Consider the following 1,020,998-nt stretch of genomic DNA (forward strand, 5'->3'; position numbering starts at 1 on the left):
TCGATCCGCATATTTTTGTATCCGCCCCGCGACTCGCCCCCGCATCCGCAGGGCGTGTGATCGATGATGTCTGGGTCTGATATCATCGCTGGTGCATTATTAATATTCTATTATGGATTGATGAAAATGTTTGTTTGAGTCCCGACTGCTCTGGTTGTTGTTGTTGTTCTCCACTCCTGGAGTACATGTACCGGTTCTTGGAAGAGGGTTCAAGAGGTATACATCACTCGCTCAGTCTAGATAGACATTAGCGCATTATAGAAGGGATGGTAATCCTTTTAGACGTTGCTCCAAGACGATCTACGCTGTCCGATGTGCACATTGTCGGACCTTGTCTAGAATGGCACCTACGTGAATGTCTCTTCAAGCAGAAGGAGTGGTATTCAACCATGAGATATTGCTAATCGAGTCGCTGATACAAAGGATAATCCATACATGCAGCTTAGCTCTACAGAATAGCCGTAGCGTTTGCATGAGATCCAACACCACCTAAATTACAGTTAGCAATCATTCAACACCACATCGGTCGAAGGCAACACATACCAGCAACATTAGCCGGAGCGCTCGTCATGAAGAATGTCCATTTCTTCCTTTCCCGGCACTTAGTCGCCAACTTCTCCAAATCCCACATCTCACCCAATGGCATCCCCCACAACGCCAGAATGCTCTGGTGCATGTAGTTCCCATCGATCGGTGGCCAGCACTCGAACGTGGGCGAGTCTCCTGCAACCGCGGCAAAGTAGCAGTCATGAAGCCAGTCCAGTACCGCCTCTTCTTGCTTCAAACCCGCCCACTTGAGATCGTCGTGTGCGCGCTGGGCCGCCGCCGTGCGCTCCGCTGGAGTCAGCTGGTCGTACCGCTCTACGAACCCGGAGCGAACCATGAGGATGTCTCCTACTTTGATGTCCCCACCCTGCGACTCCGGACGGAGATCGATGCCCTGGTACGTGGCGCAGGCTTTAAGGTCGTCAAAGGAGATGGGATGCGCTGTATACGGGTCATAGTCGATGTTGTGGGTTTTCGCATAATGGCGATAGTCGAGCAGGATGCCGCGGCCGGCAATACCATGGACAGCCCAGTGGTGGATGCTGCAGCGGAGGTTTGCATTGTCGCCAACGATGTCGGACGGTTTGGTCTGTGTCTCGTTTAGTGTGACTGACGGAGGGGATGGGGCGCAAGTGACACATACGCCATTGTAGAAGGTTTGAGAATCGATATGTGAGAACTGTGAGCTTTCAGTAACACTACATCTCAGACAACAGCAGAGACCTTCTTGCAGCCTTACATGTCTGAACCCATCCCATTGCGTACCGCTCTGTGTGTTCAACGTATACGTATCATCGTACGCCACGCCCTCGACCAGTAACTTGATTTTATGCTGAAAAGCCTCCCGTCCAAAAGCCGGCGTCTCGGGAACATTCAACGGGAGACTACCTCGCGTTAGTTATCTCACTCAATCATCTAGGGATGATGTCTCACTCAAGCCGAACCATTTCCCCCGTCTGAATCTCCGCCGCGGCAGCCTTCACCCGCTCCGGAGTAAGCAGATTCAATCTCCCAAGCTACGCACATCACATCAGCCTGACTACAACTTCTCCGAAGAGTCGGTTGACTCACCGAATCATCTTCACCCCACACCCAAGCCGCGCCTTCTGGAGCGCCGGTGAGCGTGGGCAACTCCTTGCGAGAAGGGAAAAGGGTGCAAGTAGGATCCCAGGGGATCCGGTCAGGCGCCTGCACTCGAGAAGACATTGTATCAGGCAACACCGAGGCGGAGATAGGGTTTGAGGACAAAGTATCGGCGACTTTCTTGAGTCGATCCGAGGTGACCATGGTGACGAGGAGTCCTTGTTTATATAGTACGTGAGACGAGCGATCCGTGTGCTACAGTGTCGGTGGGGAGCCTAGTTCATTGACACAGTTGTGGACAAGAAGAGAACTGGAACCGAGATGATCCTCGGTATTTAGTGGTTTTGCAAACGGGAAGGTGGATAATGCTTGTCGACTGTTTTGTTCAGGCTGAGAAATGGGTTTCTAGCTGTAGCCGTGGGACGGTGGGGGTGACGAAGGGGAACCCCATTTTTTCTCCTCCACTCCTTATATCGACCATCATCCATAGTGCGGGGGAACAGTGTAATAGTCTGATCTACCCAGTGTCCATGCATCCAGAATGAGAGAGCAGAAAGCTTGTTTGGCCGAGGTGAACAGGACAGAGTGTGGGCATTGACCTTGGAATGCGGAGGTTAAGGGACGATCATCCACTTCATACTAGGCACTTCAGCATCGACCCTGCTTGGACTATCGAAAGAACGAATCAACAGCTGCAGCAAGGGGAGAAGAGTCGGACTTCCCCCAGTGAAGCTCGTCTTCAATGTTCAACATACAACACCCAGATGCCGAAAGCGGCTCCGCACAACATAAGTAAATGTGGCGGTTCTCCGCACGTTTTGAGCCGAGGCTAAGTCCTGTATCTTCGGCCGACCCAGTCATCGACGATCTACTAGAGAGTAAATGGATATTACAAGCTGTAAGACAAGGCATATTGGGCTAGGCTCGACGGCCCTTTTTTGTGATTTTCATTCAGAATGATATCTTCTCGAATATGGTACATAAGTCAGGTGTGCCTGCAGTCGACAGCCACATGGAGATAAAGCCTTCAACAGGCAGGGCATCAACACATCAGCCAGATCCAGGACGAAGAGCAGACTACTCGTCCTGACAGGTAAAGGGAAATAAACTGTTCATCATCACCGTCTGTGCGGTCACCAAGGCCATGCAAGTGGTAAAATAGATAAACGCCGTGAACGGAAACCATATCAAAACAACACAACGCTCACCAAGCCCGCCGTGATTCGTACTAATCCCAATCGCAGCATAGGAGCTTGATTGATGTCAACTATTTCGTAGGATGCGACCATCCAGACGCCGAGATTCATCAAAAACAACAGAAGCCGGTGAGTAAAATCGCTAATCGAACAGCATCAAGGAATCTCAAAAGAATGAGACGGTTATTAGATCGGTGCAGGCACCCCGGTAGACTGCGAGTTGCTGCGTCCCCGATAGTTACCACGGCCTCGAGTGTTGTAGCCGCGGCCATAGCCACCACGACCACGGCCACTGTAGCCTCTGCCTCTGCCACGGCCTCTGTAATGACCGCGATAGCCATCAACGCTACCCTGGCCGAAGGTCTCAATGTTCCGTTTCTCTTCTTCGCCGCGCCACTCACGACCGCCAGGTCGACCTCCGGAGCGTTCCTCGCGGTCGCGAGCCTCGCTGGAGATGTTGTCGAAGAATGACGTAGATTTGTTGTAAGCAGAGGCACTGGTGGACGTCGCATGATGAGTGGGATCAACAGCTTCGACCTCACTGTTCTCGACGTGTGTTTCGGCCTCGGTCACAGGAGAGCCGGTGGCAATGGCTTCTTTGACCAGATCTTGCTTGTTGAACTTGGCATTGGCACTTTCAAAGTCATAGTCAGTGTCAGGAACTTCAACCTTCTTGGCTGGTCCCTGGTAATGACCGCGATGACCACTACGTCCACCACGATGTCCACCGCGTGGAGGACGGCCGCCTTCGTGCGTCTTCAATTCACCCATCTGCTTGGTCACGGCGTCAACAGCTGCATCCTGCACGGACTGTTTCTGAGCATTAGGCTGTGGCAGCTTGGCCATGGCGGCAGCAACCGCAGCAGTTGCGGCACGCGTAGCCTCCGTGATAGCGGACAACGCAGGTCCTTGTGACACATTATTTCCAGGAACACTAGCAAGAGGAGGATTGGCTACAGCCGGAATAGGCGGCTTAGGTAGGTTGGTGATAGGAATCGCTGGCTGAACACGACCGCCCTTAGGTCCAGTGGGAGGTACCTTGGATGGTGTTCCAGGACCAGCTCCCAGAGCAGCTGTTTGCGCACTTTGAGAAGTAGAGGCCTTTACGGCTTCTGTTACGGAAGGCTTAGACTCGACGGGGGGTGGAGGAGGATTCTGTGCAGATGGAGCAGGGGCAGGTGTGGCGTTCCGGCTAGCGGGCTTACTCGTCTGCCGGTCACCAACCGGGAGCTCCGATGTGGGCTTGGGTACATTTACAGGACCCGCGCCCGGTGCTCCAGCTCGATTCTGGGGAGGGGGGGTTTGGTGTGGTCCAGGGGCAGTAATAGGCATCTGAGGAGGAAATTGTCCTGGTCCTGGAGGAAATCCCTGACCAGGAGGAGGGTACCATCCCGGCGGAGCACCATACGGCATGTTCGGAAATCCAGGTCCAGGTGGGAAGCCAGGAGCGCCAAAGCGTTGTCCATAAGGTGGGTAGAAGCCTGGGAATTGTGGCTGCTGAGGATATCCAGGGGGATTGGGACGAGGAACTTGAGACTGCTGTGGTGGTTGAGATTGAGAAGGTCCTTGAGGGGCGGGTCCTGGGCGAGACATGCTCTGTTTCATTCAAGTCAGCAAATTGTCCAAGTTGCAACAGGCATGTCTGTAACAAAGAAAGAACACATTGCATGGTTTTTGTTGATCATCAGAAGGAAGGCAACGGAAATCTCTACACGGTTTTGCGCATTCAGAACAGGTCTGTGAGTTTACATCCGAAATATTTCATCACCTGATCAACCAACCCGACCGTGTCAAGTCGAGCGACTTGCACGCAGGAAATGAAGGGAAGGGGAAAGAAATCAAAGGTCCGGTTGAACTTACCCCTAGGATAGCGGGATCGTCTGGCACCTGAGGAGGTTCAGGCTGTGCATTCTCCTTCTCCTCGGCTACGCTAATGTCCTTTACATCACTCCCACGGAAGACAATGTATTCATAGACACTGGCAGATGGAGGGATCTCCTCAGCCGGATTGCCTCGTCTGCCTTCTGTTCCAAAAGAGACGACATTTTCAAGGGCTATTGTCGAGGCCTCAGGGTTGATCTCATGTAAAGTACCAACGTAACTAGGGATAAGCAAGTTAGTCAAATGGTCGAGCAAGCGAGTCGGTTCACATGGAGGGTCATCATACCGAATGTCACTCTTGGAGATCAGGTTGAAACGCTGACTGCTAGGTGTTAACTCCAGTCTACAAGCCGCACAAACCCCGGTTCAGACCAGTGTAGGCATTAAAGACTGACCCTATGAGATGGTTCATATCCATGCTGGACAGGGTTTGCGCGGACAACCGCGCCAGAAAAGGGGACGGAGGGAAGAGAGGGAAGAGGAGAGAGGAAAAGAAAAGAAATTCGATCAGAATTTATAGCTGCGAGAAAGAGACGGAAAGTAAGCGAGCGAAGCGAGAGAGAGAAGAGAGGAGAAGGGAAAAGGGTTGAGACCGGCTACCGTGTTTTTGTGGTGGGAAAGCTCTGAACTACGGCGAACCACAGGAGCTTAGTGAGCAGGTCCTTCGTCTCTTTTGCTCTTTTCTGCGGGATGCTCAGGATCCAAGTCCCACCGCCAATGCGACCTACGGCTACACTGAACGAGAAAATACTTTATAATTCGTTGAATAGAATTTAATATCTGGCTACCATTTATATTCATCATGTCGCGTTCTACGCATCGGGACGACTTCTTTCAAACCTCGTTCGTGATGATTACTACCGGGTTGCTCTGTGTTGCTCCCTCTCACTAACTAATTGTGCCTCCTAATTTTGCAGGGCTGCCTTGGAAGAGCAGAAGCGAAAAGACGCTAAATCTCGGAACACAGATGGGAGCCCCATCAAGTTGCAGAGTAAGATATTGGCCATTGCAGCAGATCCTGTGAACCCAGGTGCTGTATTTGTTGCGCTGAGTACTGGAACTGTCCGGAAGATCATATTAGAAGTAGGTGCATGGTATCCTTTTTGCTGGATGCCTCACTGGTACTCGTAACTAAATCAATCTTTCACTTCCTTTTGCTATTGTCGCAGACAGGTGAGACTGCTGCCCTTTTCAAGGGCCCGACTGCCCCAGTGACGAGCATCTGCTTCAGTCCCAATGGCAAGCTGTTGTTTGCCGGTTGCTGGGATAAGACCATTTGGAGCTGGGATGTGGCCTCAGGACAGCCGCAACACCGATATGAAGGCCACACCGACTTCGTAAGATCGGTCATCAGCTCAAGCCTGCGTGGGCAAGATCTTCTGATTTCAGGAGGCGCGGATGCGCAAATATTAGTTTTCGACATCGCCAGCCGAAAGCGCCTTTATACGCTCAAGGGCCACGCCAAGGGTGTCCAGGACTTGATCATGGATCCGACTTCCCTCGACCCGGAGAGCAAGTCACTTGTTGTATTTAGTGCTGGCAGCGATCGAGAAATTCGTTGCTTTGACATTACCTCCGGTAGTCAAGATCTCACCGCCATGGATCCTCTTTTGGCGCATGACACAAGCGTATACAAGTTGTTCTTCGACAACGATGGAGATCTATGGACGGCTTCGGCCGATAAGACAGCAAAGTGTCTCGTCAGAGAGGATGGTTGGAAAGCGAACCTGACGCTGAGTCATCCGGATTTTGTTCGAGATGTTGTAGTCTACGAGCAAGGTGGTTGGGTCATCACCGCATGCCGGGACGAGGAAGTTCGAGTATGGAATCGCTCGGTCAGTCAATGTCCATGGAAGAGCGACCTGTCCTCTATCACTAACCTCTATAATTCACAGACTGGTCAACTTTATCATACATTTTCCGGACACTTCGAAGAGGTTACGGGGCTCGTTCTCATAGGGTCTACCGTCGTCAGCGTCAGCATTGATGCTACCATTCGCCAATGGTCTTTGAGACCTGACGACCTACGAACGGCAGTGGAAAAGGCCAAGAGATCTAAGGCTGAGGAGGAGGAATCGGAGCACAACCCCGAATCGATGCTAACCGAGGAAGAAGAGCGGGAATTGGCGGAGTTGATGAATGAGGATTAATAGCGTTTAGGGCAGGGTCATACCAGATACTGTTGTCATATACCTGGAGCGACATTAACAGACACATGTTACAGTACATAATGCCAGCTATCTACTATTCCCCATCTTGTCTACTTGCTAGCGACGGTGATTAACTCCATCGATGGACATCGAAGTGTCGGGGCGTCACGTGATAGCTTGATGCATAAATGACGCACTCCGACGATGATCTCCCGGATGCGGGACAGACTAATGCCCGTAGCACGTACTCTCCTCCCCCAGAGCCCAACTCTTGTTCACTAGAGGTCCATTCTTATTGCTATACTCGTGTAGGATTGGCGGTTCAACGGATCCCTGTCGCTCTGTCTGTTCTCGGATAATCTGATCAGAGCTTCCTCGTGTGGCTTGAGCCGAAAAGTCGCCGTATCTTATCAGTGGGCACCCCCTCCCTTCATCGTATTCTTGTACGACAATTTCCAACTTGTTGCCGACAGCTCGCTACACAATCACCTCCTGATTATGCAAGATGGCGACAACAGCAGCCATGCATCCTCAGACACACCTGGGCAGTGCGGACCATGAGCCGAAGCTTGTCAATAGGCTGCGGGATAGCAGGTCACCTTACGTGAGACGCGCGTACTGCAGACAATTCAAGTTGCCGATTCTAATCTCTTCATCAGGTCAGAGCTCACATGAACAATCCGGTCGCCTGGCAATTATGGGATGCAGAGGCCATCGAATTAGCCAGACGGTATAACCGACTCATCTTTTTGAGCATCGGTTATTCAGCGTGTCACTGTGCGTTCCCCTTGTATGCACGTTGTAGAGTTGGTAATGCTAAGAAAATAATGTGATCCAGGGTGCCATGTCATGGAGAAGGAGTCGTTCATGTCGCAAGAAGTAGCCTCGTTACTGAACGAATCCTTCATTCCGATCAAAGTCGACAGAGAAGAGAGACCTGATATCGACGACGTTTATATGAATTACGTCCAAGCTACCACCGGCTCTGGCGGCTGGCCTTTGAGTGTATTTCTGACACCAAATCTTGAGCCTGTGTTTGGTGGCACCTACTGGCCTGGCCCGAACTCATCAACACTCTCCAGACAGGACACAGTCGGATTTGTGGATATCCTGGAGAAACTGCGAGATGTGTGGAAGACTCAGCAGCAGCGATGCCTCGATAGTGCGAAAGAGATCACGCGACAACTGAGGGAGTTCGCCGAGGAAGGAACACACGCCCAACAAGGCGATCGGCAGGCGGATGAGGATTTGGACATCGAGCTTCTGGAGGAGGCCTATCAGCACTTCGCTTCGCGATATGATACTGTAAACGGAGGCTTTTCCCGGGCGCCCAAGTTTCCCACGCCTGCCAACTTAAGCTTCCTCCTGCGCCTGAAGACGTACCCAAGCGCCGTGTCGGACATTGTAGGACAAGAGGAGTGTGACAAGGCAGCTGCCATGGCAGTGAGCACGCTGATTAGCATGGCGCGCGGAGGAATCAGGGATCACATCGGCCATGGTTTCGCGCGATACAGCGTGACCGCGGATTGGAGTCTACCCCATTTTGAAAAGATGCTTTACGACCAGGCTCAGCTTCTGGATGTATACGTCGACGCGTTCAAAATCACGCATAACCCTGAACTCTTGGGTGCCGTATATGACCTTGCCACCTATCTCACCACCGCCCCAATTCAGTCGCCTGTGGGTGCTTTTCACTCATCCGAGGACGCAGACAGTCTGCCAACGCCTAACGACACGGAAAAGCGCGAAGGTGCATTCTATGTCTGGACTTTGAAGGAACTCACGCAAGTTCTCGGCCAGCGAGATGCTGGTGTCTGTGCCCGACACTGGGGAGTGCTTCCTGATGGTAACATTTCCCCCGAACACGATCCGCACGACGAATTCATGAATCAAAACGTGCTTTCCATCAAGGTCACTCCGAGCAAGCTCGCAAGAGAATTCGGGTTGAGCGAGGAGGAGGTCGTGAAGATCATCAAGTCGGCAAAACAGAAACTACGTGAATACCGTGAGACGACACGGGTACGTCCTGATTTGGATGACAAGGTTATTGTGGCTTGGAATGGGCTTGCCATCGGCGCGCTCGCCAAATGCAGTGCCTTGTTCGAAGAGATCGAAAGCTCAAAAGCTGTGCAGTGTCGCGAGGCAGCAGCACGAGCGATCAATTTCATCAAGGAGAACTTGTTTGAGAAGGCGACGGGCCAGCTGTGGCGTATCTATCGTGATGGTAGCAGGGGAGAAACACCTGGCTTTGCAGACGACTACGCTTATCTTATCCACGGTCTGTTGGATATGTATGAAGCTACTTACGACGACAGTTATCTACAATATGCAGAGCAGCTGCAGAGTATGTTCCCTGATAGCGGCTGATTTGGTTGAACTATACTGACGGAAGCAGGATATCTCAACGATAACTTCCTTGCCTACGTAGGCTCGACGCCAGCGGGTTACTACAGCACACCTTCCACCATGACACCGGGCATGCCTGGTCCGCTTCTTCGTCTGAAAACTGGAACCGAGTCCGCTACACCATCCATCAATGGAGTCATCGCTCGTAACCTGCTCCGTCTCTCGGCACTGTTAGAGGAAGAAGAGTACCGTACTCTGGCCCGCCAGACATGCCACTCCTTCTCCGTGGAGATCCTGCAGCATCCTTTCCTGTTCGTTGGCCTTCTTGATGTCATTGTCGGACTCCAGACGACAACACGGAGCGTAACGGGGGTCTTCTGCACTGCAAATTTCCCTCAGAGCGTCACTTCAGAAGGGTCTGGTAGACTCATCAACAAGCCAGACGAGCCTGTGTCTGTACGGGATATGATTATCAAAAAGATCCGGAGCGAGGCTGGGTCGACGATGGTCACGTCGGCTACGGTCACATCACTAGTCGACATCAGGCCATCCCATCTTGGTGACTTTGTTGGCAACCAATCTTTCTGGCTTAGGACTCGAAACCCACTATTCAAAGAGCTCAAGCCATCGGAGCCGGCGAAGAATTATTTAATGGTCTGCGAGAGCGGCAGATGCACGATGGTTGACGTCTAAAAGTGCTGATAGAGTTAATCTTCGATTTTGCTTTTCTTAGTCAGCTTGGTGTTCCAAGGTTTTCCTGATTCTTTTGAACTTTGAATAAGGGGTAAACGTACTCTATGCGGGTCACATTCCGTGGCTTGCTAGAAGTTACAGCAACAATCAATCTAAAAAATCTTAGCTTTATCGCCAGTACTATTCTACCAGAGTATCCTCTCACAATCAACAAGAGATGAAGATCGTGTTGGCCAATTAAATCTGGCCCGACAACTAAGGATCGACCATTACAGCTAAGACATGTATCATATTAGCAGCTCAGCAAGCGCTCATTCTGAAACGAAGGGCTTTCGTGGCGGTCCAGGCGCATGGGGAAGGGCATCGTACGACGACCCTGCAGATAGCTAGTTGGCCCGACGGAATCGCAATCGGATCGCATCTCAAACGCTGCGGACAGGGCTGGACGAATCTTGTTTCAGGTGCAGGGTGTAGTATTTGAACTCACCGCAAGCTTTTGTGCGTACATGATCTGTGAGTGCAGGTCCTTGAAAAGTGTAAATCACTTTCATTGGAAGCAAAACTGGAGATAACTCTTGACAGCCTCGAGTAATGATAATTGCTGTAGCTCTACTATAATTTTGTTGCTGACATCGCTGACATCTACAGTTTACTGTCGTTGTTTATCTAAGCCTTTGTGGAATGTAATATGGCATGACATCAGGCTTGAACCTTGCAGACTGAAATATATATCTCGTCCTCGGCGAAAAAATTCGATGACACATTTAAACATGTGTAAGCATTTAAATCCCTTTTGATTAATCTATCGCGTCCGTCCCTTAACCTCGAATCTATTAACTACTCGGTAATGAAGTGGCAGATGACAAATGGGACGTCACCTCACGCCTGCAATCTCGCTTCATTGGCAATGACGCCGAGGCGCGGAATGGGGAGCTACCAGAGGACTCAGAAGGCACAACAGGCTTATCAGATCTGTGTACTGTCAATGTCAATGTGTCAAACCAAGGGATTCTGATGATCTGATCCTGATGGCTAGCTTCGCATCTGCTACCGCCATGTCTCGGCTTGGAAATGCCACCGGCCAAGGCAGACGATGCGACGTGCACACGAGTCACGAGTCACGACAGCAATCCAGACCCGCAAGGTCCAGAAAAGAACATGGCGAAATGTTCTGGACTTTGTTACTGTCGAATATTAACTACTTGACTACAGGGGGAGTCTATATCCGCTGTAGAAAGTCGATCAGTGATGTAGCCTAATAGCCTCAGAATTAGTCCAGTGCATCGTAATGGAAAATGGGCCAAATCTCCGAGGGACCAAAGGGTGAAACATTAGCGTGGCGCCGGTGGCTTTGTCTACGGGGGACGGTCAGGGTGCCAAGTTTTGACGGCTGATCATTATTGACTACGGAGATGTGTCAGTGATCACAACCCCTGGCGAGTACCGATGCCGTTTGTATGGAGTATATTGCGTCGATGCGCAGTGGTTGGGCTGGAATGAGGAAAATGAATCCTGCTTAATTTTGAGTCATTAGTGGCACGGTGGGACTGATATTAAGTGGAAATTACATGACATCTTGCCGAAGTGTTAATTAATCCAGATTGTGTATGCTTGCTATGGAGAGAATGACACTGGTTAAGGTGATGGTCACCTGTTTTGCGTCAAGGCCTGCTACATCGTGTTACAGATTATACTCGAGCTGATATGTCTTTCCAGAAGTTCTGATTAGTCGTCTACAGATGTTGTCATCACCAGCATAACTCAATGTCGCACACAATTGTAACATGTATCATAGAGAGTTAGGTCGCGTAGGTAATATAATCAAAGTTCAACTTGGACGGAGATCAGAGGCGCAAAGGTATCGCTGAACGAGATTATTGGTTCAGGGCTCTCGGTGCCTGAAACGGGCGGCTCGTGCAGTCTGAGAATGGTTTAGTGATGGTCAGGGGGTCTGGGAGTTTCTCAACCGTCAAGAAATTAATGCTCCATCTATTCTGCTTGATTTTACCATTCCGAGCATGACGAGCCAGTCTACAACAAAGATGACAATAATAGTAATGAATAGACAAATGAGAGGACAAACCCATGGTTCAAGGTCCTGTCCATGAACACTAGATAAAGAAATTTCTGTTGTGGCTGTCGCATACTCCATCGACGCCGCGGAATGCTAGGTTACCAAGGGACAGACCAGGGCCCAAACGCTGCTTGGTATGTGGATGGTAGGTAAACATGTCAGGCGGCATTTATTCCCAGCAATTGCGCTGTTCTGAAAGAAAAGAGAAAGAAAAAAAAGACAAAAGAAGGAGAGAGAAACATCAAACAATCAATCGAGTTCTGGATCTGGCTGCGATGGTCACTTGTATCAAGTACCACCACCATCCACCCCTGAAGTTATTATATCCTTGGGAGTCCCCGCTCCGGGCCATGTTAGTCTTGACTCTCTAATGCCTTTAATCACGAATTTAATTTGTCTTTGATTATTCCAGATCTCTTGGCCCCACTGATGAGGATAGAGTCACCCCGCTAGGCTTTCTCACTCTTGCTTCTACATTCTCTCTTTCCGGTCTCCCCTTTCACGGCGCAATTCACTAAATATTCACTAGCTGGAGCTGCTGGCCACTACAGTTGGACTACCAAGGCGTCCTATATTATCAGGCACTCTCTTTCCCTCTCATCTCTCCCACTGCCTTCTTTTGGTCCTCACCCTCCACGCTCAACTCTTCTTCATCCTCCGCCTGTGGCGTGCTCTTTTTCTTCACTCCTTTAGAAAAAGTGTCATCACGGCTGTCGTTCCTTTGTTTATACCTCCGTCTACCAGACAGTACATACTCGGCCACTCTTTTCAGCGTCTTCCTCCAAATCAATCCGCAGTCGATCTGCCTACTGACAAGCACACCTTCTCTCTTCACAATCCGCTCGTCGATTTACTTCCTGGCGAAGTAATTTGGTTACACAGTTGATCTGTTGGGAATTATTGCTCCATACTCTCGGGAAATTAAAAAAAGCCAGCTCCGGAATCATGCGTTACTCGTGGTTGATCGGCGCTGTCTGCGCTGCAGGTGCTCTGGCCAAGCCTGTCGACAAACGGTCTTACGTGACTGATTGGACCATCGTCACTGTCACAACGACCATCACCCTCCCTTATCAGCCTCCCCCAACCTCAACTCCGGCCTACTCTCCCATCCAGGCGGTCCAGCTCACTCAGACAGTCGCCAGCGTCGACCCTGCCCCTGCCCCTGCTCCTGTGGAGACTGAGGCTTCATCCGCCTCCCCTATCCCGACCCCTGAGGCTGTCAATACCGCTCCGGTTGGTGTAGTGGAGGAATTGCCTGGGGCTTCTGCTTGGACGTCGGCTTGGACATCTGCTTGGACATCGGCTTGGACATCTGCTTGGACCTCATCGGCTCCTGAGGCTGCGCAACCCACCACCCTTGCTACTTCGACCTCTACCACTGCCCCCGCTCCTAGTGCTCCTGCCGCTAGTGGCACCAATGCTTATCAGTCTGCCGTCCTGTACAATCACAATATCCACCGTAGCAACCACTCGGCCAGCTCCATGACCTGGAACACCACCCTCGAGTCCAGCGCCTATGAGCTTGCCTCGCGATGTGTCTACCAGCACGACACGTGAGTACAAAGACCCCCAACGAATGACTGCGCTTGTGTGCTAACCCGTTTTAGTGACATCGGCGGTGGTGGCTATGGTCAGAACATCGGATACGGTGTTTCGGCTGACGAGATTGGAGTCATGATCACCAATCTGATGTACAACGACGAGTTCGGCTACTACGATAATCTGTACGGTCAGGCCAACCCTGACATGACTTACTTCGAGAAGTGGGGCCATTTCTCGCAGATCGTGTGGAAGGGTTCCGTCTCCGTCGGCTGCGCTACTGTCGTTTGCAATTCCCTCGGCAACGTGGACTCGAGTCAGCCATCGCCCTTCACCGTCTGCAACTACTACCCTCCTGGTAAGTGTGATCAATCTTTATCCCTTGGAGTCTGTCGGTTCTGACATGTACATAGGCAACTTTGCGGGTGAATACGGTGACAACGTCCTCGCTCCGCTTGGACACGCCTACTACTCGGCGTAAACTGCCAATTCCGTGGATCTCCTAGTCTCGACTGTGATAAGAGAGGTGCCGGACCTTGCATGACATTCAATTTCTCCATTAGGGGTTACGAAAGAAGTCACTCTGACCCCGGACCGTGGGTGTTTGAGCTTCAAATGGGACCATCTCCAGGGAACTAAAGATCATAAGTGGTTGTTTGATGTATGGGATACTGCTCGATTTACCCGTATGTGGAAAGTTACAATCGCAAATTGCAATCGAGAACGGGATGACTTTCTGGAAGTTGTCAGCCATTCGTACAAAATTTCTCTTCTTCTTGAACAAACCTTCTTGCGTTCTCTTTTTCTTCGTGTTGCTGGTCACTTTCGACTTTGTCTTGTGCCAAGGCTCCTCCTTGCTTCGCCGGGGAGATCTGCAAGTCCCCACATTCCCGGCCATGAGCCAGGCGACGACATGGAAATGAACGTGACTTTGCTTCTCTTCGATTGTGAATATCATCCGTTCGAATATTCTTTTTCCTGGTACATCAGTGCCAGCGACTTGATCATTGAGCTTGTCATTTTTTGGGTGTTTGCTGGAGTATGATCTCATGAAATAACGCCTTGCTTAGAGTACGACATGGCTGGAAGCGAATTGATCTTTCTCAACACCAAGCAACACCCTACCCTGCAGCAATCTGCGTCTTCTCCATGCCCCTCAAGCTCGTAAGCGTCGATAAACCGCAGCTCATTGGGACGTAGATAGGTATAGTTCAAGAAACCTGCAATAACTAGTTACCTCAGGGGCGCGGAAGTAAGCAACACGTGACCTGTCAATTAGAGTTAGGTGAGAGCTCCCCGCATCCAAACTTGCAGTGCGATCACAGGTCATGGAATGATGGAATACTACCGGGGATAAATGATTGCTGGACGAGATTGGGCACGCATCTTATCACCGCTCCCTTCGCCCGAAACGTCATCGGATCCAGCGCGAGACTAGCCCTTCATCCAACGGTCCAACTATCTAAAGCCTAACGCTTGACTACTGTGAGCTAGATTATCGACTAGACTCGCTACCTGGTCCAGTATCTATTTTTGCTGTATCACTGCAGTGCAACTTCACTATCATCCCTCGAGAGCCAGTCTCGGATAAGCTCTTACACGGCATCTTGATAATCGCCTTGACTTATTGAATTGCCTCGTGTTGCTCATCCGGGATTATAGTTGGGTAAGTACTATCTACAGTCCTCTGATCAATGCCTTTATCCTGCAGACGTCACACGGGCAATCTTCCAACACCCCGCCATCGTGTCAGCTCAAGGACTCGAGGAGTGTCAGTCGGCAAATCAATTTTCGCAATTATTCAACTGCTTTCAGAGTGGTTCCACGAAACCTTTTGCTCGTCTTAATTTTACTTTTGTGCGGTGTCTGCTTCATTTGCTTTCTGAACCTGCATCTCTTGGCAACCTAAGCTACCTGGCCACCGTACACTAACCACCCGTCAAGCATTCCGTTCCCCCGACGCATACTACCATCAAAGTCCTCGGACGCGGAGGCCGGTGCAAAGCGATCCACTGTCGTTGATGCAACCGCTGCAGGCTATCCCTCTATCTGATTTACTGTAAGCGTCCCTTTTCCCGCTGCCTGACGCTATTCTTCCTTTCGTCCCCGAGACCCCAGCACATGCTCCACACCTCTGGCCTTGCGTCCCCCGTGGGGGCCGTATACACTGGGATTTGTTCTATACTCTTCTACACATATAACAGTTTAGCCCTTTCGCCTTACATTCCGTCATTTTTTGTTTTGTGAACTTTTGAACATTCGAAAGTCCCAGTACGAGTACGCAATTATCCATGCCATCTTATTGCTTGCAAGATTGTCACTACTTCTACCGCAGCGCTTTACGTCTTTTGTCCATCCCGACTTTCCTCGCCTGCCGCTACGCTTAGTGTTTTTCCCCTTGAAGGAGTAATTTTTTTTCTCAGCTGACGATATGTCTTACTCGTCCATGGCAGTCCGTTACTTCACGGCTCCAAAGCCATTGGGAGGCGCCATGGAAGCCCCCCGGTCTCAACCAAGCGTCGATGCTAGGGTTAATCCCTCCAATCCAACATCAGTGAATGGCGGATCAGCTCCGGCTCAGTCCTGTGAGAAAAAGGGCTTGACATTTGCCAACCAGGACTCCTTGCCAAAGTTGCCTATTCCCGACCTTGAGAGTACATGCAAGAAATACCTAGAAGCACTATCAGCATTGCAAACCCCACGAGAGCAGGAAGAAACAAAGGCTGCTGTTCAGGAATTTCTCAAGACGGATGGTCCTATTCTTCAGGAGAAGTTGAAGAATTATGCCTCATCTAAAACGAGTTACATTGAACAGTTCTGTATGTATTCCCTGAAACACGTCGTATACGACTGCACTAACATACAGCCGCATAGGGTACGACTCCTACTTGAACTATGACAATCGTAAGAACTTGTTCATTCTTCTTACAGCAGTCGATCGCTGAACTGACCTGGTCACAGCTGTTGTCTTGAATCTTAACCCGTTCTTCTTGCTGGAAGATGACCCCACCCCTGCCAGGAACAATCAGGTGACTCGGGCGGCGTCTCTCGTCGTGTCTGCTCTCTCCTTTGTTCGGGCTGTCAGGCGGGAGGAACTTCCACCTGACACGGTCCGAGGAACACCACTATGCATGTACCAGTACTCCCGACTATTCGGAACTGCACGTCTACCCACGGAAAATGGGTGTATCATCAGCCAGGACCCGCACGCAAAACACATCGTTGTTCTGTGCCGGGGTCAGTTCTACTGGTTTGATGTTCTTGACGATAACAGCGACTTGATCATGAGCGAGAAGGATATCGCAGTTAATCTGCAGGTGATCATTGGCGATGCCGAACAGACCCCAGTGCAGGAGGCCGCAAAGGGTGCCCTTGGTGTTCTCAGCACCGAGAATCGGAAAGTATGGTCGGGTCTGAGAGATATCCTAACCAAGGACGAGGGGTCCAATAACTCGGAATGCTTAAACATTGTCGACACAGCTTTGTTTGCTCTTTGTCTGGACGATACAGAACCGGAGAATACGTCGCAGCTTTGCGCCAACATGCTCTGTGGTACGAGCGAGGTCGTCAGAGGTGTCCAGGTTGGTACCTGTACCAACCGGTGGTACGACAAACTGCAGATCATTGTGTGCAAGAACGGAAGTGCTGGTATCAACTTCGAACACACTGGTGTCGACGGCCACACGGTTCTGCGCTTCGCTAGCGACGTGTACACAGACACCATCCTTCGTTTTGCTAAAACAATCAACGGTCAAGCCCCGTCGCTCTGGGCAACTGCCAGCCCTGATCCCTCAAAGCGTGACCCCAGGAGCTTTGGCAATGTCAGCACGACACCGCGAAAGCTCGAGTGGGACATGGTTCCCGAGTTGAGCATTGCCTTGCGATTTGCCGAGTCTCATCTTGCCGATCTCCTCCAGCAGCATGAATTCGCTGTTCTTGATTTCGAAGGATATGGCAAGAATTTTATCACCTCGATGGGCTTCTCCCCAGATGCCTTTGTGCAGATGGCATTTCAAGCCGCTTATTATGGACTATATGGTCGCGTCGAAAACACATACGAGCCGGCAATGACCAAATTCTTTTTGCACGGCCGGACGGAAGCCATCCGAACGGTCACTAATGAATGTGTCGACTTTGTGAAGACCTTTTGGGGCGACAACCCTGCAGAGCAGAAGGTCAACGCTCTTCGTAAGGCGACTGAAAAGCACAGCGCCATCACCAAGGAATGCTCCAAGGGACAGGGTCAGGATCGCCACTTGTATGCCCTGTACTGTGTTTGGCAAAGATCATTTGACGAGGACAGTCCGTCAGCGGGCAATAGCGTTGAAGGCGGATCCAACGGATACTCGAGCCCTGTTGAGAACGGATCGGCCATCGATTCTCCCAAAACGTCGTCCTCCATGTCCGAGGACGGCCTGTCCTCGAACGGCTATAGCTACCGCGGTATTCGCACACTGCCGCCCACTCCGGCCATCTTCAGCGATCCCGGCTGGGACAAAATCAACAACACGATCTTGTCAACATCCAACTGTGGCAACCCGAGTCTGAGGCACTTTGGTTTTGGACCGACATCCGCAGATGGATTTGGTATCGGTTACATCATCAAAGACGATTCTATCTCGATCTGTGCCTCGTCCAAGCACCGGCAAACTGCCCGGTTGATGCAAACGCTGGAGTCGTATTTGTACGAGATTCGGAAGCTGCTCCGCGCCACCAATCGTAAGGCGGTCAGCCCTCGCACAAGCAGGGCACGCGAGATGGAGATGCTCGCCGAGCGGTTCCAAAACGATAATCGCCGGGGCCGGCTAGTCCGCGGCGATTCTGGTTTGATGCAACGGGGCGCGGACACGCCAACTACGGACAGTGGCGATATCGAGGATGATAGCATGGGTGGATGTAAGTCTCTCGAGAAGTTGTTCCTTTTCAAGCATTTGCTGACAATGATCGTATAGATGGCTTCTTTGACTCGGGCATGCTGCTTCATGCTCTTAAAGGGTTGAGTGTCGACCGAGAGCGAGCCGATAAGCCTGCGAAACGGCGGTTCATCGGAAAGAAGCTGCGGTTAAATGAAAACTGATGTTATTTGGTGACATGTCCGATATGACGCTCTTTTGCAGATGGTTTTGGCGTACATATGATGTTCGTTCACTTTTCACTGTGCATGATGCCATGATTTGTGTATAGCTATATACCAATGAGATTAAGATCTTCCTCGGTTGTTCATTCTCTACACGATACTCAATACAAGATATCCTTCCTGGCGATATATCACCACTGGAGCATATTTCGAAGTCATGTGATCCAAGCCGTATAGTAAACCCCCGACGTGCATACTACGGCACTTACAACACACGAGGAAAATCATCATGCAAGGGCTAATTAGAGCTTTAAGGCTCTTCTCTCTGCAAGCAAGATTAGGTGCATATTTCAAGGGGTTCCGTTCCTGCGATTTCTCCAGCAGGCCGTTACCCCAGGAAGGCCTAATGCCGCTCAGAAGAATTTCTTATATGTGGGGGCAGAGGAAGAGAATGCCGAGAGTGTAAAGTCTGACTTGGTGAGTTCTTACCAGTGCCTGAAATGACAATAGGAAAGCAACTGTCATTCACCGACAAACTAACAGTACAGAGAGATCACTCCGAAGAAGAGCACCTGGCGACGATGTTGATATGCCCAAGCGCTCTGAAAGAGTCCATTTTCTATAAAAAGATTTCAGTGTAGGGACTGGAACTCTGAAGTTAGATGGTCCATATAAGAATGTGACCAGGTATGTTGGATTGATAAAGGATATCTAGTTGATTGAATCAATAGACAGGTCGTCCATAGAGGAGTAGAGGCTTTTATATAGTTTTTAAACCAGAGATAAGCTGAGCCTGTAACTGGTCCTAGATGATTCTGAAATGAGATAATTTCTCTTAGTACCTGATTAGAAAAGTTCAATGCTAAAGGATTGAGACCATGTATCAGATCCGGCCCCTCGATGGCTATATACATAAAGATATATACCTGATCGTTTAAATGCACCTAGGCCTAACCAACCGATTGGAAGTGTATCACTGCGGAGGGCCTTAAACGAGGGATTAGCTAAAGGCAATTGTAGTATGCGCAGGCAGGAGGACAATCCAGCGACTTTGGAAGTCTTGTAGGAGCGGCTGGATAAGCTGTTATGATGTCTGCTTGGAGCTGTCGCTGCTACCCTGACCGGCACTTTGTTAGTCTGGGACTTTTGACCTTGCTACTTGGTATTAGATGGCCAGCCGTTAAGAGCGAGAGTACGCTGATCAATGCTGCAGGGAGAGCTCCTCGTATGACCTTTGTCTTGATAGGGATTGCGACTTCGATATGGTGGTGTTGTTTCCTCTACCAATTGAGAGTAAATAGTGTTGACCATGCGATCGAACAGCAGCTAGAAGGCCTATTCTTCTGCTGCAGCCATAGCGGTTTCAGGATCATGCCATTATTGACATTGATATTCTCATACAAGCTGAGCTTCATCTCTCGAGGATTGAGGTACCTGGGTAATAATAGTCTGCAGAGTCAAAGGATGATAAGCCGAAAAAGGAGGTTGCCGCTTTTACCACCGGCTAATTCCCTTATCTGTCGAATTAAACTCTGTGCTGATAACTGATGAGATCAGTGCCTTTTGCCGGTCCGCTGGTACCCGAACTACTACGCAGCCTTGTACCTCTCATATTGCCGGTTGCTCTGTGCGTGTAGATCTTATCCTGCGGGTGCTGGTATTAGGTGTTATTGTTGCCAGTGGCATCACGTGGTGCACGTGACTTTGCCCTTTTGTTGAGCCTGAGCACAAGCGATGCCTCGATTGTTGTATTATTATTTAGCTTGGTTGCATTCCTGCTAGCCTCTCAAAAGTGCAGCAGTAGTGGTGCTGCTAGTGACTTCCAAGTTTCATTCTCGTTGTTGAAGATACCTGTCAGGTAGTCGATTGATTTACTTCGAATCGAGGCTCCGACGCCGGAGGCGTGCTATGATCTAGTTACCTTACAGCCCTGTATTCACTCTTGTCAATTTGTCACCATATTTTTCAGGCCGTCAGCCACTTTTTCCTGCCAAGTTGGGTGCCTTAGACTCCTTTGGGTTGATTTTCAGGCGCTCAGGCTATCATCATCTTACATACTCTTCGAATCACTAGAATCCACAGCTCTCCACCCACACGCATCCCTTCCATCATTCTCTCAATCTCACTGGCGTTTCCCATTTTGCAAATTCCACTTCAACTCTTTGTGGTTCTCCAAGCGTCAGGCCATCGTGCTCTGTCCGGTGGTTCCACTTCTCGACCTGTTCCGACGTGACGCTGGCATTGGCCCATTCTATCTCTGGTTCTCTGCCCTTCCTACCTTCCCTGCCCTTAGCTTCCCACATCGCCTTTCCGCTAGTCCTTTAGCTGCAATCTTTGGTTGTATCACTTGCTGCTTGGTCCTGCAACACGGCAAATCTCCTCGCTCCAATCTCGCAGACCGGAGACTGAGAGGGGCCTTTGCTTTGCTTGCTTTCGGCCTTTCCTAATACTGCTGATATCAATCTCATCATTATTGTCTTGCTAATTCTCTATCGCTTCATCCAGCACTGCCTGCCTATTGTTCTTCCCTTTGTTCCTATGGCTTTCTTGTCATTGAGATAGATATACCCTTTGTTCAGGAACCAAAGCTCAACACCAGCTGCTTTCACTTTTTTTCCAACTACCCCTTTGCGGACGGATTTTCCCCTTCTCTCTAAGCGACGCATCGAAAAGATATCGGAAAGACGGAACTCCCCGATCGCAGCGTTCACCATCCTCCTACGCCCAGGATAGATTGATTCCCAGCTCGCCAACTTTCAACACTCCCTTCCCCCGACCGCTGGGAATCCCTTTCTCGCCGTCGATCAGCGGTCGCAGTTTTCCGACGACGGCGCTCTTATCTTCATAGAAATCCTGTCCAAGTTTTCACATCTTGTTTGAGATGATGGCGGCAGCGCTTGATCAACCTCCTTTCGCTTCCCTCGCCGGTAGTCGCCCGAACGATGCCGCTTCCATAACACCTCCGCAAAGCGCGAACGGCAAGAAAGAGGTCCCAGACGGTGTTCCCTCCGAGCTGTCAGACCTCGAGTTGGATTCTGGTGCCTCTGCCGTCAAAATTGAGGACTCGGTTGAAGGAGAAGACGGCGTGATTGAGCCTGACCACTACTATGGAGGCGGCAAGATCCCTGTCTTCAGGCCGGTAAGTCTTGCGGTTTCATGAAATACCCTCCTTGCAAGTCCCGGGCTGACGGGGCAACCGGCAGACGATGGAACAGTTTCGTGATTTCCAGTCGTTCATCGGTAAAGTCGACCAATACGGCATGCGGTCGGGTATAATCAAGGTTATTCCTCCCAAGGAATGGTAGGAATCCTGGGCCCATCCGTTGTTGTTCTAGAGTTGGTTTTGATCGTTTCTCAATCTAGGCTCGATGCTCAACCGCCCTTGGACGAAGCTGTCAAGAAAATCCGTGTGAAGAATCCGATCATGCAGGAATTCCACGGCTCTCACGGCACTTATACTCAGGCAAATATCGAACGACAACGGACATACAATCTTCCTCAATGGAAAGCCTTGTGCGAGGAGAGCAGTCATCAGCCGCCTGCACGGCGAGGCGAGAGACGTCGGAATCAGGAACGAGTCACACGTACCCCTGCGGCTCCGAAGCCTCAGACCATCGGGTCAAGTTCGCAAAAGCGTGGGCCCGGTCGCCCACCAAAGCGAGCCAACCAGGTGAAAGTGAAGGAAGAGCCGCCTGCGAACGATGTCATCGAGAAAACGAAACCGGAAGGTCCTCCAACACCTGTATCGCCCGAGTCTAACCCTATTGAAACGAAGTCGGAGGAATTGAGCGATGGCGAGTCGTTACCGGGACCTAAGCCCAAGGGCAGACAGCCTAAGTCCGTAACTGCGCGAAGAAAGCACAACAAGGGCGAGAACATCGATCTCGTCGATGAAGAAGCATTCAAAAACTTCGACTACCGCATCCACGATCAGGAAGAATATACGCAAGAACGTTGTGAAGAGCTCGAGACAGCCTATTGGAAATCGCTCATGTTCAACAACCCGTTATACGGAGCGGACATGCCTGGTTCTTTGTTCGACGACAGCACTACGTCGTGGAACGTCGCCAAGTTACCCAACTTGCTGGATGTCATCGGACAAAAGGTTCCTGGCGTCAACACTGCCTACCTTTATCTGGGAATGTGGAAGGCTACTTTCGCATGGCATCTGGAAGACGTGGATCTCTACAGCATCAACTACATCCACTTTGGTGCACCGAAACAATGGTACAGTATCTCGCAAGAGGACGCTCCTCGCTTTGAACAGGTTATGAAGAGTAAGTTGGCACCGCTCAAGCCTCATTCTGCGCTGTGGCGATACTGACACGTTCTCCTCAAGGCATCTGGCCCAGCGATGCAAAATCCTGCGACCAGTTTCTTCGCCACAAGACCTACCTTGTCTCGCCAAGTCTCTTGAAGTCTCAGTACGGTATCACTGTAAACAAATTGGTTCATTACGAGGGCGAATTCGTCATCACCTATCCATACGGCTACCACTCTGGCTTCAATTTGGGGTACAACTGTGCCGAGTCTGTCAATTTCGCGACGGAGAAATGGCTCGACTACGGTCGCGTGGCCAAGAAATGCAACTGTGAAGCGGACAGTGTCTGGATTGACGTCGACGAAATCGAGCGGAAGCTGCGCGGTGAGGCGACACCTGAATACTACGATGACTTCGACAGCGACATGGACGGGATAGAAGGTGCTTCAGATCTCTTGACTCCGCCCCGCAGTGTGCCTGAGAAGACGTCAACCCGCGGTCGGAAACGCAAGCATCCTGGTGAAACGACCAAGGCGAAGCGTATGAGAATTAACGCCGAGATTTCTCGAAAGGCGCCCTGCGTGCTATGTCCGAACGACTTGGATTATGAAGACCTTCTTCCGACCGAAGACGGAAAGTCTCATGCCCACCGACGGTGTGCCCTGTACACCGAAGAGACCAGTATCCTTCGCGACGAGTCCGGAAAGGAAGTGGTATGTGATATTGATTACATTCCCAAGGCTCGAATGGGCCTCAAATGTCTCTTCTGCCGCGAGGTCCGCGGTGCCTGCTTCCAATGCAACTTCGGAAAGTGTACACGATCCTACCACGCCACATGTGCTCTACTGGCCGGCGTCCAAGTCGAACACGGCTCCATCGCTGTCATCGCCGACGACGGCAATCAGTACTCGGTTCCAAGTGTCGACCTCAAGTGCAAATACCATCGCCAAAAGAGGCCAACTTGGATGACCAACGACGCAGCTGACTATGACCGCAAGGTTAATGCGACTGCCCAGCGGCTGGTAGCAGGAGATCTGGTGCAATTCCAGGCAGACAAAGAGATCAACGGTGCAGTGGTCCTGCAAAATCGGCCTGAAGAACGAACTCTGTTGGTGAAGATTCTTCCACGAGGGTAAGTTTGCTCCAACAGTCTTTTGTTTTTGTGATTGTTTTGAAATTTCCCCATCGGGAATATTTTCAGACTTTTGTGGCTGACGATATTTTTCTCTCTTCATCGATCATTCAGAGACGTAATTGAACTGCCATACAGATGGCTACTCATTGTACGCAAGAGTAATTTCGCGCCTCTGGCGCCAGGCACAAAGCCATTGCCAGCACACTTAGCTCGCAAGCCCGACGCTCGGAAGGAGTTGGAATCGGCGGTGCCGGTGGCAGGAAATCCTTTTGGCGACGGACGATCGCCGTATCAGTGGGCTGAGTTCGAGACGGTGGACGTAACTAAACACGTCTCCGCCCCACCGCCATTGCATGTCGACCTAAACAAGGGCGAGCAGATATGGTATTACATGGGGCAATCATCGACCGAATGTAGGGCTCAATATACACACAACCCTAGCGTGTCCGTCCACAACCCGCGCTCGAATTTCCTGGACAGTGTCAAGTCTCTTGGCGGTGTGGTGACTCGACTCCCCTCTTACCCCCACCATTTCCCTCAGTATGCATCTGCGTCTGCGTCTGCCGTTGTTGCCCCTCCTCCTCGCCAGCACAACCACTTCCTTTCTCCTGCTGTTGCCGCTACCGCTGCCGCCGCCAGTGCTGCTGCTGCTGCCAACCGCCCTTCCCTCCTGCAGCGACCTCCTCTTGCCCCTCCTCCTCCTGCTGCTGCCCCTCGTTCCTCCTCCTCCTCGACTGTTGCTTCTGCTGCTGCTGCTTCTGCGATGCCGTCGGCCTATCGAACCTTACCAACTCAGTCCGCTCGCCATGCTCCGTACCCGCAAGTCATCAAAGCACATAACAGCCACCACAACCAACAACAACAACAACAGCAACATCCCTTCTACCATTCTCCGCAACTCCTCCAATCTCAGCAGCAGCAGCAGAACAACAACAATAACACCGCCACCGCCACCACCACCACCAATGGTCTCCCCGCCAATACCTTCGCCAATGTTCGTGAGCTCATTGCTCGCCGTCGCCTGGCGCAAATCACCGACCATGCCAATGTCTTCGCCGGGTATACCATCGTCAGTCCTGAGCTGGTAGTTGAGACGCTGCTGGGGCCCATGGGCTCGGTTCCACCACCTAATGGCCTAGAGAAACTCGAGCTTGCCATGGCCCAGCAGCGTGTACAGCCTAGGGCTCCTGATGGGACCTTGCTACCATTGCAACCGCTGAACATGCGATCGGAGGAAGTCACCAGACTTTTGCAGATGCTCCGGTTCTCGCTTGTCAGTCACCGCGAGCGGTTGGATGTGTTGCAGAAGAGAGAGTCGGAGAATACCAAGCAGGAGGCTACCGCCAAAGGCAGTGCTGCCTCGGCCAAACTGGCTGGCAAGTATGCTTACCTTGACCAACAGCGTGCTCAGGCTCCGACCGTCTACCAGTCTCCCTACGATATGCCATCTGGGTTCACCGAGTACGCCAAGAAGACTTACGAACTCATTCCCTGTGCGCCAGAGCTGCCCAAGCCTTCCCTGGCAAACGACTACTTTGCCAGCCTGTCCACCGAAGATCAAGAGAAGATCCTTAAGACTTGTGGCAGCTTCGTGCAGCGAGCGATCGAGCGTTCGGCTCCCCACAGCCGCCAAAATTCGGCTTCGAACCTTCGACTTACGTCGGCGCTGGCTCAACAAACGGAGAATCCGACTATCGACATTACCACGGTTGAGGATCTGCCCTTGTCTGGTCTCGACCTACCCCTCCACGCAGACTCTCCGTGCTCTAGTTTCAGCCGGTCGCATCTGAGGTTCCAGTCGCCCAATGATTTCACCAGTCACGGGCCCGAAGCTCACCACGATCATCATGACCTTTTCGGTGATCAACAGGCGAACACTCGGTTCTGGCAGCACGGTCCGTGGGCAGCGGGAGATGGTAATACCCCCAATGAGGAGAATCGACCGTTCTTTGGCCCTCACGAGCGACTCAAGCACGATTATGCCTCGTCTGACATATCGCTGGGCCGTGGTCCTGGCTCTCTACACTCGGTCGACATGGCCGGCTTTGGCTTAGACGGCACTGATGACATCTGCGCGGAGCTTAGCCCGTGATGGAAGGTGCTTGCATGATAGAAATGCTCTCTGTACATGCGTGCCGCTTATGAGCTACATCATCTCATGTAACGATTTATCTGGATTGATGACTGCATGATTGGGCGTTTTAAATGTTTTCTCTTTTCGTTATGCGGAATTTTTGCGTCGACATTTCCGATCTTTTCAATTCATCACCTCCTCGTCCTGGTCCATTCACAACGGAGTTGACGCTAGCTGGCTGGTTGCAACTCACCTTGAGGCCTTGCACTTGGAAGGCCTTGCTTGTGGTTTGAAAGCGAAGGCGTCCTTTTTCATGGACCAAAGGAAGGGCGAGGCGGCAATGAGTGAGCGGATACCAAGCAAGTGGAAGTCAGATGGAAAGGCAAACCGGCACTGGGACATTCTGTCTTCCTTCTTTCCAATATGAGACAGTGGCACACCTATCGCGTGACTTCTGGCATTTGTCGCGTATTGCCTGCACTGCGCCACTGACCTTCCCACTTGGGTCCTGCCCCTCCTTTTATATGACTGTTTCTGTGATGATGCTTTCCCTTTTTGCGCCTCTTCGCTCTCCCATTTCTTCTCCCTCCCCGTCGTCCTCATTCACCGTGCCGGGTCTCTCAAGCATGATTCGACCTACTAGTCCCACTTTTCGCATGCGATCATGTGGACTTGACAGCACACGACCCGAAGCGAATCTGAAAAAGCACAAAGGAGATAAAGTGATGAAGTATCTCTATCTCGATCCCCTTTTTTGATACCCCTAATTGCCCTCCTATGTCATGCCCTTTGTTCTTTATCGTTATTTCCCCTCCAAAACTCCCTTCCTATTTTCTCCTTTACTGGCGCTCATCCTTGCTGGACCCCGGCCATTCTATCAAGTCAGCAATGACTTTGATTCACCTCCGCAGGAGAGAAGGTTAGGTGATCTCAGCCCTCAGTGGATGTGGCAGCCGTCACCGATATGTGTGACAGTCGACATGATGTATTTTGAATGATAGCTGTGAATGAACAAGCTAGTGTAGCACTTTGCTTTTGTACTCTTCACAAACTTAAGTAGTAAGGGCCCGAGTCCCGCTTCAGGTGCAGTCGAGCAATGGCTACCACATCCAGCCTACATGGAGAGAAGCGCACCGATGATTACCGACTTACCCCTATAATCAGCTTTGGTGGTAGCTTCATGGCTTTTACCTGGGGTTTCCTCCCCTAAGCTGAATTGAACTAATATATGTAGCCAAGTACTCTTTACATCATACTTGTGTCCAACACGAGTGCAACTATCTGTTAGGGCATTGCCTTCTAACCACCCACATGCTCAATTACAGGATGCAAGCCGGCCTGCTCTTGAACATGCCCTCAACAAGCAAGGTTAGATTCTGAGCTCATGAAACGGCTCTAACCACCCACCCCGCATCCGAAAGAAGCGCAGCATGGGTCCATGGCACGTTGACCGCGCCCGATAAGCATCTCATGGAGACGGAGTCATGGCTAAAAGTAGCACGCTCCACCACGGAAGATAATCTGGGGTAATCCGTTAGAGGACTGGGGATGGATGGATATGTGTGGACCGCTCAGGCCAGACCCATGGGTAGACGGATACAGAGGACTGCCACGGTGATAACTGAGGAAAAGGTCCAGGTCCCACAATCATCGGTGCCAGCGATGATTTTCTTGACAGCGGCACGGTCTCAGTGCTAGAGCTTGGAGCCCGAATATTGGATTTGAGCTGTGGGATGGATCTCCCCCGCAAAATAGGGACGTACAGCCTGGAAAGCTGTGGATGGTCCAAGATGGGGCTCTTGGGGCGGTACCGAATAGTTCCCAGGGTGGAGGAAAGTCTGTTAGTCATGGATTGATTGTGTTCGCATATTGCACTACTAATCTCCTACGCTAGGCAACTTTGTAGAAGTCGAGTGGTTTAATGGTTCAAGTATTGAATGAGCATGATCATTACTATCTAGAAATTGAGATCATGTCTGGCTGGTGCATGTTTTCTGTAGAATGAAAAGATAGCAGAATCATATCGACATCATAGATAAAAGCAATAATATCGTTCAAGGTGACTTAGAGTGGTACAATCATCCCCTAGACACTTTATCAGCGCGCTCCCGCAACAGTGCGCGCTTTCGGACCGCCCCTTGGCCTCGTGAGTCGTGAGAAATTGGCCCGTCAGGAGCCCCGAAACCGGCCGCAATTGGGCTATCTGTCCGCAGCTTATCGGCTTCTCCAGCCTGTGTCAGACATTCAGCTCCCCTCGGCTCAGTGCCTATCTACGGTAGTATCCACCGTCCCCATCGCTGATATGCGGGGTCGAGTCCATACCTTTCCCGCCAAGTCTTCACGAGACACCGTCCACTGTCTTCGAAGCTAGAAGTGGTCCTCCAGTTATCTATGGACGGCGGGAGCTTATTCCTGGTCTATCTCTCGTGTTCAATCTAGCTGGTCATACTTAGTGGAGATGTTATCTTCTTGTCTTGCCTTCAAATATCCACTCATTCCCCCTTGACCAGATCGCCTCAATAGCGGGACACTCTGTTCACATCACCATCCTAATATTACTGGAATAAACCACTGAATTGATCTGATATTTACAATTTGACCCTCTGACCTGACATACATCGATATTGACCTCAAAGCTCCCCCATACCAACATTCAGTCGTCATCTCGGCCATGCACGAGGCCACCGTTGATGCCAGCGCCGACGCGGCGCTGGCCAGGATGGGCTACAAGAGCGAATTGCCTCGTAATCTGAGCATGATGAGTATTCTCGGACTGTGCGTGATCCTACATGACGTCTTCTCCCTCCGTGGCACTGGTGCAGCTGCTGATCGCTCGCGTGTCCAAACAGTTCCTTCGCCATCATGGCCGCTCCCTTCGGTCTCAGCACCACCATGTACATCACCCTGACAGACGGTCAATCCGTCACCATCATCTGGGGCTGGGTTCTCGTCACCTTGATCTCGATCGCGATCGCCGCCTCGCTGGCTGAAATATGCGCCGTCTACCCGACCGCCGGCGGCGTGTACTACTGGAGCGCCATGCTGTCGACCAAGGAATGGGCCCCGATGATGTCCTTCATTGACGGATGGTTGACGCTCGTGGGAAACTGGACCGTCACGCTCAGTATCACCTTCTCGACGGGACAGCTGATCCTGAGCGCGATTTCGCTGTGGAATGAGGACTTTGTCGCCAATGCGTGGCAGACCATCCTGATGTTCTGGGCGGTGGTGCTCGTCTGTGCGATGGTCAACATCTTCTTCTCCAAGTACTTGGATTTGATCAACAAAGTGTGTATCTTTTGGACGGCGGCTAGTGTGATCATCATCTTGATTGTCCTTTTGACGATGGCAGATAATCGGAGGGATGCGGCGTTTGTTTTTGGGCATTACGATGCGTCAGATAGTGGGTGGTGAGTTGTCTCTCAATTTCATTCAGTGTTGAAATACTGACTCCCTAGGCCTTCTGGATGGGCTTTTTTCGTCGGTTTGCTGCAGGCAGCTTACACCTTGACGGGGTACGGCATGGTCGCTGCCATGTGTGAAGAAGTGCAGAACCCTCATCGCGAGGTCCCCAAGGCCATCGTCCTGTCGGTCATCGCCGCCGGTATCACCGGTCTCATCTACTTGATCCCCATTCTCTTCGTTCTGCCAACCGTCAAGGACCTCCTCAGCGTTGCCAGCGGCCAGCCCATCGGCCTCATTTTCAAGACAGCAACTGGCTCAGCAGGTGGTGGGTTCGGATTGCTATTCCTCATCCTCGGCATCGCCATGTTCGCCGGCATTGGCTCCCTGACGGCGGCCAGTCGGTGCACCTACGCATTCGCTCGTGACGGAGCCATCCCCGGATTCCGCATCTGGCGCAAAGTCAACAAGCGCCTCGATGTGCCCGTCTATGCGATCTTGCTCTCCGCAGCGGTCGACTGCCTCCTGGGCTTGATCTACTTCGGCTCGACCGCGGCCTTCAACTCGTTCACCGGTGTCGCTACGATCTGCCTGTCGACTTCGTACGGCCTCCCCATCTTCATTTCCATGATCCGTGGACGTCGGGACCTCAAGGACTCTACCTTCTCTCTCGGAGCATTCGGGTACGCGATCAACGCAATCACAGTGTGCTGGATTGTCCTGGCTGTGGTCCTCTTCTGCATGCCTGTCTCCTTGCCGGTCACTGCCAGCTCGATGAACTACGCTAGCGTCGTGTTTGCTGGGTTTGCGGCCATCAGTATTATTTGGTACATTGTCTATGCGCGCAAGCATTTCACCGGACCACCTGCATCCGCCGAAGAAGTAAGGGCGCAGCCTGTGATGACCGGGAAGGCGGTTGTAGATGCCGAGAATGCATATTCGGATGAATCGATGTCCACGAAGAAGGTGGAGCAATGATCTTGTACTAGTTTCTATTTGTTATGAACTCTTTCTTTGCCTGGTGCAGATGAGGGTATCTATCGAGCACCCATATGTTTCTATATGTATCAACACAATAAAGATGCAAGTCACGTAAAGTGAATTGAAGAGGTGCAATCGATCATAAACATTTTCATATGACCGTAAATTATTAAACTGATTTACTAGAAACGCCAACTTGTCAAGTGTCCTGTTGACAATGACGCGGAACTGTTGGGTGTCATTTGTCAATCACAGGTCCCAGATGTCAGGGACTCCGAGAGCCGCGGTACAACCTGTTCGGGCAAACATCTACTGTGAGCAATCAATCACTCCCCACAACACGATAGCCAACGCATCCACCCCCGTCTTATCATCCGCCAATTGCACAAAAACAGGAGAATACAACATCTGATACAAGAACCTCAATCTCCAATTCCGATCATAACAACCCCTTCACCTCCTACTCCATCCTCCATCCAATTGCTGTTTGTCGGCGCTGAAATCCGGGGAAGCTTGGGGATCTCGTGCGGTCCGCTCCGATCATCCTCAGTAATCAATCAAACATTCGCCTCCCATTTTTGAACTCAACTACCGACCGGTCCCAGCGCCGTCTGAAGCGGAGGACCGTCTACAAAGCTGGAGCAACCACCGTTGATACTCGCGCGATACCTCCAGGAGAAGCCACCGCCGGAATTCGTCGATCGCAAGTTCCCTGTCAGCTCTCATGAAGGACAGGCTCGGTTCGAGGCTTCGGATCTCACCATGTCGGACTCTGTGGGTATGTAAACGACCACACGGGTCTCTTGCATTGATTGGGGTGCTGATGTGTTGTCTGCTTGCTAGATCGAGTCTTCGTCCATGCCCTCAATACCGTCAAACGCATCCCGCGGACGGGCACCGCGAGACCGCCTGCTGCGGAGAGATTGAAGCTTTATGGGCTGTACAAGCAGAGCATGGGTAGGCGCTTCTTCGATACAAGAATGGGACTAGTGTACGCTGGATAGATAGGCTGATTGATGATTGATACTACAGAGGGCGATGTGGAGGGCGTCATGGACCGGCCAGTCGGGAACACTGCAGACGTCTACGCGGAGTGTGAGAAATGGTATGCTGGCCTTTCTGCTTTCTGCTTTCTTGTTTCTTGTCATACCGGACCAATGCTGATCAGGCGCAGGGACGCATGGTACGCCCAGCGCGGGCTCTCCCGCACCGAGGCCAAACGGCGCTACATCTCCACCCTCATCGACACAATGCACCGCTACGCTTCGCAGACCCCCGAGGCGCGCGAGCTCGTTGCGGAGCTCGAGTTCGTCTGGGACCAGATCAAGTCGAATGCCTCTTCCTCGTCGTCATCGAGCCCCATGCAGAATGTGGGCGTGCCGCCGTTGCCCCAGCCGAACTATGCGAGTATCGGAGGCCGGTTGGCCCGTCCGATCTACGAGGATATCATTGCTACTGCGCGGGATAATCACAGTCGTGAGCGGAATCGTGGAGATCCCAGATTACGTGTCCTCAGTCCGGTGAGTCAGCCTGATGGGCTGTATGAGCGGCGCGGGAACAGGGAAGTTGCGGATGACGAGGTACGAGTACCAGAAGATGAGGATGATGAGGACGAGGAGGAGGAAGAATACGAGGAGGCTCAGGATACCATTTACGAAGACGATGACGACAACGACAACAACAACAACAGCAACAACCAAAGCCAGCAGAACAGCCACAGATTCGATGATGATCCCGACGAAGCGCAGTCCCGAGGGCGAACGCGAGGGCTACAACCACCAACAGCAGCAGGGGACAAGAAACACCGCGTTGTAAGTTCCGGCGAGCGCGACCGCCGATGGCGACGGAGGGTCGAGCAGGCCTTGACCAAGATGACCGCCGAGATCGCCGCGGTCCGCGAGCAGATGGAGGCGCGGGCCCTGGCAAGCCGTCGCCGGTCTGCGCTCTGGACCTGGCTGAAGTGGATTGTCTGGGTGACCTTGCGGCAGATTATCTTCGATCTGGCGATCTTGGGAATGGTCCTCATCTGGATGCGGATCAAGGGCGACCGACGTCTTGAGGAGAAGCTCAAAGTCGGGTGGTCGGAGGTGAAGACTCGCCTGGCCAAACTCAAGTCCCTGCGACGGTTTCCCGGACTAGATATCGTCTGATTGACCGGGACGGTCGGATACCTTTTCTTTTTCTCTAGTACATATTGTGTTGAAATTTCTTATGTTTCCATCACATGGGCCCTCATCCTGTCAGGCGTGCTGATTTGATTCTCCTTCGTTTTGGTCCTTTTCCTTCTTGTATCATTGACGGTTGGATATTCTATATATACAGGGACTTCCTTGAGCAGGTGTCGATGGCTTGAAGTACCCATGCATCTGAGGGGTATACTGTATTCTAATGCATAATAGACGCATCATTATGTAGCATCAACCTGGAGTACTTCAAAAAGCACAGTCCTGGAAACCGATTATTGCTCCGTAGAAACGACTCGATAAACAATTGATCATTCCTGATGCTAATATATACACAGACAAGCCTTTCGATCAGAAACACCGAGATTCCACGACAGAAAGCGAACGAGGAGTGGGAATTAGGAAAAGACGTAAATACCCTAATATTGAGGACCGGGGAACTGGGCATACAGCTGCTTGGGCCGCAGATGTACGGGAGTCTGGCCCTCGGGGGCACCAGGGATGGTCTTCTTGAGGCCCTGTTCATTGTCAGCACAGTCCAAATACAACTGTGTGTCGGAAACCGAGAGGGAGAAAGCGGACGTACCAGCTTCTCAAAAACACAGCTGTTGAGTGCCATCTCCGGCTTCCGGCACTCCCATAGGTTCTGGTTGTTGTTCTCGAGACATTCCCAGTGAGCGTTGAACTGCTTCAAGCAGTGTGTGTTGATGTCCTTGATCCTGTACCACGATGTGCCTCGATTAGACTCGGACCGACTACTGTACAACCAGCATGGAATCTGAACGCAAGCATGATTGAAGGGAAAACGTACACACTCGCCGCACAGCGGGTAACCTTCCGACCCTCCTTCAGACACTCCATCTCTCCCCGGCCATTCGCCTCGGCCTTGCACTTCATGAAATCGTCATTGAAGGCCTTGCAGCGGTCCCCGATAAAGTAGGATGCGCTCAGCAGCGGCGCGGACGTCGCTCCAATCTCCTCCACCTTGGGGATGTCGCTGGGCATCGGGGTGGTGTCCACGAGGACATGTTGGTTGAACCTGGATGCTTGGTTAGTTTCTCGCCGGGGCTTGCGGGGAAGGGCGTGGAGGGTTCAATTGGAGGTAGGATCGAGCGAGGAACGTACTGGGGCTCTCTCCGGGACATCTTGACGGGCTGCCTGGCTGGGGGATATGCTCAATTACAGAGAGACGGGCGGGATTTCGTGAATGGAGTGACCGGTTCAGAACGGACGGAGCTGCGAGTTTGGAAGGGTCGGTTTTTGCGTGTCTCTGATTGGCTGGAGTGTAGATTATGTAAGGTGATGCCGTTGTCTGCGGACTTCAGATGCTGCAGTATGGTCCAGGTGCCTAGGTAACCAGGTATCAATGTGTTCATGATGAAGTTCGATAGCATCAGCCATCTAGTATTGTCAATAGCCTGTAATTGCATCAGTATTCTTAATCGGCAATCGCTCAACTGAACAAATTGTTGTCTATTCGCATCGTGCCTGTCAGGTATAAATCACGTGATACAACCGCGAAAAACAAAGCAGCTCCCAGTGAAGTTGACAAGCTCCAGTTGTTGCTGTCTTTATGCACCCCGACTTCTTTTGCCGGGCCACTTCTCTTCCTTACAATGAGGTGTTAAAAGGCTCTTCTTGATTGATTCCTATATTGAACGCAAAGCAGGCCCGGCGATCCCTCGCTTGTCTGAACCTTCTCAACCCACTACAGTGTACTCGTTGCTAGAGCTTCGAATCGCATAATTCCGCCCGCCTTTCGCGCTCAATCGCGTTACTTAGTGGTTGCACCAGTGCGCTGCGCTTTCGCTTAATCCCTTCGACATGTCTCTCTTCGGAGGGCAAACCCAGTCAGGTGGTGGACTGTTTGGGTCCGCTACCGCAAATAAACCCAGTCCCTTTGGCGGGTTCGGTTCGAGTACAACAGGAACACAGCAGAGCACCGGTGGTGGCTTATTTGGATCGCCGCAAACCCAGCAGAGCTCTACAGGAGGTGGCCTGTTTGGATCCAATGCGACATCGCAGCCGCAGCAACAACAACAGCAGCAGACTGGTGGCCTTTTCGGGTCCTCGACGACAAACCAGACTCAGCCCCAGACTGGGGGAGGCTTGTTCGGATCTACAACGCAGCAAAAACCCCAGACAGGTGGTCTCTTTGGCGGTGCTTTAGGCCAGACACAACAGCAGCAGCAGACGACGACCGGCGGTGGAGGATTGTTTGGGTCAACCCTTGGGCAGCAGAAGCCACAGGGGAGCAGTCTGTTTGGAGGATTGGGACAGCAACAGCAACAACCTCAGCAGCAGCCTCAGCAACAAGGAGGCGGGCTATTCGGAAGCCTGGGAGCTACGACACAACAACAGCAACAACCTCAGCAGCAGAGTTTGTTCGGTGGATCCGTCCTTGGGGGTCAACAGCAGCCTCAATTGGGACAAACTACAACACAGCAGCCAGGCTCCAGCCTGTGGTCACCAGGCCGCGCTGTTACAGGAGGTTCGTTTCGATGTCAGATTGTGCAGACGTAAGCGCCAGGCTAACTTCATCATAGTACATCGAACTGTACCCATGCAAATAGAAATCGTCAAGAACAAATGGGACACCGGTAGTCGCGCGTCGCCGTTCAGAACGTATCTGTACAATCACGTCGGGGATCAGGCTCCTTTCTACCAGCCTACCGCGGAGGACGACGAGACGAAGTGGGAAGAGGCTCTACGCGAAAGACCCGGCTCCGGATATGTGCCCGTCTTGGTGAGAGGGTTTTGGGAGCTCGGCAAGCGAGCGCAGCGACAAAAGGATTTCCTCACAATGGCTCAGACCCGTCTCCATGAGATTAACAACTGTCTCACCGACCTGCTGTCTCGCCACGACCTGAAGATATCCGTCAAGATCGCCGACTGTCGTCGGAAACATCTCGTTCTAAGCAAGCGCTGTCTCGCTTTGGCGGCGAAGACCCAAGTACTCAGGAACCGAGGCTACGCAATGGACGAGGCAGAGGAAGAGCTTAAGAAGAAGCTTGCACAGCTGGAGCGGTCTGTCTTTAACCCCTCGCTTAACGGGCGGGCCGAGGAAATCTGGGCCCGCATGTTGGCTATCCGGGAACACTCGAAACGCTTGCAGGCGGAGATGGAGAAGGCGGGCGCTTCAACGGCTGCTCAGGGTGAGGAGGAATTGGACGAGGATACCATGAAGACTGCAAAGAAGGTTTGTCTACTCCTTCAGATCGCACTGCGTCCAAGTGTCCCTGTGATCAGTTTGCTAATTCTTCCCAGATCTTGGACGATTATCACGCACAAATCACACATCTGCAAAAGGAATTGGAATCGGTCAAAAAGGACTTTGAAGAAGCACAGAAGCTTCAGGGACCGGCGGATCATTGAGATAGATAGGTTAACGTGATCAAGCGAGCAATGTAATATTTGGCACACGGCGTTTCATCCTCGATTCTGGTACTGGTTTATGTCAATGGGGCAACCGAGTTATAGAAAGCTGATATCCTGCATCAGTCTGAGTCTGGCCCTTATCTAGATGATCGCATCTAATCCGGTTGACAATGCTACATCAGAAGCTTTCACTTTTTTAATTAAATTTTCTTTATACCGGTAAACCCAAAAATACCCATGTACAATAGTAATACATTATGCGTGGAATCCAAGCAAGACTAATCTCCACCATAGTCATCGTCGTAACGAGTTGAACGAGTTATCCAACGACATGGAGAAACCGATATTTAAAGGAACTTCTTGACGAAATCAACGGCGAATGGAGCTGATACAATGGCCGGTTAGCTCCTGCGGCACCTTCGGATAGGGGAGATTCATGAACACTCACAGAGGTAGAGAAGGATACCGCCGGTGATAGCAGCGCGGACGGTCTGGCTGGCCTGAGCCTCAGCAGCCTGTAGAGTTGCAGTTAGCATTTATAGGTGCGACAATGTATATGATAAGATCGTCTCGAGCAATGCGCATTACAGCGCACAAAGGACGTTCGAGGGGATAAGAGGGGGATTTACTCTAAGCTCCTCCTTGGAAAGCTGTTCTTGACCTGGGGACAGAATGTTAGTGGACGGCTCAAAGCTGGGCAGGACTCGAGTTGACAGATGATTTCGAGGGGTAAAGATGTAGTGTTGACTTACCGGGAGCAAACATTTTGATCTGAGTCTTTTCTGTATGAAAGGGACTATACTGAGAGAGAGAGTGGTATACTTTGTATCCGGAGTCAGAAGAATCGATATGCCAACTGCAGAGTCGAAATGCGGACGCACGGACCACGTAGCGGAGGCGGAATTTCTGCTGTTGCTGTTTCTGCTGCGACGTCTCCCAAGGCCAGCAATACCAGCCTCCGGATCTTTCACTTGCTTTTCTCTCATCTACATATTCTGTTGCATCTACTCATTGAGCGTCGTACTTTGAATATACGTTCTCGAAGCTGGTGTCTGTCACTGCTCAGTTCCTTCGCCCTCACAAGGAATCGTAGTTGAGAGCGGAGCCGCATCGGGCGCTCCGATACCTCCTCTGGTATCATCACATCAACACAACTCAGTCTACAACCATCAACAATAACATACAACATGTCCGACAGCCCAGAAATGCGGCCCGCGTCACAGACCGATGTCGTCGCCGACCACGAGCCCCAGACAGACCTGCCCGAGGAAACAGTGAAGGCCCCGACTCCTGGCGGCGACGAGGACCACAACGAGGAAGCCCATGAAGAGGGAGCAGCATCAGCAACACCGGCGGCAGAGTCGGTAGCCGAGACCCATGAAGACGATGCGGCCGACAAAGAGGACGCGGGGGTCGATTCTGACGAGGAGTCTATTCTCTCTGAAGTGGATGAGGCGCAGTTCGAGGACTTTGATCCTGAAAATGTCGACATTGAAGATCGCCCACAGCTTGCGATCGACGAGGATAACCTCAAGTTGATTGGTCGTCACAAGCGCAAGCGGACGGAGGAAGATGGCCAACAGATGAAGCGGAAGAGGGAAGGGCGCAGAGAGAAGAGGAATCGTCGGAGGGATATGGAAGAAGGCGCGGACGAGGGCGAAGATAAGTCCCGTCGCAGAGATCGGAAGAAGAGAGACGCCACTCCTGAAGATGAGGAGTTGCTGGACCCTGCTACGCGTACGTCGTCTTTGGTATCTTGAGGGTGAAACAGGACTAACACTATGGACGAATAGGTCGTCGCCGAGCTCTCGATCGTGCTATGGATGAAGCTTTGAAGAAACCCACAAAGAGACGCTTCCGGAAGGCAGATGGCATCGTATGTTTATACTTCTCGAACTTACGAGTTCAGGATAGGGTAGCTAACTGAGTACACAGGATCTGGAGCAAATGGCCGATGCGGAAATTGAGGACATGCGCAAGCGAATGACACATGCTGCCCAGATGGACGCCAACAATCGACGCGAAGGCCGTCCCGCCATGCACAAGCTGAAGATGTTGCCGGAGGTGGTCTCGCTCCTTAACCGTAACCAATACGTCAACAGTCTCGTCGATCCTGAAATCAATCTTCTTGAAGCCGTCAAATTCTTCCTTGAACCTCTCGACGACGGATCACTGCCGGCCTACAACATCCAACGCGACCTGATGACCGCATTGGGCAAACTCCCCATCAACAAGGAGACATTGATCGCTAGTGGAATTGGCAAGGTGATTGTGTTTTATACCAAGAGCAAGCGTCCCGAGCCTGGCATCAAACGCATGGCTGAGCGGCTGCTTGCCGAATGGACTCGTCCCATCTTACAGCGCAGCGACGACTACTCGAAGCGGGTTTACCAGGAGGCTGAATATGATCCTAGGTATGACATCTTATGTTCTTGTTCATAATAATTGCGGTCCGCATACTCACAAATACGACAGGAAACTCACCACACGTACCACATCTGCTCAGGCGAGCGTTGCAGAAGCTCGTTCTCGAGAACTCCTTCCTCCCCGGTTGGCGAACCGTGCCCGTGCCGAGATTACCCATACCAGTTACACTATTGTTCCCCGCCCAACTGTGGTGCAGGAGAGCAAGTTTGCACGTCCATTAGGAGCCAGCGGAGAGGATCGATTCCGGAGAATGCGGGCCCGACAGATCGCTGCGTCGAAGGGGTCGCGACGCTAAATTCGGAAGCAGATCCGTTGGCATCTCATATACTTTTTTCTTGTATCTGCTCTGGTCGTTTCTTATTGTAATCCCAGTACGAGCGTGAGACGGTCGGAACGACGGAATTATCTTTCTCTGACACATTTTCTACTTTTCTGGTCACTGGTTTTTATTTTCGCGAACGGCGCCTCGGAATGGATTAGTTATTGATTACTTATTCTACTCTATGTGTACTAGACAAGTCCTTGGGTGGTGTCGGGTTCATAGGAAGCAGAATCATGCCATCAGGAGTTGGAGCAAAAGCAGAACTTTTCATTGGTCCCGTACCCGATTAGCAGATTCTATTCTGGTTGTGTCTCGTGCGAGAAGACAACTTACTGAGAGAGTTAATAATCAGCGCCTGCCTGGAAGCTTGAAGGCTTTCCCGAGCAATCGCCGATCCGGCAGAGAACCAGATCCCGCCCGCCCGTCGACAATTGATCGTACGTCACCCGGCCTATGCTGCTCGGCCTTTGTAGTTGTTCTGACCTCATTTTGCCCTCATCCGAAATTTCCCCCGTCTTGAGTGGTGGCTCTTCTATATTATCTTCTCTCAATCCATCCTCGCCTCAATCCTGCAATTGATACATATAGTCATAATTGACTTCACTTTCTGCTCCGTCCATACAGACCTACCGCCCACACTTAAATTCTAATACCGTCACCATGAAGATTCTCAGTAAGGAAGAAGAAGACGCTCACTACAGGTAAGCAACTCAAATATTTTTCTAGGTGATCGCCTAGTCATTCTAAATTGAACCATTTCTAACTGAATTTATCAGAGAGGTTCTAAAGGGCGGCACCCTCGGCGGCGTAGTCGGTCTCGTCGGCGGAGTCGCAGGCGTGATGGCCGCCTCGCGCCGCTACGCCACCATCCGCAACCTCACCCTCCCCATGAAATCCTTCCTGGTAACCTCCTCGGGAACCTTCTTCGGCATCATCGCCGCCGACCACGCGTCGCGCTCCTTCGAAGCCTCCCGCAATGTCGAACGCCAATGGTACGAGTCCCGCGAGGAGCGCCTCCGCCAGGAAGAACTGGCGGGGATGAGCTTCGTCGACCGCGTGACGGCCTTTGCGCGGCGCGAGAAGTACAAGATTGTCGGCGCGACGTGGGTCGCCAGCATGATCGGCTCGTTTGCCATGGTCAGCCGCAACCCGTACCTGACGGGTTCGCAGAAGATCGTGCAGGCGCGTGTGTATGCGCAGGGCCTGACGCTCGCTGTGCTGGTTGCGTCGGCGGCGTTTGAGATCTCGGATCAGAGGAAGGGGAGGGGGTTGCTGGATGCTGCGAAGAAGGGGAAGAAGGCCGCGGGGGAGAAGGAGGCGGCGCCCACTCCAACTGCTGCTGCGGTGCATGATCCGCAGAGCGGCGATCTGTGGAAGGATATGGTTGCTGCTGAGGAGGAACGGTTGAAGCAGAAGCACCAGTCGCTGTATGAGAAGCCTCATGAACATCAACATGACGTGAGTGCGCAGGCTGCGCCGGCGCCCACGGAAGAGAAGAAGGAAGAGAAGGAGGAGAAGAAGTGAATTGACTCCTGTGGATTTCTGTTTGGTGAAGGTACTTGAAGCGTGGGGCCCTGGTCTTCCTTTACTCTTTAGACTTCCTGTCCTGCTTTGTTCTCTTCTTTGCATGTTGTGTCGGGATATGGCGTCTAGATTTCTTAAAAATGTCCATGTTTGATACGTGGTCTTGTATAATGGTGATGTACAGCTTATGTTCAGTCAATCTCATCTCTTTCAGTCTTTTTCTTTTTCATTTTCCATCGATGTTCGGGCTACGAATGATTTCCCACTCAACATGACAATTTACTATGCATTCGAGTGTTCGACATAAAGATCATTACATTTCATTATTTTGCATGTCCTGCATACCTAAAGATGTACATACCAAGTCTGGTAGTACAATGGAAAAAGTCCCAACCCCACGCTAGCATCCCTCCCTTCAATCAGACTCCGTAAGATAAGTAGCCTCTACGCCTCCGGGTCAATCTTCTCGTTTCTAGCACCGGGATTGGTACCCAGGTACGCCGAAGCCTCGAGATTGTTGAGTCGGTCCTCCTCCTTGTCCAGCGAATAGTGGGTCAGGTAGAAGAGGTTACCAGCAACGAACGCCAGAACGGCCACGAATCCATAGTTCCAGATCAGCAGCGGGTCGGTGGACAACGCAGTAAGCCCTTGCTGGATAGCAGACGAGATGGCGTTCATGAAGAGGAAAATGGATTGGACTGTAACAACGGATTAGTGATGGAGCTGGTCACTGACCCGAGCGACGACATACCTAAACTTTTCATGTTCCTGGGAGCCTTTGTGAATGCATACTCATAACCCGTGATGGACGTGAAGATCTCCGAGAAAGCGATCAGGACATATGGCAGAGTCTGAACCCACACGTTGATTGGTGCCGGTTTGTCACAGTCGCTGGGGTGGTCGCCACATGGGCTCATCTTGTAGATATAGTATTGCGTGACGGCAGCCGCTATCATGGACATGGAGGCAAGGAAGTAGCCAACATAGATCTTCTTGAGCGGGGTGAAGTTGAATCCCATCTTGCGGATGCCGGGATAGATGAACTGATCCATGATGGGAATGAAAATGATCAATGCAAGAGGGTCCAGGTTATTGATCAAGTCGTTAGGAACACCGTTCAGCTCCATCGTGGCTGCCTGCGAGGTCAAATTGTTGGTCATCTGCCCATAGGCCAACCCTATGATCTCGGTAAGTCCTGTTCACGACGTTTGTAATCTGGAGATACATACAGTAAATAGGATACCAGAGGAAGACAGCACACGCTTTGACAGCTCGGCGTACTTCGTCGACCCACTGGTCGTCAAATGTCATCCACTCTGGCTTATTTTGAACCCTGCTGGGCTTCACTCTCTCCCAGAAGTCAGGAGACTGGCAATTCCGTACGCTACGAAGGAACTGTCAGTACGAAGAGAGATCGACATGAAGCGAGGACCACTAACAATCTCACGGGATTCCACGACCAGCGGCCCTTCAGAGCAAAAGCCCAGAGCTTGAATGCTTTCGCAGAAACCGAGCCGGTAGCAGGCGTGACCTCGTACTTGTTGCGGCATGCAAAGATCACAAGAGGGCAGAACGCAAACATGATAGTTGGGAGAAGGAATGCAAGCCAAAATCCCACATATTTCTCGGCATACACCATGGCGATTGAGCCGACCAGCGCGCCGACGTTGATCATGAAGTAGAAGTACAGGAAAATCCGAGTGACCGTTTGAGCAGGGTCCACAATGACACGCTCGCCTGTCTTGGGCATCACCTTGATGAAGGACCTTGTTTCCTTGTGCTGCTCAGCAATCAGAGGGGCAATGTTTGACCTGTTGCATGTGTGTTAGCGATTCTCTCATATCTACATCGAGGAAACGTGTATCTGTACTTGAAACCTCCTACACCAACTCCAAAGATGACCAGACCGACGGCGAAGCATCCCAGAGCGCCATGTGGATGCGCGATAACGGATGGCAAGGCGGATACAATAAGGATGATGTGTCCAACCATCGCGAAGGCGATTGAAACCTGAATTGTCTTCAGCCGTCCCCAGAACTCGTCGGCAATGTAAGCACCCAGAATAGGCATCAAGTAACACCAGAACGTATTGACTAGGGTATATTGTCAGACATAGGCTGATGGTAAATGTTTGGAAGCAAGATACTCACAAGTTGTCAGACCAGTAGACGCTCTTTGACCCATACCTAGGGCACCAGACTGTCCACTGTGACCGGCTCCAGTGCTCGAACCATCGGGGAGAGGCTGCTGGATGAAGTTGACGACTGTGATAAGGTGAGCTTTCTCCATTAAGTGGAGTCTGAGAAGGGCTCAATGCTTACAGACAGCAGTGGTTCCATAGTAGGAGAAACGCTCGCAGAGTTCGACAAAGGCGATCGTGTACGCGGTCCAATGAACCTTGCCAGCGACGCGACGAAGAGTGTGTTCTTCCTCTTCAGTCGGAATTTCACGGCCTTGATCATCAAGTCTACGAGCTGTAGCAACCATCGTAGTCTCGTGTTCTTTGACTGGCACGAGGTCCAGAGACTGCTTGGGGACATGAGCCTGAGCCACAACCACCAAGTCTGCCGCGTCAACAGGATCGCTCATGACTGCAAGTGGATGATACAAGGCTCAAAGTCTGTAGAGAGGAGGATGGAAGAAGTCGAGATGGAACGGAAAGGAAAGGGGGGAGGGTTTGCACGTGGAAGAGAAAGAAACCCAACACGCGCAGGGGAGAGTGAAGCATAAATAAGAGCAAGGTAGGAAGAGCAGAACAAGCGTGGGGGGAGGAAATGAGAGGAAAAAGAAGGGAGGGAACAACAATATCGCACCAGTCCAGGTGTCTATCGCTGGTCCAGTACTTTATCTTCTTTCACTGTCTGGATGTCGCTCGTGAGCTAACCAGTTCGGCCACTTGAACTCTGCACTAGTGGGCAAGTTCGTCGCCTCTTGACTGATCTAATGGTAGACTATTCCATTTGATTCCCTGCGATAGGAGAGTCCTCGATGGGCAGGCATTTCCAGACCGTCCTCGACTCTCTAGACAACTAGATTCGGAGATATTGTGCAGGCTGGGATTGCAACCATTGGCTACTCCGTATCACAAAGTTTTGAGACTACGAATTGTTATCCGCCCCCTGCTGCTCATGTGGATGAGTTTCTAGCGCCCATCTAGATGAATGCAGTCTAAACGGATCCTTGAAACCCATGGCAGTGGTGGCACATGTTTCTGTAAGTTATTGGGCCTCGTGGTCTTCCGTCCGCCACTTCCAACACGAAAGAGGCTGACTATTGGATACGCATCGCGACCCTGGACGACCCCACGAAACTCAATTGGATTTTGAGGACGGGTAAAATGAATATTGAAGTGATAAGAGGGGTTATCGTTCCTTGTTAGTCCCTCCAAATGATCTCCTCCGCAACCAATCACTGCATTGGCGCAGACCGCGAATAGATGCAGTGACAGACATGGCAAACGCCATTACCCTTGGCATCCGGCAAGAGTACCAAGCTTAGCCTTGGACTCGGACGTCCAGGTGATAGACTTCCTCGTTCAGGCTGGTACGCCTTCGTCGCAGACAAAGGTGGAAACATGCAAAGGCAGAGTGGCTAATTCTTTCCCCGCACAAGCCCTCAGTTTTCGCCGATCTGACCTCGACACTCGACACACAGGGACATTACTCGTTCCAATCGCTCGCACACTGCATACTACCCTCCAAGTCCCATTTCGGCGATTTGATCCGCGCCGCATCGCTTTCGATATAGGCTGGGAAGAGCTGAGTGATTGCCATGAAGATCCAAGCGGATGCGGAATAGCGAAGCCCTCCTGAGACTTTTCCATCTACACGTCAAAAAGGGATTGCGATACTGTGCCACCTCCAGGGGTCATAGACCAGCAAACATGTCGTAACATGTTGTTTTGGTGAGGTTACATCGTAGTCGAAACCTTCAAGATAATGGCCTGTTCAGGTCTTTCTGACTGGTCCGCTTACAGACGGGGCCATCTGTACCACCAAGGACAAGTACACGCGGCTAAATTGTACGTTCAAGGTTAATGACTGGGTTGCAAATGGCAACCAATACAGAGTTTGACACGGAATCCGAAGTTGGCAGCTGGTGAGTGCAATGGGCTTGACGAGAATCACGCGATATCACACCACAGGTCGCACTGATAACGCCAAGTAAAAGCGGCCAATAATAAGGTTTGCCGGCTTCAGAAGGCCCAGGCGGAGGTACGTACCTACCACAGTAGGTACCAACGCGAAGCCTTCTCCAAGCCGTCTGGTCGTCTCGGCAGTGGAGCTTGCACTTGTCCAGCAGAGACTCCTTGTCTTCCTCAACACTGAACAGTCTTCACAACCTCGGACAAGCCCGAGCCACGAGCCTATGCAATAAGCTTGTGGGCCATGTGGGTCTTACTTATCTCCCCACTCCTAGAATAAGACCGTCCTCGCCCACAATATTCCTATCTTTCCAAAGAGCGTTTGCGATAACAGGTACTTGACAATAGCCGATTGGGAAGATTCCAACTCTGGAGCCACGTGCAATCGGTCAGACCTCATGCGCGACTGTTATCTACGGATATAACAGATGATATCTCAACGAGGAAGATTAAACAACCGAGTAGAATGTGTATAAAGAGACAGCTGTTTTGATGCGGAGACAATCTGTCCATGATAAGCAAGAATATATTACCGAATCGGCCACAGACTGGCGCTATCTTTCTCGTGAGATAACCTCCACGGTCATCGTTGGGTCAAAGAGAGGTGCAAGCTTTTTGAACATGGACTTGCGAGTGATGCTATATCTATTGATCTGTCACATTGTTGTACAGGTTGTACTACCGGGAAGAATAGTGGCTTAAGTAGATCCAGGCTTTTCTGGGTTTTAGCAACCTCTCAGGTATAGCTTTCTCAGATGTAGATTTATGGGAGACTGGTCCATGTTATGAATGGACAAGCGATCCAGAGGCATCCATACCCCCGAGCATCGACCGTTGCTCCTTATCTTCCCATGCATCTTGCTGGGTAGCGCTGATAGTTTATGGCTTCCCTGCGGACGGCGCAACCACTTGGGGTGGCCAGTTCAAGGGATGGACTCTCTTCCCGGTCGCATCCACCTTACTGGTACTATCTATATCAACCATTACCCTACAGGAACTGCAATCTCGAATGTAGCACGTATACGCGGCAATATACTACTACTGTAATCGATAGTGGAGCCATAGACTCACCGGAAGTAGCAATCTTATATAACAAAACTTAGGTGTATTATCATCAGAGCACACACTACATTTAGCTGATGCGAGCGATGATATACGCTGCAGAGTGGTTACTCAATTCGACACTTCACACTCCAGCATGTTGTTTATAAAGTCACATGACTCTGGTTTCCTCGATTCCTACTCCGTACATCCTACAACCCCATCGCAAGCACAACCTAATCCAGCTCCATATCGCTCCCTTGATGTTTTCATTATGGAAAACGAAGCTTGGACTCCTTGCAGATTTATGGAGCCATTGTCTGTAATCCGAAGCGCGGCAGGTTCAGAATCACTTGCAGACAGAGCAGCCAAGATAAATTAGCAGCAAGAGTCGTGCATAAGTGCCGTTCATGCAGCCAATAAGCCACGCTGCAAATATGGAGGCTGAGCAAGACCCCTTCAGCCCCCATTTCTGTCAGAGAAAACAGATGGGAGCTAAGGAACTTAATTCTCGGAATCTTACCTTCTCACGGAACTGAATTGAGCAAATATGAGGAATAATGGTGGTAGCGACATCATCTCTTGCCCTTACTGATGAGGAGATCCACCAGTTGATGCACGCTGCTCAACGCGGGGACATTATCCAGCTTAGATCGCTTCTTTATGGCGTATCCCCCGACATCAGAGACAGTACGGGCCGAACCGCCTTCTCCTGGGCGGCTTCATACGATTTAACCCAATCACCGGAGACATGCAACAATCGTAGCCTTGTGTTGCAATGCCTCCTCGATCGAGGGGCTAACCCCGACCTTGCAGATTACCATGGTGAAACCCCGCTTCATTGGGCTGTTAAAGCGGGCGACTATCGCATGGTCGATTTGCTACTGCAGAAAGATGTCGAATCGGACTTGCCAGACTCGCGAGGCCGCACGCCATTGTCGAGGGCGGCGGAGCGAGGTTATGATCGTGTGGTCGAGATCTTATTGACCAAAGGTAAAGCTGACGCGGACTATAAGGATGCACGAGGTCGGACGCCACTGTCGTGGGCTGCGGAGAATTGGCATCTGGAGACAGCCACCATTCTGCTGAATCATGGCGCCAGCGTGGACATTCACGATAGAGAGGGACAGTTACCCTTATGGTGGTTTATCAGTAACACAGTCAAGCGAACAGCGATGGAGCAGCAGTATCAGTCCGGAAAAGGGGACTATCTTCAACAATGGCTCACTTTATTGGGCCCCAAGCACGGCGTCGAGCCTATGACGAAAGCTCGGAGAACCTTCCTCTCCTGGGCCTGCGAGAAAGGCGATCAAGAACTTGTTAAGCATCTGTTGCAGACCGTCTGGGCTGACCCTAACTCCATCGACCGGTACAGGAAGACACCCTTGATCTACGCGCTAGAATGGAACCACTACGATATTGCAGACATGCTGATATCTGGGGTTAAGGCGGGGACATTCCTAAAAAGGGACATTGTCTCCCTGCGCATTATGATCCAAGAAGGTCGTTCTCGTCTGCTCAAGCCCTTTCTTGAGAGATACAAGCCGAGCCTAGAAAAGGAAGACGAATACAACACTATTCCTCTCATGAGGATAGCGCTGCAGCAGGCTGATCGCGCAACGGTAGCAGTCCTCCTAGAGCACCAAGCCAGTATTCAAGGCCTTGAGAACGTGGACTGGTTCGGTCCTTGCAGCACCGTCAAGTCCTCGGCAGACTTGGTTTTCCTGAATGATATGCGCACGGGACACGGCCACAATGCAATCCCTTTGATGAAGATGGCCATAGAGGAGGGCGACCGTGCGGCAGTGGCGGCATTATTGGATCAGCGTGAAAGAATCCTCCGGATTAAAGAACAGGAAAACGATGATGACAGCGATCTCGGCCAGCGCAGCAGGGAGGTCACTGCAGTGGCTGTCGACATTGCCGTTGTCCGTAATGGAATCAAGACAGCGCAGTGGCTTATTCAAGGCTCATTGGAGACACATATCAAAAATATGCCGAAGACGGCAGACGAAACCCATCTGGTGTATGTTTTGATCCCTAGGACCTCTTTCGTTACGCGGTTCTGACCAGACAGACTCTTCCGGGAGAATCAACTGTGGAAAACTTACCTGCAGATAGGCCATTCGCCAAACGAGCTGAGGTTCTCTTTGGGAAACAAAAGCCCCTGCAGGACATTTACCTTGTCCATTCAAATGAATCTGACCATGTCTCATGCATTTCCTGGCGGTCACAACGAGGGGAACTTCCGCAGCTATGAGAATGGTACCTTCCGAACAATTGAATGGGCTGTCCTCGAAGTCCCTCCGAAAGCCATACATTACTTCAGCAATCTGCCGTTCGGTTGGGTTCCCAAGAATGACTTGGAATTCATTCAGCTATTCCTGCAGACGTGGAGAGGAGACTGGATGGATTTCTGTCGGGACGCCAGAAGTGTTCTGAGTCGCCTTGTATGTAAATTCGTGTTCTTCATTCGATGAGCTGTGCACTCTCAAGAAACGACGCTGACAAGCTAGCGCTCCCATCAACTGACCGCTCGAGGCAAAGATGACCTCTTGATCGACGCAGTTGCCGAGAATATGCAGCAGTGGACCCGACTTCAAGGGACGCTGGAGGAACAGCTCAGCCAGGCGCGTCACTTTGTCTCGCAATATCAACGCTACAGCGAAACTCGTCGGTTCAGTGAACAAATGCATCAGACCATCGACGCCGCGGAGCGAGACATCCAAAACCAAGTGGATAAACTAGAACAGACCATGCGAGATCTATTACAGATAGCAAGTTATATCAGCCCTACCGCGTCTAGCATCAGAACTAATGCTTTGGTCGGGGTAGGAATTCGCCTGGGTCTCTATCAACGAAGCGCATCGGTCGACCAGCTTGGCAACGAGTCTGAAGCGGATCAGCTGGATTACTGTACGTGTGGGCGACCAGCCGGCCCTCCTGTGTTCTATTTGTTGACTGGTCCTAGTTCGTCTTTCTCCCTCTTACGTTCGCATCTGTAAGTTATCAGATATTGCTCTACTGTAGCTGTCTAATCCTCGCAGACCCTGTTCGGAATGAACGTGGATCTACTGAAAGACGATCCTTCCTGGAGATGGTACCCGCTTGTCGGCGGGATATTGTTAGTCTTGACAGTCATTGCATGGCTGTTGTCCAAGTTCACCAACGTTAGGAATCTGTTGTCCCACACTGAGCGTACAGACTGCTGATGAGCTCCAGATTGAAATGTGGGCTGAACGCAAAGCGGAGCTGATAATGAAAAGGTCCAGGCGACGACGAGTCGACAAGGACTTGTATCTGCTCTGATCAGCAGTTTTCACTAGTTGAAACTAGTTACGACTCCCTGATGCGAGGATAAATTCACACTACTAAATGGATCAGAAGTTGAAGGGAGGTTTGTGGACGGCAAACCTCGGCTCGTCGCCACCAGCGTGTCCATCTCCTGTAGGTACCCGGATACTCCGTACTCAACCCACCGTCCGCAAGGTTTGTACATCAAACCATATGGTGAAATGTCAAGACAATTGCAAGTTTTGTTGATTTGTAATTACTGATAGGAGGTATGTCAATCAAGGAAAGTCCTGGAGACAATCTCATTTTGGCCGATTTCATGCAGAGGCTGTGATGTCATGTTGATGTTAATCAAGCACAAGCAGGCCCTGGGATCAACGGCAAAAGGATGCAAATCCCGAGCCAATTTCCGAAGTAGATTTTTGAGCAATACAGATTTGTCTGAGACTGCGATGTATATATAGTATGGACCAATGTAGGGCAACCACTCGGTGTAAATATTGCCAAATGCACAACCACACTTGGTCAAACTCATCAACCCTATAATCCTACAAAAATCTCTAGTGTGGATAGACCAAGATGGCTGCTAGATACCACTCAGCTCCCGTCGATGTAGCCCCGCTGGGCAAGCCATTACAATTCGCAATTAGCAAGCGCTCGGCGCCCAACCGGTTCTACAAAGCCGCCATGACCGAGCGGATGTCCTCCTGGTCACCCACCGACCTCAAGGCACGGGGTATCCCCAGCCGGGAGTTGATCAATCTCTACAAGCGATGGGGTGAAGGCGGTTACGGACTCATATCTACTGGTAACATCATGATCGCTTACGACCAGCTGGAAGCCCCTGGCAACCCCATCATCGACCTGGAAAATCCCTTCCGCGGGGAACGCTTCGACGCCTTCCGCGAGCTGGCCTCGCAAGCCAAGAAACATGGCAGCCTGGTCATCGGCCAGGTCAGTCATCCGGGCCGGCAAACGGAGGAAAGACTGCAGCCCAACCCCGTCTCCGCCAGCGATGTGCAACTCGACAAGGAGATCATGGGGATGCGGTTCGCGAAGCCGCACGCTGCATCCAAGGACGAGATCCAGGACTTCATCCGGCGGTGGACGCATGCCGCCGTGTACCTGCACAAGGCTGGCTATGATGGTATCCAGTTGCACGGCGCGCATGGGTATCTCCTCGCACAGTTCCTGTCGCAGACGACGAATCGCCGCACCGATGAGTATGGCGGCAGCCTGGAGAACCGGGCGCGGCTGATTGTGGAGATCGCCCAGTCTATTCGGAAGGAGCTACCTGCGTCGACCGGTTTCATCTTGGGCATCAAGGTCAACTCGGTTGAGTTCCAAGAGGGAGGTTTCACTGCGGAAGAAGCGCGCGAGCTGTGCCAGATCCTGGAGGATAATGAGTTTGATTTTGTTGAGTTGTCGGGAGGCACGTATGAGTCTCTTGCGTTCAGCCACAAGAGGGAGTCCACCAAGCAGCGGGAGTCGTTCTTTTTGGACTTCGCATCCCTAATTACGCCGGTTCTGAGCAAGACCAAGAGCTACGTGACCGGTGGCTTGCGTACGGCGTCCGGTATGGTGGGCGCCTTGGAGACGGTGGATGGCGTTGGACTCGCTCGACCTGCGTGCCGGGAAATCCGTTTGCCACGCGACATCCTGGACGGCAAAGTGACCGCAGCCATCAACCCAAAGATTGACCAGCAGGATTTCGGAGTCACCAGCGTTGCGGCGGGAACGCAAATGAAGCAAGTGGGCAAGGATGAGCAGCCGATCGACTTGAGCAATGAGAAGAACGTGGAAATGTTCATGAAGCACCTAGGCGAATGGGGCCAGAAGATGCAGGAGGACGCAGCTACTATGAACCTGTACGGCTATGTTGATCTACCCAAGGGCGAAGCATATAGAGGATAGACTACCTGAGTTGTGCAAGATTATAGACTGTCAAACAGCCAATAGCAAAAGAAATACGGCGTACCTGAGGCAAACATATATACCAATCAACCTGAGGCATGAAAGAATAAGCGAGCCACCGCCGCTAGCGTCGCACGGGCCACACACCTCCAGTATAAATACCCCTTCCACCCCTCGTCTCTTTAGACTTTTTTTTCTTTTCTTCTTCAGCTCTCTTTGCCTTTTGGCTTAGATCAAGTGTAGTATCTGTTCTTTTCAGTTTAATCTCTGAAAGTGTTCTAAGGAACACAACATTGATTAATCCCATTTTTGGACCCCGTGGCGGGGCCTCTGTGCTTGCGCATGCCTTGCCACACAGTGTCATTGGGCTTACACTATCCCCAATAGACGCGACCCTTTTCATCAATACGGCCGGCTTGACCGACTGGTTGGAGAAGAGGTTCTTGGCGACGTGCATAAGATGATTGTGGTAGCCTCTGTTTCAATCTGAGTGTCTATTACTGTCAAAAATTCTCTACCCAAGGATATTCAAATATTGTTGCCAATCTCTGTATCATATTTTTGTTTTTCAGTTGTGTTGCTATACACTTAGAAGTGCTAACATGTTATTAAAAACTGGAAGGAGACTTCCCCCTCCCCTCATCTCTCAAAAGGTCTTCGCGCGGCTTCCAGATCTTGACAGGAGATTACAGAATGTTCTGAGAGAAGTTGTGTTACGGAGCTTCTAGATTATTCTAAATATCCTACTTAAGCCCCCCCCTCTAAGCTTGTGTCAACTTCATAGCAAATAGGCATGCATTGCCTACATCTCTGACTCGTGTGTTGACCTTGTAAGTCCATATACCACTCTTTAAAAACATTGTAGGAATCTGGAAATCTAGTAAAATATCACTGCAGTCGCTAGGCATATAGTCAACCTGAACTCCACAGGCATTATGAATAATGAGGTGGGCTAGATCATTAAAGGGCCTAGTCTTTAATGGCCCTATAGTACGGAGTAGAGTCTTCATTATCATGACTACCATCTGGGTAGATAGCAGAGGCGCTCACTTTGAGGGTTATATTAATAAGGCCCTCGTCAGGAAGTGCCAGCTCCTTCTTTTCAGATTTAGGTAGATAACCATGTTGGTAGATAAGGCTGGATTCGACAAGGAACATAATCGATTCCGATGGGAGATCAAAAAGATATACATTACGAGGGTGATCCTCAGGGATCTGTAGGCTAAGAATTTGGGTTAGTTGACTGAGACATATAATCCTTGGGCTTATAGATTTGTAGACTAAGACATGGCTGCAAGGCTCCTAGCGGTGAGCTGTCAGCATACGCTGGAGGCGATCTCATGCAGTGTCAAGCAGCTCGGCATAGGGTGCCAGTTGTATATAAGCCATGTTCTGGGCTGATATCAGAGTAAGGAATCATTGTTTGACCTTCTGAAGTTGCCGACTGTAGCTACACAGACACTACTTTCTTTCTTGAAGACATGCTGAACCAGTGGTCGCACGATATCAACGAATGTGTGTACATCTGCACACCTACTAGAAGGATTCCATGGTCAGATCAATAGTAAAAGTTACAATTAAACCTCTGAAGGAATATTGTTGAGCACATAGATGCCCACCTGGGCGTATTTACCCTAATCACGGGGTGTTTGGTTGAACTACTTCAATAACATTAGACGACCAGGTCAGGACTCTACTCTGAATTCGCCGGCCAGCGCAAGACAGAGAAGATGAACTCCTGGGCCCTCCTCTTTTCAACCAAGTTCTCCATCCCCAACATGTCTCCTCTGAACCAAACATGAAGCTCTTAATTACCCTTCCGCTCGCCGTGCTGGTAACGCTCGTCGCTGGCCAAAGCGAAAGCATACCACCCTGTCTGGTATGTTTTACACCTGTTTCCCAGAAAATAGATATAATGATTGAAGATGTATAGAGAGCATGTCTCAATAAGGCTCCGCAGTGTAAATACAGCGATCTCAATTCTGTCTGCCACGCTCCGAGTTATCAGACCACAGTGCAAAATTGTTTGAATGCGCAGTGTCTTAAGGGGGATAACGCTTGTACATATGATCCACTGAAGTGGTCCTAATGAATTATTACCGGGTAGTCTCTAGATGCTCAGAACATGCGGGCGAAGTAACCGTCATTAGAGGAGGGATCGGCACCGATGAAATGGATCAGTCTGCCTTGTCGTTGAGACTTGCAAGTGAGGTTTATCTGGCGATCGAAACATGATACCTTCATTATGAAGTGTGATGTAGCACTGGATTCGCATCTCATCTACAACTCTTGAGACGTCAGGCAACTGGGCCTGATTGTGCATCTGTATAGTATCTGGGAGTTGCGCCCATAAGCTAATGTAGTATCTAATTCTCGTCAGCGCCAAGTCCAGTCTATATAGCATGAATAAATATCTAGTAAACCAGAAAAAAGAACAAACATCCATCCCAATTAGCTTCTACGACTGTTAACGCTGCCACTCTTCGTACAGCTTAGCATCCATCGTTGAATATCCTTCTATGACTTTCAACCCACGTAGCCGTTCCTGCTCAATCCGCTCCCATGTCCACTCGTTCGAGTCCCACGACGCAGAGTTGCTCTTCTTTTCCGCCTCCAGCGATTTCGGTTCAGGCATGTCTTCCTCCCGTAACTTCAGCACTTCCCGCACCAGAGACCCGTCTACACCTGAAGCACTAGCCGTGAGACCCTCTCCATTGACCGGTGTCCCCACGCCCGATGCCTCATTCGAGGCAGTCACCTCAGGCGCGGCAGAGCCCTCCGGCCGCGGAGGCAAGAAGCCACTGGCCCGCAGGACTCTCTCCGGCGGAACGGTCAGCCGTCCCTTCTTGACGACGTACTTGCTCAGCGCAGTCGCGAAGAGCGTCTTCTCACCGCCTTTCCGGCTCACGGGCCGGAAAAAGAACGTCATAACGTACATCCACTTCTGGTCCCAGGCGATAACCTTGGTCTCCATCTCGTACAACTCAAAGGGCTTGATCTCGCGCTTGAAGCTGCAGTAGACCGAGCCTAGGGCCACATAAATGCCCTTGCGCTTGGGGGGCTTCGTGCCGTCCCGCTGACTGGCTTTGAGGAGCTCCGCGTCGAGTTCCTTGCTCACGATTGAAGCTCCGGGGCTGTATAGACGGGTGACCAGGGCCGTGCGGGCCACGTCCAGGTCAGAAAAGTACGTGCTGTTGGACTTGTGCTGATTGTAATCAGTCTCCAGGATTGGAGCTCTGGATGAGATACCGTACGACACGAATACTGGGTGCGTCGGCTTCCCGCTGTGAGTGACTAGAGGTGTCCCCTTGGGAAAGTAGGGATCCTGGACACGCCATCGGATGTTTCCCCAGAAGTGATATAGAATACGGGTCTACTTGAATCAGACCGACTCTCCAATAAGGTTAAGAGTAATCTGGAGCACTTACGTGCCACATGAGAGGCATGTTCTTCAAGTTAATAATTGCTAGCAGCAGAGCTAGCACCTTCCATGACATTAGGGGTGAGATGGCTGAGAGCAGCTCCCGCACGCTTTCGAGGCGCAAAGATGACAGCGCGTTCGCCATGATGAGTTTTAATGAAGCATTCAAATAGAATAAATTATAATGGAATTATCTTCGAAGGAAATTAGCTGGTGAGGGTGTATTAGGTATGGAATGAAGTAAATGACTGCAACACGCGGATGGCCGAGAAAGATCGACGTGATATATCAATGCCAGATTGATCAGAGCACGCGTTTCAGGGGGACGGAGCCGAAGGAGTGACTATCATTAGGCAAGTTATTAGAATAAGTGCGAAGTACGTCTTACGGATTTGCGGAAACTCGAGGAGCGACGGTGACTTTGTTGAATCAACCAAAGTGTTGGGAGCCGAGGTGTCGATAACAATCACGTGGGATTAGATAACATCCGTGACAGAAAAGCCCTGGAACGGCATGGTGCTTCAGAATATCGTCAATATTATTGGATGTCTAAGGAAAATTTAGATATTCAAGTGCTCCAATGGCAATGCATCAGAAAATTGCCATGCAATTAGGGGGGCTCGAAACACCCCGAGCACAGTTCAGCGGACTACTCGACACAAAGAAAGTCCACCGACCCAACCTCTTACACGTCTCGGCCAATCCCTCCAAGTCAAACATCTCCCCAATCGGAATCCCCCACCCAGCCAGCAGACGATGGTGTAGATCGTACTCAGGATTCAAAGGCGGATAAACCTCAAAGCTGACCGCATCGGAAGCCACAGCCGCAAAGTGATTGTCCCACACGAAGCGCAGCACACGCTCACTCTGCTCTATCCCCGCATGCTTGGGGGTGGACTGCTGGCTATACTCCCTCTTCTGCTGTGCGTCCATCGCATCCCAGGTTCTGGTTAGACCAACTCGAAGGAAGAAGATATCGCCTTTCTTGAACTCGATCTTGCATTCACGCGCGATGGTCAGCACGTCGTCTAATGACACGACATGCTGGCTCAGCGCGTCAACACTAATCCCCTTCTTCTCCGCCCAGGACAGGTAATCGATGAGCACGCCACGGCCTGCAATGCCTTTCTTCGCCCAGTAGCCGATTCCAATGCGATTGCTGTTTGGATCCTGAATCTCCTCTGCGGTGGTGCCGCCGTAGAACAGCTTGCGGTCCGCATTTTCGGAGGTTGGCGCAGGAGCGTTGTGGTGCCGGAATCCGTCCCATTGAGAGGACTGCTGCGGGTTAAAATGATACTCGTCATCGAAAGCGGCACCTGGAGCGACCCATTGAACCTTGTGTTCGAACGGTTTGCGGCCAAATCCTGGCAAATGTGTAAGTAAACAGGATCTGACGCCAGAACTGAACTATAAATGGCATGGATCTGTCCATGTCCCTGGTCCTGCAAGGGAAGTCTCTAGCACATACCAGGAGGATCCAGCTTCTCTAAATCCCAGTTCAAGCAAACGCGCTCTCCGGTCTGGATCTGTGTCCGCGCAGCGTCGGCCACAATCTCCGGCGTCAAGAGCCGGAGCATTCCCAATCCTTCCTCTGCGGACCCTGCTGCTGCGGGCCAGAACCGTCGCTTGTCAGGAAGATCATCATATTTTTCGGGTAGTTCGCTGATTCCCGACATGGCGCGTAAAAGGTAGCGGAGCTCAGAGCAAATTGGGCTGTATAGATAGATGTACAAAATTGACTTCCGAGAGGGCAAGTACCGTAATTACTTGATACTGATGATTTTGTTCATTCGACAAGAGCTCGTTGAAAGAGAAGATCGCTGGGTCTTGTTGGATGGAGTTCAATTCTTGAGACTGAGACCAAGGAAATAATAAAGCCAAAACCTGGCAGTGGTAGTGAGTTCTGGTACAATATCGGAGCAACTCCGTGCTGACGGGAGATGCGATCATTGCCCACAAATGCCGGTCATCACACGCACAGTCAATGACAACACCTATCTCTAAGAACAGGATATAATAGCTCGAAGATGCATGAGAATCAAAAGTTCAACGAAGGAAAACAGGTGTCATTAACCGGGCTCTCGGGATGTCCCTGGATAATTATGTATTCGAACAGAAACCTCACCCTAATGGCAGTTACACCCTAAGTATACAGAATATCATCTTCAAAGGTCATCCATGTCTTCATCGGCTGACGTTTTTGTCTTGGCCTTCTTACTGAGATCGGACAGCTCGTATTGCTCTCCAGAACGCCCCGAACCAGCCGACATGGCAATGGCCTGCCGCCCGGTATCCGAAGACTCAAGAAACTCGCGCAGTCGCTTCTTGCCCTCCACCAGCGCCTGGCTCGAAGCCGCTTCAGTCATCTTAATTATCGGCCCCCAGAGGTTCAGCTGATAAGTGACATAGGCCCCCACGGCACAGACAAACAGAAGGAAGAAATAGGCAGGGTTGCGAAGTACTAAAAGAATTGTCAACCCATCACCGAACTGATTTCGTTTAGAAGTTTCACCATAGAATACTTACCTGCGATAATCTCGTTCCATCCCAGGGCAAGGAGAAGACCGTAGAAGTACAGGGGCACCTGAGTCATGCCGCCAATAGCACTTCTCTTAGCCTCGACATAAACTCCGTCCGCAGCTTTCTTGAATCTAACAGTGAGCTCTTGACGCTTAGCCTCGCTGAGAATCATCATCTCTTCATCCAGACTCCTGCCCTCTTCCTCATCGACACCGCCGATGGGCGGCAAATCTTCCTCATCTGCTGGAGTGGCAGAGCTTGGAGTGTGGCCTATCCAGCGATCAAGAGGGGGCGGGGCCGACGTCTCTGCCAGGCGGAAGCGCGAAAGAAGGGGGATCAAAGTCAGTGTTGATTCGCGCGCGCGGGTATAGATGCCTTCAATATCATCGGTTGGTCGCCAGATCCTGGGTACCCCAGCATCATCGTAACGGAATTTGTCCTCAAAGTTCTCACGCAGTTTGAGCAAAAGATTTCCCTCTGTCATTTCTTCATCGATCTTGGCGCGCAAGACACCCCAAGACTTCCTCCGGAGCCTCCAGAGACCGACATCCACTTCCTCCAAGCTGGCATCAAAGCTGCTGGCGCGGTCTGTGAACCTACGCTCGGCATCAAGCACCGTCTCCACGAAAACGTTCCACACACGATCCCAGAAAGCCTTCTCCAGGGGTTTTTCCCCTGTCTCCGGAGCACCTCCTCCTGCGCGTCCAGATCCCAAAGCGTTGAACTCAAGCCCGACCGACTCTCCCAGACGGGACTGAACCCATCTTTCGACGCGATTGGCCAAACGACGCATCTCCTCTCTGCGTAATCTTCCGCTAACGTCCGCTAGTTCCTTTTCATACAAGGCCAGTTCTTGCTTATAGTCACTCCAAGTGGTGCCTTCCACCACAGTTGAGCGCGCCACATCTTCAAACTTGGCCATGGCTTTCTTCACCTCTGCATTGACAATTTCAGCAAAGTCGTAACCTGTACCCTGCTTTTGGCCTGATTTCACAGCGGAGGAAACTGCCTCACTGAATTCGTTGATACCGGACTTGTGCGCGGCATTAAGTTGACCTTGCAGAAGAGCTTTCAGACGGGTGTCGACTTTGCTTTCAAGCTCTGCCCGCTTGCGCTGGTAGACACCTTTATGATACCTGCTGGCTTCTGTCTCGAAATTCTTGACAGCTTTGGCCCGCGATGATCGCATCGCAGCACCCAAACCGCCAAGTACCTCCGGCTGACCGAGACGCGCAGATTGTGACTGCTTCTCCTCAAATGGGACAATGGCTTCATCAAAAGCTAACATCACATCTCTCAAGATCTCGTCGCAGCGGAATTGTGCAAGTAGCTCCTGCTGCGTAGGCAGGTCGAGATCCTTGTTATTCACGATCTGGTCCCAAATACCCTCTGCATATCGCGAAAACCCATCTGCGGGGATCCGCCGATGATACTCCGGAAGGAAGACTCCTCCCTCAGAGAACTCGCCTCTGCGCGCATCCATACTGGCGTCTCTTTGGCCTTCGCGGAATCGCAAGCTAAGCTTCTTTGTCTCGGCCACAAATTGCTCGGGTTGGTAGCTTTTGTGAGGCAGTCCATAGAATTGGAAATCGAAATAATCATGGACACTGGAGCTTTCAAGGCCAGGAGGCTTCGAAATAGACTCCCAGAGGCGAGCCATGTCCTCCATCAATGTCTTCTGTAGATTTTTGAGGGGTGTTGTGCCGACAAAATCACGGATCACAAAGAAGAGAAGTGATCGGTGTGTGGTGCTGCATTAACAAAGGAATCAGTAAGTAGTCGCATAGGTTTGGACGATCAGGTCAGGTCAACTGGGCCTATGAGCAGAACACATACTTCTTGTCCTTCAGGAACAGTTGCAGATTGACTTCGAAGACTGTCTTCAACAGGCCCATATTCGCGCCCTGGTACAGACCGACCTGGTGTTCCCATATATTCACAATAAGCACCTCACTCGTAGCAAGGGCGAACAGAGCACTTTTGCGCTCAAAGTCCTGGTCTTCTCCTCTCTCACGACCATCCGTACCTTCAACATCCATGACGAGGATGTTATCGGCCATGCGCAGGGTTGGGTCCACGGTGGCCTCTCCTTCATTCTTGTTCTTCGACATCCAGATACCCTTGGTTGTCTGGCGACGCTCCGAATCGGACATGACCGAGAAGTGCGTGCCGAAGAGATGGTTCAGCAGTGTGGACTTGCCAGTTGACTGCGAACCAAAGACGGAAATGAGATGATAGTTGAAACCAGCAGGAGTGACGTTTTCAAGGCTCAGATACTTGGAAATATTGGGACTGTGAGGTGCGGACTGTTAGCTGATTGACTCCACCACTCGCGCTTTCACCATGTCAAATAGACGTTGAATAAAACAGCTTGAGTCGGTCAGAGTATGACGAAAATACGTACTTGAACTCCTTATTCTCGTCTATTACTTGCACACCATGTTCGTACGCTGTCTTGTCATTGTCGACGCCAATCGCGGCGAAATGACCATTGGTCGCCATTGTGAACGGTATAGTACGAAGTCAGCCGTCGGGAGATGAAGCATATGACAGAGACGCCGTCAATTACTTGGACAAAGTCGAGATTTTCGTGGTTGCGGAAATCACGAAGGTGCGACAGAGTACCACAGACCACTGAGCAGCGGCTGGGGAAATCGTCAAGATGCGGAGACCGTGGCGAGTTGTAATGACGAGCAATGTTGCTTGTGGGATAAGCGATCGTAGATGATGTAAATATCCATGCAAGGGAAAATTAAAAAAAGGACGAATGGACTCGAGAATCACAAGACTCTCCCGCGCGGGCTCATGTGCGATGACCAAACAACTTAAGCCCCGAGGTAAGAGAAGCTCGTTGGTGGTCGGCCGGTGTTATGATCCTGTGGCCAGAAGGGGCACTCGTCACTCGTCACCGGGGGGGCCATCGCCGCCTGGGTGCAAGCTCGAGGGCGGGACCATATGCCCCTTTTTTGGCCTAGCGTTGGTGTCACCTTCTAGGTAGTTGCACCGCCATCAGTACACTTGAGAGTCTCGCCGCTTCGCACGATTTCTTTCAGACGAAACTGTCATATTGGACAGTTGCCGCTGTATGCCGGTATTAGATAGTTCGAAGAAATCTTCCACGGAAATTGACACCCAATGGGACGACCGCGGTACTTTAAATATAACTGTGCGTTTGTGATGGATCTTCGTAGAATGATAATTCCGAAAGGCACCTACTTGGAACTAGATTCTCAATGTATCCATAGACATCGTTTATTCATATCAAGGACATGGAAGAGAGGAGGAGAGATATAACAAAATCCAGCTACATGCTTTCAATACATAAAGTTACATGACATGACTCAAAAACGCCTGCGCAAACCTTCCTGATAGATACCTTTGCCGTTTCCCGCGCTGCAAGAAGGTGCGACAAAAGGACATTGAAAGTATATTTTTCCTTATAATACAGAGCAGCCAGTCAGTCGGTCATGCCTCGTGGTTATCTGCGAACCAGCCATTTACTCGGTCATGACACGGGTGATCAGACCAGTAGCGACAGTTCGGCCACCCTCACGAATGTTGAAGCGTTGACCAGCCTCAGCAGCAACAGGGTGGTGGGTCTTCAGGACCATCTCGACGTTGTCACCAGGCATAACTCTGCGAGATTCGTCGCCGTCAGGGAAGCTGAGGTCAGCGGCCTCGTCTGATGAATCGTTAGCATATATCTCTAATCTGCTGGAAGATCTGGACACGGCGCGTGGGAACTTACCTGCAGTACGGATGAAGACTTGAGGACGGTAGTTGGCACCGAAGCCAGTACGACGACCACCCTCGGCTTCGGTCAGGACGTACATGGAGACAAGGAACTTGTCGTGAGCCTTGGTGCTGCCGGGAACAGCAATGACCATACCACGCTTGACATCTTCACGGCGGATACCACGCAGGAGGAGACCAGAGTTGTCACCAGCACGCGACTCATCACAGCTCTTCTTGAAGGTTTCAATGTCGGTGACTTTGGTCTTCTTGGGTTCGAAAGAGCCTCCGACGATCTCGACCTCAGAGTCCTTCTTCAAAATACCACGCTCGACACGACCAGAAGCCACGGTACCACGGCCGGCGATAGAGAACACTTCCTCAACAGACATCAAGAAAGGTTTGTCGAGGTCACGCTGAGGAGTGGGGATCCAGGTGTCAACAGCGTTCATAAGCTGCTCAATTCTGTCTTTACCGATGTCGTCACGGCGTCCTTCAAGAGCACAGAGAGCGGAACCGAAAATGATAGGAGTCTCTTCACCCTCGAAACCGTAGCTGCTCAGCAGCTCACGCATCTCGAGTTCGACAAGTTCCAGCATCTCCGGGTCATCGATAGCATCGACTTTGTTGACGAAGACAACGATTTTCTGGACACCAACCTGGCGGGCGAGCAGCAAATGCTCACGAGTCTGGGGCCTATTCGAGGAAACTGTGAGCGATGCGTCTTACCGCATATGTCCCAAGATGTTCCACTTACATCTGACCATCGGAGGCAGCAACGACGACAATAGCGCCGTCCATGTTAGCAGCACCAGTAATCATGTTCTTGATGTAATCGGCGTGACCAGGGCAGTCGACGTGGGCGTAGTGTCGGGAGTCCGTCGAGAACTCAATGTGAGCAGTGGAGATGGTGATACCACGCTTGCGCTCCTCAGGAGCCTTGTCAATGGCACCATATTCAAGGAAGTTGGCAAGGCCCTTCTCGGACTGGTGCTTGGTGATAGCAGCGGTCAAGGTGGTCTAAGGAATGTGTGAGCAATGTACAGACGGGCGCGGGAAGATCGGAAGCATCAAGGGAAGTTTTGGAGCTACCTTGCCGTGATCGACGTGACCAATGGTACCTATACAAGATTGTCAGTGGAAGGGGTCAGTCTGCAACTGAAAACTTGTTCCTTACCAATGTTAACGTGAGGCTTAGTACGCTCGAAGGCACTAGCCAGCCCACGAGCAGCTAGTTTGTTGTTGCCAAACACATGTTGGACGGGGTTGAGGGCGCGAGGGCGCAGCAAAGAAGCCTTGCTGGAGCGCAGGAGAAGGTTTGCGGTTCTGGAGATGCTCGACATGATGACTGCCCTGGATTAGAACGACAGACAAAAGAGACAAGAGCAAACACGATGGAAAAGGAAGAAATGGAGCCGGACTGATGGTCGAGAAGTTCTCCATCGGACCCCGAAAAATTTAGGGGAGCCTGCTTAGTCATGAGTCGCCCAATCACAGCTCTGGGATTGCGGAATCGACATGTACCTGAGGTACCTAGATACCTCGATCGTGGCACAAGAACGACACTGACAGTAGGCAAAGGCATAATTAAACCGCAGCAATAGTCATAATACACAGGCTTCTCAATCCCTGTATTATGGACAGAAGAGCCAGGTAGGACTGATATGGTGGAGTAAGAATCCATTGCCCAGGTGATATGGTCTTCCATCTACTCTGCAGAACGCACGTAGGTAACCTTCTGGTCATACTTAGTGAGGTTTGAAGTAATGGAGTGTTACTATACATGACGGTTTACTGAGGGTCATCAATGTTTATGTACGCCAAATATGTCATAGGGAACTGCAAGCTGGCGAAGGCATGTCAAGCGTCCTTCTTTTTCACGAATAATGTGACATGTTTGCCCGGTTCCCCTTCCATGGGCTTGATCTGCATCGCATCGGCTTCCTTCGTGGCTTGCAAGACGCTGTCCATGACGTTCTTGATCTCTTCCACAGTGGGTGCCCGTTTGCCCTTTTTCCGCGTCAGGATGATCTCCACGCGTCGACCTTTTTCCAGGAAGTTTGTCAATTGCTTCAAGCGGTGTGCCAGATCATGACTGTCAATGGCCCAATTCAACTCAATCTGCTTCGTTGCTGTTTTAGTGGCATGGGCAGCTTTGGCTTTAGCTCGCTCGTGCTCACGCATGGCCAGTTTGTTCACGATTTTGCAGATGGGTGGGCGGTCAGGAAGGGCCGGAGACACTTGTATGAGGAAGTTCTCAGAGCGATCGAAGGAGCGTAGCACATCTCTTAGCTTCATGGCAGGCTCAAGGTCACCATTTTCGTTGACGATTTGTATATGCTCCGACCGAATATCTTCATCTCTGATCTGTTTCTGTTTTGATTGCTGTGGGGGAAGATGGCGAGAAGACTGAAGGAACCTCAATTGTGTTCCTCGTAAAGCATTATTGTAGCGTAGAAACTGGACATGGGTGGTCTGGAAAGGGGACAGGAAGGTATGGCGAAGTGCTTGTGTTATCGATATTAGGCCGCGCATGTGCTTCATGTCGAGTATTCGTTGTATGGCAGGGTGATTTGGGTGGTAGGAAGCGAAAGGACAACCAAGATACCCAAGATCCGTATGAACAAAGGGAATGGAAAATATGTGCGACTTCTTTTGACTGTGAGATGAAACAGAGAGCGACTAGTGTAGATAAGGAGTGCTCTAGAGAGGTACAGGTAGTTGATCCCACGACTGTTCTGTTCTATCCACTGGGACGCATGCAGGAAGCCAAGCCACAACAGATGGGGAACAACCGCCACAGCGAGTGGGTCTAATGCCATCGTTTCAAGGGTCTCGTCTCCGTCTTGGACTTTCCTCTCCCCTGACTTTCCGCCATATTTCTGACATCGATCTTATTTCATCTCATCCTCCACGATCTCATTTGGGCTCGTTCGGAGGCGTCTGATGAATCGATGATCTTCACTCGTTTTAGTCGTTAATTAGTCTCTCATTCTGATTCCCAGCCGTGTCAAAAAGTTCACTGGGAGCGTTTCTTCGTGCACGCCACTTGAGTTTATCCTTTGGCCTTGCTCGCATGTCGACTGGAGTTGACAGTCGACATCTGCAAACTACAGTATCCTATATACACTCAGAAGCGAGTCCCTATCGACGATCCAACTCGCAGGCTCCTCGAGCTGCGGAACCTGTGGAAAGTCCGCAAAAGCCATCGAAGCAGCGACGCTTTTCAGTGCTAGCGAATATGGCACAGACTCAGAGATCCCGTTATCTAAAGACGGGCGCCATTGTGGCAGCGCTGTTGCTGATGTTGCTCTGGATTTCTCCGTCAAGACCTATGCGTCAGAGCTTTCCTCAAGGTCAGTTCAATTGACCCTTTTACAACTTGCTGATCGGGATAACTTATTATGTACTCAGGACGACCAAGCACCAGTGCTCCCGCCAAAGAAAAGTGTTCAAAACCCCATGATCCCAAGAAGCCATTAATTCAGTATGCTCTTATGATTGATGCCGGAAGCCAAGGGTCTCGAATTCACGTCTATCGATTTAACAACTGCGGCCCCTCCCCAGAACTTGAAGACGAAGTGTTTTTCCAGACTGAGCCGAAGAAGGGCGGCTCTGGGCTGAGTTCTTACAAAGAGGATGCTGAAGGAGCAGCCAAAAGCCTTGATCCTCTCATGGAGGTTGCAATGAAGAATGTTCCTGATGAGTACAAGTCTTGCTCGCCAATTGCTGTAAAGGCCACAGCCGGATTGCGCATGCTTGGCCCGGAAATGAGTCAGAAGATCTTGGACGCGGTACGGACTCGCCTCGAGACTGTTTACCCGTTCCCTGTGGTTTCCAAAGAGAAGAGAGGAGTGGAAATCATGGATGGCTCTGACGAGGGTGTCTATGCCTGGATCACAACGAACTACCTTCTCGGAAAGATTGGCGGTCCCGACGAAACACCTACTGCCGCAGTCTTTGACCTTGGTGGAGGTTCTACCCAGATCGTTTTCCAGCCCACATTTCCGAAGAGCAAGTCAGGCGGCATGCCGGAGCGCTTGGCCGAAGGTGACCACAAGTACGATCTCCAGTTCGGTGGCCGCCATTTCGAGCTGTATCAGCATTCTCACCTTGGCTACGGTCTCATGGCTGCGCGCAAAGCCGTTCACACATCCATCGTTGAGAATATGCTCGCGTCGAGTCCCAAAGACTTGTCCTGGCTTAAGCAGCCAATCCCTAACCCTTGTATCGGGCCCGGGATGGAGAAGAATGTCACTTTGGAATTTCCGGAAGGACACAAGCTCGCCCCAGAAGTGCAGGTTACAATGGCTGGCCCTAAGGTGGGATCTACCGCCGCTCAATGTCGTGGTCTTGCAGAGAAGACTCTGAACAAGGAGGCTGCATGCACCCTTGCTCCTTGCTCCTTCAACGGCGTCCACCAGCCTTCGCTTGAGAAGACATTTGCCAGGGAAGACGTATATATCTTCTCATACTTCTACGACCGTACCAAGCCTCTGGGCATGCCTGACTCGTTCACTTTGGATGAAATGCATCAGCTTACGTCGACCGTTTGTGGTGGCGAAGATAGCTGGGGCATCTTTGCAGGCATCGAAGGTGCCCTTAAAGAGCTTCGTGATCGGCCCGAGTGGTGCTTGGATTTGAACTTCATGATGAGTCTGCTGCACACTGGCTATGAAATGCCTCTCACTCGCGAGGTGAAGATTGCCAAGAAGATCAAGAACAGAGAACTTGGATGGTGTCTCGGTGCAAGGTAAGATAAGGATCGAACGAAAATGTTTACAGTATATGCTAACGTCTCTTCCTTCAGTCTGCCTCTTTTGAGCCAAGAATCTGGCTGGACTTGCCGTATCAAGGAGATCTCATAATGGATGATGCTGCTATGTCAAGCTTTAATTACTTAATTGCCATGGATTCATTGGCTGTATTTCTGCTTCTTCCTTCGTGCAAATACATTAGACCATCGACTGTCGATTATCACCTGATCTTGATGCCACTAGACTACTGATTTGTTGTTCTTTGCGGCCGACTGCTCTCCGGTTCACAGAAACTTGCGAATATTATACTTGTGAATGTGCATAAATCACACACTGATTGTTAGATACATTCAGAAGAATAGAATTGACTTCTACATCAAACGAATGAGCAAAAAAAATGGTTTTTGTCCAAGAACACGGAGCCAACTGAATTTGGTAATAGCAAAACTGAAATATCCGTCAACGCCAGGCCTATGCAATTTTCTAAGATCGTGGCTCAGTCAATTCTTGAATCGTCGGCTTTTGATCCGAAGATTTCTTCTTGCCCATCAGTTTATCCAAAATATCAGAGTCTTTCTGCAATTTAGTATCCGATTCTGCGGCATCTTCATCGTTCGCAAATTCTGGACCGTCGCCAAGCTCTTCATCGGTAGAGCTACTGCCATCAGCACGTTTCTCCTCCAAAACGCCTAGTCCGAGGTTCTTGAGACGGCAATATTAGTATTCATGTTCTCAACCATAATTAGAAAGAATCGATTCAGCCCACCATTTCAATGTACTGGCCCTCCTCCTGATTCTCCGCTTCGTCCAGTTGTAGATCTTTGCCTCTCCCCGCGGCTATCTCTCGTTGTAGATCCTCATTGGCACTCTTCAGCTTCGGTAGAAATGCAGAAAGTCGGGAGAGCAGATCCGGTTCCTTTGTCATGCGGTGTATCCGAGGTTTCTGTTGCGCCGAGATGCGCGGTAGGGAAGAACCTGCGCGGGATGCCTGGTCGGAACTATAATCGGCTTCTTGATCCTCATCTTCCCCGTCTCCATCGCTGCCGCTATCGCTGTCGCTGTCGTCGTCGGAGCCAGAGGAGGAAGTGTAATCATCATCATCATCCTCGTTCTCACTTTCGCTAGATGTGGGGGCTATCTTGCGGGGTTTCTCCGGCTTCTTTGCGCCGTCATGGTCTGCAGCGGATGAATTCGTGGGCAGGCCCTTATCGTCATTGCGATAAGTGGGAACAATTCTGGCTCTGGTTCGTTTAGAGGGCGATGTTTCGCCGAAGGATGAAAGGGATTGGGGTTCGTCAGCTCGTAGGCGCTTCCTGACACCGTCCTCCATTCTGTGTCGTTCGTTCGTCGGTTGGTTGGTTCTGCTGAATTCTTCCCCAAATTCTTACCCGCTTAAACACCTAGAGGGCGTTTCGCGCCAGGCGGTGGAGATCGAATCAGCGCCAACGTCCGGGAATCAGACGATGTGATAAAACTCGATCTCGTGCAGCATTGCAGGCACCATGTGGCAGATGGGTCATCGAGGAGAAAGAGTGAAGATCATTCAGGCCCCTAAAGATAGGAACATGGTGGCATCTTCATGACCTGGTTGGAGCTGCGACTCCTACAGCCATCAAAAGTGGGCAGAGCACGAATGAATATGAAACTAGGCCCTAGTTCTTCAGGATGGTGACTGCTAATGATATTAAGTCAGATTATAATCTAACAATAGCCTCAGCAGCTGGTTGATAAGTATTGCCTTTAATTGACCGTTTACCAACCCCGCTTTCCCCTGCAGAATCAGCTCTACTTAATGTTTCTTCAAGGAGACTTGGCTCTTTGTCCAACGTCTCTGTGCTCTCGTTGCTTGTTTCAGTATTCCCTGTTTCCCTTGAAGATATCCAATTCACATTTCTCGAGGTGAGTTGAATATATTTTCGTAGTCATTGTATCAGGTACGTTCTTTCACTTCCATTGTATCGCATGTCCTTTAATCTGGTGCTCACTTTACCCCAACTACCCTTAACCATCCCCCCACACACCCCAGTCCTTTATATAGTTGGGTGTTTCAGATACCTTCAGACTTAGGTTCCTTGGGCGATTTTGATCTTGCATGTCTTTACAATGAACTACTCTCTTCAATGTCATGCTGACTTCAAGATACAGCGGATTCGATATTCAAACGTACTACACTATATCTGCCTCAGCTAGTCTGGGTGACGGGGCTCTTCTATGAAGAACCATTCTCGGTCGTTCCAGTCTCTCCTGAGGCCAAAGAGTTAAAGTCTCTACCAAAGGGCACAAATACGCTTCTTGGATAACAGCCCCGCTCAATCAGCCCGTTGCATCTCATCCGAAACTCCCCAGCACCACAAGATGAGCACGCCCAAACTACACGTCAACGACCAAAGCCCTATAAGAGACGAGAGCTCCCCAACACAAAAAACAACGGAGTGCCCATCCTCTTCTACGAGAAAGTCGCTGCATCAGAACATCCTCGGAAAACTACGCCCATTGCCACTCCAATACCACTGGACAGTATGGTATGACAGACACTCAGAATCTACCGACTATGACAACCGACTGTATGTCTTGCATGAGGATGTAGCCGACATTGCCACTTTCTATCGCGTCTACAACAACTATCCCTGGGATAAAATTCGCCTACGAGACTCAGTCCATATCTTCCGCAAGGGCGTCCGTCCGGTATGGGAGGACCCAGAAAACCTCAAGGGTGGTTGCTGGAAATTCCGAGTCCCCAAGAGTAAGGCTCAGGAGTTCTTCCACGAGATTGCCATTCTCTGTATGGCCAACGAATTCCAAGCTGCTTTGGAGAAAGGTGCGTAATCCGCTCATCGGGTTCGCGAGCACCCGAGATTTTGACCTGACTGCTTTCCCTAGAACATGACCATGTCCTTGGTGTTTCCACCTCTGTCCGTTTTAACTCTCATATGATCTCCGTATGGAACAAGATGGGCACGAACGAACGCTCTATCAAGATCCTCGAGCAAACCATTATCGACCGTCTATCGCCTGAGCTGCGGCCTACCAGTTCCGGTAGCAACTCGTATTTTTATAAACGACATGATGAGAATGATGGATACCGGGAAGCTATTGCAGGGAGTTCTCATTGATCGGCTACGTCCCACAGATCCCGATCTGACCTCCCACTGCTTTCATGCAGCGCATACAAGATGTATACTCTTTATTCTCTTCATTTCAACGTGATACTGAGAGTGCCTTCGGTCGACAGCCATTTGATGCTCCTCAAACGTCTTTCACGGGACGGCAGTATTGCCAGTCTTTCATTGCTGTTGATCGTTATTACCATTAGGCTTTTAATCATAGAGGACCAGAATGTAGCGTAGTATACATGATATAGGATGAAATACAGAGGAGATGCTCTCGATAGATCATCACGCTGGACGGAAAGGGATGAGTATCTAACGACTCCTGCTTCTCCTTTGAACGGTGCTAAGTTTCCGTACCCCGCGGTCATCCGCTCCGCGATCAGGAAGCTCCGCGCCTTTATCTTTCCTTTCTTCATTTTCCTTTTCTTTAGATTTATCTTTGTCTTTCTCTCCGTCTCGAGCCTTTTCACGTTCTCGCTCGCTGCCGGGTATGTACCGATCAATCTCCACGAACCCTCGACGATCATCTCGCTCTGGGCGATCTGGAGATCGGACCCGCCTTCGAGGAGATCTGCTCCGATGGCTCGTTGGGGGCACATAGCGGTCGATGTCAAGAGTGCTGGGGGAACGCCGTCGTGAGCGAGATGGCTTTCGAGAGGGATTCGGAACGCGGGACTTGGATCTTCCCCGGTCACCGTTACGGTCTCCTTCTCGGACCTGGCCTCGGTCTTGTTCTTTGTCTCCATCTCGTTGCCGTTCTTGATCACGATTTCGCTCTCTATCTCGGTCTCGAGTCCGATCTTGGTTTCGATCTCTAGCGCGGGAGGCAGAGCGCGATCGTCCGCGTCGAGGTCGTGAACGAGACCGAGAATAGTAACTGCGACGTCGATGATCCCGATCTCGGTCCCGGTCCCGGTCCCTGTCCCTGTCACGCTCTCTATCCCTGTCTCTCTCCCGATCTCGATCTCTGCTGCGATCACGAGTGCGAAGATCACGATCTCGTTCCCGTTCATCCGTTGGGCGCGAGCGATCTCGAGCTCGATCTTTCTCGCGTTCAGCACTGCGATCTCGACCCCTGCTGCGGTCCCTGTCCCGGTCATAACCACGACCAGTTGACCTGCTCCTACTTCTGCGGTTAGGGCGGTAGCTACGGTCGCCATATCGGTTAGCTCTGAAATCCCGTATGGCAACTCTATCATCAGGGTTACGATCACGCGGGCGACTAGAAGCATCACGGGATCGTTCCCGTCGACGATCATCATCAAAGCGAGGCGTGTATCTTCTCCGTGAGCGGCTGCGCTCCCGGCTGCCGTCACGTCTATGCGCGCGATGACGGTCATCAACAGTCGAGTCTCGCCTTCGGCGTTGGTCCACATCGACAGACGGACTTGCGGACTTCAATGGAGTAATGGAATACCTCGATTCTGTTGCGCCTTTTGGTTTAGTCGGCGGGGGCTTGAGGCCGTTCTCGATAGCCTCAGCTTCTTCAAAATCAAATTCCGGTTTCTGGCGCGCCTTAGCGGCAAGTTCCTCGCCTTCTTTAAGCAGCAGTTGGAGAGCGGCCTCTTCCAGCGACTTATCATCCACGGCAACAGGAGGCGGTGGAGGCGGCGGAGGCGCCTGCGTTGGCTCCTTCGGAGTAGCGGACTTTTCTCTCCTCGAATCGCGATATCGCGGTGATCGGTAGCCTATTGAGCGAGCGCGGTCACGGTCGCGCTCTCGATCCCTGTCTCTGTCCCTATCTTTGTCCCTGGTTCGACTGCGATCACGGTCCCTAGATCGATCCCAGTCACGGTATCTTTCGCGCTCTTCCCGTCTCCGGCGCTCATATCTTTCCTGACGTTCCTTTTCTCGTTGCTCTTCAAGTCGCCGTTCCTCTTCCCGCTGACGCTCACGCTCTGCACGTCGCTGCTCCTCGCGCTCTTTCCGTCTTGCCCTTTCTTCCTCCTCCTTTTGGCGTTCGATCTCGCGCTTCTTGCGTTCCTCTTCGGCCTTTCGACGAGCTTCTTGCTCTTCAAGTTCTCTCTGTTTGCGCACCGTCTCCTGCCATTCTCGTTCGCGTATCTCACGTTTAGCTCTTATCTCCGCAGCGAAATCCTCGTCTGTTTTATTGCCGGCTTGCTCCTCTTTCGCAGCGAGCTCGTCTCCGACTTGCTGACGGCGAATGTCCCTGACAGAATTTAAGATAAACTCCAGGTGATTTGAGGCCAGCGCATCAATAAGCTTTTCGGCTTTCTTGTAGACGTCGCTCCGATCGACTGCACCCTCTATCAGGGTCGCGGCTTTTCCTCGTTCACGGGATAGTAGCTCCGGTTCGCGTTCTATTTCCGATTCTGCTAATTCGATCAATAGCTTCGTAAACTCGGCTCTTGCTTCCTACATGATAGATTCGGCAGTTAGAGAGTGTGTCGATAATTCCCAGGTCAATCTGAAACATACTCCGTCATGAAATTCAGCCCAGATTTTCTTGCGCACGTTATCAAAACCTCCTTTCTTCTTAAAAGCATGCAGTAGGTCCTCAATCGCAGTGTGTTGCGCCGCGGTCAATGGCAGCTCTTCCGTCTTGAACTTCTTCCGCTGTAGACTTTCAACATCGAGCAAGGGCCGTTTGACACCAGTGGGTTGGACATCTGACATCTCATCTGGACCAGCCATCATGAGACAATCAAATTAATAATTCGGGAAGCACGTAACCAGGCGCCGCCGAGCGGCATACGAAACTGGTTGGACGAAGTGAAGCGCGTCGCAAATTAATTGTGGTATACCTCCTGTTACAGCGATTCTAAACTATTTCCTGATTCAGTGAAAGTTGGCGCCGAGCTCGGAGGAACGATGATCCGCGGCAGATTGCGAACTGCGGCTCGGTGATTCGGCGGGCCTGGGTAAGAGAGAGGATGAAAGCAACCTCATCTTGAAACGATTGTCCGCTGAACGTGACCCATTGCGTCTCTGTCCAGGCCCGAACCTAGAAGCAATTGTCTTCAGTCAACCACGACGGCTTCTTCGGGTCAACCTTGCTTTAACGACCCCTCCCTATCCCAATCCGCGCAGTCCGCATCTACTACATAACACAATGGTTCACAAAGTCCTCTTCTGGGGCGGCTTCGGTATGTGCCCAGCCGGGAATGATACCTCCTTCAATACCAGGAAACTGGCAATTGGACCCTCCCATATCTGTTGGCATTCGTCAAATCGGCGAAGACCATCTTCTAACATCTCTCTCCGTTAGGCATTGCCGTCCGACTTTGGCAACTCGGCATCGAGATGCGCCCTATTCTCGCCAAGGAATCTCTCTGGGTGTACCCTCTGTTCGCTGGCGTCGGTGGAAGCTTCGGTTATTGGCTACAGGGTGTTGAGGACAGACAGCTCAGGATTCTCGCTCAACGACGGGAAGCGATTCTGGAGAAGCGCCGGAGACGGGACGAACGCGAGGGAACATTGGAGGCAGCCGCTCTAGCTGCAGCATTGTGAAATTACAACGACTGTTTATTGAAAGAGATATGATAGGCAATAACGGGGTTCCGTTTTACTGGATAGAAAGAACGCCCTATTGACTACTTGTACCAAAATGCAGAACGCCTCCTTTTTCCGTGGCTTGTGGCCATTTCTCCACAAAGATGGGACATTAAGATGTGTTTTGAGAACGAGAAAAGGCTTAAGCTAAGACTCATGAGCAAAATCTATCCCAATTACTTTTTCAAGGACTGCAATTGCACACTATTCCTGCAGTTTATAACCTGACACTTCCACTAAAGCACAGCATCAAACTGACATGACTGAATGCCAGGCATTAGGTGGCCATATACATAATTAACAAGCAAATCTTTGTGTTAGTCTGCCTAGTTCCATGATGTTCGGTCCGACCTAGGCCAGTGAATGATACATTCACTGTTGGCTGACCCCCTTAGTGCGATACCTACCCCGGGATTTTGACTCAATCTCTTTCGTAGTCACCAGACTGAACATATGAATGCGAGATTCAGCTGTGATGAACTAATCCGGACTCTCAACTTAGCCTCCTGAAGACCTTTCTCACTGTCCCCAAGCCGGCCGATGACATGCCATTCTTTAATCTTCCTCACCATATCAGAGAGCAGATCTACCGATATTCCCTTGTCATGGGGCGAGTTTTCATTCGTCCTTTCACTACCGTTGAAGTGCTCACGGATCCGAACAGAAAAGACATCTATGGCACGCCCAATCTCGCTCTACTCTGGACCTCAAAGCGCATATACGAAGAGGCAATGCCCATCTACTTGAGCGAAAATGTTTTCTCCCTCGTCCAAGTTGATCTGTTGGCCGCCGTGCGCGCAGAGTATCCGCGTGTTTTCGAGAATCTCAAGAAGGTCCGCAATCTGGAGCTCGTCTTCGACTGTCGGGATTACATTTATCTGGCACAATTTCTGTCGCGGGAGCTACCAGGCGTCATCGCAGCGGTACGGGATGCAAAGGTACCCTCGAAGCACAAGCGCAAGGTGATTGAAGAGCTGGATGGGATGCAGGCCGACTTTGATATTCCCAGGATAGAACAAACCGAGGTAGATTCGGATTCCGAGGAGGAGGTTTCGTCTGAACAAGCGCATGAGATTCATGATCAGCATATCGACAATATGAAGGAGCATCTCTGGGGACGCACAATGAGTTTTGTACGGCAGACCTTCCAACTGTCACGCCTCTATATTGACTTGCGGCACTGTACCTGCAACTGGGGGTGCTGTCGTCTGGCTACGGAAGTGCTGGATTGGGGTTGGTTCCACGTCTGGATTCATGGGATGCCGGATGAGATTCATGTGAGAGGTACCTCAGGACGGGAGAAGAAGCTCATCGCTCGGTTGTTCGATAAGCAGCGATTCCATGCGGGATTGGAAATCGACCAAGTCTTTGATCAGGACAGACTTGAAGATACTGATGACTGGAAGGCGGGCAAATTTGTGTTTCAAAAAGTTCATCAGAGACTCGTTTGCTAGCGAACAATCAAGGGACAGAAAGATATCCCTGGCATCAATGAATTTGAACAATAGTCTAGCGTCAATTATCAGCAGATACGATGATAAATAGTTACATTTATGCACAAGTGGACATGTACCCTTGCTACTGCAAAACAAACCATGTCAGGATATTGACATACATGGAAACCAGTGATATCATGAGTTATCCACTGTAAATTGCAGTGAAACTTCCCATTTCTGACCACCAGTGCCATATCCCCCACCCAGTCGATTCTTAATCAAGCTGGAGATGCGTTCACGTAGTCGTACCAGGTTCTCCTCGGAACCAGACACCCGAAGTTTCAGATTTGCCATACACAAACCATAGTGAACTTGCCAGAACCTCGCATCATCAATCCCAGAAACAGACGGATCTGCTTCAATATCCTTAATCACATCCGAGACCCCCGGACCCGAATAGGACATGAGAAGCATGGATCCCAGGGTTTTAACAAGGCGAACGCCGAGCACACACATGGAGATAGAAATAGTGACGGACAGTAGAACATCAAGCCATTTGTAAAGCTTGATGGACACCAGAGGGAGAAGCAACAGCAGTGTCGAGCATGAAAGGGTGAGGAAATGAGATGGATTGCTAAGGACCGACGGCAGAGACTCAATGTATGCAAAGCGCATGGCCTTGCCTATCCTTGCATGGTTCTTTAAGCCAATTGCAGATACCAGAGTGGATGAGATGGCAAGTACAGCAGTGATGTCTACACTGCCAACAGAGACACGCTCATGAGGATGGGTATGGTGAGGCTCATGGTTGTCGCTCGACTCAAGAAAGTGCTGAAGGTTGTGGGAGATAAGGTCCATGCCCATAAACAGTAGCAGCACGCACATTGCGAACCCAGCAAGTACCTCTGCTCGTTCCAGCCCGAATGGATGGCGAATGGAGGATCGTTTCCACACCTCGAAGTTGCTCAATACATCCACAGCTACGCAGAGCAACGCCCCAAGAGAGTCAAACAGAATCAAATGAGACAGCGCTGTCATAGCCAAGGATCCATGTGCGCTCCAGAGCGTGTATGCGGCAACGAACATATGGCAGACGCTCCACCAGAACCGCGTCTTCTGGTCCTTCGACATGCTAGAACGGCATTCTTTGAGCGTGGGGATAGGTAGCGAATTTGGAAGAGCCAAAGGAGCTCGGGGAGGAGGTTCGAGGAATATTTGATGCGATATACTACTATGTTTATACTTGTGTCCGCGTCGCTGGCCAATGTTCTACAGAAATTCCGCGCAAGACAATTAGCGTTCCAATACAAGGGCAACCAGCCATAAGGTGCAGTTAAAGCAAGCACTTACAGATTTCATTACCGGGCCCTTCGCCATAGTTGTAGTCTGAAAATTGAATGGCCCAGCAGAGCCATTGTCGCTTGCACCACTCTGTGCAGAGCCATCTGTTGGACTTAGTTTGAAGGATGACCTGGTAGGACTCAAACGGTCCCGATCTTCCACGTTCGGTCCATTTTGAGAGAAATGGTGGACCATTGGCGACAACGTATCTTTATCGTACGTTGCAGCGAACCCCCTTTGGGGCTGGCCGTCAGTCACGCTCGTAAGATCATCCGACGGTGGAGTTGGCGTGCGCGGCGGGCGAGGAATGGGAAGGTTCGATGCCATAGCATCTAGTAGAAGAATGTCGACGCCTGCGCCAACAATGTACGACGAGATCTAGTCTGGGTGGTAGAGTAGATTCCCTGGACACGAACACCGGAAGGGATGTTTTAGAACAATGCCGATAGGAGGTTGCTCCAACTCCCAAAGCACACGCACTCCTCCCGACCGATGGTTATCAGGGGAGAGCGGGTAAAGGCGGGGGGGAAGACTGCGGCGGCGGCCTGAGGCCTCGACTCACTCACTCATCGCATCATTGACTCTCGCCTCCACCGGCGTCCGGCATCTCTTGCCATTGATTACAGCTTTAAATCATCATTATCTACTCGACAGGCTTTTTCGCCTGGCCATTACGACGGTCCTGTATAAATGGAAACTCCGTCGTAAACTAGCTATGCGATCAACATAGGCTGTACTCAAAGGAGATTTGAACGGAATCTCCGATGCCTGCATCGCTTCGTGGCATCTATGGATAACCGCGGTTCCTTCTTTTTCCTGCTGATCGTTTTTTATCTTCTTCTCAGCTCGCAGTCTCGTCCGCCATTGCTTGACCAGGATCGAGAGCGGCAGCGGGAAGTAGCAAGGGAACGAGATGCGCTTCGTTTGTTGAATGAATCCAAATATGGGGACTTCGACCCGCCGGGTGATAAATGGCTTCCTTTTGCGGGAACCAGGAAGAACGACAGTTATGCCTGGGGTATTCTCCCGGAAGCTCACGGTAGAGCTCGTCACCAGTTACGATCCGCCATTTCAAATGCTGGGCTGGAACCTCCCAGGTCTCTAGAAGACCCCGACGCTTTACCTTCCCTGAATCTGACTCAGTTGTTACTGCCGGTCTATCGCAATGCGACAGGGAAATTGCGTGGAGATTGGGTTCGCCGCAAGTTGGACAAAGAGTCTCCGAAACTCAACACTACGGCTATCGCTTTGGAGCATGAGTATTTCACCCACGAATTCGGGTTGAACATCACCGGTAGCAGTGGAACTTTCTATTTGGATCTCAGGGAAGGCGGGGGCGAAGAGCTTCGGGTAGATAGCGGCCAAGTTCGAGAGATACGAGCGACATTGGCTGTCGAAAGCAATGACTTCTGGGGAAATACCTGGTATATCTCCTTATTCGGTGTCCATTTCCCAGAGACGGGAGGCATCATCCTGAGTTCAAATAGCGAGAAGTTTGAGGGGTTGTTCGTGCTGCCGCATCTGGCTTTCTCCTCAGACGCGTATGGGCTTTCACATCAGCTTCTCCTCAAGTCGCTCTCTGATGCCTTATCTGAGAAAGAGAATCGCCCTCCGACGCTTTTCCCGTGGTCGTCCCTAATTGGATCGGAGCAGGTAGAATTCCCTGCACCAAAGTGTGAACATATTGTCTACCTGCAACAACATCCAGTCGCTATTCATGACGACCTAGCGGATAAGCCAATGGTTGACCAGATAGAAGAGGAGCTAAGATTCCCAATTGGAGCTCCGGTACCACCTGCGCCGTTAATGGTCATGTCCGCCGTGGTATTCTCTCCGGACTGTGGGTATATCCTCGAGACCAAGGGAACCCCAGACTTCCCTCCGAGCGAAGGCCTCTATCTCACGGGTCCGAAAATTGAAGAGTACGACAAATACAGTGCGCGTCTCGTATTTATCATATGCGGAGTGTTTGCCGCACAAATCACTCTACTTCTGAGACAGATCAAGGAGGCATCGACACCTTCCACCCGGAGCCGTATTAGCTTCTATACAATTGCTCTTATGGCCTTTGGGGATGCTTTTGTTCTTATCTTCATTCTGTTGGAGCTGTATCCGGCGGTGTCATTCTTGGTCATGGCGACGGCGGCCTTTCTCACATTTCTGTCGGTTAGCTACATTGGTATGAAATTCATGATGGAGATCTGGGCTGTCCAAGCGCCCGAACGCAGGGAGCAAGAGCGTCGCTCCAATCCTTCGGCTTCAACTCCGCGCTCAAGAGGCCTACCTCTCCCAGCGACATCGGCCCCGGTAAGAGACACTGGCGCAACACCCATCATATTGACTCCAGATCAAGATCCTCCTGCCGAGGAGGATGATCAACCAACCAACCGTGGCACCATTTCAGCCGCTCAAGAAACTCGCAACGACGTTGGTGCGATGTACGCACGATTCTACTTCGTCCTATTCGTGATGCTCATTATTTCCATATGGTCTTTCCTGTGGCCGAATCGACTAGGAGCCCTATATGCGCGCGCCCTCGCCTTTGCCTATCTGTCGTTCTGGACCCCACAGATTGGCCGCAATATCATGCGCAACTGCCGTAAAGCGCTCCGCTGGGATTTTGTGATCGGACAGAGTATTCTGCGTCTGTTTCCGTTTGTGTATTTTCTAACGGTGCGTGGCAACGTGCTGTTTATACGCCCAGATACAACAACAGCTTTTGCGCTAGCAGGCTGGGTGTGGATTCAGGTCTGGGTCCTGGCGAGTCAGGACATTCTCGGACCGCGGTTCTTCGTCCCTCGAGGCTGGGCACCGCCCGCGTACGACTATCACCCAATTTTGCGCGACGCCGACGAATCTGAGGCAGATCTGGAGTCTGGCGGTGTTCTGCCGATCGGCGCTCTTAGGGCCGAGGATCTTTCCGGCGACGCGAAGGATGAGGACAAGCAGCGGACCAAGGACAGGAAAAAGGCGGTTTTTGATTGTGCGATCTGCATGCAGGAAATCGAGGTACCTGTTCTTGCAGCGCGAGGAGCCGCCGGAGGCAGCAGTGTCACCGAGGGAGCTACAAGTATCCTCAGCCGTCGCACTTATATGGTGACGCCTTGTCGACATATTTTCCACAGCACTTGTCTCGAGAGCTGGATGCGATTGCGACTCCAGTGCCCCATTTGTCGAGAGTCCATCCCTCCTGTATAGATGTATCATAGTGGCCTGTCACGAATAACGCTTTAAGCGCAATTGTACAATGTAATTAGCCTGTACAAATTGAATGGCACCATGAACGATTATTGTCGTATAGGCATTACAGTCAAAGTCTACACAGACTTCAAACAGCGGAAAACAATATCGGACATATTTCATAGGAATATATCAGAATCTGAACACGTTTGCTTCAAATAGAGGCCTTCCTTGTTGAATAAAGACCAGCCACTGGCGGCTCAACAATGATGTCACACATAATACCCATCAATCCGTACAACATTCCAGACCACAAAAAGAGCCGTCATTTAACATCTAATAGACCGGATGAATTATATACCATAATCCAATACCTTCAGGAGCAACAATCGACCGACCGTCATTACAATTAGTGGTCTGCCTCGACGGTCGCCTTGTAGGCGTCCTCATTGAGTAAACCATCCAGCTCCGCAACGTCACTGACCTCGATCTCGGCGATCCAGGCGTCACCTTCCGGGCTCTGGTTGATGAACTTGGCATTGTCCTCGAGAACGCTGTTCCCCTGCACAACCTTTCCAGAGACGGGCGACAGGACGTCCGAGGCCGACTTGACCGACTCAACGGCACCCACGGCCTCACCGGCGCTAACCTCAAGGTCGGCGTCGGGAAGCTCTACAAACACGACATCACCGAGGGACTTGGCAGCGTACTCTGTGATGCCAATCTTAGCTGGTGAGGAATTGGCGTGTTAGTAGCTGTAGAGCGGAAGATTGTAGTTGTCGTGAAGCGACAGGAGTAAAGAACTCACCTGTCTTGCCGTCTTCAGCCAGCTCAATCCACTCGTGAGACTCGGTGTACTTCTTGACTTCCACTGCGTAGCATTATAGACGTTAGTACAATGCCTTGTCTCGAGAATAGCATCTCAATGGCTTCATGAACGCTGAACTGAGTCATTTCTTACAAAAAGGGCTCTGAGAGAAGCTCCTGGCACTTCCCCGCGGGAAACATAGGGCGGGCGAGGCCCTGCGGACGCTGGAAGTCAGAGGAGCCTTCTGAGAAAGCACGCGAGAAGCGAAAGGACGGAGGGATCTGGCGACGGTAGACATTTTGTTTGGGAAGCTAAAAATTAGAGGAAAGAGGAACAATGGCAAGGAGAAGGAGAGTTCTAAGAAGATGGAAATGGATGATGATAAACCCGCCGAGGAGAAATCGCGATTAAATGGAGCTGCGAACTAGCTTTCCGGACTGATAGGCGATGCCAAGACCAGCTGATAAGGAACCGTCTGTTGTCCGCAACGCCGGAAGGGAAAATAGTTAGTCTAGCTGGTGGCCGCTCCCGAAAATCTCCTCCGCTAAACGCCATTCAATCTCCGAAGCGTCGTCCACAAGCACTCCGTCGATGCGATGTTGTATGAACTGATTGCTGTTGTGAGTATATTCCTTGTCGCCTAGTTTCAAACATATCTTCGGCATCGAACTAACGTCCTCAGGTCCGTCCAGGCAGCCTCAACGAGGTCCGGGAGTACGTCTCGCATCCCACCCCGCCCTTCCTTTCGAAAGGGGACAACTATCCCTTATTTCTACATTCGAATGCTCTTTTGGGCAGAGTGGACTGCAAACTAATTGGTGAACAGGATCGCTCGTAATGCCGGCATTCAAGTCCTCCGATCAGGCGGCGTAGTCCGCGGATACACAAACTGGGGCACGTTCCGACTGCCCAAACCCACCACCAAACATCAAGCTCGGTACACCGACGGCCATCACTTCATCATGCGCTTCGATGCTTCAGGCGCTGTTCAGTCCGCCGTCCGCAGAACCCTCAGTCTCGACCCGCGGATGATCCGATTCTCAGTTGTGAAGTTGGGCGACAAGCTTGAGGAGATCAAGGACGTAGAAGGAAAGGTTGAATGGACCAATGCTCGCAAGCTCGCCGATTCGATTTGAATGTGTGCTAGTACCATGGGCTGTCGCGATGGAGTGGGGGATTGACATCGACTTGCGTTGGTTTTTCTGGGATTTGAATGCTGGCATTGCGATATCGTTGTATCATTCATGGGATTGGGACTATCTGTACTATCATACCAACATTGCAGGCGCATAGAGATTGAATTCTTTTTCGACTTGGGACTCCTTATCTCCCTTTTAATTCAGCTTGAGCACTTTGTTCATTGTAGTTTCTTCACGTGACCAGCATATCTCCGATCAATAGCACACAAGGACCCCAGCTTTCAATATGTACCATGTACAGGAGAGCGCACTTGCTCAGTGCTTATAAAACATAGCAATTGTCTCACTTCTAGTTTTACTCTCTTCTATGTCTGATGCTGATGGAGGATGCCGCGTTGACATTAAGCGCATCACTTTTTCCCGAGCAGCCGAGGTTCTTGTACCGGCTGAGGAGATGATCATCTACCTATCGCTTGAAGGACTACATAATTGTGTCCAACCACTACTGTGCTCATGCATACTTCTTGCCGGGATATGATACCCTGTTTGCAAGATACTTCATTGTCTGATCCTGCACCGATCTGCTCTTGTCCTCTAAGTAGAGAACCAACCTACATCACCGCACAGCATCATCATGAGTTCGCAAAAAGATGGGCCTAACAGCTCAGGAAAACTGCCCTTTCGCGCCTCCTTCGTCGAATTAATGGGCCTCAAACGCCTCGACTCGCCCAGCACTCCGGACGCGCCAGAGAAGGTCGAGAGGTTCCAATCTCTCGCGGCACCGTACCCTCCTGGCATGGGCGGAATGGCATTTGGCGGGCACGTCTACGCTCAGTCCGCATATGCAGCGTCGAAAACCGTCGACAAGGGGTTTGTAATACACGTAAGTCCGCCTACCTTGATACACTCGCATGAATCCCCGATTAAATGAACAACCAGGACATGACGGGCACGTTCATTCTACCAGGCCTACTAGACGTCCCGTATGTGTATACAGTTCGCCACACACGAGATGGGAGCATGTACTGTACGCGGGCTGTCGACGCACGACAGAACGGCAAGATCTGCTTCTCGTGTTTGTGCTCGTTCAAGCGCCCTGAGGGACCACAGACCTTCCACCATCAGCCAGCCCCGGCACAGGAGCGCTTCGGGTCGCTTCTTGCCGGGAAGAAGCCAGAGGATCATTTGGCTAGTCCCAGCGTGGATGCGGACTGGTGGATCGAACAGGTTCAGCGGGGGGATATTACTGAGCCAGAGTTTCCGGGGCTTGATGTGAGAAAGGTGGATATGGCGAGCTACAATGCCACGGAGGAGGTGAAGCAGAGCCCGGAAAAGTATCGTCAGTTGACGCTATACGCCCTCAAGGGGTCACCGCAGGACTCAGATGCTGCGTTGAGCAAGCAAGACCTCGAAGCCAGAGACAAGACAGGCGAGTTCGATAACCTCTATGCCTGTGCGCACATGTATGCGAGCGACAAGAACTCGCTCTTATTGATACCACGTGCTTTGGGCCACAAGACCTGGTCTGCAATGGCCAGTTTAACGCTGACGGTGGTCTTCCATCACCATGGTGAAGCGCTGAGGATGATTGACTGGGACGTAGGGCAGGAAGAGAATGGACAGAGTTTGCCCAGGAAATGGTTTATCCAGGAAGGCTGGACGCCTACGTCTGGAGAGAATAGAGCTATCCATGAGAGCTATCTGTGGAGCCCAGAAGGGGTATTGCTCGCCACCAGTTATCAGGATAGCTTGCTCAGGCTGAAGAAACCGGGTCATGGGAAACTATAGAACGATATGTAGATATTATACAGAATTAGTATAATCTCCTATTTATGATTGCAATAAAGTTTCATTCAGATTGCATCGAAAGACCAATAACATAACCAGCTGTCATGATAAGCGACGCTCAACGCCGTCCATGGTCCATGTGGAGATGTTGATCCTGGTGCCCGCGTGGAACTGCCTAGCAGGGCTTAATCCGGTGGGGGACATTTCCGTTACTTGATGAACCACTCTAGATTTAAACTTCATCTGCCCATCTATAATTCGACAATACATCAGGTCATCCTTCTCAAGTCAGCACAGCGAATGTTCATATAGGATTTAATAAGAATCACGGGCAGGGAATATCGGAGCAGAATCGTGTGGTTCACCGAATGTCCAGTATCGAGTCCGAGGTCGTCTCAATATACAACCAAAGCTGATTCCAGACAACCCATAACTGCATAACTACGCCTTATAAACAAGCATCAGAATGGCCATCGAGGTCGTCAACCTCACCGAGGCGGATATTCCCGAAGCGATCGAGGTGATCCAGCACGCGTTTGCCGACGACCCATATTTCAAATGGGTTTTCAATCCAGCCAAGGTATGTAGCCTGGTAATGGAGCACGCAGAAGACACCGTTGAGGTTTCCTGCCAGATCAAGTTGGAGCTAACATGTGCTGTGTCCCGACGCGGTCGAGTCGACGCCGACTTGCGTCCCGCGTCACCTGATATTCGAACCATATAGTTCAATAAACAAAGGAATTATGGTTCTCTTGAAGCACGATGCCGCTGGGGTATCAACAACGCCATCTTCCAGGTCGCCAAAGAGAGCGATGGAAACGACTCCCCCTCTCGCGTGCTCGGTGTCTCATGCTGGCTCCCGCCTCACCCCGCCGCAGAGCCTGAAAGCTGGTACAGCTGGGCGCAAAGCTGGTTGCTGTCTTTCTGGCAGTTCCTGAATAATATGCGCCACATGGGCCGGGGCGGGCTCAACACGCGCCGCTATTGGATCTGGAAGGATCGTCAACGGGAGGCCCAGAGTCAGATCTGGGATGATCCGCAAGGGTACTATTTCTGTAACATCGTGGCGGTCAGTCCGGAGGCTCAGGGAAAGGGGATCGGGAAGAAATTGTTTCAGGCTGTCACTGATCGAGCGGACGAGGAAGGGGTGAAGTGTTATCTGGAAAGCTCAAAAGAGGTGCCCAACGTGGAAATCTATCGGCGGATGGGGTTCGAGATGGCCAAGGCGATGGAGTGCAGGGATGGCGATGATGTGTGCATGGTATGTTTGTTTCCAGGAGGGCTGCTCAGAGTCTTGTTATTATCATTATTAACGTTTTCTTGTAGCTATATTGCATGGTCCGAAATCCAAAGTCCAAGCGTTAAGGAGAGGCAGGCGAGATCTTATTGCTGCAGTGCGGCATTTACGGCAAACGGCACGATCGAGATGCAGAGGGATTATCCTCGAATTGAATTTCGGCAGCCAAGGAGTGTGATTATGAACAAGGTTTGGGGCCAATATGAGCACTGACCAATATGAGCACCGATAACACCTCCTGTTCGTAATATCAAAGTGTAACAACTTGATGAGATGCTCAGAGTAACCTCTGAAAAGCACACAAATCACACCAAGGTCCCCTGTCAGAACTCTGATATATCAATCCATGCACCTTGATCCATAAAGGGCCAATGATCTTCAACGCACATACGCACTCAGACCCAGCTGTTTGCCATGTAGACAAGGACTTCAAACGTCAACTCCTGGTCCCAGGCTCGGAAGGTGCCTGTCGGCTCAGGCCGCCCCACCGTGCTTTGGGATATGTCTACCGGCAACGCCGTCTAATCCAGGCAGCAAGCAGAGGATAGGTGCAGGGAATAAAGTACCTACAGGGTATATAGTACAAGGTCCAGGTTACAGCATTCTAAAAGCACAAGCAATACCGAAGTTTTGGCCCGGACTTTTGAGGACATATTCGCCTAAAGAAACGCACCACTCGACCAGCAAGAAGCGTAAGGTAAGGAGCACTCCGTTGGCAATACTTCACCACCGCTAAATCAATATCCACCGTTCGTCAAACATTCCCAATAACGGAGAATACCCGGCGTCCGGGCCTATCATCGGCCGAAACCTACCTACCGTAAGAGAAATTAGGGCCAATATTGGAACCGCGGGTGGCTGAGCAGAAATCAGGATAGCGCTGTCCCCTCAGTCGGCGTAGATCACTTGTTTCGCGGTCTTCCTTTCCGTCAATGAAGTATCTCGAAGTATCTTGGATCCTCCGGTGGGAGTGGTATTGTCGATATCCGATATCACGTTCAGGATGCGATGCCGCCACTCATTTATCAATGTCTTAAATAGGAAGCTGGGATGGATTTAGTCTTTCCAGGTGATGTTTGGTGTTGACGCGGCAGGTTGTCACGGACTCGATAGTCCTACCATATCCTTAATCAGATGTATACGACAATGCACTTAGCCGCCGTTCATGGGACGAGCTAGCAGAATTAAAGGAGCAGCACGGACATGAAATGATTCAGCTGAGCTGATAGTGGCATGACTCAGCGGCGAAAGGACTACATCGGTTACGGAGTAGTATCTAATATATGGACAAACTAGCCACGAATGACACCAGGAAGCTTGCTAGCCAGTAAGTAGATTCAATTTTACTTATTGCCATCTTCACTCGTATTATGACCTGAACCATGCTTATGGCAATGTTACTACAGTGAAATGATACCTCAAGTGACACCCATATATCCAAAGCTTGGGCAACCTCCGCGAATCTGATTACAAATGCAACACTATCTCAGATATTCATGTACATGAAGTATGAAATAGATGATTCTAATTTCCACAATAGACAACCGACCAGTGGCATTTCATATCTGTACCATTCAACGCCACACATACACACCAATACTTAATTATATGAGCTCAATATAAGAACCTAGTCCAGACCACCCCTGAGCTCGTTGCAAGCTGCCCCGATATGGCATCGCATATGGTCCGTGCGCCGAACCCAGCTGTCACCTTAGGAGAATCGACTCTGGCGAGCTCGAGGACGTCGGAATGATGCATCCCCTGTGCACTGTGCAGAAGCATGATAAGCCAGTGTGGCTAAAGTGGTGTGACATCGAGCCACTAGGTACCTTGGTGGTATTGCAGGCTCCGTGGAGATGAGTAGTATCTGTAAGGTATCCTTCTCCTTTTAAAGTACCTAGCTAGGATTAGGAAGGCGTTGATAACTCATTGACTATACCGAGTACTCCGACCCAAGACCAAGATATTAGCCACATATCACATGAAAATCCCCAACCAGATGACGACATTATCAAAACAACTGTTCAGCCTTTAGCCATCCATAGCTGTAAATTTCAAAGACACCTCGATAGAGCTCCAGTACATTGTAGGGTAGGCAGCACTGTAGGCTATTCCTATAGCCTTCGGGTAAATGCTCCCAAGCCTTTTTACCCGTTGGGACAACCAACCACAACCTATACAGAACTAGGGAGTACGGAACATGAGTCTCAATAGATGAAGGTGACGAAATCAGTCTTGGGTTTTGGCCTTCTATGACGTTTTCGAGACATATCACGTAGATAGATGCTCTCTACGTCTACGTCGCTCCGCTGATCACTATCAATGCAGCAAATCATGTATTCGTAGCTAACCATCACTTATATTCAAGGTACGCAAAGGACAAGGCCATTGCTATACGTATGATGTCAGCACTGTGAATGGACGCATGGACGGTCGATCTGCATCATGTCGCTGGTCAGCTGAAGATGTAGTCAGCGCTACGATCTGATTGTTTCGAGTAAGGCAGTTTACCCACTAGCATGATGAGTGGGTCAGGAACCACTACACTGACTCGTTGGACTATGTAATTTCAAATTGTCCTCTTGTGGTTTGTCCCTAAAGGGGAGAGAGTGGAACTTTCTACGCTCCCTGGTCTATGAGAGTTAATAAACAACAGTCTTAACAAGTTCACGGTCCTGGTGGAAATAGAGGACCGTCAGATAGCGCAGATAGTAAAGTAACGCTGCCATTTAGATCCATTTATTCCCGACACCCTACCGTCTTATATTCCCGTAGCGCGCTCGGCTCGTATATACTCGCTCAGCAGTACCTGATATGTATGCATAATTGCCACGATGCATGCTCGGGCCGAGGGCACGATCCGCCTGAATCGCCGTTCATCTATTTGGGACTTCACATCCATCATCAGAAGCTAAGCCAGTCTAAAAGGTCAGTAAACTTTTTTAGCACCTCTACACAACCCATTCGAACTCGCAACTGCTTCTGATTTGGTGTGCTTTGAGCCCATTAACGAGCCATCCGTTTCGTGGTTTGTTTATCGATCATTGGCCGCAGCGTTTCGGAGTATTAGACCACCTTCCCATCGAATGATTCGTGCATGCCATGTGCTGTCCTGATCGTGAGTTGTATGGATGCGAATGGTTGTCGAGTACGGTGACGTGCCGCTGGGAAAGCGTCCGAGTGCAGTCCTGACGGCGGTTGTGTAACCATGCCTGTCAAGGCTGCAGTGAAAATGTCATGTTTCCATCACTATTCCACATAGCGCTCGAAAGGTCCAGAAGAAAAAAGAGCTAACCTGGAGGAAGATAAGGTACAAACTAGCACTGGTTCTAGCCACACGGAACGGACATACCGAAAGGCTGCCGGCTGTTTATGGTACGGTCTTGTCAAATCACCAGTCGATGCAGGGAAGCTTGAGAATATCTTTGATGATTTGAGGATTGTTGAAAGGCAGTGAAGCAGGGGGCAAATGCAGCAAGGGTCCCCAGTCAGTCTAGATATAATTTATATAATTTCACTTTCCATCCCAACACCCTGGTCGCTTTAGACTGTCGAGCTTCCTGAATGCCGTACCACAGTTGGGCGATGGAACCCAACTCCCTACTACCTCTGGGATCAGTTAATAATGGGAGCCGATTGATTTAATTGGTAGTTTAAGCCTTTTTTTTTTTTTTTTTTTTTTTTTGGGTCGGGGGGGCGTTGACGACGCCGAATTGTCTTCGTTGCTGCACAACTCCGGCTTTCTAACCTTGAGAGGAAAGGGGGAGTACGGCTGTGCTTATCTCTATGGTTTAGTGTTACTATCCTCTGGACGGTATATGCAGACCCGATTGCGAGATGCCGTTTAGTAAAAGAAAAGCGCGGACCTCATCTGGTCCTCAGTAGATGCAGTAGCATATGGGCTTGGCAATGTACCGTCTGGGGTGCAATGCAGGTCTTTGCGTCAATGGTCGAAACGAGAATTAATCGACCTTGATAAGGTATTGGAGGTTGAGAGAAGCGAGAAACATTATTCGAGTTGGTCGGTGCGTGGCTTTTGTTCATTTTCGGTCGTCTTGTATTGCCCCCTCCTCATCTCGAAAGTTCAACTCAAAATGCTTGAAAGATTGCACAAAGAAGCGGGTTTGGAAGAAACGGCATCGGAGACGAGACACAGGCGAACAAAGTAAACTTTGAGGAAAAGGAAAAGTCCGGGGGCTGACCCCGCCTAACGGCCAAGGCGTGTTTGATCATCTTCGGAGACGGAGTACCTGCCAGCCAACGAGTCTTATAATTCGCTGCACTGCCTGCCGATATCGTTGGAGCGTCGCAGGTTGTCCAAACCTATCCCTTTGATTTATTAGGCCCGAGGAATCAAAAGGTGACACAATCGATTGCTAGAAAACTGCATGTCGCGTACAGCCAGCATGTGAATATGACTGTGGTCTGTGTTGTAGAACAGGAAAGCCCCGGAGCAGCGAGTGCAGACGGTCAGCAAAGTATGGTGGTATCTAGTTGCGATATGGCAGTAATCGAGACATTCGCTTTTGTGGGCGTCGCTCCAATTCAAGGGAACCAGCGAGGAGGAGTAAGTTGAGGTGGGAGGGGGAAAAGAAACTTGACAGAATAATAATAATAAAAGAAAACAGAAAAGAAAAATAAAAAAGAAGAAAAAAGAAAAAGGGAGATTCATGCAAGAAAATCCATTCGCGGTAGGTATACATGACAAGAACGCCAACACCCACCAATTCCTCCCCGTGTACAGTTAGTTCTCCGAGCGCCTTTCCATGCCAAAAAACCAATTCCGAATTATACACGCATATCTGCCATTTGCTTCGCAAACAAGAAGATTTTATATCACGGGGAAAAGATATCCGAGAATTGAGGTGATCCCTAATCTGTAGGAAGTAGATCGCACAGTGAATTCGTAGTCATTATTGTGACTCTGCGAGTCACAGTCGAGATATTTCAAAAGACGAAATACCCCGCGTTGATAATTGTTCCATCTCGCAAGGCTCTTTTCTGTAGAAGACCTTGTCAACAGAGGGTCGGCAACTCCAGACAGAGTATAGAAGCGGTGCGCCGTTTCAGGACGACCATCTAGCAGTCTCTGGTCGTAGCTGCCGAAAGTTGGATGCATGGACATGCAAATGATCGGAGCTCAACGAGGACAGAGGCGGCATTTCCCCACGACTACAATGAATCTGTCATGAGGGCTGTCCGGACACTTGTTCTCCTTAGCTCCGTCGACCGATGTGCGGATGAAATGTTGTGATGGTGCTTGGCAAGTGCTGTAGATATAGTAGTTCTTGAAATAATTGCACATTGTGGCCGCATGCAACAAGAAGCGAATATAAGGAATTTGAAAGGATTGGAGATCACTGTTGAAACTGCAGAAGGTGAAGAGTCCAAATTATACAGCAGATACACTGCGGGATAGGTAGTACTGAAAGACCCCAAAGTGGATTGAAGATTGATTCCCCAATTGTGGTTTGATGTCTGAAGAGAAATGCGAAGAAGCAACAGGGAGCCCTCCCGGACGACGTGAGGAAACTATAAAGATATATGTCGCCTTTCGTAGTGGGCTGTTGCAAGGTGAGGATTGCCGTGTCTTGATACAGGTGCATCTGTTGACTGGGGCCCCCATCACAAGCCAGATGCACCAGGGTTAGGCAAGAAAATTCATATCGAATAATTTAGATGAAAGTCGATAATAATGCTCTTGCTAATGCCAGACACTACTAGGACTAAGGGAATGGTAAAGGAAAGTTAGAAAACATGAAAAATAAAATAAACTAATAGTGCAAATTGTAAAATAATAACAGAAGCAGATATAGACGCCGAACGGTTGAGAGAAATTCAAGCTCAAAGGGTATTAACAAAACAGGCAAAAGCTCCAGGAACCACTCGGGCTCCTTCTTTCTAGCTGCCGATTATGGGTTCTCCCTGAAAGTTATTCCAGGCTACTAAGCCTACCGTCCTCTTACCAGCCTACCTGGATCTAACATATACACGCAATGCAATCTCATTGCGTAGCATCGTGAATGGGTCTGTTTGGAAAGTCTCCTCCCATGTCGCAGAATGCGGCCCCGGCCTGTTGTCGGCTTAATCGGAGCGGTACAAGGCCTCACAGGAGCGACGACAGGAATCGGGTGGAGGGTTCATAAACTCTGTTCCCCAGTCATTTTCTAAGGGAGTAGTGTTGGGGAATAGCCTCACCATGACACCCGAGATTCATGAGTGACTGCTTCGTCGTTAACGGCTTAAATGGGAGATCGACACGGTCCCTCGCAGCCGTTGATGCTTCACCCGCACGTGGCGCTAGCTAGGATCTTCCATGCATACGCAATTACGATGTCATAGAGATCAGGATAATGCCAGGCTGGCACGAAAGAGCAAGATCCATTGGATTAGGCAGTAGGGCCGGAGTATGTTAGCTGATGAGTCGTCCATCATTGCCGACCCCGACACGGGATTTCCCAGGCATACCAAGCAGAGGGGAGTTGAATCTCGAACAGTGACAGGCTAGCCGCCTAGCAGGCTGTTTCGTGTTGACAACAACTGGCGCGGAGATATTACGCTTGGTTATCACCTGGCCTCTGATCCACGAGAGAAAAATGGACCCCCTCTAGTCAATTAGGGCGATCAAATATCGATGTGGAACTGTGGGTAATGCACTCCGAAAATACCGAAATACCGGATGTTACTGTTGTTTTAGCACATTTTAGCGAGCAAGCCATCGTGCATCATGGTGGGCAGATGGGCGAAAGTCAAAAATGATACGGAGTCGAAGCCCCATCTCAGCCATTATCGCGGCGCAAAAATTCCGGTCTGAGACGCTTGGTTTTGCCCTGCAAGTGTGACATATGTGCTTGTATGCATGTGTCAATTAATGAGGATCAATTAAGAGCGCTGAAAGGCTTCTCCTTTTCGAAGTTCGAAGGACGAGCATTTTAGCGGACGTCATTTCCACCTTCCCAGGATGTATGTCTAGATCGCGTATCACTATCGTGTGATTGGCTCTAGGAATAATTCATTCGAGAAGGTAACCAATGGGTTGAGTCATAATCCTATTTAAATTGGAAAGAAATGAGCATATGAAGGACCCTTGGAGCTCGTTCTGGAACCTGCGAAGCCTAACAGAAATACTAAAATGCAGTCAAATAGACTTGGCGGTACGCTCCGCCCCAAGGAAGAGACAATCGTCGCAAATTCACGGTACTTCGATTCGCCATGTCTCTTTTTTGGGTCCGAGTCTTTACCTTTGTGCATGACGAAGATTCGAAGCCGCAATAGTAATAACGAGGCCTAGTCTAGGTCCTATTCTCTTTCCCGTTCTGTCGTATCCGAGAAAAGTGTCCCATATTTCCACAGCCACAATAAAAGTTTGAAGATTACCTGCTTCCCCCTGGTCAAGAGAATGTGATTGATGCAAGCCACGAAGGCTTGCTAGAATGCCGTTGGCCCCCCGATCGTGCCAAGGCTTGAGCTGCTGGCAGCCTGAGAGACCAGGGACAGGGGGATTTTCATACCGCCAAGGAACCTTGGATGCAGGAAATAATTATGTTATTGTCATCGGAAATGATGACGGTAATAATGATAATGAGACAAAGGACTCTGTTGTCCAGGAACTCTTTAGAAGCTGTACCTAATTTTGCATTGTGCAGGATGCACACGACGAACCCACGCGATGGTGAGACATGGTGTATATTGGTGTTAGACTTAACTGCAACTTTGTACCGGAGTACTGGCATCTTGCGGAAAAGTTAAGGACTCCACTCTCCACGCCTTAGACGGAGTTCGGCCGGGTGTCGTCACAACTCTTTGCCCAGAATTGCCTGACGCTCAGTCTGGATATCGGATGATTGAAGAGCGGATAATTCATCCCGTTTTTCACATGCAAAAGTGAAACCGAAAGCTTGTCAATATCACAGATCGATCGATATTTTCTCTTAATGATGCAAGACTAGTCGACAGGTTTCAGCGCGTATGGTGCCATGCCATTTTTACATAACGAAATAAGGATCTGACTTGAAGCCTTCTGCCTAGCAGGTAAGATTATGAACAAGGGTTCAAGATGGTCCGTGGCATTATGGACAGTGGTCGGTCTACCCTTGCAGGAAGAGGGAAAAAATAACAAGGATCCTAATAATTCTTCCACCGGGATCGTAAGTACCTCTTCATACCCTGGTGTGATTGAGCTGCCGTCCAAGGCAACTCTTTTAAGGGGTCAAATCGATGTACCTTTTGCGAGTCATCATGAAGCCGGAATTCCTGATGGCTTGCTCCCAGCCTCACATTGAGGTGGGGTGATCCGGTTTTCGGACATCTTCCAAAGTTCAAACTTTGGAAGTTCAAGAGTTCCTGAACTTCTCCGTCCCTACAGGTGGAGCCCGAGGGAACATTCTTCTCAAGCTTTTAGTGCAATCGCTGAGACTCTAGCCGTTTGATCATCGCGGACTCACGATTTGGAGGAACCGACTGGTTCATCGTACTGAGAGACACGATAATACACAAATACTTTCCGCAATCTGGAATCAGTGTTCCCCAAATACTAATGGAAAAGGGAACACCAGTGAGATGACCTATGAAGCCTGGTTCCTGGGCTAGTCAAACTTTAACCCCTGCGATTTTGTGAGGCGGGCAGCAATTTGTTCTGGGCGCTTCAGTCCACCATTACTCCGTACAGAAGGTGGTGAGACACGAGAAGATGGATCAAGTCATCTAACTCAATTTTCGATTTCAATCTGTGCAGCCTCAATCATTATGGAAGCGTCCACCTACCGTACAGATTTCAGAGGGGTGAGCGAGGCTTACCATGGTAACATTATTATTATGACGGTTATACAGCTCCCTCTGGTAGGTGATAATCGGGATGGGTCTTGGCTGGGCTGCTGCTTCTGGGCGCTTGTCGGAGTCTCGAAGAGATCTGGATACACCGGGGCGCTAGCTATAAAAAGCTAGCTTGTCTTAAGCTCACTTTAGAAATAAAGCTAACCACTTCTGGCATACGACAGGTCGACAGCAACCTGGAGATACGCTATTCTCAAAATAGAAACCATACAAGCCCATTCCCGATCTGGCCTTAGCGGACCCCGTGATAATCGCGGCTCTGGACACGGAAAGTCAGAAACACAAAGGAAATCCCCTCATCCCACCGTCGCGGGTCTGATCGTCGCCCGACTACGACTCGAGGAAGAGTCATCATACCGTTCTGACTTTCGCTAACTCCTGATGATCTGGACTGGGGCTCGCGGTCGTTTGTTAAACGCTTGAAATCGCCTTGAGGTTGTAAACAGAAGGGGGTTTGGACGCCAGCATTTTCCAGGTCCGCCCAGCCATCGCTGTGGAGACAATCTTTGAACGCCGCTCTTTTCGGTATCAACACACCATCGGAGGACTCGCCAGACTTTCGTTTTCTTCATTTTAAGTTCTAATCATTTCATCAAAATGGGATTCGGGCAATTCGACTCGATATGCCAAAAGGCAGCGCTCCCCCTTTGCTCGTTGGTGGGCCCTTCGTCCTCGATATCAGGGTCCACTGGTATCATTCCGAACTGCTATGCGCGGAATATCGAGTTGGCAAACACCATCATTTTTGAAGGCGCTGCGTCCTTCGTTCATATCATCGCTCTAGCAATGACGGTAATCATGATTCTGCATGTCAGGTCCAAATTCACCGCAGTTGGTGAGTCCGAACCTGGACCCCTTCCACTGGTCGCGTGTCAAGTTCCTGCTTGAAACCGCATGTTTTATCGATGTTTCAAAAGCCACGCTAACTCTGTGAACTATCAGGCCGTAAAGAGATCATTACATTCTTCTACATCTACATGGCGCTGACTATCTGCTCATTGGTCATTGACGCCGGAGTGGTTCCCCCTCGAAGTGGTCCTTTCCCCTACTTTGTGGCCGTGCAGAACGGCCTATCCTCTGCATTATGCACCTGTCTGCTCATCAATGGATTCGTCGGTTTCCAACTCTACGAAGATGGCACTTTTCTGTCAGTCTGGCTCATACGACTGACGTCCGCGGTTATGTTTGTCGTCTCATTTCTGATCTCGCTGTTGACTTTCAAATCCTGGGGCGGCATGAGCCCCACGAACACCATCGCTCTGTTTGTGGTGCTATACATCCTCAATGCGATCAGCCTCGCGATCTATCTCGTCATGCAACTCCTCTTGGTGATGAATACCCTCGAAGACCGCTGGCCGCTGGGGCACATCGCTTTTGGGGTTATTGTCTTCATTTGCGGACAGGTGCTTTTGTACGGATTCAGCGATACGATCTGTGACAATGTACAGCACTATCTGGATGGTCTCTTCTTCGCTACGTTCTGTAACCTACTCGCCGTCATGATGGTCTACAAGGTAAGTTCCATCCTTTCTTTTTCCACATCGAGCAATGTTGACCGGTCTTGTAGTTCTGGGATTACATCACAAAAGAAGACCTCGAGTTCTCGGTGGGCATTAAACCTAATACCTGGGAAGTCAAAGAACTTCTTCCCGAGGAGGACCGTCGAACGACCGTCTATCAAGACTCTCACTCGGAGTATGCCGGGAGCATGTATCATCACCGTGCTTCCACTTATGGCGGTCACAATTATTGACCTGGTTCTTAATCATCCTTTTTTTGATATACATGATGTTCTAATTTTGTCTTGGGCACTTTTGACTTCTCTTCTGAGTCTCATATTTCGATCAGCCGGGTCTCATGCATCGAGACTCACCGGTGGATATTACATGCATTAGCCATCACATTAAGCATTACATTTGTGGACATTATGTTTTACCATATCCATGCTCCATACATGTCAACAGTATTCGTTCAAAGTTTGCAGGGATGTTTTACTTTTAGTGCAGCGCTGTATTTTTCGGGGAGGGGAAAGCATGAGAACCTTGTTGTCTAATAAAGCTGCACCGATCCTTTATCATTTACCAAGTTACAGAAATACCCCGATGTATGCTGCATCCAGCCCATGATATTCTATGCTGGCTTTCCTGATTATCCGATCCTGCTATTGAATGAATAGCGTTCTTTGCTCTATTGTGTCATTTAATCGATACCAGTTGGAGCGTCCATTTGAACTTGGTCATTTCAACAGACACGCGCCACCATTTTAGTGGAAAGCTAAATCTGTGACTGCCACTGCAGATAAATCCTTCGTTGACAGCATACGGAGCATACTCGGAGGGTTCTTAAACAGTGTCATTTCTATTGGAGTACTGCAGGGCGGATAGACGGAAAATGTCTCCGCTAGGAAGAATAGGGCAGGTCCAAAAGAAGGCACGGTTACATTCATCGTCACATTTTCTCAACTGAGCGTAGCTCAAATCTGACCGTGTGAATCCAAAAGGCCCGAAACATGATCCTAGCTCGCTGTCATTTTGCACATGCAGGGATCAGGAGCCGCGTCCAGCGGGAACGGCAAATAAAATATTGGTTTGAACCATTTCTATGTCTATTGGTATCCCCTAGGCTGCAGTCGCATGCGCCAGCTGCGGCTGACTTAACGCTGGGTGGAGGAAACTGGTTGCTCATTGCCTGGTGATCGTACGTATTGCCGTGTTCCAGATGCTCACCAAACTTTCCTCGGTGGCAACATGATGAGGAGATACTACGTCTCCAAGCCGGGTACACCACGGCCGGTCATTTCTATGCAGGCTCTCGGCGTGCAATGTGGACGGTGATTCCAGAGACATCAATGCAACCTCGGACTTTCGGAAGCTGCGGAGACGAACAGACAACGTGTCAAGAAGAATGTCCAATGATCGAGTGCAGTTCATCGGCAAGGCAGGACATGAGGTCCAAGGCGCTCAAGTGTTGGTAACTCATCAGACGAGAAATGAATATATCATTTTTTTTTTTTCCAGCCTTGGGCAGAATGCATTTCTTCCACAACTCTCAATCCACAACCACGACGTCGTCAGCGTCCATAAAATCACTCCCAGTGTTCGGTGGAGTATTACTCTTGCCAGCCTGTGGCCGTGTATCATCAACTTCCTCGACAAGTCCTGTGGCAGTGGAGTACCAACCCTTATCAATCGATTCCACCACGGATCTGCATGCATCGGCGACAAGCTCTAAATATGCCGGGTTCTGGTTTGGCAAAAACATGCTGATATGGGCACTCACTTCGTCTGCTGCCCTATCATTGATCGCCCTGACCCACGAAAATCCCGATTCGGGAAATTCCGGGCTGCCTTGACCCGTTTCAACCTCAGCCGGCAGGGTGCAGAATGTGCGGTGCTTTGAGCGTATGATCCGTTGACTAAACGAAGTCTTGCCTTGAATTGTACTACTCTCGACCAATGATGGGGCGCCTTTACCCAAACACGTATAGAAATTCGTGCAACGTATCCCTCGTTCGTTGTACACCCTGGACAGGAACGCTAGACGCTGTCGTAATTCCGAGGGCCGCGCTAAGCACCCAACAAAGATAAGATGCGAAGAGACCCAGTCCCAACCCTCCGTCAGTCGTTGTCGTTGTGTGTACATTGCCGCGGCGCCACCTGCAGCCACGGCACCTGCAGCCCCTGCAAACATGGCATACCGACCCCAGCGCTGCCAGGATGGCGTGGCAGCAGCATCAGTAGCCGAGGCAGGAGTACCGGCGGCTGTCGAAGGGAGAAGCCTGGGCTGTGTTTGCTGTGTGGCGTCTGAGCCCTCCCTTGTAGCGTTATTGGCTCCTCCGAAACCGAACAAGCCCGCTACTTCCGATATTGCGTTATATGCAGTGGTAACATTCTTATAGTGTCCTTCGGCACCATAGGAAACAACGCCCGGAGCAATTCCCAGAAAGGGTGTATCGAATGCAAGCACGCCCTGAATATGAGGAAATATGAATGTGCCCGGTTCTACGAGTCGGGAACTTGCGGCAGTCTTCGAGTTTGCTTCGCAGCCAACTGAAGCATGGCTTGAAGATACATCTGAGTAGGGGTCTGCAGGAATGGGCTGTTCTGATGCGAGCAACAATAGGGTCTCGGCTGCGACAATGCCACCCATAGAATGACCAACTAGGAAGACGTGGACGGAAGGGTCAACGGTCGGCGATGTGGTTTGATTGGCTACTTCCAAATCGATAACTTTGTTCTGGAGCCTACGCACAGGAAAGGTAAGGTGTCAGCGAAATTGAAAATAAAGGATGAAATAGTCCAAGCCGGTCGTCTCGACATACCATTCCCGGAATCTCCCCACACATTCGTTCAGACCACCACGAGTTTCATACTTGGGATATACCACGGCAGCGACCTTGACTGCGGGAAGTGCACGAGCGACTATAGCACGTAGACGATCTGGAAAATCGGCGAAAGTGTTGTCATCGCCCTATGTAGGAAACAGATGTTTAGTATGTCGCCTAATCGAGTTTCCCAACCTTCAATAATACGGGAGGAACAACAGGAACATTAGACAAGTGAACGGACCTTGAACCCGTGAATAAAAACTAGCAACAGTGTCTTCCTCATGATAGGACGTTCTGTTGATGAGGATGATACATCTTCGCTCATGTTCGGGCGCTAAGTAGATACTTCGACTGGTAAGAGCCACCTTGCTCTGGACCACAATCGGTCCTGAGATTGGAAGTCTCGATATCACGTTACGTCATTGGTGCCGATATCATCACGTGTCAGATGTGGAACGCAGCCAATGATCATGAATCACCATGATAATTTTATGGTGTCGATTGATTTGTTCAATTGCAGAAAGCATCGTCCTTTACTTGACTTTGATTGATATGCTAAGGGGACACCTCTCTTCTCCATGACATCGCACTGAGAGCATGGTCCTCCCGAGTAATCCCTAAAGAACAGTAAAACCACATGAGAAGGTCAGGAAGATGATTATGATGACCGAATATTATGCACAAGGCACCTACAAAAACTCAGAGAGAGGGTTGATTATGTGATCATTCATCATTTGATTGCTTCTTCAGCAATCAATCGATGGACTATTGACATCCTCGGCTCATCTACTCATCTCAATCTCTCAGGCCCAGACCGGGCCGAGGCCGACTCGGCCATTGGCCAATACATACCTGGGTGGACCATAAGCATCCAAAACGGTCATACCTCCAGAGATCCCAATAGTTCCCCAAAGTCTCAAAGCTCACATTGACGAGCCAGTATATATAACGAAACCGGCCTTCGCTCGCTCCAATACAGACTGTAGTCAGGTGTATACGCAGACGGAAAACCAAGGAATCGAAGATGTCCTCAAACGCGATCTACAACATCGTGAAGCTTGTTCCCAAACCCGGGAAGTACGACGAGGTATGGCCCTTAACTCTTATCAAGCGTGACCGGTTTCTAACCTCGGGCTCGAAACCAGGTCGTAGAGGCATTCGGCGCCCTCGCGAAGCATATCGAGGCGCACGAGCCCAAGACGCAAATCTACTTCGCCATTAGACCCGAAGGAACCGATGAGCTGCTTATCGTGGAGAAGTGAGTCTCATCGCATTCACCAGCGATTCGGTCTGAGGATCAGGGGAAGGCTAACTTTGAGCAAGGTACACCGACGCAGCAAACCTGAAGGAGCATGCGTCGACTCAGGAATTCAAGAACTTTTCGCGTCGGCTTGCGCCTTGCCTGGCGCAGCCGCCTGAGATGAAGAGGTCGAAATTCCTTACTGGGTTTGATAATCGCTCGAAGATCTAGATCGTTTGACCATAACGTCAAGGCTGTTATCGTATGCACCAGTTTATATCATCTGAACGAGGCCTTTCGGTGTCGACAGTGTGCTATAGTGCTTGTGCAGACAGTGAGCGCTATCCGGTTGGCATATTGAACACCTGCGGACTAGGCAATGAGGCTGCGAGTACTAGCGGTCAATAAGCAATAGTAATGATGAGAAAGATAGAATTTTACAAACATGAACCATCTCATCCGGTTTACTACCATGTAGCAAAGCAGGAACTGTTCGTAATACCGCCAGAAGAAGCGCTCCAGACAGCGAACTCAATCATTCGATATCTTGCTGAGCCAGAGAGCTTTCCGGCCAACTGCGACTAAAGTCTTACTCTTTCGTAGACAAGATTGAATCTGTGTCGGGCTCAGTTTCGGCTACTGGCTTGAGCAGTCATTGTGCTAGCTTCCGTATGTACAGAATGCCAGTCCACAGGGCATAAGAGTCACTGAGAATACTATCTACAGCAAAGCAAAAAGTCACCCCTGAGGCCAAAACACCATGGATGAAACCGAGAGAAGATCCGCACAATGCACTATATTCCTGATGCTTATATGATATGTTGTTACCGAGTTTGCTCGAGACCATGTTGACGCCGCCGAGGTTGAATCAAAGCGCCTAATGCTTTCCAATGCAGCCTGTTTACGCCTTGGCGAAGAGTGACCGGCGAGTGAGAAAGATTGAATCGGTATGAGCCCCCCATAAACAAACGCAACCTATTAAAAACCCAGATTCCCGCCAGTTAGATCCGACTCCAAACGCTTTCCTGCTTGGTTTCATCACGTGTAAGTCTCACATTAGAAATTCATGACGTCGTAAATGCTGCCCATTCATTCAGATTTCGATCACATATGCTATTGGACAGCCGGTTCTCCAAGTCGTACCCATTCTCGAGGAACATCCATGCTGCGGTTCACACGGCCGCCTGGAGTGAGGGGTACGTCGACACGGCCACGGCCACGTTCATCTCCATCACCTTCCTCGTAGAATGATAATCGAGAGAAATAGTCCTGCAGGACAGCTTCTCTGTCATTGTCGCCCACGATCGAGTTGTACTCTGGGGGTGGCGTTATTAGTGGCGGCGGTGGTGGAACGTCTTCAAACGCAGGCGGAGCGAAGGATGGCGCTCGAAGAAGGTGCATAGGACGGGGGGAACGCTCATTCGCCTCATGCGCGAGATGGGCTTGTGGAGGAAGAGCCAAGCCCCCAGATCCGTTGGTGAAGCTGCGAGATACAGTGCCCCCATTCGGTGCATCTTCCCGATCAGACACTAGTAGTTGGCTGCTCGAGCTGTTCCTGTTGACCATTGCCGCTCCAGGACAACCGCATTCGTACTCTTGCGTAGGCAGACCCGGATCGGAGCTTGGAGTGGTGTACGCAGGGAGATAGATGTTGGCTTGCGTGGCCTTGCAGGAGAGAAGGTGGAAGGGAGAATCAATGGAGATTTCGAAGTGCCTGCGCTTATTTGAGTCGCGCTCATCAAGTCTGGAGAGACGCAGCACAATCTAGATATCAAATCAGTCAACAACAACTAGGAAATGTTAAACGTAGGCTATATTACCTTGATCCAGTGGTTGATTTGAATATTCTCGTACGTCGTATCAAAATGCAACCGTTGCGATTCATCCCGATTCTTCATTTCGTGGCAGCTAGGAAGTTGAACATTGAACTCCATTTCGGTCGGGCCGACGCCAGAATCATTTGCCAGATTTCCTAGTAGATTCGTCCGGTTACGATCCACTATCTCCTCGCCTCTCGCAGCGGCCGCACGATGATCCCAATCAATGCCGCCACCTGCAGTGACACGCATCGAGCTGCCCGGGTAGGTGCTCACACTGGCGGAATCCGCTCGTTTCTCAAAAAGTAACACCTTCTTTGCTGGTTGCAGCCGGTGTACACTCTTGTCCGCCGTCCAATGTTGAATGTTTTCTGTCACATAGACTTTGATCCGGTGACACTCAACCTTGGCTAAGGGCGTCAATTTGAAGGCGATAGGCACCTGAGAGCCTAGCGGAAAAGACTTCCCTGATATGACAATATCGTAGTGCAGTTGATCCTCCCAGTTCCGAGAAATTGCAATGGGCTCGACCTGCTCCAACGATCCCTCCGCCGGGGTACGAATCACGGGCACTTCCAAGGTGCCCAGTAGATTAGGACGGAATGCGCCTGACCGTTCAACAATGGCTTCTAAATCGTATCTGACAAAGCCTAGATCGGTCTTGATCGTCTCTGGAAGAGAGCCATCGATGGGAAATTCAAAGTTATACAGGTAGTCACCAACTGGGAACATCCTGTAGTTGCGCTGGGGATGCGACTGATTGCTGGACGGCATTTCGTTCTTTCCAAAGCTGCGCGAGTGTGCGTGATTGGCTTGTAATGAGAGGCGCTTGAGCTCTTTCGCGGTCGACTGATTTAGGGAGGGGGACGATCCACTCCTGGAGAAGAGTTCCCGGGTCGTGGTTGTCGACCCATCTTTGCCTGTCACCGAGGTCATCGGTTTAGCGTGTTGATAGAAATGTGCTCCGTAATCGTTCTGCATGAGAGCAGTATCCCCATGGTTAAAGTACATCACTCCATGAGTGACCAGGTCTTTCTTGTCATGGAAATGAATCTTCTTCGGCGGAATTCCTAGGAAAGAGTTGCAGGGTCAGCAGAGCTCTTTTCTAACAGTGAACAAACATATGAATAAATCATACCGTCAGGCCAGTCAGTTTGGGCGTGACCACGGAAGCATATCGAGATCTTTTTAATCTTGACGCTCTTGGTGATTTTCAAGTGCAGCTGCCCGCGCAGTATGGCGGATTTCTTAGTACTCGGGTCATTCTGGTCATAACCTTGAAGAAACAAGACGGGCTCTGTTAGCGCAATCCCAACAGCGATACCGCTCCCTGTTGCGACAATCTTCTCATGGCGGAGAGGAGGGAACGAGGCCGTTGCGTCCGACGCTGATGGGGTATCTTGCCCCGATGCCGGAGCTAAACTCATAGACACCGTAGAGGAAGAATCGGATCGCATTCTCCTCGCCGCTGCAGCAGAAACTAACATTTGCGCGTCATGAGGAGATATTATAATCTCGGACACAGGACGTGGTCGCAGTGGTCGCGCCGTCCGAGACATCGGGTGGGTAGCGGTAGCGGAAGTAGTGTTGGTAAGTGGCGGCGATGATGAGCAGTTAATGGGCGGCGCGCCCAAGCGGAGGAAGCGCTTTGCGTTCTCCCGTGGCCCCGCCAGCCTTCTTAGTATAGAACTGCGACGATTTTGGCTTTGTTTAGGAAATTGCTCAACCGCGAGATCGGTGTTGACTGTAGTTGAAGTAATGGACCGACGTCTCTCTGATCTGGAAGTGAATAGACCAGAGAGTGATTGGAAAATCTCAGGGTTGTCCGACCTAGACAGGTCTTGTTCTAGGGGAGAGAGGTGAGCAGCTGTCATGTTGAAGGATACCGAGGCAAGTGCATAATGGACTAGACGGATGAAATCGGCATTAAAGTGATCTTATACAGAAGCCAGAAGCTTGTGGATAAGAAACAGAGACGAAGATAGTAAATAGGCTGAGTGTGAAAAAAAAACAAAAAAAACAAACACAAAAAAGTGAAAGTGAAGCGAGTGTCACAGTGTTGAAAGCAACAAACTTACCCCGTGTTCTGCAGCTCCCAAGTAATATTAAGGATGATCTCTTCCTCTTTTTCTTTTTTTTGGGGGTTCTATTATTTTATTTTGCGAGAATAAAACAATAATGTATGGCTGTGCTTTTGTTTCTTACGTGCAATCCCACCGCATTGAGTCGTGCGACTATTTCCTTTCTATTCCTCGTTTCTTTTTCCCTTTGGCGCCTCTAGACTTTTGGGGCTTTTGCTGCTTTGGCTGATGATCGACCACGCAAGGAGCCACGCTTGATTTTGGGCCCGAAACGGAAACGAGGCGTTCCCCAGAATCGCTGGACTGAACTTCGGTTTTGAGTCGGAAAGAGTCTTGATTGTACTCCAAAAGCGTAGTCAGTCGACTCTCCAGTGTCTCGGCTATTCTGTGGTTACGTCGGCGTGGAGTGAGGGGAAATGCACAGCCTGGTGATCACGATCACCACAGACCACTAACGCGATTGCAGGCCAGAAGGGCCGATGATGCGGGGATCGGTGAACAACACCGAAAGGAAGAGCGACAGGGTATGCTATGGTAGGTACAAGGCAATCACTCCAGCGAAACAGAGTTGCAGGATGGCAAATTCCCAAGAACCTAAACAGAAGAGGTGACGGAATAGACACAATGGCAGTGAGGCGGTGCGGAAGAGTTTGTTTGTTCGTTCCTTGGGTGATAGATGGAGTCTTGGTATTATTGTCATCAGACAAGTCGAACCTCCTAATAGTTTGGCAGTTTCTGGCGGACCCAGAAGATAGACCCTCATGTTATATTAGGTATCGAGTCTATGGTAGGGACATAACTCTACGATGACGCGGGATACCACCGAGCCACCACTCCAGGTCGCTGGATATGGATCCGGCGAGCCGGCAGACTGGCAGTTGGCATAGGTACACGTACGATCCACGAAAAAGAGTTCGGATCATACACAGAATGAAACTCCAATCACCAGGCGTCCCTCAATCTGTAACCTAAATTCCATCGGATTTCATTTGCGCGGGTTTCGGGGCAGGTTCCTAGCTACTCGTATTCTAGTGTCCAGTGCTTCGCAGGTAAATTTTCTGCTTCTGTCATGCAGATCATGTGCAAAGAGCTACATGATCATGATGTTTTGTTTTTTAAGTATGCCATCATTTTTCCATGTGATACCCCTCAGTGTTCACAAATTTAAGAAGGCGATGCTAATACTTTGACGCTGCTAAAACCCCGGCGCTAGTTTGTCCTGGCGTAGAAGGATGACGTCGTCGACATGATGTCCATATTTCGGGTATTCCGGCATTAAGAGGTACAAATTCCATATTTGTTGCCTCTGTTATCTCTAAATTCTTTTGTTCATTTGTTGTTTTCTCGTCATCACTCTGCAGCTTAGCGGCGAGGACAAATCAAGATATACCAGTATCTCATCGTTGATCTAAATGCGTGGGCTTGAAACTTCAAATGAATTCCACCTGTCGATCTCCAGTACGATGGGATCAATTCAATTAGTGATACATCATTATTCTTTTGTACCTGTGGCACGCCACACATGAACAATTTAACGTTTCTATACCCCATATTTGGCCGTTCTTGTACCACTAGTCAGATGTTTAATATATTAATATGAGTAATGCATCCTTCAAGAATCAACGATAAAGAGCGCAGCCGAACTCGAGTAGTCATATTTGGGGGTAGACTCTATCTGATTGAATATCTACTTTACTAATTACGACCGGGTCCTAGTAGAGGCTATGCTCCTTGATGGCTTCGCACAAATCCTAGATTCGTGCCTGATAAGCCGAACCAACCCAAGAACCTGATACCTCTGAGGCACAGTAAAGGAAAGTCCAGTATGAGGATCGCCGGCAACCGCGGCCGGTGGGGATCCTGACGCCGCTGATGACCTCATCATTTGATCTTTTGCAGATTTCGTCCGGACAAGAGTGGGAATAAACTCCGCTAATCAGAAAAGGGCGACTGGAAGATTCCAGCAGAGCTGTTGGTCTGGTAACTCTTCGGATCTGGCCTTCAAGTGCAAATCTCGTGTATAGTACTACTATCATCACTAGGGGCCGACCTCCCCACCTCACACTCTTATCTTCAGATGAGGTGGGACTTATCTGGCCCGTAATCTGTAGATTGTCCGGCACTATTTTAGCAGTATCAGGTACAGGGTCATGAAACGAGCCCTCCCTGCCTGAAATAGAAGCTTGAGGCCCAAACGCCAAGAGTCTACCGCCTCGCCAGGTACGAGATAGGGCTGATGACACCAACCTAGGCTGCTTGTAGTTCACTAACGAGTGAAACGAGCGGATCATACGTCATTGTTATGGTTAATTATCATGCTAGTTAGTCTATCCGTATTTGCAACAGAATGTAGGCGGATTGTGAGTGCGGAGTGCGGAATGTTAGTCTGTTACACAGTTCCCCTTGCATGGATCCTCGTTGGCATCGAGATAACTTTATGGGGCTATGGATGTCAACATCCCTACTGTTGGTATCGAATCAAGAATGCTTCACTTTCTGCTGCGAAATGGTCGCTACTCGCAATGCATTGATCTGGGAATCTACTAAGCATATGTGGCCCATAGATATGCATCGAGAATGTGTTCCGTAACGCTTCAATTGTTTTTCAAAGACTGCAAATTAAGTGAACCAGTTATCATCTAGCTCATTGATATTCATCAGGCCGTCCCCGAGCAGATTCTGGTCTCCAAGCCCTTCTCCGAAGTTCTCGTTTTCCATGAATAAATCATCGAAGCTTGATTCCCCTGGCGCCATAACATCGTCCGCATTGTTGCTCATCTGTCCTCCCGCTTGCTGGTCCTGACCTGGAAATCCATCAGTTTTCTGGAACTCTAAATCGAATGCATCGCCTCCCGTAGGACCACTGCCAAGGTTATCCCCCTCTTTAGAGAACATCGACGCCATAGCGCCCGACTGATCGGTCTCCTGGCCGATATCGCCGCCGATACCTGTATTTCCAAGACTCGAGCCAGATAGGAAATTCTGATTCCCAATATCATCATCTCCAAAATCGAGATGAAGATCGAACTCATTGGGCCCACTCCCGCCGTCATTGAGCATGGAGTCGAAGTTGATTTCTGTAGTTCCAGGGACTGATTGATCTGGCGCCGAGGACTGTCCTTCTTGCTTTTCCACCTTGACAATTTTGCCTTCAGTCTCCTGTGACGGCTTATCGCCAGTGAGAGGCTCTTGCACGGTAGTAGGCTCTTCGTCCAACTGGGATTCGAGCGGTTTCGTCTCTGTTACTTCCTCTATCTTTTGGGGCGGCTCTTGTGCGCCTTCATTTTCCGACCTGTTGCTTGGCTCATCCATAGCCACCTCTTGAGCAGGCTGTAGAGCTGCTTTCTCTGCTCTGATTCCCTCATAGTCTCTTTCGAGAAACGCTTTTGCGATAAACTGCCGTCTGTCAATAGCTGTCCCGTTGAAGCACAAAATGCCGCAGAAAAGTCACGTTAAACACATACTATTTGCTCAGATAGATCGTCGAGTGCAGCCTGGAAACGTTCGTGAGCCGCCGGGATCGTCTTTTTGAAACGAGCCCTGGCCTGTGTTGAGCCACCAGCTCGAAAAAATCGACCCATTTCAACGAGCTATCAGCAGTTAGTAATATCGACCCACGAAGACAGCGAGAAGAGATGCCACATTACCGTCTGATTGACCATAGCTGTTAACACAGCAAGGGACTCTGGATTTGAATAATTTGAGGTTTCCATGATGGCAAACGCTCCGATTCATCTGAAATGAACTGATGATATTCATCCAATGATGGGCACTACCTGCAGTGTGCGACAAAGTTAGTTCGATACTGGCAGCATGCCTATGGTTCTTTCATTTTTGGGTATCTCGTCCCTGAGTCTAGGACAAACAACTGACAAAGACTATGCATTGATCGAAACAAATGATCCATAAGATACATACAAGGACAAAAAATCATCCGGTCAGAGTATCATTTGAAGAGCTCACCTTCAACTTCAACTTTCAGGCCGCACAATATCTGCCTGGTGTGCTTGAGAGAATCTCGGCCCAAATCGAACCCATTCACAAGGACCAGATAGAGTCAAGTTAAGCGCCCTCTTATGACCAGCGGCATCTATCTCAATACGCTAACCTCATCAGGACTAGCGTGTCACCCACCAGGCGGCTCTTTGCCAGTTGCCCATCCACAGTTTGGTCGTCCTTTTGCTCCAGCTGTTAGAAACTCCTCCCGTCTGGACTAGTTAGTAAAGGTATGGTAGAGCATCTCTAGTGGCCTACCAAAGATCATCACATCACATCTCTTCTTCTTCTTCTTCCCCTGTTCCCATCTCATCTCACTCCTAGCATTTTCCTCCATCGCGCTTCTGTTGGTGTCAAGATCTCTGTGATCTTGTTTTCCTTTTTTCTCTCTTTGTTTCGCTTTTCCATTTTGGCGCTTTTATTCTTCTTTGTCCTTCGTCTCTTTCCCCCTCTCCCGACAATCACTTGTGTTTGTCAAACCCGGATCTTAAGCTTTTTTTTCCTACCACCACATATCTAAACTTGTTGGGGCTGGGTGCTGAAAAGAGCCGTGTTCGAGTCGTCCTGACTTAACGTATTTTAATTCATCACAGAGCTCCTTCGTGAGCGATTCTTTTTTTTTCTTTGAAAGACTGCCGTCTCTCGATTTTCTTGATCTAGCGAATCTTGCTTCTTTCGGTGCCTCGATCCCCGCGTCGCTTTCCGCCTTCTCGATCAACATCGACTTTGTTGACTGCTAAACGCTGTGCACCGTCGAGCAACAAACAGCGCAACCCAGCTTAACGCTTCCATCGCCGATCCACTTGTGCATTGTATCGCTTGACGATCCTTGCTGATTTTACCCTCTTATCAACCACAATGGCCGAGAACATGTCCTCTTCTGGGTCTTCCACCCTCCCACCTCCGCCTCCGCAAGCATCGTCTGCTTCGGGTCAGCAGTACGATACTTCTCAGGGCAACGGCCAAGCCAATCCTTCCCATATGCCACCCCCGCCTCGTCCGCCTGTCATCATTCCTCAGAACACCAATCCTATCCCAACCGCTATCACGTCCCCAATGTCCGGGAACATGATGTCCCCGACCAGTGCTGGTGGATATGTGCGCCGTGCCGCCCCCGAGCCAAACAAGAGAGCTCTGTACGTTGGAGGACTTGATCCAAGGGTGACTGAGGATATCCTGAAGCAAATCTTCGAGACCACCGGTCATGTCCAGAGTGTGAAGATCATCCCCGACAAAAATGTAAGCTTTACCCCTCCCTATTGCGATAATCCTTAAAAGCTATGTTAACATTTTGAAAGTTCAACAGCAAAGGATACAACTACGGATTTGTTGAATTTGATGACCCTGGCGCGGCTGAGAGGGCTATGCAGACCCTCAACGGCCGTCGAATCCACCAGTCGGTATGCATTTTTTGAATACTTACAAACTCGTCGCCTTGTGGTCCCATTACTGAGTGTGATATAGGAAATTCGGGTGAACTGGGCTTACCAGTCAAATTCCACGAACAAAGAAGATACTTCTTCTCACTTTCACATTTTCGTCGGCGATCTAAGCAACGAAGTCAATGACGAGATCCTGCTCCAGGCCTTCTCCGCCTTCGGTTCGGTGTCAGAGGCTCGCGTCATGTGGGATATGAAGACTGGTCGTTCCCGTGGCTATGGCTTTGTTGCATTCCGTGAGCGTTCCGATGCAGAGAAAGCACTGAATGCCATGGACGGCGAATGGCTCGGTTCGCGTGCCATTCGCTGCAACTGGGCTAATCAGAAGGGACAGCCTTCTATTTCTCAACAGCAGGCTATGGCGGCCATGGGCATGACTCCCACTACACCCTTTGGCCATCACCACTTCCCTACGCATGGAGTCCAAAGCTACGACATGGTCGTTCAGCAGACCCCACAGTGGCAGACTACATGCTACGTGGGTAACCTGACCCCGTACACTACGCAAAACGACCTTGTCCCTCTCTTTCACAATTTTGGATATGTACTTGAGACGCGCCTTCAAGCAGACCGTGGATTCGCCTTTATCAAGATGGATACACACGAAAATGCTGCGATGGCTATTTGCCAATTGAATGGGTACAATGTTAACGGACGTCCTCTGAAATGCAGCGTACGTTGTTCTCGCCTTTTTCGTTCTTATTCTAAGGCATCTTTTACTGACCGTTATAGTGGGGTAAGGACCGTCCTCCTACCGGCCAATTCGACAATTTCTCCGGCCAGCAACCCAATTCACCCTTCAACTCCAGTCCAGCTACATACTTCCCTCAATACGGTGGCCCTGGTGCTCCTATTACCCCTCAGGGTACGTTACATATTTTTCCCCCAGTGATTTGTTATAACGACTAATCTATCCTATCATAGGCCCCACTCCTGCTGGGCGAGGCTGGGAGCAAGGGGGAATGACTGGCCAAGGATATGGCCAGGCCCCCCAGAATGCGGGCTTCGGCCGCGGACAGGCCACACCCAACTCTGGCTGGAACCAGCCAAACAACGGCAACTTTGGAAATGGCTTTGGGGGCTACCAAGCGTAGCTTGTCTCTAGCCTATATGCTGTATATGGGCCTTTCTGGAGCAGCCCAGCCAGATGACCGACAAGGTGCGCAGCTATTTACAACAGCGATGGTGAGAAATTTGGTGTACTCGGTTTCATTTTACACTCTCTGTTTCACGGACTATCCCACTTTTCTGCTCTATACTTTCACAGCAAATCTCCTCTTCTTTTCTCTCATTTCTATGGCTTTACTTCTTCGTCTCACGATTGGCCTATGAAGTGGATTATCGAGCGCATGTTTCCCATTCTCAAGTGCTTCTTTTCAAATGAAATTTTGTGTGTTTACGTACACCAATACCCCAAGTCCACTTTGTTTGCATCAAGGCCCTGCTCTGTTCTTTGAATGATTCTACGCAGATTGTGAGCGAAGCTTTTTGGGACTTCTGATTCAAGTTTTCTTCGGAACAAACGAAAAGTACCTATCATCACCTACCTAGCCCTCGACTTGATACCTTTTGACTATCATCTTCATAAAATACCTACTTCTGGGCGTGTATCGTATCTATCTTCTTTATCTATGTTGTCTTCTCTATTGGATGAATATGTATTTCAAGCCGATTCAGCAAGCCCTTCCTTCTTGATAGTGCTATTTTGCTCTCGTTCCTTCAGCCACCTCCTTTTTTGGTCGGGTGTCCTGCACACTCGTATAACAATTATGATTATGCTCTTCTTGCAATACATGTGAGTCAACATTGTGCTCGCCTTTTTTTCTCTCGTGAGCCGCCATCTTTCACCCTGGCTCCTATCGCTGTCTCTGGCGCTCTGGAAGATATACCTTATGCTCGTCTTATGAAATACTTGCGGCCTTAAATAAATCATACACTGTATTTCGAATAAGTGATAGAGCCATGTCTGTGTATTGTAGTTAGCTCTTGTATTTGAAATATGGCTTCATAATTCTGCCAAACTTAAGGTTGAGCTGCTCACTTAGGAATCATTTTGGCCGCTTGTTGACCTTTCAGTCAGGTATCGTTTTGGCGATACACCTGGATTGTGGAGCGGTGAGGAGAAGGTTGGCGCCGGAAGTCTTGGCCCTAGGCCCACCACGTCTGCCTCCCGCACTCGCCTTGCATCACAACTTTAATCCGCCGAATGGAATCTCCACCCAGAGTGACCCCTGAACGGGTACAAATTCGCGCGACGAAGGATTGAATGTTTAGTATATCTATAACCGGGTCACTTGCGCCCGGCTTGCGCCAATGGAAGATGCAGGCGACACTAAAAACGTGACACTATCCCTCGACAAGGATGACCGGCTTTCTGGAAGGGCACGCTCAGGAAGCACAAGCAACGGACACAAGCGCAACACGTCCGGCTCGCTGCTATCGAAATTCTCCTTTCTCCGAATGAACACCGGGACGCACCACAATACCGAACGATCGCATTTAGACGGTGATAAGCACGATGAAGAGGAATTCGGTTCCGGATTGCAGGGTGGGAGGGCGATGTCGAGCGCTTTACAACAACGGAGAACGCGAAGAAGAAGGGGCTCGCTAAGGAAAACTGCGCTACTGGGAACGCGATTCGACTATCGAGATAAGAAGGCTACTCGGGCGTCGATCGATGTGTTACGAGCGGATGGCAAAGCGCCACCGCACGATCAGAGTACGAACGTCCTGGTCCCATCCATAGCCGATTCGGTCTCAACGCAGGATCAACCTACGTCTCTTAGAACTGCAGCAGCCCAGTCTGATGAGAACAATGCCAACTGGGGTCTCGTGCATGACGAGCGGGAAATCCCGACTGCCTCTGTATCCCAGCGGCCGCGGAAGGGTCTCTCGAAGGAGACCGTGCTTGGAGACGAGATTGGCACGGACGATGAGGACATGATTGCTCTTCCTCGCGTCAAAAATGCCAAGGCTGCCATCGGCTCTGTCTTTGGAAACTCCTCTACCAGCAGTACCAGCGGTGCTGCGGGATTACGTATACCGACGCCCCCATCGAGTTCGGACTCCTACTATGCTCTGCCGACGGACGCGTCGTATAGAGCCGTGCATCGCACCAAGTCGCCTCTTGCCACGCATGTTGTTGACCTCAAGTCCAGCCAAGAAATCGTCTGGGATTACTCCGAAACCGAGTGGTGGGGGTGGATCATCTTGATCGTGACTTGGCTGGTTTTCGTGGTGGGAATGGGCAGTTGTTTCGGTGTTTGGAGTTGGGCTTGGGATGTTGGTGAGACGCCCTATGCGCCGCCAGAGCTGGAGGATGATCCTACATTGCCCATTGTGGGGTACTATCCTGCCTTGATTATTTTAACGGCTGTCATGTCGTGGGTGTGGGTTGTCGTTGCCTGGGTGGGCATGAAGTATTTCAAGCATGCCAATATCACTGGGGATGATACATGAACAACTTCAAATCCTTTGTTCAGCGCCTAAATAACCGCTTGTACTCTATTGCAGACTGACATTAAATTCAAACAATGGATCCGAAATAATAAAGTTCATGACATATCCAACAAAGAAGAATCTCTCCCAATCATCCTCATCCAAACCCAGCAACAGCCAATGGTGGTATCTCGTTGCGCCCATTGTGACATTCTCAAAAATAAAAGCGACGACAACTCCATTACTTACCAATCACGCAAGTGTCAATCTTTCGGATGCGCGATTGGATCAATGCGACAGTGCGCATTGGTTCGATAACCGCACATCCAAATCGTCCAATCTCGTGCCCTTGCCACTCATGGCAGGATCCTTCAAACCGTCTGCTTCTTGAGGCTGAACCGTTGTCCCCGGTGCAGTGCTGACAAGGCCTTTGGAGACGGCGTAGCATGAAGACCGATCCTGGTTGATGTCCTCAGTGTAGAACTCGTCCAAAATGGGATGTAGAAGGACAGACTGCTTGTGGATGGTGACTATCGAGTTCGCAGGGACGGATACCCAGTTATCTGAAGGACAGATTAGCTCGAGTATATCACAGTAGGTGAATGGAGTGGCTCACGGCGTTCGAATGTGATGGGCTCACTAGCGACCAACACAATATCTGCTCCTTTATCGTGGCGCTCCATCTTGAAGTGACCTTTGTCTTTTCCTTCTTTCCATTTTGTCCCCGACGAGAAATACAGACTAGCGGGCTCGTCCGTCTTGCTGCTGATATAACGGGTACAAACCACAGTATGGCCGTCCGTCACAGCAAAGTTGAGCAAACTGCGAGTCTCCACGCCGGAAGCATTATGTCTCTTGGGAATATCGCGGATGAACTCATTGATCTTTGCGATGGTCTTAACCATCACTTTTCGCAGTAGCGCCTGTCCAAAGCCCTCCGGCCCGGGATTCGAGCTGGGATCAACCCCTTCCTTCTCCAAAAGGTCAAGGAATAGCGCAAAGGCCCATTCACTATCTGTGCCGCCCTTTACGCCGAGGTACCACTTGTCCGCGAGCGAGTCGGCTAGCGTGCGCTTGATGTATTGCCAGCCGCCTACGTTGCCATTGTGCATCCACATCAGAGTCTGATGCTGGAATGGGTGGCAGTTAGTATCGGAGAGCGTCCCCTCCGTTGTGGCGCGGACGTGCGCGAAGATGAGGTTCGAGCATGTCTTGGAAGCCAGGCGCTCCAGGTTCTCACAGTTCCAAGCCGGAAGTGTCGATGTGAATATGCAGGGTTCTGGGCCTAGCTTGGGGTCAGTGTAGAACCCTACGCCGAAGCCATCTCCGTTGACAGGCCGGCGATTATCCTGAAGGCCGAGACGTCAGCTATGCTTCGTGCAAGCGAATGGGCAAACGAGAATGAGGATCTGCTCAATGTTTGAAGTAGAACTTACTAAGCGTAAGCGAGAGTCATAGGACTGTGTTAAGATCGAGTGACTGGGCTCTGTCACTAATTTGCTGAGACGAATCTCATGTCTACCCTTGTATACCTGGCGAAGAAGCTGTCAGTCAGGTAGCATGGTATAAGTAGTCGATACTTGGCCATACCAGGAAACGGCACATGCTTCGCGATGTAGAGTAATAGCTCTAAACAGTAAAGAAAAGGCCTTAAAAGGCGTCCAGAACGAAGTCCAACTTAATAGAAATTGGGAAGCTTCAGAGTCCAGACCATGTACAATCTTGGACTATTTAGCTCTATGCCGTGAATGCACAGGCCGATGATGAAAGCCAGACCTTGTCTTCCACCATTCGCTTGCACAACAACCAACCGCAACCCTTGGGTTCCACGAAAGTGTGTGGTAAAATGATAGTTACTCGACAACCCAGTAAGCTCCTTGAAACCACTCCTTCAATTGTGAGCCTTCATGTATTCCTCATTGAGCCACACGTGACTCACACCGACTTTCTCCGGTGTACGAAGCGGCCAAAAGCGCAAGTCACGGGAATTTAGTAGTGGAGATTCGCCTTCATCACGGGACCGTTGTTGATTACATCAACCGTCATTCAAGTTATCCAGCTTTCGACACAAAACAGCAAGTATCATCGCCGTCCGCAGCTTGCAGCTCGGAGATGATAAGTTATACTCCCCCGCTGATCTGTGGTGTATGAGTGTTCAAAAGCCATGAGCGGGAGAATACTCTCGCACCGTCTTGTTCCGCTGTTGCGGACGGGCCTTCTGGCCCGCCATGTCCACAATGCTGGCGCAAGAACTGGAGGGCTACTACGCTCAGAGGGAGGTGCTGCACTTCGAGGCCGTGCTTGGCCTGTTGGAGCAAATGCAATTCACAATGTTCCTGCCGTGCGGACGATCTCCTTTGCACGGATGCTCCCGAAGCTTGCTCTGAAAATGGTCAGACTACCGGCGATGTTTGGAGGAGCTATGGTCGCAGGCTTTGCTTATATCCAGTACCAGGCTACCCGTGCGTCTTCGGTCACTAATTGCTAATGAGTAGTGCGACTGGCTGACAATCTCTATAGAGGCAGGGAATTACGCAATTGATATATTCAAACGAGCGGGCGAGACGGCTGGTGGCGCTGCCTCGGGTTTCTTTCAAGAATTACAGAATGTTGCCGAACAGACTCATCGCGGCTGGCAGAAAACCACTGAAGACATCGAAGTCCCGGAATGGCTGCAGAAGATCCTCCGCCTTGATGAAGGTTCACGCGACGGAAACGGTGGTTCGTCCGGAGGAGGGGAGTCCCCTAAAGAAAGTCGAGCTGGTGCTGGTGTAGCTGGGGTGGCTACTGGCTCGGCTTTTGGTTACAGCCAGTCTGACGAAGATGACGTCCGTCACGCGAGACAGATCGCCGAGGATGACCAGATGATGCTTCTTACGCGGAAGATGATCGAGATCAGGAATATTCTTCAGACCGTCGGGCAGTCCGGTACACTCACACTGCCATCTATTGTTGTCATCGGATCACAATCTTCTGGCAAAAGTTCTGTTCTCGAAGCCATCGTTGGACACGAGTTCCTGCCCAAAGGGACCAACATGGTGACCCGGCGGCCAATCGAGCTCACACTAGTCAACACTCCAAACGCACAATCAGAATATGGAGAGTTTCCTGCTCTGGGTCTAGGGAAAATTACGGATTTCTCGCAAATTCAGCGGACCTTGACCGACCTCAATCTTGCAGTTCCCGAACGGGACTGTGTCTCGGATGACCCAATCCAGCTTACTATCTACTCCCCCAACGTTCCGGATCTTTCCCTGATTGATCTTCCGGGGTATATCCAAGTTGCTGGAAAAGACCAGCCGCCAGAGCTCAAGCAGAAAATTTCCGACCTCTGCGACAAGTACATTCAGCCACCTAATGTGATTCTCGCAATTTCTGCCGCGGATGTTGATCTCGCCAATTCTACCGCCCTGAGAGCAAGTCGCAGGGTGGACCCTCGGGGTGAGAGAACGATCGGAGTCATCACAAAGATGGATCTTGTCGATCCGGAGCGAGGACTGAGCATACTTTCGGATCAGAAATACCCTTTGCGTCTGGGCTACGTTGGTGTGGTATCTCGAATTCCTCAGACAACTGCTCTGTTTTCCAGAGGTAGCGGCAATATCACTAGTGCGATTCTCAAGAACGAGAATGCCTACTTTTCGGCTCATCCGTCCGAATTCGGTCCTCAGTCGGGTGTATCAGTGGGCGTATCTACGCTGCGAGGCAAACTCATGCATGTTCTTGAGCAAACGATGGCAGCAAGCCTAGCGGGTACTAGGGACGCCATCAGCCAAGAACTCGAGGAGGCCACGTACGAATTTAAAGTGCAATATAACGATCGACCACTAAGTGCTGAGTCCTATCTTGCTGAGAGCCTGGATAGCTTCAAGCATTCGTTCAAAGCGTTTGCTGAGAGCTTCGGTCGACCCCAGGTTCGCGAAATGTTGAAGAATGAACTGGATCAGCGCGTCATGGACATACTGGCGCAAAGATACTGGAATAAGCCGATTGAGGATTTGGCAGCCTCGATGCCAGAGTTAGATCCTCTCAGCGACCTTCCCAAAGCGGATGCCGACTCGCAATACTGGCGGCGTAAGTTAGATGCCTCGACCTCCTCTCTGACAAAGTTGGGAATCGGCAGGCTTGCGACTACTGTTGTTGCCAATGCTATTCAAAACCAAGTTGACCAGTTGCTGGCAAACTCTACGTTTGCAAATCACCCTTATGCACAGAAGCAGATCATGGAGGCTTGCACTAGCATCCTGAACGACCGCTTCTTCAGCACTAGTGATCAGGTCGAAAACTGCATCAAGCCTTACAAGTTCGAAATCGAAGTTGAGGACCCAGAATGGGCAAAGGGCCGGGAGAATGTCAGTCGCGTACTGAAGGAGGAGCTCAAAGCCTGCGACGCTGCTTACCGACGTGTCGAAGAGGCCGTTGGCAAGAAGAAATTCAAGGATGTGATGACATTCGTTGATAAAGTCAGAAAGGGCGAAGTAGTCCTGGAAGGCGACGGCGCCGCTGGTGCAGGTGGATTCAGCTCCGCCCTGCTGAATAAAGGTATGTTGCGTCTTTCGCAGTTGACCGTTCCTACCACAGTACTAACAAAGAGAACAGGCCGGGAAGGCGTCTTCCTGCGTGACCGTGCCGACCTGATCAAAATGCGCCTGCTCGCCATCCGTTCGAAACAGTGCGCATCAAAGAAGAATAAATATTACTGTCCCGAAGTCTTCCTTGATGTGGTTGCAGACAAGCTCACGTCGACGGCAGTCCTCTTCCTCAATGTCGAGCTGCTCTCCGAGTTCTACTACAACTTCCCCCGCGAGCTAGACATGAGACTGGGCCGACACCTCTCCGACGCCGAAGTGGAACGGTTTGCACGAGAGGACCCGCGCGTCCGGAAACATCTCGACGTCATCCGGAAGAAGGAGCTGCTCGAACTTGCCCTGGAGAAGATCGAAAGTATCCGACAGCTTGACGGACGGAGCAAGCAAAGAAACTCGGACCGCCCCTTGGCAGCCAAGGAGCAGAGAAGCCGTGGATGGAACCTGTTCTGATTGATTGATTGCTATTTTCTACATGATATCCCATACTCCTGTGCTTTGCATCTACATACCATACCATCGACTATATCACTCACTACCCCCTAGCGTCTCTCCTCTCAGTCCAGCTGCTCAAGTTTCCTTTTCCATCGCCTTAATCAGAGTCAAATACCTTCTGGATTGGTATTCTTTCTCGTTTCTCGTTTCTCCTTTCCTTTTCTCCCCTGGGGTTCTTTTCTTTCCTCCTCCGTCTGAATGTAAAAATACTTAGGTACAGAAGTTGAGTTCTGAAGCGGAACTCTAATAGAGGGTAAATATAGACACTTTTTGGTAATTGAACTCATGATCTATTATGGTCGACAGTAGCTATCTTGACACATGTGATTGGATCCGGCGCCAGAATTATGAGCCTGTAGGACAGTTGCAAGCAGATTAGTAGCAACCATGTACGCAAATCACATATTCTCCATTATTTCCATTTGCCAAGCTCAATGCAATTAACAGAACCAGACATGGCTGATAACAGTTCGAAGCATCAGGGACAGATCGGGTACGAATCATACAGAAAAAGAATTATGGCCATATCTAAATGTCTAAAGGACAATCCCATCCCCAGTCTATCTAATTCATACACAGACAAAAGAAAAGGACAGAAAGTTACACTTTTCTCCACTTCTGCGACCATTGGGTCCGATCAGTGAGTGGATCTTTCGGCGAGATTCGTCTCGGACGGTCGACTGTGACGGACGCATAATGACGACGACGCCTCAACAGGGTGGAGAAAGGAAAGAGAAATTGGTAGGTAATCATAGAGCGGGCGTAATGAAACGGTAGATGTCGAAGAAGACGGAGGGTAACAGCTTTCGCTTCAAATCATTGACATAAGGGTATGCGAAGGTACGGAGGGTAAAGAGTCTCCAGTTTTGGGGGCAGAAAAAGTAGTCATTTACTCCCGAGAGACGTCACGTCCAAAGAGCTTGGCCTTGAGCCAGTCGGCAGCGACCAGGACACGGTTACGTGCTATTGAAGTTGTTAGAAAGGGAAAAGGAACGAGATTGTAATTGGCAGAGTGAAGGAGGCACTTACTGCTGAAGCACATGCTCAGGTAGGCACTGCGCCAGAAGAGGTAGGTGACTGTTCCACCACTCGCGATGTTGCCGCTCAGCCAGCTGATGTCTGCAACCGCACGCTCCTTTCCAATATAAGCCAGACTTCCCTGGTGAGAGTACTGGAAGGGGCCAATCTGCTTGGTTCTCCGCAACTGCTTCTGGCGCTCGCGGATCTCGTCGAAAATCTTGTTGCGCTCCTCCTCATTCTTGGCCTCGGCCTGAGCCTCGGAGAGCTTCTTCAGCTCCTTTTCGATAGCCTCAGTCTTGGCCATCGTGTTGAAAAGGCGGGCAAGGAAAGCACCTTCCTGACTGGCAACCTGGGCAGTGGGGGCATAGTTGGTAACAGCACAGTCACCGACGGCCCAGACGTTCTCTGCACCGTTGACAACCAGGTACTCGTTCACCGCCAGACCACGGCGCGAGTTCTTCTGAGCAGGGATCTGGTTCATCAGATCCCGGACAACATTGCGGACAGCGTTACCAGTGGCCCAAACCAGCAGGCCATAGGGAATGGTTTCCAATTCCTTGGTTCCATCGGGCTTGGTCACCTCGGCCTCGATATACTTGTCGGTAACGTTCTTGACCATAGTTTTAGTGCGAATGGTAATGGCTTCTTCCTTGAAGGTCGATTCCGTGTAGTCGATCAGTTGCTTGGAGAACATGGGAAGGACGTTGGGCAAAGCCTCGACGAGGGTAACGTGGAAGTTATCCTTGATCTCAGGAATCCACTTTTTCAGGTCCTCATTAAAGAAGTCCTGCAGCTCACCAGCGAATTCAACACCGGTAGGGCCACCGCCAACAACGACCATGTGCAAAAGCCGCTTGACTTCCTCCTCGGGCTGATCCTTGAACATAGCGGTCTCGACGCAGTCCATGATGCGCTTGCGAATCTTCTGCGCGTCGCCAACTTCCTTCAGGAAGCAGGAGTGCTCCTTGACACCCTTGATACCTGTGATTACGCCGTTAACTATGTTTTTCGACCAAATTGTACTGTGAAGCTCGCTACTCACCGAAAGTAGCGTTTTCGGCACCGACACCGACAACGAGCATGTCGAAAGGCACCTCGGTGTGGGAGATGTCACCCTTGATCTCAGAATCGTCACTGATGTAGACAACGCGTTTCTCGTAGTCGATCTTGGTAGCCTCGGCTTCGTAGAACTTCACGTGGGCCTTCTTCTGGCGGAGAATGTTACGAATGGGCTCCATGATTGAGCGGTGTTCGACCTGACCAGTGGTGCAAGAGGGGAGGAGAGGAGTAAAGAGGAAGTAGTTTCGAGGAGAGATGACGACGACATTATAGTTCTCGGTATCGAGTTTCTTCAGCAGAGAAACTGAACCCCATCCCGTACCTGCAATTGCCATCACCGGGTTAGTGGTTTCACGATATGTGTCGGGTCATCGTCTGCGACGCGACCAATTGGCGGCAGACAAGGTAAGGAATCCAACATACCGAGGATAACAAGGGTCTTCTTGGTCGGGTCGGGTTCCATCTGTTCAAGGGGATGGCGTTGTTCATAGATGCTGTAAACGAGGGCGCCGGTGAGACCGACACCGGAGAGCCAGGTCAGACGCCAGGCCCAACGCAGGAACCTGAATCGCTTCTTGGGCTTGGGGGCAGGAGCTGCATCGGCATAGGAGCGACGGAAGGTGTGCTGGACAGACTGCTGCGAGGAAGTACCGGATCTCAGAGGGCGTGACAACCGGAGAGCGAGGGCTGGCGATCGCGTCGAAAGCGACCTGCGCGACAGCGATGACAACTGCATGACAGCTGGGGAAGCCATGTTGGCGCGGAACACCATGGAACTTCCAACCATTGAAGGTCTTGATCGCACCTAGGCGAAGAGGGGGAGGGAAAGAAGGGGAGAGAAGAGTGAAAACCCACAAAAGGGAATCCAGTCAATTGTGGATGTTGACGATGAGTCTTTGATAATCACGACAGAGAAAAAAGGAAGGAAGAGGGACGGAGAAAAAAGAATTTAAAATTCAAAAAATAAAAATGAGTAAATGCCGATCTGAGAGAGCCTGAGGCAAAATCCCAGGAATGACAGGATAAGCTGTTAAGCTGTTTTGGGCGAATCGGTGTGTCACCGAGGCCTTCAGTACTGCACCTTGAGGACTTCAAAGTGTTCGAGTCACTCTCTTTTTTGTTCTGGTTCTTGTTTGGGAGCTCCGGTGGAGCTGTTCGACTTCTTTTGCCGCTCTATCTTTTTTTTCCTCTCCCCTTCACTTTTTCTCTGCTTCTCTTTTCCGCTTTGGAGCTCTCTACAGACTGGCCCTGGTTAAATGTGGGTTGATTCCGGGTCCAAACGGGTCAAGGAGAGGAATCTGGAGTTCTGATGGGCCCGAGAAACAAGGCTATTCTGGTTTCTGGGTCTCCCTTCTCACACCGACGCGTTCGAATTGGAGTCGTGAGGAGAAAGTCGCAGAGATTTTTTCCCTTGTGAGGAGAAGATAAGCGTGAAGTGCAATATCGTGAGGGGGTAATCGGAGTGCGATGGAAGTTGCCTTGAAGGTTACAACAATGACGATGCTCTTGGTCGTAGCTCTTGAAAAATAGTATAATACATATATAGCGGTACTTGCGCATATAAATAGCAGCACGATGCGATTCTAGACTGGTACTTGGAAGCTGTTGCTTTATCTCTCCGTCTGATATCATATCTACATCTTGCGGCCTCCCAACAGGCTAAATCCGGAAAATTGTTCGCCTCTTGCTCGATTTGAAAAAAAGAGAGTAGCCTCTGGCTATATTCGACAAGATATATCAAAGCAATTCCTCTAGTTTTATAACAGTCTGTCCGCCATCACGATGGTGACGTCGAGACTCAAAAGTTTGACCCTCCCCAGCTCCTGCGGGCCTATTCCCTACCCTGCGGTCCTCCCGGAACAGCTACCGGGATCACCCGCAGTCACATACGAGTCTAGATAATCAGCCCTGGATCGATGTCTGGCAGTCCTGCACTCCGTTGTCATGCTAGAAATAGGTGGTTATCTAGTGTCTGAGTGACCAGCGGCGATGACTGTCCGGGGAAGCAAGCTCCACTCCATTCTCGTTTCTCCGTTTCTTCCCTCATGTCTCCCTTGAACCTTTGGGGACTGCAAGATCGTCAGATGACAACCAAGTGGTCGAAACCCCCGTGTCTCGCGGATGAACGGGCTGCCCTCGCTTATTGATTTCTCATTATCGGAGTAGTGGCCTGTATCGGGAATTCTTTTTTTGATAGAGCTCGCGGGTTCGTCCATAGAAACGACACACATCGATAGATAAACGCAGCGAACCATTAATCATACGTTTAGCTACCTTAAGAGACAAGAGCTTGGCAATCTGAGACCCAATTGGGCAAGTAGCTTTCGGTCACAGGCATTATTAGATTGCTTCAAGTCACTAAACCATTAGCACTTGACAAGCAGAAAGTCGGCGTATAGTGGGCTGTGTTGGGTATCACGATCCCCAGCCGTAAGTTTTCCCGCTCAAGAACGGGCATACGAGGATATTTAGCACTTCAACTACGGAGGCATAGGCTTATGCACGGTGAGGTCCAAGAACGGACGATTGTATGATTGTCAAATGCCCAGTTCTACGTGGACAGACCCTGTCAAAGAAGGTAACGAACGCCTAAGTATGCACATGCAACGTCTGGTAGTAACAGTGTAAGATAACAGGTCAAAAGACAGCAATGGAGATGGAACGTAACACCAGTGTCCTGCGTCTTCCAGAAAGGCACCAGAGCTCACGAATTCCGCCTCAACACACGATATGGACAAGGGTAATGAGCCTTTGTAATCCATCTATGATGCTAAACGCCGTGGTAATGCAAGTCGTCAAAAATGTAAAGGTATTGTACAAAATACAGCTTTGGGTAAGAAGTAAAAGGCATCCTGCTCATGTCAATGGTCGTGAAATGTCGTGAAAGGCCATGTTTCAACTCGAGTAGTTTGGAGTTGAATGAAAAGTCGGCTGGATGAAGGGCCCCTGTGGCCATGCTTCGTGATGAAGATAGGGCAACACGCCTGTTTTACGCTCCGCGGCTGTCTTCCCAAGCGGCTGGTAGTGCATATGGTCAAAAGGAACACTGCGCTGCTGCTGGAGAGATGTTGACGGAGGCGGAATTAGCAGGGTGTTGACAGCTCGGACAGGTCGATAAGGCGAGTTTCGGTTTGCCAGAAAGAAAGAAGGTGACAGATGTGTTTGAGGTGTGTGTACAGAGTAGGCCGACACCGCTGGTGACACAGTGGCCGACGACATCCCGTAGGGACTCGCGTGATATCTTCCAGGATCGGGTAGCGAGATTGGGGTATGGTAGATGCCATTCAAAACGGGCGGCACAGTGGGCATATGTGGGACCGATGGTGCCCAGTTGGTGGACGAACTGTACGTAGTCGCAGGCATAGCCCGACCAGCGGTAGAGGGTTGTTGGGGCACGGTTGCGGGAATGCTTGGAACCAGTGTGTGTGATGAAACAGGGAGGTTGGGACGTGGCAGATGGGGAATAGGTCCAGGGATGTAAGCCTGGTGTGATGAAGGAACAGACGTGGGTGTGATGACCGGTGGCAGGGCCGGAAGGCTTGTCATGGCAGAAGTCGGTGGTAAGGTAGAAGCTGGCGGAATAATCTGGGGTACGGCAACTCTCTTTGCGGGATGCTCATCGACTTGTTCGTCCCGAGTCCGTTTGCGAGGGTTGGCGAGCTGAATATCACTACCAAGCTGAGGAAGAGGTGCATAAGTATTGGCCGGTTGGTTCCACGCTGCCTGCGGTTGAATAGGATCTGATGCTGGTGGAGACGGCAACTTGGACGGAGTCGACGACGAGAGTTGGGATGTTGCTCGAAGGCTAGGAGATATGCGCAACACAGGAGTCGTAGGGCTCAAGTCGACCTCATCTGGGATCACAACTGCTCTGTTGAAGAAGTCTGAGAAACCGCCGAGTTTCGTATGCCATTGAGCCCATTCCTCCTCTGATGCATAGAGATTGTACCGCACATTGCTGAGGAACTCGACTTCCATCACGTGGATTTCCTGGACTGGGATACCGGAAACCTCAGCCCACGTCTTGTTTGTATACGTGTTGTCATCGAGAACTGGAAAACGAGTCAGCTTTCGTTCACAACCTTCACGAATGGACGAGTACTGACATTTGTTTCCAAGCATGAGGGCGATGGTCATCAACCGAAACTCACTGCCTTTCTTTCCCCGCACGGCAGGATTGAACTTCTTCAATCGGTAGATGAACATGAGTGCCAGTAAGATTACATTCTGGCTGACCTGCGTCGTCGACAAAATGTTCGTCACCCACTTCTTGAAGCCTGGAGTAGGAAACGCCTCCGGAACAAGAGAAGGCAGCGTATTCACGCGCTCCTCAATGGTCTTCAACTTCGATGTGCTTTCGAACCAGAACAAACAAGTCATCTGCAGAGGATAAAGTCAGTCACACAGTCCCAAGAACCGAGCAGTTCCGATGCTTACCTGCGCAGCGAATTCAGACAGGCTCCCCCTGCTGTCGTTGATCGATGCTGGAATTTGCAGGTAAGACGCCGCTGAACTGGAGCTGGCCTTCTTCTGGCTTGCTGGCACAGACACTGGAACATTGTGGGTAGATTGAGGTTGACTCTGCGATTTGAGCGAAGGTATCATTGTAGAAGAGTCGTAGCCGGTGCGCGTATAAGCGGACGCTCTAACATAGGGGGGAAGTGTGATTGCATCATGTTTGCCCCCATAGTTGGACGACGGGAGCGACTTGTATGCCACCCCGGTCATGTCGTTTGGGGGGGTTGGCAGACCGTCCCTTAAGGGAGCAGTCCAGCGATTCTCAGAGACCTCCAAAGTAGTCTCCGGGTATTGTCTGAATGTCGATGCCGAACTGTCCTCGTACGGGTAGTGTTGCGTAGTGGGGGTTATCGGAGCCGGGGCGGATGGGAAGTACTGCGGAGTGTATATAGTCGGAGGCATATGGCACGAGATGGTGCGTGTGGATCGAACAAGGAAATTGCGAAAGAAGCTCTGCAGGACACGCTGGTCACGAGAGTCTCATTCCACCTCTATGAATATATTGCGCTATTCGACCTCGCTCGGGATCAGTATTCACAATGTCACTGGAAACGCAAACCAGCTCCAATGGTTTGGAAGATATAGAAATCGGATCGGCGGCTCAAGGGAATCCAACGGAGACTGGAAAGAGTTGTTGATTTCTATTCGAGTTGGTATAATGAGGAGTTGCGGAGTACTTTGTAGATAGGACGACAACCGATCTGGTAAATATTGACCATGCCTTGTCAATGGAATGAAGGCACAGAAGGGGTAAGGTAACTTGAAGAAAGGCCGATCCAGAGCAGGCAAGAAAACACCGCAACACAGGTCTAGAGTAAAGCAGTCATAGAAGACTCAGCATGAGAAATGCAAGTGCCAGGAGGAAGTTGCACGCCCGCCCAAGTTATAGAAAAGGAAATATGTCCAAGGAGATATAGATGTCGACGCAAGTATAAGGCTAATGAATGAAAGTCTAAAGGGACAATGGAGTAGAACAGATTGGAAATTAAAGATCAAAAAAGGTGAATATTAATGTGTTTTTTTAAAAAAGAAAAAGAAAAAAATCGAGTGATTAGAAAAGACCTGATCCTTCTATGGAACCAAGCCGTATGAGAAGAAAATAATCATTATGAAAAATCCGAAATTATTGGAAATGAAATGAAGAGTAGTAGGTGTAGTAGTGAGGGCAAAAAAAAAGGTAATAATTGAAGGATGAGATCAAGACATCATCCCTCATCCAGCTAAATGTTCATATCACGACACCACTACTTACTCCGCTCAAAGAGCCAGGGTCGGTTAGTCCTCGTCCGGAGAAGGTGGTGTGTCCGCTGTGTCCACAGTCCAAGAGTGTCCATACAGAACAGACAGAGTTTGACCCGGACGCAGGTCCAGAGGGTTGATCCTCCTCCTTTGGACTCGTTTGGGTCGGTTCCGGTTTGGTCATAGTTGATCCAGGTTGATTTGTCTCTGCTTTGTCTTGGGAGGAAGGAAAAGTGAAATACCGGTTGATGTCAGAGCCACGGGGAAGCAAGTGGATGCGTTTCTACTGGTATTACTGCTGCTACTAGTCTCTACTACGGCGTTGTGGAATGGTAACCAAAAAGTCAGCAGCCCTAGACCATAATAGTCTTGAGACCCAGGTGGGAGGGATTGGCAAAATTCATACTCCATAGTTACTCCGTGTTATTATTAGTCAGGCAAGGTCTGAGAGTGAAGGAAAGAAAGGAGGGGTTTGGAATCTAGACGAGATTCAGTTGGAAACTAATAACATACGACTTCGTACCTAGGTGTGTAAGGTATCCCATACTTACGCTATTGCTGGCTCTGTAGGACCCATACCATATCCAATAATAAGTTTGGTTTAGTGTCACTCCTGCAACCACCGTTATGTGCCGCCTGACGGAAAAAGGGAATAATAATGCAACAAGAAAAAGAAAAGAGAGCGGAGAAAGCTACAGGGGAAGGGGCGGCATTGCTCAACAAGCCTGGAGCCACGGGAGAAGTACTGTAAGTAAACGAAGGGAGGTTTGTGCACTACTACAACGACCATTTTGTGGTTGATCGCTAAGGTAATTTCTAGCCCAACCAAGGCGGAAGCAAAAGGAATGAGTAATTTAGGTAGGTCATTTCCGTGAGTACTCCGGTCGGTTTACGGAAATACTCTGTAATGATCATACAAACCTGATTTGGGAAGTTCACTGGCATGGGCAAATGAGGGGGTGGAACTATGGATAACGTCGGAGCAGGCTTCGTAATTGGTCCGTAAGTGTGGCTTCCAAGGTTACTATGGCAGCTGTGGACTGTGACCAGGCGAAAAGTCAGGGTAGTGTAGGCCAGAAGGTAGGTCGTCAGCAAGGTGGGCTGACGGCTTAGTACAAAATGTTTGAGTATGGCAAGGGTTGGTTGAGCCTGTACCTCTGCCTGGGCGTTATGGATGAGTCGGATTGTCATGGATGGATCAGGTGAAAAAATGCATGCGTAAGGTAGCCATGTATCGTTCTGTATAGTAGTGTATCAGATGAGAACCAATTCGGGCAGCTTGGTATGGATGGCGGCCGATAGTTGGATAATCCGGCCCTGTCTAACTGCAAATAGATAGGGCAAACGGCGCTAACGGAGAACAGGTGAAGGGGCAATTACCATTCTTGTACAGAGTTTCTCTGTACTACTGTATCACAGGGAGGAAAGCATGAGGATGGAAATAATGAGAGGCTTACCAGATCCCAACATTTGTAAACCCACTTGCAGCTCAAAACACAATCAAAGAGCCGAAAGTCCAGGAAAAAGGATAATAATAAATAAAATAAATAGAAAAAGGGTTTCAGCCAGGTATGGTCACTCCACATTGGTTGTCTAAGAATGAGAAGCCAGAGCAACGTTGGATGTTTTGCCGCGTATCGGAACTGGCTGGACCTTTGAATGTAAGGTAGGCAGCTCTGATGATCATTGGATGGACGAGTGCACAAAAGGACCCAGAAACTCGTAGTGACGAGCCATTGGCGATGGAGGACCGGAAAGTTGGTCCAAAGAAGATCAGTCCAATTGCTGCGTGTAACTCTCCTCTCAGCCCCAGTCTTCCTGCTTCCATCAAAGAGACTAGCCGGAGAAGATAGCTCGGCAACTTCTGGGCAGGCAGCCAGCAGTAGAACAGTGTTGGTACGCTTTGCCCCTTCAGTCCAAAGTACATACACACAGGTTATAACCGAACCGACCAGGCTGATACTAGGCTCTTTGTACTCCATATAGACTAGGTAAATAATAACCTGCATTATTGTGCTGGACAAAGGTGCTCCTCAGCCTGCTAGCGGCGCCCCCAGAATGGTAATTTGCCGCTTAAGTCGAAGCTGATGGTTACATAGATGATCAATAATGTATCCTTATCCACAATTCCTTTGCAACTCTGCTCCCTGTCTTCTGATAGTGTTCCGTGTTTAGTCCGAACCACGAAAATGGGATCCCATGGACGAATCAAACACCTTCAAATTCTACGCTTTTCTACGAAGACACAGACTCTAAATTGACCATTGATTATCTAGGATTTCCGCGGCTATCAGGATATTCGACGCTGACGCGATCGCCGGTTTTGAAGAAATACGTTTTTGTGATATTACCAGTTTCCAATGTATCAGCTGGTCGAAGCAAATAGATGATAGAAACTCCCTCTAAGCCAAGGATCCCTCCTGACCGACATCGACGAGCTGAGTCGCTGGCTGCTTGTGGCTTTTTTTTCCCTTTCAGGATTCAGATTCATCCCTGTTAGTTGTTACTGTGGAGTCGCGCTATCATTATTAAACCTATCCAAAGACAGTCGAGAAGAAGAGGAAGTGGAAGGCGAATGAACGACTCCATTTCCATGGTTTGAGCTCATGATTGTGATCATACACTTGCGCGGCCTTCAGCAGGCAGTAATCTTTGAAATCATAATGCTTGCCAAACGACATTCCAAAAAACCCTAGCATGGGTAAGGGCGCGCAACATTGTTGATACCACTGAACCTGACAGTGCTACAAGTATGTACCATCTACTCCTGAGACCTGCTCAGGAGAATGCATGTGAGCAGGAGCCTTCTCATTTCTGCTTCTTCAATACTTCATTGCGGGGATGTCATTCCGTGCTGGCCAGCTTCTGTAAGCACAGTAATTGTGTAGGGACACCGAAACAATGTTCTACACTTTATTTTTCTACCGAGGGCCATCTTCTCTTTGATCAAAGCCGACGACAACAATCCTATCCAATCGTCCCAACCCAATGTTTCCTACCTTGATTGGCGCAAATCCGGCGATAATAATCAAGGATAGAGTGACGGACTAGGCTGAGGCGGTTTGACTTTGCAAACCCAATTGAATTGTGATCATTGATCACTTTGCCTATGATGGCGTTGAGCGATCAAGGACAATTTCCGACTGCGCTCAGTTTTTTCCCTCGCTCGCGACTCGCAAGGCGCGGTCCAGGACGGGAGAGAAAGTGTCTTGAAAGGCTGACTGTCAATCAATAATCAAATGTGTAGGATGGTGCGTAAATAGCCCACATGGCCATACAAGTGGATGAGTGCCGCATCAATCATCGTTCTCGTTTCCTTTTTCGTCTCACCCCAAGATCATGGGTCATGACTTGATAATGGATTCGTCAACTGGCTTAGCGTGATGACTACGTATCTTTTGAGCGTCAAGTACAGTTGTTTCAATCGGAGTGGTTATCTCCGCCAACGCCTAGTCCATTGCTCCCAAAACTCCTAACTCCTAAGAGAGGGTCTGAGAGGAGTGACGGCGCTCAGGGGCCTCGGGGCTTCAAGTAGGCGCATGGAGTAAAATGTAATGTACGAAGTACGGAGCATCTCAGTTGAGTACTGTGCTCTTGCTTGTCTTCTGATAGTTCAGTTCAATAATCGATAAATAGTGACGCGGTATGGTGCAGATCTTATGCAGGATAGGACAGTCAGCCCCGACAGTATCACGGAGTATCTACTCATAGGTATTAATGTTATGCCCGCATGCGACCTTCTCTAATTCGTCCAATACTCCAGAAGCGGCTAGCCGTCTTTTGAGATCGAGGTCTATCTACGGACTCAGCATATTGAATACGGAGTACAGACTCCTTCCCAGTTTATTCCAAATTGATGACCCTGGCCGTATACGAGCAAGTAGGAATACGATGGGAGAACTTAACTTGAGTTTTGGAACAGCCGATCAGCCACGGAATGATATTAGGCTTACTAGCTATTGTCTCAGTTTATCATGGTACGGAGCACGAAATAGATATGTACTACGGAGCATGGATGATTGATATTTATGAACTGTATCTAGTTTGTAGCGGAGGTGATACTTTACCTGAGGGAAAGGCAAGCAATTACAGAGTAATGATGGTGCATAAATAATATCTCATGACGTTACCCTGCCTCCTCGAACATGGAGCCTCGCACTCAATTGTCAATCCACTTTTCCATTTTTACGTCAGATTAATTTTCATTTAATCAATACGTCTCGTACGGGGTATATCAATGCACAGCAAATTTACATATGATATCAAAGAGTACTCCTGCTCCAACCAGGAAGGATGGAGCAAGGTAATCTATATTTATTGGCTGTCTGTTGCAGTCCAAACCAAAAACAACATACTCCGTACCTTAGCCTCCGTATCTGATCTCATATCTTGATGAGCATTCATTGGATCGTCAGTTACCGATGACGACGTGCTGAGACTGTTTTTGAGAAAGCTCGAGAAAAAAAAAAAAAACAGAGCAAAAGCATGATCATCTACAGACTATCTACGCGCTTAAAGAGGATCACTCGGTGTGAATATGGCCCACGTCCGCGTCATTAGTCCATAAAGAAATCGATACAGCCTCAAGACTTCCGAAAGAAAGCCAGAGTCTTTAGTTTGAAATCGAATCGCACCACAAAGGTTAACCAGCAAAAGCCCAGACTACCAATAAAGGTACGCTCAGCGTCACCTTCGGCGTTAACCTTGGAGCTAGAGCTGCACGTCTGTACGTCTTGACCTCTTTTGGCTTCTTCTTTGTGTTAAATGCTTCAGCCTTCCCTTCTTTTGTCTGTTGGACCGGAATTGTGGTGTATGCGTCCAAAATACTACTCCATAGCCAGGCAGATACATAGGAGTCACGGCATAGCGGATAAGTGCCGCCAGTCAACTGTCTTGAAAAAGGCAAGAACACGAACACAAAGTTACTTGTTCATAGGCAAGTCTCAACGATCGGCTCGGCCTGAGCTCGTTCTATACTTGGATCATGTCTCGGAAGTTGACTGGGTTGCAGTTTTGCAAATAATAGATAATCATAAGTCCAAGTAGGCTGAAGAACTGTTCCAGAACCCCAGATAAGAACAGTGTCCACCATCTTGCAAGCGCGTGCCACCAGGTATCAGACAAGCTGAGGGCTGAGGGTTGTGGCAGACTTTCAGTCTTGATGTTAAGTCAATAATAATATCTAGACAGTCTTCTTCGTCATCTAAAATAATTCAACCTGAGTCGGCATCCGTAAAGAACGAATAGCAGGCCGCGAGCGGATCTAGACTGGGGCTTGAAATGAACCCTTGGATCTGGTTGATGGTGATGGTCATCTCAGCATTGAAAAACGCCGCAGGTGTCTCCATCAAAGGGGCGGATGGCCACCTCGCAGCTAGCCTAAGCCATCACCAAATTTCGCCAGCATGACAGAAGAGAAAATGATGGAAAGGGAGAGCAACGCTTGACTCGTTTGGGAAAGTCAAATTCAGACGGCGAAGAGGCCTAAAAACAAGTGTGGTTGGTCTGTTCATGTGCGCCTGGGGCCCGCAGACTTGCAGTTGCATGGGCCTAAGACCCCCCTCAAAAAGGAAGAAAGGCAAAATGAACCAAGGGAAAAGGTCTTAAACGGCGGCGGCGTTTGTCAAGGTAATAATGATAGTTATGTTTTGCTGTGGGCAACTAAGCGGCACTTAACTCTGTCCACCACTAGGCACTGTCGTCGGTCAGGCTGGGCAAAGTGCAGGTGGCAGACCGCAAGACTGCCCTTAATGAGACTTTGCCGCGATCGGCTTCAGACCCAGGGCTTCGTCAATATTACCTTGGTATTTCTTGCTTGTAACGCAATTTCCTTATTCTCTACAGTAATTATGCTCAGATTATCTGACTTTGACTGAAGTCATATCCCAGTTCGAGGGGCTAATCAGGTTCCAGTTTACACTAATCAGTCGCCTCAACTTCCTGACCATTCGGAACCGTCGGGGGAGACTGCTGAAGTCAACATTTGTATCCTTGAGTTCGCTAGTACGGACTGACTATCTACGGATTACCTCTGTACAAATAATCGAAATCCACATAGCAGCTGTTACAGACTGGTCATTGAAGTTGCCACAGAGTGGTCTGTCACCTGTGGCACTGAAACTTGCCGTAATCTTTCCTTGAAGGTGTTGGAGACTTCATCACTTCGGGCTTTTCTTCCTTCCTACACTATTCTCTACCGTAACCCACTATCAGGTTCGTTTAATGGTTGAGCGAATAATCTTAACCTCGAAGTTATAATAAATAAATTCTGCTCCGTGATAGTGGCATCCATAATGTTGCTCTGATACGGTGCCACTGTCGAAATATCCACATCCAGCACTATTTGCCCCATACGGTATCAAGAGTCGTGACTTGGGCAGCCAGCCATCTAGCAAATAGCAATATTTGGTAGGAGTGGACGAGTGGTCTATAGTTCAGCAGGAACTGCATTCAGGGACTAACCATCCCAGCTCCCAAGTATGTTTGGTTATTGTATGGCTGCAGACTATCACTACTGGTAGTCAAGTTCGACCAACTACGATTTCCGGAGTGGATCTCACATTTGAACTGTGCTCAACTCACAATTTCCCATATCAAGAAGAAGATACGGAGTAATGTTATCTTCAACCGCTTGCCCACCGCGAATATTAGTTTGCGTCATGTTCCAGCCGAACTTGACAGGCCGTCTCCAAATTCATCTGGTTTTACCGTTGACCCAAAATTGTCCAATCCGGCCGTATCTCAGTCGTAGTTGCCCTGTGCCCCAGTACCAGAAGGGAAACGATGTTCATCGGAGAATTTGCCTATTGTAACTGCAGCTCCTTGCAAATGTGCACTGAGTGCCCCGTGGGTTGTCATATCTAAGTCATTATTATTTACCACCCTTGCAGCCTTTCAGGGTCACCAGGTGGGCAGTTGGATGTATGCAAGTGACTTCGATGAGTGTGGTACGGAGTACGGAGTACTCCGTTCTCATTTACCTTATACCTTATGTACCTATGTATTTTGCCAGGGACAACTGTACAGACCTTTCACAGGATAGGTGGCTGTTTCTCTAGTGTCCACCCTACTACCTCTCTAGACTCCTTACATTATAATTTTTTCCTCATCCCGGCGGCTCGAGAACTTCATCAGCAGCCCATTTCTCCCATGGCCAACGCACGGGGATTGAACTGATGATTGATCACTCGCGTTTTCATCTCGCTTGACTAAATTTGATTTCATCCAACGCATTGGTGCTTGTGCGCGCTCAGAATCTGCTGGTGCAGAGTAGATAGACGAAGCCCATGCTGCGAGGGAGGGTTGCGCCTCGCTCTTTCTCCTCCATGTCCCATCCTCGTGCAAGGATCAGTGAAAAGATGTCTCAAGTTGAACGATTTGAGCCAGCACACACGAGTCTTCTATCTGCGAAGCATTCTGACCCAGGCGCAGGATGGGATGTCCGAAGTATGAGCCTTTGAATCATCAGGATGATCTCGATCTACACTCTTACGAATACCGACAGCATCAATGATTTGTGTATCACGCGCCGAAACCGAGGTTCATCCGTGAGAGACACTTATCGGATCTTAGTAGCGATAATTAACAGCCATAAATGCATAGCCGATGGCATGCTCCGTGACAAAAAGAGACTATACAACACCAGGATTCCTCCAGCGACTTTCGGTTACTACGGAGTATAAAACTTGGAATGATGATGTCCTTCGTAGCTCAAGCAACGGTCGTTGTGATACAGGTCTATAAGAGCAATACTCCAGTGTCCAAAACAAGCGTAAATGACAGCCAACAACTTGTGACATACTGACCTTATTGTCACAACAATGATTCTGTCCCACAATGGGTCATAAAATCACCATTCTTTATTTACCAATCAGGGCGATAGATGCGTAGTCAGGAAGCCATACGAATCCTGTTTCACATCTGGATCATGGAAATGAGACTGACAGAGCATCTGACCCAAATATAGCAGCAGGACTTGTCCAGAGTCCAGACCTCGATATTCACTCTCCTTTGCTCCCTGCTTCCCCACTGGAATACTGTATCCTACACCAGTACATTTACAAACCCAACCGTTCTCATCGTGACTGCTAATTCGATCATATTCTGCGGATATTATCTTCGGCATCTTGCAATATGTCCTAAACGATGGATGTAATCAACCGCGGCCCCAAGCCAACACTGCCACCTGAGAAGTGGGCCACAAGACAAGGCTCTCCGTTGATTTCGAACAGATTTCAACCATGGACTGGGCAACGATGCCCGTGTCGCTGGCATCTGAATGCCATGGGATCGCGGAAAGCTGGCACCCCCTATGTTTATCGGAGTTGACGAAAGGAACCTGTCCATACCTTGTCTGAGTCTCATGGAGTTTGAGAGACTACCTTGCTTCTGGGATCTTTGTTGACGGTGTTGGGTGAGACGCAGTGTACTCGAGTATTCCAGTGCGTCTAGTCCTTGCTGGCACGCACTTGGTACAGGAACTATGCCTGCTGGACACGGCGTCTCCGTGACCAATGACGCTGCGAGTTGAATTCAACGTCAGGTACTTCGGTCGTCATCGTGAGCCAATCTACGTTCCGTACCTTTGTCATGATTCCCGAGGTATATATGTATGCACCGGGGGTAAGAAGGTGCCGAGCAAGGGAAGACATTGAAGATGCAACCTTACCTCTGGGCAAAGTGGCCTCTCAAGTCATTTTTAATCGTGTCAATGGGTGTGAAAATCCAGAGCTCGCTTACCTCGTCCATGGACACAGCGGTGAGTATTCTGTCTACAGTTGAATCATAGCCCAAGTCAACCTGTTGCTCCTGTCGCCCTGCAATGGAACACTATCAATTTCTTTAGCGATACGGCTATTCTCAATTTGACTGGCTGATTCGTTTTCAAAGGTCTGAAGCACAGCCGACAGACACATTTCTAATCGAACCGAAGGAGGCTCAGTTGCTACATCCGGCCAAGCATCATGCTTCTTTGAAGCCGATGGTGCATCTGGCCCTCTACGTCACGTTGATTTGATGTTTCTGTGATGCAAAACGGGCCAGCCTAGTTTGCTGTTGGCTAGTCAGAGCATATAGCCGGCGATATCTGGCACTTTCAAAGTGTTCCTCAACATCTTGTTCCAGGTATACCTATCCTAGTCAATGATCAGTACAGCGAGAGATACTGGCTGTTCATAGACAATCTCCCAGCCACAGCCTGGTCAGGTACTTAGGAAAGACAATGGCCTGTCAGTGCACAAAAGCATGGTTAGATTTCACTGTATCGGCGCGAGGGTGAGAGACAGCGGATGAGGCTACGGTGTCCTTCTGCCTTCGTACATGAGGAAGCAGTGGACAATCTTCCACAGACTGGCTGATTATCTGCATTCTTTGACTAGAACTGTCCTCGGTAAGCTGCAGGAGAGCTATATTGAGCGTCGGTTGGGATAGCAATCGTTCCATAGCTGCCTGGCTAGGTGCTTTCGGGGCGTTTATGCTGGCCCTCGTTGAAGCTTTTGTTCGCTAGAACCAGTAGACAATAATTCAATCACAGCCAGAGACCTTTGATGAATAAGTACGAAAAATAAGACGATTACTCTGTTATCATGTGTATCAGAAGGATAATTCATAGTAGTCAACCTCTAGGCAGAGAAGCCAATGATGCCCCGGTCCGACATTTCTCCGCATCCGCATCCCGAAGATCTTTGTCCCAGAATATCAGTTCAACGCAGAAGCGGAAAATCACAATCATCAGTCTCCCACGGATACAATGCGTCCCAGTCTTCAAATGCTGCCACTGAGGTGGCAACAGCTTCTGTCAAAACCAGCTGTGTCGGCAGCATCGCCCCTGTCATCCCTCCTACCGCAATTCCAGCAACAGAGCCGCAATGCACACATTTTAGCGTCGTTGTCCGATACTCCGGGGGCGTACAATAAGAGAATTAGAAGAGGTCGTGGTCCGGCGTCCGGTAAGGGTAAGACCTCCGGACGTGGTCACAAGGGTCAAAAGCAGCATGGAAAAGTCCCCGCAGGGTTCAATGGTGGACAGACGCCGGAGATTGTGGTGCACGGTGAGCGTGGGTTCAACAACGTGTATGTCCCGGCCTTGTCAGCAGAGAGAGAAGATGATGGAGATTTCCTGACATCCGGCAACGCAGTTTCGCTCTCGACCTCGCACCCGCCAACCTCGACCGCATCCAGGAATGGATTGACCAAGGCCGCATTGACCCAACCCGCCCCATCACCATCCGCGAACTGGCCAAATCTCGCTGCATCCACCAGACCAAGGACGGCGTGAAGCTTCTCGGCCGCGGTGTATCCGCCGAAGGCGGCAACGTCCTCAAGCAACCCATTCACATCGTCGTCTCGCGCGCCTCCGCCAGCGCCATCGCTGCCGTCGAGGCCGCCGGCGGCTCCGTGACAACAAGATTCTATACGCGCTCCGCCATAGCCCGCATCATGAAGCGTGAGACACACCCGTTCGTCTCGACCGCGTGGTCGCCCGAAAGCGGCAGCGACGCCCTCCTCAAGGCCGCCGGCCTCGAGGCCCAGGATCTCACCGAGTCAAATATCATGCGCGAAATGGGCTACAAGTACCGGCTCCCTGACCCCACTAAGCGTCGGGATATCGAGTACTACCGTGACCCGGCCCACCGGGGGTATCTGAGCCATCTGCTCAAACCCTCCGAGGGACCCAGTTTGTTCTTCCGCTCGCCGGCGGAGCGCAAGTCGTCTGCTGGCGTCAAGAAGGAGAAGGTGCTACCGGAGAACAGGCTTTGGTAGTGAGGAAACGAAATCTACCGTGTCTAGCTCTATGTTTTTGACTTGCGTTTATGGTACAACTAGCCTGTCTTCTTCGTTTACATTCTGTCTTGTTGGCTTCCGGTTTTCCTGTGGGAATACGTGTATAAATACTTTGCATAAATGAAATATTGAACCTTGGTCGTGTAACTATCGTTTCTTCCAGTCGCCCTTTGATTTCATTAACCGAGCCAAAACAGCAGGCATGGTACTTAGTCCATGCCGGGCCGGATCAGTCTACGAGGGCCGAAGACTGGGAAGCAGGTGGGTCATTGTCAGTACAAAGCAATCCCCTGCAATCACACCCCAGGTGATATGGTAATTCGCATGTTAAAAATGTAGGTCATCGGACAACAAATCACGGAGATAGAAGAAGGTGAGACTTATATTAAGTCAGCCGGCTATGAGCAGGAGAGCCATTTGGAGAGATATGTACATCATGCAAAAGCCATTGAGTGAAGAACGCGTGGAGAACCAGCCAGGAAAAACGCCATGCTCGCTAACACGGTGCGACTTTTTCTTAAATTCAATAAACCATTCATATCTTGCGAAAGTGCCCTGGATGAGTCGAGAACGAATAAAGAAAATGGTAAAAAAAAAGCACGGATATCACGGATATCAATCCCTTCATATATAAGGTCATCGCAAACAAAACTCGTCGAGAAAATCAAAGGGTATCACAGATGATCAACAATTCCGAAACACCAGCCCTCATTGCTGTCATTAGAGAGCGCCGGTGATGACCATCAAAGTAAAACACACATAAATCATAAATTTCATCTCGGTCTTTAGCACTCAACAGGTGTAAAGAATATCAAAGAGTGCTGGCAATTCTGCCGTCGAAGAAGCACTCAGAGCTTCCAGATTGAGTCGCTGCTACCATTCTGCGTATTTTCGGAAAATCCATCCAACCAACGTGATGACAATACATCACGAATAGTCCAACGCCTTCTGGCGTCCATGTCTAGGCAACCCTGGATTAGCTCAAGCGCAGCTTCTCTGTCCTTTACAACCTGCGGGTCGCTTGTGTCACCCAGAACGGCCTGTCGGTTCCAGGTTCCGTTGAGAATGTTCGATTGTATACGAGGGGTAAAGGAATCCTGGAAAGGACGGGATCCAACGATGACAGTGTAGACAATGACACCGAATGCCCAGATGTCCACTGAAGGATCGATCACACCATTGTCTGAGAGAAGCAACTCGGGGGAGGCGTATTCCAAGCTTCCCGCAACGCTAGTACTCGACCCGGCCGGGCCGATGTTCTTCGGCGGTGGCCGGTCCGCGGCATCGTCGTAAGGGCCTGGGGAGTCTCCTTCATTGTCCGTGTTTAGCCACTCAGCCATGCCAAAATCGCAAAGGACAAGAGTAGACGACTGTGTACCGTCCTGGGACTTGTGAGGGTCAAGTAGACAGTTCTCAAGCTTGATATCTCTGTGCACAACGCGGGCGTCCTCATGCAGATATCGCAGGGCGCATGCTAGCTGGTAGCTATACTTCTTGGCAAGCTTGATATCCAAGCCTTGACGGTTCTGGCGAACAAGATCAAAGAGGGTACCCCCAATAGCCAGCTTTGTGAAGCAAAAAGTGGCATAGTCTGTCTCGTACACCGCATCCAGTGTCAAAATATTCGGGTGGTTGAGGTATCGCCAGACTCTGACCTCGTGATCAAACTCAGCTTGGACCATGTCATTTTCCTTCTCGCTCTTCCCAGAGACCTGCTTGCGGACGATTTTCACAGCGAGGCGTCGGGTTCCACCACTCTCTTCAACTTTATATGCTTCCTTTACAGTGCTGAAACCGCCAAAGCCAATCTGTTTTCCAAGCACGTACTCAGTACCAACCATTTGGCCCTCGTCATCAGGCTGTGGAGTGGGCTCTTCTCCGCCATTCCACATGGACAGAAACGTGCTGGCTGGGGACTTGCCGCTTGAGAGCGTAGACCGGCGAGAGCTCTGACGCGTAGAGCCTCGAAATCCCCTTGGTTTGCTACCGAATGGCGTTATGACACCTGTGGACCAAGAACTGCGGTCATCGAGCGAAGCGAACGTTTGTACTGGTGACGCCACGTAGATGGGCGATAAGAGGTCCCTGGAACTTTCGGGCGGTGTTCGAACCTCATCGTTTATAGGAGATACAGTTGAAACAGACGTCAACGATGTTGGACGGTCCAGTTCAGAGCTCATAGGCATCTCTTCCTCGGGACTAGTCGGAAAACTTCCGCGATATCCAGTAGGGAAGACACGCTGGTTACGATATCTTCTGGGACTGGCATTGTAGTCGATCTGCTTCACATCGTGCCCCTCATCGTCTTCTTGGGACAAAGCATTCCTTAAACCTGAAGTTCTGGATTGATACTTTAAGAGACCTCGATCTCTCGGATCTCCCTTGGCAAGTGGCTCTTCGAGAGGCTGCTGTTGGCCAGAATCTAGAGTGACGTTAGGGTCAAAGCTGATGGAGGGCCGTCGATTCTGGATGTAGCTCTCAAGCGGGGAGGCTGAAACCTCGTCTGGCTTATGAGGATAGCTAACATCGTGCGTGTGACGATCATCGTGACGAGGTACCGAGATTGGAGGAGTCGCTGAATGAAGACCACTCAGTATACTGTTGTCTTGATCAGTACCGCAACCGCGCGCGCCAGAATCGTGAAAGATGTTGGTACGGTCGCCCTCGATACCACTGCCATCATCCGTCGCTCGCCGGCCACCTTCAGGCCGCTGCCACTGATGTCGCTGAAAGGAAGTTTCGATCTTCAAGCCTGCCAATCCGTTCCTTTCTTTATGAGCCATGCCCTCAAAGAGGACAACTCCGTAATAAGTGAAAAAGCTGAAATGGTGATGAGGTTGCTGAATTCCGCGATGATACGATGAGGCGACTACATGGGGGGGGTCGACCGAGGTCCGTTGTGTGATTTAATTCCGTCGATTATTGGGGGCAACTATAAAAACGGGTGGTATGATTTAAAGGGACAAGACTCCACTTGCAGACGAAGGATATTCAGTGAAAGAGGAGTAAAACTAGATGATGAGCCACCTATCCACAGAGATTTGGATGAAAAGATTGTTAGAAGCGTCGAATCTGAGACGAAGGTGATGGGCAAGGATGGGTTTATCGGGTGATGACGGGACGATTGTTGCGAAGGCTCGGAAAGTGAACAGTGAGCGGGGGTGGCAGATCGACACTAAATTTGCTCACCGTCCAATTAACGGCGCTTTATCATCATACAGACCCCAGTATGTCACCTGATAAGTGGACTCTGGCCTACGATTCTTTGCCCTAGGGCCAAACAAGCACGTGCTAAGCCTATCGTAGTTAGAACATTCTTTCTTAGGTACCAGGCTCAGGCACCTTAGGCCAATCCTAATAAGCGCGCGCAAGGGGCGCTTGTTTTGGAGATTCTGGACGCCCCCCTTTCGGACGTTGTCTTGATAGTCCGGGGAACACGTTGGGCTACCCGGTCATTGACACGGCCACGGGCGTTGCATATCTCTTCTTTTCTTCCTAGTTTGGCCTGTTCTCGTCAAGAATCGCTCTGGAAGTATTTCTTTCGTCTTGCGGGCCATATTGCCATTATTTGACCGTCTATACTTGATACCTTGAGCCGACGCTCTCTGCGGAGTGGAAGCTGGCGCTGTCACTTTGATTAACTTCAGACTCTTTGACACTTATCCTTGCGTCTTTAATTGACAAGAGTCTCCTTCAATTCGATCATTTCCTTCCTAGTTTGCTTTGTTTATTCTATTTTAATTTTTCTTGTTTTACTCCACACCAATCGCTATTGCATCGAATCTTGTTTTGCCCTCTCCTGCGACATCGATGACGCCTGATCTCTCAGTCGCTCCTCAGTCTTCAGTTTCCGAGCTCTCGATACAATTTCGTCGCTTTTCTAGGGACCAAATATCCGAGAAAGATCGAAGATGACAAGGCCTCGAATTATCCGAGCTGGTATGTGCCGAAACAATCAGACCGCACTGGCAAAGTCCCTGAGCTGTGCCGTTGAAATTCTAACTCGCTCGCGGTAGACACGCTCGACCTTCAAGATCACCATGCTCCCTCGGCTAAAGATCATTCGAAACATTCCTTCAATACAAGCAGTGGCCTTGCACCCCATCAAGAGCATACCCTTCGCCATGCGGATCAAGATGCAAGAAATGAGATGATACACGGCCCCAATTTGGACGAGAGCCACCTGAACACTGACCATTACCATGATGGAATGGATATTCATGACGATATGGAAGTTGCGGATGCAGGATTAAACCAAGGACGAGGCCATGGTTCAGAAGAAGGCGACCTCGCAGACGAAGAAAGTGACGATCTGTTGGATGATGATTTGATGGACAAAATCTCAAGTTCGCCGTCAATCGACGATGGTAAGCACCTGACCCTGGGACTTTGATATTTGCGGGATGGTTCGTCGCGCTGCACTTCTTGTCGCCGTGCAACGTTCCCATGTCCCTCATAGTTCTAAAAATTTCCAGATGCACATGGCTTACATTGAGTAGAAGATATTGATTTCGAATTCGTCTACGCTCTTCACAATTTTGTCGCCACGGTTGATGGACAAGCCAACGCAGCAAAAGGAGATACAATGGTCCTCCTCGACGATAGCAACAGCTACTGGTGGCTCGTTCGAATCGTGAAGGATGGCAGCATCGGTAACATTTCTCGCTCGCCCTTCCCAGAACGGTTCCCTGACAGTCCCTAGGATATCTACCGGCTGAGCATATAGAAACACCCACAGAAAGACTTGCAAGGCTGAACAAGCATCGAAATGTTGACGTATGTGATACCCGCTGAGTAGTAGGACTCTCTAACAGAAACAGTTGTCAGCAACGATGCTGGGTGACAATTCCGAGAAATCCAAAAATCCGTTAAAGAAAGCAATGCGCCGCAGGAATGCAAAAAACGTCACCTTCACCGCTCCGACGTACATTGAAGCGTCGGATATTGATTGGTCGACCGAGGATGAAATCGACGACGGAGACTCTCTTATTGACGCCGGAGAGATCATCCGTGATGGCGATGGTCTGCAGGATGAACCCAATGATGATATCGTCGTCGAGCCGCTCAGACCGAAGTCAAATCGCGACAAGGTCACTGATGAGTCGGAAAACCTGGAAGAAACTCAGCAGTCTGGCTCTACGAGCCCCGAGAAGCAACGCTCCAGCCAGGAGTTGTTTGAGGCAGCAAATGAACCTACTGTCAGCAGATCTCGGAATGGTACCGTGAGGAACACGGATTCGTTCTTCAAAGACGACACTGTTGAGACTAAGAAGATATCTCTGACGCCAAATTTGCTTCGTGACGAAGTGAGCAGTGGCGGGCTCTCAAGCGAGACAAAGGAGGGCCGTGGAAGCTTTGACAATATTGACAAAGCATTGGGTGCAAACGACAAAGGCAGGGATGACAAGAAGAGAAAGGACAAGAAGCCAGGGATGCTGAGTGGGCTGTTCAAGCGGAAGGATAAAAGAAGCAAATCTACCGAAGATGAATTTGAGGAGCCAGAAAAGGTCTCGGGCGAATTATCTCGAACGTCGCCCATACCCAAGACGTCCTCTGAGTCCGTGTCGTCCCCTGAGTCACGGCCAGCGAAGGGGAACCAAGCACAAAAGCAGACGACTAAGCCCCAGAAACAAACTCTGCCTGTCACCTCGCCCGCCAAGCAAGCGGTTCAGCATGGCTCGAATGCGCCTGTTGCCGTCGAAAGTGGTGAAAAGGTGCTTACAAAGGGAAAACAAAAGACTGATACAATCCGGCAAGTGGTTTCTGAGGATGACGACATCCTTCCTCAGCCCACACGTGTAATGGTTTCTGAGGACGCAGGAGACGGTATACCGTCCCCTGTTGACACGATACATTCGTCCGCAAAGCGGGATCCTGAGGATGTAATCGCCAGGGATGCTACGATCGACCGCGTTGAGTTCCAACACGAAGAAAGACAGAGTCCTTACGATCGGATAGTTCCACTCCAACCGTCTGTGACATCGCAGCCGCAGAGGTCTCCGCAGAAACAGGAGAACTCCCATCTTGATCGAAGACCAGAGTCGCCTGCGAGTGTGTCACCGGTTGAGGCCGGTGCGCCACCTGCCCTTCAAACGGATTTGTCTTCTCCAAAGGATTATTCTGTTTCCCCAATCTCGCCACCGATTTCCCCAGTCGAAAGCGCCAGCGAGAGCAAGGGCATTGATACAGTCGCCTCTCCAATGGATCGACTTTCTGCGGAAACTCCGACTTGGAGCGACGCTAGTCTGCGGTCGTACTTGGACGATGAGAACGACATCCGCGATTTGTACATTATTGTGCACGATAGTTCGAACATCCCTCCAGCTGGTCCTGAGCATCCAATCACAGGCAGCCTTTTCAAAGAGGAAAGCAGGAGACTGAAGGAAATGAGCAGCCAGTTGGACATGATGCTAGCTGACTGGGTCGGTCGACGCTTGCGAAATGCAACGGCCACGAAGGCAGTAAGCGTTACGGCGTTGTGACTGCTCTGTTGATATAATAGTTGTACGTCATGCAAATAAAGTCGAACTTTTATCAGGGTTCTTCTGATGGCCAGATGCTCGATTGTGCTGGGCGCATTCCATGAGTTATCCTTCCCACTGGCTCGCCTCTATTCTAGCTGATTTTAAATCGGACCATTCTAGATTTTTCTTTTCTTCTCCTTTTTCTCCCTCTCTCATTACTTTTTCTTTTCCCATTCGACTCAAAGGGCGCTGGTCTCACTGGTATGAATCCCGCGCCAGAGAACACGAAAGCCCCTTGCTGCCAGCTTGTTTGTTTCATTTTTGCTCCCCTCGTTGAACACCTGAGTTTGTCACAAGCTATGTTGGGCTTGCTGGAATGTCGTCCTTCACTATGCTCTATCTTTCTTTCTTTTTTCTTTCCCTCGCTTTACCTCTATTGGGATACCCCGAGGCATATATGGGCTTGTTCCGACTCTTGCATGTTTCCTCTGCTCTACAGCCAAGTTAACGTCTCTTATCACATCTCGTAACTCTTACAAATGAAGAAAATAAACTTGTCCTGCAGATCACTGCGACACACGCGCTATGTTCTGACTATGAATATGGTAGCTCGTAAGCAAAGCCTTGACTCGCTACCACTGTACGACTTCGCTTATTCTTGATAGCAGTACAGTCTTCTAGACTCTGTCACTTCGACATCCTTACTAAGCGCATAGCTCGAGGGTCTTCTTGAGTTATGTGGAATACCTAGTGCCGTGACTGGATGATGTCGCGGGGGAAGGTCATCTGGTGCCGACGCAGTCATACAGCTTACACCTCAGCCGCACGGGACATGGGGAACCACGTTTGATTGAATCTTTCGTTATACATGGTTGTCTGATATCATTCAGCCTGTTTCTTCTTAGATTGAAATTACTCCTACTCTGGAGGAATCCTTCTGCCTCTCGCAAGTCTTCACTTCTCGAAGATGGCGTTCCCATATGGCCAGTACCCACCCTATGACGCTCCAGCTCCAGGTCCGCACCCTAGCGGCGGGGCATACTATACGCCCCAGGACGCCCCGCATGGTTATGGGTCTCAGCAACCATATGGACAGCCTAGCCAGCTTGAACAGTATACGGGTGCCCACGCTTCCCAGCATGATTTGAGCCCGCAAGCGCAACAATATCAGCCGACGCCGCAGAGGGACTTTCTGAGCCCGTCTGATGCGCTGGGATACCAGCATGCGCCCGGAAACTACGAAGCTAGCGGTCGCCAGGGCAGCAACGCTGAGTATTAGTATTGACGCTTCTCTTGTTTTATCTGGTTCTATCTTCGACTAACACCTTACAGCAACCAGCATAGCGACGAACATAGAGGCGCTTCCCGATCACGGCGCAGCCGATCCCGCGCGTCCAGTAGCGCGATGAAGGACAGATCTGGATCGCGGTCTAGGTCTAGATCTGGGTCATCAGCGCAGGATCGTGGCCTTGCGGGAACGTTGATGGGAGGTGCGTCTGGATACTATCTGGGACATAAACAGAGTCATGGTCTCCTTGGTGCTTTGGGTGGTGCACTATTAGGAAATTTTCTGGAGCACCGAGTTGAGGAACACAAGGAGCATGGCGAGGATCATCATAAGCGCCATCGCCATCGCCATCGTCACCATCATCATGATCATCATCATGATGATCATGGACAGTCGCATCTCGATCAACACCACCATGGCCATCGGCATCATCGGAGCCGCTCGAGACATAGTAGACACAGTGACGATTCCTGATGCTTGGGTTCACTGTGAGGAGTGAGAAGCCTGGCACGACGTGATGCACATGGGTTTGAATTGTTCTGCGATAAGAACAGTCGTCGTTCATTGTAACTTCTTTTCATTATGTCCTTGCTTGTACTTTCAGTTCGCTCATGTTGTCTATGCGGTAGCAGATGGATTGTTTGTTTCGCTCCTGAGAGATTAGCTATGCAGTCATACCCCGCATGTTCGTAGCCGTATGTTCGTAGCATGCTCTGTGCCTGGTTATGACTGCCTCATACGTCCTGGCAGACTATGAGTAACTGCAAATACTGCCTCAGTCGCCACAGACTCCTAATAGCAAGTGGCAAAAACAACACTGGAGTTGAAGCATCTTCCACATTCTGAGGAGATCCTTAAGTCCATTGGAGGCTTAAGCATTTCTGACAATAGAGTATTGGTGTTGAAATGGAGAAGAATGGAGTGCTAGTCACCACCTCACCCTGATGTCATGAATTATTTAGGCTTTGATAAACAACCCTGGAACAATGATAAGGGTCGTACCGATGAACCCAGAAAACCGTCCTCTTACCAATGAGAGACGGAGATGATAGTGCTGTAGTATCACGGGACGGCACGTGATCACTTATCTTACGAACAGATGTTAGTCAGTGATCCCGTTCTAATCCGAATGCGGCGGCGGGTTGAAATGAAGCAGCCAATGGTATCAGCTGGATACGCCGATACAGATCAGGAGTTATCTATCTGCTGAAGGATCGACTATCTGTTAGTTTATCAGCCCGTGGAACGTGATTCATTTGTGTCTGTACCAGTGCAAGTGGTCGATCTCTCTCTCAGCTGAGCCCACAATGGATGACTCGTGACCCATACTCGAAGGGCCAGTGTGACTCCCCCAAACAGATGGACAGCCAACACAGCCCTGAGTCCTGGGATTCTTTCACTCCTTCAATCTGAGATATCCTTTTCTATCAACCTTGAGTCTTTCCTTTGTCAAAAATTCCCCAGGGATAGGAAGAAAATATCATATGACTCTTTGTTGTTCATGTTTTGAAAGACATCTTTCCCGCTCCGCTTTACTCTTTCCCGTCTACTTCCCCAGAATCTCCCCCACATTTATTGGGACGCAGCAAGTACCCTGAGCCAGCAAGAGGGTATTTGTGAGTCGAATAGAGTCATTCAGTATGCCTCCTCCGCTATTATACAATGTCTTGCCAGCCGCTCTTCCAGCACACTGTGAGCCCTCGTCACCATTCCTAGCTGCTGTTTCGTCCCACTTGCATATCTGCCTTCCCACGCCTCTTGCGCTCTTATCTTCGATTCTCGGAACGCTCAGCATCATATCCTGGCTTTTTGCACAGCTTCCCCAAATATACAAGAACTACCAGCTGCAGTCAACGTCCGGCTTGTCTCTGTTCTTTCTCGTCGAATGGTGTCTTGGTGATACGGGTAACCTCGTGGGCGCTCTGTTTACTCGGCAGGCAACCTGGCAAGTGATCATAGCCGCCTACTACGTCTTGGTGGACGTTACCCTGGTGTTCCAGTTCTTTTGGTATACACACTACAAAGGCCGAAGGGTCGCATACGGTGTCCACCCCCACTCCCACCATGGCGAAGACACCGGATCGTTTCTGGAGGGAGTGCCGCTGTCAGAGGAGGATTCGATCATTGATATCCCACCACACAAGCCTGCAACGGAAGGCTCAGCTACAAAGGATGAGGAGCTCCTCAAGAAATCGTCGCCCATTGCGATGAACAACCAACCGCTACTATACACTAATGACAAGTTGAGCTCGTCTCGTCGCACGATCACCAGATCAAGCAGTGGTCCTAGCCCGCCGCTCGCCTCCACGCGCACTTTGCTCCTGGCATCGATGCTCTGCGCCATTGTAGCCAACGCACAGCCCACCGAGCACCACCTGCCGCCCGCGGCTTCACAACAGACCACCCTGCTGATCGGCCGCATCTCCTCCTGGACCTCAACAGTCCTCTACCTCGGCTCACGTCCGCCTCAACTCATCAAGAACTACCGCCGCAAAAGCACCGCAGGGCTTTCCCCCTTACTCTTCATGGCCGCCTTCTGCGGTAACTTTTTCTACTCCGCCTCGCTCGCAACCAACCCTAACGCATGGTACGACTCACCCCCGTGGGGAGGCCGCGGATGGGCAGGCGCAGACGGCAACAACCGCCTGGAATGGGTGGGCCTCTCCATCCCGTTCTTCCTCGGCGCCTTTGGCGTCCTCTTTCTCGACGGCTGCATGGGCCTGCAGTTCCTCATGTACGGCGCCCCGGACGAAGAACAGGTTGTTCCCGTCATGTACACAGAAAGACGGAGCAGATGGACCCGCGTCCGGGGCTGGATGAGGGGCTGGATCCCCTCCGTTTCCCCTCGGCGCGAATTCCACGATACCTCTGTGCAGGAAAGCCAGGCGCTCCTGCGCGGAGGACGAGAGAGATACGGCACTGTTTAGATCTTTGCGCCTCCCCCTGCTTTCATGATTCACCGATATCTTATTCCCTTTTTCCAGACGGCACAGCGTGCATGTTTCAACACCTTGATGACCATTATGCTTCATGGAGTACATCTCAATTGTTTCCTTGTCGTTTGCATTTTCTCGCCCTATTCCTGTCTTTGGCGTTGCATTTTGGGAATGGGGATTTTTTCCGGACCTACACGCATAGATGGATCATCGTCATGACTGGCCGTTTCTGACGGCATGATGCATGTGCATACACTTTGTTCCACTTTTGGTATTTTGCAATGGCGTTTCTTCATCTTCACCTACTACTCAAGCTAGGCGACGGTCGTCCTTTTTGCTTAGATATTCCCGGTGCTGTCAGCACGTCACTGCGGTCTAGTCATGTTTATACTTCGTGCTATGCATTACATTAGCTGTGATATAGGGTCTTTAGACTATTCATCGAGGGGAATAGATTCTGACTTTTCTCATGACACGATTCTAGGGGTTCTTGCTGGCAGACAGGCTTTCACTCGTGGATATATCCATATTGTGTAAAAAAATAATATATTAACAGTCATCTAAGTATAAACATTTAGGTACACTTCCGCCCAAAACATCTCTCTCAGCAAGTCCACTTTCATCAACCTGATCAAGGTTCAAGCCCTGGGTCGCAATATCATGCACAATTAAGAGCCGGCCCCAAATCGAACCCTCCAGCACTTGGTGGGGAAGACCGGAAATATTGGTATGTGGCCTAAAAATGTCGAACAATGAAGGGATAGAAGTGAGAGAATAATGATTAAAAGCAAGCGGCCGGGTCCTCCATGTCGTTCATATCACTGAAACGGCAGAGACACCCGCAGAAGAAGGTAGAAGTTGCTTGGTCGTCGTAGGTTCCGCAAAGGCGTATTCGTTCATTGTTCAGATACTCGTGACTTTGTTTTCAAACCAGACACTCTTCATGGACAGAAGCAAAAGATCAACAGACGATTGAAGCGAACAGTCTGGTGTTACAGGGCAAGAAGTGCTGAAAAACCTTGCGACGCGGCATGACCAGCATCGCCGAATCTGGCTCATTATCGGTGGCTCATCCCACGCACGACTCGACAATAGCGCATGATTAAGCGACAATTGTCTCTCGGATGGGAAAGAAAGCCAGGACGGGCACAATTTGCCCTTGAACTTGGTGACGCGTCATGCAGGCAGTTAGTACAATGGCGATTGGACGTCTTGTACACCCCGTCTGATGACATCCTCAATACGCCAACGAGGAGGCACAATCTTCGGCGACCGCTTGCGCCGTAATTCTATCTCCTTCTCAGGAGGATGGCCCATACCTTCATCGGGGGGTAGAGCGCCTCCGGCAATTCCAGTAGAGAACTTCAGTTGCAGGACATTGCCAATCTCGTCGCAGGCAGTCAGGACGCGGTCAAGGTCTTCCTTGGTATGCGCGGCAGAAACGCAGAAACGAGCCCGAGAGGATACAAGAGGAGTGGCGGGGTATCCGACAACGACGACAGAGATCTTTCTCCTAAGCATTTCGTGGGAGAAGGCGGGCATCTTGGCAGGGTTGAAAAGAAGGACAGGAATAATTGGCGAATCGTCGTGACCGTACACTATAAAGCCAAGACGCTTCAATCCGAGGCGAAGATATCGAGAGTTGAAGGCCAACCGCTGCAACCGCTCTTCACCCTGGCCCGGAACAATTTCCCCGTTGATGATGCGGAGCGCGGAAGAGATCTGCGCCAAAATAGCAGGAGCTGGCGCCTCGCCGTAGAAAATACCGGAATTGGTCGCACGAAGTTTGTCAATCATCGCCTTATCAGCGGCAATGTAGCCCCCATTGGCGCCAAATGACTTGGTAAGGGTTCCCATCAAAATGTCTACCTCCTTTGTGTCAATGCTGAAATAGTCACAAACACCCCGCCCCTTGGGACCTATAGCTCCAATTGAGTGCGCCTCGTCCACAAAGAGATGGAATTTATAGCGACGCTTCAGCACAATGAGACCTGGAAGATTGCACATGGATCCTTCCATGGAGTACAGTCCTTCAACAACGACCAGAATCTTCTTCCATGGGCGATGAGTACGTGGCTGGCCCTGAGAGATGGCTTCACGCAGCTTTGCCTCCAGGTCCTTCATGTCGTTGTGCTTGAACATGCCAATGGACGCACCTGAGAGACGGGCGCCAAAGCGGATTGATGCGTGATTCAATTCATCGGAGATAATCAGACAGCCTTTGCTCACCAAGGCCGGAAAGATATTTGCATTTGTACCAAAACCCATCGAGAAGACCATCGAGGCCTCCTTGCCCACAAAGCTGGCAACAAGACTCTCAACTTCGGCATGAAGATCTTGCGTTCCCACCTCAGCGCGAGTGCTAGGAGCACTAATCCCGTACTTCCTCAGAGTATCCTCGGCGTGGTCAGCGCAGGGACCTTCAGATTGGGCAAATCCGAGGTAGTTGTATGAGCTCAGGTTCAAGGTATCCGTAGTAGTTCCGGTGAGATAAAAGTGTTTGTTGTGGTCATCGGTAGCCCGGTCGATCAAGGTGATGTATCTTCCAGGGACCCCGGTCACGGGGCGTTCGAAACAGTCATTAATACGCAACTTGAGACGACGCACGTAAAAGTTGTCGAAATCACTGTTGAGAGCACCGTATCCATTGCGAGGTTTCAGGTGCCGATAATTCTCCTCGCGGAAGCGCTTCCCGAAGAAATCGCGGACGTGTCCGAAAGCAATCAAAATCAAGTAGCTGATATAAGTAGTGAGAAGATAATAATAGGGCGGTTCGTCCATCACTGGCTCTGGGAAGACACCGCCAGGGTGTCTACTCGAGTAGCGGTGGCTTGGATGGCCGATGGGGCCGAATTGGGCATGCTGCTTGGCCTGGCGACGGGCCTCTTCGGGTGACGGAGGCTGGAATAGTGTGGTCGGAGGCTCGTCCATGTTGGGATTGCCCGCAGTAGCTGTCGATAAAGAAATTGTCGGTAGGGACAGTGATGCCGAACTGATCGGCGGAGCGACAGGACTGGGTTGGAAACTCCCACCAGCTGCCTGGAGAGCGGAGTGTGCGGATTGGGGTTCGGATTTGGATTTAGGGGACGTTGAGAAGAGCTGGGTGAAGCGATTCGGTTTTGATGTAGAGGCTTTGATGGCGATACCGCCCTTTCCAGAAGTAGACGAAAAGGAGGGTGGGTTGGAAGAGTCGTTGGCGAAAGAAGGGGAAGTAGCAGATCGGCGAGGCATCGCAGGGAAGGACTAGACAGAATTGAAGACCGAAAGTCGTTCAGGAGTCGTCGAAATGGGAAAAGGGAAAGAAAAGTCGTAGAAGCGGCAGTTCTCAGATGGTGATTGTGGCAGGAGATACGGAGTACCTAGGAGGCAACAACGCTGGTTCTTTTATGATGCGCGTATATTCCTCCTGCACGGAGACTTTTGGAGAGAGCAGACGTTGGGAAAACAACGCCAATGCACTGTAAACCTAAGTCAACCACAACCGATCAATTTGAGTTCGATTTATTTTTTATCCAGGTTTCAATGTTTCAGAAGATGTTGATGAACAATTGTTGATGGTTTGATGGAAATTGGGCGGGTTGAAAGGGGCATCGAGGCAGGAGTTCAGGGTGACCACGGACGAACGTACCACCAAGTAAGATCACTCGAGGCAGAAATCCAAGCCGAAGAAGCCGGATGGATCTCACCACTTCTCACACGTGGAGGGCTTGGGGCCCTGATGCAGATGAAGAGTAATCCGTGCTGTACTCCAATCTCAGGAGTTCAAAGAGGAATACAGAGAATTGTCTCAGAAGAACATTGTCAAGCTCATCAGGGTTGAGACGAGCGTTAGAATCCAAAAGTACCAGAAAAACTGGTCGTAAAAAAAAAAAAATGAAGAAAAAAGGAACTTTTTTTGCTTATGGAACTTACCTCGCCCTTAACCGTACCTTACCAGAGAGACCAGAAACCTGTTCCACGGATTACCAGAGTGGCCCTCCGCTTACCATATGCAGGGGGAATCGCCTGCAGATTTAGCCTGCTCGTCTTCTAGTTATAGTGTAATATTACCGCATGTTACAGACCCACAGCCCCTGGACTAGTGCAGACTCGATACCTTACGATGACTGTCCAGAACTACCTATCGATGTACCATGGAGTTTGACTGTGATCTTCATTCATGGTGTCTTCCTTTACTCTGATAATTCCATAAACTCGAGGTCTTGAGGAAAGGGGCAATGCAAGGAAACTGGCACAATCGAACAACTTCTGTTTCGTTGCCTGATCTATGACTATTTATGAAAGATATTACCTCAAACTACTTCAACCCTTCAAAGAGTGCTTTAAAATAATGTGTCCAGACTCCAGAACTCTACCTTATCTAGAAGCATTATTAAAAGTATCCGCCTTAGGCACAAGCTAACCTCCGCCTGCACGTGCATGGTGCCTGATACTGGCTGTTGTTAAGCGTGTTGAACCTACCTTAGTGCCTTGTCATAGATTGACCTTAACTTGTGATTCGAATACTAGCTATCACTAGCTATCAGAGGCGTGTTTTTAGAGACTTATGCTCAGATTATTATGAACAGTCGTCTACCCTGTGAACTATCCACATCTAACTCCGTACCATTAGACACTCCTACACTATAGTAGCACAAAAGCCATGGCCCGCGGACAGGAGCAACACAGGGGCGGAAGACACTCCCCTTACCCGCTTCTCATCCGATCCTTTCCGCCCCCGCGATTCCCCAACTGGCTCAACGTGTCTAATGTTGTGTGATCGTATAATTTGGAGATGGCAGATCTTAGATCTTCATTCCCTTCAAGAATTGGTTCAGTGATTCGATTTGATTGCGTTGTCGGTTGCCATCCCTGGTAGTCTTCCCCTAGACAGTCGTACTCGACGGAAACGGAAGGCCGCCACGCTATAAGATCTCCCTCATTCAGACAGAACTCGGCCGTAATCTTTTTTTTTTTTTTTTTTTCCCTTTTTTCTTGTCTATACATCACCGGAGGACCGAAAAAATAATTCTCGACTATCAGCAAGCATGACGGTCAACGGATCTGCCAAGCCTCATGAGGTGTCCGCGGAGGCGAAAGAACTATGGCGGCACTCAGATCCGCAGAGTACCCAGATATATGATTTTATGCAGCGCTTGAATCAAAAGTACCAACTTTCTCTTCAGAACTACAATGATCTCTGGCAGTGGAGTATATCTAGGCCTTCCGAGTTCTGGGAGGAGATTTGGCACTATACCAATATCAAAGCTCACAAACAGTATGATCGTGTGAGTAGCTCTACTCCGCAATATCTTGATACACCTCGGCTCCATATTCGAGGTATTGTACCCTTCGTCAAAGAACAGAAATACTGATCTTGGCCAGGTCATGTCTTCCGAGAAAGTACTCTTTCCCAGGCCTCATTTCTTTGAGGGAAGCAAACTAAACTTTGCGGAAAACCTGCTGTACCCGGCAAGCTCACCAGCCGAAGATACTACTGCAGTGATTTCTGCCACAGAATCTGATAGGGAATTCGTTTCCTGGAAAGAGCTGCGGGAGCGCGTTCGCAAGTGTGCCAATTCTCTCAAAGAGGCAGGCTTGCAATCAGGTGATCGTGTGGCAGGCTTCCTCGGCAACCATGCTAACACCGTCGTTGCAATGCTGGCGACGACCTCAATAGGTGCCTTCTGGACCGGCGTGTCCCCCGATACGGGGGTCCACGCGGTTCTGGAGCGCCTGAGACAGATCGGGCCGAAGATTTTATTTGCCGATAACGCCTCGTTATATAACGGCAAAGTGCATAGTGCCCGTGAAAAGATTCGTCAGATTGTCTCTGATCTGCCAGAGCTTCAGCTGCTGGTAGTCTTTGAGACTATCAAGTCGCATCAATTCAATGTCGATGAAGTAAAGCCAACCCAAGGGAAAGCGTGTACATACGAGACATTCTTGGCTTCTGGTTCAAATGCATCAGCCGCCCTTGAGTTTGCCAGCCTTGATCCTGATCACCCTGTTTACATACTTTACTCGTCTGGCACCACTGGTGCGCCCAAACCCATTGTCCATGGAGCGCTGGGAACGTTGCTGCAGCACAAGAAGGAGCACGTGCTCCATTGCGATATTCGTCCAGGAGACCGCTTGTTCTATTTTACGACCACAACATGGATGATGTGGCATTGGTTGGTGTCTGGTCTTGCCAGCGGTGCCACCGTCGTCCTCTACGACGGTTCTCCTTTCCGACCCTTGGACCCGGAAGGAGGGAACGGGGAGATGGCCATGCCACGCCTGATCGATGAGTTGCGAATTACGCATTTTGGGACATCTGCAAAATTCCTTTCCATCTTAGAGCAGGCCTCACTGAAACCAACACAACACCCTCACCGGCCAGTGACCTTGCAAACACTGAAGGCTATTTTCAGCACTGGGTCTCCTCTGGCACCCTCTACATTCGAATATGTGTACTCTTCCATTCACCCGGATATTATGCTGGGTTCCATCACCGGCGGTACCGATATTCTCTCACTGTTCTGTGCGTGTTGCCCCATTTTACCTGTTTACAAAGGCGAAATTCAATGCCGTTGTCTCGGAATGGCGGTGTCGGCATACGACTACTCTGGAACTGATATCAGCGCCACGAACGAGCCCGGTGACCTCGTGTGTACAAAACCATTTCCCGCCCAGCCGGTGATGTTCTGGCCACCGGGCCCAGTTGGCGCGGAAAAATACCGCAAGAGCTATTTTGACGTCTTCGGCCCACGCATTTGGCATCATGGCGACTTTGTCCGGATCAACCCACGCACCGGGGGAGTACACATGCTTGGCCGAAGCGATGGTGTTCTGAAGCCGGCAGGTGTTCGATTCGGAAGTGCAGAAATCTACAACATCCTCCTGAAACACTTTGCTGAGGAAATCGAAGATTCTTTGTGCGTAGGACGCAGGCGAGAGGGCATCGATACTGACGAGACTGTCGTACTATTTGTGAAGCTCGCCTCGCATGGCAAGACGCCCACAACCATGCCTGCGGACCTTGCGGCGCGAATTCAAGCCACTATCCGCAAAGAGCTCAGTCCTCGCCACGTCCCCGGTATAGTGGATGTCTGCCCTGAAATTCCGGTGACATCCAACGGCAAAAAAGTCGAAAATGCGGTGAAGCAGATCCTTTGCGGACTAAATATCAAAATTGGTGCAAGTGTCGCAAATGCTGGTTGTCTGGACTGGTATAGGAACTGGGCTGCTGAGCATCCATAGACAGAGCCTGCTTGAAAATCTGTGATAGATACATTGCACGAGAAGATGATAAAATAGACCATAGAGACAGTAACGCAGCCTCAACCCCTAATTTCGAATTCCAGCTATTCGTCTCCTCGGATCGAAGTCAAAGATGAAACAGATATCATCCATCAGAGAATATATAAACATTGCCTTGGGAATATCAAATAATATAAGATTCAGACATTCCTGGATTGCTGCTTAATTCACCTGATTCTTAGGCAGCTACCCTGTGTGAGTAAGCTGGATGCCTGCTCTGTCAAGGGATATAATGCCTAGTTCTTGGGGCTAAAGTCAATTGCTACGAGCTTGATTTTAATCTTGGACTCGGCACGCCTGTGTGTGTGCGCAGACCGCGGTTCCTGCCCGTTGAGGGCTTGATGTATCTTCTACCTAAGGCGCTTGGATGGTGAGATTGCTCTCTTGGTATGTCTTTGGGATGCGGACTTGGAGAGGCTGAAGGCGAATGAGGAGTTTGCTAGGTATGGGAAGCATATTGAGTACCTACTATGTACGAGTCTAGGGAGCAGTGTATATATCAAGAATGGCATGGGTACAGCTTGACATGCACAGCATCATACCGCAAAATATGTAACCAAATTCATACGGGATTTTGTTCGCTGCTAGTGAGATGCCGCGCTTCACACCAAGGGAACAGAATTTACTCAATCCTAAATGTTTCCAAAATCCATCAATCGAGCCTCACAGAGAACAATATGTCGAGTTGATACTGGTCATTCTTAACATCATTGTTGTTGTCTGCTACAGTGATTGATTAGATAAGCCATCGAATCGGGGCAAGTCTCCGGTCCCAAATCTTTGCGCCGCCGCCGTTACGAAAGACCTTCATAAAGCCACGCCGAGCGGAGGACTAACAATTGGAATATTTTCATTGTTCCAACCAAATCATATATCTTAGCGACAAGATGCGTCGCTCAGTCTTGCGCGCTGTCGAGTCTGCGAAGCCTCTGGCTCGCGTCCCTCGTTCAACCTCCAGAAGCTTTGCTACACTCAATGAGTCCAAGGTAAGAGCTGCAGGCATTGCTTTTCCTTAGCGACCAAGTCGTCGTATAAGGCTAATTTTCATTTTCGCCCCTTATAGGACCCTGCCGAGCTCGATCAGATTACTACATTGCCTAATGGAATCCGAGTCGCTACAGAATCCTTACCCGGACCCTTTGCCGGCGTTGGCGTCTACGTCGATGCGGGATCCCGCTACGAAGACGAGAGCTTGCGAGGCGTGAGCCACATTATGGACCGACTAGCCTTTAAATCGACCAAGTCCCGAACAAGTGATGAGATGCTGGAGACGCTCGAGAGCCTGGGAGGAAACATTCAGTGCGCTTCGTCTCGCGAGTCGTTGATGTACCAGTCGGCCAGTTTCAACTCGGCTGTCCCCGCGACCCTGGGGCTTCTGGCGGAGACGATCCGCGACCCTCTGATTACTGATGAGGAAGTCCTGCAGCAGTTGGCGACGGCAGAGTACGAGATCAATGAGATTTGGGCCAAGCCTGAGCTTATCCTGCCGGAGCTGGTGCATATGGCGGCCTACAAGGATAACACATTAGGGAACCCGCTACTCTGTCCTCGTGAGAGATTGGAAGAGATTAATAAGGCTGTTGTCGAGAGATACAGGGAAATCTTTTTCAAGCCGGACAGGATGGTTGTTGCTTTTGCCGGTGTGCCGCACGAGGAGGCTGTTAAGCTTACAGAACAATACTTTGGTGATATGAAGGCCACAAATCCTGGCAAGGGTCCCGTATTATCAGGGACTGGAGCTGAGACGACCCTGTCGGGTTCAGAGACAGCGGCTCAGGAAGGACAGGTGCCGACCGTCCCTCAATTTACGCCATCGTCAACAATTACCACAACCCCAACCTCAAAAACTCAGTCTGTCCTTTCCAGACTACCTTTCCTGAAGAACCTCTCTACCACTGCATCGAAGCCTGCGTCTGTGGCACCCCTTGATCCTTCGTTGGTGCAGCCGTCATCGTTGGACCTGACAAGCCCCTCTCACTACACTGGTGGATTCCTCTCTCTTCCTCCGATTCCCCCACCAGCCAACCCTATGCTTCCTAGGCTGAGCTACATACATCTCGCCTTTGAAGCTCTCCCTATCTCGAGCCCTGACATCTACGCCCTCGCAACCCTTCAGACTTTGCTCGGAGGCGGCGGGTCTTTCTCCGCGGGCGGTCCCGGCAAGGGTATGTATTCTCGTCTCTATACAAATGTGCTGAACCAGCACGGATGGGTGGAAAGTTGCATCGCTTTCAACCACAGCTACACAGACAGCGGAATCTTCGGTATCTCCGCCTCGTGCAGTCCTACCCGTACGACTGAGATGCTTGAGGTCATGTGCCGCGAACTGCAGGCACTGACTCTCGACACGGGCTATAGCGCCTTGCAGCCACAAGAGGTCAACCGTGCGAAGAACCAACTCCGCTCCTCACTGCTGATGAACTTGGAATCCCGCATGGTGGAATTGGAGGATCTTGGCCGTCAAGTCCAGGTTCACGGCCATAAGGTTGGCGTCAAGGAGATGTGCGACCGCATCGAGGCCTTGACCGTGGATGACCTCCGTCGCGTAGCCCGCCATGTATTTGGAGGCCACGTTCAGAACAAGGGCCAGGGCACCGGTATCCCGACGGTGGTCTTGCAGGAGGGTGAGCTAGAAGGGTACAAACTTCGTCCTTTCCCATGGGAGGAAATTCAAGAACGGATTGCACGGTGGAAGCTGGGAAGAAGATAGATTCGTATGATCCTGCATAGCGCAGCTCATGGATTCCCACTGATTCAGGACCGGGTCTGGATGTACTATATAGAGGGTGGATGTCAGCTTTTACTTTCTTCACTCCCCATTTTTGCATGAGATTTGGCGTGCCATATGTATCTAAGGATGGCATCAATAATCGTCTTGTACAATATCAATCCTGCTGAGGCGGTAAGCTTATGATTAATCCGTATTGTTTATAATCGCACTCCCTTGAACCGTCGGCTCAACCACAAATCACGTTGGAGCTGCTTGCCGCTTTAGGGTCGTCTGGTTCGGGAAAAAAGTTGGAGCGGACCACTTTCAAGTCCGCAGTCTGCCAACAATCTCCGTCACCTTTAGCATCATATTTCCAAGCCCTCACAAAGTCATTTGACCACTTCTTTCTAGCAATCTTTCTCCCGAGTTAGTCTATTACCGTCACAATGGTCAAGCTCACCGAGGTTGAGGATGAGCACTTTGCTCAAGAGAAGCCCATGGCCACCAAGAACAATGTTCTTCTTGCCACGGACGATGAGGACGAAGACTACACTGACACGGGTGAGCAACCTCTACTGACGCCGGTCGCTCTTTCTCTATGAGCTTCTGTTCCATACCCATGCGCACTACTATCATGCATCTCGCTCCGTCATCCAAAAACATCCCGATCCATTGCCGGAGGTGATTCTTCAGCCGGAAACATAGCCAACATGCATTTTCGCACTGACAAGACCGCGAAAAAAACATTATCTAACCATTCAATCCAATCCCAGAATCCGAAATTTCCGTTGAATCCGACCTCGACGTCGAAAGCGAGACCCTGTACGAGCGTGTGGCTGCTCTGAAAGATATCGTCCCTCCGTCAGCCCGGCGCCAGATCTCCTCCACCGTTTCCACACTCACCTCGTTCACAAAGTCCAGCATCTCCTTCAGCGGAAAGGCGCTCTGGATTCTCAGCACCAGTGCTTTCCTTCTTGGCGTTCCATGGGCGCTTGCCTATGCCGAAGAGGAGCAGTACGTTCAGATGGAGCGTGAGCAGGGAATGATCAAGGGTGCTAACGAGGTATGTTGATGGACGTTTTTCCTCTTTAAGTTATTCCATCGGATTGTTTCGACTCGATTCTTTGGGATCTGTCCGGTTCTTTGAGCACCGTTAGCGGTGTGAAAACTCTTACTTGGGGACTTGTTCTGCAAAGAAAGCGAGGCACACGCGACTCTCGAGTTATATTTTTGCATTTGCATGATTACGAGCTGTTTGACTTTGATTGTGGCATGCTGACAATCGTTCTCCTACAGATGCTCACACCCGGTGCTCTCCCCGCTGAGAACAAGCAGGCCCAACCTACTCTGTAAATGAACACCTCAACCCGAGGGTGAAAATACAACAGGTGTATTGGGCTCTACAATCGCGATGATGCAGCCGAGACCTCTGTTGTCCGGTCCTTCGTTTGATTTATGATCGTCGGTCTGCTCGGGATGAGTTCGCAATCAACCGCGGCCAGCACACGAATTAACTCCACTCACCAAGCGAAGCGACAGAGAACCTCTCGAGATTAAACGTGGCGCAGTGCAAAACAAAACATGATTTCGGGGAGGTGTTGGAGCTGGTTTTCTCTTCTCATATTCCTTTCTTCTGTTGGTTTGCATACTGGGCTGGCGCGATCACAGAAAATTTTTTGCGTCGTTTCCGTCACGGTTCAAGTCCTCATTTTCCCTTCGCCTGTTGTATTCAAGCCTTTGGTTTATCCCGTCCGTGTTTTCCCCGACATCTTCCTCGGGTCTATATGTACTTGTATAACAATATTTCATGTTCATTTCTTGTTATGTCTATTTCTCTTTGTTCGTTGATGTACGTTGCTAGATAATGGAACGTGGATGAACTAGTTCATGAGTCATGAATTTGACTTCGCCTAAGTACATATTGAAGCAACTGTTGGTCATTCAACCAGATTTAAAGATTATTGGGTATCATCGCGAAAGCAAAAGAAAATTAACTCAGGTATCTCTCAAGAGTCGAAGATGGCAGGTTATGTAGCAGGGTCTCGTCGAGTTTGTCGACGGCAGTGCTGATAAAGTATGTGCAAATGAAGACAGTGCAAGGAAGAACGAGGAGTCTGTATAGGCCTTACGAGAGACTCTGGACGCAGATTAGTATGTACCACATAACTGTAGAGAAGATTCAACAGACGGTCGTGTCTCTCGCTGATTTCAGGGTAATATGGAAGTCACGCCAGAGCTTCTTGACCTCTCCGCTGTCGACCATTGAGCCCATCACCTCTGAAGCATACCTGGCCCTTTGTTTATGACTCCAATGGCTGCGCTCAAGAACCTTGTCGTCCTCTAAGTAACCCATGCGTTCAAGGTAGTCGACAACCCACTCATTGAGGTGAAATCGCCAGTGGGTGAGAGTGTGCGCTAGCGATGCTTTGTTTTTGCAATGGCTATCAAAGAGTCAATACGGAAATGCGAATGCAAAAGGTAAAGGGAGACAAACCGTCCAAGGTAGAACCGCGTGTCCTCCTCTGGCAAGCTGTAACCGTCTCTGTCCCTTTCGGCGCCTTCTTCCTCATCGTCCTCGTCGCTATCGTCATCTGACAACGGCTCGAGTGTCTCCAAGGAATAAGCCTTGCCATATAGCTTCATATCGAACGAAGCAGGATGCTTAGACCTGTTGCACGCGTCACAGGGATGATTGTCTGTGATCGGGTATAGAGTTATTTCGACATGAGGTCTTGCCAGGAGTGCTCGGCGAAATTTGACGTTCCAGACGGAAGATACCAGCTGAGAACCAGTGCGTCCTTTGACCTCGTCTTCGAGTTTCATGAATGCAACTTCGTACAGCGGGTCGGAACGAGGGAAGGCAGGGTTGATCTTGTTATTTACCATCCATTCAACAGCGTCTTGGAAGTATTCTTTCAGCTGTTTGTAGGCATGCCGAGAAAACTCAAACGGCAAATCTTCTAGACTGGATGGCACTCCCAGTTCGGCATTATCGTCCTCCAATACGAAATCGTCCTCGTATTGGTCGAGGTCCTCGTCCTCAGCAATAGATGACTCGACATCGCTCTCTTCCTGGCGGCGAAACTGCCGCTGATGAACTTGGCTTCCGGCTTCACTCTCGGGCTCATCATCAGGGTCTGCTTCATCCGGGTGCTCCGCGTCTGCGTCTGGTTCTAGTGCCGCTTCGTCCTCCACTTTCCCACCAGCCCTTCGGCGTCTTAGGGCTTCCAGATGACGTTGCCGTTGAGCTCTTGCCGAATTGGCTAGACGTCCTCGGGTCCGCGTATTCTTTACAACTACATGAATGGCCAAAGTTAGCAAGGAAGTCCTCCCAAAGATTGTATCTTTCATCAAGATATCCTACCAGAGTCCTGCAAGACCTCTAGATCCTCTTCGAGATCTAACCTCTCCTGGTCTGAGTTTCGCCGCGGTGTTTCGGGGGCATCTGAATTTATATTTGGCTTGCGTCTCTTGATTGGTGAAGAGCGGATAGGCTCATCAGAATCTTCAGAATCTTCTTCGACGACAATGGGCCTTGCGTCGGCGGCGCCACGTCTTAACCTTCGGCGAGGCTGTATAACCATGTCCTCATCACTCTCATCCGAGACCAGAACCTGACGTTCATTCGCAGGAGACTTCGAGGACTTTGGTAAGGAGGGGGACCTCTTCCGCTTTCCCGATCGTAACCGCATATATTTGCGCGCGCTGCGCTGAATCTCCAGAGTACTATCGCTGCTCTCGTCAACAGTAATTGCGTCCTTGGCAGTTGATCGTGTTGGCGACTCGTCTTCGTAAACCTATGAGTGACAGGTGCACAAATAGCGAGGAAGACAAAACCCACCTTCTCTCGGTCTCCGAGGGGTTTGTTCTGGCTCTGAGGACGGCGTCACCTCTGATAAGACTTTCTTTGGCGGGGTAGATGATTCCTCTCGGCGCGTCAGGGTCTTGCCCCTTTGTAGTGGATTTCGACGAAGGGAAGGTAAGTAGGGATGATCATATCGTAGAGTAGCTAGACGATCATTCCGACTTCTCGTGCTCCTGTCAGAACCTGGCGGCGAAGATGACAGTGGAGCGAAAGAAAGTCGCGTCTGTTTCCCTTTGCCATAAGTGCGGGGCATGAGGAATGGGATTGAAATAGTTGCAGGAGTAATAACTGCGAGGGCTTAGTGTACAATAGATAACTTCTGATTGAGAAATACGAGACTTGACAGATGAGGACAGTGTGACAATACAGCGAGGCCAAAACGATGGCTTGGTGAGACCGCGATAGCACCGCGTCACCGATTCACGAGAGCACGTGACTCATTTTACCAAATTAGTGCTGGGAGAAATGGACAGAGACATGACACCATGAGGAACTACAGATCAGTGGAGAAAGATGAGAGTAGTGAGATCTCATGGTATTACTCTGAACCAGGTTGGTAGCTGACCTCTACATAGCGAGAAGACTGTCTCTGAAGCATTCTACTACAAAACATATGATGAGCTGGACGTCACGACATTCAAGATGCTCGACCGAGATGGACTGTCTTCTCACTTGTTCTTGCTACTTTCAAAAGTTATCCACACAATTGCTACGGCCGAGTGAAGTGGTCGAAGAGATGAGGTGTGGCTTCCATGAGCGACATCTTGTTCCTTCCTGACTTTGCAAGACTTCGGCCATGCGGTATAGTCGAGCTCCTCGTAGTCTCCAAGGATCGCCTCTCAATTCTGGTCTTTGACATGAGAGCTTGCAGCTTTGGTATTTTGTATGATCAGTCTGAGCTATTATTGCTCCAATCCAATGTATTGTCAACAGCATCTTATCGCTCTCCTTTACGCTTTCCTTGCGCCTTTTGTCAACGTCACAGAAAGTCCAGGACTATCGCCGGACAAGTCCCTTAGCAATCAAACCTATGAGCTCGAATATTGCAATCAGGCACTGGTCAGCTTTAGTGGGCTCAACTACTCGGACGCTGAAGTCGACGAACTAGGACATGCGGTTTCCCTGGGTCGGCGACTGTGTTGGACTGACCCAGGAACAATACCTGGCCGAAATGTCTCAAAACACTCAAGAAGCTCGGAAGACGGAGTTCAATCAATTCTGAAACTGACGGTGACCCTGATGATCCCAGTGGGAAAAGAAGCGAGCATGCAACTATGGAAGCGGCTATTGACGCGATCTGATGACAGCCCAGAAGCTCTCATAACGCTCGGCGAAATTATAGTACTCCATTCTCGCCTGGAGCACAGCGATCCGCACTGGGAACGTCGCAGCAAAACCTGGGAAGGTCAACCAGAGGCAGCTTCGGCAGCGGACCCAGAGTCAGCATCTCAACGCGGAGAGGCACGAACTGAGACAGGAATATCAGACAATACCCTTGGCTTCGGCAGTGGTTCAGATGGCCGTGTTCGCCCTCATGATAACAATGACCTCGTCCGGAAAAATTTCTACAGTCGTCGCAGTATATGTGTAGACACTTTTTGCGAAGGGTTCGATCTGAAGAAGACTTGTGCACCAGAGGGTAAAACTCCGGCTAAAGAGGAGATCTGTGCACTATGTTATCCAGAAAGAAACCTTGCAGTCATTGAGAGACACTGCTCCAAGCAGGAGGTTAGTGGACGCCAAGCCTTCTACAGTGTTTGCGTGTTGCTCGGCTGCTTTATTGTGGTAGCTGTTGTTCTGTATCTGCTGCGCAGCTTCTGCAGACGAGTGCAGAGACGATACCGGATATTTCGGGGTCTATGTAGTGCCCAGACTTGTCGAAGTCCTGCCACTAAATCGAGGTCTTCCTCGGTCTTCCAAGTCGACTCTCTACCGTCTCTCTTTCCAGGATTTTACTCTCCGACCAAGCTAGAAGTATTGCAGAGGGAAAACGAAACTGGAGCGGACGACGCCAGTGATCCCACGTCGCCTTTCTTCACATTGAAACAGAAATGGCGTCAGCTCGGTGCGTTTCGAAGAGACTTTCGCGGAAGAATCCAAGATATCTTCGACATAGAGTCAATCGATACGGAACATGCGAAAGGCGCCCACTCCGCTCATAGAATTCCAGTTCTCCCTCGAGCGCCCAACGCAAGTATCCGAAGGTACTGTAGAGAGATAAAGTCCAAGAGGCCACCGGACTTCGTCAGTGGCGAGGGGACCGAGATCAGGAACGATGAGTCAGTCGTCTCTCATCCCACAAGTCTTTGTCAGACAGTCACAGGAGGTTGAGAGATTTCTCGACCAATTTGCCTTTTGACTAATCATCATCCCATTCTTTTACTCCTACTACTTGCTCCAAGCCTTCGAGGTTTGGACATGAAGGCAGTATCGTTCAGAGTTTAGCATGTCGGTATTCCATAGGTCGTTATATCTAATCTTAGTGCGGTCTTGCGTTAATGTAATGTGGCCAACCTTCTCTCTGAACAATGATTATAAGGCGTGAAATCATAGAAATTCGGTTGATAATACGGCTTGATGAAATTGTCGATCTGGAGACCCCAGATTCCAGACCCGTACATCCATAAGGTGAAATCAAGCCAGATACAAGTCACGTCCCATCAAATTATCTAGATGGTGGGTACTGCAATCAGCTGGAAAAGTCTGCCACTTCTGAGTTTGATGGAGCGACTGAATCTTGGCCAATCAGCTAAGCGTCATATGGCCTAAATGTGTTAAAGCTTGTTGAGTTGACTGGAATTCACCCGGGGATAATTGGGGCAGCCCTAACTATCTAGTGACTACGGAGTACCTTAGCGATGGTGGACTCGTGACACCGATGGAATTCCCTCCTGTCTGTGCGTCTCTTCTCCACGTTCACCAACAGACCTCAACTGCTTTCTCCACTAAACTTCCCTCATCACTAACTTATCATCAGTATTGTCCCCGGATTTCCATCGTAAGCGAACACAAGGCTTTGGTGCAAACCTTCCTCCACTATAGGACAAGAACTGGATCCTTGAGTCGCGCGCAGTCGAAACCATTGGTGGACTCGGTTTTCCCCATGGCCTTTGACCCAGCCGGTCGCCGATTCGTGGAAATCTTAGCACGTCCTTTATCAACGGGGCAGAATTTCCTCAAATCCGCGTCCGAGGTTCTACCGTGGCCAACGCCCACAAGGGTACTGGCTGCGGGCTAGATCAAAGTCTCCGTACCGAGTTCCCCGTCGGTCCACCCCAGATACCCCACCACTTAGAAACATGGAGTTGAGAGCTAGACACCATCACGACACCCAGGAGAGACAAGTCAATCGATGTTGATTGGACTGTTCCCTGGTGTTTTTGCTCTAGTGTTCACAAGGATGCGGCCATGGTCTTGAGTGTCCCATGGTCTCATATAATGGGCTGGCTCTTGCTGGTTTCTATCGCCTCGGACGCCATCTCTCCTCGCTCGACCTTTCACGGGGCCTATATATCTGTCTCTTGGAACCTCTGGGCAGAGTCTTGTCTTTCAGCATCTTTCGTCGTGTACAATACGACAAGCACCCTACGACAGTCTAGGGCTTGGCTGACAAGGACGAGAGACTGCGATTGGGCACCTGGTGTATACTTCTATCATCTTTTTTTTAGATCCTATACAAAGTCGTGTTACACGAATCATCCGCCAAGATGATGGCCAAATTCCTCTCCAAGAGAGGCTATAACTGGTGAGTCCTGTTTCTTGACGGGTGGAACGAAGCGATCGATCGATTGACGGCGACCCTTTTCAGGTTCATCTCTCTCGTTGCAGCAGCATGCATGGTTCTCTATGGCTACGATGCGTCCGTCTACAACTCCGTCCAGGGTTCCAAGAACTGGGTCAAATTCTTTAATAACCCAAATGAGAACATGATTGGCGCAGTCAACACGGCCTACACCGTGGGAGCCATCTTCGGTGGTTTCTTCTTGGGTGGTCCCATTGCTGATTATCTCGGCCGCAAAGTTGGAATGGGCACCGGCTGTGTCCTTGTTATTGCATCCACCTTCATGCAGACATGGTCCCCACGTGGTAACATTGGATGCTTCCTTGCTGGTCGCCTCATCATCGGTATCGGACAGGGTATTGCCTTGAGTGAGTATCCTTTTCCAATGGAGTGTATTTTGTCTTGCGCTAATCGAGTATATTTGTGAAGCCGCCGGTCCTATCTATATTGGTGAGCTGGCGCCACCAGAGATTCGTGGAAAAATCATGACCTTCTGGCAAATGTTCTACTCCGTTGGATCTTTCATTTGCTTCTGGGTTAACTACGGTTGCACAAAGCATAAGGAGAACCTGGGCGAGTGGGACTGGAAGATGGTTGTCATATTCCAACTGCTCGTTCCCTGTCTGATTCTGGCTCTTCTGCCAACAATTCCCGGCTCTCCCCGATGGTAAGCTCATGCAAACCTCAATACAACTTCAGAATAACTGACAAAGGTGTCAGGTTCCTCCAGCGAGGCGACAACGTCGAGAAAGCCCGCGCCGCTCTGCGTAGAGTCCGTGAGACTGAAGAAGAAGTTGAGGAGGAAATCTTGAGAATCCGCGAGGCCCTCGAGTACGAAAAGGAAGCCATCTCCAGCAACTACAGTGCGCTCTGGAAGGACAAGTCCCTCCGCAAGCGTATGCTTCTGGCGCTGGTGATCAACGCCGGTCAACAGGTCACTGGACAAGGTTCCCTGAACTCATATTCGACCAAGATCTACCAGAAGGTGTTTCCCAGCGCCGGAACGATCGCACTCATCAACGCCCTGAACGCCACCTTCGGTATTATTTTTACTTTGAACGCGGTGTGGATCATTGACCGCTTCGGACGCAAATTCCTCCTGATTGTCGGTGGTATCGGCATGGGTCTCTGCATGATCATTGTCGCCGCTGTTGAAACGGAAACACCATCGCCGCACGGGGTGAAGACAGAATCCGTCGGAATATCGATCGTGTTCTTACTATTCCTATTCATCTTCTTCTGTAAGTTATCGTGGTCCGTTCCGTACTCGACCCTACTAACATTCTTGTCTCAGACAAACCCTCTTGGGGTGCAACCGTGTGGATTTGGACGTCCGAGGTATTCTCGATGAACGTTCGTGCGCAGGCCGTAGGTATGGCCTCGCAGACTCAGAACGTCGCCAACGCCATTTTCCAACAATTCTTCCCCATTTTCCTGAAGAACTGCGGATTCTACGCGTTCTACATGTTCGCGGGTGTCAACTTCCTGCTTGCCGTCTTCGTCTGGTTCTTCATTCCTGAGACCAAGCAAGTTCCCCTGGAGGAGATCGACGCTCTCTTCGGCGGCGCCAACCATGTTACCAACGGTGAGCGGATGATGATTGGAGAGAAGGAGAGACATTTTGAGGACCAGGCCAATGAGAAGAGTGATGCGGTGACTATTGAAAACCTCGAGGCTAGACGGTAGATGTCTGCCGCTGCATTGCCCAAGTGACGTTGATATCATACCTTGCTGTATCCAGCTAATGTTTATGAATGGTCAATCTGGTATTGATACTGCGTACATGATTCAGTATTGTGTTAGTTTCGCTCTGTATAATCCTGCGCATTCGGCTGGCCTAATGTGAAATGCCGATAAGGGACAACCAACTTCATTCGTCACGGTAGTCTACAGCCATTGGATCAAACCACAACAACTGACTCATGTCCCTCGTGGAGGTAGTTCATAAACAGAGTCAGGCTAGGTGCTGCCCCTTGTCCTCCTGGGTTCAGACGTTGAACAGACAGCCCCATGGCACCATTCCAACCGAGTCTTTGATCATCACTCAAGTGCCTAGTAACTTACTAGTCCACTCGTAAGCAACTTAAAACTACACTGGTATCCAATCCTTTTCTAAACGGAGCTTGAGCGGAACTCCATTCCGCCCTGCATAAACAACCGACAGAAAACGGTGGATATGCCGTGGTCCACCGTCCGTGGATCCATCCCCGCAGTGGAATCTCTCCGCACTTTTTTATGGATCTGGGGAAGCTGGGGTCGTGAAGAAACGCCCAAGTCATGACTCGCAAGTACAAGGACAAGTATCTCTGATCTTTCGAAAGACTAGAATACACGCTGTATGGTTCGAAGTAAATCAAAGATTTGATACCATTGTATGTTGCGGGTATATTGCCTGAAACCCTGACTTGGATTTAGGCATGTAAAATCCAACCTACGAATTGCACTGCGGATCAGATCCTCGCCTGCTGCTTTTGGCGCCGATCCAGTTGCTCCTTTTTTGAGCAGCGGGTGTTATGGTTTTATTCATGATTAGATTAGTTTGTATTGCTGCCATGCTGGTAGTGCGTCCAGCAGTAATCATCTACGCTGTCAAGTCAGTCACCTCGAAGTAGTCACTCGTGAAATACTCCAGTTCTGTAGTAATGGTCCCCTGGAGAGCGGAATTGCCGTGCGTGCGTTCATGACTCGGTAATTCACCGCGGAATCAGGATAAAGATCCGCAATATGCGGGGTGTGCCGTTGCGTACGACATATGCATATTGAGCCTAAGCTACGAGTCCAATGTCTATAAAGGGTGTGGATATCTCGTCGATCTCATAGTGTGCTAAGGTAGTATTTTTCTTGTAGGGCTATAATCTAGCTGTTGCTTGTCTTACTTTACTAGGTACGAGCACTAGCACCAGCACCATGGACGAAAAAGACGAATGCACACACTCCACCATCGAGGATATCAAGTCCGCTTCCTTCCCGTCAGATGAACCCGATCGCGCTGCGGAGAGACGGCTCCTGTGGAAATGCGACTTGCACGTCGTCCCCATTCTCACTGTCCTGTTCATGTTCGCCTTTCTCGACCGCATCAACATCGGGAATGCCCGGTTGATGGGGCTGGAGGGGGACCTGAGGATGACTGGGCATGAGTACAACATCGCCCTGTTTGTGTTTTTCATTCCGTATATTCTCTTCGAGGTGCCGAGTAATATACTCTTGAAGAAGATGAGGCCGTCCTGGTGGTTGAGTGGGATTATGTTTGCATGGGGTTTGTGGTCGCTCTTCTGTGCGATTGACATGGTGGTGAGCGATGCTGACGGTGCGGTAGGGATTCTGACCGTCTGTCAAGGCGTCACGAAGAGTTTCCACGGATTGGTGGTGTGTCGGGTGTTGATTGGGGTCTTTGAAGCGGGGTTCATGCCTGGTACGTTTTCTCTTTGATCCTCGTTTCAAGCTCGCATGCTGACTCCTGGACGAGGATCCGTCTACCTGATCAATATGTACTATCGTCGTCATGAGCTCCAATGGCGACTCAACGTCTTCTTCAGTGCCAGTATCTGTGCTGGCGCAATCAGCGGGGTAGATCCATTATCCTCTTCTCTTGATCAATCGGCTTGCTGATGCTCTCAGCTACTCGCTTACGCCATCAACAACCTGGACGGAGTCGCCGGGTACAGTGGCTGGCGCTGGATCTTCATCCTCGAGGGCCTCGCCACCATTGTTGTCGCGGTCATCGCCAAGTTCATTGTCGTCGATTGGCCCGAAACCGCCAGGTTCCTGACAGAGGATGAGCGAGCGCTGCTCCTCCGCCGTCTAGCAGAAGACCAAGGCGAAGCGAGAATGGATCGTCTGGATAAGAAGTCGCTGCGGCGTGCCTTTTCAGACCCAAAGATTTACCTGGGGTATGTCCTATGTCCTTCATCCTTCGATGTATAATAAACAAAGAGCTGAAATGACCCGATGAAGACCCCTCATGTACTTTGGTATAGTCAATACCGGCTACGCAGTCTCCTTCTTTACCCCCACCATCCTCAACCAGCTAGGATGGACCGCCGTCCGCGCCCAGGTCATGAGTATCCCTGTCTACTGCGTCGCCACGGTCATCGCCCTCTCCGCGGCTTATGCCAGCGACCGACTCCGGCACCGATACCTGTTCACATTGGCGGGCTGTCTCATTGCGACTATGGGCTATGTGATACTGCTCTGCCAGGCATCCGTGCCCGTCGGGGCGCGCTACTTTGCCGTCTTCGCCATCACGGGCGGCGGATACCTGACGCAACCGATCCTGATGGGCTGGCTGAGTAACAACATGGCGGGTCATTACAAGCAGTCCATTGCGTCGGCAATGCAGATTGGGTTTGGCAATTGTGGAGGGCTGGTGGCCAGTAACATCTTCTTCAAGGAGGAGGCTCCGCGATATACTACCGGGTACGCGGTGAGTCTGGGGATGACCTGGATCTGCGGAGCGGCGTGCGCTTTGTTCCTGACTTACTTGGTGAGGGAGAATAGGTTGAGGGATGCAGGTAGAAGGGACTGGAGGTTGGAACTACCCCAGGATGATGTGGAGAATCTGGGCGATGACCATCCTGCGTTTCGCTTCACTTATTAACTGGAGTCGAGGTGGTCAGTGACCCTCACATATGTTGTTCACGTCTGTATAGCGTTCTACTCAAGACAACGCCGTGGTCCGGTGGCCTGCGAACCGTATATCCCCAAGATGATATGGCTACGCCATTGAACCGAAACACGTATTCGTACGTGCAGTCGCTGTTCCACTGGCTGCCGGTTGCGTGTATAGTGTACTCTCCCTGACTTAACGTGCTTGAACCCCCCTGGTTCAAGATCCTTAGGCCGTACAAGAGGGCGACAGCAGTCTTAACCTGAGAGTCAGCGGACCAGATCGTAATCTGCGCATCTTGGGGACTATCTGTGAGCCGGTACACGAAGCTCGCAAGCTTCTGACCACTCTCGTCGTACAGATATTCTTTCTCATAAGCGGGGCTGGAAGGATAGCGTGGGGAGAATGTAGAAATGCCGGATGATACACCATCTTGTCCTGATCGAGTAAAATCCCAGCTACCGTGAAGGGCTCGAAAGATTGCCATGGCCACTGCTGGACTGGCACTTTCACTTCTAGGTTGCAGTGTCTCTTGCAGAGCCTGCAAACTCGTCTGGATATCGGCGGACCCTGGACCAGACATGGCGTACCGTGCCGGAGCAACAGGGCCAGGTCGTTCGTTGAGCTCCGGCAAAGGAGCACGGCATATCCCTAGATCCCGAGCAAAGGACTCCATCAGTCCGGTATAATCTCCCATTGGGAACTGTCCTCGGTGAAGATCCGGATCCGCATTCCGGTATTCTCGAACTCTCTGTCTTTCCTGTGCTTTGCTCTCCAGCTCTTTCGCTGAAAACTGAATGCCATGCTCTGCGTTGGCGCAAGCCCAGGTCTGCGCAAGGCTTCGGGCCTGCATTTCCATGACGCCCCAGTACGGTCCTCTATAGAAGCCGACAAAGCCCAGGTCAGGGATTTCGGCATTAGTCGTGCCCTTTCCATCTAGGATCAGCGGGAAGAAAGAGTCATCGGGTGAATACTCCAATGCAGAGAGAACGTCTTCCGGAAGAAAGGCGAGCGAAGGAAACGGGGTAAATCCCGTAGCCAAGACAATCGCTGCAACATCATCGAGAGACATGCTCTCCTTCCCAGGTAGCTCAATGTCAACTTTTGCCCGACCAGGTGAGGAAGCATGCACGGCTGAGACACGGCCGATGGCTGATCTGATTGCTTTTGACCGGACGAACTCTGTGTAATCGTTCCCTATACCCACCCACCGTAGTTGCAGAGTCTTCTCTTCGCCACCCTCTAACTCAACATCGTCAGGGCCGATGCCCGTATAGTCTTCCCCCAGAACGGTTCGGAAATAATCGTTCACTTTGGCGGCCTGCGCTGCCGAGACAGGGCCAAAGGCATACTCTACCGGCCCTGCTGGCCGCCGAGCCAAATCATACATAGCCAAGTCAAGCGGGAGCAGGGATACCGTCTCCGTGCCAGTCACATTGTCCCTCTGCGTGTGTGGTACGTAGGTCGGTACCGTCCAAAAAGGCCGGCTGGATATGTGGTAGACTTCGGGGAAGCTACCTGTTTGCACCGATGACCCCGGCGCGTGCCTCATTGAGGAAACGTGAAGGGCAACAGAGGAAGCTGCCTCGACGCCCGACATACTTCCCCCTACGACAACCAACCTTCCTCCATCAGTGCCCTTCTCAACAATCGCATCCAGATCATCAATGCTGCGAAGCGTAGAGCTGTGGACAGTCCTGTCGGTGAAGGCAGCAAGCCCAGGGATGTCCGGCGTATACGGACGAGAGAAGTACCCGGAAGCAACGACCAGGAAATCAAAGTATTCGGTCTCCACTGCGCGTTGCTCGGTAGCATCTCCCTGCTCATCATTTCCACTGTTTTCCTATATCAGCCATGCACTAGGCAGGAATCCCGAACAAAATACCTCCCCTGCACCCACTGCACGGTCCATCGCGGCCGACCACCCTCTACCTCCCGAACCGCACGCACCACCTCACACCCCAACCTGACCACTTCGTCTGGTAGGTACCGCTCCGCATACGCCTCCAGATATTTGCCCACTTGCCACGCCTGCGGGAACATAGGTACATCCACAGTCCCAAGCACCGACTCCCACGCCAAATCGGAGAAGGACACGGTGAAGCGACTAAGGTTCGTTCGCATGGACGGATTCACTGGTCCAGCTGCGCCATGATCTTTTGAGACGCTTGCACGGCCAGGATTGGACCCTCTGCGATTGCGATGTATGGGCCACAGGCCTCCTATCTCATGGCGTTTCTCGAAGATGCTTGGGCTGAATGTGTCCTCCGGGAAATGGTGGAGGAGTGTTTTTGCCGTAACGAGGCCGGACGGACCAGCGCCTATTGAACAGTGAGTTCTTTAGAGGACTTGCGAATCCAGACATAATCTTTGATTTTGTTGGCATGGAGGCAATTCAATCTACCTATAATAGCGACCTTCTTTCGTCGCAGCATTCCGTTGCTTGCTATCTTATCCGCTTGTGAGTTACCCCTCACTAGAAATGCCTATTGTCAGGTGCATGAAAGATTTGGGAGACACAATACTAAGATGAAAGAGACCATGCTCATGTCAGTCTCTATTCACCTGACAACGATAGGATGAGTGTCAATTGTAGCGAGAAAGACCGGTGGGATCTCTAGTCGTGGTTGTAGTTGTGGCTGCTGCGGGGGGACTCGGAACGGGCCTGAGAAGTAAATATATGTCGACCGAACTATGAAGCACAGCAACGACGGGCAACCGCATGAGACCTAAGTACCCCAGGTATCTAACCAAATCAGCTCCTGGAAGTCGAAGGATGAGAAAACACTGAAAAGTTATTGATTCTCACTAGACTACAGAGTAGAGGAGAATTCATCTGCTATTATCATTACCAAGAGGAACAGCTCGGAATTGCTGTTGTTACGCAGACAAAATCACCAAAGCTCCAAGCTAAACAACAACAAAATTTGAAAGACGATTCTAAACAGAGGGTATCTATCACAAAAGAAATTTTCGCCTTGAAGCAAGACGCAAAAAAGACAGTGCCTGCTATGGCATCAAGGGATGAGCAAAAAGGTGAAAAAAGAAACGGCCCGAGCCGCGGATCGAACGCGGGACCTCTCGCAGATATGCTTGGGTTTATCCCTAAGCGAGAATCATACCACTAGACCACCCGGGCGTTGATTGTTGGATCAATATTTCGTTAATCGCTCCTCGAGCTGCTTGAGGTTCTTCGCTAGGTTGTCGCTTGTTGCATTGCGGCAGGGGGGCATAGACTTGCATACTTGGCGCGGCATATCGGGCGATGGCGTCGACGCCAAGAGAGCGATGAATGTCACTTGTTTCCAGTCCAAATCGACAGGGTAGGAATTTCCTTGCGATTAATGAGCCATTTTCGGATTGAGCTGAACGTGCTCGAACCAGACCAGTACTCGGTGTTGATAGGGAGGACAAGACATGGGCGGGGTAGTTCTCGGTCAGAAGAGGAGAGTATGTCATCGATAAGGTCAATTTGATTAATATGCCAGTCTCTCAAGCCAGGCGGATATTTGCAGCTCCGTGCGCCGTTCTGGTTTAAACGAATCGGAGAAGAGCTGGTTGGTGACCAGGGTGTCGATATTCCTTTCCGTCAAGGGGACTTTGTATTGGCTCTTCTGTTTCAGGAGTTCTCTCTCTGCTCGAGCGGAGGGCGACAGCCTGGAAAGTGTATTGCGGATTCGTTGAATGCCACCACCGGGGAAGGACGTTATCCGTGGAGGGCCGAAGGGGGTATCGACTCTCCAGGGGTCCTCTGAAGCGATAGAGCGGGCGTTTTTCTTGCGTTGCGAGCGGAATCTGGACATTGTGAAGGATAGGTTCGACTGGTGGAAGTTTTTGGAAGTGCCTAGGATAGAAGAAGAAGAGTCGTGGATAGTTGGGGATCGTTGTCGATTGAAGGGAGACGCAGGGAGGGGAGGATGGGTGGGATGGCTGTATTAAGTATCCAAGAGGACAGTCAGTTAAGCAACGACTAGAGAAGACAAAGTTTGACCCACAGGCAGTCACTAGGCTAGACAGAGACAGGTGCAGTCCAGACAGGGAGTTAGGGAGTAACATGAGCTAATACACTCAAAGCCACTCAAAGTCGTGCGGGGGCGTTCTTGCTGGAACTCCTCGGAGGAGGCCAGAATACTAGGACTGGAAGGTCTCCCGGCAAAGACGTGCCGAGAGTGAAATGGATGATTGGGGAACTGCGACGTCAGGCTCCCTAGGTAGCTTGGCAATCATCATCGAAATTCCATTTGATCGAGGCAATAATGTGAATGATTGACTCTTATTGATCGGTTGGTTCTGCGACAGGCCAGAAACACTTGGCACACATTCTACTCGATGGACACAATGTACCTCTCTACTACCTTAGACTTGTTATTATTAGACAGGAGCATTACTCATGAAGAAAGTAGGTACTCTGACACTTCAAAGTGCAGAAGGCAGAAGCAGGAGTACCTGAGTACCTCGAACGGCGCTTTACTGAGAGTAACTCAACGACGTCATTCAAGAGTAACTGACCGAGTTGCTCAGTGTGGTACTTATGAATCCAGACCCACAGCTACATGGACCATGAATTACTACAGTACTCGTTTTCCCAGGAGACTCCCCTTGTACCAAGCCAAGACAGTTCAAATTCCCGCTCAAATAGTTCAATCCAATGTCTTGAGCTGATGATTGATCGGGGCGCATACCAAGCACTTGGCGTAGATCATTGTACTACTGAGTATGGAGTACTTTATCCTCTTTTCCTTCTTCCGGGTACCTCAAAGTACCAGCTTACCTCAGTACGGAAAACAAATAAGTACAACAGAGCGATGGCCATAAGTCGACCAGAAACTGATATAATTGTTTTCCATAGCTGATTGTACCCATAGGCCGTAGGAATTATCTACCGAGAACTCTGTGTGCTCCACACTCCGCATTGACTCGGTGGAGCCAGCGAGTCGCGATACATTCATCGCCGCTTGGCGGAAGTGGGCGCAGAAGATGAATTATTTACGAGACCTGCAATCGACGCCTCAAGCATGCTGGCCTTCATCATCTTCATGTCTCCTTCGCTCATTATCGCGAGTATATCAAGAACAGGCAAAAGACACATTCAAGCGAAGGCATACTGTAGAGACAATGTCTCGGGGCTATCTACACCGTGACAAGTGACAACAGGTTACACTGCATGGATCCAAGTATAATGGTCCTGACAGGGAAAATATGCTCGCGTGCGGCGTCTTCTGCGCTGAGTAGATGAAAGTCGAAGTGCACGGACGAGTCCAGCCCTTTCAACGCACCATCACCTCTCTATAGGGAAAGAAAAAGGAATAACATAGGCTACCTATCTAGACTAACCCCTGTCCAGTACAACACCGGATTCCCCTCCTGACTGCCCGGGTTCCGAGAAGACGACTGGAAGGTTCGTCTCATTGGTCTGTTCCCCTCCCTCTCGCACCATGTGTTTGCCACTTGATAAGGCAACGAGTGAGACCCCCACTATCGGCGCTCGAGTGCTGTTGATGGAGTTAATTAGGCTCCATCCTCGATGCTTCAAGCCGGGATGTTTTCTGACTTGGTACTACTAGTGAGCTATGGCTGCTGACGCATTGATCGTTGGGATATGTTCGTTTACGGTGTAGAAGTTTAGCTTTTTGTCCTAGAGTTGATTCGTTCAAGTGTATTGGTTTGCAGCAGTAAATCAGTGTTTGATTCCGTAAACTCCAAAGATCATTATTCATTATAAAGTCCCAGTAGCCATGCGCCTTCATATTTCATTACCGAGAGAAACCAGAACACCACCCAGAATCCCTTTTGAATCAGGCTAAACTTCCTGACGCCGGAACAATCGAAATACAATCTATGCAATAAGCAAGTCCATGACGCTCATTCCCATCTTCTTTTGCGAGTCCTGTATCGATATTGCGCTGTTCTTCCGAGACTCAGGACTCGAAACACCCTCCTGCACAGAGCCAACAGTTCCGCGGCGATCCCTGTTCAGCATGAGCAGGGCGGCGGAGGCCTCATGGTCAATGTCCGCGTCGGTTCCAGACGAGGCATTGCTGGCTCGTGGCTGAATGACGGGCGAGGTAAGCGTTGATGACGGGACGGTCCATGAGCCACGGGGAGGGTGCATCCTCTCGCCATAGCGGACTGGACCTAACGCCGGGCTGGGAAGGATCGCAGGCAAAAATTCGATCGCTGTCCCTATTGACGGCATGCGGCTACGAGGAGAGAAAGCTGGTGAAGTGTTGTTGGTGTGATCGCCGTTAGGCAGTAGCTCTGGAGACACAGACGTTGATTGCGTCCCACTGTGAACTTCACCGAGCATCTCGGGTGACGTGGGAGAGGGAGGAGCAGGCGGCATGAACGGCGATGCCGTCGTCCGTTGACTGCCAGCAGTCTTGAGGTCTTGGATACACTTTTCCAGGTAATTGACATATTCAATGCTTGCCTGTGCGGAAAGTCAGTGATCGCTTGCAGCTGTTATTTGGAAAGCAAGAAGGATCGTACCTGCAAAATGGCAAGTTTGTGCATGTCCTGACCCCGGCAAGCGGGAATCATGTCCTTGAGAGTCGCAAACTCCTCGTTCATCTTAGATCTCCGCCGACGCTCGATAAGACTGTGCGCCGTTTTCCTGGCGATTTTCCGACCTGCGGCGCTCGTCGCACTAGGCTGCTTTTTCTTCGAGTTGGCAGATACTCCAGCGTTTGCATTGCTGGCAGGCTGGTTCTTCGCGTTATCCTTGGTTGAAGGCTTGCTGTTGGTTGCGGCAGGCTTGGCCTGGGTCTGTGTCTTGGGCTTCATCTGGATGATCTTGCGGGTCCGGGTCGGCGGAGGGGGAAGATCAAAATCCTCAAGTAACCTCTTAGTACCAGCCTGACGGGGAGGATTTGCATTGCGGCCCAGGCCTGTGAGTTCGGGTGAGGTAGGAGAAGCAGGAAAGTAGGCCGAGGAGTCCGATTTGGAAGGTCTCCTGCTCTCGCTCTCGCTTTTGGCTGGACTTAGGGCAGCTGGAGGCAATGCAAAGGCGTCTGCACCGTCGACGGACGCTTGTTCCTTGATGATGAATTCTCCAGACATTGAAGGAGTTGGGGGAAGACGTGAACGCGACATGATGGCAGGATGGGTGTATCAAACCAGCACCTAGTCTGAGGTAGGGAAAATAGAGAGGTCTGAATTAGCCGAAGAAACGGCCTGGAGCAGCTACGTAGCAAGCTGTAGTACGACAATCAGATTGTCGTTGTACAAATTGACCGTAGAAGAGACACGTGTGAGATGGGCAACAAGGGAGTGAGAGAAAGGCGGAAGATGAGAAACAAGAGACAGCAGCCTTAGGTCTATTAAGAACGAGTCAATTGCGTACGCAGATAAGAGAAAGTTTCCTTAGTCGGACCCCTGTCCCTGAGACTGTTAAAATCCGGGACATTGTTCACCAAGTCGGAAACATGGTGGAGATGCGAATACCGTGCTGATAGCGGAAGGAAGAGGCGTGCTGCCTCTTCCTGGGAAGATGATTCGACCAGCCGGAAGACATGTGCAAAGAGGTGGGAAATGGAGTGGACGATCGACAAAGTTCAGTAAGTTGAGGACTTAAGGTCAAAGGCTAGGCAGGACCTTCAGACTTACAGACACTGAGCGAAAATGGGTGTCGCGTGCTTGGGGGTTTGCCCACGCGGTAGCTTCTCGGGCTGTGATAGGCTGGTCCACCGGGGGGTCGGCGAGGCACGAGACCGGCTGCCCTGGGCTCATCTCGTCCACCAATTTGGGGCTCGTGCTGCTGTTCAAGGCTTTGATAAGTGTATTAGTGTACTCCAGAGGGGCACGGAAAGATGAATCCGGAGAAACCAGGGTGCATTGATCATCATCTGGCTTTGACTCTATGTTGCCTCTTGAGGGTTTACACGCACACCTTTTCCTGTTATGTCCCTGGGTAGCAGTAATCGCTGGAAAATAATACCTCATCCTTGCTTACATTGAGTACCCAACTGATGATCTTTCGTCTGGTGAGGATTAATTATGAGAGTTAGCCCCTTGACGATCAGTCAAGCTTTGTCATTTTTGTCAAGTTGGCTTGAATAAGATACAGAATACGATTCATACCTGCGGCATGTGTGGTCGTGCCTAATAAGTTCAACAGCTGCAATCGCACCGGGAGGATTTCGAGTCCACTGAATGTCTCTCATCAGTACGTAGTGCGTCCGATGTCAAATAAGGTATACATTCCGAGAAGATATCCGTCCAGGAGCATACTTGATTGAGTAGGTTTCCGGTTGATCGTATCATAGCATGTCGAGCCATTGTAGCTGAAGAATGGAAATTACCAAGCTAACTATACGTACTCTTTCCTGCCAACCATTTCAAGTCAGGAGCTACGGTTAGCTGCTTCGTAAATCCGAATAAAGATATGCAAATATACCATCCTATTACGCTGGCGTCACCGGCTCCGAAGTGGACAGGGGAAATTGCTAGCCATCCGGCATGACTCAAGCGGCAATTCTCCGCGCCAACATGCCCTCGAAGAACGATGCCTTTTGGTTCAAAATACAAGGTTTCGGACCTTGGCAGGCAATGCATCGAAAAATGCTTGGCTACGAGAGATCCCTTCTCGTTTCCGCGTTTCTTTCTTCACATAATTGGATCATGGGAAAAGCTCCCCGAACCTGATGGAATACTTTCAAAGTCGTCGTCTATTAGCATCCAGTAGATCCAGGGATCTCATCAGGGACCACTTTTTGCAGCTCAGCTCAGCTCTCACGCGGCACTTCTCTCAAGTACTCATCACATGTTAGATGATTAAAGATGATATACATCGATCAACTTTTCATGAACGAAGAACATGCAATAGTCTACTGGATATGTACTATTCTATTAGAATTCCCCTTGCATCTTATTTGCTCTATTGAAAGGTGCATGCTTCAGTTCTAACGACGGAATCACCGAAATATCCGCTCCAGTAGAATCGCACCAAAGTTCTTCTCCGCAGGCGAACCGTCCATTCTCCAGATACGATTCCCAGCTTTCGTGCTCAACCAATGGCCATGGTCGTTGGCACTTGCCTCCTCTTCTTCGAGGCGCTGCCGGGGGCGTCGGTCGACGATGCACGCGCCTCTTGTCCACTGGCCCGTCGTCTCAACCCGGATATCCTCAGGCGAGGCATCGGAGGGCTTCCAGCCCGCATCCTCGGCGGTCAACGCGTACCAGACACAGACGGGGTCGTGCAGGCTGAGATCGACCGCATCGCCAACCTGGTCCCGGTGGAGGCTCTCGATGGTTCGGAACGTGTGCGCCATAAAGGCCGACATCCACTCTGCGAGCGGCGACCCGGCTTCTAGGTGGGGTGTGACGGTTTGACGGAATAGGCCGCGGGTCATGCCGTGGCGGTGCGTGATGTCCAGCGGGAAGAGGCGGAGTGTGAGCTGTTTGCTTAGTTTAGCGGGGTAGGCGGGGAGCGTGGTGCCGGATGGCATGGTGGTTTTGGGGTTTGGGGAGGTAAGGGCGAAGACGCGCGCCGCGGCGAATGCGTCGGCGTATGCGTTGAACTCGGCTACGGGCGTGACCTGCCATTTGTTAGTCGAGGAACAGAAGTAGAATCATAGCTTGGGGGCGAGCTTACATTGCCAGGTTCATTGACTGCTCCTCCCATGACTACTACTTCTTTGACCCGCAGGAAAGTCTCGGGATCCTCCGCCGAAGCAAGAGCCAGATTGGTCAGCGGACCGACAGCCACGAGGGTGACGGTGTCGGGATCGTTTTCGCGTAGTACGCGGAGGATTTCCTGGTGCGCGGGCCGCTTGGAAGCAATGAAGGATTGATGTGCCAAGTCTCCAGTGCGTACAGGCTCGATGACGGTGGGGTCCGCCGAGGGATCGAACATATGCTCCCAGGTTTCCTTTGGAGTGAAGTGCGGATGCTGCCATGGTCAGTATCTGTCGAGGGACAGTGGAAATCATCAACATACGCTAGCATGAATGCCTCCAAGACCATCCGTTCCATCTGTGCATTAACTAGTTAGCATCGATGATAAACCTTTCTGTGACAAGGGTACATACGAAAATAATCGGCCAACATCTTCTGATCCTCGAGAGGGTCTTCGGCCCCAACGGCAACGACCGGTCGACAGGCGCGCAGAGCGTCAAACCCTTCAGGTCGGCCCTGTTCACGACGCCATTGCATCTCGCGCTCCAGAATGTGGAACATGGAGACGACATTACGGAGGCAGCTATCCATAATTAGCAACTGAACATTGATGCAACAAGGACGGCAACTCACCTCCTCACTTCGATGTTGCCAAAGGTCAGAGAGATGAGTAGCAATTCGACCTCTTCAGGCTGTGCGGATAAAGCAAGAAGGAGTGCGAGAATGTCATCGATACCCTGTTCACATCGAGTCAGCTTTTATATACGTATTGAAGCTGGCGAAGGCATACGGGATCGGTGTCGATGATGATCTTCTTCGGCGCCATGATGGGGTGAGTCTATGGATCAGTCTTATAAGCAGTCAATGTTTGATAAGGCTAACAAAAATGAGTGGTGCTTTCTTGGACCAAAGCGTTGTAGAAGTTGATAGTTAGAAAGGCAACAGAAAGTGGGATGGGAAATCCTAGTCTTGGCTCTGTTATCATATTCCCCACCATATGGAGCACAGGGAACTTTCTCATCAAGACTACGGAGTAAGTGCGGAGTACTCCGATATGGTCTAAGGTTACATAGTGTATTCGAAACACGATCTTTTTATGTAATTGACCGCAGATTCGTAGTCGACAATTTGCTAACGAAAACGGCGCCAAAACTTGGGCAAACTCGTAGATAGGTATGGAGTATACTATACTTCCTGAAGGGAGTTATTTAGGTAATCTAGAAGACACCCACATTACCATGCTTAGGCTAAGGCTTATGCAGCTTTATGCATAACAGTGAGGTTCTTTTTGGCCTGGGGAATCAGGCAGCAACATCCATAGTTCCAACAGATGGTCGAGATTTCTTGAGGTTATTATCTACCATCAAGACAAAATGTGCGCGTCCTTGCATTACTCATTGATTAAACATCAATCAAATGGATATGGCGTCAAGTATTGGTACCCTTGTGGCATCTAATGAGTCAATTGCTCATCCATAAACCAGTGAGAAATATCTAGGTACGAGTTAGGAGTTGTGACTATTTAACAAAATTCATCTTTCCAACAGAATACTAGGACTTCTGTATTCGAATTGTTCGCCAGTTTTCGAGATTCTCTTGACGTTGGTACACAGTGAGATAGATAGCTACGTACCCTGTGGAGGATGACTCGGCAGTCAAACCGTCAACGTGGCCTGTTCTGGTGTAGCCTTACTATGATTGTGACTATTAGACTAGTTACTGCGCGTGTATCTCGGCACCAATCATGCCAGCCCTGTGTCAATAATAATATGGAATCTAGACTGGATGACAAAGTCAGGGGAATGCGCTGATGGAAAAGGTCTGGAATAACTCATGGCTGGAGGGATTGGTTGGCTTCCCCCGCGCGAATTACCCCTGTCGTCTGTTTGATGATGGAGCGATCATCTAACTCCGTATGCAAGTGCCGTTTGTTAATGCAATAAGGAGACTTCGATTTCAGAGTGAATATGCCACTACCTTTCAGATGATTTCGAGTCAGTGAGTGACTTTCGAGGGCGGTGGATAATGTTCCTACAGATGAAGTGAAAGGAGGGACAGGCGACAATCAAAACATTGGCTGAAATTCATAAAACAACATCTATCTATCGAAGGATGCTCGATAGGCTGGAATTCAATGATCAATGAAATTAATCATTTGTCAAAGTGAACTATGACCCAGTGGAGACTACTCAGTGCTACTCTGTAGTGCCTATTCAGTCTCCTCTCAAAGGTACTCTCCGTAAAGTCCATAATAAGAGAGGCCTGGAGAGTGGAGTTTAGTGACCGTGTCCTCTTCCGTCGTAATTATTATCGCTTCGCTCCTCCTTTCCACCTCCTCTGTCCACCTTCACTACCACTTATTTCTCTTCCATCGGTCATTCACTCACACTGACCTTCCAGTGATCCCTTCGGATCATCATACCTTCAGCGTGTTTGTTCTCATCTCTCAATTGAGATCAACCAGCTGTCTCGATGTTCCTCTGGTGATCCCACCCTCCCTTCCCCATTTTCATGCCCTCGCGACCTCACATCTTGACTTGCAACCAACTCCCCTGAGCCAGTCGGATATCTCTCTAGTGAACTCAATTCTCCTGGCAAGCCTTTGTACGGTGCGAAAATTGAGTTGCTAAAGAGCCGGTCGCTCGAACGACACTGCTTCTTTCTGTTCGCGGACGCAAGCTGTCCTCCTCAGCGCGACTTCTCCGCCCCGAACCCCCTTCAACTTCCCATCCACCCTCCGAGTCTCCAACCTCTCTGGACCTGATGGTATAAATTGAATTGGGTCACTGCGAAACTCCCCAGCCAATTAATTATCCGCGATCAACCACTATCGGTACCAGGGGCTACTCCCTGCCCAGTCACCTACGCCATTCTGCCACCTTCCAATTCAAACAACGATTGATTGAGACGACGACCTTCAAGGGTATCACGACTTTTCTCATACTATTTTGTTTTGCCCCTTTTGCTTCTCTTTGAAGAAAGAATTTGCCGAGGTATGCTCCGTTCCCCCACCGAAGCGCCACTTCGATCCTTGACGAGCTGACACGTTGCGGATACAGCTTGAACCATGATGAATCCTTACATTAGCTGGGCTCTGCTACTCGTGGTGGCAGGTGGCCTGGGATGGTATTATAACGTCCCGAACTCCAAAGCCAAGGCCACCGTCAAGCCCGCGGTAGAGAAGATAGAAAGCGCGACTGGAGTGAAGAAGCCAAAGAAGAAGGCGAAAAAATCCCCCGAGCCTACTTCATCCACAACGACCAAGAAGGTCGAAGAGAAGCCCGTATTCGAATACAAAGCTACGGAGGGTGATGAGGGGGATGAAGAGATTGACCAGAAGGAGATGGCCAAGCGTTTTGCCGCTGTGAAGAGTGGAATCCCCGCCCAGGTGAGCGGCAGCGAGGGTAAATCTCAAAAGAAAAAGAAGAAGACCACCAGCCAACTCGAGGCTGAAGAGAGTAAGCGCTCCGGATCTCGCGTCTCGACTCGCACCTCCTCCACCGCTGGCGCCGACGCGGATGATGATCTCTCCCCCGCGGAGTCCCCGATGGTGAAGCCTACCGCCTCCTCCGCTGGATATGTATCGGACATGCTCGAAGCTCCTGCTCCCGGCGCGTCTGTCCTCCGTGTCACCGGATCCATGGAAGCGCCCCAGAAGAAGCAGAAGGCCCAATCTTTCAAGCAGGTTGAGACTAAGAAGCAGCGCCAACAACGGGCGAAGAACGAGGCTCGTAAGCAACAAGTTCAGGAAGCCGAGGCAGAAAGACGCAAGCTCCTCGAGAAACAACTCCACATGGCTCGGGAGGCTGAGCGCCGCGAGGCGGCTAAGTCCAAGCCCGTTGCGCCTCAGAGCAACGCGTGGCAGACAAAGGAGGTGAACCCCTCTTCCAACGGCACCCCGAATGTGTCTCAGAGCCCCAACGTGGAACTGCTGGACACTTTCGAAGCGCCGTCCTCCAAGCAGTCTCCTGCCACTGCCTCGAGCTCGAAGAAGTGGGACCAGGGCCTCCCCTCTGAAGAGGAGCAGATGCGTATCCTGGGTGCTGATCCTGTTGATGACTGGACTACTGTGTCCAGCAAGAAGCCTAAGAAGAAGGGCGGAAAGGCCGATGAGAGCTTCAGCGAGGCCAGTGCGTCTGAGACCCAGGCGACTCCTGCCGCTCCAGTGGCCGTTCCCGCTGCCCCCAAGGTCACTGTGACCCCAACCTATATACCCGATATTCTGCGCTCGAAGCAAAAGGGACACCCTCTCGACTCCGACTGGGCCGCTTAGAAGATCCGTGTATCATTCCGTTTCTTTTTCTTTTTGTCCCTTGGAGACGAAGACAACCGTCGTATAAGAGCAGCACGCTTCTCATTCCTTCCAAGAATCTAAGCCTTGGACTGTATTTATTATTCATGGCTTTGGCGTTTGGGCTGTCTTCGATATACCACAAAACTGTCTAGTATCGGGTGAGATGGATTCATTCTACCACGATTGAGCGCGGGAAGAAGGAAAGAGAGAAACATGGTTGAATTGGCCAGAAGAAAGAAGAGACTCTATATGGGGAGAAAAATTGAGAAAGGGGAAAAAAGAATTCATGTATTTTCCTTGTGTGGCTTTTTTGCGACCTCCTGACTGTTATAACATATTTGTTTCTGATCAATAATTGATTGATGAATTCTATCAAGGGCTACGACATTTTGTATTTTCGGTCTAACAGCGGCCTTAAATGCACATACTGTATGGATTCCATGATTTGATCATTCTTCTTCCCTCGGCATACGTAGAGTTGGTCTTGTGAATAAGTAGGTATATTCCTCTGGCCAAATCTCGAGCATTGGACAAGATCTACTGCTGATCTCAGGATCTGTCTATCGAACCAGGAACTGGGTAGAAGGCACAGACAACCTCTCTAGGTTTCTCAGCTTGTACTGTGATTTGATCTTGAATCGAAACGAGGAGAACAGATCTGAGCTTTGGGTCGACTCACGCGAGACAAGGTGGAGCTTACTTGCCTTTGTAGCTTAGTGTCGGTGAAGTGGTGAAGTAGTGGCCGTCTCAGATCTGAGGAGACCCAACTGTTTCTATATTTATGCTGCTTCTATACTCTGTAGACACATGATATTTCGTCAATTGAATCTGAAGCTCCAATTTCTCGTTGTAATTCTCAAATGATCCTGTAGATAGTTGTATTTGATGCTTGAGAACGACCTTAAGCTGTTGAATCAGGGACAGAGGAACGGGCCTGAAGATCGGCGTCCCTGAATATGTGGGTGTGGGGTATGCCTGATTGGGACCTCTGGATATCTACTAGACACCACCACACAGATTGACAGTAGAGAAGACCCTGTCAGGCAGGCTATTTAGTATATTCATGGCATCCCCTGATTGATTAGAACATTTTTAAAGAGCAACATTCTGATGAATATAAGCAGAATCGATAGAGAAACCTGATGTCGTCACTAGGAGCGCAGGGAGGTGGACCTTGGCAACCTTGCCGAAACAGGACTAGAGGCGAGTTTCGGTCATCGTGGCCTGAACTGAACAAAGTGACCAGAACAAGAGTAACAAAGGGAGCAACAAGAGATCAAGTCGTTCTTATTATTTCTCCAAGTCTTTTTCTTCTTTCTGGTTACGATTCATTATTGACTTGCTTATTGATTGTCCCTTTGGGATAAATTTCTCTCGACGTATCCCTTTTATCATCGAAAGGTTTGTGATCCATCCTACTCCTGTTTTCCCCTGTTTTGCTGGTCTCCCTCGCCTTTTTATTTGTTTCCTAGTACGGAGTACGCCCTACAAAACAAACTACCAACACTACTACTCTCCCCGCCGCCTCCTCCTCCTCGGCTCCTTGTGGATTCTGCTCCGGAGTCTCGTTGATTTTATCCTCCGCTTTGCACAATCCAACCGAATGTTTACTGATATTGGCATCCCTCTGAAGTGATTATTCCGTCCTCTTCCACCAGTTCATTCTCCCGCCATGGCGCAGATTCGCGGCACTGCGGGTTACAACCTCGGTCACCAGAACCCCTTCGGAGGGCCTGGACGAGCAGACGCAACCAGCGACCCGAGTCCCCTGGATGCTATTCGGGAACAGACGAGCAAGATTGAAGACTGGTTGGATACAATCTCGGATCCTGTAAAGCCGTACGTTGTCCTCTTTCACTTTATCCGCGAGAAGGGATGAAGTATACAAACAAGGGCGAAAAGCCGGAGCCTTATTCCAGAGACATACTGACACTGAGTCGTCTTGGTTGCTAGCTATCTTCCCGCCATTGGTCGTTTCCTTATCGTGGTCACCTTCATCGAGGACAGCTTACGTATTATCACACAATGGAGCGACCAGCTCGTATACCTCCGTGAATATCGGAAAAGTAAGCGTCCCTGACTCGCCATGTCAATACTGCTTTGCGACAAATCTCTAACACGAGCTCTTTTGCCCAGTTCCTTGGGGTATCACGCACACTTTCCTCATAATTAACGTCATTGCAATGTCCGTATGCTCGTTCCTGGTCATCACCCGCCGCCACACTGAGATCGCCGTCGCCGGCCTGCTCGGGGTTGTCGTCACACAAGGTCTCGGCTATGGTCTCATCTTCGATCTCAACTTCTTCCTGCGCAATCTCAGCGTCGTCGGTGGTCTGCTCATGGTTCTCTCCGACTCTTGGGTTCGCAAGAAGTTCGTCCCGGCCGGGTTGCCCCAATTGGATGAAAAGGACCGCAAGATGTACGTCCAGTTTGCTGGTCGCGTGCTCCTGATCTTCCTCTTCGTTGGATTTGTCTTCTCCGGCCAGTGGAGCTTGTGGCGCGTGCTGGTCAGCCTGTTCGGTTTCGTCGCGTGTGTCATGGTCATCGTCGGTTTCAAGGCCAAGTGGAGCGCCATCATTCTCGTGGTTTTGTTGAGTGTCTTCAACGTACTCGTCAATAACTTCTGGACTGTACGCTCATTTTCCTCTACAACGGATAAAGCCCGTAACTGACTCCTACTCTCTCAGCTGCACCCCCACCACCCCCACAAGGACTTCGCCAAGTACGACTTCTTCCAGATTCTATCCATTGTGTAAGTCCCGTCCTCCGCTTTCACCAGTGATCAAATCCTAACCGCTCTATAACAGCGGCGGTCTCCTTCTCCTGGTCAACATGGGTCCTGGCCAACTGAGCATGGACGAGAAGAAGAAGGTCTACTAGAAGTAGCAGGTTATATTCCACTCAAGGACAACCCTCTCCCCCAAAAACTTTGACGTTCAGCATTTTCTTGCGAAGGCGTGCACATGTCCCTGAAGGATCTATTTCCCACGAGACCTCCCCCTTTTCCCTCCATCTCTACCTCAAACTCATACCTTTGGACTGGAACTCCGCCAGCGCAGCTTCATCCTATTATCATCAAGAGGAGTTCGACGCGTTTTGGCCTAAATCGATTTTGAATTCTGTTGGCTAGTTTTGTCTTACCTTAACCTTATCGTCTCAGATGAGAAATAACAGTACCTGCATTTCTCTATTGGTATTTCCTTTCACTAGAAAGTCCATCTCGTGGGAACTGCTCAATAATTGCGCCTGTTTCTTGCGACTATGTACCTGCAGGATGTAGGTGGGCCGGTCCATCGTTATAGCGGTACGAACTATACACGCCACATGTGGATCGATTGACTAGACTTCGTATTAATGCAGGAATGTAGTACTGCATCATTCCTTACAACATATGAGTAAGGTTTAGAAAGGTACAGTTGCTTAAAGGTATGACGCAAGGTATGTATTAGGAAAGCTATTATACACGAAGAAAGTCCAACAGCTCAAAAGGAAAATCTCGGATAAGAATAGGACGGGACAGGTCAAGGAAACGGCTAGAGAATGGTAATCTGCGCTGACAATGAGAATGACTCGAATGCAGGAATGTGGGAGTTAGCAAATGGGAAGATGACACAGACGAGAGGCCTAAGGCTGAGGAACCCGCAGTATGCCGCCATGGACCTGCCATGGAGATAGCCCGCGAACAATGGCAGGCCTTTCTTCCTGCTCTGTAGGATGATAAATAGGGGAGGGGAAAAAAGTGAATGAGAGAGCATCCGCTTTTGTGCTTCCAACGCCGAGATAGATAAACCAATTGAATGCATCCAGAAACGTGTGCGAGGCCAAAAGGGTTAAGAAACAAACGCGAGGTTGGAAGCGTGGCCCATTGGGTTTCTACCCTCAAATGTCCATGCTCCAACGCCAAGGCCGAATAGGTTCAAACTGGCCCAGGCTGATTTCTTCAATTGCATCATCGTTGATATCCAAATGGTATAGTTGAATCTGTTTGTTGTCCTGCTGAAACGTGGATAGTGTCTTTGATACTTTCGGACGGGCATTCTTAGTATTGTCGTCCGTTGATTTTGATACTGGCCGTGACGTTGGAGTTTCAGGATACTGCCATGAGATACTGGGAGTCTCCGCGTCTGAGCAGTCCGGAGAAGATATGGTAGAGGGTGAATCGCAACGTGAATGTCTAGGTACTGAGATGACAAACATGCTCTCGTCACGTCCGTATGGCAGCATAGTCGACGACAGCTGCCGAGGAAGCTCACGCTGACTGTTGCTTTCGGGCTTTGGTGCTTTCTGGGCAGAGTGTTCGTAGGGCGAAGCCAGAATAGGCGTGGATTTGTTCGTCGACCTTTGATCCGTACTTTGAGTAGCCAAGGGTGGCAGCTGTCTATTCCGCTGAGCAACTGTCGACCCTGCCTTGTTAAGATGATTGTCTTTGGGTAGTGCCCCGCAGTCATTCTTGCGGGTTGAAGCGCTGAACGGTTCCTTTCCGGCCATGACTCTGGCACTGGGAGGCGGTTGCAACATCCATCTTGTTTCCGCCCGGCTCTTGGGTCCGCTTACAATCGGTGGATGAAGATCGTTGACCGGTGGTACCCGGGCGACATAGTATTTGCTGGGTTCGGTGGTGTTCGCTTTGACCCGACCGGAGATTCCAACCGAGGAGCCCTTCATCTCCACTTCCTCCCCCCACAGGGGTTCATCCTCGCGCTGATAACGCATACGGTTCCACCGGTCGCCAAGCGGATGCTTAAGACTGCTCTTATCCTTTCTCAGTGATGCCTCCCCCACGTCGTGGCTCGACTCCATAGGTGACAACGGATCAGTATTCCAACTGTCGGTCCGTCGATGATTGTTCCGATGACCTCCTCTCCTTGCGGGAGGGCCCGGACCTAAAGCAATCTCTTCAGCCCATCCTGGGTTGGTACTGAACGGTGTTGGCTGAGGGAATGGTTTTGGTTGGTCGGTGATGACGGCGTCAACCTTCTCCTTCTCTCGTTGCGATCGAACAGCTTCCTTCTTTCGCTTGCGACGGTCAAAGGACATAGCACAGGGCGTACAGGTGGCATAGTAAAAGACGGCCGATTGAGCCCCTCTGTACAGCCACATGGCGGTAAGCTGCGATGATGCCTAAGATCCGGAAGAGAGTAGCGACGCTTGACGTAGACGAGTCCGGCGAATGCACTAGTATGAAAATTGGTTTTGAAGATCTATTTGGCCCGGAGGCACTGGTAGTTTGATCTCGATATTTGCTGTGGCGCTGAAGACAACATGAAGGGCGTTCTCTGTCCTAAAGCGGAATTGTGAGGAAAGAGCACACGGAGATCGGCCAGCGATCTGTTAGGGGAGAAGGGGAAGAGTGTGAAGAATAAGAGGACAGAGAAGAAGAAACAGAGGCAAATGGAGGAAGAGAGCAATGAGAACAGGGATCCAAGATGGGGAGAACGAAGGAGGAGATGGTAAAAGAAGATGAATGGATGGATGGATGGATAGGATGGGGATGGAGGAGAGGTTGGCTGCTGGCTGTTTGGCTGTTGGCTGTTCTCGCTGTCTGTCAGGGGGAGTTGGGCCACCGGATTGGGCTTGGCAGGATGGAGAGAGAGGGGCGGGACAGCGACTTAGTCATGGTGCTAAACACGGGAGCCGTTTCATCGCCAGGCACAGGAGTGTCGATCTCAGACATTGTGCCTATTTATGTATGACTATCGATCTACGGCTGCTTCTGTTGTTTCGAAGATGAAGAGAAACATGTTCGTGAGATCATTATGCTCGGAGGATTTTCAACAGCATTACGGAGGAACGGTGAATTTACTGAGCCGTCTTCCCTGCAGACTGTCTCCAACGTTGAGTGGGACCACCCCACACTAACAGACAAATACTGGGAAAAGGAAGCATTCCTTATTGGAATGTACAGGATAGGTAATTCCCAAGGAACTTCCATTTCTACCGCTCAAGTGATGGCATTCTTATATTCGAAGAAGCCCTTGCGTCATACCAAATTCGAGGTCGAAGCAATTCGAAGCCCCTTCCAACTGAAGGAAAACCCCTTTGCAGCCCGAAACATCTACAAAGAACCTAAAATAATCAAGAAATACCCACTGCTGTCATGCTCCTCTACGGAGTACATGATATCCGGAATGCGCTGAACGTTGCATTTATCCGCCAGTCATGTGTATTAAGCGCCGGAGGCAAAAGTATGCATCCCGAAAGCAGACTTCACCTGCGTTGGGGGCCATAAGTCGTGATACTCGAGAAGGTTGTGAGGCTACGCGGACTCCTTGCCAGAACATCTGTCATAGATTGATGGCATCGGCCCTTTGAGTCATTGTCGTGATCGGACATATCTCCAGGAAGAGATCCAGATCTTCACCAATCGACTTCCTCACTGGCATAAATCGGGTATTTTCTGATATGTTTTCTCACGACTGACATTCCAGCCAAGGTCCTTAAATGTTCACTCATCTGCAGTAACATGGGTCAAACAATGCTGCCGATCATCAAGCGGAAAGTTTCAAACACAATGCGCTTCTGCAAGCACTTGAAACGGCATATAGATGGAGTGGTTTCAGGACGACTAACGCTGAACAACAGCGAATGCAGGCAACTTCTGGCTTGCTATACTCCGGCATCTTTGAAAGTCTATCACTCCCACCGCGACAGAAGCCTCCAGAGATTACTGCAGTCATACATGCGTGGTCAAACATTTGCAGCGATTTTGAGGACCTTTCCCGGCAAGTTGATGCGGCTTCAGAGTCTCAAACAGTATACCTGAATGCCTATAATTCTCGCAAATCCGTTCACAGGAACAATACGCCCTGGAACTCTAGCAATTCGCATAAAAGGACTCTTTCACCTTCGACCAAATCGAAGAATAACTTTGAACTCGGACAAGTCTCTGATTAAGAAAAGGCAAGCTATAGTATAGAAGTCTTACGAACAGTAACGATAGCGAGGGGTCAAAAAAGCAACCTGATCCTTTCCACGTGTCAACTTAGAGATTCGTTGGACCAGTTGTTTGGATTGGACTACAGCTCTGAAGCTCAATACTAACCTTTGAATGAACTGTGTTCGCGAATAATCAAGTGAGCTACGTGTTCGACTGTCAAAAATAACTAACCAGCTGTTGTTGTGGCAGCGGCAACCAACAACTACTGGAAACCTCCACTATTCAAGATTGCGAAGTGGTCAACCTGTCGATGGATATAATTCCATGTCACATAGAATCAGGAAAGTATACATTACCAGAAGTTGACAACAGAGCATTTCCAAGGCTTGGAACTTAATGCAATGGTACCTAAGCAGGCTAAGAGTGGCTCAAAATTGTCCACAGAGGATGATGATGCAATGGTGATGATCTGTCTATCATGAAGTCAAAATGCCGCTACAAAATCCTAAACAACCTACATCCTGATCTGCCAGGAGATCAATTGATAATAATTGCGTCTAAGTCAATTCTTGTAAAGTATAAATAGTTTAGGATGTCTTGTACCTTGGCTTCTACACCACCCAAAGAGCCGACATAGACCCGTGCGGAGGGGAAACTATCAACATGGTATGTCCGAATAGCTTCAAACTCCCAGCCAGACCATCCGAATCTAAACTAAACAGTTTCAATGCAGGCCCTCAGCTTCTCCCCGGAGATCAGACAGCCACCCTTCCTCCTCACCACCACCACCACCGACTCCTCCCTCCCTCTCCTCGTCCTCCTCACCTGCCTCCCCTCCTTCCTCCTAGCAGCCCACTACATCCGCAAAGACTACCACGCCTTCCTCGCCCTCGGGCCAGGGGGCACCCCCTCAACACCAACCGGCTACGCCCGCATCTGCATCCTCCGCCTCTTCACCGTCCGCGATCCCTTCTCCCCACCCTCCATCCCACCATCCCTCCACCCCAAGCACGGGCAGCTTCCCTCCTCCCTTCCCGTCCGGGCAGGTCCCCGCCCAACCGTCGCAGGGATAGCCCCCCACAGGCAGACGACCCAGCGCGCCAGCAAAACAATGTACGCAACGCTGTCAAACAGGATCCACGAGCTGGTCAACGCGCACCCATCCACTCTCCGCGCCGCGACCTCCTGCTTCGAGAAACACAGCACAGGGATCTTCTGCGTAGCTGCGGCCGCGCAGGCGCAGGCGCAGGCGCAACGCCACACCTGCGACGGGGAAGTGTGCCACTCGCATCCGGTTGACGGGAGCTTGCACCTCACGCTGCATCCGGCGGATGTGAGGGCTGTGCTGGAGAAGGGATGGGGCCAGCGGCATCCACTTGCGTGGGACGACGGCGGGGAGGAGTGGTGTTGGTGGCGGTGGGCGAAGAGTGTGCCGCCGGGGTTTGTGATGATCTATGCGCCGAGGGATGAGAGGGAGTTGGAGGTCGTGATGGACATTATTCGGGCGGCTGTGTGGTGGGTTGGTGGGACGGAGCTGAAATGAGGAGACCTAGAAGGTTCAGCAAAGGCTTCCAGCAAAGAGTGCATATGCCGGGTAGATTGGCCGAGATTGTGTTCATAACATCAGGAGCGCCCTAGTTGTACAAAGACAAAGACCATATACTTTTCATCATCAGTGGAGGGCTTATGGACGGAAAATCCAGTCTTCAAGTGCATCAAATTCATTTCATCTACTTCAGACACCTATCAATATGTTTAGTGAAACATAACCATTCTGGATGGATCATAAACGTCGAGCCAGCCTTGACTCTCGAGGACATGAACAGATGAAAAATGGTTTTTCAAAAGGCACAAAGGAGTATTTGTTGGAATCGACGCCGGGACGAAAGAAGAAATAAAAGCTAATAGCATAGAGGAATGAAGAGCCGTTAGAGAACATACAAGTACCACCAAGAAGCAAATCCCTTTTGTATGCAAGGTGTCTTTGCCGGCCCTGGTCCCCCAACCATCATCCGCGCAACTCCTCGTCACAGTTTCGGGTTTTCTTCCTCTCGTCGTATTATAACATTCTAAGAGTTGTTCGATTTCCTCAGCGCATCGGCGAGCCATTCCAGACCTTCGTACAGACCGTCACCGGTGGTGGCGCAGGTAGATTGGATGTACTAGATATAAATTAGTGGACTGTGAAGGATCTGCATTGGCAGTCAAGCCAACTTACCCAAGCACGACGGGTGAGACTTTGCAGACCAAGCTGCTGGGTGATCTCGGCGGGGCTCATGGCGTTCTAGAAGTTCAAATCAGTATCACACCGATACACACGCGCACAGGGATCTCATACAGGCAGATCTTGCTTGTTGGCGAAAACAAGGAGCAGAGCGTCACGGAGTTCGTCTTCGTTCAACATGCGCTGCAACTCTTCCCGGGCCTCGACAATACGGTCGCGATCGTTGCTATCGACGACGAAAATGATACCCTGGGTGTTCTGGAAGTAGTGTCTCCAGAGAGGACGGATCTTGTCCTGACCACCGACGTCCCACACGGTGAACTGAATGTTCTTGTACTCGACGGTCTCGACGTTGAAACCTTGACAAATAACCCAATGTCAGCAACAGCTTCCTTCCCGTACGCGACCAACGAAGATTATCCGGCGTGATTGACCGACGGACGACCCGAACCAGCGGGAGTGGACGACTGACCAATCGTGGGAATAGTGGTGACGATTTCACCCAGCTTCAGCTTATACAGGATGGTGGTCTTTCCGGCGGCGTCAAGACCAACCATCAGGATTCGCATCTCCTTTCGACCCCATAGTCTATCGAACAGCTTCGAGAAGGTGAGACCCATGTTGGCGGTGGCGTAAACGAGTCTAAGGGGAGCGCGACAGTGAGGTCAGTCAATCGAAAGTTTTCGATCTGATTGATTTATAACAAAAGTATGACAAAATAGGCAGAGACAAAGAGTTGAAGACCCAAACGGAAAAAGACACGGGGCCTGGGTATGGGGTGACTTGAGAACGAGGGGCGTATTCACACCGGGGAATAACGGTGAGTTGGTAGAGTTCAGGGGAGAGGGAGAGGGAAAGGGAGAGAGGGGAGAGGGGCGAAAAGAAGGGAAGTAAGTCGAAGAGAAAATAAAAAGAGAATTTAACAAAGACAGACTTACCAACACAGAAGAAGCTGGAGAAGGGAAACAAAACGTGGATACACGAGGGTAAGGGTGATGATTGTGATGATGATAGATAGATAGAATTAAGGTAAGGTAGGATGGAGTAGCAGACAGACAGACCACGCTTCTCTCTCAGTCTGTGCCTGTGTCTTGTGTCTGAGCCGGCCTTGTTTTGTCGGTGTTGGAATTTTTGGGTGCAAAAATGCCAGGTCGAGAAATTCAGCCGCCGGCGTAGCTTCCGTCACTAACGAAACCACCAGAATCACAACACTCAGCACGGAGTATCTATCTCTCTATTTATGGTTGACTCTGGATGGTGTCAAATTGCATCTGATTCTCTTCCCGAACAATAGTAATGACTCTCTACAGGAATAAGACTGGACATTCTTGTCTGCTACTTTCCCCTTATACTACGCTTCTTGAATCTTCTCTGCCTGGCCACATGAAGAGGACACGGTGTTTCCCGTCTATTGGCGCACTAAGACCGGCGCTTTTCAGGGCTGTGATGATACTGAGAGCGATCGTATACCGACTATCACTGCGTGATGATAACTTGGGTGCTGAAGATCGAATGAGCTGCTTGCTCAAAAAATTTACTTCATTGATGCCTATTCTTGCTCGTAATCAAGCCATTCGTTCCTTTCCCCCTTTGCTGCGCACTTCCAGGCCCAAATACAAAGGCACAAAGTCCAGACATTCTGGGTCTGGTCCCTTTCTGATAGGTTCCCGGGTTGGCTCTTGAATCAGCCCCGTCCCAGTGGATCACTTCGGGTGGCACTGGGCCTAGGTATCTATCGCAATTTGCAAATGTGCCCTGTCTCGTGTTCTCCTAAAGTAGGTAACGTGTTATTAGTACACATTATCTCATCGCCGCAATTCCAGGTTGGTGGTTGGCTCCAGATATCCGGAGCTCAGTGGTAACGGAAACCCACAGGGGCCACTCTATCTACGCGTCATTAATCAGAAGATGCCGTGGATGCAGGTAGATCTGGCTGTATCTGTTTTCGAAAATTACGAGCATCATTTCTCCGTTCTCCTGACTCAAGTCGACTGTGCATGCCTTGTGCATCAAATCTAGTCGACATGTTTTCGCTGATGCCCGAGTTTGTCCTTGGATGAGGAGATAAATGTTCGCGACAATGATTGATAGATTGGCCTGCCCTCGATGGTGCCGCTTGCGTAACCAAAGAGAACAAGGACCAGCAGTGACAGGACCATGATGACTGCGAAGCTGATCCAATATTCGGCCTGCGTATACACTCCTTTGACACCTCTGAGCTCGGTTGAAAAGTACGCCGTCATCAAACTGACTGGCAAGAAAAGAATCGTGATTTTCGCCAGCAGAATGGTGATTCTCGTCAGCTTCTCGACAGCCTGTGAATCTTTCAAGGCGATCAAGTTGAAATTCTGCACTAACTCGTCAACATATCAGTACATTTGAAGGAGAAGAGGTGCGCGCTGACCAGGAACGTGAGAGACTCTTTCTCTGTCAAACAGGCGTCAATCTCAGTTAAGCAATACAGTTTGATGCGATCAAGCAATCTTTCGAAGCGAGCAACGGCTGCGGAGTTCAATCGCACGCCTACAGAGTTTTCGCAGTTGCTCGACAATTCTGATTCACTCTGAATGACGTGCCCCGGTGGCATTCTCGGGTGTCTTGAGCGTGCCTCATCGCGCAGCAAGCGCTGTCTCTGAAGCACGCGCGTCAGAATGAGCTCGTAGCTTTGGTACAGGCGTCGTAGGACTGCCAATCTTCTGCCTAGCCAATGTAATTCATTTACCAAGTCCACGACCGGTTTGTTCAACATATCCTCTCTCTGTCCTCTTAGATCAGTACCTGAGCGCGACCTATCCTTTTGCAAAAAGTGATTCTTACCAGTCGATCCAGCAAGACTCCATACTTATGCTCGCGCTTTGCTATCAGAGCATAACTCGTCACCCAGTCATCGAAGATGTAGTAAAAAAGCAGGCCAGGGCCCTCGTCCTGATGTATACTGACGTGGTCCGAACGAGGGTCATTAGACGCTCGCACTCGAATGGTGACCAACGAGTCACTTTCGGATGAAGCAGAGTGCTGCTTGGAAGCACCTGAAAATATCATCTGCACGTTTCTGCGCACGACTCCCACAACCGACTTGACTTCTGACTCTGGTCTTGGCTCAGATATTCGCGGATACGGGTTCTCCTGGATTGATATGACAGTCCCTTGGTTCGTCAGCAATTGTGGCCACGATTGTGCTAGGTTGTCCTCACCATCGTCGCAAAGGATCAACCAGGACCATAATCTCATTCCATCAGGCAGGTCTCTCCCGTTTGATATATCAACGTTTGGAATCACGTATAACGAGTTATACCCAACGCAAGTATCTGGATTCGGTCAGCAATTCGCAAGTGACAATGAGAGTCTCCGTGTTTATACATCGGGGTCCGTGATCCACCGAGCAAAAGTGCCAAATCTGGTTTGTGACATGGGCAAACGTAAGGCCTCGGAATGAAGCTGCCTTTTGAATGTCGTCTGGATCTGATAAGTTTCTCAACGAAACGGCCTCCTCAAGATCTTCCTTGCGAGGACGATGCGATCGATCAATGCTTCTGTGGAAGCTAGCCCTCAGTGACTGCACGGGTGCTGGAGCTTTCGGCGGAGCTGCTACGGGATCAGTACACATCATCCCCTGTAGCCTTTCCGAGACGCCGTAGTAGCTCGTAATTTCCTAGGCCATCAGTGTGCTGTACTCTTGTATGTCGTCCCTGACGAACCTTGATCACATCCTTCTGTTCTTCCGGGGCCCAAATGTTACTTCGAGCAGACGTCGTCAGTATCAATATCTGGACGACCGATAGCAACTCACATCCACCTAGTCCCAAAACAATTTGGTTTCTGAAGCTCACATATCAGTACTTGTTGTCCATGGTTATATTAATGCGGATACGGCTTACTGGCTTCCGCAGCAACAGGTCGAAATCCTCCTGTTTCAGATTCATCGCACACCAGGCATCATCATTCCCGAAATCCAGCACGAAATTCTGCGTCTGTGCATCTCGTAATCGTCTATTATACGCATAAAAACAAGACTCCTCATCAATATCGCGAAATTTACCCTGAAGGGTCGGTCGATCTGTAAAGCTCGCGTAGTACTCATAGGGATTCTGGTCGCTACTCGCTGATGAGCTGGACATGCTGTTTCCAGTTGCCTCTGTAGCTCTATAATCCTAAGTATCAAATAATCTCTGCACCGGGCGAAACATGAAATGAGCGAACTGAGCAAGAAACTCAAGTCAAGTTCAAGGGGCGCCATCGCATATTAATATCAGGTCCAGGTTAAGCGCCCACTCAGCGCCTAATAATAACCCTGCAGATAATAGCCCTCGTGTGGCTGTCGACTGACCCTGACATCCCCGCGAATCCATGTGTTACAGAATGCGCGGCAAAATTAGCAGGATTACTTGATTGCTGTTCTTGTGTGCAGCTGACTTGTTGGTTTCGACATGGGATGCTGCTGCTGATCACTTTTTTTAAGATTATCGAAGTGTAACTTGAACATGGATACAGTGATGTATTGTATGTTTACTAATGTTTCATTTCCTGATATGGTCAAGGCGTTGACAATGTAAACGCAAGTTGAACGACATCCAATATGCTCTTGGATCTGGTGTCAGTGTCACGTGGTGGTTACCGGAATATATATGGCTTGAAATATGCAGCTATATGATGGCCAAAGTCAAAATTAGAGTCGCTACATGCTACCTTGGAGCATATTTAAGCAGAGAGGTAGCGCTCCGATTCTGCAAACAGGGAAGCAGCAAAAAGGTCAGAACGCCCTAAACTTCCACGGGTACCAAAACACATGACCTAGTTGGACGTCATTTTATGTTCATACTGGAGGATATCATATTCATGATGCGACAGTCAAACCATGTCGACTGTTATCTCATTGCGATATCCGGCAGCAATGGTGTGCAATCCATGTAGACAACCTTGATGGTGACCATACGCTCTCTCCATAGCAGGAGGAGCGCCAGTTGGTACGGTGTCCGGTTCTTGGCTGGTACAAATAAGCCAGCCCAAGAGCTGGTAATGCTGTAACCTAAGCAGTCAAGGCCTGTGGAAAATCAAGACCAAGGTTCTCCAAATCCCAGATCTGGCCTAATTCGCCAAGATCCACGTTGAAAAGCTCCTGAAGGCCGGAGGACGGAGGTGCCAGCGGCTCCAGGGAGGAATAACCTGGCATTGTGGGAACGAACATCTCAGAGTTGTTTGCGCCTAAAGGCTGCAGATTGTTATTAATGCCAAAGTCGATGCTGGGGACCGCATCCAAAGTCAACTGAGAATCAGAAGGCGTCTTGACCCCCCTAAGTGGGCTGTCGGAAGACTTGGAGCGCAGGATCAATTCCTCCTCTGGGGTTAAGGAGAGCTTGTCCACAAGTTTTGAAAGTACTGAGTAGCATATTGCGGCGGTTTTTGTGCTGTGGCTGCTCTGTTCTAGTGTGCCCAGAGTCACGCCGATTGCTTGAATAATCCCGTCTCGCTGAGGGAGACATCGCCCATGGTCGTGGATGATGGCTGAACATAGGCTGGCGGCTGTGTCGAACATGGTGAACGGCGCAAAATGAAACTTGGCGTTTAGGGGGAACATGCAATCAAGGAGCTGGTGAGCCGCCTTGATCAATTTCAGTGCAATGTCAATGGCAGTGGGCTGGAGACTCTTCTCGATAGACGTGGAGTCTTGCTGTACGTCTCTTGTGAGACAAGGTTTCAATGGCATAAGCATGACCATATAGGCAATAGTATGCAGCTGTTTGCGTTGCACCTCCACGTATTTGTAATCATGGTCCCATTGCGTGTCAGGATTGACAAGCCGGTAAGCAGGCGGAAATGAAGCAAGCCATTTTTCGGTCTCTTGTTGAACAGTGACGGCGATTGCAGGAGTCATTGTTCCACCCATCACCCCTGGTATTTTGGACAAGGCCTGGCCGAGTTGGCATTGGAGCGCGATGTGGACTATGGGCGAGGGCACGTCTGCCTCAATATGGTCGCTTTCCAACCTCACATTGGGCATTTCAAAGGAGCAGTAAGTACTGTTAATAATAAAGGGGCGGGATAGCATGAGGGACATTTGCCTTGCAAAGTGAGCCTCGAAGCCTCAATAGAGGTGAAGGGAACTTACCAGTCCCAACTATACAGAATACACCACAGACGTCGCCTCATTTCTCTGTCAAATTCTGGAAGACCTATCTTGGAAATGCTCTTATGCATGCCTATACGGTGATGATGTTCGCAATTAGCACCTTTTGGACGAACGACTAGGACTATCTACTTACCCAACTCTTGAGCCTCGTGGATAGCGGAGCTCAAGGCATGCCATGATTCAACAAACAGGGCTTCGGCCTTATACCAGGATGCTGTGAGAAACAGTTGCTGAACTTGAGTTAGTCCCCCTTTCCCTGGGGGAATGGTGTTGCTCAGTTGTTTGGCCGCATGATGGTAGCGCTGAGAAAGGCTCTCAACGCTTTCGCCCAATTCCATTTCAAGCTTCTGCCTTACTCCAGGGTCGAGGAATAGTGTTGCACATGCGCATGTTCGTATTAATAAACATGTAAACTCTGCAGTCAACGGCTGACCGCTGGTTTTACCCGACCACCATGCAGAGTAATCACTCAGAAACGTTGGTGGATAGAGGCAATAGTACTGCAAGTTCGTTTCACGGACATAGTGTTGTACCAAGATATCTAAAATTGTGTGAGCTTATTTTTAACCGCTCATATTCGCGCACATACCTGCATATGGCTTTGGAGGGATTACACGTAACGCATTCTCCAATTCTGGAGAATATGTTCCTCGTGTCTTTTTTGAAATTGCAGCAGAATCCTGTCGAAGAACTTAGCCCGCGGTTGAATCCTAGGGATCGTTTCGTCGAAGAAGCATACTCCGCTCACATGCTCTCCGGATTGAACCTCAGGGAGGTACCCCAACACCTTGAAGTCCTCTTTACTGTCCTCGACAGCGGTCCCGCCCATGGGCGAGGCAATTTGCCCTTTCTCAACGCTAGTACTGCGGGCAGGATCGGCTTGTCTAACAAGTTTTAGCTAAGGATGGACGAAATGATAAAGTCCATAGCGAACCTCGAATCATTGACAGTTGCTTTACTCGCTTTCAACACTTTCTTCGGCTCAAATTTACATAGGTGGGCAATTCTTCTTGCCTGACAATGATTACAAGGCCATTCACGACTGCACTATAAGGTAAGTCAGAGAATGTCAAGGATGAATTCCAAGAGTACGGCTCTCGGTTTGCTTGCCTTCTGCTTCCGACGTTGACATTCCGTGCAAGAAGCAGCCAGCCGAACGGCTCGGCTGTTCTGAGGCTGGTTGACCATCCTGGGCGATCACAGTCATCTAAAATGTGCTAAGACACCATCGATTCCATGAACGCGAGTAAAACACCAAAAATGTTAGACTGCTGTTAGAATGAAGTATGATCAGTGTAAGGCGCCACTGAGCTAATCGATGCGGATGGAGTCCGATGCACAATGAACTCACCACCGGTAGTTGTTTATGCGCATAAGCTTATTCACAGATTAGTAATTAATGAATCTCGTTAGGGCAAACCTAGGCCCCAATCAGGCTAGTGCCATCCACACCCACAAGCGGAGAACGGGATTTTCTCACGGCGGATAGCGAGCCGAAGTCTTTTTCTCTCGTCCTTGCACCGATATTCAGCGCAGAGCCACACCATAAGAGTTATTCTTTTGGAAGACTGTCAGCAAGATGTCTAAGATCACAGTCGGTATGCGTCCAGAATTTTACTCGCGACTTTTGTGAAGCAGCAACTAATATGTCACCTCGTTACAGCCGGAGTGCGCGAGAATATCGAGCAGCTGCTCAACTACTCTCAGAATGAGAAGAAGAGAAACTTCCTCGAGACCGTCGAGCTTCAGATCGGTCTGAAGAACTACGACCCCCAGCGTGACAAGCGTTTCTCTGGCACCATCAAGCTGCCCACCGTTCCCCGCCCCAACATGACCATCTGGTATGTCCACTTTGCCGACCGACCGATCCTTCGATGAAATGTCTTGATACGCATCATCGGGAGAAGGATGAGGTAGCACATAAGTTATGGGAATAAGTTTACTGACGGTGATGTCTGCAGTGTTCTTGGTGACCAGCACGATCTCGACCGTGCCAAGCACCACGGCATCGATGCCATGTCCGCTGATGACTTGAAGAAGCTCAACAAGAACAAGAAGCTCATCAAGAAGCTTGCTCGCAAGTACGATGCCTTCCTTGCTTCCGACACCCTCATCAAGCAGATTCCCCGTCTCCTGGGTCCCGGTCTGTCCAAGGGTATGTATTCTCGGTTCCCGCAGCACGCACGGCGCGCCGGCATAGCCTCTTTAAGCAAACGCTAACTCGACGTAGCTGGTAAATTCCCTACCCCCGTCTCTCACAACGAGGACATGGCCAACAAGGTCACCGAGATCAAGTCTACCATCAAGTTCCAGCTTAAGAAGGTTCTCTGCCTCGGTGTTGCTGTTGGCAACGTCGGCATGACCCAGGATGAGCTTGTCGCCAACGTCATGCTGGCCATCAACTACCTCGTCTCCCTGCTCAAGAAGGGCTGGCAGAACGTTGGCAGCCTTGTCCTCAAGGCTACCATGTCTCCCCCCAAGCGTCTCTACTAGATTCTCTGCGCAATTAGCTTTGTGTCAGAGTTTTTTAGGCGCTCAGGTGTGGGATTGTATATGCCATAGATAGGAAATGTGATGTCCACGACTGGTACCTAATCTTTTTTTCTGAACTCCGTAGTGTGTGCTGCGATGTTGCACATGTTGCAAACTCCATATATTCTAGGATATACGCCGCCGTATAAAGTACATAAACAATGCCAACCACGAACGTAATATACAAGTGGATAAAGTAGGGTAAATAGCTACTGCATCCCGGGCATAAGATCCGTCTTGTCGAGGATCATCCCTCTCATACCGATGAACTCCCGCAAACTGTCCCACTCTTCTCCCTCCTCCTCGCCCCTCATGTAGATATCCTTGAATCCCCAAGCGACGGCAACCCTATCCAGTGCGGCGCGCTCCTCCTCTCGCAGCCAGCGATGTCGTAACGGAACTCCAGCCTGCCAAACAACCCTTTCCATCTGGTCGTTAGCTGATGTGATAGCCAAAAGGCCGATCGACGATGTACCTCCGACATAGGCGAGAGTGGCTGCGAAGGCAATGCCAGTCGCTGTGCTGGGATCCATGGTGTTTTGCAAGCTAGAGGCCCAGGAAGCGATGGCGTAACACGCGGCTGGCGTGGCTGCAAGACCACCTAGTGGTACAGCAGCCTTCTTGAAGAGCTTCGCACGGTGGAATGCTGGGGCGCAAAAGGTGTTATCGATGATTGCCAGGACGAGTGGTAGGTTTCGCTGTTCGATGGCGATGTCCAGGGCCATGTTCGCAAGTTCGGTGGGAATGGCGCTGTTGACGCTCTTGGGATTTGCCTTGTGGTATTTGACAGGGGAACTGTTCTCCTCGGGAACTGGCTTGTGGGCGTACAGGTAGAACATCTCGGGAAAATGGTCGGCCTTCCTCAAAAGGGTCTGAATCTTGGTATAGCATGCCATCGCTTCTGGCGAAATAAAGACTTTTTCGTCCTTGAGAAGCCCTGTAGCGATCTGCGACAGCGACTCGGCTAGGCGGGGTTGCGCATCGCGGATTGATTTGAAGTGTTTCTTTGATGCGTTCTTTTCCTCCAGATCCAGTAACGAGGAGATTGCACTTCCCTCTTCCCCAGCGGAAGGAGACTTCTCGACTTTGTCTTGTTCGCGACTCACAAGAGCCTCTGCTATTCGTTCACATTTCTGTAGAATCTTCACAATTGACTCGTTGGAGGGTACGGAGTCGAGCCTGAGAAGTTCGGAAGACTCATGGGAGATTTGTCGCAAGGACGTCTCTGGGTCGAAGGAGGAAGGTGTGTTCGAGGAAGTCGATGCCAATCGGCTAGGTGTAAGCCTGTGAGTCACCCATGGACTTCTTGAATCCTTCTTTGGCCGCAATTGTCTTGATTGGGCGCGGGAAGTGGTTGTGGTTGAGAATGAATGGTATCGCGCAAACGGCGCCTGACAGGCAATTGGCCTGGTAGGGAGTTGACAAAATTGACAGACCAGAGCTTGAGACCTAGAAGTCTTCTGGCCGCTGAGGTTCAAGCCCTTCATGGCGGAAGTGGGAGATTTCGCGGGGTCGAGAGTGAGTCTGCTCTTCTTGTGACGGAGTTGGTAGACCTGACCATGAAAAAGCGGAGATGGTCAGCACACTGGACTAGCACCGCCACGGCCACTACCTCATCTCCGTCCACTAACTCAGCTGCCTGACGTACTGACTTCCTCCAAAGGCTGCCATCACCGAAGATTGACGATCGTCAGATGATCTTTAGTCTTACGGGGGATTGAACCCTTCCTGCTTTCATTTCATTTCTACACTTCACTACCCAGACTGGATTGTCATTGTCCTTTCGATTACTGCTCCTCGAACCAAGATGCCTCCTCCTCCACCACCTCCTCCGCCGCCGCCTGGAGGGATGGGAGGCCCTCCTCCTCCCCCTCCTCCACCAGGGGTAATGGGCGGACCTCCCCCACCCCCTCCTCCTTCTGGGGCTCTTCCAAGTCGGCCAGCGAAGGGTGAAGCTAAAGATAGGGTCAGTTGGAAACCCGTTCCTTGTCTTTCCAAGATCCGCTGCTAATACCCTGGTAGAGCGCGCTTCTTTCAGATATCACCAAAGGCACTAGACTGAAGAAGACCGTCACAAATGATAGATCGGCGCCCTTGATTGCGGGAGGAGTTAAATCAGCTGCACCACCAGTTGCAGGTGCACCCCCTGTTCCTGGCATGCCGAAACCCCAGAGTGGCCTGGCACCGCCCGTTCCTTCAGCCAACCGAGTACGAAGCAGTAGCGAAAGCGGTGGTGGTGGAGATAGCGGTACATCCACTGCTCCTCAATTGGCAGGACTCTTCGCAGGAGGGATGCCCAAATTGCGCAGTCGGGGCGGGGTTGACACAGGAGCCAACCGTGACTCGCCTTACATGTCAGACTCGGAAGCTTCGCGACCTCCACGACCGCCTGTCGCTTCTGCTCCAAAGCCTCCAGGTGCTCGGCCACCGCCACCGCCCCCGTCTTCTACAGAATCGCCGTCTGCTTCTCCGCTGAACCCGCTAGTTGCTAATCTGCGCAAACCTCCGCCGAGACCAGCCTCAAGGCCTTCCTCAACCGTCTCATCGTCTACATCAATCAAAACTGCGCCGGATGCTCCACCTCCACGCGCACCTCCTCCTTTGCCTGGTTCGGCGAAACTGCCACCTCCTCCGCTGACGTCGAGGAAGCCGTCCTCGCCAGCGCCTCCACCTCCACCCCCTGCGCCTTCCAGTCCAGCTGCACCACCTCCTCCTCCGCCGGCATCTTCAGCACCCCGACCGCCTCCTCCCGCACCTGCACGATCGACCCCTCCTCCCCCACCCCCGGCAGCGGCAGCTTCATCACCTCATACAAATGGGGTAGCGGCAGCTTCTATCGCGGTGCAAGCTGCCAGGAACGCTCTCGGGCACAGTAACCATGCGCCGTCCGCACCTCCTCCACCTCCTCCTGCAGCGTCTGCCCCATCAGCGCCTCCACCGCCACCCCCGCCACCCCCGCCATCGGCGCCTCCAACAGCACCAGCAGTACACCCCAGTCATCCGCCACCTCCTCCAGCACAAACCCCAACACTGCCGCCTAGCCAGCCTATGACCCGTTCGACCTTGGATCCGAGTGCTTATACCCTAACTAATGGCGGCTCGTCGCCGGGCCATCAGAACATGGGCTCGCACGGAATAATTCGAGTGGAAGACAATCGGTTCAAATTCCAGAGTGACGGGCTGCTTCCCAAGCCGCGGCCGTTTGTGGGAGGTCCCCGGCGGTACCGTGCTGGGCGAGGTAGCAGTGTACCGTTAGACTTGAGTGCGCTGAGCGGCTAATTGAACGGCTGGCTGGTATTGTTTTCGAGAAATAAATGGATGCACTGTGTTGCTACGCTGCTTATTAGCGTATGTGAGATACCGATAATCCGCGGTCAATATGCACGCCAGCCGTTAGTTCGTATACGTGATATCCCAGTCGGATAGATTTTTATGAAATATCTACCTGCAGGCGTTTCTTAGTACAATATAATCGCTCAATTCGTAGTCACTCTGAATCTCCCGCTTTAGTAGACTTCTGTTTGAGATATAGATTTCCGAAGCTAGGCCAAGCTCCACGCACGTGACTAGATACAGTCGCGGCGGTGATACATTAAGCATCGGATCTCAATGCGAAAGGCGGAATTGGGTGTTGTGCTTGTTCAGAACTAACCACGGACGATTTTTTCCTTGCAAATCTATTCTGCGAGAGCAATTCCATCATTAGAGTTGTCAGCGATAGATTGAACTTTAACGGGTGACGTCCGATCATCCAAGCTCATCCGACTTGTCCAGATCACTCCGCTATCAAGGTGGACGAGGAAGCTTTCAGTTCCGGATCTAGCTACTGTCGCCTTTTACTGTTGAGATAGGTCTCGGCTGTCTATCCAATTTGAGGAGCAAGGAGGTAGCAGCCCACTCTGCTGACGGCTCGGAACTTGTATTTGAACCACCTTAGCCCGTCATTGAGCGGCCTCGCAGCTCGCCATCATGTCTCTGCACTCCTACATCAATAGTAAGTCACTTTCTTTTGCGACAACTGAACTATGCGACGCAAGTATTACAATACGGTGGCTAACCCAACTATCGCACTGCTTAGAAAAAGTTCTCATTCTCACCGTTGACGGCCGCACGTTACTAGGGACACTCTTGTCGACGGATCAGTTGACGAATCTTGTCCTGCTGAACACAATTGAGAGAATCATCCGAACCCCGGATGACCCCGAACCGAGCTCGCAGATCGAACATGGGCTTTACTTGATTCGAGGTGACAATGTGGTTCTGTGTGGCGAAGTCGATGAGGCGATTGATAATGATATCGACTGGTCGAAGGTGAAAGGCGAGGTTGTCAAGGGCACGAAAAACGCATGAAAGAAATGACACTTGATTATACATGATGTGCGGCCCTTGCGACGCGCACAAGACTTAGTGGAGTTGTCCGGAGCGTGTGACCGAACCTACGACTCGGTGTTGAAACGTCAAGCAGCTGCAAGGCTTCATGAAGACATGCTACTTTCCGAGCATGCTGAATACGAGTGGTATGTCTCGGCTGCGAGTGGACTGCATATTGGACGAATGATCTGTTGCCATGGTACATGAATACGACTCACTACAGAAGGACGATACCATCATGATTGACCGGACTTGGAGCTGAGAGCAAGATGGCGGTCTTATCTGATGCTTATACGCCTTGGAGGGACGCGAGAAGCGATTGAGAAGCAAATCTAGTTGGAAGATACCCTTTAATCTGCAAAACCATGGTTTTTTACTTTGGATTTGAAGCACAAGGAACTATGAGGTGTTCATGAGATTGGAGGCCACGATAATCTCGCCGTGTGATAACGCTCGGGAAGTTCTCCGAACAAGACCTAGCACTCTCATGCATACAAACTTCAATTCCCAGGCTCAAATACAGTACAATCTTCTCCACTGCTTCCCTATAAGCGAGTTCATTGCCTCTTCCAGAGCATCTCTACCCCTCTATACGCAGTAATCATCATATTACCGAGATAGGCTAGCGTCACTGTATTTGCCTAGCCCAATGTAGATTTTCCCTCAACTCGTTTGAGCTGCAACTTGTAAGAAATGAGAGCTGCACGAAATAAGAAGAATTGAACATTATATAGCCTCCTTTGAGGTTTGATCATATCTTGAGTGCTATCCCCAGAGTGTCAAATATTGAGTTGCGAGCTCTACGATCCTTAGCGGTTGTGCCGAAACAGAAATAGGACCCACTCTTTGTCTAGTCGTGCTAAGCGCTGGACATCCCTTCGGTAACGCCGATAGCAGCGTGTTTTGTTGATTTTGGGGTGGGCATGTCGCGCACTGAGCCTGATCATAATCTCACATGCTCACTGTCTGAGTTGATGTTGGCTCTCTTTGTTTGATACTTGTCCAATTGTCCTATCAGACTTGGTATCACTTCGTCTAGAATTTTTTCTGCGATATCCCCGTTCCAACTCCACATTCCAGAGAAGCGGATCGATATCGGTTTCAGTTATGAGAGATCTGGTCTTGTCCTGACAGAAGAGGGACCATTGCGAATTAATTAACTCTGGGTTGAACTGAGATCGTTCTGGAGGTATGTATACCTCGCCGTTTTTGCAAGATGCAATACCTCTCACTGACAAGTATTTGTTGTCTACAACAGATTGACCCGACACTGAAACAAGCCATTGCAGCGTCTCTCGCCGCTCAGGTATTACATTGATGCTGGCCCACCAATCGACCCACTCGTCGCACCTATACTTCTTTCTGTGACGTTGCTCATAGGAACATCTCTCGTTGATGACCTACTTCCCAGGTATATTGTGAACCATGGTCAACCAGACGAGGAAGCGCTCCGGTACACATGCCTCGCCTTATACCCCAGAAGCTCGCCATCAAGCCGTGGACATTGAGAAGCAGCCGCATCGCACGCATTATACCCACCATGACCATCGCAGTTCGATAGAGTCGGACAGCGGCGACGACTCCTTCACCTCTTCCTCTGCCAGTTCGCGTCGGCCAATGTTGAATAGTGCCCCCTCGGCGCGGCGCTCTCGAGCGCCGGTTGGTTACTATCGTGTCCCGAATCGGATAATGCGATACCTGTGCCTCGCGCTATTCTCTGCACTGGTCTTGTTCATCCTCACCCTATTCCGCTTCACCATCACTTCGGATGCGAAGCAAGTCACTCTCGAGCTGCCAAAGGTGGCGCCCAAACCGCCGCAATGGGAGAGCTTCCCTTTCCTGAAACGGTATCATGGTGGTATTCGAACATTGACGCCGCGCAATGAATCGGTACCCGAATATCCAAGTGACGGAATAGAGGAGATGGCCATGGGCTCGGACAACAATAAGGGTCAGGCCAACGTTGAAACCAGAGATCAGGAAGCGTTGATGTCGAGCTTGGTCTTCAACCCATACCCAGATTACGCATCAGATGACTACGTGAAGAAGTATGGTGAGAAGCGCGAATGCTTCCTCGACGAGCAGGAGACTATTCGCATTCCCCACGTGCAGCATTACCCTGGAGTACCCCGTGGGTTTCCGGATGCAGTGATGGGTTCAAATAAGATGCTAGGTATCAAGGATGATGTTTGCTTCGAACGGTTTGGCCGCCTTGGTCCTTACGGTTTCGGATACAGTGTTAGGAAAGGTGGTGTCGGTGCAGGCTTGGAGGGACACCGTGAAGGCGCAGAACGTGTGTGGGACGATTTGCCCCCTATAGACTTTCGTCACGTCGACTGGGCTGCTGCTCAGAACAGGTGCGTGGCCCTCAATAGCCACCGCTTCAAAGATCTTCCGCAGCCGCGGCTGAATCGCTTTCTCTCCTTGCCCGTGGGAGTTCCAAAGTCCTCTTCTCAACCCCAGGAAAAGAATGAAGCATCCCAGTCGAAAGCGGATCGCCTACCTCGAACGGCAGTGGTAATTCGGACATGGCACGATTTTCACTTCACACGTGATGACATTCTGTACTTGCGCTCGCTGATTTCGGAGCTCTCATTGTTGTCTGGAGGAGAGTATACTATTCATTTCTTAGTCCATGTCAAAGATGGAAACTTGCAAATCTGGTCGGACGACGAGACCTACGAGCGCGTGCTCAACGATGCTCTTCCCGAGGAATTTCGCGGCATGGGTACTCTTTGGTCAGAACAACAGATGGCTCTCGTCTATCCTGGGTTGGAAGAGACATGGACGCGTGGATTGCCTGTTCACGGTGTCTACCGCAGCACGTTCATGCCAATGCAGTATTTTGCACACCAACATCCGGAGTACGACTTCTACTGGAACTGGGAGATGGACGTGCGATACACAGGCCACTGGTACCATCTATTCGACAAAGTGGGCAGCTGGGCGCGGGAACAGCCGCGCAAATTACTGTGGGAGAGGAATGCTCGCTTTTATGTGCCCTCTGTCCATGGATCCTGGGAGGATTTCCAACATACAGTCCGTGTACAGACTGAGAGCGGCACCAATAGCCCGAACAATGTATGGAGCGCGGCCGCCAAACATGGCTCGGACCCATCCTCTGGAGACAGATCGCCTCTCCATCGTCAAGGGGACAAGCCGATCTGGGGACCCGAACGCCCGGATGAGCGGGACATTCTCGAGGTGGATGGAGAAGGCATCCCGCAGACTACGATGGAGAAGGATCAGAACGAATGGGGTGTAGGTGAGGAGGCAGACCTTATTGTCTTCAACCCTCTGTATGACCCGGAGGGCACGACCTGGCTTCTTCGCGACGATGTGACCGGATACAATAAGGAGAACGGTATGCCTCCTCGACGGACAGCTATTATCACCGCCTCTCGACTGTCACGCAAGCTGCTTCTCACCATGCACAAAGAGACAAGTCTAAAACGACATACCATGTTCTCCGAGATGTGGCCCGCTACCACCGCGTTGCATCACGGCTTCAAAGCGGTCTACGTTCCGCATTCTGTGTACATCGACCGTCGCTGGCCGACGAAATACCTCGAATCCGTTTTCAACGCTGGCCGGAACGGCGCATCTGGTGGTGCTCGGACTTCTGTGTTCGGTGACCGGGAGCATAACTTCCGCGGGACTACCTGGTTCTACTCGGCTGGCTTCTCGCCGAATCTCTGGCGGCGGTGGCTCGGCTACAAGGTCGACAATGACGGCGGCGAGCAGGAAGAATTGGCTGGAGAGGGAAGAATGTGTCTTCCACCTATGCTCTTACATCCGATCAAGGATGTGCAAATGATCATTGACGACGGCGCTAGCGACATGCTCGGAGACTCCTAAAGCTAGAGAGTACATATTTCTGTGATTCAGCGATTCAGTTTGTTTGCTCTCCTGCTTTGTACATGTTGTTCATTCGCCCACGGCGAAAAGAAAGGCGTCCGGCGAAGATATCTACTTGCTTTCGTGTCACTCTTCTTGACTTTTTGTACATAGAGGGCTCTTGTCCCGGTGAGACGATCTCCATCATGCCTAGAAGATATAATGCCGTAATGAGTTTCGTTTGGGCGTTGGTTTGGCTTCCCTGTCTCTATATGTTTTGAATATTCTACCATTCTTAGGATGGCCTCATTTCCTGTCTTATGTGCAGCTTGCCTTTCATCCTTTGCGGACATTGCATCTATTGTTGATACTTTCCCTCTAGCCTCCTGCCTCACAGCTTCGCAAGGACGGTATCAGTATCCTGTGACACCAGACCCGCCTCAATGGCTTTGATCTGCAGCGCAAGGAATTTGGAATAAACCCGGCACAGGGCCAAGTTTCCACCCATGAACCAGAATCCGGGATGGCCACTTGGGCGCCACATCTGTCCGTGTTCCATCAGCATCGTTGACAAACAGTCCGAAAGAATTCACCTACCGCATTGATCTCACCCTCCTCATCCAAGTCCCAGACGTCCCTACACCTGTCTGCGACTCGATCGCCCAATACCTTGCGCACAGTGGTTCGCATGTTGTCGTATCCCGTCGCCAGCACGACGATATCCGCGTCTAATGCGCTTCCGTCTTTCAGGAGCAGTTCACGGTCGTTGAAACCCGCTATCCCCTCTGGACTCCTCTTGATTTTGATCTTCCGGTCGGCGATAAGCTGGCTGCAGCCCACGTCAATGTAATACCCGCCACCGCGGGTCATGTACGCGCGGGAGATACCCGCCCCGTCAACGCCAACGTCGAGCTCGAACCCGGCGGCCGTAAGGCCGTCTAGGATGTCCTTTTCGGCTTTGTAGGCGCGTTTCGTGAAGTGCACGTCTAGAGCGAACTTTACCGGGTACGGAAGCGATTCGGATATGATGTCTGCTTCTTCTGTGGACGGACTAGGTATGTTAGTTTGTTGACGGTCAGTCACAGTGTTGAGGGAGACGACGTACCCATTCTCCTCGTGCAGCCCTTCGTGCTGCATCAGCACCCCTTTGGCCGCTGTGATGACATACGTCCCGCTGCGCTGCAGCATGGTCACGTCCGCTCCGTTCTCGTAGAAGTTCTGCGCGATGTCATGGCCGCTGTTTCCGGTCCCCACAACAACCACCTTCTTTCCCTTCACGTCATAGTCGGATGCATCATGGTGCTGACTCCCGTGGTACACTGTCCCCTTGAATTGTGCCTGGCCCGGGAAAGTGGGGATCTTGGGCTCCCCCGAGTGACCCGTGCACCAGACAATGTGCCGGGGATGGAAGACTCGCTCCGAACCGGTATCCCCGCACACGACGGTGACGGTCCACTGGGCCTTGGCGTCATCGTAGACGGCCGACTTGACCCTTGTCTTGAGCCATACGTTCAGCTCCATGATACTGGCGTATGCTTCGAACCAATCTGCGAGTTTGTCTTTTGGGGTGAATTGGGGCCAGTTGCGCGGGAAGGGGAGGTAGGCCATGTGTGTGAACTCTACCGGGTCGTGCGTCACAAGGGTCTTGGGCAGTCAGCACGCTGTAAAGCATCGATATCAAGAAGTGAACCTAGACGCACTCTGTACCGCTTCCGCCAGTTGTCACCGATCCTCTCGTTGCGGTCGACTAGGAGGCATGAGATCCCAAGTGATTGCAACCGAGCGGCCGTATTGAGACCAGCTTGTCCTACGGCATGTCAGCACGCGCTATTGACGGCGAACTGCGAAGTAAGTACCAGCACCAACAAGGAGCACCGTAGGTTCCTCGTTTTGGAATTCAAGCTGCCTCTGTCGCCTCTCCAGCCAGTTCTCCTTACTTGGATTCCCCGGCATCGACTCAATAGTCCCCTCAGGCCGTTGTAGACCCAGAGGTTCCTCAAAGCCCTTCAACTCCTGCAAACTCGTATAAAGCGAATACGCCTTCCACACCCCGGCCCCATCCTGAGTCAGACGCAGCACACCCGTGCCACGGCCCACCCGACTCTCGAAGAAGAACATCGACGAGATCCACCGTAGCCCCTCAACCGGCGTCTCTATCTTAGGCTGGAACCTGCCCATATGCTGGAGACGGAAGGCTGTCAGGCGGGCCCGTGACTGGTTCCGGCCGATGTACTGCTCGATCTCGGAGACGGTGTGGATTGTATGAAAGTCCCAGTCTAGAGCTAGCATGTCGCGCCACCACGAGTCCTTGTGGAAAAGCTCTGACAGCTTGAGCGGGGGGACTGGCAGTTTGCCCAGCTGGGTCTCCAGGTTCGTGAGCCATTGCTGGGCGATGTCGCGGGGATTTAGTGTCCCGATTGTTATGGGGGTTATAGGGAGTTGTATCACGTAGTGGCTTTGGGCGAGAGTCATTGTAGCGACGATATGGTTTATGTCGGTCAGGCCTACATCCTAGCGATATTCTAAATATATAATCTGGATCTGTCCGTGGGGCCGGACACCGTCCGATGCACTCATCTGGTTAATAGCCGAAGCGTAGCTGCTGCAGGTGACTTAGAGCGAGCACACGGGGAGAATTCCGAGGGTTCGGTGTACGAGAACAAGGCTTAGAACATTGCGGGGCATCCTTTACTACCGACAGGATATCGATATAGTTTAGGAGATGCGGGGACGATGATCAGTCACTGTTATATGCAATCCTGCCTGCTGATCAGGATTCCCGGGCTAAAGTACCCCGATGAGGGGAAGGGTCTCTGGAGGTGCCGAGGAATCCTACTTCCTTCTCATCTATCACAATGAGATACTGCCCTCCGTTCTCCATTTATTTATTTTAAGTGCGTGCCATGTATATGTATACTGATTGATTGTCCTCGCTTCCTTGTTGCGTATAGATGTACTTGTGAAAGGACCCCGATATGAGCAGATATGTTGCGTCTGGAATGGATGAGAGCAACGGAGTTAGAGGAGCAACACCTCCCTACCTCTTTAGAGAGGTACTGCAGAGGTACTGACTCGAATAATAGGTATGCTTCAATGGACGATGACGATTCAAGGCACCGTTACCAAGCCACATTCCTCGCGTGCCTTTCTGAAGCACAATCGCATAACCGCGTCTTTCATTCCAAAAGTAACTCGCATGACCTCATCGACCAGCGATAACAAAGCATTACATTTTAAAAACCTACGGTAGCAGTGAGACATACTGCAGGGACGTACAGGGACATACTGCAGGGTACAGATGGAAATTAAACCGGTGGCGTCGGGACTGCAGAGGCATGCATTACTGCGGCGGAGCGCGTACATTCCCCATGGTGAGGCGTTCCCGCCAATGAATCTATGAATTGTAATCAGGAGCAGGAGGCAGGGTAAAAATGTTGCTACTATTTCGATTTCCACGATCGAGTGATGACTCTTTCGTTTGAGTTCCGCGGACGTCCAGATACATCCAGACTCCTTGACTCCTTCCAAGGGTTGATATAAACGGAGTCGCACCCTCCCCTCGCCCTTGTAGGATAGGAACAAGGGACAACCCTGCATTTAATATTATTCAATCAGGAAATCTGATTGCGTGTGAGACGACAATATGCAGTCTATCCTCACAACACTTGTTCTTCTGGGACTCAGCGTCTCATCAACTGCCGTGGCCGTCTCTCCGAACAGCACCTTTGCTCCCGTCGTGAAAAATGACAATGACACCGGCGACGTTCTGTACGAGGCCACTCTCCACATCGGCAGAACACCACGCTGCGCGGCTGGATCACTCTCTACGCACCCCGGGACGGAGACGGCGTCAAAGTCCACGCCGACTTCTGGGGTATCCCCGACAATGAAGCTCTAGGTACGTAGTGTCCTCTCTTCCCCGCTTCCCGCTCCTTGCATTCACTGACACACGCAACACGCGCAGCATACTACATCCACGAGGACCCCGTCCCCGCAGACGGCGACTGCTACCAGACCGGTAAACCCTTCGACCCGTACGGACGCGGGGACAAGGCCGCCTGCAACATGACGAGCCCACAGACTTGCCAGATCGGCGACCTGAGCGGGAAACACGGGCCCATCGTCACGGCGGATCATCAGGGATTTGAAACGCGGTACAATGACCTCTACCTGTCGACAAAGCCGGGTGAGCCTGCCTATTTCGGGAATCGGTCGATTGTCGTGCATCGGATGTCGGATCATGAGAGGTTGAGTTGTGCGAATTTTGTGCTGGTGGCTCGACCTGGACTACTGCCACTTGCTCTGAAGAACTGAGAGTGTGACTTTGATGAGGTCGTCTTTGTTAAAATGGTGCCTGGATTTGATGAGGAGGATGTCCTCAAGTTGTCGAAAATTGACTCTGATTGTGAATGATAGGATAGCTGCTACGAAGCTAATGATACGTCGATTTGGTTGCAGCGTGCCTCTGGCCTCATACTCACCGTTTGGCTTGACGTAGAAGAAGTACGTGCAGGTAAGCCTTGATGATGCATCTCTCTTTCAAACTTGCCCTGATTGTAGACATATGCTTGGCCATAAACAGTTCTCCCATTTCGGGATTGTCATGTACTGTCCGGATGAGACACCGTAAACTCTTGTAGATTGAAGCGGCCAATGGCTCGAAGTCTCGGTCAGATCCCTCCCTCACGGAGGCTGCTCAGAGTATTATGGTAATTGTTGAAGGGACTGGATCAAGTAGGCTGTCCGTCTAGATTTTCAAGCCTACTTTGGATAGCGCTTTGCTCTTCTTGTCCCTCCACTTCTTGGTATTCCTGCAACACGATTCTGCGCATTACTCGCCGCGGAGCACGGCGACCCGTGAAGAGCTCAAATTGCGCAAATCCCTGCTCTGGGAGAACATCGAGCCCATCAAGGGCAACCCAGCCGCGATGGGAGAGGGCGCGCATTTGCTTCATGAGCGGGGTATTGAGAGGCTTGTAGGCCAGCTGCATGACATTAGTCTCCGTCTCTTCGGCTGTTAAAGCGATGCTTGGATCATTTCACTTACCTCCACTACTACGCCTCCGGTAGGGCTCCCCAGCCATTGAGAAGGTAACTGAAAGTTCGGAGCTGGCACTCCCCCGATACTATGAGCAGGGATGCAGCTGCAAATGACGGTCGGTGGCTTGTAATCGGCAGGCCAGTTATCCTGCAAAGACTGTAGGACGTGGACTTTCGGGCGAGAATTCGGGCCTGCCCATCCGTGCGCCAAAAGATTCTGTCGGTTATAGTGGTGAGCCAACTTCTCTGCGTTGGCCATGGTACGATTGTAGATGAAGATGTTTTGCACTCCTAGGTGGATCATTGAGTACACTGCCGCCCGAGCCATACCGCCGGCTCCAATAACCAAACCTGTGGACGAAGGACGGATGGCATTGGCGGGCGATAAACCTCTTCGGAAGCAATTTCCTATCCCAATCCAGTCGGTGTTATCTCCGTGCAACGCCTTGGTGGGACCAGCCCGGCTCTTCTCAAGATAAAGTGAAGACTCAATAGCGGTGTCCACGCCATCAGGAAACTTCCGGATGGGTATCAACGTGTTCACAGCTCCGATAGCCCGAGCATGCGGTGACATGGAGTGGAGAAGGGGGATGACTTCCGTCTTGTAGGGCAGACTGACACTTGTCCCGCCGAAATAGGGGTTCTCGACCAATTCATTCAAACCTCGCAGGGAAGGCGACTGATAAATAGTATACTTATGCGGTATCCCACATGCTTTGAAGGCTGCATTGTGCATCGCAGGCGACAGACTATATGTGACATTCGCCCCGAAAACAAAGAACTGCATCGGATCCAGAGCGAATGAGGTATAGAGTGCTTCTTGTGCCTCTCGCAAGGTGAGGCAGGGTAATGACTTGGACTGCATCTCTGGTAACAGTGGCGGAGGTGTCACGGATGTGAGAATGGGGTTGAAGCAGCTCGACATTCTGCCCAGAGGGGTAGTATTGAAGGCTATGACGGGTAGCTGCCATGGAAGCCCTCTGACATGATGGCGAAATCTTTCAACAGCAAAATTATCCTCGATTGTCGTTGCCGGCTGCGTCAACCGAACCACATCGCATCCTAGTCTTCTGGCTCGTTCGTACATTGCCAGTGGTTCCGCATCCTCCCAACCTCTTGGGCAAGGATGGGACCATGCGAAATGCCCTATCACTTTGCTCGTCCCCTTGGAAGCGATGATCTGCGATAAGATATCATCGCCATAGGAGAGATCGACCGTCAAGTACTCAGGAGCTAGTCGTAAACCGTGTTTGCTAAGATTCAGGTATGTATCGTCCGAGCGGCGTAAGGGCCCGTTGTGAAGCGCAGGGGAGCCTACAGGGCGTAAATTACTTTCGACATGGTATATCAGGGGAATGACTATGTTTCGCCGGATAGTCGCCACAGTTTGACTTATTTTGTCTGCTAGACCGGAGTCAACACCTTGGCCATCGGAAGTACCTTCCGTTATATCCACCTTGATCTCAAAGGCATCGGCGGTGGATTCCAGATCCTCAATGTCTAATTCGCGCTCAGACAGGGATGATATTGGCACAGTCACAGCGTAGGTGAACATACGAGACTCAACCGGCTGCATCGACAGTGGGAACGACGCTTGCTGACCACTCAGGATGGTATGGTCCCCCGTTGCAAAAGCAACAAATTTCAGGAAATCGCGCTGTAACCGCTTGAGGGTCAAGAAGGGAGTGGAGGCTTGAGATCGCTGATCGAGTTCCAACTCCAAAGGCGAGTGGTTATGGTTGTCTCTTCCCGAGTAATCCGTGAAACCCTTCTCGGAGACATTGAAAAACTCCAGGTTGGAACAAGCCCGATATACCGGGCCGGAAAGCTCCAGAAACCGGCAGACTTTGACCGTATCCCAGGCTTTCAAATACGACTGAATGCTTTCGGGATCTCGAATAATGTGGATGACAGGATGCGTCTTCGCATATTCCCGCAGCAATTGTTGCCCGCTGCGCTCCATGGATCCGGGTCCACACGCAATGACGCACCCCTCTTTGTGTTCTGCAAGCATTGACTCCATCACTCGGGCCTCCTGCTGACGATACTCGGTGAGATCATATTCCTTCTTGAATGCAGCCCGGGAGCGACCAGTCACTTGCTGGAAATACTGATCCGCATCGATCATTCGTTTTCCCGAGGTCGCGGCGAGAATGACAGCGAGACTGGATTTTCCAGTACCACGGATACCAATCAATACAATCGACGCATTATGAGAGAAAATCCTCTGTGTTTGCGCAGGACTTTTGAGGCGTGTTGGGGATGCGCGATTCGAGTTCAACGTGCGCGGAGGGGTTGAGTACCAATGATGTTCGCCACACGTATCCGACTGTTCGTGCCTCGGACAAGACTCAGGCCTACTAAGAGCAGCATCACGTTCAGATGCGAGGATTGATGGTTGGATCGCGCCTGAGACGACGCCATGGTTGCGACTGCCCCGAGCAGAAATGTCTCTATTCGGTGCGTCAATCCCCTCAACCTCATTAAACTTGCGCTTTGCCGGCCTCGCTAGGATCGACATGTCGTCTGAAAGTAATCTTGGATTTGAAGATCATGGACATTCGGAGACTCTAATGCTGCACATATTGAAAGAAGCTGCTTATGAGTGATGATTTAGTGTGAGCGGTCAGGAAGAAAGGGCCCAATGTGTGCGTTGATATGACAAACACCAATCAAATTTGGCCAGATTGTGCGCCTCATGAATCCAAGAAGAGGAGTTGAACGGCCAGAAAATGGTCCAGGCTGAGAGGGACAGTCAGGACGGTGTCAGCTTGTCCTCAATTCTTCGTGGCCCGCGGGGAAGATCCCTTCACGCCTGATGGCCTGAGGCACCGCGGACAAACACTCTGCCGCGCATGATACTGTCACTTTACGTAATTTACCCCGCGGGGATCGAAGGCGTCGGTAATTGATGCCTGGGGCCATCACCCCAGAATTCGGGATTGTCTCGAAGCATTTGCTAATTGCTGAATCAGAAGGCAATCATTGGAATCGAATCGACTGTAGTATTTCCTGCCAGGTGACAGGTATTCAATTTTGCTATTCCGGCATCAATCGAGAACGTATGAGAGAGATCTAACATCACTCCAGCCGCGGGTAAGCAGTTGTGGTTCTCCCCGAAGCCTCCCAGCAAAAAAGGCTCCGTTCGAGTTTCTCTTCTCCGCTCTGACAAAAGAGACACGCACCTCTGATACCACACGTTCTATCTCCAATTGGTTTTAGCTTCATCTGTATCTTTATCTGACCCGGAAGAGCTTGCCTCTAACAAGACTAGTTTCTGTGCCTATTCCCAATCCTCAAGCGACAAAGACCCAGGTCGACCGATTGACATCAAGTCCGGTAAAGCATTCATCTCGGTGATAACGGGCCAAACATGACCATGCGTCCAGAACGCTCTGGTGGCCCGTTGTACAGAAAATCATGAGCAACGATATGTGCCAAGCCCCAGGGGCTGGTAGCAGGTCGAAACGGCGATTGACCGATGCCGACGAAGATGCCAGACGCATGGCTGCTGACGAGAATTCCGCACAATCCAAGCGGCAGCGAGTGTCGCGTGCCTGCGACAGCTGTCGCTCCAAGAAGGATAAATGCGATGGAGTGCAGCCGGTCTGCTCGACTTGCGCATCATTATGTCGACCTTGCACTTATAAAACCAACCCCAAGAAGCGAGGCTTGCCGACCGGATACATTCGCACATTGGAGTTGCTGTGGGGACTAGTCTTTTGCAGGATAAAGGGGAGCGAGGGGGTGGTCCGCGCCTTGCTCAGGACAGCCAATATGCCGAGTTACCTGGCTACTACGGGCAAAGAGGCGGAGGGTTCCGATGATATTGTTTCATCCTGGAAGAATAGCGCCGTCCTCAAAGACATAGAGCGCATGTTGACTTTTTTGGACCAGCCGGAGGAGGAACAGGACAAGGCCATTCGTGGGCCTGGGGAGACGGATTCTCCGGAAGCTGGGGGGAGCAGTGCGCTCTCCTCGGACGCCCTCGAGTGGCAGCTACCTGAAGGTGTCACGGACGCGCGTCAAGAATCACGGGTTACCGGTCTATCTCCTTCCAAAACCCCCTCATTTGGACCTGTCCCCAGTTATCTGCCACCTCGTACCACAAAGGACAGCGGCACACAGACAGTCCTCCGTTCAGATAACATTGGCGCGTCTACATCGAACATTTTGTCGCAGCCTTCCATACAATCAGAGTCTTCAACCCTCCCTCGGCTCCCCTCCAATGTGTGGACGCTGCTTGATGTCTATTTTTCTTATACACAGTGTTGGTTTCCCATCCTCGAGAAGCATGATATACTCCGAACGGCATTCCGTCAGTCTGAAGATGATGCGCAAATTTCGTCTCGGACGACAGGGTCGGGGGACTGCGCGGCCCTTTGGGCAGTTTTGACTCTAGCGTCCATGCAAGAGAGGTCAATCGCGGCCACACGTCAGATGGGAGCTTCTCCAAACCGCCCACGCTCTAGTCAGCTATACGCCACGGCAAGAGCATTGATACCCGCCGAGAAGGGCATTCATCAGATTGGACATGTGCAGGCTCTGCTGATTCTGTCCTTGGTCAAACTCGGACAACAAGAGTGGAAAGCTGCATGGATGCTGGTAGGGCAAGCAGTTCGAATTGCACGATCGCTGGGTTTGGATTCTCCACTGACTGGCATGGCTGGAAATGAGAAGGGCTCGGCACGCTCAAAACACGTCTTTTTAGGGTGTTTCGTACTGGAAACACTGATTTCCAGCAAGACTGGTCAGGCACCGTCGCTACGCAAAGAGGATCTTGTCAAGACCGGCCCGATCAATGAGGATGGTCTGGAGGAATGGCACCCTTGGGAAGATCAGACCGGTCTGCGAACCCCAGAATCGTCGCGTGGTCCTTCTCACCGCGGACCCCTTCATGCCCTCAGCACATTCAACCGGCTGGTTTCTTTGATGTGCATCTTGAACGAGGCTTGTTGCACAAAGCAATTGGAGAACAATCCTGCACCACAACTCGAGGCGCTGGAACGACAGTTACAGCATTGGGTGTCGGCGCTCCCCAGAAACTATCGTGTTGACTTGCAAAGCCCCACCAGGCTTGCCTCGCCTCACATTTTTGGATTGGAAATGATGTTTGAAAGCAGCGTCACCGTTTTATCTTTGGATACTATACGCCAGGGGGATAAACATATGTCAGACATGAGAAAGACTCGTGCGATTGAGAGCTTAAAGAGGCTCCTGCTGCTGTTGCAAAAGTACATGGAAACTTATAGCCTGGCGGCGACAAGTCCAATCTTTGGAATGCTTTTGACGTTTGGTATCTCCCCGGGGGAGGGACAAGGTGCGCCAAGGGTGTTTGAACTTGATTTAGGCCTCAAGAACAAACTTGAAGCGTATTCCTCGCATCTTTCTACGGTATGGTTGCAAGACAGCGATACAGAGGGAGCTAGTCTCTCACTAGGAGCGGAAGATGCATTCGCACAGACGCCAGCGGGCCAGTTAAGTCATCTACATAACGTTAATGCATCTGCTCGACATGCATCATCGGACGGTATGACTGGCCATCCGGCCTTGCAGCCTTTGGACGCTAGTGGACAACACGAGGTTCGGGCTATGTTCTCCACACCGGACTCGTTCTTGACAAGTCCCTGGACAAGGACGCCGAATGAAGACAACGTTGCTCTGTCTCTACCCACACCTTCAGCCAGGGGAGCTGCTGGAGCTTCGCACCCTGCTTCTCAGCTACAGAACTCCACTACCCTGAGACCTCACTCCTTGATCTCTTCCGCTCCAAAACTCACCAATGCCCGAAGTACAATACCAGACATACCATCGCCCTTTCCCGTAAACACGCCCCAGTACCAGCAGACATATAGCGATCCGAATCTGCACCTCGGGACATTTATTGATATTGAAGGATATACATCAATACGCCGACCGCGAATCGCGCCAGACCTTGATGCATTATTTGACGAGCTGGCCTCGTTGGACGGTACCGAGAAGTGAGTGCCATTTTTTCTCTTGTCGACTGCTGACTGATGGCTGATGACTGGACAGGGGTGACAACCAGCCCGAGTTTATGCAGAATCTGGGGTTTGTCCCTGATGCCGGGCTTTCGGATCTATACTCATACTCCGGTCAAGAGCCTTTTCTTCTGGCACAGACCCAGCAACTTTCCGAGGGTTCTGCCGTCATACACCGAGAACGACAGCCGAAACGGTGACAGAAGTCAGTTGTTATGACTGCACTTAGCTTGACGCTTGATGTTCATAGATGTGAATGTACAAAGGGTATACGAAGAGATTACCCAACGCCGACTACAACACCGCCCTCTCCTTAAAGTTCAACGCCACATGTTCCACGGCAACCTTGTACCCATACACTCCTAATCCAACGATAATCCCCGCCGCCTTATCACTGAAATAGCTATGGTGCCTCCAGGGCTCGCGCCCATGCACATTGCTCACATGCAGCTCGATGAAGGGGATCGCCACCCCTAGCAGCGCATCCCGGATAGCCACAGAAGTATGCGTAAAAGCGCCGGGGTTGATGATGATGCCGTCGACTGTCCCGCGGGCGGCCTGGATGCGATCGATGATTGCGCCCTCGTGGTTTGACTGGAAGGTTGCCAGGGAGGCGCCTAACGACTCGGCATGGGCTTTGCAGGAGGCTTCGACGTCGGCAAGGGTTGTGCTGCCGTAGATTTGAGGCTCACGGGTGCCGAGGAGGTTGAGGTTGGGGCCGTTGATAAGGAGGATTGATTTGCCCATGCTGAGTTGATGTTAGATTTGGACTGAACAGTCTGAATTGTGGTGGTTGCAGAGAAGTGAGACCACTGATCGTGGATGTCTGCAGTCTACGAAATCGCCGTCTTATGCTTAACCATGGATAATCTATCTGTCAGTAGTATCTGTTGCAAACATGCAGAGACTCCGTATAGCTTATTCCCATGCCATGCGGGGTGGCATCCGTGGACTATGGGGAAACGAAAGCCCGAGGGAAGAGCGCTTTGCCGGCGAGGAGTACAGTCCGCATTGAGTATCCACTGCCCCCCGGTCTACTGCATCGCGATGAGATGGGATGCATAGCAATTGCTGTATTATTATGAAGAGAAGTTACATTTATATTGACTATCCCATTGTGCCATTGGCGTAACTCTTCAGATGCTAAAGTCAAGAGTGTCTTTGACTCGTAGTATGTACGAGCGGTCATCCTGAGTCTATAGGATATGGGATGCAGTCTCGCCCCATCGATTACTGTACTCTGTAGTATCATTCTCGCAATGCAAAATATCCGAAGCGGTTACTTACGGGTTTCTGGGTTCCTTGAGGACATGACATCCCAGTCCATTGGCTTGCGATCTCTCTTGACTCATCTATCTTCTCAATTTACATACACAATCCATACTTCATAGAGGAACTTCAAGAAAATGGCTATAGAATTTACCCAAGACCAACTAGACGAGATCTTCGCCTTTGCAATCGATCTCGGTCGTAAGGCTGGCGACCTTCTCCTCGAGCGCATCGACAAGCAGATCTCAAGCGATGGCGAGACCGCATACGCATACACAGAGAAGGACAACGCGGTTGATATTGTCACGCAAACTGACGAGGGTATTCCATCTACCACATCCTTCTAGGTATCAAAGAAAGCCAAAAAAAAAAAATAACTAATCTACCCTAGACGTGGAAACCTTCGTCAGAACAGCCATTCAAACCAGATACCCCGAGCACAAGTCCGTCCAGTCACCTGCAGTCTACACCTCTACAAGCACATACTAAGTCCAACAACCAGATTCCTCGGCGAAGAAACCTACGCACAGGGTCAATCCCGCTCGTATCTAATCGACGCACATCCAACATGGTGCATCGATCCTCTAGACGGTATCCCCCCCTCCACCCATCCACTTCTAGCTAGGGTAGCTACTAAGCTAAGCTGAAGGAACCGTCAACTTCACCCACCTCTTCCCCATGTTCTGCGTCTCGATTGGGTTTATTGTGGCTCATCGCCCAGTCATCGGTGTCATCTACGCACCCGCCACAAACCAGCTCTTCTCCTCCTGTGTCAACCGCGGCGCCTGGTTAAATGACCCCCGCGGCTCGCGCCGTCTGCCGCTACGCCGTAACCCCATCCCCCCGATGCCGGCCTCTGCGCCGAGGGGGTGTATTTTTGCGTGTGAGTGGGGTAAGGATAGGCGAGATATCCCTGGGGGAAACCTGTCGCGCAAGGTTGAGAGTTTTGTGAATATGGCTGCTGATAGTGGGGGGATGGTGCATGGAGTAAGGAGTCTGGGGAGTGCGGCGTTGGATCTGGCGTATACGGCTATGGGGGCGGTGGATATTTGGTGGGAGGGGGGTTGTTGGGAGTGGTATATCCCCTAAAGTTTCACTTTTGAAGATACAGGCTGATTGGTGGATGGGACAGGGATGTAGCTGCTGGTATTGCGATTCTGCGTGAAGCCGGGGGGCTGGCCACGACGGCGAATCCGCCTGCGAACCCCGAGACGGATTTGATAGAGGAGGCGCGATTGGGGAGTCGGCTGTATCTGGCTATTCGGCCGGCTGGGCCGTCCGAAACCGAGACGGGGAGACAGACGCAGGAGAGGACAGTGAGGGAGGTGTGGAAGCGAGTGAGGGAGTTGGATTATATGCGACCTGGTGCATAGCTTCAGAAATGTTATTCGTCTAGAGAGATTCTATATACAGCAATCTTTTATACATGCAGGTTATAAATTCGACCTTGACGGCACCCGTTCAGCAATCAACTTGCCCACCACCTCCTTGACCTTCTCCACCAGCCCAGGCTCAGCAACCACGTCCCTACCGGTCCACAGCCTTGCCTGCTCCAAACCCTGCCAAATCAACGCTTCCGAACCAAGAATCACCTTCCAACCAGCTGTCGAAGCAAGCTGTGCAATCTCCGTCCACGGTACAGGGTGATAGCACATCTCCAGTATCACCCCTTTGAATTCAGACGTTGTCGCAGGGGTCTGCCCTAGGAACGCCCGCAGAACTTCCCTAGCTTGTATCTCCCCCGACGTCTTCGGGGGATAGTTGGGAATCCCCGAGACAATGACCGCAGGAGGCTCCAGACGAGCCGCCACCGCGGGGTCAGTTACATGGACGAGCGCCGCCTTGTCCAGGCTGGGATTGCGCTGGTTGTCTTCATCCAGAATGGCAGCTACTTCAGCCGCATCACGGTTAACGACGTAGATGGTGCTGCAGCCGAGCCACCTGCGCATCACGTAGATGGCTGTGCGGGCGGTGCCGCCTCCGCCGACGATGAGAGCGGGCTTGTTGCGGAATGCCTCCTGGCCGCTAGAATTCTGGAGAAGAGCCTCGCGGATGCCGATGCAGTCTGTGTTCGTGCCGACGTAGGAGGTGGAGCCGTCCGCTTCAGGGCGGAGGAAGATGGTGTTACAGGCGCCGGCTTGGCGGGCGTCCTCGGTGAGGTCGTCGAGATGCGGCATGATGGTAACTTTCCATGGCATTGTCACGGAGGAACCGACGAACTTTGGGTTGGACTTGATCGATGCTAAGAATTTGGGGATCGGGGGTGAGCGGGTGTATGGTGGAGGGTAGGTTTCTGATGTCCCGTAGACGCTGGAGAGAGGGATCTGCGTCCAGTTTAGACCGAGGGTTGTGTATATTGTTTGATGGAGAGGTGGTGATAGAGAGTTGAGTAGAGGATGGCCGTAGAGATATGCCACTCCATCGAAGTGATCGGGGATGTTGATGGGTTCTTCTGGGGGTTGTCGTTCGAGGACGGTGTCCATGATCTGGGAGGCCATGGTACTGCAGGACAATTGGATACTTGACGCTATTCAGGTCGATGTTGATGCACGATTCACGGTCTGAAATGAAGATGTAGAAACTTGATACTTAACATACTACCTGGGACGTAATTGTAGTACTAGTGAGGTTGTAGTTGCAAACCGGAGAAACGTTTAGCTGCGCGTGACTCGGATGTTTGCTTAGCCATCCCCAGTCTTTCTCCCTCGGTTTCTTCTTCCACTTCACCATCACCTTTATCATCCGTAACTCTCGACATTATCAAATCGTCATCATCATCTCATCAGGAGGATGTCCATACTGTTCAGTACAAATCTATCAGCTGGCTCTTGGTGCTCTCGGGCAACATCCGAGTGCCAAGGTACGCTAGAAATTGGCTTCGGCACTAATAATACTATAGTTACTTATGGCAAAGTCTTCACGGGGAGAACGCTTTCCCGCCTAATCATGTGCTTGACTTCTGCACGATTCCCGAGTCATATCCAGTCTGTTTGTCAGATCGCCATGGTTGATGCCCCGTGGGGAACCACTCTCTCATATTCCAGTCTCGTTCCAGTTTCCACGACCGAATATCAGCCGGCGTATCCCTTTTCCAGCCACGGACCCATTGCCCGAGATGGCGATTGGTCGCCAATCCATTTGAATCTTCGCTTGGAGCTGGTTGAAGACGAGTCATACATGAGTATGCTGGAACTCTACCAGTCTTGGCTTTCCTTACTCTCAGCGGTATCGGAGTTCGTCCCAGGGCGCCATGAGTGCTGTATTCTTATTGCTAAACATTTAGACGATGCAAAGTTTAATATGCTTTCTTCCGAATGCTCTTTCCCTCTACTCCATTATGGCGCTTTAATGGTTTAACCAGAGTTCCCAGCAACTCCTCCGCCTCCGCATCTCCACGCTGTCTCTATCCCCAGATTTTTCGTCGCTCGGACTGTTTATCCACAGCTGTGGCTTGTTGGCTATTTAGATAAAGTTGATGCCTCCATCAACTTTCTTCTCATCTTCCGCTCACCCTTAGTACCAATTGAATCGACATTCTCGTACCCAGAGTCATAGATTGCACTATGTCCATCCTTGCTCTGGTCGAAGATCGACCAACTCCAAAGGAAGTCTACAACTGGAGGATCTACCTGTTGGCCGCTGTGGCCTCCTTCACATCATGCATGATCGGCTATGACAGTGCCTTTATTGGAACCACTCTTGCCCTCAGCTCGTTCAGAGAAGAGTTTGGTTTCAACAACATGAGCAAGACCGCGGTCAATCTTGTGAGCGCCAACATCGTCTCCTGCTACCAGGCCGGCGCCTTCTTCGGCGCTTTCTTCGCCTACCCCATCGGTCATTTCTGGGGTAGGAAATGGGGTCTGCTATTTTCCGGTGCGATTTTCACCCTCGGCGCTGGTCTCATGCTCGGTGCCGACGGTGATCGGGGCCTGGGCTTGCTTTACGGAGGGCGTGTTCTGGCCGGTCTTGGTGTCGGTGCGGGCTCAAATATCACTCCCATCTACATTTCCGAGATGGCTCCACCCTCGATTCGAGGACGACTGGTTGGAGTGTACGAGTTGGGCTGGCAGATTGGTGGTCTGGTGGGCTTCTGGATCAATGTACGCCATACTCTTTATGTCACCTTCAGATGCTAACCCGAGTAGTACGGCGTCAGTGAAACTCTGGCTCCCAGCCACAAGCAGTGGATCATCCCCTTTGCTGTCCAGTTGATCCCATCCGGCCTGCTCCTCATCGGTGCAGTCTTCCTCAAGGAGTCTCCGCGTTGGCTGTTCTCCCGCGGGCGTCGGGAAGATGCCATCAGAAATCTCTGCTGGATCCGCCAGCTGCCTGCGGATCACATATACATGATCGAGGAGATCGGCGCGGTCGACCAGGCCTTGGAAGAGCAGCGCACCACCATTGGCCTTGGCTTCTGGAAGCCGTTCAAGGCCGCCGGAACCAACAAAAAGGTCATGTATCGCCTCTTCCTGGGAAGCATGCTCTTCTTCTGGCAGAACGGCAGTGGCATCAATGCCATCAACTACTATAGTCCCACGGTGTTCAAGAGCATTGGTCTCCAGGGTGCAAACACCAGCATGTTCAGCACCGGAATTTTTGGAGTCGTCAAGACAGTGGTGACCTTTGTTTGGCTCCTTTACTTGATAGACCGCGTGGGAAGGCGTTTGCTGCTGCTCATCGGGGCTGCAGGCGCATCAGTCTGTTTGTTTATTGTTGGCGCTTATATCAAGATCGCCGACCCGGCCTCTAATCCTACTCAGGAGATGACCGGGGGCGGCATTGCGGCCATGTTCTTCTTTTATCTTTACACCGTTTTCTACACTCCGTCATGGAACGGTACTCCTTGGGTTATGAATTCGGTAGGTCTCTCATCCCCTATGCTGAAGCTGATACTGACAAATTAGGAAATGTTCGAGCCCAACATGCGCTCCCTGGCACAGGCCTGTGCGGCCGCATCCAACTGGCTCTGGAACTTTCTCATCTCGCGCTTCACACCGCAGATGTTCGCCAAGATGGAGTACGGCGTGTGGTTCTTCTTTGCCTCGCTAATGGTGCTGTCCATCGTTTTTGTGTTTTTCCTTATTCCAGAGACCAAGGGCATCCCGCTGGAGAGCATGGATGCCTTGTTTGAGTCGAGGCCGATCTGGCGTGCTCACGGGGTTGTCCTGGCTAGACTTCGGGAGGATGAGGAACGGTTCCGGCATGATATTGAGGAGTCGGGGTATAGCAAGACCGGTGACCAGCAGGTGGAGCATTTGCCACAGGACCTGCCCAAGGTCTAGCATGTATATGTATAGTCGGCCAGGTCATCAGGAGTTCATAAAACATAACCGCACCGATAATATACTGGTCAGTAGCTTAACGTAATATGAAGATTGGAGCCATATTCAAGGCCCGTAATCTCCTGTCTGTATATCTTCTACTACTTATACTTGCTCTTCATTACCAGTCTAGTGTATACAGACTACACCAGAGGCAATTCAACCGCCTCCCCCGTCTCCAACGCCCTCCTCACCCCCTCGCAAACCATCAACGCCCGTAACCCATCCTCCCCAGAACACCTTGGCCGCTCCCTCCCGGCAATCACCTCCACAAAATGCTCCAGTTGCAAATCAAACGGCGCGCCCTTTTGATCAACCTCAAACCTCTCCACAACCAACTCCCCAGTCCAACTCTTCTCCGCCCGCCCATCATAACTCCAGCGCGTCATATCAGGCACACTCAGACACGCCTCGGAGCCAAAGATCCGGTAGAAGTCTGCACCACCACCACCAGCACCTCCTCCCGGAGAAGGGATAAGCGGGTTCTCCCCCGTCCCCATCTCAAAGTTATACGGCGAGGGTGTAGCATCGCAAACGAGGAACGTGCCCACAACTCCCGACACAAAGCGCAGAATCAGGGCTGCGCCTTCTTCAACTTCATGCGGCGGGTGCGCCCGTTGCCGTGGTGTCTTCTCCGCGTGGACGCGGGTGATCGGACCGAAGAGGTACTGCAGCGTATCGACATCATGGACGAGATTAATGGGGATTACGCCCCCCGAGGGGCTTTTGCGGCGCCAGTCCGTTGGCGGGGCGAAGTAGGACGGAGGCTTATAGAGCGTCCAGAGACCGTTGACTGCGATGGGGTTGCCGAGGGCGCCACTCTCCAGTATCTGCTTGGTTTTCTGAACGTACGGGTTAAAGCGGCGGTGGTGGCCGACCAGGACAGTCAGGTGGCTGTTTTCGGGGCGGCGGGCGAAAGTTAGCAATGACTTGGCTGAGTCGAGGCTGTCGCTGAGGGGTTTCTCGATGAGGATGTGGATGCCGTGGGTGAGGAGCTCTGTTGCGATGGGGACGTGGGTGTGGTTTGGGGTGCAGATGATGGCGGCGTCGGGTTTGGGGATGGCGGCCAGCATGGCTTGGATGGAGGGGAAGTGTTTTGTCTGCAGCTGCGAGGCGATGAGGGCTGCACTGCTGGCTGGATCGATGAGAGCCACGAGCTCGGTGGATGGGCTGGAGAGGACGGATTGGGCGTGGCGAGGGCCGATGAGGCCGGCGCCGACTATGATGATTCGGAGGGACATGATATTCCAATATCCTCAATTTCTTCACTATTTCCTCAGATGCTCACCCTGCCAATGCCAATGCCAATCATGAGCGATATAAATAATAGCCGGACGTGTCATATAATGCCATTAGTCTGGGGTAAATCCTCCACAGTTATCCAATGCCGATGCCGGCAGGATATGCATATGCATCTGCATTTGCGACATGCATCTGTATGTGGATGCATGTACGAACCAGTGAGACAGGCGCATTACTCGTCTCGTGACTGTCTGGAATAGCATTCATGAAGGATGCACTGATTGTTTTGCCATGTAGCTCTATGGCATGCAGACGGCTAAGACTTGGCTCCCCGTGGATCCTGAGGGGTAAACGCTGGGATAAACGCAACATCTGGTAAACGCTTAACCGGCGCCATCCCAACGCTGATGAGAACAAGCTTGTGAGACCCTCCGTGTTTATGCAACAAGATGTCTACAAAAAGAGAAGATATCTGATCAATGGCAGGACTGGAAATTTGAAGATGATAAGTCTGTCTTGGCCGCCGCTATCGATCGGCGTCGGCGCTCGGTGTGACGCGTACAAGTCGCAAATAAAGTGACTGTTGACACTCTTGACTTTTCGTCTACATACCCTGGGAGGTATTACTGCACATTATTGCAGACAGTGCAAACGTCTCATCTTCAGAAGAGCCAACACTGCATTGCAATGCCCAACCGCCTAGGAATCGGGTCCATGTCGCTGGGGCGGCCGGGAATCCACGACCTGCCCACCAAGCTCCATCAAGCCTCGCGGCACGGCTACGAAGGCATCGAGCTCTTTTTCGACGACCTCGACTGCCTGGCCCATTCCAGCTTCAACGGCTGCCACATCGCCGCTGCGCACGAAGTCCGCCGGCTCTGCGACACCCTCCACCTCTCCATCATCTGTCTACAGCCCTTCCTCTTCTACGAGGGTCTCCTCGACCGCACCCAGACCGAGCACCTCCTCACCGAGAAGCTCCCAAAATGGTTCCAGATCGCCCACATCCTCAACACAGACCTCATCCAGATCCCCTCCAGCTTCCTTCCGCCTGACCCAGCCACCGGTGCACCCCGCACTACCGGCGACTTGGATGTCATCATCTCCGACCTCCAGCGCATCGCAGACCTCGGCGCCGCCCAAAGCCCACCCTTCCGCTTCGCCTACGAGGCTCTCGCATGGGGCACCCACATCTCCACCTGGGAACAAGCCTGGGCCGTGGTGTCGCGCGCCAACCGCCCCAACCTCGGCCTCTGCCTCGACACATTCAACCTCGCAGCCCGGGTGTACGCGGACCCAGCAGCACCCACTGGCAAAACACCCCATGCAGAGACGGACCTAGCCGCCTCGCTACAGCGTCTCCGCACTGACATCGACGTCAAAAAAGTCTTCTACATCCAGATCGTCGACGGGGAGCGCCTCTCCTCCCCGCTGGACGAGAACCACCCGTTTCATGTCCCTGGGCAACCGCCCCGCATGAGCTGGTCGCGGAATGCAAGGCTGTTCCCCTTTGAAGAAGACCGAGGCGGATACCTGCCTGTTTTGGATGTGGCGAGGGCGTTCTTTGAGCTCGGGTTTGAGGGGTGGGTGTCGCTGGAGTTGTTTTCGAGGACGTTGGCAGATCCGGACCCCGCCACGCCGGAGAGGCATGCCGTGAGGGGGTGGAGAGCATGGAGAAAATTGGTGGAGGTGTTGAAGCTTAGGGTATCTTCTACATCTACTTTGTCGCATGTGGAGGATGCGTCCTTGTCGTCGTTGCATCATCGTTTGTAATGTGTGCTACTTGTATATAGAGCGATTTTCTTATAAGCGTGTATTGGAGATTTGTGCGCTATTGTTCATCTCGTGACTACTTTTGCCGATGAAGCTGATAACAATCTTAACAGTATTAAGATGAATATATATTACTCTTCATGAGGTGATCCTCGCAAGGGACATCACCTCATCGCATGCCTGAATAGTATCACGGAATGAATAAAGCGAGGATATCTGATATGCTTTTGTATTAACAAACAGTAGACGCTGACACATGCGTCGTTGAAGACAAGCGCTGTCATCATGCTTAACGCTGAACCGCCAACCTCAAGGATATTGTTGTTGAAACCCTTGCAAAAGCAAAAAGCAGGCCATATGCATATTCTATGCTATGATATGCTCTTGCTCTATGTGAAGTAAGTTGCTTATATACAAGACAGTACTGAGAAGCGTGGACTAAGCTTCAGCCCACCGACGTTCTCGGAGTGGCATCTCTTCACCCGCCTGAGCCCGCGAGCCATCCACTTCTCGCCGCCAGGCGTAGTATTCTCCCAGCCGGGTTTCCGCGTACGAAGCATAGTCAAAGTCGATCTGCGAGATCTGGGCTTGGATGAGTGCCCACACGCCCCTATGCTTGTCAGTCAAAGTCCACCTGTACTGAGGCAGTACATACCAGTATAGTCCGGGAATACCACGGAATCGATCAACATCCTCATATAATCGGTCGACAATCTCTTGCTGGGCACATTCGGTGATCCCCCGGAATTGGCTGTAGCTTTTGACATACTCGGTCAGGAATTGTCGGCGGACGGACCGCGTCGGCATCATGCTGTAGTCGCAGTCGTATCCGCCCCATTCTGCAAAGTGGTTGGCAATGTCGAAGGCGGCTGGAGATGGGGTCGCGTATTCATAGTCGATGAACTGCACGTTTAACGCTTCTTTGTCTGAGGTTGCGGCAGTGGCGAGACACTGTGACGGTAGGACGATGACGTTGGCACAGAGAAGGTCACAGTGGGCAAAGACCAGCTGTCAATGTCAGTAGCTGTCGTGCCCCCGAGAGAGAGAGAGAGAGAGAGTACATACTCCGTCGTCACCAAGACCCCGTCCGTCATCCAGCTCACGCACCACGCTTTCCAACTCCTTCTGCAAGGCACGTCGTCGGGTGCGCTGCTCCTCGGTCGTGGTGGGAAGAGCAAGGATCCATTTCTGAAGCACCGTCCACATATTGGGACCCGGTACTCGGGGCTTGATGGGATCCAAATCATCTTCTTGCTTGTGTTGGTGTTGACCGTCGACATCTACTTGGTGGGACAAGGGGAGCTCTTTGGCAGATGAACTGGACGCGCTGTGTCCACCGATAGGCAGCACCGCATGCCATTGTCCGAGCCTTCGGGCAACACCGCGCCAGAGCGGAGGCTTGACCAGATCCAAATGGGTTGCTGGACGGCCTCGAATGAACCGGTAGAGAAGCCCGTTCTGGAAACGAGCCAGAAGGGGAGGAGCCAGGCCACGGCTGGCCAGAAGCGCATGGGATGTGGTTTCTCCTATAGATAGAGCATATCTACTCAGCAAGTCGCGTTCGGCAAGAGCAAAGGGTCCCCGGGCATATCATACTTTCGCGGTCTATGAGGATCTCTGTATGGTTACCGTACGCTCTCATCAGTACTGCTTCGTTGTCTATTTGTTCCTCGGTCAAGCCAGGTTTCCGATTAATGATTTTGAGAAGCTAGAAAAGACCCGAGATTAGTTCACAGCTCTGCGCCCGCTTGATTACGATCCTCTAGAAGAAACACACAGTATTCGTGATGCCGTCCGTGAAGCGCACGAACTCGATCTTGTTGTCCGGGCCCTCCCACTGCGGGTTCAGCGTCAGAACAAGCCTGAGCGCTGAAGCCTGGGAATCGGCATGATTGTATGACAGAGGGATGAATCTGAGAGGGGGAAGGGTCTCGTCCTTCATATCACCCGTTGATCCCATCTTAAAGTAGTATATGAATCAGGTCTTTCGTGTAGACGACCAGCGAACAAGGAGTGGCCAGAAGCCTGGGAGTCCTGCGAAAGCAACAGTCAACACTTGTCGCAGAAGAATATTTCTGGAACACCAAGTCTCCATATGACATTGATCAGAGAATGCAAGAGGGAGCGAGTCTCATGTGGCCTGAGAGGCTGATGCGACACTTCGGTACGAACCTGTACACTTAGTTACGGCCCCTTTGTTCTCTGTAACAATCAGTATTCTTGCGCCAACAGGATGATTATCTGCACAGAAGAAGTCAGAAGCATGAATTGACCAGCAATTGATGCTCCAATTCAATACGAGTAAATCAAGTAAGGGTAGAAAACTGCAGCTTAGAAAATTATAAAGTCAAATCGATCAGGGGAAGGGGAGAAAGGGACAAAAGAGGGAAACGGTGGTCTCGTGCCCTCTTGACCTTGATTGGAAGAGCGCCCGTAGCCCCTCCAAGAATCCAAGGCACTAAGGGCGGCCTTGTCCCTAAGGTATCTGGGCTAGGCTAAAGTCCGGCTTTACTCGATCACACGCCGCCACGCATGACGACAACCAGCGTTGATCGAAGCCGTTGTGAAGTTCCTATGAAGTGCTGCTTGATATTATTCGCCACTGGTCCACTGTACAAAGTCTTACGTGCAGCATCTACCTTCATAGTTGCGCTCCTACCGCGCTTGACGTCGAAAAGGGACTTAGGCACCATAATTACAAGGCGTAGACGCTAGTCCGTTTTTGGTAAAGAATCTCAACATTTGCATGTGATTCTCAACCATGTGACTCAAAGATCACCTGACTCCTCACCGAGCTAATTATCATGTGCTACAGGATGCCCTAACCCTAAGTAAATTCTCGGCATCGGGCTAGTCCCGAACCCGCTAGCGCCAAGCTTCTGATCACCTACAAAAGGACTTCTTCAGCGACGCTTTTTCCCTTTCTTTTTCTTTTCTTTCCTCATCATCAGTAGAGGTTTACATTGACCATGTAAATTTCAACCCCGGAGCTCAGTCAAAGTACTGCTCGCTGAAGGTTATTCTTGCGGGATTTTTTTCTCTTATGGGTTTCCTTCCGTTCCCGGCTCTGGAGAGCAGCGTGGATTTACTCTGCGTGCGTCTTCCTTTTTCCCTACACAATACATGGCTGAGCGAGGGCTTTTTTCCGAAAGGTTAAAGCCCCATGCGCTTATGCTGTGGAGGGGGCGTGACATTCCTTTTTTTTGAGTACATTTGTACATTGATGTGTGTACATGTACTTGCCTGCGGTCTTGCTATGCAGAATATCAGAATGAAAAATTACTTAGATTATATTCCGTATCTCGTCCACGTGTTTCTTCTAGTGTCTTGTAATCGTATAAGTCAATGAACATTATCATTGATCTCATAACCTTAATGCCGTCGAACTATAAACGAAGTGAAAATTTCATATACTAAGCCCTGCCGGCCTGTCCAATCTGAATTCTCTCTCCCGTCCACTTGTCATCACTCCGTAGCACCGGCCAGCTTGTCCCATCAGCCTTGACCAGCTTGAGCTCGAGCTTTGTTCCCAAGACCTTGAACGAAGACTGTGCCGGGTCGATCGACGCAAACAGAGGATACGTATCCTTGTACCGCTTGTTGTCCGTCGTAGGCAGATCGAACTCGACCGATTTGGAGGAGAAGGTGACTTTGGCGTTGTCCTTGTCAATCTTCTTGAGATATAGCGAGACAGTGACCGTCGACGGGGTCTGGTAGAAGTCATTCCTGCAAGAGAGCACCATCAGCTTCGTTTCTTAAGATTGTCGGTATGTAGAAGATTGCATACCTGACCGTCTCGACCTTCTCCTCGCCTGCGGGCTTTCCCTTCCCAACAAAGAGATGCCTGGTCTTCTCTTTGCACCCCTGGATCTTCATGAACTCGTCAAACTCCAGCACCCGCCTCTTGCAGCATGACCAGCCCTTGCTGCCCTCATGGAAGATCGGCTGGCCAGGGTGATAGACGCACTTCTCCTCGTCGCGCGAAATAGAAGGATCGTAGCCTTTATTACATCCTCGCCGACGGCAGGTGGCATTGGTCGGGATCTCCAGCGAGGGGTCATCGTCCTCTGTATCTTCGACAACGGGCGTAGCGGCGTTCGAGGGAGGGGCAATGGCAGGCGAGACCGCAGGCCGCGGAGGAGCGGGCGCCGGTGTCGCGGCGGCGAGTTGCTCCTCAAGGGCAGCTGCATTCGACTCCTTCTCTGGCTCGGCGGGTGTGTCGTCCACCGTCGAGTGCTTGCCGGTGGTGCATGGTGGGATGGTCAGGAATTCCTCAAAGGTCAGAACGCGGGTTTTGCAACATTTCCACCCTGCAGATCACTTGTCAGATAGAGATCCTCATTTGCAGTTCCGGATACGTGCGATCGGTCTTTTGCACCCCCAAGGTCCTTGCCTGACTTACCCTTTTGACCTTCGTGGAAAACGGGAGGGCCAGGATGGTACAAGCAATCCTCCTCGGGATCGGTGAATTCTTTACCGCACCCTTTGTGAACACACTTGGACGCCATGCTGTCAGGTCTGTTTCTGCAATCGATGAAGTTGGGACAAATATACAGGAAGATCAATCGCCTTCCAGAGAACTGAGCTTCATAACAGCAAGTATGCTATAGAATGATACAGAATCCTACTGCGATGCTTCTCCGTTTCCATTCGCTGTGTCCCGATTGGGTTTAGCTTGTAAAGCTCGAAGGTTCCACGAGATCTCCACCGCGTTATTCTCCAATGCTACTCCGGGCAATCAACAACAACTACTACTCTTAAGGGTACAAGGACCTTCGATCGCAATATGTTCCCCACGAGAGCCCTCTTCTCAAAAGCTCGTGTCACCCTCTTCACCCGCGCTGGCTGCGGGCTATGTGACACCGCCAAGCACGCCGTGACCCAGCTACACAAGCGGAGGCCCTTTGATTACTCCGAATTGGACATTATGGCCCCCGAGAATAAGTCCTGGAAGGACGTCTACGAATTCGATGTTCCAGTTCTCCACGTTCAAGCTGCCCTCAAGGATCAACTCTCCGACCCAAAGAAGCTTTTCCACCGGTTCACCGAGCAGGAAGTCGAGAACCTGGTCGAGGAGGTAGAAAAATCGAAGTCATAGAGGCAGAAGCCTCGTTGGACGTACGACAATCATAAACTTCGTTCATTCTAATTGCAAACACTATACATGTGGGGGCTTTGATGGGTAGATCTAGTAGGTGGGAACGGCGGCATCAGTCTTGCTACCCTTGGCAGTTTCAAGGGCGTTCGCAAGGAATGTGGGCAAAGCGACAGCATCGGCGACGACGGAGATCTGCCCCAAGGTTTATCAGCGATCTGGGAGGTGGCCAGGGGAAGGGCAAGGCTGCTACATACCATGTGGAAACCCTGGTCGGCGTACTTCTTTGCAGCCGCACCACCGACGCAGTAGATACCGGCCCTCTTTCCGTTATCGACAGCAGCCTTGCGGATCCGCTCAATCGCAGCCTCGAGGTCTTCATGGAATGCGCCCGTGACGGGACGGCCGATATTGTTTCCCAGATCCCAGGGTCCGACGAACAGGACGTCGATGCCGGGGACCTTGGCAATCTCCTCTACCTATATATCATCTCAATTAGATCGTCATCACTTCTGCAGCCACTCCCCGATCAACTTACATTCTCAAATGCCTCCTTCGTCTCAATCTGCACGATAGTGAGCAGAGCATCGTTGGCCCCCTGGAGGTACTCCACTCCAGAAACACCACCAATAGAGCCCATGGCAAATGGACTCCCAAAGCCTCTCCGGCCAACCGGGGGGAACTTGGCAGACTCCACCAACCTCCGCGCATCATCAGCAGTATACAAAAGAGGCACGACGATTCCATGAGCACCCGCATCCAAGGCCCCTATCCACCGTTAACTTATCTCCATATCCTCTCCCCCCTGAATCAATGCTAGACTCACGCTTCACCATCCACCCCTCATTCGCAGCAATCCGCACAATGGGACTCACCCCCGTAGCAGCAATAGCAGCCACAGCCTCATGCATCTGCCAATCTGCGGCTGTCAGCCCATAGCCATCACTGTAATCATAGCCAGCAACTCCGTACATACCAGCAATATTCCCATGCTCCGTATCCACACAAATCCAATCATACCCCGTCCTAGCCATGAACCGCGCATGGTTCGCCCCAGGAAGCATCTGCCACGCACCAAAGGACAATCCGCGCTCGGTACGGAGAGCCCGCTGGAGTCGATTCGCTGCTTGCATTGCCTGCATTATGATTTGGTGTGTCGTCTGTGTGAACGAAAATGATTGTAAAGGAGAAAGGAGATAAAACGGCAGGTAAAAGTGAAGGAGAAAAATAGCTCAAGAAATCGAGAGAGGGGTTTACAGGGGAATTGTCACCCCGCCGTCTCGCTGGGAATTGCCCCGATCAGATTACGACACTGAATTATCACTTGCGGGGTCGGTCTACGGGCCGATGTTGGGGGCGTGGGGGAGTTCAAGGGGTCCGACTCGGACATGTCACGTCTGCTCTAGAGGGTTTATGTGCTTTGCTGTAGATTTACAGACTGCTTGGTTAGCTTCATGGTAATCGTAACTTGGATTTTAAGCAAGACTCGAAAGAATCAAGGCAAACTGCGCTTGGGCTGCAACTGAGGGGGGTTGAAGCATGTTGACGATACGATAATCAGCATCGGACCGACTCCGAGTGCTGCGATAGGATCACTACCGAGACCGTGAGGGCTGCTACTTGGCAGACAGCTTCAATATCATATTTATTTTATAGGTTCTAGGGTTTGTTGGTAATTCAGTTTTATCATACAATGGGTATCACATAGCTCAGACACAAAATCATCCCACCAGGTCAACAGGTAAACTATCCATCCACACCGGAAACTCAGGGATGTCCCCAAGGGGATCCGGGATCGTCTGAGTCGCGCCCGATATCCGTCTATGTCGGATCGGTGACTCCATCTCGGTCCGCTGAGAGAACCTTGCTCGCGCGTCTTGTCCTAATCTCGCCGATTCGACCGCCCAAGCCGCATCATCTGTGCTTTCGACGGCCTTGGCAAGCTCGCTCAGTGTACGGCTGCACGCCTGGGCTACATTGTTCGTTCGGCCGCGTCGACGATATCCCTGGTAGCGATCGAGGAGGTCTATGATGCAGGGCCAGAGGACTCTACATTGTTCGTCTTCCTCGTCGGTCATATCTCCGAAGAACGGACTTGTGTGGTTGAAGCTAGCAAGGAAGACCGTACCGCAGACGTAAAGATTGTCCACAGACTCCCAATAGGGCGGGTTGAGACCGTGACTTGCGTCGTATGGTGTATCAAGTAGAAGCAATCCAGTTCCATGCTCGCGAATGAGCTCCGTCAGTTCGAGTGCGGATCGAACGCAATTGATAGAAGCCCCGTGGACTAGGCTCAGCGCAATAGGTGAGTCTGGACCGAGCCTTCTTACCACAATGTGAGGCTGCCCATCCGACTTGCACTTGCACGCGGTGGTCAGCGCTACCCCCAGAGTAACCAATGGCCGGTTTAGCCGGAGCCGAAGATACAAGTATCGAGCTCGAAGAATATTCCGCTGTCGGACGACGATGGAGTGTTCGTCTGTGCCATGCACCCCACTGCTCCGTAGAGACGAGGGCAGCGACAGATTCCAATCATGTAAAAGGCCATCCACTTTCAAGAACCGCGTGAAATCCAGCGACAGTAATTTTTTCATGGCACAGGCGTGAGGCCGAATCCTTGCTTCTTCCTCCCATGCCATCACGTCGTCGACAAGCCTATATAGCCTTGCGCAGGCTGTGACGAACTCGATTATCGATGCACGGTCACCTTGCGCGCTCAACGGCCCGCTCGACTGTGCGCTCGAGACCACATCTACATAGTCTGTATCCAAGTGCGTGGGCAGAGGAACCCGCAGCGGATCGGGCGTTTGGGGCGCGATGCCCAGCCGCAGCGCAAGGATCCGCTCCATAATCATCACGCCATGCCAGAGCCTCCGGCAAGTCTCTCGGCCTTTTCTGCTGTGCCCGTGTTGCTTTGCGTCGAAAGGTAGGCGCAGTGACTGTGCGAGTCGTATCGTAGATCCGATCAAAGCCCAAGCGGTATGTAAATCACCTATTGCGTTGAGATATTGGATCTGTAAGAGGTATAATCGAAGAAGATCAATAGATTTGTATTGATCGAACAGGTTAGCCAGCCTCTGGCCCTCTTTGAAGAAGTAGCTTGCTCTTTCGTCGCCCATGTCCTCTACATTGAGACAGGCAAGCGCAAAGATCGTGTTGAGAATGGCATGAAATGCGCTCGGCGTGGTAGACTCCCCAGCAACACTAGCTGCTTCGTACGCTGCGCGAAAGTCCTGTATATCCAAGATTGGCAGCGTCACATAATCCAGGTTCAAGTAGACCTTCACCAGTCGATCTGCATCTTCCTTGGACAAATCCGCGGGAGAATCCATCATCTCCTCGTCTACATCGTCCACAGCAGACATAAACATCCCACCAGCAAGATTCGAGTGTCGTAATACCGGCAGCCGATCCTCGATCGGCTCTTCCTCTTCCCGCTTGACACTCCCCGTTCGTCTCTCCTGCGCCTGTCGTATCCTCGCAGAATGCGACCCCTGCGCACCGCGACTCTCCGCCGAAATAAACTCAGGCATCGGCGATCGCGTAGCAGTATGAAAGGACTCCTCCGAATGACTCGACGAAACCTCAATCGCATCGTCCTTTTCCTCGGACTCACCAGCAGAACTTTCGTCGACATCAATCTGCCCGCGCGCTTGCAGATTGCCTCGGGCAGGGTACATAGCAGATCCAGACTGCGTTCGCCGATGCGAAAAGAGGTCGAGGGTATACCGCAGCCTGGGCCCGGCCTCTCGCGAACTCTGCAGCGTGCGCCTTGGCGACCACTCCCTCCCATTCCACGTCGAGCTGGACGGTGCAGCAGACTGTATGACCACCAACGGCGCAGACTGTGACGGAGAGGGCAATGACCTTAGCCGCTTCAGTTGCTGCGGAAGTAGCGACCTGCTTGTGCCTGTTAGGTCCCGTGCCTGTGGGACATGGACATGCATTGAGCGAAGGCGTGCTTACCGTGTTGAGCTGTTCCGAGGAGGCATGTCCTCCGGTCGGTAGGAGCACTCCTGGGATAGGCCTGCCTCGCGGCATCGTCCACATACTGTATCTGTTAACTTCTATCGCGAAGGATGGGGTTGAGTGAGTTAATACCTGGTCGCTGCCGATCGCATCCTCGCCTTTTCAACCTGCAGACGCAGCAGGGGGTGGTCCGGTCTCTTGGCTTCTTGGTCGACATTTTCCAGATCAGTTCACTCCCTCGTCTCCGGTCTGGTAGAAGGAAAATGATAGTGGTTTTCTGATCTCATGCAATTGATCCTTTGTGGGTGTTAGCATGTAACACTTGATCACGTCAACATTGCAACATCAGCATCGCCTTTGCTATCCTGGACATTGGATGGAAGGCGGTATAAACAAACTGTCTCCCATCGACTTTATTCCTAAAATCAATACCAACCTACCGCTCATTAATTATGCTCCAAATCAGCTGGCAAGACCTAGGCACACGGCGCCTTTCCGACCTTGGCGGATATCCCTTGCTCACTGATTCCAAAGCCAATGAAACCAATCACCCAATTTCCAAAATTTTGGCGCTCATAAGTCGAATCAAAATGAATATATATAGATGTAAATACGAATGGAAAAGTACTCTTATCTCCGGTTCGACAGTTCCACGCGCATTCCAACGCGTCAAACATGATGAATCCCCAATCGTGGAGGCGGATCGAAGGATCTGGTCCGTGCGTCGTCAACTGGAATTGAGGTGTCAACTTTCTGCGGTATCACATAATATGTTGTAACAGGATCTCATTGCGCTGATCTAATTTATCATGACTACGACTAAGGACGTTGTGGATTAACAGACATTATTCTATTGTATATGGTATACTAATGCACACTGCAAGTTCTCGAGTATACATCAGCAGCGTCAGAACCAAGAGGACTAAGCCAGAGTCCCCGTATCAGGCGAGACGAACTTCGTAGCAAAGCATGTACAATCGTATCAGAGACAAGGCGTCAATATCGCTGCAGAGAAGCAAACACCAGCCCCATTGTCGATCAACGGGGAAGCAGAGCCGATATTCGACAGATTATAAGCAAACAACAAGACCTTGCCAGGGACTTTGTATATAGACATCAAACATGAACATGGCGAATATAGGAGCCTGCAAACCAGACGACTGAATCGGGGTTTAAGTGGCAAGTCGAGAGAATAAAGCCCGCTAGAACCACATTACCCCAACCACCAGGCCTATCACAATAGCCATACAGCTACCGCGCATTTTCTTAGGGCTGTCGTCGACCGCTGCTACCTCGGACTGAGCCGCAGCCGGGGCAGCTTGGGTGATCGGTTCTGTTGGCGCAGCGAGTGCATCCGCAGGGAGGGGTTGCGGGACCGACTTCCGCACTGGCTCCTGGCCAGGCAATTGCAGCGGAAATCCCGATTCGGTGGAATTGGAGGAAAGAGGTTGAGTACCTAACGTCGAAGGGAAGCTTTTCAGGAAACCCGTAGCCACAAGACAGGCCTGCTGCCATGCGTCGTGACAACCCGAGAGGAATCGTATCCGAGAACTTTCCAGAATGTGCTTCGTGGCTGATGTTGTCTGATTGGTGATACGAGACCAGCGTTGGGGCTCCTCGCTGAGGAAGGGGGCTGGCGCGACGGACGAATTAACTGGAGGTGTAACGGGACGAGTAGTGGCAGTCGGCACGGACGGCGCGCTCCCAGGTGAGAATGGTTGCAAGATCTGGTAGTCGTCTAATTGTTTGATGAAGAATGTTTTGAAAGCGTGCACGCCTCTCGTGAGACTCGACGACCGGGTCGCCGTTTGTGTAAGGGGTTCGCTGTCGAAGACAGAGGCCGCCTCGAATGCGCTGAGAGATGGCGCATCCAATGCACCCCGTCGCGGACGTCCTTTGCGATCGGGACAGGATTGTAAAGAGCCACCGGCGAGCCACGACTTGCACAGAGCCCCGGTCGAGCTTGCCCTCGGTCGGACTTCGATCGCGCCATCTTTTACTCGGGGGAGATCTGTATTCCCAGCCAGTCAGCATGATCACACAAGAAGCGCGGAGAATCCAAGTCACATACGCCAATCCTCACTGCGACTATAAGCTCGATATCCGATCTGCAGATTATAGAACCCCCACTCTTTAGCTAGAGACGGCACCAGGCTGAGTATCGAGAAGAGGATGAGCGCGAAGAACGGAATTGCACCGGGTTTCTGAATCCCCGACCGCATCTTAGACAACTCATGAACGTTGCACGCGAGACAGCACTAATGAGGGCGAGTCCTCACGGTTGTTGAGATCCTTTTGCTTCGCTGATAAGAATTCCAGGACAAGCAAATTCATTGCCAGAAAAGAGGTGCGAGAAGAGGGGTGGTCTAATTTTAATTCGAAGTTGCGAGCGGACTTTGCAATCGCAGCCTTGTAAACTCGTAGATCTGTTTGTCTCACCCTCTATTGCTATGTTACTCTGTCGGTCCGTTGGTGTTGGCTGATCGGCGGAACGGGCGGTGTTTGCTAAGGCGAGGTGGTGTGGGAGATGTCTATGTCTGCGTATCCAAGCCCCAGGCAACGAAAAGCACTGAGGTCAATGCACGACGGCGGGGAGAGCGAAGCATAAAAGAATAGAGTCTTCCGTAGAAATTAGACAGCCAATCCGATCACCTGTCTACTGTTGCAACCCTTGTCCAATGCGACTGGAACCTCAAGGAATTTCACTGTATGAATGACGTAAACGACGACTCGTTGCAACGTAAAAAGGGAGGTTAACGGAGGATGTTGGTGGTTGCCAAGTCGATGAGGACGCGTCGCTCGAGCGAAGACCCCTGGTTGGATCACAAGGCAAGTGTGTTGGTGTCAGACAGTCAATCAGAGCTCGTGAAGAAGTTTTAAGAGTTCAAAGCCAAAAGACGTGCATGCAGGAGCGGAAGGTATTTTTATTTTTGGTGCACACGTTCTGCCGTCTTTTCGGGGGAACTTGACTCGTTTGGCTCTCTCCTTCGCGGGAGAAATTTTGCGGCTGGGTGTTTGGCCTCAGGCACCAACGGATGTCACCGTCATAGATTTTGGTTGCCTGACAACGTTAACCACGGTTGATCCATGCGAGCTTACTCTTAATTTTTGAGATATAGATGGACAAATTTTCGAAAGCAGCCATTCAGACTTAACGCTAACAAAATGTACATGAATATAATGTAGCCAACTCCATCACTATAAGTACAATCGACGGTGGGAAAACATGATATAACCAATTATATAAACCACGACAAACCGCCCGAGTCAAAGAACATGAAGAACGTAAAATCCGCTGAAAAAGAGACACATGAACCACTGCATCTTCAAGTGCAATAGAACTCACCCCATAGTTCCGTAGCCGGTAGAAGCACAAAATAATCATGAACCATCCGAGTGAACTCACTGTGGCATCCGCGATGGTCGACGCGCCAATGTCAAATAGGATTCATCATACTTGGATTTGGAACTGCAGTAGATGGGGTATTGCTTTTGACCGGGGACTTATTTGCCGACGCGGGCGAGACTGAAGTCATCGTTGTCGCCTGTGACACGGATTTTCGTACCTTCGGGGTCAGGCTGCCCTCGCTCATCGAGATATCCCCTCTTGGTGTTCCAGCTGACGTGCTGCTAGGTCCCGTGCTGCTATTCTTGCCCGTGCGCTTTACCATCTTTCCCAGGATCCGAACTATCTCGGCGGCGTCCTCGAAGCTCTCATCATCCATGCCTTCCTGGGCGTTGTAGACATCTGCTATAGCTTGCTTCGCCAATCGTCGACAAGCATTCGGGTCGTGAAGACAATCGTAAAGGTAAGCAGCATATTCGAGCTTTATCGACAGGCGTAGGGGATGCGATCCGGGCAGAAACCGTTCAGCAAGGAGAGCTGCATGGTTGAAGCATGCCGTTGCAGTTGGGGTATAATCGATAGAGGGAAGAAGGAATGATGGAGCGGGTTTGGGAGGCTGTACCGGGGCTAGGCCAGGAGGAGCTTGCGTGACCTTTCGTCTTGCAGCGTCCTTTGGATTCGAGGCCGCATCTCGAGGACGGGGGATCACTTCTGGTTTAGAAATAAATGAGAACCTTGACCCCTGGTCCTTGGGGGACGACTCTGCTTCAGCAACATTATTCGTCGCTGAAGAGTGACTTCGGAGGCTCATGAGACCGGGCGAATGGACTGGTGGCTCGTTATGGAAGAGAACGAAGATATGATAGAACGAGGCTCTGAGCTTGTATGCGAGGATTTTCAGTTCCACGTAGGGCTCGACCATGGGAAGGACGAATTCTTCCAAAATCAATAGACCCTCCCGGGAAAGCCAGATGATATGGTGATACAGTTGAAGGGACTTTGTCTCCCGGGTGGGATCCAGACGCCGCAATCTTCGGGCACGAAGGAGCTTCTTGGACAACATTACCGACAAGCCCAAGACTCTGTATAACATAGCGGACAAAAAAGGATTCTCGAGGCTTGTAATGGCAGCGAAGTTGCCCAGAGCCTTCTGGTCAACCTCGGAAGAAGCCATCCACAGTGCCAGCGACTCCGGATCTATCAGTGTAATATCCTCGTAGGAGTCAGCCATATCCATTGCGAGTTTTGGGGACTGATATTCCGATAGTATTCTGGCGATGTTCAAGTTGGCGAAGACCAAATAACTCGGTCATTGAATATTGAGACACAATTGCATTTGGACTTTGGTTTACAGTAAAAGCACAGAAATATGGGCAGTATAGAGTCCAGAGAGCTTACCTTGGAAGCGCGCGCAAACAGAGAATGGATCAGTCAAACGCCGTTCCCTCCAACAACCTGGACAAGCGCCAATTCGGAGGGTTTTGGCTTGGCCGATGCTAGCGCTTGGAATACAGATTCAAAGCACTTTTCGTATGCTATTCCTTCAATTGAGTTCAGTCGTCTGCGCTTGTGCCCTGTCTCATGCGGGTTACTCCGGATTAGGCAGGAAAAAATGACCAGTGTTATGCAAATTGATGAAGTCGACTGTTTGCGCTTTGCGATTTTCGGCCGGATAACGAGAATATGACATGCAACGGACAATTGAGCCTCCCACGAGAATATTAGATGCAAACTTCTGTTTTACAAAACCACTGAGGATCAGTAATAAATCAAACCTGAGGATTTTATTAGAGCAGGGCGATAAACTGCTTCGTCGTTCATCCTCCTTCGCAAGGCGTAAAGGATCGAGTTTCGATGCCACGGAAGAGTAAGAGGTATCACATAAACCGAGCTAACAAAGCAAGGCTCGAACAGAATAGCGGTCGAAACCAGCGAGGTAAAGGGTAACGAGCTCGTAGTCGCAGAACCGAACGGCGTTCCGATGCATCGCGCGTCTTTGAACGTGGTCAGACGGTTGATCTAGACTTTTGCCAGTCAATCGGTGACAGTCAATAAAATTCCACGATGTCAATTGCTCGGATTGATGTCTTGTAATCCAGTACCAAAGACCAGTGCATAAGTTTGGTCCTTAGAGTCGATGAGTATATCCGGATTCTGAGTCAATACAAGCACTTGAGACTGAAGTACTATAGAGAAGATGAAGCAAGGAAGATGCTTCACGTCTGCAATGCACCTGGACGCCTGGGCAGCACCGAGCGACAGCAGCCCACTGTGACGAAGAAGTGCTAATTAAAGTCGCATGAGTACTAGCAATCCTCGTCGGAAAAGAAATTCACGTTGCTGTCCCGAACATGGATCCAGTCTGCCACCAGAATTGCTTTTATTCTCCAACGATGACCGTAGATTTGAGACCAAAAATAGTTGGAATCAGTATCCCGTCATGATCACCGCCTTGACCCCACGACCAGTGAAGCGGATGAGCAAGATGCTGCAAATGGTGGCAACTATGATTTTACAGTGGCCGCTGGCGATAATGGCAGCGACTCCGAAGCCCAAAGTTGCAAAATCTTAGGCTTGCTAATTGCTAGCCATGCGGCAAGAGGGGGCGGCGTATCAATTAGCTCGATACGTGTCAGAGCCCGACTGCTGATTTTCCTTGACTTGCAGCTTCTAATTCCAGCTGGACGTTATGATAGGGACACTGTGACAAGACCCGGTGGATCTCGCTGCCACCAAGCCTCCCTTTGGGTTTTGACAATGACCAAAGCATTCTCTCTGGTCGAAATTCAGCGATGAAGATGGCCGAGGGGTGATGAACTTGATGTTTCCGCCTGATTCTGTCCCGCTTGGAAGCACGGCTTCTGGTACTAAAAATGCGGCCTAAGACTCTACGGTGGTGGTGCTGAAGTCTCAGCCCCCGCGCTTCTTGGTAGCACGGTATGATGGCATTGTCATGGGGTAGACCGACCTCAATGAACTGACAGCTGGCAAGGCGCTTGCCAGCGTGGCATCGAAGCATAAGACTCAGATACTATCATTGAAAATATGAGGCTGACGCATAATATCCTGTCGTCTTTCATAGATACGATAGGATGATTATCATGCCAATAGATGATCCGAACATCGAGGAAAGTGATGCTTTCATCGTTGATGACTTGGTAGGTCTGGCACCTCACGGCCTCACTACGCCAGTATTATTGTCCATCAGTTTCGGCAGATGTATACCGCTTTACTGACCGCTGCATTGTCATATTGTCGCGCCTGAGTCCTGATAGAGCACTCCGTACAGCCATCAAATTTACGTCCTATCATCAAGATTGTTACTTTATGGCCTTTGCTGCATTTCTATCTTTGTTTAACTCGCAGTATGAAGTGATCCTCGTTGTCGGTCACGACGAATACCCCTCCATCCCGCGCTGTTTCCAGCTTCTTCACCGCCAGTATGATGTCAGATCTGGATAGAGGAATACGGGAGTTGCTGATAATAAATGTTTTATGATTCAGATTTAAGAAGTGCCGTCAACCCAAGTGGTCTTCTATCAATATAGTCCCAAGTCGTATACCCAAGGCGAGAAGCTCATTTGAGCCCGGGTAACTCCAAGTAGTCAAAGAAAAGTATGATTATGGTCTATTTATACAACCCTCATGCGAATAGTAACCCTCATGCGAATAGTAACCATCAGCTACCTTACAGTCCCTCAATCATCGATCTCATCGCTTCTGTAGTATCCCACAAATGCCCGTTTCAAGAAAGTTTTCCAAACTCGATTTCTGATCTTCTTTCCCTTCGCGTCCTTCATATTTCCGAAGTCGTCACCATCGTTATCAATAGCTCCCGTTTCCGACATCTGATCCTTTGCGGAGGCTTTCTTTGCGATTCGACTGGCCAATTTGAAGTAACTGCGCACAGTGAGATCTTCCAGCTTGTAAATGTCATCCTTCAAAGTGTCGTATTCAACTTCAAAAGTAAAGAGATCTTTGCCTCTCGTCTCATTGACCAAACTGTCAGCCGAGAGACCATGTCGTTCAGAATATTCATTATTGAGCTTCGTAAGATTCGCAAAGTATTGAGTATAACCAAGCCATGTCAATGGCTGGTTCGAGTATGCAGGCCCTGGCGGGGCGGTGGGGGAAGGAGGTTCTGGTACTTTGAAGGACGGCTTCTTCTTCTTCTTCTTCTTCTTCTTTTTCTTGTCCTTCTTCTTCTTTCCTTTCTTCATCTCATCCATATCTGGGTCTTCGATTGACTCAAAATCTGACCGAGGTTCCTTGGCTTTTTCCGTCAACGAAGGTAGGGTATCAGCAGCAACAGAAGTTTCGGCCCAAGGCTTTAGATTTTCGAGTCCGGTTATGTTATACTCGACAATGCGCAAAGTAGGGAAATAGTTTGGAACTACACTGGGTGATACCAGCGATACGCTGTATCGCTCAGCCCAAGGTCCGCCGATCTTTTTCAGAAACTGTCGTCTTTTCTTCTTGGATTTCTCGAGCTGGATATCATCGTCGTCTTCAAATGCCGCTCCCTCTCCGAACCAGTCGTCAAGGGTACTGTTATCCATAGAAAAATCTGGCGGCGGTGACGGCAGCTTGGACCAGTCGTGCCTGAGATCGCTGAGGTACCCTGACCGAGACCGAATGGAGGTGTCGCCGGTAGCATCTTTCAAAGCTTCCGAAGGTGTTCCATTCAGGTCGGCATCGACAATGTTGACATTGTGGTGGTCTTGGAGGATAAAATGGTCGATGTTCATATGACCGTAGACACTGCCGACAATCACGTCCCGATATTGATGCAGCCACAGAGCATATTTCTGCCAGCACGACTCGTCCCAACTCCGTTTGCTATCTGTTCGGGCTGGAGGTACATGTCCGATAAGGATGGCTTTCATTCCTCTTTCGCGCAGCAATTGAAGCTGAACCCGTAGCCATTCCATATGCTCGTATCCCGGCTGAGATTTGGCTTTACACCCGTCGACGGCGGAATTGGAGTCGAAAAAGTACATTGTATTTAGGCTGATGGCCGTCAGTTTGTTTGGGATGACTTCGCTCGTGAACCAGCCGCCCTCCACGAATGTATGGAGCTCATGCTCTGGTATAAACTTGCTCCAGATCTTTTGGAACCTCTTCGTCCATCGATTTGGGCCTTCTCTGAATATATTGTGTGGCATGATGTCGTTGTTTCCAATTGTAGGGACGATGGGGATAGAGAGACCGGTAGGGAATCGCTTGTCTCCGAAAACATCGACGAACTTGTCCGCCAGCATCTCATTCAATCGAAAAACCTCATCCTCTGTTCGAGGAATCTTCTCGTCGTTGTCATGACGGGCAGAGTCTCCAGTCCACAAGACAAAGTCGATATTGCCCTTCAGGTTCTTCTCTATCCAGCTGAAAGTTTCGTTGACTAGGGAGAACGGCGAGTCGCAGTCCGACCCTTCAGCTCCAAAGTATCCTGCCGAACCTTTTCCTCGGTGGCATGGGGCGCCATCGTCGCTAGAACTGCCGGTTTTGTAATGAGGGTCGGGGTGCACGTCTGAACAAAGGGAGACGGAATCAGCATTCCATTTGGAGTTTTCGAACTTCCACCTCTGACACTCGGTAATCTTGAGCCAATTGAATATATCTTACCTGTTATATGGAGAAAACGCCCATGAAGCCTTCGCGATTTTTCCAAATGAATTCCTCCATTAGATTGACTGTTTGATTCTGGGACCACAAGCCCGAGCGGTTGTTGCTCCAAGACGGGCAATGCAGTCACACTGGCAACCAGGATACCCTGCAGAAAAAGAAAGAGGATCATTGGATTGGTACTTTTCTTTCTGCCCTGTGCTGGGGAAGACGTCCCGACGAAGCGGGGAACGATCTTTAATCACCTGTCAGAAAGAACTCCAAACATTGATCATGTATTGGTTCTCAATATTGATGGAGAGAGTAGGAAATTAATGTAGCCCAACGTACCCGTCACCAACGTCACTGATGATGCACGACTGCAGCTGATCAGTCCCAGTGGCACCAACAGCTAATCACCCAATCGGGAAAGGTTTCCATTCGACAGTTTTCGCTGGTTCCGCTTCGTCCTCAACCGTTCTTCGTAAAGCAGTCTGCTTATATTGAGATCTTTTGAAGGCGAGGGCAACATCCTCAATAATAGAGCAAGTGTGATCTTCTTTTTTGTAGATCTTCGCCCCGCCATGACACGCGACATTTGAGACGCATTATCTCGTGACTGTAAGTACACTCTAGTCTCTGCCTATTGGCGTCCCCACGTGGGCTACTGTCAGGGACTGTTTGGTCAGAAGCGAAAGGGTCGAAGGACCTTGCGAGTTGCAGTGAGGCATTCTTGATGAGTAAGGCATTCATCTATCTACAGTCCGCGCAAATCAGTGGTCGCATGTCGATATCTTTAGAAAGCAGATGATCACTTTCTTCGTTTCAATGTTCTATATACTATTTTCACTGCGTCTTCTCGCGCGCTGCGGTAAATCCGCTTAAGCATATTTATAGAGTAATCGTCACAGTAAGGGATACGCATGTAGAACCATACTATCCACCAGAAACATTTCAATTGCGCCGGTACTTTCGAGTCGAGCTCTCCTCTAATGCGCCAGTTCTCATCTGCAATCAAAGCCAACAACTTGAACCATCTTGCCAAACTGGCCGAACTAAGTCCGTGGGCCGATTAAGCTACACAAGGTACGGCGTTACGTAGGGATGGCCGAGGATCGGATCTACGCTTATTTCCTTATCGGGAGTGCGGGGCATCCTGTGGTTGTTGTTGATTGGAAATGGTAAGCTGAGCTTCCCCTCAGTTATCCTACGTTCTGTTTGTGCATGTCGACCTGAGAAGAGCACTGTCCCTCCTCGATCTCTATCTTGTTTGCAACATCCTATTTATTCCGGTCACATTGTATCGCCATGTCTGAGTTTCCTTCTCTCCAGCCTGCTTTCACAGTCCAGGTGAGTAACTAGCAATGATCAGCATGGCGCTGTTCTCGACGGCTAACTATTCTGCTCGGTATAGGTCACAATTGACCCTGGGTTTGCCGTTGGTAAGCCTCTACTGGAAAGGAAATACTGTCCCTACATTTCTAACCTCGTTCAGGCAGTGCCTCTCGTTCCAACAGCCTGCAGGTCGTGGTAAGCCTGCCACAAGGCGAAGTCATTGCACAACATCCATTGCTAACAGACATTACATTGATCAAAGCCTATGACCGGTGGCACTGTCAAGAGTGATCCCGGTTACTCCCTTGCCCTCGATGCTGAGTTCGTCGGTACCGGCAACGATTACATCCATGCGGACCCAGACAACAAGCACTTGCGCTTGAACGCTCACGGAGTCATCAAGTCAGTCTTCATCGGAGATTCTGGCAAATGAATGCACGAGAGTGGAGAATGATGCTAACTCGGCACGCGCAGGACCAAGGATGAGGCTGTACGTCACGATATCATTAGCGAAGACTGATGGTGCAAGCTGACGGTGCAACTAACAGTTACTCTACATGAACTACACCGGGGTCGTAACAATGGGGCCCGCCGAACAAGCTGTTTTCTCTGGCAAAGCAGACGACGGCGCGACGGCGTTTGGAAACTCCTTTACTCACTTTACATTTGAGGTGAGATCGCATCCCGCGTATACATACCTTTCCAGACTCTAACAGGACTACAGACCGGTGATGAGCGCTACAAGGAGTTCGAGAACCGAGTGTTCGTCGGGCAGGGCCGGTTCCGGGTCGAGAAGGGTAAGCCCATTGTTGTCGAATACAAGGTCAGCCAGGTCGTCGTGGGTTAGAGCCACTTCGGTCATAAACCTTTATATATTCGAAGATACCTAGCTGGAATGTCGAGCTCTTGGAAGTCTTCCGTTTACACGCCGCATCAGTCAACGCAGTAAAGGCTCCGCCTCAGCCCGGTGACGTTCGTAATCATCCTCTTCTGCGTCTCCAATCCCAGACCTCCCAAGACGAATCCACCAACGCCGTAGCCTCTGTTGAACACACCCCGTAAACCGACCCCATCCACACCCCCGAGCTCCCTTCCCACACTCCCAGAGCCTTCCAAGCAAAGCCACCAATCCAACAAGCGCCAACGTCCCCAGCACCGCCACCCAAGCCGTCAAAAAAGTAATCGTGCTAACATGGCACCCGAACGGCAAGGCCCGCAGCTCCCATCTCTCTTCTGAACCAAGCGGACAGATACTCGACGAGTCGAAAGGCGCTAATATAGGCACCCGCGATCGGTTCGGGACGCATGTTGATGTCTATGTTCGTTAGCATCCGTATATATATGCTGTATCTATTGCATCTGCTACCGCAATGCTGCGAGTTGATACGTACCACTGCGCACCAGCTACAAGGGGCATCACCTTTCAGACACGCCCCGCACGCCTGTCGGCCCCAGCATATATAGAAAAGAGAATCGTCGCTGAGAGGCAGGACGGTTTCGTTTTCGTTGTCGTTACCGGTTGCGTTTGGTTCTATGCTTGGGTGGGGGGGTAGAGATGAGGCCATTGAGGAATTACGGGACCTGGATGAGGGACGAAGTTGTACGTAGGACTCTGGCTCTCCCTGGGGTCAGAATGTGATCAGTTGCTGTATTGGGTTTGGAAGCTCGAAGTTCTGGATGTTTGGGACCCTGCTGATGGATGCGGGGCTGACAACCCTGCGTGCCGTGGTCGTCTAGTCAGGTAGGTACTTTTGACCCCTAGTTTATGTCAACAGAGGTACCTTGAGAATTCATATATATATAATTCTGGGTGATCTGGTTTCCGACTAAAAAAGCATATTTCATCGCGCTCATCAAAGAACTACAGTCTTATTGCAGGGATGCTAAAGGCCAAACTCTCAGACCGTAAATGCAATCGAAGATCCCAATCATCACCAAGGATATAACTCCATTATTTCGTCTCTGATGTAATCAGACAACACGCTTAACCTAGAACATTGATGTCAGCATAACTCTAGACAAGTCTGTTTTGGTATCGTCACACCCACCTCGAAGAATCTCTTCAGCCACCAGACCTGGAAGATACCCTCCCCAATGAGCACCGCAAGCTGGAAAATGCTCCACCACTTCACTCGGGCGTTTGTGCTCTCCGCTGTGTTTCGATGTACCCGCTCTCTAACGACAATGTACGACTGTTCATCCTTGACCTGAGCCAGAGCCTCCGAGAGTTTACGCACTGCACAAAGAAGCTGTTAGCTGACACTGCCCAGCCGGTGTCCAAAACCCATATGCAATGCTCATACCTTCCGCCTCCAGGGGATCTTGGGCCAATTCATGTTCCGGTACGTAGACGATTCCGTGGACGTTGAAGGACACTTCCTTCGAGTTCGAAGTCCAACCCTCGTTGCTGAAGCAGTAAACGTACTTTCCGTCGGTGTGCGCGGTGAACGAGTAGTCCTCCGATGAGACGGCTTGTCTGAAGTACTGGCGGTTCTTTAGGGGGTCCTCAACCTGTAAAATCCAGCACAACAGTCAGATTAGTAACTCATAAATCCCGTCCATTGCCTCGAGACCGATCCGACAATCAAAATAAATGATCAAGAACAAGCTTGAGTTTCAGGAAGGCCTACCCAGAAATCAATCTCAAGGTTTCCACTGCCACCAAACTCCCTGTCGCCAACTTGGAAGGTAACGGTCATCTTATCATCCTTGTGCAATGTCTCGTGGAAGCATTCTCTCGAGTGTGCCTTGAGCTGGATGTTGTGCCCGGCCACGGCTGTGATCCACCCAAGGGCGGAGATCAGAAGGGTTGTTGTGGAGAAGCGCATTTTGTGTATGACTTCGCTTGCATGCAGAAGACGAAGTTATAATGTGCTAGAGGAGAGGAGTTCGAGAGGAAGTGGTGATGTGCGGCTTGCTCGATGATCTCCGACGCGCAAGGTGTTCTCTCTCAGTCGGAGTTGGAAATTCGAGACGCTCGGACCACCTAAGCAAACCGCCGCAGTACTTGTTGATGGCTCTCCACGGACCTTGAACGTAAGCAATTCATTCAATGGTTTATCTAATGTGAGAATTTTCTTTCGGGATTCAAGTCTATTGAAAAGCTCACCTTTAGAAATCAATATTTCCTACCAGCAGAAGCATGATGTATACTGACTACTCCCTTCCCCTCGAAACAAGACCAACTGGTTTATATATAGGAAGTATGCTGTGTAGATTCAGGGGACGTCTCCTTGGCCCATGAAGGAGCTATTCGACTTTCTTGCTACAAATGAAGAGCTTATGTCTTTACACTCAGCAGAAGGGACAACGTGCAGACTCCTGCTGAAAAGTAGAATTTGCTCGTGCCTTCCTCCCAGAGTTGACAATGCTTGCCTTTTATAGAAAGTACCTTACTAGAAAAATCCCGAGACCGAAAGTATCCATACGTCCATGAGTACTTGTAGACAACGGACGCTGAAGCTGCCAGATACCTTATTTGCTACAGCTTCGTTTAATTCCGAACAAAATTGAGCACCAATCGACATGCCGGTCTATGTCGTCGACGGCATACGTTATCGGGTTCCTCTGACCTCCATCTTCAGACCCAGGACGCTGTGCAAAGACTTGCTGGTCATTGATGCGCATAGGGTAGCAGCAGCACCCATTAGATAATGTTATATTACAAGGACGAGTCTGACCTTTTGCAGCGAGCTAGGGTTGCTGCAAAGCACAACACGAACTTCTGGCACACTGAAACTGAGACTGAAGCTCTATGGACGGATATTGCGGGGAACAGGTCGGGTAAATACAATTGGAGGATCTAAACGATGAGAAATGACGGGCTGATCGAAAGAAGGCAACAACGATGCGTCCAGATGGAATAGAGGCGGTGGTAGGGTTCTTCATCAGCTTGAAACTCGTGAGGTGTCGTGGAAACAATCTCCCAGAGCATTGAGCGACAGCTTCGTTGAAGAGCTGGAACACAGCTTGAACGAGATTCGGGGCGACAGGCTCCAGAGTATCAGACAAGCGGACCGCAAAACTTCCTGGTATTCGAGCAATCTACCGCATGACAGTGAAATGACTAGCCCAGACCATCTGGCGTTTTTTTCCGATCCCTTGGCCACTGATGGCGAAGTAAGTAGGACTCTCAAACATCTCACTCAACTGTTTCCATCATTGGCAAGACAGCTGACAGACTGTGGTGAAGTTCGAAGAGGTTGAAGACGGAGGAGAGTACGAAGATTCCCGTCACCAGTACATCGACCGGGACTGTACCATGGAGGAGGTGACTCTACTTCGTGAAATTGCTGCTCAATGGAAAAAAGACCAGTGGAAGGCCATCAGCACCAGATTCAATGGCATGACCGGTCGTAAAATCACCCCTGAACAGGCAAAGTCAGTTCTCGACAACCACCAAGGGTAAGCTTGCGGATGGGGGGTGTGGTAGAAAGGCAAAATTCTAAAATTTTGTGCAGTTCCAACATTCATCGGATGGAAAGTTCTCGCCCTGATGGCAACCGGGATCGGATAAGAACCAAGGCTAGACCGGTACGCTCGGTGGAATGGCAACTTCAAAGATGAGGACAAGCCATTGTCGCGGACTTGGCCGGTTGTGGTTCTTCCATCAATTGAACATCCAGGGTTCCTTCAATGAATACGCGTTGTTCGAAGTGTGTGACATCATTGACTCTCCCTCTGCTGCTATGTTATTAGCTGGCTCGGATCACATAAGGTATTACGTTGAGCCGTTTTCTTTTCGAGGGTTTTATCCAAGCAGCGGTAGACACAGTAGGTGGCAGCGATTATGTTGCGGATATCTCGGCAAAAAAGTCCATCAAAACTGAGTTGTAGAAATGCTTGTACGCCGTTTAACATATTTGTAGGTTTGGTTCGTCCTACCACTTGGTAGAGGACTGCTCTTGAGTATGACAGTATGAGAGACAGGGTCCAGGCCTCTCTCACTCACTAAACCACTTGGGGAACCAAAAACCCCTGTGGAGGTTTCACCCAGTAATGAGCCCCGAAGGCAGAAGTATCAAGGGCGATAGGGATCGCCGAAGCGTTTTGCCCCAATATCGTTAAACCAGGTACCGCGCGTGGGTCGCTGAAGCAAGTGAGACCTCGGATTGGGTGACAGACTGTGGCACAGTTGGGATTGCTCCATAGGGGCGCTGGCCCTGAGACGGAAACCTAGGTACCCTGCGTTACCTAAGGGGACTGATCGATGCCTTTACTGGGTGATGGCGAATTCTCCTCCGCGCCCCCGGGCCAAAGAGAGCCAAAACCAAACATTCGTTCGTCCATTCTCTACCAGTTCTTTCAGGAGGCGACCTTTATCCGCTGAATTTATCGTTCTCTCGTCCTCTCGACTGTTCCAAGTGCCAACTACTCCACATTCTCTTTTATCGACTGACGTACGGGATCGGTCGACAGTCTTTGATTCCATTATTTATTGCATAACTGTCCCTCCTTCCGATCTCTCCTTACTCTTGTCGCTATTTTTATCCGGTATTGTTTTCGTCTATTCCCGTGCTTAAATTGAAGCAGTTTTGTGTTTATAACATCAATTAGTTTCATCACTTTCGTTCCCTCTTGACCTTTGAACAGCATATACATTCAAAATGCGTGTCAGCACCTTGCTCCCTCTCGCTCTTGCGGCCGGTACCGCTGTTGCCTCTAAGAATGGAACTTTGGGTTTCGCTCTCGGCAACAAGAACGCAGACGGCAAATGCAAAGTCCAGTCGGACTATGAGACCGATTTCGATACGTTGAAAGATGTGACCTCTCTCGTGCGCATCTACTCCGCGAGTGACTGCGACACCGCGAAGAATATCATCCCTGCGGCTAAGGCGAAGAACTTCAAAGTCGTCCTGGGTGTCTGGTATGGAAACCGCCCGCCACATTACATCCTCTTTACGTCAAGCGGCTAGGTTTCTAACATTTCCCCGTTTGGTAGGCCCGATTACGATAAGTCTTTCACCGACGACTTCAATGCCTTGAAAGAATCTGTCCCCGGAAACGAGGAGGTTATTGACGCCATCACCGTCGGCTCCGAAGTGCTCTACCGGAAGAGTCTCACCCCCCAGGCTCTGCTCGCCAGAATCCAGCAGGTCCAGAAGGAGTTCCCCAAGGTTACCGTTGGAATGGTGGACAGCTGGAACAAGTTTGCTGATGGCACGGCCGATCCCATCATTCAGGGTGGTGTCACTTATTTGTAAGCTCATTCTGCCTCCACTCTGTCTTGTCTCAAGAACTTGGCTGACTTCTGCATAGCCTGGCCAACGGCTTCGCCTACTGGCAGGGCCAGGAGCTGAGCAATGCCACCAACACATACTTTGATGACATGGCTCAGGCTCTGGGCCACATTGAGCAAGTTGCCGGCTCTAATGCAGACAAGATTCGCTTCGGCAACGGTGAGACCGGATGGCCCACAAGTAAGTTTTAAGCACATTTTGAATCACCTGGATTCACGCGGATATTGAATCTGACGCCTTAACAGCTGGTGGAAGCAACTACGGACCGGCCGTCGCCAGCACTGAGAATGCGGCTGATTACTACAAGTCTGCTGTTTGTGGCATTCTCGCATGGGGTGTTGATGTCTTCTACTTTGAGGCCTTCGATGAGTCCTGGAAGCCCGAGACCAAGGGCGACAACGGTGAGATGCAGGACGAAACGCACTGGGGTGCTTTCACTGCGGACCGTAAGGCCAAGTTCGATTTGACCTGCCCCAAGCACTAGGATTATATTTCCTAAGGTGAAAAGAATGGCGAGGATCCCAGGTGGACTTTATTCTTTGTATGATATACCAGCCGGATATACTAGTTTTTTAGAGATTTGAACAGCTATTGTCTTGAGTCAGAAGTGAATCTTCTGAGTTCTCAAAATACAATTCGGACGGTAGGATTAGGCCCAATTCCAGTCCCAATTTAGTTTTACCGTTGGATTTGGTACAACCCGAGATTAAGTACGTGTTATTTGATCAACAGTGACTTTTGGATTGACTCGGGTCATTCTGATCTGATGCATATTTCATGCACAATTTGATGAGTAAGCTGGTGTCATAATGAGCCACTGCGTAGAGCAACGGAGTCGTCAGAGTACGGAGGAAGCACCGAGTAAGAGAACCGTGGTTCGTAGCGTAGTTTTACCCCTGAATCAAAGACACGAACCACGAGGGCGCGTCGCCCGCAAAAGAGTAATAACAAACAATCATCTTATCAATTAATCGATGGAGAGTATGTTGATACTGAAAGTTAGATTGTTCTACTATCATGCTGCTCTGTCGCAGAAGATCAATACTCCGAGACGAAATACAAAGTGTTGAGTACAGTCACCAGATGGCGGTCAAAGCTGCTCCGTACTGAGGTAACCAACGAGCCATTGAAGATGCACCCAGTGTAAACAATCAAGCACCGGATACGTAGCATCGGGGAGTACTCCAGAGTAATGAGAGGACATATCAATCCGCCAGGAATCTTTTGATAATAAAAAAAAGAATACTCGGTTATCTGTAAAATACTGTAGACTTTAGATGATTACGGAAAACCCGGAGAACCCCTGCGACCTTCCTTTGAGTAATTCCTCCTCAACGGCCGTTGGCTCGAGGTTTGTTCGCCCATGAGTTTCCTAGTCTCCTCCGTAGTCTGGCGTTTTTTAAGTTCTGCTTCTGCTGATCGTGACATGAACCAAGACGAAGGAGCCAAGACATCCTTCAGATTAATATTAAAAAAAAGGGCATCGCTTTTCTCCCCTTAGTCTACGCCGTCGTTAGTCTCGATTATCCTCCTCATCGTCCACCCTCGATCTGGCTCTCCTTTGTGTATGCGCCATGGTCCAAGATTTTCGCATCCCTTAGCTGTCTCTAATCATTCGTCCGTTCTTTCCTTCTCTACCTTCGTTAGGGTCAGCTTTTGAGTTTTCCATCATTGAAGACTCCCCTCCCTGAAGGAATCTCTTGAGCACGTTCTCCATACAACGTCTAAGCCGCGGGAACGCCTGTTCCCTACAGCGCGCAGCTTGATTCGATTCCCGTAATTCAGGGTGAAGACCGATCGACGAGGTGGTTCTACGATTTCTTGTTATCTGATTTCCATGCTTCAACATTCTGGACGATAAGGAGAGCAGCAAGCAAGGGCTTGCTGCAGGTGTCGACACGGAAGGTGCGTGTTTCTTCTATCTGTTATGCAGATACAGTTCCTCAGGTCAAATTGTCCATTGATGGCATTGTGTTAGGCCGAACGCCATCGAGCGCCATGACCTTTCCTCCCAGTCATCGTCCTATGCGATTCAGCAGCTAATCAGTCGATTCTTCTTCTCTCAATAGATTTAGATCCGCTCGTTTCTTCCGCCAATTCGGCGTCTTGTCCGCCGCCGTTCATCGTGATACCCAACGACAATCCTGACGACTCGCACTCGACTGTTCCATTGGTACCATCCTACGCATCACCAGAAGTGTCGAATCGCTCGGCCTCCAGATCCCCTGGCCCGCAGCAACCCCCCAGGACCAACAGCGTCACCCCGAATCCCCCAGCGACTGCCCTCCCGACTCTTCCAAAATTGCGTGGGGCCTGGGAGTCATCTACATCGTCCCCGGATAACCGAGAGAAGGAGAGTAGTGTATATTATACAACTGCTTGGGGCTCACCTTATGCGGCACCCAGCCCGCGAAGGCTTTCTTGGTCATTAAGTCAGTTCGCGGGTATTGATCGCGCCTCTGGAGACAGCTCTCCAGCTTCGATGCGAAGTGGTATACACCACGATCCTGAGATAAATAATACGGACTTACTGAAGCCCCCTGCCGCGGAGACATCGGCGCGACATCTATACAGCAACCTTCTCAGTCGTTCTCCTGGACGAGACCTGCTTAGTAGGAAAGGAGGCAAATCCATCAAGGATTTTACGCAGGACTGGATCAACCAATATCTCTCAGGGCAACCACGAACGGAGCGAAGCAACTGGTTGAGCGACGACTCCGGTAGCGAGGCCCCCTCGTTCTTTACCGCGCAGAACCATTTTGCCGACGACGCTTCGGACGACTGGCTTGGTCTGGAGGAGGATAGGCGTGGCGAGGACCTGCTGAGAACCCCAACTCTCGCCGACTTTGTGAGCCGACGAGCTCTCGCTGCCAACGGCGAGAATAGCCTGGGGCGTCAGAAACTCAAGGATTCCCTGCACAAACGAACTGATACGCTTCGACAAGAAGACTTTTGGGGGTTCGCATACGACAAGGATCCCCAGTCACTTACCATGACAGAAGTAAAGGATACGCCACATTCGACGGAGATGGAGACCGGTAAGGCGGCGTCGCCGACTGAGAAGCCGCTGCCTCCGCCGCCAGCAGACGCTGATAGCGAGCCCCAATCAATACCGCAACCCTCAGAGAGCTCATCCACTCCGGTACCAGTAAAAAAGCCAGCTCTGGACAAGGAGCTGCCTACGCCTACGCCAACGCCAACGCCCAGACCCAGGAAGAAAATCAACTGGCGCGGGAAGGCCTGCATTATTGCCATACCTGTCGATGACAAAAGGGGTACGGAGGAGTCTGGGTACCGTCTATTGTCAGTCGAAGACGTACAGCAGCGGTTGAGACACTGGGAAGAGGAGGGCTATGACATCCGTGGCTTCACTGTGGGCGCGCCGGAGGACTTGTCGGATCTCGAACTGGGTGGGCTAAGTCGTCCGTCATTCCCCGACTTTAAGGATGTCCAGGAAGAGTGGGAGGCCGGAAAATGCACAGTCAGCATTCCAGATAAAGCCGAATGGGATGCGTATGTCAACTGGCTTCAGGAGGAGAAGTTGCGGGCCCTCGGAGTCTCCCTTGGAGATGAGGAGATGCCACCATCCGTCTCCCCTGCTTCTGCTGCTCTTAGCCAGATGGCCCCTTTCCCCGGACTTATCGCATCGCCGCCGATTCCCACGGCTTCAGCGACCAGCAACCCGCTATCGATTCCCCACCATTTCTCGCCTCACTTCAATCAGTCGGCGAATGCAAGTAATGGCATCGCTTCGTTGGCATCTCCGGCCTCCCAATTCAGTGTACAGACGCCGTTCTTCGGCGTGGAGCAGAACCTTTTGCCGGGGTATCTTCCGTTCCAACCCACACCCCCGACTCAAGGCGCTCTTACTCCCCAGAGTTTCTTCAATGTACGCCAAGGAAATGTTGCCTCGTCTATAGGTGGCAACCTTCCCAATTTGACGTCAATCCTGTCCCCAATTTCTCCCTTGCACGATCAAGGCGCATTCCACCCAGGTTTGGAGGAGCCATCACTCCCATCAAAGGACTCTCAGTATGGCCACTTCGACCATGGTCCGCAGGAAGCTGTGCCGGGAGGTACCCACCCACGGGCAGAAACGCCGGATCACTTCCACGCATCAAACGTCGAAATCGCCCAGCCGACACCGCGTGGCCACAGTCGGGGCCATAATCTCAGCGAAACCCTTCAGAAGGGCCTGGACCAGGTTGGCCCCTCTGATTACCATCTGGAGGAGTCGATAGAACGGCAGCTTGACGAGGACGATCGAGAGCCGATCCGAAACAACCTGCACAACTCCGAGCTCTTCCACTCACGATGGGCATTGCCGGATAACGACCACCATGGAATGCAACGCGTGCCTCAACATCTACAACAGTTTTACGGCGAGAACTACGTGCAATCTCACGCCAACGAAGGGTCGGATATCGACACAAATCCTAGCCTGTCTGGTGCTCCCCACGGACATGGGTCACTTACGAACAACATCCCCTGGCATGAACCCAAACCAAGCACAGGTTCATTTGTCGGCGGACACAAGTCGAAGCTCTCAACCTCGACCCTCAATGTGGAGGCAAGGGAGTTTGATCCAACCGGCGCGTCAACTGCGCAGAGCTATCCATCCCAAGGCAATGCGTTCCAATTCTCAGGCATGGGAAGCCCTGCGTTCACTTTTGGGACTGGAGCAAACTTCATACCTGCCGGTGGTTACAATGTTACTGCTCCTGCCTTCACACCGGGCGATGCCAGTATTACCCAGCACCACAATGTCCCCCCTGGAGAATTCAAATTCTCCTCCGCTTCTTTCAACGTTGCTGCTCCGGCCTTCAATCCAACCGGCAACCTTGGCCCTTCAACATCTGCCCAGCCTTCAGCCAGCCGAACCAAGATCTTTGGCGACATCGACCTGTCCCAGATTACGAAACCTCCAAAGAAATCCAAGGCCATTCCCATTGTCCGTCCCGATGACAACGCCCAGGATAACAAGAACAAAGCCAACGCCGAAGACGACCATGGTCGAGTTTCATCCGATCGTCATAAGCGTGTCCGTCGTGGCGAGAGTCCTGAAGGAGAAGCTCAATATGCTGTACCCAGTCGTCCTCTGGCAGAAACGACCAATGCTCAAGGTTCTCAAGCGCCAAATATTCCTCGAGATGTGCCTGCGGAGGGCAAAGAGAATGAGGTACCGGGACAAATTGCACACGACCCGCACCAGAAGGAGGCTTTTGGTGACAAGGAGAATAAATCTGTGGAGCGCAACGACACGCCCGTCAGTGAAGCGTCAACATGGACTCCGTTTGACACCAAGGACGAAAGGGCAGATGCACAGCCAGAGTCCCAAGAACAAGAGCAAGAGGGCGACAAGGTCACGCAGGAAGCCGCTCCTCCGGTAGCTGAAGCCGCTGTTAACGACGAGGCTTCGACGAAGAAGACCGCAGAGACTAGCACCAAGAGCTCGTTCCTTAAACCGACTGCAAAACCGTTCGAATTCAAACCTGCCGTTCCTGAATTTGTGCCTGTTTTCGAGCAGCCCAAGCCTGTACCTGCCCCTGAGAAGCCGCGGAATAATCTCATGGCGTCACGTTATGCTGTTGTAAGCCCTCCTGCTTCTCCCAAGCGGGATCCGGCACCCTGTCAGTCTGCCCAGCCTGTGGCTGTGGCTCATGCAGACGATAACGTCCCTGCAGTCGCAGCGGATGTGCCGGAGGATGATCTTTCAAGGCCAGTTTCGGAGGCGGAGTCCCCGAATGATGAGGAATTGAACGCTGTCATGGAGCAGCTCAATGATGACTCTGACGTTGGCATCGAGAGGTTGAGCACCCCTCGGCCTGCATATGAGCTTCCACAGTCAGCTCTGGGACCGTCCAAAGAGAAAAGGCACGTTCATGCAGACATCCGAAGCGAAGCACCCAGCCCAAGCCCGGGGCGGGGCCCTGTGGCCCAAGCTCTCGAGGTTCCCAAACTCGATTTCGACGCATATTCCCAGGCGTCCATGTCTCCTTCTAGAGGTGTTATTGGCGGCAGCCATTCACCCGTTCGGCAGCTGATCAGCCGCAACGAACATATCAGTGACTGGGATGATGTGATCTCCTCCGGCGAGGATGAGAAGTTGGTCAACAGAAGCCGGTTCTTTGACCGCCGCGTCAACGATCTCATCGGCTCGGTCATCGAAGAGCGTCTTTTGCCTCTGGAACGGGCATTGGAGGCCATTCAGGAATCAGTTATGATGGTTACATCTGGTGCCCAGAACAAATGGCTAAGGAGAAGTGTGTCTGCCGAAATCGAAGAAAGCGATGCTGACGACGAAGACGACGAGTACGACGAGCACGGTTCGTATAGAGCCAGATCGCCTTTCGCTCGGAGAGATCGCAAGCTCGACAGACTGAAGAACGTTATTTTGGAAGCCCTCGCCACTCGCGAACAGCAGCAGCTCCCAGCACCCACCGAGTCTCCTGAATTGACGAAACTGCGTGACATGGTCGGGGAGCTTCATTCCTTGACTGCACAAAAATTTTCAGAAGATCCCATGGCCAACTTGAGGGAGATGATGCAAGAGGTCGTTTCAAGCCAGCTGGTTCAGTACCAACCTCGACCTTCTGATGCAGAGGAGATTGGTGCCGACAGTCTCATGCTGCAGATCGATGGCTTAAAGAATATGCTACGCCTTACCGACGAGCGGGCCGAGCAGGAGTACAAACTGCGCAGAGAGGCACAAGACTCTGTGGCGGAGCTTCAGCGACTTCTGAAGCTTGCCGAGGAGGAAGCCGCCCGTCATAGCGAGGCCGCTGAATCTGCCGAAGCTCGTCTGCTCCAGTTCAAGGAGGAAAAGATCCCTTACTTTGAACAGATCCAGTTCCGATTCGACACTCTGGAACAGGAACATGCCACGCTCAAGCTTACACTCGCCGAAGTCTCTTCGAAGAATATCTCTCTTGAGGGTACTCTGGATGAGTACCGGTTTTCCAGCGACAACTGGAAGCGTGAGAGTGAGCAAGCGAAGAGCGAACTCGAGAAAACGAAGGCAGAAAACGAGAAACTCCGTGGCACCATCGATCACCTCAAAACTCGGATTGAGGATGGTCTGAGTATCCGACAGAACCTGAGTGAGAAGTTCGACCGTCTTCAGGACGAGATGGTGGCTGTGACTAGGGATATCACCAGAGACCAGGCTTCGTGGCGGAGACGGGAAGAGGAGCACATTGCGAAATATAACGAGCTGCGGACGGCTTATAGCCGTGAGGTCAAGCTGCGCGAGAAGCTTGAAAGCGACATCAGCGAGTTGGAGCAGCAGGAGAGGGAAGCGGCCAAGTTGAAGTTCATCTTTGGACAATCTCAGCAAGAAAACGCAAGACTGGAGGAACTGGTTGCTACCCTGAGACTGGAGAACCATGAGCTGCAGAACAAGGCTGCTCGCTATGAGCGTGAGTTCCACGAAGCGCGTGAAACCAGTCGCACCGAAATCCAGCGCACTAGGGCTTCCCTGGAAGCGGACCTCGAAGCCGCTAACAGTCAAGTCAACATTGTCCGTGCTGAGCTGGAGGCACAAATCATTCGCCTCCAGAGTCAATTGGATAATGTCCGCCTAGATACTGACACGGCGCGGGAGCGCTATGAATTGTTGCTAGAGGAAGCCAGCGAGACCAAGGCGAGTGCTTTGGCTGCCGCAGCTGAAGCTAAGGAACGTGCCATGGAGGAGCAGCGAAGAGCGCATGAACGCGTTCTGAACGATTTACGGGAGCGTCACGCTCGTGCTCTGCACAACTCGACCGAGGATAGGCAGCGGACCGAGTCTCATCTGATGGAACGACTGGAGTTGTCTGATGACAAGGTGCATCATCTTGAGGACCGTGTTAAGCATCTCGAAGAGAAGCTGGAGATTGCGAATGCGGCCGCACGGGCGGCGGCTGAAGCGGCTCAGACGGTCAAGGCAGAGTCCAGTCACTCCCATGTTGCGCACTCGTCCTCACCGTCCATGACCTTCAGCAAGGATTCCATGGTTCCAGAGAAGATTTCCCCTCAGGCCCTGCGGGAGTCCATCCTTGTCCTTCAGGATCAACTGCAGCAGCGCGAGACACGCATTGAGGAGCTGGAGCAAGAACTCTCTGGCGTGGACAAGGATGCGCCGAACAAGCTCAAGGAGAAGGACACCGAGATCACCTGGCTGCGGGAGCTTCTTGGCGTTCGTATCGACGATCTGCAGGACATCATCAACACACTGTCGGGTCCATCGTTTAACCAGCACGCTGTGCGCGATGCGGCTATCCGCCTGAAGGCCAACCTGCAAATGCAGCTCCAGGAACGCGAACGAGCTCAGTCGGGCCAGAACTTCCCTAGTCTCCCAAAACTCGCTGATTTGACTGCCTCGCCGCGTTCCCTGCCTCTCGCCGCTGCAGCGGCATGGGGGAATTGGCGCAAAGGCAGGGAGAATCCAAACTCCGGTGCCTCTGAGCAGACGCCATCCAAGTCAAACAATGCAAGCTCATTTCTTTCGGGACTCCTCACGCCTCCGAGCTCCAACTTCCGACAGGCTCCTTCAACTTCGGGTGGAGCTGCCACCACAGGTTGGAGGCGCTCTTCGGAGACTCGGCCGCTGAGGAACATCAACACAACGCCTAGACCTCTGTCTTCACGCCAGGCTGCTCCTTTGCAGGAGCCTCCAAGTACACCTCCACTTTTGCGACGGTCGAGCTATGACCATGACGCGGAGCCTGCGGAATATGCAGATGGCTCCTTTGGGGAAGATGTCGAGAGCACTGCGGATGGACTAGTCTCAGCGTCGCCCAAGGGGACAGAGGAGGGGCCCTTTGGGCCTCATCTTACTTCGTAAAGAGCCACTCGAGGCCTCCGAATTTTCCAAATTTGTGACACTAAGCATGCATATTTCTGTCCTCTCTTTTCCGTGTTTCCATCTTCTATCTGTTGAAACGTTCTGCTTGAACAAATTTGCCCATTCTGTTGTTTATGGCTTTAAATCACGATCTTTATTCCCTCGTTACATATTACAGTCTTCTCTGTTTCTCTGCGTTTTCTCATCTGATACCACCAGTTGACTTTACAGAGAGACAGTGTACAATTCTTCCTCGCCCTCTGTGTACCTACTAATCGCCACTCGTTCTCTTCTTGTTATCTCACCTGATTGATCTGCCAAGGCAGATGTCATTCAGCACCACATACCCCTGTTTATTTGTGCTAGCAGCAGTAATCACGCTCTAGATAGCGTATCATATAGATACCCACTTCTAATTGGACATACATTCATTGATCAAGATCACTTCTAATTTATGGATCAGTCTTTATCGCTCTGCGAAGGTTTTGACATAGAAGCATCTTGTCTATCAACTCCATTAAGCCTCGATGCAGCACCTGCTCCGCAGTATGCAAACAACCCATTCCGATCTGCGATGGTCTCTGTTAGTCCGCACAGCACGGATACTCTCAACAAGCATATCCACAATATCCAGAAGAAACGACCAAGGCGGAATACCGTCCGACAAAGGCAGGAACCTGTCTTCTAAATTTGCCTGCTAATGGCCGTTCCTCAAGCCTCGGCGACGATTGTTCGGCCCGCTCGGGATTCCGCATCATTATCAGTCTACCATAACAGCACGGTAACACAACATTGGGCTGCTGATGCCACGCGAGGCCGGTTACAATCAAGATAAGCTACATATGGAGTTGAGAAGCAAATAAGTATATGTTTATTTCCACTGATACCGTGTATCGTTGTGACTCTTCTTCCTGTAGGTCTATCTGGTCTGGCGTTCTAGTCCAAGCAAAATAAGCAATCCAGGATTCTAGTCCATATTCCATGACATTCGTTGTGTAGCATCAGGAGTGCCAGTTGGGTTGGTTACAATAAGTGGTAGATATGAACCGCGTGCAAAATCGCTTCTCGTCTGAGGGTCACAATACATCTGATTCAACTTCAGCTGTGTGGAACAAAAATCGTTGCCAATGGCTTAGCACCCTCAAAAAGTGCGTCAAAAATGGCGACATAAGCTGTAAAATGCTCATGTCAGATATCTATTCGGAAGCCCGCTTCTTGCGGCTAGTGTAGGCGGGATCAGGCAGAATGTGGCGTGATCGAGGTGGTTGTGTTCAAGATCGCCCTTTCGGATCCTTGCTTGATCGTAATAAGGCGCAAATAGGAGTGTGCAATCCGATACAAAGCAATGTCCAAGGTTGCGAAGCCGGACCGGTCGGCATGGACCTCTCTTAAATGATGATGTGTTTCTCTCTCTTGTAAATATCTCTCAAGAGTTTCAGTTGGTTGACACCCATACTCTGGCGGGTAAGGCTGTTGGGTAAATCGACAATCGCCCGTCGAATCAGTGCCAGGCCCATATGCCCGAAGAAGCCCACAATCCTCTCTACAGAGGTCTTCAGCATTGCAGAAAGCAACGTAATGTGTGTTTCTTGGACTTCGTTTGGCGGAATCATGAGGATTTTATGCATCGTATACCAGAACATGGTGTTGGGAAATGGGTTCCTGCGCGGCGTCTTGCCGAAATTGCGCAGTGTCAACGCGGCATATCCGGCTCCAAGCGCCGTCATGCGGTCCGCATGGCCTTGCTCACTGATGAAAGGTCCGTCCGGGCCCTCACGCCACCAGCCGATAGCCTTTCTGCCAGCCTCGGTTTTCTCATTGCCGTAAAAGCCCCAAAGTGCGGGACAGACAACGCGGTACTTGGCCCAAAGGATGTCAACCATGTGGTGGCCCTTGTAAATGAAGGCGTCCATAGAGAAGATTTGTGCAGCCACTATGCCAATCGGCTCCGCCTGGCCCTGGTTGATGGATGCCTCCGTGATGAGAGACGAAATCAGACATTTGGAGAATATGTTCAAGGCGTAGATCAAGAGTGCTGGCACCTTGTTGTCCTCCGAGTTGGCGATGTCCTCCGGGGGAAATGCGAAAAACTGCCGCACATCAACAGATGGCTCCGCGATCGACGCAGCCTTTTCTAGTGCCGAACGAATCTCCTGAAGCTACACAATCGTAAGCATTGATAATTCATCTGAGGAAAGACAATGTCAATGCACTCACCTGGGTCTTGTTGGCACCCTTGCCTTCCCGTAGTTGACCAACACATTTTTTGATTGACCGACGGACGTCTCCCATGTTCTGCTTAACAACGGGGTTGGTTTTCCCCTCGTCCTTGAGGTATTGTCGGAATTTCTTCAGGTGCTGATGAAGCTCGACGTAGCGCAATTGCACCTTGGTCTCCTCCTCGGTCTGACGAGCGCCACCAATCTGCTTCTGCTGCTCTACCTGAGCCTTTTGCGCAGCCTCTGCCGTCCGTTGTGCGGCTTCTTGTTCGGCCTTTTGCGCCTCCACTTGTCGTTTCCTATTTTCCTCTTCCAGTCGTTCTTTTTCCTTGCGTTCCTTATCTTCTTGCTCAGCCTTGCGCTTCTTCTCGGCCTCCTCTTCGGCTTTCCTCTTTGCCTCCTCGGCCGCTTTGCGCTCTGCCTCTCGTCGCGCGGCCTCCTCTTGCTCACGCCGTAGCTTCTCTGCTCGTTCCCGTTCTAATCGCTCGGCTTCTCGACGAGCCTCTTCCTCTTTCCGACGCTTTTCTTCCTCGACCGCTCGCTGGTGAGCTCTGAGGGTCTCCTGCGCCTCCTCCCGCACCTGATCATGACGGGCAGCAACCTTGTCGAGTGCTGTATAGTGTATGGCCTCGCGCTCGCTATCAATGCGGTCGAGTCGTTCGTAAAAGGATTTTCGTTCCCATGCTTTGACCTGTTTTAACTCGGTACTGTGGATTTGTAATTGTTCGAGATCTCTCGTGAGATCAAGTAGAAGCTGTCTCGACGGGCTATCCAAACCCGCAGGATAGCTTATTCGACCCATTGTGGATGTAGATCTGTCGCTTCTGTAGGAATTGGCCGACGGCGAGTGAAACGCGAGCTTCGATGAGGGACTGAGAAGATGAGAGGGCACGAGTAGAGATTGATGAACGTAGGACGTACGCAGGAAATTTCGCACGTATGGATATAGGCAAGGGGCGAGAAGAGATTATCAATGCGTCTTGTGCGAGGTCATCTGCTGATGGCGATCCTATTCATGACATGAGACATAGCGGACGTCCAGAGGCTCGGGATTCAACAATTCAGTCGCTCGCGTACAATTTCGATGTCCTGAAGTGAGGCTATTCGTCAATGATGTGCTGAATGCAGGGCTGTGTGAGGAAAGCGAAGGTATAGAAGCTAGGTCTCATCACTGAGATATCAAAGGAGAGGCATCCGATTTGAGGAATCTCGAAAACGTAGTCGAGCGGAATTATCCAGAAGAACCCGCCCAAAGTATAAAGCTTTAGAAAGGGAAAGTGAGCGTGTGAAGAAGGATACTCGATGCCCTGGATTTATAAAAGGAAATAGGAATGAAGGCATGCCATATCGGTTAGATGAGGAATGGATGTAATGCTCCCGATAACTGCTAGCAAAGGCAAAAGGATCAGATTAAGGCCATACCTTTTCCGCAAGGTTCTCAATGATGCAGGAGATCAACAAAAAATGGCAACGGATGGCCAGTCCCCCAATTGAGAGACGTTTGGATCAATAGGTAAGGTAGGTATCACTGTTCACGCTCTTTGTTTGATGCCGGAAAAAGGTTCGACCTCCGTACCAATTGCGAGCCTTGATTCCTCGATCCTCAGGAGTCGAAGTTGATCAAACAGCACAAACAGCACAAACAGCACAAACAGCAGCAGAGCACGGAGAGTGGTACCCTTAACTTTAACTACCTTACGATTTCAGGACTGTTCCTCGGTCGGAGGCGGAGGACGGGCTTCTTGCATCACCATTTAGGCATGGATATCATTAACGAAAGTTGATACTCGATTCAGTGTCTTCGTCTTTTGACTGATATGGAATTAACAAAAGAGAGGCTCTCCTACAAGTATAAAATACCGAAGCGGCTTCGTTACGCCGTCAGTACTATAGTCAAGTCACGAGCCCTGCTAAGTTGCTTCAGACAGCTCCAGTGGATCCCACTAGATGGACCCTCAGCCAGACAGCTATTGGGTGGGTTCCATCATCCACTACTCCTTATTGTATTATTACCATTCAATACATCCCCGTCCATGCTTCCCAGACTGAGGGGTTGTTTACCTAGGGAGTAGGGAGGTGAAGATGGCCCTGAGTAGTTGTATACAACTTATTATTGCTTGTAGACATATTTAATCGGGGATGGTAACTAGAATGGAGTCTAATTCATTAGTACCTCAAGGTAATCTCTAAACTGGGTTATACCTTGATTACCAGAAAAACGCAGGGATGACAGCTAGGGAACCGCCGAGAGAACCAGAAGATCCTGTTGCCTCTCAAGTATGGTAACTTTGATTTAGTGACGGGTCAATCAGTGCTCATTATTATATTATTGACCTTTGCTCATCAGCCTTGGTCTCAATAATAAAAATAATAAGAGAGGTCTCTAGCTGGAGACAGCGCATTCATCATTGACAGTACTTGGAAAAGCTGATGATCGAAAGGCAAAGGAAGGCAGGACAGCAGAGACGAGACCAGAGCCTAACACCGACCTTTTGAGTACGAGTGCTCCAAAGTCGTCTCCCCCACATCCTTATTATTGTTCTACTCCGTAGTTTACTTGAAGACCGCTAGAGGAGTAGTTGTTCTCTTAGTTGACTCCTCTTCCTGATATACTAGACCACTTGTAGACTAAATATATCCCATCGTAAAACTTCATCCTCACCCTCTCTTTCTTTCTCTTCTTTCTCTCTTCCTCTTTGCTTCTCACTCATCTTCTCTTCTCATCTCTTCTCCTCCCCTCTCCTTTTTGCTTATCTTCCTGTCCTCCCCCTCTTCCCCTTCACCCCCCCACCATAATCGTTTGCTCCCCCAATCATTCCTTGAACATCAAGTAGAGTCAATCTCTTGATAACAACCGGTAATCATCGGCGTCAGCACCATTCTTCATCTTCTTGTCGTTCTCTCTTCTGGATCAGAACCTCGTCGCTTCGCCTCGTGCTTTCTGATTCGACATTGAATAAAAAACGTTAGAGACTACAAAAGTACCCCCAGGGGGCCAAAGGAAATCGAGGCCAACTCAACAGCTCCTTATCCTGCTTCGCTATCAATTCCCCCCCCTATTCCCTCCCCGAAATCTGGTCTCCTCTGAGAGACTCCGATCGCTTCCGTGCCATCTCCATCAAATAGGCACAATATACAAGCAACAGACTGTCGAAAATATATAACTAAGGAGAAACGGAAACTAAGGAGCGTTCCAAGAGCGATCAACGGAAAGGGACACCCTTTTTGTTATCCTCTTGTGGTGGTTGTGGTTGTGGTTGAGAAACAGCTTCCCTCCACTTCTCCGGTCCTTCTCCTCCACTCTCATCTCGTCAGTCGACAGCTTCATTCTCTCTTTGAACAGCATCGACGTTTTGGCCATCTGTCCGCGCTAAAACCCTCCTCAATCCTCTTTCTTGTCGACTTAGGAGAGGTAAAGAAATTTGATTGTGAGCTGGTCACCGCTTTCTTCATATGAAAAGGTATTCCCGCTTCGTGCGTTAAGGGGGACGATAAACGAGGGAAAAGAAAAAAGACGTCATTCTTCAGCAGTAGAATTCTACATTAGTTGGACTGTCATTCAGAGGTGAGTCTTGACTCTTCAAAGGACTCCTTACTGCGTCCCGTCTGCTTTCTATCATTCTGTCCTCGTCTGAGTGCCACTCCTTGCCGCTTTCCACTCTGCAATTGGCTTGTTCCTTCCATTTGATAGCTACGATCTTCGTTGATGTCACTCTCGCGGGCCCAGTCACAGCTTCCGTGGCCCCCTCCCTCGTCTTTGATCTTCCTCGTTCCCAGCCAAATCTGCCTTTGAATTTCCTCTTGTTGTTCTTTTGAGATTTACTCGTCCTTTTCCTCCTAATACTAATTTGCTGTTCCGTCTTGGTTAGTATAGTACAAATTGCCTGTCGTTTTTCCAAGCTTCCTACGGTCGGCCTTCATCGCGGGTAGCCCCACAGAAGTGAACAAGTCGCCTTCGAACTCTCCCTTATATTCAAAGCAAGACATCCCTCGCGTGGAAGATTCAACCCTACAATATCAGTTCGTTCATTGTCCTTCCGAGAAGATGGATCAACAGGGCCAATCCGGGGTTCCCGGCCCCGCTGGCCGCAAGCTCCATATAGCTCACAGGAGAAGTCCCTCAGAGCTGACTCCTCTCATGAGTATGTTTGACAATATCAAGAAGAATCAACTCCGCTTTGGTCTTTTCGCGTACAATTATTCGCTGACAATTCGATTTTGACAATAGTGGAACAACTGGCCATTCAGCAACAGATTGAGCTGCTTCAGCAGCAACAGCAACAAATTGCGGCGACACATCAACAGTATGTCAACATGGGACTTTTACAGCCACAGCAACTGGGCCAGGTTTCTGCATTCTCTCCTTCGCTTCAGGGCGGTGCGTCCATGGGGGGCGTTTCCCCTCAGATCAACGCCTTCCAGTTTCCCCAGCTAGCTCAACAACAGCTTGGCGTACCCATGAACACTCCTAATCAGCACTCGCACCGACGCAATCAATCCGCACTTCCCGGTCTGCCCATGGGCCCACCACCTGCCCCATCCTCAGGCGCCTCCGGATACACTGATTACAACGCCCAGCAGGGTAACCCTCAGCAGAAGGAAAACAATAACCATGGCCGTAATCGGGGGCCTCCAGGTGGTGGTGGTCACCAACGTCGTCATTCGCTTGCTTTACCCGAAGCTAAAAAGGCCGCGGAGCTAGCTCAGCAAAAGAGAACAGCATCCGGCTTTCAATTCCCCGCCCCAGGCGCTGGGGGCAGCTCTGAGAACCTATCAGGGTCCGAGGATAAACCGACCTCGACCACACCACAACCCCCCCAGGGACTTGGTCTGCACCGCGCCGGCAACATTCGGGCTGGCGCCCATGGTCGCAGTCAATCCGTCGCTGTCGGCAACTCCCGGGGATCGCTGTCCGGACGCGGTATGGGTGGCTTTCAATTTCCGCAATCTAGCGACATTGGGGGGCAGTCTGAGAACCAACGACGTGGAAGCCAGCCGGGCCATGCACGCACCTCATCGAGAAATTTCGACGGTAACTGGCGTCAGCCTAACAATCAGAATCAGGCACAGGACCAGCAGAAGAGCTTCGGACAGCAAGGTAGCACTTTCCAACCCGGCCACCGCGCTCGTGCGTCCATCAATCAATCGATTGGTTCTATTGGCTCCTTCCAGTACCCGGCCCAGCCCCAGCTTATCCAGTTGCCTCAGGGTCAGGTTGTTATGGCGCCACCTCAAATGTTCGGCGCTGGCCAGCAGCTAAGCCCATTGCAACTGGCACAGCTCCAAGCCCTGCAGCAACAAAGCGGTCAGTTGAATGGACAAGGGCTCGGCGGTCTGCAGGCTAGCCAACACGCTCCGCCACAGCTGTCTGCTCAGCAACAACAACAGCAACAGCAACAGCAGCGCAAAACTCTATTCACTCCTTATCTGCCTCAGGCGAACCTGCCCGCCCTTCTGAGCAACGGTCAATTGGTGGCTGGTATCCTTCGAGTCAATAAGAAGAATCGTTCCGATGCCTATGTGACCACTCCGGATCTGGACGCCGACATCTTCATCTGTGGAAGCAAAGACCGGAACCGTGCCCTTGAGGGTGATTTTGTTGCCGTTGAACTCTTGGACGTGGACGAGGTGTGGTCTCAGAAGAAAGAAAAGGAGGAGAAAAAGAAACGCAAAGATATCACAGATGCTCGCTCCGGCAGCACCGCAGGAACGGATAAACTATCGAGGTCGGACTCCGGTGCCAATGGCGATCGCCAGGAAATCGGACCCGATGGTAGCATCCGGCGTCGTGGAAGTCTGCGCCAACGACCGACACAGAAGAAGAATGACGACGTTGAAGTTGAGGGCCAGAGCCTCCTTCTCGTCGAGGAAGATGAGATCAGTGACGAACAGAAGCCTCTTTACGCGGGCCACATCGTTGCTGTGATTGAGCGTATTGCCGGTCAAATGTTCTCGGGAACTTTGGGGCTCCTTCGGCCTAGCAGCCAGGCTACAAAGGAGAAGCAGGAAGCCGAACGGCAGGCCAGAGATGGCGGTCACGGCCGTCAGCAGCACGATCGTCAACAGGAAAAGCCGAAGATCGTGTGGTTCAAGCCCACCGACAAGCGTGTTCCTCTCATCGCTATCCCTACCGAGCAGGCACCTCGCGATTTCGTGGAGAAGCATCAGGAATATGCCAACCGTATCTTTGTCGCTTGCATTAAGAGATGGCCAATCACATCCCTTCATCCCTTTGGTACTCTCGTGGAACAGCTCGGTGAAATGGGCGATTTGAAGGTGGAAACGGATGCTCTTCTCCGGGACAACAACTTTGGTGCCGACGAGTTCTCAGATGCCGTGCTCAAGAGCATCGGCTGGGAGGACTGGTCCGTCGCCAGCGGAGGCGATGCGCTTCTTGAGTCCCGTCGGGATTTCCGTTCGGAAACCACATTCACCATCGATCCAAGCGGAGCTATGGAGCTGGATAATGCCTATCACATCAAGCCTCTGGCCGATGGCAAGGTTGAAATTGGTATCCACGTTTCTGATATCGCACACTTTGTGAAGGCGAACTCTCTGGTTGACCGGGAAGCAAAGAAGCGAGGCACGGCGGTCTACCTCATGGATCGACTGGTCAATATGCTGCCTCGGCGAGTCTCGACGGAGCTCTGCTCTCTCCTTCCTGAACAGGATCGCCTTACGGTCAGCGTTGTATTCACTGCTAATCCAGAAACCGGCGCTGTGGACGAAGATGTTTGGATCGGGAAGAGTATCGTCAAGAGTGCAGGCAGATTGAGTTATGACGAGGTGAACTTTGCGATCAAGGGGGAGTCCAATGTATCCGTGGCCGGAATCTCCGCCAACACCATTCAGACCCTGAATGTCGGTAACCCTCTATCCTCATTTTCTCCTCCAGGACTGAGCACTAATGTAATGCGGGTTATAGGCCATCACACACAAGTTTCGAGAAGCTAGGTTTGGCAACCGTGTCTCGAACCCGCCACCTCTGCGCCTTCTACATCAGCTGGATGATGAGAATGTGCCTGTAGAAAGGAACATATTCGATTCTACTGATGCACGCGAGCTGGTGGAGGAATTGAGACACAAGGCAAACTTCTTCGTCGCCCGCAAATTGGTTTCTGCTATGCCCGATAAGGCTTTCCTTCGCCGTCAACCATCGCCGAACTCACGCCGCCTTCATTCCTTCATTGACAGGATGAACCGCCTCGGCTATGACTTTGACCCTTCGAGCAGCGGCACTCTGCAGAGCAGCCTTTGCAGAGTACAGGATGATGACCTGCGGAAGGTTCGTGTTCAAATTTGCTAAGGACATTACTTTCTTCCGCTGACATACTGACTGGGATTAGGGTATGGAAACTGTTTTGTTGAAGGCTATGCAGCGTGCGAAATACTATGTGGCTAGCACTGTACAGGATGAGCAGCGCCATCACTACACCCTCAACCTACCCGTCTATACTCATTTTACCAACCCGTCCCGTCGCTATGCGGACATTATCGTTCACCGTCAGCTCGAGGCCGTCTTGTCGAATGGTGCAATTGAGTTCTCAGATGACGTGGAGTCTCTGAGCAAGACGGCGGATCTGTGCAATACTAAGAAGGATTCGGCGCACAATGCACAGGAGCAGAGCGTCCATATCGAGGCTTGCCGTAGTATGGACAAGAAGAGACAGGAGATCGGTGGCGATTTGATCAGTGAGGGAATCGTTCTCTGTGTCTACGAGTCGGCCTTCGATGTCCTCATTCCCGAGTTTGGTTTCGAGAAGCGTGTCCACTGTGATCAACTACCTCTGAAGAAGGCCGAGTACCGCAAGGAGACCCGTGTTCTGGAGCTCTACTGGGAGAAGGGCGTTCCGTCTTCTGCCTACATTCCAGAGGACGAACGGCCTAGACCTGCCAACTCTCGCGCTGCTCAGGCTGCGGCCGCGGCTCGCGAAGCAGAGGCTGCAAGAGAGCGTGCGCGCGAACGTGATGAGGCGATCCGCAAGCAGACTGAGACTGGAACCATGTCTGCCGATGATGTCGATGCTCTCTTCGACGATGACGACGATATCTCCGAGGTCACTGAGATGGCTGCCGGCGTCTCTTTGAACTCGTCTGCTGACCGCACAACCCAGAGCATGCCACCTTCACCGACTCGTAATGGCCATCTTCAGCAGACTCCTCACCGTACTCGGTCCGATCCAAAGATGCCAAGCAGCAACAATGACGTGCCGGAAGCCAAGTTGACGAACAAGGAGAAATACCTCAAACTGTTCAAGCTCCGCGAGGAGGACGGAGAGTACATTCAGGATGTGACCGAGATGACCCGGGTTCCCATCATTCTCAAGACTGACTTGACCAAGAGCCCTCCGTAAGTTATCCTCAGTGGCTTTCTATCATTTCAGATGCTTACTAACACCGTCGTGTAGTTGTCTCACTATTCGCTCAGTCAACCCATATGCCTTGTAAAGGCGAAGAGATTTTTAGGTCACTTACTCGGCTACTCGAATATGCTTGTAGGTTTATACTTCAGGTCTTTATGGCTGTAATATCGATTCGTGTATGGGTATGCAATATTCCATCAGTCGCCTGTCCACCGGAGCTGTTTGCATACTATTTCACAGCGCGGTTACATGGCGACTTGTTTCGAACCGATGTCGATTGCAAAATGGTTTGTGGGTGGCAACCTAGAAAAAGATAAGAAGTGTTTTGAGGTGATCCGAATGAGTGAACCAAAGCGTACCCGTGGTAGTTACGCGACAGCATCTTTGAAGAGCTGGCCGCAGGTGAAACCAGGGCGGGAAATTGTCTACGTTTTCAATGTTAAATAGTTGCATAGCTTATTTGATTGGCGGTTTCGGATGGCTTTGATTGGCTTGCTGCCCACAGACGCTGGGAAGGCTCTAGTAGTTAACTTGCCCACTGGCTATCGTTATTATACAATGGCTATAATGCACTAAATTGTCATCCTGAATCCAGTAGCACGATGCTATACTATCCTATGCGAGCCGTCGCTGATAACGAGATATAAACATGAAGATCGCCAACCACATCACCGTTAGCAGTTCCTCCCTAGCAGAGATGACAACCACCATGTCCCAATGCGTCGCATATGCCCTTTCCAACGCCAAGCCAGACCAGAAAAAGCCCAAAGACGCACAGAAGCACGCAGTGGTATAGACAAAACTAACCAGAAAAAATCCATACAGCCGGGCTCTATAACCTGCGGATCCCAATGCGCGGCTTTGCCTTCATGCTCGAGGACGAGACCTTCCGCGAACCAGACACCGCTCTGGACTTTGATCCCGACGGACAAGTAATCGCCGGGGAAGGGGCGAGAAGAGACGAGGGGTAGTGCGGACTCTTCCGCGCGGACGGGCCCATCCCCTTGGAGGCATGGAGCGCAGCACGATTCTCCTTGCTGTCGTTGCTGTGATGGGACTGCACGTCGGAAGGATCCGAGGCGTCTTCGAAGATGATGATCACGTCGTCGCGGATCCGGGCTGAGGCGTTGACGCCCTTGTCGAGGTGGGAGAGCTTGGGGGATTTTCGTTGCGGTTGCGGCTGCGGGGAGGAGTCGCGGTGCGGGGTGTGGTTGGCGGCGATGTTCTTTTCGGAGGTGGTCATGGTCATGGTTGGCTTGTCTGTTGTTCGTGAGGGCGCGAAATCGGGTTCCATGAGTGAGTCCGGCTCTGGGTCTAGGGATGTGGTAAGGTCGGAGAGGGGTCTTTTCCCGTGAGCATTTTTGCGGGGGCTGGGAAGGGCGAGTTTCACGGGGCAGGGGGAGAGGGAGGGGTCGTTTTCTTTGGAGGTGGAGGGGCGGGTGGTGTCGCTGTCATCGTCTGATTCTGGGTGGTTGTTGTGGGGGTCGGCGTCGGTTTGGTCCGATGGCTGCGGTGTCACACTGGGCTTCTTCGTTTTCATCGTCAAGGACTGGACTCGTGTTCCTGTGCGTGATCGCAGACTGCGGGTGCCCTCTTGCTCTGGAATGAGCGTTCCGGCCTCCTCGCCCCTTGATTTCGCTTCGACAACTGCGGTTTTGAGATCTGGTGGTACAGGGGCGTGGATCGATGTCATGAGCTTCGCCTGACGCGCGAACGCATCGTAGTCTTCTTGTAGGAGAGCGCCGGCCGTGGAATTGAGCGCGGAGTCGGGGTTAGGGTAGATGAGGAGGCAGGAGATGGTCTGGACAAGTTAGTCGCTATTTTATTTGATTTGAAGATAGGATGCACGCACGACTAGGACGTCCTTCAACGTCAACGTCGACTTCCAATCCCTCTTTAGTGTATCCACGCACACGGCGCCGGTCGACTCCTCCACGTTTGGATGCCATATTCGGGTCTTGAATGTCGCCTTGGGCGGACTCTTAGGGTAATCCTCTGGCATTTTCAAGTGTAATCGCCACAGCCCCTGGGAGTAGGGTGTGCCCTGCGGACCGGCCAGCAGGGTGGTGAGTTGGGTCAGATCATCGGATGAGTCTTCTGTCGGGAAAAGGTAGTTTGGAGGGAGCTCCTCGTGCAATGCAGCGTGATCTGCAGCTAGACGGCGGAAGGATGAGCGCTAGGAAACGTCAGTCTGGTCATGATACTTCTGGAGGTTCGTCAATTGGAACTGACCATTTTGCTCGTCTCCGTTTATTCACCTGGGGATCAGACTGCGCTGGACTGGGCAACTCAATTGCTGTCGGATAATTAGCAGACTGTAGCCTCACAAAGGAAAAAGGGCTAGACAAGACTATCGAACCCAGACTGATTATTGATCGCCCCTTGTGATTGCCAATCACCACCTTTACTTCCCTATTGTTGGTCTTTTGTTTTGATGATGTGAAGCTGATGGCTGCACTAGTCCAAAAGTGGCAAGGAATGGATGCGGACATAGGATCACGTGATGGACGCGCGACGCGACTCGCGTTTTAGGAAATGTAATTGATTCCTGCCTCGATGCCTGAGGTGATTTCCTACAAAGCTATTGAACGGTCTTTCTTCGGATATTTGCAACTTCCCATTTCCGCATTCAGTGATTCAGTCCGAAATAGCGCCGCTTGTACTCACCGTGGGAGCTGGATTATGATTAGTGTAGAGTGAGACAGTGCATGTCCGGATTGCTCCCGGAGCAGTCCTGGACCGACCCGGATGGTTCCTGGACAGAGTCCTCCGTACTCTGGACCTTTCGAAGGATTCAGCACAAAGTCTATTATAGTAATGAGTCGCTGCGCCCCGTGAAGAAAGAAAGGTATATTAAGACGTGGAGATGCGTCTGGCAGCGTTATGGCCATTCATCACTCTCACAGTCTCACCTCCTCACCTCCTCTACTCCAGCACAACTACCTCATCTCTCTAGCCTGATATCCTTCCAATATGGTTAAAGCTGCTTTGCTCGCCTCACTTCTCCTCAGCGGAATAGCTCAAGGTCTAGCTATTGCTGAACGGGCTACCACTCCTGTTTGGCTCACTCTGCCGCCAACACCACCCCTGCCCTCCCCAATCAGCAAGCACAGAGTCCCCGTGGACGGCGTTGAGCTATGGATCCAAAAGTACAATGAAGATGCCCGCAAAACACCTTTGGTCTTTGATCACGGCGGCCTAGGCTACTCGGCCTACTTCGGTGCAGTCCTGAACCGACTGATCGCGAAGGGTCACTATGTAATCGCCCTCGACCGCCGCGGCCACGGCCGCAGCACGTTCAAGGAAGACGACGTCTTCACATTCGACCTCTTTGCCAACAACATCTACGACCAGCTAAAGGCCGGGGGTGTCTCCAAGTACAATGTAGTCGGCTGGTCCGATGGCGGCGCAACCACCATCTCCGCCCTGCTGAACCGCACTATATCCCCCACGATCGAGAAGGCATTCCTCTTCGGTGCTTTCATGGTCCCCTCTGATTCCAACCCAAATTTCCCGAAAACGGACATCTATTCCGAGTTCGTGACTCGCTGCGCGAAGGAATACAGCCAACTCCAGCCCCAGGCCAACTTCACCTCATTCGCGACCAAGGTGGCGACTCTAGAGGCTACGCTGCCGCAATTCACCAAGGCCCAGCTGCGCACCATCGACGGCTCCAGAGTCAGGATTGCAGGCGCTCAATACGACGAAGCGGTCAATCTGGATGTCCCGGCTAAGCTGCACGCCGCCATCCCGGGCAGCAGCTTGGTCATTCTGAAGAACGTCAGCCATTTCGCACCGCTGCAGGACCCCGATCGATTCACCAGAGCGTTGGAAGACTTTTTCTTTGTATAGACCGTAATCATTGTTGATCCACTGACATTCAAGATGTCCCGTGGTTGTGTGACATAGACTATTTGTAAGCTATAGTATGCTTTCTTCGGATAGCGACGCATTGAAGGGTCATCTGTCAGTCATGGTATATAATGGCGCTCGGTCGTTGTATAAAGCCTCCTCTTAACGTGGCAGATTTCAGCCATAATCGCATACTTGAGTGGGAAGACAAAATTTTCGAGCAGAGGGTTGCCGAGTATCAGACGGCCGGGGTGATGATGCGTACAGGACGGCGCTACGCGTGAGCAAGCTTGGAGGATCTCAGCTTCTGTGAGGACGATCAAGCAGTATGTTCGTAAGCAGTAGATCATCGATGTGACTTTTGTCTGTCCATTGATTGTCCTGTATACCTGACGTGATCACTCAATATCAGCCATCCCCATGACCTTATCCAGACTCTTCTCCGCCGTCTCCCACTCTCTTCTGATCACATCCAGCACCCAATCCCCTCTAGGCTTGAGCTTGAACCTCCGTTCCCTCGGCATAGTCATGAATCCCACGACAACCATCTCCCACGGATCCACCGGCTCCGCCCCATCCACCATCTCAACGTCAAACGCCCAAAGCAAACTAGCAACCTGCATGAACGTCCCATCAATCGCGACCCTCCTCCCCTGACAGATCCGCCTTCCCTGCCCAAACACCGGCAGCGGCAGGTCACTCCGCAATCTTTCCTGTCCGGCATCACCCTCCCGCAACCACCTCTCCGGAACAAACTCCTGCAGATCCCCAAGCGCAGGGTCAAACACCTGCTCGTCGCGCCCGATCCCCCACGCATTCGCCATGACAGTCACCCCCTTGTTGATCTTCACGCCCTGGAACTCGTCGTCCCGGTCTGCGCGCCGCGGGATAGACCCTGGCGCGATCGGCCGCCAGCGGAATAGCTCGTGCGCGACGGCGTCGATGAATGCGAGCTGGGCCCGGTCCGAGAACCGCGGGAGGCGGTCCCGGCCGACGACCTCGTCGAGGATGGCGTGCGCGCGCGCCACGAAGGACGGGTGGTGCAGGGCTGCGATGAAGAGCCAGAGAAGCTGGCGCGGGGAGGTCTCCATCCCGCCTTGGATGGAGGTGGCGAGGGTGAAGGCGAGGTCGAGGTCGGGGACTTGGGGTTGAGCTGGAGAGGACGAGGAGGCAGGGGCGTACTTGGCTGCGGTGGAGAGGGCCTGCTTCGTGGCGTTCCAGCCCGCGGCGTCTCTTCCGTGGTGGAAGAGACGCATGTAGAGGTCGACCTGGGCGGCGTAGAGGCGGTCTGCTGCGCGTTTCCAGGGGGAGAGCACGGCGGGGAGGTGCCGTAGGGGTGGGATGAGATCGGGTAGGGCCGGGTTAGCGGCGAGGTGGGTGACTTGGACTTGGATGTCGATGATTTCGTGGAGGATGTTTTCGTCGGGGTGCGGGATGCGCAGGCCGTAGTGCAGTGCCAGGATGACGCTGGACTGGGTACGTTCCAGCAGCGGGTAGATGGCGTCGGTGCTGATGGTACTGCCGTCTGGAGAGTGCCGCAGGGCGTTGACTAGGTCGTGCAGCAGCTGTTTGGCTTCGAGTTCCATCAGCGGCTGGTACTTGGGGGCGGCGAGCGCGCCGAGACTGGGAGAGAGGATACGGTGGTGCAGCTTGAGATGGTCGTCATAGTCGTGCATCAGCGTGAAGCGAGACTGGCCTGGCGCGGCGCCGGTGATCATCTCCATGCTGACCGACGGCGGCCGGTTGCTGTACCACTGGCTGCGGCGGCTGAACAACTCCGTCGCGGCCTCGTACGAGTTGAGCACAACAATAGGGATAATCCCAAACAGTTTAGGAACGGCTATCGGGCCATTCTGCCGTGCCCAGGAGTCCCAGTTCGCCAGGGGCTTTTCAATAGGCGAGCTATGGAGGTCGCCGATGAGAGGGAGTTTAAGCAGTTTGTCCGTCTTCTTGCCATTCTTTCTGCTGATATACACCACTGTCAACAGTCCTATGACAATGACAACCACAGCAGAAGTGGCAGCCATATTGAGGTCAATGGATGTTGTCAACAGATGTTGAGATGTGTTGTGGAGGAGAACGGCAGTGGGCTATCAATGTCAATTGCAGAGTTTCGGCAGTTGGCCGGGGAGGAGCTTGTTGGAGACGTTATTAATCATATTACTATTCTCTAGGCTAAATGGTCGTCTAGACGCCTTGTTTAGTCGAGTGGTTGGAGAGCTCGACTTAGGCATGCGACTAGTCCTTGATCTAGTTCTTAGTTAGTCTACACTGCAATGCCGCCAACCGTTTCACCGGTATTTCGCCGGCGTTATCGTCTTGGAGACTCGACTGACTCTGCCGATCTCACCCCTCGTAAGTCGCTAAAGAGAAAGACAGATTGATCCACCAATGTGGAGAGGTTATTTCCACGACGTGAAGCAGGCCAAGCATAAGTCATAGGACTAGGGCATGACGGATCGGCGCCGAGCATTTGGGGTCCGCAGAAACAGGGCACTATTCTTGTGAAGTTGCATATTCCCATTGTTTTCAGGAGACCTCTCATAAATTCAATTGGCAATTGTGATATGTTGTTGTAATTGTCGGATTGCTCGAGTCATGACACAACATACTGCAAGTTTCTAGGACTAGCGGTTAGTATGTAGAGAGTGTATAGTGTACTGTCTTATGCACCCGTCAACGGTAAATGTCACAACAAGGCTGAAGCAACGCCAAAATTACGGAAAGTGGGCCTGGGCCCCTGGTAAGTAATATCCTATCTCTAGTCCCTGCAATGATTCTGCATTTAATACTGCACATTCCCTGACGAGGACATGAAGAGTCCACCTCTCTCCACGTCTGCCAGTACCTCGCAGCCTGTCGCTTAAGAGATGACGGTCATCTTTCCTATCCAAACCCGGGACCAAAGGGCTGTGCTTGCTGTGGCACTTACTTTCTCGATACTGGCCGTCGTCGCAGTGTCCTTGCGCTTGTTGGCCCATCATATTGCGCATAAGCCATGGACGTCGAGTGATTACTTCCTGATTGCCGCCTGTGTAAGCCAGATCCCTTCTTAATCATATACAATGACTTATACATCTGTCTTAGTTCTTCGCCGTCGGTCTCCAGTCAATCAGTATCACAGGAGTATTCCAGGCCGGCATCGGCTTCGACCATGTCTCGTCCATTGTGGCCCTTTACGGGATGGAGCCCGTCACCAAACTGTTCCAGCTGATCATCCCGCTGCAGTTCACATGGGTGCTGAGTCTCAGCTGCACCAAAATCTCCATCCTGCTGCTGTATCTTCGCATCTTCCCCGTCGTAGGGGTCGTACGGATCGCCTGGGTCACCATCGGCGTCATTGTCGCTTGGGCCATCGCGACAATCCTGGCCGGGTGTCTCATCTGCCGGCCCTTCGCCTTTAACTGGGACCAGACCATTCCTGGCGGATCGTGCGGAGACCAGGTCACGTCGTTTACGGTGACGGGGGTGATCAATCTAGTTACTGACGTGGCCGTGCTGGTGACGCCGATGCCGTCGCTGTACCGCCTGCAGATGGCAACGTACAAGAAGGTGACCCTGATTACCGTTTTTGGATTGGGAGTAGTGTAAGCCCCTCAATCCCACTGTGTCGTTTCATTTCTCCTGTTCAGATACTGACCAACCCAGCACCTGCGTCATCAGCGCCCTCCGCATCTCCGTGCTCTCCTCAATGGACTTTACCGACATCACCTACACGATCCCCCGCGCCAATATCTTCAGCGGTCTGGAACCTTGTCTCGCCGTCATCCTTGCTTCAGTCCCGATGATGCGACCGCTACTCGGTCGCTCGGTCTACACGCCCAACGGAACAGGCCCCAAGTCCTCCGCCCCGTCTGCGGGACCCAAACCCGACCCCTCCGCTTCCGGTGACGGATTTCACCGTCTGGGAGACAACTCGAGCCAGTTGTGCTTGCAGCCGTTCGGGCAGAAGAAGTTTGCTGGTGTCGGCGTAAGGGAGGAGGATTCCTTGAGTGGGGGGAGCGAAGAGTCGCTGACTCTTGAGACAAGGAGGCAGAGGGAACCGGCTCTGAGCTAGTGGGTTCCTGTCTATTTAAGAACAACTTTAGGATAGAGAAATCCGACCAAACTAGGTTGTATATCAATGAACTGCCGTCACATATATTCCGAAGTTTCAAGAGAACGTCAAATATGGATGTCGCAGTGCTTCAGATGCCGTGCGGGAGTAGATTAGAAAGCCTACAATAAGGGCCTGCTAACAATACTGCATAGAATTGCAAGTGATAGTCCTTACAGGAAGGTGTGAAAGGTTCCCATGATGACATTCGCTATTACACAACTATCTGGTGGTGAGCTGAAAGATGAACAATAGGCCCATGTACAGACTATCAAGACCAATTAAATAGTCTATGGATGGGAACTGGGTTTATAGATTGATACCAGCCCAATGCTACTGCAGGTGATGTGTCATAGTACTTTGTCGATCTTTTACAATCATCATCCTGCGCCTCATGTTGGATCCGGATCAGCACTCGCAAGTCGCCTATAAATCCACAGCATGTCTAGAGTTGTGATCAAAGAGACTCTCTGTGGCTAGCCTTGGACAGCTGGGAGAACAAAGGAGCATTGGCTTATTAAAGGATCGACCACACTTGAATCAGGACGACTGTACTCTGCTGACGACCATCCTGCTGTGACCACTATCCTTCTGTGACTGCCGTCCTCCTGTGATGGCTGTCATCTCCCAACAGTGATGTCTATGGCAGTCTTGGCTGGTAACAGACAGCTTTTGAACTGCCTGATCAGGGAGGACTGCAAGAGCATGGACGAATATCTTTCATTCATTATTCTGCAAGTGTTTCATATAGCGTACTGTTTTATGAAGTCATTTTATGTAGACTGCAGCCTCTGATGTGATGACTTCAAAGCCCTAAAATATAGCCCTTAGTCTGCTAATACAGCCCATAGACCGAAGTCATACTTGTGCCTGAACCCTGGTAACACCCATGATGACATGCCACGTTCTTCAATTGAATCCTGCTAATGCAACACCCAGATCTTCCTGAAATTCAATACTTCAGCTAATTTGTTGATTTAAGTGTACTCCACGTCCACAGACCTTCAGATTCAGGAATGTCTCTGGCTAGTTCGAAAAGTGGCCCGCAAAGTCGCCCTATCTCCCCCCGTAGGTCCCGCCGACTTGCTAAGCAGCCTCCCGAGATCGACGCTAGGGAGGCCGCTTGGGCCCGGCAGCGGTCCGCCTCCAAGGCCAATCGTCAGCAGCCGGTGAATGGCATGCCGGAACGGCCCGAGACATTCAACAATTTGATAGACACCGCGAGGGCGAGGGTCGAGCGCTATGTGAATGGAGGGAGACCACATGAAGAGTATCTCCGTGCTTCCCTGAAGGCCTTTCTCGAGTGGTTACCACCAGGAGGTCAAACTTCAGTGGCCAGAGACATCGTCAACGCTGGAAACGATGACCAAAAGTTGTGGCAGGTGTTTCACGATCTTCTCGCCTATCTTCTCTATCCAAGTAAGCGAGAGAAAGTAATCGCCAAGTACGCATGCTGATCAATCTAGTGATGGCGGAGAGTCCTATACCCTCGGAACCTGAATCACCCTTTGACTTCAGGGAGCCCAACCTGGAGGTGTTCACAGGGACGCTCATCCAACCAGAGGTCCGGGATAGCGATTTCCGGGACGAGTGTGCGCGCCGAGACGGCTATCGGTGTTGTGTCACTGGCCATCTAGATACCAAGAAATGGAAGCAGAATGGATATCTGCCAGCTGATGAGCTCCACGACTTCGTGGAGTGCGCCAATATCATACCCTGCAGCTACACGTCCTGGGCGGGAAGCAAGGTATTATTCGTAGAAATCCGATGGTGTTGTCTCTTACTGACTCGTACGAATTCTCAAAGCGGTGGGAAGTGTTTTATAAATGCTTCCCCAGGGTATGTCGTACTAGATTGAGGACCCCCTCGAACGGGATGATGTTGCTCGATTCCCTGCACAAATCCTTTAGATGTTTTCATATCGCCTTTGTCAAGACAGTAAGTCTGACTTATGTACTCATTTATTCTAATCATTCTGCTGACACATTCTTTCTTTTTTGTAAAGGAAGGGCAGGATGTTTATGCAGTCAAGACTTATCCTGATGTAACAACTAACGTTCAGCGTTTGCTGCCTAATAATTGCAAGGTCAAATTTAGATGCAGTGAAGGCGTGGACAATCTTCCCCTGCCAGATCCAGTGTTTTTAGACTGCCATTATCGGGTGGCTGAGATAATTCACGCCGCGGATCTGGTAGGGCACATCTACGACAAAATTCAAGACTGGAGGGACATGCAAAGGTATGGTGAAACCGATGGCTGTCTTCGTCCCGACGGTTCTACCAACATAACCAAAACTTTGAACACCGCTCTGTGGCCAGCTGTTGCGGAATGACCTGTGTGTTGGTGCTTACCGAAGAGGAATGGCATCATTACTATGCCTCCGTCGAGGGCGTCCCTGCCAGATCCCGCGTATCTGGACTGCCACTACCGCGTGGCTGAGATCCTCCATGCTTCTGGTCTGGCGGAGTACATCGAGCGTAAAATCCAAGACTGGGAAGATCTGAAACAGTCTGGTGGAACAGATGGCGCCCTCCGTCCAGATGGCTCGACCGATGTCACCCGCATTCTGAATACCGCTCTGTGGTCCGCAGTTGAGGGATGAGTTACATGAAGAGTTAGTCTTGGGAGCTGACTATTTGCTTACAGGAACTTACTGGATAGTACGTGTGTTTACAAGAACCAGCTGAATAGCGGGAGTGTTTACAAGAACGTGACCAGCAGAGAGTTCTTGCCGCTGAAGCTTTTATTGTCATAAGCTCTGCTACTAAGGGACGATGAAACTCTACGACTACAGGGGAGCCGAGTCGATGTCTTCACCAACGTGCTATTTACGACGGTTATCATCTTCTGCACAGACTCAGATCGATGCAGTCAAGAACGAACAGGAATCTAAGATGGATTGTCGTCGAATCTAAGTTTTCCGAAGCGAAGGGGGTCGGGCCACTGCTTTCGGGAGATGTTTCAATTTGAAAGGGTAGTCAGAACAAGCACTACTGGTTGTTACTAATGATAACTTTCGGAACTCAGATCAGCAGATGTATTATTTAGTCAAAGGGATCCGTCTAATGCCAATAGCCCAGCCTCTAGTCAGAATGATACGAATTCCAATCTTACAAATATTATATACCACCTATTCTGGTCAATGATACACAGTGAGCCACTAAGGTGTCGTAAGGCGATGAAAGCTATTTCCTCAAAAACGTCAAAGCTGCAAGGCAAAGAGCATCCACTCCAGCTCTCATAGTCGGCTGTATAACAGGTGCAAAAAGAGCCGAGTGGTTCCCAGGGATCTCATCTGTGTGATTATCTTCTCTCATTGCCTTGTCCCAACGTTCTGCATCAATACCCCCAATGAACCAAAAGCAGCACGGAATACCTCGGCAAGTACCCAGCGTAGAAAAGTCTTCGCTAACATTTGTTCTCGGTGTATCAGCGTCAAAGTCATCAAAATGCTGTCCGAAAGACACTGCTAATTGAGACGCCACCTGTGCGTCATTTACAGTTGGCGGAAACCGGCGTGTTCGAGTGAACACCGGCCGTTTCGGCGAGCCACTAGCCATGCACTCGGCCTCCACAATGCGCTGAACAGCAGAAAGAATCTTCTGCCGAGTCTCCAGCTTGACAGTCCGAAAGTCAAGTCCAATCTCGGCCCGATCCGCAATGATATTCTCCGTCTGCCCTGCTTGCAGGCTTCCGACAGTCACGACCGCGAGGTCGCTGGGATCAATCTCTCTGCTCACGATACCCTGCAGTCTCACAACAATATGCGCAGCCAGAAGTGCCGGATCGACAGTCTGATGCGGCAGGGATCCATGGCCGCCGCGCCCATAGACGGTAACTTTAAGACTATCGGCAGCAGCCATGATGGTTCCAGGCCGGCAGCCAACGCTTCCTGCCCGCATGCGCATGACGTGCTGGCCAAAGACATAATCGGGGACTGGGATCTTGGAATAAAGTCCATCGTCTACCATAGCCTGCGCGCCACCGCCCCGTTCCTCATTGGGCTGAAACAGCACGATCAGCGTTCCGCTCCACGCATGCTGCATGTTCGCAAGAGTCTCAGCCGCTGCAAGTAGGCATGTCATGTGCATATCATGTCCACAGGCATGCATCACTGGTTTTTCGACGCCGTCGGCGTCACGCATAGTAACCGTGCTCGCGTACGGGAGTCCAGTGAGTTCCTTGACGGGGAGTGCGTCCATATCAGCTCGCAGAAGGACGGTCTTGCCGGCGCCATTCCTGAGGACACCTGCGAGGCCATAGCCGCCGATATTGGTGTGGATCTCATAAGCGTTCAACTGGGACAGATGGGCTGCGACCTTTTGAGAGGTAGATTCTTCTTGCAGTGAAAGTTCGGGATGGGCGTGGAAATGCTTGTAGAGATCCTCGTACGGAGTCAAGTCTACGGAAGCATCCTTCAAAATGTCTGACAGGTTGTGTGCCATTTTGTAGACAATGCATCAGGGAAAGGAAACAACGTAGAAACGTCGAAAAGCGGCGAGGGGTAAGCAGTGAAGCACTAGAACGGAAATGGTAAGACCACAAAGCGCTTAAAAATCAGTCCTCTAGGCTCTAGCGAATAACCTCAGCCCCGCGGGTGCCGTTCCAGTTGGCCAATTCCCCCAAAGTGATAGAGCTGAGGAGTGCTCCTGCTAAGCCGTCCAAGTTGGTCCTAAAGGGGTCCAGCCGGTTATCCCAGACGATATTCCCATGCTCATCGAGCCAGAGAATTCTAATCAATCCAGACTCAATGGCCTCTCGGTCCAACAGGTTAACACCAGCCTGGATTTCAACTCTGCTATCGCGAGGTCCCTCCACTCTTCCTTGCTTTCCTCCTCAGCATGCGCCACCTGGTACTCGTCGTTTTGGCAACTCTTGTACTGCAGATCACTCCCGTCTCCATTTATGTCAGTAATGCCACCGAAGTCCGTGATGCCAGGGACGCGGACTAACACTCGACGCCATGAGTCCTCGCTGCCGTCGTCGAAATTGTAGCAGGCATGGTCCCAGGACCTTGTCCTCTGGGACGCCTGATCCAGGCACTTCGGATCTCTGTTTCATCTCTTCGTATTTGCTCGCGAGATCCGGGTCGTAGCATGTCCGCAGCCAGACGGTCTGCCAGCCGTGACTGCTGACCACACTGACATTACGCTTGTGTACTGTCTGGTGGCCAACACGCGTCTAATCTCCTCGCCGTTTTCAGGCGGAGAGTACGGCGGAGTGGACTCGAATTCGGCACGGAGCTGATACGGCTAGCAAGGACAGTCAGCCTTTCTGTAGGTTGCTGCAGCGGGAAAGAAAGGTCATACCCAGCGTTCGATTAGCGTCAGCTTCTGGCATTCCCAGACGGGTCGCTCCCACTGTTCCTGACTGTCTTCCGCGGTATCGCGATCCCAACGCTCCTGTATACAGAGATCAGACTAGAACAGAACTAGATGGATGCGACGTGTAATCTGGGAACTGACCGAAACGAAGAGGTCGAATGGCAGACGGCCGTATCGGCCTCTTTTTCGAGCGTTTTTCCTGACATCTTGGACAAAAGGGCGACGTGGAATGGTTGCAAGAGGAAAAGCGAAGGTAACCACCAGCCATTCAGCCACTAAAGTAAGAATATCCTCCAACTCCAGGGTTTCCCCTTGGCAGCCTCAACCCCACTGGCCAAGAAAAGTAGCACCCTCTGTGCCGTCAACTGGCTTCTCCATTGCGCTATCTTCCGGGCATTTCTTACCACTTACATAGACCAAGGATGTTGGATTGTCCCACTAAATGCAGATACCCACTTGTTATTATCAAGGATGGATATTATAGAAATAATATATACCCAAGATGTGTTTAGACTGCCACCCTCCCTTCCCAACTCCACTGATTTCTGCTAAGTCTACCGTACTTATTTCCTCGAAGCCAGTTGACCTGGAGACTTGTCAAAAGCATGGCATCATCAAAGCTACTCCCACTCAAACAGCCTCTTGCACTCAACCAAGATACGTCGCCACAGACCCTGTGGCCCTCCGCGTAAAACAACACAGCCAAAGCTTGTCCGGCGGAGACTTCACAATCTCCACCTATCCCACGGACGACTCTCCGCTCGGAACGAAGCTCTTCTCTGTGAAAGGTGATTTCGGATCATTGAGTAACAAACGACACTTCAGCGACACCTCGGGCCTCCCATTGTTTACACTGCAGCGCAAAAAAGCCGGCGTGACGTGGTTCGTAACCCTTCCTGGCGACGAGCGCGGCTCTGAACCTATTGCGACGATTGCCACGAAGTGGAGCGCTTTCAAAGATAAATTCGACGTCTACTTTAAGAATGCGGCTGCGAATGGGGAGGAGACGGTTCTGGAGGTCCGCGGGCAGAATGTGTGGAAGACGAAGACACACGTCTACTACAAGGGGAACTTGGTGATGATCACCAAGCTTGCGGATGTGGTGTCGGTCTATGTGCCTGGCAAGCGTCCTGCCTGGACGGTAGAGGTTGCAGAGGGGATGGATCTATCTCTGGTAAGTTCTGGTTCTGTTAGAGGTCAGCGATGGTGAGAGTTGTCTGATGCTTGTCTAGGCCTCTCTTATTACAGTCCTCTTGGCTACACTGCTCCACTACAGCAGTTTACCGTCATCTCATTCTGGCCCCAGTTCCAGGGAAGATGAAGACTTCAAGGGTATCAGCAAGAAATAATGGACCTGGTCATGTTAACTGTCAGCTGTCCGAGGATGAAAGTTATGTTCTGAAGACACATTTGCCCATAACATGTCTTTGTGCCCTTGCCTTCTCACAATATTTCCTTAGTCTCTAATTTGCATCATTTTGAGGCCATAGAAATGATATTCTTTAATCCCTCCCAGCTAAGGTTAACAATCCATATCCAGGCGGCTAATCGTCATGGCATGTTGTAGATGGAAAGACTACTTGATTTCTAAAACTGAGACACTTGTCTCAGGCAGGTCCATGGTCTATCCACGGATCACCAGTTGGTTATACCCACAGCCCCCACTACGGAGTACGGGCTATCCGGCTGAGGCGCTGGCGGCTTGGTGCCAAGCTAAGGTTGACCAATCTTAGTGGAAGTGTTCCCAACATCATACGTACATGCTTTCATAGATGAAGTAGCTACCTAATCGACAGTGATCTGCAATTGCCTGATAAGGAAGAAACTCAGAAACAAAGGTCCTATTCATAGTCAATCTGCTTAGTTGTTGACATGTCGATAGCTAAGAAAAGGAAAAACGCAAAACAAAAACACATAGAGTCATAGACTGCTCAGGACGTATAAATTATACATCGATAGGTAGAGCTTAGAGTAGTACCCTCTTAGCCTCAGCTCATAGGAGATTGTTCACAATATCCATCAGCCTCTGCTTATCAGCCGCACTCAAGTTGACATAGTCAAGGCAAGCAGAGCCACAAGGGATGGGAGTTCCCCGTTCAGCAAAGAGAGTGGCCAGAACCATGCACTCAGGGGCCACATTCTCAACACGGAGAGCTGCAAACATCAGTCTTTCTCACTCTACCCATCCTGTCTGCGGAGGAATGCTTACAGTTGACCGACGTCTTCCGGACAGTCACGGTCCGGCCGACATTGGCATCACGGCACATCTGAATGTTGTAATCAGGCACACCGGGCCAGGACTGGCGCTTCTCGACGTCCACAAGGTCGTCGATGGAGGCGTCGGCGTCACGCTTCCCGACGCCGCCGCTTTTAAGGCCGATGTAGATGAGGTTACCCGTCAGGGGGGCAGCAATTGTAAGGAGTAGAGGGAAGAAAAAAAAAAGTAAACAAAAGACAGGCTATGAAGAGAACAAGACCTTGAAGCTTTTAAAATAATTTTATTTATTAGCTCAGAAGAGCTTGCACTAATTCTTATTATTATCATTACATGAAATTTAGTATTATTTAGTCAAAAGTCGGGCACTGCCACTAGATATACTAAAGCCCAGTAGCCCAGCCACTGGCGCCCTTATAACCTGCCGCATCCCCCGCTACTGATTCTCCACAGCTCTTTTTCAATCACAATCGGTAAGGCCACCATTACCCAAAGTCTTATTTTTCTTCGTTTCCATGCATCTAATAAATACAAGGATGGGATAAACGATACAGCCAATCATCATGCTAGACTGGTTCAAAAGTCTCTTTGGTCTCACTGAAGAATCCAAACAACAGAGAGTCCAAAGGCGCCGCAGCCGGGCCCGAAGCAGGAAAGTTCTAGCCCGGGAGCGAGAACTGCGACGCCAAAACCAAAGACAAGAACTCAAGGGCGGGAAGCAAAGAACTCCTTTTTTCTGGGGCTCTCCGGGGACATCAATGCCTCATCATCGGGAGTCCCATTTCAGGGACTATTTTCAACGATAGTCGTGTTGTTTGATTCCATGGTCGTTACTCGTTAGTCCCTGTGTATACAGCTCCTACGTCATTTGAATGCTCTAGCCGAAAGATTCCATAATCAGCAGTGGAGCAGTATGCATTTGGTTTCAGTATGTGGAATTGCAGGTCTTTTTTGCTGTCTTCTGGCTCAATAGCTTCTGCAACCCAGTTTTGTTCAAATCCGTCATCATTATTCCTCAAGCTGAATGAAACAGTTTCCTTTCTAGTCGAGGTCTCAAGAAATACGATTAAGAAGAAGTACCAGATAATTCAAATACATTCAGCACCAGACTAAGTTCAATCCGACGGCATTGCCAGGTTCCTAATATCGCACCCCATGTTTTCCCTCACTAGGATCCCCTCAAAGTGACCGCTTTTCCCCTCTCTCCTATCACTACATATTCATCTAAACCAGCAGCCTGACAGCCTCGTAGAGAGCCGGTTCCACCCCTAGTTAAATCTCATTGACCTCCAGTCCGCGAATCCATGGAGCTTTCCAGACAAGTAGCGCTGCACAGCTATCACAAGTATCCTAAAAACATACAAGATCCCACACAGGTCATCATCATTGTCTAAAGCGCCTCCAGTCAGGATCATATTATCCGCAGCTGCGGGAACAAAACACATCAGCCATGGGTGATGGGCAACCATATTCTGTAAGGACAAGGGCTTAAACTGTGGGAATATCTATTCTCGCAAGCTGGACGGGACTAGGAATATATGAAGGAGTTTTAGCTGCTGCAGACAACTCCTCGAGGGTTGGAGATGACAACACCATCATAGCTGAATCTATACTACTCACTGAAAGATGCTGTTATTATTAGTGTGGTGACTCAGTCCCGCATCAGGACATCATAAATTTTTATGTTGGAGTCGCAGCCTGCCACGTAACACCCCAATTAGGAAATCAGGACTTCCTATAATATAATCCAATCTTGTCAATTGCGTAAAAGCGACGCATAACCCAATTACTGATACCAATCCAATGCCAGAACTGGTGCTTTCGATTGTTGAGTAACTGCTCGATGGAATCATGGCATCCATCCTACATTACGATAAAATGGCATGGTGAAACTCGGATAGATGGATATTATCCTACATGCAGGACAACAGGATACTTATCAGAGTTGCTAGAATGTGGTATCTGGTAGTCAGTCTGTAAATTTTGCTGACTGAACTTCTCCAAGACGGAGTTCCTCTTATTGAACCCTGGTGTTTTAGGAGTTGGGACCAAATTCAAGGGTCCCACAAAAGTCAACGGCTAAATTTCAATTAGAGTATTCTTAAGTGGGGCTAGCGGCGGGAGCTAATGCAAGGCGATTTCATGCCAATCAGATTGCATTAAAGATCAGATAATCTAGCCCTACTTTCAACCTCTTCATACTAGAGAGGTACAGTATAACTCAGAGTGCTGTTCACCTCTCTGATATTTAATTGAGATCTACCTCCTCTTCTACAAGATGCATTATTCAAGTTAAATAATTGATTATGACACATCTATCCCTGCATCGCACAGAAGCCCTTTCAAATTACCCAAATAATTGAATCCAAAAGTGAAACTGGCAATCACTCATCCTCGTCATGATCATCAAATGGCCAATGACGCTGTATTTGTGCCGCAACTTCCTCGGAGACTGCCAGTAGATTGCCTCTGCTTTGAATTTCTCGCTCATTTTCTTAGCCTCACTGTACCTCTCTGTCGGGACCCCGCCATCACCAGACACCCCGAGACAATTTCGAGATTTCTCCATGTCGTCGTCCGCAAGCCGCTGCTCCTCCTCGAGCCGTAGGCACTCATCAATCTCCTCAGGGGAATAGTGAAGTGGACAGACTGAAACCGTCGAAGCATAAAGCCTTTCCCAATTTTGGACGACACGAATAAGATCGGCTTTTAAAGTGACACTGTCACCCTCCCAAGGATCGCCGGCATGTTGAAATAGCTGTGGTTTCAAAACCACTTCATCCACCGTACACGCGCTGAAATGGTCGTCGTTGAATTTGGCGGTGGCCGCGAAATAGTAATAATGGAGTTGGCGTTGTTGAAAATCGATTCTTGCGGCTTCTTGTTCGTTTTCCCCGAGTTGATCAAAGTCCGAAGGAAGTTGGGGCTTGATAAGGTCCTCAGATACTGCGTCGCCATAGTTTTGAAAGTATTTTGGCGGCCCGGCTTGAAGGAAAAGGGGAAGAATCGAGCAATGCTGCCAATCTATTAAAGACACCACTTCAAATGGAACTGAAACCAGGATGTTGTTAGGCTGTAGATCAGCGTGGCGGAGAATTGGTCGACTGAGGAAGCATTCTTTCTCTGGAGAGAAAGGGCGAGCGACTTTAAATAATCCCGGAGGTTCCTAACGTGGCTGTCAGGATGGACTCTTTCATACGAATACATCTCTCTGTGCAGCGGTTCAAAGGGAAAAGAGCCCGATCGAAACGAGAGAGCCATTCCAATTCCCGCGTCGCAACTGATTCTAAAAGGTAGCCAGTTTCTGAAACTACGTTCAAGTTAGAGCCGGAGACCAAGCGTGTGATTCTGTCGACTTACATGGTCCCTTCTTTGTGGATAGGGAAGATCGTCCTTTCTGTCACCACTTGTAATGTGCATCAGGTCCAACACAGAATTTTCCATTGCCTCCAGCTTGTTGTAAGCCTATTCTTCGCATGCTAGGAGGAAGATCATGCTCGTAGTATATGCTTCCATATCCGGGCAGTTGTATGGAAAACAGCAGTGCCTCGAGCTTCACAATCTCGAAGATCATCTTCAGCCGCTGCCGTTCCGCCATGGTATACCAAAGGTCTCCAAGCTCGTTTCCTGCAGCTTTCTCCATGATGATGTATTCGGAACCAACAGGGTTTTGGTCGGTAGCCGAATATGTGAGGATACGAGGTACCGGAACGCCATGTAATCGAACAAAATCCATTGTTGCCACCTCACTCGCGGTCGCATAAATCCTGGGTTCGGTCGATGGATATGGAAGTCGTGCCACAACTTGAGTACCATCTCGAATAGTAATTTCAAAGGCACGGTTGACCCCCCCTCAGCGAGCTTTCGAATACAAGTTACATCCTGGTCCGGTCGACCGATGGATGCAGCCGCAATGCGATTCAGCAGGGCGATATTGAAGAACTGTTGTCTCTCCGCAAGGCGTAAGGTCTCGTTGTAACTTAAGTTCGTTAGTCTAGGCATGGGACTTCGGGGCTTAACGTACATCCATCTTCCTGAAGTATAATTGAACAGGTCAGGCTGGCTCATTGTAGAATGGTCCTTGGATGATGGTTGCTTCAACAGAAAAGGGAGCGAAGCGTGGTTGAACCTCACTCAATATCGGCCGACGATCGTTATCCCTCTTGTAAGTACCGAAGCCATTCCGAAGCGTGACGGAGAGAAGATCAGGTCCGTCAGACCGTACACAGGTGATATCACCCTTCTGTCATCCCATGGGATAGGCCCCTTGCTAGGTCAGCTGAAACAAGGTACGTTCGACAGGAGTATTTATAGATGCTGTTCAGTATCCTGAGGATCTAGGTTCATAAAGTTACATACGATTATAGAGGAGAAAACTGGCCAGGGAACTATTTAATATATAAATAAAAGATTGTATGAATTTCGACGGCATTCCTTATCTGAAGGACGCAGAACCTTGAATATCACTGGACCACCATTTTCTTATATAGTGAGCCGCTGAAGTCAGCCATTATTAATATGGCTTCATAAACCATCACATATACTGACTTATTACGCTTTTTTCTCCAGAGATAGAAGGGCTCTTTGAGAATTGACACGGTGAATATGTGGCTTAAGTACGGCTGAGCAGACGGGAAAACCTGTTTTGCATTTTATATGGATGTATACATCTGCTCATGAGCATCAGAAAAGTATAATGGTCTTGACACAATACATACCTGTCTTCCTAATCTTGCAAGTACTCATCCAGTCTTCGCCGCTTTACTGCGATTATGAGCCATATGAGCACTGACTAGATGACCCGCCGCCAAAGCAGCACACGTGCTCAACTCGCCTGCCAGCACGGTGGCTGCGACGATTCGGGCCAGCTGACGGGCATTATCTCCAGGGTTGGTGGCATGTGCACCTCGAACACCCAGCAGATCAAGCATGGCGGCTTGCGGTTCAAGGATGGTTCCGCCGCCGATTGTTCCAACTTCGATGCACGGCATTGAAACTGAGATGTGCAGGTTATCATTGACACTATAAACCAATTAGTCAGGCCAGGATACAGTGCAATGAGGTCTTCTACTTCTTCATAATGGTGATGCAGCTGCTACTTTCGATATTCTGCGCTGGGTCTTGCCCTGTAGCTAGAGAAACTGCCGCGACCAGGTTGGATGCATGGGCATTAAAGCCGCCAATAGAGCCAGCCATGGCACTGCCGACCAGGTTCTTAGCAGTGTTGAGTTCAACAAGTGCATCCACGTCTGTCTTGAGAATGGAGCGCACCGCATCCCCTGGTATCAAAGCCTCAGCGACAACTGACTTGCCCCGTCCATCGATCCAGTTGATCGCGGCTGATTTCTTGTCGACGCAGTAGTTGCCTGTCACTGAAATAGTTACCATGTCTGAAAACCCATGCTCCTTCATGACTTCAAGGGCCTTTTCAACACCTTTCGAAATCATGTTCATCCCCATTGCGTCCCCAGTCGTCGATTTGAATCGGACATAGAGGTAGGTGCCAGCCTGCGCTGATTTCAAGCCCTGCAGGCGGGCAAATCGACTGGTAGAGTTGAATGCCGTGGTCAGGACCTTCTTTCCTTCGTCTGAATCAATCCATTGCTTGGCTTCTGCTGCGCGAGATAGGGATGGGAATGCAAGGCATGGCCCTCGGGTCATGCCGTCAGCATTGATGACGGTTACAGCGCCGCCCCCAGCATTAATCGCTTTGCAACCCCGACTCGCGCTGGCTACTAGTACTCCCTCAGTAGTTGCCATTGGAATGAAATAGTTCTGACCATCTATTACCAGGGGTCCAGCCACACCTATTGGCAATGGCAGATATCCAATGACATTCTCACAGCAGGCCCCATGGACTAGGGTATAGTCATAGTTCTCAAAGGGAGCTTTTGAATACTCTAGGTCACTTGCCACATCACGAGTGGACTGTGTACGAGACACCACTGCGCGGCGGATCTTGACAGCTCGGGTAAAGGCTTCCAAGCGGCTCATCCTCGGATGGCGTTCCATCATTTTCTCCAGGGCATGACCGGGAATTTTGCCGCGGAGGCATAGATTGACTATCTCCTCATCTTCCAATAGCGATTCTCGTCCTTTTTGTAGCATGGCATCCACTCGTTCGCTTTTTGGCGTGTCTGTCAGCTCACTAGGTCCTGGCATGGTCTTTCCAGACTCATTGGAAGAGCCATTTGACTGGCTCACGATTGCAGAAGAGCTGTCTGGAATCACCTCGCGCTCGCGTAGATTACGGCGAGCTGCCTTCATTAAATAACTGTTCAGTACCATGCTTAGGAACAGCACAGCAATCACCCATTTGCTGATTCCTGGATCTTCGAGCCATGCCAGCACGCCCCCAAGACTACGGCCGCGTAGTGTATCGCAGAGCGGGCCAGCATAATTATCCCCACAAGGCTCAGTCTGCGACTGCAGGACGTATTTGATCGGCGGCAACACTGTAACGCGCGTTTCGATGTTACTCGCCCGGGCAACCACAGATATATCGTCCAGACCATTGCGTGCGACTCGGTAAGGGTTGATTGGGGCCGGCATCAGGATGTCGGAAGGTCTCGACAGGTACGGCACCCAGTTAAAAACCCTGACGTTGCCGTAAGACAGGGACGACAGCTGAAGCACATTGAAAAGCACGAAGGCGCCAACCATGAGAAATTTGCACCGAGATACATTAGCAGCCTTGACCTTGCAGCCAAAGATACGGGAGTTGAATTCCTGGTTACCAGTGGCCATGCCATCGTCTTCCAGACTCCTATGCGGCTTGACATGCTTTCTAATGCGCGTGACTTCCAGTTCCACACAGAGCACACCGACGTAGAAAGTAAATAGAAGCAAGCTGTCAAAGAGGAGGATCCACGCCGCGAGAAAGCAGAACTGAGGCAGAGCTCCTTGTACCCTCGAGGCTGCGCCTGCCGCCAGGATAGCAATTTCAATAGCGTAGTCACGCACGATACGCCCTCCCTCGCGCTTGATGGCCACCTCAATGGCTTCGGGTATGGACCGCCGGGCCATTGGTTTTGCAGGAACGTGGACCTCGGTCGCAGCATGAAGTACCGCTCTCGTTAAACGGATGGGTTTCTCAAATCCCACAATGACTACCAGAATTGGCAGGCATTCAGAAAGAATGATCATGGAGGTAGGTACACCACTGCTAGCAGTGACTTTTAGTCCGAAGAACAAAGAGAAGAAACCAGAGAGCAGCACCGAAGAGGCCAACCAGAAACGGGACCCGAGTCGGCGCATCGACATGAAGAGTGACAGGAAAGTGAGGTACATCGCCAGGTATGCCAACAACATGATGACGATATCAACTATTTGCGCATGCTGACTTTGTTAGCGGCGGATGAACGGACAACATGTCAATTCTAGCGGGGTGAGAAGCAGGCATACCTTGATTAAATCGACAAAGGAGGCCAGAAAGTCTATCAGCCAGAGCCTGAGCTTCGGACCAGAATTGCCTTTTCCAGCGGTTTTCAAGGTCCATATTTGCCCCGAGTGCTCACCCTGCGACTTCGCGAAGTTCTGAGTTTTGCATAGAACCTCCTCCAGGTAATCATAAGGCACAGAAAGAGCGATTGAAGTTTCGCTCAAGACGGAGGATAAGACACTAGGTGTTCGAGAGACGGGTTGTGCAGCGGTCAAGTCCGAAAAAATACTCTCCTGGACGGCAGAAATTCCTGGGTTGCTTTCGGAGGTGGGAAACACGAGTGTGATCAAAGCCAAATGCGATGCAACCTAGCTTGCCAGAAATATGAAGTCAGTAGATTGCTCATTGGGTTGAAGAAGAATAGAGGTCTCACCTCTTGGTCGCTCATCGACTCATCCTTAGTCTCCCATCGCCAGGCGGTCGCCTCTCCGAGACGAAGACTACGGCTCCCCTGAAGAAAGTCCGTAACATCAAGCTGGTTGAGGTGACTCTCCGAAGGCCGCGTAAGATTGACATTGTGTAAACTCCCTTCCAGCAGACTCGTGTATGTCATGGTGGCTAGTAGAGCGGTAATGACCAGGGTGTAGATTGGTTGCTTACACGCCTGTCTAGCCACTGTGCCTAACACAGTTGTGCAATGTCGGTGTAGCCAGCCAGGAGTATCAGACTCCTTTTTGTTTGTAGGAGCCATGGCCGGTTTGCGCATAGTCCGGGAAACCAAATTCAGCAATGAGGATGTTGCAGGGTGAGACGATTGAGAATTCGTACTTAGCACTGCGGTCGACTCGATTAGGAGGTCTTTTCAACGCTGAGGAAGTGATAGAGACTGCGACTTACCAGTCTCGTTCCTCTAGTTGCGATGAGAGAGGAAATAGGGGAGCTCTCATCCCAGCACTATTTGACGGCACTGGCGACCCTTGCTAGTTCCAAAGCATGACTCGTCCATTGTTCTTCGGGGTTGTCTATTATTCTAACTCTCAAACAAGGTAATATATGTGGAGTATGTCCGGTTTATCTCTGGGGCCTAGACTCCAATGATGAACCGTTCTTAAACCCAAAAAAGTACCTGTATAGCGGAGAGTGGAGAGCCGTTAGTTGGGGGAAGGAGGCTTAGCAACCTTAGGTCCTATCAGGTACAGACTACCCGAAGGCAACAACATTATCTATTTCCCTGGATGCTAACATCCTAATTCAACTGGTGAGATACTAGGTACCGTGATGGACTTTTCTGATGCCGGTACTGATGATTGTTGAACAATAGCATCAGTAACCCACGCGTAGGTAGAATTCCGGTTCAGTGTAAGCTTTTAGGTTTCCCTATCAAACGGCTAACCATTTCCATTTGCCTACATAAGGGTACTTGGTACAAGTTTTCTTACCGAGGGGCGACGGACTAGCCAAGAGAGCGTGGGAGCACATCTCTGTTGATGTATGAGATGAGCAGTGGAAGATTGATGGTCAACGCTTTTTATACATGGTAAAAGAGAAACCATGAATCTTAAGGATCTAACCAATAGTCTCTTATTAGTAGATACTGTAGTACTCTATAGTTCACACAGACTCCTAGTAAAGAACTACCTTATCTACAGAGAAAACAAATTTGAAGATATGCACAACTGTTTTAAATTCATGTCATTTGCCCAGGTGAAGCTGAGGGCTCTTTTGATCAGGATCAATGCTGCTCCATTTTGGCGTTGCTACTTACTCTATCTATGGCTCTATACAATGTGGTACATTAATCTAAAAAGTACTGCAGCGTCAAATGTATCATGGCAGAGTATACTAGGTGGTTAAGGGTAAACTCGACACTTACTTATTTCACTCCGTGCATACCTTGACAGGACCACAGTCATAGTCTTTCTGATATTCACTGTAGAGCCTATCTATGTAGGAACAACCTCATGTTAACTAATTCTACTAGCCTTGATGACGAAATATGGCAAGTTATCCACTCTCAAGTATGCAGTGAATGATGACCCTTAAGCCTTACTTATGTGTAGACCTTTCCCATCTCCCTCCGCCCTCTCCTGAGTCCACCACAAGACGCATCTCATAATGAACAAGCTAGTTCAGCGCGTGAGAAAAAACCCCATGGTCTTCGATGACATGTCGAGTGAGAAAAATCTCATGATGTATACAGCTATTGAAGCTAATAGCGAAGATGAATAAGAACTGGCGAGCCGAACGAGAAGAAACTCAATGGGCAAGGTCAGTCAAGCCCTACAAAGGCATGGAGTGGTCGTCGACTCCTTTCAGAGTTGTGTGATCGCTCCGGCTTTGAAGGACAGGGCTCTCCATCTGGCTTGATATGTAAAAATTCTCGCTGCTTGCTTCGCCTGCTCTCAGGTCCCGGACGTTTGGGACCAGCAGCCTGACGATCCGCCCGAGCTGATGCATTTGGTCTGGGGCCTCCTTGTCAAGATATCAAAATTAAGTTGAATTCACCGGATTCTAGTTGTCAAAACATATTTCCTGGTCTTCCAAATGGCCATGACAAGTCCCACAGAGATCAACAAGGCGCTGCTTATGACCCCCCATACGCCCAAGCCAGAGAAGTCACCTGGAACTAGCAAGAGAAAGGCCACACCATCATCAGAGTTGTCGGCTCCTAGCAAAAACTTCATTTTCATTTGCTTGTGTAGAAAACACAGTCATCCTTGCACACCAGATTCGTGTTTCCAATCTATCTCCCCTAGGGAGATGGGTTACCTTTCAAGCAGCCATACCAAACATGACTTGTTCAGGACAGCCGCCACACATACAAAACGGTTTGACTTACAGGTCTATAACCTGGTTATCAACAAAGTCAAGCACGCGGACAAGGCAATAACTGGCTCCTCGACTTCGGCGCAAGAGGCCAGATTAGGCCGGACAGAACACGGACCAGCCCAACAGGACAAGACAGACGAGGATCGAAGCTATACCTCATCTTCGCCAGCTAAAAGTACTACATCATTGTGGTGCGCCATGCGCGTCAGGTATACTGTCGCTAGTCGAGACATCGACGAACGGCGGCTGATAACGCAAGGAAAGTCTTCGACTATCCTTTAGGTTGGTAGAGATTCTTGCACGACGGCGAACGTCAAGTTTCCCAATCATATTCAAACCACAGTGGGAAGGCCACCTGGACTGTGGAGATCTGTCTTTCAGAATAGGAAGAGCAGAATGTTGGTTCTCAGGCGGCACTGGCTATGGCTCCGGGTTATACTGGCACATCTACCTATCTCTCCGCCTGAGAATATTACCAAGTTTCGAAGTTTTGTCCTTCTTCTCGAGCCGTGCTTTTCCTGCATGTTCTGGTCGATGCGCTCTAAGGAGAGAATTTACGAATTTCCCGAGTGCCTGCGATTGCAATCATCCTTTGAATGACAGGGAGGGAATTCGGGATAACAACGACTATACACCAGAACAACTCGTCCAGATTGCGGCAGACACCAGAGAAAAAGATTGGTTATACCAGTAACACTATCAAATAGCTCTGCGTGCCAATCCCACTCCAGACTTTCGGGCAAGGAACAACCGGAATAATGCCATGCAGAAGGAGTTGACACGAGCCAGACAAAAGGCAGCCTTGTTTTGTTCTGCTCTGACTGCAGATGCTTCACGTGCGAGCCACGCTTTCTGCGGCTGTACAAGGATTTCTAAGGCAAACTGGCAATTTCTTACCTTCAATGCGAGCCACTTGAAGAACAATAATCGGATGGTAAAATGCCCATTAGGGAGGCCTAAGAACTTCACACGGCCGATACCAACACCGAAACCAGAAGATAAGCCAAAGGAAAAAAAAAGGAGGAAGACAAACAGTCAGATTTCCCTGTATTATTTGACTTTGAAGACCCAGATTGGTCGGTTAGGCCAAGTATTATCGTCTTTTACACAGTACAGGTCGAATACGGAATCGTCTGGGCATACCGAAAAACTAACAGAGTTACTTTCAGATATCTTGGATTCTCCAGCATCACAAAAATCTTTGGAGCTGGGATATGCGCGCAGCACTGCTCAAAGCTTGTCAACTGAAGATCCGCTAACTCTTGATACCTTAGCCACAACCATGGCAGGACCATTAATGGTCCAAATGGGCCAAACTTCATCTTTACAGAGGGTCAAATGAGCAGCTATCCTCAAAGCTACAGGTCTGGCGGAATGATCTGCGAGTTATGCTGCTGGGCCATCTGGGTAGTGCTAGAGAACAACTCACTGTCTTTGAAAATCGGCGATCAAAATATACACATCTAGCCTTCTTTCAGATCTCTTTGCCAAATTGGGGTCTACTCGACCAAAGTGGAATGCCTCGGCTCCAGCAACGCGAGGCGAATCACCATCATGTCGTCGCTGTTAACAGTATCTTCCCGATTCGCCAAGGCGTACCACCGGGCAGTCAGTAAATACACCTGACTGACTCGACAACTGTTTCTTGACAGGTCAGTTAGACCTGGACTGTGCACGTCACGTCGTCGAGGTATGCCTGTTTCAAGGTGGACTACAGATATCACCGGGTGCATCCGCCAGGACGGCGGTAGCTCGAGTTCGTATGCCAGTCTGCCGACCCTGCGCTTGATGCGGAACGGTCCTTGTTGGACAGGGCAGAGTATACACGGTACCAATGCCCTTGGCGAGCGTGATATAGGCCCAGCCCCTAAGTTCAACTGGTTTGTGCTTGTCGTCATAAGCGTTGCAAAATCAGAACCTACCTTACTCCCTGGATATACGCAGACGGCGCGGGAAACCCGAACCACAAACCTGATTGGAAACCATTAAAGCGTTTATGCAGGACACTCCCACATATACAAGACTTTCAAATGTCCAGGTATTTAACATCATGACACAGAACATAACCCAAGTCAATAATATAAGAATCAGCCACTTGACTTCAGTTCGAGGCGTGAGAATCAGCCTAATCAACCCCCTCAAAGCCCTACAATTCATATTCGCAGGGGAACAAAGCTCTATTACATCATTTTCAGGGAATACTACATACTTTACAGCTCCCCTGCAAACCACTGAAGGGATAGCTTATTGGACCTAGGCAAACAAGGTATGGCGCAACGAAGGGAGGGTCCGACGCTCCTTTGGACGGGTCAAAGTCCCTAGGTACAATAGCACAGGCCGAGAAGGCCCTTGTTATCAACTCAGTGGACATCAAGGAAGTAAAGTTCAAGACCATCCCCATAATACGTAACTCGGATTTTTGTATGGCAAACCTCTCAATGGTCCACCTCTGGGACAAGGAAGCGACAGTTGCTACTGGGATGGGAGAGGCAATTGCAGAGGATCACGGTAGTGAGGGAACAAGACTTCAGACAGCACGTCGACTATGAGTCGGATACTGACGGATAGTTTTGTACACCAAACTACATAATATTGCTCTATGAGCTCAATGAATAGATTGTGGTCCCAGTGAGGGAGGCAACTTGAGTTATCATAATGTGCATAAGATGCTAAAATACTGTACATGTCGCCTGGTAGGCTTGGGTCTAGACGCCTCTGGCGAAGATATGATCCAGTAATGTCAGCGACTATGTCTTTGCCATGCACATTCTATGTTGCGTGTCTGCCTATCTAGTCAGATTCCGTTTACTGGTTAACTCCAGTCAATACATGAGGATCGCAAATCAAGATCAAAATATTAGTATTAATTCAACTAGAAGATAGTCTTTATGTGCGCCGCATGATGCATTTTGACAAGAAGCGGTAAAAAGCAATCCATGATGACAATTCCATCAACTTAACCACGTAAAGAATAAACGTGCCCATTTGCGTTTCATAAAAGATACATTGCTCTATTTAACGACTGGCCACTAGGATCGGACTCGCGCGAGAAAGGAGAGGGTATTCAGCAAAAGCAGCGGACCAGCGGTAGATGTGTTTACAGGAAGGCAGCCAGTGCGGCACCGGCCACGACGGACAGGCCAAAAGAGCCGGTCGCCATGGGCATGGCAGCGTTGGAGGTCGAGCTGCTGGAGCTGGACCTGGTAGAGGAGGCGCTGGACTTGGTGGTAGAGGTGGACTCGGTTGTGGTCTCGGTGGCAGTTGCGGTCGAGGCGGTCTTGGTAGAGCTCTTGACGCCGCTGCTAGAGGGGACGGTGGAGAAGGAAGAAGGAAGGCCGCTGGATCCAATGACGGTAGGAGCAGTTGGGATCACGGGCTGCGAGGTGGTGGAGCTGGTGGCAGTAGTGGTGGCAGTAGTGGTAGCAGCGGTAGCGCTAACCTCAGGACCGACGACAGTGACACCTGTAGTCTGAACTTCCTATAGGATGTTAGTATGGTCTGAAGCGCAAGTCGAATGGAAGAGAGCGTGACATACCACAGAGCCAGAAGACTGAGCGGCAGCAAGGGCCGACAGGGCAAGGAGGACGATGGAAGAACGCATCTTGTAGTGGTTGTTTGATAGATGACCTGAAGCGAGCGTACTTGATTGAAGATGGTAGCTGGTAGATTTGTGTACGGGAACGAGCGTGGTAGATGAGAACTTGAGTTTCAGGTACAAGATCAGACTACAAGTACCTCAGGTGCGCTGGTTCAGTTAAATAGACACATGAGAGAAGGCTGCCAGGCAAGCCCATGCAGGAGGGATCACAACAATAGAAACAATTAGCCACAGCCAGTCGCCATCGCCCATCAGCCCTGTCTGAGATTCACAGACTCATAGGAATATTAATGGCCACAGGGTCGACAGGACCCACCAGACTAGGAGGGCCACCGCATCTCGATCCGCTTCTGGCATCTTCTCGACCAGTCAGTAGGCCCGTAGGGCGCGGGAAGGAGAGACACTACCTAAGCTCGAGAGCCTAGACTAAGCCCTGCATTGCGACATACGTAGCTCCAAATAAGAGCTGAGTCTCTGTGGTCAAGACTTTGATGGGATGAAAAAAGGCCGGAGTGGCTGTAAAGGATTGCGTATGCTGCTGCTATCTTTGGCACTGCTGGCGCCCATCAACCAATAAGACTGCAACACTGCAGATCCCTGAATGAGACAGGTCTTTGTTAACTGGGACTGTCTGACTCTGATTATTCATTCAACGTGATTATTATTTCCTCGTTGTCTTGGCTTGTCCCTTGCTCGAATATTTATCACATTATCATCTAATTATCTTCCTCACTTTATGATTTGTGTTCGCATCTCAATATTATTTGATCCACCGCACCATCAAGACAAGATCTACCTCACACCGAGTCCTGTCTCTGCATTCCACTCGGCTAAAATCAGGCCCAATTCTCAGTTTCTCATAGCATGAAATTGTTCGTTGCTGATGCAGTTGTCCGCAGCCGAGGGACGGAAAACCAAACAAGACTAGTAACAAACAAAGCTCTTCGCCGCGTACTGTGCATATGCTTTCAACCCCACGCCACAATCGGCTGACTGAACTCTGCAATGGTGAGATGCGCAACTGTGCAACATGAGCTGACTAGCAGTACCTATAATTATTACTTGCGCACATGAAGACGTTGCTGAGATTATGGTGAGGCTCGTGGCCGTAGTCCACGTATGAGCCACGCACTGAAACCGTCGTCAGATGCTATGCAAATGGCATCAGATGCTTAGACAGAGTACAGTCTACTGATTTCCCTGAACAGAAGTGCGGATAATGCTTTTATCTCACAAGAGAAGGAACTGAGGTATATTCATATGTGTGTGGGTATGCGTGTACAAAGTACGTATGCCTGCATTAGCTTAGCAACATTATATGCAGGTGGAGTCGTGTCTGCGCGTTAAATAGTAATATCAAATCACATTCACTTTCAAATAAATCAGTTACTATACTGAGTAAATGCATACACAAAAAAGCAACTAGAGTCTTTGTCTTTTGTTGTTGGTTATCTGAGAACTGACAAGTCAAGGTGTTCTTGTCTTCTATAAATCAGGCCCAGCAGCCTCCACATCCAAGGGTAGCTTTAATCAATTAACACCTGATGTTGATTTGGACATCCCCTTGGACAACTAAAGTACAGTGACACGATAATTACCTGATGCAAGGGAAGTTAAAGGACGGAGCCACTTCCCGGCTTGTACATCACAGTCACAGCCCTTGTTCATTTATGATTTGACCCTTCAGCCCGAACCTTGAGATCTCAAGTCCATGGAAGAAATCTTCAGTCAAGTCAGGAGATATTACATTTACAGTCCTGATAGCTGTCGCAGAGTGGTATGACAGTAAGACTAGCCGTCTGCTGTACGTTTGTGGGTGAGACTAGTTTAGGCCCAACATCTATTTCTGGGGTAGGTTACTGTCACCCCACCATAAACAAAGGAAATTAGAGAGGTACTCCATATGGATAGCCAAATACTTGATCATAACAATGACGAAGTTCTATTCTGTGGTACTTGGAATCTATGTGCCTTGAATCAAAGACAAATTATCACAAAATATTCCAAGTTATAATTTCCACCTGCGGGGCTAGATTCTGCCAATCGCCTAATCTGGAACATTCTTGCCGGACAGCAGGTTTCAGCTTTTGTCTGCAACGGTGACGACGGGATGTTTTCCCTTTATCCCTTTCGTGGTGTGCAAGGTCTGGACTCTGGCCACTCCATTGGCCATGTTTCGACTCACTTCGACGGCCTGGAACCCGGTCTCTGGAATGTGGACTGTGCCCATCCCATGTGCGCCCCGCGTGGTTCAAAATATGTTGAAATGTTGATGCAGTCCTGCTCGTCAATTGCAATATATGACCTACACTGGTTCAGCTGGATCATGATGCGCCGACAATTTCTGGCTCAGGCGCAACAGTTACTTCTCCCTTGTCAATGTGGACTCGTGTACTCGAGTGCAAATCCAAATAGTTAAATCTTATCGCGGATCCTATTGGTACGGTCCAGGAGACTGGTAGTTCATTCGCCAGGGTTCTGATATGGAGCTGATTTTAATCTCCAGTGGTGCTGATCTCTTCGCTATTTTGGCTTCAGCAAACTTCCTTACCCAGCGGCTTTAACTGAAATCATTCCAGCAATCCCTATCGTCTACCACCTTGAGAGTGTCATAACCTCTAACCTGGGAAAGCCAGACACATTAAAGGGGGTCCTTTCCTCCAGAGAGCTAGATTTGGGGTGAATGGATCACAAAGCGATCTTCGAATGAAAGCCATCTAGCTACAAGGGGAATCTATATGCCAGATTCTACCCCAACAGCTCTCCTAATAATTTTGGCTAACGGATGAGCCTCTACATCACCTAGTTCTCTCGTAAAGATTAAATCATTAGTTAATGAGTTACTTCGAGTGGTTACCCGTGCAATGCAATGCTACTTCCACTTATAGTATCCAGGCTTATAAGATATGTTATAGGATGGAGAGGTGAGCAGTAGTACTAGCATGGAGAAAGAGCCATTATCCTCCAATGGTACCTCATTTATATCTTATTATTTATATATGTATATATAGGGAGATTATGTGGAAGCAATCCTCTCCTCTGGCCTCTACTTGGCATACTACATCATAGTGATATGAATGTCTATTCACTATTAATGACTCCAAGGTCTTCATACAGACTGAGCAAAAATGAGCCTATTCCTAATCCTAGTCATATACTGTAAGCAAATTGCCATTCACTTCAGCTTGACTAGTAGAGAGTAGTGAATACACATTAACTCATGACTCTTACTGCCTAACGTAATAGAAGCACCTAGCTACCTGAGACTGCTTCTTCACCTACTCACTTATTTCCCTGATCTTGCTAACCGCCATCCTTCAGTCTGCCAAATCCCTCGGGCTTATGCCTGGTGATCCTGGATATGTGGCGTGGATGGCTGCTCTTCAATGCTTCATCAGTGCAGTCAGGCTGTACAGAGTCTATTAGTGACCATGAATCTAAAGCTGAGGACTTGACTATTCCTATGATTCCCGCTGTTGTGATACGGTGGTCTTATATTTTGGTGTGCTGGGCAAAACCAGTCCTGGACTTCGACAAATCTTCGCAATTAGGACAATGGTCCATAAAACATTCGTCTCTAACTCCTTGTAATAATATGGAATGACACTAACTTAAATTTACTTCCAGATATATATGTCAACCTTGCTGTATGAGCGAAATCCATGAGGATCTCGCCCAAGAGACCACCACCTGATCCTCAATAGCTAGATCCATCTGTTAAACTTTTGGGACAACATGGCTACGAGCCGGCAATTCATAGATGCCGGAGTCAATCAGCCAGACTTCACAGAGCGAGAGGAGCATACACTGATGAAGAAGACGACTTATCACTTCAGGAGATCCATCAGAATGGAAGTGTAGGCTTCTTATCTAGGAAAGACCTCAACATAGCACTAGAGGAAAAATATCGCAGAGTCGTGTATTGGAATCCGAAGAATCGTCCTGACTCTATACACAGCGTGGCAATTCTGCGGACGATATCACTATAACCTATGACTTTTGTACCGACGTTGACATTGACACAGTATCAAGCACTAGTCTTGGGCTTTCCAACAGCACGAACAATGAACAAAATAATGGCTGCCCAGAAGAGGACACGCATCACATCTCCTTGACAAACCCAACCTCCACCACCCGATCAGCCTGTACATTTAGATGCTGGATCTTGGTCCTGCTCGCGTCTCGCATCCACAGGAATGCCATTAGTACCATCCGACGAAAGAAATTGGTCTCCCTTGCAATACGAAGCTGCTCCTTGCCCACTATATAGATAACCTGCGACTTCCACGCACGATGAAGGGCATCGGTCTCCTTGCGTGCGTCTGCCGAATCGGCGGACGGGCTTTCTCGAGCCAGAAATTCCCGGATCTGATCCAGAACTAGGATTCCCAGGTCTGGGGTGACGACTTCATCCGTGTAGCCGTGGCGAACAATAAGCCTGAAGCAGTTCGGGATGGGTTGCTTCCCTGGCCCATTACCGTATGTCTGGCAGCGTATGACTGTGTACCTCTCGCTAGGCGCAACGGTTGGAACGGATAAGGGCCGTAGGTGGAAGAACACGGACACCTCCGGAGCGGCGCCAAATTTCTGGATGAAATGGAGGAAGACCGCTGGGGTGGTGGCCGAATTGCCAGATTTATCGAAGAAGATACCGAGCCCGCTTATGGGGGTGATGGTCGAGCCACCTAGGTCAGGGTGGAGAACGAGCTGGTTGTCGCGCAGGAGCGTTGTCCGGGACAGGGGCACATTGTCAGATTCCTCGGCGGTCCATTGTTCTTCTTTGCCGTACCGCCACAGCACGAATATGAGGGTCAAGACAACTCCAAGCATGAGGGTGAACCAAGCACCGTGCGGAACTTTGCTCAGCGCGGCGGAGAGGAACATGCCATCCCACAGGGCGAAGATGATGAAGATCGGCAGAACGAGGTAGATGGGCAGTCTCCATACAATGAGAGCAACTACAGTCACCATGCAAGTGGTGAGGAAGGACACGAGGATGACGCAAGCACCGTACGCTTCTCCCAGGGCGGTTGTCTAAAGCATCATGAGTCTGTCGCATTAATCAGATATCAAGGGGGCTTACGTTGTTATAGACAGCAGTCACGATGATCGTGCCAATCATCATGAGCCAATTGGCGATGGGAATGTAGACCTGACCATGGAATATCTTTGAGACGTGGTAGATTTTGACTTGCGGGAAGTAAGAAAGCTTCATGATTTGCGAGAGAAGCTGCAGCATGGTTAGAGTTGATCGGAGAAGGACCTAACAGGCATACCTGGAATGAACCGGTGATGACAGCCTGGCTTGCGACAATGCAGGCAAGGACCGCGATCACAAGACTTGGGTACAGCATGCCTGGTGGAACAGTGAGATAGAACGGATTGGCATATGCACTGGGGACACGGCTGATATGGGCGCCTTGTCCGATATACTGAGTCATGGCCATTAGCATCATATAATCGCATTCAAGAATCTAGCTCAACACACCGAAATCAAGAGGCATGGGTACGCAAAACAGAGCCAAGAGATCTGCACAGCTCTAAGCAAGAATCAGCATCAGGTTGTTCGCAGTTATACGAGATCAAGGACAATACCTTTTGCTAAAAGCACCGAGATCTGCGAACAAGGTTTCAACCCCCGTAAAGGCAAGCAGGATGCCACCAAGCTGCAGCCAGCCAGCACGCCCATTCCGCACCAAGAAAGCTCCGGCAAAGTATGGCGAGAAGCCTTTCAAGACAGATGCATCGTACATGACAAGATTCTAGAATAATTTAGTCATTGTAGCTTGATCTGGTATCGTTGAACTTACGTATATCCCAAAACTCAGGTTGAATAACAGCCAAACAATCACTATCGGTGCGAAAGTGTTTGCTATCTTACTCGTACCAAAAGGCTGGATCAAGAACACGACGACGAGAATGGCACAAGACACACCAACCACAGTTGAGGAAGAGAGCTCGGGATTGACGACGGTAATACTAGATAAATCAGTCAACGGGTCATTCTTCTAACGGCGGTTAGACGCACCCTTGAATGGCCCCGAGGATTGACTGAGCCGGTGTCAGAACACCGTCTAAAATTGAATCAGTACAGACTCAGCGATGTTCATCGAGGATGCCTTACCTGCCAGCAGCAGTGAAACACCAAAGACCCCGACCACCTTGAACGTCCACTTCATGAACGTGCTCCGCTCTATAACATTCCGAGTCACCAAGTTCGGCTTTTGTAAATCATCTGTAGCATATCTTTGCATGCGAAGCATATTGTGGTGACGAGGATCGCGGCGAACTAGATTGGCCTATTATCAATGAGCACAGAAGTTAAGTCGTCGATGAGCAAATCACAACATACATAGCGGGAGATCAGCGAGTACAAGGCAAATGTACCACCCTCGCCCTCGTCGTCTGCATTCAGGACAATGCCAACATATTTGACAGTGACCATAATGGTGAGGGACCAGATAATCAAGGAGACCGCACCGAGAACATCTTCACGACTCGGTTCACTGCTGAATGTGGATGAGTAGACATACAGCGGGCTGGTGCCTATGTCTCCATAGATAACTCCAAGGGATTGGTATGACAGCCTGGCCATTATCAGCTTTCAACAGTATGTACTAGCATCGAGGTATAGGACTGGTTACAAACCAAGCTAGTGTCAATCCGCTGAACACCTGCGGGCCATCAGTATCCTGCAAAAACACATTTACACCATCACTCACCTGTTTCTTGTGAAAGTCTCTCTCATCATAATCTCCTTCCTCGGTGACTGATGCTAGTTCAACATCCACATTCTTCGGATCGTTAGTGAGCTTGCGCTGCAGAGGGTTTTCGTAGTGTGTTGGCCGGGACGGGAACACGCCGCCGCCAGAGGAAGCATGGAAGACAGCGTCAGTGCCGTCGCTCGATGCGTCTGCGTTTGGCATGGCAGCTAGATGCTTTTTCTGCGTATCAGTCAAAAACGGAAAGAGATAAGGCTCTTTCTCGGCAGGGGACAGGACTACCTTTTAAGGCCTCGACCCGCGCCCTGGAGGCGTCTAACATGCTTGAGTTTTGACTATTGTCTGGTAGCAAAAGTCCGAACCAGTATGTTAGCTGTGCCATTCTCGTCATCGAAGAGATAGGGTTTGATTATGTTTGGTTAGGTGAGACGAGTGTGGCAGCAGTAGGAGTTCTGGATAGTGGTGGATATTGGATGCGATAAATCCCGCGCATTCCCACCATATCATTCAATGACTCTTAGAGTTTCGCGATAAAATTATCCTGACATCGACTAGCTTTAATTCTTAAGAGATAAGGCTATTTCAGCAAGTAAGGACAGCCAATGCCATGGGCACACCTGCAAGGGCCACGCGGAGATTAATTGTATGAGGCAATTGTCTCCTCCACACAAATCTCAACCTGATATCTGCTTGATCCCGGCAGTGCCTCATGCTTTTGAACATCAAAATGACAGACGGATTATGTTCCTGATAAGGCACTCGTCTGAGATACTTGGAGTTCGATTTACGCAGCAGCAAGTTGAAAAATAATGGACGAATCATCCTGCTAATCTTCAGTCGAAATACCATCTCTGGGGGCAAAGCACAAGGATGATGTCCCTTCTTGATCACGGTGTGATTAGACATAGCATTGCTCTCCAATAGTCTACCTATTTTGATGAGACGGTGCCTGTCTGTGGTACATCCGGACGAAAACATTACCACAGAAAAAGAAACTCTCGAGGTGTTGTGTTTATGACCCTTCACCCAGTGCTTGAATGATGATATGTCGGAACCAAGTCCCTTTGCGAGCAGCTTGCCGCTAGTATATGGCTATGCGGAGTATAGAGTAGATGGATCTGACGCACGACTCACTATTACGGTCCACTTCTCCGGGTTGCCAGCTAATGAGTGGTGGGTTGGCCCTTCATTGATGACCCTATAAGTGAAGCGTTCGCCTACTGCATAGACATAGGCAAGCCATGGAGTGTACTTTCATGTAACGGCCTCTACTTCCCTTCATATTGTCATTGAGATGGTTTTCGTAGCATCCAAGGCTATCGTCAAAGCCGTGGTGCATGACCAGTTCTCGAAATGTCTTCTGAGCATATCCCGCGAATATCAAGTCCTGGCCATGAGTATAATCGAAAATCATAAGAATAGTGCAGTGAGAATCCATGATGCTGAGGCAGATGCCCTCATCCATTATAATCGAGGCGATCTATCAATGTATCATCACATAACCTCATCTCAAGATATTGGTTCTTTTATTTCGCTTCCTCCAAGGCATCATTCCCGCGAACCCATTCGGCAAATTCCTTCCTCTTCGCCTAGTACTGAATAAGCCCAGGTCAACTGATCCCGAAAGGGAAAGCGAACTCACCCTGATATCCCAGAAACCGTATCGCTCCTCCAGCCGCAAATAGGGATTCCTAGCGCCACCTTCCCTCTCAATCTCCCCAGCCCATTCGCTCCAGCTAATGGGCTTGAGCTTCTCTGTGCCTAGTACGAGGCCGGCGGAGACGATGACGAGGGAGACCAAGGCCTCGATGACGATATCCAGGGGAAGTGCGGTGGAGGCCGAGGAAAGGCGCACGTTGCTGTATAGGACTGTGTGCTCATGGGCGGAGTAGCCTCTGCAGATTTATATTCAGCTGGTTAGTCTTCCGGAGTAGTTTGCGGGTCGAGAGATGTGGCATACGCATGTGCGAGCAGAACCAGCCCGAAGAGTGTGAGTATTCGCGATATGAAGCCCATGGTGGCCGGTTTGGCGGGTTTCTCGCGACGAGCGTCGGGTTTATGGATAGGTCGGTGGTCAATCAATGCAATCGACAAATGCGCGTGAAAGATGAAATGCAGATACTGCCTGTGTAGACTCAGAGTAGACAGCTTCCTTGTAAGGGACCTACCCACTGAGCTACGATGTTATCACCAATTGTGCACTAGCTTGTACGGGTGACCGGAGGATCATGATACGCACTTAGGTACCTACAAAAATACGGTGTGGTTCTAGGTAGTCTGCGGCCGCTGGTTCCTGGGTAAGCTTGGCAAGTCATCCACAAGTATTGCCAGCAAAATTACTAGGGAGATGTACGGTAGTAGCATCAAAACAACACCCCGTAGCATCTAGTGACTCGATCTATTATTATTCCTAAGAAAAAGCAATTTAGAGCCCCTTTTGATCTCCTTGATCTGAGCTGCGCTCGATGCAACTTTCCCCTTCAATTCACCATATCTGCTTGCCTGCCTATCTCCTTTGTCGAAACCGCCTAAAATGGAACATAAACCTAAGATACCTTATCCGATTACCATACGCGTCCAAGCCTTAACTATGATGACCATTGGTGTTGACATCAAGATGGTTGAGGCAAGCCTTGGTCTATCTCATCAAACCATCCAATACTGGGTTAAAAAGGCTGGGGAGCGAGGGTACAATCCAAGTGGTTGATTTCCGTATTCTACCGGAAATATGTGGAAGATGGCAAACGTTCAGGCCGGCCGAAAAAGGCTACTGAATCTACTGAGGAGGCTGTCCTTGAACAAGTTAGGGAAGATACAAAGGGCAAGAGAAATCTTTCGAAATTCCGACATTTGAAGCCGGTATCTTTCACCATATTCTGTTTTACACATCCCGAAGTAGAATGGCTCAACGCAGCCAAACAAACGACTAACTCAGGCCTTGCTAATGAGATGAAGCAGGAACGGTTGCTGTTTGCGCTGCCCAAAAGAATGAACCTTCGAGGACTGGCAGAATGCGATGTTCACGGGTGAAATGTCTTGTTACAGCAGCGCAGGTCAAGTTTGGGGTATGAAGATGATACCAATGGTTCCACGGTTGTACAGCGGCGTTAAGAGGAGTTGGCACTTTCATGGTTTGAGTGTTTTCATCTTAAGATAAGAAGCCAGTTGTAAGATAGCTATTGTTTTTTCAATCAGCACCTTGAGTCTATGCTACCTAGATATATGAAAGGCGGTTGGTATGGCGCATCTGAAACTTCGGGTTGGAAGTACTCCTGACGGTATGCCTATCTGAAGTGGAATAAGAACGGCTAGGTCCAATGGGCTTCTCCCTACATTCAAGTATACTGGCAGGTTCTGTGTTACAGCAGGAGACGAATGAATGTGGGTATTTTGTGCATTGAGTTTGATTTTCATCAAAACGACTGGAGACTGCTCCAGTCGACTTCTAGTTGTTTCATGACACTACAAGTCGCATAAAAATTCCATCATCACACCGTTGGTCTTCATAACGGGCATTTCATTTACAGCTTCTGCATAGCGGCCTGTGAGGTAATGTCAGCATCTATTGTCTCGCCGTCAGATCAAAGGTTGAAACTTACGACATCGGTGGACTGGACGTGGTCCTCATCCTCCTCAATCTGCTGCTGAAGCTCGTCCAGAGAAACCTTCTCGTCCTCAATGACAAGGTTGATCTGGAGCTTCTTGATACCGAAACCAACAGGAACCCACTTGTAGGCACCCCAGACAAGACCATCCATCTCGATGGCCTTGACATTCTCGAGGAGCTCATCGAGGTTGGTCTCATCATCTAAACAAGCACAATTAGTTTCACGTCAGAAATGGGGACTATGAGCGGTCAAACATACCCCAAGGCTTAACCTCGAGAGTCACAATGGACTTGGCAGCAGGCTTAACCTTGCCCTCCTTCTTCTTCTTGTACTCAGCAAGGCGAGCCTCGCGCTGGGCAACAACCTCAGGGTCCTCCTCTTCCTCGTCACTGCCGAAGAGGTCCATGTCGTCGTCCTCCTCAGCAGCGGGCTTGTCCTTGGGGTTGGTGGGCAGCTCGGTGCTCTCGGGGCCATAGGCAGTGTAGGCCTTGGAGGCATCACCGGGAAGGCTGGAGAACTCAGGCTCGAAAGAAGCAATGTGCTTGTACCAGCGAGCAACGTGAGGGTACTTCTCAGCGTCAGGGGCGCCAGAGAAGGCCTTGAAGGTCACAACATCGGCCTGGGAAGGAGCATCGCTATTTTGACATGTTAGTCAACACGAATCTAGGTATTGCTTCTTTGAGTACAAGTTGTGTTGGTCTCAAGAATAGCACGCCGATTCTTCCTCGTAATCAGAAACACGATTTCTCGCAATTGTTGTGTAGTCATCCGGCGGGGTCTTAAGCCGCCTCCTAAACACGGACCAATTTGTTTTCATCATGCAATCGAGGTGAAGCTTGTGCTTGGGGGATACAATTTATGGAGAAAGCCCAAAAGATGTGAGTCTTACCCAACGACATAGCTCCTGCTAGCCAGGTAGTTGTTGGCAACTGAGGGGCACCATTAGCTACTGACCAGAGGCAAAAGAATAAAAAGAAGACATACGGGTGAGGCCAGCCTCAGAGACGAAGTCGGTGAAACCCATTGTGATATGATATAGAGAATTGAAAAAATATGTGTGTGGTTAGAAAAGAAGAGGGGAAAGAAGAAGCAATAAATAGGAGAGGGGCGAGGTGTCCAGTAGAAGAAGTTTTTTTTTCTCCCAAGGAGGGTCCTGGGCAAAAGCGGGTTAGGTGCGAAAAAAGCCCCTCGATGGGCCCTACACGTGATCTGGGAGGTGACGGAGCTTGGTCGGTTCTGCTGGAGAGCTTCCGCCACTCACAGCGCTCGGAAAGGTGGAGCTTTCGAGAAGCATCAGGATGCTTGGATCAACTTGGGACCGTTGGGGACTCGGAGTATATAGGAAGTCATAGGCTTGTACACTTGCGTTCATTTTTTATCTTGTACCTTACTGAAACCTACGATCAAAAATTGAACTCAGCTGCTCGTTCTACTAACAAAACCGCCATGGCGTCGAGGCAGCTCGCTCGAGCCCGGCTTCTTCGAACACCCGCTCTGTCACCGAAACGTGTATTCCGTCCTCCCCAGACATTACGTTGTCTCCCACAAACACAGTCCCTTCTCCCTAGGGCTTCCCTCACTGCCGCCCTGCAGTCGATATCTGCAGTTCGCCACTATGCTAATGGACGACCGCATCCCCCGGGTGGTACACATCGAATGAATCTTGGCGGCGAGCCAGAGAAGTCTGCTTTGGAACAATTTGGTGTCGATCTCACGGAGAAGGCCAAGAAAGGGAAACTCGACCCAGTGATTGGAAGAGATTCGGAAATCCATCGCACTATCCAAGTATTATCAAGGAGAACGAAGAACAATCCCGTCCTCATCGGAGCGGCTGGTACCGGCAAAACTGCAATTCTGGAAGGATTGGCTCAGCGAATCGTGCAGGGGGATGTTCCAGAAAGCATCAAGGACAAGCGTGTCATTGCCCTAGACCTTGGCTCGCTCATTGCTGGTGCAAAGTTCCGGGGTGACTTTGAAGAACGTTTGAAGTCTGTTCTCAAGGAAGTTGAGGACGCGCAAGGCGGCGTGATTCTCTTCATTGATGAACTTCATACCTTACTTGGGCTAGGCAAGGCTGAGGGCAGCATTGATGCTAGTAACCTTCTCAAGCCAGCACTCTCTCGAGGTGACCTGCAGTGCTGTGGTGCCACCACTCTTAACGAGTATAGATTGATCGAGAAAGATGTCGCTCTGGCACGACGATTCCAGCCCATCCAAGTCGGCGAGCCGTCAGTGGCCGCTACAATTTCCATTTTGCGTGGTATCAAGAACAAGTACGAAGTACACCACGGTGTGCGGATTACCGACGCAGCCCTAGTCGCCGCAGCAACGTACAGCAACCGCTACATCACCGACCGGTTCCTTCCCGACAAGGCAATTGATCTTGTTGACGAGGCAGCGTCAGCTCTGCGACTACAGCAAGAGTCAAAGCCCGATGTGATCAGAGAATTAGATCGTCAAATCACTACTATCCAGATCGAGCTTGAATCTCTGCGCAAGGAGACTGACATCAGTAGTCGTGAGCGACGCGAAAAGCTGCAGGAGGACCTGAAGGCCAAACAAGAAGAATCTGCGAAACTCACCGAGGTTTGGGAGAAAGAGAAGGCAGAGATTGAGTCACTCAAGCGCACTAAGGAAGAGCTTGAACGTGCTCGGTTCGAGCTCGACCAAGCACAGAGGGAGGGTAATTTTGCGAAGGCGGGAGAGTTGAGATATTCGACGATTCCAAGCCTTGAGGCGAAACTGCCCAAAGAGGGCGAGGAGGCTGCCGCGGGAGGTACGACATTGATTCACGACTCTGTGACCCCGGATGACATCGCGAACGTCGTGTCTCGGACAACCGGCATTCCTGTCAACAAGCTTATGGCTGGAGAGGTGGAGAAACTCATCCACATGGAGGATACGCTTAGACAGTCGGTTCGTGGACAGGACGAAGCTCTCACAGCCGTTGCCAACGCCGTGCGGATGCAGAGAGCGGGTCTGAGTGGTCAGAATCGTCCGCTGGCATCGTTCATGTTCTTGGGCCCTACCGGTGTTGGAAAGACAGAACTCTGCAAGAGGATGGCCGAGTTTTTGTTCTCAACTGAGACTGCCGTCTTGAGATTCGATATGAGCGAATTCCAGGAGAAACACACAATCAGCCGTCTTATCGGGTCACCTGCCGGATACGTTGGCTACGATGATGCCGGACAGCTTACGGAGGCTGTGAGACGGAAACCGTACGCAGTCTTGTTGTTCGACGAGTTTGAAAAGGCTCATCGCGATATCTCCGCCTTGCTGCTGCAGGTTCTAGACGAAGGCTTCCTAACGGATTCCCAAGGTCACAAAGTCGATTTCAGGAATACCCTCATAGTATTAACTTCGAACCTCGGTGCCGACATCCTTGTTGGTGCGGACCCATTACATTCCTTCAAGGATTATGGCGATGCCGAACTCTCCCCTGACATCAAACAGGCGGTTATGGAAGTCGTGCAGAGTGCCTATCCTCCGGAGTTCCTCAACCGTATCGACGAGTTCATCATCTTCAAGAGACTTTCACGAGAGGCGTTGCGGGATATCGTTGATATCCGAATCAAGGAACTCCAGGCAAGGCTTGATGACCGCCGCATTGTCCTGCAAGTTGACAACGAGATCAAAGATTGGCTTTGCGAGAAGGGCTATGATCCCAAGTATGGTGCTCGGCCTCTTAATCGCTTGATAGCCAAGGAGATTGGTAATAGGCTCGCTGATAAGATCATTCGTGGTGAATTGACCTCGGGACAAACTGCCGTCATCTCGTTCAACGCGGACAAGACCGCGCTTGAGGTTGCAGCAGACGGTGCAAAGGAGGAAAAGGCATGATTACTTTACTGTAAGGGAGTATATTTGTTTGTCGGTGTTGGTGTATCAGTGTGCATTTTTCTTGGCTGGCTCAAGATCTGGCGCCTTTGGCTTTGATGGAGTTTATCTTTTATTGGATATGTACAATAGCATCTCCTCTTGTGTATATTAGACGAGTAACATGAAGAAAATAATTGCATGAACGAAAGAAATCTCTCGTGGTTCAGACTGTAGCAATCAGGACCATATGAACCCAGGAAGCCTGAGGCTTAAGACTAACCCACAATGGAGGCAGATAAACGCCCCCTTGATCAATAATCTCATCAGCATCTGCTACCTTGAAGAATTTCCATCCAATATGTCGTCTCAAGCTAAGAGAAGACGCACAGCATATCAGTCATACATTACACCACATTCTCGCAATTCGAGGAACAGCCGTACAGACGAAGCGGTGCCCTTACGCCAGAGACCAAATATTTCGAACAATCCCAACTCCAATTCGCAAAGAGCTTCTGAATCAGGACCGCTTCATGCAAACAATGGAACAGATCACAGAATCCGTAATAGCTCATTGGAGACGTCTTCTGACGACGATCTTGAGCAGGTCATTGCCGCAATCGATATTCGAGTATCAGGCACCGTCGGTTGCTCTTATTACTCAGCTCAGGAAGAAAGGCTCTATCTTTTAGGAGATATACAATCTTCAAGTAACGATGCAATTGATAGCTGTTGGTCATCTCTTCCAATACGGTCCTGAGGAAAGTACTGACAAGGAGGGTTAGTGATCGAACAGACGAAGCCCACTGTGCTCCTTACCTCAGCTCGCGTTGATTACTTGAATACAGCGCAAAGCTCAGAACAAGGTGGTATGCTATTTCTTGATAATGTGCGTTTACATATAGCTGATTGATGGCTCTGCAGGCACTCGTAGTTACCTGCCTTATCAACTCGATATACGTCCGTCACAAGAATTCGGCTATTCCAATGCTACGGCTAAATTGGCGGCTCTGGAGGTTGCATCAGCTCATGAACAACGGATTAAGTTCTTCGTTCCTCACAATGGGTTGATTGACCCGGAGCAACTGGATGCGGAGAGCTTGGGTTTTACACTTCAGGAGGGAAGACTTCTGCACATGGCAAGCTCCATCGATATGGATAATACCGTTACCATAGGCTGTGCCGGGGCTGTCCTCGCATACCTCCAAAGGCGAAGAACTTCTGACTCGATCGCTACGCTTGGGTCCACGGGAGCATATCAAGTCCGCTCTGTCGAGATGTTCAGCCTCAAAGGAACCATGTAAGACCTGGAAACCCAAGTCCCCAATTGCGCCGTCCGTTCTGACAGTGTTCTAGGTTCATCAATAGAAGCACATTGCTTTCCCTGCAGATCACAGAGTCCGAGTCGCACCCTAGTATGCTCAACCAAGGCCCCGGAAGAAAGTCACCAGCCTCCAAAGAAGGCCTCTCCATATATGGTTTGTTCCAGCGCTTCGCACATACTCCACAGGGAAGAAATCGGCTTAGACAGATGTTCCTTCGCCCGAGTGTCGAAATGAATGTCATCTGCGAGCGTCATGACTTCATCAGTGTCTACCTGAGGCAGGATAACTATAATGCCTTAAATAAAATTGTGAAAAGTTTGAAGCATATCAAAAACCTTCGGCCCGTCATGATCAACCTCCGAAAGGGCATCAGTACGGGAAGTGCTAAGATCACCGGTTTCAAGACAACAGTGTGGGCTACACTACTTGCTGTACGTCTGCGTACGTGCAATCTGTACGTTACTGGCTGATATCGCTCAGTTTGCCTTCTATGGCATCGATATTCATGACGCGTTAAAGGAGACATTCGGTGCAGATAATCTGAGCTTGCCTACTCAGGTAGGACCGTCTACGAAAATGCTGCAAATATATTAATGGATATTCAGGCTCTCCGTGTATTTGAAGCATCTCAACTGTATCGAGTAGGAAGGATGATTCAGGAAATTGTATAATCTGCTCAGGGCTTGGGGACGCGCAAGCTAACCGCAGGCTAACTTTCTCCCCAGGTCGACATTGATTGCTCAGAAGACCAAGGTAGAACTGTCGTGAAACCAGGCCTCGACCGAGAACTTGACCGAATGAAGGACACATATGACGGTCTAAACGATCTGCTGAAAGAGGTTGCGACAGACATAGCAGCGACGATCCCGGAAAGCCTCGATATCGACGTTAACGTGATATACTTCCCCCAGCTGGGGTTCACTATTGCAGTCCCACTCAACGACAGGGGTGAGGCAGCTTACAGTGGCACTGCTGATGATTGGGAGCTTATCTTTGTTACTGAGAATCGAGCATACTTTAAGGACTTCAGAATGAGGGAGATGGACCAGACCTTGGGTGACATATACGGGCTGATTTGCGGTATTCCACGGAGAATCTCCTTTATTGCAGCGATGAGCTAACTATAATGCGTCTCAAGAAAAGGAAATTGAGATTGTCTATGAACTTGCGCAGAAGGTTCTGCAATATGAGGTTGTGCTCGTGCAAGCGTCAGATATGTGTGGCCAGATTGACAGGTAATGCTTTGACACGATTATTGATGATTTAGACTCATGCTTTCAGTCTCCTTGCTATGGCACAAGCAGCGAGTTTCTATAATATGGTTCGCCCCAGGATGGTGGAGGAGAATATGATCAGAATCAAAGGTGGCAGGTGAGACCGTTCTGGTGATCTCTTCTTCCACTCGGTTGACATATCGAAGGCACATACTTCAGGAGTTGACAGTACCACCATACGTACCCAACGATACGTTCTTGGTAGGGGGCAGTCTCCCAGCCTCACAGGAGGGTGAATTAGAAATTTCGGAGACTTCAAACGGTCCAAGTATGCTTATTCTTACCGGTCCCAATTACTCTGGAAAGAGCGTGTACATGAAGCAGGTATGTATCTCCAACAGACACATATTTGAGGCTTTAACTAAGAAGCAGGTTGCTCTGAACGTATATCTGGCACAAGTCGGAAGGTATGTGCTATAATCACACTACCTGACAGCGAGTTGATTGTAGCAGCTTCGTGCCAGCAGAGAAAGCAGAAATCGGAGTGACTGACAAGATTTTGGTGAAAATGAACTCCCAAGAGAGCGTGTCAAAAGTATGATTCCGTGAGTTGACAGCGGAGATAAGCTGCTGACTAGCACCAGATCCAAAGCACATTCATGAACGACCTACAACAGATTTCCTTTGATCTGAAGCAGGTAACAGGTAGAAGTTTACTTCTAATTGATGAATTTGGCAAGGGAACCAACGAAAGTGGTCTGTCTCTCCATTATCTCCAGCACTCTGCCAGAACCTAACTACAACTCGCAGATGGTATCGGCCTCGCTTGCGGGATCCTCGAGCATTTGCTGAGCCTTGAGGACGCACCAAAGGTCATCGCGGCAACGCATTTCCACGAAATATTCGAAAACAGATTCCTTCAGCCGAGGCCTAGACTCCAGCTTGGACATATGGAGGTTCGCATCTCTGCGGAGGCTCGCCAAGTGGAAGACCAGATCACCTATCTCTATAAGTATGGGCCTGAGCAAACCTTGAGGTCAAGTCAGGGATTTCGTGATATCTGATGCATAACGAGTATAGTTTCCGTCCAGGTCGCAGCAACAAAAGTTTCGGGGCGATGTATGTGCCTCTGTCAATCATTTATCTTACATCGAGATACTTACTTCAGCAGTTGCGCAGCAATGAACGGGATAAATCAAACGATCGTTGACCGGGTGAATGAGCTCGCTGCTCTCTCTGCTCGCGGCGAAAACCTGCTCGCTGCTTGTGCCACTTTGTCGGCTGAAGAGACAGAGACACTGGCTGAAGCGGTAGGATTCTCTTATTTCCAGGGCGATGTGGAAGGCTGATGGTAGTCTTCCGTAAATCTAGGATGCTTTAGCGAGGCGTTTCCTGGCCTGGGATTTGTCGAGCACTTGCGATGCTGAAGGGGTGAGAAACATGCTCGAGTCCCTCTTTGATAGAACGGAACAGTAACATGTATATCTCCTGGAGAGGTTGCGCTGGGGTTTCATGGTATTAGTTCCGTTCTACTCGAGTGTGGCACTGTCTTACTGTTGCATTGCGGATGTAGAGTGTCATTATCTGACGAAAACGTGGAAAAGATGGACGTGCGAGAGAAAAGTAGAATGCGAGATTGAAAAGTGTATATCATCAGATGAATTATATATGTACACGCAAACCCATATTTTAGAGAACACAATGAACGCCAATAGTGCATGTATCCAAAGAGAAGTGAGCGATGATCTATAGCTTGACACTCTTGACCAGGTTCTTCTTGATACCAGTAAGTTCACCACCATAGCCACCAGGACCTTCACCTCCCTTGTAAATCTGGCGGATACTGCCGAGCTTCTTCTTCTTCTCTTCGAACTTCTTCCTCTTCTTGACACGGGGGTTGCGGGAATCCTTATTGCGCTTCGGCGCAAGACCCTTATTCTTCTCGATCTGGTAGGTGATGGCACGTTTGCCGTCTGGTCCAACCTCCTCTTGGATCTCCACGCGTCCGCCTTCGCGGGCTGCGGCCGCATAAGCCTCTGCGCGGGCCTTCTTTTCGTCCTTCTTCTGCTTAAGGCGGGCCGCGACCATATCGTAATACTCGTCATCGTCGGTTTCGGCCCCGCCGCCCCTGATCTCCTTGGCGAGTCTATGGTCTTCCTCATCACTGTCGCCGCCAAGCTGCTCCATCTTGTCTGGTCTCTGCTTACCACGCTTCTCGGCTTCAGCGTTCAAGCGAGCTTGACGATCCTTCAACCGCTCACGATAAGGCAGATCCGCATCACCACCAGCGTCTCGGCCAGCCGCATTTCGCTTGTTGGCCTTCTGTGCAAGTTGGGAAGTGTAGAAACGCAGCGAGCGTTTCTGTCTGGCTTTTTCTTCGGCCTCCTTGGCTGTAAGAGCGTCCTCATCACCAAAGTCGGAGTCTTCGGCGTCCTGTGCTGACTTGGTCTTCTGGCTCTTGCGCTTTTTGATGGGCTCTGTGACGAGTTTCGAAAGGTCTGCAAGGTTCGCTTCCGTCTCGCGTAGCTTCTCGGCTCTGCGAGCTTCAGCTTCCGCCTGTGCGGCCTCGGCTGCGCGCTGCGCTTTAGATTGTTTCTTTTCGTTCTTCTTCTTTTTCTTTGGTTCTTGTTCTTGCTTGCTCTTCTGGACTTGCTGCTTGGTTGTCGATAGAGAGGCGTCTGAGTGCTGCTTGCTCTCTTGCTTCTTCGTAGCATCCTCCTTGGGAATTTCGGGAACGGAGAGGTCCTTGACTGTCTCCCAGAGCTTTCTGAACTTGACTAACGAGCCCATGACTGGGTGAGCTCGTAGTTGAGCGGGTGGCAGAGGGGATGGTTTTCCAGATGCGTCCTGAGAGGACGACAATAGCATGAAGTACATGCTAATCGCTCCCAGGTAAGCCGACAGGGCACGGAACTTGATGACGGGAGCCGGAGCTGGTCCCAAGATCGCTTCCTCGTCTTCCGGCGCCTTCACATCTTTGGCAGCTTTCTCGAGCTCGGCATGTTTTGCTTGAAGATCAACAAAATCTTTCGCCAATGGCTCGAACTCGGGATATCTCGTCTTTAGGATTTTGAGTTTCTCTTCTGTGCTCATGTCGTCTGTAATCTCCACCTGCGGAAGAACTTCCATTACCACACCAGCTTCATCATCTGCGTCTTCCTTCTTGTCAGATTCAACCCATTCCGTTTCGTCGAAGCCGAAGTCTTCCTCGTTCATGGCTTGTAGGTGCTTCTGTTGCAGTCGCTTTGCTTCCGCCTCTTCTTCGAGCGCATCAGCTTCGGTCTCGATTTGGTCGGCGTTGTAAAGATCCTTCTTGGATGTTCCCCACGCAGCAATGCCCTCCTCATCTTCTGAAGCATTCGAGCCAGGACTACCGCCACGGCGAGACTTTTTGGTCTTCGATGAACCCAGCCCCATGTCTTCATCATCATCATTCTCATCTTCATAAATATCTTCATCGTAATCCTCCTCGTCGTCTAGGTCGTCGTCGTCCATAGACTCGTAGCCCATGATCTCCTCGTCGGATGGCTGAAGCTCTTCCTCTAAAGGACACAAAGTCAGGAACGAACAGGACGGATGCAAAATGCAACTACTCAGACAAACCTTGCTCTGCCATTTTCCTCCGTCTCTTTGCCTCCGGGGCTTCTTCCAGCAAAATGTGGTCGCGGCCCGCTTGGAACTCATCCTCGGAATCGTCGAATCTTTCCTCGAAAGCAAACTTTGTGCGCTCAGTCTCCTGACCGGAGTTCTGCTTTGCAGGGCGACCGCCTGCCTTTCTTTTCTTGGCCATTTTCGAGGGAAATTGACGACGTGGGCTTATTTTGACCAAGACCGACTGTATCGCGTTGATGACTTTTGCGATAAAATTTTGGGATTTCCTCTCACCGCCGTCGCGGCGCTATGCCATGTCTAGTATGTTTGTTTTATTTGTCTATTACCGAACGATACGGGCGGGACATTGCCCATGGTTCCAACCCACCAAAGAGCTGGTATCGGCGAGTACGGGAAGTTTTGCCTCAGGTATCCAGGAACTTTTGTTGTGAGCTCCTTCTCTACGAGTTAGAAGCCGACGACCTCCAGGCAGGAGCCCATCTAGGATCACTGGTTTTGTTTATAGCCACTTGCTTCTTCTCTTCCCGAATCTTTTTCACTTGATCTTATTCTCATGTCTCAAATTCATTCGTTTATACCCTCTACCGCATCCCCCGCTACATTGGGAATTTCACTCATTCTCTGCGGTCTTATCGTATATAGCGTATCCAAAATGTTCGGCTTTCGAAGAAACCATTTCCCCGTTGAGGGTCGGGTACGTTGGGGGGACTCTCCTTATAGACGATGCGGCATGCTGAACATTTCTCTGCAGACTATCGTTGTCACTGGTGGTTCCGATGGAATGGGCAAGGCTGTGGCGTGCCAGCTCGCTGAAAAAGGTGCCAACGTCGTTATCGTGGCCCGCACCGTCCAAAAGCTCAGGGAAGCTCTGGAGGCCATTAAGGTAGACAGACTCCCAGTCTCCGCTTCCAATCTACGGCGCTCACATCAGTGCAGGGAACCGCCCAAGACGTCAAGAAACAAAGATTCCACTATATCAGTGCCGACTTGACAGATGCCGCAGAATGCGAGCGTGTTATTGCCGAGGTCACTGAGTGGAATCATGGTCTCGCTCCAGACGTCGTTTGGTGTTGCGCTGGCTACTGTGAGCCCGGTTTCTTCGTCGAAACCCCGGTCAACACGCTGCGAAACCAGATGGACACCGTATATTGGACCGCTGCGAATACAGCACATGCCACTCTCAAGAGCTGGCTCACGCCCATTCCTCCCAGCCAGCAGGTACCGTTGCCTCAGAGACATCTTATCTTCACCTGTTCCACTCTTGCTTTTGTCTCCATTGCGGGATACGCTCCCTATTCCCCGGCCAAGGCCGCGATTCGATCTCTGGCCGATACTCTGAGTCAAGAGATTGAGGTGTACAACGGTGCTCGGGCAGCGAGATCCAGAAATGCAGCTCCACCTGCCGATGTTAAGATTCACACTATCTTTCCCATGGGCATTCTCAGTCCCGGTTTTGACAACGAGCAAGAACTCAAGCCTCAACTTACAAAGGAACTGGAAGCTGCCGACAAGCCACAGCGTCCGATCGAAGTCGCCAAGGCATCGATTCAAGGCTTGGAGAAAGGCGACTATTTGATTACTACGATGTTTGTCGGTCACATGATGAAAGCGAGCGCTCTTGGTGCCAGCCCTAGGAATTCGATCATTGGCGACACTCTGACCAGCTGGCTCAGTAACCTGGTATTCCTGCAGGTAATTCCTGATCTCCGAAAGAAGGCTTTCAATTGGGGCTTGAAGAACGGCGTCCCATCATCTCAGTCGAAGTAGGAGTTTGGTATCGTCATGTTCCTATTGTGCGGTGTATTCTTAGATACCCTCGAGCATTTTGTCCTGTCTCTTATCGTTATTTGTGATGATTCTGTGCTTAAGCCTCAGACATCGAATTGATTAAATGAAATTACTATTGTTATTCTCTTCTACTTGGCAAATGCTCATCGCCTAGTTTAGTTGTTCAATTATACTCTTGTGTCATCTTGGGACTTTGTAAATCAATAACGAATGCACGTACGGGAGCCAAGTCAAGCACGTCAGTACCTATTCTCATTAGTTACCTCGTAAATCTGTAAGGAGCTTGATGGAATGATTGAACCGAATCGAAAATTATAGCGACGTGTCCTAAGAAAAACAGCTGCCCGGAATGAATGATCAGACCGTCATGGTGAAGCAATATATATAGTCTTGATGTAGATAACAGCGTCCTTTCACTCGTTGTCCTTACCTGAACATGGTCTTCGAACGATCACACCGCTATCTTCATTTCAAGAAGTCCCGTTTCCCAATCAGCAAGACGTCGTCAACTCAGCAAGAACAACATTTGCATTGTTCTATGTTCCTGCATTCCTGTAGATTTGCTGACAGTGACGTAAAGCTTATCGGGGTCTCCGCAACCAGCGAAACGTGCCCTACTTAGTATTTACTTGCGGAACCCAGCCACAATATCGTCATGTCAGACACCTCTGCAAGTTGCAGGCAGGAGATTGTATATTCTACAAAATTACTTCAATTACAAACCTAGGATATGCAATTGCTAAATCAAATAGGCACACCTCAAGAAATTCATGCGAAACGCTAAAAGCGCAGAACGCGAACAAAATGGATGCGCTTTTCTCGCTGCCAGTCCTTTCACTATTTCTCATTCCTACGATTTCCTCGTACAGCACAAGTCTCAACTTATTATTCTTCTTTATGACATGGTCGACGCTTGTGCTGTCGCATCCTCCTCTCAGGGTTGAATTGTTCGGTACCGTGGCCGTGCGACTCTTCTTTTACGTCCTCCCTTCGGTCCTCTTCTTCCTGTTTGACATCTTGACACCCTCCGCAGCAGTGGTGATCAAGGCGCATGGCGAGCTCGGCCTTCCTGCAGGAAGCAAACGCAGCAAAATCCGAGCGAAGGATTTCAAAGTCGCGGGATGGGCGCTGGCAAACCTTGCTTTGAGCATCGCCGCGCAAGCCGCCATTGAGGTCGTTCGCACCAAGGCGCTCGGGATGCGCAGCGCTCTCAAAGTGTCCATGAGACTGCCGATGCCCTGGGAGATTGTCAAGGACCTGTTCCGAGGGTTGTTCGGGAGAGAGGTGAGTGATCGCTCGTCCTTCTGGATGGATAAGCTAGGTGGTCTGAAATTGACACATTCTGCGACACTGTAGATCCTGGCATACGCTGTCCATCGCTACGTCCTCCACTCCAAGAAATATAGTGTCGCAAAGTACCATGAATCATGGTACCACTCACTACGCGCACCGTTTCCCCTCACTGCGCACTATGATCACCCCGTCGCGTACCTCCTCGCCAACTTCATCCCGACATACGCACCTGCCATGCTCTTCCGCCTCCATATGCTCACCTACCTCCTCTACCTGTCCATAATATCCATTGAAGAGACGTTCGCCTTCTCCGGGTACTCTGTGATGCCGACGAGTTTCTTCCTGGGCGGCATTGCGCGTCGCACAGATGTGCATCTGCTAAGTGGGGCTGAAGGGAATTTCGGGCCTTGGGGGATTCTGGACTGGATGTGTGGGACGACTGTCGGCGATGGTGAGGATGGAGCGGCTAGTATTGTAGATGATGCGCAGAGTCAGCTTAGCGCTAGCCTGAGCCAGGATGGGGATCTCGATGAGAAGATTCGGAGGGCTGTGGAGGAGTCTACGAGGAGATTTAGGGATGGGAGTCGCCGTCGGGTGCGGAGGAAGCGGAGGGATGAGTAATTTTGGGGTTTGTGGGTTCATGAGGTCATGGCTTTTTTGTGTGGATGTATGATTATATGGTATGGGTGCGATGTCGCTTAAATATTTTGGATTTGGGAGCTTCGTGATGCAATGACATGAGCTACTACTCTGCACAGACTGATATAACGGCGTTCTCGGGACAGTTCGCAGCGAGTATCCTCCGTAGTAAGATCGCAATCGCAGGTTTTCTGGGCTGATACCCGCTGTAACCAATGTCGCGTGGGCTGGATAGAGTAAAGGGTCGGCGATATGCACGAGATTGAAGTTGGAAGTTGGAACAGAACCTAACAGTCCCTAATTTTGGATCTCGACCTGAACCTGGAAATGAGAGATGTATCATACTTAACATAAAACGATAACGCCCGGCCTAGTCTTTTCAAGGGCACGTGTAACAGCTGGAAAAGGTATTCTTTTTTTTTCTTTGACATTTCGGCTTTTCTTTAAAGAGGTCCTGCAAATCGGGCCACGCTGGAGGAGACTTTTCGTTGAAACAAGGAAATGACAACCGGTTTTTTTCCGAATTGACCGCAATCCTAAGCAAAGACGGAGCCCGTATCGAGTTACATTATTTCATGAACTTGTTCCTCCCGCGCTGCAAAAGAGATATGCGATCCCCGGGGAGTGGGGACGCCCATTTGCAATCCAAGCCGCCCCTCGCGCAAGATTTCCTCCACAATCACTACCGAACCCGCGGCCACCACGCACGTTTACCACTTCATCTCGTGGGGCTTGTCGCCGTTCCGGAGGCTGAAGGAGCTGGCGAGGTAGCTGCCGAGGAAGGCCTCCTTCTTGACGGAGGCCAGGATGGACTGGTCGACGGCCTTCTGGTCGCTGGCACGAGCGCTGGCAACCTTCTTCTTCTATTGTAGACAGTCGCATATTAGTACATGTAGTCGATTCACAACTGAGTAGTTTCCTCCTCCACGGTACATAGGATCCAGTTGATCGCAGAATTCACATACCTCGGGCTTCTCTCCCTGCTTGAAGAAAGCCTCCTCGGTCTTCTTCTCGGCCTTCTTCTCCTTGGTGAAGTAGTCGGAAGCGCTGACCTTCTCGAGGACGCTCTGGTCGACGCTGCTGATGTCCACACGCTTGCTAGTGGCGATCACATAGCGAGCGTTCACCCGTCTGAGAGGAACACCGTTGATCTTGAAGGGACCGGTAACGAGGAGGACACCCTGGTCAAGGTGCTTGAGGAGGATGACACGCTTGCCACGGAAGCGACCGGCGAGGAGAATCAGAATAGTACCGGGCTGAAGGCTTTCCCGGAGCTTGGTAGGACGAATAGCCTTGCGAACCTGTTCAAACGCACAATCATGTCAGAAACTCTTGTTCGCTTTAACTCGGACACACTTCAAGTCATGGATATGTAGCTATATCCCCGGAGATGCGATTTTCCTTATCAATGCATGTTCACATTGACACTGGCCTTGATCCACCCACAAAAAGCGGTATCATTGACCGGCGCAATCGTCGCATTCATAAACAAAACCGCATCTCCCAATCAAGCATTTCTCTCTGTATAGGGCGTACTGACTTTCTTGGCCTGCGGCTCGTCATCAACGGGGTACCATTTCTGGGCCTTCTGAGCCGGAACGGTCCTCTGGCCCTTTCCAAACTGCTTCGTCTGGCCAACAGTAGAGTCCGACATATTGGCTACCGGGGACGAAGGTGGTCTGAAAAGAATGTAGGAGGGGGTGGGTGGTTGTCGACGGCGGGTGGTTGTTGGATTGAAGTGTGACTGACTACTTGCGGCCCCGGGCGGAAATCCTGAGGTTTGTGGGAACGCGAGCCCTATCAATTAACCGAATCGCACTAGTGCCGATTTGGAGTCCCTGATAAGGTCACTGTTTCCTGCCTGAGGTGTCGATCTCCGGTCATCCATACAAACCTTTAATGCAAAGGAAGCTTTCTCAGCCCCATCATTCCTGAACTGACGTACCCTGCTGGAGCCCGCTGCTTCAGAGCTTACCAACATCACAACAACACCGTCCCGTCTCGATCAACATCACAATACACCGACAAATTCCTGCTCTACCATTCTCTCCACCTTTACTCATCATTCTCATAGACCTTCGCCATGTCTATAGCTCCACTCATTACGTTCAAAGCTGGTATCTGTGACCTTGATGTGAGTGACTGCCACTACAACCCCGACGATTGAGAGGAACCTCTGTCTATCAACGGCCACGATTCCGTCTGGCAACTGATTTATGGCCCTTACTAACTCTACCTTCTGTCTGAGCAGGTCTCAAGTTCAAACCCTGTGGTCAAGCCGAAGCCTACTCCAGGTTACATCTACCTCTACTCGGAGGATGAATTGGTGCACTTTTGCTGGCGTCCAAGAGCCGTTCCTCCTGACCAACCCGAATTGGATCTCGTAATGGTCCCATCAGACGGAACCTTCACCCCGTATCAACCAGCTGGCAAAGACACACCAACAAACGGCCGAGTCTTCGTATTGAAGTTCTCCTCCAGCTCGCAGCGCTATCTATTCTGGCTCCAGTCAAAATCTCAGCATGAGAGGGGCGATCCTAGTTGGTTCAGTCCCAGAGATCTCAAGCTAGGCGAAATTGTCAACGAATTGCTTCAGGGTGAAGAAGTCGACGTCGCGCATGCAATTGCCAACCTTCCCAGAGGTGGTCCTTCTGGCGGCGGCGACGACGATGAAACGATGGAGGACGTCGAGGGCGCGGACCATAATCCAAGCCATAACCACGGAGGCAGTGGAGGAGCCGGCCTGGACGCTACGGGTGGAGACATCAGAGAAGAAGGAGAGGAAGCGAGGGAGGGCGGTGCTGACGGTGGAAGAGCGTAGGTACATCTTCCTACTTCTATTCTGCGGTCCCCATTGGCTCCCGCACAAACATTTGCTTCCTGGTTTTTGGCCATCGCTGTATTGAAATTTTCTGAGCTGATCTGGTATTCTCAGGGCGGCGGCTGACTCGAACCCTTCGTCTGTTGTACAGAGCTTCTTGAGGTCCTTACAGGGGAACCAAAACCAATCCCAAGACCCCGACAGACCGTTCACAACGCTACAAGACCTCCTTTCGCCATCATCTACGATCCCTTTTCTAGAGTCTGCGGACGATCAGACCGTTGACAATCTCTTAAGCTATCTACCACCAACCCTCCTTCTTTTAGCGCAGGAATCCGAAGATGTGTCGCTTGCTGAAACCGATCCGGAGATCGTAGAAGCAGCAATGCTCTCGCTCGACCTGTCGCAAAAGAAGAGCATATTACGGAAAGTCCTTCATTCCCCTCAATTCTCGCAGAGTCTTGCTAGCTTGACTGTTGCTATCAGAGATGGCGGCCTACCAAGCATAAGCGAGGCCCTCAAGATCCCTGTTGAAAATGGTGGTTTCATGCATAGAGGAGGTGTTCCTCTCGGTGGCGGGGATGCTGTCGAAGCTTTTCTCAGGGGCGTTCGGGACTATGTTAAGGAATCGGATCAGGAGAATCAGATGGAGACAGATTAATTGAGCGCACGTCTTGTACCAAAAACCTTCCTGTAACTACCTCGTATCATGATCTATCCGTGCCCTAGAAGCGTAGCACTCGCAACAGAAGATTTACACTAGAGAAACAAAAGTCTTGGGTGCTGCCGGTTCATCAATCCTTTGGACACGTTGCAACATGAAGAAGCAACTTGGACTCCCAGCTTTACTGTTAGCAGTGTATGGGCAAGACCAGGTGCTGAACTACGCTCAAAGAATGTGACGAGCTAGAATACCCCGTGCAAGGCATCGACTAGCAAAACCCAATCATTGATAGAATATACTCCGTAGTTTTAGAGCGATATTTCTCCAATTGGTTACAGGATCACTGGAGACGGGCTGGACCCTTCATAGCTCATTCGTCATGGGAGCTAGGCTATATCGCCAAAAACCTCAAAGTCAAACAGAAATCCGTCGGTGCGTGAACCATGAAGTTAACGAAGAAGCAGATGGAGTAGCTAGCCTTAAATGATCCAATTTCTAGAGTGAGAAATTAAAAATAGTTAAATTCGGATGAGCCACAAGCGTGGGTTCCAGAGTCTCAGGTTCCATCGCAGGTGAGACCAGGTCCAACGAACCACACAGAAGCCAGCTTACGGGCCAACCGCCCCAGTTTTGGCCGCGTTGGCGCAATCCAAGCAAAGCTCCGCTGCTCGCAGTTGTTCAATAATATCGCGATCTCAGGGCGATTTGTACTGTAGCCTGCCTTTTCTGTCGCACTGGCCTTATTTTCCGTCTTGACAAAAGCCCGTAGATTCCCGCTGGTTTTGCCTGATAGGTACGGAAGAACTAGTGTTGGTAGAGAACAACATACCCGCATACTTGGCAAGGCAACAACAGTAGTAAGTCCCTGAACAGAAGAAAATAACTTAGCTGAAAGCATCACGTTTTCTTTTATCTCTATTGTCGAATTGTCCCTAACCGCAAGATATTATTGACACAGGTACGGTTTCCACAGCTGCAGTCTGCAATGTCTACATTCGGCTAGCGCATTATACCTGCCTACGATGGCTTCGAATAGCCACAACCGCGGCCACGACGAAGACAATGCTCCCACAGATCAATCAATTCCCTTACAAGACCTTTCCGGGCCGTTGGAACGCAATCAGTCTAGGACAAGTCGGGTGGGAAGCAGATTTCTGTCGAGGCGATCTTTGAGAAGAGGAGGCTCTTTGAATAACTATGAGAGGGTGTCAGAGGAGTCCCCTGTTGAACCCCCGCCAGTCGCACGGCGTGCTCGTCCGCAACATGCTGGCCATGATAATGAAGATGCGTTTCATATCGAGGATCCGGGGACATTTGCTCAGGCAATGTCGACGGTGGGCCTCAGTTTCGACCCGACACATAGTACCACAACTTCAGCGCGACGCCGCGAATCTAGCTCCGACTTGACAAATGTCCCTCTCGATGACTTTGGGCCGCAGGAAGCTGAACACTACCTTTCCCCAACCGATACCTACGAGGATACGGCCCCGTTGACTGACCATCGCTTTCTTCAGCCCATCAGCGGAGCTTCTCACAACTTTTCAGGCGGACAGGATGATCGAAGCAGCACGCACAGCGACCGTTTCCGTTCGGATTCGCGTCCAGAGTCGCGTTTGGGTGATGATCTGCCACACCTTGAGAGCGGTTTGGGTCGGAGACGGCGCGGGAGCAGCAGCGCTGGAGATAGTCGGGCCCGTTCCTTGTCTCCTTCAGCCACTGGGTCTGCTTTGCAGCGTGCAAGTTCGATGATGAAGTCGATGTCGCAGCGTGTTGTTAACCTGAGCAATGAGCCGGAGGTGATAGAACAAGCAATTATGAGGGAGGAACAGCACAAGAACGCACGACTCGAAGAACCTCCGTCGCTTCCCTCCTTGAGCGGATATGCACACGATGCGCCGTCTGTCGGAATGTCTGATGATCAGCTACCGCGGACTAGAACCTCCGCCAGCAAAGCGTGGAGGATGTACAACAATCCTCTGAGAGGCAAAGCACTCGGAATCCTGGGTCCGGACAACCCTATACGGGTGTGGCTGTGTGACGTCCTAGTTCATCCTTTCATGGAGCCTTTTATTCTGGTTGTGATCATCATTCAGACGATATTGCTGGCTCTCGAATCCGCAAAGTCTGTCTGGGACCATCCGCGATCTGTGCGCTGGGGCTCCAATCCCATGGACTATGCTTACTTTATCATCTTTGTTATTTACACATTGGAACTAATAGCCAAGATCCTGGTGTCGGGCTTTATCATCAATCCGGCCGAATACAGCACCCTAGATCGATCGATGGGATTGAGAAAGGCAATCGCGGAGAAAGGGAAGAATCTCCTTGCACCGCAACGGCAATTTGCCTCCAAACAAGCCTCTAGCTCTCCAGAGCCACAGCAGGCCTCAATTATACGCACTTTCACTGGCGGTTTCGATCAGTTGCAGCCAGAAGTCATCGATGACCCTTTGCAGCCACGCCGCGTGCGACTCGCACACCGCGCTTTTCTCCGTCATTCGTTCAACCGTCTCGATTTCGTCGCTGTCGTAGCATTCTGGGTATCCTTCTTACTCTCTCTCACCGGAGTCGAAACTCGCCAGCAGTTATACGTGTTTCGCATGCTCAGCTGCCTTCGTATCTTGCGTCTTCTTGCGCTCACCAACGGCACATCAGTAAGTTGGAGAACCTGATCTATTTGATTCCGGTAGCTGATTGAGAACAGGTCATTCTCCGAAGTCTCAAGAAAGCAGCCCCCTTGCTTGTTCATGTTGCATTCCTTATAGGCTTCTTCTGGCTACTGTTTGCTATTGTCGGGATCCAGAGCTTCAAGTCGAGCTTGCGACGCACTTGCCGCTGGCTCGGTCGTGACAATGAGACTGACTTTGATCTCAACGATCCGTATGGTACGCTACAATTCTGCGGTGGATACCTCAATGCAACTACTGGCGCCAAAGAGCCTTGGCTAAAAAATGATCTCACTCCGAGCGATGGGGAAGCGAAAGGGTATCTCTGCCCCCAAGGCTCCATCTGTGTTGAAAACACCAATCCGTATGGGGGAACAGTCAATTTCGATAATATCCTGCATTCACTGGAGCTTGTCTTTGTGATCATGAGCTCAAACACCTTTTCAGATCTTCTATACTACACTACCGACAGTGATTATCTCGCCGCTGCTCTTTTCTTCGCTTTCGGTATCGTCATTTTAAGTCTGTGGTTGGTCAATCTGCTGGTTGCAGTGATTACGCACTCATTCCAAGTCATCAGAGAAGAGAGCAAGCGAAGCGCCTTCGCTGTTCAGAAACTTGACACTGTTGATACAGAGAACACATCTACCCGCAAAACTAGTAGTTTCAAACGCCTCTATGACAAGACGGAATGGCTCTGGATTGGCATCATCATTCTCGATCTCGTTGTGCAGGCTATGAGAAGCTCGACGATGGAGGAGGATCGAGCCAATCTTATCAATGTTGTCGAAGTCTTTGTCACGATCATCCTTCTTTTTGAAATCATCATACGCTTTGCATCCGATTGGCGCAGATTCCACCGAAGTCGCCGGAACTGGGTTGATCTAGGACTCGCGCTCATTACCTGCGTCATCCAGATACCAGCGATCAAGCATTCGGGGCGTCCGTATGATGTTCTCACTCTCTTTCAGATTCTCCGAGTATACCGAGTGGTTCTAGCGTTCTCGGTTACCAGGAATCTCATCATGGTTGTCTTTAGTAACGCGACTGGTCTGTTGAACCTGATCATGTTCGTGTTTCTTATTACGTTCCTTGCGTCCATTTTCGCAACCCAGCTTTTTCGCGGCCAGATACCCGCAGAGAACAATGGTGGTGACGAAATCGATATCAACTTCGCTGATATATATAATTCATTCCTCGGCATGTATCAGATTTTGTCCAGCGAAAATTGGACTACCATGTTATACGACGCAACCACATTTACGTACCCGTTCAACACTGCCTGGATTTCCGCCGTCTTCATTATCTTATGGTTCATCGTGGCGAACTTCATCGTTCTCAACATGTTCATTGCTGTCATCCAGGAGAGCTTCGACGTCTCTGAAGACGAGAAACGCTTGCAGCAGGTCAGGGCATTCCTGGAGCAGAAACAGGTCAGCGGTAATTCTCAGGGGAACCTATCTTTGTCGAAGATCCTCATGCTGGGCAGAGACTCCAACCGCTACAGGGATCCTCTTGATCATGGACCAGCGGCCCTAGAAATGCTACTGAAAGATGCCGTTGTGCGGGAATTCCTTGATGAGCAAGAAGCGCCTACGGAAAGTCGTCGAGGGGACAGCGTGCCTTTAGAGACTGCAGCGGCCACGACGGCTGAGACCGTCCGCCCTGGCGTGTTCTCGCGGTGGTGGACGTCCATCACCACGTCTGTTTTGCGCAGGGAGCCGAATCCCTTCTATTCCAAACTGAAATTCTCTAGAGCATACGAAGAGCTAGATCCGAAGGAAATGGCCAAGGAGGTGGTTTCTGCCGCTGAGCAGCGGAAACGAGCACAGCGAGAGTATTTGATGAGACACCCGAATTACAACAAGTCGCTGTTCATCTTCGCGCCTGACAACCCGGTTCGGAGACTCTGTCAACGGATCGTCGGACCGGGTCGCGGGCATCAACGCGTCGAAGGAGTGGATCCCTACAAGCCGGTCTGGTATACATTTTCAGCTTTTGTCTACGCTGCGATTGTTGCCATGGTCCTGATCGCGTGCATCACCACTCCGATCTATCAGCGCAATTATCAAGTGCAGTGGCATGGCGAGGCTATGCCGTGGTATGTTTACACCGATACGGGCTTCGCAATCCTGTTCACAATAGAAGCACTCATTAAAGTCATTGCGGACGGTTTCTTCTGGACACCAAATGCATACTTTCGTGGATCATGGGGATTCATCGATGGAATTGTCTTGATCACTCTTTGGATCAATGTGGGCAGCTCACTGTTCAGGGACTGGGGTGTCTCTAGAGCTATTGGGGCTTTCAAAGCCTTGAGGGCCCTGCGTTTATTGAACGTCAGTGACAGTGCCAAGGACACCTTCCATTCAGTTATCATCGTGGGTGGATGGAAAGTCATCGCTGTAAGTCTTGGGCTCCCCTTCGTGGTCCGGGGCAAGACTCATACTAATCATTTTCTAGGCTGCGCTGGTCTCGGTCAGCTTTCTGATACCGTTTGCCATCTACGGCGTCACCCTTTACAACGGACAAATGGTCCAATGCAATGACGGAAGTATAGTTGGCAGTCTAGACCAGTGCATCAATGAATACTTAAGCTCACCCTACAACTGGGAGGTCTTAGCACCGCGTGTCGCATCAAATCCTTTCTACGACTTTGACAATTTTGGGCATGCTCTGTTCATCCTTTTCCAGATTGTCTCCCAGGAGGGCTGGATTGATGTGCAAAACAGCGCTATGAGTATCACAGGGAAGGACATGCAGCCACAGTCATTTGCAGCGCCAGCCAACGGCCTCTTCTTCATTGTGTTCAATTTGCTCGGTGCCGTCTTCGTCCTGACACTGTTCGTGTCTGTGTTCATGCGAAACTACACTGAGCAGACGGGTGTCGCCTTTTTAACTGCTGAACAACGATCTTGGCTTGAGTTGAGGAAGCTTTTGAGACAAATCTCTCCGTCGAAACGCTCGCTCGACCGCAAGAGCAGTAAATGGAAGTTATGGTGCTATCGTATTGCCGTCAAAAAACATGGTCGATGGGCACGGTGCGTGACTATCATTCTTGTCCTCCATCTCCTCTTGCTTGTGTTGGAATTCTATCCGGAACCTCATTTGTGGGAGTTGATAAGGCGTAAGTCTGGCCCCTCCTACCTTAGTTTCCATATGTGCTGACTTACAAATTCACAGAGGCATTATTCTTCGCTTTCACCTTCTTCTATATTGCAAATGTCCTCATCCGACTCCTTGGACTGGGCTGGCACCGGTTCAGTAGGAGTTCCTGGGATCTCTACTCGCTAATTGCCGTCCCTGGTACCTTCATTACGACTATTCTCAACTATCTGCTGAGGAATCAGGTCACTGTGGAGCTAAACAAGCTTTTTCTTGTGTCTATCACCCTCCTGCTGATTCCGCGAAACAATCAGTTGGATCAGCTTTTCAAGACCGCTGCAGCCAGTTTGACGGCTATCGGGAACTTACTCGCTACATGGTTTGTCCTTTTCCTTGTCTATGCGATAGCCCTGAACCAAGCCTTCGGTCTCACAAAGTTCGGTGAGAATGAGAATAACAATATCAATTTCCGAGACATTCCGAGGGCACTCATTCTTCTTTTTCGAATGAGTTGCGGGGAGGGATGGAACCAACTGATGGAAGATTTTGCGACGATGGTGCCGCCCTTTTGCACCTACGACAGCGACTTCTTCAATGACGACTGCGGCAGCGCCGCCTGGGCTCGGCCACTTTTCATTTCGTGGAACATCATCAGCATGTATATCTTTGTGTCTCTGTTTGTCTCGTTGATCTTCGAAAGCTTTTCCTATGTGTATCAACGGAGCAGTGGGCTCTACGCAATCAGTCGTGAAGAAATTCGCCGCTTCAAGCAGGCCTGGGCGACCTTCGATCCTGACGGGACGGGCTATATCACCAAGGAACAATTTCCCCGTCTGCTTGGCGTAAGTTTTCTCCTTGAAACAAGCATTAGCAAAGTAACTAACTCGATAAGGAACTCTCGGGCGACTTCGCCATGCGGATCTATGACGATGAGTTCACGATCGGGCGGATTCTAGAGAAGTGTCGGGTAGATAAAAGGGACTCACTCATTGCCCATAGAAGAGTGGTTGAAGGGCTGGACCTCGACAAACTGTCCCGGATTCTGCGGCAGATCCCAGTTGAGACGGTTCGGAAGCGACGACAACGGCTAAATCGATTTTACGAAGAGGTGCTGGTATCCGCGGACCCAGTGCGCGGTATCTCCTTCCACTCAATTCTGATGATCTTGGCTCATTACAATGTCATCAGCGACAGCAAGAGCTTGAGATTAGAGGAATTCCTTCGTCGTCGTGCGCGTCTGCAGCGAGTAGAGGAGGCTGTGCGCCGAAACACGGTGATCGGCTTCTTTGATACACTGTATTGGTCGCGGGAATTCCGCCGCAAGGTCAATGCCAAGAAATCATCACGAATGACCGAAGTACCACAGTTCACTGTCCCGGAGATCTTTGTGGACGATGGTTATCAAGACGAGTCCGGGACAGCGGCAGAGGACGTTGGAGTCAGCCTGGGGGCCCAGGATGCCGTTATGAGTGGAGCCGAGGACGCGCAACCGATGCTGTCACCGATCTCGCCGACGCGAGGCCCATCCAGCCCGACATCATCACGGCAACTGCCCCGGCTGGACACCAACTTGCCCGGGCGTATGTCCAATGTCAGCTCACCGACCGAGTGGTCGAGCATCAGTCCGTCGCTGGCTCCAGGAGGCCGTGAACGGTCGCATACCCTCTCGTCCTACGACGCCGGGCCTGACCTGCCCATTAGTTCCGCGGGATCCAATCATTCGCGAGAGAACAGTGCGATGAATGTACAGGACGTGATGCAGTCGTTGGATGATTCCGCCTGGGGCGAGAGTATCCGGCGCAGCTTCACCCAACGTCGATCGAACGGTAGTCAACCGTAAGAAATTGAGACGTGAGTGATGTCGTGATGATTTAGATGTGCGAATGTGTGGTATCTACATGTCCTTTTTGTGCTTGGTGGTTGGTTGGTAGATAGCCTTCATTCTCCGGAGTCCATCTCTCGTGATGCATTCCCAGGACCTGTACTCTTCATTTCCTTTTGTCTTGTCTCGCACATAGACAGTTTCGATATTGGGTTATTGCATAGCCATGGCGTGTGGGTGAATTGAAGCTTTTTATATATGACTACAATAATTATTCTCAATCAAGGAGTTCAATACCTCGGATTCTTCGGAGGATTCTGCTCTAGATGCGATTGGACTGTGAGTAGGAGAATGATGCTCCAGACAAGCCCCTGGCAACAATAAGAAGGCTTGAATATGAGCGCATAGTTGAAAACTTTAACGACAATAAAGGGAGACATTGATGGACGGACGCGGACAATGAGTCGGAAACGGATATTATTGTTGATCAAGTATTGAGGGGATTTTCCTGTTCTATCCCGCGTGATGCAGATCACTCCGGATAGGGAGAGTCGGGAGAAGAGGCAATCGAATGTCGATCCGCCGTTTGCGTATGTCATCATAGCAAGCCTCCAAACAATAGCATTCACCCATTCAGATGAATTTGAAGCGAATTGAATATGAATCGCTTTTGTTCTCAACAGTATGTATCATTGTGTTTTCGCAACTGCTGCATTCGTCTTGAGTTCATTCAAGTATAAACTTCCCCCCTGGCGCGTCGCTAGTCGAGAGCATCCTTGCAGAGCCACCTCTATCTAGTATCTATGTGTATGCTATCGACTTCTCTTGGTAGTCAATCATTTCCATCTTGAAGATTCCATATTCATTCTCTTTTTCTCAAGGTTTTCTCCGTACATCGTGGTCAACCTTTCTTTCTCTCCTGCTCCTCTTAATCTCCCTGCGACCGAGTTGATTTTGGTTCGGTTAAACACTGTTGTCGATCTATAAAAGTGTCGGTGAGTCTGCTTTCATGTGGTTCTCTATACTTTAATTTTCTGGATGAGACAGTTTCATTCTAAGCTGTACGGAGTCGCTACGGATGACATGTCAGTTTGCTTGTTTCATCTTTCGTTCTTTCAGGTTTAATTTATTTGCGTCTGCCTTTCTCGTCTTGTCTTTTTCGACTTTACTGTGTTCCATCTTTGTGTTGGTGATATACTTACTGATCTTTTCTAGCCCACGTCTATTGATGATTCTATCTCTCTCTATTGCCAAACAGCAATAGAAGACGATTCGTGATTCTGATATCTGCCAACTCATACATACATCAACACATCAACAACACATATCAGGCAGCTCCTGGACAGCTGTGAAACATCAACACAAGTCAGCAGCAACACTCAAACCACACCTCACTTCATCATCGTCATCGCCGACGTACTTCAACATACTTCAACATCTACCTACCTACACTAAGACATCATCCAAAGAGATACCAAGAGAGAAAACCGCAAAAATGTACCCCAATCTCTCCCTCACCACCTCATTCCCATCGCCTTCGCCCAACAACCGCCTCCCCACCTCTACAACTACATCCCCCGCCTCCTCCGCGTCCCCATCGGCCTCCTCCCCATTCAGCTTCCGCCTCTTCCACCCCCACCACCGCGGCGCCAGCCCCAGCAGCACCGGAAGCATAAGCGCAAACAGAAGCAGGAGTACAAGCCCCCTCCGCCTCTCCGCGCTCTTCCTCCGCCGGCGCCCCTCAAAAGTCGACCTGGCGCTCAGCGCGGAGCGCACCCGCTGCGACGGCGACGCTATCGAGCGCCAGGGACTGGATCTCATGGAGCCGAGGCCTGTTGATCCGGTCGATTACCGGCTGCCCATGGACGGGAGTATCTTTGCGTCGTCTACGTTTCCGCAGGGGTTTGAGGCTGTTCGGGGGAGGTCGTCTTTGCAGAGTCAGCTTCACAATCACCCGTTTGATTCTCAGAGGGGGGTCGGGTTCGTTCGGCCGCGGTTTGTGATGGGCGGTATTTTTGAAGTTATGGAGGGGAGGGATTAAGCCGCTTTCGCTGGTTATGCTGTTCGTTTCGTCATCCCGTCTCGCGGGTGGAGTTTGGTCTGGTTCGGGTCTGGTCTGCGTTATGGATTGATCTTTGGCGTTTAGCAGGTTGAATGAATGGGTTTAGCGCTGGATTGGGTGGTTGTTTTGTTTGTTTGCGATGCTGGTACGCTGGACATATCATGGCTCGAGCTGTTTCTACAATACTGCTTTCTGCTGTGCTTGTTTTCACTAGGAAGAAATGTACGTATTCTCCGGATATTGTACATGTGGGATATGCCCTTAAATCCATGGCACATTGGAAAAAAAAAGAAGTGGCCGCTTGGGTATAATCAAACATGAGTGTGAAATCAAACAAACTCCGTAAACCGCGCCAACAGATCGCCAACAGGGTAAACAAGCCAGTTCAGCCCTTTGCTTAAATGAAATCGCTCAAATACAGCGGTGCAGCGCCATGTCATGCCATGCTATGCAGATTTCAAAAAAAAAAAAAAAAAAGACAATCATTTGGTGCCCTTGCGCTGGTTCGGCCAGAGCTGACCGCGGCAGTTCTTCTCCCCGCAGAGACAGCGCACCGCGTTGGGATCGACCTTTTTCCCTTCCTCCCAGTTGGGGTTGTAGTCGAATGTCAGCTCGGTGTTGGGGGGGATATTGTGCAGCGAGAAGAAGGCCAGGTCGTACAGCCGTTTGTCACCGTAGGTCCGGGTGACGGGGAACAACTTGCAGTTTGGGTTGCATGAATGGTTCATAAAACGCGTGGGAGAGCCGAACTTTTGTCCGTCCACGACGTAGATCTCGTCGTCGTCGTGGAAGAAGTCTAGCTCGAAGAGATAGGAGTGGCCGTGCTGCGAGGTGGCCACCTCCTCGCGCACGTCGGCTTCCTGTTTGGTGATGACTTCGCCGAGATAGCAGTCGATGAACTGGCCCGCGCGAATCCAGTCTGGAGAACGGAGGCCTGGCCTCATTAGCACTCTTTTGCGTTGATGGCTTTGTACAACTTACCGAAGCCGCGATTGCCGGTGTGAAAGATCTCCAGACGGATGGTACGACCATGCTGCACGACCCGATTCCAGCATTTCTGCTCGTCACAGGTACATTTGGAGCTGCATTCAATGATGATATCTGTGCGTTTCAGGAACTCCGGGGTCAGGACTAGGAGCCGTGCGTTGTCTTGCGCGCGCTGATACGGCACAATGATCTCTTTCGACTCTTCATCCTGCTCGAGGCAGCCGCACCGCGCAGGATCACAGATCTTCTTGCAGTCACAGCCCGCGATGAAGTCCGCCGGGATATGTGAGACACCTTTGCGGAGGATATAGGCATTGACGAACTCGAAGTTGGACGCAAAGTCTGCCAGCAGGCCTTCCTCGCCCGGCGCAAATGTCACGGGGGGCCCATTGATCTTTGACAACTTCCGCCGTAAAGTCTCGTGCAGTTGGCGTTGTACAGGGATTCTATCTGCTAGAATGGGGCCCGGTGTTCCAATGCTAAAGGGAATCTCAGAACGCTTGACCTTTCGTGCGCTAGGGTATGCGCCTTTGCGAGCACGGTTTTCATGAGCAATCGGATAATACTCGGTCGATAGTGCAATCTTCTCTGGCGTTACAGGGGGCGCTTTGACCCAAGCTGATTTCTCAATCTCCTTTCTCAGCTGCCTGGACGGAGAAGGAATAACGACACCAATTGCCTCCTGCTGAGAACTTGGACTTGGACTTGGTGTAGACGGATTCTGAACCTTTGGAATGAATACATGATGAGAGTTGGAGGTATTAGCATTAGTGACGGCTTTGTTGGAAGTATTGCTGTTAGAGGTGGTAGGGTTGCTGTGGTTGCCAAGACCCAGACTGTTGCCAGTATGGTGTATGTTATTGTTGCTCAAGTGATTGGCCTTAGGCACAGCAAGAGAATGGCTGTCAGAACTCCTGACCGACTTTCTTTTCAAGGGAATTGACGAAGATGGCGTGCGATGTGTTAGATTCGAAAAGAAAGTGGTTCTCGGGCTCTGCTGTGTCTGTTTCTGACTTTCTCTTTGTGCCTATACCACTACATCAGCTAACTGGTCACGAGACGCGACGCCCAATAAATCTGGTGATGGCATGGAACAAAGAAACCCAACACAACACAACATCCACATTAAGGCTCCTGTCAGCCTCAAGGTTTTCCGGTTTAAATAAACACACAAAAAACAGGTTAGAATTAACAGTAAGACTCCCAAAAGCATGCATAGCACATTATATTCAATGCGTAGCTCAGGGGTCTGCAACCAGGCAGAGAACAGTAACACTTTTCAATAGTGGAATAGCCTGCTAAGAAGGCGGCCAAAGGGACGCGGAACGCGGATTTGCGGAGGTTGACATGACACTTACGGCGAGTCTCCTCTGATCCTCCGAATCAGAGTCCAGGGTCAAGTCGATGACCGTCATTGGAGGTGAAGCGGGCGGGAAACCCCCTCCAAGTGCTAACTGCCTGCAGTCTGCAATGGAGACACACCAGAAAAGGGAAAAATCAATGATGTAGCAGGATAGGCGATCCTCCTAGCTGTATATGCAAGAGGTGAAGGAGGGAGAAACAACATGACGAGGTAGTGAGACTCCAGGAAAAGCTGATTAGCGGTGATAGTGTGGGTAAGTGAATAATCTATGCCTGTTGGGGGTTAGTCATTGCTATTTTGGGTTAGTCATGTCTATCTGGCTAGCTTAGTCATCTATTTCTATCAGATTATGCTAGATAGCTATAGATGTTGATTGAGAGTCACATAGGTGGTAAACTCAAGATATAGACATTTTTTGATCTTTCAGATCAAAAAAAACAATTTAAGTCTCCGAAACTGCTTTAATATCCTCAATTAACTCAAAATATCTTGTTATGTATCGAGAACCGGCAGATAACAGTCCTGTCAAGTTGCCTTTTGAGTCAAACCCAAAATAAGCTTGCGGGAACCGGACAAAGCAGCTTTCTACCCTTTTTACCCCATCAAAACCCCAGAGCAGGTTCCTGACCGAACGAAAACATCACATTGGAATAATTACATGAAAATTAGATAGTAATATAAATCTAATAGCGCTGATTCAGAAATCTTCTCTGAAAATTCAATTTCGAGCATTGGTGATGGAGTAATTGCCATTGCAAGTTTCCCATAGAAACTTGGTCAAGTTGATCAGTTTGATATGGATGGATTTCTTGGCATTGATATCCCTGGGTCTGTGACTAAGCAGGCTTGCCCTTACCATAACTAGTTGACAGCTGCGGTGCTGAGAGCCTTACGAGGTGCGGAGCTACCGAGGGTAGCCTATTTAGAGCCCCGACAATCCCTGAGTTTTAAGCCGGTCTGCTAAGCAATTGAGGCCCCGGTAAGGCCTAGATCCACTACAAGTCTACAACACCACCCTTACAACACCGCCGGGTAACTATACACACGTTCACACATAAAGCGCGCTTGATCCAATATGTTCCCTACGCACGAAAATTTCTTGGAGTTCTTGTAGCTCTCTATTCTCTCTCAGAAACACATTGATGGTGAAATTACATTATTGACGATAATATATGGGCTAATTGGGAGTTAGACAGAGGAAATACATGACATAGAAGTTGATGTACAAAATCATGATCAATAGTCACATGAAAAGGGGAAAGCTAATTCCAGTAATCGATGATGCATCCTGTTCAGCTCTATTGTACATCATGACAACAAGAAGATGCAGACTGAGCCAGCTCAATGTGAAAGCAGGCCTAGGCGTAATCAAGAATAAACAAGTGATAAGGGTGTCAAAGCAATGAAACAGGTGGAAGAAGAAGAGGGAAAATTACAATGCTTGCATAAATGCTTCATGTTCCACGCTGAATAAACCCAGACATAATCAGGCTTCTGCCCTGGCATTGCAGAACGTAACCAAGACAATCAGAGTCTCAAAGCATCCAAAATCTTCTTCGCCATCTCACGGTATTGCCACATACCTCCCGAGACCTTCTTGAACTGAATACCGTGCAATGAAAACAGCGGCACCTTGACAATGAGGATCTCGAACCGCAGAACCAGATTCTCTCCCGTGTCACTCTGGACTCTCGTCGTGGTTTCGCCCATGACACGCTCTCCCGCGGGTGCATTGCTGTCACGAGGAGCCACATATTCGTCTGATCCCTCGGAATTGCTGACAAAACTCCGATCAGGCGCCCGAGTTCGACGTTGAGATCGAGGCGTATGCGCTGATCGGGGGTCCTCCTTGCTGTCATCGTGGTTCAGCAACCCTCCAAAGCTGATACGGCGCCTGTGGTTAGACACTTGGCCAGATCGATCAGGGCTCGGGGGCCCGACATCCACTACTTTATCAAGTTCAATACTGGGGGCGTGACGACAACTGAAGCCTCCCTTGATCTCGACATAGTCCACAGAAAGCTGCTTCAGAACGCGAATGATGTCGGCCCGAATCACAGGCAGCGGCTTGCTACTGGTTGTCGAGACACTGAAGAGACCCTTGAGATATACTGGCTTGGAGAGGTCCTCTCCCTCGTTCGCGCTCTCCAAAGCATTTCCTGCACCGGATATATCTGCATCTGTCTCCTCGGGCACATTAGCTTCTCTTGCCGCGTCTCGCCTCGCTCGGCGAGCTTGAATGCTTTCGCGACGAGCGTGGCCAAGAGACATGGTGCGCGTGGCATGTGTGCGACCGGGCTGTTTCACTTCTTTCGCAGAGGTCTCCACCTTCTGCCCACCCAGACTCGAGTAGTCAGAGCCACTGGTCTGTGGCGGTTGGCGGTCGGGAGCAGTATCCGACACATCAGGGTCATTCCTCCGTGCAGCTCTCCGAGGACGATAGTCAGCCGAATTGACACTTGTAGATCTCTCCAAGAACTTGTTGGACCGCGAGGCCGGCTCGGCGGGTCCTGGGGCCTTGAGAAGATCTTGTTGTTGCGGCAGGCTGCCTCCACCGGGGATATCGGACGGTGCTGGGTCTGCACGCCTGCTTCTCCGCATGCTGAACCCTCTCGAAAGTGGGGAAGCCGAATCGGCGGGAGGCTGGACACTTAGCGATGGCGCTTGAGGACTGGTGATGCGCTCGCGCTCGGCATCGCGGCTGCGATCCTTGACCCTGCGCGTACTGAATCGTCTGAGTATGCCCGCTGCGGTGCTCTCCTTTTTCACGGGAGTCTCAGGCGGAACAGCAGGAATAGGTGCTGCCTGCCCTGCTTGCGGTGCAAGACGAAGGTCCTTGATGCCATCATTAAGATCATCATCGCCGTGAGTTCTCGCGCGAGGGCGAGATCTTCTCCCCGTATCTTTTTCGCCAGGTAGTTGATACTGATTGGTGTGCGCCGCCTCGGGAGCTGGTAAGTCTGGCATCCTGAGCACGTTTTCACCGGCAGAATGCGGGATGCCGAGAGCGCCGGGGTTGATTTCGGCCCTCTCTCGATCAAGCTTCTCCTTAACTAGGTAGTATACCGAGAGCAGGGGACTGTATGCATTCAGAGGATCGTTCCCCAGCTGAACAGCCTCGACCGAAGGAGCCGAGAGCGTGTCTCTACTGGCGGAATTCCGCCGTTTGTAGAAGTCAAACATGCCACGCTTCTTCTCGCTATGAACTTGAAGAGGTTGCTCGCGAATGCTCGTTCTCACGGCGTGTTGGTAATCTTCCGACTCTATGATCTTGGTGAGTTGCGCGGTGATATATTCTGGCGGCCCGAAATCGAAGCCCGTCATCTTCTCAACAACCTCGGGATCTAGAGGAAGTTGTATAGGTTCACGGGCTGGGAGATAATTCTCGGGCGGCCCACTGAACCCCTTGTTCATCCACGGATGGTTCATGATCTCTGCAAGACTTGCACGCTGCTTGGGGTCCGTAACCAGCATACGCGAGATGATATGGCGGCATTCTAGCAGTTGCGGTCAGACACTCATTTTCTGATACAAGCCGGTCCCATACAAAAGCAGAGAGGTAAGATTTACTAACCTGCACTGAGTCCTTGCGGATATTCTACGTGGCCCTTCTTAATCTTTGCATGAAGTTGCGGCATGCTTTGGTCGTCAAATGGTACTTTCCCGCAGACCAAGACGTAAAGGACGATGCCGAAACTCCACACATCCACCTCTGGCCCCGTATATTGTCTCGCCTGCAGCAATTCCGGTGCGGCAAAGTAAAGACTTCCGCAGAATGTTTTGAGAAGGCTTCTAGGGGAGAAAAGATTGCTCAGACCAAAATCGATGATCTTGATATCGCCGGTCTTGCTGATCAGAATATTTTCAATCTTGAGGTCTCGATGCACGATACTATTGCGATGACAGTAATCCAACGCACTCGCGATCTGTCGCGCAAATTTCCGCGCTTGCTTCTCTTTCAATTTACCGTGTGAGATGATGTAGTCGAGCATCTGGCCCCCGTTGACGTATTCAAAGAGCATATACCAATGATACGTGGTTCGCACCACATCGCGCATGCCACAGATGTATGGGTGGTTCACAAGACTCACAATCGCAGCCTCACGGGCGGTTCGGATCTCCTTCGAGCGGTCTGCTCTCTCGGTGTCGCGCGAGCTGCGGTGTTCATCGGCCGATTGTCTCGGTACTATTTTTACAGCGACCTGCGATTGCCATTAGTGTTAAGGTCAGATCTGTTGCTTCCGTTCGAAATACCTGTTCGCCCGTTTCCATATTCTTCGCGAGCTTCACTTTGCCCATACTTCCCGCGCCGATGGTCTTTCCAAGGGCCCACTGGCCGGACGGAGTGGTAATCGTTGTGCGACGCTTGGGCTGCACAGATGAACTAGGATGTAAATGAGAGCCAGAAGCCGCCTGCGCGGGAGCGGGCACTGGCTCCGTCACGACGGGGCCTGCTGAAGCCATATCTATACTGTCCCGCTGGTGGCTTTGCACCGATAAATTTCTCCGGTGTTTGTTGGGCGATGAATCGGTACGGTGAGCAGAAGTCGGACGCTCCCTAGAGCGCTCCTTGGAGTGGTCTCGGCGGGAAGAGCTGGAATGGGTGCCCCGTGAACCCTCGAAATCCCGACGGGCTATGTTATCAAAAGCAGCCTGGTTCGACGGAGGACGCCGGTCATGGGACTGGGATTTGGAGTAACTGTGATTACTGTGATTGGATTGGTAGGAGTGTGAAGAGGTGGACGGTCTGACTGCGACACTTCGAGTTCGATGTGGTAAATCAGAAGCAGGAGGGCGATGGGCGTGAGGCCGAGAGGACGTGGAATGGCTGCGGACGACCGTTGGCGACGTTGGCGCAGGAATACTGGTAGACATCACGATAGAGATCTCGAAAATTAGGCCTCAACCAACAAGACTTGCTTTGACAAGTCCAGCAATGTCAAGGATGAAAATGCAAGAAGATCGTGGGAAGGGAAAAGGGAGAGAGGGGAAGCCCAAGTGGACGGCCTCAGTACTTCAATCTGGACCGGTCGGGGAGCGGGGGGGTGTTTGGCGTTTGCTGACGAGCGCTCAAGGAAGCGGCAGCCAGCGTCGAGACATCCAGCAGACAAGTCGAAATGACCCCATGTACGACCCTTGATGTAGAGGTTGAAACAGTAAAATGAGTGAAGGCTGATATTGGACGGACAAGGACAGAAAATCGCAACAAGGTGAGGGAGAAAATGATGGGGGAACGAAGCTTGAGAGAATGAATGGTGATGGATGCGGCTGCGGAGAAGAAGCAGACCAAACACTAATAAAAATAACAGCAGTCGGTTAAGGCCCCAGGGGGCCCGCAACCAGATGAGGGAATAAGTTTGTCACGTCTTTACCACAACTGGGTTGTTGTTATTATTATTACGATCATTTGATTAATTAATTTTTCGCAGCTCTACCTCTCTAATATCATTAATCTGCTCTCTCTGAATATCCGGTGCTTCTCTCGGTTATTATTTCAATCATCCCTGGCCGGTGGCATGGACTATCACCATCGTCCATGTCATAGCTGGGTCTATCTACAGCATGCAGGGGCAAATGACTGAGACTCACTGGACAGACTTGTTTCAGAGTCCACTTTTCGATGGACACTGGAGAGATATGCAGCTGGGCAATCGCAATGACCTCGATCTTCTCGGTGTGCGAAGAACTCTGACCGTCACTGGGATTGCTTGCTACGGCCTACAAGAACTAGCAGGGGCCACAGCCATCCCTCCTCCGTCAACCCTTTTCAAGTAAAACCCACTGTCTATCACACGTGCAATTGGCGCACTCATATCCGGGGGATCGAATCAGAACTGTTCTCCGGCCGGGAGGCTGGTGTTTTGGGCACTGATGGGCAGGACCGTCCGACAGGGTATCTAACAGTAGACAAGGTCATCTTGCATTCTAATGAGCCTGTTTCTTTTGCATTCCCAGTTTACTAAGGTAATCTTAAGGTTTCGAGGTCTAGACAAGTACGAAATTGTTGGCTATTGGTACTCCGTAGATTCGCGTGTTTTAAGACTACCTCGGTGCCAAGCCACAGCAGGTGACGCGGTGGCGGTGCGTATGGATGGACAACCTCCCATGGTTTCAACCATTAGGATGAACTTCCATGAAGCACATCACCCAAGGCCGACCTTCCCTCTTCATCCCCACAGCTGTGTCTTGTTTCCTGAAACGTATAGTCCTTTGAAATCAGATCAGCTGTCCCAACATCCGGGTAGGTAGTACACTAGTTTCAGTCTACGAGAATTTCCTAGATAGAGAAAACTGACCCTGTCGTCAAGAGACCAAGCGATAATGACAACAAGCTTTGCCTAAGAAGCCGCCGCAATCCACACTGCTTTCCGAAACCCCACAAATGTCGAGCAAACGATCTCGAGCAGCCTTCGAGGCTGATCTACAAGCACATCATTCCCCATACACCTTTTACGGAACGCCTCTCCCCCCTCTAGATGCCGGAACTCGAGACGATGGGTCATATGTACCGATCTGGAAGCAGGAAGTTACAGATGACCGGGGAAGGAAACGCTTACATGGCGCCTTCACCGGTGGTTTCAGCGCCGGGTGAGCCCACGATTCCTGGATAGCTTTGAACAGCACGACTAAATATGGCGCGACTTTTCCAGATACTTCAACACCGTCGGTTCCAAGGAGGGATGGACCCCTGCGACGTTTGTGTCCTCGCGCCAGAACAGGGCCAAGGACTCTCAGCAGAAATTTCAGCAGCGACCTGAGGACTTCATGGACGAGGAAGACATTCGGGAAGCTGAGGAGGCGAAAAGGCTGCAGACCAGTGATGACTTTGCTGGGTTTGGATCTGCGGCGACTGACGCGGCCCGCCGTGGAGGGCTGATGGATCTTCTCAAGGCCGGCGGTGAAACCATGGGAGTCAAGCTACTGAAGAAGATGGGTTGGCGAGAGGGTCAAGGGATCGGTCCCAAAGTACGGCGAAAAGCCAACCTTGGCGACGGTGCTGGCGCTGGCGGAAACGAAGCCGATAAGACCTACCTCTTCGCACCGGAGGATTCGCCCATGATTGCATTTGTCCATAAGACGGATCACAAGGGGCTTGGGTTTGAGGGCGAAAGTCGGTTGGATTCTCACAGAGCTGGTGCTGACGAGTCTGATGAAGACGATTTCTTTGGGCGACGGTTGACCTCCGGGAGCCAACGAAAACCATCGAAGACAAAAGAGCAACCTAAGCGCGGCGCATTTGGCGTTGGGGTGTTGAACGATACAGGGTCAGATGACGAAGATCCGTATTCTATTGGCCCACAAATCTCGTACAACCGGGTCATCGGCGGTGACAAGAAAAAGAAGAAGAAAAAGTCCACGGATGAGTCTAAGCCGGCACTTGTTGCACCTAATCCTCTGGTGAACACCAAGCCCGTCTTCATATCAAAGAAGACGCTCACTGCAAAATCGTCGGCGGGATTTCGAAAATGTCATGACGGCCGACTCCCGTTGGACGGCTTTCTCCTAGCCGATGGTATTTCCAGCCTCTCAATATCCACACAAGAGAAGAGATACGCGCCTCCAGAAATCCCAAAGGACTGGAAATCAAGCAAAACACCGTCAACGGCAAGGGATGTTTCGAACTATGTCTCTACGGCAGAGGCGGCCAAGGCTTCTTCGCTCGACCCTACGTCTCGAGCTGCGCTGTTGGGGGAGGCCCAGCTGCCCGGAAAGTCGATTTTTGACTGGATGACCCCTGAGGCTCGCGAAAGGATCATGAAACTTACTGGGAAAACAGACCTACCACCAGCCTTGGGGGAGAAAGCACCGAAGGGATTCGAATTATCGGAATCGCAAAGACGCAAGGATCTGTGGGACCTTGTTCCCAAACTAGACAAACAGGTCGCTGTTCAGGCTCTTACTCGCGCAGTCAGCGGCTGGATGCCTTATTCGGAAGACCAAGGCAAACGGACTCGATACCGCACATTCCTTGAGATACGGGCAGGCCTTCGCGATACACTCCCAGACCGAGTACCAGGCTCGACAACGGATGAATGGGTTGCGGAACTCCACGAGTTTGCTCGAGCTGCGGAGGTGTTCAAGCCGGTCTCTGGGGTAATGGCTTCGCGCTTCACTTCAGCATCTACGGGGCCCAGAGAATCGTCTGATCAATCGGAGTCATCTACGTCGACAGAACCATTACTCCACAAACCCGCGGAGAAGCCTGAAGATCCAGCCGTGGCCGCGGCCAAGATCGGTATGTTTGGCCCGATGACTCGGAGCACCCACAGCTTCTATCCCGCGCGGCTGCTTTGCAAACGGCTGAATGTTAAGCCACCGGATCATGTGCAGATGGACCCGGGAGAGCAGCCAGGGGGTTCCGAGGCTGGTTTTGGCAATCGATTCCAGTCTGCTGGATACCAGACAGCATCCGGACCTAAAGAGCTCGTATCGAAGGATGTGATGAACCAGCTCATGCTCGAAACTAGCGGTAGAGCACTGACAGCACGATCCGACACTGCCACGCCTGAACGGGCGACAGCGCCGGAAGTCGGGAAGGAGGTAGCGATTGAACCCGACCGCAACGAAGCACTCGAGGCTGAGAGGCCCGGCGAGGCGGTCTTCAAGGCGATTTTTGGTAGCGACGATGAGGATGAGGAACAGTGATTCATATCGGTCACTCCTTTTTACCAGAAGTGAGACTTTAATATGGTAACCAGGATGTTTATAAGCCCAGCTTTTGCGCAAAGCTTGAGATACCTAGTAGACGGGCACAGGGAAACGCAACAAAAATGCGACGAAAATGCGGTCTCGAAAAATCTTCAGCTGCTCATCCTTGATCCTCTGCACGTAACACAGTGGCTAAATGCATGATGATCAGACGAGCGGTTACACCGCAGAAGGTTACAACACACCTTGGATGATTGCGACTATTTTGCTCTATCATGATAGATTGAACCTGAGCAGATTGAGGGTGGTAATCTACGCCAGCCTTTGTGTGTCCTGGTTGATATCAACTAGACAAGGATTCGGGAATGCTGCAATGACAGTGCTATTAATAGAACAGGACGCTGTCAGATAACCGACAGTTGAACAGCACTCGATTTATTCCACGGTTCTGGTTGCTGCCAGGCGGTGGGAATGCTCTGGATGACATTGCCGGATGTAGATAGACGGTTTGCAGACAAGCTTTTGATGACCACATCCCGTACCAGTAGACAATAAGAACAGCCAGCTGCCAACTGACTCCTCCTCGCCTACTTTTTCCTCCTTCTCATGCCAATGCACGCCTGACGGGGATCAGATCCACCATCATCTCTGCTTTGTCCCCCTCTTTGGCTTCAGCCCGTCCTAGTGAATAATACATATTGTTCGCATGCTTTGATTCTCTAATTTTTTGAACCAGAACTACTCCGTATTTGTTTGTAACCCGCCGGGTCGTCATCGCCACTACAAACTCAACAGCGAGGCTTACGTTGCCCACCGCGTTCTCCGATCGACTTGCGAGCCATAACCATCGATCTATCTGACAATGAACCTGGTTGCCCAACCAATACGGAATATCAACATCATTAGCTGCTGATTCTGATTCTTATTGGTGCCATATTTTCCCGCATTCTTTTCCCCTCCTCCTCTTCTTCCTCTTATCTATCGTCTGAGAGGTATCTCCGTCCTGCTGCTTTCCTTCTCTACAGAGAGGATATATCGACTATTTACTTTGTCTGATGGAGTCGTATCGTCTACCGCTTCAGTATGGTGAGTGAACATGGAGCTTCTTTTCCTCCTTTCTTTTCTTTTTTTACCACCTTAGCTTTGTCTCTGTTGCTGTTTGTCACTTTGCTATCGCAGTTGTTCTTAGGGATCTGTAGACGTGAAAGTACCTGTTGCTTGTAATTCTTTGCACACGCTGTTCTCAGTAGCTGTCAATTTCGTCGCTCTCGATTACCCTTGTCCTCGCGATATTGCTAAACGCACGTCGTCTGACTTCACCATCTCCAGGGTTCTTGCTTGTCCTTCCTGTCGCGTGACAACGGCGATCCCTCCCATGCGACCCAAGTAACGGAGGAGCGCCGCGCTGATACCTCCTCGAATGCTCTCCGCTCGACCACGAATGCGATCATCTCCAGCTGTCCCTCAACTTCCCTGACCAGAGCGACATCCCGCGCAGGTCGGCATGCCAACCGTCGCACCCCAGCGACGACCACCACTCAGTTAGCGCTGAGCGAGCATTTCAACGCCCCGATCCGCCCCCATGTCTGGTACAGCAAGCGGCGCACCTGGTCTCGCGCGCAGCTAGACCAAGAGCGCAAGGAATTCTTCGAGACCCGCGTCACCGGTCGAGCAGAGGTGTGGGCCGCCTTGGCCGCGGCGATCTCGTTCATGCATGTGAACGACCTGGCTACGGCGCAGAGTATCATCGACGCGGCAGGTGTCACCGTGCCTACGGGAGACCTTTGCCAGGGCTGTTACGATGAGCAAGGTGCCCTCTACCGTCTGCCTCGGTGTATCGTGAGCGACCCGGAGAACATGGTGCAGGATGACTCAGCCAGTCGCCGTGATGATGGCTACGACGACTTTGACACGGATGATTCAAAGCTGTCGCTGGACGAGGCATCGGGTGATGAGCTGATTGGCGGTGACTCTGAAGACCGCAGGGATGAGAAGGGCAAGATAAGCGAGCGCGACTTGATCCGGGTCTCGGCGCGCTTGAGCAACTGCGGATCGGACGTTGTCGTTTCAGTCGGCAAGAACCAGACCGTGGGCTTAATTGCCCGCAGGGTGCAGCAAGAGGCCGGGGTATGTCTTGTTTTACTATGCAGTCTCCGCTGATCAAGCAGAATCCTAACATCGTCTTGAGCAGATCCCTGCAAATCAACGGGTAAGGATCGTCTACCTGGGTAGGATGCTCCGCGAAAATACGCCTCTTCTGAACCAGGGTTGGAAAGCAGGCAATATAATCAATGCCTTGGTCGTCGCCAGGCCTTCGGCCTCGTCACAACCGTCCGTCCATACCACATAAACAGCCCTAGAAGGCACTTCAGCAACCTCTCATTTATCCTCGACCCTTGGAGTCGGGATACTGTTCTTTATTATGACATGACACCTCACCTTTATGCTGTTACGATCTTTGCAATCTCGTGGCGTCCAGTGTTCAGCCGGTTCGCATAATACCCACTCGTCTTGTTTTTCAGCCTGGTGTGGTGCGCTTCATTTCTGTTTTATGATATGGTCTATCTCCTACCACGCGCCGGCGTTTCGTGTCGTCCCACTGTCTATCAATGATTTCTCCTTTTATTTGTGCTTGAATCTAGTCTGGTAGCATCGATGAGCAAATCAATTTACTGCTTCATATCTACTAGCTATCTATGGCTATGGCATAAACAACATGCGCTACACGTGATGTGGAGTTGCGGGATATATATTTCTCCAGAACAGCGCCGCTGGGGATTCCATTCACGAACGCAACTTAATCAGTCCATAAGATTGACACAGGCAGAAATTCTCCTTATGAGCGTTATCCATGCCATATCCAAAGGAAAATAGTGCGAAAAAAAAAAAAAAATAATAAATAATAAACAATAATAACTATAGAGGGATGGCACAGGAGTATGAAATGAAAGCAAAAAGAAAGATCTATGCATCATCCGTGAATCGAACACGGGCCTCGTCGATGGCAACGACGAATTCTACCACTAGACCAATGATGCTAGGTTGTGCAGTTTGTGCTTAAATAAAATTATGAGGAGAGGAGTGTTCTGCAGAGCAACTCGGACAAATGAGCCAGAGGAACATACACCTACACATGCTTAACGGTGCCAGTTTAAGCGAGAGCCCCAAAAATACCTTGAATACAAAGAAGCTGCAGCTCGTCTAGTGCAAACTGGCACTCTTCCGTTCCCTAGGCATCGTCTCGTCTCAGAGCTCCTCTTGAAAAGACGATACGACACCAGCTCCTTGACGCCCTGGCCACCCACGTAGGATTATAACGATTGACAGAAAAGGCGTAGTACAACAGGACCGTTTCAAGGATGTTGAATGGCGAGCGAAAAATTACTGTATGCTGAATCTAGAAAGTATAATAGGAAGAAGCGTATTTCTATTCGATCAGATAATTAATCTAGAAGACTTTAATCCTCCGAGATAACTTGAGCCATCAACTTGCACTGAAGGAAAAAAAGAATTAAGCTTTTCGGATATGTGATAAGTTAGTTATAGGCTCAACCCGAGTATGCTGGAGTGGGAGCCTTAAGAATCGCAGGGCAGGGTAGCGTTGCACAGGAGGCAAGCTAAAATGAATGATGTGTTCGGTTTCTTGCTTAGCTGATGGACTAAGATGCTTGATACAGTCGTCTAATTAGAACTGCGTGCATAGACCAAATACCACCTTGTCGATCCTCTCAATTACGGCTGAGTTGCTAGGATCCCTGAAAATTGATCCCTGAAGGGGCCTGCCTAGAGGCAACGGCTCTCAACGCTCACTTCGTCCTGTTCCCACAAGATCCTTCGCAAGCTGAAACGCCATTGCGATATTTGCACGTTCACCGATACCCTTAAGTTGCTTGATGACCCATTGGCGATTTTGTTGACTGATAGCAGGAGATTTACCGACTGTATACAGATTCCAGATCAGCATATATCCACCCGACACGTTGGGTTCTTGGGGTCTATCAGCATCAGGGACCGATACAAGCCCTAGGCCCTGTGGAACGCTGGCCAGTATCTCCGCTCCTCGTTTTGAAATAATCTGCATTGCATACCGGAGCTTCGATTGAAGCTTCAGGTGGCCCTCAGCGGGATAAGCCGGCTCCTCGGTGAGTATCTTGTTTATGAGCCAGCATATAATCTCGCAAACGATGATTTCAACCATTCGAGAGTTGTTCCAGAGTCTTATTGCCCAAGATGTCTTGTATAGGTCATATTGGCCATTACAAGAAATGAAGGTCGTGCTCTCACGGGGTTCCCTGATTGTTATATACGGTTCTTGCCTAGTAAGGATATCAAGAACATATTGAAAATCACTCTGAATCGCGATCGATTCTTCTAGGAAGTCCGACCAGGACGTGGGTATCAGTGAAGACTTGTCATCATACTTCTTTGCGACGTCCGCGTAAAGGGTTGCGCACCGCGTGGCGAGCACTCCGAGTAACCAGAATACATCCGAACGGTCAGTATACTTGGTCGCCTCTTCCTGCAGCTCCCGCAGGTCGTCTGGAAACGGCTGTACGGTCTGAATACAAGCAGTTGACATATCGGCGCGCACCTGGTTGAACATCAGGATGGCAGGCCTACGGGCAAATTGAGATTCGCCGCGGGCAACCACCAACGCTGCAGCTCCTTTGACATGTCGAACCCAAGACTCAAAATTGGAGATGTGCTCGAAAACTCCCAGCGATATCACCGACATCAAGGTGCTGTCTTTGACGGACTCCGCCGGGGATGCTAACGCCTGGTTCACAAGGCGGATCGCCTCTGAGTATTTGGCACGCGCACGAATGACCAACTCGGGCTGGTGAGAGGCCAACGCGACGAGGCCCACGGCCGCCATACTGGCAACGAGGGCCGGGTGCTCCGCATCGGCAGAATAGACCGTCGGGATATAGTTCAGATATCCGCGTGAAGGGGAGAGACCACCCGCGACAAAGTCCCGGAGGAAATAATTCACCCCTATCTCCTCGAGACTGGGATCCAGACCTCGGGTAGGTGGAACCAACGGGATAGCCCTAGTCGAGAACCCATTCGTTTCTCGTGTCTTACTGGACCGTTTGATGGTGTGGTTTGTCTGGTCACGGAAGATTAAATCCCATTCATCGCGGTATCCAAGGCAAATTTCGCGCGTGCGAATGCATTGACCACACTGGGGAACATCCTTGTCGCACTGGATCACCGTGTTAGTGCTAGTGTCATTAGAATGGTAAGGAAAGACCCACGCGTCGTTTCACGACTCGGCAATTCTCGCAACTTCGGGATGTTCTTGCGCGAGGTGCCTTGAGTTTGGGCATATTGAAGCATCCGTGGACAAGGCGATCAATGATGATGATGAGACTACGAAGAGGAAAGGGAGGCTGGTGTTTGAAGACTGTTGCTCATCGACAGTGCTGACGTGAGCTGAAGACAGCTGGATTAACCTTAGAAACTACACAAACAACCATTCACGCTCTTGGCGGCCTGGGGGTGACCGTGGTCCCAAATGGCCCCCAACAGCCACCTGTTACGCTCCAAAGCTGCGCCATGCTGACCAGCAAGAGAAGATCTGCACCTCTTTCACAGGCACTTCGGCTGGAAAATTGAGTACTATGAGTGGCTACTGATCCCCGACTGCTACCCGTGCACGCTAGTCTTCTTTGGGTATCTCAGATGTTGACCAGTCAATATATGAACTTTAGAGATGCCAACAAATATTGCAAAGCTGGGTTGTGGTGAAATTGCGAAATCAGCCTTAGTGGTCCCATAGAGGCAAAATAAGCTCAATTCAAGATCCTTGACTCCCCACTCAAAGGTACCTCCACCCCAGAGCAGCCCACCATCCAATCGCCGATCCAGATAATGTGAGGATTAAGGGAAAATGCTAGTCGCGTTGGTATTTGTCTAGGGAAGGTCCCCGCCTATACAACGGCCATAGGCCTTTATCCCTTGCTTAGTATCTTCCTTCACAATAATAAGTACGAAAGCTGGTTTACTCGACCGGTATTGATAACTTCACAGTTTTTATGCTATTGTTGAAGACACCTCGGAAGGTTTTGTGTAAAGTAGAGTTCGGAAACCATCATTTTAATGGTCCCTGACGCATGCAATTCCATCCAGTCAATGCCAGTAGCTGAAACAACGAGAGTCAATAGTCAGGAGGACAACTTGATCACGGCACAAAGAAACATTACAGTCTATTTATAACAGCTGTAGGAACTACGTAGTTTTCACAGTTAGCCGTATTTCCCAACAATGGTCCCTGGACTAACCCAGTGGGAGAAAAAGGAACAACTTACTCAGAGGGACCCTGCCAGCCGACACATTTCCAGCAATCAAAGAAATGATATGGATCATACTTTTTCTTGATTCGAAGCAATTCCGGATAATTTGATCCAAAGAACGTCTCCTGCCACTCTGGTTCCAAGTAATGGCCTTCATTCAGGTAGCAGCCTCCACCGGGGGTAAGTTCCTTCATGGGCTCGACCGTATCCAGCCATGTTTCCAAAAGTTCTGCCTCGGTTGAGTTGCTGAGCTGCTCCGTCCATCCACCAGTCATGAGGACATGCCAAAGAGCCGAGCGCCAGGCGGGATTAACACTTGTTGCATCCCCGTTTTGGTGGTTCACCGGGGTGGTCATGATGACCTGGGAGACGGAAGTCTCGGGAAGTAGCTTATTGCTAAGGCGGATGCCGTCGAGGACGGCCTGGACGAGATCGGTTACGGTGTGGCGGGTTTCGAATAAGGATTCTGGCATTAGCCGACCTGCCACGACTCCGAAGATGCCGCCTGGGGTTAGTCTGGCGGCAATCTTGTTGGTGACCAGGAGGAACTCGGTGTATTTGGGGTAGGTGGTGTAGGTGCTCTTGCTGACTCGGATACTGGGGTTGTTCGTCACGAAGGAGGCAAATTCACTGGTGAGAGATTTCAGGGCTGTTTCGTCGTTGGACGGCAAGACGAGGTAAATCTCGGCTTTAGTCGGCCAGTAGTACGCATGACCTGAAATGTTGTGGTGGGACCAGACCGGTTGGTTCGTCGCGTGCTGGATAAGAAGTTGTTCCAGGGCCGGGTAATTGGCCGTCTCATTGCCATGGAGCGTGAAGTTGGCCTCGAGCTGATACACATTGATATTAACGGCCGGGTGAAGTTGGAACCGGTAGCTTGTGAGAATTGCGAAGGTGCCTCCGCCTCCACCTCGCATGGCCCAAAAGAGCTCGGGGTCATTGCATCGGTTGATGGTGCGGAATTGGCCATCTGCCGTCACAACGTCGAACTCGACCGCATTGTCCACCATCAGACCGTACGAAGGACCAAAAATACCGTGACCACCTCCTTGACCAAACCCGCCCGCCAGGCCCACCGATCCTTCATTTCCGCCCGTCACATCCATGTTGAACGCCTGGAAATAGGTGTAGACATCCGACGCTTGAGCACCAGCCCCTATCTCCCCGATATGTTGACCGTTCGAAACCGGACAGTTCGACGCAACAAAGTCCGCATGATACTTCATCGTGTTCATGCGGTGAGTCCAGATCGCAAGAGTGTTGGGACTGGTCGAGCGGCCAAAGTAGTCATGTCCAGTGTTCTTGACGGTGACTCTGAGATTATGCTTTCGGGCAAACTTGACAGCGGTGACCACATGTTGAGGTTCAGAAGCATCGACATACAATGACGACAACCGGCCGAGGTGGCAGTCGTCTGAGAGGGATTTGGACGGTCTGACCGCATTCAGTGCGCATGTTTCAGTATGGCAAACTTCCCAGTTGAGGGATGTCGCTGCGCCGTATACATCGGTTCGTATCTGGTTTGTTGTGTAGTTCTCTGCGGCGACTACACAAGCTGAAGGGTCGTAGTATGGAGAACTATAATAGCAGGTTGCGGCGTAGGGCATTGTGCGGTGCAATCTGCCAGACAGACTGCTATTAAAGCTCGCCCATTCTTTCGTCGACGGCCAAGAAGATTGCCCAGTGTGACTGTTGTACTCCGAAGGTGTCGCTGATGTGGTGAAGATTAGGCTCAATAGGGCCACCAATGCGGGTGCGGCATTGGCTAGACAACAAGATATGTGCACCATCGCTCGGGGTTCGAACGTCACAATTAGAAGTACGGAGGAAAGGAAGAAATTGCTGCCGCATCATGAAGAGCTCGGTGTCGGCAGTCCCCATTATTTATGAGCCACCCAGGGAATGTTTACTGGACGACAAAGCAGAGATACCCGTAACCTAACGTCTCCCAAAGTGGTTGTCCGTCGACAGTCGACATGTCTCCTTTCATTGGCCGAGCATCTTTCATGCCCGAAAAGCACTAGCGCTGGCGTGGCGCCGAGCGCTCCATGCGGTTAGTAAATGAGCTTGAATCTCACTGTGGCTGTGGGGTATATGATATATCGCAACATCACACCTACCCGAAGAGAACTAGCCCAGGGTTTTACTTCAGTTGCTTTGGCTCTCGGAAGATGAAATGGGAAGTCCGCCTTGAAGTTCGCCTTGAATGCCCAACTGGCTCCCTATCGGGCCCCACGGGGGCGGTTACACCTATGCAATGGACGAGGAGGTGTTGGAGGAGTTCGCGACTGGCTTCTCTCGTGATTTCAGCTCCTGAATGACGGCACACGCGCTAATCCTCTAGGGGTAATCTAGATGCTGGTCCACTCACCATCTCAATACCAGTAGGGCTGTGATCTCCATGACCTCGACATCGAGTTGACCATGGTCTAATCCCAAGGACGTAAAAGGGAGCAGCTTTTCCTTTGTTCGATGGACACATCGAGCAGTGTTGTCTCCAGTCTAACATACTTGTCCAAACAATAATTGTTCTTCTTCTCCTTCTTCTACTACTACTACTTCTACTTCTACTATTCCTGCCACTACAGCACCACCATGGGAAAGATCACCTACCGGGACGGCATTGCAATCCTCCAGCTCATCATATTCCCCATCATCCTCGTTGCTGCCATTTTCATCTGGAAGCGATCAGGCTGGAGGGTCGGCAGCAAGATCTGGCGATTTCCTGTCACACTCTCGCTCATTCGAATTGCTGGCAGTATTTCTTCGTTGCTCTCCATCAATAACAACTCGTACAACATCAAAGTGGCTGAGGCAGTATGTCAGTTGATCGGTCTAGCCCCTTTGCTGCTAACATTTATCGGACTGCTGCGTCAAATGTAAGCTGGCGACCGCCGAAGTTCTCCATCCCACCAAAACGCAGACTAACAGTTGTGCTCTCAGTGATGTGGAGGAGAAAATGCCGCCCAGGCCGATGAAATTAGTGACGGTAATCACCTTCATTGGCCTTATTCTTGGTATCGCAGGAGTCAGTTCCGGTGTTTATCCACCCGGCAATCTCGCCAAGGCCGCCATGGGCATCTTCCTCGCCGTCTTCGTGCTTTTCCTCGTACTGAGTGTCTGGTTATTCTTGGAACTGAGCGGTTCATTGCGACGATTCCAGAAGAAGCTCTTTATCACCATTGTCCTGTCTACCCCCTTCTTGGTGGTCCGGCTGATCTACTCAGCCCTCGGCGATTACACTTCTCTGCATACTTTCTCTCTGGATGGAAATCCGACCGTCTATCTATGCATGGCGGTGCTGGAAGAAATCATTGCCTTGGCAATCACCATGGTCTTGGGTATATTGGCTGTGTTGGAGCCGGACTTTGTCAATGTCAAACTCACTCCTCAATCCCTGGAGGACCCGGAACAGAAGCCTGAGAGGGTGATTTTCTAATTCCAGGGGAATGCGGTGTTACTCGAGAACATAAATCTTAAATCCGCGCGGTGTTGGAGCACGGCGAAAATATCCCAAATCGCAGAGTGAGGTCATCAAATCTGAATTTATTGCTCAGGTACAATGGAGCAAGCTTGAAATTCCAGCAAAGCTTCATCAGCTCATCGATATTGCTGTAGGTTCCATGCGATTGGTCGCGGAAATAGTTCGGACTACCAGTTGGGATATGCGAGATGAGCGAAACTCGTTCATTGTTATCTTCAACCTCTTGTAATTCACTGATTGGACAATCATCTGGGTAAAATTCGATGGGTTCGGTGTAGGTGTAGAAGTTCTGTCTATAGTAGAAGACACTGTTGTAAGAGATGATGGGTAGCTTGCTGTTTGTGTAGGGCAGAATATGAGCCGGGGCTCGCTAGCGGCCTGGACTGATGCGATACCGGTCAAGGCAAAGCAGTTTTTTGGCTAGGGCTTGGTAGACCCATTGTGGGCTGTATTGGCTTGGGACATTATCAGATGGAAATTGGAAGGCTGGAAGCCTACTATGTACTCTTGGGGGCCAACAACTCGATTGCCTGATATGGGCTAGCGAAAGAAGACTTAGCAGGTATGTATTCACCAGCGGCCAACATACTAAGTGAACCCACCTCCTATAAATCATGGCTTTTGGTTTCTGAGAGCTGAGGAATTTGCGCATAGCTCTCCAAACGTATAGTTTCGTCTTTGCCAGAATACTATACTGGACAGGAGAGCTCCATTCATACAACTCACCTCTCCAAAGAGCACCCTTTTTAATCACACCATTATAAGAAGACAAGAGTCTCCTACAATCTCATGTTCTTTTAGAGATGCTGTCCCCATTGCTAGTTCTTCCAGCAATTTTGACTCTCGCCGATGCCCGTTCTGTTCTGAACCGCTCGGCCTTTACCCCGATCCGATGGTCGAATTGCACATTTCCCTCGCCAGGGTTCGACTGTGGAACTCTTGACGTACCAATTGACTGGGATGACCCTTACGGCGAGAAGGTCCAACTTGGAATGCTACGTCATAAAGCATCCAACCCGGCGCAAAGAGTTGGCAGTCTATTATTCAATCCCGGCGGACCAGGTGATAATGCGACTCAATATGTGGCAGCCGGCAGCAAACTATTTGGCCAAGACATTGCCAATCGGTTTGACATCGTTGGTCTCGATCCTCGAGGTGTCGGCCTTAGTTCTCCTATCCGATGTGATCCGGAAATCTACAACCAGCGGGTTGCTTACTGGCCGTCAAACCAGACTGAGCTTGATGCATTGGTCCAAAAATTTCAGAGATTTGGAGAGAGTTGTCTTAATATGACTGGATCATTGGTGAAGCACATGGATTCTATCAGCGTCGCCAAAGATATGGAAGCGATCCGCCAGGGGCTAGGCGACGAAAAGCTGAACTACATTGGGCTATCATACGGAACGTTGATAGGACAAACTTACGCGGAACTCTTTCCTCAGAACATCCGGGCAATGGCTTTTGATGGCAACATGGATCACAGCACCGATCCTATCTCGTACCTTACGGTCAAGTCATTAACCTATGAGAGTGGGCTGGTCCGGTTTGCTGAGTGGTGTAGTCAAAGCACGACTTGTCCATTGAACGGAACCTCAGACTACATTCTGCGAGTATTTGACGATCTGGTTGAACAAGGAAACAAGAAGCCTATCCCTGCACCTTCATGTAAGGCCAGCGGATGTCGCGAAAGCGTGACTGGCTCCGAAATCCAGTATAATATGAACTCACAACTATTTGTCAAATCTGGTCTATTCGGAACATGGGCGAAACTTGGTCAGCATCTCCTCGACGCCAAAGAGGGGGATGCCTCGGGACTCTCCACCCCACTTGCCACGAGCTCAGAGTCGGATGCTTTCCAGGGCACTGTGATCAGCTGTTCCGACTGGTACCACCCCGAAGCTTCTCTTGTGGATCTCAAGTACAAAAACAATCTCGCCAGTGCCATGTGGCCGCATGTCGGCACCGGCAACTACGGACTAAACCGTTGCATCGGATGGCCTTTCCCGCAGGTCAACAGAGAACACAGAGCTATGATTCATGGGACGCCTCGCATTCTCCTGGTTAACTCACAATATGATCCATCAACCTCGTACGTCTGGGCAAACGGGCTGAAGGAGCAGATCAGCAACAGCACACTTCTCACACGAAAGGGTGACGGCCACACATCATACTTGTTGTTCGGTGAGACATGGAAGCTTGTGAACGCCTACATAGCCAACTTGACAATCCCCGCCGACAATACTATTGTCAACAGCTAATCGCTTTGGGACATAGCGGTTTTATTCAGAATAGATCTTGTATCTGCTAGGAAATTTATCCAGCTAAGCTTAGTAGAACGGTTTGAGGTCACCTTTTGAGTCTGCGCGGTTTCAATGATATCTCCGAACTACTTCACTTTTTGCCGTAAAGTACCTTAGTCGCAACTCTTTTATATGCTTCGGCTTCCGACTATGTTTATTGAATTAGCGGATCTTTTGAAAGATGATACAGAGCGCAAGTACTCAGCCCCTGCAGTCGATACGCTCAATGAAGGTACCCACCCCCTTCTCCGTTACCTGCACTGTATAAAGAAGGGCAACTCCTCTCCAAACATGCCACAGCCTGTCATCCGTCGGAGAATAGTTCCTGCTCCTTCCCCTAACAGGTAATTCCAAAGTCCTGTAAGGTCTTGGGCCTAGCACCACATATCCAGCTCGAAAAAAAAGGTCTTGATTCCCATCACATTCTAGTTCAGGTCATGACTTGCCTTGGGGAATCATCTCTCTGCCTCGCCCCTGGAGTCCGAGGGACCGAATGGTAACCTTGCAGAATTAGCCGGTGAGAATTAACCGGTAATTATCTAGGTGGATAAGGAAGTCTTAAAGAATTTGTCTATCCTGGGAGTAATAGTGAAAGCGTCTTAGCGACTTATAATTAAGTATCTCTATGTAGTGCCCTTCAATGTTCTCTCAGCATCCTTAGAGATAATATAACTAAGACCAGACTAGATGGTTATGATGACAACAAAATATCTATGGAATAAGTTAGCACACGCGGGGGAGGGAGGGAGGACTCAAGAACATTCAGCTGCAGAATAGTGGGCTTCAGGGGGGTCGGGGGCGAAGAGGGTGAAGGTAAAGCAGCAGGAGCTAGATCACAAATCAAATTCATTCAACAACTAAGAATTTAAAAAACATACAACAGCCGGGATTCGCTGGTGGTCACCCACCCAACTACTAACCGGCCGGCGTGTGGCTTAAGTACGGCTGAGCGGACGGGAAGCCCTGTTTTCCACACCCTATGGTCGTATGTGGTAGAATGATGGCATCCGCTGTTGAAATGCGCCCGGTATGTATCATGGGTTGAGGCGTGGAGGGCAATAAGGGCCTGGCGGTGGGGCCTGGTGGTGAATGGCACCCTATTGCTTATTATTCCAGAACCCTGAGCCGCGATGTACGCAAAGCCCAAGCCCAAGCCCCAGTTGCGCCAGCCCTCGCAGAAGTCTGTTCGTCCGGATGCCAGCATGTACCTGAAGGATCAAAGAGAATGAAAGGGCATACAGATGTTCCAGCAACCCACGGGTTGATTGGCATTCTGCAGCCGGCAGTACGCGCGTTGCACTAGGGTTGTACAACTGGCCGGCGGCAGCTTGTACACGGAGCGAGATACTGGCCGCAGGTGGGCCCGGAAGGTGGGTTGAGCACGCTCAACTCGGCGGCTGGCGCATTGGATTGCCTGGCCCTGTAGTGCCGTCGCCGTGACCCCTGGAACTAGATATGTCAGGGCGACACGCGATACACGAAAATGTAGAAACCGGGCAGGGCGTGTGGCGGCTGCATGACGCCGTTGAAGGTCAGGACCATGACGAAGAGTAGGGTTGCAATTGTGCCACCGGTTTCTGCTTCGGGCAATGCGGCAATTGTCTTTGAAGAGAACGTCGAGGCGAAGATGTAGAATTGTACGAAAAACAGTAACATGGGCCCCTGCCATTGGGACCACTGGCTCGCCCCGCAGGTCGGTTGATAGTATACAGGGCCAGACGATGATACCGGCGAAAATCTGGCAGGGTATGTTGACGGATAAGATATCCTTAATGGTCGAACTGATTACTCGCAAGGCCCAAGAACTGAATCGTTGAGTTCGGGACCATCAAGCGTGTCCTTGCGTTCAATGCCCCAGGTCAGCGACTGCAGAATCCCGTCGGTCCATGCTTGGGAGAGCTCGGCGGATTGCGAGCCAGCTCTGCGCTCTGCTCTAGCGGCATATGCCCAGTCACAGTGCTTTCACCTCGCTGCCGCGACTGGTCTTGTTGTTGGTTTCTTGCCCGGAATCCTGTATAGTCTGATCGGCAGATTCTGGCTGGATAGGACATCAGGTTCCTCTAACATGAATGTGCAGTCTCCAAGATATGTTCTAGGCTTCTTGTGAGTATAAACATAGGAGAGTCTAGCGTTGCTGGGTAGAATGAGAACACAATCAGTGAGAAACTGTCTCGGTTGGAATAGGTGCAGAGAGTAGATAAATGAGGCATTGAACTTTAAAAGCATCCTTAGTGACATACTATGGGAAATGATAATATACCACAGCCACGAGCATACATTTGGCTTTTTAGTTCATAGCCATCTACCAGATAATCCGCATGCTGATTGTAAAGTCAAGGTGGAAGAGCTTCAACCAAATAGCAGAGGCACTGCGCAATTTCGATACTAAGGAAAACCATGAAAATATAAGGAACCTGGAAATAGAGTAGGTGATGAAAGAACTGAGAGATGACTATGCTAAGGGGAACATTTATCAACAGCTACGCTTCCAAAAAAGGTTATGGTTTTCATTTTGCGGAGCAAAGCGAAGCGTGTCCTATATTCTACATGTTTGTCCTTCCAGTGATGTTATTATCCCATGATATCATCCAAAGGACAGGCTGCCAGCATGTCCATATTGTTTTGCACAAGATCCCAAAGCGATACGTCGGCCAAGTTTAAAGGTCGATAGCCATTCTCAGATCTGCAGAGAAGAGCATTGAATTTCGAATAGCGACCTTCATATGAGAAATCTCCCCAAGCGAGTACAGCAAGGTTGGGAAGACCATCATTACTGAAGGCCCACATTGCGAATTCAAAGATATCGTCAGGTCCATACGGTGGGTCTATTTGGATTTTAGCCTTCATGTTTCAGTGATATCTTGAAAATCTGGGACAAACTTACCATCACCATATCTGTAATTAAATACCGGCGCAGATGACCAGTTGCGCTGCTCATAGCTGGACAGTTTCTCCAGGACCACTCCACTCGCCCTTATATGTAACAGCTTGCATGATGGTCTGGGCTGCATTTTTCGTAATTGACTGGCCTTGTGTCTCAGTCAGCAGTTATGCGAGTGTCGATATCCACAGTCAGTACATACTAATTCTCCAGGTGGTGTGGAAGATCCATAACAGGTCAATTGTCTTTCTTGCAGTACCTGTTCCAAACGAGAAGGCAAAGGTATACCTCCGTCGATGAGGTCTTGGCCACCTCGGTCCACTAAATGGTGCATGACAAAGCGCGTAAGATAACAACAACAACTGGAGATTGCACTTGTGAGAGCTGCCCAATCGAAGGGTTCGGGGAGCATGAGATAGAGTTTCTCTAATTTGGGAACTTGTTGAATAAACTTGCAGATTGTCTCCGTGATACGCATGTAATCATCCCTTTGAAGACGACCGAGGTCGAGAGCAAGTTCGAAGGACTTTAGCTTCATTGATCTCTCAGTGCTAAGTACCAGCTGCAGCCAGTCAACTGAGCCTGGGCAATTCCGTAGTTTTAAGGTGTTTAAGTTCTTGAAATTGAAAGAACAGAGCATTTCGGCTCCAGCATCATTAAATGAGACGGCCGACAGGTGAAGATGTTCGAGAGTTTGAAAAACAATCCTTTTGTCCCCAGGTTGGGCATTCAGCACTTTTCGGGCGAAGAAGTTGTCGGGTACTCTTCCTGTGCTATGCCGGCGAAATCCGTCGGTCCAAATCCCTTCTGCTCGATCCCAATTCACAAGATCTAGTGTAAGTGAAATAATTTGGTGGCCATGGACTCTAATGCAGTCTTTGACAGTTTCGAAATCGGTATACCTGTTCAGGCCCTTCCAGACAAGTGTTCTCAAACCTTTGAACTGAACAAGGTCCACTAAGTACTGCGAGCTCGTGCCTGTACTACATTCACCATCCGTGATAAGTGAAATGGATTGAATGTTTTTCTGGTTCCTGAGAGGAGAAAGCTCAGTACCAGACAGTAGGGCTTTTGGAATACATGTTCCAAGCTCCCACCTATGTCTGAGTAAGTCGTTGGCCAAAGCGACGAACGCTGTACTAACCGGAAACTTCGTAACTGATCATCGCAGAACTGCAAGGAATCTAAAGCATGAATCAACTTGAAGAAAGGGCCAGTGTGGTTGTCCTGTGCAATTTTTTAGTCATATGAATATCAGAAAATAAGTGAAAATCAACATCACTCCGCTTACCTCCGCTATCTTCGCGTCTGTATACTTGTCATCCGTACCGTCATCGTCTGTATCTTTAAAGAATAAATCGCCCTCGTCGTCCATGAGTTCAGTGAGTTCTTGGCCGTTGCCGTCGCGGTGTACGCAGCGCGAGTCTACCCGTTCATGTATCGGAATGCTCAGGCCGAATTCTTGTGTATACTCCATGTATCTCCTGGGTATTGCCTCCACCGTCTTAGCTAACTGCTCTAATGACATCTCTGTGGCAGATAGGACAATAGACCGATAGAGATGGGGGATAGCGCAATCTCGAAGGCTAGTGCAGACTTCGCAGAGCTGTTTCAGATCCCTACGGCCAGCAATCTTAAGGATAAGCATACAAGGCAGAGTTTCAGCAGATAACGGACTCACTTGGCCGACTACCATATCCAAAAGCTCTGAAGGAAGCGCGTCCAGCATGTTTACAGTTGTCTCCCGCACCCACCCTTTTGAGGCGGAAATGCTAGGCGTAGAAAGCGAATGTGTTAGCAACAAAAGATGGAGATTATTATGAATAATGTATGTTCGGAAACTGCCTATTCCTCTTAACTCTATATTCGCGCGAGTGATGTTGTCAACCAAACATGTTTGAGGCTTTGAGCGGATTGCTTACTTCGGATGAGGTTGCGCCGTGGACATCCCCGCTTGGCAAAACCTTGGCATGGTCCCCACCGTTACCTTATGTGGTTTTACTGTAAGTGGTTATGTTCCCAAACACTGGGCCACCTCTCCACAACCGCTTTTTCTTCATTAAGAGCCAAACCAGGTTCGTTTTAGCTCATTACAACACCTCAAAAGTGGGATAACATCGACCGCATGGATCACTAGTAGTTTGATATAACAATGTATCTGAACATCAATCAAGTGCTTAGATGATATTATATGGTTACTATTCACCGGATAACTCATCACAGGTGTTCATAATCCGGGTTGCTGTCGGCTGGTTGTATCAAAGACACTCAACCGCCTTATATCCAGAACCTCTTAGGCCGGATGGTCGCTATTCAGCAACGGCTGTTGCAATTCATTGTTGAGAGCATCTGTGATTGTCTATCCTGCAATCAAAACTCACTCATCCTTCTCCACAGTCTTCGCATGCTTGGAGCAATGCTTGATAATCCAAGGATGCTGGCGGACATTCTCCAGAGAAATTCTCTTGTCCGCATCGAGAATAAGAAGCTTAAATGCTGTTAGTGTTGCACTGTTGCCTATGGGAGAGAAACAGTCATCTTACCTTTCTGATAAGGTCCTTTGCTTCAGGGCTAACGAAAGCAGGGATTGTCATATCTCCCCTCGCTATCCTTCTTTGAGTCATAACAGGTGTATCTTCAAAAGGAGCTCTTCCAACCAAGAATTCATACATTAGAACCCCTAGGGACCATAAGTCAACATTCTGATCATAGGGCTTATCACACTTCCTCGGATCGACCATCTCTGGGGGCAAGTAGTCCAATGTCCCACATTTCGTAAGCCTGCGGCCACTCGGCGCGTGGACACTCCAGCCAAAATCCGACATCTTTAGCTCTCCATGCATACCAACGAGGATATTTTCAGGCTTAATATCCCGGTGAATGACATGCTTGCGGTGTAAGTACTGCAAAGCGTTCGCCATTTGCGCAATATACTGTGCAGCCTTCCACTCAGGAAAACGGTCCTCTTTTTGCAAATGTTTGTATAGCTCACCCTTGCCGGCATACTCTAGTATTAAAATTATTCGTTTGCTGTCGTGAAAGTGACCGAAGAGCCGAAGAATATTGGGATGTCGCAGGTTACTCTGGATCTCAATTTCACGGGCCACCTGTTTTTCTACCCTTCCCTGCTGGATTTCCTTCTTGTGAAGGACCTTCAAAGCACAAACAAACCCGGTGTCGCGTTCTCGAGCAAGGTATACTCGCCCAAACTTTCCCTTGCCCAGTGCACGACCAACTTCGAACATGCCCAGATGAAACACTTTGGGCTGCGGTTGCTTAGCAAGCCGGACGGTGTGCTGTTCCCACTTGACAGCGGCATTCGGCGCTTGCGATAGAACAGAGAGAGGGTGCCGAAGTTGTGAAAGTGATTGTCTGCCTTTTATTTGGGCTGCATGGAATTGGGTAGGGCCTTGAACTGTGGCTTGTGATTTGACATCAGTAGCCGCAAGCTCATCTTCTTCATCGACAGCTTCATCCGATTCTTGAGACACAACAACAGAGAGAGGGTGTCTAGTCTTCGAAGAAGTCTGTTGTACTCTTGCTGGTGTTGTTTGGAGGAGATTGGTGACCGTGGTTTTGTGAAGAGCAGTCTCGGAGTTCTTTAGTTGCTTGCTTCTGTTCGACAGATGTGTAGTGGAAGTCGCAACCTAATCTCTGTCGTTAATTGTCTCCAAAAACTAGCTATAGGGCTGTTTACAATATACATACTTTGGCCTTTTGCTGCGGTTTAGAGGCATCGTGGTTATCGTTCTCATCAGCGATGGCCATATGCCTGAACCGAGCCTCGAGCACCACAGCATCCATAGCAGAATATCTTACCGTGGCGCTGCTTCCATATGTGGCAGAATAAATCGACAATTAAGGCCTATACATAGAGATTGTGGTGTTGTGAGAACAACGCTGGGGGAATTGGTAGAAAAAAGGTATACCAGCAGGTAGGTGAGAAGGATCATTTGTGTCATTTGTCGTGCAAGCACTGAATAACGCTGTCAGAAGCAGCTTGATGTTGTCACGGCAACTGGCTGAAAGTAAGGTATCTCATGTGCTCGCCCTGCCGCAGATTGTTTTGATTTGCTACCCCGCAGATCCACGCAGTTCCCAATAGAAAAACAAAAGATATGGGCCTTCGGAAGAATGATGCGCAGCCTCTTCATAAAAAATATAATGAACTAAATGTTCAAGGCATTAAAGGCTTATATCAATCTCTCAGTCATGGGTCTTTTCTCTTAGTCGGATCGGCGCGGTTAACCCTATATGGTTGGCCGGCTATGCTAATAGTAGCCCTTCCATGGCTCATTCAGGTGCTAAATGGTACTAGATTACGGGGTATGGTTGTATGGATTAACCCATATGCTGTCCCAGCCAATCATAACTAATAGCTGCGTGGGTGCTGCAATGATCGCTCACCGAAGAAATAATAACCTATTCACATCCATAGTGTCCGCTGATATGAGGGCTTGGCTCCGCTCAACGTAATTTGGGGCTCCCCAAACCCTCTACTAGCTTCATATACCCAATGACCTCAGTGCTCTGCCTGGTCTATTTCCTCTGTTTGTACGGCTCTGAATTGCCCAAGTGCCCCGTTCATAGCATAAATTTGGCTGCTTGGATCGCAAGCTCCGGCGTAGTCACGATTGCTTTCAGGTTCCGTTCTTATCCGGGACCTCCACTGCGCCTCCTGAACATTTCCTTGCTTGCGGGGCGTAACTATGACGGAGTTGCGGAAGTGTTTGGGGGCGATATTGCAGCCTAAGGCAAGCGTTGTAGAGGGGCTCCGACTGGATAGAGTATCAGGCGTACAGCGATAAAGAATCAGAGGGTACAAAACCAGATCAGTTCACATATAAGAGTCCAAGGACGAAATCTTCTTCCTTGGCATGCATGCATGCAGAATTGTAGAGTAGCCACAGTGGTAATTAGGAGCAGAGGAGTAGGGTAAATTGAGTCATCTAATCACCACTGCTTCTAATTTCCATTACCAGCTCCATTGTCACTGCATCCTTTCTGCATAGGTATTGTAAATAAGTACTCTATACTTATTCTGATAACAGATACATTAGCATGAAGGGAGAGAATGATTCCGCCATAGTACAAGATGGTTAGCGAGACTTGATACCTGAGGTGTCCACCAGATAGGTACCTGCAATAAGCTCCTCCAATAAGAATACTCAGGTCTATCTCCGCCCAGGAATCCCCACCATAAAAATCAAACAAAGCAAACACAGACAAAAAAAAGACAAAAGGAAAAGAAAAATGGTCGAGGCCGCATCGACATTGAAGAAAAAAGAAAGAAGAATATACGCCATTGCAATTACACGAGTCCGACCCGTTCCTACTCCTTCGTACATGAATAAAACAAAAACATAGATCATCAATCATGAGCAATTTGCAAAAAGCTCCTTTTGTCAAGGAGCTCGCCTCCAGCGGTATGTGCATGGAAATACTGAACGCTGTATAGCTTCACTTTACCAGTCCGAACACCTTAACTAACAAGCCCTCTATCCAAACAGACAGGCGCACACGCGACAAGGCAACCGAATCCCTGACCCTCTTCCTCCGCTCCAGAACCGATCTCACCCTCCTCGACCTCCTCAAGCTCTGGAAAGGCCTCTTCTTCTGTACGTTCTTTCCCGCCCAACCCAGACTCCAGGAACTATTCAGCCGACTAACCATCTGCCAATCGCACAGGCTTCTACCACTCCGACCGTCCCCTCACACAACAAGCCCTAGCCCGCAACCTCTCCTACACGCTGGTCCCGACTCTCCCGCGGGAAACACTCCACCGCTTCCTGCGCGCATTCTGGATCACCATTGGCAGGGACTTCCACTCGCTGGACCGCCTACGACTCGATAAATATCTCTACCTGATCCGCTGCTACGTAGGCGTCGCATTTGAGATCTTCCTCAAGGGGAACAAGCAGCAGCAGTCCGCACACACCAACGGCGCCAGCAAAAAGCGCAAGCGCGAACAAGAGGCCGCAGCGGGGAAGAAGAAGCGCTCGAAAGCAGACAAGGAGGACGATGCCCGTGCTGAAGATGATGCGGAAAAGGGACAGGATGGCGAGAGCGACTGGGCCGAGCTCGAGTCGTATATCACTATCATCGAGGAAGGGCCTCTGTGTCCGCTCAATTTCGACCCGGATCAGCCCCCTGCCGATGAGAAGAACCCGAACTACGTGCCTATGCCCCATGGCCCGGATGGGCTCCGCTACCACCTGCTGGATATTTGGATTGATGAGATAGAAAAGGTGCTTGAGTTCGAGGAAGGGGAGGCACAAGATGGGTCTTCGCGGAAAGTCAAGGGTCAGGTTCCCATGGATCTCCTACTACGCCCTATTGAGAAGCTGCGCAAGGAGAGCCCCTTCAAGCCTGTGAGAACAAGAGCGGCAGAAACCTTAAACGACGACCGATTGGTTCTGTGGGGATTCAAGACTAGGGAAGTTGAGGAGGAGGATGACGATGATAGTGAGCAGGAATGGGGTGGTTTCGCCGACGACTAAGCTCTCGGCCGGTGAAAGACAAAATTCATTTTTTTCGCATTTCTCTCCGGCGCATGGTAGTGATGGTTTTGCATGTCCATTTAACCTTGCTTGGAGCAAGCCGTCTTGTCGACTCTTGCTATCTAAATCAATCTTTGTACAACCAAAATCCATCAGTTCCTGGTCTGACCTAGCCCATTATGTATACATGGCAATGACCGCTGCCCGCAAGCCTTGCTGCCATGTCACCTGCCGTAAATCCGCATCACAACAAAAGAGGGGAAAAGAAAAATTATATAAGTCTTGCGCGAGGGTATCATTTTGTGGTACAGAGACCGGCGAATAACAATACGTGTACGAGCAAATGAATGAGGGAAGATGGCATCGACCATAAAACTCGTAATCATGGCCGAGGGCCCTCGGCCTCGTAAAGGTGTCCGGACTTCGACAACACCGTACCTAGACCACGATGAACTTCGACTTGGAACGGCTCAAAAGGTACACGTTCACCATCGACACTGATGTAACCCTCTTTCTCCCGGGGAGTGAGTCGATATGCCGAAGCCTTACGAATCTTAACATCCGGCATATCAAAAAAGCCTCCCTCAGGAATCTCTGTCATCATTTTCAGCGATGTGAGGCGGCTGATGGTTCCATCAATGGTGACAACATCAATCAGACCGTCATTGGGCAGAGAGGCCGGAAAGAAGTTCGTGTCTGCGGACATAATGGCCATATTGCCCGCGTAGAAATTGCCCATGTTCTCACCCGGGACGACTTCCCAGTCGTGCGGGAGCTCGTCCAAGACCGTGCCGTACTTCAAGTCGGGGAGCCCTCCCGATCCGGCGACGGTGTCTTCAGACGGGGGGCGGGGAGGTTCTCCGGCCGCGTACTTTCTGTAATGCTCCTTTATCGCGTTCTTGTCATCGATCTCCACTTTCACCGCTAGGTCACATGGCCACACTGTGCGCTGCATGAGACGGACCAAGAAACCGTAGGTGAAGCGGTGGGCACCCATCCACCGGATATTATCGGTTCCTAAGTCAGATTCTGCGATGATACCAAAAGATTGCGACAGGAACGACAGGGTTCGGGTTTTGCCCTGCGTGACGGAGACCAGATCCATGGGAGTCCTTACTCCTTTGACAATTGCCAGCGTAGCAACGGAGACACTACCTGTCCCGCAAAGGTTCCAAGCCATGGCGTTCCCGGAACCACCAGGTATCATGGCGACAGCGAGCTTAGATAGCGCCTCACGAGCATTAGGCTTCTTGGCCAGACCATTGAAGACCTCGTATGGCAATCCATCACCGGAGCAGCATACAATTGCATCGTATGCGTTTATGTCAATCTGTTCCGCTATCTCGGTTGCGTGTCCCCCATGCGTTGTCTCTTCTACTTCCACTACACAATGCGCAGCAGCAAGGAGCGGCGCCGCGTATTGGTGATACAGTCGCGAGGCGATACCCTTCCCACCAAACGGGTTGATCAGGACCTTGAATCTCTTATAGCGCTTGGCATTACCGTATGCCAGATCAAGTAATCTGGCCGTGAATGCTTCGGCGTTTGCTTTGTCTTCGTCCGCAATGGTGTATTGCAAGGCACCAACGGTAACATCGTGCTTGGTTACAGGGTCCGCATACGTGATAGTCAGACCTGCTGAGGAGACTTCTGCATGAAGGATGTTGTACAATGCGATAGATCGAGTTTCTTCGGTCTCTGTATTATCCACTCACATTAGCCATGGTCCTAATTAGATCGGACGATTAATTTGCCTTGAAATATGCCTGATTCAGATCGCAAGAGCAGCAAGTGCCTATTGATATCCGAGACACACGATAAAAGTCGAAGAGATAGAAAAGCGAAGTAATGGAGAAACCTACTCGACTTTGACAGTAATCCGCAGCAGCTGCGGTCCGGTTTTCGCGTGGAGCGATCGTCTGTAGAAGTACGAGAAGCTGGTTAGAATACGCAATGTGCAACCATGACCTGCAAGCATGGATTGTCAGACACTGCTCACCAGCAATAACAAGCGCATCGCTACCCAAAGTCAAGGTAATTGACTGTCCAACTGTCAACTTCGAGTCGGGTTGGAGTAACTGAGATTGGGAATCCGGCTGATCCGCATTGAACGAAGGGCGAGTAGCGCCGTCGGGAGAAGCCATTATTACCTGCGAAAGCAAGTAACCATTCCAAAAAAGAATATAGAAACGGCCAAAAGACAAGACAATAGTGATAATCAATAATGATAGTCAATATAAAAATGAAAAAGGCAAGAACTTCTTGGAGGATGTTGGAGAGTGAGGTAGAGTCAGCTTTGACCTAGGTACTTATTATTTCTTAGTAGTTATGGAGAGAAAGAGGTTAGTCCCAATATATTGGAGATCTCAGAGTGGATTAGTTTCTCCACCTCAGGAACAGCTTCCTTGGATGTTGTTCATCGTGCCTAATCAGGCCAAGTAGCTTCCGAAAGGCGGAAACTAATAGCCAGGAAAATGTCTCGCCTAGTAACAGTCAATTTAAGTGTCCTACTTCTACAGCCAATTGATGATGACACGTAGAGATTTCCATGACTGACACAAGCTACCGAGGACAAAATCTCTCGGTCGAGTGTGTAGTCGGTGGTTTGAAGTTGATGAACTATGATTGTCTCCACTGACCCTTATCAACCGAGATGCCACGCTATTATTGGCGTTATCGGTTAGTTGCTCAGTTGTCCGTGCTCATTCTTGCCCAGTGACATCCTGACTGAAGGACCACTAAGGAATTGGGAAAAGTTCTTTTGTTGTTCCATCTGAATAGACCATTCTCTAATCAGGTACAATAAGGAAAGAAATAAAAGTGGCATATAGTCAACAGATTCGTCCATAGGAAGAGAAAAAAAAAGAGTAATCAAGAGCCATGTAATACGGGTGACTATAATCATAGGGTAACAATTAATCAAACGCTGACACCAAGAAGTCATACTGTCTCTCTTCATGCCGTTGAAGCCTTCAGGCCCTTCAGCGACCCTAGGCTCAAAGCAAGACCTTGGGAACGGCTTCTTATGCGTACGAAACCTGTAATCGGACCATCTTCGCCCTCCTTCTCAATGCTCAGGTTTGCAAGTGCGTCCTCACCTGCATACAAATTCCAAGATCAGTGTTTGTCAACCCAAAAAAGAAGGATAGGATAACAATCGGGTACCCACCAAATACGCTTCGGGCATACAAATTGGCGCTCAGGAACCGGCAATCTCCCTTGAGTGAAGCTTCTGGAGTCAAGCAGGCCATGTTGGTGCTCTCCATGAGTTGTTTGAGGAACTCGCGAAGGCTCTTCGCCTTGGAGTTGATGTTGACCTTGTTCTCCCACTCGAACTCGGTCCACATCGTCCGGAATTGAGTCTCGGTGCAGTGAGCGGGCTGGATGTAATCCATGATATCTGCATGGATATCATTAAGAATGACAACATGGGTTTCCGTCGAGCTTGCTCCATCATATACAATGTTGCCGAAGATGACACCCGTATCTGTGGATGACACCTTGACTGTAGCCTGTACATTCAAAAAGTCACGAGGTCCAAGGTTGTGCGTGGTTGGTCGCTCAACAACCTTCAGATCACCAAGAGTGGCAAATTCAACAGACAGGTTTTGCAAGGTCTCAAGAGTCTGGTTGACAAGGAGCACATCGAGAACGATGTCAAATTGATGGACGGTGACATAAGCCTCGGCGTAAACTGGATCTGAGAAGCCGGTAAGCTGCACAACTCGGCTCAACTTCGAGGCCACAGTCTCCACAGTCGAATCGCCGCCAGTAGCCCTGGCCAGGTCAAGTTCCATTTCTTCTGCACCCTCGAGACCAGACTTCTTGGTGAACTGCCGGATGGGAATCGCATCGTCAACCTGAACAGCAGTCTTGGCCTTCTCAACAGCTTCTTTGGCAGCACGCTTCTTATCTTCCACCTGTACCATATCACGGAATGCTTTACGTGTGTCTTCCAGGAAGGTAGTCTCCAACTCCTTTCTTTGAGAAAACTCACTGAGAGAGCGCACGCAGCACATGATACGATCAATAGAATCTTCGTCAATGGGAGCCTTGACAAACTGAGACTGTCCAACGCGGATAATAGAGATCATGATCAACATCGCTTCAGCGCGCAGTGCGTTTGTCCGAGCGACGTCCTGCGAGACTTCCGAGTGGCGCATTACAAGTTTCGTTAACGTCGAGGAGAGAACGGTAGCTAGGTAGTAGTCACCCTCGAGAATCAACTGACGAAGAGGAGGCTTCTGAGCAGCCTTGACTGCCTCAAGTCTGGCGGCAGCAGCGGACTCGCTAGTCAAAGCACTCTCAGTCGCATACGTGCCATCGGCCAGCACCTTTCGAGAACCAGTCGGAGCTGAAGGCTTGGTATGACCGTTGATTTGCTCTTTGAGTGCAGTCTCATCGGGCACCTCGTCAAGAAGCCGCTGTTCAGAAGCCAAAATGGGGATCTCGCCGAGGCTTGACCGGATCCGCTTCCAGGCCTCACGGATGTCTTTCTCCTCCAGGGAATACTCTCCGACAACCCACAGTACACCACGGTAGACCTTTCCAGCACGAACTTCGCTCAAAGTAGAAACGAGGCGGTCGACGATAGAAGCACGAAGTTTAGGGAATTTCTCCACAACTTCCTTCACAAATGAGATCACATCGACGGCTGAGTTATTGTTGAAGTCCGCAATGAAATCCATCAGGAGGTCGACGACGCTAGCAGCGATCTCGGAGAACTTGATAGCACAATGGTGTATCGACTGGATCAGGAGCTGACGATATTCGCTGTTCTGTGCACGTTGTCAGTATTCGATCCTTGCCGCAGATCAAAGTATATCCATACCTTCTCGTACTGCTCATCTACCGTCTTGCCTAGTTCCTTCTTCAGCAGCATGACGACCTCTTCAACATTCTTGCTCGAGACCATTTCCAAGGCGATACCGAGAGCTTTGCGCCGAACGTCAATGTCAGGGCTGGAGAGAACACGAAGAATTTCCATGGTAAGATCATCCAAGACGCCCTCATTGCGACTTCTAAGCTGGTCGACTCTGTCGAGTACAATAAGCTTGACATTGTTGTCGGCTTCTTTGATGCAGAGCTCAATCAATTTGCTTGCCGCAGCTTTTACGGCCACTGGGTTACTGGTAAGAGCCGTGAGCGACGTTGCCGCTTCGTATACCACTGTACTTGTCGACGCCTCTAGTAGATCAAAGATCAGGCGCAAGTATTTTCCCTTTTATTTATTAGCGTCGCGTATGATGCATGGTTGACAACCGACCCACCTTGTTCTGAGTGTTCTGCACCGCATCCTTCCTGATGAACTCTAGCTCCGCCAGCTGAAGTAGCTCATCTGTATTGGGGATGCTGTCAAAAGTTGTGGCCAGGTATTCAAGAGCCTTCTGGTGGCTGATGGACATCAGAGCAGCGAACGCATTGCGCTTGCAAGTACTATCAGTCTCTGACTCGAGGAATGTTTGAATGAGCTCTGGCGCGTCTGGGATTAGAGACTCAGAGTGTTGGAAAATGGAAGCCACGGCCCAAACTGCATTTTTTCTCACATATGCGTGGCGATGTTCGAGGCATGAGCGTGCGGACGAGAGGAGGGGTTCGATGAGCTCCGGTTCACGGAGTTTACATAGAAAGCGGAGAGTGTTGCCTCGAATGTATTCGTTGGGATGTTGAAGGTCATTGCGAATACCATTGCTGCGCAAAAATGGAATGATTAGACTGGTAGGAGAGCCAAAAGCGTGCGAGTCTGTATCCTTACCACACTAAGATCATCTCCTGCTTGAGTTTGCCATTGGCGTCGTGCTTCGGGCAGATTTCGTAGTAGAAGTAGAGTAACTTCTTGAGAGGCTTGCTCTTCGACGGCATAACAAAGCGAATGATGTGCATGAGGAGTTGGGACATCGGGTCGCCATTCAGCATGATTGTGATGATCCGCTTCATTGTTTCCACCTTCGTCTCATCATTGCCCTTCTCTAGTTGCAATTTCAGCTCCTGTACAGTTGGTTGATCAGCAGTATTGTCCAAATGGACCAAGCTGTAAGCATTTTCCAGAAATGACGCCATGGTGCCTGGGATTCGAGAGGCAGACGGCCGTAATGGGGGGTGGGAGGATAAGGAGGGAGGAGAGCTTTGGAGTTGATTAGTACAAGTTGTCGTTTTAGCATTCGAGGGGGACGGGGGAAAATACCAAGGTCACTCTCCCGCAAACACGTAAGTAGGATAGTAGATGTTATTTGACTTAATTAAGCTCCCCTCACCTGCCTTGCATTCATCAGTGCAATTGTTTGGCAATCCGGGGCTTGAGTATCAACTTGTCCATTTGCGCGGCGGAGCAAGCTGTCCGGACTGTGTGGATGACTAAGCTCCGCCCGGGCCAACCTGTAAACTAAGGCAGTCAAGGTACAAGGCCGTCTTCGACCGATGCGATCTTGCTTTCAAAACGTCAGTCCCGAATATTTGCTCTTGAAACGTTCCGAAGATGTCGAACCAGAACGAACCATTTTATCTCCGATACTAGTAAGGCAGACCATTGCTCTGTAGCCCAGATTTCCTCAGCTGCTGACAGCCCCGCAGCTCAGGTCACTCTGGGCGGTTTGGGCATGAGTTTCTAGGTCAGTATGCACCATGAAAGTCATCCTCGTTCTCTCACAATGACTAACGGCTTGTAGAATTCGATTTTCGAACCCTTGGCGATGGCCGAAGTGCCGCGGTTCGGTATGCGAACAACTCAAATTATCGCAATGACTCCCTGATCCGCAAAGAAAGTGAGTGCTAGAATTCATGGTTGGGTGCTGAGGATTACGTGCTCACTGATGGATTTACAGTGTGCGTGAGCTCGGCGATGATTCAGGAGGTCAAGCGCATTATCAAAGAGAGCGAGATCATGAAGTATGGGAGTTACCTTGGCAGTGACATGCAAGGAATCGTGGTCTTTGCTAATACAGCTTAGGGAGGACGATTCGAAATGGCCACAGAAGAACAAGGATGGGCGGCAAGAGCTCGAGATCAGACTTGGAAACGAACATATCTCCTTTGAGGTGCGCTGAATTCCCGATACGGTGGTCCAAGCAAAAGTATAGCCAAGTGCTAACGTCTTTCGATTGCGCAGACCGCGAAGATCGGTTCGTTAGTAGATGTGACCGAGTCTGCAGACCCCGAAGGTCTCCGAGTTTTCTACTACCTCGTTCAGGATTTGAAAGCACTCATCTTTTCTCTCATCTCCCTCCATTTCAAGGTAATTTCAAAAGATTTTTCGACCCTCCAGACACTCTACTTACCCTTTCGTTCCTTCTGCAGATTAAGCCTATCTAAGTCATGATACGGATATGTGGTGAAGTTTGTCTTTGGGAATCGACATGGGCGTTTTCTTCGAGAATGGAATGGGTTTACTATTATGATGAATCTCAAAATGATCTAGCCGCGGTGACGAGACTATACACATCCGTGGCAATCTACAGACGTAGAAGAATAAAATAAATACCCAGCTTAATACTATTACAACAATGGTCACCTCAATGAGGCTAGTCTTTTAGGCATGAAGTTTGATCTACTTTATAGTTCGAAAATGAATAGCAAGCACTGCCCAAAAGTGAGCGCATGCCATCTCATCCCAAAAGGCCTGGCCAGATGTTCCGGCCTCAGGCGCCAATTCGCCTCCCCCGCGCCCGCATGATCAGACTATCCCTTTCAGGCAGTGCGTCTTCCCGCTCAGACACCCTTCTGCGCTGCACCTTAAAAAGTAATCTTCCGTCTTCCATTCAACCCTGAATTCTCTTTTCCTCTCTTGGCTGTTGCTGCTATTGTGGTTGTCGTGTTCCTGCTTCTTCTTCTAATCGTTCTTCTATACCCTGTGTGGGGGCCCTGCAAGCTGATTAGATCCGATGTCATCCCGTCCTTAATTAGCCTCAATGCCGACACCGAGTGACAACACATCTCCTCTGAATGTTGCATCAATCACCGAGGACATATCTACTCATACGACCTGCCCACCTGAGGTTGAGCGATTGTCCTCTTGGAGAGACTCTCCGGAGCCCTCTGCCACGGAGAGCGATGTCCCCGACAATGCCTCGTCACCTTCCATTCGATCAGCGCACACCCTCTTGACAGCCCAACCTGATGGAACCATCAATCAGTCCAACACAGATGTCTCAGGAGTTGCATCGGGTCATAGCGCTCCCAAAAAAGGCATGATGGGATCCGATGACGAACTTGCATTGGGCAGGTTGAGCCCGGCGAGGGGAACAGCAAGCTCCGCAAAGCCATCGTCGACTGTTGCATCGCCATCCACTGCTTCACTCTTAAGTTATGAATTTTCTAATGTTCGGGTTAGTGAGCCAGTCTCTTGCGCCGATATCACTGCTTTACTGACACTGACAACAGCTTCTTCCTAATTACACCTCTTCTTATCTTCGCCCTGGAAGCAAATTCACTGGTACACAACAGTCGGACCGTCAAGTGTACAACGTCGACGTAGAGATCAAACATGTCGATATGGCTGAATCTTACCTCTGCGGCTATCTTCGTATACAAGGTCCGTGGATTATCCCGTATGTAAAACATTATAGCTAACCTTCTCTTGCACCTGTAGGTCTCACCGAGGATCACCCTACTCTGACAACGTTCTTCGAAGGAGAAATTATTGGAACCAAACACACTTTCAAGACCAGAAATGAAGCGTGGGGTGCAACGGAGAAGACCGACATGCACCATTGGGCCAGATTTCCTGCCTGGCGGCCTCTTGCCAAACAGGCGAAGAAGCCTGATTTCACCTACTGGAACTTCGCAGAGCGTGAACACATATTCATGCGATGGAAAGAGTACTTTCTCGTTCCTGATCATCGGGTGAGAACGATCTCAGGCGCAAGCTTCGAGGGCTTCTATTACATATGCTTCAACCAGATTGAAGGAAGCGTGACCGGCATTTACTTTCATGCGAAGAGTGAGAAGTACGTATCGGTCAAACAGCTAACCAGTCTTGGATCTTGAGTACTAACGCATCTTCGATTCTCTGCAGGTACCAGCAGCTTGAACTGAAACATGTTGAAGATCATGGTTGCACTCCCGCAATGGAGTTCCGTTGATTCTCTTGATACCCGCCAACCCTTGCGTTGGTTTGTTCTGATGCTTGCAGACTGCCAGGGCCTCGCACCTGGCTCTTCTATCTACCTTTCAGCCCTAACTCTTCCTTCTTCTTCTCTCTTGTGTCGTTGTCTATATTTATTTCGGTTTACTGGTCACGATCACGCTATCTCCTTTCTTCAACGGCCCTGAGATCCACGTTACCTCTACCGTTCCTTGACCGTCTACGATTCCTCTCATGATGTCTTTCCATTTGGCGCAACTTGGTTCACATGGTCTTTTTCGATTCTACTTTGACGTCTTGTGTATCTCATCATCTTGTCCTGTACTGCGGTTCGCGGTCATCCAGCTGTAAGTTTGAACAGCTGTCCCTGATGAACCTCTCATATTCTCTCTCATGTCTGCCCACTTCATCTCCGATTTCCTGGGAACTCATGAATGCAATTCCTTTTTTAGCCTAAAGCAGCTATTGAAGACTACGTGCCTGTCGCACATTCGGTATCAGTAATCTCCCCAAGGTCATCACATGCTTGAACTTGTTCAATATCGGTACATCACATAATGACTACGGTCAATGCAAGCATGAAAAGATGCTGAAATAGCTAGTACTGCTTAGATACATCCGGATAACTAGCTGACATGCACAGCGCCTTGGCTAACAGCTCCAACATACACAATAGGGCAGAAGAGCCAATCTTAAAGTGCTTCAAACAAAGGGAAACAACGTAGCAAGTTGGGGGTATCACGGGCAATCTCTTTGCTGAAACTTGTGCGAGCCAGAACTTCTCGAGCGGAGGAAGAGAAACGAGGAGGAGAAAGATAAGATGTGAAGTGTGGAAAGTGAGCTGGAGCTTCCGTGAAAAAGTCTGAAAAGAAATTGAAACCGAAAGATGATAATGGCAATAAAAGATTGGACAGGTGGTTTACATGTATGCAGAATTTTGGCGGCTGCATGAATTGGAGCTGCTGATGCTGCTACTACCGCCGTCACTGCTCGGGGTCTGGGGCTCAACGACGACCTGTTGCCGAATTGAGACGATCCATTCGTGCTGTAGCAGTTCCGCGGCTGTGGGTCTCTTCAAAGGATCGCATTCGAAACAACGGCGGAGGAAATCAATGCCCAGTTCGCTGAGTTGATCGGTTGAAGGTAGCTGTGGCTGATTCCCCTGAGCAATGTTGTACATGATTGCCCACTCGTTGTCTAGCGTAGACCAAGGTCGGCGACCTGTGGCCATCTCCAGGATCACGCACCCTAATGACCAGATGTCGACCGCTCCCTGGCGGTGGATTAACCTTGAAGTATCGCCGCGAATCACTTCGGGAGACATGTACATTGGTGTTCCGGTCATCGTCTTTTGGTTCTTGCCCCGCTGATGCGCCATTTGGGAGTCTTTGGGGACGAGAGCAGCATCCTTGTGATTAGGTCCGGTAAAGGCATCCATCGGAACTACGGTCTTGCCCTGGCGCGCAATGATTTTGGCAGCACCAAAATCAACATACTTGATGATGCCGTTATGGTCGAGAAGGATGTTCTCGGGTTTGATGTCGCGGTGGACAATGCCGGCTTGGTGTAGATATGCCAATCCTTCGAGAAGCTGTAGAGCATAGACCATGATGACTGTCTCATCTTCCACACGACCATGCTCAAGCAAACTGGCTAGAGATCCGCCAGAGCAATATTCCATGAAGATATAGACTTTGTCTCGATGCACCTCGATACCATGGTAAGAGACAATGTTAGGGTGATCAAGGACCTCCAATACCCCCATTTCGTCCCGGATCTGTTGGGCAATCTTCGGAATAAGTTGAGGGTCTTGAAGGCGAATTTCCTTGACCGCCATGAGATAGTTGCTGTCGAGATTGATGGCAGCATATACAGATCCGAAAGTACCACCTCCGATGTATTGACCTTGCTGCCATCTGAGTGTAACGTTAGTCGCAGAGGACGAGAGGACCGCAAGAGATCGGTCAGCCTCGTTGGACCCTTCAAGTACTCTTCCGAGGGCCTGGCGCTTGGCATCTTCTTCCACTCGTTTGTCTTCGATGTCATGCAAGCGAGCTAAACGCTGCTCGCGAACAAGTTTTGCAGCTTCTGCGTCTGTGAGGATTCGGCCAGCTCCAATTTTTCGGGCTCCCGCGCGCTCCTCCATGCGCTGCTTCTCCGCTTGTGCTGCAAGAGACGAACGGGCACCCATGATATCGAAGTGAGAAATCAGCAACGACATGCATCCGGCCACTTTTGACCTCAACTGACTGAACTGGGAATCGTCCATTGATAGAAGGTGTCTGCTGGAGGTGATGGCCATCGCGGATTCAAGGGCAGCTACGGCCCATTTAAATGTCTTTCGGTCAGCGGCATCGCAGTCATCGCAAATGAACGAAACCCATTCCAGTGATAGTTCGACAAGTCTAGCGCTATTCATAGCACGTCGGTTAGGGTCGACATAGTTTGAAGAACGCTTGCCAAACTCTGTTGCGAAAGCATAGCAGGATTGGATAAGCTCCGTGTTCTCTATGCCTCTCGATTTCAATTGATCTTTGATGATCGCAACACTGTCCATAATAGTCATAGAAAGCTTGAATGAGATTTTCTTAATCTTGTTCAGCTCCACGTTGACTCGTCCGAGGTTCGCCCGTTGTTCAATAGCCATATCCAGCTGCATGCCCGTTAACTGGACCAGCTCATGCCGAGCATTGGCGAGTCGTTGCTGCGTTCCTTCAACTACAAGACGACATTTGCCAAGTCTGACATCCGTGGGCTGTTCCAGGAAATCAACCTGCATCTCCTTACCGGCCCAGGACAGGGGCTTTTCAGGGCGGATAACCAGAATATAAGGTGCGTGGGCGGAGTCCTTAGGTACATCTTCTTCTCGAAACGAGGTCGCAAGGATCGCTTGGATGTCTGTAGGTCTGTTCCACAGTGCATGATGCGCGAAGAGGTAGACACCTTTCTGGCCGACAGAGGCGTTTGACTTCACCAGAAAATGATCTGAAATAAGCAGCGCTTCGAAGAAGTCGTACGCGATATCAGCCGAGATATTGTATTCAGTAGCGTTTTCAAACAGTTGACGCAGAAAGCGGGAGAATCGATAAAGCTTCCGTTGTCTGATTCTGGTGGAGTCGAGCACACTTTTGTATCTCTTATCCATATCGATCGGGTCTTCGTTTGGACGTGCCGTCAACTCACGCTCAAAGTGGATCATTAGGCGTTGAAGTGACTTGGCTGTCAGAGCACTAGAATGCTTATTAGCAATCGCGTACACTTAAAGATAGAAAGAAAACTCATACCTGAATTGTTCAGCGACCTCGATGTCACCACCTTCGAGCTGGCGACCGATGTCGTTCGAAAACTCCCAGTCCTGCTCCAGGATTTCGGCTTCCTTGAATGTATTCTTATTCACGTTCAATTTCCAATTCAAAAGGCGAAAGTAGTATTTCAAGGCATCCAATACCACCGAGTCGAAGTTTTCATCAATGCAAGGTGGTAAATCCCATCCGGGCTCAGGCCTTGATATATCTACATAGCGTTGTTTGATGTCAACAGCGACTTTCATCAGTATCTGAAACTGCGAGATCATCTGATCGACGAGGATCGGTGATTGTTGAGCAGGGTCCTTCATGTTCTTGGCGTAAGATAAGCGGACGCGAATGATTTCTTGGATGAGGCGTGAGGGGAAATTGATTAGTGTGAGAAGCTCTTCGATGTATGGAGGTAGATGTCTTTGGGCAAATGAGCCCGCGTTTTCAATCAGCGTAGTCTTCGCTTTCTTGATCACTTCGCCAATGCCGTTGAGCATATTGTGATCTCCTTGTAGGGTCTTGAGACCGTCTTCCTTCATAATGCGATCAAGGAATGAGGATCCGTCCGAGAGATCGCTGTTGACGGATTTGACCTTGGGTTTGCTGAAATCAAGCTCATCATTGCCTACCCACTTCTGCAGAATGGCCAGTTCGGTGTTGATGAGGGCGATAGTGTTGTGCCATGCAAAGACGGCCTCGCGGCTTGAACAGTATTCCTCCGATGCCACTCGAGGGTTTGCAGCTTCGAATTCTTTATGTGTAGAGTACAGCATCTCGCATTCCTCGATCTTTTGAACAATGTCCTCGACCTGCTTGATAGGCGACTTGCCAATCTCAGTCTCACCCTTGATCTTAAAATTAATGATATCTTCTATGATCGGCCCAAGACCAGCTCTAGCTTCCTCAATGAGCTTTCGTTGTAAGGCAACACTTCGGCCGCATGTTTTAGCTCGGACCCCCAACCAGATCGCATTGTTCTGAGCCGCGGACCTTTTTGTCTCCGCTGAGCCAAGCAGCCTTTGTTTCTCCTGTTTGACAACATCTCCTCTTAAGACAGAGGCCAACATAGAATGCCACTCGAGTCTTTCTTGATTCTTGGGGTTCTTGAGTTCCTCGAGCGTCGGTTGGTTATCGTCCGGGAGGAACAGCTGGATGTCAGGATCATATGCGTCATCTTCGAACGGAGCCTCCGACGATGGCGAAGGCTCCTCCAAGTCCGAGTCACCAGGTGTCAAACCCATGTTCTGGGCATCATCGAAATGGTTATACCACGCCTGTGGATTTGCCCGAATGCGTTGGACATACGCCTTTTCTTGGGCCCGGTATTGCGCGTTAGGATCACGTCGGGAACTTCTCCTAGCCGATGAGGACCTTTGGCGGTCGCTCTGGAGGCTAATGTATTGAGGTGGACGGCGCTGGGGAGCGTATGTGTTGGACGGGGTCCTAGCAGGGCCAGACGGGCGTTGCGGTCGCAAATCTCGATCGGTTAGAGGGAGGCCGTCGACAGGCGGGACTTTGTCGAGAGCAGCGCCTGCACCGACGCTGGAACCACGAGGGCGTAGACCTGGTGTGCTGGCCCAGGCTGGCAAGCCGGTAGCGTGCGACGGAGGAGGTGACGAAGCGATAGTGGTGACTGGCGGAGCTTGCTCGAAGATCTCTGGAAAGGTAGAATTGGCCCTCATTGCATACGGCTGCTGTAGAAGCTCGTCGGATGACCCTGAGCTGTCCGAGTCATTATTGGGAATATCGGGATTCTCCATGACTCGAAATTCACGATCCTGAGGCGACTCCATCTTGCATGGCTTTTTAGGAGTTTTGGTCCTGTTGGATGGTGAATGAGGAGAAGCGGGAGCTCCAAGCCCGAAACTCGATAGGGGTGTGGCGGTGCATTCCGGGGTTTCATTCGTAGTAGCCAATTGCCTAAGGCCGCCACACGGCTACACGGCTGTCGGCCTACCAGCGCCATTTTCTTCTACCAGAGTGGATGAACTGGACAGTTATCACAGCCAGGTTTTAATAATTTTCATTGTCTTGATCGTAGTTGCTTGAGTTGTGTAGGTAATTTTCAGCCAAATTTAGCTGACTCGTGGCAGCGTACGACGAACGGCGAATCATACAGAATTGAGCCTGTTCTTCTTGGGTAACAATGTTTATCTCGGAATGATTCCAAGGTTTCCCCTCGTCATTCAGTGGAAGAAAGTCGATATCAAAATAGATAGCTCTTTGACACATTAGATACCAACCTATCTTCACCATAGATGCTTGGAGGGTCGCTGATTTTATGTACTTTGAATGACATACAGTGTATGGCCTCTGGCACCACTTTGTTGTGACAGAACAGTACCTGCGCGGTCCTACAATTTGGGAGCTCTTTGACCTCTATAGATCCACTCGCGAATTACTATAAGATTGTGACTACAATATGAGAGAGACATTCCAATCAGCTCGTGGGCTTAGAAGTAACACCGGTGAAGTTCGAAAGGGATCGAAAGGGACAGACTATGTGCTCATTGAATATACATCATAGGTGATAGCATATGTGATCCTAGGCTGGACAGATTTGAATCTCTTACTTCTCTCTGCCGATCCTAGAATTCAGGCACAGACAAATTTGCAGTTCAATGATCAGCGACTATCAAGAAATATGCCTGCTGAGTACGTGATGATGACCAAGAATAGCAATTTATGCATAAAATGAGTAAATCTAAGGGATATACGGAGTACTTGATGCTGATCAGTGGGACTCGATGTTCCCAAGTTGGAGCGTGCGGATCTACATGGAAGCCCGCTTTGTCACATCTGAGTCTGGAATTCTGGATGCGTATCAAAGTCTTGATTATCTAGGCCTGGTGGAGCTTCAGAAGTACCACAGCCTTATGGAGAAACAGGGTAGACAAATGCGGAGAATCTGATGTCAGTTTCCATCGAGTAGGCTCTAGCCCAAGAAATATGTATTTGGAAGCACTCAGTAGCCATCTCCTGGCGAACCGGCACTTGCATGTTACATAGCTGACTAGCAGCAGATAACTTTTTTTCCCCTTTCTTTTGGGGGAAATTGACTTCTGGAATCCTCTAAATTGGCAATATTATATGTACGGACCAAAGCTGAGGGTTAAAGGGCTTAAGACGCCCCCATGGCGGATGCCTCCCGTAACGAAAGAAAGAAGGAATGGGACGGTCTACCAAATCGGTGTGTGGTCATCCGTCGCCTTGACAGACATTTCCGGCATTGGAAAAGCAGGCTGGAGGAGCATCGGTTGTTTGGGACGGATAATGATCACCTTACTGCTCTATACAACATCCATGCCATCTTTGACCTCCTTGAAAGAGTCGTTGAATTACTTGATGTGCCAAGCTCCCTAATCCGAACAGATCGGGATGCCGAAATTGCCCAACCAATAGGACAAGAGATCCTTATCTTCTTTCAACGTCCTGTTCACATCTAAGGTCCCGAACGCAAGGTACCCAAGGCACGAAAATAAGCAGTAGGTAGCTATCTCAACTGAAGACTAGCAATTACCTTACCTATGCAATAGAACAGCCTGAGATTGAATGCAGGTACCGTACCTTAGACACTTCAATGATCGGCTCTTTGGTTCTGTAGGTGAACCGATTGCGCAAGAAGACGGAACCATTGAAAAATCACTCAATTATGATCGACCGGATGTCATCGGACTCTCGCATTCTACCTTGTCTACACATATTAAGGAGAAGTTGTCGGATGACAGGAGGGAGATAGATATCTGGATGCTAAGTTCAAATCTGAGATGTACCCATGAGGTCAGAGTAACTGGCTGATAAGGAAGCGAAAGCGACTGATGATTGGTTGTTTGGCTCAAGATAACGGACTGATAAGCGAACTTTCTGTGTAAAAGGCCGAAAAAGAGTGCGTTACCCCATGTCAATACTGGAATACTTGATATAAGCGACAGTCGCTGTGATGCTGTGAAAAGCCACCTACATTAAGCTAATTTAGGTAGCAGCGGCTTTTCCGTCCTATTAAACCCGAAACACGAGTCAAAGGTGCACTGATACCGTAACAAGTGTAAAAGTACCTTACCTTGCATATAGTACTGCGAGGAACAGTTTCGAACTCAACATCGCGCAGTATAGCAATGGTCATCGGCTGCATATGAGTACAATGCAGAGGAATTCATCTTGGCAACCGACCTATATCACAATACTTGTCTTTGAAGGATAGGCAGGATAGTCAAGAAGAAATACCTAAAGGACTTTGTATCAGGCTGAGGACTGGCAGTAGAGCTGCTGATTGGTCCGAAGCAAGTCCATATCTACAACCACTCTCGATGCTCGTCTCATTCTCCAATCACCTCGAGGGACAGTATCTACATAGGTATCCTCATGATCCTCATCGCTTTCTCCGAGACTTTGTCGACGATAATGGGAAATATGAACCACGGTTTTGATGTTATCGTCTAATCTGCTATATGGCTTCCTATCATCGCACGCCTCGACTCGTCATCCTCGTCCAGGATTCCCCAGAAGGGTCCAGCCTCCCAGTACTTGGAGGGTCTTACTGCTGGACCCAGAAAGATAGGCTGAGTTAAAGCTCCCTTGATAGATGAACTTTCGTAGAGACCTGCTCTCTGGACATCATTCTTGTCATATTGATTATTCATGGTAAAACGAAACTAATGAGCCACGGGCTTATCCGTTGCCTTGCACCATGACTCTAGAAGGCTTGGCCAGATTATGTCTGATATCTATCACAATCCTTCAATTTGATACTATCAGCCGGATGAGATAAGGCCATAGACCTTTCCCTAGCGCCCGACAGTGGAGCATTGTGTTTGATTTCAGGAACTATGGCCATGGTTCCATTGTCCACGGCGTTTTTGACTTGTATCAGCATCGCATATTTATGGGTCTGGCCGTCTCCCCCTGTCACATTTCTCCCTTTATCAGACGTCGAAGCCTTTTCTTTCCTTCTTCTCGTGTTCAGCTCTGACTTTAAGCTCTGACCGACGACTTCGACTCTGATTCTGCAGCTCATTCCTGCTCAGGGCCTGTCTCGTTGCATTTTGGGACTTCAGTGTTCTATTATTGGTTATCTAGCACCACGGCAACCGGCCTTAGTCAGTGACCTCAGCTAACGAATCGTCCTTATCTACAAATCTGCAACTGTGCTGCAGGTGGTTTCACAATGGCGGAATACCCGGTGGCCTACAATGGCACCATAGCAACGGGTGGAGATTCCTTGACGGAGGATTTGAACATATACTACAGCGTTCGTCAACCTCACCATTGTAGTATGTTGTTCTGGAATGAACGCTCGAAGCTGACTGTCCCTCCAGTCCGGTGACATTGCATGGGTTGTCACATCAACCGCATTAGTCCTGCTTATGATTCCTGGTGTTGGGTATGAGGATATGACAACTCATCTTCATGTCCATCGCTAACAGCCTTTAGCTTCTTCTACTCTGGTCTTGCCCGTCGAAAGTCGGCCCTCTCTCTGATATGGCTCTCGATAATGTCTGTCGGTGTCGTTTCCTTCCAGTGGTTTTTCTGGGGTTACTCACTAGCCTTTTCCCATACTGCTGGAAAGTATATTGGTGACCTATCGAACTTTGGATTCAAGGGTGTGCTGGCAGCGCCTTCGGTTGGCAGTAGCAAGGTGCCGGATCTGCTCTTCGCCGTGTTCCAGGGAATGTTTGCTTGCATTACGTGAGTCCAAACTCAAGCATTCCCGTCGTGCTCGAAGATAGGACAACTGACAACTTGAAAGTGTAGCACTTGCCGTTGGTGCCGCCGCCGAACGTGGCCGTATGCTTCCGTGCATGATTTTCTCCTTTATCTGGACCACGATCATCTATGACCCTATCGCTTGCTGGACATGGAATTCCTCCGGCTGGGTCTTCAAGCTCGGCGGTTTGGACTTCGCAGGCGGCACGCCTGTGCATATTGCCTCCGGATCAGCAGCATTGGCTTACTCTTTAATGCTCGGAAAACGCCGTGGTCACGGCACCCATGAGCTCAACTACCGCCCTCACAACGTCACCCACGTCGTCATTGGCACTGTTTTCCTCTGGGTGGGATGGTTCGGATTCAACGCTGGCTCGGCCCTTGCCGCCAACATGCGAGCTGTCATGGCAGCCTTTGTGACCAACCTCGCCGCTTCTGTTGGCGGTGTCACTTGGTGTCTTCTGGATTACCGACTCGAGAGGAAGTGGTCTACCGTGGGTTTCTGCTCGGGAGTCATCGCTGGCTTGGTAGCTATTACTCCTGGATCTGGCTTCGTGCCCCCATGGGCCGCTTTCATCTTCGGTGTTGTCGGCGCTATCGCTTGCAACTACGCCACCAAGCTCAAGTATTGGCTCAAGATTGATGACGCCTTGGATATCTTTGCCGTCCACGGCATTGGAGGACTTGTTGGCAACATCTTGACTGCCTTCTTTGCCGCGTAAGTATCATTCCAACTAAGGACAGACTGATATGTGACTGACATGCGTCCTACCAGTGACTACATTGCGCACCTCGATGGCTTTAGTGAGATCCCCGGTGGATGGATTAACCACAACTGGGTTCAGCTGGGGTACCAGCTAGCCGACTCTGTTACTGGCTTTGCGTACTCCTTCTTTGGTAGCTGCCTCATCCTTTTCCTCATCAATCTGGTCCCTGGTCTCAGCCTCCGCGCTGCCGAAGAAGACGAGATTCTAGGTATCGACGACGCCGAAATTGGCGAGTTTGCTGTATGTGCTCCAGACGATCTGCGGCTTGAACCATTTGAGCTAACAAATTTCCTAGTATGACTATGTCGAAATCACTCGCGATGTGATCGCCGGCGTTGAAGGCCCTGAAGGCCTTGATGACTCGTCCAAGCGGACAATCACCCCTACCGAGGGCCACGAGGGCACCATTGAAACGAAGGCTTGAACACTGCGTCAGACTCACTAATATTCTATGATACCCTGTCCTTAATAATTATGTCCTCATTCCGTCGATCATGATCTGTTTGTATATATTTTCTTTTTATCATTTGTTTCTTTCGTCACGTTCGAAGATGCCCTTGGCTGTACAGAATATTCTACTTTCTTCGTCTGAAGCCATTGATTCATCATGCGTCGGGTCTTTTGTGCCTTTTCGGATAAGCAGCTGGCTCGTAGAACCATTTTGGCATCCCTCCATATCAGGTGTTATTTTGCTCGTACGATGAAGGTGTGCGTAGTGTTTTAACAGGCTGGACATCAATCATGGGCTGGCTGCACCTAGTTTGTTCATCTAGCATGTTCTTGAAGAACCAATCCTGTAGTGGTTACTGGCAGCCCATATTGAAGAAAGCAATGAATACCTAAGGCGTAACGTTCATCAGGGTTGTAGTTCTCATGGGATAAGGTGATGGCAGATGTCATGGCTCGCGGCCAATGATAAGCCACGATTGGAGCTTCCCGTCGTCACCACCTAGAAATCCCCTTGGAGCTTGGAGCTAGGTCTCTCCCCGCAAACCATTCCATTTCTTCAAATCAGAGCGCACACTAATCTCTACACTCTGTGATTTTCTTCCCATTTGCTGTATTCTTAAGTTTTGTGTATCGGTCTACAGTCTTTCGCAGATGGCATCTCGAAGTCCCAGCGAAGAAGCCAAACCGGCGCCGTTTAGCAACTTCCCGCAGGACCCGGCTGAATTTGACAGCGACCCCAGGATTTCCTTCTCGAAGCTGGACAACAAATTCATACTAGAGACTGAAGACGGACAGGAATTTGAATACGATACGGTTTTAAAACGATGGATTCCGACGGTGTGTGCGCGCTTCCTCTGCAGCTGGTCGATTCCCCTTGTATCTTGCGATCATTGAACTCTTACCTTTTCTGTCTCCCTCTTGTTATGAGTTCCCTTCCTCCCACGCTGTTATTTTCCCACTTGCCAAGTATTGTTCCTGGAGCACAGCGTTTCATTGCAGATACACTGCGATCGCCGTTGCTACATGGGTCTTGGTCGGTTCGTGAAACTGATTGTGTGGTTGGCGCGACATTTCCGCGCCGTTGAGTATTCTCCAGGTCGACGATGACTTGCTCCAGCAGCAGCAAGAAGCCTACAAGATTGAGGGGGTGGACGAAGATGAACAAGTTACTGCGCAACAACTGAGGAAGAAGCGGAAGCAGCAGGCCGGTGGGGATGAGGTTAGTGAAGCAAGCGATATAGCCTTGCAATCCATTCTTGTAGCGACAGTGACCTGACTAGACTGAAATCGCAGAATACTGGCCAGAAGCCGAAGAAACAACGAGTGAACACTGCCGTGTTCGTCACATCTATTCCCCTTGACGCCGAATTCGATGAGATTCGTGACGTCTTCTCCAAGTGTGGTGTTATCGCCGAAGAGATTGACAGTGGCCGGCCCCGAATTAAGATGTATATGGATGAAAATGGCAAGTTCAAGGGCGAGGCTTTGATCGTGTATTTCCGGCCGGAGTCCGTCAACCTCGCCATACAGATGCTGGACGAATCAGACTTCAGGTTAGGGGTGACAGGCCCGCAGGGACCGATGAAAGTCCAGGCTGCGGATTTTTCGTTCAAGAGCCAACAAGAGGCACCGGCAAAGAGCAGCATGAGGGATAAGAAGAAGATCATCAAGAGGACTCAGAAACTAAATAGGTCTGTCTAAGGAAACCCGCTTGGCTTGACGCGAGACGGACTGACGTGGTGTTACTAGCAAACTCGCTGATTGGAGTGACGACGAGCCATCAAATTTGACGGACACGAGCTCTAGGTTCGAGAAGCTTGTCATACTCAAACACATGTTTACTCTGAAGGAGATCGAGGTATGATTCCCATTTAGGCCGCTTATGGGACAGAGTGATACTCATCCTTCGTAGGAGGACCCAGCAGCCATTCTTGACATCAAGGACGACATTCGGGAGGAGTGCTCCAAGCTAGGCGAGGTTACGAATGTCGTTTTATATGACAAAGAACCCGACGGAGTTGTCAGCGTTCGTTTCACGGACCCTGAAGCCGCCAGACAATGTGTCAGGGTATGTTGTGCTGGCTCGTTTTGTTGCTGCATTATAACCACCGCAAAGATCCATTCTCTAACCAGATTCTAGGTCATGGACGGTCGCTTTTTCGCTGGCACACGCGTCGAAGCCTACATTTCAGATGGGAAAGAGAAGTTCAAAAAGAGCAATGAGAGGCGGGCAGCTCTCGAGGATATGGCGGAGAGAGGTCTTGACGCCGAAGACGAGGAAGAGAACGCACGGTTGGACGAATTTGGGACTTGGCTGGAAAGCTCCCATGTGGTGGAAAATACTGCCAAGTAGTGGCTTCTTGGAGAATTGGCACTTCTTAAACCTCTCTCTTCCGCCTAGGTGTTGTATACATGCCAACTGAATAGGCGCTGAAGGAGGGTCATTGATTCACGCACTTTGTACTGTATTAGAGCGGATTATGTACTCTGTACATCTGAGCCAAAAGAAACGGCGGGAAAGCCAATGCTGATATGAAGACATGATGATCTAATGGGGTAACAATGCTAGAACTGGCACTTAGTATTGAAACAGACCCTCACTTATTTATTGACACCATTGTTTAGTTGCCTGCATGATGGGACGACTCAAATTCATGGTTCGCGGTTGTTGTCGTTGTCCCAACTGTGGTTCGTTCCAGCGCGGAACGGCTGCTGACTGGTCTCCCGTGATAGAAACCGCGCTAAACCATGTTTGACCGTAGCCCCCCTGATTTATTTACCAACAGCAAATGTTGACTTGTTGTCTGTTGATCCCTGAGAGACCAGCCCGCACAACGAACAACTCCTTCTCTCCTCACCGCTAAACTTCAACCCAACTCCCCTTTCCCTTTCTCCATTCTTCCTCTCCGTCCCCATTTCTTCGACGGTCTGTTATCCTTTTGTTCAATTTGAACTTTCCTCTTCCATCTCTTTTCTACCCATCCTAAGTAACTCTCCCATCATCCACAATGCGTGAAATCGTATGTTGCGCCTAAACCCCCCCTGTTCCCGTCAGGAGACGCGTCGATTTGGGCTCTCCCTGGATGAAGAACCCCACTTGTTCCTCAAGAATGCGGATCAGCTAACTTGTTCTTTTTTTATTCTACAGGTTCACCTTCAGACCGGTCAGTGTGTAAGTACTGCCCATCGTGGGTGAGAGACTGTTATGGCAGAAGCGTAGGGATGGCGTTTGCATTGAGCAGAGACTAAATCCGATTCTTGGTGACAGGGTAACCAAATTGGTGCTGCTTTCTGGTATGTCTCCACCTCAATGCTAGGATGATGGGAGACTGGGACCTGTCATCTTAGCAGGCTGTCCCCATGTGTTCAGCTTCGCTGTCATGAGTATCAGCTAACAAATCTACAGGCAGACCATCTCTGGTGAGCACGGCCTTGACGGCTCTGGCCAGTAAGTTCGACCTATATCCTCCCAATCGAGAAAGCGGCGGAAACACGTAAGGCAAGGAAGAAGAGGACGCGTGTCTGACGGGGATAATAGCTACAATGGCTCCTCCGATCTCCAGCTGGAGCGTATGAACGTCTATTTCAACGAGGTGCGTGGATGAAACTCTCGACTCTACACTCCTTTGACAACATCTCACGGTCTGACTCGCTACTAGGCCAACGGCGACAAGTATGTTCCTCGTGCCGTCCTGGTCGATCTCGAGCCCGGTACCATGGACGCTGTCCGTGCCGGTCCCTTCGGCGAGCTCTTCCGTCCCGACAACTTCGTCTTCGGCCAGTCTGGTGCTGGTAACAACTGGGCCAAGGGTCACTACACCGAGGGTGCCGAGCTGGTCGACCAGGTTATCGATGTCGTCCGTCGCGAGGCCGAAGGCTGTGACTGCCTCCAGGGTTTCCAGGTCACCCACTCTCTCGGTGGTGGTACCGGTGCGGGTATGGGTACCCTTCTGATCTCCAAGATCCGTGAGGAGTTCCCCGACCGTATGATGGCGACCTTCTCCGTCGTTCCCTCCCCCAAGGTTTCCGACACTGTCGTTGAGCCTTACAACGCTACCCTCTCCGTTCACCAGCTCGTTGAGCACTCCGATGAGACCTTCTGTATCGACAACGAGGTATGGGTGGATTGATTGTCCAAAAAACAACGCGGACACTGACTGGTTAACAGGCTCTGTACGACATTTGCATGCGCACCCTTAAGCTCTCCAACCCCTCATACGGTGACCTGAACCACCTGGTCTCCGCCGTCATGTCCGGCGTCACCACTTGCCTTCGTTTCCCTGGTCAGCTCAACTCTGATCTGCGCAAGCTGGCCGTCAACATGGTTCCCTTCCCTCGTCTGCACTTCTTCATGGTCGGCTTCGCTCCTCTGACCAGCCGTGGCGCTCACTCCTTCCGTGCCGTCTCCGTTCCCGAGTTGACCCAGCAGATGTTCGACCCCAAGAACATGATGGCTGCTTCTGACTTCCGCAATGGACGTTACCTCACCTGCTCCGCCATTTTGTATGTTGCTAGAAACACGAACCTTCTGCACAAGCTCTTTTACTGACTATAATCTAGCCGTGGTAAGGTTTCCATGAAGGAGGTCGAGGACCAGATGCGCAACATCCAGTCCAAGAACCAGAGCTACTTCGTTGAGTGGATTCCCAACAACATCCAGACCGCTCTGTGCTCCATTCCCCCCCGTGGCCTCAAGATGTCCTCCACCTTCATTGGTAACTCCACCTCCATCCAGGAGCTGTTCAAGCGTGTCGGTGATCAGTTCACTGCTATGTTCCGTCGCAAGGCTTTCTTGCACTGGTACACTGGTGAGGGTATGGACGAGATGGAGTTCACTGAGGCTGAGAGCAACATGAACGATCTGGTCTCTGAATACCAGCAGTACCAGGACGCCTCCATCTCCGAGGGTGAGGAGGAATAGTAAGTCTTCCCAGGTCTTTTTGCAGAGTATGTGTTCTGACTCTCCGCAGCGGCGAGGAGGAGCCCCTCGAGGCTGAGGAGTAAATTATTTCTCTCTAGCCTTTCAGTGACGTGAATTAAGATCTGTTCACAGTAATACCCCTGATACATAAGTCTACTTTCTCTCTGGCCTTGGCCTAGCTCGCAGGCTGCTGCTGCCATACTGGAATATTTTGCTCGAGCGTTTTTTTAATCTTCCTGTTCTTAATTTCTTATGGCCGCCAGGGCCTCTGAAAGTATTGGACTCAAATAGTACAAAGTTCAAAAGCATTGCCTGCAATCCTCCGTCAATGGTCCACCGGGGCAGATCAAATAACTCGAGTAAATCGTATGGAAACATCAAGTCGAACAATAGGACAGCGCATCTGCTTCTGGCAACATGATAAAAAACTTTCAAAAATCATTTGTGTCCACTACTGTTCCCCTCTGTAGGAAGACCAGTTTGTGTCACCATTAGCAGACCGACATCAATTTATCGAAAATTGTACGACGTCTTTCCAGAACAGTCGGCTGACCGCCGAGAGTGGGTATATTGGCACATTTAGGAAGCACATGGCGCCATCTCTTTGTAGCAAACGACGGACGCGGCGCAAACAAGAAGCTAACGGGACGGGTCAAATCTCACATGAACGGACACTTCCCCGCCCTCGAGACTTTGAGCTCTTCCGTGATCTTCTCCACGGTCTGTCGGCCCTTGCCTTCAAAGTACTTTGGGCCCACGTCGGCAGTGTAATAGCCCTGCGGGTAGTACTCGTCGCCCATGTCGCCGGGGAGCGGCTTCCCCAGAGCCCAGGTGAGCCAGGCGGTTGGGCCCCAGCGGTTCCAGAAGGTCGGCTTGACGTAGTAGGGGGCTGCGTCCCAGTGGGTGATGAAGATGCGGTTGTGCTCGTCTGGGCGTTCTGTGTAGGGTTGGTAGCGGAGGAAGTAGGGACGGGGGAGGGCAAGGTAGCGCATGACGAAGCGGCGGACGCGGAGGAGAGAGGAGAATACCTTGGTGTATGCGGCGGGGGGAGGGTCGTACCTTGTTTTAGCATTGCGAGTTAGTTGTGTTGAGGTGAGGGAGGAGAGGAGAGAGAGGGAGGGGGGATGGGTGGCGGGGAAGGGCATATGCTTACAGCATGGCTTTCCGTAGACGATCGTCCATCATGAACGAGACGAACTTCAGCCCGATATGCTGCAACGGGCCGGGGATCATGTACAGCAGCACGGCGGTGGTCTGGTCGGCCGTCTCGCGGTTCTTCATGTCCGGAAGCATGCTTCGGACTTCGTACTCGTCGCTCCAGGCCATGATCTCCTCCAACCAGTGGAGGCCGTCGCGGAACCCCGTCTTGCTTGACGGGAGGTTCTCGTAGCTGATGTCCAGTCCGTCACCGATGCTCTTCCAAAAGGTACCCATGGCGCATTTCTCCATGTCGCTGAACGTGCGCCATTCGAACTTTTCGATGAACCGCACGGGCTGGATGGCGAAGAGACCGAGCGTGTACAGCATGTCGTCTTCTTGGATTTTGCCCGCGGCGCGGTACCCAGTGTGCAGGAAGCGGGTGCGCGCGAGCGCAGTGCAGGCGCGCTCTGAGGAGGGGGCATTTCCCATGAATTCCTGAATCAGGGCGCTGGTATCAGTGTAGCGTTTGAGGGATGTCTCAGGTTTTGAGAGTTGGCTCGTCGCTGTCAGGAGGCCGGATATAGTGGGGATGCCGTACGTCTGTTCAGTCTCTTAGTTGACCGTTGCCCGTAAACGTGCTTCAAATCAAGAATGAGTGAGTGACGAACCCTGAATAGCGCAAATTGTAGCGCTTTGATGAAGAAGAAAGGGAACTCCTGTTGCAATAGAACCCTTTGAATTTCCCACGCTTCGTCATTGGTCATGCGAGCAAGGGACTCGCGGGTTGGGAAATTGTACTTGCGATGGAGCCATCGCATCTTGCGAAAACGGAGAAACGAGCATAGCACTGGATATGCTGCAAGGCCAGCCAGGATATAGGGGGCCAGGCGGCCAAAGGAGATGTGTGATACATCAGTGGTGAGAATCGCCAATGGGCCATTCTTCACCCCTGCTGCAAGTTGCTCCATTATGTTCTTCGTCTCTTTCACTTGTCATTATTGACAGGAGAGATGAGGAAGGGAGACATTTCTTCATGATCGGAGCCCAATTATAACTTCAGGTAGATGGACTAGTAGATAAGGGCTACAGGAGCTAACACTACCTAGCAAGGGCGGGGTTGCCTTAGTGAATAATAATGTTGTTAGTGTAAGGAGTAGTGGTCTAGGCAGTCGCTGCTCAGCAAATCAGCAGCCCTAGAATACGAGATGCATACATACCGCCCGCCCGGGGCCGCCCCATGACAGCTGGAGAGCCCCTCGAACGTGGAAGTGATTGCGAGGACATAATCCAAAGCCACCTAGGGTGTTGTGCAAGTCAGATTCTTAGATGTAGGAAATCAGATGACCTGGCACCAGTCTAACTTAGGAGACCTTCAGATCTTCTTCAGCTCTTCCCCTCACTTCACCGCGATTCTTGGTTTATTGGTAAGCTTTCCGGTATCCACTGCTTCATCCTTCAAGCTTAAGGTAGATATGACAGGTGCAGCGGTATCTGCTTTGTGCTCGGTTCAGACCAGACGAATCTTCTGTGGTGCAAGGCTCTACGGCATCGCGAACCTCTACAGCTTTCGAAGCACACATGGACATTACACCGTTAAAATGTTTAATCTCGACTTTTACAAGCTGTTCCTTGTCCATCCATCAAATTATTTATCTTTCGAGACCACTTCTATGCTACCAGCGGAACTTGGACTAACATGTTTGTACAGAATTAGGATGGGACACCTTCTCTGCGACGGATCCAATCTTGATAGCTACAACGTTCGAGGCCTATAGGGCTGACTTCTGGAGACCAATTTGTCTACCGCATCAACGGCCCAGCATCTGAAGCTCCAACAGTCTCAGAGCAGGAAAAGATATGGCCGTGAACCCCAGACCGAGCCAGATCCCAAGGTCACAGCCTTCTGTGGTCGCATTCGCAACTGGCCCAGTGTAGTAAACTTGGTCCTGTTTGGCGCCCGAGCTGTCAGCAAATATGGTCTATTGCAGGCCTCTATGAGAGAAACAGAGATGGGTTTTTCACTTACCATACCCACAATCGCTCCTGCCCATCCGATCAAAAAGGAAACTCCGGCAGCAACACCCACTGGGAGTTTCCGCCAGTCATTCCATATAGTCCAATCGTATCGTCGGCACCGGTTGAAGAGCACATCTTCCTCGACAGCGATGGTGAACCAGATGATGATCCAGTATCCAATCAGAGGAAGGAAATTTTTGAAGATCTGATACAGGAAATTCCTTCCTCCGATTGCACATGCTGTATAAGTGACGGTACTTGCGATGGTGAAGATTGGACGCGGAATTTTCGACCAAATGTCTCCGAGCATTTGAAAGTTCATTGCCAGCGAATATGTTCCGGGGCCATTGTTGGAAACCACCGTTAGCACATTAATGAACGCGCAAATCTTGCCAAACACTCCAAGCCTGTCATAGCCAGCCATCAACAAGCTTCCCGGAGTTCCGTCATAGATTGCCTGCCACCTAACATTGCTCGCCACACCGGTTCCTAGGCCAACTCCCAGGAGAATACTCATCATCATCGCTGCGCACCCTCCAATAGTAGTCACCGACCAAACCTTCCACGGCCTGATCGTGGATGGGTAATACACATAATAGTCTGCAGCGGAGGGTGCCCACGAGAGAGCTGACGACATGCAGAGCGAGAAAAACCCTAAACGCTTTGCGTTTATCTCATCGGACGACCCGACGGACTTTGCATGGAGGTCAAACTGTGGTATTGCTGATCCCGCCAAGATGCAGAATGTGAGCAGTTGAGGGAACCAAGCGAATCTATGCCCCCGAGTCAGCCGTTCACTTTGTCATCTTGCTTCAGCACTGTGCGCAAGGATAATACCTCTCATATATATGGAATATGCGCATACCAAACGTCGCCATGATCGCACTTCCAAGGGCGACAATGATGATTCCGACAATGACGGATACAGATCCTCCGGAGAGCTTAGACAGAATCTGACCCCCTACCATAGCATTGATCATTCCATACCCGAGATTGGTCAACACGTTCAGCGAACAGCAGATTTTGTTGGGGTGGTAACCCATGAAATATCGGCTCATGACCTATAAAATCAATTCGTGAGCCAGGTTCATGCTCAAGTCAAGCCAGCTGGATGGTGGAAATCCGTATCGGATTCAAAGAAAAAACGGACTGATCGGAAAAGGCCATACAAGTGTGCGATTCCCACTCCTAGGACCCCAGGTACTCATATAACCAACCGCCAAACCCCCAATCAGGTTTCCAAATACGGCGCAGAGGGCAGCGTCCGTGAAGTTCAGATCCATGACCAGTGTTCCTATTGAACCGACAACCATGTGATTTACTGCCATTCCCATGCTGAACCATATCAAGAGCATGTGAAACAAGTCTGACGTGGTGGGCTTCTGACGATCCTCTGGTGAAACAGGCTCAATTCCGCGAGTTTCTAAGTTCTTGAAGCTCCTGGTCCATCGTTGATATCGTGACTGGCAGACGGTGCTCGAGGATCCGCAGTCCCCCAGCTCTACTTGTGTAACGCTGTGCAAAGAAGGGGACTGGCGGGGCTTCTCAAATTCGGACACCATGTTGACTCAGATTTGAACGGACACTGTTCACTCCAAAGGCATAAGGACTCAACTCTTCTTCCCTCGTCTTTCCTACCAAGGGTGCGAATTCCCTCTCTATTTTGCTCTCGCAGTTTGCATCGGCCTTACCATCACAGAATGACAGAGTATGACCAAATCTGCAAACCAACCACAGGAACCCTCCTGATGATCAGAAAGGCTGAAGTAGAGGTAGGAAGAGAAGGACGATGTTGGAAGGAGAAGAAGGAGGCAGAGACCTTTTCAGAAGGAATAAACGTGATCTAACTGCTCGGTGATCTTGACCTGACATCACTTTGAATGGACCAAGCGATTTCGACTTTACAAGGTACGTAATACCTGCACGACCACTGGTGACAGGACATTCCACAGCATCACAGATACCGCCGCGGAAGACTACGCATCGGCTGCAGAGTGCCGACCACGATGGCAAAAAACCGCATGATGACATCCGTGCAGTAAGTACAATGTCCAGGATCGACATGCACAAAGCAACGCAAGCCACTACGATCCTAAGGTTGTATCAACCACCTTGAAACACGGGCGTCGGCTCCCTGCAATCAACCCTGCCTTGACTCAGTCTCCAACAACCCCGTCGGGATTCTTTGGAATTATTATTAACCCTTTACGGCCAATACGCTTTGAAAAAGGATCTAGCAAAGGGACTCCGTTTTGTGCAAATCGTCACGCTACCATGCATGTCAACATACCGTCGGACGTATTAAGTATTAAGCTCTGCAGATGCGCCGGCACGGTATGCACTAGCAACGCAAGGAGGACGCAGAACGCACAGGAGAGGTTGGTGCTTAGACTGGACCACTTTCCCTGATCTATGCAGACTGACAATGGAAACTCCCCTCCATACACTCCTATATATGTACTGTTCAGGTAAAACGATAACCTCCACAATCTCACATTAACCTGCGGTCCCGAGTTTCAACTATGACACCAAGCAGCAGTCCATCCAATCCGTCATCCTGCCAAAAGTGCCACACTCGCTGTGGGCAAACCAGGGAGGTTGAAGGATGCACCCTCGGCAGAATTCCTGATTTGCGCACTGATACTGTTCATGTTATGTTACCCAAGGTACTTGATAGTATGTAGATACTGATGGCCACATTCTTGCCCCTTTCCTGGATCACAAGTACATACAACGCAGTGCGCACGGAGCACAGAGGACAGACTTAGTTAGATCTTCTGTAGTTCATACACGGGGCCAACCCTCAGTCATTTATTCTTCCATCCTAGTTTCTTGCGGGCACTTTTTGTCTACTAGTGCCGTACCTAGTGATGACATTTGGGCAAAAGTTCTAGACAACAAACGAGCAATTATCATTGGTATCTGTACGGTGCAAAGCTAGGAAGTAGCAGTGGAAATACTATAGAACAAACAGCAAACAAAGAGACCGCCCCGCCTTGCGCCAGGCCCAACCCCCATGCAGGAACGACTGGTCTATCAGAGAGATCTGAGATAAGCAAGCAACTATGCGGAATTTTCGGGATCCCTGAGACGCCCCCCAGTATAAGAACACACGACATCGGCAAGTAAGCAAAGGGATATTAAGACAGGGGGTGAGTATTTCGCTTCCACAAAAGTGCCAAGCTTTAAAAAGCGAACTTCCCAGAGCATCCGAAGGCAGAAATATGAGACATTGAATACTGTGCAAAGCCGAAAACTGGGAAAAGAGGGGATAGTGAGCAAGCGCTTCAAACAATGAGCAAGTAAGAGTCTATGAGTACACCGTATTTGGTCTCGGACGTCGACCAGGGAACTGAAATGCGTATGATGGAAGATAACTAGGCAGGAATATCATCTAGCTTTGTCGCGACTGGCTCTGGCTAGATCGGGATCGTCCTGATGTAGACCGTTTGCTACGGCTGGAGTGTGCACGGGCAGGAGGAGCGTGTTCAAAGTATGGGATCAGGTCGGGGTTCTGACTCGGGGGAGTCTTGGAAGTAGATAGATAATCTCCGACGAGACGCTCGTCGGCTGCGGTGTCTGGGTGAATTTCAATCCCCTCTTGGTTATCCAGCCCCCCGTGAGGGCTGCTCGAATTGAAGGCGATCGATTCATTTTCGCCTGGCGCTCTTTCAATCGGAGACCATCCCGCAATACTGCCAGCAACCACACCGGCCATGGCGGCAGCGGGTCCGAAAGCAGAGTTAGAGCGAGATCGGGTACGCTTTCGTGAGCGCGACTCGGGTGTTGCAGGCTGGGGTGAACTACCGCCGTTCTCGCCAACAGGGGTCGAAGGAATAGAATCCTCTCTCGACCGTGATCCACTGCGCGACCTAGGAAGGAGCTCTTGGGGATGCTGTAGCTTATGCTTCAAGTTCCTCAATCGGCCACCGCGGACAGTGTGGAGAAAAGTTAGCTGGTCTCTGATCTCTTCTAGAGCAGGATTCCATTCGAAGCGTCGATCCTCATCCGAAACCACAAGCTCGGGGCCCTTCTTGCGGATCCAGAACCTCGGGATGAGCCTGGAAACGAACTCGTCCGGAATAAGTCGAATAATAACACCGATAGGCAGCGAAATCACGCCAAGTATTAGAGAAACGCCCCATTGGTAACCCACCAGAGGTTTGACCGAGAACGCCTGCCCACCCACGAAGATGATCAAGACTTGACCTCCAACAATGATGAATTGGATACCAATAAACCAACGATTGCGGAAAATGCCTTCGAAGATATTCAGACCGTTGTCAATTCGACGAGAGCTATGAATGTGTCAGTAACTGTCCATCTCCATCCTCGTAAACATGGAGCCAGTGTTCACTCACTTCCACTGATTGAAGATCTGCATCCAGACGAAAGTGTTGAAGACTGTCGTCTTGAGCCGTTCCATGTCATCCTCCGAATGAAGTTTAAATATCGATTTTCCAGCAAAGTTCAGAACAAGGGTGACGACCAGCTGAAAGATGCTTTGTCCTATTATCATTTTCCACATCGTCAGGTTGATGAGGGGTGCCGATCTAGGTTCAGGTCTGCGGTCGAGGATGTGAGCAGTCGGAGGATCCGTTGCTGTTACAGAAAGGGTTAGCTACGTATAGGACCATCGGAGTTCAGCACCAAGACCTACCGAGAGCAAGGGCTGCAAAAGTGTCCATGATAAGGTTAACCCATAACAGTTGGACAGCCGTCAGAACCGACTCTTCGTCACCACTAGCCACAGCCGAGATGAACGTGAGCAAGACTGCAGTAATGTTGACAGTAATTTGGAACTAAACGATAAAACGTTAGCCTGAGAACAATGCGATCTGTCAAGCTGCCAAAGTTTACCTGCAAAAACTTCTTAACTGCGTCATTGACAGTCCTACCCCAAGCCATAGCCTTGACGATCGATGCAAAATTGTCATCCATCAGAATAATGTCTGATGCCTCCTTTGCAACTTCAGTACCGGTGATACCCATGGAAAACCCAACGTCAGCGGTCTTCAGAGCCTGAGCGTCGTTCGTTCCATCACCAGTGACAGCAACCGTCTCCCCGAGCTTCTTAAGTTGAGTAACCAGAATCTTCTTATCATCGGGGCTCGACCTTGCCAGAACCTGCAAACGGGGAATAATTTGACGTATCTGACGATCGCTCAACTGGCGGAACTTGGGTCCTTCGATAGCAATACCCCCGGGTGTGAAAATTCCGCATTCTTGAGCTATAGCTTTGGCAGTCATAATGTTATCACCCGTCACCATCCTCACAAATACGCCGGCCTTTTGACATTGACGGACGGAGTCTGTAACCCCAGGTCGTAGAGGGTCCTGAATACCAAAAATACCCAACAGTACCATGTCCTTGAACAAGGGGTCGAACTGGGCCAGCGAACGGTCTTCCTCTGAGGTAGGTGCTCCACGAGGGGGCCACTGGTCAAAATCACGATACACCAGGCCAATGGTCCGGAGCGACTGGGTAGCGTAGTGCGTAATGACGTTCTCCAAGGCAGACCGGTCTTTTTCCGAAAGAGACGTATCGGATACCTCTGTGGTAGGATCACGAATGATGCGTGTAGATTTCGAAAGTAAGATTTCGGACGCGCCTTTGACCAGCATCCGGTACTTCCCATTCCCAAGCTTGATGACCACGGCCATACATTTACGCCCTGAGTCGAACGGAACCATCTGAGCGATTTCGGCATTCGATCGCGCCTCGCTAATCGAGCCCATACCCAGGTAAGTTCGCGCGAAACTGAGGAGGGCCGTCTCGGTCTTGGATCCAATGAATGTCATTGTTCCATCCTGCTCTCCTTCGAATGCAGTGGAATTAAGAACGATCGAATCAAGTAGAAGCGCCTTCACCGGCGCCGCGAGCCTTGATGCAAACTCAGATGGCGACATACTGCCAGATGAGTCGGTGGCATTATGGTCTCCATTGGCCTGGCTGGCAGACACTCCAGCGGACTTGTCTCCAAACTTCGTGGAAGTCCCCAGCGTAGCGGCAACGGCAGTCATTTTATTTTCCGTGAGCGTACCGGTCTTGTCCGAGCAGATGGTAGTTGCATTGCCCATGGTTTCGCAAGCCCTCAACAAACGCACCAAGTTATTGTCCTTCAACATTCGCGTCGTAGCGAACGCGAGCGCAAGTGTGACAGCGAGAGGCAATCCTTCGGGAACGGCAACGACGATGATGGTGACTGCAACGATGAAGATCTGCAGGAAGGCCTGACCTTTGGCGTCGGCACCATGCATATCCTTCAATTGGGCTAAGAACTTGATGAACAGCACTACGAACAGCAGCAGACCGGCTGCCAGACCAAGTTTGGCGATATACTCCGCAAGCACGTTCAACTTCGACTGCAGCGGTGTCGTCTGGCCCTCGTCTTGCAGGGACATCAATGTCTTACCATATGTTGAGTTAACACCGACAGCAGTGACCAAGAACGTTCCCACACCTTCGGACACCTTGGCACCGGAAACAATGAACGGATCAAGCTTCTTGAGGTTCTCATGGCGTTCGATGGCCTGGTAGACGTCGCTGCCGGGCGCCTTGCGCAAAACATCGGATTCGCCTGTGGCGGAGGATTCGTCGCACTTGACATTGTGACCAGTGATGAAGACACCGTCGACTGGGACGAGGTCTCCGGGTTCGAGATGCATCACGTCACCAACCAGCACATCATGGATTGAAATCTCCACTGTCTTGCCGGAACGGATGACCTTGACGTGTCTGTCCTCCTTCTTCTTATTCAACTTCACGAATTGGCGCTCCTTTTGCCAATCGTTGGCAGCACCGACGACTACCACGATCACGATAGCGACAATAATGGCAACACCTTCTACCCATTGGACCCGAGCCTCCCCATCTGTGGCTGTGACGGACTGGTAAATACCGAGGGCAAGCGAAATAACGGCGGCAATGGTCAGCAGAATCAAGACCTTGTCGTTGTATGCAATCCACGCAAGTTCCAGAATACTCTTAGGCTTCTTCTCGGGAAGTTTATTGAGGCCGTATACTCTCTTCCGGTCCGAAAACGCGTCGTCTTGTCGCTTCGCAGGCGCTGTGTTAGATCTGGCTGGTGGCCCCTGATTCGGAGGTTCAGAATCAGACTTGGGAACGGTGTTCTGAGCACCCGAGGATGCAACCTCTTCGAAGCTCACGGTCCCCTCCAGGGTAGTTTCATCCACACTCAGGCCGCTGCGCAGGTTCGTACGTAACCCCTTTTCCAATCCTTGCAATCCACCCAGCGCGTGGAACGCGCCGAGGCTCTTGGGATTCAGGAGTTTATTCAGCTGACCAGGGGAGAAGGCGAATCTGTTATCATCCACCTGGAACTCGGCCTCGCGACCAGGGTCCGGCTTGAGAGCCTCCTCATCACTGAGAATTTTATCGTTGTTGCCGTTCTTATTCCCATTTTCCGGACGGGCTCCTTGCGATGGCGGGCTAACATACGTTTCTCCCCCATAGGTGCTGGCAGTCTGGCCAGAGTCTTCAGATTCAAGTGAATTCCCACGAGACCTCGTGCCAGGAACTGAAAGGAAATTGGAATTGGACATCGACTCGGTCAGTTTCGACGTGGGAGACGATACGTTGTGTGGCGACGTCGGCCTACTCTCATGGTCCCGGCCCTCCGACGAAGCTGATGAGCGAATCGAGGCCGATGAACGCAGATCCGTCGGCGACGGAGTGCCGTTATGTAACAGAGCGCTAGTATCGCTCGCATCAACAGGCTCGGTCGAGACTTGTAGGGTAGGTTGTGACGGATCCGGGGTGGACGTCACAGCGGATGTATCTATCGTGATGGTGGGGGCTCGTTCTCGTCGGAGCGGAGTCTTCGCGTCTTGGTTCGGATTCGATGACATGATGGCCCAGGATTTGGAGCCCGCAGAGCGGATTCCGAGAGAGATTGGGTAATGGTGTGGTATGGAAGGGATAGACTCTGGGTCAGGAATGCCCCGGAAGGAGCGAACGAAGCAGTCACGTTAAATCATACAAGGAAATTGTAACAAGGGGCAGGGCAACATTCCAGGTTTCAAAGACGGCGCAACCAAGCTCAGAATATACATAAGGAGCATGCAATCAGGAAGCAAGCTCATGAGTTGATGCAGGTTTGAGCGGACAAATCTCCTGTTGGCATGAAGAAGATAGAGACACGCTTAGAAGCCGTAGAAAGCACGGTGACCTTCCACATCAGTTGAACAGGCGCTCACAATTCCAGATGGACAGAGGAGGATTCTTCGCGAGGCAATGTCGTCAGGAGTTGCTGATTGTTGTGAATGGAAGACTAAGTGTCTCCAACAGTGCTGCAGTTGGTACTATTCAGATCATGAACGAAAGCCCTGAGGATGCGGTAATAACCCTGATGCTACAGATTCAGGACACACAATGAGGTAGACAGCAGGAGGAGAATCTGTACGCACTACCTGCCTTTGAAGAAGTGCTTTCAATGCTACGAGAGGTCCTGGGGTAGATCCTGTAATGTAATTACAGCTTTTAAGTGTGTTCCATCGATTCCACTTCAGCCACCAATGACAGTCTATGCAACAGAGGTCCTGCCGCCGCAAAGCCCCATTTGGACCCGCTCCGGGATCGAGACCGGCGGTATGGTAACGAAAACAAGCTGCTTAAAATTTATATCTTTAACTGCTCGCAGAACTGACGCATGTCACGGACTTAGGGACTCTCCTCCTTGCCTAGTTATCCCCAGGTCTCTCCATGTAATCTTGGGTATATAACATGGTAAAGGGAGAGAGATGATTGGAACCCGGACGAGGACGAGTATCAAAATCAGGTTTAATTGCAAAGGGGAATAATGGATTAATTATCTTGCCACGTCTCCTTGATAAATCAAGGGAACAGGTCTGGTGTAGGAATTGGTTCTTGACTTGGCATTGCATTTGCACTGCCTCAATCGCCTCCCCTTCGCTTCGCCATGACACCACCTCCTTTTCTCTCCCAATCAATAGTTTCATCCGCCATGACTTTCACATTTCTTGGTTTCTTCTTTTCAGACCAAGCAACTTCCTACCGAGAATGAACTTACCGAATTGCCTGGACTATTTTTCTTGTCAGGTACAAGTAGAAGTAGGGGTGAGTAGTCTACTACTCCGTATATAGGGGTACTACTGCAACGTACCATTGCCACGACATCAACGCATATACGGATACGTCCTACCAAACAATCTTCTGCATCAATCCATTGCGCGCCGATTACCATTTGCTGATCAAAATTCCCGTTACCATGATACCTAATGAGGAAGAATAACCACTGACGCAGCCGAAAGTCTATTATTCTTCCAGCTCTTGAGGAGGGCTCGAGCACTATGATAGCATTATTCTTTGATTCTCTACCTAGGTACTCTATACTTCATACTTCATACTTCATGCTCCCTTACAACTACGGTCATGAGTTTCTATCGGACATCACTTGCAAAACCAGAAGAATGCTGCTCATCACCAATTCCATACAAACCACCGGCACCTGGCCCACCTGTCCCCTTTGTTCGGAAATGATCGATGGGCTTGGCAAGTGGGCTGTGCAGTTTCAGACCCATAGGTCGTCGACGTCTGTTCCCGGGTCTCCATACGGGACCTCGTAACATAACACATGAGTCGCGAGTGTACCTTGGCTATTAGCTACGGAGCATAACTGACCGATGCCTTACCCAAGAGTCAGCTTTTACCCTATCACCCTTTGCCAGCATCTTGTTTGTCTCTGCAATCTCATTTGTTGTCCAGATATGTGGTTATTGTATGCCAATTCGATAGTCTGTAAGTTAGTATCTATTTGACAACTAAAGGTACGGAGTAGAGGTACCGTATATTTACTTTCTGGTTCCATAAATGATAGCTATGGCTACCAACATGTATGATTTCATGTCATCATGACATAGACATGATATCGGAAGGTCCTCATTCTTCGATAGACATGACTTTATGATCAGTGAATTAAGACGGAGACTAAGGGTAGCTTGGCTTAGCCGAAGATCATGGAAGATGACTGTGTTCTAGAAGGTTTCACTCTGACTATAACGGATGAGGTACACCGTCTTGTCTTGCAGTGTAGAGCTCAACTCCGATAAGAAACAGGAAGATAATGCTCTCAGCTTGTGTAGGTAGGTAGCTGTATATACGGACAAGCAAAGATGGCAATGAGATCATTCTTACGAGTACCGCTTCCATCTCTATCTCTCCACGTATCGTAGCGACCACCTCCGTAGCACCAACATCATCACGCTACACCACCAATACTATCTAAATAACCAGCGACAATGACCACCATCCTCGACCCCGTAACAGCATACGGCCTAACGGCCGTCCCCTCCTCCTGCACCACTCTCTTCAACGGCAACATCCCCGGCTCACCACCCCCCTTCATCCCAACCGCCCAAACCCCCATCCCATCCTCCCCCCTCGCAACCCGCATAGACGACTACGCCCGCGCCAACCTCTCCGAACAAACCTACCACCACTCCCTCCGCGTCTACCACTTCGGCCTCGCCATCAAACGCCACGCCTTCCCCACCTGGTCCTTCACAGACGAGACCTACTTCCTCGCCTGCGTGCTCCACGACCTCGGCACAACAGAAAAGAACCTGCGCAAGACCCGGCTGAGCTTCGAGTTCTACGGCGGGTTTCTCGCCCTCGAGGTCCTGCAGTCGAGCGTGGAGCATCCCGCCGGGCAGTCGGGGGACGGGGCAGGCATCGGGACCGTCGCGCCGAGGGAGCAGGCGGAGAGTGTTGCCGAGGCGATCATCCGGCACCAGGATGTATGTGAGAAGGGCATGATCACGACATTGGGGCAGTTGTTGCAGTTGGCGACGTTGCTGGGTATGTAGTTGACCAAAAATTCTCCTTCAATGGCTGATGACGTGGGTAGATAATACCGGCGCCAATGAGCACCTCGTCAATCCGCAGACGATCGAGGATGTCTGCGCGAAGTATCCCCGGAAGCAGTGGAGTAGTTGCTTTGCGGGGGTCATTCGCAAGGAGAACGGGCTGAAGCCGTGGGCGCATTCGACCACGCTGGGGGAGGAGGAGTTTCCGGCGAAGATCATGGGGAATAAGCTGATGGCGCCGTATGAGTGAGAACTTACCTATAGCATACCTAGGTAGCTGGCGGGAAATGGAATTTATAAGAATTTTGCAATGTCCATTCATCTGTTGTGTGTATGTTGAAAGCGCCGCAAAATGCCCAAGGCCAGCCCGAATGCAATTGTTTCTACCCGGTTGCCCTCCTGCAACAACCCATCCATGGAAGCAAATCCTACCTATAATACATACATTCAATATGTGGGAATTTCACATCATTTCGCCTGACGGAGAAAATCATGCTCCTCATCCTCGGGCACCTCCACCGTCCAGATGCCCAGCGACTCGCCTCCCAGTAGTCTCTTGCCAGGCTTGGCCCGGGTCTGAACCATCGCCTTGCTCGACAGCGCCAACGCGTCAACCAGTTCTGCCATCCGGCGCGACGACACAAAACTGCGCGTCAGGTATTCGTTCTCGGATACTTGCATCGCCAGGTTCATGCACTGCACCAGAATCTCGCTGGTGAGTACGTGGGCGGAAAAGTACAGCGCATTGTGATAGTCTAGAAACAGCTCGGGGATGTAGGTGACCCGGATTTCCTCCAGCTCGGCCTCTTCCGCTTCTATACCGAAAGAATTCATTAGCACGACTCCCGGCAGACCATGCCTAGGAGACAAGACTTACCGTTTGTGGGTGCAGTCAGCCATTCGTCCAGCACCGCGTCCACATGCATGCTAATCTCATCCAGAGTATACTGCAACTCATCTCGAAGATCCTTAATCGCGCCAGAGTCCCGTCTACGTTTGCTCCTAAATGTCACATCAGTCAGCACACCGTCCCGCTTCCAGACATAGTCCGATACGCACTTGTCAATTTTCTTCCAGCACAGGCCGAACCGCTCCAACCCGTCAAACGCCAGCGTCAACTCTTCCAAGTCTCGCATCGTTTGCGACTGCATCACAAGAATATTTGTTTGATCATCCGAGGGGACGCCGTTGGGGATTGACCTATTTCGCTTGTGCGCAGACCCGAGCAGTCTCGATTTCGTCGGGCTACTAGGCTCTGGAGTCGCACGGTCACTTCCGTTTGGAATACCGTACCCAAACTCCGCCACGTCGAAACCAAACGATTCACGCGATATGTCGGATAGCCTCATACGTCGGCTCAACTCTCGTGCCGCAGCGAGTTTGCCGGACACTTTGCCGGGAGATGTTAGCATTGCTGCCGTAGCCAACAAAAACGGGTGACTCACAGTAGAATTTTCTATACAGAAAAGCGCCAAGGTGGCATATCCTGCCCCATTGTCCATCAACGTACCGGAGCCATTCGAGACTGCGGATTAACCGCTCGTCTGAGCGAGAGATCTCGGTTCCGATAAAGTCTGTCTTGACTGGTACCAACTCGCGGGTTCCGTCGTCTCTGCGGACAACTTTGGGATATCGCTTCACTGTCCTCGTGTGCTCAACTGCAGAGACAGTGTTGCTGATCCAATTCCACTGGTCTTCCAAGACGGCCTCGATATTTATATCGTATTTCTCGATCAATCGAACTTGCTGTTTCCGCTCTCTCGGGTCAAGGATCTCGATCAGCACCCGGCCGAGCACGGAGTGGGTTTGTTGAGCAGGCAGCAGGGATGCGTAGAGTGGTATCGCCTCGTAGATGCCAGCATACTCGAGATTTGCGATGTAACCGATGACATTCACAGATGCCGTCTCAAAGAATTGGGTGTCAGAACGGACGTAGCCAATGGAGCTGGCGATGATGTAGAGATGCGTCGCGATCCGTAGTGCATCGTCGTCCTCAGCGGCAATAATCAGCGAGTCGTCCACATGGGTTGGTGACAGATCCGGCACAAATGAATCTTCAGAGCCCGTCTTCGCCACTTGCGAGACTGCTTTGGCTAGCGAGTAGAAAAATGTGTCATATCCTTTGCCTAGGATCGCAGCTTGAATCGTGCGGTACGGGTTGCGCGCCTCCACCCCAATGCGTTCGTTGCCCTTCGTGTACTGCACAAACTTGTTGAAATCACTGTATCCAACGGGCTCAGGAACGAAGGTAACCGGCGCAGTAGGCGAGTGGCTTAGCTTGCGCCGGAACTGTTTGCAGAACCCTTGATAGCGTGACAGGACCACACTGTTGAAGTGGACATAGAGGTAGTCATCCCAGCTCTGACAGACCTTGAAAGCGGCCTCGGTCTCCCCACAGAGTAGCGCATAGACCGCCCGTTCAAAGTCCTCAATGTTGGGGTTCCGCGCCAAAGCAGAGCAAGCCGCGCGCCAGGACTCCTGGGAGCGAAAGTTCATCATGCGCGTCATTCCATCATCAACTGGCGTCCGCTCACCCCCTGACTCGGGATCAACACTGGAGCCACATAAACTGACAGCTTTCCACTTTTCCAGTCGTTCCTCGGCCCAATCCCGGATCTTGGTCCAATTCTCTCCCTGTCTCAACATCTTCCAGCATGTCATCCAAGTCGCGCGCTCGTAGAATTGATCCTGCTTCTGAAGGTGCTGCTTCTGCCGGGTCACCGCATCCGGATCTAATTGCGTAATCAATGGCTCCGACACATCAGAAGTCAACAGGGACGCTGTAATGCCAGGATCCTTGGGTTCAAGAGGCTGAGGCCAAGCACGAAGTCTCTTCTGTCCCTTGATGGTCTCCTTCGTGTAGAGCCAGCCATGTGTCCAGTGTCCCTGTCCTCGCTCCGCCTGCGATTCGAGCTCGGAGATCAGCGAATCAATATCCTGAGGCGTAGTCGTCGCCGTGTGCTCCAGCCACTTCATGATAATCACGCATTCGAGCGCGTAGTGGTCCGCGCTGAGGAAGTTTTCCCAGACTTCGCGATCAGATGAATACCGATGGAGCTTCTGGAAGACAGTCTCTTGCGCTTTTTTGCAGCTGGCTCTGCTGGGGGGGTCGTCAATGCTGATGAGGTTGAGAAGAAGTTGCCAAGTATTTGCCTCGAGCTGTAACCGTTGCAGCTCCTCCTCTATCTTAGGATCATGCGATGCGGCGCCGTTGGTTCGACCTGTGCTCCAGCCCATTTTCGCGCGTTTCAGGGTGTTCTGCTTCGAGATATCCTGGATCGCATCTTGCGCGAGAACCTGGTAGCTCTTCACCAATTGATACGCGGCTTGGTAATTTCCAAAGTCGTCGGTGCGACCTTTCTGCTTGAAGCGATCCAACCTCTCTGCAAAAGCTTCGATCTGGCGCGTCACACGGTCCGCTGTACGGCGAAGGGGATGTAACGCTTGTTGTGCGCCGGCCGATGTGAACAAACCAGGTGTGAACACGTCTGAAGCACCTGCACCAGATCGAGTCAGCATTTCCTCGCCAGTTCCCGGATACCTGGAAAAGTATACCTCGGCCATTCGGCGCAGGAACGAGCTCCAACGGCGATTCGGTGCCATTCATATCTTCAGCGGACTCTTCATCCGACTCGTCCTCTTCGTCGCCATTTTCCACGCTTTCATCCTCGTATTCATCACCGTCATTGACGCCTTCTTCTTCTTCATCTCCTTCCTCGTCATCCTCCATGGGTTCGTCGTCATCGTCATCGATTTCAATAATTTCAGGATCGTTAAAGGTATTACGGTGTGACTGGAATCAATACAGCAGTTAGCATATTACTATGGCCAGCCTGCGCAACCCAACGGAAGAACGAACATTGACCGATGTAAAGCCAGCAGTGGCTGCTTTAGAGCCCACCGCCGTGGACAAAGGAGCCATGAAGTAGACGCACGCACTGAGCGCCTTGAGAAGATGATATCAATCCCCGCTGATGCCCGCAGTGACTAGAGAGCCTTCACTTTAGGGGATGCGTTCTGTAAAAGAGAAGAATAAGTGTTAAGGATAATAATAGCTAGCTCCCAGAGGGTTTGGGACAGGACTTCTTGCGCTTCTGCCCAGGGAAAGTTTGGGTTCCCCGTTGGCTGGGCGTTGTTTTGGTAACTAAGCCTGATATGGACTAGCGCATATACGCAGACACGCATAAAATTTCAATTCCCACGATCTATTTTCTTTCTCTTCTTCTTTTCTTTCATCAAATGTCTTATAGGCAATCATTAGAGTCTCGGGACGAGCAGCTTCTCTATCTTCGTTCAGGTCATACGGCCTCTTTGCGTGCTCAAGATTGTCTTAGAGCAATCTGGCAGTTCCTCAACTAGCCTAGCTCTCTCATCGTGGGAGCTGAGACTGCAAAGGAATCTGTCACATACTTTGGAAAAATCGCCAGCGTTGCTCTTGATCGGCACCATCTTATTATTACCGTAGACCTATTGACACCGATTTGTACCCATGAAGAGCTTCGCTCTAAGATTTCTAGTTTCCCTGAGATTGTTGCTTCATCCTCAGCTTCAGCAAGCTTGCTTTAGGGCAACTGGGAGTTTTTGCATCCTCTCCCTTCTCTTGGTAGAAAGCATTACAGCACTCGTACAAGGCATTGATCTGAGCTTGGCATCTCTCTTCCTTGTACGAATTCTTGGTTAGGCAAGCTACTCCAGTTAGCTTTGAATGTTGACCGTTTGGGGCCATGATGCTATCCATAGGTGATCAGAAGTACCTTGAATGGCGCACTAGGTTGGTCAGTACAAATATATCTATATGATAGATGAGGACGCATTTGACCTACAGCTCTTGGATGACACGGAGGATCGTATGCCAGATCATCTTTCAAATTGCCCTTACGGTTCAATTGCTGTTAGCTCACTTTGAGCCTCAATTGGCTTCACACTCATAACCCTCTTACCATGACGCAATAGTTAAAATCTCCGACAACACAAGTGACAGTCTCGAATTGGGATACTATGACCTTTCAAAGTGGTCTAAATGGAACCGTAGAACCTCTATGAAGATATCTGAGGTATTGAAAATGAATTGTTTCCAGTGCCAAAAAGCCTACAATATTACACTGACCTAAGGCCTCTATCCAACCTGCTTGATGTTGGGACCTGCGCCGCAAAATAGATTCTCCGCCACTCTTTCACTGGCGGTGGGGTCCGTCGCCTTCCATCTTCTTCAAGCGCGTGGTTACTCTTACGACTTCAATAGTCTTTCACTTATCCAGTTCTTTTCGCTTTCTCCTCTGCTCATTCCTAGCGCTTCGTGATCTCTACACTGAACCTCAAGAGTTACCGGTGAGTTTAAATCCCCTGCTTTGGCATCGATATCCTTTCACGTTGTATGCGACTTCCCCGCTTTGGGACGAACACTGACAAGTCATGTCAATCTCAGGGATTCCCAGCAACAGCAGTATTCTCATCCTCTTGTCTATATTCTGATTAGCCGCCAGCATGGCCGACAACGGAACACCAAGCGAAGCCCCCGCTCCGGTCGAGCACCTCAACATCAAGGTCACCGATAACAATAACGAGGTCTTCTTCAAGATCAAACGCACAACACAGCTGAAAAAGCTCATGGACGCCTTCTGTGAGCGCCAGGGAAAGCAGCTGTCTACCGTCCGTTTCCTGTTTGACGGTACCCGCGTGCGTCCCGAAGACACACCTGACTCTGTACGTGCAGCTTTCCTCTCTGTCGTCTTCGAAAGCATAGACTAATGACCGGTTTCAATACAGCTCGATATGGCCGATGGCGATACTCTGGAGGTGCACCAGGAGCAGATTGGCGGTTAGACAGGGTTCTCTGGGAGCCTCCAATACAATGAATTCATCGTCTTTCAGATTTTTCGTTGCTCGCATTTTGAGAGATAACCGGAGTAGAGGTGTTTTTGTTGGCCCCGGGCTCAGCAAGCTTTTGCTTGATCTGAGTGCTCTTCTGACTTCCATTTGCGGTTTTTTCTTTGGGAATACAGATTCGCTACATGCGTTGAAAAGTGGAAAAAGCTAAGAGAGTTAAGATAATGTGGATAGGCCGTTCTGAACACTTCACATTGCATGGCATCTCGAATGAGTTATGAATCATATATGTCCTTTCATGAGAATTTCTTCACAAAAAATGCTGGCATTGGCATTCGTAGTCGCGAACCAAGACGGTTTTATGAGTATATAAGATTGCAGGTTCTCGCCGGAACATCATAAAGGATGAAGACCAAAACCACTCAGAAACCCGGCATCGAGACCAAATTGTACAAGAACCCCGAGACATAAGACACTGCATCCAAACATATAAAGTCCAATATAATCATGCATCCCAAACAGCAGCCTTTGCCCTCTCCTCCTCCTCTTTCCTCTTCGCCTCTTCCTCCCTTTCCCGATTCCGCCGGCGAATCTCCTGTTCTTTTACCGCCCGATCATACGCCCGCTGCTCCTCCGTCCTCTTTGGCGCCCGGATGCCCAAGGCACCCGCGATTAGCCTCCCCGCAACAGCAGTTTGCTTCTCTGGCCTCCTCGCCGGCGACCTAGACCCTGACCCTCGCGGCGGGGACGAGCTCAAGCCACGCCCCGGCAACGGCGCGCTCGACACCCAGGGCTGGGACGTCTGCGGCGAGATGGGCGTCGGGGGCGGATCGAGCGGCCCCTCTGCGCTGGCGCTGACGGAGGGCGAGAGTGTTGAAAGGTCGGGTGTAGCTGCGGACGACGAGCGGCTTTGCTCAACTTCGGACAGAGAGGGGTCGGAGTCTGCTTCGTCTTCCCAGGAGTCTGCGACGACGGGGGCCTTCTTTTTGGTGGTAGGGGTCTTCACCGTTGGGCGGGGGATGTCTTTGATGGGGGCATTGTCGTAGAGGGAGAGTTGGCGGACGGATTGTTCGAGCTCCGGGCTGGCTGCTGGGATTGACATTGGGGTTAGTGTGGTTGCAGGTGGTTTGCGGTGAGGGTAGAGGCGTAGAGTCCACGAATACGTTGTGGATTAGCTCGTTCAGAAGGGGAAATTAGAGAGGTAATTTGCAATGGAGAATATACACCGACCCTGGGATTTCTGACTGGATTTTGCGGCCATGCCAGCCGGTTCAGAATTATATATAAAATATATATATATTCGACGTGGGTAATCAATGGACGTTCGAGACTCTACGGTCTGAATCCAGAATGCAGATATTAATAGCACTGAGCTCTCCGTTGGAACAAAGGAATGAATGGCGTCAGTCATAGAGTTGAGCCCCGCCAAGTATATGCGGTTGCACCTGTTGATTGGCTCTTCTCTGTCCACATCGTACAGGCAGTGCGACTGTTGATTTACTTACTGCCTTACTGTCCATTGATCCGAGTAGGTACAGCTCTCCCTTTAAACCATTGAAATTTACCAGATCGTTCGATTGTCCTCCGTCGTTACGATCTTATCTACAACAGTTGGAGATCCTAAGCCCCAATCGCACGTATGACATCAGATTGAACTTTTGGTGTTGAGCGGAATATATCTGGTCCGTTTTCACTGTTTGTTTATCTATCCTACACTCTCTACTAGGCCCTTATGAATAGATATCTACTATCCCAGTGCTCTCTTGAACGACGCAGACAGAGCACGTGAGGCGCTCCCCGCGATTTGGTTTCCCGAGTAGGGGACTAATATGCCTATTCCGAGAAGGCCAATCAGAAGATGTAGATCTTCTCGAAATCGCAGGCGCGGGGTTCTCCGAGACCGGCGGGCTTGCAGCTGCTTTCCCGAGGCTTCCTATGCTCCATCAAACGCTATATAACCGGTTCTTCTCCATGAGTGATGGTCCATTATTGAGGGGAGGTTGGTTATCTGCTCTCCCTCATCTCGATTTCTGGTTGAATGTTCGGAGAACCATTCAACTTTACCTCAAGGGTATTTTCTGGCGGTGTAGTGTCTTAGGATCTAGAAGGCTTGTTTGTATCAACTCTTGCCATTGGCAGTAGGATGACGGGTTTACGGCCCCTGCCTCTACGGGCACAGAGAACTTCCATTCTGAGACTCTCGCGATTCTCAACATCATCAAGGACGTCCAGCTATGCGGACACCCTTCCGAATCTCAAAATAGGAGCGCATACAAGAGTCTTGTTTCAAGGATTCACAGGTGCTTTCTCGATTGCGTGTCATTCAGCCGTATGAGCTAACGTTTGCAGGACGGCAGGTATGTGTAGACTATGACTCTCGAGGGCAGTCAAAACGTTGTCATATTGACGATCAAAGGCTACTGCCAATGTCAAGGAGTCCCTCGCATGGGGTACGAAGATTGTAGGAGGTGTAAAGCCCGGCGTGGAGGGTGAGCATCTAGGACTTCCAGTATTTCCTTCAGTGCGAGCGGTGCGAATACCCTGACTCACTTGTTCATGGACACCATGCTCATAGATGCAGGCTCAAGAAAGGGCCAAGCCCGATGCAACCGCAATCTATGTCCCCGGGAACCAGACAGCGAAGGCCATCGAGGAAGCGACTGAGGCAGAGATTCCGCTCGTTGTGGCTGTGGCGGAGCATGTTCCCATTCATGATATGCTTCGTGTTAGTAGATAAGACCATTGACTTTCTCATATAGCTGACGTCTGGCAGGTTCACTCTATGCTGCAGACCCAGTCCAAAACACGACTGGTAGGAGCCAACTGCCCCGGGATTATCTCTGCAATTGGCAAGTGCCGGATAGGATTCCAACCTCTACCATGTTTCTCCCCTGGGAAGATCGGAATCGTAGCTAAATCAGGAACGCTAAGCTACGAGACCGTCGCGTCGACGACGCGCGCTGGTCTTGGTCAGAGTCTGTGCATCAGCATGGGTGGAGATGTACTGGCAGGAACCAGTTTCGTCGACGCGTTGAAGGTCTTCGAGGAAGATCCTGACACAGAAGGTATCATCTTGGTGGGCGAGATTGGTGGAACTGCGGAAATTGATGCAGCAGAGTGGATTCGAGACTACAACAAGCGGACTGACAACCCAAAGTACGCACGGTCTGAGTATGTTTTAGTGTACCTGATTACTGACACTATTTAGACCTATTATGGCTCTTGTTGGCGGTCGAGAGGCCCCTCCTGGTCGGGTCATGGGCCACGCCGGCGCTTGGATAGCTCCTGGAGAGCCAGATGCAGTGGCCAAGCACAGAGCTCTCGAGAGCGCTGGAGTGACAATGGTCGATCACCCAGAAAAGTTTGGTCAGGGAATGAGAGCTCTCTTAGCTCGCAGAACCATGACGAGTGCCACGGTAAGCTTTGTTTGACGGCCCAGTTCGTGACGAGACTGAACAATTCTCAGCCTATCAGTTCTAGCATCCAAAAAAGAGGCCTGCATACAATGCGACGTTTCCCGCATGGTAGTAGCCGTGTGTCATCCTGGTCAATACATAAGCGATCTCTCTATGTCAAGGAATTTCAGGCTGTCGAGATGCTGAAAAGGAAATCTATCTCGGTGAACGAGGCAGCTCCTTCGGATTCAGATGTCTTGCTCACAATGACAGTGGACAGAACAGCATTGTCGCCCTGCATAGTTGCTTCTACAACACCTGATCTTGCTCAAGCGTCTTCCGCTAGATTCCCATTCGCTTACAAAACGCAAAAGCTCAGTAGTACCAGCCCAGTCCTCGAAGCTGTTGCCTCCCATCTGCACCTTCCAGAGACAGCACGCGGAAAGTTGGCAGACCTGACGCAAGCACTTTGGGAGATCTTCAAGGAGAAGGAAGCCTACCTACTGGAAGTATGGGCCAATTTCAGCCATGGCGAGATGCAAGTTCGAGGCGCATGTTTCGGGTTTGACGATGCGGCGTTCCGGAGCTCGGGACGTCAAGAAGATGTGCACCGACTCAGAAATAAGGATGAGGAGGTCCCTGAAGAAGTCGAAGCGGAAAAGGACGGAATCGTCTATGTCAAGTATGTCTCTGGTTGGTAGACAAGTTCTACGTGGGTAATGTGCTAAGGCGCTATATAGGTTACAAGGAGAGGGAAGCATCGGGACACTGGGTGAGCTTGCCCACCCTACAGAGTACAGTCGGAGCTGACCAGATAGTCAATGGCGCCGGCCTAGCGATGAACACCGTTGATGCACTGTCCATTCATGGGGGTCACTGCGCCAACTTCCTTGACACAGGGGGCAAAGCAACTTCGGAAACGGTCAAGTCGTCCTTCCGGATCATTCGATCAGATCCACGGGTCAAGGCCATTTTCGTCAATATCTTCGGCGGCCTAACACGGTGTGACATGATCGCCGAGGGGATTATCATGGCCTTTCGGAACTTGGAAATGAACGTCCCGGTGGTAGTACGACTGCGGGGGACAAACGAGGAGATCGGACAGAAGATGGTCAGTCTAATTTACTGACTATGGTATACTTGACTAAGCTGACTGGTACAGATTGCCGAGAGTGGGCTTCCCCTGCACGCCTTTGACAGTTTTGAGGATGCGGCCAAGAAGGTGATCAGCCTGGCCAGGAGTACGTAGATAGCCAGTGTTGTAATCTAAGAATAGTAAAGTGACAGGAGACGAGAAATCGAGTTATCGTCTGTGAAGTGTCACATATGTTCTGATCCACCGTGGCTGGAGTCAAGGCGAGAGCCACGCAAGCTCCGATGATCGGTTTGTCAGAGATATTGGATTGACAAGGCAATTCAGGGGAGAATGCAGAGAACACAATTGAGAATGGTGTTAGTATCTTCTAGGTTCTTTTCCTGTGTAGTAAAACTGAAGTATTAGAATCTGAGTATAAAAACAGTTGACAATGTAGAAGTCCAATAAGAATCCTTAAAAATGGCATCATCTCTTCTTCCTCCGATGCTCCATAGCACTGATTTCTCACCGGATTCACCCCGCGATCAGCGCCCCGCTCTTATACCAATTATTCAGGCCATTTCTGCATACTTCAATTCTTCATCCTTCATCTCTCTCCCATTCAATTACCTGATCTCGTCCTGATTGCCAAAAACACCCTCACAATGGCCACGTACGACCCCATATTCCCTCGTTCGAACCCCGCTAACCTAACTAATCTATAGAAACATCACCTACCACGCCAGCGCCGTCACCCGCTCTGAGCGCAGCGCCCTCCGCAACCAACGCGGCCTCACAATCTGGCTCACCGGCCTCTCCGCCTCAGGCAAATCCACCATCGCCGTCGAACTCGAGCACCAGCTGCTCCGCGACCGGGGCGTCTCCGCCTACCGACTGGACGGCGACAACATCCGCTTCGGCCTCAACAAGGACCTAGGCTTCAGCGAGAAAGACCGCAACGAGAACATCCGGCGCATTGCGGAGGTGGCCAAGCTCTTCGCCGACAGCGCCAGCATCGCCATCACGTCGTTTATCTCGCCGTACAAGGCTGACCGCGAGACCGCGCGCAAGCTGCACGAGGTGCCGACGCCGGGCGAGGAAACGGGGTTGCCGTTCGTCGAGGTGTATGTCGATGTGCCGGTTGAGGTTGCGGAGAAGAGGGATCCCAAAGGACTGTATAAGAAGGCAAGGGAGGGGGTTATCAAGGAGTTTACGGGGATTAGTGCGCCCTACGAGGCGCCGGATAAGCCCGAGGTGCATATCAAGAACTATGATTTGCCCGTGAGGGATGCCGTTGCGCAGATTATTGCGTACTTGGATGAGCAGGGGTATTTGCCTCCTAAGAAGGAGTAGATGGATGGGTTGCTTTTGCCATGATAGATCTTGCAGATAGAATCGTCCTTGTCAGTGGTTTTGTACATATAAGGATCCAGTGGTTTTACATATAAAGAAAGGATCAGAGATGCGAAATGATACAGAACTGTATATGTACGCTATTCAATGGGGTAGTATATAGTACCAACGTAGACAAATAAGCACAAGTGAGACAAGACCAGGAGTGTTGTTCTTCATCCCGTCATCAATTGAATTCAAACTCGTAGTACACATACGCAGTGTACTCGGCGCCTCCGCCTTCTGCGCCCGCCTGCATCTCGTGAGGGTCATCTCGCTTGACCCGGCCCTTCTTGTCTCGCCCAAAGGCATTTCCGGCGAGATACGAGTATTTCTCATCGAGGTTCCGTTTAGCCCTGTCGGCATGTTTCGAGGATTGCGTCTATACCCTTAAGTCAGTAAAGGCGGACATTGACCGTCGCGGAGTCAACATACCCTGATGATCGTGCAGACGAAATCTAGCGGCAGGCCATACCGCAGCACGGTCTCAACAAACACCCGCAGAACAAGCACATGAATCCAAACCATCACGGCCTCACTCCACGCTGTCCGTCCAAGCCGGAGGGTCTCACCCCAGAGCTTGCGCTCGTCCCCTCCCACACGCTCGACCTCTTTTCGCTCTTCTTCCTTTCCGCCTTCTACGTACTTGAAATCGCGCGGGATCCACTTGTGCTCACGACACCGGTGGACAAACTCCGGGCTGTGTTTCTTGAATGTCGTAACAGCGTAGAGCGTAAACTCGTCGTCTGAGGCCACGAGAGTCGCGGATCGGGGAACGACCATGGGCGCCACGGTCTCATATGTCTTGAGGAATTCCTTCACTTGCTGAGCGGGAACAGCGACGAGGTGCGTTTCAATGTATTCGGAATCGCGGACAAGAGTGCGGGGATCAACGACTGAAGCGAGTGACTTGGTGGAGAGGTTTCCTCTACGATTAGACCTAAATTAGCAGAATGTTGAAGCGAATGACGTGTGCCCTCACGTTTGTTTGCGTTGAAGAGTCGCCAGCGTATTCTTCACCTGGTTGTATTGCGAGTACTTGGACCGAATGTCATTGTCTATACTAGCAGCTTCCTATATGCGCGTTAGCTCTCGATAGATTCTTATAAGATTCAGATGCAGTACCTTCTGCAGAAGATCGATCAACTCCCCCAGCGGCTTATCAGCACGATACTTGACCTTATTCCACGAGAATGTCCTCAGGTACTGATCAACGGGCTCTACGTTCAGTCAGCGAGCAGGTCCTCCTTTCCACGACAGACGCAGTAAACATACTATCGTTGACAGTCTTCATCTTATCCATCTGCCCCTCATCTCCCTCGAGGACGCTCTTCAACGCATCTCCGACCTTGGCGACGACACCTTGGCAAGAGGCTTCGAGTTTCGCCAGCTCATCCGCTTGCTGCACCAGAGCGTCGAGGGTACCGATCTTGAATTCCGGGATGGGAAAGGGTGCTACGGAGCCATTGTCGGAGGATACCGTGGCAGAAACAGCATCGAGAGCGTCATCGCGGTGGTGTGAGGGAGTGATGGATGTGGGGAGCGAGACGAGAAGGTACTTGTTCGACTTGGACATGGTGCCGGGATGCGATACAGGAAGGACTAGTGGGATGTATAATTCTAAGAACGATAAAATGGGCCGTCACACCCAAGCAAACGGGAGTGAGGTAGTCAGACAGAAGCTCGGCGGACGTTGGAGGTCTGGTTGTATGGAGCTTGGAGCTGGCGGTCATCGGGAGGTCCGTCGGCGGAGGCGGTGGGCCATGTTTGGCGTCAACTGTGATATTGCGGACTTGACAGCAACGATGATCATGAGCGTTTGAGGATTTTAAATTTAGTAAGCGTTGTGTGAATCAATTATTCAGTTTGCATTCATATTAGTAAAAAGCCTGTTCTTGATAATACGGTATGTTCGCTATTCTAGAACCTATATGCCTTGAATTATGTACAGTATCGCAAAAAGCTCCCATCTACATCTATACGCCCAAAACAAACAATACATTATAAAGTTCTATATTGCCCAAGACCCGACCTCTTCGCATTTCTATCCGCTTGTTCTTGGACATACTAGTTGGTAACTTTGTACAGACTTGCCATGGCCTGAAATCATCGTCAGCATATTATTCCTATGTCCCCGGAAGTGGACTTACCGCAGCTTGCTTGGGTTCAATAAACAGAGCCTTTGCCTCCACCAGTACGACTGGTTCTTTACCATCCTCAGGAAGAGTTTCGATGTGCGCCTCAACCCAAGCCTTCCGGCCCTCCACCTTGACCGTCTTCGCCTTCAAGATAGCATAGTTGTTGGCCATCGCTGGGCGCCGGTAGTCAATGTTCAGATTGGCCGTCACACCCACTTTGTTTGGCAACGCGGGGAAGCAGCACCGGGCCATGGACTCATCCAGCAGCGTGGCCAAAAGACCGCCGTGGACAATGCCAGGATGACCGGAGACATCGGAGCCAAGGTAAAAGATGGCAGTCAGACTCTTTCCGCCCTCCTCGCAGAAAACGTAAGGCGGCACCACAATTCCGCCTGGGGTTGCAAGGATACCGGCCGTTAGATGACGCGCGCGCAATTCTTGCGGGATCTTCAAATGTGGTCGCGATTCGGTATAAGCTGGGTCTTGACGTAAAGCAAGGGTCACAGGGTGATTGCGGATATAGTCTTCGACCTCTTTCGTGAACTCATCGGAGGGTACAAAGGCAGTGAGAGTTTCCTCGTCGGTGGGCATGCTGACAGCCATCATGCGCGCAACAGTCTTCTGAGTCTGATAAGCGAGTCCGGTAGAAAATGCGACAATGGCAATGGCCGTGAATCCGACAATGCGACGTAGAAGCAGGTAAGGCTTAGATGTTTGAGAGTGCGCTGAAGCTGCAGCAGATGAGTTAGTTTTATCCCGAGTCACAGCAGCCTGATGGCCCGAAGGTTATCACATGCGTACCTGTGGAATACTGTCTGTGTAAACGAGGGCCAAGGAAGCGTGAACAAGTTGAAGGAAGCGGGAGCGTCCGATTGGGGATCTTCGGCAGGTGTTGGGACTTTGTAGGCAGACGAGAGACAATATACGGGCCGTGCTTAGTGGAGACTTTTTGAAAGAAAGCTCTGGACGGGACTGGCGGCCGCATGGCCAGAATGATTGGGGACAAGACGGGGTGGAAAATGGAGGCCTGGAGTTGGAGGTCTTTTTTGATTATGGGTCTGGAAGACTGACTCTTGGACACGGAGATAGGGAAGAGATGCAGTGCCTCGGATGTTGTCAGAATTAGCAATAATGGCTCCCCAAAGTGGGCATGAGGCTGACCGAGGGGTCTCTCAACAGCCTTCAAAAGTGGATCTCCTAAATTATGAATCCTTGTGTATTCTGGATCTCAACTTCACGTTTCAAGAGATCCTCTGTCTACCTGGTCATTTCTCCGTTGGGGGATACGGAGTACCTCTCTCAATGAATGCAACAAAAATGAGCGGAAATGGCAAAGTCCGATTGGCGGATGGCGGAGCGGATCAGTCAGAGAACCTCGGCTGATTGAGTAAGGTAGTATCATGGACGTTGATGAGAGATGATCTGATGTTGATAGATACTATGATTGCTGGTGTAGAATGCACCTATCACATAAATTTGCAGGATGAGAATGTTGTCATCAACTATCGACGTCTGATTGACTAGCCTCATTGTCTGCTCCGAGATGAGATCGACTGCTATGATCTCTCGGACTCTACTCGGACCCTAGGCGTTCTCATAACCCAACAATAACAGGCTTCAAATGCTTCTCATTCAATATCATTGATGAAGAACTTCTGCTATTATTATGCAATGTGCTCCTGCCACTGACTGTTACAGCGCTAATGCATCCATCTGCACCTCCGTCACATCGGGATTTATCACCTCTCACCTTCCACCTCCTAGCCATCAATCAATAATTGATCCTTTAGTTCGTTCGAACTTAAAACCATCCTTCGCTAACCAGGATGTATCAACCACCCTTGCTCAGGATCGTCAGGGGCATAGGAATGCAACAATGCAGAACATCCCACCAACTCCGCACCCCTTGATAAGGATGCGGTGCGACGCGAGCATGCTGCTTTTCGATTTCGGCCTGACTCTGTATCTGGCAGACAGTCAGTTTCCGTTCTTTCTTGCGTAGGCTACGCCTATGGAATAACTTATAGTTTACTGTCATTCGTTATTTGATATATCCAACTTTTGGTCGCTCATTATGACTCGTCTATCATTGTTCCTTCTCTCGAGCATTCCACTGGCTTTGGCCGTGACCAATTCCACGTCTCTAGATTACGATGTTCTGCAATACGTCGATCCACTCATTGGAAGTGCCAACGGAGGTGCGCTCTCGAGATAGAATCTTGACTGGTACAGACGATCGTTCACTGACAGATTTTAATAGGCAATGTTTTTGCTGGTGCATCGCTTCCCTATGGCATGGCCAAGGCTGTAGCCGACACGAATTCCCAAAGCAACCAGGGAGGCTTCACACTCGATGGCAGCAATATAACTGGGTTTTCAAGCTTGCATGATTCCGGCACTGGAGGAAACCCATCCCTCGGAAACTTTCCATTGTTCCCTTATGTCAAATGCAAAGATGACGATGTCAATGGTTGCGCTTATCCGAAGAAAGAGCGCCACAGCGGATATCATGCGGACTCTGTCAAAGCTTCTCCTGGATACTTTGGACTGACCATGAACTCCGGCATCAAAGTCGATATGACCGTCTCCCATCATGCATCTCTGTTCCGTTTTCAGTTTCCCGCCGATAGTTCATCCAGCCCGCTCATCCTGCTTGATCTTACAGACTTGTCGGACTCAAGACAGGACAATGGAACAATTTCCGTCGACGCTTCTACCGGACGCATGACGGGCCATGCGCGTTTTCTACCCAGCTTCGGAAGTGGATCATACGTGCCTTACTTCTGTGTTGACTTTCAGAGCAGCTCTGCCGTTCGCGATAACGGAATATTTGTCAATTCGCGCGCAAGCACAGACGTGAAGGAATTGAAGATATCTCGGAGTATTAATGGATACCCTCTTCCTGTGAGTCCACTGGAGGTCTGATTCATCAGTCCTTTTTAACAGAACGCAGGGAGGTGCTTTTGTCCGGTTTGATGCTGCTTCGGATATTACCGTGCAGGCTAGAGTGGGTTTGAGTTTCATCAGCAGTGAGCGGGCATGCTCCAATGCTGAGTCTGAGATTCCGGATTTCAATTTTGAAGCCACACGCTCAAAGGCTACGGAGGCGTGGCGGGACAAGCTTGCCCCTATTCGCGTGTCCAGAAAAGGCGTCAATGCTTCTCTTCTTACCAACTTTTACAGTGGTATCTACCGTACAATGATCAATCCGCAGGATTACACTGGAGAAAACCCACTCTGGGAAAGCAATGAGCCGTACTTCGACTCTTTTTACTGGTAGGTCTAGTCCATTTCCAACGCGACCCTCCTAACGTTTGCTAGTTTGTGGGATTCTTTCCGGTCTCAGCTGCCATTTTTGACCATATTCGACCCTGCGGCGCTGACACGGATGGTCCGCTCGCTTATTGATACTCAAAAGCATCTGGGCTGGCTCCCGGATTGTCGCATGTCTCTTTGCAAAGGTATTATCAAGATACCCACGGTTAGACTCGCGTCGACAAACTGACCCACTGTAGGGTACACTCAAGGAGGATCCAACGCAGACGTCGTTCTCGCCGATGCATACACCAAGGGCATTTCCGATGGCATCGACTGGGAAGCGGGCTATGCAGCCGTTAAGAAAGACGCTGAGGTAGAACCGTACTACTGGTCAAACGAAGGCCGAGGTGGGCTGAACAGCTGGAAATCGCTGAACTACATTCCCGTCGAGGACTTTGATTACGTCGGCTTTGGAACTATGACCCGCAGCATTTCCCGCACTCTTGAGTATTCCTATAATGACTTCACCATTTCGCAAATGGCGCGTGGCATGAACAAAACAGAGGACGCAGAAACGTATGAGAGGACTTCGGGTTACTGGAGAAATCTGTTCCGTGAGGATCAAACTTCGTTCATCAGTGGTAACGATACTGGATTCAAGGGGTTCTTCCAGCCCCGATATCTGAATGGCACTTGGGGGTTCCAGGTAGGTCTACCTTTACTGATCCTCGCGAAACTCGCCGATTGACATGAATGCAGGATCCCCTGACATGTTCAAACATCGACAACAGCGGGAGATCATGCTCGCTCCAGAACAACGCAGCAGAGACGTATGAGTCCAGCATCTGGGAATACCAGTTGTAAGAATCATCGTTTCCACTCTTCAGGCTCACGGCTGACTAGACTCCAGCTTCGTCCCTCACGATATGGCCGCTCTCGTTACCCTTCTCGGAGGACCGGCCAGTTACGTCCAACGACTCGACTATCTCCACGATAAGGGAATCACCTACATCGGCAACGAGCCATCTTTCCTAACCGTCTTCCAATACCACTACGCCGGCCGGCCGGCCAAATCAGCCTCTCGCGCGCATTTCTACATCCCCAAATACTTCAACCCCGCACCCGCAGGCCTCCCAGGCAACGATGACTCGGGCGCCATGGGCTCCTTCGTCGCCATGTCAATGATGGGCCTGTTCCCTAACCCCGGACAAAGCGTGTACCTGATTACCGCTCCGTTCTTCGAGGTCGTTCGCATCAAGTCCCCGTTGACAGGCCGCACGGCAACCGTCCGCGCGGTGAACTTTGACCCTACCTACCAGAACATTTACATCCAGTCTGCCACGCTGAACGGCAAGCCGTATGCCAAGAACTGGGTTGACCATGACTTTTTCACCAAGGGAAAGGAGCTGGTGCTTGTTCTGGGTCGAAACGAGAGTCGCTGGGGAACAGCCGAGGAGGATCTGCCGCCTTCGTTGTCGACTCGGGGAGGGGCTACTTCTACGGGCCTCAGGCAGAGAATGGTTGGTTTCGACTCCGCTCCTCTCCAATTCGGCGAGTATGGCCATGCGAGACGAAGAGGTCACTCTTTTCAGTTTGCTTACCGGCACCATGCTGTTGGCAAGGAATTTACCCATGTGTAGTAGTCTGCAAGTTGAGAAACCATTGTGAATTTTGTTTGCACATGACTGCAGCCGCTAGTGTTTAGCCCTTGTTGAATCATGGACGAACGTTATATTATACCGTCATGTTGAAAATGGACCCAAACCAAAAATCTAGCTGCAATCGTAACTATTTACATAAGAGCATCATAAAAGAAACATGTAACGAATCACTCAAGCCTTGGGCCTGTAGAACTTGCTCTCCACCCAGGGCATACTCGTAACCGTTGCCTTGCGGAGCTTATTCCGCACCAACACACCCACCTCAGTTCCCTTCTTGTGCATGCCGTTCTTGATATAGCCCATGGCGATATTAGTACCGCCCAGAGACGGACTCGGCAGTCCCGAGGTGATAACGCCGATCTGCGGGTGCGAGTCATCACTCAGGTCGACGACGATGGCGCCCTCGCGCGCGGGACTGCCCTTCTCGACTGTGAAGCCGACGCGGCGCTGCGAGAGGGTCTTCGCGGGGGACGCGAGCTGCGGGAGGATGGTGGCGGCGCCGTTGAAGGTCGCTGTGGCGGGGTCGCGGCGGTCCTTGCCGACGACCCAGCCCAGGGCGGCTGTGGGGGGTGTCTGTGCGGTGGAGATGTCGTTGCCGTATAGACACATGCCTGCCTCGAGGCGGAGGGAGTCGCGGGCGGCGAGGCCGGCGAGCCGGACCTGCTCCGGGTTGGCGAGGAGGAGCTCGGTGACCTGCGTTGGGAGGGAAGGGCAGCCGGCTGTGGGGATGGAGATCTCGAAGCCGTCCTCGCCGGTGTAGCCGGTGCGGGAGATGAGAAGGGGCTGTGGGGTTGGGGCGCCGTCGGGGAGGGTGAGGTGTAGGGAGCGGCAGTTACCGAAGTAGAGAGTGCTGAGGTCGGTGTCGGCGGGAGAGGCCGCGCCGTGGGAGCTGATCAGAGGCTGGAGGACGGAGGCGGCGAGCGGGCCCTGCAGGGCGACGAGAGCCCGGTCGTCGAGGATCTCCCATTTGATGCTGTCGGCGCCGTGGGTCTGCCTGTATGCCTCGATCTCGGCCTGTAGGAAGGCCAGATCCTCTGTGCGGCGGCCGGCGTTGGTGACGAAGTAGAATGCGTCGCCACCAAGGCGGGTAATGACGGTGTCGTCGACGATGCCGCCGGTGCCTTCTTCAAGCAGGCAGGAGAGTGTAGAGGAGTTAGGCTTGAGCTTGTCCAAAGATGAGGGAGTGACCTTCATTAGCAGCTCCATAGCTCCGGGGCCGCTAAGATGGTGTTGAACCCTAGCCAGAGTTAGAATCGGCTTGTCTCAAGAGTGTCAATCATCTCTGATATTGAGAATACTTACATATGGCTCACATCAAACAAACTAGCTTTCTCTCTGGTCCAGTGGTGGCTCTCGACGTGACTGAGATCTGAATACTGCAGCGGCATAGAGTACCCCGCAAAGGGCACCATCTTCGCTCCCCGGGCAATGTGCAGATCGTACAATTGAGTCTTCTTGACTGGTCCAGAGGCAGTAGACGAGGCATAACGCCGTGTGCCCCCATTTTGGGAGTGCACCAATGGCCCAGCAGTGAATCGGGGAGCCATGCCAGCGGCCGAAGAGCGGCCGTGGAGCGCAGATGCGAGCTGCCGCCGGAGCATGTTGGAGCCATTGGCCGCAACACGGGAGGATTGAGAGACATATCTTGCGCCCAGGAGGTTCACACCTCTTTGCAAAGGTCGTAGAGCAGACATGATGGGTAACTGAGGCGCAGAAGAAAAGATATCTACAGAATCAGAAAGCCGAGCAGATCAAGAACGGTGATGATATTGCGGAGAAGAGCTACGATAACGGAAAAGTCACGTGGCGATAGGTCAATTCCGCGGACTTTCGGTGCAATCCGGAAATGATCGAGTTGATGGAGATGAGATGTGCTGATGATTATGAAGAGAGGGAATCATATCTGTGATATTACAATATACGCATGTCTAAAATCTACGTATCTTGGGAGGTTAAATGGGAAGTCTGACAGAACGGCCATCCTAGGCTCCATCGGAGCGAAAGGCATCGGAGCGAAATGGTGCCCACATTTGGCCGCGGCATTTATGGTTGCTGGATCTGCGGATCGAGATACTAAACTAAGCAGTCAAGCAAATTCAAATGAATATCGAACCAGGAATCCGCCGCGCAGCGTTCAACAAGTCAAACATCATGAATAGCAATAACAGTTAGATAGCAGATCCTTTGAGTCGTGTGCGCCCGAAGATCCAGCTTCGCGGTCTTCGTCTTTCGCGTTGCACGATCAAGGGCAGCCGAAAAAAATAAACAAGAAAATAAGAGGATAAGATATCACAATCCATTATCGGCGCACGAGAATGGGCTTCCAACGGAACCTGTCCGATAGCTTATAATGACGCTCATAACGGCAGCCTGCGTATGGTCATGTTAGCGACACGCTTATGAAAATGATAGAGAGGAAGGAAGCTTACATAGGTTCCTGGTCCCAAGAAGAACAAACCCGTCAGGATCAGCCCGACGTTGACGATAAAGCCAACCCAGCCGCGGATACCGCGCTTCTTGTAGAAGCCCGGCCCATGGTCGGCATATCTCATCCGGAGATAGGCAACTCCCCAGAAGATGAATCCAAAGAACGAATCGAATAGAGAGCTCATGATGGAGAGCAGATCGGAAAAGAAGGGAATGACCTCGGCGATAATGAAGGCCATGATCCAAAGAACGGCAAGGATACCGGCCCAGGAGGCCCATCCAACGACCGTGTGATTGCCCTTGTGGCGTGTACCGTCGAAGAGACGGAAGAAGACGAAACGCGCTGACACAGAGGCATATAGAACTCCGAGGAAGATCAAGGTAGGAACCATAAACGAGAAAGATATCTTCTTATAGACCTCGTTGCCGATGGAGCCGAATGCGGGCGCGGTCATATACTGATTTCCCGTGTAGTCATATACAATGGCGCCCACCAGACTGAAGACGATGATCTCGGCGATTGTCACGGCCGTAACCGATTTCCAAAAGTCCTTCGGTTCCTTCATCTCAGCGATGAAACTGGGGAGAGTGATCTGGCCGATGAATGTGTAACTGATGTTCAAAAATGCATTGACACCGGAAACGAACGTGGTGCCCGCCACTGGGATCGCGGTCACAGTTGGTTCACCTTGTGCGGCAGTGTAGCCAGCTGGATGATCCTCAATGGCCGAGAAGATGACTGCCAGAATGACGGATACGAAGGTGAAGATAGCCGACAAAGTGGCGGCCTTGGACAATCCGCTAAACGTCCGTGGCAGCGAGAACACCATGGAAACTATGGCAGTCACCAATGACCAAATGATAGTGCACGCTCCATGATTCGTCATTGTGTTGAGATATTTGGCCCCAACCAAGCAGTGCAAGCCCTAAGAGGATTAGAACTTGCGCGGAGATATGGCAATATGGCAATAAGGAGGTGATTACCTGAATGAAGGTGTTGTTCAACAAGAACATGACCGCAGTCATATACCAAGCAATCCTGGAATCCCAGAAGAGGTACTGGCCGATGTCGCAGACATCACGGACTTCGGGATGGCGCAAGCAAAATCTCCTAATCGGTATCAGCACCCAAACCGCGCGAACCTATGACAATGAAGCATACCAAATAATCAGGGAGGTATACAGCACAATCGCTGCCACAACCACGGTCAAAATCAGCCCCGGAACGAGGCCCAGGACGGAATATGACCACGGGAACGACATGATGGCCAGACAGATGTACTCAGAAAAGAGCAGGGCGGCAGTCTATACACCAACAGGACGTTAACACTTTGCCAAATTGCTCACCCGGTTGCGATTACCTTTTGCCAGCTACATGTGCGATATTTGATGGAGTTCTCCGCCTCAAGCTCAATCTGCCTACCGACATCGCCGTTCTCTGAATCCGACTGCACGCCATGACCCTGACCCTCAAGATCCAATTGTTTCAATTTATCAGGAGAACCTCGGGCCTGGTCGGACACGCTCGACGAGCGGTCGTCGTTCGGGGGCTTTTCTGAAGAGGTGAACCACGCCATTTCAACGTGCGGACGAACCGCAAATGGAAGCAGTCGGTAGTGTGAGCGAGAGAAGTGATGTTGTAGACCTTTGAATGCATGTACTGCGCCTCTTTAATTTGGGCGGGTCTATACAGGTATAGATGTTAGTATCGACCATATAAGAAATGAAAGCCCTGGTAAACGTGGCAGATATTCAGAGATACCACAACATACAAGATGTTCGAAGTATTGATCTTAGGATATTCAGGAGAAAGTCGAGATAAAAATTGAACACTGAATAGCAGACAAACGTTCACTTGGCGTACTGTTAGCAGCGGAGACGATTACCCAGCGATAAGGCGAGGGGAAGACAGAGACAAGATGTAAGAAGAATCGGCCAAGAGAAAAGGCTATATCTTGAGTCAACAACTAAATTCTAAAGAAGATGAGAAGCAGAGAGAAAAAAAAAAGTCATATAGAAGGATGATCCATGATCAAGTAAGATCGCGATCACAATTAATGCTATCAAACTAAAATAATAATGCCATGGATTATCCCAACTCTTATGAACCGGCTAATAGGCTAGGTCCCTAACTACTGCGTAATTTAAGGTACACTATGGGAAGATAGACGCAATGCGGACGGCGAAACCGACAAGAGCAGATCCATAGGCCAGGTCGATGGTCAATCTTTAGGCTCTATGACGTGATCAGCCCAGGCTTTTCTGGAACCATTCACTTGCAGCGAGTCAAGAGACCCATAGATAATTACTCTGGAGGCCAGGGCGGTGACAGTTACGAGGGAGAGTAGAGAAAAGACAGCCGCAATAGGCGTAGTACTTGACGTATGAGCGTTGAGGTCGAGGAGAGGTAATCATCATGTCCAACCTAATTGGGAAATGGACGGCAGGGAATAGATGTGGCGGAAAGGTTCCTTGTCTAGAGCGAAACCTTCCAAGGTCCTGACCAGCTGTACCTCTTATCCGTCCCAAGTCTCCCAATCCCAACTGTTTCATTCCCTCTGATAATTACTCCATAGTCTATACTTCTGTCTAATACCAAGACATTGATCTTTAAATTATACTGTAGATTCATACATAAATAGCAGAGATTTCAACCCAACAGTCCCGTAGAAACAGGCAAGAAAGCCGCGACTGCAAACAACCTTGCATCACCAGGGGATGCCGCCATTGGCCCATGCCCCAGTGTAACCATCCTCGTATATCACCAATCAGCGCTAGTCCTGGGCGTGGCGTGTGGGGCCGCCAGATCGTGTCCCGCCCCGCACGCCGCATCTGGCAGTACCGGAGGGGGTAATTTCCACTCACCACTCTTCACGCAAATTTTGCCATATGGGAAGTGAAGAGACACAATGAAATCTCTGATAGCGGATAAGCGCTAAGGTCTAGGGGCCCATGGCGCTGAATTACCAGGCTGTGCAGAGGTCTCAGATCCTGACTTTCTCAAGCTGACACCTGTTACTTCCATGCTAGGTGCTGGATATGATGTACGTTATGTCAAGGTGCACGTGACTTTAGTACTGCCTAGAAACGCTTCAAGAGCCGCAGAAATGAAGATCATGGGCTAAAACCCTTGAAAGCCACGTGGTATAAGATAGACTTTTGTGGTATCTATATGCACATGTACATACATCTCCGTAAACTTGTGCCTGAATATCACATCCCCTCGTCCTCCCCGGCCAGCAAGGCTGCGTAGTCGTCCGCCGATGCAAATGTAGGCAGGTGCTTGAGCTTGCGTCTCTTCTTCCGACCAGATGCCTCGTCCTCCTTGGGTAGCTCCACGCCTCCAAGCTCGATATCGGACGGCAGCTCCTCGTCGCTGCCGACGAATGCCTCCTCGTCCGACGCATCCATGTCGAAATCGTCTTCCTCGTCCAGGGCTTCCTCTTCCTCCATCTTCTTGCCCTTGGTCTTGCTCTTGGTAGGCAGCTCCTCGACTTCGGACTCTGCGGCAGCATCGAGGTCTTCCATCTCTTCGTCGGACTCGTCGTTGAAGATGACTCCGCCGTCGCTCTCAGCACCCTCCTCGTTCTCATCCTGATCATAGGCGGATTCGAGGTCATCCAGGTCGAGATCATCGTCGCTATCACCGGCATCCTCCAAGTCGGGCCGCGACTTAACAAGGGCTTCCCAGATCTCCGACTCAGCATCGCTAAGTCCTTCTGCGTCCTCTTCACCGCGCACCCCAGCGTCCTTGGCCTTCTTCTTCTGGGCCTTGTCCTTGCTCTTCCCAACTCGGCTGAAGTATTCATGGAAGAAAACATCTTCCGCTGCCACATCCTCGGTCTTCTTCTTCCAGAACTCCTCAGAATTGGGTGGCAGGTCCTGGCTACTTTGGGCAGTAACCACCAGCCGGTCCTTCGCGTCGCTACCAGCGAGTGGTTGCATGATTGAGCCACCACGGGTAGTTGCGGACGCCTTGGGAGTTCGGTAGATGAAGCGGTCAAGGAAGTGTGTCAATGTGTGAATTGTCATGTCTGGCTTGCCGCTCATCGGGTGGTGGTCCAGAAGGTGGGCGGCATTGACTGACACAGATGGATGGAAATGAGACAAGTACGGTAGCTTTAGATTTCTGTCAGCTTTGCTCTATCGAATGCTGAGGTCCCAGACAAAGTGAGAGTCCATCTTACCAATTCCCACAGACACGTCTTGTCAGCATTGCTATGTTCCGGATCCCGCTTGCGGGGATCGTATCGGTTTGAAGGCTTCTGTTGCTTATCTTCGGGAACTGCAGGTTGAGTTTGCTCATCATCCTCATCAGGCACGTCTCTGAACACCTCTTCGTCATCGCTTTCGTTATCCTCTGGTTGATCAATCAAAGCCTGAATACCAGTGAAAGTCTTTTCCAGCTCGCGGATAAGATAAAAGACACCGCAGATGAAAGCCGGCTGATGTAGACCAAGGACTTGAACGATCCGCTTCACAAAGGCCTTGACCCGGCGGAGGTTCAAATCGTTCTTCAAAGCCTTGAACAATAGGTTGAGGTATAGCGACTGCTTCGAGGAAGTGGCAACTCGTGGGTCGAGAAGTGATTCATAAAGGGTTCGGTAGAAGCGATCAGCACCCACTTGATGAGATGCTGTGAGTTGTTGAATGAGCATCAGAGCTTGGATGCTAGTGTTGAAGTTGGAAGAGTGCGTGATACGGAAAAGGGTATCGATGTGTTTGGAAAGTCTGCGGACAGATTAGCTCAGCATCAAGTTACAGTAGATGGCAGACATACCTGTCAGTATCCGAGCTCGTGAAAGGATAAGCTCGGTTAACACCTGTCAAGACTGCAGAAACAAGCTTCTCACGCATTTCCTCTTCCTGTGCTTGACTCTTTGCCGGATCATCCTTTCCTTTGCCTTTCTTACCCTTACCAAACTTGCCTTGATTCTTGCCTTTACCATCCTTGGCAGGCTTCAGGAGAGCAATAAAGAGCGCAAAGTATATATCCAAGAGCTGAACGGCAACACTCTCCTCCTTTAGACTAAGAACGGTCTGGTTTAAAGTGATGATAGCGTAGTACTTGGCGTGCTGGCTCTGGCCCGGCCGGAAAAGGATCTCTTCAACCGCCTTGATGATGGTGGGTTTCATCAAAGGGTGAGCCTGTTCAAGTTGCAAGAGCAGATAAGAAGCTCTCGAGGCGATTTTCTTGGCCTTGTCGCCGAGTTTGTTGACCAGCAACCGCAACAGGTTTGCTTCCTGCTCCGGCCGTTCCTTCAGCAGCTCATAGACATAACTCACGGCTCTGGAGCGCGAGAACTCAATCTCGTCATTGCACCACACTTCCAAGATCTTCAGGACCTCAAAGTATTGGTCCTTCAGGAAGTCTTCATATGCCCACATGATTAGATGACTGTTTTGCAAACCTCCAGGAAGAGGGTCGCCTTCCGACCATTTGCTTCCAGCTCCTTGGAATGCCGCCATGAGGGCTGGCTGGTTTCCAAAAGTCTTCAATCTCCGGTCATTGGGAAGCAATGTACCCTGAGCAAACATATCCTTCAGCGATCTCAGAACTTCCACCGCCTGAGCGCGACTGCGCTTCTTGCCCAGACCAATTAAATTCTCAAGTTGCTTGGTGTTGTGCACTGGCGACTCTTGCACAGCAAGTGTCAAAGCTGAAATCTTGTCGCTGAGGGTACCGGTCGACATGATGGTAGTGTAGAATTTGTGAGAGGAAGAGGCCGACGCCTGTTGCGCCTCCGTGTACATCTTAGTCTCCTTCTCAAGAAGTGAGATAGCATAATTGTGAACGCGTTCCACCACGTGGCGGGGCAAAGCCTTCGCATGTTTCGTGTTTGACGGAGTTGGAGGGAGAGCCGTCGCATACCAGTCAGATCTGGGAGGGATAGTCTATCCGCTCGTATTAGTACATTTTTGAGGAACAAGACTCGGATATACTCACTAGTTTCGAGAACTCTTTGGGGAAGATATTCTCGGGGGCTGGCTCTTTGGCCTTCTCCTTCTTGGGAGGCTCGGCTTTTCTGGCATCGGGCGCCGAAGAGGCTTCCTCCTCTTCTTCTGACTGATCGCCGTCCTCGCTATGCTGAACGTCGTCTTCCTCTTCTTGTTCCTCCTCCTCGTCCTCTCCTTCAGAGCCAGATGCGGCAGCCACCTCGTCCTCGTCTTCAATATCATCGGGAACGACTTGACCAGCAGCAGCTAGCATTGCGGATAATTCCTTTCTGAGCGAGTCCTCATCCGACTTGTTCTTCGACTTCTTCTGTGTCTCTGGTGCGACTTCCACTTCAGACTCGGATTCCACACCCGCCAGCAGATCAAAGTCTTCTTCAGTGCCACCCAGTGCCAGAATTTCCTGGCGTAAAGTGTCATCCTGGTTTCCACCGGCCTTCTTCTCTTCCCTGGCGATCACTTCTCCGTTGCGGTCACGTTTCTTGCCTTTGTTGTCCTTATCGCTCTTGACTTCACGCTTCGGCTCGGACTTCGGAGCATATTCCTTCTCCTTCTTCGGCGTAGCTTTGTCCGCATTCTGATTCTTCTTGTTCTTGTTGTTCTTCGACTTGTTTTGTTTGGCAGCTTGCTCGTCCTTCAATCTTTGTTCGATTTTCTGTCGCAGACCAGCAAATGCACCCTCCTCAATCTGGGGAAGAGATTCCCCAGCTGACTTGGAATCAGCCACAGGGACTGCATTTGCTCCGGAGGGGCTCTTTCCTTTGCCTTTGGCCATTGAAGCGTTGTAAAATGGCCAGACAGACAAAACGCTCGTGGTGGACTTCTATCATCAACTTTTTTTTTTCTGCCGCCCGAAGACGAAACTTGCGGAGGAGATGCTGTTGGCCGCCGGAGAATAGTTTCGCGGTCCCCGAGATGCCGGACGCTTGGACCATGCCTATGGAATATTGCCTTCAGTATCAGTTGCAAATATGGAAGAATTACATGATAATGTGATTGGATAATGTTGCATTGACTCTTGTTGTTTGCACTTATATCTTTGGTTCATTGACAATAATTCTTTGTCAATTAATGATTTCTGGGATTCGCCCGATTTCGGGCCGCTTTTCGAGGACATGTCGAGCATACTTGGGGACGATTCGATTAAGTAGAGCTCAGAAATGCGCGTTTCACGTATTATTCCCAGGATCTGACGGTTGTTGCTCAAGTACTGAAACATCATAGACGGATGGTAGAAATCGTGTCACCAATTTCTGGATTCCGACGGGAGGCATCTCGAAAAAGCCTTCCCAAGGCGAAAAAGGTATAGTAGTTTAATAATGGCCTTTCCGCGAACAAAGGTCATTGACTTGGATCAGAGGATGCAAACGAACTCTTAATCCGAGGAGGCTTCCTTCGGCAGGTAAGTTGCCCTACGTCGGGATGTTCAAGCCCGCTCCCTGACTGCTATGATAGGCCTACTCAGGAATATTTCATATGCTACCGCTTGGATTGCGGGTGCAAGAAAAGCTAGAGCGTCTTATTGATAAGCACATGCGATCGGTTGGTGTGTATAGATTGATTAAACTGCGAGAAGACTCTTTCATTGACTTAGTTCCAGGCGCCTCAAAGGTCTCTCTATCATCTATATCATCTCAAGAGCTCTGGGAGCAGTCAGGTCGTCTGAAAGAAGGTTCTGAGGTGAATCTCGTCCACCTTTACTCGATAGTTCACACTAACTTGAATATCCAGGTCTTCAGATTTCTGGACCGGAAAGAGTCTCGTTTCCTTCTTGCCCCTACTCATGAAGAGGAGATTACTACTCTGGTGGGAAGCCTCACCAAGTCTTATAGAGACCTCCCTTTGCGCGTCTATCAAGTTTGTAAGTAAAATGTGATCTCTTGATAAACCGCGTTACTGATGCAGTTGCCATGTAGCGAGAAAGTATAGAGATGAACCACGACCAAGACAAGGCCTGCTTCGCGGGCGAGAGTTCCTTATGAAGGATCTCTACACATTCGATTACAGTGTTGAAGAAGCTTTGAAGACATACAACTTAGTGAAAGCGGCTTACAAAAACCTCTTTGATGAGTTGAAGATACCGTACCTAGTCGCGGCTGCAGACTCTGGAAATATGGGCGGGAGCCTGAGCCACGAATTCCATTTTCCCAGCTCAAAAGGCGAAGACACTGTCATCAGCTGCTCGAACTGCGACCATGTCTACAATGACGAACTCGCAGATGGAAAGGCTCATAACACTGAGGAGGCTCAAAATACCGGTGCGGGGCAAGTATCAGGCTTCGACACGGGGACAACTTCAACTGGAGACAATCCAACTGTCTCAGTTGACTTATGGATGGCGATATCAAGAGACAGAAAGACACTCTTGCGAGGATGGTACCCCAAGTTCTCCCTGCGCGAAGCAAACCAAGAACCCGTGGAACGCGAAGTCAACTCCCATGCAGTCAAATCTATAGCCACCGCAGCCGGGGTTGACATCGACCTTAGCGTAGAGAATCCGCTTGAACAATGGGTCTCACAGGTCATGTCCAACAAGGAATCTGGTATCTCCAGCTCTGAGCGTCCACATGTGCTGGATCTGTACGACGCACATGTAAGAGTATACAAGCGTCCACCTCTAAGTGACCTTCTGGAGAAGGTCAACCGCACCGCAGACGAGATCGATTACTCTATGCTTGATCGCTTCCCTGGCACGAACCAAGCTCTGAACCTCGTCAAAGTACAAGATGGCGACAAATGTACCAAATGCGCAAAGGGTTCCTTGAAGACTCACACCGCTGTCGAACTCGGTCACACCTTTCACCTGGGCACTCGGTACAGTGAAGTCCTCCAGGCATCTGTCATGATCGATCGATCGCTATCCGGGGGTTCTCAATCCAAAGATCAGCAGGTGCCCATGCAGATGGGCTGTCATGGGATTGGCGTCTCGCGCATGATCAGCGCCGTGGCTGACAGTCTCGCGGATTCAAAGGGCCTCAATTGGCCCCGAGCTATGGCACCTTACGAAGTAGTAGTTGTTCCAGGGAAGGGATTGGAGACGGAGGCAGAGAAAGTGTACGATTCTCTCGTCTCAAATCACACCTCTTCCATCGACGCTATCCTGGATGACCGCGACAAACCGATGGGATGGAAACTCGGGGACGCGGACTTGATTGGATATCCTGTTATCGTCGTGGTTGGCAAAGGGTGGAAGAAGGCACAGAACCTCGAGGTACAATGTCGTCGCTTGGACAATCTACGCGAAGATGTGCCGTTAGATCAGCTGCCGTCCTTCGTGCAGTCCTTACTAGAGCGACTATGAGCACAGCTGGCCAATATGGCCCATCTAGTCTGCAACTCCGCAGGCTGAATCATGTAATTATCTTTGTAGAATGAATGTACACTAGCATCTCGATCTATATTCTAAATTTCAATGGTCTGCAACTTATAGCTGGACCGATAAAAGAGTGGTGCGTGGCGATACCCATCTACTACTAAAATTGCCCATGGGGCCACTATCTCCACGCGCCGCAATCAACCATCCGAAAAACGCACCCAACTGGCTCCCTCAATCAATGAATCGATCGAAGCAGACCTCTCCAACTCGGTCACCTCAAATAAAGAAGCACAGTGCACCGGGCCACCTCCGCTTCCAACCAGGAGCTCACGGCTTCCTCCTCTTCTACTCAAAAAAGACCCCTTAATCAACCATCACCACCAGAATGCCACCTGCAAATACCCCCGCATCCGACTCTTCAAGCTCAGGCGGAGCTCCCCCCGGCGCCGGTAAGCTCTCTCCTCCGCGCATATGCCATAACTGGATATATTCCATATCCTGCACGTTACAATCCAACAGTAGAATCTAACGGAGCGTCCACAGTGAACATCGCATCTCTCTCCGTGCCTCAACTCCGCGCCCTCCAAACCCGACTCACCTCGGAGCTTGAGCACCTGACCACCTCGCATCAGAAACTGCGCGCCGCGCAATCCAGATTCCGTGATTGTGTGCGGTCCATCAATGATGGGGTCGTGGGATCGGAGAAGAAGGGAACAGCTGGGAAGGATGATATACTGGTTCCTCTGACGAGCTCGCTGTATGTGAGGGGTAAGCTCGCGGATCGAGAAAAGGTGCTTGTTGATGTTGGAACGGGCTTTTATGTTGAGAAGGTTTGTGGAGTCTTCCTCCAAGATCACCATGTTTGAGGGCTAAGTTTGTCTTCCTCGAACAGACAGCACCGAAGGCCATTGAGTTCTACGAAGAAAAGGTCAAGGGTTTGGAAACCAATTGCGTTGAGCTGGAGAAGATTGTACAGACTAAGAGTGCTCAATTGAGACTCTTTGAAGATGGTAAGTACCGAATGCCTTGTACTCAGTCTTGTTCGATAACTAACTGGCTATTGTAGCTCTGAGACAAAAGATGCTAAGCGGCGAAGCTGTCCCATCTCCAACCGCAGCTGCAGGTGCTGGCTAATTCCATCGCATAACCTTTGTGACGAGGGCGCTTATGGTACAGTCTCCAGAATAAAATCAGTTAACTTCCTTAGAATTATATGATACCTGTTGCAAGTCCATATGGAGAAGAGATAACAGGACCTTGTTTCTATGTAGGCTTAGTACAATCTGGCGCAGCATTGCTCATATTCCCCAGATCATGACTCTCAGCAAAGAGCGATTCAGATAAGCATCCAGCTTACGCTACAACTGATGTTTAGCTTCTTCCAGCTGTTTGAGACGCTCTTACACAAGACGAAGATTGTTTTCGAAATATTCGGACGCCTGTTTCCAGGTGTCATTGTCCTCTAACTCGTCCAGTCCGCAGACGCAATTTCTCTATCAAAGCCTTTGTACGAGACTGCCTAGACCCAGGAGTCTGATTTAGCTAGAGACCGACTGCGGCAACGGAAAGGGGAAGCTAGCGACTTGCGTTCCGCATTCTGAGAACAAAATCTGGCGGACTAAAGTGCTCAGTCAGAACAACGTGCCGAGATCTGCATCCAACAAGACACGCATTTGAGGACCGATGTTGACCTGCTGGCGATTTTGACGTGCAATAATGGCTTCATCAGACTTATCGCTCGAAGGGCTCTTGGGGACTCGCTGCTTCACGTTCTCAGAGGAAGTCTTCGTTGAGCCTAGCAACTCCGCAACCCGTCTCACCAAGGCAATCAACTCCCAGAATCCTTCGTATTTGCGTCCGGTAGTCTCTTCTATGGGTGGGAAGAACGTGTCCAGACTGGGACTGTATCTTGCCGTATGTCCAAGCGGTATATTCGCGTGCTGTCCGAGCAAGTTGTCCCAGTTTGGATCGAAGATCGATGCACCCCAAGAACTTGAAGGAACATCGGAGATTGGCCCGGTGATGGCGGCAGAGTTCTGTCCACCGTACCCTGGCGCAGTGGTGCGGCTGTACTCATCGTAGCGGGCGACCTCGAGGATGTACTTGGTGTTCTTAAGTCGGTACCTGATCGCTGTCTTTTCGACAAATCTGGACACTGGGGCAGAAGCTGGGAAGACGACCTTCCTTTGTGGCTTTGCGGAGATGTCGTTGATGTCCGCAGTGCGTCGGAAATTGATAGAATGAGAGAAGGACCTCAGAGCGGCATTGATCGAGGATGTCTCATAGAACTCCAGGGATTTTATTTCAAGCTGCCAGTCGGATCTGTTACATACGAATCAGTTTGGAAATGGATACTGCAAGGTCAAAGTCGGCTTTACCTTTCGAAATCGATGACGCCTATCTGGAGAGGGGACCGCTGGTCGGCAGAATGGCCGCTCTTACGTGGACTAAGCCAACGTCTTTGAGTGATTTCATACTCATGCGCACCAGGACTTTTGGCAAACTCAGCTTCTAATCGAAGCAGCGCATTGTTAGATCCCAGAAACTCAAAGTTCACTGAGAAAGCCGGTTCGGCATCAGAAAGCTTTCCCGTCACGCTATCGCACGGTTCGAGAATATTGGTGGCCTTGAAACATCTGGCGAGCAGCTCATCTTTGCCAAGGTTCAGTCTGTACGTTTCACGGGAGTCAGTTATCCGTCTGCGTTCAGGCGGTGGTCATACGTACCCTGGGATCAAGCGGCCCTTTGTTTGCTCATGCAGCAACATTTCTCTAAACTCCTCAAATTGATACGAGGGTCTCTCGTCCTTGGGGAGACGGTATTCATCCAGCACAAATGATCCGAGATTGATGCGCATGCGCAAATGACCACGAACAAAGGCAACGCCACGCAAAGACCTTTCGATCGCCTGGAGAAGACGAGCATTGTTCTTTGATTGTATCAAGGCGGCTCGGATCTCCCATTGCTCGAGGTCCTTGGGGCGGGATCCCCGGAGACGTGCTTTTCCAAACTGCTTGTTGCGCTCCATGATAATTGCCTCTTTCATGGAGGCTGGTGTAGGAGGCACAACAACATAGACCTTGGACTTGACATTGCTATTGGCAATGATTTCACTCCACTTGGTTCTCAAACACTGCACTATTTGCCTCATCGTATCCCAGGATTGTCCAAAGGCGCAAATGTAGGCTGGCATGTCCTTTGGGACGAACAAGTGACAGCCGAACTTCGCCCTGATAACATCAAGGGCTTCTAGTTGTGGACCAAGGGAGTCAACGAGAGACGGGCCTTCTCTTGGCCATAAAAACAACATCTATGGGATCAAGGAGTTAGATTGCAAAACCAGGCTGTACTGTTTCTGGAACTGACCTGCTCGGGAAAAGCCGAAGGGTTCTCGGGAGCCTTTCTGAGCTGCTGTAATATGTGCTCGCGCCTCTCCTTCAACTCAACATCTGCCTCCTTGTTGACGGAGTGTGCGTTGATCTTCGCCCACTCAAGCTTTTTCTTGGTGGGGATGGAGGAAGTGGTGCACTTTGCAATGATTTTTTGAAGATGCTCCTTTGCAGAGGCGATCTGAGACGGTTCCCCCCAAAGAGATATCGCCTGGCTGCTATGAGCGAATGCATCTTGACCGAGACATTTTCAACTCGCTTCGTTGAGTCGGAGGACTCACCTGGTCGGTATAGGCAGGCGGCTTCACGAAAGCGCCTGTCTTCTTGCTAATTTCTTCGAATACCTCGTGGCGGCCTTGAGAGGCGTGAGAGCTCCGTCCATATATCGTGGCCTTCGCTACTCCGAAGAACCTAAGTTGAGTTTCATGTTAATCAACCAGCCCAGGAAGAGAAGCCGTGGTGTGCCTACTCATATTTCATGGATCCAAATAGAGCTGGTAGATTCACAACATCTGGAAGAAAATGGAATGAGTACCCTGTGCATATAAAATGGATATTCTATCACTGACCACTGGGTTGCGCTCCATTACGCCATTTGGCCTTCGAGGGCGAGTCTTTGAAGAATTGGTTTGAAGTGTGTCGAGTTGTGGTCTGTCGAACCGCAGGGCTTCCCCACGCTCTCAGCGGCCGATCAATACCTCTTACCTGTGCAGTTTGGCTTTTGGGAGTCATCACGCCGTGAGAGGTGGGTCCTTGCTGGGTCTGGCCTTGAGGCTGCTGTTTCTGTGATTCGGTTCTTGAGGACATATTGGATGGAGACGGCCGATGAGATTTGGACGACTGTTTCGTTCGACGCGACTCGGGTGCCTTCAAGTCGTAGCCTGGCAGCGCCCATTCTGCAGATCGTTGTCAGCTGAAGCTCAATTCTTGTGTTGATCTTGTTGCACGATTTGAGGAACGGATATTTGTTCTTACCAGCTGCTCCTCCAGGCTCGTGACTGCTAAAGTTTAGTGGTTTGGACATAGATGTTGTTAAGCGTCGACTTACTCTTTCGCCATCTCAAAAAGAATCAAAGGAAGTGTTCAACGAGAGGTATGAACCTTTCAGGAAGCCAATGGCAGCACGTGATGCTGAATTAGACGAAACTGATGAAGTGACGGATTGAATAGATGTAGTGAACGGGATGAAAGTGAATGATGTTGGGTAGTGAGGTGGCGATAGGGGATCAGTGAATAAGTAGTCAAGGCAAACAGGGAGGGTGTGAAGAGCAAACAGAAGAACTTCCATAAGCGGAAACAGTACCTCAGCTCTTTCCTGTCAGAAGTACAAGAATAGGAGCACTACCAGGTGTTCAACTTGCAGTCATGTCTTTGAAGGAGCTAAGTACTAAGGTAGTCTTAATCGCACTACCTGGCGATGAATTGCTTAGATGGGAGAGAGCTAAAGCTATCAAACTGATTACTTCTCATGCAACCATCAATTGTAACAAATTGAACTTATATGCGTCCACTAAGAGTATCATATTACCCTAAACTGCAAATCAGAGGTCATTTGACTTCACTTTCAGTGCAAGTGTAAGCAGGAAGAGCCAAAAGTGAGTTTTTTGCTCGAGACTTGAGCGGTCCAAGTATCGGAAAACCATTTCATCAATATGTAGTTCTCCGCGATTGACATATATACAATTGACTCAATGCATTCAAGACTAATGCAGCCTGTATTCAAATGGATATCAGAAAGGGTAATTTGATTCGAAATAGTGGAAAGTGAGGTAACATAAAGTAAGTTGTATACAAGACCTTTAAGGAAGTGTTAGTACTATGATCTTGATTGGTGGATAGCCTAGCAACCACACTAGACCCAAAAAGGGTCAAAGTGGACAACGCGCATTGACGCGTCTTTAAACTCTTTCTTTAGTCTCAACGCCGAGAGTAGGCCAGACCTTGCAACCCATTTCCGCATACACCCCAATTGAAGGAAATGGCCGTGGCCTCTGCTGACGAATTTGAGAGTACTCCTTCTCGGAGGCGCAGTGCTCGACAACGAGCACAATTATGGATGACCAAAGGTGGTCTAGTGCGCGATGATTCCGACGACGAGTTGGGGGATGAAGATCTTCCGTGGCATTGGATCTACGACACTGGAGAAGAAGATGCCGAAAACAAAGAAACGACACCGGCTACCGATGAGGCCGAGACAAAATCAGCTCGCAGACGCGCAGCTCGCCCTAGCGCGAAGCGCCGACGGAATATCATAGGGGCGCGGATGGGTTCCTTCGAGTGTCGGTTGGGTCAAGTCGTGCTTCTCAAATCTCCAGAACCAGGAAAGGACTGGGTTGGCATCATCACTGAGTTTTTAGAGGAAGAAGATGAGGAGGCAGAGGATGGGGTGGTCAAGTCGGTTAACATCATGTGGTTTGCATCCCCGGATGAGTTCATGTCGACCAAAAACAAGCGAAGGGCGGACGCTTTACCGAACGAACAATACCTGACAGCGGATTTTAATGTCAACCCTATCACGTCAATCAATGGTAAAGCTACCGTGATGTCCAAGGACGCTTTCTTTGCCAAATATCCGAACGGCACGCCCCCGAAGGGCAAGGAGGAATTGGCCGAGTTCAGCAAATGCATTATCTGCCGGAGAGGCGTAAACCAGCTTCAAGGCAGATATACCGACGAATTCATTTGGGAGGACGTGTACCGGGAGGATAAAATCCATGACCTCATTAACATGGTCAAGGACGGGTTGAAAGCCGCCAAAAAGCGCAAGCAGGTCGATGACGATGTGAGTCCCCCGGCTCGTGTGTAAAATGGCTGCTAACTGAAATGCACTCAGTACGTTGATGCGAAAGAGGATGATGATTTTGCTCCCTCTACACCTCGGAAGAGGCAGAAAGTAGCCTCGAATGCTACTCCACAATCGCGACGCAAGAAAGCTCTTACTACGCCATCGCACAAGAGGTATGAAGTCATGTCTGACATTTCCGGGACGGAAGTTGACAAGCTGGTCAATAGGATCGTCGTTAAGAAGCCGTTAGAGTTTACACCACTTGGAACTCGAGTTTTGCCTCTTTCTCATTTCGATTCACCTTATCGCCAAGCGCGTGCCCTACTGCATGTTTCGACTGTACCTACATCACTTCCTTGTCGGAAGACAGAATTCGACACTGTTTATAATCATCTCAGTGCAGCAATCATGGAAGGAACTGGCACCTGCATTTATATCTCGGGAACACCAGGAACCGGCAAGACAGCTACAGTACGTGAGGTCGTTGCACAGTTAAATGCTGCTGTTCTCGCGGAGGAAATGGATGATTTCATCTTTGTTGAAATCAACGGAATGAAAGTGACTGATCCTCATCAATCTTATTCATTGCTCTGGGAAGCGCTCAAGGGCGATCGCGTTTCTCCTTCCCATGCGCTTGATCTTCTCGAAAGAGAATTCTCGCATCCCTCCCCCAGACGAGTGTCATGCGTCGTCCTCATGGACGAGCTTGATCAGTTGGTCACGAAGAATCAATCGGTCATGTACAATTTCTTCAACTGGCCGGCCCTTCGTCATTCACGACTCATCGTCCTTGCTGTGGCAAACACCATGGATCTGCCAGAGAGAACGTTGAGCAACAAGATCTCCAGCCGTCTCGGGTTGACTCGCATTACGTTCCCTGGTTACAAGCACACAGATCTCATGGAGATCATCAGCACTCGATTGGCCAACGTTCCTGGAAACATTGTCGATGCGGATGCCATTCAATTCGCTAGTCGAAAAGTAGCTGCAGTCAGTGGAGATGCCCGGCGTGCATTAGACATCTGTCGACGCGCTGTGGAAATTGCAGAACAGTCCAGCGAGGCTGCAAAGATCGAGGATATGGATGCCGAGCAGAACGGAGACGACACCGAGTCCCTGCCCCCTACTCCCAGTAAAACCCCAGCACGGCGACAGAAATCTACTAGCAAGCAAACAGTCAAGCTCGAGTCGCCTCAGAAAAACGCGGCACAGAAACAGACCGCGGGCCGAGTCACCATCGCCACCATCAAGCAAGCCATCCAAGAAGCCACCTCCACCCCACTCCAGCAATCACTGCGCTCCCTTCCGCTGTCCGCGAAGCTCTTCCTCGCTGCTTTACTGGCTCGTGTTAAACGAACCGGTATTACAGAGTCAACATTCGGTGACGTCCTCGACGAAGCGAAGAGAATCGCCGATGCAGCGGTTGCAGTCGCCAGCACAGGCATCAAGGATTTCTTACTCGCAGGGAACAACGGGGCGCGTGTGAGAGCTCTTGGCTTCGCCGCTATGGAGCTCATGAACTCTGGAGTCCTTGCCTTGGAAAACGGGGCAGGAGTCAAGGGGCCCCTGGGCGGTTCTGGCATTCCGAGCAGAGGCGACAGAAGCGGGAAGGTGAGGCTCAGAGTTGCACCAGAAGATGTTCGAGCCGCGTTCCGGGAAGACATTGAGGCGAAGGGATTGGGATTGGGTATGGACCAGTAAGGGTCCGGACTTGCATTCGTCGGCGTACCCAGGTATTTATTTGTGACTGTCTGTACAAAGACTGATTTGATAGCAAAGATACCCTTAGCTCGTTTTGAAGTGCTATGATCAGGATTCAGAACCATTATAATGTGATTGATCCTACGCAGTTCAAGTGCCTATCATACAACCAGAAAATATGTTTTGTAGATTCCCCGTGACCTTGTATCAACATCACTCTGAAACAAACGCTGAACTCCATGTGCACCAAAAGCACAAAACAACGGCCCGATTCTGCATTTGGATCAAGGGTATAAAGATGACATCCACGGCCTAAACTAATATCTCTGTCTACCAAGAGTCGGTGCCCAAGTGACAGGATGAGACTCCGGCGTCGCCTCGTCATCCGGTTTCCAGACCTTGATGGTCTTATCGGCCTCTCCGGTGATCAAACGCAGGCCGGTCCGGTCGAATGTAGCAGACATGATACCGGCTTCAGCGTCCAGAGAGCCCGGCTGGGCCATGGTGTCGATGGACTGGAACTTGTAGCCTGTCTTCCAGTCCCAGAAGCACATGGAGCCGTTATCACCACCGGAGAAGAGAACGTTGTCCTCGTTGACGGCGAGTGAGTTGATGACGGCATTGTGGCCCTCGAAGTTCTGCATGAAGTCGCCCTCGGGACACTTCCATTGCTTGATACTCCCTGTGCTGGCGCTGGCGAATGTGAATTCCCGTGGATGGATGGCGAGATTGCGCACGCCCTTCTTGTGGTGCGTGAGAACACCCATAGTCTTTCCGGCTGCAAGGTCCCATAGGCGCACTGTAGCGTCGAGAGAACCAGTAATGATCTGTGGGTCGGCTTCCTGGCATTTCAAGTCGGCGACGGTGCCCTTGTGGCCTGACAGAACGTGGATGTTGCTTCTTGTCCGCATGTCCCAAACTCGGGCAACACCGTCTCGACCACCGGTCACCAGAAGGTCGAGGCGCGGATGTAAAGCAAGGGTATATACTCCGCTCAGATGACCGTGATAGTGACGGATGACCTTGTTTGTTTCCAGATCCCAACACTTGACCATTTTGTCTTCACCGCAGGAGAACAGGTACGGATGCCGAGGAGACACGGCCAAACCGCGGACGGTAGAGATATGGCCCGTCAGCGTCAGACGGAGAGCACCTGTCGCAAGATTCCAGATCTTGATCGTCCTATCACCAGCACCACTAGCAAACCATTCGTTGTTCGGTTCCACCGCCAAACTCCGCACCCATCCAAGATGTCCCGAGATCACTCTCATCAGCTTCCACGGAGGATGCCAGTCAGGTCTCTGCTGACGCGTAGCCGAGGGTCTCTGAATCAGACTCTTTGGTTGATCTTCACCGCCCACTCCGCCCGCGGCCGGTCCAGCAGCCCTCTTCACGAGGGACATCGAGGCGCCGCTCCCGTCTGCTTGGGGCTTCGTTTGCGGTTGGATCTTTGGGCGCTTCGCGCGGCCTGCTGCTGCTGCTTTCGCCTGCTTCTCGGCGAGAGCTGGAGGTAATTCCTTCACATCTGAGTATTCCGCCTTTCGTCGGTAGGACAGTCCGATCGATCCATCGGCGACGCTGGGTGTGACCATGAGGTATTCGGAGCCGAAAAGTTCAGCGGTTCGCTTCGCGGACTTGCGGACGGCTTCGTCCGGTGTGGTGGAGGGAAAGACGTCCATGGTATTCGAATGGTAGAAAATCAGAGTAAATTTCAGAAGTTCGAATGATTGTTCAGGGCGTTGCTGGCGTTAAAGACTGACGCAGGTCGCCAGAGAGGACGTGCTGTACGCGTCCGAACCCTGGTTGAAGGGCCTAATTGTTGGTGAAATTTGCTTGAGTAAAGTCACCGCATCCGTGATATGTCAGATAAGGAAAGCGACTGTAGCAGAAGGCTGAAGAGGGCGAGAATTGAGAGTCGATGGAACAAGGTAGTAATTTGACATTGGTGACCCCCGATTTGCCTTTCGGCGGAGAGAGCTTTGCTGCGTGCCTGAGGCATTAAGACCGATTTCAGGTGTCAATAGCTCCCCTCCAGAGCTTCTCGCCATGCTCCACACTTGTCAGGACAGTCCAGTACAACATCATGAATCCAGATCAAGAAGCGAAATTTCCTCTGCATGAGGCAGCTAGGGAAGGCAAAAGTACTTCTGTTGCTTTCTGAAAGTATATGACTTCTGGAGCTAACCTGCGACAGCTCCGACTGCCGAGTCGCTGTTGAATGTAAGTGCGCGGAAAGCTGCCCCGCCGCGTATAGATCATCCCAATGTCTATGACTCGGTCTAAACAACGAAGCGACTGTCCTTTTGCTTGTCCATGCTGATCTGACCACAGGCGAACCCGAAACTCGCTACGGTGAAAGATGAGGACGAGCGTCTCCCCATCCACTGGGCCGTTGCGTTCAATCACCTTGCCATAGTAGAGCTCTTAGTAGCTCAGAAGAACTTCGATCCGGACGTGGAGGTCAGTTAAACTTCCACATATGGCTTGACGGCCTGCTAACACTATCCTAGGATGGATCAGGATGGACTCCGCTCATGATCGCAGCGAGCCTAAAGAATGCAGAAGGTGACCCCATCATCGACCTGCTACTACGGAAGGGCGCAGACGTCAGCGTTAAGAGTGTCTCCGGCCAGGTATGTGTCAAATGATTACAGATCCAGCTACTAGTTTCTCATTCCCGCACGCTCGCTTCAAATTTAGAATGCCCTCCATTTCGCAACATCCAAAGGCAACCTCTCCACCGTGCGCACGTTATTAGCCAACAAATGCAGCGCCAGAGTCAAGGACAGAAGAGGGCAATTGCCACTTCACCGCGCTGCGGCAATTGGATCCATTCCTATTATCAAACTTCTCTTGGAGGAAGGGAAGAGCCCGGTCAATGCTACCGATATCGATGGCTTAACGGCTCTGCATCATGCCATCTCTGAGGGTCATGGGGATGCGGCGATCACATTGCTCAAGGCCGGTGCGGAGGCTGACAAGAAGGACACGGAAGGTCGTCTAGCTATTGAGATGGCGCCTGATGCGAAAGTGGGTTATCCGCGAGTTTACGTGACTGAAGTAGAATTGAGCTGACTTTCGTTCTCTTATAGGTTAAGAAATATATCTTGCAGACTGCCGAGAGAGAGGGTATTGAACTTTGATTTGAACGCAGCTAGAATATTTTACTGCAGAGCGATTGCCGTGTAATATGTATCGGATACCCAGGGCCTCATTCTTCATCTCCCTGAACTAGAATGGGACTTAATCATAAAGCGAACCACTGATTTGAAATGTTGAATGTTCTATCAGAGGGTAGTCTGTATACATGAGATCTTCTAGATCTGAAGGAGAAAAAGTTCCCAGGGGAACAAATATATACACAAGAAAGGAAGAAACGAGAGAAGCATAGTCAATGGCTCTTCCGAAAAGAGACCAGTGGAGGGATAGGCCTTATCTCATGGTGCTATCGACCAACTCCCGATATATCTTTTTGAGATCAGCGATATCAGCCTGGAGCTCTTCGACTTGCTCGCTTTTCTCGCCAAGCAACTCCAGAGTTGTTTGGTAGCGCTGATCCAAGTCTTCAAGTCTTGTCTCCAGCTCCTTCACGCGAGCATCAGAGGCCTTCTTTTCCTCTGACTCTCGCATGAGGTCGACAACCTGCTTTCGAGCCTCGTCACGTTGCCTGGTGATCCGTGCAAGTTCGTCCTTGGCAGCGGCTCGTTCGCTCTCTAAGCGGCGAACCGTAGCGCTCATACGCTCAACTAGCTGAACAGATGGCCCAGCGCCGACAGTCGACTCCGAAATGATGTCGTTGATACCTCGCGAATGATGACTTGGGGCAAATCCATAAGCGGATGGGGTAGCCGGTGTCGCGGAGCCGCTGAAGAAGTCATCCGGCTCGAAGGTGATGACTGGAGACTCCATTATTGGAGGGTTTGACAGACCTGTTGACATCGGTGGTGATAGGACGGGAACAGGAAGGGAATTCTGACGCGGGGGAGTGCCCATATCTGATGATGTCGTGAGGAGCGTTGAAGAACGGCGACTCGTGGGCCTGTAGTCAGACAGAGACGCCCCGGTTGTGTCAAGGTTGCTCGGTCTACGACTGAGCGCAACAGGCGACTGAGTACGCGGTTCTTGGAGTGAATTTTGAATGGATATTGCGTGTTCCCGCCACTTCATCTTCTCGTCCTCAAGTTTCTGAGCCCATGTCGCATCGCACACCTTCTTCTGTTCAGCGAAGTCTTTTTGTGCAGCAACCAAGTCGTCTTCTGCTTTTCTGAGTTTCTGATCCAGCTTTTGGATTTCTTGAACATGGCTTTCAAGTTTGCTCTCCAGATCATGTTGGGTTTCCTTTGCATTTTCGAGCTCTTCCTCAAGCTTCTTCGCTTTAAGACTCTATGTTGGTGTTAGCCGGCAACTAAAATTGACAACACAACGAAGGCCGTGCTTACCACTTCACGCATCTTCCGTCGCATTTCCCCTTCTCGCCTTGCGACATCGTCCCGTTCTTTTTCCACATTGGCTAGCCTTGAAAGTAGCGAACCCTCGAGGGTCTGCCAATTCTCACTAGCAACTGCGTACTGCGTTTGCAATGTCTCGATCTGGCGTAAAAGTTTGGCCTGAATTTCACCGGTAGAACCGGACGAGGCTTCTTCTGCTTTAGAGCGCAGCGCCTCCATTTTGCTCTCCAGGACAGACTGCTCCCCCTTGAGCTCGGCCTCAAGTATCCTAGCCTTCTCCTTCTCTTGCTCAATGCCTTCCTTAAGATCTGCAACTTCCCTTCTCAGTTTTTCCTCATTAATCTCGCGCTCAATCTTCACACTCGCAAGTTCCTCTTCCAACTGAGTCGTTCGCTGCTTCTCCTTCTCCAAAGCATCTGACGCGGCTTTGGCCTCTGCTGCTTCCGCACGCGCAACCGCTCGGGCAAGTTGTGCCTTCATCTCTTGAACTGTCTGAGACAATGCGTTCCGCTCATTCGTGACGGCTTCGAGGTCCCGTGCGACCTTTGCTTGGGAGGATAGTGACTCGCTCGCCCGTTTCTCCGCAGCCTCAGCACGCTTTGCTCTAGCCTCAAAATTCGCCAGGTCCCGTTCGAGTTTCTCTGTCCTCTTCTTAGTCTCCATCTGTATCTTCGAATTATCTGCCAGCTGTTGTCGGAGCTTCTTGATCGCCGTTCGATGGTCCATCTCCGACTTGGAGAGTTTTTGCCCTTCCTCAAACAGTAGCGCGATCTTTTCGTCCTTCTCACGAAGCTGTTTTTCGACACTCCCAGGCTCAGCGGTCGCCGCAGCCTTCCTAGCAGACTCAGCGGCTTCTTTAGCCAGGTACTTTAGCTTAGATTGTAGTGCATCGATTCGTTCAATGTACAAATGCAACTCCTCCTGCCAGCGGGTCTCCGCTGCCTTGTGCTCCGCCTGTAGCTGCGCAATGACTGGATTATCGTTATTTGTATCCGGTGTGGTGTCTTTCGCGGCTTGTTTCATGTCTTGCGATACTCGCGGGCTCTCGAGATCGCCGGTCTCATGTTGTTCTGCTGTGCCCAGTTCTTGCGAGGGTTGTGGTTCGGCTATAGACTCTTCCGTAGAGACGATCTCGTCAATATGCGGTGCGGTGAGCTCCTTGGAATTTCGTGAAACAGCATCAGAGTCGTGACTCGTCCTAGAGTCTGCCGATAGTTCCAATGAGCCTGCTTCCCGGACAAACGGGCTATCCGGACGTTCTTCTGCGGTCCCTGTAGTCGAGATAATACTTGATTCAATATCTAAACTCGATCGCGTGCCGTTACTCGGTAAGGAACTGGCTGGCGAAGAGACCCTGCCCGGAGGGGACTGCGATACACCATTACCGGCGGCATTTGATTTGGCCATGGCTCGAGCCAAGCGTTCCTGTAGACGATCATTTTTCCGCGCATTGGATGAGCTCCGCGAAACAGCTGGCAAGCAATTAGCCACGCGATCCTGAGACTACCGCGGGGACCTTCAGAGACTCCATACTGCTTGTAGTCGGGTTGGGGCTTGTCGCCTGTTGTCCTAAGCTCTCGTTCTGCTTTGACTTGACCGATGTGGACCTTGTCAACGGTTTCTGGTCCTCCTCCTCAGCCAAGATCATATCCAATCTGGATTCCACGCCGGCGACTGCCTGCTGCAGAAACGAGCCGACTTTCCATTTCGATTTCGATCCTTGTGTATTCTGCGCCATGGTGTCGTAGACAGCGAATGTTTTTGGGGTTACCCTTGACCAAGTCAGCTACTCGCTAGTAGCAAATCACCTAGTCGTTGTCATGGGAGGCAGGAGTTCCGGATGACGATGATGCGATCTGATGTTCCTTTGTCGTCACAAGTCGATGAAACAGATGGATAAATCTATTGTACGAGATTAATGAGGGTTGAAAGCAAAGTTCTGAACGAATGACAGGAGATGAGAAAGAAAGAGAGCTCAAGGCAGAAGAGAAGAGCTAATGCAAGAACGACTCAAATGTCCACGTTAATCAGTACTAAAGCGACTGCCTGCTTGCGTAGACCGAGAGCGGCCTGAGGAGCCAAAACGTGGGCTGCCCGCCTCTTGGCATCCTTACCTGATGGGATGGGGAACTCCATCTATCTCGAACATCGTCATAACCTCACGGCTCCCTTATCATTGTATTTCCCCATCCCTTTCTTGAAGTGAAGACGTCGGCGTGAGATTCATTTAGAATAACAGACGGATAGACAGGCATCATGTCGCCGACGTCTCTGGAGCCTCCGACTTATTTGAGCTCCTTGCAGAACAACATTCGAGCTCGCCCGATCCCGTGGGAGGGAGCTGTCCGAGCTGGCAACATCACCGACGACCATCTTAAGAAGATCAAGGCCGTGGACAAGGTTCGCAAAGAGCAACGCCGCCAAACCGTTGAAGGCGATCTTCAGGGCTATGTTGGACTGCTTGCTGGCAATGCCGATAGCAAGAGTGTCTTGGATTCGGCTTCCAAGAGGACCGATATCGTGCAGTACATTCTAGTGCTGGCGGCGGACTTGATTAACGGTAATGATATATTCGCACTCTACATAGACTTATATGCGCTGACAATTGTTTCTATAACTTAGATGTCCCCTCGCTTTCTTCCGCATTGATCGCGCATCCTCGTCCATACAAGCCCTTCCTCCCGCTCCTGCGTCATTCCACCAACGCCGAAGATCCTATTCCGCTGCTCACCTCCACATTTTTGACTAGTCTTGTCTCTCACAGCCTTGCTGCTTCAACCAAGGCAGCCGTTCGCGATGAAGAGGCGCTTCCTCAGCTATACACCTATCTTTCCACCCTGACTCAGAACCCAGACAGCGGGCTGCAGGATATCGGAGTTCAGGGGCTGTCGGCGTTGTTACGGAATTCAAGGTCGCGCGAAATGTTCTGGAATCAGAGGAAGGAGACCATCGATCCCTTGATCGAGATTCTTCGTGCTGCTGCGGGAACGAAAGACTGTAGTAGTGCGAGCACTCTAGCGGGCAGTTCGAGAGCCATTGAGCCCGGCCTCTCTGGTGGTGTCGGCCTCCAGCTCTTGTACCGCGTTCTCTTGGTACTCTGGCAGCTGAGCTTTGAAGGGAGTCTTGTTGGAGAAGGCCTACAGTCGTACGTTCACCATCTAACAAACCGAAACAGGGAAGAAGTCGGCGGCTAATAATCGATTTTCAGGGATTATGAGTTTGTCCAATTATATACCCAACTTCTGCGTCTATCCCCCAAAGAGAAGACGACTCGCCTGCTTCTCGCAACTTTGAACAACCTCCTTTCCAGCAACCGCACGACTTTACTTCCAGTTGCTGTATTTGTCCGCCTTCCTGCTCTGCTATCCAACCTCTCTGGCCGCCATTTGACCGACCCGGACCTGCTGGAAGATTTGAACGCATTGTCTGAGATGCTAGATGAATACACCAAGACCCAAACGACATTTGATCAGTACGCTGCCGAGTTACAGTCAGGCCACCTTCGCTGGTCCCCGCCGCATCGCAACCCGACATTCTGGGCCGAAAATGCCCGTCGAATTCTCGATGAAGGCAACGGCGCGCTGCCCAAAAAGCTTGCCGAGATTCTGTCCAAGAGTTGGGATAACGACAAGCAGGTTCTTGCAATTGGATGCAACGATGTCGGTCAACTGGTGAAAGAGATGCCGGAGAGGCGCGGTCAGCTGGAGAAGCTGGGACTTAAAACTCGAGTGATGGAGCTAATGGCTGACAAGGACGAGTCTGTGCGGTGGGAGAGCTTGCGAGCCGTCGGAGAATGGCTCCGTTACACTTTCGAGGGCTGATCGTGTATTGGATATGGTTTCATACTACAAAGGATTCCCTACGTTTGAGGTTCGACTTCCTGGCGATGTAGGTATAGTACCGATGACATCTATCTTTCTTGTCTCTTCGTTTCTGAGATGAACATACCTTTTCCATTCTGGATGCTTCCCCAGCGCACTTTCTTGTCTTCCTGTTCAGCTGTTCAACTGCTCAAACATCTTCTCTTTGTAGCAGTGGGGTTTGATAGATATCCTTTTTGCTCGCATTATCCAGGCTCCAATATTATACAGAGGCTCAAAAGAAATAGTCTTGGATCGTCTTAATCTTGAGGCACCCGTTAGTATCAACTCTAGCCCAGGCAAAGTTTGAGAAGTTCCACTTTCATCGTATTTCGCACCCCACATTGATCAGAATATGTTGTGCCTGGGCCATCACATCAGCGGTAAAGAAGGAAGTGTAGATAAGAGAGATGACGCCCACAGAGCTGTTTGAAATCGTATAAGATCAAAGATGCTCCGGTTCTGTGCTCATTAAAACTTGATCGATAACCTCCAGGTGGACCTTGTGTGGATGATCGGCCGCTAAGGGATTCCAATAGAAACCGTACACTGTCGAAGTCACTGTCTTAGAGTTGAGACTATCTCACCGGGCCCGGCGTTTGCGTTATCACTCGATCAAGTCCCACAAGAGACCCTGACTCCTGACCATTGTTGATATCGTCGACTTTGCTTTGAATCTCTCTCTGTGTTGTGTTAGAACATCTGTTGAACTTGATACGATCTTTCCGATACGAGTATATGTCGATTTACGCATCCACTCGACGCTGATTTACAGAGAACCCCCACCGCAGATCATTCCGAGGCTACCCCAGGAAACGGCAGAAAACGCAAATTTCGAGAACACAGTGAAAATCCAGCAGCCTCGTCCAAATCCATGTCGAGGTCATTTAATGGGTGTAAACGGTGCAAAGCCAGACGACAGAAATGTGACGAACAGCGACCTGGCTGCGGTCGTTGTCAAGCGGCCGGCGTGCAGTGTCGATATGCGATGCAGCTCCAGTGGGGAGGACGGACTTTTTCGCGGTCGAGGTTAGGAGCCTGTATGAGCAATGGAGGGTTGCAGAAGCTTGGTATATCTTCAATGGCCTTTTCTCTTGGCTTCTTTGGCTGATCATTTGTTTCCTTACAGAATACTCCCCCGGCGAATTCATCTACACAACTAAATCCCCTTCCGCTACGTCGAGTACAGCCCTCTCTCCACGTGTTGACCCTTTCGTCTCTCTGTCCTCTGATCAAAAGTCGTTGCTTCATCATTTCATCCAGGATGCGTCGCAAATCACGGCATGTCACTCCAGCATGCAAAAGGATATCTGCAGGATGCTCGTCCCAATGGCTCTCCAGACCCCGTCATTATTATATGCAACAATGGCGCTGTCAGCGATCCACCTACAAGCACTAAACAATCAGTCGGAGAATGTCAAGTCCGCCCCGCATATTGCCCGGTTAATGGCCCTCAGCCTCGAGCACTTTCGGAATGAACTACAGACCCCAAGCACCAAGGAGTCGGATGCGCTGCTCGCAACGGCACGCACGCTCTGTTTAGCGGAGATTCATTCCGGAGCAATCCATCCGAACTCGTGGCGAGCCCATGTTGAGGGCGCAAAGGCTCTTATGCTTGCTACGAATCGTAAGGGGAGTGAATCACCGGGTTCGTCGCAAGGTTTCCGTCGGTACTTGGACCGGTGGTACCAGTCGATTGTCTCCCTGACGGCATTGACGGGGAACGGGCCGCCCATCGAAGAGGCTGTGGAACAGTCAGCTTCCGGGATTATCCGCCAACAAGACGCACCGGACTATCTCGACGACTACTGGGGCTTTACAGTAAACCTGTCGGCCATCTTCCGTGCAATCGGGGCGGCAGCCTGGCGGAGTCAGCACGACACACAGAGAACAGGGTTGATATCAGACGGCACCGATGCGGCCAGTGCACAGGAGGCAGCCGTCCTGGAGTCCTCTGTGCGGACGCTCATGGCCCGGGACGCAAGTTCGCAGCCTACATTCTACCCAGGCGTCGCGGAGGGCCTCTCGACCGAATGCGTGCGGGAATTCATGCTCTGCAACGAGGCGTTCCAGCACAGTGCGCTCATACAAATCAACCGACGACTCCGTAAACTGCCCGCCTCCTCGCCCCTCGTACAGCACTCCGTCAAGCGGATTCTGGAGTGCACGGCGCAGATTGGGCCGTCTACAGGGCTGAGTCCGTGGACGATGCTCACAACCCCATTGTTCATTGCGGGCTGTGAGGCGCAGGGTGAAGATCGCGAGAGGGTCCGGCAGTTGCTTTCGTTGCTGCATGATACCATCCGTGTGCCGAATGTGCTTCAGTCTTTGAAGTTCCTGGAGCAGTACTGGGCTAACCAGTTAAATGAGGATGAGGGCTGGAGTCAATATCTAGGTAACTTGCTTCTTTTCTTGATATGTGAGTCGAGCTAACAGGGTCCCAGATCGAATGAGATTCGATTTCATCCCGTATTGATGAAGGACTATGTCATTATATGCGTTTATGACAAGCGAGAAGTGAGCGTTTTTAGTTTTTTTTTGCATTATGTACAGAACGTCTTTGGCCTCTTGGCCTCAGGCGACAGTCTTTTGGGAAGTTCAGATATCCCGGCGTTGGTGGATGCTTCAGTTTTTCTTGTGCATTGAATTGATATGTATTCTACCATGTACCTTCATGACTATTGACGGATTTAACAACAAAATTGTGTACCTCTTCAATGATCGACTAAACCCAACCTTTTGTATTTCCCTACCCACGAGATGCTGAACGTCTGGGTTTGCATTCTTAGCCAACAGCATCTTATCAGCCTGATAGTAGCTGATCTCTAGTGGTCCTAAGAAATGTTATCCCCCAGTGAGAATATTCCCCGGACTTGCCTCATGTCTAACTGACCTGCCATAGAACATCCGCCGTGTCAGTCGAATTGACTGAATGCCCGGTGGTACGCCTGGAACCGGGAAGATATGCTTCTACATCTTTGGCAAATGCCACACAATAATGATGAATAAGTTATCTGCACCTCGCCCAGGAGCCAATGCTTGACTGTGTGTCATTGTAAGTTGAGAAAGCACCGGGTTTGGACTCGCTTAGGTCCAGACTGCAGGATGTGATGCATGGTTGAGCATGTATATATGTCTCTGTTCTAGCAGTTCTTACCAGTTAGTCTGATTGTTAGCCTCCATTGCTTCTGTGGGCGGAGGATTTCAAGACAGCAGACATGCTTGACTGGCTACAACTCTTTCGCATCCTCCGCGCAGTAGTACTGTCTGTGGAGATGAAGCAAACAGGAGAGATAAAGCTCAAGCTGGTAGCTATGTTTATAAGTTAATATTGATAGTCCTTATTCACTAAGCTGATCAGACAGATTCACAGAAAGCTATGTTTCAACAAGTGAATAGTTAATCTTGCATACCTAGCTATCACCCATAAGTTAGGATAAGCTTTATCTACTAGAATGTACAGTATGAACTGTTTTACGATATAGATAGTAGAAGAATGTGATGTGTCACAGTGTCACATTCTCTCTACAAGGAAGCCTAGGTCATAATGCATAAAGTCCGCATTGGCCGCAGTTTAATTCAATGGCATTTGCATTCTTCAAGACTAGAGACCAAAACTGATAGAAGAATTTGTTACACTCTATTCAATGGCCTTTATAATCATCATGAAATCGCAAGTACTGACTGAGTATAGCAAGCGTACTTCGTACCTGAGTTGATTGAAAGTCCCTTGCAGATTGATTGTCTTCTGTTACTTTATTTAGGACAGTCAAGCATTGACTATCCGGTCAATAGTCATACAATAAATCAAGCCACTGCTGAGCCAATCCAGGATTCCTTGGATATATTTAGTTGATGTATCATACCATCAGGCATCATATGAAGTATCAAAATCTTGGAAACTTCTTCGAATTACTCCGTAGTGTGGGATAGAGGAGCCTGCGAACCCGGTTCTTTGTGGCGGCGTGGGCAGCAATAGTTCGTAGCATGGCCGTCGACAGTTCTTCTGGCCGCTGTTTCATATTTATTTGTTTTCTATATGGCATCTAGGCCCAATGCAAATTGCAAATTGCTTCCGTTCACTTGGATATTCAAAGGAGACACTTGCTAATGGCCACGCATCATTAGGGTTATGCGCATAAGGATGACTGCCGAGTGGGCGCTTAATGCGGCCCTTGGATGGAGAGATTCCCCTAGACTTGGGATTGTCGAGGCGCTCATGCTTCAATCTGATTGATTCGCATGACATCCCGTGCTTATGTTCATCACTGGTACTTCTCAGAGATAGACACTGAATGGCTATCATGATAGGGATGATTTTCCCGTTCTCAGGCTGGATTACCCCTGAAAGCCTGAAAGTGCTGGGGCTCCACAATTTGCCTTGGCTTGGCCTGCCGATCGCCCAGTCTAGTCTGCTAGAGTCGCCCTGGATGAGCCGTGCGAGCGTGTCTTGGAGTTGAGATGTTACACTCTGTATGCTAACTTGAGATTAACAGTAGATCAGAATGATCAGCCTGTACCCTGTAGATAGATAGCAATCAAGAATTCAGTTAAAGACCATGGCAGTGGTGGAATTGCTGCGTCCAGACTTCTGGACACCTGACACCTCAGAGAAAGGAATCGAAAGAGAAGTTCTTTTAGGCGAATGCAGACATCTCCCATTGATACAAAGGAAGTATCATCATTCGCTGTGCAATTATAGTACGTCGCGTAGCAGTCTTCAAACAGCCGCGAATCGAGATGCTGATATCAAACAGTCCTTAAGAAAAGCTCCACCTCAGTCTGTGCAGCGCCAAAAAAACCACAAGAATCAGCCAACCAGATTGCTCCAAAACAGTTCTGATAGAGAATTTGGTTTTTTAGTTTTCTTAGTCTGGCTGCATACCATCTTAATACTAGGTACCTAGAATCCTCGAACTAGTTACGGCTGTCTAGTGTCTAGACTACCTATTATTCTTCTCCTTAATTCTCCCGCTGCATATCCCCTTGTCCCTCTCTTTTCTTTGAACCCCCTTGGTTCTTCACAGCCTTTTTCAGTCTCCTAACCACCCTATCTTCCTTTTCCCCTGGCACTGACCCCAATTGTTACTATATCCGGTCAATTCTCCTTCATCCAGATATCCACTAGTGGCCGCGTGTCATCCTCAAACCGCCCCGTGCTCCCTCAATCCCTCCTGAGAATTGCCCGTCATCAACATGAGGGTGCGTCGATCGAGAGAGCTACTAGCCATCTAGTCTAATCTTCATCTTCATTGACCGTCGTTTCCAAACCCCCCTTCCCTCGTCCCGTTCCTGCCCTGATCGTCTTTCCCTCTTTCTTCTTCCCTCCCCAAGATGCCCGTGGGCTGGCCTTCTCCGCCTGCAGCTGGCACCTTGACCACTTTAGTATCCTCTTCCCCCGACGCCTATCATTCACACTCCCAAGACAGTCGGACCGCCAGTAGCTCCAGTTGGCCAAGTCCTCCTCCCTCTGCTTCTTCTTTTCCTACTCCTCCTTCATCTTCTCATCACCATCATCACCCTTCTATACCCACCGGTACTGCTTCTCCGGTGCGCAGAAAGCCCCTCCCCCAGCAGCATGCTTCTTCCCCTGTGAACTCTTCCCGCCAATCTAGGCCTTCTTTGACGTCCCCTGTCACGCCAATTGATACCACAGCCACTACTCCTATTACGGCAAATACAGCTGCGGCTACTACTTCCTCTCCTGCGGCCAAGACATCTACAGAGCCTCCACTGGAGGCCACCAAAGCCCTAGCCTCTCCTCCCGTCATCAGAAGCAACCTTCCTGCTTCGCACTCTTACACTCTCTCTTCCGGATCATCAGTGTATGAAGAAGACACCCTTTTTGTACCTAAGGACCTAGACAGGTATGACAGTGTTGGGCTCACGCTCGCCCTCCCGTGCTTCCTCCGGGCTCGCCCCCTCGCATCCCCCTTAAATAGTCACCTGTCTGCACTTTCTTCTGTTTCTTCCGTTCCTCTCTATCCGAGATCCAAACTCAATGTCAGATGCCCCCCTTCGGACGCTATAGGACTAACATCGTGCTTCAATTGCTCTTCCCCAGGTCTTCTCGAGGCGGCACCACCGCTCCCCCTCTTCGGATAGATACCTCCGCCGCCTATTGGCACGGCGAGGACGACGAGGAGTCCATCTACACCGCTCAATTCTCGAATGGGACCCCATTGCACAATCGTCTTGTCAGCGAACCATTCATCCCTGTGCTCAACTCTCCGCCGGGCCACAAGCGTGCCCAAACTATGGCATTGCGTCTATCATCCAGCCGCCCACCGCCGTTGCACATCGAGTCCAGCGGTCGAACCGCATCGGCCAGCTCCTTGGACTCGAAACAGCCCAAGACCCCTGGGAACAAAATCAGCTCCTTCTTCGGCTGGAAAGCCGTCACCACATCGCCCAGCGCGGAGTCCTCGAGCACCGAGATCTCGGATTCGGGCCGGTCCCCTCTCCCATCTCCGATGCCTTCTTCAATGCCCACCGCGTCCTTCTCCATCACCCCCTCGACCACAGTACCATTCGATCCCACCCGGGTACCGGCCCGCAACCCCTCCCTAAGCGGCGCCAGTATTCTCGAGGCCGCGTCAGCCTCGAAGCTCGCGGATCTCGAAAATGAACTCCGCGAGATCAGTTCCGAGCTGGCCGGTTCCATCCGGCGGGAGATGGAACTGGAAGATCTGGTCGAGAGGTTACAATCCGAGATGCCGCAGGACGCCAACCGGCGCACCAGCGACTATTTCTCCGACTCCGGAACTAGCTCTATACGATATATATACGACGCCAACGGAAAAATTGATGACTTGGACAAGTATCGGCGAGCAGCCGAGCAGGAACGCGCACAGCTCAAGGTTGAGCTGTCGCAGAAGTGGCAGGAAGAAAGAGCCCGTCGAGCCGCAACCGAATCACATGTTCAGATACTAGAATCCCAAGTAAACCAAGTATGTTTTCTGTTCTGTCGGCTTTGGCTCAGCTAATGTGGTCAGTTACGACGCGAGAGAGTCGAGTCCTCCGATCTGTCCTCTAAGGCTCGGGAACTCGAGATTGCTCTGGAAGATACCCGCAGAAAACTGGCGGAGGAACGCCAGATCAAGGACAACTTTGAAGACCTCTTGACGGCGATGAGAGTGGAGCTGGAGCAGCTGCGGAACGAGCGCGACCATCTTCGGGATAATGTGATCCCTCAATTACAGCAGCAGCAGCAGCAACAACAACAACAACAACAGCAACAGCCACCACAGAGCACACCCACCCCCGAGTCCTCGGAGATTCAGCGATTACTCGGCGAGATTGAGGCCCTGAAAATCGAGAATGCCTCGCTGGCTCAACTGCAGGGCAGTCGGTTTGCGTCGATCGCCGAAGAAGGCGGTATGGCCCCACGGAGACCCGCGGGACTGGGTCTGTCGCGGTCAAATTCGCTGGCACGGCACTCGAAATCGAGCGGTGCAGGTGGGCTGTCGCGGTCAAACTCGTTGTCTCGCTCAAATTCCGTGTCGACCAAGGATCGCCCTGACCGCGAAGCGTTGGCGGACCGTATGGAAGATGTGGAAGCGCAGCGGGATGCGCTGCACCAAGCCCTGCGGTATCTGCTTATGAGACAAGAACAGCAGGCTCGAGAGTACGAAAAGCGCTTAAAGATCATGGAGTTGGAGCTGGCTCGTGCCCAAGAACTGGGCTCTCCACGTAGATTGGGGTACGAGCGCGAGGTGCGGAGTCTCCGGGAGGAGGTGAACCATCTCCGCCAGCGGGCAGAGGACGCGATGGAACAGAAGTGGCAATGCGAAAAGGGCCTGGCAGGTTTGAAGATGGATTTGGACCGTGCCGAGCAGGAGACCACTTCGTTGCGTGTTCTGCTGCAGGAGCATGATATCGCGGTCCCGGATGGGCTTGAATCCGAACGCGACGGCTTCGCCGAGGTCATTGCGACCTCTTCATCTCTGGAGATGGCATACAAACAGTTGCAGGCGGAACGGGAAATCATCGAAGCCAGTGCGGCTCACTCTCCGCTGGTGGAGAGTGAGGCGTTCGCGGCGTCCATCAGTCGCACAGAAGCACTGGCCAACCATGTGCAGCAACAGCTACAGCGGAACAACTCTCTGCGCAACCGCCTGGCCGAGGCGATTGGCAAGGGCGAAAAGGATCAGCAGCTGTCGGCGGCCCGGATCAACGAGCTGCAGGCCAGACTCAAGGAGCTGGAGGAGACGTTGCTGATGGCGCAGCAGCACTCCGAGGAGGAAATGGCGCGGCACGAGGAGGAGATCCGCAACCTCGAGGCCAGCCACAACGCGCAGCTGATGCGCGTGAAGAACGGATCCCGCAGCCCCGCGGCACTGTCACCGAAGCCGCCCAGCTCACCGTTTGGTGCGCGCTCGCCCCGTCTGGACAAGACAACCAGCGGCGATGGCATTCCCCTGAACGAGGCAATCCAGGCGCAGACACTCGAGAAGCGGGTGAAGGAGCTGGAGAAGCTCCTGCGGGATGCAGATACGGAGATGGAGGAGGTGGTCAGTCGGATGAACCGGGCCCAAATCGAGGTGGCCGAACTGCAATCTGACCGGTATGTCCCATTGGCAATTGGTGCGAATATGAGATAGCTAACTGTTTGCAGCGACGAAGCACTCCGCCAGACTCGGAAACTCCAGGCAGAGATCCAAGCCGAGCGAGACGCGTTCAAGGCCTTGATGGCCCAATAATTTAATCTTTAATGTATATACCATGGTGTTCTTCTGCTATATTCCCAGACGATGTCAGCGTGATCAAGACACGAGGATGATGTTTCTTCATGTATATAACTAGAGGAATACAGCTATTAATGAGCGTTGATTACCTGTAGCGTGGAGATAGCACCGCAACTGCCCATTGTGGTATTACTCTCCAATGTTTGCTTTGTTTGTTTCACATGCTTTATCTATCAGCATCCACGCGATTAGTCCTTTCTCTGGAGGACAACAAGACAGCTAGTATCATCATCTGCATTTCGTCTATCAGCGTCACTGACATACTTACCTCTACTTCTGCCTAACCTCATTCAAACCTCCGGACAAACCGGTGGTCACCAAAAAATGGAATACTACCTCCCAGGTCCGCCAGCCCATCCAACACGTCCAATCTATACACTAGCAGAAGTTCAACTAACAAAAGCAAATTACAACGAGCAGACTATCTAACCCCTCTCCTCACAAACCCGACATTACAGCACCTCCGCAGCCACGCCACAAACTGGTCCTCGTCGTTGTCGTTCAGCACCATCCGCACCACCTACTTAGAGCCCTACCTCATAACCCCGCTCTCACGGCTCCTCGCGTCCTCGACCCCTGATTTGGTCTCTGTGCTACTTCTTCTTCTCGTGCTGGTGGTCTCGCTCAAGGTGCTCGATTATATGCGCCGGGTGGTCATGTTCTGGGTGATGCTTGCGGTGAGGGTTGTGTTTTACGGGTCGGTCGTTGCGCTGGGGTGCTATGTTTATAGTGTTGGGGTGGAGAAGGCGGGGAGGGATCTGGGGTGGCTGCTGGGTGTGCTTTGGGGGTTTGGAGAGGAGATTCTTGCGGGCGTTGAGAATGGGAGGTCTCCCTCTGGCGGGGCCGGGGCTGGCGGGTATAGATATGGGTATGGATATAGGCGTGACGTTCCCGGGTATGGAGGACGGGGGAAGAAGGGGAGGTGATTCATAGTTTCTTGGTGGTCGTTGGCATTGTTATTCTGGGTTGGAGTGATATGGTACGGTACGGTACGGCTACGCTGGCCTTAAGCTACAGTTACGACGTTATGCATAACGCTCATTTCATGTCGTTCATGTCATGTCATTTCATTTTTGGGTGTAGGTATTATGTGTGCGCTGGCGCGACGCGGCATGTACAGTCTCTGGTCTAGTTCCTGAGCTGTGCTCTGTTCTCGCGGCTTTGGCGAGCAAGAAGCCGGCGGGCTTGCCTGATGCGATGCCTGATGCGATTCGACGGTGATACGCACATGGCCTGACGAAGGGCAGACGTCTATACGTCGGTGGTTTTTCTGTGTTGTATGGTAAAGGTCGTAAGGTTATGTCTTGAGCGGACGAGGGGAAAGATCAAATATCGGCATCCTCGTAGTTCACATCCTGCTCGTCGTTTGGCTCCCGCGGCTCCTGCGCCTCATGGTACTGGATTGCGTCGTCAATATGGCTCAGCACCGCGGCCACACTGTCTTCATCCTGAGCGTCCAGCTTCAGAAAAGACACCATGCTGAAATCGTCGATCAACTGCCCCACGGCGCGGTTCAACCGTTTGAACGATCCCCCGCTCAGCAGAGTATCCTTGGAACTGGGGTCTCCCTCGGCTGGCTCTTCTGCATCCCCGACCTCGTCTTGTAATAAATTCACATCGACATTGACGAATCGCTTAAGCTCCTTCCGCGACACCATATCCCGCACCTGATCCATTTTGCTCAGAATATTCACATGCGGCATCTCCAGCATCAACATCGCAGACATGGCGCTCAGCGTGCCCGCGAAGAACTTGGCCTTGTCTATGACAAACGTACTCTCCAGTAGATACGCCGCACACAGATTGATATTCAGCGGACCCTGTCGCGAAAGATACTGCACCAGTGATGGCAGCAGTGGGATATGCGTATAGAGCTCGATCTGCCCCGGCATGTCAAAGATGATCAGGTACTCTTCGCTCAGCGGGTCCAGCGCCTGCGACAAAAAGTCCAGGTTCTGCAGGAGGAATTCAAAGCAGTAGATAAGCCCGCCATTGGGACCCAGCTCCATCTCCTCCATCACATCTTCCAATGTGATCAGCTCGCGGATGTCCAGATCGGGCTCGTAGTTGAAGCTTTCGGCGGCGGGGTCGAGATTCACATAGAAGCAACTCCGACGCGTGGTCTGCAGGTGCTGGATGAGGGCACTGCAAAAGGTCGACTTGCCGGCGCCTGCCGGGCCCATGACCAGGACTCCGAATTTGGACATTTTGTGTCGGTTGTGTATATAAAAGGTTATACGCGGTGGAAAATGGATGCGCTCGGCGGGTTATTCGGTTAGTACGTCGACTTGCGGGACATCTGCAACCTGCAATAGACCTATGCACGCTAACAGCGCACTAACTAGAGAGTATTATTGGACAGTGGGCTAAAGTCTCCTGTCAGACTGTCAGCACTGTCAAGGTACCCCAAGTAAGACTGATGCTCAGCCACCAGCATCAGCACCGATTGGATGCATTCGGACTCCGGATGAAAAGTGGGAGAGCGTCCCTCCTTTTCTGCCTCTTCCCACCGCCGGAGCAAGATGGCGCCATCGGCGCCTCATTAATACGGCCAAAATCCCCTCCTCCTTTTTCCCTCTCCCCCTCCATCCATTTTTCATATCCATCCACTTCCCCCCCTCCCATCTTCCTCTGTACTTATCTCTCCAGTCTATCTACCTTTCTCATATCCTCATCTTTCCTCTTCTTTTTTCTTCCTTCTCTCTCTTTCCCTCTTTTAATTCATAATCTCAATTCACAATGGGCAGCGTCGCGAAGTCTAACACTTTCCTCTTCACCTCCGAGTCGGTCGGTGAGGGTCACCCCGATAAGATTGCGTGAGTCCTGCCCCTCTCTTACGATATATGTGTCCTATACGAGTCTCAGATTCTCATTGCTTTCAATTCATTCAATCCATCTGACAATTGAACAGTGATCAGGTCTCTGATGCTGTCCTCGATGCCTGCCTTGCTGAGGACCCTCTCTCCAAGGTACATTCCCCCCTTTTCAAAAAATTTTCTCCGGTTTGATTGGACCGGGCCCATTTCCGCCAACTTTTGCCGTGCGAATCGTTCAATGGATGTTGACTTGCCCCCGCATAGGTCGCTTGTGAGACTGCTACCAAGACTGGTATGTTAATTATTTTCATCTCTCTCAGTTGACGTCTTGTGCTAATTCAGCTCAGGTATGATTATGGTCTTTGGTGAAATCACTACCAATGCCAAGCTGGACTACCAGAAGATCATCCGTGGTGCCATCAAGGACATTGGCTATGATGACTCCGAGAAGGGTTTCGACTACAAGACCTGCAACGTCCTTGTCGCCATTGAGCAGCAGTCCCCCGACATTGCTCAGGGTCTCCACTACGATGAGGCTCTTGAGAAGCTCGGTGCTGGTGACCAGGGTATCATGTTCGGTTATGCCACCGACGAGACCCCTGAGCTCTTGCCTCTCACCCTCCTGCTCTCTCACAAGCTCAATGCTGCTATGACGCGGGCTCGTAACGACGGTTCCATCCCCTGGCTCCGTCCCGACACCAAGACCCAGGTCACCGTTGAGTACGCTCACGACGGCGGTGCCGTCAAGCCCCTGCGTGTGGACACTGTCGTCGTCTCTGCTCAACACAGCGATGATGTTTCCACTGAGGAGCTCCGTGCTGTCATCAAGGAGAAGATCGTCAAGAAGGTCATCCCCGCCGAGCTCCTGGACGACCGCACCATTTACCACATCCAGCCCTCTGGCCGCTTCGTCATCGGTGGTCCTCAGGGTGATGCCGGTCTCACTGGCCGTAAGATCATTGTCGACACCTACGGTGGCTGGGGTGCCCACGGTGGTGGTGCTTTCTCCGGCAAGGACTACTCCAAGGTCGACCGTTCCGCTGCCTATGTCGGTCGTTGGATCGCCAAGTCCCTTGTTAACGCCGGCCTTGCCCGCCGTGTCCTTGTCCAGCTCTCCTACGCCATTGGTGTCGCTGAGCCCCTCTCCATCTTCGTCGAGACCTACGGTACCTCTGAGAAGTCCTCGGATGAGCTCGTCGAGATCATCCGCAAGAACTTCGATCTCCGCCCCGGTGTCATTGTCAAGGAGCTCGACCTTGCCAAGCCCATCTACTTCCAGACTGCCAAGAACGGTCACTTCACCAACCAGAGCTTCCCCTGGGAGAAGCCCAAGACTCTCAAGTTCTAAATGCGTCCTGAGTGACCGCGTAGAACTTGTTGTCTTTTGTTTTTTGACGAATGTGATGAATTTGCTTTGTTTTCAACAACTCAAAGCATGAGAGCATAGACATATTTCGAAAAAGCCTTTTCTTTTCTTCGGACCTTTTTCTTTATTGATATATCTGCATGGTCTCCTGCAAAAGGGAGGCTGGTTTGGGCGAGGATAAATTCAACATGATACCACTTTCATCTATTGGGCAGGGATGTTTTCGGCGTTTCAGGGAGCGGAAGTCTTCAACACATGCCTCCTCCGAGGCCATCTACTAGACTACGAGCGCTATCTGGCTAGATCAGCCTGTGGCACATGGATCTATGTGCTCCGGATGATGTCTCCTCGAAGGAGAGATGTCGATGGCCAGTTGAAAGGAGCTTGGTCTTCTTCAACCGTAGTTTCGAGCTAATCTAAACATTAGCTATATAGAATAATCCACGATACATTTACCATATCTTCATTGTGATTGAAATCTTAAAACGTTGACGTATAGAGAGGTAGAAGATCTGTCATTTTACCCAAAGGGGAAATCGGGACACGTGAAGCCATTGCACTTCGCGATGTCGATAATTCGCTATTTAAACTAGCAAGACAAGACAAGACAGCATAAGACAATCAATGATTTTTCTCGCTTCATTATCCTGTCCTCGACATGCTCGCAATCAAGCAGACTCGACATTCTGGTTGTTGTCGCTGCAACGAGACGCGTGACGGACGCCAAGCTTGTCTTCGCGAATCGCGACAATTGTGAAGGACCTTCCCCACCAGGCGAATGTAGACCCATTTCTATCATTCTTCGCCAGACAGCAAAAGGCAATTGTTCCGACCGTACTCAGTACTGTTGAATTCATCGACTGCTCATATCTACTCTTACAAGGCCATCCTCCTCTAATGACAAGAACATAATGCATGATTCCCCATAGACGCGTCCATGGCCTCGCGTCGCTCCTCCGGCGCGCTCGAAACTCTCAGCTCTTTCTCGCTGAACAGACTCCATGATCTCTCTACGACTCTTCCTCCCTTGAAGAAGCGAAAGACATATCACGCAGCTACAGGGGAACTCTCCCGCAAGGCCATCAGTATCAGGGTGAGTCTCACCATTTCAACAGCAGCTACAACGTTGTTAACTTGCCCCGATGTAGGCCCACGCCGCAGCTTTATCAGACGAACCCTACGTCCTTGAACCCATCGCTGTCGTCCCGCGATCCCGTCTACCGTTCTCATGGCTCGATTCGCCAGCCGCATTGTCGCAGATTCAGAGCGGAAGTTTGTTCGTAGCCAACATTCCTCTTTTGGAGGAGAGTTTGCAGATTCGGACTGAACCGTGCGTTCTGGCTGTGCGATTGGTTCCTGATGGGGAATTGTACGCTGTTGAGCGGGTGAAGAGGGGCATCTATGCTCTGTCGAAGCTGGCTCGCGGTGTGGAGGAGGGAGATATCTTTGTTGCGGTCAAGGGATGGAACCCTTCTACCGGGTGCGGCGAGGAGATTCAGCCCGACCTCCCGTTGGAAGCAGAAAGTGGAGAGGACTGGTGGCAGCGGGCCATAATTGAGGATCCAACATCCGTTACTCCACCGTCTGCCAAGCGCGCAAAGTTTGATGTCTCGCTTGTCTTTAATAAGGCAGCAGTTGATGCTCGCGGTGACGTGACATTGAAAGAGATATCGCCTGTGGATTTGCTCGAGCAAAGGCCCTCGCTGGCTCCTCCTGCGCTGCCAATGGAGCGGAGTTCGAGCTCAGACATGCAGATCCCGTTTGTGCTGCACGATTCTCGGGATGTTGATGGTGCTGTGTTCGGGGAAGTTGCTGCTAATGCGGACACTCGGCCTGCTGATCCCTCACAATCTCCGCAAGAGCTGCTGGATGCTATGAGAGAGCACTACCTGCAAGCTCTCTACATCTCCAAGGTTGGTGTCTCTGTTGTCTTTGTGGTCTATATGCTAATTTTCCCAGACTTCTGTAGCTTATTTCGCCAAAGGACCTCTGGCACGATGCCGCGCCGCCTTCCAGGCGTCCGGGTCGGATTCTACAAATACAACTAAACATCTTGCAGACTTCTACCGAGAGGCTATTCTGACGGCAAAGAAGATGGATTTGAAATATCGTGAAACTCTGCCTTCGACCATCCGAGATGTTCTTTTGAGTACGTCTGATGGTGACGCGCGAAAGAAACGCAAGAGTAGGAAACGAAAGTTGGGCAAGAACGGACTCTACCCAGAAGAGGAGGGGTTCGTTAGCAAGTGGTGGAGAGACCGGGCTCTGGCGGACAATGGGGTTCCTGCAGAGTCGTCGCGCGACGCAGAGCTCAAGAAGCACATCGCGGACTTGCGACTACGAGAGACACAGTTGCAAATTCTGCTTATTTTGGAGACGTTGGCCCTCGAGATGAATGGGCCTGGTGAGGTATCAAAGACGGACGATTCGTCTGAAAAGCCGTCGGACGATACCAGGACCAAATCGAAGAAAAAGCCACAGGATTTGGATGTGCTGCTTGAACTGCACCTTGACCGGCTGTGCATTTGGCATGCCGTCAGTACCGATGACACAGCCTTGGCGGAGTCCGCGAAATCCTTTGACAGTCAAACGGGTAAGAAGATCGAGAGCGATGCCGTCCGGGATTTTTGCACCGAGGTCATTGTTCCATTCTACGCTTCGCGCCTGCCGGACAGATGCAAGTTAATCACCCGCAAGCTCGGTGTCTCTGGCGCGATATCGCCTTTGGCCAAACAATCCGGCAGCACGAAGAAGACGTCTCGCACAGAGCCTGGGAAGCCTACTGAGCGGCAGTCTTCTCAGAGACATCCGCGTCGATCCTTGCAGCGGGTGCTCACCGACCAGCAAACGGCCTTTCAAGGACGACCCCCGCCTCTGGGACGTTCAAACACTGTGCCGTCGCAATCAGAGGCCAAGCGCGAGTCGATGGAGCCACTGCTGCCGGTGCTCAGCGTCAGTGCGAGAGGAGGCATCCAGAAGCCGAAACGGGCGGAAAATCGCGAAGTGGATCTGAACGCGGTGGCTCGTCAGCACGAAGCCAAACTGAAGAAGGTGCAAATGCTGATGGAGCAGAAGAAGGAGCTCGACGCGGCGATCAATGCGCTCCGCAAGCCAAATCGCGAACTGGTCGCAAAGGATATCGCAGAGGATGCAGTCAAGCGGGCATCGGGCGGCAGCTCAAGAAAACCCAAGAACCCCGTCCGCAACCCGTTCGGGCAAGGCGTGCAGGTCATGGCGACCCCGAAGGGAAACCGCAAGAAGGACGCCGTTACGAGCTTGCCTCCGCCATTCAAGAATCTCGTGCGGTCGTCGGCTAGGAAGAACGGGTCCTCGCCATTTGCGAGTGAGCCACAGGTGGTTCCAGCATCTACACTCCGGCCCAGCTTCATCTCCAATACTTTGGCGTCTGAGTCTATGGCTGCTCCTGGTTTGAGTTTGGGGGATATGGGTGCCATCCAGGAAACGCCATCTCGACGGCCGGCGCAGTCTTTGGAATTGATGGACACCGCGACAGACGACGCATCCCCGGGCGTAGCAAAGAACTTATTCCGGGTCCCCCGACGCCCGATCCCTAAATCCACCGACGTCGCGCCATCCACGCCGATTGCACCGCGATCCGCGGATCAGGTCATCGGCGTCAAATCATCTACTGTGATGGAGACACCGCCGAGGCCAACCCCTGTCGTCCAAGGAAATATCCCTGGCGCCTCCCCCGCAGCCGTGCTGACCACACCAGTGAAGAGTAGCGCCAGACTGGCTGTGCCGGTCGTTTCGACGGTGCCTGTGACACCGGAGAAATCTATTTACGAGCAATTGGGATGGGATGATGATCTTGTTTGATTTGTTTCGGTGAATTGTTTGCGGCGGCGTTCTTCTCGTTCTTCGGTGCATTCGGGGTTTTCCTCATTCGTCGGCGCATGTTAGGCTGCATGGTAAGGAGTTATATATGTAGTCACTTGCATTTTTATTCAAGTACAGTAGAAGTACAGTGAAAGAATGCCAAATCATGCATGTACATCGTGGTTCAAGTTGCAATCACTGTATGATCTACAAGTACACTTTAACCCCAGCCATGAAATTATCATTCAACCAAAGGACCTCAATGAGTTCCGGACATGCACTACGATAGATAGGTTCTAACGACTCGACAAAGAGTGAGGCAAGGATTAACGGAGAAATCCTACCTCCTCCGTCTCCAGGTCTAAGGTCTCAGGATTCATGACCCCACATGGGACGAAACAGTCCACAATCCGGATTGTGGAGGCCGGAGACGGAGACGGAGACGGAGACTTTGGAGAACGATGGCGATGGCGATGTTGATCTGTGGAGTAGCGGACTTTTGTTCGGAACTTGCTGGGCGACGACTGAGATCATGAGTTTAATATTATTGGTTTTGAGACGCAGGAGCTGACGACTAGGTTCTTGGCTGGATGGACTTCGGGTATTCGGATAAGTACCTACGGACTACGGAGTAAGGAGTATGACTCGTTGGGTTGGGTGATCTTCGGCTTGACAGAGTGGAAAGTACGGAGTAGAGAAAGAGAGTCTGTTGGTTCATGATTTTTGTAATATTATATATACTTTAAGACAGATGGCCAGTGATGCATGGCTAATGGATACAGAAATAGAAACCGGTCCAACTCCTCCAGATCCTCGTCAAGAGGTATGCTGCGCCTAATGCTTGCCTGCTTCCCCGTTTTTGAACTGAAAAAATGTCGTAACGTCGTAACTTCGTCATTATAGTGTTGGTAGTGTATTAAGATGGGAGAGTGGCAGAAACTTTTGTTTCCTGTTCGTCGGTGCGAAAGAGTAGAGTGTAGAAGAGTGAGGATGATTGAGAACCCGGCTACCCGGCGATGCGAACAGGTAGACAGGGCCCACGGGCGGGCCAGAAATGTTTCATCTGGACTGTCTTTTCCAGACAACTGCGGCCTTTTTCCAGGAGGCTCTCTTTTTCTTGTTCTGTTGTTGGTGTTGGTGTGGACGGAGTAGGAGTAGAGGCAGGGACGCTTGATACGACTTCAAAGCTCACATGGAGCGTCGTCTCCTCTTTAGCGGCGGGTTCAGTGATGGTAACACTGCTGGCCTTCTCGACAAGACGCTCCACCACCTCTGGTGCAGCCACCTCTGGAACCTCATCGTCATATATCTCCTCCTCGTCCTCCGAGTCGGAATCGAGATCAAACGAGTTGATGCGAGAGGTCATATCCCGCTGGGCCCATTCCATGGACGTGCAGTGGAGGCGAAAGTGGCCGAGGCATCGTCTGATATCCGGGTCGGGCGCGGTGGCCTCGCGGGCGAGTTTTTGCTTGGAGAGGGTGGTGAGCCTGTAGGGGAGGGAGGTCTTGTCGGCCAGAGGAGGCCAGCGCTTGTTCATGGAGGGAGTGGTTGATAGTGTAACAGCCATTTGTATTATTGAGTGAATGGTTGATTTGAAGTGGATGAAGAGTAGATGTTCAGGTCAAATATGATATAGAAGGGAATCGTATGATGATTCCTTGACTTCCCGGCCGGGATGATGTCGAGCGTATGGCGATACGCGTCAGAGTACCAGATCAGGTGATGTCATGGGAGGAGTGGCGATGTCGATTGTCCTAATTGGGAAGATGATGAATCACAATCGTGACACACTTGAGAGCTTCTGAGGATGATGGAGGTGATCTGGAGAGAGACACCGGGGGGAAGAGAGAGAGAGAGAGAGAGAACAAAGAGAGTCGAGGGGCAGCCGAGGGGGGACGAGTGCCGGAGGGACAAAGATTTATACACTCGCCCGGGAGACCCAAAACAGTCAAGCCGGGGGGGCCACTATCTAAGCAGGGTGGACTAACAAAGGGACTAAGGCAGGCAAAATTCTGCGTGCGGTTGATCCTAGAGTCTAGACCACTGATCACCAAGAGTAACAGTCTCCTCTCTTGATAATCTAGTGATCATATTAGAATACAATAGTCATTGAAATTAATATAATATGCTAATATTTTGGAACAGTGGTCCACAGTTGCTATTTTTCATGATGTTCAACTAGTTCTAGTGAGTCAAATCAGAAATTGCGTGACCAGCTCTCAGCGGTTACCCGGGAAGCTTTTCTTCTCGAACACCGGAGACCGAGAGGAGACCCCTCTTGGCCTCTTCTCCTTCTCTTCTCTAGGCGCTCTCTTCTCCACCGCAAAATCAAGTTTGGCAGCTGACCAGCCAGTGGGTCTGCAAGGGCTCGGCCATCCATGGAACCTTTAGTCTATCGCCCAGCAACCAGTCAGATATCAAGGATTCAGCAGGTCTGGGCATCTGGACTCTGGCCCCCTGCACCTGCAAGAAAAGCAAGCCTGTTCTGCAGCTGGGATTGGCGTGGTGAAATGCGGAGTACTGATCTTCATTACTCGTAATATCAAAAGTCTTGTACAGGATAATTTGTTTGGATGTATTTACCAACTTTGAATGATTGTGAAACGATTTATTTGGCGGTTTGTTCTATTTGTGTCTGTTTAGAAATCGACTGTGGACTGTGTGGGTTTTTCCAGCGGACCCCTAAAGTAAGGTACGTACACCAGTGGGGTAGCGAGAACCACATCACATGATGATCATTGGCTGTATTTTGTGGGGTTATTCTCTTCCATTCGCGCATAGACCGAATTGCCTACATAGCATCGTCTAAGCAACATAATTTCTGCATAAGGCAAGTATCTTATCACAGTTACTCTAGGTTATTTTCTTCAAAAAAAAAAAGAAATGAATCCCCAAATTCTGTCAAGAAGTGTATGTCAAATTTTGGCACTTCTTGAGGGTTGTCGAGTCCAAAGCCCTAAGACCGCGTAGTCAGGGTTCCCGCGGAAAGATCGCTAGTCATTAGTCATTGACTCGAGCATGAGTCCCGGTGAACTCTGGAGACTGAGGTACGTACTCCAGACTCCAACTGTTATCTACCTTAGTAATTCGCATTCAGGTCGATCGATCGAATCATATGGTCATACATTATGGCAAGAGCATCCGGCAGATAATGGATGGTTCCTCACCTAAAAGCCCTGGCCACATCTGTCATGAATCATCATAACATGAAATCCATCTATGGTTCCCAATCAAAACTCTGGTTACTTGCTTTCGGACCGACTCAACCAGAAGCTAGCTATCGAGATAAGATAGAGAAGCTATCAGTATGGAGATGGATACACGAAATAGAGTTTGGGCCGCATCTTGGCTGTGAGTTTATTTTCGAAGACATGCCTGAGCGCCACTGTCCCAGACACGTTGATATTGTGGATGAACTGTGGTTGGTTCGAGGTAAGGTTGGCCACAAACTGAAATATAGTGGTGATATAGTGCATTTGAAGCAGGTTGTTATCGCAGCGTTATTGGTTTCAATTGGATCTGTCGCGAGTCGTCTACGAATGACATTCTTAATCGAGTAGCAGGGTTCGTACAGTCCGTGAAATTCCGATAGTGGGAAGCACATGGGATGTCATTCACGGACAACTCCTAAAATATGTTGGATATCTGCTGCACAATCATTTCTACTAGCTAGAAATGGTTGTCTTGACACGTTTTAGCTCAGTGGTTCGAGTGCTCAACAAATTATACCAATGGTTAGATTTCTCAGTCTGCCGCCGATGCCAGGCTTCGATGTGGAAGGCAACTTGGCCGCGTACTGGGCGGTATGGTTGTTGTCTTGACTCAACAAGCCAATGCGCAAGGCAACAGCTGTGACAGGACTCAAGTAGGTAAGTTAACCCATACTGATTGGTTCATGAATCATACCAATTGCAGTGCGCTGACTTTAATCCTAATGGGTAGTCGTCCACTCTCTTGACTCCCAGCGAGTTCCTCTTCCCTGGCAATAGCATACACCAACGCACTCCTGCAGCCACTGCCGTCAGGTTACTCTGGAATATTTGCCAGTGCCGTGGGTTGTGTGTACTCCAAGCGAACCATCTCCTGCTTGATGCAAGGACTTCATTCTATCAAATGGAAATGACCAGTCATTGCTGGCGTGGCCCGTTGTTCGTGCTTATGGCGATGTCTACTTTTTGATACTCCTACGGGGCTGTCCGTTTTACGTTCTTGAATGTGCGGCTAGTCGATCCGTCTGTCTTTATCAGACAAATTGCTCGGATTTGTCGAGATGAGTCAGTATCGCGTCTTGACGCAGATCCGAAGAACATGCGCCACCAAACGCTCGAAAGCGGCCAGGTTAGATCTACCGCCTAATGACTTGCATGCCTGCCTCGCAATATCCGCGCAATCTCCCGAGCGAGGCCTTTCATCTACGCCACAGAGAATAACACCCACCACCCGAGCAGGAGCCCTCCTAGAGGATCGACACGCTTAATGATATTCCATCATTTTCGCCTCACAGCGAACTGTTCAAGCCCCGTTGCCGACAAGACTATCGAAGGAAGATGAGGACCGTCTAGTCAGAGAAAGAGGCAAACGGCAGGTGGCACAGCTGTCATCAAGGTGAGACAAGTCTGGAATGTGAGTATGCGTGCACGGCCCTGATCGACTCTAGTTCCCGCTCAAGTGACCCTCTACAAGACTACAACAATGTCTAATGCCGATAATTTCGCAGGTCATCTGCCCCTCTAGGATGCCTGGACCGGGATGGAGTGGGCAGTGCTCTGGATACTTGATTTGTTAGCCCACGAGGCGAGTCAGAACTGAATCAGGGTTGGGAGCCGAGTGGCTGAGAGGATGGAAGAGATCACCAAAGCTTAGGTAGCACTGGGGTTGTGCAACTATACGCTGCATGTCGGTTAGACGCTGCTACATTGAGTTGCACGTCCTCAACTCTATTCTTGGTCTTGTACCTCTTAATGCTGGTAGATTTTATGCTGTCTATTTTCTCTGGCGACATTAAGTACGCCATTTCTCAAAAACCACCTGGGGCTGATAGCGAAGGAACAGTGGAGGAGATGGAACCGAGATGAATCTGTTCTCAAAGCTGGAGCCAATGCGCAGCATTGTCTTGTGACTGGGCCTGAAATGGAAAGGCGCAAGATCTTGCGCGAGTACAGGATGACGCCATAAAATACTCCATCCATGCTGACGATCGCTTGTCGGCTAGAATACTATCCTATTTGACTCACTCTTCGGGGTATTATCCGAGCTCATTCGGCTACCACTCCACAGAGGTACTGTCTATTGGTCTTTGACCAGAGAGATCTGGAACTATTGACAATGGTTCCGCCCATCAGATAAGGACAATAGGATTGCCGACATTCTTGAGCTGATTTGTCAACATACTTGACGACGCCATTTGAATCATAGCACTAGTGACTGAGTACTTCAGGCAGATTTCAAGATGCCCACTCAAGAGGCTATTCTCCATTCCTCCTATCCAGCGTAGGGACTGGACCTGCTCGCTTGTTTTTGAAGAGTATGGAGAATAGTACTGTCCGTCGCATAATGTCTCGGCTATTATTAGGCAAATGCGACAAGATCTGAAGATACCAAGATACTACCCTGATATCAGATATCTTGTGACTAGTGAATTATCTTGATCCTGATTCGCTCTTCCGTCCATATCGCTTGATGCTTCGTAATCTTGCTGGCGGCAGACTACTGCATAATACCCTTGACTATGGCTAGACTGCAGAAGCGATCCAAGGATTCCATTGGTAGGATCTTGCAAGAAAGGCCTTGTCTCTCCTACCTGGGTAGTCAATAGTCATGTTTCTTGACTCTTTCGTCTCATGGCTCAAATCTGTCCGCGCTATCCGAGAAATTCTAGGCTGGTTACATTTTTCGTTGTTCGCGTGGGCTCTGCAGGAGAGCACGTTGACATGGCCCAATGTCGTCATAATCTCCTCTTTTCCTTTTCAGAGATAGTAGAGAGGTATTTATATCAGATTACTTAGTAAATGGTTCCCGACATCACTGAGATAATTCCATACCTAAGAGGTAATTATTGTTGCAACTTGCATCTTTCTGTTTGCAGTGGCCACGGATTCACCCGGTTGGACTGTGATCCGAGGGCCAGCCGCCAATCAGGGGCCTAGTGGCGCCGCCTCCCGCCAGGTGCCCCCTCCACCGTTGGTCAACTGGCCCAATTTGTGTCTGAGATACCGCCATGGACAGTAACTTACCCCTCCCCCTTCTCCATACATTGATGCTCCTTACAGTCCATACACCCAAGACAGAAGCCAGAATTTATCGACTAAAGTAATATCTATACCTAAGGCTTATTATTGTTCCTTCATCACATCGGCTCCTGCTGGGTAAACTTTCATCTCTGTGCTTACTTCCTTCCCCACTCCACCCGCGAAGGTGTGTCGCTCTGTCTGGCTTGTCCTTTTGAGGTACGTATTATTTCCACCAGGATAATCTATCGAACTCGTATCGATCAATCTGTTTGTCTGTCTGTCTGTCCATCACACGTTTAATCCTCGTCTATCGCGTTCGCTGCACATATTCTCGAATAATACACGATACAATACACATACCCCATACTCCCTACCTGCTTTTCTTTTATGCACCCAGGCAGTTTATCGTCACACTGGCTGCTGTTCCGTGTACCCACTGGTTGATTCCTTCGGCTGGTTGGCGCGCGTTCCCTATCAATCAAACTGTTTACTACCGCTAGCTATTTCTTATTGCATCGGGTTTGTTTTCCCTTTTCCAATCAAGCCTAACTCGGATATTCTGGACCACCTTATCGTGTTTCCCTGGCGCTTGACTGGGTGCCCGCCGCTTTCTGCAGGCAAGGAACCTTGGGAGGACCCAGTTTCCTGCCTGATCAGCCTCAGCCTCCTGTGGCGGTGTACTCTCCAGCCACACTTGTGATTCCGCATCAGTTCACCGCCTTGTCTTTTCCCCCTTCTTACCTTACCTTACCTCTATCATACTGCTCTTCTCTCTCATTATTCTTTCCAACTGCACCATCTCAAAGGTGCCTACTATCAGTACCATACCTTACCGTACCTGTATCATCTGAATCTGCAACCCTTTCCTGCTGATCCCGCTGTCTCTGCCACACACCACTGACCACTCACTGTGATCACCAACCACCAACCAAAAACTGAACTAACTGCTTCCCCTCTCCAATCCAGTCCATGATTCCATCATCAACTGCATGCGCGTCGTGATCTCCCACATCCCAGTCAAGGATCAACTTGTGTCGTGGCAGTCTCTCCTTCTTTCCTTTCTTCCCATCCCACTGCAGCTGCGCTTGCCAACTCACTTCCGCCCATCCTGTCCCGTCACTGGGGTTCTCGACACCTCTTGCTCGCGTTTCGCTGACGCGCCCACGGCCCTGCTGACGGCCGTCATCAAACTTTGCCTTCCCCCGTCCTTCCTTGGCCCGCCATGTATGGCACATCCCACACCTCCGTCCCCGCCCCGATGAATGGCATCGGAGGCGAGCTTGTCGATGGGTCGGGAACCATCAATCCTGCTGCTCTGAATAATTCCGGTATGCTATCCCTTTTGTATCTGCCAACCTCCCTACATTCTATCTCTTGCATGTCATGATCTTTGAGCGATCCCACTGTCGCTTATCACGGAGGGTCGTGGTTTATTTATACGATACTTCGTCCTTTGCGACAGCCTCCAAACTGACGGCCTTTTGCTAGTCGCCGCTGTTCTTCCCTCACCTTCCTTGGGAGACTCAGCGCCAGCAGCTCCAACGTCAATAGCTACCCCCGCAGGCCTAAATCCCCCTCGTGGCATCAAGCGCAGTCGCACCCCCGATCAACGCGCAAACTCGCGCGCGGATGGTGACCATGATGACGGTATGTGCGCGTCGCATCTTCCACGGTCAAGGTGCCGTGCGAGACTGTCGAGCCGCTTCGTCGCGTTTTCTCTGTTATACATTCACGCATCTCTCTTGGTGTTACTGATGCTAACTATTTTATCGTAAATAGATGAACAGGGTCGGCGAAAACGAGGTCGTCCTCCCAAGACGCAACGGGCCCACGACAGTCAGAGTCAACAATCGCCTGGGAGTGCGAGCGTGCAGACTCCCCGAATGCAGTCGCAGTCGCTTCCACAGCAGACCAGTGTGAATGTATCGCCGCCGCAAGCATCTCCCCCAGAGAAGGCGACACCCACCAAAACCGCTGTAGTGAAGGCGCTGCCCACGGTCAGAGATCACACCACCGACCAGCTCAACGAAGAAGGCGATGAGTATATCCCCAAGGAGTTTGACGAGGCTGGCGAGAAGAAGGTGGACGCCATGGGTTACCCCCAAGGCGGCCGTGAGTTCAAATGTCGGACATTCCGTGTGCCGCTCCGTGGAAATAAGCTGTTCATGCTGGCGACCGAATGCGCACGGGTGCTTGGGTATCGAGACTCGTACCTGCTGTTCAACAAGAACCGATCTCTGCACAAGATCATCGCATCGCAAATCGAAAAAGACGACCTCATCCAGCAGGACGTTCTGCCGTACTCGTATCGGTCGCGCCAGATTGCCATTGTCTCGGCCAAGTCCATCTTTCGTCAGTTCGGCAGCAGGGTCATCGTGAATGGACGGCGTGTGCGCGATGATTACTGGGAAAGCAAAGCGCGAAAGCAGGGTTTCACCGAGGATGACCTGGCTGGTGAAAAACGACCGGGGGCCGGCAAGGCTCGAGACGCGGCCGCCGCGGAGGCAGCCAATGCTGCGAATTTGTTGCCGACCCTCACCCATGGCGACGTCATCTACAGCAATGCGCTCGAGGCCATGCCTCATGGTTTGCCGGTCGGGGGCCCGTCCTCGTCCTCGCTGGCTTCTCTGCCGATGATTCACATGGCCACCACCACCGACGATCCCCGGCTGAGGGAGTACAACAGTATGCCTCGTGCGCGCCAGGAGATCACGGGCCAGCCGTACCAAGACCGGTCGCAGCCCAGCTCGGCTGCTGAAATCCTCAACCATGCCTCGCACACGGCCGACTTCAACAAGATTCTGAGCAACCAGCGCAGTTTCCGTCAGAAGGGCCTGGAGGAGTTTTACTCCAGACAGCGCGAGGTCCCCGAGACCGCGGATCTCTCGCAACCCGGGCAGTTGGACGCCACCGCGTCGGTCGCCCAGCCCTTGCAATCGCCTCAGATGGCGTCGACGGGCTTGATCAGCTCGACGCAGCCGCAGGCGATTCTTCCCAACCAGGCGCCGATGATGGCCGGTCAGGCCGCCTTCCAAGCGCCCACGGGACACCAGCAGGGCCCTATTGCGCAGTCTCCCATCCAGCCCATGCCCGCAGTTCGGCCCAATCTGATGCATCAGCGCTCGAATCCTGCTATGTCCGGGGGCACGCCGCAACCAACCGGACCGTATGGGTACCCGGCGCAACAACAGCAAATGTGGGGTCAGCCACCTCCGCCGCCGCAACAATCCCCCATGTCCGCCGGTGGCCCGCAAGGGGGTGGGATGCCACAGTATGCGGCCCAGATGCATGCTCCACAGCAATCTCCCTCGCCCATGGGCCACGCTGTTCAGGGTCAACATCACCCCTCGCAGTCACCGCGCGCGCAACATCGCCCGTCTGTGGGTCAGATGCAGCAGGCGTACCAGATGCATCATCCGCAGGCGCCGCAGCAACAAGCTATGGCATCCATGGGCTACCCCGGAGGGGCCGCCAGTCCCTATGCTGTCGCAGCCGCCAGAGGCATGTATCCCTCCACACAAGGACCCGGAGGTCAACAGTTTATGGCAGGAAACCCTCAGGCAGGAATGGCGATGGGGATGAACCCCGGGGGTGCCATGCCCGGCTGGCCATCTACTCCCGGTGGGCCGATGCAACCAGGTCACCCACAGCCAGGCCAAGGCGGAACTCCCCTAGGAGGGTGGTCGGGCTATTAGTCAAGAACATAAGCAGAATTTGGGAGAATGCATCCGAGGAACGACAGGCAAGGGGAATATTATTCATGGCCGGGCGTTTTGCAGACTTGGCGTTCATGGACACGAGGCGCCGGCGAAGGTATTGATCATTTCTCCCATCTTTTTTCCCGCCTGGAATCTTATTTAATGATAATCTGCGCATTTCCTTTTTTTATACCCGCCGTTATACCCGATTGCGTTGTGTATCTAGTCTTGCGATTTCTATGCAAATTCTCTGGGTGTTTTCTCGTGGGGTGAAGGTTCATTTGCATGTGGCATGGATCTGTGCTTCGATGTTCTCATAGATGGACTGGTGGTTTGCACTTGAGTCTTCGGTTGCGTTTCTGTCTGCTTCTTTGTTATGCATGAATTTTATGTCATGCCCACTCTACTCTATGCACCTGTGCCTATTGACTTGTCGGTGTCATCTCTCCTTCTGGCATACCGGTCCCTGCGATGATTGTTGTGTCTATAGTCGGGGAACCAATTTGATATACTGCCCCAAGCGTGTTTGTAGGAAGAGTGTGTAGCAATTACATGATTAACATATTACATCTCATCCTTGTAGTCACTGATCACCACTCCTAATTCGGTTAAAACCCCGTGGCCAAAGGCGTCGTGACCGGCGCCGCAGACGACGCACACACACACGCCGTAACGGACGTAACCGGCGGCGCCGTACAATGCGCCGACGTAGTCCAGGAGACCGTGGTCGGTTCAGGCGCATACTTATTCGAGGACTTCTTCGCCTTGACCAACACAGGAATCACCGCGCCAGTCTTGAGGGAGAACGCCCGATGCCCAAGCACGCGCAGCAGACTCGCAATCTCGCCCGAATGCGCCGTCACACTCACAAACAGATCTTTAGTGTCTGTCCGCTCAAACATCTCATCCAGCGCATCCTTACTCCGCACATCCTGCGCCGCGCTCGTCTCACCCGTAACCCCATTCCACAACTTGTCCTCCTCGCTAAACCCCTCCTCAATCTCCCACCCGGGGAATAACCCCTTAATGTATGATCTACTCCGCCGATGATCACACGTATGCAGACTAATCCCCTCGCGCAGCCCCTCCATCACCAGCGGCCTAAACGCCGCCGCCTTCTTGGGCAAGTTTAGATCCGAGAACGTGATATTCGCCGTCCGCAGCGCGCGGGTAAGCGGACTGACGAAGTATGCGTCGGGCGTGTGCATTCCGTCTCTGGCAATCAGTGAAGCCCAGAAGTCGTGGGCGGTTTGGGCCTGCGCAATTCCCGAGGGGGTGAGGTCTGCGTCGGACCAGGTTACCGTGCCGTTGCCGTCTAGGAGGGACCAGTAGCACTTTTTTTCCTTCGTTAGCTTTTCTGGAAGGAAATGAAGATTTGGGGGGTGGGTTTGGTGAGGGCAGGCATGAGGGGGAGGGTGCCGGGGAGACGTACGTTCCAAGCAGGAGTACCATAAAGACTCTCCGCGGCATTATGCCATCCCTCGCCGTGGCGGCCGAAGAAGAAAACCTTGTATTCTGTTTTATGGGGCGCGTGCTTGTTCAGTTCGTGGACGTGGTTGTAGAAGCGTTGCCATTGCGTCAGTTTGCTGTTCTCGTTGTTCGCATCTGTGTCGTAGGTGCGGTTGATCAGGCCGAAGTTGTTGGCTGTCTGTTCTTTCTTCAGCTTGGGTCATTGTTAGGGGATAGGGGTAGGGTGGACATACGTAGTCAAAGGTTGATGGGTCGGTGCTGGCCTCGTCTTGGAGGAAGTACCCCGTTACCGTGGTGTACTCGTAGTAAGCTGCTTGTGCTGTCGCAGCGAGGCCGAGAGCGACGAGACTAATTGCACACTTCATCTTGTGATTGGCGTTTGCGATTTAGATGCTGATGAGATGCAGACAGAGGCAAAGACGGTCGTCGCCATCTTTATACTCTAGCAATGTCCGACAACAAATATCGTAAGCTGGGTCAATGATAATATCGCAATATTGCGAGTGCGCGGCCTCTATGCCTACTACCTACCACTCCGGCACGTGCGTCGCTAGCTAGTCTAGTGGATAAAGGACGGGGTCTGGAGGCATTCTCGTGTGGATAATACCATTGGTGGTTTAGTTATTGTTTGTGATTCGACGGTCGGAGAAGTCGGAGATTAGTCTAGATATGGAAGGCTACTTATATGAACTATGACTTGATTAGAGCCCACTCACTCCTTGGACGGTTACTGAAGTTGATTGAACGTGAGTAACCTCATCATATTATGTATTAGGGTAAAGATGGTAAGGTAGAAGTCATATCCTCCAAGTATGTATAACCAGTCGCTTCAAACAGATGCAATCCCAACGTATCGACAGAAAAAGCGAGCCCTAAGCTCAGCTCAATGGACAATGAAGTGAAGAGCCCAAGACACCAGCAGTATAATGCAGAAATGCTCCGAGTATAAACAGCACACCCAAGTATGTATAAGCTCCATGTGAATATCAATATATGAAACAGGACGGCCAGGAAAACCGTGCAAGAAAAGTCAGATGGCCCGTCAGTTCTGGAAATTGTGGGGCGTAGAATTGGCGGCGAACGTGTAGGCCTTGGGTTTGTGCGATGGAAGCTGCTGAGCAACGAATCGGTGGATCTCTTGCTGTTCAGGAAACTCTTGAATCTGAAACTCAGTGGGCCTCGCATCCTCGGTCGGCGCTCCTGTCGACATGTGCATGTCGATATCTTTGGTTGAGAACATCCCGATATCTGCAGTTGCACTAGTCGGATCGACAGTCTGCTCGTAACTCACAGATGGCATCTCCATCTGGCAGCGGGCGGCGAACGATTGTCCCGACGGAGGCATTGATGTAGCATCAGCCCAGCTCCGGCCCGTCAGAGGGGCCCCGTCGCAAGAGGAATACTCCGGGAAGGTTGTGTAGTGAGCAGGGGCGGACATTGGCGGAGCGACTCCATGGTAGGAATACGACGACATCATGTCTACTGCCAGCGGAGTAGCTGGAGGAGACGCGATGTTGATCTGCATGGGCTGAGTCGTGGGGAACAGGTGGCTGGTCGGTTGCGCCGACAGGCAGTACCCCCCGTCAGAGGGAGTGGCTGGAAGCAAGTGGTGAAGATCCTCCGGAGTCAGCGGCGTTGGTGGAGCCAACCCACCGGTTGTGGCAGTAGGTTGCAGCATGCTTGACATCTCGGCCTTGCTATTCAGAGTGCCCGCGTCGGCAAAGGTTGCCAGGTTGAAAGGCGACCGCTGAGCGGCCGACGCCTTTCTGACACCAGCGTACCGTGAGCCGAGACTCTGTGCGGATTTGGACTGTCTCACCGCCTGACCAGTGCCGTTCGGCAGGCGCATGGTCGGTGACATGGCACACGACCCGGCCAGCATCGAGCTAGACCGCGATGTGCCAATGGCCGCCGGCCTCGGTCGCTTTCTCCGCGCAGCAAGGTCGAGCTCCTTTCCAGCGTCTTTCCATGAAGACCGGCCAGTCAGCTGCGACAAACCATGAGGCGAGCCACTAGTGTCGATTCCAATGCCCTGCAAGGTGCTGGCAAGGTCTTCGGACGAGCCTGGCCTTGACAGCTCCGGCTTGACAGTGTAATGGATGGTTCCGTATGACGAGGAACCGACATCCATGGGTGCACGGTGGCTGGGCAGCGATTCAGCCGAGGTCGCCAATTGGCTCGCCCACTCTTCACCTTGACTGACATGCTGCAGCGAACTTTCCGTCTGGGGAAATGAAGGTGTGGCCAAGCCAGTATATCCGAAAGGCTCCTGGGCGTCCTGAGAGGTCCAGGAAGCTGAAGAATCTTTGCCACTCTCCCATGCTGAGAAAGGGGTGTTGAGAGCACTGTGGGCGCTTTCCGAGTCATCATGGTCATTGACCCGAGCGCTCAGGGGGAACGTCGTTGGGGAGACAGATCCTCCAACACTGTTGTCGTCATTTCGATCCTGCTCGCACTCGCTGCCGTAGTGCTCACGAGCCGCCACGGCGGCGTTGAGAGCTCTCTGCAACGAGGCGAAAGTGGCCTCTCGAGCCGACTCACTCCTTGTTTTCTGATGCTTCGATCGAGATGAAGTAGAGGTTTTCTTTTGTTCGCCTGACGCAGCCGACTCCGATTTCTTGGTGTCGTTGGCCTTATTGGTCTCCTCCTTGGTCGTCTTATCGCTTTGGTTTGAGTCAGATGCCTCGTCCGCACTGTCGCTCTTGTTCCGAACGGCTTCCTCGGCCTCTGCTTTAGCCTTTTGCATTCTCTCAAACTCCTCTTGTCTCTTTTGCTGCTTTGCCTTTGCTCGTCGGTTTTGGAACCAATTCTGTTTGGTCAGCGCATGTCACATATTGCATTCTCTTGAGATAAACTAACGGCAACTCGAGGCAAGCTCAGATTTGTCTGCGCGGCCAATTGGCGCTTCACATTGCTGCTGGGCTTGGGGTGAGCCTGAAATTGGGCCTCCAGCGTCTCCACTTGTTCTTTGGTCAACCTCGGACGGGACAGATTCTCCGCGTACTCTTCGTAGTCCATGATCGGTTGATGGTAGTAGTCAACCATCTCATATGGCGGGTGAGGGTATAGGTAGCCATCCATGGGGTGCACCATGGCATGGTGTGCCATGGCAGGGTCGTAGGCTATGGATTGATCGAATGAAACTGCACTATGACCGCCGAAGGCATATGGGTGGTGTAGGTAGTTCATGGCGGAGGAATTGGTGAAAGTTAGGATGCTCGAATAGGGGAGGTGTCAATGGTCCGATAGGGTCGACGGTAGAGAAGTGATGGCTGCAAGACTGGAGCAAATCTTCAATTCATCGAAGAGGGAACAAGTGTCAAGGATTGCTGCATGTACAGGACTGATGCAACCTGGAGAGTGTCGTGGACGAAGAGAGTGACTGATAGCTGGTGATGGGTGTGGTACTTGTACTAGTATATGTATGGACAGTAGAACTCGACGGATGCAAGAGGGAAGATAAATGAATGACAGTATGTATAGTTGGCACCCGGAAGGCAGGTGATATAGTAGACAATCCACAGAAAAGGAAAAAGAAGGGAACGACTGAGAGTTGACTGAGTGACTGTATTAGCGAAAAGGGAAATAGGAAAAAGAAAACAAAAAGAAGGTCCTGAAATGGAAAGGGGAAAAACTGAGAGAGACTGAGAGGAGACAAAACGGAAAAAGGGACGGCGGAGAAGAAGGATTGACAGCCAAATGAGTATAGACAGATAGACAGATGAGATGAGGTTAACCTCAACTGAGGAACATAATTATTTTTTGGGGGGAAAAAAGGGAAAAGGATGCAGAGTGGAGTTGGGAGTTGATGGACTGATGCAGAGGAGAGCAGGAGGTGTGGAGGGAAGTGATATGATTGGACGGTCGCCTGCCCGGAACTGCGAGGATTCGGCCGCTGGATTGAGTTGGTCTGGTACCAGCGCCGTATTTACCGCCTGCTTGGGTGATCGGGGAACTTTTTACGCCTCCCGCTTGGCCCATCAATACACAGAGGTAAGGTACTTCCGTGTCACCTTACTTGGTTCGTATGGTGGTAAGATTCATATGTTAATATTTTCACGATTGCTAGAACATAATAGGCATTGAACGAACTACGGGCTCCTTTTTTTTACCAAATCCTATCATCTTTATCTCATTTATCCGAGTCACTGAAGGTCCAACCTATGTAGCGGAGAAGTACACAGATTACCTGATTAGGCACCATGTCTTATTCTGTCCCAATGCAGTTTAGCGGGGACCTAAGATCGTACGGGTACCATGGATTGTAACGTATCAGGTACCGTACAACGTCATAACAGTCGAGCCGCCAAAGCCTAGGTACTGGTGCCTCCTCCCGTGTGGTTCAAGGGGGTGGCGGCGTGGGCGCAATCAATCCGTACGCAATGCTATCTTGGGCTTCGGGCAGGAGACTTTCAAAAAGACCACTGTACCTGGCTAAAGAGAGTAAGATACAAACAATTCAAGAAAAAGTTAAAACTGAGAAAATCTGGTAGATCTGGGGACTCTCCATCTTCCGACCAATTCCATATGCACTGTGGATCGTAGTGTGCTAGTTTGGGCAATCATCCTGTCTTGCTCTTCCTGGTGTACATTGTGATGAGATGGGATCAGAGTAGAGAAGACCCAAGTTAGCCTCGAGATCATCGCACTGCTTGTCGCCACTGGCCAGTCATGCACATTGTTCATGCTGCAGAAGCACAATCATTCCAGTAGAATGCAAAGTAGCATGAGGTTTCACAGCTCAGCCGTGGGTCAACAGTTATCCCACGGCACTCTAACAGCCTGATTTTGCATGCTTTCGTCAAACTGACCACTCGTTCCTCGAGTCCTCCCCGAAGCATTCCATTGTCCAGTAGCCCTGATCAGCCCCTACTTCAGCAGCATAACTTTAAGACTTTGATAGCATGTTGAAACAATGTGTCGCTTTGAAACCGCCTCAGCGGGGACGTCTATTTTTGCACCCTCCACGATGACAAATTGTACGTACAATAGTCTGTATCTAGAGGCCGAACGAGAATATGCCATTGTATCAGCACTCTGAGCGATCTCCATGATCCAGAGCCCTACGGCTTACCCTGATGATTCTCATTACCCTTCGTCAGTTCCTGCATTAGCGCCATTGAAACCCAATTTAGCTTTTAGGGAGTCCCAGGGGTGTGTTTATCCAAGGAACTAAGCACCTAGGACAACGCCCATATGGCTCTCCTTAACGAATATTCCTACTTGAAGTCATGACGATCATGCTCGTGGCAAGTTGCAACAATGGCATGACAAATACCGTGCCCAGTACTCTACATAAGCATTTTGAAGATGCTATCATATTCATAGATGGGATTTGCGTCCAAGCCTCCACTGATGGGAAACCACCACCGTCACCACATCCTCGGAATTGCTGTTGCCTGTATGTCTTAGGTGGGCGTGGTGTCTCGTTGGACTGATAACAACCTCTCATTGGACCATCTGTCAATGTTAGAGAGCCCTGTGATCAAGCACTGTGGATTCTGATGGGCTCAGTCCTCACACTTGGGATGTACATATTCTGGATCTGGTTAGCACTTGCGGACCGTCAACCCCACCAGCAGGCCCCATCTTGGGATTGCCCAAAGTTTCTTCATCCTCCAGACGTATTGCTGTTACTGTATGGTAAATTATTGGGGTGTCGATGTTCCAGAGGGCTTCAGGACCTGGGTTATCTCACCTTTTTTGGGAAGGGCTTCTTGACTGTATTAAGCATGAGATGAAGCTATGACTCGATTTACTAGTCCTTACCTTACGTCTTTCTCACATGGTTTACGGGCCATGCGGAGGAGATCATCGGACAGCCCAATCTTCCGGCCAAATGGAAGACCAGTCTGTGCCTATGTTCCAGAAGGGATCTTTGTCTTTGTACTTTCTACTTCGTATTTCTTCGACGACGGGACTTGCACATTCTTGAGCCCAACACAAGAGTGCTGGCAGTGGTCAGTACGTAACGTAGTGCTGCTGTTCTGAACCTTCTTTTGCAGTACCACCCCAAGCAGTCGACGCAGGTCTTGCACCTTCTGGCGCTTCTGTCATCCCTTTTGCATATGGTCGCTAATCGCTTCGTAAGCATTTTAATCGTATTCCGCCTCAAGTCGAAGAGCTACATCCTGCAAGCCGACAACAGACCATGAGCCGCAGAAAGGGCTGAAAGCGAGTCAGCTAGGCCCCACTAATCTGGCTAACATCAATAGTCGACAGATCCCGACGATCAGTGCCCGGGATCTGTACGCCAGCTCTCGTCCGCTATTCCCCTTTGCTCCAATGCTCGCATTTGCACATGCAGCGCCCTAGGTTGTTGTCTCGTATCTAATGATGGGCCGATTAGACTTTCATTGGCTGTTTCCGGGTTCCTGGTTCTGTGGCTATTGTCAATGCGGTGGTTGTCCATACCTCTACTCCCGCTACTCATGATGCAGTCGAAGCGCCTGCTTGAATCACGAGGTAGCTGTTCGAAAGGGCTCCCTCATGCAGCTGTAAGAGTCTAAAAAGATGAAACCAGATCCTCTAAGCCCGAGGCCATGTTAGACCATGTTAGGGGGAGTGCTTTACGCGCTGTATCATATGTATCCCCTTTTGTCTACCACGCTTTGTCTGTTGTGCTGGACTGCTGGTTTCCAATGCCAACAGAGTACTCGGTCCTCTCAACAATAAGTGAGGGTCTGAGCTTTCTGACAGCCGTTTCAGTTACGCTGCTGGTGATTACCCGTTGACAGAGTGAACATTGAGTGCGCAATTCTGGCACCCATCCCAGAATTTCTAGTCCCTTTCACTGAGACAATCGCCTCGTTCTCGGCTTTTAGTGCCACTTTCGGAGCTTGCATCATGCAGTTAATCCACAGGTCAGCAATTGCGATAGACAGCTCTCAGGTGCGCTTCGAACGAATTACAGCTAACAAAGATGGCGTTCACGTGTACTCTGTGTGAATATGCAGAGGTAGACCATCTTATATCCTTAGTGTAGACTGGAAAGACAGCAGAGGATCCTCGGTAAGAAGAAAGACGGCATCTTTGGGCTAATCAGCAACGGATTGTTGATCACCACAACCTGACGATCCAGAAATTAAGTTATGCGCTTGTCGAAAATGGTCAAACGAGGATCACAGGGCAGGCATTGACTCTTGGAGTCCTCGTTTGATCCGCAGGCACGTCTGATGCAATCGCAGACTGCGTTCAAGAACATCCCTCAGGCCTTGGTTGGACCTGAAGGAAGCTGTTGTCACCCGAAAGAGGGATTTGGAATATTGAGAACTTGACTAGCACCACCGGACAATGGAGGAGAATATTTTCCGAGTCGATCATAAGGTGATCACTGATCAGCGGTTGCTCACGGTCCATCAAGCTGAGGCTTTCCTGAAGTTCACACTGCAAAGTCTCCTAGATCCTCTTCAATGGCTAGGACCAAATCGGTAAGAGCAGGGCCGGGGACGGGGTTCAGAAACTCCAGGTGATCAGCAATCGCATCATAGCACTATCATATCCCTGTCCTGGCATAAGGTTGACTTGGCACTGGGGGATCCTCCTCTATCTCAAGGGCGAGTCACGGACTCTCAGTTTAGAGACTCCACCCCCTTAAGCCAGTGACTCGATCACTTACTCCGTAATGTCATGACGAGCCCAGGATTTCCAATGCATCGGGCTCCATTCTGTAATCCCGTATTACAGCGACCTCGTTTTGGGCGTAATTACGGTCATGATGCGGCAGCTGGAGCTTCCTTGAAAGGTAACAATACCAGGGTACATGCGGAGGTACCTGAGGTAAAAGTGCTGTATCAGCCACGAAAGTACTCGACTAGTCCTATCCAGTACTCACTTTGCTGATCATTCCTTCTCATTCAGCTCTGGCTTGCAGCGCCACAATAACATTCAACTACTCTGTGGCGGTGACTCCGGTATCAGCCACGCTTGGGATCTTGCTCGGTTCTAGCCCAAGGACCTCATTTATATTGACAGCAATTTGTCATTCAGCACAATAGTAAGGCTTGTAATGGCCGAAAAAAAGGTCCGATATCTTCAGTCAAGGGGACCCGCTACTGACCTCCACCTGATGGCATGTACTCTTTGTTCTCGAGAAGATCAATAGATGCTTCAATGTTGTCAAAACGGCTACCATGCGCCCGTTGAGGATTCGTGCCATACTAGAAGCACGTTTACCAGGACAGACAATGCACTACAATTATGCTTCTCAGATGAACACTTCTACCTGCAACTCACATCTCCAAGAGCTGCGGGTTGAAACTCAATCCTCCTTGCTCTTACCGCAACTGCCACAGCTGCCAGTTGTTCAAACCTCAAGCCGTCTCAGCATGATACATTCATAAATCAGAACGAACAAGTGGAAGCAAGAGGTATCCACAATCTCAAAAGCCTGGAAAGACCTTCCTACCCCTTACATGCCATATCAGACCCAACTCTTGAGTTAAAGCGCCACTTTTCGATCTCTCTTTGCGGAAGAAACGGGTGAAATGATACATATCAGATTTCTGGCACTAGAACGGCCAAGACCGATCGACTCCCCAGTTTCCAGAACTCGATTGCCTCCTTCTATCGACTCCTTTACTGCAGTCCGCTCGTGTGGAAACTATTTCGAACGGCAAAAGAAGCTACAACAAGCCACAGGCAAGCCTAGATGCGGGATCTGGCTTGGATTTTGACCTATCTGCATGCTGCAACCCCGTTCATGCAATGAGCTGTCGCTTGCAGCCCATCCTGTCTTCTCCATGAGCTCCTCCTGGACTTGAGGGTGTCGGTGAGCATGCCGATGAATGCTGTACATACCTGCAGCTGCAAGCTTACTCTGGCAGAGCCCCAGCGTCATGCTTCTGCTATCTAGATACGCGCTAGCGTTGTCTGTTCTAGTTATCTTATGGAAGTGCGCGGTTTTAAATCTGCTCACTTGAGACATATCAGACCGAGAGCATGATCCGTGAAGCGGTGAAGAGTCTGCCATCACGGTGAGTGTCCTCTCAGCACAGGTGAAGCTAACACTATGAGCAATACTACTGTACTTGGTCAGAGAATCGTCCGACAGACTCCATAACGCAAGGTCTTCACCGCCAGGAGTCGGTGGGTTTATGGTGGATCTTAAGCTCATCAGTGTTAGGAAGGGGTTCAGGGCGCTTTTTCTACCGGATTTCTGTGTTTGTTTCTAGGCCAACAGTCAATATAGGCTCGTACGGTGTAAACCGATCCCAGATCGGTCCGCTCGGCTAGGTACTCGGTGGATGATCTCCGGGAGTAAAGTTTCAAAGTTCAAATGGTCTGGCTTCACTAGAACCGTTCATCAAGGCCGATGATTTGTCATTGGGGCTTTGTGGCCCATTCGCGAATGGCACAACATCTCTGATCAGTGCGATGCAAGGCATGGACTCCCGGCACTATAGTACCTACCTGTCATATTAGTCAGACACTTAAAGCTGGCAGCAAAAATATCTCCCTCGAAAGTGGTGAATATTTGTAAGTACCGTACTATCTTTCTATAATATTTCCTCTGTAAACCATTCTATATACAAAGCAGAAAAGATTGGCAAGAAGACTAGACCATTGACCCCTCTATTGGACTCCATGTGAGGTCTTGCCCCTCCTGTTCACCCTTTATTGAAACGCATTCCTGATTTCCAACTGAAGCTTCCCGTCCTCGACACCCTTCACTGAAATGCTCCTCAAGTCCTCCACAACCCAATCCGCCCCGGCCTCCCGACACTGCTCGAGAGTGTGCGTCGTCGTCAGCGCAATCACCTTGAACCCGGCGGCCTTGCCCGCCCGGATACCCGAGGGCGCGTCTTCCAGCACCACCAGGGACGAGGAGTGCTCCAGGTCCAGCCGTGACCGGCCAAGCAGGTAGCACCGGGGATCGGGCTTACCCAGCTCGACGTCCTCCGCCACAACCAGCACCTTGGGATGTGTGAGGTTGAGGACACCCAGCCAGCCGTCGACTAGAGCGCGTGTGCCGGACGTCACGACGCCCCAGCGTGCGCCGGACTCGTCCAGTGCGTTGAGGAGGGTTCTAGCGCCAGGGATCTCGACGGCATCGGAGCCGTACTCTTTGGGGATGCGACCTTCAATGTAGCTGACGTCTGTCGGAGGCTGTGTGTCAGCTTGGGTGTCGGGTCGATTGTTGGTAGATAGCGTAGGGCGAATACTTACATTCCCAGTTGGCCTTGGAGGGGTCATACAGCTTGATGACATCGATACTTCTTCGGCCGTGGGATGTAGCGAGGATGGCCTTGGGGTCCACGCCTAGCTCGTCGCCGGTTCTGACCGTACTTAGATACAGGTTCGTAGGTAGTTGTATATCTGACTTACTTGTGCCAGTGCTTGACGATCGCTGATCCCGGATATGTCGTTAGAGAGACACCGCAACATAGTTTGAGGAGCACTAACCATCCGTCGAGTCAACTATTGTTCCATCGAAATCAGACAAGAGTCCGTCAAAAGTGTGGACTTGTGGAGGGGCAGAAAATGAGCCTTCGGAAGACATGATGGGCTGAGAGTTGATAGATAAATAGTTGAGAGAAAGTGATTCTTGAATGTAGATGGAATGTCAAAACTCGTAACTGTAAGCAACTGTACAGACTATAACGAACGACTATACAACACAACGAACGTCGAGAAGATTCTGTACAAATGATAGCATCTCTATGGAGGATCTATATCTACTCCAAACCCCGCCAACCCGGTGTCTCCAGCGTCGCGGACCGGTGATCGGCACAAGAGATAGTCCGGTTATCTTAGCGCGGTGAAATCTTGGCGCCGCCCAAGTTTGCAAAAAATATCTGAAGAGGATCTGGGCCGCTTATCTGGAGAACTTTTGTCGTCTTCTTTCCTGGAGTGCATTTTCAGACGGGCTGTGTCTGTAGTCTGTCAAGATGGTCAAGAATAATTTCGGTATGATTTTCCTTCAGTTAGTCAATGAATATGGTCGCTGATTGTCAAGTACAGGCAAGAATTCGAAGCGGACGCCCGTCCGCCTACGACACAAGATTGAGAAAGCTGCGGCAGCGAAGCAACGGAAGGCGAGAAAGCTTGCGAAGAAGGTAATTCGCTTCCTGTGGTCCGCGACATTGATAGAGGAGACTGACGTCTTTTTGGTAGAACCCCGAATGGCGCTCCAAGGTCAAGAAGGATCCCGGCATCCCCAATCTGTTCCCATTCAAGGACAAGATTCTTCATGAGATCGAAGAAAAGAAGAGATTGAAGGCGGAGGAGCAACAGCGTCTCAAGGAGGAAGCACGTGCTCGACGAATGGCCGAGAAGCAGCAGTCACAGGATGGAGAATCTGTCCCCAACGCTATGATCGACGATGACGAGATCGATGAGGATATGGATGAGGATGATCTTGACTCGTCAAACCCCATGGCTGCTCTGCTTGCCTCTGCCCGTGCGCGGGCCGCCGAGTATGAGGACGAACATGGTGATGAGAGTGATGAGGATGACGAGATGGACGAGGACGACGAGGATGATGATGATGTGGACGGCATGGACGAAGACGAGGAAGAAGGCGGCGCTACGCTAGGCGAGAATATCCCCGAGCTTGTCTCACAACCCATCTCGAAAGAAAACTCAAGGCGGGCGTTCGACAAGGTGTTCAAGCAGGTCGTTGAGGCTGCGGATGTGATCTTGTACGTGCTCGATGCTCGTGATCCGGAAGGCACCCGGTCGAAGGAGGTCGAGCGTGAAGTGATGGCTGCAGACGGAGGCTCCAAGAGACTTATCCTGATTCTGAACAAAATCGATCTGGTCCCCCCTCCTGTGCTCAAGGGCTGGCTGCTGCACTTGCGACGATCCTTCCCCACGCTGCCGCTCAAGGCGGCCAATGGTTCGGCCAACGCACACACCTTCGACCACAAGCAGCTGACCGTCAAGGGCACCTCGGAGACGCTCTTCCGCGCCCTCAAGTCCTACGCGGCCAACAAGCAGCTGAAGCGGTCCATCTCAGTCGGCATCATCGGTTACCCCAACGTGGGCAAGTCGTCCGTCATCAATGCCCTGACTGCTCGTCTCAACAAGGGCTCGAGCAATGCATGCCCCACTGGCGCCGAGGCTGGCGTGACCACCAGTCTGAGACAGGTGAAGCTGGACAGCAAGCTCAAACTCATTGATTCGCCCGGTATTGTCTTCCCCAACTCCAGCGATAAGAAGAAGAGCAAGAGCAAGAAGGACGAGCATGCTCGCCTGGTCCTGCTCAATGCCGTCCCTCCCAAGCAGATTGAGGACCCCATCCCCGCCGTCAGTCTGCTCCTCAGACGTCTGTCCTCATCCGAGCAGCTCATGTCCAAGATGCTCCAACTTTACAACATCCCGCCGCTCTTCCCGTCGGGCAACGATCAGACCACCGACTTCTTAATCCAGGTCGCTCGCAAACGCGGTCGTCTCGGCAAGGGCGGTGTACCAAATCTTGAGAGCGCCGCCATGACTGTGATCAACGACTGGAGAGACGGACGCATCCAGGGCTGGGCCACCGCTCCCGTCCTTCCTTCTGTCGTGACGACTGCCCAGGGTGGCTCGTCTGCCCCTGTCGAGTCGGGTGTCGACACGAAACAGATTGTCACCGAGTGGGCCGCGGAGTTCAAGATCGAGGGACTCTGGGGTAATGGCGAGGGTGACGACGAGGAGATGGCGGAGTAGGCGGTACGACGAGAACGGTCTTTTCTTTCTTCAGTTCATTCAGTTATTCATGGATACCAAAAAGGCGTTGTCCCGGTTCTTGAGTCTTCCTTTGGACAGTACGTTAGATAGATAACAATATCTGGGATTCTACCACATTCATGATCATTTCCGCATCCTGGGCATCCTGCAATGGCCATCTGTAGACCAGGTCTCTACATAAATATCTTCGATGTGAGCATCTAGGACATTCAGTACTGTAGCAAACCCGTAGAGATACAACTTCCTCCCAATTCACATAAAGGCGCTCGCTCATACCGTGTTACTTTACGTCTTGACCTACGTGGAACACTTGGTAGATAATCCCGATTTCTCTCGATGCAATTTGGCGAGTGGTCAGCAACTCAAAAGTGTGCGAAGGTGGTCCGCAAAAATATATTTATAGCTGCACACTGTAATAAGGCCTGCCAGGGAGTCTTCTAACTCTGCTCTCCCAAATAATTTCTAAAAAACGATATTCCCCTAGACGCTACAAACCAGCTCAAGCACACACTATCAAGTGCACACAGTACTGTATAGAGTGTCTTCGTCGACACTACGCAACGGTCAAGTCAAGTCAGATAAAGCTCGCCACGCGCCAACCCTCGCGTCCGCGGACTTTTCGCGTCATCCACCTCAAGCTATCAACCACAGCAGAAGTTGACTACTCACCACAATCAATCACCAGCAGCACCTCACAGAACCACTCGATGCACTGCTAAACAGCAAAGCAAGCAAGCGACAAGCAAAAATGCCTACCCGGAAATCCACCGACACCCAAACCGACACAGACGGCCCCTCGCCGCAACCGCAGACGCAGACCTCCCCAGTCCAGAACGTCCAAGCAACAGAGCAGCAGCTTAAAGCTCGTGCCGAGGGCGTGAGTATCGAGGTACCCATAACCATAATCCAACTCATCTCGATTCGCTACAATTACAGAAATATTGATAAGTGTATACAGGACTACCTCCTCCCGCGATCGCTCACCCTCCGACTAGCGAAAGCGGTCCTACCCCCCAACACAGCCATCCAGAAAGATGCGGTGCTAGCGATCCAGAAGGCTGCGACGGTATTTGTGTCGTATCTTGCTTCGCAGTACGTCTTTTCTTTTCTTCTTCCTTTTCAGCCCTTAATCTTCATGTGACGTGGGCTGGGACGAGTGCCATGCTGACGAATGTAGCGCGAACGAGGCGACGCTCAAACGGACGGTTACACCCGCGGACGTGTTTTCTGCGCTATCCGAGCTGGAATTGGAGGCGTTCCAGCCTAAGCTTGAGAAGGAGTTGGAGGTCTTTACGGAGATGAAGGCCGGAAAGCGGAAGGGGAGGAAGTCTGGGGCAGGGGGTGGTGATGAGGCTGGGGCTGTGCAGCAAACCCAGGAAGATGATGAGGAGAGCGCGGTGCGTGAGGCGAAGAGGGTGAAGCGTGTTGAGGAGGGGTCGTCTAGTGCTCAGGCTGGGGAGGAGGAAGACGACGATGATACGCAGGAGGAACAGGAGCAGGGGTTGGAGCATGAGGAGGAAATTGAGGAAGACGAGGAGGACGAGGACGGGGATGATGACGAGGATGAGGATGAAGATGAGACACAAGAAGAGGACATTGATCGAGTGGAAGATCTGGATCGCGATTCGCGACCGAGGCGGACGATGGATCCTGATGCTGCGGATGAGACAGAGAGCGAAGACGAGTCGGGGCCTGGGATGCAGCTGCAGAGTGGGCTGGGTTTGGGATAGATACAGGAAATGCTTTGCTTAAAAGGAAACATCAGACTACGCAATGAATACTGATTTAATGAGCACCACGTATACAGATGAACTCGTGCCATTGACACGGACTATTTCAGTAGCTCATCTGAGCTGTCAAGTGAATAGGAGCAATATCACCAACGCCGGTGTACGAACAACCGCATCATCGCATGCGTCCAGTAAGCATCATGATCCCGTAGAGTATACAGTAAGAAATACAGGATAATCCAACCGCATGACCATCCATCGACTATTCAGCCTCAATGCAAGACCTGCATCGAATTCAAAGTCATCCCCATACCCAACGCCAAATATGCAACATAGTCTATCAGTGGTATCCGCGAACAACATCTGAGGGATCGGTCGTCCGTCGTCCTCAGTTCAGAAAATAATAGTACAGAAAGGTCAAACTTGAACTGGAAACATCACGGACTTGGAGGATTGAGCAGATCCTTCATTCCCTTCGGAACCGATTTGGGAGAAATCGTGTCAGGGTTGTTCCAGAGTCCACCGCACGGAGAAGTGTTTCCTTTACCGACCAGGTTAGGGAAGAGAGGCCCGTTAATGCGCGCCGCACCAGGCGGAAGTGGGTGCATCGGTTTCGCATCATCCTTCTCCAGTTTGACGGATTTGCCAGCATCGCCAGTCGCAGCCCTCGCGGTTTTGGTGACTTTGCTGAAGGCGGTGATCTTTGCATTGTGCGCAGGCTCGACTTTCTTGCCTCGCCTCTTGGGCGCACTCTTTTTCGGCGCGGCTTTCTTGGGTTCGCCGGCTTTCGCCTTGTGGAGCACATCTTTGAGACTGCGTCCCCGGCTGGCGGGATTACTGAGAGAGCTGCCGTTTGATGGGTGCTTATGTCGCAGTTCTGCTGACTCCTCGTCGTGGCTAGAGGAAGGCGTAAGAATTCCTGTCTGCGTCTTCTGTTTCTTCTTCGGCGTTCGGATGACAATGGATACAGCACCTTGTTCCTTCTTCACCCGCTCGACTTCGGAGGAGTTGCACTCGTCGAACACGTCCTCGGAATCGTCATCCCACCGTTTCAGACCGGCGAGCCGTGCTACTTCTTCACAGTCGCCCTTCACCATCAAATCCCAGCAGTCTTCGAACTCCTTGCCGGCAGGCGGCTCGTTGTTAATCCACATGGTGACGCCGTTGCGACGCGTGCGGATCACGGAACAGAGGCTCTTCACCAGGCGACGTACGCCAGGGATTTTCAGACTGGTGCCGACCACGATCAGGGCGTCCGGTCGTGACCGGATATCTGCGTTCATGACCGAAGTAATCGCCTCCTCGTCCGGGTTGTGCTCGTTGTACAGTACAATCCGCGGTCGCATCTTGCCAATTCCATGACTGCGCTGTCCGGTCTCGATGCGAAATTGGTTATTCTTTGAGCACTCGGGGCATTCGGGAGCGTCAGGCCTATTGAACATTTCCCGGTCGAAATCGAGAAGATGACGGCACTTTTGGCAGACCATTTTGTCGAGGCTTCCGTGCAACTGGATCGTGCGCGGCCAGGGTGCCTTTACGTTCAGAGGAATCTGGGTTGCCAGAGGTGGCATTGATGTCTCAATACCATCGATATTCTGAGTGTACAGTCGTGTGAGTCGGTTCTCCTGTGCCAGACGAGCGAGCATGTGGTGGAACGCGGTCGGGCAGGTCTTGGCCGCCTCTTCCGACAGCGACCGCACCATATCCTGAAAGGAGGCGGTCAAGGACTCATCCTGGTAGACGGCAGCGTCGAACAGAAGCTTGCCGGAAGCTTTGAGGTTGTGTTTCTTCTGGAGGGATTTGAAGAGGCCATCAGTAGAGCGAAAGTCAGGAACTATAATCATAGGTCAGCCAATCAGCGTGTTTGTTCTTCTGTCATCCACCATGAGGCTGAAGGAAGTGCATACTGCCTGCAGACGTGGAGATACCAGCACCCGCGATGACGACAATCTTGCGGTGACGACGAAGAGTTTTGACTAGTAAATCAACCTGCGCCTGCTGTTCCCCAAAACTGAGCCCTGAATCCCTTGACAGATCGAGGTGTTGTGTGGTGCGCTCTTTTGGTGTGGCTACGCGACGCTTCTTTCTGGCGGGGGAGAGGCCGTCTTGGCCGCGTGCGGCGCTAGACGACTCGCCCGCGTCTTGAGATGGAGGCGGCGAGGGAATGAAGCTCGGAGGGGATTGAGGGGATGCTGGCGGAGAGCTCAGCTCTGAAAGCTCTGAAAGGTCGAAATCATCCATGAATTTAGGATTCCACCTCTCGTCTGAGATTGTAGAGGCCTGTGAGGAAGAGGTAGATGATGAGGTGGTTAAGGAGGAAGCGGTGGTGGTGGAAGAGGGAGGATACGGCGCCATGAGAGCTGTGATGATTCACGTATTTCTTGAGGAAAATACGTAGAGAAAGAAGGAGAAGGGCGATAGGAAGAAAGAGGAGCTTTTCAGGGAAAAGCTAGAAGTTGCCCTGAGATACGATCATGGGAAAGATGGAACACGTAATTGAGGTAAAGTAATCCGGAGAAAAATCAGAATCTCGCCTCAGAAAGAGTCGAACCAGCTTTTGGCTGGGAATTAAGAGTAATTGACGGAGAGAAATTCAGGGAGAAAAGAGGGCCGAGGGATTAATGTAGACGGGAAATAGAAAGAGCAGGCGAGAATGATGAAGCAGGGGAGAGTGAATAACCACAACCTAATCCATAGGAGGAAGAAGTGGTTGGTGTTGTGGTGGAAGAAAGATTGTTTCTGGGAAAGACTCCGTCTGTCTGTCTGGTGCCTCTCGCTTGGTGCGGATGGTTGTGTTTATTTTGACTGACCCACGGGGAGAGACGACGGGAAGAAGCACCGCCGATGATCTAGTCAAATAATGGATCAGACGTTGGTGGGATTGGACGTGGTGGAAAGGAATCATGGACCAAGGCTATTGAAACCGCCGTTAGGGTTGACCAGGGTCGAAGAGCAACAGGTGGTATGTCAGAAGGAATGTTGCTGTTGGCTGTTGGCGACGTGAAGGGTTGGTAGTAGTAGCAATATATAAGGTATCATCCGACGGCAATGGAGATCGTCATTGTCTTCGTGGTAGTAGTTAAGGGTTCTTTGGCAAGGGAAAGGAACGGGTCTTGTGGCTAAGACGGAGCAAAGGATATCTACCAGACTATCTACAACATAGGGGACTTGGTCTACTGCAGTTCGATGAAACCAGTAGAGGTGTCTGAAAGCTTGCTGCATTAGATAACATCAATTAAGAGGCATCTCATCCATTCACTGCTAGCTGGATTCTCATTCACTTTATGACGAGATGATTCTGGTGGTATTGATGCATTATTGTTATGATGATTTTAGAGGTATTGCAGAGTTTTAGGCTGATTGTTCCCGTCCTTGATTGCTGCAGTCTTATTGGTCAACCTTATAAGATGCCTGGGGCCACACTCTTGAAGGCTCAAGACATGAGGTATCAGGTCAGCTTCCAAGGCTTCAATATCTACCAAGTTTGAATCATTTCGTTGCAAGAATACTGGGTTTTCTTGTATCTTGCAATATGTGGCTGTAAAAGACTGTCCTTCAAACTCTAGCATTGTCAACAGGTAGATACGCTATAAAGTTGGGCAGTTGCCGTTTTCTCTTCAGATCGCACGATATGCCATGTTCAGAGTATCCAAACGAGCACTATTAACTTGAAGACACATATCCCATCACATATATTAGAATGTGTAGATCAAAGTGAGGATGGATTTTCTACCGAGCTCGCCGACGTTCTGAAGGGCTTTTGTGTTGTATTCCTCGATATAGTGTCGGACGCGCCAATCATGGCAGGTTGAGCGGTTGGCCGGGAGATTGGCCCACATGACATCACATGACTGATGACTGATCAGCTTGATCAGCTTGATTAGTTGAATGGATGTGGAGAACGAACTGTGATGATGCTACTGATAGAAGAAGCGAGAGACAAAGGCTTAATGATAAGGTGAAAAATCATCATCATGGCAAAGAACTCGTTGATATGACATTGTTGAATTTTTCCTGATTAGGTAGAATTCGTGATCACCTCGCGCATTTGATCGTCTGGATATCGCGCACGTTGGAACGGGTTCTCCGGTCTCGCAGGCCATCACTTCTAATGCCTGAAGGATAATGATGGTGCTGTCACTTCTCTGAAACTGTACCTCGTCATCGATTGTTGTAGATCAAGACACAATACCTGTTCAAAATGCCCTTGATCATGGAAGACGGCATCAATGTTGACGATTTGTTTGGAGAGCCCGGCTCCCTCGAGCTGGGTTTGTCCCCGTCTACTACCTCTCCTAGAGGTCTTGCACAACGCTTAGATGAAATGAGACTGATAGGTTGTTGTCAGTAAGTATCGGGATTTAAGCTTGCGAGTTTACAAGCATGGCACCAAAACTAACGTTACATCAGGAAGATTGCATGGTCAAAACTCGGATGTATTGCATACATCTCCCAGGACGGTCTGAGAGTCAATGTCCGTCATCTCCAGTGTCGACCCTCAGACGGAAAATGGGTCCTCAGTGAGGAAACCCCTCTACTGCCAGTCACCGATGCTCATGGAGGGCACACCTTGGTTCATCTGTGCTGGAATGAGCCAGGGGCCGAACTGGCGGTAGCAGATTCTTCAGGAAGGGTATCCATCTACTCAATTTCAATTGCACTCAACAGCATTGCTGGTCATCGTCAAGCAGCTTTCGATCCTGATGATGACGGTGCTCAAATAGTGGGTATGATGTGGTTGAACACCCAACGCACGGTGCGTATTCGCCGATCTGCAGACCTTCCTGGACCCTCGGCTCACTGTCGTACAGGTGCATTCCTTCTATCAAGCGGCAAAGGTGCAGGGACGCTGGGCATACTCGCCATTTCGACGTCGCCCGATCGGCCCGTTCCATCCAGTCAATAAGGCAGGTTTGGTCTGCGTGACCAGGTCCGGAATCATTCGACTGTTGTATCAGAATCCCGACAGCAGATGGGCAGAGATCTCTGCAGAACTCAAAAATACAGGCTACTCAGACCGACTCCTGACCCACGCGGCCTTGGTATCTACGCAGGGCGGCATCCTCGTTGCCACACACTCAGCATGCCAGAAAATCTGTCTTTATCGCGTTCACATCGCCTGGACGCCGACTCAATATGACCCTGGCCAGCAAAAACCGCCAGCCCCTTGGCCTGTTCCTTCTTTCCGCTTCCTCCATTGCAAAATCGAATCCCAGTGCGACGTTCCAGGCACGAACCGCAATGCGGGAGATAATGCACAGGGCTTGCCCTCATTTACCAACTCTCTTTATTGTCTTACCGGTTTGGATATTGTGCTTCCAGCCCTCGATAACCCAGCGGGTTCAACGGCAAATCCATGGGTTGTCGCCATCTATTCAGCCCCTCTCCACGTCACGCAAGACCATCCTCAGCAACAAGGCCCGGCAAGCGTCATTGTACGGTGGCAATTGGACACCGGTCCGTTGACTCTTCATCCGAAATTTGATGACGTCCCTTCGAAGAAAAACAATGCCCAGGTCAAGGTAAGCACTTTGACGTTGACGGTCGTTTGTATCACTGTTAACAATTGAGGCAGCCGAAATTGGAGCTGCGTCGGTTGGATGATGTGTATTCCGACAAGTACGCCATCTCGATCGATCAGATCGAGTATGGCAATGTGCTCGCCATCACATACGATGACGGCTCTGTGGTCTTCTACGATCCCAAAACCATGGCTGTGTTCAACGGAGTCGACGACGCCAACACTGTAACCAGCTTGGCTCAGGCGGGCTTCCACCACCCCCCAGAGCCTTCAGGTCAGTAATATTTCGGTCGCATTGCCCCGAGCACGGTGACTTATGGATTGCAGTAGGTCTTCATATCAGCTTCTCACCAAACGCTTGCGCTGCTGTAATGCTTGACGGAGAGGGACAAACTCACCTAAGGCTCACGGAGCACTCTTACGGGGCCGAGGGCGGACTTCATGATGAGAGTACGTGCCTTGACTGCAGGCTTATGATTTGACGCATTTGCTGATATCATACTAGACAAATATTCGGCTGCTATTGCAGCGCTGACCCTAGCCTTTTGTCGTGGATGTGGAAGCGACGTAAATACAGACGACATTCTGTTGATTCTTGTACGCCAACTGACACCCGGTTAGTTCACCTCCTTCGATTGTTGCAATGATCCTTTCCGCTAACAAATGTACAGAGGCGCAAGCCACCTTCATCAACGAAGCGTACCGCGCTTTGCCTATAAACTGCAACTTCACAGTAGAGCAGGATAAACTTATGAACCATCCTTACATCCCCCGTTGTCTAAGTATTCAAGCTGCTCTGGGATTCAAGAACAAATACACCCCGCGGAGCTTCGCATCCTCTATACCTTGGGCCGTCCTCCAGCTTCGCCATGCGTCGGTGCTATACGCCTTCTTCTTTCAGTACAACAAAGGCGGTGCCACAGAGCCGCATGACCCTGGTGAGATCCTCCAGGCTGGTGGATAATGAAGCCGGTGCTAACCGTATTCTGTCTGCATAGATGTTTTGCGTATGGTGCTCGGAAACACCAAATGGGCCCTTGATTTTTCATTCTACGTGCTTAACGAGCTTTTCGATCTCGCCGATGACTTTGAAAGTCTATCCGGCGACCAAGAGGCATTTACACAGAAGTGTTCGTGGTCCTCCCCTGTACATACTTGTCTCGTGCTAACCTCCATTTCCGGTAGTAAAATCAACAAGCTCGCTTCCTCTCATCATCCTCCTTTCAAGCATGTCTCGTGCATTCCTGCGGTTCATCTGCCGGGGTTTGCGTGGGATCTACGCAGGCTACGCGACCGCAGCACCTCTAAGCGGAGACGCCCGCGTCTACTACGCGGAAATCTACCAAACGTTGGAATCCGCACCGATCCGTATCGACGCATATGAGAAGTTCCTCGCGGGCGTGGACTCGGCCGTGCGCCATGCCTATCACGGCGCCGGGTTCGGCGACGCCGAACGCCCAGGCCCCGAGAAGGAACTCCTGGTGAACGCCCGCGTGCCTCCCGTGCTGGTGCCGGCGGTGTCCACCATCCTCCGGCAGACGGTTCCTGCGCTCAAGACGGAGATCGACCGCATCACGATCTACATGGGTGACTACAGCTGGCTGGGCCTTTCCAACGACCGCCGCACCGAGATGTACCGCCGGAACCGGGACGTGGACATCATCAAGAAGGTCCCTTGTAGGCCTACTGCATCTGCTCTTCCGGAGGCTAGCGCAAATACAAACCAGAGCGGGAAATCCAGCACGCAGGTGCAGCAGCGTCGGCGGCGGTGCGTCCGCTGCTGCGAGGTCTCGAGCGACACGCATCCGCCGCGGTCGCTGCTCTCCTTCCGTATGATTGCGAAGCTGGGGCTGTTACGAGCTTGTGTCTGCGGGGGCATGTGGACTCTGGAGCCGAGTGTGTATACCTCTGCGCAGTCGTCGGGTGCGCCGGTAGGTCAGGCGATGGGGCGTACGCCTGCACTGGTGGCTGGTTCGAGTTAGGATATTATAGCGATGAGTCTAATGAACATGTTCGAGTCCCTCGAGAGAGGTTCATGTCTGATAAACGGAGGGTATCAATCACAAAGGTGATTCTCAGAAAACCTCTACTCCATAGTGTTTGAATATCTAAGCATCTAGAGTCTGATCGAACCCAGCCGGGCCAATTTAGCTCCAGGCCATAAATCCGTAGCAACGCAAATTCAAAAGTCGCAATGTCATGTCATGTCAAGTAAAGCCTTCATGTATTATTGACCTGCATCTCATATCTCTAAGATACAAAATCAACCTTTTAAAAGATTTTTGCAGAAACCCGAAGCCCCCGCACGCACGCAAGGTTTCTAGGTCGAACTCGTCATCTTTTATAACGACCTTCCCGTAACTCCATTTCAGATCCAGAAACGACGTTGGTCTTCATTTAGGCCTGTGGAAATTGCTCGTTAGTGACTCTGCTGGTTCGAATTGAATATGCCGCACGATTGCGGGATTTGTCGGTGCGAATGGAGATGCGGCGGGAGGCATACCTTGACGGCGTACTTCCGCTGGGGGAAGTGGATCTCCTTCTTGCGCTGCTTCTCCGTCTTGAGGGTGGCCTCGTGCTTGGTGAGTCTGCGGCGGAGGGCACGGGTGAGGCGGGGTCTGAGGTCAAGAGGAGTGTACTTCTTGTTCTTGTAGAACAGACGGAGCTGGGCGCGCTGGTTGGCGTTGATGACGGTGAGAACGCGAGCGATCGACTTGCGAACGTCGTGGCTGTAGAACCGTAGCAAATCAGCATTCCTGTCCCCAATATTGTATCTTGTGTATATTGCGCAATCTGCGGTTTTTGCAGGCCCCAATTTCTCTCAATGTGTCGATTCCGCTGTTCCTCCGATAAATTCATTGCCACATTTTGGGGACCATTTGTAGTATTTTTTCTTTCGATGTAGAATTGCAGATGCACAAGGAAGGGTTTCGAGATCAAACGCACATTCTCTGAGTCTTCGACGAGGCACCGGCAGCGATCTTCTGGACACGGAGCTGGGAGAGCTCGGTCTTCAACTCCTCGAGCTGCTTGGAAAGGTCTTCCTTGCTCTTTCCCCAGAGCTGACCAGCCTTGACCTTGGATGTCGACTAGAATTCATCAGCATAACGAACCCCCAACAGCTTCGAAAAAAAGCCCGAATCGAAAAATTGCGCATTCAACATACCATGGTGGGCGGCTTCGTGTCGTGTCGTACGGGTATTGTCGACAATGAGGATTGAAGATGGACCGGGTCAATTTGGGATGTTCGTTGTGGGACTAGGGTTTTTTTCTGTGTTGGTGCGGTCACGCTGCGGCTGGGCTAAGCGGGCACGTGACTGTGGCTGATTGCTGGGTGACGCCCGCCCCCGGAGGAACCCCCCAACCGGCTGTCAGAGAGGCCCGGGAGGATCATCGTCGAATGATGGCATTGTTCTTGGTCTCGGTGGATGTGTTATTAATGACTGCCTGGACGGCCGGATGACCCGTCGCTGATTTAGTACTGTGATCCACGATTTATTGCTTCATTTCTGGGGCGCGGGTTTACTACCATCACTTTGTACAGAGCTTCTGACCCGACCCCGAACCAGACTATGGCAACTTCGACTGGGACCGGATGGGCTCAGCTTCGGCAGCAAGCCCGTTCGCTTGAGACTCAGGTACGAAATCCAAAACTACTCTACTAATAATTTTTACTCGCGATCAAATGTTGATTTTAAGTCTCTAGACCGAGAGTCTGTTTCACACCTACGCGCAGTATGCATCGATGACGAAGCTGCCTCCGAAACCCTCAGAAGAAGAACAACGGGTTGAATCGCAACTGAAGGAACTTCTCGAAAAGGTATGTACTTGTGATCCTAAAGCCTAGTTCAACGGACGTTTATACTGACAGGATCCGATCACAGCGTGAAGCCCTCATCTCCCAACTCTCCCGTCTCCTCGACTCCGAAGCCACTCTTACCGCATCCGCCCTGAAACAGAGCAATCTGGCACGCAATCGCGAAGTCCTCCAGGATCATCGCCGTGAACTGCAGCGCCTGAACGCCGCAATCGCAGAGTCCCGCGACCGAGCCAATCTTTTGTCGAACGTCCGCTCCGACATTGATGCCTACCGCAATTCAAATCCCGCCGCGGCCGAGGCAGACTACATGCTCGAGGAGCGGGGTCGTATAGACGAAAGCCATAATATGATAGATGGCGTTCTGAGCCAGGCGTATGCGATCAACGAGAGTTTTGGGCTACAACGTGAAACCCTGGCCAGCATCAATCGCCGTATCGTCGGTGCTGCCAATAAGGTACCGGGAATGAATGCGTTGATCGGTAAGATTGGAACGAAGAGGAGACGTGACGCAATCATCTTGGGAGCTTTCATCGGGTTTTGTTTTTTGATGGTTTTTTTCTTCCGATGAGATGCTGGTGCTCCGTATGCCTGCCGATCTTGCTGTGTTATAATTCCTTGCTCAGCGTTGATTATTCATCGGAGATCGCACGGCGTTTGGGGGATGTTATGTACTCCTTTTCTGCATGCAAGTACTAATCACAATGGCCATGGCGTTTCAGGTTGTCTATTTCACATTTATTTATATGTACATACAGGGACAGACTGCTATAGCCCTAGAGTTCACCGCATGACCACTCTTGGCTTCAGACTTGCGGATTCATCTTGGTTTCTTCCCGCCCATTCCTCAGCCGGTAGCTCTGACTCGAGACTGATTCTTCTCTCCTGGATTAATTTGCGAACACCGTTGTTCAATCCCTCCAGTTCGCCTTCCTCTGCCGGCCCGCTACCCGCCCATCGGATGCGACAGTTCTCGTCCAGCAGATAGACATAACCAACCTTACTGTTCATCATTCCGATTGCTTCTTTCAACCCATCCGTAAGACCTTTGCGTACAAGGAAATACCGTTCGTGCTGCTCCTTGGGCAGATTGGCCCGCATCCGCCACATGAAAGTACGAACGAGCCAAGCCTTCATCGCATTCTCTTCCAGGTTGATATCGACCTTCTGCACAAGCTCGCTTCCGCTCTTCATCGCCTCCCATAGACCGGGGTTCTGCTTTGGGCCCGTAAATGTCGCAACCTGCGACTCTGCCCAGACGCTTGAGAAGACATTGACGACAGACACTTTTCCGCGGAGTATCGAGGTGGTGTTTTGCGGTTGTTTCGGCGACGCAAGAGTGATACCGTACATGTTAGGGAAGTAGAGGGCTTTGTCTCGCTTGAACAATCGAGGGTTCGATTTGAAGGTCTTACCCTCGTGGTACCGCATGTTGGACCATTCTCTGAAGTACGGTTTTGCGACTTGCCTTGTCCTGTTGACAGCGGCACGGTTAGTATGCAATACATGCTAAGCGGTGGACGGGACTTCATACAATTCCTTGCGTCTCTCTATGTGTTTATCGTAATTGACGAAATCGTCCCGTCTCTGTTGCAGTGATCGCTCGTCGACGCCAGTATTTTGTCCTTCTTGAGGCGGAATCACTGTGCCAATGGGACGGTCGAGGGCCGGAGGGACAAAGTCCGCATCGCCAGGCTGAGGTGCTGATGGGGAATCATTCTGTTTGAACTGAAACTTGTCGGTTGTGGTTGGCTTGCTTGCTGTGGCAGGCTTCACGTCGTCGCCGCTCTTGCTTTTGCTAGTGGCATAGTAGCGCAGTGATGGCTGCAGTCCGGTGACATTGCGGAGTTGACAGCTAAGGCAGCGGCCACCTTGTAACAGGGATGCGTCTGCGAGTGATGATAGACGCACTGATGACTTCCACATGCTGATAGAAGCCATTGGCTCAAATGAGTGGTAAGTGAAAGATTGTTTGGACTACACTAAGGTAATCTCGAGCTCGCCGGATCGCCGACGGCCGACAACTGTTTGACAAAGAGAGTCATTTAATTGACTTCTGGTCAGGTGACTTGGTGGCACTTTCGTGCTCGTCACACGCGTATCTGCCTTCGGCCGCGTCTTAGGTCTAATGGTCAGCATCACGACATCGATTTTCGCCAAATAAAGTGAACTCTCCAATAGTCAAAGCTATCTGTTAGGCAGCCGACGCCGAACTCATCCATGGCTCGAGGTCCCTCGCAAAGTTTTGCGCAACCAACTTCCATGCAGGCCAGAGAATGGCGGGAAAGCCCCTGGACAAAGATGCCTTTTTCAAGGCACTGGAACAGCTGGATTGCTTGACGGATGATTCGGAAGATGAGGCTGATATTGAACTGTCTCATATTATCAAACGATCCAGGATTAGTGACAAGAGTATCTCTTCGGATTGTCGCAAAGACACACCACCTTTCAAACTGCTACGTGCGACTTCAGCGCCCCAGTCTACTTCGGCCAGTATCGCAGGCTCAAGCACCCATAGCAAGATGCTTACGCCCGGTAGCGATGGTTTTCAGCCAGCGGTCAAAAGACGCAACACTACCGGGGTCTTGACTGGACGTTCAGAAGCCGACAAGCAATCTAAACGGAGACGGGTGATCGCCCCTAGGACTGTTCCTGAAGAGCAGAAGATCTTCAAGGGCCTTGTGTTCTGTGAGTACCTGGCTATATGCGGCCAGGACTTTTTTCAACTGCTAACAGTATCGCCAGTTTTCTTTCCTAACAACGATGTCTCGCCTCTTCGGCGCCTACGGATTCAGCGGGCTCAGGAGTACGGTGCCATCTGGGCGAAGACATGGGAAGCTCATATCACTCATGTGATAGTTGACAAAGGGTTATTATTCCAAGATGTCCTTAAACATCTCAAACTCGAGGCTTTTCCGGTGAGCACACTGTGAGCTGTACAGCTATGTATTTTTCCTGACTTTACCAGCCGAACGTTGCTCTGCTCGATGAAAGTTATCCTTCCGAGTGTATCAAATTCAAATCTGTGCTAAGCACAACGCTTGTTCGATTTCGTGTGCATGGAGCACCTTGTCCTGAGGCTGAAGAGACGAACCCAACAAACGAGACGCCTTCGACCGCTTCTTTACCCTTGAAACCAATTCGAAAACAACAAATCACTCCTACTCCCTCTCAAGACTCGAGAGACCAATGCGTTGTTGATCCCACTCCTGAACTGCCCGTCGACGTCGAAGAGCGCTCGAATGAAACACATCAAGAACAGCCAGTCCCAGAACTCTCTTTCCGCGAGCGGGATGCCTTGGATGACATGATCGAAGCAGCTAAAGCTGCAAAAGACTTGGTGAGTGTCGACACGCTATCGACGAATATGGCTGCTGACCAAAATGCAGCCTTTGGACCCTCTGGAGGAAGGCTCTGTCGAAGCAAACGATACCGAGGCCTCGGACGCGTCCGATACAGAATCAATTGGGAAGAAAGAAAGCCACCTGTCTAAAGAGGACAAGATGTTAGAGGCCTGGCAGCAGAAATTCGCTTGCATGCAAAAACATGATTCAAATTCCAAGGTAGACAACCCGAACAGTAAGACCATCGAAGTCCTCCAGCAAATGCTGGACTACTATACAAGGACTTCGGATCAGTGGCGTACCTTGGCCTATCGAAAAGCGATCGCTGCGCTTCGCAGACAACCGAGGAAAGTCGTCACCAGAGCGCAGGCGCGTGCTATCCCCGGCATAGGCGAACGCTTAGCAGACAAGGTCGAGGAGATCGTGTTTACCAACCGGCTACGTCGTTTGGAAAACGCAAACAATACGCCAGAAGATCGCATACTACAAGAATTCTTGGGGGTCTACGGTGCCGGCATATCGCAGGCGTCTCGATGGATTGCTCAGGGCTACAGGTCCCTGGATGATCTTAAGACCAAAGCCTCATTGACGAAATCACAGCGGATTGGAGTGGAACACTACCACGATTTTGCCCAGCGAATTCCGCGCCGTGAAGTCGAAGCCCACGGAGAAATCGTCCGAAAGGCGGTCCAGAAGGCGGACCCTGGGATGCAGGTCATCATCGGTGGTTCTTACCGGCGTGGGGCGTCTGACTCAGGTGACATCGATCTGCTAATCACGAAAGGCGATGCTACAATTGAACATATCAGGGCGCTGATGATGGACAATGTGATTTCTCGACTCTTTCATGACGGATTTCTTCAGGCCAGTCTCGCCAGCACCTCCCGAGGCGACGGCTCCAAATGGCATGGAGCGTCTGTGTTGCCCGGCAGCAAAATCTGGCGCCGCATTGATCTTCTATTTGTACCTGGATCTGAAATAGGGGCCGCGCTGATTTATTTCACGGGGAATGACATATTCAACCGGAGCATGAGACTGCTGGCGAGCAAGAAGGGGATGCGCTTGAACCAACGAGGACTTTATGCAGATGTACAACGTGGAGAGCAACGAAGGAAACTAAACGAAGGCCAGCTGCTTGAGGGACGCGATGAGAAACGAATCTTTGAGATTCTGGGGGTTCCATGGCGACCTCCCGAGCATCGCATATGCTGACTTATCAGGCGGAATTGCGATTAATGGTTGATGACTGATGACTGACGCTGATGACTGGATGACAGCATGATATGTCACGTAGGCCTAGGTAGCTCTTGAATAGGAACTCTTTGCTTTTTTCCCTTGCTTCTCAAGATTTAAGGAGTCTAACTTTCCCTGGTGAGCGAATCTCAGCTCGCATAAAACTCTCCAGCGAGCCGGTAGTCTCTGCTGTTTTCTTACGGACTCGAGAGGATTAGGAATAGCGAATACGCACTACTGTCGAGTCTGATGCAGGGTTTGGCATTGACCTGTCAGCTCAAGGACAAAAGGCGGTCTCTAGATGGATATGCATCTCTACTATGTACAGTGAGTTGGATATTGGATTCCGTGTTATTATGGGGTTATGTGGACTGTGGACTGTGAACCTGGTACAGTAGAGGCGAAGAACCCATACAAGGAAAAGTGGCCAACAATTAGACTCAGGACGAGACTCGAGTGGTAGGATTTCTCTATGGAGTCTCCTCCATCATAGATGCTTTCCATGACCAAGTTCTAAAACATCCACGTCCATGAGAAACAATAATCATAATAAATAAAAGACACTGACCGACCTCATCACCGACATCATCACCGCCTTGCATGCGGTGAAGCACATCCCAGTAGCCACAGTGAAGCTTCCAGGCGGCAGGCCCCAGACCGCCTGTGAAGAAGCCATTTTGCCGCTACCTCGCGAATTATTGCTGCTCCATCCCACTCCTCGATCTCCTCCTCCTCTTCTTACCATCCTCTCAATCTCAATCCAAGCAGTCTTCTGCTCTTTGTTTCTACAATAATATCATCTTGATAGGCTCTTCCTGCTGGTAGGCATTGCCACAGGACGGGTCAGGCTCTTGTGTTGCTCACGTCGCGAGAATCTTTTTTTGCCATCGATTCCACCCCTCGTCAGAGTCTCACCTGTGCGTCACAACAGTTAGTGATCCTGTGCTATCACGCAGTTTTCTGTGATTCTTTGTGATGGATATTGACTCTTGATACTAATTAGCTATTTGATTGAAGTTTATTACTACAGGTTCCATTATTCGTTATTTCTGTCGAGGTCATCTTGACTGTCGCACACTTGTCCATACGCCCTCGCCATGGGTCGCAAACCAAACCAACTCATTCTCGAGTTTTTTATTCGAGGTCAAAAGCTCGAGGACGCCAGTAATCGCTACCAACACACGTGCAGAGCCTGCGGGGAGAAATTCCCCAAAGGTCGCATCGACAGCTTGACCAACCATTTGGTGAAGAAGTGTCAAGCGATCCCGCTACGTGACAGACAACGCGTTCTTCTGCGACTCCACGAACTTCCCGACCTTGCCGACGGCGATCAGAACAAGGATCCCAACCTGGCGGGCCAGGGCAAAGGCAAATCGGTGGATCTGCCATACACGACGAGACAAAATTTTGATGGCCTAAACGTGCTGGCAGAAGCCTCGAGACAAGTCGGCGCCTCCGACCAGACCAAACGGGGCGGACCTGCGTATGCTCAGTCTGTCACTGTTGGTGGTAAGACTGTGGTTGTTGACCCGGCGCTCGAGGCCGAAGGTTACCAGGGTCATCCGACTCAACCAGAACATATTGAGGAGGACATCAAACCGCCTGGTAAGATTCTTTTCTTTCCTTTACTCATGAACCGCCTTCGCTTTTGACTTTCTCGATATCGTGCCCTTCTTTTTTGTCGCGCGCTAACGTGATTATTGTACAGGAACCCCCCAGCTTTCGGCTGCGACAGCCATTCCTTCCCTTCCAAGCACTTCGATGAATGACCATCCTTCCTCTGCGTCCCCTCCGCTGGTGGAGCCTTCGTTGACCCCCGATCCCACCTCCAATGCTCGCCAATCGCAGCTGTCTATGATCGCCGCATCGGCTAGTGAGATGGTTCCTCAGGGCATCCCGATGGATCATGATCCGAACGCTCTCATGTCGGATGGCCTGCCCAAACTTGGCTCATCCCCATGGAACCAGCAGCTTTCGAGCCATGAACAGCTTCTCTTCGATAGCCTTCAGGAACATGACCCTACTCTTACCGCTGCAACTCAACGTGCGGCCTCCTTCCCTCGTCCTATTGCCATGAATCCAAACTCTCAGGCCAAGGGTTTTGTCAATGAGTTCGGGAACGCGACCAAGCCGACTAAGCCCAAGGTGCGCGGTCGCTTCTCCGCCGCGAGACGCAGGGAGGTGCAAGAAGTGCGCAAACGAGGAGCTTGTATCCGCTGTCGCATGCTGAAGAAACCGTGCTCCGGTGACAGCCCTTGCACGACCTGCGCCAGTGTTGAGAGCGCTCGTCTTTGGAAGCATCCATGCATTCGCACTCGTATTGCAGAGGAATTCGAACTTTACAACGCAAACTTGCATGCTACCCTCGCGTACCACGATGTCAGCAGTATAAAGAATCAAGTCAAATTCGAGCACTATGCCGGCCGCATCGAGGTCACCCACTTCGAGGAAAGTATGGTCTACATCACTTTCAGTGGACTCCAAGGTCACAAGCCATCAATGTCGACGCTTGATCCTCAGCTTCAAGGTCTTGGAGACGATCCCCAATTCCAGGGACCTCTGCACGAACTTTACCTGCTCGACAGCGACGCCGATGACCTTCCTGGAAAGATTGAAATGTACATCAAGAAGACAGCGCCTTTTTTCTACGCGCGGGAAACTTCTGAGATCGTCAAGCACACTCTGCTGCTCGCGTCGGAATTGAGTCAGCAGAAGAAGGTAAGCACCAGTTCAGTTTGACGCATTGCGACTTTGTCTGACGTATGTAGGATGTCTTGTTGGAACGAGTCTTGGAGTTGTGGGTTGCAACGCACATCCTGGTCGACTCGGAACTTCGCTGGAAGACATACTGCAACCCAACGCTGCCACCCACCTCGATGCACTCACTTGCACAGCCGTCAGATGACGGCCGCATGCCTATTGACGAGGTTACCAACGCCGAATCCTACGGGCTCCTTTGCAATCAGTTGCGCGCCGCGACCGAGAAACGGGCCTCTCAACTGAGCAAATCCGTGATGAATGACCTGGAACGCAGATTACTGCAGCGCCAGCAGAGCGGCTGGTTCGAGACCTTCCTGGTTGCGCTTTTGCTTCTGAACTGTGTCGAACGGACTTGCTGGCTATTCCGTTCCTGGGACGACGAGAACTTTGCACAGCGGGTAAGTCATTCCATGCCCGTAGTCTTGGTTGTATCTAACACGATTGTAGTGGCCTCTGGACAAGCGCCCGCCATACTATGCCAGCCAAGGCGATCGCTTCTCTGACATTCTGCACATGTTGCTGAAGATGCGCAGCTTGCCTCCCAAGGCGGCTCCAGGGCCGGATGGCATTTTGAAGGCTATGGACGGTAGTGACGAGAATGCAGCTCGCTGGTTTGACATGATCAAAATCACCCGTAAGTGAGATTGCCCGTTTATTGATAGTTGTGAAAACTAACTTCGACAGCTCTCTACCTTGAGCAACGCCAGGCCGCGGTTTTCGATCCCAACGACTCTCGGTCTCTCGATCTCCGCTATGGTGCCAAGCTGCTTCCCCCGACGAATGTTTACACATAAGCGTGGAAGCAAAATTGATGTGATCATGAAAATTCGATGAAGCGGTTTGCGATCGGTTATGATAATACAAAGGTTACTGAGTACGGTGAGGCGGCTCAATCGATCTGTCTGTCCTTTTTTTACCTTGTTCTTGTAGCCCTACCTTCAAGAAGGATGTATGTTTATTTATGTACGAGTTATTTCACTTTAGTATAATAATGCAGAGGTCCCTCTCTAGATCGAATGCGAGTATGGCAAAGAAAAAAAAGAAAGTATATGGACAAACAGTCAGTAAAAAAAAAAGACTGACAAAAAATCTCCCCGACAGGGAGTCGAACCCTGGTCTCCCGCGCTCGTTCTCGTTGGAGTGACAAGCGGAAATCATGACCGTTAGACCATCGAGGATGGGGATGTAGTCGGCCATCGTTCTATAAATTGATAAACATAAGCATAAAAGCAATGCAGGCTCCGTCCATTTAGTAGTTGTACAGAACATCTAACCTTTCATGAACGACTAGAAAGCTTCCCGAACAGTATGCACCTAGCTAACATACACATCCCATACTGCATAGCAGTAGCGGCAGCAGCACCCCAGAGAATCTGGCCAAGTCCATCAGGAACTCAACTATCATAGTATGTATGAACAAGTCAAAAGAGATATTATCATTCATTCTGCATGCAAACGCAGAAAGGATCGCGTATCTCCTCCTCTGGGGCACCTCGTTTACGCGCGACATGTCTCTTGACATCGTATGGTGTCTCGGCGTTTGGGGCTTTCGCTTCGGGCGTCGACTTGCGATTTTGCTTCTGCTTCGTCTTGATTCTGAGTTTGGGGCTTGGGCTTGTTTGTGGGAGTGTGACGTTCAAGGAGGACAAAGTAGTCTGTTGGTTTTGGTTTTGACTCAGGGGTTGTCGTAGACCAGGTATTCATGAACTGACTATTATCATTAGCTCAGACAGCTGGACAGCTGGAGGGATGGAGGGACGGACGTACTACCCACTGTAAACCGCCAAATCACTCGTCAAAGTCTCAGTAAGCGACGCCAGGAGATCAGGGATGAGCATTGGATCGGCCGGGGTATTATGTATGAGAGGCGAGTTTCTTGACACAGGAAGGCCCGGTCTGTTGATGAGCCAGTATGTTCCTGTTTCGGGCCATTTGCGGAAGATGAGGAGGAGGTATTCCATTTCCAATTTGCATTTCTGGGATTAGTTCGGTGTTGTTGTGGATGTAGTCGTTTGGCGAATGTTGTGAGGACAGAGAGTGGTTTGTAGATAGATGTGAATGATGCATAATGCATTGCACATACACCAGAGTAACACGGCTCAGTTTATCCAACTACAACGTACAAAGGGAATACAAATCATCACATCGTCATGACATACAATAAGGTATACAATACACCGGCAACAAATCATCACGACACAGCCTCCTCCCGAGAGTGACTGTGAGTCTGCTCCAGCACGACAGCATAATACTTGCCCTCTTCCGAGGTATCATGGTACGGGCCAGCCGCCAGAACCGCCCTGTTCGTGCATCAGCCGTCATCCATCTCCATATAGTCGTACATATATGTAGAGAAAAAGAGAAGCGGCGGGGAACATACCACCCCTTATACTTAGGCTGATTAAAAATCTCGGTGAACGCCCTCAGAATGCGCAAGGGGAGTTCGAGGATAGAGGGCAACTCCGGCCCCGGGCCGCAGATGGGCAGGCCCAGTTTGTTGACGGGGAGGTAGACGATTTCGCTCATGTTGCTTGGGTTGCGGGCTTCCTGGAAGATGAGGAGGCGGCGCGAGAGGCGCGCTGTCGCTGGATTCATTGCGTTTGTATTGGCGCTGAAGCTGCGGAGGCTTGTTGTTGAGTTGGTTGATTTGATGAGGGAGGGATCGAGGTCCATGGTCTATATTCACGTGGATGGTGTGGTTATTGCAGCTGCGTTGTTGTGTGTTTATTTGCGACTGAATATGACCCTTTGCCTTGATATCATTCACTGTTGATGATATGTACGCTTCTGTATAGGGGTTTGTCGACCCGCAGAGCTCGACTTCGGCAATAAGCTCAGGTGACTGATCCGGAATTACCCCTTATATGACCATTGTGATTTGTGATTCGATAATAACCTGCTCATCCACCACACAGCATCGATGGTATCAAGTATAAATGGATGTTTGGCGGGGTTAGGCGCGTTGAGACGCGTCCGGCCCACGTGTTTGGTGGGGTTCGATATTGATAACAATATTATGAAGCATCAATGATTATGACAATCATTATATAAAGGTGTTTAGAGCTGAGGATAATTGATATATCTGATACAAGTACGATTCATTCGCAAAACCATCGGTTGAGATGCTAAGGATTATGCAGTAGAATCAAGTAATATATACAGTCGCAAGTTCAAGACAAGGGTATCATGAAAACGCCTCAACCATGGCAAACGCAAGTCGAGACAGACCACCCAGCAACATAATCAATCATCGTCCACATGCCTCGGTGCCGCTGAATCTACCTCCAGCTAATCAAGCATCAAGCTCGCCATCCAATACCCTCCGAGCTGCATCCAACCGCCGTCGCAGAACCCGCTCCCTCTTCGGATCAGGCTCGGCAGAGGCAGTGAGCATCTGTAGGTCCAAGCAGACCTTCCCCAGGCTTTGAAACAGTTGCTCCAAGAGCCGAGTATCGTCGTTATTGAGACCTGATCTCCCGTTTTGTGTATTCGGGTGAGGGCTTGACGCAGCGCGCACTGTCGACACAAGCGAGGAGACGATGGAGCTTGTGGCCGAATCTGACCGCTGAACAGGAGAAAGGGTTCTCGATGAGGCGTCCGTTCCATTCGTGAGCCCGTTATGGCTCGCCTGCTTTCGTGAAGCACGGGGTGTCCCCATTGATCCCGAATCGCCAGCCGGTTGTGCAGGCTCGGTATAGGGCTGACGGCTCCGCAGTTCTGCTGACGTTAGTGGCTGCTGACTTATACATTGGCTAGCTGAAGACCTACCGTCGTTGAACTTTTTGTCCCAGTAGAGGACACTCTCAATATCGTCGTCGCCCTCGATGGCTGTGGCAAACGTTGCAATGGTGGACAAGGAGGCCGTACTGTCAGACCGCGAATGGCGAGTCCCGGGGGCTTCATGGTAGGGTCGTGTGGTTTCAACAGACGAGGTCGACACATTGCTCGTGCGACGCAGCTTGCTCCGCGAGTAATTGCCCAAGGCGCTGTGAAGAATAAAGTGCTCATAATCAAATGCGTCCTCGCGCTCCTCGTGCGGTGTCATTTCGATATGCTGAGGCACAGCTGGAAAGGCCTCCAAAGACTCTTCCAAGTCCTCGTCGTCCAGCGGCTCGCGAAGTATCTCCTCTAAAGCTTCGCGGTCAATGTCCGAGCCCGAGGAGCCGTCCAGGTCGTAATTCCCCTCCTCTGCATCCTCGTACAGGCTCTCATTGAGCGAGACTGCATGAGAAGCAGCACTCGCCTTTCGCTGAAGCTTTGTTTCTGGTTGTTCGGTGCGATAGTTTCTCTGGTCGTATGTAAATCCATTTCTTACGGTCTCAGGTTCCTGACGTTCCTGGTGGTGATGGTTCTCCTGAGCCTCAGCAGTATGCCCACGTCCCGTATTTGACCGGAGGCTGCCATTGCTGTTCTTGAGTTCCAATGCGCTCGGATACCACTGGTCCCCCTCGGTGAACGGACTTGGCGTCCTCAAGCTCTGCAGGCTTCGCCGCCGGAGATTGTCCTCTTGAGCTTTGACCTTCAGACTGGAAATCTTGATGTGAAGCCCCTTCATCTGGTCCTGAAGATCTCGCACCTGAAGCTGTGACTGTGCGCGAGACGGAGGGTCGTGAGGGGGATGCGCAGAGTTGAATTCTTCATATTTGTACGTTTTATCAGATTCCACGTCAGAGCTTGTAATGCCTAGTCCCTTCGGCGTCTCGGAGTTGTCGCCACTCTGTTTGAAGGAGTGTGCGCGTTGAATCGAGCCCGATGGTTGCGTTGATAAGACAGAGGCACGGTGAGTGAGATAAGCTCGGGTTGTGTCATAGTGAAATGACCGTTCATCATTGTGAAAATTGGAGGAAGTGCTCGACCCCATGGCGCTCATGGATCGTGACAAACTAAGCCCGGTCGTCGGAGGCTCGGACGGCGCTGTTAACGGTAGGTTGGTTTCACTGTAAACCCGCGAATGTCTGTTGTTGGCTGAATCTTGCGCCGAGGTGTACGTCGGCCGAGGGCGCAGGGCCGAAACCCTGCGGTCCGCTCGGGAAATGGACTGGTATAAACCCCCGACGGGTTGTCCCAGTCCCAATGAGTGAGTGCCAGGCGCTGGCGATGGTGAGGGTGATAGCGAGGGCGACAACCGGATCGACGATCGGGCTCGGGAGAGGTTCCCTTCCATGAGCTGCAGCCAGGTTAGTACAGAATAATCGTCGCTGGATATATATCATACCGTGAGTTTCTTTTTAGCATTTTCGAGGATGCGCTCCGCTTCACTTTCCAAGATGGCTGATGACAACTCGTCATCTGGTCCCTTCCCCTTGACAATCGACGTCACGCCCTGGACTTCCTCGTTTGCCAAAGCCCCCGACCCATCCGCGCTGTTCTGGGTCACCTCCTGCGGCGGCGGCTCACTCATGCTCACGACGCTGATTGTTGACCCAGACGAGCTACTCCACGCCTTTTGGTCCCTCGTCTCCTTCTCCCCTCGCCCATATAATACAGGAGAACTAGCCAATCTCGGTACGGAACCTTGCGACGCCAGACTCAGATTCCCAGAACCTTCCCCCTTGCGCAGCGACAACCCGGTATCTTCCTCCCCGATGTCCGAAAGACGACGGCTCGCGTCGCGACTATCCTGCAGCCACGTGTGTCGCGGAAAGTTCTTCTTCTGCGGCCGCACAGGGGGACCATACGACGCGCCATGCGAGTTATCGGTGCCGGGTAAACTCGGCAAGGGTTTATTCTCGTAGAACGCTTGGAGGTGGGAAAAGGAGGGTAAGTTGAATGGCGGAGACGGGGTGGAGGACTCGCGCTCGCCTTCGTCGAACGGCAGGATCATATCTGGATTCGATAACGTCGGGGACGGTGGGATGATTGGTGGAGACTGTCGATATTGATGCTGTCGGGCATTGCGCCCAGAGGATGCACTATCCAGCATTGAATCCGTGATGGGGTTATTTTTCCCGCCAGGGACGGTGTAGAACTGGAGAGCGGTCGGCGTTTAAGTCCACAGGTGAAGACTTTCAATCTAACATAAGGCCATCTGGGATCGACAGACGAGCGTTTCAACCCAAAACCTGCAGGTTGAAATGAATAAAAAAGGGATGGTAATGCAGCCCGTGGGATCGTGATTCTGATCCGTCTATGCAGCCGCGAACCAGTTCCGAGACAATTATTGATCCGCTTCGACGAGGCGACAGAGAAAGGCGGAATTTACGAATTAGGATTAAGAATTAATGACGAGAGGAAATAGTTAGCAAAAAGGAAGCGCGAAAGACAAGACAAAACAGAAATGTTGGCGGCGTGCCTGATTGGGAGGGAGACAACATGGCTGTCTTTCTTTTTCTCCGATAACCCTGAACGAAGTCAAAAGGTCAAAAAGTCTAGTACGTACCCAGTTAGTTAGATGGACAGTATCATAGATAGCAATCGTCCTAAAAGGCCTTAGGAGAGTCCATTCGTTTTGCAGCCAGGCCCAAACAGGCAGGGATCCGTGCCTGTTCGACCGTCGGCCGTTCAGGACAAATTTTAATTCAATTTCGCTTGAAGTTGGGCATGGGAAGAGGATTCCTCAGAGCAAAGATGTAGATATGTTGTGGGTCATAATGATGGTGTTGAATCTCATAATGACCCCTACTCAGGGTAGATATGCTGTAGCTGTAGCTGCAGCTGCATCTCGCAAGCATAAATACTGCCTCAGGAAGACAATAATAGAGACATGGGATATGGTCAACGTCCAGGAAATAGAGATCATCGTAAATTAGATTGTTCTAGATAGATGCCGTTTTAGTTTGTTTACTTTGACTGTTAGTAACATGTTTACCCCTGAACCAGGACCCATGGATGAGTGTCCGCTGGTTCCGCTCTAACTCCCCTCTATCTAGTCTACATAGCTGTATTAAATTAACTCGTTAGCACTTAGATATCTTGAGTCAGAGTCTTGAGTTCTTGGAGCATTAAGCATTAAGCCTCTACGTATACTTTGCAATGAAGTAATCGACTGTCTGATTGATTGCCATGTGATAATCCAAGCTTAATTGCATCGAGTTTTAGACGTGTCAACTGTCAACTTCTCCGGACGCCACTCGGCTGGCAACATCTATCTAGAGACAGAGGCACGACTCCGTTGTAAGAGTAAGACTCTGTAGTTGAATATCATGCTTTTGATTGGCCCTAGAAGTAATGATAGACCCTGTACAAAAACCCTTGATATATGGCGATATAAACAGATCCAAACAGATTGGCCAGACCCATGTACGATTCAACCAGAATTACAATATGCTTTTTAACATCCGCCTGCCAAATAAAGAGCATCTCATCGAATCTTCTCCAGTAGCAGTTTGGCTCCGCTGCTGGTCGGTCCAGCCTTCTTCTTCTCATCCTTGCCGCTCTCCGCAGCCGCCTGCTCCAGCGCCTTCTTACCCTTCTTCAGCGTCTTCAACAGCTCGTCCTTCTTAGCAAACTCGTCCGACTCCGTTAGCGCAACCACAACGAACGTATTGGGTCCCGTGGCCCAGGTCATGATCTCGTCCTTGATCTGCTCGTACAGTAGGGCATGGAAGTTCAGAGGCGGCTGCACCTTCTCCACTACCTTCTCCGCGGTATTGAACCGACCTCCCTGGACCAGGGACTTGAGCAGTCGTCCGAAGAAAGGCGAGTCCTTCATGTCTGATTTGACCTTGGCGGCGGCGGCAACGGCCGATAGGGCGGGGGTCTTGTCACCGTCAGCGTCGAACAGCACCTCGGCGATGAATTGGCATCCGAAGCTGGTCTCCAGGAGAGACTCTGCGCGAGCGGCTATGAAATTAAGGAGGGTAGGGGATGCCGCCTTGACCAGCTCCTGGCGACGAACAGCAGGCTCCTTCTTCGAGGTCTCCTTTCGGATCTCCCGAATCTCCTTCAACACTTCCTGGTCGGCCTCTGGTACAAGCCACTTGACGCGGTCTCCGGCAAAGGGAAAGAGAATCGGTATCCGCGCCGTCAGGTCGTTAACCTGATACAGAAGCTCATCATTGCGCGCCTCCTCTTCCATGCTTTGGTTGAGCAGCTCGGGGAAAATCAACTTCGACGTCAATTTGGTGTCATCAATGACTTCGTAGGCGGCCAGGAGAACCATGTGGCCGTGGAGGTCCGCGGCCATCATCTTGATGGTATCGCGGTAAGCGCGAGTGAGCAGCTTCCGATCCTTGGCGTTGGAGTAGGCCAAGCTCAGACACATTACTCGCGAGCCAGACTTGGTGAAAGCCAGGTTCTTCAGAAGGTCTCCCTCTTCATCCCCCTTGAGCAGCTCAATGAACTCGTTGGCCTCTGAACTGCCGGGTTTTGTGTTGAGGAAGTACTGAAGCATGGCATCGTGCAGCATCGTAAACCCGGTCGTCCGCTTCTGCACCAGCTGGTTGATCATCTCGTGCAGGAAGTGCATAATGGGTGATCTCTTCTCGGGGTTCTTCTCCAGAATCTCTGACAGCTCGCCAGATGCCTGTTCATCCTTAAATATCGAAAACTCAGGACCATACCACTCCCGAAGAAGCGTCGCCTTTTGTTGCTTGGTCGCAACCGTCCGGTAGACATCATCCAAAATCCACGAGCCTTCAGGGTGGCGAATGAGCCGCTTAACGTGTCCATAAAACTCCGGTATGATCAGGTCGCGCACTTCGGTATCACCATGAACAAGCAGTTTGCCGACTAGGAACTTAGCGTAGCGGCTCTGCGCCAGCTCGTTGTAGTGACCCTTGAGTTCCTGTGCGATCTGCTTCCGCTGATCGAGGTTGGCGTACTTCAGAGCCGTCTGAATGACCCGGACGGAATCGTGCTTGAAAACGAAATCCCTGACTCTCCCATTGATGATCTCAAAAAGCTCGGCAATGAGTTTCTTCCGTTCCTCAAGCGGGACGTGAGACTTGCGACGCAGACGTTCCCACAGCTGCTTTGACCGAGCTATGATGTCGGCGTTAGGCTTCGCGGCTTTGCGCTCTTGTAGAAGGGTCTTCTGCTTTGCATGTGCTTCGCGAGAGGAATTACTATCTACAAACGAAAGTATTGTCAGCCAGGCAATTCGGGTCGAAAGAAATCCAGAGGGTCACCATACTCTTCGGGGGCTCTGCTTTCGTTGAGGCAGCGGGCGCCTTGACCTTCTGCTTCTTCTCCTGCTGAACGTCTTCCTCCTCATCATCGTCACTCGCACTACCCATCTGGACATCCTCATCCTCATCCTCATCGGCCTCAGAGTCCGGAATATCATCGATATCGAAGTCGTCCTCGTCATCGTCAAACTCCTCCTCTTCCTCCTCTACCTTCCTCTTAGACTTCTTGTCCTTCTTTCCAGACTTGACATCCTTCTTCGAACTCTTCTGCGTGACAGACTTCTTCACTGGCGCGGATTTGGCCTTTTTGGTTGTCACGGGCGCTGTCTTGGTCTTGGTTCGCTTCCCATTGCGCTCATCGCCCGCATCGACGGGACGTTTTACGCCGACCATATTGTCGACTTTGTAGACGGTGTTGGCGACTATATATCAAATGAATTGAAGGTGTTGGAAGGATTGCTTTGCTATGCCCCGTACCGCTGGCTAGATAAATTTTCTTGACGCTGTTTCTGCCGGAGAAAAGTCGGTTCACTTTTTTTTGAGTCTAGAGGGCGGTCGGTTGGTGTTTGCATTGTTTGTTTCCCCGCCGATAAGGATCGGCCTTGATAGAAACCTTTGATACAACATTTGATACGAGGACATAGAGAGTATATGGATGCTGTTGTATATGTCATGTACAATTAAATTCCGAGGCATTGACATGAGGTTATGCCAGAAATCTCTTGAATAATACAAAAGGCTATACCGCATACAGCACATGTGAAATAGCTAAACAGAGAACAAAATGCGCCCGGTTCCAAATCCTGGCTTTCACAAAGCAGTCGAACACCAAGGAATCCATTCCCCCCGACGCCTAAAATCAACTCAATTCCCAATTAATTATCCATAAATGAGTTGCATGACACACCTCAGGCGGTCTCGGCTCCTGCACCCACAGGTGGCCTGATCGTACCTAACTCGGATTCCAGAGTGGTGGATCCCTTTTTCCTGCCTGGGATGTGAAATCCGAGGTGTTGCGATGCAGGTTTTGTGTTTCCGGATGTCTGCGACTCGCCAGAAAAGTCGCTAAATCGAGCGAAGATGCCTTTCTTTTTGGGTTTGGCCTCATCGTCGTCAAGTCCCACGTCCTCGAACTTCTCTTCTTCCATAGCCTCGGGCTTCGAGAACCCGTTCGTGTGCGAGGTGGACTGCGATGTCATACGGGAGAATCGTGAGTCTAGTGAAGTTCGAGAGGGCATCGTGTCGGTGTAGCTCACTGGGGAGCGAGCGGAAATATCCTAGAACACCCGGAGTCAGCAGACATACGCTCCGGGTAAATGAAGAGACCTGCCAACTCACAAATGACCGCCGGTACGAATCGAATGATTCGCGGGATATGGAAAAGGGTTCATTATCGTCAACGAGATTTCGATGATTTGACGATCGGTTCGAGCCGGGATATTTCTTCCAAAAGCTCTGCTTCTCTGGAGGTGAAGGCTGCGATTGACAATCCTTAGCTGTGGGATCCTGGACTTCACGACAACTGGGATGCAAATACCGGCAGATAAGCACCGTTATCGTCGACAACTGTAGATTAAAGGATCAGAAACCTCGACTTTCATAGGGCGCTAGGGATTGTTGCGAGTATCAAAGCATACCGCTCAATTTATATTCTGGGGGTTCTTTTTCGTAGCTTTTTCTGATACTCAACGGATTGGAGGGATGGCTCTCTGTCGACACCCGGTTGTCTTCGTGGATGTTCTCAATCTCCCCACCATTGGGGGCCGCCGACCTCCTGCTCAGGAAGTTACGAAACGGAGCCATGCTGTAAGAAAATTTCTAATTCAAAATCGCAGAAAGTAGCCAAGTGTAGGGCTCTTAAGACGAGTCAGTCCCGGATATATTAGGAGTGTAAATGTGCAACTGCAAGGGAATCTGATTGATTAACGGACAGGAACCGTGCAACACCCCCCAATCTCACATGATCGGCGGCAATGCGGTCCCGTTGGTACAATTTATGGATGTCTTTCTTGGATGACGATCTTAGCGGCAACACATTAACCAGAAGTAAGGCTCGAGTCATTGCGTTCCCTCAACTAGTTGTAGTTAAATCGGCCGGTAATTTGCTGCTAGCCCAGCCGTATACGTCAAGGCATCGGCAACCCCAGAAAACCTTTTTTTCTTGTTTCTCAGTGAAGACAAGGGAGGGGATTCTTTATCCCTCCCAGTGATGTATTATTTTAGACACCCCACGTCTTCACAGTTTGCGCTTGCAATTGGAGTGGATGGTTCCCACTCTGAAAGGCTAAATGGCGCATTTTTCACAGGAACCAGCATTGATTGTAGGGACTTTAGTGGAGGGAACGAAAGTGGAGCCAGGGAAAGAGTACGGGACATGGATACACTGAACTGTAAGGATCCGCGGAAGTAGACAGTACCTAGTTTATGCCCGCCTCGTGCCTTCATCAAGAAAGTCCCCAAATCAAATAACCATCCAAGATTATAGGTGGCAATTGCGTCAACACATAGGTAGGTACTCAGGTACCTCGGTTGCGTACTGTCTCGCGCAGCTCCAGGACACCTAATGGAGGGAAATTACACCCGTATGGTTTATGCATAAATGTCCCACGAGTAAGTACGTAGTACGTAAGGTAGCAACTAGTAGTAGCTTTGATGCTTTTTGTACTGCACGTGTGATACTATCATGATGTTATTATCGGCTTTTCATCGATTTCAGTTCGCGCGAGACGCCTGCCATCGTTTCTGATCTTTTATTACTCCAGGTTCTTGTTATAGAATTCTCCATGCACTCTACTCGCCAACAGGTAAATTTCTCCACCCTGTCGCCCGCAACTTTACTGTCATTGGCTCCGAGAAATAGTGGTAACCCGGATTCCAGTCACCGTAAGTAGCCCTCTTCTCCAGGATGCAATGTCCTCTTATTTGGGATCTCGGCTGGAGTGTGACCCTATCTCAGGCTGGTCGAGTCGAGCATCCAGAATATTCAAGTAAGGGTAAGAGTATATAGATACTCCCGTAAGCACGATTGCAGACCCGCAAGCATGCAGCTTTCTCATGCGTCTGATTGTGTATTCATATATACATATCTCCCTGCGGGCGCATAGAACTATTGGTATTCGGTAGTAGAACAGCCGGCTATGGCGGAGTATGAATATACGTTGTATGGACAATGTGTATCTAGAAGGCCTGCGGAAAAGGAAGCCTATGGACAAGCTTCCCCGGACACTAGAGTAACTGCCACGAACAGCCGGCGTTCATGTGGTGGTTTAGGATATTGGCAGTCACTATGGAGTGATCCACGGTGAGTTGGGTAACTGCCCAATCTGGACATGAGCACATTATGAGTAGGGGGAGACCCTCGGCGCAGGCACTTAATACCAACTCTCTATATAGAGTCAGAGTGCTTGGGGTTGGACTTGTGAGGGATCTGGCATTTCGGCTTTTTGAATTGAGATACCTATGTTGTGAGTCAAACATCACTCCTTTGGTGGTTTCAGTCTGGTGGCCCGTCTCTATTATGGTACTGATCTGGGAATCTGTGTAGTGACTCTGCAAAATAATGTCCACCATGGCATTCATTCCTCAATTTATCTGCGTCGCCTCTGCTATCCTGCTGCTGGATGTTGTTCACGCGGTCGATCCTAAATCCAAGATACAACGCCTCACGGGCCCTGGTGAAGACGGGCATCGGCCTCCCGAGATGGTGGACAGACCTAAGTGTGAGACCAGCGCGGATTGTGACTATGGGCATATTTGCGACGGCCACCTGCTGAGATGCACGATGGGTTGCAAACGTTCATTCGACTGCTTCCTAGGTCATACATGTGTGCACGGCAAATGTCTCACGCATCAGGGTACCGAGTGCGCTGGTTACCACAGCTATTGCCTCGAGGGTAGTGATTGCTGCTCGGGTAACTGTCGTGCAGAATTCTGGACACTTTGGAAGTGGTGTGGGCATGGATGACGAGCTCAGTACAATGCAGCCAATATATATTGTGCTGCGTCAGGGCCTCTTCAATAGGGACCATTGTCGTTGGTAATCTGGGATGCGAAGCGAAAGGGCACGGTACAAGGAACACAGTGTTATTTAATTACATGAGAGGCCGGAACAAACGCACAGATCGAGAAGAGATTGATAGTTTAATCCGGGTGAATCGATTGATTATCATCGAAGACGGGATTGTTGTGGCCAAGAGGATGATTCAGCGTAAGGGATATATTTTTCTGTTGAGATTTATTTTTCTAATCTGTCACGGATAACCTAGTGGAAGGCCCGCCGCTAAGTCAGTAACCTTGCTGCGGCATTTGCCAGCGGGAAAGGTGCCCGGTACGAATCCTGGGGTCGTCGTTGTACTCGTGCGAGTAATCCACGATGCTACAAGGCGCTAAGCAATGGAAGTGATACTTGAGGGAAGCAATTCTGCAGAGACACTTCCACCCTGGGATGGCGTCGCCGGAGGACACCTACCCGTTACAGGGAAATTGGCTGTTTGGCTGGACAACCGCAATCTCTTCTTTTTGTTTTCTTTTTTTCTTTTTTCCTTTTATCCCATCATCATTCTCCAACCACATTCTATTTATTTTTTTAATACATTCTCAATCACGTACTTCAAGCGACCGAACAAGATTAATTACTTAATATCTTGATAGTCATAATATAAAGAATGATTGCTGATAGGGTGTTGTAGCCGGTATGAGCGTTGAAAGATCCGCAGTTATGATATGCTATGGCGCTGCCTTTATCTTACGATGTTACCTCTTGCGTCCACAAATCTGTGGATTTAATCATATGTAGGCTGGACATTATGTTTTACGTCAAAAGCCACTGCAGCAAACAGAGAACGCTCCCTGGCAAACGGCGCTCCTTCCATCTCTCGTAGCTACCAATACAGGGCTATGTCTCTCCTGCCCTACACCATCCCAGCAGGCTGAGACACCTCTCCCAAGTCCCTTGCCGTATCCATGCGACCTCATATCCCTATAATCTGCGCCGTCAAATATCGAATTGAGTACCGGTCATCGTTGCCTCACTGCAGCCGTCCTGCCTGTACGCTCGACACCTAGAGGTCTCTCTGGCGAGAAGCCAGCAAAGCATACACGATGCGGTTCTGGGTCGATTGGGCTCTCTGGCAGAAACTGAGCATGGTAAGTCCGATGAGATCAATGATATAAAGTGACTGAACCTGATGGCAAATGGGACAGGTTCTTGCAGTTCTCCTGGTAGGATCGACTTTCCCCATGCTCACAAAAACGGCACTGACCATCTCATAGGCGATCGTCCTCGTCTACGCTTTCTGCGTCCTTGCGTATAACCGACGAATGACCAGAAAACATGCCGCCGCTGAAGCGTATCAGAGAATAGAGCGGGGCACCGAGCTATGTCCGGTGTCGACTGGAGGCAGCGACATACCATTTGGCGCACGAGCACTTGAGAAGGGTGTCCAGGTAGATGGTATATGGATCTCTACCAGCAACACATCAAGTCCAGCGCAGCTCGCAACCCCAAACGCAAGCAGGCCGACGACGCCAGTCGTAAAGCAAACACAAAAATCCTCGGCTGCTGACACGGCAAGCGATGTACAATCCCGCTGGCACAAGGAACAGTCTGCTCTGAAGGCAGCGGGTGGTGACTCTCGACGATTTGTGGCGCCGTTCAAAAAAGAGATTGCGGATAGCAGCAAGTCCAACAGCGGTGATTCCGAGAGACTTCCTGAAAATCAGCTCATCCATTCAGTCATTGTTACACCTCAGGAGTCCCAAATCTCGGTCGGATCAGACAGACGATCATCGCGAGGATTCTTCGGCCCACATAGCTCATGGCTGACAAAGTCCCCTGAGAAGACCAAGCGGAAGTCCGTCGCTGATGGTGAGTGCGTTGAAGAAAATGATATGGCTGCTGTGCCTCTCAAGATGCTAACATATCATGTCTAGCTTTAGGGCACCGTCGAGGACAATCGTCGGAAGATTTCAGGCGCAGGATCAGCAGGTTGATCGAGGAAAATATCCAAACTCGTCCGAAAGAGGAATTCCAGCTGAAGCCTCTACCGCGAGATGGCCTGCATCGACACAAGTAGGGATTGCTTCCGGCTACTCACAACCATGATATTCCTTTTTCTGCGTCACGAGAACAATTACGCACATTCCGAAGCAGTTGCGTGATGTAGCTTCTCGATTATCCGGAGATATATTCAAAGCGACCCGTCCTCGGTTCTTTCAGATGAACCTAACTCGCATTTGTATATGATACCTCCGCTCACTCATACATACCAGGCTGAGACGATTGTATCTTATATAGTACAAGCTTGAATATTCCTTGAGTCAGGATTATGCTCTTCGCTCCTCTAATGATCTCATATCCCGAGTGACATTTCAGTGAGATGGTAGCAATAAGATCTAGGCATCGCCCGTAGCACCCCACTAAGGGTGTCGTTTAATAGTGTATCGAAATTTGGCATTTGCAACCTCTATTATCGCTGTTGTTGGATTTGATCGTTGGGGTTACCCCAGCTCAGGCAGCCATCTAGGCTGACACGGCACGTGACCTCGTGACGGTCAGGACGCGTCCGCGATCTTTCCGGTTGTTTAGTTGAGCGACGACCGGGCAATTTGCCACATTAATGAGCTGAAACTACTGCTGTTGAGTCATATTGTCGAATAATCTGTGGCAGCGCCTCTGAATCTCTAGTCTTCAAGCTGTCTACTCCGTGAATTAACGCAGAAAGCTACGGATTGACTGAAAAACGCGTCCTCGCGTCAAGACCACTTCTTTGTCGGGTCCTTCGAAGTCCTAAGAGCGCCTACACAGCTTGATTTACTTTCTCAGTCGACATAATGACGGCTGATATGGAGACCCAAAATGAGTATGATGACAGTGGATTGCCAGGGCCAGGCGCACCCACTCCGCTCTCAGCTCTGGAGGTGAGTAATCGAGGAGTGGGAGGAATACTACGACACCATGTGTCTTTACGTCAATATACTAGGAGAATTGCTGATGCAGTCGGTATAGGGAGTTGCAGGTTTGACCAGTAGAGATATCAAGCTCTTTGTTGATGCGGGCTACCACACAGTCGAGTCAATCGCATATACGTAGGTCTTCCTATGCGTACTTCAGCCCGGCGTGATTCACAGAAAACTACTCACACTTTCAATCATCCAGGCCGAAGCGATTGCTGGAACAGATTAAGGGAATTTCAGAGCAGAAAGCGACCAAAATCTTAGTCGAGGGTGGGCCAACCCAGTCCCCTGAACATCGCATCTGTCTGACTGTTACTTTATAGCCGCCAAACTCGTACCAATGGGCTTCACAACCGCCACAGAGATGCACGCCCGACGAAGTGAGCTTATATCGATCACGACAGGGTCCAAGCAGCTAGATACACTATTGGGAGGAGGCATCGAAACGGGGTCGATCACCGAGATATTCGGGGAATTCCGGACAGGAAAGAGTCAAATTTGCCATACGCTTGCCGTCACCTGTCAACTGCCGTTTGATATGGGTGGGGGTGAGGGCAAGTGTCTCTATATTGACACCGAGGGGACTTTCCGTCCGGTGCGTCTATTAGCGGTGGCCCAGCGTTATGGACTGGTAGGAGAAGAGGTTCTGGACAACGTCGCCTATGCTCGAGCCTACAATTCAGATCATCAGCTCCAACTACTCAACCAGGCATCTCAAATGATGTGTGAGACGCGTTTCTCACTTCTTGTTGTGGACTCCGCCACTTCATTGTACCGGACGGATTTCAACGGTCGTGGTGAGCTCTCGTCTCGACAGACACATCTCGCCAAGTTCATGCGGACCCTGCAGCGACTGGCGGATGAATTTGGAATTGCCGTCGTCATTACAAACCAAGTAGTCGCTCAGGTTGACGGTGGTCCAAGTGCGATGTTCAATCCCGACCCGAAGAAGCCCATTGGTGGGAACATCATTGCGCATGCCAGTACGACCAGATTGAGCTTGAAGAAGGGTAGGGGTGAGACCAGAGTTTGCAAGATCTATGACAGTCCATGTCTACCAGAGAGTGACTGTCTCTTCGCCATCAACGAGGATGGAATAGGAGATCCAAGCCCCAAGGATCTGGAGAATGATTAGTTGCATTTATCGGGACCTTTCCACGACTTCCAAGATGCCATGACGATTCTTTGCATTTCCTAGAGTACATATATTTTTATTCTTGTTTTCTAGCGTGCAATGTATATCAGAGAGTCTTAATTGATTGATGCATGTTCCGATGTTTGACACTGATGCCGCTGAAAGATTGCCCGCGTAAGAAATAGGTAGATTTCCTTTGTGATTTAGCTTGAAGGAAAAGATTCATCCACAGTTAACTATTTTGAGTCAAAATGTTCGTTCTGATCGTTTATTGTCGTTGGTGATCAGCATTAACACCGCGTTGCTGGAACCCGCGCCAAGACCCTTTTTTTTGAGTAGCAAAAGAGCTTCAGCTTCCGCCTTCCAACTCCGCCAAACCGCAACACATCTTATTTTCACCTACCTCGACAATTGGCCATGGAGGCTTGAGATCACCATTTACATATCCGTGGAAGGTGGTCTAGTGTCAATCCGCCATGGCGAAAATTTACAAAGACACAAGAGTCGACCTTCGGCCGTACTCGCCGAGCACCGTCGCCAACATCCAGATTCCAAACCAAGAGAGCTCGCGGAACCGCGCCCGATTTTCGATAGCCTCATCCTTCGCGAGCCCTGAAGAACCAGCAGCGAAGGACGAGGAGGAGTTTTCTCGCCGATACCTAGCTACACAGGGGTCAATCTACTTCCGGAAACACAAAGTGTATCCTCGAACCTTTCTCTGGCGGGTGGTTAACGACAACAAGGTCCTGGAGATTCAGTGCGTGGATTTGACAAAGGGAGGAATTGAGCATCATGAATACGATATCACATTACGCTTCGACTTCCAGGAAGAGATCCTTCCATCCGGGGTTGATATCGCTGACTTGGAGGATCATGACATGTTGAGTGTGTTTGTGATCACGGCTTCCAAGCAGCTACACACGTTGACTCTGCGCCCGGAGTACTTTCGACGACTAGCCGCAATTGATGAGAATGTGTCTGAGTGGTGCAAATCCTGCACCCCGGCACCTCTGGCTTTTTCTCATCCCCATCGGTTACATGCAAGCAGTCCGCTCGAGTTGTTTATTTCCCTTGATAGCGGCGCGCTGCTGCGCCTGACTAGGAGGGCTGGTGATGATGGTACTTTCCCTCCAGATGCCTTCTCCCCGATTTCCCTCCAGATGCCTTCTCCCCGATGCGGGTAGCGTTATACTAACATCTTTGTGCTTTCCAAGGTTCGCATTGGGCTCCTTTGACATTTGATGAGAGAACCTGGGGGGCGTCGATACGCGGTCTCGTCCGATGGCATGCGCAACCCACTATCAAGTACCAGGGACGTAACCTCGATGTAAACGCGGCCAATGCGATCGCTACTACATCCGATCAAACTTATGCATTCGCAGTTTGTTTGAACCACACTCTGAAGATATGGAACCTCGCTACGAACAGACTAGCCGCCACGAAGGATCTCTTGGACCGACCAGTACAACAGCAGGAATCAGCAGCATACTCGTTAAACCCCGCCGAATCATCGTTCATTCGTGTGTTTAATGTGGAGAGAGCGCTGGATGGCGGTTATCGTTACTACATAGTCACCTATTCGCCCTTCGAGGATGGGCGCTTCAAATTCTGGGCTGTCAAAGGAGGCCTGACGTCGCAGCTGGTCGTCGAGGACCTCTTTCCTGACGCTGCACTGACGCCATTGGATCCGGACTCTACAGGGAGCATGTTTTGGAGTATCGCTGATTTCCAGATCAAGCCCATGGAGGAAGGGAAGCGTATGGAGCTGTGGGTGCTGTGGAGAAATAACAGCGTGTACCAGCTGTATACACTGCATTTCAGCTTCGAGACTCTGGTGACGGATTGGGCGACGAATTGGGTGTCTACGGCCATGGACACGCGGACACACGCATCATTACCAGCTGTTACATCAGAGGATGCTCTGGACCCGACAGAGAAGTGGTTGAGCTTTCTCCTAAAGCCGAACCGATACTCGCCGGAGGTACTTGAGACTGCTTTGTCTGTTTATCAGGAAGCACTTCGGCCCCTGTCCTTTCCTACTGCACTGAAGAAAAGCGCCCCTCTTCAAGAACGACTCTGTTCGACGGTCGCCGCCACAGTTTCCCTTCGTAAGTATGCGGAGGACGATATGGATTTTACAAGATACCGGGCAGACACAGACTCCAAATGGCGCCAATTCTGGCAGATCGCGGAGGACATCAACAAGCGAAGATTCGCAGCGATTCGCCTCGCGTATGATGCCTACAACGAAGTTCCGTGGATGCTTTTTTCAGATAGCTGTGCAGTCATTCGCGAATGTAGCCCTACCGAGTTGCTCCTGCATAATTCAGACTCCGAGCTTCGAACAGAAGGGCCCAAGATAGCCGATCGGTGGAGCCACAGGAACCTGGGCTCAGAGATCGGCGATTTGTTCGAACAAGCATCCTTCTTGTTGAGGGTTGCTTCCGGTTTCAGGAAACGGTTCCCCCCTGAACTCGAAGCAGCGTGCCACTGTGCCCTTGAGGCAGAAGTCTATGCGGAGCCTTCATCGTCCATCCCAGACCGGATGGATGCGTTCCGTGAGCGGTGCGACTTTACCGAGCAGATTTCCAATAAAACTTACGACGGCCTGCTTGCTGCAATGAATGAGCGTCTGAATATTTACAACTTGTCGAATGATGTCTTCTACACCATCATTGACACGATCCCTCTCGGTTTCCCTGGCAAAGATTCCGAACTCCTTCCCACTCGTTTCGGGGTGAAAGTAACCGTCAACGGCGCCCAGGAGACCATCGAGAACACACGGCAGCTTCTCATCGACCTTTTACTGCTCGTGGTCTTTGTGGACGGAGAGGTCCAGCAGGAGGATGGGTCGACTTTCGATGCCGGTGATCTCTTTGCTACGCTCATCTCTCTCTTAAGGGAATACGAGATGATGTCCTGGCTCAGTTCGAATGTCCGAAAGTGTGTCGACAAGTCTCCGAGCGTCATTAGCGACACGTCGAACTCAACGTTCTCCCTGAAAGACTCCACACCCAAGGGCAATGGGGAGCGAGTGGTGACTATATTGGAGGATCTGTTCGCCACTGATATTAAACCTCGCCAAGCCATTGGCTTACCCCAGAGCTACACGCTGACTCTCGGTATTCGAGATGTTCTTTCCTGGGTTACTCGCCAAGGGGAGGTGGCCTACCCGAATGCGTTGGTTTACATTCAGTGCGATCTCATTGCGAAGAACAACATTGACCTTGCCTGGGATTTCCTACGCTTCCAAGCAACCACATCATGGGCAACCTATGTGAAGGGTCGTTTATATGTGGCGATGTCCGAATTCGACACTGCGGCTCTGTACTTCCGTAAGGCTGCATACCTCCTCTGTAAGTTATACTTCACCATGCACGCCGATTCCAACCGTCTCTAACGTATTACAGCATGTGGTAAACCTCTGGGAAACTTGCATGAGATGTCATCAACGCTACTGGACATCGTCTCGGTAGACTGCTTCCACAATGGTCTCCCCAAATACTTCCAACATATCCTTTCCATATTTGAACAGGCACGTTCCTTTTCACACGTGGCAGACTTTGCCAGCCTTGCACTGCAAGCGCTCGCAAGTGAGAATAGGAATGAAAAGGACCCGGAGCGGATTAACATGCGCACCGACCTGCTCTCGCGTCTGTTCTATGCATCCTTGAAGACCTGCCAGTTTGACCAAGCCTATTCAGCAATGTCTCGATACGAAGATCATGCGCTGCAGCGGTCCGCCCTCTCCTCTCTCATCACCGCCATATTGAATGCATCTGGGCCTGGCCTGTCTGGACTTCAGCAGATTCTACACTTTCCCACATCTCTCCTCCCAAATATCGCTACTCACGTGGATGACACACTTGTCTCCCTTGCCCGGAAACAAACGTCCTTCAATTCTCTATTGGAAACTGGAACCAAGTGGGCCGACACCACGCCAGATTATCAGCGGATCTTGCAAGCGTACCGTGTTGCGCGTAATGATTATCGTGGAGCCGCCGAAATCGCGTATCGAAATGTCCAACGTCTAAGACATGCTAGAGATAGCCCGTCGAATCATCTGGTTCTGGCCAAGGGCAGAGACACTGATGACGCGCGGCAGACGGTTGAGGAGGACGATCCGGAGAGCAAGGAAATCCGCAACGAGCTCCTTTCTCTGATCAACCTACTTGGCTGCGTTGACAAGAGCGAAGCCTACATCCTCGTCGAGAAGGAAGACTCAACATCTGTGGTCCGGCGCCGCAGCGTTCAAGCGGACGATGACGGCAATGTCTTCATGGACGATGCAGATGCCAGTTCTCTTACACCCACTGGATCTAGACGCAGTATCAGCTCCAGCACAAGCGCTATAAAGCCTCATACTCGCAAGGATAGCAAGTCCTCAGCCTCCGGTCCGGGTGTCAACAACCACCGCCACCGACGAGTCATAGTGACTCTCGACCACCTCCGTCGCGAGTACCAGTCCGAGCTGGACCGTGTCAGCAGAATCGAAAGAGGAGATTGGGAATTTGGGCTTCTTGACGCGCCGGAAGCAGATAATGATGATACAATGCTCCTTGCCTAGATGCGCGACTTGGACAATGTTTGTTCCTCGGAGTTAGGACTCGGGCTTCGCACTTCGAGCTTGAGATCCAACTTTCTGTATCACGGATAAAAGACAAGGGGCTTCATGACTTGTTATTTACTGGATCTGACCTGGATTGATCGCAATTGCAACATGTGGTGCAAATAGGACGGATAATGTTTTTCTCTACCTCTTCTCATCTACCTCCTCGTTTTCTGTTACTGAATGTTAGTACTGTACTGGGTAGTCATAGTTATAGTCATCTCATGGTCGGGAGTGGGAATAAATACTTGCAGCTTGCATTTTTATCTTGATGACTTGCGTCTTTGGTTGTGAACAGCTACGTACTTGCCGTGATTGTAGAAAACATCAGCGAGGGATTAGTGTTGGCCTGTCTACTTGATTTGATTGACGAGACTGATGTGCTGAGACCATTTGTCTCTGCTTGCATTTCCTACTGTTTCCCGAAAGCCATTGACGTTCGGACTAATTATTATTATATTCACTAATGCATGTATGCCATACTATTCCCAACCGTACTCCTTACTTAGCATCGAAAACCCTAGAATCCCGCATCGTGCTCTCTGGCACAGCCAACGCAGTAATCTACTGCTGCTCCTCCGCCATTGAGCTCGCATATAGTCTGCTGAAGTAGGAGCTCTCCGTGGAGAGAAGGGTACATGGATCACCGGATTCCACGACGCGGCCTGCGTCAAGGACAACGACCTTGTCGTAATCGAGGATTGTCTCGAGTTTGTGGGCAACGGCGAGGATGGTGTGCGTGCTGAATTTCTCTCTGATGACTCTTTGCATGATTTCGTCTGTCTTTGCGTCGACGCTGTAGTGATATGATCAGTATGCTATCTTGAGTAAGGCGGAAGAGATGAGGTCGTGACGTACTTGCTTGTAGCTTCGTCTAGGACGAGGACCTTCCCCGGCCGGAGGATTGCTCGCGCGAGACAGAAGAGCTGCTGTTGGCCTTGCGAGAGGAAGACCTCGCTGATGTCGGTGTCTAGTCCGCCTTTCTCCTGGATCTTGGTGTAGAGCCCTACAACCTTTAAGGCCTCGATTATGGCTTTCTCGGAGTGGGAGCCTTCGGGGTCCATGTTGCGTCTGATGGTGCCTTTGATCAGGAGCGGGCTTTGAGATACGCCGTTGATGCGTGAGCGGATTTCTTGACGGGGGATCTTGGTGATGTCGACGCCGTCGATATGGATACTTCCGGAGCTGAGCTCGACCATTCGGAAGAGACTCATGATCAGTGAGGTTTTGCCGCTGGAGTGCCGTAGTTAGATATTGGCTCGGTCTGACTAGGGATTAGACTGGACTTACCTGCCTGTCCTACCGCATATCCCGACTTTTTCTCCTGATTTTATTGTCAAAGACACATCACGCAGGACTGGCTCCGAAGGTCTTCATATAGTGTTAGTGAGTATCTATAGCTTGAAGGCAATCCGCATACCTGTATTCTGCAGACACGGATTTGAATTCGATGTCCCCTCCCCAAGGCCAGTTGGGAGGCACGTCGTCCTTCTCAGTCGGCATGTCCTCTGAGCTGACGGTCTCGGTAAAAGAGCGGATACGCACGATGGAGCCAATATGCGTCTCAAGATTTGTCCAGAATGTCACGAGCAGCTTGATGCTCTGGCTGAACAATATCACGTTCAACAACGCGACGCCAACGTCACCTGCGCTAATTGTCCCTCGTAATGTCACCACGAGGACAATCAGTATGACGGCGATTGCCGCTACGACCATGTCCAGCGTCAGGGTCAGCCAACGCTGAATAGCGTACAAGAGATAGAATGGTCTCTGCGAATAGTCAAGCAGCTGAAGATTCTTGTCCTCCAGGGCTCGCTGCCAGCCGAAAGCTCTCAAAGTCACCAGGCCGTTGAGGCAGTCGCTGAAGTGAGAGTATAAAGGTGCCTTGGCTTCAAGGTCCAAGAACCGCAGCTGTCGCGAAGTCCGCAGGTATACCTTTTGGATTGAATATACGGTGAGAATCACCAACGGAAACGAAATAGCTGCATATCTAGAAGCAATGCCCATCAAGATCATCTGCGCAAGACAAAGAACCAAAGCTAGAGAATGTATGGTGAGTAGCCTGCCAACCTTACAACAGCGTGGCGCACTTACTGGCAAACGTGTTGATGGCTGCCACTGGGAGCTCCATATCAATGAGCTGTAAGTCCTGGCTAAACCGATTGAGTATAGAGCCACTATCCGTAGCCGCAAAGAACGACATGGGCGCGCTATCAAGGATTAGCAACCTCTATGGAACATGAAGAATCATGACGCACCTCAGAACCGTTGCTAGCAATCTTCTATGAAAGCTTTCTCCAGATTTGGGTACCATGTTGATCACCATCTCCCTACAACGCATGTTAGTTTCTCGCTCGTGTGTGGGGAGTTAGATTCTCACCAGCAACCGATGATCAGAGAAAGCATGCCGACAGCGCCGAGCATTGCGTAGATTCCGAGATAATACCCGGTACGGCCATTGGGGTCTTCCTCGTTTGAGATCGCCCACCATTTGACCCAGATGCCTGTCATATCGGTTAGCATGAGACGCTAAAACAAAGTTAGAGACACCGTACTTGGAAAAGATATGCAAAACACAAATCCTGAGATAGCCACTAGGAAGATCACCGTTGGCAGCCAGCCAATTGATCGAATGTAGTACAAGTAGATCGACAAGTCGCCGCTCTGCCTTCGTGGGTCTTCTTTGATTGCCTCTGTCTTGCTGGGTTCCAAAGTCTTCGGCCGAGCAAGGTCGGTTACAGAAGGCTTGTCGATTTTGGACTTCCATTCAGGCGAGCCCAGTCCGAAGCTTGAGACATATCCGCCAGCAGTATCGAGTGCCTTGAAGCTTCCTTGCTCTGACACATGGCCCAATTTGTCCAGCACCACAATCTGATCGGCGTAAGGTAGTCTTTTGGCTGTAGTCATTCGTATCTGATCAGTATGGACACGAAAATTGATAGATAAACTAGGTGGACACACCTGACGATGATGCAACGATGACCGTCGAGTTAATTTTGCGTAGTAAGCCATGAATGCCAACGAGGCTGTGGAAGACGTAGTCCTCTGTTGAGGCATCCAAGCCGCTGAACGCATCATCGAGGATGACAATATCTTTTCTCGCATATACAGCTCTTGCAAGGGCCTACGATCATTTGACATATTAGCGAGACTTCGTATAAGAGGGCGCTGAACCTACAATTCGTTGGCTTTGCCCTCCACTCAGAGCAATTCCCTTGCTCCCAATCACTGTTTCGTCTCCTCGTGGTAATTGTTCAAAGTCTTGGACAAGAGCGCAAGCGCGTACAACACTTGCATACCACTCTTTGTCAAAACTTGACATGGCAACGACACTCTCCCGAATGGTTGCATTCATATGCCACGGCGTCTGGTCGCAGAATGCAACGCTGTTGGATGATAGTCTTATGTCCCCATTCACGCATGGAACCTCACCGAGAATAGCCTTCAGCAACGTTGACTTGCCGCAGCCGGAGGGCCCAATGATCATAGTGAAGCTTCCCCTCGCAATCGTGATTGTTAGGCCCTTTAGTACAGGCTCTTTCTCAACATCCCAGGCAAACGTTGCATTCCTTACTGTCAGTGCATCGTGATACATAGATTTCGCACGATGGATCGACCGATCCGAAGCGGTTTCAGATAGCGTGGCGTCCGAATCATCCACGAGAACCAAAGCTTTCGGCTCAAAGCTCTCATAAGAGGTATGTAAAGGCTTAAGCCGGCAATCAACATGATCGTCCTTCTCAAGGAATTCCTGAATACGGGTGAAAGAACCAATAGAGCCAACGAACGTCATTAGAGCCATAACAAGAGAAAGTAGTGGATCTGCTAGTAGTGCAAAGAGTGACAAGGATGTATAAGCTGTGGTCATATCAAACGCAGAATCGTTTCCTCTGCTATGCATTATGCCGTAGAAAGCTCCGAGTGCGAATATAGGAGCGAAGATGCGAGTGGTCCAACCTAATGGGACTGTTAGAGATCAGGAAATCACGCTATACAACGACATCAACATACCGAGAGCCATATTCCATACTAAAAGTCTTCGAAATCTTTTCGAAATGTCTAGTTCTTCCAGCCGCAGACCGTGCAAGCTTTTCATAATCGCAGACTTGAGACCCAACATCTTGATTCCCTTCATTGAGCCAAGCATTGACGCGGTGGATGAAATGCGCCGTTCAATGGCTTCAAGCCATACTGCTTGCCTAGCCATCACAAAAGACAGTGCGATAAGGCATCCGATAAGGGCCACTGCTCACTGTCAGTCGGGTTCATCGAAAATCCTGGAGAGTAATGCAAATCTTACCAAGAGCAACTCCTACAGGAACCACACAAGCGACACCCAATTCCCTCTCAAGCAGGTAAATTGCCAGGGCTATTTCAGCGGCATTACCCCAGATGTCATGGATTGTTTGCCAGCCCTGAACGATCCTTTCAATATCCGCACTCATCAGGGTGAGGGATGCAGCGGGATCCGCATCTTTGACACCTAACCTGCTTGCTTTGTTGTAGATCATCGAGACAACACCTCCTCTGACCATGGTAATCGTGCGATATGTCATGTGCTGGTACTGGCCCATCGTAACCTAGTGTAGGAGGTTCAACGTTAGAACGTCACATATTGCGAATTGGAAAGACCCGTGTACTCACCCCCATCCCAGTGTAAACGAGTATGTAGGCTCCTATCAACCCATATCCGATGCTGTTCGTGTGATTGTTCACCGGTTCCGTGGAGAAGGCTAGGGATCGGTGTAGCAGCAATGGCTGACAGAAATTCAGGGCAGCCAGGCATGCTCTTGGAGGCACAGCTGAGAGAAGAGGCCATTTGAATGCTTTTAAGGAGATGAACAGCAATGTATTTGGTTTCTTCCTGGGGACTAACTCTTGTCAGTTCGGTGCGTATGAGCAGTGAGTCAGGCTTCGGATGGTACCTTTGTCCCAGAGAGTCTCCAAGGTGCTGTACAGTCGTCTGGAACTCAGTTGCTTATCGAGGACGAAAAGATCTTCGACGGCGAGGATCTTGGAGAATCCCGATCGAAACAACGGATTCAGCCATAAGAAGAACAAGCGATTGAAAATCCCTGCTGTAGCTTCGGGAGGATACCCCGAGTACCCCTTTCTGAGAATGTGCCTCTTCTCCACAGTCTCAAGAATGAGAAGAAGAACCTTGATTCCGACTGTGACCGAGGTCAGGATGGCAATTGTTTCGTCTGTTTGACCAACACTTCGCAGCCATAGTGTTCTTGTCTTTGCTATGTCAAAGAGCAAAGTGACAAAAAGGTAGACGTTCAGAAGGAAGGATGGCGTAGTTGACCGTAGATGTTCAATACAAGACAGAAGACATAGCACAAAAAGGCCAACAGTTGTGATGGCGTTTGCTGCAATTGAAGCCTGGGTTCTGGTCGCAGCTGGAAGCGCCCAATAGACTGTGAGCACCAGTTGAACGATGCCTAAGGCAATCCACGCAGTCTACAGCATCAACAACCAAAAGGGAAATGGTAAGCAACCGTCTGGAAATTCACAAAGGAACTGCACTCTAGGTACAAGAGGAGGTTGGAGAACGTACACTCTTAGCCCACAAGAACCACGAGGCTACAACTTTTGCTTCTCTCCGGAACAAATGATAGAGTCGAAACGCTGCGATGATCAGGACGATCCCCAACGGCAGGATCCCCAGGATGAGCTCCTCAAAAAGCAAAGAGAAGTCGAAACCGCCTCGACAGGACAGTGCAGGAACGTGCAGAGTGTTGTCCACCTGCTGGCATGACAGAGGTGGTGATGATCCTGTCATGACTACAATCTAGGTGAAAGTCCCATCTACATTCGAGGTCTTGAGTAGGAACGCGTGGACTGATGGCACGGAGATAGCCTTATACCTATGCTGGATGATCGACTAATCCGAATGACCCAAAGTATCCCTCGACCCAAATCCAGAGCTTACGATCAAAGTTCAGCAATGATGTTCCCTTGTGCCAGCAAATGTCTCATGGTGATCCTGCTGAGATGTACTTCAGCAACTCCAGGGCTATCATAGCCGAGCCTCGTATGACTTACGCCGAAACAAAAAAAGATCTGATGAATTGTTGCTTCGTGAGGCGTTCTTCTACTTGCTTAGGACAGCTGAAGTCAAAGTCTTGCCACCGGCCTACCTTACAATCAATGGCTTGCTTCCAACTACGTTAACTTCGTACGGAGTACATTGGAGAAGAATAACCAAGATATCCACCGACGATCGATGGAGTCAGCGTGGCAGGCTAAGAGTCAGTGTGGAACCTCAGTCCTTATGCAAGAGGCGTGGTGAAATTGGCTCCGAGAATGTCGAGGCCTCGAGCTAATGTATATAATTTCTTTTTTTCCTTGATTGACTTGCGGCACTTGCCGTTGTATCGCCTTTTTCGTCATTTTCTTTTTTCTCATCGATTTTTATTTTCCGGTTCCCTGATCAATGGTGCAGATTGCAGGATAGACTAGCAGGGCTCTGCTTACATATTGCCTCTTTAGGAACAAGAGACGAGGCGGAATGAGTGGATGTGAAGACCCGTAATATTGACAGTACCAAGGTACGGAGGTAGTTCTTGGGCTTGAAATTTGCAAGGCTTGGCTTAGTATTATTGCTTCCACTCGCATCAACAGAGCGCTATGAGAGGGTGGGCAAAATTTCCGACTGGACACGAGGGTACGTGCCGTGTAACATCGTTACATTGACCCTGGCAAAGAGCGCATAAGGTCAGGCTTATTTGCTTTTTGTACTTCCAGGGTACCTAGTTTGCTTTACATAACTCTCTTACCTATGCGGTTAATTTGGCTAAAAACAGAGCCTTCCCCACTGTCACTTCGGCGCTTTGCATGAAATCGATGGCAAATCAATTGCTGCCAGTTTAGATCCAAATGGAAAGGAGTATTCTACAATGCTCAGTTTGGGGTCTACTGTGACTTATTCTACCATCCGATTATTGAAGGCCTTAATTGAGAGCCATAGACAAGTAGTACAACAGTGAACACTGCACTGTAACCGCTGGACTCTATGTAGAGATAGCTACAATGATTACAAATACCTCAAAATAAGTCGAATCGGTGTCCAAGGGAGCTGCTTCCAATCAGTATCCCCCGTTGACGTTTCCTTTCCGTCTTTCTGCACCAGAAGTCTAGCTCAGACAAGAGGAGATCATGCACGGAGTTCCAGCGGGTATGTCTTACATCACCTTCACAAACTCTGCCTGAAGACCCATATTTACTCTGTGAGATCTTGTCGTCTCCACTCAGCCGCGCAGATGTGGTCTAGAGCCCATTGACTAGAGCTCTAGTCTTTAGAGGCTAGGAGTCGAGCCATTGACGTGTCAGGCAGAATTTGTCAATCATCAGGTGAGGTCTGTCTAAGAACGCATTGTCCCAGGTCCGTACCACTGCCCGATTGAGTTTGACGACGAGCAGACCTAAAAGTACGGAGTCTCCGTCGACCTCAAGATAATCCCTGTTAGGTGGCGAGTCGGCGGCACGCCGCCATGGTGAGATGTCTCAGTGGCCTCATCCTCACCCGCATGGTTAAAGTCCCAGATACAAGTTCACTTAGTAGACACTGTACTCTGTAGACTCAGAAGCTACCAGGCATGAAAGACATCGTGACAGACGGTCGATCGGAGGAGGCGTTGGGGGCGGCAAATGGAACGTGCTGGCATCTCTTGTCTCTCTTGATTTCTGCAGCCGCTGATGCGCTTGGGCCAGCCAGGCTTGAAATGTGGCTGCCGCTTAGGGATTGTTGAAGCCGGGGTTCAAACGCGCCATTATCGACAGCCAGTCTGTCTAGAAGCCAGCACAGAGTGATGGATTGTAGAATAGGGATGAGGGACCACACAGATGATTCTAAGTGACAGGGTTTCTGCCTAGGACCAGGTCGAAGACAGGCATTCCGTTGGCCTGTACAAAGTACCTCATGAAGCCACTGTGTTGGTACCACGGAGTGGGCAGGGAGACACCGACGCAAGCCGAGATTTGGGGCGCTGCCGTATCGGCAGGTTGCTCGTTCACCACCTAATACTAGTTCTCATTAGTAAAAATTCGTGCTTTATTGGCACCTAACACCTTTAGGCTTTGTCTCCTTAAGATACGGAGTAGTTCCGGCAGCACTGAGCAGCGATCCCGTCCAGAAAGTCAAAATTCATGGAAGTGGCCGGGAGTCTGCTTCTGGGTCAGGTACGCATCGCGGAAGCTAAGATAGTCTGGTCACTCTGGTGCATTACCTTGTTTTTCAATCTCCGTGGAGATCTGTTGTTGAGTTTTGAGATCCCAGATCGTAGTGGTTCGAAGTCGGTTAGTTACAATTAATAGTTTTTCTATTAATAATAAAAGATATTGTATACTACAGTCACACTTACCCCGTACCTGTCAGCTACTTGACATGTCATATCTATCTACTCCTTTCAGTGACTGTCAAAGTGTCAAGGAAAATTTGAAGAACAGCTTGGAGTGGGACCCACCGCTGATCATAACATCATGGTAGTATCATAGCTTGTAGTACTAATAATATTAATTAGAAAAAGACGCTAGAGTTGTTTTGTTAGCGTCCTGCTAAATCTAAGACATAGCAAACAGATCCATGGAAGCTAAGGTAACTTAGGTAAGACTCCTTTAATACCCTAAGTACCCTAACCTGGTATAAGGGTATAATTTGCTTACAGTTCCATCAATTAATGTCTACTAACTAAGTCACTTAACATTTTATTCTGATTCTACCCAGAGTACATGGGAGTCTATGATGACCATTAACCCTGCAGATAGAATAACAATTTCAGTTACCAGAACAGGTTGATATTCTCTTCACAGTGCATGGGAAATTGCAGAATTATGTGCTTCGGTTCTTTCCCAAACAGCCGGGTATTTAGGAGCGATCCTCAGCCAGTAGATCTTCAAAAGCGAGTTAGAATACGATAAATCACGGACTGGCGGTGCGAGCAAAAACTTAGCTAGGGGATCTTGGTTTTAGCAGAAATCGGGCGCTTATTCCACTCCATATCATGGCCTTTCCTCCGGCTTATGCATGTCAAATTAAAGACTGACGCTCAGGAGGAAAAGCTTCTAAGCGAGCATCGCTTCCTGGTTTCCCTTGCATAGTATTGGTTTTAGTCTCGGATATTCTAGTTATCATTAATATGATTAACAACAACATGACAAATAATAATCCTTAATAACGAATAATGTCGAGATCGAATCTTCGATTTCCAGAGGTGGGTAAGGTAAAGACGGAAACTTGGAACAGGCATCCCGATGGATCTTATTGGTATCGGATTTGCCCGGCATCATAGGTACCAGTTCATACGGGGCCACTTCAGTTCGTGGAATATTCTCCAAAATTACCTAAAAATGATAAAGATCAACCTTTGGACTGCAAACACGTTGTGTTGATATCTAGACTATTACCCGCAATCCTGTGGATACTGAAGTATTTTCTTTTGTCCCGTTGAGTCGGGATCGGACTTTTGCCTTTCGCACATCAATATTGCGGGATCAGCATCGGCACGCAAAAGCCGAAGGTTCAACATACCCCGAAGACGTACTGTGGTGAGCTGTCTCATGACATGCAACCAAGGGATGCTTCTGCACGGTATCTAAGCGAGAGAGACGTGTCAAAATCGATCTTCAGGGAGCAATAATAATAGTATCGTTGTAGACTTTTTGATTGCCATCTCTCAGGGTCACTGTTTATGAGTAGGTAAGAGTTACTAATGACAACAATAGATGGCAATAATGTAAGCGGCTTGTAATGTGCTGTGAAACTTTATTTTTATCTTTCTTTTTAATTATCGACTAAAGAGGTATTTTTGTTCCTTTGACTTTCCTTCTATCTCTATTCGAGAGACTAGCGAGTCATTCTCCATCATAGCTCCTACCCACTAGCCAGTCAGTGCCTTGGTGGCTCCTCAGACTTTGATTTGTAATTTCCTTGTTTCTTCAGTAGATGGGTTGAGATAGTACTTTCAACGCAAAATCAACCGCCAGTAGCCAAACAGTCTTTTGTTTCCATTGCAAGCAGCCGGGTCATGGAGATGAGGAACTACATTGAAGTGGACCGCTCCCGTTCCTGACCAGGCTGGATCCAGTAGTAATAGATACCGGGCAGGATGTTGAACCTGTGTCATGGGGCTGAATGTGGTTCTTTTGCTTGTGTAAAGGGCGTGGGTATAACACTCGCTAGGTAGTCCTTGATTATACCTTCACCAAGCAATAATAAAAGAAATAATCATGGTAAAATCAACTTTTCTGGTAAATCAACACCGTAGTAGCTAGCGTGGACCAATCAGTCATCATCATCGGACTTCCTGATTGGGAAAGTAAGGTACTCTCTTTGTCCTTAGGTCACTGTACCTCAGCAAGCTTCTTCCGGGTCTGATCTTTCAAGCTCTTGAGTTCGACTCGAGTCCAGATCAGACCCGGGATCCTATTTTTTTCATCCACTCCGAATGTTGTTCTTATCCAACAAGGAGGCTACGTGTCGATTAAGCCCTGAACTTCTGCTGTGATTCGATCAAATGTACGGAGTACCAGTGGGTCGTCTCCTGCTAGATACCTCCTACTGTACGTAGGTACCTCCATCAGCCGGACCAAGAACATCCGTGATTCTTGACATACCTCATCGGTATCGAGATTTGGTTCCAGACCGCGGATGAACGCCCCAGATCGTGACGGGGAATATGCAAACAGGGGGCTTCCTGGCCGATCTTCTCGCTTGCAGCTCATCGTGAGTGGCAGATGGTACCCATGTTCCTTGTAACCCCTGCAGTTCTTTTCTGCCATTTTTCTTTCGTCAGATATACGATACGCCACCTTGTGGGGTTGCCAGCTTTCCAAGGCTATGCGGCTTCCGTGTCCATGACTCCATTAGTTCCACACCTGGGCCCTTTCCAGGGTGTCTCGCAATCTATTGATCTTGTTTCTCCGACCCTCCTGTTCCTGTGGCCACGGGGTTAGAAGCAAGGAAAAGGTGATGCAAGAACACAGAGGTAACAGGAGGGGATCACGGCTGATCAGAGCCCCCTGACGCCCCAAGGGGCGGTTCCGTGGCTCTCAGCCGTCAGGTTCATTGCCATGAGGCAAATGGATCTTCGTATTCTATAATTATAGTTTGGTCAGACTGTGAGTTCTGGACAAGAGCTACCGAGAAGCTGCGTCGCTAGCTCCACGAGCCTAATTCGGCCTGGGTCTGAAGGGAGATGTCGATGACTTGATGACCATATCGGAACCATGAATCTTAGTTTCCACTTTAAAGAAAGACCAAAGGACGTGCAGCACTCTCTTTCGTCAAGTAAAGTTCTCTGTTCCCTTAGACATTGAACACCCGTATCCTCGAGGGGTTTTCTTTAAGCAGATATTGTACAGAACCATGGCGCAGTCAACCGTCCCATGCTATTTACCCAACTTTGGTGCTACCTGTGATGGTCCGAAACGTCCTATCTCCTTGAAACTGCGAACAGATGCTCTCCAAAGCTCTGGATTGCTATCTGCATGGCGCGAAGGCGAATTGAGCCAGTTGTTACAGGCCTCGTGGGCCCTACTTCTTCATCGCTACACAGGCTCTGAGGATATCTGCTTTGGCTACCATCAGATTGGTAACGAATCTCAAGATTTACTACAATCTTTGGAAGCTGTGGATCCTGCCCTTTTCAAAGTATCAATCAAAGAAGGCATCTCTTTGAAGACGTTTTTCGACCAAATCAAGACACATAACTCTCCCGACAGTCCTCTCGAGATAGACAGAAGCTCGCTCACAGCCTCTGAAAATGCTCTGCTTTACAACACTATTTTAATGATACGAATCTGTCATGATTCAAAGGGAACTTCACCCGCCATCCCACTACCATCTAGCCTGCCAATAGCGCTTCCTCAAGAGGTAAGTACTGAGAGACTGGTCCTTTATCTTCCCGTGCAACCTTCTGAAAAATATCTGCAGTGTCGGGTTCGACTTCATGTCAAAGTCCTGCAGGATGAGGTAAATATTTTCTTCGAAGGGTGGAACAATGACATGCCCACCGCGCAAATGAAAAGCATTGCTGGTGCTTTTGAGCATATCCTAGCAGATCTCCTTGCAGCAAACGATACAGCAGTGGACAATCTTGACATCTTTCCTGAAAATGATTGGTCTCGAATATGCAAGTTCAATTCAGTGCTTCCAGAGAAGTACGAACGCTGCATCCATGAAGTGATCTATGAACGGACTCTTCTCCAGCCAGAGAATGAGGCGGTCTGCTCCTGGGATGGTAGCCTTACCTACAAAGAATTGGATTTGCTTTCCTCAAAGGTTGCATATGATCTTCAGGAAAGAGGAGTTGGCCCAGAGGTCTGCGTAGCCCTCTGTTTCGAGAAGTCGGTAAGTGCTGCAGATTCCCATGTGATATAGCTTGCCGTGTATCGTCATTTCATTATTTGACTTGACATACTTGGTCGAGCTCTGGTCTAAAATTGCAGTGCTAATAGATAACATAGAAATGGAATATCGTGGCGATGCTCGCTGTCCTGAAAGCTGGCGGTGCTTTCGTACCTATGGATCCAACTCATCCTACAGCACGATTGCAATCCCTCGTGCAAGGCGTGCAGGCGCGGATTATGCTTTGCTCTCGAAGCCAAGCAGACAAGCTCCAAACGGTGGCCGAAACACTGATACCGTTGGACGAGGAAACCGTCGATGGCCTTCCGGGTCTCCCCACAAGTACTTTCTCCTCGCCGACAGTGAAGAGCTCAAACGCTGCATATGTCATTTTTACCTCCGGCTCTACTGGACAACCAAAGGTGCGTCCCTCCAATTCAAATTCGGTCACCCTGGTGCTAACCCCAGTACAGGGCACACTGCTGGAGCATAGAGCATATGCTTCGGGTGCGCTGGCTCATGGACCAGTCTTTGGCCTCAATTCATCGACTCGGGTTTTGCAATTTGCATCGCACAGCTTTGACGCAAGTTTAGTCGATATCCTCAGCTCGTTAATATTCGGTTCTTGCATCTGCATCCCTAGCGAGGAAGCACGTCTGAATGACATTGCCGGCGTGATAAACGAGATGAAAGTGAATCACGCATCACTGACACCATCATTTATTGGATTCCTCAATCCTGCAGCTGTTCCAGGGCTAGAATCCCTCGTTCTAGCTGGCGAAGCAATGTCTCCGCAACATTTGGCGACATGGTCTCATATCAAGCTTGTGAACGGATACGGCCCAACAGAGAGTTCGGTTGCAGCTGCCCTCAATGCTAATATGTCTCCTTCATCAGATTGCAGGGATATTGGCTTGCCAGTCGGAGTCCGCTGCTGGGTCGTGAACCCTGTGAACCATGACCAGCTTGTGCCCGTTGGTTGCCCCGGTGAGCTGGTCCTGGAAGGACCGACGCTTGCGCGTTGTTACATCAATAACCCACAGAAGACGAACGACTCATTTATTTTCAACCCTTGCTGGACGAAGCGAGATCCTAACGGTGGCTCAGACCGAAGGTTTTACAAGACCGGTGATTTGGTAAGATACAATTCCGAATCTGGATCATTAACGTATATAGGACGGAAAGACGCACAGGTCAAGTTCCATGGCCAGCGAGTTGAGCTTGGGGAGATTGAGAACCAGCTGAGTGCGGATACGGACATCAAGCACTGCATAGTATTGCTTCCCAAGTCCGGGTTCGCACAAGGAAAACTCGTGGCCGTCCTGTCACTGTCCGCTGGCCTTGGAGAGACACTGGAGACCGATGCAACGCCGCTTAAGATTATCGAGCACCGTGGGAAGCTTCAATATGTCAAGGACATTCGGGAACGATTATCAAGTAGGCTGCCGACATACATGGTGCCCGGAGTATGGCTATGTGTTGAGACTTTGCCGATGCTGGTGTCCGGTAAACTGGACCGAAAATCTATTGTAACCTGGGTTTCGAACATGTCAGAAGACCCAGAAGTACATGTCACTGAGGCCGTCAACACTCGCGCCGCTAACTTGACGGAGGATCAACTGGCGTCGATTTGGAGTCGTGTGCTCAACATACCCAAGGATCGCATTAGCGTTGACGAAAGCTTTTTGGGTCTAGGAGGCGACTCCATTGCGGCGATAACCTGTGTCGGCCATTGCAAGAAGCATGGCATTGGCCTTACGGTGCAGGAGATACTTCGCAGCAAATCCATCAGAGAACTAGCCACGCGCGTCAAGGGAGTGACTCAACCGGTAGCCTATCACGAAACTATCGAGGAACCTTTTGGGCTTTCGCCAATACAGAAACTGCATTTCATGGTTCGCAAAGAAGGACAGGGCTATTTCAATCAAAGCGTGCTCACTCGCATCGACCGCAAGATCAACGACCAAGATCTGCGCCGCGCAGTCGAGGCAGTGGTCATGCGCCATTCCATGCTTCGAAGCCGGCTAGTCTACCCTGGTACTGGCAGTTCTCTACAGCAGCGCATTACTGAGGACGTCGCTGGCTCGTACCGCTGGCGAACGCATCATATGACCTCGCAGAATGAGATTGAGTGTGCTATTGCGGAGAGTCAGTTGTGCATAAATGCCTTCGTGGGCCCTGTTTTTGCGGTTGACTTCTGCTATGTTGACGACGAGTCGCACAATCTCCTATCCCTGGTGGCTCATCATCTGGTCGTTGATATAGTCTCGTGGCGTATCATTCTGGAGGACTTGGAAGATTTCCTGCAGAATCCTCAAGGCTTCGTTCTACAGAACAGCTCCCTTCCGTTCCAGACATGGTGCCGCCTACAAGACGAGCAATGTGAGTCTCTGGCGTCCGATAATGGAGTGCAATTGGAGGAACTTCCTGCTCCCGATCTTGCCTACTGGGGAATGGACCACCGGCAGATGACGTATGGGGATGTGATCTGTGAGACTTTCGAGCTTGACTCGGATAGCACTCAATCGATCTTGCTAGAATGTCATCAGAGTCTACGGACAGAGCCGGTTGATCTGTTTCTCGCTGCTCTCCTCCACACATTCGGACAGACTTTCCCAGAGCGTACTCTGCCCGTGATCTACAATGAAGGCCATGGCAGAGAAGTGTGGGATTCGAGTCTAGACATATCACGGACTGTGGGCTGGTTTACAACCCTTTACCCAATATTCGTATCCGAAATCTTTTCCGATGATCCGGCCAGGACTGTTGCCCGTGTCAAAGATCTACGTCGGCAGGTGTCTGATAATGGTCGACAGAAGTTCGCAAGTCGCATGTTCACAGGCAAAGGACAGGAGACATGCCGACACCACTGCCCCCTAGAAATGACTTTCAACTACGTGGGACAGCATCGTGATCTGCAGAAGCAGGACGGTCTTTTCCAGCTTATGGGACACATGGCTGGTGAGACTGGCCGGGGTGGAGGTGCAGCAGATTTTGGCGAAGAAACTCCACGATTCGCACTTCTGGAAATTTCAGCGTTGGTAGTGCAAGGCCAACTTCGTTTTACGTTCTCTTTCAACCGATTCATGCGGCATCAAGATAGCATTCGTGCCTGGATATCACGTTGCCATCAGCTGCTTGCTTCTCTCGGCCAGAAGCTGCAGTCTCTGGCTCCTCAGCCTACACTGAGTGATTTCCCAATGCTCTCACTCACCTACGAGGAACTTGACCGGATGGTTTCAGCGAAGCTACCGAGTGCGGGTATTACCTCCCTCGATCTCGTCGAGGATGTCTATCCTTGCTCGCGCATGCAACAAGGTATTCTGCTCAGCCAGTCCCGAGACAGCTCGGTTTATGCTGTGCATGATACCTTTGAAGTGAAAGGCGTCAGAATCAAACCTAGTGTGGATCGGTTGATCGTCGCTTGGCAGAAGGTTATTTCGCATCATGCAATGCTACGAACAGTTTTCCTGGAGAACCTGACAAGCCAGGACCTGTTTTGCCAAGTCGTTCTCAAGGAATACAATTCAGCTCCCACACTGCTGAGATGCTCCGAAGAACGTGATGTGCTGCCAACCTTTGACAACCAACAGCCCGTGAACTATCGTGACCATCGTCCTGCTCACCGTTTCAGGATCTGCGAGACAGCAACTGGCAAACTATTTTGCCGACTTGAAATAAGCCATGCCGCCATGGATGGGACGTCCATTTCTCTAATCATTCGGGATCTGCAATTGGCGTACAGTGGTCAGCTTCAGGACGACCGCAAACCCATGTTCAAGGATTACATGCGGTACTTGCAGAGCTGCTCTCACAGTGCCGGCCTTAATTACTGGTGCTCCTATCTATCCGATGTTAAGCCGTGCCATTTCCCCGTGCTCAATGATGGAAGACCTTCCAACAAGCGGCTGCAAGCAATTCGTCTAGACTTCTCATCCTTGAAAGAGCTTCAGGCGCTATGTGAGAGTAGTGGCTTGACGCTTTCTACGGCATTTAGTACAGCTTGGGGACTTACACTGCGCTCGTTTTGCGGCTCCAATGATGTGTGCTTCAGCTACATGGCTTCTTTGCGAGATGTCTCGGTCGATGAAGTTGGCTCGGTTGTCGGACCAGTGATTAATCTTCTGGCATGTCGAATGAAGGTCACAGAGGACGTCTGTCTCAAAGATGTCCTGAACCAAGTGCAAAACGATTACATGGAGAGTCTACCTTACAGACACACGTCCCTCATCGATATCCAGCATGCCCTGAAACTCTCAGACACGATCTTGTTCAACTCTGGCATCTCCTACAGGAAACTTCCGCCGCAGACACTCAGCAACAGGGATGAAATGCGACTTGTAGAGGTGGGAAAGATTCATGATCCCGCGGAATTCCCGGTGTATGTCAACATCGAGGCCACGGATGATGTTGCGTTCATTGACCTCAATTACTGGACGACCTCTCTGTCTGAAGGCCAGGCGCAGAATGTTGCCAGCACCTTTTTAAGGTGCCTCGAAAATATTATTCACCATGGCGACGAGAACATTTGCCGCCTGGATCAACTGAGCGTACAGAACAAACAACAAATCGCTGCCTGGAACAACACTCTTCCTAACGCTGCTGACAAGTGTATCCACGAGATTCTCGAGGACAAGGTCAAGCAGTGCCCGGAAGCACTTGCAATTGCAGCTTGGGATAGTAACCTCACTTACGCCAAGCTAGATGAATTGGCCTCACTTCTTGCGTTCTACCTGACCAAGCTCGGTGTGGGACCTGGTCTCCTTGTGCCGATTGATTTCGACAAATCCTCATGGCAAATTGTTGCTATCTTAGCGGTTCTGAAAGCCGGTGGTATCTGCCTTCCAGTCGACAAAACTCAATCATATGATTTTATCGAGAAGTTGTTGATTGACAAAGATGTCCAAGTCGCTCTCGCGTCCCCGAACAAAGCGCAGCTTCTGGAACGCACAATTCCTTATGTCGTGCCCGTGGGAAGGTCACTTTTCGACTATCTTCCTCGTTCCGATGATGTACCACACGTCTCACATAAGGCAACGGACCAGGCTTACGTTGTCTTTACCGGCGGTAGTGTCAAGGAACCCAAAGGCGTTATGGTTCAGCATCTCACGGTTATGACACGGGCCGAGAGCTTCGCTTCGGCTCTGGAACTGAATAAAGCGACCAAGGTGTACCAGTCCGCGAACTACACCTCTGACATGTTCCTCAATGTCCTCTTCGGTACAATGATGCGTGGTGGTTGTGTTTGTATTCCAGCCAACGATCAATTCAACAACCTCCCACAATCAATAAATGCCTTCCGAGCAAACACAGTCATTATGACTCCGTCACTCGCATCTCTGTTGCCGCCATCTGAGGTCCCGCAGGTGCAGGTACTGGCACTCTATGGCGAGTCTCTGTCAAACGAGGTTAGAAAGATCTGGTCAGGAAGAGTTCGCATGCATTCTTTGTATGGAGCAGCCGAGTGCTCTTCAAGCTGCATTTATGCTTCAGACTGCCAAATCTCGGGTGAGACAAGGAATCTTGGACTTGCGGCCGGTTGCATAACTTGGCTTGTTGATCCTTCAGATCACGACCTTCTCGTCCCGATTGGCAGTGTTGGTGAAATTGTCATTGAGGGTCCCATCATTGCTCCTGGTTACTTGCTGGACAACGGATATGTCCAGGGAGGCTTCATTGAGGATCCTGCTTGGAGAACGAACTTTGATCGTGACGAACCCAGCAATGACCATGAGAAATGTGACGAGAGCTCAACACTGACCCGGCGGATGTTCAAGACCGGGGATTTGGCCCGCTACAATTCGGATGGCACATTGGTCTACATGGGAAGAAAGGAAAGACAGACTCAGAGACTGCAGGCAAACGTATGGGAAATCCAACAGTGCATCGATGCGTTTTCGTTACCTGACCATCCTTGCGTTGTGGAGCCGATTCGCTGCTCGGATGACGATGAAACCACGGAGCACCTGGCTGTCTTTGTCCAATTCGCGTCAACTCACTTGGAGAAGACTGATAGTCAGAGATCTGTCATTGGACAACCTTCTTCGCAATTCTCCGATTTACTCACCAAAATGCACACCCATCTGCTGGGTGTCCTGCCTGCGACTCAAGTCCCCAGATTGTACATTCCTGTTCCCAGAATGCCCTTGACATCAATCGGTCTGCTTGACCGTCGGCTTCTGAGAAAGGAGGCTCAGGACCTTCCTTCACGGACCCGCCTCGAATTCGACCTGAAAAGCTTTCATGAGTTTTGGCGGGTTGAATTAGCCCATCCGAAAACTTCTCCTTCCCAATCATTCCCTTCATCGACGAGTGCTACCCATAGGAGCTCTGGTACCAGCACGTACGAATGGAACGGCCACATTCAATGGCGTGATGTCAGCAAATTAGAAAGCGCAAGTCTCGAGACCGCGCTTCTTGCCGCATGGGCCCTCACTATATCCGGCTACACTCGATCGGACGATGTCATCTTTGGAGAATTGCATCTCGACCAGGAATCGTCTGGGCAGGATTCTACTTCCGATAAAGCGGCGCCCGCGGTCATTCCTAGAAGATTCCAAATCGATGAAGATATGAGCATTGCGGAACTTATGAGAAAGTCCCAAGAGCGCCTAGCAGCAGCTTCTCCCTTCCAAAGAGCTGGACTTCAACGCATCAGAAATGTCAGCGCAGATACTTCCCGTGCATGCAGCTTCAATAACCTTTTCTGCTTTGCAAAATCCAACTGCGAGGTGCAAACTCCTGCTCTCGCATATCCTCTTGCGATCTTCTGCAGTGTCGCAAAGTCGGAGCTTCAGCTGAGCGCTCGCTATGACGAACAGGTCTTGTCTGCGCCCCAGCTTGAGCGGATTTTGGCGCAATTCGCACGCTACGTTGAATACTTGAAGGCGGATCTCCATTCTCAAGAGACCATCGGTGACATGGCTCTCCGCAAAAATCAGACTTCCTACTTGTCCAGCCCTGATACTGCCTACTGGAGGAAGTACCTTGTTGATGTCGAGCCCTGTGCTTTCCCTTCTTTGAACCCGGAAAACGAAAGAAGTGGATTTAGCTCGGCGAAACTGGCGATTGAAAATCTGGCCAATCTACGCAACTTTTGCCAGAAGATTGAAGTAACCGAGGACATTGTGTTACAACTTGTTTGGGGATTGGTTCTGCGATGCTATACCGGTTCAGAGGAAGTCTGCTACGGTTACTACCCTGCAACGTCACAACCCGAGGGGTCGAAGTACCTGAAAGTACTCCCAAGCAGGCTCCTCCTCAAGGACGATTCAGACCTTGGGTCAATTGCACAGCAGAAGAAGGGCGAACTGGATCAAGCCATGGGGCACCCCATCTCCCAGATGGAAGTGCAGCATGAACTTGGCCTTGACTTGTATTCACTCTTCAACACCGTCTTCAAATTCGACAGGTCTATGGAGCTCCCCAGTGACAATGACGGGCTATCAACCCTGCTCGACGAGGCCGAGAAAAGTATCTGCACGATTGCTGTCAACCCTAGATTTTCATCTGTAGCGGCAGAAATCCTGTTCGAATACCGGACAGACGCCTTGTCAAAAGCCAATATCACGAGTGTTGTTGACTGCTTCCAGCACATTCTGGAGGAGATTATCGACAATGACCCTGTCGGCCATAAGATAGGGGACATCAATTTCTTCAGCGAGCGTGCTTGTCAACAGGTACGAGAGTGGAATGCTACGCTACCAGAGAGACCTGATCGATGCGCACATGAGATAATTGAGCAGCAGGTTCTGAGCCACCCTACTTCGCCTGCAATCTGCTCGTGGGATGGAGACTTTACTTACCAACAGCTCGACCTTCTATCAACTAAATTGGCAAAGCATCTTGTTTGCCTGGGTGTCAAACCCGAGGTCTTTGTTGGATTATGCTTTGAGAAGTCCGCTTGGGCAGTCATCGCACAAGTTGCGGTTTTGAAGGCCGGAGGAGCATTCGCATCTCTGGATCCCACTCACCCAGAAGCGAGACTTAGGGGCTTGGTTGACGATATTGGCGCTCATATCGTCCTTTGCTCTGCCAAATATCTCGACAAGGCTCGCCAGATATCCCGTGCTGCCTATATCGTGAGTGAAGAAACACTCGGTGAACTGCCAGACGCATCGTCTACTGAGTCGATGACCCGGCCCAGCATCCACAACGCAGCCTACGCTATTTTTACCTCTGGAACAACAGGCAAGCCAAAAGTGACTGTTCTTGAGCACATTGCTCTCAGCGTGTCTTCACCAGCTTTTGCTCGTAGCCTGGGAATGGGCACGACTACCCGTGCTCTGCAGTTCTCCAGTTATACTTTTGATGTGAGCATAAAGGAGATTATTATTGTCCTCATGACGGGAGGTTGTGTTTGCGTTCCCAGTGAAGAAGAGCGCATGAACGATCTGTCCGGTGCGATTAGGAGACTGAACGCCAACTTCATCAGTTGTCCTCCGTCAATTACAAACACGATCCAACCCAAGAGCGTCCCATCAGTGAAAACTGTTGTTACGGGAGGTGAAAAGATGACTGCGAGCCATATCGACCGTTGGTCCGATAGGTGTGTCATCAACGCGTATGGGCCCTCTGAGTCAACGATTATGGCAACGATGAGCGTCAAAGTGAATGAAGCAGGAGTACGCGTCAACAATGATTGCAACTCAATCGGTACTGCGATTTGCGGCCGCACTTGGGTGGTTGACCCTAACAACTATCAGCGTCTTCTGCCTATCGGGGCTGTGGGTGAGCTGGTACTTGAGGGCTGCAACGTTGCCCGTGGCTACCTCAACAATGACCAGAAGACAAAAGAGTCATTTATTAGTGAGCCTGCCTGGACGAAAGCCCCGGGCTTTCAGGGAATATTCAACCGAAAGGAGCGCATGTATCGGACTGGAGATCTTGTGCGCTATAATCCCGATGGCACAATTTGCTTCATCTCGCGCAAGGACACCCAGATCAAGTTCAACGGTCAGCGTATTGAATTGGAAGAAATCGAACAACAATGCATCTCTTGTCTTCCTGGAGGCACTCAAGTGGCTGTCGAGGTTGTGCAGCCCGAATCAAAGACAGTTGCCAGGTCCATCGCAGCTTTCTTTACCGTTGATGCTCAACCTGGTCCAGACAGACCTGATTTGGAATCTCAATTGCTCGTTCCTATGTCGGAAGCAACACGCGAAAAGGTCCAGAAGCTTAGGGAGGCCCTGGCCAAGACTCTGCCACCAAGTCTGATACCAAGGCTTTTCTTCCCGGTCTCCCGCCTGCCTTTCTCAAACTCCGGAAAGCTCGATCGCAAGAAGCTCCGGGCAACCGTCGAGACTCTGCCCAAAGACCAGCTCAAACCTTACGTTACACTGACGGCTGGCTCCAGACAAGCGTCTGATGAGGGAGTTGAGGGGACCCTCAGAAGACTCTGGGAGGAAGCTCTGGGTCTTGCGTCAGGTTCGGTCAGTGCTGAAGACAGCTTTTTCAGCTTAGGTGGTGATTCCTTCTCTGCCATGAAGCTTGTTGGAGCCGCCAATTCCCGGGGAATCTCTCTCACATTTGCCGACGTTTACCAGGATCCAGTCTTTATGAATATGGCCAAGCGTTGTGGCACGTTGCAAGAAACGTCTAGCAGACAGACTGTGACTCCTTTTAGCCTCTTGCCTGCCTCAGTCGATCGTGAACAGCTACTGGAGGAAGTCGCGGAGCAATGTGACGTGCCTCGAACATCCATTGTCGATCTCTACCCATGCAGCCCTGTACAGGAGGGTCTCCTCACTTTGTCAGTCAAGCAGAACGGTGCTTATATTGCTCAGCCAATTTTCCGGCTTTCAGAGGGAATAGACCTCGACAAGTTCAAAGCTGCTTGGCAACAAGTCGTGGACGAGCTGGATATCCTGCGGACTCGGATTGTACATACTGAGTCTTTGAACTTCTTGCAGGCTGTTGTTGACAAAGAGGAGATCTCTTGGGCCTCCGCAACCACTCTGGATGAATTGATAGCTGAGAGCCCCGAGCTGCCGAAACACAATGGCGGGCGGTTGACTGGTTATGCGACTGCCGAATCCCACACTGGTCGGTACTTCTGTTGGACAATCCATCATGCGCTGTACGATGGATGGAGTATCCCGCTCGTATTACGAAGAGTGGAGGAGGTTTACACGAATTCTACAGCCAGCGCCCGAACGGTTCCCTACAGCTTGTTCATAAACTATCTGCTGGAGCGGAACACGTCAGAATCTGACGAGTACTGGAAGTCTCAACTGGCCACCCTGTCATGTTCCCCATTCCCACAGAGCAAGAATTCTCTGCCGGACTCTGTCCGAGTAGGGAACAGGCATCACAGCAGCATGAAGATCTCTCGAGCCCCCAGCGGAGTCGATCTGACGATCCCCGAGCTTATTCGTGCTGCGTGGGCGATTGTCGTCTCTGCTCATACCGGATCCAGTGATGTATGCTTCGGCGAGACGCTCATGGGAAGAAATATCGACCTTGTTGGTGTCACAGATATTGCTGGACCCGTTCTTACCACGGTCCCTACGCGCATTCAAGTCGAAAATGAGCTTCCAATCATCCAGTATCTGGAGAATGTGCACCATCTGACAACCACCATGCTTCCTCATCAGCATTCAGGACTGCAGCGAATTCGAAAACTCAACAGTGACACAGCATCGGCTTGCGAATTTCAAAATCTGCTTGTCATCCAGACTGGAGAGGGCCAGTTGAACAAGGGTTTGTGGGTAGCTGAACCCAACCAAACAAGCGGAGATTTTTTCACTCATCCACTTGTCGTCGAATGCAAGGTCGATACTTCTGAGGTGTCGATCACGATGCACCATGACGAAATCGTGCTGAACAGCTGGCAGACTGAGAAGCTCATTGGTCAGTTCAGCTTTGTGCTCGAGCAGCTGCTCTCCATCCACAAGGGGGAGACAAGGAAGTTGAGCGAGCTCGAGATTTTCAGTCCACTGGATAGAAACGAAGTCGCCCTATGGAACAAGAGGCACCCCGAGGCCGTTGAGAAATGTGCTCACGACATCATTTCCGAGAGATGCTCTACCCACCCCGATGCTCCAGCTGTCTGCGCTTGGGATGGCGAGGTCTCATACAAAGAGATGTACGCACTTGCCTCGACTTTCGCGTCCTATCTGGCTTCTCGCGGCGTTGGACCAGAGACTCTGGTGCCAATTTGCCTGGATAAGTCTCTCTGGGCAATCGTCACTATTCTTGGGATCTTGATTGCTGGTGGTGCCTACGTACCCCTTGATCCTGCTCACCCAACATCGAGACATGAAGAAATCCTCGCCGAAGTGGATGCTCGTATTCTCATTTGCTCCCCTCAATATCAGAGCCGTTACTCTGGCATTGTCAAAACGATAATTCCCGTCAGCAAGGAGACAATCAGAGCTTATGGTGCCCTCAATGGCCAAGCGAAGGGACCAAGCCGTGTCACGCCGTCCAATATGGCCTACGCGATTTTCACCTCAGGAAGCACTGGTCGTGCCAAGGGTATTATCATTGACCACCGCGCACTTGCAAGCAGTGCTATGGCATTCGGGCCGATCGTGCACTTGAATGAGACTTCTCGTGCATTCCAATTTGCATCCCTTACTTTCGATGCGGCTGTCATGGAAATTCTAGCTACTCTGATGCACGGAGGATGCATTTGTATCCCAAGCGAGGATGAGCGCCTGAATGACGTCGCCGGTGCCATTCGACGTATGAATGTCACTTGGACTTTCCTGACTCCGTCGATAGCGAGCATTATCGAGCCGTCAACCGTTCCCTCACTGGAAGTGCTTGCCTGTGGAGGAGAGAAACTGTCACGCGAAGTCGTGACAAGATGGGCACATCGCGTGAAACTAATCAATGGATATGGACCCACGGAGACAACCATCTTCGCTGTTTTGAATAACGTAACCCCGACCACCGATCCTGCCTGCATTGGTTACGGAATACCTTGCACTTTGACCTGGGTTGTCGATCCCGAAAACCACGATCGACTTACTCCATTGGGAGCCATCGGAGAACTTGCCTTGGAAGGTCCAGCGCTAGCAAGAGAATATCTGAAGAATCCCAAGAAGACCGCCGAGGCTTTCGTGGACGAGCCCGCATGGATGAAGCATTTCCAGTCGACCCTGCCGTCGCCGCGAAGAATATACAAGTCTGGAGATCTTGTCCGGTATAATCCTGACGGATCGGTGGAATACATCAGCCGCAAGGACCACCAAGTCAAGCTTCATGGCCAGCGTATGGAGCTCGGTGAGATTGAGCATCGGTTACATGAGGACGACCGCGTCCGTCATGCCGTTGTCATCCTTCCCAAAGAGGGTCTTCTTAAGGGGCGTCTGGTCACAATTCTCTCCTTGAACTCTCTGAAGTCGGATTCGAGCATCATCTCTGATAACGCATGCGAGCTCATCAGTCGAGAGGAACTGGCGAGAGTCGCGTATTCTGAACTCATCACGATTCAGAAGAATCTCGAGGCCCAGCTGCCCATTTACATGGTTCCTCAGACCTGGGCTGTCATCAAGAAGTTGCCAATGCTCGTCTCTGGAAAGCTGGACAGAAAGAAGATCACTCACTGGATCGAGCATATTGAAGAGCCGACGTATGACAGAATCATGCAAGACTATGACAACATTAAGAGGGGTCATGTTGAGGACAGCGTCAAGGAAGATAAGAACACTTCGGTCAAGATCTTGCAAGACATCTACGCCCAAGTACTCAACCTCCCTTCGAACAAGGTCGACCCCAACCGGTCGTTTGTGAGCTTGGGTAAGTAATCACTGTCCCTCTCATGAAGAAACGAGAAAAAGAGGCTAACTGGTCAACACAGGCGGTGATAGTATTACTGGAATGGCCGTCATTTCTCGGGCTCGCAAACAAGGGCTTAACCTGACACTACACAAGGTCCTTCAAAGCAAGTCCATCGTTGAGCTGACTCAAGCAGCGCAAGTTAAGACCTCGAGCATTCAAGTCGAGGAGAAGACGAATGAATACTTTTCTCTTTCTCCTATTCAAAACTTGTACTTCAAGTCAGCAGGTACAGTCAGGGACACGGGTCGCTTCAATCAGAGCATGACTGTGCGCATTACCCGAAAAATTGAGCCAAGCGTCGTCAAGGATGCACTCAAGGCAATTGTCAACCAGCATTCGATGCTTAGGGCAAGATTCAGCAAATCTGCAGGCGGAAAATGGCGGCAACGAATTACCAATGTACGTGCAAATCCACTCACTGGCATGATCTTGGAGAGCTGACGAGCACACAGGATATCGAACCATCTGTTCGCGTTGGTATTCACTCAGTCATGAGCTCCCATGAGATGTTGGGCAAGATTGCCAATACTCAGTCGTCTCTGGATATCGAGAATGGACCGATCCTTGTCGCCGATTTGTTCAACATTAATGGCGAACAAGTCCTTTTCCTTGTGGCCAATCACCTGTGTGTCGACATGGTTTCATGGCGTATTATCCTTCAGGACATGCAAGAATTTATCGAAAGCGGCTCGCTTGCTTCTGAGAAACCCTTTTCTTTCCAGAGCTGGTGCGAACTGCAACTCGCAAATAGCAAATCAGAAGCAGATGCGGCCAAGCTTCCATTTGCCATTGAGCCTCCGAACCTTAGCTACTGGGGCATGGAGAGCGTGCCCAACCACTACGGACAAATCAGGATGGAATCATTCGTCGTGGACGAAGACATTACTTCGTTCATTCTGGGTGGCTGCCATGAGATGCTGCGCACAGAAACGATCGATATCCTGCTTGCCGCAGTTGCGCAGTCATTCTGCAGGGTCTTCACAGATCGCAGAATGCCAACTATATATAACGAGGGCCACGGCCGTGAATCGTGGGATTCGAATCTTGATCTCTCACGGACCGTGGGTTGGTTCACCACATTGTGTCCACTGCAGGTCGACGAATGCTCAGGTAATTCTCCTCACAAAAGATCTGGGACGACAGGCTAATTTAAAACTCAGATTTTGTCGACACGGCAAAGCGTGTCAAGGACTTAAGACGGAAGATAAAGGACAATGGGCGGTCTTACTTCGCGCGAAGCCTTCTCCAGCCCAACAATACGGATGGAACGGAGTTCCCAGTTCCGTTGGAAATTGTTTTCAATTATCTCGGTCGACTGCAGCAGCTGGAGCGCGATGACTCTCTTTTCAAGCACTATGGAGAGGCATTCGACGAGGAGAAGTTCAGATTAGCTGGAGACATGGGTCCAAAAACCCCCCGGTTTGCCCTCCTGGAGATTTCCGCACTTGTCGTCAATGATAAGCTCCAGGTCTCCTTCACGTACAACCGACAGATGCAGCGTGAAAATCAGATCTTCGAATGGATTTCAGAGTGCAGGAGAGTACTTGAGGGAGATGTCCTTCGCTTCAAGGACTCCATGCCGGAACCTACCCTCAGTGATTTCCCCTTGCTACCGGTAACCTACGATGGGCTCAAGAAGCTCACGAGCACAACGCTGCCAAGAGCAGGGATCAAGACCTGGAGCCAAGTAGAGGATATCTATCCTTGCTCATCCGTGCAAGAGGGTATTCTCCTGAGCCAGCTCCGGGATCCCAGTGCGTACATGTTCCATGTGATCTTCGAAGTGCGCTCTCCTGGGGGAAGCGGCAAGGTCGATCCAGACATGCTTCGAAGCGCATGGTCAGCAGTTATCAATCGGCATCCGATCCTGAGAACCCGGTTCATCGATAGTAACTACGCAAACGGTGCCTTTGATCAGCTGGTGCTCAGGAAAGTCGAGGAAGGAGCCATCATTCTCCATTGCAATGATTCCAATGCTATAGGCAAGCTCGATGGGGTCAAACTCAGTGACATCAACGCCCAACGGAACTCACAGCTGCTGCATCAATTGACAGTCTGCAGCACCGATTCTGGGCGAGTGCTTATCAAACTGGAAATGAACCATGCCATAATAGATGGTGGATCAGTTGACCTACTTTTGAGAGATCTAGCAATGGCGTACAAGCATCAGCTGCCAGAAGGATCCGGTCCGCACTTCAGTGACTACATCAAGTTCATCCGCGAGAAATCCCAAGACCAAGCCTTATCCCACTGGAGGCAATACCTGTCCGATACTCGTCCCTGCCATCTGAAGTTCTCCGAGGGAACAGGTTGTGAACGTCAATTAGGATCAGTGATGGTGCCGTTCAGCAGGTATTCCGAGCTGCAACAATTCTGCGAGAAGAACTCCGTGACACTCGCAAATCTTACTCTCGCTGCATGGGCAATCGTCTTGCAAAGCTTCACGGGCTCGGATGATGTTTGCTTTGGCTACCCTTCTGCCGGTCGTGACGCCCCAGTTCCGGGGATCCAAGACGCAGTCGGAATATTCCTCAACATGCTCTGCTGCCGAGTCAAGCTCTCACCAGGAAAGTCTCTGTTGGAGGTTTCAAAGACAGTGCAGGATGACTACATCAAGAACCTTCCATACCAGGATTGTTCCCTCGCAAGTATTCAGCATGAACTTGGGCAGAAGGAGCTGTTTAACACGACAATCTCGATTCAAAACCACCACGCCGTCTCGGAAGAATCTGGGAACGACTTGCTATCCTTCAATGTACAAAAGGCGCATGACCCGACAGAGGTAAGTTTTACCCGAACTATTCTAACGATTAACGGAAGCTGATTTCTGCAATAGTATCCTGTCACCGTGAACGTCGAGACTGCCAAGGGCCACGAAGGGATCCTGCTGCGATACTGGACCGACGCTGTGCCCCACGACAAAGCAAACCATCTTGCAGATGCCATTGCCAATATTTTCAGCTGCTTTATCGACAAGCCTTCTCAGCTCGTCTCAGAGTTGGACCTCCGTGGCGGACAATTGATGAAGGGCGGTCAATTCATTGACAACAAGTCCCTTCAGGAACTGATCGATCGCCGTGTCATTGAAATAATCAGCCAAATGCTCAAGGAAGGAACTCTGGCCATACCGGCGGCTGAGAGTGGAAAGAGCCAGTCCAAGGTGACGACCCCCGCCCAACCTGTTCAAGTTACAGTTAAGGCGAGAGGCATGCATCGTGAAAGAGATCTGTCCGACTCGACGGCAACTCTCACTGACGATCACTCCAAATTGATGGAAGTAGAAAAGAGATTATGGAAACTTTGGTGCTCAGCATTGGGCCTGCCATCCGACACTATCCAACACCAGGCGAGCTTCTTCAAACTGGGTGGTGATAGTATAACTGCCATGAAGATGGTCAGCGCTGCGCGCGAAGATGGGCTGACACTGACTGTGGCTGATGTGTTCAACAATCCTGTCTTCGAGGACATGCTGGCAGTCATCAGTGCTTCCAACAGTTCGTCTGCTTCGGAACCTGACTCTCAGACCGACAGTGACAACGAGAAACCTGCCGAACCTCCTAAGGTGGCTGAGGAGAAGCGAAACCCACCGCCACCGGAGATTTCACTCTTGAAGACCGTTCCTTTGAACGACAGCGCTCTGCAGGATGGAATTTGCCCGAAGATCGGTGTGTTTAAAGGAGGTATTGCCGACGTTTTGCCTGTTACGGACTTCCAAGCCATGTCGATTACGGCTACATTGTTCAAATCCCGCTGGATGTTGAACTACTTCTTCTTCGATGGACGAGGATCGCTGGATCTGAGAAGGTTGAGGGAGAGCCTCTTGCGCGTTGTTGACGCTTTCGATATACTCCGAACGGTCTTTGTCTGTTTCAACGGCCAATTTTTCCAAGTGGTGCTCAGAAAGATACGGCCAAACATCTTTGTTCATGAGACCGAGAAGAGCTTGGATGAGTACACTGAGTACCTCCAACAGCAAGATCGCGAGCAAGAGGCGCGGCAAGGGGAACAGTACGTGCAGTTCTACATCGTGAAGAAGAAGGGCAGCAACCACCACCGGATCTTTATTAGAATGTCGCACGCTCAATTTGACGGACTATGCCTGCCCACCATCATGTCAGCCATCAAATTGGGATACGAGGGCAGTACTCTGCCCCCGGCTCCTTCCTTTGCAAATTACATGCGCATGCTGTCGGGAGCAATCACTCCAGACCACTATCAGCATTGGACAAACCTGCTGAAGGGATCGAAAATGACGCAGGTCATTCGAAGGACCGAGGAGAATACCTATCGCTATATTGGTGCTTTCACAGAGCAAAGAAAGACTCTGGAGATCCAGCCCTCGGTCCTGGAAAATGTCACCATTGCTACTGTCATGCAAGCAGCATGGGCGGTTACGCTGGCCAAGCTGTCCGCTCAGTCAGACGTCGTCTTTGGACTCACGATCAGCGGCAGAAATACTTCAATCCCAGGCATTGAAAACACTGTCGGCCCGTGTCTCAATGTTATTCCAATTCGAGTCACATTCAAAGAGGGCTGGACTGGAGTTGATCTGTTCCGCTACCTACAAGACCAGCAGATAGCCAATATGCCTTTCGAGGCCTTGGGTTTCAGAGAGATCATCAGACGCTGCACTGACTGGCCCAGTTCGACATATTTCGCCACCTCCGTCTTCCACCAGAATGTCGAATATGAGGGCCAGATGCAGCTAGACAACACTACATACAGAATGGGAGGCGCGGGTGTCGTCGACAACTTCACCGACATGACATTGTTCTCCAAGTCATCCAGCGACGGCAAACTGGGCGTCTCTCTGGGCTACTCAGAAAAGGGCCCCATCGGCCCTAAATTCGCTGCCAAGGTCCTGGACATGGTCTGCGACACCGTGCAAAGTCTGCTGGCCAACTCCCGTGTCGGGCTTCCCTCTCCATCCATGCTCCGCTCATTACCTTGTCAATCCGTCCACGACATTCCCGGAATGTCCGACGAGATGTTCCTGTCCACACATCTGAAGAACCGGAGCATCTCAGATATCCTCGTCCACTCGGACGTCCTGACGCAGGCCTGGCAGCAAGTCCTCCCTCGCAATAATGCCGACGAGCCTCAATCCTCCTTCCAGCTCGACTCGTCCTTCTTCGAGCTTGGAGGCGATGTTTTCGACATGGCGCAGGTCGTCTGGCTCCTCGAGCAGGAAGGTCTGCAGGTTCACATCGAGGATCTCCTCGAACACCCGACCTTCCTCGGGCAGATGGCCGTCTTGACGCTGCACAACTCACGGAAGAGCGATTCCATGGAAGAAATCGTGCCCGTCGAGGAAATTCCTTTGCCTGCAGCGAGGACTGGCACCTCAAGCTCGCTAGGCAAAGCGTTGACTCTGGCGAAGAAGGTCACAAGATGGAGCGCACTGTCCGCTCGAGGGTGATCACCCAGGACATTCCCATATAATCCTATTCACTCATTGTTATTTTCCTTTACCTTTTTTTTTTAGCGTGCATATCGTGTGATCGCACACATTTCCTTTGTCTTGGATACTTTACTCTCATACTTATATTGTTTTCGGTCATTCTGTGTATATTGGCGGTTTTAATCATTTGGGCTGCTGGACCATTTTTGCATATATGCATTGTTTAATAAATCTAGTATGTAATAATATTCTTTGATCATTCACATTCAAACTTTTCAGGTAGATGCAATGTGCACAGGGGACGAACTGACATAGTGGTATCTCGTAATATCATGTGCCAATTCCGGAACAGACAGAAGATAAATCAAATCGATGAAGGGTATAAGAAAGTCAATGTGACCGGGAAATATGCAGGAACCCGAAAAGTATTCAACAAGAATGGAAAAGAAACGTAAGGACGGAAATGCAGATCTACCGGCCATGAACATGACCGTAAACAGAAGCCTGAGACCACTTCCCGCGCGCCCTGATCCGCGGTCCATAGATGTAGAACAGGTACGGGATGGGGATGAGCGCGACAGCCATGAACCCCAGCGTGCTGGCCGCCCAATTGACGCCCATCTTGCGGAACATGATGCCCGCGAAGAGCGGGAAGCAGCCGGCGAACAGGCTGCGGAGGAAAGTATTTGCGGCAACGGCGCTGGCGGCGTACTGCTGGAAGGTATCGATGAGGTAGTTCAGGGCGGCCTGGAAGATGGTGAAGAAGCCGAAGCCCATTGAGACGGCGCCGGCGTTGGGGCCGATCCAGTGGATATCTTTCGCGCCGGTCCAGCCGAAAATGAACAGGCCGGCGGCGAAGAAGACGGATCCGACCATCATGGGCGGGAGACGGGCCTCGGGGACGGGGAAGTTGTTGTTGGCTTTGAAGCGCTTGATGTAGAACCTCTGATTGAAAAGATTGAGGGCTGCGCCGAAGAGAATGCCGATGAGGTAGGCGAGGAAGGGGAGGGCGCCGACGACGGGGTTCCAGCCGCGGACTTCCTGGAATTCGACGGGGAAGGACGCAAGACTCAGGTAGAGGATTCCGTAGACGAAGGATGCGTAGAGCGCGACGAGGAAGCAGATCGGAGTGGCTAGCAGTTGGAAGGGACGGACGAGGTATTTGTTGCCTAGTTCCTTCAGGGTAACGTCCCATTCTTCGTGCCGCGCGTGGAGAGCCCAGTTGCCGGTCTCGTATCGGAGCCGGCGGGCTTTATAGACGAGAAGGACGGGAGGGTAGCTCTCGTCGAGGAAGATCACGTCCAAGACGAGGAAGAACATCATCATGATACCGGTGATCTTTGGTACGTCTGTGTTAGCTGATGGTGTACCAAGATGGATGAGCTGCACTCACGTATTGCGTCCATCTCCAGCCAAGGTAGCTCTGGACGATAGCACCGCCGACGATTGGCCCAAGCACAGGACCACCGACGACGGCCATGGCATACCCGACAATAGCTGCACCCCGCTGCTCCGCGGACCAGATATCGCCCAAAACGCCGCCGGTGTTGGTGACGGGAGCCGAGCCGAAAAATCCGGTGAAGAAGCGGGTGATCATGATCGTCTGCAGATCTTTGGCGGTGGCAGTGCCGAACGAGAATATAGCGGCGATGAAGTAGGGTATAAGAACGGCAGATTTACGGCCGTATACTTCGGAGAGAGGTGCGAATACAAGCGGACCAAGTCCTGAAAAAGTCAATAAGCAAATTTGGCCGCCTCGCAAATGCCAGTGACCATCACATACCAAACCCAAATAGCAGTAATGTTGTTCCAAGTGTGCCAACTTCCTCTCCAACGCCGAATTGTCTGGAAATTTGAATCGTGCCGGTGGAATAACTGTCTAAGTGTCAACATGCTGATGCAGGGAACAGTTCGGCCAGCGGATTCAGTACATTGAACTTGCCCAAGTCGCACCTATTATTCGTAAAGATCAGTCAGCCTGGTTGGTTTACATCTCTGAGAGCGGCCTGTGTATACCCATTGTTGTCAGACCGTATAGCACGGTGGTGACAGCCTTCTTCCTAAATCCCCAGTTCAGTGGCCTATAGGGGTCATCAGGCCCATCGAAATCCACAATGACATCTTCCGACGTTTTGCTATGCGACAAAGGGTGCGTGAAACGTGCAGTCTGTCCAGGTTCTCGACTCCGGATTCTCGATATCACTGAGTGTGCGCGGTGCTCGAGTACCGATAGCCCCGAGGCCGCAGTAGTCTGCTTTTCCAGCGCTGCGTTGTCGAGTTCACGGTGGCCGAAACCATTCTGTTCATTTCGAGATTCGGTATCACTGTCCGTCGTAGACGCGGAAGATGTGCGGGACAAATGATCGTTGTCGGTCATGACTTCATAGAAACAATATTCGATAGCGCTAGCAAGGGGACCAATTCTAAGAAACCAAAGAAGTACGCTTTAAGAACATAGACAAGCGAACGTCCTATTCCTAAAATTCGACTAAAATCAAATTCCTTCGGCGTTGAGCGGGAAAGTGTGTTTCCCTAGCAAAATTCGGCGCAAAAATGGGTTTGCCTTACAGGTGATAACAGAGTCACGACGTCACCCAAATTTGTAGGGATCATATCTCGGTTCTCCCACACCAAGCCAAACATAGAATGATCGAGCGACCAACTGAATCAATGGCACCAGACATGGGGATTGGAGCTTGTTATAGACCAGACTAATCAAAAGTCCCAAAGAATTGCCATCGTGACCAGCCGTCTTAACCGGACCTTGTCCGTCAAAACGTTAGACTGGTCGGACGTCCGATAAGTACCTGACTCACGGCCTTTGCTCGACTCGCGGAGTAAGTGGGGATTGACTTCTCATGGCTTTAACTTCTGGCAGAGTCCTCTGCCGAGTGGATAGAAGACGACATTAGCATGCAATCCACTAGACATCAAGGCTGCAACGCGTCCGCGACTCTATACCCTATCTACAAAATGAGGTTATTTATCGTACACAAGCATCAATAACAAGCGGCATACCCGTCGGAATTTTTTCCGAGCCCACGTTGAGTGGATGCTTGAGGAATGGATCGCCACCATCGGCGTCCCATAAAGTGGGACTCGGCAATGGAAGCAATCCTGATGGCTTCGGGACGGGTAATTCGCCCATCGTGGAAGAGCCGCTAAGAAGTATGGAAGGTCTGTTCGCCTCAATGGGGAATCCAATTCCGCCAAATGGATGGGAGTGCAATGCTCTCATATTAGTCTGAGCAGTCGAAACAAGCAACGATTCTTAACTTCTTGGGGAATCGCAGATGAAGATCTCAGTCAATCGCCGAAACACGCATATGGAATATATCACGTGACTACACGTCCGAATAGAGTTGTCTATCGTGCTATTCTGCCATGACAAGCTTGATAAACCTGATTCATTCCATCGTACAAGTCATATACATCGATCATGCACGTAATCCCTAAACATTCGGATGTGTGCTCTCCCACTTTTGCACTGCTTCCATGGCGGCTGTCACCTTGAGACCTATACGCGCATCAAGCTCGTAGCTCTCCCACTTTGCCGCCTTTTCCAAATACTCTTTGCACTTCCGTACTTTCTCTCGCTCGTACTGTAGCGCATCCTTCACGTCGGCTGGCCCAGCGGATTCTTTGTCCGAGACTTGTTTCGCTCCGCCGTGGTTGGCGATGTACGTCGGGCGTTCCATCCAGAGATTAGCTGCCATTTCGAAGTGGGCAACTGGACAAATCCAATCGTCTTTCAGATGGCCCTTGAACAATGTCCGGTCCTGGCTCAGGATATCCTCGAGCATTTCCTTTGCCTGGGCGTGTTTGCGCAGCGAGCGGTGAACAGCCGCTCGAAGCAACTTCAAGATCGCTTTCTCCTCTGGGCCCTCTCGTGACCAGGTCTTATTGGCGCTGGATTCACTCCAGGCCAGTTTCTGCAACGACTCTTGCAGCTGCTCGTCCGTCATACGGCTGTGGCCGTTCCAAAAGAAGATCATTTCCTCAACCGGGTCAATGCCAACCGCATCGACCAGAGTTACCTTCCACTCCTTGGCACGTGCCTCCCATTTAGCAAACTTGCGAGCCACAAACACATCGAATGGCAGTTGTCGTGCCATGAAACGCTTCTTTCCAGCTACTGTGGGGGCCATTCGGAAATATTTCTCGGCCAATTCGGCATGCTCTGCGGCTTTCGCAGAGTCTGTCTCCTTCACGTCCCGGTATAACGAGAGATGACAGGACCCAGCAATATAATAATACAGTGAGCGGGACCAAGAGTTCAGGTCCACACACTAAGTCGATGCGTTAGTGGGCTCGTCTGCGATTTCTCCATGTGAACAGCTCTTACCTCAAGGAAGGAATCTGCACACAGCTCATACTTGTGCAGATACATGGCGTTCAAGCTCCGCTCGAAAACCCTCAATGCCTCAACCTGTTTCAGGGGACTGCTTTCCCCCCCACATAGCAGCTCCAGAGCCCTGTCAAGATTTTTATTGGCTCCACTCATCCTGGACTCCTCGAGTAGCCAAAGTTGACTCTTGGGAAACCGCTCTCTCATCCTCGCAAGCAACAATTCCAGCCGCTTCTGAGGATAACCCTGCACATCCCCGTCTTTGCCTGGGATAGAATCGGGCATGATATCGCAATAACGGACGAACCCGTTGTAGTAGCCGAGAATGGCAAAAGCTGAAATACCACCGATTAGGTTGTGGAACTTACTGGCCTGCCACAACATTTTCAATCCTCTTTCCTTATCGCCGTGGAACCCAATAATACTGAGCAGCTTGCTAAAGGAGGGTGGCACCATTGAGATCAGCAAAAGCAGGACTCCAAAACAGAAATTGGAACCAGAGTGCACAAAGACATCAATCTGGTTCTGGAAGATGTCGGAGTCAGGGTCATGGTCGAGGATATCAGTGTTGATGGGGGTTGAAGTTTGACCGGAGTCTTCCGCAACGGGAGCTTCGTCTGAGAGACTCAAATCGGCCAGCCTTTCATTTACATCAGTATCTCTGGTAGGTGCGGCAAGTGTATCCGCGGCCGCTTCTTTGACTTTGGTCGAGGAGATTGACGAGCTCGAGGACTGAAGGTTGCTAGAGCTGTGACGCTCGGAAGACGGAACGGACCCAGACGTTGTGGATTCTACCGGCGTCGCAGTCCGGGATTCCTCCATGTATTTCTGTTCCATCTTCAAAATCGCATCGAGGGTGATGTAGGCTTTCCTGAGTCGATAGAATGCCTTTATACTCTCTGTGAGACTTTCATTCAGCACCCCGACTATGGCACTCATGAGCTGCGCTATTGCCTGGCACAACGCAAACTCGGTTCCTGGTGAATACATCGGCGAGTGGTAGGTATTCGGCGCATGAGAGTTGTGCTGTGCCCTGTGCTGGTCGACGGAGGCACTAGTCTCAGCTTCGTTCAGGCGCTCCGATGCTACAAGAACGTCAGTGATCGACAAACCCCTTGCTGCAATTGACTGCAAGCCAGAACAGAAGGCAAACTCTAAGCCCACCTTGGCGCATGATATCCTGTTCAAACCCCAAAGTCGCCCGAATGAATGCGACCACTCCTCTCCCAAGCTGCACGCAAGTACGAGGTTTGGTCAGCGCACAGATGATGTCATATCTCGCAAGGGGTCAAACATACATTATGGAAGGTGGAGGTTCCTTCTGCCAGACCAGCTTCAGCGCCATCGACATCGTCATTGAGAATCAGGGTGGCAGCTGCATCATCGAGCAAAAGAATCAGCTTTGTTCATATAAGTCGCATAGTGCAAGCGCATGACTTGAGTGCGCGAGTGTTGGTGGATAGGCCACCTGAGACATACCCCTCATAGCATCCTCAACTAATCGGCACCGAATGAAATGGTCAGTCAAGGCGGCATAACGTAGGTCAAAAAAAGCACTCACGGTCCCGCAACTCGACTAAAGAGTCGAGAGACTGTGTCGAGGCATTGGCAGCCGGCTTCTTGCCATAGAGCCATGATCCGACTCGGAACATATTGCGAGAAGTCCTTGGTAGGAACTGGCGCAATGGAGAACGAGATAAATAATAATATTAAGTATATATACGTCAAAAGATACCGAATCGAAAATCTCAAATCACACCGAGAAACGGAGGTGTCCGGACCCGAATGAAAGATGTGACGAAATGGGAGCAATGTCAAGTCTCCCATCAGATACCGACTGAGGGCATGGCTCCAGGGAGGAGCTGAATGTTACGTATGAATACTTCGAAGAATAAGCAAGAGAAAAGTAGGAAATAAACAAAGGTCTGGAGTTGTGCTGATGATAAATAATAATGTTAAATAATAAGATCATCGACGGCTTTATCGGTTTGGTCCATGGCCCGGGGCGGAGCATTCTGCCCGAGCTGGCTATCCACGATCCATACAGCTGGGAGGGCGTCCATTCCAGCCAGTCATTATCCAAGTATCCGTCTGATAGGTATTCCATCATCAACAGTTTAACGGATCATTCGCTATCTCCTACTATATATGTGAGATCTCATGTCTATCATCGACAACGCACCATTCTAGCTAGCAAGCTCATTGATGCATTTGAGGCTCTCGTTCATCTTCCGTTAAGCCCGAGAGCCTCAGCCTCATGAACTAAGCCTCAAACCTTTCTGTATGGTCACAATGATCATTTTGTGGTCAGTGAGATAAAAACACAGAACACAGTAATCATTAGACTGGAGGTAGCCTTGTTAAAATTAAGTTGTGTCCGTGTTCTGTAGGCTACAGCGTAGAGGGGTGATAGACACAACCTCGTTAGTTAGGGTCTCCTCCACGTTGCTCACAGCGTTTTGGCCTGAGGCCAACGCAGATCACCGCCGCCTTTGACCGACCTCGTCCAGATACCTCATCTAGGTGAACAGACTAACTATCTCTCAACCATATTGACCTACCTCATTGAGCACCTTCTTGGCCTGTCTAGTATTTATAAAATTTCCTTTTCACATCAGGGAAACACATCGACCCAATTTCTCACTCCTAACCGGTTTCATTTCTCTCTCACACAACGCCGCCATGTCGAACACAACACAGACACAGGATAAGCCCGAAACCTCCGAACAGCCCACACAGCAGAAGCCCACCGTACTAGAGGAAGACGATGAATTCGAAGATTTCCCGGTCGAAGGTGAGCGCCTGTCCTGCCCGCTCAAGGGAAGGCGGGGTACTCTCGCACTGCAACGACGAGCTACTGCTGACAGATGAGCATTAGACTGGCCTCAAGAGGAAACCGAACAAGCAAACGGAAACAACGTCCATCTGTGGGAGGAGAGCTGGGACGATGATGATGCGGCAGAGGATTTCTCAAAGCAGTTGAAGTACGTTTGCTCACGGCGCTGTCAAAGCTTGCTTTCCCTCGTTGCTGGGAGGATGGGCGTTGGTTTCTACCATGCAACGTCACGTCATGCTCCATCTGTTACGTTCAAGCCACCGTTACTGACGATGCGGTTCGCACTATAGAGAGGAACTCAAAAAGGTCGAAGCATCCCATTAGTGTCCATTAGCGCGTCACGGATTTGCGAGAGTGATACCGGTTGCACCGACATGATCCTGCGGCGGACTTTACTGAACGTAAGGCTGCATGCGGTACGGACGAGAATTGACTGATGGAAGCTTCGCGTACTGGTCAGGCTCAAATGACTATTCCTGCCTCGAAAGCTGTCAACTACGCGGTTAGGGTATATCGGCTTGAGGGTTATATGGTGCAACGTCTGCACGACAAGGCCGCAGTGAATGGGCGACCGGTGTATCGATGCTCTACATGTCTCCTATTTATTTACAATTAATGAATGAGATGGAACTGTCGTCCAACTGTCATGACGCGTGTGATTTACACGTGCTGCTACCATGGCCATCAATCACAACTTGGCGCTCGTATCTATCAGACCACTATATCAGAAACTTTCTTGATTCGAATACTCTTTCATTTCTGATTAACTCGTGGCTTTATACATTATATTCATAGAGTGCTCGCCTCCCGCTTCTGAAGATCTTCATGAAGGCAGAAGTTCGCTTTTGATTCAAGACATTATTCTTTCGTTTACTTACTTGACAGGGCAGCAACACCGGGCAGCTCCTTGCCCTCCAGAAGCTCCAGCGAGGCACCACCACCGGTGGAGACGTGGCTGAGCTTCTCCTCAGCACCGTACTTGGCCGCAACAGTAGCGGTGTCACCACCACCGATGATGACGATCGCGCCGTTCTTGGCGGCTTCAACAGCAGCATCCAGAGTCTGCTTGGTACCGTTGGCGAAGGGGTCCATCTCGAAGACACCAGGAGGACCGTTCCAGAGGATGGTCTTGGCCTCAGCAATGGTCTTCTTATACAGCTCGACACTCTTGTCGCCAACATCCAGGCCCATGTAGCCGTCGGGAATGCCTTCCTCGTCGGTGGCATAGCCGGTCTTGGCGTCGGCGGCGAACTTATCCGCCGTGATGTAGTCGACAGGCAGCACAATCTTGACGTTGTTCTTCTTGGCCTTCTCGATGATATCGCCGACGGTCTTGCTGCCGGCCTCGTCGAACAGACTGTTGCCGATCTTGACGTTCTCCAGGGTCTTCTTGAAGGTGAAGGCCATGCCACCGGTGATGATCAGGCTGTTGACCTTGGGCAGCAGGTTGTCGATCAGCTGGATCTTGTCGGAGACCTTGGAACCACCAAGGATGGCCAGGAACGGGCGCGAGGGGCTCTCAAGAGCCTTGGCGAAGTACTCGAGCTCCTTCTTCACGAGGAAGCCGGAGGCCTTCTGGGGCAGGTCAACACCGACCATCGAGCTGTGGGCACGGTGGGCAGTTCCGAACGCATCGTCTGGAACCAATTGTTAGCTTCATAGTTCATTCAGACCAAGCAAGAAATCCCATGCTTACTGATGTAGATGTCACCCAGGGCAGTCAGGCCCTTGCGGAACTCGGCAACCTTCTCCTTGTCGGCCTTGACCTTCTTGCCCTCCTCGTCCTTGTAGCTACCTTCCTCCTCGGGGTGGAAACGCAGGTTCTCAAGCAGAATGACCTGACCGCCCGAGGCCTTGTTGACGGTCTCCTCCACCTCCTTGCCAACGCAGTCCTCAGTGAAAATGACGCTCTTGCCGAGCAGCTTCTCCAGCTCAGGAACAACAGGCTTCAGGCTGTACTTGGGGTTCTTCTTGCCATCCGGACGGCCAAGGTGGGACATGAGGACGACGGCCTTGGCGCCCTGCTCGATGGCATACTTGATGGTGGGCAGAGCACCGACGATACGTTGGGGGTTGGTGACCTCCTTCTTCTCATTGAGAGGGACGTTGAAGTCGACCTGCCAGGCACGGGGGACATGTTAGCCAATGCGCACTTAATGCATGGTTCTCTCGCGGAAGTCAATCGTCGATTAGCTCATGGAATGCGGTTTCAGCACAACGTACCCGGATCAGGACACGCTTGTCCTTGAGGTCGACGTCTGTGATAGCAAGCTTGTTGGTGAGAGACATTGTGTATGGTGTTTCTATCAGATTGTGGGCCGGGTCAGCTAATGGGGCCTGGAGAACGAGGAGAACGAGGAGCACGACGAGTATACCTTTGGTTATCACAAACAGACAAAGTAGAGACTGAAAACTCCTGTCCTAATATGCTCACGGTGAGCTTTCTTCGATCAACTTCGGTCCGACGGCGGGGTAGTTGGCATTGTTTGTTAAGCTCGACTGTGGTGGGGCTTCCGGTGAGAGATTCGCTCACCTTCGGGCTGATGCGGGACTGATGTCAGTATCCAGGATCGATGACGGAAGGCTCCGGGCCTGGTAGAACATCGTGCCTGAGAATTCTCGATAGCCTCGGGTGCAAATAGGCCTAACTTGCATATTTCCCGTAGTTATTCGCTGGTGGGTCTATAAATAAACATTCAATACTCTGTTGGAGATGAGGGGAATTATTGGAGTTGCATGAGGTAGGACCTTGATCTACAGAACATCCGTCCGAGTCGTGCAGTTTAAGGAGACATGGAAGGATTGGCCGTTTTGGATAGTTCATATGATTTGCTCTTTGGATCATGATGATTTATGAGAACGAGAATTGACCTTTTGAGTTTCCGAAAGATTGACCTGTACACCATTGTCCATAGAAGCAAGAAAGTAAAAGTCCCCCACGCATTTACAACGCCAGGTAACCACAGAAAAAGAGAAGAGCAATGAGGGATATATGGTCGAAGAAAGCAAAAACAGACCAATACCGCCGCTGTGTTTCGTCTATTCTTCCTCAGCCGAGTTGGTCAACGACAGGTATGCGGTCCAAGCGATACCGACGGTAGATACAAATGGCTGTGACACGTAACGGTTAGCACCATACATATCGACATGGAGATCCCATCACTTACAATCTGGAATTGAATTGGCACTACTCGGAAGTTGAGGATCTGCACAGCAGGCCACAAGACGTAGTTTGCCTTCAGGGTCGGTACGTAGACATCCTGGAACTTGCGAGTCAACGCTCTTTTGCCTCCACCCTCCGCGACAGTCATGAACGTGAAGAAGCACGCAAGACCTTTATCAAATCCATCAGCTAAGCTCTTATCTCGAAAGCTAAGGGATGTCCATACCGAAAGGAGCGAACATGAGCTGATCAACAGCAACACGCTTCAAAGCCGGCAGCGTCGGGCTCTTTTTGGTCAGTGGAAATGCTCGGGACAAGAAGCCGAACCACTTGAATTGTATAGGCGCCATGAAGAAACCGTAAGACATGAATCGGGTGAGACGTTCGAAATCAAACGGAGGAGGAATGTGCTTCGCATGTCCCAGCTCTCCCACTGGTGGCGGTCGTTCCTTGTCCATCTCGTGGATCTCGATCGAGATGAGATCACCGTCTTGCCTAGTTCGTACTGTCGAACGGGCCTTAAAGGCTGTGATCAACTGGGCCACCGTATCTGCGATACCACCAAGCACCTAGATCAGACTCTTCGTTAGTCGTGAACTACGAAAACGAAAGCAGGCAAATCCAGAGGCTTTCGACAGGTTCGTACCGCGTTGGTGACCATTGTGGTTAGAACTATGCATAAAGCGTCAAGTTAGTGAAATGCAACGCGTCCGCACAGGTCTTTGATTGAGCCTTACCAGGCCGGTCCGCATAGTAGGAGTTAAATTTGGCCGCAAGGCGCATTGCAACCGCCATCTCGATGAGAAAGATTATCGTATGTAGCAAAGGCTACAAGAAGAGCAAGCAGGAGTCAGTGCAGATCGCAACATTGAACGCACAGAATGAAAGGACCCCTTCGGAAGTTGCCCGGAAAGAAGCAGCGTTTGGAATGGGGAGAGTTGTGCGTTATCGTGGCTACATACCAGTCGTCCATAGATATATCTTCTGTTAAGTCCATCCAAAATTCTTCGACGCGCTTGGGAAAACATTGTGGAGCAAACTGAGATAGGAAAAGTCGTGGTATATCCTTGATGGAAAGAGATCGAAGACAAGTTTTCCGGTCGGCGGTCTTGAGCGACGGTATGACGCAAAGTATGGGGACTGGGGGCAAGGTGGCAGGGAAAAACGGGCAACACAGGCCCTTTAAAAATAAGATATCTAGCGCTCGGTCACGTCAGTAGCATGTATTCCACGGATGAACAAATGATGGACACAGACGAAGTGGATGAACTATGGAGCATATCCACCTGGTCTGAAGGAGAAGACTCCAGACTGCTGAACTGCATGCAATGATCCAACGGGGGTTTCATAAGGCATCCGCATGATCCTTATCGCCCGCCCACAAATGATCAATTAGCCTTTCGTCTAGTGTGCGCCTTGCCGCCGTCATAAGCCAGCCCCCAGTTCCCCGCTATTATACACAATCATAGTCTACATCATCACTATATTTGCTTCCGATTGAGTGTGAAGTCCGCTAATTGATGATAATCAGGCAGTAGCAGGTGGTAGAATGTCAGACATTAATGTCAATTTAGAAAATATAGGAGCCACAAATTAGGGTATATGGTATAATATGCATTTGTCTGGCTACTTGGCCTACTCTGTCTTGGAGAGAGTCCATTTACAGATCGGGCGCTCGAGGCGCCCTTAAGAAGACAAGTAATCTATGCTGCATACGGTACACCCTTTCGATCAAACGCTACTATGTCCGGAAGATCTCGGATATCCGTGGTTTCGTTCGAATGGGCGTCCACAAGGCGAACGGCTTCCAAGTGAAGAGGCCCTACTGCAAGGGGAAGCAGTTTCAACTCGGTTGAATAACACGTGCCCGGTGGAAGAGGGCTATTTTATGAGTTAGTCAGGCATCTTCTTATGAAATAGGCATTCAGAAGGAGACATACCCAATGCGTATTTCCGTGCTGAGGCATACGAGCTCAGCTTCTTGGCCCGCCACGCTCTTTTGCATCGCATGGACTATGTTGTCGTCCGTCACTGCTTCTGCGACCCCATCCTCTTTCCGACTCGAGATAGATGACGAAGAAGGCCTAGCTACATGACCTCTCGGATCTGCTCGTTTCCTGCGAGGAATGGCAATCATGGCGAATTTACGCGCGCTCGTGGATCGGTTGACGATAAACACATCCCAGGAGAATGGCTTGCCAACTTCAACCTTGCTAGGACCAGTGAACGAGATCGTGACTCCCATGTCTGTGATCGAAGAGGCTCTGTCTCTCAAGGAGCTCCGGCTGGGAGCAGGACCACCGGCTAGGACGTTCGCTTGATTTGGCGCCACAGAAAGACTTGCTGGGCGGTTACTCCGTTGCAAGGCTTGACTAGGACCACCGAAAGTTGGATTCAAGATCATGGAGAAGTCAATGTTTGTCCTCCACTGCATGAGAATTCGTGGATGGCATTCTGCTGATACTTGGATGACTGCCTCTAGGGATATATCCAAGACGCTGACCAACACGGTGGTCGAGGGACTCGAATCCTGGCTGTACTCGGGTGTCAATTTATAGATTAGAGTCACATCGTCCCTTGGGCGACATATGATCGGTGGTTTGAGCCCGGGATCTTCAGATAATGTTTCAATCTTCCCATCCGATAACCGAAGTTCGGCTTTGTCAAATAACACATCGCAGGTAAGAAATGGAGTGACCTCAAAATCCAGACTTGCGATTGTCGTAGGTCGCCCAGAAAATGAGTTCAGTCGAGAGTACCGTATCCTGGCGCTGGCTGCAGGAACCACACGGATTGGATGACCTGATCGTTGCTGGACATTGTATATAGGGTCTTCGCTGTATTGCGCAGGTACGACTCGTAGAAGCCTGGATGCTGGTAGGAAAGGGTCAATTTTGTTCAACGCTTTATCTGTTGACAAAGGTTGCAGGATATTTGTCGAAGCAGGAACCAGCGGAGGAAGATAGTCATCGTCAGGAGACACTTGTTGCTGACTGTCACTCTGATCGAGACTGGCTGAGGCTATGAAGATAAGCGAAGGGTGTTGGATCCGTACGCGAGGCCGTCCTGAATAGGTCAGTCAGTAAAACACGCAACTAGAGTGCCAGACATCGAGGAACTTACTGAGGAACGTCTCAATACTCCAGATCACATACGCATGATTGCCGCTCCCTGCCTCCCCTTCAAACTCATTCACGACTACCAGTGGTTCCTCCTGCCCACTTACAACCCCTGAGAATATTAGGTCCCTCGTAGGTGTCGGATTCTCAGACACTGCCTCGGCGGGGTCAACGGCAAAAACGTCAAGCTTGACTTCAAGGTTTGGAAGGTGATGTTTCAAGCTCGCCCGCGAGCAATCGGACAATCTGAGAACGATACACGCGGTGCAAAATTCATCTGTGATACTTTACATGAGTAAGAGACAGGAGTCCGATCAGGAGGTTGTCTTTCTGCATACCGAAGAACAGGAGTGACCGCTGAGGTATTAAGGATAGTACAGAAGATAGATCGTCGGCGCCTCCTTCCAAGGCTTTTGCCAGAGCAGCCTCCAGATCTATATTTGAAGCATGTGGGACGACTGTATCTAGCACAGCATGTCTCAGGAATTCTCCAGGGATATCAAGACTCGGCATAACGAAAGCACATGCTCGCGCGTCACTGGCAACAATTGTCTCAAATAACTAGAAAGCCGAGCAACTCGAATAGATGTCGCTCAATTAGTATTGTAGAGCTGAAGTGACCATTTTCCAGTGTTATTTAATGCCCGATTCTGGCAATGAATATGATAAGAGAGTGTTTAGGGACCCGATGCAAACATAACAAACCGCCTTCACTAGACAAGGGAAACTAACGGCAGAGCTTCACCCGTCAACTACATTTTCCGCGCATCAGGATCTTTATCCATTGCAGAGCAGCTTTCCTTCCTCGGGAACATTTGCTCATCAAACATCATGAATCCCATGACTGGACCAGCAGCTGCACCGCCTCTGTGGCAGGAGGCGCGCAATGCCGACGGCAGAGTGTATTATTACAATGTTCAGACCAAAGCTACGCAGTGGCAGAAGCCCGTCGAATTGATGACTCCTGTCGAGGTTTGTTTGCTATTCCGAGTCTCGCTGTGCTCATCTTTGTACTAATACTTTCCTTACGTTCACAGCGAGCTCTAGCCAATCAGCCATGGAAAGAATATACTGCTGAGGGTGGACGGAAATACTGGTACAACACGGAAACTAAGCAAAGCACTTGGGAGATGCCAGATGTTTACAAAAATGCTTTGGCGCAGGTTCAAGCACCTCAGCCGGCCCCTGTAGCGTAAGTAATCTCCTGTTGCTTAAATGTGCCGCCAGGGATTAACCAGTTTTTGCGCGCAGGGCCCCAACGTTTGTCGCAGGCGGAGTCAGCTCGTTTCCCTCACATCCACAACAGCGTGACCGCGACGATTATGACCGAGGCTATGGCGACCGGCGCGGTGGTTACGGCTCCATGGATGTCAATGGAATTTCGGCCGCTCCGGCACTGGGAACTGCGCAAGCGGAGCCAGAGTATAGTTCCCTTGAAGAAGCTGAGAATGCTTTTATGAAGATGCTCAAGCGCCACAACGTTCAGGCTGACTGGTCATGGGAGCAGACGATGCGGGCAACTATCAAAGATCCTCAATACCGTGCTTTGAAGGACCCCAGAGACCGAAAGGCAGCTTTTGAGAAGTACGCGGCCGAGCTCCGCATGCAGGAGAAGGATCGAGCCAAGGAAAGATTTGCTAAGCTCAGAACCGACTTTAATACTATGCTGAAAAGCCATCCTGAGATCAAGCACTATAGCCGCTGGAAGACAATCCGCCCGATTATCGAAGGCGAGACGATCTTCAGGTCCACCAACGATGAGAACGAAAGGCGGCAGCTCTTCGAGGAATATATACTCGAACTGAAGAAGGAGCATGTGGATCAGGAGGCTGCGCGGCGCAGGGCTGCGCTCGATGAGCTGGTCAATATCTTGAATTCTTTGAACCTGGAGCCTTACACGCGGTGGTCGGAAGCACAGGCTATAATCCAGTCTAATGACAAGATTCAAAGCGATGATAAGTTCAAAACCCTGAGCAAGTCGGATATTTTGACCGCTTTTGAAAACCACATCAAGTCACTTGAGCGGACATTCAATGATGCGCGTCAACAGCAGAAGGCAGCAAAGGCGAGAAAAGAACGCCATGCTCGTGAGAACTTCATCGAGCTCTTGAAGGAACTGAAAGCGCAAGGCAAGATCAAAGCTGGCAGCAAGTGGATGAACATCTACCCGTTGATTCATGAGGATCCACGCTACCTTGCAATGCTAGGTAACTCGGGTTCTTCTCCTTTGGATCTTTTTTGGGACATGGTGGAAGAAGAGGAACGATCGCTGCGGGGGCCACGGAATGACGTGTTGGATGTTCTCGATGTAAGACCCTTACACCCTGTTTCCTTGAACGGATTCACTAACATGTTGCTCTTAGGATAAACGCTATGAGGTCACGCCGAAGACCACGTTTGAAGAGTTTCAGTCTATCATGCTTTCCGACCGCCGCACGGCGGACCTCGATTCTGACATACTCCAGCTCCTCTTTGATCGCATCAAAGAGAAAGCTATCAGGAGAAGCGAGGAGGAGAAGCATGCCGCGGATCGTCATCAGCGACGTGCTATAGATGCCTTGCGCTCGCGGATGAAACGTCTAGAACCTCCTATACGCCCAACCGACACTTGGGACCAAGTGCGTCCGAGGATCGAGAAACTGGAGGAATACAAGGCGATTGAATCAGATGAGCTTCGCCAAGTGGCTTTTGACAAGTTCATCCGCCGGCTGAAGGAGAAAGAGGAGGACGTGGACAGGGAGCGGGAGCGCGATCGAGAAAGAGATCGCGGAAGTCGGCGAGAACATTACGATCGCGATCACCGTAGAGGCGAGAGACGAGGCCCTCCCAGTCGTCTCTCTCGCACACCTGAGCCCGACGCCTACGAAGCAGACCGTCGTAAAGCTCAGGCTGACCGCGAGCGGTCCTACAGAAAAGTCAGCGGCTTGTCTCCGATCCGCGAAAAGCGCGGCGATCGGGACCGTGACAGGGATCGCGAGAGAGAGAAGGACCGAGACCGTTACCGCGATCGGGATTGGGATCGAGAGCGCAGCTCTCGGTCTCTGAGCCACTATGATCGTGAACGAAGGGATCGGGAAGAAGAGCGCGAAAGACTCTATCGCACTCGCGGTGATCCCCGTGGAAGTCGGGATGAGCTGGATTACGGTGCGGACACACGAAGCACCGTCAGCAACGACCGGAGGCGCCGGAGAGACAGCGATACAGAAAGCGTCGCCAGCCGCTCTGCGAAGCGCCACCGACGCGAAAGTCGCGAGCGAGACCGTAGCCGCGGTTCTAAGAGGGACAGGGAGCGTCAAGAACCAACTCCTGCCGCGGAGGAAGCCGAGAAAGAAGAAAAGGCTGTGCACTCGGGCAGCGAAGAGGGAGAAATCGAGGAGGACTAGTCGGTTGATGTACGCAGCTGTGTATTGGTAATCCTACAATACCTGGTTGGATTGGAGCTCGGCATTTCTATCTTGATGAGCTTGACTACATAGCGTATGTATCTGCTTCCATATGAGAGGCACAGGTCGTAGTCGTACTCTTTGAGTAGTTATGCCATGGATCGTATTTATGTTTCCCTGCTTGATACTACGCGATATAGCCGAGATATATATAAGTACCGCTGGTTGATGCGTGGGATACATGTCAATTCCAGGTTGAGCACTGAGAATGTTCAGGACGATTAGCATGAATAATATATTTAGCTGGCACTTCACCACTCATACTATCCAACACCATACCTGCAAGATAATCCCACTAGTCATTAATAGAAAAGAGTTAAACGGTGGAGTACCAAATAGCTTATATATGCTACCTGAGATCTATGACAGTGGCCACCTAACTTGACCATTTCCCAGCTACCTTTTGTCTTCACTGAATCTGAGAACATTTGGCCATGGGACCATCTATACATATCATAACATCATCGAAGAATTTTGAGAGACCCAACTCCGAATATGATCAATCACGCCAGCCAAGCACGCCAATACCCAGTAAAACCCATGTTGGCCCAAGTCGACTGCATTCTGCTTACAACGAAGATAGGATGACTGGACCAACAGGGAGCGCGGATATGGGGCATCAGAAGGGACGAAGATGGATGACGACATGTGAACACAGCGAAGTGTGAACCGGGAACAGATGAACCAACTGTCCCTACTCAGCATTGTCGTCGTCGTCGTCATCCTCCTCCTCATCCGAAGCACCAGCTGCATCGCCAACGAGGCACACGCCACGGCTGCGGCGACGCGAGACCCCAGGAACGCCGAATAACGCCACTAAACGAAGGGTTTTCCATTGACGACGACGTCGCCGCTGGTCAGCGTCGCGACCATCGTCCCTGTGATGGTTGCGATTATGTTTGCCTGGGATGACCTTTTCAACTCTCTTCCTCCAAGAAGTACTAAAGGTGAAACATGTTAGCATGATGTAAAATAAATTTGCACGGATTGGGTTCGGGTGACTTACGAAGTTGCCAGCCAACTTCTGCTCCTGGTCCATCTGACTGTTGTACTTGTTGATACGAGGACGGTAACTGTTGGGATCACGACGGAAGGTGACATCTAGGTTTCTCAAGAAAGTGTTGCAACCAGTGACCAGAGACTCGGGGGTATTGGCGTGCGCGTCAACAGACGGCTTGCCGTCAAAGACAATGACACGGTCAGCGAGATAGGTAGCCATGATGAAATCGTGCTCGACAATAAAAGCGGTCTTCTTGGTGTGCATGATGAAACGCTTGATGACTCTGGCAGCGACGATACGCTGTTCGGAGTCAAGGTAGGCGCTAGGCTCGTCGATCACGTAGATATCGGCCGGCATTCCGAGGGCAAGGACAATAGCAACACGTTGCAATTCACCACCAGACAGGTTCTGAACTTCCTGGTCGATGAAGTCATCGATCTTGAGGGGCTTGTAGACATCGGTCTGGAACTGAGGCGAAAGGAAAGCAGCCTTAATACGCTTGAAGAAGAGCTGACGCACGGTACCCTGGAACTTGGGTGTGATCTTCTGAGGCTTCATGCTGATGTGCATGCGGGGCATGCTGACGTTGCCGTCAGGCTTCTCGGCACCAGCGAGCATTCTACAGAAAGTAGTCTTGCCAGTTCCGTTCTCACCCATCATGACAATGATTTCGGAGTCGGTGAATGAACCAGAGTCGATCTTCAGGTGGAAATTGCCAAGAGTCTTCTCCATGCTCGGGTAGGTGAAAGCACGGGCCTTGTCAACCATGAAGTCATCACCAGCCTCAGCCAGACGGAAAGTCAGAGACTCCTCGCGGAACCGAAGGTTCTCGGTAGGGATGTGACCATCCAGGAAGATATTGATACCTTCACGGACAGAAGAAGGAAGTGTAACCACACCGTAGACAGCAGGTCTACCGTAGAGCACACAGACGAAGTCGGAAAGGTAGTCAAGGACAGACAAATCGTGCTCGACAACAATGACGTAGTCATCAGGGCGCAGAAGCTCACGAATAGAGCGGGCTGCCGCCAAACGCTGTTTAACATCGAGGTAGGAAGACGGCTCGTCAAACATGTACCTACAGTTTTCCATTAGTGAGAGCGGGATAGGAGCATTTCGCGGTAGTCCTTACACGTCGGCCTTTTGCACACAAACAAGACCAATAGCGAAACGTTGAAGTTCACCACCAGACAAGTGGTCAATGTCGCGGTCCTGTACCTGTCTAAGTTCTACAAAACAAGTCAGTTTCGATGACTTAATGGTTATGTTCATCCAAAGGCCATACCAAGAGCATCCATGATGCGCTCCATGTTGTCCATCTGAGAGCGAGCCTTGATGAGGTCCCCAACGTTCTTGACTGGGCCCTTCACAGCCCGAGGAATCTGGTCGACATACTGGGGCTTCACCACGGCCTTCAGATTGTCTTCCAGGACCTTGGTAAAGTAGTCTATGAAAGTTAGAAACCATAGAACAGTTCTCCAGAACCCTTGTGATTCGGCAGTATACGTACTCTGCAGCTCCGAACCACGGAAATATCTCAAAATCTCTTCCCAATCGGGAGGGTTGTCGTAGCGTCCGAGATTGGGCTTCAACTTGCCGCTAAGAATCTTCAAAGCGGTACTCTTTCCGATACCGTTTGTTCCAACAAGACCAAGGACCTGACCGGGACGAGGCATAGGAAGACGGTGAAGCTTGAAGCTGTTGGCCGAATAACGGTGGGTGACCTCGGTTTCCAAGTTTGTGGGCAAGTTGATAATGTGGATGGCACCGAAAGGACATTTCTTAGGACAGATACCGCAACCGATGCAAAGGCGTTCCGAGATGAAGGCGATCTTGGATTCCGGCGTCACTTCAATACAGAGCTTTCCGGTACGGACGACGGGGCATGACTTTTTACACTCTTGGCGACATTTCTATGACGATCAGCCATGCTGTAGATATGAGAGCACGATCTCGATTTCAATCATACCTTCGGTTTGCACTGTAGGACAGAAAGTATCAGGGTAAGCAAATGCGACGCGGCCACGATATAGCATCTCGCGGGTGAACGAAGTAACTCACTTTGTCACTATTGACAATAGCAATACTATATAGAAGCAATTAGTACTCAGTTCCTAAGCATACAAAAGATTTCAGAAAGCAGACTCACCGAGTAAGCTTGTCAGACATGATGCCGAAGTATCAGCTTAAAAGCACACGCAGGCAGATAATCAACAGAGGCAGATCTCCTCGACCAGCAAGATATAGAAGCGAGTATAGGTCTGACGTGACCTCTAGCAGATGCGTAGATGACGTCGCGACAGCTGTCCTGACTGAATTGATAAAAAAGAGCCAGAAACCCGGACAATAAAAGCTGACAACGAGCCACCAGGTATGAATGCAAGCGGAGAGGAGCGAGGTTTCTTTATGGAGGCGTCGAAAATGAGGGGCTCTCAATGGGGGGAGAGAAATCTATGTCAGGCATTGTGGGCACATTGTTGATGCCTCAGGCCACGAGTCGGTTTCTTTTAGGTTGAGTACCTCAGGCTCTACATATTATTATTTTCCCTAGCTGGTGATTGGCCCTCGGTCTGTCCCTCGAAAAATTTCTCTTCTGAAGCTGGTCCAGGCTGGAAAATTACTGCGCCGTCCGCCGAAGCTGTGAATTTCTACCCGCCGGTGAGACTCGGCCACGTGATGTCGGAGGTGCCGCCATGCCTGTTGGGGACTCGCTTGTGGGCGTCACTAAACTGTATATGGTATGGACTGGTCTTGCAGCCTTGAGTCTCAGGCCGCAAAGCCATCTCTTCACTGCGACTCGTCCACCTCCCAGCCCGCAGCCCGGCCGCCAACCTTACCTCTCTTTCTTACTCCCTCATCATATTATTCTCCCATCCGTATCTGGTGTTGTTCGCTCTCTCTCCACCACCCACTTTATCATTCTTCTCCAACACCAACCTATCAATCCCTATTGATTCAACATTGTCTCGTACGTTCATCCCTTTTTCGGGGTCACCTCGCTATGAATTGTGAGTATTTCCTTCTCTTTTCCTAGCTTTACAGCCCGTGTCCTGGTTCTGTTGGCTGGGGTACTTCTCCACGTTATCGACCCACCGATCTGAAGAATATCGTTGCATCTTTCTGTCCTCATGTCTCTCTGAATCCTCTGAGTTGTCTGGGCTGTCGGTCGGCTCCGATCCTCGTTTTTTGATTGACGCTTGCCCTCCTCTTTCATCGTCATTTCCTCCATCCTTCCTGTCGCATTCCATCCAATCCGCCATCCAAATCATGTCCTGGCATCATACCTTGTCTCCTGTCGGCTGTCCGAGGCTTCCTAGCTTCTATTTGCTGGAAATCGAGTCGCGTAGTGCTGCTCTACACATGCCTGTGCCTTTCGTGCCGCTCCGACCCCGAATCAAGCTTCAATGCTGACTTTTCTCTTCATCAACAGCCACTAGCATGGTGATCCCCTCACCCTCCGATAATATTGCCAACATGGCATTGTCTAACGGCCTTTCTCCCTCCCTCACCTCGAATTCTCCAGCCGTGAACGGCGAACTGGCTGATAACAATGCCGGTTACAACCTCTCCGAACAATCAAACAATTTCACATCGTCAGAGTCATCGCCCGATGCGGAGATGGAGGATGAGTCGTATCATAGCGGCTCTCCTGATGCTGAGGGGGTTGGCAGTTACTCTGCTACAGATAGTAGCGAGAAAGGTAGCAGCCCATCCAGCATCGGAAACTCCTCGTCATCAGAGATCAAGCGTGGCATCAAACGTAAATCGTCGTCTCTGAGTGAATCAGACTTCATCAGACAGAATCCAGATTTGTATGGTCTTCGCCGTAGCGGACGAGCTCGGACAACACGCCAGGTTGTTCAATCCACCTCCTCAGAGTCGGAGTCGGTCGCTAGGGTCTCACGCACCAAGCGTCGACGCCCGGTAGCCTCTCAGCGGTCCTCGAAGCGTCCATCCCCTCCAGCCAGTCAATCTTCCTACTCCGCGGAGTCAGACGATGACGAGTATGGCGGACCTTCTCGTATGAGTAAGGCGAAACGTCGTCGTATGCTGCAGCCAGCGTCGAACAGAGAACCTTCACATGCTGAGATCCGGTTCTCGACGCGGACTGCGTCTCGTCGTGTCTCCAATTACAATGAAGACGATGATGATGACATGTTCTTGGATGAACCTGACGAAGTTCTGGACAACTATCAGGCAAACACTGTTGAAGACGACCGTCCAGCTGTAGATGTCGTGCTAAACCATCGCCCCAAAGAGGGGGTCAGCCCAGGTGACAACGATGTTGATGAGCACTCCTTTGAATTTTACATCAAATGGCAGGGGAAATCACATTACCATGCCACATGGGAGACTTACAAATCCCTCATCGATAACTGCCGCGGCACACGCAGAGTTGATAACTACATTCGCAAGGTGCTATCTGAAGAGCTACGTATGAACCATGACGGCGATGCCCTTCCCGAGGAGCGTGAAAAGTGGAACCTCGACCGTGAAAGAGATGTCGAGGCCATTGAAGACTACAAACTGGTTGAAAGGGTGATCGCCATGCGGGATGGTGATGAGGGAACAGAGTACCTCGTCAAATGGAAGCGGCTATTTTACGACTCTTGTACCTGGGAGAGCGAAAGTCTCGTCAGCGAGATTGCTCAACGCGAGGTCGATCGCTTCTTGGACCGTTCCTCTCATCCACCCTCGTCAGACAAGACCGAGATGAACCCTGCCACCCGCAAGCCCTTCGAACCAATCAAAGGCACACCGAGCTTTTTGCAGAACGGCGAACTGAAAGATTTCCAAGTCAAGGGAGTTAACTTCATGGCATTTAACTGGGTCAAGAACCGTAACGTCGTTCTCGCTGACGAGATGGGATTGGGTAAAACTGTTCAGACGGTCGCTTTCATCGCGTGGCTGCGTCATGTCAGACGCCAGCAGGGGCCTTTCATCGTCGTCGTACCCCTCTCGACTATGCCATCCTGGGCTGAAACCTTTGACAATTGGTCCCCTGATCTGAACTATGTGGTCTACAATGGCAACGAGGCCGCACGCACAATGCTCAAAGATTATGAACTCATGATCGACGGGAATCCCAGACGTGCAAAGTTCAACGTGCTCCTCACTACCTACGAGTATGTGCTGCAGGACTCGACTTTCCTGAGCCAGTTCAAGTGGCAGTTCATGGCCGTCGACGAAGCTCATCGCTTGAAGAATCGTGATTCGCAGTTGTATCAGAAGCTGCTGGAATTCAGATCCCCCGCTCGTCTTCTCATTACTGGAACTCCTATTCAGAACAATCTCGCTGAGCTGTCCGCACTCATGGACTTCTTGAATCCTGGCGTGATAGATGTGGACGTGGATATGGACCTCAATGCTGAAGCGGCTTCTCAGAAATTAGCTGCTTTGACTAACGCCATCCAACCTTACATGCTTCGCCGCACAAAGTCGAAGGTCGAGTCTGACCTTCCTCCTAAAACGGAGAAGATCATTCGCGTTGAGCTTTCAGACGTGCAGCTGGAGTATTACAAAAACATTCTTACAAAGAATTACGCCGCTTTGAATGATGGTGCACAGGGTCAAAAACAGTCACTTTTGAACATCATGATGGAATTGAAGAAGGCTAGCAATCACCCATTCATGTTCCCCAATGCTGAAGCAAAGATACTTGATGGAAGCACGCGTCGTGAGGACGTATTGAGGGCACTCATCACAAGCAGCGGGAAGATGATGCTTCTCGACCAGCTGTTGGCCAAGCTGAAACGAGATGGTCACCGTGTTTTGATTTTCAGCCAGATGGTGAGAATGCTTGACCTGCTCGGCGATTATATGGAGTCTCGTGGCTACTCGTATCAACGTTTGGACGGAACTATTCCTGCTGCTTCGCGCCGCCTGGCTATTGAGCATTTCAATGCGCCCGGCAGTAGCGATTTTTGCTTCCTTCTGTCTACTCGTGCAGGTGGTCTGGGTATCAACCTGATGACTGCTGATACTGTCATTCTGTTCGACTCAGACTGGAATCCGCAAGCTGATCTTCAGGCAATGGCCCGAGCACATCGAATTGGTCAGACCAGACCAGTCAGCGTATATCGTCTTGTTTCTAAAGATACCGTTGAAGAAGAAGTTATCGAGCGAGCTCGCAACAAGTTGCTGCTCGAGTTCATCACTATTCAAAGGGGCGTCACTGATAAGGAAGCCTCGGAGATCCAGAACAAGATGGCCCGGAGTGGCATTTCCGTTAGCGAACCGAATTCCACTGAGGACATTTCACGTATTCTCAAACGCCGCGGTCAGAAGATGTTCGAACAGACTGGAAACCAGCAGAAATTGGAACAGCTCGACATCGATTCGGTGCTGGCCAACGCAGAATTACACCAGACAGAACAGGCCGAAGGTATTCAAGCGGACGGTGGCGAGGAATTCCTAAAAGCATTTGACTTCGTTGACATCAAAGTCGACGATCTTACTTGGGACGATATCATCCCCAAGGACCAGTTGGACGAAATTAAAGCTGAGGAAAAGCGCAAGGCGGACGAACGGTACCTCGCCGAACAGATCGAGATGAGTCGACCTCGAAAACGCAATGTTCCCGCTGATGGGCAGGACACTCGCGAAGAAAGAAAGGCTAAGCGACGGGCCAGAGCTCAGGTTACAGTCGACGAGGGGGACAGCTCTGACGAAAGTCGTCCCCACCTGGACCCCAAACGTCCCCTTAACCATAAAGAGATCCGCCATCTTTACCGGGCCCTCGTACGTTATGGAGACATCAATGAGCGCACGGAAGAATTCTTGCGGGAAGCCCGTCTTATGGATAGGGACAGGGAAACTATTGTTGCCGTTCTGCGGGAAATGTCTGATATGGCTGCGAAGCTGATCCGAGAAGACGATGCTAAGATGGAGGCACTGGAAAAGGCAGGCAAGATGGTAACGAAGAAGGAGAGGAAGGCCGTCTTGTTCGATTTCAAAGGCGCTAACCGTTTGAATGCTCACCACATCGTGGATCGTCCGAGAGACTTGCGCATTCTGAGGCAGGTCACCTCATCCGTTGCTGACGTCAAGAGCTTTCGCATTCCGGAAGCAACAAAGGCCGCGGATTATTCATGCTCGTGGGGCGCGCGCGAAGACGGCATGTTGTGCGTCGGTGTCGCCCGCCATGGATGGGGTGCCTGGAGCCAGATCCGGGATGACCCGGAACTTGGACTCGGTGATAAGCTCTTCTTGGAGGAGCATCGTGTCGAGAAGAAGAATGAGCGCGCGAACGCCGATGATAAGACAACCAAAACTCCTGGAGCGGTTCACCTGGTTCGCCGGGTCGAGTATTTGCTATCCGTGCTGAGGGACAAGTTGACCAACGGCACCAATGTCTCTGCCAGGAGAGCTGTCGAGAACCATCATCGCAACAACCGGGGCACCGCTCGGACCAACGTGAGCGCCAGCGTCTCGGCCTCGCCTGCGCCGTCTATCGCACGCAAGGGTCACCGTGAAGCCGACCGTTCAAGGCACCGTTCTCAGACCCATGGTGCCCGTGACAGTGTGGAGCGGAACCACACTCCAGGCCGGGATTCTCGTCCAAAGTCCGGTCAAGAGAATGACCGTCCTCGTCGCAAATTATCTGACGCCTCGAGCGAGGATATTCGTCGTCGTAAACCGAGTGAGCGTAAAACGAGCGATAATGCCAATTCCGACGAGATGCTTCGCCTCTTGTTCAAACCTATTCTTTCCTCTCTCGAGCGAGTCTCTGGTTTGACTAGGGACAGCATGACAAGCAAAGCACGCCGCGCCTCTGAGTTGCGCAACTTACTTGGCTACATTGGCGGATTCATTCGGAAGACGCTAAAAGGAGAGAATTACATGCCGTCCCTCGAGATCCGCTTATGGTGAGTCCATTTCAGAACCGGCCGGAACGACAATTCACTAACCATTTTGATAGGGAGTACGTTGCTATCAACTATTGGCCGAATAAAGACGCCGGAGGTCGTCAACTCCAGACGATGTATCAGAAGATCGTTGCTGCGAACAATGCAACCGCCAACAAGGACGGGTCTACGCCAACTCCATACTCTGCTAGAGATTAGACTCAGCTTTCATCCGCGCGTCTGGCAAGGTAATCATCGATGCCTTGTCTTTGAGATTATTTCTCAATCTTCTCTTTTACTCCTTTCATCAAGCCTCTTCTTGAGCTACATCTATGCATACGTGAAACGGCATCACATTGGCGTTTGGTCAGTTGACAAAGGTGGTTTCGAGCGGGCTTCTCATGATATGTTTGGTTTCTTTATGTAAAACTCTCTGCTTATTTTGCATGTTTCCATGGTTCCCATATCGACCTGGTCCCCCCAACTTAAGGGCGTTGGGCCTCGTCATCCCTGCATCTTGTGGGTTTTTCCATTTACAGGGACCCCCCTTATGGAGTGTTGGGCCCTGTTTTGCGTTTCATGTTTCTCCAAGCCCATACGGGCCCCCAACTGGCGTGGGCCCTATGGTGATGTCCATTCGCATTTATTATCTTCACTTCGTGTATCTTCTATCAAGGGGTCACTCCCTGGAGTTTGATTTCGTTTTGGGATCATTCGTCGTTTCTGGGAGATGCATTCGCTGCGGTGTAGACCTTTTTTTCATGTCATCTTTGATGCTTACGGTGTGGCGGCTTTTAGCGATCATCTGGGCTTGACATTGTTGAATATCTTATTTCATCTGAGCTTTCTTTGCAGGGACATGGAGAGGAAAAAAGAACATGATTCTCATCACTCAACACTTCTGTGTTTGATCCTGGATGCTCTTGAAGACCTTTCCTAGTCTGCGTAGGATGAGTTGTAGTATCGATGTTGGTCTGGCACCTGGAAGACTACATAGAAGTAGAAAGACTTGATGCGATACTATAGGTAGTGGAACGGTACATTGATTTCCATATTCCCGACCTATCAAAATAATGATACAAGACATTACTGTTCGATCTGCAGATACATCCATGCACTGAAAAGCCTGCTGTGCCACATTGAATCGCAAGTACGGTAGAAAAATCCACGACGCCGAAAGCTTAACCCGTGAAAGACCCATAGAGAGAGGAAGTGGACAGGTGTACGGAGAAGAAGACAAAGTCATGCAGGACGAGATCATGGAGGAATGGACATTGAGTCGCGGCTCAGACTCGCCTCTGCTTCAGCCACCGCTACATGCTGTCCTTGCTGCGCTTTCTGGACACCATTTGGGGCATTACCTGATTCGGCTGGCAGGCCCTCCGTGGCCACAATGGCACTGAATAGCCGGAGTTCGGCGTCGATGACATCGTCGAAGATGGTCTCCTTCTCCAGCCACGCCTGCTTCCTCTTCGGCCTGATCTTCTCCCATTCCTCCTTCAGCTCTTGGCCTTCCTTCTCGGCCCAATAGATCTGCCGACGAAGCAGCCGGTAGAGATCGTACGGCCGGAGCTGGAGCTCGTGCTCGTCAAACCCGATCTCGGGACCAAACTCGGGTAGTTCAAGCTCCTCGAGGTCCTCGGCGACGACTGCGTCATCGTTGGCGATCTCGCTGAGCCGGTCCGCCTCGTCCTTCGGTTGCGATAGCTTCAGTCTGATGCGCTGGAGTTTACTGACGGGGGTTCCGGCGGGAGTTCCCATCGCGGAGGCTGGGACATTGTGGCCTTTTGGTACGGGGTCAGAGGGTCGGAGGGCTTCTGTCTCGTGGACGGTTCGCATGTGTTTGGCGAGGGCGTCTGAACGGGTGAAGCTGCGGTCGCATTCTGGAGGGATTTGTTAGCGCTGCGCCCAATGGAAATTTTGTCGAGCAGATCAAGGGAGGATGGGAGGTTCTCACCTGGTAGCGCACAGTAGAATGGTTTCTCTCTTGTATGGCTCCTCATATGTGCGCGCAGTGCGTAGCCGCTCGCATGCGTTTGGCCCTTCCGAGGACAGTCGGACCACTCGCAGGAGTATCTCTTCTGTCGGTTACCGACATGATCGTTGTGGATGTGCTGGACCAGATCGTCCATGTTGCCGAGATCGCCTACGTTGCATCCCTCCCACCGACACACGGTAACCTGGTCGTTGCCCTGGCCGCTGTAGTCGTCATCCTGGCTGCCGCCTATCAGGGCCAGGAGGGTGGGAGAGTTGGGGATGTCGCCGGAGGTATCTGACGAGATCGAGGTCGAGGGGGAGGTTGGTGGGAGATCTTCTTGAAATGCGGTTGAGAGAGGAGTATTGCGATCCCACGACGCGACACCGGTGCGACGACGCTTGGAAGGAGGCAGGGTTGAGGCCGACGGCGAGAAGGGATGCTTGAGGTCTTCGCGATCCGACATTTCGTCGGACGCAATTGAGGAGAGGGGGGAGCCGGGAGATTCGGTCATTGGAATAGGCGTTGACGCCGACGCCCGTGATGAAGAAGTTGAGGATTGATGTTGAACTGGATAAAAAGCTGCTGCCGATAGCGCTTCAATGGCGACAACTTGCGGAGTGTTGCTGATGTTTGATTCGAGTATACATGCAGCGAACAACACGTGATGAGGCTATTCCGATCGAAGAAAAACCCGCACAATCAAATCTTCTCTCTTCCTCCTATTCAGCTTCAACAGCAATCAATTGCTCGACAGCGTATCATCAATAGACCAATTGCCATTCAACTGACATCACCAGCTTAGCTTGGAATCTAGTGTAAGTACTATTGTTCAGCCAGCTCTTTGTTGCATGATGATTTTCTTCAAGAATTCTGCAATGCGGACAATCTCCAGTCGTCTGTGAGATTGCATGTTGACTATTCTACACTTGATCTGACTTGTTCTCTGACTATAACTGTATTCTATTATACATTTCGCGGCAATGTGCTGACAAGATCAGGTTCATACGATTATATACTTGGATAGCTTTCTGTTCTCAGTATCTCACATGTACCATATTTCAATACAAATCTCTCTGCGATATTGAACAATTGCCTAGTACCTAGCACCACGGACTTCATTCTCTTTGAGAATTCTGTCAAGCTCAGCCATTTCGGCATCAGATAGACGGGGAACGCCCTGCAGATTCTGCGTAACCTTATCGCTCGTTGTACCCCCAGGGATCGGAATAATGGTAGGCATACCTGGCTTGCCGCTCAAGGTCAGTATCCAGGCCAAAGCGATCTGGGCGGGTGCAGCGCCCTTGCGAGAGGCCAAGGCCTTGACCTCGTTGACAAGCTTGACGTTGTGCTTCATCGCATCGTCCTGGTACTTGGGCAGCAACCTTCGGAAGTCGCCCTCAGGAATCTCGGATAGGCTAGTGAAAGCACCGGCTAGCACTCCGCGGCCCAGAGGCGAGTATGCGACAAGTGGAATCCCCAATTCTGCACAGGTGCTGGCCACGTCGTCGTTCAGGGTGTGAGTGTCCCAGAGCGAGAGCTCAACCTCTACCGCGGCAATCGGGTGGACTTTGTGTCTGTTCTCCGTCATCAGCAACAGCATAGTAGCAAATGAGAAGTAGAACGTACGCCCGTCGGATCGTCTCCGCGTTTACCTCGCTCAACCCAATCCCCTTGATCTTCCCCTCCTTGACCAGCTGAGCCAGGATAGTCACCGTCTGCTCAATCGTCGTGTTAGGATCCTGCCGGGCACACTCGAAGATATCAATCGTCTTCTTCCCGTCCAGCACACGTAGACACTCATCCACGCTGCGGCGGATATTCTCCTCGGAGCCATCCGGAACAAGCTCGCCAGGCTTCAGACCGCCCTTGATACTCAGCACCACCTTGTCCGCGTTCTCGGGGTACTTCGTGAAGTACTTGTTCAGCAGATGCAGCGAGTTATACTCCGGGGTGCCGTAGAGCTCGCCGCCGTTCCAGAAGTTCGCGCCAAGGGCGAGGGCCGTGTTTAGTGTTTCGAAGCATTGCTCTTGAGAGGGGGGCTGAGGGGACCATGTCATTCCTGGTCTGGTCAGTAGTGAGCTCAATTGAGTGTAGGGGCGCGCATTGAAGAATAACGTACTCATCATGCCGTACCCCGTGGGGCCGACTTCTTTTCCAACAAGAGACGGCATCTTTCTTCTTGTCTTTCCCTTTTCTCTTACTGAAGTATGTGCAATAGATGTATCTCCGCGATTGATCTCAGGCAAAACAGTTTAGAGAAGTCGTTGTATTTATGTTTCGGCTGTCCTCGAAAATTAATAACGATCTGTTGCATCATTCATGGTCCACCCCACACCGGATGCCGACAGCGGCGGACTTAGCTGTCTTATCACCGCTAAGCTTACATGCTGTGGCTCTGACCATCTTCTATCTATTTCTATGAGTTAGCCGGGGCGAAGGCGCGGTTATCGAGAAGGCGAAAGCTGTGATTACCCTGATTGCTCGCTGTCCGACTTCAGTCGGACTTAGAAAAAGTCACGGATCATGGTGCGAATGCCGATGTCTACAGAGTACAGACTGTACAGGCATGATGAAAGACAAAGTATGAGAGGGCGACCATGCTAGATTGTGGTTCAGATTTACTTTTTATTATCTATCGCTGACTCGTACATAACCTGCCATCATAACTCATTAACATCTACCACGCTGAAGCGTTTATCGCCCCTGAAGAGGCACCATCACGAGAAGAGCCAACAGAAACCGCAAAAGAGATGACAATCCATTCTCGATAGACCAAAACCATCATATTCAGAAAACTCCAAGCCAGAACGTCTCAAATTAGCGTAAGCTCATCCTGAGTGAGGAATGCCTCGTGGAACTTGTCGATCATTGTGGAGAGGACATCATCCACGATGTCGACGGGGTCCGGTGTGTCCTCGGTCTGCTCGCCATCCGAGTCGTTCTTGGGTTTGTCGACGATGGAGGCGTTGTTCTCTTCTGTGACGGTGCTGCTGGGGCTGTTGCTGTCGTCGATGACGTCGGAGTCCTCCAGCTTCTTCTTCCAGTCGTCTAGCTTGTTCAGGGCGCCGAGACCGAGTGAATCGAAGATATCCTTCATGAGCTTGTCGCGGTATTCTCCGGTTGAAGGTGTTACTCTCTGCAAAGCTGTTAGTCGTCGGGTAGTAAGTATAGCGGGGGTGACAAGGGACGTACGGGACTAGCAGATCTCGAGTGGATATCAGATCTTGACAGGCCATTTCCTGACTTGGAGACGGGACGAGACGACCCCAGAGAGGATAGGGCGAGGATGGTCAGGAGGAGGAAGTTCAAAAGCATCGATGACCGCGTCCACTGCGACATGTTGAGCAACTGAGTGGATAGAAATTGTAAGGTCTTGTGGCTTGCTTTGATAATGTATGACGATGTCTCGACGACCCAGATGATCTCGTCAAGGATGATGTGGATGGATGATGTTTCTGGCAACGATTGCAACGATCGTCGAGCACTTCATATACCCCATGCATTCCCGGATCCTCCCTTGCGCGGTCGATCTGCCGCCGTCAGGAATGCGGGAGTGGCTGGGAAGCAACGGCCACAAAGGCTAGGATTCCTCAAATTACCTGCCACGCTTCGAGATCGGTCGATATCTGCTAGTGCGGCTGGTGATAAGATGGAATACATGGTAACCTCATTGTTGTGGCGCATAACTGGAATGATGCGCCTGGGGAAAGAATTGTGGACATAGTCTATATGTTCGTCTCTGCAGTTTAGTTGATGGCTGTAATATTTCGCAGAGCTACCGACCGGCCTGGTCCTTGGGAGATGGATGAAGGGGTGTAGAGTTGGCCGGCTGCCTCTGACATTCCAGTCTGCAACACCCATACCACTAGTGCAAGACTATTCTCGCCACTAAACATCATGGAACCCGCCTCTATTATAAGACAATTCCACGTTTTGAAGAGTTTATAGCAGTCGGGGTTTCATTCCCGAATGATAGAACATCGTGTAGCATGGCGTTTGCGCTATGTAGTGGCATAACTAATCATTAATAGCATTTACAGCTGTGGTCCAAATGTGTTGTCCCACTCTATAGGATAACGGGCCCAGTCAAAACTGATTGATCTTGAGTGTCAGCTTGGCAGTAGACATGTTAAGCTTGTAACTATACGGAAGTCTGAACAAGAACGCAGTGGATGCCGGGTCTACCGCAGTCACCCGAACAGATTGAAGCATGGACTCCTGCCAGGGTTGCAGTCAATACCAACTCATGTTAGATAGTCCTGATACTTCTTTCTCTTCCCTTGGGATGTATTCTTTTACCACCTCAATCCCGCAGAGAATCGCACAACTGGGGAAGCATCCGGAACAGCCCTGGATTAGACCACAGCAGCGCAGCCTTCAACATCGGGATAATGACAGCATTGAACCGCTAGCATGAGCTGGGTTGTTCATATCCACATCGCAGTCAACAATGCATTGAGGGAGATCAAGGTCAGGGAGTCGATCACGTATGCGACTGTCTATTGTGGTGCGTCGGAGGGAACGGAGGAGACGCGGACGGTGGAAGCGGAGTTGAATGAGATGGCTGAGAGAATTGAGCATCAGCAAGAGTTAAAGTGATCGAACCATGATCTGTGATACGTCTCCAGATTGTACAGAAGATCATGAAGGTCTGGCTTGTGCCACTCACTCAGGTCTTCTCGATTTCCCCCTCTCGATTCTCCCATCGCGGATTCGCCGTCTGATGTATGTCCATAGTCCTCCACTGTATGTATATCTGGAAACTATGTTGTTCAACAGTAGTTTTAATCGCTTTCTTGTTTCGTGGACGGATTCCATTGACGAAACCGAGTGCAGGGTGGTTTATTGACTCGAGCTGGCTGATCGTAGTGTCAGTAGAGATATCCGGAAGGCAGTATATAGGACTAGCTCTTTGGGCGGATCATGACTCCTGCAGATGAGTGCCCCGCCTTGTTTGTTTGTTTGTCAGTAAATCGTTGCTGTGTTGTAGCTCAATGCAAGCCCAGATTGCAGCCAGTTGAACCTCCTTCAAGCCCATTAATCCCTGAACCTCATTTCCCTGAGCACCCAAGAACTACAGACTACCAATAGGCAAGACACAGCAGCTGCAAGTTTGCTCGTCATCCTGGTGAGGTTGCATCGAAGGCCTGCAATGCAAAGCATGTCTCCGCTGCACAAGTACTTTGCATATCCAAACCAGAACAAACAACCTGATACTTCTTTCGAGAGGGACTGCCTCGCCTCTCAATGTCACCTTAGAAGGCTATGCCAACCTTTTAGATGCACCGAAGAGATAGCCTGTACTCTGTATGCCCCTGCTCAACCTCCTTGTCAACCAACCCGAGCCACTGACGGAGCATGGATATCACATAGTGACATAGATCGCAAACGCAGCTGTATGTCCAACATGTGGATGACAGTACCAAGAGAACAGCTGAACCTACTAGGCAGAAACATTCTTGACGCGATCTGATCCATCTCCAGAAGTGAAGCTTGTCAGTGTCGCTAGGTGATGACGTGATACGGCTGCATCGCATGGGTCAAATCCAGGGATAGTGCCATATCTCCATAGTTTCAGTTTTCTTGGCGCATAAACTATCTGTATGAACATACGGAGTACTCAGCCCATTATTGATATCCATTGAAACCCTGGCATCACTTTACTGGCAGTCGTATCTAACCCACTTCGGCCCTCATCCGGACAACCCTAGTCAAAGGCGCAAGGGGCCCCACCAGCTAACCACTGGCATTCGTATGCATCTACGTAAGTTGGCGGTTCATTAAAGTTATCGAATCATCAAGCGAGGACGCCATGAGGCTAGTGATGCAGTAGTAGGGCGCTTCGGGGGGTTCTACCACGTACCTAGGGACTCCGTTAGTGACTGAGGCCCTGTGGCTTACGTACTGCCGCATGACCAGCCACAGGTAGAGCGCTAAGTGCATCAGCATACGTAGGCCCTGGTGTCAGGGCCTAAGTCTACCAGTAACCATCTGGTATCGTCCATGAAGCTATCTAACTATCTTCGTGCTAGACGCCGCCTTTTCTGATTCTAGGAGCGTCTATGGCTCTACGCTTGGCCGTGCCAGGTCGAGAACCCCCACCGAGTGACGTTTCTGCTTACGCAGCTTATTGCAACTAAGCTTTGGCATGTCTTTGAGTTTGTTATGAGGTCTGGCTCTGTCTCGTGTTCTGGGATCTTTTTCCCCCCTTTTCTTTTCTTTCCTTTTTGGGTCTGTCTAGTTCATTTTTTCGGTTCAGACGGGAGTCTCCTATCTGATGTGGGCTGTTGCACTGGTGGTTTTGTTTGCTTGTTCGACGCTAACTGGATACTCCATTGTCAAGTCTCTAATAGGCTGTTCAGCAATATGGATGTCAAAATACAAATTATGAAATGCGAATAGGACAAACGAGAGAGTCAGTTTCTCTGCTCCACAACCTGCGTGAGGGGAAATGTGTCCCACAATCCAATATGACTGACTCGAGTGCCAGTTACTGTATCGAGAACAGTGTTCCATGTTTACAAAATAAATTACAGGGCCCACATCACCTACATTAGCTGAAATATTGCGATTTCATTACATGACCTGGATACAGTACAAGTTAGGTAGTTAGAACCCCGCTGCAGCCAGGGTTTGGGCCCAAACTTTGAGAGAGAAGACCCTGAAGATCTTGACTCAATGATTACTCCTTATCTACTCAGCCAAGGCCCTTGAATAGCAATAGCCCGTAAATAGAATTGACCATCAATGTAAACACACTGTTCTCCGAATAATGTTGTCATAATATTCAATTAGCAATGTCTATCCAGAAAGCCCACGGAAAACAATCCTGGAATATCCCAGACCATTCCTGATCGTTGAGATCCTGCGCGGTCCGTCTTCACGGAATCAAGAATAATCTCCGGGCGAACTTAGTCCAAGCGGTCTCAGGGTCTGGGCCTCTTTTTCCCCGTCGTGGCGGTTTCAATTGGAGCTTCGGCAGAGGCATGATTGCCTTTGTCCGATGCTGTGATCGCCGGGACTCACATCTCAGCAGGGCTCCCGCTCTACGGCCTGGTTGCCTTGTAAATGTCTCATAATTTCTTTGACATCATTTTGGTTACACTGCAGATGATCATTCTATCGAGTCCAAACGAGGCCAACAGAATTGTAGAAGATCGCATGAACAAGGCAGTGCAGCAGCTGTAGGTAGCCTGGCAGTTGTTCTATGTGGTAGTGACAAGCTGAGCCTGCCAAGGGTAAGACAAGGACCCTTGTTTAGAAATTCAAGTAGGCCTCACCGGAGATAAACACCACTCGAACCCTAAATCCAGACGGCTGGCCTAATGCCCCGCTTACTGCAAGTGTCAGTGTCAATGTCAGTGTCGCCAGCTGAAGAAGAGGCGCAAATGCCTACGTATGCAACGCGCCACTGAAATCTAAAAATTTGACCATGAGACCATCAAAAATTGGGCGTCTCCAAGGGTCCGAAAAGGGAAAAGAAAAAAAAAAAAAAAAAAAAAAAAAAAAAAAAAAAAAAAAAAAATAGAATTAGTCTTCCACAGGGTTTCTAGTTCTAACCACTTGTAAGCCTCCGATCTGGCGCATGTTGGCGGTCAGGCTAATTTTAGGGTTGAGAACTGAGACAGGGTCGGAACTTTGGGGCAGAGTAGCCTGAGTATCTAAGCCGAACGTCGGCGATGTAGATGCTGGGCTAGAGCTCAGCGTACGCTTGCGGTTGGATTTGCAGGCCCTGGCTGCACAATGTATGCCGGATTGGTAATGTTTCATCTTCCAGACAAGCCAGACAAAGAATCGCGATCTGGACTCGATTGAGGTTGGGCTGCATGGGATTATTGGGAACGGTGGGGACTATTTGGGTGTACTCCGTAGACAGGACGGGTTGTTCTGCGATGCATCAGCTTGAGTATGGTACGCTACGTGTTTCTGAAATGGGCAATAGGAAATATCTTACCGTACGATGATCGGCTGGTGGAGTAACCATGTACCTGGCCGAATACGAATACGACGGGTACGAGGTAAGCCTCGGCGTCGGCACTTGTGGTATCCGTGTTACAGGACAAAGGTCAATAATGGAACAATAATAACGGGAGACGAGATCAACTTTATCTGGTAGTCCGTTGTCGGTGAGACGATGAGCCATCTCACTAATCAGTGCAGCACAGCTAGGGTCTTCAACTCGTCTGAATTTAGACAGTTAGAATAGTAGGTAGTAGTTAGGGACACTGTGAAAACTGGAAACATTCAAGCGGCATTAGATAGCCCCAAGCTAGTGTAGGGACTACGTAGCCCGCTTTAGCCTTCTCAACTCATGATTCAAGGAGGCTTGATCCGTACCGGTTAGAGGCTTAGAGCACAGTTATGGTATACGTAACCCTCGACGCGGCTGCAATGCTTGCCCATTCCTTCGCGTCAGGTCCAGCTCTGGAAGGTGATGTGCTTACAGTTCCTCGCAGTTACGGCAAGATGTACGATCAAGTCACTGAGCGTGTCGGCACAGCCCCTGATACCGGTCCTATGATGACAATCGCTCCTACCCCTCTATGCGGGCAGGAATCAGTGATGTTGATGAGCAGTGTCTAGACTCTCAGCGAGTGATGATCAGCGCTTTGGTCGAATCTTGGCGACGTGTCACTTTCCTCATCAGCTTAGCCGCTATCGCCATATGTCACCTGCCGTTATGCGTTAGGTATTCTCAGGTTTGGTTTAGATATGGGTTTGCGCTTGTGAAAGATGAGACGGGCTTCCTTGGGAAAAAAGGGACATCCAAGGAGTCAAAGACGCATGCGCCATGCTTTGAAGTATATCATTTTGCTGAATTCGCCCCTGCATAACAACAGTAATAGCTCGCATGCTTGTGCCCTTCTGCACCGAAACCATCATGACATGCTGAAGGAGTCAGAATATACAGACCTCAGTTCATGGGTAAGATGCGGAAGCTCCACAGAAAGAGTTCCCGCTGACTGCTAGCCTCCTGACGCGTATGTTGCAATTATGTGGAGTAATTCTTTCGGCAATAGTGGGAGTGGCCTGATCTCTGATGCTAAACAGTTGCGACACCGGACAGGCCAGTTTGAGATTAATGATATCTAAGCCCGAGCTCATTATCTTAATGGAGTTATGGGCGGCTCCTCAGCCATCGAGTCAACGTGGACAACGCGTATGCGCAATTCATCATGTGTCCAGAGGAATTGCTGGATTTAGGAGCTCTTCTCAGCATGGACATCATGATCATTTAGCAGAAAGGGAAACTAGACCACGATCAGGACACGCCTATCATCAAGCGAGTTATGTTGTCCCTTAACCAAATCAGGGTCAGCATGTGGCTTGTGGCTTCTGGTTCGTTCAGACAGTTCGACGAGTAGACGAGGACTTAACCCGTTATGGGTGCAAACCAGCGGTATGAGAATAGATTTGAAGCTTTAGTCTGGTTTTCGAGAACACTGATGGAATGGAATGGGACAGAGTAGTCAGGTTAACTCACTACCTAGACCGCACTAGAAAACAATTCGTGTGAAAGAGAATGGTAAGGTACATCCACAGTGGAGCTCAGCCACATACAGAAAGTAACAATTACTTACATACAGCCGTACTCGGGTTTCCCACTTCTGACCATAGCAAATCCGAGACGGGCGGACAAGAGTACCCAAAAGGGGATTTGATAATCATTATTGATTATCTGATGTGCAATCAAACTCGGCATTCGCAATTATGATGGCCGAGATACATCGACATAAGTCAATTCGGCTGAGAAGCGAAGAGGGCCTTAAGGAACTCTCTGATAATTCTGTAAATACCTCTGACGACTCAATGCACAAATTGTTGTTTGACCACTGCACTTGCGGGACTTTGGAAAGGATGGGAACCTGTATGGGTAAAAGCTTGTCCGGGGTTATTATACAGGGCAGGTACAGAGCGGAGGGAAAACAAACCCTGGTCATAATAGGCAAAAGGACTTTCTTCCAAGCACGAGCTGCCAAAGCTGCTTATCAGTACAAAGCACAGCGACATACCTAGATCTAATCTGATAAATTCATAGAGTATTCGGTTTGTAACTCTTTCAGCGCTGATCTAGGAGCAAATAATGGAATAAACCTCAGGAACAGTACGTATGTACTTGTTTTTGGTAATCCCAATATTATTTTACTTCTTAAGGTGGAATTCCGGTATGCCCATGCATAATCAGTATTTGAGTTTCCGCCTCCAAGTTTCTTTATTTACATGCAGAAATTTCCTTCCGGAGGAATACAGTGTCTATTTATTATTTAGTTAATTAACTAAGGTACCACACTGCACCCAAGACTCCAGACTCCTAGGTTTATAAATGCTAAGGACGCCAGCAATCTATTTCTCCCTTGTCATTGGTATGCCAGCCTACCCTAATCAATCCTGAGTTAGTCGCCTCTACTAGGAGCAGGGACTTTTGGAACTTTTTAGTCACTTCCACAAGACACCACATCAACGGCACTACAGCCGACCTAACCGGGGACCAATCCCTTACCTCGAATGTCATCCTGTTTGCTCAAGATAATATCTACGGTATTAATCTATTTATTCACGCCTTCGCTAGACTATCTAGCTGACGACGGACACACGTATCAGCCAGGGGCGCAGCCAATGGTGGTGGAGCGATAAACCTGGTTTGAACGGGGTCCTGAGGGTTCTGCAGATGAAGGGTCTACAGTCTATATTTTACTAGGCAGTAAAATATTACTACGACGGAGGATTAGGTATCAGAACAATTCATATCCTAATACTGGTACCTATCTTCTCTTCACTCAGCATCATGGTACTATTGTATGCCGCCTGCGGTCTGTGGTAGCTTTCTTAGGTAAAAGTAGACCATCAGATTAAACATGTACCAGAGAATACAAGTACCTGACAAACCCCTCCTGGCGTAGTCAGCGGAGTAATTGACCCCCGTAGACTAAAGCTCACACACCCACAATACTGTGGCTATTCTCTTGGTACGCCCCATAACTTTTTGTTAGTTGTTACCGGACCCCAGTATCAGCCAACTAGTGTGCCCAAGTTCTGGGTGTACTTCGGAGATACCTGAGCCACATTTATGCCATGGACCACGGAGTAATCTTCCTAGAATCTCCTTGACAATGCGTATGCATGTGTTCCATATTTCGCACTCCAAAAAATAAGGTATCTATTAATTTCAATTTCAGACATCAGACAATATACAGTGAGATAGACACTGATTTCTTTTGTCGTACCTTGGCAAATTTACTTCCCTCTGTACCTCTGGTATACATGCTTGTAATAGGGGTAAGACCATACTTGTCCAAATTACGGCTGACCTAAGACCATCTATCTTTCTACATATCAAAATAATACACCCATCTATTGCTTCCATCTGGGTTGATTATTGGGCATTTTGTCTTAATATTCTACAAATGAAGATGCCTATTTTCAGCTCCACTCCCTCCACTAGTGCTGTGGATTCTGTATTCTTGTACTCAAACCACCAAGCCACTAGTTTATTCATTGCTCACTGACTTTCAGCATGGCCAGAGCTCCTCCGGAGACCCTGGACGGGTTTCAAGATGCTCTTGCTAACCTCTGTAGTCAGTCTTCGTCGTCGTCGCCGTCGTCGTTGCCGTTGTCGTCGTCTGCTACTTCTTCTTCCTTTTATACTCTTTGGCTTCATATTTTTTCTCTCTCTGCTCCATCTCTCCCTTCTCCTAACTTCCTGTCATTCATCACCTTTTCTCCGATCATCAATCTGATTTCCGCTTCTCAGGCCCCTCTACTCTCTTTTTTCTTTCCTAATCCGACTCTTCCGTTCCCCCTCCTCTATAATCGCTCCCACATATACCGTCCATCATTGACATATCATCTCTCCTACTTTTTATCAAGCAGTTATCGGACTAGTTCCTCATCGAGGGATCTATCGGCCATCCAGTCTGCTATCTTCATCGATTCTGTCATAATTTGCTGACCATCTCAACTACCGCTAAACTCATTATCGCACGTGAACTAGAGCATTGGGCTCCATTAATTTTCTGGCATTGGTATTTTTCTCGCCTCGCACGTTTCTAAAGGAGCGTGGCAAGAATTCTACATCACGCATTTCCAGAGAAATTCTGTCGAGTTTTCTCTCTGGTGCATAAGGCGAGCACTACGACCGGTCCAGTTTGAAACCTCTGTCAAGGGCATCGCAACGCTCCAACGATCGATTTCTTTCTGCCAAGAGAACAGGAGGATTTGCTCTGCGATAACTGCTCCATACCGACTTCTATCGATTGGCGGTGGATCGTTCTTGGCCCTTGGCTCTTCTTACGATCAAAAGGGCTGTGTAAGACCCATCCGGGAATCCAGCAGCGTCAAGACGGCAGACCGTAAGGCAGAGACGCCTTAGTTTACTTATCACGCTTCTGCTGTCCGATCAGCGCAATCAGTTGTGCTCTCTGCAGATCTGGTCGTGTTTCACGAGCAAAGGAACAAACATATTCAAAGACAGCTGGTTCGTCCGTCTTCTTTTCATACCGAGTTCTTCTTTTCTGAGAGTTTCCTGTGCGCATCTTCCCTTCTTTTGTCTTCTTCCTCTTCTACTTTCTTTGAGCATTTTCATCTGGGATGGACGGGTGGTGTTTTGCGGCCTCAGTCACACAGTCTTGAACTTGTTCATGGATAGAAGACAGAACGAGCGGAGAAAGCAAGCCAGGGGACATCAAATATGGACTGAGGGTTTATAACAGACACGAAGCCAGAGCGAAGTGCTAATCAGCCATCCTTTAATTCAGGTGCAGTCAGTAAGACTGCTGGGTCAGGAGATGGCCAGTTGCAAGTCAAGCTTCGTTTCCATCTTGAACAATGATGACCACCCATCATTTGCAGTTCGATCGAGCCCCGGGGTCTCCAGACAGCCATCCACCTCTTCATCATACTCGCAGCATTCAGAGCAACAGCCACGAACTTTGTTACCCGACTACAGCTATGGAGCTCCCTACACAGAGTCTACTGCACGATCTCCAGGCAGGGTAAAACGACAACCGTTTGATCCAGTTTCGGAAGCGATGCAGCCCGCGTCGCCTGGCTCCTCTGATTGCTCTTCCTACGACTACATCACTCAGAACAGCGCGGTCAGTTACTATCGCTCTGGCCGACAAGACTCGTACGCTTACCCCCCTCCCACGATTGCACCCGCCGAGAAGCGCCTGAGCGGCCATTCGGTGTCTGATCCCCCATCCCCGCCGCGATCCATTGGCGGATCTAAAGATGCAACCGGTGCCAAAGGGACCAGAAAGAACAAATACCCGTGTCCGTTCGCGGCCAGCCATGGATGTTCAGCGACTTTCACCACTTCGGGCCACGCCGCACGCCACGGCAAAAAACACACGGGAGAGAAAAGTGTGCATTGTCCAATATGCAACAAGGCCTTTACTCGAAAGGATAACATGAAACAACATATCCGAACTCACCGCACGCATTCAGAAGACATGCCTTCGGGAATAGGCGACCGCGATGGCGAGGCTGCCAGCAGCCAGTGGGCAACAGGGCGAACCAGCCCACCATACAGCCATTCGCGGTCGACGAGTCAGTCGCAGACGGATGGGCATGTCTATCACCGCAGCACGAGTACCATGAATATGACGACGTCTAGCGGAAGCCAACGTCGGCATTCGCCTTACTGAGTTGATGACTCTGTTTGAGTTGATAATGAGAAGACGATGCCTGAGGTGACAATGAGTTGAAGAGGATTCATGAGAAGGTTGTCAAGGCAGACGCGGGGGTTTGCCATATATTCTATCCAAGTTTTTTTCTATTCAGGTGGACGACTCTCAATGCGTCCGGCTTTTGATTCCCTTGGAGTCACGGCGTTTATATCGAAGAGGTGCAGATGATGGCTGCTGTGCAGCACCCTTTCTTTGGTACTTTTTTTCATCTCAAAGATTTTTGACTCCTACCGTCTGATAAAAGATGGCCAAAGACGGCTAGCATTATTTCTACGGATTCCGGTCGGGTGGAACGACTCGTTTATACCATGTATCATCTTCCTGCATGTTTTCCCGGTCGAATGGCCTGTTGTTCATATTTTGATTTGAGAGACCAGCTTTTCAGCATTTTTCATTTTCCTCCATATGCCTTTTCATTCTGCGTGCATACCATGACGCGTGATCTGAGGACGTCCATGAAGGGCCTTTGCCGCCATGTACAGTACTCTCTATTTTGGTTGATAATGACCAGCAAAAGGACGCTATCATCCCTAAATGATACGAAATATCATTCTCAATACGATACGAATCGTTGCTGCATGCCTTTGAACATAGCTCCCTCAATAGTTTGGTCGAGTAAAAAGTATTGAGTTTGTAAACAAGACTGGACAATCTCCATGGAGAGATGACAGGAATAGTTAGTTATATTCGCTATATAGAGATCAAAAGCTTAGGCACTGGAACCACGGTACTAGGGCTTCTGGAACAGGAACCGATGGACCCAGAGATGGAGCCGGAGAAACCTCGGGTGCTGGATAAGTATATCATATCACTAAGGTACATGGATATCGATGGTAGATAGTAATAATAACCTGTAAAGTAAATGGGGCTGATGATCCCTCTTCTATCCCTATTCCATGTTCCAGACTCTGCAACGCAGCATGACGTAGGTGCGCCTGAATGCCTGATTAGCTAATTTGATGCCCAGTCCCTGTCAATAGATGCCTGATGGATACCTGAGTGACCCGACAGCTGACACCGAGTGCCTGAGGCTGAGGCCAAGAGAAAAGAACAAGGAGAGGAGCCACAAAGAACAACAGATGCAAGAGACGGATCATGCCACAGTCAGTTGAGCACCGCCTCGACAGGGCGGCAAATGAATGGATAAGTATCAAAGTATGAAATGGGAGTCCAGTGAAACCATTCTCATTCGACTCGAGTTTCACCAGCTCCATCCAGATACGTCACCGGCGCTTCTTTTCAGCCCGCTTGTTTTGCCCCCGCTTTGGCCCTTTTGGGGTGTCAGCTTGCTTTTCTTTACCTTGGTCCTTTCTTTCCATCTGCTTTCTTCGATCCCATCTTCATCCTTTTCTCATCCATATGCACCGTTTTCATCTCGTTTAGACTCAACTACTCCGTACCAGCTAGTGCTACCACTGCTGCCAATGGCCTACTACGACGATCGTCACTACCATCCCGCCCGCGATCGATACCCCCGGGCAGGACCCCCCAGCTATGAGGAAAACCCCTACTACTACGGTGATCCTCGCAGTCGGGCCCCAACGGATCTTGTTCGTCGTCGCGACGGAAGCAGCGAGTCCTTGGATGACGTGTCCCGTCATTATCCCCCCAGCGATTATGGCTACGAATACGGTTATGGGTACCCCCCGAATTCACGACGGTCTCGAGGGGGTACCGGGCAGGAGGGAGTGCGCAGATCTCATTCGCTGAACGGCAGGAGGGGAGGCTATTACGAGGACTCGGATTACTCGTATCGACCCCGCCATGAGCATCGTTCGAGACATGAGGGCGACAGACGTATGTATTGCCTAAGGGAACGATAGATGGGGAGTTGATGGACGGGGGAAAAGATAAAAGGTGATGAGTGCTAACGAATATAGGTGACCGCCACAAATACTCCCGTTCTCCATCAAGCAGCCGCTCTCCACATCGTAGACGGCGCAAGTCTTTTTCCGAGCAGGCCCTGGGCGCTCTTGGTCTGGGAGCGGCAGCGTCGTCGTCGGCTTCCAGACACCGTGATCATAGCCGTGGTCGCTCCCATGGTCACCATGGCCGGTCACACTCGTACTCTCCCTCGCGCTCTCGCAGCAGAGACCGTCACCGTCGCGGCATAAGCGAGCAGCGCATGGCTCAGGCTGCCCGGGCTGCGCTGACCGCGGCAGCTGTCGAGGCCTTCCGTGTTCGCAAGGAACCCGGTGAGTGGGCCGGCGAGAAGGGCAAACGGGTCCTCACGGCTGCAATTACCGCCGCGGGTACAGATGGGCTGGTCGACCGTGACCCGAACAAGCACTCGAAGCGCCACATCGTCGAGTCCACTCTTGCGGGGCTGGCGGCCAACCATTTCGTGAACGGACCACGGTCAAAGTCGAGATCCAAGTCTCGCGGTCGTGGCTCCGACAGCAAGCTCAAGAACCTTGCCGCCACGGGCGCTCTGGCTGCAGTCGGCAAGGAGGCCTACGAGCGCTTCAAGTCCCGCTCCCGGTCCCGTCACCGCGGCCGGTCCAGCTCACGCGACAGCTACGATGATAGTGACTCGCCGCGTCGCCATCGCTCGCGCAAGCGGAGCAAGAGCGTGTCGGACTACATCAACCAAGGTATGGAAGCGCTGGGCCTAGGGGACAAGGACAAGGACAGGGACGGCCGGCGAGGAAGACATCGTGGGCGGCCCTCGCGCTACGATGACTATTCGGACAGCGATCGGGATAGTGAGCCTGGGGCCAGGCGGGCCAGGCACTCCAGAGATGTAGGTCGACCTCGTTCTGTTTATGCCACGCAACGGCCAAGTTCTGCCATCACCACTACGTCGGGAGCCAGGGCCTCACGTGCTGATGACGACGGCTTCCACCACTCCACCTCGGACAGTGAATCATCTTCTGACCTGGGAGACAGTTCCGATGAGAGAAAGAAGCGCAAGAAGCTCAACCACCAGGCCCTCATGACGGCAGGTCTAGCCACCATAGCCACGATCCACGCAGCGCACGGGCTGCACCAGAACATGGAGAAGCGCAAGCAGCGCATGAAGATGGTGAAGGAGGGCGAGATGTCACCTGAAGAAGCCCGCCGGCGTCGCATCAAAGCCAACCTCGCCGACGCCGCCAGCATCGGCCTCTCCGCGCTGGGCATCAAGGGCGCCATCGCCGAGTGGAAAGAAGCCGACGAGAAACGCAAAGAACGCGCCGAGTTCAAGAAGAAATGCGAGGAACATCGCCAGAAGCGTCAGCAGCGCACGCGCAGCAAGAGCCAGAGTGCCGCCGGCCCGCCCCCGCCCTCCTGGCGGACCGTCTACCCAGACGAGATCGAGGAAAATGCCAGTTCTTCGGGATACTTGCGGTCACATGCTGGGAAGGTGCGATCGCCAAGTGTCGGGGCGGATATGAGATACCGGTCTTCGTATTGGAGTTGATGTAAGTTGGGCCGAGGTTTCCAGCGTTTTGATGGTATGCCACGATGATGATTATGATGCCACGATGCCCGTATATGTATCACGACTTGACGACTTTCGGGTTTACTTGCGCTGTTCTTCCTCATTCGTCATCTGTTTCTCAGCGTTTGTGTATCGAGTCTAGAATGACTTAATAGCCTGATTTCTTTCCGCAGGAATTACATTTTTACTTTACTTGATAATGTGCCGGAGACGGAAAAAAAAAGATTGTGACATGGCATCAGTCCACGATGCATATGGCATTGATCCATTCAGACGGACGGGATTGCGATCAGTATCAATACCGATGAACCCTTAACATGAAAGAAAAGACAAAAAGTCTATGTACAGTCCAAGCCAGTGACAAGACAAAGACGGAGACGAAAGGAGATAGAAGAGGGAGAGAGATACAGAGGGATGGAATCCAATCAATATACAAACACACAAACACCACGCCTTCCAGATGCCCTTTTAAACACGGGGAGGGTAGTAGATAGAAACGTAGAACAGACAGACAAATGACAAGATATGTGGTGGGAATTCAGAAAGGCAGACAGGAACGCTTCAACGCTCACTCTCTTGCAGAAGCCAGATCAAAATCAAATGCAGGTGACGACGCTTGATGCTGATGCTAAGCTTGATGCTAGATGAACAGACATGGTAGCGGATCGCTAGACTTATCGATCGGCGTTGAGGTTCAGCCAGCTCAGATCCGAGTTTGGGTTGTTGCGCGAGTTCGCCGGCGCAGGTGCACCTGGGAAGGGCGTGGTGGGCATGGGCTCAAGCGCATCTGGGATCAAGACGCTCGAGCCGCGTGTGTTGATGGTGTCACGTTCGCGGCCGCTGGGGTTGTAGAAGCTACGGCTGTAGGTGCTGCTGGGCGGACGGCCAATCCAGCTGTGGTGCGGGGCACCGAGCCACTGCGGATCGGGGGCTGGACCACTAATCGTTGAGGCGCCGTCGGGGCGGTCATGGTCGTGATCGTAATCCGTGTCCGATGCGGCGCTCAGGGAGCTGGCACTGGAGATACGGGCGGACTGCGACTCGGCGCGCTTCAGCATCTGGCCGATCCTGGGGCCGTCCTCCGTCGTGGGGCTACCGGTGACAACCCGGCCGAGTGGCTTGGGTTCCTCCAAAAAGCCAAAGTTCAACTGAGGGAGAGGCGCGCCGGGCCAGGCACTGACCCGATCCTCTGCATTAGACCGAGGGGCCGCGATGGACGGTGTGTTCGCTAGGTTGGTATTGGTGCCGTTGTTGTCTTGGAAGTACTTGCCCCAGCCCTCGTCCGTTGTGCGGTCCCCGGGCGGTTTGTCCCCGAGGGTCATGGCTTGCGCCTCGACGGCCTTGTCTGCGCCGACCGAGTATGTGCTGGACGGCGTCCAGTCACCGTTGGACTGGACGGTGGTCAGAGGACTCGGCTTAAGCGGCGACGATTTTGGCCCATAGCCTGGGAGTCCGCCGGCTGTCCTAGGGGTCTTTTCATCCGCAGCCCTGCCAGAGAAGATGGCGAGTGAGTCTACCGATGTGGACGCGAGCGGAGCTGTACTCTTGGCCATGGGATAGGCTGAACGAGTCAGGGGTTCCATGCCCTGATCCTGGAAGCTCAAGCGGTCCTTGTCATTGGCGCCTTGGCCCTGGTTGGCAGCACGCTTGCGGCCCAGCTTCGTCCGATGCAGGAAGAAGAGAATTAACATTAGGATTAAGATAACGCCCACCAGACTGCCAAGCGTCGCGCCGATGATAGTACCAACCCTCGAGCCAGATGAATCATCACTGGCGGCGGTGCTCGTACTAATACTCGAACTGGTGCTGGTGGCGGTTGGCGTAGACGAGGATGATGTTGTTGTTTCCGGGATTGAGGCGAGAATCTGCTGAGACGATCTGTCTCCGTAGAAGAGCTTGGTTGTATTGACCCAGCTATTGGATGTCTGGTTGAAGATGGCCAGTGAGTCGGTACCACTGCCGCTCGAAATGACCACTAATCCGTTATCGCCTTGAGCGAGAGAGTAGTCCGATCTGGTCGTTGATGGTGCTAACGTTCCATCGTAGGTCGGGTGATCGGCCACAGAAACCTCCCTTCTCCTTTTCCTCCTCGAGGACGATGCGCCCAGATCAGTGCCAGAGCGCGCGGGCTGACCGCCAGGGTTGAGCAATGCGATGCTACTCACGGTGTTGGGCGAGACGCTCAGATTGAATGACTCAAGCGCCTTGCTTCCGTCCGATCCATTTACTATCGCGCATCTCACATCGCTGGACAGAGGCTGGGGGAGAAATACACCGGAGGAATGCCAGCCATCCGAGACTGAGAAGAGATGGACCTCTTTGGGAGTCGTCGCACCACCTACCAACGCCGCTTCACTATCGCTCCAAGGCAGAAGCACAGGAGATGAGGTGGGGTACTTTGCTAAATGAGCGTCGACCGTATACGGAGGAACGGTGCTAATAGTAAACGTGTCGGATGAAGGGTTCGAGCTATCCGTCTGACTCCCAGCGTAGACCAGCAGTATGGACGAAGATTTCAGATATACCGCGCCATGGGACGTCCGATTTTGCATCGTCCGCTGAGCTGTCTTTATCGTGGACCACTCTTGGGAATGGAATGCGAATCGCTGCAATCCTGGGGAATTCGAAGACGAGCTCATGCCACCGATCACGTAGAGCGCCTGTTGGCCTTCCTTACCGTCTATTCCACCCGTCACACATACCGCATCGGAGACCGGCTCTTCCGGGGGCATGGGCAATTCAATCCAGGTTCTATTGCGTTCGAGAGGGATGGCTGCAAATCCATTGGCGGAGTAGGTGTAGAGGGTGTTGTTGTGAATGACCGAGCAATGGCCCTCCAATTTTACAGGGGGCTCCGGAACGATCATATCGACTGGAAATTGGTGATATTTTTATGGTAACAAGGGAATGCGATGCGAAAAAAGTGGTCGAGTTCTTCGAGGAGACCAGCCGAAGACAATCAGTTGATAACCAGCCGTCAGAGGTCGGGAAGGACGAATCGACGGAACCAGGGAAACGAAGGTGACTGCCAGAGTGCTATCTCATGGTCGGGAACTAACAAGTCGTATGATTGACGAGTGATTGGCGACGAAGATGATTCCAGAGTTGAAACGAATGTGGGTGCTGGTCATAGAATGGATGGTCCTCCACGTGTCTAGTGATGCCGTCGAGTTGAGTTGGTAGTGATCAGAGTCGCAGACTGAACGTTAAGAGTCAAATGCGATCATGAAGTACTGGTGGACTCAAGACCGAGTAACGAAGGAATGGCGACCTGGAGGACAGGATGATGTCAATATCAATTCGAGTCCAGCGCTTCAGGGGTAAAGATTACAAGAATAATAACAGGATCACAGAGTCAGAAAAGGAATGATAATGACAGTGATACAGAAGCTCATACGTCGAATCACGGGTCTACCTGAGTAACGAACGACAAGGAAAAAGAGAGAAGAAGAAGGCAATAATCAGGAGATGCATTATGAGAATCATAATAATAATAATAGTAGTACTGGAAAGGTAGTGATAAGAGAGTACGGAGCTGTGTGGTACACGATCGCGGGAACCGGAGCAAAAGATGAAACAACGGTTCTGGAGAGCAGCAAGAGGGGGTGGCTCGGAGAGTGGACCAGAGCAAGAGTCGGAATGGAATCATCGATGATCTGGAAGACTTACGATTTTGTTTTGGCAGTAAATTTAGTTTCTTCCTTGGGTTGGGATGAAAGCTGGATAGGAGCGAAAAACAGAAAAGAAACGAGACGAGGGAGAGATGGAGGGGGACCAGCACGAGTGCACAGCACAATGTGTGATGAAAAAGAGAGAGAGACAGAGAGAGAGGAACGAAGTAGAAAGAGTCCGGAGTAAACAAAAAAAGAGAAAAGAGAAGAGAAGAGAAGAGACAGAAGAGAGACAATCAGGAATCCCTTAGTCGATGACTTACGAGTAGCAGTTAGTTAGCCTGTGCTCAACCATCAGAGTCTAAGATGATCAGAAGATCCAGAAGATCCCTTGACAAACAGACTTGATAGGTATTCATCAATTCTGGACTCAAACTCAGTATTACAGTCCAGCTTCAATCATCATCTCGTATCCATCAAAATAAACAGCTTTAGACATTCATCTCCTGTGCATAGTACCTTGCATCAGGCACAGCAGCAGGTGCAAGGAACTAACACCTCAATTAAACATCTGGGATTATTATTGCCTCCATGAGGTATCTACTTACCTACCTACGGAGTAGTCCGTACCCAAGGTAGAGCTCTATTTTCAGGGGTTCAAATCAACAAATCCCAACCATGGTTTGTCTGTCCATACCACATCATCCCAAGAAATGTCCAGAGTGCTATCATCAATGATCTCATTCTTCTAGGCGACTAACATCAGAAAATCTCCCCCTTTCTTCCCGTTCAGCAATCTAAATCTCTCACTCTATTCCGAATCAGGTCAGTCTGAATCATGTCGTTATTGGTGGGGTTAAATTTCGCCAAGATGAGTCAGTACGGTACAGTATATGACAATACAGTACTAGTCAGGCACCAACACCAGACACAAATGCAGGAACATGAAGTAAATGGTTGACCGATAAATATACTCCATAGTTCTCTTTCTCTAACTGAGTTTATGATTATGATTCTGTTGGATTATTACTTAGACTTCAATGACCTGAATTCCGAATCGAGGATAAATTGAAGAAAGACAGTCCCACCAGCCACCCGCTTTTCAAACGACGGGTCATTGTTCGCTTCGGCTGGGCTACTAGTATGATCCACTTTTGCTTGGCTTAACACGTGCAAGGGACTACTCCATCGTCATCATCTTCATAAGGTATGGAATGGAATGCTAAGCCTGGTATCTTTGACCTCAATTCTTTGGCGTAGAGTACTAGTACTAGTAACTGGAGATGGTACACACGCTCGACATCTCCCACAAGCCCAAACGACCGCGTGCACCGGTTATGGTGCAACCTGCCCCCCGGTCTGCTTCCAACGGTGCGCCGCCTGCAGAATTTTGGTAAGGCTCGCCGCTGCCTGGTCGTCCGCCGGGAACACATAGTCCATGTACTCCTCGTACCGGTCGTCGTCCAGCTTGCGTCGCTTCTTGACCCGCCGGGGCATCTGCTCCTCGATCTTCTTGATGTCCTCGGGGGAGCCGTGTGTATGTTCGAAGGCCCGCCAGGCGTTGAGAAGCTCCACTCGCTGTAACTTCGTCAGTAACCTCTTCGCTGGACACAAGCGCCAATAACTCACCTCTTCCTTCATCTCCTTCTCCTTGAATACCTTGTGGGCCCGTTCGAAAACCGCGCGAGCCCGCCGTTTGGCCTCGTCGCTGACCGGCCGCTCCTCCTCCTCCTCTTCTTCTTCTTCCTCCTCCTCTGGTACGTTGATCTCGAACCGCGCGTAGTTGATCCACACTTTGACGTGGTCTGTCTTCTGCAGGAGACGCTCGTACAGCTGCCGCACCCGGTCGTACTCGCCCTCGTACTCTTCAAAGTCAATGTACGCCTTCCAGACAAGCTCCGGCATATCCAGCGTCGGCTGATCGATCCCTAGCTCAAAGATCGCCCGCGCACGCTCTGAGTCGTCCAGTCCCCGTTCCAGTTCAGCGTACTTAATCCATGATTGGCTGTTGGACGGGTTCCATTCGATCTGCTTTTCGTACAGGGTCCGGCACCGCACGAACTCGAACAGCTGCCGCTCGAGGTCGATGTAACCCCGGAAGAGCTTGTCCTTGGGGCACATCCCAATGGCCTGGCCCAGCGTCTTCCGCGCAGCCTGCAGATCCATCTGGCGGATGTCGAACTGCGCTTTCAGCAGCCAGATCTTGGCGAATGTGAACTTCTTATGTGGGATCAGCTTGAGGCATTCTGTGTAAATCTGACGGGCCCGGTCCACGTCCTTGGCCTCCATCTCCTCCCAAATGGCGTAGAAGATCCACAGGTAAATGTACCGTCTCCAATGCCGCTTCTCCTGCGACGGAGGGATCTGTGCAATCGCCCGTTCATAGACGTCTCGTACCCGATCTGGATCGCCCGACGTTTCTTCCAACCGGGCAAAGTCAAACCACACATCGTAGTTTCGCGGGTTCTCCTTGAGCTGTTCCTCGTATTGCACCCGGCGCTTGGAGAGGATCACATCCTCGACGCCCTCTCGATCGCCGAACTGCTTCTCAAAAGTTGTGTAGGCCTTGTGAAGCGCCATCGCCTTGGAACGGGGCAGCCGGTCCAGTGCGTACTTGTAGATCGCTCGCGCGCGCTCATACTCTTTGAGCTTCGCCTCGAATTTGGCATACGCGATGAAGAGCTTCTCGTCCATGAAATCCTCACCCAGGGTCTCGATCGCCATCCCGTACACTTCCCGCACTAACTCACTCGTCCCATACTCCTCCTCGAACCGGGCCCATTTGATCCAGTTTCTCGGCTCCGGGTGGACGATCGTAAACCGCTGGAAGATCGCGCGCGCGCGCTCAAACTCATTGTACCGCTTCTCAAGTTTGATATATGCACTCCACGCGCCCTCGTCCGGCTCCCATGACATCCACCGCTCAAACACCTGCCGCGTACCCTGGATATTCCCCAGCGTCTCCTCCATGTACACATACTTGTACCAGAACTTGTCCACGCGGGGCAAGATGGTGACCGCCCGGTCCAGCAAGTTTCTCGCATGATTGATGTTGCGATTCCGCATCTCCGACTCGATATACCGGATCCAGAGAACCACCGAGGTCGGGTTGACGTCCAGCGCCCGTTCGAAGATCGATCGCGCCCGGCGGAATTCCTTCTGCTCCAGTTCCCAAGATGCATACCGCATCCAGTTGTTCATGTTCACCCGATTGCGGCGCACATAGTCTTCAAACTCCTTTCTCTTGCGGCCCTGGTACTCGTGCAATTCTTCGAGGTCCGCGAATCGCTGTGTCGGCGCCTGCAACGCGGGCTCCTGCCGATCAACAGCCTCGCGAAGCAGCTGCTCCGCTGAGATCTGGATCGGCGCGGGGGCCTTATTCTTGACCCTGGGAGGGCCGCGAGACGACTCCATGGTGACGATGGGGTGGTGTGTAAGAGGTACGATGGATCAGGTATCAATAAGCGGAGATGGCAGGTCCAACTTTCGGTTGTATACGTGATAGAATTAGCACACGCTTAAAAAGAAAAAGTCGGGGCTCGATGAGCAACCAAATCTGGACGTTGGATCCCCAACTCCAGCTGATCGTTGTCGAACAAGTCCGTTGGTCCTTCGTCCATCAAAAGTCGGAAGCTGCGCTCTGGGTCTCTGACGCCACCCGGATGACTAAGCGGTAGTCCCTTCCTTAGTGCCGTCTAGTTGTGGCGAGCCGACGACGGTAATTCCAACTTGACAAGCTGCCACATTTGCTTCAGCAGTTGACTGAGGTTACATTTGCTGCCATCATGTCGAACGCGGAGGAACTCTTGAGAGATTTTGAGGAGGATGACGAGGAATTCCAGGCCGGTGAGGAGATGGAAGAGGATGTCGGCGAAGAGGTGCAACGGCCAGCGCCGGAGGCCACCAACGAGTTTGACGTCGCCGTGTCGACCACCGACGAACTCACACGCCTTCACAAGAGTCTTCGAGACCATTACTCGATCAGATTTCCAGAACTAGAAACTCTTGTTACGAATCCTATTGACTACGCCAAAACCGTTGCCATCCTGAAAAATGGCCCTCTTAACGATATCAAGGCCCTCTCCTCCTCGGCCGATAACATGGTTGGCGCGCCACTCAAGTCCATCCTGGACGGTCCGTCGCTCATGGTTGTCGCGGTGGAGGGAACGACGACGCGTGGACGCGAAATGACCGAGGCCGAGCTCAAAGCCGTGCTGGATACTTGTGAGAGAATTCTCAAGCTAGATCGCGAGCGGACGGCGCTTACGCAGAGCATTCAGTCGCGCATGAGCCAGATTGCGCCTAATCTTGCCGCTTTGATAGGACCGGAGACTGCGGCCCAGTTTCTCAACCAGACTGGTGGATTGAAGGAGCTGGCCAAGATCCCAGCGTGCAATCTGGCCGCGCAGGGCTCCAAGAGATCGGAAGGGCTAGGATTTGCTACGAATATCGGTATCAGATCGCAAGGCTTTCTCTACCACTCGCCCATCATTCAAGATATTCCGAATGATCTAAAGAAACAAGCAATCCGAATCGTCGCGGCTAAGATGGTTCTAGCGACTCGGGCGGATGTGGCCAAGTACAGTCCCGATGGTTCTTTGGGCGAGGAATTGAAACAACAGTGCTATCAACGCTTGGAAAAGTTGACCGAGCCTCCTCCGAACGCTGGTGTGAAGGCGCTTCCGGCGCCTGACGACAAGCCCTCGAGGAAGCGAGGTGGACGGAGAGCGAGAAAGGCCAAGGAAGCAATCGCTATGACTGAGCTACGGAAAGCACAGAACCGGGTCGCATTCGGCAAGGAGGAAGCAGAAGTTGGCTATGGCACCGGCGAAGGCACCGTGGGTCTGGGTATGCTGGGACAGCAGAACGACGGACGGGTCCGGGCGACTCAAATCGACCAGAGAACCAGGGCCAAGCTCAGCAAGTCGAACAAGGGCTGGGGAGCGGCCACCCCGGTCGGCGGGACCGCCTCTTCTCTGCGTGGGTTTGGTTCGGGCGCAGGCGCAGGCGGCACTGCCAGTGTCCTCCAGGCCAAGGGTCTGCGAACCTCTGGAGTGGGTCCTTCATTGGCAGGCATCGCCGGTACGGCCAGTACGATTGCCTTTACACCTGTGCAAGGTCTCGAGCTAGTTGATCCCAAGGCGCAAGCCGAGCTCCAGCGGAAGCGCAAGGCGGAGGAGGACCGATGGTTCAAATCAGGCACATTCACGCAGGTGGGCGGTCAGAGCAGTAGCACGAACAGCGGTGCAAATGGCGGTTTCAAAGTGCCTCCACTGCCCGCAAGGAAGAAGGTCGACACCGGCGAGGGCAAGATGGCGCCACCTCCGCCACCCGTGAAGCCATAGCTTTGTCCATGTTTCTATTCTATTTGACTGTTGGAGCATTGACGGCGTTGGGGTTCTTTGATCATGATACCAATAGTGATAGATCTTAAAAGAAATGAAATATATCCACATCATTATTCGTGCCGAGTCATTCCCTACATTGCCGTAGAGCCGGGTAGCTGGAATATGGATATCGGCGAGCCAAGGTTCGGCGTTGTACTACAACTCCGAATGATGGCCGATGGCGTGCGTCGTGCAGAATTTGGCGCAACGCACTGCGCAATCGGTGAGCTATTTGACATTATCTACGGAGTAGTATTCGCATTTACATTTGTGTGCTATTCGCATTGCTGAGCATCAAGAAGTGCTGTCTTCGCATATTGTAGACAGTGGATAGTATCGCACATATCCCACTGTGGACACACTGACATCTCCACAAGCAAAACGTCCAGATCAGAACCCATAGAATCAACCAAGGTACTGGTCATGCACCAATTTCAGGATGAATCCATCCATGAAGCATGTGGGCCGGGGCGTTTCACAAAGAAAAGAACCATCAAGTTGGGATATTGCGTGCTCGGCTCAGCACGGCCTTATAAATTGTCTTTTCCTACATCGATGCCTGTAGTCAATTTGTTTCCTACTGAGTAGTCCTTCGCTATCATTGCAGTCAATTGACCCGTAGTCATTCTCTGAGATTATAGTCAGGTCAAGGAAGAGGAAGAGGAGAGGACAGTGTGGTAGACAATCGCACCATGGCCCCCGGGATACAAGACTCGCTGAGCGAGCCCCTAGCAGCAGTTCTCACCGAGGAAGAAGTGTCTTCAACCAAACGAAGCAGAAGCAGACGGCCACTCTCACTCATCCATCACAACCTAGTCACGTCCGACATGGACGCGCTGAAATTCCACGCCGCCGCATCCCTCCAGCTATGCTTCAGTCCCTATCAAGATGTCACCATCAGCACAGCAGACTCAAATCAAGACCCAGAATCAAAAGCTCAACTCCTGATAACATCACCCTACAACTCACCCCTCCACCTCCTCAACCTCCAGACCCTCGATCCACACTCTCGTCTCCTCGCCGAGGCCCTCACAATCCTCCGCCCCGTGCGCGCCGACTACGCCACAGCGCCTTACGCAGACTCCTTCAACTGGCCCTCTGTCTTTGCGTTCCTGCGCGACCTGAGCACCCGCGAGGGACACGCCTGGTCCCGAACGAAATTCTACGTCGTTGTCTTCCGGTCGACGTTGTTAGCGAGTGCAGATGGAGACAGACTGCATGAGCTGGATGCGCGGTCGCATCAGGAGGCTGTGGCCAGTGGGGGTTTACTCAAGTATTGGTTCGGGACGAAGAACGCGCAGAGGGAGAATCTGGCGACTTGTAAGTTCAGCTTCCTTCTATTTTCTGCTTTTTTGGGGGAGGTGATATTGATGATGATGGTGTAGGTGTCTGGCGGAGTCGGGAGGATGCGCATCGGGGAGGGACGGGGCCGTGGCATCGGAAGGCGAGAGGGGCGGCTAGAGAGATGTATGAGAAGATTGTGTTTACGACGACGGAGCTGGTGGTTGGGGATGAGGTGGGTGAGTGGTCGTTTGGGGAGTGGACTGGTTGATTGTAGAGATACCCTTTGAAGCAACTAGTAGTACTTTGACTCAAGCTACTTTCATTGAGAGATTGCTTATTTTATATGCATGCAGTCTATATCGCATGGAGAATGATTCCCCGCGTGTGGAGAGAGACCAATGGACCCATTATGCCCTAAACGAGTAGTATTCCACGTCCATGAGATGAACGATCATCTCAACTGTCCACTTAGACTACTGATCGAACTCATTCTAAGCGATGCATTATCGAACTAGAATAGATCTCTTATCATAAATAGATGCGGGGAGGCAGTTGATGAAGATATATAGTTCGAGCTCGCCGATGCATCAGTCCGCAACTACATCCCACTTTCGCTCAATCAGACATACTACGCTGTGATCGCATCAAAATGGTCGGACTTGCACTAGAACACAACATCCAAGTCAATGATGGCCCCTTGACCTCCGAAAACGCCGCTCTTCTCCGTCCCTCAGACCCCTCCCTCCCCCTGGACGAACTCCGCGCCCGCTACGAACAAGACGGCTACCTCTTCCTCAAACACCTTCTCCCCCGCGAAGACGTCCTCGAAGCCCGCAGACAGTACTTCTCCCTCCTGGCCCCAACCGGCGTCCTCCAAGAAGGCACCGACCCCGTCCAAGGCATCTTCAACCCCACCAAGTCGCCGGACGAGTACCCCGGCATCGGCGCCGGCGCAGTAGGCAACAACGGCCGGCCGGGGGGCGAGCAGGCCGCGCAGTTTGTCGATCTAGCCATCGAGGCGCACTACCAGGATTGGTATGCGGAGAAGTTCTGCAAACATCCCGATTTGGTCCGCTTTGTGGCCGCCTTCACGGGTTGGGGCGAGAATACGTTGAATTTCCGCCGGACGCTGCTGAGGAATAATACGCCTGGCACGAAACCTATCGGGGTGCACTATGATCAAATCTTCTTGCGGTATGGGGAGCCGACGAGTGTCACGGCTTGGGTGCCTATGGGGGACGTCAAAATCAATGGTGGGGGCTTGATCTATCTCGAGGATGGTATGTTATCACCTTGTGCCTTGAGAATGTCGTGAAAGTAAATGACCGACCAGGCGACCCTGTTGGACTCAAACTCGAGGACGAGTTCACCACCAAAGCGAAGCAGGCCGGTTTGACAGATGAAGAGGCCAGATCGGCTTTCAACTCGAATATGATGGCGACTGGCCTTTTGTCCGAGTCGCCGGTCGAGTTTGCCAGGCAGCATGGCCGTCGCTGGCTGGTATCTGCCTATGAGGCGGGTGATGTTGTCTTGCACAAACCTCATACGGTACGTCCTCGTCCTTTACCTCTAAGAGATGTTTTGCTGACGAGGCAGATCCATGCATCGACTATCAACAATGACCCGGATAATGTCATCCGTCTGGCGACTGACCTGCGGTTCTGTAACTCTTCCAAGCCATATGATAAGGTAAGATTGCTTTGGACAGCCAGACAAATAAGTGCTAATATACCTCAGAGATGGATGAACTTTTATAGGTTTGGAGATGGTGTGTGATTAACCAGAGTGGTTTGTTATCTATCACTGCATGGTCGGCAGCAACAATCTACCCTCAAAACGTGCAATGACATATCCTGTAACAGTTAGGCCAGTTTAGTTCATCTAAGATGCAGTAAGTAATCTTACAGCTCTCCATCGCAATATCCACCCGTCCACCCGTGACCCTGAAGAACACACTGTACGACTTAGCCAAGCCCATTTTTAAGCCAATGGCAATAGATAATAGGCAATAGCAATATAATACCGCATTATGACAAGCCAGATTGGCAATCTCGTCGCCGCCTTCGATCTGGCAGGATGTCTCGACGTTCAGCTGGTTGACTTGAATGGGTGTGCTGTGTACCAGTTGGCAGAGAAGGCCATAGAAAATAATATTTAGGGTTTTCATTGTGATGTGTCTGCTGGACAGCCTGAGAAAGGGAATTTGCTGGAGGAATTGAGATGGTTTGAAATCAAGGGTCGATCAAGGGATATATATAATCTTGTCGTCATGGATGTGAAGCAAGGGCGGGCGTTTGGCCCACGCAACAGGTTTAGTCGCGCACTAGAACATCCATATCAGTTGAAGATATGCATCTTACATGCCTTGCAATAAGAATGAGATGGTCCAACGTCGCATTGATGCATATTCCTCGCCAGAGCTCCATCGTTCAAGGCACCTTATGTCTCTCTAGATCTCCATATTCTCTCCGCTACGACGTTCATGTTCGGGCTGGATTGGTTCGCTTCTGTCCCATATATCTCAACCAAGGACTCAATTTGTATATATTCTGACACAACGATTCTGTATTCCCAGAACAGATTTACCATGAGTCAAATGATCCCTGAGGTCTGCGGCCTTGCGCAACCGAACCGCGAAGATGAGTTGGTGACGAGGATGGAACTTGGAAGTTCATGTTAGGGCACGGATCGGTGTGGATGTAGGCCGCATAGTGCGTGTTCCAAGGAACCGTGCCAGTAGCATAACTGCTATTTAGTATAGAGAGGTGACAACAATTCTATATAATATATGATAAATCAAGACTAATCAGAACATGACGCATATGACACCCATCACTAGCAACGGCCAACATCTATACATAACATATGGCTGCCCCTACGACAAAGAGACACCCCCCACAAGCGGAAGCATATATACAACGGAGATCCAAAGATTCCACACCCGAAAAGTCATCCGATCACTGGCTGTATCCCGCCACATGAGCATCCTAATAGCTACAGCAAAGGCCAACACGACGCTCAGGCCAGTGGCTAGGGGACCAGATCCCGCCAGAAACGGACATATGACCCCCCAAACAGGCATTGGCAGTGCAATGCTCCATCGCGCCGCAGCATCCCCGATCACGAGGGGGAGCGTTCGACGGCCCCTCTTCGCGTCACCCTCCTGATCGCACATATCTTGCACGTGCATAGTCGTCAGAATAATCGCCGTGATGACCATGATCCAGAGTCTGAGCGAGTACTGTCTGGCTTCAGGGGACTCTGTAAATATAGCAGATCCAGAACCAAGCGCTACCTCTACAGCCCCTGAGTTGAAACAGAAGTATCCCAACGCGTTGATGATATTTCGGATCACAGGGTTGTGGTCACCCGCCCCGAAGCTGTTGTAGCAGGTGCCTAGGATGATGAGACCGAGACATTGTCGGTGTCCGCCGCTGTAAAAAAAGCTGTAAACCACTGCAAGGGCGTAGAAGCCGAACATCAGGCGTTTTGCCTGGGATCCAGAGAGACGCTTGCTCGGAAGAGGGCGCCAGGGTTTATTGAGGCTGTCTTCGGCAATGGACGAGGGACTCCGCTGGTTGTTCATCGTCAGGGGAAGAAGATTGATCCCGACCCAGCCAATGATCAGAGGCATTCGGTAGACCGTATTTAGGTATGCGGGAGACTGAGACTGTACATCGCGGAAGTCCAGAGTGGCGAGAGCGTTGGTAATGCCAAAGATAGTGCTTGGGAGGAGAATGGTCTGGACATCACTTGCAATGAAGAGCCAGATGGTATATCCGCTTGATGTAACTGTCGATGAGAATTGACAGACATGAAAGCTCGGCCAGCCGATTGACATGTCGCTCTGAATCTTTGCGATGCACTGATGTAAGTCAGTATGTATATTCGAGTAATCAGACTTGACTAACCTTCATTTGTACTATGCTCTCGGGATGATAAACTTCGTCCCAGTGTGGTGTTTATAACTCGCATACGCAGTTGCAGTTCTTCAGCGCACGGTATCAGCTGAAGCCGTTGGCAAGACAATAAGTGTGCTATACAATAATAGACATAATAGACATCGGGTTCTAGCATGCCTGAGCATCGATTGGTCTTCGACTGTCTAAGTCCCAAACAATTCCTGACCTTGACTCAGATTCAGGGGCTGATTCAAATGCGCCTTGCCAGGGAGGCCTGCAGCGGCCTGGAGATTTGGATATGACTAGGCGCCCCTGCTCCAACAGATACTGTTTTGGATCTAATAGCTGATAAAAGGCGGTGCTCTCGAGCAATGCTGAGGGCTCAGCCCGTCATTCAGGCGACCTGGGGATGAGGACCGACTCATCTTGGCCCTGAGCAAGAATGTTAATATGGCAGTGGGAGATACTCGGGCACGCGGAAGTCCACAGCAAGCTCGATATACTGACAAATGCATTGTCTTCTCAAGGATTGACTTGGACCCATTCCAGGTTCAACCTGGAACACAGTCATCGATCACGCCCTAAGGCGTGTCTCAGTTCCTGTCATTGCCCCTGCCATTCTTTTCTCTGATTGAGCTCAGCCGTGGGTGGTTACACATGCACCATGGGAGATGTATTTCACTGCATTCTTTCGGGCTGTGTTCGCTGCCGTAATGGGGGTTATTTTTTCATGCTGAAACAGCTGACAGTCATCTATTGAGGCCGTACATAAGCTTGAAGAATGAGGGGCATCATCTGCGATTGCCAGTGTAGAAGCTAGAGAATGGCGCAGCTGTCTCGAACGGGAATGTTTAAGCATCAAGAAGAATGGCGCGATCTCGGTGCTAGGAACGGACGCCTGGGGACGACTGTCGATTTACTGGGATGATACGGTGACAGTACCGAGTGAGTCAGACTGCATGGGTGTCCGATCGAAGAATTGTAGCTTCCTTGATGCTTGACAGGCGTAGGTTGCTCGGCAGGTAAGAAATGCCGTGCTTGTGCGTACCTGAGCGCCTTAGGCAGCTACCTGGTCTAGTCCTTCACTTATATATCTCGCATGCTCATATTCGGGGAGAATCTCGACAGCACCTGGTCTCCCCTTGTTTCCATCCTTGACTGTCTACATTATCGAGCACAGGCATCATCAGTTCATTTCATCCCTTCAACAATCCAACCCTGTTAAATCAAGACGTGATAGGCATGTCTTCCTCTCCAGAATACGTCTTTACCCGGGACTACTTGGACAACAACCGGTATGATTATTCCAACTATTTACTATTCTGCTCGCTTACATTTGCAGGATTAATCTGCAGCATTATCTGGTCGTCCAACTTTTCGGATACCGCATTCACCCCTCGATTCCCGTCAAGGATGTGAACAACCTACGGATCGCAGACGTTGGAACTGGTACTGGGTATGTCAAGCTCGACTTGTTCGACGGCAGCTTCTCACACTCACAGAATCTGGCTCACCGATTTGGCCGACGAATTCCCTTCAACTGTCCAACTGGATGGACTTGACATCTCCTTCGATGCGGCTCCTCCACGCGACTGGCTCCCGCCCAATATGAGCCTTCACCATTGGGATATTAAGGCCGAAGTCCCTGAGCACCTGGTTGGTGTCTATGACGTGGTTAATGTTCGCCATTTTGTTTTTGTTCTCCAACAGTCTGACTTGAAGGGCGTCCTCGACAATCTATTCAAACTTCTCAGTATGTCAGCAGCTTCTACAATTTTCATATCTCTAACAGCTGGTCTACAGAGCCCGGAGGTTATCTTCAGTGGACTGATTTCGACATGTCCTCACTTCGTGTCGAGAAGATCAATCCGGACATCAAGGCGGACGCGAACGTCAAGTTAATGGAACTTTTCCAGGCCAACGATACCCGTCTTCGTTCCGCGTGGGGTGCGAGTCTGCCCTCGCTTTTTGCACAGAGCGGATTCAACAAAGTCGAATCAGATGTGAAGGATGCACCACCCCATTTGGCAGTTGCACTGCATGAGTGTGGGATGTTGGCCACGGAGGTCTTAGCCCGAAACAAAGCAGGTGGGAACGAGCAGATGGTGCAGCAACTTAGACAAACCTTGGCCGAGGCTGCAAAGGAGACTCGGGAGGGATCTGTTCTGGCTTTTACTAGACTCACTGTCGTTGGTCAGAAGCCGAGCCAGTAGACTGCCTTTCGCCTGGTAGATATCGAACCGTCGCACATCCTTAGGCACTGGAGGTAGACTCATACTTTCTCACATGATATCATGCCTAGATATCATACCTCTGCTTAGGAATGATGTACGTATGCTCATAAGACGATGATGCGCCGTCAGTTCAACTCGCCATCGCCATCGCTATCGCTCAATGCTTACACTCCTTTTGTGATACAATAATTCCAAATCTGACCAAGCCCCGCAGGGTGAGCGATGCTGACCGATTCAGCCTCAACTTCAAGAATGTAACCCTGTATCACGCAATGAAGTATGTACCAGAAATACCGACATGGGTATAATGTGTACTCCTATTCTTACACCTTGCCCCTCACCGCATATGTCATCTCGTCCGCCATTGTGAAGGTTGGTCGCACAAAGCCAGCGCAAAAATGGCCTTCTGCACTACCATAGGGGGTATTCATAACCTCGATGCCTTCCTAGCAAAAGCAATGAGCGCTTAGGTGACATGGCCCCTCCAACTAAGTCTTTCTTTATTGCGCCCAAAATCAATAAGACGACCAGATGGCGGACCAAGACGGAACCCAACACTCGGTGGCTTACCTTGCAGAGGATCGACGACCTGCCCTTCTAAGCGTAGCGATCACCTTTCTTGTACTGAGTACATCTGCAGTCATCTTACGCTTCGTGTCTCGTCGTATTGGGCGTGTTGGCTTCCAACATGATGATATCTACATTATCTTGGGCTGGATATTTTATGTGGCCTTGATATCCGTGGCAATCGGTACCTCCCCATCTTCTCCTTCTCCGTCAACAGAACATTCACTTGACGATGTAATGCAGGAGACATGCACTATGGCGGCGTAGGCCTCCATCAAGCGCGCGTCATAGCTATCGACCCGGTCATGATGCAGACCTGGGCCAAGTTCCTCCTTGCCATCGCATTCGTCTACATCATTGGCGTGATTCTCCCCAAACTCGCTGTGCTGAGCCTGTACATCTCCATCTTCAATCGGCACCGGGCCTCCCGCATTACCTGCTATGTCACCGGCTTCCTGATGATCGGCAACTGCATCGGCTGTGCGGCGGCAGGCTTCGCGGTCTGCACGCCTCTCCGGAAACTATGGAACCCGAGTGTGGACGGGCACTGCGTCAATATCAATGCATGGTTCCGCTACTCGCGGATCGTGAATATCGTCTCGGATGTGATCATGCTCATCCTGCCTATCCCGCATGTGATCCGGTTGCAGTCAACCATGCGGTTGAAGGTCGGTTTGTTAATCACCTTTTTGCTGGGGAGTGTGTGAGTCGAGCCATTCTTTTTACTGTGCACTGTGGAACAGGGCTGACGAGACTAGGGGCCTCATCGCCGGCCTGATTGCCCTCTTTACGTTCAGCACTACCAACGCCGTCACGGACAACACCTGGAACGCGGCATTATTGATCATTTGGACCCTCGTCGAGGTGGGGATGTATCTTATTGCTGCGTGCCTGATCTCGTATCAGCCGCTTGCTAAGTTTATTTGGAGAAATACTTGGCGTCGACGGCGAGGGCAGAAGAACAGTTCTCAGGATCAAGAACATAGCCATGTGTGGGCCCGGACGAATAGTATGCCTAGTCAGAGTCATAGTACGAGGGGAAAGACCGAAGAAGAGTACTTGGAGCTGGTGACAAGGGAGCGCTCTGACAGGGGTTCGTCTATCTCCGGGGGAATTATGATTGAGCGCCAGGTAACGATGGACTGAACATGGATGTATTAGGCTTATCCATCACAGTCCTGTTGGTATCTTCTAGCATAGAATGAACAGAATGCAGTTATTCCAGACCAAGACAGAGTGAAACTGATTAAGGTGATGGACAATGACAGGGAAAGGAGCGGTCAGAGACTCAAGAGGACCCTGAGGATATCTGGCCTCAGGCAGCGACACTTGCGTCCCTTGATGCCTGAGGTACCCGTGCCCCGCCGCAAAAACCCTCCGAGTCCGAACGGCGTTTCCCCTCCGACAGTAGCCAGAGAACGTGGCTGAGAGGATTTCCCCTCCGCTTGTTTCTCCCTTTTATTTCTTCTCTTCCCCTCCTCCCTCGATCTCTTCCTCTCTCTTCTCATCCTCATCATTCCCTTCAGTAAGTCATCTCATCCCATCTTCTGTTCAATTGCAGTCAGTCAATTATCAAGACTTGTCCTAACTAATCTCGTCCAGCTTCTTTTTCTTAACTACCTAATCCTTCTTCATCATCACCATGGCTGCCCCCGCTCAGAAGTTCAAGGTCGCCGACATCGTACGTGGCCTCTCAGATCCTCCCTCTCACCATATACTGTATAAACATGTTAACCCCTTTTAGTCTCTGGCTGCCTTTGGCCGCCGCGAGATCGAGCTCGCCGAGATTGAGATGCCTGGTCTCATGGCTATCCGCCGCAGGTACGCCGAGGACCAGCCCCTGAAGGGTGCCCGCATTGCCGGTTGCCTTCACATGAGTATGTTATTTATGCCAGAAAGAGGGGTTAGAGACTAAAATCTGACTCGCCTTCTAGCTATCCAGACCGCTGTTCTCATCGAGACCCTCACCGCTCTTGGTGCTGAGGTCACCTGGACCAGCTGCAACATCTTCTCCACTCAGGACCACGCTGCCGCCGCCATTGCTGCCTCCGGCGTCCCTGTGTAAGTTCGACTACCATTCTGAAACCAGGCCAGCTCTAATATCATAATAGCTTCGCCTGGAAGGGTGAGACCGAGGAGGAGTACCAGTGGTGCTTGGAGCAGCAGCTCAACGCTTTCAAGGATGGCCAGAAGCTCAACCTCATCCTCGACGATGGTGGTGACCTGACCGCTCTCGTCCACAACAAGTACCCTGAGATGCTCAAGGGCTGCTACGGTGTCTCCGAGGAGACCACCACCGGTGTTCACCACCTCTACAGAATGCTCAAGGAGGGCAAGCTCCTTGTTCCCGCCATCAACGTCAACGACTCGGTCACCAAGTCCAAGTTCGACAACCTGTACGGTTGCCGTGAGTCCCTCATCGATGGTATCAAGCGTGCCACCGATGTCATGATTGCCGGCAAGGTCGCCGTTGTTGCCGGTTACGGTGATGTCGGCAAGGGCTGTGCCGACGCTCTCCGCAGCATGGGTGCCCGTGTCCTCGTCACCGAGATTGACCCCATCAACGCCCTCCAGGCCGCTGTCCAGGGCTACCAGGTCGTCACCATGGAGGAGGCTGCTCCCCAGGGTCAGATCTTCGTCACCACCACCGGTTGCCGTGACATTCTCGTTGGCAAGCACTTTGAGGTTATGCGCAACGACGCCATTGTTTGCAGTAAGTAACGCGTTTCGACTTTCCGTGGCTTTTATACTGATCAACACAGACATTGGTCACTTCGACATTGAGATTGACGTTGCCTGGCTCAAGGCCAACGCCAAGTCCGTCCAGAACATCAAGCCCCAGGTTGACCGCTACCTGATGCCCAGCGGCCGCCACATCATCCTCCTTGCTGAGGGTCGTCTGGTCAACCTTGGCTGTGCCACCGGCCACTCTTCCTTCGTCATGTCCTGCTCCTTCTCCAACCAGGTCCTTGCCCAGATTGCTCTGTTCAAGGCCGAGGACGAGGCGTTTGGCAAGAAGTACATCGAGTTCGGCACCACCGGCAAGAAGCCCGTTGGTGTCTACGTTCTTCCCAAGATCTTGGACGAGCAGGTTGCTCTGCTCCACCTGGATCACGTCAATGCCAAGCTGTCCAAGCTCACTCCCGTTCAGGCCGAGTACCTTGGTCTGGATATTGCCGGTCCTTTCAAGAGCGAGATGTAAGTGCGCCTGATCTTTTGTGTCTGGTCCAAGCTAATTGTTGCAGCTACCGCTACTAAGCATCTTCCTTTCTCGATGGCGTCGACGCTTGATATATCTTAACACATAGACCTTTTCAACATGATCACGATGTTACGAACAACATAAAAGGGTTCTCTCAACTTAGAGCTCAAAAGTATTTGTCTTCAACGGCAATAAAAGGGGCATATATGGGGGTTTTTCTTTTCCTATTGGCTGTATGGGCTGGGTCTACTTGGGAGTATGTTTGCATTCAACAATGCCTCCGATATTTCTCGATATTTCTTCCTTAATATTCAACCCGACTAGGTCGGGTCAAATGATACCAACGATGCATTAACATGCATTGAAATGCATAGCATTGATCATTTCGTCATTATATCGTAGGGTCGTATCGTCACTCCGTGTGACACATGCGGACTTTATTACTTGCTCTTCAACAAATCTGCTAGGGAATCGGCTACGGAGATGGCAAACTCTGGATCATTGATCTCTCGTGTGTCTCGCAGGACTGCAATTCCTGTCCCATCGAGCTCGTTCTCGAGAGTGGAGAAAAGTGCCTCATCCGCTTCCCGGTCGTGGAAGGGCTGGCCCGGTGAATCGAGCATGCTGATACCCGCCGCAGGCAAGATCACCCGCACGCGCTCCGGGTGAGCCACATGGGCCTTGAGCTTCTCCGCCATGAAACGGGCAATCCGCTCACATTCCTCGGGCGTCGTCCGCATGAGCGTCACAGTCGGGTTATGCTCATACAGCAGCCGATGACCGTCGTGGAACCGGGCTGGCACCGTCTCCCTTGGCCCAAAATTCACCATGTCACAGGCACCCACGCTGATGATCTGCGGGAGGCCCGCTTCGGCCGCCGCGATAAGACGCCGCGGGCCCGCAGAGAGCACGCCGCCGACGATCTCGTCAGGGATCTCGGTCGTGGTGAGATCGACCACGGCGTCGAGCTGGCCCTCGCGGATGAGCCGCTCCATTGCCTTCCCGCCGGCTCCGGTCGCGTGGAACACGTACACCTCGCAGTCGAGGGTCTGCTGTAGCCGTTCCCGGATGGTATTCACTGCTGGTGTCGTCACCCCGAACATGGTGATTGCTATCTGTGTTTTGCTACCTTTTCGGTCTGCGTGCATGCTCTGTGCCTGCGACGCATACGACACAGCCATCCCGGTCACGGCGGCGGCGGCGTTCGTTAGAATCCGAGTCAGGATGCGGTTCGTGCCTGCGACGTCGACCACGCTGTACATGAGGGTTAGGTCGGTTTCCTCGACGTAGGGCGATACATCGCCGCTGGCCATGGTCGAGACCATGAGTTTGGGGAAGCCGACGGGCAGAGCGGCGCGCATGGCGGCGGTTGTGAGGGCGGTACCGCAGGAGCCGCCGATGCCTAGCACGGCGTGGATGGAGCCGGAGCGGTGGAGGGTGGTGAGGGCTGTGATGGCGTGGGTGGTCATCCGGTGGATGTATTCTGGGCGGGGGAGATCCGATATTTTTGCGTCATTGTCAGTGTCAGTGCTGGTTAGGTCGGGGTGTTTGATGGCGATGGAGCTGTGGGAGCATGGGGTGCGGCCGACGTCCATGAGCAGGACGGTGCAGGTGTTTTGAGTGAGGAGTTGAGACTCCGTGAAGCATAGTTCGTCCCATTTGGTGTCGCAGGTTCCGATGAGGACGATGGTGGGTCTGACCATCGTGTATACTTACTCGGTGGTTTACGCTCCACCAGTTGTCATTGAACAATTGAACAATTAGTCCAGCTGAGCATATTTCTATCTTTCAGATTGACCGGAGCAAGGTGGATTTGACTCCTCCTGCAGCTGTTCCAAGTAAGCGTCAATGACGCAGTGCAGGCGGGGTTGTCACACCATGCATCCGCATTTAATCTGCCAGGCCCTTCTGTCTCTCATGTATCCCTGCACATAAAAGAACGGAAACACTTTAAAGCAAAATCCCATTAAAATGCCCCGTCCAACAACCCGTCAAGAAGTGCTGGGTCGACTCCGCCAGACCATCGCCGAGGGCTCAATCATCGTCGGCGCAGGAGCTGGTTCGTACCACTGCACTCACTCACCTTACAACCAATCTAACTGATACCCTCCGTACGATACGCAGGAATCGGTCTCTCCGCCAAATTTATCGAAAAAGGCGGCGCGGATCTGATCCTCGTCTACAATTCGGGCCGGTTCCGAATGGCCGGACGAGGGTCGCTGGCAGGCATGATGCCATACTCGGATGCCAACCAGGTCGTCGTCGAAATGGTTCGTCTCCTACACTCTGCAACTATGATTGCATAACTAAAAATGCCAGGCCAACGAAGTCCTCCCCGTAGTGGAACACACGCCCGTCCTCGCCGGCGTCTGCGGGACAGACCCCTTCCGCGACATGCGCTCGTTCCTGGCGCAGCTGCGCGGGCTGGGCTTCGTCGGCGTGCAGAATTTCCCAACGGTCGGGCTGATCGACGGGAAATTCAGGCAGAATCTCGAGGAGACGGGGATGGGCTACGACAAGGAGGTGGAGATGATCCGGCTCGCGCACGAGATGGACCTCGTCACGACGCCGTATGTCTTTACCGTCGATGAGGGGGAGCGCATGGCGCGCGCGGGCGCGGACGTCATCGTCGTGCATGTCGGGCTAACCACGTCTGGGACAATCGGGGCGCAGACCGCGCTGTCGCTGGATGAGTGTGTTGGGGTGATCCAGGAGATTCGCGATGCGGTCGTCAGGGTTAATCCTGAGGTGATTGTGCTCTGTCATGGTGGGCCGCTGGCGGGTCCCGAGGACGCGGAGTATGTGCTCAGTCGGACGCGGGGGGTGCATGGTTTCTTTGGGGCGAGTAGTATGGAGAGGTTACCGGTTGAGCTGGCGATTCAGGAGAATGCGCAGGCATTTAAGCGGTTGAAGGTCCGTCAGTAATCTAGTCAAAGGGTCGAGATATTGATCAATTGATATGATGAACCACCGGAGACCCAAACGGGAAATTCTCCGTGGTACAGACAGTGGGGAAGTAGATCCACAGACAGACTCGGTTATTATCATTCTATCGCAGTCTACCGGTGCAATGTTACTCACTGGACTAAATGTCTTGTGCGATGAGCTGGATTCTATGCTGTGGCCGCGTGATTATCTGTAGCTGTATTTAACGTGGGGTGACCCCGCTACCTATGATTTGGACAGTTGCAACTGGAGACCTCTATAACTAGCATTAATTCATTACCTTGAGAGCATATCCTTTAAGCATACACTCAGTAACACAATGTCGCGACCTTTGGAGGGAAAATTTGGTATTGTCACCGGGGGCTCACGGGGTACGTCTACAGTCTACACCATCTCCGTCACAGCTACAGCTAACGAAACAGGCATCGGCGAGGCAATCGCCCGAAACCTCGCCGCAAAAGGCTGCTCGCTCCTTTTGAACTTCACCTCTGAATCGTCGCGCGCTCGCACAGAGGAGCTCTGCGCCTCGCTGGCCTCGACGCACTCGATCCGCTGCGTCGCCGTGCAGGCCGACCTCCTCCACGCCGAAGAAGCCGTCCCCCCGATTCTAGCAGCCGCCAAACAACACTTCACCTCGCCCGAGGGCAAGTTCCAGATCGACGTGCTCATCAACAACGCCGGCGTCAGCGCGGACCGCGTCCTCAACGACCCCGTCAAGGGCCCCATCGACCGCGAGTACTTCAACTGGCACTACAGCATCAACGTGCTCGCCCCGCTGCTGCTCACGCAGGCCTGCGCGCCCTTCCTCCCCACCGACCGCTCCGGCCGCATCGTCAACATCTCCTCCGTCTCCTCGAGTATCGGGTTCGCGGGCCAGAGTGTCTACGGCGGGACCAAGGCCGCGATCGAGGCTATGACGCGCACCTGGGCGCGTGAACTCGCCGACCGTGCGACGGTCAATGCCGTCAACCCCGGCCCTGTCATCGGGGACATGTATTTTGCGACGGGGGAGGAGTTCTGGAAGCAGATGCAGGGGTTCCAGGATGCGACGCCCCTGAGTAAGATGGTTGAGGATGATCCGCAGATGAAGGAGTTGAGCGAGGAGCAAATCCGCCTGATCAAGGAGAAGATGGGTGGGCGGCGGCCGGCGTTTACCAGTGAGATTGCGGGGGTGGTGGGGATGCTGTGTACGGCCGATGGTCTGTGGTGTACGGGGAGTGTGGTGTGTGCCAATGGTGGTATGAAAATGGGATTCTAGTAGACTACACTCCGTAGAGATCATCAATTGTGTTTGTACATATGCATCGAATTGTCTGTCTAGTAAGGGAGTCGTGGTGGTACATTGTCCCCTGTAACTGTAACCGAAACACGAGACGAAACAGTACCTGATGTCATCGTCGTCAACATTCCCCATTCCTCAACTCAGCAGCTTCAACTCCAATTCCACCTCATTTCTCCTGCCATCCATATCCGTGGCTGGATATTCGTGGTTGAATCAATTGATACAAAGAAAATGACCTCCCTCCGATTAACTCTCTCTACCCTTCGCTTAACCCCCCGACTCGCCAAACCTCTACCCTCCCAGTCCCGCGTCCTCCGCGCCTCCGTCACATCATCCATCCACCGTCGACCTCTATCCACCCATCCCTTGAGGCTACCAACCCTCGCAACCTTCCCTACCCTCAAGGAATCCCCCCCATCAACAAGACCCTTCTCTACCGGAAAATCCCAAGCAGACCTCATCGTCGAAGAACTCCAAGAACTGTACTCCTTCCTTCCTTCCCCTCCCCTTTCTGTACAAGAGAGATAAATCTAACGAAATAGCTACGAAACCGCCAAAGACGAATTCGAAATCGCCACAGACAGCACCGCCAGCTCGACCATCTACGCCGCCTCGGACCGCGAGTCCGCCCGCGACGCCCTGAACCAGCTGCTCGCCGTGTACAGCCTCTACACGACCGACATCGCGACCACGGCCGAGTCGCATGCGCCGCAGCAGATGCAGCAGGGTGATGCTGACGAGCGGGGACAGCTGGTGGATACTAACTTCGATCCGTCGGATATCCCTGCGCGTGTGCGCGACGAGGTGCGGAGGAGGGTTGGGCAGCGGGTGAGGGAGTTGAGTAATGCGGTGGAAGTTTTGGAGGAGAGGGCTCATGCTGAATAACTGAACGAGTCACCTGATGAAGTGAGTCATTATAGCTGCTAGCTGCGCTGCTGCTAGTATACATTTCCATTCATATCGTGATTGGTATCATCTTTTGAGAGTATTCCCTCCCAACGCCGGGCAATTGCATACAATTGCATAAACTTTTATACCCAGACTCCGTATACCGCCTTGACTAACTCCAATGTGATGAAGAAAAGGTATTGATCAAACAGTGCCAAGGGGAAATGCGAATTGGTCGGACAGCGGTGACGGTGAGGGGAAGGTCGTGCTGTCTGCTTTGTGCGTCGTGCGCATATGCCGTTTCAATTGGTCTTGAGTCGGAGTCAGTATGGCCAACTGTCAGGGTTCAGGTAACGTACCAGGTCGAGTAAAACTCTTGCTGCATCCAGGAAAATTGCATTTGTGTTTTCGTTCTCCGTGGGCTGTACTCGTCAGTCATGTACTACTGCTAATAAGCGAGGAACATACTGAGTCGATGGCTCGACATGTTGGACGACTGTAGATGTCAATGTTAGTACATGCTTGCATGCCATCCCCAAAGGAAGCGACTTACATCGCCCGTCTGAAAGTTGCACCCTGGAAATGTGCACTTGAACGGCTTCTCGCCCGTATGCGTCCGTGAATGCGTTTCTATCGAGTCAGCATCCTACCAATGACACACTATCAAGTAACTTACTTAGCTCACTGCTGTCGGTGAATGACTTGCCACATTCGGTACACTTGTACGGCTTCTCGCCTCGATGGCTTCGTTCGTGTCGCTCCAGCGTCGCTTGCCGAGCAAACAGCTTGCCACAAACCGAACATTTGTAGTTTTTATCTGAAGGATACAGTTAGATTCGGCTCAGAACCCACAAGTTTATGAACTTACAGTTACTGTGCGTCAGAAAATGACCCTGGAGTTTCGACTTCTGGGAGAAAGGCTCGTCCGGGCGATGACATCCTTCCCAAAAGCAATAGTAGCCGGTACCCTTTGCCCCTTCCACGGTCCCCATATGGTTTGCAACCAGATGCTCCTGGAGCGCACAGGCATCGGAAAATGTCGCTCCGCAGGATCTCTTGACACCATGGCTCGTGGTGGTCCATTTGCAAACATGCACTTCCCCGTCAACGGAAGAGAACCCCGGACTGGTCAATGCCGATGAGGCACCACCCTCCAAAGGTGGGGGCGTCTCACCCGGACTGGGAATCAGTTGTGAACTCACGCTCGATCGGGACTGGCGGGAATACGCGGAATAGGGTCCGTATGGGTGAACATGCGCGTGGGGGTGGATTCGACACCGATGATGCGACCGGCATGGTCCATTGAGCGGCACATTCCCGTTGATATTGGCTGACGCTTTGGGCAAATCGTTGGGAGTGGGTGGCAGGTGGAAGCACGTGAAGGAGTCGGCCGACCGGTTGTCCAGTTTGCTTAGAGGAATATGGCAGTTCTGGTCCTCGTGGGTGTGGGGTTCAGGACAGGCAGACACGCTGGGGCACATTCCAAGCATCTGGAACACGTCCGCCGGATTGACATTATTCGGCAGGGGAAATGGCACATTCCCAAGGTGATCGTGTGAATCTCGGGGTAGAGTATGACAGTGGAAGTGAGGATACGAAGGATGACAGTGATGGAACGTTGTTGGGAACGAAAACAGGGCGTCCGCGGACTGTGATGTGTTGACAAGGCCCGATGTGGCATTTTCTGTAGGTTTCGATGGTGGGGGCATTTGATTCTGATCGATGGTCGATGACGGAAGTAGGTCGCAGGCTTCCAGCGACAGCGGCTGCCCCAGTCCCAATAGTGACTCTAGATTGTTATGATCGGCCGTCTGGCCGTTGTGGTCGGTGAAGCTAAAACAGTGTTCATCGAAGCAGACAGCGTCCGTGCTTTTGCAATTCTTGTCGTCACAGTGTGATACAGAACAAGCAGTTGCCTCATCACATTCTCCGAAGCCGTCACAGACAGAAGGACAGTTTACGGAACAGTCATCAACATCGCAACACGCTTCGTCAATTGTGGCACAATGCGTCAGCGAGGTGTGATGATGATCCTCGTCCAAACAACTCCATTCTGGCGGCTGAGCGGAGGTCTCCGCGCCGTCCTGGGAGTCCTTACCATCTAGGTGAAAGGCCTCCCAGTGACATTCGAGGCAGAAATCATCTTTCTTAGTGTGGGAAGACATGGGGAGGGGAGATCCGGTGGCAATGGGATCTTCTCAAACCTAAAGAATGAAGAATAGGGAACACGGTGATGAGGAAAAGAAAGAGGGGGGGAGACGATCAAGAGTAGGGATGATAGCACTACTACTGAGGACGTTAGCACATTAGCTCACAGGGCAGGGCAGGGCAGAGGCAACAGGTACAAGGCCGCGAGCACCTACCACACTGCGATCACTCACTGCTGCAAATGCAATAACGGGTGAATTGAGTTAAGCCGAGGGAATCGTACGAATGAAGCAATCAAGGCCAGAGCATAGGATTGACCGCCTGCAGTGTGCAAATCCAAGAGGACCTTGGGAGGGAGCTTCCCACGTGTATATATTCGACGAAGGTAACATCCAGATCTGTGCGAGCAACTTGAGGGAAAGGGATCCTGGTAATACCCTGAGGAAACAGGGACTACCTAGACATGAGGATTAGCGCAGGACTCGCATTTGCGCCTAGGATAATACGTACCTCATTAAGATTCTTGCATATGGGGGCGTGGGGTGCTACCTGACCCCATCCAGACACAGAGACTGGATACAATCAAACACAAGCGAGAAGGAGAGTGAGGACCCTGCGAGCAAGCACCTAATCTTTACTGAGGACCTTGGGGGAAAAAGCGTCATGTCCGCTCCCCGCCGGCGAATCGTACCGCCTGAATTGTCAGGCCGCCCGCAGATTATTATCTTCCCGCCCGCTTATCGTTGCGGACTCGAAAATGACGAGCAAGACTATTAACCGGGAAAGTTGCAATACTACTTGGAGAGGTAGGTAGTGTTCTCTTGAAACCTCTTAATCATCACTTTCAGTCTACATTTACACTGCATCGAGAATAATATTGGTCCTTTCATGGTTAAAGTGGAAAAATCTTCCGCCGGTGTCTGATTCTGCCTGATTATACCGCTTTGTGTTAGGTAATCGATTTTGATAAGATATCGACCCCTCAGGTACACTTCATTGATGCCTTGTTGCCTGATATACTTGCCAGGAGCTTGAACTGTATAAACTTACAATGCTCTCTTTGTCTATGCTCACCACTAGCTAGTAAGGTCCTTACCTTGACTTCTCGGGACTCGTAAGATTTAGACTGTTCGGCTAGTTTCAATGAAGCTCTTTCCCCGTCCGATCCGTAGTTAACTGACGCCATTGCGGCTCGCCTTGGTTGAGTTTGAGAAGACTATTGTATCATTAAATCTTGAACCCACAATATGAGAGAAATCCTCCATCTTGTGGACCTACTTCGACTATCTGGCTACTCATCTTTGGTGGCCCTGTTCTCTTCAGCAATGGCATGGTCCATGGCTGACTGACAGCCACGTGCTGACCGCCCCTGATCTTCTCCGGATCGTCATTCCGCCATGATCTCCACCAGTCTCCTCCAAGTCTCCAACATAACAGACACTCCGCCCGCACTTACACCACCAAGGGCGCCACTCGAATCAAGGATATCGGGTCTTCTTCTGTACATCGTAACGAATTGCATCACTTCACATCACTTCGCAACCCCAAAGGGAACCATCCATCGCTCCTCTAACCCGGTCATTCACATTCTCCCTCCGAACCACACCCACTCCACCCCTCTAGTTCATATCCATACCATACCGTATCCCATCGCACCCGGCTCACCTCACCCCCCAGCACTACAAGTCTACAACACGATAACCTCAACGCAAACAAATGGGCAACCTCTGCTCCACCTCCAAAAACGAAGCCGAGCCCTTCTCCCGCCCCGGCCGCGTCCTCGGCTCACCCGCCAATCCCCCGCCCAACGCCGCCCCGCGCGCCCCGCTCCCCGCGAAATCAAAGGCGCCGTTCAAGTCACCGGGGAGGACACTAGGGGAGGCTGAGCCGGAGGTTCCGGATGCGGAGAGGGCTGATGCGCGGACCAATGCTGCGATTGCGGCGCAGGTGAGTAACAGCCCTTGATGGAGATAGGATAGCGTGTCATACAAGGTGGTTGGCTAACTGGAGGATGCCAGAAACGAGCCGAGTCAGCGGCGACTGCGCAAAAGGGGAAATTAGGGTCGAAACTGGCGGCGCAAAAGGCTCAGACGCAGGCGAAGACCTTGAGCGAAGTGAGTAGGGAGCAGACTGCTGCTAGGCATATGGATGAGTCGAGTGAGGCGAGGAGGTGGAATTAGTCCGAAAGTTCTCGACCTACATGGTCTACGTTGAACTTGCTGGTGTTTCTTGGAGTATATTGGCGCAAATATCACTGTATAGGTCTTGATGTTTCTTTACTCATGCTTATACTGCTTACACATTATGAACCGAGGCATTGACAATGTATGTCTATAAACATCAAACCATAACGAATATGATACAACCAGCTAATGGTATAAGTCTTAGACAACGTTGTATCGTCCTCCCACTGGTGCTCTTGCGTCGCTATCGGCAGCGGCCAGGGTGCCCTCTTTGAGCAACCGCATCAACTCCCGCATGGCATTCGTCACGGAGAGTTCCGTTTCACCTTCAACAAGAATATACAGCTTCGGGTTCTCGCCAGGTCCGGGTTCCTTGCCGGCAGGATAGAAACTTCCTTTGGTGGTGATAGAGGTGCCAGTAGCCTCCAGAATCTTGGCCACATTCGTACGGTTTGTAACGGCCCAACGAGCTTTTTCTGTAGTGCGAAAACATATTAGCTCCTGCTCTATAACTGACCATAACAGGGGATAACTTACGAGGAAAATCGTTAATCTCCAACGTTGCATGGAAAGCTCCCGCGTCAGGTCCGCGGTTATCGATCGGCACACCAGACCGCATGACTCCAGCACGGCTGAGACGGGCATGGATATCAGCGACCGCCGAGCCCACCTTGTCCAATGGGTTCTTCGACGCGCCCGACGGGTCTTTCTCGGTCCTGTGAACCGTAATCTTGCCATCAAGATCGATACCCTTGGGGACTCCAGGCAAGGGGGTTGTTGCGGCGGCGGCGGCAGACTGCACCGACGATACAACTTTGCTGAACCGCTCGTCCGCCTTTTCGGCCTTTTCTTCCTTGTCTTCTTCATCTTCACCCTCCTCGCCTGTCTTGTATGTCCGCCGCTCTCGCATCCGAGCTGCATCTCGCTCCTGATCGAGGCGCTCCAGACCCTTTCCTCCGAATCCAGAAGCGCTGGCTTTCTCCTTGCCCGCTTTGACCTTCTCCAAAAAGGAATCGACCATCTTTTGGACGGGCTCAGGAACCTGCTGTCCGCTCTGTTTCAAAGCCTTGGCGATATCCACCGAATACCGCTCTTGTTCTTCAGTCAGGAACGTGACTGCAGTTCCCGTATTGCCAGCACGACCAGTTCGTCCGGCCCGGTGAACGTAATCTTCAAGATGGTTCGGCGCATCGTAATTGACAACGAGCTTCAGCTGCTTCACGTCTAAACCTCGCGCGGCGACAGAGGTGGCAATCAAAACGGGGAAAATTCCGGCCTTGAAATCTTCAATCGTAGAATCTCGGTCAATTTGGTCTTTGCCTCCGTGAATGGACATGCAAGGATAACCCTTGCGCATCAGCTCTCGAAGGAGAGTATCCGCAGCTTCTTGACGGTCAACGAAAATCAAAGCACGTGCATCTTCGTTGGCGTCATCTGAGTACAAGTTGCCCAAGATCTCCAATAGCCGTACAAACTTTGTGTCATCGTTGCGAACCTCCACAATCTGGGTGATCTCAGGCGCGACAACGCTTTTGCCACCGACAACGATCTCGATCGGCTTGGTCAACGACTTACGGGCCAAAGCCTCCATGTTGCGAGGGAAGGTGGCCGAGAACAGCACCGTCTGTCGATCGGGTCGGATATTGGCCATAATCTTCATGACTTGGGGCTCGAAGCCCATATCAAACATGCGATCCGCTTCGTCCAAGACAACGTAAGTGACTCTCCGCAGATTAGTCACTCTGCCCCCATTTGCCGCCAGTAGGTCGATCATCCGTCCCGGTGTACACACAACAATCTCGGCACCACGCTTCAGTTCGGCGATCTGGTCCTTGATAGGAGCGCCGCCATAAGCACAAACGGCCCGAAGATTCAACGCCTTCAAAAAGGGCTTGCAATCCTTGTGGATCTGAGTCGCAAGCTCACGTGTCGGTGTCATGATAAGCCCAATAGGTCCTTCCATGTTCTCCAGCGGCCGTTGGTCTTTGATATGTCGGAACATAGGAATCAAAAAAGCAATTGTTTTACCTGATCCAGTCTTGGCCACACCAATCACATCGCGACCAGACATGATTGCAGGAATGGCCTGCGATTGAATTGAGGTGGGATTCTCGTAGCCGAGCCTGTGTATAACATCCAAGGTCTGCACGCCCAACCCGCACTGGGACCATTTCATAACTGGTTTGGGCACGTCAACTCCGCGCACTTTGATTCCGTCAAGTTCCAGCCGCAGGCTGGCAGCTTCTTCGTCGGTCATTTCAGCCAAGTTGGAAGGCTCGGTGTAGAACTTCTTACGGAAGGGCTCGTATTCCATCTTCTCATGGTCAACGGCCGGGATGTCCTTCTTCTTCTTAGCTTTGTTAGCAATCGCAAGGAAATCATCAGCGTCACCCTCGCCCACAGCGGTCAAATCCACATCATGTTCGTCGCCGAACATCGCCTCGGGCTGCTGTTCCTTCGCTTTGGCAAATCTGGCGCCAGTTGTCTTCTTTGGCGGAGCGGTATCGGCCAGTTCCGACATGAAAGCATCCAGCGGGTCAACTTCCTCCTCCGCTGCATCGACCTCCATTTTCTCGGATTCTGGTTGGTGAGGGACGTCATTCATCTCGACGTCGCCGTTGGGCTGAGGCGCAGCCTCTTTTGACTGGGCTCGCAGAGCTTCACTCTGCAAGCGTTCTTCCCGCCGTTCCGCAGCAGCTCGTGCGGCGGCCGCATTCTCCTCCTCAGTCCCACCGTCCTGCATGTCGACATCATCTTCATCCTCTACCGCGCCATCCACAGCCGCCGTCTCATCTTTCGCATCCTCTAGTGGAGGGGTCGGTAAACGCTCCAGCTTCTTTCGTTTGGATTCCTCTTCACCAAAACCGAGAGTCTTAACTGCTGACGATTTCTCGGCATCTGCAACTTGCTTGGCGCCTAACCCGAAACCGCCAACATTCCGTTTTGCTGTCAACGTAGCTATACAAGAAACATTAGCAACTTGAAACGATCTTATGGTGGGAATAGATAACTTACATGAAGCGGTGCTGATGGCGGCTGGAGGTTTGTTAGCTTGTACATGATTATTCATGGAGGATAAGGAAGCGGACGCTTTGGCAGACTGAGGAACGGCAATATCGTTACCAAGCACAGCAGGTGCACTTGGAGCCGGTGCCGCATTTCGTACAATAGCCTTCGGGTCGAATTTGCCAGCATATTGAACAGGAGTGGCATCTGTGGTAGGCGTCGCTGGAGATTGCGGAGAGCCAACAGCCGGTGATAAACCCGATTTTCGATCTATCTCTTCCAAGATACTTCTTGCTCCGCCAGCTGCAGCGGCTTCGCGCTGCTTCCGTTCTCTCTCAGCAGCTTGCTTTTGCTTCCAGGCTTCCAATTTGGCCAGTCTTTCAGCTCGTTTCTCGTCCTCGGTTGGAGCCGCAGGCGCAGGGGTGGATGGCTTCGAGGTCTATTCACTTATTAGCATCAGGTTCATAGATAATTTCAAAAGCATTATAAGTTGAACGTACCTCTCGCGATTTGGAATCCAGATTCCTCGTCCGACTATCGTCCCGTCTAGACTTGTGCTTCAAGTCAGCAGAATCGTCTGTTCGCCTCCGAGCCCGGTCGCGGGAGTCATCTCGCCTGCTTCGATAATCTCTTTCGCGACTTTTCCGGCGATGATCCCGGTCATCGCCTCTATCCCTTGATCGGCGTCGATCGCGAGAACGATCCCTCCGGCTTGGCCGATAGCTATCTTCATCCCGGTGATCGTCGCGTCTGTCTATGGAGCGGTCACGTCTCCGGTATGAATCACGGTCGCGGTCGCGGTATCGTCTCTGTGACAGTCGCGAAGTTAGGATGATGATAGCCAAGTAAAATTGCGCGATTGAAGCGGCAGAAAACATACCTCAGGGCTACGAGATCTTCGATAGTTCCTCCCATCATCTCGCCTGCTCTTCTCGTAGCGATCATCATCTCTGCGACTCCGTCTGGATGAAGAATACGTGCTGCCTACAGGTGACGGTGAGCGAGTATCCCCGTGGCGAGCCATTGTTGCAGGCCAACGATGAGTGAGTATTACTGAAACTCCAAAGACTCGAGCACGTAGTCAGAAAAGTAAAGCAATTTATTACCCTTCCATCAGCCGTTGAACTGTTGTTGACGGGCAATCAATAATCGGCACTGGTAGTAGTGAGTTGGTGGCGATGTAAGTGATTGGTTTTCGCTGGGGCTGCGGTTCTTCTTTTAAGTCTATCTTGAAGTAGTGTCAACCCAGGTCCATGCCCGCAGCAGGTCTCACGTGAGGCAACGTAAGGATCTACATCACGTGATGCATCATCCCGATTCGGAATACCCCAAACGAACCAAGGACGTGACCCAGCCCCCCGGTTTCATCTGGTGGCTAGCTAACCACACCACTGCAGCCAAGAGCTCTTGCTTAGCCAGGAGGACCTGCCCATCCTACTGCGATTCCTGCATTACTCTTCCACGTCAACTCTTGGGATATTGGTGCGCGTGACTTCGCTGTGAGTCTCAGAATCATGCCTCGGAATATAATCAAAGGCGGAGGGGGCATCCTCCAATACCTTCATCACAGCAATGCGTTGATTCGTCCTTCTCGCGTGGCCATCGCTAATGGCCTTGTCCGGCGCAATTGTCTCTCTACGAGCCGTCAGCTCGTGAACGCGACTGCGAAAACAATCCGTCCTTCAGTCATTCTATCGCGCCCTTTAATCAACTTCTTTGCGACTACAAGTACTCCCTATGAAGAGACCGAGACAACAAAGGCGAAAGGATCCAAGACTGGCAAGAAGACCACGAAGAAGCGCAGCTCCGAAGCTAAGGCTAAAGCTAAGCCGAAGCCCCGCAAGAAGTTGACAGACAAGCAGAAGGAAGCCAAGAAAGCTGAGAAGATGAAGGAACTGGTAAAGCAGCTCAAGAAGACAGCGCTGGAACCTCCCAAAAAACTGATCGAGAATCCTTGGAATCTCGCCATCGCGACGGTGGCCAAAGAGATTCAGGCTCGCGGCGTCAAAGGACCAGACTTCGTCATGCAATGTTCCCAACTTGCACAGACGATCAGTGCGGAAGAGCGTGAGGTACGTTCGGGATAGATCAAGCCACCACTGGACATTCACTGATGATGTACGATTTAGCGTATTGCGGTCGAGGCAGAAGCCAATAAAGCTGCCAATGCGGCAGCTTATGAGGCATGGATCCAACAACACACTCCTCTTCAGATCAGAGAAGCCAATGCAGCACGCCGCAGACTCAACAAGATTAAGAATACATCTCTTCGGCTTCTCCATGACGATCGGCAGGTCAAGCGGCCTCGTACGGCATATCTGCTTTACATGCTGGACCGGACTGCCGAGGGCGACTTCAAATATATGAAGGCCAAGGATATCGCAGTGCGCGTAACAGAGGAATGGAAAGGCCTGACATCTACGGAGAAGGAGGTATGTTCGGATTTGTCTCTCAGCTGGCAGCCATGAACCGTATCAATGGAGCTAACGCAGCCCTTCTAGAGATACCTCAGACAGGCTGAAGAGGATCGTGAGCGGTACCGCCGAGAATACCTTGAAGTCTACGGCGAAGAACCAGCAACTTCTCGCTCAACAACCGCCTCTCCAAGTCCTTGAGCTCGGTACTTTTACTGAAGGCTATTGTCACTTCACCTCATGGGATCGTCGCAATTCGTCATTGAGTTTCGAATGCGGGAAAGGATTGTCTATTGTATGGCTTACATGCATCTCGTAGGTATCTTCGTTCTGTCTGTGCCCTTTATCCGGTGTCTCTTTTTCACTGCGGTCTCTCTTGATACACCTCGGCCAGCTGTCTTATTCTGTACTTTATTGATTCCTCTGATCCATGGGTTATGTGCGTTTCGTGATTACTGTAGACAATGATATTATGGTCCTGATTGCCTCGAGCCACATAAGCACGTATGGCGGCGTCTTTTGTAAGGAAGACTCAATATCCGCAAGACAGCGTCTGCCTTAGTTTGGACCAGGTGGTCAAGGTAGTATCGGCTCCCGAAAGCCACCAACAAGGTACTCCATCCTTCGGCTCTGCTCCTGCAGCGGTGGGATGTGACTAATGCGGGGTCTATTATGGGGACCGCAGTCACCAGCAAATAGGTCTCTAATTGACCGGAGTAGATTTGACCAAGCTCTGTTGTTGTCTTATGTGCTTGAAGCAGGTGAGGATGGTATATGTATGTATGCTTTTGAGCAGTATTGAGAACCAATTCAGCTCACAGGATTCTCTGATGAGATATTTGTACTCCATTCACTGACATTGCACCTACTTCACAGAGCCTAGTTCAGGTGACGAAAGTCTCGTCCATGGGTTATCATTACATAGTGATATGTACAAAGTGGATCGATAAATCGACCGGTCCTGCTTTTCCGCGGTCTAGTCCTGGTCCGGGATACTGTACGGAAGTTCACCACTCCCTCCTCTCAGCGTCGTCTGCCAAAATTCCCCCGACTCGTGGGGCCCACGTTCAGATAGCTTCATTCCCACCGGACTCGACACCATGCGGTCCAGCGCATCGACAATCCGGCACTCCCAGTCGATCTTGGTGCCCAGTTCCCGCGCCAACATATTGCAGTGGACCATTATCTGCCAGCAGTGGTCCAAATGCCGCCGTAGCTGCCTCCGATTCTGTCGATGAAGCGGATCATGCGGCACCGGGAGCTGCGAACGCGAACGGGAACGATCATACTCTGTGCAGGCCGTGATCTGCAGAACTAGCTCCTGTGGCAACCTTTTCGCGCGAAGATACGCTTCAACCCGCGCCACGTCGACGGCGCTTCGGGTCTGATGCTGGACACCGGCGGCTCCCCCCTTCCCGCAAGCCAAGAACTCCTCGAAAGGCAGTTTGCCGTAGGGGAATTCTTCGTCGTCTACGCAAAGCTCCGAGATCTGTTCTGGCGTTTTCTTCAGCCACCAGCGGGCCTTTGCCAGCTCCTCGCGCAGCTGGGCAAGGACGGGCCGATCCCAACCGCGCGAGATCTGTAATGAGTAGCTGAAATGGCCCTCCAGGCCGAAAAATTGCCGGTGAGGGTGACGCGAGACGTCGCTTTCCAACCCGTCGTGGGTCCAAATTTTGACAGTCTGCTGATACATCCGCGTGGCGCGGTACTCGTCGGTCCGTTTCTTGTTTTTAGCTTGCCGGGACGCTGGATCCCAGAGCTCGGGAAAGCAGTAAAGGATGTTGAGAAGGAGGTAGATGTTTAGAGCAGCTTCGAAGACTTGGTCCCAGCCAAGATCCGCTTCCTATAATCAGTTAGACGAGCTGCTCATTTTTTGACATTGATAAAGGACTGCAGGACCAGGCCTGGATATTCGCCCACTTACCATACATCGGCAATTCCCCACAAGCATCGATTTCTTCAGATTGTTATCTGGTGTCGCGCACAGTCGCAGCACCGTATCCATCTCCCCCAGAACAAGGAGTGCGTTCAGCACCTGCAAATTGTAGAACACCTCGGTGTTTTCGGCATAAAACGTGTAGCAACTGTTCCGACGGTACGACCGCTGGAAAGCAGCTCCCTTCCGTTCGTGGTAGGGCAGGGGACACCCACAGGCAAACCTCTCGCTGTCGACATGTCGGCACAGCCCTTCTGTCTTCTGGACTTTATCCTCCAGCGGCCAGTCGTAGGCCTTGCACCATCGGTAGGCCAGGGGGCGGATTTGCTCCGCCACACGGTCGTTCAGGACCAGCTCGTCCGGCGTGAAGGGTGAATATTGGTCTGGATATTTCCGGCGCTCGTCCAGCGTATGTTTTTCGAGAGTCCTCACGAAGGATTCGATAAAGGAGCCGATTTCCTGCCCTTGCGTAGGTTTGAACCGAAAGTACAGATTGGAGACTAGGTCTGCCGCGGGGTAGGAGGGAGAGCGGTGGATGAGGTTAGCAGCTAGGATGTTCCAGTTGATGTTGTGCTCTTCGTGTGCCATTGTCGTCACCCTGAATTTCTACTTCGAAATAGACGATTTTGGGTGACCAACTGAGCATACATGTGCGGTTTTACAGGTACGCAAAAGATTATGGTACGATCGCACGGTAGCTTGACGACAGAATCACAGAGGATGCGATTGAGCTTATCCTCGCCCTAGATTGTTGAGTTTTGTTGAGATTGAACGATCGTGTGAGTTAAGTGAGTCAAGTACCAGGTATATATACTCCGTAGGCAGCGATCGGATAGAGTCGATGTCTCGGAATAGAGGCGTGGATAAGATTAAGCTAGGAAGTTTTGAGACTCCGACCAACGCTAAGAGGCAGTATGAATCAGAAGGCCAACACTGCTTCATCCTGACCAATATAGTCAACAGGAACTAATGAACAATCAGGTTAGTATGAAGAGGAAACCGACAATGACACAGACACAAGGCTCTCCGAGACGGTTCTAGATGCAGGCTGCTGCCGCCTATAAACTAACCAAGCCTATGTCTGTATGAGATGGTGAAGCTAGAGCATTGGCCCCGATGTTCGCACCAGCCCGTTCTTTGCAGAAGTGGATCATGTGCCAGGCCCCTTCATCTGTCTATAATGTCGTAATCGCACAAGAAACTGGTTATAGCGTCAACATGACCGGTGTTCGCCCAGTTAAGAGTAGTTGCTAGGGACGCCGAATAAACCACGCGAATACTGAGCAGGGATGCCCCAGAGAATCAGCCTACGCTGTGGCGCAATACGCGCGGCATGGTGAAGGGGTTAATGGCAACAATGCCTTACCAAAATCTCTCAGGCACGGAGGGAAAACGCAGAAGCAGAATGATGAAGTGCGCGACAAAGTTGAAGCAGTGGTGGAGGGCGACTTTATAGAACACGCACTTCAATGCCAAGCGATAACATGGCGCTTTTCTCGAATAAGGTAGGGCCGCTATACACTTCCAGGAATTTGCCGTCACCACAGACTACTGAGTACCTTGGCAAAGCTGGCCAAATCTAATCGATTACCGTATCGTAGTAGAGTCGGTCTGCATTCTAAACCAACCAAACAGCATAGATGGATGCAGCGAGTTCGTGAGGACCGCGGGGGATCAATATATCTTTGTCTGGTTAGTCCGAGAACGCCCAAGGTCGATATATTGTATGACGTTTGCGAGTCCTTGCCTATGTAGGAAAAGCAGATAGGGACCTTATGGACTGGGGGCGTGACATTGTAGCTGTTAATGCTCCCTGACGCGCTGCGTCTTTGCTCGTTCTCTTTGCTTCTTAGAATCCCTGTCCTTCTTCTATATACTCCAAATCTTTCTCTCTCTCCAGCTTCGACTTCAGTACAACAAACTTACGGTGAAATTGAGCAATATGCCTTATCTTAGGAATTATCAGCAGAGGAGAATGAACTATCGTGCTCGCAATGTAAGACATGACCTAGCTCTTCTGTTATTGCATGACGTTTTCAACATCTCTGTGCAGGTCGTTTCCACCCAGGGACAATGGCAGAAGTGAAGCCTGGGAATAGGACAGTTCAGAGGCTAACTGCTACAGGCCGGGCAGAACTCTGATACCGATGACACACACAGTGTGCACTCTTCTCTCAGTCATGGCGCAAGTACTCTGTTCAGCCACGATGACCGTTCCTCTGTTTCTTCAGGACCGGTATCTGTGTCACCAGTGCATGCCCTACCTCACCGAGGTGAAGGGCTACGGTTTCGACCTCAAAACGTCTACCCAGACCGTTTCACACTGGCAGACATCGAGGTGCCTCGAGGCCCGTGGGTGTACCTTGCATGCCCAGGATCCAGGCGCAAGTGTGCACATTGCAAAGTTCACGTGAGCCACAGCGACCACATCGTGGTAGCAGTCGACGGAGCATGCTCAAAAAAGGGCAAAGACGGAGCTCGCTCATCGTATGGGGTGTTCTGGGGTCATAACAGCGTGCTGAACACCGCTGTGCCTGTTGAGGGCGAAGGACACCACACGAACCAGGTAGCCGAGTTACGGGCTTGCATGAGAGCATTGCTGGACGTGGTGCACGTCAAATCTCTCTTTGAAAACCAAGGGATCACTCTTAGCGCGGTTGTCATCAAGTCCGACTCGGAGTATCTGGTCCGCGGCGTCACCGAATGGCTCCCCAAATGGAAGAGGAATGGATGGAAGAACTCCAGGGGATTGGATGTGGCTAATTGGGAACATTTCAAGGCGATTGAGCGTCTCACTGAGGATTTGGAGAGACAAAAATTAACCATCAAGTTCTGGCATGTACCTCGGAGGAATAATCGCGACGCAGATGCTATGGCGAAGGCCGTCTTGAGGGGCGCCTGGAACCGGGGATTGGGCTTGCTCCCTCCATTCTAGGGCATGCCTTGTGGCTCTGGACGTTGTTGTAACTTATGAGTGTTCCTGGGTGATGCAGAGGCGATCTTATTCTCGAAAACGGAGTCATGTTTAGTGGGGTGTAGATGCGTCACGGAGTGAGGATGAGCTAGAGACTGAACCAGAACGTGAAGAGTTTTATGCCTGCATATTTACCCTGTACCTCTCTCTGGTCTTCTACAGCCAGGGGGAAAAAATGATTAGCAATTGCATTGGTCCAGTCTAACAAACTGGAATGCCTGATGCTAAAACTGCAGCGGAACGATGGCCGTGAACTTGAAGGCCAAATTTGGCTTCACCGACAAAGCAGCAACAGGGGTATCGCGACCATCCTGTCTGTTCAGACACGCATAAAGAGTGATCCACATTCAAACTGTCCCTCTATCCAAGTTTCGAGCCTAGTGTGCATATAAGTCCGTGGCGGGGAGGACGGGAATGGCCGTGCCATGCATGGTTTATGGAGAGACTGCCTGAGCGATGCACGATCTGTCACTGTCAATAGCAGGTGTCAATGCTCAAGCACAGCGACGGTGATGAGTTAGGCTTTTAACTACTCCCTTCTCGGACGTCGTAAGGAGTTGTTACTAGTCGCGAGGTGCAGAGGACAGACTCAAAAGTTGTAGAGAGCTACGTAGCAGATATGGCTGCCAGTAAGCACGATGATGGGTCTCGAATGCCAACACGCGCTCTCATAGGTGGAGGCAAAGTCTTCGCCTTCGATGCGGTGAAGAAAATGGACAACAACAGAAGCTCAGAAACCCGCCAGTCTCTACAGTTATCCGAGGATGGTTGACTGAGGACGAATGGAAGTCGCCAGATGTTGTTTTTTTTATCACTCTGCTGCCCGAAATGCTCGTTGCATGCATTAGGAACTTGTTCCTTCCGGAGGGGTTTTCGAGGAAAAATTCCGGTCTGTAGAATGCGAATGATTGAAGCATCTCATGGGCGGTTCCTTCGTGTTTCCTTGGATCACCAGAATAATATCATTGTCCTGGTGTTTGAGTAAAGTAGTTGTGTTCCATGTATCGAGGCCGTGAAGTTGTATGGTTCTGTGGAAATTCTCCACTATGTCCCAGGGTACTACTGTAAGCCTGCAAGTAGGTGACTCCGCAGTAGGAAAAGGAACAACGCAAACTTGCCAGGGGCCCAGGGCTCATGTGCGCTGTATATTGTTAATTAGCACATATTATTATTAACATACTTCAAGTGAACAGGGTATATAGAATTAGGTCGTCTCCATATATATACTTCTTGTCTAGATATTCACTCTTGTATACTTCATACAACACAGTACACTATCAATTTCAAGGAGGGGGGGCATCGGTTATCGATAGGATCTCCCTCCCACCGCCGGCATTCCACCCGCTATGTGAGTCGCTCGTGCCTGTGTGACTCTTCATCTTTCCTGCTCATAGGATCCCAACCTGTTACAATTCGGAGTTTTTCTTCCATCTCTGATTTGTCTGAAAGTATCAGCTAACCAGATGCAAATCCCTCTAGTCTCCCGAGGTAGACCAGCGCTTGTCCTCGTTGGTCCTCCATTCGACCATTCCCAGCCACCGCTTTACAGATTTTATACCCCGTTCACAATACGCAGTACCTACATCAGCAGTTCTTCTCTCTGAGTGGCCACGCTGATCAACGTGCATTGACTGAGACGATCAGACCGGAAAGGGGGAAAAGCAAAGAAAGGTTAGAGATACTCGAAAGAGGGGAACATACATACAAAGATTTTGTTGTTTCACGCAAACGCAAAGTCCACCTCTGAAACTGAATATACATCTGCTGCGTCCTCAACGTACCGCAGGCTGTCTAACTGACCTGCGTACTTCGTACATTAGTCCGCATTCCTAGCCCCAGTCCATCCCATACCAGTTCGTCCAATCCCGACGTGATCTTCTCGAGACGATCTTCAAATAGTTCTGCTCTCCTACCTACGTTCCTTCCCACCACTTGACGGTCACGAATCACGACGTTTCACGGCCATTTGTCACACCCTTGTGACTGCGACTGCTGTCTACTCCTAGGTGAACTTTTTCTTGCTGTTCTCCTTAACTCTTGCGCCTCGCATTCCCGCCATTGAACTTGCGATCCGATCACATTCTTCGCCGCCTGTCGCAAATCATAATCCTAAATTACTTCATGGTTTTGCGTTCCACATAGTGCAACCTTGAGCGGGTAGCATTTTTTTGTCCTTTGTACAGGGAGGCTTTCTCGTTTTCGCCATCTCACTTTTACATTCGTTTTCTCTCATATTGTGTCGATTGACAATACATTTGAATTCTGCGCTTGTCAGTCGTTCAGAACAAATCTGAGTTGCCTCAGACCGAGGCCGGTATATCCTCGGTATCCATGAGTTTACTATAACTGTTAAGTGACGGGCTACCGTTCGACAGTCGGTCGCCTCGCAGCATGGAAGGAGTCCGTATGGTTCCTAATGCTGGGCTTGCAGCAGAATTTGAAGCCAGATTACTCCCATCAATCACTCAGCACGACATCCTCAGCCAGGACTTTATCAACAATAGGCTTTGGCAACAGGACCGGTTCTCGAGTGCTGATGCCAAAGGCAGGATTGCAACGCGCCGATTAGGTGCTCGTCAGTCAGGCTCTGAGAATGAGTATGAAGTATTTATATCTGACCTTGAGGGCATCGTCGACAAGGTAGGTGTTTTCTCCGCGTTCCTTCCAGCCCTAACCTTCATGCCATTCTGTATTCTTGAATCGAGCGGTAGTACTGACGGGCAACTTTACTGAAAGGACTCGACGAGACCTCTAAACCTTCTCTTAAAAGGGGATCTATTTTTCGAGTCGGGCCTTGAGACATGGGGTCCGCCAGACTACGGTCAACCCCCTCCATCGTACCAGGATGCGGTTAATGACCTACCTCCTGATTATGACACTCTCTCCCCTCTAGCCCAACAGAAAGACCTGATTGACGAATCAGCGCCAGATAGAACCTTGGGTGATTTCGAGGACGACTATTCTTCTCGGCCTATTGACTTCGACGATCCGACCGGTATCCGAGAATACAAAGGAGGGAAAAAGAAGAAGAATAAAGGAGGCGGTGGAGGCGGTGGAGGCGGAGGCGGAGGCGGAGGCGGAGGAGCACCACCGCCGCAAGAGAGTACACCACCACCAGAGGATAACGGTGGAGAGCAGCCGAATGAAGGTGGAGATGCCGGACAGAATAATGGTGATGGAGGGAATGACGGCGGTGACGGAGGCGATGGGAACAACGGGGGCGACGGAAAAGGTGATGGCGGTGACGGAGGCGATGACTGGGATGCTTGGAACACCACCAGCAGCAAAAAGGATAAGAAGAAGAAAAAGAAGGAAGAGGAAGAAGAACGGAAGAGGAAAGAAGAGGAGGAGCGGCTAGCGAAGGAGGAGGAGGAACGGAAGGCGAAAGAGGAGGAAGAACGAAAAGCAGCCGAGGAAGCAGCGGCTGCTCAGGCCAGTCTCAGTTGGGCTGATGAAGCTGATGGAGCTGGTGACGATTCCTGGGCAGGGTTTGCTACAGTTGGGAAGAAAAAGAAGAAGAAAGGAAAGGTATGGCACGTTCCAACGGCCCTTGAGGCATCGTCTTCTAATTCAGGAGCAGGATGTCGATCCGCCGGCCGTTGAGGCACCGTCAAACGGCTTCCAGGATGTCAGTCTGAATGACAGTGGGGTCCCTCAGTTGGATCTGAATCTTGATCCTCCTGCAGGCAGCAATGGCGGTGCTGGGTTCAGTTTCGGAGGATGGGGCAAGGATTGGAACACCGGAAGTAAATGGGGTCTCGACTCTCTCAATATGAATGGCAACGCCAATGCCGATAGTGGAAAGGGTACCAACCCTTGGGGTGCCATTGGCAGTAAGAAAGACTCCTCAAAGACCCCCGGTGGTTTTGATTTCGGCGACTTTGGAGACTCTGGTGATGCCGGGCAGGAGAACCCTCCTGCAGAAGAGAAGAAGCCTGAAGAGGATATTTGGGCCGACTTCGCGCCAGTTAGCGCCAAAGATAAGAAGAAGAAAAAGAAAGATGTTGTGGAGGAACTCCCCAAGGAACCCGAGCCTGAGCCTGAACCGCTACCAGCTCCTGAACCAGCACCTGCGGTAGATGATAGCTGGATGGCCGGTCTTTCCAAGAAGGAAAAGCGAAAGGCGAAGAAAGGTGCTAAAGTTGCCGAGGAGCCACAGGCCCCTGAGCCTGTCGTTGAGAAACCGAAAACAGGCAACGTGTGGGGCACAGCTGAAGAAATGAAGGAGCCAGAAAAGGCTCCTGAGATGGCCGATGATAATGACTGGGGCTGGGGTGTTTCGACCAAGAAGGACAAAAAGAAGAAAGGCGTACAGGAGACAGTCGCTCCCGTGGAGTCTCCGGCCCCTGAACCTCCCGCACCCGAGCCTGCCCCCGCAGAAGACGATTGGGGAATCGCTTGGGGATCAGTCGGCAAGAAGGATAAAAAGTCCAAAAAGGGAGCGGTTGTTGAAGACCCCGCACCTGTTGTTGAAGAACCGCCGCAAGAGTCGCAACCGGAACCTATGCCAGAGCAAAAGGCACCAGATGATGCTTGGGGAGGCTGGGATGTTCCAAAGAAAGAGAAGAAGAAGAAGAAGGGAAAGGCGGTTGAGCCTGAGCCTGAGCCTGAACCCGAGCCCGAGCCTGAACCTATTCCTGAGCCTGAGCCTGAGCCCGAGCCTGTACCTGAACCTGAACCGGAGCCGGAGCCGGAGCCTGAACCTGAAAAGAAAGCGCCTGGATTGCCCGATGACCCTCTTTACGACAATTGGGTAAATTTGTCGTCAAAGGAGCGGAAAAAACGCGAGAAGGCATTAAAAAAGAAAGGCCTTCCGATACCTGGAAAGGACATCGAGACCCCACCACCAGAGGCAGAGCCCGCGCTAGAAGCGGCTCCTGAACCCGCTCCTGAACCTCCTGTGGAACCTGAGCCCGAGCCAGCTGCTGAGCCCGAACCAGAACCTGAGCTGGTCGTTGAACCACAACCAGAGCCTGAGCTCCTTCCCGAACCAGTACAGGAAGAGCCTGTAGTCGAGGATAGCTGGGGTATCTGGACCTCTTCAAAGGACAAGAAAAAGTCCAAGAAGAACAAGATTGCCGATGACCCGCCGCCCCCCGCCCCAACACCTCCCTCGCTAGGACTGGATCCCGAACCCCCTGTTCCGGAAGAGGTGGCGGAGGATCTCCTATGCGATAATGGCACCAAGCTTTCTAAAGGAACCAAAAAGGGATCCTTTGGTGTGGATGAAACTCCCACTAAAGCAGCGAGGGGATTTTGGGCGACGCTCGGTGCAGCCACAATGGGCTCGAGACCAAAGGCTACAAGGAAGAAGTCAGAGGAGAAGCCAAAGCTCATTGAACCAGCAAAGGAACCTGAATTCGAACCCGAACCACCTGTACCTGCCCCGGAGCCCCCTGCTGATCTGCTTGGGGACATTGGGCATGCACCAATGCCTGAAGCGCCCGAGCCGCCTGTCATTGACGAGCCAGCCGCGCCAGCCGCGCCGCCAGCAAAGAGCACCTCCAAGGCCAAGTCATCCGCCAAGCTTTCAGTTGCCGAGCGCATCAAAGCCCTCGAGCAAGCCAAAAAAGAGAGGCTGAAGGAGAAAGCGAAAGCTAAGGAGACCGTACCACCACCGGAACCACCACAGGAAGAACCTGCTGCAGAGATCCCGCCTGAACCCGTTGAAGCGCCCAAGATCTCTCGGGAGTCTGTGCCGGGAAGCTTCCCAGACGCCTTTGAGGACGACTTCCAGGAACCTCCACCTCCTGCTCCTGAACCCGAGCCGGAGCCATCGGTTGATCCACCGCCTGAGCCTGAGCCTGCTCCAGCCCCAGCTCCTTTGTCCAAAAAAGCCGAGAAGAAGAAAAAGAAGAAGGGTAAGCTTGTGGAGCCCGACCCTGACCCGGCACCAGCACCTCAGCGAGAACCAGAGCCGGAATCTGCGCAGCCTGAGCCAGAACCAGAAACTGCGCCTGCGCCTGATCCTGAGCCTGAGCCTGAGCCTCAGCCCACACCTGCACCAGTGCAGCTCTCGAAGACTGAGAAAAAGAAAAAGAAGGCCAAGGCTGTCGAACCAGAACCAGCGCCACCGGAACCTGAGCCAGAGCCTGAGCCAGCAGACCCGCCTGCCCAGGAGCCAAAGGCCACCAAGAAAACCAAGAAAAGTTCCAAGTCCAGAATGACCGACCAGACCATGGAGGTACCACCAGCTGGAGATGCACCTGCTGAAGAGCCTGGTGCAGATGCTGATGGTCCGCCTACTCCTCCACCTGAGCCCGCTGCACCAGGAAGATCAGCGAAGAAAGAGCGCGCTCGAGTCGAGCGAACTCCAGGTGTTGCTTCGTGGGGCTTCTGGGGCGCTACTCCTACTCCTAGGAAATCAACCCATAGAGAGGCCAGGTCTAGCGGAAGGGAACCTTCATCCGGCGGAGTCGTACGGTCAAAGTCCACCAAACATTCAAGGCGACAAGAACTGCCTCATGAGGCGGAAAAGACGTCTGGTTCTGACAGAGACAAACGACAAGGGAGCAAAGAGGACCGGGCGACAACCTTCACCAATTTCATCCTTGGCGGTCCTCCTGCGCGGACCAGAATGAAGTCAGCACGTAGACATGGGGCATCCGCGTCTAAGCAGGCATCTAGGCGGCCGTCCATCGACATGAATGAGGCCGCACTCCCAACCCCTCCACCGGATGAGAGATTTAAGGTGTCGGACAAAGCAGCGAGAATGATGGGAGTTGGTGCATCAAGGCACAAGGAAAGACCGCATGGGACGCGGAGAAAATCCAGTAAGTTAAAAGGCCCCCAAGCATGTCAGGAGATGTCTAACATGAGCTTCAGGCGTACGTGATCCATACGCTATTGATGACGATATTGTCGTGGTCGACCGGGATGAGGTGGACGGCCATTCACCGAAGGAATACTCGAGAGAATCCCGGGGATCAAGGAAAAGATCCAGTACAAAGGTGAGTTATCATCCTGGATGACTTTCCTATTGCACCGTCCAAAATTCTGATATCCTCGTCAAACCAGTCGAGGTCCAGAGCGTATGAAGATGACGCGGTCATGGTCGAGCCAGACCAACACCACCAAGGGCCAGATGTAATGTCGGGTCCGGATGATCTGGCATTTGCGGAAGCACCGAGGGAACGACGCGTAAAGCGCTCTAATACCTTACCGAAGAAACAAGACACTGGTGGTCTCATGGGTCTCATCGGCTCGCTCCGAAGGAACACACGCCCTGAAATGCCAGATCGTCGGAAATCTCGGTCTTACCGTGATGAAGATGTCAGGTACATGACGGAACCAGAGCGAGACGAGGCTCGGCGCTTGACGCGAGAAGAAAGGAGACGCCGCTCTATGAAACCTGATATTGACGACGAAGGCTTCGTTACCGACGGCGGGCCTGTTAGAGGCGTCCCAGACGCCGAAGCGGAAGAAGCTGAGGCAAGGAGAGCGGCACGCCGATCACACCGCACATCACGCCATGCGCCTTCTGATCAGGTTCGGGAGGATGAGGCTAAGGAAGCCGAAGAAAGACGCGCCAGGCGCAGAGAGCGAGAACAAGCTCGTGAGCGAGAGATGTATGAGAGGCAAATGCGAGAAGATGAAGAGCGAGAAGCAAGACGTCGAGAGGAAAGGCGAGCCCGGCGGGCGGCTCGCGAAACACAGCGTGTCAAGGAGGAACAAGAGGCCAGGGAGGCAGAAGCTCGCGCCGAAGCTAAAGCTGCAGAACGACGGGAACGGAGAAGACAGCGGGAGGCAGAGATGCTCGAAAACCCAGAATACAATTCAGGATCCAGACGGCGCCCTCCACGTGCTTCTGAGAGAGCACCGGAAGATTACTATCTTGATCACCGTCACGATATGGAACAAAGACATCGACGGGCTCACCGATCCGTTGACGAACGCGAGAAATCCAGACGGCGAGAGTCGAGAGGCCCGGAGCCGGTCAGACCTCCACCTATGATGTCTGGGGCTCGGAAGGATAAGACCACGTCCTGGGTCGATTCGCAGGCGGTTGATCCTCCCGAACCCCCTCCAATCGTGCCAACGGTGCTAGATGTGCCACTTCCTCCGGGCGACCAAAACGCACACTCCATATCGTCGGACGAGGAGGCGCGCCGTGCTTTGCGCCGCCGGGCTCGCCGTCGGGCCAGATACCCGGGCCTCGACGATGAAGAGATCGAAGAGCTGCGCGCGCGGAAGCGTGAAGCTCGACGATCTGACCGTGCAAAAAGCAGTTCTGGCAGTGGAGATTATGAGCGGGACCGTGGAATGAGGTCGTACGACGGCCGGTATCCTGCTGTGCCGCCTCCGACCTCTGGCGCAAAGATGTCCAGTTGGTTCAAGAAACTGACCAATCTATGATCTCTTGCTAATGTTGCTACATTATCGACAGTGAAGGCTGAAACGAATTTCAGCTTAATGATTGAAATGACGGAATGAATATGGACGATAGAATGATCATTGACGACGATATACCTCGAAAGGCACGATACAATCTTACTGTTATGAAATCCAAGATATCGCCGACTAGGAATAGGTGGTGTGTATGATTAGCAATGCAATTCATCCTTTAATCTGCTCCCTCTTTGCCAATATGTTGAATGAATCCATGCTATGGTGCAGGACAGGTTCTCTACTCTATAAACCAGCTTAGGATGCTCTAGTGATAATCTAGTGTTACAGAGATGCTAAACCTTTAAGCAAATCAGCTGAAATAAAACCAAAATGATGCCCAGAACGCGCTCCCATGCCACATACTGACTAGATGGCAGCCTCTTCCTTCGAGCCATCTACTTCAACCCGTGTGTTCAACCCATCTTTCTCCCGCCGTCTGTTCTCTAGATAGAACCTTCCCCCCTCATACATGCTCAGATACATACTGAGCGAGACAGCCGTCCACGCAGCGCGAATCGCACCGCCCTTGAAGAGACCTCTGGTCCCTTCATTGCGATAGATCTCCTTACCCACTCTGAGCGTTCCCCAACCAGCCGTCTTCTTCTTCGTGCTTTTATTTCCGTCATCATTGTTATTCTCACTGGCCGAAAGCATCATCCTCGTCTTGATCACATCAATCGGGGTCGTCACGACCGACGCGATCATCCCGGACATGGACGCCGACATCCCCGTCAGCGCCGCCCTCTCCACCACCGGATCCCACTCCCGCGTCTGCATCGCACCATCCTCCTTCCGCCTCTTCCTCCACTCCACGAGATGCGACCTGAAAAACTCAAACAGGGGGAAATTCAGCCCTGTAAAGGGCAGATTGCGCCCCACCAGCGCCGTGTACCCGCTCCACAGCTTCCAGGGCCGATGCTTGAACCGAGCGATCACCTGCGTCATGGCGCTCTTTGCATCCTGCCCGCCCTTGCTGGTGTTCACGTTGGTGACCTGCGCGTTCTGCTTGAGGACTTCGGCGGGCGTCATCATGAGGCAGGCGACCATTTCTGCGGTCGAGGACGAGATGGCGTGGATGATGGGTTGCGGGAGGGAGTGTGTGAAGGGGAGGGGGTTGTTGTCTGGGTTGTGGTGGTGCCTTGATGCGTTCATCAGGGTGTACTTGACTGCTTCGTAGGTCGTGAAGAAGGCTCCTGCTGTTTCATTGTGAGGTTGCGTTCAGGCATATTACACAGTGGAACGGGATGAGAACATACAACCTGGTATTGTGGACAGCACCACGCTCCAAACTCCCTGGTATAAGCCTCCGTAGAGGGCGCTCCGGCGCACTGCTCCTGTTGCTGCATCCTTGTAGAGTCGGTTGTAATCGGGCGATTGGACTCGGGTTTTAAGGGTGTCGAAGGGGTAGACGATCAAGTCTACGGTCACTGCGGCAAAGGCTCCGGCCTGTAAAGCTAGCTTAGTATGCAGATATGCAAGACAGGTGTCAAATCCAAACAAATGTCTGCTCGGGTGTACTAGTGTGATGTAGAGGTATACAAGCCCGGTATGGAGAAGACTCACAATCCAGATGTCGAGATTACTGTTGTACATAGAGAATGATGCGGCGAAAGACTCTAGCGCTCTATTATGTTTCTATGAAATGCAAGATAAGAAATGGAAATACCCAAGACAAGAAATGCATGGCTTGAGAGGGCTCATTGTAGCTTGTCGCATTGTCTATCTACCTTATCTAATCGGGTTATCGATTGCAACGATGCATTATGAGGTCATCTTTGCTCACGTGCGAAACAATACCCTAACGAGGTTAGGGTTGGTGCCTGTGCCTGTGCCTGTGCCTGGTCCATCCAAGTGCCTGTCGATGTCAAACAGACAGCGCTTAGAAATGTTCCAAAACAGTAGGTTATACGCTAACTTGGAAGGGATGTGCTCTCAGGTCATACCCGTAACTCTATTCGTCAAATGGAATAGCAAACAGGAGACATATTAACAGTGGAATAGAAGAATTTTTCCTGCCTACGCCATAAGGTCATGCAAGTCCCAAAATCCCCATAGATTGAGATAAATCATCACGAGCCCGGCCACACGTCTATTTGGCGGTCTCACCGGGCAACAGGTTGCCCTTCACAGCAAACATCTTTCCAGTCGTGGACGAAACAAAGCTGTCGATCTGGCGCGCGTACTGATCCACCTGCCGGCTGTTCAACATGCTCTCGAGGCGGCTAGGCTCCTGGGGCAGCTTGAACAGGCGCTGCCACTCATCCTCGGGCAGAAGAGGCTGCTTGAGCGCCGCGCGAGTGGCGTTCTCCTGCTTGCGCTTCTGCTGCCAAGCGCTAATTCTCTGCTGCTCGCGCGCAAGCGAGCGCTGGTAGTACTGGAAGTTGTTGGTCTCAGTGTGGTGAGTCTCGATGCTGTCCAGAAGCAGGTCGCAGTTCTTCTCCAGGAAGGGGTCGATGCTAAGAGTGAGGTTGTCGTAGTTGGGGGCGAGAATAGATGACTTGACGAAGGGGCCGGATTCCAGGGCGGCCAGCGATGGGGGAAGATCCGTAGGAGCCGGAATGTTGGGGGTCTGGAGCTGGTGGATGAAGGAGGTGATCAGGTGAGAGTTGTGGATCTCCACGGGAAGTTCAACAAAGATATCCTGGTATCTCAGGCCGGACTTTTGCAACCTATCATGCAGTTAGCATCGCGTGCTCTCATCCTCTTCAAAGCGTTGCGTTGCCGATGGAAAACCGTAGACATACTCCTCTGAGGTGAACTTGTTCTCCTTGAAAGCTGTCATAAATTTGGGAGACAGGCGGAACGCTCTGAGGCTCAGGCTTCCCTGAGAGCTACGGCTGACGTCGTGCACGAGGGCTACTGTCCGCTCGTTCATTTCCTTCTGGTAAAAAAACTGGTTCTCGATCGCGTTCATGTTGACGAAGTTGCCCATGTTGGCGCTGGTATACCAACCGACGTTGTTGGCGTCCACGTTGACCTCTCGAAGCATACGGATCATCTCCGCCTGGTAGACGGTATTGGCCTTAGCGCGAGGAGCGGCGGCAGCAGGGTTGGCACCAGCATTGTCAAAGTGCGACTCAGGAGGCACCTCAACGACGGGGAACGGGAAGCTGTTTGTGATTTCCAGGGTGCCACCAACATCCATGCCAACGATCGATCCGGTCGCCGTCGTCGGGAAAGTTTGAGAGCAGTGCTTCATAATCTTCATGACCACCTGTAAACGCGTTGCATGAGTATAAATTCTTCATTGTCCTGCTTCGATAAAGTGGGGTGGGTTTTTTCCTGGGGAAGATGATCATACCAAGGCCTCGACCTTGACGGCCGTGAGGGGGGTTTCGTTCCTATTTAAATCGATTAGCTAAAGGCGCTTGATATCATATCCGCGATATCATCACTTACTCCGCCATGTTGGATATAGCAGGCCGTGGAATGCTTCTGACAACGACGATGGTTGATAGACGGCGTTGGTTTGTGTGGATGAATTGAACAATTTCCCACCGCCTAAAGCCAGAATAGGTTTAGCGTGCCAAGACCGCTTGGGAATAGAGACGACAACATCACTCTGTGATACCTTCCTCTATATACTCGGGATTTCAGATTATGGATGCATTTACGGCTAATTTCTTCATCGCATTAATGACAGAGATCATCAGCTTTCGGTATGCACAATCGTGATGGACTGAATTTAGAAGTATTGAGCCGCTGCACCATTAAGACCATGATCACTAGTAGTCGGCAGTAGCTATGCCACCTTGGCCCCTCTTGGAGTCTGGATCGATTACCCATTCTCGGTCTACTTGACATTCGAGTTACTTGTACAGTGCATCGAGAACTAGCTCTTGGCTCGAATATAACGTGTGGTAATGCCTACAGAAACACTTCAATATGGAGATCACAACCTCCAAACAGTGACAATCTCCACCGTATCAGACAACCTCAAAGCAGGCTATTGGGTGATGTATACAACCCAGAACCCCAGACCTCAAGGAAATCTCGATTGACAATACGTGAGCAAGACTGATCCACGGCGGAGCCTGGAGAGACCCAACTCAAACAGCCGCCTCGTACCTCGCCCCGGCCGAATCCATCCTCACCACATCCCCAACATACACCTCCACAATCCTTCCGCACATCGCGGCCTTCGCATCGATCGAGTACCGATTGAGTGCCCATCCAAGTTATCCACAGAGTCCAGATCACACCGATCCTACTGAATACCGCAATGCCAAACATCCAGACCATATCCGCGACGTGCAAGCAGCGCTGGCTCTTCTGCAGCACAAGTATGGATTCGGGGACAAGTATATCCTCGTCGGGCACAGCGCTGGTGCGACTTTGTCCTTTCAGTCCGTGATGGGGGCTTTCCGGGACAGCGCTGCTGCCGTTGTTTCTCCTCCAGCCGCGATACTGGGGATGGCGGGTATTTATGATTTACGACTTCTGCGTGATACCCATCGGCGTATCTCTGCGTATCAAGAGTTTATTGAGGGTGCCTTCAGTTCTGATGAAACGGAATGGGATGCGGCCTCGCCTGCCTTTGTGAAAGGCTCGGAGGGAGTCGAGGGAGGATGGACATCTGGTCGGCTGGCTGTGTTGGCGCACTCGCCCGAGGATGGGCTTGTGGATGTTGCCCAGCAGCAGGCGATGCAAGCTGCACTAAGTCACTGGGCGAACAGCACACCGCAAGGTAGCTGGCAGAGACGAGTTGAAATGCTCTCTGTCAAAGGCGACCATGATGACGCCTGGATGAAAGGAGACGAGCTGGCAAGGGCCATTGCTCATACGTTGGCGGAGCTACAGAAAGAGTAGCGTTCACTCAATAGTGCTATATTATGTTCTAGTTTGAGGCTCTACTGACTTTCCCTACGCTATGATTCTACAAGATAGAAATGGTCAAAGAAGCGTCTGCTGACTATCACGAGTCATTTCATGAATTACAAAAATCCTTGCTTCATCTCGATTAACGTCCGGAGGGTTGTCCTAGAACAAGGCAGGATGTGAAAGTAGTACACATTAGAAGGGAAAAGGGCAAAGCCGGTTTCAAAACTCGCCAACGCCCACCCAGTGTTCATCATCATGATTGTCAATTACATGCAAATGAAAATGAAAACTCCGTAATACGCCTGGTATTCGGTTAAGGCCAGCTGGTGAGAGAAAGTATCAGAAAGATGAAAAAGACCACACGGCGCCAATTGCGACAGTCGAGAAGCGCATCGCGAGATGTGCAGAGCTCTTTTGGAGAGATGCTAAAGGACGATTCAGTTGCCGAGGTCCATACGACCCGAGGCAGCGTCACCCAAAAGCTTCTCTTCCTTGACTTCAGAGGCTTGATCTTCACCCTCAGAATCTTCCTCATCGTCATCCTCCACCTCGCTGTCTTCGACGTATTTGACCTCCACACCGGCTTCGTTAAGACGGCTTCTCATCTGCTCACGATAGCGATCCTGCCAGCGGGCCAGAGCTGCACTGGCATGCACGCGGAAACCGTAGATGCGAGGCTCATAGCGGCGAGTGCTCTTGGGGGGAACCAGGTTGGGGAACACCTGAAAGAAGATGCTATGGAAAGAAGAACCGAAGTAGGCGCCGTCGATAGAGGAGTGACGAGAAGACTTAGGATTGTAGATGTCCTCGCACTTGGCGCAGTAGAGTCTGACAGTGCTCTGGTTGGCAATATCGTGCAAGCCCATCGGGAGGAGGTGCTGACCCTCGCACAAAACGCGGGGGCATTTGCCGAAGTCGCCATTTTTGTACTTTTCAGCCTAAACGAAGAAAGAGAAGGTCAGTCGTTGAGCCTATAAATTAAGCGTGGTGTTCTGGTGAAAATAACGTAACAATAACACATACCATTTTGCCAAGGCCACGAGTAGTGACAATGTATCTTGCGTGAACGAGGCCGTAGAGATGACGGGCGGACTTCTCGATTTGCTCGCGCAGATCATCATCCGCGTCGAGATCAAAAACGTCGGTCACAAGGTCCAGCGCATACTGATAGTAAGGAACTTCAGTGTTGAGGCCGGTAAGATTGAAGCGATCGGTCAAGTATTCCTCATCGATTTCGCAGAAATACTCGTTTCCGCGGGAGGAGATAAACTGCGTGGTATACTGTGAGCAAGGCATTGCAGACGGAGGATTATTGCGTCCCCAGAAACAGAGGTTGTAGAATCTTTCATTGGATTCATTGCCCCGAGCGTGAGCGAAAAGATCCTCACTAGTCGAAGACTCGGCCATTGTGGAAGGGTAGGGTTAGGATGGAGAGGGTTGGTGAGATGCGTGGTAGGATGATGCTGATGCGCATGAGGTGAAATGAGCACCAGCCAGCTCTTTAGGAGAGGCCTCAATGTTTTCACCAGCCGCAATTGCATCGTGAGGGCAGCCACGACCCATATCCTGAGATGAACACCCAAGCCCATCGCCCCTCCAACAGTACTTAGGTTCAAAGAAACAGATTCAACTTACCCAATCTCTCCAGTAGCTAGTGTAATCACTATCGGTCTCACTGTTGAAGTCCTCCATCATGTTTACTGTTTGTAAGTCGACGACGAAATGAGGGGGAAGGAAGTGGTGTTGGTTTGCTCTGCCTGTAGCAGTTACTGAGAGAAGGCTGGATTTGGCAGCCCCAAACCAACAGAGCTCTCAGAACCGTACAGCTATAGGAGATTCACTTCAGAGCATAGAAAAGCTAGTTCTCAATAAGTGGACAGCAATCAAAGTGTTAGGAACAGAGAATATGAGATAATGTCAGATAGTAGTCAGTGTGTGTCCCTTCTCCATTCTGTTTGACTGTTATCAGTGGATCGCACTGTTCTGGTTAGCGCGGGGTTGGCGGTGAACATTTTGCCTGACGCGCATCACCGCCTTGATCATTTCTCTTTCTAGGGTTGATGGATGTGGCCTTTGATACTCTGATCCTACTGTGCCGTGTTCTTGCATTATTACGCCTTGGAGAACCTGAGGAGAGAAGTTGCACGTCTTGACCCATGCAATTCTCTGAGGTCATGGTCATCGAATTGAAATGCTATATACAAAAAACTTTTGCTGAGAAGAATATGTGAAGAGAGTGTATCCAATCGAACTATATAGTGATCCTCTGGCCTCGTCTAGAACGGGGGGTTGGCGTTCCGGAGAAGCTGTTCGAAATAGGCCTGTGTTCTATTCGTTAGTACAGCACAGATCGGGATGGAGTTGCTTTGGGAACATACCTGGAACCAGCTGCCGGCTTCAGGCGCTGGTTTGAGAGCGTCCTCGAGTCCACACTTCGCATCGTAGCGTTTAGCAGAGGTGTCCGAGGTGCCATCACTCTCACCACCGGGCTTAACCCAGACGAAAGCATCCACCAACTTGTCTCCTGTGTCAGTGGTAGGCCGGACTCCGAAGCCAGTGCCAATCACATTGCACCAGTCACCCCATGCAAGCTGTCCCGTGGGCTGCTTTCCGTTGCGGCCTATGAAGGATCTTGTTAGGCGGTGAGCCACGTACGTGAGTAGCATGTAACGACTTACCGGTGTCGACAATGAAATGAGCATCGAATCCAGCGCTGGCCAGCTGTGGGGCGAAGCTATTGATATAGCTCTTCTCGTCGCAGACAGCATTTCCTTGGGTGTAAGAGGGGCATGTCGTGGCCACGAAGGCGTTGTAATTAGCCACGTTGGTCACAAGACCACGCACAGAAGCAGGGGAACTCGCGTTCTTGTACACGGATGCATACAGTTGGGCTGCTGGACCAATGTTCGCAGGCCAGCCCAGCCATCCAGCATGTCCTGTATAACATAGTCAGCAAGCGTCCTACACATCCACCACACGGGGGGCATGCAGCCAACTTACCAGCGTCGAGATACATCGCAACATTAGGGGCACTGAGCTTCGTCAGAGCATAGTTGGTACACTCCAAATACGCATCATGAGCGTTAGCACACTTGGGCACTGCCGTGTTTGTCACGAGATTGGCCAAGCTGTCAGGCTCTGCTTGAAGTCAGAATCGAGCACGGAGGGCTTTCATCGGCAACGGAGCGGACTCACCAATGACGAGGATAATCTGGGTATCAGGATAATTGTCGATGTGCTCGCGGATGGAATCGATGTAGGCCTTGTACTTCTCAACACCACCATCTGCAATAACTAATTCTCCATTGCTGGCCAAGGCAGCGCAGTCACGGTCCGGAAGGTTGTATACAACGAAAATCCCGGCAATTGGAGGGCTTGCTCCTGCATCGTTCATGGCTTTGATGTCCTTGAGGTATTCGCCCATTTTCGAGACTTTGGCGCTGGTGTCCCTGAACAATCTGTTAGGAACGGGCTCGCAGAAGTATTCAATGCAACGGTATAAGCTTACATCCAAACGAAAGAAGGTACTTTCGCAACGGCACTTGCCTTCGCGACCAGAGAGCCGGTCAACGATGGAATGGCAAGATTCTCAACCTCGGACGCATAGTAAGGATTCACATAGAGCTGATGTCCCTCAAAGGGATTACCACCTGCTGCTGCCGTGGTCGCAGGGGGGACGGTAGTGGGAGCAGGAGAGGTAGGAGTGCCAGTTGGTTGAGGCAAAGCTCTCACTGCAGAGAGCAGGAAGGGTGAAAGAGCAAAAAGAGACCGCATATTGACAGCTTGAATTCCAGAAGAAACTTTGAATCTTCAGCTGAGACGCCCGTGTAAAGTGGAATGCAAGGTCTGCTGTACAATGCCTGACTCTCATGTTGAGGGTTTTCGAGACCCTTTTATACTTCTTCTGTCTTCCTCTTCATCGCTCATATCCCATGCATCCGGCACCCCGGCTGCCCGAAGTGACAAGAAACTAGTTGAGATATTCTGCTAGAACTGAAACACACAGAGAGCCGGAGTAATTGAGCGAGGACTGAAGAAAGGCATCGGAAAGACTCTTTCCAACTACTCTTGGCACGTTCTGGCCAATATCGTGAAAGGATGCCGGCCCTCCAAGGGCACGATACGGACTCTCCGTCACTGAAAGGGCTCATCCGTTGATGATCGTCGTATCTTCGGCACGTAGAGTGTTACTGTATGCTCCTTGACTCTCTTCCGCCACCTGCCATGCCTCAATGTATTGAAGGGCCTGGAGATATTTAGCCGGACTGGAAACGCGACTATCCTGCCGCTTGCTGATATGCCCAGCGCCTGGGGAGCATGTCCCCTCATGTTTTTGACATACTCGCAAGACTTGGAAGCACCGGTCGAGCAATTGGGGATCGTTCACGGAAAAATTACAGCTTCAAATCAGAGGATCGTCGGGAAATTTTTGATGGAGCACGGCGTGAGGAATCGAAAGGGCAGGAAATTGCGGGGTGGAAGTGTTTCGAAACAAGGCCTGTTTCATATATGGTGATAATTTGCTCCTTCTGGAAGCGAATAGCACAATCTTCCGTCTCCCTGAGAGAAAGGAGAGGAGGTATATTTCGATTTTGTACACGGATCACTGAACTGCGGATCCCTTTGGGTAGTACCCTTCAGTTCCCGCAGGGATTGAGACCACGAGCCATGCCCATGAGAGAGATATGAAGCTATCATATTGCATTGCCAAGATGCGGAGTTCTGAGTCCAATCCAGATCCGTCCAGAACATGATCTTCTGATGATTTTGCGGCCCGAATCCCCGTGGGGAAGTGAGCATCTTTGAATAAGTGAGCATTGTTTCTTCGTTGAAAGTGAGATCCGCGTACTCAGCGTACTCATTGACTCCGCACTTGTCAGGTCAAAAAACATGGAATGTCAATATAGCGGAATCCTTCCTAAACTCTGATATAGTCAGGAGTATTTCTTGCCTCAGCACTTAGATTGGCTGGCGTAATTAGGCTCTCAGATAGGCAGATGGCGTTGCGCCACCTGCAAGGTTAATATATAATACGCCTCCCTCGATATACAGTTGTGGTGGCTCCTGCAGCTAGCAGTAGGTATGGCCGCTAAACTAGCTAATGGACTCGGATGTATAATCTACAGACTACGAAGTGCTTGCAGGATAGTGATTTCATAATTAAATTTGAATATGGTACTTGTGAGCTAATAAGGAAATGACTGTCAAAGTCTGTAGATGATAGAACAACAAAGAAAATAAAACATAGAAAAAAAATCACTTAACGAAAGTGCTCCGCACGATCACATTCAGCCAGGAACCTGTGAATACCTTCCACTCCTTCGTACTCTGATGCGCTTTCATGGAAACCGGCACTGGAAACCTCAGGAAAGAAGGCACGATCACCAAGTTCGCTCACGTTGATGCTGGAATATCCTGAAGAGGACGATATCCAAGGATTCTTGTCAGCAAAGATTGGAGAATCTTCGAAACTAAGCCCGTTGCTCGACTTTCGAGGATTCTCAGGCGAGTAACCCGTCCCATCCTCGGAGGTCATCATTGCTTGCCAATCGACCTCATCAGGCGACTGTCCCTCCGACGCTTCTTGTCGGAAAAAGAACTCTGCTACATCCGAAGGCGCCGATACGCTAGGAGCAAATGGGAAGAGGAGAGCGAGATCAGCTCCTGTTCGGAGGTTGAAGTCCTCATCCTGGCTAATCCGTCCTCGCTGGACACCGACCTCATCGCACAGTCGCTCAACCGTCTCAGCGTCGCACCCTGGAAATCGCACTCGGATCGTGGATCTGTCATGTAAAGAGATCGGCAGATCACCCAGTGAGGATAAACGCTTGAGGTCATTGAGTACGGCAGCCAAATCTTTCAGAGCACGTGCGAAGTCGGCAGAAAGGAAGCACAAGGTGTCCGAGTTCAACGTTTCCACGTGGTAGACACCGGCTGAGGCAGCCTTTTTCTGACGTCCAAAGGCTGTAATGGTTGGAGAAATCTGAAAGTCGATGAATGAACCGGAAGCCGTGCGAGGGATCGCCGCCATTTTACGCTCAGCCTGGTCTTGGAGCGCGCTCACAGCCTTGTACCGCTTCTGTCCCGTAATAGGGTCGATGCCGTCAAAACTGGCTTTCTGGCCCGAGAGGAAAAAGGCTCGCACACCCATTGACACATTGTTGATCACCTGCGCAGGAGAAGCCGGGCCATGTGAAAAATAACGGGCACCACCAATACGTCCGGCACCAATGGTATAGCCTCCAGCCGTGCGGCCAAGAGCGCCGCCGGTCAAGTTGGGGCGGAGAGTCGACGCAAACGGGGCACGACTAGTCAAGCGACCGATATTGGCTGCAACACGAGATTGGCGATACGCAGCGTGATCCCCCTGCAAGACATTCTTGAAAGAGGAAACGAAGGAGTTTGCAGCACGAGTAGAGAAATAGCGATTGCTGCGGGATTGGCGGATAGCGGCAGCTCGGCTGATGGGCTGACGGGTAGGAATACGTGCATAAGCTGGTTGAAGCCGAAGCGAAATTTGCTGAGTCGGCTCAGGAAACTTGGCCTTGAAGGTCTTCAGGGCCTTCTCATAGGCGAACCTGGGGAGAGTCAGCCTATCGAAGTATACCTCTATCAAGCAATGAGAACTCACCTTGCTGCTCTCCAGAATTTCGGGAGCAACAGGTGCCCACTGGAAGGCGGCATCCTGACGATGATAGAAAGGTGCTTCTAAAGAAGAATGGAGGATGAAAATACCATTCTCTAGATGGATTGATGATGGGAGTATTGATGATGAACGACGGTGCCTGGGGACCGATGACTCCCCACCGCGGTGGCGGTGCACCTGATCTGCTGACGCCACGTGCTTATTGTTCTTCGGGGATCTTGCCACTGACATCTATGAGAATTATTCTCCAGTTAGAAATTTTTTACATTAATTACCTCTCTATTTAATGATATCTGGTAAATTACAAGCGCTGGAATTCCCTTGGGACGCGGATAGCACAATGTAACTGGGTATGACTTCATGTCTGACCTCTCGGATCTCTTCCAATTAGTACTTGCATAGCGAAGCAAAGCATGTTTTACAATAATTATCCGACTGTCAATGCCGGTGAGGAAGAGCGTTGAAGATTCAGTTCAAACTAGATAGGTGGAGGTATTCCGACAGACTTGGCTGGTAATCCTCTAATTCACTTTCAGCATTTGAGAGAATATACAAAGCAATCCGATCTATCAATTGATATTTAGACATGTCAAGCACAGTGACGTTTCAAATGATATGCGCATCATCAGTAAAGAAACATTTATTCGTCATCGCCAAAGAAAACCTTGACGGGCAGCCAGCTGTCACCACAGACCTTGAAGCGGTCCTTGAGGTTATCCAATTGATTTACCTCGTCGGCTGTAAGATCCCAGCCATCGAGCTCGAAGTTCTTCGAAATCCGCTCAGATTGAACTGACTTTGGGATCACACTCCATCCCTTCTGTAGACCCCATTGAAGCAGAACCTGCTGAGGGGTCTTACCCTTCTTTTCCGCAATTTGCAAGAGAGTCTGGTCCTTGTACAAAGGAGAGTTTGTTGAGCCAAGGCAAGAGTAGCCGGTAGAATGAATGCCCTTGGAAGTGTTGTAGGCCACGAGCTTAGGCGAGGGGTTGTTCGGGTGCAGTTCAATCTGGTTGACTGCGGGGACAATCTTGGTGCTTGGATCATTGAGAAGCTTCTCAAGGTTTCTGATTCCAAAGTTAGAGACACCAATGTTGCGGACCTTGCCGGTGGCTGGCAGTTTCTGCATCTCTTGCCTATGGTACTTGTTATTATACCACCATTCCTTATTGAAAAATCCCGGAAGCTTACCATGTCTTGATGAAGTCCCAGTCAGGAAGATGCTTCGACTTGTCATTGGGATCGGTCGAGCATGGCCAGTGCATAAGATAAAGATCGACGTAGTCGACACCAAGGCTCTTGAGAGACGACTCAATTCCCTCCTGGACACGGTGATGCCATGTGTTATCAAGCTTGGTGGTTATCCAGATCTCTTCGCGGGGAATACCCGAGTCCCTGATGCCCTGGCCTACCTCAGCTTCGTTACCGTAGGCGAGGGCACTATGATTGGTCAGTCCGCGCAGAACTTTATGCATGTTGAACAGAGGCGCATTCAACTCACGTGTCAATATGGCGGTAACCCTTCAACAGAGCGGTTTTGACGGCCTCTCTTACTTCGTTGGGCTTAGATTGCCAGGTACCGAGACCGATTGCGGGAATCTTGTCGCCCGTGTTCAGGGTGTAGGTCTTCCTACAGATTGGAAAATTGTTAGCGAAGCAATTCTCATGCACATCACCATCTCACGATCACGTACTTGGTATGCTCGAGAGTCGACATTTTGCACGAATGGACAAAGAATATACTAGCTGGTGTTCTGGACTGGAATGCAGCTGCAGCAAGGAATGATGGTCTCGGTAAAGAACATGGAAGACAAGGGGTGAAAGAGAGATTTATAATCTGGCTTGAGCTCCGAGCCGCGAGGAACCGCATAGTTAGGCAGGTCCAAGCAGTAGGCTATGACGCTATACGAGCTACGATGGGCGGAGTTGCCCCTCTCAAAGAGTGGGGGAGCATCGGTAGATATGTCTGGCCAGCATGGGAGCAATTATCCGAGCGGTATGCCTCTTTATCCAGGCATTCTTCGTGCGAACAAATAGCAGAACCTATATCGAAAGACAAGGTTTGAAGATCCAGTGTAAAGCATAGCATCTATCGATTCAATTGTTAGTAAGCGAGCAAGAGAGGCCAGGAATGTCAGATAAGCATTTCAGGCTGTGAACCACCTGCAGTATTTGGAGTAGTCCCAGCTTATCTGGGTCGGGACCTCGCAATGTTGCATTGGCAAAAGTCCGGTGAGTGGGCCTGCACCCACATGCATTTTGCCTAAAAATGGACTTGATTAGAAGGTGCTTAGTACAAGGCGGTGACGACAATAGTAGCCATTCACCGCCTCATTTCTGCCCGACTATCACAATAGTACCACAACGCAACCTCAAGATTCTCCCTGCACCATCCGCGCCGAACGACGCAAATCCGCTAAGCTCGAATATTCCTTAATAACGTGTCGTCACTGATTGCTGGTAAGTGATCATTACGTTTTTGCCGTCACATCTGCATCACACTTCCGGAGTAGCCTGCATCTACAGACACAGAGCTCCCATACCAAGGGGAAGTAGTCGAGATGTCGTCTGGTTTCGTGGCTGCCGGAACCGATCAGGAGCCAGTAGAGCGTGATGATGAATGGCGTCGTGCACAGCAGGAATTGGAGGAGGAGCGGAGACGCAAGGCGGAGCTAGGCAGGCAGGAGGGCGGGAAAAGTCTGTATGAGGTCTTGCAGCAGAACAAGAGTAAGTTACCACATTTCGCAAAGACCGCTTGCGGTACTTTATTGGATGGATTCCGTTTGGACTGACATGTTAGGATGATTGTTCTGCTGCGTAGTGGCCAAGCAGGAAGCCTTTGAAGAAAAGATAAAACTGAAGAACCAGTTCCGGTCTCTGGACGAGGACGAAGTGGAGTTCCTCGACTCCATCATGGAGTCGACGCGTGCTCAAGAAGCGGCCGTGAAGAAAGAGACCGCAGAACAGCTTGAACTATTCCGTCGGCAGCGAGAAGAAGCAGAGAAAGCTTTACTGGAAAATTCATCAACAGATGTTGTGCCGTCCAATGATGGAGAGGACTGGAAGATTCCTGCACGAAAGAGACGACGGGATAAAAGCAAAGAACTCCTGATACCAGGCAAAAAACGGAAATCCACAAGCGAAGGGGCTGCTGAACGGCCTTCACCCAGCGAAAGTAAAGCAGAGGCTCCCAAAATGCAATCTCCTTCGAAAGACAGCAAAATACCGGCCGCTGTTGAAGTACCACCGGTTGCAGAGGATACCAAGACGACAAAATCCTTAGGGACCTCGTCTACGTCAGACACGCAAGGCGCGAAAGCAAGCCTGCCAGCGGCGCCAGCTGCAAAATCATCTACATTGCCCCTCGGGCTAGCCGGGTATAGTTCTGACTCTGAATGAACATGATCTCAAACTTATTACACTATAACTACGTCGGTTAATTGGAATAGTTCCTCTATTCAACATGAACACCGGTTTGTGGAATTGTTCAGTAGACACCTCGTTAACATCCACCTCCGAGGAGGCAATCTATTACACTTCTCTTAAATACGCATGGCAGTGCCGCTTTACCTTCTTCTACTTGCAGTCAGGTACTCAAGTGAACACAAATTACTCATACTTGCTGTTCATTATGATGCCTGAGATATCGGTCAAAAGCTAACCGTCTTAGATAGTCCATGTACATTTTCTCAGTTCGTTGACAAAGTGTCAACGAAAAAACAAGATACCAGACATTCTCACTTCACCTCAGACATACACAGCTCGAGAAACCTGCCAACAGATCGTGAAAACAGCTGTGTTCCTCACTCCCCGGCTAGCTGCGCTCTCCTCGTCATTGTCACAGAGTTCACTCGTGATGTGTTGCAAAAACAGCCTGTTTCTCTACCTGTTCCTCGACCTTGCGCTCCAAGTCGTGCGGGGTATAATCCTCCTTGCGAGTACCAGGCACGATCCAGGGAGCGTTGGAGAACAGGTAGTTCATCTCCTCGAGAGGCAATTTCTTGGTCTCGGGAAGGAGCAGCCAGAAAAACAGTGCATTAGTGAAATTGCAGATGATGAAGAGATAGTAGTAGCGGTAGCGGATATTTGTCATGGCGATGGGCGTCACTTGACCGATCATGGTGTTGAACGCAAACGATGTCATTGTGGCAATGGAAACACCCTTCGAACGTGTCCGTGTGTCGAAGACTTCGGCAGGGATAATCCACGAAAGGGGACCGCAGGTGCACGAGAAGGAGAAGTTGTACAACCAGGTCATGATGATGAAGCCCCAGTGAGCACCGGTGTTGTTGGCTTCAGGAGGGAACCGCGCCAGCAGGATGCACGCGATGATGAAGGTGACCATGTTGCCCAGATTGCCACCGATGAGAGTCCAGCGGCGGCCGAAACGATCAATGAACGCCATGCATAGGCATTCTGCGACCAACGCGATAATTGAATTAATAGCCTGGTACTTGAGCGTGTCGTCGCCCGCAATGCCGATCTGTTTATAGATGGTCACAGAATAGTATCTGCAAGGTTTTCATTGTTAGAACCCACTGCTCATTGTCACATACGGAGCATACTCACTGGATAGCTGAGACACCAGTCATTTGCACGGACGCCTGCACAGCACAGCATAGGAAAAGGCGGCGGAAGGACGACCGATTAGTGAATAACTCACTGTAGGACTTGGCCTCATGCTCGTGCTCATACACAATGCTCTCCTGAATCTGATTGTACTCTGCGCGCACCCACGCGTCATCCTCGTTACCATGAGCATGGAGCTTTGCGAGGGTCGCCAAGCCCTTTTCGTTGAAGCCATGGTCGATGAGCCAACGAGGTGACTGCTCTTGTGTTAGCATCGCATTGTATAAAGAAAGCATTCCATCTTATTACCTCAGGAAAGAACATAATCAGTAGACCCAGGATGACTGCAGGGGCAATCTGCAGACCAAGTGGAACTTGCCACTGGGCGTTGTTCGTTGGATGAAATCCGACGTAGGTACCATACGAGATCCACGCGGCACACAGCGCACCGACACCCAACATGAACTGCTGCAAGGACGTTACACGGCCTCGAATCTTGGGGTGGCAGATTTCGGCTTGGTACAGGGGAACGATCATGGTGAGGAAACCAACCCTGGGTTCTCCATTAGCAAGGTCGCCCGGTCTATTTGAGGGGATTCAACCTACCCAAGCCCGGCGAAGAATCGTCCGGTGTACAAGTATGCAATGGTCTGAGCACCAGTTTGAAGACCTCCTCCGAGGCAGAAGACGAGGCAACCGATCGCGATGGTCCATCGTCGTCCCAAATAATCACCGGTGGGACCAGCAAACCCTGCGCCAAAGAACGCTCCCGCCGTAAACATGGACACTACCAATCCACTACGCAGGCGTCAGACTTCATGAGCCCTCTAACCAGCAAAGGCAGATACACTCACGTTTGCGTGTCATTTGCGGTAAACTTTGCCTCGAAAGATTGGCACGCAATGACTTCTGCAATGACACCCAAATCATCTTGACACCGCAGATCAGCACTGTAAACACTTCAACTCCAGTAGATAGGATACATACAGCCGAAAAGGAACGAACCCAGGGAGGCGAAGACGCCCACCAGGAACTAGTCGACAGGTCAGTATGGTGTCAGGTACCTCAGGCATTGGGACACATACCTGGTACCACGACGGACTCAAGCGCATGGTCAACACCAATAAAGGATCTTGATTAATAGTGACAATGACTGTTCCTCTGGGGAAAGACAAAAAAAATGCGGAGAATGAAAAGGATCGTCCTGGGGGTACTCCGCAGGGCCTTTTTAAGGATCTACTCCATACTGGGGTTCAGAACCACGCAATAGAGTGGTAGCACCACGCGACGCAATAAAGCCAATGCCATATTGTTTATCGTGCAGCAACGATCTCTCGCGAAGCTTAGAACACGAATATCCGGTGGAGTAATTGCCAAAACGGCAAGTTTCCTTGATCCTGGCACCTCACGCGGAACCTTCAAATTCTGAGCAGACTGGCTAACCGCGAGACCAACAAAATCCTGGAGAAAAGCCAATCGCTCTTAAACCCATGGCAAGGAAAAGTCAAAAGACAGACATACCTGGGCTATGCGGGGAGCTAGTTTCACGGTCTGAAAGTGAAAGCAACAAATCAGAGTAGAGCAGAACAAGAAACATCACCAGGAGAGCAAGCAAGCTGATTGATGGAACAACTGGTGGCGTTCCCTCGGCACCAACACTAAGGAGGCATCCCCGGCCAACTGCTCCAGTTGCCATCTCCTCCTCAGTGGAATCATCGTTTAGAGGGCCTGGAATTTCCCCCGCAGGGAATTTGCCCAATTCAATAATAATGGAGCGACGGCTGAGGATAAATGCAGCATACAAGCTGGAGTTTCACAGCGCCTTATCGAGACGTCGAAATCCGTTGCGCTTGCTTCGGATAATAGTACTGATTCCTTGTCATTCCTTCTTCTCAATCTGTCGTTCCTGTTGGGCTTTGAGATCTCTTAGTCCTTGAATATACTTGACTCATTTTGCGGGGATTGTTGACTGCCAAATCCCATCATGACTACCTTCACGAAGCTCAGTGAGCAGGAGACGCCTAGTATCTCCATTCATGCATCGCGACGCATTTCCAAGATCAACCCTAATATCTATGCCGGGTTCACAGAGTAAGATCAATCCATGCTTGATGCTTAGACATTGCAACTGTCGCTACTCCGAGAGCTGTGCTAACCTATGACCTCAGACATATGGGCCGATGCATTTATGGAGGCATCTATGACCCAGGCAATCCTTTGTCGGACGAGAATGGCTTTCGTAAAGATGTACTGGAAGCCCTCAAGGAGCTGAACATCCCGGTTGTTCGTTACCCTGGTGGTAATTTTACGGCTACCTATCACTGGCTTGATGGTGTCGGTCCTAAAGATCAACGGCCTGCAAGGTAACTGCATCTCCAGCTAGAGCTCCGAGATTATTTTTTTGAACGTATAGTTAACCCAATCATGGATCTACAGACCTGAGCTGGCTTGGCTGGGAACCGAGAGCAACCAGTTTGGAACAGACGAGTTCATGAAGTGGTGCGAGCTTCTTGGAACTGAGCCTTACTTTTGCTTGAACTTTGGCACAGGTACGATACGGCCCAGCTGTTCTATAATGCGAATGCTGACAATTCTCCAGGTACCCTTGATGAAGGTAGAGAGTTTCAGCTCCGTACTTCCTTTCCGCTTATACTAATCTGACTATCTAGCCCTTGCGTGGGTTGAGTACTGTAACGGTACAAAAGACACTTATTATGCCAATCTCCGGAGGAAGAATGGCCGTGAAGAGCCTTATAACGTATGTCATCTGTACTACTGGTCATATGCCAGACACTAACATCAACCCTCCAGATCAAATACTGGGCTCTTGGTAACGAAGTGTGGGGACCATGGCAGGTCGCGCAGATGACCAAGGAGGAGTACGCTCACAAGGCCTACCAGTGGGCAAAGGGTGAGAACTCATTCACTTCGACTCCGAAAGGACCAACCAGTCACTCTAATATTCTTTATAGCGCTGAAGCTGCTTGACCCCACTCTGAAGTTGATCCTCTGTGGCCAAGACGGCACTGCCTCATGGGACTACTACACACTGAAGCAGTGCCTGCTTCCCGCTCACTCGCCTCTCTCTACTAGCACCGTTCCTCTTATCGACATGCACAGTATCCATATGTACACCTGCGGTTCAACTCATCTCCCCAACGTCACTGCTCCACTCGCCGCTGAACGCGCTATCGAGATTACCTCATCCCTCATCGACCTTGCCATGATTGAGAACGGTGTTCCTCCTGACCAGCCGCGGCCCACAATCTGCTTTGACGAGTGGAACGTGTGGGACCCCCTGCGCGCTGAGGGCAGCAAGGGCGCCGAGGAAAGCTATACCCTCTCCGACGCTCTAGCCGTGGCCATCTGGCTCAACGTCTTTGTGCGTAAGAGCAAAGACGTCGGGATGGCCTGTATTGCACAGAGCGTCAATGTCATCTCCCCATTGATGACGACCAAGGAGGGTATCATAAAGCAGACTATCTGGTGGCCCTTGTACCTGTTCTCGAAGTATATGCGAGGCTGGACCATCAATGCGCATGTCTCTTGCGGTGCCTATGAGGGCGAGACGAGTCCCAAGTGGGTCCGCGCCGTCAAGGACACTCCCTGGCTGGATGTCAGTGCCACCTTGGGAGAGGACGGATATGTTAATGTTGCTGTCGTCAACATCAGCGACGAAAAGGATATGGAGTGCAAGTTCGAGGGGGCTACTGGTGATGTCACTGTATTCACCGTCACTGGAGACAGTGTCTCGGCCTGCAACATGAAGGGAACAGAGGAAGTTGGCCTGACGGAAAGCACTTGGGACGGCAAGGGTGCCTACAAGTTCCCCAAGCACTCGTTTACTCTACTTAGATGGAAGGCAGAGTAAGTTTAGAGCTCTGACGGACGACACGAAATCTCCTTCTTCATATCGTTGTTTGGTCGGATCCTTTCGGCCTAGAGATGCTATACGGGAATATAGAAATGGGGCATGATAGACATCACATGACATTATTTCATCAATCTAAGACATGTCTGATCACAGGTGATTAGGAGTAAGACTTTCGTATGATCTAAACAATCAACCATGATATTGCCATATCGTAACTCAACCAAAGTGGACATCCTTGACTTTATCCTCCTCGTCGAGATGGATGTTGAGTCTGACAAATAATTAGTCATCAGCGATTGTCCATATCAACACAGACATAATGACCACGCAGGCATGCATACCTTTCCGGTCTATGGTCCATAGTCATCCCGTCACCGGGGCGAAGGACTCTATGATGTTCGGGTAAATCCTTCTTCGCAAAGGTCTGTCCACCATCAGCAACACAATTCACGAGTAGAGTAAAATAGTCCAAAACCGCACATTCACATCGCTTGTAGAGTCACTGATCTTTTTGCCGGCGAGCTTGCTGAGCCATTCGTTCTTATCAGAACCCATGTCCGAGTTGATTCCTGGGACGACGAGAGGCATGTTGGACTGTGTTTGTGTAAAGAATGTTCGTATTATTGATTTGTGAAAAGGGAAGGGTTGATACTTTCTCATTCAAGTCGGTCTTGATGATGATTTCTGGTGGTGTATTCTCAAATTCTGGGGATTTATATAGCTTGAAGGCAGCAATGATAAGCGACCATGACGTCGTTTGTGGAGAAGCAGGCATCTAGATCTATATATCCTTTTTGGGCTTAGTGTATCTGTCGCCATGATTATGATTTCAACATCACGTGCTCTGTCGTGTCTGAAAATATGTTAAGAAGATGGAAGGATTCTGTCACTTAGTGAAGACTATTCAATGGCATATAGAGACACACAAACCACTTCTTAACTATCTATATTATCTAAAGAGACTTGAAAGACCATATGATGATGACATGGATACAAAGCCATTGCAATGAGGTGTCCGAGATGTCCAGTCCTGGGCATACCGCAACTCAACTCGCTTGTCTCATCCTGTGCCTTTTTAGAGCTATAGAGATTAGGCATGATTTGATGCTGATATCCAGCGTTGCGTTTGTTTGTTGAAAATGAACAAAATGCGCAGAAGGAAGCTGCGCCGATCACTTCCCTCGTGCCTGCTTTTACTGGCAGAGTACTAAGCCTCAGCTGCTCAGAGAGTAACAAGCGAATGGTATCCAGATCTCCCTTGTGGCGGTTCCTCCACTCACTGCAACTATGACTTGGGTGTGAGGATTTTATGGCGATCCTAGGTCGACCTTTTGTGAACCATGATGCAAAGACGCCTACTCGTCATGCTCGCAATACTTTGTAGTGCCATGTACACTCTCCAATCAAGCTCTCCCTTTGTGTGCTCTCCGGAACCTTCTATCGCTTCATCAGCATTACTACGGTCGCTATCCAGAGGGGTATCCGCATCGATACCATCATCAACCGCGCCGAAAGGGATTCGTTCATGGCCAAAGGATAGATGGGACAGCATCTACAATTTCTTCAAAGATAAACTGCATATTCAGCAACTGGGCCTTAGAGAAGATGACCGACTGAAAGTCGAGCTGAGCGATGAGGTCGATATATCGGACGATGCCAAGCGTTTAGATTTCACCATTGCCTCAGTGGAATCGACAAAACACCGATCATTGGCTGGGATGGAGACACGCGCAGAATCTACAAAGTTGCACAGGTTGGCTTCAAAAACCCATGGCACGCGTATGCCACCAGCAGTTTACAAGAGAACTGCGAGCTCAACAGTGGATTCTGTGACACCAACACCGTCACATAAGTCCTTTCTCAAGCATTGGAGCTACAAGAAGAGCTCCATTGCTGCCGCGGTGATATTCATAGTTATTACCACTGTGGCGTTTATAGCCCTGAGCGTCCTCCTCTTCAGAAGGCTCCGGCGATCCTGGAAGCAATACAAGAAAGGGAAACGCGATTTCGCGAATTCTAAATACGCTGCAATATCTCCTCTCGACGACAACATTGCTAACTACTCATTTGGCAGCACGCCGAAAATCAGACGCAGCCGCGAATTGTCGATATCTGACAAGAGCCGTCCAATTACTAAGACATACGTCGCGGAAGAGGCGACGAGACTCGAAGCGGTGACTCGAGCACTTTGCGCCCACGCAGATGCCGTGCCGGTTTCGCCTCTGGGCTCATTTGCTGCTCCGAAGCAGTCAGAAGCCAGTCTGCCACAAGCGTCTATGCCAGAGCGCCCAGGCAAATCCGAGTTGCCAGCGGAGCCATGGCGGGCCGGCTTTGTTCCAAAGCAAGTGGTCGTTGTGTCACCTTTGAATCGAATGGTGTCAGGAAAAGCAGCAGAGATTGGGTGGCAATCATCGTTGAGAACTATCGATGAATTAAGCTTGCCTAAGCCGGAAGCAGGCCCTCCAAGGCCACACCGAAAAGCTCGGCGCGAGGTCCGCAATTCAACTCCGTCTACAGACCAACCTTTTCGTCTTCCATCAATCGAGAGAAGCACGTCACCTCTTTTCGAATTCTGAATGTACATGTCACTTCGTTCAAGCGTTCTCATCCTCACGGACCCGAATTTCACGCCATAGCTTTGAGTAACGTGCCCTTCCCCAACCTTTCAGGCCCTGGTACGCTCGTCGAGAGTTTTGAATACTCTGGATCTGTCAATTGCTTAGCGGTTCTAATTGACATTCCTGGAAGCCCGGCGTTTTGTTTGGTTGTAGGCTGTATGACCATTGAAAACATACACATGTCGCTGGAAAGAAATAGTCGCAACAAGAGTTGTACATTCTTGAATCTCTTTTTCCTCACAAGCTGTATAGCTATCTGACATGTTCCTTTCTAAGGAAGAATGGTAGACAATGCATTGATGCCACCGTACCCAATCCTCAATTTCATCAGCGTCGTCACAGATGTAGCGGGTCATTAAAAATTAAAGGCTTTGAACGAGAAGGAAGAGGCACAACACTATTCTATAGGCAAGCAAATGAACCACCGGCACATCAAGTCTATCTATCGTACTGTACGGTTGTTCATCTCACGTATCCGGTTCAAGCACCGTTCAAGGCGTTTCCCTCGCTCCCTTTCTCGGACCAGAGTGGACCTGACAAAGGCGCGGATGGCGTCCCGGCCGACTTTCTCCCGCCAGGATGTCCACCCGGCGAGTTCCCCGACCACAACATCCTTGTTCCATGAGATTTCGCGGGAGAGGCGCCCGATATGGGCTTCAGCCTCTTGGATCTTCTGTTCCAGATCGCGGACTGACTTCTGTCGGGATTCCTCCAGGCCTGGGAAGTTGATATTGAATTTCCGGGGCAAGGACGAGGAGATGAGGGAGGTGCGATTGCGGGAGAGATTGCGGGTTGTGGATTGTAAGTTCGATATGAGCGAAATAGGGCGAGAGAGCGAACCGAGAATTGCAACAGTTGTGTTGTCGATCGAGGAAAAGACGGATAGGAACTGAAGAAGCGGAGAGGAGTCTGAGGATGAGGTTGACAAGTAGGTGGCGTAGCGGGCGAAAGCGTCCACATGTGAACGGGGGAGCGCGTTTGTGGGCTCCTGGAGAGTCGAGACTACGGACGAGCACAGCGCCAGCGCGTCCGCCATATCTGACGCGGCATTCTGCAAGGAATGACCACGGCGAATAAGACTGCGTGTGTTGGCGTGAAGGGCACGAACCATGTCCTGGGCCTGCGCCACGAACTGTTCTGTTTCACGCATGCCTTCAGCTGTCACAGGCGCGTAGTCGTCCGCAATCGACTCGGAGAGCACCAACGCCTTGCACCGGGACCTGTCCGTCATCATCTCCGGCTGCAGCTCGGGAACGAGGAAGAACTCCCACAGCATCTCGTGGGTCGCAAAGGTTGGATGGGTAAGCAGGATTTTCAAGAATCTGTCTAGTCTCTCTTGCATGTTGTGGAGAACCGACCGAGATGGTTTGGAATGGATTTGAAAAGGATTGCGAAAGTCAGAAAGGGAAGGGATATAAGAGGCCGGATGCTCCATTGCGAGGCACTGAGCAAGATTCTCAAAGTCCGAGAGGGTGCGCCGGCATGTAGTGACGGTGTAAGTGGTGGAGCCAGCTCGAGACTCGTCTGACTGGGACTGAGAGCTTGGGGCGCCGGACTTCAATACAAAGCGTACTGTGGCGTCCTCAACAAAGTACGAGCGCACAACCGTGGTGACACGACCAGATGGATCATCATATGCCGAGGGGGAATTCGAGACAAGAATGAGATCGTCAATGCGATTACGGACTTCATCATCTTTGGCGAGCTCGACAGCCGTCAATCCGCGAGCTTCCTTGAGGTGAACGTCGACCCGGGGGTCCAAAAAGAGGATACGCACTTGATCCACGCGGCCGTACTTGCTAGCCATCATCAGTGGCGTGAACTTCTTCTCGTTGGTTGCGTTCGGATCGCAATCGCTTTCTTGTAGAATTCGAATTGTGATCTCTGGGTCACCGACGATGTGTAGCAGTGTATTTCCCTTCGAGTCAACATGCTCGTCAAGCCGCAAAGGCAAGCCGTCTCCCTGAGATCTTTGAGCGGCGGTCAACGCCTCGTTGACCATCGATTTATAATCAGGATGATCATAAGATCTGCACAGAGCAAACAGCGGCGTCTGGCCATTTCTGTCACGTTGTCGCCAAGGAATGAGTCTTTCCAGTCTATACATTACTGATGGCGTACTGAATAAATAGTGGGCAACTGTGCGCCCATGCATGTCTGCTTTTTTTAGGTAACCAGCAATTGTTCGCTCGTCCGTTGCACTGAACAGAAAGTCGAGCAAAGTTTCTACCATTTCAGGGTGACCCAGTTGCACTGCGGCACTGAGCAACGTCGTCCCATCGGTGTTTGTATCCTCGAGGATGTCTTCCAATGAATAGTACTCTTCCAGGCTGAGCAAGTACCTGAGAGCCTCCGGCTGGCGACTGTCAACGGCCATCATGGGAATTGAATCACCCGCAGGATCTTGCGTTTTTGTCAACGTCTCGATTGAGCTGTCCCCTTCAATTGCACTGGTCATCGATTCGATGGTGGTGGTGCGAGAGAGAAGTGAAGTAGCTGACGACTCCGATATGCTGCGTACATCCATCGAGACTTTCTTCACAGGACGCTGAACTTCCTTCGGCGGGGAGGTGTTTGCCCATGTTTGAAATGGGAACACATGCGCCAGCGGTGGCACCTCGGAAGGACTTTCATCAGTTTCTTGAGGTCCACTGGACCTTGAGAGCCTTCGATGAATAGAATGTCCTCGTAGTGGTTCATCCACTTCTCCAACCTTATCGGTTTTGAAGAAGACTGATTTCCCTTCTGGCTCGTCCGGGGCATCGTCCATTGAGCTATGGTCACCTTTGCGTTCAAGAATGGCCTTCATTTCACCAACTCGGCCGGCTCTAGTGGCATTCCACAGGCGCTTGTTGCGAACACTGGCTCTTCTGAGGCCCGCTGAATCAGTCACTAAGTACGTAAGGACTGCCTCGAAGGTGCTCAAAGCATAACCCATTTCACCGCTATCAACATCGTCGATATAGATGAAGTGCTGCATATACAAGAGTCTTGCTTGAAGATGTCTGACCTGGGATCTGATAACCACAATAAGTAACAAGGAGACCAGAATATCGGCATTTACGGTGACAGGCGCAATCTGTTTCTCCGAGGCTTGAAGGTTCCCGTTATCATACGTCCCGGGGTACGATAAGACCTTGACTGTCTCCAGCAGAGTATTGAGCATGTCGTGTGGACACTTTGCGTCCGTCATCTTTCGGAACTCCTCGACCGCTCTCCCGAGCCGATACAGCAGCTCTCTTTTGCCCTCTCGGCCTCCTTCGACAGCGATACCTACCTGCGAAACATCTAGATTCTCCATATGACGGATTCTGGAATCCAGTTCTGCGTCCTCGGGTTGACGGAAACTGCATAGCCGAGGGAACAGTAGCGGCTCGTGTACTTGTTCGGCAACATAACGCTCAATCAACCGTTCTACCAGAGGTCCGGTGAGGTCGGTTGTCGCGCCGAGGAGAGACAACTGCTGTTTGTCCACGAGCCGGAACAGATCGATGGCAGCGGTAACTGCTGTCTCCAGACTGCGGCGCATCAAGTCCTCATCATCTTCGAAGTACTCCTCGGAATTAAAGGGTAGGCCTTCTCTGTTGCGGGACGATGCGCTCCGAATAGAAGCGACTTCATCCGCCGAAGATTCATCGCGATCCGGTTTACGTTCGTGGTCATCAGGGATGGAAGGCGAGCGCGATGGAGGTGGCGGTAACGGTTTTCCCAGTTCTTTCCCAAATTCTCGAAATAATCTGTCCAAGCCTGGCTGCATCTGTCTTGCGATCATAGGAAAATTGGCCAGCAGTTCTCCGAACGACTTGATTTCTTTCTTCGGTAATGAAGCGGTAGAATCCCCAGACTTGGCACCAGTATTCGTGACTACTCTTTGAGGTAGCGACCCGGGCACTACAGCAGAAATGATCTTCCCTGGGTCGAATAAGCCGATCAACGGGCGGGAGATGTAATAGATAAGCCATGGCTGAGAGTCGGTACTTGGAGTATAGTACAGAGCGTCGGACAGGAGCTGAGCTTGGGTTAGGGATTTGAAGCCTGGCAATGTTGTTCAGCACAGAGGAAAACGCAGAACAAAAGAGGGCTTCCTACCTTTATTGCTGTAAACCGAGCTCTCTTTGACAATCACAGTTCGCCCGTTGACAGTTGTCACCTGCTTTGCCTTCCCCCTGCTATCCCGAACGTTCGAATCGTCCTTGGCGTTCCCGGTAACTCCATTGGCAATCGGTATTCGCAGTGTATGACTTCCCAGAAACTCTTCGGATACCACAAGGTCGGAATAGAGGAGGTTGGACTCACGATCTCGCGACCCGATTAAGGATTCCGTGATCGGAACGAGCAGAACCTATAGCAAAGGTAAGAGACTGTTCCCGAATCTTAGTCCAATAAGATCCCAACAAGGCATACATGATTCTCTATCGGCAGACACTGCCCTGGGACAGTGCTTCGGAAGAAGGCACGGAGAAAGGGATTTAGAGGGTGCATCCAAACGGTCTTGGACGACGGCCCGAGAAAGATGTTCCGGCACTCATCAAGCCGTTCGTCTCAATTCCAAAGTCGGGTTTGCGCTGCACCCGGTGATCGTCACAAGAGAGGAGCAGTTCCGGCGCATACGCTCGCTGAGGATCTAGTAACCGCGCCAGGCCCGACTATTGCTGAAACCCTCAAACAAAAGTCAAATCTAAGTAATGGATGTCGGTTGAGATAAATTCCATACAATCAAACAAAAAATAGATAGCAGAATTGAGATTCACGTAGAAACGTTTGCGATCAAAGATGAGGAGCTGAAGCCTTTCAGCCAGCAGCTTTCGGAGACACTGGAGCTCATGCGCTAGTCCGTATTTGGTAAGCTGCTAATCATCTATGGCAAGCAGTGTTTTTGGTGCATTGGGAAACTACTGAGGAGTTCCTCAACACCTAAAAATGATAGTGCTCGAGAAAAGGCATTGACATTGCTAGGTAAGGAAGATGCGAGTTGGCGTCAAGATGAGATCAAGATGCAGAAATACGACCTAAGAATCTTTTGTGTATCTCCAGTAGTAAAACACGACTAATGTACAAATATAGCTGCAGCCCAGACGGATTCACTGAAGATCTCAGACACTGCAGAGTCACATAGTAGACTCATAGAACCCCAATTGTGCGAGCCAATGCCTGATACTGAAATGAATCGCTGTCCATCAAGCTCCTTGTCTTCAGCTGACGCTGAAGCGAAGGAACAGATGCCTTTCGCGTCGATGGTCATATGAAGAGAATATAGATATCACGCAGGATTAACCCAGTCTGCGGACCTTTCTGCTTCTCGTGCCACCGAACTTTATCCGTGTCGAATCTGTCACTCGGCTCACCAGCCCGCGAATATTCCTTCCCTCACTGCCAAGCAGAACCTTGGTAAACGCTTCTCGACCTTGGCCGAAGCCCTGAAATACGATTTCAAGTCGTTGGATGTTCATAAGATAGCCTCTTTCCTGAATTTGACCAAACACGTGGGACGTCAACTGATAAGCTGGGTCATATCCAGAACGGCCACCTTTCCGAAAGCCGAGGTGTCCACAGCTCATCGACAGCATTGGGTTCCCGTTCGGTTGCGTCAGCGTGAGAAGTGTATTGTGTTTGTGGGCGTAAACGTGAAGATGGTGAGGAGGAGAACGATCGGCATATGGGTCTTTAATCATCTCTGCTTCCAAACTCTCGGCCATGCGGGAATAGTCGCGACTGACGGCCTGGCTAGCGCGAGCTTTTTCTCCCTGCATCATTCTAGTAATAGCAGAGAGTGGCGAATTGTCTTCAGTAGTCTGTTCCGACTTGGGATTCAGAATTTGTCTCTCAATCTCGCGAGTCTTTTCTTTCGCGCTTGAGCTGGGGTTCATGGTAGTAGAAAATGGGCGCATCACGCGCGGGGAGATCACTCGTGACTGGCATGATCGGCTAGTATGCGACAATGCCTTGACCCAGGAGGTGAAAGAGTTCATCTTGCTGCGTGGCCGAGGATAATATCAGAGACGTCCGGCAGTTGAAGCAAATAAGGGCAGCGAAAGGCCAGTCGAATTGGCCAAACGCACAATAGAACTTCGAATTGAGCGGAAGACCGAGGTGATAACGGAATAAAAGGAGAGATCAAGTACAGAGTTTGAAACGGGATGCGGTATACACTCAGCTAATCCGGTTGAATCGGCAACAATAACACCTTGTCGATGGGGCCTGGAGAAAATGGCGGCGGAAAAGGCGAGGCCCGAAGTTTTCGATCTTGGCACCCGCGATCTCAACTTTTTTCCCTTCTTCACCAGTCGAATCGCTTCTTCTCTTCTACTCCCCACGCCCCAAATTTACTTCCTCCTCAACATTTGGGGTCTGACCCGTATTCTTCGTCACCCCTCCTAAACTAATCTTGCAATATTTGACTTATATTTGTCTCCGGATTTCCAGAGCATGATCTCGGCTAACAAAATGTCGGCTGTCGCACGGGCGGCCACTTTACGGTCCCATGTTCCCAGCCTGAGGACGACATACGGCAATGCCATCGCTCCTTCGCGGACTCTGATTCAAACTTGCGCTTATTCAACCTCCATCTCTACCTCGCCTACAGTATTACAGCGCCAACAATCGTCTCTCCCCACACGGGTTCAACTTATCTCTCCGTATACTGCTTTGCCTCTGACGCGGTCATTCCATATTGCCACCGCCCGTTGGCAACAACAGCAAAAAGAGAAGCAGAGTGAAGAACAGAAAAGTGAGAAGAGCGAAGAGGCGAAGAGTGAAGGGGAAAAGGAAGAAGGACAGAAGGAGGCGCCTCCACCACCACCGCCTCACGGAGATAAGACTCCATGGCAGGTTTTCAGAGAGACCCTCCAAGCAGAGTTCAAGGCATCAAAGGAATGGAATGAGTCTACTAAGGCTCTCGCATCCTCTGCTCATGAGCTCGCCGAGAACGAGAATGTCAAGCGCGCTCGTGCCGCTTATGAAGCCGCTTCCGGTGCAGCAACTTCGAAGACGTCGGCTGCGTTGAAAAAGACCGGTCAGGCCATCGGAAAAGGAGCTGCATGGACATGGGAAACGCCTGTTGTTAAGGGTATCAGGAAGGGTGTCAGCGCCACTGGTGCCGGACTTGAAAAGGCCACAAGACCCGTACGTGAGACGGAGGCCTACAAGAACGTAAAGGAAGCCATCGACGACGGAAGCAGCTCTCGCTATGGTGGCTGGATTGAGAAGGAGGAGCGCCGTAGACAGCGGCAATTGCGTGAGCAGAAGGAAATGATGAAGAGCGGGCGCCGTTCGGCCGAGCCGCTGGTTGAAGATCCAAAGTAAGTGCTACTTTCACATGGAGCTTTTTCTTTTCACAATTCTGACAATTGCCTGGTGCAGTGCGGGTACCAACCTCACCCTTCACAAGGACTCTGCTTGGAAAGAGTCGTGGCGCGAATTCAAGGACTCAAATCCTATGATGCAGAAACTCTTCGCTCTGAAGGAGACATACAACGAATCCGAGAACCCTCTCATCAGTACAGCACGCAGCATCTCGGATCGTGTCGCTAGTTTCTTCGCCGAAAATGAGACTGCCCAGGTCATCAAGAAGTTCCGGGAGATGGATCCCAATTTCCAGATGGAGTCATTCCTGAGGGAGATGCGCGAATATATACTACCAGAAGTACTTGATGCCTATGTCAAAGGCGATATTGAGACGCTCAAGCTCTGGCTCTCTGATGCGCAATTCCATGTTTACGCTGCTCTTTCCAAACAATACACCACTGCGGGACTCAAGTCGGATGGCCGCATCCTCGATATCCGAGGTGTTGACGTTTCTCACGCCCGTATGCTGGAGCCAGGCGAGATTCCCGTCTTCGTTGTGACCTGCCGTACACAGGAGGTACATGTTTACCGTAACGTTAAGACGGGCGAACTCGCAGCCGGTATGGAAGACAAGGTGCAGCTGGTTACCTATGCCATTGGTCTCACGAGAATACCCGAGGACGTCAACAATCCCGAGACCAGAGGATGGAGGTTGATTGAACTGCAGAAGGCTGCCCGTGACTACATCTAAGGTCCTCGCAACATCTACTCCTACGTACCTTATCCTTCAACAACTTCTCAACCGTCACTCTCCATTTCCTGATTATCGGCGGCCTTTTGATGATGAATCACCTCTCATACTCTTCTCGGTTGTTTTGATATCATGCCACTGTACCATATCGACTATCTAAATAGAGACTCGGCGGAACCGGCGCTCATGTTTTATCTGTGATAGTAACTTCGGCCTATTGATCCATTTCTTCAATGTCTTTCCTATTCCTTTTTTTTATTATTACTCCCTGAGTACCTTTGTCCTCTCCACAGATTTCACGGACCAGTTTTCCTGGCCTTCATGGTCTCTCTGAGGCGATTGCCGTCAGCAAAGGCTGGGCGGACGGATCGTTACAAATAGCGAGGACATCTTTGATCCTGGATTGCCTGCATAATAGCCAATATCCTTTCTTCCCCTATCTCTATCGGCGTATACGGCGTTGTATTATGTGATCTGCGACAACCAACTCCACTCCGAGCATTCTCATGTATTGGCATCTGGAATCATACCCAGCCTTTTAGCCGGTTTCTGCTGCTTTTTGGTACGAGCTACCTGGACATATATTTTGATCCTTGATACTACAATACACTGGTGGCTTCTTGGTGTGCCTTGTCAGGGTAAACCTATAACTAATCAGTGATAAATATAAATGACTACTCCGTATTTTGGCGAGATTGGATATCATTTAGCGATTATAGCTTCTATCCGTTTGCAAAAGTCATGACCAAGCTGGTATGGCCCGTATTCAATAATCCACAGGTGGATGAAGCCAGAGAAGGTGAATATCTTTTAGACAAATTCAGAGGTAATATATCGTAGCTGGAAGGGAAAAGAGGAACTTTCATGCATCTGGTGTTAATTTTCTGCTTTACTGCTGACCTCCACGTCCGGCACCGCCCATCATGTTCCTTGCCCTATACAGTTTTGTTAGTTTTCTGTGCCATGAAAGAAGTAAATGCATAAACTTACATCTCCGCAAGACTTGGGTCGCTCATCAAGCTAGACATGTCCGGCATTCCACCGCCGCTTCCGAAGTTCTCGGCCATCTGCCTCAACTGAGGGTTGTTCATGAGGTTGTTCAGCATGTCTGGGTTGCTCATCAAGTTCTGGGCCATGCTCGCGAACATGGGGTTGCTCATGATAGAGCTAAGGTCGGGCATACCACCGCCGCCGCCACCTCTACCACCGAGCATGCTGGCGAGAGAGGAAAGATCAGGCATTCCACCAGCACCGCGCGATGCTCCAGCGGCATCGTCGACATCGTCGGCAGGAGGCTCGGCACCACGGGTGGCCTCTTCAATCTTCCGCTTGGTGGTTTCCAGACCTCTCTTCATTGCATCACTACCTCCGTTACCTTCCGCCTCAATACCCTTTTCGTAGGCTTCTTTTGCTCCCTTGTAGTCTGCCATATCGAACCGCGCGAGACCGAGACGACTCCAGGCCTTGGAGTACTTGGGATCCACAACAGTGGCGAGTTCCGCATCCTCCGCAGCTTTTTCATGTTGACCGGAGGCTGAGTAGGCAGCAGCACGGTTGGAGAGATAAATCGGGTTCGCGGGGGCGATGGACAGGGCCTGAGTGTAAAGGTCGATCGCCTTACTGTATTCCTTGCGGGCCATGGCTGCATTTCCCTCCGATTTCAACTTGTCGGATTCGGGTGTGGGGGCACCAGCCTTGGGCTGCTGTGCCTCTGTGCTCTGAGCCTGCCCTCCAGCACTGGCGGATTCTGTCGAAGGCTTCTTACGGAGCTTCTCGTAGACGCTGAAAATGCTCGCCAGAGATTGTCCGCCAAGGGCGTCCTTGACATCGGAGGGGTCGACCTTGAAAGTGTCCGCAATACACGACTGAGCGATCTCAATGGATTCAGCGTCATCCGCAGTCAGAGTGCCATCCTTCAGGCTGGAGTTTAAAAAGTCAATAATCGCAAGCGCCAGGCGCTTCTGAGACTCGGTGGGAGCCTAGATGGAACAGGACTTGGTAAGTTACTGATCTGCCATGAATACGGCGTATTGGAGAGCCGGACCATCTTACCATTTTGTGAACTGACTGAGTATCGCACTAAACGGTCGGATTGGATCGAAGTCAAAAAAAAATTAAAAGACAGATAAGCAAGCGGAACACTGGAGAATCAATCGAATACTCGTGAAGCTGAACGAATGCGGGGGGTTCTCGCCCGCGGTGTTTGCTTTGTTTGTTCTGTTTGTCAGGGGAAACTCCGGTACACGTGACGATTGGATCATCATCAACATGTCGGCTCGAATACAATCGTACACATCAGATATTCGTTGAATTGATGGCTGAGACGTGGAGGACTTTGATAATCGCGGCGGGTCTCTCTGGGATTGTAATGTCCCGAGATTGACACATCAAACTCCATCCTAGAGCAGTCGAAGATGACTCAATGTGAGCTCCTCCTCCTGTCTGTGACTATCGCACCCAAGTCGAGCCATGTACTGGCCAAATGGAGTTCCGCGGGTCTATGCGATCAATGGCCCAGGGATTCCAATTACTTCACATATCCAGCCCGAGGCAAAGGAGCGTGAGATTGCCGAAGAGGAGAGATCTGCAACGGATCACAATGTCAAGGGAGAGGGGCCCGAAACTGGGTCGGCCTGGGCCAATGAGGCCATTACTGGTCTGTGTATTTCTCGGAGCGGTCACATATTTGCGACGATGACCGACTCCTCGATAGCTGTTTGGCAGACTAGAGTATGCCCTTGCGAGCCTGTTGGTTGTTATAGAGCGTGAATTGATCTGCTGACTTGCCGTTAGCCTACCGCAGTTGTTGCTGCGATTGCCCGCTCCGCCTCATCCATGAAGACATATGGGTCGAATGTCTCTGTTCTGATGCATCCTGACTCGACGATACTTGCTGTGCAGACACTGGGTGGATATTTGCTTACTTATACGATTGCAACTGATCCCACCAGTCGCGTATATCAACAACATTTCGATCAATCGAGTCAGAACCGTCGTCACCAACTCGCCCGACTGTCCGCGGAGGACGATGCGAATGCGGTGCGTGATGTCAGCCTCCGCTTTCGGATGGCAATCAAGATCGAATCTGGTATTGTCAAAGCTCTGGCTCTTGACCGGGAGCTGGTTGTAGCCACCGTCAAACCAGCGGCTGTCCAATGCATTCGGTGGGCTCCTGACGCCAGCGGAGCCCAGACCACATCAGAGCTACTCAGTCGTATTCTGAATGTTTCGAAGCGCACCTCTATCACGGATATGGTCTACGATCGAGCAATCAATCTATTGGTGTGGGTTACCAGCGAGGGACAAGCATATGCCGTACAACGACTCCCGGAGAGCACCAGCACAGCAGACTCTCCAAGGAAACTTTTCCAAGGCCACTGCTTCCACGATCCGAAGCATGATGGCGAACAAGCAGTCAAGGTCGCGATCAATGCCCGGTTTTCGTTGCTCACAGTGAACTGCGCCAATGGTGAGATCCTCGTCTATACAGCAAAAGACTATCTTGGGAATGTTCCATTCTCACACAAGCTCCAACTACCCGCTTCTCCTACTACAATTGGCATCTTGAACTTTATGTCCTACTCTCCGGATGGATATTGTCTTTTTGCAGGCTATGATCATGGCTGGACAACATGGAGCGTATTTGGCAAACCGGGTGGAAACAGCTTCTCGGTGGATAGATCACTCGCTGCAAACAATTCTGAAGACTGGTTGACTGGGGTATCCAATGGATGCTGGGTAGGCGGAGGGTCAGACATACTATTGACAGGGCGGAATGACCGTCGCATATGGATCCTTGAAACAGCCCGAAGCGCTCTTACGGGGTGTTTTTCTTCAGCTAATCTAGCCAGGGGCTTGTTACAGACTGGCACAGAAGTCATCTTGTATCGCGGCCATGATTTACCTGATCTTATGACAATCTCGGGCAAGGACTCGTTGTGGCATCATGCACAGTATCCTCCAGCGTATCTCCATTCCCAGTGGCCGATCCGCTCGAGCGTCGTCTCGCAAGATGGGCGATACATAGCCATTGCAGGTAGACGGGGACTGGCGCATTACAGCGTCAACAGTGGTCGCTGGAAAGTCTTCGAAGATCCGAAGACAGAGAATTCATTTGCCGTTCGCGGCGGCATGTGCTGGTATGGGCACATTCTGATTGCCGCCGTGGAAAGCGATGGCTCCTACGAGGTTCGTCTTTTGAGTGTCACTAAACTGTTTTGAAGCAACAGAAGGTTGATGGTTTTTTACAGCTGCGTCTATATTCCCGAGAACTGTCTTTGAACAGGCATTCAATATTGCACACAGAACACCTTCCCTCGCCGGTAGTGTTCATAGGACCTTCTGGCGAAGACTCCCTTCTCGTCTACACTTATGATAACATTTTATACCATTATATTATCAACTCGATGCAGCAACGGATAACCCTTGTCCCTGTTGGTCAGATTGCGTTCAATGGTATTGTGCGGGCACCTACCAGAGTTCGGGCGATTAGCTGGGTACTGCCGGAGGACCAGATGAGTAAGTATCACTCTCATGGGTTATTGAAATGTGGCAGTTTCTAACGTCTGGCAGGAAACGGTGACCCGTCTCAGGATGTAAAGGTGGCATCGGTGCTACTCTTGGTTGACGGAAACATGGTTCTGTTGCAACCTTCCTTGGCAGAGTCTGGCGAACTTAAATATGATATGCGGGTGATTTCTCACGACGTTGAGTACTATATCTTGATGCGAGATCAATTCTCCTTCAATTTTGCACCGCCGGTGGATGAGTCTATTCCAGCCAGCCCTTCGGCTGAGGCGGCATTGAGTGCGTACCACCATAGTGATCAGTCATTGCGGGACTCCCTCTGGATGTTCTGTGGCAAGGAATTGCTCGTCTGGGGAGATGTGCATGACGTTCTGCAACGAGAGGAAGTGCCAAAGCCAATACAAGTGCCTTTGGACTTCTACCCACTGTCAGTACTGTTGAACAAGGGCATAGTTTTGGGTGTCGAGTCGGAAATGATACAAAGACGTGATGTCACATTTGCAGCTCTGAAATTCGCTATAAGGGTATGATCTTCCATTTTTCTTTTTTCCCTTATACACGTCACCCATGTTGCCATATGTACTGATGTTGAACAGACTCATTTATTCCTACCATATGTCCTACAACATGATCTTGTCCGTGGAGACATCGCGGCAGCACTCACACTATGCCAACGTTTCTCCCACCTCTCATACTTCCCACATGCCTTGGAAATGCTTTTGCACCACGTCCTGGATGACGAGGTTGATAACGAGAGGAAAGAAAGCAAGACAAATGATCCCTCACAAAGACACGAGCCACTATTGCCATCCGTCATTTCATTCCTTCAAGCATCACTGCCGGTTAAAGTGTTTTTGGACATTGTTGTCCAGTGCACGAGAAAGACCGAGCTTCGCTCATGGCGCACACTGTTCAACCACTTGCCTCCTCCGAAGGATCTTTTTGAACAAGCCCTGAGGCTCAACTCGCTCAAGACGGCAGTGGGGTATCTGCTCGTCTTACAAGCCATGGAGGACGAAGGCGAGGGTGGTCACGAGGCTCCAATTGAGGACTATGTTGTCCGTCTCATTGGACTTGCCTCGCAAAATAGTGATTGGGAGCTCTGTGGTGAACTGGCGCGGTTCCTAATTGCTCTTGATGCATCTGGGGATATGCTTCGACGCGCTATCTCGCGGGTCGGGCTGAGAAACGCAGTTCAATCAGGAGGCGGGTTGAACTTGAACGGCTCGGGGATCAGTGCGAAAGGATTAGGCTTGGGCATTTATTCACCACCGTGGCCAACATTATCGCCAACATCGTCCGTATCCCCACACTCGCGACAACGGATTAGTTCTGAGGACCAAGGGTCCCCTGTGGGCAGCGCGACAGACGATCAGAGCACATTCTCTGCGATCAGTCACTAGCATGTACGCAAGAGCGTGTCGCAGCTTCTCTTCTACAATTGTATTCAATTGAATTTTATCCGTATATAGACGTTTCCCTAAGCCTATCAGGCTCAACAGTCGGAATGTTCATGAAAGTCATCTTCATTGACGAGACAGAGTTTCATCAGCCATGGCATATATGTGCTGCTTCCATGTAAAGCATAATCACTTGGCAATCCAAGCGAAAAAGAAGGAATCAAATCATTCGTCATTTATCAAAAGAGAACCAACTCAATCCCAATGCATCTTCCACAAGCCGTCGCCTAGATAATGCCCCTCGTCCATGACCACACCCTTCTTCTTCTCCTTCATCTCCTCCGTTCCGACCTTCAACGGCCCAACCATACACGCATGCTCCTTCCCTTCAGCCATGACCGCAACCACCTGCCCCTTCTCCAACGCATGTTCCGCATCCGGTAACCGCCCACCAGGCGACGTCAACCCAGGCGCCATGAGCGTCGCGCCTGAAAGCACGAACCGTATCGCGCCCCGGTCGATCTGAACCGTCGGCAATGCATCAGGGTAGGAATGAAGCAGTTTGAGGTGCGGGATCGGTGGCCCATCCATGGGCTGGTAGAACAGGGGAGTCGATTCGATGGTGTATAATGTCGCTCTATCCGGTCTGTAGCAGTTCCATCATTAGCCAATAGCGTCTTTTCCCCTTCCAAGGGATATCTGGTATGGGGGAATTACAATTTCACGGCATCGAGCTGGGCTTTCTTGGGGAGGATCTCATCGATATACGGCTCGAAGCCGGGATAAGTGTCGAGGAATCTTTGGCGCAGGCCGCGCTGCACCGAGGACTTGACTTTTGAGCGGCCGCTCGGGGGGATACTTTATTTCATCTTCTATTAGCATTCGTCATCGATTTGCTCGAGTCAGATACGCAGTAATGCAGCAATGCAGTGATTTGTCTTGGGGCAGAATTCGACATTTGTTGTTTGCGGAGGGGTAACAGATAACTATGGCTTGCTGGCTCTCACGAGGTTCTCACAAAACCCAACGTGTCCCAGGACACAAACTTGGACTCCCAGGGTACTTACTCTTTCTTGAACATTTTGTGGTATGCGATGGAGAGGTCAATGGTCGGTCGCTGGGCTTTTCTCAGCGTCCAACCAGTCTGCTATTTCCTTCATGACCTCCGACGAATTGCGCCAATGGTATGACGGGCTTAACGCGGGGAGGGGCCGTAGCTGTCACGTGTTATTTGAAGCTCTCTTTGTGCCTGATCTGCAAGGCACAATATCAATTTACATACTAAATTGGAGTAATACGCTATTCAACCTATCCGTGGTCACACGACAAGTACGCAACTTTGAATTTTCAAATTTCGTGATATGGAGTACTTTCTACCATGTCTGGGTGGGAATCACAAATAAACCCAAGCAAGGTATCAGCCTATATGAGCTATATCCAAATTTTGATTGATCAATTTAGCCCTTGGCAGCACCGGCCTTGATGAGGAGGATGTCACCATCTTCCACAACATAGTCCTTGCCCTTGGTCATGATCTTGCCGGCCGCCTTGACAGCGGCTTCGTCGCCATACTCCCGCAGGGTGGTGTAGTTGTACACGATGGCCTGAATGAAGGTCTTCTCAAAGTCAGTGTGAATCACACCAGCGGCCGCGGGCGCCTTGGTGCCCTTGCGGATAGTCCATTGACGGACTTCGTCTGCACCAGTGGTGAAGAAACTAGCCAAGTTGAGAACTTGGCGCATAGTAACAATAACCTTGGGCAGAGCGGACTTGGTGTTCAAGGCCTTGCACTCCTCAGCGGCCTTGGCATCATCGCCGAAGGCAGCCAAACGCTCCTCGAAGGAGACGGAAATGGGGATGAGAGGATCGCCGGGAGAGTTCTTCTGGATCCACTCAAAGACCTTGGGCAGGTACTTGTTCTTCTGACGGATGTAGTCCTTCTCGCTGAGGTTGACCAGATAGACAACGGGCTTGGCCGTGAGCAGGAAGAGAGGGTTGATAACCTCAACCTATTGATTGACCAATTAGTATCTGAAGGACACACAACTGGCGTAAACAGAATGTAATGGGGTGCAAAATAATCAGATAGGACATGATCTCATAACAGCCTCTGCGTTGTAATTAAAATGAGGCTGTTCGACGAGCTGGGTTATATCGAGCAAAGCTCTTATTCATCATATGAAAGGATGATACAGAAATAATCGAAGAAAAAGCACAAACATACCTCTTTGGGAGCCCAGTCACCCTTGCGGACGTCGTTTCCATCTTTCAGGAATTGAAGCACCTTGGCGACAGTGGCCTCCTCCTCACGCAGCTTCTTCATCTCAAGAGACTGTCCGCCGCGCTTTGTCTGCTTGCTCAAGCTCTCGAGTGCCTTCTCAACAAACTCGATATCCTTGATCCGCAACTCCTCGCTGATGATGGTCAGATCACGAACGGGATCGACGTCACCCTCGACGTGGATGATCTCAGCATCGTCGAAGCACCGGACGACCTGGAAGATGGCATCGACAGCACGAATGTGGGAAAGGAAAGCATTTCCCAGACCAGCTCCAGTAGAGGCACCGCGGGTCAGACCGGCGATATCATACACTGTCAAGTTGGCGGGAACCTGAGACTTGGGCTTGTAGTGTTCGCAAAGCCAGTCGAATCGCTCATCAGGGACGATGACACGAGCCTCTTCGGGGTCAATGGTGGCATAGGGGAAGTTGGCCGGGTTACCCAGAGACGACTTGGTGATGGCCTGGAAGAGTGTCGACTTGCCGACGTTGGCCAAACCGACCTAATTAAAAAGCCATTGTTAATTGGATGTTGGTTTCTTCACATCTGTGTGAGTATAGCAGATGAAAGCTACATGATGTAGGATGAGGATGTAAAGGAAGAAAATTGTTGCCGGATGGGAATTGTGATTTAAATAGGGGAGGGGGAAAAAAAAAGCAAAGGCTGGGAAATAGGGCAGAAAAAAAATAGTACGGTGGGGTCAATGCTCACATACGATACCACTCTTCAAGTTGTTTCCTGGACGGCCCAGCAGGACCTTCTCCTGGACAACGGCCTTCTTGGGAGGCATCTTTTTCTTCTTCTTGCTGGAGTAGTTTCGGCGGGAGAAGGCAGAAAAATAAGGAGAAGAAGAAAACGGGGAGAAAAAGGGAGAGGACTGATGGAGGCGCGAGGCAAAAGCAGAACCAGCTGCGGATCGTTCTAAACGGAGGGGTAGAGAAAGGAAGAGAAAGACGGCGGGCGGTGCGGGAGACGTGATGAAGAGCGCCCACCGACAGTGGGCAGAAGAAAGACTGGGAAAGAAGAAGAGAAGGGAGGAGGGGTCAATTGAGGGGAAGATAGCTTAGACTGTCACAGTAATCTTCGTTATGCAGTCAGACGATAATTGGAAGAGCAAATTGAGATGACAATGATTTCCTTTCCTTCTTGTACAGGATTCGCTAACTTTCTCTTCTCTATTATTATGATATAATGTTCGTGCTTTTCATGTTCTCGGAAATTTTGCAATTTTTCTGCCAGTTGATATCTCACCGCCCACATGACTGCAGACCCCCTGGTCATGCACGTGACATTGGCCTACTCTGTATACGGAGGTAGTGACAAAAAAGAATTAGACGATGGCCGCAAGAACACTTTGCGGCACAGTTCAAGCCTTTCGGAAGTCAGATGGTGAAGCAAGACTATAGCTTAAAAAATATGTTACATCCGGATATATGAAGTGGAAGCGAAGAAAAAGCCCTGAATCCGCAGCTCCTTGACAATAGAAGAAAATGGCTACCGCTCAATCAAAGCCGGCCGTAAGGAACCCGAATCATCAACGCCGTATAGAAAGACCATGGAGGAAGAATGAGACTGTTAACTGTTCTTCTCTGATTTATGTTTCCATTGCATCATCGTCTTCGGACTCGTTGTCCACCACGCCCAGCAGCTTGGCATAGGGAACGGTCACTCGCTGAAGATCCCGGTGTTTACCTGACGACAGAAAGAAAAGAAAAAGTTAGCGACATATGTCCATCAAGTGCAAAAGAAAGAATGTCACTGCAACTTACCCAAGGCTAAAATCACCTCCTTCAACAGCACCTCGCGTGGCCAGCCACAGAGGGTCTCCGAACTCTCCTGCCAGTTTCGATCCTCCTTTTCGTTCGCTTGTAGCCGGCGGACTGTGCCTGTCTCGTCCTCCTCCTCGAACAGGCCGCCAATCAGACCCTTCAGCAACTCCTCAACCTTCATCTTGAGGCCTTCCGCTCCGAGACGCTTGGCATACATAGACAAATAGAGGCGGAACTCGTCTTTAGCTCCCAGCGATAAGGCAGCGGCGAGTCGGTTCTCCATATGGGCTATAGACACACTTGACTCGAAGCTCTCGTAGCCCTCGCGAGATAAGAGGACTTTAATCAGGCGCTGCAGGAAGTACGCTCGTCCGCGGAGAAGAGTCTCATTTGTCGTATTGCGCTCCAGGAACGGAATGATACCGGCTGAGACGGCGGCCTTGGTTTCCTTGTCTTGCTGCGGTCCCGCAGACTGCAGGTTGCCCACCGGAGCTTCCGTGGAGTTCCAGTACTGACTGCCGACAGCCCACCACGCCTCGGAGACGCGCTGCCAGGTGTACATGGAAGGCGAGTAGGAGTAACCTTCGCCATTGGACAATGCGACCACCACCCGGCCCTCCGAGTTGATTCGCGCATTGGTGATTGCTGGAGCCGCGGAGGGGTGCGCACCCAGCGTGTGAATTGCTGCATCGAGCACGGGTTGGAGGGAGATAGGGGGGTGAGGGGAGGAAAGATGCTTGACGTTCCAGACATAGCACATGCCCACCGCTGATATACAGAGGATCCATGGGCCATTGCATTCCAGAATCACTGGTTGTGCTTCAAGCACGAGAGCGCTGACAAGTCGCCGGCCTGCGGGCGACCAGATGTAGACTGATCCATCTTCGCAGGCGGCAGCCCACATGCTCTGGTTACCAGTCACCAGAAGCACAGTCCGTGGGAGGAAATCCTGCCAGAGTGGCTGTTCGCCGCGAAACAGCGTGAGGCGTACAGGCTCGCGATCTACAGCTCTACCTGTCAAGCTTGCAGGGGAAGGATTACGAGCCTCGAAGACAACATCAGCCCGCGATTTCCCCGGCTCTCCTGTAGCGCTAGGCGCTTCCGTCGGCTTGCCGTTGGAATCGATGGCTCGCACGATCTGGCTGCGGACCTTTGGTACTGCGAGACGGAGCTGGCTGATCGCCATGCAGGGATTCGTTACAGCAGGCCTTATGAACTCCGGCGTTGGCTGCTGTCCCGTGGGTGCAGGTTGACGCTGCGCCGGAAGAAGCCCATCCGGCGTATTTGCGAGGATCGGTGTCGCGCCGTTCTGACTTGCCAGTGCAACCCGTTTCTCCACATGTCCATCTTCATCGCCCTCGAGTTGCGCGATCTTTCGCTTATTTCCGAAAAGCAACGCAGCAAGTCCACCCTTAGGTAACCCATCAAAAGGCTTCGAAAGATCAACAATCGACTGTGGCGCATCGGCCTTCACTTGGCTACTAACCGAAGCCATGAGTCGTGCCTGAGGGAGAGACGACTCCGCCGCGCCGGCTCCGGATACTAGAAGAGGCGCAATTCGCTTCTTGCCCTCCTTCGTGTACGTCGGGCGCTGCTTCAACCTCTCCAACTTCGCCTGATAGGGATCTGGCTTCTCCGGTTCCGGAGCTGCTGGTGTTGCTGCGGTGCCATTAGGTTGGGCCTTCTGCGCATCTGGAGCGGGCGAGGGACCTCGTGCAGGTGTTGCACCGTTTGACGGAAGCGGTGCCGCCTTGCCATTGACCATACTTTCTGCTGTGGCATGGCCATCGCCCATTAGAGCACCCATTCGCCCCTCGACGTCTTTGATCTCCCCAGCTTTACTCTTCTCCTCAAGGAGTAAACCATCAGTAGTTTCAGCGATACCAGCGCCTCTTCTGTTCGTGCCGAATTTTGTAAGTGACTTCTCGTTCTCCTCCATCGCCATCGGGTAGCCTAGCTCCCCGTCCTCAAAGCGAACGGCAAGAATCGTACCATCGAGGGCAGTCGCAAAGAGGCATTTTCCATCGGGACTCCAGGCTAGATCTGAGATTGACTTGGCAGCCATCTCCTGGGCGACCACGATGGGTCTGGGGTTGCTGGTGATCCAAATGCTCAGTGACTTGTCTCCGCCGGCGCATGCGATGACTGTCACATTCTGCATTGCATGGTTTTGATTATCAACCGCCGACTTGCTGACCGGTTGACTTGAATATAATCGTGGGGAGAAAGCGCACACCTCCACCGGTGCTTCGTGGCCGATGAGGTTGATATCACCATCCCACGAACCTCGGTTGATAATTGCAACGGAACTAACAGGCCCGTTCACTGCGTTGGCAGCCGCAATGTGCATTCCGTCCGGAGACCACGAGCAGCGACGGAAATAGGCAGTAAGTGGTGAGTTTTGGAAAGGCGCGGATATAGTGTGTTCGAGCACGAAGTTGTTCATCTGATCATGAGCCGTAGAATTCGGCGAAGGCGACGTAAATCGAAAGATACGGACTGTGCGGTCGTCACTCGCCGTAGCGAAGTATTTATTTGCCGGGTCGAATGTAATTCCCTTGACATGGCTCTGGTGGATGGAAAGTGTCTTCAATTTTTCGAAGGTATGCCCTGACCAAACCACGACCTTGGAATCCAGTCCAACAGATACCAAAATTGAGGAATCGTACGACCATCCTAGATCTTGAACATCATTGTCATGGCCGATCAACCTCCGTATCGTGCGCCAATTCTCCACAGGCGGCGCCTCGTTCGACCCTAGCATTTTCGAAAACAACACCGGTTAGCGAGCTCCCTTCCCACGGTCCAAATAAGCCAGCACCTACCGAACGTCGACGCATGCGAAGGAGGATTCGCATCCAACGTATAAATACAGACTATCTTATCGTCCGCACCCGACGCCAGGTACTTCCCATTGGGCGAAAATCGAACCGTATGAATCGTGCCCGAGTGGTTGCTCATCGACGCAAGCTGCTTGGGCTTGTTTGCATACTCGGGGTTTCCCGTATTATAGATCGCTTCCGTAGACCATATTCGAACGTATCCGTCTGCACCCAGGGTAGAAGCGCTTATATCAGCATCCATCCCAAATCCGCGCTCCATACGGCTTGGCCCATAGATTCGTCTGGGAATTTCTCACCTCCAGCTGCTGTGACCAAACGGCTTCCATCCGGGGAGATGTCGCAAGCGTAAACCTCGAAGTCTTTTCTCTCCCCTATCCAAGCAAGAAACAGTATTAGCACAAGTTTAGTAGCCAGGTCGAATCTTCGAAGTAAAGATGTGTGGTTCATGGTATCACAAATTGCCAACAGAAAAAAGGAAGACAAAATGCACCTCCATGGGTCAGCCAAACCGGCTTAAAAATATGCATTGCAACAGCTGCGGTTTCGCTCGCAGACTTCAATGATGTTTCGATTTCCGCGTAGGACCGCTATGTCTGGGCTGGGCTCCTAGTAGGCTGACGTGGATGCAGGACTGTGGGTTATCTGGAGCATCGCAGAGAGACGGCGCTGCAGCTCAGCCGATGATGAACTATTATTATTGAACGAATGACAGAAGGAACAATACCCGGAAGTATTTGCTGACTAGAATAAAGCTTCAGATTGAGCAAAGGGATGCGCCAGTCCGTTGATGTGAAATTTGTCTGGAGACTAATCTAAGAATACGCCAACGCGAACAAAGGAGGACTGATCAACCAAGTCGCGATCTCCAGGCGCGGGAGTCGGATGGTCCGAGCTTCCTCATATTCTCCGCCTGCAGGGACTATCCGCATATCTCGCATATTATCTTGACGATGGACTGCATATCCTGCATTGATGGCATTGATGATGAGATATAAGAGGCTTTATGTTATTCTTTTCGTCTCCACCTTACTATTGGGGTACTGTACATTATACACAGGAGAAGAGAAAGAATAAGTGTGAGGAAAATCAGCTAAAGCCAACCAACACTTGCCGACAGCAAGTTTTGTTCTTCGCCACGGTGGCTTCCTGCCTGCACTCCTGAGAACATGCTAGATAGTGTTGAGAAGTAGGATCATGGTTGCAAAAGACAAGAGGCGGTAAGGTACAAGTTGTCACGAGATATTATCGTACACCAACAAAATCATTTCAGCTGGACGGAGTCATGGAGGGAGATGCCTTCAGCGTAAGGAAACGCCCGAAATCTGGAGGATTGTGCCAAGTGGTTATCGAAAAGAGTCATCTTCGCTTAGAATCCTCTACCTTCTCTGTTGGCTCGCCTGGTCAAAGCCTTCCAAGACACTATCAGCGACATTCTCAACCTTGTCGGTCTCAGACTCAGCCTGACGCTGGGGCTCAGAAGTGTTCTTTTCTGGCTTTTGATGCGAGTGCTCAATCTGAGCAGGCTCCTGCACTCCAAGGGCCTTCGCGGCAATGGAGCGCGCCTGGCTCTCGTTGACCTTGCCATAGACTGCCATGGCATTCGCTATCATTCCACCAAGGTCGCCAACATTGCCAGGAACAACGACAGCAGTTCCTTCACGCGCAAGATTCGAGAAGGCCTCGACGTACTTCTCTGCGACACTGAGGCTGACAGCACTGTGCGCGTTCTCACTGCCCTCTGCAATCGCCTTAGCCACGACCTCGATACCTCTGGCAGTCGCCTGCGCCTTGAGCATAATCGCCTCTGCCTCACCAGAAGCACTGTTGATCCGCTCAGACCGCAGAGCCTCGGATGCAAGAATGACGGACTGCTTCCGACCCTCTGCGATGTTGATCGCACTCTGTCGCTGACCCTCAGATTCGAGTATCTCCGCACGCTTTGACCGCTCTGCCGTCACCTGACGGTGCATCGCTGCAACAACGCCTTCCGGAGCATGAATATCCCGAATCTCATAACGTAGACAGACCACACCCCAGTCCTGAGCTGCCTCGTTGATAGCCTGCGTAATATTGGTATTTAACGTGGCACGCTCCTTCAACACATGGTCTAGCGTGAGCTGACCAATCTCCGAGCGCATAGTTGTCTGTGCTAGTTGGGAAATGGCATATTCGGCATCCTCAACGCCGTAACTGATCGACAATTGAAACGAGTCAGCTTGCTTGTCTTAAATATCAGGTCCCCTTGCGCGACCTGCTGTCTCCATCCCCCTGAATGACTCACCTTGCCTTGTACGCGTCAAATACCCTTGTATATAGCACACCATCCAGCTCCAACGTAACATTATCCGCGGTAATGGCATTCTGGCTCGGTATCTCAATGGCAGACTCCTTCAAGCTCTTAACGTATGCGATCCGATCAATAAAGGGGATTAAGATTGCCAATCCAGGCTCTAAAATTCGATGGAACTTGCCCATCCGCTCAACGATCCATGCGGTCTGCTGAGGGACGAATCGAATGACGGTGTTCATGGGAAGCGCGGAGCGACTTGAGAAGTATGTCGCGGGTGCACCGCCGGGCAACGACCCGGGTCCGAAGCCTAGCAGTGACGATTCTGGCGCGGTCCGTCGAGATGTTGAGGAGACATTCCGCCGTCGAATGGTACTCAGGGTGTTGGAAGATATGATGCGAGGGCCAGAAAGACAAGGGTTCTGAAGGGCCACGCGGTTAGAACCGCGAACGGAAGACCGAAGCAGTCTCGATGACTGCCTGGACGTCACTTCCATCATGAGGGATTAATTACGAGAAATAGGCGACGGACGTGTGGAGCGAATTTGGGAGTATTTGGGACAAGTTTGATCTGACAAGCTCTCGTGGGGAGAAGCTCGGGTGCAGCTGGCTACTGCGATCGTCACTTGCCGATTTGATGGCCTGAGGCAGAATGTCATGCTGAGTCACCGCCTACCTCCTTCTAACTATTTCCTGTTAGGAAATTGATCGAACTTCCATTTGATTTGAGCTTGAGCATGTTGTTCGTAACTCCAATAGTGATGACGACGTGAGCACGAGCAAGATCTTACTTATGGTAATCGTGTTTTGGAGATTCCCATCACGCACTTCGGCTGACTCTTTGAGAAGCCGATGAGAAGTTTCGAGTGGTGCTCCTGGAAGCAATTCACTAATACGAACACCTACTCTTAACACGATTGTAGACATGGTCAGGAAATTCGTCTATTTCAGTTCTGAAAAGATCCTCCCTTTTCCAAGGAAAAATGAACACGTTCCGAGAAACAAAAATCAAACAATTACCCGTATTATGCACGCCGCATTACTCTCACAGTAAGAGACCCATTTTATGCAGAATAGAAGAAAGGATGAGAGGGTAAGAGGAAGTTGGAGAGAAGATGTCGCACCGCAGAAGGCACCATGAAAGCAGATGGAGAGATCATCTCTGGAGTCGTCCTAGGTGCTTGGAAGGAGAATCCGTACGGCGCTTCCCGATTTCTCCTGTGCGCAGTCGATTATTGCTTGTTTCAAAGTTGAGGTTTCTTTTTTGCATTTTCCTTCCATTCGTACGGAGACTCGCATGCAGGACAAGGGACAGGTTACCGCAGTGGATAGAGAAAGCAGAGAGAAAAATAAAAAGAAAAAGAACAAGTTGCCGAAGTGAACTCTATGGCCGTGGGAAATCGGTTAGGCTCGGCGCACCGCAGAAGCAAGCATCAGAGACAGGTGATATTGCCCAGTAAATCATGCCCGGACTCCGAAAAGTTTTTTAACCCTTCCCATGACTGAAGCAAAAAGAACGGGAGCGTCGGAATAAGAAAAACAAAGCGACGAGATGCCGAATAATATGTATCCATCTCGTCTTGGGAATTGATTAGCGGGAACTCGCCACAAAAAAAAGTAAATGCAGTAGCTGAGATGTAGTGATGCAAGTCATGATAGAGAAGCACGAAAAAAAGTTAAGGACGGGAGAAGCAAAAGGAAGAATAACAAAATCACTTTTCCAGCTCGGCTCTCAAGCTAGCATCGAGAAGGCTGTCGATTTTCAGGCGATTTCCTGCGTCGCAAGCTTGACTATGCCAGGCCGAACGTAGAGTGTCGAAAGCCATGTGTTCTCAGGTGGCTAGACAATTCCCCCCTCTATAAAACAAGGGGGTCTTCGACCACCTCATCAGGGAGGATCTTTTTGCTCGACAAAAAAGCACCATAAAACCGGGCGAGCCTGTTGAACCCGCTGCTGGCGTTTCGAAAAGAGAGATCATCAAGCGCTAGACTCTTAAATTCATTGTACATTTGTGCATTGAAATTTGAAACCAAGAAATGTGACCAGAATTGGTACGGGGCATCCATCTCGCGGTCATCATCTTGATTGGGCGTTAGTTTTGTTCGTAAAGAACTCGTTTTCGAAAATACTGTAAGGTTCGTGGACTAAATCATCGGAGGACAGCAGGAGACTGGGTTGAAATCTTGTCTTCCATCCCACAGTGTCGACGAAGGATCTTGGTGAAGACTATCGTGTGCCGTATCACTCACGAGTTGACTGTTTCACTATTAGTACAATGAGGAGTGGGAGAAGACGCCACTGGAAGCACGAAAGGTGAAGCATACCTAATGTCATTTGCCGTCGAGACAGTGGGACGAGGGAGGGATAATTCACTAGAGGGAGCTAGTCCGCCCGCTGTCCTAGAAGTGTCAACAGATCCGTTGAAAAAGGGGGGGAGGGGGGAATTGTCAAGAAGCTGAAGCCATGCTACGCAAGAGAGCTTTGGCCTGCGCACCACGTCTATCAACTTCTCAACTTTATCATATGAGAAGGGACGGTCATCAATGGGGATCCCTACATTTGCGATTTCAGCCTGGAGAACTACTGGGTTCGACGGCGAGAATTCTGGCGCGGTAGAAGATAGTGAGGTCTTCAAGACCTGAGGCTCGGTGCTACCGTTCGGGAGACCATTTGTTGCTTCCTCGACGTGGTTCTGCTCATCAAACTTTCCAGCATCAGCTGAGAGAGACGGGCCCTCATTCTGAGCCGAAGGATCGCGCTGCTCGACGGGAAGAACCCATTGCTCCCATTTGTCTCTTGGTCGCAACCGATCAATGCCATCCTCGCCGGTCTGATACTCAACGTTTCTCACTTGGCGGCAGGCATGGCGCAGCATTTCGAAATCCTCGGTGAGTGTCTTGACGCGTTTGAAACTAGCAATGACGGACAGTGGCACAAAGCCCTGAGAGTCCATTTGCTTGCGAAGGAATAGGTCTTTGCAAAGATTGTCGACAGAAAAGTAATATTCCCTGCCAGGATTAATTTCTGCCGCGAATCACAAGAGCAACACGATAAAAATAAAAGGCACAACTTACAATTGCATCGAGATCATGCTCATGAGAGAGAACGGTTCCATGTACGGTTGATAAGGAACAGCAGTCATTGGGCCAGCCGGTATCGGTTGATAACCGTACATAGTGTTGATATCGGCGGGGAAAGGATAAACGCCATACATAGAAGCAGAGTTCGGCAGAGAAGGCGATCTCAGAGACATTCTATGTCCTTGTTGAGAGCCGTTAGGAAGGCCATGATGAGATCGCTGACGCTCATTAAATCCGAAGGACTTGGGATGGACGAATGAATGGTGCCCCATATGATTGTTAGGGAACTGCGAGTTTTGCGAGCCGGTGAAGCCAGAATGTCCTCCACGGCCGCGGTGAGAGCCCCTGCCCCTGTCTGCACGGGATTCGCGAGAGAAGTCCTTCTCTTTGCGATCCCCGGGAAAACCAGCCAGGTCCGCTGACTTCGGTCCATTCTCGAAGCGGCGGTCGTGAGTTGAGCTAGCGCGAGGGCCAGTGTGCGTGTCGGCCGAGGGATGTGAGCTCTTCAACGTGCTATCACCGCCCTTGTGGGCTGCATCGTGGTTTCTCGCGAAAGGCTTGGCATCGCCGCGGTGTCGTGGTGGGAGATTCTCATTCCCACCACCTTGTCTTGGAGCCGGCAACCCATTCACATTTTCGGCTCCCTTAGGCGCACGGTTTCGGTCAGCAGCTTGTGTGCCTTTGCGGGAATCAGCCAGTCCAGCGTCAACGCTGTTAGCGCGCTTCGAAGGGGCGGGTAGAGAGTTAGCACGAGCGGAGTTGGGCTCATTTCTGCCTCTGTCTCCAACGCCATTCTGTTTAGCGGTAGAACCTTGAGCTGCCTTGTCAGCACCAGGCGCACCATGAGTGGCATTACGAGCTCCATCCCTTCCGACTCGTCCAGCTCTTCCACCCCTGCGCGCAGATGATGGCAAAGGCGTATTGAAGACAGCGGTTGGTACATAAGGAACAGGCATCCACTTCTCCTTTCCGTGCGGCCGAATGACAGGGCTCTTTTCAGATTTATCAGTCTTCTCTTGAGCCTTTCTCTTCTCTTCCCCTTGTGCGACTTGAGGTGTAGGCCACGAAGAGGCATCGCCCACAGGTGGGATGGAAACATCTACAGAATCACGATTAGCTTGCCGATTTTGGACTAGAGCGGGCTCCCTCTCCAGAAGCTCAGAGTCCCATAGTGATTACATTCGTGGTAAATAACCACGAATGACCGGATTTAGACTTACTCTCATCCCGGCCTTTGCCTCCGTCGGCCCTCTTTTTGTCCTTGGGACCATCGGATGTAGCGTCCGCTCCCTTCTTCTTAGGGGCGGTTTTCGGCAGCTCCTGATGGTTATCTCCTGATGTCGACGAGGCAACGGATGCGGTTTTCGATGCACTGGGTTTAGCAGATGGAGCGGACTTAATTGCTGCGGTGGCTTTGGCCTTAGCTTCCTGAGCTTCCTTTCGTTGCTGCCAAACGTTAACCGCAGGTAAGGGTGCTGCTTTCAACTCCTTCAGAGCGACTTTCTTGTCCTTGTCGAACGAAGCACTAGATTTATCCTTGGCATCCTGAGCGTTGCCCTGCTTATCTGTTCCTGAAGCTTGGGACTGCTTATCCCAGTTGGAGTCGGTAGTGCCATTGGGTGTATTCGACCCCTCCTCTTCCTTCGATACTGTGGATGTGGAAGAAGCACCCACGCTAGGTGAGGACGTCCCGGAAACATTGGTCTTAGAAGGAGCAGTTGCTGTGCTCTCCGAGTCCTTGTCGGTACTGGCAGCGGCCTTCTCTGCTTCCTGAGATGGCTCTGCCGTGGGAGCCGTGGTCTCTGGCTCCATCTGCACACTCGAGTTTGTGCTCTGCTCATCTGCCTTGACAGCTGGCTTATTCGGCTCTGTAGAGGCCGGGTTTGCCGCCGATGGCGTCGCAACGACACCCTTGGCTGCTTGAGCGTAAGAAAATGTAGCAGCCATTTCTACTTTCGAAATTCGAAAGGGAAGTGAAGGATAAGAAATAGAGGTTGGAAGAATGGCAGACTATTTCTTTGCTCTGTGATAGAATGTGAAGGTTTCCTCTTGTGTTCTGCCAGAGAACAGGTCCCTTCGTTGGAAAACTCCGATGAAAGAGAAAGTGTATGCGCCGATTCAAGGCGAGAAAGCTTCAACACGGACGACAGTCAGGATATTCAGACTTCTGCCCTCTTGCTACCCCGTCGAACTGCAACTTCCCGGTACTTGAATCACTCCAACCTCGGCTGCAGCCTGTAGACGTGGTCCGGTAAACAGATCTCAGTGAGACAACCCGTAGCTGGTGATAATGTAGAACGTTATTCTCGGTAGGAAGGATTTATCACGCGAGGACCATCGATGGAGTCGTCGAGAGCGGTTTCGTTGCGGCGATAGCTAAATGACGTCCTATTGAGAATGATGGATGTTGAAAATGTTGTCTTGATGACAAGGACGCGAAAGGAACCTTGGCGACGAATTCAAAAATATCCCACGATAATCACAGGGAGGCCTCGTAGTGATCTGATGTATTCAACCTCAAACACAGAGGGGACCTTGGTTGTTCTTTCTTATTTTCCGTTACGCGTATTTCCTGCTTCGAGATCCAACCCGTCCGTAGAGAAAACTGTGCGTTCAGACGTTCTCTTCAAGCAGTCGGATGGTAAGAATGCGAATCGAAAGCCTGTCTGACAGCGCGGCACGTTGTTTTTCGAAGAGGGAAAGCCCGGTGTTGTCCCTGGTGTAGCGAAGCCGAAAGGCGCGACTTGCACGTGGCGGAGACGACAACGCAGAGAGATTCCTAGAACCTACTGGACTCGAAGGATGAGACGACAGCAGCTTCAAATAGAAACTTGGATGGACAATGCCAAACAAGATAACTGGAAAGTAACAAATAAAAAAAAAGGTTGTGTTGATTCAACCGATCGATATGCCCTTGCCCGCAGGATTGTGGGAAAAAGGAATTCGGAAGAATGGGAGAGTCGCACTGACGGATAGCACGAGCTCAAACAGCAACACGGACACCAAGAGGGCGACGAGAAAAAAAGACGAGAGTGGAGGGAACTGAAGAAACTAGCACGTCCCAGGATGATGTGAGGGGAAGAGAGGGGAGGAGGGGGGTAAGAAGACAACGAGAGAGAAAGAGAAGGGAAATAAGAAGGGAAAGGGAAAATGAAAAAGTAGTAATAATACTGCCAATAGCGGAGGGATGTGGAAGAGCCGAAGACTGAGAGCGAGAGTAAAGACAGAACCCAATTCGTTATTGTGGAATCCGCAAGTGCAGAGGGGAAAAAAAAGAGGGTACGGGTTAAAAAAAAAAAAAAAAAAAGGTTCAGTGTCTTTTTTTTTCCGCGTCTAAGCCTAAAGCTCTTAGGCTTTCATCGGCCTGTACGGAGTAGAAATCAAAATAATCCCATTAAATCAAAAGGTTCCTCCCGGTTGCCGTACGCCCGTCAGGAAGAGTGGGAGGTTTTTAGTGGGCTTCAGGGCTTCTGTGGGTATTGATATTTCATTACTACCTGATGAACCAGGCCTGGCACAGGTCCTGTATACTCACCAATTCATCCATATGTACTCTCGTAGTTTCAAGTAATTCCAACTGCTGGCTCTCTACCTGAGGTTTTGATTTCCATTTGGATTGTATTGACTATACTGCGCTGGAGGAGAAGGAGGTTTCTCATGAGAGTCCTTATGGCTTGAGGCCTTTTGACGTTGATACATGATTACCTCAACCCTTAACGGTTAAGTAATCAAAGAACTAAGGTACTCTGGTTTCTGAACAGCTAATACAACCCCTCTACCCCTCCTTTGCAAAATTAATAAATACAACAAGGGCATTGTTTTATAGTCATAAGTCCTTCTGAGAATTAGGTATCAATAATGTCCAACAGATAGATGAGTTGTTGTTGGCAGGCACCGAGGCTATACGTCAATCCCTTGACTATATTCCACGATTCCAGTTAGGTACTATTTGGAATCTCAGGACCTTGAAGATCTCCAGGTACATTTCCCTTTCAACTTCTGCGCCTACCCAATCATCCAGAACACAGTCAAACACAAAGTAACATCCTCCCTTACGTCTATCTCTCAGCGCCAACATACCTTCGTATCCGAAAATAGATCGAGCGGAAGAGGAGGTATACAACAACAAGACCGTGTAGCTCTACCAAAACCGTAGGACCGTGAGTTCTGTTGCATTATAAGCCCGATATTGGCAACACGAGCCTGAGTGATAGCCTCCAAAATAGAGAAATGGTCTTTGCTTCTCTTTGAAGTACTGCGGAGCGTTATATACTACTCCGAACCCGTACACAAGCTCTTATTCCACCTACTGTGGAAAGTAACGCATACAACGATACGTCCAGGCCTCATTCCATTCAAGGGTATCCGGACATAAATATACTTTGCAAAATAGCACATCCATTTAACTTTACTAACCCTTGCAAGGATAATTCAGAAGAAACCGATAAAGATGATAGTATCGTAATTCATTAATACCTCTCAACTCTCGAGGACTCCAACAGCCAGATGGGGTAATATACTAGGTACGTGGCGGCGGCTTATCTATTAGTGTGTATGGTCATTGTATTACATGGGATAGCTCCCAGCAGGAACACAACTTGTTGGTGCACCATTTATCCTCGTGCGACTTGCCTTTCAGTCGCTAGGCTTTAGATGAACATTGATCGACCTCAAGTAGTACATAACTACTTCTCTATCCCGTCTTTGGTGCTGCTCCCTAATGATATATTCAGATGCCTCCCTGGCCTTCAGGTGTATGATGATAGGATCACCTTTCCTGGCTTAGGGAAACTGCCAGCGGGGTTTGAGGTCGATAAACCGGGGCCTCTTGCGGAGCAGTTCAATTCATCCATCAGACTGCAAGCATACCCCATCCAGCGTGTATCTCATGCGCAGCCTTTCGCTTCTACGGGGTATAGCTGCAGGGCAGGTCGACTGACAGTTACATAACGAGACCCTTCCAATCCTTCTATGTAATACACATGCAACGTTCAATCTCACGTGACGCACCGAATTATGGCGTTCCGCCTTGTGCCGTGGGGAGATTCGATGGTTTGGATGAAATTGCGGTAGACCTATTCCTAATTCCTACTAGTCACATCATGGATTTGTTCGAGAAGAACGTGGATGGGTTGATTTTGTAACCTGTGACGCCGCTAACGGTTACATGGGCAAAGTAGTCGCTTAGCTTTTAGCAGCCCGCATGGATCGTTGCCATTAGGGCTGAGTCTGCATCATCCTGCCGAGTATCACCAACAACCCGTGGGGTGAATGATGTCGGAATTTTTCGGGGCTCAGTGTCCCTGTGTAGTAGTATTTTAAATTTATCCAAGACCCAGAACACAAGTCCGTAAATGCAGCTTGCTTATTTCAGACGAGCAGCCAGACTGAGATACCCTACGGTGGAGGGATGACTTTTATATCACGTGAGACCAACAGGGGTGCTGAGACTGAGGGTAGTCTGACTTAAGAGACTGCTGGAATCACTTCAAATGGCATGAGAGCGATTGTCTGTGGAAGCATTGATTATAGAACTCTGTGAGGTTTAATTATAGCTGGAGAGCCGAGGATCACACGTCCGTTCTCGCGGGTACCGCTGCTCACCAATGCCTCACACTAACCAGCACCTGTTCCCTGGGATCCAGTTCAATAGAAGACTGTTGGGAAGTCACTAGGCCCAAGCGGGTGAGGACCTGCCACACAAGCTTACGCTTGAGACCTTCGCGTACCGGGATCTTCTCAAGCGCGTCAAGCCCATTGAAATACTTGATATAGGTCGGCCATAGATCCTTCATTGGAGTGCTTAGGGCGGCATACTCAGGGTCTATCTCGCCTCCAGCGGCATTCGATCCTTCTCCCCGGCGACGGCGGCCGGCGGATCGAGGGTGCTCAGGAAAGCGAGAGACAATCTGTTCCAACCACCGTGACTCCAGTGGTGAGGCGCGATGAGGGAACAGGATCAAAGAAGACGTTCTCAGCGACGTATTTCGATCTACCATGGAATGTGAGAGACGTAGGTCGCTCTCCTGCTGGTAACGCCCGGGCATTGGCGTCTCTTCCCCGCTACCCTGGCTTGCCAGCGATGACGACGAGGACGAACTAGCATCGTCGTTCTCATCCGCCTCGTTCCCGTTTTCGCCATCAGCAGACTTCTGCGCCTCCAAAGATCTGCCTTTCCGCAGATACTTGTCCACTTCTTCACGGCGAAGAGCAACTTCTACGGTCATCTTTATCTCTGGGGTGACTTTGATCCTTGCAAATGATCGAAGTTGAGTTACCCAACCCCCTCTTAGCAGCCATGCCAAGATAGCAAAATATGTCTCCTTATGGTCTTTGCTCGGGATAAAACTTCCATATGGTCTCGGTGTTCCGCTCAGGGCAGAAAGCATCTTGGGCAAGCTGGGGAGGGTTGGAAATGCTGCCTGGTAGGCAGCAGTGGCTATTTCCAGCTTGCTCAAGTCACAGTTCGGAGATACAATGTACGTATCACGTTGGTGAATTGGGGGTATGGCGCGTGCACGGCGCCAGTATACAAGATGACTGGCCAGCATTTGTATGGTCGAGAGGGGTATGCCGGACGATGCGGATATCTGCGCAAAGGATTTCGTTGGCCTGGAGCACCGAAGATAGTGAGCAAGAGCAGGTGCCAGAGCACCTCCGGACGCTTCGACGTCCTTGAGAATTGCCGCCTCGTTGTCCAGCAACAACAGCGCAAAGTGTTTGGCTAGCACCTGGTGCGGTGCGGTGTTTCCATCGGCAGCAGGATCCTCCACCGGGGTGACACTATCTGCAGTGGTGAGCCAGAGACCCGGGTACGCTTTATCAGTCGGTCCAGGCAGGTAAGGTGTCGAGGTTAGAGGAGGTATCTGAAGCGATATGGAGACATCTGGACTGAGCGGAACGGATGCAATTTTGGATGCGGATATGCTGGTGTGGACGGTGTATATGGCCCTAGCGAGCGACGATTGATTGATCAACTCCGTGTAAAGGGCGTTGAGGGAGGTTCCTACGTAAGAAGGATCAGCATCGGACGTCTCAGAGAACGTTCTTGAACATTGCGACTTACTCCTCTCTTTAGCTTTTTCTTTGAGATGTGATATATGTTGGGCCTCTCTCCAGACATAATCCGTTCGGGCCTGCTCCCATTTCAAGGCTTTGGCGAATTTCTTTATGATATTGTCGTAGACTTCCCTAGTGCGCATGGAGTATTCCAGTAAAGGAGGGTCTAACACGAAAACCACGTTGAACATCGTCATTGAATCCTTGTCCTCCCCGTCCAAGCAGTCAACTGATGACCTTCCGGCTTTGCTGCTACATCCGGACGCTCGTTTGGCCTCTGGGAGTGCCGTCTGCTTGGGACTCAATGTCTCAGTCGACGCCGCCATCAGCTCACCACCGCCGCTGGCGTTGCCGCCAGCATCGCCGTCCTCGCCGTCCGGCGCATCCTCCGCATTCTCGTTATGGCCCAGTTCACCACCCTCCCACTCAGCACGCCGCTTCTTATTTTTCTTCCGTCTCTGTTTCCTCCACGTCCCGTCCTCGCGAACAAAAACCGGCCACCCAATGAACGCCAGGTCGTTGATCCCGACCTCGAACCTTCGCTTATGCCATGCAGGCGACGGACTCAATAACTTCTCCCAGACATCAGCAGGAAGTCCCAGAAGTGACTCCCACGGTGGACGATACGGCCCACCCGCTCCTCCCGACCCGTCTTCTTGCCTGTCCGACGCCGCGCCCGAATCCTCCTCGACATCTGAATTGCCGCCTCGTTTGCGAAACGACGTCCGGCCGGATCCCATCGACCCAGCGCGCTGGGATTCTCCGCCGGGAGAGACAGACATGGCAACATGATCGTCGAGGCCGAAGTTACTCGACCGTCGCCCCGACACCACACTCCCGCTGAGGTGGCTCTGGCTCTGGTTTTGGCTCTGAAGCTGGCGCTGGTGGTCGTCCTCGTCGTCATCGGAGCTGGAACCACTCTCCTCGCTGGAGCTTGATTCATTGCTCTTGTAGCCTTGTCCGTTCTTCGAGCGCGAAGTGCGTCGTTCCTTGCGCGCAGGTCTCAAGCCATTCTCGCTGAGTGGGTTGGGAGGGTAGTGGAACACGAAGCGTGGGCCCGCACGTGAGCGGACAATTAAGATGATGGCGACCAGGCACGGATCTGGTGGACGTGCAATTGACGACATTTGATGGTAGTGGTTATTCCATTAGTCTTGTGTTGCTTTCTGTGGAAAAAAGGCTGAGCATAAGCCAATTGGAGCTCCCTGGGAGCATCTAGGAGCGGTCGTTTGGGGTTGTCGATCGCGGGATAAGATCGAAAGAAAGTTTCCCCGCATCAACTTTCAAGGAATAACAGATCCAGATGAGCCACTAGCCTCTTACTGACAATATATATCTATCGTCCAAAATCGACAAAACAGTGTTCACTTGAAATTACATTTACGAACAGCGCATCGGTACGCTTTTCTTTCGACTGCTTAAGATTGGTCCAGCCCAGCAGGCATTGATCATGCACGGCATTTATTGATTGCATGTTGATATACAAGAGATGCGTATGTCCAATATATACAGATAGAGTAAATCCCCATAACTCCGGGAGCAATATAGCAATAGTCGTGAGAGCTGAGGCATTCATATTCCCTGACTTCATGATGCCCAGTATATCGTACACTCCCCATCTTCAGTCGCCAAGGGTACTATGACTTTATCCCTGCATTCTGCGCTGCCGTTTTGTCGTTTTGCGCTTCGTCTTTCTCAAACACGAGTCCGAGATTTTTGAAGTCGTCCGGCGCCATCAGGTTCCTGCTCGACCAACGATGTTAGCACCCATTCTTGCGACATTAATGATTTGCACCGGGCTTGGTACGGCCCGACATACTTATCCATTCGACAGCTCAGGTATCCCTTGGCTAGCTTGCGACACTCTTCGTCGTTGACCCCTCTCCTCAGCTTCAGACATTTCAGATACTGGGAAATAAGGTGCTTGCATTCGCCTGTACATTGTTAGACCGTGATCTTGCCCCATCCGCAGTAGCAATATTCCATGGCAATGCTCGTTTCTTCGAGAACTGATATGTTGCTGGAACGATCCGATCGACGCTCTTCTCCACTGGGATCCAAAGACAACACGGGCAGTGGAAAGTTACCTTCATGATCAAGTGGGAAACTCCCTCGCTCAGGACTAGTTGATCCGGTTAGCTGCTGTCTTATGTCCGGTCACAAAGCGTTGGATTTCAAGAATCTGAGCAGTTTAGAGAGGACTCACGGAGTAGGCTTGACATTGGTTGCGCCACCACCGGGGCTTCCGAAACTCATCGCGATTAATTATACGAGCAGTGAGCCAATCAGACAATGAGTAGTAACAATAATGCGAAATAGAGACGAATTAGAGCCAATGAGTAAATGCTGTACGGAGTTGAGCTGTCGGATGTTGAAAATTAAGGCCAAAATAGGCCGTTCTCAAACAGGGCAAACAGTCCAAACAAGTGAGATCATCATATCAGCAATTCGGAGACGCGCAGAAGGCTACATTCGCATCAGCACGGGAGAGCTTAGGTTGATGCTATGACCTCTCCTTCGCGGGCTTTTAACTGGTTTGGGTAGAATGCTCTTGATCTGGTATGTTTGCTCCAATGGATGAATTGTCTCGGGAGTATGGCTATGGTTGGATTCTCCACATTATGTGGACTATATATACATGACGTTGTTCCCAGATCAGCAACTGTAAGGTAGTCCAAAATATCTTCCCCCAAGACAGCCAGCTCTAGGATCTGATAAAATCCACTTTTCGGCCACAAATATACCGCCAGGATGCCCATGTAAGTCCACAAATCGGTGGTCAGCACCTGCGTTCATATACATACCCCGCGTGCCGTTCATATCAGACTCAGACTAGCAACCACTGATACTGTGGACACAGGAAACTTGAAGGAAGCTGCCAGTGCGGCGGGGTGCAATTTACTCTCGATTCTCAAACGCCTGTTCCTTATCAGCTTTGTGCATGCAGCATTTGCCGCAAGGTTGGTGGCTATAGCGGCAGTGTCAACCTAGGAGGTATCGCGGATAGCCTCAAAATCATCAAGGGAAAGGATCTCATTAAGTGTGTATTGACCCTAGATATGCCTGGTATAGATTGCTAGGTCTATTGGTCGAGCGTTGGTCTGATAAAGGCAGGAAATACAACGCCATAAAGGACCGTGGCACTCCCAACGAGGCAAAATGTTCGTCTGAACGCAACTTCTGTTCCAATTGCAGTACTATGCTCTGGCTGTGGGACCATCACTGGCCGGAGCTCATCCATCCTTTCGCATCTGCCATCGACACCGAGTTGCCGGTCCCAGACGAGATGGTTTGTGTCTTGGCAAACTCCAAACCATCCTGGGTACGGTGGCCCGAAGGCAAGAAATCGGTGCATGATGTCTACGGCGACGACAGCATTGAAGGGTGGCACAAGAAACATGGTCTATTCATGGAATGAGGAATACGCTGCAATTCATGTGATGTTTACTCAAGATATCATTACCAAGGATTAAAAAATCTGCATTTCCCTAGGACATATAACTAAGCAACTGTCTGCAAGTAACAAGTTAGCCAAAGTAACTTTTGGGGTTGTTTGAGATTGATGATCAGAGAAGACGAGGTATCAGTTCTCCAAGGTGAAATGATGTTTTTCTTCAAGATGTATTCAGTAAGAACACAGCGAATCAAGAGATCATCATACAACATCCATGGCAAAAAGAATAAGGGTAGCACTCACACTGCAGTAAACGTCGTTAGCAATCACTACGATTCAGGTATCCCTATAACAATTCGGACAATCAGCAAGCCTGTCCAGAATAATTCGTGTGTGATGCAAGCGAGATGAAGTGTCAACTATTGTCAGGCTGTGATAAGTTAGCATGTATCGGAGCAACCAAGACCTTGAAGTACTAACCTCATTAAATCAGATTTTTTGTGTATGATGTTCATTTCCAGAACGCGTGAGCGCCCAGATCAAACAGTGTGAATAACGTGTTCATCATATAGAGTTGACTGAGGAATGCATGGACGAATGACGGGAGGTTGGGAAGAATAGAAGTACCTAGTACAATTTGTTAGTCGTGTCCGACAGTTCAAAAGTACGACAACTGAAGACAGCCGCGAAAAACTCAGGTGACGAGTTCTCAACAAGTGATACGTCTTCACAACATCCGCAGAGTTTGTACACTCTACTTTTGATGGATGGGGAAGATGCACACAATCTGTCCGCCCGTTCGTTCAAAATATCTTCATCGAGGGGCTGTCAAGGCAGTTTGGAGTGAACCGAATGGTATTTACCTATTGTACAGCTCGTTAGTCATCGAGGACAACAATAAATGAGATGAACAATTCAGGCATGATATGAAGTAGTCAGACAAGGCTGAAACTTAAGTTTAGACAGATTCCACATGGTGATTAAGTTTGAGGAATGCCTTAGCGTGTCGTAGAGTCATCACTCAATGTAAAGGAAAGAAAGTTGAGAAAATCAGTCCGCATACCTTTTACTATTATTGATGGGATATATCCCAGGTGCTCAAGTCATGGTTTGACAAGGATATTCTAATAGACATAACGTCAGCAAGCTATGCAAGGAAAAGACTGCAGGTGATCCAATAACATGTTGGAAAGTGTCAGAGTAATTCTAGAGACTTTGAAGGGGTCCTTCATGAATTTTCGGACGTGGATATCCTGTTAAGGAAATCATCCTGCACTGTCAAGGGACATGGTGTTCAGGGAACAGCATCGACAAGCTTACCTTCTCTACGCGAGTGATCAATTGGAATCATATGTTAGTGATCATTGCAAATATAATGATGAAGGAATCGGAGATTGGACAATCATCATGTCCGTTGTCAGGCTTGTAGTTGCAAGCTATGATCGTCGGTAAAAAAATATTGTGGGTTGAGATGAAATTTTATAGGAAGAAGCTTTAGCGTGCGGTAAGCGGCTTGTACCATAAGTGCTGTTTGACAACTTTTCAAACACCACACCACCACAGTATGGAGGCCGTTGATAAGGTGAGGTTCCTTTCAAGAAGATGGTCAATGGCACTTGAGTTATACTATGCGAATTATCTTCTGGATGGCTGGAGCTATCTGAATAGGAAAACGAGCTCTTTTGCCGTATGAGCGATGACCTCGACGTTGAGCTTGCATGTGGAGTACTACAACTTTCTTCGGTTCGCATAATCGCCTGCAATGCCAATTGAAAAAGATAAGAGGCTCAAACAAGAGCTGAAGAAGCAGCTGTTTGGAGGTATATGATCAGGAGACTTTAGAATATTTCTACCTCTGGCAAGTCGAAATGTAGAGCGCTTGCCCTGAATAACAAATGGCACCCACAAATCCCCATTCTGTGCCGTCAGTCTGTTTTAAGAAGACGTCATATTCGTCCGCATTGAGCCAGGCAACTCTGGCCTGATGTTAGCTGGTCACCAAGGCAGAGACTTCGTACGTCAAACTGACGTTACTTTGAAATCCCGGCTTTGATTCCCTGCCTTCCAGATGTCGCTCAGTTATAAAGTAGACATCTTGACCATAGAAAGTGACTATCAGTACATCATCGACTCGCCAGCTAGCATTGAGACCTCATTACACATAATCACTTGTCAATAACCAGAAGATCGCACAAAATGACAAAGTTCAAGCTCAACACCGGTGCAGAGATTCCCGCCATTGGCTTCGGAACTTGGCAGGACGAGCATGCCCAGGAGGACGCCGTCACAGAAGCCCTCAAAGCAGGATACCGCCATATTGACACGGCGAGAGTGTAAGTCTGGATTTGACTTTGCGTCCTCTCGACCGGCATTTGTCTGACGCGGGACAGATACTTGACCGAAAAGGCTGTAGGAAGAGCAATCAAGAAGAGTGGCGTGCCCCGAGAAGAGCTTTTCATAACGACCAAACTCTGGAACAACAAGCACCACCCCGATGATGTCGAGGGAGCACTCGATGCTTCCCTCGCTGACTTGCAGTTGGACTATGTCGACCTCTACTTGATGCACTGGCCAATAGCTTGGAAACGGGGCGATGAGCTCTTCCCCAAGGAAAACGGGAAGTATGTTCTGGAGGACATTGACATCGTGGACGTATGTACATGCTTGGTATCCAATCGGACCTATGTGCCCAGCCACTGATCGCATGGTCGCAGACATACAAAGCCATGGAGAAATTGCTGTCTACCGGCAAGACCAAAGCCATTGGCGTTTCAAACTTCTCCAAGGCAGAGATGGAACGTTTGATCCAGAACACCTCGGTCGTGCCGGCCGTACACCAGCTTGAAGGTCATCCTTGGCTGCAGCAGCGTTCCTTTGTCGATTGGCACAAATCAAAGGGCATCCATGTCACCCATTACTCTCCCTTTGGCAACCAGAACGAGATCTACTCCTCAAAAATCCAGATTGGCAAGCTGATTGACGAGCCGGTATTGGCCGAAATCGGGAAGAAGTACAATAAGTCCTCCGCACAGGTTGCTCTTGGTAAGTTCCCTTGCAGACTTATTCAAGCTGGAAGCGACGTTCACTGACCATGAATCGCACACTCAGCCTGGGGTGTCACACAGGGCCATTCGGTACTGCCGAAATCCAAGACCCCATCTCGAATTAAAGCCAACCTCGAGGGCGACTTCCACTTGAGTGATGAAGATATGAAGAAGATTCAAGGCATCGACAAGAAGCTACGCTTCAATGATAGCAGCGCTGATTTTGGTCGGGACTTCTTTACAGACTTGGAGGGCAAGGGGTCGGTTTGAGGTACACATTTATTATTAGCCCCAACCAAAGAAATGATGTAGCCTAGAGCAATAGGGACGATGAGTTAAAAAAACGAAAAAAAAAAAGCTTAATGAATGTGACGAGTACGACATTTCCAAAGAAAGTTCATTGATCGTCAAAGAATCGGCTTGGCTACCTGGAAAATCGTGGCGGAGTTCAATGGTTCCCAGCCGCTGCCAACGAGATACAAAGGCCTCTTAATCCCAGCAGCCACCCAAACCATCCTTCTTATCCTTGCTCATCCGCTCCCGTCACTATATAGCTACTCGCGTGACCTCTTTGGCGAGTATTCCATCAAAGTGTTCAAGGGCGAATTTTCATCATCTTGATCCACCAGTCAACAAAATAATTGCTTGCGTAGCCTACAGTTATCAGATCCATAGTCCAAGACCACTGCGTTCCCCACGATGCGGCCTGCGTTAAGTCGCATACCGTTGCGCTTAGTATTTTCCTATATCCTGGACTGGATCTTCATAGTGTATGATGGCTGTCCCTGAACTGAATATCAATGAACACTTGTGTGTTTAAAAATCACGTTGGACTAACGTATTTACAGCATCGTTGCGGTGATAGGATTTGGCTTTTACAAGGTCAAACCGAACCATAGACCATTCTCCCTAACCGACCCAAGCATTTCCTTTCCGTATACGGAACATGAAACAGTCTCAACCGCTGTCCTAGTGGTGGTAGCTCTGATTGCTCCGGCTGTCATTATTGTGATCACAGCCCTGCTTATCCCCATGTCCACAAAGGACCAGAATGTGTCTCGATCATCACACTGGAGATACAAGCTATGGGAATGGAATGCAGGGTGGATGGGTTTGGCGGTCGCTTTTGCATGGGCATGGATGGCGACCGAGGGTTTGAAGGACTTATATGGCAGGCCACGACCCGACATGCTTGCGCGTTGCAACCCGGATCTCTCGAATATAGCCACTTATGCTGTCGGTGGCCTGGGAGAGAAGCTTGCGGGGGCCCCCACACTGGTGACTTGGAAGATATGCCAAAACAAGTCAAAAGTACTTGCAAATGACGGATTTGCAAGCTTCCCCAGCGGACATTCATCTCGTAAGTGGCTGATGTCTGATCCAGAGGGTCTACACATATTGACACCTTGCAGTTTCTTTTGCCGGCTTGACATACTTGACTTTATGGCTGTGTTCAAAGTTCTCAATCGCATTTCCATACCTCGGACACTCTTTGTTGAACCGAAATCCGATCGGCCCGACACATGGATCAATTCGAAAACGTGGAGCAGCCCCGCCGGTCTATATGCTTGTAATCGCGTTTGTGCCTATTGCAGTTGCCAGCTTCATTGCTGCATCCCGCTGGTTCGACTATCGTCATCACGCTTTTGACATTCTATTTGGCAGTATCATGGGCGCTGTATTTGCATGGATCGGGTTTCGAATGTACCATCTCCCCATCACGCGAGGCGAAGGGTGGTCTTGGGCGGCAAGAAGTCGGAGACATGCGTTCTTCAAGTGTCCCAGATTCCCAAGTGAGGCAGATGGACACCCGCCAATTGATACGCACGACACTCGAAAGACAACACGGCAGGATGCTGATGTCGAGAGGGAAGCTGAGAATCTGGTGTAAGATTCTATCTGCGGAGAGAAATTTAATGTTTCGACACAGCGGTGGAGTTTCAGGTAATAATGTGTGCATGACACATGGAACGTGAATATGCCTGTCATGAAGATAGTATCTCGGACCACCCAAAAGATATTTCTGTGTATATTAGTTATTTGAGCAGGATGCGGATAGTATATGTATTATTCAAGGCGCTGAAACATACCAATCGTTCATCTCCATCCACCAACTCTGCCTTCATCCCATCGGGCCTTGGCTTCTCTTCTTGCGGCCAACTTGGCAGCCTCAGCTCGTACTCGTCTGACCCAATCTGCGACCTCCTTTTCAGTCGCTCGCCCATGATGCTCTTCTTCGAGGAAGCTTTCCTCCACCGCTCGACAAACAGCCTCTTGCTCGGAAATAGAGGCTGAGAGCCGTTGGTAAAGAGCCTTGGGCGACCACGGCGCCAAGGCAGCATCCATTTCTGATTGTTTCTTTCTCCATGAAACTTCTAGCGATTGGTGTTTCAGAAGAAGCGTCTCCGTAGAAGCGCGCTGTTCATCCAGACGCGCTTGCAGTTCAAGAAGATGTTTGGTCAGATCCTGATTGTATTTGAGGAGAGACTGGAGGTTTTGTTGTTGGGCTGTGCACGCCGGGTGTTGACTTGCTAGAGCGGAGATAAGTTTGGGGTCTTTCAGAATTGCTTGCAGATCAACGGTCCTATAAAATTAACAAGTTAATATTCAGTATATCAATCCCATCGCAAAAATGGCGCTTGACAAATACATACGATTTGTCTTTCACAACGTCTGGTAGCCAGCCTTCTTCTACTGTTGGAGGCTTCGGAAGAGAGTTGATGTTGTTGGCATGGACCGCTTCACCCATGGAAGGGGACTGATATCTGTTTTCTCCATTTTTCCCTTCCTGAGCTTGGTAATACCCTTGAAATTGCTGCTGCGGCGTGCCTGGTATGGACTGATTGAGCTGTGGTGTCCCCCTGCGACTTGTTTCATGGCTACTTGGCTTCGGAGGCGGAGGCGGAGGAGTATCTGGATTGAGTGCAGGATCCATAATGAAAGCCACAGTGAAGGTCTGTAGCCCAGAGATGTGTACAGAATTGGGTCTGATAATGATGTGCGTGATCCTGCCTTCAAGGTATTGTCCTCTATAGAGAATACTCCGTAGTAGTTTCGGATGCGGGGAAGCTGCTCTGCCGCAATCACGTGCATAGTCCAGAATATGGAGTAAATTGTTGTTTTTTCTCTCTGACATTTCTCTACACATAACCTTAGATTGAATGGTACTCAGCGTCTATCAGGAGCGAATAGTTGAGTAACTGACAATAATTTCAAGTGCAGCTTGAAATGAAAAGCCGAAGTGCTAACTGGGCGCCTGGGAGAGTGACCATATGTATTTACAAATTTTGAAACATGAACATCCGAAAAGATAGACGCATCAGCATGACAATACAATGAAGCCTGAATAGCGAAGGGCTATCGCCTCTCCTTGGATATCCCAAGGGATATTCATATCATCTTTCGAAGACTTGCTGGTCTTGGCGAAGAAACCGAACCATCAAGATCTACACGAATTGGACAGCCCATACGTCCTTGTGATGACATTGAGACTCCATATCCTCATCTTGGATGATATGCGAAAAGAACGACGACTCTGTAGGTTTCCGAGTCTTCGATTGGCCAAAGCTGACTGGCATCTGGGTTCACCCTCAAGTTCGGAGGCCTTGCCAGCTTGGTAACAAGTCCCAGTGTATGTATCCTTCCGAGCATGGTGGTAATATAACTGGGGACAGTGCTATGGCTTATTGGTATTTGTTCCCATCATCACCCCTCAATTCCTTTGTCTTATTCCGTTCTCCGCCGAACATCTCTGTCCTGTGTCTCAATATTGGAGCCATTAAGGGCATCCATAACCAGCTGTCGTAGTTGGTTTTGCGTAGCTTCGCTGTGGAAGTCTTCCCGCGCGGCGAGCTCGTCAATCCGGCGTTTAAACTCTGGGTCAACCTGGTCCGTCCCTGCGCTCGCTTCCTCCTCCGATACTGTTCCCAGGTTGACTCTGATATTCGGCGGCAACGGAGGAGGAGCATTCAAGGCGTCTAACGATGAGCCTGCAGGTGCTGATGGAGATATGCCCATAACTTTTGCGAGGTATGCTGCGACATCGGGGAATGTGCCGTCGCTCTCAATGGTCTCCTGCGCCGTTAACCCTTCGTCGTTCCTCTTATTATAGTCCACACCTAGCTCCTCAACGAGACATTTGGCGATACCAGCGTTCTCGGTCACAAATAGGCACGTCTCGCCGTCCTCATCGAGAAGATTGACGTCCACATTAAACTCTCTGACAAGTGCGCGTAGGAGGTCCGCATGGCCATACGAAGCCGCGGCGTGCAAGAGAGAGTATCCATGCTCATCTTGACAGGACGCGATGGCTGGATTCGAGCGCAAAAGAGTCAATAGGCCCGAGGGGTTTTCAGCGGCCAGAATGTAGGGATTCGGTTGAGTCATCGTGGCTGTACAAAAGCAACAGATCTGGGCCAAACGAATGAGTCAACCAAATCAGGGTCGAATCCAGACCGCACAGAAATGACTAAATCATCCGAAATCTCGTACCTGATGGTGCAGATGGCAACGGTACTGAATGTACTGAGTTTTTAACCAGAAGAAAAGTGGTAAGTCGGGCGGTGATATATATATATTTTTTTTTCAGTTTCCTTTCCCCTCTGCCCCGCAAATCAGACATTGGTATGATCTCACTCATCTTTTTTGGTGCGGTCTCATTTTCCTCTTCCACAACAATCACAGTTGACTCATATAATTCAGGCAGACATTGCAAGGCTTCTTCTTGAGCACGAGGCAAAGGTAGCCTCTCACTTTCCTGAGGTTAGGGGGTCTTTTTAAAAGAAACTTCATTCACAGTCTCCCTCTAGTCATTCTGGCATCAGTCGTCCTTGCTTCCTTCCTCTTCAATTCCTCCTCCTTTCCCTCAAAAGAATCACCATTGTACACAGCTACACCTTGCAATCATACTGGTGCATCTCTATAGTGAACAATTTCAATATGGTTCAACAGGATCCGCAGGAAGTTGCGCATCTCGTCGGAGCCCTGGAGGCCTCCAGTAAGAAGAATAGAAGCGAAGGGAAGAGAACATTTACCTGCAAGAAATCGACTTTCGCCGTGGCAGGCTCAGATAACATCTCCGTTGACTCATGGAGGTTTATGGACTGGGACTACAAACGCAGCAATCTTCCGACCTATGCCCGGGGTTTGTTCACGAGCAAGAGGAAAGACGGCACTCCCGAGATTGTAGTGCGCGGTTACGACAAGTTCTTCAATATCGACGAAGTACCTACTACCAAGTGGCAAAATATCGAGACAAACACAAGAGGCCCCTATGAGCTCAGTGTGAAGGAGAACGGATGTATTATCTTCATCTCCGGCCTGGAGGACGGTTCCTTGCTCGTTTGTAGCAAGCATTCGACTGGAGTGCGACAGGACACGAACCTGAGCCACGCTCAAGCCGGAGAAAAGTGGGTTGAGCGTCACGTTGCTTCCACGGGGAAATCCGTCAAGGACTTGGCCAGAGAGCTGCGCAGGCTCAACCTTACAGCAGTTGGAGAGCTCTGCGACGATAGCTTCGAGGAGCATGTCCTTGCCTACGATCCGGTAGCTGCAGGAATATATCTTCACGGGCTTAATTTCAACGTGCCACAGTTCGCGACATTGCCGAGCTCAGAAGTACATAAATTTGCAGATACATGGGGTTTCAAGAAGGCCAAATACCTCGTATACGATGACATCCGTTCGGTCAAAAAGTTTCTCGATCACTGCGCTGAGACCGGCACTTGGGATGGCCGTGAGACGGAGGGATTTGTCATCCGGTGCCAGCTAAGCGAAGGCGGAGGCCCATATAGGGACTGGTTCTTCAAATATAAATTTGAGGAGCCATACCTGATGTATCGACAGTGGCGTGAATGTACCAAAGCGATCATTGCCGGGAAGTTTCCGAACATCAGAAAGCACCAGAAAATTACCGAAGAATATCTTCATTATGCTCGGAGGCAACTCTCCCAGAATCCCAAGCTGGGCGATCTCTATAAGCAGAACCATGGAATCATCTCCATGCGAGAAGGGTTCCTCAAGGAGAGAGGATTAAAGGGATCAGATATCATCGCGATGGAAGCGGGGAAACCGGACAAAGTGACCGGAGACGTCATTCTAGCACCCATCGCTTCGCTCGGCTGTGGGAAAACAACCCTGGCTCTCGCTCTAACCAAGCTTTTTGGTTGGGGCCATGTTCAGAACGATAACATTCCCAAACAAAAGAACAAACCGAAGAGGTTTGCATTCGAAATCGCCAATCTCCTCGCGGATAAACCAGTTGTGATAGCAGACCGCAACAACCATCAGAAGCGGGAGAGAGAGCAGCTCATGGAAGATATCCTCCCTGGGTCTCCGGGCGCACGGTTTGTAGCTCTCCACTACGTTCACGAACCAAAAGACGTTTTACTTCCTTCGATCAGAGAGATTACGCGGAAACGTGTCTTAGAGCGAGGAGATAATCACCAGACCATCCGCGCTGGGACGAAGAACTCGGATGAGATTATCGGCATTATGGAAGGTTTCTTGAACCGTTTCGAAGGAATTAACACCGAGCGTGAACCCGACAGCGGCTTTGACCATGTCATCGACTTGGATGTTGCGGCATCTTCACGGGAGAACCTCGAAACCGTGGTGAACGCGCTGCATTCATTCTACCCGGACCTTCTGCAGCGGGTTCCCACGTCGCAGGAACTTGACAATGCCATTACCTGGGCAATGACGGAGTACCATGTCCAACTCGACCTCAGCTACAGCTACGGGGCTACAAAGCCGAGACAGAATTGGAACAAGAACAAGGGTCAGAATGGCGCTGCGCTGACCCCAGCACACGTCCAGCCCCAGGAACCGACCCCAAGCCCTGAAGCCCTAGCCCAGAAGATCGAATACTTCTGCATCTCTATCCCAACCGCCGAAGTGACCAGTCTCCTGCATTCGCTCTTCCCAACTTCCACAGCGCCGGAAAAGGCACGCCTGTACCATCATCTCGTCAACTCGCGTCGTCTTCAGCCCACCTTCCACGTCACTCTCATCCACCGCGCCAGCAAGTCCGAACGCGCCGATATCTGGGACCGCTACGCGAACCAGTACATCGCCACAATGAAGGAGCAGCCGCAGGCTCAGACCGCAACACCTGTCCTGACTCCTACCCTGGCGCCTGCGCGGATCCGCCTCGAGCGTCTCATCTGGGACGACCGCATCATGGCGTTTGTCGCACGCATCATGCCCCCCGAGGACCGCGAGCAGCCCGACTGGCCGTGTGCGAATCCCATCCCGCACGTCACGGTCGGCACCGCCTCGGCGGAGGTCAAGCCCAAGGAGAGCAATGACTTGCTGAAGCGGTGGCTGGAGGTTGGATCGGGCGGGGACACTGGGATCTGGGAGGCGGAGATTCCCGGCGTCAAGGTTGTGCAGGGCTCAGTTGGGATGGTGATGAGTCGGGGGAAGTTGCTGAAATGAGATGGAGGATTTGTAATGAGTCTACTCAGGGGACGGAATTGACAGTGCCCTGAAACTACGTATTGTTTGCTATGCATCTTCTCTACTTGCGGTAGCGCCAGAGTCGGCTGAAACCGACACAGTGGATACCAGCAGTTAATGGTCATCCTTCCCATGCCTTTCGTAAGCAATAAACATATTTCAAGTGTATCAACAGCAGAGCTCTCCTGATTACTTCCGACTGTCCCAGCAACGACTCGATTAACGGTTTTGCTATAAAGTCTAATAGGTATCTATGAACAAAGTGTACGGTACATGTACAAAGTCATCAAATTCAGCCTCAACGTAGATGCATCAGATGCTGCTCGATCCAGGCAGGTAGGGAAAGGCTCATACAGTGCAGACATACGCTACGAAAGCCACCAAAATAGTACACAGCCGTCAGCAGCACAGTAGTAGCATCCAAGAATGTGAACAAAAGATGATAAGGGAAGGATATCAGCTGGTCATCCAGGCTCCGACGCGCTGTGCTCCGAATCGTCCCATGAATTGCAGTCCGGTGCTACCCATGGGGAAATAACTGACCAGATACCAGGCCAGGGCTGCAAGCTGGAAAATTGACGAAATGAGTGTTAGGAGGGTGGAGTGGAGCTGTTTCGAGTCAAAGGTCAGTAGAAGTTCTATAGTCTTATCACGCAAATATTCCATTGCCGTTAGATGAGGATGCTAGTGCCAAAGTGAGAGGAAAGATGGACTATAGCAGAACAAGAAGCAGTCGACAATCAGGGGCATGGCCCGAATCGAGGTCTGTACGACGCAACCACACTCAAAACAAGGGAAGCGAAGGTGCAGTGATGTCATCGTAGGAATGAGGATGCTGACTTGCATATGCACCCGCAATTAATTTACGGCAAGGGGGACATTATCGAGCCGCCAATCCCGGTCATCGCGGCGGGAATGGCGCGTAGAGACGAGGAAATCAAGGCACTTACTCCGATAGCAAAGTAGAGAGTCATGGCAATCGAGCCAAAATAGGCGGCAGTAAATGGTAGCCGTGATCCCGAGACCAAATGCTTAGCGTAGACTAGCGGTCCCATGAGGACAGCCCATGATAGTAGAAAGAGCAGAGAACCGACAGACCATCTAAGATCAAAACCGGTTGGAGTCAGTCTAAGGCACGGAACCAAGATATTCTTGTGGATGCACCGAGACCGCGATATCATAAGTCACAGCAGAGGGTACTACACCACCCCCCAGCCACGGCATGACAACGAGTGCACCGCCTCGTGCCCCTCCTTTAAGGTTGCTGAGAAGAATGCAAGGAGGGCGCAGGGTGGATGATAGTCATTGGCGGGTTCTGGAATGGCACTTACAAAATGGCAAACTTGCGGGGTTTCAACGATAGCACTGGAAAAAGGAAAAAGCAAATCATGAAGCACACTGCGGCACCGAGGTTGCAGGCGATGAATATGAGCATCCGATCCCATCGGCTTACTAGCGAGGACAATGTTGATCAGTACGCTTGAAACACTCAACTCGAATGAAGGTATCCGCGGCCACTAGACTTTGCGTGAAACCGACCTAGATGCAGGAACTGAGTCCCAGTCACCTGGACCAGGCGAAGTAACCGAGGGCGGTGATCCGGATATCTCGGTCATGAGCGAGGATGACTTACGGGCAAAGAAACCTTCTTCCTCCTCCCGTCGAGTTGGGGCTGGAAGAGGAGCTCCTGGAGCTTCGTGAGTGGGCAGTCGCAAATAGCCCTCTCCTTGGCCGAACGGATTCAGTGACTGTAATTTCGATAGAAAGGGGGTGGAGGAAGTGTTAGTACGAGCTGGTAGATCCGCATCTCTTCGAGACCAGCCCAATGAGTTGACAGAATCTCGGAACGAAGTCGTAGCCATGACTCTGATTCGGCTCAGTCTTCTGCCTCGTCAGGTGTTGACACCTACCAAAAGATGGTGAAGAGGGTGGGGGATCCCGTTGCAGACGCTATTGCTACAGCTAGAAAGGTGAGCGTCTCGCAGACCGCTGAAGAAAGTCGTAGTAGAATTCCAAGCTAAGGAGAGGCCTGCAGGGACTATGCACGACGGAGACCAGTATGTGCGTGCAGATGATCTGCAGGAATCAAGAATGGGGGTGTGCGAATGCAACGCAGCCACAGAGAGAAGGAAAATCAAATATGAGAACTGGCTCTTGATAGGGTCAAGCCCAGGCGGGCCAGCTGACTATTGCGCAACTGGACTAGACTCCCGAGGAGCTTGGGCACGGGATGATGATAATCTGTCTAGCGCCGACTGAAAAGGATAGCCTTTCTCGACGGCAGTTTAGTTAACGTCTCAAGCTTGTGATCGTCGTTTGCAGAGTTATGGAGGTGTACTATCAGGCTTCGGCTAATCGACAGCTGTATTTTTCCCTCCCACAGGACGAGTCAGCGTCACTTCAGGATGGACAGAAGGTGTGCCAAAGAAGCGCGATTCCACTATCAAGTTCAGATACCAGAGAAGCCCAAGATGGTATATGTCCGATAAGAGTGGAGAGTGCCGGAAAACGAGAAATCAACGCACAGCTGCACGATGACGATGCTGTTCCGATAGCGTAACGTTGGAAAGGATACTATTTCGAGCGGCGAGAGTATAAAAGGCAGTCGTCGATAGGCTGCAAGATAATCAGTTACTGTCATATGACTCAGATTAAACAAGAAGGGAAAAAGGAGACGAGAGGGGAAATAAGCTGTTAAGGAGGGGGGGAGGAAAGTGCGTAGTCGATTCCCAGGTCGAGGCAGGACAAGGCTGCTACATACCTCAGGATTTGATTCAGTAGATGCTTGTAAAATGCAAGCGTCTCCGCAAAGCAGAAGGCTTCTACTATTCCTAACGACTATAGTGTCGGTGTTGAGATCTATTGGTGGTTGTTTCACCTTCTGAATCGGCGACGATAATGGTCTTGATGAGTGATGATGATAATAATAACGATGATGCGGAATGTTTCCCGATGGCCGCAACAGGAGCTTTGCTGGGGGAGGCTGGGCTAGCGGGAGGACCGCTGGCCAATGGGAGAGCTGGAAAGAGTGACCGGTGATCAGATGATGGGACTAAGCCCAGAAGAGCTGGTGTCACCCCTCAAAGATCTCTTGGCCAATCACAGACTGTAGATGCCATCTGCTGTAGTGCTTCAATACATTTCATTGGTTGACCGGCTCATGGCTGCCCTCCATGTTAAAAGTAGGTAGGTAGTAAATCATGTTCCTATCCTGTTTTGTTGACGTGCAACTGCTTTGTATTGACAGTACCATAATTGACACTGATAATAAGATATACATGGTGGAAAAGAAACCTGAATTATGTCGAATTATTCGGAAGTTCTTTGTGAAGGACGCCCAAGCTGAAACCCTCTGAGCAGTGAGGAAAAGAGCAAAGGCGACACATCTAGCGTCATTATGGTAGATACCCCGTAGACCGGATCGGAAAGTGCAAAGAGTACCTACAGGTAGCTTGGACGATGGTATTTTACGGTGAGGGTTGCAGATCCTAGTATTGAAGCGTATCCCTGCTGCAACCTTGCTTGTCAATTGAGCAGATCTTCGCTAGAACCGCCATGCAATTACTTGCATTCTGAATTCTGGTGATGTATTTTCGGAAGTCATCCGAGAATAATAAATCATGCGCTAAGGGCAGATATATTCATGTAGGCGAAGTTGCATGTCGGTTGTATTGCGTGGCGCTTACAGAGAACTTGTCGCACCTGTAATCGATGTTGTGGTAGGTAGGACATGGGAACTTGTGCGGAGAGATGGCGCATAGGTAGGTCGGTATTATCCGAGCTCTGTTGCTTTTGGCAGATTAAGCAGGTACTTACTCTGAGAATGTTACACCCCGGAAGCCAGGCGGGAGATAGACGCATAATTTGAGATGTATCACTGGAATCGGCCTTGTACCTACAGAGTACATTATCCTCGTGGATGATCCACCCGTTCAGCGGATCTAGCGGAGATATTCTCCCTTTGACCTCATAAGAGGTTGCTATATGTCTACAAATAGAATCACCAATCACTGCCCATTATATGACTAGGATGAGGAACAAAGCAGGGCGTATCGTAGCAAATCAAGGAAAGGCGAAACAATAGCTGATGTATTACGCCGGCCTTTTGTCAGCGGAGGAGGGAGGGGAAGATATTCTTGGAAGTCAACCAAGATATAGAAAGCTATTTACCGGAGATGTACTCTGGCAAACCCCGAACCGGGGTCTCTCGCAACCTTGGATACTGTACTGTAGTTTCCATTATTATTGCTAAAGACTCCTTGTAGCGACCATGGATTGCTGTTGGCCATGATCATGCAATCCGAACCTTGACGGGACGGGACGGATACGAGCCAGAGAGCAGGGAGCTTTTCATCACAATCGGCAGCCTAGTCATGAATTTCGAAGAAGGAAGGAAAATGGAGTAAATTGTAGATGTCTGAAATATTAGTGGAAGAGGTCAACAAAGCGATCTATAAAGCGATGTATAGCTCTGACTGCCTACCCTTAAGACTCCACTGTGGTCATCTCAGGTAGGAGGCTGGAGTGATTGAGCCTATACTGCATGAGCTTACCATTTCCGAGCTGTTAAATACCAGCTGAGAACCATGACTTCATAGTCATGGTCAACAACCAAGATCAAAAAAATCAGCCATTTGGCTAGTTGTAGATTCTTCTCTATCTGATCAAATTTGAGTGAAAACAGCGGGTTTGGTGATGTCCATTGCTGACAGCATTCCGGTTAATAAGCTTCCCCCCCCCGCATTCTTCTGACGACAGTATTCCAAATCATGATCTAATCGGAAAAAGATCGAGGTATGAAGCGCGACAGCCGTCGATATTCGCATACATGGCTTCTTCGCTCGATCCTCAAAATAGTGATAAGGTAGGCGGAATATGAGAGGACAAGCCTGGTTAGACCATCAACATACCCCTAGTGTTGTCTCTAGTGTCTAGTAGTTCGGGGTGCAGGACGCATCTCGGAAAGCGACATGACACACCACCTTGCAGGGTGTCACGGACCTCTTGGAGACTAACAGGATTGTCAGACTAAAGCAGATTACGAGGTTCCAAGCTGTGGACTGGAGACTGAGCTTAACTCCGTACTCAGCTTTGAAGCGCTCGGACAAGTGGCGAGACAAGACAAGAAAAGGACGGATGATGAATCTTCGCAATGTTATTGTTCCAGTCTAGTCTGGGTCCAAGCACCAGTTGATACGAACATGGCAGTGACTTGCAAATACACCACCACAGCACCACGAGCTAGAAAGTCAAGTCTCGCGCTGAAAGTGAAACGGTTGAGCCCCTCCACAGGCCACACCACATAGCGCACTGGCGATTCCTCCCCGGGTATGGATTCCAGCCTGTCGAAATCGTCGATCTTCCTAGTGCCTCTATTCATAGATCTTAGACAAGAGACAAGTTAGAATCACAGGAGAGACAAAGGAAACTAACGACGACGGTTGCCTTTTCACTAGCTCAACCCTTCCACATGGTGGTGTCCCGCGAATCAGACATTCTTGATACTTGATTCTCGACTCTGCATAACGAGACTACGGAGTACTTTTCCACCCTCCATCACTTTAACACTCCATCGGTGTCTCTCCCATTTCGGCCAAAATATTTGGACGAGGAGCATACATACACATGGAGCAGAAATCATGGCCATCGCAATGCAGCAGAATAAGTTGGCGAGATGATGTCATATCTGCTTCGTGCAATATATCAAATACTCACATTGCTTGATCATTCTGTCTGTTCTTCGGTCGAGGAGTGATCATTCACTAGAATTTGTATAAATCATGGTCGAGAGTGGAAGGCATGGTATGTAGGGTATTCTTTTAGGCCGGCTGGACATCTGATACATTGCTAGCAAGGAATTATCATGAAAGCAAGGCAGAGAGGCTGGCCATGAGAGTGAGTCATGACTCCCTTGTTGAGGACGAACAGGTGACAGCCATCGTACTGGGCTGCTTGCTCATGGGATGAATGCCGACCTTATGAGGATGGAGGTCAATAATGCCCTAATATACTTGACTCGAGATCCTCGTCTTGTCCAGATCTGCCACTACTACTTCGTCGTCTTTCTCAATCCGGACTGTAACACCCTCCATACACCATCGTTCTTGTCTTCCCCCCTCCTTTGGTAAATAAATCCCCTATAATGAAATTGCAATATGAAATTTATCACTTTGGTTGACCCTCCATCATCACATACTTCCTCCTCCATTGCCGCATCGCCACTGGTCGGTCCACACCACTCTTTATCTTTTTACTTCATTTATCAACCCGCAGAAGAATTATCTGATAATTCAATACTCTAGTAAAATAAAATAATAAATAATAAATAATAGAAAGAATAAATAATTGTATTTTCCGGTAAATGGGCAATCAGGGTACGTAATGCTGTAGCGGCATCAAGCCTCATCGATAGACGATCGACACCCTGCATGACCATCACCGTGCTATATCAAATGAGAGCTTCCCAGGAGCGCCTCGAGAAGTCCTTAAAGCCTTCATTCCTTCATCCTTTCCATTCTGCAAAGGCGTTCGAAAAGGATCATTCGTGATTACTGATTACTCACCTCTCACAGTTATCGTCTGGATTCATTGTCCCGGTCAGAGGACAACTGCTTTTTGTCTATCCACTATCCCCAACACCCCGCTTGAATCCGATTCGATTCTTCTTCATGCAATTTATCATTCGTCAGAAGACGGACCGAAATCAGATCAAACCAGTTCGCTGCAGTACTTGCCGCAGAATCCATCCTGATTGCTCCTTTGAGCTCGAGCCCTCTCTTCCTGGCTCCCGACTTTCCCGTGTACCAAGCGGATAACCTCAAGCAACTGTAAGCCATCCATCCTAGCTGAGCCTCAGGGCTACCTCTGTTTCCTTCTGCCTGTCTTTCTTTTCTGGATTCGACTTGCTCTGCGTTCCTCTCAACTTCTTGTACCTCCTGTAGCCCCTTCTTTGCCCCGGCACCAGCTTCACAAAGGGCAAGGCTCTTGCGCTTCTGCCTGTTCGCCTGATTGGGCTCTTTGGAGCTGCGGCTCAGCCACGTGTGTTTCTCTTCAAAAACCCCCTGGCCTTCATCTCACTCTCTTCGTATTCCTCATGTTCTGTGCATGGAAGAGCGCCCACTCCTCCTGAGGGATCAGAGCTGATCTGCGCTGCCAAAACAGATCCCATTAGAGTGCTTTAATCAACACAGTTCAAGTCGTCGCTTGGTAAGTGAATATATTTTACTTTCTTCTTTTCGATATGTTTTCATCTCTGTCATTGCTGCCGTACCCTGGAGATTCTATTATTGTTAGGCGTGGAGAGATGCGGTCCGGGTAAAAGGTCCATGCGGGCATCCCTCCATGCAGGATAATCAACATGAGACGCGACAAACCACGATGCCTGATGGTTACCTTCTTCCACCAACGCAGTGTTCCGAAACAAGGCGGATTGTACCTACCCCTCCTCTTTGGAATGGAGAGTGAGCCAAGGAATTCTACGCATAATCTTAAGAAAAGATCCCCCACTTTGGACAACATCTTACAGCGTTATCCATCTGCTGCACAACCTCGCTTGCATCAAGCTCTGCAGGGGAACCCGTCGGGAGAAACGCGAGCCGAAGCTGTTCGCAGATTTCTGCTGAAGAGGTCGTGGCAGCGCTGATTTGCCATTTCCTTGTTCGGACATCCTACCCAAGGGCTGAGCTCCAGAGGGGCAACCTAGCCTAGTGCTTTTTGCTTTAGGATACGGACGGAGGTCTACCCTTTCGGACCTGGATTTCCGTCTCACACCCGCCGAAAAGCGGGCGAGAGGAAAAAGAAAGAAGTGCTTCGTTTTGCATGACCATGATACGCAAGGGACAAGCGTTCATTACATGATCTGAAACCGGAGACACAAGAAACAGCATTAAGAGCGATCGCTGAGCACATTCGTGGATTGCGCCGTAATCAATATAAGCGGTCGAAAGCTCCGCATGTTGTCGCTCTGACCGCCTTCTGGGGACAATCCCTTCCCCTCCACCCCTCTCATGCTCAACGAGACAAAACGATCGATTCAATGAATGGTCCTAATATTGATAGTCGTCAACCGGGGACTGCTTTACTTTTATTGATTGGATGTATCGTTACGAGTCGTGTCTACGGATGATATTGATCAATTTGTTGCCCACCGCCTCTCCCCGGGTTCCGCAGTCACAGTGTCCAATATTCACCAGGCTTACCCCACTGTCCATCTCCTGGGCCAGTTTGGATCTAATCACTTTATCCCCCTCATTTGAGCTCATCTTGCTCTAAGATCTGTCATATCGGGAAAAGGCACTGAAAGAAAAGAACCAGGGACGGCGCAAGAAGATAAAGGAGAGAGGCACCGCGGAGTTGTCTGCCTGCGAATACATTGCTCGCCTCGAAAGGCTCAGCCAACATTGCTTTTTTGATGGTTCTCCCTTATCGTGGCTCAACCCCCCAAATCCCGACAGATAAACCCACATCGCCTCTCTCTCTCTCTCTCTGTCTGTCTGTCCCTTCTTGTCCGCTTTGGTCTGGCCGCCTCTTCTCCGTTTTACGACTACTTTTGGATATTCCGGCCACAACCATCGTCACCCTTCTCGTCACCTAAATTCCTTCTGGACACGCATCCTCATCCTCCGATCCTCGATTGACTTATTTCATTTCTTTCTATCTTCTAAATTTGCTTTCTTATGATTTATTGCCTCAGAATTTTTTCTGTGCTTTTCTCATTTGCCTGGTGCTTATTTTTAGGGCTGCCGAGATCTTGACTCATCATTCTTCGCGTGGTTGACGATCGTCAGTGTGGCCTGGTAGTAAGCTAGTACACCCCCCACGATACGCGCGCATTCTCCGAATCGCCCGCTTCCGAATCACATCCCTTGACGGGTTCACACAGCCACTTGTCCCGCATTAATATACCCAACTTCATCCTGCCAGCATCAATTTCTCCTTTTATCCATACAAGCGTACGTATCATCATCCCTATTCTTCTCTGGGGTGTTTCCTTCATTGGCGCATGCGTTGTGCAGCCCCTCACATCTCTGGATGATTCCTTTTCCTTGAAATTTAGCCAGCTGACGGTCGCCTTGCAGACAACCGACAGCTTTCATATGCACTCTACCAAAGTGGTCATCACGTACCCTTCTCGATGCAATAACAGATTTGTCGGTGCATCGCCATAGAATTACTTCATTTCGCCATTCGAGTATCCGGGATTTACAAATTGTCGCAATCCCCGCTACATCCCTGAGACCTTCAATCCATCGCCACTTAAACTTCCGAGTACTATATTCTTCTTGAGTTGATCTCGGGGAGTCAGTCTATGCTATTTGCTCAAACGCTATGAGTGAAGCGAGCATTTTCATCAAGAGCGACCCAGACGATCACAGCAACAACCATTTCATCATGTCGCAGAACGGCTACTCCATAAACAACCAATTTGGAAATTCCAACGAGGCCGTGGATCCCTCGGAGCTGACCATGCAGAACAGCGGTTTCATGTCCTACCCGTTCGGTTCACAACAGAATATGTCATCAAGCTTCAACTTTGGAAACTCTGGAATCGACACAGACGAGTTGCTGGACCTAGAAATCAACGGTCAGAATGGGCTCCCACGCGATACCAGTATGAATTTCATGCAGGACCACTCCGGTGCTGGCATCTCTATGAGTCATCCCGGCCATATGTCGCAGATGTATTCCAACACCCCTGAAGGGGCTCCGATGCACAGCCCCTTCATGCACAGTTTCAATTATGATCATTTCCGCGGTCTGAACCAGCAACAACCCAATTCCTCCCATCTTCAGGGTTCCCATTTCGAGCAGAGCTACCTTAACTCCAAGGCACGCCCGAGTCTACAGGCGATCGACCGCACGTCTTCCGATGGACGCAGTCCCATGACCCCTAAAACTCCAGCTTTGGGTGCCCTGACTCTTGGAACTCCGGAATCTGGTAGTTTCCCTACACAACCGATTCGTACTGGATTGCAACCACGGCATCAGAAGACTTTGTCCAACCAGTGGGATGGCACTCCCGGAAGCGCTCACTCCTTCGGTATGGAGTCCCCCATTTCATCGCCGGGCCATCCCTCTCATCATGCCGCCATCTCGGAGATCCTCAAGTCTGGCAAGCATGCGTCTTTGCCCGCCAAGGTTGATACACACATGCCGGGCAGCACCCAGGATTTGGAATCGCAAGAAGCAAAGCGTCGGCGCCGGAGAGCTTCGCACAACCTGGTCGAGCGCCGTCGGCGAGACAACATCAACGAGCGTATTCAGGATCTCTCGCACCTCGTGCCGCAACATCGTCTGGAGGATGACAAGGTCCGGAAACAACTCGTCAATAACAGTGCCATGTCAGGGAATGGATCCGGTTCAAACGCAGCCACCTCTCTCCTGGCCGGTGGCAATGGCCGTCGTGCTACTGCTGGTAATATCACTATGGGTCTTCCCATCGAGGAGAAGGAGAAGGGCCCTAACAAGGGTGACATCCTGAACGGTGCCGTGGGTTGGATGCGCGACTTGATGTGGGCTCTGCACGTTAAGCTGCAGCAGGAGTCTGAGCTCGCGGAGTTGATCACTAGTCTCGGAGGCACCTGGCCGTTTGAACAAACGGAGGAGGAGAAGCGCATGCGGAGTGAGATCCTGGACGCCTTGGAGAAGAACGATCCTAGCACCTTCACTTACAGCCGAGGACCCGGCAGCGGCTTGAGAGTGCCCAAGCATACCAACTTAGCGGGCGAGCCCATTTCCCAGAACGGGGCGCTGAGCCCGCAGAGTCTCAGCCCGTCCTACAACAGTGGTGGCAGCAGCAACGGCGGGAACTCGGGTCAAGCACAATACTGGAACAGCTCCGGCCACGCGGGAATGAGCTTCAAGGAAGAAGATGAGTACGCAATGGAGCTGCAGTAAAGTATCTCTCCATTTCTGTGAGATCGCAACTCAATCGATCGTTATTTCTACGAGTGCATGTAATGACATATTGCATACACAGGCGTCACACGGAGGGATAGGGTTCAGCAGTTGACCGGCGTACGAAGTCTTGACATCTCGTCATTTTCGACCTTACCATCCGGATCTAATGTTTTCGTCATCTGTCGCTTGTTATTCTTTGGGCTATTGAGTGTACCTGATTACTGTTTTATATTCATGGGTTTGTCCGTTCAAGATCTATCTTGTTTGTTCTATTTCCTTCTTCCTTTTCATTCTTTCCAGCTTTCCCAGACCTCGGTGTTATGTTGCATCTCGACGTCGATATCGCTGCATAGCACCAGTTTATGAATGACTACAGTGTTTTATTTCCCTCGGCGGTAATCTCACACCAGCAACAGCCCTTGCACCACCTGTTGACTCGCCTTGGTTTTTCCTTTTTCAGTCTCCAGCATATGTTCTGTTTACATTATATCGATACCCTGTTTCCCTTTCTCCTCTTAACATACACGGCTGTCTTGTGTTCTCTGCCTGTTTCGGATGCTTTCTTCTTACATGCGGATCTTTGCGCTACGGCTTTGTTTGCAATGTACCTTTGACTGTTGTTGTGAACGAGCGGCTCTCGATTCCTAATCATTAGTGCTTTATCAGTTGTTCTAATCAATCAAGGGCTTTCAAATACGAATAACGCAACCTTTCCTACGTATTGAGTGTGACCCGGTAGCTAGACATTGGCCGGATTCTGTAGAAATACGCTGGCCTATTACAATCGTCACTATTTACAACGCCTCTCACAATCGTAGACATTACTATGTCGGCGAGACATGTCAATTCATCTAAATCCTAAATAATTTTTTTGGCCTCTCCTGCTAAATAAAATACATCTTCTACTCGCCGCGCATCTTACGGAAAAAGTCCATGACACCCGTGAAAACAACAAGCAGAATACCACCACCAGGACCCAGACGGAGAACCTTGGGGATGAAGCCCTTGTAGAGGGCGCCGAAACCTTCTTCCTTCATGACGGTGCCAACGGCAGGCCAGGCCCAGTTGTACTTGGGCACCTGGCCGGCGACCTTGGGGGAGTTCTGGATGCGCGACTTAACGACGTCCATGGGGGTGTTGAGGACGGTACCGGCGATACCACCGATGGTACCGGCGATCAGGTCGTTGCGGGTCTGCTGGGACTTGTTGCCGGGTTCTGGGGCGGGGAGCTGCGCGCGGACCTGGAAGATGCAGCCGAAGTAGCCACCGTTCCAGAGGATGTGACGCCACAGCGTCGACTCGAGACCGTTGTACATGGCAAGAGGGCCCTCGGTGGCGATGATCTTGCGCACCACGTCCAGCATACCGTTGTACTTGCCCGCGGAGGCGCGGTCCTGCAGACGGATCTTGACCAGCTCAAAGGGCACGACCACGAAGGCCTCGGTGGCGCCCGCGGTGGCACCCGTCAGCACGGCCAACGACTGTGTCTGCTGCTGCACGCCGAACAGGCCCCGGTAGAACGAGCCCCAGCTGTCGTTGGCGGCGAACTTGGTCGCACGCTTGGGAGCCTCCATCAGGATGGGGGCCGAGATACCGCGGTATAGACGTGAGAATCTGCTCAGAGTCATAGAATTAGCTTCCGACATTCACCGGTTATTTCTTCCCGCCTAATAGGGACGGTATGAGTTCCGCGCATATGTGCATATGGCCTACCCTTCATTCTTGATGATCTTGCGGAAGCAATCAAACATGCCATTGTATCTTTCCTCTGCAGCGGTGGTAGCGACATTGGATTGAAGTTGCCTGTAAGTTGTGGCATGATGAGCCCATGTCAGCTGCGCTTCCTTTCAACCCGACTTCGCACGATCGCATTCGCGCGTCCAAAGTTTCCAGAGCACTTACACTCGTGTCTTGACCACATCCAATGGGTACCTGTGTAATTTAAAATCACATTCGTTAACGGGCTAAAGTGAGGTAATGGGTGGGGTTTGACCGAGGTATCGCGTACATGACAAGAATCTGGAAGCACCGCGGAGTTAGCACTCGAGAACATGGGAACCGATAGATCTCAGCGAGCTCATACTTCTGATACGCCAGCGACAGCTCCAGCGGCGAACTGGTAGGCAAACGGAAGAGGCTTTTGGTTGCTAGACGACATGGTGGGCAAGCGATTATCCGGAGTGAGATAAACAAAGAAATGCGAAATGACCAGACCCTAATCAATTTCAGATACAGAGGCCAAAAGAACTATATTAAGCGAGCACAGACCTGACACCAGCAGGGAAAGCAAAATAATTGAACGCAAGCTTGAGCCTGAAGCAGTGGTGAAGATAGTAAACGAGGTTCTGCGGTGTCGGAGAGTGTCGGTGCTTGCTCACCGGGCGTCGTCCCGATCGGGTAATATTCGCTGCCCCCACGTGCCGTCCTGTCCTCAGGAACTCGCCCCACGGGGTCTGTTTTTCCGCATTCATTTACCCGATAAGAGCCGTTTACTGTTACTTTTCGAGATATTAGGGGACGATATATCATTCTATTGTTCTCGTCATTATCGGCGTCATTGTCATCATCATTATGCATAAACACATTCAGTCATCACGGAGTCTATATCCACAACATCATCAACCCTAGAGCACCAATCGCCCATATCGCCCTGATCGAGTGCCGGCTGGCTTCATTCTCCGGCTGGCTCTTGGCCAGGGTTCCGCTAGCAGATACACTTGCTACAGCGGTACAGCTGGAACCACATGCATACCCAGTTGGGCAGCATCCTCCACCCACAGTGTCTGCACAGCTAAACCAGCCGCTGGCGCATCGTCCCGTTCCACTGGCCGCTGTCGTCGTTTGGGCTGGCACGACGATGGTACGGCCGTCCGATGTGATGGTCGATGATGCCTTCGCAGGGCAGGACGTAGTGTCACAGTCTCGCCCTGTCCGGCAGCAGCCTCCTTCGTAATAAGCAGAACACGCATAGAACCCGGTCGGACAGATTGAGCCTGTCTGGCTGCTCTGGGAGGTGGTGGCGGTGGAGAGGCTGGTAGGTCGAGCTGGAGGCGTCAGTCCGCCTGTGGATTGTGTTGTCCTGCTGCTGGTGCTGCTAGTGCTGCTGCTCGAGGAGTGGGTTGTCTCTGGAGGAACGGTCCGAGTACCAGTCGACACTATGACGGTGGAACTCAAGGTTATCGTCACCGTGAAGACGTTGGCACCTGTGCAAATGAACATTAATCAGCCTATCACGCAGATAAACTCAATCCGAGCCGCAGAGTCAGCAACCTGAAACTTACATCCGCCACTGACACACTCATAGCCGGGAATACAGCAACCGCCTCCCATGGAAGCCGGACAGCTCATGTACCCCTGCTGACAGGACCCGATGACGCCAGAACAAGTCTGGCCTTGAGGACAGCAGCCTACGTCACCCAACCCAGTGTCCTGGACCAGCACACAGGTATCTCCAGCACCACAACAGCTGTCCGGCCGGTCAATCGCCGTACAAGCGAAAGTGCCAGTCGGGCACTTGAAATCTCGCCGGAACAGCGGGCTGAAGCCCATATTAATCGGCACCGACGGCCGAAATGGATATGCCCGAGGCTGGATCTCCGGTGCCTCGTGGTTGCCGTAGCTTTGAGAGCTATACGTCTCGGTTGTGGTCAGACCAACCTCGTGTGCCCCTTCAAAGTCCCAATAATTAAAGAAGAACTTCTCCCCCTCATCCTCGGACATCTTCTTGACACCGCGGATGACTGCCCCTGCGAATTCAGAGTGCAAGTCGTCATTCCGTCGGAAGAGATCCTTGATGGCTGAAGTTGACGACGAGCTGCCATTCGCTGAGAAGGCATGCACCAGAATCGACGCGGGTGCTAGGGCCCAGACTATGAAATGGATAGGCCGCATCGATCCGCGTACCCTCTGTAGCTTTGACTCGATTAGTATCATCAATTTAGTCTTAAGAAGCAGATGGAACCATCTTACAGAGCGACAATGAGTCGTCGATCAAGCACAGGTATATAGCTTAACCGGGCTTTCAGGTGCCTATCGATAAGGTCGGCAAATTAGAATGACAGTCGAGAATCAGCCAAAACAGAGGCTTGACAACAGTAGATACAGTAGTTCTCATGTCATGAAGTCCGCACAGGGCTCTCGTAGTATAAAAGAGAAGAAACAAAATAACAGCGCACTGCAGGCCTGAAACATGAAAATAATAATAAAGATGTGGCTGGGGACTCTTTACATCTGATTCTGCTGGCAATACAGAGAATCGTTACTCACCGCTTTTTTATGCAGCGCAATCGAGTATCAAATCCTTGAACGCATGTGTATTGATATTACGAGAGATTAGATAGCTAGCTAGGGTCTTCCTTAACTGCCCATGGGAGGTCTATACGAGTTTCACAGTATGCACATATTCTATTCCTCGTTGAGGTAGTATAAAATTACTTGAAGCTGCAATATGTCAAAGGATGCAAAGACAAAAGTATCATCACAAGGGTCATAACACGCCGCATGAGGGCAGGGGTATCGTCAGCAACATGCAATGCTCACGCTTCCGAACAATGTAATGACAGGGAGAAAAACACAGATGAACCTGGATAAGACAGAGTACTGGCATGATAAGAACAAAGTGCAATGAGACGACGACTGTGAAAGGGGAAAGGGAAGAGAAAGAATGAAAAGTAAAACAAAAATACAAAAATCGCAAACGAGCCGCTTTGGTGCGGCCAAGTGCTCTAGAAGAGCCTTGGTAGGGGTAGAGCAGGTCGTTTGACGTGCTCAATGGCGTAGAAAGTAGACAAACAACAGGAGTTATTATGTTGACGAGTCTACTGGGCCTTCACTTGTCGTTGGCTCGTCCTCCTTAGTATCTTCTCCTTCTCCGTTGATTGCCTCCGACGCCGAGGCCTGTGCCGAATGTGTCGTCTTTTCCTCGCCCTTGCTCGTCGAGTCTCCATTGTCAGCACTTGCTTCAGTGTTGTCTTCTGGCGAATCTTTGATTGAAGGCTGCTCAGGCTGCTCAGGCTGCTCAGACTGGTCAGACTGCTCGGGTTGGGCAGAAGCTGCCGCTGCCGATTCCGCTTCTGCCTTCTCCATTTCTGCTGCTCGGGCTTGCTGTCTTTCCCAAACCTCCTTCCGGATACGATCGTCTTTGACTCGACGTTGTCGCTCAGCTTCTTCCACGCCGCCGCTCTTCTTCAGCTTTCCCTCTTGAACAAACGCCCCAAGCTCTTTCTGGAAAAGCCCTATCCGACGATTCTCGAGTTCCTTCTGTCGAGCTTTTTCTGCCCTTTCGATCGCTTCTAATCTCGATTCATGATTAGGCTGGAGTGCGCGAACCTCACCCAGGACGTCGTCCTTCGCCTTCATGGGGTCGACCGCTGGGTCAATAACCACGTTGCGCGAGGTGTTTCGCAGAGCAACGCCTCCGTTGACATTCTGCTGCAACGCCTGCTGTTTGGTAGCTTGTTCAACTAGAGCAAAAGTCTGAGCGGCCTTCTCGAGATCATCTTCAAGATCGGCGGCCAGATCTTCCTGCATAGTCAATTGATCGCGTTCCTCACACACAAGCTGGAGCTCCTTCTCCCAAATCTTCGTCCAAATCGGTTTCTCCCGCTTCAGGAATTCTTGCATCTTCTTCATCTCCTTGGTGACGGCGCTAATTTCTTTGCTGACGCTTTCTAGCTGCCTTGGGAGTGGTCGGACTCCACGTGATACCACGTCTTTACGAAGATCTTCAACCAAATCCTGAAGGTCGTCGACGCGCCCAACGAGTCGTTCCGACTCATCTGCGAGTTCTTTTTTGCCGGCGTTGACACGGGCACGACCAGCGTCTCCTTCATAGGACGGCACGGCAACATCTGCAGCTGCAGATTTCACACCATTTGCCTTAACACGAATCGCATTCATGGAGCTGGCAATATCCGACGAGAAATTCGAGTATGTCTGCCGTAGCACTGCAAGATCACGCTTCAGGCTCTGAAGCTCAGCCAGTTGGCTGCTACTTCCAGTAATAGGGCCCTTCCGAGCGGTTCCATCTGGAAGAGAAGTCGGAATTGAGACGGGGGGCGCGGCGGCCAGGCGAGCAATCTCCTTTGCGGCCTCTAGCTGACGGTCTGACACGCGCTGGATGATGCTTTCTTGTCCTTCAAGAGAACCCTTAACGCCTTCAATCAGACGGCGAACTCCTCCAAGCTCATCATCGAAGTGTTTCTTGACCTCGTCAAGTATATCCACATTTAAGACAAGAACTGACCTATCTTTGACGTCATTCAAATCTTCCAATTCATGCCGCACCCCAGAGATCGGGTCTTGAATATAGATCTCTGGCAGATCGACCCCGTTGTTGTGCGTGTTCCACGCAAACTTCTCAATGAACGCAAGCTGCAGTCTTCCGATGGTCAAACCGCTGTAGCCTTCCGGAAGAACATATTTTTTGATCTTGCTTTTGTACTGTAAAAATAAGGTAAGTTCTTTCCCGGGGGACGGCTGTTCAGATGCAAACTGCGAGGTCTGCGGTGGAGTTGATACACCGGTAGACGGTCTTTGCATGGTTGAGCTTGGTGTGCCCGGCGCTGCTCCTTCATTGGGTATGGAAGAATCCTTGGTCGGTTCAAATGCCTCTGCCAGTGATGGTTCCTCGGCGGACTGAGGCAGCCCAGGCTGTTTTCCGGCGACTGTAGGGCTATCGATCGTACCATCTTCAGATCGGAGTGGCACTTTGTCCGGACGTATTTGGGATGCAACGGAAGCATTTGCCTGAGACTCTGTCGGAGATGCGGTGCGAGCCTTGGTGAGCTCGCTCTCTCCTCCTTGCGCAAGGTGAGAGGATGGCAATGGCTTCGCGGTTTTGCTTGGGGTAACCGCATCTTGCGGACGATTCGTCGACCGTTGTCTCGCGTGTGCATAAGACCCTCGCAAGCGTACTGCATTCAAAGATTCGCGGACATCACGACCGCGATTTGGGACGGGAGAATTCTGTGTTGGCAGAACGGGGACACCATTCGTCGATGCTCCCAAATGTTTCTGTATTTGGTAGGCAGAAAACCGCCGCGAGGCTCGTCTTTCCAGTTCTCCACTTCTTTGGAGGGCACCCAAGGCATCGTCCTGCTTGGGAGGAGGGGGCGGAGGGGGAGGGGTAGGATAACCAGAGAAGTCGGGTGAAGGCATGGCTACCTTGGAGGAAGTTTCGGTCTCAGGTTGCGATGGCTGAGATAGGATCTGCTGCGCCTCTCGTCTTGACGCTTCCCTCTCCGAGTAGCTAGTACCCTTCGTGTCGCTTGAGGGTTGCACTGTAGAACCAGCATGAGCCCCGCCGGACTGGTCTTCGAGTGAGCCACTGCTTCCATGCCGACGATTACCTGGCCTTTTCGGCGAACTGGCGGTGGCTGCGGCTTCCTCATACATCTGGTTTATAACGGCACTCCCCGAGCTTGCCTGCCGACCAGGTAAGGGGCGGCTTTCTTCCCTTTGCTGCCGCGAACGCAAGCGAGCCTGCTTCTTCTTGAGACCATGGAGGAGGTTGATAATTATGTCACGAATACGAGGCAGATATCGATCGAGGCTCTGAGGAGACGCATCCTGGCTCAGTGTATCCTCGAGGATTGTGCGGAGGAGGTCAGGGACTGGGCCCAGGTCGGAGGTATCAACACCAATCGCATTGAAGGCGCGGCAGGCTAGGTTAAATTCGTAGCCCAGTCGTACATAGACGTCTGAGACTTCATTCTCAGATGCCTGTCTTCGAGACCATTGAGTCAAGGTCTCCAGTAGTTGTTTTGTAGCGACAAGGAGATGGGTGACACTTTTCTCGATTTGGGAAATTTGTCTATCGGGCTGTGAGGATTTGAACAGAGAAAGCGTCGTTAGCACAAACAAGGCAGAAAAACAAGAAACCAAGCCAGTATCTCGAAAGGTACAGTCGGAAAGCACGACAGAAGGGGCAATATGCTTACCACAACAGTCCTTGACGACTGAGACCTGCCCGAGCTGGATGAACTGCGTGGTGCGGAAGACTGCGAGGTCATGGCGGAATCGGCACTGCTCGCAGACCCAGCGGGAACGTGTCGAGGTGGACTTCGCTGGGAGCGAGACGAACCGCTCAAGGTAGACTGCATTCGTGGGAACACCTTGGGAACACCTTCCTTTAAACAACACGGGCAACAGGGCGATATTCCGGGGAAGTTGTGGGAACAAACCCAGGTCGCCGAAAGGGCAAGAGAGGGGGCCAACTGACACCTGGAGAGGGCGTGAGGTGGGAAGGGAGAGAAAGTCACTGGAACACCGTAATTACGTGAAGATGAAGGAAACAAAGTCAAGGAAAGTGTAAGAGTGAGACGAACAAGCCCCAAAAATCATACCAGCCACCACTTGTGGTGGATTAGCAGATTGTTCTCAATGGTGGACTTGGATCAATGCTGATCGTCTTGGGCCGTAAGTCCGCACGGCGCACCTATCTTATGAGTGACAGTATTAATATATCTAGGTAAAATAGTAAGGTAGACTAAGTTCCGATCTTGGGGATTTTAGTGGTTAGATTACTGGGACTGCCGATGATTAGGCGCTTCTCAAGGACATGACCCTTGCCTGAGGCCACTAATAATATCAGCCTAACTCATCCGTTTTAGAAACTACCTTACGGTACCTACCTTTCTAGGGTTAGGTACCTTCTGTAACTTACACCTACCTTAGTAAGGTAGAATTGGGGGCCTCAAGAGGGAAAGTTTCAGCTGCTTCCCTGAGCTTTTTGAGACACCAGCCTCCGCCATTCTTCCACGCAAGGACAATGACGATAGCAGACTCATAGCAAGGCTTTTATTTAGCATACGACCAATATGTACACGGGTGGAGATAGCACATGTGCTTCAGAGAAAGGTACCTACCTTACCCATGTGTGGCCTTATCACCTTACATTTATTTCAGACACCTTGAACACCACTCTTCCTCAGTATGGATAGGTATATTGCTCTCGTCAGGCGGAGAATGGCGGAGTGATATTACTGAAGCAGATCTACTCCTTGTACAAATGTGAAGCAGCAGATTGTTGACATGGAGACTGAAGTATTACAAAATGCGATTAACCTAGATGAGCTTACGGTAGGATTGCCCAACTAGACTAAGGTACTTTAATAGTGCAAAAGCAGTACTTAGTGAGGCAGGCACACATGACTTGTGGATTGTCAGCCCTTCAGTTATTCTATATCGATCGCAAAACAGTGAAATAAAGTACTCTGTATGGCTGCAAGGTTAATATAGCCATGAGATCTATCTTTGTATAATTTGAAAACATCAAGCACAGTGTAGCAAAACAACTCATCCGACCCCCCAAACGAGAAGATCATTGTATGGAAAGTTATAGTAGCCACTGTTCAGGCATCCACAGCCCTCTTAGGAACACACTATTCTCATTCTCACTACTTGCCCACTGAGTGTGGAGATCAAAGAGAGACCCTTATATTTAGGGACTTTGGATTAAGTGATTTATATTTTATGAGGTAGTCCCCAGAAGACTGCCTATCTGCTAGCGATCAACCAAGGATACTTTATGCTTATTTTTCCATTCCAGACCCCCTCGAAATTTGCGGCTGTCATCGACATCATCATGCCTTACGTATCTGGAACGGTGGTGAAACTATCCACCGTCATCATTTTCATTCCTAGCGGAGTGGAAGGAGCTTGGTCTTCAGAGCTCTCTGCGTCTAAGGTGATTCGGGAGAGAGTACTAGAAAACTACCTAGGTAGAGTAGTGTGTGCGTAGAGTAGTAAAGTCTCGCCAGTACAGCTTTTTGGAGCCTTGGTGCCTGAAACTCCATGTTCCCACTAGCATTTCGCACCCCGTTGACAGTCTGCACCCTTCGCACCTACTTACCTTACCTTACCTTAGTGCTCCGTACTCTGTACTACCACAACCTTACTGGACCTCATTACCACACCTCCTTCATCTAGACTCTAAACACACCACCATCCTCTCCTTCACCTTCACCCTCCTTCCCCTCTTCCTCCTACACCTTGAATAATTTTTTTCCTCTCCCTCTTTTACACTTTTCGATTTTTCCCTATCGCTGGTCGAAGCACCGTGCTTCCATTCTCCTTCGATAGCTGCTTCGACCCTTCGTTTTTCTCCCTTTGCTGTTTCCTTCCCCGCGTCACCAGCGTCCTAATTCGCTAGCTGTCCTTCGTCGCTCCGTCAGTGCAGCCGCTGTGCTGTGGCTTCGTGCCTGTTCAAGTCTTCTACTTTATCTAGCCTTGCGTTGTACTGATTTTCACGGCGCGAGCTCTGTTTAACTTGACGATGGCTTCCACCGTCAACTCTATGTCAGCTGCCAACAATGCATCTGGTAATGCTGTCAATGCGGCTTCGCAGAATCCTACTGGCAGACCGTCTTTAAGGACTACAAGTTCTAAGATATCGGAGGGTGGTCGGCGGCAATCTGGAAGCCCTTTTGATGGCGGTGCTAGGTACGTTATCTGAATCGCTCCTAATCTGTTCCATAACAATCATTTGCTCTCATGTTGTTTCGTTTCACCGCTGGTCTCCTCGCAGTATTGTTTTCCAGAGCCCTCTCTATATTTGTTTGTGTACCTTACTGCCATCAAGTCATACCCTGTGTCACCTCCCCATTCTCCTTCTCTGATCTTTTCGAGCACAATGGTGCTTGAATGCAATTTTATGTTCGATCGCCTTTTGACGGATAGCCGTGGTTTGCTAACACTCTCCTATAGACGCAGCAATTCTCAAAAGGCTTGGACGCAGGGCACAAATCCAGTCACCCAAAGATCCTCGTATTCACCACACAACGGAAACATGACTCCCAAACCTTCCATTTCTCCCAAACCCACTTCGAGAGAATCGAACACGCCAGATCAGCATGCTCACGACCGCCTCATCTTTCTGCTCACTAGCTTCATTGTAAGCTTGTCGCCCCGTGATATAAACAGAACCGGACATTAGGGGTGGGATGCTCATTATATCTAGGGACTTGATGCTACTATCACCACAAGAAGCGGAGAGAGATTCACTGGAATTTTCTCTTCCTCCTCCCTCGAACCTCACGACTCTTCCATTCTTCTCAAGATGGTCCAACGGCCGGCAAAACAAGACCATCAAAGAGCCAATGGTGTGAGCGATGTCGTCAGCCCTTTTCTGGGCACTGCGCCAGATCACAGCATGTCTTTCGATGTCAAGGATGTGGTCGATATTGCCGTTTCGAGTGTTTCGACTGCGGAAGTCACAGCCAAGGCGCCCAATGGTATGCCACCATTTCCACTTCTTCCCCAATACTTGTCACAATAAAAATGTTCCTTGCTGATTAGCCTCAGGTGCTTCAAGTGGCTTCAAGACGGATACCGATATTTCAGGGAACTTCGCGATGCGTGAACGAGCTCTGAAACGATGGGAGCCTGCAGCTGACATTGAGGTCGACCTGTCCCTTGAAAGTACAAACGATACGACCGGGTGGGATCAATTCGAGACCAACGAAAGACTGTTTGGCGCCACTAGCAGCTACGACGAGAATATTTACACCACTCGAATAGACCGTTCCGATCCTTCATACAAACAAAGAGAGGCAGAGGCTGCTCGTATCGCTCGGGAGATTGAGGGTACCAATGTTGACAACGTTCATGTCAGGGAGGAAAGAGGCTTGGTTCCGGTCGACGACAGTGGGTTGGATGAGGAAGACAAATATAGCGGCGTCCGCCGGGATGAGAAGAGCTTTCCGCCGCTTGTATCAGGTCAGCCGAACAAATACACTCCGCCGGCACGCCGACAAGTCGCTGCGCAGCCCGCTACTCAGCCAGTTGCAACCCCCGAGGCCACTTCTACCGTTAAGCAGACAGTTGCGACTCCGAAAGATGCAGCTCCGGCTCCCGTCCAGTCCAAGGAAACAGTCAAAACTCAACCGAGGTCGAATGCAACGGCGACCACGACAGTCTCTGAATCGGAACAAAAGTCGATTCCAATCAAAGCTACCTCATCTGTCCCGTCAGCTCCAAAACGGCCCGCGGCTGAGAATGCCTCTGCAAATGTGGAAGCCGAGGTTCTAGACCATTTCCGTCAGTTTGCCAACAGCGAGAAACTTAAATTGCAAGAGCGGCGCCGTAACCAGGCATCATATGACCGGACGGTGAAGCTGAACGAGCTGATGAAATTCTCCAAGAATTTCAAGCTTGCTACACCTGTCCCCAAGGACCTGGTACCTATTCTTGCGAAGGACCCACAGAAGCAGGAGGAAATTATTCAGAGAGCTCAACAACAGGCCGAGGAAAAGTTGGCCTCAAAGCCTGCCTCAGGAGTCACTGAGCAGAAGCCCACAGCTCGTGTCGGTGGAACAGTGCAGACCACTACGCAGCCTGATCGCCCCAATTATCCTCGTGGTCGCCAGATGTACCCTCCCACCGGCCCGCAGGCTGGACCCGCTGGGCGGCTCCCACACCAAGGAACGCACCCAGGTCGTCCGGGCACTGGTATGCTCAGTCATCGACTGGCTGATAACCTGCAACAGCGGAAGGGAGCGGCAATGGCGCCTGTGCCTACGCCTTTGCCGATTCAGGAGGTTCGCATTCCTCCTAGTGGCCCTGCGGCAGATCATCCCGGTGTATCCAGCCCGAATAAGACGCAGACGCCTACCTCTGCTGTTTCAAGCAAGTTTAACGTGAAAGCCATGGAATTCAAGCCAAACCCGGCTGCGAGTACCTTTACCCCCGGCGCCTCGTCCAGCCCATCGGCATTTGTTAGGGGCCGCTCTGTCTCCCGCGTTACAAGCCCTTCTGTCTTCTTTGGCGCGAAGAAGCCACGGCCGATCTCTGACCGACCGTCAATCAATGACCAGTTCAACCCTATCAAGCGCATGAAGAAGGAGAGCGCGGAGCAATCCGATAAGGCCTATAATTTCAACGGAGGCATTCCTCCGGCTTACAAGACCCTTCCCACCTGGGATGTAGCTCCGGCCAACGAAGACAAGACTTATGTCCAGATGTTCAAGCAGCCCGTTGCCCTGCCATCGATTTCTCCTCAAAGCCGCTCTTCTTCCACTCCTCAAGTTCCTCACCAGCCCCAGCTGCCTTTCCAGTTTCAACAATCGACCCCGGGAATGCCTCCAGCCTCTGGCCCTCCTCATGGTTCTCACAACCTGCACCCTCAACAGCATCATGGTTCTGGCCCAGGCCATTTTGAGGATCATCACCGTATGCAGATGTCGGCATCGACATCTCAGGTCTTCCCTTCACCGAGGTTGCAGCACGGGTACCCATCTCCTATGGCCCCGCATGCCCAGCTTGCGTTTGGACAGCCTGTTCCACAGTTCTATGTGAACCAAGGAGGTCCGCAACCAGCTCATCTCAGGCATTTTCCGGGAGCACCGCAGTTTGTCAACCCTCAGACAGGCATGGGTGCCCCGATGATGGTGCAGCAGCCCTCGAGCGGGCCATACATGGGCGGTCCTCAGGGCATGACGCCTTATGCTCCTCAGATGCAGATGTATTCTCCAAACCCGGGTCATGCATACCCTCAGCATGCCCCTCCTCCGCAACCCCACAGTGGCTACCCAAGCCCCAGCCGCGGTGCCCCCATGATGATGCATCAGAATTCTCAGCCGGGGCAGCCCCCTCAGCCGGTCATGTTCATGTCACCGGGGCAACATGGCCAGCCCGTGTACGCTACTCAACAGCCAGGTCATAGTACGTTTTTGCAGTTGTGCGCCCCAGCTAGATTGTCTAACTTTCAATAGTGCCTCCCGTTCGTGGTAATTATCCTCAACAGCAACCGCATTTCCAGTCTAGTCCTCATCAGAGCCACCATTATCCACCTCATCAACATCGAACCCCGAGCAGCGGATTTAACCAGATGCCTCAGATGCCACCTCAAATGTCTTCTCAGCCCCCTTCGGCTGTATCCTCTAACCCTCAACCTGACGCTACGGATGAAGTGAAATGAACGATGTCAACATCTCCGTCGTTGACGCTCGAGACATACAAATCTTGCTGAAGTGGCAGCATCAACAGATCGCCGCCACTGGGCCTTTGTCGAGCCTTGTATCCTCCCTTACAGTTGATGTGAGGCTTCCTGTTTGGTCGTGGAACCTTTGCCCTTCCCTCATCCCGGTCTTTTCTGCCGAACCATTTCTGTACGTTTGGTTCATCGTCGAAAGCTGCCAGTGGTAAGATCCTTCGGGTGGGCAAATTCTGAAATCCTAATTGGTAAGTAGTATGTGGAAGCCGTATGCTCGAGTCGTTGATGCTGACGATTACGTGGTCAGCGTCTTGATGTCCTCTGGGGTTCTCCTCCGTTCCGGCTCGCATCCGAACAGGAAAGTGATTATATGAGAAACGCGGAAGTGTCTTCAACGTTAAAGTCCGAGTTTCATCCGCTTTGTAGGTACTGTTGATGAAGTCATATATCTTGACGCTTCCCTGTGGAACAGACAGATGCTGTGCTATTCGAAGGACTACGCGGATGGATACAAATGAAAGCCATCAATTCTACTTGTGGCCTCACGGTAGATACCTACCGCTGGAAATTTTATAAGCCAATCATGTTCTGGAGATTCTTTATGTCTTAAGTTGTTGATTTTGCCTGCTTTTTTACTTCTTCGACGTTCTCATCTAAGCTGCTGTGGTAAACGAAGGAGGGGATGTGGAAGGGCGCGTTGAGAACGTGTCAGCCACTCTTCAGGCATCGCGGAGGAAACTGGACTACTCGAAACCTCCATCTTGAAGACCAAATTCACATTTAGAGGTGGGAGGGATGTCCGAGAGGGGACGCAACGACTAGCTATCACGCAAAATAGTAAGGGATGACATGACCACTGTGAGAACTATGACGAGGACTTAAATGGAGGTCCGTTAAACCTATCGTCCGAAGTTAGCATCGAGTTTTGTCTTGCTTGTATGAGAGGTTTGATGTAAACAATGAACACCACTAGCATCTCCTCAGGTCTTTTCAGTTTGTTTTGTGGTCTTCATTCAACCAAGGGCGACGGTGCAGCCGCGGTACCATGTCTCCCACTCAATAACATCGAACAAATCCCAGCGGCCTAGCAAAAGCGAATTCCACGACTCCACATCGGAACAGCTCACACCATGCCGCTTCCTCATTTCGATCCAACTTCTCCGTGCCCCTGGTCCATTCAAACAGTGACTGGGAGTCGCAAGGGTAGAGATACCCCGCTAAGGATATGTTTGCCACAGCCATTGGTTCCTGAAGTTCCTCATGGAGGCGAAGCGGACCAGGAACCCCAGTATGTGGCGCCATATTACTGATTTAATGTACACATGTCTCTCCAAGGTAAACAACGCCGTGAGCCTCGCGGCCAGGACCTCGTGCCTTTTACAAAATCATGTGCCTGTTTGGCTGAACGAGCCCAAAGGGTGAAGAGTCGAGGATCTGAGGACAGATGGCCGCCTGTTCTCGGTGTATCTTGGAAGGGGGATTCCGCAGTTCCCAGGTCGAGGATTTTTCCTCGCATGAGACGGGGGTACCTTCGGCGGGAGATGCAGCGCGTGCTCTGGGATAACGCGGTCTGACCTTTTACCAGTGTCACATCACTGGAGATGCGTAGCGGTAAGGGAGGTGGGAAGCAAAGTGTTAGAGCGGAGGGGGCGCTTGGAAAGACGTACAGATTAGTAGACAAGAAAGGCGAATTTGATGCTGATGATTGACGTGATAGAAGCTTAGAAAGTGGCTGTATGGGTTGTACATAAATCATCGGTATGCGAACAAATAGGAAAAGCCCCGTGTAAAGTCACGAGGGCTGTACAGCTCGCTGGTTCTCATTAGAGCCGTAGAAGTTGAAGCAAATGTCGTTTTGAGAGAAGGAAGAAGCGCGTGGAGATGGAGAGATGCGGGCGGAGTGTTTTGTATTGTAGTCACGGACGGAGTAACGATCGCCCTAAGCCGTATTGGGCGGGGTATACTGAGCGCAATTCTGGCCAAATAATCGATCAGTGTCTCCCCTCAATCTCTCAAAGTTGCAAGATTCCGAGGAGTGGGTGTCCTTTTCAAACGGACTACCACATTTGAGTCGCACTAACAGGAGCTGTCAGGTAGTTGAGCAACTACCATTAACTTGGAACGCCTGACATCCCGGCGCTGAAGCTCCTGCGTGCATCCGAACAACTGATTCTCCTGCATAACAAAACACTTTGGCTCCGTCTCCGCCATGGATTTCCTCAAGTCAGCCGTCGCATCGGCGATTGCAAAAGGCAGTTCATTCCCTTATTCGCTCGGCGACAGAGTCGACCTCTCAGACTCAATCTGGACCCTTCATAATGCTACCAAACGGGTATGATACTTCCCGAGACGCTGAATTCCAGCTCACTTACAATGCGTTGTCTATAAAGGAAGACGGCTCCCCGTGCAGCGTATTCACCTTCGATATCTCTTCAAATAATTCTCGGACCCCGTTGGCCAGAAATGCCGTGCGTAAATCGCGGACCTTGAGACATCCCGGGGTAATAAAAGTGCTGGACACTATCGAGGTACTAGAAATCCTTGGGCGCACTCGTCACAGGACATGATGCGAGACGGTCCTTTCCTACTTGGCGCGTATATACTTACTTACAGAATATAGACAGATACCAACATCTACATCGTGACCGAGCGGGTTGTTCCTTTGTCCTGGCATGTCAAGCGCCGAAGTCTGAGTCGGGAAACATCAATATGGGGGCTGTATACGGTGGCTGTAAGTGCCGGAATCCAAAATCTGTGTCTCGACATCATTGCTGAATTGTGCTTTTTCCTCGCTCCTACAGTCTACCCTCAAATTCATCAATGAAGATGCCTCTTCCGTTCATGGGATTGTCAGGGCATCCGCAATATTCACTAGTGAGAGTGGTGAATGGAAGCTTGGAGGGTTTGATGTCTTGAGTTCCATGAACGACGAGAATGCAGTGATATATGTGAGTCGACCACTGCCGGCCAAGTCTGAGGGATCTTTGAACTTGTTGACGCAAGTACAGACATACGGTAGCCTTGTACCAGACGCGGCTCGGTACACTCCACCCGAAGTTGTCAAGGGCGGCTGGGATATAATCAAGAGACATCCCTTGGCAGCAGTTGATGCTTATGGGCTTGGCATTCTGATATACGAGGTCTTCAATGGCAGTTTTGCGGGGGGTGACCAAGTCGGCAAAACGACGAATATTCCGCCCAGCATGCATCAAAGCTACAAGCGTCTCTGCACAGCCAATCCTAAACTGCGGTTGAGCGCGGCGCATTTCGTTGAGCAAGGGAAGAAGACCGGTGGCTTCTTTCAGACACCGTTGATCCGGTTGACGGACGACATAGAGAGCCTGGGCCTTAAGAACGATGCTGAGCGGGAGGAATTTATCAAGTATGTACAAAGCACGTCGCGTATTCTGCTGCGGTAAGAAGTTGTGAGCTGACTTGACCAGTGAGCTTGATGAGCTTTCGGACGATTTTCCCGAGGAATTCTTCAAGATGAAGGTCCTGCCGGAATTGCTCAAGTCAGTTGAATTTGGTGGCGGTGGCCCGAAGGTCTTGAGTGCTATTCTGAAGATCGGGACGAAACTGTCACCAGATGAATACAGTTCCAAGTTAACGCCTGTCATTGTTCGCTTATTTGGCAACCCTGACAGGGCTCTTCGGGTCTGTCTACTCGACAACCTACCATTAATGATTGACAACCTACCGCAGAAAATCGTAAACGACAAAATCTTTCCGCAGATGGTGAGCTTGAGCGGAGACTCCATTATCTCGGACAGGGACTGACGTTGATCTTCTAGACGTCAGGATTCACAGACGTGGCACCTGTTGTTCGAGAACAGACTGTCAAAGCTGTGTTATCGGTCGTCAATAAACTCAGTGAACGAACTATTAATGGAGACCTGCTGAAGTTCCTCGCACGAACCGCAAACGATGAACAGCCAGGTATTCGGACCAACACGACCATCTGTTTGGGTAAAATTGCGAAACATCTTGGACAAGGCGTAAGTGGAAAATGGCCACTTATTCTGGCACGCTGAAAAGTACTAAAACTCGCCTGCAGTCACGGTCAAAGGTTCTCATTGCCGCCTTCACCCGATCGCTGCGAGATCCCTTCGTCCATGCCCGCAATGCCGGTTTGCTCGCGCTGGCTGCGACAATCGAGTTTTTCAACGAGGAGGATTGCGCAGGGAAGGTTCTCCCCGCTATTTGCCCCTCTTTGCTAGATAAAGAGAAGTGAGTCCTCGGTTTTTTATCCCTTATTTTCGCCCTGATTGTCGGCACTAACAGAATATCTAGGCTGGTGAGAGACCAAGCGAACAAAACTCTAGACTTGTATCTACAGCACATTCGCAATTTCAGCAGCTCAATGGCCGATACGGCAGTACCAGCCACTGCGAGCGCAGAAACACCCAAGGATGCTGCACGAATTGGAACATCAAATGATAAGTCCTGGGCCGGGTGGGCAATCTCCTCGTTTACCAACAAAATTACGACAGCGAACGGCGAGATACAGCCAACTACGGGTACTAGTAAACTGGCCGAGACGGAGGCAACTCGCTCAGCATCCGTACCACGCCCCACAAGATCATCACCCTCCACGCAGCTAGACCTACCTAAGAAAGTATTACGTGCCGAAGCTCAACCTCTAGGACGATCTCTATCGGATCAGCCAGTTTCAAGCTCCGTAACAGCGAACGGAACGGACGATGTTTACGAAGCTTGGGGTGCTATTGATGACGATGAGGAGGAGAATGGATTCAAAGACGACGACCCATTCAGTGCCCCAATTGTCACCAGCTCCCCGGCGCCAAAGTCCGCCACTGTTCCTTTCGACGATGGAGGTGAGCCCGATTTTGCCGGGTGGTTGGCCGCACAATCCAAGGCCAAAGCGAAGAAACCCTTGCCCAAGGGTTTGAGCAAGCCCGCCGCAACCACAATCGGTACTCGACCCTCCAGTCATACCAACCTTTCCAAACCGAAGACTGTGGAAGGCCCCACCAAAAAAATTGATACGAAGCCTAAGGATGAGGGCGAAGATGATGGTTGGGGTGACGCCTGGGATTAATGCAATAGATACGGCTGGTTGATCTCTCAGTCTCCCTTGGATATTCCGCATTGCAAGCCATGGAGTTTTGGAGCTTGAATAGCTTTAAGATACCAAGCACATATTGTAACATGACGATAGACTACCAATCCTGCTGAGTTTCTATTGTCCGTATATGCCTTATCGATATGAATGAGACGATGCTTATCAACTAATCACATGCTGCCGATCCCGTGATCAGCACGCTGTCTTCCTTCTGCTCCGCCGCTTTTGCGGGAAGTACTCGGTGTGAGCTTCGGCTTCATCATCAGAGTCCTGCTTATGGGGCTTCTATTACCGAAAAAATTTGTGCATTTGTGAGTTAGGAGGCGGGATCAGTCAACTAGTAGTAACGTGTGGCCCATGCACAAGGAGCTGACTGTTTTCTTCGACAGACTTTCGTTAATTCTGCTGCCTTCGCAGTACTCACCCGGTCTCAAGCCGTGCGGGCAACACTGTTTGAGGGGAGATTTGGACTTTTCCGATAATCAGTCAAATGCGCGATGCGTGATCATTAACCAGCCCATTATCTATTGTTTTCAGTAGAGTAGTCGCTTCCAACATTGCGGTTGACAATCATTGGACAATCTTGTGATGGATTCCGACGAGGCTCCTCCTCCATACTCCGCCGTCGATCCCTTACTCGCGCCGACAGTCAATAATAGAAATAACAATGGGTCGGCGGAGACAGCTCGTACCTTTCTTCGTCTTCGCGGAGGTGAAGCGTCGTTGAGCGATATCGCGTCCAGAGATGGCTCCACAGCTTCCGTTGATGGTTCCTCAGCGGCGTCTTTGGCCCTCCCAGCCAACTTCGCATCCGCTACGGCCTACTTCATAGAGCGACCTCCAACTAATTTTAGCGAGGAACGGCCTACTCTCTCGCACCTTCTCACCATCTACCCACGGAGCCAATCTAAAGACTTTCCCCGGCGTCCTCGGTGTTGGAGCCCTCGGACGGCGGAGATTACCCAGCAGGACTGGGACATGTTTCTAAAATATCTCTTTCCTCCGCATCTGGGGCTTGCAGCATCGTCAGCTCACTTGCCTCGGCAGCTGAGAGCCGAGATACAAAGAGATCGAAAAGATCGCCCCCAAGAGACCGATGAGCAACGCAGGCTGCGCATCGCAGCTGTGATTGAGGAATGGAACGAATGCTTTTTTGAGCCTCGTGCAAGTCGCATCGAATTCATTTATGTGACGGAATCGGAGAATGCGCCTGTCTCTCCATTATGTCCTCGTTGTTACCCTGCCGCGACTAGGGCAACGCGGGCGAACCGGTCAACGCAGGCACAAGAAGCTGGGGGAAATTCCTCATCCGTCCCCGCGGGCATGTTGCCAACCGTCGCAGGGCAACAGACAGCGCCACCAGCAAGCGGTGCATACGCACCTGGAATATTCCCGTACCCAACTCCGCAGATGCCTCCTGCTCCCTACCCACCATATGGTCCTCCTGTCTTCTTTCCTGGTATGGTTCCTAATACCCCTCCGCCTCCTCCTGCCACTCATGCATATCCTTACCCTCCTCAACCCCCTTCACAATATCAGCAGCCTCCCTCGTGGGGCTGGAACAATCCTCCGTATGGTCCGCAGTACCAGTACTCGAGCACCTCCAAAGGTGGTCCTCTTGGCTGGTTATCATCGCTGGCATCGCATGCGCAGAAGTACAGTGAGCGCATTACGGAGCAAGCGCAACATTATGGAAGGCAGGTCGAAGAGCAAGCCATGGCTCATGGACGCTGGATAGAGGAGAAGGCCGGACTTAACAGTCGAAAGCTTGAGGACGTTTTTGGCGGCCTCTCCAGCCCGCCCCGTGTGGAATATCCTACGAACAATCCGCAAGCGCAAGGCTTTTACGCCCATGGCTACGGTTACCCGCCAGTCAATGTGGTGTCAACTCAACCCGTGACCCCACCGATCACTCAGGCTACTCAGCCCGCTCAGCCTGCTCGTAGAACATCAGTCGGCTCTATTTCATCTGAGTCATCGTTTTCATCGATCGATTCGATATCGACGACGTCTGACCTCAGTTCGACCGATTTGGCGACCGTTCGAGCACAGCTTCAATCTCTTAATAACCATCACGACCGTGAGCTATATGAAGCGGCAGTTGGTCTTCGGCGTCAACTCGACGTTTTGCGCGATTCCCGTCGCCAATCTCGTATTTCTGGAAGAGGCAATTGGAGAAATGGGCAGCAAGGGCACTGCCGTGGCAGCTGGGGCCGGTGGGAGTCACCGCAGGAACAGCAGCGAAGCTCTGCTGAGAGACGTGCCCTGAAGGAGGAGGTGAGAGCCACCAAGAAAGCATTCAAGGATGTGTTCCGTCGTGCCAAGGATGAACAACGGGAACGACGGCGGATCAAGCGTAACCGCTGGCGTCAGGAACGACGATTGCGCCAAACATCAAGGGAGAACGAGCATCCTCTCGAAACTCCTCTGGAGCAGCAGCTGCAGAATCTAGAACTGAGCAATAGCCAGGAGAGTGGGACAATGGTTCGCACAGGCGCATCACATGCGTCCCCACGGCGATCTATGAGTTCTGAGGCCAGTGGGATTAGCTCAATAAACACTCCAGGCACTGGATCCGATAGCGGCAGTCCCCGCGAAGGCGTAAATCCGGCGCACACAGAAGAAAGCAAAGAGCAGAAGCAAGGCGAGTCCTTGAGAGGAACTAATAATTTTCCGCCGAAAAAAGACAAAGGTGCTGGCTCAAACGATGCATCCTGATGGGCGCCTGTCGTTGGACGGGTGTTGCTTACGGGCCACGAGTGCATGGAAAATGCCAGGCCTATACAAGAGGGTACTTGGCTGGTACAGGATCTCCGTATACCTGGATTCTCTTATGATGTTATGACTTTGGCATTTTTAGTACATATTCATGGACGTATTTTGGTCTACAATGTTGATACTCGGATCCTATTTCATATAGCCTTGTTTAATGGACTTGTCACTCCATACCCTGTAGATCGAGCACGTTTGTCGAGGAATTCGTGCAATTGTCCAAGAGGTTAGCTCTCAGTGGTATATAGAATGACCACGAAAACTCGGTTCTACGAGCTGACACTTTGTTGCGAAGGGTTCGCTTCATTCCTCTCCACCAGATCGCCGACACCCAAACTCCGACCGACCTTGACGCGAACGGTCTTCTCTTCCTTCTTGCCCAAACTTCCAACTTCGTCGCCCTCATCAGCATCCTTCTCGTCACTCTTGGCGCGCTCTCTGTCCTTGCGCTCAATCTCCTTCCAGTCCAGCCATTGATCGGTAAGGTCCAGGCGCATGGCGTACGCGTCCTCTCCATCCGCGTAGTACTTGCTCTCGACGGACTCGACCTTGAAGCCGAGGGTGTCCCGGTACAGACGTAGAGCGGCGGTGTTGGAGACACGCACATGCAGCGAAACGTAACTGGCGCGATGGGACTCGGCCATAGCACGTTCTTTTTTTCGCAATCAAATGCCGTCAGTCATAAATAGGGAAATTTGAAAAGGGAAAAACATACGACTCATCCTCATCAATCTCTCGGCAATACCCAACCGGCGATGCGTCCGCATCACACTCAAACTCGTGATATGCCCGTGCTGCACCCCGTCCGTCGGCTCCTCCTCCATCTTCGCAAGCACGTACCCGACCACCTTGGGATACTGCCCGGAGAGGTCGGCGGTACCTGCGCCTGTGCCTGACGTGCCTACGGCACTGCCCTTGTGTTTCGAGTAGCCATTGCGGGGCCGCACGACGGCCACGAAGCTCAGTTGCGGCCAGGTCAGGGCATGGTAGAGGTAGTATTTCAAAAAGTAGTTTTCGGGGAGGTTGGTGATGTTGCAGGTTTGGATGGAGGGGAGGAGGTCGATGTACGAGGGGTAGGAGGAGAGGGGGACGATGTCGACCATTTTTGATTTCGGCTTGAGTTGCTGCGATGTTGTGGAGTAGGTGGTGTACGGGAGGTTCCTGGTACTCTGGCCAATCTTCAAGCGATCTGGCACTTATATAGAGGCCAATTGAGACTGCCTGGCCTTTGACCGAATGGAAGATGGGCTTGAATGGGTGCGGAGCTCAAACAATGGAAGACTGATAATGATGACTGAGAACCGGAAATCATGTGGCTGGAGCGCGCTAAACCCTACTCGAGCAGCCAATGGATATGCATCATCAGATCCATTTCGACAAATACACTGGCACCCTCTATTGTTCCGGCGAGGGTATATGCAGTTCACTCAAACCTATGTGCAGATAACCCATTGTTCCATATAGCAGTCAGATCAGTCTTGAGAACCATGATGCAGAACAATCCCTCTTTCTATGCATAAATATACTTCTTTGTAGAGGAAGAATGCTATGTGAACAAACATATGTACAATGTCAAATGTATCGATGCAGTCATATATCATCATGAAAGATAATGCTCAATGTAAATAGCAACCCACAACTCCAGACGCACTCAAATAAACAAAAAGCCAAGGTCTATGTGGTGACAGTCTATATAAACAAGTCCAAACCTCAAGTTAGAAGATCGAAGCAAAAAAATGAACACCTGCAATAAATAACAGCGCGCTTAACAAGCTCCCTGCCGGCATCAACATAGGAGCAGCAGAAGTGGATCCACAGCATTCGCCGTTGTAGGTAACGTTGTTCATCTGGGCTGCTACACCAAAAACAGAGCCATTGAAATTGCCGTAGTTGTAGTAGTCGACGAGGAGGAAGTTGGGGGGACGATTCCACATGGCTATTAACGGGTTAGAGACGGAAATCCTTTCCTTGAAGCGACTTCACAAGCATGAGAAGAACTTACTGGTGCAGTTCTCGGCCATCCGTCCGAGACTACCCGGCCCAGACACGGCGTTCGTCTGGTTCAATTCCGCAGTGTTGGGGATGAGCAGATCGATGTTGGCAACGTTGATCTCGACGTTCAAGTTGTGGTTGGCCACGTACAGGCGATTATGAGCATCCTCATTTGAGAGACCAGGGGGACGCTGAACGGTGCAGGGGAAAGTCGGGTCTGTTGGCGAGAAAGGCGTCTCCCACATCTGGGAGAATTCGTCCATAAGCCACGGAAGAGCAGTTTGGTTGGCTTGATAGTCCATAAACACGACGGCTCTCTTGCCGGACAGTATCATCGTCGACAAGGTTGGCCAGTCGTCCAGGGCCATGGGAATCTTCGGAGGCGTATAGACCAGATCCAACAGGCCCGAGTCCTCGATGGGCTTGGAGAAATTTCCCGGTGCGGCATAGTCGTAGTTCCCAATCAGAATGGTGACCACGTCGTACGGGTGCTGTCTTATCCATTGGGTGACGGTCGTGAGGTACTCAGTCAGGGTGCCCACGTAGAGTAGATCACAACTGGTATGACAGAGATACATGGTGCCGTTTTCATAGTGAGTCTGGAATTGCACTGCACGGATCCCGTGTATCAGGTTAGCAGTCGGCCTCTCGCCAAGGACATGTTCTTCAAGAGTACGTACGCATTCGGATACCGTCGTTCAACTGACTGACCACCTCCAACGCTTGGTTCGCAGCAGCATTGCCTGGTTTGACAAAGGGACTGTTGTGAGCGGCCACCATGGTGATGTTTGAGTACTTGCGAGCACAGAATTCGGGATGGCCATTGCAAGGCTGCGTGTTGACGACGGGAGATGCCGAAGCCGACGCCGACGCAGTCATAGTGGCATTCGCCGTGGCATTGCCGACCAGTCTTGTCATTGTATCTGAGGAAGTGGTATGAATGGTCGAGTTACCGACAGCGGTCGCGTTAGTCACAGCGGCCGAGGAGAGAACTTTGCCATCGCTGTCGGTGGAAAGAGTGAGAGTGGAAGTATAGGTAAGATAAGTGCCGGTAGGCAAAGTTGCATCGCTGACATGGTCTGTGATTGTTCCCGTGAGGGTGAAGAGAGCATTGGTCGCTGTTGTGGTGCTAGTAGGAGAGGTATCTTTTGCAGCCAGCGTCAGAGGAATGGCTGCTGCCACCAACAGTGGCAGCCAAGAGGTTAACAACTGCATTGCTGCTGCGAAGGACGATGCGGTTCGGACAGGTTGGAAACTGCAATACATAGGTTGTTCTATCTCAACTTGAAGGCTATGAATTGAGACTGCAATCTATCCTTTGTATGGCCCTACCGAATGGATGAGCTCTTCAGAGTCCGAGCCCCAGAATCCGTCAGTCGACGGTTTGAGAGGTCAACAGGAGAATCGAGAGAGAAAGAGAGGGTGCGGTAAGGTAAGTTTAGATAGGTATCATACCTGTAACGACCATCCAGAGGTTGACGTAGCGTCAAGGTGCCTTACCCTACCAGTACCGAGAGACGCCTGGGACTACAGTAGATATCCGTAATTTGAGAAAAGCTAAATCAGGCTTCCGAAGCCTAAAGGAGCATTAATGAGAACCCACTTGCAAGCCACGGGACAATCAGTGGCTGATCCCAGGCAGATCGTGGCGCTCTTTAGCGGATATATTGAAATAATACCCAATCATAGATGGTTCTGCATTAGGCAACTGGAAAACAAGGATCCATACAGTGGGGCCCCTCGGGGCTCAATGACGTTGGGTTGCATTTCAGGGGCCAATGAACAATTACAAACGAATAAAGGGTACTTGCAGTGGTGTGCCCGAGTCATGTTGCTCAACAGTCCAGACCGTCACATCCAATTATTCAGATTTTTGACCGCTTACTCTGCACTCGAGAGTAGGGAGGCCCAACACAGGAGGCATAAGGGAATGTCCAGCTATGGATATCCGATGTAGAAATCATTCAGGTTATCCTGTCTGAATTGGCGCTACTCCTCTTACCAATGCGATCAACGGATCCATGATGATAGCATAGCGTAACCACCAGGCCGGTGCAATTGACTTTGATCACTGACGGTAAATTGAAGATCGCTGACGAAAGTGGGATTTCTCAGTCAGAAAAGGGATATTGATTGACAGATAGACAGTATTACTTCATAATATTATTGGTCTAAATCAATACAGCTACCTATCCACTGCCACAGCCTCCCTCATGGCCATTTTTCTTTTTTCCCTTTTTTTTTTTTTTAAGCTACCCACTCTGAAACCTAGTTGTCCCTTTCCACCGAGTTACGAGTCACGACGTAGTGCGTACGAGACATCAAGTCTTTCCTGGCTTAACTGCCCGGTATCGATCTACTAGACTACGTCTCTAGACTGATGGCAAATTGATGTCTCGAATCAACTCCCTACTCTGAGCTCGCGTTGACGCTCTTCATCCGTCAAGTTCCCTTCTGTCGAGATTGATGCTGAAAATCTACTATCACTCCGTCTCCGTCTCAATTCTTATTCTCTCCTAGACTACACAGTATATCTTTACTATCAACCTTCCATTCAGCATCATTCTCGTTCTCCTTGGTTATTTCCTTGCCTTCTGAGGATCCGGACACTCCGTATTGACAACTTATCGCCTGTCTCTATCGATGTCTTAACGTCATTCATCCTACGTCCCTGGACTAGCTCTGCCATCATTGGGCTTCATTAATCACTTAGATATTTCTTATTATTATTCCCATCCGTGTTAAAGTTGCTTTGATATATTCTTCCAACCCTGATCCTCAGGACTCCTAGCAATCACAAGCTTGATCCGTCTTCCCCAGAGCTCTATACTTATTCCATGGCAAAGCTACCAACATTCCAGAGACGATCAGAACGGCCGGTGTACGGCCGGTCCCGGTCAACGGTGCTTTGGCATCGGATCATACGCTCTTTACTCTATCTGATAGCCTGGGTGTTCTTGCTTCTGGTCGTCATTGGCAATGTTTCCGACAAACCGGTTCTCCGACAGATCTACTTTCTCAAGATCGATCTATCAAACATCGTTCCTTTGTCCGTCCCAAACGCCGTTCTCATAAACAGTATTGCCAGAACTATCGGTCTTCATGACTTCTACCAGGTGGGACTATGGGGTTTTTGCGAAGGATATATGGACTCCGGGATCACCCGCTGCTCCAATCCAAAAACCCTATATTGGTTCAACCCGGTCAAGATCATCCTGAGTGAGCTGTTGGCGGGAGCTACCAGTAGGTCATCTCTCCATCTGAAACTGTTATTTATCGAATGTGCAATGTTAACGTCAGTTTCTCCTCTCGCCCATAGTTGCGCTCCCAAGTGATATCACCGATGCCCTCAAAATCGCTCGCCTCGCTTCTCACTGGATGTTTGGTCTCTTCATCACAGCCACTGTCCTGACCTTCATCCTGATCTTCCTCGCTCCATTTGCCGTCTCCTCTCGTCCTCCTCAGACAATCTCGCCTGATCCTAGTGTCAACGAATTGCACCCTCCGCACCGGCGGCGCACCTTCGTTTTCCTTCGGGCCTTTCCTTTTCTCATTCTTACTTTCCTCGCCGCTCTCTTCACCATTGTTGCATCAGTCGTTGCCACGGTCATGTTCAGCATCTTCAAGAACGTCTTCACATCATCTGGGTACGATCTCAACATAGGTGCCGAATTGGGTGCCCGGATGATGGCGTTCATGTGGATTGCGTCGGCATTCAATCTCCTGGGTTTCATCTTAGAGCTTGGTTCATGCTGTGCTGCCTGTTGCGGCGGCCGCAAGGCCCGGAAAGAGCTCAAGTCCATTAAGAAGACAGAACGAGGGGCTTCAAACGAGAAGGACAGCCCTCATAGTCCTGCGACGACCATAACAAGTTGAACTGGGGCACTACCGTTAGCTCTTTTTCAGCGGCATTAAAAACTTTGTCGCTTCCTTTGTCTCTCGCATGACCCTGACTGGGAACGGATTCTCTCTCAGACTCTCAGAGAGCACCTCCACCGGGAGGGTTCCGTTCATACACCAATTTCCCAGGTCAGGCTGGCAAATCCGCAAGTGAAATGCTCCAACAAGTGTCAATAATCGACTCGATACCATGTACATATATACGAGACCTGTTACCTTACACATCATCGTTATCTCGAGACGTTATGTACGCCGTCCTGATCAGCTACGGTGAGATGTGGACTATCCGTTCCAACGAGCGCGTCAGGTCCGGACAATCCCCACGAGCACACAAAGACCATGTGTCTCATCTTTAGACGATATATAAACAGTGATCTATTCTCTATTTTCTGGAGCTGGTACCGATTTTGGGTTTACTTTTTGCTGAATATTCATGAATCTTACGACCGCATAACGATTGGCATGATTGCTTAGATTCCAGGTCCAAAAAAGGGATGTGTCTTGCCCATAGATATCTCTGTATTTTGAGCCGAGTTGATAGATTATTAGACTTTATTTTGGAATGGAAGAATTATTTTAGCAACGATGTGCTGATGTCTTCTTTTAATTCATCAAGTGCTGACTAGTCTACAATATGCAAGTGTAACTCTGATCTGGGCTATGCATGAGGATCCTCCAAGATCTGTTGGACATGGTGTATCGCATGAACGCTTCGACAGATTATCAAATATGCAGTATCACCGTGATAATGACATGGGTATTGAAACGTAAAATTGTTCAGCCTCGCGCCAGCTCCTCCTCCATCTCGTGAAGTAGATCGTCCTCGACATTCACTTCATCGTCATGATTAGTGCTGCTTGCTGCCTGAATCTCGGGAGGAGGTATGCTGGGCGGCTGATTGCTACTTGAGCGTGGCGCAGGAGGCTGCTGAGAGACTCGAGGCGCGGATGCAAAGCGTAGCGGAGGTCGAGGTCCTGCTCGAGCTACCGCAGGCTGTGCGGAACCTGATTTCGCTGTTTCGAGCCAGTTGTACTTCTTTTTCTGCAATGATTGAAGAAGCTCCCCGCTTTCCTGCGTTGGCTTTGATGGAGCTATCGAAGCTGGATTGGGTGTGATGTTGGGCGCTTCGTCAGTAAGATCAATAGTCACCGTTCCTGGCTGTGGCTCGGCCGGAGCGGGGTGTTGCGCTGATCCAGTTGTGATGCCACTAGGCGGAGAATTGCTAGGAGGCGGATTTCGATGATGCACCGGGGTATAAGGAGTGCTCGCAAACTGCTGACCGGGAGCAACAGATTGCGGATGTGAGGCAGCCTGTGGTGGACACCGGGGTCGGTACCCGTGCGGAATAGGGGCCACGGCAGGCATTCTCTTCTGAACCTGGATCTCATAGAGGAGGTTGTTGTATATGACACTGAGATCATGCAGTCTGCCTTTCCAGACTTCTATTTCTTGCTTGTACTGCTCCGCTCTTCTTTGATGTTGGGTGGACACGCGCCGCAGCGTCGCGTTTTCCTCCTCGAGTATCTGTGCCCTTGACTTCCCTGTTGATGCTTCCAGTGCTGTCCATTTAGACCACGTATCCCTGTATTTGTCTCTTTCGTATTTGAGTTGTTGGACTTTATATTTAAGGTGCGAAAAACGGGCGTTGACTTGGTCGTTGGCGATCTGAATGCACTTGACGTGAATTCCCGGAGCTGAGGGAAGGTAGCCCAAAGGCCCATGGTACATCGGATATGGAGATGTGTATTTAGGTACATGATCAACTCGCTGCAGAGTCTCACGGTCTGCGTTGGCAAGAACATCTTGCGTATCCAGAGAGAACTGTCGCTTGGTCAATTCACTTGTGGGAAGTGATACGCCCTCAGTCTCATGATCGAAAGTCACAGGGTCTGCAGCTTGCACCTGGACGTTGAAGCTCGGGCGACGAAACGCATCGTACGAAGGCTCCGCGTCTGCAGAGTGAGGTGCTGGCCTGTTCTCAGAAGAATACTCAATTCCAGATAGGTCCGGTGGAATGTGGAAGGCAGGATCTTCAAATAGAGGATCAAAAGGGTCAAAAGGAGGCGCGGGTAATTGCGAGTCTGCAATACCGCCTGGTGTATTGGGCACTGTTTCAAAATGATCTAACTGAATAGTGTCGGGCGAGGAGAGAGACGGTGTTGCGTCCAAAGAAGGAGCACTGGAGCGTTGTAGTGAATCCGGCATCAGTCGTTTTTCAGGCCTGTGCCCCACTTGGAAATCATCAGCCAAGGCTTCGTCGGCGGTTCGTTTCAAAGAAGAAGAATTCGCGTCGAAATTGGGCAACACAAAGTCGGGACCAAAGAGAGGATCGTAGAGCAGATCGTCTGCATTTGGCGTAATGTTCGAGCTCAAGGGCTGTGGAGGTCTGGTCTGCGCTGCGGCATTTGTGGCAACTTCAATCGACCGGACTGGACTGGCGGCTGGACTATCAGGAAAAGACGGCCCAATTTCGTTGTTCGATGAATGCCCCTGTCTCAACAGAGACGGATCGTCAGGCGTGCCCTTGCGTGAGCCTGTCGTCTGATCATCGCGGTTCGACCCTGCGGGCTGACCGGCCATAGATATCCTCACATCTTCGTTGGATGAACCTTGCTCGTCATGCAAGGGGTTCGGTCGAGTGACATTGGTATGTTGTAGCAGCTGCGACCCAGGGGGAGGTGTAAGCCCCAGATCATTCACATGCATATCATGGTAAGATGGGGGAGTTGGCAGATCCTCGGGAGCAAAAAGACTCTGAGGGTCATATGGTTGCGAAAACAGAGGGCAGGTCGGGAGAGAGGTAGAAATACCTTCAACCACACTTCCTTCCATCTCGACCTCAGAAAGCCCAAGATAACTGGAAGTCAAAACCAGGGTACACGGAATACCACAGGTATGAGCTGCTGGAGCGGTAGCTCAAAACTTATTCGTTGGTTTCATGCGGCGGATATTGACGTTGCGAGGTACTGACGTCGCCGAGGCGTAAGTGATGTGGCGAGCAAAGCAAAATGGACAGAAAAAGCACAGAGAACACCGTACCACATAAGACCCGATGAAGGCTACTGTTGAACAGATGCGTACGCTCACGCCGAGTAGCTGTAGTCTGTGGTGTTCAGCCGCTTGTGCCACTCTTGTTGTGCACAGCTAAACACGGATAACTATGCCAGAGGGCACTGCTCGATCACACAACAGCTGACTGGTAACACAAGGACCATCTAGCGAGATATGCAAGGTACTGCTAGTAGAGAACGAGAAACAAGAGATACCTGGGATAGAACGATCAGGCGAGTACGAGTTCGATGAAGTCGACTCAACAAGATCAGACTCTGACAATCAAGCAAGGAGAGCCAGGGTCATTTTGGGCGTGTAATAAACGGCAACCAGGGCAAGCAGAGTTCGGTATACGCAGAAGCAAGGTGAAAGAGGCCGCAGCCCTTCGCATAGATCCAATAGGATGAAGAAACCTGGAGGGATATACGGCAAGATGGAGCTGGAAACATGGTGTAAAAGTGAAGCTGCAACAAAACAATCACTGCTTTTTTCCAATCTGATAATGGCGTTCCGCCTTTTTCACCGCCTGTGCAACCGCTCACGTGTGCTCCCCATGAGCTGTTGCACTAACCCCATTCAGGATTGCAATCAGTGGATATAGGCCGGCAGGAAGAGTAGTCTAGGTACCTCTCTAACATCCCAATACTTTACTTCTCCCCTCATCCGCAACGACCAAACGAGAACTCTCAATCATCCAGCATCCTCGAAGGATCTAGAGCTCTACATCGTTATATCTTACTCATAATGAGTGTCATTCTTTGTACTGGTAAGTGTGGCATGGGAAGATTTCGCAATCTCACTCTCTGTCGAAGCTGCATGACTGACGTAGTTGTTATGGGATGTCGTAGCGGGTTATGATCATACAATTCGGTAGGCGAAGCGAATGCTTTCCGGTGCTACCTGATTCTTTAGCAAACTGTGCGCTGATCTGTCGGAAATAGATTTTGGGAGGCCCTCTCAGGAATATGTTCGCGGACAATTCAGCACCCTGACTCTCAAGTCAATCGTCTCTGCATCACACCTGACAAGCGCTACCTAGCGGCCGCGGGACACAATAATGTCAAACTTTATGATATCAAGTCAACCAATCCGAATCCAGTCATGACGTTTGACGGTCACACGAACAACATCACGGGGGTCGCATTCCATTGTGAGGGGAAGTGGATGGTTACCAGCTCCGAGGACGGGACGGTGAAAGTATGGGACACTCGTACTGGAAGCTTGCAGCGCAATTATGCACATAAATCTCCAGTCAATGACGTGGTGATCCACCCCAATCAGGGTGAGCTAATTAGTGGTGACAGAGCGGGTATCGTCAGGGTTTGGGATCTGGGGGAGAGCGTCTGCACACATCAACTCATCCCTGAGGAGGACGTTGCTGTTCAGAGTGTTAGCGTCGCAAGCGATGGCTCTCTTCTCTGTGCAGGGAATAAAAAGGTACGCGCTGAACTTGAAACTTTTTAGCTTCGTTAGCTAATGAGCACTTGGTTCTAGGGCAATGTCTACATCTGGCGCATGATCCAGGACGCCGAATTGACTCGTATTGTTCCAATCTGCACCTTCCAAGCTCACAAAGACTATCTCACACGGGTTCTCCTTTCTCCTGACGTCAAGCATTTGGCGACTTGCTCCGCCGACCATACCGCTAAGGTCTGGAATCTCGATCCGGATTTCCCCCCGGCCAAGATGGCAGCGATAACAGCAGCCAAGGCCAGAGCCAACGGCAAAGAGTCGCCTGCTCCCGAAGCCAAAGAGCCTGTAGCGAATGATCCCGTTGCCTCCCCGACATCACCCAAAGTCCATGACCTTCACGTTGGCGCTGATCTGGGAAGGAGCGGGGAGTTGAACCCGATTACCTACATCAGGGGAAATGCGCCTGCGAATCCGGAGCCGCAGCAGACTTTCCCGGTGCAACCGGATGGACCTCCCATGGATATGACTACCGGGACGCCGTTTCTAGAGACCACATTAGCCAATCATCAGCGCTGGGTGTGGGATTGCGCGTTCTCTGCAGATTCCGCCTATCTTGTCACCGTTTCGAGCGATCACTATGCACGTCTGTGGGAGCTGGCTTCGGGTCAAATCATTCGTCAATACAGCGGCCATCACCGCGGGGCAGTATGTGTCGCATTGAACGACTATTCAGAGCCCCGTTGAGGTTGGGTAGAGTAGCTCAGTGAAATTCCGGGATTTGCATGTCGTACTACATGTCCATGTTCATGATCTGTTCTTTCTTTTGTCTCGATTGATTCACTTATTCCTTGGTTAGCATGGCGCCTGGTCTCGGGAGAAGGAAAGCTTTTACTACCGCTTCGTATGGTCTTCGGTTGTCACCCTTAGCTTATCCATTCTAATGATTTTTTCTCGGACTTCTTCATTATCTACTCATGAAACTGGGCGGTTTTTAACTGGCATTGAATTTGAAGACACGATTGGTTGAATGCATTCGCTGGTGCAACCTTTTTAACCTCTTTGCTTGCCTCCCGAGACCCCTTCCACCCTAGTGTGCTGGAGAGTTGACTTGTAAAAGTCTCGGCACCTGGAGTGCTGATACAAATTGCGGCAATTCTTGAACTAAGGGATATCGTAATCAACATTGTTCTTGTACATCAAGCCTCTGAGAACATATAACAGGTGAAGGCATGCGAACACGATTGCACAGTCATAGAAGAAATGAAGATGAAATGGAAGTCATATCAAAACGAAATGTTGAACTTTCAAAAGCTTCACACAAACTTTGGCTATTCCTTTCTTTCATTTCATAAATTTCTTGATCTGAATGAGACTAGCCCAGAGCAAACCATGTCACACTGACAACGACATCGAGGCCCCGCTCTTCAGCCCCGGGGTACTTGAATGTCCACATTCCATCACGGTTGACGTCCCAGAAGGCGCCTGAGGCAGAGTGCATACCACGTTTGCCGGCATTGCTTACGGCCCCGTCTGCTGCGGAAGACTTATCGATCAAGCCTTGTTGAACGATGGTGCTGTTGACGGTGAACCGGTATGGAGGTGATGTCGCAGGAGACTCTGGTGCGGTAGCTGCAATGAGGGCCTTGAGGATAGTGTTCTATCGAATCAAAGGATTATAAGTCAGACATGCTTTCGGTAGTCAACGTGCCTGAAGGCACATCATTTGCCGCAGGTTGATACTCACAATGATCTGGGAATTCCATTCGCCAACCTTGGCGTGCTCGTAACCCTCGGCGCTCTTCAGGGCCACATCACAAGCCTTGGATCGACCTGTCAGTACAAGTATAATGCCCAAGTTGAGATCTTCGCTAACGTAAGGTATGGAAGTCGATCACAATGGCTACTATTGCTGGAGTGGAAGAGGCAACCAACGTACATCTGTGGCGATCTTGGTGAGCTCCGGAATGGGTATGGGCTAAAACATAGAGAAAAAAGACAGTCAGTATCAGCGACTGAAAGATCAATATTCAAATGGAAGAACAGATTTCGATGCGGAGCGTCGCAGATGCCGCCGGTAAGATAGATAGGGTCGATCACGCACAGAAACAGGTCCCTTCTCGACAGCCATTGTATATGAGTTTCGTGTAGAAGGCGTTCACAATCGTGATACGTGAGCTAAAGCGCTATAGTCAGCAGGTATATCACTTAGGGAGCCTATAAACTGCGGTGCAGGTCGAGGAATGCGGCGTAACGACGAGTGCTGGAGGTGCGATTGCGGGGGAATGAGACCGCTGTCGGAGCTAGTCGAACAAATCAATTGACAGATCCAGGTCCAGTTTAAGCTTACCAGGTGGGGTACAGATATGCAGGAAACTTAGATAACCAGATATGGATAGCACTGCAGGAAAAGGGAGAAGTGAAAGGTTAGGAGGTCACAGCCGCTGTGCTTTCTGCTATGGATGTTTGGGGGACGAGACAACATCGGAGTCTGTGGCATCATGGGTGTGGCTTGGCGGTCGATGATTGGACAATGAATTGCGCCAAGCTATTCCTTAATCAGCTTAGCCTCTACTTTATCTCAAACCGTCACCGCCACAAGGGCACGGCAGAACGATATTCCATGTCGAGGCCTCAGGCAATCAAAGCTCAGCAAAGAGATAGAGCACGTGGGGACTCTTTGGCGGTCGAATTGGGCAGAAGCTCCATCAGCGCCACGCACTAGTCTTCTTTTAGCTAGCATTTGGCCGCTTGTGCTACCGGGAGGGGTATTTCTCCCGATTAGTCTCAGTCCAGCCCTCTTAGCTGTCTCTAGTTACATCAGTCCAGCCAGCGCCCATATATTATCTGCTTGCGACCATTATTATAGCTTCCTTCGGGCTGTGCGGTCTTCCTCTTTTACGGACTTTTTTCTTCTAGTTGTATTCTACCATATAAGCTGCAGGATATCAGTGATCACGTACATACGCGTTGTCAACCATTGATCAATTGTTCCTCTGTCCAAGCCAGCCTTGGTAGCTCTCTTGGTACTCCTATCTGCCTTCATTCTCCCATTTATTAGCAATTTTTCACATTCACCGATAATGTCGAGCCAACCTCTGCTGCAGACTGCTCCAGGTATGTGTCATGGTAGCAATTGAGACATCAATTTAGTTCGCCGAGTACTTACCCATCACCCATCGATACAGGCAAGCGAATTGCCCTGCCAACCCGGGTCGAACCCAAGGTCTTCTTCGCCAATGAACGTACCTTTCTCTCGTGGCTCAACTTCACGGTGATCCTGGGCGGACTGGCCGTTGGCCTGCTCAACTTTGGCGACCGCATCGGTCGCATCTCCGCCGGATTGTTCACGATCATCGCAATGGCAGCCATGTTATACGCTCTTTTCACATTTCACTGGCGGGCGCAGAGTATTCGGCGACGTGGGCAGAGTGGAATCGACGACCGGTACGGTCCCACTGTCCTGGCATTGTCGCTTCTGGCAGCTGTCGTGGTCAACTTTATCCTCCGTATGAAGGTGGACTGAAGATCGTCTTGCGGGTTTGTGCCGTCGATCTTCCTTTCCTGCCCGTAAATGTCCCCACATCGCATCCTCTTTGGGTCAACCGATAAGCCAACGATGCTTCCGCGCTTGGTGTTTGTATAACACTGCAACAAAAGTTCAAGCAAACTGAACGATGACGACTTCCACTTATGTGCCGAGAGCTGTGGGCCAGCTCTTTTATAGGTTTTCTTGTCTAGGAATTTGGTTTTTACGCCGCATGTATCTTATGTTCAACTTGGTCTCCATTTCGCCTTCTATGTCCGCTTCGACCAAAGGATTCCGAATGAGGGTGCGCTGAATGGTAGAGGCTTCAGGTGGCAGGTCTCTTGAGATGAAAGCACATTGTCTGTTACATGAAATCTTTGTCCAAAGTCTCAAACGATTCTCGGTCGTCCGCTTCAGATATTTTTCATAAAGAAATGTTTTGAGGTCCGAGAACTCTGCCTATTTCTCTGCGCATTAGCCGTCCCATTGCTTTGTACTTGATCATCCAGTAGCAACTCCTCCAAGCATGCCTTGTCCAGGCTGCATATGTGGCGGTAATTCCCACAACATCCAGCTGAATTTTCCGGTCATCAGAAGAGGATGATCATCCAGTCAGCTCGTGGGAATTGGAAATTGATGTTCATCTGAAGCAAATTCTGTTCGGAGTTCGGAGGTCGGTACAGTCGGATGGAGCAACATCGACTCTCATCACTCAATCTCAATACTTCTTCTGTTGAAAACATGTCGGTTGTGCACTGAAACTTTCAGAGCAGTCTGCCTGGCGTAGTCGAACATCGTAGACCGTTGGAGATGCGGGATGAGGAGTTTCAACGAACACCGGCTGCATCGTCTATCCATAATCATAATTGCAAGCTTGACATTAGACCGATTTATTGACAATAGAGTCGCTTGGAACCAATTCGAGTACTCCGGATCTTTGAGCACTTCCTTAAGAAGTGTCTGATTGCATTTGGGTGTCTTGCTTCGCTTATATGGGCTTGCTCTGCAATAGGGGGTTGGAAAGACATCATGGTAATGCGGGGGGTCGATCTATGCATTATGAGATAGTCTTTTCACTGAGAACTTTCCCCGAGTCTTTGCCAGACACGATCATGGTATCTGTGTCTCTGGAGAGTTGAATCGGATAATGTTAGTGTGCATCTTCCTCTGTCTGGAGATGGACCTTTTGGAATAAAGTACAGATTAGTCCCAAAGCCAAACCAATGAGCCTCTACCAAATCTATTAGATACATCCATGGCCGTTGTCAGCACATGCAAAGAGGGAATCAGATCCTGGTAAGGTGTGTGATAGGTAGTAGACATGGCGGCAATTATGATTCGTTGTGATTGCGGTGGCGATGCACTACCTAAGGTACCTTCCTACTATAGGATTGCTGCTGTAATGTACCTTAGATAAAGAGGTACCTTAGCAGTGACTACCTAAGTTTTCTACCTCTCTACCTACTAGGTAGATAGCTACGTAGTACTCAGTAAGTAAGTATGGGGTAGACGTTCTATCCCATGGTTCCAGTAAATATAAAGGTACACAAAAAAAGGCCGAGTCTTTTGTTCCAAAATGCGACTGCTTGATATCCATTAAGAGTCGCCCGTAAGCAAACTTGAATCCGTACTTTTTAGCCAGTTCATGAGTTGAAGCCAAGCTGGACCGCGCAGGAGCGCCGAATAATATGGGCCAGTCCAGGCCTCGGATCACATCAGAGGATCCACTGAGAATGTATCCTGTTTCTCTGACCCGGACTAAAAGTAATCTGATTTGACAGGTCATTATTTCTGACTGCTGTAGCCTGCCCGGGGAACTATGGAACAAGTCAACCGCCTGTTATTTATGTAGCCTGTTAGGCTGTACGATAGATATGTGGCTACCTGTACCTAGGCATCTAGGGACAGGATGCTGTCAGTAAAAGGCAAGATGAGATGACTGGGTAACTGGGTGACAAGTGTGATAATAATAATAGTAGTAATAATAATTACGGAGTTTTTCTGTACTCTCTTTGGGTACGTTAGCAATAATAATGTCTCAGGTTGAGGTCTGTCTTATGAGGTAGGTTTTATTTTTATTCTATTATTGACTGCTAAGAGGACGACTAGATAACTGTAACTGTCTAGTCTAACTGAGCACTAAACTCCAGACTCCACGCTATTACTCCGTACTCTGCTGTGTATGTTGCTTCCATGTTCCCTCTGAATCAATCAATCAATCAGCTAAGCTGATCTCCATTCCCTTTCTCAATTTCCCATTCGCATTCCTGGTCCTCCCCCCTCTTCTCCCAAGAGCCCAACAGGTCTCTTAGACTACACAGCCATCTCCCTTCCCTTCCGTCACTCTGGAAGCACGATTCCGTCTTCAACTATTACGACTCTACGAGATAGTCTGGGGCTTCCCTCTTGTCTGAAACTCTCTCCTCATCAGTCAGTGGAACTATTCCGTACCTTGGACAGCCTATCTATCCATCATCCATCGTAACTCTCGTCACTCTTGTCACACTGCAACCCAAGTCACTCAACCGACCGTTGCTCGAGTCTGTTCCTGGTCCCTGTCCTAATTGCAATACTGCAGTTACTACTCCTGAGTTTCTCAGTTATTTGTTGCTGTTTGTTTCATACTCTTCTCATCATCGCTCCTGTTGATGTTATATCCTTGTTGTTGTTGTTATTATTAATCATAGATTACGCCACCCTCAACCCACTCCATCCATCCATCCATCGTCCATCCTTCAGCGTCATCATTCCCCGTATTCCCTCATCTCAAGCCGTGGTTGACTTCAGCTTACCCCTTCTGCCTGTTTTCTTGCCTTTCTCGTCCTGCATGTGAGTCGCTGAGAACCTGACAGGTCCTTTGATTGACTCTTGATTCTTATCTCTGGTAATTACCTAAATTATTATCCTTCTTTGTCCCTATTCCCCCGCGCTCTCCTCTGGTTTCCCGTCTCACTTTCCGATTCCCCCCTTGCTTGTCTGCCCTGCTCCTTCTGAGCCCTGACGGTCGCAAACGCCAATCGACGTCCAAAAATCAAGAACCAGTCCTATTATCCCTTTGATCCGCAGCATCCGTCCACCCATCTCCATCATTCACTTTTACCTTCTTCCCTCTTATCTATCTAGATTGCGTTCGCCTGCACCAGTGCATGGCCTCAACGCGCAGCAGACTACTAAATCTACACCTATTTTCCTCTTCTTCTATTCTGTCTATTCTTGTTTAGTCTAATATTATTCTTGCGGTTCCTCCCCTTTCTTCCTTCCTTTTCCCCTCCTATCACTACCGTGGCTTCTACTTTGGACGTGTCGCAAAGTTTCCGCCACTCAACCTGACATATCAATACCCTGGCGTCCGACCAAATTTCGCATGGCATGTTTCGGCTGCTTCCTTGGTCCTCTGCTCTCGGAGGAAATAAGGTGATGGCGGAGGAGCTCAAGATGCTTGCGATTTCGCCACACTGCGCCTCTCCGGGCCTCAGCAGTATCGGATTGCCCCAACTGAAGCGCAAACGCTCCGATTCCAGTGATGCGGCCGCTGTCGAGGATGCTCCTGTCGCGACAAAGTTACGATCCGATGACGCGTCGAGTAATTCGCTCTCCGGCAAGAAGACCCTTTCTTCGACGGTAAACGGCGAACCTGCGGTGTCGCGAAATTCGGCATCCCTCGGAGATAGTACTTCGAACAGTTCCATATCAAAGCCATCCAAGTCGCCCCATCGTCGCCAGAGTTCGAGCTCGTCCAGTTCCATCACTGGGGATAAAACGGCCGCCCCGCGCAAGATCGACGTGGACACGTTACGAGAGACATTAGAAGCGCAGCTGAGCTTGGAGGTGCTGTTGAAACACAATGAACTGCGCTTGATCGACCAGGAGATCGCAAAATGCCAGATTGCGCTGGAACAACTGCGCCGGTGCGCCGAGATACCATATCCCGGATCTCACGTCGCTGGCGTGTCGCAGTCTGTGAGTAACGGCACAGGTATGGCGGTACATGCTCCTGGAAATGGTGTGGCGCCGATATCCCCAGCTCCATGGGGTGTCACAGACGGTCCTTATACGCGACATTATGCGCGATGGCTCATTCCCGATCCGCGCTTTGACGGAGGAGAACTCGAGTCAGGGACTCCTCTGACTCCGGGCGCTCTCGGCACTCCGCTGACCGAGGGTCGTTCGACTCGTGGCAATCCTGTCGATGGAGGCTATCTTGCCAGCAAATCTCGTCCCCAAAGAGGCTCAGCCGGGGCCAAATTGCAGTCCCTTCCCAGTGGATATCCCACACCCAAAGAAAAGGCTGGTCCTATGATTATCCGGCGAAAGTCGGACGGTGTGCTTGTCAAGCTTATCTGCTTGGATTGTCGGAGGGATAATTTCTCGAGCACTCAGGGCTTCATCAACCACTGTCGCATCGCTCATAACCGGAATTTTGCCAGTCACGATGCCGCCGCGATGGCCTCAGGCGAGCCGGTCGAAGTAGATGAGGCAGGTGCCGTTGTCCCTGGAAAGAATGATACTCCCAGCGCAACTGCGGCTGGCTTCGTCCACCCGCTTATTCGATCCGCGCATGTAATCGAGCCATCAACCAAGATTCCTTCATCGGTTCCGGAAGGTTCCGGTGATACTACGACCCCGCGAAGATACTCTGTCGCCAGCCGACGGGCATCGTCTGCGGTGGAGACACCGACTATGCATTCCCAAGCAGGCAAGCGAACCACGTCCGTAGGGGGGAAAGCCTCCCATCGCAACTCGTTCACGGGGTCACCTGATACCCCACATCTTTCCTCTCTTATGCAACGCAGGGGTGTAGGGGTAGACCTGGATAAATTAGTGGGCGAAGCGAAGACGACGATGGATCTCGAAGCTTATTCTTCGGAGGCCGAGTCAGAAGATGACCCAGCGGAGATATCTGTAGATGCTGCGACACAAGCTCAGAAACCCCTTGGGAACCGGGCCGTTAGGCAGTCAATGCGAACGACGGGATCTAAAACCGCATCGCAGCGGCCCGGAAGCCGCAAGGGATTTGATAATACAAATCACCACTCTCCATCTCTGAATGGATACTTTCAGTCTTCCTATGGACCGGCATCTTCCGTGTCTAGGTCAACTGCCATGGAGGACTTGCGGGAAGAATTGAGTCCAACCACTTTGGAGTCAAATCAAGCCCCAAGTCTGGTGAGCGACGATGATGACTACGGAGCAGCCTCAGAATCTGACAGCCCGGAGCCAAGCTCATCCGAGGCCGGTGACCAAGATGAAGAGTTTAGCCACATTGATGTAGAAGACGACGAAGATGCTGCGGCCTCGCCGGCAACCACGGGGCCCAAGTCGGATCCGGACATGGGCAGCGGTGCGGCTCATCCTTCGAAATCCTTGTCGAGATCGCTCCGACGAAATAGCACGAAGAAGAAGGACCGAGTCATGTCTGCTTCGATTGCCCCCGTGAAACGGAGCAAAGATGAGAAGCGGGTGAGCTTTGTCAGTCCGAACAGCAGATCCGCTAAAGGCAAAAGAAATGCCTCGAAGAAATCCAGCGGAGGACGCAAGCATTAGACTTGTGCGGGTCTCTTTTGCCTCTCTCCTCTTCGGTTTCTTTTTCCTTTCTAGAGATGAGAAGGAGCGGATACCCTCGCGTGCTTGTAATCGTGTAACTCTCTCCTCTTTTCTTTTTTTCTGCCATGGACGTGTTCTCCTCTGTGATGAGTGCGGGCGTATGTGTCAGTTCGAATGGTACGGATCGCCTTGCGATCTCTTCGTTGTTGAAGTTGATCTTCATCTCTGAGAGCACTACTGCGGTCCTGGTGATGCCTGATGCCGGATGGTTTCAACAATCATGTCTTTAGCAACATGTGCCTGTGTTTTAATGTCTCTCAGCCTTTCTGGTGTGGTGATACGATTATAGTATGATTTAGCAGATGGAACTCGAATCAATAGACGAAGACAGTTTGCTCTGGTCAGCAGCGCGTAGGTTACCCAGCCATTGCAAAACTGGAGAATCAATCCGGTAAATTATCGATTCTGAGATCAATACAGCCCATAGAGTCACACTTGAGGAATTGGATTGAGATCTCGTTGTAAATGTTCGGAGATTGCGCGATTGAGATATATTTTTGTAAACGCCACAACACTTCGTTACCCGATGACAACAACAGCAACATGGCGCTCTCAGAACGTGAAAACTCCCCAAGCGATGCAGAAACAGATCCCCAAGGCCAAACAGAGGGGTTTCCCGAGTTCTCTCCTTCCCTCATCTCCATTGACACGTTCAATGACCTCCTTGCACGCTATCCTACCACCGTAGAAACGGTGATACGACGCAAGGAGACCGCAAAGGCCATCAAAGCCGCCACAGCCCGAGAGAAGAAGACGAAAGGAAAGGCAAAGAAACACGCGGCAGATTCTGCCGCCTCGCAGCCTACCCTGACACCGGATGAGAAACAGTATATCGACAACCAAGTCCGGGCGTACCTGTCTCTGGACGCGTTGCGGTACGGGACTCTACCAGCGCGGGTGCGGGGGAGAGCTACCGCTGCTGCTACAGCTACGGAGGGAAAAGAATCCAAGACAAATGTCGGTGGATACCTAGAGAAAGATGAGCTGGTGCAGTTGATGGAGTGGAAGCTGTATGTCCCCTCAGTTCGTTCATTTCATCCTGTCACACGATGTTGATAGTGATAGAAAACATGGCGTCTACCGTCCCACGCTCCTCGGCCTGGTCCGCTCGAACCAGGCTGCTCTCATCCGCCGGACGACGGCCTCTGCGTTCGCTACTGCTCCGGCGTCAGATCATATGGCCGATCTGGTGTCTGCGGGCCCAGAGGCAGAGGCGGAGTCGGAGTCGGACAGCGCATTCCCCAAACAAAGCCTGGAGTCATTGACCGCTCCGCTCCGGGGCGTTGGGCCCGCAACGGCCTCGCTGATTCTGTCTGTTGCGACGGAGGCGGCGCCGTTCTACAGCGATGATGTCTTTCTTTGGCTTTGCTTGGGTGTGTTTCCATCTGCTGATGCTGCTGCCGCCGAGGACGATGGGCAGAAGAAGGGCGGAGTGTCCAAGCGTATACGTCCGAACGGCGAACTCAATGTCAAGTATAACCTGCAGGAGTACCGGCAGCTCTGGGAGGCTGTGCGGCGGCTGCGGGCTAGACTGGCTGCGCAGTCGTCTGATGCGGTTTCCTGTGCGGATGTTGAGAAAGTGGCATTTGTGCTGAGGCATTATGATGTCTCGGCTTATTCTGTTGAGGATGGTCCTGCTGCTGCTCAGGGAGATGAGCAGACGAAACGGAAGCCTGATCAGGATGTTCAAGCGGGGGAGGAGAGAAGCTCGAAAAGAAGACGATGAGCTTTTATTTCGCTTGTGAGGATGATAGTGCTGGAATACATCATCGCTTGTGCTCAACGCATGTACTATTAACTTGATTCAGGCAGAGTGAAGTACGTATATTTCTTTCCCTGAGGGATATGGCATATTACAGATTAGTTCAATGACACGAAGTACAGTACATCCTCCTATCAACACCCATTATGTTCCATTCTCTGCAAGTCACTCCGCCCCATTCTACGCTTCCCGTAACCTCAATCCCGAGCTGGCGATACACCACCCTACAAGGCAATAAACCCAGCCAAGACAGCAGCCAACAAACTTCCACCCTCCACAGCCAATCCCGCAGCCGCACCGGTGGACGGGGTAGGCGAGAATCCAGACGAAGTAGTGGTCGTGGTGGCCGCCGTCTCCGCCGTCTGGGTCGCTGACGACGTCTTGGTTGCCGTACCGGTGGCCGTCGAAGTGCTCGAAGTGGAGTAAGCCTGGGCCGCATTGCAGTAGGACGTTTTGGTCTGTTCGGCGCCGAAGCTGTCGGGGTGTCCGGGGCAGTTGTTGTAGCATCTTTTGCATATAATTGCGTTAGTCGTGTTGACTTCTGAAAAAACAGAATATACTCACGTCAGGACATTGATGCTCTGGTCACAGAGGCATTTCCAATCGTTGGGGCCGCAGGCGGCGAGCTGGGGCTTCATGGACTCAAGACAGGCGTCGACGATGCTGCAGCGTTCTTAGCATGTTTTGGAATTAGCCTAGGGTTGATGGAACGGACTTTTGGGCTGCGCATTGCTTCGTGGAGGAAGAGCCAGTGCTTGCTGCTGTAGTCGTCTGCTGCGCTAGAGTGGAGCCGGTGAAGGCGACGAGGAGAGTGATTGCGGAGGTGGAGTAACGCATCTTGAGCAGTGCAAGTAGGCTGGATTAGGGGGGAGGTGAAGCAGACGCTTGTGAAGTGTGAGTGGTAGAGTAAGGAGGATGAAAGAACAAACGAACGAACAACAGACAGAGAGAAGGGGAGCACTGAGAAGTTCTAGGTAAGGAACTTAATAAAAGACATGGTCAGGTCACACGGCTTGTGCAGAACGACTAAATTGGGCAACAGACCCTGCAAGGGTGAAACTGTACATGGAGTAGTCTAAGTATCGACATACTAGCTAGCACCTGCCAGAACTCTCGGCAGGAAGAGATCCCTAAGACATGCAGCGTCCGCGCATCCTATGATACGTCGGCCCAATTCCCCAGTCTACCGATTAAATATAGTATCCTTCGAGGTCGAACAGAGACCTAAGCACAGTACAACCAAGCAGCAAGATTCAGGGTCCTCAATCAGCAAGTTTCAGTATCCGCCTACACACCCTGATCAGGAGAATACCAGTGCATCAGGACATGAGATCAACCAATGACAGCCGCGCAGCAGAGACACTATTGACAGACTAGTCTACGAGCCGGAGATATCAAAGCGTCACATTGTGAAAGATCGGGTTGCGCTCCATACGTCTCAGAATGCCACAGTAAGCATTACCAGCTTTTGAAGGGTGTGGCTGGCCTAGGGCCTTCGATACGATGCTAAGCGGAATCACTACCTCTCTAGAGTCCTTGGCAAAGGAGCTGATAGGCCTGCCCGACTTTCTGACTGAAAACTGTATCTGCTTGGGTTGTGTTGTGTTGTTTCAGGGGCAACTGGTCTATTGATCCGTGAAAAATCCGGGTTGCAGGCCTCATAAATCAGAGAGGGCTATTCTTCAACTAACCTTGTTCTCTGATCTGCTATGGAAGCTTCAATGGTCTCATTTTTCCCGGAGTGCCAATCGGCAGATTAATCAAACATCTTAAGAAATTGACCGGTCACATCGACCAGTCCACAGATCCTGATGCAAAGCTGTTGCTACGCATTTGAGCATTCTCCTTTAATCACTACACGGTCGGCTAAATGCACCACCAAGATCCTTCTAATGATGAGGAATGTTCTCTGGCTTCACGGTATCCATAAGTCAAAATAATACACAAGTATATACACGGTGCGCCGGCAAAAGAAAAAACATGTTTCGTATGGGAAATAAAAAAAGAAAAAAGAAAAAAGAAAAATTGAAGTCGCGTGCAAATCCACGGTATAACGTTCTTCTCCAAGCAAGCACATTGTATGAGACAAAAACCTTCGTCAGGCGGAGATGGGGGAATATGAGAACGAAACGAGCGAGAGAAAAGCGATTGGAGGGAATCGAGATAGCACCGATGGCTTGACAAAGAGCGATAGGAATAGTAGCGAAGGAAACACCCTGCAGCATCTGCATATGCAAGAATGGGAAACTTCCCGCCCAATTTTTGGCCTCGCTTGGAATCACGCCGCATACCCTAAGGCGAGCGACACAATGCTAAAACAAGAGATGCATGGATAATCCTGTTTCTTGATGAAATGCTTGTCTTGTTCGAAATCGAAAGCAACTACTCCTGTCCAAAACCCAATGTTTCCTCCACGGCAATGGACATCTTGTGTTCCAGTGTTTCGTACGACTTGTACGGGGGAAGGTCAAGACGATTGAAGCTAGTGCCGTCAGCTCGCGAACACAGAAACATCACAAGAGGGTTAATAGCGGGAATTCTACGTACCATGTGTGAGACTTGGGTAATGCTGCCGGATCACCAGACTTTTCAATGGTGAACCGTCTCGGCCCGTCAGAGCCTTGAAGGTCCTTGAACCCGTTGACTGGAATACGAGATGTACCAGTGGTGAATTGGAGAAGACGCGACTTCTGCTCAGCATCCCAGCTTCTGACAACCTTCCAGAAATTCTGGATGACTTCGTCTGACTCCTGGTAGCCACGGTAATCTGTGTGCTTCTTCCAGTCATCTACGTCGATATCGGCAATACCTCCGATCAACAGCTCCAATTCACGTTCGTCAAAAACGTTGACCAGATCCGCGGGAATCAGCTCGTTAAAGCCGGACATGAAGGCGTTGAACTGCTCCTCAACGCGCTTGACAATCTTCCACTCAGTGACCAGCCTAAAGAGCCCGTTAGTATTTCTATCCTGATGGTTCTCCGCATTCAGAGGCAATGGAAGATAGCAACTTACTCGACATATTCTCCCTTGTTCTCGTTTGTGACAGGAATATCTCGGCCACCGGGCTTGAGATCGATCGTGCGACGCTCACCAAACTTTTCGTCATCAACGGAGAAGGTGAGTTCCAGAACACCTTCAATATCATTATCCCTGTAGATTGTTAGAAACCCTGAACCACCCCGAATACCGGCGGAACAACTTACAAAGTCCACGTGAGATTACGGTGGAGATCTTCGTCAACACCCTCCATATCTTGGAGAGAAACCTTCTTCCGAAGCATCATCTTGTAGAACGCACCAATGAAAAAAGAATCGAGGAAACGGCGGTGGAAAATGGCAAGTCCGACGACTCGTCCAATGAACTTGAAATAGTTGAGGTGCTCGGGGTTCACGCCCGAATGGGGATTAATCTGTAGTGTGTAATTATCGTGTGCGGAGTATTCGAAAAGGCAATAAAACGGATTAAACATTTCGTGGGAGAGAAGGAAGAAGAATTCACTAGGCTAATCGTCAGCAAATGCAGGTCGTATCAGTCACGACGAGACGGGGTACATACCGAGAAAGACCACCGTAGTCGAGACCGTCTTCACCATCAAACTTGATCATCAAGCGCTTCTTCAAGTCTGATGCACTCTGCCGCATGATTTCGGCGTACGAGTCCTCGAAGATATTGTTCCGGCGCACCTTGACGTGACATTGTCCGGACATGATTCGCAGAGCGGGCTGAGAACGGAAGTAAATCAGCTTGCGCCGGAAGTCACGCTTATACTGTGGTACACCCTGGTCCAAGGACGACGGCAGGCGGGGGTCGTCCCACGTCGTCGTCTTGGTGTTGTGATCGACAAAGTACACTCGCGCTGTATTGGTCAAGCGCATCTCCCAACCACTGGGCAGGGGTCCCAGCTGTGATACCGGCTGCTGTTGGATCGTAGTATTCGTGCCATTGGCATTCTGTCCATACATCCGGATGTACTGCTGCCGTCGCGGGTCCACCCATGTCGTGGTACGGGTGTTGTGATCCACAAAGTATGGTCGCCCCTCGGGGGTAGTCCGCTGCTCCCATCCCGGAGGAAGCTCGCCAGTGCCTGCAGTCGTGGCTCCTGTTGCCATCATAGAAACAGCATTGGCACTGCCCCCGGCCGGCGGGGTGTGGGCCTGCTGCGAACCCTCCGGCAGATTAGGTGAGTTGGCGCCAGTACGATCCTCCGGTAGCATTCGACTCTGGTGGGCTCTCCGTTCAAGTTGCATATTAGCTTCGCGCTGGGACCGTTGCGCATGCTCATTGTAATTCGATGATGGCCTTGTCCAAGTGGTGGTTCTTGTGTTGTGGTCCACATAATAGGTTCGTCCCAAGTTGTCTTCTCGCCTCTCCCAGCCGGCTGGCAGTCGACCTTGACTATCTTCGAACGAGCTGAGGTTGGTGCGAGATCCATGGCTATTGTTGGCGGCTGCCCCAGCTGCGTTGGCGGGAGCGGCGGTGCTTGATGGCCGGGTAGTGGAAGGAACACGTTGGGGATTAAGGGATGGATTCGACACGGATGGATCGACTGGAGCTGCAGTACTGGCGGCGGGATGCGAAGACGACGGGGCCACTTGCGGGACGAGGCCGCTGGATGTCGATGACTGGACATGTGACCGATGCAGGCCATTAGCTTGATTGGTATTCGGTGTGCTCAAGTTCGTAGATAGGTTGATGATCAATTTGCCGTGTACGACCAGATTATCATTGGACTTCTTGAGATCCCGAGTGAGCATTTCTGTTTCGAGGGGTAAGAGACGAAAGGTTAGCCGATTGATGTCGCAGAAGTGCCGAATTGGACGTGGCTCACCATCACCACCCATCTGTAAATCGATCACATCTCCAATTCGCACATTGATCACACCGAGGAACCCCTGGTCCTTCTTCTTGAATTTCTTCTGGTCAAAAATCTGGATTGCGAGGATACTATCTTCGTTGACCCGCCTGGATAAGGATAATCAGCACCGGCTACATTCTGAACAGTAGTTGTAAGGCGACGTACAGATCAAACATCTCATTCCAATAGGGGTTCAGTGTCTTCTTGATCACCGATGTCGTATGGGTTTGCTCACCACCGACTGTGGCTACAGCGAACGGATCAGGGAATCCTGCGAAAGCACCACGAGTTAATATTCGGACGACAAGCAATATTGCAAGAATGTAAGGCATACGGAACACATCGCGCTTGTATAACCCATCCGCCGCAATAACTGTCAAGAGTCAAGGTCAGTTTCCATCGCAAAACACCTAGGATGCAACTCCGGCAGAGTCGGGATGATGCAGGGCAAGAACTGTGTTGCAGCTTACTTGTGAGCCGAAGGTTTGGCTGGCTATAGATGCATCCACTTGTTAGTATTTCGTCCTCGCAAACAATCAACGCAGACCGATCCGCTTCTCGGATGCCAGTCGAAGTAGGGAGAGGCGAAACTTACGCAGGCAGATTGGAACCCATGCTGTGCTGGCAGTTCAACACCTCTGGGAAGTAAAGGGCCGATCAGGGCGAGCCGAAAGAGAGATCCGCGGCGAGCATCCACCGCTTGGCACAGACAGGACGACCTTATGACTAGCACTTGATTTCTTCCGGACCGAGCTCAGACGTCGATGGATGCGGGATTGGCGGTCGCGTGTGTTGGAAAAGTGGGCGGAGGTTCGTGGGACGGAGGAGGAGGGAGGGGGAGGGACGACGAGTGGGATGGGAGTGGGAAGGGAGAAGGGGGAAACGAGAGTCGCAACGTTCCTCTTCTTTTGAGGCTCTATGGAAGCGATGACAGAGGAGAGGAGGTCGAAAGTTCGATGATAGCGAGAGTAAGAAGAGACTAAGGCTGGAATGGAGGCGCGGGCAAGTTCTCTGGGTCCCGCAGCGATGGACTTCCCACTCTTCCCTAGGTGTACCTGTCTCGTCGTGTATTAAGTAATTTGGGGCTGAGCAAGCACTAAGCAGTCCTGACGTTGGCGTCTGGGAACCAATAATAAACGTAGCGAGGGGTCGACGGGAGGTGCAACTTTCAACTTCCAAGGGAACATGGAATCAGTAATGCAAGTGATCGAACTGAGCCAGTGGTTTTGCGCGGGTGTGAGCGGAGCTGGCTTGGTCGGCTGTCTTGGTCGATATTCAATTCCGATATTTGATGCTTCATGGACTAGTCCTGGTCTCTAGGTAGCAACATTTTCCTTTTTCACAGGTTTGATCGGTAGACGATACTGTATCTCTTGGACAGACTGTGGCAAAGTAAGAGGAGCGCCCAAGAGCACTAGTCTGGAAAATCCTTCCTGTCATGACTCGATTCTATTTCACTTGTCTATGGGATCATTGCTTCATCCTCAAGCAAGCTGATTCTATTTAAAGTCATTCGAGACTTCCAAGATCCGCTCCCCGAATGACCAGGGGAGATCGCTTGGGCGGCTATCTACTTACTCAGGTCGAACCTCAAATGTAAGTACTTAGGTACATGAGTACATCTCCTCTAGCCACTGGCAGCAATAATAATACCTTAATGGTGCTTATCTGGTCTAATCCCATGTGTTTTTCCAGAAGAAAACTCTGAAATAGTGGAGAGGTCACCACACTTCGATCACATTCACGGCTTGTTCATGTAGGTAGATGTGATCCAAACTCTGCCATGAGCAGTTATGCCATGCATCTTGACTTGATATGAACTTTCCTTACGTATGACATGATATGACACCGATCTTTCAGCAGTGGGGCAGTCCACCAGCTCGAGACTTCTCCAGTCGACTCTATTATGATCTCTATCTAGACTACCCGTCCGGTTCGCCCTATCGTTCCGACAGATAGCGCCATCTGACAAGTGACAGCAGTCACTGTCTATGTGCTTCGTCCAACGCAAATCTAGACACCTGCCAACAATGGCTGTACCCCTAGCACATATTCGCATAGATAATTTTTTAACCAGAATCTGAGCAATCTCGGTCACAGAGCCAACGACCCAGGAATGGAGATATGTGGAGATATGCTGGTTTACTCCAAACTTTGAAATAGACCCGAATGGCTGATCATGACAATAATCCGATATGATGATATCACAGAAAATAACGAGAAAGAATTTGAAGCCATCTTAGTGATCCACCCATCAGGTCCCTCCATCAATGGTGGTATGTTGATGGTTATCGTACAGTGCATCCCCAGTCCCTAACTCCAAGAGATTCCTACCCTGAAACCAGAGAGCGAGTTCCATCCCCACGTGAAATCCAGTGTACCACAGCGGCCTCCTCTGATGCATTCATTCCCCATTCCGCAATTCAGTAGTCTTGCACACTGGGGAGCTCGTCCCAACAACAACAACAAACATCGGTTTGACTTTATACGGAAATGGAGCAGTCTGCTCGCATCTAGTAAGGTGCATAGCCTCGACCGCGACCGCGACCGCCGCCGCGATAGCCTCCGCGAGGAGGGAACCCGCCGCGGTAGAAGCCACGGCCGCCACGGAAGCCACCGCGTCCCCGGCCCCGGCTGCTCATACCAGGCAGATTGGTCCGTTTGGGGACAACCTAATCACGATTGTTAGGTAACGTGCAAAGAACGTACAAAAGATGATATGTACGGAGTTAGACACTGACCTTCAAGTTGCGGCCACGGAACACACTTTCGTTCAGAACAAGGGCCTGGGCGACCAGACTAGGCTCCGCAAATTCTACGTAGGCGTATCTGTAGGAAGGGACCAGCAGTCAGCAGCTATGTTACTTATTTTAGGAGTCGGTATCCAAGAGAGAAGACAGCGACGCAGGCAGCCGCCATCTTTCCCCGGAGAGATCGGCATAACACACCCTTTGGGTTGGCCTGTGAATTTATCCAGAAGGATGGTAACGCGATTGATGGAGCCGCAGCTCTGGAAATGCGCCTGGATTTCCTCGGGCGAAGCGCCGTAATCCACATTTCCAACAAAAATACTCCGAGCATCGATCTCCTCTTTGTCCTCGCGTAGACTCTCGGACTGTTGATCAAGAGTAGCTTGCATTTCCCGCAACTTTGCTGCTTCGGATTCCATCTCGGCTACCCGTCTCTTCATTGCCGCAATCTCTTCCTACATTTCGGAGCGGCTGAATTAGCTTCTCTGGATGGTTTAAAAGAGACAAGCAACACCCCGTATGCGCGACGATGCCACGAGAACATGGACCATCTGAAGTGTAATGTAGAAGTGGGATGTCGGTGTCAAGCTCCATCTCCAGCTCCAGCTCGACTCACCTCATCGTCCGCTCCTTCCTCATGAGTCTCCAGACGCTCATCCTTAACCTCCTGCTCTTCCGTAGCCATATTGATTGGTTTGTCGCGGTAGCCGATTTCCTCCGCTTTTGACAACGCGAAAAGTAAAAGTCGATAGCAATGACGATGTTCCGCTTGTCTGGCCTAGTGCCCGCGAGACGAAGATTGAAAGAACAAAGTATCCGACCAGAAATGGGGAACGAAAGAATTCAGAAGCACAGGAGAGTCCTGGTCCCCTTAAAGAAAGAGCCTTGGCACAACAACAAAACTGTTATAATGGTTGTTAATCAAGCAGAGCAACAGACAACGAATGTGATGTCTTCGTTGATCGGCACCTGGGTTAATGCGACGCTGCTCTTTCTGGCTTAGCGGCATTTGCCATCTGAACATCCGTGAACTTCAAGAAGCCAACAATGATAGAAGCTCTGGACACATATAGTTCGGAGAGGCAGATTGAAAATGCCTTCAGATCATGGAATATATACAACCACGACAATCATTGGCTACTTCTCATCCGAGTCACGATCATGGTTATATATCTGTCTTGTGTAGTTTTTATCATATATCTTGCATCTTTTGGCCTCTGATTTCTAGAGATATGCGGATCAGAATAGCACTGTATAGACTTCAGATGTTACAGGGGAATCCATCGCCTCTGATGTACCAAGTCGCGTCAATCAGCAGTATCACTTGTACTGAATCAGGATCGCAAGGTTCGACAGCTTTATAGACGGTAATAGTCCACCGTGACAACCCATACTAGCAAATGTAAAGTCCTTAAAGAGCATATCTCGGTGATCATTGACTGAGGTATTTTCACGCTAGCTTCAGCATTAGAGAACAGACTATGGAGCGCTAGAGAGTTGACAATGAAGTGGAACAAGGGCGTCGTAATCAGGGATGTCTATGGGATATATACAGCACATTAAGAAGTGAAACGTCGACTTATGAGGATGGGATATTGTTCTTGCGGAATGAAACCTTCTCGACCGCAACAGTCTCGACCCCATTCGCATCCGTCTTCAGCTGGTAAACATACAACACCAATACGTCTCCTTGGATCTGCTCCTCATCAGTAATCGTGGGGTAGGGCCATGAGCGGCGCATATATATACGCAAGGTCGGGATACTCACATCCATCAAACAGAAGCTGGGTACGGGTTCTTCGCCTTCTGGCCAGTAACCCGTGCTCATAGCACCTGTGGCACTTCCAGGATTCACAAAGAACCTGCCTTCCATTTCAAAGGCTTCGAACCGATGTGTGCCTCCCCACAGCAAGATATCTACGTCCATTTGGCGGGCCGCGATCAGGAGAGCATCGGCATCGCCCGGCGGAATGATGGTATGGCCATGAGTAAAGCCAATGCGGAGGCTACCGTGAGTCACCACTTTGGAGAGGGGCAGGTTAGGAGAATCGACATCGAAATCGCCTTTGACCAATTGTAAGTCGGGGGCAACCTGGCGCAGAAACTCAAAGGTTTCCCTATCGGTAAGGTTGCCTAGGCATAGGATCTGACCGATCTTCCCCGGTGTTAGGAGCTTCCGGAACTGCGATTGTGTCAACCAAGACAATGACCAAGTAGAGTGAAACCGACAGTGTGTACCTTGGCTGGGAGATCCTATCCAGTAGCGATTGTAAGTAAGCGCAATGTCTAATTAATCATTGGGGGAGGGATGGAGCCACTTACCGGAGCTCTATCAGGAATAAACAAGTCACCAATGACCAGGACCAGGCGGGATGTCATTCTGTATTGAGGGGATTGCGGGGTTTCGAAGGGTTCAACGGCCCATTCCAAAACAAGAAAGAAATGTTGAGAACCCGCAATCGAGAAGACGAGAGAGTGGCTGAAGTTGGTTGGCTGTTATCGATGATGGGTTGTGATAATATGGACCTGGAGATCTAGATGGGATGGGCAAAGTTAAGGTAAGCCTGTAAGCCTAAGGCAGGTACTTTCGCGGGGAAAGCTTAGATATGCGGCATGCCTTGACGCCTGGCGCCGATGCCGCGCGTGGTTTCATTCCGCTGTGCTTGGGTACTTTTATACAGAGTAGATACTATTGAACGAGATACATACGCAATACTCAACCTACGAGTAGCTTTTGGCATTGAATGTTGAATAGCGACGTCTACATAAGTCGTAGAGTGCCCAAAATTGTATACAACTTCCCTTGATGTGTCAATCGAAGCTTACACCCTTAGGTACCTCCTGAACTGGCGAATATCATTAACCATACTATGCCTCAAGTGTCTTAACAGATTTGAACGCTCCAATCATCATCTTGTGACTCCCAATTTATGAATATAAGTCAAAATAGCTTCATCTAAGTAGACTATCTACTTCTTACCAGGACGGGTCACGGAGGTAATCGCAAGACGGAAGGCTCCGCCCGATCGATGAGTCGAGACGCCCTAATAATTTTACGGCCGATACGGAGCAAAGAAGGAGAAAGATTTCTTTGGGACGCTCAATAATCCTCAGGGTGAAAAAAGGGCACACAGTCTCTGAATTGGGACCTCATATATCCCTATATAAAACTTGCGATTCAATCCCTTCAATTGTGGTCATATTCTACTACCCGGTATACATATCTACCAGATAATAACAAATAATACCTGCCGGTGATCCCCGAACCCAAAAAAGTCCCAAGTTTCACGAGCTTGAGCTTGTGAAAGCCCCTCCATAACCGGTATCCTTTACCCCGCGGGCTCTCCCGTCGAGAGCCGAACGACATCGGAACGCTGGCGACCAAGCAGACGACGCAGCGCCTGAGCCTGATCTCCAGACATCTGGATCAGCGTCTCCCGCTGCCTGAGCTTAACACTCCCTTCTCGACCGAGAGACATTCACTCCAGCCAGACGATCTTGAATATAAGCCTGTTGATCGCACCTCTCTACCTTCCACGCCCAAGACACAATCCACTTCCTCGGCTGCCAGAATGTCGTCCCAAGCCCCTCACTCCACCCTGTTGATTCCAGGACCCATCGAGTTCGATGATGCTGTCCTTCAGTCTATGTCCCATTATGCGTGAGTTCCCCTCCCTGGAGTCTGCCTCAACCGAAGAGAAACATGATTCCTATCATGGCTGTCAATCCCCCTGCTAAAACTGTCCTCTCGATACTTCTAGTGAAAGCCATGTCAGCCCCGCCTTCGTCAAGGTCTTTGGAGAGACCTTGACCCTGGTTCGGAAACTCTTCCAGTCCACCAACCCCTCTGCACAGCCATTCGTCATCTCCGGCAGTGGCACACTCGGCTGGGATGTTGTGGCTTCGAACTTGATCGAGAAGGGCGAGAATGCGCTCGTCCTGCACACCGGATACTTTGCCGATTCCTTTGCTGCTTGCTTGGAGACATACGGCGCACACGCGACACAGCTCAAGGCACCTATTGGCGACCGTCCGTCCTTTGAGCAGATTGAGCAAGCATTGAAAGAAAAGCCCTACAAGATAATCACTATTACCCACGTTGATACCTCGACCGGCGTCCTCAGCGACATCAAGCGCGTCACGGAGATTGTTCGCCGGGTCAGCCCCGACACCCTGGTGGTTGTCGATGGAGTTTGCAGTGTCGGATGCGAGGAGATTGCCTTTGATGAGTGGGACCTGGATGTGGTCCTGACTGCCAGTCAGAAGGCGATCGGCTGCCCTCCCGGTCTCAGTATCTTGATGCTCTCCGGCCGGGCCATCGACCGTTTCAAGTCCCGCAAGACCCCTCCCTCATCGTACTTTGCCTCAATCGCCAACTGGATGCCAATCATGCAAAACTACGAGAACAACAAGCCTTCCTATTTCGCCACTCCCCCCACTCAGCTTGTTCACGCTTTGCACACTTCTCTGTCTCAGATCACCGCACGCCCCATGGCCGAGCGCTTTGCTATCCACGCCCAGACTTCAGACCGCGTCAAGGCTGCCATTGCCGAGCTCGGTCTGCGCCAATTGGCCTCCCAGCCGGAGAGCCAGGCTCACGCCATGACGGCCATCTACCTACCCGACGGCCTGACCCCTGCAGACGTGCTTCCCGGTCTGTTGAAGCGTGGTGTCATCTTCGCAGCCGGCCTGCACAAGGAGATCGCCACCAGGTACATCCGATTTGGACACATGGGTGTGAGTGTGACAGACCCTGCGCGCAACGATATTGACAAGGCTATCGCGGCGCTCAAGAAAGCCCTCACAGAGGCTAAACAGGCCAAGGGCTTGTAAACTATGGAGGAGGATACATCAGGTTCGATGTCACGGGTTCCTTCTTTGTCTCCTGTAGCATGAATAAATGGCCATTCAAGCTTTGTCTACTCATAGATCACACATCGATGCACTAAGTAAATGGAAAGGATGATATAGACACTCTTGGTACATTTAGATCTTGCATTACTAGGTAATAATTGATCCGGACCACATTATCCAAGGCGAATTTTGAAAATGATCGAGTTTACCAATGCAGTAAATAGTTCCTTTCCTGGTGGTAAAGTACGTACGCGGGTTCCTTAAGTGACCAAGTCCAGTCTTCTTGCGCCGAGGCAGCAACTGAGTTCTTCACTGCCTGTACTACATATCGAAAATACCACTGTTGATATTTCTCGTCATCGAACCTTGAATCAGAACGCTGAACGATATGGACCGCAGGAAAGGAATCGAACTGCAGACAGGACAAGTCTAGAAAGAGAACGCAGGACAAATCAATTATTACAAGGAAGTAAACTTAATCATAAGAAAGCACAACACAGGCAGGGGGGTATGAATAATGCTAGGCATTCATCATGGGCATCGATAGAAATCGGCTCGCTTTACAGGAAGAATGAGAAAAATGAGTAAGAATGCAGTATATCAGTGCCAGAACTTTGAAATCCTGTATAATTTTCATTTTGCTCCGTTTGTTCTTGCGTCCCTTTCTTCGTCGCTGTTCCAGCTTATATTTCTCCTTCCCCTCTCCGCAGTGCCAGAAATGCCCGCACATCGGTCACATACTGCAAAGCTTCAAGCATAGGGATGAGATTCAGCAAACCGTTGTCTGTAGGATCATTGATCCAGCCCTCAATCGGTATAGCATTATCTAGACAGGGTCAAAGTCAGAATATGAACAAAACGAAAGACAGGCGTTCAATAAGGATTCCACTGACGCACCTTCGTGAAAAAGGTAACTCATAGGGCTATTGTCCAGAATCATCACTTTGCTCAGGTCAGGCTCCACAGAACTGAGGTCCTTGATATATGCGCCATTGCGGAACGTGCAATGCTGGCGGTAATACCGTGCGTGGAAGTACTTGCGTTCCTGCTCGAGCCAGTCGATGACAGGGTCCGCATATTCCTGGACGCTGGCGGTGAAAATAACCAGCTTATACCATTTGCATACTTTTCGTAAAAAGTCGTCGCAATTGGGCCGTTTATGAACGTAGTAGAGGATGGGATGTTGCGGCCCTAATGTAGTCGGTGGTCCACCCGGGGTTAGAGCAGTCGTCATGGGAGTAGCAAGCTTGACTTCAACCATGTGGCCGCTGGACATGCGACCGCCTTTGGCTAGGGAGTGAATAAGAGTCTCATCTAGGTCCAGTACCAGGGTCTTTTGAGGGGCGCGTGAGTTTCGGGGAGCGGCAGTGTACGAAGGTAGACGAGCTGGAATCAGCGGCCGAGGAGGTACCGGAGAATGAGGATATTTCGTGACTTTATGAACGGAGGGCGACGTGGGCGATTTGAGCGTGTCTGGACTCACAGCACCTTGTTCTCCGGTCGCGCCAGTTTCCGACGTAGCACCCAGATCTGCGCTTTGCGTCCGGCGCTGCCTCTCTCGCTTTAGCGCACCTTCATTATGTAACTTGATGCGGATGGAGCGGCGAGGGGTACCCCCTTCTTCAGTCGGATCCAGGGCTGTGGTTTTCGACTTCGAGGATCGAGCCCGAGTACCCGTGAGGCCCTGGGTGCTCCGACGATCCCCTTCCGACTCTGACGTGCTCGATGCGATCGAATCTCGCGATACATGACTTCTCAGCTTTCTTGTGGATCCACTACGTCGTCCTGTACCGGTTGTTTTGGGTTCCTTCTTCGCCGAGGTTGACCTACGGGAAGCGGAAACGCCGGCCATTGAGCGCCCCAGCTTTCGTACCGGGGCCATTGGGGAGTAATGTCCATCATCGTCTCGAAAGCACTGCGCTATAAACACGCCCGGAGCAGCCAGAGTTGATAAGATGAACTTGATCGTTTCCGCAATGGCGTCAAAGAAACGCTCTGCAATCAGTCCCAGGGTACTCCTCGTAGCAAGCGGTCCATCTCTCTGAATGCTTTGTATCAAAGGCGTTTTCTCAGTCAAGGTATGTTCGGAGTAGTCTATGTCCGCTGAAGGAAGTCCGGGAGTATTGTTAGGGCTTTTCTCCAATACATCAGCCGAATGAAGATTGTCGTGACTATAAGACCGAAGCTTGGATCGATCCTCCGGTGGGACCACTGGCCCGATTTCTCCTTGCGAGCGCGACCTTTGTCGGAGACGATTCGAACTGGATGTCTGACCAATGACTCGGGAAGATAGGATATTCAACGAGTTCATCTTCCAACACGGCCCACGGGAGTCGGGGCTGGCGCAGTTATCTACAGGATACCGACGGCGAACTCAGCGACTTTTCGATTCCCCTTCACCTCATGGCTTCGCGACATGGCAACAAGAGGATGACATACGACTTGTACTCACCTCAATGCGCCAGGCGACGACCCGTGCTTCGCAACCACTTCCGCTTTTCCAGTCTCAACAATGGGGGGTTGGGAATAGTAAAGAGGAGAAGCCGGAGCAGTCGATAAAGGGAACTACCTATTGGCGAGCGACTAGCAGTGGATGCGTTCAAGAAACCTGAAATATAGCGGACAAAGGGTATCAGAAAGAAATAAGGACGAAATGAAGAGAGGATTAGGATAAGACACGGCGATATAACAGCAGATGGCGCCGAGGATGTGGAGTAGGTAGATAGTCGTAGTAGCAAGCAGTACTTTAGCTCGGAGTCCATAGTCGGAGTGACACTGGTTGGGCCGAGCGGCAGATCTGAGCGGAAAACTCCCTCACAATAGGTAGATGTTACTATCGCATCCCACATTGTTCCCCTCATCGTCATTTTGAGCCAAGTCTCTGTTGAGCTTCTAGCTTCAGGAGCTTATTACACGGCTTGTCACTGGTAAGCGGCTTTTTTTTTTTTCTCATATCACTTCGCTCTTTGAGTGCGTTCCCTCGATTGCCCCTCTTAGAATATCTGTGTGCCACCCTAGTGACTCAATCCGCTAACTACTGCCCAAGAGACTATCAAGACACTAAGATATTGTCCGATTACCCATGCTCTGAGCAGACTTGACTGTAACTCAACCGCATCCTTCATACACAACCATGCCATCTACCTCCGCGGCTTTGACGCCTGGTCTGGCGTCTTTTCTCAAGTCTCTCAGGACCACTCCGATCGACACATCCATTGACAACCTGATATCGTGCGTTTCTGGCGTCTCATACCTTTTGCGCAAGGAGCTACTGTTCTAACAGTTATGGCAGGCTTCTCAAGCGGAGACAGATCCGTCATTCCAGGTCATGCGCCACCGCGACCGCTTACCTTCTCCTCCGCGTCATCTCAGCTTGCAGGACGACAGATGCGGGTAAGCTGATTGAACGGGTGCAGAGTGTGGGGAGGCGATTGGTGGCTGCTCAGCCAAGAGAGATGGTGGTTGGAAACATCGTTCGCCGTGTACTTGGTCTCATCCGCGACGAAGCTGAGGACGAGAGAGATGGTGATTTCACTCTCAGTGATGCTGGATCCGAAGGTCAGCCTCAAACGCCTCGTGGTCCAGAAGGTCGGTAAAACGCCGTTCGCCCTATACTAGTAATCATCACTTTCATCTCTAACGCTGCTTAATAGACCCATCCGATCCGCTGTCACTGCGCCACGAGGGCTCTGAGCGGTCGTCCTCACGGCCGCCTTTCACTTCGCTGGCCACCACCCCAATCTCAATGTTCAATCTGCTCTCACATCCGGAGCCTGAAACATCGCTCCCCGGTACTCCCGCATCGGCTTCTCCGTCCGGTAGATTACTGGGTCATGCTCCGACCAGGGATATTCGCGCCGAAGTCCTGGACGGAATTGGAGAGATCATCGATGAACTGGGCCAGGTGGACGACCAAATTGCGGCCTATGCTCTCGACCACATCCACTCCAATGAAATAATCCTCACCCATACTTCCTCCACGACCGTTCAGAAGTTCCTTCTCAAGGCCGCCGCAAAGCGCAAGTTCACCGTGATTCATGCGGAATCCTACCCCAACAATCATGAAGCGACGCACACCACCGTTAGCGGTGCCACTTCCACTGATGAAGAAATTCTCAGCACCGATTCATTCCAGAAGCCGCTGATCGCCCTGGGTATTACCGTCATTCTAATCCCGGATTCGGCCGTCTTTGCTCTCATGTCCCGAGTCAACAAGGTTATCCTGGGCACGCACTCTGTCCTTGCCAACGGCGGGCTGGTGGCTGCAGCCGGGACCCGGGTCATTGCTCGTGCTGCCAAGGTACATCAGACCCCCGTTGTTGTCGTCAGCGGCGTATACAAACTCAGTCCGGTGTATCCATTTGACTTCGAGTCTTTGATCGAATATGGAGATGCCAGCAAGGTCATCCCGTATGAGGACGGGGATTTGATGGACCAAGTGGATGTGCAGAACCCTCTGTACGACTATGTTCCTCCGGAACTGGTTGATCTTTACATTACCAATCTGTAAGTCACTTCCTTGGATTTGCTACAAGAAGACGCAGCACAGCTGACCTTAAACTTTCCTGCAATAGCGGCGGCCATGCGCCATCTTATCTGTACCGGATCGTGTCAGACCACTACCGCAAGGAAGATATCAACTTCTAGGTTCTTGTGAAGCGTGATAATAGCTCGTAGAGAGGGGGGGAAGGGTAATACGAAGCTTATGATCTGTGGGGGCAAAAGAGTAAATCACTCTCAATCATCACATGAAAAGCCTTGGAAATCAGAGGCGTTGGGAATAGAAACGGTCGATACCCCGGAAAGGAATCTATAAAGCTTACCTGTAAACCCCAGTGTATTAGCGTATCGAGGCCCGTTTCATTTTGGCCGGAACATTAGTTACATAGATTCAGGTTGCAGTTCGACCATTAGGTACTGCATTTGTCCAAAATCTACGAGCATGAGAGGCGGACCACAATATCGTGGGCAACAGGGGAAATAAGATATTGTTTGAACATTTGACATTCCGGGCCCTCCCCAAAGAAATCAATAATCATGGCGCCATGTTTTATGAGTATCTCAATCATAGTGACTGCAATGTATTTGCAAGGTCATCCGTCCCGAATCATAATTTTCCAGACCATAGACCATATGTTCCCAGGCTTCGATGGAATGGGGCCCTTTCCCGGCAACCAATCTCCCACGGCATCGTCCAATTCCTTTCGTATGAATTGTTTACGAACGGGGCTTCTCCTTCTTCTCCTTCCACAGAGCGAGCAGACCGACACCAGAGACCTTGACGACCTTGAAACGCACACCGGGAATATCACCCTTGGCCTTGCCCTTACGACCGAAACCAGCAAGGAGAACCTCGTCGTTCTCGTCGATGAAGTTCAAGCAACCGTCGTTGGGGACTGTAGAGATCGTCAAGTTAGCATTTGAACATGTACCACAATAATTTTTTTGCTTCTCTTCCACGTCTCCCATCCAAAGCCGATCCCCGACTTCCCTAATCCCTCGTGCCATCCATCAAATATTCCATCTCTTTTCTATCCCAAGCAGTTCACCGAATGTGCATAATGAATAGAAAAGGGTTACCCACCGAAAGCGGTGACCTTCTTGCCGTTCTTGATCAGCTGGACCTTGACACACTTCCGAATGGCAGAGTTGGGCTGCTTGGCCTCAACTCCGACCTTTTCGAGGACGATACCCTTGGCATGGGAGGCACCACCGAAGGGAGAGGACTTGAAAGCGGTACCGAGAAGGCGCTTCTTGTAGTGCAAGTCGGCCCAGCGCTGCTCACGGCGGTGGTTGGCGAGCTTGCGCGCGGCGTTCAAACCACGGGGCTTTCCCTTACCCATCTTGGCGTATTATGTTCGAAGGACGGTCAACTGTAGAAAATGAGAGATTTTGCGTTAGAAAAAAACTTCCTTGTGCGGACGGTTCGTGGGCTTGGTGTTGCGAGGGGGATCGGTATCGGGCTATTATCAGAAATGGATGTGCGGGTCGAAGAACAATTTTGATCGCAAAACAAGTTTTCCTGCGAAGATCCAGAAGACCAGAAATAGGAGCAAGTTTATACGTACCGACTGGAAACAAAGTTATCGCCAAAAGGCCTGATGGGATGGTTGTCGAAAGTCGAAGGTCGAATGTTCCTTCACTGCCAGCGGTCTCGTCGGGGCGAAAATGTTCTCCTGTGCGCCTTCGCCCTAAACGGCCCGCTAAGCGAGGCCCCGGAGCGGAGAAACATCGACCGTCGGTTATCGATAAGCGATAAGCATCCGGAGGTGCTATCATCATTACTGACCGATAACAGACTACGGAGTACCTCTCTACTGAGTACAAGGATACTAATTAACAATTACATTATTAGTGGAGGAGATGCACCTCTTCGTCCAAGCGATTGCATAACAGCGACACTATGGACGCCGCTCCGAAGTTGGAAAACTTACGGAAGATAAGCTCCCAGCGTCTTCCACCCCCTGTTCTCTTTCAGGGTCCCCCTTCGCATAATGCATCTAATCTCTCTTTGAACCCGCCCCTGCCAGCTGTATCTTCGCCGGGGGGGAGCCAGACGGTTCCTTTGCAACGCAACCGCCCGTCTCGAGCCCAGGGCTCTTTCGATGCGAGTTCCTTATCGCCATTTGTTTCTCGCGCTCAATCTAAAGGTGAAGTCGATCGATCCGAAGCCATATGGCAGGAGATGCAAAATGCCCTATCGGAAGTCGAGCTCAGCGCAGTGACCAGCGAGCATGTGTTCGGGGAGAGACACTCAGAGGCACTAGAAGATCTCCGTATGAAGCAACTGAAACTCGCGCAAGCCTGGGCCCGGAGTGAGGCCGACGAACTAGTCGATGCTGCCAAGGGTTTGGAGTCCAAAGGGATATCTCCTTCGCGGCGAGGGTCCCAAAACGTTGGACCCACCGGCGAAAGAGCCCCGATGGAAGCTTCTGTTCATAGGAATATGGACGAGGAAACGGAAAGAGACATCCTGTTAGCCCGAGAAAGGCGAGAGGCCAACGATCGATACTTCGATCGGGTCAACAATGGTGTCTTGGAAGTGGTTGCCAAACTTGAAGAAGTTGCACAGGCTATGCGCGCAGTTGAGAGGGAGAGCAAAGACATCTGGAGCGATAATGAGAGCATTGATACAACCCATTCGGCGGCAAACACCAGTTGAGAGACTCGCTCAACGGTGGCGACAGATCTAATTTGAGAGTCAAAGCAACCCCGTGTATGGTGTTTCCATTGTCTTCAGTGGTTACCGCCTTACAGGATCAGCAGTCGGTCCAGTAACTGGAGGATGATGGCCTTTTCGAGAGCACAACGTGGATCCATAGTCTCTCGCCAAGCTATCCTGAAAGAGTGCAGGTGGACACTAGTCAGGTTGACCCGCGCATTGACTATGAGGCCGCCTGTAGGGAAGGTGTAGCTGTCCCTTCGCTCAGCTCAGGACGGGAGTATCTCTTAAGGCGTTGCGCAATGGTTCATACCTAGTTACCGGATATACGGATCAGGGAGCAAAATGCACAAGCTAACGTGTGAATCGATAAGCCAACTCCAACAGGGTAGGAAACCCAAAATCATAGAATGCAATCACGCGTCTTCGAGAAAATCCAAGGGTATCTGGTCCTAGCTGCTTGACTGTAGAAAGCAGCACCGATGAACATGTACAGTATAGCAAACTTTTTATTCCTTCTTCATAAGCCTCATCGCAGCCTTCCATCCTGCGATTGCAGTATCTCTTGCGTCCTCCCACCGACTCTCATATGCCTTTCTAGCCAGTGTCTCCACCTCCTCATTCCAGCGATGCTTTAGAAAGTCCTTCAATGTAAGTTGTAGTCGCGACCTCTCTGGGTCAAGCTGTGGCTGGTCCTTCGGCGCCAGACGGCGGTCATATGCGCCAATTGGTGATGCAATCCAATTCAGCGATCTAAGTTGTTCACGAATAATATGACTCTGCTCGAGGCGATTGGCTCGGTGAACTTGAATTGTTAGATATAAGACCGTGGAGGTCAACGCAAACCCGCTGAACTGCGCTCTCATCAGTATCTGTAGACTGCTGATCTTCTCGGTTGCGCCTGATGCGAAATACTTACAAATCCAGCAAAGAAGCCCATAATGTAGCTCTTGTCCTCCCAGTCAGATTACACAGAATCACCGATGTGGACTTGAGATTAGGTGGGGGAGGATCACACCACCAGTGGCTCTCCAAGGAACAAGGGAGCCGTGATGTCGGCTGTAATCACAACAGCTGGACAATCCGTTATGCCGGTTGGTGTGAGGTATAGATATCAAATTAGAAGCTATGTGTGCAGAATAAGAAGTGATGTCAAGCTAGATTACTTTATATGGGTCATAGACTGTCATGCATTTTCCTCTGCAATCTATGCGGACAAGATGGGGGACCGAATGCGCGACTCCGATTGGCCGCAGCGTTTCAGAATTGAATCTTTCCATCCGGCATTACAGACCAGCGTTGAGCGTCTCATAGAAAAGTACAACCAGTGCGCCTCATCTTTCTACGCCCCCATTGCTGTTCAGCCGGTTGCTGCCATTCAAAAGCAACGGACTATTGATCTTATCTCCTGCCCGACTCCTCTTGTGCTCGGATTCAGGGCATTTCAACGACAAAAAAGAGACTACCAAAACCAGGACCATAACGATTCCCCAAAACAGCTGTCACCATGGCCGGTGGTGCTGCTAAGTACCGTCATCTCAGCCGCAAGTCGTCACATCGACAGGCCTTGCTCAGAAACTTAGTCACATCGCTTTTCAAGCACGAGTCTATCACAACAACCTGGCCCAAAGCGAAGGAGGCTCAACGGCTGGCCGAGAAGTTAATAACCCTGGGCAAGAAGAATACGGAGGCTAGTCGAAGAAGAGCATTGTCTATTTTCTATGTATGTGCTCCTGCTGACCCTTTCTGTCAATTCTGGTCAAAAAGTCCTCGGGGGAGACCGGGAACCTCATTGGCCTTCGGTTTCCCTCGTCTGAGGGACCACAGAACAGCTTCTCTCGAAGACTTTGAGAAACTCCTGGCTAACTTCATCACCAGACACCCCATGAAATCCTTCCAAAACTATTTGGGACCCTCCGTGAGCGCTACGCCGAACGTCCTGGTGGTTACACACGAGTTCTGCGGGTCGAGCCTAAGAAAGATGATCAAGCCCCTAGCGCCATCCTCGAGCTTGTTGACGGACCGAAGGATATGCGATTTGCCATGACAGCTCGGACCGTTGCGAGACAGCGAGCACAGGGCCTCGAGACTCTCAACGAGCTGACAACCCTGAATGTTCACAAGGTGACAAGGTTCCGGAAAGGCGGTGTCGAGGACCTGGAACAGGCGATCAAGCGGTTAGAAATCGAACAGAAGAAAGGCCCTACGACGCAAAAAGGCGAACAGGAGGTGGAGTCCAAGCAATAGGCCCTGTCGCCGGACCAGTTCCAATGGCCAACAGGAGGAATTTCTCAGGTACAAGGGCTTAGTTGGGCCATCGGTACTTCTCTCTATCGATCTTGGTGCGCTCGGAACTGCTCTGTGATGATTATTGTATTTGTATCTGTAGTTTGTGTCCTTCATATGATGCCCTTTTTCTCTTGGCATCGATTGGAACAGAATGCCTGTATATTTGGAAGTTGATTCCGCATTCTCACGAAAGTGCTTAGGTCGGTATTGATCTCATGTAATCTACTAGAAGAAGTCACTATATCGTCGTTTTCTCTTTTCTATCCTGGTGCAATGATTCCAAAGAGCGCTTGACTGATCAATTTCGGTTGAAAGAGGGATGGCTATTGACCGCGCGGAAGCGTCGCTACAATCATAGTGAACCCGTTAATTTTGAAACTCATTTCCATTTGGTAGCGCCATGGTTTATGTCTCTGGAAAGTATTTTCATCTTCTTTTTGTCAATAATTGAAATGGGCGATACCATCAATAGCCGAAAATATGGCAAGCCAGCCCTTCTCAGCCAGTCCGTCCACGAGACAGCAGGTGTATGAAGCCAACTATTTGCGTACTCATAGCGAGACTCCCTTCTCCTCTCCTTTTTATGTTGTTGGTCTGAACGAGCAAACATTCTCTCAGCCTATTCCACACTACTATCTGCCAGAGACACACAGGTTGCACGATGCACCAGCATGCAACCAGATCGTCGGGCGGCAGAGTTTAGTTCACCTTGGGAAGACTTGTCCCTCCCGAAACGACAAGAGGTCCGTTCTTGGAGTTGGTCAGTATGTTGGAATTGTAGGAGTGCGATGGGGCAGGAGTGATATGATGCTTCAACTCGAAGTCAGAGGGGATCTCGGACGGTGGTGGTTTTCGAGGCAAATGAGAAGGCGTTCCCCATTTTGCGATGGAATTTCTGCTACCGGGAGGGCCACCCCGCGTCACGCCTTGCGCCATCGCACTTCCCTCTTGAGCCTTGTTATTCGGGTCTTGATATCCATTCCACTGAGTCTGAATACCGGGCTGCATGGGAGGATACGAGTTCATATTGTGTTGGCCGGTCTTGCTCGGGTGACGAGCCAAAGAAGTCCCACCGGGTACAAATGAGCGTGTCTGAGGATTGAATGGGGATCTTGCAAAACTGCCTGGCAGAGGGTGCGCGTTTGGATGAGCTTGCATGGCTGTGTTTAGTGATTGTTGCCCTGGATATTGAGCATAGGGATAAGAAGTCGGATTAGGCGGCTGCGAGGGATAATTCGGCCAATGAGCGGTGGGATGGGTGCGATGTGTAGGCTGATAGCCCGCAGCATACGGGGACGACGACCAAGTCGACGGCGTCTGCGCATATTGTGCCATGGTGTAGTTGTTCAGCGCAGGCGATGACTTCGCCGACGATTGCTGGGTGACCATCACCGGTGATTGATTCATAGTTGTGTATCCTGAATAAGGAGATTGCTGGGGTACAGCGCCGCTCTGCCATGAACCTGATGTCATCTGAGGAGAGACGGGTATCGAGTATTGAGGTAAGGGATTCAGATTGACGTGGTTGGGGTACATGGCACTGTTTGGAGCACCCTGAGCATAACCCGGAGGAGACATTCCGGGCCCTACCATATATGGGGCTTGGTTAGAAAATGAAGAATCATTCAGTGCCATATTATAGGGAACCGTCCCATTGTTATACTGCATTCCCGGGTAGTAGGCGTTGAATTGAGAGCGGGCCTCAAAGCTGTCGTCATGTGGAGTCTTCTGTCGGTGTGTTTTCTTGCGTCCACTTGTTGAGCTCGAGCGTGACATACTCGTCCCCTGGTCACTGATATCCGAGGATTTCGTCTCAGGAAAATCGCGGAAAATCCGCTCTCTTGCTTCCTGGTACTTAGCTTCTCGCTCTTCTCGCGTTAAGGCCATCCTATCTTTGGCAGGGGTGGCCCCAGCTGAAGAACCACGTTCGCCGTCGTTGCCACTGTCGCCTACCTCCGATGCGGTCTTTGAAGGCACCGAAGAGCTTGCTGCAGTGCTTCCTTCGGTGGAAAACCGATCCCCGTCATTCCGGCGCATGATTTTCATGGCTGGGACTGCTGGTGGTGGGGTGCTATGAGTGGCAGCATGTAAAACGGAGAGCGGAGTCGGTCTAAACAGTCAGAACGAAGTCTCAAATTGGTAAAAGAAAATCAATGAGACGCAGGATTACATACAATCGGCAAAAGGGTGTCCTATGGAGACGGACAGACGTAACGTTGTTATCCACGAAATGGGTCAAATGATAATAATCACCCAACTTGTGCGCGAGTAGTCTTCCGAAGGCATTCGAAGGTGGGAGCTCCAGAGATTGCTCCCTACATTAGAACGTCAGATGCGGAAACGAACAGCGCAACGATCAACTAGGAGTCCACTTACTTCGAATTTTGAATGAAATTGCGGACTTTCTCCTCCAGCTGAAGAATCAGTAGGCGGTCCTTTGGAGATTTCATCGCCTCAAGCAGCTTTTCGTCCGGCTCGAGAGGGAAACCATTCAAACTGTGTTCAACTGAGAAGCCTTCTGCACTACTAGGCAGGGCAAAATTATTGGCGACGGAGTCCGGGTGAATTATCCCATCCGGTCGCTGGCCACCATCAGCAAGCACAACTGGCCGGGGCTTTTGGCTACTAAAGTCTCGCGGATGATCCCTGTATATGCGGACACCAGATTCGGATCCCGTAAGTGAGTTCGCTGCTCCCGATGCAGGCCCCGAAAGAGACTCTTCCTCATCAACAGCCTGTACGCTGGCGCTATCGTCGGGTCGCAAAGAATCTTTTTCATCCATTGCGAAGGTGGTAACTGAGGCCATGCTCTTCGAATCGAAACTCGTCTGTTTCGTTGAGGACGTTGAGAGATGCGTACGATCATCGTCAAAGGACGCCTCCCTTTTGAGAGCTCCATGTTCATCGACTTCTGAAGTAAAGCTGGGGCTCTGTCTGTCACTACTGTCTGTTATATGGACGTCTTGTACAGCTCGCGCTAGACTGTCTGGACATGAAAGCCTTTCCGCGTTCTGTGAATCATTTCGTTCGCCTGACCCGAGCTCTTCTGGTTTCGATGGCGGAGCCATTGCGGCTATCTATTATAATCATTAGAGAAACAGAGGCCCTCGGACACGCCGTGACGCCTTCACCTGGATCAGGACATACCTTGGCGAAAGAGAGGCGATGCTCAGCCTCTGTAGAATTTTCCGAGGCCATGACCATGCTAAAATCCTCAAACTAGCCAGAAACCCCTTCTTTCGAGAGGTCTTTCTTCGACGTGCGCTTCAAACAAGTACAGTTGTACTGATTCGGAAAAGACTCCGGGGAACAGGCTGCGGACTGCTTCAATATGCTGCGAGTTCTGCTTGATTTTCAACAGGACGAAACCGAATTTCGAATTGAGAAGATGCCACTCAAAAATCCCACTTCACACAAGCCCAAAAAGAATGACGACATATCTCTGAAAAGGGGAGTTCGCCATATGGAAAGCTGTTCAACGTCAGATATATTGCGTGCATAATGAGCTGTGCCCTGTAAATCATCGAGTTTCTAAAAGAAGGGAAAGCGAGGCAAAGAGCAACGGACAGGATATTGACTGTTCTTACACGATGGTCAAAACGTCTGGTTCATGATTTTCTGGTATAATATTTCGGCAAAGGGAGACACAACTTCTCCCACCACGGGTATCTAAAAAACCCAGTCCAACCCAGATCGGAGCGGGTCAAAGAGAGGTCGATTACCCTGCTAATAAAGATGGAGGGTCATAAAGAGCCCCAGATAGTCGATGGAGTACTGGAAGGTGAATAGGTTGAATTCTTTTCGTCTTTTTGGGCTGAGAAGGAACGAGGCAGGCGATGATCAGGTTGGGGTTCGCTTCTTGTCTCCTCTATCAGTGGTGCGCTTAACCGCGCGCGTATGTAAGTCGCTCTGGCCCACTTGTCTGGCAGGTCCGCTTGAATAGCCGCGGAGAATCGCGATTGCGGTGTTCGAAAAATTGGGCTTCGTCAATTAAGTGATGAGAGACTGAATACTTTTTAAAGCACTTTTTGCGGCATCTTTAAGATTGCATCTTTCACATTCGTACAATTATTATTTTTTCGATTTTTTTTCGGGTGGGCATATCATTTGATCCAGATGAATCGATACCGGAACGCACCAGGCATCAGAGGCCCTACTAAGGCGACTGCCAGTACTCTGTGTCAGAAATGCTTGAAACGAGATAAGTACATAGATCTCGTGGCTATTATACCTTTGACTGACTCCTTTATACGACACTACAGTTATGAATGCACGGTATCTGCACAGGAACGGCCATATACAACTCGACCTTCTCGCACACAACAACTGCAAAACCCCAATTTGCGACCGAAGCTGACGACTGATGTTCCAAACGAACTGTTAGGGTCGTAAGTTGGCGCATGAGTTATTGGGTGTGGAAAACTTAGCTGACGCCAGTGGTAGGAGAGGTGTCGCCGATGAGATATTAGCAAGACGAGGAGAGGAACGAGGTCGGAAGAGGGAGCTAGGGGATTCAGATCCATTTGATGACAGTCATCATGCACCGAAGCGGAGTAGATCAGAGTCAGCTCACTCAGTGTCGTCCGTCTCAACGATATCGACCAGTCGTTCGCATTCAGTCTCGCCGCCACGGCATGAAGTTTATACTGAAAGTAGGGGGCGAGACCGAGCACAATCAATGTCGTCGCCTCAACCACAGTCAAGAAAGAGACGATACAACGACTCATTATCCGACCATACTGACTCTTCTTACTCCTCCGGTGGGCGACAGCGCTCTCGATCGAGGGAATGGGAGACAGACAGAAACACAAGACGAAGACGTCGGGAATCTAGCCCTGAAGAGCGTGGTCGACCTAGAAACATCTCTGAAGACGGCAGCCGGAGGGGTAGGACACGAAGCCTAAGTATGGATCAGAGCCGAATTGCCAAAGAAAGGCGGTCGGCGACTCCAGATACAGTGAAGGGACGGCACCATCCAACAAGAGAGTCGAGGGGAAACATGAGCCCGTCTAGGCACCTGGACCGCCAGCGCAATCATGCCTTCAGCGGACCTATGTCCGGTTCAGCGCGAAAGGAAAGAAGCCTCAGTCCTTACAGTAAGCGCCTAGCGCTCACTCAGGCCATGAACATGGAACGCTGAGTCGGAACAATTAAGTCGAGTAAAGCAGAGTTTGGAGATTTTCCTCTCGGCCTTTCGACAGGATTGGAAATATTGTACTTTCTTGACCCCAGCCAGTAATGTACTATAGTAATACAGAAGAGCATAATTGCATTAACATCCATGCAATCAAAATGCAGATGACCGCTAACGCCTGTTTCTGACCGTCCCGAGTCCCAGCTCTGCAGCGCCAAAGTAATGTGTTGTATGGTAAAAAAGCATGTAAGTCCATAGATCAACCTGCGCCAATTCTCATGGGTATCATGAAACCTCGTCCATCTCTCGTCTTTCTTCTTCCTCTTCCTTCTCGCGGACGTGAATTCCTTCCACCAGCATGTCTCCTTCAATGCCCACCTCCTCTCCCTGCTCATCTTCGTTGCGGGTCGTTCCCTGCGCCTTCGCTGCTCGTTGCGCATTCTCCATGCGCTGTCGAACAAGTCTCGCAATTGCATTTTCTGTCCTCACATTAAGAATTTTCATTTTTTCATCAAGGTCACGCTTTAGGTCCCAATTAGGCTTCTTTGGCTGCAACTTGAATAGGTCGATCGGTTGGTCCTTCTCCTCATCCTTCTTCGCCTGCTCCGCCGTAGCCTTCGCTATCTCAGCAGCTTGGGCTTCAAGTGTCTTCGCCCCTTCTGTTGGCGCTTGATCAAAACCCAGCTTGGGCCCTCGAGTTTCTGCATCGAAATTGCGTCCGGAGAGGTATTTTCTTGTGGCATCGGGAGCGGCATCCTCAGGCTCATGGTCTCCAGCACGCGCCTCTGTGAGTGTCTCCGGTTCCGGTTGCTTCCTCTTTAGAGCTGCAAGCTTCGCAAGACGGGCTTTGCGCTCTGTTGCCGCCGCATCAAGAGAGGTGTGATTCAGCGACATTGTGTTAGAGGGAAAGAAGTAGAAGAAAAGCAATGGTAAGTAAAATTCCAGGGTCCGAGAAATACCGCTGGCTTCGATTAAAGAGGTAATAAGTTCGCTAATTTTGCCCCAATGCGACTTTGCGACAAAAGAAAAGGTCTCTGAGTTTTTGGTACAAGAAGAGAGGTACCCGATCGCTTTCTGCGGTGTTGATAACATCCATATGATTTATCGGCAGTGGTGCGCCACAATGAATTTTCACTAGCCACATCCGGGTCGGATCAAAATTGGCGGGCATTTTCTGCGGATTGATCCATCCATGCAATGATCTATGAAACTGTCACTTGCCGATTCGTCGCCGTCCTCATCGCTTCTAGGATTCGCTAGTATCCTGTTCGGAATAATTTATCAATGTACGCGATCAAGAAGTACTGAATGTCATTTTGTCCGCAGCGTCTCCTTCGTTCCCGCTTCAGCGCTGGACTGCCTTCCTGGGATCCGCACCACAGATGGTATCAACCAGGGACGGGCATTCAAGGCGCGAGAGCGTTATATTCCAGTAATGATGCGTCGAATACGAGAGCTCAGCTCCCTCCCGCCGTTGATACCGCTATTATCCGTACAACGACCCCCTATACTATTCCGGAAGATCCTTGTCGGAAAAATGTAGTTCGGAGATTATCCTCTACAACGTCCGCCGTCGATAAGAGTTCCAGCGCCGGTTCACCCTCCGGGATTGATTTAATTGAGTCGCAATCGTCCACAGTGCTTGAGGGCTCTTCTCCTGGTGCTGAACAGGAGCTAGTTGCTCCTGATCAAGGTGGAGGATATGCGGGCCGACGACCGAGATTTCCAAGCTCCAAACGCCTGCTTTCGATCCCAGGACGGAGTAGTATCTTCACCTCAGGTCCGGCGCCAGCAATAATCTACAAAACCAAGGTCATGGTTAGGGGTCAGCCCAGGGATAGACAGAGAGTTCTCCGTCCTAAAACTGTGGCTCTGGAGAAGCGCATCAGATCTCAGACCTTCTTTCACGAAGGGGCGAATATACGCACATGGAGGATTGCACAAAGCGATCTGTACAGGTCAAAATTCTACGAAAGAGAGATCCGAAATGAGTTCTTGAGAGACTTGAAGCTGAACCCCGTCGAGCTGGACCTCCTGGAGAAACTCAAAACGGATAGTCAGGGCAGTTTCCATGAGGCTTGGGAGGCGTTAGGCAAGAGGGACAAAGCCCTTCATTGGCACAGTCTTTCCTTATGGTTGTTGAAGGAGTCTCCAGAGCTTGCCCTAGAATTCTTGTCAGTGACCACTCATGGCAAGGAGAGGCCTGTCTTTGTGATGGTCGCAGATGCCTTCCTTTTCTTGGACTCCTTTTACTATGACAGGCTCAAGGACTGGAGAAAGGGGCCGCACACATATCAATCTGTCTTCAATGCTGCCTTGGGCCCCCGCAATTGGCCAATTCTCTTTTTGCCGCAGAAAATCGTTCGACTTTATGTGAAGCGCGCTGATCGTGACGCAATCTACTATGCTTATAAACTTGTGTGTGAGCGAAAGATTCATACTAAAGCGGAGACCCATCTTTGTTTCATGTGGCGATTTATCGAGTTCAAGGACGTCAATAAGGCACTTGACGTTCTTGATAACGTGCGGCGAATGAAACAGGTTGAGTTTGGGATGGATTCTCAGAGCGTGATGCGCCACTGCTGCAAGCTTCTCACGCTTGATTCGGTTCAAGAAGGGCCGGAAGGGCGAAATTTCTACATTCTTCCCAAATTACTCAAAATGGGTGTTCGGCCAGATCGGGATATGATGAACGTCGTTTTGTCCAATGCTTTCAAAACAGGTGACGAGCAGTTGGGGCTCGATATGCTGGAGTATATGAAAAATAATGGCCTTGAACCAGACTCTTACACCCATTTGATCCTCCTCAATGATGCTGTTGCGCGAGGGAATCGAGACCGCGTCAGTTCATTGATCCGGGAGATCGAATCTAACGAGGAGCTACTGAAGAATCCTTGGATCTCGAGTAAGATCTTTCATGCTCATTTCGTTTTCACTGCGAAGCATATAAATCCAGATGACGATCCGGATGCGGTGTTCTACTCCATGCTGGAGATGTATAACAAGCTACATGATATTACTCCTTTGAAGGAGCTTTCTATCTTACCACCTGAATACACGCCTCCACCAGGAGGTGACAATACGCCACCGACCACGATCGCTTTATTCCTCATGATTGCAACATATCTACGCTGTCGAAGGCGTGTCTCTATTGCTCAGCGCCTTTATACGAACTTTCGCTCCCTGGTGCTGCAGGGACACCCCACAATTGCTCCTCTAGCAGCAACCGATCACGTCTATAACGAGTTCCTTGTGGCGTTTCGGGACAATCCTCGGGGGTTGCGGCCAGCCATGCGAGTAGTTGAAGACATGCTGCAGACATCTGCCCTAACAAGCAATACCCGGGCGATGCACGAACGAGCAAGTGGTCATGCCTTGCCTTCTGTTCGAACCTGGACAATCTTGATGAGTTGCTTTATCTTCAACAAACAACCGCACGCAGCAGAGAGAGTGAAGGAGATGATGGCTGAACATAATGTTGAATTTAATAAGGTCACCTGGAACATTATCATCAGTGGTTACGCCTGCAAACAAAGAGTTTTTGACCTTGCCCAGACAATCAAAGCTATGGAGGACGCGGGATACGTCATTGACTCCTATAACATGAAGGCTCTCCGTTACCTTCGAGACCCTGAACGACTGTGGGTGGCTCTGGAAGAGTTGGACAAGCTATCACAGCCTTCTCTCACCACGTTTGCCGACTCTAAACTCGCACCTTCAAAGAGCGACAAAAAGACAAGGGACGAGCTTTTGGACCAAGGGCTTAAACGGTTGAGGGAGAAACTAAAGCCCAAATTATGAAAGATACCCCTACATCTTTTGACGTCTTTCTTCTCATTGTTTATGGTTATTGCATCAGAAGCGCGGGTTCTGGAAGATTGGATGACTTCCAAGGGCAGGGAGTCACAGCTAAAGCATGGGTGTTTCTATCGGTATATAGAGCGTTTCTACAAATTCCTTGTAAATTATCAGCCGGATGTATGTACATTAGAAATAATCATGACAAACTCCCTACGCATGGTATTCCATATCCCGGTAGAAGTGGAGAAATGAATGAACGCCGACAAGTCAGGGAAGCCACGGAATTTGATATCATGAGCCATAGAGCTGAGGTATATCTTTCAGCCACCAAAGAAAATTGAGACCTGAAGTTGATACCATGCGTTAGCTCCAATATGCATTGGATAGGATGACGCAGAATCGGGCTGTACTCACCGCCATCAGTACGCAGCAAATGCTAACGTACGGGCTTAGACGTTCTCCAATCCGAGCGCACTTCCAGAATATCCCGAAGAACCTGAATGGTGCGAAAGTCAGTCATATCCGAGTAACCTGTGGTAGGGACAAGTGAAACGACGGATTGCTGAGAACCTACCCACGCTGGTTGCGGTCCATGATTCCTGGCATGATGGAGTGCGCATAAGTGCTTGTGCAAATAATAAGCAGGAACACAAGGAGAAGTGACTGAAAGTTGAATAAGGCAGACTGCGACATCAGTTAGCGTTACCCTAGCCTGGTGCGCCATGGTGAGGCCCTCAAGTAGAGAGCATTCACTCCATTTTAAACTCACCATCGTGACTGTAGCAGAGGGTCACCACCCTTCTTCCTTACACACAACTCTGGCAAAAGTCCTAGTTACTCGATTGATAAATCAATCAGTTCGTGCTTTTGAGGACGGTTATCCCAGTCTTGTGTCTGGTGTTCTCTCACACAAGAGGGCAGATCACAGTGATAACAGCTCTGACCGCCTTGGTAGTCCTGCCGGCATGAATCCTGCTCACCGCTCTAAACACCGCCATGTCCGCAGCGACAACACTGCCGGTAATTCTGCGGCTCCTCATACTTCGTCGTCTCTTACAGCAGAAAGATCCTCGCGACCGCAACAAGGCACTCCAAAGCCATCAGTCCCAGCACGATTCGGCAGTTCTGGCCATGTGCCGAGCGAACTCGCTCCTCCTTGGCCTTTTAACCCCCAGGAGACTGCCCTGATACGCTCCGGATATATTCCAGCCTTCAAACCAAAAGTCCTAGCTGCACAGGAAGATCCTGCGTCGGAAACAGATTCCAAGAAAAACAAAAGGCAGAATCGAAACAATCCATCCAGCATGGCGGAGCCTAGAGCACGTGCTGCAAGGCACAAGGGTCAGATGAATTTTGCATCGGAGCGTACGTGATTACTTTACCGCTTTTCAATACCGAAATGATGTCGCGTGTGCAAAGGGCTTCTGCAGCTAATATACGGGGCTATCTAGTGCGTCTTCTTCTTCTGGCATATGGAGATCCCAGCCCTCATCCATCCTTCCCATCTGAGCCCCTCCCCGAGACCGTTCGTGTTCTTGATGAAATCGTCACCGACTTTGTCCTTGAGATGTGCCACAATGCAGCCCAGTATGCTAGCTACTCCCGTCGCCAGAAGATCAAGGTCGACGACTTTCGTTTTGCGTTGAGGCGCGACCCGAATAAACTCGGTCGTGTCCAGGAACTCTTGCGGATGGAGCGCGAGCTGAAAGAGGCTCGTAAGGCATTTGATCAGAATGACGATCAGGTCGGAAATCTCAAGGATGCGGGCAAGAAGGGACTTGAGGAGCTGGGTGACGGTGCGGATGGAGCGGGAGGAAAGAAGGGCAAGGGCAAGGGAAAGCGACCTTCCAGGAGGGATTCGGATGCTACAGAGGATACTATTCTGAAGAAGAGGAAGCTCTGAGCAGTCAGGCTGATTTGCGACGACCTTGTCCAGCTGAATATCTTGGCCGTCGATGGTACTTTCACGTTGCTTGCGATGATGGAAAGCCGGCTGTGTCTCTCCAGGAAAGGCGTATTTCTTCTCCCAAATCACACGACATATGTGAGAATCATTGTCTCGAATGATCATTGGAAGCAGCTGGGAGTTTCCAATGTACATGCTCTTGCTCTGAGCGGGTACCAGTGATGAGACTTCGTGTATCAGTAGTCGCACCAGGGAGCTCCCGTACTGTGTATCACCTCTTTTCTTGGCTTCTTTCTTATCATTATGACGGCTTAGAAGCAGCTCTGATACTGTCGCCGGCCGTATGTCGCTCGGGATGTATGTAATGATCATCAAGAAAGGGCTTCTCAGACTCTTGTGCCTATGTCTCAGTAGCGCCTGCGCGTCACCGCTTATGGTGGCGAGCCTCAACGCAAGTATGCCACTTCAATATCAGGAAAGAAGTCATGGCAGTGCCTGGAAAATAATATTGAGTAAAGAAAAAAGATAGAGACGACACCTCTGGGATTCGAACCCTGTTGTAGATTGTTAGATACTGAGGGGTGTATATGCAACTATCATAGCAGAACATACCAGGCGGGCGAACCCACAGGCTTAGCAGGCCTGCGCCTTAACCACTCGGCCAAAGTGTCCGAAGATGGAAATACTATCGTGTATAGTCGTATATGGAGGTCTCGGCTTGACAGACCCCAATTCTTAACTTAGAAACTTCCACAACTACCTCATGTACGGAGTACTCCTTGCTCTACTGGGCGTGGCAAATCCTAGGTACTAGTCACTTTTGGACTGCTGGCCGGAGCAGCCAGGAAACTTGTGTAATGTACCCAAGGAAATGTGTGAATAGCTATTTGACTGATCTCATTAACACTGTCGTACCATGATTAAGCGTCCCCAGAAACTCCAATAGCACTGCAAGTATGGCCGCTACCCCACAGGTTACACACCGAGGAAAGAGGAAGAAAAGGAAGTAAAGGCAGGGGAATCTGCACAAAAGCTGCGAGCCTCAGTTAGATTCTAAAAACGTTAGAGGGTTAACTACCTTACTCCATACTGGTGCAGGGCTTCCTAGCCCAAGCGAGTTCTTTGGGTAACAAGCCTGACATTAGTAATCTTCCATTTTGTGATCCTCGACATGGCGAGCTTGGCTTCAGTATTTTTATTTTGAGTGGCAAATTAACCATTAGACACTTTGGCCGAGTGGTTAAGGCGCAGGCCTGCTAAGCCTGTGGGTTCGCCCGCCTGGTATGTTCTACTATAATATTTGCATAATCAAACATCAAGTATCTAACAATCTACAACAGGGTTCGAATCCCAGAGGTGTCGTCTCATTCTTTTTTTTTCCCTTTTTGCCGTTGCTCCCAAAATGGACCCGCAGTGGGCCCCTTCGACCGATGTTTTCTACATTCAACGCCACTCAAGTCTTCGGATCTCGCGTGGCCAGTAAATTTCTTTTCTTTTCTTTTCTTCTTTCTTTCTTTTTTCCCCCTCCTGTCTATTTATTTCCTCCCGACTTTTCGTTCTCCTACCCTATCTAATTTTCTCAGATAATAGACTAGCCCTTGTTAGCTACAGTGGCTAAGCCTCCAATGATCCTCCCAACGTTATCCAGATTTGATGATTTGAGCAGCATTTCAAATAGTTATACGCATCGCAATCAGATCCATGCATTATATTCAGACTCTTCCCAACGCATTATTTCCTGCGCTTGTAGAGATGCCATTGTCTGCTCTGGGCTCTGGTTGTAGATTTCAAGAAACCCCCATTTCCTTACCCATTGACACTTTGGCCGAGTGGTTAAGGCGCAGGCCTGCTAAGCCTGTGGGTTCGCCCGCCTGGTTAGTAACATCGTCATTATAAAGTGTCAACTTTCTCTAACAATTCCCAATAGGGTTCGAATCCCAGAGGTGTCGTAATCTTTTTGCTTCTTTTTACATCTTTTTTGTACCATTGACGAGGTTCTCTTTCTGAAACGCTAAGTACCCCGTTGTAAAGTGCTAGGCGAAGCGGCGTAGCAATCCACGGTATCTAGCACATATATCCATTGAGTCATGACTAACACAGTCACTGAGGTAGTGATCGTCTCATAAACATTCGGTTTACATCGCAACTATGACCAAGGTCCTCCCTGCTCCAGAAAATAAGGGCCGTGGAACTCGATCCCCGCACATGGGTGTATATTCATCTCCCCGATTTCCTCCCCATTTATCCCTCTGAGCAAAGCCAGAATGACTCCTGTACGCCGTGCTTTTCTTCGTTGGACCTCTTGGTCGCCTCGTCGTATGTCTAAATCTCGCCTTGACCCGGCAACAGCATGCGTAACAAAGAGGAAGATGTAGACCCGGGCCACCAGAACTGAAGAATACTTCCAAAGCAAACCCAGGACGAGATACAAAACAGACACACATCAATAAGAAGACTGACGGGGGGGAAAGAGATAATGATAGGAAGAAATATCACAAGGATTGAACAGCTGTATGAAGAGAAAATGCAGGTATCTTCACAATATGTCCTTATTCCCCTCACGCGCGGGTTTCCTCAGTGGCTCGTTCTTGAGTACGCTGCTGTCCGCCACGGCCGCCCTTGCCGCCTCTCTGGCCACGCTGAGCGCCAGCCTCGGCACTGGCGCCCTCTCCGCCCAAGGTGAGCTGAGCAGTAGCTAGCCGGTTGGACAGTTCCATCTGTGTGCGAATGGTGTTGGCCAGGTAAGACACGACCAGAACGTCCTGGATGTGGTTGTTACTGTAACACAGTTAGTAAAACGTAAGAAACCAATAAAAAATAAAAGAGGCCGCAAAGAAAACATACAAGTCACGTTCAATGTCGGCGGGTTCAACCTTGGGAGCCAAGGCCAGGGCATTGAGGAGGAATTGGCCCAGTGCCGTCGAAGCGGGGGCTTCTTCATCAATGACGGACTCGACGTATCTGGAGACTCTGTCGATCATGCCAAGAACCTCCTCGATGGCACGCTCCAGAGCCTCGATATCGGTGAAGATGTTTGTAGCACGGCTTTCGGCGTCTTTGGCGGAAGCGATAGTCTCGAGACCACTTTTTTCGGCCTCGCCATAGCGAATCTCATAAGGGACAGGAATGAAAGCGGCGCTGTCTGCGGCCCTCTCAGCGGTCACACCGACGGGAGCGGAGATGTAGGCGCGGGTCTCAATATCCTTCCCAGGCTCAGTAGACACTGTCAGATGGACGGCAGGATGAGGCCATGTGCCGTCGCCCTGGCCGCTGTAGAAGTTCTGGATCAAGGCGGAGAAGGTGTTCAACTCGGACGACGTGGCGTACCAACCAACCAGCACTTCCTTCGGGTTGGCTTTGAGGTGCAGCGCAAGCATTTGCTTCTGGTATTCCATATCCACCTCGACTTGGTCGGTCGTCTCTGTGTGTCCAACAGCGAAGGTGCTACGAATTTCCACCTCGGTTCCATCCTCTGACCTGGTTCCAAGCAGGGTACCGATGACACGCTCCTGGTCGGCATTGCGACGGAGGGAATGGTCGAGAATTGAGAAAATTGCCTGTTACAAGGTGATGAGTAAATCCCATCATTCAACATCTCCCCAGCCGTATCTAGGACATACCTGAGGCTGAATGACAACATTCAGAGGGGCGGTGGTTGGTGCAGACCCCACTGCCACTGGGCCCAGAGGGCGAGCAAGGTGAAGGAAAGAATCGGTTTCAGCCATGTTGGAGATGTGAAAAATATGCCGAAGCCTGTTTCTCTCACAGTCTTGAATGCTTCCTCGCCGGTGGTGGGGATGGCTCTGTAATCTTTTTTCTTTCTAATTCTTCCGCCCGCTCAATCTCGGCGGAGTTCTTCGAGGCTCAAATTGTGTGTGCGCCCAAAGGGGAATTTCGCGCTAAGATAAGATAAGACCGAGCCCCCAACGCAAAGAAAAAAAAAATATGAGCTTGAACAAACAGCAGGACTTGATCAGGCTTGTCAAGAGCTGTAACTCAAGCGCAGACTGTCGGAGAACTTTTCACTAACCCGGAAAATGCCCCCTGTACGCAATAGAGGTGGTAGGTTCAGCAGAGGACGTGGCAAAGGGCCCAGGGGCCAGACCAACAGAAGGAATGGCTTCACCACCTCGCGAGTCGAAGACGTAGAGTAAGTATAAACCTTTCCTCTGTTGCACCTCTCGCTCTCTGAGTAACAGGGAATTCATCTAATAGACCGGAGGGTCATTCCGATAATGAATCGCATCTCAACCACGAGCCTGCTGGAGATGAAATGGACCACGAAACCCAGATGGACGATGTCTCGTCCGATAGCGACAATGAAGACCAGCAGACAGCTCGTCCGTACAACGAATTGATCCAATTGCTGCAAGTAAATGCGGAGCCTAAAGGCCCCGCTCGAAAGAAGAGAAAGGTTGAACACAACGGTGGAGAGAAGAGAGATGCCGTACCCGCCGCGAACGGAGAAGAGGACGATGCGGCCCTACTAGGAGACGATGATTTGCAAGAGCAGGAGCCGTCTGACGAAGAAGAGGAAGATCACCCAGAGGAAGCGGACGGCAAACATGAGAGCGACGACGAAGAAGATGGTATTGTCCGAACTGACTCGCCCCTGTTTATCTAAACTTCTAACGCTGTGCAGCAAACGACCCTTTTGAGAGTCATTTTTCGGCAGTAGATGAGAGCGAGATGGCATTGACGATTAAATCAGCAGAAGAAAAGAAATGGAAAAGCACGAAGAAGGAAATCGGTAGCGGGCTGAAGTTGGTACGCGCTATTCCCGACGTTGGCGAGGGCGATGTATCCTTGCTACCAGCAATGAAGCACTTTTCAAGCGTCAAGGTAAGCCACAGGCCCAGTCTAGAGACTTAATATCGACCTTCGAGATCATTTCTTCTGAATCACTTATAGCTCAAGAAGAAGCTTTATGGTCCTGCCACAGAGCGGATCCCAGCAATCAGCGGTGACGCTCAGCATCTCGCGCCTTACATCTTCGGCTACCAAGACGTTCTATACGGAGCCCGAGCGACGTCGAACTCGAGCGCGATGCGGGATATTCTAGCCGTTCATGCGGTCAACCACGTCCTGAAGACACGGGACCGGGTGGTGAAGAACAACTCTCGCATTGCCAAAGAACAGGACGCAGACCTAGACCTTCGAGACCAGGGCTTTACCAGACCGAAGGTGCTCTACCTTTTGCCGACGAGGCAGGCTTGCGTTCGAGCGGTCGAGTCCATAACACGCTTCTTCCAGCCGGAGCAGCAAGAGAACAAGAAGCGGTTCTTGGACACATTTTCTGCAGCCGACGACAAATCCTGGGAAAACAAACCTGAAGATTTCCGGGAGCTTTTCGGCGGCAACGACGATGACATGTTCCGGCTGGGTCTCAAATTCACTCGGAAGACCATGAAGTACTTTTCGCAATTCTACAATTCGGATATAATCTTGGCGAGTCCCCTGGGTCTACGCACAATCATGGATCAGGCTGAGTAAGTAGTTCTGAGTCTTGATTCTCCACGAGTTTACCTTGCTGACTGCCGTCCAGCGCAAAAAAGCGTGACCATGACTTCTTGTCATCAGTCGAACTGGTGATTGTTGACCACGCCGATGCTCTGCTCATGCAGAACTGGGACCACGTGTACTACATTCTCGATCATCTCAATCTACAGCCCAAAGAGGCTCACGGGTGCGATTTCAGTCGTGTGCGAACGTGGTACTTGGACAACCATGCCCGATTTGTCCGCCAGATGATTGTCTCTGCTTCATTTATCACACCCGAGATCAACTCCTTATTCTCCACACATATGCAGAACTTCGCAGGAAAGATCAAGGTGACGCCGGTGTACGCGGGGGCTATCTCTGAGGTGCCCCTCCCAGTATCCGTCAAGCAGACCTTTTCCCGGTTCGACAGTCTCACGCCGACCAAAGACCCGGACTCGCGGTTCAAGCATTTCACCACCACGGTGCTCTCATCCTTGGTGCGAAACATCACCTCCAACCGGGACAAGAGCAGTGCTGGAGGCACGTTGATCTTTATCCCGTCGTACTTGGATTTTGTGCGGGTGCGCAACTACTTTGCAACATCGTCGCAAACCACCAACGTCTCGTTCGGGGCGATCTCGGAATATAGCGAGGTCCGGGAGATGACACGGGCACGCACACACTTCATGAACGGGCGGCATTCGGTGCTGCTGTACACGGAGCGTTTGCATCATTTCCGTCGGTACCAGATCCGGGGCGTGAAGCGGATCGTCATGTACGGTGTGCCGGAGAACCCGCTGTTCTGGGGGGAGATTGTGGGGTTCTTGGGCTTGGATCCGGCGGGCGTCGTGGACGCGGCGGAGGGAGGCGTGCGGGCCTTGTTTTCCAAGTGGGATGCGCTGAAGCTGGAGCGCATCGTGGGAACGAAACGAGTGGGCAATATGTTACGGGAGAAGGGAGGAGATACCTTTACTTTTGTATAGGAGCATACTTTGGCGGGGTCATTCATCGTATATATCTTTGGTTTGAGCGAGATATTCAGACAGCACTTATACTTTGTGTGCCACCAAGCAACTACAAGGCCAATGATACTGTACTAGCAGATTAGCAGGTAGATTCCAGTAGTTCTTTCTACCCATTTGCCCTCGAACAAAGTGCAGAGGATGCCAAGTCCTTGATCCCATAAACCCTGCCAGCCGATCATCCGTCCACAGCCCCCACAGACAACACTAGTACAGTGATACTTCTTGCTTAGTCCAATGACGAGGGCTACTAAGAAGCAGATGAGAGAGACTAGTCTCCTTTTTGGAGTAGCTGCGAAGAAAAAATTAAGCAAAACCATATCGATGTTTGGAGCAATTCTTGTCCTCTCAGCTGACTGAAGCAAATACATATAGTCGCTTGATCAGCTCTTCCGAGTCATGGCGTGAATGGGCTATTTCATGATATTTATGATTGACGATATTTAATGCCTGTTTATGATATAAATATTCTATTTCTTCTTTGGCTTTGGTTATCAGTTTTTCTTACAGGTTGAACGATGGGGTCCTCGCAACGCCAGTACAATACTCTCCAAAATTCCGAGGAGATCGCTGCGCCTCCGTTATCGGAGAACTGTCTGAATGGTTACGAAGATGATATACGCAGACCATTACTGGGCTCATCGTCCTCGACAGATCTTGAAGGCAACGGCAAGGAGGGCTCGCAGTCATGGCTACGAGCTGTATACGAGGAAGGAAAAGAGATCTGGCTCCAGGGTAAGGGCATGATTCTGGTGACCTTGGCGCAGTTCTTTGGTGCTTCGATGAATGTCATGACCCAGATCCTTGAGCTTGACAGCGGGTTACATCCTTTCCAGGTTGGTTTTATCCCAGGAACGCCCGCGGGGCGCTATGCAACGCATCGCTGACCAGCATAGATCCTCTTTGCCCGCATGTCGGTCACCGTCGTGGCAAGCTACCTCTACATGTGGTATACCAAGGTTCCACATCCTTTTGGGACTCGTCCTGTGCTGGGCCTGCTGATCTTCCGGGCCATGGGCGGTTTCTTCGGGGTCTACAGCATCTACTACGCGGTCCAGTATCTACCTCTTTCCGAGGCCACTGTCCTGACCTTTTTGGCACCCATCCTCTGCTGCTACGCTTGTTCACTCTTTATTCCCAACGAGACATTCACTCGCAGGCAGCAACTGGCCGCTGTGGTCTCCATGGGAGGCGTAGTGCTGATCGCGCGCCCCTTCTCGTCGTCAGCGACGCCTCCCGACCCGGGAGAGCCGGAGGCGCACAAGCCCGGCACCACGGACGAATTTCAGCGTATCGTGGCAATTTTGGCGATGATGGTGGGAGTCCTCGGGTCAACATGTGCGTACACGTCGATCCGGATCATCGGCCAGCGGTGCCATCCCTTGGTCTCGGTCACGTATTTCTCAATGTTCACTACCGTTATGTCGTTCCTGGCTATGTTGCTGGTACCTTCCGTGCCGTTCAAGCTGCCTGAAACTGGGTTGGAATGGGCCTTGATTGTGGGACTTGGGGTTTGTGGATTCTTGCTGCAGTTTTTGCTGACCGCTGGATTGTCATACGTGCCGCCACCTCCGAGAAGATCTCGGAGGGTCTCCGGAGGAGATGGCAGTGAGTCTAAGCCGGCGAGATCCTCCTCTGGGTCACGTGCCACCTCCATGATCTACACGCAGATGTTATTTGCACTGTTTTATGATAAGGTGGTCTGGGGTAACACGCTCTCGCCTCTGAGCTGGGCAGGCTCGGCGTTGATTGTGGGAAGTGCACTGTACGTGGCGTTGGTGCGTGACGGCAAGAAGAATGCTGCTGCAGCAGTTCCAGTTGACGAGGCCGCAGAAGAAGGGGGGGGACCGGTGGCTTGAAGTCACTAAAATTGATGGGGAGGGTGGGAAAAGAGGCAGAGGGGATACGCTTGTGAGGTCAATGCATAAACCTGGAAAGAATAGAGAGGTATTCGCTCGACTTATTGGTCAATGCTGGTGCATGAGAGATCGAAGGAGGAAGGTAGGCCGACGATCTGTGAGCAGGGATGCGGATGGAGGAGTGGATTGAAGGTCAAAGATGGTGAAAATTATGGAAGCGGTAAAAGTGTCAATACAATGAACATACCATAATAGAACCCCGTACATAGAAAGCAAACGCTAGCTGATGAGTTGATAAGCAGTCAAAAGCAAAGTACAAGAGTAGACGGATAAATACTCCGCTCAGGATGATCGTATATGCAGTGCTGGACTTACATGTTTCTGTCCCGAAATTAATGCACTTTATATCATTCCATCATGAGCAAGTTGGGCTGTCCAACAGTGCGAGGTAACTTACCTCTTCACTTCAATTTTACCTATGTTTCTTTAGAATTACCTCTCTACTTCCATATCAATGGTAAGAAACTGCATGGGAGTCCGAGAGAGTTGACACCTCAGGTTGCAATTAAACTCCATCTACTCAAGCGTACATAAGGTTATACAAAAGCCCATTGTCCACCAAGCGAGCAAAAACCCCATCTGTAAAAATACCATTGGTCCAGATATATACTAATCTCAAAACGTCATAGGGTAGCAGTCACCACCGAAAAGTCCCGATTCGGAAGGCGGAAACTCCCGGCGCCCGGGAGTGCCAGGGCCTTGACCAATCAGCTGCAAGGACCTACAAAGCTTTTCCAGCAGAAACTGCTGAAGACCAATCAGATATTGAGGATCCGATGAATCTGATGCCTCATGAAGAAGATCGCTTCATGTTTTCATGGGGATAATCCCACGTCAGAGGGGTATCTCTGTATAGACACCTCTGGTGGGCATTTTACATTCTGATTCTTGCAAACGGACGGGTATGGCCCGAGTATATATTCAGATCGACCGATCCACTTTCATTCTGGTCAATGCATCGCTCAATTCACACCTTCAACTATATATCACCATCCTACTTAGGTTCACGCTGTGGACGTCTCGTCTTTCTCTGGTAGAAAGAGACACCATTTTCTCAGTCCTATAGATTATAGATCATAGACCCAGAGAAAAGATGCGACACTTCGATGCCTGGCTGCTGCGTGATCCCTACTCTATCTGGCACTACTATTCGACCGGACGACGATGGCAGGAGATAGTCCGTGAACTCATCCAGGAACGCAAGATCTGTGCTCCTCCTGTCGACTTACCATCTTCGGGCCCATCCAGACCAGTGGACCCTCACGATCGTCCCGTCAACCCGCAGTCCTCCTCGCCGGCTCTTCGGCAAACTGCCCGCAGAAATCCGCTTGATCATCTACCACTGCATCCTTGGTGACGAGGCCGTCCACTTGGTCCAGCTCAAGGACAAGATCCGCCATGTGCGCTGCAAGCACACCTGCTCCTCCCTCGACAGCCACCGACTCTGCTGCCCAGTCACCCCGGCTCGCTGGCGAGCGGGAGCAGCGACCAACGACGGCCACTCCTACAGCATGCTCTACCCGCATACGCACCCGGCCCTCCCCAACACGCTGAGCAACGGCTCCCTCGCCCTCCTGCGCACTTGCCGCGCCATCTACGCCGAGGCCGCCGACCTTCCCTACGCCACCCCGGTCTTCGACGTCGACGACCTGCACACCTTCGTCGCCTTCTCCCAGACCATCGACCCGCACCGCTTGCGCGCCATCCGCCGCCTCACCGTCCAGTGGACGCCCGTCTGGCAGCCCATGGCCGGCCAGGAGCACAAGGCCTCCATCTACACGCACACCCACAACGACCACCTCTGGGCCCTGTTCTGGTCCCGCGTCGCCGCCTGCCGCGGCCTTGAGGAGCTCCATCTCAGCATTGACCTCGGCCGCTTCACCAGGGCCACCAACACCACCGCCGGCGGGCTACTCGGTGGGCAACGCCTGCGGCTGGATGTAAGGGAGCCATGGGTCGCGCCGCTGCTGTCTGTGCGCGGCCTGCGCGTGTTCGAGCTGGGCATCACCGCGCGATGTGACGCTGACCCTGTCGCACAGAGGCTCCTGGAGGAGAAGCTGAGTCGGGACGCGGTAACGCTGAGAGACTATCTCCGTGCGGTTATGTGCTCGGCGCCCGGCGAAGCTGTCCTGGTTCCGGGGGTTGAGCTCTGGAAGCCTTGTTCCGTGGAGGATAGTGATGAGCAGGCGCAGATTGACCGATGGCATCGAAGCAGGCCTCGTCTGGCAATTACTGCGAAGTAGATTGCGCTCCGCGTGCATTCCACAAAGATCTATAGAAGAATTGGATACCCTGGATGGACTCCAATCACCTACCTGCCCCTATACAGACTTTTTATGATACCCTCATGATATATCTCCCCGGCGATGCTTTGATTATTTTGACCTTGGTTTCTGTGTTGGGCGTTTTAGCGATAGAAAAGTGCTTATATTCTGTTCCCGATAGATGCGTTGTATTGCACGTGGCACATTGCAGACAAGCAATCAGTTTTTACCTATCTACAGAATCTAGGTATTATAGATACTAGAAAGTAGAAACCTATACAATAAAACAAAATGCACAAACGAATGAATCAATCCCCAAAATCCCCAAATGTTCCAGCATACCCAACCTTAACCCAGTCAATTCCACGTGTATCGATTTATTCCATCCAAGCAAATGCGTCCAAGTCCGTTTCAGAGCCAAAACCAGGCAATCAATCGTTGTCTGTGTCAAAACAAGGTATTATCGCGACGGATCCAATATCAATCAGAAAGGACAAGAAGAGATGATCATTCGGGTATAGTGAGGGGTCTGAGGTTTCTGTTTCATTTTTCTTCTGCCTTTTCTTCCAGTCACAGGCATTTAGAAGTGGAGGAGGTATAAAAGAAGGAAAGAAATCGATTTTGATCTTTTTATTTCTTTTTTGACTGTTTTTTTGTCATTCGTTTTCGTCCCTGTCTATGAGCCGAATGTCAATATTACATTATACTCAGGCCAAGACACGGTGCCGTAGCCAGGGACACGAAGACAAGAATCATGTCCAAGGAAAGAAATTCTTTTGATCACAACAGGTTACGACGATGCGTGCAAAGATCTATCGGAATCAGTATGGCCGTTGGTCGCTTCTAACTCGGGCTCAGGATCGTCCTCGCTCGTGGGCGAGTGAGGCCGGCTCTCCATGAGCGATCGTCGGCTGCGCATCATCTGCAAAAAAATAGGTCAACACTCGATTCTATAATCGTGGCAGGAAAGGTAATCACAAACCCATGCTCGCACACCGCCGATCAAGCCCAAACTGTAGCCCGTCGCAAAATCTTCGTTTCTCCCGTTTGTTCCGACTGGACTGTCAGGACGACCCAATGCTTCTAGTCGTGACACATGTGATTTCTGGCCACCAGTAGGACTGGTCAGCCCACCATTACCACCACGCACACTGCCCAGGTCCATGCTGTTCCGGGCGCTCGGGGCAGGACTGCCAGGCCGGCTGTTTTGCCATAACTGCCGCAATTCACGGCCCAGTTCCTGGCCAGTGGCGGTCCAATTGTTGCGAATGTTGTCTCGAAGCTCAATGACATGTCGCTTGATCTCCAATTCATTCTTCTTGATCCATGACACGTTCAACTCCTGTCTCGAGGCACCTCGCTTGAATTGACGGGCAATGTACTGGTCGTAGTCGCGGACAATTCTGGATGGAACGAAATGGTCAGCAACCACGTCTGCCAAACGAGGAGGAAACACAAACCTGGTGATAATGCCCGTTGTGCTGACACCCTCAGTTCTCTGCGTAACCAGGAACTTTCCCTGAGCCTTGATCGGTGCATAAATGTCGTCTCCTTCCGCAGCCCCATAAGGCAGGTCATCGTGAGCAACGTAATCGATCTGATGCTCCTCAATGAACTCCGGAGTCACGATCCAGGGACAGTCAGGGATCACCTCGTCCACCCATTTGCAATGGCGGACGCTCTCTGCACGCTCCCGACCGCTGAGCACGGTAAGTCCCTTGCGCTTGTGAGTCTCTTCGTCTCCGGTCACGCCGACAATGAGATACACGTCAGGAAAAGCCTTTTTTGCTTGTTCCAGCTGTCGCATGTGTCTGTCAAAAAACCACCAGCAATGAGTATCAAGTCTATTACTGCAGACAATAGCTGTAATCTAAGAAAATTGTAGACATACCCCACGTGAAACAAATCGAAAACACCATCCGCATAGACACGAACCGGTCGCCCCGTCGGAGGTGGATTGGTGTGGTACCCAACGGGATGCTGCAGCCCAGCTCTCTCGGGCGGTTTCATCAGACGCTCTCTCGTTTCTGCATTGGCGCCGGCGGTCTTGATGTGCAACCCCGGTCGACCGGTCGCCCCATGCTCAATGTCACTACTAGCTACAGTGGTCTCAGATGGCTCGCCGGGATCTTCCTGATGGATGGCTGAGGAGTATTCTGTGGTTCCGTTGGACGCGGCGGCCTGAGCCTCGCCAGAAGACGATTTCCGAGCCCGTTTCGAAGGCGGATTGGGACCCCCGGTCGAGGTCACATCAATTGAAGTATGTTTCCTGTTTTTGCTTGCCGTCGGGGTGATCGGATCGGCGGAGTCGTCTCCTTCCTCACCGGACGCATCGCGAGACGATGGTTGGAGGAGATCGGCTGTGGATGATTTGGCAATGTCGGCCGTTAAATGTTGAGAAGCACTGCGCTTGCGTTTGGCCGCAGTGGACGGAGACGACATGCTGGCTGACCGAGGAGCACTGCTCTACTTCTGTCGGGATGTTGAAAGATATATGGTATCTAGTTGAGAAAAACCATGAGAGATTTCAAGCTTGGACAACCAACGGACAGAAGGGAGGTTGAAGAAAAAAATTGGGGAGAGGAAATGGGGACAGGTAAAGCGCTGAGAGCTAAGGTAGGCTTGTCAGTTAGTCTAATAATAATTAAAAGGAGAGAGGGAGAAGACCCTGAGACAGACAGAAGGCGGAAGAACGAGCAGTACGGAGTAGACTAGACTAACCGGTTGATCAGGCTAGCGGGAGTCAGTCCCGGAAGGAAGCTACCTAGCCCAGTACTAACGGGGCCGAGTCTCAGATCCTTTTTTTCGATCCTCGCGGGTAGAATAGGTGATTCTGCAGAGAGCAAGAGAAACATCTGAGAGAGAATTGTCATATGCAATGGACAAGACTTTTTTTGCACCTCGTGATAAACAGCGTTACGTTACCTAGGGTATAGACTGGTCTATCAACATACCGAGCACAGCCATTACATCAGACTCCACTTACCTAACGGAGTAAGGTACAGTAAGGTAAAGTCAGATACCCCGTTGATACTGAATAGGTACTTCTGTGGGTATGGACTGGGTACCAAAGCGCTATCGAAAGGATTTAGATAAGTATTGTACGAAAATGTCACGCAAACCTATGGGCATTCTCTTATTAATGCAATTCATACAACAATTTCAATAATGCACCGCTAAGGTACCTACCTAGGTGGATTCTGTCGCCATGAGGGGGTGTAATTTTACAATTCATGAATCTGACAACTCATAGTCTTCTCTGCCTCGAACTACTAGTAGATTCTATTTGGTTCTGCCAGTCTATCGGTGATCGCAACCTCTTCGCATATTACTTCTAGTGGGCCGCTCCTGTGTACGATATCGGAAGAGATCCAAAAAAGAAATTTAGCCTACTGGAATGTGTCATATTTCCCTGAAGCCCACTGCTGAAGCATTGGAAGGTAGTGCCGCCCCATCGCAGACGAGAATGATCTTGATACTGTAGATGGACATTCCAGATACGCCGAGAGATATGAAGACCGACCCGTATTGTCCCGTTTCCCTTCATCCACCAGTCGATTTACAACGCCGATGACTTGTGCAAATTCTTAATCGAGCACTTTCCTGGCCCACAGGGCAACCTTCCAAGTCCAGAGCCGGAGAGCGCGATGATGAGCAGATACACCGGCGGGTGATCACAGTATGAGGGGAAGAGAATGGTAGAGGGAAAAGAATAAAGATAAAGCGCGACGTAAGAGCAATGGGTTGGGTAAGGTAAGAACCGAATTCATAGAGATATCAAGATTCATCATCGGTGGGTGTTTTGTGCGGTATCTTGCGTTGGATCAAAGCATAAAATAAACGTACTCTCGTGAGGTCTGCCGCTTGCGGCTCGGAAAAACAGAACATAGCAGAATAGAAGAGGAAACGTCCTATCACTCAGGAAAGCCCCAAAGTTCCCTCCGACACGACATAAAAAGGTCTACCTAGCCAGGGCTAGAGGAGCATCCCACTGAATTTCGCCTTATCCACAGTCACAGGGCGTCGCTAGGGACGGAAGACAGAGACTTTGAACGTCATATCGAAAGACATTGCAAGGGTCGAGGAAACGGAAAGGGTTGAGAGTGGAGGATAAGGGCGGGCCGTTCAGTCACGCGCAGGATGTATTCGCAAAACCAGATCAGGGAGGAGGAACACGCAAATGAATCGTCGTCGCTACGAGGAGGCAGATTTCTCCGTGGCTTCAGTCCCGCTGCCAGAAGAGTTTTTGTTTGTGCTTGAGGGTGATTCGGACAGGTTGGCGGCAGTCGAGGACCCCTCAGCCTTACTCGCAGTCTCGTTCTTCGACTGGGGTCCTGGGGTACCTTCACGATCTCCTCGAGCCGACGAATCGGGCGACTCGTGTTGCAAATGATTTGTGACATCTCGATTTTCCGCCCTCTGGTCAAAAAGTTCCTCGTCATTCTGTTCGGGAATTAGTTCAGTGCCGTCACCTAGGAGAATGATACGGCCGGAACGGACACTGAAGCCGCGGGAGCGGTCGTTTTCAAGATCATAATTATCGGGGGTTTCTTCGAATTGATTGCGGATACCAGGCCCACGGAATTCAGCTGTAACAGCCATTTCTCAGTCAGTAACCCTCGGCGACCATTGGATCCTCGAGACACTTGCCGTATTCAGGCGGCGCGCATGGACCGTCGCCGTTAGCTACCCGCTCAGAAATCTGATTGTACCATTCTTCCTTGGTCTTGCCATTAAGAAGGCCAATGATGATCATGGTCATGTTGTCACATCCAACACCTCCGGTCTCACTGTTAGAAGCAAGGCAGTTGTCCATCATATTCTCACAGATACGGTAAAGTTCCTGTTTTGCAGCGATGCCTCTCCGAACGAACTCGACCACGGATTGGGAGGACTGACAGTCCCAAATACCTACAAGCAAATCAATCAGCAAAGGGAAACAAGACAGTGCAATTTGCAGATAAGCCCGTATAGAAAGACGTACCATCACAGGCGATAACGAGGAATTCATCATCATCAGTCACTTCGTGAACTGTCACATCGGGATAGGCTGTGACAATCTGCTGCTCAGGTGAGAGCTCGGGGCTCTTCTTGAACTCGAAATCACCAATGGCCCGGGATAGGGCCAGATTACCATTGACTCGACCAAAGTCGACGAAGCCACCGGCGGCACTGATACGAGCTTTCTCGCCTGTATTCGTATATTAGATGCGAAAGTTCGGAGGGTTGGATGGCAAGACACGGACCTTCATTCTGTGGCTTGTGGTCGAAAGAGAGAGGCTTTGCGCGGCCCTTTACACCCAATACCGAGCGTGAATCGCCCGCGTTTGCCTACCATTCCGATTAGTCATTCTCCTGATTACGATGTGATAGCGGTATTGTATAGGTTGAAGGCACATACGACCCAGATCTTGTTCTTTGAAATAACACTGACGGCAGCTGTGCAACCGGAGACTTCCTCCTCATATTTCGGGTCTAGACAGGTCAGTTTCGTTGAGAACCCCAAGCCAAAAATGACAAGGGAAACAGAAATAGAATTCCAGAAGCCCCAGAGTGGCGTCCACCTACCTTCCAAAATAGCCCGATCGGTAGCCAGGAAGCCATCCTTCAAGGCCTGCTCGATATCGCCCTTCGCAAAGGCCTCTTGCTTTGCGACGATCTTATGCACGTTTTCTCCCGCGAATAACGCTACTTTATCTCCACCATGACCGTCATATACACCAAAAAAGGCGAGGCGTTTATCGGGATCTGTAGGCTTTTCGGAACCTCCTGTGGATTTGGCTTGGAGGTCTAGGATTGCAGCATGGGCGTCCTCCATGCTGATTCGCCAGCCCTGCATGGCCGACAAACCATACAAACAACATTCATCTTGACCCTCGGAGGAAGTCTATTCAAGGACAAGCATGAAAAATGTCAGCAGTGATCGGAGAGGTATGTTCGAATAAGCAATGGTGGCCGATTGTCCGGGAAGTGTGTCCGCCGCAGAACTCGGTCTTTCGCGTGAGCACCCCACAGGTCCGCATCACGAATAGGCGGCAACCAGAAGACCTCAGACGGAAAAAGCACAATTGTCAAATTCTCATAATTCAATCAAATTGTACAATCAACCTTAACTGTAGCAAAATCGGACGCTGTGTTGCGCACAGAATTTTGCTGTATAGGCGAGCCGCGGGCTTTGAACAGGGGCGGTTGAAATTGCGTAACGAAGACAGCAATGTGGGGGATCGAAAGCACGACGAAAGAACAGATGATTTGCTTACCTTCTCGACCACAGGTTCAGATAAGGTCTGACCCATGTTGTATAGCAGGTCAACTGTTAAATCTTGCGAATATCAGAGATGGTGAGAAGTTTTTTTTTTTTTTCGGGCCAAAAGTCACGCATCCACAAAAGTGAAGGGAGGAGAATTGAAAGGGGATTGGGAAGGGCTCGGCGTTGATCGATTTGAGGGGACGAAGGAGGAGGAGGGGGAAAAAGGCGGAAGAGGCAAAGCACGGAGAACTGGGCTGAGGGCAAGGGCAGGCAGTATGGCAGTAAGGTACAGTAAGCGGTGGTATTTTTACTGCCTACCTTACCTAGGCACCTACCTACAGACCTGGAGCTGGATCACCTCTTAAGTGGCGGTAGTGATCCACCGATGATGATAGTGGTGATGATGAAAATGACGATAGTGATGAAAGAATATCATCTACACTCTTGAACAGTGAAGCGAGAAAGGAGCGATGGGAGAGAAAGAAATGTCCTTTATTTTTTCATCTTCTTCAGACTAAGAATCTCGAACTGGTTGCTGTCACGAGGTGTCCTGGGCCTGGCTTTGCCTTAGGCTTCCATTGACATTTTCAATACTAAGATACCTACCGGGGTATCTGAAGCACAACTACCTGAGGCATTATCATTGTTATCTCCTTCATGCTGTCTGAGGGGAGTAGACAGTAACCGAAGCTGCACGGGTCTATTAATTACTCAATATTGTCAATCATAGGAATCCTTGCATATGTGACAGAATCCTAGGTAGGTATCTCTGTCCAGGCTATCTTGTCCTATAGACGACTTCCAAGTTGACAATATCATCTTTTGCAACTATCTCCCAAAGATGACTTCCCAAGTCTTCTATGGAGTAGTGGCGTGTTCAGATCGCCAGGGAATGAAATACAGAGCTGACACTGCCGGTATTCTGAATTCAGCGATCCGCTTACCTAGGCACCGGAAGTAATTGATTAAGGTACAAGGTTTGATCCTTTCCTGACTATTATTGAAGAAGTATATCCTAGTCCCATTATTGTTGCACATTTAATGCTGTATAGTAGACCCTTGCTGATGCCTGATGTCCAGAACAGTCTCTAAGTAGAAGGAGGTCAGGTGTCTGCGCTAGTACATACAGACATGAGATGATCCATCAACAGTTGACATTGGAAGTGTGCATTACCGAGTATCTGTGTAAACCAAGCATCTCCTGATATGCATGAAAACTAATATAAAGGAATATATCAATCACTTACATATCTACATTATGACTAGATAGATAGCTTCCAAGTTTCAAAGTGAAGAATGGTTCGACTTCCATGTTTCCAGATGGTTGATACTAGTTTACCAAGTATGGCTGTATCGATGACAACATCATGATATAGGTACCAATCTCTTAAGGATGAACCAAACCAGGAGACGGAAATACCTTAGCAATGAAGTAAACGGAGAAATTCACTGGATTCTTCAAGGATGTCAAAACGCCGTGGCCAGCCACTATGTATCTAAACAGAACAGCCCCCCTTGGGAATCAATAATACACCCTGTAATGACAAGAAACCCAAACCGGCACAGCTATAACACTGAAACTTTGACGATGAAAGGATTAAAACAGCCACAAGAAGTGTGAATGATGAATGCTCTATTTTCTGACTGGACATGATCACACAAAATTAGCGTCGTTCCTGACACTGTTTACAACGTCCCTTTGTACACTGTCGCCAGGTTGCTCAATGCTGACAGACTGACGATTTCTCCATCGTTGGTCATAATTCATGCTCTGGTCGCCCCCGTTCTCCATGCCAGCGAACCGCACCAGACTCACCCGGCGTACCGTACTGTCGACTGGAACTGATGAGGTTGAAGGACTCCTCCGCAGGGAAAATCGATGGGTGCTAAAATCGCCCTGGAAATAAGGATTCCCCCGGTACCATCGACGTTGACTCCCAGAAGAATCTTCATTTACGTTCTGGGACTCGTCTGAGGTATCGACCAGGTTTCCGGGCTCCAACCGTCGATTGCTACTCAGGCTTGTTTCGCTGAAGAACCGGGGAAGCGGCGAGATGATCTTGGAATAATTCTGCGCTAGGCTCGACTGGCTTTGCTTTTTGGGTAATGGAGCGATAGGTCGGACGCTCGGGGCTTCTAGACCTAGAGACTGCAAGAAGGCCGAATTGCGGTTGTCCTCTGTATAGACGGACGCAGACATTGCTGACATCGCCATCGAACCCGGACGGTCCTGGATGTAAGACTGTCGACGACCATCGTTGTAGATAGAACTGGACATTGTGTCCGCGCGACTAGCCGTACTTCGAGCTCTCTCCAGGGCGCGGAGACCAGAGGATGTCCGGCGTGCGAATTGCGCCGAGAACATGGGATTGGAGGAGTTTCTATTCTTCGCCCGGTAATGAACGAAGGCTTCCAGTGAATCGGATTCTGAAATAGTTGGGCTTTCTGGCTCCACGGCCCGCACAGTGAGCTGTCTTGGATGGTCAAGAATCCTGAATTCCACGCTGTTTCTCCCACGAGGGGGAGGCCGGGGGAACAGGGGAGCAAGATTTCCAACGCTGCTCTCATCGCTTTGCAGAGACGCGTGAGTGTTTTGCCATGATACACGAACCACTCCATGTCCAGGAGGTCCGAATCCTCCAGCTCCATGACCTGCGCCGCTCAGCCTTACGGGTAGCCCCGAGGCTACAGATGAAATGCCGCTCGAGCGCCTGGAATACCTTCGGGACCTAGATGAGGCCGCCGAATTTCTTTTAAGTGATCTTCTTGGCTGTATAGATTTGAGGGGTTCTCGTTTTGTGGAATTGGCCGTTGTTCGTCTATGTAATGAAGGACTGCTCTGGAATGACAGTCGTTTATTCTGGGGGAGAATATCCTCTGCTTGTTTCTCTTCCTGCGGGTTATGGCGTGTCAAGGGCGCAAAGTCCCATTCGATCGTCGAATGTGAAAGAGAGTTTTCCTTGTCATCCGAATCGTGCGCTTGCCTGCTGTCTTCGAGCGATTTTTCGCTCCACAAAGGCCTCAGTTCCAATTTTGGCGGCTTTGATGATGATGGCGACGGGCTCCTGAAGATGATAGGAGGGTCATCCGGTTTGGTCGTTTCGTATGGCCGGCACGGAGGGAGATCCGTTGGAGTTAGTCTCGGATCTTTCTCAGTCGGAAATTGCCCTTCTTCTTGCGTTGCAGCTTTCGCCATGCGCTTGTGGCGCCAACAGCAGAAGAGCGACAAGAGAACCATCACGAAAACAATAGGGATCACAACCGCGACGGCAATGATGCCGGCTTTCTTTCCGTGGCCACCACTGCCATTGTTCGAGTCTGTTGATTTAGCTACGCTACCGCCTTGTCGGTCCCCGCGCACAGCACGGATGATAAACTGTTCGCTGTCTTCTGCAGTCCCCTCACGAGCAGTCAACGTGATGGGGAAGCTGCCCGGTTGAAGATCCGAGGGTACATGTCCATAAAGGGTCTTGTTATCAGGGTTGTACCGCAGCCAGGGCAGTTGCTGACCAAGAGTCACTTCGAGTTGGACTGAGTCATTCTTCAAGATTAAGTTGTTGAAGACCAGCACAAAGTCATCACCGATCACTGCGTTGCACTCTTTGATGTTGTCTGTGAAGAATTGTGAATATTGCAAAGTGACAATCATTCGAGTGACATCTCCATAGGTATCTCTCACGGAGATTGTGACATTTTCGTTCATGGCATTGGCGGGGGGCGTGCCACTTAAGGAGATAGTATCTCTGTCGAAGGTTAACCAGCTCGGAGCCTGGGCCTCAGTAGAAGTCACTTCACCGTTTCCTGGTTGTCTGCCGTCTAGGGTTAGAATGTCGTGGAAGTGACTGCTATTGAAGTGCTTTCCTCTAGTGAGGAACAGAGTCTGCGTGCTCTGATTGAATGACAAAATGTGTGGGCTGACGGTCATCTCAAAACTCATGGTGGCTGCACTGAAGCCAGCGACATCCGAGGCGACAAGATTGAATGTAAATGTCTGAGGCCCAGTGTTGGGGGTCGTGCCGGAGAACTCGAGATTAGACGGGTCAAACCGGACCCATGATGGCAGAGGGGTGTTCTCCGGGGATGTGCCATAAAAAAAGGTCGACTTGCGAGTATTCGCGAAAGTATCATGATCAAACGAGATCACGAACGAATCCCCGGAGTGCACGAAGATTGTTGATGGTGCTGATGTAGCACCAATGGCTTCAAGTTGTGGCAGCAGTGGCTTTCCAGGATTCGGCCCATCCTCTGCCGTGACGACCAGAGTCACTTCCATGCTTGCAGAGTCTGGCCCATTGTTGGCCACGAGTTTGAATTTGTTCGGTCCCGTATCTAGACTTGTGGGAGTACCGGACAAGGTCCGGCTTGAACTGTCTAGGTGAAGCCATGAAGGTGCACTTTGCAACGAATATTGTGTCCCCGCTTCTGTACCGCTGAAAGTCCCTGGTGAGAAGACGAAGTGAAAAGGCCGTGAGACTCGAGCCACAGGTGGTAATTGCGCATTTACCGGGTAGTTTGAAACTAGACTTGCGTTGACCGCGACCAGCAGTGCCAGGACGACCAATGCGATGAGTGCCATAGCTCGTCAAAGCCTCAAATGCTGTTCTGGGGGTCACAGAGGAGGAGGCTCGCTTGGGTTAACCGTCAGACCATCCAGACACCGGACACTTGGATTCGGACAAGAGTGTCGGACGAGGAAACGAACGAGGGCGTCTAGTATGGGAGGACGTCGTAGGCTACCCACTCTTCTTCATGGTGATTCCGCCCAAGGACCAGCCATCTGACAAAGGAGCGGCGCGAAAACTGCCACCCTTTCAAGGAATCCCTGCCTGAATATTTTTGACGTCACTCAAGTATGGAAGCGAAGAATTGGTTCAAATTCCGATCCGCGCGAACGGAACTAAAAAAAATCACGTTGTGATATGCGCGGTCCTGCAAGGGGGTATGAATTGATACTACCGCCCAGAAGCGAAGGAGGAAAGGCAAACCCTAGGTCTCAAGATTATCCCTTGGAGCACCCAGGGGGAACTAATAAGAGAGATAATGAAAAGACATTGTCGCATCTATGTCGAATCTTAAGGAGCTCAAGGGAACAGCTTTTGGTCAAGACAGGCTCCAGGGGTTCAAAGGTTGAAGCCCGAAAAATCCAAGGGTGTCTCAACCGCGTTCGAGGTCAAGGACCATCCGAATTCCAGTACGACCTGGCGCGTAGTAGTCGGCAATCTCTTCTCGTTCGTCAAACCCACTGCGATTGTACAATGAACGAGCGGGTTCCCTAGCCTTGTCCACCCATAATTGAATGTATTGGCAGCCTTCCTTCTGGAGACGTTGCCGAATGTAGTTCATGAGCTGCATCCCGATGCCCTGCCGACGAAACGCCTCTACAACACAGACTTTGTGCAGTAAAGCTACTCCTTTCTGCCGAACATAGACAGCATAGGCGACTAAACGATGCGGTACACCGGAAGCTGTGCTGACCGCATACAAGACCCTGGTGTTAGGCTTCTTCTTCCAAAGGTCCTCTCCAAAGGGGAATGCCTCGTTAGCCGGAAAAGTCTTTTTCTCAATCCGTGCAATTTGTGCGAGGATGTCAAATGCCTGATCTTTGCCTAAAGCATGAATGTCTGATATGGTTAAATTGACTGACATCGTGGATCCTGCAAAGTTTCTCAGATGATCTACATTCAGCGCTGTAAGAGACAGCAAGACGAGAAGACCACAGTGTTTCAGGGGTGCTACTCTCCTGGATAATTCGGCATGAAGGAGGTAATCGGAAACACGCCACCCTGAAGAATGGAGACTTAAGGTACCTTTTGGCAACAAGCAGACTTTCAACTGAAGAACTATCGCCCAGAAAAAGAATTCAAGCCTGAGGCAGAAGAAAAGATCATGGAGATAGCTGAAGTGACCAATCAGATTCATCCATCGCCAGCTGCACAGGACCCCACCGGATGATCAATCAGGTACATTCATAAACAGTCCAACGAGTGGTAGGTAAATACCTAGGTACATTGGGTACGGTTTAGTTTACATTCTCAAATACAAGACCAAGGCCATCAGATTCCCAACTGCTGCACGAGGCAAACATCGGCTGTTGCATCAATCATCATTGGAAATGCCCCCGCAAGCTGAGGACAAGCGCCAGGCCGCCCGCGAAGTTATCGACATTCTTCACGAAATCTCAACCCTCCTGGTATGTGCTTCCAACCTCTCCATTCTCTGTTATGGCTTTGTGCTATGTACACTTTTTTCGACAAAGATGTCTGGCAGGAGTTGAGACGGCAACTGACGCATGGTGTGAACCTCTAGAACACGAATCTGGACCGAACAGAGCTCTCCCTCTGTGTGTCTCTCATCGAAAATGGAGTCAATCCTGATGCCCTGGCGGTAAGTTTTTATTCCTCTTTTTTCTTGGAAAAAGACACCCCTCGGCGTGATTGATGGGCAAGGACTAACACGATGCTGTGCCATTGACCGGGTATAGACTGTTATAACTGATCTTAGGAAGGAAGCTGCGGCAACCTCGCGGGCTCTTACGAATAAGCACGCCATGCCTGAGTAATTGCTTCTATGTGCTTCGCTGTTTGCAAGATACGCATCTTGCTATTTCACTCGGCTTTCAGCTAGCCGGCATATCATGGTTCTTGGTGGCGTCAAGGTGGTCTGGCTTTCCTGATTCTTATCTATTTTGTGCGAGTCTTTACGTTTCTTCATCTGGGTTGGGACAGGACGATAGATACCCTTTCCGAAATATAACCACTACTACTATTTGATATCGAATGCTCCGAATTGTAAGCTTTCAATACTTCGATTTCCCCTGCCTGCGTCATGGCACCCCTGGTATCATAGAATCGACTATAAACACAAATAGAGAATGGTGGTAAAAAGACAGGATAAAGGAGGAGACGCAACAGATGACAACGGCGACAACTGCTGGCGAAAGATACGCGCTCAAAGGCTGGCCGCTTCCTATGACTTTCCAGCAGTCTCTGTCTGATCCTTATCCTTTATAGAACCAAGCTCACCGGCCATCGCCTCTGCTGTAGCCTTCTTGATACGATCAGCTTCGTCAGCGTTATTCTGCTCTTTGCCCTTAGTATCTCTCTCATCTTCGCTGTCTCCCAGGCTGAACGGATCATTCTCTGCGACAGGCGATGGCTCCACTGTGGCCAGCGGCTGCCATTTGCTCGACTTGCCTCCGGTGGACGTGCGTTTGGCCGGGTCGGAAGTATCATAAAGATTGCCAATCTCAGATGGCGGACCCTCCTGGAAAGATACCTTACGTCTGTCAGGTGAGGGAGACGCTGATTTGTACAAATTTGGGTTGGCAAGTGGTCTCCTGGGTGGTTGTGGTGGAGGTGCTGCAGTGAAATTAGCTATGGTCGCAGGAAGAGTACGTTTCACAGAACTGGACAGACCTTCAGAGTCTCTCAGTTCCAGTGCAGAGAAGTCGTCGCTCAACAGCTGAGGGTCAGCATCATAACGTTCGCGGTCACCGCTGCGACGACCCATATCGCCACTCCTTCTTGGTCGACTGTAACCTTGGCCTTCACCATAGCGCTGGTTAGATGGTCCCTCATCGACATCTTCACCGTCAAGACGCTTTTTGAGATTCTGGACCCAAGAGTTCACTTTGGACTGAGTCTCCAGGAACCCCTTGCGAATGTTCTCGCGGATTACCGGAAGATCATCTAGACCAAAGCGCGTTAACAATAAACCAAGGCCGGCGATATCGAGTAGCGTTACATACCATCAAAAAAGCTATATTCCCGCTCCTCCGACTGATCGCTTCCTCTTCTGGCCCTGTCATGTCGAGATTCATCCCAGCGGGTTTGCGGCGCACGACGGTTGTAATGTTCGGCTAGTTGACGGGCATACAGCTCATCCGCTTCCAATTGCCTCTGCGCCGCAGACGGACGAGGAGGCTTTGGAGGCGCTATGTCTTCTTGCTGAGCGTTGGGGTCGGTCATGCCTAAGAAAGCATTCTGTTAATGATCGCAAGACCGGCACAGGCTCAGCTTCACATACCAAGCAGAGCATGAAAAGCCCGTTCGACATCCCAGTTGCTGGCTACCAAAACTGCCCTGACGACAGATGCTTCGATGGTGGGAAAGGCTTCTTTGAGGGTGGTCTCTGCCTGTTGCCGCGGGCTCACTGGACGGGGTGGCTTTGGCGGGGCAGCTTCTGTACCAGTTTGCTGGGGAGGGGCAGTGGTAACACCGGTTTCTTGAGGTTCATCATCGAAATCCAAGGGACGCGCAGTAGTCGGCGACTCCGGTTTAGGACTATTAGGGCCAGCTGCCGATTTGCTGGGAGTCTTGGGACAGGTTAGTTGTAATCTTGTCACAAAGGGCACATGACAGCCTACCATCTTGTCCTCGTCCGACATGGCTCGGAACGATATCGATTTCAGTTGGTCGAATGAGTGCACTTGTGCAGAGAGTATGAGAGTCTGTCGCGCGAGACGTCCGTCCCAAAGTGAAATACAAAGTATTAGATGAAGGTATCTGTAGGCAGAAAGTAATTCAGGGTCATCGCCGTTATTATTGGAAGACCACCTCCTATCCAAAGCTCCAGACAACGGACGCTTGTGATTGGGTTCTGACCCACAGTGACGTTTGTGGCACGTGATACAGAAGTCCCGCCTTACCTAATCCACGTACTATCCATGTCTCTGAGCCTCAGATATCTGGAAGCAGTACCTCCTCAGAAGAAGTAAAACATAAATTTACTATAACTTACAGTAAATCTGCAGCTTACTTCCTTCTGGGCTTGAAAATACATGGCCTGAGCACTCTGCATAAACGGGGGCCTATTTCACCCTTTCAATATGCCTCAATTGCGTTTCCTTTCTAAACCTCGAGGCTCTAACCGGTTGATTTTACATTACTGAAAGTGGTTGATAGACCAGCATTAACAATGGCTTCAGAATTGGAAATCTCTTCCACCTTCATTCCAGCACTATACAAACCGGCTGCTTTGCTACCAATTGCAAGACATCGCCTAAGCTTGCTTTATCTCGTCGAAACATACCCTGTCACGATCGTCGTTGGACAAACTGGCAGCGGAAAAACAACGCAGCTGCCACAGTATCTAGATCAAGCGGGATGGTGCGCAGATGGAAAGGCCATAGCTGTCACACAGGTATTGTTTGATCCCCTCCATCTTGGCCCAGCACGTCAGTATGGGATTGCTAAGCTGGTTAACAGCCGCGTCGGGTGGCTGCCACTACTGTCGCAGCTCGAGTGGCCGAGGAGATGCGCTGCAAATTAGGCGAAGAAGTGGGATATTCGATTCGTTTTGAAGATGTGACATCTGCTTCAACAAGAATCAAGTTCCTAACTGATGGGATGTTGCTCAGAGAGGTTCTCGTAGATCCCCTTCTATCTCGCTATTCGGTAATTATGGTCGATGAGGCACATGAGCGATCACTGAGTACCGATATTCTTCTTGGAATACTCAAAAAGATCATGAAGAGACGCCCAGACATCCGGATCGTGGTTAGTAGTGCGACTTTGCAGGCTGAAGACTTTCTGAAATTTTTCGCCGGGGATGAATCCCAGGGCGACGGAGAAGTCGGCGAACTGGGAGGAAGCATCGGGAAAATTATTAGTCTTGAGGGACGAATGTATCCTGTGGACGTTCTGTACCTCGAAAACCCAGCAGAAGATTATGTGGAACGAGCCGTCAAAACTGTATTTGACATACATTTGCAAGAAGGGGACGGTGATATTTTGGTTTTCCTGACTGGCCGAGAGGAGATCGAGACCACAATTCAATTGATAACCGAACGCGCTGCTACTCTGCATCCCAAAACACCGGCTCTTCTACCGCTTCCTCTTTATTCTGGCCTCACAACGGATCAGCAGATGTACGTCTTCGAGCCAGCCCCTGAAAACACACGCAAGGTCATCGTGTCGACCAACATCGCAGAAGCCTCGGTTACTATTAACGGTATAGTATACGTCGTCGATTGCGGATTCGCCAAGCTCCGAGCCTATAATCCAAGCACAGGCATAGAGACATTGACGGCTGTCCCGATATCAAAAGCAGCCGCAGTTCAGCGAGCAGGTCGCGCTGGTAGAACGAAGCCAGGCAAGTGCTTCCGTTTGTACACTCAGCAGGCCTATGAGAAATTACCGGACGCTACCGTTCCTGAAATCCAACGATCGAACCTGGCCCCTGTGATCATGCAGCTCAAGGCCCTGGGTATTGACAATATAGTACGATTCGATTTCTTGACACCTCCTCCTGCAGACTTGGTGATACGTGCCTTTGAGCTTCTTTACTCGCTTGGAGCAGTGGATGACTATGCCAAACTTACGAATCCATTGGGGATGCGAATGGCCGAACTCGCCTTAGATCCCATGTTGGCTAAAGTCCTTCTCAGCGCTCGATCCTTCAACTGTTTGAGTGAGATCCTTTCCATAGCTGCTATGATCAGTCTCCAAGGTTCTGTGTGGGTGCAGCATGAAGGTGATAAGAAGTCGGCGGAGAGCAGCCGCAGAAGGTTTGCCGTTGAAGAAGGGGATCACTTGGCCTACCTCAATGTGTACCAGGCGTTTGTCACGAAAGGAAAGAAAGACCCCAAATGGTGTCGGGATAATCTCTTAAATTATCGGTCGATGCAACGAGCTGTTAGCATAAGAGCCCAATTAAAACGCTACCTTGAGCGCTTTGGGTATCAAGTGGACGAGACTCTCTCTGGTCGCCAAGGAACGGCTGATCTAGCCAGACCGGCCGAGCAAATCCAAAGATGTCTGACGACTGGCTACTTCGCACATGCTGCAAAGATGCAGCCCGATGGGACTTTCAAAACGGTCAGCGGAGGGCTTACCCTACATGCGCATCCAACTTCCTTAATGTTTGTACGTGCTTGCCATTGTCAGCCTCTGCCACCATACGTCTCCGATTTACTGACTGATTGATATTTAGAACCGTAAAGCAGATTGGGTCATCTTCCATGAGATATTGCAAACCGGTGAGAAAACATATATTCGTGACATCACCAAGATCGAGAAGAGCTACCTGCTCGAGTATGCACCGGATTTTTACAAAATCCAGTGAAACAATCCTCTGTGGAGCATCGAGATTGGGTGCTTACCCGAGAGTGCAAGCTAGCAGGCAATGTGCAAAGCTTCGTTGCCACATAGTTTCAATCAACCGGTTTGAACATGGGCTTCGTGATAGACGGTGTGTATAATGGAGCATTTTGTTGACAGGGTGATATTGCGATTCGTGCAGTGTGGCAAGAGAAAATCTTGAATATCTTATGACGATACCCAGTAGATGGATAATCTCTATACATAGCCTACATAGCATGGATGGTGCGAGAACATGTAGATAATCTCAGGTATTCCCATTTCGTGGGGATCTGCAAATGTTCCAAAGTTGAGACAAGCATTACGCCCCGGAATCATAGAAGGTCCGCCGTTCTCCCAAGGTCAACGCAATACTCTCAATTTTGGAATCAACATTCGTTTACTTATCTCAAATACAAGCTAACAATAGAAAACATTCTGATACCGCTCTCGTCTTGAGACAAAAATGTCAGGGCATCACCACCACAATCATGACCATGGCGGACATTGCCATGGAGAGGATGGACATGATCACTCGAACGATATCACCCCTGCTATTCAGTCCCTTCTTTACTCACAGATCGCATTTGATGCTATTACTACATTGAACGGTATGCCTAGGTAGCTTTTTATAGGGTCGTTCGCGGACATGCTCGTTGACGCAAAGCGCAGAAGCCACACCTAAATCAGGGACGGCTATTGTGCAGAAGACATGGGCTGACCGATTAAATGATGAGCCTGAACTCGAAAGCGATGCGGATGAGCAGCTCTTAATGTACATCCCGTACGTTTCGTCCTCTATTCCTTCAACTTGAAGCTCTGCTGGCAGTCTCCGATCATTCTCATGTTTTTGCTTATCCCGCCGATTGCCCCTCATCTTATCAATGTTCAATTGTCGCAAAACGCACCAGTACCACAGAAGCCAGCCCTGCCAGAAAAGCTGTAAGAATGGAGTAATACTGACTGTCTATGGTACTACAGATTCACTGGACAAGTCAAGCTGCACTCCTTGCTCATCTACACCGCACCCACGCCATCTGCACCCAAAACCTTGAAGCTCTTTAAGAACCGGAATGATCTAGATTTCGCAACTGCCTCAGATTTGACACCCACGCAAACAATCGAGATCCCTCAGCCGGTTCCTGGGTCTGACGTCTTTGAGCTGCCCCTCAACCGTGCTCATTGGAATGCGACGACTTCGATCACCTTGTTCTTCGAAGACAACTGGAGCGGCGGAGAAGAGGATGTGACCAAAGTTGGATATATTGGTTTCAAAGGCCAGTTTATGGCTCTGAACCGTGAACCGGTCAGTTTCCTCTATGAAGCTGCTGCAAACCCTAGCGATCATGTAGCCATTCCGGGTGTCAGCGGAGTAGGAGGGAGAGTAATGCCTGGTCAATGAGTCCTTCGCTCCATGACTGGGATATATGGCGTACGAGACGATAGATAGCTAAGGTAGAAGTGTTTCCATGCCTGTCACGTTGCTTTTTGGCGCGGCTCAACTCCATTATGTACATGACTTCAAATGAGACTAATGATATGAAACTCGCGTCTGGTGTATAGTAAACGCAATTTGACCGGAAATATGGCCGATGCAAGTTTTAAGCTTTCATGGCTGGAGTACTATCGCCAGAGAAGTGAGTAACGAAAGAGGGACAAAACCACCAGCGACCGAAAATGCTTGAGTCTCTGCCGTATATATATATACTTTGATCGGCAGAAGCAGATGTAATGCATACATCAGGAAGCAGGAACTGCAGTACGCGTCTTCATCCTGGCGGCTGAAATCTCCGCTTCCTCGTTGTCGGCTTCTTTGCCCTTGACCATAACTGGAGGAGCGGTAGGGACCTTTGGTAAGGTGATAGCTTCTGTCTCTTGCCGCAATCTCTCCAACTCGTTCTCAACTTCGTCCTCATCCTGGTTCGACAACTGGCCCGCAAGCATCTGGCTAATTTCCTGTAATGGCATGTGGTTAGCACAACGATTATCTCGTTCACGACGCCGTCGCTTTACCTCTTGGTATGCCCTGGCTTCTTCAGTTTCGCCCATCAGCTTCTCGACAGCTTCGATACCTCCCATTTCCTTGTTGATAGCTTGGAGCACCTTTGTTCCCTGTTGCAAGCCAAAGAGAACATCTTTCTGAACCAAGGAAAATTCCACCTGACTCGTCAGCTGCTCCAGCTGCTCCAGCTGCGCATCTGTTTTACTTAAGAGTGTCTCTTGATATTTCTTGCGACGAAGAGCCAGCAGGGCACGTCGGCGGTCATCTCGCGCAAGACATTCCTTTGCTATGGCGGTCTCGCGGTCTGTGAGGACAGTGATTCGTTTTTGATACTGACGAAGCTTATCGCGCTGATTCTTCAGATCCAGAATGGCCCTTAATACCAGCAATTTTTCTCGTTAGTATTCATTCTGCAGGCTGTTCCGGGCAGGGCAAGCAGACGGGGGATACGATCGCTGCTGGCGTCACATGCGGTCCGTGATAGGGTGCTCAGATTGCACAATAAGAGATGAGGAGTACCTGAAGCATGAGAGAACGGCAAACCTACCTATCCTGAGCAGAGATCTTATGAGAACTGCTTGTGTTTCCCATTGTCGCAGCATACTGCCAATGTCAATCTGGAGTGTAGATAAGTCGGCGATAAGTACAGATGCCTTCCTTACCCCAGAAAGTCAAAACACACTGGAAAATGACGTACACTCTTCAAAACTCTCAGTGCGGCGTAAGGAAAAATACCATGTGCGTATGGAATTTCATTTCGGGAAGTGGTGTCCAATCAGATAAGCGGTCTTCTGGGATCGTGGTATTTTTAACTTGGAGAAAGCCGACCACGGTAAATCTATTTCCCCGATGGCCCAAAAAATATAGAGAATCGGAGGATTTTCTAATAGATTGGCATCACTATTAGTGTCACGCTTTGGACTGGGATTGTTCTTGCGCAGACAGCCCCTGCATTGGAAGAAGATGCGGCAATCCCGTGGGGGTAGGTCGACTCTGAGGCAAGGCCTGGATCGCGAGGTGAGGAGAGACCGAAGATAATGCTCGCCATGTTGGCGTATATCTATAATAAGCTGACTTTCTTTTATTCTAGGTTTACCAGATTGTGCGCAAGATCATCGATGATCAGGGAGAGAACGGTCGGATCCGTCTCTCGGTGCCCGCAATCTATGATACCATCAAGCGATCAAATTCCAGTCTGAACAGGAAGCCGAAGAGGGTATTAGAGGACAGTATTGAAAGGGTCGTGGAAGTGGTTAAAAGCGACGTGCTCGGCGAAGATGAAGAAGATTCTGTGAATGGCGACTTTGAGGGTCTGGAGGAGCAAGCACAACCGGTTCCAGTACGCGACATATGAACATCTCTCCATGCTTGCAATTCTGACCATCACAGGAATCCAACAGCCTCAATCGGAGCATTGTAGGCGCATGGAATACAACTTCGAAACCGCAAAAGTCAGCCGAGCCCAGTGCTTCTGAAAGCGCGCCTACGCCTGCCCCAGTCCCGACCAAGAGGCGACAACATGGAGGTGAATCTCAATCGTCCAAACGACGCAAGGCCGATGTGCCCGTTGATCGCTCGCCTCCGACACATGTGAGCCTCGCGGACCTGGGTGGATTGGACGACGTGATTCAGAGCTTGGGAGATCTCCTCATCCTCCCGATGACCCGTCCACAAGTTTTCGTGTCGTCAAACGTTCAGCCACCCCGTGGTGTGCTATTGCATGGTCCGCCAGGTTGCGGTAAAACAATGATCGCCAATGCGTTCGCAGCCGAACTAGGTGTGCCATTCATCCCAATATCTGCCCCATCCATTGTGTCGGGAATGTCGGGAGAGTCCGAGAAGGCTCTACGAGAGCATTTCGAAGAAGCCAGAAGGCTTGCGCCTTGCCTCATTTTCATTGACGAAATTGACGCCATCACCCCGAAGCGAGAAAGTGCACAAAGAGAGATGGAGAAACGCATTGTTGCTCAGCTCTTAACATGCATGGACGATTTAGCACTGGACAAAACCGACGGCAAGCCCGTGATTGTTCTAGCAGCTACCAATCGACCGGATAGTTTGGACGCAGCCCTGCGTCGCGGTGGTAGATTCGATAAGGAAATCAACATGACTGTCCCCTCGGAACCAGTCAGAGAGCAGATCTTGAGGGCGCTTACTCGAAAAATGCGTCTCGCTGACGACCTAGACTTCAAGACTCTGGCCAAACGGACACCGGGCTTTGTCGGCGCTGATCTCAACGACTTAGTCTCCACGGCAGGCGCTGCAGCTATCAAACGATACCTGGAACTACTCAAATCGAATAGTGGGGAAGAGATGGATATAGAAGATCTCGATGATCTGAGCCCTAAAGTGAAAGAGCTGCGACGGCTTATCAATCACGCGAAGGAGACTCCCCTTGGTGACGAGACGCAGACGGTCTTTGTCTCCAATGCAGACTTTTTCACCGCTCTTCCCAAAATCCAGCCTTCCTCCAAGCGTGAGGGCTTCGCCACTATACCAGACACTACATGGGCAGACATTGGTGCTTTGGGAGGGATTCGCGAAGAACTCAATACTGCGATCGTGGACGCAATCAAATCTCCCGAGCTCTATGCGAACGTGGGTATTACGGCGCCCACAGGTGTCCTGCTTTGGGGTCCTCCCGGCTGTGGTAAGACATTACTGGCCAAGGCTGTGGCCAACGAGTCGCGCGCCAACTTCATCAGTGTCAAGGGACCTGAGCTGCTCAACAAATTCGTGGGTGAGTCGGAGCGTGCAGTACGGCAGGTCTTTGTGCGTGCCCGCTCGTCAGTCCCTTGCATTATTTTCTTCGACGAACTTGATGCCCTCGTCCCCCGTAGAGATGATGCTCTGTCCGAAGCTTCTGCACGTGTCGTCAATACCCTGCTCACCGAGCTTGACGGCCTCGGCAGCAGCCGTCAAGGTATCTACGTGATTGCCGCCACTAACAGACCGGATATCATCGACCCTGCCATGCTTCGTCCAGGTCGTCTTGAAACGCTTCTCTACGTCAGCCTGCCTAATCCGTTGGAGCGTGTGGAGATTTTGCAGACCCTTGTTCGCAGACTTCCTATCGAGTTCAACGAAGATATGAGGAGGCTCGCCGAAGAATGCGAAGGATTCAGCGGTGCGGATCTGGGAAGTTTGCTGCGCCGTGCCGGATACTCCGCGATCAAAAGACGTGATCAGATTAGCTTTGAGGATTTCGTTGCCGCTAAGGCTTTCATTCGGCCCAGTGTTACCGATCTCAAAAAGTATGAGAAGCTCAGGAGGGAGTGGAGCGGGGGCGTGTTGTAGATATCCGACTAGGGTGGCGTACAAAGTCAACGAAAGCATTGTATACCTATGGGATAATGGTCATATACCAAAGGCTTTTTGCCCATGCATGCTGGAAATTTCCTCGTTTGATTGGAACTTTGCCATCCATGAGTCTACCAATGGTTCATTTTCCACGTAATGTCTCCAACAATCCAAATCGGGATGGGGAAGTTGGGAGGTTGCTTGAATCATCAGATGAGGAGGACCTAGCTTCGAGGAAAACAGTTTTATAACTTTTATAAAGCGGATATATCTATTGACAAAAACATTGATGCACACCAAGACGCCTCTCATGTGGACATGACATGATAAATTAACAGTTGGAAAACCCAATATGTACGCTTCGAAGTCGACATGTAATTACATCCAGAGGCGGCAAGTTCCATCCGCGCCTGCACTGACACACCATGGTTCTCTGGGATGCCAGTCGACGTCCAACACACCGAGTTCGCCAGTGATTTTGTGTCCCTTGAGAACCTTGAGCGGTACAATGGTGGCATTGCTGAGCATATCTCCGGTAACACTGCCGTGGAAAATTTGAAGCGAGCCGTCGTCACTGGCATCTGCAAACAGGGGGTAGCGGCCGCCTGGGTGGAACTTGACAGCACGGATGGCCTTGCGGTGGTACCGCAGCGTCTTGTAAGGCCGCTGCGACAGCTCGAGATCATGCCAAAGGAGACGGCGATCATAGGAGCCTACAATAAGGTTGTCTCCACCAGAAGCGGTGGAGGAAGTCGGGTGGATGTCGAAGGAAGAAATCCAGCGAGCACCAGGTTGTAGAATCTTGACGAGAAGTTGACGTGAAAGATCGTATGCGCGAATGCTTCGCTGGTTTGCGACAAAGAGGATTGGTTTCGAGGGGTGGAAGTGAGCAGCCTGAGGAGGACCACCACCCTTGATACGCCGGCGGAAGGGGTACTGAGTCAGATGCTTGGAAAGAGTGTGGATGGCAATGGCCACGGAAGCTGGGGTTGATGAGCCAGGGCAAACCGTAACAAAGTAGTCACCACGGCGATGCCACGAAAGGGACTTGGCGACGTAGCGAAGAGGGATGACAGCGCAGACTCCCAAATCGGCAAGGGACGACGAAGGACGTATCCACTTGGGAGGGTTGTTCTTCTTGTTCGCTTCAGCAGGAGTCGGAGGAGGGATAGATGCAGCATATCCCCAGCCCGCATCCAGAATGTCCAGGCTAGCTTTTTCAATTGCTGGATCGACAATTGGAGGAACAGCAAGGAAAATGTCGTCGCCAGCCGCCGCAGCGAGGATAAGAGCATCCTTGCCCGGTCTCCAACGAACAACATTAACAGGGTCTTCCTCGCTCAGCTTGGCACTCCACAATTGGCGGCCCGTAAGAAGTTCCCAGACACGAACAGTTCCGTCATCGCCACCAGTAGCCAGCCACAGACCGGAAGGATCAACAGCCAGTGTGCGTACCCGACCCTTATGCCCTCTGAACACAGTAGCACAAGCAGTGGGGAACGGTTTCAACTCTTCAGGGCTCGGAAGCTTGGGCAAAAGGCTTTCAGGGTCGATGTTCAACTTGCTCCTACGAACTCTAGGGGCCAGGTAAAGATCCAGGCACCGCTCGAACTTCTCCTTAACAAAGTTTTCATAGCCGGGAACTCTGCGCAGAGAAGCGAAATCGTTAGGGAGAAACTCGCGGTCCCGGTCTTCGGGATCAGCTTCCTCCCAAGCCTTTCGTTCCTTCTGACTAGGCAAGTACTCTGGAGGCGGATGGTAACTTTCCTCATAGCCTGGAGGTGGAAGTTTAGGCGCAGGGATATGCATAGGATGATCTTTTCGCTCCGCTTCATCGGCCCAGAGATCGTACTTGATGACCGTATCATCCTCCTGGTCCTCCTCCGTGGGAGGTTTGAACGGGAGGATCCGGCCTTCTCTGATCGCCTTCACAATCTTCATAACCCGCTTAGCTTCGTGTTTCGAGGGCACAAACCGCCGTTTGGGTTCTGGCGCAGCACTCAATGGCATGATTTCCTGCTGACTGGTAAACCACTCAACCGTGGGCTCATATGGGTTGTAACCATCTTCGGGAATTTCGTTCATTTGAACTTTGCGCAGCAGCTCCAGCTCCTCCTGGCTCAGCTCCAGAGGCTTGCCAGTGGAAGGATCAGTAAGACCTGTCCAACCCTTGGGTATCTCGATGCTATTGAGCAGTGCATCTAAAGCTTCGCCTTTCGCGGGGCGCAGAATCTTCTTCCCGTTGATGTCGTAACCGATATGAGGATATTGATCGTAAAATGAAAGAGGAATGTCGCCGATAGTGTTTGCATTCTCGTCGATATCAGAATACTCAGAATTATCGTCCGGATTGATCTCGTCGTAGACGAAGCGGTCATTCCCATTGGCATCCTTTTCAACGCGATAGTTCAACTGTTCCTCCTCGCTCGAGCTCTCACCATCATCCATCGCAGCGCCAACTTCACCAGACGTGGTGTTTGACTTTTTCTTGGCTAAATCCTCTCCATCCGACGGAATCTCGTCACTGTCGAGTACGTCTTCTTCTTCTTCATCATCTTCATCACTAAAGTCATCGATCAACTCGACCTCAGAATCGCTCTCATCCTCGTCACTCGACAGGTCGTTGGCGTTATCCGAAAGCGCTCCGTCAAGGTTGTCTGTGTTCAATTCGTCTCCAGAAAACACGCCTGCCTCCCCCTCCACATCACGGGTAACTGCTTTGCGCTTCTTGGAAGCTTTTGAACCATTCATATTGGCGAAAAGCGGCTGCGTTCCTCCGACAGGAAAGATTTGAACGATAAGCTGCAATTTTCAAGCGGACTTTTTTTCTCTTTCTGTTTTTCTTGCTTTTCCCCGAAAATGAGATTTCTGACCGCCCACGTGATACACCGCCTTGGTAGCCTCACCATCTTATCGCATTTCGCTGATCTTCCATGGATAATATCAATAGGACCCCGCTGTCATCATTCTTCTGTTATTTATTGCTCCACGTCTCCAGCACTATGGTTATTGCCAACGACCAATCTTGAGCTCATCCAAAACTGTGTTGTAAAATCTCCATCCATCATTCGGCATGCAGTTCGATAGTTTACCTCTCCGTCCTAGCAGTAGTCATGACACCGCCTCGGTGCCGCCTTTGAAAAGGCATGCGGCGTGTGACGAGTGCAGTAGGTACTCCTCGATGCAGGATCGTTCTCAAGTGAACACCGGGGCCTGACAAGCTTCAATAGGGAAACGGAAGTTGAAATGCTCTGGTGAAGCTACGGGCTGTAGTCGTTGTGTTAAGCAGTCCCTTCCTTGCCACTATTCATTACAGAAGCCGATGGGACGCCCACCGAAAAAGCGACCCCGTGAAGACAATGATGCATCCGTATATGAAATCTCAGACAATGGGATGTGGACTGATATAGATGATGGTGGGATTTTGACTGAGGAAGCCGGGGCCGAAGCTACAGCGGCATCAGATGCCCTACGACTTTGTCCTCCAGTGTACACCGCACCAATGCGAATGCCACAGGCCTTTCCTAACCTATTATCTACTGACGATAGTCACAATCACCTATGGCAGTTGGAAGCCGGTCGATCGCTGGACCCTATCCCTGCGACTACCGGTCCTTGGCCTGATTTCTCCAGCGTAACGGCCGCAACGTCTTCTCCGTTCATATTACCGTCGAGCTTGACGCTCATTGATTCCCCTAGCGTATCAACCCCCAGCTCGGACGGTGGTAACAGTTCTCAGTGTACCTGCTTATCATACTTGTATCTATGTCTCAGTCATCTTTCTTCCCTTGCTCCCTTTCCAATATCTCAACACACGTTGTGTTCCTTATTTATTGCTGCCAAAACAGCGCGGGCTGTCATTCGTTGTGATGTCTGTCCCACAAGCTTTGCTCTGGGGATGCAGAATGTCATGTTTACTGGAACCCTCTTGAACGTCGTTGCGGATGCCTGGCTGCGAGTGTCGCAAGCTGACGCTGAAGAACTGGGCAAGTTAGCCGCGCCGCCAGCTTATGTGGCTTCAGTGACGCAGAACTCCCCAAACCCCGCAGAGGCTTGGAAGGACTGGCTTCGACAAACTGTCAGAAGCGCTATTACAGGCGGCCCGGTAGATCCTGCTGGTCAGGTGAGGTGCTCGGATTCGCCAACATTACTTTCTCTCATTGAGGAAATGGAAGCCCGCCAGCATAGATGGCATCGATCCCGAACTGTGGAATCCCCAAATGAACCCGGATCTTGTTCACCTGTCTCCCATGAGGACCATCGGGAAGAGGATATGCTTTGTTTTCGTGTAATCCGAAGCGCCAGAGATGTTATAGCCAAGTTTGAATTTGCACCGCACGAATACCCGGAGGGTGCGGTTCCGGTATGAGCGATCTATTTGTTTACCTACGTGATTGATGTCATGGGATTAGGGAATAATTTATGCTGGGGAGTTAAAGGCTTGCGGTGATTTGTCCTTGGCGCGACGACATACTGTGCCAGATACCACTTCTATTTGCTGCCTTATGGGCCGAATCGATCGATACCACTCTTGCCAATGCCTGACTCGCGCTCCTGGTATTTGCAGTGGAGCAATACATGATTTCGATAAAGCTTTTAGTCGGGTAAGAACCTACGTAGAGCGGCGGAGATCTTTGTATACTCGGGCGGCAATGGACGATTGATCTTCATCGTGGCCTCTAATTTTCTCGTTACTAAATACAATTTCATTGACTCCGAGAAAGTTGTTACAGGATGCAGGGTCATTAATTAGGAGAGCGTGGTCACGAGGCCAAGGACCATTCGAGGGCGTGCGAACGGCCTAGGATGGAAGATTATTCGTCCTCATCGTCATCATCAACGATGTAGCGATTCTTCTTCCTCACCGGTGGCGTTCCGGATGCTCCTGTTTCCGAGACAGGTCGCTCTGGTGACGGCCGCTTTTCTTTGGCAGGTCTCTGGGCAGGGACATCCTCCTCCTCTTCGCCTTCTGCATCCATCTCGTCATCCTCGAGGATCTCCTCGTCCTCATCATCTTCAACAATCTCAGGCTCTTCGTCACTGCCGACAAGGAAGCCATCGTCTTCGTCGTACTCATCTTCCCTCGTGCGTCCGCGACGATCGTAATCTTCTTCGTCATCGGTATAAATTTCACCACGACGGTTGGGTTTGCGAGGCTTGCGAGCGCGGGGTCGCGTAGCGAGAAGGCCGTCGTCATCTTCTAGACCACCTACGGTCAGACCAGCACCACCTGAGCGGTGGGAGAAGCCGACACGACGGCCACGGTCCAGTTCACGCTCTGCGAGCTGCTGACGGCGACGTGCAGCCTTGAGTTTCTCCCGCTCCGCCATTTCGGCCTGTCGCTTGGCCAGTTCAGGGTCCTCCTTAACCTCGATAACTGGCGCCGATCCATCCGCTGTCTTCTTGCTACCTCGCGCAGCCGCAGCCAGAGATTCTTGCAGACGCTGCACCGCATCGTCAGTCTCCACGGTCGTAGGAAGAACAGTGAGGCCATGGGTTAGATGTGAGGTCAATCGGAAAACCGACGAGGTCTCTGCTGCTGCTCCCAAGTAGACATGGGAATCCAGTTTTGTATCGTATTCGCCTGCCTTGTTTGTAGGTGCCAAGGGCTTGGTGGATATTCTGTACTGCTCCTTGGGTGCCGAGGCAAGCTGGAGTGTTAAAGACCCGTCTTCCCACCGGATAATTCTAGCGTTTGATTGCAAGAGAGATTCGTCGTTCGGGTCATGCCGCCAGCACAGGGAGGTCGCCGCAGTAGTGAATGGAGGCGCGACGTAAGTTTCCGGGTCGAATTCCTCTGTCTCTATCGACAAGAAATTTGGCACTGGCATTGTATAGACCTGCGTGTATAGAGTGAGCCAACAGGACGGCATGTTCTCCTTCGGCCCTACTCCACGTACCTCGCCTTTTGAAGTCACTGGCTCAGGCGCCCGGCCTAAACTCAGGTCCATGATGTTCACAGTTTCCTGGTAATCCCCTTCCACGCCATCCTCATCCATGCGATCTCCGGCTCTGTCGTAGCGATCAATGTCGTCTCCCGAATCTAACTCCTCGTCGTCGAGTGTTCTCTGTCGACTGACAAGCGGTCAGTATGTCTTATATACTGAAGAGCATTGTAAAAGCCTTTCATACTTCTCCTCATTGCCAAAACCCCCTTCCGACCCGTCAGATCCAAACAGGTCAGCGTCGTCGTCCCCATTCATGTTTCCCGCATCAGATCCGAAGGGACTGGGATCGCGCGCAGAGGGAGTGTTGCTGTGTTCGCTACCGACAGGGCTTTCGGCTCGGTCACCAGCCGTGGTTCTTCCTGGCCGGCGTACCACATCTTCATCGGAAGAAGACATGGTGTGTTTTTTCTGAATGTGCTCTGGCCCTTCTGGGGTAACAGAGATTAACGCCTATGGCCGACGCGCAAACGGCGAATTCACCAGTGCAAATTCAGGTTAATTTGTTCCCAAAGACTGAATCGCAAATATGAATAGAGAAATAGATTCCGCGCACGCAATCGAGGTGAACTGCCAAAGTAGCACCTGTTGCGAAGCCTTCGTCGGAGGAACAGCCATCGAGATTGAGCTATGGAGTATTGATTGTCTCCAGGAACATCTTAATCCGTTCCGGACCCAACAGGGTTTAGTGGCGGGAATAGCTCCACAGGGCCAGACCGATAGAGGAGATCAACAACTGGAGAATCTTAGGAGTGCAGTCAGTATTACTCTCTTTCTTCTTTGTACTGTTCCTGTTCCTGTTCTTCTCAAACTCTTTACTTTAGGTGTCTGGTCTAGCTGGCTATCTGGGACCCCTCAACAACAATGGCGACTTTTTTTCAGAGTGTGTAAGTGTGCTGCGCGGCTCTCTTTTAGGTTGGATTTGTTCCTGTAGACCCCCTTCACACCGTCCCCTGAATTCCCAATATGGCAGCAGAATGATCAGACTCGGCGCTGCAGATGCAGAAAGAAAACTTTCCTGCACCTCAGCCTGCATGATTTCTTCCCTCATCCTTTTTTCCTTTGCGCTTCTCGTACTACCCCTTTTAAGGACTCCTCACTCGACCTCCTTCTCCCAGCTCATACAGTCCCAGAGTTGTGAATTGACTTGCTAACTCGCATATTCCTATAGACGCCAAGGATTTGGCAGAGGTGGTAATAACAAGAATAATAACAACGCTCCGAAGATGAACAACGGAAATTCTGCTCAGTCCCCGGCCTCTCAATCTGTTCAAGTGGCTCCTGGGCCCAACTCCCCATCGTTTCCGCCGAGCGTGGACAGCCCCGCACCTTACGACCCTGACGCCCCCAAGTACTTTTTCCAGGAGAAGTATGCCCCTTTGAATGTAAAGGGTAACTTCCTGACCCTGTGTGCTTGTCCGAAGAACGTGGAGCTTGGAGAATGGCTGGCTCATCAAAGTAAGCGATTCTTGTACATCCCCGTGTGGTCAGGTCCTCGGTGCTGATAGTCCGATCCCATACAGTTGTTGAACAATACCGCTTGCTCCACGGAATGCTCCAGGTGATTCAGGAGGTCAATGGTGTCACTGGTTTGCCTGTCTGCAATGAAAGCACCTGTCCAACTATGTCTGCGGGTCGGTAAGTGACCTGAAACTCCCTCCAACATGGCCAAATTCATGCCGCCTCTAACTGAATTCGCCAATAGCTTGACATATACTTGGCTTGTAGACGGGCGTGCCGCCAAGATCTCCGCTCCCAAGTTCATCAACCGCGTTGAAAAGTGGATTGTCAGCAAGATCCATGACCCGGTCATGTTCCCCACCGAGAAGGTCACCAGCACACCTGACACCTTTGCACTGCATGAAGCTACAAATGCCAATCCCGGTAGTGCCGACGCGAATTCTACCGGCGAGGAGTGGATTGGCAAGTCCAGCGGCTTTCCTCAGACTTTCTACAAGGACTGTCAAGGCATCATGAAACAGATGTTCCGTTGCTATGCTCATCTGTACCACGCACACTGGTTGAATCCGTTTTGGCACATCAACAAACATGACATCTTGAACATGTGCTTCGTCCATTTCGTGACCGTCGCCAAATACTATAAGCTGGTTTCCGACAAGGAGATGGAGCCTATGCAGCCCCTGATTGACTTGTTCATCAAACAGCAGCGTATCCCCCAGGAGGCGCTTGCGGGAGGTCACTGGGGTCAGCCAAGCTCTAGCTGAGCTAGAGGATGTCTTTTCTGACTTAGAGCGACCATTAAGCGGTTGTCCGCTGACCTGTGTTGGAACTGGTATTTCATCATACGGTCATGCATAAAGATCTTGGATGATTCGCTTTTCCTATTCCGGGTACCCGTACTAGCAGGTGCTATGACCGTTGTCTTTTCTTTGAGCATTTTCCCGTCCGTGTAGATTCCTTCGAAGTCCGTTTTCGTCCGTCTGGATTCCTGGTACATCTGCTGTCAACAATGCCTGTTTGGCTGGAATACCACATCATTTCGCATCTCAACCTCTCCTCTGCATACTTCCGTCGCAATACTTTACTGCTGGGTAGCATTGTCTTGTGATATTTGCTTCTGGGGATCATCGTGATGTGCATAGATTTTAACATTAAGCTGAGAGAATCAGAAGAGACAATGAATCGATCAACATATGCATTTTTAGTTTGGCTGATGTACTCAATACCGCGGTTCAACATGGGATATCTGTCGTTCAGTTCTGGCAGACGGTGAGATTGCGCAAGGAGCCATGCAAAGAGCGACATGACCCGAGAGCGAGCACAACCCGAGTCAGTCTATGTGGCGATAGAAGGACAACCGCAGCCGGAATTCACTCGGTGACCCTCTAGGTGGTGTGCGTTTCTCACTCAAGGAGTTGGTGAAAGCAACTCAGTGCCTAGCGACTGAGATTGCCCATCCAGATCAGTAACTATGATGCAGTTGGGTGGAGCGTCTTCCACAGGCGCCATATCATTTCAGAAAGCGCACAGAAGAATGAATCCTCCAAAGTCAATTTCCTGATAGGAAAGCCAACCAGCAGCATTGGTGTCTCACAGATAGACGCCTTCTTCCTCGTTGGCCTGCGTATCTTCCGGCCTTCTCGTCGCGTCCTGATGTGCTTGAGGCCGTTCATCCCCCGCAGTACCATTGACGACAGGCTGTGATGATGGAGACGCGGATACTTCATCTCCATCCACTTTAGTATCCGCCGCGACTTCCTCTTCAATCCATCGTTCGCCTCGATTCTCAATCTCGGTCTTCAGGAGTCCAAGTCGGTCATTCATAGTAGTGATGACGCCCTCGTTTTCTGCGATGTACCCTTCCAGCTCTCGCTTATCGCTCTCACTCTCGCAAGACTGGTCTATGAACGCTCTAAGCTCGCTATTTGAGCGGCGCAGGTGTGCGACGGAGTTCCTGATTTCCGAGACCTTTGCGTACACCGCGGAGAGGGGCAGTTCCTTGATGGCTTCGGCAAAGGCTTCAAGGGTGATGGGCTGGGCCTCTTCTGACATTTTGGCTAGCTGTGGAACAAATCTTTTTGAGCTTGAGCAATAGCAGACACCAAGGGATTTTCTTTTCCTAAAGGCGACTATTTTGAGCTATCATGTTTGGAATCTCTCATCGCCCAGAAGACCATGCTTAATCTTATAGTTATCTCCACGTGATATTTATAGAATTCGTATGGGGGGTTTGACATCAGCAACCTTTTGGTTCAAAAATGGCGATTGCTAGGGTCCCTGGTCCAGGATATGCTCATATGTATCTAATTGCAGCTGTTTGTTTCATATTCTGGGGAAATGCCATGCTGATGATTTATATAGGCGAATTAGTGGTAGAAACGGTAATATATATAAAGCATAGTCCACGAGTTTTCCCAGCGAATTTGCCTCTCCACCAGCTGGAAGCTTATATACTCAAGTGTCACTAGAAGGAATGAAAATGTATACTGATTTCCAAAAGCTACTCCAACACTCACAACGCCTGTTTATATATATGGTTCGATTCAGGAACCTCGTCTGTTCGGATAAAGTGATAGGCCGCTCGGAGGTCCGCTTTGTATATTGCATCCACATGGGACTTCTCGAACTCTCCCATTTCATTATCACCATCAACAATATCATCCTCTAGCAAATCCTTGCAGCAGGACCTCCAAATCGCAGGATATGAGCAATGCGCTCTGTGTAGCATGGCGGACTCCATGCTCGGGGCTTGCCCCCTCAGGCTTGCTTCCGTTCAGATCAGCAATGTTCCGCTCCATGCTTTGCGATCTCCGCACTTCTTTCACATGTCGTCCGTATAGTACATTCAGACGACGTCTTTGTACATTGGACCAGAGACCTCATTCAGTGCCATTCCTGATCGCCAATCGATTTGGTCAAACCCATTCACCAGCTTCCGGCAGGTCATTCAGTGCTTCCGTTCCTTTCCTTTCCCAGTCTGCTCCTCCCGCCGAACATGGCGTCCCGCCTCGCTCCGAGCCCTTCTCCACGGCCGAGATCAACAAAATCTTCGGACCCCGAGCAAAGATATCTCCGGCGATGGGCAATCGGGTTCTTGCCGTATTACACGGCAGACGTGTTGCCGGTACTCTCGACCTCGACCTGCCCAAAGACATAACTCGCTCCGTTCCCCCGTCCAATCGTGATGCTGCCCTGGAGTGGCTGCGCGAGAACTATCCGCTAGATGAAGATGCCGCCATTCTCGCTCGTATCGAAAGAGAAGAACTCGAGGAGCAGCAGAAGCTCATTAAGCGGGCTGAAGAACTGGGACTGTACAAGCCTCAATCCGGAACATTCGGTGCTGAGCGCGGTGACTCGAACGACCCCTACGGCAAGAGTGTCCTGAAGGAAATTCGGGAGCGGAATGAGACGCGACTCCTAGCTGAACAAGAGAGAAAGCGCAAGGAATGGCTGGAGAATGAGAATAAAGAGCGAGAAGAACTGTTGCGCCAGGTCAAGCAGAACACAGCTCTGCAAAAGTTCGACGACTCTTCGGCGCTAGAGGGTGAGTACATCCAGCTGAGAGGCAGATGGTTACCATTGATGGAAATACTGAGTTCGTCTGTGTCTAGTACGAGAACGCGCGGATCCTGCAGAGCGTCCTTTACTCGCCTGGATCCAGAAGCACCACTTGCAAGCGACAGACTGGAATGTAGAAGCGGCAGAGAAATTGAGCACGGTGAGTCTTTCGCTTGAGCCTAGAGGGACTCAGTCTCATTGCTGTCAAACAGGCTCGTCGTATTCTGCCAAGCCTCGCGCTCACTCTTCTCGTCCTTGGCCTCAGCTATGCCTTTGCCGCAAATTATGAAGCCCCGGCGAGAGCAGACCGCATATGGCCGGATATGCCCCCAGCAGCCGCCACTGCGTTGGCCATCATGGGTGCGAATCTGACCATCTTCCTTCTTTGGAAGTTTCCACCGGCGTGGCGAATGCTCAATCGCTACTTTATCAGTGTTCCTTTCAAGCCCCATCCCCTGAGCATTGTCGGAAATGTCTTCAGTCATCAGCAGTTCAAACATCTGGCATTAAACATGCTCATGTTGTGGTTTATCGGAACGAAACGTGAGTGCTGATGAAACCTCTCGCAGGGCTTTTTGATGCTGACTGTGCCCAGTCCACGATGATATAGGACGAGGCAATTTCCTGGGTCTTTATATGGCTGCAGGCGCTTTTGGCTCCCTGGTATCTTTGACAGGTCACGTCCTAATGGGTCAATTGATGATCACGTCGCTGGGAGCCAGTGGTGCGATTTCCGGCATCGTCGCGGCATGGTGTCTGCTTCACAGCCAGTACGTATTAGCATCTTGCATCTTTGGTTCTTTACAGTTCCCAGAAATTGGAGAGTTCTTTAGAATGCTGACTGATTACGCACATAACAGGGAAAGATTCACTATCTTCTTCCTCCCCCGGGAATGGCAAGAGGTTATATCCGCCAAAGGATGGGTCCTCCTGACAGGCTTCGTCGCCTTTGAAATTTTCAATCTCGTATCCCCCTTCCGTGTTATGAAGCTCGATCACTTTGCCCATCTGGGTGGATATCTGATCGGCGCTGTATGGGCCCTGGCGTGGAAGGGCGAACGAGAGAAGAAACGCCGGCAGAACAGGACCTGGTTTGAACGAGTTATGTCTGAATAGACCACGGTGACAACTCATGTACTTTATGCATATCTCCTGTGACAATTCTTTCTCACCTGTCTTAGTATGTGTTAGCTTTTCGTTGTCAAGATCCCAGTATAGGTTGCTATGTTTCGTTTCAAGAAGAATACCCAGCTTTTTGCATGAGAAGAAATAGCTGTCTTCGGTGTGATCGTAGAATGAAATCTTTTTTGACTGAAACATGGTCTTACTCTGATACTTGTAGAACTTATATCGCCTCGTCAGCTTTTGAAACTTACAAATAGATCCAGATATAGAAACTTGTCTCGAAGCCTGCAGCTCTGCTCTGTAGGAATGACATCTCCAGCACGAAGGGAGTCTCTACAAAAGATCGACTGACTTTCAACAGCTACAAGCCCTTTCTCTTTCGAAACACCATCTTGACAATCATATATTGGCATTCGGTCGTATCAAACGACGATAGCAAGCACTAGAGACAAAGAAGGACACACTGTTTGATATTCCAGCCTACAGATCGAAGCTTCAATGCTGTGTAGGCACAGAAAGACGTTTCAATGCAATCTAGACCTTCTAGAAAGTGCCCCTTTTTGTTTGTTGCAACAGATTCTTGACCAGGGGCCGGCCTAAGGCACAAACAGACTTCCGGAACCGGCAGTGCAGTGAAGGCTTCATACAGAGTCCAGATCTGCGATGCCTTACCTCACACACCCCGATCAGGTTACGCGGGATCGCATCACTGAAAGCTCTATTTGTAGATTAGGCTTCATGCGCTTGAATTTAAGTGTGAGTAGCTCCTTATGGTCTAATATCAGAGACCTTGGTGGTCAACCAGCCCTGTATGTCGTGGTCTTTTGGAGTGACCGAAAGACCTTATCATAAAGACTCACGAAGAGCCCACTTTGGATGTTCAGACAAGAACGAAACATTGCTTCCTGGTGTTGCCCTGCTATTTTCGCCACGCTAGCGCGTCATATCGCTTCTGCTTTCACTGTATGCCCCATCTCTGCACTTCTCATCTCCCATACCTCTCTTTCTCCTTCTCATCTCCTCAGTTCAAACACTCCATTCTATCAACACAATCTTCCTCAGTTTTCCGGATATCTGCAGAGCTTTGTTAGCTTAACCACACTGTCTCACAGTATCATTAGTCCTCTCCCCTCCTCTTCCTCATCTCCCTCATTTCACCCTTGTCGAGGCCTGACTTCCACCCTTCTCAACGCGAGTGACTCCAAGAGACGGAGGCCTGCCTCCCTTACAATGCCCCTCATGCCTTCCAAGGTGAAGCGTTTCAAGAAAATTGGCAGGGCTCGTAGCTTGCGTCGCTTCCAGATGAGAAGAAGTGACAGAGACATCCACCTTGTCAACGGGACTTCTGCCACCAGGCAAGCACTTGCTGAAGTGATGGCTCTGGAAGTCAAAGACGAAACATACGACGAGTCACAGAGTTCCTTTAGCTTCGCGCCATGGGTCCCATCAAGTGCTACTGGAGACACCCACGTAGTTGAACCAGAGGCACTCACATCCTCCGTCAAGCACCCATGGGGCATAATCGACTATCACCTTTATCTGAACAGTCTCGAAGCGGGAAAGGACATGCATATCAGGCGCGAAAACTTGTATCTCTTCGACGGCACAGACTGTGAACCCATCCGATACTGCGATCTTTTCGTCACCGAGAGTTACAGAATGGAAGAAGACAGCCAGCGAGCCCGCCTGCTCTTCGCCATTCTGCCCATTGCGGAAAAGGGTGCAGTCTTCGGCGAACGAAACTATGTCCTTGGCTATGACTGGAAATATAGAAGTCTGTTCGCCCGCCATTTCAATTGGATGCCCCACGACATTCGTGATATTTGGTCTGTGTGGAGCGAAGGCACAACTGTGTACACCATTTCCATCTCCAGGCTGTTTAGTCTCCTGCAGACAACATTCCAGAAGCGGACCGGAAGGGCTGGCGAGGGAATTTTGAGCTCAAATCCTCTTTGCACAAGCCTTCAAGTGAGCGATGATCCCGGCATGGAGATGGCCATTGTCACTATGTTCGCCCAATTCGCTGCGGACTTTATTGATGTAATCTTCATTCAAGAAGAATATCAGAAGCAGAAGTTCCGTCATCAACTCGCATACTATGAAGACCAATGCCGACAGGTCCTGCAGCGCGCATCGTATCGGGCCTGGTTTGCCCTCCGCGCTGGATCCGCGCGAGCCAAGTACAGAACGGAGAAAAACGATGACAACGATTCCTTCAGACAACTCCTCCAAGATTTGTATGCCTTGGAAGAGGAAGAGCGACAGGAGCAGGAGCAGGAGCACGGTTTTCCGATGCAAGCCGGCGAGTGGCGCGCAGCCGACTTTGAAACTTGGAGATGGCATCGCGAGGAAAACAGAAAGAAGCGCCGTGAGGAAGCTGTCCGGCGCCTTGAGGGTCTCTTTGCTATACCAGACGACCTCCCGGAGATTAAGTCCCCCGGCCTGGAATTCGAAAATATCATGATCAAAGCTGGAGAGCATCCCACGATTGATGAAAATTATCCCCCTGACGCTCCAAGGACCCCTTCGCCCCCATTCCGCCACAGATCAGTTCTCCAGCAGATACAATGCTTGAGCCCAGGTTCTCCGGGCATTGTTCGCCCAGCAACGGAGGAATTCGATGATTTTGAGGCGACTGAATACCATAAGATCCCCCTGCCTCTTCTTCTTCGCCGTACGCTTGAGCTTCTTGAAGAAAGGCCGGACTTGGATTCGCTCGACAACAGGGGCCGATTTGGTTCGCTTTTGACGGACCTTGGAGTGCGTGTCCGCAAGAGGCCTGTTGATGAGTTCACCATTGCACCGTCACTTGGTTATGAGAATGACAGTTGGAAGTTGGAAGTGCAGACGCAGCCTGAGGTAGAAGACCAACCGCCTCGCTGTCTTCTTCCATCCCCTCTGTTTGACTAGAGGACATGTCATGTCACGATAGTGCCGGTGTTATCAGACTGTGTACTTTTTTCGAATGATTACTGTTTCCGTGTTGTTTCACCTTGTCTGTTGAGCTTCTTCTGTTGCGTTTCTGCCTCGCGTTTGTGGTTTTGACCTTTTTCTTTTCTTTTTTTTTTTTTTTTTTTCATGTCCAACCCTTTGAATGTTGATTCGACTTGATTGTTCGTCGAATTGTTCCTAACCTTTTTGTGAGAGTACGATACCCCTTCAGCATTGCACCTGCTTCCTTTCCTCTCGTGTTATTGCTTGTCTTTTCGGCCCCCATTTCATCCTCGAAAATCTGTTCTCCATCTTCACACACATATTGCTTTCGTTTGCATTCAGAAATTCCTTTTGTGGCATGTACCCCTACTGGTGTCGACATATCTGTCGGGTTTTGTCACTGGACACGCCTTGAGGCCACCAAAGATCTTTTGTTCAGAGATTGTTGGGGATAGAAGTCCGGCTTCTCCTCTTGACGGTTTGGTCAGAGTATTAACACTTGTCAGAGTCTTGGAATTGAGGATTCGATTCAATTGTCGAAGGAAACGAAAAAAAAGAAAGACAAAAAAAAAAAAAAAAAAAAGAAAACACAGAACCAAAACACGAAAAAAATGGTCCGAGGATAACAGGAGAAGGAGAGAAGGATCAAAGGAGAATCAAAAACGCAGACATCAAACATCAAAAGGACAACAACATAATCATCATCAACAACATCCCATCACCGGTGATGGGATGATGTTGGTTGGCATGCCGGCATGCGCAACGACGGTGATGGTATGAGGATGGGGAAGGACGCTGAGGTCGACGTCCTAGCTAGACTGGTGTATCTTTAGACAACAGTGAATGGAGCCACATGTCCCCGGTACTTGCCTCCATCAGTATGAACGGCCTAGAGTGACTGTAAGTACTTCATATTCTGCCATCAGCCATGAATCGAAAGTCGAATATGATGGAGAAAGAAGACACAAGTGATGAAATTGTAAGATAAATTCCTCATTGATCTGGGGGGGGAAATGGGGCAAGCACGCAGTGTCATGAGGCTACATGTGATCAAGCAGGTATTCCAGACTAGGTACCGGATCCCATCAAATCCAGGGCAATGGCAGCTGATTATGATCAGTCAGTTTCATGACATTGCTCAATGGATCAAATGTACATGAGCTGAATATGAAATCAAGTATCTATTATTGATCTGTCACAGCTACACCGGTTAGTAGTGCGACTCCGGTGCCTGCTCCATCATTGATTCTGTGTCACTTCTCTCAGTTCAGAGCGCTGTATAGCCTCTTCGGTCAGGTATCAGCAGGATCTTGAGAAGCAGCGGATAAAAGTTCTAACCGTCCCTGTCAAGGCAATCAGAAAACGGACAAGACTGCGTCACCAAGTCTCTCCTCATCGTCAGCCAGATGCCCAACAAGCCCACGTTTACCGAAGTTAACCATGCTCACCGGCCTTTCGTCAACCTACGAACCTCACAGGGAACGCTTTTGGATGTGCCAGGATTATACCATCAGTCAGCAGATAGGACAGCCAACGACATGCACGGAAAGTTATCCTGGATTGGCCCTACTATCAGCATCTGAGACGAATGGTAGGCGCTTGTATAGGTCTCCAGCAGCTGTGTTGTGGCATAGACGGATCTAAAGCATTCTGCCACTGCCTGGAGCATCCTAGACACAGGGATACGACGGACAAGGCGGCGGCAGTGGAGGGAAGATATCAACAGACGGCACTTGCATCTGAAGGTGCCTTAGCATAGGCACCCAGATGATAATAATGACTACTCTGTTCAGCTTTCAGATTGTGAATCGGACATACTACGATAAGCTGGGAAATGATGATTGACTGATCGCCCTTCATGTGGATCATCACTAGTCGAGTCAAAAATGTGGCTGCCTGTGAAAGTGTGGCTAGGGAGAGGATACCTACTTACTAGATACCCTAGTGGATACTGACCCAGTGGCCTGTGACCACAAAGATAGGTAAATCTCCGCCGCACGAATCAGTTCATTTTTTGACTGTATGATTGGTCAATTAAGAAAGAAATCCCCGCAGGCAGCCCCTTCAGCCACATTGATAGATACTTTACCGACCGAGGTAGCTTTACATTATTGTTGTTTATCTATGTACGGTAAGGTAGGTCTTCTCCAGTATCAATAATGTTCATTCTTTGATCCAAGGAGTCTGCAGTGTGCTGCATGAGCACATTTTGTATGCTAACATCTACATAATACTAACAGAGATGTCCAAATTCCGATGTCTAACCGTGTACCCCTCGACGGAGTACTCCATCAGTATCCACTCTCTACCTATCTAGGTACACTAAGGTAGCCTCTGAGATTCCCTAGGTACATCACCGTACATAATGCCAAGCAAATCAAATTCTTAGCAGCTACCACTCTGCACAAGCTGTGGTTCGTGGTTCGGTTCAGCTTGATGATACTCCCATTCTGTCTGCATGGGTACAATATTATTATTATTATTAGTATGGGATGATCATTATTGACTGGCCGACGGTCGCTGGCTTTTCTTCCCTGGTACTCAGCCCTATCGTCATCTCATCATCCAGTTCTCCCTTCAAGGGCTTCAAGCTGTCTACAAACCATCCGCATTTCTTCTTCCTGGCTTGATCCCTTCTTCGGATACCTTAAGATCATAAGATTACCTACCTTACCTGCCTATCTCTCTATCTCTTTCTCCTCTCCTTAGTAAGGACAAAAAACGCTCGTTGATCCGAACCAACTAATCAGCCCTGTTGCCCCTTCGCTTGTACATCGTGAGCCTGAGAATCAATCCCTGGTCTCCTTAATAATATTAATCTCCTCGTCTCTTTCACTCTCTTACAATCATTTGTCTCGTTTTCCTCTCTTCTCTTCTTCTAACTGCATTCTACCTACTCTAATCTGTTGACTTGATACCCTTTTGCTTCTTTCATCTCCTGCCCACCAGCCACACTGAGAGGCTTACCTTACTCCCCTTGTATTATTGTTGTATGCCCCAAACAACCTAACTCGTATCTAATACCCCCATCTTGGTCCCCCCGTCATGGCTCACTACTCCAGCCAGCCAAGTCATGATTATGGTGAGCTAACCATCATCCATCACTGATCAAACTCTCTGTTCTTCTTACAGTACTCGTGTCGCCATGACTAACTAATAATATTATTATTCAAGACGCCGTTCCAAATGGCCAAGCATACCAAAGCAATGCGCAGGTTGAAGTGGTCTGCGGGCCTTTGATCAACTACAAGAACATGACCGTCACCCCCTCCTCCTCCCTCTGGCATGGAAGCGTCTTGATTGTCACGAAACCCGGCCAAAGACAGCCCCAGCTGCTCCTGCGACAATGTGGTCCGGTCGGCGGTAGCAATGCTCCGATCAATGGCGATCTATCGGCCCGTCAGCCCGTCGCAATTGATGGTTTGCGCCTTTGCGAGGATCCCCAGAAAGCCTTCTGGCGCTTCTCCATCACCGTCCCCCTGGAGTCATATGAAGCGCGCTGGGAGTATGACATTCCCGGCTTCCAGTATGCGGAAGCCAATCGAACGATTACACCCTGGAACTTTGTGGTGCCCTCCGTAAACCAGTCCATGCGGCTCATGTTCCACTCCTGCAACGGTTTCTCCGTCGGCACGGATATGAATGCATGGCTGGGTCCCAATCTGTGGAATGATGTCCTTCGCGTTCATGCGCAAAAGCCCTTCCACGTCATGATCGGTGGCGGGGACCAAATCTACAATGACGGAGTCCGGGTGGATGGCCCCTTGAAGGAATGGACGTCAATCGCGAATCCCCATAAAAGACGGACACACAATTTCGATAACTCCCTACGAGCCAAATGCGACGAGTACTACTATGCAAACTACATGAGATGGTACTCCACCGAGCCGTTCAAGACCGCTAATGCACAGATCCCTCAGATCAATATCTGGGACGACCACGACATCATCGACGGCTTCGGTTCATACACGGACCACTTTATGCGGTGCGCCGTCTTTCGCGGCATTGGAGGCGTGGCGTACAAGTATTACTGCCTGTTTCAACACCACCTTGCGCCTCCAAAGTCTACCTTCACCACGGATGCTCCGCAGACCATGCAAGCGATCAACGGCACAGCAGGTGCAGACCCTCGGCAGACAGAGAACACGTTTGTTCTGGAAAATCAGCCCGAGGACAACAGTTGGATCGTTGGAAAGAGCCATGGGCCTTATGTAGAGGAAAAGAGCAGGAATCTGTATATGCGCCTGGGCAAGCGGATTGCGTTCATCGGCGTTGATGCGCGGACAGAACGGACCCGGCACCAGGTCAATTACCCGGAAACCTATGATCTTATCTTCTCTCGTCTTGAGCGTGAAGTGGCAGCGGCCAATGGGGATATCAAACACCTTGTGGTTCTTCTCGGTGTCCCCATTGCGTATCCCCGTCTCGCCTGGCTTGAAAATATCTTGAGCTCTCCCGTCATTGCGCCAATCCGCCTGCTGAACAAGCGGTTCGGTCTCGCTGGCGGCTTGTTCAACAAGTTTGATGGCCAGGTCGACTTGCTGGACGACCTGGATGACCATTACACTGCCCGCCAGCACAAGCGAGAGCGACGGATCTTCATTCAGCGTCTTCAGCACTTTGCCGCTACGCATTCTATTCGCGTAACCATCTTGGGCGGGGACGTGCACCTCGCGGCGATTGGGCGCTTCTACTCGAACCCCAAGCTTGGAATCCCGAGCGAGCGTGACCCTCGATACATGGTCAACGTCATTAGCAGTGCAATAACCAACAAGCCGCCCCCCAAGGCTGTTGCAAACCTCCTAGCTCGCAGGAACAAGATCCACCACATGGACGGGGATACAGACGAGACGCTGATGGCTTTCTTCGACAAACAACCCGGCGGCGTGGAAAAGAGTGCTTCGTGGAACAAGGTGACCATGCCGTCGCGTAATTATGCTTGTATCACCGAAGTTGACACCCCCATCACCAATGGTGATGCCGCCAACGGAGACCAATCATTCCCCATCCCTAAGAACGGCCACTCGCCGCTGCACAAGGGCGAAGCTGATGCGGGCTCGACTCATTCAGCTGCAGACGGCGTCACCAGCAATAGTCACATGCATGGCGGACTGGACGTGGCCGTGCGAGTCGAGATCGACCCGCAAAACACCGAGGGAGTCACCGAGGGCTACGGTTTCAGCAGTAAGTTCGCCTACTCTCTCCTTCGTCTTCCTTTGCGTTTGCTTCGAGAAGAACGGCTGACATGAATGGCACAGTCCCTCCCTTGTCATATGTTGCAGCACAGATCCCTTCACGGCCCACTTCTCGCCACGCGCATTCTTTGCGGGCCCCTTCTCTTCGACCAAACTCTTCGCAATCTGCTCGCCCTCATACTGCTGTCCACTAGTCTCTCCCTACCAATCAGCACTGCGGTGCAGGCGGATTGAGCCGCCTTTTCTCTTTTCTTGATATTCTTCGTTATAATTCATTGGCTGATGTATATCCCGATCTAAGTTTACCATAATGAACATTTGGTGTGCTCTCTTTGCAATCACCAGGGCTTGTGCTTTGGCGTTCGGGTAAAATCGTTTGATTGAAGAATACAACTCTGATGAAGAGGATGAGGTTTCATCGTGATCAAATGACCAAGGAGAAGGCTATAGTAGAACAGCTGGACCCTTTTTCAGTCGTTTAGCTCTCCAAGTCATGGCTTTAAACAGCGTGTATGTTTATTATCTGGGGTATTGTCAAGCAAGAAGGGATGTTTACAGTGAAGTTGGGGAGTTGCACTCTGAGGGTGATGGACGACTACTAAGGAAGGGCAACGTCTCCCCTCCCTCAGCACTACTACTTCATCCATTCATCATCCACACACATCCCCGACTTTCAACCAAAACCCTAGTCAAGCTTCTGTCACCGATCTTGATATCTTGTTTGGACTCCTTCTCCTCAGCATCAAGGTATTTCCCCGCACAGGATGGCTCTTTCGATGATGCGGGGACGATACTGAAAACCCCTCACGAGGTGGCTCTTGGTTGAGAGAGAAGCCTCCGATAAGCGATGATCGTTGAAGAAACTCTAATAAACATCAAACGGATTCCCTTACTGCATCCGGCTAAGTCAACGGCTGCATTTAGTATCCAGATGCTTGCTCATAGTCTCAAGCCGTCCCCAGGGCTTGTTTTACTACTGCTGAATATCTCTTCCTTATCTCTACGACAATCAATTGATCATGCCATATGCCGAGGGACCATCGGTTTGCTTTGGTTTTTCCCTGCGCTTCAGCACACAGACTAGCTTACAGGGGCTGGAGTTGCGGAGCTGAGAGGCGTGAGCAGCTCTACCAGTGTCAAAAACAAGGGGAACAATGCGTGAAAGCTCCATGGATTGTCCAGCATCCCGTATCATGGTTCGTCGGACTTTATTATCAGCAATCGACCCCGTCTAATCATAGATTCTGATACGCGAGGTGCTTATTTTGCGACCATCATTACGTCTCGCGTTCCCAATGCGTATACCATATCCCTTCCCCGCTTGGAATTTGGAATGTGCGGGAGCTGGGTTTTCAACACCGGATATTGGCTCGAATTGTGAAGATTCGATGCGGCTTATCAGTTGTGTTACCACCCTGGAAAGAAGTATCCATGCATGCTCGAATTGCGGGCAACCAGCTCAGCTCTGGGTAATAAATAGACGTCCCTTGCTGACTTGATTACCAGCGCAGGACGTCGGCCTTTTTTCTTAAGGACCTTGGGTTCGTCTGCAGTGCTCATTGTAGAATTCATCCTTCGGCATGGGTGTCGAAGCGGATTACAAACTACCTGATCCCTCCAGCAGTGCGCATAGCAAGGAAGATGTTGATCCTGAGACCGGCAGCGTTCAGGAAGGCGAGGGACTCGACCGCCTAGGGTACAAGCAGGAGCTCCGTCGAAATCGTTCCGTTCTCACTTTGCTCTTCCAGACCCTGGCCATTGCTGCCATTCCCTACGGAGAGGGAAGTCCTCTACTCAATGCCATCTACGGCGGGGGTCCTCTGTCGATCTTCGTCGGCTGGATCATGGTCTGTGTTCTCGATGAATGTGTAGCGTTATCCTTGGCGGAGCTCGCATCTCGCTGGCCGACCTCTGCGGGCCCTTACTATTGGTCGTTTCAGATTTCAAGGAGCTCCAAGACGGTGCTGTCGTTCATCAACGGTTGGATCTGGCTGGTCGGCAACTGGACCATCACGCTTTCCGTCAACTTTGGCTTCGCATCGCTGGTCTCGGCCACCGTCTCGATGTACCATCCGGACTGGGCCGCTACGGACTGGCAGCTCCTGCTAATCTTCTACGCCATCTGCATAGGCTCGTTCTTCATCTGTACGTTTGGCAACCGCTACCTTCCCCAGGTCGACATTGCGTGTGCCACCTTCACCGCACTCACCATCCTCATCAGCTTGATTGCGTTGTCCGTCAAGGCCGACGCGGGCAGACACAGCGCAGCTTACGCTTTGGGCCATTACGATCAGAGTCTCTCTGGATGGGGCGGCTTCACCTTCTTTATCGGACTTCTGCCCGCCGCCTACACGTTCTCTGCCATCGGCATGGTCTCCTCCATGGCAGAGGAGTGTTCTCATCCCGCAGTCCACGTGCCCCGGGCCATCAGCCTTTGCGTCCCCGTCGGCGGTCTGGCGGGCCTCTTCTTCATCCTCCCCATCTGTTTCACTCTACCGCCCCTGGAAGACATCCTTACGGCTCCCGCCGCCCAGGCCCTCCCCTACATCTTCCACCGAGTCATGGGCAGCCCCGGCGGCGGCCTCGCGCTGACCACCCTCGTCCTCGTCATCACGCTCTTCTGCTCCATCAGTATAACCGTAGCCGCCTCGCGCTCCACCTGGGCCTTCGCCCGCGACGATGCCATCCCGCTCGCCAGCCTCTGGGCCCGCGTCGATCCTCGCCTCGGTGTCCTCGTCTGGTCCCTCCTCCTCCTCACCGTCATCCAGATGCTTCTCGGTCTCATCAACCTCGGCAGCTCCAGCGCCTTTACCGCCTTTGTCTCCGTCGGCGTCATCGCCCTCGCCGTCGCCTACTCCATCCCCATCTTCCTCAGCCTCCGGCACGGCCGCACAGAGGTCTCCAAGGCCCTGTGGAACTGTGGACCCGTCGTTGGCCCCATCGTCAACGTCGTTGCCCTGTGCTGGATCGGCTTCGAACTAGTCTTGTTCAGCATGCCTACCGTGCTGCCCGTTACGAGGGTCTCGATGAATTATGCGTCCGTCGTGTTTGTGGGCTTCCTGGCCATCGCGGCGGCTTGGTATGCTGTATATGCACGGAAATGTAAGTTTGCTGTCTGCCTCTCGTATCTGTGGGACGTCTGCTCATTCGTTGTCCGCACCCTGTAGCATATAAAGGACCCCCGGAGTCTGATGGACTTTGAAACTATTGATATCATCCGGATTTCCTTGTCGGGATCAACACTTACGCATGTCTGTCTTTCTTGGTAAATCGTAATCGCTTATGACGCCATAGAATTCCAGATAATAAATTACAATGCGTACTGTACACGCCAAGAGGCCTTCCTTTTTGTAGGGTTCATACACTGACAGTCACCTTGTATTTATCTGCCATCCTCTTCCTATCATGAATTCAGCACATCCGGCTGATAGTCCGCACTCCCCAGCAAACTGCTCAGATCCCGTCCGTTGTCTATGCTATACCCCCTTCGTCTCCTGGGCACACCCTCGTTGGGACCACGCCGATGCAATGCTACGCTCTCGCTCGGCCGCCGTCGCCGCACGCGCTGATACCCCTTGTCGAGCTCGATCTCGATCACACAGCGAACCTTGAGCGCGCTGATGGCCGGCCATACGCCCCTTTCGCCCTTCAGGATCCAGTATGCCAGGTTGTCCTTGCTCGGGGTCTGTAGAAGCTTCGTGGAGTCGCTCAGGGATAGATCGGGGACAAGCGTGAGATTCGAACCAGGGATCGTCTCTTCGATGAGAAGTCGGCCGACGATTTGAGGCAGGAGACCGAGGTAGTCCAGCTGGCGAAGTCGGTGGCGGAGCTCCACGACGACTAGGCGCATCAGCGGCCGTGTAATGTTCCACTGGCCTGTCTGATGGCGGTCGAGAAGGTTCAGGTCGGAGCCCAGAAATGGAATGAGATACGGCCGCGCTTGCGACACAATGAAGTGGTTGACGTTGAACAACTCGGCGATGCGAGAAAGCGGTGACTCCCCGTCACTATAATGTATGTGGCGCCATGACTGGAAGGTGGCGTCCTGAGCGTGCGGCCAGGGGACTATTGACCCTGTTTCATCTTTGCAGTATATCGTGACAGGCTGGTATAACGTACCCGTGGATGCATTCGAGGCAACTGCCGCCGACCAGATCAACTGTAGTGCGTCAGCCAGGGTCACGAGACGAAGTTGACTCTTCCAAAACTAGAGCTTCAAAGCTGAGCGTAAAGTGTATACTTACAACATTCGGCGCGGTGAGGTAATTCAGCAGATTCGGGGTGCCATTCTTGCCTGATGTCGCTATTGTAATGTTCAAGATCCGTTTCGACCGTGCATATGCTTCCTCGAAGGTCAGATCACCCAGGTTCACCCGCACACATTCCTCCAGTACTCCAGCGTCGAGAAAGTAGCCTTTTTCAATGTAGCGCTTCACCCGACGGAAAAGTGTCCGAAGCCAACTGTCTTCGCTAGTGTAAGGCAATTCCCGTGAGTGCTCGCCAGAAAGCTTCTCCCTTCGTCGGCGATCAAATGCCGTCAAATCAATTCCATCGCTATCAAGGAACGACAACAGTTCGTCCTCTGAATGGCTCCCAACCAGGGCCGCAATCAGCGCTCCTGTTCCAGTGCCCGTGATGATTCTGGGTAAAAGACCCTGCAGATGCAGAGCCTTGACCACACCAAGGTGACATAGCCCAAATATCGAGCCACCTTGCAGGAGCAGAGTTGTTCTACCAAAAGCTTGGCGAGTATCATGCAGGAGCTCCAGCTTGGCCTGCGAGGTGAACCCACTCTCGTGGACTGGAGCGGTCTGCAGAGCCGTTATGTGCTGGATCGAGAGTGCGACTTGTGTGATATAGTCATCAATGAGGAGTTTCGTGCCAGCGTACGCATGTAAGAAGAGTTTCGGAGAGGTGATGTTGCCCAGGTTGCGGACAAGTCCGGAGCGAAGAAGATTGGCCAGTGTCAGGATATCCTCCTCCTCACGAGCGGTCATCAAAGCTTCCACTCGGCCCAGAATCAATCGGTAGTCGTAATGTCGACTTGTCGGGTTCTGGCGCCTGCACTACCGTTAGCTACTACCCTCATCAGTCCAGGCAGGCGTGATCTCAAACCAACGTACCATAAATCCGCGCTCCGGAGCTCGTCCAGTTCGAAGGCAGCCTCCTCCCATTGCTCAAATGTCTGCGCTGTGGCCAGACGATGCCGCAGCCTAGTTTTAGGTGATTTTGAGAACCACCATGCTAGTAACCTCTGCAGGGCGACCTTGATCAGCACGGCCATTGGAACATCTTTGCGCGGAGGTAAACGAGCATACATGTTTCCAGAACAGCGCAACGTCGAGCACCATGCTAAAGATCGCAGAGAAAAGACCAGACACGGCTACCCAGGACTCCATCTTATTATGGTAGACTACGAACGGTGTGCGGTGGGCGTGATGGCGGACGGCGCATGTGGGTGTTGTTGCTTTCACATGCTAGAAGTTGATGGGGTATGACATATGACGCGAAGTATCTCATCCGCTTTGCTTCTAGCGGCAGTCAGATTGGGATAACAGTCATTCTGACAGAATAAAAGAAGCCCCAAGATTGAGATTCTGTAGAAGATGGATAGAGGAAAAGAAGTAGTAGTTGTCATTGGAGGTTACCACGGGTAGATGAAAGAGACATGGGATCTGTCAGAGCATTGCAACTCTCCGCCCAAGTGAAATTAACCGCCCCCACGTTAGTTCCAGTGTGCGTTCATGATCTATGGGTGTCTATTTCAGAGGATTCATACATCTGGCTACACTTGGCGGTTTTTCTGGGCTCTCAGCTCAAGTCGCCCTGCGGCGAATGCGGATCCTTGCGACTCCTGGCCCGGCTACGATACGTCGGATGTAGGAAGAAGCGAGGGGGACAAAGGTCTCGAGATATATATTCAACAACAGTGTAAAACCAGGGTTGATTGGAAGTAAAGGAAACTTGGATTGTTCGTAGAAGCCGGATATTTCCTACATACTATGTTCCCCAGATGAGAAAAGCCATATCCGTGGATCGTAAAGGGGCATTCGAATTCCGTTTTAGTTTTGCATTGATTTTCGCTTTGCTTTTTCCCTAATGCAAGTAGTGCGAAATGAAGTTCTCCAGACATCCTCAACTACCCAGCACGGCGGACGGACCCATAAATCGTCTATTCCTCAACAATGTTGCCCCTCTCCGAAACGTACAGACCGTCAAGGAACTAGATATGGAATCAGCATCAGGACATACGCCGAACGTAACAGGCCGACATTCATACCTTCCGAATATCCTTGTTACGGACTCTGCAGATCTGCTGGATGTCGGCGGCGCTCTGGGAGACGGCCTCCAGGGAGTTACCGGTGAGCTGGAGCTCATCCTTGACGTTGCTGGAGATAGCGACCTCGACACCGGGCTGGGCGGTGACACGACGAACGATCTTCTCACCCAAGAAGTTTCTAACAAGCGCAAAATCAAACCCATCAGCACAGCTCCTCAATCAGAAAGTGAATTCGACAGTATCCCGCGTGGCCAAAAGCCCGTCCTCTCAAAGGTGTTGAAAGGACGGCTAGTTCTCTCTCCCCAGCTGTCTTCAATTGGGGGGGTTATGCGCAGCGTACCTGATCTCAACCTCAAACTGGCCAGTCTCGGAGTTCTTCTCAATGTTGACGTTGATGGGAAAGTGAGCGTAGACGTAGCGCATCTTGTACTTGAAGCCCCGGGTGACACCGATGATCAGGTTGTTGATAAGGGTGCGAACGGTACGGAGGGTAGCGATGCCCTTGCGGACACCGTGGTGCATCTCGATGGAGATGACATTCTTCTCGGGGCGGCCGAAGGTGACGGCAATGTGGGAGAGGTCCTTGACGAGCTTGCCTGATTCGCGTGAAAAAGTTCCATGTCAGTGCCGTCGAACCTCAGCGAATGACGGGTCACTCGTCTCGACTGAAATTTCTCCCTCTGCTTGAGAAGAGAATTCCGGGACGTGACAAGCATTGGGTATTATATTGCGTACCTCGGGGTCCCTCAACGGTCACAACTCGCGAGCGAATGTGAACCTTCACTAAAAGACGGAAATCCAGGTTAGTCCCTATTCCTCTCAAGATATTGAACCCAAACAGCGGTCATTCTCGCATCTCCTCCTCTTCGACAAGGCGTAGCAGCGGTCTTCCTTGCAAACAGTTCCTGTAGCCAGACTGGCGCGAACATCTTCCCAGCACACCCAAAGCACCGCTACTTGTCTCCCATTCTGCTCCGGCGTCCTTTCTTCCAATGACCTCAAACAACAAGGGACGAATCGCTTGCTCACCATTCTCGGGAATTGGCAGCCGTTCCTCGGAGTAAATGTACCGCATCTTGACTGCGTGGGCTGTGGAATGTCCGAGGGGAGAATTGTCGATGTCGTTCGTGCGGTCGGTCGTCGAAAGGATCGAAATTCAACGGAGGCGGCCTGGTCTTGGTGGAGCGAAAATCGAGGGCGGGCGGGTTGTGCGTCGCTTAACAACCATTCCGGCTTAGCGCGTTTTCTAGGGCTCTGCCGGCAGCGGACATCCTACTGCATCTACCTCTCTATCTAGCTTAGGCTAAGGTGACCTTTTGATTATTATTATTATTACGCGCATGTTATATATCTACAGTCATCATTGATAATAGATATTCGGTCCATTTGGTTTTTTTCGAAGTTCTGGTGCTATTTTTTTCCTCCCGTCGACGCTGAATGTCGCTGAACTGGTGCCTGAGGCATCAACAGGGACATTTGAATAAGAGCCACTTGAACATCATAGGACATTGGGAAAAGAATTCAAAGTCGTTCACTTCTTTTAAATTATGTTGCAATGACTTTCTCCCGTGCCTATCGCGAAGAGATCATGCATTAAATACCTAGAGAAGCCGTGAGAAGAGAAGAAACCAGCAACCCAGTTGCCAAACAACAAACCAAACTCCATGCTGTATCCGCATCATACATGTCGCGACGTTGCCATCACTCAGCCTGCTTCTTTTGCTCCTTACGATTGACCTCTTGTATCCATTTCCCACCCAAATTCTTCAGCGTCGAGGCAAGCTCGTCCTTCTCATCAAGTGCAGTCACGTCGTCACCACCACCTATACTCTTTCCATTGACGAGTACGTTTGGTACAGTACGTCGGCCGGTATTCTTTGCCAAGAGCGATTGCAGTTGCTGTCCCATTGCATGCTGATCGAGTTCGACCACATGCGGCGCAGGTACTATAGTATATTTCTCGAGGAGGATAGACTTTGCCCGCTTGCTATAAGGACAGTAGGATTTGGAGAAAATAACGACTGTGCAGTAGAGCATGATGTGTTAGTGATCCTCTCGTAGACAACAGATATGGGTCTTAGGGGACATAACGTACTGGGCGATCTCTTAAGAATAGCATTGAGCTCATTCTTAACTTCGGGGTCATCCTCAGAAGATGCCTGGGCAGGCTCTTGGTTAGGCGAGTCCTGATTCCTGTTCTTTGGTACCGTCATCTTCGTACGTCCTGCAATTGGGATCTCTTCCATCTCTTCACTGGCGCCTTTGGGGTTGGCCGCCTTGACTCCGTCCGCCTCCAGTACTACATGTTTTGCATTCTCCTCGACGGGCTTTGAAGGGGTGGGTTTCTGCGGCTGCACATTCTGTTTCGATGCAGCCTCTTTTGCTTCTCTGTGGGCGTCTATCGCCGCAACGGTAGATCGGTAAAATCTTTGATTTTGTATCGTCCCGGCGTCGCCCTAGCGTTCGCAAACTATCTTAGTTACTGTGTGCTTAGTTCTCGCAGGGTAGGGTGCTGATACCGAATAGTAGACGATGGTGACCATCAGCATCACCGCGGCTATAAGCAGAAGCCGGATCCGCCGCTGAGAGAACATCTTGTTCGATATTCTGCTTGGCCTCCTCGGTCAGAATAGAATAGCACCTCTCCGGAGCTGACAATCTGATTATTTGTATCTTTCTTTGACCGCGACTGTAGTTCTCTTGTGTCTAGCATGAGATTCGCATGTAGAGTGTGATCACTGTTCGTTCCTACTCCGCAGTAATGGAGTACCAGGGGTAGCTTCTGTACATTGACCGCGCCAAAAATTCCCGCGCAAAAGGGACAGACCACAGGGAGAACAAACGGCCTGAATATGCTCTTGGCTATTCCAATCCTTAGGTCCGCCTGGAACCAACGCAAATTGACCAATTTGTAATATATGGTCAATTTGACATGAGAAAGGCGGCGAAATCGTCTGTAGGAACTAGCGGAGGTATATTGTACCTTAGCTCGCGCTTCAATTACGTCACGATAAGTACTGGTCACATAGGTACCTCTCCGCTGGATTATACTAATTCAACGCAACAGATTAGCTTCTATCTATCACTTTAAATGTTCCCGAGAGACTTTCAATGCCGTTGTTTGCTGTTTTATTCATTATAGACTACATTAAAAGCTCGGCTATCTATGCTATAATGGGTATTCTCGGAGTAACAAATAACAAGCAGAACAAGACTATTGGTATCATGACTTAGGAAAAAGTGAAAGGCATAACTTTCGACGACGACGTGCGAAAAGTGTCCCGATATTGAAAACAAGACTCGGTGTTGGGACCATCATCAAGGGTGTCGAAGTTGCAGCAAGACGACAGCCGCAGACCTGCAGCGGCGTCATACTAAAACAATAGGTGAGGATAGGGATCTCTCAGCTAAACGGCTGAGGGCAGATGGGCGATTGCGTTTGTAGTTGTGATAAGAAAGGCGTATAGCGAGCGCTCAGGTGTGCAAAATCATGTGGGCAATGCGAAACCCGGACGCGGTCCCACTGTCCCTCGTCGCCTGCCCTGGACCACGGTCATCCAGTCCTCCCACTCTTTGGCGATCTCCATCAGCACATTACCCATAACTGTAGCAGAAGCCATTAATCCGTGACCTTCGCCCTCGAGGACTCGAACTTCGCAACGTCGCATGCCTTTGCCCAACCAACGGACATTGTCGACAGGGACACGAGTATCTCTACTTCCGTGGTGGATGACAACATTGCGAGTGATGTCCACATAGCGGAATCCAATCGTTTGGCGGCGTTCTAGGCAGACTAAAAGATCAACTGCCGGGTTTGCATTCGTGGTGGCCAGTTCCCATATCTTGTGTGTCAGCCTATTATCATAGTCGCTCTGGCGCTCGCGTTCTTCGGATGAGACTATGGCTGTCTGACTCGTGGTGACTTCGACCTGCTTGACATCTGTTCTTTGAGAGACGACCGGCGCCTTCAAATCCTGGAGTGCTTTGATATCACCCCCCTGTTGATGTATCTTGGACTGAGCTCGCCCAGGCCCTTTCGGCTCCGTCGCCACTGCAGGGGACATATCTTTTGAAGTTGTCTTACGTCGGGTGCGGCGAGGAGCTTTCGGCAAACTGGATGTGAGACTAGCGCTCGCGGCACTCATGAAACTCGAGTTGGCGACCTTCAGGAATGACGCAGGCAAGGCTCGCAGAATCCTTTGGGAATACGGAACAGCATTGGTAGGTACCGGTTCCTTGTGTGGCCCCATGCTCGATAATTGAGACGGCGGAATCCAAGGAGCCAGAAGGTGGATACGGCCGCGGATGTGTTGTGGAATCCTCAACGCCGTTGCCAGTGCATAAATCGCTCCGGCAGAATGAGCCAGTATCGAGAATTTGTTGACTTTGAGGTGATTACACACGATTGCAACATCATCTATCCTCGGTCAGTATAAAAAGAAAAAGTTGGAAGAGCCGAAGACAGGTCAGATCCTCTTACCAGGCCAGCTGAGAGGATTTGCTGCCTCCTCTGTGTAAGGCGCGCTTTCGCCTACCCCGGGGCGATCCAAGGTCACTAGTCGGAGATTGAGAGACCGCGCCAACTCGTCGTAAAAAGCCATCAGATACCTGGTCAAGCCCATACCGAGGCAGCACAATACAACGTGGCCCTTTGGATCTCCAACTTCAGAAAATGCTATGGCGCGGCCTGTTGTTGGGTGGGGAACTTTTTGAGTAAGTTTGGGCGATGAGATATACTCTAAGACCGCGAGGTCTATTGAGTCAGCACTCGATGGTCGTTCGTCGCTGAGCGAAGCATGGACTGGAGAAGCAGGCCCAGATGGGGCACGTTTGTGGTGGCGCTTCGGGGCCGAAGACTCCAGTGATCGTCTGGAGCGGAGTTTATCATTCTGATCTGGCTTATCGAAGGATTGCCTATGTAGTGGCAGGTTGGGGGTTTTGGATGTAAGGGGAGAGTCACTTCGCGTCGTTGTTCTGCTCTTCCCGGTCATTACGGCCGGTGCCGGAGCACTCTCATCAAACACGACAGCTCCTTTTGCATCTGTATTTTCTTGCGCCGCTGGCTGATGGCTTGCGAGGCTTGATGTTCTAAGGGGCTGACTTGGCCGAGTTGAGGAATCCTTGGTACATTTGTCTGGGCTGTCGTCTGTTTCCAACTCGGTTTTGATCCTTTGCTGCTGATCCTTCAATTCTTGGATTCTCCTCGTAACCTGTTCAGCTTCGTTGCCCGCTTCGCCGGGGCTGGGCTCAACTTTCGTATCCCTGCTAGCGGTGGATGAATACCTGGTATGACGAGTGGATCTGCGTTTCCTCGGGCTCGAAGAGAAACTGTGACGTAGCGAAGACTCGCGCGCAGGAATGACCCTTCCACTCCCAATACCTCCAGGTGTGCTGCTTACACTCCCTCGGGCGCTGTGCGATGACTGGCGTTCTCTGCTAGGCGGGGCACTGGCTGCAGTTTCACTATGGATGCCCTTGGAGAAATGATCTAGTCGCGCCTCCTCGGCAACGTCAGCCATAGAATGCATAGAGCGCAAGCTGGTCCTATTGCGGGGAACGTTATGCCTTAGGCTGTCGTTGTAACTACTCGTTTTCCGTAGACGATCGGTCTGTTTTTCCATATCGGTCATAAATTCGCGCGAGGATTTCTTCAGTAGTCCAAGCTGGCTTTTTAGACTCCTTCGGCCTCCAGAAGCTGTAGATGCGATACTAGGTGCTGTGGAGACTCGAGGGCCGGGCTCGGCTGTGATCGTACCGAATGCGCTGTCCTCGCACGCAGCTTTGGCCGATGTGTATGAGCTCCTGGAAGCGGGTCGCGGGGATGATAGAGAAGGGCCGAAAGTACTTTTCGTCTTTGGAGACGGAGGTGCCCTGGCCATGCGAATGACCGGAGCTGCTGCTGCATCGTCCGGATGTAAAAACGGGCTATGCGTCTCGTTCTCTGAATGCTGTTGCGCTCCGTAGCTTACTCCGAAGCCATGATCGCCTGATGTGTGCTGCGTAGGAGGTTGTGGCTCCGATGGGAAGAATACTGAAAATATGGGGGAAGATGGATCCGTATCTAGGTCGAGGCGCGGAACGTTGTCGAAATGAGATTGCAGGGGAACAGATATAGTAGATAGGGACGAGATTAAAGACGTAATAACTTCCGGGGATGTTTGGTCAACTGACGCCCGACTTATGGAATGCGAGCGAGATTTGCGACGTCGTGCGAGCAGGGAGGAAGACGCTGGTTGTAAAGGGGCATGCGCCGTGGGCGCAGGAAAGTCTTCCATAGCGCCCATCTTCTCCTCTGTTTCTCTTGACTCTGGACTTTTCCTCCCTTTTTTTGGGATTTCGGTATCGAGAAAGGAATTGTTTTCGGACCTGGGTTTCTAGGAAACCCCGGGATTCCAGGAACCCCTCCAGCCAGATTCGGAAGAAGAGTCGAAAGTCACCGGCAATTGATGCGGCAGGGCGGGGTGAGATCTCGCATTATCCTGCAAGAGAAAATGATAAGACTGGTTCAACGGTGGAATTCTAAATCCAGAACGAAGAATTGATGCATGTGCGAGTTGGACCGATTGGTGAGGATCCAGGGCGATCGTATCAAGCCCCCTGCGGCTTGAGAGCCCCTTGCAGAAGTCCGGTATCTGGGGAATAGGAAAAAGAAGAGGGGATGGGAAGGAGTTTCGAATGGGTCGTCGCTGGAAGTTGAAATTATGATTATGATTATGATTATGGATTCAGCAGAAATTGGGGGTCGCTAGGAAAGATATTTAAGGAGAGTATCTAGTTGATAAACGGTGCCAGAAGGTTTAAAGAAGGGAGGGGCAGCGATGAGAGTTAACTCTCATTATTTAGTAGATAGACCAGATAGTGGTCCAGGAAAGGGAGAAGGAAGGGGAAAGGAATAATAAGACCATGATACTAGTAAGTATATTGATTAGCTTAGGAGTAGTGAAAACCGGAGTATCTGCCTCACTTGGGTAGTCTACCTATTGATTCCAGACTGATAAAGAGGACAATGGCAAACCAGCATGAAAGGAAATGATTATTGAGAGAGGTAGTTCTGACTGGGATAATATTTACGGATTAGTAGATAAACAAACCACAATCCCTTGTTCTGGCCATCTTGATTCTTTACCTGTTCTTGAAGATTCGAATCAGGAAATATCATAATCTTCTTCGACGTCTTCATTAATATTCATTATTATTGTTTTTAGGAGACTGACTAGCCCAATTATTGCTTAGTTCCCTTTGATAGACACGAGAGAATTTCACGATTCTTGGCCGAATGGCAACAGTTCTGAGTCTGCTCCTCCACAGGGTTCGCAGATCCAAATTTCAATAAGTACCAATCGGGCCACCAAAACACCTCGCTTACAAACATCAATTGAGCTTGGATAGGCTTCGATTCACAGGCTCTGACTGGATTTTTGATGCACGTTTGTTCATCATATCAAGATCCTCGAAGCCTCGCTCGTCACTATTAAGAGCTCAAAGGGATTCCTCAGAATAAAGATAAATACTCCGTTGTCTATTCTACAGTCCTAGGCAAGAGGCTGAGTGAGGAAAGAGAAGACCCATTTCTAGTAATCTTTGTCGCCTTCCTGTTAGTTACCATGGTTGCGGAACAGATGGATAGCGCAGGGATATAAGATCGCCTCTCGAAGAAGCAACTGGCAAGATATCAAGATAAATGCTTGTTTCCTACCCTTTCTGATGGTGCAGGGACGTGCGTATACTAGTCGACCTAAACATGCTAACAGACTCGACATTTTTGGATGACTAGTGATGCAAGGGAAATAAACCAATTGACAGAAGAGCATGGGATGCTTGTCGGCTCATGCCTTTTTACTTATGTGAGGGTGAACCTCCGTTCTAAAGCAGTCTTGCTGTTTGTAGTCGCAATGCACGGTATCCTTGTAATCCTGGCATAACTGGCATAACATCAGCAAGGTACTTCTCAAGTATTGAAATAGGAACCACTAATATGCATCAGTACCACAAGGAGATCGGAGGATATGTTGACGTATGGTAGACAAGCGATTTGACGCTTTCCTCTTCGCCGTAGTGTTTCAACAATTGTTTTTGTGGCAATGCCCTTATAAGTTGCAACTCGCAAGGCTGGCCAACTTGGTCTTGCAAGGAAATATATAAAATTCGCGCGCAAATGAGGCTCATGAGCTACTATTTACCACAGACTTCGGATCGCTTCACGCATACCGGCAGAGCTAGTTCCACTGCAGAAAACCATCGCCTGACTGATAGAGACTTCGTGAAACATTTACAGATATCTGGTAGTCTACAATGCAGGTGTCAATGTTGTCGTACGGGACTGTAGCACCTCCGCCGATAGTCTGATAGCCCAGAAGTACCTAGGCTTGGCGTTGTTGATGATGTTGAACCAAAACACATGCTTGTGGCTTGGCAGAGGAAGCGAATGCTTAGGTCTACATCCACCACCAAACGAACGCCTATGTCATCATAGGAGTCAAGCGAAAGGTGTTCTTTCAATCGTCAGAGAAAACAAGCAACACTACCTTAACTACGCGAAACAAACCTAGCGGTCATCCGTCGTGGTGGCCTCAGCGGACGTTTGAATTCAGATATGCGGTGATCTACATCCCACGACAAGACCATTGTCCGCCATGGACGCCTACCCCGAAGACTATGTGGTCCACAACCTTCCTTTCATCCTCCTCTCCGGGCTAGAAGCCGACCCTCCAGATAAAGCTGGATCGAGCGGTCCCGAGTACCCTCTCCTCGACGAGAAGGGACCGAAAATATACTCGGACTTTCCACCTCTAAGCGGACCGACCGCGGAGGAATTGCGGAGGAACCTTCTGAAGGAGGATGCGTCAGAAGTGCCATGGGACAACAGGGAACCTACAAGTACGAGGTATTCAGGGATTGGGTACAAAATCAAGAGTACAGGGAGGGTAGGTTCTCATACACCGGATGAATCAGCCCCTCCAAGATGTCCCTCCTGCGATCGGCCACGATGAAGCACTTGCATTGAGCACAGCCTACTGTAATTGCTCTGTACATCCTAGATGCCGCAAGAATATCGAGTGTTCCAGTTGATGGCGAAGTGTGCTATTGCTAACACAGACGCAGTCATACAGACTTCCCCCGCGGAAAGCTGATCCCCCGCCGGTGTCTCCTCCGACAAGTCCAACAGGCGAACAACAAAATGATATACATACAGCGCCGTCGTTCGTCCTGCACTCACCTATTTCCCCATTGACACCAAGTTCTCCTACATTTCCTGATGGTCTACTTACTCCTTTGTGGGTGACGAAGCACCAAAACCTCGTCCCCGCGGCGGTCATCAACTTCTTCCCCTTCTGCCTGGATCCCAACATGAGTTCCCTCCGCGACAATCAACTCAAGATCGAGATTAATGGACTGAAGAAAGAATGGTCTGACTCTGGTTACAAAACTCGCTTCGTTGTCGTCCTCCTGTCTGAGGAAAGCACTCTTGGCTATAACAAGGAGGAGACGGAGGAGCGAATCACGAGCATACGAAGAGCGACGAGTCTGGACCAGAAATCCGTTCTTCTTCTCCCACCTGATACAACCTCTGCGGAATTGATTGAGTTCACAAGGTCTTTATTGAACATGCTACAGCCGTTGGTGGTAGAATATTATCGGGACCTATCTAAACACGCAAGACGGAAACGTAACCGCGGCGCAGTCCCTCCTCCCACGGCACCACCCACAAGCGGAACATCACAGACACTGTCGCTCCAGGGATGGAATGTTCGCTATGAGTTTAAACTTGGTATCTTCGCCGAGTTTCGCCAAGAGATCGATGCCGCACTAAGGAATTACGAGAGTGCTTATGAGACTCTGTTTGGGCAGGATGTCTTTGAGAATATTGCCGGTTGGAATCCAAGGTTTAATGATGCTCGTCTCTTGTCTGATGCTCTGGCAATCCGCATAATTCGTTGCTTATTGTGGACCGGACAAACCCGCACCGCGGTACGTTCATGGGTCAACCATCGTACTCGCTGCCGTGATATTATCAATCGGCGAGGTAAAGGAACCAGGAACTACGGGTGGGAAGCTTGGGAGGCTCGATGGTCGATGGTAATGGCCCAGCTCATACGCCAGGCCAACATCCCTGGCATTTCTGATAACACGTCGTCCCATCAGGGAGACGACGATCAGTATTTGATCTTCGTCCCCCCTGAAAAGGCAACACATGTTGGCGATGCCTTGTGCCCCTGGGAGCTCCTTCACCATGAGGGTTATTGGTTGTACCGATCCGCGAAACACGCGATGACTCGACGCACTCTAGCCGAGCAGATTCCAGATGAAGATCGCATACCACCAGGGCAATTACCTGCTTCTCAGATCGCGAACAAGACATATATGTACGACACCTATCTTGCCCCAGAGCCATATATCGAAGCACCGCAGCCAGGCTCAACCGGCTTTGATCATTCACAACAAATTCTGAACGCCCTGAGGGCAGCATTGGAGCAATTTGCAAAACGTAAGCAATTTCGGAAGACGGAGAGCCTCAGCTTAGAAATAGCGGAAGAATACATGCGTGTTGGCTCATGGACTGAAGCTTATGAGACCCTCCGTCCACTATGGCCGACGCTCACTTGGCGACAGGCTGGCTGGTGGCCGCTCATGGAGAAGTTCGGTTGGGCTTTGAGGGAATGCGCTCTACATATGCAGGATAGCGAGATGATTTTAAGAGTCGACTGGGAACTGATGAACCAGGGTGCGTTCTAGCTTTCAATTGTCGGATAAAGCTCGCTGTTTTGCTCCTGTTATACTGACTCACGAGTAACCTGCACAGTGTTTCAACCACGATCAGGTTGGCACTACAGTATCCACCAGAGCCTTAGAGACCTTCCCATCACAGAACTCAAGCCATCTGTCGCACTGAAAGCCGAGGATGTCATATCGAGCCGTAAGTGTTCTCTTGCCTATTGTTGTCTCGTTCCTGCTTCTCCATACCTGACCATTCCACTGGCCACAGTCACAGCCACATTTGTCTTCGAGAAGCCGGAAGGAAATGTTGGCGAGCCTCTCATGGGGCAGCTGACAATTGCTTCTCTCGGTCAGAGATCTTCGGACCCAATACGACTGTCAGAGGTCAAGGTGGTTTTCGAGGGCTGCCTCCGTCCACTGAAGCTTCAATCCGACCAGAACGTGACCGCCGACATCACGACTCCTTGCACGATATCGTCTCTAACGCTACGTGAGCCCACATCTGCGGACTCGACGACCCTGTTATCACCGAGCAATGGCTTAACAGCACTGGTAGGGATGGGTGATCTGACCATGGGACCGGCTCAGATCAAAGTGTTCAATCTAACCTGTGTCCCCCGCGAAGCAGGAGATTCAAGGGTGGCATCAATAACTTTACTTATTGAAGATGAGAGGTTTGACTTAGCCTGCGCTATCACAGATCTGGCCCAGCGTGACTCCTTTTGGTGGCAGCAGACCACCAACGGCGTAGCCCGAAAACGTGTGGGCAAAGACCGGGATACCTGTCGGTCCAAGATCATGCCCAAACCGCCAAAAATTCGAATTTCAACACCGAACATCAGAGCGACATACTACACAAATGAGCGAGCTGTTCTCAAATTGGACATCTACAACGAAGAAGACGAGGCTGCAGACGTGTCCGCAGAGGTAAGACTCTTCGGACACCCGGACTCAGCGGCGCAGATTGTGTGGCTTGATGAGGAGGGTGAGGCCATATCTCCTCGTTCACAGGATAGTTCGCCTATCGAGGGGGCACGTCATGTCGCGAAACGGTCCATTGGTGTCATGGACAGGTCATCCAGGCAGCAGTTGATGCTTGTGCTGACAGACACCCTTGAACCGTCGACGCACGAGCTTCAAATTACCTGTGTATACAATCTGCTATCTGATTATCAGACCCCGATCATCGCGACACACAGACTCGCCTTATCAATCATACGACCATTTGAGGCAAACTATGATTTTCTTCCGCGCCTTCATTCCGAACCTTGGCCTGATTTCTTTACAATTGATGATGACTTGGCTGAGGACGAAACCGCGCCTAAACCTCGAGGCTTGCGGCAACGATGGTGCTTGAATTCCAAGATTGTCTCGTTTGCCCTCGAGCCGCTTGTCATCGAAAAGATTACGCTAGTGCTACTGGGCCTTGGAGGCGGAGCTGTCTGCAATATTGGATCTGAAATAGTCGCCGACCCACATGCGCTGGAAATACGTCCGGAGGAGCTTCGCGAGTCCAGCTTTTTACTAGAGGTTCAAAAGTTGGTCTTGGGAGACCGACGGCCGACAGCTCTGAATCTGGCCCTAGAGATTCAATGGCGTCGAATAGGCACCGACGCCGCTGCATCATCTGCGGATAGCGCTACCGTCACCACGACTACTCTACCCATTCCGCGCTTCGTGATGCCCGTGGGAGAGCCCCGCGTACTTGCCTCGGCATTGGCTTCAGAAGCTATCCCCGGTCTGATTCACCTGGACTACACGTTGGAGAATCCTTCGATGCACTTTCTCACTTTCAACCTCGCTATGGAGGCGAGTGAGCATTTTGCTTTCAGCGGACCGAAGACCGCGGTCGTTCAGCTTGTGCCGTTAAGCAGACACACAGTGCGATATAACCTCCTGGCTTCCAAGCGGGGGCTATGGATCCAACCTCAATTGAATGTCGTGGATACGTATTTCAACAAAGCCCTGCGGGTACAGCCAACTGAAGACATGCGGTCGGATAAGAAGGGAATTTTGATCTGGGTTGACGCTGACGACTAGATAATGATATCACAGCTTTTGCCAATTCAACAAAGAATGAGTAGAGCCAGACGATCTATCCCTAAGTTACCTAGCTTAGATAGCAAGTTACTACACAGTCTCGACTATGTAGACAACAGACTTCATCCAGACCCAGGGCTAATCACGTGCCAGCCCTTATCACGCGCTGGGAAGGGTGGCCTAAAACAGACTAGCGGCGCCGATCGTAGAAGTGCCCGGCGCCCGCAGCTCCCCAGACAGATTGGACAAAGACATAACAAGACAGAGACAAGAGACAAAAAACGGCAACTAGGGAGAGAGAACGACGCCGTGCAGTTCGGTCTGCTCGTCACTATTCCTTGCTATATTGCCACTTAGTGCTTCATTGTGACCAGACGTTTCGACTAGCTCATCTTTCCCTTCTTGCGCTGCTTGTTGCTCTGTTCGCCCATTACGCCGTCAATCGAACCCATTCCAATCATGGCAGCGCAAGCGGCCCTGATCGCCGATACAATTATTGGCATGAAAAGAGCCTTACGAAGAGAGACAGAGTGTATATACCCGCACTTCCTTGTTTTGCCCCACTCTTGCGATCAATGGTCACTTTCTAGGCTATTTCTGACTTGTTCGTGCTGAAGACTCAGGTCCCGATGAACCGATCACTCAGCCGACGAACAGAGGCAACAAATTACGGGCCAATGCGAAGTACGTGCGAGAGGGCGCTCTAGGATACATCCATCCAGAGCAATTGTACAAGCAGGTAACTTTGCCGACCTACCAAACTTTGTGTTTGAAACATCGACGATGGCGCGCGGGGCTACGGAAACAGAATGACTGACATGGGCTCTAGAAAATTGAACACGCCGGATACACTCGCTATATCCTTCAACGTAATCCGGTGCGCTATGATTCGGAGGGTGACGAGCTTGATGAGGATGATGAAGATTCGGAGGCGGATGCGGCTGCTGCTGAAGAGAATCCATTCTCCGAAATCGCTTTGGAAAGTACGTGATTGCACTCGGTCCGGTTCAGCGATGTTCTAGACAGCTGACATCTCTCTGTCTTATCCTCCAGACCTCCTATGTCCTCTGAAGCATCCGTCGGAGCTGCCCACCCACCCGTCCTTATCGCACGCTTACACTTCGAAGGCGCTTAGAAATATGACCAAAGCTGTTGAAGCGAAACTTCGACAGGAGCGCGCTTTGTTGTGGCGAGCAAGGAATCTTCATCGACAGTTCCTTGGGGATGGGTCCTGGATGCCTTGCGGAATGTTTGAAACGGCGGAAGATCGGTTCTTATTCGAGCCTTGGATGTCTTATGCGATGCGCGGCTCACCATCGGGCGAACATGCGCTAAACGGACTGGTTGATTCGGTTGCCGCAGATAAATCGAACCAGGAGTCGCCAGCAGCCCAGGCAGGAGGAAAAGATGTCGAGATGATGGATGCTCAGAACAACGAGGCGGAGGTGCAGACAGACGAGAACACCATCAAAACCGATCAGTCGATGCAACCCAAGTCCGAGGAAGTCGACGCGGCTGTGAATGATCTTCCCCCGCACCGAGACACTGCAAATTCGGAATCACAGATCAATGGGCACACCGTGGCTGGTGGGAAGCAGGACCATGACTCTCTAGCGAATCCGGACCAGCATCCTATAGAAGAAAGAGGAAAGGCTCGAGCAAATGACGAGCAAGGAGCCGAAGCCGAAGCCGAACAACAAGACGATCCACAAGGAGATGAAACGGACACGGAGATGCAGGATGGCTCATCGCCAGAGCCGCCTCGACGCATGACTACACGAGCGCAAGCAAATGCTTCAAATCCAGAACCCGACCAAGATTCTAGCAAGCTCTCCCCGTCGGCTTCCACTGACACACTCAACACACTTCCGGCGCCACATCCGCTATTCCTCGTGCCTGAGTCTGTGCTACCTGATCCCAACTTTGGATTACCAGCCAATGAAGCTGAAGAAACGCGACGCCTGCTTTGGTCTTTCATTCAGAAGCAAGAAGAGACCGTTCGAGGATTCGAGCACATGCTTGAGTGCCTGCTCCGGGCGTGTCGGATGCAGGAAGATGTCTTCGAGTGGTGTAAAGCGGAAGGGCACGTCGGCGAGTTGAGTGATGGAGAGGACTGGTACGATCCTGAAAAATGGGGTCTCGCCGAAGGGGAAGAACTCAAAAAGGGAGTCGACGAAGATGAGATCGAAACGGTCGAGGAGAGCAGAGCAACAGGCAAACGAGGACGAGGTCGACGGGCATAGACAACTTGGATTATCTTCTTGGTCTTTTCATCTGGCTCGGGGCATGGTTAACAGGCCGTATTGAACGACTTCAATCGCACGCAATTCAACAGTCTTTGAATAGATACATAGCATGGAGTTGGCGGAGTCTTTGTGTGTGGGAGGTTAATTGTTTGAATGATCTCAGGGATGACTTCTTCTTGACATTATGACTTGGAGAACGACTAGGCCGGCAAGGAATCAAAGACTGGCATTCTAAATAGCAAAAAGCCAACATTAAACAATATCTCTGGTATATCATCCTCTGAAAGTGGCAAAAACTATGTACTAGAAGCATGGGCCAACCCTTCTCAGCGACCTTCTTTCGCCGCTGTATCACCATCCGACTAATGCCTCCACCATGTCAACTTTTGGTGCCTTACGCAGGTTGGAGTGACCGCGATGTCACTCTGGAAGTGATCGTTGAAGATAATTCGCACAATCTGTCCCCTTTCTCCCTCTATAATGAAAAGACGTAAATCGTGAGCTCGTAACCGCCAGCCAAATCGTCTTGTCGAAAACCAAGGCAAGGACAAAGGTGTCCATGACTCGTGAGGATTGTGAGGGATGTTGAAAGTCCAAGGCACTAATCCTGCAGAGTCTTCGGTTTCGAGTGTTACTGCACGAAGACGGTATGCTACTTTTACAAGCTCTTGCCGCCCTGCTGGGACTTTGCACGTTCCCGTTCACGCTTAGCATAGATCTCCGCAGTGAAAGGACTACAATGCCACGGTTAGTTTCCATTACATCTTCTCTTCCCGCGAGGACACTTGGAAATATAGGACCCAAGCAAGGCCAGAGGGCCTGGAAGAGAATCGGGTGACTTACTCCTCCCACTGGAGAGCGATCCAGTATACAATAAAGACCTCCGCAGTGAGTAAGAGACCGGCGACCTTGCCAAAGTAGAGAGCCACACCCAAGAAGTTCAGGGTGCTGCCCCAGTACATGGGGGAACCGGTAACGTTGAAGGGGAAACCGGTGACGGGAGCATCCATGAGGATGCCGAAGTAGTCTCCAAGGTAGGTTCCGGTGACGCCAAGGGCATACATGCTAGACAGAACGAGGATAGATCCGATGCCGAACAGGACAGAGCCTAAAATCGGTTGGTGCACTGGGGCGTAGTAAGGCTGATCCTGGAGGGCCAGTTGATACACATGGTCGCGAGCGAGGCCCAGGGTAAAGATGATGAATCCGAGAAAGTAGCATCCGTAGTAGGGGCTACCGAATATACGAGTCAAGTAGTGCTTTCGGTACTCTACAAGAAGAAAAAGGAATCGAGTTTGCGACAATAAGCAAGTATTCCTAGATTCGAGCCTAAGGGAACGGGAGGTTTAAACCAACCAGTACGGGCAACGATGCTACAAGCGACGCGTAAGTTAGCCCATGAGCGCTCAGACTGAAAAAGGAGCCGAGAGACAGGCAATTTCAGCACAGGACTTACTTCCAGAACAGTGGATTGAACAGGATGAAGAGAGCACATCCTACAATGCTGGTCAGTCGGGAAATCACATGCGTAGGACTGGTAACAATTAACAGAGAATTGTACCTTGGAAAGACTTCTGAGAGAAATCGATATAATCTACAAGATGGGCCATGATGGAGGAGCACTAGAAGACTCAAAATCGGTCACGAATGGGACAAAGTAATTCGAGCTCGCGAACTGGGTATGGTTATGTGGGAAGGGTTGTCGAGGAACATGAAGAAAAGAACAACAGTACATCAAAGTAAACCTCAGGCACAGGTGGGAGCACCCCGTAACAGGTAAGGTAAACACATGACATGACGTCTGTTTTAGAGCTTCCTGGGTCACATGATCTGATCAGTATCGACTCAGTCGACTTGATATAAACATTATTTTATTTTGACTTGTCCAGTGACGCAAATGTATAACGAATCTACCTTGGGTAAATTTGCTTCAGCTCAATAAGCAATTGACTGGCGAAAGGTGTGAGCGTCTATCCTTTCCAGCCAACTCTCAGATCCCATGAGTAAACACTCCCCACGTTTGGTGGACCTCGAAGCTCCTACTCCTCACCGCCGTCTATCTGTCTGTCTCCGTATCTATCACTTACCTCTTCTCAGCCCGCAGGTACCTTCCCATCGTTCTGATGTTTGTTTTGTTGTTGCTGTTATTACCTTAACAAGTACTAATAATAGCTTGATAGTCCTTTCGATTTCTGCACTACTTCCGATCATGCTACCCTTCCTCTCACTCATCCCTTCTGCCTTCCTTTACTGAGCGTCATGGGACGACCCTCGCTTTTTAGATCATACCACCTGGGAGAATGGCCCTAAATCGTCGCGACATTATTCTCTTTAGCACTGGTGGCTTTATTGCATGGGGTTTGGTTGTTCGCTGGCTTCCAATTTTGCGATACCTGGGATATGCCCTCGTATTGGGTGCTCTGCTCTCGTGTACCGCGTTGCTGACGGCGGTGTTTCTCACGATTCGGCCCTTAGATAGCGCAAAACCTCCTAGACCTAGCAGCCTTCCTCTCGCATTTCTCCTCCCGAAGCACTGGCCCAGAGAAGTGGAAGGTATTCGCGCGCGCTCGACATACCGCGCAGATTCCCTCTACCCGCAGTCGTTCATTGTATCGGAGAGTATTGATGAGCTCTTGTCTCTGGTGACACGGGACTTTATCGCATCTTGGTATCAGCATATAAGCCCGAATCCGGCTTTTGTTAATGAAGTGGATAGAGTCATTCGAGCGGCTATCGGAAATCTATGTAATCGATTGCTTGCAGAGGATCTAATCTCGCTGGTCGTGTCGCGTATCTTTCCGATCCTGACCGCTCATCTGAAGGAATTCGACGTTGCAGAGAAATCTGTGCGCGGACGGAATCTGACGCGAAATGTGACCGAATCTGAGGAGCTGGACCTCGCCATCGCTAAAAAGTATCGTGATGGTCGTCTTCATCCCGCCGCGGCGCTCTCTGTGTCCGAGCAGAAAGTAGTGGAGCAGGAGTATCTACGGAAGATCACATTGGGGTTACTACCAAAGCTGTTTCCTGAGCATGTCTTGAACAGCCGTATCGTAACCGTTCTGATCCGTGAGATATTAGCTTGCGCTGTTCTCTTTCCTCTAGTGTCGGTCCTATCGGACCCAGATACATGGAATCAATTGGTTGAAGCTTACGGAAGAACAACTATCCAAGATCGCAAAACAGTTCAGAAGATACGGGCGGCTCTTGACGAACATGCTTCGCCTGCCCCGAAGACCAAACGTGGTCACCCGTTTCCCAAACTCGCACCGAACGATTCAGAAAGGGCCTTTGAGCGGTTTGTCCGAGCCATTCGGCGTTGTAACAATTTATCCGATGCCAGGCGTTTCAGAGCGCTGGTCGCAAGTCAACTGAAACGGGAATCTATGGTGGAAGGTCAGGATCCGGTCTACCTCCGGCGCCTGGAAACTGGCAAAAGAGTTTTGGACCAAAAAGTTGCTAAGCTATCAGCCCCGGGGGGAAACAATACGCCGTATGCAAACGCTGTTGAATCTCATTTTCGTCGCAATAGCTCTTCGAGTAAACCCGAGGCGTCCTTGGTCGATGTGATGCATGATGCATCCGGTCTCTCCTACTTCATGGAGTTTATGGATCGGCAGAAGCTCATGTCACTTGTACAATTCTGGATCGTCGTTGACGGCTTCCGCAACCCGCTTGAAGATGATTTTGGTGATGAGACATCGCCGAGCTCCTCAACCTGGACCACAGCGGATCGGAATGATATGGCTCTCATTAGTGAAACCTACCTGGCCAAGCCTGAACTCAAAGTCAGTGAAGAAGCACGTCGAGCTGTCAAGGCTTTTCTAAATGCAGGCAAACGGGCTACACCAGAACAGTACCGTAAAGCACGGACGGTCATTCTAAGCACCCAGTCCGCGGTCCTGGAAGAGTTACAAGCTGTGTACTACCCCAAATTCAAACAATCCGACCTGTACTACAAATACCTCGCATCAGATGAAGTTTCCGTTGCCGGATCTCGTGCGTCGCCTGCGCCAGTCGAGTCGCCCGCCAGACGGCCTCTGCCTCCCTTAATGGCTCGTACCGCCTCGCACCCTGGGCAAAAGCCGAAGGATCTGCGGAGGGCTGTGGCGTCCTCTAGCGACGTCCGGAGTATGGGCAAACTCTTTGATGATGAGGAGGAGACGAGACGGTCCATTGATTCCGAGCGGTCAGCGCCATTGTTCGATGATGACTACGATACAGACCCTCTCGCAGCTTCTACACACAGTCTCGGCACCGACTCTCAAAGTGGCTTCAATGATGCTACCCAAAAGCAGGCAATCAAGTCAATGGAGGCTGCTTTGAATGACATCATCACGAATGACCCCGGAAATGCAAATTTAGGAGATGTGAAGTATATTGATTCTGGATCGGCCGGATCGTTTAGCGTTGATCGAGGTCTCAAATCTCCGCGCAGTACAGGAGACTTGGGACGACTGGACAATCGAACGGATGACAATAAAGCCAAACCAAACATCGCTTCGCTTGGGCTTGTTGACCAGTCATCTCGAATTGGCGTTTTCGATGATGAACTCTTTCCGGATCAGCAAAAGTTTCTGGAGGATGAATATGACGAACCTCCCGAGACAGATGACAAGGACCCTGCGGACGAAGTTCAAGAGGCCGCTCCAGGAGATCTCGGTCTGACCGAGGCAATCGAGGCGCTTACAGCTGACATTGAGAAGCTCGCTGCTCAAGAGGCCGTGATAGATGCTCTGACCCGGAAAGCCGACCTCACGAACAATACTGCCGAGTTAAGGATCTTGCGAAAGTCTAAGGCTAGCATTCAGCGTGAGATTCACCGCAAAGAGATGCAGCGACAACAATATATCATTCAGGAAAGTGACAATAGCTTATACGGCCGCTCGACCGTCCGAATCCAGTCCATTGTAGTGGGCAAAGAGGAAGACGGCCGAGAGTATGCGATGTGTATGTCTATTCTTCCAGTATCCTTCTTTGCCCTTTATTTGCTATGGTAACTAACTCGAAATCTTTCAGACGTGATTGAAGTGCAAAGAAACGCCGGCGAGCAGATGCCAGCTGCATCCTGGGCCGTTGCTCGCAGGTATAGTGAGTTTCATGAGCTGCATCAAAGGCTACGGATGAGCTACCCATCTGTTCGTCATTTGGAGTTTCCTCGACGTCGCATGGTAATGAAGCTTCAAAAAGAGTTTCTGCAGAAGCGTCGGTTGGCATTGGAGGCTTACCTACGGAACTTGTTGCTGCTTCCCGAGGTGTGCCGGAGCCGGGACTTGCGAGCTTTCCTGTCACAGCGAGCCATCATCCCTCGCGACGAGACGCCACGCGACGGGGAGACCAAGGATCTAGTGACCCGTATCTACAACTCGGTCGCTGACGGGATGGATGATTTCCTCGGCAATTTCGGTGTACTGGACCAACTATCAGCGGCCGGTCAGAATCTCATATCTGCGGCTACGAATCATCAAAACAGTCTTGTGTCCAATTCAGGGCTAGCTACCGAGGATGCAGTCACGGCAGCCGAAGCCGAAGCCGAATTAAACGCATTTGAAGATCGCGAGCTGGAGCCATTCATCAAGCCTATTTGTGATCTGTTCCTGGAAGCATTTGAGCTGAATAAAGGCAACAATTGGCTGCGTGGGCGCGCAGTCGTGGTTGTGCTCCATCAACTGCTGGGTGGGACGATCGAACGCAAGGTCCGTGAAGGCGCTCGGTCTTTGGTTCAGGACGAATCCCTTCTCCGCTATCTTAGCATGGCCAAGGAGACTATGTGGCCTGGAGGTGTCTTGCGCCAGAACAAGGTCCGCACGGCATCCGAGCGACTCAAGAGCCGGACGGAAGCTAGCCTGGTGCTGGCGACTTTGATCCCCGATGTGGCAGGCAACGTCGTCGGGCGAGCCAATGCTCAAGGAGCAGCTCGCAGGATCTTTGCTACGCTAAACAACCAGCGCTTGAACTCGCATTTGATATTTAGCATTCTAGACGAAGTGGTGTTGGTATTGTTTGGCGGCGCGAAGTGATTTTTCTTTCTTCCACTCTATATCTCTCCCTTTCTCCCCTTTGCCCATGTATCGTACATATGAGACACTTCATGATGAGATCACTTTCTCCAACGACAGCAGACGAACAGAGCCATGACCCACGCATCGCATACTACTTTCTAATGAAATGATGAGAATTTTCTTGTGGATATTTTTAGTCAGTCACCAGCTGAGGAAATCAGACAAAACTCGCAACATGCGATATCGCTTCAGCCCTAGATAATTATCCTCCCTCCGAGTAATGACTAATGAGCTCTTCACCGCCAAGTTCCTTCTCAGTCTTGAGTGATCGAAAGACCCACAAAATGTCGTTCTCTTTTGGCAGAGCCTACAGGCAGATCAAGATTTGGTGTTTCTGAAGCACATTTCGAAGTGGAACTTCAGTACCCCGACGCTGCCCATCAAGGTTTTGAATGCTGATCCGAGATCTCCCAAGCTTCCAATTGATATCTAGTGTGAGCGACTCGGTTTAGAATGTCTTCATTAATGGTTAATAAATGAGTGAATAAGCTCCTGGTTTGATACATGATTCATGTTGCAGAGACATGATACGAAGTTTCACTTCCAGCGATCAGGTCGGACCGGCCACAGACGCATACACCCACATACACCGAGACACACCAGCATTCGCTAGGAAGCGGTGGGGTAGTGACATGCAAATGGTGAAGAAAAGAAAAGACGAGATTCGAGCACAGCAGATCCATAATATCGTGTTACAAAGCAGATTCAAACACCAGCCATCTTTGCTTCTACATCTTGAGCCCGCCCATGAAACTACATGCAGGGAAGCGAGACGTGAGACAGAGGTGCTTTGGCCCTTGGCGAATGGATAAAAGAAGCCATTGAAAGAAAAGAAGAGAGGGGAAGATAACCAGACCTGGCCATTATGATGGGTAGGATGCATAAGGTATCTATGCCTCGTCCTTCTTCTTCTTGGACTTCTTGCTGGGTGCTGCGGGTGGGCCGTTCTTGGTCTGATGGACGATGAGGCGTGTCCAGCACTCCTCCTTGTCCCACTCGAAGCCAGCAAGGTAGGGCTTATCCAGTTCATCATCGGCCTAAAGGGAACGGTCAGTAGTGAACTGGCATGAAGGGCGACGGAAAAGCGAGCAGAGAGGCGTGCCTTCTTCTTGAATTGCTTGTAGATTGCGTCCAGCGCATCTTTGACTGTGACCCCCTTGAGGTTACGAGCAGTGACAGACAGACCCAATGGCCATACCAGGTCAATCTTCTTGACCGGCGGGGTCACCAGGTACATCTTGAGAACGTCCTTGTCCTCGATGGTGTTTGGAGACGTGTTGAGCTTCCTGTACCGCATGCATGAGCTTGACTTGACCCGAAACTCCGTTACCGCGATGGTGGAGTCAGGCTTACCATCCAGTCTTTTGCGTCTCGATGGGCAATGACAACTCAATCTTTTGTGCCTCTACGCTCGAGAGTATAAGCTTACTGCAGACACTCATTGGTGCAAGCAAAGGGCAGCTAAATTGGATACTTCAAGTAACACATTGGAATAGAGACTTACCAAGATCCTTGATGTTCCAGACACCTTCTGATTGGGATGTAGTGCGCTTGTGAGTCTTCTTTTCTGCCTTATCTGGGGCCTTTTCGTCCTTGGGTGATATTGACAAGCCGGCGATGGCAGAGTCGACCTTGGTGAGTTCGGCAGACATGGTTGCAACTGATGGTGCTGGAGGATTAGAGAAGCAAAGAGACGAATATATTGGAACAGAGAATGGTTCTAAGAGAGAGCCGACCCTCCTGGATTAGCTTCTCGCCCAGATGACAACGGTATATAGACTGCAAGGATATTGCAGTGACGATGAAAGGACAGTTGATGGAGGGGAAGAGAGGGATGGACAGCTGATAGGACGAGAAAGGGGAGAAATGCAGGAACGAAGAAAGCTTACCAGATTGTTGGTCAATTTGATGATGGTTACGGATGGAATCCAAAGAGAATCAATGGATGGAAAGGGAGAGAAGGGGAAGAAGAGGAAGAGAGAAGGGGAGGGGAGGAAAAGGATGGGTAGATGGGCGAGAGGGGGAAGAGGCAGGTGACCTTGAGTCCTTGAGGGGAGCTGAGTGGTTCTACCAAAGGAGGAATGAGGAGATCGAATCATGGATACCTTATGAGCGCTGCATCATAGGATGTGCTGGTCGATGGCTTGTACCTCCGCTGTATCTTTCACACGGAATGGCCTGTACGACTCTACCAGGAAGATACTTACCGGACTTCGGTACGTAGCTATCTTAGGTACATCTACATCCTCTGATCGTCAATAGTTTGTACAGTAGTAAGTATCCACATCCTCTAGTCGTTGAGCATTAATTGAGGGTGAAGATGAGGAAGAAGATGATGATGATGATGGTGGACCCACTGTTTGGAAACCAAACATACCATGCGTGCATTTTGAGTTGAGTCAATGACCTTCTGAAGCCGGAGCGGGGTCGAAGCCTCTAGATCGAGGCTACTTGCCTACGGAGGGAGCTAGCTATCAAGGGGACAGGACAATCCTTCTGCTTCCAGAAAGGTATCGCATGATGAGTGACAAATGTTGGTTGGTCGATTGCATTCTGGCTATTACTGCGATATGATTTCATCATCTCCGTAAGGCACCAGACCAGTTTACTTTGAGATATACATTATAGACCTGGCTAAGGAGGAAAGGGGAAATTATGGAACAAGGATCATATGGACGTGAGAGCTACCTATGTATAGATGCATATGCATCTAGTGTCTTTAGTCCGTGTTGCGTACCTATCCATCCATCAGTCCATCATTAATTTTGATATTCCAATATCTAGATAAATGAACCACTTTCTTCTGGAGAAAGTCGTGGATTTCGATACCTCTCTACTCAATGATACATGGCCTGCAACTCCTCATTATTATGATCAGTATGATAGCTTCCCCGGGAGAACCGGATCACACGCGAGCCTGACGTTTCTAAGAGCTCTGGTGGGCGGGATCCACTAACTACTCATACGTTGACTGTTAACTCTAAGGCTGCACCCCGCATTCCCGCGCTCCACTTGGCGTATGAGTATGACCTTAGGTACCCAAAGTCCTCCGTTGTCCCACCTCCCTCCAGGTCCTCGATCGTCAGTAGTTATTATGCAGCGAGAAAAGTCATTGGATGAACATCGAGCTATGCTTTGTAGAAGAGCTGTATTTGCCAAATAATTGCAAGTAGCTAGCTAAGCAGATGTTGAGTCTTGACGACACCACTCAGAAATAGGCTTAGACTGAGGATCCCGAGGGAACGAATGATCAATTGCCAATCGAAGGCTCATCCGGGGACAGAATGACCTCACGTGCGGCAGCCGAAGCTCGAATCCACCACTCATCAGCCACGGCAATGTCTCCTTACCTCGTATGAGAGTTGCATGTTTCCATGGGTCGATAGTCCCATTCCGATTTGAACATCAATGGCTCCTGAGGGTCAGGTATTTGGGGTAGCCATAACCAAAAGTGGGCAAAGATAACCAGTACTCACGTGATGATCTACAGCCAGTTCTCCTGATCAGTCATCTTTGTTATTGTCTGATAATACCTCTCGTACCTCTAATGGAACTAATAAGCACATCATGTCAGCTAACACTTCTCCACTAACCCTTAGGAAAGCCACCTACGGAGTACTACGACCATCGTTAGTGACTTTACCATAGTGTTGAGGGTGGGTCTCGATTTTGAGTGTGGCCAAGGGTGGTGTGATACCTTCGATATGCAATGTACACGTCCGACTTTGGTAGAAGATGGAACCTTCTAAGACCTGATGTTTCAGATATTCTCTTACCTCCTCTCTAATAATGATATTGCGGTGGCAATGGAATTCACATTATAGACTTTTGCGAAATTTCTTTTCAAAACATATGCTTGCCTAAGGTACCTCAGGTACTGATCAACTTTCAAGGTACAGGAGCTCAGTAATAACTCAAGTGGCTATGCTCACAAGGGGCGGGGTTCGTAGTAGTCTCTTCCCATTATCAGACCACTCAAACTGCAGGAGACGAGGCCCAGTGCTGGGAATTATCGACGTCTTCTTACGGTCTGCTTTCTTTCTCTCGGGCTGAAAAGTCCAAAAGATCAATTTCCGACCATAATTTACAGCGATGTCCATCATCTGAATTTGATGTTTCTTCAAATCGGTGTTTGAGTGGGCCAACAGCAAAGGATGTACAACAATGCTCGCCTGAATCTACCTTCAAAGCACCAGCAGAGAATGCAGGGGCTCTCTCTCGCACCACATGCTTTTCAGCCGGAGCAATGCTTTGAGAAAGCCGTAACATACCACAGAAAAAGAAAGGAGGAGAGGGTCAACTGAAGCGCATTCGGCGATTACCTGCTTCAAACCGCAACTCTGCCGTCTCGTCGACTCCACAATGTGAAATTGCTTTCTTACACTATCTGAAACGACCTGTCATCGAGTCACCCTTTGAGACGACGGCACCCCTCTGCTGGATACAGTATGTCATTGCTCAGACCAGTCTGCCTTCTAGAGAGTTTCTAACTTCCAACTTCTAACGCTACTTGGGTCTCTCACTTAGTACCGAGTCTACCGACCGACCATCTAGTTGGAGGAGCCAAGAATGTGGGGAACTCTAGAGGGAGCTTGTGGCTCTTCCCCGCAAAATCGGCCGCCCGATGCCGCCATCATCGAACTATGTCTTCCGTTGGAGCTATAATCCACAGTTGATCCATCGAAAGCGAATTGTATCCATCCTTCCATTAGCCTGCGCTCCCCTTCCTATGACCGTGTGCGAGTCATTGCTTTTGCCAGACTTACTCAGACGGAAAGAGGAAACAGAGTGAGCATTTTTGCACTCGGGATATTACGCACAAGTCCCATTCATATGCTCCCCTTCGGCCCGGACAGCGCCCTCATCTGGGGAGCTCGACATCGCAGCGACGACCTATTCAGGCTCACACAATCTGGGAAGTTGGAAGAATAATCCGTAAAGGATAGTTGCGAAACGCAGCCTTCTGGTTGGTTTCAACTAACTGGAGGCAGGCATCGACTTGCACCTGTTGTTACAATCGTAGTCCCTCTCTTAACAAACGCGACACTACAAACAACCTTCATCAGGTCAAAGGGGTATTGGTTGCTCGAAAAATTATCATAGTAATATTCTAAGTAGCGTGGCTTCCTTTCTTCTTCATTGTAGATTTTTACGCCTGTACCCTCTTTCGACAACGGAAGACTCCGATCTTGCCGCAAGTTGATCTACTCTCCTCAGTCATTCCGCGATAGTAGAAAAAGAAATTCCATCCCAGAAGAAAAAGCAATGAAGAATCGCTCATATGATACATGGGGAAAGGCACGAATAAAACAGAGAGAAAAAGAACATTCAGAGAATTCAGGCCCCAGGTTGAAACACCAAAGACTGCCCACCAGAGCCCGTCATCATACATCAAGGGCTCATGGTTGGCCGTATACTCATGATAAAGCCAGGCCTGGCTGTCCCCTCCTAGATTATCACCATCGAACAGGCCAGTTTTGTCTCCCCTCTACCTCTTCCGGGTACCAGGTCTTGGCTTCACCTCCTCTGGCGCTACTGGATGGAGCATCACCTTGTTGGGAAGTTGTTGCGTGTTCGCTGAATATCCTTTACTCCAATCATAGCTGACGGCATATGCAAAGATGTTGCCATTGCGGTTGAAGGCGGTGCTGGAGATCGTGCCTCCCACAGACGGGTATCCCTTCAAACGATGCTTGGCATCCTTGTCCCAGAAATGGAAGGTACCGTCACTGCCTGCGGTGCTGAAGGTGCCGTGGACCGGATGGAAGGAAATGGCATTCACCGAGTAAATATTGTTGATATCTCGTTGGTTTGGAGGAGTTTCGCGATGACACTTGAAGCTGAAGTTGGAACTAGAGTCCTTGTCCTCAACATATTGAATGGCGCAACGTCCTTCGATACTACCGACAGCGAAACCAGTGGCATCCGTAAAGCAGCTGACTACCCGCGTCTGCCACTTGAGTGGTGACTGCATGGTCTTATAGAACTTGGTGGGATTGTCAAGATTGATGATGTTAATGTATCGGTCTGCCGTTCCCACCACTAGCAGCTTGTTCTTGACATCCATGGTGTAGACGCGCTCCTGGCACTCCACCGTCGCAATAGGGGTGGATTGCCGCAGGTCCCAGTATTTGACGGTCTTGTCCCATGAACCAGTCACAAGAAGAGAAGAGTTTCCAGCCGGGTTGGGAATCATATGACAGCACCGGATAGGAGCATCGTGGGCAGCGACTTGAACTGGAGTAGTAGCGTTGGCTGCGAGGTCCAGCATGCGTGCAGCTTTGTCGGCGCCAGCTCCGACAACTTTCGTTCCATCCTAGCCAAAACCACAAAGATTAGCAGGTCAAACAGAAAACACATGACGAGAAGTAAAATCTTTACCGGTGACCAGCAACAATTTAAGACTGGAGCTTCATGCTCGAAAAGAGCTTTCCCTTCACTCTGACCCTGTTCGTTGATCTCGTAGATGCGGACCTTCTTGTCCCACGAAGCTACCGCGAGATGTTCGCTTGCGGGAGAAAACCGAAGATCAGAGATGCCATCTTCGGGCGGCGAGTTGAGCGGTACATCTTTGGAGATATCGCCTGTGGTGTTTGTTTGACCAGCTGTAGTCGACGTAGCGCCGACGTTCCCGAAGAGCGACATTCGAACGGGAGAGCCTTTTCTCTTCTGTTTCCTTCGGTCGTGGCTTTGCGCGATATGTGGTGAACAACGAATGAACCCAGACTATGAGGCACACGAATGATAAACAATGAAAGTGGTTTGGATTTCCGGTGCAACAAGTTCCTGGTATAATTAAACAGACAACCAGGGCCGGACTGGGAGGAAAAACAGCGTATGAGACAAGTCTTGACGCGGTGTAAACGAATCAAGTGCAAGTACCTTCAGCTTGGGACCTGAGCCTTAAGGCACTGATGAGAGGCAGGCAAAATCCTCAGGCACCACACATACCGCCTTCCTAAAAGACAAAAACACCCCAAGTTCGAGAAAGGCAGTCAAAAGTCGTTTACCAAACAGTTAGCAAAACGATATCTTTTCTGACGGGATAATAGGGGACCACGATAGGGCAAGTCGGTACTACTCTGCAGACAGCGATTTTATATAATCCCAAGGACAGTCGCGGCAGGTAGATGCATGGAAGACTGTCCTCCGTCTGAACGCATACTGCCTAAACATCTGATGCCTACGGAGTACTCACTACAAACGCCAGTACTTGATGCCCATAAGATCAAGGTGAAGTCAGTAATCTGCTTGGCGAAGGGTATCGTCAATAAATCTTAGTAATTGTCATTTCTCCTACATCGTATCTCATGCCAGTCGGTCATCTCCAAAACACCACGAGGGAAACCAAACCCAAACCACTCCAGCCACCACAATGACTTTCGATATCATGTAAGACTGTCATTGGAGGCTTTTCAGGCCTCTTCGGGAGTAAAAAATCTCAGGATTCATTGGATAATGAATGAGAGCTCACGATGTTGGGATCGTGACCTGGGCCATGCCATCGACAACCTTCTCAACCGCTTCATCGTTCTTCCCCTCCGTAGTAGTATCAGTCGCCTCTGCACCTCCCTTAGCGGAAGCCTCAACATTAGTTCCGGCTGCCTGTGCCGCTTTCTTTTCCTTCTTCTTCAATTTGCTTGCTTTGTTGGCTGCCTTCTTTGCAGCAGCCTTGGCAGCTTCATCCTCCTTCTTCTGTCTGTCTGCCTGAGATCCGCCGAACAGCTCACGCCATTCATCGGCCTTCTTCGGGTCGATGCGAGAGAAGAGATACTTGGCCTTACCAATCTTGTGGCCTCCCTTCAGCGCCACTGGTTTCCAGCCATCTTTGAGTTCATCGAGAGATGGGATGACTCCAAATGGCGCGTTCAGCTGCTCGAGAATAGACCTGGAGGTAGCAGGAAGGTAAGGAGCAAAGACACTGGAGAGAAGGTGGATCAAGTTGATGACGGTACCAACAACCGCGGCAGCCCGGTCAGGTTCGTTGGCAATGAGGGCGTTGTCAAGTCGATTGGCCTGGATGAGACCGTTTCCAGCCTCCGCGAGCCTCATCGCTGTGTTAATACCTGCGCGAAGATGCACGCCTTCCATCTCTTCAATGTACTGTCGCAGGAGGCTTGTGATCTCGTCCAAGTTCGGCTGAAAGCTTTCGGGAACGGTGAAGTCAGGAATAGTGGAGTTATAAGACGCTGCAATCAGCTTGACGACACGGTTAACCAGGTTACCCAATTTGGCCAACAATTCGCTGTTATTGCATTCGACGAACGGCCGCCATTCAAATTGGGTGTCGCCAGTCTCCGGACGATTCTTCAAAAGGTAGTACCGCCACACATCTGGGGGCACGCCAGTCTGCCTGGCGTTGTTTCCGAAGACGCCGACTCCTCTAGACTTGCTAAACTTGCCTCCCTCGTAGTTCAGATACTCAGTGGTACTGAGATGGTGCAGCATGGTCCACGTATCCTTGGTTCCGAGCTCGCACCCAGGGAAAATCACACTGTGAAAGGGCACATTATCCTTGCCAAGGAACTGATACAGTTCAACCTCCTCCGGATTGCGCCACCACTTCTCCCAGTCTTCAGTGTAGTTGGCCGTAATCGACGGATAGCCGATGCAGGCCTCGAACCACACGTAGAGAACTTTATTCTCGAATCCAGGGAGGGGAACTGGAACACCCCATTTGAGATCTCTGGTGATGCCACGGTCCTTTAAGCCTTCTTTCAACCATGCCTTGGTGATGTCCCTAGAATTTTTGGGCCAGTTGCCTTTCTCCATGGCGGGGAGGACCCATTTCTCAATCTCAGGCTGCAGCTTGTCAAGAAGAAGGTGAATATGTTTCGTGGAGCGGCGCACGGGCGTAGCTCCATCGAGCTTACAGCGAGGTTTGATGAGATCAAAAGGATCGAGAAGGTGGCCGCACTTGTCGCACTGATCTCCTCGAGCATCTTCGTAGTGGCACCGCGGGCACTCTCCCTCGACATAGCGGTCCGCTAAAAAAGACCCGTGCGCCTCGCAGAATGGCTGTTCCGCGGTCTTCTCCGTCAGGTATCCATTATCGTAAAGCCTCTTGAAGATTGCCTGCGAGATTTCTGTGTGCTGCTGGGTGGGAGTGCGGCCGAAATGGTCGAAACCGATTTCGAACCACTCGTACACCTCCTGATGGATCTTGTTGTATTTGGCACAGAGTTCCTCCGGCGTCACCTTCTCCTCCAAGGCCTTCGTCTCAGTTGCAGTGCCGTACTCATCTGTTCCACAGATATAGAGAGTCTGTCGCCCGCAAGCTTTGTGATATCTGGACAAATCCTAGGTGAGCCTCAAGTAGCGGAACAAAGAGCGGCGGACAAGACACACCTAGCGAAGACGTCGGCACTGAGGACTGAACCTACAATGTTGCCCAAGTGAGGTACATTATTGACATAAGGCAGAGCACTTGTGATGAGAATGTTGCGCTCGCCCTTCTTGGGCAAAATCTTGGTTTCTGAAGCCATGGTTGTTGGTTACAGAATGGCGGGGTTGCGGAGGGGCAGAAAATGTTTCAAGGTGCGGATGATTCATCGTTCGGAGCCGGATGGTTCTAATCTGGCTATCTATCTAGGCTTTTTGTGTACGCCGTAAAGGGAACATCAACAAGCGTCAACTTCCGACCCATTCTGTCCCGATTGGTGCTCAGAAACCGAGATCTTACTGTCTCTTCGACGCTATCTTTCTCTATTTCTTCTTTGCCTCCGACCTGTGCCTGGTTTCGCTTATTGCTCTACCCGCAGTCTCATCCCGGTGTTCGATTCGCCATGGAAAGAAATATACTTGACAGCCTTCTCGACCTGGAAGAGGAATTCTACCGAGAGGGATATAGTTTGGGTGCAACTGATGGTGCCCAGGCTGGTTACACTGAAGGAAGCGTATTTGCCGTTGAAAAAGGCTTCGAAAAGTTTGTTGAGTTGGGAAGACTATATGGCAAAGCACTCGTCTGGGCCCAGAGACTCGCAGATTCTGACTCCTCCCGCAATTCGTCACAGGAGAGTGATAGAACAGATACCCGCAAGTCTCAACCATATAATGAGGATGATCTTCTCTTAGAACCATTCGTATGCAAGGAGATGCTGCCTCTTCCCGCCAGTTCACGGCTGGCCAAAAACCTCGAGATTCTACTCGAATTAGTTGATCCAGCTTCGTTGCCTATGGAGAACACGGAAGAAGCTGTCACCGATGTTGATGAGCGTCTTAAGGGCGCTACAATCAAGGCTAAACTTATCCAGCGAGCGCTTGGAGAACGGGAGGATGCTTCAGACATCCATCCTGACGTCAAGGATGCCCAGATAGCCGGTGATGGAACAGGGAGCATTGAGGACATTAGCTCACTGAACATTCGCCATTAGGTCACATCATTTTTCTCATGCAAGGATTCATTATTCTTCTCATGTTGCAGGGCTGTGGTGGTCTCTTCCCCAGCAGCACTATGGAGTACGGTCTCCTAATCGGACTTTCTCCGACCAGATGGCAGCCAACCCCGGCAATCTACTTGGCTCTCGGTCTTCTTCCTGGAATGCGAAGCTCATCCGACGTTATCAATGACGATGGCTAAGCATTATGGCTTCGATATAATTCAATCATTGCCGTCTCAGAGCAGGCTTAGTGGGCGATCATTACTTTACAGGTCTATACAGGCTGCCCATCCACCCCCACATGTGAGGACTACACTTGCCGTTTCAGTGCAGTTCCAACGAAAGCTTTTTAAGCTTCAAAGCTGTGCAGCGGTATTTCCCCGGTTTTCTGGATATCCTGTTATACTAGCTCTTAGTATTCTTCGATGCTTTTCTTCCTCCGCGTGGGGGCGGGGGACCATATTCCTCCGCTATTTTATACATTACCCCAACCCTCCGGGTTGCAGGGAAAGCCCACGAACAAGCAGTTCTTCTCTCGCAGTGATCTTCGTTTAACTCTCTTGAGCTACCATGTATTGGGCCACCTTGACGTGTTCTTTCCTTTTTGCCCGGCTGGCTCTTACGCAGACCGGCGTTACTGATCCCATCTCAGAGGACTGCGGCCCTTCGGTTGTGTGCATCAATCATTATGCAAATGTGTTGCCGTACGTTTTTTGAACCCAAAGCGGGTATCCACGCCCAGTATGTCACACCGCTGGAATTGACTGCTCTTTCAGATATCATTTCTATCGAAACATATCCACCTCTCAGGTTGCCACAACCTTTGGTGACACGGTAGTAGCAAATGGCACTTCATTACGGAACATAAAATCGGCCAACTTCGTTGTCTATGATAAGGAAAGAGGCCTGAAGATCCTTGGAACTCAGCCTACTTATAAGTATATGTTTGCCGTCTCGGAGGCCGTGCATGAGGCTCCGGTCTATGTTGCGGCACAGAACAAGCTCTATTTGTCTCAGTTAGCACCTCCAGCAGGCTATCTCCCGCAGCTTGTTGTCGACTTGAATCAAGTTCCGCCTACGCTATCAGAATTTCTCTCCGATCCTCCGATCTACGCGCCCAATGGGGGCACATTCTACAATGGCAGAGTGATCTGGGGAGCCTCTGGCGGCAACCGGTCGATCGGCGGCACTGAGCAGCGGCCTGGATTGAGGACGCTCGACCCTGAAACCAACAAAACCGTCACTTTGCTCAATAACTATTATGGTTATTACTTCAATACGGTCGACGATCTCGCAGTGCACGGCAAAACGGGCGACATTTGGTTCACAGACCCGCGTATGTCTTCTTCTTGTCTTCCGATTTACTTGCTGCGAAATCATTGGACTGACGCCTTAGCAGAATACTCATGGTTCAATAAGCTCACTGATACACCCCCTCAGCTTCCATCTGCTACATACAGATACAACCCTAAATCTGGCGCCGTTTTTGTGGTTGATGACACCCTTAGTCAGCCCAATGGCATCGCATTCAGCCCGGATTACTCAATTGTGTACATCAGCGACACTGGCGCAGTGAGTGGGCCGGTCGATCCCAAATTCGGCCACCCGGGAACACCATTTAATGCCACAGGCCCCAGGTAAGAGCTCGAAGTGACGAGGAACCAAAGGTTGGACTCACTAACGGAGTGCACCATGACTATAGAACCATCTACGCCTTCGACGTGAGCAAAGATGGTACCGCAGCGTCTAACAAGCGGCCTGTTTATCTGTCTGCTGGATATGTCCCAGACGGTCTCAAGGTTGCTGCCAATGGGTACATTGTGACCGGCAATGGACGAGGCGTTGACGTTCTCGATCCTCATGGCCAGCTTCTGTTGACCATACAAACCAATTATACCGTGCAGAACTTCGCGTGGACTGGCCCGAGACTGAAGACGCTCTGGTTGATGGGGTCTGGGGGTATTTCTAAGGTTGAGTGGGATCTTGCAGGTCAGGAGCTAAAGTAGTTTTGTCTCATTGAGACATCCATTATCGGGAAGAAGAAATGTGAAAGTGCCTACACGGACAAGACCAGCACCTCTTATGACTCGTGAACTCGGAAGAGCAATTTCATTCCGAATCAAGGAGCATTATTGATTACCTCGCCAACAATAATTGGCCTCTCCCATAACCACAGTCTAATGAAAGAGTCTACTGTAGTGGAGAAAGTCTTCTCAGAATGCAAACATTCCGGTAAAAATAACGTTAAACCTTCTAGCCCACAAATCCGAGAGTATCTCTAGGTACTCCATACTACGACTAATTACGTGGTTAGCGGACATCAGCCCCGAAAACTGTCAGCTTTAAATTTCTGCAAGCCAATATTAGATCAAGCATTATAGCTCCAATGACCGAACAGCCATAGCAAATGCGCCTTCCTTTGTCTTGTGTCCACCAATGAAGCCGCTAGCATGGACAAAGACTGCACCCTCTGGGATCTTAGGCTTACCAGCCTTCTCGGCTTCGGCAGCAAGGCAGCCATCCAGATCGGCATCACGAACGCCACGCCAGCTTTCTGGTAACGGCTTGCGGGACTCGAAGCTACCCTCATTTACCGAAACGCACTGGACGCGCCACTTGGATCCTTCAGTAGCGCTCTCGGGGTAGAGCACATAGTAGACCTGCTCGTCGGGTTTGACGTCCCCAGCGCCTGAGGCTTCCTTCTCGAAATTGTAGAGATGCTCCTTCCAAGGCACACCACCCTGTGGCAGAATGATGATACGGCCAGAGGGATGAACTTCGCGACGGGACCGGTAGGCAGCGCCAACGGTCGCCCGAGCTGGAAGCCATGAAGTAAATGCATGGTGCAACTTGCGGGTGAAGACATGCCCCATAAATGTGCTTGCCCTGCTGAAGAGACTATCCTCATCCTGCGGCTCTCCAGGTGGGCAAGTAGGGTCGGGGTTGTTCATATCGTTGACCACCGAAGTGATTGTGATACCACCGTCCCTGAAACGTTTCTCAATGTTGGCCGATGCCAGAGCCGCGGGGTCGTAGACTGAGACACCATTGTCGTTGGCATCAACCGCTTCAATGAAATCCGTGTAAAGCTTCTCATAGAGCAAGGTTACATCCTCGTGGTCCAGCGGGAGTGAAGTATGTTGGGCAATGATCGCCCGACCAAAGTGCATGTACACTAAGCCGGCGGAAGAAAGCCTGGTGTTGTGGTTTGGGAAGGTGGTTGAAAAGGTACGCTGATGATGATCATAGCGGTTGCTGGCTGGGTCATACTCTCCACCAACATCGACAACGGTGTGACATGTGGCCAATTGAGCCGGATCTCTGGTACGAATGAGAGGAGAGGAGGCATAGGTCGGGAGCTGGCGAAGAAGATAGACGGCCAGAGCCTCGTCGGCGTGGAAATGACCGCTGAATGGATAATCAGTCTCTGGGAGAATACTATTATCGGAGGAGCGTCAATGAATACTTATGAGTTCCGATCAAAGGAGGGGAGGTCTTCAGTTTCTTCGCAACGGTTTCATCGGCCATTTTGAACAGCTGTCGCAATCGTAGCATTCAACAAACAATGTACGGATCGCAGGATCGATATATCTATGATCTCTGCCTCTTATCTGTAACAGTTACCGCATCAGGACAGCTATTAGGGCTACTATCGAAGGGCTCTCCGTGACATGTGAGTGTGGAGAACTCAACAACCACTAAACCTGAAAATGGCAAGCAACTTCCAAAGCATTACCTTATGTTTGTATACTCCGTATGGACCAGACCATTCGAGGTATAGTGCCAGGCATCAATACCGAAGCAGTATTGGAGGGTAGACAACTGTCGCATGAGATCAAAAGGTACGGACGGAGTACATTGAATGAATTGCGACGAGACATTGCTGATGATCTCACCTCTCCTAGATGCAGCAGATGGATTGAAGATAACTGAATGACCTCATCCATCTTCAACTATCTCTCTACACTTCTTCTCTTCGTCGCCGTATACCCTGTGACCGCCACTACCTACATCATGACTCCTATGGTTTGTCCACCGCCTCTATCTGCGCCAAAAGTGCCGCTAGCTTCTTAATTAGCCCTTTGTTATTTTGCCTGTATCCAACCAAACAACGCCGAACAGACAGTCCTCTTCTTTCAGAAAAGAAAAATAAATAAATAAATAATTTCCTGCATCTTCGCTTCTTACATTATTATTTTCTATTATTAATTTTCTGATTTCTTCAGTCCATAGATATTGTGAGAACTTGCTGTTGTCGTTGCAAGCTCAACACGTTATCATTACCATACTTGTGCAGTGCCACGTGAAAAGACATCATCCTGTCCCGCTTGGTAGATAAGATCAAATTATCCTACAGAACTAGGGCCAAAGGGGGAGAGAGCGTAGGAAAAAAAGTTTCATCTCTTCCATCTACCTATCTATCCAGCCTTTGGTTCCGGTCAAGCTCGATGTCTACTTGTTAAAAGGTCAGATCTCCTATCACTCGCCAGATTCAAAGGTCTCTACCGAGTCGACTTTCGCGTCCGTTCTTCCTCCCGCGTCCTCCTCTCTTGGGCAGATCTCCTGCCCCGTACTATTTCCCGATGTGGCTTTTTCGGATCCTCTCGTCGGCCCTCTTCCTGACCGTCACTGTTTCCTCCATCCCACTGGCTTTCGATGTGGGTGGTAAGACGTGCGGTTTGGCGTTTTCTCTATCCCTGGCGACTTTTTACTTCATCTTTTCCCTCCTGAGGCTCACCACCCCTGAGCGATCTTGGTTCCGGTCTTCAGTGATCGTCCTTATCCGCTCCACGCAATGGATTATTATACCGATACTTCTGATCTGGTCCCTGAATCGCTTTTCGATTGATACCGACAACACGAGTAGTTGGGTGGAACGCACATTCAGCGGCAAGAGAGCCCAGGACTCATCGGTCCAGGAGTGGCTTTTTGGACCTGATGGACTCATCGAGACCGTGACTATCGGTAACTGGTACAAGCTCCTCACATGGTCGACACCTGTTTTTCAGCTTGTCGAAGGGTTCTGCAGCTTGTTGGTCATACAAGCGGCAGGGCAGATCACCCGCTGGCTCGTTAACCGCGGCGGACGAAGTGATAGCTGGATGGTATGAACTTCTATTTTCACCTATTCTTTATGTCCCTAGAGTGAACGCAGATGAATGGATGCTGATTTACACTTGCAGATTGCCCTTCTAGTACTGTCCGCCTCTATCATATCGAGCTCTGTGTACTTTCTTTGGCGCGTTCTTCAGTTTCCGGAGATATCGAATGTCGATGCTGCTTTGATCGGTGTATCGATTACGTGTGCTGTGATTCTGTGCGCGTGGGGTATTGGCAGTGGCCGTGGCAACCCTGTCGAAAGCTCGCTTCTATTCGCCTACGTTGTATTGTGCATCTATCAGATCTTTACCGACTACCAGCCATCGTACCCAGTTGAGCAGGGCTCTTCGCCCTCTCAGACCGGCGACTTTCCACCCCTTCCACCTATAATCATGGCATCCTACTCCACACTCATGCATGCTTTGTCTTCTTTGCCTTCTATCATTCATGCAGCTTTCAACGTGATTACTGCCGTCTTCAGCGCTGTAACGCCCTCCGTCCTGATTTCGCTCGCATACCGTATCTTCGTCCTGTATGCATCCACTCGAATAATCCCTGCTGTTCGGGAATCTGGGGCACGTGCGCTTTCTCAGGAGGCTTCTTTGGACGATACTGATGCTGCGGGTCAATTCTTGGGTTTTTTGAGCTACTTTTCCCCGTCGATCCTCATCGCTGTTTATACCAGTCTTCTAATGCAGCACTTTGCCACAACGTCGCAAGCGATGGGTGGCAGCGGCCAGTGGTGGAGCATTCAAGGAGGTGGAGGCGGAAACCTGTGGAGGTGGGTCAACCTCGCTTGCACCCTGGCTCTATACGCTGTCGAGCTATGGCTGGGTGAGAACAACGATCTAGATACTGGATTAGCTGGGCACTGGAAAACGGACTGAAGTCTCTACCGAGACTTTGCTTGAGTTTCGGGAATTGTATGTCGCATTTCGATGCGACCTGGAACTTCAAGGACGGCCTATGATCGGGGAAGAGTCGCCTCAGCAGCTTTAATGTTGACATCCGGTCCACTCTTTCGACTGCATTCCGTGTACCTCAATATGGAGACTTGCACTATACATTTGCCGCACGAGTCTTCCGGACTTCGACTCGACGGATATTGCAAGGTTCTAGAATAGGAGCTTGATACCTTGCAATTAGGCCCAGGACCGCACAGTTAGTCGGCAGGTCCGTTGGTCATGGTTATTTCGGGTCGTGGTAGCTGAGGGATCCCCTGCGAAGGAATGGGCGTTTGCAGCGGGGATACATGCGTTTTTCATTCCCGAGTCTCCCGGGAAGATGCGAGATTCCGTTGTGGGAGGCTCGGCGAACATCCTCGAGACCGCAAGCCTATCTTATTACTAGACTCTGGGTCCGTCTCGCCTTCTGCTGCCTATGGTCTTCAGATGGTAAAGAGCGCCAAAAAGCTCCCAGGATCCCTCCGCTTTGCTCCCTTACAGTTTATCCTGTTGGTCGCCATGCTCTATACCCCCTGTTCATTGCTCTACTGTGGCCTTTTTACCTTTTCACTGGCTTTCCTCTGCAACTTTCCGGTAGCGTGGCATGTACTACCCGTGTCATCGGCGTCAGGATGAGACGTGGCCTTTCTTTGTACTCTTGAGTTTTGAGTTGACTTCTATACCCCATCACGGTCTGGCGGCATATCAAATGAAGTTCCTTGTTATTTGTTCTCTGGTGGCGATTGGTCTTGTCATCTTTCCTTTTTCCCTGAATCTAGAAATATACTAGGCCAGTATTAAGTAGTCCTGATTAGCTCTGGGCGGTCATTTCCTACTCGCACCCGGCATATATGGTAGAGCTCCCTGGTAGGACTTCAATGGGCGCCAGTCATATGAAGTGAACGACCCCGATGAATAAGCTTACTTAGATTTGTGACTGCTACTTCTCCTAGACAATCATAGAAGACGTAGTAAAAGTCAAAACGCAAGTCAAGCTTCTGTGAGATCGTGAGACGGTCTTAAAGACCGTTTAGATGAGAGACGCCTGTCGTTATCTCTGTCTGAGTCAGGTAGGTTTCATATTGATACTACTCGCAGAAACGTAGATATGCACAAATTGTACCGAATATGGCATGCTAATTGACATCACACATCAGCAAAGGTAAAATTGGTTGTAAAGTGATAATTCATCAATGAAGAGGCCAGAAAAGAGGCGATCAAGGCGATATGCTCAGACAAACAATAGAGGCTATTCGTTGATAGACAGGATGCCAAGCAACGAGATTGTCTGATACAGGAAATCGATATGGATTGAAGAAAGAGGGCTCGTAATCATGGCTATGGTTTGCAATGCCAAAAATGATCGATGTAAGGTCACCCAGGGGCCAGCCAGTCAATCGGGGCTCGATCCTTCCATTTCTTTTTTTTCGCCGCGACGTTTTCAGAATCAAGGTTTTGGCCCCTAGCCCGGGGTGAAGGTGTCTGGAGGGGCGAAGAAGTGATCCAGGGCGACCGGACACTGATCCTTTCTCTTCCTCTTTGAATCTGAAGCGCAGCTGGCTTTGGCAACTTGATCTTTCTTGGTTCGACCTGCTCTGCAGTATTCCATCACAAGCTTGAAAGCTCTCGAAATCACACCAAAGGCGAAACAATCCACAGCGCCCAGCTCCTTTTAATACCACGATTGAATCCGCTGTAAAAATAGACACAGAACGCAAGTTGGTGGATTCTGTTGGCTATCGGCGGATGGGAACACCATCACGAGCAGGAGGAGGGCTCACGCTGGGCTCGTTCCCCTCCTTGGCTGAATCGTCGGCACCCTCCGAATCATCCACGCTAGTTCCGCGTTGTAGGTAGCTTGCTTCCTTCACGGGGCTCCGGCTCTGAAATCCGATCGAACCAGGGTGACCGCTAATACTGCCAGGGATCTGTTGGCCTTGAGAGCTGGCACTGCTACCATTACTGGCAGCAGCGGGGTTGTTTGCACCGGGGGATGTAGCAGTCAGATGTGGGATGTTCTCCGGAACAGGGTGCTTAGAACCGATATTAGTGACCCCGACATCCGAAGCTTTACCGGCTTTGCTCAATGCATAGTCGCCCGAATCGAAGTATTTTCGTTCCTAAAAAGAGCGAAAAGGTTTAGAATGGGACTCCCTGAACAGGGATGTAGAAGATGACGAAGTAACCCGTACCTTGAGCTTGTTCTGAAGCAGGTCTTTCTTGGTGGGCATTTTACCGTAGAGACGAAGCAGACGTTGTTCATCGGGGCTCAAGGACTAACAAATGTTTAGTTAGTTCTTCCAAGATGTAATATTACGCGGAATATAGAGAGAAGGGGTAAACAGTATTGTGAGGACACTTACGCTGGTGTCCACCTTGTTCTGTTGATGGGGATTCATTTTCAAGTACTGATGGACTGGATGAGGGCAAGTGCAAGTCAAATCAATCAATCAATCAAGAAAATGAATATGTCAGTTTTCGATGTTTGAAAGTGTTGTTGGGGTGAGGTCTGTTGAGAGTAGTAAGGTAGATAGATAGCTAGGTAGTAGTCGCCGTCGGAGTGAAGTATGAAGTAGTCTAGTCGTATGAAGGCGGGGCGGCGGAAAATATGAGGGAACAAGACAAGACAGAGAGAAGGAGAGGGAACGTCGGGCGTCGACAGGATAAGTCGGAAGATCCCTACCGGATGCGGGGAAAGAAAGTTTCAGTGTTATTATTATTGTTTTTTGGGAAACTGAAGAAATATAATTAAGAATAATGCAGAAGAATTGGAATTGCTCAGATGATGAGGCAGATGATGGTGGTATTATATAGTACGCAGTTCGGACATGCGATCTCTGCCCAATAATAATCACAACCATGATGATACATCCAACCTGTTCCCTTGGATCAGGGAGTAAGATAGTAGATGAGAACTGCACTGTACTTGAGTCTACTCAACAACCCAAGAGGAAGATCACTATGTATCTACACGTCATTATAATTATTATATCTAGGTATTCCTTTCTACATGGTTATCGATAAGAGGGGGTTGGCTTTCTAACTTGCTCAATCTTCGTGGGGTACCTGGCTGTAAAAGGTTCGTTCATTCTTCAACATATATAACTTGAAGAAGAACAATCGGTGAATCAATTGCATACCCACTGCATGGCAAGTTACTATGTGCCTTCTGTTCATCCCATTGCGTAGATTTCGTCACCATCTGGATCGGAAGATGGACTCCAAACCCCACCGTTCACTGGATCCATACCCATACTACCTCGTCCAGTGAGCTTGTCTTCCGCCTAGAAAAAGACTTCCGAAGTCCATCCCCCATTTCTCCATTCGTTTCATTTGAAAGGGAATCCCAAAAATGTCTCATCAGAATAATGTACCGTCGGCTAGACAATTGGCCTTCGTGGTCGAACATTTGGACCCAGAGCTGGGTCCCTGGTCAGCCTTGGAATACGGCTGTGTTGCGCGGGAGTCGCATGCGGCGGGAGCAAGATTTCTTCTTAGTTCCGTGCCGACCTCCTTGCAACTACCAAACGACCTGGCCGCGACACAAGGTCTAGAGGTTGAGCATCGTAGTGTCGAGGAGATCTTCGCGGACCGCAAGTCCAAGGTCTGCCTGCTAGACCCTGCAGCCCAGGTCGAATTGAGCCCCGAAGATGGAGACATCTTTGACATTTTCCTCTTCGGTGGCATCCTCGGTTTGTAGTTCCCCCATGGCTATCCTTGAGGCTGTGATTTTACTTGGCCCGGCTTGACGAAATGTGCTAACTTGCTGGTTTCCTGGCCGAGTACAGGCGATGATCCGCCACGAGGTGCGTTTGATTGAACCACATGCTTCTCGCTGACGAAGAGCTGCTGACCCTGGATATAGATCGTACATCCGAGCTGAGAAAGAAAGGCTATGTCGGAAGACGACTTGGTCCTAAGCAGATGACTACTGACACGGCTGTGCGAGTGACGCGCATAGTGGTTCAAGAGAAAGGTATCGGACTGCGCGTGTCGAACTTGACCCATCTGTTCATTGATGTTAACTATGATAAGTGCCACTGGAGAAGATCGAGTATGTCGATTATCCCGAGATCATTGTCAACAAACATGAGCGGACCGAAATGCCCTTCCGCTATGTGAAAGGACACGATGGTCAACCCATTATGCCGGCTGTATGTCTTTCTTAGTGTTGAGCCCCAAATGTACGGAGATGCTGACATGCACAGGGTATGGTTGACCTTATCAAGAAGGACGCTGACAAGGCTGTGGATGACCTGTTTTGATCTTTGAATGGTGGCAATGAAGGTACCAGGACGTATAGTAGATAGCTGCTGGTTGAAAGGGTACATAACAGAATCATCGACTGCATAATACCCCTGCCCAGTCGCTCTTTCTAAGATGTAGCTCTCTACAATTTGGCCTTTTTTAGGAATGGCTATGGATGGCTACTTTGATCCGGAGGCATGGATGGGTCAATTGGCTTCTGTTTCAGCCTAGTTTTTCGTTGCTACGTAGATCTAGGTGCAGCGTTGGCACATTGTTCCTGTACCGTGAGAGAGATATTTGACACCACTGCCAAAGATGTATATGTATGAACCATTCAGTCTCATATTTCCCTCTGGCTTAGAAAATCTTCCTCGTATGTCTCGTATTCCATTCATCAATCCCAATCAATAGTCTCTATAGATAGCCGGAAATAGGGAATACAGCCCAAAGAGTGTGTACCGTACAGGTACTGGGGCCGTCGATAAGGTACTGTATCAAGTCCTTTGCCTACAACGGAAATAATCTACTGCTTGGGTGCCATAAGGCTACCCTCCTAGGTTATTACTAATCATTGTCAAGTACAATACGTGACGACAGTACTGTACCACAGTCCAGGCCACGCCATCCAGTTCGATTTGCGCCGTCATCGCCGTTATTAGAGAGCTACTTTTAGAATCAGACTAACAATAATCAGCCTCAATAGACTGTCCTACACCATCGACCAGTTGACCTGGTCCAGCACTCCTGTCCTTTCCCACTAATCAGTGTGATTGTTTTGACTCTTCTGTTCATACAGCTTTTTTTTTTTATCTAAGGTTGCTCTATCATCGTTTAAGCCCGGACCTCCGAACGGCTGCCATCCTCCGGCTTGTAGGGAGACCGAGAAGGCAATCGCCCTCACCAATGATACGTTGAGCGTCGCCTTCAGAGCCCTCGCAGAACCATTTCCCGCATAATACTTGATCTGGTGCCTGTAACTTTTCATCAAAAAAGGATTGATCCCACTGTCCCTCGCCCTGTTCACTTGAGATGCTCTTGACAGCGCCTTCATCTCGAGGGTCCAGGACGCAATCGGGCATCGCGAACGTTTCGTGGTGGGCCTTGTCGCTACTCCTCCTGTCCAGTCCGATCTTGGTTTCAGCCAAATCTGCTGCAGACTACTATGTACGATCATTGCCTGGTGCCCCAGAAGGGCCCCTGTTGAAAATGCATGCCGGGTGAGTTCCAGTGTTTTGAGGATTCGATACCCCCAAAATGCCGGCTAATATGATTTGCGCATGGTCAGGCATATCGAAGTAGATGCGCAGAATAACGGCAACCTTTTCTTCTGGCATTACCAGAACCGTCATATCGCCAACCGCCAGCGGACAGTGATCTGGTTGAACGGCGGGCCAGGATGTAGTTCGATGGACGGCGCTCTCATGGAAATCGGTCCCTACAGACTCAAGGATAATCATACACTGGAGTACAATAATGGCTCGTGGGATGAATTTGCAAACCTGCTTTTTGTTGACCAACCCGTCGGGACGGGTTTCAGCTACGTCAGCACCAACAGTTATATCCACGAGCTCGATGAGATGTCGGCTCAATTCATCACCTTTCTGGAGAAGTGGTTTCAACTATTTCCTGAGTACGAGCGTGACGATGTAGGTGCCCTCATTTGTAGTGCCTGATGATCTCGGTGGGAACTTTCTAACTTGTCATCAGATATACATTGCAGGCGAGTCGTATGCTGGTCAGCATATACCTTACATCGCCAAAGCTATACAGGAACGCAACAATAAGATCCATAATGATCAGAGCGTCCGGTGGAACCTTCGCGGCCTTGTGATCGGTAATGGTTGGATCTCTCCGGCTCAGCAGTACCCCTCTTACCTCACCTTCGCATACGAGGAGGGTCTTGTCACAGAAGGGAGCAGTCTCGCCAAAGATCTTGAAGTCTATCAGTCCGTCTGTGAATCGAAGATAAGTGCATCACCGAACGCCATAAACATCAGGGATTGTGAGGAGATTTTGCAGCAGATTCTTGCGCGCACGAAAGATACAAATAAGCGGTGTTACAACATGTACGACGTCCGCCTCCGAGATACGTATCCGTCGTGCGGGATGAATTGGCCCACAGACTTGGTGGACGTGAAGCCCTACTTGCAGCGCCCGGACGTGGTCAAAGCCTTGAACATTAACCCCGAGAAGAAGTCCGGATGGGAGGAATGCTCTGGCGCGGTGAGCAGTACCTTCTACGCAGCAAACTCGGTGCCTTCGGTTCAACTACTACCGGAGCTTCTCGAGTCCGGCATTCCCATCCTACTGTTCAGCGGCGACAAGGATCTCATTTGCAACCATGTTGGCACGGAACAGCTGATCAACAATATGAAGTGGAGCGGTGGAACTGGCTTCGAAACCTCCCCTGGTGTTTGGGCTCCGCGTCACGATTGGACGTTCGAAGGTGAACCGACTGGTATCTACCAATATGCCCGAAACTTGACCTACGTCCTCTTCTACAATGCAAGCCATATGGTACCCTACGATCTACCTCGCCAGAGCCGTGACATGCTTGACCGCTTCATGAAGGTCGATATCGCCAATATCGGCGGCAAGCCGGCGGATTCACGGATTGATGGCGAGAAGCTACCTCAGACCTCTGTAGGCGGCCACCCAAACAGCACAGCTGCCGAGCAGCAAGCGAAGGAGAAGATCAAAGAGACAGAATGGAAGGCCTACGCCAAATCTGGCGAGGCCGCCCTGATAGTCGTGATAATCGGTGTTACTGTCTGGGGTTTCTTCATTTGGCGCAGTCGCCGACGCAACCGCGGCTATCAAGGAGTCTACCAGAGGGACGTTGGCAGTGGCTCTATTCTGGAGCGCTTCCACAACAAACGCTCCGGGCCCGCCGATGTGGAAGCGGGCGACTTTGACGAGTCTGAGCTCGACAACCTTCATTCACCAGGTCCGGAACAAGAACATTATGCTGTCGGGGATGACAGTGATGAAGAAGGTCCGAATCACCATCCTGCCGCACCGCCGAGCTCCACGAAGCCAGGAGGCGCTCAACCATAGACGTTGCCGGTCCTTTGTTTCGGTTCCATATTTATTGTCAATTTTGCGATGAACTTGGTTAGCTCTAGCGTGTAGTCAACTACAATGCATACATAATTTTTATTGAGTCGTATGTTCGATTGCCGCCTCGAAGCGGAGATCTAGTGTCGAAGTAATCTTGGTCAATGTATATGCCATTTAACCGTCGCACACGGTCTGCTTTTTATGTGTAGCTTCGTTTAACAGGTCTATCAGTATATGACTTTCCCCCGGTGGTCCTGTATGAACATCAACCTAGCCCAAGTGTCATGAAACTGATCACCTCTTGAGAGTCCAGACCTTGACGGTGCCGTCATCAGCCGTGGTGATCAAGACCTCCTCGTCGGCACCCTCGGTCCGTCCACGATCTGCGCGCTTCGCCCAAGCAACGTGGTTGATTTCGTAGATCCCATGGGCACCGTCCACCGTGGCGATGACTCTCCATTCAGTTCTAGGAGCAGCCGGTGAGTCCGCTGCTGTGCCGTCCGTCGACGTAGGAGGATCCATCTCCATGGACTCTGCCGGCGATTCGACGACCAAGCGCTCCTCATACACCACGACCCGACCATCCGCCCCGACAGATGCCAGCAGACCCGTCCGCTTGCTCCATGCTACCGTATAGACAGACAGAACATGCGCCTGCGGTAGAATGCACTCCTCGTCCCAGAACTCGTCGGACCCCGTCGGACGGATGATACTCGGGATGCCCGAGCCTCCAAACGGCGATGGCTGGGCTTGCTGTTGTTGCTGCTCCTTCGGTTGCCGTCTCCAGATCCGCACGGTACGGTCGTCAGAGCATGAGACGAGACGAGGACCGGAAAGCGCATGCGCCTTCTTCCACTGCGCGGTGGCCAGATCGCCATCCGCCAAGTCCGTTGGTGCGGACGGCACATTCTCTGCGCCCTCCCAGTCGACGCACCATACCGTGCCCTGGTGACCCTTGACGCAGGCCACCTGCCCCCAATCATCGAGATCTTCCCGCCACAGCCGAATGGTATCGTCGTAGCTGGCACTTGCCAGACACTCCTCGACTGGATGCCAGGCAACGCACTTCACATCGCCCTGGTGCTCCTGCATGACCGCCACGGTCTCGAAGTTGTTATCACCGTCATCCAGGTCCTCCCAGATCCAGATCGACTTGTCCCGCGAGCACGTTGCGAGCAACATCCCGGACGGCGACCACGACACAGACTTGACCTCGCTGTCGTGCCCGTCTAGCAGCACGGCGAACCGCCACTCCTCGTCGTCCTCGTCGGCGCCGCCACCGCCGCCATTCTCGATTCCTGCTGTCCCATTGCGATTTGTCATGTCATCCGCATGGTCCTGGGTGTCGGCACGGTTCCAATCCTCTATACCACGCTCCGTCTGCCCGTAGCTATCCCAGTGTCGCCAGATGCCGACGGTCGCGTCGAAGCTACCCGTGGCGAGTACGCTTTCCCCCTTGACGTGCGGCTTCCAGGCGCATGTCCTTACGCTGCGTTTATGGCCGCCTGATATAGTTGAAAGAAGCCGGAAATTAGTCAATGAGTAGACACGGACCGTTTTGTCGGAGCTGCATGTCGCAACGATCGGGAGAGTGGGGTGGGGTGCGGTCAGCCAGGTACGTTCGAGGGATGGAGGAGTGAAATCCGATAGGAGAGATAACTGGGAGAATGATTCGGCTGCCATGACCATATATCGTAGGCTTTTCTGGTATATCTCTTCCCTTGTTCTCTCAACTCCTTGTTCTTGCGTTGGGCGCTGTCGCTGTCGTCTGTGATCGGAGACCCGGAGACAGACCAGTAGGTGGGGTTCTTTTAATGGCGGATCATTGATAGAGCTGGGTCGCTCCTCGCTCCGATATGGCAAGGTCAATAGAGAACTCCCTTCAAGGCTATTACGTCTAGACTGTTTGAACTTGCTGTCGGATGGCCTTGGTGTAGATTGATTTATGTCAAAGAAAGTGAGGCTCGCGCGTTGAAAGATGGGATCGATCAAAAAACCTACGGACTGTCACGACTGCACAAATTTCTTCCATCCTCGTTGAATCATTCGTGGCAATATGCTTGGACTCAGAATCTAGTAAATGTAGAAAACAAGGGCAAGAGAAAACCAAACCAAACCATCTAGTAAAGATAAATATCCAAGAAAAGATCCATTGAGGCAAAATACCAAACGCCTTCATACTCCTGTTCCTGGGCCTATGCCTTCCTCCAAAATCTGTTCGTAGACCATGCCATGGCAGAGCCAGTCCACTTCTCGAACCTTCTCCAATTCCTCAGTCAGTTGTCCAACTTCGTTGACGAACTCCGGCATGCCTGCTCCCGCCAGGCTCTGACTTGCTGTAGTTGTTGCCCGTACCCGCTCACTGGCGCTTGAAGCGCTCAGACGAGAAAAGACATGAGCGCGAAGGCGGGACAGGATGAGTCGGGCCACCGGGTCGGCAAAGCTGGTTGGCCCAGACGCCATCTGGCCGGATCCCGACGTGATATCTGACTCCGAAGATGATGAAGACCTTGGCGCGACAAGGTCACTTTGGACTTCGATCGATCCAGGCGAAACTGCAGCACACGCCGTAGCCACAGGCGCCAAAACTCGCCGGATTGTCGCTGAAAGCTGAGCACTCGCGCTCGAGGGCATGGGATGCGTCGATTCGAGGATTGACTGCACTCGATCCGCTTGAACATCGTTGAAGTCTAGAGATAAGATCCGGTCCGCTTCAGCCTTCCATTGTGACCGTACATCCCGCTTAAGGAGGTTTTTTGCTGTAAGCAGAATCGAGGCGGTGGCTACGACTCTGAACGCTCGCGCATGCATTCTCCCCAGCCGCTGACGGTCCAGGTCCAGAGTCTCAGGAACGAGGTCCTCGGATACTGGCGCGTTGCTCAGGACAAGGTCCACAAGACCTTGTGCATAAATCTTGGGAGCCGGCGGGTGAGGCTCTCCATTGATATTCTCAGGATCCCGTTTTTGCATCTCATCCACAAGGATTTTGCGATTCGTCCGCCAGAATCGTCGGCACTTGCCCAAGCTAATAGACCCGTCCTGTATACCCCGCTCAAAAGTCCTTTGCTCGTACCCTGGAGCCTCTTGTATCAGCTGCGGAGCAGCAACCTGGATCATGAAATTGGTATGATCCAGAGACAGCAGATCGATGAGGCCCATCAGCCTCGCCAGACGATCAATAGCATCGCCCGAGGAGTCCTCGATGAACGCCTTGACCGCAGCATCCCGATAAGGGGCGCAAAGCTTCGGCAGAATGTTGTTCATGAAATCGAAAAATCTATCGTAAGAAAAGGTGCCAGCGTTGCATTGGCCCTCCACAAGTTTTGGGTCGAGTACCTCGCTGATCAGGACGTGGAGTGAGTTTCCGGGTCGCAGCAAGCGCAGCAGTCGATCTTGGATCACTGTGGCCATGGCCACCATCCAATTTGCACCCATTCCAGCATCCACATCTTTTCGCATCATATCGCACATATGTTTCATAATCTGCTTGCGTGGTGTCGTGTACTGCGTCTCATCGACTTTGTACTCCTTGTTGATGAGTAGCTCGTGTACCAGAGCGCGGTTTTCAGGGAGAGCAGTAAGCACTTGAGTAAACCGCTCATGCGGAGAAATCCTTTGCTTATCCAGCTCGCGAAAGATTGGACTTTCCACGTTGTTGAAGCTCTCGCTGAGGGGTGAGGCCACGCTCTCGGTCAATGCCTCCGCCGATGAGGGAGCTACTTCGGCAGATCGCGGGATGGCCTGCTTGGAAGTTGTACGTCTTCTCTCCCGCTTGGCTTTCTTGAGCGAGTCCCGCACCATCTGCATCGCCTTGTCGGAGCCAGCCAGACGTTTCAGTCTAGCAAGGAGGAGAATTTGATTCTGCCTGATGCCTTGCCAATAGTCATCGGCAACACCCCCGGCGCGGTCATCTTTGACCGTCTGCCATATCAACTCTAATTCTACAAACTGAGCAAGCATGATCTCAATCAAGACGCTAGAATCGTGAGTTTTCCAGGCATGAAATGCCGAGAAAAATACGCTGTATGCCTCACACAAAGTTTGAAGATCGGTCGATATCACCGTCGGTGAGTAGCACCCCGACGAGAGTATGGGGGTAACGTGCTCAAATTCTTCAAGAAGCTCACGGGCTTTGGAAATCAGGTCTTGTTCCTGTTCACCGTTGTTGCTCAGCACTTCGGCGGGATGCGTCACAATCAGATAGCTGCTGAGAAAAGTGCGAACAGCACCTCTTCCACCAACTGTCCCACTTTCCATATCTTGCAGCCCGCAAAGTCGAAGGACACGGGCGGTCGCGGATAGCACGTTTTCATCTGAAAGCATGGCCCCAACATCTTCAAAGTTCATGGTGCGGATGCGGTTAACCGTGAGGTTGAGACTTCGAAACTCCTGCATGACCAGCTTCGCGTGATGTGCCCGCCAGACACGTTGAATTGTTCTTGCAGCTGCATCCCGAGTCAAAGATTTGGTGACCACTTGAGCCATCTTTTTCTCCTCTGTCGCTGGGAGACTGCTAGTGCGGTGACGCCGTTGAGTTTGCTGGTAAAGCAACCGCCTTTTCTCCGCTTCCGCGAACTTTTCCGCCATTTCCAATCGCAGGCGGGCGTGTTCTGCAGCTAATCTTTCTCGGTTGTCTTCAGCCTTCTTCTTCGCGCGGCGAACTTCCTCTTCGCACTTGGCGGTGATCTGCGCAAGTAACCGCTCGCGTGACTGCTGAGCAGCAAGCGCTCGCTCCTCTCGTTGGAGGTTTTTGGTAGCAGCGGCAAGTGCAGCACGAAGTCTCACCTTTTCCGCATGCAACGCACGGTCTGCAAGCCGTGCCTTGCGGTTTTCCAAAATCGAGGTCCGCCGCAAATGTTGCGCAACGTGGTCGGCGGAAGACGAGCCATTGGAAGAGGCGTTAGAATGGTGCGAATGCAGGGATGAGATCGAGCTCCGACGAGATGATGTCGCAGAGGAGCGTCGAGCCAAGCTCGACTTTCGTGAGAATCGGGCAGCGATCCGAGCAGGTAAGTTCAGCGGGGGCTGCTGCTCATCTGGGAGCATGTCCATGTCTGGTTCAGTAACGGACTCTGGCGCAATGGTTGGCCCAGCATCGGGAAGCTGTATTTCAATATCCGAATTGCGACGAATCATGATCTGGGTCGCCGATGACGTTTATTGCTGCATTCAACGAGACGGAGGCAGAAGGGTCTTGGTGGAAATGGCGGGGCGTAGAAAGGATTGATAAGCGGTTTCTATTTTCGTCTATGACTCTGCACGGCAGACTTATTGTAATACCATCTCCAGTTACTCGCTAACCCCTGGGAAAGCGAACATGAGAGGAGGCGAAGTGAGTGGAGGGAACCAAGTCTTTCAAACCAAAGACTGGGACATGGCCAGGGAGCGGGAAGATCCGTGCTGCGTTTCAGATGAGAATGCCGGGGAGCAGAGAGGAGGGAAAAGAAAGGCAGAGGAAGGAGCGGAGATTAGGATATAAAACAAGTTGGACCTGTTATTTGGGAAGTCCCCAATAAAGGATGAAGGAATGGTAGACAGATTATAAGAGAAGGGTAAGAAGTAGGAACCATCTGCGATACCAGCACTCTATGCGTTCATTCTCGGTTCATGGATGGCATCATCGTCATCACTGGTGATAATAGTAACCTAGTGATCAGGATTATAACCTAGGTCACTATGCAGAGACGTCTTCAGCTGATCTCCTGGGGAAGGTTCTGATAAGCTGAAGCAAGGCTATCTAAAGCATCTATCTACCACTTAGCAGTCAGCATTATTGCAGCATCCCCAGAGAAGCATGTCGAATGCAGCCAGCTGCTTACCTAAGCACAGCTCTGGTTGCAATCAGAGCAGTGTCTTACTGTAAGAGGGCAATGATGTGAACCGGAAAGGAAAAGAAATGGACTTTGAGGAATTTGTTCGCAGTTCGGCTCCTTGTCCGGTATCTACATTTTGCTATCATCTACCGATGCATATTGATCGTGTTCGAGGTCACGTTGTATCTTCAGTACTTTCTCAAGAGATTGCTACTTCGGGTAGAATCCGGTTGCGGCCTCAAGAATATGCACGCATGTGACCATCGTTGTTAACAGCATTGAGTCAGCTCTTCATACTACATTACGTCTCCATCTCGAACAAAGCATTCGACAGTACATGAATAAACCGCATATATCTCTTCTGATCACACGTCCACCCTACTTTCTATTCAACCCGTAATCCCACTCGCATCTGTCCCTTTCCGCCTCTGTTGGCTCGGAGATAATAAGGTATAAAACGCAGATCTCTCGCGTCCTCGCTGATTGGAGCCACATTGCCGGATTCAGCTACAATCTGCCGCTTCCAACGGGTTGTATCCAAAGTTCCTCGAGAGCCACCTTGGGCGATGATGCCCACGTGATGGTCGGGAGTCGATCGTACCTCCTCCTGTAAAAGTGCATTCATATCGAAGATTATTGTCTTCACGGATCATCAGCTGCGGCTTCCCTCTATCTCTTGGCGGAGCTTGCTTCGTACCTTAAAATGATTATTCTCCCAAGGATTGTCTACATCCTCGACACAGTACACTATCGGTCCTCGGGTGACATAGGCGATAGGCTGCATCGTTAATGGATGTGGCCTTACCACTCGGGGGCGCATCGGACAGCTGATACTGAATTTCGCATGCTGCTGGATCCAGTCTGAAGATAAATAGAGATATCCATCATGAAGATCCGGCCGTGAAGGCTGCGGAGTAACCTGGTTGACAAAAATTGTTCAGATCCTCGACTTGTTCAATCTGCACAGTCGTCAAAGTAAAAAAGGATCATCCACTAACCTCCCAGGTGCTTGCCCATCCAGGGATTCGCAGCCGCAGCTCCAAGTTCACTGGCGGACCGTCAATATTCACAGAAAAAGAAACATCCCCGTTCCATGGCCACTGTGTCTTCTGAGTAATTTCGATCCTGGAGGCCGCAACCTGAAAGCACAACGTGGCCGAGGTATAAAGATGCACGTTGACAGTAGCCTTCTGTGTCTCGTTGTTGATCTCGTAGCTCCAAAGATAACCGCCCAGACAGCCCAGTGTTCGAGTGACGTTGGGCGGACAACAGGCACACTCAAACCATTCGTAGCGTCGGGACAAGTCCTTTTCTGATGAGGCGAGTTGATTTACGTAGGTGAACCCCTTTCCATCCAAGCTCATTCCTGTTAGGACTGCGTTATAGAGACACAGCTCCAAAATGTCCGCATACTGGCTGTGAAGTTCAACCTTGGGATTGGGCATTAGTTAGGTAACCAACCCATGAACAGAGCAGCCTGGACAGAGAAGGGCTACGATACCTGTAATAACCGTTCAGCCAGCATCATCACCCCAATTGCTGCGCAAGTTTCCGCATAACACCCACCCTCGTCCGTTCCATGGGGCAAGAAATAATCAATGCCAAAACCCTCCCACTGTTTCATGGCGCCAATACCACCCGTCACATAGGATTTCTTCTCAATCATGTTCGACCAGAGTCGATGCAAAGCGGGCAAGAACTTGTTCGCAACATCACTGCTTGGCTCGCAGATGCGGACAAGGTCCGCAACTGAGGTTAGGAGGTACATGGCACGAACAGCGTGTCCCTCAATTGTTTGCTGTTGGGTAATTGGGACATGGGCTTGTTGATACCTGGCAATCCTAGATTAGCGAGAGCTGCTCTGAAGCCGAGCACATGGGCCGCATAACACAAATGCCTGGCTTGCCTCCAGGGTACAACAAAGGGGAGGACTTACCAATAGCTTCTCGCGGCTGGATAGGCTTCGGGCACTTCATGCTTACGCTCGCCTCGGGCCTCAGCCTCCGCATCGTAGTAATGCCGCCGTTCTTTTCCGCCGAAGGGATTACCACGCTCCTCAAGAAAGAAACGGGCCAGACGAAGGTGCTCAGGGCTTTGCGTTACTTTATACAGCCGCAGAAGGGCTAGTTCAATTTCTGGATGACCAGGATAGCCAGCCTTCTGTCCCTCCTGGTTTCCAAAGGTAGCTGCAAGGAGCGCAACATATTTCAGAATAGGCGACAACAATTCATCGTTTTTGTAAAGGAGACGGTGGGCGAGTGCAGCTTCTACAAGGTGTCCTGCATTGTATCTTATCCAAAAGGTATTAGCTTCTGGTCTGATGCATGAGGGAGGACAAAAGCCTACAGTTCATGCATGTCTCGAAGGTTAGTAAACCTCTTCCCAGGTTCAACTACCGTGTAGTGGATATTGAGGTATCCATCTGACTGCTGAGCCTTCTGGATCATTTCCACAAGCTCCCTGATGGCCGCATCTATTTCTTCGTCTGGATAATCCATCAGAAAATAGCAAGCACCTTCGATCCATTTGGCCACATCCGAATCCCAAAACAGGTGATTGGGCACCGGCCACACTGTGCATGGATCCGAGTAGCTCGAATGCCACTTCAACTTGAATGCGTCATACCGGCCAGTGTCCTTCAGCATCTGCAACTGGTGCCGCAGTGTCTGGGATCGAACAACTTGTCGGCGCTGGGCCCAAAAGGAGTCCGGTGCGAAAGTCGTGGCTTTGAAGCTTTCTTGCGGATATTCCATATTGAACGCAGAATCGGGTATTGTTGAGCAGCGGTTACTATATCCAAGGACGGTTTTATCGTATGAGAGAGCTAGGCTTCCCTTATACTGTTGCGGCATTCAGATACGGACTGACCAGTCCCCTCCCCCTAATCCTTGCAGTGGACAAGCTTCTTCGCTAACATTCTCGGCCTTCGAATACCGACGGCACTGAATACTCCACCTCCGTTGCCGGGTTGCCTTAAGTAGATGCTGGTGACTTTTTGTGCCGAAGCTAGAGCAGTTGGAGAAGCTGGAGGGGTGCAAGTTTCCGGTGGAGATCTGTCTCCGGCGGGGACCTAATCGTACTACAGCCATTGAAGACCACAACAAAAGAGGTCATCAAGGCCGATGAACAAGACGATAGAGAATGAAGTCATCTGTTTTCATATTGAGATGTATGACTCCTGAACCGGCGATAGACTACTATTCGAAGGAAGTATTGTCTGAAGAAAATCCCCCAAAAGTTACCAGTGACTAGAAATCACTCATATTGTACTTTAATATCGCACATTTCACCAGCAGGGTGATTTGTGGATGCCTCCAAAACTCCTTTGCGCCGTGCACAGTATGCTAGTGATATGCAAAACCCCTCGGGAACAGTATCGGATATGTATGATCAAGAAAGAAGCAGACTGGACATTCCATATCGCTCTGCACCATTGTAACACTCATATGTGTAGTTCCAGTTGCAAACCTGGTAGTTCCATTAACGGGCCTCTGAACGCCCGAAAAATCCATATTGATCATTTCTCATGAAGGCAGGCGGCCCTGCCAGCTTCTGCCCTCACAGCCCCCTTTGTAAATATCGATAGTGTCCACGCTGCTAGACAGATCTAATACATGATCTGTAGCGAAAACTGTCAAATGCTGTCTTTTTCAGCCTCCGGAACGCTCAACGCATTCGAGGTCCCTGGGAACCAGCGCGATATCGCAAAATCATCGGTGTCCAAAAATATCAATGCCTTCGTCTTCATCATCGTCTTCTTCTGTGTCTCCACAATCGGCTTCGCCGCTTGCCATTGATTCGCCATCTGTTGAGTCGTCACCGTCGTCACCGTCGTCGCCGTCATCTCCTTCCTCCTCGACCTCCGAGGTCCCGTCCGCTGATTCTGTTTCTCGGTCGAGGAAGCCGTATTTGTATTTAATATTTGTTCCCCACAAACGAAGTTTACCACCGGCATGGTCATTACTATCTTTTCCGGCAAGGTCGCCGAAAAAAGGTAGAGTCGACTTCGATCTGTTGGACTCACGGTCCGGAGGCAGTCCGAAATAATTACTGATGACTGGTGAGACAGCACGACCTCGAGTCAGGCTATACGAGGAGAAACGTCCATTCTGCTCTGCAGATGACGACGCGGTAAGTCGTGGACTCGAACCTGCTCCAGAGGGAGAGCTCGTATCAACCCGCAACTGGGCCAGTGGCAATGAAATGGCAGCTTCTTCTTCCGCACCGTGCGAGGAGGATGGCATCGGAGAAGCAGACACATCCCTGTTATCTTCGCCGACCCGATCAAGAGAATCCGAGACCTCGCCATGTAGCAGGCGGATCTGGGCAGTATTGTATGATTCGCACCTGGTTATCAATTAGATTGGCGATGACAAGAGAGAGAGAGCGTGTTAGGCGCTTACATGTCACATTTCAAGCCTAACCAGTGATATCGGACAACTGATTTCGCACCACAATCATTGCAGTGAATCAGTGCGCTACTATCCTTGAATTCTGCGGGCATGGGCTGACTCTGAATTGTGCGATCAAGGTTCCGGAAAGTCGATTCCATGTTGGCAATGGTTTTGCTGCATATGGGGCATCGGTAAGAACTCTTGGAGTACTCAGCAAGGCATTTTTGGTGAATACTATGCCCACAGCGCATGAAGACAACAGTTTCGGGAGACGTAAACATATAATCTCCACAGATTGGACAGTCACATTGAGTGGAGCGCTCGATGCATCGATGGGTGTTTTCTATCGAAATAGGCAAACATACACTACACGTCTGCTTCTAGGTCAGCACTTAAGAAGAAATATAAAGCCATATTTGTCTATCCGAGGCTTTCTTACCCTGCAGTGAAAGAAATCCTTTCCGAGACCCTGACCGATACGGCAGATACCACAATCATTGCAATGGTAAATACTTTTGTTCGAATCGTTATCCCAGAGTTTGCAGATGTTGCAATAGTATTGCGCAGCATGTTCACTGCATTGCCGACAGACTGCTGCGGCAGGCTGAGCATGTCCACAGAGCATGCACAGCATGTTCTCCGTCTTCGGTCGATCGAGGTGATGATCTTCTACCTCATCGTGGCAGAAGCGGCAAGTGTACCATTTTTTGCACGCAAAGCATTGTAGTTTGACGTTCCTTTTATAATGTCGGCAACCTAAACAGGCCACCTCGACGTCCTCGGCATCCGCATCCCCAAAATCGCACACGGGCGAGTCCGATTCGGGCTTAGGAAAAAATGTGGGTTCCAGGTCTTCGGCGGTTAATTTGTATGTGTCCTCGATTTGGTGGCTGGTTGGGGTTGTTGAAGCTGGATTGGTAGGCGCATGTTCGGAGGACAGGCTGCCAGAGCGAGAAATTGGAGTCACAGATCGCTCGGATAGTTGAGGGCTAGATGACGACAGTGCCCTCGGTGAGGTCGACATTAAGTTCTTCTTTCCCTGAGAAGCATTATACCTCTCAGTCATCAATTCATGGATCATACGTGCTTTTTCCTCATTGCTGGATTGGAGGTCCCGAATAGCGTGGATCTTCTTTCTCAGAACTCCCATTCCGTCGTCCTCCGGAAGCAAGAACTGGTCATCAATGTCATCAAGATTGTCATGACGGGCAGACAAACGATGTGACTCTTGCGCACTTGGATTTGCCTCGAAGACCATATTTCGCGGGGAGACAGGCGGAGAGTCAGCTCTCGTTACTTCAGGTGCAGTGTACGTTCGAACGCCATCAACAGGTTCAGTATCACTCAGGCCATGACGGCTCTGCGATACTACAATTGCCGTTCCAGAACGAGACTGGCTTGGTGACACATCATGGCGCCGACTGCTCAGTTCAGACGGCGCGGGTGGGGAAAGTACGGAAGGAGTACCCCCAGCATCCGAGCAATCTCCGTTCAATCCTGTCGCTAAAGTCTCATGATCAACATTCCTACTTGATACCTCGGTGTGGTCATTGCCGTCGTAGGTTGCTGAAGAGCTGCTGCTTTGTGTAATCGGTAGCGAATCGGCTAGGTCGTCATCGTAAGGCGGATGAGAATCTGTCTGATTTGAGAGACGACGGGCTTGCCGAACGATGGTTTCGATCAGTGAAGAAGGAATGAGCCCACTCATGAAGGGCCCGAGACAACATCTGACGTTGGAAGCAATCGTTTGAAATTCCACTCAAAAGTTGGGGTTGAAACTGTTATTAACCTGAGCTCTAAGAAGTCGCCGGAACGGGTACAAAAGACATGTGACGCGCCGTTGCCCAGGTCGGCCGCTGATTCGTTCCCTGAGACCCAGATAAAAGGTATGACGGCGGCCTCACTTCGAAGCGTGAGGTACCTAAGTAGTAGTGGGTCCGAATCGACCTCGGGCAATAATGAACAAAGCATACGGAGTATTTACTAGAAACATTCGGGGAAATTTACTGTTATACAAGGTATCGCTACGTTTGCAAGTACCTATCTACACGCAGAATAATAGTGACAGTTCCTCTATGAGAATTGTATAGGGTTGGTAGATCTCGCATCAGTACCAAGTATACCCGAGTGATGCCCATTGAAGTGAGCCCTGGTTCTGGTCGTAAATACCAACCTCTACTTCCGCCCCTGAAATAATTCCCCTTTAGGAGAACTTTCAGATCATCGAGACGTAGAATTATCGTTGAATAGACATGTTTTGATGTCCAAGGCCGAATCAGGGTTGGCAAGACCAATTTCAACCCAGGCGGTTACGTTCAGCAAGAACCACGGTCTGAACATATTCGGAGGGAAGTCCAGCGTTTTGTCGGGAGCAACGCACTCGAAACTGGCCATATCCCATGAACAATCTCCTCGACTGTAATATCACCTGAGACACGTCCCCAAGCTTTCATTCAGTAGCATCAGTGTGCGATTGAAATGCTCATTGGCATCTTTGCGTATGGCAAATTCATTTCGATCATTGCCTAGTCCTCTTAAGCTGTATATGAAGCACAAAGTCAGCTTCTCCGGTGACCCCGCGACTGCCTGGAGGGGACTTACAGTTTCACGTCTTTCTTCACCTGCGGTTGCTCCCAATATCGGACCATCAGAAGGTTCTTCACAATTTTGTGTTCCAATCCGGCGACATCGGATGCGCGCTGAAGGAAGCGCAACGTATTGGCTACCTTCTTTGGATCGAAATCACGAGCGGGTGAAGAGCGAAAGGCTGATCGCAGTGTCCGAAGTAGAACATGCCGAGATGGAGCGGAATAATTGATCAACTTGAGGCCTTGTCGGTAGAGATGCCGATAAGCATGGATGACTGCTCTCTGTTCCATCACAGGCTGGGAACCTCAACTTCACAGCTCACTTCTTGAAGTGTACGAGGTGCTTAAGGGATTGAAAAAGGTTGCTGAAATCGAAGAGGTTGTATCTGAATGCAACCCCTTACAGCTCATTGGTACCCAATTCTCAGGGTGACCATCCCCTAGAAGCAAAGTAGATAAATCAACTCAGCCTATGGAATTTGTTCCTAGAAAGTTCACTTGCAGTATGATGGAGTTGGGCCAGGTGAGGACGCTAACTTGATTTGGCGCCTACCGCCTGTTAGGCCGCAAATGCAAGTTGACGCCTCCCACCTTTTCTATATCTTACCACTCTACCCAACTACACTACCACAACTACATATACTGGTCTCAAACTCGCTGTTTTGAGAACCGATCTTGATTCCCAAATCATCTGCTTTTTCCGCTTTTCTGGCTTGAGTATATCCAGAGACCGAAGAGGAACAAGCTTGAACTTCTTCTAACTCATCCTTTGAGCTGCGATTCGCGGTTCATGCTCACGCATTTGCGTAGACATGGTTGACTAACAAATTTGGCATCGGCATAATAACTTTTTTCTCTCCCTCTTTGTTTCGTTCTTTTGCCTTCTTTCCCTCGATGATCCATCCAGTGGGGTCTTTTTCTATTCGATCGTCCATTCACCGTTTGATTAAAAAGATGCTCTTAGTATCGAAAGCTGTCCGTCTGCTGTAGTTTTTGAAAAAGAGCCGACGCTCAGTCGCAATATGGTCCGAGTATTTCGGAGACCTGCCTCGGCTTTAGCCAGGCGTCTTCCAAGTAGGACCACCAAGCGGACTCTCCGAAAGCATAAGGTGATCCTTGAATCTATCACGCAGGAGAAAAAGAAGCTTCGGAGTGTTGTATGCTCCCTTCCCTGTTTAGTACGTTGAGGAATGGGCTTGACGGCAAAGACAGATATCATTCGAAGCTAAAGCACCACCCGGCTACACTTTCATCCCCGCAGGCAACCCCCAGCTCACAGGTGCTTGTAAGGAATTATGCCGAAAAGATGGTCTGAAAGTCTATGCTGTCACGGTATGCTTGTTAGCGACCTCCCTGTATCTCCTGTCATCCCCCCAGTCTTTTGTTTCTCTCTGCTCTCGCCCCATTCTCATATTCAACGACTAGACAACTCCTCATATGCACACCCACAATCTTTCTCAACATGTGCACCGCATTGGGTATCATTTCCCAAGCGCTGTTGTCGCAACCGTGTGTATGGACCTGGGTTTACAACTCACAGCAACTGGGAATGTCATGCCTGTTCACAGCAACGCTGCTGCTGGGGAAAGCAAACATGCTAACTCTGAGGCTTCACAAATTACAATCAACACCGAGGCTAGGGACGTGCTGAGAGACCTCTTTCCAAATATACCAGACAATGATCTGAACCAGATCATCAAGACGGCGTTCCAGAAGGTATGAAGATCAAATCCGGTGCGAAAGCAGCGTGTCATCTGTTGTTTACTGAATTTGAGTCAAGGGCCAACGCAAAGTCGGCACGGCTGCTGAATTACCTCTAGCACGTCGCGCACAACTAGCTGTCGTTGCACATATAAGGCATATCTACACTGATTACGATCGTCTTCTGAAGACTACATCGTTTCACGAAGCCCGAAGCGCGGTTGAAGAGCCCACGTTAGCTAAGTTAGTGGAATGGCGAGGTGACGATGAAAACGGAAAGACAGTTCTTGAGGATGTTTTTCGCGAGGTCATTGTCATATCCGATGATGACGACAGTGATGCCGAGGAAGGAGAGGTCTCTCGTTCGGTCAATCGAGATCACAGTATCGAAATCATCTCTAGCCACCAACGACCCGAAGAACTACAGACGAGGCCGGTCAACTTCGCTCACCCAACCGTGCCGGAATCCCATTTGGACATCTCAGACGATGAGCCTCCGCCTGGTTTCCGTTTCATTCCTGAATCGCCGAAAAAGCGGCGGGTCGATCGCCGTGGCTTCAGCAGATATCATGCTTGGGACCGTGCCCTCAACCGATACAGAAAGGGGACTTACCAGCATAGGTTTTACGCAGACTCCACCGGCCATCGAGGGCCTTTGTTGACCGCACGACAGCCCCTACAGGAAAGTATCACATTTGACCCAGGAGCTACCTCTCGTCGACCCATAAGAACACTCCGCCACGTCTCTGTTGACCCGCACATTGCACCTAAAACAAAAATCCTTGACCACGGACAAAGGAGGACTCTGACACGGACGTTGATGGAGAATCGTGTAAGTTTGCAGAGAACAGATGCCGAGCGGTCCGGTCACGAGGATGTACAGAGGACACACATAAGGCCTCCACTGATATCTCATGAGCCATCCAATCCGGAAACACTTCTGCATTTACCAAATCAGAGAAGCGATACCAGTCGCTTGGCGGATCGAACTGTAGTGGAACACGTTTCAGCTGATCAACAGAGAGCGCGTTTCAACCAGCGGCTTAATTCTCCAAATACCCCTGTCTTCGTCGGTGGTCCCACGGAGATTCAAGGACGGAGCAGAGTCCCATCCGGAGCCATATCAAGGATCCCTGGTCCTCCATATCTTGGAATGCAGCCGAACCCGCAGGATCACGTACTACCATCTATTGAGACCCCGTCTTCGCCACAGCAGATAAGGCGTCCACCAAGTGCCCACCTAGATCAACTTACCAGGAGGATATCTGGAGGATTCACCATTCGTTCAGTAACACCTCGCCGCCCGGCTCCGCAGGACTCATTACCTCAGGGAGAATCGGATGTTAGGATTCCAGCGTCGAAAAGAAGACGTGTGGCCAAGCACGACCCTGCTACTTACATCGAGCGTCGCTCCGATGTTGCGCCCATTGTTCCTGTGGATACTCATGCGAAACAGCAGTATGTTTATCTGGGAAATACCTCCCCAAGATCATCTACTTCCCAGACTGGGGCTCCAATTCGTAGGAGATACATGGTACCCGTCAAATCCTCTTACCTTGCAGAGCGCTATCCAGGGGGATCCCAAGGCCCCTCTAACTATGCACAACCCGTCCCAGAAGACGTGGTTGATCAACGGCAATATCCCAACTTTAAAAGCAAATCAACGGCTTGGGAGCATCAGCCGAAGCACCAGCTGGAGCAGTACCGGGAGCTGTATCCTCTTCACAGATCTCATGGGCAGATTCACGTTTCATCGGGTCCCGGCTATGCTACTACCCCTGCAAATGAGGGCTATAATGGTGTCTCAAAGGTGCCTGACACCGCTTCAGAAGCTGGACGTGTTTATGAAGATCGTCCAATCCATCAAGAAGCTAGAGAAGCGACTTATATGCCAGTTTCGCAGGGTTTTGGGCATCATCATCGCACCTTCGATCCTTATGGGGCCTCCAGAAGAAGCATATATGCCGATGACTTCGTACGTCCTGTTGATTATAGGGATGATATACGATTGGTTAGCCAACGCCAGCACGGCCATGTGCAAACAACTGCGCGTATGGATTGTCTTCCCGGACCAACTAATGACCACCTTCGACACCACTCAAGCAGGGAATTTATTGATCTGCCATATAGTGCACTCGTCAATCCACCACTTACAGCTCCAAGTCATCGAGGCGCGGGAACCAGTCGACGCGCTGATGATCAAGCCCTTGTAGATGATTGGGGCCCTAGCTACTACAGTCGACATGAAACATACAGTTCTTCTCTTGCACTTGATCGGGATTGCAGAAGTGGCCAACCACAAATGCAACAGATAGGGTATGATCTCGACCAGAATCTTTCGCAGTGGAAATGCCTGTCTACATTTCACCAGCCTTCCCTCTTGACTTTCTCTTCGGTCCAAACACTGTGAGCTGATGTTTCTATAGATCAAGTCAGGAAGCTCGTTTTAACCTACCACAACCCAGAGAGCAACGACATTCCGCATATTTGAGGAGGTCAGGCGACCCTAGGCTTCATTATCCCGTTCCAGAAGGACGAACAGTCCTTATTGTGGATTAGACATTGGAGGGGGTGTCTAGCTGCTGCTGTATTGTTCTTTATCGCGAGGATGTCTCTTTGTCTATTCTATCATGCATGGTTCCATGCACTCAAACTGTGCGGCGTTGATGCGAATGATACCCGGTTCTGTGTCCTTTATTATTGTGTACGAGTTCATCAATTGCTAGCCCAGCGGCACCGTTGTGACAACCCAATGATGGTATGCTCTTAGTTGTGGTGAAATGTTCGCAAATTGGAGTCTATAGAGAAACCGTCCAAGTAATATATGGGCCTAGCGTTTGAAAAACGATCGGATGTAACAACTATGATCCCCAAGCATAAACAAGCCGGAGTAACGAACACGCTATGCAATCGCCATGGTATCTTGGAACCTGGTGAGAAGGGAAAGATGGACCTGATGAAGCCCAGCTGTGCCATACGATCAAGTCATTATCGGCCCTGCCGAGCATCAAAATCCCAGCTGAGGAACTTATGGCCTGTACCAACATCGACCACAGCCTTCATTTGTCCAGAGGATTGGACCGGAGACCGGCGCTGCACCGAAATCAAACATCCATGGGCTTTCCATCAGCCTCTCCAGAATTGACCGTCTTCCCTGTCTTCTTGATCGTCGCCAATACAGTCTCGTAGGAAACAGTGGGTTCTGTCGTGACAAGGGCGGTCTGCGAGTCCAGGTTCACATCAAAAGACTTGACACCTGCAAATAACATAAAAGCATGGGTCAGTTTGCCGCTGGGCAAGAGAAGGAGGGAGGTTATTTGGAATTATGGGAAGACAACGCGTGTTATTTGGGTCGCTCTTACCATCTAGCTTCTTCAAGACGCGCTCCACAGCGCCTGAGCAGCCACCACAGCTCATGGAGACATTGAATTTGTACTGATGCTCAGACATGCCGTACGAAGAACCAGGACCTGGAGGGATGGAGTTAATGGACAAATAACCGGGGGTCAAAACAAATGTGCTCTCGACAGTTGAGGGGTATTGAAAATTGATAACGGAGCTGATACGTAGCCGCTTTTAAGATAGAGGGGTAATGAGGGGGCTGGACAGCACGTGCACCCCACTGGTGATGAAACGTTCAAAAAATGGATTTGCAATTACACAAAAGTGGTAGACGAAGAATATCAGTTAATCTTGATCACACATGGAACCAGTTTGAAATGATGAGGAGATTTTATAGAAGACATTTACCCCCTCAAACAGAGACATGAAGAGTTTATTTATAAGCATCCCCACCGATCGCTCAGCGTCCATCGAGGGAATCACGCAGAAATCACTCATACTATGCGGAAGAGTCTGTAAAAAGACTCCGTTGGAAATCGGACTATTATTCAGCTGTTGGTTCTCTAAAGTAATCCGTAGAGTGGCCGCTCGCCGACTGCAATGTCGGTAAACAGATAGGGTCGATTCATCTCCGTGGGAATCACTTCTCGTCAATCTTGATCCTGAACTGGCCCTGCAAATATTCTACTTTCAGAACTTTCTAGACTCAATTTGTCCTTTAAAAGCCAGCTGCTCTTTTCTTTTTCCTCGCCTTCATGGAAGTTTTCCGACTGGCTTCTCGACCTCCAAACGTACCTCTTTCTACCTGGGTCATGGGTAGATCCTCCTCAATTGCCTGACTACTTTGTAATCTTAGCGTTCTGGACGGCTCGCCGACCTCTGGCTGGCTCCCCCATTCTCGAGCGGCAAGGGCATTGGAAGACACGGTAGGCAGCTGTGATGAATTCAATGGAGTGCCTTGCGACGCCTTTTTCCGCACGCGCCGTTTCGGTGTTGTGGCTTTAGAGGCACGCTGCAAATTCTCTTCCTCCAGCATCTGCGCCATCCTCTGCCAACTATACGCGGCCGGGTCGCTACCTACTTGCCAATGAGAAAGCAAGTTTGCCACAACTCCAGATGGTGGACGCTGGGTGTAGAAGGTTGTCATAGAAGCTAGTCCACTGTAGACAGGTTCCGTTCCCTGTGTACTCTTGGATACTTCTTGCTCTTCTGCCACAAGGTTACTATCGATAGTAGTTTTGCTGGCTGCCGGCTCCAATGCATAATCACTAGAAATCAAACCCGGTACGGATAAGCGTCGTTTATCGATTTCCAGAGAAGGAGGATTGACTGGCACCGGCGACGAGTCATCAATTGTTTCATGATTGGTGTCTTCCGTCGAACGCACAATGCCTGCTTCGTTGAGCGGCCTACGCCGTAAAATGAGCTGCGTCAGAGCAAGCTCTGCTGCCACTTTTCGAATGACCCTTTCTTTCATAATTCGCGAGCGCCCAGGGATGTCGTGCTGAAGGGTTGAAAGCCAATCATTAACTAACCGATCGTAGATGTCGACCAGTTTCACATTCGAGGATCCGGATAGGTCCAACGACTGTTGGGAAAAGACTGATAGTTGACTGTTTGTCAGGGGCTTGCGAGACATTCTCGGAGCCAGAAACTCGTTAAGAAATTCATTATAATCATGAGCATTCCGGTCGATGTCGTCTAGCAGAGGGCTTCCAGCAAGGACTTCTAGCCTGTCCAGGTATCAGTATTAAAATCACAAACATACATCCGGCGTTGACAGAACCTACATGGTCTTACTATTAGGAAGATGAGTCAAGTCTGCGGAGGCCATTCTGTCCTTCAGTTCTTTGATAGAATCCTGGAAGCCTCTGTCTTGTTCTTCGCCGCTTTCACTTGACCCCGCAATTATCTTCCCGAAGGCAATGGCGTAGATCGAGCTATAATCAGTTGTCCATTGGGGAGTGGCCAGTGGCGTTATGTGAGAAATTCCCGTATCTGCGACAGTGAACGTTCCCCTACTCACGACCGACTCATCCCAGTCGTCGACCACAAAGTCATCCCGCGAGCGAGTAGACTGCTTTCTCCGAACTCCGGGATAGCGCTTCCTTAAACGTAAGGCGTCCTTTCCCAACTGCTGGTCATCTGCCCTAAACCCATTCTCACGCGCAGGGCCAATATATATCGACTCCCGGACCGCAAGACGCGAGTCTATTGTGAACACTTTTATGATTTTGGCGGCAGCATCATATTGCTCTTTGCTCCCGGCAGAGGGTGCATGTGCGATTTCTCGGAGGACCAGAGTTGAAAATTGAGCTGCATCTGGTGAGATCTGAGTCTCTGCGCTCTCTTCAGAAACGGTAGGGATCTCTAGAACGAATGGGTCCGGCATAGATGTTAGATGCATGTATCCATCCCATGCAATTGGAACTCGATACGCCAATACCACGTGATTAAGCCGAGAGTACAAGACGAGATACAATTCTTCAAAGCATATTGTTAGAGTATCACTGTGAAAGACAAGGGTAAAGGCATACCTTCAGAAACGACGAGAGAAGACAAACGCAACGTCGTATCCTCCGAATCTCTGAAATGGCGCCAAGACAGAATGGGTAACAGAGACGGCCTTGAAGCATCATTTTGAGAGTCTGCGGTAAGAACGGATGAAACATCAAGCCAAAATATACGTGACGTTGTGAGAATGAACACTTGTGACACATTGCAAGCGCTTCTCTTGACATCTAAAACCCATTCTGATTTCCTCTTGAGCTCAAGCTCTATCGCAAAAGGTAGAGTTTCATTACCCTCTGTCCGATAAAGTATGGGACAACGTCGATCCGACACAATGAAGCTGTTGACATCGCCCACCCATTCAATTACTGCCCATCCATCGTGTCGAGGAGAGCCGTTGATTTTCTGAGAATGGCCAAGGTCAAGCCATGGTAATGAGCCGGACTTGACGCACAAAGCCGTCCAATTGCCCTTACCTCGTCTATGTCGACCTACCATTTCCCAGACGCTCCAGTTTCCTCGTTCATCGACAATGGCCAATTGTTTCTGATACCAGGGGTTAAAAGTGACGTCGGCATGCGCATAACCTCCGGTTTGGGAGTGCGAAATCTCGATCAATGGGTTCGCGTCAAGGCGCGAGGATTGTGTATGGCTCGGGGCCACACGGTCACCATCCTGGTAGATGTGCACAGAAACTGGCTTCCTACGATACAGAGGTCTGAACACAATCGTTGAATGAGGAAAGCGAGCGGCGGCCCATGTCGGCTTCTCTTCTACCGTCCGCGCAAAACATATTTGGCGGACGGGGGCACCTCCTGCGGACCATTCGGTACACTCAGCGTCTCCGATCATCGGGATCCGGATTCGAGCTTTCATTCCTTGCTTCAGTTCAGCAGTACCTTCTTCTATCTTCCGGAATGAGATGACATTGCAACATTCTCCCCCAACAGTGATGGCGATCGGCACTACCCGATTGCCTGATTCATGATTATCGATATCCACTGCATTCCCCAAGTCGAAAAGACAGGATACCAAAGGGTCGCATAATTCACCTGCCGTTGTAATAATGTGGGAGACTGTCTCATTATCGACTAAGGGCCAACAAGCGGCTAATTCAGGGTGCACTCTAGGTAACAAGCTTTTATTCTCTATGAGTGATGACTGTGGCGCCGTCAATGGTGAAACAATGGTAGTCTTCGTAACTCCTGTATAAACGAGGAGAGGTGCTTGCTACTGAGTTAGTACATTGCAAGCCCAAGGTATTTTTCATGGCCTCTCTCGTTAGTTAAAAGATTTCACTTACACCGGGCAAGCGTTCTAGAAAATGTCCAAGCACGAGCTTCCGGCTGATAAATCGCTCTTCCCAAGTGCCCATAATGTAGAGCACTGGTAGAATATTCATCCATTAGGCGTTTCTTTACTCTTACTGATATGTCCGATAATCAACAGGGTGAGCATGTCGAACTGTCAATGGCTGAGGTTGTGTCTGCTCCAAAGAACTGAATTTTGCATTGATCTTGTGTGGAGATAGAATCAAGATGACTCGTCACCATGTCAACATAGACAACCTTTGATGGTGAAAGTGATGGCTGGCTTGCTATTCGAATGGAGAGGGAGTCGGATAAGAGTTGTTCAGTCCAGCAATTTTTGGACCGTTTTTACTAGATGTTGCCAAGCGCTGTTGCTTCGGCAGTTCCGCCACAACAACAAACAGCAGTAGCGTCCCGCGCATGACTTGATAGAGTCACTTCTCAATAAACGCGACACGGATATGGTTCTTGATTCATCAAACACATTAAGTATTTTTCTCTGGACTGGTGCGTCGACTTGAGAATATATACGGCGAATTTACACTCTCAGAAATCCTGCTCACAATGTCGTCTTCGTTCGAACCTTCACTCTCGACGAGTGGTGTGCGACCGCCACTCTCAACAGCAGATGCACCATCGATGGCAGACACGCTACCTAGCATAAATTTCGGATTTGAGGACTTGCGTAACCGCATGGCTCAGTTCACCGCTCGCTTCGATGCTTTCATTGAGCGAGGTCGCAAACAGGTGCTAGAAGAGCGAAACCAGTTCAGGATAGGGTTGGCAGAGTTACAAGGTGTGTACCAATCATCCATAAGAAGTTCAATGAAAGCATAAGTCGCTAACACCAAATCAAGAGGATCAGCGCATGCGACAAAGAGATATTGAGATTATTAATCTCAAGGCCCAGACGCACGAACAGACCCTCCAGAAAGAAGCGGCTGAGGCAGCCGAAATGTACGCTGCTATCTCTTCCGTCGCATTAGAACGCGACTCTCGTCTTGCGAAGCGTGACCGTCTGAAGCAACAAATTGAAGAAACCCAGAGTGCTATCAACCAGAAATTAGAAGCCCAGAAGGCTCATGCCCAACATCTAGACGCACAGTCGCGATTGAACGTTCCAGAATTAGAATTCTGGCAGGATTATCTATGTTTGCGAATCGAAGGTGCCGGACGAGAAGATCGGTTGAAATTCGTTTACAGTCACCTTTTGGAGAAAGATTGGGACACGGAGGCGTGGTTCGAACTAGGAACCGCCAGTCGCGATTACGAAGTCTTCCATACGCGGCCGAAAGTGGATAGAGAAGCTTTGGAGCGGGAAGTCGACCTCTTGAACGAGGACCGTGATTTTGGGGCTTTTCTGAAAAGGATGCGCAGGCTACTTGTCGAATCGCTCAAGTAGGGTTTTACCCGCTATTGGCTAAGGAAGCGTGATATGACTTCTATTCTACTTGACTATTATTGGACGATGCAGTTCGCTTGCTCAACCGCAGCGCGGGAAAGAAGAAATCCTCTCGTCTGGTCTTTCTCCGAAAGCACAATATGGGGTCTGCCCAAACAGTAATCAGCCACCAGTTGCTTCGCGATAGAAAGCTATGCTTCGGCTTGCTCCAGCAGTAGCAAATCCTTCAGACCTTCCAGTCTTTGGCAGCCATTTGGCGCTCCAAACCGCCTTCTCCGTTTCTGAATGAGTTGCGACGCACGACCTTGTATCAATTGACCAGACTTTGACTTTTCCGTCAAATGAGCTTTGCATTAGTTAGCTGTAAATTCTAAAGGGTTTAGATTAGTGATATCAACCGACCTGCTCAACAGGTACTCCCCTGTATGGCTCCAAGAGAGTGAAAGAATCCAGGCTGAGTGACCCGAGAAATTTGCAACCTGCTCTCCAGATGAAGTGTCATAAAGCACAATTACCCTTGAATCTCCAGCGGCAGCAAGAAGCTTCCCTCCAGGAGAGAATGCCACAGTCCGTACTGGCTTGACCAGACCTGCAGGTTATCAGACAATTTCACTCTTGATCTTTCAGTTTTGAGATGGAAAAAGAAATACCTGACAAGCTGAATGGCATTCGCCCAGTTTCTGTACTGAAAATGTAGACACTACCGTTCTCATGCCCACTGGCAATAAGGCGGCCATCTACAGACTGCAGAGCTCGCATGAGCATCTCCGCTGAAAAAGGGGCAGGTTGAACTTACCATGTCCAAGCAAGTGCCAAAACTACCCTTGGTTTCGTAGTCTCGAATCAACTCGCCGCTAGCATTGAGATCCCATACTGTGATGTGTCCATCCTGGGTGACACCAGCGAGGTACTGTCCGTCATCTGACAAAGCTACAGCCCAGGTACCAGCTGCACCTGCCATGTTTCCTATTGATCCATCAGTAACATATCAAAGTTGTTAAGACTTGAAGTAATGAAACGAGTCCGGTAGATCGACAAGAACTTAGATTGTGATACCTGAAGTAGCGTCGTCCTTGGACCAAGTTCCCTCGTGGCAGGCCCAGACATTGATCTCTCCACCAAAGCCTACACTGACTGCTCTGGAGCCTTTCCCATTTGTCACTATATGGTGACAGCCGACTTTGTGGGCACCATCAATGGATTGCACCAACGGGAAATCAGGATCTGTTGTAGAATGAATCTTGAGCGCAGTTGCGCCAGAAGCCGAGAGGATTTGTGTATCAGTTACAGCCAGTGAGAAGATATCAAGAGGATGGGCTGTATCCCGCATAAACTACAGTTAATAAAATTCAGACGAGGAAAGAAGTGAAAGTGTCAATCTTCTCCATACTGACCATTGTCTGCGGAACCCCACGACAGGTATTGTTTCGACTATGTATGTTCAGATGTGCTGGGACAGCCATGACAATTCTCTTTTAGGGTCTTACCATGTTTAATCTATCTGAATCATGGGGGACACTTGGATAGTCTTGTGTCTACTCTTTGATTGAAAAGAATGTTTGAATTGGTGAAGCTCGATAAATTGGGTATGGTGGCTGATACTCCGTAAGTGTTGGGTGGTCGTGGGAAAATAACCTAGGTAGAAGTAGGTATTTGCTGGTGAGATCATGGGCGCGAGCGGCCACGAGTCCCACCATCCCCGTACACTCCAGTGCAGTAAGCACCCTTTTTTACCATGTGGGGATCCAAGAGGCTGAAAGTTGAGTGCGAGGCAGTTATCGGTTTTGAAGGTTTCAATGATAACTATACACTAGCAAAGCAAGAGAAAAATTGGAAACAAAATTTGCACAAATGGCTCTCCAATCAAACCAGACGCCGAATGCCATGCAGCATACCCTATATCCCAGCTGTATAAAAGTACAGGTCTCTCGATAGCTCAAATCTATCACCCTTGATTTTCATGATTCAATTTGCACGGCTCACTGTCCTCTCAGATCACCGTTGTATTCCACTCATGCCGTCTGGGTGTGTTTCCACTGCTTCTTAATGTCTAACCAGGAAACAACTCATCAGAGTCTCGATAGACCAACGTATCCAATGGGCAAGAACATACCTTCAACGCAGTGTGGGCATAAAACATGAGCACGCTTCATTCGACCGCATCCAGAACAAGTGTTGAGGTTTTTCAGGTCTTTTAAAGCCTTGCCAGCCATCTGCCTATGACGCTTTTTCATGTGGGATGTCTTCTTTTTGGGTACAGCACGCAGGACGGAATCCCAGATGCCGGAAATGATGCCGGGAAGGCTCAATGATAGGGCTGCAGGTCTCGGCAGTCGATGGGGGAGGATTGGAGAACTCTGTAGAGACCGCGACCACCGTCCTGCAGCGGAGGATAGAGATTCCGAGGACTGAAGCACGCGAGGGAACATGTATGACGAGATGGCAGATTGAAACATTCGTAAAGTCATTTTCTTGGTATTGGTAGTGCCCGTCGGACCGAAAGACAGAATGGCGGAATTAACACGGCCTTTACGTTGCTTTTCCTGTCCAAGATCGCAAGAATTCTGGACTTGTCGGAATTCTGAAGCTTTTCCCAAGCAGACCAGTGGTTTGCTGTGTTTGGATCTGGAGATGCACTAGTCCTCATGTGGTATAGAGTCCCCCTGAGTTGTGACAACAATTAAGGGGGTTCCATAAGGTAGTCTTCTACTCCAACTAGAAACTCCAGACTGGCATTCTTGGGGTCCATTTAGAATATCGGTTGATTTCATACGGAGTTTTCTTGGTCGGCTTTTGTTCGTTCTATCTTGGCCTGTCCTCATCCAAATCTTCAGCTGTCCATTGCTCAATTCCTTGATTTGGAAGCCATAACCAACGAGAGCACAGTTCTCAAGATGGCCACCACAGCCAATTCGAATTCGACCAACCCAGCCACTGTTTTTCCTCGCAGTCATGTTGGCTTTGACAGTATTACATCTCAGATTGAGCGGAAGCTCTTGAAGCGTGGCTTTCAGTTCAATGTGATGTGTGTTGGTACGTGGGCGGCAACTGTCCAGTTGTTCCTTGAACGAACTCGCATTGACTGAGTCCTTTACTCTACCAATAGGCCAGACAGGTCTCGGAAAGTCTACTCTGATCAACACCATCTTTGCTTCTCATTTGATCGATTCTAAGGGTCGTCTGACGCCCAACGAACCCGTTCGATCGACCACAGAGATCCAGACTGTCTCCCACAGTGCGTTGGTGCTGGAGAATAAGATCTTCGACAGGAACGCCTTGCTAACGGTTGTTTGCTAGTCATCGAGGAGAATGGTGTACGCCTCAGGTTGAACATTGTCGACACTCCGGGATACGGCGATCAAGTCAACAATGATAGATGGTATAGATATAACCTACCTGCTCTTCGATGGCCAAGCTGATTGTGCCATAGTTGGGACCCCATCGTGAAATACATCAAGGATCAGCACTCAGCATACCTTCGAAAGGAGCTTACTGCTCAGCGTGACCGCTATATCCAGGATACCCGTATCCATTGCTGCTTGTTCTTCATTCAGCCGTCTGGCCATGCGTGAGTCTGGAGCATAAAAGTTATCGATGGCTCAATCTCGCTGACTCTGCAAATGTAGTCTCAAACCCATCGACATTGTCGTCTTGAAGAAGCTCTCAGATGTTGTCAATGTCGTTCCAGTAATCGCAAAGGCAGACTCGCTCACTCTCGAGGAACGCCAGGCGTTCAAGGAGCGCATCAAGGAAGAATTCGCTTTCCACAATCTGAAGATGTACCCCTATGATAATGATGAACTTGATGACGAAGAGCGTGCTGTTAATGCCCAAATCAAGGTCAGACCTTCTACTACCCGTGCCGCTTGTATTCCCTGCCCGCCTGGCTCTAACCCTCCCTTAGGACATTATTCCATTCGCCGTCGTTGGCAGTGAGAAAACTATTGTCGTTAATGGTCAACAAGTTCGCGGCCGACAAAACCGCTGGGGTGTCATCAATGTGGAAGACGAAACCCACTGCGAATTTGTTTATTTGAGAAACTTTCTCACCCGCACTCACCTCCAAGACCTGATTGAAACAACAAGCCAGATTCACTACGAGACTTTCCGTGCGAAACAGCTTCTGGCCTTGAAGGAGAGCAGCGCTGCGGGGGCACATTCTGCTGGCAGCCGGCCTATTAGCCCTTCTGCCGACCGGGAACTCAGTCGCAACTCGCAACGGATGACTATGAACGGCTATTAGGTGCTCGTAGAGAGTGTGTCTCAGGATCAGTCTAATAGCTTCGGCTGGCCATGGACCATAAACATACTGCAGTCATTTCCGGTCCACGCCCCAACAGCGATAAAGGACCCCTTCTCTTCCTCCATTGCCTTCTCATTCGCCAACTTCCACTTTACTCTAGCAGCCTTTTACAGATATCCTTTTCAGCCCTCATATTGTTCATCAGGCCTTGTTCTCTTTTTTAGTTTTGCTTTATCTTCTCCTCTCCGTTCAAGAGAGTGACTGGGTCTACCACCTTTCCTAGATTTGTCGTCTCTAGACGGAAAAGAGACTAACATTCGAATTGTTAGTATAGTCTTGATGTTCATGTAATTAATCTCTCTTATGTTCGTCGACGGCGAAAGGACCCCCTTTATCAATGGGTTTCTGTGGGCCGAAGGTTCCAAGGCAGATGATGCACTGTTCCAGTATCGCAATCGACAGTATCTACGGACGCTGAGGTATACAGCAGCGCTGGATGAAATAAAACACGCTAGGACATTCCCCATAGATCATTGACGCGCTCCAAAGTTACCACCGTCGACAATCCAATCCCGCAGCTCCTTATATGCCTTTTCCACGTCATCGTTCACGACGGTTTTATCATGAGAGCCAGGCTGCGCAGCATACTCGAGTTCGTTTTTAGCTTGGGCAAGTCGTTTCTGCAGCAAAGTTAGATTTCCAGCGGACAGTCTGGCGAGTTGGGGGAGTGAAGGTATGTGGAGGACACCCATACCGTCAAGCTCTCCTCAGTCTCGGTTGCTCTCCCACGCAGTCTTTTCTCCAGTTCTCCAATGGACGGGGGCGCTAAAAATAAGAATCGAGCATCAAGATCAGTGCGCTTGACTTGCTTCACGCCCTATTGCAATTCAGTCGTCAGCTGTTGTCTCGGTTGAACTGTAATCCATTCGATGATGGATTCCCTCTCCTTCTCTGGTCATATCAATTCACGTTGCAGGACTATTATTACCTCCATCTCAATGTCGAGAACGCAGATCTTGCCCTTCTGCGCAACATCCTTCACTGCCTGCACAGTAGTGCCGTAGTAATTGCCGCCAAACTGCGCATGCTCGATAAAGGCATTCTTGCTCACGAGATCCAGGAAATCTTCTTTAGTTGTGAAGTAATACTCGCGTCCATTTTCTTCCCCGGGACGGGGAGCTCGAGTGGTGTCTGAATATAACAGACACGGTTCAGCGCAATTCCACCAAAAGAAACGGTTCGTAGGCAGAGTCAGTGAGGGTTGGCAAGGCGTTAGACTTACGAGACACAGATAAATCGAAAGTATCGGGGTATTCAGCGAAGAGTCTCTTGAGCAAGGTCGACTTTCCAGCCCCGGAGGGACCCGATACCACCACTGGACGAAACCTTTGCGCTGCTGGGTTGGTCAGTTAACAGCGATGAGGAACACGACGATCAGGTGTTGGAACCAGAGATCGTACCAGCCCCGGTAGCCATTGTCAATATGGAGTACCAAGAAATCAAAGAGGGGCGTGTATCATTCAACTTCCCAGCTGTACGAGAACTGAATAGGCGAAGCATAGGCCAAACATGTGCAGAAAAAGCCAACAACGGCTTGTCCGCTCAATTAACAACGTCCCCCACTATGGTGGCAGAAAGAAAGCGGTGGGCAAGCTTGTTTGGTGCAAACGTCGCAAACATGCGGACGATTTCGGCATCATTACAGAGTACTACGAAGCAAGTCTAGAATGGAAAAGAAGAGAAGATAAAGGTAGTTGGCAAGCATGAGTGAATGTGGAACTCGACAAGAACCAGCTTATCATAGAGAAGATGCTAGTTTTCTATACGGTTCAAGACAGAGCCACCCTTGCAACTCTTCAGGGTTTCGGCGATTCTTGATTCCCCCTAGCCTGTGACTCCTGCTCTAAGAAATTGGACCAGAGTTCGGCCAGAGACTCTCTGCTCGGGTTCCCATGGTCCAGGAAATCTGTGGCTAAGGTAGGTGTGCTGGGTGTACGGTGCATGGATATACTCGGTATTTTGAGCTTGCCGGCGGTACTTGATGTTCCTGGGCGTGCAAGGCCTGCTTGCTCGCGCTGCTCTGTCGTCAAGTGTCAGTGTCATTCACAGTTCGCACGATGGGGTAAGCATCATGTCTTCGCATACCGTCCGTCCAACCCAGGAGAGCTGCGATAAGCTGCAGTATTTGAAACTTTTTCGGATCTGATCGATCAAGGGCGAGAAAGTGCAACAAATGATTTGTAACAATGTGCCTAGATAACTTTAGTAAATAAATCCGCAGTGCGGCAGGCCTCAAATTCTGACTAACCTATCGACATTATCCTCAGCTCTGCCTTTCTTGAGGAATCGTAAGGCTTTGGTGAGATGGTCGTTCAGTGTCACTGCCTCGTGTCTTAACTTCCCGATCAGGAGGTTCTTCTCCTTAACTTCTTTTTCAAACGGTTTTACCCTTTCAAGCTCCTTCTGAGCAGCCTGAAGAGCTTTCTCGGCCTCACAAGCTTTCGCCTCGGCGCCTTGGAGAGCCCGCCTTAGCTCCTCAAGTTGAGTGTTCGAGCTTTCCACGAGGTCACGGAGTTCTTGTTTCCGAGCTAGAAATAGTCAGCATCGGAATCAGCCAGAAGCGCTGATATACACAGAATATGCTCTACCTGATTGAATCTCTTGCAAAGCACGTTGTAAACCGTCCACGGTGGCTATCTGAGAATCACGCTCGGAAGCGACTTTCTCGTACGAGTCCTTAAGAGCAACCAGCTGCTCTTCAAGGTCGACGACCTTTTCACTTAGGCTCTCTCTTACGGATCGCTCCTCCATAGCGAGGATTTCCCAGTTATGCATGGCTTCTTTTGCTTGCTCGAACTCGGACTGCAGATATGATTCTTGTTCCAAAAGCTCCTCCTTTTCTTTTAACCAATTCTGGTGGGATAGGTTACTTCGACTTCTCAGTGTCGCAATTTCATTTGACTTCTGCTCGTTATCTTGGGTGAGTTCTGCCAGCTCCGAGGTTTTCGCGTCCAAGGTATCTCTCAAGCTAGAATTTTGTTGCTCGAGCTCCTCGATCTTGGAGTTGGCTTGCGCAAGTTCTTCCTAGGGGGTTACTTAGCTCACGCGCTAGGTCAATGTCCTTGAGATAAAAACTTCAACATACAGCATCTTCTTTGAGCCTTTCGCCCAGCTGCGCTTTGATGGTGTTCACTCTTTCCAGAAGCTTCTGAAACTGTGTCTCTGCGTGCTCCTTCTTGGTTTCGGCGTCGTCCAATTTCTGCTGAAGAGCTTCCATCTCTGCGCTGTGTTTGAGCTGTATTTTCTCCAAAGATTTGCGCATGTCTGTGACTTCGGCGCGGAGAGAGTCTCGATCTCGAACAAGAGCGTCAAACCGGTCCGATGAGGGTGACCCTGGATCTTCAATTTCTTTGCCATGTACATCATCATGGAATTTCGGATCTGCTGATCCTTTCGATTGGTTGTAATCGATTTCATTTCTTTCAAAAGCCGCAACAGGCGTAGCCTGAGCTATCGTAGGTGGCTGTGAGTCCTATTGCTTTGCGTTAGCGAAGGTTAGACCACGGCGGCTATCTCGTGGCGGCATCACGAACATCGGGTTCCTGGGTGTCAGAAAGATTATCAATTTGTTCAGTCGAAGGCCCTTCTTCTTCTCCGTCCTCGACCTTGACATGGGCTTCCTTGTTTTTTGCAATGCCCTTGTTCTTTCTGTTCTTTTTCGACTTGACGGCTGCTGCTGAGTCGTCAGCGTGATTTCTGGGCAGAAATCTTGAAGATTATTTATCAGTTCGAACCAACCAGCAACCTACCTTCGGGCATCTTGTGTAAATGTGGTTCAAGGAAGCTTCGGTGGGATGGTAATTGCTTAGAAGGCCGGCGCTATTCTGGGTACTGATCCAGGGTATACCTGTCAACACCACTAGCGCGGTTGCACCTGTTCCGAGCCAAGTCCGCATCCTCGTAGGTACGACGTCCAGGACGAGCCCACTCTAGTACTGTGGCAAGCCCTTATCGATACATGCAGGTAATGAGACATTACAATTTGCCATTTCTACGCTAGGTGTTACAAAAGGTGAACTCGCGTTTGAGGGATGGAAACAGAAAATGTGTCTTAAAGCGGCCCCGCGCAATGCATCTATGCCGGTATGCCGTCCACTCTCGACTCGGGTAGTGCGGTGCACTCAACAGCCACTATCCATAGGAGCCATGTTTCGTTAAATTGCCATAGACCGTATCGGTCCAACGTCGAGAAAGCCTGGGCGACAATCACACATATGATTCATGTGATTCCATACTCATCTTCTGCCGAGAGCTCATTTGCCTCGAGGAGCCTCAACTTCTAAGGGAAGAAGAGACTACAGTAGCTCTTGTTCAACAGAGTGGTCGGCATGAATTTTGATACTTAGCAAATTTCATTCACATAAAGTCATCCAGGAAGTCCGAGTCTCGATCCTGATTGCTGGTGGCCTGCATGTTCCCTTCACTAAACAGGTCATCGTAGGCATGCTCTTTCTGCCATTTGAGCTGTTCACGTTCCCTCTTTTCCTGTTTTTCCCTGGCACGTTGCTCGTCTCTTGCTCTTCGTTCTTCCTTTTGCTTTTTCTTCAGAGATTCCTCCTTCTCTGCGCGAAGATCCGGAAATCTTTCCTCGCGAGTCTTGTTGAGCCGATTGACAATTGCATTTTCTCGCTGTCGAACGTAGACTTTTCGGACCATTTTGGGGTTGTGGAATGAGACCTGTCCAGTCGCCATTGACCCGTCTTTCAGCAAATTTGACCATGGCGTGTAAATCACTGTGATGTTATCCTTCTTGTTTCCTGCACTGCCTATAAGCTTTACCTCCCACTCTTATATTCCGTCACATGAATAGAAGTGCTTCAGGGCTGACCTTCAATGGAATTGGCTTTGGTGAGCTGGGCACAGTCTTCTAGGAGCGGTTGTGGGATCTGGTCCCATGTTTCACCATCGCGAAGGCGCAGGTAAACGTGGGCACTCGATAGATTATCGACATGGAACTGGGTACTCCATAAGTACAAGACTTTGGACTTCGTTGTGCTTTGAGCCTTGGGAGTGGGGTGGACAACAAACCCTGGGGTGATAACCATGAGTTAACTCTTAGCACTCAGCGCAATGATGAGGATATAGGTGGTGGTTAGCGGTACCAGACATCCTTCTCTAGGCCATATTTGATGAGATCCTCATCTAATAGCAGGGACTTTTAGATCTTGGGCACGTTTCGCAGAGTCGAAGAATGGCCGTCATACTTTCAAATTTGTCTTTTCCGACATAGATAAAGGCAGCAGGTTTCACCACATTCGAGGTAAAGTAGTATACCATCTTGCCGTTTTGCCTTCTTGGCTAGCAGAACCACTATGAAAGAATCTTTCTCTTGATGCAACGTTGATAATGCGCCTGTGGATAAATTCAGTAAGAAATAGTGGGGTGGATTTGTAGGTTTGGTCATTTTCTTAGGGACTTCAAGGTGGGGAAATCTGCTACGGAGTACGTACTACCTCCGTATCTACCTACCTCTCTCATCATAGTACGTGCTATCTCATAAGGTAGTCAGGTTACCTGTCGTTCTACTTTTAGATTCACTCCCCTGTTAAGAGCCTAGCCTTCTTAGTTTATATATGAAAATTTATGGTATCAGTGATATAACTTAGCGTCGGACTTGATATAAGTACTGGTATTAGGAGGAACGCGTAAGCCTAAGCTAGTAAAATCTTTATAATAATGACGCATAGCCAGGGAGGTAGTTCTTTGATAATAATAGTAGGAGACAAGTAAGCAACTGTGTCTTAGCAGCACAACCTCAACGATACCTCTAAATATGGAACTGGGCTAAGTATCATTGAGAAGCAACTCCGATCCGAGCTCAGTGTAACAGATTGTCTTAGGATCATTTCCACCATAGAGGTACCTTAATACAATAATGTACAACAGGTACGCTGATGTACAGCTCTGCCTTCCTTGGCACCATTGGGGATACTCTGGACCTTTCCGTCATCAAACTGGCCAATAATCATTTCGATCATTTCAGGCCTCCGAACCGAGTCTATACTGCCCACTCATGTATGGTCAGTTGTGCAAATGTGCAAAAGTCCTCCATGTATGCACACATTATACCACTCCGGCTTGCGAATCCCAAATTGCCCTGGGTCCTGATCTTAATTGTCTTATAAGACCCGCAAGGCTTCATGGCTCGGTGGAAAACCATACCTGGAATCGGATATGAAGCCGCACATACTATCTACCTGAAACTGTATCCGAAGTGAGAACGCTGATCGAATAGTAATCTGTCCTCCCGATCTGATAGTAAATCAACCCGGCTAGATATATAATAATTCTGATTATTATGGAACATAGTACACTCACCTGGATAAAGACGCACTATATCGCGGATATAATTCCTCGATACTTCGTACACCGGAAGAGACAGCTTGATTCGGACAACAAGAAGTATTCCGGTACATCTGGCTGCCAGATTTCTCAGCAAGAACCAGCATGCATAGCATGGAGTGCTTTCCTTCTCAAGGGGTGATTGACATGTAATCCTAGAGCTATATCATCATTTCAACCAGTCGCAATGGCAACAATGTGAAGTTCCAGCGCAAGTGAGAGACAGAGGGATGATTCATGATCTTCCCCAAGCAGGACAGGAAGGTCAGCAGAACCACCTGTCTCATGACAGTCAGTCTCGAGTGTCATTGTCACTGACTAATCGGGTGATATCGCATTCATATATACTTTTGCTTCCTTCTTCCTTCTTTGCCCTTTCAGCCCCTTTTTGTCTCGATTTCGCAGCGCGAAATTCATTCCGAAAAGAAGGTAGGTAAGCTTAGCAGTAAAATATCCTTGTTATCCTTGTCGTGTCCCTGAAGACGGCAGAGTGGAAGTTCATTACCTACATATTGCCTTTGAAATGACTATCTACACCGCCGTATGTCTTAGGATGTTGATACTTGCATGGAGAAGTAGCAGGTGCGCGCCTGCAACCATCAATTACAGAATACCCAGTGAGGGAAAGCTGAGGAATCTGGTACTCGCATTGCCCAAATTCAACCCGCTTCCTTGTCCTCCCAGGTTGGGACAATGGCGGGACCTCCGAGACACCCCTTGACTGCATGGGAGTATTTGATTCATACTACAGACCACCTAGCCACAATGGACGACCACGAGATTGAATGCAATCTCGGAAATCAGAAGTTTGAACCAAGTGCGATCATGCGAGTCATTCAATTGCTAGCTTTCCGTCGACCATCTCGGTTGATTCGCTTTATTCCACTAGTCACAACTCGAACTCACTACTAGCACTGACCACGGATCTCCACTTAGCTCATGCACCTGACACGGTGTCCAAGTGACATCCATGGTTGATGTGGCATGCGGTGGAAGAGACAGATTTTGCCAGTCATCATTAGATATCGACAAACGGTAAATGGGATGACCCTGGACATGTCCCGAAGGGGTAGCACGAAGTCCGCACCTATATAAAGTAGTATCCACATCTCAACTTCCAAGACCAAGACCATACAGGGAAATCAGGTATTTGTTTCGCGTAAGCATCAACCATATAGGGGTTATTCCCCGATACTCAAACCAGAATTTGTGTGTATCTTTTAAGGTAGGGAGTAGTCTGTTCATACACCCAGTGCCCGAGTCTCGGCTTCACGATTGTCACTTTCCGCTGCAGATAGTTTCTAGTCAGTAGGCATAGCAATAATTAACTACGGGCCTAGCAGAAGGAGCTGATTTCAGTGATGGTCGCCAGTTAGCAATTCCAAGATGCAAACCGTGAGAGGGTTCGATATATGAGTCGTCGATTGACAGAAGGAAAACCCGTTACGCCAACTCGACAAGGGATCGATTAGCGTTGAAATCAGTCTTAGGCAGTTGGGCTACGGCGATAGATCCGGAGTACAGTTAGACCAATTGACTTACATACCACTACCTGAACTTAGTTAGTCAAGTCTGTTCGTCTGTGGCCTCTCTGCTACAGATGTCTACAGCCTACAGCGGGTATGCCCGTACCAAGACTCCACCTGCCACATGGTCGTCATTATTGAATTATGAACACTTGAAAATAGAACAAACTGCTTATGAGAGCCCTATCAGCGCGCTAAAGGATCTCTAGGCTCTGTCTAGACTTCCTTCACTGTATCTTCTGCAATCGCAATCGGCTGTCGCATCAACTGATTTGTCAGATTTCGAACATACGCGTTGCATGGCTCGCGTGCGAAAGTGCGAGACTGCTTGTAGGACGTATGAACAAAGGAAAAGACAAAAGGAACGGCAGATCTTCCAAAGGCCAACAACATGTAGCCGTTCCCGAGTCTCTCGATCCCTTGTAGGAGATTCGATCCACGATTGCTCTCCCTTCTCCACCCTGGCTGCATTAATTTGACAGATTTGGAGGGGGCTCCCTCGAGTACGCATTTCGCCAGGGATTTCGATCGATATATTTAAATTTCTGAAAATAATCTCTCGCTGCTCTCTGGTGCTTTTTTCTCCTTCTCCTTTCCCCTTTTCCTTCGTTCTGTTCTTTTCTCTTCCACTCTGTTCGTTCCCTCTGTCAATTCTCTGAATTGGTAACCCAGCTACTTTCCAGCGTTTCTATTTCCTTCGAAACGCCCACACGCAAACAGCCCTATATCGCCCCAGGTGTCAAGAATCATCACTCTCAAACTGTGACAAATGGACAATTCCGCAACTCCTGGAGATCGTTCCATCGTCCGCCAAGCACTGGAGCGTGCCCGTAACTGCGAGCCAGATGCTGTTGATCGAAACACGAGCGCTATACTCGAGACCGCCATCGCGAATCTGTGGCAGAGGATACAGAATGCGCCGGATAGCTATGTGCTGAATGGTGACGAATTTGCATTATTCAACTATTTCCGTGTCAGATATCGCGGTAACCGGATTGCCCAGTTGGCAGTGGAACGGTTCTGGAACAACTACCGTGGGAACAGCGCAAGCAGTGATGGAAGTAAGACATAGCACTTGCTGTTGTACAAATGGCACCTGGTTTTCAGCGATATGTGGGGAAACCACAGTGTCTTTTTTTGCGTCCTCCGAGGCCATCGTCTTGACCAAGAGGACCACACGCTTCGGTTGCATGTCAAGCCTGCCCCTCCATAACTCTCAAAGACTCAAGAGTGAAATCTGACCATCAAAAATCAACGTTTCTGGGGGCAGCTGGCTGTGACATTTGAGCCGTAATCCGCGGGTCCAGAGTTACTGTTTGACCATGCCTAGCTGGCAACTGTACCTGGGAAACGAGAATCGGGAGCGCTGGACGAAATAACTTTCGCTGGCCGATATTGCGGGGGTATACCAGCCTTGGGAACTCCATGTCTCCTGCATGTGCCTGTGAAGAGGTCAGCAGGGATGGCCGTCCTCTATTTGTGCGATTGGACGACCTTAATCACTTTCATGCTCTTCGGTTCACGCTCAGCACCATACTTCGACTGAACCCAATCCTTCTACAAACATTCGGATTTGATTCGATGCAGCTATGCTGCGAGGTTTTTCGAGTCAAGAGCGGAATTGACCCTCGAATGATATATCTGCAAAACGATCGAAGTACAATAATTTCATTTCCTTTCCATATCAGGTCTTGAACTCGGACTACCACTGCTCAGGCTGGGTCAACCTGTTCGCCAAAATGATTCGTTGGGCTTGGGCCACGGCTACCTTCGTTTGCCTCCTAAGTTCCATGCAATATGTTGATCATGCCAGTGAACTACTAGTCATATAGACAGCAGGTGATCAATTCGCGCTCTTAGGAACAGTTATCTGCACCGACTGTGACATCATTCTCTATAATTATCATGAACTACCGAGTCAACTTATGCATGGGAATTGGTGGTTGCAGAGGGTTGGTCAAAGCTAAGGTACTGTTGGTTATAGTTCAATGGACAGACAATCAACACGAAGATACATGATTGGCCCATATTGCATTAGGAGATGCAAAAGAGCAACCCAGCTTGATAAACATGCAGGTAGATAACAAAATTAATCTACTACCATCTAGTAGACTACCACTGTAAGACCAGGCCGGACTAGATTACCACAAAACTAAAAGGGTTACCGCGAGATGCCTTCCATCTCGCGCATCCGGACCTCAACACAGGGTAGACTCCTTACAACCACAGACAAGTTGCTCACTTATTCATGTTACTTGACAATTGCACACATGGCTTGGGGAAGAATGACACGCAATTTGAAGGAATAAAAGAAAACAAAATGTCTTTCTTCCCGAATGAGTCTTCCCAGGTCGCGCCCGGAGTCGAACCAGGATTGCCAGAATCAGAATCTGGAGTGATAACCATTACCCTGCGCAACCAGAGAACGCTACGGTGTTCAAAATTATAACTATATAAAGCATAAGAGCAAGTCCATCTGCAGTCAGACAAGTGCTTCTGGAGAACGGAGTGTGCGAAACGGAGACCATGGAAGATACCGGCAATATCATGCAGGTTGTCGTAATCCCCTCTGGATTTACCCGTAAACCCTGCCATCTATCGATCTGGCCCCGATGCAGAGTGCAGATCTTTAATTTTCCAACTAATCAAACTAATTCCTAGTATATGGACGGAAAAGCTAAAGCTACCTAGCTGCATGGCATCTCGAAATAGTAACCGGGGCTCTAGAGGGAAATAGAAGCAACTGTACTCGGAACTTTTCGAGTGGCAAGACGTTTCTGCTTGTAGGTGAGAAATGTAGTTGCTCAACAGGCATCAATGTGTGGTTCTGTGTGGTTTCTCTAACAAGTCATAGTGCATAAGGATGTGACCTCTATGCGGAGTAGTCTACATTTCTTGTACCTAGTTCTAGAAGTTCCAAGTGGATATTGTAGGACTACCAACCTAGTATCTATTCGAGAGAGCCCATGATGTCTGCATGCCCCCATATAGTATAAACGATAGTGTTTAGGATGATGCCACTTTCAGGTGCAGAATGCACCGTTGAGCCGGTGAACCTATATATCAAGGCCAGGCATGATGTGACCCTATGGTCAAATCATAGTATATTTTTTGCCTCAGTTGGACGGCGCAGGATCTCACATGCACGTCCTTGATGTCTCGCTCAAAGTGTGAGTACTATAGGACACACCTCTAATGGACAGCAATGCCTCTGTGGTAGATGCCCTTTGCCGTTTGCGATTTGGGAGTATGGGTGGATATTCTGGAGAGATGTCCAATCAGTGTATAGTACCTTACAGGCCGCGTGTTAACTAGGTACCATCTCCTGTATTCAATGTTGGGGAAAGATACAGTAGTTCCTTCGACCAAAAAGTGGGACAGTATTCCATGCATATGATGCAACTTAAATTGCTTTTTACTTCTATATTAAAAAGGTGCATTTTGCACTCGCATAATTGGTTGCTTACAGTAATGGTTATCACTCCAGATTCTGATTCTGGCAATCCTGGTTCGATTCCGGGCACGACCTTTAATTTGAACAACAAAGTTGTCTTTTTGCTCAACTCGCTACCATCATCGGCGACGGATGAGTATTTTAGACTTTACAGGTCTGTCAGCAACGTACTTCATGCCCGAACACCGTCCTCAGACACATCTATTCTTTGAAGCCCTGTCGCGAGCCGCAAATGCTACTCATAGTAGCTGGTTGACGAAAGTAACCTGGAAGATATACTTCCGTATTTCATTTCCAGCGCACTGGGTGCAGCAATGACACGTGGTAATCCTTGTGAAGCACAGAGAAAAATGGATCGTATCAACAAGACAAAGAGTAAAAATATCGAGGATCTATACGCACATTGAAAAAGAATGGGATATTTTCGGCATATATTACAAAATCGCGCTCTTTATATATCATTATCATGTCTATTTATTGGCCGGGGACTCAGGGCTGATCAGCGGATCAGACGACTGTGAGCTATCCTTGCTCTTATCCCCGTTGAGCATGTCTGCTGGTGGCTCTGAACTTTAATTAGCCTAGCCAACAAAGAGATATTGCACTGTTCACTCACCGGTTCTCGACGATTTCCGCTCCGCAATGTCCAATTCCTTCACCCTGCCTGCCTCGACCTCCGATCTGGACATTCCAAGAAGAGACCTGGGAAGCCCCATTGACGAAAGGAACGAAACCGAGTCCTTCCATTCGACCTCCTTTCGCTTGTCGTCCCAGTTCAGTTCATCGCCCATCAAGTCGATGATTCCGGGAAGAGCTTCAAGTGCCGCTTCAGCGTTGAGGAAAGCCAACCGGGTTCTGCGCGCAATGACATCAACTGCAGTTTGAGCATATTCGTGGCGGACGGCATAGCGAACTTCACCGTCAATGAACGGATACAACGTCGAGATACGTCGGCCCCGGAGGGGGAAGCGAGCATCTGTGGGAGCAGACAGAGCTGCAACCTGCCATGCGCGGTCGCCATAAGATTCAGTCAGATGCTTAGCCACGTCAGTCTCGAGGCCGAAGTGCTGAATGAGGTTGATAAAGAGAGTCTTGGAGTATCCATGGGCTCCAATCAAGCGGACTTGGTGGGTCTGGCAGCTACCATCAAGTACGGCACCGTCGGAGACCAAACCACTCCCACCAACACCACTGATGTCCGGAACCTGGGAAACCGCCCGGGGCTTCAGGCCGAACACCTTGATCGCCTCGTCAACGGCTTCCTCGGCCATTTGACGGTACGTGGTCCATTTGCCGCCAGCGCAAGTCAACAATCCAGATGGAGAAACGGAGATTAGATGGTTGCGAACCAAGGCTTCGGAGCTCTTGACTTTAGGGTCACGGACCAGCGGGCGGATTCCGGACCAAGCAGCAAGCACATCGCTTCGTTCGACATTAATATCTGGGGCCAAATAGCCGCGAACTTCGGAGAGAATCCAATTGATGTCCTTCTCAGAAGGTTCGGGCTGGGTCGTGATCTCCGTCGGCTGATCTGTCGTACCGGCTATGGTGTTGCCCTGCCACGGAAGAAAGAAGATGACGCGTCCATCGGAAGTAGATGGATCAATGAGACCCATTTTCGAGGGGCTGTAGTAACCCGGAAGGATGACGTGAACGCCAGCACTGGGAGCTACAATCTCTTTGACATCGGGCTCGTCCATTTTCCGGATTGAATCAGTGAATGGACCAGTGGCGTTGATAATTCCCTTAGCTCTGACTGTGAATTCCTCTGCCTCTTGACCATTCTTTCCCGGAATCAAGTCCTTCACGCGGGCCCCATTCAACTTTCCTGATTCATCTTTGGTCAAGCCAGTAACCTGCATGTGGTTGACAACTGTGCTTCCGTACAAAGCTGCAGTCATTGCTAGAGACACATTCATCCGAGAATCATTGTGCGCTCCATCTGCAGGACATTAGCATGTAGCTCGCCAAACGCAAGCATCAGATGTGGTGTGAGTTGACACATACCATAATAAACCATCGCACCGACGAGGTTGTCTCTTCTCAACATGGGGAACGCATCAATGGCTTTGCTCTTGGTGAGAAAATATGAGCTCTCTATCCCTTCGGAGCCGGCCAACCAGTCATAGGCCTTTGTACCGGCCCAGAAGTAAGGCGCTTGCCACCATTTTTGCACTGGCACCATGATAGGAAGCCAACTGGAGAGATGGGGTGCTGTATTCAAAAAGTATTTGCGCTCTCTCAATGCCTCCTTTACAAGTTTATATCTGCAGTCGAGCCAAAGCCGTTAGTGTCTAATAGAGCCAGGTTGTGGACCTCTGCTGGTCATTTAGTGGGTGCACTGAGGGCGTCCTTACTGATTATAATCCAGCTCCCACACAGCCTTCTCGAGATATCGAACCCCGCCGTGTACAAGTTTTGTACTCTTGCTGCTAGTGCCGGCGCTAAAGTCATCTCTTTCCACAACAGCTACTTTCAGACCTCGAGTTGCGGCGTCAAGCGCTATTCCCGAGCCGGTAGCGCCGCCGCCGATAACGAGAAGGTCGTATTCATCATCGTTGCCAGAAGAACTCCGTTTGAGGTCTTCAATCTGCTCTAGCCGCGATTTTATCGCAGGGAAGCTGGGAGGGACAAGCTTCCCTTCATGGTAACCAGGCGGTGGTACGGCGGGCGCTTCCGAGCCAGGAATATTGCGGGGGCGATATGAGATGTAGAGGACACCAGCTCCTGTTGCTGCCGCAGCGGATGTGTAGAGCAGAGGTCTCAGAAACTTGCGAGAGTGACGAGCGGCCATAATATGTGAATGGATCTATGGAACCTATATTTCGGCTTGCAGATCGGCAGTCGAGAATGATCGGTAGTTGCGACTTGGGCCAATGCGCGAGATCAAACTTCCGATTCGCTTAGATAGATGAACTAGTTGGCAGGTCTCAGCAAAAAAAAGAGGGTGTCAGAGTAAGTATGCAGGGTCGCGAAATGAAGTGTATAGAGTACGGCCGTACAGGCTAGCAACAGGGTTGGTAGTGGGGAATGGGCACAAGCGATGACGAAACCAGACACTTGAGAGTGGAAATGAATGAGGGCATTGTAGAAGGGGATTACGGACTGCGATACATACCTATACTATAAAATTAGGAACTGTGAGTTGGGTGAGGGAGGAAGAAGGGAGGGGAAGAGGAAGGTTCAAGAGAGAGAAGAGGTATAAAGAAGATGATCGGATAGATTGAGACTTTGACAATATATAACGGTAATAGATACTCCGTCTCCTTGACCATAAGTACCTTCCTTACCTGTTCGAACGCCAGTCACGTAGGCGGTGAGATCGTTGAAAAGTTAACTGGAAGGAACCAGTATCGGACCTGGGGGCAAAGAACTACGGAGTACTACGCTAATAATAAATCTCACAAGCCTTGCAGTTAAAATAGCATCTATTAATTGATAATATAATATAAGTAATGAAACGCAAAATAATAAAAAAAGGAAACCTACAAGGGAAACAATAACAACGACAGAATGAAATGACTAAGGTACCTTAAGGTACCCTGCCTACTTATGGTAAGCACCACGAAGGGCAAGCACCTCAACCTCTGGAAGGTACGTACTTTAGGTAGACTCGGTATACGGAGTAAAAGTCGGCTTACCTGTCATTAGCAATAAAAGGGTTGGATTCTCTGCAACGAGCTGCTCCGGGTAACTTTCTCTCTTCCGAGTGCGTCATAAAGCCTACAGAGCATGAGTTACCTAAAATGAAAGAGCCCGCGGGTACCTTACCTGACCTACATAGTCCCACGGGCCAGTCGCCAGTCGCCACAACCCATAACAGGGAATGAAGGATTGGACTGGAGGAATGATCAAAGACAGAATGGGGGACCACAATGACGGTGTCACTGCGCATATCATTATTGTCCCACCAATTAGAATCTCGGCAGTCCCCGGCGTGGGTAGAGCTAATCCACTAATTCGGACGTCGTTCCCGAGCTGATTGCCGGCATGTGACCAGCAAAGTTTTGTGGTCTACTTCGTAGGTAGCTGATCGACTAGGCTAGACCATACCTTAGGACTGTGACGGACTACTAGATACCTTTTACGGAGCACTAATCTCCTACCTTAACTGTCCTGTAGGTGGTAGATAGTTGCCCAGTTACTATGGCCAGATAGTTTCCTCTGCTATCTGTGCTATGGCTGTCTTCTTGTCTTTCTCTTTCTCTTCGGTCCTCCCCTCCAACCACCATCGATATGCACTACTTGGGAAATGGATAGTGAAAAAAGACTATGCTGACCATGCAGTAGTTCTTTGTACGGTTCTGGGATATTTTGGCAATGATACGTTCAGACAATCGGTAGTGTACTATTGGTACAAGACCCATGTGGAGATGGATGAGCTCATGAGACTTCTATCAAATCACAAGACCATCATGTTTCCGGTTCCTCTGATCAACAAGGGGTGAAAAGTAAGGACAGTCTGTGACTCTGTGGGCGTAGGCTCAATTGCCTTCATCATTGAACTTATCCCATAGATAGTTAGTATCATTATCCGAGCTCATCCTCTTCTTCGAATTCGATTAGCAGGTTGGGATTTAGCGGCAAATGTACTTGGAGTGGATATGGAGTACTTCGTAGAGGTACGCTGACCTGGAATTTTGACTGTGGTGGGGATTATTATTATATCATACCCAGATCCGGTTTCAGATATCTGAATAGTAAGATGTCATACCTAACTCATAACTCATAAGATCCCCTGGTTCAACAGTATTCCTGTCTTCTGTCGGGAATCCCCCAATAGACAAGAAATCGAGGTAGCGTCAAGTAATAAGTCTAAACGGGAAGATACGGACCAACTTCCAATATTTCAAATCTCTCGACTCGATGATGAGTATCAGCTATCTACCCGTGAAGTCGAATCAAACCGCCAAGGAAAGAGTTATTGATAATGGAATATCAGTATCAGCTCCTAAGGATTCCTTATTGACACGAGAAAGAGCCGCGAATAGTAGTGCTCCCTGTTCATTCCGGTCTCAATTCCAAAATAAGGCAGGTCTGGCTTCCCTTCAGCCTCTAAATTTTTAATGCCTTAACTCAATCAATGGTGATTTGACGATAAGTAAAGAAGATTGAAGGCTCTGTCTCTGTAGGCCGCCGTGCCGTGCCCTACGGCCCACCATACCTATGAAAAAAAGAAGTTAGGTACGGAATATCCCACTACCAACGTGGTACTTCAGTGCTTCATAGGTCGTACAGAGTGCTGAGTAGAATGAGTCTAGATAGTCCAGACCAGAGACCTTACAATAATCGTAACTAACATGTCCCTAGCCGGGAAAACACCAACAGCCTTATCTTAATGGCCTCGGTCATGTGTGCGTGAGGGCTTAAAGGGTTCCTGATTATTTTTCCGCCAATCAATTGGACCACAGAAGCCATGCATTCATACTTCGATTATCTGAGGTCTATCAAGAGTACAGAGTACTCTCTACCCTATCACAAGTCACAACCAACATCTCACATGGTTCCTGAAGATTGCCATCGTGATATTCAGTTTTTTGGCTCCGCAAAGTGCATCTACTAGCATGTCACCTTCCCTAGCATCCTACGGGTGCTTGTTCTTGGACGTGTAGTTTTTCTATTTGCATGCGTTTGTGCTCTCAATTCGAGGAACACCGGCGTTCAAACGAGCATGGCGACGTTCTCAACATTCTGACATATGTCGATGGGCTTGATTCGGGGAAGTGGACTTACGAGCTCCTGGAGGCTCGGAATTATGTAGAGGGGTCGCGTGGGTTATTGATTTTGATTCGTTGCCTACCAACGGTTTTGAAAATATGGCGGAATTGTTCCGAGGGCGGAATTCCTCGGCAACACCAGCCATCCCCCACACGCAACGAATGAAGCCCTGCAGTCATTATTGAACTTGGGCATGCTACACTCGGCTTCTGTCTGGCTAGCAATGCGGGGTGAGAATCGACATGCGCTGACTGTCACATACATTAGAGGGAGCGGAAATGTTCCTCTCTCACGAAGGGGTATGAGGGACCAAACAGTTCAGTTGCAGGAGTCTGAGACGTCTGCCCTATATTACATCCGGGGTGAGACGGACATTCTCCTCTATTAACTTCCAACCATGGTCAAGTGAGTTTCTGTTGGACTTTATTTCATCATGGCAATAGCAGCAGCAGTGTCCTCATTGCAGCAAAACGTCCTTCGATACCCTCTCCAGTTTCTGGCCGTAACAGCACTGGTTGTACCGATAATTTATATCATCATAAATGAGTTTATTCGCGCATCTGCTCGCGTACCAGGATTGAACGGTCCCCGCGGTCTCCCTTTAATCGGAAACCTGGCACAAATTCGCAAAAACGCGGCTGAACAGTACCGTATATGGTCAAAGACCTACGGGCCCGTCTACCAAATTCAACTGGGTAATATACCCGTCATAGTCGTCAACTCGGCTGCCGCAGCAAAGATACTTTTTGGTCAAAATGCGCAAGCCCTCAGCTCAAGACCTGAGTTCTATACTTTTCACAGAGTAAGTGAAAGATCATATCCTGCCTTCCCTAACTTGGTCTCTTCGAGAGCCTAGAGTAACGTCTCGAATAGATTGTTTCGAACACCGCTGGAACAACAATCGGAACTTCTCCCTATAGTGAGTCTCTGAAAAGGAGAAGAAAGGGCGCTGCATCGGCTCTCAACCGGCCGTCGGTCGAGTCTTACGTGTCACACTTGGATGTGGAGACAAAGGCGTTTGTGGCAGAGCTTCTTAAATATGGAAATGGCGGAAAGACACCTGTGGATCCTATGGCAATGATCCAGCGTCTCAGTCTGAGTTTATCCTTGACGCTTAATTGGGGAGTGCGAGTGGCATCACAAGAGGAAGATCTGTTCGATGAGATTACGCATGTGGAGGAGGAGATCAGCAAGTTTAGGAGCACCACGGGCAATTTGCAGGACTACATTCCCCTCTTGCGGCTGAACCCCTTCAGCACCAACTCGAGGAAAGCAAAAGAGATGAGAGACCGGCGTGACAGATATCTTAATGCGCTTAACCGGGATCTGGATGACCGGATGGAAAAAGGCATTCACAAGCCTTGCATTCAAGCCAACGTTATCCTCGACAAGGAAGCAAAATTAAATAAAGAAGAACTCATCTCTATCAGCTTGACTATGCTCTCCGGAGGCCTCGACACTATTACCACACTCGTGGCTTGGAGTTTTTGTCTACTGTCTCGTCGCCCTGATATCCAGAAGAAGGCGGCACAAGCGATCGAAGACACGTTCAGCCAGGATGAGCCCTTGTGCGATGCTCAAGATGACCAGAAGTGCGCATACGTCGCTGCACTTGTGAGGGAATGCCTGAGGTCCGAGATCCCATTCTTTAACTGAACCTTCGGTTTTCTCGTTCGGCCTGAAAATTCTGACTGAGATTTCACAGATATTATACCGTCCTCCGTCTTGCGCTTCCGCGGACCTCTATCAAAGACATCACTTACGACAACAAGGTCATTCCGAAGGGCACAGTCTTCTTTCTGAATTCTTGGGCTTGTAATATGGGTAGGAGCTCACTCATTATTGATTTTTTCCGCCTTGGCTGTTCACGCTGACGAGTACGCACTAGACCCCGAAGTTTGGAGCGATCCCGAGGAATTTAGACCGGAGAGATGGTTTGAACAACCAGATGCACCCATGCTGACCTATGGCATCGGCTATCGCATGTGCGCCGGCTCACTACTCGCTAACCGTGAATTGTACTTGGTCTTCATGCGCACTCTGAACAGTTTCTATATCGAACCACATGACGACGTTGACTGGCACCCCATCAATGGGAACTCGGACCCCACAAGTCTGGTCGCGATTCCCAAGAAGTACAAGGTCCGCTTTGTTCCAAAAAATGAGCAAGCCCTTACACAAGCCTTGGCTTAACGGCACCAGCCGGCGTTGTTATATTTCCTTGCGAGTCTAGACTCCTTTGGCCAACGAAAAACAGTGGCTCTGAATGTACAAGCATATAGGGACATGTTCAGCTACTCCCTGCGATTAAGTCATTCTTCTAAATATAGGAACAGAGACTGGGAAGTGATATCACTAACATGATTCGTCCCCGATGTTGTTTGGCTATACGCCCTTTATTTTCTTTGCACCAGACTTTTTCTACATCGGTTAAGCTCTATATGATTATACTGACTATAGCATGTACGCAAGTTTTGAAGTGCTGAGATGTGCATGGGGGTAGCAATTATAATTTATATATCATCTCGTCGTCACCTCTCTTGCAGAAGTTGATGAAGAGATTGTCTAGGAGGATCGAGCAAATGGCAACTAGCCACATATGCTGCATGCATGAAGAGGCGTATCTCAGCTAAACATGCCAGTCTTAATGATGAAGAAATGGACCGCTCAACTCATGGTCGTATCAAATCCGTTCTGGATGTCGCCTCGTCGCAGCAATATAAACCGAGATTGAGCTGAAGGTAGCGTTGAGGACAACCTTTGAACCGGTATCATGTACGATGCATTCTGTGGAGTATGTATTTAAAATTGCAATACAAACCTTCACTTAAGAACCAAGAGGGGAACTCGAAGGCCATGCAGAGAGATCAACGGTATGGGGATTGACTGGTTGGCCCTGCTAACCAAGTAGAAATATCGTCAAGCTGGTGATTTGAGGAATGCACTCTATATGATATTGTAAATGGCAAAATGTCTAGGACGCCGCCCCGCTGCAACCAAAACTAGCATGGTGGTTAGGTAGACGTGTGACGAGATCTGAAATAATCACTTACCAGAGCTGATGTTTGATGGGATGTATTACTAAATAAACTATAATGGGAAAGAAACGGTGCTGATATCAAGGAGAATACCTACATATGACAGACACTCGATGAAGGCTCTTGAATCTTCCAAGTGCCATCTACTTATAACAGATTAGGCGGTTAATCAATGTGCATTGTGTGTTCAAAGTGAGTTATTTGCCTTTTAGAGAATTTTCAAGGAAAAGCCCCCGTCTGCGAGCCAGGCATAGCCCCACTGCCAGTACTTGACATTTGCAGATATCACCATTTATAGACGGTGATACGGCGAATCTGCCATCGGGTTAAAAGGCGTAATGGACTTTGACCATAGACAGCCTATCATAGGGGCAAACAGCATCAGGCTTGACCTCAGTCATACATATTCTCATGACTCTACCTAGCTATGGGCGAACCGGCAGACATTACCTGCAAGCGCTTTCCGGGGTCCATCTGGCTTAGAACCTCAGTCGCACTGAGGATGCGTCATGCAAAAACACGAAAAAGTCAGCTTGCCGCCCTTAGGAGCTTAATGCACCAGGAATATGCCAGAGACCAAATAGTAGTCTGGCGCTGATTTAAATGAGATTAAACCCCTGTGAACCACCCAAGTCCATCAAACATGATACTTCTGAAACCCCTGGCATTCGCCAGACTCCTTTTTGGACGCATCAAGCTCCAAGATCGATGGTGGTATTGCCAATGACAGGAACATCATCAATATTCGGAATGCCTCATCCACATGTTAGGAGAAACAAACATTAACTCTCCAGGAATACGGTCATGTGGGAGAGATAATTGCATGTCTCAGTCCTGCGGCCTTTCTCGTTCTTCCACAGGAATTCGCACAAGGGTTGCCGGCAGACGGCGCTCAACCATTAAGTTATGGTCAGTCTCAACGTTTGAGGTTTGATCTTTTGTGCTTATGGAAACTGCAGCTTTTGCTATGTTGGCATGCAACATCAGTGATTTTTACTGGAACAAGTTCATAGGAAAACAACAATGAGCGCCGCAAGACACCAAAACATGCTGGACTTACTTGAAGCCATACTGATAGCCCGTATAACGTTGTCCCAATTTGCAAGTACGCAGGCCACAGCTGAAAGTCAGAAATTTGGTCAAGTCAGTGATTGTATGCAATCTCATCCGACTTTTTCTCTTTCGTTCAGTGATCGTGCAAAAATTTGCAACGTCATATTGTGCAAGAACCGTGAGGAATGCAAAAAGAGGAACAATGAGGCAGCGAACCTTCTGTACCATCTTTTAATGTACCTATCTTCGTCTCTAAGACTTGCATTTGCATCGCCATGACGCCACTTAGATCACGCAGCCGCATCAAATTCTCGAGCTCGGCTTTCTTGGAGACAATGCGAGACGATAGAGCTAAAGACTGCTGGTGTGAGATGGCATTATGATTGCTCTGTTGACGAATTGACGATGATGTTGATGTGCTGGCCAAAACTGCGGAAGTAGGATGCGACGATGAATACGCCATGACACCTGTGAGATCTGTGCAGTTTGTGGTTTGTACAAGCCACGTGTGTCAATTGCCCAAAGAGGAAGAAAAGAGAGAAAGAAAAGAAGAAGAGATACTGACTAAACGCTCTGATTATTAGAATCAGTTGATGAACTAAGAGAGCAAGCAACAACGCCCATACGAATGTGTAAGATAAGCCTAGGTAGTTTTGCTTGTGCCTTCCCTAGTCCCCACTTTACTAGGCTCAATTTGGACAAACATCAACAACGGGACTTCGCCCACACTACCACCAACCATGAACCACAATCTTGTTTACATTTCGCATCCGCTCCGTGGTAGAGCGTAGACTACATACTATGCCCATTGCGCCCCCGGGCCTGACAGAGTTATAAACAAATCCAGATTTAATTATCTGGCTTTATCTACATCCTTTCGGCTATTCTTCTCATCTCCACAGGATTAAGTCTCCAAAACAGGAGACATTCCACTTGGCATGAACTTTCAGAAACATGGCTCGATTGAATGAATCTACGGCTCCGACAGAGCCCATTGATATCTGTAAGCTGCTCTCACTGTCCTATCCCTATTATCCAGTTTCCTCTCGCCACTGCCCCGTCCTTGTCCCTCCCTGATTCCTTGTGTACATCACGGTAGGTCTCTTGGGTTCCTTATTGATTACTTGTGTGTCAAATTTAGTGAAGCGACGATTTGTGCGGCAGAACCGCGAGATTGCCCGTGTCAATTCAATACAATCCCTTCGCATTCGCACCCTTGAATCTGATGTTTCCAATTTGCTCGCGGAGAATGTTTCCCTACGGGAGCAGGTCATAATGCTAAGTCAAGAGTTGGAGAGGTTTGAATCGGTCAAATCGCTCCATGACGGTGTCTATGATATCAAAACGAGATTAGACGACAAGTTAGCAGAGTTAGGCAATATCGTGAACGAGTTGGGCACCTTACCACGCAGGTTGGGCAAGTCCTGTGATGAAAGATTGGGCGCCGGAGGTCTCGGGCAACTCAAACTATCAAGCTCCGAATCCACATACAGAAAACCTGACCCTGAGAGCAACTTGATTTGTAAGGAACAGGGAGGTCTGCCGGTAATTCTCGAAGACAAATGCTACCCGCGAGAAACCCTTGAGTAAGTACTGCTCGAAAATCTTATTACATATAGTTGTCTTGTGCTTAGCAACATCAGGTCGCAGGAGATACGACACCTGATCGATTCTGGTCGTGAGATCTGTACGGCTCCAGACCCGGCGGAGGCACCATCGCCACTATCGACAATCAAGCGTCGAGAGTCTACCCCACAAGCTTCTGAGAAAGAGCTTGAAAATATCGAAATACTTGGCGTTGATGAGAGGTTGGACGACAAAACGTTACTTTCGACTTTAATGACGAGGAAGAGACAAAAGCCAGACCCTTCCGCCTCGAAGGATATCTCACCAACACCAGGCCGGTCCTCAATCACTGAGCTGGATGAGACAATATCTCCAAGGAGGGCTGGGCAAAAGAGGAAATTTGGTGCAGATCGTGAAGACGAATACCTCTTGACCAGTATAGGCGATGATGATTTCCAATACAGTCGGCCGCGCCATTCTTCGCTCGGGAGAGAGGAAGGACGTGTGTCTACCCGTAGGAGGAATCCACTACTGCGAGAGGACGCGCAGCCGAAGCGGGATTCTGGTACTCACAAAGCAACTCAACGCAAAGCTCTAGAACCAAGTATGGAAACTCCCTTATGGTTGAAAAGCAGCATGAACGGCTCGTTAACTCTATGAATCACAGAGAATGGCAATCTTAGTATCACCCCCCCAGACGATCACACCCCTACTACAGCCCATGATGGCATGCGCGAGAAATCGCAAAGACAGCAAGGGCCTCTCAATCCAGTAGAGCCCGGAGAAGAATCAATATGCCAGCAACAGGGTACCTTTGTTGGGAATTTCTCCAGCCAATGTTCAAATGAGAATGAGCGAAAAGAAACCAATGCTCACGATATAGTCGTGCTTCCAAACAAGGAGGCACAGAAATCAGAATCATTGTCCCCTGCAAAAACTGTATCTATATTTCAAGTTGGCTCTGGAACGACTTCATTATTAAACGCCCCTCCGTCACGTCCGTCAAGACGTCAAAGATCTGTCGTGAGCTATGCGGAACCGAACCTGAGAGACAAAATGCGGCGACCCACAAACGAATTTGTTCCCGCTGTTGGGGGGGAGAGGCTGGGCAAGAAATCGAACACAGCTGCGCTTCCAGTGTCTACAGATGAGGGAGACGTGGGGTTACAGACCGATATCAGCCGAGCAAAGAAACCGGAGAGCTCGCCAGGGACGACGCGGGACCACATATCAATATTGGAGAAGGCTTCGGGTCACACAACACGTTCTCCCGTAAACATGGTTTCTCTCAGAAAAAAGAAGAACATCCCGCCGAAGATTGCGACCGCTGACGAAGAGGATCATGATACTCTACAAAACGAGCTGTCATCGGGCGCTAGTGAGAGACTCAACTACTCTGTTGAAAACGTCAAGCCCAGAGGGTGCGAGGACCAGAATACGCTCCGCATTTCAAATGCCGGGAGAAATAATGAGCTGCACTCAGAATCTACCGATGATACTGACTCCTCGCAAAGTCATGTTGTTGCAGAAGAATCAGTGCCAACTTCTGGTAGACGCAAACAGCCCCGACGCCACTCTTCACACTTTAAAACATCCACCCAGCATACCCAAGGCGAATTAAGGATGGACCTGCATTCGACTCGGAAGTTGTCGACATGGGGTGCTCCTTCTGAGGTGCCGAGGCCAACGATGCCGGCCGAGAACGCTGACACCGATAGCGCACTACTGGATGAAGAAACGAGATCAAATTCAAACGCAATGGTGGGAGGACGGTTGAAACGTGGGCATCGGGCGGTCGCACGAAGAAAAAGTATGATGCTATGAATCAGCTATTTCATGGGCCGGCACGAATCTTGCCAATATAACGTCCGAAGAACACTGATTTTGCGGCGATTGATTCTAGCTCATTCTAGATTCCACCGACAGGACCTATGGCAGACACCACAAGAATTTCATGTTCATAGTTCGTAATCTTGCTCCATTTCTTTCTGTCTTCGTTTTCTTTCCACTGACGGTGAGAATTTGAAACGGAGTCAATCCAGACAAAGGTCTGCACTTTGTAGCCCACTTGCCTGTCCTCCCGGAGTGACTTTTTCGGGTCGATGGTGTCAACTGTTATTGCATAACACAACGTCCAGCGCGACGACAATAACTTATATGTCGCGGTATTTGCAGACGAGGAGTGAAGTTGATGCATGGGCTACAGCCCCGTGATTCTGGGTTGGCCCTTTACTTTTGGCATTTTTTCGTATGCATTCGGACTTGGCTTCCTCTTCCCATTTCTCCTCGCATGGCGTTTGTTGCAGGAGGAAGTGCGTCCTCGATTCAATGACGGGTTTGACGAAGATTGACTCGCATCTTGTGCATTTTGTTTGTGGTTCTGCGCGCGGCCTATCGAATCGCGGCAATCTACATCGTTGTCACTTTCCGACTCGGAGGAACTCGATGTCGAATCATCAGACTCCGAACTGCTTTCCCCTACAGGCCGAGGTTTGTGGTAGATGCAACATACTGTATGGGTTAAAGCCGGCCCGACATCATCGTAATTAGCGTCCAATCTGAATCGCATGGAAGACGATGCAAGTGATGGCGAAAACAGACTTGGAAATAAACAGGAAAGAGTAGAAGGAGAGACAGGGAAAGTAAGCAGATGGTGCTGACGGCTTCTATATACCAAATTCGCTTACCTTTTGAGCTCTTTTTACCCATTCCCTCGTTGTCTACGACATCTTCAGTCCATCTTATATGTCGTCCTGGTGTTGGGTCCTCAATCTGGTCTGTGGCGATACTGTCATTCTCGGCTCTCAATCTCAGTGTGCCTGAAATACGGACACAAGAATGGTTTTCTTGTCGGACGGCTGGGGATAGCAACTGAATATGAGAGCTGGATGCTGTATTTGAGGGTACCTGTCTAGTGCGTGACATTATTCATATATATCGGTCAAACCTCTTATTTGAGTAGTGGGGTTGAAGTGAGGGGTGTGCAATGATAATTATACCTCTCTACTCTGTCCTGTGGGGCTAATCCCTCACCGCTTTTATCCTAATGCAACTGATTTACTAAGGTAGCTGTGACTAAGGCTCTCTGTCACGGCTACTATATTCTACAGATGTTTTCCCTTCCTGTATTCATATTAATATGTAGCTACCTCTCTACATGATTGATTTGATTCAGAGTACATCACAGTTGCACTCGGATCTACTGCAGTGCTTGTGTCGTATGAAGCACAATGATCGCCAATCTAACAGAAGAGTAAGCTCAGGATACGAAAAGTTCCACTTTATGCTCAGGTTACCAGAAGCATTCCAATCGGCCGGCCCCTTCCCCAACTATCCTCATCGGTTTAGGTAGTGTAGGTTGAACAAGGAGATACACCTGGCCTAGTCAAATCAGTAGAAGCACTACGCCCTCAACTGGCGACTTGTTCTCACTAAAGCACAGTCCATAGATGAGCGTCGGGGAAGAAGAGCGAAATTACAAAAAGACACGTCAGTGTGCGGAGAGACCCAAAACCACGTCCATATCGGATTCAAGTAAAGGGTAGTCAAGATAGCAAAGGGAGCAGGCCCTGTCTGTCACGTAGCACGCCGAAACATGCAGTAGAACGAGCAGTATTCATAGCTTCAAAGCCCGTAAAGGGACCAACCGTTGAGACCGTCTTCTGGAGGCACCAACTCCTCTAAGTCTTTTGTAGCTCTATCTAATGAGCTCACTGGTAATTCAGTGCGGAGTTCCAAGTCGAGTCAGAGCTCATCCTCCTGATCCATTTCAGACGGCTTCAAAAGTCCTCCAACTCTCATTGCCCGGTCTCGTTCTGCTGCCTGCGCATCCCGCAAAGCCTGCTCTCTTTCCTCTGCATAAAGTTCTGCATTATCCCCTGCGAACTCTTTCAAAGAGATCAAGAAATCCCGCAAATGAGTCTTGAACTTGTTGAAGTCATCATTGAAGGTAAACAAGCCAACTACAAACTGCTTGATTTGTATCCTGAGACAGAATCAGCACCCTTTCAATCGACACCGGGCTAGCAGCCAACTTACTCCTGAAGATTCTTGAAAGCATTTTGCAAGAGGTTGGCAACGTATCCTTGCAAGAAGTCTTTGTTGGATGTCCCGAGCGGCGCTTGTTCGGGGGAATAGATGGGTTCTTGCACCTTCCCAGATTCGATGAAGTAGAACATACGGGACAGTAGCATTGCTTGAGATTTGAACCCTGCCAGAAGGTGAGTGTGAGCTACTCTAGTACCATGGATGTATACGAACCTGCTTTGTGATCGCTGTCGGTAAGGACAAAGAAGACGTCTTGAAGAATTGGAATGAAAAATTGGCGAAAGAAAATACTCGACGTTTGCGTATCAGTCTCGGCCATATTGTTCATCAGTTCGAGGCACATTGTAAGGCCGGTATTTTCCACTTCGCGATTGTCATGTTTACTGGCCCACATGCAAGAGTCGATCACAAACTTGAATTGCGTAGCATCAAGTTTGAGTAGCGCCGGGAAACAGTATAGATTGATCGCTTGGAGCAATTTGAAGAACTGCACACGGTGCTCTGGATACTCGTGGAAGTCTTTGTTGATCATCTCGAGGGTGCATTCGAACACACTCTCCATGATTAAAGGAACCTTGTCTTCCATAAGGCTCTGGTGAGGTAAGTCAGATCAGATAACAGTCTCAAAAGCGATGCTTGCCCTGGAATGTTACATACATGTAATTTATGAACGATTGTGGTCATGACGTTCAGCACCTCAGCTTCCCGCGCGTCGGGAACATTTCGGTTATAGTCCACCAGAACAGCCTCCAGAAGAGGTGGAACCATGTTAGCGTTGACCATCTCCAGATCATCAGCTTTCTGCACATAGGTATCGATCAGCTTAAGAATCTCCTTTTTGATGGTCCGAAGCCCTCGGACTTTCGGAGTCTTGGTGGCGATGTTGCCTGTTCGACGTTAGACAATGAAGACGCAAAAAATACAGCAAGAGTCACAAGCGTATTTACCATCGTGCGCAACAGCATCGTTAATGAGTTGACTGGAAGCCCGATACATGTTCAGCATATCATGGTAGATGCGCCCAATCTGTGAATAAAAGTAAGTGCCAATCGAGGAACATGCTGCAACATTCGTCTTCATAATGTTGCCGATGATCTTTATCGTTTCTCCATCCTGGAGTATGGACGGGTCTTGATTCGCCTGGGCTATAATAGCATCCCACGCCGAGTTGGGAAGGGACATCAAGTTCTCAATCAAACGATCCTGGAGGCTTTTCTGGCCTTGGGCAGAAATCATATAGCCGCACGCTTCGTAGAAAGTGTGAACTTGTTGGGGTGAAAGGTCACAGGTAATCTTCCTCATGTTTCGAACAATTTCCTCGATAAATGGCTCGTTCTCCCCAGGCTGAAGGGCGACAAAATGGCGTCTGCACTTGTTTGCGATCTTGATAAATGTATCGCACGCCATGTCTTGGACACCTGGTGTGTGTCAGAAAGAGAGCCACTGGAAATCAGCATGCGTAACTGACCTTCATGTGTTTCGTGCATAAATTCAAACAATTTGTTGACAACCGTCTTCAGGAATTTCCAATGGGCCTTCAAGAAACGCGGATACTGCCCTACAATATACATAATGTTACTGGCGACGACCGCTTTGTTGTCTTTTCCTCGCTTCATTTCCGTGAGACCCAGAAGGTCCTTGATCACAGTGACAAGGAAGCGCTTCTCAGTCTCCTCATTCATGGCCCCCGAGATTGACCCAATTGCCCAACATAGAGTATTGCAATTAGCCCATGACCACTCAGACCCGTCCACCTGTTTAGCCAACTTCTCGATCATGATATTTTCGGTGTCAACGACGTCAAGGTGTGTCAGATAGACCAAACACTCCCGTATTGTCTTATAGAGTTGAATCGTGTCGCTTTCTTTGACGAATTCGCGAACAATTTCGCCCTCGTCGTTTTCAACAATCAAGACTTCTTCTGGTCTAACCATTTTCTCGATCATCACAGTGCGAAGGTTTGACAGGACTTCCTCGTACTTATGCTTGCGAAGGGGATAATTTGCAAGGGTGCTAGGGTGCGGTGCCCCTCCGTTTGACAACCCACTAACACCCATGCTAACCAAGGGATTGATATCTGTGATTGGAAGTTGTTGCATCTCCTCGTACAGCTCCTGCACTAGTCTCGTCCAGTACTCCAGACAAATTTTGAAGACCTCTCTGTCGTCGATTTGACTGATACGGATAAGGTAAAAATGGGCATGTGTGAGATAGTCCCGATTCGGTAATTTCTCAATGAGCTGAGCACAGTGTCAGTATTCTTGTCAACGTCCACTCTCAAAACTATTTTGCAACACTTACATTTAGATGAGCGCTGAAAAAGCTGGAGAGGAACAGTGCTAAGTTGAGGACGAACTCCTGATCCCTCGAATTGCTTTTGGCATATGTCTGCTTCAAATCCATGGAGAGTGGAATGGTCTTCGAGACTATGGTCAATGTCTCAGTGAACATTTGAACTAATCTTTCATCGTAATTGTAAGGGTTGCCAATTTGAAGTCCCCCAATCTCGGTGAGACACTTCAATGTCACGTTCCGGAAATCGGGAACGTCCAGGAAACGAGTTAAGAGTGTGTTGATGATGGGGGTCTCAAATATGTATCCCAGGGGTATCCAATTCAGGAATCGAAGGAGAGTCTCTAATGTGGCTTTGATCAGACTCGGCTGGTTTGCTGTATTCAAAACTTCAGAGCACAGCTGGAAGATGGATGAGAATTCCTGTGTCATGGAAGTCTTGAGATTTCTGGCCTTGATAGAAGTCATCTGATCCTGGGAGAAGTCAAATACTTCCTCTGACAACAAGCGAAGGATGGCCATGTTGTTTTCGCAGATAGAGAGACTCGTATGACAAGACGAGATTATTTCATTGATGAAAGTCGGCCAATTGTGAGGCCACTCTTGCTTCAGGATAGAAACGAGGACCAGGTTGAGCTTATTCAAAAACGCGCGTTCACTCCTGAGCTTTTCTTCTGACTTGGAGTTTTCGATAATGAAGTTGACGATGAAATTTCGTATGCCTGAGTGGTCTTAGTTCATGAGCTGACAAAAGAACACGCGACTCCTGGTGCTTACCGAGACATTGCTCTCTTGGTAGAACTTTCCATCTGGTCATAATCACATCGTCAAGAACCTGCAGCGCGAGGTCTAGCATGGTCAGCATGCCATGTATCGAGTGAAGCACATAGGAGAAGAACATGCGAGATGTTTCCTTACACTTTGTTTGCAAATACGATGATTCTTGGAGTATATTACCCACGATCAACCAAGCGTCCGGGTTTTGTTTGAACTGGTTGTCGAAGCGAGTCAGTTACCCTACACTGAGTCTTGGGGTTTAGGAATACTCACTTCTGTTAGAGTCTGCTGGGCTTGCTTTTGCTGAACGGAAAGTCGCATTGTGAAGTTAGCAATCCAAGCTCTAGAAGCAAAATCGTACATATTGGCCGGAATCATTATGGCGCCTCACCAAATCCCCTTTGCCCTCGTAGAAGGCCCGGACAGTGTTGTCCAATTCTTGTATGGAAACAGACATCCTGTCTCAAGGACTGACAACCCTGTCCGTTCTACAGCTTCACCTCTGATACACGTGCTAGACGCGTACTATGCACCCGAGAAGCCTTGCTGGACACTGATGGGCGCTGGTTATTACAGGTTTTCGGGAGGTTGATCAGGCGAACAAAAGGTTTGGCGGGGTTGAGGCTCTTTTGGAGGGGTTGGCTAAAGGTTAGGGAATCCAAAGAAAGCTCTTGGTTGCAAAGAACGAGTTGACAGGGATCCCAGAAACAGACAAGTTCAGCGGGGCTTGATGCTTGATGTAGTTGTAGGTATAGATGAAAGCATATGAATGTCAATTATTGGCGGTGAAGAGAGACTACTCCTGTTGCGAATGTCAGGTTGGTGTGATGCATCAACTACCGTATCAAAATTGCTTACTAATTAGTTTGTTAGTCGGTTTACCTGGTACACCTGGCGTGCAGTATATACTCAAGGATCACACATGACCGACAACAGTACCTCTTAGCTCCCCAGCTTTTCTTCTACTTCCTGGTGGCTTGGCAGTAGAAGTCTCAATAACAGATTAGCTACATTGGCAGTCATATATGGATCGAATATATATAATGAAAACACGTAACAGTTATGTTTGAAGATTATATCCTCGATATTTGATTCTCTTGCATACCTATTGGGCGTAATATTGGTTTTACAACGATACCTGGACCTCTTGTCACATAACAATATCCGAACATATCAAAATTGTCATAGGATGGCAATAACTGCCATTCCCGAGACTAATTTCTCGCCCCTATGCTGCTGTTGCAATACTTGAGTTACTGTTTAGATGACCAGGTACTTTCTATAGTGGAATTGCCGCCCAGGGGCTGGGTTTCGCCCATTTGATGCAACCAAAGAGACAACTAGAATCCTTGGTTTCTAACGATGGCCAATCTTTCTTAGGAAAGGTTGCCGCCAGACATACAGCGAGCCCAATCAGTAGTATCGTGAGACTTCACGAGCTCATGCAGATTGCCTATGGGTATCTTATGGACGGAGCGAAGTCAATAGCAGTTAAGATTATGGCAATTAGACCTCATATGCATAAACACATAGATATGATGCTACTTGGGAGTAAATCCTAATGCAGCCCAAGAATAAAGACTAAGTATAAAGACTATGCAGACTCTCTAGTTATGTAAGCATGCACGGGCAGGTTGCTTGGATTAGAGGTGGCCTACTATCTTCGGGTAGATAATATCTGCTCTTATCCTATGATAATTACTAAGCTGTACGGAGTAGGACCGCTTATATGTGTACCTTATTATTTCGCCCCTTGATTAAATATAACTCTCTGTACATAAGTGGTTGGATAAGTTAGTATATATGCAGCACAGGTACTCTTGTAGTGTACGAGTGTATAGTACGTAAATAAGCATTACATGACGCCCATTAAGCAGGAAAGTATAACCAAGGGGGCGTCTATGATGACCACTGTGCTATGAAACTCAATTTCTCCTACACATTATAGACTGGTCAGTGGTTACCTTCAGAGACTTGGCATTTCTAGATATGTACACAGTATGGTACTGATATTTGCTTTGACTTCAATTGGCAGTCAAAAGTAGCCCAGTTTGGGAGGATACAAGCTGTCTGTAGAGGTTTTGTCACAGAGTCATGAATGCAAATTAAATATGGAGAGTTAGATAAATTATTGCCTATATACAGTGATCTATCAATCCACTCCATAATTGAAAAGAGATGTATGGAGTACTCGGGTGTCTGACCAACATCTGATACCTAAAGGTATCCTAGCTCAACACCCATTCTGAAATTGTACTGCGTAGTCCAGTTCTAGTTTCTTTGCCCCCTACTCTGTGCTCCATACTACCATTCATGCTAATAATATTATGATAGTCTATTATAGTACTCTTTGTGTCATCTAATCCTTAGATACATACACCTTCCATTTCTCCTTCCCTATGCCTTTCATGAGTATCTTCAAGCTTCCCTATTCCACGGTCACTGAATTTTCAAGGTCATCTCTTCATTGTGATGATTAGTGCCTAGGCATATTTGTCCCTTATATATATAGACTACTGGTCTTGTCAGATCACTCAACTATAGTCGTCCGATCCCAATGATTTATGATTGATCTGCGCCATCTTCTGTCTAAGGTGGTTGGTATTGGTCTCCAGGCTGCTCTATACTATTATTTATCCTATTCGACCCCTCATTGCGCATCATTCTGCCCTCGCTACTGGGATTCTAGCTCTCAACCCAGAGCATACTCGTTTCCTCACCCATACGAATATTGGTCCTTTGATTTTCATGCGGGCGGTTGTCCTGTCCTCTTCCGAATGCCTGACCAATAACGCTTTCTTTCCATATATATTGGCCATCATTCATTGCGCGCTGTCGTTGAAACCAAGCAATTTCAACCTTCTTCCTCTATTCCCTCCCACCACCCAACAACTCATCCAATCTCCTGGCTTATACATTGTTTGACCTGTTATGATTATCCAACTAGGGTCTCCAATACGGCAAGTGATTTGTTAGTGCAGCGACAACGCCCACAACATCTAATTGAATCGATTTGGCTCCGAACGACTATTGCAGTGAACGTCAGCTGTTTGTCTCCCCACCCTTTTTGTGATATTGGGCTGCTATACTCACTGGTCGATGCGAAATAGATACAAGACAACAAGAACGGTCCTCCAGGTCAAGATTTGATCTGTCAAAATATCATAGTTCCGTCAGGCAGACTGAAAGGATCCGCGGAGCGAGAGTGCGCGTCATCTTGATACTACAGCTTCGCCTGTATTTTGAGAATGAGCACGATGGCATCCACATCAGTGACCAATGGTCACGAACCCGAGAAGAGGTCCAAGTTGGAGAACCAAACTCCTCCTCGGTTTACTGCGGTAAATGGAAGGGAAATCACAGCGCCAATGTCCGTTGGTCCTACTGCGGCCGACTCATCTAGCAACGAAGATATACCGAATAATCAAGGCAGGGTTGAACTTGACACTCCATCTCGAATGGAAGAACGCGCTAGAGACAATAGAAAAGCCGAAATTGACCCGGACGAACGATCGACGCAGCGTTCCACGTCCCATAGTGGCTCATTGTCAGGAGGACAAAGTGCAAACAAGAGGAAGAGATCAGAAATTGATGAGCGTCAAGAACTTATCTCATCATCTTCTAAAGGCTCTCGAAGTCCAGCCATACGGTCAGATGCCGGTGTGGAGTCTCACACCCAACAGCTTGCTGTGAACATTGCTTTGTCACCTCCTGGCCCTCATGATCTCAAGCATCCATCACCATCAATCGCCCAATCAGACAGAAATGAAGATTCACGATCCGCCTCCGCAAATGCTTCATTGAATGACTATGATTCACATCTGGTACAACAGGCACAGCGCGCACAACAGATTGACCCCTCAGATGCTCAGTTGGCAGAGGTACTCCAGCGCGAGTCCCAGGATCATGATGGACAGGGCTTAGAGCAGAAGAGCTGGAGTGCGACGAACCGCTCGACAGAGGGATCTGCGCAAACCAAAGAGCCATTACATACTTTTTCCCAAGAACAGCCACAAGCGGCTATACAAGTCGCCCCCAAGCGAAAGCGCGTCTTCAGCAACCGAACTAAAACTGGCTGCATGACTTGTCGCAGAAGGAAAAAAAAATGCGACGAGCAGCATCCTGCGTGTAAGTTATTCTTTGCGACTCTTCTCATGGAATATGGAGTTTTTTTCGTTCTTTTTGCCATGGTCGCTCAACATTTTTCACAGGTAACAATTGTCTCAGAGGTGGTTTTCTCTGTGAAGGTTATTCGTCCCGAAGCACATGGCAGAAACCCTCAAGCGCGAAAACTCCAGTTCCGTTGCAGTCAAAAGAGGGCTACCCGGATTTAGGGGCGCAGTATGTGCATGACTTGAGCCAACAGCATGAGCGACAGCAAACTCTGGCGGAACAACTCGAGGCGGGAAAAATGAGAGCAATCGTCACCGATGAGAACGATCGTGTCGCTGGGCAGTTCAATGCAAGCCCGACAGGAGCCAATTCGGCTCGTGGGCCCTGGTCTAAACGGAGTTGGCCTAATGCTGGCCATGCTACGTTTATACCTGAGCATGTGACCAAGTCTGACTATAGAGAGGTCCCATCAATACATGAACTATCGCGCGAGGGACACGCGAAAAGCGACTATCAGATTGTTCCGTCGATTAGAGACATATCACACGGATCACATCAAAAACCGGGGATGTCCATCTTTCAAGGTGGCATTGATCAGCGGCCGGCACATACTGGCACCGCGGACACCAACAGCCCGCAGGCACAGGCTCGGATGGCTCTTAGTATTGAGCATCAGCTGTCCAATCGCACTGTGAGTGAAGAATCGGAGAAGGACAAGATGATTCGCGGCGAGCTCTATCGCCCTTTCGATATACATCTTGTGGAGGAGCGCGAGCGATGCAAAGCCGCCATCTGGCGGTTCAACAATGCTTGTAATCCTGTTTCGGGCTTGAGTGCGAAGGAACAGAATCGCCTGCTGAAGGAGGTTCTGATACCTCCTGGTTCGGTTGTTGGTTCTCCATCGAGCGTGGGACCACTGAGACCCGCCGGATCTATTGGGCAAGGCGCTGTTGTTGAGTCACCTTTTCAATGCCACTATGGGTTCAACATTCACATTGGTGAGGACGTTATGATATCAGAGAACTGTCTCTTCGTGGATGACTGCCCTATCACTATCGGTGCTCATACATGGATAGGTCCTCGAGTCACTATTCTCAGTTCAATGGCCCATGCAAACATGCAAGAACGGAAGGGCTCTCAAAGCCGCTACCAAGGCCGCCCCGTCACAATTGAGGAGGACTGTTACGTTGGCGCTGGTTGCACAATATATCCCGGTGTCCGTCTCCGGCGTGGTGCTTATGTGGCCCCGGGCGAAGTAGTCAAAAGTGACATTGTAGCCTATGGTTTTCAGGGTCTAAAACCGAGCTACATGTGATGGTTCAAACATCCAGGATATGTCGTCATGGTTATGAGTGTCAAACAATACATCTACGTTTCTCGAGCCATGGCCGGGTCTTCAAATGTCTGGTTGTTATGCACATATGTAGCGTCTGCAACATCAACGCGGGTTCTCACATTGCTAGTGTGTTAGCTCCCCACCAATATCTGCACGGGACTCTTCTCTTGTATGTCCCGCGTCTCTCTTCGTGCCTTATCCACCTTCAGCTAGTCGGCAACGGAGCCATGCATTACAATACTACAAGTTGGCGGTTGGTTGGGGGAGGACCAAGGTTGGTGCCCTTTAAGATGCCGAAGGATACTCTACTAATCTGTCTACCAAGAGCGAAGCGACCTCTCCGTCAAGTGATGGAATGGCATGAATATATGTGTTTCAATACAACTCATCCTCATGTCTCAGTTCTTTCCCTGCCAGGATGACGTTGGAGAAAGAGGAGCAAAGAGGGAAGGCACGAAGTACTTATGCTACATTCGAACGGCCCTCTACAGTCTGGTTTATATTAATCATGATCCTGAAAATTTCTCTCTCCATTGACTCGATGTGATTCTGAGCATCCACAAACATGACAATGACTGACAGGAGACGCGAGGACAAAGATAATGAGTAATTGGCTAAAGCCAGTCCAAGAACTCTGGTACAAAATAGCTCACGATAATTCCAGCTCCGGCTCTGAGAATCCCTTCCGTACTTTCAAACGCCATCGATTTCAAATCAAACACCCCGGCCTTGGCAGCGGCATGGATCATAGCATACTCACCACTGACCTGGTACGCTGCAATTGGCATGTCCTTTGCAAGCTCCTTTGCATCCCTGATGATATCCAGATAACTACTTGCAGGCTTCACCATTATGATGTCTGCGCCTTCACCCACATCTCGTTGAATTGCTCGCCGGGCGAGTCCACGGCCTCCCGGTGGCAGCTGATAACATCTGCGGTCACCGAAAGATGGGCAAGAACCGGCTGCGTCACGGAATGGTCCATAGAGACAACCACTGAACTTTGCGCTGTAAGACATCAAGAGAACACGATGGGCTAAGCCCGCTTCAATCAACTTTAGTTTGATAGCGCGAACTCTCCCATCATTCATATCGGATGGAGCGACGCAGTGCGCACCAGCAGTAGCGTAGGCAAGGGCGACATCTGAAATTCGATCAACAGACTGGGCGTTATCCAGCGTGCCATCCTCTCGTAGTATGCCGCAGTGACCATGAGATGTGTACTCGCAGAGACAAACGTCAGTCACAATATAGAGATTAGGAAAGCGTGACCTAAGAAGACGGATAGCCTGAATGACCGGGCCCGAAGGATCGTCCGCAGCAGTACCCAGGGCATCCTTTGCGGTCGGGTGTAGTGGAACCCCAAACAAAATAACTGACCGCAGTCCCTTTTGAACAAGTGGCCTGAGGAAAGGAACAAGGCGGTTCAGACCTCGGCGATGCTGGTTAGGTAGTGATGGTATTGGTGTCTCTTCATCAGGATTGTCAGTGATGAACAATGGATATATGAGCATTTCCTGTATTGAAATCAGAAAAGAGCCCAATCACAGGAAGCTTCAGATCTATATGGTAGTTTTCAAAGCGTGGATAATGTGACCGACGACTCTGACGCCACGAACCTTGGTCAATTGTCTTTCGGCTTGCCATGATCTGGTCAATGGATGGCTATATCCAGCATGCAGCTGGCTTGAAATGTCTCCAGAAATGCTGACACTTGTAGCAGCTGTGCTTGTGTATGACCGAGCGGTGGCCTGAGACCGTGCATGGGATATCTGAGAGCTGTGATCATCATAAGCATCCCTAAAGGCGAGATCCGACACAAGATTTGAAAAAGACATTGTGTAGATGAGGGAAAGTATGGGGAGTTAAGCAGTTTGTGATCAGTTTGTAATTGAAGAGTCTGTTATAAAGTAGTTTTGCTCTATTCCTCCCTGCTCCTTGGCACTTATAATATTCTGGCCAATGGTGTTGGTTATGCAAATACACTCTATGTATTATTAATTTTAAACTAGTATAATGAGTTGGCTGAAATAGCTGATATTTACTAAAGCAATATATATTTATATAATAAACTATCAGAATCAATAGTGATTATTTAGTATTATTTAGGGGTAATGATGGCTAATGTAATTCCCAGGTAAGCTGCCCACCCGGGCGAGCCGCACACCTCAGTTTAACAGTTTTCCATATATATGATTGATTGATTGATTGATTGATTGATTTATTCCTTGCTCCATTATGGCGCTGGGCTAGGCCATGCTAGAGGCTCCTAGTAAGCAGTGACTATCTACCTAATGATCATCTTTATAGACTAATGCTGTTGGCATATATATATATATATCTCAGGCACCTAGCTAGACTAGGCTGAACCCTTATAGATTCCCTTATAGATTCCTATATAGGCTATATAAGCTTAATCCATTTTGTAGATAGCTACTAACTTATTTAGATATTATGGATTCCTAAGCCTATAAGGATTTTAGAGGTACTATTGCTAAAATAATATTATTTTAGGGCCCAATAGACCCTACTTTAGTAGGCTAATACTATTAAGATAATGTTTATTATAATAGGAATAGAGCCTTTAATAGAGTTGCATTTGGTCTGAGTTTAGGTGAGTTTAAAACCAGTTAGCACTGAACTGCTGTAATTTTAAGTCTAAATTTTAGAACTTAGAACCCACCCTGACCTGTTCTAATTTGGTTTAAGTTTAACTATAAAACTTAAAGCTTAATAAAGCTAAACTATTTCTAGATAAGTTATATTACTTACTAACTAACTATAGTTAGATTTAGTTTAGATTTAGGTTAGATAAACTACTATTTAAAACTAGTATTTTATAACTATAAGATATTATAATATCTCCTTATATACTAATTATTTTAATTTAAAATATTATTTATATAAGACTCTATATATAAAGGTTTTATCCTAACTTAATAATTAATAGATTTAAGCTATATTAGGTGAGTTTATAGTTTATAGCTTAAAATATAATAAAATATATAAATATATATATAAATATTATAATTATTAATACTTAATACTAAACTTTATATCTTATATTAGCTCTTAGCCTCTCTTATATCTAAGAAGATAATCTAAATATACTAAATCTAACTATAGTTAGATTAAAAAAGGACTACATATCATATACCTATAATAGTTTTAATATAACTAAGAATAATATAACTAAGTAGTATATAACTAAGTAGTATATAACTAAGTAGTATATAACTAAGTATTATATAACTAAGTATTATATAACTAAGTAGTATTATAAAATACTAAATCTAACTATAGTTAGATTAAAAAAGAAATAGATATAGTAGATATATCTTTAATATATAAGATTAATTAGTTATATAGGTAGTATATATAACACTAGATAATCTTCTAGATAGTTTTGGCCTCTATATAGAAGATAGGCTTAGTCTAACTACTATAACTACTCTACTTATAGTTATAATAATACTTAGGGAGGCCTTACCAGCCTTATACTAGATAATCTTATACTAGATATACTTATAGCACTCCTTAACTTACAGTATATCTAGTAGGTTTTAGGAGTATTAACTATTTTAACTAAGTTAGCTAGATCATAAGGTTATTAGTTAACTAAATCTAACTATAGTTAGATTAAGAAAGGAATAGATATATCTATAAGACTATACCTATACTTCTGTTAATATAATAAGGTTATATTATTTACTAAAGTTATTAATATTATTAATATAACTATGTATTAGTAGGAGTATTAAATAATTAGAGATATTAATTAAATTAAGCTTCTATAATATTATATAATAAAAGTAATATAGCACTCTAATTAGTTAGCCTTATAGATATAGGTTATTATATGCAAATATATTTACTTTTTTAATAATATTAATAATAGTAAATATTAAATAAAGAAAGATTAGGTTAACTTATATATTTAACCCTAAAAGAGAACTTGAATAGTAGTAAATTATATATATATATATATATATAGATATACTAATCTTTCTTATATAAATAAACTTAGACTTATATTCTCCTTATACTTTTAAAAATTACCTTATTTTTAAAACTATTATTTTTACTACTCTGCATAACTTATACTACCCTAATTCTAACTATAGTTAGAATTATTTATTTTTTCTATATTACTCTCTAATTAGATATACTATATATCTTACCCCCTTAATCTAACTATAGTTAGAATTATTCTATATTACCCTATATACTTAGAGCTATATAATTTTACTTTAATAAATTATATAAGTAAGATTTAATTATACCCTAATTCTAACTATAGTTACTATGCTAACTAAGTTAGTTTAAAATTTTTAGTATAGTAAAAAAAAAGAAGGAGCTAACCACTTTTTTAATAAAAAACGATATTATTAATTAGAAAGTTAAGGTATAATTTCTTAGTAGTATTATACTTAATATAAGGTGCTTATAGATAGATTAGAGTAAGAATAACTAGAACTAAGTACTTAATATAGTCTAGATTAGTTAACTTTAGGATAGATTTAAACTTAGAATTTAGTAATTTTTATAACCTAATAGCCTAAAGGCTAGTATAATAGCTAAATTTTTTAATACTATTTTAAAATACTATCTATCTCCTAATAGTAGTTATAATTTTAAGAATAACTAGTCTATAATTAAGGATCTGACTAAACTTTATAAAAAGTATAAGAAGAGGAGTAGGCTTAAGGTAATTATTATTAGTATTTTAACTAGGCTGGCTGTTGGGAAGGGATGGGAAGGGAAAGGGAATTCCCACTACTAGACCTATTCCTATTTTACCCTTAGTAGTGGGAATCCCATCCTAATCCCTAAAAAAAATGGGATTCCCTAATTAATATAGGAATTCCCTAATAATTTCCCATCCCTTTTTTACTAAAGGATTTGGGAGACCTTCCTATCTAGATAAGCTAGGGAAATCCCATGGGAATCCCTAATTCTTTTAGGGATGGGAAGGGAAATCCCATGGGAGTCCTAAACTCTAAATATAGTACTAAAAATAGGCTATTTTAGGGCTGTATTACCTATTTTAGCCACTTTTTAGGGCTTTTTACCCTACTTTAGCCCTATAGATTAAGGTTTGGGATTTCCCTTCCCAATCTAGAATTACCTTATGGGAATCCCATCCCAATCCTAAAAAAAAAAGGGATTCCCTAATTAGTATAGGAATTCCCTAATAATTTCCCATCCTATTTTTACTAAAGGATTTGGGAGCCCTTCCCATCTAGATAAGCTAGGGAAATCCCATGGGAATCCCAAAATGGGATGGGAAATTCATGTGGGATACCCATTTCCCAAAGGGAGGGAATTTCCCATGGGATTTCCCTCCCACGCGGCCAGCCTAATTTTAACTATAGTTAGATTCTATAGATTCTACTTTACTAACTTTTATAGGCTAAAGTTGTGAAAATTATAAGTATTCTAGCTAATAGTAGAATAGTTATTTTATATAATAGGTAGTATTAGGTTTATACCTTATAAGAACTCCTTAGAGAGTAAGGTATATAGGCATATCTTTAAGCTAAAGATACTAATAATAATACTATTTAAGCACCTACTATAGAGGTAGATCTTAATAATCTAACTATAGTTAGATTATACATGCTTATGCTTAAATAGAAGTATTTATAGTTAACTAATATCTATAATAATAAGGATATTAATAAGGAGATATAGTAAGTACTATAATAACTATATATTAATTACTAGAATACTTAAAAGATAAATAGTAATAGTTATAGTATACTTTAGGTTATTAAGTACTTTAAGAATCTTACTAAGTTAGAGTAAGAGAGTCTTCTAAATACTTAATCTCTTAGCTCTTAGCTATATATTATCTTTAGTATTAGTATAAATAATCTATAGAGGTTTACTAACCTTTCTTAAATATAATTAGATCTAACTACTTATATATAAATTCACCTAAACTTAATATAGGGAAAAGGTATTTAAATAAATACTAATAAATAAGATTATAATATTAAAACTTAATAAGGTAGGTTTTTATTTATATTTATCTACTATTATAAGATATACTAACTATAGTTAGATTTAGATTAAAGAGTTTAATAAATTCTTTAAATTTATTAAGAAGATTTTTAGGAATTACTCTATCCTTATCTTTACTAATAATTAGAAGTTAATTCTAACTATTAAGTCTAGATATCTTAACTTCTTACTTTAACTCTTTTTCTTTCCTACTTAAGAAGATTATTAGTATAAGGGTAAGACTATAAGATATAAAAGACTCTATAGCTATTTAACCCTAAATACTAGTTATAGATAGAGCTTCCTACCTTAAAACTTTATACTTAATTTAGTAGTTAAATATTTATAATATATTAACCTAGTTTTCTTTAGATACTAAGTAATTAAGACTATATTTAAATTTAGAGAAATCTTTATAAATTCTAATATCTACCCTACCTAAAATAGTAAGCTCTAAGAATCTAACTATAATTAGATATTTACTAATATAGCTAATAGTTTAGGGGGGACTAGATTACTTTAGAGAGGAATATATCTAGTAAACTTAAATATATCTTATAGTATATTATATAATAGATAGACCTAACCTAGTTATACCTAGAAAAGGCTTTAAATACTCTTAAGAACTTTACTTAGACTAGTAAGGTTAAGATAGTCTTATTTAGTAAAGCTACTATCTAAGTCCCTAATATATAATACCCTTATATACCTAATATAAATAAGTCTAAACTTATACTAGATTTTATAAAGTAGCTTTAGATTAAGGTAAGTAATAAGACTATATAATAAAATAATACTATAAAAGATTAGGTAAGTACTAAATATTTTAACTAAAGTTAAAATATATTAGCTAACTATATTAGCTTATAAACCTACTACTAGACTTCTAAACTAGTATTAGCTTAGCTATTAGTAATACTTATATAGCCTGCTTTAGCAGACCCTATTAGGCTAGGTTAATTATAATAGTATACTAAATAATTAGACTATATTTCTAAGGCCTAATAATATAATTTAATAATACTAGCACCCTTATAAGTATATTTAATCTAATTATAATTAGATTATATATAAATACTAAAATAGGAAGATTTTTTTATACTATATCTTCTCTATAGTAAGATTTTTACTACTATAAATTTTAAGAAGAATTAAGTCTTATAGAAACTCCTTAGTATAAATTATCTAAAAGTAAGAGATTAGTTTATCTTTAAAATAAATCTTCTTAGTACTCTTCTTTAGTATTAGGAGACTAAGTATATAATACTTACTATTTATAAATATAGTTAGAAGAAGGCTTTAACTAAGAAGAAAGAAAAAAATATTATCTTTACTTCTAAGGTATAGAACCCTTAAGTAATCTAACTATAGTTAGAGCTATACTAACCTTATAAATTTAATTATAAAAAAAGTATAATATAGCTTTAGATCTTCTTAAGTAAGCAGCCCTTATACTTAAGAAGTATAGATATCTAATTAATATAGATAATTAGGATAAGGAGCTTAATATTATTATATTTATACTTAATAAAAAAGTATCTATAGCTTCTTCCCCTACTAAACCCTATAAGGAAGGCTTTCTTACTATATACCCCCTAATAATATTAAGTACCTTAACTTTATATAGATATAACTAAGGGAGTATATAAGAAAGACTACTAAGAATATATTATACTATTCTATTATTAGTAAGAGAAAGTAAGGTTTATAGTTCTAACTATAATTAGTTTTATTAAACTAATATTTTTTTTAGGAAGTATAAAAACTATACTAAAGATCCTAAAATTATAAAGGATTATAGTAGATAAGCTATTAGACTAAAATAAGTATTAATATTACTAGTAATTTAGTAACTTAGCTAGAGCCTTAGATAAGGTAATAGAGAGAAATAACTATATAACTTTCTAGTCTCTTTTTAAGAAGATTAATAACCTTTATAAAGAGTATAGGTTTAATATTATTAAGGTAAATACTAATAAGGTAAATAATAAGGAGAGTAAAGATAAGATAACTAAAGTAGCTAGTAAGGAAGATAGTAATAATAATAATATAGATAGTAATAATAGAGATAGTAATAATAAAGATAGTAATAGTAGAGATAGTGATAGTAGAGATTAATTAAGATATTAATATAGTTTAGGTATTTAGCATACTCCCTACTTTAGTATAAAAATTACTCTAGGTATATTATTCCCTAATCTAACTTTAGTTAGATTCTAACTTTATTATTTCTAAAACTAACCCTAGTTAGATTTAAACTTTATTATATCTAAGTATGCCTTTTTATTAATTTTTCTATTAGGATTTAAATCTATATACTCTCTATTACCTAAAGTTCCTAACTTTAAAATATATTATTTTTTATATCTAAGATAAGTCTATCTAAAGGGTTATCTTTTTATTATCCCTTATCTCTAGTATTACTATACTAATAGTCTTTATTTAGTAATATTTTCCTATCCTTAGTAGATATCTCTATTAACCCTTTACTATCTAGTCCTATATCTATTCTAGATATCCTTAAGATCCTCTTAAGATTTAATAGATAAGACTATATTATTAAATCTCCCTCTCTTAAAGATTATAAATTAATTAAAGACCTTATATATACTAAAGATACCTTCCTTAAGTAGTAGAGTAAAATAAAATAGGGGAAGATATAGAAGGACTTAATTAAAAAGAAAAGAATAAGATAAAAAGGTAAAAAATATTTAATAGCCTAGATTTATTTTAAATAAGTAGCTATACTATTATAAGATAAACCTAAAGTCTATTATAAATACTATTATATACTCCTTTATTATCTAGATTTAGATTATACTAGTACTTTAATAATAAAAGTATATTTAATAAATTAGAAGTATTTATAGAAAGGTAATAGTCTATCTAGTATAACTAGATAGACTATTACTAACTATTTATTATAAGTAATAGTATATTTTTACTAATCTAACTATAGTTAGATTTACTACTAATTTTATCTCTTCTTATTCCTAGGTTAATATATCTACCTTATAATATTTAGAGGAGGTATTTAGAGATTAGATTATATAGTTTTTAATTATATATTACCTTTCCTTCTAAACTATTAAGTATATATAATTTAAGTAAATACTTAATATAGTTACTAGGCTAGGATTATATCTTAGAATCCTAAACTATAATAAGATTAAGATATATCTTATAGATCTTACTATAAGTATATATTAAGAACTACTTACTTCTCTTCTACTAGATATAAAAGTATTAATTATACTAGATTACTAGATAAGTCTAGACTAAAAACCTTTTATAGTAATTACTAGCTACTAGATCTCTCTAGATTTCTACTATTATAAGATTCTTTTTAGTTTCCTATTAATCCTTAGTAAATATACTAGGGAATAACTTACTTTAGTAGTAATAAAAGTTCTAAAGAAGTATAAGTTAAGTTAATAGCTTCTTAGGATTACTACTAATAATATAAGTAATAATAGAATAATATTTACTAAGCTAACTAAGAACCTAAAGAAGTAACTAAAGTATAGTAATAAGATACTAAGTTTCTCCTTTAATCTAGAGTTTTACTAATTACTTAAATCTTAATATTATTTACCTTATCTTACTTATATAATTTAATTAGTAGTAACTACTTTTCTCTATAAGCTTTATATCTAGGTAAGTAATAATAATCCTACTATAGAGTAGAATAATAAGGACTATATAATTAGGGAAAAGGGCCTCCTAAGAATAATAAAAAAAATATATTTAATCTAACTATAGTTAGATTTATACTAACTAGTATATAGATTTAAAAGCTTATATACTTTATCCTTATAAGCCTAAAATAAAGAGAATTTTTTTAAAGAATTTAAGATATAAATAATAGTGGTTTATTACTCCTACTTTTAGATTATAAAATATAGTAGAATTTAATATATCTAATATTAAAGTATATCTATTAATTATATAAACTAATATATTAATTTATTAGTACTTAGTAAGAGAAGGATATCTCTTTCTTTAGTCTTAGCCCTAAAGAATAGTAATATATTAAGTATCTTAAGCTTCTTTATAATTTCTATATCTATACTATTATACTCTTAGAATATACTAAAGCTATAGTATATATAATCTTTAGTATCTATAAAGGTCTCTTTAATTATCTTAAAGATATAATAGTATAACTTTAAAATAAGAGATAGCTCTAGAAGTAATAACTATATAATACCTTATATACTATATATATTAAGCTTTAGGAATACTATAAGAAGACCTATAGCTTTTATAGTCTTATATATACTATTAGTATAATTCTTAATCTATATTAAAAGCTTTTATTCTTTAAAGGTACTTTCTAGACAGGTAATAACTATAACTAGGAATATAAAATATTATATAAAGCTTAGAAAGATTTTTATATATTATAAAAAGAAATATCTATAGGCTAAAGCTTAGTTATCTAGCTAAGTACTATTAATTAGCCTAAATTATATTCTTTAGAAGTTAAAATAATATAGAATTTTATCTTTAGATAAAGAGTCTAGTAATAATAAACTTTCTAAATATCTTAGAGAATATATATCTCTCTTCCCCTAAGTTATTATCCTTATATTAATCTAACTATAGTTAGATTATCTTTAAGAAGATAGGTCCTTTAATATTCTTAGCTAGTAGAAAATAAATATATCTTAATTTCTAATATTTATCTTAATTACTTAAGACTTCCTTGCTATCCCTATAACTAGTATTAGACTAGAGAATCTATTTAGTATAGTATAGGATATCTACTACTACTAATATAGCTGCCTTACTATTAATATAATATAGGCTATTATACTCTTAATATACACTAATTAATTTAAAATTAATTAGGAATTCTAGTTCTTGCTTAATAAGATAGATAAGAAAGATATTAATATAGAGAAGGATAATTAGGATAATTAGGATATAGAGTAGTATATTAATAATAGTAAAGAAGATCTAGGTAGCTTTAAGGAAGATAATAATATAGATAATATTAATATAGATATACTATAGCAAGAGGTATCTAAGGGAGAGGGGTCTAATAGAGATAATAATTACCTACCTATACTATAGACTATTATCTTTTAATTAGTATCTTAGGGATCTTAATCTTACTATATACCTTATAAACTAGGGTATTTCTAATAGCTTATAAATAGGACTTACTAGATAGCTATATTTAATTTAATTAAGGACTTCTGCTTTATTCTATAATCTTTCTAAAATCTAACTAAGGTTAGATTATAGATTACTTAACCTATTTTTTAATATATAATACTTCTATATTATCTTTAATTAGATTAGGTAGTTTCACCTAATCTAATAAAACCTTAAAAATCAAAACTAATGGTTTTAACTGAACTTAAATTAGTTTCACCCTACCTAAACTAAAACCAAAGTAATTCCCTAGGCTAGGAACTGAACCCTCACCACTGCAAGTTTGGTGAGGGTCAGATTCAATTTTAGTGGTTCGGTTATGCAACTCTAGCCTTTAAATTATAAAAGGGTAGGGGGTAGGCCTGCAGCTACCCTATATATATCCTATTAATATTAAAGGATTCTAGTCCTCTTTTATAATTTTATTTAAGCTATAAAGGAGTATAATAATCTAAATAATGATATATATTGTAAATATAATTACTAGATATTACTATATACTTATAGACTATATTAAACCTCTAGTATAATAGTTAATATTATATCCTTCTCTACTTAGATCAAACTTAATCCATAAAGTTCTTAATTATTAATAAAATCTATAAATTTTAATTAATACCTATTATTATAGCTATAGAGTATAATAATCTATTACTATATTTCTCTCTGATATTTTAGCCCTAAGGTTTCTACCCTTCTAGACTACTGTGATATCAACTATAATACTAGAGGGTTGGATTAACTATAAGTATATAATAATATCTAGTGATTATATTTATTATATATAACTATTTAGATTATTATACCCCCCTATAGCCTAAATAAAATTATAAGAGAGGACTAGAATGTTTAATATTAATAGGATATATAAGGTAGCTGCAGGCCTACCCCCTACCCTTATATAATTTAAAGGCCTACTCCTATTCTAATAAATATTATACTATCTAGTAGTATATCAAGATTAAGTAATTACTAGATGCCTATTACCTAATACTAAGAAGGTTTAAATGGCTTATTAAAGATTTAATCTAGATTGTAAATTTATAATATACTATGATATATAGTTATAATATTACTAAGAATACTATTATAAAATAATATTAATAATAATATTTTATTTCTTTCTTAAATTAGTAGATATATATTAGATTAACTACTTTAACCTCCTTAGATTAATCTAGATACTAAAGATAGTAAAGATTTTACTATAGGATATATTTTAGCTCTTTCCCTAATATAATATTATAATAATAAATACTATTAATTACCCTAAGTCTTCTAAAAATAAATAGAGATATAGTTATATTATAACTTTAGAGAAAGAGATAAATTTAGATTAAAATTATTTTAATAGGTTTAAAGTAATATTAATAAATATAACTTAGAAATTATAATCCTAATTTAATTATATTTCTTTATTAATAATATAAATAATACTAAATCTAAATCTCCTAGTGGAAAGACCCCTTAAGTCTAGTCTACTATTAGTAGTAATAATCTTAGGTAGATTATACTTTAATTTTAAGGATTATTTATAATAGCTATATAGGGTGTAACTAATAAGAATACCTAGAATAGAATAAGCTAGTTATATAATTAAATAGTTAAGTATCTCTAAGCTATATATAATTATTAAGATTATATCTAGCTAAAAAAGAATATAAAAGTTTTATTTACTATTTCTAACTCTTCTATCTTCTTTTAAGTCTTTACTAAAGTACTTAAACTATATTAAAAGATCTTTTATCTTAAACCTATCTTTATATATAATAATAAATATAATAAAAATACTATAATAAAGTAGCTTAAAATAATTTATATATATTTTTATAACAAGTAAATACAGTAAATACTTAAGATTACTATTAAGATTAAAAAGATTACTAAAATTAAGTATTATCTTATAGTCTAAGCTAAAGTAATAAGATATTTATAAATAAAAAAATAAATATAATTTAATAGCTACTATTACTACTTTAGATACTTTTAGATAATAGATCTAAGATAACTTTAATAAAATTAAAGAGGGGAATAGATAATAAAAAGAATATATAAAGTATATTTAGAGAAATTTAAATAGTATAATTATATATTACTTCTTTAGTTAGGGCTATTAAATATAGTAAGTCTATTATTTTACGAGGTATAAATAAGGGATTACTCTTTATACTTAAATATAGCTTTAATTATATAGTAAGATTAATAATTACTAAACTAATTTAATAAATATTAATTTTAATACTATTATAGGATCTTTAAACTATTTTAAAAAAGAGATATATAAATAGAAGGGCTATAATACCTAAGCTTATGTTATACTAAGCTAGTTAAAATCTATTTATAAAAAGTAATTAAGAAATAAGAATAATTACTAGATAAGAAGGTACTAGTTAGTTAATTATTAAAGTCTTCTAATATTAAAAACTATAAGGTATTAAATAATTATAAACTACTAAAGAAAAGAAATAATTCTAATAATAATAATAATAATAATAATAATAATAATAATAATAATAATAATAATAATAATAATAATAATAATAAAAGAATTAGCTACTATTAGAGGGTACTCTTAATACTATAAAAGTAGGTCTAAAAGAGTATAATATATTAATATTTTTCTAAATACTATTAGATCTAATATTCTTTACTTCCTTACTAAGCTTAAAGTATTTTAAATAATAATTTATCTCTAAGTATTATTAGATTATAGCTCTAGTTATATATTTTTTTAAAGTTAATTTATTATCTTTATAGTTCTAATTTTAATAAGTCTAAAGTACTATAAATTTAATTATCAAATAATTAACTTATATATATATTATACTAAGTTAAATTCTACTAAAATTAGGTAATTAGTAGCTAAAACTAATAAATATTTATAAAGTTTAATAATTTCTAGGACTAGCTATATACTATTACTAATTTATATAAGAGTTTATAAGAATTATAGCTCCTCTTTATAAACTCTTAAGAGAATTAGATACTTTACTTTAAAAGAAGAAGTTTTAACCTATAGTCTAGAATACTTAATATTAGTAAGTATTTATTATATTAAAGAATGCTATAGTTTATATATCTATTTTAAAGATTACTAATCCTAAACTACTATATTAAATTAAGACTAATACCTCTAAATAGATACTTAGTATAGTACTTCTATAATAAGATAAAAAGGGATAGTGGCATCTAGTAGTATTTAATAGATAAAAGCTTAATAAGACTAAAAAGAACTACCTTATATATAAGAAAGAACTTCTTATAATTAAGAAAGCACTATAATAATAGGATTATTATATTAATAATAGTAAACCTATTATAATTATAATAGATTATAAAAGCCTTTAGTACCTAACTAATATAAAGATATATTTAAAATATCTTATATATTATATTAAAGAATTTTAAATATATAATCTAGTTATATAATATTAAAAGGGAACTAAAGTAGTTATCCCTAATATAATTAATTATTAATCTGATTTTATTAAAAAAAAATCTAGTAAATATAGTATAAGTACCTACTTTTAGTTTATCTATAATATAATTATAGTAAATAAGTAGTAAATAATACCTTTATAGCTTACTAAACTTATTTAAATCTAGATAATATGTAGTAATAAAATTATTTTTAAAAGATAATAATCTAAATATTCCTAATAATATTAAAATAAAGATTTAAGTATTAATACTAAACTTCTAATTAAAGATAGAGTATATTAATTATTAACCTACTAATTAATAATATTATATTAATAAAGGTATTAAAATATTATATTATATTCTAAAATCCTCTTTTAAATAGACTTTATATTCTAGCTATATAATTAATTTAGTTATTCAGCTTATCTAGCCTTACTTAGAGTTATTTATATTTATATCTAGTAGATAATAATTTAAAAGGATATTTAAGAGATTATAAAGAGCTAAATTATAAAGTCTTTAAGATTAAATCTTAAAATAGCATCTAGTAAAGAAAGGTATCTAATTATTTAAATAATAAGAGATTAATTTTATTAGATATTTACTAATAACCCCAAATAATAATTAGTAGATTATTACTATAGTTAATTATATAACTAAATAGATTCTAGTAAAAGTAATATCTAATATAAAAGATAAAATATTAGCTTAGTTTCTCTATAAAAAGATCTTTATTAATTATAAAGTATTTAAAGAACTACTTTTAGATAATAGTATAATCCTTCTATCTTAAGTTATAGAGATATATATTAAGATTCTTAAAGTAAAATATTATATAACAACTCTAAATTATCCTAGAACTAATAGTAAAAATAAGAATATATAGTATGCACTGTAGGTGCATGGGCTTATTATATATTAAGGAAGATGGATTTTCTAAGTACTATGGCCTAAGACTAAACTAAGTACTTCTATAGCTATATGATTATTAATATATAATAATTCCCTATAAATAAAAGAAAAAAGAGAAAAAGAAAAGCATGTAGTAGTAATAAAATAAGAATATTAAAAGATATGTAACTTTATAAGCTAAGCAGGTTACTAAGTAGCTTTATATATCCTAAGCAGGCTATAGTCTTTTAATAGAAAGTAATATTGACTTATTCTAGGTCTTTTAATAGTTCTATAATATATTTCCTAGCTTTACCTAATAGCCTCTAGTTATCTATACTACTAGATAAGGTATCCTAATTATTATCTATAAAGCTAAAGTAGGTATCTTCTGCCTATTAAAGTACTTTTCTAGCTAAATCTATAATTATTATATTCTTATTATAGCCCTTTACTCTTTTAAGTATTTACTATAGAGCTATAGCTAGTTTTCTATAAGAATAACTTATAATATTCTTATTAATATATAGTACTATAATACCAAGTACCTTAAGTAATACTAGCTAGTCCTTCTTATTAAGTATAACTTTATCTAGTAAGTTATATTTAGTAAGTATATCTTTATCTTATATTAGTAATCTAGTAGTATTCTAAGCTATATAATAGTCTACTATCTAATCTCTATACTTAGTTAAGTTACTTAGTATATTAATATCTATAATATTATCCTTATTAGTAGAAAGCTTTAAAAAATAAGTACTTTATACCCTAGGTAGTAGTTATAGAATATATTAGTAGCTTTAATTTAATATACTCTTAAATTACTTTATTAACTTTCTAAATAGCTATATAAAGATCTAATATATACTAAGGAATTTATATTAGTAGTAGTAGACCTCTAGGTCTATTCTATTAACTTAGGTAAATAAGATAATTATTAGGCATCTTAAGGTCTCCTAAGAAGAATATATTATATTTAATATTACCTTATAGTCTTCCTCCTTTTTCTATCTATAAATATTAGTTATAATAGACTTCTTAATCTAGTATTCTTCTAGTATAGAGACTTCCTAGGCTTAGTATATAATATAAAATTCTATTATTAGGACTCTATATTTAGTATATATAGTCTTATATATATTAACTAATTTTTAAATACTTTTTATACTATATATAGTCTTTTAACTTTCTTATTATATAGTAGAAGAAGATAATAATTATTAGTAGATATAGCTTTTCTAGTAGAGTTATAAACTTTAAGAAAGAAAAGATAGTTTTATACTTAAGGTAGGCTAGGGTATATATAATTTTCTAGAATATATCTAACCCTTTAGAGTATAAATATAGCTAATCCTTAATAAACTAATAACTAGTATTAGTATATTTATATTAGGAAACTTAGGGACTATAGATAGGATAGTTATAATCTTTATAAGATTAAGGTCTAATATATAATATTTACTAGGTATAAATAGGAAAGGACTATAAGCTAGGCCCTATATAGCCTACTAAGCTATCTTTACCTATTTTTTAACTATAACTAGAATATTAGGGTCTTTTTTCTTAGGTATATAACCTATAGTTATATTATTTAATAATAATATTAAAGTATCTATTATATAAGGACTTTCTAAAAGGTCTAGGTATTCATCTATATTATATAGCTTAGACTGCTTAGTATTAGACTCTTCTTTAAGAACTAATAGTAATTATAATTCTTTCTATAAAAAATCTAATAATAATTCTATTATTTTACCTACTATAGTAGGATATAGTAGCCTAAGCTTAAGTAATAATCTTAAATATATTAGTATTAATCTAGGAGTATTTATTAGAGGTAATTATAGCTATAGAAAAGTATATATTAATAAGATATTAGCTAGTAACTTAATAATCTTATTTAGTAATAACTATAGTAGTAATTTAGTTAGTAAATCAGATATTAGGAGAATTATATAAGAGGTACTAAGGTAGTAAGAGAGAAAAGTAGAGTTATAATAGAAAGAAGATATACGTAATACCTATTATTAAGTAGGTGATAATAATAGTTAGGCTGTAAATAGTATAAAAGAAGTAATATAAAATAAACTATATAAGTAGTAAATATAAAGCATTATAATTACTAAAATAATAAATAACTAATTACTATATATAAATTCTACTAACTTTATAACTTAAATTACTAAATAAGTTCTTTAGTATCTACTATCTACTTAGCTGGTATCTATATATTCTACTTATCTCTATAGCCCTTCCATCTAATAAGGTACTAGACTTTTAGTTTATCTTTATTCTTTTTATCTTTATTAGGGAGGGTCTACTTTATAATAATTTTTTCTACTTTATAAGACTAATATTAGTTAGTATCTTCTTCTATATAGACTAGTCCTAGTTTACTTAGTTTATAACTAGAAGGATCCTTATTATTATACTTCTTAAGGTATATAATTAATATAACTAGATATATTTTCTAGTCTCTTAGAAAATCTAGTTTATAGGTAAGTAGGCCTATCTTCTTAAGAATAATAAAAGGACTAATATACTAGTTACCTAGCTTATAATCTAGTATAGATTAGATAGTATAACTAGTATAGAGTTTTAGTAAGATCTTATCTTTTTTATAGAAAGAAATAGATAGATAATTCTAATTATAGTACTATTTTATAGTAAATATTAAAAAATATACTACTTTAGCTATTATAATATAAGAAGAGAAAGATTATTCTCTTAGGTCTAAATATATAAGGTTTAATAGGGTTAGTAAATTAAGTCTATATATTAATTAATAAGATATCTTTTTAGTTAATATATTTTTTATAGAATTAAATATTCTCTATATAGCTAGTAATACTAATAGCTAATTAAAGATTGTATTAAGATAATTATATAATAGAGATAAATCTTAATTATCTAATTTATCTATTTACTTTATCTATTAGTTTAAGTATAATAAGCTATAGAATAGTATTAATAAATATCTAATAATTTTATAAATAGTTATTATACTTTAGAAATAAACTTTAGGTCTCTATTAGAAATAATAAATTTTAGAATACTCTAGTTACTAGTATTAAGGGCTATAAATAAAATTATTATCTATTTTTATATCTTCTATATAAAATATCCTAGAATAGCTATTATCTACTTAGTAAACTTATTAATTACTAATATAACTATATTAAAGATCTCTATTTTAGGTAATATAATAATAATATTAATTATAATAGTATAGAATAGGATAGTAGTTATAATAATAGGCTAGAGTATTCTATATAATAGATAGTACTAAGTCTATTTCTTCTAATTTTCTAGGTAAAACTATATATATTACTTTCTAATATTACTATTAGTTAAAAATTAGATCTTATAGTAGTTATATTATCTAATTTACTCTAGGATATATATTCTTATTATATACTATTTATAGTATTTCCCTAAGTAATATATAAGATATATAAAGTAATCTATTATTTATATAAAGTAAGTTATCCTAGATATAATATAATAAGATTACTAAGATAGATATGTTAGAGTTATTCTAGAGTATTTATAGTACTTAAGATTATTATTTATTAGTTAGATATCTAGTAGTAATTTTCTACTTAAAGTTATTAGATAGTATAACTCTAATAACTATAGATTATTACTATTCTAGTAAATTACTATATAAGATATAGCTAAAGAGATATCTAGTAAATCTATATCTAAGGTAGTTAGACTTAGCTCCTCTTTTATATATAAAGATAAATAAGATAGTATATCTAAGATAATATATATTTTTCTAGGCTTATAGAAAAGTATTAGATTTAAAAATAGCTAGATATACTATAATATATACTAGATATAGATTAAGTTTATCTATTAATAATATTAATAAGCTTATTTATTAAGTAATATCTACTATAGTAGAATAGTTAGTATAGAAATATACCCCTACTTTATATACTTTAATTATATAGTAGGTTTTATAGAGTATCTAGATAAGGCCTAAGACTTCTAGCTTTATTAGCTAGTAATTCTTCTCTAATATTATTAATATATAATTAAGAAATATAATTAGTAAGACTATCTTTAGTAGTAAACTCTTTATTTATTTCTATACTATATTAAAGTATAATTCCTTTAAAATATTAAACTTAATATAAAAGGTTATAGTACTATAATCTTATTTCTTAGAGAAGTTAATATTAGTATATAGTAGTAAATCTAGGTCTTAATATATAAGTATATATTTTTCTTAAATAGCTTTATAAAGAATTAAAACTTTCTCTTTTATTAGTAGTAATATTATTTAGTAGTATTTATTCTATATACTATCTCTATATCTTACCCTTTATAGGGCTATAACTTAATAACTATATTTTATAATCCTATAATAGTTAGATAATAGCTAAGTAATATAGGGATATAATTCTATATCTAGCCTATAAAACTAATATAGGTATTAAGGTTAGATAATATAATTAGGAACTTAAACTTATAATTATCTTAAGCTTTTCTTCTATAATAGTTATATTTAATAATAATATATTCTAGCCTAATAGTTAAACTAAGGGAAATATAATAAATATCTTCTATAGAGATAGTATTATCTATATTTTAGTATATTTAGATAAGAATTTAAATAATTATTATATATAATCTTTAAAAGTCCTACTTTATAATATAAAGTTATTAATATAGATTTATAAGAATAATTTTATAGCTTTAAAATTTGAATTAACTTATTATTAAATATATAATATACTATTAATAAATCCTATAGGGTATATATAAAAATACTCTTATCCTTTATATGTTATTACTTCTATAAACTACTATAAGTTTAGATATAGTAGCTACTAGTAAAATATTATAGTAGTATCTATAACTAATATATAAGAATATCTAGTATATTCTATTATAATTCTAGCTTAGAATAGTATAGGATAAATATTAGGAATAACTATATTAATTTACTAGAAATTAATTACTACTCTACTTTTTATCTTATTACTTATTAATTAGTTAATAATAAATATTAGTAAAGGTAGGTAAGGTAGCTTATCAAACTTTAAAAGTAGAAGTATAGATTATAATAGTATAGCTAGATTAAGGATATATACTAGAGTACCTAATAGGGTGATATTTATTAAAAAACCTATTCTTCCTAGCTAATATAGTATATTAAATATTTTATCTATAACTACTTTATACTTAGGATTAATATTATAGATCTTAGCTATTCTTTTAATCTATTATTCCTATCCCCCTTTAAGGTAAATATATATCTATCTCTCTTCTAGAATATTAATAGTCTAAGTATTATTTTATACTATTAGATAAGCTATAAGTTATATAAGGTAGTATAATAACCTTCTATTAAGTATAGACTAGTTATAGATCTATTCTACTAGGGTTTAGATAGATAGTTAAAAAATCTCTATATTCTTATAAGAAACTATAACTACTTTATAATTTATAAAGTTAATTATAAATCTATATTTATCTAATATATCTACTTTAATAAGTAAGTTAGCTTTAAGACCTTAAGTAAGGTATACCTTAATCTAAATCTAGACTAAGTAATACCTAGGTCCCTATTTTATAGGGATAAATAATAATATAGAGATAAACTATATACTTATAAAGCTATTAGTAATACTATATACTAGGATTAGTACTAGGTATTATTAAATTTATATATTTAATAATTATTATAGTATATCTAGAATCTAGGTAAATTGTAGTAACTTATTTTTCTTTATAAAGATATACTTTAATTATTATATACTTCTATAACTAAAAACCTATACTATTATAAGATATATTCTATTTTAGTATTACTCTAATTACTAATAAATCTATAATATTAATATAAAAGGCATCTACTACCTTATAGCTTATGATATAAGTTTATTATATAAGAATAAGGGGTTATTAACTTCCTTAAATATCTTATATACTTTAATAGATATATAAATTAATAATCCTACCTTCTATAATTATTATATTAATATAGTAGATATCTATAGTTTCTTTAGATTCTTTCTAATATTAGCTTTTACTAATTATTAACTATTTATAAGATTCTCTACTATATATCTATTAGGTTTAGTAATAGTATAAGTACTAAGTAGATATAATTAAATAATTTAATATAGCCTAAATTATTTACTTTAGAACTTTTAAGGAGATTTATTATAAATAAAAATCTATTAAGAATATTTAAATTAACTTCTATTTAATTATATATATTAATAACTTCTTATTAGCTAGGGATTATATAAAATTAATATATTATAATTAAGTTTTAATTTATTTAACTATTAGTTAGTTAGTTTATAGATAATTAGGTAATAATAAATATATATTAAGGAGGTAGAATAGTAATAACTTTATCTAGATATAAATATATACTTATACTATAAAAATAATAAGAGATAGATATTTATCTTAGAGATATATTAGTTTACTTATAAGATACTTTATTAATATCTTTCTCAGTAAGCATTATATTTTTATTTTTATCATTAGTTCTAGGATAATTTAGAGTTATTATATAATATTTTACTTTAAGAATTTTAATATATACTTCTATAACTTAAGATAGAAGGTTTATACTACTATCTAAGAGTAGTTCTTTAAATACTTTATAGTTAATAAAGATCTCTTTATAGAGAAAATAAGCTAATATTTTATCTTTTATATTAGGTACTACTTTTACTATAATCTAACTAGTTATATAATTAACTATAGTAATAATCTATTAATTATTATTTAGGGTTATTAATAAATTTTTAATAAGATTAATCCCCTATTATTTAAATAACTAGATATCTTTCTTTACTAGATATTATATAGCTTTATATTTAAGATTTAGTCTTAAAGACTTTATTATTTAGTAATTTAGATAGCTTCTTACTATTTCCTAAATATCTCTTTAAATTATTAGCTACTAGGTATAAATATAAATAACTCTAAATAAGGATAAATAAGCTAGATAACTAAACTAGTTATATAATTAGGATATAAAGTTTATTTAAAAAAGGATTTTAAGATATAGTATTTTAATACCCTTATTAATATAATATAATTAATTAGTAAATTAATAGTTAATATACTCTATCTTTAATTAAAAGTTTAGTACTAATATTTAAATCTTTATTTTAATATTATTAAGAATATTTAGATTATTACCTTTTAAAAATAATATTATTACTAGATACTATTTAGATTTAGATAAATTTAGTAATTTATAAAAATATTATTTACTACTTATTTACTATTATTATATTATAGATAAACTAAGAGTAGATACTTTTATTATATTTACTAAATCTTCTTTAATAAAGTTAGATTAATAATTAATTAAATTAAGAATAATTACTTTAGTTCCTTTATAATATTATATAAGTAGATTATATATTTAAAATTCTTTAATCTAATATATAAGATATTTTAAATATATCTTTATATTAGTTAGGTACTAAAGGCTTTTATAATCTATTATAATTATAATAGATTTACTATTATTAATATAATAATCCTATTATTATAATACTTCCTTAATTATAAAAAATTTCTTTTATATATAGGATAGTTCTTTTTAGTACTATTAAGCTTTTATATATTAAATACTACTAGATATTACTATTCCTTTTTATCTTATTATAAGAGTACTATACTAAGTGCCTATTTAGAGATATTAGTCTTAATTTAATATAGTAGTTTAGGATTAGTAATCTTTAAAATAGGTATATAGACTATAGTATTCTTTTAATATAATAAATACTTACTAATATTAAGTATTCTAGACTATAGATTAAAACTTCTTTTTATAAAGTAAAGTATCTAATTCTTTTAGAAGTTTATAAAGAGGAGCTATAATTCTTATAAACTCTTATATAGATTAGTAATAGTATATAGCTAGTCCTAGAAATTATTAAACTTTATAAATATTTATAAATTTTAGCTATATTTTTATAACCTTAAGCTTTGCAGGCACTAGTTAAATAAATATATTATTAATAATATAATTATAAAATTCTAATTCTCTCTTAGTAAATATATATTTAGAGAGTTTTATATATAATTAATACTTTTAGAGCTAATTAAGTACTTATTAAATATAATTTTAATACTCTTTATCTAAGTCTAAAAAAATTAAGATATTATTAAGGTAGACTACTATAAAGTTAAGATCTTATATTATACTATTTATTATTATTTAGAATATTATAGATATATTATAAAGTCTAAATAGTATTACTAAGAATTTAAACTTATTAAATAATATATTAAAAGCTATCTTTAGAATTAATAATTTACCTATTTATAACTACTAATATCTAGAGAGGAGATTAAGCTTTAAAAGATACTTAGCTTAACCTACTTAATCTAAAAGCTCTTAAATTTATAGTAGTAGATAGGTATTCTTAATAGTTATCTTATTAAGTAAGTAATAGTTAATATATATTTACTATTTCCTATTAGCCTTAGAGATAATTATAATAGGAAAGCCCTAAATACTAGCTAATAAATAAATAACTATTTTCTTTAATAGCTTTTTAACTTATTTCTTTATCTTATAAAACTTCTTAGGTAACTATAGGTAAGAGTTTATATTAATTAATAAGGAATCTCTAATATTAATATAATACTATAATAATTATTCTAGAGATATTCTAGGGTATAACTCTTCCCTAAATATATCTTTATATTAGGTAAGTAGAGGGCTTAACTAGTAAGGGTCTATTAATATTTCTTTATCTCTTTTAAGTAGATAAATAATAAATAACTAGGCTTTTTATTATTTTTTTTTAAAGTATATAATAAAGCTATTTAGTAAAGATAAGGTTAATAGATACTTCTAAATCTAAATCTAAATTAATTTAGTAGTAAAGGTTAATTAGATAGATAGTAATAGACTTTATTCTATATCTCTTAATATATATCAATCCTATAACCTAATTAATAGTTAGATTAATATATTTTAGCTAATCTTAACCTAAAATAATATTATACTTAGTTATTTTAAGGATTTATAGTATAATTATATAGTATTAATTACCTATCCTTAGTAGGATTTAAACTTAGTATAATATATATATATAAGTTTATTATTTAGTAATTAGATCTATAGTAGTTTAGATCTTCTCTAAAATTAAAACTATAAAGGAGGTAATAAATTAGCTAGATATTTTAAAATAAATATATAACTAAAGCTATAATCTAATAGTACTTAAAGAGAGACTACTATTTAAGAAGCCTTAATCTTAATAAAAAAATAAAGAATATCTAATCTAAGAGTATTTAGATAAGTATTAATATATTTATAATCTTTTTATTCTACTTTTATTATATTAAGAGAGCTATTTTATAGAGGCTAATTCTTCTTCTTACTATTATTATTAGAATTATCCTCTTTCTTTAGGGATTTAAGATTATTAAATATTTTATAGTCCTTAATATTAGAAGCCTTTAATAATTAACTAACTAGTACTTTCTTATCTAGTAGTCTTTCTTATTTCTTAATTACTTTTTATAATTAGATTTTAATTACTTTAGTATAGTATAAGCCTAAGTATTATAGTCTTTTTATTTATAATTAAAATATATTTAATTACTTTAGTATTAAACCTTCTATTTATATATCCCTTTTCTTAAATAGTCTAGGGATACTATAATAGTATTTAAATTAATATCTATTAGATTAATTTAGTAATTATTAACTTTACTAAATAATTAAAGCTATACCTAAGTATATAAAGTAATCTCTTATTTATACTTAGTAAAATAATAAACTATATTATTAAAAGAAGTTAGTTTATTATAGTCTTCTATTTAATAAGTATATAAAACTAGCTTTAAATTAGTAATAAACTTCTAAATTAATATATTATTAGAAATTCTAAACTTAATATATTTAGTAGCTTTAATAAGAAAAATAGTATATAATTATACTTTTTATATTCTTTTTAATATCTATTCTCTTCTTTAATCTTACTAAAGTTATCTTAGATCTACTATTTAAAAGTATCTAAAGTAGTAATAATAGCTATTAGATTATATTTAATCTTCTATTTATAAATATTTTATTACTCCTTAGCCTAGCCTATAAGATAATATTTAACTATAGTAATCTTTTTAAGTTTAGTAATAACCTTTTAAGTAAGAGTCTACTTATTATAAAAGTATTTATTAATTTTTTTAAGCTACTTTATTATAACATCCTTACTATACTTACTATTATATATAGGGATAGGCTTAAGATTAGAGATCTTTTAATATAGTTTACTTACTTTAGTAGAGCCTTAAGAGAATATAGAAGAATTAAGAGTAAGAGATATAGCTTTTATATCCTTATCTAATTAGGTATAATCTTAATAATTATACTTAGCCTAGAGATACTTAATTATCTAGATATATAACTAGGATATTTTATTATAAGTATTCTTATTAGTTATACTCTAAGTAGCTAGTATAAACTATTCTTAGAATTAAGTATAGTCTATCTTAAAGCTATTACTACTAGTAGTAGACTAGATTTAAGGGGTCTCTATACTAGGAGATATAAGTTTAGTATTATTTATTTTATTAATAAAGAAGGATAGTTAAATTAGGATTAGGATTTCTAAATTATAACTATTAAAGTTACTTTAAAATTATTAGAATAAATTTAATAATCTAAATTTATCTCTTTCTCTAAGGTTATAGTATTAAATATATCTCTATTACTTTCTAGAAGACTTAAGGTAGTTAATAATATTTACTATTATAATATTATATTAGGGAAGAGCTAAAAGATATCCTATAATAAGGTTATTACTATCTTTAGTATCTAGATTAATCTAAAAAGATTAAAATAGTTAATCTAATATATATATACTAGGTTAAGAATAATATAAATAAAATATTATTATTAATATTATATAGTTAGTAATATTCTTAGTAGTATTATAACTGCATATTATAGTAAGACTATAATCTAGATTAAACTCTTTAATAAATTTTTAAACTTTCTTAGTATTAGGTATTAATAATTACTTAATCTAGATATACTACTAGATAGGATAATATTTATTATAATAAGAGGTAGAGCCTTTAAATTATATAAGGGTAGGGGATAGGCCTGCAGCTACCCTATATATATTATATTAATATTAAAGGGCTCTAGCCCCCTTTTATAATTCTATCTAAGCTATGAAGGAGAGTAATAATCTAAATAATTATATATATAGTTATAATGATTACTAGATACCACCATATGTTCATAGATCATATCAAACCTTGGGGTAGCTGTCGATATCATAATATTATATATATAATTAATTACTTTATATAAATAATAGATATCTCTATATACTATACTCCTTAATCTATAAGATCTTATAAAATACTTATAATATAAATAATTATCTAGGTATTAATAGGATGCTTAGATTACTTAATAGCTTAGTCTTCTATTATACTAAATATTAGGTAAAGTAATATATCTAATTCTATCCTAACTATTAGAAGAAATAAATAAGAAGATATTTATTATATAGAGTATTATAACTATTAATTACTCTACTAATCCCTTTTTATATTATAATAATTAAGGGTAAATAATTAATATTAGAGTTACTTTACCTAATATGGGATATTTTAATTCTATTATATTAGTTACTAATACATTTATAAAAAAGATAATAGCTATACTAAGATAGTTAATTTAGAAAGCTAGAGAATAGGTAAATATATTATTTATAGCTTTAGATATTAGAGACTAGGGTATTCCTAAATATATTATCTTAGATAGAGACCCTAAGTTTATATTAGAAATCTAAAAAGAATTTATTAAATCTTTAAATATTAAATAAATAATATTATTCTATAGTATATTATATTTAGACTAATAGATAAAATAGAGTAACTAACCTATTAAGATCTACTTATATTATATAATTATCTTACTTAATTAAATTACTAACTAGCTAATTATCTTACTAGTAATATAAAGGACTTTTAACTTAATAATAAATACTTCTACTAAGGAAATACTATATTAATTAATATACAATCTTTAATTACTAACTTTTCTTAATATAATTTATATTAGATTAACCAAGTAATCTTTTTCCTATTATATATCTATAGTAGAGGCCTTATACTTTATAGTTATATCTATAAAATATAAATATAATAGTTAATATATACTAATAGCTTTTTATAAGGATAATAAGGTCCTTTTAAAACTATATATAAGTTATATTATATAGTTAACCCTAGGCTAGAAACTTAGAAACTAACATATAGGCCTATCTAAGGTTTTAAAGAGAGTTAGATCTTTAGTGTATAAGCTAGACTTTCTAAAAAACTAGTAACTATATCTAGTAATCTCTATTATCTATCTAGAGAAATACTATAATAGGGACCCTTTTAATCATAAATTAAAGAAACCTAGCCCTATTTATATAGATAGTAATATAAATAAGTATTAGTTCTATAAGCTTAAAAGAATTATTATTATATAGGATATTCTAGCTAAAGATAGGAAGAAAAAGTTAATATAATATCTTATTAAGTAGAAAGACTAGGGTAATGAGTAGAACTAATAGAAATTACTTAACTAGCTTAATAATATAAAAGAATTAGTCTAGGAAGTAAGGATAAAGAGAAGGATAAAGGGAAAAATTAAAATATACTAGTTTAATACTCTTATATCTATATTTATTATTATGGTCTGCTATTTTACTTTATCTTTATCTATAATTATAATATAGCTATATATACACCTATACTACCCACTACCTAGTTTCTTTAATATATTATTTACTATTATTATTAGCCCTATATCTTAGCCTACCCTAACTTTACTTCTTTATCTATCTATAATACCCTTGATACTCTGCTTATACCTAACTTCTCTATTTTCTGCTATTCTAATACTATTTTCTTATAACTTACCTATCCTTAATATACTTCTAGTATATATATAGAAGCTCCTTATCCCTAGACTAGATTATTAAGTCCTTACCTATAATATTCCCTAAACAGATATTTATATATCATTAAATATCTAGTACTAGTAGAAAATTAATAGAAGGGCTCTAGGATTTTAAAACTTAACTACTTCCTAATTTACTAGATATAGAAGAAAGACTTTACCTACCCTCTAGAGTTCTTAAGAAGCTCTAAAAATAAATAGAAGTATAGCTATACAAAGATAGATTATTATCCCTAATAAAATAACTAAGCTCTAAAAGAAGTAGATAGCTCAAAATTATATTAAGGATATAACTACCTAACTAGAACCTAGTAATCTAAAACTAGAAAGTCTTATCTTAGGATACCTTATAATACTAGTTAAGTATAAGAAAAAAGAGTTATCTAACTATAATAAATTCTTATAGAGATTTAAGTTAAATAATCCTAAGACCTTAATATTTAATACCTCTACTAAAAAACTAGTTGCTCCCTTAACCCCTAAATAATTAGTTACTTAAGCTTCTCTATACTAGTACCTTTTTATCTTTACCTAGAAGATATAGGTAGGATAAAGAAAATAGAAGCTAAAAAGCTAGCTAAGAAGTAGAAGAAAGAAAGAGAAGTAGAGGAGAAAAAAGAATAAGTAATATAACTAGCTAAATTAACTATATATAATCTATTTCTCCTAATAATAATAAAATTCTACCTAAAGAACCTAGATATTAAGAAAATTATATAGAATAGTCCTTTACTAGTTTATCTATAATAGTAGGAATTAAAACTAGATATAATATCTATAGGTATTATTCTTAAATTTCTAAATATATATAATATACTATAGGATATTTTCTACTATCTAGCCTATAGTATAATATTCCTTAAAGTAAAGATCTACTCCCTATTTTATAAGTACTATAATAGTATAGGTTAAATAATTAAAGCTAATAAGTATATATAGATTAAGCTATTTAATAAAGAAGAAGAGCATCTATAAGCTATAAAGAAGTTACTTAAAAATTAGCTAGATTACCTAATAGAAACTAAAGAGGAATATTAAAAGCTAATAGTTAACCTCTATATTATATAATATAAATAGGAGACTAATATCTTAAGCTAGTTTCTAAAGGATAATATTATAAGAGACATCTATTAATAAATAACTAAGGATATAAAAGATAATAATAGTAAATATCTAATATTCTACTCAGGGGATATTAAAACTATAAATAATTAACTAGTTTACTCTTTACCTTAGAATTTATCTAGGGATAATAACCTAATCCTTTAGTTATCTAACTATCTTATAGCTTTATAGGAAGTAATTATAAAGATTAACTAAGCTATTAAAAGTCTTAAAAATTTTTAAATCTATAGTATAGTTTAAAAGTAGACTTTCTATAAGCTTACAGTGGCATGTCAAAAGTATGAATCCAGTGTATTTACCGCTAAGCCAGATTAGGCAAGCAGAATTTTTTAATGCAGACCAAATCTAATGACTCCATCCAATACTATGAAGCTCACAGATACATTCATGTATGTGTGTAGATATTTCTTTTTGAGGTGCCATAATATTAGTATCATTAAGAGAGGTATCATGAGATTCAAATCTGTGGATAGAGTATTAGATATTTGCCTAATCAGGCCTAGCGGTAAATATGCTTGGATTCAAACATTTGACGTGCCACTGTATACCTAATAAAGATAAGGATAAGAAGGAATATAAAGTTAATTTACCTAATAATCTATCTTTTTACCTTAACTAGGTTATAGAATAATATATAGAATAGGATATTAATATACCTACTAAGGATAAAGACTTATTAAACTATTATAATATCCCTACTATAATTATAATAAATTAGGCTATATAACTAATATTCTATAGGTACCTTAGTATAACATTTAAAATTACTAAAGATATAATAAAATTCCCCTAGAGAAAACCTATCTATATCTTATAATAGATCCTAGCTAAAGCTAGTAGTTATACTATAAATATAATATATATAGAGGATACTAATAAAGGCTTTAATAATGCTTTATAGTATATTAAATAGACCTACTTTGGTATAGCTAATTAGATAAAGCTTTTATTTAAGAATCTTAATAACTAGCTACTCTTACTAGATATAAATAGATATCTTACTAGAATTCTTATAAGTATAGGGGCTATAATTATAATATACCCTATATTTATTAAATAAGGGATTTACTAGTACCTAAGTTATAGATTTTTTTATCTTATAAGTTTTATTAGCTTTTCTAATTAACTAGAGGCTATATAAAGAAAAGTATTTATAGATCTTTAGTATACTCTAAGTTATAGTTTTTCTTATCTTAATTCTATTAGCTTCTCTGATTAACTAGAGGATGCTTATAGAAAAGTATTTATAGATCTTTAATATACTCTAAGTTATAGTTTTTCTTGGAGGCTATATATAAAGAAAAGTATTTATAGATCTTTAAAGCTTCTATATCTCTGACTTTTACTATTACTTATAGTCTTTTCTTTTTTTTCTTATTTATTCTTTTAATTTAGGGGGATACTATTGTATGGTTAGCTTATTATATAGCCTAATTACTATATATTTATCTATTAGTAGCTAGTACTAAGAAATAACAACTATCTTCCCCATCATTGGCATTGCCATAGAAAAGCCCATACCATTACTGTTTTGGATAGAAATCACTAATTTCTATGATATGTCTAATAATTTTAATATCACTATATAGCCCTAGATCACGGCTATCTAAATATATAAATATTAATCTAAAATATTTGGTGGTTGCTAAGATATGATGGAATAATTTATTTCTGTCACAGGTTGGTATAAAAGTGGTGATGATTTATATATATATTAACCTTTAACAATCACTATATTTTAATGATAATTTCAACTATTATCTATTTAAACCTATTAGTATTAAATTAATATTTTAGTTATAGATTATTATAATAATAAATACTATTTATTTTATATAAGAATATTAATTTTCTATAGATATAGTAATAGTATGGTAGATAGTATAGTAGTTAATAATTATTTAAAAATTTAAAATAGTAAAAATTCACTAAATGATAGTGGTTTAACTCACCTAAAATTAAACTAAATTTAACTATAGTTAGTTAGTATAGGCGTAGCTAGGCCTAGCTAGGCCTAGTCACTGGTGGATTTTACAGTGAAACTTGAACTAAATTAGAATGGATCAGGGTTGGTTCTAATTTCTAAGATTTAGACTTGAAATTGCAGCAGTTCAGTTCCAACTGGTTTTAAACTTATCTGAACTCAGACTGAATGCAACTCTATTTATTGTTTTATGGGTGGTTGCATATGAAGGTAGAACAATTCAATATTAATGTTTTTAAAGAGAGATACATATTTTCAACCCTAGTAGGTTGGGGACTGCATGTGGAAGCTCTTATAGAACTCTCATACCCAACATCCATATATACCTTCACTGGGTTAACATCTGGTGCTTGATACATGCTTGGCAGGTGAGTTGGGTGGTAAGACTAGCAGCTAGCAGGGCCTCTTTGCCTACCTTATAACATACTAGCCTGTCACGGTAATGAATTTTACACAGTGGAAAACAAAATCAAATGCTAAGCATTATTACTAATCAGGTCTTATCTACTCTTGTTGGATGTTATCATGAATGTATATTAATAATACAAAAGTTTAGAAGAAAGATGGCCATGCCAGTCTTCACTCTAAATAAGAATAGAAGATCCTAATCTTGTTAAATACAAATAAACGTCCAGACACTCAATGGCCAAACAAACTCTTTTACTATCACCCCCATCCCTCTCATCCCAACCTGGGAAATTAAATGAGACCATTCAGTCATACAATCGCAATGCAACTGATCTTCAGATGCTTGATCGTTTGGCCCTTGGTCTTGCATCATTGCCAGCCTTAACATACTCTAGAATCGTCATCCTAGCAGGTGGAGATAACTCCTTTTCCGAGAGTCTGAAACTTATAAACCGCCAGACATTCAATCAAATTTTTGGGTCTCTCAGAAGAGGTGGGTATATATACGGTCAGGATGCAGTTTCTGGGGTTGCCTTCGATCACAACGAAGCGATTCTTGCCGGGCTTATACATGTTGGCAATGGCAAATACCTGAAACCCGATATCGAGGAGATGCAGGCTGTTCCATTGCGGCCTGGAAGGAAAAATGCTCATCTTGCCGGGGCACCCAGTTTAGAGGAATTAGCTGCAGAACATCCGTTCCCACCTGAGGTTTCGGAAGGTAAAACGGCCAGTGGTGATGATAGGGTCGCTGTTGTTGGGTCTCAAAAACATCGGGAGAACATTGTCTCAGCAGCTACACTGGACAATAATGAGGCTTCTGATGATGAACTTATCAATGAGGACAATCTTCTGGATGACAGTGAGCTTTCAGCGCCAATCATACAGCGTAAGTGTTCTTCTTTTGCATGATATGATTATCATTTAAGCATCATTATGGCCCTCGTCGTTCGGCTTGAGTTTATGTGTCCGTCAAACCCCAACTAACAGATGGACCAGCACCAGAATGCCGTCCCAAAGCGGGGAAGCGCCGCCGAGCTTGTAAGGATTGTACTTGCGGGCTCGCACAGAAATTACAGGAGGAGGATGCAGTCAAGAGGGCTGATGCTGACGAGCAACTTGACGCAATGAAGTTGTTACATGATGATTTGGCTGAGGTTGACTTCACTGTGCAGGGAAAGGTCGGGAGCTGTGGAAACTGCTCATTAGGTGATGCTTTTCGCTGCGAGGTATGGATTCTCAAAATGTCCCTATTTTCATTGGCATGATATCTGACCACTCGGGTTATCATTTATAGGGCTGCCCTTTTATTGGCCTCCCTGCATTTCAACCTGGTGAGGAAGTCCGCCTTCTTGATAATGATGTTCAGCTATAAGTATGCCACTACTTATAGGTATTATATCATGTTATGATATTGTGTGCAATGTGCAATGAGTGACATCTTAATTCCTGATTATATGAATAATGCCTATTTAGATCTACCTGGTAACACTGGTATTGGACACCTGGTTTGCTGGTACATGTATTTTATTCTGACACTCCTACCTCTTAGGTTGCCAATAATGTGGGACAGTGGTTGTATATGTTTCCATGGTGTAATTCTGGGATATACCTTTGTAAGTAAATGGACTATATATATATTAGGTCATTATTATATGTGTAGGGTTTACCATAGGCATAGGAGTTGATTAGAAGTTTGGTTCTGTATGGGTCAGTGTGGTGGGACTATGGGAGCATGTACAGGTATCCTAGAAGGGTGATAAATTAGTAGCCTTACTTGATGGCTCATATCATAGATTTATTCTGTAATACCACCATGATATATGGTTGCATGACCCCTATGCTTTAATAATAGCTGACTAATATAGTTACATTCAGTCCAAGAACTCCAAGTTCTGATTAATAGGTGTACAGTGTGGCAATATGATAAGTTAGAGGAAGATAATTATTATGTCTATAGCTGCCAGAATTAGATGAGTAATATGTATATATATTTTATAATTATAGATATGTAATAATATATTATGGTAAAAGCCCCCAAAAAAGGAATATACCCAGTATAGTAGATATTATTAAAGAAGTAGAAAAATATTTATATAGAATTATAAGTAAGAAGGCTAGTAATAAGAGTAAATTGAAATACTTATAGAATGTATATTATCAAGACATAAAGATACTTTATTATATAAAGTATAAAAATAAGATACTTATAAATTATTAGTTATTAAATCTAGTTAAAATCTGAAAGAATTTTAAACTATAAATAAGTAGGAACTATAGCTATACAAGATTATAATAAGTTTTAAAAACCTTAGGATAAGTAGTATTATCTACCTTTAAAATTTAAAGTATATATATATAATTAGATCCTAAACCTCTACTAGAATTACTTAATTCTTTATGATTATAGGATAAAGGGTATATAATATAAAGTATGATATCAACAGCTATACCAGAGGCTTAGTATAATCTATAAGTATATAGTAATATCTAATAATTATTATTATTATATATATAATTATTTAAATATTATACTCCTTTATAGTTTAGGTAGAAATAAGAGAACTAGAATCCTTTATCATTAATAAGATATATATAGAGTATGTGATATTGACAGCTACCCCCAAGGTTCAATATAATCTATAAGCATATAGCAGTATCTAGTGATTATTATTACTATATATATAATTATTTAGATTATTATACTCCTTTATAGCTTAGGTAGAATTATAAAAGGGGGCTAGAACCCTTTAATATTAATAAGATATATATAGGGCAGCTATAGGCCTACCCCCTACCTATATATAATTTAAAGGCTCTATCTCCTATTATAATAAATATTATCCTATCTAGTAGTATATCTAGATTAAGTAATTATTAATACCTAATACTAAGAAGGTTTGAAAGTTTACTAAAGGGTTTAATCTAGATTATAATCTTATTATAATATATAGTTATAATACTATGAAGAATATTACTAACTATATAATATTAATAATAATATTTTATTTATATTATTCTTAACCTAGTATATATATATTAGATTAACTATTTTAATCTTTTTAGATTAATCTAGATACTAAAGATAGTAATAATCTTATTATAAGATATCTTTTAGCTTTTCCCTAATATAATATTATAATAATAAATATTATTAACTACCCTAAGTCTTCTAGAAAGTAATAGAGATATATTTAATATTATAATCTTAGAGAAAGAGATAAAATTTAGATTATTAATTTATTCTAATAATTTTAAAGTAACTTTAATACTTATAATTTAGAAATTATAACCCTAATTTAACTATTCTCCTTTATTAATAAAATAAATAATACTAAACCTATATCTCCTAGTATAAAGACCCCTTAAATCTAGTCTACTACTAGTAGTAATAGCTTTAAGATAGACTATACTTAATTCTAAGAATAGTTTATACTAGCTACTTAAAATATAATTAATAAGAATACTTATAATAAAATATCCTAGTTATATACCTAGATAATTAAGTATTATTTTATTAGCTAGGCTAAGAAATAATAAGATACTTATAAATAGAAGATTAAATATAAATTAATAGTTACTATTTACTATTATTACTCTAGATACTTTTAAATAATAGATCTAAGATAACTTTAGTAAGATTAGAGAAGAGAATAGGTATTAAAAAAATATAAGAAGTATACTTAAGGAAATTAAATAATATAATTTATACTACTTTCTTTATTAAAGCTACTAAATATATTAAGTCTAGAATTCCTAATAATATATTAATCTAGAAGTTTATTACTAACTTAAAGCTAGTTCTATATATTTATTAGATAAAAGATTATAATAAACCTACTTCTTTTAATAATATAGTTTATTATTTTACTAAGTATAAATAAAGGGTTATTTTATATACTAATAAAAATAATAAGAAGAAGAATTAATCCTTTAAGATAATACTCTTAGTATAATAAAGGTAGAACTAGATAATTATAAATATATTAATATATATTTAAATTCTCTTAGATTAGATATCCTCTATTTCCCTACTAATTTTAAAATATCTTAGATAATAGCTTCTCTCTAAGTACTATTAGACTATAGTTCTAGTTATATATTTATTTTAAAATATCTAGCTAACTTACTACCTCCTTTATAGTTTTAATTTTAGAGAATATCTAAACTACTATAGATCTAATTACTAAATAATAAACTTATATATATATTATACTAAATTTAAATTCTACTAAAGATAGATAATTAGTGCTATATAATTATATTATAGGTTCTTAAAATAATAGAGTATAATATTATTTTAGATTAAGATTAGCTAAAATATATTAATCTAACTATTAACTAGGTTATAGACTAAATATATATTAAAAGATATAGAATAAAGTCTACTACTATCTATCTAATTAATCTTTACTACTAAATTAATTCTAATTTAAATTTAGAAGTATCTATTAACCTTATCTCTACTAAATAGCTTTATTATATATATACTTTAAAAAAGATAATAAGAAGTCTAGTTATTATTTATCTATTTAAAAAGGATAAAGAGATATTAATAGATCTATACTAGCTAAGTCCTCTGCTTACTTAGTAAAAAGATATATTTAGGGAAGAGTTATACCCTAGGATGCCTCTAGAATAATTATTATATTATTATATTAATATTAGAGATTCCTCCCTAATTAATATAAACTCTTACCTATAGTTACCTAAGAAGTTTTATAAAATAAAGAAATAAGTTAAAGAGCTAATAAAGAAAGTAACTATTACTTACTTAATAAAGTAACTATTAAGAATACTTATCTATTATTATAAATTTAAGAGCTTCTAGATTAAGTAAATTAAATATCTCTTAAAGCTTAACCTC

The 1,020,998-nt window shown here is 49.5% G+C and overlaps 326 protein-coding genes and 8 non-coding genes across 334 annotated transcripts, besides 12 other annotated features; 163 read left to right on the top strand and 171 right to left on the bottom strand.

Moving 5' to 3' along the window:
• Positions 1 to 448: 448 nt before the first annotated feature.
• On the bottom strand, positions 449 to 1,833 carry ALT_8031 (uncharacterized protein; the record flags this gene model as incomplete). Its single annotated transcript, XM_033555930.2, has 6 exons — positions 449 to 489; positions 544 to 1,135; positions 1,190 to 1,225; positions 1,286 to 1,430; positions 1,480 to 1,562; positions 1,618 to 1,833. The coding sequence occupies 6 exons, from the start codon at positions 1,831 to 1,833 to the stop codon at positions 449 to 451; spliced, it is 1,113 nt and encodes a 370-aa protein (XP_033411821.1).
• A 1,178-nt stretch (positions 1,834 to 3,011) lies between these two features.
• ALT_8032 (LSM14 family protein) lies at positions 3,012 to 5,124 on the bottom strand (the record flags this gene model as incomplete). Its single annotated transcript, XM_089600359.1, has 4 exons — positions 3,012 to 4,421; positions 4,686 to 4,926; positions 4,993 to 5,049; positions 5,102 to 5,124. 4 exons carry the CDS (start codon positions 5,122 to 5,124, stop codon positions 3,012 to 3,014), a joined length of 1,731 nt encoding a protein of 576 aa, XP_089455252.1.
• A 384-nt stretch (positions 5,125 to 5,508) lies between these two features.
• On the top strand, positions 5,509 to 6,856 carry ALT_8033 (WD40 repeat domain-containing protein; the record flags this gene model as incomplete). Its single annotated transcript, XM_033555932.1, has 4 exons — positions 5,509 to 5,549; positions 5,624 to 5,789; positions 5,876 to 6,541; positions 6,602 to 6,856. 4 exons carry the CDS (start codon positions 5,509 to 5,511, stop codon positions 6,854 to 6,856), a joined length of 1,128 nt encoding a protein of 375 aa, XP_033411823.1.
• A 505-nt stretch (positions 6,857 to 7,361) lies between these two features.
• On the top strand, positions 7,362 to 9,895 carry ALT_8034 (thioredoxin domain-containing protein; the record flags this gene model as incomplete). Its single annotated transcript, XM_033555933.2, has 4 exons — positions 7,362 to 7,460; positions 7,516 to 7,633; positions 7,695 to 9,200; positions 9,252 to 9,895. 4 exons carry the CDS (start codon positions 7,362 to 7,364, stop codon positions 9,893 to 9,895), a joined length of 2,367 nt encoding a protein of 788 aa, XP_033411824.1.
• A 3,019-nt stretch (positions 9,896 to 12,914) lies between these two features.
• Positions 12,915 to 13,989, top strand: ALT_8035 (fruiting body protein SC14; the record flags this gene model as incomplete). The annotated part of the gene is made up of 3 exons (XM_033555934.1): positions 12,915 to 13,522; positions 13,577 to 13,866; positions 13,922 to 13,989. 3 exons carry the CDS (start codon positions 12,915 to 12,917, stop codon positions 13,987 to 13,989), a joined length of 966 nt encoding a protein of 321 aa, XP_033411825.1.
• A 2,010-nt stretch (positions 13,990 to 15,999) lies between these two features.
• Positions 16,000 to 18,585, top strand: ALT_8036 (choline/carnitine O-acyltransferase; the record flags this gene model as incomplete). The annotated part of the gene is made up of 4 exons (XM_033555935.2): positions 16,000 to 16,327; positions 16,383 to 16,412; positions 16,470 to 18,404; positions 18,461 to 18,585. The coding sequence occupies 4 exons, from the start codon at positions 16,000 to 16,002 to the stop codon at positions 18,583 to 18,585; spliced, it is 2,418 nt and encodes an 805-aa protein (XP_033411826.2).
• A 2,881-nt stretch (positions 18,586 to 21,466) lies between these two features.
• ALT_8037 (putative jumonji family transcription factor) lies at positions 21,467 to 26,073 on the top strand (the record flags this gene model as incomplete). The annotated part of the gene is made up of 5 exons (XM_033555936.2): positions 21,467 to 21,724; positions 21,789 to 21,886; positions 21,949 to 22,862; positions 22,925 to 23,978; positions 24,117 to 26,073. 5 exons carry the CDS (start codon positions 21,467 to 21,469, stop codon positions 26,071 to 26,073), a joined length of 4,281 nt encoding a protein of 1,426 aa, XP_033411827.2.
• Positions 26,074 to 28,726: 2,653 nt separating this feature from the next.
• ALT_8038 (amino-acid permease BAT1) lies at positions 28,727 to 32,588 on the top strand (the record flags this gene model as incomplete). Its single annotated transcript, XM_033555938.2, has 7 exons — positions 28,727 to 28,830; positions 28,905 to 29,465; positions 29,514 to 30,339; positions 31,075 to 31,216; positions 31,282 to 31,395; positions 31,471 to 31,543; positions 31,613 to 32,588. 7 exons carry the CDS (start codon positions 28,727 to 28,729, stop codon positions 32,586 to 32,588), a joined length of 2,796 nt encoding a protein of 931 aa, XP_033411829.2.
• Positions 32,589 to 33,040: 452 nt separating this feature from the next.
• On the bottom strand, positions 33,041 to 33,766 carry ALT_8039 (coiled-coil-helix-coiled-coil-helix domain-containing protein; the record flags this gene model as incomplete). Its single annotated transcript, XM_089600360.1, has 4 exons — positions 33,041 to 33,139; positions 33,208 to 33,379; positions 33,433 to 33,660; positions 33,747 to 33,766. 4 exons carry the CDS (start codon positions 33,764 to 33,766, stop codon positions 33,041 to 33,043), a joined length of 519 nt encoding a protein of 172 aa, XP_089455253.1.
• Positions 33,767 to 34,445: 679 nt separating this feature from the next.
• On the top strand, positions 34,446 to 35,996 carry ALT_8040 (putative nucleoporin; the record flags this gene model as incomplete). Its single annotated transcript, XM_033555940.2, has 3 exons — positions 34,446 to 35,112; positions 35,168 to 35,820; positions 35,889 to 35,996. The coding sequence occupies 3 exons, from the start codon at positions 34,446 to 34,448 to the stop codon at positions 35,994 to 35,996; spliced, it is 1,428 nt and encodes a 475-aa protein (XP_033411831.2).
• A 1,190-nt stretch (positions 35,997 to 37,186) lies between these two features.
• ALT_8041 (transcription factor SPN1) lies at positions 37,187 to 38,721 on the top strand (the record flags this gene model as incomplete). The annotated part of the gene is made up of 4 exons (XM_033555941.1): positions 37,187 to 37,736; positions 37,793 to 37,875; positions 37,935 to 38,413; positions 38,475 to 38,721. 4 exons carry the CDS (start codon positions 37,187 to 37,189, stop codon positions 38,719 to 38,721), a joined length of 1,359 nt encoding a protein of 452 aa, XP_033411832.1.
• Positions 38,722 to 39,408: 687 nt separating this feature from the next.
• On the top strand, positions 39,409 to 40,272 carry ALT_8042 (HIG1 domain-containing protein; the record flags this gene model as incomplete). Its single annotated transcript, XM_033555942.2, has 2 exons — positions 39,409 to 39,449; positions 39,525 to 40,272. The coding sequence occupies 2 exons, from the start codon at positions 39,409 to 39,411 to the stop codon at positions 40,270 to 40,272; spliced, it is 789 nt and encodes a 262-aa protein (XP_033411833.1).
• Positions 40,273 to 40,716: 444 nt separating this feature from the next.
• Positions 40,717 to 42,861, bottom strand: ALT_8043 (putative MFS peptide transporter; the record flags this gene model as incomplete). The annotated part of the gene is made up of 7 exons (XM_033555943.2): positions 40,717 to 40,970; positions 41,024 to 41,449; positions 41,502 to 41,656; positions 41,712 to 42,083; positions 42,143 to 42,365; positions 42,423 to 42,536; positions 42,594 to 42,861. 7 exons carry the CDS (start codon positions 42,859 to 42,861, stop codon positions 40,717 to 40,719), a joined length of 1,812 nt encoding a protein of 603 aa, XP_033411834.2.
• Positions 42,862 to 46,017: 3,156 nt separating this feature from the next.
• Positions 46,018 to 48,766, top strand: ALT_8044 (ankyrin repeat protein; the record flags this gene model as incomplete). The annotated part of the gene is made up of 6 exons (XM_089600361.1): positions 46,018 to 47,483; positions 47,535 to 47,907; positions 47,974 to 48,373; positions 48,429 to 48,458; positions 48,505 to 48,581; positions 48,680 to 48,766. 6 exons carry the CDS (start codon positions 46,018 to 46,020, stop codon positions 48,764 to 48,766), a joined length of 2,433 nt encoding a protein of 810 aa, XP_089455254.1.
• A 564-nt stretch (positions 48,767 to 49,330) lies between these two features.
• Positions 49,331 to 50,665, top strand: ALT_8045 (NADH:flavin oxidoreductase/NADH oxidase family protein; the record flags this gene model as incomplete). The annotated part of the gene is made up of 1 exon (XM_033555945.2): positions 49,331 to 50,665. One exon carries the CDS (start codon positions 49,331 to 49,333, stop codon positions 50,663 to 50,665), a length of 1,335 nt encoding a protein of 444 aa, XP_033411836.2.
• A 2,467-nt stretch (positions 50,666 to 53,132) lies between these two features.
• Positions 53,133 to 54,231, bottom strand: ALT_8046 (acyl-CoA thioesterase; the record flags this gene model as incomplete). The annotated part of the gene is made up of 2 exons (XM_033555946.2): positions 53,133 to 54,038; positions 54,094 to 54,231. 2 exons carry the CDS (start codon positions 54,229 to 54,231, stop codon positions 53,133 to 53,135), a joined length of 1,044 nt encoding a protein of 347 aa, XP_033411837.2.
• A 446-nt stretch (positions 54,232 to 54,677) lies between these two features.
• On the bottom strand, positions 54,678 to 55,762 carry ALT_8047 (uncharacterized protein; the record flags this gene model as incomplete). The annotated part of the gene is made up of 2 exons (XM_033555947.2): positions 54,678 to 55,450; positions 55,555 to 55,762. The coding sequence occupies 2 exons, from the start codon at positions 55,760 to 55,762 to the stop codon at positions 54,678 to 54,680; spliced, it is 981 nt and encodes a 326-aa protein (XP_033411838.2).
• A 489-nt stretch (positions 55,763 to 56,251) lies between these two features.
• On the bottom strand, positions 56,252 to 59,108 carry sey1 (dynamin-like GTPase SEY1; the record flags this gene model as incomplete). Its single annotated transcript, XM_089600362.1, has 4 exons — positions 56,252 to 56,547; positions 56,613 to 58,357; positions 58,443 to 58,898; positions 59,011 to 59,108. 4 exons carry the CDS (start codon positions 59,106 to 59,108, stop codon positions 56,252 to 56,254), a joined length of 2,595 nt encoding a protein of 864 aa, XP_089455255.1.
• Positions 59,109 to 60,103: 995 nt separating this feature from the next.
• ALT_8049 (translation elongation factor Tu) lies at positions 60,104 to 61,681 on the bottom strand (the record flags this gene model as incomplete). The annotated part of the gene is made up of 5 exons (XM_033555949.2): positions 60,104 to 60,288; positions 60,355 to 61,034; positions 61,096 to 61,358; positions 61,431 to 61,459; positions 61,516 to 61,681. 5 exons carry the CDS (start codon positions 61,679 to 61,681, stop codon positions 60,104 to 60,106), a joined length of 1,323 nt encoding a protein of 440 aa, XP_033411840.1.
• Positions 61,682 to 62,198: 517 nt separating this feature from the next.
• Positions 62,199 to 62,882, bottom strand: ALT_8050 (putative translation initiation factor IF3; the record flags this gene model as incomplete). The annotated part of the gene is made up of 1 exon (XM_033555950.2): positions 62,199 to 62,882. The coding sequence occupies one exon, from the start codon at positions 62,880 to 62,882 to the stop codon at positions 62,199 to 62,201; it is 684 nt and encodes a 227-aa protein (XP_033411841.2).
• Positions 62,883 to 63,579: 697 nt separating this feature from the next.
• Positions 63,580 to 65,206, top strand: ALT_8051 (guanosine diphosphatase; the record flags this gene model as incomplete). Its single annotated transcript, XM_033555951.2, has 3 exons — positions 63,580 to 63,694; positions 63,753 to 65,091; positions 65,149 to 65,206. The coding sequence occupies 3 exons, from the start codon at positions 63,580 to 63,582 to the stop codon at positions 65,204 to 65,206; spliced, it is 1,512 nt and encodes a 503-aa protein (XP_033411842.1).
• A 372-nt stretch (positions 65,207 to 65,578) lies between these two features.
• Positions 65,579 to 66,425, bottom strand: ALT_8052 (NOPCHAP1/New4 family protein; the record flags this gene model as incomplete). Its single annotated transcript, XM_033555952.2, has 2 exons — positions 65,579 to 65,797; positions 65,862 to 66,425. The coding sequence occupies 2 exons, from the start codon at positions 66,423 to 66,425 to the stop codon at positions 65,579 to 65,581; spliced, it is 783 nt and encodes a 260-aa protein (XP_033411843.2).
• A 1,025-nt stretch (positions 66,426 to 67,450) lies between these two features.
• Positions 67,451 to 68,208, top strand: ALT_8053 (eukaryotic translation initiation factor 4E; the record flags this gene model as incomplete). The annotated part of the gene is made up of 2 exons (XM_033555953.2): positions 67,451 to 67,913; positions 67,976 to 68,208. The coding sequence occupies 2 exons, from the start codon at positions 67,451 to 67,453 to the stop codon at positions 68,206 to 68,208; spliced, it is 696 nt and encodes a 231-aa protein (XP_033411844.2).
• Positions 68,209 to 68,288: 80 nt separating this feature from the next.
• ALT_8054 (BOD1/SHG1 domain-containing protein) lies at positions 68,289 to 70,863 on the bottom strand (the record flags this gene model as incomplete). The annotated part of the gene is made up of 3 exons (XM_033555954.2): positions 68,289 to 69,523; positions 69,594 to 70,581; positions 70,645 to 70,863. 3 exons carry the CDS (start codon positions 70,861 to 70,863, stop codon positions 68,289 to 68,291), a joined length of 2,442 nt encoding a protein of 813 aa, XP_033411845.2.
• Positions 70,864 to 71,278: 415 nt separating this feature from the next.
• Positions 71,279 to 71,676, top strand: ALT_8055 (putative NADH-ubiquinone oxidoreductase 14 kDa subunit; the record flags this gene model as incomplete). Its single annotated transcript, XM_033555955.1, has 2 exons — positions 71,279 to 71,312; positions 71,435 to 71,676. 2 exons carry the CDS (start codon positions 71,279 to 71,281, stop codon positions 71,674 to 71,676), a joined length of 276 nt encoding a protein of 91 aa, XP_033411846.1.
• A 587-nt stretch (positions 71,677 to 72,263) lies between these two features.
• Positions 72,264 to 73,172, top strand: ALT_8056 (uncharacterized protein; the record flags this gene model as incomplete). The annotated part of the gene is made up of 1 exon (XM_033555956.2): positions 72,264 to 73,172. One exon carries the CDS (start codon positions 72,264 to 72,266, stop codon positions 73,170 to 73,172), a length of 909 nt encoding a protein of 302 aa, XP_033411847.2.
• Positions 73,173 to 73,349: 177 nt separating this feature from the next.
• On the bottom strand, positions 73,350 to 74,822 carry ALT_8057 (cation efflux family protein family; the record flags this gene model as incomplete). Its single annotated transcript, XM_033555957.2, has 2 exons — positions 73,350 to 74,423; positions 74,505 to 74,822. 2 exons carry the CDS (start codon positions 74,820 to 74,822, stop codon positions 73,350 to 73,352), a joined length of 1,392 nt encoding a protein of 463 aa, XP_033411848.2.
• A 462-nt stretch (positions 74,823 to 75,284) lies between these two features.
• Positions 75,285 to 77,693, top strand: dscA (ubiquitin-protein ligase dscA; the record flags this gene model as incomplete). The annotated part of the gene is made up of 1 exon (XM_033555958.2): positions 75,285 to 77,693. The coding sequence occupies one exon, from the start codon at positions 75,285 to 75,287 to the stop codon at positions 77,691 to 77,693; it is 2,409 nt and encodes an 802-aa protein (XP_033411849.2).
• Positions 77,694 to 78,084: 391 nt separating this feature from the next.
• ALT_8059 (glycine decarboxylase subunit H) lies at positions 78,085 to 78,781 on the bottom strand (the record flags this gene model as incomplete). Its single annotated transcript, XM_033555959.2, has 3 exons — positions 78,085 to 78,404; positions 78,484 to 78,546; positions 78,637 to 78,781. 3 exons carry the CDS (start codon positions 78,779 to 78,781, stop codon positions 78,085 to 78,087), a joined length of 528 nt encoding a protein of 175 aa, XP_033411850.1.
• Positions 78,782 to 79,079: 298 nt separating this feature from the next.
• On the top strand, positions 79,080 to 79,619 carry ALT_8060 (mitochondrial 37S ribosomal protein bS6m; the record flags this gene model as incomplete). Its single annotated transcript, XM_033555960.2, has 3 exons — positions 79,080 to 79,103; positions 79,166 to 79,197; positions 79,310 to 79,619. 3 exons carry the CDS (start codon positions 79,080 to 79,082, stop codon positions 79,617 to 79,619), a joined length of 366 nt encoding a protein of 121 aa, XP_033411851.2.
• Positions 79,620 to 80,256: 637 nt separating this feature from the next.
• ALT_8061 (acyl-CoA thioesterase) lies at positions 80,257 to 81,410 on the top strand (the record flags this gene model as incomplete). The annotated part of the gene is made up of 2 exons (XM_033555961.2): positions 80,257 to 80,505; positions 80,562 to 81,410. 2 exons carry the CDS (start codon positions 80,257 to 80,259, stop codon positions 81,408 to 81,410), a joined length of 1,098 nt encoding a protein of 365 aa, XP_033411852.2.
• A 466-nt stretch (positions 81,411 to 81,876) lies between these two features.
• Positions 81,877 to 83,232, top strand: ALT_8062 (GNAT family N-acetyltransferase; the record flags this gene model as incomplete). Its single annotated transcript, XM_089600363.1, has 3 exons — positions 81,877 to 81,990; positions 82,135 to 82,671; positions 83,128 to 83,232. The coding sequence occupies 3 exons, from the start codon at positions 81,877 to 81,879 to the stop codon at positions 83,230 to 83,232; spliced, it is 756 nt and encodes a 251-aa protein (XP_089455256.1).
• An 8,904-nt stretch (positions 83,233 to 92,136) lies between these two features.
• ALT_8063 (chitin synthase export chaperone) lies at positions 92,137 to 93,292 on the top strand (the record flags this gene model as incomplete). The annotated part of the gene is made up of 3 exons (XM_033555963.1): positions 92,137 to 92,374; positions 92,482 to 93,053; positions 93,107 to 93,292. 3 exons carry the CDS (start codon positions 92,137 to 92,139, stop codon positions 93,290 to 93,292), a joined length of 996 nt encoding a protein of 331 aa, XP_033411854.1.
• A 1,295-nt stretch (positions 93,293 to 94,587) lies between these two features.
• ALT_8064 (esterase/lipase family protein) lies at positions 94,588 to 96,149 on the bottom strand (the record flags this gene model as incomplete). Its single annotated transcript, XM_033555964.2, has 3 exons — positions 94,588 to 95,782; positions 95,861 to 96,009; positions 96,108 to 96,149. 3 exons carry the CDS (start codon positions 96,147 to 96,149, stop codon positions 94,588 to 94,590), a joined length of 1,386 nt encoding a protein of 461 aa, XP_033411855.1.
• A 741-nt stretch (positions 96,150 to 96,890) lies between these two features.
• On the top strand, positions 96,891 to 97,337 carry ALT_8065 (putative quinol monooxygenase; the record flags this gene model as incomplete). Its single annotated transcript, XM_033555965.1, has 3 exons — positions 96,891 to 96,953; positions 97,012 to 97,124; positions 97,190 to 97,337. 3 exons carry the CDS (start codon positions 96,891 to 96,893, stop codon positions 97,335 to 97,337), a joined length of 324 nt encoding a protein of 107 aa, XP_033411856.1.
• An 882-nt stretch (positions 97,338 to 98,219) lies between these two features.
• On the bottom strand, positions 98,220 to 100,797 carry ALT_8066 (arrestin C-terminal domain-containing protein; the record flags this gene model as incomplete). Its single annotated transcript, XM_033555966.2, has 3 exons — positions 98,220 to 98,870; positions 98,927 to 99,993; positions 100,062 to 100,797. 3 exons carry the CDS (start codon positions 100,795 to 100,797, stop codon positions 98,220 to 98,222), a joined length of 2,454 nt encoding a protein of 817 aa, XP_033411857.2.
• Positions 100,798 to 103,623: 2,826 nt separating this feature from the next.
• ALT_8067 (uncharacterized protein) lies at positions 103,624 to 104,666 on the bottom strand (the record flags this gene model as incomplete). The annotated part of the gene is made up of 3 exons (XM_033555967.2): positions 103,624 to 104,400; positions 104,469 to 104,594; positions 104,652 to 104,666. 3 exons carry the CDS (start codon positions 104,664 to 104,666, stop codon positions 103,624 to 103,626), a joined length of 918 nt encoding a protein of 305 aa, XP_033411858.2.
• A 1,192-nt stretch (positions 104,667 to 105,858) lies between these two features.
• ALT_8068 (oligouridylate-binding protein 1) lies at positions 105,859 to 107,533 on the top strand (the record flags this gene model as incomplete). Its single annotated transcript, XM_033555968.2, has 5 exons — positions 105,859 to 106,239; positions 106,299 to 106,400; positions 106,465 to 107,112; positions 107,172 to 107,304; positions 107,364 to 107,533. The coding sequence occupies 5 exons, from the start codon at positions 105,859 to 105,861 to the stop codon at positions 107,531 to 107,533; spliced, it is 1,434 nt and encodes a 477-aa protein (XP_033411859.2).
• Positions 107,534 to 108,752: 1,219 nt separating this feature from the next.
• Positions 108,753 to 109,898, top strand: ALT_8069 (PIG-Y family protein; the record flags this gene model as incomplete). The annotated part of the gene is made up of 1 exon (XM_033555969.2): positions 108,753 to 109,898. The coding sequence occupies one exon, from the start codon at positions 108,753 to 108,755 to the stop codon at positions 109,896 to 109,898; it is 1,146 nt and encodes a 381-aa protein (XP_033411860.2).
• A 267-nt stretch (positions 109,899 to 110,165) lies between these two features.
• On the bottom strand, positions 110,166 to 111,482 carry ALT_8070 (glutamine amidotransferase subunit DUG3; the record flags this gene model as incomplete). The annotated part of the gene is made up of 4 exons (XM_033555970.2): positions 110,166 to 110,440; positions 110,494 to 111,226; positions 111,314 to 111,409; positions 111,468 to 111,482. 4 exons carry the CDS (start codon positions 111,480 to 111,482, stop codon positions 110,166 to 110,168), a joined length of 1,119 nt encoding a protein of 372 aa, XP_033411861.2.
• A 559-nt stretch (positions 111,483 to 112,041) lies between these two features.
• Positions 112,042 to 114,916, top strand: ALT_8071 (dynamin-related GTPase MGM1; the record flags this gene model as incomplete). Its single annotated transcript, XM_033555971.2, has 3 exons — positions 112,042 to 112,339; positions 112,398 to 114,419; positions 114,477 to 114,916. The coding sequence occupies 3 exons, from the start codon at positions 112,042 to 112,044 to the stop codon at positions 114,914 to 114,916; spliced, it is 2,760 nt and encodes a 919-aa protein (XP_033411862.1).
• Positions 114,917 to 115,847: 931 nt separating this feature from the next.
• ALT_8072 (external alternative NADH-ubiquinone oxidoreductase, mitochondrial) lies at positions 115,848 to 117,824 on the bottom strand (the record flags this gene model as incomplete). Its single annotated transcript, XM_033555972.2, has 4 exons — positions 115,848 to 115,921; positions 115,988 to 116,959; positions 117,021 to 117,359; positions 117,461 to 117,824. The coding sequence occupies 4 exons, from the start codon at positions 117,822 to 117,824 to the stop codon at positions 115,848 to 115,850; spliced, it is 1,749 nt and encodes a 582-aa protein (XP_033411863.1).
• A 2,108-nt stretch (positions 117,825 to 119,932) lies between these two features.
• Positions 119,933 to 121,957, bottom strand: ALT_8073 (cyclin family protein; the record flags this gene model as incomplete). Its single annotated transcript, XM_033555973.2, has 3 exons — positions 119,933 to 121,089; positions 121,144 to 121,417; positions 121,475 to 121,957. 3 exons carry the CDS (start codon positions 121,955 to 121,957, stop codon positions 119,933 to 119,935), a joined length of 1,914 nt encoding a protein of 637 aa, XP_033411864.2.
• Positions 121,958 to 132,542: 10,585 nt separating this feature from the next.
• ALT_8074 (mitochondrial 54S ribosomal protein uL15m) lies at positions 132,543 to 133,555 on the top strand (the record flags this gene model as incomplete). Its single annotated transcript, XM_033555974.2, has 2 exons — positions 132,543 to 132,865; positions 132,931 to 133,555. 2 exons carry the CDS (start codon positions 132,543 to 132,545, stop codon positions 133,553 to 133,555), a joined length of 948 nt encoding a protein of 315 aa, XP_033411865.1.
• Positions 133,556 to 134,424: 869 nt separating this feature from the next.
• ALT_8075 (serine/threonine-protein kinase) lies at positions 134,425 to 136,359 on the bottom strand (the record flags this gene model as incomplete). The annotated part of the gene is made up of 1 exon (XM_033555975.2): positions 134,425 to 136,359. One exon carries the CDS (start codon positions 136,357 to 136,359, stop codon positions 134,425 to 134,427), a length of 1,935 nt encoding a protein of 644 aa, XP_033411866.1.
• A 1,128-nt stretch (positions 136,360 to 137,487) lies between these two features.
• On the top strand, positions 137,488 to 138,278 carry ALT_8076 (SH3 domain-containing protein; the record flags this gene model as incomplete). The annotated part of the gene is made up of 3 exons (XM_033555976.2): positions 137,488 to 137,515; positions 137,593 to 137,943; positions 138,076 to 138,278. The coding sequence occupies 3 exons, from the start codon at positions 137,488 to 137,490 to the stop codon at positions 138,276 to 138,278; spliced, it is 582 nt and encodes a 193-aa protein (XP_033411867.2).
• Positions 138,279 to 138,408: 130 nt separating this feature from the next.
• On the top strand, positions 138,409 to 140,058 carry ALT_8077 (uncharacterized protein; the record flags this gene model as incomplete). The annotated part of the gene is made up of 1 exon (XM_089600364.1): positions 138,409 to 140,058. The coding sequence occupies one exon, from the start codon at positions 138,409 to 138,411 to the stop codon at positions 140,056 to 140,058; it is 1,650 nt and encodes a 549-aa protein (XP_089455257.1).
• A 949-nt stretch (positions 140,059 to 141,007) lies between these two features.
• Positions 141,008 to 141,827, top strand: ALT_8078 (uncharacterized protein; the record flags this gene model as incomplete). Its single annotated transcript, XM_089600365.1, has 3 exons — positions 141,008 to 141,312; positions 141,373 to 141,519; positions 141,638 to 141,827. 3 exons carry the CDS (start codon positions 141,008 to 141,010, stop codon positions 141,825 to 141,827), a joined length of 642 nt encoding a protein of 213 aa, XP_089455258.1.
• Positions 141,828 to 142,968: 1,141 nt separating this feature from the next.
• Positions 142,969 to 144,255, top strand: ALT_8079 (PQ-loop repeat-containing protein; the record flags this gene model as incomplete). Its single annotated transcript, XM_033555978.2, has 1 exon — positions 142,969 to 144,255. The coding sequence occupies one exon, from the start codon at positions 142,969 to 142,971 to the stop codon at positions 144,253 to 144,255; it is 1,287 nt and encodes a 428-aa protein (XP_033411869.1).
• Positions 144,256 to 145,452: 1,197 nt separating this feature from the next.
• Positions 145,453 to 147,495, bottom strand: lcb2 (putative serine palmitoyltransferase 2; the record flags this gene model as incomplete). Its single annotated transcript, XM_033555979.2, has 1 exon — positions 145,453 to 147,495. One exon carries the CDS (start codon positions 147,493 to 147,495, stop codon positions 145,453 to 145,455), a length of 2,043 nt encoding a protein of 680 aa, XP_033411870.1.
• A 1,796-nt stretch (positions 147,496 to 149,291) lies between these two features.
• Positions 149,292 to 151,488, top strand: ALT_8081 (acetoacetate--CoA ligase family protein; the record flags this gene model as incomplete). Its single annotated transcript, XM_033555980.2, has 2 exons — positions 149,292 to 149,531; positions 149,629 to 151,488. The coding sequence occupies 2 exons, from the start codon at positions 149,292 to 149,294 to the stop codon at positions 151,486 to 151,488; spliced, it is 2,100 nt and encodes a 699-aa protein (XP_033411871.2).
• A 947-nt stretch (positions 151,489 to 152,435) lies between these two features.
• On the top strand, positions 152,436 to 154,258 carry ALT_8082 (mitochondrial-processing protease subunit alpha; the record flags this gene model as incomplete). Its single annotated transcript, XM_033555981.2, has 2 exons — positions 152,436 to 152,534; positions 152,612 to 154,258. 2 exons carry the CDS (start codon positions 152,436 to 152,438, stop codon positions 154,256 to 154,258), a joined length of 1,746 nt encoding a protein of 581 aa, XP_033411872.1.
• Positions 154,259 to 154,704: 446 nt separating this feature from the next.
• ALT_8083 (mitochondrial import receptor subunit TOM22) lies at positions 154,705 to 155,611 on the top strand (the record flags this gene model as incomplete). The annotated part of the gene is made up of 3 exons (XM_033555982.1): positions 154,705 to 154,819; positions 155,032 to 155,321; positions 155,555 to 155,611. The coding sequence occupies 3 exons, from the start codon at positions 154,705 to 154,707 to the stop codon at positions 155,609 to 155,611; spliced, it is 462 nt and encodes a 153-aa protein (XP_033411873.1).
• An 826-nt stretch (positions 155,612 to 156,437) lies between these two features.
• On the bottom strand, positions 156,438 to 158,376 carry ALT_8084 (DUF4211 domain-containing protein; the record flags this gene model as incomplete). The annotated part of the gene is made up of 4 exons (XM_033555983.2): positions 156,438 to 156,699; positions 156,753 to 157,554; positions 157,623 to 158,045; positions 158,100 to 158,376. The coding sequence occupies 4 exons, from the start codon at positions 158,374 to 158,376 to the stop codon at positions 156,438 to 156,440; spliced, it is 1,764 nt and encodes a 587-aa protein (XP_033411874.2).
• A 3,454-nt stretch (positions 158,377 to 161,830) lies between these two features.
• On the top strand, positions 161,831 to 163,590 carry ALT_8085 (putative MFS sugar transporter; the record flags this gene model as incomplete). Its single annotated transcript, XM_033555984.1, has 5 exons — positions 161,831 to 161,868; positions 161,932 to 162,272; positions 162,334 to 162,571; positions 162,625 to 163,145; positions 163,199 to 163,590. The coding sequence occupies 5 exons, from the start codon at positions 161,831 to 161,833 to the stop codon at positions 163,588 to 163,590; spliced, it is 1,530 nt and encodes a 509-aa protein (XP_033411875.1).
• Positions 163,591 to 164,811: 1,221 nt separating this feature from the next.
• On the top strand, positions 164,812 to 166,501 carry ALT_8086 (putative transporter C1002.16c; the record flags this gene model as incomplete). Its single annotated transcript, XM_033555985.2, has 4 exons — positions 164,812 to 165,316; positions 165,371 to 165,471; positions 165,523 to 165,794; positions 165,859 to 166,501. The coding sequence occupies 4 exons, from the start codon at positions 164,812 to 164,814 to the stop codon at positions 166,499 to 166,501; spliced, it is 1,521 nt and encodes a 506-aa protein (XP_033411876.2).
• A 25-nt stretch (positions 166,502 to 166,526) lies between these two features.
• On the bottom strand, positions 166,527 to 168,945 carry ALT_8087 (flavin-containing monooxygenase FMO GS-OX-like 8; the record flags this gene model as incomplete). Its single annotated transcript, XM_033555986.2, has 3 exons — positions 166,527 to 168,345; positions 168,396 to 168,831; positions 168,915 to 168,945. 3 exons carry the CDS (start codon positions 168,943 to 168,945, stop codon positions 166,527 to 166,529), a joined length of 2,286 nt encoding a protein of 761 aa, XP_033411877.2.
• A 615-nt stretch (positions 168,946 to 169,560) lies between these two features.
• Positions 169,561 to 169,649, bottom strand: ALT_t165. Its single transcript is given in 2 exon segments — positions 169,561 to 169,596; positions 169,614 to 169,649. It is a non-coding gene; the product is annotated as a tRNA-Pro (tRNA).
• Positions 169,650 to 169,986: 337 nt separating this feature from the next.
• On the bottom strand, positions 169,987 to 170,313 carry ALT_8088 (uncharacterized protein; the record flags this gene model as incomplete). The annotated part of the gene is made up of 1 exon (XM_033555987.2): positions 169,987 to 170,313. One exon carries the CDS (start codon positions 170,311 to 170,313, stop codon positions 169,987 to 169,989), a length of 327 nt encoding a protein of 108 aa, XP_033411878.1.
• Positions 170,314 to 172,346: 2,033 nt separating this feature from the next.
• ALT_8089 (basic helix-loop-helix domain-containing protein) lies at positions 172,347 to 173,602 on the bottom strand (the record flags this gene model as incomplete). Its single annotated transcript, XM_033555988.2, has 2 exons — positions 172,347 to 172,940; positions 173,000 to 173,602. 2 exons carry the CDS (start codon positions 173,600 to 173,602, stop codon positions 172,347 to 172,349), a joined length of 1,197 nt encoding a protein of 398 aa, XP_033411879.2.
• Positions 173,603 to 175,422: 1,820 nt separating this feature from the next.
• Positions 175,423 to 176,951, bottom strand: ALT_8090 (putative nucleoside hydrolase; the record flags this gene model as incomplete). The annotated part of the gene is made up of 6 exons (XM_033555989.2): positions 175,423 to 176,046; positions 176,103 to 176,399; positions 176,448 to 176,482; positions 176,539 to 176,708; positions 176,759 to 176,862; positions 176,916 to 176,951. The coding sequence occupies 6 exons, from the start codon at positions 176,949 to 176,951 to the stop codon at positions 175,423 to 175,425; spliced, it is 1,266 nt and encodes a 421-aa protein (XP_033411880.2).
• A 2,241-nt stretch (positions 176,952 to 179,192) lies between these two features.
• Positions 179,193 to 180,398, top strand: ALT_8091 (uncharacterized protein; the record flags this gene model as incomplete). Its single annotated transcript, XM_033555990.2, has 1 exon — positions 179,193 to 180,398. The coding sequence occupies one exon, from the start codon at positions 179,193 to 179,195 to the stop codon at positions 180,396 to 180,398; it is 1,206 nt and encodes a 401-aa protein (XP_033411881.2).
• A 1,693-nt stretch (positions 180,399 to 182,091) lies between these two features.
• ALT_8092 (protein ERV29) lies at positions 182,092 to 183,299 on the top strand (the record flags this gene model as incomplete). Its single annotated transcript, XM_033555991.2, has 5 exons — positions 182,092 to 182,258; positions 182,373 to 182,485; positions 182,556 to 183,049; positions 183,107 to 183,171; positions 183,227 to 183,299. The coding sequence occupies 5 exons, from the start codon at positions 182,092 to 182,094 to the stop codon at positions 183,297 to 183,299; spliced, it is 912 nt and encodes a 303-aa protein (XP_033411882.1).
• A 999-nt stretch (positions 183,300 to 184,298) lies between these two features.
• On the bottom strand, positions 184,299 to 185,519 carry ALT_8093 (uncharacterized protein; the record flags this gene model as incomplete). Its single annotated transcript, XM_033555992.2, has 1 exon — positions 184,299 to 185,519. The coding sequence occupies one exon, from the start codon at positions 185,517 to 185,519 to the stop codon at positions 184,299 to 184,301; it is 1,221 nt and encodes a 406-aa protein (XP_033411883.2).
• A 2,440-nt stretch (positions 185,520 to 187,959) lies between these two features.
• On the top strand, positions 187,960 to 188,839 carry ALT_8094 (uncharacterized protein; the record flags this gene model as incomplete). Its single annotated transcript, XM_033555993.2, has 2 exons — positions 187,960 to 187,962; positions 188,030 to 188,839. 2 exons carry the CDS (start codon positions 187,960 to 187,962, stop codon positions 188,837 to 188,839), a joined length of 813 nt encoding a protein of 270 aa, XP_033411884.2.
• A 526-nt stretch (positions 188,840 to 189,365) lies between these two features.
• On the bottom strand, positions 189,366 to 190,140 carry arfA (putative ADP-ribosylation factor; the record flags this gene model as incomplete). Its single annotated transcript, XM_033555994.2, has 4 exons — positions 189,366 to 189,458; positions 189,515 to 189,580; positions 189,635 to 189,879; positions 189,993 to 190,140. 4 exons carry the CDS (start codon positions 190,138 to 190,140, stop codon positions 189,366 to 189,368), a joined length of 552 nt encoding a protein of 183 aa, XP_033411885.1.
• Positions 190,141 to 191,535: 1,395 nt separating this feature from the next.
• Positions 191,536 to 193,638, bottom strand: ALT_8096 (uncharacterized protein; the record flags this gene model as incomplete). Its single annotated transcript, XM_089600366.1, has 6 exons — positions 191,536 to 191,843; positions 191,897 to 192,278; positions 192,338 to 192,828; positions 192,881 to 193,172; positions 193,219 to 193,287; positions 193,399 to 193,638. 6 exons carry the CDS (start codon positions 193,636 to 193,638, stop codon positions 191,536 to 191,538), a joined length of 1,782 nt encoding a protein of 593 aa, XP_089455259.1.
• Positions 193,639 to 194,546: 908 nt separating this feature from the next.
• Positions 194,547 to 196,476, bottom strand: ALT_8097 (fungal specific transcription factor domain-containing protein; the record flags this gene model as incomplete). The annotated part of the gene is made up of 5 exons (XM_033555996.1): positions 194,547 to 195,579; positions 195,627 to 195,717; positions 195,781 to 196,188; positions 196,237 to 196,327; positions 196,387 to 196,476. 5 exons carry the CDS (start codon positions 196,474 to 196,476, stop codon positions 194,547 to 194,549), a joined length of 1,713 nt encoding a protein of 570 aa, XP_033411887.1.
• A 750-nt stretch (positions 196,477 to 197,226) lies between these two features.
• On the top strand, positions 197,227 to 198,140 carry ALT_8098 (60S ribosomal protein uL1; the record flags this gene model as incomplete). Its single annotated transcript, XM_033555997.2, has 4 exons — positions 197,227 to 197,245; positions 197,311 to 197,488; positions 197,609 to 197,802; positions 197,878 to 198,140. 4 exons carry the CDS (start codon positions 197,227 to 197,229, stop codon positions 198,138 to 198,140), a joined length of 654 nt encoding a protein of 217 aa, XP_033411888.1.
• A 248-nt stretch (positions 198,141 to 198,388) lies between these two features.
• On the bottom strand, positions 198,389 to 199,666 carry ALT_8099 (uncharacterized protein; the record flags this gene model as incomplete). Its single annotated transcript, XM_033555998.1, has 1 exon — positions 198,389 to 199,666. One exon carries the CDS (start codon positions 199,664 to 199,666, stop codon positions 198,389 to 198,391), a length of 1,278 nt encoding a protein of 425 aa, XP_033411889.1.
• Positions 199,667 to 199,986: 320 nt separating this feature from the next.
• On the top strand, positions 199,987 to 201,458 carry ALT_8100 (putative proline-rich, actin-associated protein Vrp1; the record flags this gene model as incomplete). Its single annotated transcript, XM_033555999.2, has 2 exons — positions 199,987 to 200,145; positions 200,202 to 201,458. The coding sequence occupies 2 exons, from the start codon at positions 199,987 to 199,989 to the stop codon at positions 201,456 to 201,458; spliced, it is 1,416 nt and encodes a 471-aa protein (XP_033411890.2).
• A 690-nt stretch (positions 201,459 to 202,148) lies between these two features.
• ALT_8101 (U6 snRNA-associated Sm-like protein LSm8) lies at positions 202,149 to 202,529 on the top strand (the record flags this gene model as incomplete). Its single annotated transcript, XM_033556000.1, has 2 exons — positions 202,149 to 202,173; positions 202,258 to 202,529. 2 exons carry the CDS (start codon positions 202,149 to 202,151, stop codon positions 202,527 to 202,529), a joined length of 297 nt encoding a protein of 98 aa, XP_033411891.1.
• A 1,446-nt stretch (positions 202,530 to 203,975) lies between these two features.
• ALT_8102 (DUF3405 domain-containing protein) lies at positions 203,976 to 206,408 on the top strand (the record flags this gene model as incomplete). The annotated part of the gene is made up of 1 exon (XM_033556001.2): positions 203,976 to 206,408. The coding sequence occupies one exon, from the start codon at positions 203,976 to 203,978 to the stop codon at positions 206,406 to 206,408; it is 2,433 nt and encodes an 810-aa protein (XP_033411892.2).
• Positions 206,409 to 206,778: 370 nt separating this feature from the next.
• On the bottom strand, positions 206,779 to 208,859 carry ALT_8103 (putative flavin-binding monooxygenase; the record flags this gene model as incomplete). The annotated part of the gene is made up of 5 exons (XM_033556002.2): positions 206,779 to 206,931; positions 206,985 to 207,438; positions 207,493 to 208,031; positions 208,088 to 208,194; positions 208,244 to 208,859. The coding sequence occupies 5 exons, from the start codon at positions 208,857 to 208,859 to the stop codon at positions 206,779 to 206,781; spliced, it is 1,869 nt and encodes a 622-aa protein (XP_033411893.2).
• A 1,171-nt stretch (positions 208,860 to 210,030) lies between these two features.
• Positions 210,031 to 210,701, top strand: ALT_8104 (putative cytosolic Cu/Zn superoxide dismutase; the record flags this gene model as incomplete). The annotated part of the gene is made up of 3 exons (XM_089600367.1): positions 210,031 to 210,123; positions 210,183 to 210,285; positions 210,352 to 210,701. 3 exons carry the CDS (start codon positions 210,031 to 210,033, stop codon positions 210,699 to 210,701), a joined length of 546 nt encoding a protein of 181 aa, XP_089455260.1.
• Positions 210,702 to 211,117: 416 nt separating this feature from the next.
• ALT_8105 (putative quinate pathway repressor protein QutR) lies at positions 211,118 to 213,948 on the bottom strand (the record flags this gene model as incomplete). The annotated part of the gene is made up of 2 exons (XM_033556004.2): positions 211,118 to 211,372; positions 211,435 to 213,948. The coding sequence occupies 2 exons, from the start codon at positions 213,946 to 213,948 to the stop codon at positions 211,118 to 211,120; spliced, it is 2,769 nt and encodes a 922-aa protein (XP_033411895.2).
• An 899-nt stretch (positions 213,949 to 214,847) lies between these two features.
• Positions 214,848 to 217,629, top strand: ALT_8106 (putative C6 transcription factor QutA; the record flags this gene model as incomplete). The annotated part of the gene is made up of 2 exons (XM_033556005.2): positions 214,848 to 217,408; positions 217,464 to 217,629. The coding sequence occupies 2 exons, from the start codon at positions 214,848 to 214,850 to the stop codon at positions 217,627 to 217,629; spliced, it is 2,727 nt and encodes a 908-aa protein (XP_033411896.2).
• Positions 217,630 to 217,723: 94 nt separating this feature from the next.
• On the bottom strand, positions 217,724 to 218,176 carry ALT_8107 (type II 3-dehydroquinate dehydratase; the record flags this gene model as incomplete). Its single annotated transcript, XM_033556006.2, has 1 exon — positions 217,724 to 218,176. The coding sequence occupies one exon, from the start codon at positions 218,174 to 218,176 to the stop codon at positions 217,724 to 217,726; it is 453 nt and encodes a 150-aa protein (XP_033411897.2).
• A 659-nt stretch (positions 218,177 to 218,835) lies between these two features.
• Positions 218,836 to 220,071, top strand: ALT_8108 (inositol monophosphatase family protein; the record flags this gene model as incomplete). Its single annotated transcript, XM_089600368.1, has 5 exons — positions 218,836 to 219,019; positions 219,090 to 219,141; positions 219,201 to 219,289; positions 219,348 to 219,750; positions 219,810 to 220,071. 5 exons carry the CDS (start codon positions 218,836 to 218,838, stop codon positions 220,069 to 220,071), a joined length of 990 nt encoding a protein of 329 aa, XP_089455261.1.
• Positions 220,072 to 220,131: 60 nt separating this feature from the next.
• On the bottom strand, positions 220,132 to 221,196 carry ALT_8109 (shikimate dehydrogenase family protein; the record flags this gene model as incomplete). Its single annotated transcript, XM_033556008.2, has 1 exon — positions 220,132 to 221,196. The coding sequence occupies one exon, from the start codon at positions 221,194 to 221,196 to the stop codon at positions 220,132 to 220,134; it is 1,065 nt and encodes a 354-aa protein (XP_033411899.2).
• A 1,065-nt stretch (positions 221,197 to 222,261) lies between these two features.
• Positions 222,262 to 223,980, top strand: ALT_8110 (sugar porter family MFS transporter; the record flags this gene model as incomplete). The annotated part of the gene is made up of 3 exons (XM_033556009.2): positions 222,262 to 222,798; positions 222,844 to 223,557; positions 223,603 to 223,980. The coding sequence occupies 3 exons, from the start codon at positions 222,262 to 222,264 to the stop codon at positions 223,978 to 223,980; spliced, it is 1,629 nt and encodes a 542-aa protein (XP_033411900.2).
• Positions 223,981 to 224,162: 182 nt separating this feature from the next.
• ALT_8111 (Gfo/Idh/MocA family protein) lies at positions 224,163 to 225,260 on the bottom strand (the record flags this gene model as incomplete). Its single annotated transcript, XM_033556010.2, has 1 exon — positions 224,163 to 225,260. The coding sequence occupies one exon, from the start codon at positions 225,258 to 225,260 to the stop codon at positions 224,163 to 224,165; it is 1,098 nt and encodes a 365-aa protein (XP_033411901.2).
• Positions 225,261 to 225,948: 688 nt separating this feature from the next.
• ALT_8112 (sugar phosphate isomerase/epimerase family protein) lies at positions 225,949 to 227,034 on the top strand (the record flags this gene model as incomplete). Its single annotated transcript, XM_033556011.2, has 1 exon — positions 225,949 to 227,034. The coding sequence occupies one exon, from the start codon at positions 225,949 to 225,951 to the stop codon at positions 227,032 to 227,034; it is 1,086 nt and encodes a 361-aa protein (XP_033411902.2).
• A 438-nt stretch (positions 227,035 to 227,472) lies between these two features.
• Positions 227,473 to 228,994, bottom strand: ALT_8113 (putative ethanolamine kinase; the record flags this gene model as incomplete). The annotated part of the gene is made up of 5 exons (XM_033556012.2): positions 227,473 to 227,644; positions 227,690 to 228,042; positions 228,100 to 228,560; positions 228,631 to 228,742; positions 228,812 to 228,994. The coding sequence occupies 5 exons, from the start codon at positions 228,992 to 228,994 to the stop codon at positions 227,473 to 227,475; spliced, it is 1,281 nt and encodes a 426-aa protein (XP_033411903.2).
• A 1,453-nt stretch (positions 228,995 to 230,447) lies between these two features.
• ALT_8114 (cysteine and histidine-rich domain-containing protein) lies at positions 230,448 to 231,542 on the bottom strand (the record flags this gene model as incomplete). The annotated part of the gene is made up of 3 exons (XM_033556013.2): positions 230,448 to 230,760; positions 230,822 to 231,344; positions 231,437 to 231,542. 3 exons carry the CDS (start codon positions 231,540 to 231,542, stop codon positions 230,448 to 230,450), a joined length of 942 nt encoding a protein of 313 aa, XP_033411904.2.
• A 278-nt stretch (positions 231,543 to 231,820) lies between these two features.
• ALT_8115 (glutaredoxin family protein) lies at positions 231,821 to 232,132 on the top strand (the record flags this gene model as incomplete). Its single annotated transcript, XM_033556014.1, has 1 exon — positions 231,821 to 232,132. One exon carries the CDS (start codon positions 231,821 to 231,823, stop codon positions 232,130 to 232,132), a length of 312 nt encoding a protein of 103 aa, XP_033411905.1.
• Positions 232,133 to 232,222: 90 nt separating this feature from the next.
• On the bottom strand, positions 232,223 to 233,271 carry ALT_8116 (HpcH/HpaI aldolase family protein; the record flags this gene model as incomplete). Its single annotated transcript, XM_033556015.2, has 5 exons — positions 232,223 to 232,324; positions 232,387 to 232,608; positions 232,668 to 232,897; positions 232,956 to 233,048; positions 233,106 to 233,271. 5 exons carry the CDS (start codon positions 233,269 to 233,271, stop codon positions 232,223 to 232,225), a joined length of 813 nt encoding a protein of 270 aa, XP_033411906.2.
• A 579-nt stretch (positions 233,272 to 233,850) lies between these two features.
• Positions 233,851 to 236,179, bottom strand: ALT_8117 (transcription factor domain-containing protein; the record flags this gene model as incomplete). The annotated part of the gene is made up of 3 exons (XM_089600369.1): positions 233,851 to 235,770; positions 235,823 to 236,029; positions 236,096 to 236,179. 3 exons carry the CDS (start codon positions 236,177 to 236,179, stop codon positions 233,851 to 233,853), a joined length of 2,211 nt encoding a protein of 736 aa, XP_089455262.1.
• Positions 236,180 to 237,300: 1,121 nt separating this feature from the next.
• On the bottom strand, positions 237,301 to 240,681 carry ALT_8118 (uncharacterized protein; the record flags this gene model as incomplete). Its single annotated transcript, XM_033556017.2, has 3 exons — positions 237,301 to 238,109; positions 238,170 to 238,356; positions 239,665 to 240,681. The coding sequence occupies 3 exons, from the start codon at positions 240,679 to 240,681 to the stop codon at positions 237,301 to 237,303; spliced, it is 2,013 nt and encodes a 670-aa protein (XP_033411908.2).
• A 2,461-nt stretch (positions 240,682 to 243,142) lies between these two features.
• ALT_8119 (endopolyphosphatase) lies at positions 243,143 to 245,238 on the bottom strand (the record flags this gene model as incomplete). Its single annotated transcript, XM_089600370.1, has 2 exons — positions 243,143 to 245,026; positions 245,152 to 245,238. The coding sequence occupies 2 exons, from the start codon at positions 245,236 to 245,238 to the stop codon at positions 243,143 to 243,145; spliced, it is 1,971 nt and encodes a 656-aa protein (XP_089455263.1).
• Positions 245,239 to 246,353: 1,115 nt separating this feature from the next.
• ALT_8120 (DUF3237 domain-containing protein) lies at positions 246,354 to 247,442 on the top strand (the record flags this gene model as incomplete). Its single annotated transcript, XM_033556020.2, has 8 exons — positions 246,354 to 246,395; positions 246,460 to 246,487; positions 246,541 to 246,575; positions 246,643 to 246,782; positions 246,855 to 246,870; positions 246,929 to 247,051; positions 247,105 to 247,203; positions 247,263 to 247,442. 8 exons carry the CDS (start codon positions 246,354 to 246,356, stop codon positions 247,440 to 247,442), a joined length of 663 nt encoding a protein of 220 aa, XP_033411911.2.
• A 909-nt stretch (positions 247,443 to 248,351) lies between these two features.
• Positions 248,352 to 249,208, bottom strand: ALT_8121 (p24 family protein; the record flags this gene model as incomplete). The annotated part of the gene is made up of 4 exons (XM_033556022.1): positions 248,352 to 248,369; positions 248,429 to 248,616; positions 248,684 to 248,891; positions 249,011 to 249,208. 4 exons carry the CDS (start codon positions 249,206 to 249,208, stop codon positions 248,352 to 248,354), a joined length of 612 nt encoding a protein of 203 aa, XP_033411913.1.
• Positions 249,209 to 250,033: 825 nt separating this feature from the next.
• ALT_8122 (uncharacterized protein) lies at positions 250,034 to 250,946 on the top strand (the record flags this gene model as incomplete). Its single annotated transcript, XM_033556023.1, has 4 exons — positions 250,034 to 250,163; positions 250,219 to 250,499; positions 250,573 to 250,784; positions 250,841 to 250,946. The coding sequence occupies 4 exons, from the start codon at positions 250,034 to 250,036 to the stop codon at positions 250,944 to 250,946; spliced, it is 729 nt and encodes a 242-aa protein (XP_033411914.1).
• Positions 250,947 to 251,986: 1,040 nt separating this feature from the next.
• On the top strand, positions 251,987 to 261,443 carry ALT_8123 (putative myosin class II heavy chain (MHC); the record flags this gene model as incomplete). The annotated part of the gene is made up of 5 exons (XM_033556024.2): positions 251,987 to 252,246; positions 252,322 to 252,579; positions 252,639 to 252,799; positions 252,865 to 253,065; positions 254,689 to 261,443. The coding sequence occupies 5 exons, from the start codon at positions 251,987 to 251,989 to the stop codon at positions 261,441 to 261,443; spliced, it is 7,635 nt and encodes a 2,544-aa protein (XP_033411915.2).
• A 1,388-nt stretch (positions 261,444 to 262,831) lies between these two features.
• Positions 262,832 to 264,464, bottom strand: ALT_8124 (putative RNA export mediator Gle1; the record flags this gene model as incomplete). Its single annotated transcript, XM_033556026.2, has 2 exons — positions 262,832 to 263,602; positions 263,661 to 264,464. 2 exons carry the CDS (start codon positions 264,462 to 264,464, stop codon positions 262,832 to 262,834), a joined length of 1,575 nt encoding a protein of 524 aa, XP_033411917.2.
• A 3,243-nt stretch (positions 264,465 to 267,707) lies between these two features.
• ssdA (mRNA-binding translational repressor SSD1) lies at positions 267,708 to 272,110 on the top strand (the record flags this gene model as incomplete). The annotated part of the gene is made up of 5 exons (XM_033556027.2): positions 267,708 to 267,804; positions 267,891 to 270,523; positions 270,588 to 270,947; positions 271,009 to 272,012; positions 272,071 to 272,110. 5 exons carry the CDS (start codon positions 267,708 to 267,710, stop codon positions 272,108 to 272,110), a joined length of 4,134 nt encoding a protein of 1,377 aa, XP_033411918.2.
• Positions 272,111 to 272,857: 747 nt separating this feature from the next.
• ALT_8126 (putative ubiquitin conjugating enzyme E2) lies at positions 272,858 to 274,260 on the bottom strand (the record flags this gene model as incomplete). The annotated part of the gene is made up of 3 exons (XM_033556028.2): positions 272,858 to 273,826; positions 273,878 to 274,201; positions 274,258 to 274,260. 3 exons carry the CDS (start codon positions 274,258 to 274,260, stop codon positions 272,858 to 272,860), a joined length of 1,296 nt encoding a protein of 431 aa, XP_033411919.2.
• A 738-nt stretch (positions 274,261 to 274,998) lies between these two features.
• Positions 274,999 to 275,877, top strand: ALT_8127 (alpha/beta fold hydrolase; the record flags this gene model as incomplete). The annotated part of the gene is made up of 1 exon (XM_033556029.2): positions 274,999 to 275,877. One exon carries the CDS (start codon positions 274,999 to 275,001, stop codon positions 275,875 to 275,877), a length of 879 nt encoding a protein of 292 aa, XP_033411920.2.
• A 398-nt stretch (positions 275,878 to 276,275) lies between these two features.
• On the bottom strand, positions 276,276 to 277,904 carry ALT_8128 (cytochrome P450; the record flags this gene model as incomplete). The annotated part of the gene is made up of 1 exon (XM_033556030.2): positions 276,276 to 277,904. One exon carries the CDS (start codon positions 277,902 to 277,904, stop codon positions 276,276 to 276,278), a length of 1,629 nt encoding a protein of 542 aa, XP_033411921.2.
• A 5,254-nt stretch (positions 277,905 to 283,158) lies between these two features.
• Positions 283,159 to 284,418, bottom strand: ALT_8129 (M20 family metallopeptidase; the record flags this gene model as incomplete). The annotated part of the gene is made up of 1 exon (XM_033556034.2): positions 283,159 to 284,418. The coding sequence occupies one exon, from the start codon at positions 284,416 to 284,418 to the stop codon at positions 283,159 to 283,161; it is 1,260 nt and encodes a 419-aa protein (XP_033411925.2).
• Positions 284,419 to 284,545: 127 nt separating this feature from the next.
• On the bottom strand, positions 284,546 to 285,503 carry ALT_8130 (uncharacterized protein; the record flags this gene model as incomplete). The annotated part of the gene is made up of 5 exons (XM_033556035.2): positions 284,546 to 284,755; positions 284,927 to 285,101; positions 285,149 to 285,225; positions 285,283 to 285,375; positions 285,435 to 285,503. The coding sequence occupies 5 exons, from the start codon at positions 285,501 to 285,503 to the stop codon at positions 284,546 to 284,548; spliced, it is 624 nt and encodes a 207-aa protein (XP_033411926.2).
• A 296-nt stretch (positions 285,504 to 285,799) lies between these two features.
• Positions 285,800 to 286,646, top strand: ALT_8131 (uncharacterized protein; the record flags this gene model as incomplete). Its single annotated transcript, XM_033556036.2, has 2 exons — positions 285,800 to 286,471; positions 286,530 to 286,646. The coding sequence occupies 2 exons, from the start codon at positions 285,800 to 285,802 to the stop codon at positions 286,644 to 286,646; spliced, it is 789 nt and encodes a 262-aa protein (XP_033411927.2).
• A 644-nt stretch (positions 286,647 to 287,290) lies between these two features.
• On the bottom strand, positions 287,291 to 291,155 carry ALT_8132 (uncharacterized protein; the record flags this gene model as incomplete). Its single annotated transcript, XM_089600371.1, has 4 exons — positions 287,291 to 287,451; positions 287,507 to 287,664; positions 290,023 to 290,678; positions 290,943 to 291,155. 4 exons carry the CDS (start codon positions 291,153 to 291,155, stop codon positions 287,291 to 287,293), a joined length of 1,188 nt encoding a protein of 395 aa, XP_089455264.1.
• A 1,099-nt stretch (positions 291,156 to 292,254) lies between these two features.
• Positions 292,255 to 295,506, bottom strand: hmg2 (3-hydroxy-3-methylglutaryl-coenzyme A reductase; the record flags this gene model as incomplete). Its single annotated transcript, XM_089600372.1, has 4 exons — positions 292,255 to 292,508; positions 292,612 to 294,850; positions 294,917 to 295,261; positions 295,327 to 295,506. 4 exons carry the CDS (start codon positions 295,504 to 295,506, stop codon positions 292,255 to 292,257), a joined length of 3,018 nt encoding a protein of 1,005 aa, XP_089455265.1.
• A 5,313-nt stretch (positions 295,507 to 300,819) lies between these two features.
• ALT_8134 (putative GPI anchored protein) lies at positions 300,820 to 301,323 on the bottom strand (the record flags this gene model as incomplete). The annotated part of the gene is made up of 2 exons (XM_033556039.1): positions 300,820 to 301,200; positions 301,258 to 301,323. 2 exons carry the CDS (start codon positions 301,321 to 301,323, stop codon positions 300,820 to 300,822), a joined length of 447 nt encoding a protein of 148 aa, XP_033411930.1.
• Positions 301,324 to 305,421: 4,098 nt separating this feature from the next.
• ALT_8135 (potassium transporter 19) lies at positions 305,422 to 308,246 on the bottom strand (the record flags this gene model as incomplete). Its single annotated transcript, XM_033556040.2, has 11 exons — positions 305,422 to 306,354; positions 306,404 to 306,550; positions 306,597 to 306,752; positions 306,809 to 306,860; positions 306,916 to 307,082; positions 307,131 to 307,299; positions 307,349 to 307,394; positions 307,445 to 307,619; positions 307,673 to 307,907; positions 307,969 to 307,994; positions 308,043 to 308,246. The coding sequence occupies 11 exons, from the start codon at positions 308,244 to 308,246 to the stop codon at positions 305,422 to 305,424; spliced, it is 2,310 nt and encodes a 769-aa protein (XP_033411931.2).
• Positions 308,247 to 309,568: 1,322 nt separating this feature from the next.
• ALT_8136 (translation elongation factor 1 subunit beta) lies at positions 309,569 to 312,674 on the bottom strand (the record flags this gene model as incomplete). The annotated part of the gene is made up of 8 exons (XM_033556042.2): positions 309,569 to 309,631; positions 309,685 to 309,937; positions 310,003 to 310,167; positions 311,568 to 311,584; positions 311,642 to 311,850; positions 311,909 to 312,285; positions 312,540 to 312,579; positions 312,635 to 312,674. 8 exons carry the CDS (start codon positions 312,672 to 312,674, stop codon positions 309,569 to 309,571), a joined length of 1,164 nt encoding a protein of 387 aa, XP_033411933.2.
• A 422-nt stretch (positions 312,675 to 313,096) lies between these two features.
• On the top strand, positions 313,097 to 315,490 carry hsp78 (chaperone ATPase HSP78; the record flags this gene model as incomplete). Its single annotated transcript, XM_033556043.2, has 1 exon — positions 313,097 to 315,490. The coding sequence occupies one exon, from the start codon at positions 313,097 to 313,099 to the stop codon at positions 315,488 to 315,490; it is 2,394 nt and encodes a 797-aa protein (XP_033411934.1).
• Positions 315,491 to 316,182: 692 nt separating this feature from the next.
• On the top strand, positions 316,183 to 319,354 carry ALT_8138 (MutS family protein MSH5; the record flags this gene model as incomplete). Its single annotated transcript, XM_033556044.2, has 15 exons — positions 316,183 to 316,246; positions 316,315 to 316,335; positions 316,391 to 316,766; positions 316,823 to 317,222; positions 317,272 to 317,349; positions 317,517 to 317,871; positions 317,930 to 318,026; positions 318,073 to 318,162; positions 318,212 to 318,389; positions 318,438 to 318,472; positions 318,519 to 318,600; positions 318,650 to 318,761; positions 318,816 to 319,017; positions 319,086 to 319,124; positions 319,177 to 319,354. 15 exons carry the CDS (start codon positions 316,183 to 316,185, stop codon positions 319,352 to 319,354), a joined length of 2,307 nt encoding a protein of 768 aa, XP_033411935.2.
• Positions 319,355 to 319,751: 397 nt separating this feature from the next.
• ALT_8139 (something about silencing 10 family protein) lies at positions 319,752 to 321,795 on the bottom strand (the record flags this gene model as incomplete). Its single annotated transcript, XM_033556045.2, has 2 exons — positions 319,752 to 321,547; positions 321,609 to 321,795. The coding sequence occupies 2 exons, from the start codon at positions 321,793 to 321,795 to the stop codon at positions 319,752 to 319,754; spliced, it is 1,983 nt and encodes a 660-aa protein (XP_033411936.2).
• A 474-nt stretch (positions 321,796 to 322,269) lies between these two features.
• Positions 322,270 to 323,384, top strand: ksrA (3-dehydrosphinganine reductase; the record flags this gene model as incomplete). The annotated part of the gene is made up of 3 exons (XM_033556046.2): positions 322,270 to 322,311; positions 322,369 to 322,500; positions 322,554 to 323,384. The coding sequence occupies 3 exons, from the start codon at positions 322,270 to 322,272 to the stop codon at positions 323,382 to 323,384; spliced, it is 1,005 nt and encodes a 334-aa protein (XP_033411937.2).
• An 825-nt stretch (positions 323,385 to 324,209) lies between these two features.
• On the top strand, positions 324,210 to 325,319 carry ALT_8141 (sterol desaturase family protein; the record flags this gene model as incomplete). The annotated part of the gene is made up of 2 exons (XM_033556047.2): positions 324,210 to 324,689; positions 324,762 to 325,319. The coding sequence occupies 2 exons, from the start codon at positions 324,210 to 324,212 to the stop codon at positions 325,317 to 325,319; spliced, it is 1,038 nt and encodes a 345-aa protein (XP_033411938.1).
• A 728-nt stretch (positions 325,320 to 326,047) lies between these two features.
• On the bottom strand, positions 326,048 to 326,991 carry ALT_8142 (60S ribosomal protein eL6; the record flags this gene model as incomplete). Its single annotated transcript, XM_033556048.1, has 3 exons — positions 326,048 to 326,200; positions 326,303 to 326,638; positions 326,878 to 326,991. 3 exons carry the CDS (start codon positions 326,989 to 326,991, stop codon positions 326,048 to 326,050), a joined length of 603 nt encoding a protein of 200 aa, XP_033411939.1.
• Positions 326,992 to 327,420: 429 nt separating this feature from the next.
• ALT_8143 (26S proteasome regulatory subunit RPN13 family protein) lies at positions 327,421 to 328,819 on the top strand (the record flags this gene model as incomplete). Its single annotated transcript, XM_033556049.2, has 3 exons — positions 327,421 to 327,471; positions 327,589 to 328,154; positions 328,273 to 328,819. 3 exons carry the CDS (start codon positions 327,421 to 327,423, stop codon positions 328,817 to 328,819), a joined length of 1,164 nt encoding a protein of 387 aa, XP_033411940.2.
• Positions 328,820 to 329,844: 1,025 nt separating this feature from the next.
• Positions 329,845 to 336,433, top strand: cch1 (calcium channel protein CCH1; the record flags this gene model as incomplete). Its single annotated transcript, XM_033556050.2, has 5 exons — positions 329,845 to 331,476; positions 331,527 to 333,893; positions 333,952 to 334,615; positions 334,672 to 335,435; positions 335,486 to 336,433. The coding sequence occupies 5 exons, from the start codon at positions 329,845 to 329,847 to the stop codon at positions 336,431 to 336,433; spliced, it is 6,375 nt and encodes a 2,124-aa protein (XP_033411941.2).
• Positions 336,434 to 337,910: 1,477 nt separating this feature from the next.
• ALT_8145 (uncharacterized protein) lies at positions 337,911 to 338,456 on the top strand (the record flags this gene model as incomplete). Its single annotated transcript, XM_033556051.2, has 1 exon — positions 337,911 to 338,456. One exon carries the CDS (start codon positions 337,911 to 337,913, stop codon positions 338,454 to 338,456), a length of 546 nt encoding a protein of 181 aa, XP_033411942.2.
• A 503-nt stretch (positions 338,457 to 338,959) lies between these two features.
• On the bottom strand, positions 338,960 to 340,879 carry clrD (histone-lysine N-methyltransferase, H3 lysine-9 specific; the record flags this gene model as incomplete). The annotated part of the gene is made up of 3 exons (XM_089600373.1): positions 338,960 to 339,411; positions 339,459 to 340,344; positions 340,823 to 340,879. 3 exons carry the CDS (start codon positions 340,877 to 340,879, stop codon positions 338,960 to 338,962), a joined length of 1,395 nt encoding a protein of 464 aa, XP_089455266.1.
• Positions 340,880 to 342,354: 1,475 nt separating this feature from the next.
• kin1 (putative serine/threonine protein kinase Kin1) lies at positions 342,355 to 345,702 on the bottom strand (the record flags this gene model as incomplete). Its single annotated transcript, XM_033556053.2, has 3 exons — positions 342,355 to 344,324; positions 344,402 to 345,029; positions 345,082 to 345,702. 3 exons carry the CDS (start codon positions 345,700 to 345,702, stop codon positions 342,355 to 342,357), a joined length of 3,219 nt encoding a protein of 1,072 aa, XP_033411944.2.
• A 1,507-nt stretch (positions 345,703 to 347,209) lies between these two features.
• ALT_8148 (G patch domain-containing protein 1) lies at positions 347,210 to 349,473 on the top strand (the record flags this gene model as incomplete). Its single annotated transcript, XM_033556054.2, has 2 exons — positions 347,210 to 347,415; positions 347,478 to 349,473. The coding sequence occupies 2 exons, from the start codon at positions 347,210 to 347,212 to the stop codon at positions 349,471 to 349,473; spliced, it is 2,202 nt and encodes a 733-aa protein (XP_033411945.1).
• A 1,086-nt stretch (positions 349,474 to 350,559) lies between these two features.
• On the top strand, positions 350,560 to 351,826 carry ALT_8149 (ubiquitin domain-containing protein; the record flags this gene model as incomplete). Its single annotated transcript, XM_033556055.2, has 3 exons — positions 350,560 to 350,562; positions 350,806 to 351,603; positions 351,668 to 351,826. 3 exons carry the CDS (start codon positions 350,560 to 350,562, stop codon positions 351,824 to 351,826), a joined length of 960 nt encoding a protein of 319 aa, XP_033411946.2.
• A 617-nt stretch (positions 351,827 to 352,443) lies between these two features.
• On the bottom strand, positions 352,444 to 352,514 carry ALT_t166. The gene has a single exon. It is a non-coding gene; the product is annotated as a tRNA-Gly (tRNA).
• A 761-nt stretch (positions 352,515 to 353,275) lies between these two features.
• Positions 353,276 to 354,806, bottom strand: ALT_8150 (Zn(II)2Cys6 transcription factor domain-containing protein; the record flags this gene model as incomplete). The annotated part of the gene is made up of 2 exons (XM_033556056.2): positions 353,276 to 354,682; positions 354,735 to 354,806. 2 exons carry the CDS (start codon positions 354,804 to 354,806, stop codon positions 353,276 to 353,278), a joined length of 1,479 nt encoding a protein of 492 aa, XP_033411947.2.
• A 977-nt stretch (positions 354,807 to 355,783) lies between these two features.
• On the bottom strand, positions 355,784 to 357,379 carry ALT_8151 (FAD-binding oxidoreductase; the record flags this gene model as incomplete). The annotated part of the gene is made up of 1 exon (XM_033556057.2): positions 355,784 to 357,379. The coding sequence occupies one exon, from the start codon at positions 357,377 to 357,379 to the stop codon at positions 355,784 to 355,786; it is 1,596 nt and encodes a 531-aa protein (XP_033411948.2).
• A 988-nt stretch (positions 357,380 to 358,367) lies between these two features.
• On the top strand, positions 358,368 to 359,211 carry ALT_8152 (uncharacterized protein; the record flags this gene model as incomplete). The annotated part of the gene is made up of 2 exons (XM_089600374.1): positions 358,368 to 358,589; positions 358,657 to 359,211. 2 exons carry the CDS (start codon positions 358,368 to 358,370, stop codon positions 359,209 to 359,211), a joined length of 777 nt encoding a protein of 258 aa, XP_089455267.1.
• Positions 359,212 to 360,059: 848 nt separating this feature from the next.
• ALT_8153 (alpha/beta hydrolase) lies at positions 360,060 to 361,514 on the top strand (the record flags this gene model as incomplete). The annotated part of the gene is made up of 1 exon (XM_089600375.1): positions 360,060 to 361,514. The coding sequence occupies one exon, from the start codon at positions 360,060 to 360,062 to the stop codon at positions 361,512 to 361,514; it is 1,455 nt and encodes a 484-aa protein (XP_089455268.1).
• A 794-nt stretch (positions 361,515 to 362,308) lies between these two features.
• Positions 362,309 to 362,384: a sequence feature (Protein overlapping with rRNA (ALT_8154, GAQ10833.1) was converted to a misc_feature.).
• A 43-nt stretch (positions 362,385 to 362,427) lies between these two features.
• ALT_r094 lies at positions 362,428 to 362,543 on the bottom strand. The gene has a single exon (XR_016293774.1). It is a non-coding gene; the product is annotated as an 8S ribosomal RNA (ribosomal RNA).
• Positions 362,435 to 362,738: a sequence feature (Protein overlapping with rRNA (ALT_8154, GAQ10833.1) was converted to a misc_feature.).
• Positions 362,739 to 362,795: 57 nt separating this feature from the next.
• Positions 362,796 to 362,999: a sequence feature (Protein overlapping with rRNA (ALT_8154, GAQ10833.1) was converted to a misc_feature.).
• Positions 363,000 to 363,049: 50 nt separating this feature from the next.
• Positions 363,050 to 363,294: a sequence feature (Protein overlapping with rRNA (ALT_8154, GAQ10833.1) was converted to a misc_feature.).
• Positions 363,295 to 363,345: 51 nt separating this feature from the next.
• Positions 363,346 to 363,489: a sequence feature (Protein overlapping with rRNA (ALT_8154, GAQ10833.1) was converted to a misc_feature.).
• A 2,092-nt stretch (positions 363,490 to 365,581) lies between these two features.
• Positions 365,582 to 365,664: a sequence feature (Protein overlapping with rRNA (ALT_8154, GAQ10833.1) was converted to a misc_feature.).
• A 64-nt stretch (positions 365,665 to 365,728) lies between these two features.
• Positions 365,729 to 366,070: a sequence feature (Protein overlapping with rRNA (ALT_8154, GAQ10833.1) was converted to a misc_feature.).
• A 48-nt stretch (positions 366,071 to 366,118) lies between these two features.
• Positions 366,119 to 366,209: a sequence feature (Protein overlapping with rRNA (ALT_8154, GAQ10833.1) was converted to a misc_feature.).
• A 609-nt stretch (positions 366,210 to 366,818) lies between these two features.
• Positions 366,819 to 366,925: a sequence feature (Protein overlapping with rRNA (ALT_8154, GAQ10833.1) was converted to a misc_feature.).
• A 55-nt stretch (positions 366,926 to 366,980) lies between these two features.
• Positions 366,981 to 368,084: a sequence feature (Protein overlapping with rRNA (ALT_8154, GAQ10833.1) was converted to a misc_feature.).
• A 61-nt stretch (positions 368,085 to 368,145) lies between these two features.
• Positions 368,146 to 368,209: a sequence feature (Protein overlapping with rRNA (ALT_8154, GAQ10833.1) was converted to a misc_feature.).
• A 47-nt stretch (positions 368,210 to 368,256) lies between these two features.
• Positions 368,257 to 368,273: a sequence feature (Protein overlapping with rRNA (ALT_8154, GAQ10833.1) was converted to a misc_feature.).
• Positions 368,274 to 369,814: 1,541 nt separating this feature from the next.
• ALT_8155 (ribosomal RNA processing 1 family protein) lies at positions 369,815 to 370,937 on the top strand (the record flags this gene model as incomplete). The annotated part of the gene is made up of 3 exons (XM_033564579.2): positions 369,815 to 369,863; positions 369,948 to 370,055; positions 370,126 to 370,937. The coding sequence occupies 3 exons, from the start codon at positions 369,815 to 369,817 to the stop codon at positions 370,935 to 370,937; spliced, it is 969 nt and encodes a 322-aa protein (XP_033420470.1).
• Positions 370,938 to 371,319: 382 nt separating this feature from the next.
• On the bottom strand, positions 371,320 to 376,997 carry ALT_8156 (coatomer subunit beta; the record flags this gene model as incomplete). The annotated part of the gene is made up of 7 exons (XM_033564581.2): positions 371,320 to 372,635; positions 372,937 to 373,087; positions 373,971 to 374,035; positions 374,107 to 375,715; positions 375,769 to 376,158; positions 376,208 to 376,628; positions 376,693 to 376,997. 7 exons carry the CDS (start codon positions 376,995 to 376,997, stop codon positions 371,320 to 371,322), a joined length of 4,257 nt encoding a protein of 1,418 aa, XP_033420472.2.
• Positions 376,998 to 377,412: 415 nt separating this feature from the next.
• On the top strand, positions 377,413 to 378,245 carry ALT_8157 (mago nashi family protein; the record flags this gene model as incomplete). The annotated part of the gene is made up of 7 exons (XM_033564582.2): positions 377,413 to 377,450; positions 377,508 to 377,545; positions 377,603 to 377,698; positions 377,759 to 377,822; positions 377,884 to 377,971; positions 378,043 to 378,168; positions 378,231 to 378,245. The coding sequence occupies 7 exons, from the start codon at positions 377,413 to 377,415 to the stop codon at positions 378,243 to 378,245; spliced, it is 465 nt and encodes a 154-aa protein (XP_033420473.1).
• Positions 378,246 to 378,841: 596 nt separating this feature from the next.
• Positions 378,842 to 380,014, top strand: ALT_8158 (GID4/VID24 family protein; the record flags this gene model as incomplete). Its single annotated transcript, XM_033564583.2, has 4 exons — positions 378,842 to 379,258; positions 379,314 to 379,464; positions 379,522 to 379,879; positions 379,948 to 380,014. The coding sequence occupies 4 exons, from the start codon at positions 378,842 to 378,844 to the stop codon at positions 380,012 to 380,014; spliced, it is 993 nt and encodes a 330-aa protein (XP_033420474.1).
• Positions 380,015 to 380,935: 921 nt separating this feature from the next.
• sskB (mitogen-activated protein kinase kinase kinase) lies at positions 380,936 to 385,105 on the bottom strand (the record flags this gene model as incomplete). The annotated part of the gene is made up of 2 exons (XM_033564584.2): positions 380,936 to 383,246; positions 383,301 to 385,105. 2 exons carry the CDS (start codon positions 385,103 to 385,105, stop codon positions 380,936 to 380,938), a joined length of 4,116 nt encoding a protein of 1,371 aa, XP_033420475.1.
• A 3,371-nt stretch (positions 385,106 to 388,476) lies between these two features.
• ALT_8160 (ammonium permease MEP2) lies at positions 388,477 to 390,206 on the top strand (the record flags this gene model as incomplete). Its single annotated transcript, XM_033564585.2, has 6 exons — positions 388,477 to 388,560; positions 388,628 to 388,692; positions 388,743 to 388,997; positions 389,059 to 389,733; positions 389,791 to 390,022; positions 390,078 to 390,206. 6 exons carry the CDS (start codon positions 388,477 to 388,479, stop codon positions 390,204 to 390,206), a joined length of 1,440 nt encoding a protein of 479 aa, XP_033420476.2.
• A 677-nt stretch (positions 390,207 to 390,883) lies between these two features.
• ALT_8161 (U2 snRNP complex subunit CUS2) lies at positions 390,884 to 392,585 on the top strand (the record flags this gene model as incomplete). Its single annotated transcript, XM_033564586.2, has 6 exons — positions 390,884 to 391,069; positions 391,329 to 391,451; positions 391,526 to 391,923; positions 391,982 to 392,090; positions 392,145 to 392,300; positions 392,373 to 392,585. The coding sequence occupies 6 exons, from the start codon at positions 390,884 to 390,886 to the stop codon at positions 392,583 to 392,585; spliced, it is 1,185 nt and encodes a 394-aa protein (XP_033420477.2).
• Positions 392,586 to 393,240: 655 nt separating this feature from the next.
• Positions 393,241 to 395,236, top strand: ALT_8162 (tubulin beta chain; the record flags this gene model as incomplete). The annotated part of the gene is made up of 9 exons (XM_033564587.2): positions 393,241 to 393,252; positions 393,381 to 393,404; positions 393,501 to 393,526; positions 393,639 to 393,680; positions 393,771 to 393,825; positions 393,892 to 394,347; positions 394,401 to 394,735; positions 394,793 to 395,152; positions 395,203 to 395,236. 9 exons carry the CDS (start codon positions 393,241 to 393,243, stop codon positions 395,234 to 395,236), a joined length of 1,344 nt encoding a protein of 447 aa, XP_033420478.1.
• Positions 395,237 to 395,812: 576 nt separating this feature from the next.
• On the bottom strand, positions 395,813 to 397,261 carry ALT_8163 (uncharacterized protein; the record flags this gene model as incomplete). The annotated part of the gene is made up of 3 exons (XM_089600376.1): positions 395,813 to 396,212; positions 396,307 to 396,893; positions 396,962 to 397,261. The coding sequence occupies 3 exons, from the start codon at positions 397,259 to 397,261 to the stop codon at positions 395,813 to 395,815; spliced, it is 1,287 nt and encodes a 428-aa protein (XP_089455269.1).
• An 840-nt stretch (positions 397,262 to 398,101) lies between these two features.
• On the bottom strand, positions 398,102 to 399,871 carry ALT_8164 (purine-cytosine permease family protein; the record flags this gene model as incomplete). Its single annotated transcript, XM_033561557.2, has 4 exons — positions 398,102 to 398,239; positions 398,320 to 399,082; positions 399,147 to 399,370; positions 399,479 to 399,871. The coding sequence occupies 4 exons, from the start codon at positions 399,869 to 399,871 to the stop codon at positions 398,102 to 398,104; spliced, it is 1,518 nt and encodes a 505-aa protein (XP_033417448.1).
• A 1,832-nt stretch (positions 399,872 to 401,703) lies between these two features.
• pmcA (putative P-type calcium ATPase) lies at positions 401,704 to 406,181 on the bottom strand (the record flags this gene model as incomplete). Its single annotated transcript, XM_033561558.2, has 4 exons — positions 401,704 to 402,607; positions 402,671 to 402,911; positions 402,970 to 403,111; positions 403,170 to 406,181. 4 exons carry the CDS (start codon positions 406,179 to 406,181, stop codon positions 401,704 to 401,706), a joined length of 4,299 nt encoding a protein of 1,432 aa, XP_033417449.2.
• Positions 406,182 to 408,590: 2,409 nt separating this feature from the next.
• On the top strand, positions 408,591 to 409,407 carry ALT_8166 (putative urea hydro-lyase/cyanamide hydratase; the record flags this gene model as incomplete). The annotated part of the gene is made up of 2 exons (XM_033561559.2): positions 408,591 to 409,149; positions 409,199 to 409,407. The coding sequence occupies 2 exons, from the start codon at positions 408,591 to 408,593 to the stop codon at positions 409,405 to 409,407; spliced, it is 768 nt and encodes a 255-aa protein (XP_033417450.2).
• Positions 409,408 to 409,625: 218 nt separating this feature from the next.
• Positions 409,626 to 413,079, bottom strand: ALT_8167 (nucleoporin Nup84/Nup107 family protein; the record flags this gene model as incomplete). Its single annotated transcript, XM_033561560.2, has 7 exons — positions 409,626 to 409,972; positions 410,035 to 410,159; positions 410,217 to 410,547; positions 410,603 to 410,613; positions 410,668 to 412,654; positions 412,713 to 412,950; positions 413,017 to 413,079. The coding sequence occupies 7 exons, from the start codon at positions 413,077 to 413,079 to the stop codon at positions 409,626 to 409,628; spliced, it is 3,102 nt and encodes a 1,033-aa protein (XP_033417451.2).
• Positions 413,080 to 414,641: 1,562 nt separating this feature from the next.
• Positions 414,642 to 414,980, top strand: ALT_8168 (SUMO family protein SMT3; the record flags this gene model as incomplete). The annotated part of the gene is made up of 2 exons (XM_033561562.1): positions 414,642 to 414,860; positions 414,924 to 414,980. The coding sequence occupies 2 exons, from the start codon at positions 414,642 to 414,644 to the stop codon at positions 414,978 to 414,980; spliced, it is 276 nt and encodes a 91-aa protein (XP_033417453.1).
• Positions 414,981 to 415,488: 508 nt separating this feature from the next.
• On the bottom strand, positions 415,489 to 416,085 carry ALT_8169 (uncharacterized protein; the record flags this gene model as incomplete). The annotated part of the gene is made up of 1 exon (XM_033561563.2): positions 415,489 to 416,085. One exon carries the CDS (start codon positions 416,083 to 416,085, stop codon positions 415,489 to 415,491), a length of 597 nt encoding a protein of 198 aa, XP_033417454.2.
• Positions 416,086 to 417,558: 1,473 nt separating this feature from the next.
• On the top strand, positions 417,559 to 420,806 carry ALT_8170 (uncharacterized protein; the record flags this gene model as incomplete). The annotated part of the gene is made up of 8 exons (XM_089600377.1): positions 417,559 to 417,708; positions 417,757 to 418,139; positions 418,192 to 418,399; positions 418,450 to 419,071; positions 419,119 to 419,489; positions 419,541 to 419,619; positions 420,030 to 420,126; positions 420,179 to 420,806. The coding sequence occupies 8 exons, from the start codon at positions 417,559 to 417,561 to the stop codon at positions 420,804 to 420,806; spliced, it is 2,538 nt and encodes an 845-aa protein (XP_089455270.1).
• A 226-nt stretch (positions 420,807 to 421,032) lies between these two features.
• On the bottom strand, positions 421,033 to 422,421 carry ALT_8171 (H(+)-transporting V1 sector ATPase subunit C; the record flags this gene model as incomplete). The annotated part of the gene is made up of 5 exons (XM_033561566.2): positions 421,033 to 421,227; positions 421,281 to 421,773; positions 421,828 to 421,919; positions 421,971 to 422,065; positions 422,121 to 422,421. 5 exons carry the CDS (start codon positions 422,419 to 422,421, stop codon positions 421,033 to 421,035), a joined length of 1,176 nt encoding a protein of 391 aa, XP_033417457.2.
• Positions 422,422 to 422,912: 491 nt separating this feature from the next.
• On the bottom strand, positions 422,913 to 423,968 carry ALT_8172 (PaaI family thioesterase; the record flags this gene model as incomplete). Its single annotated transcript, XM_033561567.2, has 3 exons — positions 422,913 to 422,945; positions 422,996 to 423,714; positions 423,785 to 423,968. 3 exons carry the CDS (start codon positions 423,966 to 423,968, stop codon positions 422,913 to 422,915), a joined length of 936 nt encoding a protein of 311 aa, XP_033417458.2.
• Positions 423,969 to 425,057: 1,089 nt separating this feature from the next.
• ALT_8173 (glycoside hydrolase family 92 protein) lies at positions 425,058 to 427,881 on the top strand (the record flags this gene model as incomplete). The annotated part of the gene is made up of 7 exons (XM_033561568.2): positions 425,058 to 425,181; positions 425,244 to 425,887; positions 425,937 to 426,259; positions 426,305 to 426,444; positions 426,499 to 426,947; positions 427,001 to 427,101; positions 427,152 to 427,881. The coding sequence occupies 7 exons, from the start codon at positions 425,058 to 425,060 to the stop codon at positions 427,879 to 427,881; spliced, it is 2,511 nt and encodes an 836-aa protein (XP_033417459.2).
• Positions 427,882 to 428,073: 192 nt separating this feature from the next.
• Positions 428,074 to 429,596, bottom strand: ALT_8174 (glycine decarboxylase subunit T; the record flags this gene model as incomplete). The annotated part of the gene is made up of 2 exons (XM_033561569.2): positions 428,074 to 429,139; positions 429,205 to 429,596. 2 exons carry the CDS (start codon positions 429,594 to 429,596, stop codon positions 428,074 to 428,076), a joined length of 1,458 nt encoding a protein of 485 aa, XP_033417460.2.
• Positions 429,597 to 430,191: 595 nt separating this feature from the next.
• On the bottom strand, positions 430,192 to 431,906 carry ALT_8175 (putative neutral amino acid permease; the record flags this gene model as incomplete). Its single annotated transcript, XM_033561570.2, has 5 exons — positions 430,192 to 430,272; positions 430,332 to 431,255; positions 431,314 to 431,440; positions 431,492 to 431,634; positions 431,691 to 431,906. The coding sequence occupies 5 exons, from the start codon at positions 431,904 to 431,906 to the stop codon at positions 430,192 to 430,194; spliced, it is 1,491 nt and encodes a 496-aa protein (XP_033417461.1).
• Positions 431,907 to 433,542: 1,636 nt separating this feature from the next.
• On the bottom strand, positions 433,543 to 437,059 carry ALT_8176 (RNA-binding ribosome biosynthesis protein MAK21; the record flags this gene model as incomplete). The annotated part of the gene is made up of 4 exons (XM_033561571.2): positions 433,543 to 434,448; positions 434,517 to 435,060; positions 435,110 to 436,224; positions 436,277 to 437,059. The coding sequence occupies 4 exons, from the start codon at positions 437,057 to 437,059 to the stop codon at positions 433,543 to 433,545; spliced, it is 3,348 nt and encodes a 1,115-aa protein (XP_033417462.2).
• A 758-nt stretch (positions 437,060 to 437,817) lies between these two features.
• Positions 437,818 to 439,585, top strand: ALT_8177 (putative proline--tRNA ligase AIM10; the record flags this gene model as incomplete). The annotated part of the gene is made up of 4 exons (XM_033561572.2): positions 437,818 to 437,830; positions 437,885 to 437,964; positions 438,016 to 438,145; positions 438,201 to 439,585. The coding sequence occupies 4 exons, from the start codon at positions 437,818 to 437,820 to the stop codon at positions 439,583 to 439,585; spliced, it is 1,608 nt and encodes a 535-aa protein (XP_033417463.2).
• A 400-nt stretch (positions 439,586 to 439,985) lies between these two features.
• Positions 439,986 to 440,734, top strand: ALT_8178 (prefoldin subunit 5; the record flags this gene model as incomplete). Its single annotated transcript, XM_089600378.1, has 4 exons — positions 439,986 to 440,049; positions 440,120 to 440,430; positions 440,493 to 440,610; positions 440,667 to 440,734. The coding sequence occupies 4 exons, from the start codon at positions 439,986 to 439,988 to the stop codon at positions 440,732 to 440,734; spliced, it is 561 nt and encodes a 186-aa protein (XP_089455271.1).
• Positions 440,735 to 441,231: 497 nt separating this feature from the next.
• On the bottom strand, positions 441,232 to 444,048 carry ALT_8179 (uncharacterized protein; the record flags this gene model as incomplete). The annotated part of the gene is made up of 9 exons (XM_089600379.1): positions 441,232 to 441,922; positions 441,979 to 442,269; positions 442,327 to 442,910; positions 442,967 to 443,200; positions 443,271 to 443,400; positions 443,459 to 443,501; positions 443,559 to 443,885; positions 443,965 to 443,987; positions 444,038 to 444,048. The coding sequence occupies 9 exons, from the start codon at positions 444,046 to 444,048 to the stop codon at positions 441,232 to 441,234; spliced, it is 2,334 nt and encodes a 777-aa protein (XP_089455272.1).
• Positions 444,049 to 444,967: 919 nt separating this feature from the next.
• On the top strand, positions 444,968 to 447,475 carry ALT_8180 (origin recognition complex subunit 1; the record flags this gene model as incomplete). Its single annotated transcript, XM_033561575.2, has 3 exons — positions 444,968 to 445,771; positions 445,823 to 445,947; positions 446,002 to 447,475. The coding sequence occupies 3 exons, from the start codon at positions 444,968 to 444,970 to the stop codon at positions 447,473 to 447,475; spliced, it is 2,403 nt and encodes an 800-aa protein (XP_033417466.2).
• Positions 447,476 to 447,792: 317 nt separating this feature from the next.
• Positions 447,793 to 449,154, bottom strand: ALT_8181 (WD40 repeat domain-containing protein; the record flags this gene model as incomplete). Its single annotated transcript, XM_033561576.2, has 1 exon — positions 447,793 to 449,154. One exon carries the CDS (start codon positions 449,152 to 449,154, stop codon positions 447,793 to 447,795), a length of 1,362 nt encoding a protein of 453 aa, XP_033417467.1.
• Positions 449,155 to 449,558: 404 nt separating this feature from the next.
• On the top strand, positions 449,559 to 450,618 carry ALT_8182 (ankyrin repeat domain-containing protein; the record flags this gene model as incomplete). Its single annotated transcript, XM_033561577.2, has 6 exons — positions 449,559 to 449,616; positions 449,670 to 449,695; positions 449,807 to 449,935; positions 449,986 to 450,108; positions 450,176 to 450,505; positions 450,568 to 450,618. 6 exons carry the CDS (start codon positions 449,559 to 449,561, stop codon positions 450,616 to 450,618), a joined length of 717 nt encoding a protein of 238 aa, XP_033417468.1.
• Positions 450,619 to 450,907: 289 nt separating this feature from the next.
• On the bottom strand, positions 450,908 to 453,661 carry ALT_8183 (M protein repeat protein; the record flags this gene model as incomplete). The annotated part of the gene is made up of 3 exons (XM_033561578.2): positions 450,908 to 451,858; positions 451,915 to 453,395; positions 453,457 to 453,661. The coding sequence occupies 3 exons, from the start codon at positions 453,659 to 453,661 to the stop codon at positions 450,908 to 450,910; spliced, it is 2,637 nt and encodes an 878-aa protein (XP_033417469.2).
• Positions 453,662 to 454,179: 518 nt separating this feature from the next.
• ALT_8184 (H(+)-transporting V1 sector ATPase subunit H) lies at positions 454,180 to 455,744 on the top strand (the record flags this gene model as incomplete). The annotated part of the gene is made up of 3 exons (XM_033561579.2): positions 454,180 to 454,483; positions 454,546 to 455,068; positions 455,132 to 455,744. The coding sequence occupies 3 exons, from the start codon at positions 454,180 to 454,182 to the stop codon at positions 455,742 to 455,744; spliced, it is 1,440 nt and encodes a 479-aa protein (XP_033417470.2).
• A 1,404-nt stretch (positions 455,745 to 457,148) lies between these two features.
• ALT_8185 (fungal specific transcription factor domain-containing protein) lies at positions 457,149 to 458,259 on the top strand (the record flags this gene model as incomplete). Its single annotated transcript, XM_033561580.2, has 2 exons — positions 457,149 to 458,178; positions 458,228 to 458,259. The coding sequence occupies 2 exons, from the start codon at positions 457,149 to 457,151 to the stop codon at positions 458,257 to 458,259; spliced, it is 1,062 nt and encodes a 353-aa protein (XP_033417471.2).
• Positions 458,260 to 461,117: 2,858 nt separating this feature from the next.
• On the top strand, positions 461,118 to 464,485 carry ALT_8186 (uncharacterized protein; the record flags this gene model as incomplete). The annotated part of the gene is made up of 4 exons (XM_033561581.2): positions 461,118 to 461,650; positions 461,848 to 462,733; positions 462,779 to 464,349; positions 464,401 to 464,485. The coding sequence occupies 4 exons, from the start codon at positions 461,118 to 461,120 to the stop codon at positions 464,483 to 464,485; spliced, it is 3,075 nt and encodes a 1,024-aa protein (XP_033417472.2).
• A 369-nt stretch (positions 464,486 to 464,854) lies between these two features.
• ALT_8187 (Apq12 family protein) lies at positions 464,855 to 465,456 on the top strand (the record flags this gene model as incomplete). Its single annotated transcript, XM_033561582.2, has 2 exons — positions 464,855 to 464,873; positions 464,951 to 465,456. 2 exons carry the CDS (start codon positions 464,855 to 464,857, stop codon positions 465,454 to 465,456), a joined length of 525 nt encoding a protein of 174 aa, XP_033417473.1.
• A 399-nt stretch (positions 465,457 to 465,855) lies between these two features.
• Positions 465,856 to 466,737, bottom strand: ALT_8188 (putative signal sequence-binding GTPase GPN3; the record flags this gene model as incomplete). The annotated part of the gene is made up of 1 exon (XM_033561583.2): positions 465,856 to 466,737. One exon carries the CDS (start codon positions 466,735 to 466,737, stop codon positions 465,856 to 465,858), a length of 882 nt encoding a protein of 293 aa, XP_033417474.1.
• Positions 466,738 to 467,269: 532 nt separating this feature from the next.
• Positions 467,270 to 468,694, top strand: ALT_8189 (S-adenosylmethionine synthetase; the record flags this gene model as incomplete). The annotated part of the gene is made up of 4 exons (XM_033561584.1): positions 467,270 to 467,346; positions 467,442 to 467,499; positions 467,611 to 467,638; positions 467,694 to 468,694. The coding sequence occupies 4 exons, from the start codon at positions 467,270 to 467,272 to the stop codon at positions 468,692 to 468,694; spliced, it is 1,164 nt and encodes a 387-aa protein (XP_033417475.1).
• A 955-nt stretch (positions 468,695 to 469,649) lies between these two features.
• Positions 469,650 to 472,552, top strand: ALT_8190 (uncharacterized protein; the record flags this gene model as incomplete). Its single annotated transcript, XM_033561585.2, has 3 exons — positions 469,650 to 469,805; positions 469,861 to 470,625; positions 470,672 to 472,552. 3 exons carry the CDS (start codon positions 469,650 to 469,652, stop codon positions 472,550 to 472,552), a joined length of 2,802 nt encoding a protein of 933 aa, XP_033417476.2.
• A 1,006-nt stretch (positions 472,553 to 473,558) lies between these two features.
• On the bottom strand, positions 473,559 to 474,089 carry ALT_8191 (uncharacterized protein; the record flags this gene model as incomplete). Its single annotated transcript, XM_033561586.2, has 1 exon — positions 473,559 to 474,089. One exon carries the CDS (start codon positions 474,087 to 474,089, stop codon positions 473,559 to 473,561), a length of 531 nt encoding a protein of 176 aa, XP_033417477.2.
• Positions 474,090 to 480,004: 5,915 nt separating this feature from the next.
• Positions 480,005 to 482,477, top strand: ALT_8192 (putative nuclear localization protein; the record flags this gene model as incomplete). The annotated part of the gene is made up of 3 exons (XM_033561587.2): positions 480,005 to 480,110; positions 480,271 to 480,429; positions 480,562 to 482,477. The coding sequence occupies 3 exons, from the start codon at positions 480,005 to 480,007 to the stop codon at positions 482,475 to 482,477; spliced, it is 2,181 nt and encodes a 726-aa protein (XP_033417478.2).
• A 611-nt stretch (positions 482,478 to 483,088) lies between these two features.
• ALT_8193 (histidine phosphatase family protein) lies at positions 483,089 to 484,315 on the bottom strand (the record flags this gene model as incomplete). Its single annotated transcript, XM_033561588.2, has 3 exons — positions 483,089 to 483,814; positions 483,913 to 484,128; positions 484,184 to 484,315. The coding sequence occupies 3 exons, from the start codon at positions 484,313 to 484,315 to the stop codon at positions 483,089 to 483,091; spliced, it is 1,074 nt and encodes a 357-aa protein (XP_033417479.2).
• A 677-nt stretch (positions 484,316 to 484,992) lies between these two features.
• Positions 484,993 to 487,139, bottom strand: ALT_8194 (homeobox domain-containing protein; the record flags this gene model as incomplete). The annotated part of the gene is made up of 2 exons (XM_033561589.2): positions 484,993 to 486,759; positions 486,810 to 487,139. 2 exons carry the CDS (start codon positions 487,137 to 487,139, stop codon positions 484,993 to 484,995), a joined length of 2,097 nt encoding a protein of 698 aa, XP_033417480.2.
• A 6,426-nt stretch (positions 487,140 to 493,565) lies between these two features.
• Positions 493,566 to 494,451, bottom strand: ALT_8195 (HAD family hydrolase; the record flags this gene model as incomplete). The annotated part of the gene is made up of 4 exons (XM_033561590.2): positions 493,566 to 494,047; positions 494,118 to 494,227; positions 494,277 to 494,298; positions 494,355 to 494,451. The coding sequence occupies 4 exons, from the start codon at positions 494,449 to 494,451 to the stop codon at positions 493,566 to 493,568; spliced, it is 711 nt and encodes a 236-aa protein (XP_033417481.1).
• Positions 494,452 to 494,839: 388 nt separating this feature from the next.
• On the top strand, positions 494,840 to 496,598 carry ALT_8196 (GNL3/Grn1 family GTP-binding protein; the record flags this gene model as incomplete). The annotated part of the gene is made up of 3 exons (XM_033561591.1): positions 494,840 to 494,858; positions 494,913 to 495,007; positions 495,066 to 496,598. 3 exons carry the CDS (start codon positions 494,840 to 494,842, stop codon positions 496,596 to 496,598), a joined length of 1,647 nt encoding a protein of 548 aa, XP_033417482.1.
• A 769-nt stretch (positions 496,599 to 497,367) lies between these two features.
• On the top strand, positions 497,368 to 498,349 carry cbfA (DNA polymerase epsilon subunit D; the record flags this gene model as incomplete). The annotated part of the gene is made up of 3 exons (XM_089600380.1): positions 497,368 to 497,496; positions 497,578 to 497,711; positions 497,797 to 498,349. 3 exons carry the CDS (start codon positions 497,368 to 497,370, stop codon positions 498,347 to 498,349), a joined length of 816 nt encoding a protein of 271 aa, XP_089455273.1.
• Positions 498,350 to 498,786: 437 nt separating this feature from the next.
• On the bottom strand, positions 498,787 to 500,704 carry ALT_8198 (putative SIR2 family histone deacetylase (Hst4); the record flags this gene model as incomplete). Its single annotated transcript, XM_033561593.2, has 2 exons — positions 498,787 to 500,183; positions 500,257 to 500,704. The coding sequence occupies 2 exons, from the start codon at positions 500,702 to 500,704 to the stop codon at positions 498,787 to 498,789; spliced, it is 1,845 nt and encodes a 614-aa protein (XP_033417484.2).
• Positions 500,705 to 502,550: 1,846 nt separating this feature from the next.
• On the top strand, positions 502,551 to 505,852 carry ALT_8199 (mediator of RNA polymerase II transcription subunit 16; the record flags this gene model as incomplete). The annotated part of the gene is made up of 9 exons (XM_089600381.1): positions 502,551 to 502,696; positions 502,760 to 503,105; positions 503,161 to 503,871; positions 503,925 to 504,144; positions 504,198 to 504,320; positions 504,376 to 504,486; positions 504,542 to 504,808; positions 504,869 to 505,000; positions 505,056 to 505,852. The coding sequence occupies 9 exons, from the start codon at positions 502,551 to 502,553 to the stop codon at positions 505,850 to 505,852; spliced, it is 2,853 nt and encodes a 950-aa protein (XP_089455274.1).
• Positions 505,853 to 506,289: 437 nt separating this feature from the next.
• ALT_8200 (60S ribosomal protein uL29) lies at positions 506,290 to 507,039 on the bottom strand (the record flags this gene model as incomplete). The annotated part of the gene is made up of 3 exons (XM_033561595.2): positions 506,290 to 506,599; positions 506,817 to 506,959; positions 507,037 to 507,039. 3 exons carry the CDS (start codon positions 507,037 to 507,039, stop codon positions 506,290 to 506,292), a joined length of 456 nt encoding a protein of 151 aa, XP_033417486.2.
• A 403-nt stretch (positions 507,040 to 507,442) lies between these two features.
• ALT_8201 (putative vesicle transport v-SNARE protein Gos1) lies at positions 507,443 to 508,258 on the top strand (the record flags this gene model as incomplete). Its single annotated transcript, XM_033561596.2, has 3 exons — positions 507,443 to 507,508; positions 507,577 to 507,690; positions 507,755 to 508,258. 3 exons carry the CDS (start codon positions 507,443 to 507,445, stop codon positions 508,256 to 508,258), a joined length of 684 nt encoding a protein of 227 aa, XP_033417487.1.
• A 212-nt stretch (positions 508,259 to 508,470) lies between these two features.
• On the bottom strand, positions 508,471 to 509,613 carry ALT_8202 (mitochondrial ATPase complex subunit ATP10; the record flags this gene model as incomplete). Its single annotated transcript, XM_033561597.2, has 2 exons — positions 508,471 to 509,161; positions 509,222 to 509,613. The coding sequence occupies 2 exons, from the start codon at positions 509,611 to 509,613 to the stop codon at positions 508,471 to 508,473; spliced, it is 1,083 nt and encodes a 360-aa protein (XP_033417488.2).
• Positions 509,614 to 509,963: 350 nt separating this feature from the next.
• Positions 509,964 to 512,243, top strand: ALT_8203 (DNA-directed DNA polymerase IV; the record flags this gene model as incomplete). The annotated part of the gene is made up of 4 exons (XM_033561598.2): positions 509,964 to 510,375; positions 510,433 to 510,605; positions 510,656 to 511,027; positions 511,077 to 512,243. 4 exons carry the CDS (start codon positions 509,964 to 509,966, stop codon positions 512,241 to 512,243), a joined length of 2,124 nt encoding a protein of 707 aa, XP_033417489.2.
• A 1,118-nt stretch (positions 512,244 to 513,361) lies between these two features.
• Positions 513,362 to 515,818, top strand: ALT_8204 (Zn(II)2Cys6 transcription factor domain-containing protein; the record flags this gene model as incomplete). The annotated part of the gene is made up of 5 exons (XM_033561599.2): positions 513,362 to 513,869; positions 513,973 to 514,982; positions 515,033 to 515,422; positions 515,472 to 515,658; positions 515,709 to 515,818. 5 exons carry the CDS (start codon positions 513,362 to 513,364, stop codon positions 515,816 to 515,818), a joined length of 2,205 nt encoding a protein of 734 aa, XP_033417490.1.
• Positions 515,819 to 516,114: 296 nt separating this feature from the next.
• ALT_t167 lies at positions 516,115 to 516,202 on the bottom strand. The gene is given in 2 exon segments: positions 516,115 to 516,149; positions 516,166 to 516,202. It is a non-coding gene; the product is annotated as a tRNA-Asp (tRNA).
• Positions 516,203 to 516,521: 319 nt separating this feature from the next.
• On the bottom strand, positions 516,522 to 516,985 carry ALT_8205 (uncharacterized protein; the record flags this gene model as incomplete). Its single annotated transcript, XM_033561600.1, has 2 exons — positions 516,522 to 516,735; positions 516,792 to 516,985. 2 exons carry the CDS (start codon positions 516,983 to 516,985, stop codon positions 516,522 to 516,524), a joined length of 408 nt encoding a protein of 135 aa, XP_033417491.1.
• A 230-nt stretch (positions 516,986 to 517,215) lies between these two features.
• Positions 517,216 to 517,697, bottom strand: ALT_8206 (uncharacterized protein; the record flags this gene model as incomplete). The annotated part of the gene is made up of 2 exons (XM_033561601.1): positions 517,216 to 517,324; positions 517,405 to 517,697. The coding sequence occupies 2 exons, from the start codon at positions 517,695 to 517,697 to the stop codon at positions 517,216 to 517,218; spliced, it is 402 nt and encodes a 133-aa protein (XP_033417492.1).
• Positions 517,698 to 518,316: 619 nt separating this feature from the next.
• ALT_8207 (uncharacterized protein) lies at positions 518,317 to 520,947 on the bottom strand (the record flags this gene model as incomplete). Its single annotated transcript, XM_033561602.2, has 3 exons — positions 518,317 to 518,741; positions 518,793 to 520,191; positions 520,240 to 520,947. 3 exons carry the CDS (start codon positions 520,945 to 520,947, stop codon positions 518,317 to 518,319), a joined length of 2,532 nt encoding a protein of 843 aa, XP_033417493.2.
• Positions 520,948 to 522,324: 1,377 nt separating this feature from the next.
• Positions 522,325 to 525,895, bottom strand: ALT_8208 (pumilio homology domain family member 6; the record flags this gene model as incomplete). Its single annotated transcript, XM_033561604.2, has 6 exons — positions 522,325 to 524,033; positions 524,098 to 524,514; positions 525,045 to 525,369; positions 525,431 to 525,568; positions 525,630 to 525,658; positions 525,730 to 525,895. 6 exons carry the CDS (start codon positions 525,893 to 525,895, stop codon positions 522,325 to 522,327), a joined length of 2,784 nt encoding a protein of 927 aa, XP_033417495.2.
• Positions 525,896 to 529,192: 3,297 nt separating this feature from the next.
• ALT_8209 (uncharacterized protein) lies at positions 529,193 to 530,166 on the top strand (the record flags this gene model as incomplete). The annotated part of the gene is made up of 4 exons (XM_033561605.2): positions 529,193 to 529,237; positions 529,295 to 529,312; positions 529,364 to 529,958; positions 530,024 to 530,166. The coding sequence occupies 4 exons, from the start codon at positions 529,193 to 529,195 to the stop codon at positions 530,164 to 530,166; spliced, it is 801 nt and encodes a 266-aa protein (XP_033417496.2).
• Positions 530,167 to 530,923: 757 nt separating this feature from the next.
• ALT_8210 (recombinase RAD51) lies at positions 530,924 to 532,181 on the top strand (the record flags this gene model as incomplete). Its single annotated transcript, XM_033561606.2, has 4 exons — positions 530,924 to 531,010; positions 531,099 to 531,178; positions 531,249 to 531,316; positions 531,370 to 532,181. The coding sequence occupies 4 exons, from the start codon at positions 530,924 to 530,926 to the stop codon at positions 532,179 to 532,181; spliced, it is 1,047 nt and encodes a 348-aa protein (XP_033417497.1).
• Positions 532,182 to 532,657: 476 nt separating this feature from the next.
• On the top strand, positions 532,658 to 536,748 carry ALT_8211 (nucleoporin Nup120/160; the record flags this gene model as incomplete). Its single annotated transcript, XM_033561607.2, has 3 exons — positions 532,658 to 533,300; positions 533,396 to 535,537; positions 535,592 to 536,748. 3 exons carry the CDS (start codon positions 532,658 to 532,660, stop codon positions 536,746 to 536,748), a joined length of 3,942 nt encoding a protein of 1,313 aa, XP_033417498.2.
• A 606-nt stretch (positions 536,749 to 537,354) lies between these two features.
• abcB (uncharacterized protein) lies at positions 537,355 to 542,575 on the bottom strand (the record flags this gene model as incomplete). Its single annotated transcript, XM_089600382.1, has 15 exons — positions 537,355 to 537,586; positions 537,649 to 538,023; positions 538,081 to 538,161; positions 538,211 to 538,829; positions 538,885 to 539,000; positions 539,049 to 539,120; positions 539,171 to 539,319; positions 539,398 to 539,687; positions 539,752 to 539,914; positions 539,969 to 540,747; positions 540,802 to 541,035; positions 541,091 to 541,370; positions 541,435 to 541,661; positions 541,716 to 542,253; positions 542,351 to 542,575. 15 exons carry the CDS (start codon positions 542,573 to 542,575, stop codon positions 537,355 to 537,357), a joined length of 4,380 nt encoding a protein of 1,459 aa, XP_089455275.1.
• Positions 542,576 to 548,158: 5,583 nt separating this feature from the next.
• On the top strand, positions 548,159 to 567,347 carry nrps1 (nonribosomal peptide synthetase 1; the record flags this gene model as incomplete). Its single annotated transcript, XM_089600383.1, has 8 exons — positions 548,159 to 548,665; positions 548,726 to 549,142; positions 549,259 to 549,561; positions 549,613 to 561,886; positions 561,948 to 562,327; positions 562,381 to 563,038; positions 563,089 to 564,710; positions 564,765 to 567,347. The coding sequence occupies 8 exons, from the start codon at positions 548,159 to 548,161 to the stop codon at positions 567,345 to 567,347; spliced, it is 18,744 nt and encodes a 6,247-aa protein (XP_089455276.1).
• A 453-nt stretch (positions 567,348 to 567,800) lies between these two features.
• On the bottom strand, positions 567,801 to 569,706 carry ALT_8214 (MFS transporter; the record flags this gene model as incomplete). Its single annotated transcript, XM_033561610.2, has 5 exons — positions 567,801 to 568,667; positions 568,723 to 569,054; positions 569,113 to 569,204; positions 569,261 to 569,282; positions 569,346 to 569,706. The coding sequence occupies 5 exons, from the start codon at positions 569,704 to 569,706 to the stop codon at positions 567,801 to 567,803; spliced, it is 1,674 nt and encodes a 557-aa protein (XP_033417501.2).
• A 1,075-nt stretch (positions 569,707 to 570,781) lies between these two features.
• ALT_8215 (TTC39/IML2 family protein) lies at positions 570,782 to 573,329 on the bottom strand (the record flags this gene model as incomplete). Its single annotated transcript, XM_033561612.2, has 6 exons — positions 570,782 to 571,618; positions 571,675 to 572,762; positions 572,842 to 572,908; positions 572,976 to 573,052; positions 573,157 to 573,174; positions 573,239 to 573,329. The coding sequence occupies 6 exons, from the start codon at positions 573,327 to 573,329 to the stop codon at positions 570,782 to 570,784; spliced, it is 2,178 nt and encodes a 725-aa protein (XP_033417503.2).
• Positions 573,330 to 574,359: 1,030 nt separating this feature from the next.
• ALT_8216 (proteasome regulatory particle lid subunit SEM1) lies at positions 574,360 to 574,803 on the top strand (the record flags this gene model as incomplete). Its single annotated transcript, XM_033561613.2, has 2 exons — positions 574,360 to 574,471; positions 574,556 to 574,803. 2 exons carry the CDS (start codon positions 574,360 to 574,362, stop codon positions 574,801 to 574,803), a joined length of 360 nt encoding a protein of 119 aa, XP_033417504.2.
• Positions 574,804 to 575,383: 580 nt separating this feature from the next.
• Positions 575,384 to 576,802, bottom strand: pgkA (phosphoglycerate kinase pgkA; the record flags this gene model as incomplete). The annotated part of the gene is made up of 3 exons (XM_033561614.2): positions 575,384 to 576,150; positions 576,210 to 576,630; positions 576,737 to 576,802. The coding sequence occupies 3 exons, from the start codon at positions 576,800 to 576,802 to the stop codon at positions 575,384 to 575,386; spliced, it is 1,254 nt and encodes a 417-aa protein (XP_033417505.2).
• Positions 576,803 to 577,552: 750 nt separating this feature from the next.
• On the bottom strand, positions 577,553 to 578,471 carry ALT_8218 (Mpv17/PMP22 family protein; the record flags this gene model as incomplete). The annotated part of the gene is made up of 5 exons (XM_033561615.2): positions 577,553 to 577,624; positions 577,681 to 577,847; positions 577,903 to 578,245; positions 578,323 to 578,348; positions 578,414 to 578,471. 5 exons carry the CDS (start codon positions 578,469 to 578,471, stop codon positions 577,553 to 577,555), a joined length of 666 nt encoding a protein of 221 aa, XP_033417506.1.
• Positions 578,472 to 579,379: 908 nt separating this feature from the next.
• Positions 579,380 to 581,308, bottom strand: ALT_8219 (TRAPP trafficking subunit Trs65 domain-containing protein; the record flags this gene model as incomplete). Its single annotated transcript, XM_089600384.1, has 4 exons — positions 579,380 to 579,557; positions 579,617 to 580,742; positions 580,800 to 581,041; positions 581,100 to 581,308. The coding sequence occupies 4 exons, from the start codon at positions 581,306 to 581,308 to the stop codon at positions 579,380 to 579,382; spliced, it is 1,755 nt and encodes a 584-aa protein (XP_089455277.1).
• A 318-nt stretch (positions 581,309 to 581,626) lies between these two features.
• Positions 581,627 to 584,178, top strand: ALT_8220 (snoRNA-splicing protein PRP40; the record flags this gene model as incomplete). Its single annotated transcript, XM_033561617.2, has 4 exons — positions 581,627 to 581,767; positions 581,833 to 581,987; positions 582,047 to 583,103; positions 583,159 to 584,178. The coding sequence occupies 4 exons, from the start codon at positions 581,627 to 581,629 to the stop codon at positions 584,176 to 584,178; spliced, it is 2,373 nt and encodes a 790-aa protein (XP_033417508.2).
• Positions 584,179 to 584,932: 754 nt separating this feature from the next.
• On the bottom strand, positions 584,933 to 587,407 carry ALT_8221 (ATP-binding cassette domain-containing protein; the record flags this gene model as incomplete). The annotated part of the gene is made up of 7 exons (XM_089600385.1): positions 584,933 to 586,316; positions 586,371 to 586,467; positions 586,524 to 586,685; positions 586,749 to 587,151; positions 587,208 to 587,219; positions 587,300 to 587,324; positions 587,388 to 587,407. The coding sequence occupies 7 exons, from the start codon at positions 587,405 to 587,407 to the stop codon at positions 584,933 to 584,935; spliced, it is 2,103 nt and encodes a 700-aa protein (XP_089455278.1).
• A 1,269-nt stretch (positions 587,408 to 588,676) lies between these two features.
• Positions 588,677 to 593,304, top strand: ALT_8222 (chromatin-remodeling ATPase CHD1; the record flags this gene model as incomplete). The annotated part of the gene is made up of 2 exons (XM_033561619.2): positions 588,677 to 593,106; positions 593,160 to 593,304. The coding sequence occupies 2 exons, from the start codon at positions 588,677 to 588,679 to the stop codon at positions 593,302 to 593,304; spliced, it is 4,575 nt and encodes a 1,524-aa protein (XP_033417510.2).
• A 1,038-nt stretch (positions 593,305 to 594,342) lies between these two features.
• On the bottom strand, positions 594,343 to 597,234 carry ALT_8223 (pyridoxal reductase; the record flags this gene model as incomplete). The annotated part of the gene is made up of 5 exons (XM_033561621.2): positions 594,343 to 594,968; positions 595,043 to 595,686; positions 596,164 to 596,637; positions 596,690 to 597,122; positions 597,183 to 597,234. The coding sequence occupies 5 exons, from the start codon at positions 597,232 to 597,234 to the stop codon at positions 594,343 to 594,345; spliced, it is 2,229 nt and encodes a 742-aa protein (XP_033417512.2).
• Positions 597,235 to 597,875: 641 nt separating this feature from the next.
• On the bottom strand, positions 597,876 to 598,402 carry ALT_8224 (uncharacterized protein; the record flags this gene model as incomplete). Its single annotated transcript, XM_089600386.1, has 2 exons — positions 597,876 to 598,199; positions 598,256 to 598,402. 2 exons carry the CDS (start codon positions 598,400 to 598,402, stop codon positions 597,876 to 597,878), a joined length of 471 nt encoding a protein of 156 aa, XP_089455279.1.
• A 9,689-nt stretch (positions 598,403 to 608,091) lies between these two features.
• On the top strand, positions 608,092 to 608,709 carry ALT_8225 (C2H2-type zinc finger protein; the record flags this gene model as incomplete). The annotated part of the gene is made up of 1 exon (XM_033563124.2): positions 608,092 to 608,709. One exon carries the CDS (start codon positions 608,092 to 608,094, stop codon positions 608,707 to 608,709), a length of 618 nt encoding a protein of 205 aa, XP_033419015.2.
• Positions 608,710 to 610,175: 1,466 nt separating this feature from the next.
• ALT_8226 (uncharacterized protein) lies at positions 610,176 to 612,154 on the top strand (the record flags this gene model as incomplete). Its single annotated transcript, XM_033563125.2, has 2 exons — positions 610,176 to 610,548; positions 610,632 to 612,154. The coding sequence occupies 2 exons, from the start codon at positions 610,176 to 610,178 to the stop codon at positions 612,152 to 612,154; spliced, it is 1,896 nt and encodes a 631-aa protein (XP_033419016.2).
• Positions 612,155 to 612,849: 695 nt separating this feature from the next.
• On the bottom strand, positions 612,850 to 615,042 carry ALT_8227 (uncharacterized protein; the record flags this gene model as incomplete). Its single annotated transcript, XM_033563126.2, has 1 exon — positions 612,850 to 615,042. One exon carries the CDS (start codon positions 615,040 to 615,042, stop codon positions 612,850 to 612,852), a length of 2,193 nt encoding a protein of 730 aa, XP_033419017.2.
• A 2,079-nt stretch (positions 615,043 to 617,121) lies between these two features.
• On the bottom strand, positions 617,122 to 619,200 carry clf1 (putative cell cycle control protein (Cwf4); the record flags this gene model as incomplete). Its single annotated transcript, XM_033563127.2, has 2 exons — positions 617,122 to 617,364; positions 617,416 to 619,200. 2 exons carry the CDS (start codon positions 619,198 to 619,200, stop codon positions 617,122 to 617,124), a joined length of 2,028 nt encoding a protein of 675 aa, XP_033419018.2.
• Positions 619,201 to 619,571: 371 nt separating this feature from the next.
• On the top strand, positions 619,572 to 621,131 carry ALT_8229 (U4/U6-U5 snRNP complex subunit PRP31; the record flags this gene model as incomplete). Its single annotated transcript, XM_033563128.2, has 1 exon — positions 619,572 to 621,131. The coding sequence occupies one exon, from the start codon at positions 619,572 to 619,574 to the stop codon at positions 621,129 to 621,131; it is 1,560 nt and encodes a 519-aa protein (XP_033419019.2).
• A 734-nt stretch (positions 621,132 to 621,865) lies between these two features.
• ALT_8230 (phytanoyl-CoA dioxygenase family protein) lies at positions 621,866 to 624,615 on the top strand (the record flags this gene model as incomplete). Its single annotated transcript, XM_089600387.1, has 6 exons — positions 621,866 to 622,493; positions 622,559 to 622,693; positions 623,081 to 623,737; positions 623,791 to 624,005; positions 624,054 to 624,146; positions 624,499 to 624,615. The coding sequence occupies 6 exons, from the start codon at positions 621,866 to 621,868 to the stop codon at positions 624,613 to 624,615; spliced, it is 1,845 nt and encodes a 614-aa protein (XP_089455280.1).
• Positions 624,616 to 625,332: 717 nt separating this feature from the next.
• Positions 625,333 to 626,374, bottom strand: ALT_8231 (UbiA family prenyltransferase; the record flags this gene model as incomplete). The annotated part of the gene is made up of 2 exons (XM_033563132.2): positions 625,333 to 626,322; positions 626,369 to 626,374. The coding sequence occupies 2 exons, from the start codon at positions 626,372 to 626,374 to the stop codon at positions 625,333 to 625,335; spliced, it is 996 nt and encodes a 331-aa protein (XP_033419023.2).
• Positions 626,375 to 627,601: 1,227 nt separating this feature from the next.
• On the top strand, positions 627,602 to 628,572 carry ALT_8232 (class I SAM-dependent methyltransferase; the record flags this gene model as incomplete). Its single annotated transcript, XM_033563133.2, has 4 exons — positions 627,602 to 627,654; positions 627,702 to 627,815; positions 627,862 to 628,112; positions 628,163 to 628,572. 4 exons carry the CDS (start codon positions 627,602 to 627,604, stop codon positions 628,570 to 628,572), a joined length of 828 nt encoding a protein of 275 aa, XP_033419024.2.
• Positions 628,573 to 629,124: 552 nt separating this feature from the next.
• On the top strand, positions 629,125 to 630,509 carry ALT_8233 (uncharacterized protein; the record flags this gene model as incomplete). The annotated part of the gene is made up of 4 exons (XM_033563134.2): positions 629,125 to 629,344; positions 629,404 to 629,863; positions 629,919 to 630,291; positions 630,429 to 630,509. 4 exons carry the CDS (start codon positions 629,125 to 629,127, stop codon positions 630,507 to 630,509), a joined length of 1,134 nt encoding a protein of 377 aa, XP_033419025.2.
• A 293-nt stretch (positions 630,510 to 630,802) lies between these two features.
• Positions 630,803 to 632,418, top strand: ALT_8234 (adenosylhomocysteinase; the record flags this gene model as incomplete). Its single annotated transcript, XM_033563135.2, has 6 exons — positions 630,803 to 630,841; positions 630,905 to 631,037; positions 631,095 to 631,221; positions 631,272 to 631,873; positions 631,923 to 632,358; positions 632,406 to 632,418. The coding sequence occupies 6 exons, from the start codon at positions 630,803 to 630,805 to the stop codon at positions 632,416 to 632,418; spliced, it is 1,350 nt and encodes a 449-aa protein (XP_033419026.1).
• Positions 632,419 to 632,802: 384 nt separating this feature from the next.
• On the bottom strand, positions 632,803 to 634,065 carry ALT_8235 (Tm-1-like ATP-binding domain-containing protein; the record flags this gene model as incomplete). Its single annotated transcript, XM_033563136.2, has 1 exon — positions 632,803 to 634,065. The coding sequence occupies one exon, from the start codon at positions 634,063 to 634,065 to the stop codon at positions 632,803 to 632,805; it is 1,263 nt and encodes a 420-aa protein (XP_033419027.2).
• A 268-nt stretch (positions 634,066 to 634,333) lies between these two features.
• ALT_8236 (TIM-barrel enzyme family protein) lies at positions 634,334 to 635,287 on the top strand (the record flags this gene model as incomplete). The annotated part of the gene is made up of 3 exons (XM_033563137.2): positions 634,334 to 634,421; positions 634,487 to 634,632; positions 634,682 to 635,287. 3 exons carry the CDS (start codon positions 634,334 to 634,336, stop codon positions 635,285 to 635,287), a joined length of 840 nt encoding a protein of 279 aa, XP_033419028.2.
• Positions 635,288 to 635,627: 340 nt separating this feature from the next.
• Positions 635,628 to 637,475, top strand: ALT_8237 (SDR family NAD(P)-dependent oxidoreductase; the record flags this gene model as incomplete). Its single annotated transcript, XM_033563138.2, has 4 exons — positions 635,628 to 635,679; positions 635,731 to 636,546; positions 636,691 to 637,072; positions 637,133 to 637,475. The coding sequence occupies 4 exons, from the start codon at positions 635,628 to 635,630 to the stop codon at positions 637,473 to 637,475; spliced, it is 1,593 nt and encodes a 530-aa protein (XP_033419029.2).
• A 207-nt stretch (positions 637,476 to 637,682) lies between these two features.
• Positions 637,683 to 639,643, bottom strand: ALT_8238 (C2H2-type zinc finger protein; the record flags this gene model as incomplete). Its single annotated transcript, XM_033563140.2, has 6 exons — positions 637,683 to 637,789; positions 637,838 to 637,900; positions 637,947 to 637,974; positions 638,032 to 638,108; positions 638,155 to 638,295; positions 638,347 to 639,643. 6 exons carry the CDS (start codon positions 639,641 to 639,643, stop codon positions 637,683 to 637,685), a joined length of 1,713 nt encoding a protein of 570 aa, XP_033419031.2.
• A 1,699-nt stretch (positions 639,644 to 641,342) lies between these two features.
• On the top strand, positions 641,343 to 641,806 carry ALT_8239 (uncharacterized protein; the record flags this gene model as incomplete). The annotated part of the gene is made up of 2 exons (XM_033563141.2): positions 641,343 to 641,573; positions 641,645 to 641,806. The coding sequence occupies 2 exons, from the start codon at positions 641,343 to 641,345 to the stop codon at positions 641,804 to 641,806; spliced, it is 393 nt and encodes a 130-aa protein (XP_033419032.2).
• A 204-nt stretch (positions 641,807 to 642,010) lies between these two features.
• ALT_8240 (pre-mRNA-processing ATP-dependent RNA helicase prp5) lies at positions 642,011 to 645,839 on the bottom strand (the record flags this gene model as incomplete). Its single annotated transcript, XM_033563142.2, has 5 exons — positions 642,011 to 642,285; positions 642,347 to 644,767; positions 644,825 to 645,254; positions 645,316 to 645,624; positions 645,696 to 645,839. The coding sequence occupies 5 exons, from the start codon at positions 645,837 to 645,839 to the stop codon at positions 642,011 to 642,013; spliced, it is 3,579 nt and encodes a 1,192-aa protein (XP_033419033.2).
• A 490-nt stretch (positions 645,840 to 646,329) lies between these two features.
• ALT_8241 (HMG-box domain-containing protein) lies at positions 646,330 to 647,430 on the top strand (the record flags this gene model as incomplete). The annotated part of the gene is made up of 3 exons (XM_033563143.1): positions 646,330 to 646,887; positions 646,945 to 647,247; positions 647,317 to 647,430. 3 exons carry the CDS (start codon positions 646,330 to 646,332, stop codon positions 647,428 to 647,430), a joined length of 975 nt encoding a protein of 324 aa, XP_033419034.1.
• Positions 647,431 to 648,205: 775 nt separating this feature from the next.
• On the bottom strand, positions 648,206 to 649,753 carry ALT_8242 (uncharacterized protein; the record flags this gene model as incomplete). The annotated part of the gene is made up of 2 exons (XM_033563144.2): positions 648,206 to 649,072; positions 649,154 to 649,753. 2 exons carry the CDS (start codon positions 649,751 to 649,753, stop codon positions 648,206 to 648,208), a joined length of 1,467 nt encoding a protein of 488 aa, XP_033419035.2.
• Positions 649,754 to 651,372: 1,619 nt separating this feature from the next.
• Positions 651,373 to 652,100, top strand: ALT_8243 (ribonuclease H1; the record flags this gene model as incomplete). The annotated part of the gene is made up of 2 exons (XM_089600388.1): positions 651,373 to 651,521; positions 651,587 to 652,100. 2 exons carry the CDS (start codon positions 651,373 to 651,375, stop codon positions 652,098 to 652,100), a joined length of 663 nt encoding a protein of 220 aa, XP_089455281.1.
• Positions 652,101 to 654,530: 2,430 nt separating this feature from the next.
• On the top strand, positions 654,531 to 660,494 carry ALT_8244 (uncharacterized protein; the record flags this gene model as incomplete). The annotated part of the gene is made up of 5 exons (XM_033563146.2): positions 654,531 to 654,779; positions 654,876 to 655,667; positions 655,720 to 658,912; positions 658,965 to 659,089; positions 659,157 to 660,494. The coding sequence occupies 5 exons, from the start codon at positions 654,531 to 654,533 to the stop codon at positions 660,492 to 660,494; spliced, it is 5,697 nt and encodes a 1,898-aa protein (XP_033419037.2).
• A 399-nt stretch (positions 660,495 to 660,893) lies between these two features.
• ALT_8245 (putative mitochondrial carrier protein) lies at positions 660,894 to 662,120 on the bottom strand (the record flags this gene model as incomplete). The annotated part of the gene is made up of 3 exons (XM_033563147.2): positions 660,894 to 661,723; positions 661,784 to 661,973; positions 662,091 to 662,120. The coding sequence occupies 3 exons, from the start codon at positions 662,118 to 662,120 to the stop codon at positions 660,894 to 660,896; spliced, it is 1,050 nt and encodes a 349-aa protein (XP_033419038.2).
• Positions 662,121 to 662,616: 496 nt separating this feature from the next.
• On the bottom strand, positions 662,617 to 663,934 carry ALT_8246 (putative eukaryotic translation initiation factor 3 subunit EifCh; the record flags this gene model as incomplete). Its single annotated transcript, XM_033563148.1, has 4 exons — positions 662,617 to 663,196; positions 663,272 to 663,741; positions 663,829 to 663,868; positions 663,927 to 663,934. The coding sequence occupies 4 exons, from the start codon at positions 663,932 to 663,934 to the stop codon at positions 662,617 to 662,619; spliced, it is 1,098 nt and encodes a 365-aa protein (XP_033419039.1).
• Positions 663,935 to 664,390: 456 nt separating this feature from the next.
• Positions 664,391 to 665,336, top strand: ALT_8247 (arylformamidase; the record flags this gene model as incomplete). The annotated part of the gene is made up of 2 exons (XM_033563149.1): positions 664,391 to 664,485; positions 664,544 to 665,336. 2 exons carry the CDS (start codon positions 664,391 to 664,393, stop codon positions 665,334 to 665,336), a joined length of 888 nt encoding a protein of 295 aa, XP_033419040.1.
• Positions 665,337 to 665,785: 449 nt separating this feature from the next.
• ALT_8248 (casein kinase II subunit beta) lies at positions 665,786 to 666,755 on the bottom strand (the record flags this gene model as incomplete). Its single annotated transcript, XM_033563150.1, has 2 exons — positions 665,786 to 666,286; positions 666,372 to 666,755. The coding sequence occupies 2 exons, from the start codon at positions 666,753 to 666,755 to the stop codon at positions 665,786 to 665,788; spliced, it is 885 nt and encodes a 294-aa protein (XP_033419041.1).
• An 869-nt stretch (positions 666,756 to 667,624) lies between these two features.
• Positions 667,625 to 669,122, bottom strand: ALT_8249 (glycoside hydrolase family 6 protein; the record flags this gene model as incomplete). The annotated part of the gene is made up of 6 exons (XM_033563151.1): positions 667,625 to 667,669; positions 667,727 to 667,968; positions 668,027 to 668,284; positions 668,349 to 668,486; positions 668,544 to 668,797; positions 668,857 to 669,122. The coding sequence occupies 6 exons, from the start codon at positions 669,120 to 669,122 to the stop codon at positions 667,625 to 667,627; spliced, it is 1,203 nt and encodes a 400-aa protein (XP_033419042.1).
• A 1,486-nt stretch (positions 669,123 to 670,608) lies between these two features.
• ALT_8250 (uncharacterized protein) lies at positions 670,609 to 672,032 on the bottom strand (the record flags this gene model as incomplete). The annotated part of the gene is made up of 2 exons (XM_033563152.2): positions 670,609 to 671,926; positions 671,980 to 672,032. The coding sequence occupies 2 exons, from the start codon at positions 672,030 to 672,032 to the stop codon at positions 670,609 to 670,611; spliced, it is 1,371 nt and encodes a 456-aa protein (XP_033419043.2).
• A 602-nt stretch (positions 672,033 to 672,634) lies between these two features.
• gcy1 (putative glycerol dehydrogenase Gcy1) lies at positions 672,635 to 673,711 on the bottom strand (the record flags this gene model as incomplete). Its single annotated transcript, XM_033563153.1, has 4 exons — positions 672,635 to 673,130; positions 673,186 to 673,434; positions 673,496 to 673,624; positions 673,689 to 673,711. 4 exons carry the CDS (start codon positions 673,709 to 673,711, stop codon positions 672,635 to 672,637), a joined length of 897 nt encoding a protein of 298 aa, XP_033419044.1.
• Positions 673,712 to 674,555: 844 nt separating this feature from the next.
• ALT_8252 (PSME3-interacting protein) lies at positions 674,556 to 675,393 on the top strand (the record flags this gene model as incomplete). The annotated part of the gene is made up of 2 exons (XM_033563154.1): positions 674,556 to 674,721; positions 674,816 to 675,393. 2 exons carry the CDS (start codon positions 674,556 to 674,558, stop codon positions 675,391 to 675,393), a joined length of 744 nt encoding a protein of 247 aa, XP_033419045.1.
• Positions 675,394 to 675,841: 448 nt separating this feature from the next.
• ALT_8253 (sugar porter family MFS transporter) lies at positions 675,842 to 677,675 on the bottom strand (the record flags this gene model as incomplete). The annotated part of the gene is made up of 7 exons (XM_033563155.2): positions 675,842 to 676,505; positions 676,564 to 676,820; positions 676,873 to 677,116; positions 677,170 to 677,361; positions 677,418 to 677,493; positions 677,551 to 677,596; positions 677,649 to 677,675. 7 exons carry the CDS (start codon positions 677,673 to 677,675, stop codon positions 675,842 to 675,844), a joined length of 1,506 nt encoding a protein of 501 aa, XP_033419046.1.
• Positions 677,676 to 678,547: 872 nt separating this feature from the next.
• Positions 678,548 to 680,434, top strand: ALT_8254 (alpha-N-arabinofuranosidase; the record flags this gene model as incomplete). The annotated part of the gene is made up of 7 exons (XM_033563156.1): positions 678,548 to 678,654; positions 678,732 to 678,926; positions 679,000 to 679,112; positions 679,163 to 679,177; positions 679,233 to 679,321; positions 679,375 to 679,474; positions 679,536 to 680,434. The coding sequence occupies 7 exons, from the start codon at positions 678,548 to 678,550 to the stop codon at positions 680,432 to 680,434; spliced, it is 1,518 nt and encodes a 505-aa protein (XP_033419047.1).
• Positions 680,435 to 680,653: 219 nt separating this feature from the next.
• On the bottom strand, positions 680,654 to 681,025 carry ALT_8255 (uncharacterized protein; the record flags this gene model as incomplete). The annotated part of the gene is made up of 3 exons (XM_033563157.1): positions 680,654 to 680,708; positions 680,779 to 680,861; positions 680,918 to 681,025. 3 exons carry the CDS (start codon positions 681,023 to 681,025, stop codon positions 680,654 to 680,656), a joined length of 246 nt encoding a protein of 81 aa, XP_033419048.1.
• An 800-nt stretch (positions 681,026 to 681,825) lies between these two features.
• On the top strand, positions 681,826 to 683,013 carry ALT_8256 (uncharacterized protein; the record flags this gene model as incomplete). Its single annotated transcript, XM_033563158.2, has 1 exon — positions 681,826 to 683,013. One exon carries the CDS (start codon positions 681,826 to 681,828, stop codon positions 683,011 to 683,013), a length of 1,188 nt encoding a protein of 395 aa, XP_033419049.1.
• A 484-nt stretch (positions 683,014 to 683,497) lies between these two features.
• ALT_8257 (putative VPS9 domain protein) lies at positions 683,498 to 687,537 on the bottom strand (the record flags this gene model as incomplete). Its single annotated transcript, XM_033563159.2, has 3 exons — positions 683,498 to 687,090; positions 687,145 to 687,397; positions 687,460 to 687,537. 3 exons carry the CDS (start codon positions 687,535 to 687,537, stop codon positions 683,498 to 683,500), a joined length of 3,924 nt encoding a protein of 1,307 aa, XP_033419050.1.
• Positions 687,538 to 688,325: 788 nt separating this feature from the next.
• Positions 688,326 to 689,024, bottom strand: ALT_8258 (mitochondrial 37S ribosomal protein uS11m; the record flags this gene model as incomplete). The annotated part of the gene is made up of 1 exon (XM_033563160.1): positions 688,326 to 689,024. One exon carries the CDS (start codon positions 689,022 to 689,024, stop codon positions 688,326 to 688,328), a length of 699 nt encoding a protein of 232 aa, XP_033419051.1.
• Positions 689,025 to 689,499: 475 nt separating this feature from the next.
• Positions 689,500 to 691,090, top strand: tim44 (protein translocase subunit TIM44; the record flags this gene model as incomplete). Its single annotated transcript, XM_033563161.1, has 2 exons — positions 689,500 to 690,353; positions 690,415 to 691,090. 2 exons carry the CDS (start codon positions 689,500 to 689,502, stop codon positions 691,088 to 691,090), a joined length of 1,530 nt encoding a protein of 509 aa, XP_033419052.1.
• Positions 691,091 to 691,979: 889 nt separating this feature from the next.
• ALT_8260 (small glutamine-rich tetratricopeptide repeat-containing protein 2) lies at positions 691,980 to 693,145 on the bottom strand (the record flags this gene model as incomplete). The annotated part of the gene is made up of 3 exons (XM_033563162.1): positions 691,980 to 692,025; positions 692,081 to 693,069; positions 693,143 to 693,145. 3 exons carry the CDS (start codon positions 693,143 to 693,145, stop codon positions 691,980 to 691,982), a joined length of 1,038 nt encoding a protein of 345 aa, XP_033419053.1.
• A 414-nt stretch (positions 693,146 to 693,559) lies between these two features.
• On the top strand, positions 693,560 to 697,020 carry ALT_8261 (RIC1 family protein; the record flags this gene model as incomplete). Its single annotated transcript, XM_033563163.2, has 5 exons — positions 693,560 to 693,820; positions 693,884 to 695,278; positions 695,341 to 695,608; positions 695,663 to 696,141; positions 696,214 to 697,020. The coding sequence occupies 5 exons, from the start codon at positions 693,560 to 693,562 to the stop codon at positions 697,018 to 697,020; spliced, it is 3,210 nt and encodes a 1,069-aa protein (XP_033419054.2).
• Positions 697,021 to 697,272: 252 nt separating this feature from the next.
• Positions 697,273 to 698,098, bottom strand: ALT_8262 (translation machinery-associated protein 20; the record flags this gene model as incomplete). The annotated part of the gene is made up of 3 exons (XM_033563164.1): positions 697,273 to 697,663; positions 697,735 to 697,875; positions 698,085 to 698,098. The coding sequence occupies 3 exons, from the start codon at positions 698,096 to 698,098 to the stop codon at positions 697,273 to 697,275; spliced, it is 546 nt and encodes a 181-aa protein (XP_033419055.1).
• A 376-nt stretch (positions 698,099 to 698,474) lies between these two features.
• Positions 698,475 to 704,356, bottom strand: hir1 (putative histone transcription regulator Hir1; the record flags this gene model as incomplete). The annotated part of the gene is made up of 6 exons (XM_089600389.1): positions 698,475 to 699,026; positions 699,242 to 699,799; positions 700,013 to 700,359; positions 701,067 to 703,823; positions 703,892 to 704,113; positions 704,206 to 704,356. The coding sequence occupies 6 exons, from the start codon at positions 704,354 to 704,356 to the stop codon at positions 698,475 to 698,477; spliced, it is 4,587 nt and encodes a 1,528-aa protein (XP_089455282.1).
• Positions 704,357 to 705,285: 929 nt separating this feature from the next.
• On the bottom strand, positions 705,286 to 706,696 carry ALT_8264 (SPFH domain-containing protein; the record flags this gene model as incomplete). Its single annotated transcript, XM_033563167.2, has 2 exons — positions 705,286 to 706,099; positions 706,191 to 706,696. 2 exons carry the CDS (start codon positions 706,694 to 706,696, stop codon positions 705,286 to 705,288), a joined length of 1,320 nt encoding a protein of 439 aa, XP_033419058.2.
• A 1,645-nt stretch (positions 706,697 to 708,341) lies between these two features.
• ALT_8265 (La domain family) lies at positions 708,342 to 711,224 on the bottom strand (the record flags this gene model as incomplete). The annotated part of the gene is made up of 4 exons (XM_033563168.1): positions 708,342 to 708,453; positions 708,522 to 709,205; positions 709,272 to 710,376; positions 710,498 to 711,224. The coding sequence occupies 4 exons, from the start codon at positions 711,222 to 711,224 to the stop codon at positions 708,342 to 708,344; spliced, it is 2,628 nt and encodes an 875-aa protein (XP_033419059.1).
• A 3,653-nt stretch (positions 711,225 to 714,877) lies between these two features.
• ALT_8266 (nitrogen permease regulator 3 family protein) lies at positions 714,878 to 717,463 on the bottom strand (the record flags this gene model as incomplete). Its single annotated transcript, XM_033563169.2, has 2 exons — positions 714,878 to 716,283; positions 716,344 to 717,463. The coding sequence occupies 2 exons, from the start codon at positions 717,461 to 717,463 to the stop codon at positions 714,878 to 714,880; spliced, it is 2,526 nt and encodes an 841-aa protein (XP_033419060.1).
• A 1,624-nt stretch (positions 717,464 to 719,087) lies between these two features.
• ALT_8267 (GFA family protein) lies at positions 719,088 to 719,754 on the top strand (the record flags this gene model as incomplete). Its single annotated transcript, XM_033563171.1, has 3 exons — positions 719,088 to 719,095; positions 719,197 to 719,376; positions 719,451 to 719,754. 3 exons carry the CDS (start codon positions 719,088 to 719,090, stop codon positions 719,752 to 719,754), a joined length of 492 nt encoding a protein of 163 aa, XP_033419062.1.
• A 2,172-nt stretch (positions 719,755 to 721,926) lies between these two features.
• Positions 721,927 to 724,665, top strand: ALT_8268 (putative oxidoreductase C26F1.07; the record flags this gene model as incomplete). Its single annotated transcript, XM_033563172.2, has 6 exons — positions 721,927 to 722,063; positions 722,121 to 722,382; positions 722,445 to 722,772; positions 722,839 to 723,034; positions 723,623 to 724,134; positions 724,187 to 724,665. The coding sequence occupies 6 exons, from the start codon at positions 721,927 to 721,929 to the stop codon at positions 724,663 to 724,665; spliced, it is 1,914 nt and encodes a 637-aa protein (XP_033419063.2).
• A 206-nt stretch (positions 724,666 to 724,871) lies between these two features.
• ALT_8269 (vacuolar protein sorting family 37 protein) lies at positions 724,872 to 725,709 on the bottom strand (the record flags this gene model as incomplete). The annotated part of the gene is made up of 2 exons (XM_033563174.1): positions 724,872 to 725,358; positions 725,429 to 725,709. The coding sequence occupies 2 exons, from the start codon at positions 725,707 to 725,709 to the stop codon at positions 724,872 to 724,874; spliced, it is 768 nt and encodes a 255-aa protein (XP_033419065.1).
• A 791-nt stretch (positions 725,710 to 726,500) lies between these two features.
• ALT_8270 (ankyrin repeat protein) lies at positions 726,501 to 727,160 on the bottom strand (the record flags this gene model as incomplete). Its single annotated transcript, XM_033563175.1, has 1 exon — positions 726,501 to 727,160. The coding sequence occupies one exon, from the start codon at positions 727,158 to 727,160 to the stop codon at positions 726,501 to 726,503; it is 660 nt and encodes a 219-aa protein (XP_033419066.1).
• A 552-nt stretch (positions 727,161 to 727,712) lies between these two features.
• ALT_8271 (tRNA ligase) lies at positions 727,713 to 730,211 on the top strand (the record flags this gene model as incomplete). Its single annotated transcript, XM_033563176.2, has 1 exon — positions 727,713 to 730,211. The coding sequence occupies one exon, from the start codon at positions 727,713 to 727,715 to the stop codon at positions 730,209 to 730,211; it is 2,499 nt and encodes an 832-aa protein (XP_033419067.2).
• Positions 730,212 to 739,622: 9,411 nt separating this feature from the next.
• On the top strand, positions 739,623 to 741,128 carry ALT_8272 (basic helix-loop-helix domain-containing protein; the record flags this gene model as incomplete). Its single annotated transcript, XM_089600390.1, has 1 exon — positions 739,623 to 741,128. One exon carries the CDS (start codon positions 739,623 to 739,625, stop codon positions 741,126 to 741,128), a length of 1,506 nt encoding a protein of 501 aa, XP_089455283.1.
• Positions 741,129 to 742,033: 905 nt separating this feature from the next.
• On the bottom strand, positions 742,034 to 743,289 carry ALT_8273 (putative mitochondrial 2-oxodicarboxylate carrier protein; the record flags this gene model as incomplete). Its single annotated transcript, XM_033560765.1, has 5 exons — positions 742,034 to 742,745; positions 742,845 to 742,934; positions 743,034 to 743,063; positions 743,140 to 743,150; positions 743,215 to 743,289. 5 exons carry the CDS (start codon positions 743,287 to 743,289, stop codon positions 742,034 to 742,036), a joined length of 918 nt encoding a protein of 305 aa, XP_033416656.1.
• Positions 743,290 to 743,732: 443 nt separating this feature from the next.
• On the bottom strand, positions 743,733 to 745,022 carry ALT_8274 (putative GPI anchored protein; the record flags this gene model as incomplete). The annotated part of the gene is made up of 2 exons (XM_033560764.2): positions 743,733 to 744,334; positions 744,413 to 745,022. 2 exons carry the CDS (start codon positions 745,020 to 745,022, stop codon positions 743,733 to 743,735), a joined length of 1,212 nt encoding a protein of 403 aa, XP_033416655.2.
• A 912-nt stretch (positions 745,023 to 745,934) lies between these two features.
• ALT_8275 (formin-mediated actin nucleation enhancer) lies at positions 745,935 to 749,233 on the bottom strand (the record flags this gene model as incomplete). Its single annotated transcript, XM_033560763.2, has 2 exons — positions 745,935 to 748,952; positions 749,072 to 749,233. 2 exons carry the CDS (start codon positions 749,231 to 749,233, stop codon positions 745,935 to 745,937), a joined length of 3,180 nt encoding a protein of 1,059 aa, XP_033416654.2.
• A 2,687-nt stretch (positions 749,234 to 751,920) lies between these two features.
• Positions 751,921 to 755,049, top strand: ALT_8276 (putative PAB1 binding protein (Pbp1); the record flags this gene model as incomplete). Its single annotated transcript, XM_033560762.2, has 4 exons — positions 751,921 to 752,025; positions 752,092 to 752,365; positions 752,436 to 754,793; positions 754,844 to 755,049. 4 exons carry the CDS (start codon positions 751,921 to 751,923, stop codon positions 755,047 to 755,049), a joined length of 2,943 nt encoding a protein of 980 aa, XP_033416653.2.
• A 2,224-nt stretch (positions 755,050 to 757,273) lies between these two features.
• On the top strand, positions 757,274 to 760,126 carry ALT_8277 (COPI-interacting protein CEX1; the record flags this gene model as incomplete). Its single annotated transcript, XM_089600391.1, has 8 exons — positions 757,274 to 757,396; positions 757,685 to 757,795; positions 757,866 to 758,012; positions 758,073 to 758,446; positions 758,508 to 758,802; positions 758,859 to 759,062; positions 759,122 to 759,294; positions 759,358 to 760,126. 8 exons carry the CDS (start codon positions 757,274 to 757,276, stop codon positions 760,124 to 760,126), a joined length of 2,196 nt encoding a protein of 731 aa, XP_089455284.1.
• A 612-nt stretch (positions 760,127 to 760,738) lies between these two features.
• Positions 760,739 to 762,868, top strand: ALT_8278 (uncharacterized protein; the record flags this gene model as incomplete). The annotated part of the gene is made up of 1 exon (XM_033560760.1): positions 760,739 to 762,868. One exon carries the CDS (start codon positions 760,739 to 760,741, stop codon positions 762,866 to 762,868), a length of 2,130 nt encoding a protein of 709 aa, XP_033416651.1.
• Positions 762,869 to 763,191: 323 nt separating this feature from the next.
• Positions 763,192 to 766,129, bottom strand: ALT_8279 (uncharacterized protein; the record flags this gene model as incomplete). Its single annotated transcript, XM_033560758.2, has 5 exons — positions 763,192 to 763,574; positions 763,638 to 764,111; positions 764,739 to 764,858; positions 764,925 to 765,524; positions 765,595 to 766,129. 5 exons carry the CDS (start codon positions 766,127 to 766,129, stop codon positions 763,192 to 763,194), a joined length of 2,112 nt encoding a protein of 703 aa, XP_033416649.2.
• A 1,622-nt stretch (positions 766,130 to 767,751) lies between these two features.
• Positions 767,752 to 768,790, top strand: ALT_8280 (SUR7/PalI family protein; the record flags this gene model as incomplete). The annotated part of the gene is made up of 2 exons (XM_033560757.2): positions 767,752 to 768,157; positions 768,234 to 768,790. 2 exons carry the CDS (start codon positions 767,752 to 767,754, stop codon positions 768,788 to 768,790), a joined length of 963 nt encoding a protein of 320 aa, XP_033416648.2.
• Positions 768,791 to 769,591: 801 nt separating this feature from the next.
• Positions 769,592 to 771,646, bottom strand: ALT_8281 (uncharacterized protein; the record flags this gene model as incomplete). Its single annotated transcript, XM_033560756.2, has 1 exon — positions 769,592 to 771,646. The coding sequence occupies one exon, from the start codon at positions 771,644 to 771,646 to the stop codon at positions 769,592 to 769,594; it is 2,055 nt and encodes a 684-aa protein (XP_033416647.2).
• Positions 771,647 to 772,609: 963 nt separating this feature from the next.
• Positions 772,610 to 774,022, top strand: ALT_8282 (WD40 repeat domain-containing protein; the record flags this gene model as incomplete). The annotated part of the gene is made up of 4 exons (XM_033560755.2): positions 772,610 to 772,631; positions 772,714 to 772,735; positions 772,807 to 773,302; positions 773,360 to 774,022. 4 exons carry the CDS (start codon positions 772,610 to 772,612, stop codon positions 774,020 to 774,022), a joined length of 1,203 nt encoding a protein of 400 aa, XP_033416646.2.
• Positions 774,023 to 774,650: 628 nt separating this feature from the next.
• ALT_8283 (dynein light chain Tctex-type family protein) lies at positions 774,651 to 775,406 on the bottom strand (the record flags this gene model as incomplete). Its single annotated transcript, XM_033560754.1, has 4 exons — positions 774,651 to 774,935; positions 775,023 to 775,097; positions 775,215 to 775,253; positions 775,380 to 775,406. The coding sequence occupies 4 exons, from the start codon at positions 775,404 to 775,406 to the stop codon at positions 774,651 to 774,653; spliced, it is 426 nt and encodes a 141-aa protein (XP_033416645.1).
• Positions 775,407 to 776,358: 952 nt separating this feature from the next.
• ALT_8284 (putative vacuolar transporter chaperon Vtc1) lies at positions 776,359 to 776,801 on the top strand (the record flags this gene model as incomplete). Its single annotated transcript, XM_033560753.1, has 2 exons — positions 776,359 to 776,392; positions 776,464 to 776,801. 2 exons carry the CDS (start codon positions 776,359 to 776,361, stop codon positions 776,799 to 776,801), a joined length of 372 nt encoding a protein of 123 aa, XP_033416644.1.
• Positions 776,802 to 780,173: 3,372 nt separating this feature from the next.
• On the top strand, positions 780,174 to 782,348 carry ALT_8285 (uncharacterized protein; the record flags this gene model as incomplete). The annotated part of the gene is made up of 1 exon (XM_033560752.1): positions 780,174 to 782,348. The coding sequence occupies one exon, from the start codon at positions 780,174 to 780,176 to the stop codon at positions 782,346 to 782,348; it is 2,175 nt and encodes a 724-aa protein (XP_033416643.1).
• A 603-nt stretch (positions 782,349 to 782,951) lies between these two features.
• On the top strand, positions 782,952 to 784,134 carry ALT_8286 (uncharacterized protein; the record flags this gene model as incomplete). The annotated part of the gene is made up of 2 exons (XM_033560751.2): positions 782,952 to 783,418; positions 783,474 to 784,134. 2 exons carry the CDS (start codon positions 782,952 to 782,954, stop codon positions 784,132 to 784,134), a joined length of 1,128 nt encoding a protein of 375 aa, XP_033416642.2.
• A 260-nt stretch (positions 784,135 to 784,394) lies between these two features.
• ALT_8287 (GPI anchored serine-threonine rich protein) lies at positions 784,395 to 785,007 on the bottom strand (the record flags this gene model as incomplete). Its single annotated transcript, XM_033560750.1, has 3 exons — positions 784,395 to 784,677; positions 784,735 to 784,833; positions 784,886 to 785,007. The coding sequence occupies 3 exons, from the start codon at positions 785,005 to 785,007 to the stop codon at positions 784,395 to 784,397; spliced, it is 504 nt and encodes a 167-aa protein (XP_033416641.1).
• A 1,545-nt stretch (positions 785,008 to 786,552) lies between these two features.
• Positions 786,553 to 789,642, bottom strand: ALT_8288 (NEDD4 family E3 ubiquitin-protein ligase; the record flags this gene model as incomplete). The annotated part of the gene is made up of 8 exons (XM_089600392.1): positions 786,553 to 786,652; positions 786,718 to 787,113; positions 787,185 to 787,322; positions 787,376 to 787,669; positions 787,728 to 789,134; positions 789,193 to 789,400; positions 789,498 to 789,520; positions 789,623 to 789,642. The coding sequence occupies 8 exons, from the start codon at positions 789,640 to 789,642 to the stop codon at positions 786,553 to 786,555; spliced, it is 2,586 nt and encodes an 861-aa protein (XP_089455285.1).
• A 1,898-nt stretch (positions 789,643 to 791,540) lies between these two features.
• On the bottom strand, positions 791,541 to 792,462 carry ALT_8289 (polyadenylate-binding protein; the record flags this gene model as incomplete). Its single annotated transcript, XM_033560748.2, has 4 exons — positions 791,541 to 791,699; positions 791,769 to 791,856; positions 791,976 to 792,232; positions 792,394 to 792,462. The coding sequence occupies 4 exons, from the start codon at positions 792,460 to 792,462 to the stop codon at positions 791,541 to 791,543; spliced, it is 573 nt and encodes a 190-aa protein (XP_033416639.1).
• An 894-nt stretch (positions 792,463 to 793,356) lies between these two features.
• On the bottom strand, positions 793,357 to 794,156 carry ALT_8290 (vacuolar protein sorting-associated protein 29; the record flags this gene model as incomplete). The annotated part of the gene is made up of 3 exons (XM_089600393.1): positions 793,357 to 793,959; positions 794,016 to 794,030; positions 794,100 to 794,156. The coding sequence occupies 3 exons, from the start codon at positions 794,154 to 794,156 to the stop codon at positions 793,357 to 793,359; spliced, it is 675 nt and encodes a 224-aa protein (XP_089455286.1).
• A 1,193-nt stretch (positions 794,157 to 795,349) lies between these two features.
• On the top strand, positions 795,350 to 796,610 carry ALT_8291 (alanine--glyoxylate transaminase; the record flags this gene model as incomplete). The annotated part of the gene is made up of 2 exons (XM_033560746.2): positions 795,350 to 795,438; positions 795,539 to 796,610. The coding sequence occupies 2 exons, from the start codon at positions 795,350 to 795,352 to the stop codon at positions 796,608 to 796,610; spliced, it is 1,161 nt and encodes a 386-aa protein (XP_033416637.2).
• A 704-nt stretch (positions 796,611 to 797,314) lies between these two features.
• Positions 797,315 to 798,942, bottom strand: nemA (Nem1-Spo7 phosphatase catalytic subunit NEM1; the record flags this gene model as incomplete). The annotated part of the gene is made up of 2 exons (XM_033560745.2): positions 797,315 to 797,457; positions 797,529 to 798,942. The coding sequence occupies 2 exons, from the start codon at positions 798,940 to 798,942 to the stop codon at positions 797,315 to 797,317; spliced, it is 1,557 nt and encodes a 518-aa protein (XP_033416636.1).
• An 822-nt stretch (positions 798,943 to 799,764) lies between these two features.
• ALT_8293 (translation initiation factor eIF2B subunit beta) lies at positions 799,765 to 801,278 on the top strand (the record flags this gene model as incomplete). The annotated part of the gene is made up of 4 exons (XM_033560744.1): positions 799,765 to 799,862; positions 799,924 to 800,219; positions 800,285 to 801,137; positions 801,206 to 801,278. The coding sequence occupies 4 exons, from the start codon at positions 799,765 to 799,767 to the stop codon at positions 801,276 to 801,278; spliced, it is 1,320 nt and encodes a 439-aa protein (XP_033416635.1).
• Positions 801,279 to 801,848: 570 nt separating this feature from the next.
• Positions 801,849 to 802,474, bottom strand: rps23 (40S ribosomal protein uS12; the record flags this gene model as incomplete). The annotated part of the gene is made up of 2 exons (XM_033560743.2): positions 801,849 to 802,027; positions 802,216 to 802,474. The coding sequence occupies 2 exons, from the start codon at positions 802,472 to 802,474 to the stop codon at positions 801,849 to 801,851; spliced, it is 438 nt and encodes a 145-aa protein (XP_033416634.1).
• Positions 802,475 to 803,034: 560 nt separating this feature from the next.
• Positions 803,035 to 803,793, top strand: ALT_8295 (DUF5315 domain-containing protein; the record flags this gene model as incomplete). The annotated part of the gene is made up of 1 exon (XM_033560742.1): positions 803,035 to 803,793. One exon carries the CDS (start codon positions 803,035 to 803,037, stop codon positions 803,791 to 803,793), a length of 759 nt encoding a protein of 252 aa, XP_033416633.1.
• Positions 803,794 to 805,300: 1,507 nt separating this feature from the next.
• ALT_8296 (mitochondrial 54S ribosomal protein bL17m) lies at positions 805,301 to 806,040 on the top strand (the record flags this gene model as incomplete). The annotated part of the gene is made up of 2 exons (XM_033560740.1): positions 805,301 to 805,516; positions 805,672 to 806,040. 2 exons carry the CDS (start codon positions 805,301 to 805,303, stop codon positions 806,038 to 806,040), a joined length of 585 nt encoding a protein of 194 aa, XP_033416631.1.
• A 741-nt stretch (positions 806,041 to 806,781) lies between these two features.
• ALT_8297 (putative R3H domain protein) lies at positions 806,782 to 809,286 on the bottom strand (the record flags this gene model as incomplete). Its single annotated transcript, XM_033560739.2, has 4 exons — positions 806,782 to 808,192; positions 808,257 to 808,397; positions 808,459 to 809,159; positions 809,230 to 809,286. The coding sequence occupies 4 exons, from the start codon at positions 809,284 to 809,286 to the stop codon at positions 806,782 to 806,784; spliced, it is 2,310 nt and encodes a 769-aa protein (XP_033416630.1).
• Positions 809,287 to 811,501: 2,215 nt separating this feature from the next.
• On the bottom strand, positions 811,502 to 812,110 carry ALT_8298 (CCDC12/cwf18 family protein; the record flags this gene model as incomplete). Its single annotated transcript, XM_033560737.2, has 1 exon — positions 811,502 to 812,110. The coding sequence occupies one exon, from the start codon at positions 812,108 to 812,110 to the stop codon at positions 811,502 to 811,504; it is 609 nt and encodes a 202-aa protein (XP_033416628.2).
• A 414-nt stretch (positions 812,111 to 812,524) lies between these two features.
• On the top strand, positions 812,525 to 816,920 carry ALT_8299 (pentatricopeptide repeat protein; the record flags this gene model as incomplete). The annotated part of the gene is made up of 3 exons (XM_033560734.2): positions 812,525 to 814,986; positions 815,973 to 816,382; positions 816,469 to 816,920. 3 exons carry the CDS (start codon positions 812,525 to 812,527, stop codon positions 816,918 to 816,920), a joined length of 3,324 nt encoding a protein of 1,107 aa, XP_033416625.2.
• Positions 816,921 to 817,455: 535 nt separating this feature from the next.
• ALT_t168 lies at positions 817,456 to 817,594 on the bottom strand. Its single transcript has 2 exons — positions 817,558 to 817,594; positions 817,456 to 817,489 (listed from the first exon to the last, which is right to left on the bottom strand). It is a non-coding gene; the product is annotated as a tRNA-Ser (tRNA).
• A 551-nt stretch (positions 817,595 to 818,145) lies between these two features.
• ALT_t169 lies at positions 818,146 to 818,285 on the top strand. Its single transcript has 2 exons — positions 818,146 to 818,182; positions 818,252 to 818,285. It is a non-coding gene; the product is annotated as a tRNA-Ser (tRNA).
• Positions 818,286 to 819,481: 1,196 nt separating this feature from the next.
• Positions 819,482 to 820,648, bottom strand: ALT_8300 (eukaryotic translation initiation factor 3 subunit F; the record flags this gene model as incomplete). The annotated part of the gene is made up of 3 exons (XM_033560733.2): positions 819,482 to 819,701; positions 819,768 to 820,480; positions 820,544 to 820,648. 3 exons carry the CDS (start codon positions 820,646 to 820,648, stop codon positions 819,482 to 819,484), a joined length of 1,038 nt encoding a protein of 345 aa, XP_033416624.2.
• A 312-nt stretch (positions 820,649 to 820,960) lies between these two features.
• On the top strand, positions 820,961 to 823,387 carry ALT_8301 (UTP25 family protein; the record flags this gene model as incomplete). The annotated part of the gene is made up of 5 exons (XM_033560732.2): positions 820,961 to 821,073; positions 821,139 to 821,512; positions 821,566 to 821,765; positions 821,835 to 822,412; positions 822,469 to 823,387. The coding sequence occupies 5 exons, from the start codon at positions 820,961 to 820,963 to the stop codon at positions 823,385 to 823,387; spliced, it is 2,184 nt and encodes a 727-aa protein (XP_033416623.2).
• Positions 823,388 to 823,944: 557 nt separating this feature from the next.
• On the top strand, positions 823,945 to 827,588 carry ALT_8302 (DMT family transporter; the record flags this gene model as incomplete). Its single annotated transcript, XM_033560731.2, has 3 exons — positions 823,945 to 824,262; positions 824,323 to 825,191; positions 826,541 to 827,588. The coding sequence occupies 3 exons, from the start codon at positions 823,945 to 823,947 to the stop codon at positions 827,586 to 827,588; spliced, it is 2,235 nt and encodes a 744-aa protein (XP_033416622.2).
• An 811-nt stretch (positions 827,589 to 828,399) lies between these two features.
• On the bottom strand, positions 828,400 to 830,051 carry ALT_8303 (choline-phosphate cytidylyltransferase; the record flags this gene model as incomplete). Its single annotated transcript, XM_033560729.2, has 4 exons — positions 828,400 to 828,531; positions 828,592 to 829,012; positions 829,070 to 829,420; positions 829,501 to 830,051. 4 exons carry the CDS (start codon positions 830,049 to 830,051, stop codon positions 828,400 to 828,402), a joined length of 1,455 nt encoding a protein of 484 aa, XP_033416620.2.
• A 1,752-nt stretch (positions 830,052 to 831,803) lies between these two features.
• On the bottom strand, positions 831,804 to 833,448 carry ALT_8304 (PP2C family serine/threonine-protein phosphatase; the record flags this gene model as incomplete). Its single annotated transcript, XM_089600394.1, has 6 exons — positions 831,804 to 832,198; positions 832,254 to 832,520; positions 832,594 to 832,800; positions 832,856 to 832,940; positions 833,011 to 833,084; positions 833,178 to 833,448. 6 exons carry the CDS (start codon positions 833,446 to 833,448, stop codon positions 831,804 to 831,806), a joined length of 1,299 nt encoding a protein of 432 aa, XP_089455287.1.
• Positions 833,449 to 835,513: 2,065 nt separating this feature from the next.
• ALT_8305 (putative transmembrane glycoprotein) lies at positions 835,514 to 838,435 on the bottom strand (the record flags this gene model as incomplete). The annotated part of the gene is made up of 1 exon (XM_033560727.2): positions 835,514 to 838,435. The coding sequence occupies one exon, from the start codon at positions 838,433 to 838,435 to the stop codon at positions 835,514 to 835,516; it is 2,922 nt and encodes a 973-aa protein (XP_033416618.1).
• A 578-nt stretch (positions 838,436 to 839,013) lies between these two features.
• Positions 839,014 to 842,245, bottom strand: ALT_8306 (CUE domain-containing protein 5; the record flags this gene model as incomplete). The annotated part of the gene is made up of 6 exons (XM_033560724.2): positions 839,014 to 839,480; positions 840,882 to 841,217; positions 841,275 to 841,547; positions 841,607 to 841,828; positions 841,885 to 842,173; positions 842,225 to 842,245. The coding sequence occupies 6 exons, from the start codon at positions 842,243 to 842,245 to the stop codon at positions 839,014 to 839,016; spliced, it is 1,608 nt and encodes a 535-aa protein (XP_033416615.2).
• A 530-nt stretch (positions 842,246 to 842,775) lies between these two features.
• ALT_8307 (putative ATP dependent RNA helicase) lies at positions 842,776 to 844,923 on the top strand (the record flags this gene model as incomplete). The annotated part of the gene is made up of 3 exons (XM_033560723.1): positions 842,776 to 843,000; positions 843,066 to 844,724; positions 844,792 to 844,923. The coding sequence occupies 3 exons, from the start codon at positions 842,776 to 842,778 to the stop codon at positions 844,921 to 844,923; spliced, it is 2,016 nt and encodes a 671-aa protein (XP_033416614.1).
• A 480-nt stretch (positions 844,924 to 845,403) lies between these two features.
• On the top strand, positions 845,404 to 846,339 carry ALT_8308 (PITH domain-containing protein; the record flags this gene model as incomplete). The annotated part of the gene is made up of 3 exons (XM_033560722.1): positions 845,404 to 845,548; positions 845,610 to 845,721; positions 845,919 to 846,339. 3 exons carry the CDS (start codon positions 845,404 to 845,406, stop codon positions 846,337 to 846,339), a joined length of 678 nt encoding a protein of 225 aa, XP_033416613.1.
• Positions 846,340 to 846,677: 338 nt separating this feature from the next.
• Positions 846,678 to 847,530, bottom strand: ALT_8309 (ESCRT-III subunit protein VPS20; the record flags this gene model as incomplete). The annotated part of the gene is made up of 3 exons (XM_033560721.2): positions 846,678 to 846,893; positions 846,951 to 847,314; positions 847,487 to 847,530. 3 exons carry the CDS (start codon positions 847,528 to 847,530, stop codon positions 846,678 to 846,680), a joined length of 624 nt encoding a protein of 207 aa, XP_033416612.1.
• Positions 847,531 to 847,902: 372 nt separating this feature from the next.
• On the top strand, positions 847,903 to 850,236 carry ALT_8310 (putative AAA family ATPase/60S ribosome export protein Rix7; the record flags this gene model as incomplete). The annotated part of the gene is made up of 3 exons (XM_033560720.1): positions 847,903 to 847,956; positions 848,030 to 848,278; positions 848,329 to 850,236. 3 exons carry the CDS (start codon positions 847,903 to 847,905, stop codon positions 850,234 to 850,236), a joined length of 2,211 nt encoding a protein of 736 aa, XP_033416611.1.
• A 381-nt stretch (positions 850,237 to 850,617) lies between these two features.
• On the bottom strand, positions 850,618 to 852,990 carry erb1 (ribosome biogenesis protein ERB1; the record flags this gene model as incomplete). The annotated part of the gene is made up of 1 exon (XM_033560719.2): positions 850,618 to 852,990. One exon carries the CDS (start codon positions 852,988 to 852,990, stop codon positions 850,618 to 850,620), a length of 2,373 nt encoding a protein of 790 aa, XP_033416610.1.
• Positions 852,991 to 853,561: 571 nt separating this feature from the next.
• ALT_8312 (Zn(II)2Cys6 transcription factor rglT) lies at positions 853,562 to 854,608 on the top strand (the record flags this gene model as incomplete). The annotated part of the gene is made up of 1 exon (XM_033560718.2): positions 853,562 to 854,608. The coding sequence occupies one exon, from the start codon at positions 853,562 to 853,564 to the stop codon at positions 854,606 to 854,608; it is 1,047 nt and encodes a 348-aa protein (XP_033416609.2).
• Positions 854,609 to 855,053: 445 nt separating this feature from the next.
• On the bottom strand, positions 855,054 to 856,583 carry ALT_8313 (Paf1-complex subunit LEO1; the record flags this gene model as incomplete). Its single annotated transcript, XM_033560717.2, has 3 exons — positions 855,054 to 856,079; positions 856,140 to 856,314; positions 856,372 to 856,583. The coding sequence occupies 3 exons, from the start codon at positions 856,581 to 856,583 to the stop codon at positions 855,054 to 855,056; spliced, it is 1,413 nt and encodes a 470-aa protein (XP_033416608.1).
• Positions 856,584 to 857,410: 827 nt separating this feature from the next.
• On the top strand, positions 857,411 to 858,409 carry ALT_8314 (Mob1/phocein family protein; the record flags this gene model as incomplete). Its single annotated transcript, XM_033560716.2, has 3 exons — positions 857,411 to 857,642; positions 857,708 to 857,822; positions 857,890 to 858,409. The coding sequence occupies 3 exons, from the start codon at positions 857,411 to 857,413 to the stop codon at positions 858,407 to 858,409; spliced, it is 867 nt and encodes a 288-aa protein (XP_033416607.2).
• An 826-nt stretch (positions 858,410 to 859,235) lies between these two features.
• ALT_8315 (uncharacterized protein) lies at positions 859,236 to 859,697 on the bottom strand (the record flags this gene model as incomplete). Its single annotated transcript, XM_033560715.1, has 1 exon — positions 859,236 to 859,697. The coding sequence occupies one exon, from the start codon at positions 859,695 to 859,697 to the stop codon at positions 859,236 to 859,238; it is 462 nt and encodes a 153-aa protein (XP_033416606.1).
• A 732-nt stretch (positions 859,698 to 860,429) lies between these two features.
• Positions 860,430 to 862,319, top strand: ALT_8316 (rhomboid protease PCP1; the record flags this gene model as incomplete). The annotated part of the gene is made up of 6 exons (XM_089600395.1): positions 860,430 to 860,475; positions 860,533 to 861,189; positions 861,257 to 861,363; positions 861,416 to 861,746; positions 861,799 to 861,973; positions 862,064 to 862,319. 6 exons carry the CDS (start codon positions 860,430 to 860,432, stop codon positions 862,317 to 862,319), a joined length of 1,572 nt encoding a protein of 523 aa, XP_089455288.1.
• A 1,248-nt stretch (positions 862,320 to 863,567) lies between these two features.
• On the top strand, positions 863,568 to 865,238 carry ALT_8317 (uncharacterized protein; the record flags this gene model as incomplete). Its single annotated transcript, XM_033560713.2, has 1 exon — positions 863,568 to 865,238. The coding sequence occupies one exon, from the start codon at positions 863,568 to 863,570 to the stop codon at positions 865,236 to 865,238; it is 1,671 nt and encodes a 556-aa protein (XP_033416604.2).
• Positions 865,239 to 868,516: 3,278 nt separating this feature from the next.
• ALT_8318 (uncharacterized protein YGR266W) lies at positions 868,517 to 870,511 on the top strand (the record flags this gene model as incomplete). The annotated part of the gene is made up of 1 exon (XM_033560712.2): positions 868,517 to 870,511. The coding sequence occupies one exon, from the start codon at positions 868,517 to 868,519 to the stop codon at positions 870,509 to 870,511; it is 1,995 nt and encodes a 664-aa protein (XP_033416603.2).
• A 1,526-nt stretch (positions 870,512 to 872,037) lies between these two features.
• On the top strand, positions 872,038 to 873,624 carry ALT_8319 (putative amino acid permease; the record flags this gene model as incomplete). The annotated part of the gene is made up of 1 exon (XM_033560711.2): positions 872,038 to 873,624. The coding sequence occupies one exon, from the start codon at positions 872,038 to 872,040 to the stop codon at positions 873,622 to 873,624; it is 1,587 nt and encodes a 528-aa protein (XP_033416602.2).
• Positions 873,625 to 873,860: 236 nt separating this feature from the next.
• On the bottom strand, positions 873,861 to 875,777 carry ALT_8320 (triacylglycerol lipase family protein; the record flags this gene model as incomplete). Its single annotated transcript, XM_089600396.1, has 4 exons — positions 873,861 to 874,522; positions 874,577 to 874,616; positions 874,702 to 875,518; positions 875,581 to 875,777. 4 exons carry the CDS (start codon positions 875,775 to 875,777, stop codon positions 873,861 to 873,863), a joined length of 1,716 nt encoding a protein of 571 aa, XP_089455289.1.
• An 852-nt stretch (positions 875,778 to 876,629) lies between these two features.
• On the bottom strand, positions 876,630 to 877,812 carry ALT_8321 (60S ribosomal protein uL6; the record flags this gene model as incomplete). Its single annotated transcript, XM_089600397.1, has 5 exons — positions 876,630 to 876,680; positions 876,738 to 876,915; positions 877,078 to 877,333; positions 877,473 to 877,520; positions 877,680 to 877,812. 5 exons carry the CDS (start codon positions 877,810 to 877,812, stop codon positions 876,630 to 876,632), a joined length of 666 nt encoding a protein of 221 aa, XP_089455290.1.
• A 626-nt stretch (positions 877,813 to 878,438) lies between these two features.
• On the bottom strand, positions 878,439 to 879,331 carry ALT_8322 (glutaredoxin; the record flags this gene model as incomplete). Its single annotated transcript, XM_033560708.1, has 3 exons — positions 878,439 to 878,758; positions 878,833 to 879,193; positions 879,257 to 879,331. 3 exons carry the CDS (start codon positions 879,329 to 879,331, stop codon positions 878,439 to 878,441), a joined length of 756 nt encoding a protein of 251 aa, XP_033416599.1.
• Positions 879,332 to 880,225: 894 nt separating this feature from the next.
• On the bottom strand, positions 880,226 to 883,021 carry ALT_8323 (alpha/beta fold hydrolase; the record flags this gene model as incomplete). Its single annotated transcript, XM_033560707.2, has 2 exons — positions 880,226 to 881,154; positions 881,218 to 883,021. 2 exons carry the CDS (start codon positions 883,019 to 883,021, stop codon positions 880,226 to 880,228), a joined length of 2,733 nt encoding a protein of 910 aa, XP_033416598.2.
• Positions 883,022 to 885,370: 2,349 nt separating this feature from the next.
• Positions 885,371 to 889,493, top strand: ALT_8324 (uncharacterized protein; the record flags this gene model as incomplete). The annotated part of the gene is made up of 4 exons (XM_089600398.1): positions 885,371 to 885,661; positions 885,840 to 887,460; positions 887,557 to 887,652; positions 887,722 to 889,493. 4 exons carry the CDS (start codon positions 885,371 to 885,373, stop codon positions 889,491 to 889,493), a joined length of 3,780 nt encoding a protein of 1,259 aa, XP_089455291.1.
• Positions 889,494 to 889,952: 459 nt separating this feature from the next.
• ALT_8325 (RXT2 domain-containing protein) lies at positions 889,953 to 891,736 on the top strand (the record flags this gene model as incomplete). The annotated part of the gene is made up of 4 exons (XM_089600399.1): positions 889,953 to 890,025; positions 890,117 to 890,232; positions 890,323 to 890,476; positions 890,547 to 891,736. The coding sequence occupies 4 exons, from the start codon at positions 889,953 to 889,955 to the stop codon at positions 891,734 to 891,736; spliced, it is 1,533 nt and encodes a 510-aa protein (XP_089455292.1).
• Positions 891,737 to 892,397: 661 nt separating this feature from the next.
• On the bottom strand, positions 892,398 to 893,349 carry ALT_8326 (bifunctional phosphatidyl-N-methylethanolamine N-methyltransferase/phosphatidyl-N-dimethylethanolamine N-methyltransferase; the record flags this gene model as incomplete). Its single annotated transcript, XM_089600400.1, has 4 exons — positions 892,398 to 892,473; positions 892,583 to 892,972; positions 893,196 to 893,235; positions 893,301 to 893,349. The coding sequence occupies 4 exons, from the start codon at positions 893,347 to 893,349 to the stop codon at positions 892,398 to 892,400; spliced, it is 555 nt and encodes a 184-aa protein (XP_089455293.1).
• Positions 893,350 to 894,039: 690 nt separating this feature from the next.
• rgsC (putative intermediate filament protein (Mdm1)) lies at positions 894,040 to 897,759 on the top strand (the record flags this gene model as incomplete). Its single annotated transcript, XM_033560703.2, has 2 exons — positions 894,040 to 896,689; positions 896,759 to 897,759. The coding sequence occupies 2 exons, from the start codon at positions 894,040 to 894,042 to the stop codon at positions 897,757 to 897,759; spliced, it is 3,651 nt and encodes a 1,216-aa protein (XP_033416594.1).
• A 932-nt stretch (positions 897,760 to 898,691) lies between these two features.
• ALT_8328 (uncharacterized protein) lies at positions 898,692 to 899,453 on the bottom strand (the record flags this gene model as incomplete). Its single annotated transcript, XM_089600401.1, has 4 exons — positions 898,692 to 898,838; positions 899,000 to 899,087; positions 899,155 to 899,206; positions 899,306 to 899,453. 4 exons carry the CDS (start codon positions 899,451 to 899,453, stop codon positions 898,692 to 898,694), a joined length of 435 nt encoding a protein of 144 aa, XP_089455294.1.
• A 3,836-nt stretch (positions 899,454 to 903,289) lies between these two features.
• On the bottom strand, positions 903,290 to 904,446 carry sonA (putative nuclear pore complex protein (SonA); the record flags this gene model as incomplete). The annotated part of the gene is made up of 2 exons (XM_033560701.1): positions 903,290 to 904,117; positions 904,183 to 904,446. The coding sequence occupies 2 exons, from the start codon at positions 904,444 to 904,446 to the stop codon at positions 903,290 to 903,292; spliced, it is 1,092 nt and encodes a 363-aa protein (XP_033416592.1).
• An 825-nt stretch (positions 904,447 to 905,271) lies between these two features.
• ALT_8330 (methionine--tRNA ligase MES1) lies at positions 905,272 to 907,286 on the bottom strand (the record flags this gene model as incomplete). The annotated part of the gene is made up of 2 exons (XM_033560700.1): positions 905,272 to 907,090; positions 907,150 to 907,286. The coding sequence occupies 2 exons, from the start codon at positions 907,284 to 907,286 to the stop codon at positions 905,272 to 905,274; spliced, it is 1,956 nt and encodes a 651-aa protein (XP_033416591.1).
• Positions 907,287 to 907,586: 300 nt separating this feature from the next.
• On the top strand, positions 907,587 to 908,174 carry ALT_8331 (Yae1 family protein; the record flags this gene model as incomplete). Its single annotated transcript, XM_033560699.1, has 1 exon — positions 907,587 to 908,174. The coding sequence occupies one exon, from the start codon at positions 907,587 to 907,589 to the stop codon at positions 908,172 to 908,174; it is 588 nt and encodes a 195-aa protein (XP_033416590.1).
• A 576-nt stretch (positions 908,175 to 908,750) lies between these two features.
• Positions 908,751 to 910,186, top strand: ALT_8332 (SMP-30/gluconolactonase/LRE family protein; the record flags this gene model as incomplete). Its single annotated transcript, XM_089600402.1, has 4 exons — positions 908,751 to 908,884; positions 908,957 to 909,516; positions 909,577 to 909,817; positions 909,883 to 910,186. The coding sequence occupies 4 exons, from the start codon at positions 908,751 to 908,753 to the stop codon at positions 910,184 to 910,186; spliced, it is 1,239 nt and encodes a 412-aa protein (XP_089455295.1).
• Positions 910,187 to 910,555: 369 nt separating this feature from the next.
• ALT_8333 (MYG1 family protein) lies at positions 910,556 to 911,708 on the bottom strand (the record flags this gene model as incomplete). Its single annotated transcript, XM_033560697.1, has 2 exons — positions 910,556 to 911,588; positions 911,647 to 911,708. 2 exons carry the CDS (start codon positions 911,706 to 911,708, stop codon positions 910,556 to 910,558), a joined length of 1,095 nt encoding a protein of 364 aa, XP_033416588.1.
• Positions 911,709 to 912,763: 1,055 nt separating this feature from the next.
• ALT_8334 (ICE2 family protein) lies at positions 912,764 to 914,167 on the top strand (the record flags this gene model as incomplete). The annotated part of the gene is made up of 2 exons (XM_033560696.1): positions 912,764 to 913,285; positions 913,364 to 914,167. The coding sequence occupies 2 exons, from the start codon at positions 912,764 to 912,766 to the stop codon at positions 914,165 to 914,167; spliced, it is 1,326 nt and encodes a 441-aa protein (XP_033416587.1).
• Positions 914,168 to 915,960: 1,793 nt separating this feature from the next.
• Positions 915,961 to 916,623, bottom strand: ALT_8335 (endosulfine family protein; the record flags this gene model as incomplete). The annotated part of the gene is made up of 3 exons (XM_033560695.1): positions 915,961 to 916,344; positions 916,417 to 916,500; positions 916,588 to 916,623. 3 exons carry the CDS (start codon positions 916,621 to 916,623, stop codon positions 915,961 to 915,963), a joined length of 504 nt encoding a protein of 167 aa, XP_033416586.1.
• A 953-nt stretch (positions 916,624 to 917,576) lies between these two features.
• Positions 917,577 to 918,489, top strand: ALT_8336 (SAM-dependent methyltransferase; the record flags this gene model as incomplete). The annotated part of the gene is made up of 5 exons (XM_033560694.1): positions 917,577 to 917,916; positions 918,013 to 918,030; positions 918,090 to 918,200; positions 918,260 to 918,378; positions 918,433 to 918,489. The coding sequence occupies 5 exons, from the start codon at positions 917,577 to 917,579 to the stop codon at positions 918,487 to 918,489; spliced, it is 645 nt and encodes a 214-aa protein (XP_033416585.1).
• A 1,012-nt stretch (positions 918,490 to 919,501) lies between these two features.
• On the top strand, positions 919,502 to 921,529 carry kexA (serine-type carboxypeptidase kexA; the record flags this gene model as incomplete). Its single annotated transcript, XM_033560693.2, has 3 exons — positions 919,502 to 919,689; positions 919,758 to 920,118; positions 920,180 to 921,529. 3 exons carry the CDS (start codon positions 919,502 to 919,504, stop codon positions 921,527 to 921,529), a joined length of 1,899 nt encoding a protein of 632 aa, XP_033416584.1.
• Positions 921,530 to 921,826: 297 nt separating this feature from the next.
• cia1 (iron-sulfur cluster assembly protein CIA1) lies at positions 921,827 to 923,221 on the bottom strand (the record flags this gene model as incomplete). Its single annotated transcript, XM_033560692.1, has 1 exon — positions 921,827 to 923,221. The coding sequence occupies one exon, from the start codon at positions 923,219 to 923,221 to the stop codon at positions 921,827 to 921,829; it is 1,395 nt and encodes a 464-aa protein (XP_033416583.1).
• A 486-nt stretch (positions 923,222 to 923,707) lies between these two features.
• Positions 923,708 to 926,668, bottom strand: ALT_8339 (IQ calmodulin-binding motif domain protein; the record flags this gene model as incomplete). Its single annotated transcript, XM_033560691.2, has 1 exon — positions 923,708 to 926,668. The coding sequence occupies one exon, from the start codon at positions 926,666 to 926,668 to the stop codon at positions 923,708 to 923,710; it is 2,961 nt and encodes a 986-aa protein (XP_033416582.2).
• Positions 926,669 to 927,730: 1,062 nt separating this feature from the next.
• ALT_8340 (glycoside hydrolase family 127 protein) lies at positions 927,731 to 930,098 on the bottom strand (the record flags this gene model as incomplete). The annotated part of the gene is made up of 6 exons (XM_033560690.1): positions 927,731 to 927,985; positions 928,043 to 928,264; positions 928,344 to 928,775; positions 928,847 to 929,177; positions 929,282 to 929,635; positions 929,692 to 930,098. 6 exons carry the CDS (start codon positions 930,096 to 930,098, stop codon positions 927,731 to 927,733), a joined length of 2,001 nt encoding a protein of 666 aa, XP_033416581.1.
• Positions 930,099 to 931,055: 957 nt separating this feature from the next.
• On the bottom strand, positions 931,056 to 934,618 carry ALT_8341 (uncharacterized protein; the record flags this gene model as incomplete). Its single annotated transcript, XM_089600403.1, has 5 exons — positions 931,056 to 931,692; positions 931,749 to 931,858; positions 932,179 to 933,466; positions 933,529 to 933,660; positions 934,341 to 934,618. The coding sequence occupies 5 exons, from the start codon at positions 934,616 to 934,618 to the stop codon at positions 931,056 to 931,058; spliced, it is 2,445 nt and encodes an 814-aa protein (XP_089455296.1).
• A 1,146-nt stretch (positions 934,619 to 935,764) lies between these two features.
• ALT_8342 (DUF2293 domain-containing protein) lies at positions 935,765 to 938,241 on the top strand (the record flags this gene model as incomplete). Its single annotated transcript, XM_089600404.1, has 3 exons — positions 935,765 to 936,043; positions 936,108 to 937,741; positions 937,839 to 938,241. The coding sequence occupies 3 exons, from the start codon at positions 935,765 to 935,767 to the stop codon at positions 938,239 to 938,241; spliced, it is 2,316 nt and encodes a 771-aa protein (XP_089455297.1).
• Positions 938,242 to 939,132: 891 nt separating this feature from the next.
• On the bottom strand, positions 939,133 to 942,733 carry ALT_8343 (uncharacterized protein; the record flags this gene model as incomplete). Its single annotated transcript, XM_033560686.2, has 5 exons — positions 939,133 to 939,284; positions 939,391 to 939,498; positions 940,166 to 941,103; positions 941,161 to 941,854; positions 941,908 to 942,733. 5 exons carry the CDS (start codon positions 942,731 to 942,733, stop codon positions 939,133 to 939,135), a joined length of 2,718 nt encoding a protein of 905 aa, XP_033416577.2.
• Positions 942,734 to 943,755: 1,022 nt separating this feature from the next.
• Positions 943,756 to 944,593, top strand: ALT_8344 (kinetochore Spc25 family protein; the record flags this gene model as incomplete). Its single annotated transcript, XM_033560685.1, has 2 exons — positions 943,756 to 943,987; positions 944,049 to 944,593. 2 exons carry the CDS (start codon positions 943,756 to 943,758, stop codon positions 944,591 to 944,593), a joined length of 777 nt encoding a protein of 258 aa, XP_033416576.1.
• Positions 944,594 to 945,104: 511 nt separating this feature from the next.
• Positions 945,105 to 945,923, bottom strand: ALT_8345 (SKI complex subunit WD repeat protein SKI8; the record flags this gene model as incomplete). Its single annotated transcript, XM_089600405.1, has 3 exons — positions 945,105 to 945,182; positions 945,390 to 945,559; positions 945,650 to 945,923. The coding sequence occupies 3 exons, from the start codon at positions 945,921 to 945,923 to the stop codon at positions 945,105 to 945,107; spliced, it is 522 nt and encodes a 173-aa protein (XP_089455298.1).
• A 1,564-nt stretch (positions 945,924 to 947,487) lies between these two features.
• aspD (septin aspD) lies at positions 947,488 to 948,836 on the top strand (the record flags this gene model as incomplete). Its single annotated transcript, XM_033560682.1, has 6 exons — positions 947,488 to 947,626; positions 947,700 to 947,828; positions 947,891 to 947,972; positions 948,024 to 948,161; positions 948,220 to 948,433; positions 948,498 to 948,836. The coding sequence occupies 6 exons, from the start codon at positions 947,488 to 947,490 to the stop codon at positions 948,834 to 948,836; spliced, it is 1,041 nt and encodes a 346-aa protein (XP_033416573.1).
• A 530-nt stretch (positions 948,837 to 949,366) lies between these two features.
• ALT_8347 (guanylate kinase) lies at positions 949,367 to 950,312 on the bottom strand (the record flags this gene model as incomplete). Its single annotated transcript, XM_089600406.1, has 5 exons — positions 949,367 to 949,516; positions 949,591 to 949,713; positions 949,825 to 950,027; positions 950,119 to 950,232; positions 950,297 to 950,312. 5 exons carry the CDS (start codon positions 950,310 to 950,312, stop codon positions 949,367 to 949,369), a joined length of 606 nt encoding a protein of 201 aa, XP_089455299.1.
• A 380-nt stretch (positions 950,313 to 950,692) lies between these two features.
• Positions 950,693 to 952,655, bottom strand: ALT_8348 (putative Golgi matrix protein; the record flags this gene model as incomplete). The annotated part of the gene is made up of 7 exons (XM_033560680.1): positions 950,693 to 950,916; positions 950,982 to 951,088; positions 951,145 to 951,424; positions 951,485 to 951,920; positions 951,982 to 952,368; positions 952,430 to 952,569; positions 952,646 to 952,655. The coding sequence occupies 7 exons, from the start codon at positions 952,653 to 952,655 to the stop codon at positions 950,693 to 950,695; spliced, it is 1,584 nt and encodes a 527-aa protein (XP_033416571.1).
• A 597-nt stretch (positions 952,656 to 953,252) lies between these two features.
• Positions 953,253 to 953,552, bottom strand: ALT_8349 (coiled-coil domain-containing protein 25; the record flags this gene model as incomplete). Its single annotated transcript, XM_033560679.2, has 1 exon — positions 953,253 to 953,552. One exon carries the CDS (start codon positions 953,550 to 953,552, stop codon positions 953,253 to 953,255), a length of 300 nt encoding a protein of 99 aa, XP_033416570.2.
• A 3,981-nt stretch (positions 953,553 to 957,533) lies between these two features.
• ALT_8350 (uncharacterized protein) lies at positions 957,534 to 957,836 on the top strand (the record flags this gene model as incomplete). The annotated part of the gene is made up of 1 exon (XM_033560678.1): positions 957,534 to 957,836. The coding sequence occupies one exon, from the start codon at positions 957,534 to 957,536 to the stop codon at positions 957,834 to 957,836; it is 303 nt and encodes a 100-aa protein (XP_033416569.1).
• Positions 957,837 to 959,112: 1,276 nt separating this feature from the next.
• ALT_t170 lies at positions 959,113 to 959,184 on the bottom strand. The gene has a single exon. It is a non-coding gene; the product is annotated as a tRNA-Gln (tRNA).
• Positions 959,185 to 960,221: 1,037 nt separating this feature from the next.
• Positions 960,222 to 960,293, top strand: ALT_t171. The gene has a single exon. It is a non-coding gene; the product is annotated as a tRNA-Gln (tRNA).
• A 395-nt stretch (positions 960,294 to 960,688) lies between these two features.
• ALT_8351 (glycerol-3-phosphate dehydrogenase GUT2) lies at positions 960,689 to 963,012 on the bottom strand (the record flags this gene model as incomplete). Its single annotated transcript, XM_033560677.2, has 4 exons — positions 960,689 to 960,783; positions 960,835 to 962,160; positions 962,226 to 962,485; positions 962,576 to 963,012. The coding sequence occupies 4 exons, from the start codon at positions 963,010 to 963,012 to the stop codon at positions 960,689 to 960,691; spliced, it is 2,118 nt and encodes a 705-aa protein (XP_033416568.1).
• A 3,357-nt stretch (positions 963,013 to 966,369) lies between these two features.
• ALT_8352 (cytochrome P450) lies at positions 966,370 to 968,129 on the top strand (the record flags this gene model as incomplete). The annotated part of the gene is made up of 4 exons (XM_033560676.2): positions 966,370 to 966,738; positions 966,810 to 967,567; positions 967,642 to 967,760; positions 967,825 to 968,129. 4 exons carry the CDS (start codon positions 966,370 to 966,372, stop codon positions 968,127 to 968,129), a joined length of 1,551 nt encoding a protein of 516 aa, XP_033416567.1.
• A 2,852-nt stretch (positions 968,130 to 970,981) lies between these two features.
• On the top strand, positions 970,982 to 973,417 carry ALT_8353 (shugoshin family protein; the record flags this gene model as incomplete). The annotated part of the gene is made up of 4 exons (XM_033560674.2): positions 970,982 to 971,030; positions 971,169 to 971,613; positions 971,671 to 972,197; positions 972,261 to 973,417. The coding sequence occupies 4 exons, from the start codon at positions 970,982 to 970,984 to the stop codon at positions 973,415 to 973,417; spliced, it is 2,178 nt and encodes a 725-aa protein (XP_033416565.1).
• A 1,920-nt stretch (positions 973,418 to 975,337) lies between these two features.
• ALT_8354 (exportin CRM1) lies at positions 975,338 to 979,166 on the bottom strand (the record flags this gene model as incomplete). Its single annotated transcript, XM_089600407.1, has 10 exons — positions 975,338 to 975,578; positions 975,632 to 975,803; positions 975,854 to 976,232; positions 976,298 to 976,527; positions 976,588 to 977,058; positions 977,109 to 977,880; positions 977,942 to 978,654; positions 978,710 to 978,923; positions 978,983 to 979,012; positions 979,071 to 979,166. 10 exons carry the CDS (start codon positions 979,164 to 979,166, stop codon positions 975,338 to 975,340), a joined length of 3,318 nt encoding a protein of 1,105 aa, XP_089455300.1.
• A 2,791-nt stretch (positions 979,167 to 981,957) lies between these two features.
• On the top strand, positions 981,958 to 984,137 carry ALT_8355 (uncharacterized protein; the record flags this gene model as incomplete). The annotated part of the gene is made up of 2 exons (XM_033560672.2): positions 981,958 to 982,837; positions 982,921 to 984,137. The coding sequence occupies 2 exons, from the start codon at positions 981,958 to 981,960 to the stop codon at positions 984,135 to 984,137; spliced, it is 2,097 nt and encodes a 698-aa protein (XP_033416563.2).
• Positions 984,138 to 984,772: 635 nt separating this feature from the next.
• On the bottom strand, positions 984,773 to 985,996 carry ALT_8356 (porphobilinogen synthase HEM2; the record flags this gene model as incomplete). Its single annotated transcript, XM_033560671.1, has 2 exons — positions 984,773 to 985,675; positions 985,778 to 985,996. The coding sequence occupies 2 exons, from the start codon at positions 985,994 to 985,996 to the stop codon at positions 984,773 to 984,775; spliced, it is 1,122 nt and encodes a 373-aa protein (XP_033416562.1).
• A 30,747-nt stretch (positions 985,997 to 1,016,743) lies between these two features.
• ALT_8357 (CIAPIN1 domain-containing protein) lies at positions 1,016,744 to 1,017,506 on the top strand (the record flags this gene model as incomplete). Its single annotated transcript, XM_089600408.1, has 3 exons — positions 1,016,744 to 1,017,020; positions 1,017,131 to 1,017,360; positions 1,017,429 to 1,017,506. The coding sequence occupies 3 exons, from the start codon at positions 1,016,744 to 1,016,746 to the stop codon at positions 1,017,504 to 1,017,506; spliced, it is 585 nt and encodes a 194-aa protein (XP_089455301.1).
• Between the last annotated feature and the right edge of the window lie 3,492 nt (positions 1,017,507 to 1,020,998).

Source organism: Aspergillus lentulus (genome assembly GCF_001445615.1).
Source record: "Aspergillus lentulus DNA, contig: Alt16, strain: IFM 54703, whole genome shotgun sequence".
NCBI classification, from domain to species: domain Eukaryota; kingdom Fungi; phylum Ascomycota; class Eurotiomycetes; order Eurotiales; family Aspergillaceae; genus Aspergillus; species Aspergillus lentulus.